Source organism: Schistocerca cancellata, chromosome 6, assembly GCF_023864275.1.
Source record: "Schistocerca cancellata isolate TAMUIC-IGC-003103 chromosome 6, iqSchCanc2.1, whole genome shotgun sequence".
Lineage (NCBI taxonomy): Eukaryota > Metazoa > Arthropoda > Insecta > Orthoptera > Acrididae > Schistocerca > Schistocerca cancellata.
The window spans coordinates 682,040,778-683,019,956 of NC_064631.1; the positions used below are offsets into that span (position 1 = coordinate 682,040,778).

A 979,179-nucleotide genomic window follows, 5' to 3' on the forward strand; every position below is an offset into this window, starting at 1 on the left:
CGTCGTGTGTACTGGATAAGGAGGCAGTAGATTAGTGTTTACCGTCCCGTCGACAACAAGGTCATTAGAGACGGAGTACAGCTCAGATCAGAGAGTGATAGAGAAGGAAATCGGCTGTGCCCTTTCAAAGGAACCATTCCGGCATTTTCCTGAAGCGATTTAGGGAAATCGTGGAATACCTAAATCAGGATAGCCGGAAACGGGTCTGAACCGCCGCCGTCCTTCCGAATGCGAGTCCTGTGTGCTAACCACTGCATCACCTCTCTCGGTACTGGATAAGGGCTCCAGACACTGGAGGAGTAATGTATGAATGCAGAGTCTCGCGGCGATGCGGATAAAATGTTCCCGGGTTTCCAAATGCGTCAATTGCTTAAAACTACACGAGCTTTCGGCCAAGCACCCCTTGGCCATCGTCAAGTGATACGACTGCCAGTGGGCTGTTGGTGCGCCCTTATATACGCTAGCTGCCGGCTGTGACGTCACTGTTTTTTTTTTTTTAGATTAGATTTACTTTCATTCCAATTGATCCGTAGTGAGGAGGTCCTCCAGGATGTGGAACATGTCAGAAAAACAACAATACATGACAAATATTTACAACTAAAACAAATAAGCTAATGTACCATTCCACAGGTCCCAAGTGGAATGATCGTCATTTTTTAATGAACACTAAGAGTCATTTTACAAATACTAATGCACTGAATTTAAAATAAAAAAGTTTTTTATTTATTTATAAGGTAATACAACTACTTTAATACTTATTTACAATGAACACATTACTGCACTGAAATGGTGCAAAAGTTAGATTATACTAACACACACACTCACACACACACACACACACACACACACACACACACACACAAATTTTCAACGAACACATTACTGCACTGATATCGTGCAGAAGTTATGTTGTACTTATATACAAATCAGTTGGTTTTACTAAGAAATTCATCAATGGAGTAGAAGGAGTTGGCCACCAATAAATCCTTTAAGCTTCTCTTAAACTGAATTTCATTGGTTGTTAAGCTTTTTATGGCTGCTGGCAAGTTATTGAAAATGTGTGTTCCTGAATAATGCACACATTTTTGTACAAGACTAAGTGACTTTAAATCCTAGTGAAGATTATTATTATTTCTAGTATTGATTCCATGAATTGAGCTATTGGTTTGAAAAAAGTGATATATTTTAAATGACAAATTTCATTAAGGAATAAATATATTGGGAAGCAGTAGTTAGTATCCCTAGTTACCTAAACAGGCTTCTGCAGGATGTTCTTGAGTTCACACCACATATAACTCTTACTGTACGTGCCCAGAAAACTTTAGCTTGGCTTGATGAATTACCCCAAAAAATAATCCCATATGACATTATGGGATGAAAGTAAGCATAGCATACCAGTTTTTTCATTTTTATATCCCCTATGTCTGACAAAAGTCGCATTGCAAACAGAGATTTGTTAAGACGCTTCAGCAGTTCTGTGGTGTGCTCCTCCCAGCTGAATTTATTATCAAGCTGTAATCCCAAGAATTTAACACTGTCCACTTCTTCTATCTTCTTGTCATCGTATGTTAGACATATACTCTTGGGACACCCCTTACAAGTTTTGAACTGCATATAGTGTGTTTTTTCAAAGTTTAGTGACAAAGAATTGGCTAGGAACCAGTGATTAACGTCTACAAATATTTTATTGGCTGATCTTTCTAAGACTACACTTGATTTGCTATTTATTTCTATGTTTGTATCATCGGCAAACAAAACAAACTTGGCATCTGGTAATGTTACTGATGAAAGGTCATTGATATACACAAGAAAAAGTAAGGGCCCCAAAATGGAACCTTGTGGGACCCCACATGTAATTAGTTCCCAGTTGGATGATGCCTGATAGCTTGATACATGTCTCTTACCTAATAACACCCTTTGTTTCCTGCCAGAGATATAAGATTTGAACCATTTTGCAGCATTTCCTGTTATACTATAATATTCTAGTTTACTTAAAAGGATATTGTGACATTTCCATATATGGGCATGTCTAGAGTCGGCGTTCGATGTGCCCTCTTCAACCGCACGATCGCTCGATCCCACGCAGCGCTGAGCTGTAAGCCACCGTCTCTATTCAGGGTGTTTGCGGTAATTTTTATTTCAATAGCTTCCTTTGTTAAACTGTCCCAGAAGCCGTTAGTGCGAGCCACGACAGAGGTATCGTCAAATTTTATGTGGTGACTGTTTTCTAACGCATGTTAAGCTAACGCAGATTTCTCTGGATAGCGTAGGCGATAATACCTCTCATGTTCTTTCCTGCGTTGTTTCACAGTACGCACTGTTTGTCCGATGTACTTCTGGCCACACTCACAAGGTATTTCGTAGACTCCAGGTGTTCTGAGACCTTCTGCGTCTTTAACTGGTCTCAGTAATTGATGGATTTTCGTTGGAGGCCTGAAGATTGATTTGATCTTGTGTCTTTATCATATATGATAAATCATTTATGTCGTCTGAGATATTAGAGTTCCCATTACGCTTCTTTGAGCGCGCCCAGTGATACTTTGGTTTCTGCACAACTTTCGCTGCCTTATGAAACTTTCTGGAAGCTGTTGGCCACATTTCTATCGAAGATACTTCACATCATCTAACATCGATCGGTAGTCAACGATGGAGTACCAGCGTCGATCAGCTTACGGAAATCTACGAAGACGGAATGTACTTGTTTGCGCGCCACGATTAAGGCGCTCAGTCCGGAACCGCGCGACTGCTACGGTCGCAGGTTCGAATCCTGCCTCGGGCATGGATGTGTGTGATGTCCTTAGATTAGTTAGGTTTAAGTAGTTCTAAGTTCTAGGGGACTGATGACCACAGATGTTAAGTCCCATAGTGCTCAGAGCCATTTGAACCATTTTTTTTTTTTTTTTGCGCGCGTGTATTATTTGCAGGACTTACTATATGTATAATGCAAGCAGTGTTTCACACCAATGGGTTTTCCTGGATCTGTACGGATTCTTCCATAGAAGCTTGTTTTTCCTTCAGGAATGACACACTGTTTAAGCTTAGCATATGTTGTAGGGTCTAAGAACAGTCGGACCTCGGGAGCGATACTGCGCTGTAATGTTGTCCATCCGATCCTCTGGCCTTTTTGCTAAACCGGAATAACCTGCTCTCTTTCCCAGTCACGCAGACTGATCCCTGCTACAGAGGTTCTCGATAAATATAAGCTAGGAAAGGTGCTGAATCCGCTGTGTATTCAAAGTAAATTCAAACTGGAATTCCGTCTGCGCCTGGTGCCTTTTTCCCTTTTACCTGTATAAATTCTTTTTCAAAGCCGGGAGAATTAATAACTATGGCTCTGCGCGGCGTTCTGACATTTATATGGTAGTATCCTCAGGCGTGAATACGTTTTTAAACGCAGAATTTGGTATATCAGCTTTTCTTCTGCTGTCTTCAATTTCAACAAAAGCAGACGGATCCACTACAGACTGAATGTAAGGTTCAGGAGAAAACTATTTATCTTTTTAACATAATAGTAGCACAGAAATATAGTACAGTGGTAAAGGGGATTGTAACATTTAATAGGAAGACCAGTGCGATGAAAATCATTGTTGACTTTATTATATCCATAAAGAACCGTGTCAGCGAAAACAGTGTCGCGGGGAACACACTAATCATTCGCTGCTGTTGTCAAAGCTTTTAGTAAATACAAAGAATAAGCACCACTTAACTGAAGAATAAAAGATGTAGATAAGGATTAAGTGGAAACATGCCATGTTTTCCGATGGACGTGTTTATGTATGCAGAAGATCAAGGGAAGCATTCAGACTGTGTTCTTCCAACTGCAATGCTGGAGGCTCCCCAATGCTTTTACCAGTCACTGTGTGCATTTTAATGCGTTCTGTGGCTACTCTGAAAGCACTCGTAATTGCCAAGACACAATTATTTTATGTAACGAGTGGCTTAATCTTCTTATTTTGTCCTTTACTGTCATTGCGAAGAAGTCTAAATGTATATACAAACATCTAGAGAATAGAAGACTTGAAATAAATTGCAATAATTCGTCTCTCCGTCTCTCCCTCCCTCCCTCTGTGTCCATCTATCTACACTCCTGGAAATTGAAATAAGAACACCGTGAATTCATTGTCCCAGGAAGGGGAAACTTTATTGACACATTCCTGGGGTCAGATACATCACATGATCACACTGACAGAACCACAGGCACATAGACACAGGCAACAGAGCATGCACAATGTCGGCACTAGTACAGTGTATATCCACGTTTCGCAGCAATGCAGGCTGCTATTCTCCCATGGAGACGATCGTAGAGATGCTGGATGTAGTCCTGTGGAACGGCTTGCCATGCCATTTCCACCTGGCGCCTCAGTTGGACCAGCGTTCGTGCTGGACGTGCAGACCGCGTGAGACGACGCTTCATCCAGTCCCAAACGTGCTCAATGGGGGACAGATCCGGAGATCTTGCTGGCCAGGGTAGTTGACTTACACCTTCTAGAGCACGTTGGGTGGCACGGGATACATGCGGACGTGCATTGTCCTGTTGGAACAGCAAGTTCCCTTGCCGGTCTAGGAATGGTAGAACGATGGGTTCGATGACGGTTTGGATGTACCGTGCACTATTCAGTGTCCCCTCGACGATCACCAGTGGTGTACGGCCAGTGTAGGAGATCGCTCCCCACACCATGATGCCGGGTGTTGGCCCTGTGTGCCTCGGTCGTATGCAGTCCTGATTGTGGCGCTCACCTGCACGGCGCCAAACACGCATACGACCATCATTGGCACCAAGGCAGAAGCGACTCTCATCGCTGAAGACGACACGTCTCCATTCGTCCCTCCATTCACGCCTGTCGCGACACCACTGGAGGCGGGCTGCACGATGTTGGGGCGTGAGCGGAAGACGGCCTAACGGTGTGCGGGACCGTAGCCCAGCTTCATGGAGACGGTTGCGAATGGTCCTCGCCGATACCCCAGGAGCAACAGTGTCCCTAATTTGCTGGGAAGTGGCAGTGCGGTCCCCTACGGCACTGCGTAGGTCTTGGCGTGCATCCGTGCGTCGCTGCGGTCCGGTCCCAGGTCGACGGGCACGTGCACCTTCCGCCGACCACTGGCGACAGCATCGATGCACTGTGGAGACCTCACGCCCCACGTGTTGAGCAATTCGGCGGTACGTCCACCCGGCCTCCCGCATGCCCACTATACGCCCTCGCTCAAAGTCCGTCAACTGCACATACGGTTCATGTCCACGCTGTCGCGGCATGCTACCAGTGTTAAAGACTGCGATGGAGCTCCGTATGCCACGGCAAACTGGCTGACACTGACGGCGGCGGTGCACAAATGCTGCGCAGCTAGCGCCATTCGACGGCCAACACCGCGGTTCCTGGTGTGTCCGCTGTGCCGTGCGTGTGATCATTGCTTGTACAGCCCTCTCGCAGTGTCCGGAGCAAGTATAGTGGGTCTGACACACCGGTGTCAATGTGTTCTTTTTTCCATTTCCAGGAGTGTATGTGTCTCTGTCTTTCTCTCCCCCTATCTCTCTCTCTCTCTCTCTCTCTCTCTCTCTGTATCTATCTCTATCTACCTCTCTCTCATTCTGTCTTTCTCTCTCTCCCTCCCTCTTTCTCTCTCTCTGTCTGTCTATCTGTCTATCTACCTACCACCCCCTTTTTCAGGAAGTAGTTATCCAATTATTTTGTGTTATTCTCCACTTGTACCCGTGCTGCTTCAAATCTCTACGTTTGTTCTTACCTTTTATGATGCAACTTACATACATATTCTAACCCTTGTCTTCCACTGTAACTTTTCATGGCCACTACTTTCCCGAACGCTAAGTGTTTCAGGACTTTACTTTATACTATATTTTAATTTTAACATCAATCTGTAATATCTGCTTTTGCGGTTCGTACATAGTCCATGGAACATGTACAGACAGTGCTATGTGCTAATTCTGTAAACGACATTTTCGTCAATCCTTTTGTGTACAACTTCATAAATAACGGTAAGGGCAGGTGGGCTACAGAGTATTGCAGCAACTCTTATCACAGGACATTGGACAGGAACAGAAATAAGTAGTGAATTAGTTAATATAGTAAAGAGAAGACTTACTTAACTTTCATTTCTCCAAGTGTATGAAGTCTCATAAATAATACAGCAAGAAGCAGAGCCCAGCTACTACAATAGCAACAATGAGGCTCTTTGTACGAGGGTGAGTCAAATGAAAACCTTAAATATTTTTTTAAATATTATTTATTGTGCAAAAGTGGAACAAAGCTGTACCACGTTTCAACATAATCTCCACCATGCTCAATACAAGCCTTCCAGCGCTTACAAAGTGCATAAATTCCTTTAGAAAAAAGTTATATTGGTAGTCCGCGCAACCACTCATGCACCGCGTGGCGTACCTCTTGATCAGAACGGAACTTCTTTCCTCCCATTGCGTCATTGAGTGGTCAAAACATATAGCAATCACTTGGAGCAATGTCTGATATGGTGGATGAGGAAGACACTCAAAATGCTGGTCTGTGATTGTTGCAACTGTTGTACGAGCAGTATGGGGCCTTGCATTGTCATGTTGCAAAAGGACACCTGCTGACAGCAATCCACGTCGCTTTGATTTGATTTCAGGCCCCAGATGGTTTTTTAGGAGATCTGTGCATGATACACTGGTGACAGTGGTCCCTCTAGGCATGTAATGCTCCAAAATGACGCCTTATTCGTCCCAAAAGAGAGTCAGCATAACCTTCCCTGCTGATGGTTCTGTTCGAAACTTATTTTGTTTTGGTGATGAGGAATGGCGCCATTCCTTGTTCGCTCTCTTCGTTTCCGATTGTTGGAAGTGAACCCAGGTTTCGTCCCCAGTAACGATTCTTGCAAGGAAGTCATCACCTTCTCGTTCAAAGCGCCGCAGAAGTCCTCACAAGCATCAACACGTCGTTCTCTCATTTCAGGAGTCAGCTGCCGTGGCACCCATCTTGCACACACTATGTGAAACAGTAGCACATCATAAACAATGTGGTGTGCTGACCCATGACTAATCTGTAAACGTGCTGCAATGTCATTCAGTGTCACTCGGCGGTTTTCCTTCACTACGGCTTCAACTGCTGCAGTGCTCTGTGGAGTCGCAACTCGTTGTGCCTGACCTGGACGAGGAGCATCTTCCACTGAAGTCACACCATTTGCGAACTTCCTACTCCATTCGTAGACTTGCTGCTGTGACAAACATGCATCACCGCACTGAACGTTCATTCGTCGTTGAATTTCAATAGGTTTCACACCTTCACTACGCAAAAACCGAATAACAGAACGCTGTTCTTCCCGGTGCAAGTCGCAAGAGGGGCGGCCATCTTTATACTGATACTGCGACGGTATGTGTGCATCTGCACTATGCTGCCAGCTACAGGCCATTATGCACGATGTTTGTAGGACGCTTACCAACTTACAGGATAACGGCGCGAAATTTCGATTTGTTATTACAAATTTAAGGTTTTGATTTGACTCACCCTCGTACTAAAGCAAGAACGATTGAGTCGGAGCCACGAATAGGTGGCGTCTGTGTAGCTACACGTAGCGGAGAGGCTTCAGCTGCAAGTGGTCCGAGTGGCTGTCGTCGGGCGTGCGGTATCCCGGCGGCAGAGGGCGCTCGTGGTACAGAGCCACTGGAGGCCACTGGAGCAGGCGTGCGCCATTGGGTCCGCCGCATCCGGCATGACCACTATGAGCCTCTGACGCACACATTTTTTGTTATCGTCGGTCTACATTTTATAGTCTTCCCACTTGGGCCATCATCAGATTTTTGCTGCCCAAATAGCAAAACTCTTCTACTGCTTTTATTACGTCATTCCTTAAGCAAATTCACTAAGTATCGCCTGATTTAATTCGTCTACATTTCAATCCCTCGGTTTACTGTAATCCATATTCATTTTGTAACCTCTTTATAAGGCCATATCCATTTCGTTAAACTGATTCTTCGTCTTGTATATCTGCTGCAATAAATTACAATGTCCGTGGCTAAACGCTAAATTTTTATTTCTTTTCCCTGAAGTTCAAATCAGTTTCAAAATTTCTCAAGGGTGTGCTTTAATCTTTGCTCGATGTAAAGACTGAGTAACATAGGGGATAGACTACAACCCTCTGGTTCCTGTATAATTTGAGGATGAACGTTCGCCTCCTGTGTTTTATTCCTACTACCCTGAGAATTTCAAGAATATGTTCCCTTCAGCTCAAGCTCTATCTAAATCCACAAATGAACAAAAACTTGCCTTTACTCAGTCTAAGACAGGCCGTAGGGTCTGTATCGCCTCACTTCCTCTTACATTTCTATGAACCCAAACGGATCTTTTCTGAGACCGACTTCTACCAATCTTTCAATTTATCTGTAAATAATTCGTGTGACTACTTTGCATACATCGTAAGTAGGCTGTTTAGGTTTTTATATTGGTAACGCCACGTAGCGCTCTGTATGAAAATCACTGGCTGTACTATGTACAGTCTGTGGCTGGTTGGCATTGTTGTAATATTCGCTATTGTACTGTTGGGCAGTTGGATGTGAACGACGCGTAGCGTTGCGCAGTTGCAGGTGAGCCGCCAGTAGTGGTGGATGTGGGGAGAGAGATGACAGAGCTTTGAGAGCGGATGATCTGGACGTGTGTCCATTAGAGACAGTAAATTTGTAAGACTGGATGTCATGAACTGATATATATATTGTGACTTTTGAACACTATTAAGGTAAATACATTGTTTGTTCTCTACCAAAATCTTTCATTTGTTAAGTATGCCTATCAGTAGTTAGTGCCTTCAGTAGTTAGAATCTTTTATTCAACTGGCAGTATTGGCGCTCGCTGTATTGCAGTAGTTCGAGTAACGAAGATTTTTGTGAGGTAAGCGATTCATGAAAGGTATACGTTATTGTTAGTGAGAGCCATTCTTTTGTAGGGATTTTTGAAAGTCAAATTGCGTTGCCCTAAAAATATTGTGTGCCAGTTTAGTGTTTATCAGAACAAGTAAAGAGCGAAATGTCTGAGTAGGTTCAGTTCTGCTCAGCTGTTTGAAAATTAAATAACGTAGAGGTTTTCCAGCACTGTCATTTATAAATTTTTTCTAAGGGGACGTTTCATAACATGATGTGTTATACTGACGGTTCTCTCATATTCACACTACTCAGTAGCTGCAGTCTGTAGAACTGGAATTATTACGTTCTACTTGAATTCTGAGGGTACTTCGCCCATTCCTACATTGTTAAAGTAACTGAAAGATTTATGGCAATTTGGTGTTGCTACAGCAGAGAGGAATATAAAATAAAATATTCTGGCCTCAGGCGTTTCAGCTTCGTATCTCAGCAAGTATGCATAGGTGTAGGTGCCGTTCAGATTTAGTGTATACAAAGATTAATCTAGATACTGTTTTTGCAGTAGGGCTGTAATATCGAATAAACTTATAAATCCTATAGGATTCAGACAGGATAAAAGGCATGGATAAGATACACATTGTTTGTACAGAAGCTGTTAAAAGTCCCGTAAATCATTCTAAAAGAGTGAATCGCCACTAAGCACAGTCGAGAGTATGTTACTGTACAGTATCACAGTATTTCTTGCTGCTTACCTTCATGATAAAATGTAGAGAGAGCTTGGAATTTAAACCACATAATGTCCCCTACACGTTCCATAAAAGGATATTTGAAGAGATGGCACCTCCGATGTCTTTTAACACAACTGATTTCGTCAACTTCTCTCGCCTCTCTGTCCATTTCTAAGACATGAGTATCGTAGTGGTTGATATTCAAGAGCAACTGAAATCAATTCCTGCCTAACAACCATGATTTACATTTTTCCTCTCTTCCCTAATCACATGACGGAAGGCCGGGCTGACACTTGAACAAGACCATGGCTGAATTATATTTGCAACTTTTTTCTTTGCATCCTTGTATTTCATCTATTTATGATCTCGACGTCGACGGGACGATCAATCATAATTGATTTGTTTTCCATCTTGACCATGTCACAAATGAAACAGGAACAATGAGTAGCCGGGAGAGTAACAAGAAACGTAAACTATCGACAATCCATTACACAGAGCCACGTAATAATACTGTGAACTAGTACTTAGAGTGGCGCTGCTGAGAGCTCTGGAATGAACGGGATGGAAAAATTATAGTTCTCATTGATGGAGACAACCCGTATATTAGGGAACCCATTAGAGGAGGAGGAGATTAGTGTTTAACGTCCCGTCGACAATGAGGTCATTAGAGACGGAGCGCAAGCTCGGGTGAGGAAAGGATGGGGAAGGAAATCGGCCGTGCCGTTTCACAGCAACCATCCCGGCATTTGCCTCAAGCGATTTAGGGAAATCACGGAAAACCTAAATCAGGATGGCCGGAGACGGGATTGAACCGTCGTCCTCCCGAATGGAACCCATTAGAAACCTGTATCCTAGGAGTCAGACGATAACTGAAATAACTGTAGCCCTAAACTTGACTCTGGTGTCTTGAACACTGGGGAATTAACAATGACGATCATATTTGCGATAGACAACAGACATATTGGATACTGTGAATACAAGCAAAAAGTTGACAAATGTGGTCATCTTGAATGGAAAAGTAGGCTGAATAAATAAACACGGAGGTAAGGAACCAGTGACAGAATTAGGTCATAATATTCTTTTCTTTCAAGATCCACAATTATCCACACTACTGCGCGAGAATACTGCGAGTAGTGTTACATAGGACACGAATCACCATCTGCCGCCGGAATATACACTCCTGGAAATTGAAATAAGAACACCGTGAATTCATTGTCTCAGGAAGGGGAAACTTTATTGACACATTCCTGGGGTCAGATACATCACATGATCACACTGACAGAACCACAGGCACATAGACACAGGCAACAGAGCATGCACAATGTCGGCACTAGTACAGTGTATATCCACCTTTCGCAGCAATGCAGGCAGCTATTCTCCCATGGAGACGATCGTAGAGATGCTGGATGTAGTCCTGTGGAACGGCTTGCCATGCCATTTCCACCTGGCGCCTCAGTTGGACCAGCGTTCGTGCTGGACGTGCAGACCGCGTGAGACGACGCTTCATCCAGTCCCAAACATGCTCAATGGGGGACAGATCCGGAGATCTTGCTGGCCAGGGTAGTTGACTTACACCTTCTAGAGCACGTTGGGTGGCACGGGTTACATGCGGACGTGCATTGTCCTGTTGGAACAGCAAGTTCCCTTGCCGGTCTAGGAATGGTAGAACGATGGGTTCGATGACGGTTTGGATGTACCGTGCACTATTCAGTGTCCCCTCGACGATCACCAGTGGTGTACGGCCAGTGTAGGAGATCGCTCCCCACACCATGATGCCGGGTGTTGGCCCTGTGTGCCTCGGTCGTATGCAGTCCTGATTGTGGCGCTCACCTGCACGGCGCCAAACACGCATACGACCATCATTGGCACCAAGGCAGAAGCGACTCTCATCGCTGAAGACGACACGTCTGCATTCGTCCCTCCATTCACGCCTGTCGCGACACCACTGGAGGCGGGCTGCACGATGTTGGGGCGTGAGCGGAAGACGGCCTAACGGTGTGCGGGACCGTAGCCCAGCTTCATGGAGACGGTTGCGAATGGTCCTCGCCGATACCCCAGGAGCAACAGTGTCCCTAAGTTGCTGGGAAGTGGCGGTGCGGTCCCCTACGGCACTGCGTAGGATTCTACGGTCTTGGCGTGCATCCGTGCGTCGCTGCGGTCCGGTCCCAGGTCGACGGGCACGTGCACCTTCCGCCGACCACTGGCGACAACATCGATGTACTGTGGAGACCTCACGCCCCACGTGTTGAGCAATTCGGCGGTACGTCCACCCGGCCTCCCGCATGCCCACTATACGCCCTCGCTCAAAGTCCGTCAACTGCACATACGGTTCACGTCCACGCTGTCGCGGCGTGCTACCAGTGTTAAAGACTGCGATGGAGCTCCGTATGCCACGGCAAACTGGCTGACACTGACGGCGGCGGTGCACAAATGCTGCGCAGCTAGCGCCATTCGACGGCCAACACCGCGGTTCCTGGTGTGTCCGCTGTGCCGTGCGTGTGATCATTGCTTGTACAGCCCTCTCGCAGTGTCCGGAGCAAGTATGGTGGGTCTGACACACCGGTGTCAATGTGTTCTTTTTTCCATTTCCAGGAGTGTATTTTGTGTTTAATTTTTCAAAACAGTACATACTAGCATGGTGTTACTACTCACAAAGTGAATTTCATGAATGTTTATACAAATAGTGGCAACGGCCTTGCCGCAGTGGACACACCGGTTCCCGTCAAATTACCGAAGTTAAGCACCGTCGGGCATGGCCGGCACTTGGATGGGTGACCATCCAGGCCGCCATGCACTGTTGCCATTTTTCGGGGTGCACTCAGCCTCGTGATGCCAATTGAGGAGATACTCGACCGAATAGTAGCGGCTCTGGTCACAGAAAACTATCATAACGACCGGGGGAGCGGTGTGCTGACCACATGCCCCTCCTATCCGCATCCTCATCTGAGGATGACACGGCGGCCGGATGGTCCCGGTGAGCCGCTTGAGACCTGAAGACGTAGAGCTTTATGCAAATAGTGAACAAGCAAATATGAAACATTGGTTTAATAATGTAATGCTTTCGTTATAAGCGACTTTATAAGCAGTTTCAAATGTTAGTGACTCCAATGAACCACTATTGTTCTTATTTATTATGTTGTATTTTTTTATGCATAGCTTTCCACGGCGTAGCAATATGTTTGGAAATAGACATAAAATAAATTATGAATTTATCAAGGGATATTTACTAGCACATTTTTGTGAAATACTACACTATCACGTTTCGGATGATACCTTTAAATTTTCCGAATGCTCAGGCAATGCGATTTCGGGTCATGAAACGTTAGCGGACTTGCGTATATGCGCGTGTGCGTGATTAACACTTAAATAGCGTGACAAGCGGTAATTTTACGCTTTGTATCTCAACAACGTTTATTGTACGCCCTTGTGCTCTCATATGCGATTGCGTGTGTGAACCGAGATTCAGAACAAGGAGCGAGAAAATTATTGTTTCCTGTCGTAGAATAAAGCAATCTCGCGTAATTTTATCTTCGTTGCTGTATAACATTACTTTCAACGTGCCAGAGTGCAATAAGGGATAATGATGTGTGTTCGTGATCTCGGCTGAGCACTCACTCCTTTATTTACGTTGTTTAATATGAGAACTTCCGTGTGTTCATTGAATTTGGTAGAAAATCCACTCGAAAGTGTGCGATTTTCTGTTTTACGCGTGTACAGAAACTGTACGCTTCTGACCAACGACAGTCGATGTGTAAAAAACAAGTGGTGCATGGTGAATTGACTCATGAAGGAGCTCCAGGTAATGGCACGATATCTAAATTGGCTGAAAATGTGGAAGAGGAAATCCAGATCCAAAAAAATTACTGTACTTTCTGCTATTCAGTCTTGGAGCTCATTTCGCTTGGACGTCCATGCTTAGTAACAACTGAAACTCTTATTTCTTAAAGGGAACAACTCATAATTGGTAAATTGTTCAGGAAGAAGAAAAAGCGTGTCACAACTCTGTTTAATAATTGACGCCGAACTTGTTTCCGCCGTATGAAGCAATTCATTTTCTGGAATGTGTAAGGCTATCATTATCTAGTTTGAAAGATATTTGTGGCTGATATTGTGCTCTTTATCACCTAGAGTTCTCCCTTTACAGCAATCCATGAGGAAGCAAATATATTTAAGGTACTTACTTAACTTACATAAAAATAAAAACTTATAACTGATGAATGACTGTTTTTTCTGGCTCAATAAATGTAACGTAAACAATATATGGTCGTCTTGAACGTACTGTTAACAAAAAATGGCGTTACTATCGTACTAATTATGTTATGAACAACATTTAAATGATAACCAAATAACTTAGTGTTTCTCATTGCTTCTGAACCTAAACCACTCAATATGTTTAACATTTATTTTATAGCTCTAAGTGTTGACAAAACGTATCAACTACTTGTCCGTTCTTTTCTAAACTGTGTTCATACTACATAAAATGCTCGGGAGTAAATGATACTCTGTCACGTTTCCTAGTGCCTCTTGCCATTTTCTCAGCTGAGATGACCTACTGCACAACAGGATCCACACTATTTTGGTTGTTTTTGCTGCACAAGCAGTAAAGAGACCAAGGTGGCTGGTTTCAGTGATGAGTGACATCTATCGATCTGGAACAAGTATTCGGCGACACATACGTAACTTTTTTTCTCGGGGCACCTAAGTATCGTTCAATAGCTAGACATGAGTGTCCTCTGATCTGAGAATAGTGGCAGATTTTGTCAGTTCTTCCAAGAACATACCTGTCTCTTAAGAACCACAACAGTCTTGTGATTGTATGATTGCTAGTTTGTCCACCACATGCATCACTGAATAAGTGGAGTTCTCTTACCTTTTTGGGGACAATGTTCTCAATGTAACGGTGCAGAAAAGTGCACGCTTCGTTAGGACCTTTCTTACTTTGACCCTCATGATGATAATAAAACATACCTTCATCTGTTCTCATGTTGTGCATCTCAAAATTAAAAACCCATAGCTTACTAAAAGGTAATCAAGCTTACCTTTCTTATTTTCTCGTTTCTTGATCATTATTTGAAATTTCAAAGTCTGAGCTGCTCATCTAAATAGTATTTGCGGAAAGTTAATCAGAATCAGCAATAAAAGTCACCGTGTGGTTCAGCATGATTCCAGGCCTGCGATATGTCTACTTCTCGTGCGTGACAGCTCCTGGAGTCCCATATTAGGAACAAATGCAGATTTCAAACCGCTTTCCACAAGCAATGAGACAATGTCAGCATCTGATTTAAAACCTGCATTTTCAATTTTTGAGGAGTCATCTCATTTTAGTAATAAGCGAGTCAGTTGCCTTAAAATATGTTTCAAAGAGCAGCTAACAATGATTAAGGCATAGGATGTTTCAGGAAGATTTCACACCACTATATCTTCTACATAAATGAACTTACGCATCGAAATTAAAAGTTTACCTCGGCGCCAGTTGTAAGTTGCCGGTTAATATGGTTGCCGGTAAAGGTCTTGCTGGCACAGCTAGCGAGCCCCCTCGTTTATTACCAGTTCAGTTTCCACTGTGCGGCATGACTTTCTCCGAGAGTAGCCCACTGCAGCCCCTACAGTGCAAGGGTAGTACGGCCCGCACATTGCCCCATTGGCCTCCGAGGTCACCTGATCTCAGAGTATGAGAGTTCCCTTTCCGTGTGAAAGACTCCCTCTACTTTGGGTGAACTGCATCACCGCATAGCAGCAGCAGAAGTGAATGCAATAACTCGAGACGTCCTCTTAAAAGTGTGACAAGAGTTTGACTACCGTCTAGATTTTGGTCGTGCATCCGGTGGTGGAACAGTGAACATTTATGACAAACAAATGAAAATCTTAGTCCTAGACGTAGTTATAGAAAGTAACCCTGCGATCTACGCGCATGCATGTAAAAGATGTACTCTTTTAAACTCTGATGGTATTTTGAAATAAAAGCTGGCAGTCCTTCTTGTAACTTGGTGCAGGGAGTGGACCTGACGGGATACCAATTCGATTCTACACAGAGTACGCGAAAGCACTTGCCCCCCTTCTAACAGCCGTGTACCGCAAGTGTCTAGAGGAACGGAAGGTTCCGAATGATTGGAAAATAGCACAGGTAGTCCCAGTCTTCAAGAAGGGTCGTCGAGCAGATGCGCAAAACTATAGACCTATATCTCTGACGTCGATCTGTTGTAGAATTTTAGAACATGTTTTTTGCTCGAGTATCATGTCGTTTTTGGAAACTCAGAATCTACTATGTAGGAATAAACATGGATTCCGGGAACAGCGATCGTGTGAGACCCAACTCGCTTTATTTGTTCATGTGACCAAGAAAATATTAGATACAGGCTCCCAGGTAGATGCTATTTTTCTTGACTTCCGGAAGGCGTTTGATACAGTTCCGCACTGTCGCCTGATAAACAAAGTAAGAGACTACGGAATATCAGACCAGCTGTGTGGCTGTATTGAAGAGATTTTAGCAAACAGAACACAGCATGTTGTTATCAACGGAGAAACGTCTACAGACGTTAAAGTAACCTCTGGCGTGCCACGGGGGAGTGTTATGGGACCATTGCTTTTCACAATATATATAAATGACCTAGTAGATAGTGTCGGAAGTTCCATGCGGCTTTTCGCGGATGATGCTGTAGTATACAGAGAAGTTGCAGCATTAGAAAATTGTAGCGAAATGCAGCAAGATCTGCAGCGGATAGGCACTTGGTGCAGGGAGTGGCAACTGACCCTTAACATAGAGACAAATGTAATGTATTGCGAATACATAGAAAGAAGGATCCTTTATTGTATGATTATATGATAGCGGAACACACACTGGTAGCAGTTACTTCTGTAAAATATCTGGGAGTATGCGTGCGGAACGATTTGAAGTGGAATGACCATATAAAATTAATTGTTGGTAACGCGGGTACCAGGTTGAGATTCATTGGGGAGTCCTTAGAAAATGCATTCCATAAACAAGGAGGTGGCTTATAAAACATTCGTTCGACCTATACTTGAGTATTGCTCATCAGTGTGGGATCCGTACCAGATCGGGTTGACGGAGGAGATAGAGAAGATCCAAAGAAGAGCGGCGCGTTTCGTCACAGGGTTATTTGGTAACCGTGATAGCGTTACGGAGATGTTTAACAAACTCAAGTGGCAGACTCTGCAAGAGAGGCGCTCTGCATCGCGGTGTAGCTTGCTCGCCAGGTTTCGAGAGGGTGCGTTTCTGGATGAGGTATCGAATATATTGCTTCCCCCTACTTATACCTCCCGAGGAGATCACGAATGTAAAATTAGAGAGATTAGAGCGCGCACGGAGGCTTTCAGACAGTCGTTCTTCCCGCGTACCATACGCGACTGGAACAGGAAAGGGAGGTAATGACAGTGGCACGTAAAGTGCCCTCCGCCACACACCGTTGGGTGGCTTTCGGAATATAAATGTAGATGTAGATGTAGATGTATCCTAAGTTCATATTTTCTTCCTAGAGGTCTACCTTTTTGGAGGTGAATATTGAATGTTCTAGCACCGTCTGTCTTCACTCAATTTCGCCGCTGGACGCACAAAGAATATTACTTCCGGTTCAGGTGAGATCACCCGCAATAGTGACCAAAGATAAATCTCCAGTGATCTGCAATTGTTAATTAAAACGATGACCCAGAGTAAAAATTTTGCATTTGACTGTGTTAAAATACACTCCTGGAAATGGAAAAAAGATCACATTGACACCGGTGTGTCAGACCCACCATACTTGCTCCGGACACTGCGAGAGGGCTGTACAAGCAATGATCACACGGACGGCACAGCGGACACACCAGGAACCGCGGTGTTGGCCGTCGAATGGCGCTAGCTGCGCAGCATTTGTGCACCGCCGCCGTCAGTGTCAGCCAGTTTGCCGTGGCATACTGAGCTCCGCACCGCCACTTCCCAGCAAATTAGGGACACTGTTGCTCCTGGGGTATCGGCGAGGACCATTCGCAACCGTCTCCATGAAGCTGGGCTACGGTCCCGCACACCGTTAGGCCGTCTTCCGCTCACGCCCCAACATCGTGCAGCCCGCCTCCAGTGGTGTCGCGACAGGCGTGAATGGAGGGACGAATGGAGACGTGTCGTCTTCAGCGATGAGAGTCGCTTCTGCCTTGGTGCCAATGATGGTCGTATGCGTGTTTGGCGCCGTGCAGGTGAGCGCCACAATCAGGACAGCATACGACCGAGGCACACAGGGCCAACACCCGGCATCATGGTGTGGGGACCGATCTCCTACACTGGCCGTACACCACTGGCGATCGTCGAGGGGACACTGAATAGTGCACGGTACATCCAAACCGTCATCGAACCCATCGTTCTACCATTCCTAGACCGGCAAGGGAACTTGCTGTTCCAACAGGACAATGCGCGTCCGCATGTATCCCGTGCCACCCAACGTGCTCTAGAAGGTGTAAGTCAACTACCCTGGCCAGCAAGATCTCCGGATCTGTCCCCCATTGAGCATGTTTGGGACTGAATGAAGCGTCGTCTCACGCGGTCTGCACGTCCAGCACGAACGCTGGTCCAACTGAGGCGCCAGGTGGAAATGGCATGGCAAGCCGTTCCACAGGACTACATCCAGCATCTCTACGATCGTCTCCATGGGAGAATAGCAGCCTGCATTGCTGCGAAAGGTGGATATACACTGTACTAGTGCCGACATTGTGCATGCTCTGTTGCCTGTGTCTATGTGCCTGTGGTTCTGTCAGTGTGATCATGTGATGTATCTGACCCCAGGAATGTGTCAATAAAGTTTCCCCTTCCTGGGACAATGAATTCACGGTGTTCTTATTTCAATTTCCAGGAGTGTAAAATTCGTTCGGAGACACGATCCAAAAGTTTCCTTCTATGGGAGTTTCTAGAGTTTCTGAAAAATAAACACTTGGCACTGTTCCTAATTATATTTCACACATTAAATAAAAATTCATCAGCTCCAAACTTCCAATCAATAATCGGTGCAACCTACTGCCACTTCAATAGCAAAAACTACCAAGAAGAATACAAATGCTGTAACAAAATTTTTGCATATAACATAAGTAAAGGCTAGTCTGCTACAAAATGTCTTATTACGTCACTCGATCAAGTACGCAAAGCAAGGATTGATTGTGCACAGTTAGATATTTTTCTTTTTTTTTTTCGTTTCTTGTTCTGCAGCTGTCGCGTCTTGAAGTCCTTTGACTGCCGGTGTGATGTCATCTTGCTGCCGTTGCTCACACGGACGAGTGCCAGGAAATTTCATCTGTCTCGGCACCTTCGCATTCTGCGTGGAGTCGCTCAGATACGTTGCTCGCTGGACGGTCGTCATGGGCGAACCGTCACACTATAGTAAAATCGTATGAGTATTTTTGAAACAACCCTTAGTTTGTAGTCAATTGTAGATTGAAGTAAAAAAGATACATTTCTTGGAGCGTTTTCATTCTAATTTCCCTATGACAACAAACTGGGATTACAAAACACAATGATGATATGCTCACTTGGGCTACATCCGGAAATTTGACTGCCTTAGATTACCATTTCCACATTCGTGATTGATAATTTCGGATAAAAATAAGTTAGAACAGTAAAATTTAGAGATGATTATAAGTAATAAGTGGAAACTTCATCTGGGTTGCGACTCGAAGATGATTGATAATCCTTTTTGAACAATCTGTTTGTTGTCTGCGGTATCCCAGGGGACTTCACAGATGCACCTAAACCCTCAATCTCTAGTAGGTTACCCGTAGTCTAGGGAAGCTGACACGGCAGAGGGCTGGCTGCCCTCTCCAAAATAAAAAAAAATAAAAAACTGAAGAAATCAACGATGAACTTGAACAGGTGTCATGTGACGTCCCATAGCCACTCCTTAAATGCTGAATAAAAATCATCAGCAATGGGGATCGAAGACAATCGGAATAAGAAGTCACCCTAGTTTTGCAAACGACCCTGTGATTGTGGGAAAAGGAGCATACAGACGTCAGGTCACTTTCTGTTTGCAAAGCTAAAGATGAAATGCGTGTAATCTGATTTTCATCAGATGAAGCAATCGAACATTATAAAAACTGGTTTCCTGAAGTGTGAAGGGTGTCATCCTTGCTTTGAGGACCGTATCCCCCTGTACAGAAATATACATAATGCACAATGAGATTTTCAATCTGCAACGGAGTGTGCGCTAATATGAAACTTCCTGGCAGATTAAAACTGTGTGCCAGACCGAGACTCGAACTCGGGACCTTTGCCTTTCGCGGGCAAGTGCTCTACCATCTGAGCTACCCAAGAACGACTCATGCCTTTTACTTCTGCCAGTGCCACGTCTCCTACCTTCCAAACTTCACAGAAGGTCTCCTGCGAACCTTGCAGAACTAGCACTCCTGAAAGCATAGATATTGCGGAGACATGGCATAGCCACAGCCTGGGGGATGTTTCCAGAATGAGATTTTCACTCTGTAGCGGAGTGTGTGCTGATGTGAAACTTCCTGGTAGATTAAAAAGTTCGCAGGAGAGCTTCTGTAAAGTTTGGAAGGTGGGAGACGAGATACTGGCAGAAGTAAAGCTGTGAAGATGGGGCGTGAGTCGTGCTTGGGTAGCTCAGATGGTAGAGCACTTGCCCGCGAAAGGCAAAGGTCCCGAGTTCGAGTCTCGGTCCGACACAGTTTTAATCTGCCAGGAAGTTTCAATATACATAATGGATGTACGAGTGTAGGTTGTAGACACGTGATTGACGACATACAGAAGTATCGTTCTGGACGTGAAGCGTGCTCGGATAGCTTAATGGCAAGCCGACCGCTGCAATAAGCGGAAAATCTGGGTTCGGTTACTGGTCGGACACAACTTTTCACTGTCGTCGCTCCTTTACGCATCTGCTCGTTATTCTTTTTCTCAGCTGCGAAACCAAATAATGTAATGTACCAAGACGTACATGTATAGTGTGGTTCTATAGGTCGGTGTAAGCTGGGCACTGCTCAAGACAGACAAAAAGCGCTGGAAGCGATGGAAACGTGAGACTGGTGCAGACTATCGTAGAACAGATGGACGGAAAGACGATCCAATTTAGATGTTATGAAAGAGTTCAATGAGCAAAGGAACATCATGGCAAATGTCCCAAAAAGTAATCATCATCATCATCATCATCACCATCGTCATTTAAGACTGATTATGCCTTTCAGCGTTCAGTCTGGAGCATAGTCCCCCTTATAAAATTCCTCCATGATCCCCTATTCAGTGCTAACATTAGTGCCTCTTCTGATGTTGAGCCTATTACTTCAAAATCATTCTTAACCGAATCCAGGTACGTTCTCCTTGGTCTACCCCGACTCCTCCTACCCTCTACTGCTGAACCCATGAGTTTCTTGGGTAACCTTGCTTCTCCCATGCGTGTAACATGACCCCACCATCTAAGCCTGTTCGCCCTGACTGCTACACTGCTACATCTATAGAGTTCATTCCCAGTTTTTCTTCGATTTCCTCATTGTGGACACCCTCCTGCCATTGTTCCCATCTACTAGTACCTGCAATCATCCTAGCAAAGTAAGACAAAATATTTTTTGATATTTATTTAGACACGATATTTTTAACAGACACATTAGAAGGAAAATTTTTGGGAAGGATAACCAAGGGGAGAATGAGAAAGGAAATAGTAGATCTATTCGAAACAAAAAAAGCACCAAGATTATTGGAAAATGAGAAAGACGGCAGAAGACAGAGGAGGAAGGCTGCAGCGACCTTCAGATGGTGATTATGGTGGTGGTTGCTGGTAGAATTTGTACAGACTTCTATCGCATTCTTCTCCTCTTGGCGCGGCCACACGAGAGCTCGGCGCAGAAGGCAAGACCACCAGCGGCGAGCCCTGCTGCCAGCAGGCAGAAGGCGCCCTGCAGGTGCTGCAGCGCCAGCGCGCGCCGCGGCGCCGCCCCCGCCGCCCCCGCCGCCCCCAGCGGGCGGCGCAGCCTCGCCTGGAAGAGCAGCGCGCGCTCCATCCGGTCGACGACGCCCGCCTCCAGCAGGCGGCGCACGGCGCGGCCCAGCGCCGGCGCCAGGTGCGAGCCGCGGCGCACCAGTGCCACCACCGGCACTGTCAGGAACTTGGCGCCCAGGTGGCGCACCAGCGGCCGGCCCTCCTCGTCCACGTACCTGCCAGACCCCCCCGACGGCTGAAAGACTAACTTACATCGTCCAAAAACTAAACGCGAAAAAGTAAAAGTAGAAGTATTGTAACAGATGTAGTGTCCCAGCAATAAATGCCATCCTCTCACAAGAAAACATCACCAACTTGACCTTATATTGTTGTTGCTGTGGTCTTCAGTCCTCCTCTGTTATGCCAGCATTGCCTGGATCTCCGCCCCTACCCGCTTTTACAAGGCCCTCCAAATCCTTGAACGCCATGCGCTCCGCCTTGCCTTCCGTATCCGCCTTCCTTCCCCCACACGGCTCCTGTATGAACTGATTGCCCACATCTCGTGGTCGTGCGGTAGCGTTCTCGCTTCCCACGCCCGGGTTCCCGGGTTCGATTCCCGGCGGGGTCAGGGATTTTCTCTGCCTCGTGATGGCTGGGTGTTGTGTGCTGCCCTTAGGTTAGTTAGGTTTAAGTAGTTCTAAGTTCTACGGGGCTGATGACCTAAGATGTTAAGTCCCATAGTGCTCAGAGCCTGCCCTCCAGTATTAAATTGGTGGTTCCTTGATGCCTCAGAACATGTCCTACCAACCGATCCCTTTTTCTGGTCAAGTTGTGCCACAAACTTCTCTTCTCCCCAATTCTATTCAATACCTCCTCATTAGTTATGTGATATAATCGTCTAATCTTCAGCATTCTTCTGTAGCAGCACATTTCGAAAGCTTCTATTTTCTTCTTGTCTAAACTATTTATCGTCCATCTTTCACTTCCATACATGGCTACACTCCATACAAATACTTTAAGAAACGACTTCCTGACACTTAAATCTATACTCGATGTTAACATATTTCTCTTCTTCAGAAACCCTTTCCTTGCCATTGCCAGTCTACATTTTATATCCTCTCTACTTCGACCATCATCAGTTATTTTGCTCCCCAAATAGCAAAAATCCTCCTTTCCAGACACTGTCCATTCCGTTCAACTGCTCTTCCAAGTTCTTTGCTGTCTCTGACAGAATTACAATGTCATCAGCGAACCTCAAAGTTTTTATTTCTTCTCCATGGATTTTAATACCTACTCCGAATTTTTCTTTTGTTTCCTTTACTGCTTGCTCAATATAGAGATTGAATAATATCGGGGAGAGGCTACAACCCTGTCTTACTCCCTTCCCAACCACTGCTTCCCTTTCATGTCCCTCGACTCTTATAACTGCCATCTGGTTTCTGTACAAATTGTAAATAGCTTTTCGCTCCCTGTATTTTACGCCTGCCACCTTTAGAATTTAAAAGAGGGTATTCCAGTCAACATTGTCAAAAGCTTTCTCTAAGTCTACAAATGCTAGAAACGTAGGTTTGCCTTTCCTTAATCTATTCTCTAACATAAGTCCTAAGGTCAGTATTGCCTCACGTGTTCCAACATTTCTGCGGAATCCAAACTGATCTTCGCCGAGGTCGGCTTCTACCAGTTTTTCCATTCGTCTGTAAAGAATTCGCTTTAGTATTTTGGAGCTGTGACTTACTAAACTGATAATTCGCTAATTTTCACATCCGTCAACACCTGCTTTCTTTGGGATTGGAATTATTAAATTCTTCTTGAAGGAGAAGGAGAAAACGTACACTTGCAAGAAAATTCAACATATCCCCTGGTCACGACTCCATCACCTATCGACACCCTGAAGGATGCCCCACCTCCTTTCTACTTACCCTTGCAATCCTTTGTACCACTATCCTCTTCACAGGTTCCTGTCCTGAGCCGTGGAAAACCTCTTAAATCCTGATGTTCCTCAATCTGCACAAACCCCCTTCTGATTCTTCCTCCTACTGTCCCACCTGCCTCACCTCACTGCTCAGCAAGATCTTGGACTCTGTCCTCTCCCAATGCATCCATCAACACCTGAACCAACACGACCTCCTTCCCATTCACCAATGGGGCTTCCGTCCCAAGTTTCTCCTCCTGCACGCTGTACCTCACCCACCTCCTATCACACCAACTCGACTACCCTGTTTTTGTCGACCTAGAAAAAGCTTACAGTCCTGTATGGCATTCCAATCTCCTTTTCAAACTCGGGACATACACATTTCCAGTTAACTACATCTGCCTTATTGCATCTTTCCAATCAAATTGTCCATCATTTATCACTATTAACAATACTGCTTTCCTCGCCTTCTCCCATATACTTTAGAAATCCCACCTTTCTCTCCAAATCCATCTCACTCACTCAGTTTACCTCCTTGTGTAACCAATAGCTCCTCAAGATCTACATCTCCAAAATTTGGCCAGTAATTATAGGATGAATCACCCAAGTTTTCTGCCTCCATTACTTTTGCCTTACCATTTACGACCATCCTATCTAGTTGACTAACACACTGGAAGATCTTGGACTAACCCTCGACCAGCAACTAATGTAAAAACCTCAACTACTAACCATTCAACTGAAAGGTCACAACAGCCTAACACTATTAACAGGCCAAAGTTGGGAATTAGACCCCTCCACTATTCTCGATACCTACAAACCCCTGATCTTGCCCATCCTCTGCTACCCAAATGTTGCATTGATCTCTGCCCCACCAAAGTTCTATCAGTCTCTCCAAATCCTCGAGAACAATGCACACTGTCTCGCTTTCAACATCCATTTATCTTCCCCCACATGGATCCACTACCATCTCATTAAATTCCCACTGCTCCTCACATCAAACACCATCGCATCTCTTATACCAATTGTAAACTTGATTCCATAAACCCCATTGTCTTCCCTCGGTTCACTAACGCTGATATGATTCCATGCCTTCCATCTACACACATTGCATATCTTATCCCTGCACAACTTCAACCAACTCCATCTCCCAGACAATGAGATCTGCCCCAGTGTTTATCAAATGGCTCTGAGCATTATGCCACTTAACTTCTGAGGTCATCAGTCGCCTAGAACTTAGAACTAATTAAAGCTAACTAACCTAAGGACATCACACACATCCATGCCCGAGGCAGGATTCGAACCTGCGACCGTAGCGGTCGGTCGGTTCCAGACAGTAGCGCCTAGAACCGCAAGGCCACTCCGGCCGGCCCAGTCTTTATCCTTCCTAACTACTTTAACTCTTCCCTACCTATCACATTCCACGACTGGGCTACCCTCTCCTTTTTTCTCTCAATCCACCCTCACACTTTTCCTCTTGTAGCCACTGCCCTGCCCCCCTGCCCACACACCACAGTACTCCTCTCTTTCTGCCTTTCCCACCATCTACACCCCCACTATCCACTTCAACTCCTACTTATCATCTCCCTAGTTTTCACACAGAACTGACCTCTATCGTTTTACCCACACTCCTCAATGCTATGAAATGTATTCTCTTCTTGCATAATACTTCTCATCCAAGTGAAAGTGCTTTTTCATAGAAGAATATCACCACCTTGCAATTGTATTTTTAGATTGTATATAATTTTGCATCCTTTTAGTTGTCCAATATTTTTAATTTAAAGAAGAAAGTAGTCTTCATATTTTTTATCATCTCTGCTATGTTTTTAAGAATGTTCTTGGGTGATGAGCGGAGTACTGTACGGGGCAAGGAGGATGAAATGTAATAAAGAAAACAAAATCACACTTGCAAGACATCAGTCACAGCAAACGGTTCCCACGCGAAAATTGGGGCCATAATTCAGATATTTTATAGCAAGAAATCCTCAGGCAGCTCTATCTTGACCCAGTTTCATTAAGCCGCTACGGCGTTCGTGGGATATAGCTATATCACCAGGTGCAACACGGCGGAGAACACAGAACTTCCGGCCTTTACCGTTAAAACGATAACGTCTATAGTGTGGACAGTCAACCAATAAAAAGTTTGGCGACGGCAAACGTCTTATCCCAAGCATCTGGGTCGCTGCGGTTCACCTGAGTGGCTCAGCGTTGTGCTGATTTGGTGGCTATGGTGCGCTCCTGTTACATGGCATAGGATGTTTTCCGTCCGCAAACTTTTTATCCATTGACTTCCCGCCTTACGGACACTGTGGTCTTAACTATGAAAGTTAGGCGTTCTGTGTTGTTCATTATGTTTGTTACTATGTTTTAACTTTTATAAGCACCTGATGATGTGGCTACAAGCCAGCGAAACTCTTAGTGACGTAATAACGTTGGTTCAGGATACCGCTGTTTGCGGAATTTTGCTATAAAATGTACTACCACAGCTGGAAATGCTCCGACAACAAAGTCGTTTATACCTCTGATAGTTCTGAGTGCACTCCTTCTTAAATTTCACACACTCTGGCTGTTTCTCACTCACCCCTCCCCACTACAGCCGTCTCATGCACGAGTGAGAAGTAATGTACAGCGGAGTGACAACCAGGGCCCTCCCATTCGGGGTATGTTGAAGGCAAGAGGGGGACGGAGGTGTCGACACAAATGCCCAGCGTGTTTCGAAATCCAATCTTGTTCGAGAACACATGTTATTCTATCCAAAAATAGGTAAATGATAAGAGTACGTAATGTGTCAACCTTAGGCACATATACGTTCAGTATTGGTTCAAATGGCTCTGAGCACTATGGGACTTAACTTCTGAGGTCATCAGTCCCCCAGAATTTAGAACTACTTAAACCTAACTAACCTAACGACATCACACACACACCCATGCCCGAGGCAGGATTCGAACCTGCGACCGTAGCGGTCGCGCGGTTCCAGACTGTAGTGCCTAGAGCCGCTCGGCCACCCCAGCCGGCCGTTCAGTATTATTTCAACAGTATCCCCCATTGATATGCTGCAACTACGTACACGCCTCAACATCAAAATGAATAAACCTAACCAACTGAATAATTATTGTGTGAAAATAAAGTTAATGATTTTCGATTTACAATTTAATCATGCCAATCACGTTGAAGAATGGAGCATCTCCTGTACTTCATTTTAATAGTACCAGTTTAAAATCTAAAGAAAATAACGCACAACAGCGTTCTCAATAATTAAGTAGTGCTGATCCACGTCTTCGATGACGGACTTACTCTTCACATTTATTTGCACTGCACTTGCGAATCGCAACATAAAAATTTTCAAAGCAAAGATATCACTGGTACCACCTACAGATCAGAAACCGCCTAAGTTGACGCAATGAACAAAGCTTGTTACCAATGTCGAAACATTAGTTCACAAACCTCTTACGAGGGCAGTTCAATAAGTAATGCAACACATTTTTTTTTCTCGGCTAATTTTGGTTGAAAAAACCGGAAATTTCTTGTGGAATATTTTCAAACATTCCCGCTTCGTCTCGTATAGTTTCATTGACTTCCGACAGGTGGCAGCGCTGTACGGAGCTGTTAAAATGGCGTCTGTAACGGATGTGCGTTGCAAACAACGGGCAGTGATCGAGTTTCTTTTGGCGGAAAACCAGGGCATCTCAGATATTCATAGGCGCTTGCAGAATGTCTACGGTGATCTGGCAGTGGACAAAAGCACGGTGAGTCGTTGGGCAAAGCGTGTGTCATCATCGCCGCAAGGTCAAGCAAGACTGTCTGATCTCCCGCGTGCGGGCCGGCCGTGCACAGCTGTGACTCCTGCAATGGCGGAGCGTGCGAACACACTCGTTCGAGATGATCGACGGATCACCATCAAACAACTCAGTGCTCAACTTGACATCTCCGTTGGTAGTGCTGTCACAATTGTTCACAAAAATCTGAACGAACTTCTCCTTCTTCATGACAACGCAAGACCTGACACAAGTCTTCGCACGCGAGAGGAGCTCACAAAACTTCAGTGGACTGTTCTTCCTCATGCACCCTACAGCCCCGATCTCGCACCGTCGGATTTCCATATGTTTGGCCCAATGAAGGACGCAATCCGTGGGAGGCACTACGCGGATGATGAAGAAGTTATTGATGCAGTACGACGTTGGCTCCGACATCGACCAGTGGAATGGTACCGTGCAGGCATACAGGCCCTCATTTCAAGGTGGCGTAAGACCGTAGCAGTGAATGGAGATTACGTTGAAAAATAGTGTTATGTAGCTAAAAGATTGGGGAATAACCTGGTGTATTTCAATGCTGAATAAAACAACCCCTGTTTCAGAAAAAAAATGTGTTGCATTACTAATTGAACTGCCCTCGTAATAACTCCACTGCACAGTGCTTCGCGCTCCAAAGATTCAGCGGCTGCAGTGGGGTGGAGCGAATCATGAATGGACGCGCGCAGGTTCAATAGATGTACGTTCAGGTCATACCTGCGAACTACCGCAATTGTGGCCCAAATTTTCACATAGGATTGTTTTTTGAGGTTGATATCTTGCTCCTTAAAATATGTGTTCAAGTCGGTGATATTTCCTTACCAGATGCGTTAACATGACCGCCAAAAACAAATTTCCTTGTCTCATATGGAACCACACTTGAGCAGATAGCGAATTTGGAATACTAATTGCTGCATTCTCAAAAGCACAGTAACTACATGGAAGCAACCAGCTGAGCTGAGATGAAGAAGCATCGTTCTGTGTCATAATGCTCTCTTCTCTTTCCTGCATTACCAGTAGCTTCACTCATTCATGTACTTATTCTGGATTGCATCCGTTTCTACATCTACATCTACATCTACTTCCATACTCCGCAAGCCACCTGACGGTGTGTGGCGGAGGGTACCTTGAGTACCTCTATCGGTTCTCCCTTCTATTCCAGTCTCGTATTGTTCGTGGAAAGAAGGATTGTCGGTATGCCTCTGTGTGGGCTCTAATCTCTCTGATTTTATCCTCATGGTCTCTTCGCGAGATATACGTAGGAGGGAGCAATATACTGCTTGACTCTTCGGTGAAGGTATGTTCTCGAAACTTCAATAAAAGCCCGTACCGAGCTACTGTGCGTCTCTCCTGCAGAGTCTTCCACTGGAGTTTATCTATCATCTCCGTAACGCTTTCGCGATTACTAAATGATCCTGTAACGAAGCGCGCTGCTCTCCGTTGGATCTTCTCTATCTCTTCTATCAACCCTATCTGGTACGGATCCCACACTGCTGAGCAGTATTCAAGCAGTGGGCGAACAAGCGTACTGTAACCTACTTCCTTTGTTTCGGATTGCATTTCCTTAGGATTCTTCCAATGAATCTCAGTCTGGCATATGCTTTACCGACGATCAACATTATATGATCATTCCATTTTAAATCACTCCTAATGCGTACTCCCAGATAATTTATGGTATTAACTGCTTCCAGTTGCTGACCTGCTATTTTGTAGCTAAATTATAAATGATCTATCTTTCTGTATATTCGCAGCACATTACACTTGTCTACATTGAGATTCAATTGCCATTCCCTGCACCATGCGTCAAGTCGCTGCAGATCCTCCTGCATTTCAGTACAATTTTCTATTGTTACAACCTCTCGATACACCACAGTATCATCTGCAAAAAGCCTCAGTGAACTTCCGATATCATCCAGAAGGTCATTTATGTATATTGTGAATAGCAACGGTCCTATGACACTCCCCTGCGGCACACCTGAAATCACTCTTACTTCGGAAGACTTCTCTCCATTGAGAATAACATGCTGCGTCCTGTTATCTAGGAACTCCTCAATCCAATCACACAATTGGTCTGATAGTCCATATGCTCTTACTTTGTTCATTAAACGACTGTGGGGAACTGTATCGAACGCCTTGCGGAAGTCAAGAAACACGGCATCTACCTGTGAACCCGTGTCTATGGCCCTCTGAGTCTCGTGGACGAATAGCGCGAGCTGGGTTTCACATGACCGTCTTTTTCGAAACCCATGCTGGTTCCTACAGAGTAGATTTCATTGCGTAAAATTACGAAAGAATGTCGCGGCTATTATTCAAAATGGCCTTCACCGGATTATGTTACTTTATTATGTAAGTTAATGCAGATGAGCAGGAAAAACAATCCTGTAATGTTCGAATACGGTATTAGTGTGGCGCTGTAAGACGCAGCCACGTCGGTTAAATACGTGGGCGTAACGTTGAAAAGCGATATGAAATGGATCGAGCTCATAATGTCAAAATTACGAAAGAATGTCGCGGCTATTATTCAAAATGGCATTCACCGGATTATGTTACTTTATTATGTAAGTTAATGCAGATGAGCAGGAAAAACAATCCTGTAATGTTCGAATACGGTATTAGTGTGGCGCTGTAAGACGCAGCCACGTCGGTTAAATACCTGGGCGTAACGCTGCAAAGCGATATGAAATGGATCGAGCTCATAATGTCGGTAGCTGGGAAATCGAAAAGTCGACATTGGTTTAATAGGAGAATTCTGAAACAGTGTGACTCATTTGTGAAGCAGACCCCATACACGCTAAAGCGTCAATGAAACTGATATTGGCATGCGTATTCAAATACAGAGACAAGCAAACAGGCAGAATAAGGCACTGCGGTCGGCAACGCCTATTTAAGATAAGTGTCTGGCGCAGTTCTTAGATCGGTTACTGCTGCTACAATGGATACGTTATCAAGATTTAAGAGAGTTTGAACATGGTGTTATAGTCGGCGCACGGGTTGTGGGACACAGCATCTCCGAGATAGCGATGAACTAGGGATTTTCCCATACGACCATTTGACGAGTGTACCGTAAATATCAGGAATCCGGTAAAACATCAAATCTCCGACATCCCTGCGGTCGGAAAATGATCCTGCAAAAGCGGGACCAACGATGACTGAAGAGAATCGCTCAACGTGACAGAAGTGCAACCCTTCCGTAGTTTGCTGCAGATTTCAGTGCTGGGCCATCAACAAGTCTCACTGTGCGAATCATTCAACGGAACATCATCGATATTGGCTTTCAGAGCCGAAGGCCCACTTGTGTACCCTTGATGACTGCACGACACAAAGCTCTACGCCTCGTTGATGACTGGAAACATGTTGCCTGGACGGACGAATGCCGTTTCAAATTGTTCAAATGGCTCTGAGCACTATGGGACTTAACATCTGAGGTCATCACTTCCCTACAACTTAGAACTACACTCCTGGAAATGGAAAAAAGAACACATTGACACCGGTGTGTCAGACCCATACTTGCTCCGGACACTGCGAGAGGGCTGTACAAGCAATGATTACACGCACGGCACAGCGGACACACCAGGAACCGCGGTGTTGGCCGTCGAATGGCGCTAGCTGCGCAGCATTTGTGCACCGCCGCCGTCAGTGTCAGCCAGTTTGCCGTGGCATACGGAGCTCCATCGCAGTCTTTAACACTGGTAGCATGCCGCGACAGCGTGGACGTGAACCGTATGTGCAGTTGACGGACTTTGAGCGAGGGCGTATAGTGGGCATGCGGGAGGCCGGGTGGACGTACCGCCGAATTGCTCAACACGTGGGGCGTGAGGTCTCCACAGTACATCGATGTTGTCGCCAGCGGTCGGCGGAAGGTGCACGTGCCCGTCGACCTGGGACCGGACCGCAGCGACGCACGGATGCACGCCAAGACCGTAGGATCCTACGCAGTGCCGTAGGGGACCGCACCGCCACTTCCCAGCGAATTAGGGACACTGTTGCTCCTGGGGTATCGGCGAGGACCATTCGCAACCGTCTCCATGAAGCTGGGCTACGGTCCCGCACACCGTTAGGCCGTCTTCCGCTCACGCCCCAACATCGTGCAGCCCGCCTCCAGTGGTGTCGCGACAGGCGTGAATGGAGGGACGAATGGAGACGTGTCGTCTTCAGCGATGAGAGTCGCTTCTGCCTTGGTGCCAATGATGGTCTTATGCGTGTTTGGCGCCGTGCAGGTGAGCGCGACAATCAGGACTGCATACGACCGAGGCACACAGGGCCAACACCCGGCATCATGGTGTGGGGAGCGATCTCCTACACTGGCCGTTCACCACTGGTGATCGTCGAGGGGACACTGAATAGTGCACGGTGCATCCAAACCGTCATCGAACCCATCGTTCTACCATTCCTAGACCGGCAAGGGAACTCGCTGTTCCAACAGGACAATGCACGTCCGCATGTATCCCGTGCCACCCAACGTGCTCTAGAAGGTGTAAGTCAACTACCCTGGCCAGCAAGATCTCCGGATCTGTCCCCCATTGAGCATGTTTGGGACTGGATGAAGCGTCGTCTCACGCGGTCTGCACGTCCAGCACGAACGCTGGTCCAACTGAGGCGCCAGGTGGAAATGGCATGGCAAACCGTTTCACAGGACTACATCCAGCATCTCTACGATCGTCTCCATGGGAGAATAGCAGCCTGCATTGCTGCGAAAGGTGGATATACACAGTACTAGTGCCGACATTGTGCATGCTCTGTTGCCTGTGTCTATGTGCCTGTGGTTCTGTCAGTGTGATCATGTGATGTATCTGACCCCAGGAATGTGTCAATAAAGTTTCCCCTTCCTGGGACAATGAATTCACGGTGTTCTTATTTCAATTTGCAGGAGTGTACTTAAACCTAACTAACCTAAGGACATCACACACATCCATGCCCGAGGCAGGATTCGAACCTGCGACCGTAGCGGTCGCGCAGTTCCAGACTGAAGCGCCTAGAACCGCTAGGCCACTCCGGCAGGCGTTTCAAATTGTATCGAGTGGATGGCCGTGTACGGGTATGGAGACAACCTCATGAATCCATGGGCCCTGCATGTCAGCAGGGGAGTGCTACAGCTGGTGGAGGCTCTGTAAGTGTAGGGCGTGTGCAGATGGAGTGATATGGGACCCCTGATACGTCTAGATACGACTCTGACAGGTGACAAGTACGTAAGCATCGCGTCTGATCACCTGCATTCGTTCATGTCTATTGTACAGTCAGACGGACTTCGTTAATTCTAGCAGAACAATGCGACACCCCACATGTCCAGAACTGTAAAAGATTGGCTCTAGTAACACTTGTTTGAGTTTAAACGCTTACGTTGGCCACCAAACTCCCCAGACAAGATTATTATTGAACATATCTGGGATGGCATGTAACGTGCTGCTCAGAAGACATCTACATCTACATCTACATCCACATGGATACTCTGCAAATCACATTTAAGTGCCTGACAGAGGGTCCATAAAACCACCTACACAATTCTCTATTATCTCAATCTCGTATAGCGCGCGGAAAGAATGAACACCTATATCTTTCCGTACGAGCTCTTATTTCCCTTACTTTATCGTGGTGATCGTTCCGCCCTATGTACGTCGGTGTCAACAAAATATTTTAGCATTCGGAGGAGAAAGTTGGTGATTGGAATTTCGTGAGAAGATTCCGTCTCAACGATAAACGCCTTTCTTTTAATGATTTCCAGCCCAAATCCTGTATCATTTCTGTGACACTCTCTCCCATATTTCGCGATAATACAAAACGTGCTGCCTTTCTTTGAACGTTTTCGATGTACTCCGTCGCTCCTATCTGGTAAGGATCCCACATCGCGCAGCAGTATTCTGAAAGAGGACGGACAAGCGTAGTGTAGGCAGTCTCGTCAGTAGGTCTGTTACATTTTCTAAGTGTCCTGCCAATAAAACGCAGTCTTTGGTTAGCCTTCCCCACAGCATTTTCTGTGTGTTCTTTCCAATTTAAGTTGTTCGTAATTGTAATACCTAGGTATTTAGTTGAATTTACGGCTTTTAGATTAGACTGATTTATCGTGTAACCGAAGTTTAACGAGATCCTTTTAGTACTCATGTGGATGACCTCACACTTTTCGTTATTTAGGATCAACTGCCACTTTTCGCACCATTCAGATATTTTTTCTAAATTGTTTTGCAGTTTGTTTTGATCTTCTGATGACTTTATTAGTCAATAAACGACAGTGTCATCTGCAAACAAGCGAAGACGGCTGCTCAGATTGTCTCCCAAATCGTTTATATAGATAAGGAACAGCAAAGGGCCTATAACACAACCTTGAGGAACGCCTAAAATCACTTCTGCTTTACTCGATGACTTTCCGTCAATTAGTACGAACTGTGACCTCTCTTACAGGAAATCATAAATCCAGACACATAACTGAGACGATATTCCATAAGCACGCAGTTTTACTACGAGTCGCTTGTGTGGTACAGTGTCAGAAGCCTTCTGGAAATCGAGGAATACGGACTCTGTCTGAAATCCTTTGTCAATACCACTCAGCACTTCATGTGAATAAAGAGCTAGTTGCGTTTCACTGGAACGATGTTTTCTAAATGCAAGTTGACTGTGTGTCTATAGACAGTTTCCTTCGAGGTAATTCATAATGTTCGAACACAATATATGTCCTAAAATCCTGCTGCACATCGAAGTTAACGATATGGGCCTGTAATTTAGATAACTCATACTACCTTTCTTGAATATTGGTGTGACCTGTGGAACTTTCCAGTCTTTAGGTACGGATCTTTCGTCGAGCGAACGGTTGTATATGATTGTTAAGTATGGAGCTAATGCATCAGCATACTCCGAAAGGAACCTAATCGGTATATAGTCTGGACCAGACGACTTGCCTTTATTAAGTGATCTCCAACACCTCGTTCTCTGACGGATTTATGGACAGCCCAGCAGGATTCATGGTCTCTATTCCCTGCATCAGTAGTCCAGTCCATGCCGCGCCTTGTTGCGGCACTTTTGCGTGCTTGCGGGGGCCCTACACGAGTTTTGGGCAGGTGTACCAGTTTTTCTGGATCTTCAGTGCAGAACACTAGTAAGACCATTTCTTGAGTACTGATCAGCTGTTTGGGATCAGCACCAAGTCGCATTAAAGGAAGGCCATGGAAGCAAGTTCGGAAGCGTACTTCTGGATTTATTCCCAATAGGCTCGAACTAAACGAATTATGGGCGTGCTTCGTGAATTCAACTGGGAATGCCTGAAAGTAAACCCTGTTGAGAAATTTAGAGAACCATCATTTGCTGCTACCTGCATTTTGGATTCCGTAGAAATATTGGAACACGTGAGGCAATACTGACCCTACGACTTATCTTAGAAAATAGATTAAGGAAAGGCAAACCTACGTTTCTAGCATTTGTAGACTTAGAGAAAACTTCTCACGATGTTGACTGGAATACTCTCTTTCAAATTCCGAAGGTGGCAGGGGTAAAATACAGGGAGCGAAAGGCTGTTTACAATTTGTACAGAAACAAGATGGCAGTTATAAGAGTCGAGGGACATGAAAGAGAAGCCGTGGTTGGGAAGGGAGTGAGACAGGGTTGTAGCCTCTCCCCAATGTTATTCAATCTGTATACTGAGCAAGCAATAAAGGAAACAAAAGAAAAATTCGAAGTAGGTATTAAAATCCATGGAGAGGAAATAAAAACTTCGAGGTTCGTCGATGAATTGTAATTCCGTCAAAGACAGCAAAGAACTTGGAAGAGCAGTTGAACGGAATGGATAGTGTCTTGAAAGGAGGATATAAGATGAAGATCAACAAAAGAAAAACGAGGATAACGGAATGTAGTCGAATTAAATCGGGTGATTCTGCGAGAATTAGATTAGGAAGTGAGGTGCTTAAAGAAGTAAAGGAGTTTCGCTATTTGGGGAGCAAAATAACTGATGGTGGTTGGAGTAGAGAGGATATAAAATTGAGACTTTGCAATGACAAGGAAAGCGTTTCTGAATAAGAGAAATTTGTTAACATCGAGTATAGATTTGTGTGTCAGAAGTCGTTTCTGAAAGTATTTGTATGGAGTGTAGCCATATATGGAAGTGAAACATGGACAATTAATAGTTTGGACAAGAAGAGAATAGAAGCTTTCGAAATTTGCTGCTACAGAAGAATGCTGAAGGTTAGATGGGTAGATCACATAACTAATGAGGAGGTATTGAATAGAATTGGGGAGAAGAGGAGTTGGTGGCACAACTTTACTAGAAGAAGGGGTCGGTTGGTAGGGCATGTTCTGAGGCATCAAGGGATCGCCAATTTAGTACTGGAGGGTAGCGTCAAGGGTAATAGCCGTAGGGGGAGACCAAGAGATGAATACACTAAGCCGATTCAGAAGGATGTGGGTTGCAGTAGTTACTGGGAGATGAAGAAGCTTGCACAGGATAGAGTAGCATGGAGAGCTGCATCAAATCAGTCTCACGACTGAAGACCACAACAACAGCAGCAGAACGATTCTACTGCCGTCAACGTACATTTCGCGTAAAGACAAATATCTGCCCGCGTAGTGGCATCGGCAACGAAGCTGCCAGCTGCTGCGGGCGCTCCTTCAGCAGCTGGGATGCAGGCGGTGCGTTACCTGGTGGAGGCGTAGTGCTTCAGGTAGGTGGCGCTGCCCCAGAGGGCGAAGTCCCTGCGGCGGACGACGCGCTCGTAGCAGGGCGGCAGGTGGACGCACAGCTGGTAGGAGTCGTTGATGCGCGCCTCGGCCGGCGTCTCGCGGCCCGCGAACAGCGGCAGCGCCACCGGGTGGCCGCCGAGCGCCAGGCCGGACGACAGCAGGTCCTCCACCGTCTCCAGCGGCCGCGCATACGTCGCCACCTGTCCCGGCAGGTCCTCAGCTGCTGGAGCTCGAAACGTGGCGATGCGATGAGCGCGGAGGCCCACGCTCTAGCTTAGTACGACACATCTCAACAATATCATAGACTTTACTATACTACTGGCCATCAAAATTGCTGCACCAAGAAGAAATGCAGATGATAAACTGGTATTCATTGCATAAATATATTACACATTAACTGACGTGTGATTACATTTTCACGAAATTTGGGTGCATAGATCCTGAAAAATCAGTACCCACAACAACCACCTCCGGCCGTAATAACGGCCTTGATACGCCTGGGCATTCAGTCAAACAGAGGTTGGATGACGCGTACAGTTACAGCTGCCCATGCACCTTCAGCACGATACCACAGTTCATCAACAGTAGTGACTGGCGTATTGTGACGAACCAGTTGCTCGGCCACCGTTGACCAGACGTTTCAGTTGGTGAGAGATCTGGAGAATGTGCTGGCCAGGGCAGCAGTCTAACATGTATACAGAAAGGCCCGTACAGGACCTGCACCATGCGGTCGTGCATTATCCTACTGAAATGTAGGGTTTCGCAAGGATCGGATGAAGGGTAGAGGCACGGGTCGTAACACATCTGAAATGTAACGTCCACTGTTCAAAGTGCCGTCAAGCGAACAAGAGGTGACCGAGACGTGTAACCGATGGCACACCATACCATCACGCCGGGTGATACGCTAGTATGGCGATGACGAATACACGCTTCCAATGTGCGTTCACCGCGATGTCGACAAACACGGATGCGACCATCATGATGCTGTAAACAGAACCTGGATTCATCCTAAAAAATGACGTCTTGCAATTCGTGCACCCAGGATCGTCGTTGAGTACACCATCACAGGCGCTCCTGTGTGTGATGTAGCTTCAAGGGTAAATGCAGCCATGGTCTCAGAGCTGATACTCCATGCTGCTGCAAACGTCGTCGAACTGCTCGTGCAGATGGTTGTTGTCTTGCAAACGTCCCCATCTGTTGACTCAGGGATCGAGACATGGCTGCACGTTCCATTACGGCCATGCGGATAAGATGCCTGTCATCTCGACTGCTAGTGATACGAGGCCGTTAGGATTCAGCACGGCGTTCTTATTACCTTCCTGAACCCATCGATTCCATATTCTGCAAACAGTCATTGTATCTTGATCAATGGGAGCAGCAATGTCGCGATACGATAAACCGCAATCGCGATATTCTACAATCCGACCTTTATCAAAGTCGGAAACGTGATGGTACGCATTTCTCCTCCTTACACGAGACATCACAACAACGTTTCACCAGGCAACGCCGGTCAACTGGTGTTTGTGTATGAGATATCATTTGGAAACTTTTCTCATGTCAGCACGTTGTAGGTGTCGCCATCGGCGCCAACTTTGTGTGAATGCTCTGAAAAGCCAATCATTTCCATATCACAGCATCTTCTTCCTGTCGGTTAAATTTCGCGTCTGTAGCACGTCATCTTCGTGGTGTAGCAGTTTTAATGGACAGTAGTGTACAATGACTTCTTATACACTGAAGTGCCAAAGAAACTGGAATAGGCATGCGTATTCAGATACAGAGATATGTTGATAGGCAGAATACGGCACTGCGGTCGGCATGCCTATATAAGACAACAAATGTCTGGCGCAGTTGTTAGATCCGTTACTGCTGCTACAATGGCAGCGTATCCAGATTTAAGTGACGTTGAATGTGTTGTTTCCCACGCCCGGGTTCCCGGGTTCGATTCCCGGCGGGGTCAGGGATTTTCTCTGCCTCGTGATGGCTGGGTGTTGTGTGCTGTCCTTAGGTTAGTTAGGTTTAAGTAGTTCTTAGTTCTAGGGGACTGATGACCATAGATGTTAAGTCCCATAGTGCTCAGAGCCATTTGAACCATTTTTGAATGTGTTGCTACAGTCGGCGCTCGAACGATGGCAGACAGCACATCCCAGGTAGCGGTGAAACTGGGATTTTGTCGTACTGCCATTTCACAAGAGTACCGTGAATATCAGGAATCCGGTAAAACATCAAATTTCTGACATCGCTGCTGCCGGAAAAAGATCCTGCAAGAACGGGACCAACGACGACTGAAGAGAATCGTTCAGTGTGACAGAAGTGCAACTCTTCCGGAAATTGCTGCAGATTTCAACGCTGGGCCATCAGCAAGTGTCAGCGTGCGAACCATTCGACTGAACATCATCGATATGGGCTTTGGGAACAGAAAGGCCACCCAAGTACCCTTAATGACTGCATGTCGCCTCGACTGGGCCTGTCAACACCAATATTGGACTGTTGACGACTGGAAACATGCTGCCTGATCGGACGAGTCTCGTTTCAAATTGCATCGAGAGGATGTACGTGTTCGGATATGGAGACAATCTCATGAATCCAGGGAACCTGCATGTCCGCATCAGATTGTTCATGCTGGTGGAGGCTCTGTAATGGTGTGTGGAGTTTGCAGTTGGAGTGATATGGGACACCTGGTTCGTGTATTTACGACTCTGACAGGTGACACACACGTAAGCATCGTGTCTAATAATCTACATTCATTCATGCCCATTCCGACGAACTTGGGCAATTCCAGAAGGACAATGCGACACACCACACGTCCAAAATTGCTACGGAGGGGCTCCAGGAATACTCTTCTGAGTTTTAATGTTTCTGCTGGCCACCAAACTCCACAGACATGAATATATCTGGGACGCCTTGCAAGGTGCTGTTCAGAAGAGATCTCCACAACCTCGTACTCTTACGGAGATATGGACAGTCCTGCAAAATACATGGTGCAGGTTTTTTTCCGGCACTACTACAGACATTAGTCGAGTCCATGCTACGTCGTGTTGCGGCACTTCTGCTTGCTCGCGGAGCCCTACACGATATTAGGCAGGTTTACCAGTTTCTTTTGCTCTTCATTGTAGCACACCCATTGAGATTAGCACAATACTTAATTAATAAAATAAACATAGTTCCTGTCCCCTAAGTGTACATCTTGACAACAAAAACCGTGAAAATCTTTATCTGTTGCTGACAATTATCAGTCTTTCGTTGTTAGTCTGTGTGACAGCTTCAGTGACGTCACGAAGATTGTCAGGTGTATTTGGATGCTGTGCAATGGCCACCTTCAATAGGTTCTATACATGATCAATTGGATTCATGTCTGTGGACTGCGCTGGCCAATGCATTCGATTGATGTTGCATCTTTGAAGATACCGAGTCATTGCTACAGTACGGTATGGTCTTGCACTGTCATCGGATAGGATGAAGCTGTCACCGAGTTCACGTCTGTAGGGCCTTACAGTTGTTTGTAGGACCTCTTAGAGGTATTCGAGAAAAATAAAATTGTTGTAGAATGGAATTAGAGGAGTCCGCCGTCCCATCATTATTGCCTCCCAGAACATTATACTTCTGACTGCTTAAGTGGAAAACTTCTTGTTGGTTCAAAGGGTTCAAATGGTTCTGAGCACTATGGGACTCAACGTCTGAGGTCATTAGTCCCCTAGAACTTAGAACTAGTTAAACCTAACTAACCTAAGGACATCACACATATCAATTCCCGAGGCAGGATTCGAACTTGCGACCGTAGCGGTCTCGCGGTTCCAGACTGCAGCGCCTAGAACCGCACGTTCTCGTTGGTCTTCTGGAGTGAAGACCAACCTGATGCAGTCTTTTACGCACTCGTTGGTCTGAGATAGGAATCCCTGTTGCCCGGGAGAAGTCATTCCCAATATTTCTGGCTGTTGATGTTAGGCGCCTGCGTGCCGACCTTTGGAGGAAACGATCCTGCATTGGTGTCATCGTACGACGACGATCACTGAGAGGTCTACTGATCACATGTCCCGTCTTTCTGTACTTTCTTCACGCCTTAGAGATACCGCTTTGAGTGACATAACCAACCAGCAGCAGCTTTATGTCTATAATCTACTGGAAGTAAAGCCACTACCCTGACGCTGTCAAAGTTCTGTATGCCTCTACGTGGCACGTTACTGCAGTGCTGGACACAAACTGAATGAAGGTGTTATTGATACTGGACTGCTCGCCGTGTGCCGCTGTAGCAGCGATATTTTACACGTATGTGACTGGGAAACTGCATGCCATAGTAAAAACCATCCAGTATATGGACTCTAACTGCATAATCCATAAAGTACCTAGGTCAATGGGACCTCTATTACAGTAGACAACATTTTACGATAGTATTCCAAACTTCTGTTGAGCAGTGTACTTATAATCTGCAACTGATGTACATAGAAGAAATGACTCATTGTAGAAGCAAATGCGGTTGGTGTACGAGCAGCGAAACAGGAGTTTTAGCGAGGTAAGAGGCGCGAATCGGTATTCAGTGTGGTACTGGTCGTGAAGTCAGCTGGCTCGGATCACATGGCTGGCGCAGCCGAATCCTTACGGAGCGACTAGCACGAGCAAGTAGGTGGAGGAACACAGCCACTATAGGAGCGGACAGAAACTAAGAGCGCAGTTGTTGTTCTTCGTTTATGGGAGACAATCGGTTGTTTTCTTGACTAGGTTAAATATGATCTGAATTAGTCTGGTGTCACTACTCGTACTAGTAACCTGAATTCGTTGTTCTCATAAGAGGAAGGAGTAAATGTGTTTGTTGGATGACAAGTCTGGGAGTTGCTACTTGAACTAAAGGTGAAATGAATGTTCTCTGTTCTAAATGTTTCTGCCGTTGCACTAGTTATTTAAGTTCTTTGGATATATATATATATATATATATATATATATATATATATATATATACTACTGGCCATTAAAATAGCTCCACCACGAAGATGGCGTGCCACACATGCGAAATTTCACCGACAGGAAGAAGATGCTGTGATATGCAAATGATTAGCTTTTCAGAGCATTCAAACAAGTTGGCGCCGGTGGCGACACCTACAACGTGCTGACATGAGAAACTTTTCCAACCGATTTCTCATACACAGACATCAGTTGCCAGGCGTTGCCTGGTGAAATTTTGTTGTGATGCCTCGTGTAAAGAGGAGATATGTGTACCATCACGTTTCCGACTTTGATAAAGGTGGAATTGTAGCCTATCGCGATTGCGGTTTATCGTACCGCGACATTGCTGCTTGCGTTGGTCAAGATCCAATGACTGTTGGCAGAATATGGAATCGCTGGGTTCAGGAGGGTAATACGGAACGCCGTGCTGGATCCGAACGGCCTCGTATCACTAGCAGTCGAGATGACAGGCATCTTATCCGCATGGCTGTAACGGATCGTGCAGCCACGTCTCGATCCATGAGTCAAGAGATGGGGACGTTTGCAAGACAACAACCACATGTACGAACAGTTCGACGACGTTTGCAGCAGCATGGACTCTCAGCTCGGAGACCATTGCAACGGTTACCCTAGACGCTGCATCACAGACAGGAGCGCCTGACATGGTGTACTCAACGACGAACCTGAGAGCACGAATAGCAAAACGTCATTTTTTTCGGATCAATCCAGGCTCTGTTTACAGCATCATGATGGTCGCATCCGTGTTTGGCGACATCGCGGTGAACGCACATTGGAAGCGTGTATTCGTCATCGCCATACTGGCGTATCACTCGGCGTGATGGTATGGTGTGCCATCGGTTACACGTCTCGGTCACCTCTTGTTCGCTTGACGGCACCTTGAACAGTGGACGTTACATTTCAGATGTGTTACGACCCGTGGCTCTACCCTTCATCCGATCCTTGCGAAACCCTACATTTCAGCAGGATAATGCACGACCGCATGGTGCAGGTCCTGTACGGGCCTTTCTGTATACATGTTAGACTGCTGCCCTGGCCAGCAGATTCTCCAGATCTCTCACGAATTGAAAACGTCTGGTCAATGGGAGCAGAGCAACTAGCTCGTCACAATACGCCAGTCACTACTCTTTATGAACTGTGGTATCGTGTTGAATCTGCATGGGCAGCTGTACCTGTACACTCCATCCAAGGTCTGTTCGACTCAATGCGCAGGCGTATCAAGGCCGTTATTACGGCCAGAGGTGGTTGTTCTGTGTACTGATTTCTCAGGATCTACGCACCCAAATTGCGTGAAAATGTAGTCACATGTCAGTTCTAGTATAATATATTTGTCCAATGAATACCCGTTTATCATCTGGAATTGTTCTTGGTGTAGCAATTTTAATGGCCAGTAGTGTATTAAGCGTTTGTAGAGAGAGAGAATTCATAGGATGACGAACAAAGCACGAGTGGCTGCGATGCATATAAAGTCGATAGGTTACAGATCGAGGCTGACTACACTTCTAATGTGCAGCTAGGACCTGCCAAGCACACCTCTAAGGCCATCGCTTACCGTACCAGTCACTCAAGCTGGTCCCCGTGCGCTCGTTACGGAGGGATTGTCATCCGACGCTTCTCCTGTTCGGACTCCAACGCGGATTGTTATTTTATTTTTATCTTACAAGGAGGAGTAGTGTGTTCGCCTTCGGAGAGAAGTCTATGATGAGAAACGTAGCACGCTGTCGAGTCATTACTGGGCGAGTCTCCGTACCGTGAGGACGGTGACGAGAGAAGACTGGTAGCCGGCAGAGAGGACGAGCGTCGCGACGACCCACCCCAGCAGCAGGAGGCGCCTCGGCCACCCGGAGACGGGCGTCGGCGTCGAGACGGCCAGCATCGCCGCCCACACGTTCAGTGGAGACAGCCCCGCCAGGTGCGCAGCGACGCACATGCACAGCTGTCCGGCATCAAGGACAGGTGCACCCACATCAGATCGGAGTAGCATGAAAACATCTCTGATATAAGAGCAATGGTACAGTATTCAATAGTCTCAGGTGATCTAAATTAGCGCCTCGTCGTTTGTCTAAAACTGGGCGGTGTAATCCTCTTCATAGGAAACTCAAATTTAGAAATGCTTCTTCGGGACAGTGTTTCAAATTTTTTAATTTCATCGTACGGTGATTTTATACAATATACAGTTGATATAAGGCAAATGATTTTACACACATATGATACACGACACGATTAAACCTTAAAGTCCGTGAAACTCCCTGGCAGATTAAAACTGTGTGCCAGGCCTAGACTCTAACTCGGGACCTTTGCCTTTCGTGGGCAAATGCTCGACCATCTCTGAGCTACCCAAGCACGACTCACGCCCCGTCCTCACAGCTTTACTTCTGCCAGTACCTCGTCTCCTACCTTCCAAACTTTACAGAAGCTCTCCTGCGAAAGTAAAGCTGTGGGGACGGGGCGTGATCGTGCTTGGGTAGCTCAGTTGGTAGAGCACTTGCCCGCGAAGGGCAAAGGTCTCGAGTTCGAGTCTCGGCCTGGCACACAGTTTTAATCTGCCAGGAAGTTGCATATCAGTCCCAAAGGCTGTGGCTAAGCCATGTCTCCGCAATATACTTTCTTTCAGGAGTGCTAGTTCTGCAAGGTTCGCAGGAGAGATTCTGTAAAGTTTGGAAGGTAGAAGACGTGGTACTGTGCAGAAGTACAGCTGTGAGGACGGGGCGTGAGTCGTGCTTGGGTAGCTCAGTTGGTAGAGCACTTGCCCGCGAAAGGCAAAGGTCCCGAGTTCGAGTCTCGGCCCGGCACACAGTTTTAATCTGCCAGGAAGTTTCATATAAGCGCACACTCCGCTGCAGAGTGAAAATCTCATTCTTAAAGTCCGTGTTTTTCAACCAGTTAATTAAGCTGGGTGGTGGTGGTTAGTGTTTAACGTCCCGTCGACAACGAGGTCATTAGAGACGGAGCGCAAGCTCGGGTTAGGGAAGGATTGGGAAGGAAATCGGCCGTGCCCTTTCAAAGGAACCATCCCGGCATTTGCCTGAAACGATTTAGGGAAATCACGGAAAACCTAAATCAGGATGGCTGGAGACGGGATTGAACCGTCGTCCTCCCGAATACGAGTCCAGTGTGCTAACCACTGCGCCACCTCGCTCGGTAATTAAGCTGGGTGTGAGAGTGAACAAGTCATCGGGAATTCCAGGGTATGAATGAAGTGGACAGCTTTGGACTAAATGTTCAATTGTCTGCTCTTCTTGATTACATTCACACACTGATCCAGCCCCATTTGTACCTGAAGTAGCTACGACAACCATGTCCAGTCGTTAACCTGTGGAGGCGGCACCAGAGGTTCCTCGGTAGATCAAAACCTTTTGGCTTCTTTGTGGGATCAAGGTGATGGGCTCTTGTTCCCAATGTTTTTGCTCACCATTCATGCTTCCAGCTTTCATTTAGATCAAAACCATCCACGATGAGTTGTCCTGCAGTAACACTTGCTGGTCTTCTTGATCGCAGTCGTTGGTGTGGCGGATGACAGAATTCCTGGTGCAGTGGTGGAGAATGTGATGCAGAGATTTTCTTGTCCTCCATCAGCAGAGCTTGTTTCCGCCTTAAGTGAGGTGGAGGGATGTGACTCAGTACAGGTAACCAGTGGCATGGGGTTGATTTGATGGAACCAGTAATGCAGCGCATTGTGTCATTAAGTTTTGTGTCTACCTTCTTCACATGTACACTTTCCAAACAGACAGCTGCACAGTATTCGGCAGCAGAGTATACAAGACTGATGCCAGTTAAACACAGACAGTCAGCAGATGTTCCCCAGGTGGTACCACTGAGCTTATGTAGTATGTTGTTCCTTGCAGCGACTTTATGAGAAAGCTTGGTGATGTGCACTTTGTTTTAAATAATTAATCATTTTGGACCTCAAAATGTATTTGGCGCATATGCAAGCTCTTTTGTACAGGACGGCCGTGAGTGACGTGGTCTGAGTGGAACATGTGACAGAGAGTCATACACTGAAATAAAATGTCTGCACTTATTGCACACTCAAGCTGCAGTAGGGCATAATCATTTTTGGGAGTTCGTGGTAAGTTCCTATATCCAGAAGAGCCGCTTTTGTAGGAGAATCCAGTGGGAATTCAAAATTTGCAGAAAAACATGGGCTACTGATATGGCGAGTTAGAAAGTGGAAGAGGAACAGAAAGTTGGGACCTCTTTGTAGTGTATGAGAAGCCGACACTCAACCGGGCGACACCAACGTAAATGAATTTTTTTTTAAAATTAAGACAGGTCCCATTGGTTCATATAAACAGTCTAGCAGTGGGGGAAGAGGGTGCGACTGTGCTTACTGTGATCTAGTCGTATTGGTCAGTGCCGAAGAAAGGCAGAGGGAGGGAGTAAGCATACATATTTTGGGAGCCCCAATACTAACAAGTTTTTGACCGGTAAACCATTTGGAATACGAGTAAGGAAGGGAGGGCAGTGTCTTGCAAGACAGCGTCTTACTACTCAGCACTCACAAGAATCGGTATGCCGCAAATCAAAATTGCCGACAACCACAGAGCTCAAAGTTTTCCGCTTCGGATGCGCTCGGCAGATAGTCACTTCTGTCGTAGGTTTCGGTTCTGGGCCACACTTCTGTTTTGACGCCACACGGCCGGGACGAGAAGCTCTCATCCAGCTGAGGTTAAACTTTGGCAGTGACCAACTAACCGAGCCAAAGACTGATTCTGCAGCCACTGCAGTTGCCACTTGCAGGCTCTCTGTGCGGCGACGCACAACCGCAAACCGCAACAGCGAAACGAACTGTAAGGAAAGCCGAAGAATAAATAATGATGTTCAGTAATTCCAATTTTAAGTTTCGTAATTTATTTGCAGTTAGAAATTCAACATCCTTTCGACTCTAGCAATAGATCCACACAGAAATCCTTCTATAATACGAGGGTCACTCAAAAATAAATGCACACTTTTTTTTATCCATCTTTTATTCTACATGTTTGAAAGTTTTACAGTGTGTAGAAACATCCTTTAGGAACAATATTTTCATTTCTCCACATAATTTCCATCCATCTCAACTGCCTTACGCCATCTTGGAACCAGCGCCTGTATACCCGCACGGTAAAATTCTGGACCAACCTGTTGGAGCCACTGTTTGGCAGCGTGCACAAGGGAGTCATCATCATCTTCAAACCTTGTTCCACGAAGAGAGTCTTTCAGTTTCCCAGAGAGATGATAGTCACATGGAGTCAGATCAGGACTGTAAGCCGAGTGTTTCAGTGTTTCCCATCCGAGTTTTGTGATCGCTTCCATGGTTTTTTCACTGACGTGTTGCCGTACATTGTCGTGCAATAGCAAAACATCCTGCTTTTGCCGATGTGGTCGAACACGACTCAGTCGAGCTTGAAGTTTCTTCAGCGTCGTCACATATGCATCAGAATTTATGGTGGTTCCACTTGGCATGATGTCCACAAGCAAGAATCCTTCGGAATCGAGAAACACCGTAGCCATAACTTTTCCAGCAGAAGGTGTGGTTTTGAATTTTTTTTTTTTCCTTGGGTGAATTTGTATGATGCGTCTCCATTGATTGCCGCTTCGTCTCTGGTGAAAAATGATGGAGCCACGTTTCATCACTTGTCACAATTCTTCCAAGAAATTCATCTCTACCATTCTTGTACTGTTCCAAAAGTTCTCTGCATACTGTTTTTCTTCTTTCTTTGTAAGCCACTGTCCTGGGAACCCACCTGGCACAATCCTTTTTTAACGCCAACACTTTCAGTATTCTGCAAACACTTCCTTCCCCTATCCCAACGTAGCGTGACAATTCGTTCACTGTGATGCGTCTGTCAGCAGTCACCAATTCGTTAACTCTCTGCACATTGTCTGGAGTGTGAGAAGTACGAGGCCTGCCGCTGCGCGGACAATCCTCAATATTTCAGTGCCCGCTTTCATCACGTAACCTGCTTGCCCACCGACTAACTGTACAGCGATCGACAGCAGCATCTCCATACACCTTTTTCAACCTGTTGTGGACGTTTCCCACTGTCTCGTTTTCACAGCACAGGAATTCTATGACAGCACGTTCCTTCTGACGAACGTCAAGTGTAGCACCCATCTTGAAGACATGCTGTGACAGCGCCACTCACGGGAACAGGTTGAACTAAGTTTGAAAACAAGCGGGAAGGATGTATCTACACACTGTAAAACTTTGACACACGCAGAATGAAAACTGTATTTTTACAAAAATAGTGTGCATTTCTTTTGGAGTGACCCTCGTATGTTCTTCCTCATGTCCGCAGGAAGAGCTCAGGCTTTATAAACATGATTGTTTTAAATCCTTAAGCATATGACGACGAAATAAATGTGCGGTTACCAATCTCAATGTACTCTTACAATGGTTTTATAATCTCTCTTTCCGATAATCGTCTTTAAATAATCGTTACGAAATTATATCAGATATTGACAACACAATACGAGAACGCAAGTGTAACGCTGTTCCATTACAAGGGGAAACACATTCTTTTGCAGAATAGTACAGCGCCAAAGCAGACGTTCTAAGAACCTGTGGCTTAGCTCGCCAGATTGGCCTCTAAAACTTTTCAGTACTTTGCTTGGAGGGCTGATTTCCTGTTTGACGCTGGAGCCGTGTTGTCTGAAGGTGGAGAAGCAGCCCAGTGTTGTTGCTATGTAATCTGGGGTGAAGCAATGTCCCAAGGAGGTGCTGTTCCAAGACACTTTCAATTTTCTTGCGGTCACGTTGTTTCTGACATAGAAAAGACGGAATGTTTGAGGGGTCAGGAATCAATTGGTTAGCCTTGTAGTATGTGTCGAGTTCTTTCAGAGCAACGGTAGAGAGGGCGCATATCAACCGACTGATTCTGCAAAACTTGAGGATGAGATAAATAATGTAATATTACATATTAATAACTCGGTGGAAATGAATATAATGGTCATTTACCCAGATGTCTCCCAGTCATGCACACAGAGTTGGACGTCGCATGGTGTAATATCAACGTAACTATAGTGCCAAATGGTACTGGCCCGGCAATACGAGGCAGCTGAAGGCAAAAAGACAGTGTGTGTCAAACAGCAAGCAGTTACGGTGCAATGTGGCCGTGTTCTTCTTTGCAACATGGGCCAGAGACGACATTTGGATGACTTCTCAATGGGGAAAAATCATCGGGAAACCGGAAGAAGGACGAAGTGTGACAAATGTAGCGCAGGAGTTTGGCATTGCTCACAGAATTGTTTCACGTGCATGAGGAGCATTCTGAAAACAGGCAGAAGGCGAGGTAGTGATCGACCACGGTCCACTACAGCAGGAGATGAATGCCACACTGTGCAACAGGCAGGGAGGGACCCACACCAAACAGCGAGTGCAGTTGCAGTGATATTTAACAGGACTGCAAGGTATGCAATCTCACGCTGCAGAGCGGCACGTGGACTGCATTGGGGCGTTCTCCTTGACTGACGAACAGTACGTTGTGTTTCGTTGGGACCCTCACATCCACGGCACCGTTTGCGATAGTGACAAGACTGTAGGGAGTGCACGAACGGAAAGTGACCCCGCGTGGTCTTCTCGGATTGGCTCTGAGCACTATGGGACTTAACTGCTGAGGTCATCAGTCCCCTACAACTTAGTAGTACTTAGACCTAACTAACCTAAGGACATCACACACAACCATGCCCGAGACAGGATTCGAACCTGCGACCGTAGCGGTCGCGCGGTTCCAGACTGTAGCGCCTAGAACCGCTCGGCCACCTCGGCCGGCCTTCTCGGATTACAGCACATCCAGTCTGAGTAGTGATTCTCTACGTACTCTAGTATGGCGACGGATGGGAACACGTAACACAACCAGGAACATTGTCTAGTATAAAATATCTCGTGGACTGTGCGGCTGGTCCCGGTGGAGGCTCGAGTCCTCCCTCGGGCATGTGTGTGTGTGTGTGTGTGTGTGTGTGTGTGTGTGTGTGTGTGTGTGTGTGTTTTTGTCGGTAGGATAATTTAGGTTAAGTAGTATGTAAGCTTAGGGACTTATGACCTTAGCAGGTAAGTCCCGTAACATTTCACACACATTTCACACACAAAATAAAATATCTTCCATCCTATTGTGTCGTCTGATACAGGAACTGCAGGTAGAATACTTGAATTAAAACCAGTCTTGGTTGCAATTTATTCTTTTATTAACAAAGAGTTTCGCCTTCGTGGGGCATCTTCAGATTATCTGGTTTGACGTGTGCTTCACTCCAACACAGAGCTGTTTTATCGTTTTTAATATGTTATGAAAGCAAAATTTTGAGATAACCTGAAGATGCCCCACGAAGGGGAAACGCGTTTGTAAGAAATAAATTGCAACCAAAACTGTTTTTATTTAAGAAATTGTGAAACATCATCGTTTTGGTGATCCATACGTTACATTGTGTGGAGGCAAATTGTTGCATAGGCGTACTGATGTCCAAATATTTGAAAACAGTAGATTCAGCTGTGAACGCTTTTGTGACACTGTAGTCTTTCCCCACGTGTGTCTTTTCAGCGGCGCGATACGGCGCTGCCTTCATTTTTATGGATGACAATGAGAAATAGCTCGAACAGTGCAGGAGGAGGTACTCTTGGAACGGGAACATATTCGCTGAATAGACAGGTCTGATCGTTCTCTAGTCTTAAATCCCGTCGATCACGTGTGCAGCACGTGCACACGGACCAAAGACAATCCAGCAACTGTCGGCTGTACTGTTTGAGGAATGGAACGTCCTATCACAAGAGCCGTTTACCAATCACGGGAGCACGTTGCAGAGCCAGCAGTGCCCTTCGTGATGATCACACACTCTATTAAGCACCGTGTCTTGCCTTTTGTAATGTCCAAGGGGCCATTATAAACAGCGAAGATTTCAGTCATTGACTTACAATAACAGTGTCATTTCTGTTCGTCTCGTTGCGTATTTCTTTGTTACCTTCCGTACTACACTGTAGCAATAGTTTCTATGTATGGTATACTTTTAATCGAGGCATGTTACTTGTGACACATCATGCGAAAGTTATTTTCGCCATTCTCTTGCATTGTGTAGCAATTTTATTTCAAAAACATTAACGTATGGTTATTTTAATTGGCGTTTTAGTCAGAAATAACAGTATGAAAAGAGTATCTCCCGCCATTTCGTTTTCCAAGGGGGTTGCGGGTGGCGGAGGGGGGAGGGAGGAGGTACAGGACTATTCATAAGTACCTCCAGGTCCTCAGAAGACGACTGCGCAAGATCTACAAGACACACTGAAACAGACAAACATCAGGAGACAGCACCTCACCAAGTCTGTACCTCGCACTACAGATGCTCAATATATGGGCCTTGTTTGTGGTATCGTGCCAACTCACGGGTTCAAATTCTCGACACAATGTGTCCGGGAAGGAGCGAATACAACTCGCTTTGCCATCTGGTAAATGAGTTTTGCCTAACTGCCGGAGCGCTATTCGAAGTGATAATATTGAGACGTGCGTGGCTCGTGTTCCCGCCATCATCTATTTTACACCCTGTTTTTTAACGTACTTCCACCTCACTACGTTAATTTAAATTGCTACTATCACTGAGTTGCTGCTTTGCCTGACCGTGAGCAGCGTTAGCAGCGCGTATCGATATATCCCCTCTCGCAGTATCTTTGCTCGACTGCTATTACTTCCCGGTCTTGTCTGTCGTGAGACGGTTCGCGTCGGGAGTTCGGGTAGTGAGTACGGTCTGCTAGTTAGTTGGTCGGAGTTCGGACAGAAAGTCGGATCTGCCAGTGAGTTGGAACGCGTCTCGAGCGCAGTCCGGACCTGCCAGTCAGTGTTTCCTCTGCGTGGTTGGGTCCGACCCAGTATTCCCGCCGTCGTGTGTCTGGAAGTGAGTAGGAGACGCACCAGCAGTGCAGTCGCGACGGAGCAACAGATCGAATAAGGTTATTGTAATGAGAGTATTTGTACTGAGAGCTCAAAAAATACTTTCCCCTCATTCCTATACATGTTGGGTTACTTAACTGGGTGGCCTGTGCGAGGCAAGTATCGGAGGACGTGGCACACGCCATTTCCGGTTGGGGGCTGCACTTCCCTGAATTCTGAGGGGTTCGTACAATAGGCTTAAGCGCCTGGTGGAACGACTGACGTCGGTCGATTTTCGCCTACTGTGTGCAGGGCGAAACGACCTGCGAGACGTCTGAGTGCCGCCGCAGTTTGTGTGTTTACCGTTCCGGCGCGTCTGGAACGAAGATTCCTGGCACCGACTGACTACATTGTCCTCTTGATTCTGAGAATACTTGTCGACTGTGCCCTGCTGGGTGCGACTGTTTGGCGCCGGATGGCCGGTGGTCTAGGCAGGTTGTTTTCGTAGCTGGTCAAACGGTAAGTTCAGTGCCGTCAGCTGAATAGCAGGGGCATGATTGGTCAACTTAAACTGAGGCTAGGTGATGTTATAAAGCCCTGTTCGAAATTGGAGGGAACAGTCGCTATTGGCGCGAATGATGTTCCGAGACAGTGTAAGGGAATTTTGAAATGAGCAATGAATGCTGATTCGCGGTTTTCGAGGAGAGTAGGGAGTTGAGCAATGCTGGTTTCGCTCTTGCATCGTATCACAGAGGATTCGGGATCTGATCTGCCTCGGAGTCGGACGGTCTAGCGACTTGGTCGCTCTTTTTCGGAAGAAGTTAGAATTCTCGGACAGCCTCCGCGGCCAGGGGTTGACACAGAGTTGCTGCACGGCAGAAGTCGGCGCCCACGTCACCAGGACGCTGCCTGCCGACGACGTGCTGCACATTTCAGTACTGGTACAGTATTTTGCGGCTCAGGTATTGTAGGACCTTATCAGTTTTATTCTGAATCCCTCAGCAGCACGGGTGTTCGCTTTGCTACAAGTCCACCTTGCTTGTTTATCGATGTGATTCCATTTGAGCTCTCACTACTAATTACGATATTACTATATAGTCGGGAGATTAATATTTGGTTCATTAGGACCTCCAGTCATTGTCGTCAATCTGTTGCATCACAGAGAGTAGGAGCCCCTTGTTCTCGAGCCAACTCTTATTCTCATAATATTTCAGTATACGCTATCCTTTAATTTACTATTTGTGTCATTGATCATGTTCATTTATGTTCTGATGTATAATAAATGTCGTTGTTGTATTCAATCCGCATATCATTTCGTAAATATATGCAGAATCCCATTTACTATTGTTTATTATGACAAAGTTCTCTTTTTTTGAGTAGAATACGATTTTTATTAAATTATTGTGAGTTTGCTCTCCTTATTTTACCATCTAGTAGGGTCCACCATCATTCCCTTCCGTTATCGTTGTGCGCATAATTAAATAGCTGGTAGATAAGGAGGGGGTCGAGTGCATGTCTCGTTCTCATGCAAAATTCGTCTGAATTAAAGAGGAACAAACTCTTCCCCCTCCCGGCACCTCGCAAGGTAGTGCCTGAAACATCGTATTCTTGGCACACTCTTGGCACTGCAGATTTCCGAAAATCGAACTCCCTAACAATTTTCGGAACGGAATGTCCCATGCGTCTACCTCCAGCTGCCATTCCGCGTTCAGTGTCTGTCGATTCCCGTCGTGCGGCCACAATCAGTTCGGAAACCTTTTCACACAAATCACTTCAGTACAAATGACAGCTACGCCAGTGAACCACACTTTAAAACGGTACATCCGCAGTCTTTATGTCACGTCAGTGTACGTCCTGTTGGACACGCCAGGTTATCCGAGAGCGTTAACGCGCTGCTTCGTGGACTCGGGTACGCGCGCCGGCCCCGGATCGAATCCGCCCAGCGGATTACCGACGTCGGTCGGTGTGTCGGCCAGCCTGGATGTGGTTTTTAGGCGGTTTTCCACATCCCGCTAGGTGAATACCGGGCTGGTCCCCACGTTCTGCCTCAGTTACACCACTCGCAGACATCTGAACACGTTCGCACTATTCCACGGATTACACAGACAGGTGGGGTACACTATAGTTCAATTCTTTTATCTTGGCGGTTCGCGCATGCCCGCCCAGACGTGGGAGATTGCTGCGTTGCCAGTTGGACGCGCCAAGAGAAGCAGCGCCATAGTGTAGTTCGCAAAGTTAGGTTTAGGGGGAGCGCGCAGTTTATGAAGTAAAGCCACCACGACCACATTAACCCTTTCGCTGCTACAGAGACGTGCTCCCCGCATTCCGCGATGTGCGCGATTTTGTCATCATTGCATTGCTCGCCTGTGCAGACACATGGTGTTCCGACTGCTTTGACACACTTTATAATTCGATTTAATAAAAACTATTTGGCCTAAAAATTTGATTTTTACACATCTTCTTGGCTGATACCTTCCCCCATAAATGACTTAATTTTGTTTCGATGTTCAACTCAGTTATTGTGCAGCATTAGATGTAGTAAACCACTGCACGAAATTTTGAAGAGTTTGCAGAGGTAAACGTCCATAGCGTATACTTTCAGTATGGTCAATTTTAGTTGCCACTAAAAATTTCAAAAAATTAAATTCAAACGAATAAAATTCAAGAAGTAAGACACTTCGATATTTCTTTTAAAATAAAGAAAATGTAAGGGCCAATCAATGTTTGAACCCAGAATCTTTTACTCAGTAGCCATGCACTTTAACCATTACGCTAACACAGCTCATCATTCAGTATTTCTCGCGGACGACTTTAAAATATCACGCAAAATACCGACAAACACTGTTGGTATGATTATGAATTACGTTACGTCGAAGTACAATAGGAAATAAACAATTACAACTCTTCTTTATTGCGAAAAAGCTGTTAGTGAGAATGATACAAACACCTTTCCTTATTATCGCCTGAATTAGGAGGTTTATTGCTTATTTGGTTTAATTAATTAATAGAATATGAAGCAATTGGTGTGAAGAACACTTTTTCCAAACGTTCTATAAAAGAAAGTCTGCTATCAAGACATTGCTTTTGTTCAATTACTTTATTTAAGATTGAGCGTTTGTAAAACTGATGGCACTCGTCCGTGCTATGCGCTGCAGTCGAGCTCTGGCAACGTCGTTCTCTGTTCATTGGCTGACTGTGTTTTGTGACGTCAGATGCGCAGAACGAACCTAAAGTCGGCCGCCGTCATAAATGACGCGCACTTTAATTCTGTCCCGGGGGGTGGGGGGCGGGGGTGGGGGGTACGGGGTGGCGGCAGGAAGGGCATCCGGCTACCCCTTATAACTAACCTTGCCAAATCCGTTCCTAACCGGGCCGACCCTGCGAAACTGCGGGACAAGGCACCAGCAAAAGAAAGAAAGCAAAAGAAAGTGTATGTCCTGTTGGGAGTCAAAGGGTTAAGTTTTGCACAGCAGCGTATTTTAATTGGAAATGTGACTGACCAGCGACAGCAGCAGTGCCAGCCAGAGCGGCGGCGCCAGAGGCCGGAAGGGCGCCGTCCAGGGCGGCAGGCGGAGCGGCGCCGGCACCACGAAGGAGTAGCCGTCCTGCAGGTAGGCGGGCGAGAACTGGAAGGCGAGCAGGGTGCGCGGGAAGGGCCGCAGCCCGCAGGCGGCCAGAGCGGCGGCCCCGCGCCACACCTCGCCCAGCACGCCCTCCGCCCTGCGCCGCGACACGTCCAGCAGGCCCCAGAGGCCGCCGTCCAGCGGCGCGCGCACCGCCGCCGTCGCGTTCAGCGCAGCCCCCACCTGCCGGCCGACCGCCCCTGTACTGCCTCCGAACCGGCTGGCGAGACACTCGAGGCTTCCTCACTGCGAGGTCGCCAGGCGCAATACAGAGGAATGCAAGAAAATATTTCTTATTCGTTAACCACTAAGTGGACGGTGTCGTCATGGGAAGTCCTCTTGAGGCGTAGCGCCGTATAACGATCCTGCCATGGAGGCGTTTAAGTGGGAGACGTGTCTCAGAGCTGGATAGTGACAGATGGTGACGCCAGACCGGACGCGCACGTAGTTTATGTATTAGCCGATAGAGGACAATATTGGATAGGGGGACTGTGATTTTAGTTTCGATTGTGCCCACTAGAGTGCACTAAGGAAATAGAATGTTTTTCATAAACTGTTCTAGTGCTTTTATAAAGTGTTATACGTCTTTTTATCTATGTAAAATGTTGTAAATGTGTTTTAGCAGTAAGAATGATGAGTGAGTGTGGTTTAAAGATAATATGGAGATAATTGTTTAACGAGTTATGTAGTAGACCATATTTTCACATCACGACAGATTTTGGAGAAACATAGGGAAAAATCAAAAAGTATAGGATTAATTTTCATAGATCTAGAAAAAGCGTATGATACTGTTCCAAGAAAATTACTTTGGAGAGCACTACATATGGCAAACATAAACCCTTCCTTGATTAAAATAATACAACAGATGTATAAAGATAACATTTGCCAGGTGAAAATTGGTAATAAACTTTCACAGAAATTTAGAACAAGCAAAGGCCTTTTACAGGGCTGTCCCACGTCACCATCATTATTTAAAATCTATACAGATATTAGCCTTAGAACATCGTCTTGTAAATGTAATAGTATGGGATTAGAAATAAGAGATGGAGTTTACCTACATCATTTATTATTTGCTGATTATCAAGTAGTCGTAGCACAATATGTGGAGGATGCTAACTATATGTCCAATCAACTAGCAGTAGCATACAAAACTTGGGGTTTGAAGATTAATTACCAAAAAACAGAATACTTGACTAATGATTCAGATGAGCTATACATTGAAGGAAATAAAATCAAAAAGATAAACACTTTCTGTTATTTGGGATCCATTTTAGAAATCGAGGGAAAATCAGAGTCAGAAATCAATAAAAGAATTAGTAGCGGACGGACGGTCATTGGGATGCTTAACTCAGTCTTATGGAGCAGGAATGTAATCAGCAGAACTAAAAAATTAAAATTAATATACAAATCCATATTAGAGAGTGTGGTTCTGTATGGAACGGAGACCTGGACAATTAAAATGAAGCACAAAAAAATTACAAGCTCTAGAGATGGACTTTTGGAGAAGATCGGCAAGAATCTCCAGGAAAGAAAAGATAAGGAACACCGAAGTAATAAGGACAATGGAAATAAAAGAAAGAATATATGGCGTAATGGATAGGAAGAAATTACAGTGGTAGGGGCATGTACGACGAATGGAGGAAGCCAGAATACCAAAATTGATACTGGAGTGGGAACCGGAGGGGAGAAGAAGAAGAGGACGACCTGTGACCACCTGGCTCCAAAATGTACAGCACACAATGAGGAGAACGGGCGCAGCGGAAGAGGACACGCAAGATCGAAACACCTGGAGAAATATTTTGAGAGTATAGTTTAAGAACGTTTATTGTTTGTATTGTAATTTCCAAGTAAATTATTATGTTGGAGGAGGAGGAGGATGATATTAGTGTTTAACGTCCCGTCGACAACGAGGTCATTAGAGACGGAGCGCAAGCTCGGGTGAGGGAAGGATGGGGAAGGAAATCGGCCGTGCCCTTTCAAAGGAACCATCCCGGCATTTGCCTGAAGCGATTTAGGGAAATCACGGAAAACCTAAATCAGGATGGCCGGAGATGGGATTGAACCGTCGTTCTCCCGAATGCGAGTCCATTGTGTTGGAGATAAGCCTCAGTAATGAGGAAAACCTCAAAATAATAATAATAAATAATGTAGTAGGATATAGTGTGGGACCATTTCGAAGAAGTATGGATATGGACAAAGGGGATTTTTGTAGAATAGATTTGTAAAGTAAGTTTATGGTAAAGGGAAAGTTAATTCCGGTATAAATAACAATAGTAAATAACTTTATGCATAAACAAAACTTCAGTATATTAGATAATTACGCCGGTAAAAAGTGCAGTCGTGAGGTTTACTATTTTGCGATTGGTTATGGATGAAAAGCGCGGACTGACGCGGCAGAGTGTTGTTTTGCTATTGGCTGCTGAGTAAACTGTCCAATGGTAAAGCAATATTCTTCGCGCGCCTTTCTCTGCTGGTAGAGAAGGCTTAGACTGTTTTAGAGAGGAGTCGAAGCCATGAAACAGTTCGGACGTGTGCACTAGTAGTTCGGATGAAAATGATAAGTTGCCGGATCTAGCAGTGTTTCATACATCAAAAGTGTTGGAAACTGACGGCATAATTATTCCGATGTGTGTCTAGAAATTTCGGAATTTTTAAGTGAATTTTGTGACAAGAAAAGACATAAATTCCGTGTGCGTAATTGAGCAGGTCGGTGCTAAAAACTGTGACTGCATTTGGTACCGACAGACTTAATATTTGGCGAGTATTATTAATCAAAAACAACCTATTTTTGTAGCTATTACGTTTTCGGGAAATGCAACACCATAAACTTGCTAACGTGAGTGAAAGGGATTGTGAGTGACTGTGTTAAGACTAGCACGGGCTTGGCAGTGATACTTGTTCACCTAAGTTTCAGAATATATTAATTGAGGACAAAATTTCCAACCTTTCATTTCGTGTTTCTTCCGAAACGTAGATTAGTGACTTTAATTGCAGCCTGATTCACGTCGAAGTACAGTAGGTTTCCCTCGGCTTTCCTACTGATGATAAGCTGAGACAATGTTCACAGGTAGGTGCAGGTCCGTCGTAAAGGGACGGAAAGAACCGCACCGCCGCACTCTGTCTCTCGAGGTGACCAAATATTTTATGGAAGACTTTGAGGAAAAAGCGCTGTACTCGCCAAGTCTCCAACTTTCCCACTTCCACAATACATTTGTGGTCTGGTCCCAGGGAACATGTAACACCATAGCTTAGACACTACATACCTTTTGTTAATTCATTTTGCTTTCTGTTTTGTTCGACATTCCCTTGTCGAGGTTCTGTAATTATTCTATGATTAATTCGGTACTGAATAAAAATATGTACTTTTTTCTTTGTAGAAACTTTGATGTCATAGTTTAATCATATGTACATGTTGTTGTTGTGGTCTTCAGTCCTGAGACTGGTTTGATGCAGCTCTCCATGCTACTCTATCCTGTGCAAGCTTCTTCATCTCCCAGTAACTACTGCAACCTACATCCTTCTGAATCTGCTTAGTGTATTCATCTCTTGGTCTCCCTCTACGATTTTTACCCTCCACGCTGCCCTCCAATACTAAATTTGTGATCCCTCGATGCCTCAGAACATGTCCTACCAACCGATCCCTTCTTCTAGTCAAGTTGTGCCACAAACTTCTCTTCTCCCCAATCCTATTCAATACCTCCTCATTAGTTACGTGATCTACCCACCTTATCTTCAGCATTCTTCTGTAGCACCACATTTCGAAAGATTCTATTCTCTTCTTGTCCAAACTAGTTATCGTCCATGTCTCACTTCCATACATGGCTACACTCCATACAAATACTTTCAGAAACGACTTCCTGACACCTAAATCTATATTCGATGTTAACAAATTTCTCTTCTTGAGAAACGCTTTCCTTGCCATTGCCAGTCTACATTTTATATCCTCTCTACTTCGACCATCATCGGTTATTTTACTCCCTAAATAGCAAAACTCCTTTACTACTTTAAGTGTCTCATTTCCTAATCTAATTCCCTCAGCATCACCCGACTTAATTTGACTACATTCCATTATCCTCGTTTTGCTTTTGTTGATGTTCATCTTATATCCTCCTTTCAAGACACTGTCCATTCCATTCAACTGTTCTTCCAAGTCCTTTGCTGTCTCTGACAGAATTACAATGTCATCGGCGAACCTCAAAGTTTTTACTTCTTCTCCATGAATTTTAATACCTACTCCGAATTTTTCTTTTATTTCCTTTACTGCTTGCTCAATATACAGATTGAATAACATCGGGGAGAGGCTACAACCCTGTCTCACTCCCTTCCCAACCACTGCTTCCCTTTCATGCCCCTCGACTCTTATAACTGCCATCTGGTTTCTGTACAAACTGTAAATAGCCTTTCGCTCCCTGTATTTTACCCCTGCCACCTTCAGAATTTGAAAGAGAGTATTCCAGTCAACATTGTCAAAAGCTTTCTCTAAGTCTACAAATGCTAGAAACGTAGGTTTGCCTTTTCTTAATCTTTCTTCCAAGATAAGTCGTAAGGTCAGTATTGCCTCACGTGTTCCAACATTTCTACGGAATCCAAACTGATCTTCCCCGAGGTCGGCTTCTACCAGTTTTTCCATTCGTCTGTAAAGAATTCGCGTTAGTATTTTGCAGCTGTGACTTATTAAACTGATAGTTCGGTAACTTTCACATCTGTCAACACCTGCTTTCTTTGGGATTGGAATTATTATATTCTTCTTAAAGTCTGAGGGTATTTCGCCTGTCTCATACATCGTGCTCACCAGATTGTAGAGTTTTGTCATGACTGGCTCTCCTGAGGCCATCAGTAGTTCTAATGGAATGTTGTCTACTCCCGGGGCCTTGTTTCGACTCAGGTCTTTCAGTGCTCTGTCAAACTCTTCACGCAGTATCTTATCTCCCATTTCATCTTCATCTACATCCTCTTCCATTTCCATAATATTGTCCTCAAGTACATCGCCCTTGTATAAACCCTCTATATACTCCTTCCACCTTTCTGCTTTCCCTTCTTTGCTTAGAACTGGGTTTCCATCTGAGCTCTTGATATTCATACAAGTGGTTCTCTTCTCTCCGAAGGTCTCTTTAATTTTCCTGTAGGCAGTATCTATCTTACCCCTAGTGAGACAAGCCTCTACATCTTTACATTTGTCCTCTAGCCATCCCTGCTTAGCCATTTTGCACTTCCTGTCGATTTCATTTTTGAGACGTTTATATTCCTTTTTGCCTGCTTCATTTACCGCATTTTTATATTTTCTCCTTTCATCAATTAAATTCAATATTTCTTCTGTTACCCAAGGATTTCTATTAGCCCGCGTCTTTTTACCTACTTGATCGTCTGCTGCCTTCACCACTTCATCCCTCAGAGCTACCCATTCTTCTTCTACTGTATTTCTTTCCCCCATTCCTGTCAATAGTTCCCTAATGCTCTCCCTGAAACTCTCTACAACCTCTGGTTCTTTCAGTTTATCCAGGTCCCATCTCCTTAAATTCCCAACTTTTTGCAGTTTCTTCAGTTTCAATCTGCAGTTCATAACCAATAGATTGTGGTCAGAATCTACATCTGCCCCAGGAAATGTCTTACAATTTAATACCTGGTTCCTAAATCTCTGTCTTACCATTATATAATCTATCTGAAACCTGTCAGTATCTCCAGGCTTCTTCCATGTATACAGCCTCCTTTCATGATTCTTGAACCAAGTGTTAGCTATGATTAAGTTATGCTCTGTGCAAAATTCTACAAGGCGGCTTCCTCTTTCATTCCTTCCCCCCAAGCCATATTCACCTACTATGTTTCCTTCTCTCCCTTTTCCTACTGACGAATTCCAGTCACCCATCACTATTAAATTTTCGTCTCCCTTCACTACCTGAATAATTTCTTTTATCTCGTCATACATTTCATCTATTTCTTCATCATCTGCAGAGCTAGTTGGCATATAAACTTGTACTACTGTAGTAGGCATGGGCTTTGTGTCTATCTTGGCCACAATAATGCGTTCACTATGCTGTTTGTAGTAGCTAACCCGCACTCCTATTTTTTTATTCATTATTAAACCTACTCCTGCATTACCCCTATTTGATTTTGTATTTATAACCCTGTAATCACCTGACCAAAAGTCTTGTTCCTCCTGCCACCGAACTTCACTAATTCCCACTATATCTAACTTTAACCTATCCATCTCCCTTTTTAAATTTTCTAACCTACCTGCCCGATTAAGTGATCTGACATTCCACGCTCCGATCCGTAGAACGCCAGTTTTCTTTCTCCTGATAACGACGTCCTCTTGAGTAGTCCCCGCCCGGAGATCCGAATGGGGGACTATTTTACCTCCGGAATATTTTACCCAAGAGGACGCCATCATCATTTAATCATACAGTAGAGCTGCATGTCCTCGGGAAAAATTACGGCCGTAGTTTCCCCTTGCTTTCAGCCGTTCGCAGTACCAGCACAGCAAGGCCGTTTTGGTTAATGTTACAAGGCCAGATCAGTCAGTCATCCAGACTGTTGCCCCTGCAACTACTGAAAAGGCTGCTGCCCCTCTTCAGGAACCACATGTTTGTCTGGCCTCTCAACAGATACCCCTCCGTTGTGGTTGCACCTACGGTACGGCCATCTGTATCGCTGAGGCACGCAAGCCTCCCCACCAACGGCAAGGTCCATGGTTCTTGGGGGGAGGCATATGACAATGTACATCTTTTTTTGTACTATTTTGAGCTTTTCCTCATTACACAGGCTTATCTCCAACATAATAATTTACTTGGAAATTACAATACAAACAATAAACTTTCTTAAACTATATTTTCAAAATATTCCTCCAGGTGTCTCGATCTTGCGTGTCCTCTTCCTCTGCGCCCATTCTCCTCATTGTGTGGTGTACATTCTGGAGCCAGGTGGTCACAGGTCGTCCTCTTCTTCTTCTCCCCTCCGGTTCCCACTCCAGTATCAATTTTGGTATTCTGGTTTTCTCCATTCGTCGTACATGCCCGAACCACTGTAATTTCTTCCTATCCATTACGCCATATATTCTTTCTTTTATTTGCATTCCCCTTATTCTTTTGATGTTCCTTATCTTTTCTTTCCTGGAGATTCTTGCCGATCTTCTCCAAAAGTCCATCTCTAGAGCTTGTAATTTTTTAATAAGTTTCATGTTAATTGTCCAGGTCTCCGTTCCATACGGAACCACACTCTCTAATATGGATTTGTATATTATTTTTTTAGTTCTGCTGATTACATTCCTGCTCCATAAGACTGAGTTAAGCATCCCAATGACCCTCCGTCCGCTACTAATTCTTTTATTGATTTCTGACTCTGATTTTCCCTCGATTTCTAAAATGGATCCCAAATAACAGAAAGTGTTTATCTTTTTGATTTTCTTTCCTTCAATGTATAGCTCATCTGAATCATTAGTCAAGTATTCTGTTTTTTGGTAATTAATCTTCAAACTCCCAGTTTTGTATGCTACTGCTACATCTACATTTACTTCATACTCCGCAAGCCACCCAACGGTGTGTGGCGGAGGGCACTTTACGTGCCACTGTCATTACCTCCCTTTCCTGTTCCAGTCGCGTACGGTTCGCAGGAAGAACGACTCCCGGAATGCCTCCGTGCGCGCTCGAATCTCTCTGATTTTACATGCGTGATCTTCTCGGGAGGTATAAGTAGGGGGAAGCAATATATTCGATACCTCATCCAGAAACACACCCTCTCGAAACCTGGACAGCAAGCTACACCGTGATGCAGAGCGCCTCTCTTGCAGAGTCTGCCACTTGAGTTTGTTAAACATCTCCGTAACGCTATCACGGTTACCAAATAACCCTGCGACGAAACGCGCCGCTCTTCTTTGGATTTTCTTTATCTCCTCCGTCAACCCGATCTGGTACGGATCCCACACTGATGAGCAATACTCAAGTATAGGTCGAACGAGTGTTTTGTAAGCCACCTCCTTTGTTGATGGACTACATTTTCTAAGGACTCTCCCAATGAATCTCAACCTGGTACCCGCCTTACCAACAATTAATTTTATATGATAGTTCCACTTCAAATCGTTCCGCACGCATACTCCCAGATATTTTACAGAAGTAACTGCTACCAGTGTTTGTTCTGCTATCATATAATCATATAGTAAAGGATCCTTCTTTCTATGTATTCACAATACATTACATTCTCTTTATTAATTAAGTTCTTTGCCTCACGTGGAGGGGACAAAACTTACTATATATAATTGTAATTTCAGTGTGAATAATTTTTTTGTAGTACTACCAACAAGTGTAACTATTTTATTTAATATGTTTGGTTGCTGTTATGTAATTGCTGATCCTAACTTAGGGTTCTTACTTATTTTGCACGTAAAAGGTCGTCTGGCTCCCCTCGGGAACGGAACTGTGTAGCGCGCGCAAAATGTGGTTGGCATGGATAGAAAGGTGGAACAGAGTCAGTCTGGGACGAGCTACGAAACTGTCAACTGCTCATGTAAAAGTTGTGTCTTGTGTTGCTGCCGAGAGAGGCTTTTCGTGCATTTTTCCAATCTGCCAATGCCTCGGATGGATGGATAAAGAGCTGGAACTATTCTGGAATTGGTATCAATCATCGCCACCAAGAAATGACAGAGTACAGCATTTCGCTATGCAAATCCACCCACCAACATGCACTCGCCACAACGTTGAGCAATCAGTGAAAAGGAAATGTAGAAATGTACAGTGAAGGATCAACTCATGTGGATGATTTATGTCTTTTCAGTTATAAGATGAACCAAAAGACTGTTTACGTAAACTTACGTTGATCTATCCTCTGTCACATTTCCACTTAGGATCCTTCCCATGCTAAAGTGATTACCGAGTGTCCTTATTGAAAGAACATTAAAGCCCAGTGTTTTACTAATTAATGCCTCTTGAACATAGTGAGAAGAAAGTTAAGGTCAATGTGGAAAAAGAGTGAGCTAAAGTAAAAAATGTTGGCTGAAAGTAATTTTGCAATTAAAACTGCTTATTAAAAGTTTTTGGGCTTGCTAAAAAACTAAAGTGAAAAATAGAATTTAAAGTAATAAAGTAGTACAAACAGGTATTATAACAGTTTGCTGTCAACTTCAAAATTAATAGTCCTTAAAACTGACGCTTATAAAATTTTGCTATGTAAATGATCACATTACTGCCTGTTGTAAATCGCAAAAGGTGAGTCAGTATCTTACAAATATGTCAAATTTGTGTCCAACTGCAGCAAAAGTTGAAAACTGCAATTGTGGAAAGTTATACACTCATGCTTGCTAAACACTTTTTTCTCTTGCGTATTGAAAGTGCATATTAATAATCCTTTATGCTCATGATAGATAACAATTAATGGGAAGACCACTATCTATGAAAATAGAAACTTCTTGTATTCAAAGGTCAGGGAGGAAGTGTTTGTTAGTGAAATACATTTAACTTCTATTTTAAATAGAAAAGTATTTAGCTGAGAGAGACTTAACCTATGCCCAGTTCATAATTTTGCAGTGAACTACATTTACAAATTTTTTGTCAGATAGGAAAATGTTTGAAAAGTAATACTGAACCTATGTCCAATTTATGATTCTGCAGTGAATATTAATAGTAATATTATTGAGACCACTCAGTTTGACTAAGCCCTGAAGGTAATAGTGTGTATCGTTATCTGTTATATTTATGCAAATAGTTTGTTCTGCTCTAACTGTCAGCTCCAACCTTAACGTTAACATATGCAGGTGCCAGAGTTCATTGCACTCTCGTGTGACAAAGTATAGGCTGGGTTTGCCCATTACTTATTTTCAGTTTCTTGAACAAGAATGTTACTCATTCTTATGCCTATTTAGGCTGGCGACCGTTTTTATTATCATTTGGACAGTGTGGATGTGTAAATTATTGTTTGTTACTGTTTAAATATTTACGTTAGTCTGACTTTCACTTCCGATAAGCCACCTCCATTAGGTACATCACGGTCAACATAACAAAATTCCTTTCAGAGGGTAACACTGCACTGCTGATTTACACCATAATTGCTTTAACAAGATAGTTACATTATACGATCTGCCTCCAACTTAAAGGTTATGGTATAGCAGTAGAAGTGGTAGTGTTGTAAACAGACACATTACCCATGTTTCTCCAGCATCTGAACTCGCTCTACCCGAATATACAGTTCACCATGGAAATGGAAAAAGTTGCCATCTTACCATTCCTGGATGTCATGCCTAAAAGAAAAGTCGGCGGTACACTGGGACACAGTGTCTACCAAAAACAGCTGCTGTCATCATCCTGCACAAAGCGGTAGTGTCCTATTCTCACTGATACATAGAGCACATGTGGTCTCAGATACCGACAGTCTGCCTGGTGAGCTTCAACACGTTCATGGAGAACGGCTATTCTGATAAACAGATACGGCATTAATTCCATTCCAAGCCAGTTGAAAGCAAGGACATAAAAAAAGATGTGGAGGCATCCATTGCAACGGCTTTCTTGCAGTATTTCGACGGCCTGTCTACAACAATCTACATCTACATCCATACTCCGCAAGCCACCTGACGGTGTGTGGCGGAGGGTACCCTGAGTACCTCTATCGGTTCTCCTTTCTATTCCAGTCTCGTATTTTTTGTGGAAAGAAAGATTGTTGGTATGCCTCTGTGTGGGCTCTAATCTCTCTGATTTTATCCTCATGGTCTCTTCGCGAGATATACGTAGGAGGGAGCAATATACTGCTTGACTCCTCGGTGAAGATATGTTCTCGAAACTTCAAAAAAAGCCCGTACCGAACTACTGAGCGTCTCTCCTGCAAAATCTTCCACTAGAGTTTATCTATCATCTCCGTAACGCTTTCGCGATTACTGAATGATCCTGTAACGAAGCGCGCTGCTCTCCGTTGGATCTTCTCTATCTCTTCTATCAATCCTATCTGGTACGGATCCCCACCGGTGAGCAGTATTCAAGCAGTGGGCAAACAAGTGTACTGTAACCTACTTCCTTTGTTTTCGGACTGCATTTCCTTAGAATTCTGCCAATGAATCTCAGTCTGACCTCTGCTTTACCGACGATTAATTTTATTTCGTCATTCCATTTTAAATCACTCCTAATGCCTACTCCCAGACGATTTATGGAATCAACTGCTTCCAGTTGCTGACCTGCTATATTGTAGCTAAATGATAAAGGATCTTTCTTTCTGTGTATTCGCAGCACATTACACTTGTCTACATTGAGATTCAGTTGCCATTCCTTGCACCATGCGTCAATTCGTTGCAGATCCTCCCGCATTTCCGTTCAATTTTCCATTGTTACAACCTCTCGATATACCACAGCATCATCCGCAAAAAGCCTCAGTGAACTTCCGATGTTATCCACAAGGTCATTTATGTATACTGCGAACAGCAACGGTCCTACGACGCTCCCCTGCGGCACACCTGAAATCACTCTTACTTCGGAAGACTTCTCTCCACTGAGAATGACATGCTGCGTTCTGTTATCTAGGAATTCTTGAATCCAATCACACAATTGGTCTGATAGTCCATACGCCCTTACTTTGTTCATTAAATGACTGTGGGAAACTGTATCAAACGCCTTGCGGAAGTCAAGAAACACGGCATCTACCTGGGAACCCGTGTCTATGGCCCTGTGAGTCTCGTGGACGAATAGCGCGAGCTGGGTTTCACACGACCGTCTTTTTCGAAACCCATGCTGATTCCTAAAGAGTAGATTTCTACTCTCCAGAAATAATCCTTAAGAGACGCTACGTCATCGTAAAGACAATGGAAGAAAGTCGTTCCGTCGCATGAGTCTTGTTTCACACTGTAACATCCCAAGAGTGAAACTCGACAGGGGGTTCGATGATGATCCGGGGAGCCACATCATGGTATTCCATGGGCTCAATGATTACCCTACAAGACTGCATAGCTGCCAAGGATTATGTGACCATTTTGGCTGATCAGGTCCATTCCATAGTACAATGTTTGTCTTTTTCCAATAGGAATGCTGCATTCCAAGAGGACAAGGCCCCTGTCCACATACACTCCTGGAAATTGAAATAAGAACACCGTGAATTCATTGTCCCAGGAAGGGGAAACTTTATTGACACATTCCTGGGGTCAGATACATCACATGATCACACTGACAGAACCACAGGCACATAGACACAGGCAACAGAGCATGCACAATGTCGGCACTAGTACAGTGTATATCCACCTTTCGCAGCAATGCAGGCTGCTATTCTCCCATGGCGACGATTGTAGAGATGCTGGATGTAGTCCTGTGGAACGGCTTGCCATGCCATTTCCACCTGGCGCCTCAGTTGGACCAGCGTTCGTGCTGGACGTGCAGACCGCGTGAGACGACGCTTCATCCAGTCCCAAACATGCTCAATGGGGGACAGATCCGGAGATCTTGCTGGCCAGGGTAGTTGACTTACACCTTCTAGAGCACGTTGGGTGGCACGGGATACATGCGGACGTGCATTGTCCTGTTGGAACAACAAGTTCCCTTGCCGGTCTAGGAATGGTAGAACGATGGGTTCGATGACGGTTTGGATGTACCGTGCACTATTCAGTGTCCCCTCGACGATCACCAGTGGTGTACGGCCAGTGTAGGAGATCGCTCCCCACACCATGAAGCCGGGTGTTGGACCTGTGTGCCTCGGTCGTATGCAGTCCTGATTGTGGCGCTCACCTGCACGGCGCCAAACACGCATACGACCATCATTGGCTCCAAGGCAGAAGCGACTCTCATCGCTGAAGACGACACGTCTCCATTCGTCCCTCCATTCACGCCTGTCGCGACACCACTGGAGGCGGGCTGCACGATGTTGGGGCGTGAGCGGAAGACGGCCTAACGGTGTGCGGGACCGTGGCCCAGCTTCATGGAGACGGTTGCGAATGGTCCTCGCCGATACCCCAGGAGCAACAGTGTCCCTAATTTGCTGGGAAGTGGCGGTGCGGTCCCCTACGGCACTGCGTAGGATCCTACGGTCTTGGTGTGCATCCGTGCGTCGCTGCGGTCCGGTCCCAGGTCGACGGGCACGTGCACCTTCCGCCGACCACTGGCGACAACATCGATGTACTGTGGAGACCTCACGCCCCACGTGTTGAGCAATTCGGTGGTACGTCCACCCGGCCTCCCGCATGCCCACTATACGCCCTCGCTCAAAGTCCGTCAACTGCACATACGGTTCACGTCCACGCTGTCGCGGCATGCTACCAGTGTTAAAGACTGCGATGGAGCTCCGTATGCCACGGCAAACTGGCTGACACTGACGGCGGCGGTGCACAAATGCTGCGCAGCTAGCGCCATTCGACGGCCAACACCGCGGTTCCTGGTGTGTCCGCAGTGCCGTGCGTGTGATCACTGCTTGTACAGCCCTCTCGCAGTGTCCGGAGCAAGTATGGTGGGTCTGACACACCGGTGTCAATGTGTTCTTTTTTCCATTTCCAGGAGTGTAGCTCGCATCCTCCAGGACTGGTTTAGTGATCACGAAGATGAACTGTCGCACCTCCCCGGGTCCCACAATATTCACCAGATCACAATGCTTCTGAGCCTTTGTTGTGTACTTTGGAGAGAAATGTGCGTGACACCTATCCACTTCCATCATCGTTAGCTTATCTTTCACGAAGAATTGTACAGTATTCCTTTCAAAACCATCCACGACTGTGTTTATCGATTCCGAGACGACTGGAAGCTGTTTTGAATGCCAATGCTTAGGCATAGTAATATAATACGTTTTCGGTGTTTTCGTATTTGGTCCACTCCCTTAAGTTTTCCGTGGCTCTCCCTTTCACCACTGTACAAAAATTTGCGACGACACGAATTATTTCTCTAATTTTTCAATCGTTGACCAGACAACAGAGCTCATAGACCTGGACCCGTATCTGCCACGCAATCGGAGTTCGTCTCGCTGTCCAGCCGGGCTGGAGCCGCTGTTGCTACAAAAAATGGTTCAAATGGCTCTGAGTACTATGGGACTTAACTACTGAGGTCCTCAGCCCCCTAGAACTTAGAACTACTTAAACCTAACTAACCTAAGGACATCTCACACATCCATGCCCGAGGCAGGATGCGAACCTGCGACCGTAGCGGTCACGCGGTTCCATACTGACGCGCTTAGAACCGCACAGCCGCTGTTGCTACAAGAGGCACTACGTTTCAAAGCCTGTAAACAGTCAGATCAGCTACAGTATGCACAATCAATAAAGATGTAGTTATTTGCTATGCCTCGAGCTGTTGCAGTTTTAGTGGCCAGTACTGCAATACCGTTTTCCTAGGTCTAGAAATCTCTGAACGACGCGTACGCCTGATAACCAGGAAACGACTGTACAAAATATCATCCAAGTTGTGTGAATTGTTGGAATAAGTGTTGACTAATAGAACATACTTCTTTTGTTTATTGTTGGAATATATGTTGAGTAATAGAACATACTTCTTTTGTTTATAATGTCATGACAGTGCTGTTCAGCAGTTAAGACAAAATAATCTTTTCCCAGTAACCGATATTATCCTGAAATCGACTATCGTCCAGTTACTTGTATTGAAAATACAAAATAATAGCATGAAAAGAATACATGGATAATACGCAGAAACAAAAAATGTGTAAATTAAATAAAATAAAAGCGGTTTGAGGTTTGTGTACTCCTGGTACACCTAACTCAGTTCTGTGTCTCTGACCTTATTTATGAACTGTCTAAATAACCAAGGAAAAATATCTGTAAACAATATTTATCTCAATTTTACCATTTACCACAGCAGTATAACTTGGAAGTATTGACAAATGTGCAAGTATCCACTCTGAAATTATTCCAAACTTAATAACGCTTTCTGTGTATTTGAGTAGCAATAGCTGCGTAATTAACACTGACGTGCAAGGTGTTGTACATTGAATGAAGAGCTGACAGATAACGGTGTGACACGAGGTAAGAAATCGAACACTTACTCAGGACCACAGATTGAGAGTGTCTTACAACACTAATAGACGCCGACTGCAAACGGGACCGATATCAAGAAGAAGAAGCCAGAATCGCATACTGTCCATACGTTAGAGCCATTTTCGGGAGAATCATGAGAAAGCTCCGCAAATATTGTTTCCATATTGTACCGATTCCTCAAACGAATTTTTTAGTGTACTGTACTGCGTGGAATTGGCTGTATACCACAGGCCTTCTGAATGTGGCTCAAAAATGGTTCAAATGGCTCTGAGCATTATGGGACTTAACATCTGAGGTCATCAGTCCCCTAGAACTTAGAACTAGTTAAACCTAACTAACCTAAGGACATCGCACATATCCATGCCCGAGGCAAGATTCGAACCTGCGGCCGTAGCGGTCGCGAGGTTCCAGACTGGAGCGCCTAGAACCGCTCGGCCACACCGGCCGGCGGGAATGGGGCATATCATGCATTAGACAATGTAATAATTGTTGGAGGGAGATGTAAAGAACGCAAGTGTTACACCCATCTCAACCAGAGGAATAAATCACCAGTGGAAGAAAAATGCCTCACCTCAGAGCATAAAACGACATACGAAGATCCAGCGTCGCGACCAATTTAGAAAAGGAGACACTACAGATTGGAGTGGCGAATACTGTAATCAGCAGGAGCTGAGACTTAGACTTGAATAAAGTGTGGAATCCGAAACTCATCTGCGCACATCTCAACGCCATCTCTCTCCTCATAGATAAGTACATACTAAAGCATCTTTGGTGAATGGTATTACCCTTTGGCATTATGGCCTATTTTTTACCTTTTGGCATAGCCTTGCTATTGGTTGTTTTATTTCTGTTGACTGTTTCATTGTTTAACGTCGCCGGAAAACAATATTTAAGTCGGCGCGCATAGTGTCCCGTTCACAGTTTGGTCAGACTCCAAAAGGCGAGCAACGAAGTTCGCGCTTGACACCTGAGTGAGACAGCCAGAGGATTTGTCAAAATGACGTTTAAAGACAAAATGACAACTCAGCTGCAAATCTGATAGTCGGTTTTGGCGCAACGAGAAGCGTAAATGAGTATATGAAATTCAAAAGAAAACATAGTAGTTGTTCTAAAAGATGCGCAGCAAAAATAGAAGTGCGCTGAAGAAGCAAATACGTAAGTTTCTTGAATGCCCCTGTTCAGTCGTCAGCCTTACCTCTTTCACGAGACGAATCTCGATCCCATCCGTCAGATCATCGTTGACGAATGGCGGGAGTGGAATTGTGACAACGGTCAGCGGGCACCCAAAAAGGTTCTTCCCCTTGTCGGGAAACAGTTCCAGTCGGCCATCAGAGAGCGCCCCTCCAGGTTCCGGGCAGACGGTGAGTAGAGAGACCTGCCAAATCCTGGGTCCCGCGCAGCCTTGGCTCCACTGTGCGTCGTACGGGAGCCACGTGTAAACCAACACCGACGGACCCAGCACGAGCAGTACGGTGGCCGACGCAATCTGCACAGCAAAGATAACAGCGTATTTGTCGTTTTATCTGGCCAATGAAGGCAGCAATCCAAATAGTCAACGTAGGGAGGGTTTCCTCGTTACAGGAACCGGGCCCATGTTTTACGAACTGTGTCAAATGGTTCAAATGGCTCTGAGCACTATGGAACTTAACATCTGAGGTGCTCGGTCCCCTAGAACTTAGAACTACTTAAACCTAACTAACCTAAGGACATCACACATATCCGTGCCCGAGGCAGGATTCGAACCTGCGATCGTAGCGGTTGCACTGTTCCAGACTGAAGCGCCTAGAACCACTCGGTAACAACGGCCAGCAACTGTGTCATTTCATGTTAAACTGCCGTGTTACCAGCGTAAACATTCAGTTATAGTTTCTTGAAGTAAACAGCATGCAGCTGTCGTATTAAATAATACAATAAATTCGTCTAGATAAAAGAAGAGGATTTGGAGCATGGTGACGAAGATACCACTGCGCCGTCTTTCTAATAAAGGCAAATGAGAAATGGATCACTAAGTAAAATTGTATGCACGCCTTATTAATCCTCTTTTCTGGGCTAAGGAATGCAAGCAACACACGAAAGCTTCCCTGAGCACAATGTATGTCATTTAGATTCAAAAGTCATCACTTGTAAATTGACCCGGTGTACAGTCGTTACTCATTTGGATCTCTTGGTCCCAGTGGCATACCAACTGCCTTTTAGATGACATTGGGGAGAGACTTAACCATGGAAATCGCATAGGGAGACACTTTGACTGTGTGGAAGATGTGAAGAGCTTCCCAGCAAAACTTCTGCAGTGTTCTCGAAACAACCACAGCAGCAAGTGGGCGGCAAGCCTCTCATTCATGTAGTACCAAATGAAGCCAACATATCGAAGTAGTTTTCTATCGAGGTAGGAGAGTTGTATCTCTACCATAAGACGAGTAAATGGGTTGTGTGTGTGTCGGTGATAAGCCGAAAATGAAAGTTTCCGCATGCCACGGGAGCTTGGCTGAAAAATGAATGTCTGATTCACATTAGAAGAAACCAGCGAACAGGAACGAGCCATGACCACTTCGAAACCGCCAAATCTCATTGGCATTTTTTTGTCCTTGTACACAAAATCGAACAAAATTAATTGGCTGGACTGCGCACGTTTCACGTTAGTCACCAGAAGAGCAACATGTGGTAGCGAAATTATGACCTGAAGTAGGAGGGGTGGGGAAAAGGAGAGCTAGCATGGGCGTCTGCAGAAACTTATCCGGGGAGGGGAGAGTTGTATGACGCTGAAATTTACATTTTTTAATATAAATAAGTTCGTCATTTTAGAGACGTGTCATTCCACCAACCTCTCCCTCTGAAATCAGTAAAATAATAAACTCACTGAAAAGTAAAAGCTCTTACGGAATTGATGGCATTTCCAGCAAGGTACTTAAAGCTTGTTCCCCACAGATATGTAGGATTCTCAGCCACTTATGTAATAGCTCTTTGGAGCTGGGTGTTTTCCCCGATAGACTGAAATATGCCATTGTAAAACCATTGCATAAAAAGGGAGATACGTTGGATGTCAACAACTACCGCCCAATCTCTCTTCTGACAGCTCTATCAAAAATTTTTGAGAAAGTAATGTATTCAAGAGTAGCCTCCCATATTTGTAAAAATAAAGTACTAACAAAATGTCAGTTTGGTTTTCAGAAAGGCTTTTCAACAGAAAATGCTATATACGCTTTCACTGATCAAATATTAAATGCTCTGAATAACCGGACATCACCCATTGGTATTTTTTGTGATCTCTCAAAGGCCTTTGATTGTGTAAATCGTGGAATTCTTTTAGATAAGCTAAATCATTATGGTTTGAGGGGGGCAGTGCACAAATGGTTTAATTCATACTTAACTGGAAGAATGCAGAAAGTTGAAATAAGTGGTTCATGTAATGTTAAAACAACAGCTGATTCCTCAAACTGGGGGGCTATCAGGTACGGGGTCCCACAGGGTTCGGTCTTAGGTCCTTTACTGTTCTTGATATACATTAATGACTTACCATTCCACATTGATGAAGATGCAAAGTTAGTTCTTTTTGCTGATGATACAAGTGTAGTAATAACATCCAAAAACCAAGAACTAAGTGACGTAATTGTAAATGATGTTTTTCCCAAATTATTAAGTGGTTCTCTCTTTAAATTTTGATAAAACACAGTATATACTGTTCCGTACAGTAAATGGCACAACTCCAGTAATAAATATAGACTTTGAACAGAAGTCTGTAGCTAAGGTAGAATTTAAAAAATTTTTAAGTGTGTCCATTGATGAGGGGTTAAACTGGAAGCAACACATTGATGGTCTGCTGAAACGTCTGAGTTCAGCTACGTATGCTATTAGGGTTATTGCAAATTTTAGTGATAAGAATCTCAGTAAATTAGCTTAATATACCTACTTTCATTCACTGCTTTCGTATGGCATCATATTCTGGGGTAATTCATCCTTGAGTAGAAAAGTATTCATTGCTCAAAAACGTGTAATCAGAATAATTGCTGGTGCCCACCCACGGTCATCCTGCAGACATCTATTTAAGGATCTAGGGATCCTCACAGTAACCTCACAGTATATATATTCACTTATGAAATTTGTTGTTAATAATCCAACCCGGTTCAAAAGTAATAGCAGTGTGCATAGCTATAACACCAGGAGCAAGGATGATCTTCACTATGCAGGGTTAAATTTGACTTTGGCACAGAAAGGGATAAATTATGCTGCCACAAAAGTCTTTGGTCGCCTACCAAACAGCATCAAAAGCCTGACAGATAGCCAACCAACATTTAAAAATAAATTAAAAGAATTTCTAGATGACAACTCCTTCTACTCATTGGCTGAATTTTTAGATATAAATTAAGGGAGGGAAAAAAACAACTTAAACACTAGTATCACGCAATATTTTGTGTAATGTAATATCTTGTACAGGCATCTTTTATTAACCTGACACGTTTCACATCATTACGAAGTGTCGTATTCATGATCTATGGAACAAGTATTAATCTAATCTAATCTAATCCAGGAGAACTAAACCTTATAGGTAACAAAAAAAAACTTATTGCATCCCATAGAACTGATAATTATTCAATCAATATTTGTTTTAGGCAGATTAGTTTTATAAACATGATCTCATGACTGTCTTAAAATCATAGCTTTCTGTATTATTAACCCACCGTTGGTAACGTAAATAGCACATCATTCAATGGTAACAGTGGCGACTTATCATACGAATATTTTACTTTGTAATTAACAGCAACATTGCAAAACTTTATGAATGGTAATTAGTCCAATGTTACGTGTTCACATTCTTATTATCACAGAAACATTACAGACAATAATTTCATAATTGTTATTAGGTCATTGTGCTTTAAGAGAAACAAGATGTGAAGATTTGTCTATGGTCACTGTATGCAAGCTTACAGTATTTTACACAGGCTATTATCACTTTTCTATCTTCATCTCTAGAGCACAAATAATGACATCTTGCTGCTACAGTCTTGTTGGTCTGTAGTGTTTGTGGACAGAGTTAGCAGCTTTAGGAATTTTCATAATGTCACGACTTTGAGCATTACTTTGCTTACACGGTACTTTAGTCCATAAAATCCAGTAGCATCTTTCTTTGTGTTTGTTGACAATGCCTCCTCCGTCCGCTCCCCGTTATGACCATCTTTTGAACTGTAGCTTTGCTCTCACAATTATATTCACATTATATTTCTGAATTATCTCCCTTGCTTGAAAATAAGTCATCTTCATTGCTATCGTCGTCGTTTTCCCCCAATACACTTCCCACACAGTCCTCATAAGCTGTATTACTCACACTTACAGAGTCCATACCTGGAGAGCTTATGAAATTTGGAAATCTGTGGTAAGGTCTTATGGGACCAAACTGCTGAAGTCATAGGTACCTAAGCTCACACACTACTTAATCTAACTTAAACTCGCCTACCCCGCGCGGCAAAAATTTATGAAAGCTCGCATGGCTACCAAGGAACATTTCACTTACGTAAATGGTAAAAGGGGTAACTTATAACCCCAAGGATTATTGTATCTCAGGGGCTAATGGCAGCTGACTAACTGCATAACTGGCTAGTGACTAATTTATGCAGGTATGACAATGGAATAGATAGGCAAGACGGAAAAATAAAACTATTGTAGTCAACTTTACACAAGAAACAAAGTATTGCTAGAGTGATGCATCACCTCTGTTACAACAAGAGGGTAAAAATGATAGTGGGTGTGACATTTTGTTAAGGGTGTAGGACGTCAAACGGTCCGACTTGTAGCAGGAGAGTCACCACAGGACATTTTAATTTCTACTGTCTATACTTTTACAAATAAATTCATAAAACTTTGTCACCGTGACCAGGAAGGATTGAGGACTCACACTCATCGCAGTGTAAGTTCAAAAACGTAGCAAAATACCTTTTTTTATATGTAAAATTTCATCATTTTTTCACTTATTACTGGCTGCATTTGTTGCTATAGGTGCACTTTTCTTCCTAAGTAAGAGAGATTCTTCGATGACTTTTGCACAGCATACAAACAGTAGTCACAGGTGTATGAAACTCTAGAATTTTCCAAATCTATTAAAAAACAGTGGAAAAATTGAGATAATTAACTATAAAACTTGAGTTTTTTCTAAACATGAAGTTTAAAATGTAACAGTTCATTCATTTTTTTATAAATTAAATAACTTGTACAGTTTCATACACCTGTAACTATGGTTTGTATGCTGTGCAAAAGTCACCGAAGAACCTTACTTAGGAAGAAAAGTGTACCTATAGCAACAAATGCAGCTAGTAATAAGTGAAAAAATGATGAAATTTCACATGCAAGAAAAATGTGTTTTGCTACGTTTTTGAGCTTCCACTGGTATGAGTATGAATCCTGAATTCTTCCTGTGGTGCCTCTCCTGCTCCAAGTCGGCCCGTTTGACGTCCTACCCCCCCTTAAGCTGATGATCTGAACCTATATATTTATATGATTAAATCTTATATGTACTCGCCACATCATCAACAGGTAAATCGGCCATACAATCTGGCTGCTCAGGTTGAAAAGTATTGTATACTTTATATAGACTCGGAAGGTGATAAACGTGTCATTCATTTCAATATTGGATGAGCAAATGAAAACTTCAGGAATTCTGGAACATTCCGATTTCATGCTTTTCGTGGCACTAAATTTCTAAAGTGGCACTTCACGAATAGAAAATATGCTCCCTGACAGCTATCATTTGGCTCTGAACCAATCGTGGCCCTATGAATGAAGAAAAGAGAAGTTAGAGTCGTTTCCTACGTATACATGATCCAACTGCTGGGAAGTATTGCAGTTCATTCAACTTGTTAGATCGCCTCGCTAGGAGATGTAAAAATGGGTGCGATACCTTTCGGTCCCAGAACTGCTGCAGCACGTCTCGGGCGACAAGCTCCGGCTGGTGCGCGCCCGCCGCTGCTTCCACGACGGCCAGGAAGCGCGAGCCGCTGTCCCAGAAGGGGAGCGTCCAGTTGCCCACTGTGGCCAGCAGCGGCTGCACGCCGTCCGTCGCATCGGCCCACACCACCACCGACCGCGAAGCCGTCTGCAGCAGTTAGTTAGTTACGTGTTCCATTTATCAATTGCACGGACAACCGTTATGATGTGGAACGTATCGAATGCACAAGAAATGCGCACAGGAAACAAGTTTTTTTTTCATTGTAGTGTTATATGTAAATATTTCTATTATCTACCCCATTCTCTTAAATGGCACAAAATGCATATATTATATCTCCAGATTTATTTACTCGTATTCAAGAACTAATCTATGGTATAGAAGGAGTTGTCAAGGAGGTATGCTTTCGATTTGTTTTTGAAACTATCACTGCTGTCTGTCAGACATTTTATTTCATCTGGTAATTTATCAAAAACTTTTATAGCAGCATATTTTACCCCTTTCTGTGCCAAAGATAGGTTAAGTAAAGGATAGTGTAGATCTTTCTTTTTTCTGGCATTGTAATAATGAATGTCGCTGTTGATTTTAAAATAGTCCATGTTACTGAGAAAAAATTTCATTACTGAATAAATGTACTGTGAAACAGTTGTAATAATTCCTAACTTTTAAACACATGCCTACAAGATGTGCGACTATGAACGTCACACATTATTCTAACTACTCTCTTTTGAACAGTGAATACCTTTTGCCTAAGTGTTGAGTTGCTCCAAAATATTATTCCGTATGACGTCAGAGAGTGGCAGTATGCAAAGTATGTTAGCTTACTAATTTCTAGATCCTAAAAATTGGCAATTATTCTGATTGCAAAAGTTGCTGAACCTAGTCGCTTTAGGAGATCCAAAATATGAATTTTCCAATTAAGATTCTCATCTATAAGTACACCCAAAAACTTAGTATGCTCTACCCTGGCTACTCACTTCTTTTGATGTGTTATGTTTATTGAGGGAATTATACTTTTTGCGGGAATTATACTTTTTGCAGCAGAATATTGGATGTACTGTGTTTTTTCAAAGTTCAGAGATAGCCCATTCGCAGAAAACCAATTAATAACATTTCCAGGGACGTTATTTGTATCATTTTCTATCGGACTTTCTTTTACTTGATTAATAATGATGCTTGCATCATCAGCAAACAGTGTCAGTTCAGCATCTTGTTTCACATAAGAAGGGAGGTCATTCACATATATCAAGAACAGGAGGGGACCCCTGATCGAACCTTGTGGAACACCTAATGTAATTTCACCCCAGTTAGAGGAAGTGGCAAACTACTTTGAATCACTTGAAGCATATAAAGAGACTTTTTGCTTCCTGTTCTGTAGATATGACTTAAACCACTCATATGCTGTTGCATTTATACCATAGAATAGTAATTTCTCTAACATAATGTCATGGTTCAAACAATAAAATGCTTTGGATAAGTCACAGAATATTCCTACTGGTGACATTTTACTATTTAAAGACTCTGTTATGTGGACAGTGAAACTGTATATTACTGTCTCAGTGGAACAGTCTTTTTGAAATACGAACTGTGATTTACTAAGTATCCCATTACTGTTGAGATGGCTAACCACTCTTGAGTACATTACTTTCTTAAAGATTTTTGAAAATGCTGTAAGCAAGGTTACTGCCAGGTAATTATTGACATCTGTGGTTTCCCCCTTTTGTAGAGATGCCTGACAATGGCATATTTTAACCTGTCTGGAAAAATACCCTCAGTCAGTGATGCATTACATATGTGACTCAAAACATCAGCTGTAATTGCTCCACATTGTTTTAATAACTTGTGAGAGATGTCATGTACTCCAACAGAACATTTATTTTTCAAAGATTTAATAATTTTCCTTATTTCACCAGAGGTTGTTAGATGAAACTTAATCTGACTAAAATTTTTCAAAACTGACTCTTCCATGTACTGCCTGGCTTTTTCTTTTGAACTATTCTCACCAATTTTTTCTCCTACACTCAAGAAGTGACTGTTATATACATTGGCTACCTGTGTACTATTAGTTAAGATGGTCTCATTCTCTTTAACAATAATACTACCTACCACAGTGGTTACTTTTCCTGTCTCCCTTCTAACAACATTCCATATTGATTTGATTTTATTGCTGGAGTTGTTAATTTCTGCTCTAACATACATATTTCTTGATTTCCTTACAACTTTTCTCAGTACGTACGCGCCGGCATCGTTTTATGGCAGCTGGCGTTGTAAAGTTAACGTACCCTGTCTCCTTTGTGCTCGCGAGAACATAAGCGCAGTTCCAACAAGAAACGCCACAAACACCAGGGCGCTTCAGGACATAAACAACAAACTTTCAGGAGTGACATCTCGCACACAAGGGATAATTTTGTCATATTAGTAGATTCTTCTGTCATTTCTTTCAGAATTTCATTTTTAAGTCTGAAAAGCAAACAAAACTGCATTTTGTGGTGCTATTGTGCAAGAAAACAAACTTGTAACTTAACATACAGGATCTTGAAAGGTATTCCATATTTTCAGAGGTAGAAGTGGGACGGAAACGAGAAAAAAACTGCAGTAAGCATGAGCTCTGAAATGCATACCTTACGAACTATGAGCACTTGTTCATCTTCGCCATTGTGAAACACATCTCCTCTGCTGCAGGTTCTTTACTGTTACTAACAGTCCATATTATGCAGTCAACAAATGATAAAACAAATGCGAACGCATTATTCTGTACTTATGAAACAGTAATGTTATGAGAAGCGGTCGAAAAATTTCCGTTTGCGGACGTTGCTGTAGTGTATATGCAAGATAGTTTTATTCCGATGCAGGTATATAAGCACCGGCATGTAGGCAGGGAATCAGTGTGGCATTCGTCTCTTTCGGATGTGCGTGTCGTAAATGTGGAAACGTGAACTATGGTGACGTTATTACCAAATGCGAAGAATCAGGACCAACTTGTTGTTATTTTTTTTATTGTAGAAGGACCGACAATGGTACATCCATCGAAGGATGTCTATCGAAATCCAACGTTGAGGAGTGGTGCGGCTAGTTCCGTGCTGCTTCATGATACCGCACGTTGCTATATTGTAAATGTAGTAACACGGAAGTTACGCACACCCGAGTACCCGCCCTGTAATGCTGACCTCCACCACTCTTTCGCCTCTGGTCTCCTAAAGAAGGCCTTGATGGGTTGACCATTCCAGTCGGACGAGGATGTGAAGCAGGAAGTTACGGATTTCTTTACGCAGCAGAACATGATGTTTTATCAAACGGTATGTTCAACCTCGTGCGACGATGCTTTGCTCGCGGCGATTTTGCCTGATTGGCGTACCGATACTGAACTGTACGGTCTTCGAACGGAAACCTTTTTATCGTCCCTTACACAACGAACAGGACATGAGCTCCACCACTGCTTCCGTCTGCCTGACAATTAAGGAAGCTTGTGGCTGCCATTTACCTTGTGAGATAATAGGTTTCCATTATGCTGGCAAGTGCGAAGGTAAAACTACAAAGTAAATGCATTTCATAAACTTATCAAAACACAAACTGGTCCCTTTAGAATTAATGTATGCGCTGCGTTTACCCAGAAGTATGAATGCGCTTTTCAGTAAAAGAAATTTCCTGTATGCTGTATCCCTCGACAATAACAGACGAATAGGTCTTCGTTTGTTAACAGCATTCTGTAAATTCTTCGTAATGGCAAAGAGCTTTCAGTAGAAGACCTGTGTTTCAGAGTACCAAAGATGAACAACTGCTCATTGCTCTTAAGCTATAAGTTTTACAGCTCATGTTTACTGGATTGTTGTCTTATTTTCTTCCGTACTATCACCTCTCAAATTATGGACCACTTTTTCTTAACCGCCGGCCCTACTAGCGCACAAAGTCTTTAGTCATGACACAGTTGTGATCTGTCCAACCGACTTCTTATCATTCGTCTTATGGATAACACTTAGTCACTTAGTGTCCTACCACCATGAGGTAAAGAGGTTAAAAGTGGGTAAAATTGCAATGTAAACAGTTTTCACTGTATAATAGATACATTACAATAAAAATATGTTTACCTTAAATATACTTAGACTCAGAATTATTGTTCTTGTTTTTATAACAGGACACAGATTGTGTAGGAAGATCCCAACTTAATGATAATGTTATTATACTGGAGTGTTAAATTATTATTTACGGAGTGAATACTATCAAAACAGTTCATAACAAACACACACAGATAGATGTAATATAAGAGAGCCCAAAATCGCCAGTTTTGTTTATTTATGAACCCATTCAGGTGAGAGTGTGCTTCATCTCTGAATGAGACGCAGGAAATTCTTAATTGCCATTCACTATGAGAATTCGGCTCGAAAAGTCAGCCCTTCGTCTCACTGTGGGTGTGCGTATTGTATCGGGATATCCTCCTCTAGCATTACTTTTCCTCAACGGTAGTTGTCGATACCAATATTGCTTTTCTAATTTTGGACAGGTCAGTACTATGACAGTTATTTTCTGAAAACTTTCATATAATTTTATACACAGTATGTTGTATTTCAATCTAAAATTTATGAAAAGGGAATACTTTATAAAATTTTTGAGTTTCGATGTTATAATCGATAAGTACTAGTTCTGAATGTGTAGTTACAATTACTTTTTTAGAAACTGTTGAAATTACGAAATATTTGTACACTTAAAATCTCTATTATTAATTACTCAATCCTGTACTGTTCACTATGTTTATTTCTGGATTCGTTTATGAAATAATAATCGAAATTAATAATGTAACGAAAACTAGCAGGAATTCATTTTTAAGAAAAATTGTAAACCCTTTGGAGTTTGAGAGTCGTAAGCTTGCCTCTGATGTGATCGTATGTGTTTCTGTATAATGGGTGCGAATAATGTAATTTCAGCTTTGTTAATGTGAAAAATCAAAATACTGTATGATATACTAAAATGTGACAAAGTATATTTACGTAAAAAAATCCTGCAATAACAGTCTTCAAATTTATTTAGTTCCAACCAACAGTGAGGACCTGACGTGAGATTTTCAGCTACAAGAATCAGACCCCTACACAAGAAGAACTGGAGTCATCTCAACATGACAAGCTAAGTAAACCTGAAAGTTTATTGTAATATCCGCTCCTCTCAAAATCTTCGTAAAGGTTTTACTTATTAATTACTTGGACTGCGCATTGTTTAATGTGGGCAATAGCTGGAAGATGGAGGGAGGGGGGAGATTACAGTATGACATGGTGATATTTGACTTTAAATCGAAAAGTATTTTGGCTGTTTATCAGCATTGTATGCGTGAAGGAACGTTTCAAATCAGTCTCCATTTCAGTTGTTCGGGCAGATTTCCTGGTACATTGCCGAACTAGTACACCAACTTTGTTTCGCCGCTAGATCAACAGCCACGCTGCCTGTCCCTTCGAATTTCCTGACTTGGCTACGCAACGTGTCCTACTCGACCTTTTCAGTGATCCCCAAAATCGAATGGTAGCTTTGATCGTACATCGCACTGAAGGTGCTACAACTACAAAAAAAACCGCTCGTGTCCGGCAGTTGTAAGTGTAGTACCCGTATGCAGTTACTGACGTAAGCTGTGTCACTTTAGTACGCCGACAGAGGCGTGCAGATCCACGACGATGATCAGAATTATCTAAACAATCATTCAACGTAACTCTTTATGGTCTGATTTACCCCGAAATAATCTGAGATGTGGCAATTATGACTGTTAAATTGACGGCCAACCATAAAGTATTCTCCGCCTCCGACTAACACATGTGTGTAGAGACAGAATGATAGGTACTTTCATGAAGAAAACTAGAACAAATGGCACAAGAGTGACAAAACTTGATGGTCCTAGAGAGTCATCGGAAGATGGTACACGTCTGAGTTGCATTCCTCCAGTATACGCCGAACAGTTACGCTAACTGTGTTGGTAATACTTTCCGCAGCAGCATTACTGGTTTGAACTGCATTAGGGTGCGCACGCAAAGGAAGCAGGTTACGCTCATACTGCGTGAGTTGGCTTGAAATAGTGCGAAGAATATCCTCCTATTTTCGAATGGGGAGATACACCTACAGAAGCGGACACGCACCGGCTACCTACCCGGAATTCACGAAATACTGTTTTGCTGCTCCAGTGCGGCGGTGTTGGACTCGCTATACAGTGGGAACGGACTCACGCTCGTCTCCTGCTCTGGAATCTCCTTCAAACGATTTTATCTAAACTATTCGATAGCAAGTTTTTTTTTTATACAAGTAGTCATTTTTGTTTTTAGGACTACTTTTTTCCACTGTCGCTGTTACGTAAGTAATATAGGTTACATTCCGTCTTTTCCGATGGATCAAGAGTCTTCTTCAGACCATAAGCATTTCGTTTTATTTCAAAGCGTCTTCAGTGGTTACTGTAACAATTTGATAGATCTTTGTGAAGATCGTAAACAGTTCTCATGTTTTACATTGCGACTACTAAATATTAAATTGCAATGATGACTCACGTTTTTTTACTGCATTCCTAATGTTCTTCCACGCAGATGTTGAATTTTTAGAACAATACACTTCACTAATACTGCGTGTTTCTTGTTATGTAGAGATATATACAGGATGTTTCTGTGAGAGTGTGTAAAAATGTAATAGGCCATAGAGAATGCCCCACTGAACAATTTGAGGTAGGGAACTTGGGGTCAGAGAAGCGAGCTTAAGGAGATATGGTAGTAAATTTGTCTACCGCTTTGTCTAGCATTGCCATTTTCCAGCTTATTTACAACTAACGTGTGTACAAGTTTTCACGCACTGTGCTGTTTATTCACATGTACATTCTTTATTTCCTGCAAGGAAACAAGAAGGACAAGCCTGGTTACAGGAAAGTCATAATCGAGGCGGCCGTCTGAATGGTCACCTGTACTTCAGGTTCGTGCAAAGATTTCTGCCTGACTTGGAGAAAGTACCCTTGGCTGTTGGTGAGAGGATGTGGATGTAACGTGAGTGTGAACCGCCTCACGTCAATGTAGATGTCTGCAACCTTCTCAGTGCTGTATTTCTTGGTCGTTGGAGGACTGGAAGCGGAGGTCCAATTTCGTGGCCTGCGAGGTCACTTGACTTGAATCCCTTTGATTATTTTCTGTTGGGATATCTAGAGTCATTTGTGTAAGAGTCCCCAGCAGATACGGAGATGTAATTAGTTGTCAGAATTGTAGCTGCCTGTGATGTGATTAGAAATACACCAGGGATATTTGTCAAGGTGCGTCAGGGTCTTGTTCGCCGATTGCATGCTTGCATTGCATTGAAGATCGTCAGTTTCAGCACATTTTGTAAGAAAAGCTACAGATGGTATGTCCACTGTGTCAATGGCGGTATTTTCAGTTAACTGTGACGTATCTAAATATAAAAGTACAAAGTGATGTGGATTTATTCCTACACTCCTGGAAATGGAAAAAAGAACACATTGACACCGGTGTGTCAGACCCACCATACTTGCTCCGGACACTGCGAGAGGGCTGTACAAGCAATGATCACACGCACGGCACAGCGGACACACCAGGAACCGCGGTGTTGGCCGTCGAATGGCGCTAGCTGCGCAGCATTTGTGCACCGCCGCCGTCAGTGTCAGCCAGTTTGCCGTGGCATACGGAGCTCCGTCGCAGTCTTTAACACTGGTAGCATGCCGCGACAGCGTGGACGTGAACCGTATGTGCAGTTGACGGACTTTGAGCGAGGGCGTATAGTGGGCATGCGGGAGGCCGGGTGGACGTACCGCCGAATTGCTCAACACGTGGGGCGTGAGGTCTCCACAGTACATCGATGTTGTCGCCAGTGGTCGGCGGAAGGTGAACGTGCCCGTCGACCTGGGACCGGACCGTAGCGACGCATGGATGCACGCCAAGACCGTAGGATCCTACGCAGTGCCGTAGGGGACCGCACCACCACTTCCCAGCAAATTAGGGACACTGTTGCTCCTGGGGTATCGGCGAGGACCATTCGCAACCGTCTCCGTGAAGCTGGGCTACGGTCCCGCACACCGTTAGGCCGTTTTCCGCTCACGCCCCAACATCGTGCAGCCCGCCTCCAGTGGTGTCGCGACAGGCGTGAATGGAGGGACGAATGGAGACGTGTCATCTTCAGCGATGAGAGTCGCTTCTGCCTTGGTGCCAATGATGGTCGTATGCGTGTTTGGCGCCGTGCAGGTGAGCGCCACAATCAGGACTGCATACGACCGAGGCACACAGGGCCAACACCCGGCATCATGGTGTGGGGAGCGATCTCCTACACTGGCCGTACACCACTGGTGATCGTCGAGGGGACACTGAATAGTGCACGGTACATCCAAACCGTCAATGAACCCATCGTTCTACCATTCCTAGATCGGCAAGGGAACTTGCTGTTCCAACAGGACAATGCACGTCCGCATGTATCCCGTGCCACCCAACGTTCTCTAGAAGGTGTAAGTCAACTACCCTGGCCAGCAAGATCTCCGGATCTGTCCCCCATTGAGCATGTTTGGGACTGGATGAAGCGTCGTCTCACGCGGTCTGCACGTCCAGCACGAACGCTGGTCCAACTGAGGCGCCAGGTGGAAATGGCATGGCAAGCCGTTCCACAGGACTACATCCAGCATCTCTACGATCGTCTCCATGGGAGAATAGCAGCCTGCATTGCTGCGAAAGGTGGATATACACTGTACTAGTGCCGACATTGTGCATGCTCTGTTGCCTGTGTCTATGTGCCTGTGGTTCTGTCAGTGTGATCATGTGATGTATCTGACCCCAGGAATGTGTCAATAAAGTTTCCCCTTCCTGGGACAATGAATTCACGATGTTCTTATTTCAATTTCCAGGAGTGTATTATCTCCTTAAGCTGGCTTCTCCGACCAATTCAAATTGTTCAGAGGAGTATCCTCAATGTCTTGTTCAATTTTTGGCCACTCGTACGGAAAGACCCTGTATACTTCCTGTAGTTTGTTTTGATGTGACTGTCGTTTGTTTCTGATATCTGTGGCTATGGGAACGTCTGCTGTTCCTCTGTCTCTCTCTCTCTCTCTCTCTCTCTCTCTCTCTCTCTCTCTCTCTCTCTCTGTGTGTGTGTGTGTGTGTGTGTGTGTGTAGGTGGATGGGTGTGCAGGACAGGCGTATTTCCTAAAGCCTGTGAGCACGTAGTACTACTTTGTTAAAGCTACTTTACTATGATACTGTGATAGTGTGACGCTGTGACGGGTGATCTTCAGTGGGTATGTTGGCCGCATTATGTGACAATGTTTTTGTGGTGGCTAGCGGGATTTTCATTGATCTACAGTATGTTTTATTAGTTTAAATAACGTTTGGCTGCCGTTATTTGTTTCGTCACCTATTATGTGTTTGTTTTCTGTGGTTGCTTTTTGAATCTGTAATTTTTCTTCTAGTGTCAGTAGACGCTTTTTTGTTGTTGAATATGATTTCGTTAGTATCTGCTTCTATTGTGGTTGATGGGTGAGGGGGTGGTTTTCTTGACAGAAGTGTTGCGAATATTGAATGGCTGGAGTAAACATTCAAGCTGTTCTGTAATTTATATCTTGTTTCAAATGTTCTGCTAGTCGTTCCCGAGTATAGAATGTCTGGAGTGTAACCAAAGTAATGATTCAATACAGAAAGATTTGAAGAACGAAGATGACACTGAAATGTATCGAAAATATGGCGTTTACCAACTCCAGTGTAAGAGCTGTGATGCTGTTATTTTAAAAATTAAGAAACCCATCACAAGGAATTCGAGTGGTTTGCAATGAATTTATCTTTGGTTCATATTAGGTAAGACATTGCTCTGTATGAAATATAGCTGACGTATCGATTCTTTTTAACTTGGCAGGAGATCTATACCGACATCTGCATCCAGTCTCGAGAATGTGGATTGTATGTAGTGCACTCACTTCCCGCTGTACACATCACAATACATCAAGAGTTAATTATTTATAACTTTCATCATAGTTCATGAATGGTTCATGATATCGAAACGAGATTTTGTCAGATGACAGCATTTAAAGATGAGAGTATTTTTTCTATATTTTTTATATTTGAAACATTCCCGTCTACTGCTATACAGAAATAACTACAGACTTTTTTCAGTGGAATTGTGCTTTTTTAAGAGCTATGAATAGCTGTAGAAAAGAAAATTTGTTTAGATCTGCAAAAATATAAGTGAAGGAAATATACATTTATGTGTATTTGTGCTCCGTAAACAAAACAAAAAGAGTGTTTGTTTGATTTTAAGTATCACTCCATTTGAAAGAGGAATATCACCTTCTCAGTTTTCCGATATTCATTACGTTTCTGGATCAATCATTTTAAATCAAAAGCTGTATTTACGAACATTGGCCTCAAGCTTGGAGCATACAAGTGATGAAATGAAAACAGCTCTGTATTACATACGCCAGTTAAATTCACTCATTAGGAATGCAGCATCTACACAAACTGTCTGTTTACAAAGGTCACTCAGATGCCCCTAACCATGGGTATTATGCAGCCCCTAATGCCTCCAAATACCATGCAAAAGATTTTCATATTCTCTCACTTGTTACACACAAACTTTTAGTCCTACAGAAAAAAGTAATGGGGCGTTTTTGTAGGAAATTTAATATAGTTAAACCTTGGGACACGTTTTCGCTAGAGGCCATAGTTTTCGAATTATAAAGAAAAACATGTAAAAGTGACCTTCAAATGCGTTCTCTTGAATAATTAGAAAACTGTGGCCTCCAGTAAAAAGTTATCCCAACGCAAAATTTAAAACTGCAGCTAATCTCCACTGAACAGGTCTCAGAAGGTCGAAGTTATCGACCGACAGCTGTGTCTCCTTTGGCCGACAGGCGTTACTGGATGCGGGTATGGAGGGGCATGTGGCAGCACACGACTTTCCTGGCCATTGTCATTTTTCGTGACGACAGGCGCTACTTCACAGTCAGGTAGCTCCTCAACTGACCCCACCAGGACTGAGTGAACCCCACTTACCAACGGCACTCGGCAGGCCCGGACAGCCACCCAAGCAAGTGCTATCCAAGCCCGACAGCACTTAACTGCGGTGATCTGAAGGTAACCGGTGTTACCACTGTGGCAAGAACGTTGGCAGTACGAAATTAAACTACATTAAATTCCCGACAAAAAATCCTGTTCACTATTTCTGTAGTACTAATACACTACAGGTCATTAAAATTGCTACACCAAGAAGAAATTCACATGATAAACGGGTATTCATTGGACAAATACACTCCTGGAAATTGAAATAAGAACACCGTGAATTCATTGTCCCAGGAAGGGGAAACTTTATTGACACATTTCTGGGGTCAGATACATCACATGATCACACTGACAGAACCACAGGCACATAGACACAGGCAACAGAGCATGCACAATGTCGGCACTAGTACAGTGTATATCCACCTTTCGCAGCAATGCAGGCTGCTATTCTCCCATGGAGACGATCGTAGAGATGCTGGATGTAGTCCTGTGGAACGGCTTGCCATGCCATTTCCACCTGGCGCCTCAGTTGGACCAGCGTTCGTGCTGGACGTGCAGACCGCGTGAGACGACGCTTCATCCAGTCCCAAACATGCTCAATGGGGGACAGATCCGGAGATCTTGCTGGCCAGGGTAGTTGACTTACACCTTCTAGAGCACGTTGGGTGGCACGGGATACATGCGGACGTGCATTGTCCTGTTGGAACAGCAAGTTCCCTTGCCGATCTAGGAATGGTAGAACGATGGGTTCATTGACGGTTTGGATGTACCGTGCACTATTCAGTGTCCCCTCGACGATCACCAGTGGTGTACGGCCAGTGTAGGAGACGCTCCCCACACCATGATGCCGGGTGTTGGCCCTGTGTGCCTCGGTCGTATGCAGTCCTGATTGTGGCGCTCACCTGCACGGCGCCAAACACGCATACGACCATCATTGGCACCAAGGCAGAAGCGACTCTCATCGCTGAAGACGACACGTCTCCATTCATCCCTCCATTCACGCCTGTCGCGACACCACTGGAGGCGGGCTGCACGATGTTGGGGCGTGAGCGGAAGACGGCCTAACGGTGTGCGGGACCGTAGCCCAGCTTCATGGCGACGGTTGCGAATGGTCCTCGCCGATACCCCAGGAGCAACAGTGTCCCTAATTTACTGGGAAGTGGCGGTGCGGTCCCCTACGGCACTGCGTAGGATCCTACGGTCTTGGCGTGCATCCGTGCGTCGCTGCGGTCCGGTCCCAGGTCGACGGGCACGTGCACCTTCCGCCGACCACTGGCGACAACATCGATGTACTGTGGAGACCTCACGCCCCACGTGTTGAGCAATTCGGCGGTACGTCCACCCGGCCTCCCGCATGCCCACTATACGCCCTCGCTCAAAGTCCGTCAACTGCACATACGGTTCACGTCCACGCTGTCGCGGCATGCTACCAGTGTTAAAGACTGCGATGGAGCTCCGTATGCCACGACAAATTGGCTGACACTGACGGCGGCGGTGCACAAATGCTGCGCAGCTAGCGCCATTCGACGGCCAACACCGCGGTTCCTGGTGTGTCCGCTGTGCCGTGCGTGTGATCATTGCTTGTACAGCCCTCTCGCAGTGTCCGGAGCAGGTATGGTGGGTCTGACACACCGGTGTCAATGTGTTCTTTTTTCCATTTCCAGGAGTGTATATTATGCTAGAACTGACATGTGATTACATTTTCATGCAATTTGGGTGCATAGATCCTGAGAAATCAGTGCCCACGACAACCACCTCTGGCCGTAATAACGGCCTTGATACGCCTTGGCATTCAGTCAAGCCGAGCTTGGATGGCGTGTAAAGGTACTGCTGCCCATGCAGCTTCAACACGATACCACAGTTCATCAAGAGCAGTGGCTGGCGTATTGTGAGGAGCCAGTTGCTCGGCCACCACTGATCAGACGTTTTCAATTGGTCAGAGATCTGGAGAATGTGCTGGCCAGGGCAGTAGTGGAACATTTTCTGTATCCAGAAAGGCCCGTACAGGCCCTGCAACATGCGGTTGTGCATTATTCTGCTGAAATGTAGGGTTTCGCAGGGATCGAATGGAGGGTGGAGCCACGGGTCGCAACATATCTGAAATGTAACGTCCACTGTTCAAAGTGCCGTCAATGCGAACAAGAGGTGACCGAGACGTGTAACCAATGACACCCCATACCATCACGCCGGGTGATGCGCCAGTATGGCGGTGACGATTACACGCTTCCAATGTGCGTTCACCGCGATGTCACCAAACACGGATGCAACCGTCATGATGCTGTAAACAGAAGCTGGATTCTTCCGAAAAAATGACGTTTTGCCATTCGTGCACCTAGGTTCGTCGTTGAGTACTCCTGTCTGTGATCCAGCGTCAACGGTAACCGCAGCCAGGGTCTCCGAGCTGATAGTCCATGCTGCAGCAAACGTCGTCGAACTGTTCGTGCAGATGGTTGTTGTCTTGCAAACGTCCCCATCTGTTGACTCAGGGATCGAGACGTGGCTGCACGATCCGTTACAGCCATGTGGATAAGATGCCTGTCATCTCGAGTGCTAGTGATACGAGGCCGTCGGGATCCAGCACGGCGTTCCGTATTACCCTCCTGAACCCACCGATTCCATATTCTGCTAACAGTCATTGGATCTCGACCAACGATAAACCGCAATCGCGATCGGCTACAATCCGAGCTTTATCAAAGTCGGAAACGTGATGGTAGGCATTTCTCCTCCTCACACGAGGCATCACAAGAACGTTTCACCAGGCAACGCCAGTCAACTGCTGTTTGTGTATGAGAAATCGGTTGGAAACTTTCCTCATATCAGCACATTGTAGATGTCGACCCCGGCGCCAACCTTGTGTGAATGCTCTGTAAAGCTAATCATTTGCAAATCACAGCATCTTCTTACTGTCAATTAAATTTCGCGTCTGTAGGACGTCATCTAAGTGATGCAGCAATTTTAATGTCCAGTAGTGTAGTTTGTGTGTAGCGAGTGAGAAAGTATGGAAATCTCACACGTGTTTTTCGAAGGTAGGGGCAGCTTAATCGCCCTGTGCAGTAGATGGCTGCCATCTCGAATAGTTCGCTGACTCACTTCGTCGCTGTGTAACTGACTTGAACGTTAGAGCGACTCTATTTCTACTGGTATTAGCAACTTTAAGTACAGTGAACCACGAAGACGCAGTAGCGCCGCTGCTGGCGACAGCCCACCTCGCTGGTGAGGCAGCAGGAGGTGCAGACGGGCCCGCGGCAGCCCTGGACGGCCCACTGGCCCGAGGCGTGCAGCCGGCGCGAGGTGTTCTCCTGCAGGGGAGAGTCGCCGGCTCCGCACGAGACGAACACCAGCTGGCCGGCCGGCAAGTGGCGCTCCGCAGCGGACAGCATGCAGCCGTCCAGGGCTGACAAGGGCGGAGGCGATAGGTGGTGCAGAGGCAGCTGAGACGACGGCTCCAAACTGATAACGGCCACAGCCACCACCAGCACTAACATCTTCAACGGGGCCAACACTCGACCCTCTAGGCAGTTTCTTCGCCTGTAAAACAGATCCTAGTTTCCAGAATGAGATTTTCACTCTGCAGCGGAGTGTGCGCTGATATGAAACTTCCTGGCAGATTAAAACTGTGTGCCCGACCGAGACTCGAACTCGGGACCTTTGCCTTTCGCGGGCAAGTGCTCTCCCATCTGAGCTACCGAAGCACGACTCACGCCCGGTACTCACAGCTTTACTTCTACCAGTACCTCGTCTTCCACCTTCCAAACTTTACAGAAGCTCTCCTGCGAACCTTGCAGAACTAGCACTCCTGAAAGAAAGGATATAGCGGAGACATGGCTTGGCCACAGCCTGGGGGATGTTTCCAGAATGGAAGCCCCAGGCTGTGGCTAAGCCATGTCTCCGCTATATCCTTTCTTTCAGGAGTGCTAGTTCTGCAAGGTTCGCAGGAGAGCTTCTGTAAAGTTTGGAAGGTAGGAGGCGAGATACTGGCAGAAGTAAAGCTGTGAGGACGGGGCGTGAGTCGTGCTTCGGTAGCTCATATGGTAGAGCACTTGCCCGCGAAAGGCAAAGGTCCCGAGTTCGAGTCTCGGTCGGGCACACAGTTTTAATCTGCCAGGATGTTTCAGATCCTTAGTTATCTAACAACTATTCCAAACGTACCGGTACGTGTCTCCACTTAAGCAGAAACTTGACACTAAAATACAGGAAACTGTGTGACGCTTGTAGCTTCGAGATAATAATAATAACGAGCGTATGGCATTGGTGGCCGGGAGACCCCTCGCGGGGCAGTTCGGCCGCCGCTCCACAAGTTCTTCAACGCCACTACGGTGACTTGCGAGTGAATGAGGATGAAATGATGATGAAAGACACACAACACACAGTCCGCTCAAGGCAGAGAAAATCCTTTACCACGCCGGGAATCGAACCCGGGACCCCGTGCGCGGGAAGCGAGAACGCTACTGCAAGATCACGAGCAGCGGACACCTCCGAGATGAAAGGTCCTCGTTCCAAAAACTGACCATTCTTGTGAGGGTCGTTTCATATAAAACTGACAGGCTCCCCAAACTGGAGAGGAACAAAAGTGAAAATTACTTATGTTTGTCACAATGTCTCGAAGAAGACTGGGTCAACACTCGACCAGTTAGGTAGTTTCTTCTCCTGTGAAACATACCCTTAGTTATCCAACGACTTTTCCAAACGTACGTGTCTCCACTTAACCAGAAAGTTGACACTAAAATACAAAAACTGTGTGGCGCTCGTAGCTTCGAGATGAAAGCTCCTCGTTCCAAAAACTGACCATTCCTGTGAGGGTCGTTTCATATAAAACGGGCAGGCTGCCAAAACTGGGGTGGAACAAAAGTGAAAATTACATATGTATGTGACAATGTCTTGAGGAAGAATGGGGTCAACACTCGACCCGTTAGGTAGTTTCTTCTCCTGTAAAACAAACCCTTAGTTATCTAACAACATTTCCAAACGTACCGGTACGTGTCTCCACTTAAGCAAAAACTTGCCACTACAATACATGAAACTGTGTGGCGCTTGTAGCTTCGAGATGAAAGCTCCTCGTTCCAAAAACTAACCATTCCTGTGAGGGTCGTTTCATATAGAACGGACAGGCTGCCCAAACTGGGGAGGAACAAAAGTGAAAATTACATATGTCTGTGACAATGTCTCGAGGAAGAATGGGGCCAACACTCGACCCGTTAGGTAGTTTCTTCTCCTGTAAAACATACCCTCAGTTATCCAACGACTTTTCCAAACGTACGTGTCTCCGCTTAACCAGAAACTTGACACTAAAATACAGGAAACTGTGTGGCGCTTGTAGTTTCGAGATGAAAGGTCCTCGTTCCAAAAACTGACCATTCTTGTGAGGGACGTTTCATATAAAACGGACAGGCTGCCCAAACTGGGGAGGAGCAAAAGTGAAAATTACATATGTCTGTGATGATGTCTCGAGGAAGAAGTAATTTTTTTTTCTTTCGTGGTTTCCTTTATTACGTAGAGGAAGCTTGAGATCGAATTAGAATGGTTTTCAAATATTTGTGGCAGTTTAAGATAACAGATGGTGCACAGTAAGGCATGTGTCTACATCTACATCTATACTCCGCAAGCCACCTGACGGTGTGTGTGTGGCGGAAGATACCTTGAGTACCTCTATCGGTTCTCCCTTCAATTCCAGTGTCGTATTGTTCGTGGAAAGAAAGATTGTCGGTATGCCTCTGTGGGGGCTCAAATCTCTCTGATTTTATCCTCATGGTCTCTTCGCGAGATATACGTAGGAGGGAGCAATATACTGCTTGACTCCTCGGTGAAGGTATGTTCTCGCAACTTCAACAAAAGTCCGTACCGAGTTACTGAGCGTCTCTCTTGCCGAGTCTTGTACTGGAGTCTATATATCATCTCCGTAACGCGATTACCAAATGATCCTGTAACGAAGCGCTCTGCCCTCCGTTGGATCTTCTCTATCTCTTTTATCAACCCTATCTGGTACGGATCCCACACTCATGAGCAGTATTCAAGCAGAGGGCGAACAAGTGTACTGTAACCTACTTCCTTTCTTTTCGGCCTGTATTTCCTTAGGATTCTTCCAATGAATCTGCTTTACCGACGATTATTTTTATATGGTCATTCCATTTTAAATCACTCCTAATGCCTACTCCCAGATAATTTATGGAATTAACTGCTTCCAGTTGCTGACCTGCTATATTGTAGCTAAATGATAAAGGATCTTTCTTTCTATGTATTCGCAGCACATTACACTTGTCTACATTGAGACTCAATTGCCATTCCCTGCACCATGCGTCAATTCGTTGCACATCCTCCTGCATTTCAGTACAATTTTCCATTGTTACAACCTTTTGATATACTACAGTATCATCCGCAAAAAGCCTCAGTGAACTTGCGATGTTATCCACAAGGTCATTTATATATGTTGTTAATAGCAACTGTCTGACACTCCCCTGTGGCACACCTGAAATCACTCTTACTTCGGAAGACTTCTCTCCATTGAGAATGACATGCTGCGTTCTGTTTATCTAGGAACTCTTCAATCCAATCACACATTGGTCTGATAGTCCATATCCTCTCACTTTGTTCATTAAACGACTGTGGGGGAACTGTATCAAACGCCTTGCGGAAGTCAAGAAACACGGCATTTACCTGGGAACCCGTGTCTATGGCCCTCTGAGTCTCGTGGACGAATAGCTCAAACTGGGTTTCACACGATCGTCTTTTTCGAAACCCATGCTGATTCCTGCAGAGTAGATTTCTAGTCTCCAGAAAAGTCATTATACTCGAACATAATACGTGTTCCAAAATTCTACTACTGATCGATGTTAGAGATATAGGTCTACAGTTCTGCACATCTGTTCGACGTCCGTTCTTGAAAACGGGGATGACCTGTGCCCTTTTCCAATCTTTTGGAACGCTACGCTCTTCTAGAGACCTACGGTACATCGCTGCAAGAAGGGGGGCAAGTTCCTTCGTGTACTCTGTGTAAAATCGAACTGGGACCCCATCAGGTCCAGCGGCCTTTCCTGTTTTGAGCGATTTTAATTATTTTTCTATCCCTCTGTCACGAAGGTGCTTTGAATGAACTTGGCGGTTAGTTAAGAGTGGATCTTTGCACAGTTTCTCTTTGGTCTAATCGTTTTTGATGATAGCCGTGCTAGTATAAACGCTTACTCGAGATCACCAAATACATAACTAACAACGGATAAAATGAAGGAGCGAACTTCGTGAAACCACTAGTCTACCACCGCTAGTACTCCGAGTACAGACGACTGATCTGTGCAGAAGGAAAACATTCGACATTGGTACTGGAGCAGTCTTTTATAAATTTGTTGCATATGACAAAATATGTTTTTCACTTTTGCTCGTAAGTTGAATTTAGAGTCCACCTAGTGTACAATTTTATCATGCTCGTGATCAAGTAGTTGCGAAGACCTAAGTAAAAGGTCTTACAAGCTATGTTCTTCGTTTACAATGTCCAAGGAATTGTGACAGACACTACAGTTTACTAGCATGACCTCTCACATACATTCTGCAAGAGATTACGCGAGGATGAGTCACTCATTCTACACGACAACTTTCTCCAGATGGTTTCAAAGCCGGCCGCTGTGTCCGAGCGGTTCTAGGTGCTTCAGTCCGGAAGCGCGCTGCTGCTACGGTCGCAGGTTCGAATCCTGCCTCGGGGATGGCTGTGAGTGATGTCCTTAGATTAGTTAGGTTAAGTAGTTCTAAGTCTATGGGACTGATGACCTCAGATGTTAAGTCCCATAGTGCTTAGATCCATTTGACCCATTTGATGGTTTCAAATTTCGTGATCGAAACGTTGTGCGAATACTGTTGCAGTTGTTACTCAAACTCCCAACGGTCCAGCCAGTACCTTATCCTCGAAGTGCGCCGATATTCTTCTCCGGAAGATATCGCTGCTATAGCTAAATGAGGGACTTATGAGATGAACAGAAATGGCATCATCGATGGAATAGAAAGACTTAGCACACGTTGGAACTGGGCAACTGACAAGCTTCGAGATCGTGTTGGAGGACTTTGAAGAGATACTGTAAAATAAATGATATAGGTAACCCGTTCTAAGCTGAAGAATACGCTCATAATTTTTGTAAATATTAAGCGGGATCCCTCGACACCAAAACTTTCACGGTGACCACTCAAAAAGGTCTGTCACCTCTGCTTTGATTATTATCTAAAAGGAATTCTGCCGAAAATACAGCGATTCATGTTTTCCTGTCTTGTTAACCATTTGTAACTTTCAGAGAGGTGTCAATATCTAGCCATTAAAATTGTTACACCACGTAGATGACGTGCTACAGACGCGAAATTTAACCGTCAAGAAGAAAAAGCTGTGATATGCAGATGATTAGCTTTTCAGGCTATTCACACAATGCTGGCGCCGGTGGCGACACCTACAACGTGCTGACATGAGGAAAGTTTCCAACCGAATTTCTCATACACAAACAGCAGTTGACCGGCGTTATCTGGTGAAACGTTGTTGTGATGCCTCGTGTAAGGAGGAGAAATGCGTACCATCACGTTTAAGACTTTGATAAAGGTCGGATTGTCGCCTATAGCGATTGCGGTTTATCGTATCGCGACAATGCTGCTCGCGTTAGTCGAGATCCAGTGACTGTTAGCAGAATATGGAATCGGTGGGTTCAGGACGGTAATACGGAACGCCGTGCTGGATCCCAAAGGCCTCGTATCACTAGCAGTCAAAATGGCAGGCATCTCATCCACATGGCAGTAACGGGTCGTGCAGCCACATCTCGATCCCCGAGTCAACAGATGGGAACGTTTGCAAGACAACAACCATCTGCACGAACAGTTCGACGACGTTTGCAGCAGCATGGATTGTCAGCTCGGAGACCATAGCTGCGGTTACCCTTCACGCTGCATCACAGATAGGAGCGCCTGCGATGGTGTACTCAATGACGAACCTGTGTGCACGAATGGCAAAACGTCATTTTTTCGGATGAATCCATGTTCTGATTACAGCATCATGATGATCGCATCCGTGTTTGGCGACATCGCAGTGAACGCACATTGGAAGCGAGTATTCGTCATCCCCATACTGGCGTATCACCCGGCGTGATGGTATGGGGTGCCATTGGTTACACGTCTCGGTCACCTCTTGTTCGCATTGACGGCACTTTGAACAGTGGACGCTACATTTCAGATGTGTTACGATCCGTGGCTCTAAGCTTCATTCGAACCCTGCGAAACCCTACATTTCAGCAGGATAATACATGATCGCATGTTGCAGGTCCTGTACTGGCCTTTCTGGATACAGAAAATGTTCGACTGCTGCCCTGGCCAGCACATTCTCCAGATCTCGCACCAATTGAAAACGTCTGGTCAATGGTGGACGAGCAACTGGTTCGTCACAATATGCCAGTCACTACTCTTGGTATCGTGTTGAAGCTGCATGGGCAGCTGTACCTGTAAACGCCATCCAAGCTCCCTTTCACTCAATGTCCAGGCGTATGAAGGCCGTTATTACGGCGAGAGGTGGTTGTTCTGGGTGCTGATTTCTTAGGATCTATGCACCCAAATTGCATGAAAATGTAATCACACGTCAGTTCTAGTATGACATATTTGTCCAATGAATACCCGTTTATCATCTGTAGTTCTCCTTGGTGTAGCGATTTTAATGGCCAGTAGGGTGTTATGTAATATGCACCAAACGCAAATTCATAACGACCCCTATATTTCATTGCAAACTTTTTCGAATTTCGTGCATTGTCTTATTTCTATGTAAATATCGCAATAACTCTAACCATTTACGAAGTGATGGACACTTCACAATGAACCTGACGTATAAAGCTACTATTATAGCAGAAATAATTTATTTTTACCGAATAGTTTCTGTAAAATCGGTTGAGAGAGATTGCGGTTCAGTTGTCGCCGACCGGCTGAAAGGTGGCAGATAGTGTTGGTCTCTTTTTTCGAACAAACGAATGATCTCGCCCAGAGCTTCGGGCGAAAACTGGTCACTGAGCATCGGCCACGACATCCTGCGCGGAATCTAAATATCTCCTACGTGTATCTCCACTCATAATTTACTCAAACCAAAACCGTACACCGTCCGTCCGCAGAGTTACGAGACTGTTTTTACTCTTAGCGTACAAGCGAAATAGTGCAGAAACTATAGTGGCAACTTCAACTGCCGGCAGTTGTGGCCGAGCGGCTCTAGGCGCTTCAGTCCGGAACCGCGCGACTGCTACGGTCGCAGGTTCGAATCCTGCCTCGGGCATGGATGTGTGAGATGTCCTTAGGTTAGTTAGGTTTAAGTAGTTCTAAGTTCTAGGGGACTGATGACCTCAGAATGTTAAGTCCCATAGTGCTCAGAGCCATTTGATCCATTTTGAACCAACTTCAACTAACAATTGTAAACAAAGACGTGCGTGTGACCAGTCAGAAGTGAGCAGACAGGTTGAGTGGTGGGCGTGCGTCCACACTGTGTCACAACCAGCAATGGGGCAACGTCTCTACATCGAGTGCTGGAGACATTCTCTAGACTGTTTGGAAGAAGAGAGAAGTTGGTACAAAATTTGTCCCGCCCTCCTTCCCCTCCTTCACATTCGAACAAAGACAGTGATGTGTCGATGTGCACGAATTGATTGGAATACAAAGCGCCCACAATTCTTTTCTTGGAAAAACCATCACGGGTGACGAGTCTTTGTATTATCAATGCGAACCTACATTTTTTTCTGACTGGTTTAATGCGGCCCGCCACGAATTCCTCTCCCGTGCTAACCTCTTCATCTTGGAGTAGTACTTGCAACCAACGTCCTCAATTATTTGCTGGACGTATGCCAATCTCTGTCTTCTTCTACAGTTTTTACCCACTACAGTTCACTCAAGTACCATGGAAGTCATTCCATCATATCTTAACAGATGTCCTATCATTCTGTATCTTCTCCTTATCAGTGTTTTCCACATTTTACTTTCCTCTCCGATTCTGCGCAGAACCTCCTCATTCCCTACCTTATCAGTCCACCTAATTTTCAACATTCGTCGGTAGCACCACATCTCAAATGCTTCCATTCTCTTCTGTTCTCCCACAGCCCATGTTTCACAACAATACAATGCCGTACTCCAGACGTACGTTCTCAGAAATTTCTTCCTCAAATTAAGTCCTATGTTTGATATTAGTAGAGTTCTCTTGGCCAGGAATACCATTTTTGCCATTGCTAATCTGCTTTTGATGTCCTCCTTACTCCGTCCGTCATTGGTTATTTTACTGCCTAGGTAGCTGAATTCCTTAACTTCATCTACTTCGTGAGCATCAGTCCTGATGTTAAGTTTCTTGCTGTTCTCCTTTCTGGTACTTCTCATTGCTTTTGTCTTTCTTCAGTTTACTCTCAATCCATACTCTGTACTCATTAGATTGTTCATTCCGTTCAGCAGATCACGTAATTCTTCTTCACTTTCACTCAGGATAGCACTGTCACCAGAGAATCGTATCATTGATAACCCTTCACCTTGAAATTTAATTCCACTCCTAAACCTATCCTTTATTTCCATCATTGCTTCTTCGATATATAGATTGAACAGTAGGGGGAGATAGACTACACCCCTGTCTTACACCCTTTTTTAACCCGAGCACTCGGCTCTTGTACACATTGTGTATTATCCGTCTCCCCCTATTGCTTGCCCCCCTTTTTTTTCTAAAAATTTCGAACATCTTGCACCATTTTACATTGAAAAAGGCTTTTTCCAGGTCGTCAAATCCCATGACCGTTTCTTGATTTTTCATTAGATTTGCTTCCATTATCAATCGCAACGTCAGAATTGCCTCTCTCTTGACTTTACCTTTTCTAAAGTCAAATTGTTCATCTAGCACATCCTCAGTTTTCTTTTCCATTCTTTTGTATATTATTCTTATCAGCAACTTGGATGCATGAGCTGTTAAGCTGATTGTACGATAATTCTTGTACTTGTCAGCTCTTGCAGTCTTCGGATGATATTTTTCTGAAAGTCAGATGGTATGTCGCTAGACTCATACATTCTACACACCAACACGAATAGTCGTTTTGTTGCCACTTCCCCCAATGATTTTAGAAAGTCTGAGGGAAAGTTATCTATCCCTTCTGCTTAATTCGATCTGAGGTCTTCCAAAGCTCTTTTAAATTCTGATTCTAATACTGGATTCCGTACCTCTTCTAAATCGACTACTGTTTCCTCTTCTATCATATCATACAACTCTTCCCATTCATAGAGGCTTTAAATATATTCTTTCCACCTATCCACTCTCTCCTCTGCGAACCTACTACTATACGACAAAGTGCAGAAAGTCACAAGCAGGATCGACTACAATCAAACCAGTGTGACGCATGAGCTGAACATCATCTCAGAGGAGGGTATTTCTGACAGTTTCGCATAGTTTAATGTTCTGTGCGTTGTACGAAAATTGGGGGAGGGAAGACTATGTAGAACAGCTGAAGCATTAACACCACCATTTTAAATTTTCTTTTTTGTTGATCCAGTCTCGAAACGTTTTGGATTGGTCGAGTACGATTGCGTAAATCAGCAATATGAACCACTAAACGCAAGATTTAACGTGAACTCTTATATCCACAAATTTCTTGTCTGTATGATGAAGAACAGACAATTGCTACTTTTTTAAAGTGTACTACTGATGCAAATACACAATATCAAACGACAACTGGCCTTCAGTTAAAGGCGGGGAAGGTCCCAGATCCACTGCATCGTTTATAGACTAGAGTAAATTTCCCTTTAGTGCACAACATAGAACAACATGCAAGCTTACGGTGATGTTCCATTGTGTGCTCCTCCCCAAAATCGTTTTACCCAGGATCTCTGAAGTATTACCATTTCAGGCAATGTTCTTCGTTTGAACTGTGCCCACAAAATACACTCCTGGAAATTGAAATAAGAACACCGTGAATTCATTGTCCCAGGAAGGGGAAACTTTATTGACACATTCCTGGGGTCAGATACATCACATGATCACACTGACAGAACCACAGGCACATAGACACAGGCAACAGAGCATGCACAATGTCGGCACTAGTACATTGTATATCCACCTTTCGCAGCAATGCAGGCTGCTATTCTCCCATGGAGACGATCGTAGAGATGCTGGATGTAGTCCTGTGGAACGGCTTGCCATGCCATTTCCACCTGGCGCCTCAGTTGGACCAGCGTTCGTGCTGGACGTGCAGACCGCGTGAGACGACGCTTCATCCAGTCCCAAACATGCTCAATGGGGGACAGCTTCGGAGATCTTGCTGGCCAGGGTAGTTGACTTACACCTTCTAGAGCACGTTGGGTGGCACGGGATACATGCGGACGTGCATTGTCCTGTTGGAACAGCAAGTTCCCTTGCCGGTCTAGGAATGGTAGAACGATGGGTTCGATGACGGTTTGGATGTACCGTGCACTATTCAGTGTCCCCTCGACGATCACCAGTGGTGTACGGCCAGTGTAGGAGATCGCTCCACACACCATGATGCCGGGTATTGGCCCTGTGTGCCTCGGTCGTATGCAGTCCTGATTGTGGCGCTCACCTGCACGGCGCCAAACACGCATACGACCATCATTGGCACCAAGGCAGAAGCGACTCTCATCGCTGAAGACGACACGTCTCCATTCGTCCCTCCATTCACGCCTGTCGCGACACCACTGGAGGCGGGCTGCACGATGTTGGGGCGTGAGCGGAAGACGGCCTAACGGTGTGCGGGACCGTAGCCCAGCTTCATGGAGACGGTTGCGAATGGTCCTCGCCGATACCCCAGGAGCAACAATGTCCCTAATTTGCTGGGAAGTGGCGGTGCGGTCCCCTACGGCACTGCGTAGGATCCTACGGTCTTGGCGTGCATCCGTGCGTCGCTGCGGTCCGGTCCCAGGTCGACGGGCACGTGCACCTTCCGCCGATCACTGGCGACAACATCGATGTACTGTGGAGACCTCACGCCCCACGTGTTGAGCAATTCGGCGGTACGTCCACCCGGCCTCCCGCATGCCCACTATACGCCCTCGCTCTGTACATACGGTTCACGTCCACGCTGTCGCGGCATGCTACCAGTGTTAAAGACTACGACGGAGCTCCGTATGCCACGGCAAACTGGCTGACACTGACGGCGGCGGTGCACAAATGCTGCGCAGCTAGCGCCATTCGACGGCCAACACCGCGGTTCCTGGTGTGTCCGCTGTGCCGTGCGTGTGATCATTGCTTGTACAGCCCTCTCGCAGTGTCCGGAGCAAGTATGGTGGGTCTGACACACCGGTGTCAATGTGTTCTTTTTTCCATTTCCAGGAGTGTAGTTGCGCTCTCACGTCGTCCAGATCGCATAGTCCCTGAAGAACAGCCGACACAGGAAGTTCTTTCAGCCCGTGAACAGTTGATACTGCGTTGTGTCTAAAATAGTCACTTACCTCGCTCACATCAATCACAAAAACAGTTTAAAATCAACCAAACTCCCAACGTACTTCGTAATACGGTTCCCGATCTGATACGACTGTTGATGATGTAGGGCACCAGTCCACGGCGTCTGGGGAACTCTGTACGGCAATTTCTCCTTCAGTGATGTTTTATACTATTTGCTGTAATGTGCAGGTATGAGTTCTATACATTTTCTGACGCCGTTCGGTACATAACTATAGCTCAAAGCGCTACTTTGGTCATTCGCATAAGAACTGTTTACCATTACTCTGTTGCGTTTGTTTTTTTACTGTTCTAAGTGAGTTTTACCGTGTTTTGTCCCATAATAATACCTCAGGCTGTAGTCTGTTACTATTTGAACTTACTCCTGACTTTCGATCCACTTACCTGGTAATTGGTAATCATAAAGAACGTGAATAAACATGAGAATTTCAGTCAGCACTGTCGCGTGCAGTTCGTCCGTGACAAAGGAGCCGAACCGAAATAAAGAGCGCTCAGTTCTTTTATTACAGAAGCCTGATGAAATATTGGTCAGATAATAGCTTTTTGTATACTGGAGACTCGTTCACAGATTTATTAAGTCTGCAAATTTACTTCGCAGAGAAAGTGGGAACGAAAGCTGGAGAGAGCGAAGGGAAAGACAGAGACAGAGAGGGATTGCAAGGGGGCAAGGCAGGGGAGCCGAATTTTAATTTCTCTCGAAGAATAATGGAACATAATTCAGTTCAGTTAAATGAATATCTTGTGTTTCATTACAAAGATTCATTTCCCGCTATTTTAATACACCGTTAAGAGCGCTTCCTAAGAAATGAACAAACACAGAAAAACAAAGCGCATTTCTCTTCATTAAGAAACGTCTGGCATCTTTCTACTCATTTTTGAGTCCGAGGAGAAAACTGGGAATTGTATCGTGCATCAAGTTATTTCAAAGTGGTGGCGCAAGTGGAACGCTTTCAAACATTTCGAGCGAAAACGTGAGGTGCAGACCTGAAGATATCAGTGAATCGTAAATTATTACTAGCATTCGTTACTTGCAAACAAAACGTTGATTTTAATTGATTTCGCTCTCAGGCTTGCACAAACTCTGTAACATCTAGAAAATATTGCTTCTGTTCATCTCCTCAAAGCTTGTCGAAGGACGACAGAAACCAGATAGGATACATTAGCATAAAGAAGTGATGAATGGTGTTTTTTTTTATTAGCAGATGTTTGTCGTTTCGATATCACAGTATTGCACCTAGTATTGTTTTAAAGTAAGGAGAAAATTCCCCCAGGTTTGAAATCTAACTCCTGAACGATTTTGTAGCCTTCTGTTGGAAAGTTTGGCCCGTGAGAGGATTTTCCAGAGTGAACACCTTCTTTGAGCATGCTTTAAAACTTCCAGCTTCACTCTGCTGGGGCAGAAGTGCTTACAAGGGGACTGTACAAACTTCCTCTCACTAATTTGATTCATATTGAAAGGGTGTGTAGGGTGCAACTATTACTTCACTATGTCTAAACAGGAAGACTCCATTCTGAACCGTTTCTCAGAAAATCGAGTTTGAATATTACAGACGTACCAATGCTGCATGCTTTGTGGGGCCGCTAGTGTTACTGGAGGCTGCAGCCGGGAGACACAGTCTGCCTTTGGCAGTGGTGAGGTCAGCATGTATTGTTTGCGTCTTGCCTGTTGTGCTGCTTATGGGCGAGCGCACATTTGTTTACTTCTACGTAGCGGTTTGTCTCTGCGTCCAAAATTCATTGACCGTCAAGGCGTTTCCATATCGCTAAGCCACAAATGAATTAACATTTCCTTTGGATCACGAACAACCAAAAGCGTATGAAGTAGAGTGGTTTACATGGGACGAAATGCGTCTCCCGCCACAAGATGTTCTCGGAATTAATTTTTTGACGCTTATTACCACCATGTACATAAAACTGATAACTGAAGAGCTGTGAGGTCGGCCGGAGTGGCCGAGCGGTTCTAGGCGCTACAGTCTGGAATCGCGCGACCGCTACGGTCGCAGGTTCGAATCCTGTCTCGGGCACAGATGTGTGTGAAGTCCTTAGGTTAGTTAGGTTTAAGTAGTTCTAAATCTAGGGGCTGATGTCCTCAGATGCTAAGTCTCATAGTGCTCAACACCATTTTTTGAAGAGCTGTGTGGCTCCATGATGCCGATCTCAATTTGTGATACTCTGATGGCCATGTAAGAGCCATGGTGGTTGGGCATACTGGTTTTCGCCTGCGGACACTGAGGATTTTCGACCTCCCCCGTCGGACATTGTGGCGGCCCTCTTTAAAACTTATGGCAACGTCATCAGTCATATTTGTGAAACGTAAAAGACGTTCAAAACATACTGTGCTCTCAATGGTGTCCATCAGATAAAAAGTGAAGAGAGGAAACATATACCTTCTTACTTCGTCATTGCTGGGTGCAGGGCTGTCGTCATGTATAACGACCAGCAGCGCTTTTGTTCAGACTGTGGTCAGGAACACTATGTCCATTCTGAATGTCTCTCATCAGAGAATTCGCTCTCCATGCGGCGCCCACTTTGTTACCCCTATCTTAAACGTCTGTTGTGGGGCTGCCTGCTGCAACCACCATGAATCAATTGGCACCAGCGACATCTCCTCTTGACAACAGGATATTTTGGATGCCACAGGCAGCACCAACAGCCGTTGGCTGTCAGCATCTGCAAGACATCTGTTCGAACTCCATGTTGGTACATCATGGAGTTTTTCCGACCTCTGCTTTTCTGCAATCTGGCAACATGTCGGACGGCAGGTGTCTGCGATCCTGCACAGAACAACATGTTAGGAAGCAACAGTCCCCGAAGAAACAGCGCTGTACCCCTTCTGATGACAGCCTCCATCTTCTGTGTACACAGGATGATGGCACTGACCTTTCCCCATCTCCAACTGATGAGGCTGCCTGCCTTTCTGTGTCTGACACATTTCTGATAACGTTCCACTGAGCTGGCCCAGTGGGGCATTTTTTTTCCTGGGCGGTCGACTTCGATGCTGAGGATGGACGTTCTGGAGGTGTACAAAGTAGTGCACACCCCTTGGTCGGGTAAGCTCCCACATGTCACCATGATGTGTTCTTTCATGGGGGCCTAAGGGGTTCTCCCTGTGCTCCCTTCATGATTGTATCTCCTGCTCTCTTGACGATGGCAGCTTTTCAAACTTATCACATAGCCTGGTAAATGTCAACAACATTCGCACGTGCCATAAACAAGCATTACTCCACAAAATCCTGTATGCTGCGGACTTTGATGTTGCCCTCCTTTAGGAGGTGAAACTTGCAACATTTTGCGCCCATGGCTTTATGGCGCACATCTCACATGCTTCCCCTATTGGCAGTGTGGTGGTGATCCTCATTCGTGATGGTATCCTCACTGATGCAGTTGCCGGTCTCCCAGATGGCTTAGGTATGGCTCTCACGTCTGGTGGCGTCAGCAGCATTAGCATCTATGTGTCATCTGGTTCAGCTCGCCGCTGTCAACATTCCACTTCCTTACCCAAGACGGTCACACACCTCTACCTGCGACGGCAGGATGCCTTAATCATGGGAGGCGACTTCAACTCCAGCCATGCATCCAAAAACCAACTGCCGTATCACTCTCTGCGCGTGGTGCCGGCGGCGATTGTCCAGCACCTCAACCTTGTGGACTCTTGGGAGCATGTTCATGGTTGTCGCTCAGGGTTTATGCATTTCACTAGCCATTCTTCCAATCGTATCGATCGTGTTTATATCTCCCACTATATTGTCAGTGGATTGCAGGCTGCTCAATTCTGACCCCAGGCGTTCTCTAAGGATGACGCATGTATCTCTACCGCCAAATTGTGCAGCGCAGCTGGGTACCATGGAAATCTGTGTACTGGGAGATCGAGGCGACGTGGACAGCTTGTCGTCGGCATCGTGGTGCATATCGGTCTGCCCTGTCACGGTGGGTCCGCTCACAAAGTCCATCGTCCGTAGGGCTCATATTGGTTGTGGAAGGGAGGTCATGGCGTGGCGTAGACGAACCCAGAATTTCTATTTCACCATTCTCTGGGAATGTGCTACGATACCATATTCGCCAGAGCGATGGTGAGTAGTGTTACGGTACTGTCCTCTCTCGACTTTGAAGCAGCTATGGTCAGGAAGTGCATATATCACAGTTTAGTCCAGGACTGTCCGTCTATGTACCACGTGATAGCAGGATGCAGCCACCATCGGATGACTTTCATTAATGTTCTTACCACGTATGCTGGGTGGCGCTTAGCTACTCAAAGCGATACAGGATTTGCCTTCCATGCATATTACGATTTGCTGTATGCACATCACCACCCTGCCAACATTATGGCCCTATCCCGACTCTCCTTTGGCTCGGTTCCTGGGGACACAACGATGAATCTTCTTGCTGACCGCATGGAAGACGAAGTCCATGATGGTATCCAGGTGGGTTCTACAAACTAGTCGCCTGGCCCTGAGGGCCTCCCACTACAGATTTACTGGACATTTTGTCTTCTGCCAGCGCCAATGTGCAGAACTCAGACTATATCCTCGACGGTCTCCTCATTTCAATCCAGAAACCTCAGGGTACCTCACAAATAAGTGATTATCGTCCCTTGACGTTGTTCGACAGAGACAAGCTTAAATGGATGGCCTAGTATGTTTTCCCCTGATCAAACCTCGCTGAGAGGTGCCAGTAAAATCCTCACTGCCTGTGTCGCAGTCTAGATATAAGCGCTCTCGCTCAGAAAAACAGGATACCCCGGTACTACGATGTTCTTCAAAATGCATCTCCTTCGTGCAGCGACGTCCCATGTACTATACAGTGTCCTTTTCGCTCGCCCCATCTTTATCCCTCATTCAACGACTCAAGGCTGCTCTTCTCTGCATTTTTGTATGCTTTCGCCACGGAACAGTTGCTCTGTGGCCTCCGTAAACACCTGTCCCAGATGTTTCTCGATGCCCATGATATTCAACTGCACTGGTTACGGGGACGATCTCGTCATCTTTCTCTGGAGCGGTGCCGAGGTCAAAGAGCCACTGGCATGGGTTACCACCTACACCGAAGCTTCTGGTATCTGCCTCAATGTCCGCAATCGAGAGCCATGGTTATAGGTGCAGGGCTTCCTGAGGACAGTGCTGCCCCATTGCCTGTAGCTGCAACTATCTGATGTTTAGAACTCGATTTCGCAAGTGATCTGCAGTGTACGACTGCCCTCAACTGCCGGCGCCCATTGTCCCAGTTACGAGCTGGGCTCCTAGATCATCGTTTATGAGCCCCCGATCTTCTGCGATGGACAAAATACATTAATGGATGTTTGGCGGCACACATCTCCCTCTTGGCACAGACACTCCACATTCCGTCAGTCGTGGCCCGCTGCATGCTAGCGGCACTGGTTTCATATGTTTGCCACGGTTTGCTAACCAGGATACGGTACGAGACCCTCCAACGGTGCAATGGCGGCTTAGGCCTGCATCATATCCCTTACAGAGAGATAGATCCTTTTTTCAGCACTCAAATGGTGCTGTGGCGCCGTTGTCCTATGTGCCTTACTGTTGCTGGAGACCCTTCTAAAACGCTCTCTCTCAGCCCCTAACCAGCCGCCCTTCTTTTACTTCCGCCGTTTTCCTCCGAAATAAGCTACGTCCGTACTGCAATATTGCCAGTGCACTCGATGTCCGCGAAACCGATCTATGGCTTTCTTCAACAGAACAGGTCACCAAATGTGGTTGAGGAGAAGCATCGTCATGTCGAATGATATGCCGTCCGGCTATCGATGTGAGCTCCTTACCTTTCCGCTGACGTCCAATCTGCGTTGTACCTTACAGTCAATGGGAAGCAAGTAGGTCGGGCACTCCTTCACGGGATTCACCTTGCAAACACCGCGTTGTTTTTCGCCTATGATGTCACCTGTTGTCCAGATCGGCTATGGGTGTCTAGTTCTTGGTGCTACAGACGCTGGCCTTAATTACCCGTACGACACCTTATCAGATACTTCCTCACCTTCTCGTCTTCTGGTCTCCGGATCTTCCTACAAAAGAAGACGAACTCCGTGAAGTGGATTTGTCGACACGCAGTCCACCATTTGTTTGCTGACCGTGAGAAAAATGGCCTTTATTTTTGGGACTTCCTTCATGAACGACATTGTAGAGTTGTTCACAATCCCAAATACAGACAATTTTTCTCTAATTTTCTTTATAGTGTCTTCCTTAACCAATCCCGGAGTGTGGGTGTTACTGTAATGAAAAGTTGATCCATACTTTTTTCTGCTCTTAGTAGCAATTATTCTCTGGTCATGGAATGTTCTTCTCCAGAAAATTATGCGTCGATAGTCCTACCGAGTGTGACGAATTGCCCCTCCCTCCTCCTCGTGATGTCGGTTTCCTGCTACGCTCGGTGGTATATTTAGAAAAAAATAAAAAATAAAAGTAAACTTGTCTGACATATTATTTGTACCTCTAATCCACATTCTCTACGCTTTCCGTGGTTCCTGGGAGAGGGAACGGGACATGGCGGCCAGGTCTTGGGTTGCGACCCTGCTCACTTTGCCCTCACCCTCGCCTTTGGCACAAAATAGCGTCTTAAATAGAAAGTTTAGCTTCATAAGCGTGCAGTCTCTAGATCCAATCTCGCTGCCGGTTCTATTTCTTTTTGTGAGTCACCTGCACGAATCTTTGGTGCTACGTTTCGGTATTCTGTGACGACTGAGAACCGTTTAATATTGCACAACAACTTTGTTTTACAACAGACACACTGAAAAAAAGAAATCGATGGTCATGCAAAAATGTGGCGCTCATTACATCTGCTGTATGTTGCCATAACTATTGTTTTCCAGTTTTCTGCGATTAGTATCAATCTAATTCGTGCAGTACTGCATAGGTTATACATCATACCTGTCACAGATGTAGGTACAATAATGTAGATAACATGATTACACTGATCTGATTGAAAACCTAGTGTATCTATTCTTCATTTCCATTCTCTTAAACTTGTAGCTACCCAGGTCATATTTTGTCACCCTATGCCCCAGATGCGGTCTGACAGACCGCTATATGACTTAAATAGCCATAAAAATTGCATTCAGCAATTTCAGTGAAACAGTTGAGGCTTTTATGTAAAAGGTTCCATTAATACCACACAAAAATATATTTAAAGAAATTTAAAAGTTTATTTTTACGGAAAAATGCATCTAAAGAAAAAACTGCACAAAATAAACATAATTCTACATGATAACGTTACTGCTATAAAAACTCAAATACCCCACACTCTAAATTTTAATTTTTGCTATATTTTTATTGTTTATTATACATATAATAATAAAAACATAAACAGACTCCCATAAAACATTCAAAAAATGAAAATTATATTAGTACTTTTCAGGTCTTTAGTTTCCTTCTCAGAAGTTTTCTTTGCACACAGTGAAAATTTTTATAGTGAATTCAAGTTAGATTGGCTTCTTGCAGCATTGACAAATATAAGGTGCCTTTTTCTTATTTTCTTTGGTGACACGTGGAGCATGTATTGCGTTTTTCCAATCGTTCTACAACGAGTTCTCCTTTTGGTTCTGCTACACCCAGAACATGGTGAATGGATATATGAAGCCCATGGGGTAACGTGATAGCTCTTGACTCGCTTTTTACGTGTAATTTCGCCAAAGAGACTGCAAGTTTCGTCAGAAAATTAAAGCGGCTCACCTGAGTTCTGTCTTTGTAGAAATTGTGAAGGACAAACGCATTCATCTCACTTATGTAGAATACTCAGAAAAATTCTGCCGCTGGCCATGGTTGCAAGAGGTTTCGATGACCGACAATATTTGTTTCGACCAGACATTTGTCTATCAGAACCTTCAGCTAAAGTTTCAGTTCCTGAAATTCTGTCTTCATTCACTTTAATCACTTGTTTCATTCAAGGAATTCACAGGTGGCAACAAAAATTCGTCTTCACTTCCTCACTGCTCCCGTTCTGAATTATGTTCACGTTCAATTCCGTTGTCACTATCTGATACAAAATCACTTCCTAAAGACAATTTTAAAACAGTACCCTAGAAGTCAGGGTCCGTATACAAACAGTGGACGAAGGCTTGGCTACTGAACACGTTACGTTGAGTCCCAGATGCGGTCTTAGAGAGCGCTAGCACAAAAGAAGCAGTAATAGTATCGTACCAGGTCACATTCAAGTGGCTACTGACATAGGAGAGCAAGGCATTTGGGAAAAAACAACTATACAACACTGTCATCTCCTACCCAGCCCCTATGCCTTAGCAACAGAGTAACAATAAATAAAAACAGCAATGTATAAGACCGCACTTCGGGCATTAAGAAGAAAAAAATTGTCTTCTTTTTCATGTTAAAGAATAGGAAAATACTAAATGAATTATTATTCTTATTATTATTATTATACATTTTTGCCCTTAAAAGAGTGATTGAACTTGAGTATTACACGATTATTCAATCTTCCCCTTTTTATGTTTTCTTCTTCTTTTTCTCTGCCCAAAAACTCTTCATTCTTTGAATGTGTTCGTGTTTCCTTTGTTCTGTCCATATTTTCCCCTCTCTCTTCCTTTCTTTTACTTCAAATTTCGTGCTCATAATTTTGTTTCTGAATTTGTCGCGTTCGTCTATCATTTCTTTATTGTCTCCTGCTTGTCTTAGGTCTTCTTCCATTTCATGAAACCAGTTTTTTTTTTTTTTTTGATTGAGCAATATTTGGTTCGACTAGACATTTGTCTATCAGAATCTTTAGCTAAAGTTTCAGTTCCTAACCTTCCGTCTTCATTCACTTTAATCACTTGTTTCATTCAAGGAATTCACAAGTGGCAACAGAAATTCATCTTCACTTCCTCACTGTTCCTATTCTGAATTATGTTCACTTTCAATTCCGTTGTCACTATCTGATCCAAAATCACTTCCCAAACACCATTTTAAAACAGTATCCTCGAAGTCAGGGTCCGTATACAAACAGTGGACGAAGACTTGGCTACTGAACACGTTACGTAAAGTCTCAGATGTGGTCTCAGAGAGCGCTAGCACAAAAGAAGAAGTAATAGTATAGGACCAGGTCACATTAAAGTGGCTACTGACATAGGAGACCATGGCACTCGGGAAAGAACAACTACACAACACTGTTATCTCCCACCCAACCCCTATGACTTAGCAACAGAGTAACAATAAATAAAAACAGCGATGTATGAGACCGCACTTCAGACATTAGGAAGAAAAAAATATATTGTCCCCTTTTTATATGTTAAAGAATAGGAAAGTATTAAATGAATTATTATTATTATTATTGTTATTATCATACATTTTTGCCTTTAAAAGAGTGATTGAACTTTAATATTACACGATTATTCAATTTTCACCTTTTTATGTTCTCTTCTTATTTTTCTCTGCCCAAAACCTCTTTATTCATTGAGTGTGTTCGTGTTTCCTTCGTTCTGTCCATATTTTCCCCGGTCTCTTCCTTTCTTTTACTTCGAATTTCGTGTTCATAATTTTGTTTCTGAATCTGTCTCGTTAGTCTATCATTTCTTTATTGTCTCCTGCTTGTTTTAGGTCATCTTCTATTTTATGAAACCAATTGGTTTTCTTGATTGAGCTGTTGACTACATCAAAAATCCTGCTTGTGAGTCTGGTGTTGTTCATTCTGCGTATGTTCCCAAAGAATGTTAACCGACGTTTTCTGATTATGTCTGTGAGTCTGTCTATATGTTCGTACAGTTCTTTGGTTGGCCTCTTCAACCATACACCATCTCTATGTACTGCTCCAAAAATTTGTCGAAGGATTTTACGTTCTATCTTTTCTGTCTCTGTGATGCCTGATGCCCCGATTGTGGTCGTTTCTGCTGCATAGAAGGCTTCTGGGAGTACAACTGTCTGCATGAGTTTTTAAATATTGATACTTTACACTGTCATAAATCTGTTGTTGGAATTACTTGAAGAAAAAACAGCAGCGAGCTTCGATCCAGAGATCTCGAGCTTATTAAACAAAGCGATTATGTGTTCAGTTGCGGACTCCGTGAACTCTAATGGCTCTATAAAGTATACAAAATTAGCGCGCCTACAATTCGGAAATTTGATGGCCTCAAAAACGGTTGAAAGTTGCGTCTTTCTCTTTACATATGTTAAAGTTCTACTAGTTACCTACACTCATTTGTCAGTATGAATCAAATCGGTAGTGATGAATTCGTACGCTCCCCTTGTTGGCTGCGCGCTTTGCTGCCATATCGGCGGGGCCAACGAAAGGAGGAGAACCCACACAAGCGTATATTGGGGACATACAGGTGGTAGACAAAAACATGGAAACACATTCCAATCTGTAATACGGTGTAGGAAATCAGTTGACATTGACCACAGCTTCCATTCGTCTCGGAATGGATAAATATAGATCCCTTATGACATTCAAGAGAATTCTCACAAAATAGTGGCAAGTTAGGTAACCGATGTGGATAGCGACCATGCACCATTTTCTCCTAAGATGATCGCAAAGGCGCAATAATATTGACATCTCGTGACCGTGGCGGCCAGGGAATATGCGAAAATTCGTCCTCGTGCTCACAACAGTCGTTACGATGCGAGCTGTGTGAACAGGAATCCTGCCGTCGTGGAGAACAGCATCACCACTGGGGAACAAATATTGCACCATGGGGTGGACCCGATCAGCCAAAATGGTCACATAACCCTTACTACTTGAAGTAGTAGATGAGTTTTTCTGTTTGGGTCAAGGTAGAGAGGATGCTGAAGAATACCCAGTATTGTAGAACACTCAGTATAATGTCGTTTATTGAGACTGAACTACACTTCTCGAACAATCACTATATACACACAAAGAAAACAAATAACATGTAGACGACTATACATCAAGAGCGCGGTGAGGTCCTTCGGAGCTGGTCCTAGCTCGGCGAGGAACTGGCTGTACTGCTTTTTCTTTTTTTTCCTTTATTGGGTTTCGATTCCCCCTAAAGGGGGCGGGCTGGCAGCAGCTTATTACGCCTCTCTTCAGCCTACAGAATTTTTTAAAGAGATGAAGATAATAAAAAATAATAACAGTTGGCGATAAAATCGGTGACTTAAAGGTAAAAATGGCAGAAAATTCTGGAGGGTAAAACATAAAACACAGGGTCGATGAAGCTAATAAAACACACAGGAAGCAGAAAAACAATAGACAGACAATTAAAAAAACACGGCGACAGTCTGGGTTCTGTTCGCAAGAGATATAAAAAGCACACCCAGCGACAGCATGATTTCTGTTCGCAACACTGTGGAAGGACGCACAACACCGAACACTCACTTAAACACTGCGCTAAAAGTTGGCACAAATACGACATACCACACCCGAGAGCAGGTGGGGGGAAACTGGTCAGATGATAGGAAAAAAGGGGGGTAAGGAGAGGAAAAGTGAAAGGGGAGGGGGGGAAATGAGCCAATGGAAGAGGAGGATCCATAAGAGGGGTGGGGGGTGCTGAGCAGACGGGCCAGGGATTGGGGAAGGCAAAGGAGGGGACCTGTACTGCTGCTGCGCTGGCCTTATAAAGCCGGCGGAGGTCGGCGGAGTACTCCAACTTCCCTGTGTCTGTGAGGCGACCTGCAGAAAAAGGTTCGCATTTGTCTCTAGAAAGTTCTGTTTATTTTGAAGAATTGTTTTCCTCTTGGTTGCGCCTGCAAGTGCTTGTGTATGTTATATGGTACACGGGGGTGTCTTCAGTGTAGTCTGCCTGAGAGGCTTGCAATGGCAAGGTAAGCGTACCTAAAGAAGAGAAATTGGTTAACATTGAATAGAGATTTAAGTGTCAGGAAGTCTTTTCTGAAAGTATTTTTAAGGAGTGTAGCCATGTATGGAAGTGTAACATGGACGATAAATAATTTAGACAAGAAGAGAATAGAAGCTTTCAAAATGTGATGCCACAGAAGAATGCTGAAGATCAGATGGATAGATCACGTAACTAATGAGGAGGTACTGAGTAGAATTGAGGAGAAGAGGAATCGGTGGCACAATTTGACTAGAAGGAGAGATCTGTTTGTAGGACATGTTCTGAGGCATCAAATGATCACCAATTTAGTATTGGAGGGCGGCATGGAGGATAAAAATAGTAGAGCGAAACCAAGAGATGAATACATTAAGTAGATTCAGAAGAATGTAGATTGCAATAGGTACTTGGAGATGAAAAAGCTTGCACAGGATGGGGTAGCATGGAGAGCTGCATCAAACCAGTCTCTGGACTGAAGAACACAACAACAACAGCCCTTGGCAGTAATATGACATCGCAGAGTAACCATGTGGCCATAGAACAACACGATATGGCTGCCCAGATCTTCACAGAATGCCCGCATGGTTCACTTTCGGCCAGAAGTTAGAAACAGTGAACAAGACTCAGTCAACAAAATTACTTTCTTTCATTGCTACATAGTCCAGGTTTTATGGCTTTCGTACCATATTTTCCTGTTACGGGCTTTTACGTCACTGATGATGGGGTTTTGTAATGCCAGCTCACCCTGAAATTCCCAGATAATGGAGATCACCTTCGTGTTGCTTTATTGCTGACTGAGTTCGCGAATGCAATGACTTTCGTAGCTGTCGACCTCTCATATTTCCACACTATCCTGTTCAATGATCATCCATCACGATTATTCGACACATACTTTCGTCAGCGTTGTAACTTAGTGACTGTTTTTTTCCGCTTCCTCTGTCATTATCATCACCATCATACACCATTCCTTTTATTATTTTATCACTCCGACTTTAAGTTAAAAATACTTTGTCAAGTAGCTTGTCCATTCCAATCAGTTATTGTCTTCGGTCAGAAGAGTTATCTTGCCCGCAACCTTAACATTCCTGTTCAATGTCCCTTGGCATTTGATACTTTTTCTGAACTTTTCACTCGCTCCTTTCTTTGTTTCGACGCAGAAGCAGTGACGTAAATCACTGGTTCATGACTGGGATTAAAACTCAGGTGAAAGGTATCAATGACAAGACACGTTGATGACATCGCTCTGCTCTGTGAAGGTTAGGAATAGCTACAGGACCTGCTGAATCGATTGAACAGTCTCATGAGCACAGACAATAGACTGAGAGTAAAGAAAGTAAAGACGATAGTAATGACGAGTAGCACAAACGAGACCAGCCCTAAATTTAACACCAAAATTAGTGACCGCGCAGTATACAAAATTAAGGAATTCTGCAATCTTGGAAGCGAGGTAACTCACGATGTACAAAGCAAGGATGGCATAAAAAACAAACTAACGCAAGATAGGAAGCATTCTTGACCAAACGAAGGCTACTGATATCAGACATAGGCCTCGATTTTGTGAAGAAATTTCGGAGAAAGTACGGTTGGAGGATTATACTGAGATGACGAAAGTCATGGATTACCCCTATGCTCATATACAAATGGCCGTAGTATCGAGTCACAAAGTATGAAAGGCCAGTGCATTGACGGAGCTGCTCCTTCTGCAGTGATGCATGTGCAGAGTGGTACCTGGAGTTAGACACACAGAAAAATCGTTAGGGAATACAGTATTCCTAGATCCACACTGTCAAGAGTGTGCTGAGAATACCAAATTTCAGGGATTATCTCTCACCACGGGCAACTCATTGGCGATGGCCGTCACTTAACGACCAAGAGCAGTTTCAATGATAACAGACAAATAACTCTGTGTGCAATAAGCGCAGAACTCAATGTGGGACTTGCTATATAGCTAGAGAAGGAGGCCGAAATGCACGCGTTTAACTCAATCGGCTGACCCGACGGCACCGTCGCTGAAAGCAGACGGGGAGCGGCAGAACCTGTGCGACGACAGAGGCGCAGCTGATTGAGATGCCGACGCACCTGACCAGAGGCCCCCAAAACCAAATACATCGCGCGGCCGAGGCAGCGAAGAATGCGCCCTGCGAGCCAATGCCGTGAACTGCGATAGTTGCGATAGAATACAACGTCGCCTGGAGCAAAAGCAGGAGTCTGCCGCTGCACAGGAACCTGATGCGGTGGATGCAGCAAAGACATCAAGGTTCGATGAGGACGATCATGGAGCAACTCAGCCGGCGAGCGACCATCGCGGGGCTGAGAGCGATACGAGGACAAAAAGAGCAATAACGCGTCCTCCCGAGAATGCGACTCTTTCAACTTCAACATCTGTGACTTGAAAGTCCGGACCAATCGTTCAGCGGCACCGTTTGACTGAGGCGAAAACGGCGCGGATGTCAGATGTTGAATACCATTTTCCTTGCAGAATGACTGAAATTCTGCGGACATGAATGGTGGGCCATTGTCGGAAACAATAGTCAGTGGAAGACCTTCAATGCAAAAGATGGCAGATGACGTCGTGGAAGACATCCGGACAACGAAAGGAAAATTACTGAAGGAATCGACCACAACCAACCATCGAGCGTTATTTCAGGTCTTGCGACAGAATGGTCTTCGCTTGAGGAAGGACAAATGTGTGTTTTTTGCTCGTGACTTACCATATCTGGGACATGTAATCAATGCCCAAGGCATACATCCGAGTCCGGAGCACCTCCGTGCCATACAGGACTTGCCTTCGCCACAGAATTTGAAGCAGCTACAGAGTGTGTTGGGCAAAAGTAACTATTATAGCCGTTATATCGCCCATGCCTCTTCGATTTCAGCTCCGCTTCATCGCTTACGCCGTAAAGGTGTTCCGTTCGTCTGGTCGACGGAATGCGAACGCGCCTTTCGACAGTTGAAATCGGCGTTGCTTTCAAATACTTGCCTTACGCCATTCGATCCCCAGAAACCCCTTTTGTTGATGGTAGATGCATCGGATTTCGGGATCGGTGCTGTGCTTGCGCACAAAGATGGTTCGCATGATCGCCCTATTACCTTTGCGTCCAAATTGCTGTCGTCTGCGCAAAGACATTATTCCCAGTTGTACGGACGACTTTGCTAGCGACTACACTGACGAATCCTTTTTCTCATTTGCCGAGAGACCGTTAGAATAGCCTTCAGCTAAGTCCATGGCTACGACATAGCAAGGCGCCATTAACCATTTCTAGAGAGAGTCTCACTTGTATCATCAAGAATGCTGTATTCCAGCAGCTACCTACTTTTCTTTATAGCATTCATTACGTATCCTGTTTCAGACCTAAGCAAGCCTGCGTGAGTTAAGAGCGTGCCCTTTCGGCTTCCTCGCCTTGTGTCTAGACTGTCTTGTCTAGACACAACAGGACTGACTACCAGCGTACCCATTAGCACAGTGAGGCGAAATTTGGCGTTAATGGGTTATGATAGCAGACGACCGACGTGAGTGCCTTTCCTAACAACACGACGCCGCATGCAGCGCCTCTCCTGGGCTCGTGACCATATCAGTTGGACCCAAGACGACTGGGAAAGCGTGGCTTGGTCAGATGAGCCCCGATTTCAGTCGGTAAGAGCCGGTGGTAGGGTTCGAGTAATGCGCAGACACCACGAAGCTATGGACCCAAATTATCAACAAGGCACTGCAGGGGACTTCGAACGACATGTTGAGTCCACGCTACGTCGAGCTGTTGCACTACGCCTCGTAGAAGGAGGTCGGAATCAGTATCTTGTGACTTTTGTCACCTCAGTGCGCACCGAGTGTAGGTGAGTCATGGGGTGTGAGAAAACCGCAACAGAAGGAAATTCAAGCCTTTGAGTTGCGATACTGCTGAAAATTAGGTGGACTGACGAGATAAGAAATGAGGACGTCCTCTGAAAATTCGATGAGTAGAGCAACATATGTGGAAGGAGGGACAGAGTGATGAGACGTGTGTTGAGCCAAAAAGGAATGTTGGCAGATTAAAACTTCTTTAAAGTTTGGAAGGTAGGAGACGCGGTATTGGCAGAAGTAAAGCTGTGAGGACGGGGCGTGAGTCGTGCTTGGCTTTCCCGCGAAAGGCAAAGGTCCCGAGTTCGAGTCTCGGTCCGGCACACAGTATTAATCTGCCAGGAAGCATCATATCAGCGCACACTGCGCTGCAGATAGAAAATCTTATTCTGGAAACATCCCGCAGGCTGTGGCTAAGCCATGTCTCCGCAATATCCTTTCTTTCAGGAGTGCTAGTTCTGCAAGGTTAGCAGGAGAGCTTCTGTAAAGTTTGGAAGGTGGAAGACGAGGTACTGGTAGAAGTAAAGCTGTGAGGACGGGGCGTGAGTCGTGCTTGGGTAGCTCAGATGGTAGAGCACTTTCCCGCGAAAGGCAAAGGTCCCGAGTTCGAGTCTCTCTCCGACACACAGTATTAATCTGCCAGGAAGTTTCGTATCAGCGCACACTCCGCTGCAGATTGAAAATCTTATTCTGGAAACATCCCCCAGGCTGTGGCTAGGCCATGTCTCCGCAATATCCTTTCTTTTAGGAGTGCTAGTTCTGCAAGGTTTGCAGAAGAGCTTCTGTAAAGTTTGGAAGGTGGAAGACGAGGTACTGGTAGAAGTAAAGCTGTGGGGACGGGGCGTGAGTCGTGTTTCGGTAGCTCAGATGGTAGAGCACTTGCCCGCAAAAGGCAAAGGTCCCGAGTTCGAGTCTCGGTCCGGCACACAGTTTTAATCTGCCAGGAAGTTTCACATCAGCCCACACTCGGCTGCAGTGTGAAAATATCACTTTGGCAACAAGGAATAACCTCAAAGGTGCTTGATGGGGCTGTAGAGGGAAAGAAATTCTTGGCAGGTCGCATCAAAGCAATGAGAAAACTAATGATAAAAAGATGAAACTCTACTCAGTCCTATATGGGACTGCAGGCTTTCTCGGCGAATTCTATTGATAAAATCTTCTCAAGTCGTAACATCGCCTTGTCGCAACGTTTCGGTGACCTTCCTACTTGTCATCTTCAGGTAAATATGAAGAGTACGAAACTCGTGGAAACATTGCAACAACACGACGCAACCACTCGGCTGATAAGAAGATTTGCTCAATCCATTCATTCCTGTTGTTTAGTACTTACGAATGATTAACATCAGAGAACGCTTCGAGACGCTGCCCGTCGGGTGACTTGCGATAATGCCGTACAGCACCCTATATTCGTACAACATAGACGTACACTCTTGGTGAAAAACAGAGAGTTGGGCCTGCTCGCGAGACGTGCAGTCGTCGCCTATGCGGCGCGGCGCCCAGCGCCTCGTATTTCGCGCGTAACGGCGGCTTTCGCCGGCGCCGTTAGCAGGTTCAGACTTACGGCACGGCCGGAGCGCAAGCACTGCGCCCGCCCGCTCTACGGCAGCGGCGCCGAGATGGGAAAGCCGATACACTGCCCCTCACACCGTGACGGAACCGCCGGCCCCTGGCAGCTAGGCCGCACTGCGGTGCACACTTCGCGTATTGTGTTCGCCGCGGTCTGCCCGTACGTCATGGCAGACAACTTTCGTGTACCACACTGAGGCTGCACGACAATGTTTAGTGACAGTGTACTTCCTAACTACGGTACTGAATGCATTTTCACTTTTTGAATTCAGACTCGTGTGTAGAATTCTACCACTCACAATTTCTCAAATTTATCTCCTCCTCCTAATAATAATAATAATAATAATGGCGAGTGACGAGGGCCTCCCGTCGGGTAGTCTTTCGATTTGACGCCACTTCGGCGACTTGTTACAAGCTACCATTACATCCTATTACAGAATTTCGCTTAGGATATACTGCCTGGATGTTAAATAAGAGTGCTTTACACTAGTAAATCTCCCATGTGTGTAGTTAAGTATATACTATTCTCTTTGTATTTCGTTATTGTATAATACCTACATGTACACCGTAGGGTGCTATAACAAAACTCTGAAACACTGTTAGTATTTTAAACATTTATTTATTTACATATTTATTTATATTTTACATGAGTCTTTTGAATGGTTTAATGCAGCCTGCGGGAACCTCTTCCTCGCAAAGTAGCTCTTAACCCAATATCCTCAATTGTTCGTTCGACATTTTACAATCTTTGTCTGTGTGGTGTCACCGCCAGACACCACACTTGCTAGGTGGTAGCCTTTACATCGGCCGCGGTGCGTTAGTATACGAGGTGCATTCAAGTTCTAAGGCCTTCGATTTTTTTTTCTCCGGACTGGAAAGAGATAGAAACATGCGCATTGTTTTAAAATGAGGCCGCGTTCATTGTCAATACGTCCCAGAGATGGCAGCACGTGCGGCAGATGGAATTTTACCGCCAGCGGCGAGAATGAGAACTGTTTTAAATACTTAAAATGGCGACGTTTTCCGTACTTGAACAGCGTGCAATCATTCGTTTTCTGAATTTTCGTGGTGTGAAACCAATTGTAATTCATCGACAGTTGAAGGAGACATGTGGTGATGGAGTTATGGATGTGTCGAAAGTACGTTCGTGGGTGCGATAGTTTAATGAAGGCAGAACATCGTGTGACAACAAACCGAAACAACCTCGGGCTCGCCCAAGCCGGCCTGACGACATGATCGAGAAAGTGGAGAGAATTGTTTTGGGGGATCGCCGAATGACTGTTGAACAGATCGCCTCCAGAGTTGGAATTTCTGTGGGTTCTGTGCACACAATCCTGCATGACGACCTGAAAATGCGAAAAGTGTCATCCAGGTGGGTGCCACGAATGCTGACGGACGACCACATGTCTGCCCGTGTGGCATGTTGTCAAGCAATGTTGACGCGCAACGACAGCATGAATGGGACTTTCTTTTCGTCGGTTGTGACAATGGATGAGACGTGGATGCCATTTTTCAATCCAGAAACAAAGCGCCAGTCAGCTCAATGGAAGCACACAGATTCACTGCTACCAAAAAAATTTCGGGTAACCGCCAGTGCTGAAAAAATGATGGTGTCCATGTTCTGGGACAGCGAGGGCGTAATACTTACCCATTGCATTCCAAAGGGCACTACGGTAACAGGTGCATTTTACGAAAGTGTTTTGAAGAACAAATTCCTTCCTGCACTGCAACAAAAACGTCCGGGAAGGGCTGTGCGTGTGCTGTTTAACCAAGACAACGCACCCGCATATCGAGCTAACGTTACGCAACAGTTTCTTCGCGATAACAACTTTGAAGTGATTCCTCATGCTCCCTACTCACCTGACCTGGGTCCTAGTGACTTTTGGCTTTTTCCAACAATGAAAGACACTCTCCGTGGCCGCACATTCACCAGCCATGCTGCTATTGCCTCAGCGATTTTCCAGTGGTCAAAACAGACTCCTAAAGAAGCCTTCGCCGCTGCCATGGAATCATGGCGTCAGCGTTGTGAAAAAATGTGTACGTCTGCAGGGTGATTACGTCGAGAAGTAACGCCAGTTTCATCGATTTCGGGTAAGTAGTTAATTAGAGAAAAAAGCGGAGGCCTTAGAACTTGAATGCACCTCGTACGTCGGACCCGCGTGTCGCCACTATCAGTGATTGCAGACCGAGCACCGCCACACGGCAGGTCTAGAGAGACTCCCTAGCACTCGCCCAGTTGTACAGCCGACTTTGCTAGTGATGGTTCACTGCCTACATACGCTCTCATTTGCAATTTGCAGAGACGATAGTTTAGCATAGCCTTCAGCTACGTCAATTGCTACGACCTAGCAAGGCGCCATATTCAGTTACTATTGATATTCATATTGTGAATCATATACCGTTAAGAGCGACGTTCATCATTAATGGATTAAAGTTAAGTATCAAAGTAATTACGTCCGCTTTCTGGATTCTAATTCCTTGTCATGTTCGAGACCTCATGTCAGTATAGTTCTTCCCTCCTCACGCCAGCCAGCGTGACCTAAAACGCGTGCATTTCGGCCTCCTCTAGTAACACGGTGTTGGCTCCTCTGCCAACACAACAGTCTGTACAGTTTTTTCCCTCTACGGTTCCCTCAGTACCATTCAAGTTCTTCCATGACCTCATAACATCCATCCTAAGAGCTTGCCCCTTCTTGTCATTTCTATGCTGTATGTTCCTTTCTTCCCAGATTTTGAGGAGAACCACTTCATTCCTATGTTTTACCAGTCCACCTAATTTTGAACATCCTTCTGGAACACCATATCTCGAACACTTCGATTCTCTTCTGTTCCGGCTTTTCCACTCTCCATGATTCACTACCGTACAATGTTGTGCTCCGAACTACATTCTCGGAGATTTATTCATGGATTATAGCGTATGTTTGACACCAGCATGCTCCTCTCTGCCGGAATGCCCTCATTCGTGTGCTACTGTCCTCCTTGTTTCGTCCATCAGGGGCTATTTTGTTTCCAAGGTAGCAGAATTCCATAACTACGCCTACTTCGTGACCACTGATATTGATGTTAAGTTTATCACCATTCTCATTTCTGCTACTTCTCGTTACTTTTGTCTTTTTCCAGTTTAATCTAAATCCGTGTTCTGCACTCATTAGACTGTTCATTCCATGCAACAGCTGCTGTAATTCTGCTTCACTACCACTGACTCTAATCATTGATAATCTTTCACTTTGAATTTCAATCACACTCCTGAACCTTTCTTTTATTTACGTCATTACTTCTTCGATATGTAGATTTAACAGTAGGGACGAAACACTACATCCCTGTCTTACCCCTTCTTTTATTCCAAGAAGTTCGTTTTTGATCTTCCTCTCTTATTGCTACCTTTTGATTCTTGAACATATTGTATAATACCCTTCTTTCCCTGTAGCTTATTCTTATTTTTCACAGAATTTCCAACTTCTTGCACCATTTTACATTGTCTAACGGTTGTGTAGGTCGAAAAGTCCTATGAAATTGTCTTAATTTTCCTTCCGTCTTGCTTCCATTATCAAGCGCAATGTCAAAAAGCCTCCCCCTTTGCTAAAGCCATTTGATCGACGCCTCCACCTTTGCTGAAGCCAAATTGGTCGTCGTCTAACAGATCCTAAATTTTCTTTTCCATTCTTCCCTATATTATTCTTGCCTCTCAACTGGAAAAGCAGACGGTCTCGAAAACAGATGTAAGACAGACATAGTGCTCATAACGTTTAGGAAATTATCCTTGTAATTCTTTCAAAATCACAATGATTTCTTCAAACCTCAGGTTCAGTGAGCTTAGGGAAGAGAACAGTGCTTGTCAGAAAGTGTCCCTTCTACCATGTTTTATAAGTACATCCCCGTCAACTAAGAAACATTTGTTTCTCACTTTACAATGTCTTATTGAGGACAGTGAGCATTCAAACCCATTTGAAATGCGAGGTCTGCAACCCATTGCGGATAATCTAATTTCCGTTCCTACACTCTCTTTTTCTTCATAAATTCAACAACAGCGAGTTTCAAATCTAAAAATCATACCAGGCAAGCCCCTTGACTTAACCGAAGTATTTTGCAGTAATATATGAAGTTTCCATACTCTTCTCTCAATTCCATAGAAAATAGTTGCCACTGACAGTGCAATAACGCGTGCGGATTCAAAAAGTTTAGGAATACTATTCATACCACCAATTTCTTCATGTGCTGCAAGCCTTGCAGTTTAGCACAAAGTGCTTCTTGATTCCTCGACCGTTGTGGTTTTTGCTCTTTCATTGTCAACTAAATCTTTAACTTCTTTCTGTATGGTAGTGTAATGTCGTTTCATAGTAAATTTGCAGTACCCGTCGGTTATGCAACTGCATGATACATACTGAGAATTCTCATCACTCTTTTCTGCCATTACCATTCATTTTTAAAGGCTTTTGACGATAGATAGCTAAACTGCTTTTCTTGTCTGGACATCCTGCTACATCTATGAACGTCCTTCATACCACAACGAAATAGCGAAAGGTAAACAGCGCTGACCCGATGATTCTGCGGAATTGAAGAGAGTTGTGCAGACCGTAAAGAGCCACCCCACAATGTAAAACGACAGTTCACGCTATACCCAGTACTTCCGGGAGGAACAAGCAAATCTGAGACGGGCCGATTCGTCGCCCGCACACGGCCCACTGAACCGGAATGCGTGACGTCTGGTACACCGTGACCGGTCCTGCCCCAGAATATCAAGGTCATGTCCTAGTGACCAGCTTTCAGTGTAGCTTCAACTAAAATAACAATAACGGAAACAAAATATCTATAATTCATCTCCCACAGAATAATGTTTTGTGGGATGTGTTCACTTCCATCATCCCTTCTGGTCATTACTAATGATTCCTACATATTATGTCTTGGCAGTAATACCTTAGTAATGTGTAGAATTACACTACTGCCCATTAAAATTGCTAAACCACGAAGATGACGTGCTACAGACGCTAAATTTAACCGACATGAAGAAGATGCTGTGATATCCAACATATTAGCTTTTCAGGGCATTCACACAAGGTTGGTACCGGTGGCGACACCTACAAAGTGCTGACATGAGGAAACTTTCCAAACAATTTCTCATACACAAATAGCAGTTGACCGGCGTTGCCTGGTGGAACGTTGCTGTGATTCCTCGTGTAAAGAGGAGAAATGCGTACCATCACGTTTCTGACTTTGATCAAGGTCGGATTGTAGCCTATCGCGATTGCGGTTTATCCTATCGCGACATTGCTGCTCGCCTTGGTCGACATCCAATGACTGTTAGCAGAATATGGAATCGGCGGGTTCAGGAGGGTAATACGGAACGTCGTGCTGGATCTCAACGGCCTCGTATCACTAGCAGTCGAGATGACAGGCATCTTATCCGCATGGCTGTAACGGATCGTGCAGCCACGTCTCGATCCCTGAGTCAACAGATGGGGACGTTTGCAAGGCAACAATCATCTGCACGAACAGTTCGACGACGTTTCCAGCAGCATGGACTATCAGCTCGGAGACCATGGCTGCGGTTACCGTTGATGCTGCATCACAGACAGGAGAGCCTGCGATGGTGTACTCATCGACGAACCTGGGTGCACGAATGGCAAAACGTCATTTTTTCGGATGAATCCAGGTTCTGTTTACAGCAGCATGATGGTCGTATCCGTGTTTGGCGTCATCGAGACGAACGCACATTGGAAGCATGTATTCGTCATCGCCATACTGCCGTGATGGTACGGTTGGTTACACGTCTCGGTCACCTCTTGTTCGCATTGACGTCACTTTGAACAGTGGACGTTACGTTTGAGATGTGTTACGACCCGTGGCTCTACCCTTCATTCGATCCCTGCGAAACCCTACATTTCTGCAGGATAATGCACGACCGCATGGTGCAGGTCCTGAACGGGCCTTTCTGAATACAGAAAATGTTCGACTGCTGTCCCGGGCAGCACATTCTCCAGATCTCTCACCAACTGAAAACGTTTGGTGAATGGTTCCCGAGCAACTGGTTCGTCACAATAGGCCAGTCACTACTCTTGATGAACTGTGTACAGTGTTGAAGCTGCATGGGCAGCTCTACCTGTACACGCCATCCAAGCTCTGTCTGACTCAATGCCCAGGAGTATCAAGGCCGTTATTACGGCAGAGGTGGTTGTTCTGGGTACTGATTTCTCGGGATCTATGCACCCAAATTGCGTGAAAATGTAACCAAATGTCAGTTCTAGTATAATATATTTGTCCAATGAGTATCCGTTTATCATCTGCATTTATTCTTGGTGTAGCAATTTTAACGGCCAGTAGTGTACTTATAATTCTCTAAGAAGGCCTGTATTACGAACAGAGTCGTAATGATGGCAACGCGTGGTGTCGCACAGTAGGAACCCCGTTCTACGCGTTGTCGCTGGTTCGCCCCCGCCTCATCGCATTTTAACACAGGAGTCCTGCCGTGTGTTTCCGCTGCGCAGCGCAGTGCGGTGAATTATTTGCTCGCGGGGCCGTTGGCAGTGAGGGCGCTATGCGGCCGCCTGTCGTAGACCAGCACGCGGCTGTCACTGCGCCTGCGCAGGCGGCGGCTCCGTCTTGAAAAATACACGCGCACCCCCAAAGTGCTCCCACACGGCGTCAGCAGCGGGAGGGCCTCGCGTGCCTCTTGCTCTCCGGCTTCTCTCCAGCACACGTGACCCACGTGGAGCTCAAACTAGCGCTGTGGAGTGACCCTCCACTGCACGGCACAACTGTTCTTCCCAAACTGCCGCAGTAATCTTCCTTGAGACGATTTGTACCATTACTTCTAGCTCATTTTTGTTCCTGGCCTCTAACATGCAAACCTGTGGTGAAAACCCCGGCTGCTTTTGTAATTTATAGAGAGTTTCTACTAAAGTGGTAGCACATTCGGCTTCACTAAATCAATACTTTGTAATGTAGATTTGTCAGTAAAATGTCAACTTGTAACGACGGAAATGCATATCCTCCTATTTCCATCTATTGTACTATAATTTTTTTCCTTATTTTGTTACCTGAAGATATGACATTTCTGTGTCTTTATATATTGTAATTGTTTTACTATTTGTATATATATATGCATTTATGTCGATGTATAATTGGTTTGTTTTGTAAATACTATTTGTATTTTTACTCTGAGTCTTGCCTAGGAAAACCTACGCTATCGAACGATTACATCGATAGGTCGTGTGGAGGACCAAAGTGCTTAGGATCTTTGGGAGTGTTAACTCTGCCGCGTGGAGTGCGGGCAGAGAGGAGTCTGGCTGGAGTAGTGCAGTGGAGCAGGTGTGTTGTGTGACGCTCCCGCGCGTTGCCGCGCTTTCGGGGTTCGGCAGCATGTAATTGCGCTCGACTTGCTATGTTAGTTTCTGACACGGTGTTGCGGACGGGAAGCATTAGCTGGCACACATCGGCAGGAGACCGTGTCGAGAAGAAGGCGCGCCAACATCCAGCTTCTGCAACAGCGACGGCCGACAATGAATGACTGTCGCCACCTCCTCGATCGACGACTTCAAACCTTCAATCAACCAACAAGGAAGACTGGAAGCACGTAATGTTTTAGAACTGTACGGCAGGACCTCAGCTTTTCACACTGTTCCATTTGCCTCACAAAATTACAGCAACTTAGCATGAACCTTTGTTGCTCATTGTCCCACTTGCATTACCAAGTAGGGTCCCTTCCTTTTCCGGAATGAGGCCGAGTGTCGTTGAAATTCAAACTCCAGCATTAAAGTAATATCATTCCATTTCATTGCTTTAATTTCAAAGTTCAGTTAAAGTATTCATAGCTGGCTACAATATTTATATTACACAAGCACAAATTAAGAGTGCGAGTTGTGTTACCATATTTTAGCTTACCTGTGGCTGCAGCTCAGCTTGGTACGTACTAAATTTTACTATTGTTAATTGTTCAGAATCATTTAATTCAAGTTCAAAGTTAAATCTCTTATTTCTAAATTGCGTAGATTCAAGTAGCTTTTGAAATGATTGTTGAGGTAGCCTAAGACTAACCTTATTTTATTGAATTTCGTACTGCTTCAGAAACAAAGTTCACTATTAATTTCAGTCACTAAATTAACTTTCAATTTTCCGGTTTTATTCATTCCCTTGCTAAATTAGGTCAGAGTGTAGTGAAATTTATTACTTCCGACAAACATTCAGTTTTCACACAACACGTGCCAACCTTCAGTTGCCACGCTTTTAGTGCAATAACCTTTCTTTTTCAGTTATTATAGTAGTTGTCCATAGGACTGGCGACCATAATTTTCCCCAAATCTCAAATATCTAATTAACGTCAGTTAATTGTTAACGTAACGACCGCATATTTACTTTCTTTATTAACTTACCCTTTTTTTAAATTAATTTCCACCGCTTTTATTTGCATTTCTCCTTTCATTTAGATGTAACCCTTTCCTCCCTCTTTATCGACAGATTAACTTCGGTGACGATTGCTTTTCCCAAATTTCCATTACGTACACGCGGTTTAATTTTTACTCTCATTAAGATCGATAAGTGAGGGGGAGGTTACCAACTGACTCTTTTGCCCTTGCTTGATAGCAAGTCCACATCGACAGCAGCTTTGGTGGTATTAGCTGTCGAGGTACACTTGCTTCTTGATAAAAACGATTGTACACAGTCATTATTGTGAAAAATTTTTAGGTACTATGGTGGTCTCAACAGACCAAACTACTTTCGTTCAAATTATAGTGTGACTTTCGTGCCCTTTATGGCAGCTAAGCTTGATAATTGTCATCGATCAAAACTAGTGGCGAATTGTGCAAAATAAACGACAGCTGAAAGCTTAACCAGAAATTTTAACAATTATTTGGCTGCTGAATATCCGTACCTGCAGTCACAAGGGGCTGTAACGCTAGTGATGATGATGGCGATGATGATGATGATGACGATGATGTAGGACTTTGCATTTTCTCGTCTCGTCTCCCTGTAGTTACCACTGGCAGTACTATACCCCTCGTAGAATTTGTTCAGTCCCTCCGCACCTCCTATGTACTTCTTGGTATAACTGCATAAAATCCTTACTGGAACATTTGTTGTAGTGTGAATGGTGAAAAAAAGGTTTCTAACCAGAATGACATAGAGCAAGAAAAGATTTTCTACGACTTAAAATTCGAGATGTGTCGGGTAGTATGGGCCATACAATAAAAACAGCTTTTCAAGTAAAAAAGGTGCCTTTGCGTTTTACAAACAAATGAAGCTGTTTATACATCGAAAGTGCAAGGTAATAAAAAAGTATGTTAAAATAACTTTCAACTTGTGGTCGACTGAATCTGACACAACACATCAAACATGTGTGCTAAGATTTTCAGCAAGGTAGTTCTGGGCTCTTTTTCATAAAGTTTTGATAGAGATCTTTACCTATCAATTTCTTTTTCTCTGTTCAATATGTGAAGTAGTTTTAAATTTTCTGCCAAATCGTAAGCCAACTTTTGAAACTCAACCTTAGCTTGCAGTGCTAACTTTGAATCCAAATCTTTCATGTGTGCAACAAATTTTCTATGTAACTACCTTCAGACAGTGGTTTGAAACCACCGCTGATCTGTCACTTCCCTATAATGATTTTAATCTTCGTAACAGTGTAGTTCTAGGAACATTAAATCGATCGACAGCAGCACTTTCGGCCATTTCGTCTTCCAAAACATGTGAATCTGATTGCTTCATCGCATTCTTAGACCAGTCCCCTCAACTCTCATAGGCACATTTCTTCTTCAACGTTTTCCATACAACTCTACTTCGGGGTACCCGACTGCGCTGTACATTAAAGCATGACGGAAGCAGAAACTCACTTAAGCTAGTGGAATTTCATTATTACTGTACAATCTACATTAGACTATTTAAACACCGCAATACCTGTGTGGTAGTACTATTTCTTACCTTTAAAAGAATTAAAAGATGCTGAAAATGACACCATTCACCAGCTTCGACAGACAAAAACGAAAATGAATTTTACTATGACACATACTCAACAGATACGTACTGAAGTTCTAGCAAATGGAGCAGTTATGTGTGCGCTTTATTCGAAGCACTGCACGCATCTGCTGTTTTCCAGCATAAAGCAGGTGGCGCATATTGCCCACTGGCGCATAGTAACCACCGTTTCCCTACAGTTTCTTACAAAACATAAAATACAGTCTAAAACCTTCCTTGTTTGTGCGTCCATGTGTGTGTGATACATTTCTTAACCCAGGGATATGAAGGCTGAGAAACTAAGGGTACCTACATGTGTGTAATGTTGCGCAACGGATTTAACTAACACGAAATGAAGAGTGGCCCTGTCGCTTACAAATACCGCCTGGAGGTAGTTATTAGAAACAAAAGCTAACTGACAACAACAAGCAGTTTAATCACAATAAATATCTTACAAGTAGAACATATCCCATGGATAATAAATATGATAATGAGCGTATGGCATTGGTGGCCGGGAGACCCGTCGCGGGGCGGTTCGGCCGCCGCTCCACAAGTTCTTTAACGCCACTATGGCGACTTGCGAGTGAATGAGGATTAAATGATGATGAAAGAGACACAACACCCAGTCATCTCGAGGCAGAGAAAATCCCTGACCCCGCCGTAATTCGAACGCGGGACCCGGTGCGCGGGAAGCGAGAATGCTACCGGAAGACCACGAGCCGCGGATATCCCATGGATTGTTCACTGATTTTATAGCATATTCAGACTATATTCTCGTCCCCGAGCTCATCCAAATTAATTATTGTGCCGCGCGGGGGTAGCCGTGCGGTCCGGGCGCCTTGACACGGTTCGCTCGGCTCTCCCCGTCGGAGGTTCGAGTCCTCCCTCGAGTATGTGTGTGTGTGTGTGTGTGTGTGTGTGTGTGTGTGTGTGTGTGTTTTGTCCTTAGAGTAAGTTAAGTTAGATTAAATAGTGTGTAAGCCTAGGGACTGATGACCTCAGCAGTTTGGTCCCGTAGGATCTAACCAAAAATTTCTAAATTAATTATTTCATCTGAATATTGTGATTAAAATAAACAACACAAAACAGTAAAAGGCACTGATCAACGGAAATTAATCTCTATTGAAAGAATAAATGGCATTCGGCATTATAAAATTTTATTTTAAGCCACAATCCGTTTAAATGAAGATGATGTAATGATATAAGCGTCCAACGGACATACAAAACTAAATAAAAGTCTTTGAACTAATACCAGCAATCAGCTGCCTAGTTCAGCTTTGTGTTTGGATCCGTAGCCTCAGAAATAGGACCTGAGATCCCTGACGTCACCTCAGTACCAAACTCTATAAGGAACTACCCCAAAAACATTGGCCTGAAGCCTCAGTGGAGATAAAAAATACGTTAATAGCGATTACAGAAATTTATTTTTACAGCCTTACTAATCCGGAACGAATTGTAATATCACCGTGAATACAGCGCTGTGGCGAAAAGGAGTGAGGATTCTCGAAGAAATCTGCGCCGTCGGCAGAGCTACAGACGTTCAGACTATTCTAAACGCTACAGTGCAAAACTCGGACAGCAGACTGCGGTGCACAAACTACTAAATCTGAATACTGTCTTCTAGCTTCTCTGCAGACTACAAACGAGAGACGTGAACTCCCAGGCAAAAGGGCGAAATTTAGTTAAAGTATAACGAGAGAAGTGCTCTCAAAATCACCGTACGCTGCTTAATACATGAGAACTCCCAACTGGAAAAGCGAATTTCAGAACTGTCTAAGTTTATAACAAGTACAGTGTTCTAACTGCTCGCTAAAGTACAAGTTTGTATGAAAGAAAAAGGCACCAAGTCCGTCTGTGATGAACAAGAGCTGACACAAAAGTACGAAAGACGTCCACTCTTCGCGAGTGCCCAAACGGAAGACCCTCTCTCAAGACTGTGGGCTCTGTGCTCTCCAGCAAACCTCCGATTTCCTCCCCCCCCCCTTCCACCTACCCCATGGGGTGGTTCAAATGGTTCTAAGCACTATGGGACTTAACATCTTAGGTCATCAGTCCCCTAGAACTTAGAACTACTTGTTGTTGTTGTTGTGGTGGTGTTCAGTCCTGAGACTGGTTTGATGCAGCTCTCCATGCTACTCTATCCTGTGCAAGCTTCTTCATCTCCCAGTACCTACTGCAACCTACATCCTTCTGAATCTGCTTAGTGTATTCATCTCTTGGTCTCCCCCTACGATTTTTACCCTCCACGCTGCCCTCCAATACTAAACTGGTGATCCCTTGATGCCTCAGAACATGTCCTACCAACCGATCCCTTCTTCTGGTCAAGTTGTGCCACAAACTTCTCTTCTCCCCAATCCTATTCAATACTTCCTCATTAGTTATGTGATCTACCCATCTAATCTTCAGCATTCTTCTGTAGCACCACATTTCAAAAGCTTCTATTCTCTTCTTGTCCAAACTATTTACCGTCCATGTTTCACTTCCATACATGGCTACACTCCATACAAATACTTTCAGAAATGACTTCCTGACACTTAAATCTATACTCGATGTTAACAAATTTCTCTTCTTCAGAAACGCCTTCCTTGCCATTGCCAGTCTACATTTTATATCCTCTCTACTTCGTCCATCATCAGTTATTTTGCTCCCCAAATAGCAAAACTCCTTTACTACTTTAAGTATCTCATTTCCTAATCTAATACCCTCAGCATCACCCGACTTAATTCGACTACATTCCATTATCCTCGTTTTGCTTTTGTTGATGTTCATCTTATATCCTCCCTTCAAGACACCATCCATTCCGTTCAACTGCTCTTCCAAGTCCTTTGCTGTCTCTGACAGAATTACAATGTCATCGACGAACCTCAAAGTTTTTATTTCTTCTCCATGGATTTTAATACCTACTCCAAATTTTTCTTTTGTTTCCTTTACTGCTTGCTCAATATAGAGATTGAATAATATCGGGGAGAGGCTACAACCCTGTCTTACTCCCTTCCCAACCACTGCTTCCCTTTCATGTCCCTCAACTCTTATAACTGCCATCTGGTTTCTGTACAAGTTGTAAATAGCCTTTCGCTCCCTGTATTTTACCCCTGCCACCTTTAGAATTTGAAAGAGAGTATTCCAGTCAACATTATCAAAAGCTTTCTCTAAGTCTACAAATGCTAGAAACGTAGGTTTGCCTTTCCTTAATCTTTCTTCTAAGATAAGTCGTAAGGTCAGTATTGCCTCACGTGTTCCAGTATTTCTGCGGAATCCAAACTGATCTTCCCCGAGGTCGGCTTTTACAAGGTTTTCCATTCGTCAGTAAAGAATTCGTGTTAGTACTTTGCAGCTGTGGCTTATTAAACTGATTGTTCGGTAATTTTCACATCTGTCAACACCTGCTTTCCTTGAGATTGGAATTATGATATTCTTCTTGAAGTCTGAGGGTATTTCGCCTGTTTCATACATCTTGCTCTCCAGGTGGTAGAGTTTTGTCAGGACTGTCTCTCCCAAGGCCGTCAGTAGTTCCAATGGAATGTTGTCTACTCCGGGAGCCTTGTTTCGACTCAGAACTACTTAAACCTAACTAACCTAAGGACATCACACACATCCATGCCCGAGGCAGGATTCGAACCTGCGACCGTACCACCTACCCCAGTACCGCCCCCCCCCCCCCTTTGTCCGAGCGGTGAATCATAATCATAGAATTTCCGTATATTAACACTCTATGCTCATTCTTCCGACCACCAACCAATCACTCATTTAAGCTTGGTATTTGGAGTATACACATCTAGAATTTATCCCAACTTTGCCGTCTAAACAAAATTCCACCAATTGCAGACCACTAAGTGAAAAATTCAAGCGAAGTAGCCTCGCATACGTAGCCGCCGAGCTAATGGTTGATGGCACTGCCGGACAGCATAGGACTTTCCAGACTTCCTCTGCACTGCTCAACAAGAGTTGCAGACGTAACTGCAAGGCAACCACGGAGTCCAGCTGCTCATTGGGTCCCTGCTGTCACGATCCACTATGTGAGGTCGCCGACCGCTATCACGAAGAGACCCTTAGGCGCCCCGCATCTCCCTGTGGGACCTCCAGCGGTAAGCTGGACAGTGAAACCGTCTTTTAAAGCTGTACCGCCGCCTCTCCACACTACAGGCGATGGCTGCTCCCACACACATCGTGAGACCTACGTCCCATTTCTGTCTCTTATTCCACCGAGCTCACAGTCTTTGATAATAAAATCAATCACCCATCATGGAATAAACATTAAGAATTAATAGAAAAGTGTGCCTGACTATGTCAGTCACCTTCAAATGTCCTCGTAAACGATACAGAACATATCAAGTCTTTCCTAATTTCAGATTAATCGCTTAGCGAGGGATGGGAATTGAATCACTCCAAGGTGCAAAATATCTACATCTACATATATATTCCGCTAGCCACCAAGCGGTGTATGGCGGAGGGCACAATTCGCGCCAAAGTCATATCCCCCCCCCCCGTTCCATTCGCGGATCGAGGGAAAAACGACTGTCTGAACGCCACGGTACGAGCTCTAATTTCTCTTATCTTTTAATGGTGATCATTGAGCGATTTGAAAGTTGGTAGTAATAATATATGCTCTACAACCTCGGTGAATATCGGATTTCGGAATTTAGTGAGCAGCCCATTCTGTTTAGCGCGCCGTCTATCTGCAAGAGTGTTCCACTTCAGACTCTCTATGAGATCTGTAACGCTCTCGCGATGGCTAAATGTACCAGCCACGAATCTTGCCGCTCTTCTTTGGACCTTCTCAATCTCTAGAATCAGACCCAACTGGTAAGGGTAACACACAGACGAACAATACTCCGAGACTGGACGAACTAACGTATTGTAAGCTATTTCCTTTGTTGAAGGACTGCATCGCTTCAGGATTCTACCAATACACCACAATCTAGAGTTCGCCTTACCCGTTACTTGTGTAATCATTCCATTTGACATTATTTCGAATAGTCACACCCAGATACTTGACGGACGTTACCGCTTCCTGGGCATTTATTTTGTACTCGTACATTAATGGGGATTTTCGCCTTGTTATACGAAGTAGGTTACACTTACTAATATTGAGAGATAACTACCAGTCATTACACCACGCATCTATTTTCTGCAAATCCTCACTGATTTGTTCACAACTATCCTGTGATACTACTTTCCTGTAGACTACACCACCATCGGCAAACAGTCTAAGGCCGCTGTCAATACCATCAACCAGATGGTTTATGTAAATCGTAGAAGGCAGAGGACCTATTACGCTGCCCTGGGGCACACCTGAAGTTACGCTTGCTTCTGTTGAAGTCACACCGTTCAGGACGACATACTGCTTCCTGTCTGTTAGAAAACTTTCTATCCAACCGCATATGTCATCAGATAGACCGTAAGCGCGCACTTTTTGTAGCTAGCGACAGTGCGGAATTGCGTCGAACGCCTTTCGAAAGTCGAGAAGTATGGCATCAACCTGGGAGCCGGTATCTAGAGCATGTTTTATATCATGCACAAAGAGGGCCAGCTGTGTCTCGCATGACCGCTGTTTCCTAAAACCGTGCTGCTTTCCGCAGATGAGCTTCTCAGAGTCTAGAAAGGTCATTATGTCTGAACACAAAATATGTTCCATGATTCTACAACAAATCGATGTCAGTGAAATTGGCCGGTAATTATGTGCATCCGATTTTCTACCCTTTTTATAGATTGCTATGACCTGGGCCTTCTTCCAGTCCCGTGGAAATTTCCGTTGCTCCAATGATCTCTGATAGACGATGGATACGAATGGTGCTATATTTGTAGCATAGTCAATATAAAATCTTACGGGGATACCGTCTGGGCCAGATGCCTTCCTGGTGTCTAAGGATCTTAACTGTTTTACAATCCCAGATACACTAAACAATACGTCAGGCATCCTTTCGTTTGTTCGATGATTGGAATGGTGCTGCAGTTCTCTACCGTAAACGAGTTTTTGAAGGCTAGGTTTAGAATTTCGGCCTTCTGCTTATCATCATCAGTTACATTACCCGTACTGTCAGCAAGAGAACGTATTGAATTATTCGTAGCGTTCATAGATTTTACCTACGACCAAAATTTTTTGGGGTTATTTTTAGAATCTGCAGATAAAATATTGCTTTCAAATTCGTTAAAAGAATCTCATTGTCCTTCTGACAGCTGCTTTCATTCCGCATAATTTCTGTTTCTCAGTGCCGCCTTACAATGTAACTGTTGAAATTCGTTCTGGTTCTTTTGGATTTTCCTTTTTCCGAACATTTCCTCAAATATGAGTCCAAGACAGGTGTCCCTACCATAGGGCCTATAGCTACCCCAATTTTCAGTGTTAACTTCACAGCAGACAGGTGGTGACGACTCGGCATGTCTAATGGTGGCACGGACATTCTAGTCACAAAATTATACGATATGTCGGATCTTACAATCAAACTTATGAGGTCGCAGAATTCCTGCTTCGGAATATACTTTTTACATGTAGACTCACGAAGATCAATGTCCTTGTGGAGAAATACCACTACAGACAACGCATCCGACTGAACTCTTCTGTGCACTGCTGCTGCCTTCCAGATTTTGTACCAGAAATAAACTTGCGCTGTACCAAATACACTGTCCGGTAGATTAGTCAGAGCACATAAATGGCGTAGTAAATAGTAGGATTACGGGCAATATTGGTAGCATAAATACGGAAAGAAACATAAATGAATGCATAACAGGGAAACTGGAAGCCTACCACTTTTCTTTGTTTTATTGTTTGTTTTGCACATAATCAGTAGCGCACAATATGCAGTGTTAGTCCATTGTTTATTTTGTACCACTATAGAAGAGAAATTGCGTTTCGGAACTAATAAAAAATACTCGATCGCGTAACTTCTGCGCTTTTATGTAACCAAAGCAATTACTTTCCATGCAAGTACAGTTTGCTTCCACAAACACAAAAAGTATTAATTATTTCTGTTATTTTGAGCTCAATCAAACGTTTGTCATCATGATCAAAGGTAGGATATTCCTGATAAATTCGAAAGTTGTTTATGAATAACAGGAACATGTTTTACATATGTTCGACAAAGTAATGAAGTGACGAATTTCTTATTTTACGTTTATTTAGGAAATTGCATTTTCTATAGCTATATGATAAATCTGTATTTGTTCTTTATTTTTACTACAACACCCCTATGTTTCACGTGGCATATCAACTGTTTTTGAATAAAAGCTGAGTTAATCATTGACCATTTCAATTTTGCTGTAAATACTGTTTACTTTGAAGTAACAGGCAGGAGGACGTCTGTGTAGAACGTTCCTTAGGTTACCCAGCCCTTTCTACAGAGGTGTCCAAAATAATGTATCCACTGTTTAAAAGTCCATAATTTGCAAGCTAATTGACAGAATTGTCTCATTTTTGGTGAAAGTGTAGCTTAAAGTCCAACTTAAAGATATCACTGTAGGTGTTCGAAATGGTCATCATTAACATCCACACACAAACGATGCCGCCGAACTGCAGCACGAACTACTGACTGCAGCGTGTTCAGTTGGATATTTGCACATGAATGTACGATGGATTCTCGAAGATCATCCAATGTGCGTGGCTTTTGTCGATAAACGACGTCCTTTAGTATTCCCCACAGGTAAAAGTCCAGAGGAGTTAGGTCTGGGGAACGTGGTGGATACTCCACAGCACCTCCACGCCCTATCCATCTTCCTCGTAGATTTTTGTCGAGATGCGCCGTAACACGATTTTGGTAGTGGGCTGGGGCACCATCTTGTTGAAAATAAACACTTCTGTCTCCATACAAGTCTCGGATGGCAGGTAAAATGGATGTCTGAAGATTCTGAAGGTACACCTCACCGGTAACTGTGCCGTCAAAGAAGAATGGCCCGATCAAGCCCCGGTAAGACAACCTACACCACACATTTACTCCTGGCAAATTCACTGCTTTGTCTATATGGACGTTCGGATTTTCGGCGTCCCAGTAGATGCAATTGTGGCGATTTACTGTACCACTGAGTTTGAACTGTGTCTCATCAGACCACACAATCATCTCTGCAAACTCTTCATGGTTGCGCACCATGTTAGTAAACCACTCGCAGTACTCCATTCTACGATCTGGGTCATCCTCGTTCATTGCGTGTAGCAACTGTGGGATGTAGCCCTTTCACTTTGCTGTCTTCAAAATTCGCCGAACACTTGAGCGATTCACTCCAGTTTCACGGGCACACTATCTCACAGGCTTCTGTGGTGAGCGAGTGAATTGTTGTAACACACGACTTGTTACTGTTCGAGGTCGTCCAGATCATTGATCGTGTACATCTTTAACAGAGCCTTCGGCTTCAAATTGTCTCGAATGTGACGAATCGTTAAACGTGTCGGTGGCTCTGTTTGATACTCATTTCGCCATTGCCGCTGAACCTCATTAATGTTTTCGTACTTTAAATACCACTTCAAAACTGACTTCCTTTCATCGAATGTAAGCCTTGCGCCAGCCATGTTTACTCGAGTAACTAGGTGTAACTAAGAACAAAACACTGACTATCTGGCGACTGTCATCTGACAAAAATAAACAACGCAATACAACGCTTGGGTGGCGATTGCCAGAACTACAAAGTATTACACTACCAAAGATGAGACAACTCCGTCAATTAGTTTGCCAGTTATTGACTTTTAAACAGTGAATACATTTTTTTGACCCCTCTGTATATACCCAGAAGTTACTAGACAGTTGACCACTTCTGATTTTTAGGGAAAGCTAGTAGGAAACTGATCTTATATGTAACTAAAGCGATCATTGTGAGGTAATGTCCGATAGGTATGCAACTCACCCAACATACAGGTAATGCAGGTATGACCTTAACTGACCAAAGCTATTAGGAAAACTACCGCAGTCAGCCTAAGCGATATGAAGTGCTACAAGCATGTAATGACAGTTGTGGGGAAGGTGGGTGGTCGTCTTCGGTTCATTGGTAGAATTTTGGGAAGATGTGGTTCATCTGTAAAGGAGACCGCTTATAAAGCACCTATTCTTGAGTGCTGCTCGAGCGTTTGGGATCCCTATAAGGTCGGATTGAGGGAGGACATAGAAGCAGTTCAGAGGCGGGCTGCTAGATTTGTTACTGGTATGTTTGATCATCACGCGAGTGTTACGGAAATGCTTCAGGAACTCGGGTGGGAGTCTCTAGAGGAAAGGAGGCGTTCTTTTCGTGAATCGCTACTGAGGAAATTTAGAGAACCAGCATTTGAGGCTGACTGCAGTACAGTTTTACTGCCACCAACTTACATTTTGCGGAAAGACCACAAAGATAAGAGAGATTAGGGCTCGTACAGAGGCATATAGGCAGGCATTTCTCCCTCGTTCTGTTTGAGAGTGGAACAGAGAGAGAAGATGCTAGTTGTGGTATGAGGTACCCTCCGCCACGCGCCGTATGGTGGTTTGCGGAGTATGTATGTAGATGTAGATGTAGATACTTATGGTAGTCTAATAGGCCTATGGTACTTATGGTAGTTTACATAGGCCTACAGTACTTATGGTAGTCTACATAGACCTACAGTACTTATGGTAGTCTACATAGGCCTACACTACTTATGGTGTCTACATTGGCCTACAGTACCTACGGTAGTATACATAGGCGTACAGTACTTACGGTAGTATACATAGGCCTACAGTACTTACGGTAGTCTACATAGTCCTACGGTACTTATGGTAGTCTGCATAGGCCTACGGTACTTATGGTGTCTACATTGGCCTACGGTACCTACGGTAGTATACATAGGCGTACGGTACTTACGGTAGTATACATAGGCCTATGATACTTACGGTAGACTACATAGGCCTACGGTACTTATGGTAGTCTGCATAGGCCTACGGTACTTATGGTAGTCTGCATAGGCCTACGGTACTTTCACAGCACCGAGCGACGTGGCTGGACACCCATTCTGGAGGACGACAGTTAAAACCTGCGTCCGGCCATCCTGATTTAGGTGTTGTGTGATTTCCCTAAATCGCTTCAGGCAGATCCTTTGAAAGTGCACAGCCGATTTCCTTCCTTAATCCGATGGAACCGATGACCTCGCTGTTTGGTCACCTCACCCAAATCAACCAACCAGCCCACTGTTACGACTCTAGACAGAACACCTAGATGGGGAGACGCGTCCATGAGGCGCAGTGGCTGGCCTGCGCCGCAGTGAAAGAAACAGCAGTCGCAGTTGGAAGAGTGCAAACAGGCGGAAGCGCGCCACTGTCTGTGACGAGCGGCGGCCTCCCGCCTTTGGTCCGCCGCAGCGGCGGCAGCAGCAGCCGGGGGCCAATTAATTAGCGCCTCCCCGCCTGCGCGCCGGCTAATTATTCCGAGAGGCGCCCACGGACTCGCCTGCCGCCTGCCGCCTGCCGCCTGCCGCCTCGATCCGCCGCAGCCCACCTGCTCAGAAGCAGAGTTCACAGGCAGGCAGTGGCTTTGTCAGCGTCCGACGAGACACCGGCTGACTTGCCTGTGCTTCCGGGAGCTCTCTTAATCAACACCGCCCAGTATCTCATCGCGGAATCCGCGCGGACTTGTCGCTTTTGTCCGCAGACGCTGCTGGTTCGGCTAATGAGAATGCCTCCTGAGGGCAATAAATTATAGCCGGTTGCGTAAAATAGTGCACATGTGCGGTGGTATACGCTGCTACCTTGCCTATAGCAAAGTACCTACGTAGCAAGACCAGTGTTTCGACAGAGCGCAGATCTACCATTTTCGCGATCAAGTCAGATACTGGCGAAGACCGTTAAGTGTTACCAGTCAATTCGCATAAGAGCGTAAACGGCACTGGAAAGAATATTTACATTCAGCTAGTGCCTTCATTGTGCTGCACTACTGACCATTAAAATTGTTACACCAAGAAGAAATGCAGATGATAAACGGGTATTCATTGGACAAATATATTATACTACAACTGACATGCGATTACATTTTTACGCAATATGGGTGCATAGATCCTGAGAAATCGGTACCCAGAACAACCACCTCTGGCCGTAATAACGGCCTTGATACACCTGGGCATTGAGTCAAACAGAGCTTGGATGGCGTTTACAGGTACAGCTGCCCATGCAGCTTCAACACGATACCACAGTTCATCAAGAGTAGTGACTGGCGTATTCTGACGATCCAGTTGCTCGGCCACCATTGACCAGACGTTTTCAATTCGTGAGAGATCTGGAGAATGTGCTGGCCAGGGCTACAGTCGACATTCTCAGTATCCAGAAAGGCCCGTACAGGACCTGCAACACGCGATCGTGCATTATCCGGCTGAAATGTAGGGTTTCGCAGGGATCGAATGAAGGGTAGAGCCACGGGTCGTAAAACATCTCAAATGTAACGTCCACTGTTCAAATGCCGTCAATGCGAACAAGAGGTGACAGAGACGTGTAACCAATGGCACCCCAAACCATCACGCCGGGTGATATGCCAGTATGGCGATGACGAATACACGCTTCCAATGTGCGTTCACCGCGATGTCGCCAAACACGGATACGACTACCACGATGCTGTAAACAGAACCTGGATTCGTCCGAAAAAATGACGTTTTGCCATTCGTGCACCCAAGTTCGTCGTTGAGTACACCACCGCAGGCGCTCCTGTCTGTGATGCAGCGTCAAGGGTAACCGCGGCCATGGTCTCCGAGCTGATAGTCCATGCTGCTGGAAACGTCGTCGAACCGTTCGTGCAGATGGTCGTTGGCTTGCAAACGTCTCCATCTGTTGACTCAGGGATCGAGACGTGGCTGCACGATCCGTTACAGACATGCGGATAAGATGCCTGTCATCTCGACTGCCAGTGATACGAGGCCGTTGGGATCCAGCTCGGCGTTCCGTATTACCCTCCTGAACCCGCCGATTCCATATTCTGCTAACAGTCATTGGATCTCGACCATCGCGAGCAGCAATGTCGCGATACGATAAACCGCAATCGCGATAGGCTACAATCCGACCTTTATCAAAGTCGTAAACGTGATGGTTCGCATTTCTACTCCTTACACGAGGCATCACAACAACGTTTCACCACGCAACGCCGGTTAACTGCTGTTTGTGTATGAGAAATCGGTTGGAAAGTTTCCTCATGTCAGCACGTTGTAGGTGTCGCCACCGGCGCCAACCTTGTGTGAATGCTCTGAAAAGCTAATTATTTACATATCACAGCATCTTCTTCCTGTCGCACGTCATCTTCGTAGTGTAGCAGTTTTAATGGCCAGTAGTGTATATGTGTGTGTAGTTCGTACAACTAGTGAATAGAACTGAGGAGAAAGAAAAATAGCTCTACTGAACTAAGTTTTGTTGGCTGATTTGTGGGAGGGACCAAACAGCTAGGTTATGGGTGTCATCGGATTAGCGAAGGGAGTCGGCCGTGCCCTTTCAAAGAAACAATCCCAGCATTTGCCCGAAGCGATTTAGGGAAATCACGGAAAACCTAAATCAGGATTGCCGAACGTGGCTTTGAACCGTCGTCCTCCCGAAAGCGAGTCCAGTGTGGCACTGTTGTAGTAAGGGAATGGACAGGCTAACAGGACATTAAGGGAACATCGACACGGTAGTGGAGAAAAGTGTGAGGAGGTAAAAACTGTACAGCAAGCAGGTTCAGATGGATGTAGATTGCAGTAATTAGGCAGTGCTGAGGAGGGTTGTACAGTATAGAATAGCGTGGAGAATTCTACAAATCAGTCTTCGGTCTGAAGACCACAAATGTTGTCCACTACTTTGTACACAACGGTAAGGAGAGGTGGGCTACAGTGCAGTGGAGCAGCTGTCGTTGTAGGGAAGCACGAACGAAAAAATGGCTGACATCAAAATAAGTGTCCAAGGAATAGAAAAGCAACTGAAATCACTCAACAGAGGAAAGTCCACTGGACCTGACTGGATATCGATTCTACACAGAGTACGCGAAAGAACTTTCTCCCCTTCTAACAGCCGTGTATCGCAAGTCTCTAGAGGAACGGAAGGTTCCAAATGATTGGAAAAGAGCACAGGTAGTTCCAGTTTTCAAGAAGGGTCGTCGAGCAGATCCGGAAAACTATAGGCCTATATCTCTGACATCGTTCTGTTGTAGAATTGTAGAACATGTTTTTTGCTCGCGTATCATGTCATTTCTGGAAACCCAGAATCTATTATGTAGGAATGAACATGGATTCCGGAAACAGCGATCGTGTGCGACCCAACTCGCTTTATTTGTTCATGAGACCCAGAAAATTTTAGATACAGGCTCTCAGGTAGATGCCATTTTCCTTGACTTCCGTAAGGCGTTCGATACAGTTCCGCACTGTCGCCTGATAAAGAAAGTAAGAGCCTACGGAATGTCAGACCAGCTGTGTGGCTGGATTGAAGAGTTTTTAGCAAACAGAACACAGCATGTTGTTCTCATTGGAGAGACGTGGCGCCATTCACGGAACTTTTTTCTTAACATTTATTATCACTCAGCACAACCTACCCTGCACTACCCTTACAAGTTTTTCAGACTGTTTCTGACCACTTTCTGTATATATTACGTATTATCATCGTGCACTTTCCCTTTTATCGATTTGAACAATTTTAATAGCTGCGACTACAAACTCTTAAACTGCCCTGGAACAAGGAACGAGTTATTTGACCATAATCAATGTTCCTTTCTTTCCTTCAGTTTATTAAGTGAGAATTCTCTTTGTTGCAGCTGGCATTCGCCGCTGGCACCAAAGCTGCTGACAATGCGACGTTGCTACCGGACGCCGACTCTGATACCGTGGGCGGTGATGGAAATTTTATGAGCAACAGCCTGGACCAGCTCGAGATGGAACTTGTTGAACAGGTAAGCTGTGCTACGAATTCCATATCAATCCTTTTTAGCAATGCAGCACCCCTATGTAAGGAGGTACTGAAGATATAAAAGCTTGCATGCGGGCTATCCATTAAAGGTCTGTTGTTCGTTAAACTCAAGATATGACAGGACCAAGTTTCTCTGTCTTTCTAGCTCCTAATTCCTGCCTCAGTCGTAACATATCTGCGAACGCCTATTTAGTTGGACACCGCTCCACGTAAGACAATAGCAGCTTTCAACTGCTTGTTTATTGTTAATGTGACACATCTGCGTCTCCGTTTGTTCACAAATTTGGTAAGTCATTATCCATATTATAGTGCAAAACTATTTCAGACAGCTGACGGCAGTGCCATCTTAAGATGGTTTCCACTACTATGCTGCATTCAGGGATACATAAACAGTCCAGCTAACCTGGAAGTCCTTGTGTATGTTTTGTGAACACGTGCAATTAGCATTCTACTCGATTCAGTCTTTGAGCTGACAATACGTAGCAGTTAGAAACAACGGAGGCAAGAAGAGCGGCTTCAAGACCTAATGACAAGGCCTACTGAAAATGTTCCTCCCTACGATTCGATATTTCTATCTTAGAAGATCTCTTTCCAACTTATTTAATGAAATTTCTTTTGTTATTTTTCCCATTTATGGTGAATGAAGTGCTGCATGGAATGTCTGCTACGACGTGTAATCATCGGCTACGTACTTGTAAGAAAGAGTGAGAGAATGTGGTGCACCAGTTAAGGCCTTCCATAAAGCAAGCTCTAGCTAGTAACAAAGCCTAAAAAATTGTGACCCCACAACTTTTGCAACCAGCTCTGGAGATATATGGTATTTATGTTCTGCACAAGTACTCCCTCAACACAGGAATGAGAGCTGTATATTCCACGACCGCGTGCCCAAACCCCAAGTACCTGGTTTTCCCGCGGCGGTTGCTCTTCTCTCTTTGCACAGCCTGCTCCGATGTGTACCGTAATACTTGTTGTTTAACAGGACGCGGAGCCACTCACACAGCCAATGACAACTTAAACTCGGGACCTTTGCAGGAGAACTTCTGTGAAGTTTGGAAGGTAGGAGACGAGGTACTGGTGGAATTAAAAGCTGTGAGGACGGGTCTGAGTCGTGCTTGGGTAGCTCAGTTAGTAGAGCACTTGCCCGCGAAAGGCAAAGGTCCCGAGTTCGAGTTTCGGTGCGGCACACAGTTTTAATCTGCCAGGAAGTTTCATATCAGCGCACACTCCGCTGCAGAGTGAAAATATCATTCTGGAATGACAATTTATCCTGGTATAATTCGATATATTCTTTTACATGCACACACGCCGTGTTGGGCTGCACTCACCACAGTTAATATTATTCCACAATTGACATAGACAGTATTTGCGTTCCACTTACGTAATCCAATGTGACGTACTAAAGGTACTGTTGAAGTAATATTATACAGAGTGGGGCAGATAAAAGTGGTCCGGAGAACAGAGTTCCAGGGTACAAAGAAACACAGCAAAGGAAAGGAGATACAGTACTAATCTGACTATAGCAGATGTTGGAAATGACCACCGTTCATCTCTAGGCACTATTGGTTCCAGGACAGCAAGGTGCTGACTGCGGATCGAAGCTGGTCTGCTAGAATTGTTGCAGTGCCATCCGAACTGTTCTGCTGCAGTTCTTGAACCCTATGGGGGTTGTTGCGATACACTTCAGACTTGAGGGCTCCCCACCCAAAGTAATCGTACGCCGACTGATCAGGTGAGCTGGGTGGCCAACTAGAGCTGCGACCGAACTGACTGCTAACAGCTCTGTTAGGCGTGAAGGTTGTGTGAATGTGCTCCTAGGTTCGACGGACCGTATGGTCATTTGCTGCACCCTGCTGGAAGTAACTGCAGGTCTTTTCCGCATCCGTTAATGCTCCCACAAATAGTTTCTTCCGGCCCACGTATAATGTGCCCTGTACAATTCAAATACGTGCAACACAGAGCTCACATGAAATTCACTGTTCAGTGGATTCTTTATGAGTCGACGAAACCGACTGTTCTTCCAGCCAGCACTAAACAATTCCTTCGTTCATTACATGAGCGTGAGCGTGACCGGACGAGGAAGTTTTAAAAGGTCGGTGTGCGATATCTGATACGAGAAAGTACCTAGGCTCGTCATATTCAAACAGTGCAACCATACGTGTTTCTTTCACTTGGAAATTGTAATCAGAGTCAATCTAGTCCACGTTATCTACCAGTAACCGTCCCTACGTGGTTGATCGTTGACCTCCCGACACGAAATACGAGAACGAAAATCGTCACCTTTCAGATAATCATTAATATAGAGCCATGAACACTGATATGAAATGTACAACTTTCGCGGCAAAAATTTTTAATTCCATGACAATAACTTGAGACATGGGTGCTGGAGCCACGGCTTTGACCCTGCACGATCCGCGCGTCCCCCATCAACTAAACTACCCTCGCCAGAGCAGCACATGTCGAGAGGTCAGCGATACAGCAGTGCGCTTAAAGAACTCTACAGTACTTTAGCTAATCAGTGGTTTTATTGGTCATTTTGTAATTCTTAAATATGCAGAGTAAATAATTATAGGAGTATACAGCTCCATTTATCATTTCACGTCACAGCTTAACGACAGCAGTGGAATGGCATAGGCGTCCGAAATTTTAGCTAGTGGCACACATTACAACAAATGTGGAAACGTATCCTGTAAAAAATTAGCACTAAAGGAAAATGTCACATAGTTATCTTACGATCCTATCATTTTCCGCTCTTGAAATACTTTTTTCACGTGATAAGCTGTAATGCAGAAACATTTAACAGCTCAAATAAATGTTCTTAACTAAATAGCAGGCAACATTTTTGCAGCAAAAAATTGTATAAAACTTGTGTTCTGTCAACTTAGACCTACAATAATAACTAGTGTATATATATATATATATATATACGTACGCTCTATGAAGTAATCCCGTTGAACAATAGTAGGCAGCACAATTACGCCTCTATGAACTTCTTAAAAATGGAAACTAGACCATGATTGACCACAGCTTCTGGTAACGATATCGCTGTAAAATTTGTATCATTAACAGGTGTTCCATCTCAAAATCAAATACCCAGTAAGATAAAAATCAGTCGCAAGTAGTTCGATTTTTAGTAGAATAATTCATCATTTTCTCAGATAATTACTGTGCGGCAGTTGTGCAAATAACGTAAATAGTCGCCTGTTATGCTGTAGAACAACATTTGGGATGAAAAGCAACCTCATTCCTTCGTGGGTGGAAACACACAAATTATAAGCGATGGCAAATACAACTTCACAACATAACTCGCGAAGAAAATGTTCCAGTTTCTGGAAAATGGTAATGGACCTTACTGTTATTTTTTATAAGCACCGTCCGCAGCTCGTGGTCGTGCGGTAGCGTTCTCGCTTCCCACGCCCGGGTTCCCGGGTTCGATTCCTGGTGAGGACAGGGATTTTCTCTGCCTCGTGATGACTGGGTGTTGTGTGATCTCCTTAGGTTAGTTAGGTTTAAGTAGTTCTAAGTTCTAGGGGACTGATGACCATAGATTTTAAGTCCCATAGTGCTCAGAGCCATTTGAACCAATTTTATAAGCACCACCACTATAAGGTAAATCTGAAGTACGATATTTTTGGAAGCCAGGGAAAAAGTTTTATCTCGTGATAAACAATACAAGACATATAAGCGTAGGCTTCCGCGACCGTTGCCATAATCAATTAATTCTTCAGGGTATGTGACCGCATTGTTAGTGTGTAAAATTCTCTGACATTTCAGTCGCTGTTGCAAATGGTCTTCCACAGGGTGTTTTTGCTAACAACAAAAAACGCCCTGAGAAACGCCATTTGCAACAGTGGCCGAAACGTCGGTGAATTTTACACATGTCGTTGTGGTCACATAGCCTGAAGAATTTTATTGACATTCTAAGACATTTCCAGCTGAGAGACTATCTCGAAAGGAACAGTCCGTGTGAGAACACTGCAATCACTACTGAGTGAACACGATTAATTACAGTTGGTTTACAGACCTCCTACTTCTTTCTAGTATTCAGTGAAATCAAGGACACAAAAGTCCAAACAGTTAAGGGATTGTTTTCATCTTAATGATGTTGACGAGAAGTTGACTGCTTCGTTCGCGTGTTTCACTAATGTACTGGGTGATCAAAAAGTCAGTATAAATTTGAAAACTTAATAAACCACGGAATAATGTAGATAGAGAGGTAAAAATTGACACATATGCTTGGAATGACATGGAGTTTTATTAGACCCAACAAAAAAGGTTCACAAATTGTCCGACAGATGGTGCTGGACAGCAAAACATCAGTAACTGCTACCGTGAGGGTTGAGAGGTACGCCAATATGTTACAAAATCGCATCATCCCCAGCCTGGCTGATAAACACCTGCTGGAACGTACGATGTTTATGCAGGATAGCGCTCCACCCCATATTGCTAGACGCGTGAAAGATCTCTTGCGTGCGTCGTTTGGTGATGATCGTGTGCTCAGCCGCCACTTTCGTCATGCATGGCCTCCCACGTCCCCAGTCCTCAGTCCGTGCGATTATTGGCTTTGGGGTTACCTGACGTCGCAAGTGTGTCGTGATCGACCGACATCTCTAGGGATGCTGAAAGACAACATCCGACGCCAATGCCTCACCGTAACTCCGGGCATGCTTCACAGTGCTGTTCACAACATTATTCCTCGACTACAGCTATTGTTGAGGAATCATGGTAGACATATTGAGCATTTCCTGTAGAGGACATCATCTTTGCTTTGTCTTACTTTGTTATGCTAATTATTGCTATTCTGATCAAATGAAGTGCAATCTGTCGGACATTTTTTGAACTTTTGTATTTTTTTGGTTCCAATAAAACCCCATGTGATTCCAAGCATCTGTGTTAATTTGTACCTCTCTGTCTACATTATTCCGTGATTTATTCCGTTTTCAAATTTATACTGACTTTTTGATCACCCGGTATATGGAGTGTCAGAGAAAATTATGGGAACAGCGCGCGAGAAATACATACTAGAACATAAATGTAGATGCTAGCGAAGCCTGCAGGTTGCGCTGTTGTATTTGACCACGGACGCCACCTGTGCAGCGTCCTCTATACCTTGCAAGCGTCAGTCGTGATCTGGTCAGAACAGTGTTCTCCGCATCTGTGAGTGCATTACGTCAGAGCTAAGTGAATGCGAACTTGAGCAAATTGCTGGTGCTCTTATCGTGAGTGTTCCCCTAACCAAGGTAGCCGAAGTGTTTGGTTTTACAAGAGCCACTGTATCGAAGATTTATACCGATCACAGGATAAGCGGAGAAACATCATCCGCTAAGTCGTCACACGGACGAAAGTGTCTGTTGAGTGATCGTGACATATGGTCATTGTAGAGGACGGTGAAGGGAAATGAGAGGACGAAAGCTGCAAAAGTCATTGCAAAACTGAATATCGCGCTCTCGAAGCCTGTCAGCAACAAATCAACACGAAGGGAGCGCCATAAGCTGTGAACTCCAGGACGATCTGGAATTCCAAAACCACACATCACTGATGCAATGCCCATTGCAGAAAAACGTGCCGCCGAAACCATAAAATCTGGACATGGAGCAAAGCAGAAAGTGGTTTGGTAATTTTTGAGAACATTTCTCGTGGAGAACAGAGGTCTAGCAGAAAGTACTTTAAAAACGAACACACACAGTTGCGGCGGCGCGGTTCCTTCCGTCCCTTTACGACGAACCTGCACCTAGCTGTGAACATTGTCTCAGCATATCATCAGTAGGGAAGCCGAGCGAAACCTACTGTACTTCGACGTGAACCAGGCTGCAATGAAAGTCACTAATCTACGTTTCGGGATAAAGTTTTCACACGAAATGAAAGGTTGGAAATTTTGTCCTTAATTAATATATTCTGAAACTTAGGCGACCAAGTATCACTGCCAAGCCCGTGCTAGTCTTAACACAGTCACTCACAATCCCTTTCATTCACGTTAGCAAGTTCATGGTGTTGCACTTCCCGAAAACGTAATAGCTACAAAAAATACGGATTGTTTTTTATTGAGAATGCTCGCCAAATATTGTCTGTCGGTACCTAATACAGTCGCAGTTTTTAGCCACCGACCTGCTCAATACGCCACGCGGAATTTATGTCTTTTCTCGTCGGAAAATTCACTTAAAAATTCCGAAATTTCTACACACTCATCGGAATAATTATGCCGTCACTTTACAATACTTTTGATGTATATCTAGGAATGTCGTGTGACGAGGGCCTCCCGTCGGGTAGACCGCTCGCCTGGTGCAAGTCTTTCGATTTGACGCCACTTCGGCGACTTGCGCGTCGATAGGGATGAAATGATGATGATTAGGACAACACAACACCCAGTCCCTGAGAGGAGAAAATCCCCGACCCAGCCGGGAATCGAACCCGGGCCCTTTAGGATTGACAGTCTGTCGCGCTGACAACTTTTTTTTTTTAATTAATCTCATTTTGTTTGGTTTCGTTCGTTGCATCTCCTCGGGGCGGACGTCGTAAGACATCCGTTTAAGTTCGTTGTTGATCGATTAACTCAGGTTTTTTTGTTACATAGGGCAGCTAACCCTCTGACCGAACACGCTGAGCTACCGTGCCGGCGACCACTCAGCTACCGGGGACGGACACTTTTGATGTATGAAACACTGCTATATCCGGCAACTTATCATTTCCATCGGAACTACTACTACACACGTCCGAACTGTTTCATGGCTAGGCTCCCACTCTTCTCTAGAATACTCTAAGTCTTCTCTACCAGCAGAGAAAGGCGCGCGAAGAATATTGCTTTACCATTGGTCAGTTAACTCAACAGCCAATAGCAAAATAACATTCTCCCGCGTCAGTCCGCGCTTTTCATCAATAACCAATCGCAAAATAGTAAACCTAACGACTGCACTTTTTACCGACGTAATTATCTAATATGCTGAAGTTTTGTTTATGCATAAAGTTATTTACTATTGTTATTTATACCTGAATTAACTTTCCCTTTATCATAAACATACTTTACAAATCTATTCTACAAAAGTCACCTTTGTCAACATCCATACTTCTTCGAAATGTTCCCACATTAAATCCCACTACATAACTCGATAAACAATTATCTTCATATTAACCTTAAACCACACTCACGCATCATTCATACTGCTAAAACACATTTTTTAACATTTTACATACACTAAAAGACATAATAAACTTCATGAAAATACTAGAGCAGTTTATGAAAAACGTTCTATTACTTTAGTGCACTCTAGTGGGCACAATCGATACTAAATCACAGTCCCCTATCCAATACTGTCCTCTATCGGCTCATACATAAACTACGTGCGCGTCCATTCTCTCGTCACCGTCTGTCACTATCCAGCTCTGACAAGGGAACCTCCCCATCGCACCCCCCTCAGATTTAGTTATAAGTTGGCACAGTGGATAGGCCTTGAAAAACTGAACACAGATCAATTGAGAAAACAGGAAGAAGTTGTGTGGAACTGTGAAAAAATAAGCAAAATATACTAACTGAGTAGTCCATGGACAACATAGGCAACAACAAGGACACTGTGAGTTTACGATCATCGTGGTCCCGTGGTAACGTGAGCAGCTGAGGAACGAGAGGTCCTTGATTCAAATCTTCCATCGAGTGAAAAGTTAACTTTTTATTTTCAGTTTATGTGACAAACTCTTATGTTTTCATCACTTTTTGGGAGCGATTATCACATCTACAAGAAAACCTAAATCGGGCAAGGTAGAAGAATCTTTTTATCCATTCGCCAAGTGTACAAGTTAGGTGGGTCGACAACATATTCCTGTCATGTGTCGTATAGAATCTACCAGATGTGTTTTCCTGTGGAGGAATCGGTTGACCTATGACCTTGTGATCGAATGTTTTCGGTTCCCATTGGAGAGGCGCGTCCTTTCGTCTACTAATCGCACGGTTTTGCGATGCGGTCGCAAAACACAGACACTAAACTTATTACAATGAACAGAGACGTCAGTGAACAAACGGACAGATAATAACTATGCAAAAATAAAGAAAGTAAACTTTTCACACGAGGGAAGACTTGAACCAAGCACCTCTCGTTCTGCAGCTGCTCGCGCTACCACGGGACCACGGCGCTCACACTGTCCATCATGTTGCCTATCTTGCCCATGCACTACTCAGTTTGTGTATTTTGCTTATTTTTTCACAGTTCCACACAACTTCTTCCTGTTTTCTCAATTGATCTGTGTTCAGCTTTTCAAGGTCTATCCACTGCGCCAACTTATAACTAAATCTGAGGGGGGTGCGATGGGGAGGTTCCCTTGTGAGACACATCTCCCACTTAACCGCCTCCAAGGCAGGATCGGTATACGGCGCTACGCCTCACAGTCTCGACCGCAAAAAAAAAGAAAGAAATGTGGTAACCTGTTACTTTCATGGAGTCATAACACCTGCTCCGTTCACCGCCACCGCCTACCATCATAGTATGAGGTCTGAAGATGGTAAAAAACTGACTGAAACCGCTTACCACAAAATATGTTTTTTTTACCGTCCAGACTGATTATGTTCACTTTAATAGAAGGTCAGTTGCTGGATGAATCTTGTTGCACACTGCATAGAATTTCTAACCAAGTTTACGCTCCAAGAGTGAAACATGGCGGCGGTTTGATGATTATTTGGGCAGGTACAACGTGGTGTTCCATGGGCCCTTCGATGCTTTGTAAAGTCACATTACTTCTAGGGATTATGTGACCACTTTTGCTCATCAGTTCCATCCCACTGTACGATATGTATACTCAGTGCTGACGCTGTGACCCCTTTTCACACGGTTCGCATCGTCCATAACTAGTTTCGTAAATAAGAGGATGAACTGTCGCATCTCCCCTGTCCGCAACAGTCACCAGATCTCAGTACCAATCAGCCTCTGTGGTCTACTTTGGAGAGAATGGTGCGTGATCACTACCTATATTTGTCGTCGTTACGTGAATTTGCAACTACACTGAAGTACCAAAGAAACTGGTACATCTGCCTAATATCGCGTAGGGCGCCCGCGAGCAGGCAGAAGCGACGCAGCACGACGTGGCATGGACGCGACTAAAGTCTGAAGTAGTGCTGGAGGGAGTTGATACCATGAATCCTGCAGGGCTGTCCATAAATCGGTAAGACTAGGAGGGGGTGGAGAGCTCTTTTGAACAGCACATTGCTCAATAATGTTCGTGACTAGTACGTTTGGTGGCCAGCGGAAGTGTTTAAAGTCAGAGGAGTGTTCCTGGAACCACTCTGTAGCAATTCTGAACGTGTGAGTCGGTCGTAATGCAAAACGGATGAGAATTTATGCAGGTGATCAGACAGGATGCTTGCGTACGTGTCTACACGTGTGAGGCGTCCCAATCACTCCAACAGCACGTACCCCACACCACTACAGAGCCTCCACCAGCTTCAACAGTCCCCTGCTGACATGCAGAGTTCACGGTTTCATGAGTTTGTCTCCATATCCGTAAACGTCCATCCGCTCGATACAAATTTAAACGAGACTCGTCCGACGAGCAACACGTTTATAGTCATCAACAGTTCAATGTCGGTGTTGACATCAACAAAGGTGGCTTACAAAACACTCGTTCGACCTATACTTGAGTATTGCTCATCAGTGTGGGATCCGTACCAGATCGGGTTGACGGAGGAGATAGAGAAGATCCAAAGAAGAGCGGCGCGTTTCGTCACAGGGTTATTTGGTAACCGTGATAGCGTTACGGAGATGTTTAATAAACTCAAGTGGCAGACTGTGCAACAGAGGCGGTCTGCATCGCGGTGTAGCTTGCTCGCCAGGTTTCGAGAGGTTGCGTTTCTGGATGAGGTATCGAATATATTCCTTCCCCCTACTTATACCTCCCGAGGAGATCACGAATGTAAGATTAGAGAGATTAGAGCGCGCACAGAGGCTTTCAGACAGTCGTTCTTCCCGTGAACCATACGCGACTGGAACAGGAAAGGGAGGTAATGACAGTGGCACGTAAAGTGCCCTCCGCCACACACCGTTGGGTGGCTTGCGGAGTATAAATGTAGATGTAGATGTAGACAGGTCAGGCGAGGGGTAAAGCTTTGTGTCGTGCAGTCACCAAGGGCACACGAGTGGGCCTTCGGCGCCGAAAGCCCATATCGATGATGTTTCGTCGAATGGTTCGCACGCTGACACCCAGCATTGAGATCTGCTGCAATTTGAGGAAGATTTGCACTTCTGTCGCGTTGATCGATTCTCTTTAGTCGTCGTTGGTCCCGTTCTAGCAGGATCTTTTTCCAGCCGCAGCGATGTAGGAGATTTCATGTTTTACAGGATTCCTGATATTCACGGTACACTCGTGAAATTGTACGTGAAAATCCCCATTTCATCGCTACCTCGGACATGCTGTGTCCCATCACTTTTTTGCCGACTATAACACCACTTTAAACTCACTGAAATCTTGATAATCTGTCATTGTAGCAACTGCGCCAGACACTTGTTGTCTTATATAGGCGCTGCCGACCGCAGCACCTAATTCTGCCTGTTTACATATATCTCTATTTGAATACACATTCCTACACCAGTTTCTTTTGCGCTCTAGTATATATATATGAAAACAAGCATGAAAAAACGCAAACGTCAATTCGCTCGTCAGGCCGTATGAAATCTTACCATTGTTGTTCCATGAACGACTACAGCCTCTGATTCGTACTCACCTAGTTTACAAGAGTAATGATAATAGCACCTATATGATAAATGAATTGACGTTGGACTGTGCAGAGTTCAGAACTACAGTAATTATCGTGACAATGATCTTTTTCTATTTAATTCTGAGCTGCCTCTATAATTTTTTTTTCTCCTATTGTATTTAGCATAGAAACCTTCGCATGAGTCTTCTATGATGACGTGATACTAAATAAAATGGTTCCAAATAGACCTAGATTTACCCGAATCTTCATGGGCAACAACAATTCGCCTCGTTAAACATCTGTGACGTTTGACAAGCCAGTAAACAAACACATAACAGCCACAGCGATAACAGTCCCTCTATAGACTCCAAATACTTCAAAAGTCTAAATTACTGTACTCGCTCTGTGAGGAGCCGGTTACGAATCGCCTTTGGGGTGTCATAATTTAAAACTCCTTGTATGTTTTTTCACGTAATTAGAGTTCACTAATCAGTATCACTGAGAATCCACACAATTCCGAAAGCTATTGGCGATGTTACATCTTGAACAGTATCCCAGGAAACGGAGACGGAGCCTTGTTTTCCTCCAGGAAACGTGGCGATTTATTGTCCTCATCCTAAATGTTCGTTTGACTGAACGAAGTTGCAGGGAAGGGATCCTACGGTCTTATGTCCCCCTGCACGCTGGTAATATACACAATTGTTTTCATTTCATTGGTACAGGTCTTGTTCACAAGGAGCTCATTTACTTTTTGGTATTTTGTGGCTTCAGGATATCACCAGAGTGCAGTGGCTGGCGAATTCTTCGGTCCTGAATTATTTACTTGTGAAATGGAAAGCACGTCCTGGTTTCAGGACTCGTGTCCCATCTTCAGGTGTATATTAAAATGTGAGTCCTAAAAATATAATTACTAAGGGTAAAATAGATTAAAATATGTTAAAATTGTGCATTCCTTGTATCAGGGATGCTCTATTTTAACGTATTTTAACCTATTTCAGCCTAAGTTATGCATTTTTAAGTACCCATATTTTAATATGTAACTGAAGCTGGGACACAGGTCGTGAAACTGGGTTGTGCTTTCCATTTCAGAAAGTTTTTTTTACAACTGTACGTATTTTATCATTTATGATGTTCTGAAGATGTTTAGATCTGCTTAGAAGACTAATGAAGTTTAGGTAGTTCCTCTCACGACTTTTAGAACCAAAAATATCTCTAACAAAATGATGCTGAAATGTATCTCGTGCTACACTTACGAAGCAGTTTTGGCTGTTCGAAGTCATCACTCACCATGTTGGTGTAATAGATATGCTTATTCCATCTGTTTTTAAGCTATTCTCCTATTTAAAAGGTTGTTCTGGTACGCCTTGAGTTGTACAGCCAAGAATTAAAGGTCATGTCCATACCGTGCTGAATCAGTACATCATGACGTCATGCCTGTCAGCGTGATGAAGCACCTTTCGAATTCAATATAGCGGTGATTCTGCTTGACATGGATTAGACAAGAAGTTTCCAGAGATAAGTAGCACTAGGGCGTCTACCTACTGGTCACGCAGTTCCGTAAAGTACGGGCTGGTGGCTTGTACCCACGGAGCTGGCGCCTGATAGCGTCCCAGATTTTTTCCATTGGGTTCATATCAGGTGAATCTGGTGGTTGAGACATCAACGTAGGTTCACTATTATACTTCTCGAACCGCTATAGACGATTCTGACCTTATGACATGGATATTTATCCTGCTGGGAGATGCCATTATCTTCGGGAAAGATACCAAGCATTAAGACATGCAGGTGGGCACCTAGTCGACAGCCATGATGTTGCCTTTGGCTACTACTAGGGTTGTGTTTGAACACGATTCGAACTGTTCGAACAGTTTACGTCTCCGTTCGGGAAATCTCTGGTTCTGTTCATTCTTTTGATCGGCTGTGATCTAGTGACATTTATCGATACGATCACAACGACATGTCTTAGCGTTCTTAATGCATGGATTTTAATAATAATTATAATAATAACTGTGAAACATGGTTTGTTATGCCTGACAACGGTAACTAATAAATAAATAAAATACTGAAATCATGATTTTATCCAATTTGCGAGCTCTCGCATGTCCTGCCATCTGGCGAAGTCTGACGGTATTACCTCGAAGATGAGTCTCGCCGCTGTAATACATTCTCGCAATAAAAATTAAATACTTTATTACGATAACTTTTTGTGTGGCATTCAATTCTTGATTAATTTTCTCGATAATGCAATGTTGCCATCTTGCATTGAAACTCATTAAAATCTGGTGACGTTTTATCTGTTATAATTTGTGAAAAGTTAAGGACTGCTCATTTGCAACTTACTTGGTAAATCATTACTGCCTGTGATAAACAAATAAAATATTATACTGGGTGCACGATTGCATGAAGGATACAATTTTCATCTTTGTTGTTGTTGTTGTGGTCTTCAGTCCTGAGACTGGTTTGATGCAGCTCTCCATGCTACTCTATCCTGTGCAAGCTTCTTCATCTCCCAGTACCTACTGCAACCTACATCCTTCTGAATCTGCTTGGTGTATTCATCTCTTGGTCTCCCCCTACGATTTTTACCCTCCACGCTGCCCTCCAATACTAAATTGGTGATCCCTTGATGCCTCAGAACATGTCCTACCAACCGATCCCTTCTTCTGGTCAAGTTGTGCCACAAACTTCTCTTCTCCCCAATCCTATTCAATACTTCCTCATTAGTTATGTGATCTACCCATCTAATCTTCAGCATTCTTCTGTAGCACCACATTTCAAAAGCTTCTATTCTCTTCTAGTCCAAACTATTTACCGTCCATGTTTCACTTTCATACAATGCTACACTCCATACAAATACTTTCATAAATGACTTCCTGACACTTAAATCTATACTCGATGTTAACAAATTTCTCTTCTTCACAAACGCTTTCTTTGCCATTGCCAGTCTACATTTTATATCCTCTCTACTTCGACCATCATTTGTTATTTTGCTCCCCAAATAGCAAAATTCCTTTACTACTTTAAGTGTCTCGTTTCCTAATCTAATACCCTCAACATCACCCGACTTCATTCGACTACATTCCATTATCCTCGTTTTGCTTTTGTTGATGTTCATCTTATATCCTCCCTTCAAGACACCATCCATTCCATTCAACTGCTCTTCCAAGTCCTTTGCTGTCTCTGACAGAATTACAATGTCATCGGCGAACCTTAAAGTTTTCATTTCTTCTCCATGGATTTTAATACCTACTCCGAATTTTTCTTTTGTTTCCTTTACTGCTTGCTCAATATACAGATTGAATAACATCGGGGAGAGGCTACAACCCTGTCTCACTCCCTTCCCAACCATCTTTGTTATCTGTACTTAATAGGCAGCATAAATTTTCAAAATGTTAATACATACCGGTAGTGTGTGAGAACTTTTAGGAGTTTTTGCAGAGGTAGAATTTGATGTTATTTCCTCCAGTGTTTCACAACATAGTCAGATTTTAAACAGAGCCATAGGTCATTATCGTGGCTAGTTCGTTGTTTCTTGCATATCCCTCACACTCATGCTGCCCGAGTCAAATGTCACATGATGGTTCAAACAAGTGCAGTGCTATGTCAAACACTGCAGCATATCAGAAAAAAATGTCCCCCACCTCCACCTGTCTGTATCCATGACATGGTGCTTGTTTTGAGCAGCCATTCATCTATAAGATGGTTTATGTGGACACTGCTGATGACTTGTTGTAACAAGAAGCTGATTTATCAATCCAGGTAAGACGGTCCAGTCTTGACAATACTGTGCCATCTGTAATTGTAACTGAAGATGCCATTGAGTCAACATGGAAACGTGTAGGTGTCATGTGCTATGGAGTGCTGTGTTCATCAATGTGAGGTGAGTGATGTGGTCTGAAACACTCGTGCGTCTGTCAGCACCGCCCTCCTCGCCAATTTGCCACATACCTCTGCATGTTACAGATGAGAAGCGACTGATGACCTCAGAAGTTAAGTCGCATAGTGCTCAGAGCCATTTTTGAAACAGGTGAGAAACGGAGCGAGTACGAGACTGATGTTGCGGGTTGCATACATAAGATATAAAGGCGCCGCTGCCACTCTACCGTCTTCCTTCCTTCCTTCCTTCCCGCTGTACTCCCGCGTGTATGATGTATCTCAGAACGGTGGCGCTTCGATCGGTTGGTGCTTGTCGACTCGCTCCCTTTTACTGAAGCGAGTAGGAATGTAAGGCTTGTCGTGACGTAGTATGTAGGTTGAAATATGCTGCTGTAAAGTAGCAGTAGCAAGGCGAAATGGCCATTTACCGGGATCAGATTGCCTTTAAACGAAGCTGTTTTTTGTGAGGCTTCGGAGGGTGTAAGATAAAAATTAATTGATGCAGTGTTTACAACTGCAAAAGTGTTTCATTGAGGGAGGATTGGTGTCGATAAATTCCGTGCCATAATGCACGCTTCGGATGAAAAAAATACAATTTCATCTGATGCAAACAGAGTGCTTATTTTGTTACTTAATCCGCCTGCACCACGAGAAAACGTGCTTTGGGCACAGAGCAACGCCACTGCTATGTCCCTGTGAACAAAAAACGCGCTGTTTCTGTGCACTTTTGGTCATGGCAACCTGTATTTATGGACTAATAGCGAATTGTATAGTTTACTACTCATTTCTGTAATTCTTTCGAAGACTGCTGTAAATTTATTTTAACATCTCGTCAGCATTTAGAGAATGCGCTTCATCCTCGTGTAATGTTTCCTTCTGCTGTCGTCCCAGAATATGTAGGGCGTTTCTTTTACCTTGTGACTTAACTTCTGAGGTCATCAGTCGCCTAGAACGTAGAAATAATTAAACCTAACTAACCTAAGGACATCACACACATCCATGTCCGAGGCAGGATTCGAACCTGTGACCGTAGCGGTCGCTCGGTTCCAGACTGTAGCGCCTAAAACCACACGGCCACTCCGGCCGGCTTTACATTTCATTTACGACGTAAATGTCAACCTTTGTTATCTAATGATTGCTATTTACGTTCAAAATTTTCTTTTGAGCTGTAAATCTAATTGTACAGTACAAATAATATGCCTAGACGTTGACATTTCTGGTAAATGAGCTACTTGTATGGTATCATTGTTTTCTGTCCCCTACGGCGTTGGTTGTGGTGAGTCCTCAAGCCATCGGAATAATTGATTTCCGTGGCCGCCCTCGAACCCCGTCATCAGGGCGACTGATTTCGGTCTATGTTTCCATCCAACCACCGTAATTCTCGCGCTGGCCGCTATGCGAATACCTATACTAAGTGGTCCATTGATAGTGACGGGGCCAAATATCTCACGAAATTAGCATCAAACGAAACAACTACAAAGAATCGAAACTCGTCTAGCTTGAAGGGGGGAAACCAGATGGCGCTATGGTTGTCCCGCTAGATGCCGCTGCCATAGGTCAAACGGATATCAACTGCGTTTTTTAAATAGCAACCCCAATTTTTATGACATATTCGTGTAGTAAGTTTCCCCCTTCAAACTAGACAAGTTTCGTTCTTTGTAGTTTTTTCGTTTGACGCTTATTTCGTGAGATATTTGGCCCAGTCACGATCAATGGACCACCCTGTAGAATACAAACAACATAAGTTAAAATGTCCTTGTAGTGATAGTGACAACTGCATCTGCCATGGACAGTCACTGAAAACAAGCACCCCAGTGGTGAGAGGCAAAGGGATTCACCAATATCTAGCACCGCACCGCAGTGGTGAGAGGCAAGAGGACTAACCGACATCAAGCATCCAGATGGGAACAGAAAACTATTACAGCCACATCGTTGCTCTGGGATGACCCTGAAAGAACGTTCTAATCAAACACTGAAATGGGAAGGACAAAATAACTTTCTAACATAAATGTCAACAGTTCAAACACAAAGTTTGTGGCCGAGCGGTTCTAGGTGCTTCAGCCTGGAACCGCGTGACCGCTACGGTCGTAGGTTCGAATCCTGCCTCTGGGATGGATGTGTGTGATGTCCTTAGGTTAGTTAGGTTTAAGTAGTTCTAAGTTCTAGGGGACTGATGACCCCAGAAGTTAAGTCCCATACTGCTTTTTTTTTCTTTATTGATTTTCAATAAAGTACGCTGCTCTACAGCCTACAGACTTTTTTAAAAACGGAAGAAGAAAAGAAACAAGAAAAACAGGCGATAAAACGGTGACTTAAAGTGTAAAATGGCGGAAAAATTCGGAAAGTTAAAACAGAAAGCAAAGGGGTTGGCAATGTTAATAAAATACACAGGAATCAGACAAGTAACATAGTAGACACACAATTAAAAAACATGGCGACAGTCTGGTTTCTGTTTGCAAGAGATAAAAAATCACACCCAGCGACAGTATGATGGCCTTTCGCAACACTTCTCAAAAGACACAACACGGAACACTCACTGTAAAACACTCACTGTAAAACACTGCACGAAACTGGCGGCACAAATATGACACTCCCGAGCCAAAGGCAGATGGGGGGGGGGGGGGAATCTGGAGGAGGGGGAAAAACAAGGAGGGAGGAGAGGAAAAAACGAAAGTGGGGGGAACCAAGGAGGGAGAGGACTCATAAGGGGGGAGAGGGGCAGGGCAGACGCGAGAGGGAATGAGAAGAGGCAGAGGAGGGAAATGCAAAAGGACTCGGAGGAGAGAAGGGGGCAGATAGAGGGGAGGTGGGGAAAAAAGAGGATGGAAGGAGGGAGGGGGAGCCCGGGAATAGGACAGAGGAAAGGAGGGGGAGTGAGGATCAGAGTTGATAGGAGGGATAAATGGAGGGAGAGAGGGCATCATCCGGGAGGGTAAGTTGATAGAAGCCACCTTGGGAAAGGAGATGAAGGGTGTAGAGATGGAAAGTAGGGGGGACACAACAGTGAAGACATGGCATGGGGTGGGGATGGGAGAGGAGTGGAGCAACCAGGGGGTGAGGGGGATCAAGGCGGCGGGAGGTGTAGAGGATGCGGATATGTTCGAGGAATAGGAGCAGATATCTATATACAGGGTGGTCCATTGATCGTGTCCGGGCCAAATATCTCACGAAATAAGCGTCAAACGAAAAAAACTGCCGCACATCCATCATGTTGGAAGTACATCGCCATTCAGTCATGCAGTGAAACATCTTGCAGTAAGATCGGTAGAACATTAAGTAGGAAATCAGCATACATTGCACCATTTAGATTGACATCGATAAAATGATGGCCAATTACACTTCCTCCCATAATTCCGCACCATACGTTAACCCGCCAAGGTCGCTGATGTTCCAATTGCCGCATCCATCGTGGATTTTCCGTTGCCCAATAGTGCATTTTATGCCGGTTTACGATATCGCTATTGGTGAATGACGCTTCGTCGCTAAATAGAACGCGAGCAAAAAATTTGTCATCGTCCCATAACTTCTCTTGTGCCCAGTGGAGGAACTGTTCACGACGTTCAAAGTCGTCGCCATGCAATTCCTGGTGCATAGAAATATGGTACGGGTGCAATCGATGTTGATGTACCTTTCTCAACACCGACGTTTTTGAGATTCCCGATTCTCGCGCAGTTTGTCTGCTACTGATGTGCGGATTAGCCGCGACAGCAGCTAAAACACCTACCTGGGCATCATCATTTGTTGCAGGTCGTGGTTGACGTTTCACATGCGCCTGAACACTTACTGTTTCCTTAAATAACGTAACTATCCGGCGAACGGTCCGGACACTTGGATGATATCGTCCAGAATACCGAGCAGCATACATAGCACACGCTCGTTGGGCATTTTGATCACAATAGCCATACATCAGCACGACATCGACCTTTTCCGCAATTGGTAAACGGTCCATTTTAACACGGGTAATGTATCACGAAGCAGATATTGTCCGCACGGGCAGAATGTTACGTGATACCACGTACTTATACGTTTGTGACTATTACAGCGGTATCTATCACAGAGCGAAAAAAATGGTCCAACTAAAACATTCATATTTCTTTACGTACTATGTATATGTAATAAAAAATGGGGGTTCCTATTTTAAAAAACGCAGTTAATATCCGTTTGACCTATGGTAACGCCAACTAGCGGGCCAACCATAGCGCCATCTGGTTTCCCCCTTCAAGCTAGACAAGTTTCGTTCTTTGTAGTTTTTTCGTTTGACGCCTATTTCGTGAGATATTTTTGGGCGAGTCACTGTATGTGTGTAAACAGGACAATATTCACTGTTAATTGATTAGTATTTGCACTGGTACATATTGTTCATCATGCCTAGGAATTGTGTATGTAGCGGCAGTGCCGTGAATCAGCAGATATGCGTGCGAACAAGGCGAACAGGTGTTCTAGGACTCCCTTCCACGCGGGCTTGTACACAGAGTGAAGTGACGAGGTTTCGGTGAAATGGGCAAGTGCGGAGATCGACTAGTCGAGTCTCCGAGCACACGGAGACTGCGAGCTCGGAGATAATATCTTAGTACCCAGTGGAGGGTGTACAGCGATTATACAGACCTCATTTCTACTCTCTACTGTCTCGCTCGCGTTACAAATCAAGAATCCTCCGCTCTCTACGTTTTCTATGATTAGTCGCGGACGTCCAATGATTGGTCGCGCACTCGTGCTTTCACCGTCCTCCAACCACTTGTTGGCGGCAGCAGCGCGCTAACAGGCGACCAGCTTCACTGTTTCCGAAGTGCTTCTTCCCAGGCCGTAAGTATCTGACCTTTGTCAGGGGATTTCCCTGTTGACGGCCCATGTAGTTACAAGAAAGATTCCCCATTCGTCGAGTTCGATTCCCGGCGGGGTCAGGGATTTTCTCTGCCTCGTGATGACTGGGTGTTGTGTGATGTCATTAGGTTAGTTATGTTTAAGTAGTTCTAAGTTCTAGGGGACTGATGGCCATAGATGTTAAGTCCCACAGTGCTCAGAGCCATTTGAACCGCATTCGTTTTGCTACGCTTATCCCCTATCCTTACCGCGTCACGTGAGTGTAAAACCACAAAGCGGCATTATCTCTCGCATTTGTCATTATGTTTTAGCTAATCGGAGTATTATTCTCTGTCTATAAGCACATTTTCCTGTTAGAGCGAACTAAAAGCAATTGTTACACTAATGTGTGACACCTAAAGTGAGCGCGGGATTGTTTCCACTCGGTTATTCCTTCCTCAAAAACTCGTTAAGTATGACAAATGTTATAAGGAAACCGTCACAAAAACCGCAACGAATGACGTATGACGTTTTTTTTCGGCCTTTTGACATCCTTCTCGTTTTTTCTATGCGACTGTCTATTATTCCCGTGAGATTCCCATCACGGCCTCTAAAACTGGTGGTCTAGTAGTTAGCGTTCCTGGCCCTAGATCGTACCATCCGAGTATCGATTCCCGAACAGGTCGAAGATTCTGCACTCTGGAGCTGCTTGTCTATGTAACCCTCATCATTTCATTTCGTCTTCATCGACGCGTAAGTCACCGAATTGGCGTCAAATAGGAAAACCTACAGCAGTCGGCTAAACAACCGCAGACAGGTTCTCCGGACCAATAACGCCACACGGTCACTTCATTTACCATTCACGACAAATGGTTCAAATGGCTCTGAGCACTATGGGACTTAACTTCTGAGGTCATCAGTCCCCTAGAACTTAGAACTACTTAAACCTAACTAACCTAAGGACATCACACACACCCATGTCCGAGGCAGGACGCGAACCTGTGACCGTAGCTGTCACGCGGTTCCAGACTATAGTGCCTAGAACCGCTCTGCCACCTCGGCCGGCCCATTCACGAGAAAAGCTTGTACTATTAACTAAACACTTACGGTCAAATAAGGCAGAAGGGATAGATAACATTCCATCAGAATTTCTAAAATCATTGGGGGAAGTGGCAACAAAACGACTATTCACGTTGGTGTGTAGAATATATGAGTCTGGCAACATACCATCTGACTTTCGGAAAAGCATCATCCACACAATACCGAAGACGGCAAGAGCTGACAAGTGCGAGAATTATCGCACAATCAGCTTAACAGCTCATGCATCGAAGCTGCTTACAAGAATAATATACAGAAGAATGGAAAAGAAAATTGAGAATGCGCTAGGTGACGATCAGTTTGGCTTTAAGAAAAGTAAAGGGACGAGAGAGGCAATTCTGACGTTACGGCTAATAATGGAAGCAAGGCTAAAGAAAAATCAAGACACTTTCATAGGATTTGTCGACCTGGAAAAAGCGTTCGACAATATAAAATGGTGCAGGATGTTCGAGATTCTGAAAAAGAATAGGGGTAAGCTATAGGGAGAGACGGGTCATATACAATATGTACAACAACCAAGAGGGAATAATAAGAGTCGACGATCAAGAACGAAGTGCTCGTATTAAGAAGGGTGTAAGACAAGGCTGTAGCCTTTCGCCCCTACTCTTCAATCTGTACATCGAAGAAGCATTTATGGAAATAAAATAAAGGTTCAGGAGTGGAATTAAAATACAAGGTGAAAGGATATCAATGATACGATTCGCTGACGACATTGCTATCCTGAGTGAAAGTGAAGAAGAATTAAATGGTCTGCTGAACGGAATGAACAGTCTAATGAGTACACAGTATGGTTTGAGAGCAAATCGGAGAAAGACGAAGGTAATGAGAAGTAGTAGAAATGAGAACAGCGAGAAACTTGACATCAGGATTGATGATCACGAAGTCAATGAAGTTAAGGAATTCTCCTACCTAGGCAGTAAAATAACCAATGACGGACTGAGGAAGGAGGACATCAAAAGCAGACTCGCTATGGCAAAAAAGGCATTTCTGGCCAAGAGAAGTCTACTAATATCAAATACCGGCCTTAATTTGAGGAAGAAATTTCTGAGGATGTACGTCTTGAGTACAGCATTGTACGGTAGTGAAACATGGACTGTGGGAAAACCGGAACAGAAGAGAATTGAAGCATTTGAGATGTGGTGCTATAGACGAATGTTGAAAATTAGGTGGTCTGATAAGGTAAGGAATGAGGAGGTTCTACGCAGAATCAGAGAGGAAAGGAATATGTGGAAAACACTGATAAGGAGAAGGGACAGGATGATAGGACATCTGCTAAGACATGAGGGAATGACTTCCATGGTACTAGAGGGAGCTGTAGAGGGCAAAAACTGTAGAGGAAGACAGAGATTGGAATACGTCAAGCAAATAATTGAGGACGTAGGTTGCAAGTGCTACTCTGAGATGAAGAGGTTAGCACAGTAAAGGAATTCGTGGCGGGCCGCATCAAACCAGTCAGTAGACTGATGACCAAAAAAAAAAAAAATTACGAACGTGGTGCCTTGTAACATTTAACGGTATGTCGTAGAAGTACTAAATCGAATAAAAACGGCAGCATCTGATATTTAACTCAGCTTTTTCAGGGTATATTACGCCATTATGCTCAGTAAAGCAAATAAGCATTCATCGTAGGGGAACATTAGCCGCCAAAACCGACAACCCCCTGGAAATGACAGGTGATGCAAGAAAGAGCAGTTGCACGTGCTAGCAGCCGAATAAATTATCTGTGTGTCAGCCGACAGACATGTTTCGGCGTCCACAAACTTCACTTGCACATTGCAGGCGCTACAGGACTCAGTAGCTGATCGATGAGTTCTTTTTGTTTTGTTTTGTAATGGCTTACTAACTGTGACATCAGCAAGGCCAGAGCACTTTGTTTGTTTGGCAAGGAAATGGGTGGCGAAAGGGGTTGGCATTGGCCGGGCTGTGAAAACCGTTTTCCGTCCAACCAGACGTGATCTAATGTGACACATAAACACAAAATCCAAATGTGACTCTGATCACTCTGCGTTGTCCGCAGCTCGTGGTCTAGTGGATAGCTATACTGTCTGGATCACGGAGTCCCGGGTTCGATTCCCCATCATCATCTTCATCATCATCATCATTCGTGACAGTGGATATATTGGATTGTGAAAAAAATTTGACTGTGTAAAAATTGGTATCATTGGCTCCGTCTCATCCCACACGAAAATATCACTATAGTGGATGAATAATTCATGTACTATATATGTCCTACCACAGTATACGTAAAGTAATACAGTGCCGCTGTTTCACTGATTCTCCACATACTTTACGTCTCATTCTTCCACAGAGATAAAAATAAACCATGTAATGTATGTCGCAGAACAACTTCATCTTTGGGCTAACCGTAGGGAGGAGCATTCGTGGGCTACTGGGTTATTTGCGTGAGCGAAATTTTGTAAACGGATTGAAATGCCCATCTACGGCTGAAACAAGTGCATAAGAATATTATGTCACAAACGTATACTGTGAATAAAATAGTTCTCGGCTTGTAGCCTCAGACTCCAAGAAGAATGAAATAGTTCCATTTCCAGAGAAAGTAGGTGCTGAAAAGTGTGAATTTTACCGAATTATCAATCTCATAAGTCGTGATTGCAAAACCCTAACGCGTAATATTTGCTCGAGAGCAGAAAATCTGGTGGAAGACAATCTCCGAGAAGCTCACTTCGGATTCTGGAGAAATGTAGAAACACACGAGACAATACTGTCCTTACGACTTCACTTAGAAGACAGATTAAGGTAAGGCAAACCTAAGTTTATAGCATTTGTAGACTTACAGAAGGCTTTTGAAAATGTTGTCTGGCATACATTCTTTGAAATTCTGAAGATATCTGACTTAAAATACAGGCAGAGCAAAGTTATTTACAACCTGTGCAGAAAGAAGACAGCAGTTACAACAGTCGAAGAAGAAAGCAGAAGCAATAGTGAGGAGGCAATGAATGAGGGTTGTAGACTGCCCCAATGTTATCTAGTCCTTACAATGAACAAGCAGTAAAGAAAACCGAAAAATTTGGAGAAGGAATTAAGTTTCACGGAGGAGAAATAAAAACTTTGATGTTTGCTGATGACACTGTAATTCTTTCAGAGACAGTAAATAGCCTGGAAGGGTAGTTTAAAGGAATAGATAATATCTTGAAAAGAGGATATAATGTGAACATAAACATGAGAAGGGTAATGGAATGTAGTCGAATTAAATAAGGCTCTGCTGGGGGATTTAGGTTAGGAAACTGGACACAAAAAGTTGTAGGTGAGTTTTCCTATTTTGGCAGCAAAATAAATTATGATGGCCGAATTAGAGAGGTAGGCATTTGTCTGGAGTGTAACTTTGTGTGGAAGTTAAATGTGGACGATAAGCAGTTTAGGAACGAAGAGAACGGAATCTTTTGAAGTGGGGTGCTGCAGAGGTGTGCTGCAGATTAGTTGGGTGGATCGCATAACTAAGTAGGAGGTGGCGGAGAGTGTTGTACCTTGAGGATAGTGTACCTAAGAAAACCTTATGTTTCTTGATCGGTGTTTCAATCTAACGGCAGATTTTAGAATCACATGAAGCAACGCGCACTAAAAACAGCCATAAAAAGTTTCTACTAAGTTTTGTCTGTCGACATTTATAGGTTTTTTTTCGACAGACTTTCCTAGCGTGCTGTTTCGACAATTACTTCCCCAGAGCGCTGTTTACAATCAGTTTAAACTTTGTCCTTAATTCCCCTATGTCCATCATGATGGAACTAACGATGTCCATTCATTGCATAAGCAGGATGCTAACAACTGGTTAGCTGTTCTTCCCAGCATAAATACTCTCCTAGTACGCTTGATGTATTCAAACGCCGGCCGGTGTGGCGGAGCGGTTCTAGGCGCTTCAGTCTGGAACCGCGTGACCGCTACGGTAGCAGGTTCGAATCCTGCCTCGGGCATGGATGTGTGTGATGTCCTTAGGTTAGTTAGGTTTACGTAGTTCTAAGTTCTAGGGGAATGATGACCTCAGATGTTAAGTCCCATAGCGCTCAGAGCCATTTGAACCATTTTTTGTATTTAAACATTTGGCTGGCAGGGAGGAAACAAACAAAAATAGTCGGGTTCAGATGCTTTGGAAGCTGCGTTTCTTCTGGTGGAAGTTGTAGTCGCAAAAGCGAAAGAAGCTTTCAGTAAAAATCGTAGTACATCGATAATGAAAATCATCTAATGAAAAAAATTGACAGGGGAGTCGGATCACGAGGATCGGAAACTCGGATTTAGTATGAGGAGTATAAGATGTGAGCAGGGCAGTCGTTGCCAACATGGGGCTAATTACTCCCCCTGGGGAACAATATAAAATCATCTGAGGGATAAAATCAAAAAGATTTAGATTATGGCTTAATCATTGTCCTGTGGCATTTTTAAAAGATAATCATTAAAGTATCGCGAATTTCATAATGAAATCCATATTGCAATTCACTAAATCCTGCACGATAGCATCTAAATCCCATCGGCCAAAATCGTCCGTTTATCTTAAGCAAAATACGATGTTTTCGACGAAAAACACTCAAAATTCTTCACAAATAAATGCGAGCACATCAGATCTGCAGAAACACCAAAAAATTATTGACAGTACCGCAGTACTACTTTTACTGAAAGCTTCTTTCGCTTTTGCGATTCCAACTTCCGTCAGAAGAAATGGAGCTTCTAAACCAGTTTTTGAAAATCAGAAGGTTTTCCAAAACCCTGCCATACATATCACCCAAGTAATTCTTAAAATAGCGTAAACAGTTATTCATTTGATAACTGCGAAACGTCACCAGAAACGCTCGTGGTTTGTTGGACCTCCTACCATGCCGGCACGGACTCCTGTCTCTGAACTGACAGAGCCCTCCCCTGTTTCCGGCTGAGATACGCCGACGCCGCCCCCCGTTATGACAGGTGCGAGGGCAGGGGAAGACCGTAGGGAGGGGAGGGTGGGGACGCTACGTCCCAGAAGCGCGCCACCACTGACGAAACACTTGCTGTCGCTCTGCACAGTGCAGACTAATGCAGGGCTCCACGTCGTCCGGGATGTTTCCAGGATGCTGAGAACTTTTTCAGATCTATTATATGTAGTCCACACCTGACGGTCAGAACTGTGGTTGAGAACGCTTTTAATATTGTTTGCATTATTCGTCATACAACAAAAAATGTTGTCAGTACATTGAAAAGTAATTTTTACACAAAAACTGAAAACAAGTTGTATTATTAAATTTCAACAACAGTGGCTAATACGTAGTTCAAGCTGTTCGGAAAGCTTAACTAGCTAAAGTTACATGTCACGACAAGCAGGTGACCCATGTTCAAATTCCCGTTGATACAAGTTCGTGTCATTTCATTTCATTCGTTTTATCTTATTTATTGTTATTTCCCGACGGGGGCGGTGGACGGGGGGGGGGGGGGGGAGGTTGACTGTCAGTAGATACAATTTGCCACTCTTCAGTCACATGAGCGTAAAACTTTGAAAACATAACGTAAGAAACACGTATAAAAGATAGGCATGGCGGGTGACTAAAATAAATATTCTGTACAATAAAAAGATAGATCGTCAGCAGTTACATAAGTTAATATATATAAAATATAGACACAGATTAATGGAAAATGAGTGTCACACACGAATATATAAAAACAGATAGGTAGTTGCATAAGGTAAAACGGAAAGACTGATGTGTTGGCTGATAAAAATACATACATGGAAGAGTGAAGAGATGAGTGGATGTAGACTACTAGGGATAACGGTATCATTGGGCCGTAGAATTTAAAGGCAGTGCATAGGAGGGGGTATCTACATCTACATCTACATGTCTGCAAATCACATTTAAGTGCCTGGCAGGGGGTTCATCGAACCACCTTCACAATTCTCTATTATACCAATCTCGTATAGCGCGCGGAAAGAATGAACACCCATATCTTTCCGTAAGAGCTCTTATTTCCCTTGTTTTATCGTGGTGATGGTTCCTCCCTAAGTAGGTTGGTGCCAACAAAATATTTTCGCATTCCGAGGAGAAAGTTGGTGATTGGAATTTCCTGAGAAGATTCCGTCGCAACGAAAAATGCCTTTCTTTTAACGATTTCCAGCCCAAATCCTGTACCATTTCTGTGACACTCTCGCCCATATTTCGCCATAATACAAAACGTGCTGCCTTTCTTTGAACTACTTCGATATACTCCGTCATTCCTATCTGGTAAGGATCCCACACCGCGCAGCAGTATTCTAAAAGAGGACGGACAAGCGTAGTGTAGGCAGTCTCCTTAGTAGGTCTGTTACATTTTCTAAGTCTCCTGCCAATAAAACGCAGCCTTTGGTTAGCCTTCCCCACAACATTTTCTATGTGTTCTTTCCAATTTAAGTTGTTCGTAATTGTAATACCTAGGTATTTAGTTGTATTTACGGCTTTTAGATTAGACTGATTTATCGTGTAGCCGAAGTTTAATGAGTTCCTTTTAGCAGTCATGTGGATGACCTCACACTTTTCGTTATTCAGGGTCAACTTTCACTTTTCGCACCTTTCAGTTATTTTTTTCTAAATCGTTTTGCAGTTTGTTTTGATCTTCTGATGACTTTATTAGTCGATAAACAACAGCGTCATCTGCAAACAACCGAAGATGGCTGCTCAGATTGTCTCCCAAATCGTTTACATAGATAAGGAACAGCAAAGGGCCTATAACACTACCTTGGGGAACGCCAGAAATCACTTCTGTTTTACACGATGACTTTCCGTCAATTACTACGAACTATGACCTCTCTGACAGGAAATCACAAATCCAGTCACATAACTGAGACGATATTCCATAAGCACGCAATTTCAATACGAGCCGCTGGTGTGGTACAGTGTAAAAAGCCTTCCGGGAATCCAGAAATACGGAATCGATCTGAAATTCCTTGTCAAAAGCACTCAACACTTCATGTGAATAAAGAGCTAGTTGTGTTTCACAGGAACGATGCTTTCTAAACCCATGCTGACTGTGTGTCAATAGACAGTTTTCTTCGAGGTAATTCATTATGTTCGAACACAATATATGTTCCAAAATCCTGCTACATATCGACGTTAACGATATGGGCCTGTAATTTAGTGGATTACTCATACTAGCTTTCTTGAATGTTGTATGTGTAGGTGAATGTTTGGAGGGGGAATGGGGGAAGAGTGGAGAGAGATGCGGTTCTGAACCAAGACTTATGAAGTGGGTGGAGAGGAGTGGACGGCAAGGGAATTCTGTCAAGGCGAGTGTGATAGATTTTACCTACATCAGGTAGGACGGTTATATATCAGCTAGAATTTCGTACTCGAATAGGGGAAGTGCATGGCATTTTATGCCCTATACTAATACAATGAGATCTAAATAACTACTCTGTCTCTTGGTACCCTATGACGTCAAAGTAGCACACAGGTGACCATTTAACTCTCCTAGTTCTCTGTAAATAGCAAACTGCTGAGTCATAATGCAGTCATCGGAATGGAACTCGCGAAACCGTGCTCCACGGTGTAATTACAGAAACTCTACTGAGCTGGCTGCTGGTGCTGAACTGTCTCGTCTGACTGCAGGATCAGAACTTCGTGACTCTTCGTGGCTCGTCCTCTTTTCTGCCTGCCGGCAGAAGGATTCCTCTCTCTGCCAGTACTAGGGAGAAGCAAGGTAGTTTCCAACTAACAGCGACCTCTCAGTCACCTGGAAACACCGTTGTCGGCGATTATGACGCGCTGATGGATGTGGCACGGAAGCAGAAACATGGCGGACTCTCTCAGTATTTGCTCTCTGGTACACAACAGACCGCGACGCTAAGGAGATGTGCGACTGCACTGAGCTTCATACCACAGACTAGATACATGGTAAACGGTTACTGATCATTATCCCCCACTTGGACAATTCAGCATGTATGTGTTCCATGGGACAAGGAAGCGGAGGTTACGTCGCCCAGGAAAGAAGGTTGGCTCATTCTTCGCCACACCTAAATCGTCAGGAGGAGTGGCAGTATCTCGAACATTTGCTGTTCAACACAAACGAATAGGGAATCGAACCTGATTGTGCAAAACTGAAACTTTCCTTATGCTTCTGTCCCTCACATACAGAAGTTACGTACCCAGATTCAAGACAATGCTAAGAAATACGCTTTGGATTCCTTTACATGGTCCACGGTGCAGCTCTGTACACTGGTGCAAAGTTGTTCAACAAGTTAAACGTATGTACCAAGAAAGTCGTGCAAATTGTCTTGTTATTGAGATTCCAGAACAAGTTCTGTTAACAGCGAGGCAGGTAATTGCATTCGTTGTAAATCTGCATGATCAGGAGCAGTGTATTGTTTACAGCTCTCCACTGTTATATACATATACGTAAAATACTTTCTTTCGAAAATACGAACGTAATAAAACGTATTTTAAGCTGCCTTTGGAAGATAAACATCGCGTTTATAATGGAACAGAGGAAGCAAAAGCTTTTTTCTCACAAAAGATGCTGCAAATGTCATCCATGTGCTACAGCACACACCTCAATACTTTCCTTCATGTTAGCTGCTACGCTAATGCTGGATGTTTCGTCTCGATGCTGTGCTTCGGTTAATCGATTGTATGAGCGTTGCTGTTGCAGACATTATCCTTCCGATGTCCCAAGGAAGAAAGTCGGGGGGAGATAAATCTGGCGATAAAACTAGGCCGCCACACATCGCGCGAAGTTAAGTGTCCCCCAAAGAACTCATGCAACATTATGAAGGTGTTATTCACCGCGTGCGCTGTTGCACCATCTTGCTGCAGCCAGCAGTGTCGTTCATCGGCGTCTAACAACGCTACAAACTGCATTTGATATGCTGGTAACGTTCAGTTGCTATCGTCGCCGAGAAATAAATTGGGGCTTACCATTCTTTAGTGCGAAGCTTGACACCAATCGCCAAACTTCTATGTTTGTAATGGAGTCTCATGGAAAACATGAGCGAGCGTCCTTTAAGCTCCAATATCTGTCGTAAGGCAGTTTGCTGACACATTTCCGGTATCGACTTTCTTGCTTGACGTAACAGGATACGTGGATATTTTCTAATGATGCATCACTTAACACTGAAGGCTGGCCAGAACGTCACACTACCAGTTTTTCTAAAACGAGCGACTATGAGTGAAATATAATCATTTGTTAGCATTCTTGTTTCAGGAAAAGCTACCCTAAAGTCTTTCTGGCGTTTTAAAACATTGCGATTTAAAGTAATCTGAGAAGAATGCATGTTTTTTCGCACACAAATAACTCAACACTGGCATCGAAATGGCGGGAAAGTGTTTGGATATGACGTGCCGTGCGTCTACGATCAGGTCAGGCCGGCCAGAGTGGCCGAGCGATTCTAGGCGCTTTAGCCTGGAACCGCGCTGCTACTACGGTCGCAGGTTCGAATCCTGCCTCGGGTATGGATGTGTGTGATGTCCTTAGGTTGGTTAGGTTTAAGTAGTTCTAAGTTCTAGGGGACTGATGACCTCAGATGTTAAGTCCCATAGCGCTCAGAGCCATTTTTGAACGATTATGTCATCCGTTGCCAAGGCAAACATTCCCGCCGATAAGAAAGTCAATTTCCCACTACACTATTTTCTTTTTAATTGAGGTTTGCATTAATTTCTGGGTCGGACTGTTTTTATTACACTATCGTCATTTTAAGCACTAGCGGCTCATGCAAAATTTTATCACTGCTCTATAATGTGGTGGCCTATAGGGTTTCGACCTACAGTGGTAGTAATTGAATATATTGAATATATTAATTTTACATATATAAACTGAACGGTTTCAGCATATTTAAATTTTGTAACTAATTGTTTGATACTGCGAGGAACAATATACAATGAAAAAAAATGACGGTAACAGTGGGAATTAAACCCAGAATGACAAATCGTCAGTCTACGCACTTAACCAATACGCTGAAGAGCTGATATTTGTACCGCTACCCGAAAATCGCTCATACTGTATGCTTAAAGAACTTAAGCGCTGTTTATCTGTCTTGTTCCACCAACCTTCTCACTTCAATGGACGAGTTACTTCCATTCATCGGCAAAAAAAAGTTTCGAGAGTTTATCGTAACGTATCTTTGCGTGCTATCATTTGTAGAATGCTTTTTTTCGATATCGTGAACCGTTTATGAAATATGACGATTGTTACTCCCGCATGATGCGCAGGGACAGCAATGGGCGCATCGCATGCAACCGTCCAACAGATATATGAACAAAACCTTCGGGAACGAAAAGAGATGTCGTTCTACTTTTAATTTTAAATAAAATTTCGGTATCTTATCTACACTTCACGCACAGCAACGTTTGGGCGAATCAACCATATGCAATGTTTACTCAATCCGTTTTTACCGCTGCAAACTCTTTAAAATTTTGTGCTGTGCTTTGACGCACCACAGTAATTACGACAATTAACGAAAAGAAACTCAGTCCTTTATCGAGCGAAGATGTGCAAAAACAATTTTTTTTTCACTGAATGTGATGATGAGTATTTCATAGCGAATGGAATTCCGTCTCTCAACCGAGGTAGAATCATTAGGTGAGCAGTAGAGCGACAAAAGAAACACGCTCTGCACGGAATGTAGTGAGCACGTCTAAAAATTTTGTAATTAATAGTTTAACACTGGGAGGAATGAAATGTAATGATAAAAACAGTTAGTAGCAGCGGTGTTAAAAGCCGAAGTTCAAATGGTTCAAATGGCTCTGAGGACTGTGGGACTTAACTGATGAGGTCATCAGTCCCCTAAAACTTAGAACTATTTAAACCTAACTAACCTAAGGACATCACACACATCCATGCCCGAGGCAGGATTCGAACCTGCGACCGTAGCGGTCGCGCGGTTCCAAACTGTAGCGCCTACAACCGCTCGGTCACTCCGGCCGGCAAACCCGAAGTAGCAGCGGTGTTAAAACTCGAACCACCAAATTACCCGTATATATACTATACCCGTGAGCCACAGCTTCATTATGCCAAGCATTCCACCATCACCGCTGGCAGAGATCCGTGAGACCAGAGCAGCACAGTTAAAAACAGACAGTTGCGTCCCTTCTCTGAGTTGATCGTAACAACAGCTGACTGTGCAGCACTCGATACTCGTGTGTAGTTACAGTGGAGAGAGCGTTACAGAACATATTTTGGTCGAGTTTATTCGCTTGCCAGCACGCTTTCGTAGAGAACTGGCGTAATTTTAAGGCGATCTTCAGCTCGCATTCGAAGAGAAGTGTCATAATTTTAGTGCGATAGTTGCAGTGTGGTGTAGCAAATTAGCATATGACCACCGGCCGTCAATGATCTTGAGCTATTTGACAATCGGTCAGTCCAATTTTTAGGACTCTAAGTCCATCGAAGTTCTACCTTGGTCCTCCTGCCACCCATTCCCTTGGCCACGTATCACTTGTAAGCGAATGGGGGAGGGTGGGGTTATTGTTCCGTCTGTGTTTACTAATTATACCCACTCACCTCGTAAATCCAATCGTCATTCGCTTCTTCCCTTGCAGTCTAGGAACAGCAGCTTGAGTATTGCTGTAATAAACGATAACTAACAAGGGGAACAAAGGAGTGCCAATTACCAAAATTCAAGATTTAGCTTAGTATAATCCATTGATGTATTTTTTAACACTTGCGTTACATAGGGCTGCACTGTTACACTCGTCACAAAATAACAAATATGTTAATACACTGATACAGACAGTAACACTACACCACAATACATCATCTCACACTGCAATCCAGCTGCGGCGTTCGTGGCAATATAGGTAATCCAAGCTTTATTTACCGGCGCGGATGAGATGCCCGCGGGCATCTAATCATGTTCTCACGATTCGTCTTGTGGTTTATGACTTCGCGAACCGCGGATTACGTCTCGTGAGGTACAAGAATGATTACACAGCATCAAACATCTTCATAGTCACAAAATTTACTTGTTCTCTTAGCCTGTTTCCTTAACATCTTCATACCACGCACACGGTTAGAAAACCACCACGTGACTCCCTCGCTCGTTCTGGGGAGAAAAAAAAAAGAAGCGACCACAGCGATGTTATCATAATCGATATCAGTGCTACTCGATACATGCTTACCCGCTCCATATCATTCATGTCCATTTCTTTACAGCCATAAAATATTCCAGGTACTCTTAATTTTGAACTGTACGTTCCCATTTCTTCAATCTACGCTAGTATCCAAAATTAAGGCAACAAGCCGCTCTTTCCCAGTCGTGTGTCTAATATATAATGATACAAACTGTCAACCAGATGTCCGTACGATCGAGTTCTGCACTGAAAATGGCATTTCGGTCAACGGACAACCATGCCAAAGATGACGTCGGGTCACCTATCAAACACGGTGGTGTTTTCCGGGTAGCCCCACATCCGCAATCGCTGTGTACACAGTCACTGGCGGTGCAGTATATCACAGAAAAGACGGCTACCAGACTTTCTGCGGTGGAGGGCCATAGAAAGAAAGGAAGCAGGATAGTGACAAACGGATGTGGCCGGATGGCTTAATGTGGCGACAGTTTATAGTGACTGTACGTGTATCCTGAACACCATGTGCGACTTCAGAATAGAAGAATGTTATCTGACTGTAAGGGCACCATATTACAGCCTTAGTACTGCACGGCAACTGGCATTTGAGCCTACAGCATGCACTGGATGTGTTGTATAAAGGAAAACGGTGTGCAGAAGGCGTCGTCACAGTGGCCTTTACTGTCGAAAACATGCTGTATGTCTACCTCTGACGCGTCTTCACAGAAGGGAAGGTCTAGAGTGGCGTCATCAACGTGCCACATGGACGATCGAACAGTGGGCCAATGTTGTTTAAGTAGATGAGTCTCGATTTACTCTGGAGAGTCATTCTCAATTGTTTCGCATCTGGAGGGAATGTGGAACACGATTTCGGGACCCAAACAGTTCGTAAAGAGACCGACATCGAGTCGCTAATGGTGTGGGCTGGGATTATGTCTACCACTCGAATACCTATTCACGAATTTGTACAGATGACTCGTCAAGGTTTAACAGGGACCTCACTTGCGGTTGTTGCTAGGTGGTGTGGGATCAGACTTCGTATTGCTGGACGATAATGGTCGGCGTCATAGAGCACAGGTTGTTGTTGATGTTTTCTTGGAAAAGGAGGATATTTCACGCATGGCGTGGCCTGCTCGCCGTCCCGATTTGAATTCCACAGAGCATGTCTGGGACGCACTAGGGAAACAGTTTGCGTCACGTCAGCATCGACCAACCACTCTGCTCTGCAAGAAGAATGGGCATTATTGCCTCAACATGAGATTGATGACCCCATTCACAGCATGCCCCGTCGTTTTCGGGCCTGTATTGCTACCAGAATTGGTCACTCCCCATACTGAGCACATTAACCAGCTGTCGGAAGGTGTTTGCAAGTCCGTTAAGTTGGAAAAACGAAGCACATTGTTGCCTGCCTTTATGCACGCTGCAGTTGTTCGTATTCTGTATTTTTTACGTTGCTTCTACTTTAGTATCACCTGTTCATACTGTTTTGCGGTAAAATAAACGCAACCTTGCAAAATTTCCATTTGTTGCTTTAATTTCAGACAGCAGTGTATTTCCCTAGGACAAGTCGTAGGATCAGTATTGCTTCAGGGATTCCTCCATTTGCAAGATACCTCGTGTGGAAGGGAGAAAGAGATGTAAATTTTATTTAAATTCTATTAATGAATTCCAAGGAGTGCTGTTCAACATATAAGTGGTTTATTCAGTGAAACTGCATATGCAATAAATATTGAAATTTTATCAAATTCATTTAACAATCACTCACAAATCATTCAAAAAATGATAAACAAAAATAAAAAATTTGGGTCGCCAGATACTGTAGAAAGTATAAAAAACAAAAACAAAAAAAACAAATAGAATTCAATTGGCACCAACTGCTCACAACAAGTGAATTATATAAGGTGCCTGCCCTGGTATTTGCCTTTTAACATGAGCATTCTATGACTTGATTCTAATTTAACATATAAATAAATTACACGAGACGGGTTGACATGGTGTAATAAATGAGGAAGGAATTAAAAAAAAAATAAAACAGCTGAACATATGACTCTTTTAATGGGCAAACGGTGAATAGTGTGCCTTGCGCCTTTATGAGCATCTAACATATTGCAAAGAAATTGAAGAAAGCGAAAGAAGAATGCGCAGCTAGAAAACGGGCGTTTTCTGTATTACCATGTTCATAGCGTGGTCGACGTGGCGGTGGAGTCGGCTGATTGCGTGCGGCTGCATCAAGACTCTGCCGGCGACATAGATGATAGCGTCTAGCGTTCCCTACGCTGAAAATAGTGATCGAAACCTGTTACTGGAAGCTATCATTACTGGACGACAGTATGCGTCCATCTGCAAGTGAAACCCTACGTGAAACTGCATTAAACAAATCTCAAAACTATTCTAACAGTACTACCGTCATCGGACATATAGTAAATCAAAATGTGATCCTGAGTTAAGTTCTTGATAACGCGCACAGAGAGTTAAGCTCGCCTACTTGGATCTAACAAACTTTGCTCTCTGCACTGTTTGCGACGAATTCAAAGAGCGTTGTCTCATGACAAGCGATAAGACAATCCTTGCGACTTATCGGAAGCAGTCAAGAGTGAACTCCTGCCTCCTCAGAAGCAATATTCGGGAATGCCCAATACTAGTGCGCTCCTCGCACCTGGAGAGAGAGAGAGCCGCTCCTCTCCAGCGTCTTGTCTCCGCCCTTCCGCAAATTACGTAGCTCGTACTATTTTTCAAAGCGAACATTATATTTTTGCCAATGAAGAGGTCCCTTTCAAAATTTCCTCCCTCCTTGCCGTTGCATTCCGCGAGGAAAAGAGAGCGATACTCTGTGTAAGACAGAGTATACAAATAAACCAAGACTTCTCCCTTTGAGTATGGTTACAACACTAGGAGAAAGGATGATGTTCACTACTCAAGGTTAAATCTAACTTTGGCTCAGAAGGGGGTAAAGTATGCTGACACGAAAATCTTTGGTCACTTACCTAATAGCATCAATAGTCTGACGGATAGCCATATAGCATTTAAAATGAAATTAAAAGAATTTCTTAATGACAACTCCTTCTACTCATTAGATGAATTTTTGGATGTAGTAAGTGGGTAATCTCCCCAACTCCCACAAAAAAATTTCTAATACTAAGTGTCATGTAATATTTTGTGTAATGTAATATCTGGTATAGACACCTTTTATTAACCTGACACGTTCCACATCATTACGAAGTGTCGTATTCATGATATATGGAACAAGTACTAATCTAATCTAATCTGCCGCTGCGTTCCCAGGTGTTATGCTCGCGGGAAACGGCCAAAATTCCCCGGGCCACTTGAGATTCTAGGACACCCAAGTCGTGCTGTTGCTATTCAACTCGCCGCTCTGTCCGTGTTACCTAGAATCGTGACAAAGCTGTTTTTCGTTCTAAGTTTGTAGTTTCCGCTGCCTCGGGCACACGTGCGAATGTCCACTGCTTCCCTTGGCAGCGTGTTGATGTCTGCAGCGCCTTCCCCTGTCGCTAATCCTCTGTGGGCCTGACCTCTGTGCAGCGTGCCCACATGGGCGCGCGACCGCCGCTCGCCCGTGGGCGCACTACCTGTGTCCACCTGGTCGCCGGGCTTCCCAGCTAGGAACACCTAAGAAGAATTCCTTCCATGCACAGAGTGTACCAAGGTTACAAAGAGAAGAATCATAACCCTTTACCGATGCTTAATGACACAATAATTCACCTCCATCACACTTCATATATTGCAATAAACTAATGACTGATTTTAAAAGCAATTATCTCCTTTAATTATAAACATGAGAAGCTCTGACGATTTTCACATTTCTCAGGAACGTTAAAGGAATTTTGTGCGAGGTCGATGTAACGTCACCAAAAACTTCATTGCTATCTGTGCCTGGGGGACAACTTCTCATCTTACCGCTGTACCACATTTGACACTCCACGACCGTAAATTAGACTTAGAGAAATCTTTTGACAATGTTGACTGGAATACTCTCTTTCAAATTATGAAGGTGGCAGGGGTAAAATACAGGGAGCGAAAGGCTATTTGCAATTTGTACCGAAAGCAGATGGCAGTTATAAGAGTCGAGGGACATGAAAGGAAAGCAGTCATTAGGAAGGGAGTGAGAAAGGGTTGTAGCCTCTCCCAGATGTTATTCAATCTGTATATTGAGCAAGCAGTAAAGGAAACTAAAGAAAAGTTCGGAGTAGGTATTAAAATCCATGGAGAAGAAATAAAAACTTTGAGGTTCGCCGATGACATTGTAATTCTGTCAGAGACAGCAAAGGACTTGGAAGAGCAGTTGAACGGAATGGACAGTGTCTTGAAAGGAGGATATAAGATGAACTTCAACAAAAGCAAAACGACGATAATGGAATGTAGTCGAATTAAGTCGGGTGATGCTGAGGGAATTAGATTAGAAAATGAGACACTTAAAGTAGTAAAGGAGTTTTGCTATTTGGGGAGCAAAATAACTGACAATGGTCGAAGTAGAGAGGATATAAAATGTAGATTGGCAATGGCAAGGAAAGCGTTTCTGAAGAAGAGAAATTTGTTAACATCGTGTATAGATTTAAGTGTCAGGAAGTCGTTTCTGAAAGTATTTGTATGGAGTGTAGCCATGTATGGAAGTGAAACGTGGACGATAAATAGTTTGGACAAGAAGAGATTAGAAGCTTTCGAAATGTGGTGCTACTGAAGAATGCTGAATATTAGATGGGTAGATCACATAACTAATGAGGAAGTGTTGAATAGGATTCGGGAGAAGAGAAGTTTGTGGCACAACTTGACTAGAAGAAGGGATCGGTTGGTAGGACACGTTCTGAGGCATCAAGGGATCACCAATTTAGTACTGGAGGGCAGCGTGGAGGGTAAAAATCGTAGAGGGAGACCAAGAGATGAATACACTAAACAGATTCAGAAGGATGTAGGTTGCAGTAGGTACTGGGAGATGAAGAAGCTTGCACAGGATAGAGTAGCATGGAGAACTGCATCAAACCAGTCTCGGGACTGAAGACCAGAACAAAAACCACAATTATAAACATGAAAAGCTTTGACGCTTTACACATTTCTCAGGAACCTTAAATGAATTTTGTGCGAGGTCGATGTAACGACACCAAATATTTCATTGCTATCTGTGACCGGGCGACAACCTCTCATCTTACCGCTGTACTACATTTGACACTTCACGACCGTAAGTTTCTTCCGCGCCCGAGTGCACCGCTAAGCGACGTGCACAGAGCAGCCAGGTTCGGAGAGGACTTCTCTCTCACCGCCGGCGCTTTCGCCGGCAGAGCCAACTCACATCGGGCCCGGCCCGTGGCGCAGAGTCTGGCAGAGGCGCCGCTGCTGTGTTTGCGTGCTGCCGGCCCGCCGGAACAGTTAGCGGCGCGCTCGGGCAATTACTGTCGGCGCTCGCTCTAATGGCATTCCGCTGGCGCCGATTACGCGGGCCGCTGCTGCTGCCGCCTGTTGGTGGCATCGTCTCAGGACCGAGGATGGCGCCTGGCTGTCCGCCCTGGAACCAGCCGTAGCGCTGTGTGACGAATGTCGCATTTACCTCAGCGTTTTGCGAGTCGTGATGTTGATACGCGATGGAGTCTGGCGGGAGTGCCGAGGTAGCTGCCGTAAGACAGGTCTGTTTAGTGGCTGGGAGCCTATTGGAAGGCTTACCCAGAAACTAAGGCAACTTCGTGATGATATTCGTTACAGATTTCTCTGCCTGCACCACCGGGAGAAGATTTGTACGGCCGCCGTTAACAGGTCAGATCTGCACTAAACACAGGAAGCGGCTACTAGGTTAGGGGAGTGGCAGTGGCGTGCAAGTGTGGGTTTCTTAGGGTAGAGAAATCTCTCTGAAGATGCATTCTGATTCCAGAAGGTTAACTTCGTCAAAGCACTTCGGAGAATGCAAATGTTGATATACACTACTGGCCATTAAAATTGCTACACCAAGAAGAAATGCAGATGATTAACGGGTATTCATTGGACAAATATATTATACTAGAACTGGCATGTGATTACATTTTCACGCAATTTGGCTGCATAGATCCTGAGAAATCAGTACCCAGAACAACCACCTCTGGCCGTAATAACGGCCTTGATACGCCTGGGCATTGAGTCAAACAGAGCTTGGACGGCGTGTGCAGATACAGCTGCTCATGCAGTTTCAACACGATACCACAGTTCATCAAGAGTAGTGACTGGCGTATTGTGACGAGCCAGTTGCTCGGTCACCACTGACCACACGTTTTCAATTGCTGAGAGATCTGGAGAATGTGCTGGCCCGCGAAGCAGTCGAACATTTTCTGTATCCAGAAAGGCCCGTACAGGACCTTCAACACGCGGTCGTGCATTATCGTGACGAAATGTAGGGTTTCGCAGGAATCGAATAAAGGGTAGAGCCACGGGTCGTAACACATCTGAAATGTAACGTCCGCTGTTCAAAGTGCCGTTAATGCGAACAAGAGGTGAACGAGACGTGTAACCAGTGGCACCCCAAACCATCACGCCGGATGATACGCCAGTATAGCGATGCCGAATACACGTTTCCAATGTGCGTTCACCGCGATGTCGCCAAACACCGATGCCACCATCATGATGCTGTAAACAGAACCTGGACTCATCGGAAAAAATGACTTTTTGCCATTCGTGCACCCAGATTCTTCACTGAGTACACTATCGCAGGCGCTCCTGTCTGTGATGCAGCGTCAAGGGTAACTTCAGCCATGGTCTCCGAGCTGATAGTCCATGCTGCTGCAAACGCCGTCGAACTGTTCGTGCAGATGGTTGTTGTCTTCCAAACGTCCTCATCTGTTGACTCAGGGATCTAGACGTGGCTGCACGATCCGTTTTAGCCACGCGGATACGATGCCTGTCATCTCGACTGCTAGTGATACGAGGCCGTTGGGATCCAGCACGGCGTTCCGTATTACCCTCCTGAACCCACCGATTCCATATTCTGTTAACAGTCGTTGGATCTCGACCAACGCGAGCAACAATGTCGCGATACGATAAACCGCAATCCCGATAGGCTACACTCCGACCTTTATCAAAGTCGGAAACGTAATTATACTTATTTCTCTCCCTTACACGAGGCATCACAACTATGTTTCACCAGGCAACGCCGGTCAACTGCTGTTTGTGTATGAGAAATCGGTTGGAAACTTTCCTCGTGTCAGCACGTTGTAGGTGTCGCCACCGGCGCCATCCTTGTGTGAATGCTCTGAAAAGCTAATCATTTGCATATCACAGCATCGTCTTGCTGTCGGTTAAATTTCGCGTCTGTAGCACGTCATCTTCGTGGTGTAGCAATTTTAATGACCAGTAGTGTATTTTTACAAGCGCAGGCATAACCACTGCTTTTGTTTAAAGGATTTAGCATAAATACTGGCTGCTGGTTCTTTCCGTTCAATGAAGACTTCAGAAAACAGTGTTACAGAATACTGAAAATGATCGTTGTCTCTCGTATTAATTGAATAAAGCCACAGGTGCTTCTTTTTACCTGTTAAATACATCAACACTTTGTCTTGGACAGATCCTTATAACTCTTATCAGCTTCCAATACTAAACAGCATTTTTAAGGAATTTTGTAACCAATAAACTCCGTAGCACGAAGTTTTTCTTCTTCCTCATCATAACCAAGTTTCCTAATCACAACCATGCTTTCGACCAGTTAAGACTTGATCGTTGCCGATTCTGCTAAAAGGTTCCTCGCTGCTCTGCTCTACATGATATCTCCAACTTTGACGTTATTCTAAGATTTTCTCATTTAAGCTGTAATCGTTGATTGGTGTATACACAGGGCTGGGACATTTTCGCGAGAAATGCATGCTTGAACATAAATGCAGATGCTAGCCACACCTGCAGCTTGCTCTGTTGTATATGACCACGAGCAGCACCCTTGCAGTGTCCTCAATACGTTGCAAGTGGCACTCGGGGTCAGAACAGTGTGCTGTGTAGTTTTGAATGCCTTATGTCGGACCTAAGTGACTTCGACCTTGGGCACATTGTTGGTGATCAGTTACGACCCGGTCCCAAGTGAGCTTTCGTGACAGCCGGTCGTTGAAGAGGATTGTGACGATAAATAGGGGAACGACAGCTGCAAAATTCACTGCAGAACTGATTGTCGCAACACTCACTCTGATAGGAAAAAAAAATTAAGAAAAAAACACGAATTGAGCTCCATAAGCTAGGTGAACTGGAATTACAAGTCCAATCATAAGTAATGCAAGTAACCGTAACTAGAGAACGTCCGCTGCCTGAGCCGTAAACCCGGGCTACAGAGCAATGGAAGAACGTACACTACTGGCCACTGGCCAAACAGAGGTATGAACCGACAGTAATAGTCCAGTGTGATAAATAGACTACTGGCCATTAAAATTGCTACACCACGAAGCTGACGTGCTACATACGTGAAATTTAACCGACAGCAAGAAGATGCTGTGATATGCAAATGATCAGCTTTTCAGAGCATTCACACAGGGTTGGCGACACCTACAACGTGCTGACACGAGGAGCGTTTCCAACCGATTTCTCATACACAAACAGCAGTTGACCGGCGTTGCCTGGTGAATCGTTGTTGTGATACGTTGTGTAAATAGGAGAAATGCATACCATCACGTTTCCGACTTTGATAAAGGTCGGATTGTAGCCTATCGAGATTGCGGTTTATCGTATCGCGACATTACTGCTCGCGTTGATCGAGATGCAATGACTGTTAGCAGAATATGGAATCGGTGGGATCAGGAGGGTAATACGGAACGCCTTGCTCGATCCCAACGGCCTCGTATCACCAACAGTCGAGATGACAGGCATCTTATCCGCATCGCTGTAACGGATCGTGCAGCCACGTATCGATCCCTGAGTCAACAGATGGGGACGTTTGCAAGACAACAACCATCTGCACGAACACTTCGACGACGTTTGCGGCAGCATGGACTATCAGCTCGGAGACCATGACCGCGGTTACCCTTGACGCTGCATCACAGACAGGAGCGCCTGCGATGGTGTACTCAACGAAGAACCTGTGTGCACGAATGACAAAACGTCATTTTTTCCGATTTATCCAGGTTCTGTTTACAGCATCATGATGGTCGCATCCGTGTTTGGCGACATCGCGGTGAACGCACATTGGAAGCGTGTATTCGTCATCGCCATACTGGCGTATCATCCGGCGTGATGGTATGGGGTGCCATTGGTTACACGTCTCGGTCACCTCTTGTTCGCACTGACGGCACTTTGAACAGTGGACGATACATTTCAGATGTTTTACGACCTGTCGCTATAGCCTTCATTCGATGCCTGCGAAACCCTACATTTCAGCAGGATGATGCACGACCGCATGTTGCAGGTTCTGTACGGGCCTTTCTGGATACAGAAAATGTTCGACTGCTGCTCTGGCCAGCACATTCTCCAGATCTCTCACCAACTAAAAACGTCTGGTCAATGGAAGCCGAGCGACTGGCTCGTCACAATACGCCAGTCACTACTCTTGATGAACTGTGGTATCGTGTTGAAGCTGCATGGGCAGCTGTACCTGTACACGCCATCCAAGCTCTGTTTGACTCAATGCCCAGGCGTATCAAGGCTGTTATTACGGCCAGAGGTGGTTGTTCTGGGTACTGATTTCTCAGGATCTATGCACCCAAATTGCGTGAAAATGTAATCACATGTCAGTTCTAGTATAATATATTTGTCCAATGAATGCCCGTTTATCATCTGCATTTCTTCTTGGTGTAGCAGTTTTAATGGCCAGTAGCGTAATTTGTCGGCTGAGTCTTTCTGCGGCCGGCTGGTGTGGCCGTGCGGTTCTAGGCGCTTTCAGTCTGGAACCGCGTGACCGCTACGGTCGCAGGTTCGAATCCTGCCTCGGGCATGGATGTGTGTGATGTCCTTAGGTTTAGTTAGGTTTAAGTAGTTCTAAGTTCTAGGGGACTGATGACCATAGATGTTAAGTCCCATAGTGCTCAGAGCCATTTGAACCTTTTTTTTTGTGAGTCTTTCTGCACACTGTTCCGTATTTGTAGTCGAGTTATTGTTCCAAGAGTGAAACACGGCGGGGGTTCGGTTATGATTTTGGCAGCCATATTGTCGGATTCCATGTACCCCATGGATACTCTTCAAAACATAATGTATTACAGGCGTTAGCTGCCAGTGGACACTAATTTAAACCGATGAGGAAAGTTGAAAGTTTGTCCATAACTGGGATTCTAACCTGGGTCTCTTGCTTACTAGGCAATGATACCTTCAGTACAGACGCACAGAAACCTCGAACTCTTAAGGAAATAGGCAACATGCCACGAGTAATAAGGATAATGGGCAAGGGGCAGTACATGAGTAATGTATTTGGCGCTGACTGGAGACGTGGTAGGGTTGTCTGTGATGTTGAGACGACCACTGTGCAAAGATGGCGCAGTGGCCAGCGCATCTGCCTAATCAGAAGAAGACCTCGGTTCGAATCCCGGTTAGGCACACATTTTCAACTTTCCCCATTGATTTAAATCAATGTCCACTGCCAACTAATATCTGTAATTCTTTTGTGCCTTGATTCATAGTGGCTGCAGCATGAAAAATGGTGAAATGTCCGAAACAACCGACACCACTCACGCATACATCCTCTGCGATTTCGCATTGCTGCCACGGATTAGTGACCATTTTGGTTGATCAGGTCAATCCCACGGTACAATGTTTGTTCACCAGCGGTGATGCTGTGCTCCAAGACGCCACATAGCTCGCATCGTCCAGAACTGGTTTCGGGACCAGCGGGGATGAACTGTGCATCTGTCGTGGCCACCATAGTCGCCAGATCTCAATATTATTGAGCTTTTGTGGTCTGCTTCGGAGAGAAGAGTCTGTTATCATTATCCACGTCCGTTATTGTTGCCTAAACGTGCCCTATTTTGCGGTAAGAATGGCATAAGATTCTCTTTAAAACCATATATTGCCTGAAGATAGTCATCATAGACCGACACTAATTACCCTTGTAAAAATAGTGTGGTGTTTAACTCGAAGAAGCACGAAATAAAAAAATGTCTTACCTAGATCACTGTTATTTTGCTACCACAACGCCGCAACTCATGTTCAGTGTTTGGGGGGTATCTTCACTCTTCTTCCGGCCCTCCACGTCAGCTGATCGAGGAAACCGTGTTTCAGGGATTTTTACCCCACTTTTGTCTTTGCTAGTCACTCCACTGCTGTACAGACGTGCTGGCAGCACCATCGTCTTATAGACCCTCAGCATTGTCTCCTTTCTTACACTCTGTCTCGAAATTCAACGTATTGTACCATACACCCAATCATATTTTTTCAAATTTGCTGCTGGTACCAAATATTTCATATGAGAGCGTAAAACCAAGGAAAGTAATTTTCCGTGCTGTTTGGTGGATTTGTTATTAATAACCAACTCGCAGCGCATTTGAGATGCACCACAAAATTCCGTGGATTCTGTGTCGTGCAGCGACGTTTCAGAATTGCAGTGGACCATTATTTAGCTCAGTTCAAACGGAGCTCGTTGCAGTATATCCCAGAACTTGAAACTGTTACCTAATCATCAGCAGCGTCAAGACAATCGCGGTTTATGCCCCTGTCTAAACTGTATTAGTTATCCATAAATATTTTTTCCATTTTTTACAAATAAAGTTTTAAATATCAATCCACGATCATTATTATTTTTATCTTAGAGAGTAGATTAAGGAAAGGCAAGCCTGTGTTTCTAGCATTTGTAGACTTAGAGAAAGCTTTTGACAATGTTGATTGGAATACTCTCTTTCACATTCTTAAGGTGGCAGGGGTACATTACAGGGAGCGAAAGGCTATTTACAGTTTATACAGAAACATGATGGCAGTTATAAGAGTCGAGGGGCAAGAAAGGGAAGCTGTGGTCGGGAAGGGAGTGAGAGTTGTAGCCTATCCCTGATGTTATTCAATCTGTTTATTGAGCAAGCAGTAAAGGAAACAAAAGAAAAATTCAGAGTAGGAATTAAAATCCATGGAGAAGAAATAAAAACTTTGAGGTTCGCAGATGACACTGTAATTCTGTCAAACACAGCAAAGGATCTGGAAGAACAGCTGAACGGAATGGACAGGGTCTTGAAAGGAGGGTATAAGATGAACATCAACAAAAGCAAAACGAGGATAATGGAATGTAGTCGAATTAAATCGGATGATGCTGCGGGAATTAGATTAGGAAATGAGACATTTAAAGTAGTAAATTAGTTTTGCTATTTGGGAAGCAAAATAATTAATGGTGGTCGAAGTAGAGAGGATATAAAATGTAGACTGGCAATAGCAAGGAAAGCGTTTCTGAAGAAGAGAAATTTGTTAACATCGAGTATAGATTTAAGTGTCAGGAAGTCGTTTCTGAAAGTATTTATATGGAGTGTAGCCATGTATGGAAGTGAAACGTGGACGATAAATAGTTTAGACAAGAAGAGAATAGAAGCTTTCGAAATGTGGTGTTACAGAAGAATGATGAACATTAGATGGGTAGATTACATAACTGATGAGGAGGTATTGAATAGAATTAGGGAGAAGGGAAATTTGTGGCACAACTTGACTAGAAGAAGGGATCGCTTGGTAGGACATATTCTGAGGCATCGAGGGATCACCAATTTAGTATTGGAGGGCAGCGTGGAGGGTAAAAATCGTAGAGGGAGACCAAGAGATGAATACACTAAACAGATTCAGAAGGATGTAGGTTGCAGTAAGTACTGGGAGATGAAGAAGCTTGCACAGGATAGAGTAGCGTGGAGAGCTACTTCTAACCAGTCTCTGGACTGAAGACCACAACAACAACATTATTTTTTTATACGTTCAGTTCATCTGGATTTAATAAGTACAATAGTGTACATGTATGCATGTCTGAAAGAAAACAGCAACTACATCTTATTGTCCAAATAACTTACGGGTCTGCTGCTGGGTGACGTCGTCGAACACCGCCGATATTTCGACAAGAGCACACCCTGCCATTCTCAATGCAAGGAAGAAGAATTGTGCAAGGAAATTTAATACCTCGGTTCACAGAGGAGAAACAAGGAAGACACCACGCACAGAACAAGTGTCAACATAAGTCGTTTTTGTTGAAGTGTCGGAATCAGAGTGTGGTTCCAACGTTTGCTGAGGTTGTCCATCATATTAATTCTCCTGCCGCCATTCGCATCAAGCAACGTGCTGGTTTAGCTCTTGTTCGTGAAAGGATCCACTATACTCGCCGTCAATTAGATGTTGTTTCGTCTCGTCATTCGGCAAAGTTTGAACGTTTTCTTGGCTCAGTGTCTAGTTCTAATTTTAATTCTCGACGTTCTGTGATCAATCTCATGGAGAAAACGTTTGACGACGCAGCTTTGTCTGTGCTGGGGAAAGGTTTGAACTTCGCACCGACGCCTAAGAGTTTGCCAGTCGTTGATTTTATTAGTTGTATCGAACAGGCTGTTTATAAACTACCTTCCGAGGCTACGGAAGAGGTTAGGAGGGAAGCTTGTCGTGTGTTGACTGGGGCCCGTCCACCCAAGTGTAACATTACAGTAGCTGAGGCGGCTGCTTTACGTTCGCTTAGAATGGATCCTGATATTGTTATTTTACCTGCGGACAAGGGAAACGCCACCGTTTTGTTGAACAAGCACGATTACATTCAAGAGATGCAGTGTCTACTTTCTGATTCGGCGTATCGCAAAATCGGTGCTGACCCTACTGAGAGTGTTGAGAGAAAGACAAATGACCTCCTGAAAAAAAGTTCGTTGTCACAGGAGACTATCAAGAGTCTTAATTCTTACTGTGCTGTACCACCTAGATTATATGGCCTCCCTAAGGTCCATAAAGATTCCGTTGAGGCCTGTTGTTTCTAATATTGGTGCTCCGACATATCGTGCAGCTAAACATCTTGCTAGTTTGTTGAGCCCACTTGTAGGTAGGTGTGAACACCACATTAAGAACTCTGCAGATTTCTTACGTCGATTGCAGGGATTGCGTTTGAATGACTCTGATATTTTAGTCAGTTTTGATGTGGTTTCTCTTTTCACACGCGTTCCTCTCTCTGATTCGTTGCAGCTAATTGAGGTTAAGTTTGGTGTCGAGTTACCAAATTTGTTTCGATATGTGCTGACTTCCACTTACTTTTTATTCAATGGTCATTACTACGAACAGACTGATGGAGTTGCAATGGGAAGCCCGTTGTCACCTATTGTGGCCAATTTGTTTATGGAGGACTTTGAGGAACGTGCATTGGAGTCAGCGACCTTGAAACCTGCGTGTTTTATCAGATATGTAGACGATTTTTTTGTTGTTTGGCCTCATGGTTTTTGGAACATCTGAATTCAATCCACCCGAATATTCAGTTCACTATGGAGGTGGAAAAGAATGGATGCCTTCCCTTCCTCGATGTGTTGGTCAAAAGGAAGACTAATGGTACGTTGGGAAATTCTGTTTATAGGAAGCCTAGGAAGCCTACCCACACTGACTTGTATCTGCGAGCTGATAGTTGTCACCATCCAGCTCAGCGTGACGGAGTACTTCGCACCTTGGTTCACAGGGCCCACGTTATCTCAGACCCTGAAATATTGGCAGCTGATCTGTCACATCTCGAAGTCACCTTTCGTCAGAATGGTTATAGCGAGAGGCAGATCAAACGTGCGTTGCACCATCAGCCTGCTGTACAACGGGTGAGTGACGATAGCAACGAAGTGGCACCTAAATCTACGGCCTTTTTGCCTTACGCAGGAAGCATTTCCAACAGGATTGGCCGTATTTTGCGGAAATATGATGTGAAAGGTGTTTTTCGACCACCTTCTAAGATTAAGGCCCTGTTGGCGTTCGTAAAAGATGATCTCGGTTTGCGTAAGGCTGGGGTCTGTCGTATTCCTTGCAGTTGTGGCATGTCATATATTGGTCAGACAATCAGGACTGTGGAAGACCGGTGCATTGAACATAAGCGTCACACACGCTTACAATAGCCGAGCAAATCCGCTATGGCAGAACATTGCCTTGACACCAGTCATCCTATGGAATACAACAACACGGAGATTCTGGCTTGCACGTCCAGCTATTGGGATGGTGTTATTAAGGAAGCTGTTGAAATCCAACTATCAAGCAACCTTATTAACAGAGATGGTGGATTTTGTTTAAACGCTCTTGGAATCCGGCTCTGTCTCTCATCAAAAAACAGAGGGACAGAATTAGTGCTACCTTGCCTGTTGATTAATAGTAACTATCGATATTTCTGATGTTGATTATCTTTGTTTGTGTTGACAATTGTTCTGTGTGTGGTGTCTTCCTCGTTTCTCCTCTGTGAACCGAGGTACTAAATTTCCTTGAACAATTCTTCTTCCTTGCATTTGTGCCTTGAGAATGGCAGTGTGTGCTCCTGTCGAAATATCGGCGGTGTTCGACGCCGTCACCCGGCAGCAAACCCGTAAGTTATTTGAACATTCGATTCGCCGGGAAAAGTTAAGGTCTCACACATCTTATTGTCCTTTGCCGTGTTTGGCAAACATTACTGCTACATTTCTCGTCCTTCCTGGGATCTTTCAGAGCCGACTTCTAGACAGATTGTTCGTTCTTCCTGTTTGATTTCACTGAGTTTATTATCCCGGAACGTGGCCTGTGAACGCAGAGAATGAGCGGCACGCTACGTCGCGACTGTATCGGCAAAAGCAGGGGAGAGTGCGGCCCGAGGGAAGCTCTGGTGAGCAACACAGGTTTGGGTTCATTTCGCGTCTGCCGCGGGGGGTAACGGAGCTGCGTGTCAGCCCAGCGCGTGACAAATGAGCGGAGTTCTTCACAAACCACAAGCCAGAGGCCGCCTCCTGCGCTTCTACAACTCAGCTGCGTTTCTCCTGCTGTCGGCTGGCAGTGCATCAACGCGCCGTTCACTGCAGCTGGGTATCGTGTAGGCAGCCTCTCAAAAACTCTCACCAGAAATACTCTTCTTCATGTCCTACTTTCATTACCTCAACAACAGATTATATGAATTGGCAACTTCACCTGTGGTCGCTATGTATTAATGTTTTTCGGCAATTAACTACAGACAGCCTACTAGCTGTGAGGATGTAGTTTCATTTCATATGAATCACTGTCTGTTCATAGCCACATTATACAGAAGGAGGCTTCAAAAAGAGTGTAAGAATGAACGCGATTCGAAAATTGAAAATAAATTTCTAACTGCATTTACATGTATTCGAGTTAGACAACTTCTGTTTAATTTATTTGCTACAAAAATCTTTTTCCTACCTAACTGAATTAGCTAAGACGGCAGTGCTAATTCCAGTAGCAAATTATGAATATCCGGATACTCTCATTAGCTTTTTTCAGATGTGACCATCATTTATTGGAAATATAAGTTCACTAGGTGGAGTATTATTCGCACCACCCCGTAAAAAAGCACGGTGGTTATTTTGGAGCGTTGTACGTTACGTACAACTGTTGTCAATCGGTGATGTGATCTTTCACTGCTAACATAAGTTAGCTGTGTGGAATGAGCATAAAATAAATATTTTCTTCCTTCTTTTTTCCTTTTCTAGAAAACCTTACCCCCAAGCTATGGACTGTACAATACTAACACCTTTTCCTCTTTCTGAGCCCAACAACTCACTCATTATAGAGGGATGCGGACTCAGTTTTTCAGGATATCAAATGGGAAGTTGTGAATGGCCCAGAGATCACCAGTGTGTACGTGTGTGTGTGTGTGTGTGTGTGTAGTGAGTGAAGTTTTATGAAACAATGTGTGTATAGTGTGTGCAGTGACTAATAGTGAAATATGAGTGAACAATGTGGCATTACATTATTTAATTAGTTATTTGTAAAAAAGAAGTATGGTATACCAGGAGTAAATCAAATAATTGTCTCTAACTATATGTCTGTAAATGTATGTCTATACGAAGAAGCTTATTTTCAATTGGTCTACTTGTAAATACTTTGACATGTCCTATACCTTTGTAAAAAGAGATCCACAGATGAATAAAGCTACTTCTACTAAGTAAAAACCTATACCTGATTCACTCCAATATGGTCGCCACTATTTCTGCCGCCATAGCTTTATTGCCATGATACCGTTACTCATAAACGACAATCTCATGCAATACACGGCTGTAGCTGAAAACCAGCCACCATCCTACCACTCTGCTAGTAACTGTCCACCTTCTGCTGGGTCGTTCCTTTTGCAGTAGTGGCTTCTGACGTCATTATTATGGCGTCAACCAAGCCATACGTCAGAATTACAAGATGGCTTTTAAATCAAGTTTCAAAGGATTATGAATACCACTTATTAACTTCTCAGTCCTGAGCTGATCTATTATGAGTGAGAAGGTTGTGTTCTTGACTAATGTATTGTTCTGGGACAAAATAAGACCAAAATATAAATTTAAAAAACCGGAGTAATTCACAAAAATTTTAATATATGTTCAAAGTGAATAATATTTACGTTAGAAAATAATCGAATATATTCAGGGCTATTGTAAACGATTTATTTGTTCCGCACTTTCCAAAATAAAGCATGTGCAAATATAACTGATGCGCGAATACATCAGTAAAGTCGGCATGTTAGCATGCTGTAGTCTAAAAATGAACTTCGAGTGTCCCTCTGGTCATACATCATACGTACAGGCAGCAGTAACGTTCGTTCCATACTTTATGTAGCAACATCCTTCAGAGGTAGTCAAAGCAGCACTGATGCGTTCTCTGAGCTGTTCCAGCATCCTTCCCAGCGGTACATAAGCACGGTCCTTAACTTAACCCTAAAGGAAAAATTCACAAGGCGTTAAGTCAGCTGACATGGGCCGCCAGACGAACATCTTCGCCGCTATGCCTACTCCAGCGATGCGGAAGTTCGTCGTCTAAGAACCGACGAATATCAGTGCTACAATGAGGGGAGGCCCCATCTTGTTGGAATATAAAATTTTCGGAATCGACAGTCATTTGTGAAACACCAACAACTGCAACATATCAATGTCCCATAAAACTTCGACTAAAAAAAATGGTTCAAATGGCTCTGAGCACTATGGGACTCAACTTCTGAGGTCATCAGTCCCCTAGAACTTAGAACTACTTAAACCTAACTAACCTAAGGACATCACACACATCCATGCCCGAGGCAGGATTCGAACCTCGACCGTAGCGGTCGCGCAGTTCCAGACTGTAGCGCCTAGAACCGCTCGGCCACCCCGGTCGGCTGAGGATTTTAAGTTTCCAACGCTCTCACATTGTGGCGATCAACCTCTCCACATAAATAAAGGTTGCTTCGCCGCTGTATGTCAACTTGGAGGTGAAATGTTCATCCTCGAACGCTTCCTGTATTGTGAAGCAGAACTGAAGGCGCCGGCCATAACCTCCCTGTTTAAATCGTTGCACGAGCTGCGGACGATACAGTTTTAAATGTAGCCGCCGCCGCAGAAACTTCCACACAGTGTGCTGCTGTATTCCAAGTTTCTAGGTAGCGTGGATCGTTGATTTTTTGGACTGCGTACGAAACTTTCCCTTACCTTCTCCTCGATTGCGTTTTGCAATCTGGTCGACCCGAACGCTTTTGTTCATAGAGGTAACCAGAGACCCTAAACTGTCGATACTAACGCACAATTCTACACAATTCTTTGTTTCCACGACGGTTCTTTTCCATAATTCCTTGTGAGTGTACGCTGCGCTATTATAACAAGTAAACATCTCCCATACGCTTTCTTGCTTTGTCGCCATTTTGTCAAGGCATTGCCCTCGTAACGCCAAATGCACAATGCAGACTCATTTAGTTTACGGTTCTATTCCCTAATCAGTAATACTTGCACATGTGATGCTTTAGAAAATGTAGAACTGTGAAGACGGTTGATAATGTGTAGCTACCCTGTACAATACTCAGAAAACTCAGTATTGAGCACTTAAAAATTATGGAACATATACCACCGGAATGTGAAAGTACTGATCATTGCTGAATGTAGACATGATGCTAAACGAAAAAAATGTTTACCGTTACATTGTTGTGGTGAAATAAACAACCGCCTGTTCGATAGTGTAGGATATGTTAGCATATCATAGTATATTCGTAGCACTTTCTAGTTCAAAATTCCAAAAAACGACTCATATTACCCTTATTTGTCGAAGACATGCTGGCACTGTGATAAACAGCTTTTAAAGCACTTACTGCCACCTACCTGGAACATACAGAAGCGAAAACAAGAGATGCAGAGGAAGCACACATTGCAAACTATATGCAGCAGTCAGGCACTGAGAGTTTACTCGATTCCCTGACCTGGAAAAAACTTAAAGTTGGATGTAGCATATATGGTAGATTAGGACTGACGAAGTTAATCAAGATGCAGTGCAGCTATAATGAATTCGAGGACTCTTATGGACTGTCGCTCTCTTTCGCATGCAAATTGTGTTTGTAATACATGGACTGAGCTGTGCTGAAATGAGAATATAATGGTTAACAACACACAACAACTAAAACCATTACAGAATTCCAAAATAAAAGTTTAGTAGAACGTTGGTATGTGTATCAAATGAGTGCTTTTGATCGATGGAGTATAAATATGAAATCGGATTTTATCAAGACAAAATACACACATCAAAAAAAGTTTTGCATCATCTCGTTTCCGAGAGTTCCGGAACCTGTACAGAAAATTGGAACAGAGACCAACACAAACATCATTTCCGCTCTTTTTATTGCTCATGAAAACCACACATTGTGTGTTGTACCACCATACCGCGAGACCTTCAGAGGTGGTGGTCCAGAATGCTGTACACTCCGCTACCTCTAAAACCCAGTTCCACGTCCTCTTGCATTGTCGCATGCCCGTAGCCGACGTGGCATATTATCCACTAGTTCATCAAGGCACTGTTGGTCCAGATTGTCCCACTCCGCAACGCCGATTCGGTGTAGATCCCTAGGAGTGCTTGGTGGGTCACGTCGTCCATAAACAGCCCTTTTCAATCTAATCCAGGCATGTTCGATATGGTTCATGTCATGCTGGCCACACTAGTCAAGCGATACTGTTATCCTGAAGGAAGTCATTCACAAGATGTGCACGATGGGGGCGCGAATTGTCGCCCATGAAGGCCAATGACTCGCCAATACGCTGCCGATATGGTTGCACTATCAGTCGGAGGATGGCATTCACGTATAGTGCAGCCGTTACGGTACCTTCCATAACTACCAGCGGCGTACGTCAGCCCCAAATAATGCCACCCCAGAACAGCAGGGAACCTCCAGTTTGCTACACTCGCTGGACAGTGTGTCTAAGGCGTTCAACCTGACCGGATTGCTTCCAAACACGTCTCCAACGATTGTCTGGTTGAAAGCATATGCGACACTCATCTGTGAAGAAAACGTGATGCCAATCGTGAGCGGTCCATTTGGCATGTTGTTGGGCCCTTTTGTACCGCGCTGCATGGTGTCGTGGTTGCAAAGACGGACCTCGCCATGGGTGTCGGGAGTGAACATGCAACCTATTGCGCACAGTTTGAGTCGTAACACGACGTCCTGTGGCTTCACAAAAAGCATTATTCAACATGGTGGCGTTGGTGTCAGGGTTCAACCGATACATAATCCTTAGGTAGCGGTCATCCACTGCAGTAGTAGGCCTTGGGTGGCCTCATCGACAGTTCCTGTCTCTCTGTATCTGCTCCATGTCCGAACAACATCGCTTTGGTTCACTCCGAGAGGCCTGGACATTTCCCTTGCTGAGAGCCCTTCCTGGCACAAAGTAACAATGCGGAGGCGATCGAGCCACAGTATTGATCGTCTAGGCATGATTTAACTTACGGCAAGAAAAAGGAATAAAAGTGAGACAGTGTTAATACTTTCATCCTTCTTTACCTCCTCTACATTACTGCAGATAACGTGTCACTGAGCACATTTGTACTGTGCATGCAGTACACGTGAGGTGCCTCGTTGTTTCACTGTCCTATGTAGAATACATAAGTTCTTGTACACTTCACTAACCTGCTGTCTTCATGATAATGATGTCGCCAGCGCAGAAGACAGCACGCAGGTCGTGGATTCTTTTTCTTGAGGCTGAAATTAACTTCGCAAGGAACTGCTGCTACGTATAAACTATAACTCATTTGGGATGCCACTCGCGTTTTTATTGATATAGACGTGAGAAACTATTCTTGATCACAACGTATTGAACATATCTTTCCACAATCATTATATCTGACTAAAATAACATGAAATACATCCTGCCACAGACAACATGTCTGTCTACAGGAACCGTCAGAACTGGAGAATAAAATTATATGAATCAAATACTACTATTACAGACAACATGTCTGTACCTAGCGACGGTCGGGACTGTAGTAAATAAAATTGCATAAAACAAATACTGCTATAACAGACAACATGTCTGTCTACTGGTACGGTCAGAACTGGAGAGCCGGACTGCCCGACACGCTTCGCGCGGCAAGCCAGCCAGGCGTGACCCGAACGCCACCGAAGTGCATCGGCAGTAATATCGTCAGTCTTTTGTTTTAGTAATACTTTGATTTTAATAATTTTGAAATGACTGATTGATAGCTGGCTGTTGAGAGATGTTTATTTTAAAAATGAAGTAATTTGAATGACAGGTTTAATTTATAATAGCAACTAAAGTTTAACATTTTGGCGCCCTACCGCCGAACACAGCAGCCGATCACAGAGCAGCAGCATCATGCAGGCTGTGTTTCGCACGGGAATGCTACCGAATCTAACATCTGTCACCGGTACCTCATCCCACATTGCGTCATCTCTATGCTTCTTGTTTCTCCACTGCCCGGGGAATAGCTTCCTGGAGCCTAATATGATGGCTGAAGAAGCCAGAAATATTACAAACTACAGACAACACGAGCCGTGTACATCCTTCTTGGTGGAATGACTGGAACTGTTCGGCAGTTTAGTGACATCTCTGAACAGTCAAAGGGACTATGTGAGTGATACAATATCCACAGTCAACATCTATCTTCAGGAGTTCTGGGAACCGGGGAGATGCCAATTTTTTCTTATGTGTGTATTTCGAAAGTTAGTGATGCATTGTTATCGTGCTTTAATTAACTCGTATTAATTAAGAGCGCGGCTGCCGTATGAAACCAGTAATGTTTATCGTGCTATTTTAACCTCTTACTGAGATAGCCGTACAGGTTAAGAATGCTCTTTTCAACAAAAAAAAAAAAAAAAAAAAAAAGAGAGAGAGAGAGAGAGAGAAAGAGACAGAAAGAAAGAAACTGTGAGAAACTGTGTTGAGCATTGGTGTCCTATCAGCCTTGGCAGGATTAGTTCATGGAATCTGTGCCAAGCACAACTGATAAGTGAGTACGGAAAAGAGGTGATTTTGACTCCCAACAAATGTTAGTAATATTAGGTGTAATTCCTAAAACGGAACTTAACGACGAAAACTTGAATCGTACGATAAGAGTTGCTTTGTACTAGCCGAAAGTGTCAGAATCCCATTTTCCTACGGTAAAATTTAACTTTTTGATGAATAAGGAGCATTCTGTCTGAAGGAATTAGTTATACGTAGATCGATCTGAGAGTGACAAAGAGAGTGTAAAATTCTCCAGAACTATGTTACATGTGGTACAGAAGTTTTGTCTCGTTTATGTCGGTTTGTGGAATCGGAGCAACTACTACTCCATGAAATAAATACCAGTTGTCTGCATGAAACTGAACTGATTCGATTTCTGTTCCTCTTGATATCGTAACAAGACCTTCAGAACATGTGTTAACCCATCATCCATGAGAATAAAGATGTGCCGCACGGGATTAACCGAGCGGTGTGAGGCGCTGCAGTCATGGACTGTGCGGCTGGTCCCGGCGGAGGTTAGAGTCCTCCCTCGGGCATGGGTGTGTGTGTTTGTCCTTAGGATAATTTAGGTTAAGTAGTGTGTAAGCTTAGGGACTGATGACCTTAGCAGTTGAGTCCCATAAGATTTCACACACATTTGAACAATAAAGATATCGGAGGTGGACAAGAATCAGGGAACTCCGAAACCACAACAAATTATCATGCCTGATGCACTACAGGCAAACAAGTCTCAATAATATTGAGATCGGTTGACTGTGGCGGCCAGTGGAGATGCAACAAATCATCCTTGTGCCCACAAAACCAGTCCGGGATGATGAGAGCTACGCGAAATGGAGTCCTGTCATCTCGTACATGGTGTGGAATGTCGGTTGTGCTCTTTTGCATCCCCTTATGAGACTGCAGTTCGTTCTCTGGTGACATCGAATGTGGTGTGTGTATCTAGCAGGTGAAAGACGGGTGGAGGACACATTTTCTGGTTCTCTAGACATGAGAAACACCTTAGCTGACTTTCTAAATTATAAGAATGATTTGGAATCTGTTACATCACTGACATCGGTATTCGTGAGTGGAATTATCAGTTTCCTCAATTTTTTTTTTTTTTTATTATTACAGTATCACGTAAAGGCCTTCACGGATGGGATGAGTTTCTAATTACTCAGTGGTTTTCAGCACGCTCCACCTCGCTAAAGTTTCGAGTTTTTAGAGAAATAATTTCGAGCCTTTATCTTCAGAATAATACCGTGCGAGCGATACTGCTATGCAAGCGATATTTCTGTGTGCTTGATATCGAGAAGTATCGTGTAAATGGTATAACGTTCTGGCAAGCCATGTGAAAATATGTGTGTTCTTGCAAGTTAGGTTAGTGAAGGTAGCCCATTTGACCCATTTTCCCGGCAAAATTTGAACTTACTGCTATGATGTCATTGTGACATTGCCGTATCTACAGCCGCCATCTTGGATCTGCCATCTTGAATAAATTTGGCAGCTATGTAACGTGACGCCTTGCTCTCTTTCTCCCACTGCTAGTATTATTTTTCTTTCCCCCGTAATTCTAACAAGTTTGTTATAACTGTGCAAATTATCAATATCTAATGATTCACTTATTACTTACATATCATGAAAAAATCATGTTTTCCTAAGGGGCTTGGAAATGGAGAAAGATACACGAGAACTTTCAGTCAAATCAGTGTAGTCATTTCCTGAAGATTATTGTGTCTGTATTTGTGACAAGTATAGTACGTAATGTATGGAGCACTGCACGAATTAGGAAAACAATAATCACTGTGACATAGAGCACATGTGATGAACGCCGCATTTTTGTATTTGTATAATTTTTCAGTGTGTCTCTTGCCAAACAAACTTTCTTTACAATCACAAACAATTCTCAGTCATCACACGGCTTAGCAGCGCACTATGCATATCGCACCATATCGCGAAGATTGGCGCAGACGACTGACTGCGAACGATGGATTCAATTTTACGCGATCTTCTCTAGAAGGTATCTCTTTATTATGTTCGATGACGTACGCCCAATGTCGTTTCATAACGTTCTTCGTCTGCATGTAAAAATAAATGTCGCAAGTCTGCACCAACAGAGTATGTTTAGGAGGGATTTTTTTACTATTGCACGTTGGCAGAAGAACGTCGAACGAAAAAGAAAAGTGCGGGTAGCCTGATTCGATCCTCGGACCTCGCACTTTGAAACTAACCGCTTCCCTCTCAGCTGTGGACTCCTTCAATGCTAACCGACCTTACAAAATATGTAAGCAAGTCTAAAATTTTCAGACTTCTCAAAAACGGTTGAGAATTGCGTCTTCCTGTTTCCATATGTTGAAGTCCTAGTCATGCTCTAAACATCCTGTTAGTATGAATCAGATTGGTCAGGGGAAGTTTGAAAAATATGCACAGAACAGATATAAAGTGAGTACCAAAAATAAACTAGAAACGTTAGACTCGTCACTGGCAAAAAAATCGTGTATGTAAATGCACCTGCCTCAATTCTTATACCATGAGGTATTATATCCTTCATCCATTCCCTGACCATGTCATCGAGGCAGACATCGGACAGCGATATTGGAATACTACAGCCTTAACCTACTCTCTGGTTTATCTCTATTTCTGGGGAATGATAGCGACGGAAATTGGCCGTGACCATTTCGAAGGAACCATCTGGGAATTAAGTTCTGTTTATAGAAAGCACGAAAGGTCCTAATGTGAATAACCGCAATCTTCCTGGTGTGTGCTTTGAGTTCATGAGTAGAAGAACAATTCCAAAAACCATATTTAACATAGAAAAAATTGAAGGAAACTAGGCTTTAGTGTCTTGTCAACGACAAACTCTTTAGAGCACTAGGGCAGATATAGGAGGAATGGGGAAGGTAATCGATCTCGTCCTTTCCAAATGAACTATCCCGCCATGTGCTGTGACAATCAACGTTTTGAGCAATATAGGAAAACAATGGGAAACGTAAATCAACTTGTCTGGGGTGGGATTTGAAACTCCGTTTGTAGCACTGCTATCGATATCACCTACGTTTCTCTTATTAACATTTTTGTCTGTTTATGTTTAATAAGACTTCTGTATCACGAAGCTCTTTTAGATACCGTCTGTGTAAAATTTTTATTCATTATTTATGTCCATTTATCTCATTGTAATTGATTTATGTGTGCAGTTTTAAAACCAATGCTCTGCAAAACTATTGGCATGTTAAAAGTATACTTGTAGTACTGGTTCATACATGGGGAACTTGCATCGTAATGCTGTAAAAACCTAGTGGGAATTCCTTTCGCAACGAAACTGGCTTTGCGGGAATAGAAAATGTGGATTTGGCCGACGAACTGCAAGGTTCCTTTTTGGCAAGCATGGCTAGCATGTAAAGTGTTCGCATGTTGTGTGCTAAATAAGGTAAGACGATCAGCAAGATTATTTAATATAGCCTCGGATATGGAAGAAATTTTGCTCGTTTTTCATAGAATACATTGATTAGCTCTGGACGACAAAAATCTGACGCTAAGAAGAGAAGAATCAGAGATTTTCTACAAGAAGAGCCGTAAGTACACTTGACGCCCTTTTAGTAGCCACAGAAGATCGCCACAGTCATCACCTTCGTGTTAAATAATCGGTTGAGTACTGTATAACTGCATAGATCAGTTATTTGGTTTCTTATCCAGATAATAATGCCATTTTGCTTAAAGTATGCGTTGAGGACCCGTATTCAATCCTGTCATTTACCTAGGCAGAATCCTTTTCTAGTTCCTGCAGTATTTCCGAGAATTCTACTTTATTGAACTGAAAAGAAATTGTTTTCTAGAACAACGTTTAATAGCTTTGGTTGAGTATTAGATTTCATAATTATTCAGTGAGTCTTGTTTCTGGTATACTCCATTACTCTTACAAAAGTACAATTACAAAGAAAAGATCTAAAGTGCCTTGCTCAGATGTTATTCTCATTGAAATCCCAGTGCGTTATTAAAGTTGTCTGCCTTAAACTGCGACCATTCAGAGCATTTCTTGGTTAGTAAACCTGAAGGGCCAGCTTACGGAATAATTACTTACATGTTTGTAATAATGTTTATATTTTACATACTTTTGTAGGAAAAAGTGTTTCTTTTTCATATTGTGTTGTAACAGGACTAGCCAGCCTTCATTTTAATCACAGATAGAATTAGTTTCTCGCACCCTCATGCTAACTGTTGAGCAAACTTTACATTACGCATTATAACTGCAGTAATAATGAAGTGCAGCTATCAGTTTTATGACAGTTGTGTGATTTACTAAATAACTAGCTGCAACTATTCAAACTAGTATACTAGCTTCAGCGGCCACAGGTTTCTTTTGTGCTCTAGCAAGTATAAAGAAGTGAATGTTCCGTAAGAAAAAAAAATCAGAAACAGTGAATATAAGTATCAAAAAACTACTTCAATGACAGCAATTTTCTAATCATTAAACTGATGGAAGGAGTTCGTATCCAAGTTAATAGTGCTCAATCGTGAGTAATCTTCTGCGCGTAACGAACATTAGTTTTCCTATTCTGTTGTAAGGATAGTAAGTGTTACTGACAGCAAGTTGTTGCGAAAATGCTTAACATTTCTTCAGTGTTGTTCACGCCAAAACACGTAAATTTCTTGCTAAAATGTACTACTGTCTCGTGTCCTAGAAGCAAAATAGTATTTCAGTATTAAGTACACTAATACCAATAGTTAACTTTCTTTATTTACAGAGCAAGTACTTGGTACAAAATTGCGTAATTAGGCTGGAGACCGTTTCGTTTTGCGTAATTTCTGTTCACTTTACTACTAATTGAACCATGGGTCGATTTCCGTTTATTTCAACAGAAAACTTTCGATAGATAAATTCAGTTCGATACCTTAACCATTACTCACATTCCTCAAAACGTTCAAATGAGTGTGAATTCTTAAGGGACCAAAGTGCTGACGTCATCGGTCCCTAGACTTCGACACATTACTTAAACTAACTTATAGTAAGAACAACGCACACACCCATGCCCGAGCAAGGACTCGAACCTCCGGCGGGAGGGGCTGCGCAGTCCGTGACATGGCGCCTCTAACCGCACGGCCACTCCGCCCGGCTCTCACATTCCTCTCATAGGAGTAACATTATCAGTATATTACTCATTTAGTACAGTGTTCCATTTTCTTCTCAATATGAGACTGTGACTTATGATATTTTCGATGTGCAACACAGTAGGAACTTGCATTTTTCACGCTTTCTGCCATTTGATGATTGCTTTTGTAAGCAAACGGAGCATTGCTGCAAAATCGTAGTTGAAGGACTCTGCTTCCATTCGAGTGCCGCCACACTTAACCTCTGAAGCGCTACTGTGGGACTCTGTTTATTTTTTAGCGTTCCGAACAGTGTGTAATGTTGTTGCTTTAATTTGATCTGAAAGCGGTGCTGATAGGCAATAAAAGCGGGTTAAAAGCTGTGAGCTGTCTGGGGAGGTTAACCTTGCATTACTGCGCAACTATTTCACCAGGTATCCAGTCTAGCTTACCAAATTCCCAACCAGACTAACATTAATTATAATCTTTTAATAGTCATACGACAACCGGTGATATATATATATATATATATATATATATATATATATATATATATATATATATATATATATATATATAAGAGAATTTAAATAAAAAGAAATAAATCAGTTTATATTTGGAAATTTATTTTAACATTGATCATTGAAATTTCAGCATATTAAACTTGATTCATAACTAAACTGGTGCCTTATTTAGGATTGTGAAAATGTGAGATTGTAATCTTACGGAACACATCAAATATGGAGCCAAGATTGGGAGACTGCATACAACACTGCGTTCATAAAATAACACACGAAGAACGTTAAAACATATGCAAGAGGAAATTAACCACAACCAACCGATTCAATTTTCACCCAAAGAAGTTACGTTCGTAGCACAATCCTGTCCGTCATGTAATTACCACACACTGGTATACTAAATTCATACTAACTCTCTGTGAAATCTTCCCGAAAAGAATAGCTGAGAGCTACTTTGATGATTACACCACATGCTTCACGAGGTCAACTTGGTTTACACAAAGAGTGTAACTCCACAATAATTTTGATAATTAAAATAAATTGGATCGAAAAGTAATTTACAAAATAAAAACCTCGAACTGGTTACTATCGTCTTACTACTAACCTGATGGGTCAAACAATTGTATAAGCATGTGGTACTGATCTCACAAAGTACACCCCACGTGGGTTGAACATAAAGAAAAGTTGCTATATTGAAAAATATTGTCAAGACGAGACGTTATAATCTCACGCACATTCGCATTGAAGATTGATGATGCTAGTCAGAGTTACTAATCAACACGTGGTTCCACTTCACTCACAAAGTAGTGACAAAGCAACTACCGGAATATATTCTGAACTGTACACTCGAATCACACTGCGTTGCAATTTAAGATAACATTAGATATTTTAGAGCTAAACCTGAAATAAAGGTGATTAAATTTTCAGTTAGGCTGAACTTAAGAAATCCATTGTCCTACGGACTTAGCCGAGACGCGCTTAGCCGGAGATCTTACCACTTCAGACGCTCGCCACGGAGAGACTGCCGTGGTCCCTTCCTGAGGGTGGCTCACAAATACAAAACGGAAGTGGCCAGAGGGGCAGCTTCCTATACCAACATGACAAGGGACAGACAGGACCATACTAAGAATAGAAACCTCTCTGCTTTTAGAAAGCGTAGCTACCTGTTCCCACATTCGTCCTACTGTTCTCTAGCAGACAGGCTTGTCTGCTACCCCCAAGCATGCAACTAGAAATACATTTGCTCATTCATCCTCTCACACAGAAGGGAAGGGAGATGACAGTATCATCTTATCATATACAGTATATAAAAGAAAGCGCATGTAGGTTCCGTATGAGACTGTGTGACATGAATTACACATAAACTGTGTTTTAAAGTGTAGTAGTGTGACTGATCGTTCTTGTTTATGTGTAAAAGTAACACGTTCCACTACTCAGTCTCCTCCCAGATAGTCAGAAACGCCACAGTAAATTTAGAAGAGGAATTTATGCCGTAAATGACAACAGATTTAAGATATTAACATGAAAGGAATCCAACAGAGACCTTTCAAGTGTCTTGGGATGCCAACGGGAGTTAGCTTCTGATACGGTAAAGCTGGACTGTAATTATTTTCACCTCATTTAGGTGACTGATTCTGAACAGTGCCGCTGGAATTTAACTGTGTTTAAACCAGTCGGGGCCGGCCTGGGTGGCCGAGAGGTTCCAGGCGCTACAGTCTGGAACCGCGCGACCGCTACGGTCGCAGGTTCGAATCCTGCCTCGGGCATGGATGTATGTGACGTCCTTAGGTTAGCTAGGTTTAAGTAGTTTTAAGTTCTAGGGGACTGATGACCTCAGCAGTTAAGTCCCATAGTGCTCAGAGCCATTTTTTAAACCAGTCGGGACTTTGAATATTTTGTTGTATCCGACATTTAGGAATTCGTGCTAGTGTCGAATGAACTTTAGATCATCGGGGTTAGGCCATGTTTTAGAAAACTAATCGATTTGCTAAATTTCAATCGATGTTCTTCAGCATTCGACAATTTTTATTAAAATTTGTAATGTGTTCGGTAACGCTATTCGGGGTTCGAGCAGTAATTAAAACGGCACGTAACTCTTTGGAAGGTACCACCAGTGAAATATATTCAGTTATGAATAAAAACTTGTGAATTTTGATGAACTTAACACTCGCATTCGATTCGTCATTCGTTCTCGCTTCCCACGCCCGGGTTCCCGGGTTCGATTCCCGGCGGGGTCAGGGATTTTCTCTGGCTCGTGATGGCTGGGTGTTGTGTGATGTCCTTAGGTTAGTTAGGTTTAAGTAGTTCTAAGTTCTAGGGGACTTATGACCACAGCAGTTGAGTCCCATAGTGCTCAGAGCCATTTGACCCATTTTTTTTTTTTCGATTCGTCATTTGATATCAGGCTCCTAGACTGTACTCTGGTGAACATTTCTACTTGTCGGTCAGAAGCACAGAGAGTGTTTTATTTATGCGGTTTAACAGGTGTTAAGCGCTCGGGTCGGGCGGTAGAAGCATTTGCAGCACCATTCCACCGACCTTCGCAAGACCGCTCGTGCTTCTAGTTTCTACGAGTATTGTTGCGGTGTACGGGTGTTAGCAGACAGTTCCGCAAAGTCCGGGCAAAGCATGTCTCTCGTTGACCCAGTCCAGCACCGGTGGTAGTAGTGCATAGACAGAGACACGGGGAGACAGGTACACACACACACACACACACACACACACACACACAGAGAGAGAGAGAGAGAGAGAGAGAGAGAGAATGAGTCAAATAATGTGCACGCCAGACTTAATCTGCTGATGCAAATCTCACCCGCCCGGCACGTCGCCAGAGCTCATCAGGTGGAGGCGAGAACGTGTGAGAGAACTCCCCCTGCGGCCGCCGGAAGTGATGAGAAGGAAAACTGGCGGCGACGCCGAGCGCCGCGGCTGACGTCATAACGAGAGGCCGGAATTATAATTGGTTGTCCGGGCCAGCCGGGAGCGGCCGGCGCCGAGTACGGGCTCTGCCGAAGCGCCCCGGTCCCGAATGCAGATGCAATTACCGCTGCGCGTCCCGCAAACACGAGGGAACGGCCAGAAACAAAGGGCCAAAAAAGGCGAACAAGCCGCAGCGGGACATCGGCCGGATGAAACACTGGATTCTGTGCGTGCGTGTGTGTGTGTGTAACCGGAGCCCAGTGCTACGAATAATAGAGGTCGAAAAAAACAACGGCGGGGAGAAAGAGAGAGTGGTGAGGTCTCCGGGGATTGCTTTCGGGCTAATCACGGGTCATAGCGGCCCTGCGAACGCCCGCGTCCGGGTTGATAATGTTGCCGCCAGGGGTGAGCGGCCGCTTTGCGCTGACTGCGGCCTCTGCAGAGAGGACACTCACGCACCAACTGCACTCGACAACTGCTGACCCATTTTGACGGAAACGTGTTGCAAGCGTAAGAGACACTCGTCAGCGGAGTGGAGAGCGTACCAACTAACAGGACGCGTGTTGCAGAGGTCAGTTGAAATTATTTTTGCTTCTTTCTAAGGGGAGCCGAAACTTGAATTTTTTTTTACATATAGAGTGGTTTAGTATTGCAGTTATGACAGAGGGATTTTAGAGTATCTTTTCTAGTTTCCTTCCAATTATTTTTTTATTAATGACCCAAATTTTTTTTACAAATACTTTATAAATAAACTGAAATGAAACTACTGAACATATAGCCAAATGGCTGTGTTACAATGTAAGTTTGACCACTAGGAGTGCTGTATAAAAATTTCATCTCTCTGGCTTGAGTGGATTTTGAGAAAATGTTCCTTATATTCGAAAAATTCTAATTTACGGGAAATGGCTGTCAAAGTTTCTCAATACATTCCTGCACTATAGGATGGATTATCAGGGTCTTCTTCTTCATCCTCCAAAAGCTTCCTCTTCTGTCTTCTTTTCTGGCCTGTTGTTCCATACTTCATACTTCATATGCCTTTCTCTTCTTTCTGCTCCTCTTATCCTTTCTCTGTCAATATTTCGTAGGGCTCGTACAGTGTTCACCCCAGCTGTAAATCCTAATGCCTTCAGAACTTCACACTTCACACTGTTCCCTTGGTTGTAGCTTGCTATTGCATCATAAATGCCAAAGTGCAGTGTTTTTATGCTCACAAACACCCTTTTAGGAATTACTTTCCAAATCAAATTGTTTACGCTCTCATTAGGTTCAGATGGTTCAAATGGCTCTGAGCACTATGGGACTTAACATCTATGGTCATCAGTCCCCTAGAACTTAGAACTACTTAAACCTAACTAACTTAAGGACACCACACAACACCCAGCCATCACGAGGCAGAGAAAATCCCTCCCTGACCCCGCCGGGAATCGAACCCGGGAACCCGGGCGCGGGAAGCGAGAACGCTACCACACGAACACGAGCTGCGGGCGCTCTCATTAGGATTCTGCGTCTTTCCGTGTAGACATTTGTGTAACAATTCTGGCTGTGCTAAGTCATGAAAAATTGGTTTTATTGCATTTATCACAGCTGCTGGCAAACCATGTTTGTGATCTTAGTCCTTTTTTGCATTATATTTGCACCAGGAATCTTTTGGGCACAGGCTGTGTTGAGGGTATTCATTGGAAGAGGCAGTATGAAGGAACAATGCCCGCACTGCTTTTCGCATGTCACTAACATTACTAGTATTTTGCCTTATAACATACCCATAGTATCTCTGTAGACGTTCAATCACCTCATCAGTAAGCCTGCCTCTCCCACCTATTGTCTTTCCATCACTAAGCTTACTTGAACCCAAAGTTTGTTTGAACCTTCGAAGCCGAAACGGTAAACAGCAAAGACACGATGTTCCGCGCTCTTAGCGCTTCATTTGTCACAGAAAACAATGTAGCCAACCCTTGCACACTCGCTGTATGCGTAACATAAGGCGCTGTATGCGTAAAAGGCCGAGAAAATCCCAAGCAGTTCGCCAGGAAGTCACGAGAGGGTGTCAGATGCATTCAGCGGCCGCCCATTTCCTCTGCAGGCGTGGGGGAAAATGGTAATAACTCCACTTCTAGGGCGAGTAGAACAATAATTCAAAGTTTACATTAAAGCGGAATGTTCCAATTAATTTTCGTTAGCAAAAAAAATCGTAATTTTTTGGATTTGACCACCTCCGGCTACCCTTAAATTATTTTTTAAGGATTGCTGTACATGGACTGGGCAAAAATATACTAACACAGCGAGAAATGGATGCTTGAACATAAACGCAGATACTATCCGAGGCTACAGGTTGTGGTGTTGTATTTATTCCCGAACGGCAAACGTGGAGCGTCCTCACTAGATTGCAAGTGATAGTAGTGGCCAGAACAGTGTTCTGTGTAGATGGCAGTGCATTATGTGAGAGCTAATTGAATGCCAACAAGGGCAAAGTGTTGGTGCTAATACCGCGGGCACGTCCATAACGGAGGTAGCCCAAGTGTTCGGTGCTTCAAGACGCATCGAATCAAACATTTATACCGCAAAAAATGGCTCTGAGCACTATGGGACTATGACTGAGGTCATCAGTCCCCTAGAACTTAAGAACTACTTAAACCTAACTAACCTAAGGACATCACACAGATCCATGCCTGAGGCAGGATTCGAACCTGCGACCGTAGCGATACGGAAAGCGAAAAAACATCTGTTAAGTCACAATGCGGACGAAAGCGTGTGTAGTGTGACCGCAGTAGGCCCCCATTGAAGAGGACTGTGACGAAAATAACAGGACGACAGATGCAAAAGTCAATGCATAACTGAATGTTGAACTCGCGAACCCTGTCAGTACCAAAAAAAAAAAAAAAAACGAAGGGAGCTCCACAAGCAGGGAATAGCAGGGCCAGATGGAATGTCCAAAACAGGAAAACATAGTGCCGATGTCATAGAACCTGGACTATGAATCAGTGGAAGAAAGTCATTTGATCGAACGATTCTTGTTGCATACTCTTTGCAGCTTCTAGCCAGATTTACATGGTGGTGGTTTTGGTGATGGTTTGGGCAGTTATATCGCGGTATTCTGTGAGCCCTATGGGTATTCTGTAAGATAGCATTACAGCCAAGGACTATGTGATCATTTGGCTCATAAGGTCCATCCTGTGGCGCAACATACGTTCCCCAGTGGTGATGCTGTTGTCAGGTGGCCAGTTTTCTGTGAAACTGTCGCACAACATGTTTCAGAATATTTCTAGCCTCATTTCCTTTGATCAGTTTGTCTGTCACTGAGGCTCCACGATAACTGCAATCAATTTCAAGTACCTCCAGTGACTGTGCCTTTTGCGGCCTTCGTTCCACTTCTCTCTTTACAGTACGGTGAAGTACGTACAAAATTAGGAGCCTACGAGCTGTCAAGCAAATGATAAGAGTCCTGTTTAAGACCAGCTGTCTGCTATATAAGTGTTCAGAGCCTGAGTCGGAGTCCCAGCCTCAGACAGACAGACGGGTATTCGCGTCCATTCGCGTCTCCCATCCCACACTCTGAGGGCAGGACACGGGACACCTGTTTCTGACAGAAATGACCCAGCACTGTTCCTTGAAGGCTTTTAGCAAGATAACGAATCACTAGCCAGGTATCACTTACCAGAGGCCAGCGTGTGAATCTTCGTTACCTCTAGAACGATGCCACAAAATAATGTACGGTTTTAATTTTCAGAATCCTATGTTCTGGTTTGTTCTTACTGTCGTTTCAATAGGGCCTACAGTATCTCACCTGTGCCTATATGCTGGGCATTATACAGGGTGTTACAAAAAGGTACGGCCAAACTTTCAGGAAACATTCCTCACATACAAAGAAAGAAAATACGTTATGTGGACATGTGTCTGGAAACGCTTACTTTCCATGTTAGAGCTCACTTTCTTACTTCTCTTCAAATCACATTAATCATGGAATGGAAACACACAGCAACAGAACGTACCAACGTGACTTCAGACACTTTGTTACAGGAAATATTCAAAATGTGTGTTGATGACGTGATTGCACAATTGCGTGCGGATTCTCGTCAGCCCACACATGTTGATTGTGAAAATTTACAATTTGATCACGTTGGAATGAAGCCTCATCCGTAAAGAGAACATTTGCACTGAAATGACGTTTGACACATTGTTGGATGAACCATTCGCAGAAGTGTACCCGTGGAGGCCAATCAGCTGCTGATAGTGCCTGCACACGCTGTACATGGTACGGAAACAACTGGTTCTCCGGTAGCACTCTCCATACAGTGACGTGGTCAACGTTATCTTGTACAGCAGCAACTTCTCTGACGCTGACATTAGGGTTATCGTCAACTGCACGAAGAATTGCCTCGTCCATTGCAGGTGTCCTCGTCGTTCTAGGTCTTCCCCAGTCGCGAGTCATAGGCTGGAATGTTCCGTGCTCCCTAAGACGCCGATCAATTGCTTCGAACGTCTTCCTGTCGGGACACTTTCGTTCTAAAATCTGTCTCGATACAAACGTACCGCGCCACGTCTATTGCCCCGTGCTAATCCATACATCAAATGGGCATCTGCCAACTCCGCATTTGTAAACATTGCACTGACTGCAAAACCACGTTCGTGATGAACACTAACCTGTTGATGTTACGTACTGATGTGCTTCATGCTAGTACTGTAGAGCAATGAGTCGCATGTCAGCACAAGCACCGAAGTCAACATTACCTTCCTTCAATTGGGCCAACTGGCGGTGAATCGAGGAAGTACAGTACATACTGACGAAACTAAAATGAGCTCTAACATGGAAATTAAGCGTTTCCGGACACATGTCCACATAACATCTTTTCCTATTTGTGTGTGAAGAATGTTTCCTGAAAGTTTGGCCGTACCTTTTTGTAACACCCTGTATAGGTCTGTATCAAAATTGTGGCATGGAGTGGGGGTGATTTTCTGCCTGCCTCCCCACCTGAGACCACTACTGGTTGGAAACAGCAGAAATCAGAAAGAGCAGGATATTGTTTCACATCTTTACTTGAAATTTTTTGAACATAGTTTTAGGAAATGTAAGCAGTCGTAAAATACTATTAACAATATAATGAATAATTAATAAAAACAGCTTGACTGCATATATAGTCCAGATATCTTTTGTTATTTATATGAGTCCGTGGCGTCTGTTCTTTCGGACATGTCCGAAAGAACAGAGACCACGCGCTGTGATGCATTACAGTTAAATTAAAGGTGGAGTGGGGTGGGGGGGGGGGGGTAGGAGGAAAGGAAAGGGGATTCTTGATGTCAGCTGCATCGGGACATTACACAGAATCAGCGGCGACGAGCAAAAACTGGGATTCGCACCTCGGATCTCCTGCTTACAAGGCAGCTGCGTTAACCACTGCACCACCCGGCCACAGTGTCTATCGCGACTGATTGGACTGTCACTGCACGCCTCTCGGCCGACCCACAGCAACGCCGGCTCAGAGGAAGGCCTCGGCGCTTGTTGGTGACGTTACGACAGCTAGGCACGGCAAACGCCAGGTCTGGCTCAAAATGGCTCTGAGCACTGTGGGACTTAACATCTTAGGTCATCAGTCCCCTAGAACTTAGAACTACTTAAACCTAACTAACCTAAGGACAGCACACAACACCCAGCCATCACGAGGCAGAGAAAATCCCTGACCCCGCCGGGAATCGAACCCGGGAACCAGAGCGTGGGAAGCGAGAACGCTACCGCACGACCACGAGATGCGGGCACGCCAGGTCTGTTGCAGGCAGAAACGCCCGGGCGAGCTGATCACTATAAATCTCTTATTTTTGGACAAAATCTTTGGTATTGTTTTGGATTCTGCAGTTTTATTTAGATGAAAGATTTTTCTTACTATCGTAAAGCTACAAATGAAGATCATAGTTCTGTATTACTGAATCCTGTCAAAACAAACGCAGATCAATATGAGAAGATGCTTTGCTCCATTGCAAGCTTAGGAAATTTTACATTCAAGTAACTACACTCCTGGAAATTGAAATAAGAACACCGTGAATTCATTGTCCCAGGAAGGGGAAACTTTATTGACACATTCCTGGGGTCAGATACATCACATGATCACACTGACAGAACCACAGGCACATAGACACAGGCAACAGAGCATGCACAATGTCGGCACTAGTACAGTGTATATCCACCTTTCGCAGCAATGCAGGCTGCTATTCTCCCATGGAGACGATCGTAGAGATGCTGGATGTAGTCCTGTGGAACGGCTTGCCATGCCATTTCCACCTGGCGCCTCAGTTGGACCAGCGTTCGTGCTGGACGTGCAGACCGCGTGAGACGACGCTTCATCCAGTCCCAAACATGCTCAATGGGGGACAGATCCGGAGATCTTGCTGGCCAGGGTAGTTGACTTACACCTTCTAGAGCACGTTGGGTGGCACGGGATACATGCGGACGTGCATTGTCCTGTTGGAACAGCAAGTTCCCTTGCCGGTCTAGGAATGGTAGAACGATGGGTTCGATGACGGTTTGGATGTACCGTGCACTATTCAGTGTCCCCTCGACGATCACCAGTGGTGTACGGCCAGTGTAGGAGATCGCTCCCCACACCATGATGCCGGGTGTTGGCCCTGTGTGCCTCGGTCGTATGCAGTCCTGATTGTGGCGCTCACCTGCACGGCGCCAAACACGCATACGACCATCATTGGCACCAAGGCAGAAGCGACTCTCATCGCTGAAGACGACACGTCTCCATTCGTCCCTCCATTCACGCCTGTCGCGACACCACTGGAGGCGGGCTGCACGATGTTGGGGCGTGAGCGGAAGACGGCCTAACGGTGTGCGGGACCGTAGCCCAGCTTCATGGAGACGGTTGCGAATGGTCCTCGCCGATACCCCAGGAGCAACAGTGTCCCTAATTTGCTGGGAAGTGGCGGTGCGGTCCCCTACGGCACTGCGTAGGATCCTACGGTCTTGACGTGTATCCGTGCGTCGCTGCGGTCCGGTCCCAGGTCGACGGGCACGTGCACCTTCCGCCGACCACTGGCGACAACATCGATGTACTGTGGAGACCTCACGCCCCACGTGTTGAGCAATTCGGCGGTACGTCCACCCGGCCTCCCGCATGCCCACTATACGCCCTCGCTCAAAGTCCGTCAACTGCACAAACGGTTCACGTCCACGCTGTCGCGGCATGCTACCAGTGTTAAAGACTGCGATGGAGCTCCGTATGCCACGGCAAACTGGCTGACACTGACGGCGGCGGTGCACAAATGCTGCGCAGCTAGCGCCATTCGACGGCCAACACCGCGGTTCCTGGTGTGTCCGCTGTGCCGTGCGTGTGATCATTGCTTGTACAGCCCTCTCGCAGTGTCCGGAGCAAGTATGGTGGGTCTGACACACCGGTGTCAATGTGTTCTTTTTTCCATTTCCAGGAGTGTATATTTACTTGATCCATTTCGTTATCGAAACTTACCCCAACCCCCTTAAATTAACTCGTTTCTTTTATTTATTTATTTTATTTCCGTTTGACATCGTCACTGGAAATGTGAACTAATTTACACGTGTAAATGTCCAACTGTTGCCAGTCATTAGATTACAGTCGTTTTCAACGAAAGGAATTCTAAACAGGAAACAAAATAGCTTCATACATCGAAAGTACTGCTGAGCTTCAACTTTTTTAAACATGCACATTAGAAAAGATAAATATTTCCCTCTTGCAACTGAAAGGAGCAACTTTATAAGGTAAAAAAATTTTATTTGATAAAACAAGTATCCCTCTTTTGCCTCTTCTTCTGTCCCCCACCCCCTCCCCCAACGTGTACAATCGCAAGATATTTCATTAATATTCAGTGCTCCTCACCCCATAGTCAACCAAGATACCTAAAGAAGAGCACCAATATGTTCACAGTTTCTTGTAAAAGCAACGCAGTACAAACGTAACTTCCTCAGATTTACAAATAAGGTAAAGAAGCACGAATTCTGTCGCTGCTGGACCATGAAGCTGTTTTTGTATGTCAATCCTTAAAACAGGTGGCAATTTAAGTTCAGGAGTACACTATTTGTTGAGAAGTGTAACGAATTGCACAATTAATTGATTGCAGAAATCTCTCAGAACAATTTGTGTTGGTCAAGTACCGCCAATAGTTTCACATTTTACTGTGTCAGGGAGGGAGACACCACCATTATGAGTGCAACAGACCTGGCGTCCGCCGTGCCTAGCTGACGTGACGTCACCGACAAGCGCCGAGGCCTTCCTCTGAGTCGGTGTTTCCCACAGTCGCAGCCAGCGCCACCTGTCCGCAGCCCCCGTCCGTGTCCTCCGTGCTCGCTACTGCTACTCTGAGATTCCCGCAGGAGGTCGGACGTGGTCGTGCATTCGCACAGAAGAAGGTGGATTCGTCGCCCATCGAAGGATATGTCCGAAAGAACAGACACCACCCATTCATATAATTGATTCGCCTCGTTGGCCCACGAATCCACCTTCTTCTGTGCGAATGCACAATCACGTCCGACCTCCTGCGGGGATCTCACAAGGAAACCTCCCCATCGCACCCCCCTCAGATTTAGTTATAAGTTGGCACAGTGGATAGGCCTTGAAAAACTGAACACAGATCAATCGAGAAAACAGGAAGAAGTTGTGTGGAACTATGAAAAAATAAGCAAAATATACAAACTGGGTCGTCCATGCGTAAGATAGGCAATATTAACGGCACCGTGAGGCAAGGAGCGCCGTGGTCCCGTGGTTAGCGTGAACAGCTGCGGAACGAGAGGTCCTTGGTTCAAATCTGCCCTCCACTGAAAATTTTGCTTTCTTTATTTTCGCAAAGTTATGATCTGTCCGTTCGTTCATTGACGTCTCTGTTCACTGTAATAAGTTTAGTGTCTGTGTTTTGCGACCGCACCTCAAAACCGTGTGATTAGTTGACGAAAGGACGTGCCTCTCCAATGGGAACCGAAAACATTTGATCACAAGGTCATAGGTCAACCGATTTCTCCCCAGGAAAACACGTCTGATATTTTGTATACGACACTGGTGACAGCATGTGCGTCACATGACAGGAATATGTTGTCGACCCACCTAACTAGTACACTTGGCGAATGGGTGAAAAGTTTCTTCTACCTTGCCCGATTTAGGTTTTCTTGTGGATGTAATAATCATTCCAAAAAAAGTGATGAAAACATAAGAGTTTTTCACATAAACTGAAAATAAAAAGTTAAAATTTTCGGTCGAGGGAAGATTTGAACCAAGGACCTCTCGTTCAACAGCTGTTCACGCTAACCACGGGACCACGGAGCTCCTCGGCACACATTGCCCTTAATATTGCTTATCTTACGCATGGACGACCCAGTTTGTATATTTTGCTTATTTTTTCATAGTTCCACACAACTTCTTCCTGTTTTCTCGATCGATCTGTGTTCAGTTGTTCAAGGCCTATCCACTGTGCCAACTTATAACTAAATCTGAGGGGGGTGCGATGGGGATGTTCCCTTGTCAGAGTAGCGAGCACGGAGGACACGGACGGGGAATGCGGACAGGTGGCGCTGGCTGCGACTGTTTAGTTGGCAGAGAGGAGCGCCGAGGCAGTCTGCGCAGTTGTGATAAATACTGTGTCCGGGTGGCTCAGTGGTTAACGCGATTCCTCTGTAAGCAGGAGATTCCAGGTTCGGATCCCGGCCCGGCATGTTTGCTCGTCGCCACTGATCCTGAGTAATGTCCCGGTGTAGCTGAAACCAGCAGTCCCTTCCCTTTTCTTTCTTGTCTCTCCCCCCCCCCCCCGCCCCCTCCATCTTCAGTTTACATGTAAAACTTTTGTAACCTTTTTAATAAACCTCCACTTGAGTTTCACTACAGGTAACTAGCAATGTCCAGCGCCACTGGCCGGCGAGGTCTCTGCTCTAACAGAAACAGCACAGCTACAGAGCGTCCTGAAAAGAAAAAACTCTTTACGCCAGACGGCGGACGGTTGATGAGTTGGCGCTAGGCTACAGAGGAGTGATGTCAGAGGATGTTGGACGACTGATGAACCGAGCCTCGCGGTAGCAGAGAAGCGTGTTTCCGGTCGATTACCGAGTCCAGAAAGAGATCTCAACTCAAGAGTATCCAGCCATCACTGCCATCGCTTTCCGCATTACGCTAAGATAGGCCATTGTTGGGCGACCACCGATTCCGTAGGGGAGCGATATTAGTCCACGCCCTCCAGAAGCCAGTTATTCCGTTTTAATATCTCGCAGTCAACTAGTTTGCTTTTAGTATGTACACTGCTGGCCACCGTAAATGCAACACCTTGAAGGAAGCATCCGAATCAAGTGAAATTTACACCATGAGTTTGCAGCGATGAGATATGCAACTGATTGCCGGCCGAAATGGCCGTGCGGTTAAAGGAGCTGCAGTCTGGAACCGCAAGACCGCTACAGTCGCAGATTCGAATCCTGCCTCGGGCATGGATGTTTGTGATGTCCTTAGGTTAGTTAGGTTTAACTAGTTCTAAGTTCTAGGGGACTAATGACCTCAGCAGTTGAGTCCCATAGTGCTCAGAGCCATTTGAACCATTTTGCAACTGATTAGAATTTCAGCGCAGACGCACATCACGCGCGCCTGTGGCGCCACCTCATAGCGCCATTTAAGGCTTGGCGATTTCGACGAGTGTACGTTCGGGACGTGTGTCTACCTTGTGGTTGTTTCACAAGACGATCAGTTATGCCTCGTAGACAACAGCGAACATCATTTGATCAAGTATCCGAGTTCGACAGAGGAAGGATAGTGGCTTACCGAGATTGTGGATTATCATACAGAGAAATCGCTAGTCGTGTTGGACGAAACCAAACAACTGTAATGCGGATATGTGACCGTTGGATGCAGGAGGGTACGACGGACCGACGTGGTCGATCGCATTCACCTCGGTGCACCACTGCACGTGCTGATAGGCAAATTGTGCCCATGGCAGTGACGGATCGCCCAGTGACATCCCGAACCATAGCACAGCACATTGCGTCTGTAACGCATCATCCAGTGTCTGCGCGTACCATCCGACGCCGTTTACAGCAGAGTGGTCTGCCCGCAAGACGTCCATTGCTTCGTCTACCATTGACGCAGAACCACAGACGTCTCCGTCGCCAATGGTGTGATGACAGACGGATGTGGACGGCAGAATGGAATGACGTTGTCTTTACTGACGAGGCACGCTTCTGTCTGCAGCACCACGATGGTCGGATTAGAGTGTGGAGACAACGTGGAGAGAGGATGCTGGACAGCTGCATTATGCACCGCCACACTGGTCTTGCACCGGGTATTATGGTATGGGGCGGTATTGGATATTACTCTCCCACGCCTCTAGTACGCATTGCCGGTACTTTTAATAGCCGGCGCTACATATCCGAGGTGCTGGAGCCAGTTGTCCTTCCTTACCTTCAGGGCTCGGCCACAGCCATATTTCAACAGGATAATGCGCGACCAAACGTGGCACGCATTGTCGAAAGGTTCTTCGTCAATAACCAGATTGAATTGCTTCCCTGGCCCTACTCAAATGGCTGAAACTGTTCGACAGGAGTACTTGTAAAACCTTTTCGCTTCTAAATTCAGCACAGCTACAGCCTGCGGAGTCAAACCAGAGGCTGTGCACACAGGCTTCTTGTGCGTCACCTGATTTTCGATGACCGTGATAAATGAACCACTAATGCTACAACTCCGCAGCATACATATATTATGCCCTAGTACAGAGCTTCACAAGATACGTGCTCGCGGAGCAAGCTGTGAGCAGCAAGGCGCGAGCACGGAGCAGCGCGAGCACGCTACCCCCACTACCAGACCAGAGTGGAGAGTGGGGAGAGTCATGTGAGGTACACAACAGCTGCCGCCAGTCAATGTAAATCCACGGCTACCTGCAGGGATATCACTCACGAATTATACTGCGCCAAATGAAACAAATAAAGGAGAATGTACACGTGCCAGATAATTTTATTAGCTTAGTGTATGCCTCTACATTGGTATTAATTTGTGAACTGTTACACAATAAAAGGTGTCACTGAAGTGTGGGATTCTCGGTTATCTTGCACTTTTTGCCCTTTACAATTGCGGTTATGTTCGCAGTAATTGTTCTTGTGCATTGTAGGCGCAGCGTGCAGTTTAAATTTCGATCAGAAAATGCGTTTCTCAGGCGCGTCTTGTTACATTTCACTGCAGAGAACAGTTGTGCAAACGAGGAAATCTATGCTGAGGGAAGTGTCTGTAGAATTCCAAAATGTTTTTCTTGTTCTGAAATTTGTCTCCGTATTCTCTGTCACACTGCAGGTCAATAATTTCTAGTTGCAGCTCAGGACGAATCTCTTCAATATTCGCTGAATATGGAGAGGAGAACAGATCAAAATCACTGTCTAGTGCTGTCAGATCTTGAAAGCGTTGTTCAAATTCTTCCTTAAGGACAACTTATGTTAATAACGTTCACAGTATTTGTGAACATCTTGCATGGATGGTAATTTAGGAAAATGAGCTAGATTTCCTGTTTCCAGCTGACTCACCCAAAGTGTCAATTTCATTTTAAAAGCTCGTATTCGATCTATGAAATGAGTAATTAGCAGATCTTTACCTTGTAGTGAAATGTTCAAAGCATTCAGATGGCTAGTTAAATCTGCTAAGAACGCGAGATCACATTTCCATGAAGGCTCTTTCAATTCAGGAACACACATGTTATTTATTTCCATGAACATATTTATCTCATCTAATAGGCAAAAAAATTCGCCACGACTAAGCCAGCGGACCTCGCTGTAATAAGGCAGGCTACCATACTGGTTTTCTACATCCTCAAGAAAGCTTTTAAATTGTCTGTGTTGTAGCCCATGCTTCCTTATATAATTGGTTGTTCGAACAACAACACTCATCACAATTTTTAGAGTGATACTCTTTGCACATAAGTTTTCCTGGTGGATCACACAGTGAACGCCCCTTATTTCATTCGGCACGGTGAGTTTTTGCATTTTCTCCTTCAACAGCGCAACGAAACCTAATTTTTTCCCTGTCATCGCTGGTGCACCGTCTGTAGACACTGAAACTAAAGAATTCCACGACAATCCTATATTTTCAACACTTTCTTCAACACTACTTAAAATATCACCTCCAGTTGCAGTGTTCTTCATGACTACTACATCGAGGAGCTCCTCCCTCACCCGAAGATCTCTATTAACACCTCTAATAAATATGGCAAGCTGTCTGTTCCAGAGCTAGAGAATACGCCATAAAATCTTTACAGATATTTGCAAGCTGGCTCTGGACGTCGTCTGCATGTCCTGTATGCGACGCATAATGGTCATGTTAGATAATGGCACAATCAGAAACTGTTCAACTTGAGATGGACACAAATGTTCCGCTGCAGCTACCAAACATTCTTTTATTAAATCGCCATCAGTGAAGGGACGCGGGGATTTTGCTAAAAGCAAAGCAATTTTGTAACTCACTCTGAGAGCTGCCTCAGTTGATTTTTCTTCGTCGTCCAAATTTTCTTCGGATAGCTTCCTTTTAAGTGTAATAGCTTCCTGTGCACGATCTGGTCCACACATTTTCCACTTCCGTAGTCTTTCGCGTGGTACGACATATAATGTCGCTGCAAATTAAATTTCCTAAAAGAATTCAGCGTTTTGTGACATACTAAACATTTTGCAACTCTGTGGTGTCACCGCCGGACACCACACTTGCTAGGTGGTAGCTTTAAATCGGCCGCGGTCCATTAGTACATGTCGGACCCGCGTGTCGCCGCTGTCAGTAATTGCAGACCGAGCGCCACCACACGGCAGGTCTAGAGAGACGTACTAGCACTTGCCCCAGTTGTACGACGACTTTGCTAGCGACTACACTGACGAAGCCTTTCTCTCATTTGCCGAGAGACAGTTAGAATAGCCTTCAGCTAAGTCCATGGCTACGACCTAGCAAGGCGCCATTAACCATATCTGAGAGTCTCACTTGTATTATCAAGAGCGATGTACCACAAGGATGAATTAAAGTTAAGTAAACAGAAGCTCCGTAGTTTTCTTTATAGCATTCATTTAGTATCCTGTTTCAGACCTCACGCCAGCCGGCGTGTGTGTACGCGTGCATTTCGGCTACTTCCGAGTTGATGATGATGATGATGATGTTTGGTTTGTGGGGCGCTCAACTGCGTGGTTATCAGCGCCCGTACAATTACCCAATCTTTGCTCAGTCCAATTTCGCCACTTTCCTGGATGATACTTCCGAGTGGCGTGGCTGTCTTGCAACGCCACAACAAACTCCATCTTTTTCTGTAAACAGATACAATTCCTACCAATGGGGAGGGTTACACAACGGCGACTTGACATGATTCTTAACCAGCGAAGTGACTGTTTGAGCTGATCGTAGTATTTTAAACGTTACACACTCGGTGCGAATCCAATAGGCATGCTGTGGCCCTATTCAAACGTGCGCGGGCATTTCCCCTCCCTCCCCTCCTTCACTACTCCGCGATCTTGCACCTGCTCGCGAGCACGTGCCTGAGCAGACGCGAGTACTCACGCTCAAAACCGGTCAGTTGTTAAGCCCTGCCCTAGTACTACTGAACGAAGTTCTTGAGGTGTCGCATTTTTTTCCGGCACTGTGTAACTACTGATGACTGTGATCAGAAGGCCTTTTGTATGTAGCAAGTACATGAGGTGATATCAACTTGTTTTACACTCGCCAGACTTGACACGAGGGCACGTCAAAATGTTCACTAGACTGCTACGAGAAGAGGACTTCTCTTTACGATTGCATCAAGGTAGAGAGTGCCAAAAACAGCAATTCACTGGGCGGCCAAACGTCCATGAATGAGATGTCTTCGAATGAAGCATGAGTAGTGTTCGATATGATATGCCCTTATATAGAAGGACAGACACTTGTATCTATCCACGTGGAACCATGACTTTATAGGTTCACAGTCGACGACAGTATCTTTGAACTTATAATGCAAAACATTTATACATTTTTGTAATTGTACGACGCTGGTATGTATGGTCACGAAACCATCATTTACATAAGAAACTGTGTTAGATTCTTCCATCACGAGTGAACAGATCACTGTGTGTAAAGTATGCCTATCCACTGCTCTGAATACAGAGCCAGACGATATTCCTTAATACATTGCCCTGAGTACGATAATACGTTTGACCTTACCACATTAATTAATACACGTACTAAATAAACATATGTAGTAGCTAGTTGTAATCTGAATCTGTGCGAAACGAATCCCTAAACCCACTAGACAACATCCGAATCTGGCCCTAAAGATTCTACAGCTTATATGTGTAACAACAGAAACGTAGCTCTCCTACGCAATGCATCTGAGCTGGAATAAATTCCGATGTTACTGTTATTATTTAAATAAACATCGTAAAGTACAATGTGAGTAAGCCAAGCGCGTGCAAATCACATATTAGTAACTGGATCTCGCAAGCTGCAATGCATGCGTGGATAATCTTGGTTTAGAAATCTTTTGAATAGGCAACTGGGATGAGAAGGCTCAGTAACGAGCAACTTTAAAACTATTGTGATTTAGTCTCTGTATGTCCATCTTTTTAGAGATGGTTGCGGGCCTCGACTATTCGATACAGGATGTCAAATTAAAGACTTTTCATCTGTCTACTTTCCAACCTTATTTTCTTTGGCAACCAGTTTCAGCGTCTTACTGCGCCATCTTCAGGCTCCTGCCCGACATGCAGGAAGATTATACCTCGGTTGTGATCATAACAGGGACCAGCAAACTGGTATTAGTAGATTTTTTCTATAGCGATCACTTCAACCAACATCCGCCGACCCGGATTGTTGATGTGGACACTGCAACAGATATCTACTAATACCAGGATTGCTGGCCCCTGTTATGATCACAACCGAGGTATAATCTTCCTGTATGTCGGTCAGCAGCCTGAAGATGGCGCGGTAAAACGCGGAAACTGGTTGCCAAATAAAATAAGGTTGGAAACTAGAGAGCTGAGAGGTGTTTAGTTTGACAACCTATTGTGATTTAGTTGCGTATTAAGTACCGGAATTAGATAATATGAACAAATGTACGTTTCTGATCACTATTGTTAACAATTCCTGTAATTTTGTATATAGAACAGAGAGCTCATGAAATGGGCACTTTAGGTAAATCTTTCTCTTATATGCAGAACTTTAAAAGGAAAGGGGTAAAGAGTGATGTGATCTTTTCCTGCGTTGAAGTATATTATGAATTGCTGAAACCGACAATGTTCAGATACCCAAGACACAAGTTACAACGTTGATGAATTCTTCTCGGTTTATCAGCCGAGTGGTTCAAAATGGTTCAAATGGCTCTGAGCACTGTGGGACTTAACTGCTGACGTCATCAGTCCCCTAGAACTTAGAACTACTTAAACCTAGCTAACATAAGGACATCACACACATCCATGCCCGAGGCAGGATTCGAACCTGCGACCGTAGCGGTCGCGAGGTTCCAGACTGAAGCACCTAGAACCGCTCGGCCACCTCGGCCGGCAGCCGAGTGGTGGCGTCGTCTTGTCGCAACGTTTCGATGAATTTCGTACCCATCATCTTCTGGTGAAGTGTCGGGATGTGCGATGCAGGAGTTGTTGGGGCATCTTGGGTTGCCCAGTCTGAAAGATACAAGTAGAAGCCTTTCAGCTACGCCTTCAATAATAACATATATTCGAAATAAAACATTGGCTTTTTGGTGGGCTTATTTTTTCCTGCATTAAAATGATTTCAAGACACTGGCTGGATCTTTTTTTTTCATTCGCTCACACATTCATACAATATATACGTTGCACACAATTATGCACCTTATGGTAAACACATTCAAACACATTCATTCACTTTCTATTTTTATTTTATTTTTTATCTTTATTGTTTTCTATTATTTTTTTTTTTTTTTAAATATACACGAGGTGCATTCAAGTTCTAAGGCCTCCGATTTTTTTCTCCAGACTGGAAAGAGATAGAAACATGCGCATTGTTTTAAAATGAGGCCGCATTCATTGTCAATACGTCCCAGAGATGGCAGCACCATACGGCAGATGGAATTTTACCGCCAGCGGCGAGAATGAGAACTGTTTTAAATACTTAAAATGGCGACGTTTTCCTTACTTGAACAGCGTGCAATCATTCGCTTTCTGAATTTGCGCAGTGTGAAACCAATTGAAATTCATCGACAGTTGAAGGAGACATGTGGTGATGGAGTTATGGATGTGTCGAAAGTGCGTTCGTGGGTGCAACAGTTTAATGAAGGCAGAACATCGTGTGACAACAAACCAAAACAGCCTCGGGCTCGCACTAGCCGGTCTGACGACATGATCGAGAAAGTGGAGAGAATTGTTTTGGGGGATCGCCGAATGACTGTTGAACAGATCGCCTCCAGAGTTGGCATTTCTGTGTGTTCTGTGCACACAATCCTGCATGATGACCTGAAAATGCGAAAAGTGTCTTCCAGGTGGGTGCCACGAATGCTGACGGACGACCACACGGCTACCCGTGTGGCATGCTGCCAAGCAATGTTGACGCGCAACGGCAATATGAATGGGACTTTCTTTTCGTCGGTTGTGACAATGGATGAGACGTGGATGCCATTTTTCAATCCACAAACAAAGCGCCAGTCAGCTCAATGGAAGCACACAGATTCACCGCCACCAAAAAAATTTCGGGTAACCGCCAGTGCTGAAAAAATGATGGTGTCCATGTTCTGGGACAGCGAGGGTGTAAACCTTACCCATTGCGTTCCAAAGGGCACTACGGTAACAGGTGCATTCTACAAAAATGTTTTGAAGAACAAATTCCTTCTTGCACTGCAACAAAAACGTCCGGGAAGGGCTGCGCGTGTGCTGTTTCACCAAGACAACGCACCCGCACATCGAGCTAACGTTACGCAACAGTTTCTTCGTGATAACAGCTTTGAAGTGATTCCTCATGCTCCCTACTCACCTGACCTGGCTTCTGGTGACTTTTGGCTTTTTCCAACAATGAAAGACACTCTCCGTGGCCGCACATTCACCAGCTGTGCTGCTATTGCCTCAGCGATTTTGCAGTGGTCAAAACAGACTCCTAAAGAAGCCTTCGCCGCTGCCATGGAATCATGGCGTTAGCGTTGTGAAAGATGTGTACGTGTGCAGGGCGATTACGTCGAGAAGTAACGCCAGTTTCATCGATTTCGGGTGAGTAGTTAATTAGAAAAAAAATCGGAGGCCTTAGAACTTGAATGCACCTCGTAGTATACACGAGGTGTATGGTCTTGTTATTCTCTTAGGTCGTCTGGCCATCTGGTGGAGGCCTGGTAGTGGACCCTGTGCCCAAGTTCTCGTACAAGGTTGTGTTCTGAGTTTCGAGTTCTTTCGTAGAAGGCTTTTGCTGTGGTTCTGAATCGGTCCCTCAGGTAGGGCACCTCTGGAAGCTGTGGAAGCTCGTTTGTTGGGAACCGGTGAGGCAGGTGGAGTGCCCTTTTCAGAGCACGGTTTTGAATTCTTTGTAGTCGTTGTATGTGGGTTGGAGCAGCATTGCCCCACGCAACAGCAGCGTAGTCTAGGACTGGCCGCACCAATGTAAGGTGCAATATCACACCCAGTCTTGATGGTAGTGTTGATGATGGGTTTAGTAGTGGTTAAAGCACTCCCATTCTTCTCCTGGCTTTCTCTCGGATGTTTTCTGTATGAGGGCCCCATGTCAGACGCCTGCCGAGGGTCACACCCGGGTATTTCGCTGTTTTTGACCATGGGGCTGGAGTGCCCTTTATCTCGATGGGCTGTATGTTAGGTGGAAAAGGTCTTTTGCAAATAGCTATTGCCTGCGTCTTCGTGGCGTTGAAGGACACTCGCCATTTCGTCACCTATTCGCTCAGCGTATTACACGCATGTTGCCTGGAGGTGCGCAGCATTCATCGGCATATAGACACTGGTGTGTTCTGGTAGGTCACACGTGTACAATGTGTATAACAGTGGTCCCAATACACTGCCCTGAGGTACTCCTGCTTTGATGAGTCTGGTGGACGATGTACCATCTTGAGTGCAGACATGAAATTTCCGGTTTCCGAGGTAGTTTTTTAGGAGTGTTGCGTGTGACACGGGACCCTTCCCCCCCCCCCCCCCCCCTAATCTAGAAGTTTATACAGGAGGCCCTCGTGCCACACGCAATCAAAGGCGCGTGAGACGTCCAGAAATACAGCCCCGAAGAATTCCTTCCTTTCCATGGCGCCGAATGCTTCCTCAACTAGGCGTAGTAGCTGCTGGGTGGTGGAGTGGCCTCGGCGAAAGCCGAACTGGACGTCTGGTATCAGGTGCTCTGCTTCCACGTGCTGCTGAAGTCTCTTTATATACAGACGTTCAAAGAGTTTCGATATAGCAGGTAAGAGACTGATTGGTCTGTAGCTTGCTGGTGATCGAGGGTCCTTTCCTGTATTCGGTATGGCGTCAATCTCAGCATGTTTCTATGTGAGGGGGAAGTAGCCTGTTGCCAAGATCTCGTTGAAAGCCGCCGCTATCAGTAGTGCTGCGGTGGGTTGTAGTTCCTTTAGCAGCTCATTTGTTAGGAGGTCTGGTCCTCCTGCTTTTTTTTTCCATTTACTTCTTCGAGCTGTTTCGTTACTTCTGCTGTGGAAGTCGGTTGCATGTCGTCGTCTTCAGCTCGGCTGGCGAGGAATCTTGGAAAGGCGCATGTTAACTAGGCCAATGTGGGCTGCGTCGGAAGGGTCGTTCATCGGTGAGAAATTTTTTGAGAATGGACCTGCCAGGGCATTAGCTTTGCCTTCTGGTTCGCTGACAATATTGTTGCCCACGTGTAGTGGGGGTGAATTCTGTCCCTTCTTTAGTAGAGACTTCGTAACCTTACAGGCTGATTGGTCTTGTAGCTGTAGCAGCGCGATCTTATCTGCCCAAACTTGGTTCTAGTGTTTTTCTACTAGTACCCTTATATATCGTTGCGGTCGATTTACTCGGTGCTATGTGGCTGGGTTGCGCGTTGCCTGCCATTCTCTGAATGGGCGGATTTTATCTCTGATGGCTGCTGTGATGGGTGGAGGCAGTTGGTGAGTTTTTGGTCGTGTAGGTCGTCTCGATGGTGTGGCTTCTGTTGCAGCGTACAGTGCTTTGGATGTTATGTATAGTAGTGTGGCTGTCTCTGGGTCCGGTGTGTCTGGAAGGTCTGCTTCGAGCAGTTGGCGGTATCTTTCCCAGCTTATTCCTCGTATATGAAGGTGGTGTCTTGTCGGCTTATTGATGCCGATAAGGTCGACATCAAAGATGACCAGCTCATGATCTGAGGTAAGGGCCCTTCTGGTGGTGGCAGTAACATCTTTGGGGAATCCCTTAACGATGACTATATCCAGTACATCGCTCTGGCCTCTGTTTGGAAAGCATGTGGAGTCGTATGGTCCCACAATGATGGCATGGTTTCTTTCTGCGACTCGTAGGAGACAGCATCCACTGATATTCGTGATGCGGCAATTCTAGTTGGTATTTTTTTGCATTAAGGTCGCCGACAACATAAAGGTTTCCCTGTTGTGACAGTAGCACCGCGAAGTCTGCTTCTTCTAGATGGCCACGGGCGGGGGGGGGGGGGGGGGGCGCTGTAGTGTAGACTGCAATCAATTGTATGTGGCCTCTTGATGTTTTGATGTTTGGACTGCGAACTGTGGCTTCTACTGTGGCTGGTGCTGGGAGTGGCAGTTGATGATGCGTTAGGGGATTTCTGACGTAGAGTGCTGTTCCTCTACCAGCAGTGGGCCAGTCCATCAGGAAACAGCTGTAGTTGGCAACTCGGACGTGGATATCAGGTTTCAGGTGTGTCTCGGTGACAAGGCACACGTCGATTCTTTCGTCTTGAAGGAATTGGTGAAACTCGCCTACTTGAGTGCGGATTCCATTGGCGTTCTACGTGCACACAGTTAGTCCCAATGTAGCTGCCATATTGAGTGGTGGAGGTTGGGTTTGGAATGGCCTGTAAATCTGCTGCGGAATGGTGGCCATGATAGCCGGAGGGTGTCAGTGATGGCTTTCGTGATAGCTTGCATGACTGAGATCAAGATGAACTCCTGAGGGGGGGGGGGGAGTGTTGGGCGTGTTGTGTTGTGCCTGAGTTGTTAACGATCCGACACTGATTGTGTGCTGCTGGGGCGCAGCAATAGTCGGAGGGGGTGGAGCTGGACGACGGGGATATGAACTGAGCACGCCTGTGGTGGTGGGGATCGGTTCTCTACATACCTGCAGTGGGGGCATTGGCCTTGGGAGATGGGGCAGTGTTGGCGTTGGTTGCTGCGACGTTTGTGTCTCTTCTGCCAGGTGCGATAGATGCATAGGTGAGAGCCTGGTGTGCGGTTGTCTTTTGTCTGGTCCTGTAGGCCTTGATGACTTCACAACCGAGGTAACTGGCAGAGTGAGATTTGTTGCATAGTACACATGTGGGGGGAGTGTCTTTATCTTTGGAGCCTTCTTTGGAGGTATGTTCTTCGCCGCACTTCAAGCACTTAAAGGGCATTGCATGGTGTTTGGCAACATGGCCGATGCCTTAGCATCGACAACAGATGGGGGGGCCACGTTTGCCCCAAGGTTCCTCAATTGTGACGTCCGTGTTGGCTATGATCTTCAGTGTCAGCAATTTCCGATTGTCTGGTGTATTGGTAAGCACTACCATAAAGAGAGGGGTGTCTTTATGTGTTTTAGGCGATTGAAGTCTGGAGATTGACCTGGAGACAGTTCCAATGGCTTCGAGTTCTTCCCTCAGATCATCGCACGAGAAACTGAAGGGAAACCCCCGGATGACTTTTTTGATGGGTTTTTCAGGAGAATAGGTGTAGAGTCCCCATTGCCTTTTCCAGATTTCCTCCGTGACTATCATGAAATCCGCGGTAGTTCTGGTTTTTAGCTTGTAAAGATCTTTACCGGCTGTCCTGAAGTGGAAAGGGTTACTGAAAAGCCCCTGATAGTTTTCAGGAGGATTTTGTACACCTCCTTGAATTCTATGATAATGGGAGGAGGTTTCTGTGGCTTTGTAGTAATGTAGGCCGTGTGGTCGGTTGGGTCGGCGTCCATAGCCGCGAAAGAGTTATTTGTTGATATCGGAGCGGCGCTCGTGATCTTGCGGGCAGGAACCGTCCGGGTGGCTGAGATGAATCCCTGCTCATCTGGAATGAGGTGGGACTTCTTGTGTCGATTTTCGTTAGCTGACGAGTTCGGCTTCCCTCATCCGTCGTTTTCCTCTTGGCAGGCCCAGGAGGTTCTTCTATTGGCGTAGAACACCTGGTAGCAGTTGGCATTACGGCAGTGAGAAGCTTCAGGCTTTCATTTGGATCCTGCGCGGCATTGCTGGACGTTGAAATGTCTGCCTGATGCAGGTCAGCGACTCTCGTGGCGTTGAGCTCTTGCTTCTTCTCCTTAGCCTCGGACGAGCGAGGTGCGTTCCGTGCGTCAGCTATAACGCCAATGGTAGCGTCGAAGTTTGGGCATAGAAGAAGGAAAGCTAGCCTTGGCCTCTGCGAGCGCGGGCTTGTCCCATGCGAAGGGGCCCCGGCTCGCCAAGTCCCTCAGTATCGGTCCCTATAAGCGCAGTGTTTTATTCCTGAATAAAGCTCTACGCAACCGAAAGAGCGCTAGAACACAACAAAGTTGCTTGGGCGAGGTAGAAGAGAATGGCTGCCTTCCCTTCTTGGATATTTTGATCAAGAAAAATCCGGACGGTATGTTGGGACACTCTGTCTACAGGAAGAAGACGCACACGGACTTATATCTCAATGCTCGGAGCTGCCACCATGCAGCACAACGTAACTCAGTACTGAACACCTTAGTTCAAAGAGCCAGGTCGATCTGTGACAGCGAGAGTTTGCCACGTGAGTTAACACATCTGCGGGAAACCTTCCGAAAGAACGGCTACACCGAGACACAAATAAGACACGCTTTGCGTGCAGAGAAGAGGCTCGAGGAGAAACCAGAAGAAAACGAAGCAAAACGCGTGGCGTTTCTGCCGTTTGCTGGAGTGCCGACAGCGAAGATCGCAAGAATATTAAAGAAGCACGAAGTAACGACCATCTTTCGTGCACCGAAAAAAGTCAAACATATGCTTGGCTCAACCAAAGACCAGCTGGGGTTGCAGACGCCGGGCATTTACAGTATTGAGTGTGAATGTGGGATGGAATGTATCGGGCAGACACAACTATGTACCTGTACTGAACACTTCACATCAGGAACGTACGACTAGGACAGACAAACAGGTCCGCGGTAGCAGAACACAGCATTATCGACACACCTTCGAATTCGAAAAAACGGAGAATGTGTGCAGCGCCAACGGTTTCTGGGACTTGATCTTCAAAGAGGCAGTGGAGATACGTCTGCATAACAATTTAGTAAACAGGGATAGCGTTTTTTAGCTCAGTGCAGCGTGGAATCCCGCAATTAACAAAATACGTCAGGAAAGCTCCGATCTGAAGGCAGCGGCGTCCGCAGACAGATTGGATAGCCACCGGGTCTCGACACCGGGCCGCGCCACGGACCCCCCCCCCCCCCCCCCCCCCACACCAATCCAACCAATTTCGACGCGGTACCCCCTTCCGGAGGAACGTGATTGGCCGGCCTACAGAAGCGTACGACGTCCAAGCAGCTATAGAGACATGCAGAACACAGTATTAGCAAACCCTTTTTTATTCCAGCCAATTTTATCTTTATACTTGTGGAGTAAATGTCGAATGACAACAGACTCCGATATGCAGACCACCTCAGAGGAGGTTGTCCTTACCAGAGAACTGCGAGCAGTATCCCAGCACTTCGACAGAACATGATGGGTACGAAACTCGTCCAAACGTTGCGACAAGACGAAGCCATCACTCGGCTGATAACCCGAGAATAATTCATCAGTGGAATACGCCGAGAAAGACTGCAATCGCATAGTTACAATATTGAAAGAGCTAAAACGGAAAATGCCCGCTAAGCGTGATAATCCGTTTCCTGCAGAGACAGCGCACGCGAATGGTTAGCCACATATTACCTTATTGCATATGTTTCAACCTGCAGCCTTCACACCAGCACGGCCCAAGATAGTACATTCAATTGTACCAACACTTGACAAACAAATGCCCGCTAGCGCAGCCTGATTATGAGACAACGATATAAACTTTGAAATCCAAAGTCTCTCCAGGAATTGGCTCTTTAACAAATATTACAAACAAAACTGTCATCTCTCTTAATATAGGAAGCTGACGATGTCCAAAACAGTCAGTAGAGCTCAGTCGCTGAAATTTCTGAGGTCTACTGACGGTTCTGAACGTCGTCAACTTCAGTTGATGGTACTATATTGAAGATGGCCTAAGACTAGGCCAAAACCGGCCATTTTAAATAAAATAACCATGGTGATCTAGACTGTTTTTCATTAATTTGATATAGCTCACAAGATCGCTGTTCTTCGAAAATGTTACCAAAATTTTTGACCATAAAATGTACCGAATAGCAGCTCTCTCTGAATTTGGGTAAGTAAAGATGGTTCCTATACAAAAAGAGAGAGAGAGAGACAGTCCGATACTACTCGGGTACAAAATTATCTGGCGAACGTCTCTATGAAGGCGCATCGCATAAATATTTACTAGTAGTTCTAAATAGTGATTTGAAATGGGATGGATGAGTTTTGAAAATTCAGTGCATCTCTAAAAAACCGAACTGACAAGTGCGAGCATCTCACAAGTCCCTATTAAGTAAACATAACAGCAGACATCGAGCGAGATCAAAGATGCACTTCTAGGGTTGTAACCGTTCCGTATGGCCCGTATGAAAATGAAAGAGAGCTTCTGGGGGAACTGAAATAAGGCTGTTTGGTAGAAAAGCGACGTAGTTGTAGAGAAACTCTGCAGTGTACATATAGAGTTCAGGCCCTCGAGGATGACTGTGGGAGAATTCTACTGCCATCAACTCAAATTTTGCGAGGGATCGCGAGAGTATGGTAACAGAAGAGATCAACGTGCTGTCAGAACTATCTATTCCTAGCTCAGTTTTCGAACAGCATTGGACCAAAAATTGTTAACTGCTGCACAATCTGATCAAAAGTATCCGGACTACTTATGTGATGCGGTATTCACCCCCCAGACGTGGACCCGCCAGGATAAAAAGAGGGCCGGCCGCGGTGGTCTAGCGGTTCTGGCGCTGCAGTCCGGAACCGCGGGACTGCTGCGGTCGCAGGTTCGAATCTTGCCTCGGGCATGGGTGTGTGTGGTGTCCTTAGGTTAGTTAGGTTTAAGTAGTTCTAAGTTCTAGGGGACTTATGACCTAAGATGTTGAGTCCCATAGTGCTCAGAGCCATTTGAACCATTTGATAAAAAGAGGCGCGTGAGTGTCGTGTTGTAACTGGAGAAACAGCAACTGCAGAAAAGGTCAGTCTGGAGAACCCAGTGGACTATTTATTGAAAGGAAGGAAGGAGAGAGGGTCGACATCGAGGTCATTAGAGACCGAGCACAAGCTCTAATCATGCCAAGAATGGGGAAGGAAATCGGCCGTGCCCTTTCAAAGGAACCATCCCGGCATTTTCCTAGGGAAATCACGAAAAACCTAAATCTGGATGACCGGGCGCGGGTTGGAACCGTCATCCTCTTGAATGCGAATCCATTGTGCCACCCGCTGCATGACCTCACTCGTTCCTAATAGTCATTGTATGTCACCTTAGTAACCAATCCGTCAGGCGTATCTCAGTCCTTCTAAAGTTGCATAAAGCGACTGTTGGTGATGTGAGTACGAATTGAAAACCACAAGGAACAACCACAGACGAACCGAGTCCAGATAAATCTCGTGTACTGATGAAGAGGGACCGTGTAGCGTTGAGGAGAGCGGCTGTAAAATGTTGCAAGAAATCAGCGCAAGGAATCTCTCGGCAGTCCCAAAGTGCTACTACCAGTTCAAAATGGTTCAAATGGCTCTGAGCACTATGGGACTTAACATCTTAGGTCATCAGTCCCCTATAACTTAGAACTACTTAAACCTAACTAACCTAAGGACATCACACACATCCATGCCCGAGGTAGGATTCGAACCTGGGTCCGTAGCGATCGCGCGGTTCCAGACTGAAGCGCCTAGAACCGCTCGGCCACACAGGCCGGCGCTACTACCAGTCCAGACAGCACAGTGAACGTGCGTACGTAATAAAAAATAATGGGATGCAGTGGTCGAGCATCCCCTCAAAGGCAACACATTTCTGTAGCCGACGCACGATGTGGTGCAGAAACAGGAAGCGAGTCGTTTCGTGTGGTGAATCGCGTTCTGTCCTGTTGCAGGGTTTTGGTTTGGCAAATGTCTGGAGTACGTTACCTGCCACCGAGTGTTGTGCCAACAGTGAAGCGCGGAAGACATGGCGCTACAGAATGGGAATGTCTTTCGTGCTTAGGCTGCCGTCCCCTTACTTCACTTAAGAAACGTTAAATGTTGAAGGACGTGAACGCATCTTACAGCAATGCGTACAGTGTACAACACAGGAACAGTTCGGGGACAACGATGCATCAGAATGACAAAGCACAGTATTGTAAAGCACCGTTTTTGAGGCAATGCTTTGTGGACAGTAACATTCTAGAAATGGGCTGGCCTGCCCAGAGACCCGACCAGTATCCTACAGAACACCTTTGTGATGAGGCAGAACGTCAACTTCGCTCCAGCTTTCGCTGCTTCCGGTTCTTGAGGAACAATGTGTAGCATTTTCCTGCTTTACTTCTTCGTTTGTTGTCCTCCGTGTCGACTTACTGCATTGCTATACTGGCTGAAAAATGGGGGGGTGGAAGTCAAACATGGACTAATTTAAATGATGTCGCCGACAGGTGCATATTTGCGTTTCACAGTTGTTTACCTTCACTGTTCAGAACCCCCCATATAAATATTTAATATGGCCAGTTTAACTTTCGATAAGCCTCATTAATACACTAGTGGCCATTAAAATTGCTACACCAAGAAGAAATGCAAATGATAAACGGGTATTCATTGGACAAATATATTACACTAGAACTGACATGTGATCACATTTTCACGCAATGTGGGTGCATAGATCTTGAGAAATCAGTACCCAGAACAACCACCTCTGGCCGTAATAATGGCCTTTATATGCCTGGGCATTGAGTCAAACAGAGCTTGGATGGCGTGAACAGGTACAGCTGCCCATGCAGCTTCAACACGATACCACAGTTCATCAAGAGTAGTGACTGGCGTATTGTAACGAGCCAGTTGCTCGGCCACCATTGACTAGATGTTTTCAATTGGTGAAAGATCTGGAGAATCTGGCAGCAGTCGAACATTTTCTGTATCCAGAAAGGCCCGTACAGGACCTGCAACATGCGGTCGTGCATTATCCTGCTGAAATGGAGGGTTTCGCAGGGATCGAATGAAGGGTAGACCCACGGGTCGTAACACATCTGAAATGTTACGTCCACTGTTCGAAATGCCGTCAATGCGAACAAGAGGTGACCGAGACGTGTAACCAACGGCACCCCATACCATCACGACGTGTGATATGCCAGTATGGCGATGACGAATACACGCTTCCAATGTGCGTTCACCACGATGTCGCGAAACACGGATGCGACCATCATGATGCTGTAAACAGAACCTGGATTCATCCGAAAAAATCACGTTTTGCCATTCGTGCACCCACGTTCGTCGTTGAGTACAACATCGCAGGCGCTCCTGTCTGTGATGCAGCGTCAAATGTAACCGCAGCCATGGTCTCCGAGCTGATAGTCCATGCCGCTGGAAACGTCGTCGAACTGTTCGTGCAGGTGGTTGTTGTCTTGCGAACGTCCCCATCTCTTGACTCAGGGATCGAACGTGGCTGCATGATCCGTTACAGCCATGCGGATAAGATGTCTGTCATCTCGACTGCTCGTGATACAAGACCGTTGGGATCCAGCTGGGAATTCCGTGTTACCCTCCTGAACCCACGGATTCCATATTCTGCTAACAGTCATTGGATCGCGACCAACGCGAGCAGCAATCTCGCGATACGATAAACCGCAATCGCGATAGGCTACAATCCGACGTTTATCAAAGTCGGAAACGTGATGGTACGCATTTCTCCTCCTTACACGAGGCATCACAACAACGTTTCACCAGGTAACGCCGCTCAACTGCTGTTTGTGTATGAGAAATCGGTTGGAAACTTTCCTCATGTCAGCACGTTGTAGGTGTCGCCACCGGCACCAACCTTGTGTGAATGCTCTCAAAAGCTAATCATTTGCATATCACAGCATATTCTTCCTGTCGGCTAAATTTCGCGTCTGTAGCAGGTCATCTTCGTGGTGTAGCAATTTTAAAGGCCAGTAGTGTAGTTTGCAAGCGAACATCCACATACTGCTACAATACTTTACCGTTGAACATCTATGAGCAGTGAAAGCCTAACCACATAGTTCACCGTTCTTGAAAAATAAAAAGATATGTATGGAACTGACGCTGTCATTGTTTTAACACAAAAATGGTTCAAATGGCTCTGAGCACTATGGGACTCAACTGCTGTGGTCATCAGTCCCCTAGAACTTAGAACTACTTAAACCTACCTAACCTAAGGACATCACACACATCCATGCCTGAGGAAGGATTCGAACCTGCGACCGTAGCAGCGCGGCTCCGGACTGGAGCGCCTAGAACCGCACGGCCACCGCGGCCGGCTGTTTTAACACACGGCCTAATTGTGTTGCACTTATTTCACAGTTAATTTGATTTATTGTTGTTGTTCTAACCAACACAGGTTTCTCGTCTGAATCTCGGCCGTCGACTGACTGTCTCGGGTCCAAAAATTGGGCGCTTATATATCCTCACAATAATAGGTGCTAAAACTTCACATTGTTTGAAGTTTAATTTACGGTGATTACATTTAAAACTTAACTCATTAAATTAACTGAATACATCAAAGAATTGATTCTTTTTAACAGTTTCTTCTACTACAAGATTGAGGCCAAATTATTTGTTTAAATCATGAAATTAACAAACATCGTTACAGAAACAATATTTTTGACGAAACTGTTAATTCTTTTGGAATTCATTAAGGGCTGGCTTTGCTTAATTTTTTTTTTTTAATAGAGCCAAATAGATCCTTTAAGAATACTATTAGTTGTTCCTCCAAATGTTTATAATTAGTACAGAATTTATATTTGTTTATACATCAACAACAGAATTGAAATTATGAAACAATTACTGTTTTCACCCTATAACAAAAGATACTAACTAGGAACTATCAAAATAAATTAGAAAATCAATTATATACATAAACTAAGCACAACATTATATCTGGTGTTATATTCTTTAAAACTGAGGGCCAACCTTTCTCTCTTATGGAAATGCAGATTATACCCACATATGCTAATGCTAATTAGTTAAATGTGAAAAAATGAATTTTAAGGAGGCAGATGGCAAAATCAAGATGGGAAGTAACAATATACCAGCTTGCTTCGTTACAAGTGGAATGCCATTCCTGCACAGCCGTCAGACACCTCGTTGAAAGTATCATCAGAAGAGATCAAGCAGTCATGCGAGCGAAGAGTGGACACAGCCCACATTAACGTGGCCTAACAGGTGCCCAGATCTTCTCAGATAGTGTGTATCTGTGTCCTCAGACACCTAGGTCGATAGTCTACTACATACGCTGCCAAAGTCTTTACCTGCTACCAGTAAGAGACGTCTACTAGCAATCACTTGCATCTGGCTTCTGGTGCCATGCAGGAAAAAAATATCCAGCCGCCTTCACAACATGAGCTCACTTAATATCACCCTGTGCTTTATTTTTCACCTCACGAAATGATGTGCATACGTTACAGGGCTGCTTATTGAATCTCAATTGGACAGCTCCTTGGATTGCGAATACACAGATTCTGACGGCCTTGCGTGGCCACAGACTAACTGAATTCTTGTCTGGGTGTTTGCGTACAATTTTACGGCGACTAGTCGCGTACTGGTTTTGTAAACTGTCAACTGACGATGGTGTATCCACCTTCACTGCTGTAATAATAAATATTTGTTTTGCACTTCATCAGGTATAATAGTAGCATTAGTATAAAGAACCCACCTCCAAGCACTATACAATTTCTCGTGGAATGTTTGCGTAGAAGCTGTTGTAGTAGTTTTACTGTAACCTGCGTCCCAACCTTCTTCTCGACATGAATGCTTCCTCGTTGAAAGAATAGGTTTCTTATTATGGTTTGCTTCCGTAATAGTGATAATCGGAGCTACATCCTATTTAATCGCGAATTCTTAAGGGGCTCCGGAACGCCCTATACTTGCAATGTTAAAATAACGTTTATAAATTACATCTTTCCTCACAAAGTATTTGAGGTAGGAAGTTGAACTTTTCACAGATTATTTATTGGAATATGGGCTACAACTTAACACAGGGAATTTACAAAATTTTAGTTCGGTTATTAAAGACGATTTTTTTCCAATTGTAATGAAAATTCACAACATTTTTTTGCAATTTTTTATTTATATATTCAAAAATATACAGTTTTTTTGGAGAAAGGCTGTGTTAAATTATGCAGAAGGTACTGTGTAACATTTACTGAAAGTTTGAAACAAATATGTTTGGAAGATCCTTAGAAAACACGCAATTAGCATGAGAAAATAAAAGCTTTGGGAATTGAGCGACAAAGATTGGATTAACTTTTTAGTGCATTCCAGGTCCATAGGATGGATTATCTTCATCCTCTGCAAACTCCTCCTCCAGCTTCCTCTTGTTCCTCCTCCTGTTTACTCTTGCTTGTATTTCTAGACTCTTTACAGCCCTGTCTGCAGCCCGAAGGCGTTCCTTGTCTAAAGCAAGCATCGCTCGTACCATGTTAGACCCTATCTTCATTCCCATATTTCTAAATACCTTGCACCTTACAATGTTGCCATCATTGAAAGTCGCAACAGCATCATACACACCTAAGTGAAGTGTTTCTATTCCAACAAATACAGTCTTGGGGATTCTCGACCATATAACACTATTTACACTTTCATTGGGGTTTTGAGTTTTTCCGTGAATACACTTTTTCAAAAGTTCAGGTGCTGCTAAGTCTCTGAAAATAGGTTAGCCACAACACATACTTTATCTCACATCACTAAAATGTACCTGATGAACACGGACGTTAATAATAACACCATTTGACAGCAGTTTAACAGCGCCACAGTGGGTCACGCCCATGTAGAACACATTTCAAAAAAAAATTAAAAATAGTTGTAGTCTTCGGAATTGAATAAATTATATATCTATTAAAAGGTAATAGTCTGCAGATTCAGAAAACGCAAAAAAGTAAAAATTGAACTTTTCATGATTTTGAGCCTTTCCGGAGCCCCTTAAAACAAGATACAACCAAAAGTCACTGCCCTGGCCGATTCGACGTACCGTAGATCCTCGATCACATATTTATGCTCCTGGGTGCTTTCAGGATGCGCCTGGAAACGATCGCGAAGTCGGCAACAATAACACGGGTACCGTAATAGTCTGTACAGGTGTATCGAACTCTACGAAACAAACGTGTTGGCGAGGCCACTCCATTCAGATCTTCAGCCATTTCCACACAGTGCTCCAGTGGAAAGGCATAAACCAGCGATCAGCGCCGAGCTTTTCACGGCTGCGCTTCCGATCGCTGCGCGCACGACTCTGGCGGAAGATTTACCGCCGGACGTTAAAATGGCGCAGGGGCCGCGCCGCCGCACAGAGCGCGTATCAAACAAACGCCGCACACATTCTGCGCCGGCAGATATTCGGGGCGCCCGTTCCCCAAGGCGACGCTTTCTGGCGGTTGCTTTTTCCCCTTTCTTTTTTTGCAATTTTTTGCAATCGCGAGCTGTCGCATCGGCAGTCCTCGCGTTCCGCCGGCGGCGAACTAATGGACGGCCGCGGTATATCTCTCTGAGCCTGCGGTCGTCGCGCCCGCCTGGGTGGTAATATTTTCGTTCCATTTCACTCTCCAACTCGTGCTCAAAATGAGCCTCTGAGATATGACTGAGTGGTGACTTCACACGTAGCTAACTAATGCTACTGGTTATACTTCGAATGTTCTTAGCCAGGGATGGAGTCCTTTTCCCTTTAATACCGCGAAGGCAAAGCGCAAACATCGCCAATGCCAGTACGTATTTCTAAGTACACTTTACTACATCTTCATCTACATTTATACTCCGCATGCCACCCAACGGTGTGTGGCGGAGGGCACTTTACGTGCCACTGTCATTACCTCCCTTTCCTGTTCCAGTCGCGTATGGTTCGCGGGAAGAACGACTGTCTGAAAGCCTCTGTGCGCGCTAAAATCTCTCTAATTTTACATTCGTGATCTCCTCGGGAGGTATAAGTAGGGGGAAGCAATATATTCGATACCTCATCCAGAAACGCACCCTCTCGAAACCGGGCGAGCAAGCTACACCGCGATGCAGAGCGCCTCTCTTGCAGAGTCTGCCACTTGAGTTTGTTAAACATCTCCGTAACGCTATCACGGTTACCAAATAACCCTGTGACGAAACGCGCCGCTCTTCTTTGGATCTTCTCTATCTCCTCCGTCAACCCGATCTGGTACGGATCCCACACTGATGAGCAATACTCAAGTATAGGTCGAACGAGTGTTTTGTAAGCCACCTCCTTTGTTGATGGACTACATTTTCTAAGGACTCTCCCAATGAATCTCAACCTGGTACCCGCCTTACCAACAATTAATTTTATATGATCATTCCACTTCAAATCGTTCCGCACGCATACTCCCAGATATTTTACAGAAGTAACTGCTAACAGTGTTTGTTCCGCTATCATATAATCATACAATAAAGGATCCTTCTTTCTATGTATTCGCAATACATTACATTTGTCTATGTTACGGGTCAGTTGCCACTCCCTGCACCAAGTGCCTATCCGCTTCAGATCTTCCTGCATTTCGCTACAATTTTCTAATACTGCAACTTCTCTGTATACTACAGCATCATCCGCGAAAAGCCGCATGGAACTTCCGACACTATCTACTAGGTCATTTATATATATTGTGAAAAGCAATGGTCCCATAACACTCCCCTGTGGCACGCCAGAGGTTACTTTAACGTCTGTAGACGTCTCTCTGATACAGATGACAATATACTTACTCTGCGATTCACTATGAAGTATATGGCACAAGGTACTTCTTTTTCTATCAAATTTATTATTTTCATATTATTATTGCATACGTAAGTCCGCTGACAAGACTCTACCAGTTGATGCGCAAGATGTATGAGACAAGTGAACTAAGCTCAGACTTCAGGAAGAACATAATAATTCCAATCCCGAAGAAAGCAGGTGTTGACAGGTGTGAAAATTACCGAACTATCAGCTTAATCAGTCACGGCTGCAAAATACTGAAATGAATTACTTACTGGCGAACGGAAAAACTGGTAGAAGCCGACCTTGGGGAAGATGAGCTCGGATTCTGTAGAAGTGTTGGAACACGTGAGGCAGTGCTGACCCTATGACTTATCTTAGAAGATAGGTTAAGGAAAGGCAAACCTTCGTTTCTAGCATTTGTAGACTAAGAGAAAGCTTTTGACCATGTTGACGGATGATAACGAACTACGGCTCCGAGTTTGTCTCTGATTTTTCGGTCCTGTCTTTGTATCGTCTCTCTCGGTCTACAACTTCCTTTTCGATGCCGTGTCCTGCCATGTTTCACTCATTTCTGCCAACATCGTTGAATAGTGGGATCGCTCCTTTTAAAATGTCGAGCGACTCGCCCATTACTTCAGCTGGCTTCTTTGAGCCCAACTACACGTCCTCTCTCAAACACTGACACCTGTTTACGTTTTTCAAGCGGCTGTCTGTGAGACTAAAAATGGCTCTGAGCACTATGGGACTTAACTTCTGAGGTCATTCGTCCCCTAGAACTTAGAACTACTTAAACCTAACTAACCTAAGGACATCACACACATCCATGCCCGAGGCAGAATTCGAACCTGCAACCGTAGCGGTCGCGCGGTTCCAGACTGTAGCGCCTAGAACCGCTCGGGCACACCGGCCGGCGGACATAGTTACTGTCCAACTAAGTACACGGAATGAAATTGGCAGACTTTATGCCCTGATATCAACATGTCGGGGCGTGGAATGTCAGAAGCTTGAACGTGGTAGGGAAACTAGAAAATCTGAAAAGGGAAATGCAAAGGCTCAATCTAGATATAGTAGGGGTCAGTGAAGTGAAGTGGAAGGAAGTCAAGGATTTCTGGTCAGATGAGTATCGGGTAATATCAACAGCAGCAGAAAATGGTATAACAGGTGTAGGATTCGTTATGAATAGGAAGGTAGGGCTGAGAGTGTGTTACTGTAAACAGTTCAGTGACCGGGTTGTTCTAATCAGAATCGACAGCAGACCAACACCGATAACGATAGTTCAGGTATACATGCCGACGTCGCAAGCTGAAGATGAACAGATAGAGAAAGTGTATGAGGATATTGAAAGGGTAATCCAGTATGTAAAGGGGGACGAAAATCTAATAGTCATGGGCGAGTGGAATGCAGTTGTAGGGGAAAGAGTAGAAGAAAACGTTACAGGAGAATATGGGCTTGGGACAAGGAATGAGAGAGGACAAAGACTAATTGAGTTCTGTAACAAGTTTCAGCTAGTAATAGCGAATACCCTGTTCAAGAATCACAAGAGGAGGAGGTATACTTGGAAAAGGCCGGGAGATACGGGAAGATTTCAATTAGATTACATCATGGTCAGACGGAGATTCCGAAATCAGATACTGGGTTGTAAGGCGCACCCAGGAGCAGATATAGACACAGATCACAATATAGTAATGATGAAGAGTAGGCTGAAGTTCAAGACATTAGTCAGGAAGAATCAATGCGGAAGTACTAAGCAATGACGACATACGTTTGAAGTTCTCTAACGCTATAGATACAGCAATAAGGAATAGCGCAGTAGGCAGTACAGTTGAAGAGGAATGGACATCTCTAAAAAGGGCCATCACAGAAGTTGGGAAGGAAAACATAGGTACAAAGAAGGTAGCTGCGAAGAAAACATGGGTAACAGAAGAAATACTGCAGTTGGTTGATGAAAGGAGGAAGTACAAACATGTTCCGGGAAAATGAGGAATACAGAAATACAAGTCGCTGAGGAATGAAATAAATAGGAAGTGCAGGGAAGCTAAGATGAAATGGCTGCAGGAAAAATGTGAAGACATCGAAAAAGATATGATTGTCGGAAGGACAGACTCAGCATACAGGAAAGTCAAAACAACCTTTGGTGACATTAAAAGTAACGGTGGTAACATTAAGAGTGCAACTGGAATTCCACTGTTAAATGCAGAGGAGAGAGCAGATAGGTGGAAAGAATACATTGAAAGCCTCTATGAGGGTGAAGATTTGTCTGATGTGATAGAAGAAGAAACAGGAGTCGATTTAGAAGAGATGAGGGATCTAGAATTAGAATCGGAATTTAAAAGAGCTTTGGAGGACTTACGGTCAAATAAGGCAGAAGGGATAGATAACATTCCATCAGAATTTCTAAAATAATTGGGGGAAGTGGCAACAAAACGACTATTCACGTTGGTGTGTAGAATATATGAGTCTGGCAACATACCATCTGACTTTCGGAAAAGCATCATCCACACAATACCGAAGACGGCAAGAGCTGACAAGTGCGAGAATTATCGCTCAATCAGCTTAACAGCTCATGCATCGAAGCTGCTTACAAGAATAATATACAGAAGAATGGAAAAGAAAATTGAGAATGCGCTAGGTGACGATCAGTTTGGCTTTAGGAAAAGTAAAGGGACGAGAGAGGCAATTCTGACGTTACGGCTAATAATGGAAGCAAGGCTAAAGAAAAATCAAGACACTTTCAAAGGATTTGTCGACCTGGAAAAAGCGTTCGACAATATAAAATGGTGCAAGCTGTTCGAGATTCTGAAAAAAGTAGGGGTAAGCTATAGGGAGAGACGGGTCATATACAATATGTACAACAACCAAGAGGGAATAATAAGAGTGGACGATCAAGAACGAAGTGCTCGTATTAAGAAGGGTGTAAGACAAGGCTGTAGCCTTTCGCCCCTACTCTTCAATCTGTACATCGAGGAAGCAATGATGGAAATAAAAGAAAGGTTCAGGAGTGGAATTAAAATACAAGGTGAAAGGATATCAATGATACGATTCGCTGATGACATTGATATCCCGAGTGAAAGTGAAGAAGAATTAAATGATCTGTTGAACGGAATGAACAGTCTCATGAGTACACAGTATGGTTTGAGAGTAAATCGGAGAAAGACGAAGGTAATGAGAAGTAGTAGAAATGAGAACAGCGAGAAACTTAACATCAGGATTGATGCTCACGAAGTCAATGAAGTTAAGGAATTCTGCTACCTAGGCAGTAAAATAACCAATGACGGACGGAGCAAGGAGGACATCAAAAGCAGACTCGCTATGGCAAAAAAGGCATTTCTGGCCAAGAGAAGTCTACTAATATCAAATACCGGCCTTAATTTGAGGAAGAAATTTCTGAGGATGTACGTCTGGAGTACAGCATTGTATGGTAGTGAAACATGGACTGTGGGAAAACAGGAACAGAAGAGAATCGAAGCATTTGAGATGTGGTGCTATAGACGAATGTTGAAAATTAGGTGGACTGATAAGGTAAGGAGTGAGGAGGTTCTTCGCAGAATCGGAGAGGAAAGGAATATGTGGAAAACAGTGATAAGGAGAAGGGACAGGATGATAGGACATCTGCTAAGACATGAGGGAATGACTTCCATGGTGCTAGAGGGAGCTGTAGAGGGCAAAAACTGTAGAGGAAGACAGAGATTGGAATACGTCAAGCAAATAATTGAGGACGTAGGTTGCAAGTGCTACTCTGAGATGAAGAGGTTAGCACAGGAAAGGAATTCGTGGCGGGCCGCATCAAACCAGTCAGTAGACTGATGACAAAAAAAAAAAAAAAATCAACATGTCCCTTGTTTACTATCCTTGCCAGCTGCATAGTGAAATTGCGCTGCAGCGTTACATATTCGTCCATCGACCGCCAGAGTTAAAATTTTGCATATTCTGTCGATATTTCTATGGATATCAATTTGTGATGGAAATGTCGTGTGGCTAGGGCCTCCCGTTGGGTAGACCGTTCGCCTGGTGCAGGTCTTTCGATTTGACGCCACTTCGGCGACCTGCGCGTCGATGGGGATGAAATGATGATGATTAGGACAACACAACACCCAGTCCCTGAGCGGAGAAAATCTCCGACCCAGCCGGGAATCGAACCCGGGCCCTTAGGATTGACAGTCTGTCACGCTGACCACTCAGCTACCGGGGCGGACCTATCAATTTGTGATCAATTTGCATAACTCCTTGGTGGTGCGTCATTTCTTTGTCTTACAATGTACATTTCGATGACAGGCATTCTAAGCTTCAGATGACTTATACGCACCTTGTCTTACCTTAAATGAGGTATTTTTGTAATGTCGTTTTGTGATACTTACATAAAACATTTTAAGTTTCCCCCTTTCAAACGGGGCAACGGCCTTGCCGCAGTGGATACACCGGTTCCCGTCAGATCACCGAAGTTAAGCGCTGTCGGGTGTGGCCGGCACTTGGATGGGTGACCATCCGGGCCGCCATGTGCTGTTGCCATTTTTCGGGGTGCACTCAGCCTCGTGATGCCAATTGAGGAGCTACTCGACCGAATAGTAGCGGCTCCGGTCAAAGAAAACCATCGTAACGACCGGGAGAGCGGTGTGCTGACCACACGCCCCTCCTATCCGCACCCTCAACTGAGGATGACACGGCGGTCGGATGGTCCCGATGGGCCACTTGTGGCCTGAAGGCGGAGTGCCTTTCAAACGGAGGAACAACACAACCAACGGCTTACAAATAACTGTTTAGTATATTGACCTAGGTTTCGACGCCTCTAAGGTTGTCTACATCAAACGAAATTTTAAAAGGCGTGAAGCTATACTGCCAGAAGGCAATAGTCACATTTGTCCCTTGCGTGGTATACGTACCAAAGGCTGGAACGTTTTCAATTTTTATTTTTGACTTTAGCATATCTGCTCTAATATATGGATATTGTCTTCTCGCAGTGTAACTTAGCGACATTTAAAATTTCATTCTGATGAAGACATCCTTAGAGGTGTCGAAACCTAGGGCAATGTACTAAAAATTATTTGCAACCGGTTGGCTGTGTTGTTTCTCCACTGAAACTTATATACGCTTGCTTAAAGACAGCCGTGTTCAAAACTGTTACTCCATTTCGTTATCTGAGCACAGCCACCAAGGATGAATAGAAGATGTCGGTAGAAGAAAGTGCTTACCCACAAAGAACTATTTTGCATTAGTGGGTGTTATGTGTTTAGTTAAATTCAATGATAAGGACGAACTAGGCAGGGTGTCTCAAAAGGTACGCTACAACTTCTATGTGCTGTACCAAACAAGCTAGTTGAGATATTCACACCGTGATTGGCTTACGTGACAGACAAACTAACAGAGTTTTGTTTGTGCGTGTTCTAGGTTGTCATGAGTGAAGCACAATGACAACACCCCAAGAAAAGGTTTAGTGTGTGGTATGGTTTACTTAGACCTAATGGGACGCTCGGTTTCAAGGGAACTTCCAAACACGGTATAGGAAGCAGCAACCCTCGCGGACGTCGGTAAACTGGTGGTACAGGGTGTTTCAAAAATGACCGGTATATTTGAAACGGCAATAAAAACTAAACGAGCAGCGATAGAAATACACCGTTTGTTGCAATATGCTTGGGACAACAGTACATTTTCAGGCGGACAAACTTTCGAAATTACAGTAGTTACAATTTTCAACAACAGATGGCGCTGCAAGTGACGTGAAAGATATAGAAGACAACGCAGTCTGTGGGTGCGCCATTCTGTACGTCGTCTTTCTGCTGTAAGCGTGTGCTGTTCACAACGTGCAAGTGTGCTGTGGACAACATGGTTTATTCCTTAGAACAGAAGATTTTTCTGGTGTTGGAATTCCACCGCCTAGAACACAGTGTTGTTGCAACAAGACGAAGTTTTCAACGGAGGTTTAATGTAACCAAAGGACCGAAAAGCGATACAATAAAGGATCTGTTTGAAAAATTTCAACGGACTGGGAACGTGACGGATGAACGTGCTGGAAAGGTAGGGCGACCGCGTACGGCAACCACAGAGGGCAACGCGCAGCTAGTGCAGCAGGTGATCCGACAGTGGCCTCGGGTTTCCGTTCGCCGTGTTGCAGCTGCGGTCCAAATGACGCCAACGTCCACGTATCGTCTCATGCGCCAGAGTTTACACCTCTATCCATACAAAATTCAAACGCGGCAACCCCTCAGCGCCGCTACCATTGCTGCACGAGAGACATTCGCTAACGATATAGTTCACAGGATTGATGACGGCGATATGCATGTGGGCAGCATTTGGTTTACTGACGAAGCTTATTTTTACCTGGACGGCTTCGTCAATAAACAGAACTGGGGCATATGGGGAACCGAAAAGCCCCATGTTGCAGTCCCATCGTCCCTGCATCCTCAAAAAGTACTGGTCTGGGCCGCCATTTCTTCCAAAGGAATCATTGGCCCATTTTTCAGATCCGAAACGATTACTGCATCACGCTATCTTGACATTCTTCGTGAATTTGTGGCGGTACAAACTGCCTTAGACGACACTGCAAACACCTCGTGGTTTATGCAAGATGGTGCCCGGCCACATCGCACGGCCGACGTCTTTAATTTCCTGAATGAATATTTCGATGATCGTGTGATTGCTTTGGGCTATCCGAAACATACAGGAGGCGGCGTGGATTGGCCTCCCTATTCGCCAGACATGAACCCCTGTGACTTCTTTCTGTGGGGACACTTGAAAGACCAGGTGTACCGCCAGAATACAGAAACAATTGAACAGCTGAAGCAGTACATCTCATCTGCATGTGAAGCCATTCCGCCAGACACGTTCTCAAAGGTTTCGGGTAATTTCATTCAGAGACTACGCCATATTATTGCTACGCATGGTGGATATGTGGAAAATATCGTACTATAGAGTTTCCCAGACCGCAGCGCCATCTGTTGTTGAAAATTGTAACTACAGTAATTTCGAAAGTTTGTCTGCCTGAAAATGTACTGTTGTCCCAAGCATATTGCAACAAACGGTGTATTTCTATCGCTGCTCGTTTAGTTTTTATTGCCGTTTCAAATATACCGGTCATTTTTGAAACACCCTGTATGTGAATTTTACGTCGTCAGGAAGCGCTGATATGAAGCATGATAGTAGTAGAAGTGGAACAAGTGAATCGGACACAGAACAGATACAGCTAGCAATTCGACGTCCGCCACAGAAGTCTGTTCGGAGGATCTCGAAAGAGCTGCAAATGCACAGAGCGACTGTGCACCGGGTCTTTTGGAAACGTTTACAGATTTGTCCATACCGATTGCAACTGTTGCACGCAGTGGAAACAGACGACGAGCCACAACATATGTAGTTCTCTGTGCGCGTTCTTCGCCTTTTACAGGAGAATGAAAATTTTCTAAACAACCTAGCATTTTCTGATGAAGCAAAATTCCACATGTGTAGGAAAGTAGGCAAACACGTTGTTCACATATGAGGCAAAATCAATCCACACAGTGTGTCGCAAGAGTTACGTGACATTCCGAAGGTGAACTTGTGGTGTTGTTTGAGGCTTGGTTGCTTTGTGGGACCGCTTTTTTCTTCAGAAAAGCGGTTAATTCTAACAGTAGCATTGATGTGCTGAAGCGTTTCCGTTACCACAGCTGGCTGACCACCAAGACACAGTCGTTTTCCAGCAAGGTGGTACACCGTCACATTGGACTAAGATAGTGAGAGATGTTCTAGACAGGGAGTTTCCAGGCTACTGGATTGGCAGGGATGGTCCGATTCTCTGGCTGCCTACATCGCCTGACATTACACCGACATATTTCTTCCTATGGGAGTATGTCAAGGACAGAGTACCAAACGCCTGTTATCCACAAAAACGATTTAAAGAACGGAATCGTTGCTGCACTTGCCACAGTTCATGCAGATATGTTGCGCCGAGAGTGGAGAGAGCTTGATTATAGACTGGATGTTGTCATCACATTTCATTCTTATTTAAAAGCCCGCAAACTTACACTGTAAAAAAAAAAAAAAAAAAAAAAAAAACTGCAAACAAAAAATATTTAGCTGCTGACTAGACCTTCATGTCACGAAAATATTTTTATCCAGCTAGAAGGCTTTCCTTAAAACAGTGTCCTTTTCCTTCAGTTCATCTCGACAGATCTCCAATACGTTGTCGAATGAACATAGTGACGTATCCACGTAGTTGAAAAAATTATCACAGTAATTCCTGCAATTATTGTACAGTGTGTGAAATAAGGGAAGAAATGTTCTGTGAACTCCTAGTTTTTCTGCATTCTCTTTTTATCTCGACGTCGCATACGAAGCGTCCACTTCGGTACTGAGTGCACACTGAGGAAATTTCTCTGGCGTCTCTGCTGCCACCAGTCCTCTCGTGGCGTCCCAGTGGGGCGCGCCTACCGCATGTAGCGCGTCGCAGTTCTTCGCGCATTTTGGTAACTTAAGGGGCTCCGGAAAGGCTCAAAATCATGAAAAGTTCAATTTTTACTTTTTTGCGTATTCTGAATCTGCAGAGTATTACCTTTTAATAGATATATAATTTATTCAATTCCGAAGACTACAACTATTTTTAAATTTTTTTTGATATGTGTTCTACATGGGCGTGACCCACTGTGGCGCTGTGCGATATGTTAATTACCTTGGTGACGGTGATTCTAAAAGTTTCAAACATGTTGAAGGACTGAAGCCCTATGGTGATGGTGTTGTAGTGCAGAAATTTGAGTGTATTGGACACGTACAGAAGCGAATGGGAACAAGACTTCGGCGACTGAAAGCTTCGTACAAAAAACAAAAACTCAGTGATGGTAAAGATTTGGATGGGAAGGGAAGGTTAACTGACAGTGTAATTGACAAAATGCAGAACTATTATGGAATGGCTATTAGGCAAAATACACAAAGTGTCGACGAAATGAAGAAGGCTGTTTGGGCTCTTTTTTTCATACTTCTTCAACCGATGAAAATCCCCAACATAGCTTGTGTCCCAAAGAAGAAGACAGTTGGTGTAAATATAACAAAGGATTGCTAACTGGTGAAGTGTACACTCATAAGCATGTCTGCCTCATGCAATAATGGAGGTGATGAAACCTATTTTCAGAGACTTAGCAGCACCTGAACTGTTGAAAAAGTGTATTCACGGAACAACTCAAAACCCCAATGAAAGTGTAAATAGTGTTATATGGTCGAGAATCCCCAAGACTGTATTTGTTGGAATAGAAACACTTCACTTTGGTGTGTATGATGCTGTTGCGACTTTCAATGATGGCAACATTGTAAGGTGCAAGGTATTTAGAAATATGGGAATGAAGATAGGTTCTAACATGGTACGAGCGATGCTTGCTTTAGACAAGGAACGCCTTCGGGCTGCAGACAGGGCTGTAAAGAGTCTAGAAATACAAACAAGAGTAAACAGGAGGAGGAACAAGAGGAAGCTGGAGGAGGAGTTTGCAGAGGATGAAGATAATCCATCCTATGGACCTGGAATGCACTAAAAAGTTAATCCAATCTTTGGCGCTCGATTCCCAAAACTTTTATTCTCTCATACTAATTACAAGTTTTCTAAGGATCTTCCAAACATATTTGTTTCAAACTTTCAGTAAATGTTACACAGTACCTTCTGCATAATTTAACACAGCCTTTTTCCAAAAAAACTGTATATTTTTGAATATATAAATAAAAAATTGCAAAAAAATGTTGTGAATTTTCATTACAATTGAAAAAAAATCATCTTTAATAACTGAACTAAAATTTTGTAAAATCCCTGTGTTAAGTTGTAGCCCATATTCCAATAAATAATCTGTAAAAAGTTCAACTTCCTACCTCAAATACTTTGTGAGGAAAGATGTAATTTATAAGCGTTATTTTAACATTGCAAGTATAGGGCGTTCCGGAGCCCCTTAACAGGTTCAAGTGCGACCGGGCAAACTGTGACGCGACGCGATGGTGACGCGACTTGCACCTGCACCGGGTCGTGTGGTTCCGTGTTTTGTAGAGCAGTTTCTCACACCGCGCGCCACGCTAGCGCTGTGGGAGAAGTGAGGCGAGGAGCGGGAAAGTGTAAAAACAAAGTTTGGCAGCGGCGCAGAGGGAGTTCCGACGTTTTTATAATTTAGGACCTCATGATGCCGTTCCGTTGAAACACGAGATAAAATGTTGGATTAATAACTTTGGAGAGACTGGACCTGCCCTCAAGAAGAAACCAACAGGACGACCAAGAAGTGAGCGTTCTCCAGCGAACATCGATGTCGTACGCGAATCTGTCTTACAGAGCCCACGGCGTTCAGTTCGTAAGCAAGCAGCAGTGGTTGGAATGTCCCGGGAGAGTTTTCGCAGAACTCTTCGTCTTAACTTAAAATTTCATCCGTGCAAACTACAGATGGTGCAACAATTGAAGGACAACGATTACCGGTTACGATGAGGATTCTGTCAACAAATGATAACAAAAACAAACAAAGATGATGAATTTCTAAACAAGTTGTGAACGCCAGATGAGGCACATTTTCATCTCACAGGTTATGTGAATAAAATGAACTGATGAAAATGGGCAAACACAAATCCTAATGACTTTCATGACCGCCCTTTACACGCTTGTAAAGTGACAGTATGGTGTGGTGTTTCATCACATGGGATTATCGGATCGTAGTTTTTAGCAAATGAACAGGGAAACACATCAACTGTCAACGCCGAACGTTACGTGGAGTTGTTACGAACTTTCGTTACACCTGCATTGAGCAGCTTTCAAAACGTTCAAGAAGCCTGGTTGCAACAGAACGGAGCGACATCACACACTGCATGGCAATCAGTGGCATATGTGCGAGAATTGTTTGGCAACCGTGTGATATCACAATTCGGTAACATTCCCTGGCCCCCTAGATAGCCAGATTTATCCCTTTGTGATTTTTCCTTGTGGGGCTGCCTCAAGAGCAAAGTTTACACTCCTCGACCAAGAATCCTGGATGAGTAAAACAAAGAAGTCGAGATGCAGTTCACAGTATCCTCGCTGAGATGTTGCAGCGGCCAATGAGGAATCTCAACAGCAGATTTTACGAACGTATTCGTACAGGATGACGCCATCTAGAGAACGTAATTTTTAAAAAAATGATAAAAGCCATCAATGTGTCGTAAATGGCAAAGTTGTAAGGTTTCAATTACTATGAAAGCAATTTCTTTCCTTCATCACTTCTAGTTTTTTTGGATTGTGGAAATGTTCCCGTTCTTTTGTGTCACCCTATATATGTTTGTATATGCTATCTTGTTTTGCTATCGTTTTTATTTTGTCAAGAACAGTGCACAGTTCGGTGACTGGTGAGCCATTAGCCACTGGAATTATAGGTTCTGCTTCCACAATGTCTTCAGATCGTAGGAAGGGACAGACAACTCATCGTTCGGTTAGTTATTAGGAAGCAGTATTGTAGTAAAATCATGGGATCAAGTCACGCGGTCTGAGGCGTCTTTCCGCGTGGCTTCCCCCCCCCCCCCCCCCCGCCCCCCACGACCACCCTGTCGGAGGTTTTACTCCTCCCTCGGGCATGGGCGTGGGCGTATGCGTTTCCCTTGATGTAAGTTAGTTTAAGTTAGATTAAGTTGTTGTAAGCCTAGGGACCGATGACCTTAGCAGTTTGGTGCCATAGGAACTTACCATAAATTTTCCATGTGATCAAGAAGTAAGGCAAGAAATTTCGTATATTTTACCATGAAAAGATATTATCTATGTGCTGCCTATTAGCTCGCGTATCTGTACAATCTGTAAAAAAAATTAATTAATTTAAAAAAAAAGTAATGTGGGAATTTCCACAGGAGTATCCCCTTTGTACTCCTGATGAAAAGCATCCAGGGTCTGTACAATATAAATTTGACTGTAATTACTTGAAAATGGACGTAATAAGATACATTATACTACTTGCATGTGAACATCACATTTTCACTGTCGAGAAACCCCCATCAATGGCACTGTTTTAAATAGCATGTATTGACGAGAAAAAGAATTATAGTGGTCGCTGACACGATATTAGCATCAATAAACTAATTACACAAGAGGCTACACAAATGAAGAATGTGGTCGGTATTATTCCGAAAGTATCAATATCCTGAAAGAGTGTGGTGATTTGACATATTTACCTTTCTGAAAACCGAGCGGGGTGGCGCAGTGGTTAGACACTGGACTCGCATTCGGGAGGACGACGGTTCAATCCCGCGTCCGGCCATCCTGATTTAGGTTTTCCGTGATTTCCCTAAATCACTCCAGGCAAATGCCGGGATGGTTCCTCTGAAAGGGCACGGCCGACTTCCTTCCCCATCCTTCCCTAATCCGATGAGACCGATGACCACGCTGTCTGGTCTCCTTCCCCAAACCAACCAACCAACCTTTCTGAAATGTATTGCTGACAGATCTGCATACATGGCAATGTTTTTCGAACGACGTGAACCCTTCCCTCAGAAGGCACACCTTGCTAGCTAGCTACCACATTCTTACTGCACGTATTATTTCTAACTGTTCAAATGGTTCAAATGGCTCTGACCACTATGCGACTGAACTTCTGAGGCCATCAGTCGCTTAGAACTTATAACTACTTAAACCTAACTAACCTAAGGACATCACACACATCCATGCCCGAGGCAGGATTCGAACCTGCGACCGTAGCCGTCGCTCGGCTCCAGACTGTGGCGCCTGAACCGCACGGCCACTACGGCCGGCTTTCTAACTGTTGACAGTACACTAACTGTCGCGTTGTGCAGTGGATTAATTGTATGCTTTTCTCAATAATTTTTACTTGCATATCACACATTGTCAGTTTGGCAAGCCATAGGTAATTTTATGTGCGCATCACTCCACCTAAAGCACATGCTTGCCATTATTTTCATATGCTCTGATGAAGAGCAGAAAGAAAATCCTTTGGTAAGTTTCCATTCGAGACATTCACTATCAAAAATACGATGGGTTACGGGGATTTCGCCAAAATTGCGACACAATAGACAATTAATTATTGTGTGCATTGTTTGCCTTTTCTCATTTGAAGAAGTATCATCTTTTATCACTAACAGCTACATTTATCTTGTTGACAGGTTTTTTTTTTTTTTTTTTTTTGCCTAAACAATAAATTGCACAAACCCAACTTCCAGTAGGTATTGCGATAGAATCCTGAAACGAAGTGTCTTATGAAACAAGTAGTTGGCGACTAGAGAGGTCAATAGCTTACGGAAAACCTCATTCTGTCGTTTTGCACTAACTAAGGGAAGAAATTTGATATTTATTTTCAGACTAGGAAATTTTCTTTCGATAGTTGTTGATGCCTCTTAAAAATTCCAGTAGTGGATTGAAGAAAATAAAATAAAAGCTAGCTTCTGCTCTGTCACCATAGACAAGAAAGTACCATGTGTTATTGATTTGCCGAAATAGTCTTCTCCTTGTGTGCTTTCATTCGCCAAAATCTCGACTGGTTTAGGAGGTATTATGGAGGTTGTGAATATTTTATTCTCATGGGCGCATGCGGTTGGGATGAACACTGTCCACACAAGCCATTTTCTAGAGATTGGCCCACTCTAAAAAAAATCAGTACGCTAGCTACATTTCATAAGCAGGAACATATGGTGTAATATGCAGCAAACGCAAAATCATAGCGACCCTTATTTTTCATTGCAAGCTTTTCGAATTTCGCGCAGTGTCTTACTCAAATGTGAATATCATAAGTATGACCAGTAGCGAGATGATGTGCACTTCTCCATGAGGCTGACGTTTTCAGCTACAAATAACGTAAAAATCTAACTTCTTACTGAACAGTTTCTGTAAAATCATTTTGGGATGATTACAGGGTGCACACGTCAATTCTACCAGCATAGCGCATCGCGAACTGGTGCAGAGAAAAAAGTCTGCATGTGGCAGTTGCGACGGGGCGGTAGATAAAGAAGCGCAGTTGAAGAGTTCACATGAATGTGCATATACAAATGTTGGTTAAAAAATGTTATTGCAAATTTTGGCTCTCACGTAAGTCTCAGGGGATGATTTCCACACTTGGTGCATTAGTATACTGTTCCACACCAGCTCATTAGTTATAGTTTTTGAATTAATATTCATTAGTACCGTTTGTGCTGGGGAACAAAAATTAGGCGATTATTATAACAAAATCAGTTTTTCACGACACAGTTCAATCACTATTTATTGGCGTTGTCCTTTTCTTTCACATAATGAAATTAGCACTGGTGAGACGGTGTACAGTTTTACTTTAATAATAGTTTGACTCCGAGTCCCCAATAGCAGTAATGTCGGCTGCTATAAACGAAAATTACTCAATCAACTCGAACAGAACCACAAGCCCCACTGTCCTCTTTGTTCTAGCAGTTTTGGAACGAAATCACAGATCGCCACATGTTCACCTACGCCTCGTAATTCGCACTCACACAAATAATAGTAGCACTTCCAGTGCACCAATATATGCATGCACACATACACTATTTAACAATACTCTTTGTCGCAATAAATCGGCGAGAGAAAAATTATCAAACGACCACATGGGCCACCCTCAAGTGGGGCTCGCTCGCCACCCAACCTCCAAAACGAGTGACCACCGACTGACCCCTGGCCAAGATGGCCGCTCGCTTATATAGGCTCAGGTGTCCACCCCATGGTTATGCAAGTACCAATCTCACCAGTTAAGTTTACAAATTTTGATACATAAATCCCTCGACAGAAATAAGTACACCATAGGAACGGCGCTAGAAAGTACATATTATTTACTATTTTACATTAGTTTCTAGGATTATTCTATCGCCTGTAAATCAAGTTTTAGTTTTTACAAATTTTCTCCACTTAGCGCAAATTTGTTTGTTTACATCTGTGCTGCAAATTTTTAACATAGAACTGCATATAGCACCGTTTTTAGACGTAATCTATAGCGATCTACATATTGCGCTGCTCAAAATCTTCTTAACTATAATAATTAATTAATTATCGGCGATAAATGTTAATAATAATTTGCAAACAATGAAAACTATTGCAAGTTACGTGTATAGTATAACTTAACTAGTTGAAAATACGTGTGATGACACCCAAAATATTATATAGTGCCATTCTTTACGTCATGAATTTTATATTGAATTTTATAAATAATTTTCCCTGAAACTTTGTTTATTGTTCTTTACGGGCTTAATTATTTATGAATCTAAACATATGACTACGGCACTCGATCCGCTATGACGAAATGTTTTTAATGAGTGCTCGCTCATCCCTGTAAGTTGTTATTTACTGTTTTTATTAATCTTTCAGTATTCGTGATATTAACCGATTTTGAAGTTACTATAACTTTTGCGTCTCGTGACTTGAAATAAAGATCGATCTTTCAGAATGTGCATGCTGCTGACCACAATCCACTGCCGCATCGCTCTTCACCGTAAGTTACATAGTTTTCGCGTAATGCGCGAGAAACCAAACAATCCCCCAAGCTGCGGGCCACGTGGCCGCCCGGCAGCAGAGACCATCCCACCGACCGTTGCAAATCTTGCGCGGGCGCGCCACGCGCTTCCGCGAATCGCGCGCCATGTAGCGCGGTCGCTCTCCACAAAGCAATCCTTGCATACTAGAAATATTCATCTAGTAACGGGGGTTTGTACCGTCACACAGTGTGTGCACGACCTGTCGTCACATGCAGAACATGCACGTCGCCATGTGATGTTGTATCACGTCACATGTGCTGCGTATAGTACGTATAGCGTCTCACAAGGGAACCTCCCCATCGCACCCCCCTCAGATTTAGTTATAAGTTGGCACAGTGGATAGGCCTTGAAACACTGAATATAGATCAATCGAGAAAACAGGAAGAAGTTGTGTGGAACTATGAAAAAATAAGCAAAATATACAAACTGAATAGCCCATGCGCAAGATAGGCATCATCAAGGATAGTGTGAACTAAAGAGCGCCGTGGTCCCGTGGGTAGCATGAGCAGCTGCGGAACGAAATGTCCTTGGTTCAAGTCTTCCCTCGAGTGAAAAGTTTACTTTCTTTATTTTTGCAAAGTTATGATCTGTCCGTTCGTTCATTTACGTCTCTGTTCACTGTAATAAGTTTAGTGTCTGTGTTTTGCAACCGCACCGCAAAACCGTCCGATTAGTAGACGAAAGGACGTGCCTCTCCAATGGTAACCGAAAACATTTGATCGCAAGGTCATAGGTCAAACGATTCCTCCACAGGAAAACACGTCTGATATATTCTATACGACACTGGTGACGGAATGTGCGTCACATGACAGGAATATGTTGTCGACCCACCTAACTTGTACACTTCGCGAATGGGTAAAAAGATTCTTCTACCTTGCCCGATTCAGGTTTTCTTGTGGATGTGATAATCACTCCCAAAAAATTGATGAAAACATAAGAGTTTGTCATGTAAACCGAAAATAATAAATTAGAGTTTTCACTAAAGGGAAGACTTGAACCAAGGACCCCTCGTTCCGCAGCTGCTCACGCTACCCACGGGACCACGACGCTCCTCACCTCAAATTCTCCTTGATATTGCCTATCTTGCGCATGGACTTCTCAGTTTGTATATTTTGCTTATTTGTTCATAGTTCCATACAACTTCTTCCTGTTTTCTCGATTGATCTGTCTTCAGTTTTTCAAGGCCTATCCACTGTGCCAACTTATAACTAAATCTGAGGGGGGTGCGATGGGGAGGTTCCCCTGTCAGAAGAGATCGCCTCATTCTTGCTCTAGCGAAGATGCACTGCTCCCACATTTTGCAGTCGACACAATGATCCCCTGACCAGGCAAGTGACAAACACAAAGCGTATTGTAGAACCAGGAGAAATGAAAAAAGATGCTCGTTATTTACTGACCGCCTTTGACCTATAACATGCAGTTCAAGCGTTGTAGTAAGGGGTTCCATGCCTTCTTTTGCATGTCGCTTCTCATTTTCATCAATTTTATTAATGTTCTGTGTCATTGCACGGTAGCAACAGATCGAATAAGGTTATTGTAATGAGAGTATTTGTACTGAGAGCTCAAAAATACTTTTCACTCGATTCTTAAACATGTTGTTTTCCATCCCTGGGTGGCCTTTGCGAGGCGAGCATCGGAGGACGCGGCACAGTGCGTTTCCGGTTGGGGGCTGCACTTCCCTGAATTCTGAGGGGTTCGTTCAATAGGCTTAAGCGCCTGGTGGAACGACTGATGTCGGTCGAGTTCCGCCTACTGCGTGCAGGGCGAAGCGACCTGCGAGACGTCTGAGTGCCGCCGCAGTTTATGTGTTTACCGTTCCGGCGCGTCCGGAACGAAGACTCCTCGCACGGACTGACTGCATTGTCCTCTTGATTCTGAGAATATTTGTGGGCTGTGCCCTGCTGGGTGCGACTGTCTGGCGCCGGATGGCCGGTGATCTAGGCAGGTTGTTTTCGTAGCTGGTCAAATGGCAAGTTCAGTGCCCTCAGCTGAATAGCAGAGGCATGATTGGTCAAACTGAGGCTAGTTGACGTCATAAAGCCCTGCTCGACATTGGAGGAAACGGTCGCTATTGGCGCGAATGATGTTCTGAGACAGTGTGGGGGAATTTTGGAATCAGAACTGAATGCTGATTCGCGGTTTTTCGAGGAGAGTAGGGAGTAGAGCAATGTTGGCTTCGCTCTTGCGGTGCGCGGGCAGTGAACTGGGGATCTGATCTTCCTCGGAGTCTGACGGTCTTGCGACTTGGTCGCTCGTTTTCGGAAGCCTTCGCCGCTAGGGTTTGACACAGAGTCGCTGCACGGCAGAAGTTGGCGCCTACATCATCAGGACGCTGCCTGCCCACGACGTGCCGCAGGTTTCAGTACTGGTACAGTATTTTGCGGCTCCGGCATTGTAGGACATTATCAATTTTATACTAAATCCCTCAGCAGTACGCGCGCTCCCTTTGCTACAAGTCCACCTTGCTCGTTTCTCCATGTGATCCCATTTGAGCTCTCACTCCTAACTGCGTTACTGCTATATGGTCGGGAGATTAATATTTCATTCATTAGGACCCCCAGTCATTATCGTCAATCTATTGCATCACAGAGAGTAGGAGCCCCTTGTTCTCGAGCCAACTCTTATTCTCATAATATTTCAGTATACCCTATCCTTTAACTTACTGTGTGTGTCGACAATCATGTGCATTTATGTCCTGATGTATAATAAATCTCATGTAATATTTAATCCGCATATCATTTCGTAGATATGGGCAGAGTCCCATTTCCTGTTGCTTATTATGATAAAGTTCTCTTTTTTTGAGGAGATAACAATTTTTTTTAAATTATTGTGATGGTGGACTCCTTATTTTACCAACTAGCAGGGTCCACCATCATTTCCTTCCGTTGCCCTTGTGCTCATAATTAATTAGCTGGTAGATAAGGAAGGAGTCGAATGCATGTCTTGCTCTCATGCAAAATTCGTCTGAATTAAAGAGGTACAAACTCTTCTCCACCGCGGCACCTCGCTGTGGTTCCGCAGTCCCTTCTAGTATCTGATGAGAGGAGTGGCCAGTGGTCCTGTAGCGGCCTGCTGTGACGGCAGGTAGCCATGTACCGGTCCTTTGTGCCACATTCCGTGACTCTGGGTATGTAATCGAGGCTCAGCCGACAGACGCGCAGGCCCGGCCGCCCCCGGAGGGCTGTCTGTCTCTCGCGCCCTGTGTGACGTCCGTCTGTAGCGGCGACTGGGGCCGCCAGCGTGTGCAAGCAGAGACGTACCCCAACGCGCCTGGCGTCGCTGTCCGCCATCTTGTAAGAGAATCAGCATCTGATCACAGACCATGGAGGTAAGAATAAGGGGAGATGGCGCTACGTATCCCAGCCGTACTACGTTTTGAAGCCATGGGGCCGTGGCTCGCTTGCCATGACACTCTGACCAAAACATTGCCAGTGTGCTATAGCGCTGCGTGTATTACAGTCGCTAATTGCACCATATAAGCATGTAACGCCATCAGATTGGTTGTTTCAAAGTTTTTGTTTAAAATAAAATCTCGTAAAGGCGAAATTCCGCGTTTCTTCTGATTAAAAATAGTTTTTAATGTAATATTACGAATAGCTAGTCTTCAATGTAAACGATACAATTTTGTTAATTCAGTAATAAACGTGTATCACAAACTAAATAATAGTAAATGAAAACTAAATCAGCTATACCCTCCCTCCAAGGCCCCATACATACATTTTGTTTGTAATACGTACTGGAACATTTCAGTTACGTTACACTACTGGGAAACACTGTTCATTACCACCAATATTTACTGAAATACGGTACGTAGAATGGTAAATCTACACAGTGTCCCGTTTAGGCCTGTACTTTACGCCAGTTAATGTAGTGTTAGCTTTTAATTTGGTACATGATGAAGACAAAGTGAGTTACTCAACACTTCGATTATCGACGATACGTACGTATTATACTGAAACTTGAACTTGAAAACTATGAATTTAATTCTTTGAATTAACATACCTTTTCCAAATGTTTTGGGTGTGTAGGGAAAACTGATGGTACAGCATTTTCTCGGATCCTTACTGTTGAAAGGGAAGTTCGGTCTATGTCCTCTTCTCTAAAATGCTGAGAACATACAGAGCTCCATTTACACGCACGACAATTCTTCCTCCTCACGGCATTCTCCCACAGATCTTTCCGACTTTCATTTTTAGGAAATCTAAAATCATACAGGAGAAAAATGCGCAATAGTACAAGTACAGATCTAGCACACGTTCGTTCACAATGAAGTTGTAAAATCACACTTAACGAGACAACTTACACATGAAATGTTATTCCCTTCGATTTCGCATCACCATCAGAACGATTCGTACATCCGCACACCACACAAGTCACCATAATAGCGCAAAATCCTTCCAAAAGCGAGCGACAAGCCTATGCACACAAGCTTACAGCAGCAATGTTTTGGTCGGATTGAGATGGCTACCCTCGGCTTCACATAGCTTCGCAGCTGTGACGTCACGGCGTCTCCCTCTATTCTTACCTCCATGTTATAGACTCGGCGAATTGCTCCCTCTCTGCAGTTCTCCATATCCTAACACTTCAGGTTGTCATGTCCTGCACCCCCTCAGAAACCAGTATTTGTAGTACTTTCTCCGTTGTTTCAAAGAACGCTTTTTACCAATACTCGAAGTTAGATAACATCCAAACTTTTCTGTACTTTTTCTTGCTTATTATCTTTCACTTCAGTTATACATATAGGATGGCTATAGTTAAAGTGCAGCTACTCACAAAGGCCCAGTATGCGTTGTAATTATTGTAGGGCAGCGAAACTTTAGGTATTCTAATGTGTTACTGCGGAACCAGGTTATGCTGGAAAAAGAATTAGTTCCACGTTTGGCCACCAGGTGCACGTCTGGCGCTATATAGCATTTCATCAATGTCTCCAGTGCTAATATTGAACAAATTGTGCAAGCAGCAGTTAATAATAACATCAACATTATGGTTTTCTCACTTGTCTCACCTTTTCCGCCCATGTCCTATTCCTAATCCATTACATATGGAAACATTTCTATGACGCTTGAATGGAAAGTAATGCATCCACCTTCGTTAATTGGGTTTGGATGGGAATATTTTAATACACTACTGGCCATTAAAATGGCTACACCACGAAGATGACGTGCTACAGACGCGAAGTTTAACCGACAGGAAGAAGATGGTGTGATATGCAAATGATTAGCTTTTCACAGCATTCACACAAGGTTGGCGCCGGTGGCGACACCTACAACGTGCTGACGTGAGGAAAGTTTCGAACCGATTTCTCATACACAAACAGCAGTTGACCGGCTTTGCCTGGTGAAACGTTGTTGTGATGCCTCGTGTAAGGAGAAGAAATGCGCACCATCACGTTTCCGACTTTGATAAAGGTCGGATTTTAGCCTACCGCGATTGCGGTTTATCGTATCGCGACATTGCTGCACGCGTTGGTCGAGATCCAATGGCTGTTAGCAGAATATGGAATCGGTGGGTTCAGGAGGGTAATACGGAACGCCGTGCTGGATCCCAACGGCCTCGTATCACTAGCAGTCGAGATGACAGGCATCTTATCCGTATGGCTGTAACGGATCGTGCAGCCACGTCTCGATCCCTAAGTCAACAGGTGGGAACGTTTGCAAGACAACAACCATCTGCACGAACAGTTCGACGACGTTTGCAGCAGCATGGACTATCAGCTCGGAGACCATGGCTGCGGTTACCCTTGACGCTGCATCACAGACAGGAGCGCATGAGACAGTGTACTCAACGTCTAACCTGGTTGCACGAATGGCAAAACGTCATTTTTTCGGATGACTCCAGGTTCTTTTTACAGCATCATTATGGTCGCATCCGTGTTCGGCGACACCACGGTGAACGCAGATTGGCAGCGTGTATTCGTCATCGCCATACTGGCGTATCACCCGACGTGATGGTATAGGGTGCCATTGGTTACACGTCTCGGTCACCTCTTGTTCGCATTGACGGCACTTTGAACAGTGGACGTTACATTTCAGATGTGTTACGACCCGTGGCTCTACCCTTCATTCGATCCCTGGACTAATCTGTATCAGTATGTGTAGCAGGTGGAAGGAGGAGGAGGAGAAGAAGACGAGGATGATGATGATCATGATGATTCCGCTGAAAGCAGAGGAGTGGTAACGACAATAGTCTCATTGGTTTTTGAAGCATTGTTTGAGTCCTTGTCTACAACATTTGATTCTTCATGGTTTCTCTATATCTTTTCAGGCTAATTTGGAAATGATTTTTTCAGCAAGTTCACTACTGAGTAGTTACCATGTCTATACTACTAGCAATTAAAATTCCTACACCAAGAAGAAATGCAGATGATAAACGGGTATTCATTGGACAAATATATTATACTAGAACTGGCATGTCATTACACTTTCACGCAATTTGGGTGCATAGATACTGAGAAATCAATACTCAGAACAACCACCTCTGGCCGTAGTAACAGCCTTTATACGCCTGGGCATTGAGTCAAACAGAGCTTGGATGGCGTGTACAGGTACAGCTGCCCATGCAGCTTCAATAGGATACCACAGTTCATCAAGAGTAGTGACTGGCGTATTATGACGAGCCAGTTGCTGGGCCACCATTGACCAGACGTTTTGAATTGGTGAGTGATCTGGAGAATGTGCTGGCCAGGGCAGCAGTCGAACATTTTCTGCATCCAGAAAGGCCCGTACAGGACCTGCAACATGCGGTCGTGCATTATCCTGCTGAAATGTAGAGTTTTGCAGAGATCGAATGAAGGGTAGAGCCACTGGTCGTAACAAATCTCAAATGTTACGTCCTGTGTACAAAGTGCCGTCAATGCGAACAAGAGGAGGCCGAGACGTGTAACCAATAGCACCCAATACCATCACGCCGGGTGATACGTAAGTATGGCGATGACGAATACACGCATCCAATGTACGTTCACCGCGATGTCGCCGAACACGGATGTGAACATCATGATGCTGTAAACAGAACCTGGATTCATCCGAAAAAATGACGTTTTGGCATTCGTGCACCCAGGTTAGTCGTTGAGTACACCATCGCAGGCGCTCCTGTCTGTGATGCTGCGTCAAGGGTAACTTCAGTCATGGTCTCCATGCTGATAGTCCATGCTGCTGCAAACGTCGTCGAACTGTTCGTGCAGATGGTTGTTGTCTTGCTAACGTCCCCATCTGTTGATTCAGGGATCGAGACGTGGCTGCACGATCCGTTACAGCCATGCGGATAAGATGCCTTTCCTCTCGACTGCTAGTGATACGAGTCCGTTGGGATCCAGCACGGCGTTCCGTATTACCCTCCTGAACCCACCGATTCCATATTCTGCTAACAGTCATTGGATCTCGACCAACGCAAGCAGTATTGTCGCGATACGATAAATCGCAATCGCGATAAGCTACAATCCGACCTTTATCAAAGTCGGAAACGTGATTGTTCGCATTTCTTCTCCTTACACGAGGCATCACAACAACGTTTCACCAGGCAACGCTAGTCAACTGCTGTTTGTGTATGAGAAATCGGTTGGAAACTTTCCTCATGTCAGCACGTTGTAGGTGTCGACACCGGCAGCAACCTTGAGTGAATGCCCTGAAAAGCTAATCATTTGCATATCACAGCATCTTTTGCCTTTCGGTTAAATTTCGCGTCTGTAGCAGGTCATCTTTGTAGTGTAGGAATTGTAATGGCCAGTAGTGTACATTGAAACCATTCACTCGCAGGTTGTAGATTTGTTACCAGGAAGTTCGATCAGCACACGACCGTTGCCGAGATACTTCGTGAACTCAATCGGTAATCCCTGCAGGGAAGACGTTCTTTTCGCGAGGCGCTGTTGAGGAAATTTAGGGAACTGGCATTTGAGGCCAACAGGAGAATGATTCTACTGTTGACAATAAACATTTTGCGAGCGCACAAGAAGGGTAAGATGAGATAAACTGGAGCTCTTACAGGGGCTTGGAGAGAGCCATTTTTCAGACGGGCACCCTCCTTTCGGTGGCTTGCGAATTACCTATGTAGACATACTTACCACTACTGCTGCTACTACTACTATTAATAAGTGAAGCGAGTGAATGAAAGAGTAAAAAAGGTTACATGCCAGTATGTCTGGTGCGTTGATTCCATCCAACATCAGAACGACGCTATAAACACATTTTCGTCAGTCGAAAGTAGTCGCGCCGTTCTCGAACAGGACCGAGACAGAGGAGCCCAAATGTAAATACGGCTAACGTCGGTGATACCTGGGGTGGAATCGCCCGTGGCGGGCATTAGCAGAGGGCCCGCAGTGAGTTTTTCGCGTGGCCCGGCCCCCTGCGGCTTCCTGAGCCGCCCCCGCCGCCCCCCGCCGCCCCCCGCCGCCCCCCACCACTGCCGCCCGCAGCCTGGAGCACCTCCGGGCCGGCTGGTAATCCCCTCGGCAGAGCCCCTCCTAATACCCCCTTAACTCGGCCTCCGGGCCTAACTGGCGACCGCCCCCGCGCTGCCGCGGTGCAAAAACTGCTTCGCAATTCCCCTGCAGCTGTTCCCCACCTGCTCCTCGTTTGCATCGCTCGCGACCGACATTCAGGGTCAAAGTGGCTCTAAACCCGCGCAACAGGGCAATTTCCGCATCCCTCGTCCTCGTGCCTCTTACACTGACGGCCATTAGGATTGCAGTAGCAGGAGGAATAAGATTTTCTATCCTACTGACGTAGGTAAAACACAGTTTATGATCACTCGCACTGGCAGTGACACAAAGGTAAGCGATATGAAATGGTTTTCAGGAGGCGCTGCTCCCCTGCTTTTATATTGTTGAAAAATGTCATATTACCGCCTTCAGCCGCTGGTAAGATTCACTACTAACCATTAAAATTGCTACACCACGAAGATGACGTGCTACAGACGTGAAATTTAACCGACAGGAAAAGATGCTGTAATATGCAAATGATTAGCTTTTCAGAGAATTCACACAATGTTGGCGCCGATGGCGACACCGACAACGTGCTGACGTGAGGAAAGTTTCCAACCGATTTCTCATACACAAACAGCAGCTGAGCGCCGATTCCTGGTCAAACGTTGTTGTGATGCCTCGTGTAAGGAGGATGGTTCATGGCTCTGAGCACTATGGGACTCAACTGCTGTGGTCATCAGTCCCCTAGAACTTAGAACTACTTAAACCTAACTAACCTAAGGACAGCACACAACACCCAGCCATCGCGAGGCAGAGAAAATCCCTGACCCCGCCGGGAATCGAACCCGGGAACCCGGGCGTGGGAAGCGAGAACGCTACCGCACGACCACGAGATGCGGGCGTGTAAGGAGGAGAAATGGGTACCATCACGTTCCCGACTCTGATAAAGTTCGGATTGTAGGCTATCGCGATTGCGGCTCATCGTATGGCGACATTGCTGCTCGCGTTGGTCAAGATCCAATGACTGTTAGCAGAATAGGGAATCGGTGGGTTCAGGAGGGTAATACGGAACTCCGTGCTGGATCCCAAAAACCTCGTATCACTAGCAGTCGAGATGACAGGCATCTTATCCGCATGGCTGTAACGGATCGTGCAGCCACGTCTCGATCCCTGAGTCAACAGATGGGGACGTTTGTAAGACAACAACCATCTTCACGAACAGTTCGACAACGTTTGCAGCAGCATGGATGATCAGCTCGGAGACCATGGTTGCGGTTACCCTTGAAACTGCATCACAGGAGCGCCTGCGATGGTGTACTCAACGACGAACCTGGGTGCACGAATGGCAAAACGTCATTTTTCGGCTGAATCCAGGTTCTGTTTACAGCATCATTATGGTCGCATCCGTATTTGGCGACATCGCGGTGAACGCACATTCGAACCGTGTATTCGTCATCGTCATACTGGCGTATCTCCAGGCGTGATGGTATGGGGTGCCATTGGTTACACGTCTCGGTACCTGTTATTCGCATTGATGGCGGTTTGAACAGTAGACGTTACATTTCAGATGTGTTACGACCCGAACTCTACCCTTCATTAGATCCCTGCGAAACCCTACATTTTAGTAGGATAATGCACGACCGCATGTTGCTGGTCCTGTACGGGCCTTTCTGGATACTCAAAATGTTTGACTGCTGCCCTGGCCAGCACGTTCTGCAGATCTCTCACCAATTGAAAACGTCTGGTCAATGGTGGCCGAGCAATTGGCTCGTCATAATACGCCAGTCGCTACTCTTGATGAACTGTGGTATCGTGTTGAAGCTGCATGGGCAGCTGTACCTCTACACGCCAGCCAAGCTCTGTTTCACTCAATGCCCCGGCGTATCAAGGCCGTTATTACGGATAGCGGTTGTTGTTCTGGGTACTGATTTCTCAGCATCTATGCACGCAAACTGCGTGAAAATGTAATCACATGTCAGTTCTAGTATAATATATTTGTCAAATGAATACCCGTTTATCATCTGTATTTCTTCTTGGTGTAGCAATTTCAATGACCATTAGTGTACTATGTTTATACAGTTGCTGTCAGTCGTGTGATCATCATCAGGTTTATCAAAATATTCACTAATATTAGGCGAAATATAAAACCGTATCTTCAGGCGGTAAAAACAAGAACAACACATTGTTCTTTTATCGTAGATTGATTACATAATTTATATTATGATGTGATAACAGTGTATTATTCATGTTTTTATCACTTGTTAATAAAGATTTTATATTTCGTCTAACTTGATGCTGTGAATACGTTGATGTACCTGGAAATGGTCAGACCACTTTTTCTCAAACAGTTCTTGAAAAATCATTAAAATCCAGTTTCAAGTACCCATGCATCGTCACAGTCGAAGTACTAGCTTTGTTGAACGGTGACGTGGAATAAACTGTTGACTCACTGAATGGTTCAAATGGTTCAAATGGCTCTGAGAACTATGGGACTTAACATCTATGGTCATCAGTCACCTAGAACTTAGAACTACTTAAACCTAACTAACCTAAGGACGTCACACAACTCCCAGTCATCACGAGGCAGAGAAAATCCCTGACCCGCAGGGCATCGAACCCGGGAACCCGGGCGTGGGAAGCGAGAACGCTACCGCACGACCACGTGAAGTGATTTAAAAGAGTCGCAGGAGATGATTGTTCTGACTGGTTTTCCACAAACAGTGGAGTGCAACATATCCTCCACCACAGTGATGAATGAAGTAATAAATGAAACTAGTAAATCAAAAATGTAATAAAGAATTCAACGCATTTGTCTTTGTAGCTGATGCACTGATGTGGAGAAGCAAATAAGAAGGAGAAGAAGAAATGCAACAGAAATTAAAAATGTGAATCCACTGTTGTGGATTGGCAAGACAGCCAACCCACTATGAGGAAGCCGAAAGGCACGCGTGTAAGCTCACGCAGGCTGGCGTGAGGTCTGGAACAGGACACGGAAATGAGACTAGTAAAAAACCGTACGTATCTTCTGGAATACTTAACTTTAATCCATAATTGGTGAACATCGCTCTTGACGGTACATACACTCCTGGAAATTGAAATAAGAACACCGTGAATTCATTGTCCCAGGAAGGGGAAACTTTATTGACACATTCCTGGGGTCAGATACATCACATGATCACACTGACAGAACCACAGGCACATAGACACAGGCAACAGAGCATGCACAATGTCGGCACTAGTACAGTGTATATCCACCTTTCGCAGCAATGCAGGCTGCTATACTCCCATGGAGACGATCGTAGAGATGCTGGATGTAGTCCTGTGGAACGGCTTGCCATGCCATTTCCACCTGGCGCCTCAGTTGGACCAGCGTTCGTGCTGGACGTGCAGACCGCGTGAGACGACGCTTCATCCAGTCCCAAACATGCTCAATGGGGGACAGATCCGGAGATCTTGCTGGCCAGGGTAGTTGACTTACACCTTCTAGAGCACGTTGGGTGGCACGGGATATATGCGGACGTGCATTGTCCTGTTGGAACAGCAAGTTCCCTTGCCGGTCTAGGAATGGTAGAACGATGGGTTCGATGACGGTTTGGATGTACCGTGCACTATTCAGTGTCCCCTCGACGATCACCAGTGGTGTACGGCCAGTGTAGGAGATCGCTCCCCACACCATGATGCCGGGTGTTGGCCCTGTGTGCCTCGGTCGTATGCAGTCCTGATTGTGGCGCTCACCTGCACGGCGCCAAACACGCATACGACCATCATTGGCACCAAGGCAGAAGCGACTCTCATCGCTGAAGACGACACGTCTCCATTCGTCCCTCCATTCACGCCTGTCGCGACACCACTGGAGGCGGGCTGCACGATGTTGGGGCGTGAGCGGAAGACGGCCTAACGGTGTGCGGGACCGTAGCCCAGCTTCATGGAGACGGTTGCGAATGGTCCTCGCTGATACCCCAGGAGCAACAGTGTCCCTAATTTGCTGGGAAGTGGCGGTGCGGTCCCCTACGGCACTGCGTAGGATCCTACGGTCTTGGCGTGCATCCGTGCGTCGCTGCGGTCCGGTCAGAGGTCGACGGGCACGTGCACCTTCCGCCGACCACTGGCGACAACATCGATGTACTGTGGAGACCTCACGCCCCACGTGTTGAGCAATTCGGTGGTACGTCCACCCGGCCTCCCGCATGCCCACTATACGCCCTCGATCAAAGTCCGTCAACTGCACATACGGTTCACGTCCACGCTGTCGCGGCATGCTACCAGTGTTAAAGACTGCGATGGAGCTCCGTATGCCACGGCAAACTGGCTGACACTGACGGCGGCGGTGCACAAATGCTGCGCAGCTAGCGCCATTCGACGGCCAACACCGCGGTTCCTGGTGTGTCCGCTGTGCCGTGCGTGTGATTATTGCTTGTACAGCCCTCTCGCAGTGTCCGGTGCAAGTATAGTGGGTCTGACACATCGGTGTCAATGTGTTCTTTTTTCCATTTCCAGGAGTGTATTTTACACCATCAATAGTAACTGGTAATGGCGCCTTGCTAGGTCGTAGCAAATGACGTAGCTGGAGGCTATGCTAACTATCGTCTCGGCAAATGAGAGCGTAATTTGTCAGTGAACCATCGCTAGCAAAGTCGGCTGTCTAACTGAGGCGAGTGCTAGGAAGTGTCTCTAGACCTGCCGTGTGGCGGCGCTCGGTCTGCAATCACTGATAGTGGCGACACGCGGGTCCGACGTATACTAACGGACCGCGGCCGATTTAAAGGCTACCACCTAGCAAGTGTGGTGTCTGGCGGTGACACCACATCCACCAATTGAAGCAGTTTGGCATAACAATAAGCCACCCGGGCCATACCATCATTTACATCACATCATCATTCTCATAACATCTCCGGGCTGTGGAACGGTGAGGGTTGTCGTCGTGTCAAGGCAGGACGTTAAACTCCCGTCAAGGTAGGACGTTAAACTCCCCCAACCCGAGGCGAAAGCGAAGGGTGCGTGGCACAGGGGGAGCTGTGTCTGAGGGACCAACCATCAGTCCCTCTCAAATTCGCAGGGCACAAGACCAGCTGGTGCTCTGCATGCCGGCGACCTCGTTCGTCGGCGTGGGACCTCGGCGCGAGTCGGCAAGTGCACTTCGCCGCGCCCGTGTGTAACCGGGGCGTGTTCTGCCAAACCCAGGGAGTGGTGACATCGCCTGGGCCAGGTTAGCTGGGTCCAGACCGTCGAACGACTGGGTGACCGGCCCGCCACCTGAGTAGGAGCGGGTCCCCTGGCCTGCAGGTGGGAGCCCGGGCTAGTAGACGGCGAAGGACGAGAAGTGCATCCGCTTCTCCGGAGTGCGGGGTGCACTTGCCGATAAACACTGGGAGAAATCGACGGTGTCGAGGCCACTGAAGGAGACCAGGACACTGGCAACGGTGTACTGAACTCGGCGGCTCAGGGATGCCCTTGACCTAGGGACGAGGTTGGTGGGCGAGCTGCATTCTTAGTCCCCCCCATGCCAGAGGAGCCGGTCCGGGGTAAGAGACGGGCTTCCAACCCCTTTTTTCGCTTGTCCTATACATGATGGCTACTGAAGAGACAAGCGATCTAAGTGCGCCCACAAGGGCTTCGATGCTATCTGACCCCTCCCCACAGGAAGGCCTGGGTCAGATGATGGAGGAGAGTAATATAGAGAGACATATGAGGATTACCCAACTAATCAATCAAAATGTTAAGAATGGGAAGATCAGTCAGGCCGCTGTACTGGCAATAAAAAATGAATTAGCGGCATGGGCGATAGCCAATGCTAAGCTTGAAGGGAGACTTGAGGAGCTCGAAAAAGAGAATGATAGGCTCAGAAAACAACCAGGCAGGACATGGGCTGGCGTCGCGGCACAAGCTGCACCAAAGGCCCAAACGACCAAAGAGACTATTGCTAAGGTCTCCAAACGGCCAGACACTGCAGTCTTTTTAGAACCATTACCCGGCCAGGACATAAAAAAAGGTGCAGGAAGTTTTTGCTACCACTGTAAATCCCGTCAAGGAAAAGATTAAGATTAATAAGGTTAAAGTTACAAAAAATGTTGTCATTGTAGACGTAGCCTCAGAAGACGATAAGAACAAACTGTTAGGAAACCAAAAGCTATGCAAGTCAGTTAAGTGCGAACCCCCCCGAAAGCGAAATCCACTTGTTATATTATATGATGTCCCCAAACCTATGACAGATGAGGATTTATGTGAGACTCTTTATCGGCAAAACCTTGAAGATTCTGACTTAATCATGGAAGCATTTCTAAAAGATTTTAAACTGAGATTTAGAACTGGACCTAGGGACAGAGATGTTGTTCACCATGTAGCAGAAGTCACAGGGGGATTATGGCGAAAACTAACAGCTATGGGCAGGGTATACATAGGCTTTCACGCCATTAATGTGAAAGACTACTTAATAGTACCCCGTTGCCACAATTGTGAGGACATTGACCACGTACACAAATATTGTAGTAGGAAGCCGGCATGCTCCAGGTGTGGAGAAGAAAACCACGTCAGAAAGGAATGTACAAGAACCGCTGTATGCATACCATGCACACGAAGGGGCAAAAAGACCTGCGGCACAACCGGGAGGAACTGCCCCACATATAAGCTCCTTGAACAGCGCTTAATATCCCGAACAGATTATGGCTAATGGTAACAACCAAACCAGATCAACCTAAAGAAAGTCTCCGAGCAAGAAAAAAAGAGACGCTGAAAGGGCAGAAAATTTCAAAAAGTTCTTAAAATCTATTCAGGAGACAGTAAAAAGGGAAAACATCATGGTTGATTCAAGTATTCAGACAGATAACGAAATAAAGACTGAAGAAGTAGTAAAAGTGACTGATTTAGGAAACCTGACCGACCCTAAAACTCTGGTGCATATGAGTGTTAATTCAACACTTAACCCAGAAGCAGCAAGCTTCGTCATCAACAAAGAAGAAATATGCCCACAACAAATAGTCATGGTTGATCTGTGCATACAGACGGACCCAGAAGAAGAGACGGAAGACAGCCCACAACCGGAAGAGAGCAATGGCATTGCTCCAGTTCAAAAGGGAACTCTCCAAATTGTTCTACAAGACAACAAAATTACAAGTACTAATCAGCTGGAAGTAGTTCCGAAAGCACCAGATCTGGATCCTAGAAGGATCTACCCGAACTTGGAGCTTGCCATGCAGCTTTCACGCTTGGAGCAACCGGCTGTCCTCACTACGGCACTCAGGCACGTCGTACGCATAGGTCACAAATATGGCAGAAGGGTCACCTTCACGACAATGGAGGCTGTGGATAGGATTCAGTTAAAGTCAATGAATCTTCCCACCGATTTCGGAGCTCTGCGTGACCTTCTCAGAAGGGTTTTTGAGAGAAGAGGTGAAGTTTTTAATATGCAAGAGATTTATGTGCAATCTGTCCTTGCAAATGGCCGAATTGCGTCAGACTATAGTAAACCATGGCCTGATTGCAATTTTCACACCTATTTTCCATGACATCTGAAATCACTATAGGACAGATAAACACTCACAATAGTCGGCTGGTCATGCAGGAGCTGCGGAAGGTGGTGGAGGAGAGGAGACTGGATGTAATCTGTCTGCAGGAGCCATACTCCCGGGCGGGACAGATCTCCTTCATGTCTACCACTTGGCAGGTAATCTCCACAGGAGAGGAGCCAAAGGCAGTCACAATAGTCACAAACAAGACCCTAAGAGCCACAAGTCTAGCACAGTTGTCAAACAGCCACTGCAATGTGGTTGAACTACAAACACCGGTTGGACTAATACATCTCGTAAACATGTATTTCCAATACGGAGGAAATTTCGAAGAATTCTCTGACCACCTCGCGAGAAGTATCACGGCGCTGCGTGGGCGCAGGGTTATTGTCACGGCTGACATTAATGCCAAGTCCCCCATGTGGTACAGCGGCACAAGGGACACCAATGGTGAGAAGGCTGAGGAACTAATCATGGCTTCCCAACTTGTAGTGGCAAATAAACCAGGTAATCCCCCAACCTACAGAGGAGGCGGAGGGCAGGGGACAAATATTGATGTCACCCTGGTAACTGCCAATGCCATTAGTATCATTGAGGACTGGAAAGTCATCGAAAATGCCACTACAAGCGATCATAACCTGATTACCTTCTGCCTCAGAGAAGAAGGGTGCCGCTGGGACCTCGGATGGGAGATTCAACTTAACTATAATAGAACTGATTGGGACTGCCTGGCTCGGGAGTGTGACATTCCGCCATTGCCGGAAGGTGACCTGGATGTGGATAGATATGCCGAAGAACTGGTAGGGTCTATAGTTAGCGCGGTCAAGGCCGCTGTGCCAACCAGGAGGAGAGCCGTGGCGGCTTCCCCATCGCCATGGTCTGCCGATCTTGAGAGTATGCGTCAGTCTGTGAGACGGGCGAGAAGGTACTACCAGCGAAGTGCCGTCTGGCAGGAAAAACAATTCTGGTTGCAGCAGTATAGGGAGGAAAAGGAAAAATTTCAGAAAGAATTAAAGGAGGTAAGAATAAAAAGTTGGGAAAAATACGTTTTGAGCCAGTTAGCCACTGACCCCTGGGGAATACCATACAAATTGGTTAGAGAGAAAATCAGGTCCCCTGCGGTCCTCTCGACGGTGAGAGACGGAGGCAGAATGACAGAGTCGTGGCAGGAAACTGCTGAAGTTCTCCTGCGCACTCTGCTGCCGGATGACGAAGAAACTGAGGAGGATGAACTCCAACAACAAATCCGCAGAGAGGATCTACATGAATACATAAATAACACTATGGTGTACCCCTTCTCAGAGGAAGAAGTGGCAGCACAAATTAAATTACTGAAAAAGGGCAAAGCACCAGGGCCAGACGGCATAGTCGCGGAGGTGGTGCAGTTTCTCGCCCCCCAGCTAGTAACACCCCTCACTGGATTGTTCAATGAATGCCTGAGAACCGGGAGTTTTCCTAAAATATGGAAAAGGGCAAATGTCATAATCATACAAAAAGGGAAGGATAAGGACCCCACAGAACCGAAATCCTATAGGCCAATCTGCCTCTTAGATAACTTAGGGAAATTATTGGAGAAGTTACTAGCTGACAGACTGACAGCGCACAGGATACTGTGCGGGATGAGCGACAGGCAGTTCGGCTTCAGGCCGGGGCGATCTGCGTCTGACGCAATTGCCCTGGCGGCTGAGGTCTGTGGCTCAACCCCGCACAAGTATGTGGTAGGCATCATGGTGGACATCAGTGGCGCCTTCGACAACCTGTGGTGGCCCTCGCTCCTCTCTCGCTTGCGAGAGAAGGAGTGTCCAGGGCCCCTCTATGGCTGTCTGAGGAGCTATTGCATGGACAGGGAGGTATGGCTATCATCGCCTAGCGGAAGAACGAGTAAAACCATCACGAAAGGGTGTCCCCAGGGATCAGTTCTGGGGCCACTCTTTTGGGATATTAACATAGAACCCCTCTTAGAGAAACTACAACAAAGTGAGGACGTGCTAGACGTGATAGCTTACGCTGACGACCTCCTCCTGCTGGTAGGCGGCCGAAGCCGAGAGGAACTTGAGCCCAAGGTAGAACAAACAATGACAGTACTTCAGAGATGGTGCCAAGAATCCAAAATGAAAGTCGCACCACACAAATCAACGTATCTATTAATGAAAGGTAGTCTTGTTAGGAATCCAACAGTTAGAATTGAGGGAACACCAGTTCTTCGGCGACGAGAGGCCAGATACCTAGGAATCATACTAGATGAAAAATGGAGCTACAACACCCATATAGAAAACATAACACAACGTGCATTAGAGGTCCTAAATAATCTCATAAATATAGGCCACAGGAGGTTTCATCTACCTCCTACCTTAATCAAACTCTATCATAACAGCATTTTAACGTCCTTAGTAGGATACGCTAGTGGGGTGTGGGCACACAGGCTCACGAGGGTAGTGCCTGCAGTGACTGTGAGAAGAGTGCAGCGAAACATGCTGTTGCGCTCTGTTGGGGCATATAGAACAACACCTGGGGGGGCTTTGTTAGTAATAATAGGATTATGTCCTTTAGATATAAAAATTAGGGAGCAGGGAGCGTGGTACTGGGTCTCCAAAGGAAAATTAGATAAAACCAGGGAAATCATGGGGGTACAGGTGGGGGACAAGTACTCAATAAAGAGAAGGGGGGAAGAGCTTTGGCAACAGCAATGGGAAAGTGAGGAAACGGGAAGGAGGGTTTTCCAATTACTACCTAATATCAAAGAACGGCTACAAATGAGCTACTTTGAGCCGAGTAGAGGTCTGCTGCACTTTCTAACAGGTCACGGGCCATACCCGACATATTTATGTCGATTTGGTAAACAGGCAACACCAGCATGTGACTGTGGTGCTCCGGATGGAACACCCGAACACGTCATCTATGACTGTACGTTGTATGACGACATGGGGCTAGAACTAAGAAATCAATTACCAAATAGAGACACATATACATTACTACGACGTCCTGAGACTTTCAATGTCCTCAACAATTTGGCAAATGAAATCTCTAAAAAGATTCTGAGGGACTTCATTAGGAACCAATAAGACAAACAACAACCCGATAAAGACTCAGGTGCACCTGCAGTTGCCGCCGAGCGCGGAACTGGCCAGTTGATACACAACTGGAATCCGCCGCGTTATCGGATCAGGAGAGCAGGAGCACCTTTCCCGGACTTGACGTACGCACTAGATTCTATAGGAACTAGATATACCAGAATAATGTAGAATTAGAACACCAATAACAATTAACTTAGGTAGGGACTGCAGCGAAATCAAAGTATTGGCCAGCCCAGTGCCAGGGGCACGCTCGCTGGGGTTAGCTCAGTCAGCAGGCCTCACAGTAGGTTTATAAACATCATCTGGCACACATGTAACGCTGCAGAAGTAGCTAGTCATAGAATAACCAAGTAGTCACGTAGTTAGATTAACCCTGTCCGTAGCTAGTGCCATTTAATCAACAATAAAATTAATAATAATAAGCTGCATGTTTTCAAATTTTATCATAACAGGACCCACTAATTTTGTAAGGTGGTGGGTTAATATGTATCAAACAATGTCCGCTGTTTTTTTATGAGTCATTGTATCAAACTTGTTTTCAATTGAGTATAATGTTGTAACTGTTGTTGTATCAATAAAGAGTTTTTTTTTTAAAAAAAAAAAAAAAGCCACACGTAACAGTTGTGATGTCAGTCAGCAGTCAAGGGTTACACGTGAACATCGGCCTGGATGAAGCTGTAATTTGACCACTTTCAGTACGTTACTTGTATCGTTCATAGAGACACAAAGTCTTGTACCGAATTAGTAATGGAATCCAGAAATGAGTTGTTTTACCACCAAATTAGGACTGTCCTATGCGACAAGAAAATTCTTTTAAGAGACAAGAAAACCATTAAGGAGGCAGTTTTTTTCCTGTAACTTTTGACGCCCTTGAAATCTGTTTTCTTCACCAGTACAAACAAGAGTAAACTACAGACTGCAGAAGTACACTGCTTGAGGCCTGTGCGAAAAAACAAAAGGCTCGCGAAGACTGTATGAAATTATAAGATTCGAAATATTTTTGACACGTAGCAAGGATGGACCAAATAAGGAAAGCGAGAAACTAAAGGCATTTGTAGGCAGAAGACCTAGACTTCGAACCAGGAAACAGTGGATCAATCAAGTGAAAGAGGAAGCGAAACGCAGAGGATTGTGATGATACCAAGAGAGGGCAGAAGTGTACCTGGACACACAAAGATGGACACTACTAATGCTTGACAGATTATGACTATGGTCACAATGGTGGTGAAATCCTTACAGTCGAAGCTCGAACTTGGTTTAGCAAGGATATGGAAGGAAATCTACTATTGCCAAAAAATGCTCTTCTACATCCATGTGACTTGATTTATTTGGTTCAAGGAAATTCTTAATACTGTGTTGCTTGTAGCACTCCCACGGACTATTTATAAATATGGTTCTCGGCCGAGACGTTGGATGTTTTGTGTTCGCCGCACCTGAAGATGTCGTTCAGCTGCGCCGATGAAATATTGTGGAAATTTCGCAGTGACATCCAACGTCTCGCCCAGAACCATATTTACAAATTCTTAATACTGCTTGTCAGATGAGAATATCAACACCGTATCTCCCGAATGATTCAACTGAAGTTACAGTTATGGACCTTCGCTCACTTACTGTATTAAACTGAACTTCGTCCGAACAGGCCTTGGAAGGCCCAACGTTTCCGACCGGCCGCCGTATCGTCCTCAGACCACAAGCGTCACTGGATACGGTGTAACTATTCGTGAGGTATCGTGGGCAAGTTGCAACAATACCACATCACACAATCATGTTAACATTATCTAACACAAACATGCGATCGGACAGTTAGTGATGCCGGTAGCCCAACAACCACGTGGTTGGCCCCCCACGGACGAAAGATACATAAAGCAAGGAAGATTTATGAGAAGGCAAAGCTCTAAATATTTAGAAAGGTGAAAACTTATGCAGGCACAGCTGAAGGCAAACAGACATTCATACAGTTCATACAGAAGCGAGTGCTCACTTCTTATCGACACCTTTGTGTGGCGCTCTTCCGGCGGATCCAAGTCTGCTACAGAAATTTGCTAAAAGAAAAATCTGCCAAAGTTTTGCATTCCTGGCTGCGACAAGGCAAAGCAATCTTCCAGATTTGAAAAGCGAGACCAAAAGCTAACAGCTCTCCCCTCGCCAAGTAACAGCGCGCCACGCGGTCAGTCTAACTCACCCTTCTTCGACTGGAGCACAGCTGTGCACGCTTCCCGTACCGGCGGCAGACTGCCCCCTTTTTCCTCTCCAGCCTCCTCCACGCTCCGCGTGGACCGGAAAACCCAAAGAAGCCATTTCCGCCACCAACCTAACGCAGGTGGATTTCTCACAAGTAGCGAAAACCTCTTTGCCGACTTGACCACTACGAGAGTTGGCTATTCTGTACAACTGCTGCTGAATCTGTACGACTATGGCAGACTTTCTGCAGCAGACTACGCCACCGTCTAGCAACGTGACACACAACCACATTCATTCAATCACACCACTATGATAATTATGGGAAAAGAGAAACAAGGAAGGAAAGAGAAATACTAGTGAAAATGGGCTACCGGTATGGAGGGACAAGTGGTCAGAGCACCGCTCTCCCAGCCGTATGTCAGTTTACTACTTACTTTATTATCGCTGAAAAATTTAGGAAAGCATAGAAAAAAATGGTTCAAATGGCTCTGAGCACTATGGGTTTCAACTGCTGTGGTCATAAGTTCCCTAGAACTTAGAACTACTTAAACCTAACTATCCTAAGGACAGCACACAACACCCAGCCATCACGAGGCAGAGAAAATCCCTGACCCCGCCGGGAATCGAACCCGGGAACCCGGGCGTGGGAAGCGAGAACGCTACCGCACGACCACGAGATGCGGGCGGAAAGCATAGAAAGCGAGAGTGTGTGAACGATTCAAGATTATTACAAACCGGTTAGAGGACCGAGCGAGGTGGCGCAGTGGTTAGCACACTGGCCTCGCATTCGGGAGGACGACCGTTCAATCCCGCGTCCGGCCATCCTGATTTAGGTTTTCCGTGATTTCCCTAAATCACTCCAGGCAAATGGCGGGATGGTTCCTCTGAAAGGGCACGTCCGACTTCCTTCTCTGTCCTTCCCTGATCCGACGAGACCGATGACCTCGCAGTTCGGTCTCTTCCCACAAACAACCCAACCCAACCCAGCCCCGGTTAGAGGCGCCATGTCACGAATCGTGCGGCCCCTCCCGCTGGAGGTTCGAGTCCTCCCTCGGGCTTGGATGTGTGTGTCGTTCTTAGAGTTAACTTTGTTTAAGTAGTGTGTAAGTCTAGGGACCGATGGCCTCAGCAGTTTGGTCCCTCAGGAGTTCACACACATTTGAACATTTGAACATTATTATAAACTGGTTTACTTCACTCTCAAAATTAGCTTACAAATGTAACAATAAAAACTGCCTCTTAGCATCAAATGAATTACACATTAATTTTTGTACATTTGTAGTAATATACGCGACGTATCTCAGCATGATCCGCTGTATCCAAATATTCCGCTATCCAGGAACCCGGGATTTGTTGCAAGTTGCCTATCCCGAGAAGTGTATGTTGCTGAAGAATCACCGATAAAGCCTTGAAAACTACAGAAAACAGAGTTAGTTTACGGCAGTAAAGCCTCGATTATTTAAAGAATCGCACTCTCGTATAGAAAACAGCTTCAAACGTCTGATTATTTTACATATGAGTTAACGTATGTTAGATATTTAAGCTGAAAGGGTCCTGTAGCCACCTTTCATTAGTCCAGTAGTCCATTTTCACTTCCATTTCTCTTTCTTTTCCTTATTTCTCTTTTCTCATAACTCTCATAGTGGTGTGATTGAATGAATGTGGTTGTGTGTCACGTTGCTAGACGGTGGCGTAGTCTGCTGCAGAAAGTCTGCGATAGTCATACAGAGTCAGCAGCAGTTGTACAGAATAGCCAACTCTCGTAGTGGTCAAGTAGGCAAAGAGGTTTGCTCTACTTGTGAGAAATCCATCTGCGTTAGGTTGGTGGCGGAAATGGCATCTTTGCGTTTTCCGGGCCACGAGGAGCGTGGAAGAGGCTGGAGAAGAAAAAGGGAGGCAGTCTGCCGCCGGTACGGGCAGCGTCCACGGCTATGCTCCAGTCGAAGAAGGGTGAGTTAGACTGACCGCGTGGCGCGTTGTTACGTAGCGAGAGGAGAGCTGTTAGTTTTTGGTCTCGCTTTTCAACTCTAAAAGATTGCTTTGCCTTGTCGCAGCATGGAATGCAAAACTTTGGCAGATTTTTCTTTTAGAAAATTTCTATAACAGACTTGGTTCCGCCGCAAGAGCGCCACACACAGGTGTCGATAAGAAGTGAGCACTCGCTCCTGTATGAATGTCTGTCTGCCTTCAGCTGTGCCTGTATTACCTTTTATTTTCCTAAATATTAATAGCTTTGTCTTCTCGTAAATTTTCCTTGCTTTATGTATCTTTCGTCTGTGGGGAGCCAACCACGTCGTTGAACATTTGAGTTTGTTGGGCTACCGTCATCACTAACTGTCCGGTCTCATGTTTGTTTTAAAGAATGCTAACTGTTCGTGATTGTGTGATGTGATATTGTTGCAACTTGGCCACGATACCTAGAAATTGCGTTCCACGAACCACGTGGGCACGCGGGTGTACTGCGAAACGTGTACCATTTCACGAGTTATTGCGATCAGTTATCAGGCAACAGCAGTTGTATGAATGATTCACACACATGATTTTAGGTGTAGATTATAACGGTGAATGAATCAATGCTTTTCTTTAATGTTTTAGGAGTTAATGTTATCAGTAATTGTGTATATGCCTCACATCCATATCTTAGGAATAAATGATTTTATCTACAATTTTCTCTTGTGTCCCGAGGTTACGTTTTTGCACCTAAGCCACTCACCTCGTAGCTTTCCCGTTAGCAGATCCAACGCGTTTCCTTACGCACATGTCCAGTGATTAGTTTCCCCTTTTATTTTAAAACAAATGCTTTAGATTAAGTCTTATTTTCAGGTGTGTTGCTGGGAGATGATCTTATGCAGTGTTCATGAATTTTCTATTTTATTTTAAATGGTTCATTCTCGTGAACAGTGCACGGGAAATACTATTAATTACATCGCATCCCCTATGAGCGATATCACGACGTATGCATTTTATGAGTTTTTGGTTTGTGATCAAATTAATTTATTTTCCGACTCGGCCAAACCTTTGATTAATTGTATGGTTAGAGTCGGTGGCGACCCTAATCTTAACGTAATAACCAGTAGAAACAGGTTAGTTACAAAATTTAAGCATGTAAGCAAGAGAAAAAGTTTAAGAGAGATTTGAAATTATCCTTAAGTTTGCTGGAAGCCGCTAAGTGCTCTAATTATGAAACACTGGATGAATATAATTTGGTAACTTGCGATACATTTTAAGCAAAAAGTAGTTTCTCAGGCATCTCAATGTTTGTAACGTCATACCTCCTAAACTATGTATCGTACAATGATATAATTTTGTAGGTTACGTACGATCAGTGGTAAATGTGGATACCATCTGCAAAATTTATTGTGAATAGAATTTGTTGTAAAGAAGTAATAAATTCAGACATTATTCCTGATGTTGAAGACTGACTGCATAACAGTGAAAATGTAAGCGAAGAACTTTTTTCCGTTCATCGTATTGTGGGGGTCGCCATGGAGAAAACGTCTGAAATTTGTTGAAAGTTGTTAAGCGCTCTCATTCTCAGATACTGGATGAATGAAGCCTAGCTGTTTGCGCACCGCCCGTTATGCTGCCTGAAGACAAACGCACAGTTTCTCGCTATAATTCTTGTCTCATTGTGTGGTGTGCGTGCTGTAAGACCTTCAGTACACACACCATCAGATTATTTGACTTGTCGCTCTAACGAAGTAGGCGAGTGTCAGCAATATGTCTTGTGGTCTTATCGTGGCGTGTTTATCTTCTGCCGTTAGGTCAGACGATAGAAATGCCACTTCCACGCTTAGGGTAGCAGATTGACGGTGACCAACTTTAAACAGAACTTGATTAATTTTCAGACACATTTATTAAAATAATAACAAGCATAAAAATTAGTTAACTTGGTTCTGGATGCTATTTACAATTGACAATCCGAAGTTCCTTTGGTATTGGTACGTTAATCTTATTCTCACATATATCTCTGATACTTGACAAAAGTGTCTATACATTTATCTTCATGGCTATGTACAGGAATATGGTAATCTTATTAGGCGCAGACTGAAACTTGACTATAGACTGGTACAGACAAATTTAGAACTTGTACAGACTGGTAGAGACTAATGCAGACAGACTAATCGGAGGTCAGTACACTTGTTATAATACCTGGCGCGTTCATGTATCACTGCGCGAGTGTGATCCGTGAGGAGAAAAGGTTCTACGTAAGCAGTAATCTCATTGGCTGCGTTACATATTAATATGCGGATCGGCGGAAGCAGAATTTGGTCCGTCTCTATGGCAGCGCCATCTCGTAGTGCGATGACAGATGGGCGCTCCGCCTGCACTGTTGTGCTTAGTGGGAAAGTTGTGTACGCGCTGACTACGCGGAACTATGTACACAACACATTGTGTTAAACGTAACATTATACCTTTTATGAGTAGACAGAGGCAGCATTTTAAATTTTTCAATTCGGTCAATAATTATCCAATTGATAGTGGGAGCTACCTGCTATCAACACTCGTGTGGCGTTAAAGGGTACTGGAACTGAGGTGATAAATGTTTTGTCAAGTGAGAGTTTAAGAAAAATGGTTCAAATGGCTCTGAGCACTATGCGACTTAACTTCTGAGATCATCAGTCGCCTAGAACTTAGAACTAATTAAACCTAACTAACCTAAGGACATCACACACATCCATGCCCGAGGCAGGATTCGAACCTGCGACCGTAGCGGTCGCTTGGCTCCAGACTGTAGCGCCTAGAAACGCACGGCCACTCCGGCCGGCGAGAGTTTAAGACTATACGTCCAAACCTTCAAAGTTCGCCCCAAAACATTTTACATTCGAGTGGGATTAAGTAATTTTCCAATGCCGAACAGGGGTTTCATTGATCATTTTCTTCTGAGATGGATCCCTCCAGGATAATTTAGAAGTCTGACTGAACTTCCAAACATTTGTAGTTGATCTAAATTTATGCACTTCATCGCAAATCGTATTTCAAACTAACAGCTGCTCTTTAGGTCAATGTGGTACTTTCAAAATCGACAAGATGGTAGTAGTTCCGAAATCCAAAATAGAAAGGTAGCCAAATATCCTACTTTCAGGACGGAAACTAAGACTGAATTTGTGTGACGTCAGTCAAAAGTAGTTGTACAAAACAGTATTGTCCACCTACACGGGTGTAAGTACACTTCAGGATTTCTGAGGTACGCACGTACGGACGGGGGCCATGTACAGTGGTGTGATACGAATCAGTGCAGATGCAGAAATGTCGTTTCCACAGTAAGTCTTTCGATTTGGCCAACTTAACACAACTGAAGCACTTTATTTTCGACTCAACAGAAAGCAGTTAAAAAAGGGTCGACATTGCCTGTAAACAGAATTTCCCTCACAAAGGAGTGCACGTTAGAAACCAGTTCGCAAATTAGAAAAACTATTTGTTGCTTTATTCTTAATCGTCTTAAAAACATTTACGTTCTTAATATTCCAGTTTTGCTTTCGCACACGGGTTTACCAACATTTCATTTGAAAATTGATTAAAGACCTTGACAGATCTTGGGAATTTTGCTCCATTTTGATACGCGAGGCGAAGCTTTCCAGTATATTACCCGAGTGGAATGTAATGAATTATTCTAGCGTTGCGAAAATGCTTCTGGCTCCTGCGCTCGGACTTTGTTAATACTGGAGCCTCCTTCCGTGGTTGGAAATACTACTTGCTTCTGAGGATGCTATAACGCGAAGAGGTAGGTTGTGTGGATTAGTAAAGTAATACATTATTCCTATTCACCTCCAAATATTTCGTTGATTGCATTCTTTTGCTGGAAATTTTTAACAAGCGAATAGTGAAAGATTGATCTGATAACAGTTATGGGAACAGACGCCGGCGGTTGGTATGGACTACTTGGTGTTTCTAGGATTTGCAGCAAAACAGCTTGTAGTGCCTGGAAAAAACCGCAGACACCGCTCCGCCATTTTCTAAAACTTTATTGGTGTGGCTATTGAGTTTGTGTCAAAAGTGGATTTCATTTGTTTCTGAGTGCTGTAGGATGTAATCCTCAGTATCTGTTTATGCTTTTAAAGGTAAGAAGTAATATTATGATACTATTAAAATTTAAGTAGTCTAATGCAGATTGTGGCTCAGTACTGAAATTCCACTCACTCTAGCCGGTTTCTCTTTATGCAATGTTTTTATAAGCAATGTCAGTCGCAGAATATGGGCCATACCAAAGTCGGATAATATGGGCAATATAAGTTTAAAAAAGGGGGTGGCGTACAATGCCTACGTTGAAGAATGAAGAACTGAAGACATAGTGTGCCAGAGAGGATCGAGCATTGGTGGCCGAAGACTTTCGGTACACTGCCAACGGCGTTTTCAAAGAGGGCGGAAGAGCGGAGAGATGCAGAGGTTAGCACAGGAGAGGAATTCGTGGCGGGCCGCATCAAACTGGTCAGAAGACTGATGACAAAAAATATATAAAAAAATAAATAAATAAAATAAAATAAAATAAAATAAAAAAGATGGTCGAGTAGGATGGTCCGAGATTTCAGTGAAAGAAGTAGTTTCTAGTGTTTTTAAGGTGAGAAAGGGCTGCTACTGATCGTTTTAACATTATTAGAATTACGTTACAAAGGAGGTTAAAATCAATGTAGTGAATCATCATATATTTAAGACAGTTCAGATGGGCTTTTTTCAACTCAACGTTTGAAGAAAATTACGAAGGAATGCTTGTAGCATGAGAGGTTTAGATTCCAGCTTAATTGTCGGTAGCTAAGAATGAGTTTCAAACGTTGATTTACGATTTGTCAGAAAACTTAAAACTGCCTCACAACTTTAGCAGTAAAAAGTATTTGGAGGTAAAGATTTCCGTCGAAACATTATGAGGAAGTGCTAATAACTGTCTCACAGAAAACCACGTCCACAAATTTAATGCGTTGTGTTGGATTCAATCGACCACAAGTTGAAAGGATTTTAACAGTTTTCTTATCTTGTACTGTTCATATGCAAAGAGATTAATTTGTTTGTGGGCTGCAAAAACACGGTTTTGGGTTTTCATATGTCAATGGGGAGAAATGGGACCCTCAGAGGGTCAAAAACAAATTTGGAAATTTGTGGTAAGGTCTTATGGGACCAAACTAGTCATCGTTCCCTAAGCCTATACACTACTTAATCTAACTTAAAATAACTTACGCTATGGACTACACACACACCTATGTCCGAGGGGGACTCGAACCTCCGCTCCGATGGGGGGGTAGCCGCACGGACCGTGACAAGACGCCCTTGGCTGCTCGGCTACCCCGCGCGACTCACAGGGGCACTTTGTTGTCCGTCTGTCTGTCTGTCTGTCCGACTACTAATACGCTGTTTCTCGGGAACGGTTAGACGTATCAACTTGAAATTTTTGTCACATGCCAAGGTCTACGTAAAAAATTTAAGCATCTGAGACAAGACCACTTACGTCACGCACTTTGACCCTCCCAAACTCACTCATCAAAACCTGTAGTATCCGTTGACCTAGAATCATACCGAGAGAGGTGGCGCAGTAGTCAGCAAAATGGGCTCGCATTCGGGAGAACAGTGGTTCAAACTCGCGTCCGGCATCCTTAATTTAGGTATTCCGTAATTTCCCTAAATCCAATCAGGCAAATGCCCTTAGAAGGGCACGGCCGAATTCCTTCCCCATCCTTCCCTAATCGAATCGGGCCGATGACCTCGCTGTTTCGTCCCCTCCGCCAAACACACTACTGGCCATTAAAATTGCTACACCAAGAAGAAATGCAGATGATAAACGGGTATTCATTGGACTAATATATTATACTAGAACTGATATGTGATTTCATTTTCACGCAATTTTGGTGCGTAGATCCTGAAAAATCAGTACACAGAACAACCACCTCTGGCCATAATAACGGCCTTGATACGCCTGGGCATTGAGTCAAACAGACCTTGGATGGCGTGTACAGCTACAGCTGCCCATGCAGCTTTAACACGATACCACAGTTCATCAGGAGTACTAACTGGCGTATTGTGACGAGCCAGTTGCTCGGCCATCATTGACCAGACGTTTTCAATTGGTGAGAGATCTGGAGAATGTGCTGGCCAGGGCAGCAGTCGAACTTTTTCTGTATCCAGAAAGGCCCGTACAGGACCTGCAATATGTGGTCTTGCATTATCCTGCTGCAATGTAGGGTTTCGCAGGGATCGAATGAAGGGTAGAGCCACGGGTCGTAATACATCTGAAACGTAAAGTCCACTGTTCAAAGTGCCTTCAATGTGAACAACAGATGACCAAGACGTGTAACCAATGGCATCACATACCAGCACACCGGGTGACACGAGTACACGCTTCCAATGTGCGTTCACCGCGATGTCGCCAAACACGGATGCAACCATCATGATGCTGTAAACAGAACCTGGATTCATCCGAAAAAATTACGTTTTGCAATTCGTGCACCCAGGTTTGTAGTTGAGTACACCATCGCAGGCGCTCCTGTCTGTGATGCAGCGTCAAGGGTAACCGCAGCCATGGTCTCCGAGCTGATAGTCCATGCTGCTGCAAACGTCGTCCAACTGTTCGTGGTGATGGTTGGTGTCTTGCAAACGTCCCCATTTGTTGACTCAGGAATCGAGACGTGGCTGCACGATCCGTTACAGCCTGTCATCTCGACTGCTAGTGATACGAGGCCGTTGGGATCCAGCACGGCGTTCCGTATTACCCTTCTGAACCCACCGATTCCATATTCACCTAACAGTCATTGGATCTCGACCAACGCGAGCAGCAATGTCGCGATACGAGAAACCGCAATCGCGGTAGGCTACAATCGGATCTTTATCAGAGTCGGAAACGTGATGGTACGCATTTCTCCTCCTTACACGAGGCATCACAACAACGTTTCACCAGACAACGCCGGTCCACTGCTATTTGTATATGAGAAATCGGTTGGAAACTTTCTTCATGTCACCACGTTGTAGGTGTCGGCACCGGCGCCAACCTTGTGTGAATGCTCTGAAAAGCTAATCGTTTGCATATCACAGCATCTTCTTAGTGTCGGTTAAATTTTGCGTCTGTAGCTCGTCATCTTCGTGGTGTAGCAATTTTAATGGCCAGTTGTATAAACCAACTAACCGACCTGGAATCATGAAATGTGGCAAGAAGCAAGGTCTCATAGTAAAAGTAGGGGAGAAAATCTGAAGACTGTTAATTTGTAATTGTATCACACGATTTCTTTTTACCCGACTGCCTGTTGGTCCGTCTGTTAAAACCCCTTCTTTCTCAGCAGCGGATATAAATAATGAGTTGAAATTTATCTTAGACACTAGAGTTTATGGTCCCTCCGTAGTGTAAAAAAATTCAGCTACTGCATTAGTTCAATCAAAAGATACTGCCCTTTATGTTACATATTTTGTGATCATGGCAGTATCGATATCGATAACCGGAAAAACCGTCGAAATTCTCGATTTGCAGGATGGTTGAACTGTCAAGTTCGTGTGGAATGCTCTGAGTGCCATTCCTACTCGCTCTTATCCAGATATTTTGAAATAAAAAACTAGATTTTTTTTTAATTTTATGACCCTTGCCCCCCTATACTTTTCTTAACATTTCGAGTTGTAAGTATCTGAAAATCTCTTCTTGTTGTGAGTCGGTTTGGTTAGAAATGTTTTCTCCAGTATGTTCAAGTACAGATTTCTTGCATTTATACCTTATTTGAAAAGCGCAAAAAAGTTGTATACCAATTTTGGCTTAAGGGCCCATACTAGCTGCCGTTCTCCTAATGGCGGATCAAAAAGTGTACGATTTATTACCCAAGTTATTATTCGCTTCAGACCAGTTTAACTACGTTTAGCCATGTCACATACACCACAATAAAACATTAATCGCTTTACACTGGAGCTCTGAGACCATAAGATCGCGGTGCGAATAATTAGCCGGAATACATTACGCACGTCTCACGCGAGCGCGGCTGTTCGATAAGCGCTGTTCCAGTGTTCGGACTCCTTACCAAGTAGGAACGACGACAGGCATAGAATGACTTCTGAGACGCGCTGCTAGAAACGTAAGAGGTCGGTATAGCTCATACGAAAATATAACAGAAGCTGAAATGGGAGTGGTTGGAAGAAAGACGACATAGTTCTCGCGAAACCCTGTCGGAAAACTGTAGTGCCATCATCGTATGCCTCAAGTCGTGTTCATGCGATTAATGCAAGAGAGATTACGACACCTGCAGAGGTGTGTAGGCAATAATTTTTCCATCGCTCAACGCAGGAATGGAGTAGGTCAGAAAATCGATAATATTGGTACGATTTTCCATCCTCCATCTACTGCGCAGCATATTGCAGAGTACGTGTGTGGATGCAGACAACAGTATGAATGATAAGAGAGAATTCAAATGGTTCAAATGGCTCTGAGCACTATGGGACTTAACATCTGAGGTCATCAGTCCCCTAGAACTTAGAACTACGTAAACCTATATAACCTAAGGACATCACATACGTCCATGCCCGAGGCAGGATTCGAACCTGCGACCGTAGCGGTCGCGCGGTTCCAGACTGTAGCGCCTATAACCTCTCGGCCACAACGGTCGGCGCATCTCGTGGTCGTGCGGTAGCGTTCTCGCTTCCCACGCCCGGGTTCCCGGGTTCGATTCCCGGCGGGGTCAGGGATTTTCTCTGCCTCGTGATGGCTGGGTGTTGTGTGCTGTCCTTAGGTTAGTTAGGTTTAAGTAGTTCTAAGTTCTAGGGGACTTATGACCACAGCAGTTGAGTCCCATAGTGCTCAGAGCCATTTGAACCATTTGAGCCTCAACGGTCGGCGATAAGAGAGAATTATTGTTACGTTGTGATTAATTTTGACTCGACGAATCTGGTTGGCATTGACCGTTAATGTGATACAGCTCGAAGGAATTTATGGAGGGCCGGCCGGTGTGGCCGAGCGGTTCTAGGCGCTTCAGTCTGGAACCGCGCGACCGCTGCGGTCGCAGGTTCGAATCCTGCCTCGGGCATGGAAGTGTGTGATGTCCTTAGGTTAGTTAGGTTTAAGTAGTTCTATGTTCTAGGGGATTGATGACCTCAGAAGTTAAGTCTCAGAGTGCTCAGAGCCATTTGAACCATTTTAACTCTATGGAGGAAACACTGTTAACAGAGTTAGGCGTCTCTTGAAAACAAAAAAAAAACAAAAAAAATTGTGTTAAGAGTCCTTCCGACGTTCCTCGTACGTTAGGGCTCTTTTGGGGTACGTAAGGGACGATCTAGGTCTTTGCAAGACAGGTGTCCTCCGTACCCCTTGTCATTGCGGCATGACAGATCGGTCGGACTGTCGAAATGTTGAAAACGGTTGTGTGGAATTTAAGCAAATAGACTACTGTGAGCCGGCCGCAGTGGTCTCGCGGTTCTAGGCGCGCGGTCCGGAACCGTGCGACTGCTACGGTCGCAGGTTCGAATCCTGCCTCGGGCATGGATGTGAGTGATGTCCTTAGGTTAGTTAGTTTTAAGGAGTTCTAAGTTCTAGGGGACTGATGACCACAGCTGTTAAGTCCCATAGTGCTCAGAGCCATTTGAACCAAGCCATTGACTACTGTGAAACATTTGCTTGCTGCTAGCCAACATATGGAATACAACAGGACGAATATTTTATCCTCCACTTACACATCCCTTGTATCTACATCAATACTCCACAAAGGTCGTTACGGAGTGTAGCGGAGAGTATTGGTGTACCGGTCTCACTTCTGTTCCAGTAGCGAATGGTCCACGTGAAGAAAGGTAGCTGGTTAGCTACTGTGTGATGTGGAATGTCTCTAATTTTGCCTTCGTGGTATTTCGATAGGTATACATATGAGAAAGCAATATATTGGTAGCAACGTAAGGTCTCGAAAATTTAACAGTAAACCACACCGTAATGCAGAACGCGTCTCTTGTAGCATCTGCTAACCGCCGATCCTCTGAAGGTCTTCCCGCATTTCGCTACAATTTTCTATCGCTGCCATTTCTCTGTGCACATCAACTTCGTACGCGAAAAGTCACACTGAATTTGCTATGCTGTCTGCTGGGTACCTTATATACACTACTGGCCATTTAAATTGCTACACTACGAAGATGACGTGCTACAGACGCAAAATTTAACCGACACTAAGAAGATGCTGTGATATGCAAATGATTAGCTTTTCAGAGCATTCACACAAGGTTGGCGCCGGTGGCGACACCTACAACGTGCTGACATGAGGAAAGTTTCCAACCGATTTCTCATATAGAAATAGCAGTGGACCGGCGTTGTCTGGGGGAACATTGTTGTGATGCCTCGTGTAAGGAGGATAAATGCATACCATCACGTTTCCGACTCTGATGAAGATCCGATTGTAGCCTATCGCGATTGCGGTTTCTCGTATCGCGACATTGCTGCTCGCGTTGGTCGAGATCCAATGACTGATAGGAGAATATGGAATCGGTCTGTTCAGGAGGGTAATACGGAACGCCGTGCTGGGTCCCAACGGCCTCGTATCACTAGTAGTCGAGATGACAGGCATCTTATCGGCATGACTGTAAAGGATCATGCAGCCACGTCTCGATCCCTGAGTCAACAGATGGGGGCGTTTGCAAGACAACAACCATCTCCATGAACAGTTCTACGACGTTTGCAACAGCATGGACTATCAGCTCGGAGACCACGGCTGCGGTTACCCTCGACGCTGCATCACAGGAGCGCCTGCGATGGTGTGCTCAACGACGAACCAGGGTGCACGAATGCCAAAACGTCTTTTTTTCGGACGACCCAGGTTCTGTATACAGCATCATGATGGTCGCATCCGTGTTTGGCGACATCGCGGTGAACGCACATTGGAAGCGTGTATTCGTCATCGCCATACTGGCGTATCATCCGCCGTGATGGTATGGGGTGCCATTGGTTAAACGTCTCGGTCACCTGTTATTCGCACTGACGGCGCTTTGAACAGTGAACGTTACATTTCAGATGTGTTACAACCCGTGGCTCTACCGTCCATTCGATCCCTGCGAAACCCTACATTTCAGCACGATAATGCACGACCGCATTTTGCAGGTCCTGTACGGGCCTTCCTGGATACAGAAAATGTTTGACTGCTGCCCTGGCCAGCACGTTCTGCAGATATCTCACCAATTGAAAACGTCTGGTCAATGGTGGCCGAGCAACTGGCTCGTCATAATACGCCAGTCACTACTCTTGATGAACTGTGGTATCGTGTTGAAGGTGCATGGGCAGCTGTACCTGTACACGCCATCCAAGGTCTGTTTGACTCAATGCTTAGACGTATCAAGACCGTTATTACGGCCAGAGGTGGTTGTTCTGGGTACTGATTTCTCATTATCTATGCACCCAAATTGCGTGAAAATGTAATCACATGTCAGTTCTATTATAATATATTTGTCCAATGAATACCCGTTTATCATCGGCATTTCTTCCTGGTGGCAGTTTTAATGGCCAGTAGTGTACATTGTGAAACGTAATGATCCTATAACACGCCTTTGGATAGCCCCGAACTTACTTTTACGCCTAAAGATTTCTCTTGTTTGAAAGTGACAACCTGTGTTCTAAGGCACAACTCAATCACCGTTCAGTGTGACAGCCATACCGGCCACATGGTACCGCTCTATTGGTCGACATGGGAGCCAACGTCTTGCTGCATCAAATGATTCAAATGGCTCTGGGACTTAACATCTGAAGTCATCAGTCCCCTAAACCTAACTAACCTAAGGACATCACACACATCCATGCCCGAGGCAGGGTCCAACCTGCGACCGTAGCAGCAGCGCCTAGAACCACTCGGCCACAACGGCCGGCTCCCCATCAACCACGTACTCCTCCTCGGACCCAACAGATGGAAGTCGGAAGGCGCGAGATTCGAGCTGTACGATAAATGAGGAGGTACAACAGTCCAGTGAAGTTTTGTCAGGTACTAAAGAGTGCGTACACTTGTGTGAGGCCTTGCGTTATCATGGAGAAGAATGAATTCGTTTATATTTTTGTGCCGACGAACATGCTGATGTCGTTTCTTCAATTTCCTGAGGATAGCACAGCTGTGTGCGACCTTGCGGCACATATTAGATCGTACGGGCTTGCGCAATCTTCTTACGTTCGTGACAAACGCCCTGCCCAACGACTTACAGTGCTTTTGCTCACTGCCAGTTCTCCGTAGACATTCTGCAAGCGTCTATGAACATCTGTGATGGCGGGGCCTTCGCCAAAATAAACTCAATGAGAACTCTCCACTTGCAACATACGTCCGTTACAGACGCCATCTTGAAGGTATGTACAGAGCCACTGGAACTTTTTGATACTTTAGGGTCTGAAGCGGGAATATTCCGCGATGTCTCAAAACAAATTCAGCATTTTTTTAATAAGTAAAGCCGAGAGAAAAATACGTTGCGTTACTTACTGAATGCCTCTCGGATGTGCTGTGTTCCGTTTGCTAAAGGCTCTTCAACCTAGTCATTTAGCTGGTCTTATATTCCGAACGTTCGTATTTTTTTCCTTAGGTGCCAGTGCTGAATTGTACAGAGTGCCTTCCGGAAACTGAGGATCACGTTGTCATCCTGGACGTTGGTGCTATTGGGTCAATGTTGCAAGGGAAACCTTCGAAATTAGATTAGTGTGTCATCTTATAAACAGGAAATAACGTGTTTTTCTTTAACCCAGCACAGAATCCAGCCAAACTACCTCAGGATAAAGGTGAACACAATTCTTTAATTTATCTGCTAGTAGCTACTACAGCACAGTTGGCTGGTAGTTACCTTTGGTAGGCAGTGACGCTAGAGTTGATTACTCGTAGTCCTATCTTTCTCTGTGGCCTCGTACATGGTTTGCACGTGCGCAGCACCGTCCACGGTGGATTTATGTTGGGGAACGCTAACAGCTTATGTGTCATCCCTGGTTATATTTTAAATGTCGTGCAAGAGCGCCAAATAGTTCTTTTTACAAACCATAAAATTTTCCGACAGTGTATAATTTCAAAAACAGAAATTTTTCGATGTGTACTGTCTACATTATACACACACAAAGTGAACCAAAATTCGTGGACTTGGACTCCGCAGGTCAGTTCCTTGCATACTTTGTTCTAGTTGTCTTTAGTCCGAAGACTGGCTTGGTGCTTCATGCAGATGTCCATGCTGCTCTATCCTGTGCAAGCCTCTTCATTTCCCATTAACTACTGCAACCTGCATTCTTCCGAATCTGCTTACTGTATTCATTTGTTGGTCTTCCTCTATGATTTTTACCTCCCACACTCCCCTTCAGTACAAAATCGGTGATCCCTTGATGCCTTAGAATGTGTAATACCAATCGATCCCTTCTTCCAGTCACGTTGTGCCGTAAATTTCATTTGTCCCCATTTCTATTCACTACCTCATCATTAGTTACGTTAACTCCCCATCTAATTTCCAGCCTTCTTCTGTAACACCACATTTCAGAAGCTTCTATTCTCTTCTTGTCTAAACAGTTTATCGTTCATGTTTCACTTCCATAAAGGACTAAACTACGTAATCCTTAATTCTACATTCGAAGTTAACAAATTTCTCTTCTTCAGAAAAGCTTTCCTTGCCATTGTATCCTTTCTACTTCGTCCCTCATCAGTTATTTCTTTGCACAAATAACAAACTTCATCTGCTACTTTAAGTGTCACGTTACCTAATCTAACTTCTCAGCTTCACTCGATTTAATTCGACTACATTCCATTAACCTTGTTTTGATTTTGTTTATGTTCATCTTATGTACTCTTTTCAAGACACTGTCCATTCCGTTCGTCTGCTCTTCCAATTATTTAGCTGACTCTGACAGAATTACAACGTCACCGGCAAACCTCAAGGTTTTTATTTCTACTCTCTGGATTTTAATTCTTACTCCAAATTTTTCTTTGGTTTCGTTTGCTGCTTGCTCAATGTACAGATTCAGTAACATCGGGGATAGGCTACAACCCTGTCTCACTCCCTTCTCAACCGCTGATTCACTTTCATGGTCCTCGACTCATAACTGCAGTCTGGTTTCTGTACAAGTTGTAAACAGCCTTTCGCTTCCTGTATTTTATCTGTGCTACGTTCAGAATTTCAGAGAGAGTATTCCAGTCAGCACTGTCAAAAGTTTTCTCTAAGTTTACAAATACTATAAACATTTGTTTGCCTTTCCTTAACCTGTCTTCTAAGATAAGTCGTAGAGTCAGTATTACCTCGCGTGTTCCTATATTTCTCCGGAACACAAACTGATATTCCATGAGTTGTCTTATTAAGCTGATAGTTCGGTAATTTTCACATCTGTCAACACCTGCTTTCTTTGGGATTGGAATTATTATATTCTTCTTGAAGTCTGAGGGTATTTCGCCTGTCTCATACATCTTGCTCACCAGGTGGTAGAGTTTTGTCAGGACTGGCTCTCCCATGGCTGTCAGTAGTTCTAATGGAATGTTGTCAACGCCTGGGGCCTTGTTTCGACTCAGGTCTTTCAGTGCTCTGTCGATCTCTTCACGCAGTATCATATCTCCCATTTCATCTTCATCTACATTCTTTTCCATTTCCATAATATTGTTCTCAAGTACATCTCCCTTGTATAGATCCTCTATATACTCCTTCCACCTTTCTGCTTTCCCTTCTTTGCTTAGAACTGGGTTTCCATCTGAGCTCTTGATATTCATACAGGTGGTTCTCTTTTCTCCAAAGGTCTCTTTAATTTTCCTGTTGGCAGTATCTATCTTACCCCCAGTGAAATAAGCTTCTACATCCTTACATTTGTCCTCTAGCCATCCCTGCTTAGTCATTTTGCACTTCCTGTCGATCTCATTTTTGAGACGTTTGTATTCCTTTTTGCCTGCTTCATTTACTGCATTTTTATATTTTCTCCTTTAATCAATTAAGTTCAATATTTCTTCTGTTACCCAAGAATTTCTACTAGCCTTCGTCTTTTTACCTACTTAATCCTCTGCTGCCTTCGCTATTTTATTCCTCAAAGCTACCCATTCTTCTTCTACCGTATTTCTTTCCCCCATTCCTATCAATTGTTCCCTTATGCTCTCCCTGAAACTCTGTACAACCTCTGGTTCTTTCAGTTTATCCAGTTCCCATCTCCTTAAATTCCCACCTTTTTGCAGTTTCTTCAGTTTTAATCTACAGTTCATAACCATTAGATTGTGGCGAGAGTCCACATCTGCGAATGGAAATGTGTTACAATTTAAAACCTGGTTCCTAAATCTCTGTCTTACCATTATATAATCTATCTGATACCTTCTAGTATCTCCAGGCTTCTTCCATGTATACAGCCTTCCTTCATGATTCTTGAACCAAGTGTGAGCTATGATTAAGTTATGCGCTGTGCAAAATTCTACCAGGCGGCTTCCTCTTTCATTTCTTAACCCCAATCCATATTCATCCACTACGTTCCCTTCTCTTCCTTTCCCTACTATCGAATACCAGTCACTCATGACTATTAAATTTTCGTCTCCCTTCACTATCTGAGTAATTTCTTTTATCTCATCATACATTTCATCAAGTTGTGTTAGGCGTTGCAAAATGTGATTTTTTCAATTTAAATTGTCATCAACATGGACCCCGAAGAATTTTGAAGTTTCCACCCTATTTATTATTTCCTCACCATGTTTACACTTTTGGTGTAGTACCTCTAGATGTACAGAACTGGATATGTTGTGTCTTTTTAAACATCTGTTTCTGTATGTATGTCTTGACTGATTACAATACTAGTGCCGCCTGCAAAAAGACCTAATTTTGCTTGTTGTGTATTAGACGGAAGATCGTTTGCATACATGAGGAACAATAGCGAACCTAAGATTGAGCCTTCCTGATCCCCATACGTGATTTCTCCTCAGTCGGAATCACATTCCTGGACTAGATTGATTGGATAACTAAGTACAACTTTCTGCATTATTTTGGTTAGATATGACATTGTCCATTTTTGGCTATACTATCAATCCCATAAAACTTTAATTTATGTAGGAGAATACTGTGGTTCAGACAGCCAAACGCATTAAACAGGTCACAGAAAAATATTAGCCAGCGCTATTTCATTATTTAATGTTTGTAAAATTTTGCAGGGTGACAACGTAAATGACATTCTCAGTAGTGCAATTCTTCTGAAACCCAAACTGTGATTTTATGACATAAAGTTGTTGCTAAGGTGAGGTACTATTCTAGGGTGTATACCTTGCTAAAGATTTTCTATGTCAGCAGTGAAACGGGTTGGTAGTTATTGATATCTGTCCCTTCACCTTTCTTAAGAAAGTTTTTAAGAACGGCTCATTTCTGTCTCTTTGGAAAAATTCCTTGAGTTTGTGATGCATTACATATTTCACATAAGAGTGGGCTTATTATTTGGGAACAAATATTTAGTACGCTATTGAAAATAGAACCAGAACCAGATGGCCGGACGAGGTGGCCGAGTGGTTCTAGGCGCTACAGTCTGGAACCGCGCGACCGATACGGTCGCATGTTCGAATCCTGCCTCGGGCATGGGTGTGTGTGATGTCCTTAGGTTAGTTAGGCTTAAGTAGTTCTAAGTCTAGAGGACTGATGACCTCAGATGTTAAGTCACATAGTGCTCAGAGCCATTTGAACCATTTTGAACCAGGTGAGCTATTGTTTTTGAGAGAATGTATAAGTTCTTTTTTAATTTCAGAAGGAGGTGTTAGCGATACATTCACATGGTTGAATTTTATGAGAGTTACATTTTCCACATATTGCTGTGATTGTTTTCGTGAACTGTTTGTCCCTATACTTTCTGCTATATTTAAGAAATTATTATTGAATATATTTGTTGCCTGTTGCTCATCATGTACAGCCCTTTGTTTCAGTTCAGTAATAATGTTGTCCTGCTCTGTAGCTCGTTCTCATGTCTCTCGTCTCTAATTTTATCTGTATTACTAGAACGTCACTTTCACTGGTGGCAGGTACTGATTTTTGCAGTATACGCCTTGTCTGTCTGTAGGGCGGCTGCTAGCTGTTGAGTAGAGTGTTTTATGTTACTAATTTATTACCTCAGCTTGGGACATGAACAAATTTATTTTCTAAACACTTGAAGGATTTCTTGCGCTTTCCTTGGAAAATTAGACATGGTCTTCTGTCCGTTCAAAAATCCCAGCGTTCGTAGCACGTACAGAACAAAGTGCGACCATCAGTTTTGAGGAACACGTACTCGGTACATCGTAGCGGTCTGAAGCAGATAGAGGAGGAGGAGTGTGCGGCTGGGGCGTAACTCAGCCGATTCAATCGTACCGCCTGTGGCAGTCCGGCGCAGCGCGGTCTGCGCTTTTCGGCTTTATCGCGGCCGCGGTGGAGGTAGTCAGTTTTACGAGCGTTATATCTGCGTCGTGAATCAGGCGAAAAAAACCGGGCCTTTGGCAGCAGTTGCGGGTGGGCGATTGCAGGAGCGATAGCGGCCGGGGCCAGGCAGCGGTGGCGGCGCGAGCCAGCCGACGGCGTCGTCCCCTTTAACGCAGCCGGGAACACTTGGCGCGTCAATCAATGCCCCACAAAGCCGGCGCCGCAGATAACAAACCGAGCCACACAGCCACGCCGCCGCCACGCCGCCGCCCGCGTCTCCCAGACACAGGGAAATTCCGGAACACTGCCAGACTCTCTCACTCGACACTTTCTACTGAAAGTCTTGGCTCTGGAATAACAAGTAGCTCTCTCCTTTCTCCTGCTTCCAGCGCTCCTTCCCCCCCCCCCCCCCCCCCCCCCCGTCTCTCTCTCACAGTCTGGAACCGCACGACCGCTACGGTCGCAGGTTCGAATCCTGCCTCGGACATGGATGTGTGTGATGTCCTTAGGTTAGTTAGGTTTAAGTAGTTCTAAGTTCTAGGGAACTTATGACCACAGCAGTTGAGTCCCATAGTGCTCAGAGCCATTTGAAGCATTTTTTTCTCTCTCTCACCGTGACACACACACAGACACAGACACACACGCGCACTCACACACACACACACACACACACACACACACACATACACACACACACACACGCAGCTCCTGCCACCCTACTACGGTTAGTTGAATCTTTGTAGTAAAAGTTATACAGGCCGATTTTTCCACCGTGTAGAAACTCTAGCGACTGATCTACATCTACATCTACATACATACTCTGCAATCCACCATGGCGGAGGGTAAAAAATGGTTCAAATGGCTCTGAGCACCATGGGACTTAACATCTGTGGTCATCAGTCCCCTAGAACTTAGAACTACTTAAACCTAACTAACCTAAGGACATCACACATATCCATGCCCGAGGCAGGATTCGAACCTGCGACCGTAGCTGTCGCGCGGTTCCGGACTGAGCGCCTAGAACCGCTAGACCATCGCGGCCGGCATGGCGGAGGGTACCTCGTACCACAACTAGCATTTTCTCTCCCTGTTGTACTCCCAAACAGAACGAGGGAAAAACGACTGCCTATATGCCTCTGTACGAGCCTTAATCTCTCTTATCTTATCTTTGTGGTCTTTCCGCGAAATGTAAGTTGGCGGCAGTAAAATTGTACTACAGTCAGTCTCAAATGCTGGTTCTCTAAATTTCCTCAGTAGCGATTCACGAAAAGAACGCCTCCTTTGCTCTAGAGACTCCCCCCCCCCCCCCCCCCGGAGTTAATGAACTGAAGCATTCCCGTAACACTCGCGTGATGATCAAACCTACCAGTAACAAATCTAGCCGCCCGCCTCTGAATTGCTTCTATGTCCTCCCTCAATCCGACCTGATAGGGATCCCAAATACTCAAGAATAGGTCGTGTTAGTGTTTTATAAGCGTTCTCCTTTACAGATGAACCACACCATCCCAAAATTCTACCAATGAACCGAAGACGACTATCCGCCTTCCCCACAACTGCCATTACACGCTTGTCCAACTTCATATCGCTCTGCAATGTTACGCCCAAATATTTAATCGACGTGACTGTGTCAAGCGCTACACTACTAATGGAGTAAACAAACATCACTGGATTCTTTTTCCTATTCATCTGCATTAATTTACATTCATCTATATTTAGAGTTAGCTACCATTCTTTACACCAATCACAAATCCTATCCAAGTCATCTTGTATCCTCCTACAGTCACTCAACGACGACACCTTCCCGTACACCACAGCATCATCAGCATACAGCCGCACATTGCTATCCACCCTATCCATCATTCATGTAGATAAAAAACAACAGCGGACCTACCACACTTCCCTGGGGCACTCCAGATGATACCCTCACCTCCGATGAACGCTCACCATCGAGGACAACGTACTGGGTTATATTACTGAAGAAGTCTTGGATTAGAGGACACGGGAAAAAAATGGTCTGATCAACTTATGTCCACAAATGCGTGGTCTGCCCTAGAGACGTTTCATTCAATCATACATTGTTACAGAGACTGCGGTTTAATGCGCACTGTAAGATGCAGCCACTGTTACATTACGTGTCGAAATATGGTTTCCATGTGCCTCAACGCATGCGTGTACGCGCCGTAACATGTTCTGTCCCACACGTTCACACTGGCCAGGCTGCATCCGAACAGTGCCAAAGGCAACATCAATACTCTGCTCTGGTGTCTCCACAACTAGAATGGGCTCTGCATACGCCATACTTTTGAACTGGCCCTATAACCAGAAACAGCACGGGTTGAGATTCAGTGAACGAGCAGACCATGCAACTGGACCCCCTCGTCCCATCCATCGACCAGAGATGCGCCTGGACGCTAACGGTGAAATGGGAAGTAACATCCTCATGTGGCAACCACAAAACCCTTCGAATCATCGACATTTCTTCCAGCAGGGGAAGCAACGTCACCCGCAAGAACTGCCGATAGTTCCGGAGTGTCAGGAGACATGGAAGGAAGACTATTCCCAAAACATGGTCGCCAGTTATCCCGGCCCACACAACCCTGCCTCGCCGATGCTGATGTTTCATTGTCACCATACTACGGGGATTCTGCATACTGCCCACAGATGACTGTTATAAAAGCTGAAGACACCACTCCGCGTAAAAGTGGCCTCATCTGTGAAAAGATCGATGATTGCACCAATATATCGATATGTACATAGGTATATAAACCTCAGTATATGTGCCTGTATTTCTATACACGATATATCGAGATTTTGTTATTGGAAAGATAATTTCGAGTGCGGGTATTTTTATTTTATGTTATATGTTTCCCACAACTTTCGGTAAGTACACTACTGGCCATTAAAATTGCTACACCACGAAGATGACGTGCTACAGACGCGAAATTTAACCGACAGGAAGAAGATGCTGTGATATTCAAATGATTAGCTTTTCAGAGCTTTCACACAAGGTTGGCGACACCTACAACGTGCTGACATGAGCAAAGTTTCCAACCGATTTTTCATACACAAAATAGCAGTTGACCAGCGTTACCTGGTGAAACGTTGTTGTGATGCCTCGTGTAAGGAGGAGAAATGCGTACCATCACGTTTCCGACTTTGATAAAGGTCCGATTGTAGCCTATTGCGATTGCGGCTTATCGTATCGCGACATTGCTGCTAGCGTTGGTCGAGATCCAATGACTGTTAGCAGAATACGGAATCGGTGGGTTCAAGAGGGTAATACGGAATGCCGTTCTGTATCCCAACGGCCACGTATCACTAGTAGTCGAGATGACAAGCATCTTATCCACATGACTGTAACGGATCGTGCAGCCACGTCTCGATGTCTCAGTCAACAGATGGGAACGTTTTCAAGACAACAACCATCTACACCAACAGTTCGACGACGTTTGCAGCAGCATGGAGTATCAGCTCTGAGACCATGGCTGCGGTTACCCTTGACGCTGCATCACAGAGAGGAGCGCCTGCGATGGTGTACTCAACGACGAACCTGGGTCCACGAATGGCAAAACGTCATTTTGTCGGATGAATCTAAGTTCTATTTACAGCATCATGATGGTCGCATCCGTGTTTAGCGACATCGCGGTGAACGCACATTGTATTCGTCATCGCCATACTGGCGTATCACCCGGCGTGATGATATTGGGTGCAGTTGGTTACACGTCTCGGTCACCTCTAGTTCGCATTGACGGCACTTTGAACAGTGGACCTTACATTTCAGATGTGTTACGACCTGTAGCTCTACCCTTCATTCGATCCCTGCCAAACCCTACATTTCAACAGCATAATGCACGACCGCATGTCCTGTAGGAGCCTTTCTGGATACATAAAATGTTCGACTACTGCCCTGGCCTGCACATTCTCAAGATCTCTCACCAATTGAAAACGTCTGGTCAATGGTAGCCGAGCAGCTGGCTCGTCACAATACGCCAGTCACTACTCTTGATGAACTGTGGTATCGTGTTGAAGCTGCATGAGCAGCTGTACCTGTACACGCCGTCCAAGCTCTGTTTGACTCAATGCCCAGGCGTATCAAGGCCGTTATTACGGCCAGAGGTGGTTGTTCTGGGTACTGATTTTTCAGCATCTATGCACCCAAATTGCGTGAAAATGTAATCACTTGTCAGTTCTAGTATAATATATTTGTCCAATGGACCCGTTTATAATCTTAATTTCTTCTTGGTGTAGCAATTTTAATGGCCAGTAGTGTAATTTTGTTCGCCCAAAAAAATAGCAAGTACGCGGTTTCATGTGCGGCTATTTCGGAACGCCGGTACTTCCCAATGAGCCTCTGAAACACCGGTGGATTCCAGTATGCAGGTGAACGCGATTGCTGGTCTGCCAAACCAGTTTGACTCCGTGCCACAACTATGCGTGACAGAATATGTCAAATGTTTAATGGCCGACTCAAAACAAATTACACCCACGCATCACTCGCTGTGTGCCTGATGCTAGAAGCAGTACCTCTGACGGTTCAGATGATGACTGTCACAGGCTCTAAGTGGCACACTAACAAAGGACACAAGTCTCACCGCTTAGGTAGAGACCTGCAGTTCTTTACTAGCGAAGCGCCAGTACAAGAGTGTCCTCTTCTCTTTCTCTCGGCTTTCCTCACCAGCATGGTAGCCTAGTACATTTACATCTTAGACTATTCCCACATTATCCCAAGACAATCACGAGCTGTAGCACGGCACTCGAAGATCGGAGACCGCCCCTTGCTCTGCATACCCAGATTTGACCAATCAGAGACTTTAAAATTAATTGGGAGAAAAGGAAAAACGATTCAGCTTCGCAGCCTCTTTCCCATGCGTTTTTGCTGTGTCTTTTGCAGTCTGGAACCGCGAGACCAATAAGCTCGCACGTTCGAATCCTTCCTCGGGCATGGATGTGTGTGATGTCCTCAGGTTAGTTAGGTTTAACTAGTTCAAAGTTCTAGGGGACTAATGACCTCATAAATTGAGTCCCATAGTGCTCAGAGCCATGTGAACCATTTTGTGTCTTTTGCTAATAGCATGACCTGGATGGAACCACAGCCCTCCATAAAAAGATCGTTATCTCCCCTGTTGCGTCCATTTCGAACTTTCCAAAGAACCGCCATAAACTCCCTAAAAGCCTCATGCCTTCCCAAATATGTTTTGTACCAGTGTCTGGACGTCTGGGCGCCACTCACCTGTCCCACGGAAATTCGCAGAAACACACAGTCGTCTCATCGGCTTCCTGCCTAACAAGGGCCCATACTCTGCTTTATTGCTGGTCATCAATGCCCTGCCCATGGCAGCGGCGGCTCCTCGGCGCTGGTCAGCATACCTGGACTCGGTCGCCCACCGACCAGCGCCATCCAGCGTGTCTGCACAGTGAGACAGAGGAGCTGGGCACTCCGCAACGTTTTCACCCACGTTTCGCAGGAAAAAAACGCTCCTCTCGGCCCTCAGCCGCCGCACACTTTTACTGCAGTTGTTTAAATCGGCACCCTCTTTCTTTGAACACAAGTAAAGCTTACCACTACTCCTTCACTAGAGCACACAAGCAAATCGTTGAAATGGCTCTTAGCACTATGAACTTACAACTACTTAAACCTAACTAACCTAAGGACTGCCCGAGGTAGGATTCGAACCTACGACCACAGCAGCAGCGCTGTTCCAGACTGAAGCACCTAGAACCACTCGGCCACTGCGGCCGGCCACACAATCAAGATCATTAACTACTCTCAACCATTTCATCATATCAATGAAGTCAGATTGTATCCATGTATAGCAACCAAGTAATAAGGATCAACATCCCTAAGAACATTGTGCAGCATAACACCGCATCAGAAGTGAGAGTGCCCTGCAATCTCTCACAGTTACTGGGAGTAGTATGTTTTTAGTTGGGTAGTTCCTCCAAGTACATGTGGCAGAGCAAGCCATTAAAATCTTTTTTCCCCCCAGGCAGCAGGTCAGGTACTGAAGTGTGGATGCGTGGACGAAATACGGTTAGTCTATACTGAGAGACATATTCCATTTAGTGGTACAGCTACGACCGTACAGGAAACATCAGGTAGCAAATTATGTAGTGTGTTAGCGAGAAGACCGTTAGATGCAGAGAAAAAAACGACTAATACGCTGAAGTATGTACATATTAACGTAACAGCGATCTCAATATCTGCATTTATAGCCCTAATACTTTGTGTGTAGTACTGTGAACATCCATAATTGTTCCCAAAGACATATAAAAAACGATCAAAGCAATTTCAACCAAACTTGGTATGCTCGTGTCTTATATGGCAGAACATATTGTGGGATGATGATACGATCTCTCTCTTCTATGGAAGGGGAGTGAAAACGGGTGATATTAGCTTCGAATCCAGTTGTTTTTATGTTGCCTGTTTAGTGTGTGACATTCGTATCGATATTTCACCTCTCATAGTGTGACTAGATGTACAAATGGGGTATCACATAAAAATAATCGATAAAAACTGACATTAGTGGAAAATCTACAATTTTTGAGATGATGCCCCCTCAGCAGCATAGTAATATGGTAATAATCAGTATTCACACAGAATCAATTTGAAATATTGCTGAGAGATAAAAAGTAAGTGAAAAATTTTATTACTTAGTAAGTTTGGCAATTTGAATATTATTATTACGTACATTCCCAAAAGAACTTAGAAATGATATTCACATATTGATGTTCCTCAGGCGTAGAGATACTTTTCATAGTTTTGTGGATCAAATTAATTTAAGTATGTCTGAAGATATGGCCAAGGAGCCTTTGTTTGAAAGATCACGCTTCCAAGCGCAGGAATATTCCTGAAAATTGGATTTTGTTGGGAGATCACGCTTCCAAGCACGGGGATATTCCTGAAAATTAAGGATAAACAGTGGTCAGAACCCGGCAGCCTAAGTTCACAGATCTGGTTAAGTAGGGCACAGAAAGGAGTTCCACTCTGGTCTGGCGACTATCGTTCTGGATACGAGTCTTTAAATAGCATCTGCGGCAAACAGACAATCTCACTTGATACCTAAACTTCAAGGAAATATCACGCGCGTCGGTTATCGGTACATTTTGCTGCCAGGTCACGTGCATCTGCCACAAAACTATAATTTTCGCCTTTTGCACAGAGAAAGACAACTGATACCCAAGACAGTTTCGGCAGCTTGAGTTTATTGGGCAGTTCAGTACAGATATTACGCACATTGTACGGTAGATAATGGGCAACTGGCCACAGCACAAGCAACAGAGATCCGGCTAAAAGAATATTTACATATTGAATTGACAGGACCGCAGTTTAAACAGGTTTGGCAAGTAGGGACTAAGGTAAAGATCCAGTGCGATATGTCACAAGACAAACCTAGACCTTTCGTACCAGAGCGACTGCGCAAACCTGTTTTTGATGATATACCTGTCGAGTTTGCTAATATGATAATTATCTGCTGATCACTCAGGAAAATAGGATTACAACTCCCAGCACGAGCAGTCATTTCGATCCTTTCGTTACTCGAAAATGGCAGGATCTACGACTAATTTAGTAATGACATCACGAATGAACGATTGCAACCAAGCCTCAAGATCAACAAAATTGCCGCTTATATTTCCCGTGTTAGGTCTGCTGGGTTTGTTCTTGTATTAGTTAGCACATTTTCAGTGGTGTTAATGTTATTCAACCGGTGTCTTTTAATGGAACGTATTTTAAAGACCATAATTTATCTGTTTATTCGAGTCTAAATACGACTCTCACTTGACTATTTTTTGTGAATGTCTGCTCGCGTACTACAGTTTATATGTCAAAATTTACTGAGCACAAAACCTGACCTTGATTTCACCAGTCCACTACGAAAAGAAATGTAATAATATCGCAGATCAGAAAGGAATATTTCAAGCAGATTCCACTCTTAGGAGATCTTAACCAAGAGCGGCGGATGATACAGACGTTATACCGCCAGGAGTAGGGCGTGCACTCTTACAACTCTCTCCCTAGGAATGTGATGGAAAATGTGCTAGAAAGAGACTGACTTAAAGTAATATCCGGTAATACGCTTTTTTTCCCGTTAGTGTTTCCTCTCCTGCACTTGCACTCAACGTCCCCAGTGATTTCTTCCATAACTTCCAATTTCTGTCTTCACCTGCAGTTTTTACCCTCTAATGTTCCTTACAGTACCATGGAAGTTATTCCGTCGTGTATTAACATATGTTCTATTGTAACGTAACAATAGAGAACTGTGTATACTGTCTCATATGTTTATAATTATATGACAATATCGATGTAAATGAAGCAGGCAAAAAGGAATAGAAACGTCTCAAAAATGAGATCGACAGGAAGTGCAAAATGGCTAAGCAGGAATGGCTAGAGCACAAATGTAAGAATATAGAGGCTTATCTCACTAGGGGTAAGATAGATACTGCCTACAGGAAAATTAAAGAGACTTTTGGAGATAAGAGAACCACTTGTATGAATATCAAGAGCTCAGATGGAAACCCAGTTCTAAGCAAAGAAGGGAAAGCAGAAAGGTGGAAGGAGTATATAAGGGATCTATACAAGGGCGATGTACTTGAGGACAATATTATGGAAATGGAAGAGGATGTAGATGAAGATGAAATGGGAGATACGATACTGCGTGAAGAGTTTGACAGAGCACTGAAAGACCTGAGTCGAAACAAGGCCCCTGGAGTAGACAACATTCCATTGGAACTACTGACGGCCTTGGGAGAGCCAGTGCTGACAAAACTCTACCATCTGGTGAGCAAGATGTATGAGACAGGCGAAATACCCTCAGACTTCAAGAAGAATATTATAATTCCAATCCCAAAGAAAGCAGGTGTTGACAGATATGAAAATTACCGAACAATCAGTTTAATAAGCCACAGCTGCAAAATACTAACACGAATTCTTTACAGACGAATGGAAAAACTAGTAGAAGCCGACCTCGGGAAAGATCAGTTTGGATTCCGTAGAAATACTGGAACACGTGAGGCAATACTGACCTTACGACTTATCTTAGAAGAAAGATTAAGGAAAGGCAAACCTACGTTTCTAGCATTTGTAGACTTAGAGAAAGCTTTTGACAATGTTGACTGGAATACTCTCTTTCAAATTCTAAAGGTGGCAGGGGTAAAATACAGGGAGCGAAAGGCTATTTACAATTTGTACAGAAACCAGATGGCAGTTGTAAGAGTCGAGGGACATGAAAGGGAAGCAGTGGTTGGGAAGGGAGTGAGACGGGGTTGTAGCCTCTCCCCAATGTTAATCAATCTGTATATTGAGCAAGCAGTAAAGGAAACAAAAGAAAAATTCAGAGTAGGTATTAAAATCCATGGAGAAGAAATAAAAACTTTGAGGTTCGCCGATGACATTGTAATTCTGTCAGAGACCGCAAAGGACTTGTAAGAGCAGTTGAACGGAATGGATGGTGTCTTGAAGGGAGGATATAAGATGAACATCAACAAAAGCAAAACGAGGATAATGGAATGTAGTCGAATTAACTCGGGTGATGTTGAGAGTATTAGATTAGGAAATGAGACACTTAAAGTAGTAAATGAGGTTTGCTATTTGGGGAGCAAAATTACTGATGATGGTCGAAGTAGAGAGGATATAAAATGTAGACTGGCAGTGGCAAGGAAAGCGTTTCTGAAGAAGAAAAATTTGTTAACATCGAGTATAGATTTAAGTGTCAGGAAGTCATTTCTGAAAGTATTTGTATGGAGTGTAGCCATGTATGGAAGTGAAACATGGACGGTAAATACACTCCTGGAAATTGAAATAAGAACACCGTGAATTCATTGTCCCAGGAAGGGGAAACTTTATTGACACATTCCTGGGGTCAGATACATCACATGATCACACTGACAGAACCACAGGCACATAGACACAGGCAACAGAGCATGCACAATGTCGGCACTAGTACAGTGTATATCCACCTTTCGCAGCAATGCAGGCTGCTATTCTCCCATGGAGACGATCGTAGAGATGCTGGATGTAGTCCTGTGGAACGGCTTGCCATGCCATTTCCACCTGGCGCCTCAGTTGGACCAGCGTTCGTGCTGGACGTGCAGACCGCGTGAGACGACGCTTCATCCCGTCCCAAACATGCTCAATGGGGGACAGATCCGGAGATCTTGCTGGCCAGGGTAGTTGACTAAAACCTTCTAGAGCACGTTGGGTGGCACGGGATACATGCGGACTTGCATTGTCCTGTTGGAACAGCAAGTTCCCTTGCCGGTCAAGGAATGGTAGAACGATGGGTTCGATGACGGTTTGGATGTACCGTGCACTATTCAGTGTCTCCTCGACGATCACCAGTGGTGTACGCCAGTGTAGGAGATCGCTCCCCACACCATGATGCCGGGTGTTGGCCCTGTGTGCCTCGGTCGTATGCAGTCCTGATTGTGGCGCTCACCTGCACGGCGCCAAACACGCATACGACCATCATTGGCACCAAGGCAGAAGCGACTCTCATCGCTGAAGACGACACGTCTCCATTCGTCCCTCCATTCACGCCTGTCGCGACACCACTGGAGGCGGGCTGCACGATGTTGGGGCGTGAGCGGAAGACGGCCTAACGGTGTGCGGGACCGTAGCCCAGCTTCATGGAGACGGTTGCGAATGGTCCTCGCCGATACCCCAGGAGCAACAGTGTCCCTAATTTGCTGGGAAGTGGCGGTGCGGTCCCCTACGGCACTGCGTAGGATCCTACGGTCTTGGCGTGCATCCGTGCGTCGCTGCGGTCCGGTCCCAGGTCGACGGGCACGTGCACCTTCCGCCGACCACTGGCGACAACATCGATGTACTGTGGAGACCTCACGCCCCACGTGTTGAGCAATTCGGCGGTACGTCCACCCGGCCTCCCGCATGCCCACTATACACCCTCGCTCAAAGTCCGTCAACTTCACATACGGTTCACGTCCACGCTGTCGCGGCATGCTACCAGTGTTAAAGACTGCGATGGAGCTCCGTATGCCACGGCAAACTGGCTGACACTGACGGCGGCGGTGCACAAATGCTGCGCAGCTAGCGCCATTCGACGGCCAACACCGTGGTTCCTGGTGTGTCCGCTGTGCCGTGCGTGTGATCATTGCTTGTACAGCCCTCTCGCAGTGTCCGGAGCAAGTATGGTGGGTCTGACACACCGGTGTCAATGTGTTCTTTTTTCCATTTCCAGGAGTGTAGTTTGGACAAGAAGAGAATAGAAGCTTTCGAAATGTGGTGCTACAGAAGAATGCTGAAGATTAGATGGGTAGATCACATAACTAATGAGGAAGTATTCAATAGGATTGGGGAGAAGAGAAGTTTGTGGCACAATTTGACCAGAAGAAGGGATCGGTTGGTAGGACATGTTATGAGGCATCAAGGGATCACCAATTTAGTATTGGAGGGCAACGTGGAGGGTAAAAATCGTAGGGGGAGACCAAGAGATGAATACACTAAGCAGATTCAGAAGGATGTAGGTTGCAGTAGGTACTGGGAGATGAAGAAGGTTGCACAGGATAGAGTAGCATGGAGAGCTGCATCAAACCAGTGCCAGGACTGAAGACCACAACAACAACAACAACATCGATTACATTCTATGGAAAAGCTCTCTGAACAATAACTATATAACTGATGTCGTGTGTATGATATCTGTTTTGTTAAGCAATGTTTTTATGGTTATTCGTCAAACCTTGGAAGCGTAAACGTAAATAACCGATCTTTGTCTGAGGGATCAGAATACTGTTTCTGGACGTAGTCTTACACCACTGAAGCAGGGATGTTACAACGCTGTTTGCCTTAGCGCCTTTTCTTGCCGTGGCGAGCAATGTTAGGGTATCACTTGTCAGTCAGTCGTGGCGATATATTAGTGAAAAAAAGTCCCAGGTAGACGTTCGTAACAAACAGTGGTGATGTATCGTGAACTGCGCTGCACAGTGTTAAACGGAGGATTCAGATGTGTTTAACTGCAGAAGTAAGTCATCTGTTTCATACAGGCTATCTCATGAGGAGTGGTCAGTATTCATGGATATGACAGACACGATCATTCGAAGCAAAAAAGGCTAGTAAAAAAATGGGCTCTAAAATGCATGCTGTAAGAGCTATGATCACTTCGTCTTCGACACTGTCAAACAAAATTTCTTCTGCTGCAGTCTCTTCTCTTTCCCTGTTTTGAGAGGAAATAGTGTGGACCAAACCAAGAAAATGTTGTCTAGTAAGCATGGCCTTTAAAATGAATTCCTTAAGAGCTATGAGCACTTATTCAGTAGAAGAGATGTCTTTCACAGTAACGAATTGGAAAAGTGCTCCTAGCTGTTACTATACCCACTTTAGAGCTCATGCTTACTCGACCTTTTTTTTTATTTTGGTCCATACTACCATTTCTTAAAATAAGGAAAGCAAAGAGCTTGCAGTAGAAGAGATTTGTTTCACAGTATCGAAGGCGAATAAGTGCTTATGGCACTTAAGGTATGCATTGGAGCCCTTGTTTATTGACTTTTTGCGTTGAATGATAATTCCTGTCACATCCCTGAATACTGACAATTCCTCCTGGGACACCTGCATAACTAACTCGGGTGCAAGATTTATGAGGCTAAAAACGTTAATGTTGCTCACGTCACAACATCAGGAAGCATGATGATTACAAAAAACTGTATTTGTGATAAGAGATATGAAGATAGTGGAAGATGTTGGCTGATTGCTGCTCACACGTCTGTGCATTATTAAAAAAAAATAAGAAAGTTGTAGTTTCCATGTATTTTTAACAATACCTTCGTTTTGTAAATGGTATCCTACTTTCAGTGTAAATTATTGTGAGTAGATCGTTACCTTTGTCCCACCTCATGTGTTATAATCAGGCATCACTCAGAAAATAATTTTGTGTGTTCTTAATACTAGTACGGCAAAAGAATATTTGTGCAACATAAATGGTAACTGAGTGGCTCTGTATCAAGTAATGTGGCTTGTTGAATTTCTGTGGTACTGCTATTCTGTTAACTCAATAAATCAACTGGTAGGACACTTCCGAAGAATGGCCGCAATGTTTATGTTTTCGTGGTTAATTGACTTTTAATGTATTGCCATATTAACTTGAAACAGTCATATATTTAAATTTGCTTGCATTACATTACGAATACATTTAGTAATTCTGGCTACAAAAAGTTCTGAAACTGTGCTTGCTTGAATAATCTTGATTTTCGCTTACGTAAATTCGTCAAGTGTCATACCAGGTTGAGCCCATGACTTCTTAGTCGAGATCCAAAATTATTTTTCATTTTCCCTTCAGGGCTGGCGATCACTTTCCTCGTAAGGTGAGATTGCACTGCTTCCCGCCTCAGTAGTTTAATACTGGCACTGCTATTTAGTGGATAATACAAAGTTATCTAGGAGGTACCTCAGGTGAGCAATGAAATGCTAGTGAAACAGATTCCACAATACCCTCAATAATACCCACAAGATATTCGTAATATCCCGACAGCTTTTACAGAAGCTTCGAGAGGTGTTACAATAGACATTTCCAAGATTTATATCATTTAAGTTATTCTTAAATAAGTAAGTGTTTCAGTAAAAGTAATCATCAATATCACTTGTTAGTAAAGGTTTATACTGTGCTGAAGTCTTTGCACTTTAAAATAAATGTCACGTGTCACACGTTTTGTTTACATTGAGACGAAAGTTCTTGAAGAAACAAGTTGGAGGTCAAGAATCTCGCAATGAAGCGTGCTTTGGAAGACGTCTAAGGCGCCTCTTTGCTAGACTATTCGTGTACATGGTTTACCTGTCTGTAGCAAATCAAGGTTTAGCAAGTTAGCAGACACAACTTCAGACTCGGAATGTAAGAGATAAAAAATAACAAAAAATTGAATAAGTGAGGAGGCGTTGCACTTGTTATGGTCAATGTTTCTCACAAGTTAACGATTCTGCGGAGAACCTCCTCATTCATTATCGGTGCACCTAATTTTCAGTGATTCAATTCCATAGAATGCTGTGCTCCAAACGTACATTCATCGACATTTCTTTCTCAAAGTAAGGCCTACGTTTGATAGAATGCCCCTTCTGCTAGCGCTAGTCTGCTTGTTATGCCCTCCTTGCTCCATCCATCATGCGTTATTTCGCTTCGAAGGTAGCAGAATTCCGAAGATTTGTCTGTTAATCAGCATATTGGCTTCTAAATTCCGCGCCATAATCACTCCTAATATACAGGGTGATCCCGTCATGATGTTACAAACTGGGCTGCTGAGAATGCAGTCAACAGCCCGGAAGAATTTTATTGTCCATGTACCGGTACCACTGTTACTAAGATTTTAGGGTAGGCAACTATCACAGTAGATAGTATGGACCAAAACAACAATAAAATCTCGAATAAAAATGAGCTACAAAACGCATACGTTAAGAGCTATAAACTTCGATGTTGTGAAACTCATCTCTTCTACTGAATATGTCCCATAGATCTTAGGGTAAGCAGTTTAGAGCCCATATTTACTGGGCATTTTTTGCTTGTTATGATCCACACTACCTCCTCCAAAAATATGAAAACCAAAGAGCTTGCAGTAGAAAAGATGTGCTTCACAGAGTCGAAGATGAACAAGTGCTCGTAGTTAAGGTATGAATTTTAGAGCTCACGTTTAGTAGACTTTTTTTTTCGTTTATTGCCCCGTACTACCACCTCTGAAAGTATCCTACTCTACAAAAGCAAAAACGGCACCGGTACATCTCTTTTACTGTCAGAGATACATTTATACACTTCTCCGTCATCCTTGAAAGTCAGTAACATCATAACGGGATCACCCTGTATTTACGTCCATCTGATACTGCCGCTTTCATCCAGACTTCTATGTGGTGCTCGAGAGTCCCCAGTGACCCAACTTCCTCGTAACGTGTGAACCCTCGCCGCCTGCTTTTAGTACAGGATCTGCCTACGCCACAGGGCCAGCGAACGTGTGGGCCGCAGAGGGTTGGGCCACGGTGTCGCCTTTCACAGCGCGTGTTCCACGGCAGCCTCAGGTGGGGATCGCCGTGACGCGTGTGGACGGGGGGGGGGGGGGGGCGGAGAGAGGAGCCCTCACTCCGTCTCCTGGAGCCAGGAGCTGAGAGCCGAGGGGTGCCCGCCTTCCTGCCACGGGTTGCCAACCCCACGCCGCGCCAGAGTCTCGCTTTCCTCAATAACGCCGTTCTACTTTCGATTTATCCGTATTTTCAGCAGGCTGGGTACTCTGGCACTAAACAATCCTAATGAACACGCTACTCGTACAAGCGAATTTCACCAAGTCCCTCCAAACAGCAGAACGCCATCCACTGTGCATCGATTTCCGTAACCGACTACCGTCCCCAACGTCGATCTTTCACTGGCTTTTCGCCTCCATCTCTCTCCTAATCTTTACAAGATGCATAGGGACTAACTAAAACAATTTTGCTGTAGCAGAGGGGTTCGAGAAAGGTGACACATTTCGAGATACGAGAGTGCCAGAAATACAGGGTGATTCAAAAATAATACCACAACTTTAGGAATTTAAAACTCTGCAACGACAAAAGGCAGAGCTAAGCACTATCTGTCGGCGAATTAAGGGAGCTATAAAGTTTCATTTAGTTGTACATTTGTTCGCTTGAGGCGCTGTTGACTAGGCGTCAGCGTCAGTTGATGCTAAGATGGCGACCGCTCAACAGAAAGCTTTTTGTGTTATTGAGTACGGCAGAAGTGAATCGACGACAGTTGTTCAGCGTGCATTTCGAACGAAGTATGGTGTTAAACCTCCTGATAGATGGTGTATTAAACGTTGGTATAAACAGTTTACAGAGAATGGGTGTTTGTGCAAAGGGAAAAGTTCTGGACGGCCGAGAACGAGTGATGAAAATGTAGCACGCATCCAGCAAGCATTTGTTCGCAGCCCAGGAAAATCGACTCGCAGAGCTAGCAGAGAGCTGCAAATTCCACAATCAACTGTATGGAGAGTCCTACGAAAAAGGTTAGTTATAAAACCTTATCGTCTGAAATTGGTTCAAGCACTGTCTGCAGCTGATAAGATTAAAAGAATCGATTTCTGTGATTTTATCCTTGCTCAAATGGAAAATGGAAACAGATGAATCTTTCGTTTCAAAGATTGTGTTTAGTGATGAAGCAACTTTCCACACTAACGGGAAAGTCAACCGTCACAATGTCTGTACATGGGCCACTGAGAATCCGCGGGAAACAACTCAGTATGAACGTGACTCGCCTAAGGTGAATGTTTTCTGTGCCATTTCAGCCAATAAAGTTTTTGGTCCCTTTTTCTTCGAAGGTGCTACTGTAACTGGACTACAGTATCTGGAGATGTTAGAGAATTGGCTGATAGGTGGTGTATTAAACGTTGGTATAAACAGTTTACAGAGAATGGGTGTTTGTGCAAGGCAGCCCGTGACAGAGCACTTCATCACTGGCCTCCAAGAAGCCCTGATCTTACCCCCTGCGATTTTTTCTTATGGGGGTATGTTAAGGATATGGTGTTTCGGCCACCTCTCCCAGCCACGATTGATGATTTGAAACGAGAAATAACAGCAGCTATCCAAACTGTTACGCCTGATATGCTACAGAGAGTGTGGAACGAGTTGGAGTATCGGGTTGATATTGCTCAAGTGTCTGGAGGGGGCCATATTGAACATCTCTGAACTTGTTTTTGAGTGAAAAAAAAACCTTTTTAAATACTCTTTGTAATGATGTATAACAGAAGGTTATATTATGTTTCTTTCATTAAATACACATTTTTAAAGTTGTGATATTCTTTTTGAATCACCCTGTATGATTCACTGTAATCATTAAGGGGCTTCTCCATGGGAGATTGGAAAGACTTGATTCCAAATCATAGATATCATTTCTAGTGGATAGTGTAACACTTGAGATCTGAGAAGCCTGTGTACATTTCTTATGACCTCAATCAGCACACCATCTACTGTTTGTGATCCTTCTCGATAAACGAACACCTATAATCCACTGGATATATAGCGGAATCTGTGACATTGTATCGAGACAGGATACGTTACAAATACTGGAGAAATATCTAGCTTCAGCATGAGGGAGTTGCAAATAGCAGTTTCATACCACGTTCCTTAGCTGAATCACTTTCAAAATTCAGCTATTTTATCACGAGGCTGCATCCTGGGCTATGTCCACACCCGTCAGCAGTGTGTACTTCCGATACTTCGCTCATCGTCGAATGTCGTTCAATGGGGGTGAGTGCCACGCAGCGCCGGTGGCGTGTAGCGGGAATGATTCAAGTTTCTGGCTAACGGAGCTGTCCGAATGGAGAGACCTGTTGGGAGGCAGGAATGTACCTGACTTAACAGTGTCAGAGAGCGAGCTAATACTTAGTATGTGTTGGAGAGCTTTCGTGATCGTATGGAAAAATTAAGAAGAATCAGTATGGACGTGTGGCTGCGCACTTGCACCTCTATTTAGTTGAGAGAACACCGACTTTGGTTTGCAGGTCTAGCAGGTGAAAGACAGGTGGAAGACACGTTTTCTGGTTCTCTAGATATGAGAAACACCTTAGTTGACTGTAAATTCAGGAATGATTTGGAATCTGTTATATCACTGACATCGATATTTGCGAGTGAAAATAGCAGTTTTCTCCATTTTTTTCGAGTTTTCATGTAAAGGTCCTTGCAGACGGTATACGTTTCTAGTTACTCAATGGTTTACAGCATGCTCCACATAGCTAAAGATTCGGGCTTCTATAGAAATAATTTCCAGTCTGTATCTTCGGAATGACGTTGCGCCATCGGTACTGATATGCAAGCGATATTGCTAAGTGCTTATTATCGTGAAGTATCGCGAAAAATATTATGAAATTCTGACCAACCATGCGAAATTACATATGTTCTTGTAAGCCCAGAATGGGTGTAGAAAAGCAAGCAAGCAAGTAGATCGGGACCAGAAACAGTAACATCTTTGTGCCGAGGGGAACCGACCCAGCCTTTACACAACAGTTCTCAGAGTGACTTAGATCCACTGAGGGCACTCTGGTCACGTGTCAGGAGTGGGTGACTGCCCGACCTTGTGCGAAATATCTAGTGCAACATGGTGCATGTGCTTATGCTGTCTGTCTTCGCAGTATATGTACAAGTGTCTGGCTGTCGATAGCTATACGAATGATGGAAAAGGGTCACTTTTGTATGGTGCAGGATACGAATTGTATGTTTACTACATCGACACGATATGCGGTGATATATTGGTGGGTTGGGGGTCGGTTTCACTCTCTAATATTCAAGCTCCCATTCACAGTGGCAGAGCAGTGTAATTCAGTAAGAGCCTTTCCATATATAACGATCTGTAGGCCACTTTGCAGGGTTTAATTGTCAATGCAATATGGTGATCTGTACAAAATCGTTTTTTTCCGCTGAAAGTATTGTCTACAGAAAGAAAGAAAAGGCGGACAGTGATCCCTAACCGGCAGTATCAGTAATTCAGTGGGTAAATTCAATAAGAGCCAGTCCCAATGCTCCAATCATCCACAAGACATCCTATGTGCCAGGACGTAGGAGTGTCTACAAACTGATTTGAACAAGATAGAGGCAAAGTATCTACAGTAAGTTCTGAGAAAGCAACTGTTCAAAGACAAGTTTGAAGCAGACCATCCATCTCTGGCTGGGATGCTGTCACTCGTCTGCCACTGTGGCATCAGGACATCTCCAGACCAGTAGCTGTGGGATACCAAAAATTCCCACCATTTTTCTCTTCTGTAAGACAGTGCTTCGAATTCTGTTTGCGTAATTGTTCTGATTTCCTGCTGTCTGTGCTTAGACAGTGTTCTCTTTCCAAACAACAAGAATGCTTTTATGATTAACGGTGTTTTCACGAGCGCACACAGACAATATGAAGGGTTTCAGCGGTGAGAATGTTTAACGTTTCTGAGACGTATGTTGACCGCAGGTCGAACATTTCGCAGTGATGTGTCAGCCACACTTGTCGGTTAAGCACACATGCACGGCTAGATGCAGCTCGCATGTCCTATTATTAGCGCTAGCAACAATGCAGGCTGTGTTATTCTGGAAGCATTGCAACAGATTTATATAGCGCATCTAGAGATAGTAGTTGGCTGTTACTTACATAGATATGTGATGTTGTCATGACACTATGAACCTTTAAGCTGGTATGAAAACATATCTCAGCAGTGTGGGGTAGTTGTGCGGCCTGAAGTGTCTTGTCACAGTCCACACAACTCCCCCCCCATCAGAGATTCAAGTTCTCCATCAGGCATGGGTATGTGTGTTGTCCATAGTGTAAGTTAGTTTAAGTTAGATTAAGTAGTGTGTAAGCTGAGAGGCCAATGACTTAAGCAGTTTGCACCTATAAGATCTTACCACAAATTTACAATTTTTATCTCTCAGCACTGTATTTGCACTGCAGCTATGTGTTGTTGTGCCAGCAGTGGTGCCTAGGTGAACACTTATTTTGACAGAAATTTCTCAGTTGTCAAGTATGAAACAGATGCTGCCGCCTCATGCTTGCGGTACACAAACGGACACCTGTGCATGGCTTTGCAGGATGTCACTTCACGGGGCCCGCCAGAGCATCCCAACTCCCATGGGTGTGTTCGGAGTTGGCGGCATCGGCTTCGGGTGGTGGGATGTGTTTTATACAAGTGATCTTTTGTTTAAACTATATTCCATTGATTTTACTGACCAATAGGATGCTGCAAATTAAAAAGACTACCTTCCACATGTGAAGAATATCGATTTTATTAATTTGCATAAATTTTTATACCAACGTGTTGTGAGTGGTATAATAGTTAAGGGTAGCGTGTGCGTGAGTGGTTGCCATGGAGCAGGACAGCAGATTAAGTGCAGAACACTAGGTTAATTTGCATAATTTTTATGTAAAACACAGTACAATGGTTTAAGGGGGTGGGTGACAAAGAAGAATGCGCCAGAAATGGCGTTCAAAAGCATATGAAATTCGAAAAGAGTACTAGAAAATGGTAGGAGGACATAACAAAATACTTAATTTGGTATCAAAGGTGGTACAATAGTTTAAGGCAATGGGGGTGACATGGAAAACTAATTAACAGAACAGTAGCTTATGTGCCGGCAAAGAGCCGAACGTTAGGTTAAGACACCCAGAGTACAGTGCCAAACATTAGGTAATGCTACATGTTTGCCCAATGTAATTACTTCTTACAAGTCCTACATGTTTCCAAACAGTAGTGAATGATGAGCAAGAGAAATCCATCCCCTAAAAACTGAATTTTTTTGTAAATAACGAATATACCCTTGAATTTCCTGTTATGATACCCTTCCTCTCTATCTCAGACCCACCAGTTTCCATATATTCCACATACTGCCTTGAATCCCCTAATTTGTTTAAAGAAACAATATTCCACACATTGTATAAATTGTTTAAACAATATTCCATACACAGCAATCGAATTCCCTGCAATTATTAATTGATCAATTTAATTAAGTAGTCATTTAAGTTGAAATGTGTGAGAGGGACTATCCAATAACTCAAACCTGAAAGTATACGTGTAGCAGCAAGGAGTGAGGTTTCCTGAGGGAGGAGGGGAGTGGGAAGGGGTGGGGGAACAATAGGTTAAATGCCTGTCAATCAAAAGGAAGGATTCTTTTAGCAGAAAAATAGGTTAAGGACCTGTCAATCAAAGAAGAACAATAGGTTAGGTACCTGTCAATCAAAAGGAGAACAATATGTTTGCCCCTGGGTGCATACCTTCCCCTGATGTAGGCAACCCACACTAACAAAATGCACTGGCGTCCTTGTTGCCCTACTCTTGCAATGAGAGGATATTCGACAAATATCTGGTCTTCCCATTTGCTCCAACTTGAATCCTGTCAATCACGTGCGGGAAGCTTTGGAGAGATGTGTTGTAGACATCCACATGCACTAACGGTCACCCGCAGCTATCAACTGCGTTCGCGGAGGAATGGAACACCTTACACAAGAATTCCTTATTAAACAGCAGCCACGTTGCAGATTATGCACCGGTTCATGGTGATCACACAGCCTATGAAGAAACATGCGCCATCTTTCGTAATGCTCAGGGGACCACAGTGAATCGTAGTTACTTTAGTGTAATTATTGTCTTTGAATAAAAGTGCAGTTTGTATTTGTCGCTTTGTGTATTTCTTTCAGTCACCTTTCGTAATATATTATAGCAATTTTTGCTGTGTATGGTCCAACCTTCATCGAACTATGGTTGTCAAATATCATCCGAAAGTTACTTTTGCACAAGTCTATACATAGTTGATTTCCTAAAAGGCAGACAACCAGTATGGTGCCACGTACTGAATGCATGTGGTTCAGCTGGCGTTAAATCCGTTCTCTCTTAGGTCTCCAGTTGTCTGGTTCGTGTTCTCGAACATGTTCCTCGAAACACTATCGACCTCAATGAACAACTAGTCACCATGCTTCATTAATAGAAACGACGTTATCCTAGTTATTATGCATGCATACATACATTAATCCTTGTTCCATAGATCATGAATACGACATTTCGTAGTGATGTGGAACATGTCACTTTAACATAAGTTTTGTTTACAAAAATAATTCATTAATTATTTTTTTTCATATCTAAGAATTCATCTATTGAGTAGAAAGAGTTGTCATTCACAAATTCTTTTAATTTGCTTTTAAATGTTGGTTGGCTATCTGTCCGACTTTTAATACTATTTGACAATTCACCAAAGATTTTTTGTGGTAGCGTAATTCACCCGTTTCTGTCCCAAAGTAAAATTTAATCCAGAATAGTGAAGATCATCCCTTCTTCAAGTGTTGTAGCTATGCACTTTGCTGTTACTTTTGAGTTGGGATGGGTTAATAATGACACATTTTGCAAGTGAATATATGTATTGCGAAGGTACTGTGAATATCTCGAGTTCCTTAAATAAATGTCTGCAAGCTGATCTTATCAACGTAGTTATCGAGAAACAGATTGGACTTCAAGGCCTATTTGCATTATTTTGCTGTTCTTTCTATCAGTTTCGTCCTACATTTAGTTGTCAAAGAATAGTTTGCTTTAGGCGACACTTGTCAGCATGCGGGCAATATGACATTTCCATCTAAGTTGGTGTTTAATAGTTATGGAACATTAGCGATCTTTTAAGACCATTCTTCTGGAAGAAATACTATCATCAAGTAAGTGTGAGGGACTAGATAGAAGGATAGAGTCGAATTTTGTTACAAAAATTCATTTGCCATCAGATTCCTATTAATAATATATAGAGGAGTACAAGATTCTTCGGAATGGGGCATAGATGAAATTGACATATACCGAATAGGGTATGCTAACATTAAAAATTATTCTCAAACAAGAACCCAATGAATTACTTCCCCTCTCCTCTCATATGCTGTGCATTAACTGCTTATGGCATATTTAAATATCAATCAGATCGCCATTAGTCACTAACGCCTTCTCGGAATGGATGATATTTTATCAGTTGTGGGATCCTTATTCCAAGTGTCTGACGATAGATGTCAAGATGATTTACGTAAGGTCTGTAAGCATTCCACTTGTGGCTACTGCTGCAACTTAATTATTATCTCTTGTCGCTCACTGAAAGAGTCCTGCAAGTGACATCGTTTTACTTTGTGATAGGTTCAGAACATTTCTTCAGAAACATAGAGATTCTTGATTGTATCTACGTAGCATGAGACACATCAGAAACTATACTGTACATTCGACGCATATTTCTATTTTCGTTCTTTCCTGCTTTAAAAACGAAGGAAGGAAGGACGGAGATTAAAAGCGCGTGGACGACGAAGCCATTACACGCCGACCAAAAGTTGAGATTGGGGAAGAACAGGCAAGGAGGTCTGCTGTGCTCTTTCACTGGAACCATCCAGGTTACCTTCAGGGGATTTTTCGATCTCGAAACTTCAAGAATATCGTTTTTATTACATATTTTGACTCCTTATAGTCTTAAGAAAGGTGACCTAATGGGTTTTGTCGGGAAATTATTCTTTATACCTCAAAATCACGTTTCGAATGAAGCGCGCTTACGCTCACTCTAGCCGCTCTCGGCGTTTGGGCCTTTTGCGACGCTAATCGACATCTCTTTCTCAGTAAAGCTGTTGTAATGTGCTAGATCGAAACAAATATCGACATACGTGCTGTACTTGCCCACCAGATATCTCAGGTATATACTTTATCACAGGAGTTCAACGAATGGCGGTCCGCAGCATGACTGCTATTCTGAGAGTTGGTATAAATAGAATCAAGCTGAGATGAAGGCGGCAATGGATACTTCAGATCATTAGCCACCACCGAGAACTAAAGTTGCTGAAGCTACTGCTGATGTATACAAACATCTGACTGATTGCCTTGGAGCCTACAGCGTATACGTAGAAGAAAAATGAAGCACTTGTAATGTAACAGTATTTACTTGTGCTTACCTGCTCTCGGTAGCTGCACCTCCATCAAATGTGGCTGAAAAGTGCTTGTCGAAATGATGAGGTCTACACCAGGTTTGCACTTCACACACTTCCATTGGAATTAGATGTTGAGTATCCTACTGTTTGTGGCCAGATCGAGTCTCACTTACTACAATTTATGCACAGATAAATGGTTAGCCACATCTACACTCTGTTGAAGTGCCACAAAAGTTTACGTCTGGCAAATGAATAATTAACAAAGCTATGAATCACGGTCCTTGTAGTCTAACAGTCATATCAACACGAGAAAAGACATGCACAGTGAATAACACAGTTCACAGTTCGACCTAAATGTCACAGTGAGCAGTATTGACCTTTCGCACAGTTCATGAAATTAGTTACAAGCTCACATCACTGAATCAAAAATTAAACTCCTGGACGCAACATTTAAGTAAAGCGGAGTGCATTTTTTTCCTACTTGTAATTTATACTATTCGTCTGCCGTACATTTCCGTGAATCGGCAGCATAGATCTTGTACGTTTCATAAGCTTCTGTAGATTGCCTGAAATGGCTTCCAGCAGCTCCTCTTCCATAAGGTCCGCCCCTCGTGGTCTCGCGGTAGCGTTCTTGCTTCCCGAGCATGGGGTCCTGGGTTCGATTCCCGGCGGGGTCAGGGATTTTCACCTGCCTCGAGATGACTGGGTGTTTGTGTTGTCCTCATCATTTCATCATCATCCAGGAAAGTGGCGAAATTGGACTGAGCAAAGATTGAGTAATTGTACGGGCGCTGATAACAACGCAGTTGAGCGCCCCACAAACCAAACATCATCATCATCTTCCATAAGTTTGCAATAGTAAGGCTGAAGTTGGCTATTGTTGTTTGCTGACTTTCCAAATTACAATTAAAGATTTACCTTTTTGACTACCGTAACTTAATAACCGAGGGACATTCATCTGTAAGTGAAGTTTTGGATTCAACAATCATTGCTATTGAATTTCGCTTTCCAGTTTTCCAAAATATGTGATTCTATTCCAGCAACAATGCTTTAGTTAAGAATGCTAATTACTCCAGAATTAAATGAATGAAAAAGTCGCTAAATATTTTCAACGTTATAAATCCTACAGCCCTTTACGTGACTTTTTCATCTGCTTTATCACGAAGTTAGCAGTCAGGTATATGTTCACATATCAACAATAATAACGCAGTTTTATATTACTGGTATTTGTAATTAGCATGGTATTGAGATAAACTAATTACACTTATGGGTTCTAATGAACCAAAAGAATGTAACGGATAATAATGTTGAGTTATCAAAGACCTGAGTCAATATTTGGGATTATTAAATAACTGTGCCTATTAAAGATATTTGTAAAAAAATTAATTTATGGGATGAAAAACATTACATAAGGAAACAATCCACCTACTTTCAAAAAATGGCTCTGAGCACTATGGGACTCAACATCTTAGGTCATAAGTCCCCTAGAACTTAGAACTACTTAAACCTAACTAACCTGAGGACATCACACACATCCATGCCCGAGGCAGGATTCGAACCTGCGACCGTAGCAGTCCCGCGGTTCCCGACTGCAGCGCCAGAACCGCTAGACCACCGCGGCCGGCCCACCTACTTTGTTACACATTGAATTCATTAATTCGGACTTAGGCTCCAAAACATGTTTTCGAGTATAAAAATTGTCAATGTTGCTAACAATCGGACGTGCGTCATTTTCAACGACGGACTGAAGGACGACCTGAATAACATAAAAGTCATCGGAGTCCTTATCAGCCCATGGCTTGCTCATTCGCCACAAAACGGGATGAGAAACGGCTCAAACATTCGGACCAGCACTCATTCCACAGCTAGAGAGAGTCGCGCCTTAGAAAATGAGATCTTCGAAGAAGAAGAGGATTGACTGTGGCTCAGGACTGGCAAGTTAACAGTAAGTTGAAACATTTTAAAGTTATATACACAAAATCCGAACTCAAAACATTAAATGTGTGTTTTTCTAGACAACATTTATTAAACTGTTTCGCCTGTTTAAAAAAAATTACTTGGTGAAATTGCATGCCTTTATGTATTCAACAAAGTAGATACTTGTAATTTTGGCCTGAACCTCAAGAAACAATACTTTTTCATTATGTTCGTTATTTATTTACATTTAAAGGCAAGAAAATAGATCACCTTTCAGTACCTGCGTTTTAAAGTGACCCCCATTTTGAAATGCACTTCGGGAAATTTGGTTTTCGGGGTTCACGGTATAGAGAATTTAATTCTGATAATGTACTTAAGTTTAATTTTGATTGAGGACCTACACTTCAGCATCAATCGTTCGAACTGTTTAGTTGCGCAAACCGCGCAAAGCTACTTTGGCAGGTATTTTGTGCTGCATAAGCTCATCTATTTACCTGCAAAAAATTATTTATATAGTATTTACTTTATAAAAGTCTTGTAGAATTGTAAAAATATCATTTTTGAAAAAAAAAGTTGAAAACGTGCAGAAATCAAGACTCCGGTACCGCAAAACTCCCTTAAACTACTTAAGAAAATCACAGTAAACCATATCTGGATGGCTAGAAAGGCATTTGAACTGCCGTCTTCCAAACTGCAAATCCAGTGTTTACTATTGCATAACATCACTTGGTACCCCTTGTTTGAGAATAGCTGGAGAACGTGTTGTCTTTTCGTTTCTTTTTACAAGGAACGTTCAGCCAATGTTATAACCATTATAAGATAGACCTGGAATCACAAGCTAGTTGGGAACAAATCAGTGATCCAGAAAACGTAGAATAAATGTCTTATATTCCCTTCAATTATCTCGAATTTTTGTGTCCTTACTGTACCGGTTTCGGTAAGCGATTACCATCTTCGATTTGCAGCGAAACATGGTGAAACATAATACAGCCTAAACCGGTAGTCTAAAGATCAAAAAATTTTGTAATAATTGACGGAAAACTGACTGTGGAATGTTTTTCAAACCATTGGGCTGATTGTCTGTAACTTACATAGTTACACGTGCCCAGCTAGACATCTGGTGCTACATGTCTGGATTGTCACGTCCCAGTTTCATTCAGCATTGTTTTAATAATTTTTTGTCTTAATTTCTTTTCTTTCACATCAGCAACTTTATGAAGCCACAGCTCTGACAGTTCTGTATGCATTCATAATCACTATGCATCGTGCTCATGCAACAGATAATATCTCCATTCCAGTATTTATTTTAATTTATATTTATAGACCAATGATGACGTATGCGTCAGTAATTCATTTTTGTCCTTTACATTCGGGGATTACGAGGATTTGCGTAGGATATATTGATGATCAATATTCTGTACATTTGGAGATTACGAGTATTTTCAAACGATAAATTGTTTATCGGCATTTCCAGTGATGTTTAATGTCCAGATTATACCTCGAGGCGAGAGATACATGTGATTCCACGTAATCCCAAATGAAACTCTTTTAAGTGGTCTTGCGTAAGTTGGTGATGAAAATTTTTCGCTAGTGGAGATCTACATGTTCAGGTCGGAAAAAAAAGACGCGAAAAGTGCTATACGGCGCTTTCGGATTTGTACGTATTTCGAAATATAACGCCACTTATGACAGCTTTAAAATGTGAATGACTATCAGATATAATTACGACCAAGAAGATTCCACACTGTTATTAAGTAATAACAAGTTTAATAACATGTACATTCTCCCCCTACGTGCATGTATCTTTGATTGACGAAGGATAAATAACAAATATTTCTTCATACAGCGATAATCCGAAACAGGCAGAAGGAAACTGTGACATGGTCTCAGGCCTCGGAAATATTTTGAAAGATAATTAAGCCCAATAGACTTTACCAAACCGTAGCCGTCACTATGCGAATGTCAAAAGGGCAAAATATAATTTCAGAATAGACTGTGTGCTGAATGTCTTTCCTGAGAGTTCTTAAGCTACAGAAACAATCAAACAAGCACTTAACAAAACACTCCCGTCAAATTCTAACTTCGAAGAAATAGAGTAAGCCAGATATTCTTTCATAGCAGGCCCCATTGTGCCGAAAGTCGTAACTAAACTGCCTGATCAAAAGATTCCGGGCACCTGTTAATGGATATTAATATGGGGTGATACCAAAGAGCCGAAACGAGAGAATGTAATGATGTTGAACGATGATGTAGGACACGAAGTAGACACTCTTCCAAATATTGATTAACATTCTTCTGCGTGTCGTATCACGTCACTGTATAAAACACTGTAAACCATAAATTATTTAACCGACGTTTCGGCGGTATTACAGCAGTCTTTCTCTAGATCCTGAGGAATACTGTTGTAATATGGTCGAAACTTCGAGTTTACGGATTCTACTTTAAAATACTTAAACTTTAAAATATTTTATACAATAACGTGGAACGACGCCCAGAGCAATTTTAATTATACTGACAGCAACCGCGGAAGCCGCTGTGGTTATGTCATTATGTCATCCAAAAATTGTTCTCAGGTCGGAAATCTGGGCAAGCCAGTCCATATCAGGAATGTTATTGTCCACAAACTATTGCTTCATGATAGAGTGTATTGTCGTGCTGACTCAATTACTCATCTTTTCCGAACTGTTCTTCTGCTGTACACAGTTTACAACACTGTAAAACCATACCCTGCCACATTTAGTGTTTTGTTAAGTTCAAAAAGCAGAGAGCGGACTATACCCTCACCACGCAAATACACTATGTGGTTAAACGTATCCGGACACCTCCAGAAACAAACATTTTTCATATTAGGTGCATTGTGCTGCCACCTACTGCCGGGTACTCCATATCAGCGACCTCAGTAGTCATTAGAATTGTGAGAGAGCAGAATGGGGCGCTCCGCGGAACACAAGGCACGCTGACAGGCTGATCGCTACACACAAGCTGCTTTTCCCCAACATGGTTGAGGTGCATTGCGCTGTACTGAACTGCACTGAGACCCACCTTTGCGCAGCTGGTTGTACATAGCGGTTTCCAGTGATCAAAAGTATCTGAGAAATGTCTGACATGAAAAAATACAAACTATTCCAGTCTTGAGTATGGTGCGAAATTAGTTAATGTTTCTCAACTAAGCCAGCTATCTGGTAATACAGCATAATAAATGTGCAGAGGATTTAGATTCGCTGTTTATGAATGGCTTGCTTAAAAACCGGAACCCTTCAAAGTGAGTCTCTGAGAAATGAGAATATAAGTCATCCAAATACTGCAGGAATTACGTGTTAATTTACCAGTACACTCACAAACATCTTCCATCCCTGTTGTCCCCTGACTGGTTAATGCAATAAGGTTGGAGCTTGACTCTTTACAAGCTCCAGAGGAGAAGTGTAGGGCCACTCACTTGAAGGATGTCAAGGGGTTGCCTGCCCACAGGCGCCTAGGAATCAGTCAAGGATTGTCTCGGTACAGGAACATTTTTCAAGTGCTCAGCAAAGTTGCGAAAGCGGCATCGAGAGCGTTGTTGGCCTGGTCGATCTTAGTGACCCTTTGCTGTTTCGTTCACATGCATATCCATGTCACAATTCCTCCACCCTATGACCACACCATAACCACAGAATGGCGTGAAACATGAGGACTGAAAAGTGTAAACATTGTTTTCATTTTTGAATCACGTTAATATTCGTTAAATGGTTATGAATGGTCCCTAGTTTTTCCATCCTGGATACCAAAGCAAACCTTACGCTTACTCTACACTCCAGAGGAGTTAGATGAGGTTTAGTGATTTTGTAGACCCACAAAGTCCTTCAGAACGCTTGAGTCGTCCAGGGGTTGTCAAAGAATCAAAGTTTGTCAAAAACGTTGTTTTGTAGCATATCGAATTGTAAACTATTGTTTCTGACCGCGAAATGTATGGGAATCAGCACAACGTTAGGTGTGGTTTAATTGACGCCCATTACGCCATCTCTGAAGTCCTTTTAGTGTCGATTATGAGCGGCGGTATATCTCAAATGTTTCTCTGCGAACCATGAGAAAATTACGTGATTTCAACGCTGGGCGTCGCGGCGGCCTTGGTTACAGTTGTGATGAAATTTGGTGCCAATGTACGAGGGTCACTCCAAAAGAAATGCACACTATTTCTGTAAAAATACAGTTTTCATTCTGCATATGTGAAAGTTTTGCACTGTGTATATACATCCTTCCCGCTTGTTTTCAAACTTATTTCAATCTGTTCTCGTACGTGGCGCCGTCACAGTATGTCTTCAAAATGGCTGCTACACTTGACGTTAGTCAGAAGCAACATGCTGTCATAGAATTCCTGTGCTGTGAAAACGAGACTGTGGGAGACATCCACAAGAGGTTGAACAAGGTGTATGGAGATGCTGCTGTCGATCGCAGTACAGTTAGTGGGTGGGCAAGCAGGTTACCTGATGAAAGTGGGCACGGCAATATTGAGGACTGTCCTCACAGCGGCAGACCTCGTACTGCACACACTCCAGACAATGTGCAGAGAGTTAACGAATTGGTGACTGCTGACAGACGCATCACAGTGAACGAAATGTCACGCTACGTTGGGATAGGGGAAGGTAGTATTTGCAGAATACTGAAAGTGTTGGCGTTAAAAAAGGATGTGACAGTGGCTCACAAAGAAACAAGAAAAACTGGATACAGCGAACTTTTGGAACAGTACGAGAATGGTGGAGATGAATTTCTTGGAAGAATTGTGACAGGTGATGAAACATGGCTCCATCATTTTTCACCAGAGACGAAGAGGCAATCAATGGAGTGGCATCATGCAAATTCACCCAAGAAAAAAAAATTCAAAACCACACCTTCTGCTGGAAACGTTATGGCTACGGTGTTTTTCGATTCCGAAGGACTCTTGCTTGTGGATATCATGCCAAGTGTACTGCCATAAATTCTGATGCATATGTGACGACACTGAAGAAACTTCAAGCTCGACTGAGTCGTGTTCGACCACTTCGGCAAAAGCAGGATGTTTTGCTGTTGCACGAGAATGCACGGCCACATGTCAGTCAAAAAACCATGGAAGCGATCACAAAACTCGGATGGACAACACTGAAACACCCGCCTTACAGTCCTGACCTGGCTCCATGTGACTATCATCTCTTTGGGTAACTGAAAGACTCTCTTCGTGGAACAAGGTCTGAAGATGATGACTCCCTTGTGCACGCTGCCAAACAGTGGCTCCAACAGGTTGATCCAGAATTTTACCATGCAGGTGTACAGGCGCTGGTTCCAAGATGGCTTAGGGCAGTTGAGAGGGATGGGAATTATATGGAGAAATGAAAATATTGTTCCTGAAGGACGTATCTACACACTGTAAAACTTTCAAACATGTAGAATAAAAGATGGATTTTTAAAAAATCTGAAGTCTGGCCTAATTTTCACATGTGTCAACATCTTGCTGTTTGAAGCGTCGCTGAGTCTGAGATTGAAATCGCCGGGCACCACGCTTTTGCACCAGTACAAAGTCAGTTTGATGTTTGGTTGTATATAAGTTATATCACACCAGTAATTCCTCCTCCCCCCCCCCCCAATCCGACATTCCTTAAAGAATTGTACTTCCATGTATAAAAGAGCTTCAAACATCTGACTACTTTGCGTGATGTAGAAATTTTAGCACATGAGCGGCCAAAGCGTAGTAAGCGATACACCTTCTCCTTTCATTATTTCGTGGAGAATGTTGGCGATAAGACGTTAAGACGTTTGAAATTATGTGTAAAGTTTGTTGGAAGTCGCTAAGAGCCCTCGTTTCGCAAATACTGGATGAATAAAGTCTGGATTCTCTGAGAGCCGCGAGTTACGCTTCCTCACGACACATACACAGTTTCAAACTTTAATACTTGACTTACTGTAATAAACCTTTCGCTTAACAATATACCTTCTAATGAGTAAATTATTCAGCGATTTAAATATTTCAATCAGATAGGCAACCTTCCACTGCGAAAGTCATCGATCGTTTTAGCTCTTTAATAAAATAGATACCATTTAAAATCGCGCATCACCCACAGTGCCCTCAAAGTCTGAGAAAGGGCGTTAATTAACGTGAGCTAGTGATTGACTGGTTAGACTTCATCAATTGTGGATGTACCTAACTACAAATGGCTCTGAGCACTATGGGACTCAACTGCTGAGGTCATTAGTCCCCTAGAACTTAGAACTTGTTAAACCTAACTAACCTAAGGACATCACAAACATCCATGCCCGAGGCAGGATTCGAACCTGCGACCGTAGCGGTCTTGCGGTTCCAGACTGCGCCTTTAACCGCACGGCCACTTCGGCCGGCGTACCTAACTACAGTCAACGTCATTCCGATTTCTGTCGGTTGATAAACTGTGTGCAGTAATTGCTTTTGACATGTGGTGAATTTAATTGCTTTCATTTACAACCATTCAGTACCCACTTTTGTTTGGCTTTATGAAACTTTTCATAATAAATAATGTAAAGCTATCGTGTTATAAAACTTCTTGACGTGTTAGAAATCGAAATAAGCTCCTTCCGTTTCGTGAGAAATGCTCTAGCTAACTAAGTACTGTATCGACTTCTCTCCACTACTTTCCAGATCCCTTAGAAGATACTGTGTATGCCGGCCGCGGTGGTCTTGCGGTTCTAGCGCTGCAGTCCGGAACCGCGTGACTGCTACGGTCGCAGGTTCGAATCCTGCCTCGGGCATGGATGTGTGTGATGTCCTTAGGTTAGTTAGGTTTAATTAGTTCTAAGTTCTAGGGAACTGATGACCTAAGATGTTAAGTCCCATAGTGCTCAGAGCCATTTGAACCATTTGGTACTCTGTATACAATTTAGTGCGAAATATGGCGATTAACGGTTTATCCAGACTCGATGGATTGTTTTTATAATGAATCTTTTGCTCTGGAGTGCAGTGTTCTTTGCAGTGTGGTATCGGAGTCTTCCGCTACACCATGCTGGAATAAAATCACTCTTGGTGTTGAAGCTACGCATTTAGCATAAAATTCTCGAGATTTCTACAGTTTTTTCCACCATCGTCTTCAGAAGTTTATTCTGAATTACTCGGCTTGAACACCGAGAAGATTTTACTCTCTTGTCTGTAATGATATTGGCTCACATGTTACAACTCCGCCCTGAAACGTAACTCGAACCCAGGTCTCTGCATTTCGCTCCTAATGGCCCCGTTGTCTATGCAAGCCTCACAACTGGTGGCAAACTTATAGTGTGCAGTGCCCCTCCTCTATTATCGAGACTCGGAATCTCAAAAGGTTTAGACATGTCAGACAGTTTCCTCACAGCGCAAGCTCGGTTACAGAGTGAAAGATTCTGTTTTTAGTCTCGTTTCTTTTCCCTTTCCTACGGTAACATTTCTTCTGTGTATTTCTAATAAATCTTTTTTTTTTCCAGGTACCAAAATTGTCGGTTACTGATTTCAGTTTTTGGATATTCATTAAGATTTTTTAACAAATAGGTTGGAAGAAATAATTTTATAAAGCTAAGTGGTGATAAGAAAAAAATACACTACTGGCCATTAAAATTGCTACACCACGAAGGTGATGTGGTCCAGTCGCGAAATTTAACCGACAGGAAGAAGATGCTGTGATAGGCAAATGATACGCTTTTCAGAGAATGCACACAAGATTGGCGCCGGTGGCGACGCCTACAAAGTGCTGACATGAGGAAAGTTTCCAACCGATTCCACATACACAAACAGCAGTTGACCGGCGTTGCCTGGTGAAACGTTGTTGTGGTGCCTAGTGTAAGGAGGAGAAATGCGTACCATCACGTTCCCGACTTTGATAAAGATCGGATTGTATCCTATCGCGATTGCGGTTTATCGTATCGCGACATTGCTGCTCGCGTTGGTCGAGATCCAATGACTGTTTGCAGAATATGGAATCTGTGGGTTCAGGAGGGTAATACGGAACGCCGTGCTGGATCCCAACGGCCTCGTATCACTAGCAGTCGAGATGACAGGCATCTTATCCGCATGGCTGTAACGGATCGTGCAGCCACGTCTCGATCCATGAGTCAACAGATGGGGACGTTTGAAAGACAACAACCATCTGCACGAACAGTTCGACGACGTTTGCAACAGCATGGACTATCTGCTCGGAGAGCATGGCTGCGGTTACCCTGCGCCTGCGATGGTCTACTCAATGACGAACCTAGGTGCACGAATGGCAAAACGTCATTTTTCGGATGAATCCAGGTTCTGTTTACACCATCATGATGGTCTGATCCGTGTTTGCCGTCATCGCGGTGAACGCACTTTGGAAGCGTGTATTGTGCGGCTGGTCCCGGCGGAGGTTCTAGTCCTCCCTCGGGCATGGGTGTGTGTGTTTGTCCTTAGGATAATTTAGGTTAAGTAGTGTCTAAGCTTTGGGAGTGATGACATTAGCAGTTAAGTTCCATAAGATTACACACACATTTGAACTTTTTTTTTTTTTTTTTTTTGAAGCCTGTATTCGTCACTGCCATACTGGCGTATCACCAGGCGTGATGGTTTGGGATGCCATTGGTTACACGTCTCGGCCATCTCTTGTTCGCACTGACGGCACTTTGAACAGTGGACGTTACATTTCAGATTTGTTACGACTCGTGGCTCTACCCTTCTTTGGATCCCTGCGAAACCCCACATTTCAGCATAATAATGCACGACCGCATGTTGCAGGTCCTGTACAGGCCTTTCTGGATACAGAAAATGTTCGACTGCTGCCCTAGCCAGCACATTCTCCAGATCTCTCACCAACTGAAAACGTCTGGTCAATGGTGGCCGAACAACTGGTTCGTCACAAGACGCCAGTCAGTAATCTTGATGAACTGTGAAATCGTGTTGAAGCTGCATGGGTAGCTGTACTTGTACACGCTTCCAAGCTCTGTTCCACTCAATGCCCAGGCGTATCAAGGCCTTTATTACGGCCAGAGGTGGTTGTTCTGGGTACTGATTACTCAGGATCTATGCACCCAAATTGAGTAAAAATGTAATCACATGTCAGTACAAGTATAATATATTTGTCCAATGAATACCCGTTTATCATCTGCATTTCTTGTTCGTGTAGCAATTTTAATGGCCAGTGGTGTACATTGCCGGAAAGTCAAGGTTGTTGCAACATTGCCTATGGAGTACATGACACGACTGCTTTTACAGATCAAAGTACAAGCGGTTCTGAGGTATCACGTATCGACCCATACTGCAACACCCATATTAGTATGTGATGTAGCATCCATAGGCGGCTTTGCAGACGCTGACTCTGACATCCAGACGATCGTATAGATGGCGAATACTGTCCTGGGGTACGCTACGGCACGCCCACTCGACCTGTTCACGTGGTTCTGTAAGAGTTGTTGGTTGACGAGTTGAACGAGTCACTTCTCGTTCCATCAAGCCCCACACGTGCTCGATTGGAGACAAGACCGGAGATCTACATCTACATCCATACTCCGCAAGCCACCTGACGGTGCGTGGCGGAGGGTACCTTGAGTACCTCTATCATTTCTCCCTTTTATTTCAGTCTCGTATTGTTAGTAGAAAAAAAGATTGTCGGTATGCCTCTGTGTGGGCTCTGATTTTATCCTCATGGTCTCTTCGCGAGATATACGAAGGAGGAAGCAATATATTGCTTGACTCCTCGGTGAAGGTATGTTCCCGAAACTTCAACAAAAGGCCATACCGAGCTACGGAGCGTCTCTCTTGCAGAGTCTTCCACTGGAGTTTATCTATCATCTCCGTAACGCTTCCGCAATTACTAAATGATCCTGTAACGAAGCACGCTGCTCTCCGTTGCATCTTCTCTATCTCTTCTATCAACCCTATCTGGTACGGACGCCACAAAGGTGAGCAGTATTCAATTGGTGGGCGAACAAGTGTACTGTAACCTACTTCCTTTGTTTTCTGTCTGCATTTCCTTAGGATTCTTCCAATGAATCTCAGTCTCGCATCTGCTTTACCCACGATTAATTTTATATGGTCATTCCATTTTAAATCACTCCTAATGCCTACTCCCAATACTTTATCGAATTAACTGCTTCCAGTTGCTGACCTGCTATATTGTAGCTAAATGATAAAGGATCTTTCTTTCTACGTATTCGCAGCACATTACACTTGTCTACATTGACATCCAATTGCCATTCTCTGCACCATGCGTCAATTCGTTGCAGATCCTCCTGCATTTCAGTAAAAATTTTCCATTGTTACAATCTCTCGATATACTACAGCATCAATCCGCAAAAAGTCTCAGTGAACTTCCAATGTTATCCACAACGTCATATATATATACATTGCGAATAGGAACGGTCCTACGACACTCCACTGCGGCACACCTGAAATCACTCTTACTTCTGAAGACTTCTCTCCATTGCAAATGACTTGCTGGCCAGGAAAATTGCTGCACATCTTACAGAGCACATTGAGTTTCACGGGCACTATGTGCGCGGGCATTATCCTGTTGAAACAATTCATCACTTTCCTGTTGCAATAGGGCAAAAAACGGGTCTAACAAAATTCTGTACATAGCGAGCGCTGGTTAGCGTCACCACCAGAAACACCAAAGGTGAACGAGAGTTGCAGCTTATCGCACCCTAGACTTTAAGAACTGGGGTGGTTTGGTTCAAATGGCTCTGAGCACTTTGGGACTTAACCTCTGAGGTCGTCAGTCCCCTAGAAATTAGAACTACTTAAACCTAACTAACCTAAGGATATGACACACATCAATGCCCGAGGCAGGATTCGAACCTGCGACAGTAGCGGTCCCGCGGTTCCAGACTGAAGCGCCCAGAACCGCTCGGCCACCGCGGCCACTGGGGTGGGATCAGTGCGTCCTGATCGAATGCACTGTACGAGTCAGCATCCACCAGGTTTGCGTCGTACGCGCAAACGACCGTCACTTACGTGCAGGCCGAATCTGCTTTTATCGCTGAAGACCACAGAGCGACATTCCACTTCCCAAGTGATCCTCTCACGGCACCAGCCACGCCGTGCGCGTCGGTGCTGCAGCGTGAGTGGAAGACGGACCAGACCTTTGAGTGCCTGCAGTCTCAGTTTTAATAACACGTCTGGTCTCAGAAGCCCTCTTGTGCTGTGGTAGCTGTACGGTCGGCCTCTGCTGCCTTCACAATACGAATATCCTAGTGGCGTCTGTGCTGCATGGACGTCCAGAACCTCTTCTGTTGGTGTGAGAATGTTCGCATGACACTACCGCCTGCTACTGTTATATCATAACCTCAAAGTTGGAGGCAGTTCGTATAAATGAAACTAATTTTATTAAAGCAGTTGCAGTATAAAGAAGCAGAGCAGGGTTACCCTCCGAAAGGAATTTAGTTGTGTTGACCGTGATATATCTAACGGAGGTGGCTTATCGGAAGTGAAAGTTAGAATTACGTAAATAATTAAACAGTAACAAACAATATTTAACTTATCCACACTGTTCAAAGAATAAAGACAACGGTCGCCAGCCTAATTAGGCATGTGAATGATTAACATTCTTGTTCAAGAAAATAGTTATGAGTAACTTTAACGGACAAACATAACCTATACTTTGTCACACGGGAGTGAAACGACCTCTGGCACCTGCATATGTTCACGTTAAGGTTGGAGCTGACAGAGCAGAACAGACTATTTGCATAAATATAACAGATAACGAAACACACTATTACCTTGAGGACTTAGTCAAACTGTATGGTCTCAATAACTTTACTATTAATATTCACTGTAAAATCATATTGGACATAGGTTTAATATTACTTTTCGAACAAATTCCTATCTGACATGAAAATGGATATGGTTCACAGCAAAATTAGTAATTGTGCATAGATTAAGTCTCTTACTACTAATCCCATTTCCACGTAGAATGAAAATTAAATGGAGTTCACTAACAAATTACTTCTCACTGTCTTTTGAATAAAGAAGTTACTGGTTTCATAAATAGTGGTCTTCCTATTAACCATTATCTAGCATGAGCACAATAGACAAGCTGTGGATCCTGTTACGCCATTAATATGCACTTTTATTACACAAGAGGAACCCAATATTGCACAGAACTTGACAGGGATAGCAAGAGTAATTGAAACTTTCTATAATTAAGTAACTTTGAGCCTTTGGATTACTTTCAGTGGAGGGCCTTAATCTTGACCACTGTAGTAGACCGAACTAAATGCACTTTCATTACATTAGTGAAACAAGCACTTAGCAAGCATGAACATATAACTTTCAACAGTTGCAATTCTGAACTTTTACTGCAGTGAAACACAAAACTGAGATATTTGTAAGATCCTTTCAACAAACAATGTTAATATTAGCACACTCTATTGTCATATTAATTTTAATATGCTTTCAATAAAGGACACTCGGTAAGCACTTTAGCGTGGGAGGGACCCTAAGTGGATATGTGACTGGGGACAAATCACGGTAGGTACAAGAGTTCAGTTAAAATTTATCTTATATTTGAGTACGCTATAGCATCCTATGAGCTGATCCTTCACTGTAAATTACTATAGTTCTTCTGTGCCATTACAGTGATTGCGCAATGTGGTGGCAAGTGCATGTTGGTACGTGGTTTTGCAAGTAGAATTGCTGGACTCTGTCATTTCTTGGTGACGATGATAGATATCAATTCCAATACAATTCCAGCTAGTTACTGCATCCATCTGAGACTTTGACCCATTGGCAAACGGCACAAAAAGCCCCTCTCCGCACCAGCACAATTCACAACCTTTTCGTGAGCTGTTGGAGGTTCAGTAGGTCATCCCCAGCTGCCTCTTAATCCACTTCTACCTATGCCAACCACAATTTGCGCGCGCTACCAAGTTCCGTTCCAGGGGGGGGGGGGGGGGAATCACATCGCTTTTTATATACAAAATAACGAAGAATTCTAAGTGAAGGTCAGCAGTTTACATAACAGCAACCAAACATGTTAAATAAAATAGAATATTTGCACATATTGACATTTCTACAAAAAAATTATCTAAACAAAATTATTCAACCTCAAAGATAACCAAAGAGACTATGTGAGAAAGAGAAAACATATCATTTTCTCATATTGTGCACACTACAGAGATTACACTTCTTACAGTATCGAATTAATCATTCACTAATTACAGAAGTTCGACGATGTAATGTTGAACAAAACAGAAAGCTAAATGAATCAACAAAAGGTATGCAGTGTCTAAGCTGTGGTGTTACACACTGATAACGGCATCGTTGCTCAGCTAACGCACCTCGCGAAAGGACCATCCCGTCAATCGGAAGACCACAATTTGACTCCTTTCAGACTCGCTCAGTCGGCTGCAGGAAGCGCGAGAGCGTCTCTGTGACATGGTTGCCTGATTGCTTCACACGTTTGCACCACACTGAGTCTTCTGGCTGTGAGCTTTCCCTGCTAAATGGTAGACACAGATCGTCCTCTGGTAGCTATGCCAATACGCTATCTGTTGGCAGGAGACGATGAAACCCCTGGTGACACATGCCGTCATCGGATCAAAACCGACGTCGTCGTTCCAGGTGAATTATTTTTTTCCGGCAGCATAGTATAAGATCCACTGGAGGGAACAAAATGTGAAAATTATCAGGAAATAATGAAGGTGGTCCTAAACAGAACAGAATGGATGCAGTGTCCACGTTGATTGATTATTCTGACAAAAACATAAGCAAGTAATTTGAAACACTATAAAAATTAGTTTACGTAGACATTTGAAAAGCCTATGCAAGTTCATTCGCATTGTTGGTCTATCTAATTATATCAGTTGCTGTAAACAAAATTAGCCATTGCAGAGGTGTTTGCACTCGAAAATTGTGCTGGGCACTTGAAATAACGCTCGCCTTTAGTAGGGGAGAGATTCAGATTTCTCTCCGAACATACAGAGTTCGTGTTTCTCCGACTCCCTAAACTGCTTAAAACGAATATGGAAAACGTTCCTTCCGACATGGTTTCCCAGTTCTTCTTCAATCTGATTACGTACCCAATCTGTAATGCCTTCGTCCTCTAAGGTAATTTAAAGCTTCAGTTTCCGTTCATTGATATAGTGTGCGATTGCGTGTCGTATTTCAGTGTGGTAAGCTTTTAACTGCTCACAGTATAGTGCCACTGAATTCAAACCTGTCTTACAGCACTGTGGTCGTGTCGTGTGATTTCGAGAGCGTTTATAACAAGTTAAAAATTGTATGGTTGAGGTATTATGGCAGAGTTCCATGCGAAAGAAAAGGAGAAGAAACGGGAAAAGAAAAAACTATTGTAAAAGCACAATGCGCGTTGATATAGGATATTATAGAGTGCATTACTCGTTCCCTAGAAAATGGATGCAATATGCAAATGTAAGCGTCTCTGTAACGGCTGGAATATTGCCCGCCAACACTGGTGGAAGTAATAGCCCTTACCTTCGGGCAATGCATAGTGAACAGAGAGAGAGAGAGAGAGAGAGAGGAGGAAGAAAGAGATGGACGTCGAATGGACCACAGGAGTAAAACAAGCTAGTCGCTAGTATATCAGTTACATAAGCGCCCACAAAGCGCAGGAGATGGTAAGGTGTTAGCCATAATAATGCATATTCCTGTTTCATAGAACCGCCCGCTACGTAAACGATGCCAAAGCTTAGTGAAACGCCACATGTGCCCATTATGCATTTCAGGTCAATCTTATACCCCTTGCCCTTGGCATAAACGAGTTTCATGCGCTTATAAAAGGAGATGCACTGCCTTCCAGAGACCTAGAAGTAGTTAGTAGCTTGAAAATAAGTTATTCCAGCCACACCTACGAAATGGTACAAATGGGCATGGCCAGGTTCGGTGGTTAGAGGCCAGCATGGCTCAAATGGCTCTGAGCACTATGGGACTTAACATCTTAGGTCATCAGTCCCCTAGAACTTAGAACTACTTAAACCTAACTAACCTAAGGACATCACACACATCCATGCCCGAGGCAGGATTCGAACCTGCGACCGTAGCAGTCGCGCGGTTCCGGACTGAGCGCCTAGAACCGCGAGACCACCGCGGCCGGCAGAGGCCAGCATGGAGTGGTAGAATATTTTAGCACTGACACATCCATTATCGAAAACGAACGTGATGTGTCACACTGTAATCAACCGTCATGAATTGAAGATGGCATCCAATTTATGAAACCAGTCATGAGCACTTGTACAGTTCCAATTATGTGCTTAAAGTAGAATGAAAATATCGTAGCCGTAAGCAGCATAATATCAATTTCAGCTGGCCAGTACTGGGACCATTGCCGTCAGTATCTCAGTATTTACGTGTAAATCTGTAGAAATTTCCCATGATGCTGTGGCGTATCTTTCTCTGTCAGAAACACACAGTTCTCCATTCGGTTTGCAAATGTGTTTTGTATGTTATCCTTATGAGTACTGGCATATAAATACAGATTAGTAGGAAACAGTAGAAGAGCAAATTAAAGTAGCATCGACAGAGAAGAATCTATTCAAGATATTATTAGGTGGTGGTGGTAAGTTCCTATGGGACCAAACTGCTGAGGTCATCGGTCCTTGAGCTTACATACTACTTAATCTAACTTAAACCAACTTACGCTGAGGACAACACAGACACTCATGCCCGAGGGAGGACTCGAACCTCCGACGGGGCAGCCGCGTGAACCGTGGCAAGGCGCCTAGCTCGCTCAGCTACCCCGAGCGTCATATTATTGGGAGCAGAAGATACGTATAAGTGACTGATAACATCAAGAACAAATATATTATACAAGAACTGACATGTGATTACATTTTCACGCAATTTGGGTGCATAGATCCTGAGAAATCAGTACCTAGAACAACCACCTCTGGCCGTAATAACGGCCTTGATACGCCTGGGCATTGAGTCAAACAGAGCTTGAATGGCGTGTACAGGTACAGCTTCCCATGCAGCTTCAACACAATACCACAGCTGATCAAGAGTAGTGACTGGCGTATTGTGACGAGCCAGTTGCTCGACCACCATTGACCAGACGTTTTCAGTTGGTGAGAGACCTGTAGAATGTGCGGGCCAGGGCAGCAGTCGAACATTTTCTGTATCCAGAAAGGCCCGTACAGGACCTGCAACATGCGGTCGTGCATTATCCTGCTCAAATGTAGGGTTTCTCAGGAATCGAATGAAGGGTAGAGCCACGGGTCGTAACACATCTGAAATATAACGTCCACTGTTCACGGTGCCGTCATTGCGAAGAAGAGGTGACGGAAACATGTAACCAATGGCGGCACCCCATACCATCACGCCAGTATGGCGATGACGAATACACGCTTCCAATGTGCGTTCACCGCGATGTCGCCAAACACGGATGCGACCATCATAATGCTGTAAACAGAACCTGGATTCATCCGAAAAAATGACGTTTTGCCATTCGTGCAGCCAGGTTCGTCGTTGAGTACACCATCGCAGGCGCTCCTGTCTGTGATGCAGCGTCAAGGGTAACCTCTGCCATGGTCTCCGAGCTGATAGTCCATGCTGCTGCAAACGTCGTCGAACTGTTCGTGCAAATAGTTGTTGCCTAGAAACGTCCCCATCTGTTGACTCAGGGATCGAGATGTGGCTCCACGATCCGTTACAGTCATGCGGATAAGATGCCTCTCATCTCGACTGCTAGTGATACGAGGCCGTTGGGATCCAGCACTGCGTTCCGTATTACCCTCCTAAACCCACCGATTCCGTATTCTGCTAACAGTCATTGGATCTTGACCAACGCGAGCAGCAATGTTACGATACGATAAACCACAATCGCGATAGGCTACAATCCGATCTTTATCAAAGTCGGAAACGTGATGGTACGCATTTCTCCTTCTTACACGAGGCATCACAACAACGTTTCACCAGGTAACGCCGGTCACCTGCTGTTTGTGTATGAGAAATCGGTTGGAAACTTTCCTCATGTCCGCACGTTGTAGGTGTCGCCACCGGTGCTAACCTTGTGTGAATGCTCTGAAAAGCTAATCATTTGCATATCACAGCATCTTCTTCCTGTCGGTTAAATTTCGCGTCTGTAGCACGTCATCGTCTTGGTGTAGCAATTTCGTTGGCCAGTAGTGTATATCCTCTCCCAGCCGTCGTTAAAACTCGTCTACAATTAGTGCCTTTTTCTTAATTTAGTTCCTTCACCACCGCCGATTTAATACAACTGCATTCCATTATGATTCTTCTATTTTTCTTGATATTTGCCACAAAACCTCTTTTCAAGACACTCATTCTGCACTCAGCTGCTCTTCTATGGCCTCTGCCGTCTCAGACAGCAAAATGTCATCTACAAAATCGAAAAGTGTTCGTTTCTCCTCCCTGAAATTCATACCTCTTTCCAAATTTTCCCTCGGTTTCCTTCATTGCTCTTGCTCAATGTACAGAATGACTGTCTACTACCCCTCCCAACCTCGTCCCGGTTTGAAGGAGCTGGCGCCGCTATAGACGTGACACCAGCCTACTTTTTTTTTCTTTATTGATTTTCAATTCCCCCCCGAAGGGGGCGGGCCGGCAGCAACTTACTACGCTGCTCTACAGCCCACAGACTTTTTTTAAATAAAGGAAGGAGAAAGAAACAAGAAAAAAACAGGCGACAAAATGGCGATTTAAAGTGAAAAATGGCGTAAAAATGCGGAAAGTTAAAACAGAAAGCAAAGGGGGTTGGCAATGTAGATAAAAGACACAGGAATCAGACAAGTAACACAGTAGACACACAATAAAAAAAAAACATGGCGACAATCTGGTTTCTGTTCGCAAGTAATAAAAAGCACACCCAGCGACAGTATGATGGCTGTTCGCTACACTTCCCAAAAGACACAACACGGAGCACGCACTGGAAAAACACACTGTAAAACACTGCACGAAAAAGGCGGTACAAAGATGGCACTCCCGACCCAAGGCAGATGGGGAGGGGAGGGGGACCTGGAGTAGAGGGAAAAACAAGGAGGGAGGAGAGGAAAAAACGAAAAGGGGGGGGAAACCAAGGAGGGAGAGGACTAATAAAGGTCGAGAAGGGCAGACGCGAGAGGGAATGAGAGGAGGCAGAGGAGGGAAATGTAAAAGGACGCGGGGGAGAGAAGGAGGCAAAGAGAGGGGAGATGGGGAAGAAAGAGGATGGAAGGGAGGGCGAGGGAGCCCGGGAAAAGGACAGAGGAAAGGAGGGGGAGTGAGGATCAGAGTTGATAGGAGGGATAAATGGAGGGAGAGAGGGTATCATCCGGGAGGGGGAGTTGATGGAAGCCACCTTGGGAAAGGAGATGTAGGATGTAGAGATGGAGGGTAGGGGGGACACAACGGTGAAGACGTGGCAGGGGGCGGGGATGGCAGAGGAGAGGAGCAACCAGGGGGTGAGGGGGTTCAAGACGGCGGGAGGTGTAGAGGATGCGGATATGTTCGAGGAATAGGAGCAGATGGGGGAAAGGAATGATATCATAGAGGATCCGCGTGGGGGACGTGAGGCGTATGCGGAAGGCGAGGCGGAGTGCATGACGCTCAAGGATTTGGAGGGACTTCTAGAATTTGGGGGGGGGGGCAGATATCCAGGCAGGACTGGCATAACAGAGGATGGGACGGATTAAGGATTTGTAGGTGTGGAGGATGGTAGAGGGGTGCAACCCCCACGTCCGGCCAGAGAGGAGTTTGAGGAGTCGGAGGCGGTTGTGGGCTTTGGATTGGATGGAGCGGAGATGAGAGATCCAGGTGAGGTGACGGTCAATGGTGAGGCCGAGGTAGGTGAGGGTGGGGACCAGCCTACTGGCCAGTGCAGTGACGGGGCGGCCCTGTGTTGCAGCAGCAGCCGAGCGCGGAGCGGCGGGGCGCCGGCTGGGCGCCCTGGTCCACGTGGAGCGCCTGCTCGCGCACCTGCGACGGCGGCGTCGCCTCGTCGCTGCGCCGCTGCCAGGCCGCCGCCGGCTGCGTCGGCGAGTCCATCCGCTACAAGATATGCAACATGCAGGTCAGCCAGCGTGCGGACGCACACCTTTTGAGGCGTAGCGCCTTCGCATCGCTCCTGTCACTTGTTAGGACGATATCGTTATAGGCATGAGTCATCGACAGATGTCACCAGCTGACATGGACCCGAGTTACAGAGTTGCACGTAGTTGTACTAGTAGGGGGCAGAGGTCAGCAGTTGACGGACATTGCTAGCAGTTGTAGTCAAAACAATGTTATAAAGTTATATTTGATTAATATTTAATGTATTTGCATAATTATAATTGTTTTATACGTGTAGTAATTACCACTGTGAGTGTTGTATGAGTGAAGAAGAACAGAAGTAAATGAAAATTGTTTTGTTTATTCACGAAGTACCGGTTAAACTATACAGGTGATTTACTATAATTAAATGTGCAGTCAGTTTATGGTACTAACAAATCGTGAGTAGAACACAGATTAAGCGGTAATTTCGGAAGGAGTAATTTTATATTTGATACTTTTCTAAATTTATTTATTTAGCAATTGCCATAGAAAGCAATGTTTTACTGTGATTGGTCATTGAAGTAAAGCACGGGATAATACTGCAACCTGATTTGCTGTTTGTGGTATCAGCCAATCAGAAAAATGCAGGCTCGCGCCAGTCTATGCTGGGAACAAAGCCTTTGGTGTGATCTAGTGTAGTCGGGGCTGAGGGTTCGAACTAGTAACGTCTCATTGAAAGCAGCTCCGACGAAAGTACTGTAAAAACGCGGAAAAATGCTAATTACGAGTTCGCGAGGTAGTACAAAGCGTATTTCAGTGAACGGTATAGTGGAAGTCGTGTGGAATTTCGGACAGAACATCAAAATTATTGCTTTTGACTGTTAGTTAAAACCGCGTGGCGTGTTGTGCGATCTAAGACTGGAACAGGTATTACGTGTGGAGCAGAGTGCACAACATTTGAGTGAGCATTTTCATAACTAAACGATCTAGTGAACTCTATTAACTTCGGTAACGGGTGTAAATATCATAAACTGGCTACGTGTGTGATTGTGGTGTGCGTGGGAACTTTACATTGTGTAGACACTTAGTACGGACTTGGCAGTATTAACTTTATAGTAAAAATACAGCTCAAAATTTACATTGCCAAGTTAAAACTTTTATTTCAGTACTAGCAACATCCCGTTTACCGGACAATTCTATGTATGTTGCGACCTGCAGTAGACAGTAGTGGTCTACTATTTTCTACTACAGCTTTTAGCTAGACAAATGAACATTGCTGGACATTGGCGGGGCGGTAAAATGTAACGTGCGGCGCCGTACTTCCCTTCTGAGAGCCCAGTGTCCTTGACGCTTGTAGTCTTTGGCCTTACGAACACCAGTCAGAGAGCCTCAGACTCTCTGTGTTTACATGTGGCACAACTTCTGGAAGACGAAAACCGAATTTAACAAACCGTGTTTCGCTGTCGGGTTTACATGTCCACGCCTGAAGCGGTTTTTCCACCCTGTCACATACTGGTTTTCCGAACGTCAGCTGCCTCTGTTAGGTAGAACTTGGGTGCAGTCCTGTTTGGACTATGGAGCTGCACAGGCGTGAGTTCAGTTCTACCAAAACTTTATTAAACGTAATTATTCTTTTTCATACTGGAGAAATCGTAACAAAACAAGTCGTAATTTAGAGCCCAAAATGATTGATCCTGACCGGGCCAAATATCTCACGAAATAAGCGTGAAACGAAAAAAACTACGAAGAACGAATCTTGTCTAGCTTGAAGGGGGGAAACCAGATGGCGTTATGGTTGGCCCGCTAGATGGCGCTGCCATAGGTCAAACGGATATCAACTGCGTTTTTTTAAATAGGAACCCCCATTTTTATTACATATTCGTTTAGTACGTAAAGAAATTTGAATGTTATAGTTGGACCACTTTTTTCGCTTTGTGGCAGATGGCGCTGTAATAGTCACAAACATATGGCTCACAGTTTTAGACGAACAGTTGGTAACAGGTAGGTTTTTTAAATTAAAATACAGTACGTAAGTACGTTTCAACAATTTATTTCAGTTGTTCCAATGTTACACATGTACCTTTGTGAACTTATCATTTCTGAGAACGCATGCTGTTACAGCGTGATTACCTGTAAATACCACATTAATGCCATAAATCCTCAAAATAATGTGCGTCAACCTCAATGCATTTGGCAATACGTGTAATGACATTCCTCTCAACAGCGAGTAGTTCGACTTCCGTAATGTTCGCACATGCATTGACAATACGCTGACGCATGTTGTAAGGCGTTGTTGGTGGATCACGATAGCAAATATCCTTCAACTTTCCCCACAGAAAGAAATCCGGGGACGTCAGATCCGGTGAACGTGCGGGCCATGGTATGGTACTTTGACGACCAATCCACCTTGTAACGTCCCCTTAGAATAATTAATGAATGATTGTGCTGATAAACATCTTACGTTATTTGATTTATTTTACTCAGACATTCACTAAACTGACACACAGTATTTTTAGCGCAACGCAATCTGACTTTCAATAATCCCTACAAAAGAATGGCCCTGACTAACAATAACCTATACCTTTCACGAATCACTTACCTCACAAAAATCTTCGTTACTCGAACTACTGCAATACAGCGAGCGCCACTACTGCCAGCTAAATAAAAGATTCTAACTTTCTAACTACTGAAGGCACTAGCTACTGATAGGCATAGTTAGCAAATGAAAGATTTTGATAGAGAACAAACAATCTATTTACCTTAATATTGTTCAAAAGTCATTTTATATAATCCTAAACAGCCTACTTACAACCAGTCATGAAATATGCTATTCAATACCGCTTCAACAAAATGGTTCAAATGGCTCTGAGCACTATGGGACTTATCTTCTAAGGTCATCAGTCCCCTAGAACTTAGAACTACTTAAACCTAACTAACCTAAGGACAACACACACATCCATGCCCGAGGCAGGATTCGAACCTGCGACCGTAGCGGTCACGCGGTTCCAGACTGCAGCGCCTAGAACCGCTCGGCCACCCCGGCCGGCCCGCTTCAACAGCACGCGAGCTATGAGCCAGACATCCGTCATGTTGGAAGTACATAGCCATTCTGTCATGCAGTGAAACGTCTTGTAGTAACATCGGCAGAGCATTACGTAGGAAATCAGCATACATTGCACCATTTAGATTGCCATCGATAAAATGGGGGCCAATTATCCTTCCTCCCATAATGCCGCACCATACATTAACCCGCCAAGGTCGTTAATGTTCCACTTGTCGCAGCCATCGTGGATTTTTCGTTGCCCAATAGTGCATATTATGCCGGTTCACATTACCACTGATGGTGAATGACGCTTCGTCGCTAAATAGAACGCGTGCAAAAATCTGTCATCGTCCCGTAATTTCTCTTGTGCCCACTAGCAGAACTGTACATGACGTCAGAGTCGTGGCTATGCAATTCGTGGTACACATAAATATAGTACGGGTGCAATCGATGTTGATGTAACATTCTACAACACCGACGTTTTTGAGATTCCCAATTCTGGCGCAGTTTGTCTGCTACTGATGTGCGGATTAGCCGTGACAGCAGCTAAAACACCTACTTGGGCATCATCATTTGTTGCAGTTTGTGGCTGACGTTTCACATGTGGATGAACACTTCCTGTTTCCTTAAATAACGTAACTATCCGGCGAACGATCCGGACACTTGGATGATATCGTCCAGGATGCCGAGCACCATACATAGCACACGCCCGTTGGGCATTTTGATCACAAGCCATACATCAACACGATATCGACCTTTTCCGCAATTGGTAAACGGTCCATTTAAACACGGGTAATGTATCACGAAGCAAATAACGTCCTCACTGGCGGAATGTTACGTGATACCATGTACTTACACATTTGTGACTGTTACAGCGCCTTCTATCACAAAGGGAAAAAAGTGGTCCAACTAAAACATTCATATTTCTTTACGTACTACACGAAAATGTAATAAAAATGGGGGTTCCTATTTTTAAAAAATCGCTGTTGATATTCTTTTGACCTATGGCAGCGCCATCTAGCGGGCCAACCATAGCGCCATCAGGCTTCCCCTCTTCAAGCTAGACGAGTTTCGTTGTTTGTAGTTTTTTTCTTTTGATGCTTATTTCGAGAGATGTTTGGCCCGGTCACTGTAAATGGACCACCCTGTAGTTATACAAGGCAGGGCTATTGGAGTACCGCCTCAGTTATGCTACTGTAACCGCAACTTGCTGTCAGAGTAGCCACAGTTCGTAACAATTAAAAGAAAGTCATCGAGTAACAAAAGTCATATCTGGTGTATCCCAAGTAAATCCTACATGCCCTCTACTCTCCTTTTCTACACAGTGTGATTCTTATTAACGTTCAAAAACCTATGGAGCGACGTAGATGAACCTGAGATAAATAATTCATTATAAGACACATGAGGCCGTAAATAACGAGAAATACACCAATCGTCAGTGATGTCACCGCATGATGTACGTCGCCACCAGTACAGCGGTTGAGCCCATCCATCTGATCATCTTAATCCAGGTCAAGTGTAGTTCCGGCCTACGTGCGCGACTTCAGCGTGCAGCGCTCAGGTTCCAGACTCGTGTCTGGCAGACAATATTTTTTTATTACTTTTAGAGAATTATGTGTTTACATTTCATCATCATCATCATCATCATCATCATCATCATTTAAGACATTATGCCTTTCAGCGTTCAGTCTGGAGCATAGCCCCCCTTATACAGTTCCTCCATGATCCCCTATTCAGTGCTAACATTGGTGCCTCTTCTGATGTTAAACCTATTACTTCAAAATCATTCTTAACCGAATCCAGGTACCTTCTCCTCGGTCTGCCCCGACTCCTCCTACCCTCTACTGCTGAATCCATCAGTCTCTTGGGTAACCTTGCTTCTCTCATGCGTGTAACATGACCCCACCATCTAAGCCTGTTCGCCCTGACTGCTACATCTGTAGAGTTCATTCCCAGTTTTTCTTTGATTTCCTCATTGTGGACACCCTCCTGCCATTGTTCCCATCTACTAGTACCTGCAATCATCCTAGCTACTTTCATATCCGTAACCTCAACCTTGTTGATAAAGTAACCTGAATCCACACAGCTTTCGCTCCCATACAACAAAGTTGGTCGAAAGATTGAACGGTGCACAGATAACTTAGTCTTGGTACTGACTTCCTTCTTGCAGAAGAGAGTAGATCTTAGCTGAGCGCTCACTGCATTAGCTTTGCTACACCTCGCTTCCAGTTCTTTCACTATGTTGCCATCCTGTGAGAATATGCATCCTAAGTACTTGAAACCATCCACCTTTTCTAACTTTGTTCCTCCTATTTGGCACTCAATCCGTTTATATTTCTTTCCCACTGACATTACTTTCGTTTTGGAGATGCTAATTTTCATACCATAGTCCTTACATTTCTGATCTAGCTCTGAAATATTACTTTGCAAACTTTCAATCGAATCTGCCATCACAACTAAGTCATCCGCATATGCAAGACTGCTTATTTTGTGTTCACATATCTTAATCTTACCCAGCCAGTCTATTGTTTTCAAAATATGATCCATAAATAATATGAACAACAGTGGAGACAGGTTGCAGCCTTGTCTTACCCCTGAAACTACTCTGAACCATGAACTCAATTTACCGTCAACTCTAACTGCTGCCTGACTATCCATGTACAGACCTTTAATTGCTTGCAAAAGTTTGCCTCCTATTCCATAATCTTGTAGAACAGTCAATAACTTCCTCCTAGGAACCCGGTCATATGCCTTTTCTAGATCTATAAAGCATAGATACAATTCCCTGTTCCACTCATAACACTTCTCCATTATTTGCCGTAAGCTAAAGATCTGGTCCTGACAACCTCTAAGAGGCCTAAACCCACACTGATTTTCATCCAATTGGTCCTCAACTAATACTCGCACTTTCCTTTCAACAATACCTGCGAAGATTTTACCCACAACGCTAATTAAAGAGATACCTCTGTAGTTGTTACAATCTTTTCTGTTTCCATGTTTAAAGATTGGTGTGATTATTGCTTTTGTCCAGTCTGATGGAACCTGTCCCGACTCCCAGGCCATTTCAATTATCCTGTGTTTACATTTAGGTAAGATTTATTATTTTATTTACAGATCTCGCGGTCTGCGCTGGTTTATTGCAGTGAACACTACAACAAAAACCTACCGTACTGCATCACAAATAAAGGAGTATAAGCTTCCAAATTTCTTTGTTACCAATAAATAACCTACGGTTTCTTTATTACATAATGACTGTAAACAAAAAAGAAGGAGCAAAAGGATAGAAACACAAAATAAGGACTGCTTCTCGTTGGTTACAGCGAGAGCAGTAATTTGGTAACTTCTACGTTTACAACAGATCATAGTTACAAAAGGTGTTTAAAATTTGCACCATTCTGTAGCAATGTATGGTATTGCTCCCTGCCGGCGAGTGTAGAATAGATAAACACAGCCACTGCACGTGAAGGGAGGTACATCATCTAGTGACGTCACGTGTTCAACATTTGTTATCCAAACTGACTGTTGGCTTCTGTCTCGGATTCTTCGGTCGACGGTCGTCTAATGATTTTCCTGACGTTTCGTCAGTACGAGTGGCTGGCATTGTCAGAGTTTCACACTCCATTGCTGGTTGTCGACTGGACCCGAGCTCGCGGCCGCAAACTACACTCCTGGAAATTGAAATAAGAACACCGTGAATTCATTGTCCCAGGAAGGGGAAACTTTATTGACACATTCCTGGGGTCAGATACATCACATGATCACACTGACAGAACCACAGGTACATAGACACAGGCAACAGAGCATGCACAATGTCGGCACTAGTACAGTGTATATCCACCTTTCGCAGCAATGCAGGCTGCTATTCTCCCATGGAGACGATCGTAGAGATGCTGGATATAGTCCTGTGGAACGGCTTGCCATGCCATTTCCACCGGTGCCTCAGTTGGACCAGCGTTCGTGCTGGACGTGCAGACCGCGTGAGACGACGCTTCATCCAGTCCCAAACATGCTCAATGGGGGACAGATCCGGAGATCTTGCTGGCCAGGGTAGTTGACTTACACCTTCTAGAGCACGTTGGGTGGCACGGGATACATGCGGACGTGCATTGTCCTGTTGGAACAGCAAGTTCCCTTGCCGGTCTAGGAATGGTAGAACGATGGGTTCGATGACGGTTTGGATGTACCGTGCACTATTCAGTGTCCCCTCGACGATCACCAGTGGTGTACGGCCAGTGTAGGAGATCGCTCCCCACACCATGATGCCGGGTATTGGCCCTGTGTGCCTCGGTCGTATGCAGTCCTGATTGTGGCGCTCACCTGCACGGCGCCAAACACGCATACGACCATCATTGGCACCAAGGTAGAAGCGACTCTCATCGCTGAAGACGACACGTCTCCATTCGTCCCTCCATTCACGCCTGTCGCGACACCACTGGAGGCGGGCTGCACGATGTTGGGGCGTGAGCGGAAGACGGCCTAACGGTGTGCGGGACCGTAGCCCAGCTTCATGGAGACGGTTGCGAATGGTCCTCGCCGATACGCCAGGAGCAACAGTGTCCCTAATTTGCTGGGAAGCGGCGGTGCGGTCCCCTACGGCACTGCGTAGGATCCTACGGTCTTGGCGTGCATCCGTGCGTCGCTGCGGTCCGGTCCCAGGTCGACGGGCACGTGCACCTTCCGCCGACCACTGGCGACAACATCGATGTACTGTGGAGACCTCACGCCCCACGTGTTGAGCAATTCGGCGGTACGTCCACCCGGCCTCCCGCATGCCCACTATACGCCCTCGCTCAATGTCCGTCAACTGCACATACGGTTCACGTTCACGCTGTCGCGGCATGCTACCAGTGTTAAAGACTGCGATGGAGCTCCGTATGCCACGGCAAACTGGCTGACACTGACGGCGGCGGTGCACAAATGCTGCGCAGCTAGCGCCATTCGACGGCCAACACCGCGGTTCCTGGTGTGTCCGCTGTGCCGTGCGTGTGATCATTGCTTGTACAGCCCTCTCGCAGTGTCCGGAGCAAGTATGGTGGGTCTGACACACCGGTGTCAATGTGTTCTTTTTTCCATTTCCAGGAGTGTACATGTACCTGGCGTGCCAACGTCCAAAGGCTTCTCCGCTGTCATTTCCAGTGCAGTTCTCTTGCTACCTGCGACGCTCGTTCGCCGCACCACGGGAAGCCTGGATCCGTTTAGCTTGAGGCTTTCTACTTTCATGTTGTAGCTATTCTTGTGTTTATTTGTTTCTATAGCTTCTCTGAACAAGCGAAAATTTCCGTGTCGGCGAATTTTACTGTGTGTTCCGTCTCACATAGCGCGTGCTCTGCCACAGCCGATTTCTTCACATGTCCCAACTTCCAATGTCGCTTATGTTCTACGATCCTGGTATTGATTGATCGTCCAGTCATTCCAACATAAACTTTTCCACATGTGCATGGTATGCGGTATACTCCCGACACTTCAAATGGGTATTTTTTACTCCTTTACCGATCTGAAACCCCCTTGAGCACATCTGTTTCATTTTCCCGCAAAATATCACAAAGTTCTCTCATGCATTTCTCACCACGAGCTATTTCGCGTGGAATGGCAGTTTCTACGAACAGCTGGAATGCGTCGCCATTGGAGTCCTCTTAGTCCCGTGGTAGCCGACTTCTTCGTGGAACATTTCTGAGCACAGGCACTGTACTTGATACCTTGTAAACCTATGGTGTGGTGCAGATACGTCGATGACACCTTCATCGTGTGGAGACATGGTGAGAACAGCTCAGTGACTTCCTAAGACACTTGAACAGCCTCCATGCCAATATAAAATTTACCGTCGAAATAGAAAAGGACAAAAGCTACCATTCCTAGATATGCTGGCCACAAGGGATGGCGAAAGCCTGGGACACAGCGTTTATCGGAAACCGACACACACGGACCGATCGATACCTGCACAAACTTTCAAATCACCACCCGAGCCAGAAAAGAGGCATGATTAATACGCTCATAACGCGAGCGAGACGTATTTGAGAACACCAGTACGTCAGACGAGAAATACAACATTTGTAAAGTGTTCTGAGGAGCAATGGGTACTCCACACGTTATTTTAGCATTATAACAGAGCCAAACGCTCGGCGAAGTGACAAATCAGAAAAAGAATTATCGGTTACGGCCTTTCTGCCATACATTCCCAGAGTAACCGACAGAATCGGCCGTATATTACGCAAACACGGCGTAAAGACTATTCACAAACTGACAAAAAAGATCGGAGAGTGTCTCAGATCGGCAAAGAAGAGAACTTACCCACTTGCAGTGCCAGAGTATACCGCATACCATGCACATGTGGACAAGTTTATGTTGGAATGACTGGACGATCAGTCAGTACCAGGATCGCAGAACATAAGCGACATTGCAGGTTGGAGCAGGTGGAGAAATCGGCTGTAGCAGAGCACGCACTGTGTAAGAAGGAACACGTAGTAAAGTGCGGCGACACGGGAGTTCTGGCTGTAGAGAAGCACTTTCAGACCCGCTTGTTCAGAGAAGCTATAGAAACACATAAACACAAGAATAGCTTCAACAAGAAAGAAGAAAGCCTAAATATAAACGGATCCCGGCTTCCCGTGCTGCAGCGAACGACCGTCGCAGGTAGCAAGAGAACCGCACCGGAAATGACCGCGGAGACTCCTCTGGACGCTGGCAAGCCAGGTACATATGGTTTGCGGCCGCGAGCTCGGCTCCAGTCCGAGTTACGCATAGCTGATTGTCGCTGTGGCTGTTCCTACTCGAGATGTCGGGACGCGGAAGGGGACGCAAAGCTGCTGCCGTGGCGGAGTTGCTGCTCACGCTAGCAGGAACGTCCGGGAAGAAGAAGAGGAAGACTGCAACGCAGTGCTTTCGCTGCCAAAAGCTTGGCCACGTCGCCAAGCACTGCAGCGGAGCAGTCGCGTGCTTGAAGTGTGCGCAAGCACACGACACACATGACTGCAAGAAGCAGAAGGACGCCCCCTGTACCTGCGCCAACTGCGGCGGCGCACCGCGGGCAACGCCCGTTCCTGCGCCTACAGAAGAAACTGGCGCGGACCGGAGAAGAAGACGCAGAAGCAAGTGACCACCACACACGAAGAGGTGGTCACTTGCACAGAAGACGTCGTCACCAGGCGCCTTAACGACGCCGTACAAGAAGCCATGTCCGCCTTCAAATCCGCCATGGCGGAAGAGAGGGCGGCCATGCTGGCGGAACTGGGCGAGGCTCGGCGTCAGATTGCTGTGCTGACGCAGGAGCTTCGCTCAGCCAAAGCAGCTTCCGCCACAACAGTCGACACCGCCACCCAGGTGACTCCTCAACGCGTGGAGTTCGCGACGGTGGCCACGCAGACAGACGAGCCTGCCGAAGGGGAGGCGACACAGCACAAGGAGGACACCGAAGCAGCAGCGCAGGAAGAGGGGTGGGAAGAAGTCCCGTTCCTCCCGCTTCCAGACATGTACAGCGCAAGCGCTGTAACGAAGAAGATCGCCGACTCGCTTCGCGATGGTACCTACCCCCACCACGACAACCCCTATCCTTTCGTTCCACCTAACCACTCTAAACCTCCACCCCCACATCAACCAATTGCGTTTCCAGAAGGCCTTGTTGGTCTTTCTAGGGAGGATTACGATTTGATTAATTCCTTCCCTATTTTCACAGAGTGGCAAATGCGCTACATCATCTTCGCTCTGGTCAACGGAGAGTATGAAAGAGCAGGACACACTATATCCACTATTCCAACCGAGGGAGAGCCCTCAGCAACAGCCAAGAAGAAGAAGAAAAATCGTCACACCGACAAGTACAGGAAATAGGTCATCGGCACTCCTTGCCAGTCCAGAAATACCTACCAGTACAGAAAGAAGATTCGACAAGATTCCCAGGGGAGTAAAGGCCAAACGGCCACAAACTTCCAATAGAACATCCTCACAGTGAGGAAGTCACAAAAGGAGAGCAGCAGCAGCGGCTCCAGTCCACCACCAGCAGTGGAGGGTGAAACTTTGACAATGCCAGCCATTCGTACTGGCGAAACGTCGGGAAAATCATCAGACGAACGTCGCCCGACGAACCCGAGACAGAAGCCAACAGACAGATTGTCAACAAGTGGTCACGAAAGCAATAACAATTTTGTATTTGTTACCCACTTTTGGCGTGTTCGCTGAAATCTGCGACCGCATGTGTCTTGTATTACACCACTTGTCTCAGCATCACTACGAGGTCGTTCCGAGTGCTTTTGAACGTTAGCGATTCAGGAGACAGTCTGAACACCACTGTCAGTGTTTGCAAGTGATGCTGTTACTTGCCGTGTAGTAAAGTTATGAGAAGAGCAAAACTAACTGCAAAATGTTTTAGACAAAATATCTGTATAGTGCGAAAAGTAGCAAGCAACCCTTAACAATGAAACGTATGACGTCATCCTCACGACAACTAAAAGGAATCGTAAAATTTCGGTTACATTATATACCACACAAATCTAAAGGCTTTCAGTTCAACTAAATACTTAGGAATTATCTTTATGAATAATTTAAAGTGGAACGACTGGTCCCGGCGGAGGTTCGAGTCCTCCCTTGCGCATGGGCGTTTGTGTTTGTCCTTAGGATAATTTAGGTTAAGTAGTGTGTAAGATTAGGGACTGATGACCTTAGCAGTTAAGTTCCATAAGATCTGACACACTTTTGAACATTTTTTTGAACGAAGTGGAACGATCACAGACATACCACTGCAATCGCTTCCTACAAAGTATCACCTATGCATGTATTTAGTTTAAGTAGTGGAATTATCTGCCGACCACAACCAGTGACTTCAACTGTTGAGTGGGAATAAATGCAAATCTGCTGGTGCTGCCAAGACGTTTGTTTTAAGGGTTGATGTTATGCCGACATTGCATGAACGGTCGATCTCAGGTCCATTGAGTTCATAGCGTTTCTCTTGAAACAGGAATGCTAAAGCGTTACGTGTCAGATTGGATCCCACTGTATCGCTGCCGTCGGTTTTCTTGAATGACCCCACTAGATTCTAAAATTCTGCGTGGTGTCTGTTCTGAGTCGTGTCTCCCTACCACTTTCGCGCAACGACGCTCTGAGCGTGTTTTTTAGGGAATTTACTAGTTTGAACCTGGGACCTGTTGCTGGTAAGGAGACGCCAGACCACACATGACATGTAGGGTTCAGAAGAGTTCAGTGAGACTAGCGATGATATAATCAAATACTTAATGATTTCAGCGTCAGCTCCACTGTACTCCCTGTAAAAGAATCTTAATACTAACTAAATTTAGTAGAAGGGGTTCAAGGCTTTCCTATTTTTAGTTAGCTGGTAAAATAACGTCGAAAAAGCAGTTAAGTTTACCATTGGAATTTTTATTCTACTCACAAAACATTGTTTATAAATTGCACTATTGAGAAAAGTAAATATTTTAACACAGGATGATAAAAACCAACTGCGTTCAACAAAAATGTGAACGAATATTCCCTGAATGGCTTTCCAAGTTCTATAATGGATCGAAGGATGACCTATGCCATATCACATCTATAATCTAGGTTTAAGTTAAGTTTCATAAAAGAGAAAACTATCAAAATTGTCTAGAGTGACCCTCAATTATCTTTAATTACTTATTTAACTTGTCGTAAATTACAGTGGCTGATGTGGCTTCTCAATAATTATATAACAGAGAAATCATCGCGTTTCAGATTTTAACTTCTAGTAGCAAATGTGAATACCATGAAGTTTATTTGACGATCTACACTAGTATTACGCAAAAAGGGGATGTAACAGATGAGACATCTGCAGTTCTGAGTGAAGCCTTATGTGCTGTTATGCGGTATTGCGTGCTTTCATTACATTGTCGGTGGTTAGGCAGCGTTAGGGGGCGGCGGGTGGCGCAGCTCCACACACCTCGCCGTCTTGGAAACAACTCACTCTAACTTCTCTTTATTACCATTTACCGAAGTCGGTTTAAGAGAAAGGTATCTGGCTGTGTTTCCAACTGACCAATCAGGGTCTCAAAGTTAACCTTAAGCTCCGCCTACAAAAATTCTGTCTATCCAATGAGGAACGTTATACTTTTCGTGGTGGAGCAATGTTTTTAATGTTTGCAACGTAACAGAGACGTGTATACTCTCACGCTAAAACTTGCAGCTGGTGTGGCCCTTTTAGTGTTATCGTAAGATCTATACTGTTCTTCTGGAGGGCTCTATCTTTTAACAAGGGCTGGGGGCTGCTCTTGGCGATGTGGGTGGCTGTCCCTTATCGTAGGACCTTCTATCGTACACGACTCTGCTCTCGGCATCCGTTCTCGTTTCTCCCCTCGGAACTGCGTCTCTTTCATGGTGGAAAGGTATGACATGCATTTAGGCGTCCTTGTGTTAGTCTGTGGTATTCCGTTTGCTCACTCATTGATCATATTACTTTGGTTAATTTAATGTCAGGATTTATTCGGAACTATGTGACATACTGCCGGATTTGCTATCATGTCAGGGTTTTCATGGAAGGTGTTGGATTTGCTTGACACCTTACAAGATACATGAAACTCTTGCATGGAAGCGTGAGTGCGTCTTGGTGCTGGATGACGATCCTGATTTCATCGTTGTTGTTAAACACGGCTGAAGGGTAAGGTTTATGAGAAAAGTATCTCTCATCATACGCTACTGAACTGATTACACTGAGTGAGGGCGTCATTGCGCGGCCTCAGGCCAACTGATTTAAGAAACTCGTAGTTTTGTAGTGATTAATAAAAAAAAAGAAAAAGAGAAGAAAATAAGTTGTAGTGGGTAATAAAAAAAAAAGAAAGAGAAGAAAAGAAAAGAAAATGTTGAAAATGTGGGAAGAAATGGTGAATAAAAAGGGGGTTTTAAAATCGTAAATGACCGTGAAAAAGGGGAAAAATGAAAAACAAATCGGACTTCGTATTACAGAAAAGCTATCGGACTTCGTGATTCGGAAAAGCTATTGTTGGGATGGTCCTTGTGGCGTTTTTGAGCAAAAGTTAAACCAATTTCCACTACAAAAAAAAAACGTCCGCCGCTCGTGGTCTCGCGGTAGCGTTCTCGCTTCCCGAGCGCGGGGTCCCGGGTTCGATTCCCGGCGGGGTCAGGGATTTTCACCTGCCTCGAGATGACTGGGTGTTTGTGTTGTCCTCATCATTTCATCATCATCCAGGAAAGTGGCGAAATTGGACTGAACAAAGGTTGGGAAATTGTACGGGCGCTGATAACCACGCAGTTGAGCGCCCCACAAACCAAACATCATCACAAAAAACTACAAAAATTATTGAAAAAGAACAGAGAATAACAAAATGTAACTGACAGGGGGAAATGGCGTAGCTTAGAGTTAATTCTTTACCATGTTAACATGTCTTCTTGTTTCGTGCGGCGTCCAGGTTTTCAAAAATCTCCTACTTCATTTCTGCGTGAAAAGTCTGCTCCTAAATCTTGCAATAAGTTTCATTGTCCAGGAATTTCTAATGTACACAAAACCGTCTTGATATTAAATGCAATTTATTTTACGTTGCTTCCCTCCTCCAAATTTCATGACAACTTCCTCAATATGTCTACACATTAAAATCAGATCAAGACTAACTATTAAGTTTTTTACGTCAGCATCAAAACACGTCTGCATTAAGCTTCCGCTCTCGAGAGACAATAAAGAAACGGATAGAAAAACAAAAAAGAGTTACAATTTTAGTATTTTCTCTGCCGTCGAGCGCTCATACCGCTGCGACGGCACAATTCATGTCTGAGGGAACGAGTGCAGCGCGGCGAAATTCAAAGTCCCGCTACAGTTTGCACGTGTCGTCACTTTGCTGTTCGGTAGCGAAGTGTGATGCTGTCGACTGTGTGCACCTGTTTTATACCGTACGCCCATCCTGCCCTTAGATGTAATCGTACAGTGATTTCCTCACTACGAAAGTCGGCAAGTTGATAATTCTGGTCCACAATATGCAGCTCCAAATAGTCCAATGTCTGAGCTGTCACTGGAAGGTATATTGCATTGGCAGGGGTCTCAACAATCTTATATCCCATTGCAACTGAGGGGAATAATACGTAAATAGTTTAAATCAGACTATCGTTGAGATAGGAGTTCGTTGAAATGTTACACTCGACACAGATAGTGCTGACGGGAAGTATGTCCACTGTCTGATTTGACTTGTAAAATTTACTTGGGTCCTTCATCAAAATCTGTCCTTTTGTGAAACCCAGCAGGCGACATATTGTACCTTTCTGGTTAAAGTCAATCGTTGCATTTACAGTCCTTATTTCAGATTTAAGTGTGCTGATGTTTGCACGTAGTTCAATACCTTTTCCAGACTGTTTTAAGACTACATTTAAATCAACGATATTGTCTGCACCCGGTTCTATTTCCACAATATCTTTCTCGTCATAAATATCCAGATGCAGTTTATTGATAGCCTCAGTGATATTTGGGATGCTATTGTACGTCTCCTATCCAATCAATGCAATACTCCATTCACCAAAACTCAAATCAATTGACGGGAAGCAATTTGCACGCAATACAGATGATCGTTCTTTTAACGTCAAAATGTACGACATTGCATCTGAACCTCAAATGGCGAATGAATGTTTAAACCTCAACCTTACATAGCATGCTTCTTCTTCTTCTTCTCTGTGAACGTCAAGAGAAACATGATGCATGGATGTCCACAGACGTGGGTCTTAAAGTCCTGATAGCGTCTATAATTGTAGAGCACACGTCTTCTGTGAGTGAAGTATCGTAATTCTTCTGGTCATTGCAGGTCACCAAATGAGTCGAAATAGTGGACGGTATCCGCATTTTTCATAACAGTGGCTGCCGGGGCCTCCAGCAACATCTGAATTCACAATACCGCATTCACCAGTTTTCCACATAGTCTTCGGTAATGTTTCCCGCTAAAACACACCACGGAATCTTGGTATCTTGAATTTATTTCCTACAAACTTAAGAAGATCTGTATTTGTGAGTGGACGATCTGGTAAGACCGCTATTGGGCTTTTTTTATTTATGAATACACCAAGCCTTTTCGTGTATGGTTTCAAGTATAGTCCTTTTCCAATGGCTGCGGCTTCCATCATGCGGTTATGTCTTCTCGACTCTTCTAACTGTGCTTGGGAGTTTTGCGTGTTCTTGACGGTTCGAGCAATAGCTGCATCACCATCAGCGAGGGAACCTGCAGCCGAGACCGCGGAGAGGGCAGGGATAAGAAATGGCATAAAACCGGATGTCTTGGGTATCGGTAAAACTCGGGGTGCTTTAACCGATACTCTTCTTCTTCTTCCCACATCTTTCTGCTTCAGTGCGTTTTTAGCTGCATACATCGCTGTCAGGATACGGTTATTCAAACAGACCTGCTTCCCCCCCACCCCTTCTCGTACTACTTCTCGTTTTGCGCACAACGTGCTGTATTCATAACTCGCTTGAAATTCATCACTCCTAAAATCAACTTAATTTTTCCACACATGGTTTTATCAACTGCAAATGCTGCGATGCGTTGACCTATACCAATATCCTTTCCTCTCCGTATCGCCTTAGCCTTATCAGCTAAAATCCTCTCTGCAGTGTGACGACTTAATTGATTTATTTGTAGCGTATGCAGTGTCATTTCCCGTACATGCTTCGTCGAGCAGATTAACCCCCGTATCTCACGCCAAGCGTTCCTGAAGCATTGTCCCAGGTCAACAGTAGTTATACCCAGGGATGTGTAATTCCACTGGCAGTTTATCTAGAATACCACCACCTCCTCCAATACGTCTCCTAGCACAAATGTTATGGCACTGTGGTGGTTGTGGACAATGTACGCCCATTATATAGCAAATCGTTGGCATCAATCCAGCTGCTTTGTGTAGCAGGAAAACCAAGCCATTTGACTAGAGCTTTATTTCCCCGACGTCTTATGACTCCAAGAGAAAAACATCCGGTTCTGAGCTTTTCTGCAACTCCTCGGTGTAGAAGCAGCCTGCAATTTCCTCACCTTTATCATCCTTCATTATATAAGTTCTAGGATTCGTTCGTTGCACCTTTGAAACTGTAACTATCTCAGTTGAACAGTTCGGTGGGTATGTTTCCTGAAATGCCGTCTTGTGTTTTGATATGCCCACCAAATCACCTACATTAAATTTCTGTTTGCTTAAATCCAGCATCTTAATACGGTAGTAGACCGTATCCATGAGTCCGTTATCACGAACATCGGTTGGTCTCATTTTACTGTGATATGTTTGGTTCGATTATACTGAGCAATTATTTCTGGGAGGATATCCGTCCATTTGTATGAGCCGCGTAGGTTAAAACGCATCCACATTCGAACATCGATTCGTCCCTGTCTGTAGCATACGCTCAAAAACATCGGCGACATTTCGATCCGTTTTTGTTTTGACGGGTAATCCCCAGGCAAATTTGGAGTATGTATCAATAACCATTAAAATATATTTGAATCCTTTATTCTCATGTGAATATTCCCTCATATCTACAAGATCACCTTGCCACAAGTCATCCATACCTTTAATCATAACATGCCGGCGGGGGTATGTTTTGGCGGGGGTATGTTTTGCGTGCTGGTTTGTGCAGTTCTCGAACTACTGTCTAGTTCGTTGGGGCCGTCATAATATATATACTGCGGGATTCGATTGTTCACTGCTTTATGCTCAACGTCAATACCATCACCGATGCTGCTGTTGTTGTTTTCGCCTTCAAGTATTGGTTTTATAATTTTTTTTTTAATTTCTTGTTGCTCAGGCTTTTCGTGATCTTGTGTACACCAGTCATGTGCAGTATTTCACCGTATATTTCCCTATCATTAACTGAATAATTTATAGGTTTTTTTGGTAGGTCTTAGGAAAATAAGATTCATTGAGCAGGGTGTTCTCTCAAACCGCCTATCACCAATCTGTATTGTGTCATCAGTTACAGTTATAGGACGCGTACCCAACATGTATGGTCTTCCCCTGCTAACGCCGAATGCACTGTCTATCTGACCGAGGGTGTGATGAATAATGAATAATGAATTCATCAATGGCAACACCATCGTTATCGTGTGGGTTTGTTAGTGCTGAGAGCTGTCGGAGAGATTCAGTAACTGGCTTAAAGGTCTCTCTTAGTGTTTGTTGTCGATCCGTATGTCCTAAACTCGGCAGCAACAATTTCTCACGAACTGCTTTACGCGCCTGAATCACTTTCTGCTTCATCGACATCTCGGTGTATACTCATCAGACATCTCCGCAGCGTGAGGCTTTATACATCCGGTCATTTTCTTCCTCCTCCTACTATGAACCTGATCGCCCTTCTCAACAACAAGGAAGTCTACATCTACTTTCCCCTCAATAGCCTCAACCTCAGTTAAGTCGGTTACTTTCTTACTGAATTGATTAACTAGCTCATTTAACGCATTCACCATTCTCACAAGAGTCTGGTAATACATCTCTAGTTCCCTGCGCATACCTGCAACTTTATGCGCAATAGCTTGAATTTTTGCATCCACGTACAGGCGAATGTTCTATCTGTTACACCCATCTTCTCGGGCTGAGAGGTACACATACGAGCGAATTTTTCCATGGTGTAGCGTAGACTGATGTACCAACCTCTGCTACCGTGCTATATATGCAAAAGCTATTGAAAGTTTCACATGTACCTACCATCATCCAGTTTTCTTGTTTTATCAATAACGAGAAACCCATACTGTGAATGATTCCAGCAATTTGCACATATATTTACAAAATCATTGAACGACATGTCCGTTCCGACATGTGCCTGGTAAATGTACACTCCTGGAAATTGAAATAAGAACACCGTGAATTCATTGTCCCAGGAAGGGGAAACTTTATTGACACATTCCTGGGGTCAGATACATCACATGATCACACTGACAGAACCACAGGCACATAGACACAGGCAACAGAGCATGCACAATGTCGGCACTAGTACAGTGTATATCCACCTTTCGCAGCAATGCAGGCTGCTATTCTCCCACGGAGACGATCGTAGAGATGCTGGATGTAGTCCTGTGGAATGGCTTGCCATGCCATTTCCACCTGACGCCTCAGTTGGACCAGCGTTCGTGCTGGACGTGCAGACCGCGTGAGACGACGCTTCATCCAGTCCCAAACATGCTCAATGGGGGACAGATCCGGAGATCTTGCTGGGCAGGGTAGTTGACTTACACCTTCTAGAGCACGTTGGGTGGCACGGGATACATGCGGACGTCCATTGTCCTGTTGGAACAGCAAGGTCCCTTGCCGGTCTAGGAATGGTAGAACGATGGGTTCGATGACGGTTTGGATGTACCGTGCACTATTCAGTGTCCCCTCGACGATCACCAGTGGTGTACGGCCAGTGTAGGAGATCGCTCCCCACACCATGATGCCGGGTGTTGGCCCTGTGTGCCTCGATCGTATGCAGTCCTGATTGTGGCGCTCACCTGCACGGCGCCAAACACGCAACCGACCATCATTGGCACCAAGGCAGAAGCGACTCTCATCGCTGAAGACGACACGTCTCCATTCGTCCCTCCATTCACGCCTGTCGCGACACCACTGGAGGCGGGCTGCACGATGTTGGGGCGTGAGCGGAAGACGGCCTAACGGTGTGCGGGACCGTAGCCCAGCTTCATGGAGACGGTTGCGAATGGTCCTCGCCGATACCCCAGGAGCAACAGTGTCCCTAATTTGCTGGGAAGTGGCGGTGCGGTCCCCTACGGCACTGCGTAGGATCCTACGGTCTTGGCGTGCATCCGTGCGTCGCTGCGGTCCGGTCCCAGGTCGACGGGCACGTGCACCTTCCGCCGACCACTGGCGACAACATCGATGTACTGTGGAGAACTCGCGCCCCACGTGTTGAGCAATTCGGCGGTACGTCCACCCGGCCTCCCGCATGCCCACTATACGCCCTCGCTCAAAGTCCGTCAACTGCACATACGGTTCACGTCCACGCTGTCGCGGCATGCTACCAGTGTTACAGACTGCGATGGAGCTCCGTATGCCACGGCAAACTGGCTGACACTGACGACGGCGGTGCACAAATGCTGCGCAGCTAGCGCCATTCGACAGCCAACATCGCGGTTCCTGGTGTGTCCGCTGTGCCGTGCGTGTGATCATTGCTTGTACAGCCCTCTCGCAGTGTCCGGAGCAAGTATGGTGGGTCTGACACACCGGTGTCAATGTGTTCTTTTTTCCATTTCCAGGAGTGTATTTTAAATTCAGGTTGTCTTGTTTGAAGGCTATAATGAGGTTTGTGTTATCCCTAACCAACATTTGGGGAATCTGGAATATGTTTGACTTAGATAAAATACATCAGCACCCATATGTCGGCCGAAACAGAAATATTTTCGAATTTGGTCTTGGTTTTCCACCGCAACATCATCAAATATGAAGACAGTGTTCGGCTTTGCTTTTTCAGGTGGAGGGATATCACCGCTTTCACTTAATGTCGTGTATTTAACAACATCTACACCGCGCAATATCTCCTGTAATAGCTGATACTTGGGATGAAACAGTGTTTTTGAGAATACACAAACATGTTCAAATCGAACCCAGTCTACACGTGTTAGCAGAGTCATGAAGACATTAGTCTTCCCATAGTAGGATGGACCTACAATAATTGCTTGTGTATTATCAGGAAGGAGAATTCAGTTCTTCTTCAGGTCTTTATTTGCATCTTCACAGGACCAGTCATCGACAACAAAGTCCTTGTGGCGAGGGTGCTTCACCCAACCCGCCATGATACTAACTACGCCAGATTCAGAGAAGTAGTTGACATGTATAGAAAAACACACTTTAAAGTATAATAATTGCATATGGAGCCACTATAGTTCCATCACTTAACCGACTGAGCTATATTGACTACACAGAGAAAATAGCTATATATTTTACCCATGAAGAGTAACTTGATCAATGACCATCTCAGTAACTCGTATACCATAGAAAAAAATTAATAATTTTAATACTTTGATTATAATGAGAGTGGTATGAAATCAAACACAAACACGGCTTGAGATTATATATACATAATTTATTTATTTAAATATCATACATGGAAGTGAAACGTGGACGATAAATAGCTTAGACAAGAAGAGAATAGAAGCTTTCGAAATGTGGTGCTACAGAAGAATGCTGAAGATTAGGTGGTTTGATCACATAACTAATGAGGAGGTATTGAATAGGATTGGGGAGAAGAGGAGCTTGTGGCACAACTTGACTAGAAGAAGGGATCGGTTGGTAGGACATGTTCTGAGACATCGAGGGATCACCAATTTAGTACTGGAGGGCAGCGTGGAGGGTAAAAATCGTAGAGGGAGACCAAGAGATGAATACACTAAGCAGATTCAGAAGGATGTAGGTTGCAGTAGGTACTGGGAGATGAAGAAGCTTGCACAGGATAGAGTAGCATGGAGAGCTGCATCAAACCAGTCTCGGGACTGAAAACCACAACAACAACAACAACATGGGGTGTAGTATTTCAGGAATATCATTACAATCTGTATGTATCTTCTTCTTCTTCTTCTTCGCACCTGTACAGTATTTACCAAATAAAGCTTTCTGACGAGCAATAAATTCAGCGTGTATCTCACTCAAATCAGTAGATGACTCACAGTACTCAGGTTTTTCAAACACACATTTAATCTGCTTCTCTTTAGGTTTAGCGTTCATGTGCGAACAAAGGTGTTGCTTAAGATCATCAACTATGCACACGTAGGGTGTTTACAACATCATTGTAAGGAGTCCGTGCAGTGCAAGACGTATGGTAGTGTCCAGATCGTATAACTTAGGCATGTCTTAGATAAACACAGTGAAACGTCCCCTTTGAACAATTTATACATATGAAACGTCCACTTAGAACAATTGTACAAGACTGTGCTTAACCTGGCACACAATTTTAGCGCAACGCGATCTGACTATCAAAAATCCCTGCAAAAGAATGGCCCTGACAAACATTAAACTATACCTTTCACAAATCACTTACCTCACAAAAATCTTCGCTACTCAAGCTACTGCAAAACAGCGAGCGCCACTACTGCCAGCTAAATAAAAGATTCAAACCACTGAAGGTACTAACTACTGATAGGGATAGTTAGCAAATGAAAGATATTAATAGAGAACAAACAATGTATTTACCTTAATATTCATAATTGACATTCAGTCTTACAGATTATCAAAACTCCGCCATCTCTCTCCCCACGTCCACCACTGCTGGCGGCTCACCTCCAACTGCCCAGCGCTACGCGCTGTTCGCATCCAGCTATAGCAGTTCATGACAACAATGGCAGACAACAACAATGCAAACTAGCCACATACTGCACACAGCACAGCCACAGAGAGCGCTACGTAACGTTGCCAATAAGAAAACATAAACATCAAACTTACATAAAGAAAACATAAACAGCCTACTTACATAGAGAAAACATAAACAGCCTACTTACATAGCCCCCATGCTCCCCACAAAAAATTTTACAAAATGTTTTTGGCCAGTGGCCAATACAGATTTGATAAAATTTTTCATAATTACAATAACAAAGATATCCAATGCACACACTTATTGATACAATGTTGGTCAACAGCTAATATTGTTTCACAGTCAATAAAGACAGTCCTGATCATTCATCATAAGAGTAAACCTGCACTTTGTTTGCTCAAAGTCTGAGCAGTAAAATACAATGCACACGGAAGTAGTGGATTTCCATGCAGTCTTGAAGAAGTAGTATTGTCCTTCCAACGGTAAGATAGTGCTGACTCTTGACATGCTGACATGTAATGGGCCACAACAGAGCAAACCCACAGCAGAGTCAGTCGACGTGTTGAAGAATATTGGTAGGTAGGTCATCACAGAGCAGACCCACTGCAGTCCTGGTAGAGAGTATTGGTGGGCCACCAGAGGTGCAGACCTACTGTAGTCCTTGTAGAAAGTGGTATTGGTGGGCCTCCAGAGATGCAGACCCACTGTTGTCCTTGTAGAGAGTATTGGTGGGCCACCAGAGGTGTAGACCCACTGTAGTCCTTGTAGAGATGGCCAGCAGCCATCTGTTGCGACTGTGCAGGTGCACAATCACCATTGAAGAGTCTTGCGGATAATAGAGCAAGTCCATAACCACCACTTGTGCACTCACAAAGTTTTTGGAATTGTCCTTAGAACCAGCAATGCTGTTATCCAGTCCCTTGCTGAATTATTAACACACGTGCAAACACTATCAGTCCCTATTTCTCACATATTGTCCATATACTATGACCAACAGAAATGTGTGCAGTGAAATGAATGCTTACAAGTTACTTAATTTGATTAACTGTCGTCAATTACAATTATATAACATAAGAATACAATTACAAAGGTACAAAATACATCATTAAAAACATAACAATACAGATAACATTTGTAGTACAGGCTTTACAAAAGAATAGAAATAAACATATACATCAGTGTTACAAGAATTGTGACATGAGTACAAAAATAAAAGATCAGAATCACTTTTAAAAATTCAACTTCACACATGAGCATGAAAACAACACAGAATAAATAATGTCTAAGCATCTTTACAAAGAAAATAACAGAGTATTAGAAAAATTCTACAGCATAGCTTTCATCAGCTAAACACATAAAGACAGGAAAAACACAAATACACACAGGTACCCAAACACATAGTGGGATAACACAAAAGGAAAGGACAGGGTTTGTTTTCAGTGTAACATTTGGTACTGCAGTCCACCCCACAACTTCATTCGATAGATCTTTCGTCTTATTTCAACATTTGTTTCCACCAAAAAAATCCTATCTAAGCATGCTTTCTGTATTTATATGTTCACACATTGCTTACCTCATCATTTATTTCCAAGAAAATCCTACCTATACCTCCTTCCTGTATTCTATTCATATTTCTTTCAAAATGATTATTTCTGATTGTACAACACTCATTTGGGCCCAAATCTTTTTCATGTAACCTTGCAATGCATACTTTACCTATTCTCCATAGTCAGTTTCTTATATAGTCTACCCCCTCTTAAGCTAACTTAAATCTACTGAGCTCAGATATATACCAAGGGACGAGGCAATGCAGCATCACAAAACACAGTTAATATAAACAGCAATGAAAAAAAACGCAGATTTGCAAAGCAAGCAGCATTAAGAAATTAGCAAAAGTCAAATTCAATAACACTATGCCTGGCAAACAGCAGCAACTTATACCTAAACATGACATAGCGCAAGCAGAAAAAATATTACACTAAAATGGCCATGTCTAATACCTATGTCACATCTTAACATTAGAGTGATGCATCACAAAAACTTACGCTAGTAGATAAGTTACCAAATCATAAAAAATAATTTATGCAATTCCTGTGAAGGGAAATGTCTTTTTGTGCTCCCTCATTTTTTGGATAGATCATAAAATTATTTACTGGATCTGTAGGCGTAAAATATTTATATTAGTACATATATTAAATTTTATTTTAACCAATGCTGCAGTGCAGCTAGAAACTTGATATTAAACAAAATATGTAAATAAATACATAAAGCAAGCCATATGGCATTTTTCTCAACTAGCAAGACAATAGCTGTGAAATGTTTCGCATCGTTTCATTAGGCATTTCAATAAATATCATAAATTACGAGCTCCACAGTATGCTTTCAGTAGCGCGTACAATGGCCTTCCCTTTCTGTTTTTTTCTACCTGTGCTTCTAACGAGGCACTCAAACTAATGGCTTGTTCTCCAGGTGTCTGACACAGCTGTGTGCCCACGACGCACATGCAGGTGGTCACTTAACATTCTTATGGAAATATTTACGACAGCAGTTTCCACTACAGTGACAGTCTCATATAAAAACATTTCACAGGTCAAGAATTTTATTGACATAAACATACCTCAACAGCATAATACACATCGTCGTCGTAAAAATAACATCATAACACCTCAGTCAAATGTCAAAAACGTCATAGCTTCCTCCAATGATTTCAAAACCTAAAGAAAATTCTCTGCTCATTTCGGTAGTGTCATCTACCTCAAACGTACTTTAAAAATTATGATCTCATACCAAAATACATCATTCAAAGCTCTCATAGTATCACAATGGTACCAAAAAAATATGAACAGTGCAAAAGGTACAGACAAAGTACAATTTCTTAAGTGTGAAGTAATCCAACTCTGTAATTGCGTAAACATGTGTCACTGACGTAGAAAAAAAATGTTTGTTTCTCTGTTAAATGATCAGATAGCTGTGTAATTTATGTGTTAGAGAAATATGGTACCGATGTGTTAAATTGTATAAGCAAATACCATATTAGCTAGGGCTCCTTGTGCTTGCCAAACACATGGTACACAAAGTAGGCGTGTACCCCCCTGAGGTTTATTGTAATTGTATCCTCAGGTATTACAGCTTACAGCAATGAAATGAAATGTGTCACGAAAAACTTTCTTTGTAATTCAAAAATCTCTAAAAATAAATGTCTTAAGTACAAAATTAATCACTCAAATACGTGTCCAGTAGCGCTAAATGTGCGTCTTGCTCTAAGATAATCTCTGGGAAGTGTCGTAGTTATTGTCCTCCGAAAGCTAAGTTCTGCAGAAGTCAATGTACTTACCTCATGATACACAAAAGTGGAATGCTTTGCGTATAGATATCATACTTATTACGCTTATTGCCGTGATGAAGAAAGAACTGTGCTGTAACGTATTGTTGTGCTACAGAAAAGGCTGTCTCATTGTAGCAATAGCACAAAAGTCACCACTAAAACATGTCTCACTTTATAGAAGAATTCAGAAAAAACTGTGCAGATATAAAACAGATACACCGCAAAAGCGACATTGTAAATTGTCACTCATTAGTAACATCGTGATATAATCGTGTAGCTGTCACATAAACTAACCACTGTGTCATCTGGCATTTCACATAAAGCACCTCAAATCCAGAATCCACTCGTAAGCAAACCAAAATGTTGCATGTTAACAGTTTCTCAGTGTGACAAATTGTACAAGTAGCGTGAAGTGAAAATTGCAAAGACAAAGTTAAAAAGCAGATTATCTGTCAATAAATGGTTTTACATGAGAAATGTGGTGTAAACCTTTACTCTTCCTAGTACGCAGAGTTTCAACTTCAACGCAATTATCATGTGGTATACGTCGGATTCTGTAAGGTCCATTGTAAACTAGAAAGAATTTGTGACTCAAGTGTTTCTTCTTATGTGACAATGAATGAGCTTTAATGAGAACTTTCTGACCAATATATAATTTCTTTGCATTTGCTTTACCGTGTAGTTTTCTCCTTTTGTCTGCTGCAGATTTTATATTTTTTAGAGCCAAATCAATTATGTCTTTGTGTCGAAGTTTACGTGTATTCGGGAAAGGTACAAGCTCTCTGATTCTGTTCGGAGGTTCTTCATTCTTCAGTACAAGAGTAGGTGGTAAAGCAGTGGAATCATGAGGCATTTCATTCAGCACATTTTGAAATAAGTGTAAATATCTGTCCCAATGCTGATGCTTTCTGTGACAATAAAGTCTGCAAAGCTTATTGATTTCTTTCATAATCCGTTCAGACGGGTTACAATGTGGTGAATACAATGAAATAAAAACAGGTTTGATTTTATGATTCCGAAGCATGCGTGACCAAACAGCAGATCTGAATTGCGGTCCGTTATCTGAAATGACTTTACTAACGTGTCCAACTTCACGTAAGAAATTTTTAACAAAGGCGTTGGATACAGACCGTCCAGTGGCTTTACGTAACGGAGTGAAAGAAACAAATTTTGAAGTAAGTTCAACAGCGACTAGAACGTACGAAAATCCATTCGATGTTCTGACAAGGGGTCCCAGGAGATCAACAGCAGCAAATTCTTTTAATTTAGAAGGAATGATAGGAAACAGCGGAGCACGATGCGAGACAGTAGATGGTTTCGCCTTTTGACAAAGTTTACAAATAGACAAGACTCTTCGAATTCTCTTTTCCATATTGTTAAAATAACAAGTCGTTCGAAGAATATGGTAACATTTTCGTGGACCAAAATGTGCGTAGCTGAAATGAATGTACCAAATGAGCTTATTAACAAAATCGTCTGGAATGCAAAGTACCCATAGCTTGTCATCAACAGTGCAGCGTTTGAAGAGTATGTTGTTTCTAACTAGGTAATAATGCCGAATCTGAGTGTGTGTCTTTTCATGCCATTTACCTTTGATGTCTTTCCAAATCGGATCTTTATCTTGTTCATGAGCAATGTCCTTTAAAGATGTGGTGATGAAGTTTTCAAAGGCGACTTTCTGAATGTAAAGAATACTGAAATTTTTCTCGAGGTTGCCTTCTGTGTTACTTTTCTCAAGCCCAGCCGGTGCGCGTGACAGCGCGTCCGCAACAATGTTCTCCCTGCCGGGAATGTAGACTATTGTGAAGCGGAATTCTTGCAGAAACAATGCCCAACGTTTTAGCCTGTCATGATTTAATTTTGAAGACATAAGAAATTGTAATGCACGATGATCACTGTATACTTTTACGTGCTTACCAGAAAGAAAGAAACGGAATTTGTTAAATGCCCAAACGATAGCTAAAGCTTCTAATTCAGTAACGGAATAATTTTTTTCAGATTTTGTTAGCACTCGGCTAGCAAAAGCAATGGTTTTCTGAACAGTAATGTCATCTTCTATGGCTTCTTGAAATAAATGGGCACCAAGACCAACTTTGGAAGAATCAGTGCTAAGGCAGAAATCTTGTGACAGATCTGGATGAGCTAGTATTGGCGCGTGAAGTAACGCTTCTTTCAAAGAATTGAATTCCAACTGTGCTTGTTCGTCCCAGTTCCAAATAGTATTTTTTCCAGTGAGAGAACAAAGTTTTGGTGTAACTAGAATTTGCATATTCAGAAAACGACGGTAAAAATTTACGATACCTAGAAAACTGCGGACTTGTCTTTTTGTGGATGGAACTGGAATGGCTCTGATTGCTTCTAACTTTTCAGGATCCGGCTGAATGCCTTCAGAAGAAATGATATGTCCCAAAAACTTCACCTTTGACCTACCGAATTCTGACTTTTCCAAGTTAACTGTAATTCCAGATTCTGCAAAAATACGTAACAAACTGTTGAGGATGCGGTTATGTTGTTCCCATGAAGCTTGTGCTATTAGAATATCGTCCACATATAAGGTTATGTGACGTTTTAAGAACTCAGCTAATATGGAATTAAACCCACGAATGAATGCTGCCGAAGAAATGTTCAAACCAAAAGGAAGTTTCCGAAACTGATAACAAACGCCGAAACAAAGGAAAGCTGTGTATTTTCTGCATTCTGGATGAAGTTCGATCTGATAAAAGCTGGATCTGAGATCAATGGAAGACAACACTTTTACACCATTAAAATTTTGAAGAAGTTCTTCCATCGTCTGCGGCCTGTCTGTTTCAGGAATAATGATAGTATTGATTTGTCTCGAATCTAAGACAAGTCTGATCGATCCATTTTTTTTCTCAACAACATGTAACGGATTGTTGTATGAGCTTGCTGCAGGCTCAATAATGCCCTCGTCAAGCATAGATTGTATTTCTGTTCTAACACGGTCCCTATAATGTGCTGGAATTACGTATGGTCTAACACAAAATTTAGTATGCTCACGAACACGAAATTGGTATTGAAATCCCTTGATTGTTCCTGTTTTGTGAGTAAAAACTGTGGAATGTGCTTGTAAAATCTCAAAAAGGTCCTGCCTATCAGTGTCATTACAATTCTCAATTGTTTGAATTTTATTCTGAATTAACTCATTAATTTCAAATATGCCGTCGATGTCATCCCTGTCAGTACTTGCAGAGTGATTGTTAGTGTCTAGTTCCGTAGAAAATGCCGAACTGTTATCTAACAGAAGGTAAAGCCGATTAATTTCCTCATCATGGTTTGAGAGCCAGTCTTCAAATTTCAAAGCTATTGATTTACCTTCTTTCTCTAAACTTATTTCAGCATCGTGAAAGCTTAAAATTGCTTTGTATTCATTCAAAAAGTCTACTCCCAGTATAATTTCCGTCGACAATAATGGAACAATAAGGAAGTTCATAGAGAAGCTATGGCTTTGACAAAAGAATTCTAAGTTGGTTTGTTGGCGTACATCTACACTTTTTCCAAAGATTGCACCTTGTAATTTAATCTTACGTAACGGAAGTGTGGGGCAATCGTTCGCTTTGTTGCATTTGCTAAAAGCTGTTTCGCTAATTACTGAAATGGGACTGCCAGAGTCAAGTACTGCCGTAAATTTTACGTCATTTACAGTAATATGAATCACAGGATATGCAATGTTGTTATGTTTTACGTCGTGTTCCTGGAGTAAGATGTCCCTAATGTCTTCCATTTTTACGTAATTGCTAGCTACGGCAGCTGCGTCGTCAGTTTCATAAGTACGTCTTGTGGCTGCCAGTGGTGTGAGTCATCGCCTATTGTCTCTTTGTTGGCGCGCGTCATTATTGGGATTTGGAGACCTAACTTCTACAAATTCATCGTGACGAGAGTGCTCTGCTCTATTTAAATCTCGCCAGTTCTGATGCAATTCAGGTCTGTCGTTACGATCATATCGTCTGTCGTCATGTCGGTAGGTTCGATAGTTTCTATCTTGTCGGTCATGTGGTGGAGAATTTCTCCCAGAATCGTAACTACGCACTGGACCGTTGCGTCTAAAGTTATTCTGTCTCCCTTGATAATAGTTATTTTGGTTCCCATATTGTCTGTTTCTCTGATTGTCTCTGTGATAGTCATTACCGCGGAAAGGTGATCTTTCCCTGTAACTATTACTCTGCCAGTGGTTATCATATGGGTGGTGTCTGTTTTGGTCACGATTTACGTTGTAAGAATAGGTTTGTCGTGGCCATTTATTGTTTCTGTCGTCACGGAATTGTGACGGATGTGACCTGTAATGATTGTTTTCCTGTTTTCGCATCCCGCGACTGTCTGTGTCAATTTCCAGTTCTTGTAACAGTCCCTGAAAAGCTTCAATGTCGTCTTTGCAACGTCCTGCTAAAATAATATGTCTCAAATGTTCAGGCAGTTTGATTAAGCAAATGCGGATGAGTTCTGAGGGGCTGTATGGGTTTGACAGGTATTGATTCTTGTGCAACATGTCTTCAAAATATTTCACAAGACTGGAAAATTCAGATTGTTCAAAGTGTTTCATCATCATGATGCTATGTTTTACGCGATCTTGTGTAGCTTGTGACCAATATGCTGAGAGGAACGCATGGTAAAATTCTCCTTCACTGTGACAATCGTGAATGACCGATCGCATTCTTACAGCTGGTTCATTCTCCAAGTAGCCACACATAAATTCTAACCTGTGCTCCAATGACCAGTTGGGAGGAAAACAATGAGAGAATTGATGGAGCCACGCTTGTGGATGAATGTCGTTGGCAGAATTCTTAAATGTTTTGAATTTACGTGTAGTAATGAACAGCTTATAATCAAAATCATCGTGTCGGCAAGTAGCATATCGGTCATTGTTACGTCGTGTCGGCGGTTCCATCTCAAAATTCGGTGCACCTTGCCAATTCCTTTCATAATTACCGAAATGCCCTGTGTTATTATTTTGTGGCTTTTCCGTATTTATATGTCCCTCTTCCCTTATTGGGGCGCGAGTGTCCTCTGAAATACGTAATTCTTGTATTACCTGTGTCAGCTGATCTTGTACTTCCCGCATTTCTCTTTTGTATTGCGTATTAATTTGATTCTGATTTTGTTTGAATTTTCTTATTTGTTCATACTCTTCTGTGTCAGTGAAGGCTACAGGTCTTGTGTCATTCAGATCATCATCTACCTTTGTAGATAAGTTAGTGACCTGATCCGAAAGTTCAGCTACTTTCTCCGATAGTGAACGCATTTCCTCAGTGTGTTTTTCTGAACCAAGTTTCAGAGTGTCCATTTGTGTTGAAATCGAATCTACTGTGTTCTTTAAGTTGTCCTGAGTTTTTGCCAGTTGCGTAACCGAATCGGTAGATGCAACTGAGTCAATTTTAGCCCACAAGGTCTCATGATTTTCATGAACAATGGTTTGCAGCTCTTTTATGGCTGCTTCGTGATTCTGTAATGCATTTTCATGCCGCGAAAAAATAGGCTGAAAATGCTCACAAATTTGTGTTTTTACGTCATTACAGACTTTTTGACATTTCGATTCAATGTTATGTAACTCAGTAGTTAAATCTTCACGTGTTTGTTCAAGTGTGGTGTCTAACTTCCGAAGATTTTGTTCCATTGTGTCTAACTTTTGCTGTGTTTGTCTCTGGTGTTGTTCCATTGTGTCTAACTTTTGAAGATTTTGTTCCACTGTGTCTAACTTTTTAAGATTTTGTTCCACTGCGTCTAACTGTTGCTGTGTTTGTCTCTGGTGTTGTTCCATTGTGTCTAACTTTTGAAGATTTTGTTCCATTGTGTCTAACTTTTGAAGATTTTGTCCCATTTGTTGCATTAATTGCAATAATAATGTATTAGTGTCTGGAATCTGTTTCTCTATGCTTTTTGGCAGTGGATTTTCACCGGCAACATTCACATTTTGACAAGCAGAAAATGTGTCTTGACTCATTTGAGAAAACGGTGAGGACGCAAAACCTGAATCTACAGTATTTGCAAAATTGTGTCCTATCATTTCGGATTCCTGAGGCGAGCTGTTGCCGACCGATCGATCGATAATGCTTCCCTGTTCACTACCTGTTTGACTGTCTACGCCATTGTTTGACGCCCGCTCCATTTCCCTATGCACAGTTACCAAATTACTACTTTGAACATTAGTTAACTCATTACACAGTGGCGCTAACACATTGCTTTCGTCTTCACTGTCGTTTCTCAGTTTACTTTGGAGCCGAGTGTTACGTTTTTCACACGCCATTATTGTGACAATATTTCACACGATAACACAGAAAAGCACAATTTGAATAGCAAAAATAAGAGAACACATTAACATAGCACTGAAAATAATATGTAGTTAATTACAAGCGCAGCTGCGAAATACTTGTTGCAAATCTACATGCATGCCACAACTGTTTTACATTACAACAATGAAAGACTGCAACTACAAAGGAGATTCTCTCTACAATTACGCGCTAGCAATAAACAAAAGCTACACTAAATACACAAACTACAAGAAAAAATCAGAAGATTCCAGTGAGGTATCCTAGGCTAAGGGTCGACATATGAAACGTCCACTTAGAACAATTTTACAAGACTGTGCTTAACCTGGCACACAATAATTTTAGCGCAACGCGATCTGACTATCAAAAATCCCTGCAAAAGAATGGCCCTGACAAACATTAAACTATACCTTTCACAAATCACTTACCTCACAAAAATCTTCGCTACTCAAGCTACTGCAAAACAGCGAGCGCCACTACTGCCAGCTAAATAAAAGATTCAAACCACTGAAGGTACTAACTACTGATAGGGATAGTTAGCAAATGAAAGATATTAATAGAGAACAAACAATGTATTTACCTTAATATTCATAATTGACATTCAGTCTTACAGATTATCAAAACTCCGCCATCTCTCTCCCCACGTCCACCACTGCTGGCGGCTCACCTCCAACTGCCCAGCGCTACGCGCTGTTCGCATCCAGCTATAGCAGTTCATGACAACAATGGCAGACAACAACAATGCAAACTAGCCACATACTGCACACAGCACAGCCACAGAGAGCGCTACGTAACGTTGCCAATAAGAAAACATAAACATCAAACTTACATAAAGAAAACATAAACAGCCTACTTACATAGAGAAAACATAAACAGCCTACTTACAACAGTTGTCACCCGATTTCACACATATTGCACAGTCATCATACACTGTTGTAATAGAAAGTGTCACACCAGGAAGGCCAATGTCTAGGGGAGAACGAGATGGATAATACTCTGTAGTCATCGGCTGATTGATGTAGCGCTCTGCACGACATATTTCATCCCAGTCGAACTCGGAAATTGGCACTTTAACACATTTGGACACATTTTCAACCTCCATTCTCGCATGCAACCCCTAGACATGATGCGCTTCTATAGCAATGTCCACACGTTTCGATCCACTGGGAGTTAAATTGTGTGTGGAGGTGAAAAGCGTAGGAGCACTCGACGCCTTCTTATCCACACTATTTGCCTCTGTGGTTCGCTATCACATGGATGTTCTGCTGGGATGGGTCTTATTTTGGTGACCAGTACAGACCGCCATCTTGTTGTTTAACACCGCCAGCGACAGCATTCGATGTGTCAGGGGTAGATCGTGTGTACTCATCACACAAATCGATTAGTGGGACGGACAACAGCAACTCCTTATCCTGCTCCATCAGGTGGGCTATATGCGCTACCGGATCCCATGTGGCAGCTACTCGTTCAGACGCGCTGGAGGCTGTTGCTTCAGGTCTCGATGAGATGGCAGATGCGGTTGCTACAGGCCCGGACGTGGCAGCAGAGCTTGGCATGTTGGCACTCGACCCTGTTCAACAAAGACGAGGAAGCATTAGATATGGACCAAGACGTGAAAACTTTGAATAATAAGGCTAAGCAGAGAGAATGATGTGATATGGGATACTTACTTTTTCTTAATGCTGTTGTGCATGACTGTGCTGGAGTGCAACTGCTGTTGGCACTTCATTGTTCTTTTTCTTCTTCATCTGATGCTGCCAACTGCCTGCGGCCCTGGAGCTGCTGAGCCTCACCTATATCTCCTACAATGACGTCACCAGATACTACCATCCTATTGACTGTAGTCTAGCATGTGACCAAATTAAGTGTCCTTATTTGTTCCCACCATTTCTTGGATTACGTCACAGAACGGATGACAGCGTCCTCTGGTGGTGGCAATATGCACAGGACCACTTGGACCTCGTGCTGAACACAGTGTATGTGGCCATCATCATCAGATGACGTTACCGAGCGAGGTGGCGCAGTGGTTAGACACTGGACTCGCATTCGGGAGGACGACGGTTCAATCCCGCGTCCGGCCATCCTGATTTAGGTTTTCCGTGATTCCCCTAAATCGCTCCAGGCAAATGCCGGGATGGTTCCTTTCAAAGGGCACGGCCGACTTCCTTCCCCGTTCTTCCCTAATCCGATGAGACCGATGACTTCGCTGTCTGGTCTCCTTCCCCGAAACAACCAACCAACCAATCAGATGACGTTACGGGCGACAGTGCCCTCTGGTGACAGTACTGGGTACCAGGCCACGCGCTGAACACAATGTATGCCACCATCTTGAATAACGGTAGTGGCGTCATCAGATGACATCACGGCAGCACCCTCGGGTGACAGTACTGGGTACTAGGCCACGTGGTGAACACGATGTATGCCACCGTCTTGAATATCGGCAGTCGCGTCATCAGATGACGTCACAGACGATAGCGCCCTCTGCTGGTGGTAGTGTGTAGTAAGTCAGTTGGAGTCTGGAGCTCATGGTGAGCACACACACTGGGTGGCGGTAGTGGCTCAAATTGTTTAAATAAAGACTGGTGCACGATTCCGACAGTTGACAATTAGCAAGTACATTTGCAGAGTCTTTTAGTGGTTTGCATGTCTGTATGCTGAGTGACATGTCAGACCATGTCTTCTGTATCACTGTGATAAATATACTCCACCCCTAAATAAATTGTTCCAGAATAAATAAAGTACACCCCTTCCTCTCTCCACCAGCCCAGTGCAGGCTGAGCCCTTTTCCCACCAGTCCCTAGGAGGAGCTGGCGGTCAGGCGACCTAGTTTAGTGGAGGTGAGTTGTTTCCCACAATTTTCTTAGGCCGGTAGAGATAACCGTGGTGTGATGCATTATCCTGTTGGAATTTGAACTTCCCGCCAATTCCTAGGAAGAGGTGTCGGTCGAATGACTTAAGTTATTGGAGGTAGCCCAAGTGGCCTTTTCCCCACCATTTTCCTAGGTTAGTAGAGGTGCGATGCATCATCCTACTGGAATTTGAACTTCCCTCCATTTTCTGGGGGAGTGGGTTAGGTTAGTGGACATAGCCCAATTGACCTTCCCACCAAAATTCAAACTTGCCAGAAGGGATGTGTGGCAGTGGTGTGCGACACTTGCGTCATCAACTGACGTCATGGCCACCATCTTGGATGACATCATGCGCTGTTGCCAAGTCTACATGCCGCCATCTTGGATGAAGTTATCACCACCATCTTGTAAACATCTGGCAGCAATGGTGAGTGGGGCGACGGTCTCCTAGCCCATCTACTTGCATAGGGATCGGCATTAAGCCCAAAGCGCCACGGATTGTCAACTCCCAATTTCGAGTACCTGGAGAGCAACTGGGCGGCGTCCTATAAAGCCGTCCGGTTGAAAAATACCGTGTAAGGGTGGTGACGGTACTTGACTCAAGATGCCAGATATCACCGACGAGAGCAGTGTTGTATACGGCGAACGTAGCGAAACCTGATACCGTGGCGGCTGCTGAAGTGGAATCTCTCTCGCGGTTGGTTTGCTGGTGTACTGGAAATGAGGCAACCCGCGGTACGTCACTGTGTGGCTCGTGGCTAGCCGGTAGGTGACAGTCGAGATGCAGCATCCCTTTTTCATGCAATCTTGCTGTATGATCGACAGCTGTGACGTAGGTGACAGTCAACGGTACGACATATTTCCGATATGAATACCAGAGCACTCTGCTACTTGCTGTATACTGCGTGAATCACACAGCCTGCGACCCAAGGAACACAGGGCACGTGGTCAGATGATCTTTCATTTTTCAAGCCAGTCACTGTGACTGAGCGGTTCTAGGCGCTTCATGTCTGGAACCGCGCGACCGCTACGGTCGCAGGTTCGAATCCTGCCTCGAGCATGGATGTGTGTGCTGTCCTTAGGTTAGTTAGGTTTAAGTAGTTCTAAGTTCTAGGGGACTGATGACCTCAGAAGTTAAGTACCATAGTGCACAGAGGCATTTGAACCACTTTTCTATGTGATTCTTCAATTTCTCCAGGCGTATTTTATGACGAAATAAATCTCGGTTGAACAGCCTGGTGTGAGTGTGCATAGGACACAATATTTCGGCAATGCTGCTGCTCTCCTATTATGACTTCCTCACTGTGAGGAGGTTCGAGTGGAAGTTTGTGGCCTATTGGCCTTTACTCCCCTGGGAATCTGTAGAGTCTTCTTTCTGTACGTGTGGTTGTATCTGGACTGGCAAGGAGTGCCGATGACCTATTTCTTGGGCTTTTCGATATGACTATTTTTCTTCTTCTTCTTCTTGCTTGTTGCTGAGGGCTCTCCCTCGGTTGGGATACTGTGCGTAACGTATCCTGCTTCATCATATTCTCCGTTGACCAGAGAGATGATGATACAGCGCATTTGCCACTCTGTAAAGATAGGGTGGGAATCAATCAGATTGAAATCCTCCCTAGAAAGACCAATAAGGCCTTCTTGCTACCCAAATGGGTGATGTGGGAGTTGAGGTTTAGGATGGTTAGGTGGAACGAAAGGATAAGGGTTGTCGTGGTGGGGGTATGTACCATCGCGAAGCGAGCCAGCGATCTTCTTCGTTACAGCGCTTGCGCTGTACGTGTCTGGAAGCGGGAGGAATGGGACTTCTTCCCACTCCTCTTCTTGCGCTGCTGCTTCGGTGTCCTCCTTGTGCTGTGTCGCCTCCCCTTCGGCAGGCTCGTCGGTCTGCGTGGCCACCGTCGCGGACTCCTTCTCACGTGGAGGAGTCGTCTGTGTGGCGGTGTCTTCTGTTGTGGCGGAAACTTCTCTGGCTGAGCGAAGCTCCTGCGTCAGCACAGCAATTTGACGCCGAGCCTCGCCCAGTTCCGCCAGCATGGCCGCCCTCTCTTCCGCCATGGTGGATTTGAAGGCGGACATGGCTTCTTGTACGGCGTCGTTGAGGCGCCTGGTGACGACGTCTTCCGTACAAGTGACCACCTCTTCGTGTGTGGTGGTCACTTGCTTCTGCGTCTTCTTCTCCGGCCCGCGCCAGTTTCTTCTGTAGGCGCAGGAACGGGCGTTGGCCGCGTGTGCGCCGCCGCAGTTGGCGCAGGTACAGGGGGCGTCCTTCCGCTTTTTGCAGTCGCGTGTGTCGTGTGCTCGCGCACACGTCAAGCGCGCAACTGCTCCGCTGTAGTGCTTGGCGACGTGGCCAAGTTTTTGGCAGCGAAAGCACTGCGCTGCAGTCTTCCTCTCCTTCTTGCCGGAGTCCCTGCTATCGTGAGCAGCAACTCCGCCAAGGCAGCAGCTTTGCGTCCCCTTCCGCGTCCCGACATCTCCAGTAGCAACAGCGACTATCACCTATGCGTAACTCACCGCAGCGTGAGCGGGAATTATTTCGGCAATCGACCACGTTGCCATCATCAGGTGCGCTGATGTACCGACCGGCGGTGGGCCGGCGCCAGGTATATATAGGACAATCCCCCTCCCGCTCCTCCTTCAGGCGCTCCCTACGAGCCGGTGCGGTCCGCGGCCCGCGCGCGGTCCAGGTACAGCGTCCGTCTTCCCGCCGTCTGGGCGCTGCGTTCTGGGTCTTCTCGTTCAGGAGGGTCTGCCGGCACCGCTCTCGTCATTCTCCCCTCCTCCCCCGAAGTCGGTACACTATGGGAAATATCCTTTTGCTTCTTAATCCGGGTGATCGCGGGTTCCCACTCCTTGCTAAGGATGTAACCGCTGTCACGATTTAGTTGTGGCTCCCTTACTCTGATCTCTATGGCTTCTTTGATGACACAGTCCCAGTATTTGGAAGTCTGTGTCAGAACTTTAGTTTGGTCATAATCCACGCTATGGAGCACCGACAGGCAATGCACAGCGCTTGCCGACTTACTGGGCTGTTGCAGTCTAGTGTGCCGTTGATGTTCTCGGCATCGGTCCTCAATGGTACGAGTGGTCTGCCCTATGTTTTTTCTTTTTTTGTGTGGTTTTAGGGCGCACAACTTCAATGGTCATTAGCGCCCTGACTACTCTAAGAATGCACCGCGAGGCACAAGTTGACAACAACAACTAAAAGGGAAAACACGATAAAAGACAGACTGACAGGCATAGGATTAAAAAACAGCATCATCAAATGTCCTTAGAGAGGTTTGTCAAATTGATAAAACGAAGAACACGAGCAGCTGCTCGTGGGTCATCCGCTAAAATGGCATCGAAAGTACTTGGCAGGTTAAGATCTAGACGCAGTGTGTTAAAATCTGGACAGGACATTAAAATGTGTCTAACCGTCAGCAAGTGCCCACATGGGCAGAACGGCGCCGGCGCAGCCGTCAGCAGATGGCGATGGCTGAACCGGCAGTGTCCAATCCTTAACCGGGCCAAAACTACCTCCTCCCGCCGAGAAGGGCGTGAGGAGGACGTCCAAGCCACGGGAAGAGGTTTTAAGGCCCGAAGCTTGTTGTCTGTAAGTGCAGCCCAATCGGCATGCCACAGCAATAAAATGCGCCGACAAATGACCCTGCTAAAATCGGACGAAGGGACACAACAAGAAGCTGTCCGAGGCTGGAGGACCGCAGCCTTGGCCGCGGCATCTGCAGCTTCGTTCCCAGGGATACCGACATGGCCAGGAACTCACATAAAGCTAACCGGAGAACCGACGTCCACCAGCTGCTGAAGAGAGCGTTGGATCCGGTGTACGAAAGGGTGAACCGGGTACGGATCACTGAGGCTCTGGATGGCGCTCAGGGAGTCGGAGCAGATGACATAAGCAGAATGTCGGTGGCGGCAGATGTAAAGAACAGCCTGGTAGAGGGCAAAGAGCTCAGCTGTGAAGACCGAACAATGACCATGGAGCCGGTATTTGAAACTTTGTGCCCCGACAATAAAGGAACACCCGACCCCATCATTGGTCTTAGAGCCATCTGTATAAATGAAAGTCATGTTGATGAACTTCGAACGAAGTTCCAAAAAACGGGAGTGGTAGACCGAACCGGGGGTAACCTCTTTTGGGAGCGAGCTGAGGTCAAGGTGAACGCGGACCTGAGCCTGGAGCAAAGGTGGCGTGTGGCTCTCGCCCACTCGAAAGGTTGCAGGGAGTGAAAAATTAAGGTGTTGAAGGAGGCGACGAAAGCGAACTCCAGGGGGTAGCAGGGCAGAGACATACAACCCGTATTGACGGTCGAGAGAGTCATCAAAAAAGGAACGATAAGACGGATGGTCGGGCATTGACAGCAGCCGACAGGCATACCGACAAAGCAGTATATCGCGCCGGTAGGTGAGTGGCAATTCGCCAGCGTCAGCATGAAGACTCTCTACGGGACTAGTATAAAATGCTCCGATCGCAAGTCGTAAACCCCGATGTTGTATGGAGTTGAGGCGGCGTAAGATGGATGGCCGTGCAGAGGAGTATACGAAGCTCCCATAATCCAGCTTGGAGCGGACGATCGACCGATATAGACGAAGTAGGACGGTTCGATCCGCTCCCCACGGCATACCACTGAGAACACGGAGGACATTTAAAGAACGGGTGCAACGGGCGGCCAAATATGACACATGTGGAGACCAGCTAAGTTTCCTGTCAAATGTAAGGCCTAAAAATTTGGTTGTCTTCACGATTGGGAGAGCAACGGGACCGAGTCGTAAGGACGGTGGGAGAAACTCTTTGTAGCGCCAGAAGTTAATACAGACCGTCTTCTCGGCAGAAAAACGGAAGCCATTGGCGACACTCCAGGAGTAAAGACGGTCAAGAGAACGCTGAAGACAGCGCTCCAGGACACGTGTACACTGCGCGCTGCAATAGATGGTAAAATCGTCCACGAAAAGGGAGCCTGATACATCAGCTGGGAGGCAATCCATTATTGGATTGATCGCGATGGCGAAGAGAGCGACGCTCAAAACTGAGCCCTGTGGCACCCCATTCTCCTGGCAAAAGGTGTCGGACAGGACAGAACCCACACGTACCCTGAACTGTCGATCCATTAAAAAGGAACGAATAAAAAGAGGGAGGCGACCGCGAAGGCCCCATGTATACATGGTGCGGAGAATGCCCGCCCTCCAACAGGTGTCGTAAGCCTTTTCCAAATCAAAGAACACAGCCGCGGTCGGGCGCTTCCGCAAGAAGTTATTCATAATGAAGGTCGACAAGGTAACCAGATGGTCAACAGCAGAGCGGCGCCTACGAAATCCACATTGTACATTGATAAGTAGGCGTCGAGACTCGAGCAGCCAAACCAATCGAGAGTTAACCATTCGCTCCATTACTTTACAGACACAGCTGGTAAGCGAGATAGGTCGATAACTGGAAGGCAAGTGCTTGTCCTTCCCCGGCTTAGGAATCGGGACAACAATAGACTCGCGCCAGCATGCGGGAACATGTCCCTCAATCCAGATGCGTTTGTATGTACGGAGAAGAAAACCTTTACCCGCAGGAGAAATGTTCTTCAGCATCTGAATATGAATAGAATCAGGCCCTGGAGCGGAGGACCGTGATCGGCCAAGTGCGTTTTCGGGTTCCCGCATGGTGAATGGGGCATTATAACTTTCACAATTCGAGGAGCGGAAGTTAGGTGGCCTAGCCTCCTCTGCCTGTTTGCGGGGGAGGAAGGCAGGGTGGTAATGAGCAGAGCTCGAAACCTCTGCGAAAAAGGGGCCGAAGGCATTGGAGACAGCCGCAGGGGCCACAAGGACGTCATTCGCGACTGGACCTTAGTGCCAGATAGCCGGCGCAGGCTACCCCAGACAACAGAAGAAGGAGTAAAACTGTTGAAGGTGCTTGTGAAAGCAGCCCAGCTGGCTTTCTTGCTTTCTTTGATAATACGACGACACTGAGCACGTAATCGTTTATAATTGATACAATTCGCCACTGTAGGGTGGCGTTTAAATGTGCGTAAAGCACGTCGACGAGCACGTAAAGCGTCTCTACATGCTGCGGTCCACCAGGGGACCGGTACGCGACGTGAAGAAGAAGTAGGGTGAGGGATGGAATATTCAGCAGCAGCGAGAATGACTTCCGTGAGGTGTGCGACCTGACGATCGCAGCTTGTGAAGGTTTGATCCTGAAAGGTCGCCCTGGAAGAGAAGAGCCCCCAGTCTGCCTTGGAGATGGTCCAACTAGAGGAGCACGGAGAGAGGGTATGCTGCAGGAGATGGATAACACACGGGAAGTGGTCGCTCTAATATGTATCAGAAAGTGCATACCACTCAAACCGGCGTGCAAGTTGGGGAGTACATATAGAGAGGTCTAAATGGGAATAGGTGTGAGATGTGTCCGAAAGAAAAGTAGGGGCGCCAGTATTGAGGCAGACAAGATTGAGCTGGTTGAAAAGGTCTGCTAACAAGGAGCCCCTCGGGCAGGATGCTGGAGAGCCCCAAAGGGGATGGTGGGCATTGAAGTCTCCAGTTAACAAAAATGGTGCAGGTAGCTGAGCAATAAGTTGCATCATGTCTGCCCTGGTAACGGCAGATCACGATGGAGTGTAAACGGTACAAATGGAAAACGTAAAAGTGGGGAGAGTAATGCGGATGGCAACTGCCTGCAGGCCGGTGTGCAACGTGATGGGATCGTAGTAAATATCATCCCGGACCAGCAACATAACCCCTCCATGAGCTGGGATACCTACCACAGGGGGTAGGTCAAAACGCACAGAGGTGTAGTGTGCCAAGGCAATTTGATCGCATGGACGTAGCTTCGTTTCCTGGAGGGCTACGACGAGCGGACGGTGCAAGCGGAGTAGGAACTTCAAGTCCTCTCGGTTGGAGCGAATGCTGCGAATATTCCAGTGAATAAGTGCCATCGTAAGAAAAGGAAGATGAAAGAAGGGGACACCTCGAAGGCCGCTGAGGGCCTGGCTTCGAGCGAGCACTGCCGCCGCTATCAGTAGGCGGACAGTCATCGTCCATTGGGTCTATAGGTTCATCGGCCATCTCGGGAGGATGGCCGGGAGGGGGAGCTTCCTCCGCCGGTGAACGGCCAGATGTATGGCTACCAGCGGTGCGGCCAGGCGAAACGGATGACGGCCTGGGGCGGCAACCGCTGGGTGGCGCAGGAGAAGAAATGCGCCGTGGCGGAGAAGGAGAACTGTGATTCCTATGAGCCTTTTTGGAAGGATGTTTGGTGGAAGTACCGGTCGAAGGCTGGGAGGTCGAGGTACGTAGGAAGTCTGCACGGGATGGTTCCTTCTTGAAGGCCCGTGCATCTGACTTCGAGATCTTCGTCTTAGCAGAAGCTGATGAAGGGGCTGGTGTCTGTGGGGTGATGGGAGGAAGAGGAGACGTCGACCGCGCGATCTTAGCACTGGCCGAACGGACGACCGTGGTGCTGAAGGTCAGATCGCATGTCTGGGTTGCTACCTCCCTGGTAGTCCGAGGAGAGGCGAGGGCAGTACTGTATTTCCCCGCTGGGAGCAGCGCGGGCTTCCTACTAGCCAATAGCTTGCGAGCAGCCGAGGTGGACACTTTCTCTTTGACCCGAATTTCTTGGATACAGCGTTCTTCCTTATAGACAGGACAGTCGCGGGAGGATGCGGCATGGTCACCCTGACAGTTCACACAACGAGGAGACGGAGGTGGACAGTCACCCTCATGGGCATCCCTGCCACAAGTGACACATTTAGCCGCATTGGAACAAGACTGTCGAGTGTGATTGAAACGCTGACACTGGTAGCAGCGCGTAGGTGTCGGGACATAGGGGCGAACAGAAATAACCTCGTAGCCCGCCTTGATGCGCGATGGCAGCTTAACACTATCGAAGGTCAAGAAAAGTGTCCGGGTCGGTACAAGGTCATTGTTGACCTTTTTCATGACCCTATGGACAGCCGTCACGCCCTGCTCAGCGACGAAAGATTGAATCTCCTCGTCAGTCAATCCGTCGAGGGAGCTAGTATAGACTACACCACGAGACGAATTCAAAGTTCGGTGGGCCTCCACCCGGACGGGGAACGTGTACGGGAGTGTGGCCCGAAGCAGTTTTTGTGCCTGAAAGGCACTCTCAGTTTCTAGTAATAAGGTACCGTTACGCAACCTGGTACATGATTTGACAGATCCGGCTATGGCATCTACGCCCTTCTGGATAACGAAAGGGTTGACAGAGGAAAAATCCTTTCTGTCCTCAGATCGAGAAACGACGAGGAACTGTGGGGCAGGCGGTAGTACTTTTGTCACTGTTGGCTGGTCACGTTTCCGTTTTTGGGCAGAAGTCGAGAGAGATGGAGTAGAATCCATTGCGGAGGAATCCCCCATGATTGCCAGCGTCTCCGATGGCGCGCTCCTTCCTTGTGGGGACCCTCTCAGAGGGCACTCCCACCTTAGGTGAATGTTTACACCTCAGGTCACACCTCCCGAGAAACAGACGGAGGGACCAATCGGCATGGTCAGAAGGTATCAGCTCAGGCAATCACCCCTCCCCGGGCCTGGCCTTTACCAGGGGGTACGCGCGTGCCTTACATGTCTACCCAGGGCGGGGAATTACGCGTTACCCCGTCACCGGCTACGCGTGCGAACGCGTGGGTCGGCCTTCAGGCACGCACAGGGAGGAAGGAAGAAGAGGAAAAAGAAGAGAGAGAGGGAGAAAGAGGACAGACTGTCTCAAACGCCGAGGCGGAGACCAGAGAAGGCAAGGAGAAGAAGGCAATGAGAAGGCAAGGAGAAGAAGGCAAGGAGAAGAAGGCAATGAGAAGAAGGCAATGAGAAGGCAAGGAGAAGAAGGCAATGAGAAGGCAAGGAGAAGAAGGCAATGAGAAGGCAAGGAGAAGAAGGCAATGAGAAGGCAAGGAGAAGTCAAGGGAAAGAGTAAGGAAGACAGTGAGGTGGAGAAGAGCAAAGAAAGGAACCAACAAAAGGAAGGAAGAAACGAGAAGTGAAAAACCAAAAAAGACCACAATTATAGGTCGTGGAACCGTCCGTCTCCGGACGCAGGCGCTAACTACCCCCGTGAGGGGGATGGACTCCTTTTAGTCGCCTCTTACGACAGGCAGGAATACCTCGGGCCTATTCTAATCCCCGGACCCGCAGGGGGGGTCTGCCCTATGTATACACTACCGCATTGGTAAGGTATCTGATAAACCCCTGATTTACGTAGACGAAGGTTGTCGTTGACACTACCGAGAAGGCTCCTGGTTTTGCTTGGAGGACGGAAGATGGTTTTCACTTGGTGTTTACGTAAAATGCGTCCAATTTTTCCGGATAAGGCCCCACATAACAATAATAGCCAAGGCCACCTCCTCCTCATTCGTCAACGACATCTACCGTAGTAGCGGTGCATTTCTGGGCACATTTTCACAGGACGTTTTTTCCTCCATTTCCAGTCAGGAATCCGTCCCTGCAAAAAATGGCTCTGAGCACTATGCGACTTAACTTCTGAGGTCATCAGTCGCCTAGAACTTAGAACTAATTAAACCTAACTAACCTAAGGATATCACACACATCCATGCTCGAGGCAGGATTTGAACCTGGGACCGTAGCGGTCGCTCGGCTCCAGACTGCAGCGCCTGGAACCGCACGGCCACTCCGGCCGGCTCCGTCTCTGCAGTTTGTCGATTTTCCTACTTTTCTACATCTACATCTAGATTTATACTCCGTAAGCCACCCAACGGTGTATGGCGGAGGGCACTTTACGTGCCACTGTCATTACCTCCCTCTTCTGTTCCAGTCGCGTATGGTTCGCGGGAAGAACGATTGTCTGAAAGCCTCCGTGCGCACTCGAATCTCTGTAATTTTACATTCGTGATCTTCTCGGGAGGTATAAGGAGGGGGAAGCAATATATTCGATACCTCATCCAGAAACGCACCCTCTCGAAACCTGGCGAGCAAGCTACACCGCGATGCAGAGCGCCTCTCTTGCAGAGTCTGCCACTTGAGTTTGCTAAACATCTCCGTAACGCTATCACGGTTACCAAATAACCCAGTGACGAAACGCGCCGCTCTTCTTTGGATCTTCTCTATCTCCTCCGTCAACCCGATCTGGTACGGATCCCACACTGATGAGCAATACTCAAGTATAGGTCGAACGAGTGTTTTGTAAGCCACCTCCATTGTTGATGGACTACATTTTCTAAGGACTCTCCCAATGAATCTCAACCTGGTACCCGCCTTACGAACAATTAATTTTATACGATCATTCCACTTCAAATCGTTCCGTACGCATACTCCCAGATATTTTACAGAAGTAAGTGCTACCAGTGTTTGTTCCGCTATCATATAATCATACAATAAAGGATCCTTCTTTCTACGTATTCGCAACACATTACATTTGTCTATGTTAAGGGTCAGTTGTCACTCCCTGCACCAAGTGCCTATCCGCTGCAGATCTTCCTGCATTTCGCTACAATTTTCTAATGCTGCAACTTCTCTGTATACTACAGCATCATCCGCGAAAAGCCGCATGGAACTTCCGACACTATCTACTAGGTCAGTTATATATATTGTGAAAAGCAATGGTCCCATAACACTCCCCTGTGGCACGCCAGAGGTTACTTTAACGTCTGTAGACGTCTCTCCATTGATAACAACATGCTGTGTTCTGTTTGCTGAAAACTCTTCAATCCAGCCACACAGCTGGTCTGATATTCCGTAGGCTCTTACTTTGTTTATCAGGCGACAGTGCGGAACAGTATCGAACGCCTTCCGGAAGTCAAGGAAAATGGCATCTACCTGGGAGCCTGTATCTAATATTTTCTGGGTCTCATGAACAAATAAAGGGAGTTGGGTCTCACACGATCGCTATTTCCGGAATCCATGTAGATTTTGGGTTTCCAAAAACGACATGATACTCGAGCAAAAAACATGTTCTAAAACTCTACAACAGATCGACGTCAGAGATATAGGTCTATAGTTTTGCGCATCTGCTCGACGACCCTTCCTGAAGACTGGGACTACCTGTGCTCTTTTCCAATCATTTGGAACGTTCTGTTCCTCTAGAGACTTGCGGTACACGGCTGTTAGAAGGGGGCAAGTTCTTTCGCGTACTCTGTGTAGAATCGAATTGGTATCCCGTCAGGTCCAGTGGACTTCCCTCTGTTGAGTGATTGCAGTTCATCCCGTATAATATGTATCCCATTGTATTTAATGAAATGGGAACTTGAGTAGGCAGACTACTTGGTCAACAGACTGAATAAAAAAAAATGGTTCAAATGGCTCTGAGCACTATGGGACTCAACTGCTGTGGTCATAAGTCCCCTAGAACTTAGAACTACTTAAACCTAACTAACCTAAGGACATCACACACATCCATACCCGAGGCAGGAATCGAACCTGCGACCGTAGCGGTCGTGCGGTTGCAGACTGTAGCGCCTTTAACCGCTTTTTTTTTTTTTTTTTTTTTTGTTAAATCTCCATTTGTCCTCTTTTGTTCGGTGCATCTGCTCGAGGCGGACGTCGTAAGACATCCGTTTAAGTTCGTTGTTGATCGATTAACTCAGTTTTTTTATTACAGAGGGCAGCTAACCCTCTGACCGAACACGCTGAGCTACCGTGCCGGCGCCGCTCGGCCACTCCGGCCGGCAACAGACTGAATCCCTTTAGCCCATAAGCAAATGCAGTTGCCTAGTTGTGTTTACTCTAAACGACAGTCTCGCATTTCAGTGAAGTACCGGGATGGCGTGTACACGCGGTCGGCGTCTCTCTCACACTCGCACGCACACAGAGTGCAGCGCTCACGCCAGCACAGCTTGTCTCGGCAACGCAAACACGCGCGCGCTGGAGTGGTGCTGGTCGGCCCTGGACGCCCCTCCACTCTCCAGTGGCGGCCGCCACGAGTCGAGTGCTGGCTGCGCGCCGCACTGGGCTGTCCCGCGGACGGACAAACCCTCTCCCCCACCCCTAGCGACCACTCCCACTCCACCCCCACTCGGCGCGGTCCGGCTGACACTGGGACCACCATGCCGGGGGCGCAAACAAACGGCGCCAGCGCCATCGCAGGCAACGCTCTAATAAATGAAAGGCAAACACGGTGCCGCCGGTCGCACTCCGCCACGCACCGCACCTGGCCGAGTGACCACTTCCACCCCACAGGCAGACACATCCCACCCCATGCCTTCCCCTCTCTGTCTCTTTTGTACTGTGTATTGATTTGATTTTGATTTTGTTTGAATTTTCTAATTTGTTCATACTCTTCTGTGTCAGTGAAGGCTACGGGTCTTGTGTCATTCAGATCATCATCTACCTTTGTAGATAAGTTAGTGACCTGATCCGAAAGTTCGGCTACTTTCTCCGATAGTGAACACATTTCCTCTGTGTGTTTTTCTGAACCAAGTTTCAGAGTGTCCATTTGTGTTGAAATCGAATCTACTGTGTCCTTTAGGTTTTCCTGAGTTTTTGCAAGTTGCGTAACCGAATCGGTAGATGCAACTGAGTCAATTTTAGCCCACAAGGTCTCATGATTTTCATGAACAATGGTTTGCAGTTCTTTTATGGCTGCTTCGTGATTCTGTAATGCATTTTCATGCCGCGAAAAAATAGGTTGAAAATGCTCACAAATTTGTGTTTTTACGTCATTACAGACTTTTTGACATTTCGATTCATGTTATGTAACTCAGTAGTTAAATCTTCACGTGTTTGTTCAAGCGTGGTGTGAAGATTTTGTTCCATTGCGTCTAACTGTTGCTGTGTTTGTCTCTGGTGTTGTTCCATTGTGTGTAGCTTTTGAAGTTTTTGCTGTGTTTCTCTCTGATTTTGTTCCATTGTGTCTAACTTTTGAAGATTTTCTTCCATTGTGTCTAACTTTTGAAGATTTTCTTCCATTGTGTCTAACTTTTGAAGATTTTCTTCCATTTGTTTCTGATTTTGTTCAAGCGTTGTGTCTACCTTTTGTAGCCTTTGTCCCATTTGTTGCATTAACTGTAATAACAGTGCACTGGTGTCTGAAACATGTTCCTCAGTGCTATTCGGCAGTGCATTTGAACCGACAATATTCGCATTTTGAAAAGCAGAAAATGTGTCTTGATTTATTTGAGAAAACGGTGAGGAATCAAAACCTGAATCTACAGTATTTGCAAGATTGTGTCCTGTCATTTCGGAATCCTGAGGCGAGCTGTTGCCGACCGATCGATCGATAATGCTTCCCTGTTCACTATTTGTTTCACTGCCTACACCTTTATTTGACGCCCGCTCCATTTCCCTATGCACAGTTACCAAATTACTACTTTGAATATTTGTTAATTCATTACATGGTGGCGTTAACACACTGCTTTCGTCTTCACTGTTATTTCTCAGTTTACTTTGGAGTCTAGTATTACGTTTTGCACACGCCATTATTGTCACAATATTTCACACGACAACACAGAAAAACACAATTTGAAGAGCAAAAATAACAGAACACATTAACATAGCACTGAAAATAATATCTAGTTAATTGCAAGCGCAGCTGCGAAATACTTGGTGCAAATTTACATGCGTGCCCACACCTGTTTTGCTGTACAACAATGAAAGGCTGCAACTACAAAGGAGTTTCTCTCTAGAATTACGCACTAGCAATAAACAAAATCTACACTAATTACACAAACTACAAGAAAAAATCAGAAGATTGCAGTGAGGTATCCTCAGCTAAGGGTCGACATATGAAACGTCCCCTTAGAAAAATTATAGAAGACTGTGCTTAAACTGACACACAATATTTTTAGCGCAACGCAATCTGACTTTCAAAAATCCCTACAAAAGAATGGCCCTGACTAACATTATCCTATACCTTTCACAAATTACTTACCTCACCAAAAATCTTCGTTATTTGAACTACTGCATTACAGCGAGCGCCACTACTGTCAGCTAAATAAAAGATTCAAACTACGGAAGGCACTAACTACTAGTAGGCATAGTTATCAAATGAAAGATTTTAATAGAGAACAAACAATGTATTTACCGTAATATTCATCAAAAGTCATAATATATACAGCAGTTCATGACATCCATTTTTACAAATTTCAAAACAAGTAACATTAAACTATACCTTTCAGAAATCACTTACCTCACAAAAATCTTCATTACTCGAACTACTGCAATACAGCGAGCGCCACTACTGCCAGCTAAATAAAAGATTCAAACTTAATAGTCATAATATATATAGCAGTTCATGACAAATTACCAAACTCCGCCATTTCTCTCCCCACATCCACCACTGCTGGCGGCTCACTTCCAACTGCGCAACGCTATGCGCTGTTCACATCCAGCTGCCGCTGCCCAACACTACAATGGCAGACAACAATGCTAACTAGCCACAGACTGCACACAGAACAGCCAGTGATTTTCATATAGAGCGCTACGTAACGTTGCCAATAAGAAAATATAAACAGCCTACTTACACCACTTCCACCCCACAGGCAGACACATCCCACCCCATGCCTTTCCCTCTCTGTCTCTGTCCTAATCTCAAATTATGGAAAACTCGGTGGGCTTCGTGTCCCGAACCGCATTTAGTGTGCTATCAGTATGATTATGAATCAACAAGCACGTTACACTTGTATAAATACTGAAAACACTTTTTCTTTACTTTCGCTATAGGTAATTAAACTACCTGCACGTATGACATTTCCCCGACCAATTCACAAGCTAAAGCGTACAGGACGTTCGGAAATTCCCGCTGCAAACTTCTAGGACTTGTAGAGGGACTGATTATACTATATAATACACTACTGGCCATTACAATTCTTACTCCACGTAGATGACGTGCTACAGACGCGAAATTTAACCGACAGGAAGCTACATTACGTCATCCGAACGTAAGCACGTTCACCCCCAATAGCCAGCTTACGGTATATATCCTAATCCTTTACCGGAAAAATTAAACACGGATTGTCCGTTGGCAGAATTGACGCTCAGTATTCTATAAACTGATCACTTTCAAAAGTCCGTACAGTACGCCACGCTGGTTTAACGTATTCAAAAAGATCACAGTTCACACAGAAATCCGGAATTTGTGCATATGCCTTTATCGTTAATACATTACGAAGCCCATTGTCTTTTCAGAACTACAATTGCTCAAAATTAACACATCTTTTCAGAGCTCACGTTCGATAGTTGTGAGGTCTGTGCCCCGAATCTCTTCAGACTTCAGAAAGCAGTACTCTAGACCACGAAATGCGTGCAAATGTTTTCTCTCTTGACTGGCTGAGAGCCAACATATGTAGTCAGCTAGCTAAACCTCACTAACCTGCGTCTTTTACCTTGCACCACTCACCTTATCAGTATCTCTTTAGAACAATTTACTAACCAAAGGGTGGAGGCAGGGAGTACTTTTTGCCCACTGTGTGAAAATCAGTTACTTAACATTTTAAAACTTTTGAAGAAATATTTATCGTTTTTAATGAATTCTTTTACCAGATTCTTTTTTTTTATTTTTCAATTTATGCTAACCCCAAAATTTGTCTTAGGTTTAGATATTACACTACTGGACATTAAAATTGCTACACCACAAAGATGACGTGCTACAGACGGGAAATTTAACCGACAGCAAGTAGAGGCTGTGATGTGCAAATGACTAGCTTTTCAGAGCATTCACACAAGGTTGGCGTCGGTGGCGACACCTACAACGTGCTGACATGAGGAAAGTTTCCAACAGATTTCTCATACACAGACAGCAGTTTATCGGCGTTGCCTGCTGAACCGTTGTTGTGATGCCTCATGTAAGGAGGAGAAATGCGTACCATCACGTTTCCGACTTTGATGAAGATCGGATTGTAGCCTATCGCGATTCCGGTTTTTCGTATCGCGACATTGCTGCTCGCGTTGGTCGAGATCCAATGACTGTTAGCAGAATATGGAATCGGTGCGTTCAGGAGGGTAATACGGAACGCCGTGATGGATCCCAACGGCCTCGTACCACTAGCAGTCGAGATAACAGGCAACTTATCCGCATGGCTGTAACGGATCGTGCAGCCACGTTTCGATCCCTAAGTCATCAGATGGGGACGTGTGCAAGACAACAACCATCTGCACGAGCAGTTCGACGACGTTTGCAGCAGCATGGACTGTCAGCTCGGAGACCATGGCTCCGGTTACTCTTGACGCTGCATCACAGACACAAGCGCCTGCGATGGTGTACTCAACGTCGAACCTGGGTGCACCAATGGAAAAACGTCATTTTTTCGGATGAATCCAGATTCTGTTTACAGCATCATGATGGTCGCATCCTTGTTTGGCGACATCGCGGTGAACGCACATTGGAAGCGTGTATTCGTCATCGCCATACTGGCGTATCACCCGGCGTGATGGTATGGGGTGCCATTGGTTACACGTCTCGGTCACCTCTTGTTCGCACTGACGGCACTTTGAACAGTGGACGTTACATTTCAGATGTGTTAAGACCCGTGGCTCTACCCTTCATTCGATCCCTGCGAAACCCTACATTTCAGCAGGATAATGCACGACCGCATGTTGCAGGTTGTGTACGGGCCTTTCTGGATACAGAAAATGTTCGACTGCTGCCCTGGCCAGCACATTCTCCAGATCTCTCACGAAATGGAAACGTCTGGTCAATAGTGGCCGAGCAACTGGCTCGTCACAATACGCCAGTCACTACTCTTGATGAACTGTGGTATCGAGTTGAATCCGCATGGGCAGCTGTACCTGTACACGCCATCCAAGCTCTGTCTGACTCAATGCCCAGGCGTATCAAAGCCGTTATTACGGCCAGAGGTGGTTGTTCTGGGTACTGATCTCAGGATCTATGCACCCAAATTGCGTGAAAATGTAATCGAAAAAAATGTTCAAATGTGTGTGAAATCTTATGGGACTTCACTGCTAAGGTCATCAGTCCCTAAGCTTACACACTACTTAACCTAAATTATCCTAAGGACAAACACACATACCCATGCCCAAGGGAGGACTCGAACCTCCGCCGGGACCAACGGCACAGTCCAAGAGCGCAGTGCCGCTGACCGCTCGGCTAATCCCGCGAGGAAAATTGAAATCACATGTCAGTTCTAGTATAATAGATTTGTCCAATGAATATCCGTTTATCGTCTGCATTTCTTGTGGGTGTAGCAATTTTAATGACCAGTAGTGTATTTTTAACAGGAAGACATGTCCGGAAACCTACTGTTTCCGTTCTACGACGGATTCAGTTCAGATGTGTAACGCGTCCACGCCTGCTGAGGCAAAGAGAAAAGTCTCAGAGTTGCTCATTCTGGTATGCAATAGGGTAGACAGAATGACGTGTACCACGTCAGACGGTCACCTGTCGTCACTCAACGCCTGCCTTGCTTCGAGACTCCTACAGAGACGAAGGAAGATCTGCTGGCACGAGTTATGAAATTTTGGATCTGTATTAGGGTTATGCTTAGTAATTAAAATTGTAACTCGGCTATTTTTAGCTATAAACGTGCACAATAAACTAAAGAGACACCAGGTGGGATGGAGAGTGTGTGCCCTAACATGCTACGTAGTTACGATGTCTGTAACAACAAAATTGAAAGAAAACAGCCCTCGGTCACTATTTGTAACGAATTGACCGGGTTTCAACACTGCTAGGAGTGTCTTCCTCAGAATTTAAATCAAAGAATGGTCTATAACAGGGGCGGGCAAACGTTGCACGCGTCTCATGAGCGCACAGCGCTGCACGTGTGCTGCTCGCGTGCAGGCGTCGACCGGGGCTGTGGCGACAGCCGGCAGGTTGCGGCAGTGTAGTGCCAGGCTAAGCTGCGGACGTTGATGCGAAGCGAGCACTATGTAGTGAACGTTGTATTTCAGGAAACGGAGAAGTGGAGATTTGCTATCTTTTAAAAAGTAACGGGAGAATCATTTTTTCTTTGTGCAAAAACGTGAAAATTCCAAATGTTTAATATGTGGCAGTATTCTCGCTGGTCAACGGAAGTTTAGTATTGAAGGCCATTATAATAAATTTCACAAGGACGAGTACAATTTATTGTCGGATTCTGAGCGGATGGGGAATTGACTGAGCTTAAGAAGAGCGATCTGACGATAGCAGACGAATCTGTCGTAGTTGGCCGGCCGGAGTGGCTGAGCGGTTCTAGGCACTACAGTCTGGAACCGCGCGACCGCTATGGTCGCAGGTTCGAATCCTGCCTCGGGCATGGATGTGTGTGATGTCCTTTGGTTAGTTAGGTTTAAGTCGTTCTAAGTTCTAGAGGACTGATGACCACAGCAGTTAAGTCCCATAGTGCTCAGAGCCATTTGAATTTGTCGTAGTTGCTGTTGTTACGAGAGATCTGCGACTTTCTCTCGTCATGTCTCTCATCTAACTGATTTAACATTTTATGGAGCACTGTTTTCAAGTTTTCAGGACGACAACAATAATAGCCCAGCGGTATGTGCAAGTTATAAGACTGCGCTTAATATAGCGAGAGCTGGAAAACCATTTGATGAATTAATAAGTCTCGGTTAAGAGCAAACATCAGTGATGAAAATTTACGTAACTGTTTGTGTTGGTCTGTATGTAGAAATTTTGTTCCAGATATTAAACGTATTGTAAACTCCACCTGTGATAGTTAAATAAAACGTATCGTAGGTAATAGGTACTCTTTCAAGCCATGATTTCTTTCAAGCACTCCTACTAACCTTATTCATTCACTCAATAAAGCAAGCTAGGAAACAAAACGCATTACAGAGGAAGGAGCGGACAGAAAGTATGGTAGGGATGGGAGATAAGCGGGTGGCCAGCTTGCCCCTGTGTGCACGCGGAACACCTGTTAACTGCACGCGTGCAATTGCACCGCACATGTGCAGGATTCCTGCCCGCCCCTGGTCTATAACAAGGTCACAGAATTATGACTAAAAACGTATGATACAGAGTATAAGTACAGAATCATCGTGAAAGACTGGCAGTACTTATGTGTCATTTATAAAATAATAAATATGCTAAAAGGCATTAGTCACAAAGATATTTAAGATAAAGAAAACTGTGATGGCGAGCCACTTAGGCCTGCTCGTTACTTGCGCGGTGCAGGTTGCAAAACGGACTCCGTTTATCTTCCAATGGTTAATTCATTATTTCTCTTCTGTGTGTCCTTACAAATGTTTCCACAGAGTTTCATTTAAGTACGTTCACTCCATTTTCATGGGGGCCCTCTCAGGTAGCGAAAGTTTAATGGTAACAACGCTGTATATGAGCCCGGATATCGCACGTGGCGAGGCCACAGTGGCAGACAGCGCCACTGCAAATGAAGAGAGAGAGAGAAATAAAATTAATTCTTTAATTTCGATCAGAGATTCAGGCTCCTGGAAAAATTACGAGTAACTTGATACTAAATTCAGGCATGTCAGTTCATTAATTAACTGTTTTGGTTTCATCGCTAACGTAATAAAGAACCATCAACGAAGTACTGAGCTCACCGTAGCTCATCACAGTGTGATTTACAGTGGGTGGACAAAGATACGGAAACACAAGAAACGCAACACACTGTCGTATCTAACACGGTGCGGCGTAGGAAAATTGTTGGTATTGTGAAAAGCTCAAAGCCACCTCGGAACGGATAGAAAACATTTCCTGTACGATATTCAAAGGAGTCTTACACCATTCCTCCTGCAAATAAGCGATGGTGCATAGTACTCACGTGCCCCTCTCTCCGGAGTAGACCAGAAAGGATCAATATTGAGATCTGGTGACTTGGCGGCCAGGTGAGATGCAACCTTCATCCTCGTGCTCACAAGACTAGTCCTGGACGATGCGAGGCGAAACTTGTCGTTTTGCAACACAGTACCACCATTGGGCAAGAAACACTGTAACATGGGATACACCCGATCACCCTAAATCGTGGCATAATCCTTAGCACTAATGCAGCCTTGCAGAGTAATCATAAGGCCCAAGGAATACCACGATATGGCTGCCCAAAACACTAACGAAGCTCCACCACGTTTGGGACGTAAACGCGACTAGAAGCTGGAAACAATGTGCGACAAGAGTCGTCCGACCGATCGACATTTTCCCATTCCTCCATAGTTCACGTTTTATGGTTTCGACACGACGTTTCTTGTTACGGGCATTTATGTCTCTGATTAGTGGTCCTGGAATTCAAGTTCGCCCTGCAGTTTCCTGCTTCTGGAGCTCCACTGCCGTTGTTTTGGTGCTGATAGGGTTCGCGAACGCGACATTCACTTCTGCAGTGAGTTTTGAAGCTGCCGTCCTACTGTTTTTCATAACAATCCTGTTCAGAGACTGAGTGTCACGATCACTCAATATACGCTTTCGTCCGAGCTGTGACTTAGCGGATGATGTTCTTCCGCTTGCGGTATTAATCTTCGATACGATGCCTCTCGAAGCACCAACTACTTCGCCTACCTTGGCAATGGAAGCATCCACCGTATGAGCACCTGTGGGGCGGTGGGTTGCTTTTCATTCTAATACGAGGTGCATTCAAGTTCTAAGGCCTCCGATTTTTTTTTCTCCGGACTGCAAAGAGATAGAAACATGCGCATTGTTTTAAAATGAGGCCGCGTTCATTGTCAATACGTCCCAGAGATGGCAGCACCGTACGGCAGGTGGAATTTTACCACCAGCGGCGAGAATGCGAACTGTTTTAAATACTTAAAATGGCGCCGTTTTCCTTACTTGAACAGCGTGCAATCATTCGTTTTTTGAATTTGCGTGGTGTGAAACCAATTGAAATTCATCGACGGTTGAAGAAGACATGTGGTGATGGAGTTATGGATGTGTCGAAAGTGCGTTCGTGGATGCGACAGTTTAATGAAGGCAGAACATCGTGTGACAACAAACCGAAACAACCTCGGGCTCGCACAAGCCGGTCTGACGACATGATCGAGAAAGTGGAGAGAATTGTTTTGGGGGATCGCCGAATGACTGTTGAACAGATCGCCTCCAGAGTTGGCGTTTCTGTGGGTTCTGCGCACACAATCCTGCATGACGACCTGAAAATGCGAAAAGTGTCATCCAGGTGGGTGCCACGAATGCTGGCGGACGACCACATGGCTACCCGTGTGGCATGTTGCCAAGCAATGTTGACGCGCAACGACAGCATGAATGGGACCTTCTTTTCGTCGGTTGTGACAACGGATGAGACGTGGATGCCATTTTTCAATCCAAAAACAAAGCGCCAGTCAGCTCAATGGAAGCACACAAGTTCACCGCCACCAAAAAAATTTCGGGTAACCGCCAGTGCTGAAAAAATGATGGTGTCCATGTTCTGGGACAACGAGGGCGTAATCCTTACCCATTGCGTTCCAAAGGGCACTACGGTAACAGGTGCATCCTACGAAAATGTTTTGAAGAACAAATTCCTTCCGGCACTGCAAGAAAAACGTCCGGGAAGGGCTGCGCGTGTGCTGTTTCACCAAGACAACGCAACCGCACATCGAGCTACCGTTACGCAACAGTTTCTTCGTGATAACAACTTTGAAGTGATTCCTCATGCTCCCTACTCACCTGACCTGGCTCCTAGTGGCTTTTGGCTTTTTCCAACAATGACACTCTCCATGGGCGCAACGTTCACCAGCCGCGCTGCTATTGCCTCAGCGATTTCCCAGTGGTCAAAACAGACTGCTAAAGAAGCCTTCGCCGCTACCATGGAATCATGGCGTCAGCGTTGTAAAAAATGTGTACGTCTGCAGGGCGATTACGTCGAGATGTAACGCCAGTTCATCGATTTCGGGTGAGTAGTTAATTAGAAAAAAAATCGGAGGCCTTAGAACTTGAATGCACCTCGTACTTAGTCACTTTTCATTGGTCATAGGCTATAGGAGGAAACTGTATTTGTTCTAAATATTGTTCACCGTCTTGTACTAGAGCATGGCAACTATTTCTATAGTCACCCAGAAAGTGATGGGGAACATACTGACCATAGTTCCCAGTCTGCAAGTCCACATTCTTGTCCAGACCACTGAAAGAAATGTTTCTATTCGCTGTTTTGTCAGCAGGATCAGGGCTATGATTATAAATGAAGATTTTGAGTTCTCATGGACACAAATATTTGGTAAAGATTCACGTACACACACAACATTGCAACATTCATTATGTTCATATTGACCATAAATCTCTCTATTCTAAACAGCACTATGAGCAGTTCACAGGCGACTTCTACAGTAAGTTCCAACGGAATTGTTTTTCGCCCTGACTACTGATAATCAAAATAATTGCTCACCACAAAAGTGGAAAACAACTGTCACCACTTGCCACGCGGATTTGTTAACATTATGGACGGCACACTAACAGTTACTTTTGCGAAATCTAAGCGATCCGGGACCGTGTTCAATCCTCGCTAGTTCACTTTCTATAATTACTGAAAATAAGCTTTTTGTAACAGCCTGTTTCTCACGTCATCCGAAGCAGTGCACATTCCTTCGTTTGTCTGACGCGGATCTTACGGTGGCTGGGTGCGAAGTGAGGCCTAGTCTTGCATCCCGGGCTGTATTTATCTATGTGGCGTAGCGAACGGCCAGGGGAACACTTGCTGTCATCCGCTGTATGCCCACGGTAGCAGCCTCTAAACGGCCGCTTTCTCAGACACACAATATTTAATAACAATGTTATGAATCAATTTAAAATCTTCATAATTTTTACATGCATGTAGGTAAGTTGGTTAAAACCACAGAAAAAGTTTTAGGTCGCCTGCATTAAAACTTTGCCTTCCAGAATTTTTAGAACGGAACTGACAATGGAACATGACCTGTGAACTGCAACATTAAGAGACCTTGGATTGGTTGTTATTAACATCAAGGTCCTAAAACTTGTTGTAGCTGTATTATTTAATAGGTTTCATCCCTTGCTGTAACCAAAACTTTCTAACATTAATATAACAGATACTTAATCTACTACAAATAAGAACATTTTTGTTTCAAATTTAGTTTTCCATGAATTACTCGAAAACTATTAGAGGTACGATAATGGGGTCACGTAGTTATTATTTTTATGTTGAACTGAAGCGTCATACAAATTTTCACATTTCTAAGTCTAATACTTACAAGGGAACCTCCCCATCGCATCCCCCTCAGATTTAGTTAAAAGTTGGCACAGTGGATAGGCCTTGAAAAGCTGAACACAGATCAATCGAGAAAATAGGAAGAAGTTGTGTGGAACTATGGAAAAAATTAGTAAAATATACAAACTGAGTAGTCCATGCGAAGATACGCAGCATCAAGGACAATGGGAGTTAACGAGGGCCGTGGTCCCGTGGTTAGCGAGAGCAGCTACGGAACGAGAGGTCCTAGGTTCAAGTCTCCCCTCGAGTGAAAAGTTTAATTTTTTATTTTCAGTTTATGTGACAAACTCTTATGTTTTCATCACTTTGTTGGGAGTGATTATCACTTCCACAAGAAAGCCTAAATCGGGCAAGGTAGAAGAACCTTTTTACCCATTCGCTAAGTGTACAAGTTAGGTGGGTCGACGACATATTCCTGTTATGTGACGCACATGCCATCACCAGTGTCGTATAGAATATATCAGACGTGTTTCCCTGTGGAGGAATCGGTTGACCTATGACCTTGCGATCACATGTTTTCGGTTCCCATTGGTGAGGCACGTCCTTTCGTCTACTAATCGCACGGTTTTGCGGTGCGGTCGCAAAACACAGACACCAAACTTACTGCAGTAAACAGAGACGTCAATGAACGAACGGACAGATCATAACTCTGCGAAAATAAAGAAAATAAAATTTTCAGTCCAGGGAAGACGTGAACCAAGGACCTCTCGTTCCGCAGCTACTCTCGCTAACCACGGGACCACGGCGCTCCTAAGCTCACAATCTAATTAATGTTGCATATCTTACGCATGGACTACTCAGTTTGTATAATTTACTAGTTTTTTTCATAGTTCCATACAACTTCTTCCTGTTTTCTCGATTGATCTGTGTTCAGTTTTTCAAGGCCTATCCACTGTGCCAACTTATAACTAAATCTGAGGGGGGTGCGATGGGGAGGTTCCCTTGTTAGCGCCTTCAATTTTTCTTAGAACCGTAGATTCTGACCAAAATACTGCTTTAATCACTCTGAGACTTGTACCAGTTAATTTTGACATACATCTGCGCATTACGACCAATTTCTGGCTTCCTAGCTTTATTATTTAGCCCCACGGTGTATTTACGTAAAATATTGACCTAATCAATCTGATACTTGACAGTTTAAACATTATACACTAAAGCATATGTTGAAAAAGATTGAAAAAGTGACGTTAACTTTTAATTTCATTCTTAATCATGGTGCAATACTCGTGTGCTATGCACAGACGCATTATGGTGATGTGGCGCTACTAGCAGTGAACTGGGGTAAGTCCTGGCACACTCGCTCGCCTCAGTATCTCTCAAACGATACAGCGCTTGCTTCCCCACATACCAACAATTTGTCTGAGTTCGAATTCACTGAGCGCCGATTTAATGCACACACAGCTACCGTCACTTGCAGCGTAGTGAGGGCATCGCACTGGTGCCGTTGTTGGTCAATTACAACAGCGTAACAATGTCGTGTCCTGACATATGTGGGAGAGGGAAAAAGGGGTTGCTGGTCAGTCTCTGCTCCCGAGCGGTACAGAGCAGAAGGCAGGAGGACAATTCACAGTGAAGGCATTTGACTGTTTTCTTCTATCTGAGCCAACACAGGTACAGGCATTTACTAGAAATGCAGGTGGTGAGACTCGGTAGGGAACTCTTTGTGGAGACTCTTGGACAAACAGGGTTTTGAAATAGTTGTTTATTCTAGACAGAACTAACTAATACACTAGAGGCTAGTTCTAGGGTTAGAAAAAGCAAGAATAACACTGTTACAACAGAAGTCACTGCAGAAGTTCCAGGAGTGGATGCTAATCACAGTAGCGAACACTAGAAGCATCTTAAGGCAACAACTTAGTTGCAAAACGGAACATACTGAAAGTGACACTCTTCACTAAGGCACTCCAAGAGAGAGAGAGAGAGAGAGAGAGCAGAAATACGCGGAGCTGAACCGAGGCTGGAGTCGACGGACGCGCATTCGGCGCCCAGATCGTCTGACTGAGAACTCTGCCAAAATATGGAATCTAGGGGTTTTAAAGAGTCGCGTGGAGGCACTGTTTTTCCCACTTAAAGCCACCCAGCCAATCCCGTAGGTCTCTTGCAGGTGCCTGCCAGTCACGGTTTAGTTAGGTCCCCTCTACTGCTCCTAAGGCGGGGATGTTAATGCAGTTGCACAAAGTCCGTATTTGGTATCAACATTGTTCAGCTGAAAGCTAAACGTTACTGCTCCGCCAAATAAAGCTTGCAACATTATTGTTATACGTCATTTAGTCCCCGGAGTAGGGACTGCCAGGTCAACAGTTTTTGGCGTTTTCGCTCTCTTTCTAAGCTGAGTCTGCTGACGTTGCTGTTCTCAGGGCTGGTATCAAGCTGGCTTTATACACTAGTAAGTGCCTGTTGGTTACAAAGTTCTACGGTGACAACCTACTACAGCGTCTAGACGACATATGAAGTTACATATTAATTCCTTGAAGAGTTACTAACGCCCTGGGACCGCGTCTGGGGGCGTCTGCATTTTCGCAAAGCTCTCCCCTTACTGTTTACTTCATGTAACAATATCTCTCCTAGTTTCGTCTGCCCTAAACATCGTCTCTGCCTACGCGCCTTGGAACGCCCGTCCTCCTTTCTCACAGCATCAAGATAAAACTACAGTAGCAAGGAATAATCAATATATTACAACATGTATGCTTGGATAGCCTCTGCATTTATGTCCAAGCATGCATTTGTCGCTATGTTTCCAAGTTTTTTTCCAGCCCCTCTACATCAGTAAGACTGGTATGTGTCCACATTCTTACGTGTCTTCTGAATGTGGTGGTCGAGGCAACGCGGACAAAGAAGAAAACATTACCGAGGAGGCCAGCTGTACTGTGCCTCAACTACTGGTAAATTGTGACACATCGTGTCTGCAGTCATTAAGATACACGAACAAAAAAGACAACTGATAAAGATTCTCTGCTTATGGAGGACCTGGCGGCTGTATTCTTATCATTTATGTGCCATAATTAGCATTCAATGATAGAAAGTTCAATACGATTTCATGATTCTCTTATGGAGAAGTTCAAGTCTTACACTGTCCGGAAGTCTCACACGATGAACACCTTGAACGAACGCTGTCAGACTGCATAGGGGATAGGTTGATCAAACTTTCATCCTTATGCAAGCTTAATTTCAGTAAAACACAAACATCCACACCTATAGCTGGAGAAAGGTGTGAGTACATGATGGCTATTCGGTGTTACTGGGTTTCAGGTGGTGATTGTATCTAATCGTGCGCTGAGGACATGCACATGCGGTTAGCTAATTACCTGCTCCATACAACGTCTGAAAGGTTTCTTATCAAAATTATGTGGAACAAGACAGTTTGGTTCAAATGATTCAAATGACTCTGAGCACTATGGGACTTAACTGCTGAGGTCATCAGTCCCCTAGAACTTACGAGGTTCATTCAAGTTCTAAGGCCTCAGATTTTTTTCTAATTAACTACTCACCCGAAATCGATGAAACTGGCGTTACTTCTCGACGTAATCGCCCTGCAGACGTACACATTTTTCACAACGCTGACGCCATGATTCCATGGTAGCGGCGAAGGCTTCTTTAGGAGTCTGTTTTGACCACTGGAAAATCGCTGAACCATAGCAGCACGGCTGGTGAATGCGCGGCCACGAAGAGTGTCTTTCATTGTTGGAAAAAGCCAAAAGTCACTAGGAGCCAGGTCAGGTGAGTAGGGAGCATGAGGAATCACTTCAAAGTTGTTATCACGAAGAAACTGTTGCGTAACGTTAGCTCGATGTGCGGGTGTGTTGTCTTGGTGAAACAGCACACGCGCAGCCCTTCCCGGACGTTTTTGTTGCAGTGCAGGAAGGAATATGTTCTTCAAAACATTTTCGTAGGATGCACCTGTTACCGTAGTGCCCTTTGGAACGCAATGGGTAAGGATTACGCCCTCGTTGTCCCAGAACATGGACACCATCATTTTTTCAGCACTGGCGTTTACCCGAAATTTTTTTGGTGGCAGTGAATCTGTGTGCTTCCATTGAGCTGACTGGCGCTTTGTTTCTGGATTGAAAAATGGCATCCACGTCTCATCCATGGTAACAACATACGAAAAGAAAGTCCCATTCATGCTGTCATTGCGCGTCAACATTGCATGGCAACATGCCACACGGGCAGCCATGTGGTCGTCCGTCAGCATTCGTGGCACCCACCTGGATGACACTTTTCGCATTTTCAGGTCGTCATGCAGGATTGTGTGCACAGAACCCACAGAAATGCCAACTCTGGAGGCGATCTGTTCAACAGTCATTCGGGAATCCCCCAAAACAATTCTCTCCACTTTCTCGATCATGTCGTCAGACCGGCTTGTGCGAGCCCGAGGTTGTTTCGGTTTGTTGTCACACGATGTTCTGCCTTCATTAAATTGTCGCACTCACGAACGCACTTTCGACACATCCATAACTCCATAACCACATGTCTCCTTCAACTGTCGATGAATTTCAATTGGTTTCACACCACGCAAATTCAGAAAACGAATGATTGCACGCTGTTCAAGTAAGGAAAACGTCACCATTTTAAGTATTTAAAACAGTTCGCATTCTCGCCGCTGGTGGTAAAATTCGATCTGCCGTACGGCGCTGCCATCTCTGGGACATATTGACAATGAACGCGGCCTCATTTTAAAACAATGCGCAAGTTTCTATCCCTTTCCAGTCCGAAGAAAAAAAATCGGAGGCCTTAGAACTTGAATGCACCTCGTAGAGCTACTTAAACCTAACTAACCTAAGGACATCACACACACCCATGCCCGAGGCAGGATTCGAACCTGCGACCGTAGCGGTCACGCTGTTCCAGGCTGAAGCGCCTAGAACCGCTCGGCCACAACGGTCGGCAACAAGTCATTTTTCAGGATATCTTTGAATCATTTGTATTAACATTAATGGAGATTTTTCAGTCCAACTCTTGCAACTACACTTGAAACTGGCTTTTTATCGTCAAATTTCGGACTTTTAGAAAGGTCGATTCGCTGACATGTGGAACAGGGGAGCATTGTACCGACAGATCGCATAGAAAGCTGGCTGTACTGCAGTGACTGCAGAAGAAGTAATAACGAGATCGACTCCTGACATCAGTGCGACAAAAAGAGCACGCACGAGTCCGTCCAGAAGGAGTATATCAGTAGAAGCCCGCTCGGTTGGTCGTGCTGTCTAACGCACGGCTTTCTGGGCGGGAAGGAGCGCCTGGTCCCCTGCACGAATCCGTCCGTCGGATTTGTGTCGAGGCCCGGTGAACCGGCCAGTCTGTCGATAGTTTTTAGGCGGTTTTCCATCTGCCTCGGCGAATGCGGGCTGATTCCCCTTATTCCGCCTCAGTTACACTATGTTGCCGATTGCTGCTGAAACAAGTTCTCCACGTACGCGTACACCACCATTACTCTACCACGCAAACATAGGGGCTACACTCGTCTGGTGTGAGACGTTCCCTGGGGGATCCACCGGGGGCCGAACCGCATAATTACCCTGGGTTTGGTTTGGGGCGGCGGAGGGGTGGACTGCGGTAGTCGTCGTCGGCTTGTGACCACTGCGGCTGCGCTTGGGACGGAGCCTCTCTGTCGTTTCTAGGTCCCTGGCTAACATACACTAGAATACAATACATCAGTATGTAACCTCCCCCTCACTTATCGACCTTAATGACAGTGAAAAATTAAACCGCGTGTACCTAATGGAAATTTGGGAAAAGCAATCGTCACCGAAGTTAATCTGTCAGTAAAGAGGGAGGAAAGGGTTACATCTAAATGAAAGGAAAAGTGGTAATGAAACTGGTGGAAATTAATTTTGAAAAGGGGTAAAGTTAATAAAGGAAGTAAATGTGCGGCCGTTACGTTAACAATTAACTAGCGGTAATTAGATATTTGAGATTTGGGGAAATTACGGTCGCCAGTCCTAAGGACAATTACTATAGTAACTGAAAAAGAAAGGTTATTACACATATAATTAGCACTAGAAGCGTGGCAGCTGAAGGTTGACACGTGCAGTGTGAAAACTGAAAGTTTGTCAGAAGTAATAAATTTCGCTACACTCTGACTTAATTTAGCAAAAGAATTAATAAAACAGGAAAATCGAAAGTTAATTTAGTGACTGAAGTTAATAGTGAGCTTTCTTTCTGAAGCACATCGAAATTCAGTAAAATACGGTTAGTCTTGGACTACCTCAACAATCATTTCAAAAGCTACTTGAATCTACGCAATTTAGAAATAAGAGATTTAACTTTGAACTTGAATTAAATGATTCTGGACAATTAACAATAGTAAAATTTAGTACGTACCAAGCTGAGCTGCAGTCACAGGTAAGCTAAAATATGGTAACAAAACTCGCACTCTTAATTTGTGCTTGTGTAATCTAGATATTGTAGCCAGCTATGAATGCCTTAACTGAACTTTGAAATTAAAGCAGTGAAATCGAATTATATTTGAATTTCAACGACACTCGGGTTCATTTCGGAAAAGGTAGGGACCCTGCTTGGCAATGCAATTGGGACAATGAGCAACAAAGGTTCATGCTAAGTTGCTGTAATTTTGTGATGCAACAATTTTAAAAGTTTTAAAAGCTGAGGTCTGCCATACAGTTCTAAAACTTTACGTGCTTGCAGTCTTCCTTGTTGGTTGATTGAAGGTTTGAAGCCGTCGATCGAGGAGGTGGCGACAGTCACTCATTGTCGGCTGTCGCTGTTGCAGAAGCTGGATGTTGGCGCGCCTTCTTCTCGACACGGTCACCAGACGAAACGGGCTCTTGATTTGCGCTAGCTAATGTTTCCCGTCCGCGACACCGTCAGAAACTATCATCGCAAGTCGAGCGCAATTACATGCTGCCAAACCCCGAAAGCGCGGCAACTCGCGGGAGTTTCGCACAACACACCTGCTCCACTCGCTACTCCAGCCAGACTCCCTACTCCCTCTGCCCGCGCTCCACGCGGCAGAGTTAACACTACCAAAGATCCTACACACTTTGATTCTTCACACGACCTATCGATGTAATCGTTCGACAGCAGTTTTCCCTAGGCAAGACCCAGCGTAAAAATACAAATAGTATTTACGAAACAAACCAATTATACATCGACATAAATGCATAAATATATATATATACAAATAGTAAAACAATTACAATATAGGAAGACACAGAAATGTTATATATTCAGGTAACAAAAATAAGGAAAACAAATTTATAGTACAATAAATGGAAATAGGAGGATATGCATTTCCGGCGTTACAAGTAGAAGATCATAGAGCTATTCGAACGGTCCTTACGAGCAGCACCTGTTACCGTAGACAAGCTGGACAGGAGCGGAAATCATTAGCGAAAACGTAAAATACAGTGAACAGAAATTTTACTTCACTTATATCTTTCTCCAAGCACAGCGAAGAAATTTTATAAAATAACAAACAGCAGTGAACTCCAGCTATTGCAAGAAGTAATCTGAAAGGCATCTTACAATGTGAGGCTCCCGCCAATAATGCATGAGCGAACTGTCGAAGGCTGACGAAGACTGAGCCTGGGCGTTGTGACGACTGCGATTCTACCCTGCCACCAAGTATCGCCAAAATACCCGCAAAGTACCGTGTTAACTAATGCAGTCCAAATCAAGTCGTATCTAAATAGACGTTTCTCCAAATTTTACTTCCCAGCACAATATCTGACCGTGCATTTATCCCAGTTTAGCATAGAATAACCATATTAAATAAGATTTAAGGACATTGACAAAAAAAATTTGTTTCTAACATCAATAAACAAAAGAATACCAAATTTGAGTGATGAACCCACAATTTTACACAACTCTCATTCAAAGTAATCACAACCCGTGTGGTTTGACAGCTACCCACCTTTGAATTACCCACTATAGAATGTTAGCAAGGGAGCTTCACTGTCATTGGTCGACGTTTAAGAAATTAATGGCGGGCGCCCTTGTCCAAGCAGCAAAGCATTACAATACTTCTGGTAAATGCAACGGCACACGAATTTAGACACATACCCTCCAAAAGTTATAAAAAAATACACATACAGCGGCAGCGGATTTAAAATGTAAAAAAAGGAAATAATTAAAAGGGAAATGGCTACTGCTAATGAAAGTCAACAATGTCTACATAGAACACACCACTTCGTGGGGAACACTTTTATTCTAAAGAAGACAAATGTTACGTGTATGTCAGACAAAAGGCAATTAAAATTGTTTGCAATAATTTTAAATCTTATCTTGTGTGTTGTGACGATGGCCGCGATATCGACGGCAGCTGGCTGGTCCTGGTGAAACGCTGAGATCTGCTCCCACGGTCGTATGATTGCAGCTGATGATTTTAGCTCGTAATCGGGCGGGCGGTGGTATTCATTAAGCTGCAAATCTGATTACAGTGGCGTTTTGCAGGCCACAGGTTGGTCGATGTAATTGTTGTTACAGATGTCCGTATGTGCACAGTATTAATGTTTCTGGCACACACAATTTAAGGTTACTTACGCCACACACAGTTTATAAAACTTGCCAACGGCGAATTTTATAGAAAGTCAATTCGTATTATGACTGTCGCGCTCGCGAAAAACCGTCCTGGGCGGGAATGTACTCACACACAATAGACAGTTCGCACAAGTTCAGAACGACTGTTACTGATTATAGGCGTCCGACAGTTCATCGAAACGCGAAAAAATATGTAAGTTCACAGTACTTGAGTGTACGAAAACACAGTCAAAATACAAGTGTAGTTCAATTCACAGACACTGAGCTACAATACCTCCCTTCCTTGGTTGCATTGTCATAGTTATTTCGTCTCACGGCACAGTCTCAGTATTTACTTCGCCCGTTTCCTACACTCACTATTATCATATCACGTACTGGTATAAAATAGTCATTCAAAACGTACATCGCTTGCCACTAAACTCAATCTTCACCAGTTCGTAAAAGTCACATCTCGCACAGTGAAACATGTGTCCGCCTCTCTAGCTACCCAACAACACAAACCCGCTTTGTTGGATCGACTATCGATATTGCTCTCTCTCTTTCTCAATACTCTCGCCCACAGTTTATACAACATCAAAGGAAATAACATATATCTTCACACAACTATTTTCTATCAAACCTATTACAGCAAACGATAAACACAAAAAAATTAAAGCTTTCCACAATCAATAAACTCTAAACATATTTATCTACTTACAAAAAAAATTCCAGTTACATATTACATCTAGAAAACAACTTTTATCTCTATATTACAGGACAAAAGAAAAATGCGCTACAACATCAAAGATATATGAACAGAAAGGGAGAAAAAAACCAGACATATACACTCCTGGAAATGGAAAAAAGTACACATTGACACCGGTGTGTCAGACCCACCATACTTGCTCCGGACACTGCGAGAGGGCTGTACAAGCAATGATCACACGCACGGCACAGCGGACACACCAGGAACCGCGGTGTTGGCCGTCGAATGGCGCTAGCTGCGCAGCATTTGTGCACCGCCGCCGTCAGTGTCAGCCAGTTTGCCGTGGCATACGGAGCTCCATCGCAGTCTTTAACACTGGTAGCTTGCCGCGACAGCGTGGACGTGAACCGTATGTGCAGTTGACGGACTTTGAGCGAGGGCGTATAGTGGGCATGCGGGAGGCCGGGTGGACGTACCGCCGAATTGCTCAACATGTGGGGCGTGAGGTCGCCAGTGGTCGGCGCAAGGTGCACGTGCCCGTCGACCTGGGACCGGACCGCAGCGAGGCCAACGAGAAAGACAGGCCGCGCCGCGTACGTCACACAGAGGATGTCACGTGACCGGCAGCGTCCTAACATCTTGTCACTTCAGAACAGATAGCACCTCTTTCTAAAATGCGTCCACGAAAGTTTTATATGAATTAAAGTTGTGCTGGGTACACATATACTAGATTTCTGAATACTGGTAAACTTCTATGCGAGATATACTTAGAAACCTATCAATCAAGAACACTGATGTACACGTATTTAATAGCTGAAAAACAGCAGGTCTGGCATGACAAATAAAACATATGCATCCCAATTAAGAGTTTATTCAATTTGTTTGCTTAGTAACCAAGCACAGTTTACGTCTAGATGTATGTGGTTTTAGACATTTTTGTCTCCAGTAACCGGTAAAGTAATTACACTTCACAATAATTGCATGAACGAAAGGAAAGAATGTGTACAGATTTTTTTCTAAAATGCAGTTACAGACAACTAATTTTCGACAGGCTCTCACATATAATTCCGTTCATAACATTATTTGTAAGTGTATGAACATTTCTAACAGATAGCGAAATATTCAAATCACAGTGATCGAAACAAGTTAAAAGATAGACGTGTCGTAGGCATTTCCGTTCTAGATTACATTCACGCAAGGCGCAGAGAAATATAGGTAAACCGCCTTTGCTTTCAGTAGGTGTTTATTTCCTCACACGAAAGAAAATGTGAGCAGCCGATATTTTTCCTCTTATATTTCGCCGATTTTTCTCCAAGGTGTTTCATTTTTAATGAATGAAAATTTATTTACAAAAGATGCTCATCTCTACAGAATGATTTCGACGAAGTTGTGCATTACGCCACAGTTTTGACAACACTTGTAGGGCGATCACCTGAACGTAATAGATGTATCTTATTTCCTGTTTTGCACAAATGCCACGTTGTTTCTAAGAGGCATAATCAAATTGCTTCTATTAAATACTTTAAGATAGGAATTATTACGTTCTTGGATATGAACAAACCTAATGTATCGAATTGTCAGAAGCAAATTCTCACCTATATTTTTCTTGCATATTTTATTCATTGCAATTAGAAAAAGGCACCTGATAATGAGGAAGAGGTTTCCTCGAAACAGGTTGTGCAAAATAAAGTAACTTTTAACATATTTATGCAGTTGTTTGGCGGTCAGTTCTACCAAAAACAAAAATCTCACCTGTAGTTTCACAAGAACTTGTCACTTGTCTGTCTCTTAAGGAAGTCAGTGTTGATGCAGATATTATGTTTATGGAATAAGGGCTATTAGTTTTTGGAAGAACTGCTACATCATTTCAGTGTTCTCCACAATGGAAAAATTTCTACTTTGAGTACTGACTGTGTAGTAATTTTTAATAGACATTCACAAGGCTACGAAGTCAAAAAAGTACTTTCTGTCAATATATATATTGGTTTGTGTCTGAAGATGACACTACAAAATGCATAATCTAAGTTGTGTATTTTTTTTCCATTTTATGCTCACTGTATATTCTAAGTAGTTCCAATATAAAATTGAACATTTACCATCTTGGATTACCAGTTCACTTCTCTACTGGCCCCCTAACTGTCAAGCAGCACCTACATATACAAATAGAAGGAACTGATGGAGAAGGAACCGAATAAAAGGAAATGAATTTCCAAATTGAAAGGACAATTTCAATTTATAAGGGGCCCTGTATCCAGGACAGTAGTATCTAAAACTTTTTTGAATGCACCCACATGTGTTTGTTGGCTTACATCTGCAACACCTGAGATAAACTATCATCAAACAGTGTACTACATGTAGTTTCCACAAATCAGCACCAAGCACTACTTGATAAACATTAAAATTTCTTTAGCTTTATGCTTTCTCTACAACATGAATTTATATCAAGGTCTCTCTGTCCTAATAACGCCACCCCCCTCCAAAACACACACACACACACACACACACACACACACACACACACACACACACACACACACACACACACACACACAGAGAGAGAGAGAGAGAGAGAGAGAGAGAGAGAGAGAGAGAGAGAGAGAGAGAGAGACTTGAATATATCAAGAATAAACATTAGTAGATGTTTTTCACTTTTCACTTCATTCCTAACTGAAATGTAGTATAGCAAGAACCAGGTATCAAGACAATAATGAACAGGAACAAACATTTTACATACATAATTTATTTTAACAAATTTTTAATGCATTTAAAAACACACATTTTTGTTACTCATAACAGATGATATTAATTGAGGTAAGATAATAGGTTAGTTCATAAACATTAGGCAGGGAAATTTGTGGCATCTTTTAAACTCACTACAGTAGTGTGATAAATTTGTAAATATAATTTTACATCTTACTGTGAGCTTTCAAGTTTCCAATAGAAGTGACTCTATATGCCCCTTTGAAGGTTTTAATGAAACAAGATGTTCCAACCTATTGGTGCTATACATTTCATGGCAATACGATACTGCCTTAGGTCAATTTATTATTCATTTAATGATACTATTCTCAAAAATTTAGAGGCAGTTTACACTTCTAATAAATTCTTTACAGGCATTGTAGAAAATATGACAGAATTAGCCAAATAATCACAAAATCTGTGGCTGCCATGGATGTGACACCAAGAAAAACAAAAACATATGCTTCAATCAGACTAAATGCCTGACTATCTAAAAGAAATTAGACACAAAGTTCTCCAAAAATGCTTTACAACCATATTTGCAGTATCACTACTTTATCGAACAATATTTGCAGTAGAATTTACTTTCTCATATATGGACATGCAATCTGAGGTATAGATGCCAAGTGTGGAGACACTGAAGCATTTGTACCAAGATTTATTTTCTGCTCCACTCTATGTATGCTACCTTATAATGACACATCTGTGTTCAATGTAATTTTATTGTAAACAAACCAGCCACAGAAACAACATAAGTATCAGCATTATGTATTTGTAGATTATGTGTGTAATGTTTGCAGTCTGAACAAAAATAAAGAAATGAAAACTCAAGCAATCAAGTGGGCTACTAGTGTACCCTGTTGCACTTTTCATTATCAGTAAAGCATGAATAGACACAAGAAATCTAACAGGAGGAATTGAGTCTATTACCTTCTATTTCCTACTATGTGAAATGAACTGAATGGGAGGGTGGAGATACAAGTATGACAAAAGAAAAAAAATAAACATACTTCACAGAGGAAATAAACAAATTCCTGACAATCCATGGTGTTTCCATGGCATTATCTGTAAGTTACTGAAAACATCATCCTCACCAACATCAGAAGCTGCAGCATCACCATCAGCAGCAGTAACAACATCAACAGCAGTTTTGAAAAATGAGAAGTCAATAGAAGCAACATTCTGTAGTACTTTGTGGAAACAGAAAATCATGCCTGCTCTTCATCCAAAGGATTTTTAGTCAAGGACAAAAAGAGAGAGAAACCTTCAAAGTAAGGTTTCTTAATCCTCCACCAAAATATTCTGTCCATGAGAAATAAAGTCCAGCAACTACAAGTGGAGCTGCAGACTATAGACAACTCACTCATTTGCATCACAGAAGATTGATGTAGCACACCTTAAATAAGTCTTAATGATTTAAACTCTTATAATCTAGCATTTCAGTACAGCAGAACCTTTATGTGCGATGGTGGGCCATGCATGTATGCTAAGGAAGGCATTATGTATGAAGTCCAAAATGATATTATTTCATTAAGTGGAGAAAAACATATAGAAATATTAGCCATAAACATATGGGACACAAATATGTTCCAAAGCCTAAACATATTATATATACATCATTCTCCTAGCAGTGATACGGGAGTTTTCATCACAAAACTGAATCTTCTGGGAGGTAAATGGGCAGAATATAGAAACACTTGCAACTAAAACAAAGGGTTATACATATTATATTAAACAGTAACTAGAGAGCTCACTGGAGAGTGCTGTTTAAAAACTTGGGTATCCTGACAGTTCCATGTGAATACAATTTTCAAACAGTGAGATACATAAAGAAAAATATTGACCAGTACCCAACCAACAGTTGTTTTCACAAACATGGAAACACATCTGGTCACTATTTACAAAGTAAAAATCAAAAATAGTGTGCTACATAATTAAATAAAATTGTACAATAAGAACAGTGAGATGTCTGTAAAACTTAATAACATGAGGCAGTACAAAAAAAGTAATGGTATCTGTGTAGAGGGCTTCAAACTTATGTGTCAGTCCTAAGCTTCTTCACTTTCCTTGAATCTATTTTGGACTTACTTGCCTTATCATTATGCATTTTCTCAAAATTGTTAATGAGTATCCTGTTGGCACAGAGAGATACATATTCCAGTTTGCTTAACAATGTGTTGTGAAGCAAACACATACATTCAGCATTATCCACTGCTTTCACAACTTTTGACATGCATATCTCCTGAGAAATGGAAAGCTGTTTACCACATGACATAAATTGCTGAAGAAAGTCATTCACACTATTCCAACTGTGATCACTACTGTCTCTGTAGGCAAAGTCAGTTTACCCCTGTCCAGTTCCTTCACAAAATTGTAAGAAGAATCTACCTCAACTTCTTTGTTCAGCTGCAACCATTCAGTACATTTGTCACACTTAGATTTTTGAAGGGCTTTCCTAGCTGCATAACCTCCTATGTATGTCAAAATAGGTAACATGTTAGGTGGAACATCATCCATACCGAAGGTGATGTCCATAATATCAGAAAAAAAGCTAATGTCAATATTACAGTCTAGCTGTTGTTGGGCAGGAATTATTTGTTTCAAGTGCACATTATCATTTTGAGCTGCAAACAGTACATCATTTTTGAATCTTAATTTTCTTTCATTTTCTAAGACTTGGATGTAACTAATGTAGTAATTTGCCCCACTCAACTGTCGGTAGCACCCAAAGCGGCCCTCTAAATCATCACTTTGAAATTTTCCTAGCAATATGTAGTCAATGTCATATTTCTCAAATAAGTATAGAATTATCTGCAGAAAAGATTCAGTTGTTAATATTAAAGACTGGAATGTCTGTGATGTTAAAGCATCACTTATTGGTACAGATACTCTCCAAACTTTTAGCCAATGACACAGATTATTTAGAAATGTCACCTGATTGTCTGTTGTCTTCCTGACGGCTTCTCTGTAAGGATCATTGAATCTTTGTCCTTCAAATACACTTCTAACATTCACAATCTTCCACCAGTTCACAATCACCTGAAGGAAAGTCACTGTCTGATTTATGTGCTCAGTAACATTAGGCATATCCTTTGTTGCATGTTTCAAAGCTACTATGTTATTTTCATTGAAAATTTTCAGAGCTAATTTCACATTTTGTTTTTGAATAGACGATGGATACAGTACTCTAGCTGATAGTGTGTGGCCATATTTGACTAAAGAGTTTCTTTCTTGAAACTTCCTGGCAGATTAAAACTGTGTGCCCGACCGAGACTCGAACTCGGGACCTTTGCCTTTCGCGGGCAAGTGCTCTACCAATTTCTTTCTCATATACCAACTCCAAATGCTTGTACTGTGCTGTCAATATTACTGAATGATCAGTCATGTCAGGAAACTGCAACACTTTATTAACACTTCTCTTTGTCTGCCAATTGTTCCTGATACATTTCAGAATGTGTACAGTGTCAAACATAAAAAAAAGTTTCCTGGAAGGATCTAGAGGGTGTTCAATACTGGGTTGGAGAATTCTACTGGGGGTGAACAGTTCATATGCCTTCCTGTTTACACTGTTGTTATCTGCTATCAGACTGACAACTTTGAAGCCCACTCTTTCCACCATGCACAGAACATTACTGATCAAAGATTTCAGCTCTTCACTTGTCATATTAGCTACTGGTATAATTGCTACAACATCAACATATTTAGACAAAAGGGAAGAGACCATAAAAACCTGTGCTGTTTTGGCACACGTCTCAGGATGAAAAAAGCTACTCCCATGTATTGAGCCAGATTTAAATGAAAGTTGTGGTTGCACATAAATCTCATCTAACAACAGAGACACTAACAACTCATGTTTTTCTAAATATTTCACCCTGTTTTCTAAATAAGGACTCGTTTGAACTGATGAAGTGGCTAGCTGGTAATTACAAATTAGTTTCTGCAGGGTTCGTGGGTGGGGTAAAAACATTAAATCACATTTCCTCAAGGCATTGTATGCACTGACAGAATGTACATACAAGCAGCATGCCACTATCATGGTGTTGTTGCCATAGTGTCTGTTGTTTTTTGAGATTTGTGATACATGGAGTTGTTCTACAATAAATTTCAGTTGTGCATTTTCATCATAATTTGGGATAGTCTGCAAGCAATTGACAGCACAGTTTATTTTATCTGTAACACTAGGCAAAATTTCCCCTTTCTCAACCATTGACATTACATTTTCTAATACATTTATGGAAGTTAATTTCTTCACATCATTGAAGGATGCATTAATCGCAAAATGAATTCCTTCACTAACATTTACTCTAAAGCTCAAATCACTATTAACAGTGATGAATGCAGTAACACAAGGTATTCCCCTGTCTAATCCCAAAAGACAGATATGCAATTTTTCATCATCTTTAATCACAGGCCACTTGTTGCTGCAAATTTTCTGGCCTTCTAGAAATACAGAAATATCATTGAGACACGAAAGTGAATTTTGTTGGAGGTGTAAGTTGTTTGACTCAATACTGTCTTGAATAGCTTTTTTAAGATGATCGTCTTCCACATCAGCAAGACGTCTCACTTTTGTAGTTGATTTAGAACAGTATGAGGGAGTGTTGGGAAAAATAGTTGGCACAGCATTTTCGGTGAGTTTTGGGATTATTCTGGGAAATTCTTTCAGTTGTCCTCTGTCCATAATTATGTCCACTCGAATTACACATGATCCATCGAAGTGTTTTACACAAATATTTGGCCGTTTTAGTTTGGTTAAGTCTGTTGGGATATTTCGAAGCCACAGTGCACGTCGACTCTCGTCAGATGGCAAAGAAAATGTAGTCGTTCTCTCTGTTTCGGAATCATAATTCGACCGACAGCCGAACGCACTACATCGACGTGGCATTTCAAGAGTTCCAGATCTAGAAATAAAATGAAACCGTATTTCAATACGTTACCTCGAAGTTACAGTGATGTGTAAGATCTCAAAATCACGTCAGGATAAACACACACAGACGGTTAGAATCTTCTAAAGTAGTAAACGAAGATGCATTTGAGGTTAACATACCTTGCTTACAATTATCAATGTTTCGCACACAACACCGTAAACATAACAAATTGTGGATGCATCACCACCACACATTCACATATACACACGTATTCTGTTGATGCACTTAGTTAAACTCCACTTCCGTAGTACGAAAAACAACGCAGCAAATACCAACGCTCTTTCACACACGTTGCTTCCACTAGCAAATCAAGACGCCGAGTGTGATGTCACGTTCACGCACCGGGGCCTGTCTTTCTCGTTGACCGCAGCGACGCACGGATGCACGCCAAGACCGTAGGATCCTACGTAGTGCCGTAGGGGACCGCACCGCCACTTCCCAGCAAATTAGGGACACTGTTGCTCCTGGGGTATCGGCGAGGACCATTCGCAACCGTCTCCATGAAGCTGGGCTACGGTCCCGCACACCGTTAGGCCGTCTTCCGCTCACGCCCCAACATCGTGCAGCCCGCCTCCAGTGGTGTCGCGACAGGCGTGAATGGAGGGACGAATGGAGACGTGACGTCTTCAGCGATGAGAGTCGCTTCTGCCTTGGTGCCAATGATGGTCGTATGCGTGTTTGGCGCCGTGCAGGTGAGCGCCACAATCAGGACTGCATACGACCGAGGCACATAGGGCCAACACCCGGCATCGTGGTGTGGGGAGCGATCTCCTACACTGGCCGTACACCACTGGTGATCGTCGAGGGGACACTGAATAGTGCACGGTACATCCAAACCGTCATTGAACCCATCGTTCTACCATTCCTAGACCGGCAAGGGAACTTGCTGTTCCAACAGGACAATGCACGTCCGCATGTATCCCGTGCCACCCAACGTGCTCTAGAAGGTGTAAGTCAACTACCCTGGCCAGCAAGATCTCCGGATCTGTCCCCCATTGAGCATGTTTGGGACTGGATGAAGCGTCGTCTCACGCGGTCTGCACGTCCAGCACGAACGCTGGTCCAACTGAGGCGCCAGGTGGAAATGGCATGGCAAGCCGTTCCACAGGACTACATCCAGCATCTCTACGATCGTCTCCATGGGAGAATAGCAGCCTGCATTGCTGCGAAAGGTGGATATACACTGTACTAGTGCCGACATTGTGCATGCTCTGTTGCCTGTGTCTATGTGCCTGTGGTTCTGTCAGTGTGATCATGTGATGTATCTGACCCCAGGAATGTGTCAATAAGTTTCCCCTTCCTGGGACAATGAATTCACGGTGTTCTTATTTCAATTTCCAGGAGTGTATATATCTATCGCAAAATAACGATGTCTTCACATGTGCCCCCCATTTTATCTTGAGATGTTCCCTAAAACCTCTCAAGATAAGATGTCCATGACCCATATGAGACAATTGGCCTCATAAAACTAGATAATATTCTGGTATATGTTGACTTGACTTATCCAAAGCTTCTATTGACAAATATTACCTCAGTAATTTCTTATATTATTTAATAACATGTAATCTACCTGACAATCATGAAAACAAAATTCCTATACAATAATGATTTCAATTAAGCAAACCAATTAAATGAATGATTATTTTATATTCTGAATCCAGAACTACGAAATGTATGAGCAGTAACAATTTTAAAAAAATTCTCATATAAACAAATAATTACAACAAACTTATACATTGTAACTGAAGACTAATCACGTTAGTCCATTCCTCACTGTATACGACACTTTTTATCACACACTTTTGAGTCTTTGTAACAAGTCACGTTTCCACACAAAATTTATGGCTCTAAATTATCGAGTCTGTCATAATGTTGTGTATTTTAATGTACTCAAATAATTGATTCTACAATTCAAATTCGATTGCCTATAGCGACTAATATAATCCTATACTTTTTAAACATGTCCCTCAGTTCATAAAATTCTGGTTCAGATTTGAAAAAGAAAAGGGAGAAGGGGTTCATCACCCAAACCTCATGCCCTGGATTTATATGGTTTTAAATCTACTATATTCTTCAAGCCAAACTTCTTTTTTGACTTTGGATACACCAGATAATAAGCATTCGGATGCGGTATACCCACTACCTCAAATGGACCTTTAAAAACATCAAAAAACTTTGGTATCTCATTGTTAATCTCCTTAGATTTTTCATAAGTCTTCACCAATACCAAGTCTCCCACCTTAATTTCAACCTTATTTAATTTTTTATCATGCCGTCTCCTCCTCTCCTCTAACCTCTTTTGCACTAATTCTCGCAGTCTTTTCTTCTTCTCATCCCAACTTAACTCATCCCTTGGTGAAACGACAACTTCTCCTCTACAAAACTCAAGGTTCTTTCTCCCTTCATAATCTCATATGGGGTAAACCCAGTTACATCATGAGGCACTGTGTTCATTATATCCTCAATATTTTCCACAACATCTCCCCAGGAACTGTGATTATTACTACAATACGTGCAGCATAACCTTCCTATTTCCCTCATACAGCGTTCCGTCGGGTTCCCGGCTGGGTGGTAAGTTGACGTATATATTACCGCTAATCCCTGGTCAGTAAGACCTTCCTTCCAATGCTTACTAGTAAACTGGGATCCGTTGTCAGAAAGTATTGCTTTTGGCTTACCAAATTTCACAAAATAGTCCTTTTCAAGTTTAGTCAGAATCGCCCTACCAGTGGCTTTATACAAAGGGTACAACCTAATAAATCTAGAAAATACTTCCAATACCACAAAAATGTAGGCAAAACCTCCTTTTGTCTTTAGCAAAGGGCCATAGAAATCGACAGCTAACAACTCCATCAAATCATTAGGTTTTACATTCTGCATAGGAAGCCGGCATGTCTGATTTGTAACCTTGGCTCTCTGACACTTATCACATGTCCTAATCCTGTTATTTACTCTTTTTACCATGTTGTCAAAGGCCACACATTCTCTTAATTTCTGTATACATTTCCTTGCAGCTAAATGCCCGAAACTCAAATGAATGTAGTCAATTATTTCATCAATGCAGTGACTAGGCCAACACACCTTCCAATCCTCTGAACTTTCATTAGTTCGCCTGAACAAGATTCCACCATGCGCTTTATAGTATTTTGGCAGTTTATCATTACCATTTGGCATATCTAACTCTCTCTTAATCATTTTCCAGATCTCATCATGGTTTTGATACCTCCTCATGTATTTACATGTATTTTCTATTTTCTTTTCCCCTTGAACTCCCTGAATATAGAATAATTTCACATGCTCTTTATCTATATCTTGTCCTATTTCCCCATTTTCCCTAAAGGTAATCTGGATAATGCATCTGCAACTTTATTTTGAGTACCCTTAACATACTTGATTTCAAATTCAAACTGTTGCAAGAACACTACCCATCTTGTCAACCTAGTATGTGTCAACCTAAATTTCTTGAAAAATATCAAAGCCCCAAGATCAGTATATATGATGGTTTCATTTCCCCACAGCTAATCCCCAAATTTTCTAAATCCCCAGATTATTGCCAAAGCTTCTTTTTCTGTCACACTATAATTCTTTTCATACTTAGTTAATGACCTGCTCACAAATGCAATTGTTCTATGATCTTCCTTCCCACCTTCTCCAAAATCCTGAAATAATTCTACTCCAATACCATATCCACTAGAATTAGTCCCCAAACAAAAAGGTCTAATAAGGTCAGGATGATGCAAAATTCTATCCTCTTTTAAAGCTCCCTTAAGCTGTGTAAAAGCTTCCTGACACTCGCTGGTCCAAACAAATGGCACTTTAGGACTCAATAACTTATTTAAACTTGGATTGTTAAATACTTGTCCTGATACAAAATTTCTATAAAAGTTACATAAACCGAGAAAGGACTTCAATTGTTTTCGATTCTTCGGATATGGGGATTCTTTTACAGCTTTGATCTTCTCAGGGTCAACTTTGATACCCATAGTGGACAAGATTCTACCTAAAAACTTTATTTCCTGTCTCACAAACTCACATTTCTTTAGTCGAAGGGTCATGCCCCCTTTTCTCAAAGCCTGAAACACACCATCCAATAAACTACAATGTTCCTCCCATGACTTGGTGGCAATCAACAAATCATCTACGTACACAGTTATTCTAGGACTCAACTCTGGTCCCAAGACTTGGTCTAATGCTCGAATGAATATGGACACACTAATAGTCAAACCAAAGGGTACTACAGTATATTGGTAACATTTCCCATTTACCAAAAAGGCCGTATACTTCCTATACTCCTCCGCAAGTGGAACCTGCCAGTACCTCGCCATGAGATCGAGGCTAGTCATGTAGTTCATATTAAAATACTTCTGTAATATCCCGTCCATATTTTCGGGGCGATCGGTCTCTCTACTCACTATGTCGTTCAAAGCTCTAGCATCAATAACCACTCTTACACTACCATCTTTCTTGCCCACCACTATTAAGGGACTATTGTATTCACTCTTGCTTCTTTCTATAACTCCACAGTCTACCATTCTCTCAATCTCTTTATGTACAGCTTCCCTCAACGCAAATGGTATAGAAATCGGCTTTCTTGCAAAGGGTTCATGCGGTTTCACATCTAATTTGCACTCAAAGTTCTTAACTTTACCAGATCTGTCTGAAAATACCTCTCTATTTATCCATAATACTTCTCTTAACTCCTCTTTCTGTTGTTTACTTAACCCTTCTACCTTGTCCATCTTATTCTTCAATTCTTCTATTATCTCTCTCTCCTCTCTGCTACCCCTATAATCCAAGTTCAACTCTAAATCTCTCATATTGACTCCTACTGTCATCATTCTCATTTTCAACTGACCAACTAAATCATTGCTACCCACTATCATTCCATCAAATTTCACACTTTTTTCTAGTCCTTCATTATAAAAAGTTACAAAACCGTCTCCACAATTTACTCCTGCTTTACACTCTGTCAACCAGTCTATGCCCAGGATAATTTCCACACTGAGCCCAGGAACAACAAAAAAATTATGTACTAAGCTTATGCCCCCAAGTTCAAATTCTAAGATGATCTGTCGCTTGACCGCTTTGCTCAACTTGCCCGTAGCACCCATTATTTTTAACCCCAACACAGGTACGTCTATTACCTCATTACCTTCCTTTATACAGTTATAGAATTCATCTGATACAGCACTTATTTCACTACCTGTATCCAAAAGAGCCTTTTGTTCCCTACCATAGGTTTTCATTTTCACAAAAGGTTGTCCAGCTTTAATATCCCCCATATCTTCACCTTCATGTAACAAATCTCTTTTAATATTATCATATTCCCATTTTGTACAACCTATCTCTGAGCTTTCCTCTTCTCTTGACTCCCTTCTAATTGCACATAAACTCTCTTCCTCCTCGCTACAAGTTGCCACATCCTTATCCTTGCCAATAATAAACACATTAATTTTTTCCTCCTCATCAGCATCTACACCATGGTTCAAGGAATCGGTAGAAATCTCTCCCTCAGTAACTTCAGAAACTGGCCCGTTCTCTTCCCCTTTACTCCTATGCAAATTACTCTGGAAAAGAAATGTATCCTCTGGTACCTCTTCTTCTCCCCCTTCACTGTCACTACTACCACTACTTGTCTCTTCCTCCTCACTTTCAATACTTTACATTTGTATCACTTCATTCTCCTTCTCCCTGTCTATTTGCTCCTTTATGTATTCTGTAACACCATCATACATATGAGAAAATACCTCCATACATGAACCTCCCAATTCTATATTATTCCCACACTTAATTTTAGGCCCTATCTCTTCAATTACTAAGTTCTGACTTCCACACCCCCTATCACCATGATTAGTATTACTATTGCTGCACATCACAAAACATCTTACATCATTGTGGCAACTGGCAACATCGGTAGGCCCTGATACTTGACCTGCCCCAGCATGGACCCTTACTGTTGCGGTGTACCATTTCCCGTATTAAAACTTCCTCTCCTATCATAACCTCTACCATTACCCCTAAAATTCCCTCGACCTCTTTCTCCCCTACCTCTCACATTTATCTGATTCACTCTACTGGTCTGTTCCCTGTTCACTTGGTTCCTCCAAGAATCTCTATTTACATTAAAAGAACAATTTGTCTGCCATCTGTCCATATCTCTCATTCTATTCAGAAAATATTTCAGATTATTATTATGCCCTATTAATCCACATCTCCTATTAGGAGGTAACTTCCCCATCAATACTTCTGTTGTATCTCGATCACTCCAAGTACTGTCCAAATGCTTCAACCTATCGATCCATCTTTCACAATATTCTCTCATGCTCTCCCTATTTCGGTTATCATACCATGGTGGCTCCTTAAAAGCCTCAATTACATCACTCTGTTATTCTTTAGACCAGTACTCTGCTAGAAAAGCTGACACAAAATCCTCAAAAGTTTCACATCTGTCTGGTGCATCTGCTCCCTAATCTAAACGTTCAACCTTTAAACATGCACTTGCTCTCCTTAATTTATCTTTCTCAATCCACTCTACAGTAAACTGACTTCGTAAACTATTCACAAAAGCCACTGGATGGACGTTGCCTTTAGGATCAAATACTATATTATTAAAAGTACTACCATCTCTCATATGTACTACCACAGATGGAGCTGTACAATTCCTATCTTGTATTTTTCCTTCCAAAGTTCCTACTCTTTTCTCAATCACAGAGGTGGACTCCCTGATTCTTCCCATTTCTACTTGAGCTTTCTTACTATGTTCCTGTAAAATTCTATCACAATATTCCTTCACTTCTGTCTGTCTTTTATCACACACTTCAGCCTGTGCTACAATATTCTTATCCAAGCAATCTACCCTTCCATTTACCTCCTCCCGAAAACTCTTTTGCTTTTCCATCAGCTCGAATTCAGTATCTTTAAATGTCTCTGTAACATCATCTTTAAATTTGTTAAAATCTTTGCTTATACCCAACTTTATATTTGAAATCCTCTTTTCTATCCCATCATCTAGTTCCCTTTTAAAACCCTCAAACCTTTGTTCAAATTTCCTATCTAAATTCTTTAGTTCTTCTCCCCTATCCTTTTGTGATTTGCTAACAGCTTCCATTTTCTTATTTATACCCTCCATATCTTCTCTTAAACCTTTGTGGCCCTCTTTCATTCCTCTCATTTCCGCTAACAGTACAGCAACCATACTTTTTACCCCTCGTGTTCCATCTACATCTTTATCAACCTCTGGTTCTGTCTTAATTACTGTATCCTTTTCCACCTTTTCCAAAGCAATTTCTTGTTCTTTATTTTCCTCTTGCTCGTCATCCCACATTTTAAAACTGGCTAAACGTTCATCCTCTTTAATAGTCATCTTGTCTATTTTCTGATCCTAACACCAACAAACCACTCCCACTAATTATCAAAATTTTTGAAACTGAGATCCGAATATTGCAATTCTTTAAGACAGCGTCAAAATACCCTGTCCTGTCACTCCACGGTCGCCATATGTGACGACTGCGATTCTACCCTGCCACCAAGTATCGCCAAAATACCCGAAAAGTACCGTGTTGACTAATGCAGTCCAAATCAAGTCGTATCTAAATAGACGTTTCTCCAAATTTTACTTCCCAACACAATATCTGACCGTGCATTTATCCCAGTTTAACATAGAATAACCATATTAAATAAGATTTAAGGACATTGACAAAAAAAATTGTTTCTAACATCAATAAACAAAAGAATACCAAAGTTGAGTGATGACCCCACAATTTTACACGACTCTCATTCAAAGTAATCACAAACCGTGTGGTTTGACAGCTACCCACCTTTGAATTACTCACTATAGAATGTTAGCACCAATAGCAAGCGAGCTTCACTGTCATTGGTCGACGTTTAAGAAATTAATGGCTGGCGCCCTTGTCCAAGTAGCAAAGCATTACATCACATCTGGTAAATGCTACGGCACACGAATTTAGACACATACCCTCCAAAAGTTATAAAAAATACACATGCAGCGGCAGCGGATTTAAAATATAAAAAAAATAATAATTAAAAGGGAAATGGCTACTGCTAATGAAAGTCAACAATGTCTACATAGAACACACCACTTCGTGGGGAACACTTTTATTCTAAAGAAGACAAATGTTACGTGTATGTCAGACAAAAGGAAATTAAAATTGTTTGCAATAATTTTGAGTCTTTGAGAGGAGAGCGCTGCTTTTAAATCTTATCTTGTGTGTTGTGACGATGGTCGCGATATCGACGGCAGCTGGCTGGTCCTGGTGAAACGCTGAGATCTGCTCCCACGGTCGTGTGATTGCAGCTGATGATTTTAGCTCGTAATCGGGCGGGCGGTGGTATTCATTAAGCTGCAAATCTGATTACACTGGCGTTTTGCAGGCCACAGGTTGGTCGATGTAATTGTTGTTACAGATGTCCGTATGTGCACAGTATTAATGTTTCTGGCACACACAATTTAAGTTTACTTACGCCACACACGGTTTATAAAACTTGCCGACGGCGAATTCTATAGAAAGTCAATTCGTATTATGACCAGAATGAGATTTTCACTCTGCAGCGGAGTGTGCGCTGATATGAAACTTCCTGGCAGATTAAAACTGTGTGCCCGGCCGAGACTCGAGCTCGGGACCTTTGCCTTTCTCGGGCAAGTGCTCTACCATCTGAGCTACCGAAGCACGACTCACGCCCGCTACTCACAGCTTTACTTCTGCCAGTATCTCGTCTCCTGCCTTCCAAACTTTACAGAAGCTCTCCTCGTATTATGACTGTCGCGATCGCGAAAAACCGTCCTGGGCGGGAATGTACTCACACACAATAGACAGTTCGCATAAGTTCCGAACGACTGTTACTGATTATAGGCGTCCGACAGTTCATCGAAACGCGAATAAATACGTAAGTTCACAGTACTTGAGTGTACGAAAACACAGTCAAAATACAAGTGCAGTTCAATTCACAGACACAGAGCTACAATACCGCCCATTCTCGGTTGCATTGTCATAGTTACTTCGTCTCACGGCACAGTCTCAATATTTACTTCGCCCGGTTTCTACCCTCACTATTATCATATCACGTATTGGTATAAAACAGTCATTCAAAACGTACATCGCTTGCCACTAAACTCAATCTTCACCAGTTCGTAAAAGTCACAACTCGCACAGTAAAACATGTGTCCGCCTCTCTAGCTACCCAACAACACAAAACCGCTTTGTTGGATCGACTATCGATATTGCTCTCTCTCTTTCTCAATACTCTCGCCCACAGTTTATAAAACATCAAAGTAAATTACATATATCTTCACACAACTATTTTCCACCAAACCTATTACAGTAAACGATAAACACAAAAAAATTAAAGCTTTCCACAATCAATAAACTCTAAACATATTTATCTACAGGGTTATTACAAATGATTGAAGCGATTTCACAGCTCTACAGTAACTTTATTATTTGAGATATATTCTCAATGCTTTGCACACACATACAAAAACTCAAAAAGTTTTTTTAGGCATTCACAAATGTTCGATATGTCCTCCTTTAGTGATTCGGCAGACATCAAGCCGATAATCAAGTTCCTCCCACACTCGGCGCAGCATGTCCCCATCAATGAGTTCGAAAGCATCATTGATGCGAGCTCGCAGTTCTGGCACGTTTCTTGGTAGAGGAGGTTTAAACACTGAATCTTTCACATAACCCCACAGAAAGAAATTGCATGCGGTTAACTCGGGAGAGCGTGGAGGCCATGACATGAATTGCTGATCATGATCTCCACCACGACCGATCCATCGGTTTTCCAATCTCCTGTTTAAGAAATGCCGAACATCATGATGGAAGTGCGGTGGAGCACCATCCTGTTGAAAGATGAAGTCGGCGCTGTCGGTCTCCAGTTGTGGCATGAGCCAATTTTCCAGCATGTCCAGATACACGTGTCCTGTAACGTTTTTTTCGCAGGAGAAAAAGGGGCCGTAAACTTTAAACTGTGAGATTGCACAAAACACGTTAACTTTTGGTGAATTGCGAATTTGCTGCACGAATGCGTGAGGATTCTCTACCGCCAAGATTCGCACATTGTGTGTGTTCACTTCACCATTAAGAAAAAATGTTGCTTCATCATTGAAAACAAGTTTCACACTGAACGCATCCTCTTCCATGAGCTGTTGCAACCGCGGCGAAAATTCAAAGCGTTTGACTTTGTCATCGGGTGTCAAGGCTTGTAGCAATTGTAAACGGTAAGGCTTCTGCTTTAGCCTTTTCCGTAAGATTTTCCAATCCGTCGGCTGTGGTACGTTTAGCTCCCTGCTTGCTTTATTCGGCGACTTCCGCGGGCTACGCGTGAAACTTGCCCGCACGCGTTCAACCGTTTCTTCGCTCACTGCAGGCCGACCCGTTGATTTCCCCTTACAGATGCATCCAGAAGCTTTAAACTGCGCATACCATCGCCGAATGGAGTTAGCAGTTGGTGGATCTTTGTTGAACTTCGTCCTGAACTGTCGTTGCACTGTTATGACTGACTGATGTGAGTGCATTTCAAGCGCGACGTACGCTTTCTCGGCTCCTGTCGCCATTTTGTCACACTGCGCTCTCGAGCGCTCTGGCGGCAGAAACCTGAAGTGCGGCTTCAGCCGAACAAAACTTTATGAGTTTTTCTACGTATCTGTAGTGTGTCGTGACCATATGTCAATGAATGGAGCTACAGTGAATTTATGAAATCGCTTCAGTCATTTGTAATAGCCCTGTACTTACAAAAAAAATATTCCAGTTACACATTACATCTAGAAAACAACTTTTATCTCTATATTATAGGACAAAAGAAAAATGCGCTACAACATCAAAGATACACTCCTGGAAATTGAAATAAGAACACCGTGAATTCATTGTCCCAGGAAGGGAAAACTTTATTGACACATTCCTGGAGTCAGATACATCACATGATCACATTGACAGAACCCCAGGCACATAGACACAGGCAACAGAGCATGCACAATGTCGGCACTAGTACAGTGTATATGCACCTTTCGCAGCAATGCAGGCTGCTATTCTCCCATGGAGACGATCGTAGAGATGCTGGATGTAGTCCTGTGGAACGGCTTGCCATGCCATTTCCACCTGGCGCCTCAGTTGGACCAGCGTTCGTGCTGGACGTGCAGACCGCGTGAGACGACGCTTCATCTAGTCCCAAACATGCTCAATGGGGGACAGATCCGGAGATCTTGCTGGCCAGGGTAGTTGACTTACACCTTCTAGAGCACGTTGGGTGGCACGGGATACATGCGGACGTGCATTGTCCTGTTGGAACAGCAAGTTCCCTTGCCGGTCTAGGAATGGTAGAACGATGGGTTCGATGACGGTTTGGATGTACCGTGCACTATTCAGTGTCCCCTCGACGATCACCAGTGGTGTACGGCCAGTGTAGGAGATCGCTCCCCACACCATGATGCCGGGTGTTGGCCCTGTGTGCCTCGGTCGTATGCAGTCCTGATTGTGGCGCTCACCTGCACGGCGCCAAACACGCATACGACCATCATTGGCACCAAGGCAGAAGCGACTCTCATCGCTGAAGACGACACGTCTCCATTCGTCCCTCCATTCACGCCTGTCGCGACACCACTGGAGGCGGGCTGCACGATGTTGGGGCGTGAGCGGAAGACGGCCTAACGGTGTGCGGGACCGTAGCCCAGCTTCATGGAGACGGTTGCGAATGGTCCTCGCCGATACCCCAGGAGCAACAGTGTCCCTAATTTGCTGGGAAGTGGCGGTGCGGTCCCCTACGGCACTGCGTAGGATCCTACGGTCTTGGCGTGCATCCGTGCGTCGCTGCGGTCCGGTCCCAGGTCGACGGGCACGTGCACCTTCCGCCGACCACTGGCGACAACATCGATGTACTGTGGAGACCTCACGCCCCACGTGTTGAGCAATTCGGCGGTACGTCCACCCGGCCTCCCGCATGCCCACTATACGCCCTCGCTCAAAGTCCGTCAACTGCACATACGGTTCACGTCCACGCTGTCGCGGCATGCTACCAGTGTTAAAGACTGCGATGGAGCTCCGTATGCCACGGCAAACTGGCTGACACTGACGGCGGCGGTGCACAAATGCTGCGCAGCCAGCGCCATTCGGCGGCCAACTCCGCGGTTCCTGGTGTGTCCGCTGTGCCGTGCGTGTGATCATTGCTTGTATGGTGGGTCTGACACACCGGTGTCAATGTGTTCTTTTTTCCATTTCCAGGAGTGTATATGAACAGACGGGGAAAAAAACAAGATAAAATATATATATATATATATATATATATATATATATATATATATCGCAAAATAACGATGTATTCACAGCGTGCAGCTGCCGCTGACCATCCTACATCGCAGTAGCAGAGGGCGCTCGTAGTAGGAGCCGCTGAAGCCGTGCGCAGTGGGCGCACATCATTGGTACCGCCGGGTCTCGCTACACGTCCGCTGTCAGCGCCTGTCGAAGACCTCCGTTTCAGTTGCCAACTGTGACGTCGGTGGGGGTGGTATCGATGTACGATGCCACAAATAGTAGCATGTCAGTTCAAATCTGGACAGATGTTACAGGCAGAGTGCTAGAATGAACTGTTGGGAACAGATCGATAGAAACTGGGATGAATCTCGACTTCTCAAGTGTCGTCAGCCATTGACATACCACAGACAACGGAGACTCTCAAGGTGTGGAACCAGAGTCAACTGCGGCACTGAGCGGCATTCTGTGGCGTTCCAAAATGAGTTCCTCTTCTGCTGTAGATGTCGGATCAAAAAAACTTGGTTCAAATAGGTCTCAGCACTATGGCACTTAACTGCTGAGGTCATCAATCCCCTATAACTTAGAACTACTTAAACCTTACTAACCTAAGGACATCACACACATCCATGCCCGAGGCAGGATTCGAACCTGCGACCGTAGCAGTCGCGCGGTTCCGGACTGAAGCGCCTAGAACCGCTCGGCTACCGAGACCGGCCGATGTCAGATCGACGCCATCATCTCTGCAACGTGGAAGGTCGCAGGAAGCAGCGATTCTAGGGTCCCATAGCTATGTCCAACTCATGGAATCGTACTGTGAGGAGTTACTGCGTACCAGGACTTATTTTGTTTATTGTTGAAGGCAGACTGTAACGCCCGGGAGCACAAATGGGTGGGGTTCCTTTAAACTGTTTGTCGTTTCCATCATTTCTTGACCGTGCGCCCTGTCCACACCACGTACCTGATAATACTGCGACGGTCGTACTGTTCTGCTCCCCACTGCTGTTGGCTTACCTGAAATTATCTATCGAAATATGCAAGCGGGCCTAGGGGAGCCACTCAACGTTAATGCACAACAATGTTCGACGTCTCTTATGAACAACTATATTCTGAGACGATTCAAGAAAATCGCAGGTTGCACTGTTTACATTCTAATTCATAAGTGTTTATCCCAATTAATGTATGATTACCAGTCCACAATATCACTCAAACGACCGTACGCGTAACCGACACGACGCTGGTGATTGTTGATGATGCGGAACGCGATGATCGAACGTACGTCCTCACGCTCGCTACAAGACACTGGGACTAAAATGCTCTCTTTTATGGTAACTAATTTTTGCTGATTCACAGTAGTTCATTCTGAGAGACCGAACACGGCGCGGATGATTGATACTGTACGGTACGACACGCAAAGAGAGGATACACAAATACGTTATCGGCCGCACTGCTCATTTTTAATTACATCTTGACGAACTTTCCTCTGACTCACTTCCATAAAATGTTCAAATGTGTGTGAAATCTTATGGGACTTAACTGCTAAGGTCATCGGTCCCTAAGCTTACACACTACTTAACCTAAATTATCCTAAGGGCAAACACACACACCCATGCCCGAGGGAGGACTCGAACCTCCGCCGGGACCAGCCGCACAGTCCACGACTGCAGCGCCTTAGACCGCTCGTCACTTCCACATTTCATCACTTTACCGTAGTACCACTTGTAGCAACACTTCAACCTCCATACTAACAATGCTTATTACATGCAGACCTACCCACAACAAAACATAACAGTTCCGTGTCCTCTGCTCGACCGAGCGAGGTGGCGCAGTGGTTAGCACACTGGACTCGCATTCGGGAGGACGACGGTTCAATCCCGTCTCCGGCCATCCTGATTTAGGTTTTCCGTGATTTTCCTAAATCGTTTCAGGCAAATGCCGGGATGGATCCTTTGAAAGGGCACGGCCGATTTCCTTCCCAATCCTTCCCTAACCCGAGCTTGCGCTCCGTCTCTAATGACCTCGTTGTCGACGGGACGTTAAACACTAACCACCACCATCCTCTGCTCGACTCGACACACGCGGCTGCCCCCAAAGATACTCCGCAACCAATCAATCGATATGACAGTACGCTTACAACTCGACGCTCAACAATATGTGGCAAAAACAGTAAACCCTGTTGTCAAACACTTTTTGACTAGGGTAACAAATGGTGTATTTAGGCACTATAATGCAAGATCCTCACACTGCTGCAGTTCATACCATGAACATCCTGTGGAATGTACGGATCACTGTATGGCCAGCCCTTAACACACAAGATGTGCTCTCTCAGACCGCGCGAAAATTTTCGATCTCGCTCTCCAAGGCCATTTGTAGTGGAATGCTTCTATACTCCTCCTACCCTCCTTAAATTGCCAAGCCTACGATGTTTTGCTGTCGGTTGCGTTATCGCCTTCTGTGTTGTTATTGTTGACACGTGTTGTTGATAGGTGCTGGAGTCTCCTAGACCGCGATTCGTCAACTACGTACCCGTTTACTTCAGTACGGTACCGTATAGCTCAGAATGTGTTGGAACGAATGTGTCATTTTTAACTTTCCCGAGCTTGATGAAATAGTTAGTCCGTCTATGGAGAAAGGCGTCAGTGATCTAGATCAAGAAATAAAGGAAAAAGACGACGATTTTACATTAGCCAGTGATCACAGGTCTGCTTTCGAAGAAGAGTATCATTCAGACGAAGAACTTCAGGAAAGTTGTGATGGGAATCTGTCTGTTTCTTCAAAAAATGGCTCTGAGCACTATGGGACTTAACGTCTGAGGTCATCAGTCGCCTAGACTTAGAACTACTGAAACCTAACTAATCTAAGGACATCACACACATCAATGCCCGAGGCAGGATTCGAACCTACAAGCGTGACAGCAGCGCGGTTCCGGACTGAAGTGCCTAGAACCGCTCGGCCACAGCGGCCGGCTTCTGGTTCTTCAATGAATTACTTAAAGTGTCTGTTAAAACCGGATGTGTTCTGAGTGGTGATAAGAATGCAATTCCCAGCAATGAATGTCAATTTGACATACTTTCTTTTTGTACCTATCGGATAGAATTTTTATGTGCAAATTTAAATTCTGCAATTTAGTTTTATTTAGAAGTTTATTTGCTACAGAGATTGTATAATTTTTCAGAATGTAAAGTTCAGTACTTTGACAGTCTATTTATGTGTACTATTTAAAAGAACCACACAAAATTATTTGTTTTTGTATGATAAATACGAGGGTTCGAACTTAAATAGTGGCAACTATTTATTCGCAACCGATACAAAAGAGTTACATGTTTGCACCTGATACTGTCCTTCAAAGTACTCACCATCGTTGTGTAGATCCAGTTGCCAGCGACGTGGAAGGCGTAATATACCGTTAGCAGAGCCTGTTCTGTTGATGGTGCGAATGGAGCGGTCTACTGCCTGTCTAATTTCTGGAATAGTTCTGAAGCGAATGCCACGAAGGCAAAACTGAATCGCCAGTCCAACGAATGGCGTCATTATCGATCGCCACGAAAGTCAGAAGTGCGTCAGAGCCCCAGTATGGTGAAAGCTATGGTGATTCTCGTGTACGACTTCCTCCACGGCAGACCATCAATGCACAGTATTACTGTTCGTTTTTGGAGCACCACCTGCGGCCATCTTTGCGAAAGAAGCAGCGACACTTTCTGCGCAACCCACCAATCATTTTGCATGAGAGTGCGCGGGCGCATACAGCGCAAGCTGTGGCGTGCCGGCCGAGGTGGCCGAGCGGTTCTAGGCGCTACAGTCTGGAACCGCGCGACCGCTACGGTCGCAGGTTCGAATCCTGCCTCGAGTATGGATGTGTGTGATGTCCTTAGGTTAGTTAGGTTTAAGTAGTTCTAAGTTCTAAGTGACTGATGACCTCAGAAGTTTAAGTTCCATAGTGCTCAGACCCATTTGAACCAAGCTGTGGTTGCTCTGTTCGGTCGATGGGATTGAGAAGTACTGTACCATCCACCATACTCCCGGGACTTAAGTCCTTGTAACTTTGATTTGATTCCGAAGATGAAGGAACCACTTCGTGGCATTCGCTTCAGAACTGTTCCAGAGATTCGACAGGCAGTAGACCGCTCCATTCGCACAATGAACGGAACAGACTTTGCTAACGGTATACTACGCCTTCCACATCGCTGGCAACGCGTTCTACACAACGCTGGTGACTACTCTGAAGGACAGTAACAGGTGAAAACATGTAACACTTTTGTATCGGTTGTGAATAAATAGTTGCCATTATTTAAGTTCCAACCCTCGTAGTAAAAAGCTGCAGGCTTTGTTTAGTACAGTAAAATAAACTAGAAGCATTTAAACAACACTTAAATAATTATAAAAATAAATGTTATATAGCATAAATTAAACATTTCAAATGAATTTGCCTTAAATCTCGATTTAAACATAGGAGTCCCAGAGCCTCCACCTCGGGGTATGTTGTTGTTGTTGTGGTCTTCAGTCCTGAGACTGGTTTGATGCAGCTCTCCATGCTGCTCTATCCTGTGCAAGCTTCTTCATCTCCCAGTACTTACTGCAACCTACATCCTTCTGAATCTGCTTAATGTATTCATCTCTTGGTCTCCCTATACGATTTTTACCCTCCACGCTGACCTCCAATGCTAAATTTGTGATTCCTTGATGCCTCAGAATATGCCCTACCAACCGGTCCCTTCTTCTTGTCAAGTTGTGCCACAAACTTCTCTTCTCCCGTATTTATTCAATACCTCCTTGTTAGTTACGTGATCTACCCATCTAATCTTCAGCATTCTTCTGTAGCACCACATTTCGAAAGCTTCTATTCTCTTCTTGTCCAAACAATTTATCGTCCAATTTTCACTTCCATACATGGCTACACTCCATACAAATACTTTCAGAAACGACTTCCTGACAAATCTATACTCGATGTTAACAAATTCCTCTTCTTCAGAAACGCTTTCCTTGCCATTGCCAGTCTACATTTTATACCCTCGTGGTATACGTTATAGAAAAGCCACTTCGTGGGTTAAGGGCTAGATTTGCCACCATTAAGCATGTCTCCGATGCTACGGGAAGTTGTATACTTTCGTAACACCCTCGAGCCAGCAATCTTAATGAACCTTTTCAGCTTATGTTTCGGGCATGCCAAGAAATTCTTTAAGATGGCATTAAGGAACTGTTTACTTCCTTGCGACAACGACCACAAGATTCTGCCCATGGGAGTCACATTTCTTACTGGTACTGATGATGATCATACGTTTTGAATGGAATAAAATAATAATTTGAAACACCTGCAAAACATTTGATAAATATCGGAATGGTGCCTCATGGTCTAACACTTCCAAGCCCGTCGGTGTACGCACAGCAAAGGTTCTTGCCCGTTACATCGGTTAGCAAAGTAAAAGCTTCAAAACACTCCGACAGAGCAGTGATGGTTGCCGCTGGTAAAACCGCACCAGGATCGCGTTACTCATGTTTTCCGTGTTGATAATGTCTTTAACAGCAGTATGTAAGCTCGTCAAAAATGACACTTTCTACTAAGCTGTTATTCCAGCCTTGGTTTGCATCACCAAATAGTGACAGATGAGTCTTCTTCGCTTGGAAAAAGATTCTAACGCTGCATTTTCTGCATCTTGATATATTTTTCAGTCATCACAAGAGTATGATGAAACTTTGTAGTTTACTTTTTCGAGACGTATTTTCATTTTGAGATCTGTAGCAGTGTAAAACTGTCAAACATGATCGTGAAATGGGGAATAATGGAAAGAAAAAAGGTAATCTGTCTTTGTCAATAATTTTACCGGCCATCTAAGTAGTTTGCTACGTCCGCTTAGTGCCGCAGTTGCGTTATTCCATTTAATCAATTACCGAGCAAATGCACAGTGGTATCAGAATGTGTGTAATAGCTCGGTTGGCACAATGCTTCGAGAACGCCTCTGACCACCCATAAAATTTTCACAAGACTTCGAAACAAAAACAGCGAAATGGTGTAACTGTTGACATGAATGATCCCGCAGTGTGAAAAGTCTGTAATTACGTAATAATCACTAGCACAGAACTTAGTTTATTGTGTAAATGGGATTATAAATAATCTGCATAACAAACGACGAGTTCTGAAGGGATCTGCATTCGTAGTAAATACGAACGGTCCATTGCTGATGAAAAAACTCACGGGACTTGTTAGCTGCAGTGATAAAACTTGGCCATTTTTTTACGATTTAACATGTAGAGCCACGTCGCACGTATGAAAAAATTTGTTCTCCTCTCTCTGCACACACTGATGCTTACCCAAAACGATTGATGAACTGTTGGTGTAGAGACTATGAAGCAGTTAACATCAGAGTAATGACTGCAGTGCTATAACACTTTATTTGATGTTAGCTAGGACCCTGTTTTACAATAACGACCCAGTTTTTTTCACAAGGGAGAAAATTGCATTTTATTTCAGTATATGAAGCAACGAACCTCCATCCTCACACTCTAGTAAAAAAATAAATAAATAAAAATAAAAAGCCGTGTGCAGCTATTGCTTTAGTTCGTAATGGTAATATTTATCCATTATCATTGATCATGTGACAGCGCGGATTTACGGACCTGTAGCCATCACCTAGTTATTACAGTGGCCTGTTAATTTTAATGTGACAATAATAACAAGGCCCCGTCCACGATGTGTTATGATGCGCGTAGTGGTCGGATTAAAAATTTGTAACATTGTATTGTGTCTATACATCGTACTTTTATACCACTTTATAAACTTTTACAGCGTCTAGAAACCACTGGGAAGATAATGACTGAAATAGGAATTGATTTGCGGCGCCGTATCGTTTTCGTCCAGCACGAAGTCCATATATGTAATCACGTACGCCACTTTTTGGCAAGTAGTGAGTAAATATCTGTAGGAATTAACTTTTCCTCTGCTACTTACTGCTAGCGAAGCTATCGAATTAATAAAAACACCAGATAGCAGCCACAGCTGTAGCAACTAAACACAACGGGGATCACTTGTGAAAGAAGAAACGCCGTGTAATGAGCTACCAGAGTGCTGCATGATTCACGTGTATCATAGCACTCCCCATTAAACGCAAATGTAGTCTCTGTCACAGCCAAAGTAAATTGCCATCACTTTGTCACCTAGCAGATGTCAGACAGCGGAACACATTATTATTCACATTCATTCTGTAAACTTATCGATAATTTATTCAGAGTGTACAGAACGAATTTAACCTGTATCAAGGAGGAGGACAGATTACCAGAGTGGTGCAGAATACATGCGGGAGTACGATAGGGATACAGCCTTTCCCCACTTTCGTTTGTTATTTATATGAATAGAACAACCCAAGAGTCGAGACAAATGACGGACGGTCTCAGTCAAATCAACAGAAACTCAGAGTTAGATGATTTACTTTTAGAAGATGACTTAGCTTTTGTATCATCTCCAGAGGATAACTCACAGCATTCTGTACATATACGGACTACATCTATATGGATACTCTGCAAATCACATTTAAGTGCCTGGCAGAGGGTTCATCGAACCACCTTCACAATTCTCTGAATCTCGTACAGCGCGCGGAAAGAACGAACACCTATATGTTTCCATGCGAGCTCCAATTTCCCTTATTTTATTGTGGTGATCGTTTCTCCCTATGTACGTCGGTGTCAACAAAATATTTTCACATTCGGAGGAGAAAGTTGGTGATTTCGGAGAAGATTCCGTCACAACGAAAAATGCCTTTCTTTTAATTATATCCATCCCAAATCCTGTATCATTTCAGTGACACTCTCTCCCTAATTTCGCGATAATACAAAACATGTTCCCCTTCTTTGAACTTTTCCGATGTACTTCGTCAGCCCTATCTGGTAAGGATCCGCACCGCGCAGTAGTGTTCTAGAAGAGAACGGATAAGCTTAGTGTAGGCAGTCTTCTTAGTAAGTCTGTTACATTTTCTAAGTGTCCTGCCAATAAAACGCAGTCTTTGGTTAGCCTTCCTCACAATATTTTCTATGTGTTCCTTCCAATTTAAGTTGTTTGTAATTGTAATTCCTAGGTAGTTAGTCGAATTTACGGCCTTTATGTCTGACTGATTTACCGTGCAATCGAAGTTTAACGGATTCCTTTTAGCACTCATGTGGATGACCTCACACTTTTCGTTATTTAGAGCCAACTGCCAATTTTCGCACCATTCAGATATCTTTTCTAAATCGTTTTGCAGTTTGTTTTGATCATCTGATCACTTTATTAGTCGATAAACGACAGCGTCATCTGCAAACAACAGAAGACGGCTGCTCAGATTGACTCCCAAATCGTTTATATAGATAAGGAACAGCAAAGGGCCTATAACACTTCCTTGGGGAACGCCTGAAATCACTTCTGTTTTACTCGATGACTTTCCGTCAATTACTACGCACTGTGACCTCTCTGACAGGAAATCGCAAATCCAGTCACATAACTGAGACGATATTCCATAAGCACGCAGTTTCACTACGAGCCGCTTGTGTAGTACAGTGTCAAAAGCCTTCCGGAAATCCAGGAATACGGAATAGATCTGAAATCCCTTGTCAATAGCACTCAAAACTTCATGCGAATAAAGTGCTAGTTGTGTTTCACAGGAACGATGTTTTCTAAACCCATGTCGACTGTGTGTCAATAGACCGTTTTCCTCGACGTAATTCATAATGTTCGAACACAATATATGTTCCAGAATCCTGCTGCATATCGACATTAATGATATGGGCCTGTAATTAAGTGGATTACTCCTACTACCTTTCTTGAATATTGGTGTGACCTGTTCATCTTTCCGGTCTTTGGGTACGGATCTTTCGCCGAACGAACGGTTGTATACGATTGTTAAGTATGGAGCTAATGCATCAGCATACTCGGAAAGGAATCTAATTGGTATACAGTATGGACCAGAAGACTTACTTTTATTAAGTGATTTAAGTTGCTTCTACTCCGAGGATATTTACTTGTACGTTACTCATGTTGGCAGCTGGTCTTGATTCGAATTCTGGAATATTTACTTCGTCTTCTTTTGTGAAAGTACTTCGGAAGGCTGTGTTTAGTAACTCTGCTTTGGCAGCACTGTCTTCGATAGTATCTCCATTGCTATCGCGCAGAGAATGTATTGATTGTTTCTTGACGCTAACATACTTCGTATACGTCCAAAATCTCTTTGGATTTTCTGCCAGGTTTCGAGACAAAGTTTCGTTGTGGAAACTGTTATAAGTATCCCTCATTGAAGTCTGCTCTAAATTCCGAGCTTCTGTAAAACATCGCCATCTGTTTAAATTTGGCATGTTTGTTTCGTTTTTACGAAATACGGCGTGGATATCAACACCGAGCCGGCCGAGGTGGCCGAGCGGTTCTAGGCGCTACAGTCTGGAACCGCACGACCGTTACGGTCGCAGGTTCGAATCCTGCCTCGGGCATGGATGTGTGTGATGTCCTTAGGTTAGTTAGGTTTAAGTAGTTCTGTTCTAGGGGACTGATGACCTCAGAAGTTAAGTCCCACAGTAATCAGAGCCATTACACCGAGAAAACAGAAAATATGGCCTCCTGCGCAAAATTACCAGTACAGATTAAGACCTGTTTGAAAAATTAAATTGTCGAAACAGTCAACACATTCACAAATCTAGGTTGTAAACTAAATACCTAGGAATTACAGTTCCCAACAACTTAAACTGGAAAGATCGCATAGAAAATGTTGTGGGGAAGGCTAACGAAAAATTGCGTTTTACTGGCAGGATACTTAGAAATTGTAACAGATCTACTAAAGAAACTGCCTACACTACGCTTGTCCGTCCTCTTTTAGGATACTGCTACGCGGTGTGGGATCCTTACCAGATAGGATTGACGGAGTACATCGAAAAAGTTCAAAGAAGGGCAGCACGTTTTGTATTATCGCGAAATTTGGGAGAGAGTGTCACTGGCATGATACAGGATTTGGGCTGGACATCACTAGAACAAAGGCGTTTTTCGTTGCGGCGCAATCTTCTCACGAAATTTCAATCACCAACTTTCTCCTCCGAAAGCGAAAATATTTTGTTGATGCCAACGTACATAGGAAGAAACGATCATCATCAATAAAATAAGGGAGACCAGAGCTCGCACGGAAAGATAGAGGTGCTCGTTTTTCCCTCGCGCTGTACGAGATTGGAATAATAGAGAATAATTGTGAAGGTGGTTCGATGAACCGTCTGTCAGGCACCTAAATGCGATTTGCAGAGTATCCATGTAGATGTAGAAGTAAACTATCCTTTCGTGCAAGAAACAGACCCAGCTGAAAAAGCAATCAGGTATGCAAAAGCAATGCGAGTCATGAACAGCGTAATGTAACCTTCCGCGAGGGGCACACCAGAATACGCCTCATCAGACCTTAGCAAGACCTTTGCCGTGCTATGAAAATGAACCAGTAACAACAAAGGCAAACGAGAGGTGAAATACTGTTCAGTTTGCTTACGTACCTAAACACGCAAGTGGGTGACGTTTCGCTTAACCTGCTAAAGATTGGAACATATACTTCATGTAACGCCATTTCCCAAAAATCGTATTTCATGACACTGAATTATTGTGAAGCGTTAGCCAACATTATGTTGAAATAGGTAATTCCTGAATCTGAATGAAGAGCGTAATGTAACCTTCCGCGAGGGGCACACCAGAATACGCCTCATCAGACCTTAGCAAGACCTTTGCCGTGCTATGAAAATGAACCAGTAACAACAAAGGCAAACGAGAGGTGAAATACTGTTCAGTTTGCTTACGTACCTAAACACGCAAGTGGGTGACGTTTCGCTTAACCTGCTAAAGATTGGAACATATACTTCATGTAACGCCATTTCCCAAAAATCGTATTTCATGACACTGAATTATTGTGAAGCGTTAGCCAACATTATGTTGAAATAGGTAATTCCTGAATCTGAATGAAGAGCGGAAGACTTAACAAAAATGGTTCAAATGGCTCTGAGCACTATGGGACTTAGCATCTGTGGTCATCAGTCCCCTAGAACTTAGAACTACTTAAACCTAACTAACCTAAGGACATCACACACATACATGCCCGAGGCAGGATTCGAACCTGCGACCGTAGCAGTCGCACGGATCCGGACTGCGCGCCTAGAACCGCGAGACCACCGCGGCCGGCGGAAGACTTAACAGAATTTAAAAAGAGAGACAGCAGAATAGCGGTGGATATGCGATAAGCCAAGGTTGTATAATGACCAACACAAACCAATTTTATTTATCAATGTTTAAAATGTTCGAAATTATTTCTTTCAGGAAGATAAAGAAACCGATTGAAATTGTCACGTGGGAAAAATATTACAAATTAAACGTTCGGAGCTTATCAACAGACTGACAATAAGTCAATGTTGTGTGACCCGAATCCACCATTGCATTGCCACAAGTTCCAAGAGCGAAACTCAGATGAATTGTTTATTCTCAAGTGCAGTTTTACTTTCTTTCATTTCCGTTCTTACATCTTTCATTATCACTCCTGAAGGGAAAAAGTGGGCTTATGAGAGAGCTAGTGCTTTTTCCAACCATAGGTTTCGTTTTTTCGTTTTGACTACATTCATTTTTAGATGGGGGCAAAGGAGAATTTTGAATTTATTATCTTTTTTCTGTTTCTGATTTTGTTTCTATTTTGATTTCAGGTGGTTGATTAAAATTCCGGTATTCGCCTTACAGGTGGCGGAAACCTTCTAAAATCTCATCTGGGATTACGCAGACAGTAGAACGCCCTCTTGAAATGTCCAGTGTCAGCAGTAGAATCTTTCTGCAGTCGGCTCAAATGTCAGCTCCATAAATTGTCTCAGTAGTGTTCCTCTAACAGAACGTCGTCTTCCTACTAGGGATAACTATTTGATTTGCCAAAGCATCTCCGTAATACTCGTGTGTTGCTCGAACCTACCGGTAACAACTCTATCAGGCCCGCCTGTGAATTCCCTCGATGTCTTCCGTTAATTTTACCTGGAGCGAATCCCAAACACTCAAACAGAGTGGATGGCGCTAGTGTTCTACAAGCGGTCACCTTTCCAGCGAACCACATTATCCTAAAATTTTCCCAATAAACCGAAATGAAGTATTCGCCCTACCTACTACTGCCGTTACGTGCTCGTTCCATTGCATATTCCGTTTTGCTTTGTTACACCTAGCTATTAAACTGACGTGACTGTATCAAGCAGCACTTTACCAATACTATACTCGAACAATGTGGGATTGTTTTTCCTACTCTTCTGCATTAACTTACACTTTCTAAATATAGAAGTAGCTGCTATTCATCACACCAATTAGAAATTTTGTCTAAGTCATCTTGTATTCTCCTACAGTCACTCGATAACAACACCTTCCCCTACACCAGAACATCATCACCAACCAGCGGCTCATCCCGTCTGTCAGATCATTTATGTATACAGAGTGTCCCTCCTAATTGGCGTCAGGCAAATTTTCTCTGATGTTTGAGCAGATATTTGCAGTTTCATTTTTTCGGAGTTAGTCCAACCAGATACTGATCGTCAAGTACTTCAACCGAAGCCCAGCATAAGAAGACAAGGATGGAAGGGAAGTAGCCACGTGATTTCATTCTTATGGTCCTTATTTACGTTTTATAAGTCTAGTGCGACATTCGTTTTTCGATGTGTACCAGCAGAAACAGTAAAACACGAAGCGACAGCTCCTCCTTGGCTCGCGCTGGTTGTTACCGCCATGCAGAATTACTGGTCAGTGACTGATGCCAGCCACAAATTGCAAGAAAGAAAGACCAGAGAAAATGAACCTAACGAGCCACAGACAGAAGCTGAGGTCCTATTACACCTCAGTGGGGCTCTCCTGAAAATACTCTTGTCCTCACCATCGAGGACAATGTACTTGTTTCTACTATTTAAAAATTCTTCGCCCCATTCACGTAACCTGCGAACCTACTCCTTATGCTCGTACCTTCATTAAGTCTGCAATGGGACACTATGATGAACGATTTGCTTCAGAAATACACTACTGGCCATTAAAATTGCAACACCAAGAAGAAATGGACAAATATACTAGAACTGACATGTGATTACATTTTCAAGCAATTTGGGTGCATAAATCCTGAGAAATCAGTACCCAGAACAACCACTTCTGGCTGTAATAACGGCCTTGATACGCCTGGGCATTGAGTCAGAGCTTGGATGGCGTGTACAAGTACAGCTGCCCATGCAGCTTCAACACGATACCACAGTTCATCAAGAGTAGAGACTGGCGTATTGTGACGAGCCAGTTGCTCGACCACCATTGACCAGACGTTTTCAATTGGTGAGAGATCTGGGGAATGTGCTGGCCAGGGCAGCAGTCGAACATTTTCTGAATCCAGAAAGGCCCGCACAGGACCTGCAACATGCGGTCGTGCATTACCCTGCTGAAATGTAGGGTTTCGCAGCGATCGAATGAAGGGTAGAGCCACGGGTCGTAACACATCTGAAATGTAACGTCCACTGTTCAAAGTGCCGTCAATGCGAACAAGAGGTGACCGAGACGTGTAATCAGTGGCACCCCATACCATCACGTTGGGTGATACGACAGTATGGCGATGACGAATACACGCTTCCAATGTGCGTTCACCGCGATGTCGCCAAACACGGATGCGACCATCATGATGCTGTAAACAGAACCTGGATTTATCCGAAAAAATGACGTTTTGCCATTCGTGCACCCAGGTTCGTCGCAGGCGCTCCTGTCTGTGATGCAGCGTCAAGGGTAACCGTAGCTAGGGTCTCCGATCTGATAGTCCATGTTGCTGCAAACGTCGTCGAACTGTTCGTGCAGATGGTTGTTGTCTTGCAAACGTCCCCATCTGTTGACTCAGGGATCGAGACGTTGCTGCACTAACCCTTACAGCCATGTGGATAAGATGCCTGCCATCTCGACTGCTGATGATACGAGGCCGTTGGGATCCAGGACGGCGTTCCGTATTACCCTGCTGAACCCACCGATTCCATATTCTGCTAACAGTCATTGGATCTCGACTAACGCGAGCAGCAGTGTCGCGATACGATAAACTGCAATCACGATAGGCTGCAATCCGACCTTTATCAAAGTCGGAAACGTGATGGTACGCATCTCTCCTCCTTACACGAGGCATCACAACAACGTTTCACCAGGCAACGCCGGTCAACTGCTGTTAGCGTATGAGAAATCGGTTGGAAACTTTCCTCGTGTCAGCACGTTGTAGATGTCGCCACCGGCGCCAACCTTGTGTGAATGGTCTGAAAAGCTAATCATTTGCATATCACAGCATCTTATTCCTGTCGGTTAAATTTCGCGTCTTAGCACGTCATCTTCGTGGTGTAGCAATTTTAATGGCCAGTAGTGTAGTTGGACTGACACTTGGCTGTGCTTCATTCATTCACTTCCACCAACTTGACACGGATTGTTGCAGCATTGTTCTCATTCAAATGCAGAAAACGAAATACAGCTTAATACTTCACTCCACCAGTGGTGTGCGCCATTTCCTTCGACTTATCTACCAGCGTGGTACGGCACTGACATGGATATGTCATACATACTAGGACTACAGAAATGTTCATGCAAGCAAATAATAGTGACGTAACCTTACGACTACCCGTCGCACCGTTACATTAGTATTCAAACAACTAATCTCAAGAAGAAAGCGTCTTCGATAAAGTGAGTTTTTATACACATGTGCTGTTTTCACATAAGGGCCACTAACAATGTGACCACCACCTATGTTCGACATCAACGAGCAACAACAACTCACAGACGGCAGAAGAACCTTGGAGAATCACTGAAATATATAGTTTTACATTGTTTTCCATTCATACAGAGCCTAAAACAACCAATAAGTGCTTACCTTGATACAATAGCAGCGGTTCAGCTGAGTGACAGAAGACACAATGGCGTGTGTAACATTGAGATGATGGGTGATGGGGAACTTTTAATACCTTTTCCTGCCGCTAATTGCCGTGACAACGCAGACGCATACAGCGCACAAGAGCTGCCTAGTACGATTACACGAAGTTACTTGGGTAGCGTTGAAGGGGTAAGTGGCGTCATCTGATCGAGGTACTTGGTTGTAGTATGACGTTACGAAATTCCGATCAAGCTGATAGACGTCGAAAAATGATGATGACTGCTACTTTTTTACTAAACACACACACACACACACACACACACACACACACACACACACACACACACATACATACACACGCGCGCGCGCGTGCGCGGGTCTCGATGAGTGAACTGTAAATTCCGAAAAACCATTGCATTCTGTTGTTGTTCTTCTTGTTTTTGTGGTATTCAGTCCAAATACTGGTTTGATGCAGCTCTCAGAGATACTCTATCCTGTGCAAGCCTCTCATCGAATTACTAGTACAACCTACATTCTTCCGAATCTGGTTACTTTATTCATTTATTGGTCTCCCTCTACTATTTTTAGTCCACACATTTCCATCTAATACTAAATTTATGATCCCTCAACGTCTGACAGTGTGTCCTGTCAACTGATCTCATCTTTTAGTCAAGTTGTGTCACAAATTTCTTGCTCCCCCAGTTATATTCATTTGTTGTTGTTGTTGTTGTCTACAGTCCTGAGACTGGTTTGATGCAACTCTCCATGCTACTCTATCATGTGCAAGCTGCTTCATCTCCCAGTACCTACTGCAACCTACATCCTTCTGAATATGATTAGTGTATTCATCTCTTGGTCTCCCTCTACAATATTTGACTTCCACGCTGCCCTCCAATGGTAAATTTGTGATCCCTTGATGCCTCAGAACATGTCCCACCAACCGGTCCCTTCTTCTAGTCAAGCTGTCCCACAAACTCCTCTTCTCCCCAATCCTATTCCATACTTCATCATTAGTTATGTGATCTACCCATCTAATCTTTAGCATTCTTCTGTAGCACCACATTTCGAAAGCTTCTATTCTCTTCTTATCCAAACTATTTATTGTCCATGTTTTACTTCCATACATGGCTACACTCCATACAAATACTTTCAGACATGACTTCCTGACACTTAAATCTATACTCGATGTTGACAAATTTCTCTTCTTCAGAAACGCTTTCGTTGCCATTGCCAGTCTACATTTTATATCCTCTCTACTTCGACCATCATCAGTTACTTTGCTCCCCAAATAGCAAAACTCCTTTACCTTTAAAATTTGAAAGAGAGTATTCCAGTCAACATTGTCAAAAGCTTTCTCCAAGTCTACAAATGCTAGAAACTTAGCTTTGCCTTTCCTTAATCTTTATTCTAAGATAAGTCGTAAGGTCAGTATTGCCTCACGTGTTCCAACATTTCTACGGAATCCAAACTGATCTTCCCCGAGGTCGGATCCTACCAGTTTCTCCATTCGTCTGTAAAGAATTCGCGTTAGTATTTTGCAGCCGTGACTTATTAAACTGATAGTTCGGTAATTTTCACATCTGTCAACACCTGCTTTCTTTGGGATTCGGATTATTATATTGTTCTTGAAGTCTGAGGGTATTTCGCCTGTCTCATACATCTTGCTCACCAGATGGTACAGTTTTAATTACGTGATCTACCCATTAAAGAATTAGTAAAAAGATTTTCGCTCAGATATTAAAATGTACTCTTTTTCCCGTGCTACGGTCTGCCGCACATTAGAGAAATTTATTACGGCTTTTACGTCCTCCTCGCGCCGCGGAAATGTGCTGAATTTATCTGAGAAACTCTGCCTCCGTCGTCGAAGCACCCGTCGATCCACTCGGCGCGTTCCGCCTTAACGCACCGGCGACTCGGTGACTTATTCATATCCTTCAAAAGAGATAAGGCGAAAGGCTGCGATCCGTCTTTTGTTTCCCTTTTTCCGCCGGACCGCTCGGCAAAGGGGCCGCCCGCAGAACGAGATGGATGGCGGAGCGCGCGCTGGCGGGTCACACAGCGGCGGCTATTCGCGGCGCTCTAAAGCGTTTATCGATTCCCGCCGCAGACACCGCCGCCGCCGACGTGCCGCGAAATGTGTGCGCGCTGCCCGCCCGCCGACTACGATTCACTTTCACCTCGCTGTTACACCCTCCCCCCCCCCCCCCCCCGCTTCCCACCTTCCGCCAAACCACTCTTCCACTCTTTTTTTTACGCAACATTTAGTGCCCGAGTGGAGGATAAACGAGAATGTGCTGCTTCAGCTGGCGGTCTGCAGTGAACAAGACGAAAAGGACATTATAAACAAGACGCGTGCCAACTTTTGGTGCCCGCACCTCGTGGTCGTGCGGTAGCGTTCTCGCTTCCCACGCCCGGGGTCCCGGGTTCGATTCCCGGCGGGGTCGGGGATTTTCTCTGCCTCGTGATGGCTGGGTGTTGTGTGCTGTCCTTAGGTTAGTTAGGTTTAAGTAGTTCTAAGTTCTAGGGGACTGATGACCATAGATGTTAAGTCCCATAGTGCTCACAAGGGAACCTCCCCATCGCACCCCCTCAGATTTAGTTATAAGTTGGCACAGTGGATAGGCCTTGAAAAACTGAACACAGATCGATCGAGAAAACCGGAAGAAGTTGTGTGGAACTATGAAAAAAATTAGTAAAATATACAAACTGAGTAGTCCATGCGAAGATAGGCAACATCAAGGACAATGCGTGACATGGAGTGCCGTGGTCCCGTGGTTAGCGAGAGCAGCTACCAAACGAGAGGTCCTAGGTTCAAGTCTTCCCTCGAGTGAAAAGTTTAAATTTTTATTTTCAGTTTATGTGACAAACTCTTATGTTTTCATCACTTTTTTCGGTGTGATTATCACATCCACAAGAAAACCTAAATCGGGCAAGGTAGAAGAATCTTTTTACCATTCGCTAAGTGTACAAGTTAGGTGGGTCGACAACATATTCCTGTCATGTGACGCACATGCCGTCACCAGTGTCGTATAGAATATATCAGATGTTTTCCTGTGGAGGAATCGGTTGAACTATGACCTTGCGATCAAATGTTTTCGGTTCCCATTGGAGAGGCACGTCCTTTTGTCAACTAATCGCACGGTTTTGCGGTGCGGTCGCAAAACACAGACACTATACTTCTTACAGTGAACAGAGACGTCAATGAACGAACCGACAGATCATAACTTCGCGAAAATAAAGAAAGTAAAATTTTCAGTCGAGGCAAGACTTGAACCTAGGACCTCTCGTTCCGCAGCTACTCACGTTAACCATGGGACCACGGCGCTGCTTCTGCTACAACCACCTTGATGTTGCATATGTTGTGCATGGACTACTCAGTTTGTATATTTTACTAATTTTTTTCATAGTTCCACACAACTTCTTCCGGTTTTCTCGATTGATCTGTGTCCAGATTTTCAAGGCCTATCCACTGTGCCAACTTATAACTAAATCTGAGGGGGGTGCGATGGGGAGGTTCCCTTGTCAGAGCCAAGCCAACCTTCAGAGCCAACTTTCGGTATCGGCCGACAATGGCTTTCTCGTGCTGGCCGCAGAGCGGTGCAAATCGGTATATTAACAAACTAAAAACCCGCCTCGATTGCGAAAAAACCACCTAGTGTTAACCCAGGTTTCGGCGTAGATAACTACACCTTCTTCAGAACAACAATGAAACCCACAAGTGCCTAAGAAGACCTTTGTCAATGATTAAAAGAACACCATAGCTATACATTTATAAACAAAAAGGAAAGGAAAACACGAACAGTTTATATCTACGAAGTCAAAACCACTACTTAACTTAATAGTGTACGCTCCACCTCACACCGGCCTATGTTCGTTGGGCCATGACCCGCCATAAACTGCAGCTACAAATGGTCGCTCACTTACAAGCCCGACCCGCTAACTATGCACATGCACAAGACAAGGGAAGTTACTTGAATGCGCATCCGCATACGAATACGAGAAAGTTCATACAAGGGTCGGGGCTAAATAGCCCGTATATTCCCAACCGTGGATCAAGGTGTTGTGGATTGGCAAGAGAGCCAACCCACTATGAGAGGAAGCCGAAAGGCACGCGTTTAGCTGACGCAGGCTGGCGTGAGGTCTGGAACAGGTCAAGGAAAGTAGACTAGCAAAAAAGGACGTAGCTGTGGAATACTTAACTTTAATCCATAAATGGTGAGCATCGCTCTTGACGGTACATGTTTTACAGCATCAATAGTAACTGGTAATGGCGCCTTGCTAGGTCGTAGCAAATGACGTAGCTGAAGGCTATACTAACTATCGTCTCGCCAAATGAGAGCGTAATTTGTCAGTGAACCATCGCTAGCAAAGTCGGCTGTACAACTGGGGCGAGTGCTAGGAAGTGTCTCTAGACCTGCCGTGTGGCGGCGCTCGGTCTGCAATCACTGATAGTGGTGACACGCGGGTCCGACGTATACTAACGGACCGCGGCCGATTTAAAGGCTACCACCTAGCAAGTGTGGTGTCTGGCGGTGACACCACACAAGGTATATCAAAAAATGGAATGGATAGAATAAGTGACGAGCTAAATAGGAGATGAAACCTAAAAATAACCGCACACGGTTGCTTATGCTAGGTAAGAAACATAAATGAAACTACCTATGACAACAGGAGGAACTCTTAAAAACTATACCTGAAGCCAGTAGTTAGCTTATGGGGGGGGGGGGGGGCTATGGCGACGTAATCTAAAGACGTCGTGGTAATAAAGATATAGGGATAAAACGTGAGGTGTTGAACGGGCTAAAACTTCCCTTGTCTTGCGCGTGTGCGTAGGTAGCGGGTCGGGCTTGTAAGGGAGTGACCATTTGTAGCTGCAGTTTATGTCGGGTCATGGCCCATCGGACATAGGCCGGTGTGCGATGGATCGTACACTATTAAGTTAACTAGTGGTTTTGTCTTTCTACATATGTACTGTTTGTGTTTTCCTTTTCCTTTTGTTTATAAATCTATAGTTATGGTTTTCTTTTAATCATTGACAAAGGTCTTCTTAGGCACTTGTGGATTTTATTGTTGTTCTGAAGGTGTAGTTATCTACGCCGAAACCTGGGTTAACACTACGTGCTTTTTTCGCAATCGAGGCGGGTTTTTAGATTTTTAATATATTAACCAACGATTGCTGACGCGCTGCGGTGTTGAAGGTTCGCAAATCGGTATATTTGTTCTTCTTTTAAAGGGTATTTTTCGTTTCAGAGAAACGATACAGTGTCTTGTTACCGCTTTTGTGAATCTGTATCCAGTTTCCTCGTACATCTTATCCGAGGAGTCATTCCTCTCTGTATGTCTCCTGTTTCCAACGATATACCGAGCGAGGTGGCGCTGTGGTTAGCACACTGGACTTACATTCAGGAGGACGACGGTTCAAACTCGCGTCCGGTCTTGCCCATTTGGTTTTTCCGTGACTTCCCTAAATCGCTTCAGGAAAATGCTGGGATGGTTCCTTTGAAAGGCCACGAACGACTTCTACATCTACATCTACATCTACATCTACATACATACTCCGCAATCCACCGTGGCGGAGGGTACCTCGTACCACAACTATCTCTCCCTGTTGCACTCCCAAACAGAATGAGGGAAAAATGACTGGCTATATGCCTCTGTACGAGCCCTAATCTCTCTTATCTTATCTTTGTGGTCTTTCCGCGAAATTTAAGTTGGCGGCATCAAAATTGTACTGCAGTCAGCCTCAAATGCTGGTTCTCTAAATTTCCTCAGTAGCGATTCACGAAAGGAACGCCTCCTTTCCTCTAGAGACTCCCACCCGAGTTCCTGAAACATTTCTGTAACACTCGCGTGATGATCAAACCTACCAGTAACATTTCTAGCCGCCCGCCTCTGAATTGCTTCCGTCCCCATCCATCCCTAATCCGATGGGGCCGATGACCTTGCTGTTTGGTCCCCTCCCCGCAAATAAACCAATCACCCAACCTAACAATGCAGAGCTGATAGCTGTTAAGAGTGCTTTTGCTCTGAACAGTTGGATTATTGATACAAAGTCGATACCTACACCGCGTGATAGCAATGGTAATGTTGCCAATGACAGTGCCACCAAAGGGGAGTTATACTAAAAACGATCTTCTGAAATTCCTTCACCAAAGAACACGTGCTAGGAAATGGAGCGCCAAATAGAGATGCCGGAACACTTCCGACATATTCTTCGGTTTGAATTCAGCAGAGGGCTGACAGCAGCGGAGGCAGCTAGAAACATTTGGGATGCGTATGGGGATAATACCATGGGACAGATGACCCGCCGGCCGCTGTAGCCGAGCGGTTCTAGACGCTTCAGTCCGGAACCGCGCTGCTGCTACGGTCGCAGGTTCCAATCCTGCCTCAGGCATGGATGCGTGTGATGTCCTTATGTTGGTTAGGTTTAAGTAGTTCTAAGTCTAGGGGACTGATGACCTCAGATGTAAAGTCCCATAGTGCTGAAAGCCATTTGAACCATTTTGAACAGAGGACGCCAAGAAAACGGTTCTCGTTTATTGAGGATCTTTTTAACATTAATGACTGTTCGAGTCCAGGAAGACCTTCAAGGTTTAATGAAGTAGCTAGGTATGGGCTTTTGTTGAAGTTTCGAGAACATACCTTCACCGAGGAGTCAAGCAGTATATTGCTCCGTCCTACGTATATCTCGCGAAGAGACCATGAGGATAAAATCAGAGACATTAGAGCCCACACAGAGGCATACCGACAATCCTTCTTTCCACGAACAATACGAGACTGGAATAGAAGGGAGAATCCGATAGAGGTACTCAAGGTACCCTCCGCCACACACCGTCAGGTGGCTTGCGGAGTATGGATGTAGATGTAGATGTAGAAGATCGTTTAAGCGCATTAATGCACAATGATCCACGTCATTTCGAGAACTACGAGCATTCCTACATCCTGTGGCATTTGCATGCAACGCGAAGGTTCACAAATCGAGTGTATGCGTAACGCATACTGTAAGCGAAAATCACATAAATCAATGGGTGGCGATATGTGCATCTCTGCTTGCTCGTCATCAATGGCTCGCGAACAACACCGACCATTCATATCTTGTATCGCTACCGGTGATGAGAAATGGTGTCTTTATACTGATATAAGGTAAAGGAAGAAATGGTTGGGCCGAAACAAAGCAGCAACTCCCTGTACAAAGACCTCCGTACTTCCACAAAAGGTAACGTGATGCATCTGGTGAAACAGCGACGGTGTACTGAACTACGAATTGCTTCCCCGCGGTGCGGCCATCACTGCTGACATTTGTTGTCAACAACGTAGGCGTCTTACGGACGCAGTCCAAGAACAACGACAGGGAAGACTGCGTGAAGCGAAGCTAACGGTTCAAATGGTTCAAATGGCTCTGAGTACTATGGGACTTAACTTCTAAGGTCATCAGTCCCCTAGAACTTAGAAAACTTAAACCTAACTAAGGTAAGGACGTCACACACATCCATAAACGAGGCAGCATTCGAACCTGCGACCGTAGCGGTCACGCTTTTCCAGACGGTAGCGCCTAGAACCGCTCGGCCACTCCGGCCGGCGAAGCGATGCTACTCCACGATAACATCCGCTCGCATTCTGACAGACTGACAAAAAACACTGTACAGGAGATGGGATGGGAAGACATTCCGCATCAGCCTTATTCACCTGATCGTGCGCCCTCAGAGTCTCACCTTTTCCGCTCTCTACACAACTGTTGTTGTTGTTGTTGTTGTTGTGGTCTTCAGTCCAGAGACTGGTTTGATGCAGCTCTCCATGCTACTCTATCCTGTGCAAGCTGCTTCATCTCCCGGTACCTACTGCAACCTATATCCTTCTGAATCTGTTTAGTGTATCCATCTCTTGGTCTCCCTCTACGATTTTTACCCTCCACGCTGCCCTCCAGAACTAAATTGGTGATCCCTTGATTCCTCAGAATGTGTCCTACCAACCGATCTCTTCTCCAAGTTGTGCCACAAATTCCTCTTCTCCCTAATTCTATTCAATACCTCCTCATTAGTTATGTGATCTACCCATCTAATCTTCAGCATTATTCTGTAGCACCACATTTTGAAAGCTTCTATTCTCTTCTTCCCCAAACTATTTATCGTCCATGTTTCACTTCCATACATGGCTACACTCCATACAATTACTTTCAGAAACGACTTCCTGACACTTAAATCTATACTCGATGTTAACAAATTTCTCTTCTTCAGAAACGCTTTCCTTGCCATTGCCAGTCTACATTTCATATCCTCTCTACTACATACTACATTTCATTTCGATACAAATGTAAACCTTCGTGTTCTAACAGTTGATATATACAGGGTGGTCCATTGATCGTGACCGGGCCAAATATCTCACGAAATAAGCGTCAAACAAATAACTACAAAAAACGAAACTTGTCTAGCTTGAAGGGGGAAACCAGATGGCGATTTGGTTGGCCCGCTAGATGGCGCTGCCATAGGTCAAACAGATATCAACTGCGTTTTTTTTAAAATAGGAACCCCAGTTTTTAATTTCATATTCGTGTAGTACGTAAAGAAATATGAATGTTTTAGTTGGACCACTTTTTTCGCTTTGTGATAGATGGCGCTGTAATAGTCACAAACATATCGCTCACTATTTTAGACGAACAGTTGGTAACAGGTAGGTTTTTTGAATTAAAATACAGAACTTAGATACGTTTGAACATTTTATTCCGGTTGTTCCAATGTGACACATGTAACTTTGTGAACTTATCATTTCTGAGAACGCATGCTGTTACAGCGTGATTACCTGTAAATATCACATTAATGCAATAAATGCTCAAAACGATGTCCGTCAACCTTAGTGCATTTGGCAATACGTTTAACGACATTCCTCTCAACAGCAAGTAGTTCGCCTTCCGTAATGTTCGCACATGCATTGACAATGCCCTGACGCATGTTGTCAGGCGTTGTCGGTGGATCACGATAGAAAACATCCTTCAACTTTCCACACAGAAAGAAATCCGGGGACGTCAGATCCGGTGAACACGCTGGCCATAGTATGGTGCTTCGACGATCAATCCAACTGTCATGAAATATGCTATTCAGTATCGCATCAACCGCACGCGAGCTATGTGCCGGACATCCATCACGTTGGAAGTACATCGCCATTCTGTCATGCAGTGAAACATCTTGTAGTAACACCGGTAGAACATTACGTAGGAAATCAGCATACATTGCACCATTTACATTCCCATCGATAAAATGGGGGCCAATTATCCTTCCTCCCATAATGCCGCACCATACATTAACCCGCCGAGGTCGCTAATTTTCCACTTGTCGCAGACATCGTGAATTTTCCGTTGCCCTATAGTGCATATTATGCCGGTTTACGTTACCGCTGTTGGTGAATGACGCTTCGTCGCTAAATAGAATGCGTGCAATAAAATCTGTCATCGTCCCGTAATTTCTCTTGTGCCCAGTGGCAGAACTGTACACGACGTTCAAAGTCGTCGTCATACAATTCCTGGTGCATAGAAATATGGTACGGCTGCAATCGATGTTGATGTAGCATTCTCAACATCGACGTTTTTGAGATTCCCGATTCTCGCGCAATTTGTCTGCTACTGATGTGCGGATTAGCCGCGACAGCAGCTGAAGCACCTACTTGGGCATCAACATTTATTGCAGGTCGTGGTTGACGTTTCACATGTGGCTGAACGCTTCCAGTTTCCTCAAATAATGTAACTATCCGGCGAACGGTCCGGACACTTGGATGATGTCGTACAGGATACCGAGCGGCATACATAGCACACGCCCGTTGGGCGTTTTGATCACAATAGCCACACATCAACACGATATTGACCTTTTCTGCAAATGGTAAACGGTCCATTTTAATACGGGTAATGTATCACGAAGCAAATACCGTCCGCACTGGCGGAATGTTACGTGATACCACGTACTTATACGTTTGTGACTATTACAGCGACATCTATCACAAAGCGAAAAAAGTGATCCATCTAAAACATTCATATTTCTTTACGTACTACACGAATATGTAATAAAAACGGGGGTTCCTATTTTAAAAAAAAACGCATTTCATGCCCGTTTTAAATATGGCAGCGCCATCTACCAGGCCAACCATAGCGGCATCTGATTTCCCCCTTAAAGCTAGACAAGTTTCGTTATTTGTAGTTTTTTCATCTGACACTTATTTCGTGAGATATTTGGCCCGGTCAATATCAGTGAGCCACTCTATATATTCGGCAACGGCTTTGCCGCAGTGGATACACCGGTTCCCGTGAGATCACCGAAGTTAAGCGCTGTCGGGCATGGCCGGCACTTGGATGGGTGACCATCCGGGCCGCCATGCGTTGTTGCCATTTTTCGGGGTACACTCAGCCTCCTGATGCCAATTGAGGAGCTACTCGACCGAATAGTAGCGGCTCCGGTCAAAGAAAACCATCAAAACTACCGGGAGAGCGGTGTGCTGACCACACGCTCCTCCTATCCGCATCCTCCACTGAGGATGACACGGCGGTAGGATGGTCCCGATGGGCCACTTGTGGCCTGGCGACGGAGTGTACTCTATATATTCGAAATTTACTTTAGTGTTAAAAATTTGATTGTACAGGACAATATGGTTAGCAGTTTCCATGTCTGGTTGGAGACAACGCTTAACGCGATCCAGGACTAACGACGTGGATGTAATAGTTTTCGGTTGCCTTTGGAATGACCGATGTCAATGAGTCCCCTTGCTTGTCACCATTGGAGCGCATGGTTTCGGTGAGTATCCATGCCAGCTCGCCTGTCACGATCACTTCATGGACATTTGACCTTATTGCAATGGTTGTGGTTTGTATTGCGCCAGTAGACGCGTAGCGAGATGCGAGAGAGTTACGGCGGTTGGATGGAAACACACCTCGAAATCTGTGACGAAGATGGCGGCATTCGAGGACGGCCGCCGAAATCAAGCAGTCCGATAGTTCGGGGACTCAACACAGTCAACCCCGTAGGGAACAGAAAACTACGTAGCTTGTATGAAGGCAATTTCAGTATCTAGCAGTATTACTTGTATTGTTCAATCAGATTTGCAACACTGAAGCAACGTCTGAACATTAATATCATCCGTTGCAGGTCCACTTTCACATCGTAAACAGGCGCACTTGATAGTTGTGGATTGCAGCGCCATCTACTACAAATGCAAGATAATGGCTTGGTGATTTGTTTGTATTTTTTGCGTAGAATTGAAAAATGCGAAAAAAATGGGAGGTTCCCATTTGAAACTGCGAAGCTGACCCCGCACAAGCAGATAGGGTGGTTAGGAGGTGGGTAGTTATAGCACAGACATATGTCCCCTTTACTAATATTAAATTTTCATCTAGAAAATTTTTTCGTACGATGCGTCAGGAGCAGCTCTCTTAGAGTTTTTGTAGATGATGGTGCCGTTTGCTGTCTAGTAAAGTCAGCAGAAGATCAAAAGCAATTGTAAAATGCCTTAGGAAAGGTTTCTGTGTAGCCCTAAAAGTAGTAGTTGAGTCTAAACAATAAAAAGCGTGAGGTTATCCACATGAGCACTAACACGAATCCGTTAAATTTCGGTTACACAATAAATCACACAAATCTAAAGGCAAAAAATTCAACTAAATACCTAGGGAATACGATTACGAACAACCTAAATTGGAACGATCACATAGATAATATTGTGGGGAGGGCAAAACGCTTAGGAGATCAAACTTGTCTAATAAAGAGAATGCCTACCCTACGGTTCTCCATCCACTTGCCAGCCCTATCGATCAATCAAATCAGTCACAACATGCGCCGTATGCGCCAGAGCAATGTCCTACAAAATGAGGGACAGGTCGTGCAGAAAGCGTTGGCGCTTCTTTCTCTGAGCAGGTCGTAAGCTGTAGTCCAAAAAGGAACGGCTTGGAGAAAGAAACAGCGACAGTTTCTGCGCGACCTGTCCCTCACTTTGTAGGACAATGTTCGGGCGCATACGGCGCAACTTGTGACTGACTTGTTCGGTCGATGAGGCTGGGGAGTGCTGTACCACCCACCACACTCCTCCCTGGATTTCGGCTCTTGTGAATACACCTACATCTACATCTACATCTACGTGATTACTCTGCTATTCACGATGAAGTGCCAGGCAGAGCATCCAATGAACCACCTTCAAGTTGTCTCTGTACCGTTCCACTCTCGAACGGCGAACGGGAAAAACAAGCACTTAAATTTTTCTGTGCGAGCCCTGATTTCTCTTATTTTATCGTGATGATCATTTCTCCCTAAGTAGGTGGGTGCCAACAGAATGTTTTCGCAAACGGAGGAGAAAACCGGTGATCAATGATTGCCACTCTAATTCACGTATCATGTATATGGCACTATCTCCCCTATTTCGCGATAATACAAAATGAGCTGTCCTTCTTTGTACTTATTAAATGTCCCACCTGAAGCGGATCCCACACCGCACAGCGATACTGCAGTATATGGCGGACAAGCGTGGTGTAATCAGTCCCTTTAGTAGACCTGTTGCACCTTCTAAGTGTTCTGCCAATGAATCGCAGCCTTTGGTTTGCTCTACCCACAACATTATCTATGTGATCGTTCCAATTTATGTTATTTGTAATTCTAATCCCTAAGTATTTAGTTGAATTTACAGCCTTCATATTTGTGTGGCTTATCGCGTAAGCAAAATTTAGCGGATTTCTTTTAGTAGTCATGTGAATAACTTCACACTTTTCTTTATTCATGAATACAACTTGATTGCTAATTTGAAGGTAGCACTCCGTGCATGCGCTTCAAAACTGTTACAGAGATTCGTCGGGCAGTAGACCGCTCTGCTAGAACTGTCAACACAACTGGCGCTGCTAAGGGTTTCCTACGACATCCACGCTGCTGGCAACGGTTTAAACACAATGCTGGTGACTATTTTGAAGCACAGTAAAACTCCGAAACGTGTATCTACATTTAGGTCACAAAAGTGATGGGATACCTCGTAACATCGTGTCGGATCTTCTTTTGCCCTGCGTACTGCAGCAGCTCGACGTAGCATGGCCTCAACAAGTCACTGGACGTCCGCTGCAGAAATATTGACACATGGTGCCTCTATAGCCATCTATAATTGCAAAAGTGTTGTGCACGAACTAACCTCTCAACTATGTCCCATAAATGTTAGATGGGACACATGTAAGGAGATCTGGTTGGCCAAATCATTCCCTCGAACTATCCAGAATGTTCTTCAAATCAATGGTTCAAATGGTTCAAATGGCTCTGAGCACTATGGGACTTAACTTCTGAGGTCGTCAGTCCCCTAGAACTTAGAACTACTTAAACCTAACTAACCTAAGGACATCACACACATCCATGCCCGAGGTAGGATTCGAACCTGCGACCGTAGCGGTCGCGCAGTTCCAAACTGTAGCGCCTAGAACCGCTCGGCCACTCCGGGCCGGCTTCAAATCAATCACAGCAGGTTTGGGATGAGTTGTAAGTAGGCTGTTTATATTTTCTTATTGGCAACGTTACGTAGCGCTCTGTACGAAAATCACTGGCTGTGCTGTGTGCAGCCTGTGGCTAGTTTGCGTTGTTGTCTGCCATTGTAGTGTTGGGCAGCGGCAGCTGGATGTGAACAGCGGGTAGCGTTGCACAGTTGGAGGTGAGCCGCCAGCAGTGGTGGATGTGGGGAGAGAGATGGCGGAGTTTTGATAATTTGTAATACTGGATGTCAATTATGAATATTAAGGTAAATACATTGTTTGTTCTCTATTAAAATCTTTCATTTGCTAACTATCCCTATCAGTAGTTAGTGCCTTCAGTAGTTTGAATCTTTTATTTAGCTGGCAGTAGTGGCGCTCGCTGTATTGCAGTAGTTCGAGTAATGAAGATTTTTGTGAGGTAAGTGATTTCTGAAAGGTATAGTTTAATGTTACTCAGGGCCATTCTTTTGCAGGGATCTTTGATAGTCAGATTGCGTTGCGCTAAAAATATTGTGTGTCACTTTAGTGAATGTTTGAGTACGTTCAGTTTTGCTCAGCTGTTTGAAAAGCAAATAGTGTAAGAGGTTTATCAGCACAGTCGTGTATAATTGTTCCTAAGGGGACGTTTCAGAGTCATAACTTCGGATTTGCTCGAGACAAACATCACCACCTTGTCTGGCTTTGGCTCTCGAGGGAAAATCGGCTGCCGTTTTCTATTGAGAGACCTCATTGACAGTATCCACAGCGGGGTTCACGCCATCGTAATGGCGGAGGGTGAACAAACCCGATATTAATGTCCACTGCAGGTGTCCGGAGTCTTTTCACCAGCCAATGTGTATTTCCGGCATTCGTTCTACTGGCAGTACTGATTCCTGCCGCACGTTTACGTCGTTATCACAGGGCGTGCACAAACTGGCGATGGATATGTGCATCACAGGCAGTTAAAACATGAAGAATTCATGTAAACAAAACTGTCCACACATTTAGTCGACACTTAACTTGTGCAACTCGTACCAACATAACAGAGACAAAATTTCGATGATTTTAACGCCGTTTCTGTGGGTGATCCAGAACTTCCCTCTTGCCATTGTAGTGCCGGTTTCGTGGCAGCCATTGTGTGAGGCCGGACACAGCGGCAGGTGGCCGTGTGTGCCCCGCGTTGTACGTGCGTCGTCCCCCCCACCTCCCCGACGTGCGTGTCGCCCACCACCCCGCTCCTGCAGCTAGCGGCCTGTTGGTGACAGGCGGTCAGACCCCGGCGGCAGGCGGTATTGGCAGCCGTTCGCTGCCGAGTGGACGCCGCGCCAACACAACCTTTCTCTCCAATACGCCGCACTCGACCACGTCGAGGACTTCCTTTACAAATCTCCTGACGAATCGTTACCGCTGACAGGTGCGCGACCTGACCGGGCGAGCTCCTAACAGGGGCAGGCGCTGTGCTGGTAGGTATAGTCTGTCTGTAAACTCAAGCGCGAGTAGCGCTTTAGGTGGGGAAGTGGCCTTTCCCAGAAGAACCCTGCCACTGGCCTACAGGGACGCCCAAAATCAGTTGGCGGTTACCTGCCTAGCGCTGTAGATCGGCGTACATTGATACACGTCGTTCTCTTCGTGGGATCTTAAACCCCACAGTCAGTCAGTTAATTTTGTATGCTTACTGATACACTCCGGTATCCGGGAGTGATTGATCAATGTGTTAAAGAGGTGGCACAAAAAGAACTGTTGGCAAATATTACCAGTCCCAGTTAGAGGGCTGCAGTTTATGCAAACGTCAGCCTCGCCACAATAGGACGCATAACGAAGAAACGCGAAAATAAACTGCGTGGTTTTCTGGAACCGCCATGAAGGAAAACAGATAATTTTGGGGGGAAACTAATCGTTACAGGCAGTTTTACAAAATCGGTCACTCGACAAACGATGGAGGACTTTCACATAAACCAAATAATAATGCCGACGTTACGGGCATTACTTACTGCCGTGAAACAAAAAATCGATTTCCTCTGGCAGAAAGATGTTACATAAGACACTGCTTGAAATGGGATTTACCTGGAAAAGATCTATAACTAAACGAAAATTTCTGATAGAGAAAACTGATATAATTGACTAGCGATGTTAGTACCTGAACCAAGTGAGGAAATTAAGGGAGCTAGGCAGAAAATTTCTTTTATATTGATGAAACTTGGGTGGACAATAATATTACTAACAGAAAATGATGGCGGGGCTCTGGTGTTGATAGCATTATCGACAATGTTAGCTGAAGCAATAGAATCATAGTGGTCAATATTGAGTCAAAAGTTGGGTTTTTATCCAACGTACAGTTAATTTATAAAACGGGATATGCAACAGGGGACTACCATGGGCAAATGAACTACGAAAATATTTCAAATTGGAGATCGACTAAAGTAATTCCGAATCTGCTACCGAACTTTGTTATTGTAATGGACAACACCTCAGCAGGCCGGAGTGGCCGAGCGGTTCTAGGCGCTTCAGTCTGGAACCGCGCGACCGCTACGGTCGCAGGTTCGAATCCTGCCTCGGGCATGGATGTGTGTGTGATGTCCTTAGGTTAGTTAGGTTTAACTAGTTCTAAGTTCTAGGGGACTGATGAGCTTAGAAGTTAAGTCCCATAGTGCTCAGAGCCAACCCTTCAAGTCACAACAAGGAGCATAACAAAGCTCTGACTAGGTCCTCGAATAAAAGGGAAATGATTGAATTATTATTAAAAAATAAGGTGGAAGCTGATTTGTTAATGATATAAACACAATTATTTCGTTTAATTAAACAACATAACATGGAAGACAAAATATTTGAATTTAATAAAATACTTGAAGCTCACGTGCTCACTGTGCTGCGATGCTGCGACTTCCACCATACAACAATCCAATCGAAAGGGCGTGGGCAAAATTCAAAAATTTCGTCAGAGGAAGAAATACGCCACAGATTTAAAGTGCGCGCCGCGGCAGGGCCGGTACTACGTTGTGAAACAGCCTGTAGAAGCGCCTCGTGACGTAGGTGGGTAGGCAGAGTGGGGACTCGCTAGATCGCTCTTCATTTTACCGACAGACTATACAGTAAGTGCGGCAGGAGCCAATACCGTCTGTAGCGCCAGTGTTAGAAATATACCTTGCGTTGTTTGATCACTAAGTTAATTTGTGAAATGACTTACAGCTTTTCGTGCAGTTTTTTTATCGCATCTACCGAGTGAGCAAAAAGTCAGTATAAATTTGAAAACTTAATAAACCACGGAATAATGTAGATAGAGAGGTAAAAATAAACACATATGCTTGGAATGACATGGGGTTTTATTAGAACCACAAAAAAATTTCACAAAATGTCCGACAAATGGCGCTGGACAGCAAAACGTCAGGGACTGCGCACGACAATCGTGTATAAAAGGAGCTGTAATGAGAGAGAGAATCAGATGCGCCAGCAGTCGCAGCATGTTGACGTTACCTGAAAAGACGCTTTTATCAGAATGGGGAATGTGCTAGTTCAGCGTTACGAGCCGGCCGGAGTGACCGAGCGGTTCTAGGCGCTACAGTCTGGAACCGCGTGACCTCTACGGTCGCAGGTTCGAATCCTGCCTCGGGCATGGATGTGTGTGATGTCCTTAGGTTAGTTTGGTTTAAGTAGTTCTAAGTTCTAGTGGACTGATGACCTCAGAAGTTAAGTCCCATAGTGCTCAGAGCCATTTGAACCATTCAGCGTTACGATCCTATCGCCATAGGAAGGGGATTCGAACGGGTACAGGTCCGTTCACAAAAGCAGCTGTGGCGAGAATGATTTCGAAGTTCCAATCCACGGGTTGTTTAGACGATAGACCCCGTAGTGGCCGACCGAGCACAAGGCGTAATGCTGCTGAGACAGTTCAGGAAGAAATGGAGACTGTAGCGGGTTCGTCTATGCACGGGGAAATCAGCGCTCGTACAGTCGTACGTCGCACTGGTATTCCATACACTGCTGTTTGGTTGGCACTGAGGCGTACCCTCCGATGCTATACTTACAAAATCCATCGGCATCATGAACTGTTACCTGGCGATTTAGTGAAGCGGAGGGCATATGCGGTGTGGGCGTTTCAAAAGATGGCGGAAGATGACGATTGGTTGAGTAACGTGTTGTGGACCGACGAAGCTCATTTCACGCTCCTAGGGTCTGTCAACGCCCACAACTGCAGAATTTGGGCTACCGAAAATCCTAGAACTGCCGTGGAAACTCCACTGCACGACGAGAAAGTCACGGTTTGGGTTGGATTTACCACATCTACCGTTATCGGGCCTTTTTTCTTCCAGAAAATGCGTCATTCTGGTTTTGTAACTGCTACCGTGATGGGTGAAAGGTACGCCGATATGTTACAGAATCGCATCATCCCTGGACTGGCTGATAAACACCTGCTGGAACGTACGATGTTTCTGCAGGATGGCGTTCCACCCCATATTGCTAGACGCGTGAAAGATCTCTTGCGCGCGTCGTTTGGTGAAGATCGCGTGCTCAGCCGTCACTTTCGTCATGCTTGGTCTCCCAGGTCCCCAGACCCGAGTCCGTGCGTTTATTGGCTTTGGGGTTACCTGAAGTCGCAAGTGTATCGTGATCGACCGACATCTCTAGGGATGCTGAAAGACAACATCCGACGCCAATGCCTCACCATAACTCCAGACATGTTTTACAGTGCTGTTCACAACATTATTCCTCGACTACAGCTATTGTTGAGGAATGATGGTGGACATATTGAGCATTTGCTGTAAAGAACATCATCTTTGCTTTGTCTTACTTTGTTATGCTAATTATTGCTATTCTGATCAGATGAAGCGCCATCTGTCGAACATTTTTTGAACATTTGTATTTCTTTTTGTTCTAATAAAACCCCATGTCATTCCAAGCATGCGTGTCAATTTGTACCTCTCTATCTATATTGTTCCGTGATTTACTCAGTTTTCAAATTTATCCTGACTTTTTGATCACCCGGTATAACTTCACTAGAATCGCTGATTAATGGAGAAACATCTTTCGTGTCTGTCACGCGCTCCTTTTTGGGAGATTACTGTGCAGGGATGTGCTCGAGGGAGTTTGAAGATGTGTAAGCGTGTATTGCCAAACGCGGGTGTAGAAAGACTGCTGGTATACACCATGACGGGTTGTGGTAACTGTAACTGTGATCGAACCTAATTTTTCATCATCTAGAGGCAGAGAAAATGATCATATAAAATTAATTGTTGGTAATGCGGGTGCCCGGTTGAGATTCATTGGGAGAGTCCTTAGAAAATGAAGTTCATCAACGAAGGAGGTTGGTTACAAAACACTCGTTCGACCTATACTTGAGTATTGCTCATCAGTGTGAGATCCGTACCAGGTCGTGTTGGCGGAGGAGATAGAGAAGATCCAAAGAAGTACGGCGCGTTTCGTCACAGGGTTACTTGGTAAGCGTGATTTACGGAGATGTTTAGCGAACTCAAGTGGCAGGCTCTGCAAGAGAGGCGCTCTGCATCGCGGTGTAGCTTGATGTCCAGGTTTCGAGAGGGTGCGTTTCTGGATGAGGTATCGAATATATTGCTTCCCACTACTTATACCTCCCGAGGAGATCACGAATGTAAAATTATAGAGATTCGAGCGCGCACGGAGGCTTTCCGGCAGTCGTTCTTCCCGCTAAACATACGTCACTGGAACAGGAAAGGGAGGTAATGATAGTGGCACGTGAAGTGCCCTCCGCCACACACCGTTAGGTGGCTTGCGGAGTATAAATGTGGATTTAGATGTAGCAAATAGTCCTTCATGTTTCCCCTACTCGCCGAATAGGAGGTTCTGATGGTGAATTCGTAACAGAAAAGTTCAGGTCTGCTATTATTGCATTTCAAAGCATGTGTATCAACTAAATTCTTGTCCTGTTCAACGGGTGTCTGCTATTCCGTCGAAAATAAGTCGTTTCAGAAGTAAACGTTTGTTCCGCGTGACTGTGAAACTGTGGTTGTACTATTTTGTTATAGCAGGCAGTGAAGGCTGTTAAGAAAAGTCGGCCAGCATACTCGAACAAGTCTGGAATCTTATTTTGAAAGAGGACGCACACCACACGTAAACACCTAGTACACAACTGCCTATCTGTTTCAGTATTTGCACGACAGTGGATCTAATGTTGTAGATATAGTTGAAGTGAAGGCAAAGAAGTGCCGGAACCAGAGCGCAAGATACAGAGAGGTGAACTGGAAACTAGTCCGACAAGCACACTATCTGGCATTGAAGTGTGTGGAAGAGAGGTATACAGATGTCATACAGCTGATCTAGAAAAGCATTTTTATTTGCCATCAGCTGTATATATTTTATTCTTGGCCGGTTTAGGTTATTTCAGCCTTCATCAACTGAAAGAAAGGTTATAAAATCTGTTGGTTTAAAAATGCATATTTCTCATATGAGACATTTTCGTATGCCCAATGTAACAATGATAAAACCTGGAATGCAACGTAATCAGATTCTGACAATACCTCGAAAAACTTAGGTAAGATTCAGATACACACCTGACAGTTAACAGGTGACTGGCATCTCAGGCCTACGTAGCCCCAGATGCCCGAAGAGTCTAAACTTTAGGCTCTAAGAGGCCCTCTGCTCGGTTGTGCAGGATGTAGCCTTGTCGGGTTTGCCGTCGGATCTTAAAGTCAACATGATGTAATTTTACAGTGTTCCATATGGCTGCTTTCTGCAGATTAGACGCTGTTGCTGAGTCTTGCTAAGATGATGAAGCATAAAAGTCACTAACAGGAAAGTGCGCATCATGTCAATCTTAGGATCCGCTGGCAAACTCGATGGGAATATCACGAATGATTATGCTGAAGAGGCCTACAGAACGACATGAGCAGTAGCATTTTGAATAAATAGGAAAATACAAGTGATATTTTTGTTATGTTGGTTTATCTTCAACATATTTAGTCATTTTGTGTCTCGCTTAAAATAAACAGCAATAATGTGGTGGTTTCTGTGATTAAGTAACAAATGTTAGGCTATTCTCAGCTGGCAACAAGAATGATCGTTACTATTTCTCTATTTCTTAGTTTGTTACAATCGTTGAGAAGCTTAACAAACGAAAATCGATTTGTAAGATAGGCCATTATATCAAATAACAGATTTTTACAAATAAATCTTATCTCTGAAGATTTTTGGGGTATGAATGTGGTGTGTGGAGCAATCACGTAAATTTACACTCCAAATGAAAAACCCTTGTGCAGTTCAACCTTTCTCAAGATGTAGCGCAGCATGTGTGTCACATAATATATTGGTACTATGCTAATAATGTCTTTCAGTAAGACCATGCGAAGTGTAATGTCGCCTCTCTTAAAATCACCGTATTGTATTTGAAAAATTTTCCTGTAGTGGAACATATATTAGTAATAAACATTGTCAACAGTGGCGGTATATCTCTGCCGCTGCAGCAAGGTTTTGCAGTGCATGTAATTGGTCACCGTGCATGCACATTGGCGTCTATCATTAGCATGCGAGAAGACGTATTCTCTACCATTAAGAGCCAGATGTATTATGAAATCTCGAATCACGCAATAATTTAACAGCTTACGTTTCTTCGGCGTATTGCCACAGTACTAAGCTGCAATCAAGCAAACTTCTTAGTTATCTACACAGTTACAAAGGAAAAAATATCCCGCTTATTAAAATATCATGATCTGTCCTTGATGGGGGACCAAAGTCGTACAGAATTTTTTGACAGATATTTCCCCCATTTCCCTGTTAACTGTTCGTTTATTTTACACCATCCCCATTTGACTTTATAGTCATTCTCAAGTGCATGCTGAACTGAAAATCAGTAAAGAGTACGTATCACACAGTGTAGGGCGTAGAAACAAGAGGTTATTACATATATGAAAACATTAATTACATGTCAAAAACTGCTCTATAAGACCAGAAGTATATTTTTCGACGCTGACATTTCACAGACAGACATATTTTAACACGTAACTAGTGGTTTCAAATGCTTAATAACCACTTGTTTCTATGTGTAAAATTGTGTAAAATAAGTGAACTATTAACAGTCATATGGTGGAAATTTCTTTAAAACGAAGGATAAAATAAAACATCATGGTTGACTAAGCCATTTATTTAAAGAAAAAGGGCCAATGGCGTTTCATTCCCGCTGATTGTATCTAGTCAGCTATGTGATTAATTTCCCCAAAAAACACTACATAAGACGAGTGTATAAGGCGAGACGAGTTACCTTTTTGGTCACGAATGACGCAAAATAATAATTCAGCAAACTCTATCCGAAATGTGAAATATGGTTTGCATGACAGAATAAGCAATACGTTTGCCAGAAATGTTTACAATTCACTAGCGGCAATGCTGGTCCTAATTCTATTCAGCAATTTAAATTGTATTAAAAAGGTGCATCGCGAAGTCCAAAATGATTACCATCCTCTGCATGTTTACATTTACAGTACCAGACGCAATAAATCACAGCATATACCGGCCATCAGACAAGAGTCCAAATGTTTACACTGTGACCTAGAGGTAAACAGAACCAGCGCTAAAATACACGTTATACGGAGCAAACATATCGAGTGACTGCCAATAAAGCGGCTACATCAATGTGCACAGGACGTTTTCGTGATGATGGTACAGTCTTTCAGGATGATGGAGAAGACCAAATGTAATATTTATTAAAGATATTTAAACTACGAATGTACAGCTACTAAAAAAATAAGTATTTATATCGCCACACGAGTTTCGTTTTACTGATGTAAAGCATCGTCAGTGGTCTGTAATCAAACATACATAATTTATATTGCTTTCTGGATCTAAAACTAGTTCGTTGAAAAAGATACTGAGGTTTGATTTTTCAATTACGGCATTGTACGTCAGATTTTCGCCTACATCAAGAATTGTTTACTTGCATTTTTTCGATGTATTTCTTTGTTTGGCATTGAAGTTTCTTATCTACTCTCACTCAGGTTTGCTGCACTACGCATTAGCTGATGTTAAATACGTCACAATATACTACCATTTATGTTTCCTTGCAGACTTCTACTTAAATTTATCAGTGTTTTTTTAGTGTATGTAATGGTGCCAAGTTAACCACTAGATTTGGTTTCCACTTGATCAAAAAATACCATCTATGGTTTGTCATATATGAATTTTACAAACAGCAGTGACGTTATATTGTCTCACATTTCACATCAGGTAATTTGTAGTGTTGCAAATCAATTTGAGAGTAGGCAAAAACCACCAGTAGCAAACGAAGGAATTCTCGAAAATGTAGAAGCAGAAGGCAGTTCCTAATGTAAGTGAAAATCAGGCACGAAATGCCGTAAGTGAAAGATCACAAGTTTGTATCTTTTATAGCTACCTGTTTCAAGGTCTAGAAAGCAAACAATAATTTTAAATGAAGACCTCGGCTGTAAACAGTGCTAAGGGATAAGATGGTTGTTTTGAGAAATTGTGCAGTATTTGTTTCACTAAGATTTCACGAGATATTTCAAGTACATCCATTGTGAATCTTTCATTCGGATAAGTCTTTTTTTTTTTTCAAAGATATCTATAGTGACGACATATTTTGAAAGTCGTAAATTCGTAAATACTGTCTGTAATTGTGTTCTTAAAAATATGTCATGGATACTTAATACTGTTTACTTGCTGGGTGAATTACCAAAACATTACTATGAAACTTTTTAAAAAAATACGCATTTAGAAGGTCCGACTTCTTTCAGTTGTGATACTATGATTTTCATTTCCCATTTCTGCAATAATAAACCATAACAACTTCAAAAATTAATCAATGATTCATCACAATATAACATTAATTTTACTGTCACCTTACAACAACACGTAAACAATCTCAAGGATGGCCCTTATCATTTCTGCCATCACACTGTCACGTAAATTCACTTAAAGTATGGTAAGAGATACAAGTTAAAATTATTTTTTGTTTAAATAATTATTCACTTTTAAGTGACTATCAACAAGTTTGAAGCACATTTGTAGTCAGGAATACATTCATGAATCTTTACCTTAGTCGTAGCTATCCACAACATTCTCGGACTTATATAAAACGTCCCTGCCAAGCATTTTCCTGGCAGGAACATCGCAAACGTTAATACTACTGACGGCCACGTTTGTGGCACTTTCTGCTGTTTACTCGCACACATCCTGGCAAAATTTTACCATTAGCGAGAATCTGAAATTAGAAGTACAGCTGCTATTTCTCTGCTTAATATGAATAAAGCACATGAGTTACCGTAATTCGTTTGCCATAATTCTTCTTCTCTCAAGATCTTCAAATGTGTTTCATTTCAGACCAATGAAAATGTTTTATATCAATAAAATGGAACGCATAATTTTGCATATAATAGTAGTTATAAAGACAGAATTTAAATTTCTTTAACAATAGTGAAACTGCTACGGACATCACAACCACACAAGTTAAGAATTAAATGCATCAATCTGAGATGAGGAGCCCTGGCCCAGGATAGCCTGAATCGAAAACTTTGAACTAAAATGAAGAAATTTCCAATGTTCGGTTGGTCTGCTGACGACCTCTGTGACAGGAAATAATGAAACCAGCTGCACAACTGAATGGATACTCTAAAGGGAGGCGATTTGACAAGAAGTCACTTGTGAGAAACGATTTCGAAAGCCTTCTGGAAATCTAGAAATATGGGATCAACTTGAGATCCTCTGTCGATAGCATCCATTTGTTCCTCTGAACACAGAGCCAGTTGACTTTCACTAGAATGACATTGTCTGAATCCATGTTGGTTATGTGTTTACAGACAGTTTTCTTCGAGGTATTTCACAGCGTTCGAAAATCCTGCTACAAGTTGATGTGTATGATAGGGCTGTATAAATTACTTTTATTTCCTTTCTTGCGTATTGATGTGACGTACAACTTTCTAGTCTTTAGGTGCGGATCTGCCGCCAAATGAGTGACTGTATACGACTGCTAAAAATGGAGCTATTTTATCTGCTTACTCCAACGCCTAACTGTTTTACCATCTTAACCAGAAGACTTGTGTTTATTAAGTGACATAGGCTGCTTCAGTACCCAAGAGTAGGAGCAGTAGTAGTAGTAGTAGTAGTAGTAGTAGTAGTACTGGAAGTTGTTGTTATTGTTGTTGTTGTTGTTGTCGTCGTCGTCAGTTCGAAGATTGGTTTCAAGCAGCTCCCCGTGCAAGCCTCTTCATCTCCGAATAACTACTTCAACCTACATCCTTCTGAATCTGCTTATTGTATTCATCTCTTGTACTCCCTCTATGAGTTTCACCTCTTGATGTCTCATAATGTGTTCTATCAACAGATCTCTCCTTTCAGCCAAGTTTTGGCACAAATTCCTTGTCTCCCCAGTACTATTCAGCACCTCCGCGTACGTTACACCATCTACCAGTCCAATCTTCAACATTCTTCTGTGGCACCACATTTCAAAACCCTCTGTTCTCTTTTTGTACGCTAATGGCCATTAAAATTTCTACATCAAGAAAAAATGCAGATGATAAACGGGTATTCATTGGACAAATATATTATACTAGAGCTGACGTCATTACATTTTCAGTAAATCAGTACCCAGAACAACCACCTCCGGCCGTAATAACTGTCTTTATACGCATGGGCATTGAGTCAAACAGAGGTTGTATGTCGTGTACAGGTACAGCTGCCCATGCAGCTTCAACACGATACCACAGTTCATCAAGAGTAGTGGCCAGCGCATTGTGACGAGCCAGTTGCTCGGCCACCATTGACCAGATGTTATCAATTGGTGAGCGATCTGGCGAATGTGCTATCCAGGGCAGCAGTTGAACATTTTCTGTATCCAGAAAGGCCCGTACGGGATCTGCAACGTGCGGTCGTGCATTATCCTGCTGAAATGCAGGGCTTCGCAGCGATCGAATGAAGGCTAGAGCCACGGGTCGTAACACATCTGAAATGTAACGTCCACTGTTCAAAGTGCCGTCAATGCGAACAAGAGGTGACCGAGACGTGTAACCAATGGCATCCCATACCATCACGCCGAGTGAAAGGCCAGTATGGCGATGACGAATACACGCTTCCAATGTGCGTTCACCGCGATGTCGCCAAACAAGGATGCGACCATCATGATGCTATAAACAAAACCATGATTCATCCGAAGAAATGACGTTTTGCCATTCGTACACCTAGGTTCGTCGTTGAGTACACCATCGCAGGCGCTCCTGTCTGTGATGCAGCGTCAAGGGTAACCGCAGCCATGGTCTCCGAGCTGATAGTCCATGCTGTTGCAAACGTCGTCGAACTGTTTGTGCAGATGGTTGTTGTCTTGCAAACGTCCCAATCTACTGAGTCAGGTATCGAGACGTGGCTGCACGATCCATTACAGCCATGCTGATAAGATGCTTGTCATCTCGACTGCTAGTGATACGAGGCCGTTGGGATCCAGTACGGCGTCCCGTATTACCCTCCTGAGCTCACCGATTCCATATCTGCTAACAGTCATTGGATCTCGACCAATGCGAGCAGCAATGTCGCGATACAATAAACCGCAATCGCGATAGGCTACAACCCGACCTTCATAAAACTTGGAAACGTGATGGTACGCATTTCTCCTCTTTACACGAGGCATCACAACAACGTTTCACCAGGGAACACCGGTCAACTGCTGTTTGTATATGAGAATTGGTTGGAAACTTTCCTCATGTCAGTACGTTGTAGGTGTCGCCACCGGCCCCAACCTTGTGTGAATGCTCTGAAAAGCTAATCATTTGCATTTAAATTTCGCGCCTGTAGTACGTCATCTTCGTGGTGTAGCAATTTTAATGGCCAGTAGTGTATAAACTGTTTATCGTCCGTTTCTGACTTCCATAAATGGCTACTCTCCAGAAAAATACTTTCAGAAGTGAGTTATTAGCACTTAAATCCTCACTCGAATCAAAAAATTTCTCTTGTTGAGGAATGTTTTACTTGCCATTGCCATTTCTCTACTTCGGTCGTCATCAGTTATTTTGCTACCCAAATAGCAAAACTCACGTACTTCCTTTAGTGTCTCATTTCCAAATCTAGTTCCCACAGCATCACCTGATTTAATTCGACTACATCCCACTTCCAAAAGGGTATTGACACTGTACCTCCAAAGCGGCTCGCAGTCAAATTGCGTGCTTGTGGAATATCTTCTCACAAGAAGAGACCACATCGTTGGGATCACAGATTTACTGCAAACTTTGCACACCTTTTGTAGGCCATTAAAACAGCATCATGTGCGAGTAGTAATGTGCACTGTTCTGGCAATTCCGAGAAAATCGCAGGAGACGAATGAATTACTCGTATGTTCCAAAGTGCAATCAGGAGTTCAGCTAGCACGAGGACTGTAAGTAGGGAGTTAAAAGAGTCAGTCATCTCCTCGTGAGCCACACCTTTCTGTGCTCAACGTTAAGCGACGCTTGAGATGGTGCAAAGAGAGACGCCGTTACACACTGGTAGCTGGAAACGAGTAATCTCGAGTGACGAATCACGCTTCTTCCTGCGTGAGTCTGATGGAGAGGCCTGAGTTTGGCGAATGACAGGAGAACATTAACTGACATCATGTGTAATGGTAACAGTGAAGTAAATAAGAAGTGGTGTTTCGATTTAGGGAGGTTTGTGGTAGGTTTGCTGTAGAGACCATACTGCACTTAAAAAAACAGTAAATACAGAAGGATAAGGACACGTTTAATAGTATAATGTATAGTGTAAAGTAGAATAACAGTCCGGAGACGATGATAGTTTGTATCAATATGACAATAGACCAGTCATAAAGCAGCATCAGCGAGGCAATGGTTTGTGGACATAGACATTCCTGAAATGGTCTGAGTTGCGGACGGTTCATACCTGATGCTAATAGACGTCAACTTTGCTCTACACCCCAGCGTGCTATCTTCTCTGGTCTCGGCTCTTGAGAAAGAAAGCATTGCCGTTCCTCGTCAGATACCCAGACATCTCACTGAAAGCGTCGGCAGCTAAGCAGTTATGAAGTGGAAGGGTTCTCACACCCCATATTAGTGTTCCATAGTAGGTGTCTGGCTATTTTTATTTGAAATAGCGCATTGCAAACCACCAAGTGTAGCAACACAACTTTATTCCTCTACCTGTTCATAAAACCGTCATCACTGTAGAGGTTATACGAGGCGTGTTTTTTACGTAAGAATCGTTTTGAAATTTAAAAAAGACGTGCTAAGATATCTCAATAATTTTATTTTTACAAGAAAGCCTGTACCTTAATCTACTTAATCTACTTTTCTACATAATTTCCGCCAATATTGAGGCACTTGTAATAACGTTGTACCAGTTTTTGAGTACCCTCCTCATAGGAGTCTGCCGTCTGACTTGTTAACCACTGCATCACCACTGTTTTGACTTCGTCATCGTCTTGAAGACGCTGACCGCCCATGTGTTTCTTCAAGTGCAGGAACAGATGGTAGTCACTGAGTGCAAGATCGGGGCTGTACAGAGGAAGATCTAGAGTTTCTCATCCAAAAGATGTGATGACATCTTTGGTCTGATTCGACACATGCAGCAAAACGATGCCCTTGCTTAAATTCCATGGACTGTTGCTTCGATTCTGGTGTGGTGTAGGCCACCCATGTTTCATCGCCCGTAACAGTTTGGCTTAATAAATCATCGCCGTCGTTGTGGTACCGCTCAAGGAAAGTCAATTCACTGTCTAAACGTTTGGTTTTGTACACATCCGTCAACATTTTCGGTACCCAACGTGCGCACAATTTTCGGGGATTCAAGTTGTAGTTGTTGCTTTGGGGAAGGAGACCAGACAGCGAGGTCATCGGTCACATCGGATTAGGGAAGGACAGGGAAGGAAGTCGGCCGTGCCCTTTGAAAGGAACCATCCCAGCATTTGCCTGGAGCGATTTAGGGAAATCACGGAAAACCTAAATCAGGATGGCCGGACACGGGATTGAACCGTCGTCCTCCCGAATGCGAGTCCACTGTCTAACCACTGCGCCACCTCGCTCGGTGGTGATTCAAGTGCTCGGTCACAATGCCATACGAAACACAACGAGAAACTTTAGGGAAGTCATCCCGCAAGGAGGAAATCGTAAAGCGTCTGTTTTCTGTCGCCTTATTGGCCACTTCCTGCACCAAACTTTTATTAACGATGGAAGGACGCCAACTCCGTTGTTCATCATGCACATTTGTGTGGCCATCGTTAAACGCTCTCACCCACTTTCTTACCATTCCATCACTCATAATATTTTCTCCGTAAATTGCACAGATCTCACCATGAATATCGGTCGCTTTTAGGCCTTTAGCACTAATAAATCTTATAACAGCCCGTGCTTCACAGTCGGCGGGACTCCGATTATCGGAGGCATCTTAAACATTAATTCACAACGTAAACAAGGAAGAATCAGACTGTAACGGCGTCAGTGTGTAGGTTAAGGTACAGGCTTCCATGTAAACAAAAAACTATTGAGATATCTTAGCACGTCTTTGTTTAATTTCAAAACTGTTGTTGTTGTTGTTGTGGTCTTCAGTCCTGAGACTGGTTTGATGCAACTCTCCATGCTACTCTATCCTGTGCAAGCTTCTTCATCACCCACTACCTACTGCAGCCTACATCCTTCTGAATCTGCTTAGCGTATTCATTTCTTGGTCTCCCTCTACGATTTTTACCCTCCACGCTGCACTGCAATACTAAATTGGTGATCCCTCGATGTCTCAGAATATGTCCTACCAACCGATCCCTTCTTCTAGTCAAGTTGAGCCACAAGCTCCTCTTCTCCCCAATTCTATTCAATACCTCCTCTTTAGTTATGTGACCTACCCATCTAATCTCCAGCATTGTTCTGTAGCACCACATTTCGAAAGCTTCTATTCTCTTCTTGTCTAAACTATTTATCGTCCACGTTTCACTTCCATACATGGCTACACTCCATACAAATACTTTCAGAAACGACTTCCTGACATTTAAATCTATACTCGATGTTAAAAAATTTTTCTTCTTCAGAAACGCTTTCCTTGCCATTGCCAGTCTACATTTTATATCATCTCTACTTCGACCATCATCAGTTATTTTTCTCCCCAAATAGCAAAACTCCTTCACTACTTTAAGTGTCTCATTTCCTAATCTAATTCCCTCAGCATCACCCGACTTAATTCGACTACTACATTCCATTATCCTCGTTTTGCTTTTGTTGATGTTCATCTTATACCCTCCTGCAAGACACTGCCCATTCCGTTCAACTGCTCTTCCAAGTCCTTTGCTGTCTCTGACAGAATTACAATGTTATCATTCAAAACGGTACTTACTTAAAAAAACACGCATCGTAACAACGCAGCAAAACAATGTACGATACGCAGGCAAGTACAGAAAAATATGTTCTGAAAACTTAAACTTGTAAAGTTACTCACAAAGCTGGAAATTTGTGATTTGCACATACATATCAGTAGAATGGTACTTCACTATGAATACCTCTGTCTTAGCTCACACAATATTTACTAATCATTACAGCAACTTATGATCGAAGATCACGATCACAAACTTGAAATTTTGGTAATACGCTACTGGCCATTAAAATTGATACACCACGAAGATGACGTCCTACATACGCGAAATTTAACCGACAGGAAGATGATGCTGTGATAGGCAAATGATTAGCATTTCAGACCATTCACACAAGGTTGGCGCCGGTGGCGACACCTACAACGTGCTGACATGAGGAAAGTTTCCAACCGATTTCTCATACACAAACAGAAGTTGACCGGCGTTGCCTGGTGAAACGTTGTAGTGATGCCTCGTGTAAGGAGGAGAAATGCGTACCATCACGTTTCTGACTTTTATAAAGGTCGGATTTTAGCCTATCGCGATTGCGGTTTTTCGTATCGCGACACTGCTGCTCGCGTTAGTCGAGAGCCAATGACTGTTAGCAGAATATGGAATCGGTTGGTTCAGCAGGGTAATACGGAACGCCGTCCTGGATCCTAACGGCCTCGTATCACCAGCAGTCGAGATGGCAGGCATCTTACCCGCATGGCTGTAACGGATCGTGCAGCCACGTCCGATTCCTGACTCAACAGATGGGGACGTTTGCAAGACAACAACCATCTGCACGAACAGTTCGACGACGTTTGCAGCAGCATGGACTATCTGGACCCTGGCTACGGTTATCCTTGACGCTGTATCACAGACAGGCGCGCCTGCGATGGTGTACTGACCGACGAACCTGGGTGCACGAATGGCAAAACGTCATTGTTTCGGATGGATCCAGGTTCTGTTTACAGCATCATGATGGTCGCATCCGTCTTTGGCGACATCGCAGTGAACGCACATTGGAAGCGTGTATTCGTCATCGCCATACTGTCGTATCACCCAACGTGATGGTATGGGGTGCCACTGGTTACACGTCTCGGTCACCTCTTGTTCACATTGACGGCACTTTGAACAGTGGACGTGACATTTTAGGTGTGTTACGACCCGTGGCTCTACCCTTCATTCGATTCCTGCGAAACCTTACATTTCAGCAGGATAGTGCACGACCGCATGTTGCACGTCCTGTACGGGACTTTCTGGATACAGAAAATGTTCGACCGCTGCCCTGGCCAGCAGATTCTCCAGATCTCTCACCAATGGAAAAGTCTGGTCACAATACGCCAGTCACTACTCTTGATGAACTGTGGTATCGTGTTGAAGCTGCATGGGCAGCTGTACCTGTACACGCCATACAAGCTCTATTTGACTCAATGCCCAGGCGTATCAAGGCCGTTATTACGGCAGAGGTGGTTGTTCTGGGTTCTGATTTCTCAGGATCTATGCACCAAAATTGCGTGAAAATGTAATCACATGTCAGTTCCAGTATAATATATTTGTCCAATGAATCCCATTCATCTGCATTTCTTCTTGGTGTAGCAAAGTTAATGGTCAGTAGCGTAATATTCGTCAGGTTACGTCAGGACTTGCGAGTGCCGAAGTGCAGAAAGCGGGGTGTAGCAGCGCGCGTTGCGGGTTGCTGTCCGCAGGCGTGCCCCGAGCCGGGCGACTTCCGCGCGCAGCAGTGCGCCTCGTTCGACAAGGAGCCGTGGCGGGGCGCCGAGCTGCGCTGGCTGCCGCACCAGCAGGAGGCGGCGCCGTGCGCGCTCACGTGCCGCGCCACGCGGCCCGACGGCTCGCACGTGGTCGCCACGCTGGCCGCCCGCGTGCAGGACGGCACGCGCTGCCGCCCCGGCTCGCTCGACATGTGCATCAGCGGCCAGTGCCAGGTACGTCCGCAGCCTCTCCCACTCCACACTGGACCCTATCTCGTCGTTTCCGTAAGAGCGTGCATAAAAGTTAACAGGATGCTCCACTGAATAATTTGAGGTAGGGAACCTCGGGTCGGAGAAGCCAGCTTAAAAAGATAATAGGAATAAAATCACATTACTCTGTGGAATGTGTGTTCTCATAGGACAACTTGTAACCTCCCCCTCACTTATCGACCTTAATAACAGTGAAAAATGAAACCGCGTGTACCTAATGGAAATTTGGGAAAAGCAATCGTCACCGAAGTCAATTTGTCGGTAAAGAAGGAGGAAAGGGTTACATCTAAATGAAAGGAAAAATGCTAATGAAACTGGTGGAAATTAATTTTGAAAAAGGGGTAAAGTTAATAAAGAAAGTAAATGTGCGGCCGTTACGTTAACAATCAACTAGCGGTAATTAGATATTTGAGATTTGGGGGAAATTACGGTCGCCAGTCCTAAGGACAATTACTATAGTAACTGAAAAAAAGGTTCTTACACATATAATTAGCACTAGAAGCGTGGCAACTGAAGGCTGACACGTGCAGTGTGAAAACTGAAAGTTTGTCAGAAGTAATAAATTTCGCTACACTCTGACTTAATTTAGCAAAAGAATTAATAAAACAGGAAAATCGAAAGTTAATTTAGTGACTGAAGTTAATAGTGAGCTTTCTTTCTGAAGCACAACGAAATTCAGTAAAATACAGTTAGTCTTGGACTACCTCAACAATCATTTCTAAAGCTACTTGAATCTACACAATTTAGAAAGAAGAGATTTAACTTTGAACTTGAATTAAACGATTCTGAACAATTAACAATAGTAAAATTTAGTACGTACCAAGCTGAGCTACAGTCACAGGTAAGCTAAAATACGGTAACAAAACTCGCACTCTTAATTCGTGCTTGTGTAATCTAAATATTGTAGCCAGCTATGAATACTTTAACTGAACTTTGAAATTAAAGCAGTGAAATGCTATAATGTTACTTTAATGCTGGCGTTTGAATTTCAACGACACTCGGGTTCATTCCGGAAAAGGAAGGGACCCTGCTTGGTAATGCAATTGGGACAATGAGCAACAAATGTTCATGCTAAGTTGCTGTAATTATAGTTACGAAAATGGTACAGTTTGAAAAGCTGAGGTCTGCCAGTCTTCTTTGATGGTTGACTGAAGGTTTGAAGCCGTCGATCGAGGAGGTGGCGACAGTCACACATTGTCGGCCATCGCTGTTGCAGAAGCTGGATATTGGCGCGCCTTCTTCTCGACACGGTCACCAGACGAAACGGGCTCTTGATGTGCGCCAGCTAATGCTTCCCGTCCGCGACACCATGTCAGAAACTATCATCGCAAGTCGAGCGCAATTACATGCTGCCAAACCCCGAAAGCGCGGCAACTCGCGGGAGCTTCACACAACACACCTGCTCCACTCGCTACTCCAGCCAGACTCTCTCTCTGCCCGCGCTCCACGCGGCAGAGTTCACACAACCAAAGACCCTACACACTTTGATTCTTCACACGACCTATCGATGTAATCGTTCGATAGCAGTTTTCCCTAGGCAAGACCCAGCGTAAAAATACAAATAATATTTACGAAACAAACCAATTATACATCGACATAAAAGCATAAATATATATATATATATATATATATATACAAATATTAAAACAATTACAATATGTAAAGACACAGAAATGTCATATATACAGGTAACAAAAATAAGGAAAACAAATTTATAGTACAATAGATGGAAATAGGAGGATATGCATTTCCGGCGTTACAAACTGTCCGAGGATTTCCACCCAATAATATCCAAACAGCAGACTCTGTACACAATTTTTTTAAATTGCCAATACTAAACTCTTTTAAATAACTACAATTTCATATAACTTACAGAACTTAACATATGGTTAAAAGAATGAGCTTTAAAAATCAATAACGGCGGCTTTCCACCATAAAATCAAAGAACCTTTTACGAGGGCTGTCCAGAAAGTGTGTTACGATCGGTCGCGAAATGGAAACGACTATGAAAATCCGATAAAGCTTTGCAAAGATGTGTTGGGCAGTGTCTCCAGTATGACTCTAGGTAGAATTATGTCGCGCTTTTCATTCCTGAGCTCTTAGTGAGCGCGTAAAGATGTTGTAGAAAATAGTGTCTCCCGCCAAGTACGAGGGCCTGGTGAGAATTTTCCCCTGAAGCTATGCAACCAACATTACATAACTGTCGTGCGGTTTCTTCTTCAAGCCAATTCTCAGCCTCACTCTGCAGGTGCAATGAAGATCTTCCTGCATCGTTTCAATTGGAAATGTTTGGTTACCCACAATACAGCCAGTAATTGTCTCCCACTGAGTTTCATCTCTGCTCAAACGAACCGCTGGCTATGAAGACAACATTTTGGCACAGACAACGAGCTTTAGGCAGAGTAGAGAATTGGCAGAAAGCACTGGCGGCTGCCTTCTATGATGAGGGTATTGGAAAGTTGGTACAACGCTACGACGAATTTCTGAGTCAGAACGGCGACTACGTAGAGAAGTAGCTGAAAGGTGTACCTAACTGTTACAAATGAAACATTTCTGATTTTCACCGTGATTTTCATTTCGCGATCAATCGTAACTTACTTTCTGGACAGCCCTCGTACAATAGTGCTTTTATAGTTTACCCAAGAGACAAAATCCAATAATAAGTTAACTTAGCAATACAACTTAAGATCATTTACAAAAATCTTGAGAAAGATAATGGCACTTGGCACCATGAAATCAAAGAAGCGCAACACACAACCAATAAATATAATAACAAAATAATAATTTCAAACAACCAAAGGGCAAGGGCAACTCCCAACGCAATCACAGACAAGCGAGCTCTCAACACTTCGGACACTGGCAGACTAGGCTGAAACCAACAACTACCACCTTCTGTACGATGCCAAAGACAAGCCCACTTTTCACTCGAGTGCATGGAAGACCAAAACTACTCTTCACTTATGTTTAGTGTCCAGCACAAATACAGGAGCAGCAATACCAGCATCACGGACAGTATTGAACCGCCTGCCTAGAAGCCAACATTGCCCAGTCTTAATAAAAATAGGCCTACAGCGAGAAATTGTAACGAGCCCTCCCATCCCACGTTGGAATCTGAGAAAATCAAACTGGGAAGCATATCGAGAAAGCGTGGAGAAAACGATAATGAGAAAACCACCTACTGCTGCAAATTATGTACGCTTCTGTAAGTTACTCATCCATGCAGCTCATAAAAATATCCCCCGAGGAGCCAGAAAATACCACACTCAATGCTGGTCTGAAGAATGCAGCAACCTATTGGAAGAATTTAACAGAACAGAAGATGAGGGAACTGCCCAGGCCCTTACCGACCTACTGGACGAGGAACGAAAACAAAGATGGCACAAGCTGATGGAACAAATGGACTTCACACATTCAAGCCGTAAAAGCTGGAGTCTCATGAGAAAGCTGGGAGGAGCCAACGACAGGAAGTCAGCAGAGGCCAGTATCCACCCAAACAAAATCAGCAAGAAACTCAGGGATAACGCAAAGATAACAGCGACGCCTGAGCAAAGAAAAAACATAAAAGCTCAGATGGCCGTAGCACTGCAGGAGTGTGAAGAAAAAGCCGACATGTTCACGGCAGCAGTCCAAGAAGAAGAGATGAAGATGGCACTCCAACACACACGGACAGGGAAGGCAGCTGGACCAGACAACATCCTCCCTGAATTTTTGAAAAATCTTGGACCAAAAGCGCTGAAGTGGCTATGCAAACTATTCACGAGAATAATGGAAACCTGTGAAATCCCCAGAGAATGGAAAACAGCCAAAACCATTGCCATACTTAAACCAGGGAAGAGTGGAACTGACGCAGGGAACTCCAGACCAATATCATTACTGTGCATAACCTACAAACTGTTTGAAAGGATACTGTTGGAAAGACTTAAACCAATACTGGAGGAACAACTACCAGTGGAGCAAGCAGGTTTTAGACAAGGAAGAAGCTGCTGCCACCAGATGCAGGCATTTACCACACACATTGAACGAGGCTTTCAGGACAAGAAGAAAACAGTGATAGTTCTCATCGACCTGACATCAGCGTACGACACTGTATGGCTAAATGGTCTCATGTTAAAACTAGTAAAGATAGTCAAATGCAAAACAACGTAATAACGTAGTTTCCCTGACATAATTCTAATGTAATAACTGATATAATTTGTTTCCACATTGCAAGTTCCATACGTTTATTGTGATTTATATTAATCTTACCTGTTCTTTGTAAAATATATCTGGCAGATCGAACGAGAAATAAATAAACACTTCGGAGCCTTCCCACTAGAAACGGTCCCCGAAATAAACCGCTGAGGACTCCCCGACATGCATCCCACAACTGCCCATCACTTACGCACCTTGGTTATGTTCTGTAACACACGACAGGTAATATCAACACAAGATAAAATTCAAAATCAAATAACAATATAACATCCCGAAAGCACATGATAACCACGGCGCCGTTAACTCGGGCGCTCTTAACAAGAGCCGGAAGCCAACACACACAAATCTTAATAAACAATTCTCGCTTCTTGAAACAAAACAATAAAAGCCAAGCGCACATGGATAGTCAAACCACAGTCTTAGAAGTGCCTTAACGACACCAAACGCGACTATTCCGGCAAGTTAATAATAACACAGTGAGATAAACAGAAGATACCACTAAATGTTGTTACACCATCCAAATTGACGAGATCGTGTTGTTCAGGTCCCAGAAGACCACATATACCAGGCAGCAGTAATTCACTATGCATGTACTGTCCAAAACCGCATTTCCTAGGCAGACTTTACCTAACACATCAAATGCCAAATATACCATACATGAACGCAACTCCGGGCACGTAACAGGAACCACCTATGTGAATTCCTTCAAAAAGGAACAAACAGGCACCACCAGAGGTAACGCTGAGCAGACCGGGTGGGCGGGATAACCAAAAGATACTCCAGTTGATCAAATAAATTTGTACCAACAAATATCGTAACGTGCCACGTGCATTTGTGCACCGCCGCCGTCAGTGTCAGCCAGTTTGCCGTGGCATACGGAGCTCCATCGCAGTCTTTAACACTGGTAGCATGCCGCGACAGCGTGGACGTGAACCATATGTGCAGTTGACGGACTTTGAGCGAGGGCGTATAGTGGGCATGCGGGAGGCCGGGTGGACGTACCACCGAATTGCTCAACACGTGGGGCGTGAGGTCTCCACAGTACATCGATGTTGTCGCCAGTGGTCGGCGGAAGGTGCACGTGCCCGTCGACCTGGGACCGGGCCGCAGCGACGCACGGATGCACGCCAAGACCGTAGGATCCTACGCAGTGCCGTAGGGGACCGCACCGCCACTTCCCAGCAAATTAGGGACACTGTTGCTCCTGGGGTATCGGCGAGGACCATTCGCAACCGTCTCCATGAAGCTGGGCTACGGTCCCGCACACCGTTAGGCCGTCTTCCGCTCACGCCCCAACATCGTGCAGCCCGCCTTCAGTGGTGTCGCGACAGGCGTGAATGGAGGGACGAATGGAGACGTGTCGTCTTCAGCGATGAGAGGCGCTTCTGCCTTGGTGCCAATGATGGTCGTATGCGTGTTTGGCGCCGTGCAGGTGAGCGCCACAATCAGGACTGCATACGACCGAGGCACACAGGGCCAACACCCGGCATCATGGTGTGGGGAGCGATCTCCTACACTGGCCGTACACCACTGGTGATCGTCGAGGGGACACTGAATAGTGCACGGTACATCCAAACCGTCATCGAACCCATCGTTCTACCATTCCTAGACCGGCAAGGGAACTTGCTGTTCCAACAGGACAATGCACGTCCGCATGTATCCCGTGCCACCCAACGTGCTCTAGAAGGTGTAAGTCAACTACCCTGGCCAGCAAGATCTCCGGATCTGTCCCCCATTGAGCATGTCTGGGACTGAATGAAGCGTCGTCTCACGCGGTCTGCACGTCCAGCACGAACGCTGGTCCAACTGAGGCGCCAGGTGGAAATGGCATGGCAAGCCGTTCCACAGGACTACATCCAGCATCTCTACGATCGTCTCCATGGGAGAATAGCAGCCTGCATTGCTGCGAAAGGTGGATATACACTGTACTAGTGCCGACATTGTGCATGCTCTGTTGCCTGTGTCTATGTGCCTGTGGTTCTGTCAGTGTGATCATGTGACGTATCTGACCCCAGGAATGTGTCAATAAAGTTTCCCCTTCCTGGGACAATGAATTCACGGTGTTCTTATTTCAATTTCCAGGAGTGTAGTTTAGACAAGAAGAGAATAGAAGCTTTCGAAATGTGGTGCTACAGAAGAATGCTGAAGATTAGATGGGTAGATCACATAACTAATGAGGAGGTACTGAATAGAATTGGGGAGAAGAGGAGTTTGTGGCACAACTTGACTAAAAGAAGGGATCGGTTGGTAGGGCATGTTCTGAGGCATCAAGAGGGTAAAAATCGTAGAGGGAGCCCAAGAGATGAATACACTAAGCAGATTCAGAAGTATGTAGGCTGAAATACATACTGGGAGATGAAGCAGCTTGCACAGGATAGAGTAGCATGGAGAGCTGCATCAAACCAGTCTCAGGACTGAAGACCACAATAATAACAACATGAAATTATCACAGTCTGGCCATACATTCCAAACCCAATGCGCTGCTACTAGTGTCATCGTCTCAACCACACTAGAACGTCTTGTCGACAGTCAGCCAAATGTGTAACCTGTGGTAGGGATGCACACAAGAGCGACTGTCCGCCTTCTTCTGCACGCTGTATCAACTGCAATAGTGGCCATGGCCGCCTCCTTTCTGGATTGTCTCTTGTATCGAGATAAGAGGCTGTCCAAGAGATCTGGTTAAAGGAAAAAGTGCCTTACCCAGTAGCTCGCAAGTTACTGGCTAGTTGCAAGCCCTGTGTTCTCCCACCTGGCATCTACAGCCATGTTATTGTTACTCCTCACTCCATGAATGGCATGGCCACGCAGACATGCGACCTCAAATTCAGCTCTGAGATTGTGAAATCGACCAGTGTCAAGTTAGCATCTCCATCTCCCCCATCCCACTATGCAACAAACTGCCAAGCTCTCGCCTCAAGGGGCGCAGCCACCAGCTACACAGCCCGTAGGCAGGAAAGGACAGAAGGAGTACTCCCATGAAGACTTCCTCCGACCCTCCAGCCAAACAACACCCAAGTCTTCCTAAAACGAGAAAGGCTCGAAGAAATCCACCAAACGCAAACGGTCTTCTCCTTTGCCAACTTGAAAATCCTGTTCGACAGTATCGCCACATGGCGCCTTAGCCCGGCCAGCCTCTGTCTCGCCGATGCGCACCAACAGCCGTTTTTCAGCATTGGACTTCATGGACCAACCGCACAAGCAAGCAGATGCTTCTGTGGACCCCATCGAGCAGGACCCTCCTGCTTCTGTGGCCTGTAGTAGCGACTCTACACTAGCTGTCATTCGGCGGCCGCCGAGTTGACATCTCTTCCTCCTGATGACTGTCCTCCAATGAAATTTCCACAGCCTTTGGTCCCACAAAGAGAATTTACTGCTGCTTTTAGCATTGCAGCATCCCCTTGTACTCTGCCTTCAGGAAACTAAATTGCATCCTCATGACCGCTTTGAGCTTTCACATTACTTACCGATTGTATTGATCTTCCCCCGGAGGACGGCATTCGATCTCACGGGGGCATCATGCTGCTCATACAGGATGACATTCATAATCAAACCATCTCCCTGACTACCTGTCTTCAAGCAGTTGCCATTCGCCTTTTCCTTCCCCACCTGTCTTTTTCTGCTCTGTACCATTTATGTATCTCTTTCATTAGATGTCACTAAGGCAGACGTCCATCAACCTATTGGGCAGCTACCTCCCCCAATTTTGCTACTCTGCGACTTTAATGCACATCATCCACTTTGGGGTTCTCCCTGGGCCTGTCAGAGAGGTGCCCTCTTGGCTGACCTTCTTAACCAACTTAACCTCTTCTATCTTAACACTGGAGCAGCCACTTTTCTTTCTGACTCTTCGTACACCTATCCATATTTGGACCTATCCTTTTGCATTGCACAACTTGCCCAACATCTTGAATGGTCCGTTCTTCCTGACACCTACTCGAGTGAACATTTCCCATGTGCTCTCCGATTGCTGACTCCTACCCCATCTGCGTGCACGCCCAAATGACAGCTTACTAAGGCTGACTGCCAGCTTTACTCTTCCCTGGCGACCTTCGAAGAACCGAAGAACAAGATTTCCCCAGTTGTGATGACCAGGTGGACTATCTCACCAATGTTATCTGTACTGCTGCAGAACGTTCCATTCCTCGCATACTACATCGTGTTCCAGTCCCTTGGTGGACTGAGGCATGCCGCGACGCATTTCGCTCACGAAGACGTGCTCTCCGCGTTTTTAACCGTCATCCTACGGTGGCAAACTGCATTCATTGTAAACAGATGTGTCCAAAGTGTCGTCGCGTTCTTTGGGATAGCAAACGAGCTAGCTGGTTTCATTCAATAGTTCTTTTAACAGTTCCACCCCTTCCTCTGTCATGTGGGCCAACCTCCAACGGCTCTCTTGTACCAAGATCCATTCCCCCATTTCCGGCCTCACAGCAGCAGATGATGTTATCGTGGAGCCTATTGCTATCTCCAACACCTTGGACCACCATTTTGTGAAAGTTTCGAGCTCTTCCCACTATCACTCTGCTTTCCACCATCATAAACGAGCGGAGGACGCTCGGGCGATACCCTTCTCTTCTCCGAATCGTGTGCTACAATGCCACCTTTACTATGAGGGAGCTAGATCATGCTCTCAGATCATCCTGATCGTCCGCCCCAGGGCCGGACGCCATCCACATTCAGATGTTGCAGCACCTTTCTCTTGCGGGCAAGCACTTTCTGTTTAACACATACAACCACACTGGGCTGAGGGCACATTTCCCGGACGCTGGCGTGAAGCCACCATCATACCCATACCTAAACCCAGTAAGGACAAAGACCTTCTCTCTAGCTACCGCCCCATCTCTCTTACCAGTTGCGTTTGCAAGGCGATGGAACGTATGATTCATGCCCGACTAGTATGGTGGCTCGAGTCTCGAAATTTACTGACAAATGCACAGTTGGAATTTCGAACACAGCGTTCTGCAGTTGATCATCTCGTTACTTTGTCCAGCCATGTCACGAATGGTTTTCTGCGGATATCCTAAACTGTGGCCATGTTTTTCGATTTGAAGAGGCCTACGATGATGATGATGATGATGTTTGGTTGGTGGGGCGCTCAACTGCGTGGTTATCAGCGCCCGTACAATTATCCAATCTTTGCTCAGCCCAATTTTGCCACTTTCCTGGATGATGATGAAATGATGAGGACAACACAAACACCCAGTCATCTCGAGGCAGGTGAAAATCCCTGACCCCGCCGGGAATCGAACCCGGGACCCCGTGCTCGGGAAGCGAGAACGCTACCGCGAGACCACGAGCGGCGGACAAGAGGCCTACGACACCTGCTGGAGAACTGGTATCCTCTGTACTCTTTTCACAAGGAGCTTCCGTGGCTCCCTGCCCTGTTTCCTTCAGGCATTTCCACAAGATTGAGTTTTCACGGTGGATATGGGTTCTGCCTTGACGGACACCTTTATCCAGGAAAACGGTGTGCCTCAGGGTTCCATCCTGTGTGTCATCCTCTTTGCTATTGCCGATCGAACCACCCTCCTCCGTTTGTACCGGTTCCTTGTCCGTTCGAAACTCGACTATGGGTGCTTTGTTTGTGCGTCTGCACGCTCATCCGTCTTATGCCGTCTCAACACTATCCACCATTTGGCCATGGGCGCCTTTTACACCAGCCCAGTTGAGAGTCTGTATGCTGAAGCTGCTGAATTACCTCTGTCCTACCGGCATGACTTTGCCCTCAGTAGGTATGCTATTGTGGCCTGTCTCCTGCTGGGCATCTCCGACTCCCTTTTTGTTGAAGATATTGCCACTTATTGCAGTTCTCCACAGACCTGTCTCACTGAGAGGCGTCTTCAGCGGTGTCTTGGTCGTCTTAATTCCTGGAGCATCGACAATGGCTTTACATTTTCCACCGACAAAATGTATGAATTTCTGGCGACACAGGTGGTTTCTCCCACCATCTTTACATCTTGGGCCTGTTGCCCTTCTGTCCGTTGAAATACGAAATTCCTGGGGCTCATCCTCGATAGAAAACTCTCTTGGTCCTCCCATGTATCTTACCCGACAGCCCGCTGTACGCGGTTCCTCAATGTCCTACGTGTCTTCAATGGTACTTCCTGGGGTGCCGATCGAACCACCCTCCTCCGTTTGTACCGGTTCCTTGTCCGTTCGAAACTCGACTACGGGTGCTTTGTTTGTGCGTCTGCACGCTCATCCGTCTTATGCCGTCTCAACACTATCCACCATTTGGCCATGGGCGCCTTTTACACCAGCCCAGTTGAGAGTCTGTATGCTGAAGCTGCTGAATTACCTCTGTCCTACCGGCATGACTTTCCCCTCAGCAGGTATGAATGCCGTTTGTCTGCCATGCGTGGCCACCCATCCTATGCCTTCTTCTTTGATGATTCCTTTGATCGTCAGTGTAAGGCTCGTCCTTCTTCTCTGTTACCTCCTGGACTCAGCTTTCGGCACTTTCTATAGCAGCTTAACTTCGCACTATCTGCATCTTTCCCAGTCGGCGTGAACTCTTCACCACCTTGGAGTCGTGAAGTGGCCCATGTTAACCTTGGCCTTCATTCGCTTCCTAACGACACTACCCCAGCCCCGTTCTGTTGCCTTCACTTTCACGACCTTCGCATGGCACTTCATGATAGTACCTTTGTATACACTGGTGGCTCTCGGGCTGTCCGTGGGGTCAGGTGAGCCTTTGTCATTGGCCCCCGTGTCTTTCGATATCAGCTTCTGGCACACTCCTCAGTATTTACAGCCGAGCTCTTCACCTCCTATCAGGCCATGGAGTACATCCGACGACACAGCCTTTTCAGTGCCTTTCAAAGTCTATGTCTGCTGTACACCGCCCATCCCTTAGTGCAGCGGGTCCAGGAAAACTGTCAACTGCTCACTCTTGGTGGAGCCAATGTGATATTTCTGTGGGTTCCTGGTTATGTCGGTCTGCCAGGAAATGCGGCTGCTGACGCTGCTGCCAAAGCTGCAGTCCCCATACCTCAGCCCGTGAGTACCTATATTCCCGCCAATGATTTCCGTGCTGCCGTCTGTCAGGAGGTGGTGTCTCTTTGGCTTCAGCAATGGTCCTCCCTTCACAGGACTATGTTACGGATTATTAAACCTCTCCCAGCGGCTTCGACGACCTCCTCTCGGCCCTCCCGCCGGGAGGAGATTAGTTTAATTCGGCTGCATATTGAGCTCTGCCATTTTAGCCATCATCATTTGCTAAGTAGCGCTACCCCACCACTTTGTGCATATTGCACTCAAGTTTTAACTGTCCGTCACTTCCTGATGAAATGTCCATTTTTTAATCTTTTACGTTCCCGTTTGGGTTTGCCGTCTGAGTTATCGACTGTTTTAGCAAATGACTCGCGAGGTGTCGACTGGGTCTTCCTTTTTATCCGCCAAAGCAATACGGTGAAGGCCATTTAATTTTTAGTTTTGGACCTCCGTTTCTGTGTGGAGTCTTTTTTTTTAGCCCTTTTTCCACTTGCCTGTTTTTAGTTGTCTTCTATTATATGAATCGGGACTGAAGTATAGTCGTTCTTCGTGTTCTATAGTTTTGACTTCAGCGCGTATGAGCCCAGTTGTTTTTGCGCCCTAAAGCAAAACAAACAAACAAACAACTGTGTGAATCACCTCTTCATTGTCCTCAAAATGTCTTCCATGTATGGCATCCTTCAATGGCCCAAACAAGTGGAAGTCTGAGGTGGTTAGATCAGTGTGTCAGATGTGACAGCCGACCGCTGCAAACCGTGGGACTCCGCCAAACCGCCAAACCGCCAGTGACTAACTGTACTTCTGTCGACAGCAGATGATCCATACGCTTTGGACAAGCGCTTGTGAATATTCCCCGTAGTTTCTTTCACTGCAGTGAGAAATTCAATGATGGCACGTTGCTTGTAACGCACATCACCTACAGACGCCTTCTGAAACTGTCCTACAGCTATGCTACGTGTCGGAAGTGATGGAAACTTGGTGAGCTGACTCAAGAGACTTCAGATAATACATACGTAACGTTCCGCATTCGTAGCATTGTTTTCGGCTGAGAAAAAATACACAGTGTATTACCTTCTGAGCCCGCCTCTCGTGGTCGTGCAGTAGCGTTCTCTCTTCCCACGCCCGGGTTCCCGGGTTCGATTCCCGGCGGGATTTTCTCTGCCTCGTGATGGCTGGGTGTTGTGTGCTGTCCTTAGGTTAGTTAGGTTTAAGTAGTTCTAAGTTCTAGGGGACTGATGACCATAGATGTTGAGTCCCATACTGCTCAGAGCCATATTACCTTCTGAGCAATCCTCGTACCATAACGATCAAATAAGGCCTCGCCAGTAAACAGCGCGATTTGGAGAAAATCTGTTCGATCAATCCATTGTTGGAGCAGCCACTGGCACAGTGCGACCCTTGGTGCAAAGTCAGTCGCAAGCATTGCACGGAGTCGTTGTGAGTGATATGGGTATAATTGTTGTCCGTGGAGTACTCGCCACACGCTAGTACATGCAGCGTCTATTTTACGTGCAATACGACGAGTACTTGTAGCGGAGTCCCCTGTAACACGTTCCCGCACCTCCTTTTCAAAATCGGCTGTGCGAGTTGTCCTCATGTCGCCAGTTCCTTCATTATCTTCTTTCCAATGGATCAGCCTCCCGCATTCGTCGATCGACATAAATAAACATTCGTCGTGACGGGTGACGCCTGTTTGGAAATCGTTCCCTTTACAGCATTTCAGCAGCGAGAGCATTGCAACGTACTTCCACATACACAGGTGCATTGCAGTGAGTTCTGAAAAACTCTACCGCTACTGCTCCATCGTATTGTATTGAACGTCTCTGAATAGCACTGAGTAATGAATGGATCTGTCGTTGATTCATAACACGTTCTGTCATGCGACAATGTAAATACGATACAACAGAGCTGCCTTTTGGTCAAGAAAGCTAAGCAAAACCTGCACCATGGCTTCTTAGGTATCGCGCTCGTCGTCCTCGTTTCCTTGCAGGAAATAAAAATGTACATGTAAATAAACTGGACAGCACCTGTAAACTTGTACATACGTTAGTTTCAAATAATTTGGGAAACAGTAATGTTATACAAAGTGCTAAACAAGTTTACTCCAGTATCTCTTTAAGCAGGCTTCTCCGACCCCAGGTTTCCTACCTCAAATTGTTCAGTGGAGCATTCTCTATGTCCTGTTGCATTTTTGCACGCTCTTGTGGAAACACTTTGCAGATCTTGCACACTCATTCAAGTCTGGAACAGTAGCTCATGCCCTCAAATACGCCCTCAAATATGAGAAACAGTTTTAGGGGATAAGTAATTTCAGTAGAATAGCGATGTTGTTGTTGTGGTCTTCAGTCCTGAGACTGGTTTGATGCAGTTCCCCATGCTACTTTATCCTGTGCAAGCTTCTTCATCTCCCAGTACCTACTGCAACCTACAACCTTCTGAATCTGCTTAGTGTATTCATCTCTTGGTCTCCCCCTACGATTTTTACCCTCCACGCTGCCCTCCAATACTAAATTGGTGATCCCTTGATGCCTCAGAACATGTCCTACCAGCCGATCCCTTCTTCTGGTCAAGTTGTGCCACAAACTTTTCTTCTCCCCAATCCTATTCAATACTTCCTCATTAGTTATGTGATCTACCCATCTAATCTTCAGCATTCTTCTGTAGCACCACATTTCGAAAGCTTCTATTCTCTTCTTGTCCAAACTATTTATCGTCCATGTTTCACTTCCATACATGGCTACACTCCATACAAATACTTTCAGAAATGACTTCCTGACACTTAAATCTATACTCGATGTTAACAAATTTCTCTTTTTCAGAAACGCTTCCCTTGCCATTGTCAGTCTACATTTTATATCCTCTCTACTTCGACCATCATCAGTTATTTTGCTCCCCAAATAGCAAAACTCCTTTACTACTTTAAGTGTCTCATTTCCTAATCTAATACCCTCAACATCACCCGACTTAATTCGACTACATTCCATTATCCTCGTTTTGCTTTTGTTGATGTTCATCTTATATCCTCCCTTCAAGACACCATCCATTCCGTTCAACTGCTCTTCCAAGTCCTTTGCTGTCTCTGACAGAATTACAATGTCATCGGCGAACCTCAAAGTTTTTATTTCTTCTCCATGGATTTTAATACCTACTCCGAATTTTTCTTCTGTTTCCTTTACTGCTTGCTCAATATACAGATTGAATAACATCGGGGAGAGGCTACAACCCTGTCTTACTCCGTTCCGAACCACTGCTTCCCTTTCATGCCCCTCAACTCGTATAACTTCCATCTGGTTTCTGTACAAATTGTAAATAGCCTTTCGCTCCCTGTATTTTACCCCTGCCACCTTTAGAATTTGAAAGAGAGTATTCCAGTCAACATTGTCAAAAGCTTTCTCTAAGTCTACAAATGCTAGAAATGTAGGTTTGCCTTTCCTTAATCTTTCTTCTAATATAAGTCTTAAGGTCAGTATTGCCTCACGTGTTCCAGTATTTCTACGGAATCCAAACTGATCTTCGCCGAGGTCGGCTTCTACTAGTTTTTCCATTCGTCTGTAAAGAATTCGTGTTAGTATTTTGCAGCTGTGGCTTATTAAACTGATTGTTCGGTAATTTTCACATCTGTCAACACCTGCTTTCTTTGGGATTGGAATTATTATATTCTTCTTGAAGTCTGAGGGAATTTCACCTGTCTCATACATCTTGCTCAACAGATGGTAGAGTTTTGTCAGGACTGGCTCTCCCAAGGCCATCAGTAGTTCCAATGGAATGTCGTCTACTACGGGGGCCTTGTTTCGGCTCAGGTCTTTCTGTGCTCTGTCAAACTCTTCACGCAGTATCGTATCTCCCATTTCATGTTCATCTACATCCTCTTTCATTTCCATAATATTGTCCTCAAGTACATCGCCCTTGTATAGACCCTCTATATACTCCTTCCACCTTTCTGCTTTCCCTTCTTTGCTTAGGGATAGTGATACGGAGAACAATATTACGTAAAACAGCGACAAGCAAGAAGAAAATCATTTAACAGCATACCTTACTGAAGATTAAATATGAATTGTGGGTTCCTAGTTTCATTATTTCAAAGCGTAGCGAAAAACACTAAAGCTGAGTCCGTACACTCCAAAAATGTCCTTTACTGGTTAACGACGATTCTCTGTCTTTACCTTCGTTTATATCAATTACTACGTGTAATGACAATGGGAATCGGCCACTCTTCCTGTGATCTCTACACTGAAACATGCAGATCATTAACTGCCTGGTTCATGATTCAGATTTGCACAAACAAATGGTAAGAAAATTCGTGACACTGCTTTAACATTACTACAGCCTTTCAGTATCTCAAGCAAATCCTTCAGCTCAGCTACCCACCACTGGCGAGAGCTTACACTGCTCCTATCTCTCGGGATCCTGCAGTCACGTAGTAAATGACTGGCACGATTACACCCATAACACAATTTTTTTTAGGAGCTGCACCTTCGTCACCCACTGCAGTGGAACTTCTTTTAGGTTTAGTGACTCGGCCCTGTCTTGCTAATTATACGCTTCTCATCACTGAATCTGATAGTCTGGATAGGGGGCAACATCTTATCGACTCCCTGAAGGCTCTCTGGTTTAGTAACAAAAACAAGTCGGGAGCGATATTTTGGGCACATTCCTCCCTAAATGTGGCTAGACAACTCTATATACAGCTCTCAGATTAGATTAGATTAGTACTTGTTCCATAGATCATGAATACGATACTTCGTAATGATGTGGAACGTGTCAGGTTAATAAAAGGTGTCTATACAAGATATTACATTACACAAAATATTACATAACACTCAATTTTTTTGTTGGCGTTGGGGAAATTACGCACTTACTATATCCAAATATTCATCTAATCAGTAGAAGGAGTTGCCATTAAGAAATTCTTTTAATTTCCTTTTAAATGTTATATGGCTATCTGTCAGACTTTTGATGCTATTAGGTAAGTGACCAAAGACTTCTGTGGCGGCATAATTTACCCCCTTCTGAGCCAAAGTTAGATTTAACCTTGAGTAGTGAAGATAATCCTTTCTCCTAGCGTTGTAGCCATGTACACTGCTATTAGTTTTAAATTCGTTCGGATTGCTAATAACAAATTTCATAAGTGAATATATATATATATATATATATATATATATATATATATATATATATATATATTCACTTATGAAAAAACCCAATATATGGAAAGGCAGCCAGAAAATAAATCCCCTTTAATAACAAAATATGGTAAAATTGCACAAGTCTGCCATTTTAAATACCTCGGTGAAACTATACAGTCCTTAGGATTAAACCGAATTGCCAATGAACAAAGAATCACCAAGCTCCAGAAAGCCTACAAGCTAACATGGACGCATTACAACAAGAAGTGCATTTCGACAGACACAAAATTAAGGCACTATACAACAGTGATTCTTCCAGAAGCAATCTATGCAGCTGAAACAATGGTGATTGACGGTCATTCTAAAATTAAGAAAATAGAAAAGCAGGAAAGAAAAATTCTCAGGAAGATTTACGGTCCAATCAACAAAAATGGAATTTGGATGAAGAGACCACAAAACGAGCTCTATAGAAAGATCAACATAGTAACAGATGAAATCAGAAAGCGCCGAGCCAAATTTTATACATACATCTACAGGATGGAAGACTCCAGAACAGCAAAGAAATTATTCAATATTATAACAAGGAGTAAATGTGGCACAGAATGGCTGAAAGAAGTCCAGAGGGATCTACAGCAGATCAACATAAAAAATCTCGAAGATCGCACCGAGTGCCGGCATAAAATCGCAAGTGTGAAGTTTGGGGAAAGAACATCGCGTCAGCCTGGTAAAAAATGGACAGAGGAACGGAAGAAGGAGCATTCTGAGAGGATGAGGAGGTTTTGGGAAGCAAAGAAGAAAAACATCCGAAGATGAAATTATGAATTCAAGTTCAATCGCTCTCCTAAAGGGGAACAATCGTTATAATAATAATATATATATATATATATATATATATATATATATATATATATGTATATATATGTGTGTGTGTATGTATGTATGTATATTGTGAGGCTACAGTGAAGATCTCTAGCTCTTTAAGTAAGTGTCTACAGGATGATCTTGGATGAGTTCCAGCAATTATTCTGATTACACGCTTTAGTGCAATGAACAATGAGTTATCCCAGAATATGATGCCATACGAAAGCAGAGAATGAAAATAAGTGTGGTAAGATAATTAACTGAGATGTATATTGCCAAAATTTGCAATGACCCTAATAGGATAAGTAGCTGAATTCAAACGTTTCAGCAGATCTTCAGTGTGTTTTTTCTAGGTCAACCTCTCATCAATGCATACACCTAGAAATTCTGATTATTCTACCTTAGCTACCGATTTCTGATCGAAGTCTATATTTATTAATGGTGTGATTCCATTTACTGTATAGAACTGTATGTACTGTGTTTTGTCAAACTACTGTCCTAACTTCCTCAATATAGTGCAGGAGCATCTCACTCACATCTTGTACTCAGTACCACTGCCTGTTAGCTAACTCCTACCTTAGCCTACACGACAAGCTCAGAAACAATGATTTACGGAATTCGCCCAACGAATCATATTTGTCCAAGGTCTCAGTAATGACCTTCCGTAATAGTCTTTGGGAAAATGATAGAAAACCTGGAAGACCGTATAACCACCAACATGTAACGTCCTAGCGTGCTCCTCCAACCGATCAGACAACCACAATACCTGCACTATCTTTTCATTATTATCTGTGACCCACCTCTCAATTTTTGGAACTGTAGAAGACTGTCTTTAGAAAAATCATAGAAAACCTGAAAGACCGTATAAGCACCAACATGTAATGTCCTAGCCTGCTCCTCCAACCGATCAGACAACCACAATACTACACTATCTTTTCATTATCGTCTGTGACCCACCTCTCAATTTTTGGAACTATAGAAGACTGTCTTCGGGAAAATCATAGAAAACCTGAAAGACCATACAACCACCAACATGTAACGTCCTAGCCTGCTCCTCCAACCGATCAGACAACCACAATACCTGCACTATCTTTTCATTGTCATCTGTGACCCACCTCTCAATTTTTGGAACTGTAGAAGACTGTCTTTAGGAAAATCATAGAAAACCTGAAAGACCGTATAAGCACCAACATGTAATGTCCTAGCCTGCTCCTCCAACCGATCAGACAACCACAATACTGCACTATCCTTTCATTATCATCTGTGACCCACCTCTCAATTTTTGGAACTATAGACTGTCTTTGGGAAAATCATAGAAAACCTGAAATACCGTATAACCACCAACATGTAACGTCCTAGCCTGCTCCTCCAACCGATCAGACAATCACAATACTGCACTATCTTTTCATTATTATCTGTGACCCACCTCTCAATTTTTGGAACTGTAGAAGACTGTCTTTAGGAAAATCATAGAAAACCTGAAAGACCGTATAAGCACCAACATGTAATGTCCTAGCCTGCTCCTCCAACCGATCAGACAACCACAATACTGCACTATCTTTTCATTATCGTCTGTGACCGACCTCTCAATTTTTGGAACTATAGAAGACTGTCTTTGGGAAAATCATAGAAAACCTGAAATACCGTATAACCACCAACATGTAACGTCCTAGCCTGCTCCTCCAACCGATCAGACAACCACAATACCTGCACTATCTTTTCATTATTATATGTGACCCACCTCTCAATTTTTGAAACTGTAGAAGACTGTCTTTAGGAAAATCATAGAAAACCTGAAAGACCGTATAAGCACCAACATGTAACGTCCTATCCTGCTCCTCCAACCGATCAGACAAATACAATACCTGCACTATCTGTTCATTGTTATCTACACTCCTGGAAATGGAAAAAAGAACACATTGACACCGGTGTGTCAGACCCACCATACTTGCTCCGGACACTGCGAGAGGGCTGTACAAGCAATGATCACACGCACGGCACAGCGGACACACCAGGAACCGCGGTGTTGGCCGTCGAATGGCGCTAGCTGCGCAGCATTTTTCCACCGCCGCCGTCAGTGTCAGCCAGTTTGCCGTGGCATACGGAGCTCCATCGCAGTCTTTAACACTGGTAGCATGCCGCGACAGCGTGGACGTGAACCGTATGTGCAGTTGATGGACTTTGAGCGAGGGCGTATAGTGGGCATGCGGGACGCCGGGTGGACGTACCGCCGAATTGCTCAACACGTGGGGCGTGAGGTCTCCACAGTACATCGATGTTGTCGCCAGTGGTCGGCGGAAGGTGCACGTGCCCGTCGACCTGGGACCGGACCGCAGCGACGCACGGATGCACGCCAAGACCGTAGGATCCTACGCAGTGCCGTAGGGGACCGCACCGCCACTTCCCAGCAAATTAGGGACACTGTTGCTCCTGGGGTATCGGCGAGGACCATTCGCAACCGTCTCCATGAAGCTGGGCTACGGTCCCGCACACCGTTAGGCCGTCTTCCGCTCACGCCCCAACATCGTGCAGCCCGCCTCCAGTGGTGTCGCGACAGGCGTGAATGGAGGGACGAATGGAGACGTGTCGTCTTCAGCGATAAGAGTCGCTTCTGCCTTGTTGCCAATGATGGTCGTATGCGTGTTTGGCGCCGTGCAGGTGAGCGCCACAATCAGGACTGTATACGACCGAGGCACACAGGGCCAACACCCGGCATCGTGGTGTGGGGAGCGATCTCCTACACTGGCCGTACACCACTGGTGATCGTCGAGGGGACACTGAATAGTGCACGGTACATCCAAACCGTCATCAAACCCATCGTTCTACCATTCCTAGACCGGCAAGGGAACTTGCTGTTCCAACAGGACAATGCACGTCCGCATGTATCCCGTGCCACCCAACGTGCTCTAGAAGGTGTAAGTCAACTACCCTGGCCAGCAAGATCTCCGGATCTGTCCCCCATTGAGCATGTTTGGGACTGGATGAAGCGTCGTCTCACGCGCTCTGCACGTCCAGCACGAACGCTGGTCCAACTGAGGCGCCAGGTGGAAATGGCATGGCAAGCCGTTCCACAGGACTACATCCAGCATCTCTACGATCGTCTCCATGGGAGAATAGCAGCCTGCATTGCTGCGAATGGTGGATATACACTGTACTAGTGCCGACATTGTGCATGCTCTGTTGCCTGTGTCTATGTGCCTGTGGTTCTGTCAGTGTGATCATGTGATGTATCTGACCCCAGGAATGTGTCAATAAAGTTTCCCCTTCCTGGGACAATGAATTCACGGTGTTCTTATTTCAATTTCCAGGAGTGTATGATCCAGTTCTCAATTTTTGGACTGAGGGCGTAGCACAGTGGTTCTTCGTGGATCGCGAGGACCGTATAACTTGTGGACTCGAAATATCGTCAGACTGTTCAAGAAGCCTGTATTTGTAACTCCATTTCTGACAGCCTCCTATGTACAGCCACCGTTATGTGCGTGCTCCTGGTCTGAGGCCCTTTGTTGCGCAGCGCGTCGGTTGCGACCTGCGCATCGGCTCGTCGAAGCGCGTCGACGCGTGCGGCGTATGCGGGGGCGACGGCTCCTCGTGCGCTAAGCCACTCTTCCACTGGGAGCACGCCTCAGCCTCGCTCTGCTCGGCGCCCTGCGGCGGCGGTAAGTTCAAAGCTTCCTTCTCTTTAGTTATGCATCGTCACCTTTTTGTATCTCTCTTCCTCTCTTTCCTTCTATCCATGCTAGAGCCTGCCGGACGTGTGTGTGGCCGAGTCGCCTCATCGATACGTGCTTACCCGCTTGATACATTGCTCGGAAGTATAATGACTTTTCTGGAGACTAGAAATCTACTCTGTAGGAATCAGCATGGGTTTCGAAAAAGACGATCGTGTGTTACCCAGCTCGCGCTATTCGTCCACGAGACTCACAGGGCCATAGACACGGGTTCCCAGGTACATGCCGTGTTTCTTGACTTCCGCAAGGCGTTCGATACAGTTCCCCACAGTCGTTTAATGAACAAAGTAAGAGCACATGGACTATCAGATCAATTGTGTGATTGGATTGAAGAGTTCCTAGATGACAGAACGCACCATGTCTTTCTCAATGGGGAGAAGTCTTCCGAAGTAAGAGTGATTTCAGGTGTGCCGCAGGGGACTGTCGTAGTACCGCTGCTATTCACAATATACATAAATGACCTTGTGGATGACATCGGAAGTTCACTGAGGCTTTTTGCGGATGATGATGTGGTATATCAAGTGGGTTGTAACAATGGAAAATTGTACTGAAATGCAGGAGAATCTGCAGCGAATTGACGCATGGTGCAGGGAATAGCAATTGAATCTCAATGTAGACAGGTGTAACGTGCTGCGAATACATAGAAAGAAAGATCCCTTATCATTTAGCTACAGTATAGCAGGTCAGCAACTGGAAGCAGTTAATTCAATATACCACAACTTTAAAAATGTGTATTTAATGAAAGAAACATAATATAACCTTCTGTTATACATCATTACAAAGAGTATTTAAAAAGGTTTTTTTTCACTCAAAAACAAGTTCAGAGATGTTCAATATGGCCCCCTCCAGACACTCGAGCAATATCAACCCGATACTCCAACTCGTTCCACACTCTCTGTAGCATATCAGGCTTAACAGTTTGGATAGCTGCTGTTATTTCTCGTTTCAAATCATCAATGGTGGCTGGGAGAGGTGGCCGAAACACCATATCCTTAACATACCCCCATAAGAAAGAATCGCAGGGGGTAAGATCAGGGCTTCTTGGAGGCCAGTGATGAAGTGCTCTGTCACGGGCTGCCTGGCGGCCTTTGCACAAACACCATTCTCTGTAAACTGTTTGTACCAACGTTTAATATACCACCTATCAGGAGGTTTAACATATACTTCGTTCGAAATGCACGCTGAACAACTGTCGTCGATTCACTTCTGCCGTACTCAATAACACAAAAAGCTTTCTGTTGAGCGGTCACCATCTTAGCACCAACTGACGCTGACGCCTAGTCAACAGCGCCTCAAGCGAACAAATGTACAACTAAATGAAACTTTATAGATCCCTTAATTCGCCGACAGATAGTGCTTAGCTCTGCCTTTTGTCGTTGCAGAGTTTTAAATTCCTAAAGTTGTGGTATTCTTTTTGAATCACCCTGTATTATCTGGGAGTAAGCATTAGGAGTGATTCAAAATGGAATGATCATATAAAGTTGATCGTCGGTAAAGCAGATGCCACACTGAGATTCATTGGAAGAATCCTAAGGAAATGCAACCCGAAAACAAAGGAAGTAGGTTACAGTACACTTGTTCGCCCACTGCTTGAATACTGCTCACCGGTGTGGGATCCGTACCAGATAGGCTTGATAGAAGAGATAGAGAACATCCAAAGGAGAGCAGCGCGCTTCCTTACAGGATCATTTAGTAATCGCGAAAGCGTTGCGGAGATGATAGATAAACTCCAGTGGGAGAATCTGCAAGAGAGACGCTCAGTAGCTCGGTACGCGCTTTTGTTGAAGTTTCGAGAACATACCTTCACCGAGGAGTCAAGCAGTATATTGCTCCCTCCTAGGTATATCTCGCGAAGACACCATGAGGATAAAATCAGAGAGATTAGAGCCCACACAGAGGCATACCGGCAATCTTTCTTCCACGTACAATACAAGACTGGAATAGAAGGGAGAACAGATACAGGTACTCAAGGTACCCTCCGCCACACACCGTCAGGTGGCTTGCGGAATATGGATGTAGATGTAGATAAATACATGAGTTTGTGGTAGGTGGCGGCGCAATACATGGCCTTCACAATGGCGTCCGAAATGAAGTTGCGTTCCCCGCGAAGAACAAGTCATTGAGTTTCTTTTGGCGTAAAACCAGAGTATCGCAGGTATTCATAGGCGCTTGTAGAATGCCTGCGGAAACCTCGCAACGAACAAAATCACGGTGAGTCGTTACGCGAGACGTTCGTCATCATCACGAACACACCCCGCAAACCTGTCCGATCTACCGTGTGCCGGACAGCCTCACAGAGCTGTGGCTCCTGCAGTGTTGGAACGTGTGGACACACTCTTTCGAGCTGATCGACGGGTCTTACTCAAACACGTCATAGCGTAACTGGGCGTCTGTGTTGGTACAGCTGGCACACCAGCTGGGGTATTCGCAGGTGTGTGACCGCTGGGTTCCTAGCCGCTTAAGATTCCGTATTCCTGGATTTCCGGAAGGCTTTTGACATTGTACCACACTAGCGGCTCGTAGTGAAATTGCGTGCTTTTGGAATATCGTCTCAGTTATGTGACTGGATCGGCGATTTCGTGTCAGAGAGGCCACAGTTCGCAGTAATTGACGGAAAGTCATCTAGTAAAACAGAAGTGATTTCTGGCGTTCCCCACGGTAGTGTTATAGGCCCTTTGCTGTTCCTTATCTATATAAATTATTTGGGAGACAATCTGAGCAGCAGTCTTCGGTTGTTTGCAGATGACAGCGTCGTTTATCGACTAATAAAGTCATCATAAGATCAAAACAAAGTGCAAAACGATTTAGAAAAAATATCTGAATGGTGTGAAGAGTGGCGAAAAGTGTGAGGTCATCCACATGAGTGCTAAAAGGAACTCGTTAAACTTCGGTTACACGAAAATCAGTCTAATCAAAAAGCAGTAAATTCATCTAAATACCTAGGTATTACAATTACGAACAACTTAAATTGGAAAGAACACATAGAAAATGTTGTGTGGAAGGCTAACCAAAGACTGCGTTTTATTGGCAGGACACTTAGAAAATGTAACAGACCTACTAAGGAGACTGCCTACACTACGCTTGTACGTCCTCTTTTAGAATACAGCTGCGCGGTGTGGGATCCTTACCAGGTAGGACTGACGGAGTACATTGAAAAAGTTCAAAGAAAGGCAGCACGTTTTGTGTTATCACGAAATATGGGAGAGAGTGTCACATAAATGATACAGGATTTGGGCTGGAAATCATTAAAAGAAAGGCGTTTTTCGTTGCGACGGAATGTTCTCACGAAATTCCAATCACCAACTTTCTCCTCCGAACGCGAAAATATTTTGTTGACACCGACCTACATAGGGAGGAACGATCACCACGATAAAATAAGGGAAATAAGAGCTCGTACGGAAAGATATAGGTGTTCATTGTTACCGGCAATTTACGAGATTGGAATAACAAAGGATTGTGAAGGTGGTTCGATGAAACCTCTGCCAGGCACTTAAATGTGATTTGCAGAGTGTAGATGTAGATGGGCATGTAGATATAGAAGACCATAAAGAGCAACGAAGAAGCATCTGCGCAGAACTGTATGCGCGCGGCTGAGCATGACAATTTTTTGTCGAACATGGTCGCAGGCGATGAAACGTGGGCTCATCATTTCGAAACAAACATAACGGCAATCCATGGAGTGGCGCCACACCACCTCTCCTCCGCAGAAAAACTTCAAATCCGATCACTCGGCCTTAAAGTCATGACAACGATCTTCTGGGACTCTGAATGGCTCAGTCTGTTTGATGTCGTCCTTCATGGTGCAACGATCAACCCTGAAGTGTATTGTGCTACCCTCAGGAAATTGAAGAAACGACTTCAGCGTGTTCGTCACGACAAAAACACTACTGGCCATTAAAATTACTACACGAAGAAGAAATGCAGATGATAAACGGGTATTCATTGGACAAATACATTATACTAGAACTGAAATGCGATTACATTTTCACCAGATTTGGGTGCATAGATCCTGAGAAATCAGTACCCAGAACAACCACCTCTGGCCGTAATAACGGCCTTTATACGCCTGGGCATTGAGTCAAACAGCTTGGATGGCGTGTACAGGTACAGCTGCCCATGCAGCTTCAACACGATACCACAGTTCATCAAGAGTAGTGACTGGCGTATTGTGACGAACCAGTTTCTCGGCCACCATTGACCAGACATGTTCAATTGGTGAGAGATCTGGAGAATGTGCTGGCCAGGGCAGCAGTCGAACATTTTCTGTATCCAGAAAGGCCCATACAGGACCTGCAATATGCGGTCGTGCATTATCCTGCTGAAATGTAGGGTTTCGCAAGGAATCGAATTAAGGGTAGAGCCACGGGTCGTAACACATCTGAAATGTAACGTCCACTGTTCAAAGTGCCGTCAATGAGAAGAAGAGGTGACCGAGACGTGTAACCAATGGCATCCCATATCATCACGCCGGGTGATACGCCAGTATGGCGATGACGAATACACGCTTCCAATGTGCGTTCACCGCGATGTCGCCAAACAAGGATGCGACCATCATGATGCTGTAAACAGAACCATGATTCATCCGAAGAAATGACGTTTTGCCATTCGTACACCTAGGTTCGACGTTGAGTACACCATCGCAGGCGCTCCTGTCTGTGATGCAGCTTCAAGGGTAACCCGCAGCCGTGGTCTCCGAGCTGATAGTCCGTGCTGTTGCAAACGTCGTCGAACTGTTCGTGCAGATCGTTGTTGTGTTGCAAACGTCCCCACCTGTCGACTCAGGGATCGAGACGTGGCTGCACGATCCGTTATAGCCATGAGGATAAGATGCTTGTCATCTCGACTGATAGTGATACGAGGCCGTTGGGATCCAGCACGGCGTTCTGTATTACCCTCCTGAACCCAACGACTCCATATTCTGCTAACAGTCATTGGATCTCGACCAACGCGAGCAGTAATGTCGCGATACGATAAACCGCAATCGCGATAGGCTAAAATCCGACCTTTATCAAAGTCGGAAACGTGGTGGTACGCATTTCTCCTCCTTACACGAGGCATCACAACAGCGTTTCATGTGAATACTCTGAAAAGCTAATCGCTTGCATATCACAACATCTTTTTCCTGTCGGTTACATTTTGTGTCTGTAGCACGTCATCTTCGTGGTGTAACAATTTTAATGGCCAGTAGTGTATGCGAACGAACTTCTCCACGACAGCACAAAGCGTCACACACGTCTGCGTACCCGAGAGAACCTCACAAAACTTCATCGGACTGTTCTTCCTCACCCACCCTACAGGACGGATCTCCCACCTTCCGATTTCCATCAATTTGACCCAATGATGAGTGCAATCCACGGGAAGCAGTACTTGGATCATGGGGTTACTGAATGCCCCTCGTTTAATACTTACGTTCCGTCTGTGAAGTTGTCATTAGAGACAGAGTACATACTCGCTTTGGGTAAGGACAGGGAAGGGATATGCTCCGTGTCCTTTCAAAGCAGCCATCATATCACGGACCTTAAGTGATTAGAAAAATCACGGAACGCTACATCTGGATGGTCGGACAGAGATTTGAACCGCCGTCAGCCCGAATACGAGCTAAGTGCCTTAACCTCTTCGCTCCCTCGCTAGGCGAGGCGGCAGAAGCACTTTTGTCAGTGAAAGAAGATTGCGGAAGGTGGCCCTTTCAATTCAGTATAAGCTTTCAATATTCCTCCAGTGGCACTGTTGTAGCCAGAATACTTTTTAGGAACTTGCTGAATTTGTTGTTAAATTCCTTAGAGCATACGTTTTTTAAACTAATAGCTTTGTCTGCCAGAGTATATCTATTGGTTCTGTGTTTAGTAAATTAGAAGGCGCGACCTGTACTGCCACTGTGAGGAAATAATCATACAATATTGTGGCCAATGGTTACAATGTGTCAACGTTTCGACCACAGCTATTATTATGAGAGCTCTCTTTCATTTAATTCACGGTTTTAATTTTTCTCTTTTCAATAGTATGAGTAGCGTTCAAGTTACAACACCTCTGATTTTTTTTACTCAGGACTGGAAACGTAGAAATTTAAGGCTTGTTTTAAAATACGCGTGCACGCATTGTGAATGTATGACATGGCAGGCTTGTGCGGCACAGAGGACACTAGCAGCAGCAGCAGCAAAACCAACACCAATGGCGATAGTGAGGACTGTCTGTGATACTCAAAATGGCGATGTTTTCATTACAAGGACAACGCGTAGTCATTCGTCTTCTTCATTTGTATGGCGTGACGCCGACTGAAATTCATCGTCAGTTGAGTGAGACAAAGTGGGGACGATGCCACGGACGTGTCTAATGTGCGTTTGTGTGCCAACAGACCAAGACAGTCTAGGTCTTGCACCAGCCAGACTGTCGACTCCAGCTAATGGAGGAAGTTGTTTCGGAGGATCGCCGAATCAGTGTGGAACACATCGCCTCCAGCGTTGGCATTTCCGTGAGATCTCCGCACACAATCCTGCATGAAGACCTAAAAATGCGAAAAGTGTCCTCCAGGTGGATGCCACGAATGCTGCGCGAGTGTACTTTGCCTGACAATCTTGAAGCGTGATGATGGCATCGATGGTACTTTCTTTTCGATTGTGACAATGGATGTGACACGGATTCCATATTTCAGTCCCGAAACGAAGTGGCATTCAGCTCAGTGGAAGCATACATACACTCTGCCACTGGAAAAATGATGGTGACCCTGTTCTTTGACAGCGGTGGAATAAGTCTAACTCATTACGTTGCAAAGAGCACTAAGGTGATTGATATATTCTACTAAGATATTTTGAAGAACGAGCTCCTTGCAGCATTGAGTGAAAAACGGCAGGAAAAAAAACCGACATGTGCTTTTACACCCAAGAAAAACCCCTAGCTAGTGTTCCTTCACGACAACAATCCTGAAGTGATTGCTCATGCTCCCTGTTCATCTGACCTGACTCCTACAGTGTTATAGGCCCTCTATTGTTCCTGATCTATATTAACGACATAGGAGACAATCTGAGTAGCCGTCGTAGATTGTTTGCAGATGATGCTGTCATTTACCATCTTGTAAAGTCATCAGACGATCAAAACGACTTCCAAAATGATTTAGATAAGATATCTGTATGTGTGAAAAGTGGCAATTGACCCTGAATAAGGAAAAGTGTGAATTAATTCACATGAGTACTAAAATAAATCAGTTAAATTTCGATTACGCGTTAAGTCACACAAATCTTAAGTCTGCAAATTCAACTAAATACTTAAGAGATTACAATTACAAATAACCCAAATTGGAACGATCACATAGATAATATTGTGGGTAGAACAAACCAAAGACTGCGATTCATTGGCAGAACACTTAGAATGTGCAACAGGTCTACTAAAGAGACCGCTTACACCACGCTTGTCCGCCCTATTCTTGAGTATTGCTCTGCGGTGTGGGATCTGCATCAGGTGGGACTGACGGATGACATCGAAAAAGTACAAAGAAGGGTAGCTCGTTTTGTATTATCGCGAAATAGGGGAGATAGTGTCACATACACGATACGTGAATTGGAGTGCCAATCATTAAAACAAAGACGTTTTTCGTTGCGGCGGGATCTTCTCATGAAATTTCGATCACCAGTTTTCTCCTCCGATTGCGAAAACATTCTATTGGCCCCACCCACATAGAGAGAAATGATCATCACGATAAAATAAGAGAAATCAGGGCTCGCACAGAAAAATTTAAGTCCTCGTTTTTCCCCCGTGCCGTTCGAGAGTGGAACGCTAGAGAGACAGCTTGAAGGCAGTTCATTGAACCCTCTGCCAGGCACTTTATTGTGAATAACAGAGTAATCACGTAGATGTAGATGTACAGACTTTCGGCCGTTTTCAACGATGAATGACGTTCTCCACAATCGCACATTCACTGGCCGTGCGGCTATCACAACAGCGATTTTCCAGTGCGCAGACCAAACTCCTAAAGAAGCGTTCGCTGCGGCCAAGGAATCATGGCGTGGACGTTTTGAAAAATGCGTACGGTTGCAGGGAGATTACGTCGAGGAGTGAGACAGGTTTGACAATTTTCATGTGACTACGTTGTGAGAAGAAAAAAACCGGAGGTCTTATGTCTTCAACGCAACACGTACTGTAAATGACTTTTGTTTTATTCTTGAACTATATGCACCGTCCTCTCAGAAAGTTCTGGGAGTGACTTTACTCCTGGCGCACAAACGCCGTCAGAGCGGTAACTACGGTGGCAGCTCGAACTAACTACTGTAAACAGCAGAGAGACGTTCCACCACTCAGTTGTGAGCAGAAAGTGTTAAGCAGCGGACCTGCGGCCGTAGTGTGTGAACATTGTTTGCCACAAGTCGTCAAAGCATTCTCCAGAATGTTTTGCGGAAGAGAAAATGGTGTGCAAAATTTGTCGCACACGTCCTTACTTGCCAACAAAAACAACGAATCGTGGACGCCTGCCGCGACATGATGGAAATGCAAAACGCGGAAAATTCTTTCCTGGAAAAAAAAGAAATAAGCACGGGTGGTGAGATCTGATGTTGCCAATGTGAACCTGCCACCCAACGACATTGACATGAAGAATTAACAGTTTGATGACATGGTCGACACTCAAGCCCGTGTGACGCACAGTTGAACAATGTCCCAAAGAAGGATTTTTCTGACAGTTTCATGAACATTTTGTGCGTTTTATTCAATGAAGCAGATTACGTGGAACAGCTGAAACATTAAAACCGTCATCTTAACTTTTCTCCATTTTTTAATAATCCAGTCTCGAAATGTTTTGATTGTGTCGTGCATCGGGTTCGGAGTACTGTCAGCTTCAGCTGCCTTTAGTTGTTTTTGCTATATCATGCTGCACATAATTGGTAAGATATCTGTGTAACATTCAGTTGTTTGGTCACGTCTTTCCTTCCCACGCTCAGATAGGCTGGGGGCGAATGAATAGATTTTCACACGTTGTGTCTTCTTCATCGATTTCATTTTCCTCAGATACCAGATACCTAGCATCATTAAACAACAGCAGTACCAAATAAGATGCATCAAGTATGTTGACTGTTCCTTTCCACAACACCAAAGTTCCATATCCTTCTCCATTTCAACCATACGACGCTGGAACCAAACTATCCTGCAACCTACGTCTTATCCAACACCACTTGCATTCAAGAAGAGGGTACAGCTCCATCTGTTATCACAGTCATGGCTTCCCTCTAGGTATACCACAACTGTTTTCTGTTTTTCCCCAAAAGAGACCCAGTATCTCAGCCACACTGTAAACTACCCACGTTTTTCTCATCGCTTTCTACTTCTCTGTTCTTCTTCCACGTGTTAATCGTACTCTAATACCGGGTGATCAAAAAGTCGGTATAAATTTGAAAACTGAATAAATCACGGAATAATGTAGATAGAGAGGTACAAATTGACACACATGCTTGGAATGACATGGGGTTTTATTAGAACCAAAAAAGTACAAAAGTTCAAAAAATGTCCGACAGATGGCGCTTCATCTGATCAGAATAGCAATAATTACCATAACAAAGTAAGACAAAGCAAAGATGATGTTCTTTAGAGGAAATGCTCAATATGTCCACCATCATTCCTCAACAATAGCTGTAGTCGAGGAATAATGTTGTGAACAGCACTGTAAAGCAAGTCCGGAGTTATTGTGAGGCATTGGCGTCGGATGATGTCCTTCAGCATCCCTAGAGATGTCGGTCGATCACGATACACTTGCGACTTCAGGTAACCCCAAAGCCAATAATCGCACGGACTGAGGTCTGGGGACCTGGGAGGCCAAGCATGACGAAAGTGGCGGCTAAGCACACGATCATCACAAAACGACGCGCGCAAGAGGTCTTTCAAGCGTCTAGCAATATGGGGTGGAGCGCCATCTGCATAAACATCGTACGGCTGGGTATGATGCGATTCTGTAACATTACAGCTCCTTTTATACACGATTGTCATGCGTAGCCACTGACGTTTTGCTGTCCAGCGGCATCTGCCGGACATTTTGTGAACGTTTTTTTGTTCTAATAAAACGCTATATCATTCCAAGCGTGTGTGTCAATTTTTACCTCTTTATCTACATTATTCCGTGGTTTGTTTTCAAATTTATACTGACTTTTTGATCACCCGGTATTTCTCGTTCTTGCTCTAACCAATGAACTTTTTCTTCATACTGATTGTTCCTGTATTGTTGCTATACATGGCATTACTTACATTCGACAACAACATAATGAGGAAACTACCCAAATAACTTACGGTAATGCCGTCGTGTGATGTCTTCATTGTTGTCGGCGACTACATCATCCGGTTGCATTCTCTAAGTTGTTTCAACACCTTATGCGCTGTGAGAAACTCGAATTTTACAGTGAGGAAATTGCTTAATACAATGTTAATAAGACCGACGTTCCTTAAATACCATATATTATATACATACCGAGCTTTTGGAGGCGCATTAAGAACACATCCCAGGTAAACAATGCATAACAAGTTTATCAGTAAATCTATGAACTCATATCTTCTCCTTGGAGTAAGCTTGTACGTTGGAAGTATGTGGTTAAGTCAGAGAAGAATGCCACAATAACTGAGTTCACGTTCGAATGAAAAAAATTAATAACATGAAGCGCTACACCAGCCAATACCGAAGTCCACATACTCGTATGTTCGTAGTGCAGAAGCCACACTTTGGGGAAACGTGGTGACAACACTGGCTGTTCCATCGAGAGTATTTTGCTGGTTGTAAAATGGTGCCGAAGATCCGGCTAGGTCCTTACTTAGACTAAACCACTTCTTAAAAAAATAAACCACTTTCGTAGGTGCCTGACCCAGAGAACTCATTAGGAATGAACTGCCTCTCACAGCCCAGTCGCTGGCTTAAATACAGTGAAGGTATCAGAATGCAGCTGTATCTGTCTGAGGGCACGGGGATAAGCAGGTTACGCGGTCTGTGGAGATAGCACTGATGCCCGTTGGCCCGGCAGAATCTTCTGCCTGTCGTTTTCTGAAGTAGCCCCTGCGGCTTTACTGTATTGACCACTCGCTTGGTGCCTCCGTCTGCCTGGTTGTTATATGAGAGAGCGAAGAGGCTGAGCGGCCTCAACGTGGAATCCCTCCTCACCGCCCCGGCGAACAAGTGGGAGTGGCACATTTCGAAGTCCCAGAAAACGGTGGCCCTTCTGCCGGTGACCTGCGGAACTGTCGAACCCGGAGGCTCGCTGTCGATGTCCAAGTGTGTGGGCACCTGTGTCATGGGAGTGCTGATCTTGTCAGCTTCCGGAGACTACATGGCCTATTGCTGTGGCAACTGGAGATTTCTGTCGATGGTCTGTAGTACTGAGGTGTCCAAATTCGGAACAGAAGATTATGGAGTATTTCTAGTCGGAAGGATCGGTGCATTGTGAGGGCTCACCTGGTTGATGTGTTTGCGGCGTCTGTCGCCGTCTTGAACTTGCACTTTGACCATTACTCGACATAACAGACACGTTCCAACCGCTGACATGCAGCCTTGACAGCCTCTGGATAAGACGAATGCCCTCACCTCATCCTGTAGGTATTATTGATATCCAGGAAGGGAGGGGGCAAGAACAGTCAGGTGAATAGTCGAGAGTTTTGACTGAAGCGACATCCCACGCAGATTTTTGGCCTGCCTAGACCCATCTTGTGGGGAGGAGCAGTAGGAAGCCAAAAATAACGCAGACGCCTCGTCCAACAGATGGTGCTGATGCATCTTGGCCATTTGTGTCTTGAATGTGCAAGCAAACCTTTCACAAGATCGCTGGTAGATGGAAGGGTGCCATATGCACCCAGGTAATGCCATATTATGATCAAGAAATGCCAAATTCAGCAGATGTAAACTGGGGACCACAAGGTGGAATAAATGCGAAGCAGTGTTAGGAACTGTTTTTGCCAATGATTCGAAGACACCTGTGGGAAACTGTTGCCTGCATCGATGACAGTTAACCAGGAGTAACCCAAGAAAAGGCCTACAAAGCTTAAGTGGAGGTGAGACGCCGGCCGGTGTGGCCGTGCGGTTAAAGGCGCTTCAGTCTGGAACCGCGCGACCGCTACGGTCGCAGGTTCGAATCCTGCCTCGGGCATGGATGTGTGTGATGTCCTTAGGTTAGTTAGGTTTGATTAGTTCTAAGTTCTAGGCGACTGATGACCTCAGAAGTTAAGTCGCATAGTGCTCAGAGCCATTTGAACCATTTTTTTTGGAGGTGAGACCATGCGATGATGCGTCCAGCCCAGGAAAGTATCGCTGAGCTGGAACAGTCAATGTTAGTGTTGGTCAACCAGTCTTTTGTTCAGGAATACATACCGCAATGACCTTTGTGGAGGAGCATCAGTCGGCATTGTCTGGGGGCTTGGGGAATCACTACTCAGGTGCAACCATTGTCCCCCTCAAGCGACACATTGCCGTTAAGAATTATTTCGTTTCGACGATTCCAGTACGCTTGCACTTCCAGGTAGTATAATTGTTTGCGGTCCCCTAGCCAAAAATGGTCCACTAATCAAATTACATCCCTGATGACTGTGTCACCTAACCATTGGCAGGGGGACTGTCGAATCCAAGCTTCTTCTGCTTCGATATCCATGTGGGAAAAGATCTCTGGTACCGAGTTGTATTCCAGGTCTTGTCCAAAGGCAGCTTTCAGAGAATATCAGCATTGGTGTGTTGTACCGTTTACCTAAACTTTACGTCGTTGTTGAACCCCAACGGTGGCAATTCTCCCTGCTGGATATGACAAGCTGGTCTGGTTGAAATGTTGGAGTTGACCTTGAACAGTGGCAAACGAGGTTTATGATCAGCTAATAGAGTAAAATGTCTCCCCTACACATAATCGTGTAACTTCTTCAACATGGAGATAATAACCAGGACTGCCTTCCCTCTTTTACTGTAATTACGTTGTACTTTTTGTTAAATCCAGCCTAGTCGTCAAATCTGGGGTGTCTAGGAAACCTGCTTTCTCGGATCGCTATACAACATTCAAACAAATCGTACTTGTGAGTTTTATTATAAAATGAAAAAATACAATACTTAACTTTGTGTTACATGGAAGTGTTGCAAGCAAAGGGCGGCATGCAAAATAAGCAATGTTCTTCAGTATAAAAAATTCCCTAGTCCCAGATACATAGATTGTACAAGCAAAGTAACTAGTGTTACCTTCTCTGTAGTTAGTTTTAAAAACTTGTTACATTAAAAAGTTTTTTATTTAAATAATTATTTTTTAATAGAGGGTCATTCAAAAAGAAAGAACAGATGTCAGTTGTTTATTATTGAGAAACTATGAAGGACAGAAACACATTGAGCATGTCACTGTACAGAAGAACGTTCAAAGTTTTATGTTCGCACAGACACTATATCACACACACAACTTGAGCACCATGCGTACCTCGAGGAAACATCGTAGCGGTAGTCCACTTCATACCATCCCTGTTTATTGAATCGACAGCTTCAACAATTCGATTTCTCAGCCCTTGAAGATTAGCTGCCACAGGTGATACAAACACTCTGTCTTTTATGCATTTACGCAGAAAAAAATGGCAAGGTATGAGGTTTGGTGACGTGGGAGGCCAAAAGAAATAAAAAAGATCTTGTTGTTCTAATCCAACGTTGTGGTATGGTGTTGTTAAGATATCGGTGCACCTCAGTGTTTTAAGTGAGGCGGGGAACCATCATGCACAAAAATGAGATCTCTGCAATCTTCGTGAAGTTGAGGAAACAACCAATTTTGTAGCATGTACAGGTATGACATTACTGTCGCAGTTTCCACCGCAAAAACAGAGGTCCATAAACTTTGTGAACAAAAAATGGTTCAAATGGCTCTGAGCACTATGGGACTTAACATCTTAGGTCATCAGTCCCCTAGAACTTAGAACTACTTAAACCTAAATAACCCAAGGAATCACACACATTCATGCCCGAGGCAGGATTCGAACCTGCGACCGTAACAGTCCCGCGGTTCCGGACTACGCACGGCTACCATGGCCGGCCTTTGTGAACAGAAACGACCAAAACACATTCAGTTTCGCTGAGTCTCTTTTATGTTCGACGACGATGCCCGGCTTTTGTAACCTCTAAATTCTTACATTATGGCGGTTTACTTTAGGCAGTAGCTGAAACGTCGATTCGTCCGAAAAGATGAGTCGTTCGGAAAAAGTGTCCTTTGCGATATGCTGGAGAACTGCCATCCAAAATTCGTTCCTTCTATTTGGTCGCCGGTACACAGTTTCCGCAGTAACTGCAACTTGTAAGGCCGACGCCTTACACGTTTTAGAACACCCACACCATTGTTTGAGGAAGATGAAATTTCTGGCCTGCCCTTCTTGTGAACATCCATGGGCTCCGCTCGACATTTTCATCATACGTGTTTGGCCGACCAGAGATCTTTGCTTTCCATACGCGACCAGCTTCCAAGAATTTTGTATACCAGTCATAAATCCGCTCGTGCAGCTTCTTGCTGAAATGACGCCGGAATGCACGTTGCAGTTGAACGGTGAACTGACTTCAGGCCAATTCCAAAACATAAAATAGTTTCTTGATGCATACATCCGTATGTATTGCAGAAATTTATTTTATTTTATGAACTTCTATGTGCTACCAGTTTCGTTATTACATTGATTCCATCTTCAGGCCCCTGTACAATGAGTAGAAGAAATGTACTATTATAAAAAATTATAAAAAATATAGAACATACGTTAACAATTGACAGGCATCATGTTAACTATATAAGCGGCTCAAAGAGATACATTGTATATCATTAAAACTATATCTAACATTAGGGCACATATGCTTCTGCCTATGTCATGCTGCAGTTAATAGTTTTCCCTGTTTTACTCAAATAACGTATGGTATATGAACATATGTGTACGCAACTATTCATAAGACCGTAACACACAGTTGTAATAGGCCATGCAACACATCAGATGTACTGCATACATTCGTATGTCCAGTGGAACAGTGGAAGAATTTTTTAATAAAAATTAACTAATATAAATAACAGTAAAATAAATTAAAATCCAAGAAATGTGACAACAATGTCAGAATACATAGTTACTTATGTGTGGTCTTGGTCGTGCCGCGCCGGATTATCCGAGCGGCCTGGGCGCTGCAGTCATGGACTGTACGGCTGGTCCCGGCGGAGGTTCAAGTCCTCCCTCGCGTATGGATGTGTGTGTTTGTCCTTAGGATAATTTAGTTTAAGTAGTGTGTAGGCTTAGGGATTGATGACCTTAGCAGTTAAGTCCCATAAGATTTCACACACATTTGAACATTTTTGTCAAAGTCGTATTATGTGTGATACGACACACAGCTGCCGCAATATTAACGATAAAAAGCACAAAAGAGTTTGTCTTAAAACCCAATTTTATTCCCGAAGTAAACCAATGCAATTGTACTATAAAATCATCAAACACCTGGTCATCGTAGACACTTCTTTAGGGCCCTTATGTAGGACAACCCCACATTGTGCTGAGTGGATTAATGCAATGCCAGTAGCTGCCTCATGTAGTCGTGGTTACAAAGAAGTTTCTCTGTGTGTATATCAAGAAATGTCTATCTCCCTACATATAAGTCCTACTCAGTTATGCAGGATTATACCAAGTGGAATCGACTGAATAAAAAGGAAAGGAAGAAAAAGAGAAATATAGGAGGCCGCCTGTGTGTATGAAGATAAATCTCAAAATGAAATGTATACAATCCCTAAGACTAAGGGTATGACGTATAACCATGTCAAATCATTCTGAGGTTGCATTAAGGGCAGGTGTAGTAGCGTATCAGATGACTATCCGGATCTTAAGTACATCATCCAGTGTCATCATATTCTGTCTAATGACCTTAATGGGTCAGAAACTATCTGCATGGGTCGAAATGTCACGGTACCTAAAAACTGGTCAAAGTGTTTGACTAGTTAAAGCCGGCCGGGGTGGCCGAGCAGTTCTAGGCGCTACAGTCTAGAACCGAGCTACCGCTACGGTCACAGGTTCGAAATCTGCCTAGGCCATGGATGTGGGTGATGTCCTTAGGTTAGTTAGGTTTAAGTAGTTCTAAGTTCTAGGGGTCTGATGACCTCAGAAGTTAAGTCCCGTAGTGCTCAGAGCCATTTGAACCATTTGACTAGTTAAAGTCAGACAATAACAGACTTATACCCATTAGCTGAGTGTCAGGAAATGCAATGTTGCATCAAGAATAAAATTGGTTAAGTGGCAACTCAAGAGTGCAACGATAGTTGAACAGTAAAACAGGGAAAAATATTAACAACAGTACGAAATAGGCAGAAGCTTATGTGCCCTAGTGTTCAAATGGTTCAAATGGCTCTGAGCACTATGGGACTTAACTTCTGAAGTCATCAGTCCCCTATAACTTAGAACTACTTAAACCTAAGGACATCACACACATCCATGCCCGACGTAGGATTCGAACCTTCGACCGTAGCGGTCACGCGGTTCCGGACTGCAGCGCCTAGAACCGCTCGGCCACCGCAGCCGGCGCCTTAATGTTACATATAGTTTTAATGATATACAATATATCTCTTTGAGCCACTTACATAGTTAACATGATACCTATCAATTGTTAACGTATGTTCTATATTTTTTATAATTTTTTTATAATAGTACACTTCTTCTACTCATTGTACAGGGGCCTGAAGGTGGCAGCAATGTAATGCCGAAACTGGTAGCACATAGAAGTTCATAAATTAACATAAATTTCTGCAATGCATACGGCTGTTGGTAAATTATTGCATCAAGAAGTTGATGCCAGCCGTCGTCCCACGATCCATAATGGATCGACGAAGACAAAATAATTTCTCTCGTGGTGTTCCTATAAACACACAACAGCACGGCTGTGTCAAAACTTCAAACCTTCCTCTATCCAGTGACATGCGCAATGTGTTTCTATGTTTTAAAATTTGTCAGTAATAACCAAATGAAAAATGTTCTTTCTTTTTTAATCACCCGGCACTGTAAGTTCCTCTAATTAAGGAAAATGATCAGGGTGATTCGGATACCCAGATTAATAAAAGGCGAGTAAACTCGGTTCCTCTGTACCTCATAAAACAGATTACCAGCGTGAAGCTAGGGAGTTTTTCAATGAAATGAACACCCTTAGCTGCTTACAGGCGTTGACATACGTCAACGGGGACAGATGAAAATGTGTGCCCCGACCATGACTCGAACCCGGGATCTCCTGCTTACATGGCAGATGCTCTATCCATCTTTTTTTTTATTCCGTCGCGCTGACAACTTTTTTTGTTTTTTTTTATCCGTAATTCTCCTTTGTGACTTTTTTATTTTTTTATATTTTTTTTAATAACATTGTAAATTTATCAAAAGTTCATCCGATTACATGTATTTTTCCCATTATATCAATTGTAACTAGTAAAGAAAATTGTGTTAGAAATAAAAAGAGTGACGAACGGGACTCGATCCAGCGATCCAGTGATTACGGGGCTTGAACGCTACCCATTTTTTTTTTATTTTGCCTTTCGCAGGCAAGTGCTCTACCGACTTTTTTTTTTTTTTTTTTTTTTTACAAACAAAATTAGAATTTACATCCGTAGCAACAACAGAACAAGAGTTCCTTCTATACTATGAAATAGAATTTGAAACCAATAGTGTGATGATAGATAATAAAGAAAGAAAAATGTAACCAAATCCCGCACGCCATTCCATGTGCATGGCCCATCTGCGTACAGATTCCATGTTCCAAATTGGTACAACATTTCGCAGCGTTTGGAGCCCCATGACGGCGGTCATCCTCTGCTTGGTACTCCCCAACTGTGAGGGGGGTTATCGAAGACACTGCGCAAATAGTTGGCAAATAGTTGTCGGTATCGGGGTGTACACTCAAGTGTGCTATGACTGTCCTGGAGAAATTGCCAGTAATCAAGCACCATCTTCTCATCATCTCGAAAGAGGTAGTATATGGACATGCCTTTAAACCATGTGAGAGCGTGAGTCTTCGCAGGTGGGAAATAAGTATCCTCTGGACAAAGGAGGAGCCGTGGCTCAATTGTGCGAGGCGCGATACGCCGATCCACATGTTAAACGGTGTTCGTCAGTATCCACGAGGTGGCAACGTGGGCAAAGAGGGGAATCCGCCATCCCAATAGCGTGCAGCCTTTGTCGTGTTACAACCTTCCCGTTCACCACCTGGTACCACGTGGCTCGTACCCGCGTGGGGAGGAATGACTTCTGGACCGCTCCCGACACTGCAGGCCATAGGGTCGTAGGGCTCTTCCTTTCAATCACATTGCGAGGTGTGGACCTTAGCAGCAGTCTGTAAAAGTCTCTCGCCTTGGGAGTGCGAGTGTTGGGAAGGTCTGGGTGCACGTAACTATACTCAAGAATAAATGCCGAGAGGTGCGAGAGTGAGGGTGTAATGTGTGCAGCCGTGACAGGTGGCATAAGAGACGCCGGCAGCAATTCCTCTAACAAACGACCCGTAAGGGAAGCATCTTGGTGGGTCCACAATTTCATCATTGTGCACAAGTATAATGCTGTAGCCCTCGCTCGTACATTTATAAGTCCCAGTCCGCCATCAAGCGGAGGGAGGGTGAGTGTTTCGTAGCGGACTTTGAATAGGTGTCCGGCGGTAAGGTAATATCCAAACGCTGCTTGCAGTCTGTGTGCCATCGCTGTCGATATCGGTAGGACCTGGGCCATGTGGATCATCTTAGTCGCCACGTGAAGGTTGAGGTATTCCACACGCTGTAGGAGGTCCATCCGTCGAAGTAAGTTCCGGCGAATTGCCTGTGCGAATTGCCGTGCGTATTGCTTGTAGTAATCGTGCATAGTTCATGGCAGCCGTGCGGCGCACATCCTGTGTAAATGTTATGCCCAAGAACCGGATCTTGTTAACTAGTGGGAGTGGGGCTAAAGCGTCCTCCTGTAGACCTCTCCCAACGGGCATCGCTGCCGACTTGGCCACATTCATGAGGCTGCCCGCTGCCAAACCATAGCGATTGACCCATTGTATCACCGAGCGTACCTCGTCATCAGATCGGACAAGTAATAGAAGGTCATCAGCATATATTCTGCACTGAAAGGTATGATCCCTCAATGAAATGCCCGAGAGCCTGTTTTTCAACCCTCCGACAAGTGGTTCGAGTGCGATCGCGTAAAGAATCATGGAGAGTGGGCATCCTTGGCGAACTGACCGTCGGATCGGAAGGGGACCCGCAATCCGTCCATTCACCAGTACACGGGATGCAGCTCCACGGAAAAGGCGCTGAAAGATGTCGATAAAGTCAGGCGGGAAGCCCATGCGGGCCATTACGGACAGAAGGAACTTGTGGTGAACTCTGTCGAAGGCGTGGTCGAAATCAATAGAGATCAGAGCAGCTCGAAGGCGACAGGATGTGGCGATGGCTATTAAATCCCTGCATTCACTGGTTGCCGTTTGCATGTTGGTCACTCCGCCCTGTGTCGTTTGCTCCATTGAGAGGAGCAGGGGCAGAACCTTCTTTATGCGGCTGGCGAGTAATCGGGCGAAGATTTTATAGTCCGAGTTAAGCATTGTAATGGGCCTGTAGTCCTCGACCGTCCGACCTCTGGAAGGCTTGTGTATCGGTATAAGGAGACCTTCCACGAATGCAGGTGGCACGTGGGAACCAGGGGTCATCAGTTCTTGGTACATGATGATCCATCGGGGCATCATGAGATCGCGGAAAGTACGATAAAACTCGAGCGGAGTCCGTCTGGCCCGGGAGATTTGTTGAGTGCTCCCTTGTTAAGCGCGTCCTCGATGTCGTCTCGTGTAATTCCACCTAAAAGCGTCGCCGCTGCTGCGTTGTCGAGGGTGTGCGACACGTGCTGCAGTATGTCGTGATCGTCCGCTTCCTCGTCCTCTGTATTCACCTCGTCGTAAAACCGGCGATAGTGATCTGCGAAGGCTTCTGTAACCGCCGCCTGAGTCGTTACGACCCTACCACCTGGCAATACGAGGTCCGTGATCAGCTGCTGTCGGCGTCGGCGGCTGTCGAGCACGATGTGATGCATAGACGGGTTTTCTCCTTCCACTCGGTCTTGACGTCGCGATCGCACTACGACCCCCTCCAAACGTTTCCTCGTAAGAGACAATATTTTACCTTTAATTCGGCGGCTTTCCATTTGTCGGTTTGGAGATGGTGGTTGGCTGTCGAGTTCGCGAAGCATCGTGTAAGAAAAGTCCAATGTGTGACGATGCCAAGCTGCGGTATCTTTTCCGAATTGTGTTAGCACACGCCGAAAAGCTGGTTTTGCACAGTCCACCCACCATGCTAGAGTCGATGGGTATCGGGGAAGACGACGTTCGCAATCCAGCCATGTGTTGGCGATAATGTGACGGCATTCCGGGGCTTGAAGATGTGCCACATTCAGCTTCCAGGGTCCTCGGCTGCGCCATATCCGCTGCTGTTGTAGAGTGAGTGTGCATATGAAAGCGCTATGATCGGAGAAGGCAAGCGGCCAACGTTCGGCGTCCAATACTCCCGGTGCTAGAGCTCGTGAGACATAAATGCGGTCTAGGCGACTGGCTGAGTGACTAGTAAGGTATGTCGGCCCGGGACAGTCACCGTGCACTGTCTCCCACGTGTCGGTGAGAAGCAGGTCTCGAACCAGGAGCCGAAGTTCTTGACAAGTCGAGAAATGTGGGACTTGGTCTTTGGGGTGGAGCACACAGTTAAAATCGCCGCCGAAGATATATTGCTCGAAGCTGCTGATAAAGAGGGGGGCGATATCCTCCGAGTAGAACAGCGATCGTTCGCGGCGTTGGTCAGTTCCTGATGGAGCGTAAATGTTAATGATGCGCGTGCCCAGTGCTGTGATCGCCAGCCCCCTTCCTGACGGAAGGTAAGTCACTTCTTCGATGGCAATTCCGTCGCGCACTAGTATTGCCGTACCGCTGCCATTCCGGTCCGCCGGTGACACATATGTCACATAACCGTAGAAAACGTGGAGGGCCGCTATATATACTTCTTGCAACAGGGCAATGTCAACATCCGAAGAACGAAGCATCTCACGCAGCAACTGGATCTTCACTGCCGTTCGTATCGTGTTGATGTTAAGCGTGGCGATACGATAAGCTTGTTGACGAACCGCAGGTGTTAAGTTATTCATTAAGACTGGAATTACCTATGACGCTTCTGACTGTATTGACACCTCCGCATCCCCCCAAACCTCACCTGCAGGCCGTTCTAGAGAGCCGGCGCCAACGCCGTGGGCCCTGTTGGCGTAACTTGCATGGTTCCGTCGTCGACGTGGTCGTCCGCCCACGTCGGGGAACTGAAAGCAAGATCGGCTTCCCTAGCGTCCTTAGGACACGGCATTGGTGCCTGCACTCCAGAAGGTGGTGGGCAGCATCTGTCCTGCATCTCGGCATCCGATTGTGCCACTGTAGATATATGTGGTTGGTCCTCAGTATCGTTCGATGGTGCCACACTGCAGCAAATGGCGGCTGCCTCTGTGGTAGCGTCGTCATTGAAGGTGGAATCGTCATCCTCTGGAGGCGGTGTCGCATCCCGTTCGGAAGTTGCTCTACGCCTCCGCTTCCGTCGCTTCGGAGAGCGTTGCTTCCTGGTGTGTTCTTCTGCGTCAGACGACGGCAAAGATTCACGACGTTCCGGCACAAAGGCAGCCGTAGGCACAAATTAGCGAATCGACGGCCATGCTATCTTCCTGTATGTTGTTATCCGTCGACGGAGGCGGCGGCATCGGAGTTGAATCCGTAGCTTGTGGAACGGGTGTGGCATCATCGCCCTGTATTGGAGCATGGAGCCGCGACACAGCAGTGGATGTCGGCTGTCGTGGTGAAGTGGTAGCTGTCGTGAGGGCTGCTGCATAAGTCACAGGAAGCAGCGTCGGCTGCGATGGCGGGTCCGCTTCAGCCGGCGGCAGTTGCGTGATTCGACGTTGCATACATTCTGATCTGAGGTGTCCCTCCTTCCCACAACCAGAGCAGGTCTTCGGTTGCCCATCGTAGATGACGATGGCACGGCAGCCACCGATAGTCAGATATGAAGGTACATGTCGTTTAAGTTCGATTCGGACCTGGCGGACGCCGTTCAGCACAGGATATGTCTGGAATTGCGTCCATTTTTCCGCAATATGATCATGGACCGTGCCGTAGGGGCGCAGCGCTGTCACGACGTCCTCCGCCGGTAGTTCGAAAGGAAGTTCGAAAATTCTGATCGTGCGAAGGCCCATGCCAGAATAATCGACGTGCACAGTCCCCACATTGCCATCAGCATGGCAGAAACGGAGGCCCTGTTTCGTGTCCCGAAGGATCCGTTCACATGTTGCGTCGTTGATGATCTTGACATATACGATACTACTCACAATGGACAAGTGAATGCCGAGAATGTCGCTCGCCGGGATTTTAACTTCTTCTCGTAGAAATCGTTCGACTTCGAGTGCTTTGGGCCGTGCAAATTCGTTGCGGAACGTAAATTTGAGCGTCGATTTTCTGTATTGGTGAGCCATAGTGATCTATATGCTGAGTACGGCACGCGCGAAACGGCCGAGTACTATGTAAACAACACGAGCGCTCGCTCTGCGGCAGGAACACAAACAGCGCGTCCTCACCGCAGCACAGCCAAAGGCCAACTAACTGATCTGAGCCACCGAGGACACAGAGGATAGCGCGACTACAGGCATTTATCTCTGGCACGCCTCCCGCGAAACACATTTTCAACGTATTGTCCCGCATTATATTCGGAGCGCTCCCTCCCATTATACTCATTACTCACGGCGCGTTGCCGATTCCCGTAAGAGTTCGGGCACTGTTTGTGCATTCGCACAGAAGAAGAAGATTTCCAAGTGGTCGGGGCACACATTTTCATCTGTCCCCGTTGACGTATGTCAACGCCTGTAAGCAGCTAAGCGTGTTCATTTCATTGTAATTTCATTTTAACGAGGTGCGTGGTCACCGATGGTATCTGTTCTTCCATCTTAGTATACATAGAGAGTTTTTCAACACTTGACTTGACATTTAATCTGCTCTGTCTGTTACAGCACGGCAGCGGGTGTGCACGGTGGCCCGGTAGTGACGTGTGTGTCTGTTCGCAGGGCGCAAGATGTCTCGCCCGGTGTGCCGGAACCGTGTGACGGGCGCGGAGGCGGACGAGAAGCTGTGCAACGCCTCCCAGAGGCCGCCGCGCCTCTTCCTCAGCTGCAACGCGCACCGCTGCCCGGCAAAGTGAGTGCCAGGAGCCGGCCGTCCAGCCGCGCCTGCCATACAGACTGTGCCGCTCTACGTAGCGGGCGCCGTCACTCTCGTTAAGGGGAAACGACACAGATTCGGACGAAAATAGACTACTGGCCATTAAAATTGCTACACCAAGAAGAAATGCAGATGATAAACGGGTATTCGTTGGACAAATATATTATACTAGAACTGACATGAGATTACATTTTCAAGCAATTTGGGTGCATAGATTCCGAGGAATCAGTACCCAGAACAACCTCCTCTGGCCGTAATAACTGCCTTCATACGCCTGGGCATTCAGTCAAACAGAGCTTGGATGGCGTGTAACGGTACAGCTGCCCATGCAGCTTCAACACGATACCACAGTTCATCAAGAGTAGTGACTGGCGTATTGTGACGAGCCAGTTGCTCGGCCACCATTGACCAGACGTTTTCAATGGGTGAGAGATCTGGAGAATCTGCTGGCCAGGGCAGCAGTCGAACATTTTCTGTATCCAGAAAGGCCCGTACAAGACCTGCAACATGCGGTCGTGCAATATCCTCCTGAAATGTAGGGTTTCGCAGGGATTGAATGAAGGGGAGAGCCAAGGTCGTAACACATCTTAAATGTAATGTCCACTGTTCAAAGTGCCGTCAATGCGAAGAAGAGGTGACCGAGACGTGTAACCAGTGGCACCCCATACCATCACGCCGGGTGATACGTCAGTATGGCGATGACGAATACACGCTTCCAATGTGTGTTCACCGCGATTTCGCCGAACACGGATGCGACCAACGTGATGCTGTAAACAGAACCTGTATTCATCCGAAATAATGACGTTTTGCCATTCGTGCACCCAGGTTCGTCGTTGAATACACCATCGCAGGCGCTCCTGTCTGTGATGCAGCGTCAATGGTAACCGCAGCCATGGTCTCCGAGCTGATAGATGGTTGTTGTCTTGCAAACGTCCCCATCTGTTGACTCACTGATAGAGACGTGACTGCACGATCCGCTACAGCCATGCAGATAAGATGCCTGTCATCTCGACTGCGGTGATACGAGGCCGTTGGGATCCAACACTGCGTTCCGCATCACCGTCCTGAACCCACCGATTCCATATTCTGCAAACAGTGATTGGATCACGACCAATGCGAGCAGCAATGTCGCGATACGATAAACTTCAATCGCGATAGGTTACAATCCGACCTTCATCAAAGTCGGAAACGTGATGGTACGCATTTCTCCTCCTTACACGAGGCATCACTACAACGTTTCACCAGGCAACGCCGGTCAACTGCTGTTTGTGTATGAGAAATAGGTTGGAAACTTACCTCGTGTCAGCTCGTTGTAGGTGTCGCCACCGGCGCCAACCTTGTGTGAATGCTCTGAAAAGCTAATCATTTGCATATCACAGCATCTTCTTCCTGTCGGCTAAATTTCGCGTCTGTAGCACGTCATCTTCGTGGTTAGCAATTTTAATGGCCAGTAGTGTATTCCCTGCTTGCTTCACACGTTTGCGCCACACTGAGCTTTCTGGATGTGAGCATTCCGTACTAGTGTAGGCACAGATAGCGCTCTTCTAGGTATGCCACAACACTATCAGTCGGCGGACGACGTTGAAACCATTATCATTACATCTACTATCCCCTCCCCCCCCCCCCCCCGTGATGTATGCCGTCATCGGATCAAAATCATCGTCGTCTTTCGTAATATTTTTTTCGGCTGTGTGTTTGACATATGTAGAGTGTTCTTTTATAGGAACTAAGTATTAACGCACGTCGTAGTAAGCTATCACTTGAAAACGAGATAACAGGCGAAAACCGCGATAGTGGTGGATTGATACGTTTGACACTAAAATGGCGGAGTTTCTGCAGTTCCTAAAATGTCGGAAAAGGGTCATTTTGACCCCTCATAAAATATTTTCATATTTGACTTAAACAAGTACTTTTTAGTGTTTATTAATCTATACTTTATTTCTAGTAATCACAACAATTATTTACAATTATAAATAATAATTACTAATTTGTTTGAACAACAATGTATCATATAAAGTTATTGTTGCTACTGCTAACAAGTTTCTTAATTGTAGATGTTAATTTATTAACTGTTCATAAAACCTTCTAGGGTCATTTTTACTTTCACATGTGTTTTTCAAATAGCTCTGTATTACGTACTTTTCACTCAAGTCACTTGAAGCTGCTAGATGCACTTAGCACAGGTGATTTCTGTTTTACGTGCACATTTTGTGCAGACGGCTCTGTGGCACTTTATACAGTTTTCGCTGGTCTTGTTGCCTTTACAGAGGCCGATTTGGCACTTCCTGCGCTTTCTAGGTGATTTCAGTCCCATATCCTCTTGCTTTGCCTAATGTTCTTTCTCTTTCGTTCCCTTGAGCTCCTTTTCCAGTCAAATTATGAACTTCTTCCTTTCCATTTTCTTGTTCGTTACTACGTTATAGACGACCAATGCATTTATTACCGCCATGTCCAGTATGTTGTGGAAGACATGCATTGGTCATCTCCTACATGCAACCTTCGTAGTAAATTTATGAGTCATATGATCAACCACATCATATTTTGTTGCATTGTAGAAGGTTACGCTTTCAGGTTTTTCCTCTCCTTCATTGATTACTGCTACTTCAGCATGCAGTGTACTCAGAAGAATAACATTTTTATTCTTCTTTCCTTGGTATACTGTCAATGCGCAGTCTGTGTCGCCACTATTGTGTAGTATTGTGGTGGAGTGTATTTCAGCATTCGGCTTGCTTACTTCATCGGAGACTTCACGGCGGATCTTGTTCATTGTACCAACTACAGAAGTTTTCTTTTCTTTGACGTTTTTAGCAAGTTGAAGAGACGCAAAGAAGTTGTCTGTGGTCATGTTTCTTCCTTTATTTACAAATGACTCCATGAGACGCAGAACGACGTTCTCTCCAAGTGGCTGTTTCTCTCTATGCGTGTCCTCTTTGCTGAGGTACGTGAAAGCATTACACATATACTTTGTCATTTCATCAACAGCCAACCAGAATTTGAGACTATATTTATCTATTTTCTTGGACATGAGTTGAGTAATCCTGCACCTTGCATTGCTTGGTTACAGTTGCTCGTCAATGGTTATATTTTCTCCAGGGAGGTAAGCACGAATACTGTTTTCCTTGAACTTTCCCCAGATTTCAGATACAAGAGCGAATTTGATGGCTGCTAGACGTTCAGGCCAGGTTGATTTTTCATCAAAACGGATAAATCTGAAAAGCTCCTGAAATTTGTCGCTTGGCATAATGTCCTTGATAAAAGCAGACCCCCCAAGAGTGCAACCAGAGATCATCCACGGACAAACCTTTGTGCACAACATACCCCGAACATACATGATGGCTATCAGTTTCTCCAGTTCCTCAAGTGACACAGTTGTTATGTTTTAGTACTTTCGAAGCATTTGATTGTGTGTATTTCTTCATGAGACGTAGCGTTGGTTCATGAAAAATAAGACGGAAGGCACTGATGGCAGAGCTGTCTACTCGTTGGCAAGCACAAGTAGTGGGGCCTCCTCTCTCCTCCAGAACATTCACAGCTGACCACCTTCCAGAAGATGAATAATTTCCAATCTCTCACACGGTAACATCCCTTGCAATCATCTTTGCACACGCTTCCAAGAGTACAATCGTGGACAAAACGAGCGAGACCCCTCGCCTTTTCGTTAGGCTGATCTACATAGCTTTAAAGGCAGCTACACAGCCTAAAACGCAGGGCAACGAAGTGCTACCAACATACTATACACAGGCGTGAAATTGACAAACTATCCGAACTTAGTCAGACTGTTTTCAATCATGTCTAAGACTATATTAAGGCTGGTTAGTGTGTTAAACACAACATGTAAATATAAGATATAAATGCGCATATTTTGCTAATTCGTAACGATCTGGGGTACTTTGTCTTACTAGAACAGTTGTGTTATCTCGATAAGCTGAAATTCATTTTTATTAGTACAGTTCATACTAATTAGCGTTTCATCTTTCATTCATATCTTACATTTACGTGTTGTGTTTAACACACTAATCACCATTAATATAGTCTTAGACATGATTGAAAACAGTCGGACTAAGTTCGGATAGTTTGTCGATTTCACGCCTGTGCATAGTATGTTGGTAGCACTTCGTCGCCTTGCTTGTTATGCTGTGTAGCAGACTTTAATAGAACAGTTGTGTTATGTCGATAATCTGAAATTCATTTTTATTAGTAGAGTTCATACTAATTAGCGTTTCTTCTTTCATTTAGATCTTATATTTACGTGTTGTGTTTAACACACCAATCAGCATTAATATAAAGATTGGAACTTAAATAGTGACAACTATTCATTCACAACCGATACAAAAGAGTTACATGTTTGCACCTGTTACTGTCCTTCAAAGTAGTCACCAGCGTTGTGTAGAACCCGTTGCCATTGATGTGGAAGGCATAGTATACCGTTAGCAGAGCCTGTTCTGCTGATGGTGTGAATGGAGCGGTCTGAAATTATGGTGATTCTCGTGTACGGCTGTGATGGTGTTATCCTAACGCATTACGTTCCTCCACGCCAGACCGTCAATGAACAGTATTACTGTTCGTTGTTGGAACATCGCCTGAGACCGGCTTTGCGAAAGAAACGGTGACACTTTCTGCACAACCCACCCGTCATTTTGTACGACAATGCGCGGGCGCTGTGGCTGCTGCGTTCGTTCGATGGGACTGGGAAATACTGTACCATCCAAAGCCTTTGTGACTTTGATTTGATTGCGAAGATGAAGCAACCACTTCGTGACATTCACTTCAGAGCTGTTCCAGAGATTCGATAGGCGGTAGACCGCTCCATTCGCACTATCAACAGACCAGGCTCTACTAACGATACACTACGCCTTCCACATCGATGGCAACGAGGTTCTACACAACGCCGGTGACTACTTTGAAGGACAGTTACAGGTGCAAACATGTAACTCTTTTGTATCGTTTGCGAATAAATAGTTGCCACTATTTAAGTTCCAACCCTCGTATAGTCTTACACATGATTGAAAACACTCTGACAAAGTTCGGATAGTTTGTCAATTTTACGCCTGGGCATAGTATGTTGGTAGCACTTCATCGCCTTGCCTGTTATACTGTGTAGCAGACTTTAAAGCTGTACGGATCAGCATAACGAAAAGGCGAGGGGTCTCGCTCGTTTTGCCCACGACTGTACCTGCTGTGGTGAAAGAGATGATGACTGACGTATATCAGCAACTCAGCAACTGAATCCTCTTCCACTAACCGCCCCTCGTTCACAATGTCTTCATCTTCACTTGTGTGAGGTACATAATCATCATCAGTGAAGTCAATTTCCGGTTCAACTTCGGAATTCTCTAAGAGATGTAACACTTCTTCATCAGAAAGCCCACACTGACGATACATGTTCGAAAGCTTGTTACATGGACAAAGACTGCCCGAGTGACACAAGATAAGCTGTGGCGGACTGGAATGTACACGTGCCAAGTTGCAACAATGAGGAGCAACTGCCCTGCGTTACTGCTCACTGTTGCGACTGTATTGTTGCATAATTTACTTATATTCAGAAGAGAAATTACAGTGGGGTCAAATTGATCCCTTCCGACGTTCTAGGTGTACTGAATGAGTTGGCGAAAAAAATTAAAATATTTTGTAAATACTGGGTGATCAAAAAGTCAGTATAAATTTGAAAACTGAGTAAATTACGGAACAATGTAGATAGAGAGGTACAAATTGACACACATGCTTGGAATGACATGGGGTTTTATTAGAACCAAAAAAATACAAAAGTTCAAAAAATGTCCGACAGATGGCGCTTCGTCTGATCAGAATAGCAATAATTAGCATAACAAAGTAAGACAAAGCAAAGATGATGTTCTTTACAGGAAATGCTAAATATGTCCACCATAATTCCCCATCAATAGCTGTAGTCGAGGAACAGCACTGTAAAGCAAGTCCAGAGTTATGGGGAGGCATTGGCGTCGGATGTTGTCTTTCAGCATCCCTAGAGATGACGGTGGATCACGATACACTTGCGACTTCGGCTAACCCCAAAGCCAATAATCGCACGGACTGAGGTCTGGGGATCTGGGAGGCCAAGCATGACGAAAGTGGCAGCTGAGCACACGATCATCACCAAACGACGAGTGCAAGAGATCCTTCACGCGACTGTCGGACATTTTGTGAACTTTCTACACCTACATCTACATCTGCATCTACATCCATACTCTGCAAGCCACCTGACGGTGTGTGGCGGAGGGTACCTTGAGTACCTCTATCGGTTCTTCCTTCTATTCCAGTTTCGTATTGTTCGTGGAAAGAAGGATTGTCGGTATGCCTCTGTGTGGGCTCTAATCTCTCTGATTTTATCCTCATGCTCTCTTAGCCAGATATACCTAGGAGGGAGCAATATACTGCTTGACTCCTCGGTGAAGGTATGTTCCCGAAACTTCAACAAAAGCCCGTACCGAGCTACTGAGCGTCTCTCCTGCACAGTCTTCCACTGGAGTTTATCTATCATCTCCATAACGCTTTCGCGATTACTAAATTATCCTGTAACTAAGCGCGCTGCTCTCCTTTGGATCTTCTCTATCTCTTCTATCAACCCTATCTGGTACAGATCACACACTGCTGAGCAGTATTCAAGCAGTGGGCGAACAAGCGTACTGTAACCTACTTCCTTTGTTTTCGGATTGCATTTCCTTAGGATTCTTCCAATGAATCTCAGTCTAGCATCTGCTTTACCGATGATTAATTTTATATGATCATTCCATTTTAAATCACTCCTAATGCGTACTCCCAGATAATTTATGGAATTAACTGCTTCCAGTTCCTGACCTGCTATATTTTAGCTAAATGATAAGGGATCTTTCTTTCTGTGTATTCGCAGCACATTACACATTGAGATTCAATTGCCATTCCCTGCACCATGCGTCAATTCGCTGCAGATCCTCCTGCATTTCAGTACAATTTTCCATTGTTACAACCTCTCGATATACCACAGCATCATTCGCAAATGCCCGCAGCTCGTGGTCGTGCGGTAGCGTTCTCGCTTCCCGCGCCCGGGTTCCCGGGTTCGATTCCCGGCGGGGTCTGGGATTTTCTCTGCCTCGTGATGGCTGGGTGTTGTGTGATGTCCTTAGGTTAGTTAGGTTTAAGTTCTAGGGGACTGATGACCATAGATGTTAAGTCCCATAGTGCTCAGAGCCATTTGAACCATTTCATCATTCGCAAAAAGCCTCAGTGAACTTCCGATGTCATCCACAAGGTCATTTATGTATAATTTGAATAGCAACGATCCTACGACACTCTCCTGTGGCACACCTGAAATCACTCTTACTTCGGAAGACTTCTCTCCATTGAGAATGACATGCTGCGTTGTGTCATCTAGGAACTTTTCAATCCAATCACACAATTGGTCTGATAGTCCATATGCTCTTACTTTGTTCATTAAACGACTGTGGGGAACTGTATCGAACGTCTCCAGAAAAGTCATTATACTCGAACATAATACGTGTTCCAAAATTCTACAACTGATAGACGTTAGAGATATAGGTCTATAGTTCTGCACATCTGTCCGACGTCCCTTCTTGAAAATGGGGATGACCTGTGCCCTTTTCCAATCCGTTGGAACGCTACGCTCTTCTAGAGACCTACGGTCTTCTTTTTGGTTCTAATAAAAACCCGTGTCATTCCAAGCATGTGTGTTAATTTTTACCTCTGTATCTACATTATTCCGTGGTTTATTAAGTTTTCAAATTTATACTGACTTTTTGATGACCCAGTACTGAAACAGTTTCAGAAAGAGGAGAAAAATCAGAGAAAGTCATGTAATTTCATCAACGAAGTAAATAAATTGGATATGCCAAGAACGAAAACGTACGGCAGGGGTCATTTTGACCGCTTCTGCCGTTCGAGTGTTAATAAAAGTCGAGGCACAAACTGCTGTCCTCTCTGTGTGTGACACGGGGCAGCCCGTGGCTTGGCGGCGTTCGCGCCCCGGCGCTGGCTGCGTGTTACAGCTGGTAGTCACGTGACGGCGTGCTGTGCAGGTGGGTGCCCGACCCCTGGGGACCGTGCTCTGCGACCTGCGGCAGCGGACACCGGCGGCGCGGCCTGCGCTGCCTGCAGCAGGAGGGCAACGGCAGCCTCACGCTGGTGAGTAGCGCTCCCTTTCTTCCTCTCTTTTGCCACTGCCTTCATCCCGCATTGTGCGCAGGTTCGGCAGGGTTAAGTACGGTATTTGCATGGTTAATTGTAAGGGGTCGTCGGATACCCACCGGGATGGAATGAGTGTATCCGAGCTGTCTGCGTCGAGTGTAAATCGTGAAATAGTGTGAATGTGTTTCAAATGTCTGCGAGTCGTGTAACTGAGGCGGGACGTGGGGACCAGCCCGGTATTCACCTAGGAGGATGTGGAAAACCGCCGGGCGGATTCGGTGCGGGGCCGGTGCGCCTACCCGAGTCCAGGAAGCAGCGCGTTAGCGCTCTCGGCTACCCTGGCGGGTGGTATCGCTCCCTGCCTACTCTTAACTAACGTAGCCCCAGCTGTTTAGCGCAGAGTTACTCGCTCAATGTGGTCCTCACCTACCTCTACAGTATCCTCCCCTTTCCAAATGATCTAGTAATTAAGGACAACCTGGGACCCACGCAAAGTTTTTTTTTTCTTTATTGTATTTCAATTCCCCATCGGGGCGGGCTGGCAACAGCATATGCGCTGCTCTTCAGCCGAAAGACATAGAACAAACAATAGAAGACATTTAAAAATAACAAAGGAGAGAATCTGGTGAACATAGATATAAAAAATGGGGAACATCATGGAAGGCAAAAGACAAAAAACGGGGTGACTGTAAAATGGAGATAAAAAAACTATTTAAAAGTAGCACACACAAAAAGCCACATACTGTGACAATTAAAAGAACACAAGGCACAGTATGACTGGAGCATAAAAGGTATCGACGGATGGCGTAGGACATAACAAACACTGACAGCGAACCTCAAGGCAGTACACAATTAAAAGCACACCTCTTGACACACAGGAGAAACAACACTAAACACAACACTGATGTGGAACACTGACAGTGATTAAAATGGAGGATCTGCCAGGCGCAAGGAGATGAGGGAGACCGGATGAAGGGAGGGAGGGGAAGAGAGGGAGGAGATGAGCGGGGGGTGCGCTGAAGAGGACCAGGTAGGGAGGGATGTGGGAAGGAAAGAGGCAAGTAAGGGGTGCAGGGTCTCAGGGGGGGGGAAGGAGGAAAATCCGCTCTGGCAGAAGGAGTGGAGAGGAAAAAGGGGGCCCTGGGGAGGGGGGGAACAAGGCCAGGTTATATTTGGAAGGAAGGGTAGATGTCACAGTGAAGTTCGTCATCCGGGAGGGGGAGGCGTTGGAAATTGCCCTGAAGAAGGAGATGGAGGGTGTGGAGGTGGAGAGAGGGAGGGATACAGCGATAGAGGTGCGGCAACGGGCGGGGGGTGGAGAGGAAGGAGGAAACCAGAGGGTGGGGGGGATCAAGCTTGTGGACAATGTAAAGGATGTGGAGATGTTGGAGGAGCAGGAGGAGGTGGGGGAAGGGGATCAGTTCATACAGGAGCCGTGTGGGGAAAAGAAGGCGGATACGGAAGGCAAGGCGGAGCACATGGCGTTCAAGGATTTGGAGGGCTATGTAAAAGCGGGTAGGGGCGGAGATCCAGGCAACGCTGGCATAATAGAGGATAGGACGGATGAGGGATTTGTAGGTGTGCAGGATGGTAGAAGGATGCAATCCCCATGTCCGGCCAGACAGGAGTTTCAGAAGGCGGAGGCGGGAATGGGCTTTCTGCTGGACGGTCTGGAGATGAGGGGACCAGGAGAGGTGCCGGTCGAGGGTGAGGCCAGGGTATTTCAGGGTGGGGGTGAGCTGGATGGGACGACCATAAAGGGTGATGTAGAAACCATGGAGGCGAAAGGAGCGAGTGGTGCGGCCTATGATGATTGCCTGGGTTTTGGAGGGGTTGAGACGGAGGAACCACTGGTTACACCAAGTGGTGAACTGGTTAAGGTGGGTTTGGAGGGTACGTTGGGACCGTTGAAGGGTAGGATAGAGAGCCAGGAAGTCGGTGTCATCAGCATACTGGAGAAGGTGAACTGGTGGGGGTGGCTTGGGCATATCAGCCATATACAAGAGATAAAGGAGAGGGGAGAGGACAGAACCCTGGTGGGCGCCAGCCGTGGGATAAAAGATAAGGGTGTTGTGGAGGGTGACATAGGAAGGACGGTGCGAGAGGAAGGAAGCGACCAGAAGGACAAAATTGATAGACAGGGCGTAGGTTTGGAGTTTAAAGAGGAGACCGGGATGCCATACACGGTCATAGGCATTTTGGAGGTCAAGGGAAACAAAAATGGCGGAGCGACGGGAGTTGAGCTGGAGGGACAGAAGGTGAACGAGGTTGAGGAGTTGGTCTACAGCAGAGAAGGAGGGTCGGAAGCCACAGTGGGTAAGGGGGAGGAGGTGGTGTTGAGCAAGGTGCTGGTGGATACGGTGGGAGAGGATGGATTCAAAGACCTTACTGAAGGCAAAGCTTTCGCATTTTGGCAGTTTTAAATCATGACAGTAATTGGAGTAGGTGTAGTCGTTGGGATAAGGGTAATTGTGGCAATGAAGAGAAAACATCTTTAAAAATTGGCCAAATGTGAGTAGGTATCGCGCACTGCCGATCCCATGAAAACTACAATACAGGGTGGTCCACTGATAGTTACCGGGCCAAATATCAGACGAAATAAGCATCAAACGAAAAAACTACAAAGAACGAAACTCGTCTAGCTTGAAGGGGGAAACCAGATGGCGCTATGGTTGGTTCGCTAGATGGCGCTGCCATAGGTCAAACGGATATCAACTGTGCTTTTTCTTAAATAGGAACCTCCATTTTTTATTACATATTCGTGTAGTACGTAGAGAAATGTGAATGTTTTAGTTGGACCACTTTTTTCGCTTTGTCATAGATGGCGCTCTAATAGTCACAAACCTATAAGTACGTGGTATCACATAACATTCCGCCAGTGCGGACGGTATCTGCTTCGTGATACATTACCCGTGTAAAAATGGACCGTTTACCAATTGCGGAAAAGGTCGATATCGTGTTGATGTATGGCTGTTGTGATCAAAATTCCCAACGGGCGTATGCTATGTATGCTGCTCGGTATCCTGGACGGCATCATCCAAGTGTCCGGACCGTTCGCCGGATAGTTACGTTATTTAAGGAAACAGGAAGTGTTCAGCCACATGTGAAACGTCAACCACGACCTGCAACAAATGAGGATGCCCAAATAGGTGTTTTAGCTGCTGTCCAGGCTAATCCGCAGATCAGTAGCAGACAAATTGCGCGAGAATCAGGAATCTCAAAAACGTCGTTGTTGAGAATGCTACATCAACATCGATTGCACCCGTTCCATACTTTTATGCACCAGGAATTGCATGGCGACGACTTTGAACGTCGTGTATAGTTCTGCCACTGGACACAAAAGAAATTACGGGACGATGACAGATTTTTTGCACGCGTTCTATTTAGCGACGAAACGTCATTCACCAACAGCGGTAACGTAAACCGGCATAATATGCACTACTGGGCAACGGAAAATCCACGATGGCTGCGAAAAGTGGTACATCAGCAACCTTCGCGGGTTAGTGTATGGTGCGACATTATGAGAGGAAGGATAATTGGCCCCCGTTTTATCGATGGCAATCTAAATGGTACAATGTATGCTGATTTCCTACGTAATGTTCTACCGATGCTACTACAAGATGTTTCACTGCATGACAGAATGGCGATGTACTTCCAAGATGATGGATGTCCGGCACATAGCTCGCGTGCGGTTGAAGCGGTACTGAATAGCACATTTCATGACAGGTGGATTGGTCGTTCGAAGCACGGAAGGAAAGGTGGAGTGCATGGCGTTCAAGGATTTGGAGGGCCATGTAAAAGCGGGTAAGGGCGGAGATCCAGGCAACGCTGGCATAACAGAGGATAGGACGGATGAGGGAGTTGTAGGTGTGGAGGATGGTAGAAGGATGCAATCCCCATGTCCGGATTTCTTTCTGTGTGGAAAGTTGAAGGATATTTGCTATCGTGATCCACCGACAACGCCTGACAACATGCGTCAGCGCATTGTCAATGCATGTGCGAATATTACGAAAGGCGAACTACTCGCTGTTGAGAGGAATGTCGTTACACGTATTGCCAAATGCATTGAGGTTGACGGACATCATTTTGAGCATTTATTGCATTAATGTGGTATTTATAGGTAATCACGCTGTAACAGCATGCGTTCTCAGAAATGATAAGTTCACAAAGGTACATGTATCACATTGGCACAACCGAATTAAAATGTTCAAACGTAGCTACGTTCTGTATTTTAATTTAAAAAACTTAACTGTTACGAACTGTTCGTCTAAAATTGTGAGCCATATGTTTGTGACTATTACAGCGCCATCTGTTACAAAACACAAAAAGTAGTATAACTAAAACATTGGTATGACGCTTATTTCGTGAGATATTTGGCCCGGTCGCGAGCAATGGACTTACAAAATGATATGCGATTCAATTAATTACTCAACTATGCTCTAGGATGCACTATATCTTGTAGCGAGTCGGGGTTTAGTGACACTAGATATTGAGAGACAATGACAGATGGAAGTAAAGGTCATTATTTCGTCAGGGATGGCTTGAGGAAAAGGGACACTTTGTGGGCGGTGGGCTGGGTTCTTTACCTGCCTCAGTGGGTGAGGTGTGAGAGAAACATTGGTGGTTGCACTAATAGTCATTTATTGACACATAAGACCCTTTTAACAAAGAGAGTAATACACTCCTGGAAATTGAAATAAGAACACCGTGAATTCATTGTCCCAGGAAGGGGAAACTTTATTGACACATTCCTGGGGTCAGATACATCACATGATCACACTGACAGAACCACAGGCACATAGACACAGGCAACAGAGCATGCACAATGTCGGCACTAGTACAGTGTATATCCACCTTTCGCAGCAATGCAGGCTGCTATTCTCCCATGGAGACGATCGTAGAGATGCTGGATGTAGTCCTGTGGAACGGCTTGCCATGCCATTTCCACCTGGCGCCTCAGTTGGACCAGCGTTCGTGCTGGACGTGCAGACCGCGTGAGACGACGCTTCATCCAGTCCCAAACATGCTCAATGGGGGACAGATCCGGAGATCGTGCTGGCCAGGGTAGTTGACTTACACCTTCTAGAGCACGTTGGGTGGCACGGGATACATGCGGACGTGCATTGTCCTGTTGGAACAGCAAGTTCCCTTGCCGGTCTAGGAATGGTAGAACGATGGCTTCGATGACGGTTTGGATGTACCGTGCACTATTCAGTGTCCCCTCGACGATCACTAGTGGTGTACGGCCAGTGTAGGAGATCGCTCCCCACACCATGATGCCGGGTGTTGCCCCTGTGTGCCTCGGTCGTATGCAGTCCTGATTGTGGCGCTCACATGCACGGCGCCAAACACGCATACGACCATCATTGGCATCAAGGCAGAAGCGACTCTCATCGCTGAAGACGACACGTCTCCATTCGTCCCTCCATTCACGCCTGTCGCGACACCACTGGAGGCGGGCTGCACGATGTTGGGGCGTGAGCGGAAGACGGCCTAACGGTGTGCGGGACCGTAGCCCAGCTTCATGGAGACGGTTGCGAATGGTCCTCGCCGATACCCCAGGAGCAACAGTGTCCCTAATTTGCTGGGAAGTGGCGGTGCGGTCCCCTACGGCACTGCGTAGGATCCTACGGTCTTGGCGTGCATCCGTGCGTCGCTGCGGTCCGGTCCCAGGTCGACGGGCACGTGCACCTTCCGCCGACCACTGGCGACAACATCGATGTACTGTGGAGACCTCACGCCCCACGTGTTGAGCAATTCGGCGGTACGTCCACCCGGCCTCCCGCATGCCCACTATACGCCCTCGCTCAAAGTCCGTCAACTGCACATACGGTTCACGTCCACGCTGTCGCGGCATGCTACCAGTGTTAAAGACTGCGATGGAGCTCCGTATGCCACGGCAAACTGGCTGACACTGACGGCGGCGGTGCACAAATGCTGCGCAGCTAGCGCCATTCGACGGCCAACACCGCGGTTCCTGGTGTGTCCGCTGTGCCGTGCGTGTGATCATTGCTTGTACAGCCCTCTCGCAGTGTCCGGAGCAAGTATGGTGGGTCTGACACACCGGTGTCAATGTGTTCTTTTTTCCATTTCCAGGAGTGTATAATGTGTTTTAACTCGCTCAATTCCTCGCGGCGGCGGAGCGGCGGAGTCGTAGCGTGCAGATTCTAATGACGCTGATGCGGCGACGGCTCGTTTTGCAGCGGTGCTCCAGGCGTCGTATACTTCCACTCAGTGTCGTGTCCGTGACACAGCGGCTACGACGCGGCATTCTCCTTGTGAAATCGCTCGTTGCGTTATTAGCAATCGGCCACGGCGTGGCGAGCAGTGCTCCATCCCGGAATCTAACCAGCGTCCCTCAGGTTCGCCGTCTTATAGCGGTGTTCATCAACCTCTAGGTTGGTACACAAAACGGGTTAGGACACTGTTGCAGAAACAACGAAACAAACATACCAAATTTAAACAGACGTACAATCTCCAAGATTGGCGATCCTTTACAGAAGCTCGAAGCTTAGCGCGGAGTTCAATGCGAGATGCCTATAACTGTTTCCACAACGAAACTTTGTCTCGAAACCTGGCAGAAAATCCAAAGAGATTCTGGTCGATGTGAATTCCGTTAGCGGCAAGAAACAATCAATGCCTTCTCTGCGCGATAACAATGACGATACTACCGAAGACAGTCAAGACAAGACAGATTTACTAAACACAGCCTTCCGAAATTCCTTCACAAAAGAAGACGAAGTAAATATTCCAGAATTCTAATCGAGAATAGCTGCCAACATGAGTAACGTAGAAGTAAATATCCTCGGAGTAGTGAAGCAACTCAAATCACATAATAAAAGCAAGTCTTCTGGTCCAGACTGTATACCAATTAGATTCCTTTCAGAGTATGCTGATGCATTAGCTCCATACTTAACAATCACATACAACCGTTCGCTCGACAAAGGATCCGTACCCAAAGACTGGAAAGTTGCACAGGTCACACCAATATTCAAGAAAGGTAGTAGGAGTAAGCCACTAAATTACATGCCCATATTGTTAAAGTCTATATGCAGCTGGATTTTAGAACATATATTGTGTTCGAACATTATTAATTACCCAGAAGAAAACTGTCTATTCACACACAGACAACATGGGTTCAGAAAACATCGTTCCTGTGAAACACAACACATGTAGTGTTGAGAGCTATTGACAAGGGATTTCAGATCGATTCCGTATTTCTGGATTCCCGGAAGGCTTTTGACACTGTAGTAAAATTGGGTGGTTATGGAATATGGTCTCAGTTATGTGACTGGATTTGCGATTTCCTGTCAGAGAGGTCACAGTTAGTAGTAATTGACGGAAAGTCATCGAGTAAAACAGAAGTGATTTCAGGCGTTTCCCAAGGTAGTGTTATAGGCCCTTTGCTGTTCCTTATCTATATAAACGATCTGGGAGACAATCTGAGCAGCCGTCATCGGTTGTTTGCAGATGACGCTGTTGTTTATCGACTAATAAAGTCATCAGAAGATCAAAACAAACTGCAAAACGATTTAGAAAAAATATCTGAATGGTGCGAAAAGTGGCAGTTCACCCTAAATAACGAAAAGTGTGAGGTCATCCACATGAGTGCTAAAATGAACTCGTTAAACTTCTGTTACACGATAAATCAGTCTAATCTAAAATCCGTAAATTCAACTAAATACCTATGTATTACAATTACGAACAACTTAAATTGGAAAGAACACACAGAAAATGTTGGGGGAAAGGCTAACCAAAGGCTGCGTTTTATTGGCATGTAACAGACTTACTATTAAGACTGCCTACACTACGCTTGTCCGTCCTGTTTTAGAATACTGCTGCGCGGTGTGGGGACCTTACCAGGTAGGATTGACGAAGTACATCGAAAAAGTTCAAAGAAAGGCAGCACGTTTTGTATTATCAAGAAATACGGGAGAGAGTGTCACATAAATGATACAGGATTTGGGCTGGAAATCATTAAAAGTAAAGCGTTTTTCGTTGCGACGGAGTCTTCTCACGAAATTCCAATCACCAACTTTCTCCTCCGAATGCGAAAATATTTTGTTGACACCGACCTAAATAGGGCGGAACAATCACCACGATAAAATACGGGAAATCAGAGCTCGTACGGATTCATTCTTTCCGCTCGCTGTACGAGGTTGGATTAATAGATAATTGTGAAGGTGGTTCAATGAACCCTCTGCCAGGCACTTAAATGTGATTTGCAGAGTATCCATGTAGATGTAGATGTTGGTTCACAGGTGACCCATTTGGAGTGGCCGCAGTTCTTTCGTCCTTTCCAGCCAGCCACACGAACTTCTTTCTGGCAGCATCTGGAAAGGCGTCTTCTGCGTTGACCTATTGGCCCGGTACCGTCATCTTCTTCTGTCGAGCGGCGTAACGGCCAAGTCGTTGTAGCGAAGTATGTCGTCCGCTGACTAACCATCGGTCCGTCCGTCCAGGCGACGTTTCTGCGTGTCTTCTTTCTCCCCACGAAGGACCACGTCCTGCCCGTTTGTCGGCGGTATTTATTCAATGTTTCCGTCAATGTCGCGAAGTTTCTAGGGCGGCGACTGACTCCCCAGTCGCTGATCTATGCTTACCACGTTGGTCAGAATCGTGCCCAATGTCGACACACATGCCGGCTTTCCTTGTTCGACTGTTGCCGCTTCTGAATATTGTGGCTTAATTTGTCAAAGTCTCTAAAATGTTTACTTAACCTATAATAAGTCTTTACGCATTTTTCTGCAGGATATTTGCTTGGAATAACCATAAAAACACGTAATTATTATACACAACTTTATATAACATATAGTTATTACGCATAACAGCCAAAAATTTATTGTAATATTCAGAAATAACCAGTTTTAATAAAAACACACAAAAGAGAAATTACACTACTGGCCATTATAATTCCTACACCAAGACGTAATGCAGATGATAAACGGGTATTCATTGGACAAATATATTATACTGCAACTGACATGTGATTACATTTTCACGCAATTTGGGTGCATAGATCCTGAGAAATCAGTACCCAGAACAACCACCTCTGGCCGTATTAACGGCCTTGATACGCGTGGACATTGAGTAAAACAGAGCTGGGATGGCATGTACAAGTACAGCTGCCCATGCAGCTTCAACACGATACCAGTGTTAATGAAGAATAGTGACTGGCGTATTGTGACGAGCCAGTTGCTCGGCCACCATTGACCAGATGTTTTCAATTGGTGAGAGATCTGGAGAATGTGCTGGCCAGGGCAGCAGTCGAACATTTTCTGTATCCAGAAAGGCCCGTACAGGACCTGCAACATGCGGTCGTGCATTATCCTGCTGAAATGTAGGGTTTCGCAGGGATCGAATGAAGGGTAGAGTCTCGGGTCGTAACACATCTGAAATGTAACGTCCACTGTTCAAAGTACCGTCAATGCGAACAAGAGGTGACCGAGACGTGTAACCAATGGGACCCCATACCATCACGCCGGGTGATACGCCAGTATGGCGATGACGAATACACGCTTCCAATGTGCGTTCACCGCGATGTCGCCGAACACGGATGCGACCGTCATGATGCTGAAACAGAACCTGGATTCATCCGAAACAATGACGTTTTGCCATTCGTGCACCCATGTTCGTCATTGATCACACCATCGCAGCCGCTCCTGTCTGTGATGCAGTGTCAAGAGTAACCGCAGCCATGGTTTCCGAGCTGATCGTCCGTGCTGCTGCAAACGTCGTGCAGATGGTTGTTGTCTTGCAAGTGTCCCGATCTGTTTTACTCAGGGATTGAGGTATGGCTGCACGAAAATTACAGCCACATGGATAAGATGCCTGTCATCTCGACTGCTAGTGATACGAGGCCATTGGTATCCATCACGGCGTTACGTATTACCCTCCTGAACCCACCGATTCCATATTCTGCTAACAGTCATTGGATCTCGACCAACGCGAGCAGCAATGTCGCGATACGATGAACCGCAATCGCGATGGGCTACAATCCGACCTTTATCAAAGTCGGAAACGTGATGGTTCGCATTTATCCTCCTTACACGAGGCATCACAACAACGTTTCACCAGGCAACGCCGGTCAACTGCTGTTTGTGTATGAGAAATCGGTTGGAAACTTCCCTCATGTCAGCTCGTTGTGGGTGTCGCCACCGGCGCCAACCTTGTGTGAATGCTCTGAAAAGCTAATCATTTGGATATCACAGCATCTTCTCCTGTCGGTTAAATTTCGCGTCTGTAGCACGTCATCTTTGTGGTGTAGCAATGTTAATGGCCAGTAGTGTATACTGCAGTAAAAATGAATACTAAGCATAGTTAGTGAAAAATACACTGCGATACCTGTGTATGAGCGCCAATCATACAACAATTGAACCAACATTTCCAAAATTACTTTCTGACACATTTATTATTTTAGTCCGCACTGTCCAAACAATTGTCACCAATTTCCTTCAAATGATTAGGGAAGGTCCACCTATTGCACCTAACACACCACTTCCTGGTTTATATGTCCCGTGATCCACCACACTGCCACACTTTTGCGCCATTACAGAAGAAGGTCGTAGGCACCTTTGAGCGAAATTTCGGGACTTACGCGTCGTAGGGTTTCGAAAAACGTGTCCTTTAGTTTTGCTGCGCAGTGTTAATGATAACGTTTGTAACAGTTCTTACTGTTCTGCGTGCCACTTCTTTCCATTGCACGGTTTCGACCCCTCCACGTGGTTCAGTAGGCACAAGAGATTGCTCGCTGCAGTGGACGACAGAGTTCTTTGCCTTTCCGCACAGTAGTTCCGAAGCGACGTCCACTGGGCTGCTCCTTCCGCGCAGCGAGGAAAAGAAGGCAAGAGGAGAGAGCTTTGTAGGGCACCTACCTTCGTCAAAGGAGCCAATTTCCTTTTCAGGCCGCGTGCCACCTGCGGCAGCTAATGGTGGCGCGTCAGGTCCCCGCTGCTCCTTCTGCCCGGTTCCCGCTTTGCGTCAACAGCAAAAGGCGTGTTCGACTTTCCATTTCCGTTGCTTCACCTAAAACGCAGTCACTACTAACATAAACAGGCCACGAGAAACTGTGTTAAGTTAATGGCAACATTCCAAAAGCGCAAAAATTTTCCTATTCAGTCGTGGCAGACTTTTACAGTAACCGGTTTAAAAGTGTTTCAGAACGAAAACAGTCTCGGTTACGAAATTATTTAATGTCAAAGACGCGTCTCATCCTTTTGGAGCACCATCAGGTTGTCTACAAAAACAAGAAACCAATGAATTAGCTACAAATGGAGGAAAAGGGCATGGCCCTGTCTTTCTACCTTGCACAGCTACGCAGACAACGCAAACTGAAAGTAAAGAAACTTACGTAAAAGTAGCTGGATTCGTAAGCCATCAGTTATAAAACCACATATATTGTAGAATAGACACGAGGGTAACCGGATACAGAGTATAATACATGCGTTATGAAACACCTAACGCATGAAGTGGACCGAGTGAAAGGAGAGAAACAGCCAAAATAACACTCAGAAAGTACAAATATGTACGGAAAAATCTTCCACGGTTATCGTATATTATCTTGAGAACACCACACGGCGCCGGCGTGATAATACGCTTACAAAACCGCGGTACGAGCAGCACACGGCACAATGTCTGTATTGGCCAAGCGTGGCCCTATCTTGTACTGTTACGGCGGAGCCGGCTGATGTGCTCAAGGTCCACTTCACGTTTTAGAAGTTTCTAGGTGGATGGATTATACACTACTGCCCATTAAAATTGTTACACCAAGAAGAAATGCAGATGATAAACGGGTATTCATTGGACAAATACATTATACTAGAACTGACATGTGATTACATTTTCACGCATTTTGGGTGCATAGATACTGAGAAACAGTACCCAGAACAACCACCTCTGACAGTAATAACGGCCTTCATACGCCTGGGCATTGAGTCAAACAGAGCTTGGATGGCGTGTAAAAGTATAGCTGCCCATGCAGCTTCAACACGATACCACAGTTCATCAAGAGTAGTGACTGGCGTATTGTGACGAGTCAGTTGCTCGGCCACCATTGACCAGGCGTTTTCAATCGGTGAGTGATCTGAAGAATGTGCTGGCCAGGGCAGCAGTCGAACATTTTCTGTATCCAGCAAGGCCCGTACAGGACTTGCAACATGCGGTCGTGCATTATCCTCCTGAAACGTAGGATTTTGCAGGGATCGAATGGAGGGTAGAGCCACGGGTCGTAACAAACCAATGGCACCCATACCATCACGCCGGGTGATACGCCAGTATGGCGATGACGAATACACGCTTCCCATGTGCGTTCACCGCGATGTCGCCAAACACGGATGCGACCATCATGATGCTGTAAACAGAACCTGGATTCACCCGAAAAAACGACGTTTTGCCATTCGTGCACCCAGGTTCGTCGTTGAGTACACCATCGCAGGGGCTCCTGTCTGTGATGCAGCGTAAACGTAACAGCAGCCATTGTCCCCGAGCTGACAGTCCATGCTGCTGCAAACGTCGTCGAACTGTTCGTGTAGATGATTGTTGTCTTGCAAACGTCCCCTTTTGACTCAGGGATCGAGACGTGGCTGCACGATCCGTTACAGGCATGCGGATAAGATGCCTGTCATCTCGACTGCTAGTAATACGAGGCCGTTGGGATCCAGCAGGGCGTTCCGTATTACCCTCCTGAACGCACCGATTCCATATTCTGCTAAAAGTCATTGGATCTCGACCAACGCGTGCAGCAATGTCGCAATACGATAAACTGCAATCGCGATAGACTACAATCCGACATTTATCAAAGTCGCAAACGTTATGGTACGCATTTCTCCTCCTTACACGAGGAATCACAATAGCGTTCCACCAGGCAGCGCCGGTCAACTGCTGTTTGTGTATGAGAAATCGGTTGGAAACTTTCCTCATGTCAGCACGTTGTAGGTGTCGCCACCGGCGCCAACCTTGTGTGAATACTCTGAAAAGCCAATCATTTTGTTCGCAGCTCGTGGTCGTGCGGTAGCGTTCTCGCTTCCCGCGCCCGGGTTCCCGGGTTCGATTCCCGGCGGGGCAGGGATTTTCTCTCCCTCGTGATGACTGGTTATTGTGTGATGTCCTTAGGTTAGTTAGGTTTAAGTAGTTCTAAGTTCTAGGGGACTGATGACCATAGCTGTTAAGTCCCATAGTGCTCAGAGCCATTTGAACCATTTGAGCTAATCATTTGCATATCACAGCATCTTCTTCCTGTCGGTTAAATTTCGTGTCTGTAGCACGACATCTTCGTGGTGTAGCAATTTTAATGGCCAGTAGTGTATATCCTGTTACCTTGTTCTCTATTTTACACGATGTGTGGTTTTATGACCGATGGGGTCATATATCCAGCTAATTTTACACAATGCCCCAAAAGGGTGAAACACGTCATTGACATTAAATAATTTTGCAATCGAGACTGATTTTTTCTGAAATTCCAAAAATGTTTACACAAGCACCTCGGTTAGGCTCCATGCTCGATACGACAAATTGCAGGCGGTCATAACTGCGCGTTTCTTCTCCTAAGCAGTCAGGCGTCAGTTTGTAAACATCGGACGAATTGGGAAATAGGACACAGCACTTCAGCAAAGGGAGCCTCCGGTTGTACAAGCGAGAAGCTGCTGCCGTGCATTATAGGCCTACCGTGGATATATACTATACAGTACCACAGTGCACTAATAGAATCTTTACAGAGGTATCTAATACACTCAAATATTGAAGTTAAAGAGGTTAAAATAAGCTCTAAAACTTATTACGTTCCCTTGTATAAGAGCAGACTAGTTCCTCCCAAAAGGACTGATGAGACGTTGAAGCGTCTAGCACTGGTAATTTCACTGTACAAAACAGAGGAAAGTCTGCCTCCGACCAACCTGATGGCTCAGCGGAGAGAGCAAAAAGCTTTCCACCAACATGTGGGCTACTATGGTAACACCACAGCGTCACCCCTTGGTAGCTGTTTCTGAGAGGGTTAGAAGATGGAGCCGCGCACAGGGCTGAGCGACCTGCATGTGACTAACTGCAAGAAGCTGCACCATGATCAACTAATCAGTTTATTTCAACAGAGTTTATTCTTTCTCTTTCGCAGCTACCCCTTTTCCATCTCTCCACAACTGTTCCTGATACACTACTGGCCATTAAAATTGCTACACCACGAAGATGACGTGCTACAGGCGCGAATTTTAACCGACAGGAAGAAGATGCTCCGATATGAAAATGATTAGCTTTTCAGAGCATTCACACAAGGTTGGCGCCGGTGGCGACACCTACAACGTGCTGACATGAGGAAAGTTTCTAACCGATTTCTCATACACAGACAGCAGTTGACGGCGTTGTCTGGTGAAACGTTGTTGTGATGCCTCGTGTAAGGAGGAGAAATGCGTACCATCACGTTTCCGACTTTGATAAAGGTCGGATTGTAGCCTATTGCGATTGCGGTTTATCGTATCGCGATTGCTGCTCTCGTTGGTCGAGATCCAATGACTGTTGGCAGAATATGGAATCGGTGCGTTCAGGAGGGTAGTACGTAACGCCGTGCTGGATCCCAACGGGCTCGTATCACTAGCAGTCGAGATGACAGGCAACTTATCTGCATGCCTGTAACTGATCGTGCAGCCACGTCTCGATCCCTGAGTCAACAGATGGGGATGTTTGCAAGACAACAATCATCTGCACGAACAGTTCGACAACGTTTGCAGCAGCATGGACTGTCAGCTCGGAGACCATGGCCGCGGTTACCCTTGACGCTGCATCACAGACAGGAGCCCCTGCGATGGTGTACTCAACGACGAACCTGGGTGCACGAATGGCAAAACGTCGTTTTTTCGGGTGAATCCAGGTTCTGTTAACAGCATCATGATGGTCGCATCCGTGTTTGGCGACATCGCGGTGAACGCACATTGGAAGAGTGTACTCGTCATCGCCATCTACATCTACATCTACATCCATACTCCGCAAGCCACCTGACGGTGTGTGGCGGAGGGTACCTTCAGTACCTCTATCGGTTCTCCCTTCTATTCCAGTCTCGTATTGTTCGTGGAAAGAAGGATTGTCGGTATGCCTCTGTGTGGGCTCTAATCTCTCTGATTTTATCCTCATGGTCTCTTCGCGAGATATACGTAGGAGGGAGCAATATACTGCTTGACTCTTCGGTGAAGGTATGTTCTCGAAACTTTGACAAAAGCCCGTACCGAGCTACTGAGCGTCTCTCCTGCAGAGTCTTCCACTGGAGTTTATCTATCATCTCCATATTCAAGCACTGGGCGAACAAGCGTACTGTAACCTACTTCCTTTGTTTTCGGATTGCATTTCCTTAGGATTCTTCCAATGAATTTCAGTCTGGCATCTGCTTTACCGACAATCAACATTATATGATCATTCCATTTTAAATCACTCCTAATGCGTACTCCCAGATAATTTATGGTATTAACTACTTCCAGTTGCTGACCTGCTATTTTGTAGCTAAATGATAAAGGATCTATCTTTCTGTGTATTCGCAGCACATTACACTTGTCTACATTGAGATTCAGTTGCCATTCCCTGCACCATGCGTCAATTCGCTGCAGATCCTCCTGCATTTCAGTACAATTTTCCATTGTTACAACCTCTCGATACACCACAGCATCATCTGCAAAAAGCCTCAGTGAACTTCCGATGTCATCCACCAGGTCATTTATGTATATTGTGAATAGCAACGGTCCTATGACACTCCCCTGCGGCACACCTGAAATTACTCTTACTTCGGAAGACTTCTCTCCATTGAGAATAACATGCTGCATCCTGTTATCTAGGAACTGCTCAATCCAATCACACAATTGGTCTGATAGTCCATATGCTCTTACTTTGTTCATTAAACGACTGTGGGGAACTGTATCGAACGCCTTGCGGAAGTCAAGAAACACGGCATCTACCTGTGAACCCGTGTCTATGGCCCTCTGAGTCTCGTGGACGAATAGCGCGAGCTGGGTTTCACATGACCGTCTTTTTCGAAACCCATGCTGATTCCTACAGAGTAGATTTCTAGTTTCCAGAAAAGTCATTATACTCGAACACAATACGTGTTCCAAAATTCTACAACTGATCGACGTTAGAGATATAGGTCTATAGTTCTGCACATCTGTTCGACGTCCCTTCTTGAAAACGGGGATGACCTGTGCCCTTTTCCAATCCTTTGGAACGCTACGCTCTTCTAGAGACCTACGGTACACCGCTGCAAGAAGGGGGGCAAGTTCCTTCGCGTACTCTGTGTAAAATTGAACTGGTATCCCATCAGGTCCAGAGGCCTTTCCTCTTTTGAGCGATTTTAATTGTTTCTCTACCCCTCTGTCGTCTATTTCGATATCTACCATTTTGTCATCTGTGCGACAATCTAGAGAAGGAACTACAGTGCAATCTTCCTCTGTGAAACAACTTTGGAAAAAGACATTTAGTATTTCGGCCTTTAGTCTGTCATCCTCTGTTTCAGTACCATTTTGGTCACAGAGTGTCTGGACATTTTGTTTTGATCCACCTACCGCTTTGACATAAGACCAAAATTTCTTAGGATTTTCTGCCAAGTCAGTACATAGAACTTTACTTTCGAATTCATTGAACGCCTCTCGCATAGCTCTCTTCACACTACATTTCGCTTCGCGTAATTTTTGTTTGTCTGCAAGGCTTTGGCTATGTTTATGTTTGCTGTGAAGTTCCCTTTGCTTCCGCAGCAGTTTTCTAACTCGGTTGTTGTACCACGGTGGCTCTTTTCCATCTCTTACGATCTTGCTTGGCACATACTCATCTAACGCATATTGTACGATGGTTTTGAACTTTGTCCACTGATCCTCAACACTATCAGTACTTGAGACAAAACTTTTGTGTTGAGCCAACAGGTACTCTGAAATCTGCTTTTTGTCACTTTTTCTAAACAGAAAAATCTTTCTACCCTTTTTAATATTCCTATTTACGGCTGAAATCATCGATGCCGTAACCGCTTTATGATCGCTGATTCCCTGTTCTGCGTTAACTTTTTCAAATAGTTCGGGTCTGTTTGTCACCAGAAGGTCTAATATGTTATCGCCACGAGTCGGTTCTCTGTTTAACTGCTCAAGGTAGTTTTCAGATAAAGCACTTAAAAAAATTTCACTGGATTCTTTGTCCCTGCCACCCGTTATGAACGTCTGAGTCTCCCAGTCTATATCCGGCAAATTAAAATCTCCACCCAGAACTATAACATGGTGGGGAAATCTACTCGAAATATTTTCCAAATTATCCTTCAGGTGCTCAGCCACAACAGCTGCTGAGCCAGGGGGCCTATAGAGACATCCAATTACCATGTCTGAGCCTGCTTTAACCGCGACCTTCACCCAAATCATTTCACATTTCGGATCCATACTGGCGTATCACCCGGCGTGATAGTATGGGGTGCCATTGGTTACACGTCTCGGTCACCTCTTGTTCGCATTGACGGCACCTTGAACAGTGGACGTTAAATTTCACATTTGTTACGACCCGTGGCTCTACCCTCTATTCGATCCCTGCGAAACTCTACATTTCAGGAGGATAATGCACGCCCCCATGTTGCAGGTCCTGTACGGGCCTTTCTGGATACAGAAAATGTTCGACAGTTGCCCTGGCCAGCACATTCTTCAGATCTCTCACCAACTGAAAACGTGTGGTCAATGGTGGCCGAGCAACTGGCTCGTCACAATACGCCAGTCACTACTCTTGATGAACTGTGGTATCGTGTTGAAGCTGCATGGGCAGCTGTACCTGTACACCCCATCCAAGCTCTGTTTGACTCAATGCGCATGCGTATCAAGGCCGTGATTATGGCCAGAGGTGGATGTCCTGGGTACTGATTTCTCAGGATCTATGCAACCTAATTGCGTGAAAATGTGATCACTTGTCAATTCTACTATAATATGTTAGTCCAATGAATAACCGTTTATCATCTGCATTTCTTTTTGGTGTAGCAATTTTAATGGCCAGTAATGTATATCTGCTGAGCTCCGACACGGATACTATGGTCTGGGACGCGACGAGCTACAACTCTCTTTCACCTTTTGTGTTTCTGGAGGGGACGCTAACCAGTGCCCGACACGCGCAGAATGTTACCGTTCTTGCAACAGGAAGATGATGTGTTATTCCAACAAGAGGATTCGCCCACATCCTGCCATTGAAACTCGACGTGTTTCGCAAGACGTGCAGCGACATCCCTGGCTAGCGAGATCTCCCGAGTCCACCACGAGTCGGATATGATGGGACAAGTGACTCGCGCGACTAGTCAACCAACAACTCTTACAGAACTACGCGAACAGGTCGAGCAGGCGCGGAATAACGTATCCTACGACTGTATTCGCCATCTGTACGATGGACTGGATGCCAGAGTGGGCGCCTGCATTGCCGCCCGTGGAGGCTGCATCACGTACTGTTGTGGGTGTTTCAGTAAGGATCGACACCTGGTACCTCAGAACCGCTCGTGTTATCAATCTGTAAATGTCATTACTTCACGAACTCCATATACACTGTTGCACCAATAAATCTTGAGCGAATTGGAAAGCTCTAAAAGTATATACTACTTTTTTGCGGGGTCTCTTAATATCACAGGAAATAAGCGTTTGTAGACCGCTTGTAGTGTCTTAGTGGAAATATTACGATTTTTTTGTGATTACGTAGGCTTTCCCGGCGTAATAAGTCTTGGAAGTCACCTCGGGTTTGCTGCTGGATCCTAGAATCAACTTGACTCGATATTTCGGCGATCCAGCTGGTCGCCATCTTCAGGAAAATGATGCTTCTGCTGATGAGTCCCGCTGAGAAGTGACGCAGGTTGCAAACCGATGTTCTATATAGGCCACCGATCAGTACACGGCGCATGCGCCTCCACCACGGTTGCTGCCTTCAGAGACAGGGAGGTGGCGCCGCCCTTAGTGGAACACTGCTGGCAACGATATATCGCACTCAGGGCCGCACCGAAGAACGTTCAATTTTGATGCGAGACAATACAGGATTCCACGTCTTACTAAGAGAAAGTCCATTGTCTCTGTTGATTAAATTATCCGCCAACCTAATTTCAATCGCCTCTTTAGACACTGTTCCAAAAACCACAAATGTTGGCAACTACCACAGTTTCATCAAATTTCATACTGTGTCCTTCATTTAAGCAGTGTTCTGATACTGCCGATTTTTCCGGCTGTTGTAGCCTCGTATGACGACGATGTTCCACACACGTGTCATGCACTGTGCGAATCGAACGGCCAATGTAAGCTTTCCCACACTGACACGGAATTTTGTGCACTCCGGGTTTCCTAAGCCCCAAATCATCTTTCACAGAGCCGAGTAGTGCCCTAATCTTAGAAGGTGGACGGAACACACTCTTAATGTTAAAATTCCTTAAAATTCGTCCAATCTTAAACGATATGCCTCCAGCATAAGGAAGAAAGGCCAACGATCTATGTTCCTCTTCATGCACCTCTGGAGATGGTCCAAACTCCATAGCCCGGCGAATCTGCTTCTCGGGGTATCCATTTTCCTTAAAAACATCCATGAAATGCGCAAGTTCTTGGGTTAAGCTGTTCGCGTCGGAAATGGCATATGCTCTCCGTACCAAAATCCTAAGGACGCCACTGCGTTGGTGTGTTGGATGACAACTCTTGGGATGCAAATACCAACCCGTGTGCGTCGGCTTTCGGTGAACACTATGTCGCAAAGTACCATCTGGTTTTTTATAAACCATAACGTCTAAAAATGGGAGCATGCCATCATTTTCAACCTCCATAGTAAATTTGATGCGGGGATGAAGACAGTTGAAGTGGTCCAAAAATCTATTAAGAGCATCACGTCCATGCGGCCAGACGAAAAAGGTATCACCCACATATCTCCAGAAGCACGTTGGTTGCAAAGCTGAAGTCCTCAGTGCCATATCCTCGAAGTCCTCCATAAATAAGTTGGCGACTATGGGGGATAAAGTCTCTGAAGGCAGCAACCGTGATGGGCGGCGCATGCGTCGTGTACTGACCGGTGGCCTATATAGGACGTCTATGTGAAGCCTAGCGTCGGTTCTCAGCGGGACTCATCGGCAGAAGCAGCATTTTCCTGAAGATGGCGACCAGCTGGATCGCCGAAATATCGAGTCAAGTTGATTTTAGGATCCGGCAGCAAACCCGAGGAGACTTTTATTACGATTTTTTTGTTAGTTGATTAGTGTCTTTTGGAAGCAGATATTATTATTGTTATGGAGAACAAATGTTTTTGCGAGTGGTGTACATTATAAATGTTTAAATGTTGTACACTATTTAAGATCAGAAAGTTTAATACTTCGTCTATAAACGTGAAAGTAATTGCGTGGGTTCTTGCTCGTACGCTTTTGCATTACACGTAGGCTACAGAAATAATATCTACCTAGTTTTGTACACAATACTTTATAGCGGGTGGTTATAATTAAACTTCCGTATTTAACACGATTTAACACGTTGTATCACGGAAACTAATCACCGTACGAGTACCAAATTTGGTAGCGTTAATGTCAACGACATGGGGAAGATAAATAATGCAGAATCAATTCAACTGAAACACTTTTAATGTGCTGCTACCGTATATCGTACCATTACGCACCGGTACCATTCCTACTACAAAAGGGGCTCAGTATGGCGCCCATCAGTCTTCAGAAGAGTCTGAAAGCGCAGGATTGCGTTCTGCACAGCAAAACGAAACATGTCCACAGGTATGCTGGCTACCTCTCTCGATATGTTGCGCTTCAGATCAGTACATGTGTGAATGTTCCCCTGGTAAACGCTGTCCTTCAGGTGGCCCCACAACCAGAAATAGCAGGCAGCGAGATCAGGTGATCGTACCGGTCAAGCGTTCCAAATGTGTTTCGTAGAAGCAGGTGAACTTCACGAGCGATGTGCCTTGTGGCCCCATCTTGCATGATAACTGTTCAGTTCAATGCATCTCTCTCCTATAGGGCGGGTATGACATGTTGACGAAGCATACCGCAGTAACGCTGGCCAGTCGCATTGTACATGTTTGGTCCTTGAGCGCCAACCTGTTCAAAAAAGAATGGGCCAATGAAGAACGTATACGTGAAGCCAGACCATACGATGACACGTTCACCATACGCAGGAACTTCGTGCACATTGACTGTAGGTGAAGATCCCCACACTCGGCAATTGTGTGTGCTAACCTCACCCGTCAGAGAAAAATGGTCTGACTAAGTCAAAATGTCGTTGGGCGTTCTGTGGCGCAAACTGCTGTATGATATGGGTCTTGTACGGATACCATTTGAGAATGGTTCGAAGCATCTTGCATACAGTGCTCCACGGGATGTCCAATTGTCGTGACACAGCACGCGCACTGCCTGACAATCGGGAATTGCGTGCAGCGTTGTCTGGCATAGCAACGGCGGTTTCATCAGCCACCTGTAGTGCAACCGGTCGTCGGCCACTTCCCGGAGCGACGCGCAGTTCTCCAGTTTATTCGAACTTCTACACTACTGGCCATTAAAATTGCTACACCAAGAAGAAATGCAGATGATAAACGGGTATTCATTGGACAAATATATTATACTAGAACTGACATGCGATTACATTTTTACGCAATTTCGGTGCATAGATCCTGAGAAATCAGTACACAGAGCAACCACCTCTGGCCGTAATAACGGTCTTGATACGCCTGAGCATTGAGTCAAACAGAGCCTGGATGGCGTATACAGGTACAGATGCCCATGCAGCTTCAACACGATACCACAGTTCATCAAGAGTAGTGAATGGCGTTTCTCAACCACCACTGACCAGACGTTTTCAGTTGGTGAGAGATCTGGAGAATATGCTGACCAGGGCAACAGTCGAAACTTTTCTGTATCCAGAAAGGCTTGTACAAGACCTGCAACATGCGGTCGTGCATTATCCTTCTGAAATGTAGGGTTTCGCAGGGATCGAATGAAGGGTAGAGCCACGGGTCGTAACACATTTGAAATGTAACGTCCACTGTTCAAAGTGGCGACAATGCGAACAAGAGGTGACCGAGACGTGTAACCAATGACACCCCATACCATCGCGCCGGGTGATACGCCAGTATGGCGATGACGAATACACGCTTCCAATACGCGTTCACCGCGATGTCGCCAAACACGGATGCGACCATCGTGATTTCTGTAAACAGAACTTGGATTCATGCGGAAAAAATTACGTTTTGCCATCCGTGCACCCAGGTTCATCGTTGAGTACACCGTCGCAGGCGCTCCTGTCTGTGATGCAGTGTCAAGGGTAACCGCAGCCACGGTCTCCGAGCTGATAGTCCATGCTGCTGCAAACATGGTCGAACTGTTCGTGCAGATGGCTGTTGTCTTGCAAACGTCCCCATCTGTTACTCAGGGATGGAGACGTGGCTGCACGATCCGTTACAGCCATGCGGATAAGATGCCTGTCATCTCGACTGCTAGTGATACGAGGCCGTTGGGATCCAGCACGACGTTCCGTATTACCCTCCTGAACCCATCGATTCCATATTCTACTAACAGTCATTGGATCTCGACCAGTGCGAGCAGCAATGTCGCGATACGATAAACCGCCATAGCGATAGGCTACAATCCGACCTTTATCAAAGTAGGAAACGTGATGGTACGTATTTCTCCTTCTTACGCGAGGCATCAGAACAATGTTTCACCAGGCAACGGCTGTCAACTGCTGTTTGTGTGTGAGAAATCGGTTGGAAGCTCTCCTCATGTCAGCACGTTGTAGGTGTTGCCACCGGTGCGAACCTTGTGTGAATACTCTGAAAAGCTAATCACTTGCATATCACAGCATCGTCTTCCTGTCGCTTAAATTTCGCGTCTGTAGCAGGTCATCTCCGTGGTGTAGCAACTTTAATGGCCAGTAGTGTACATCATTCTCCGCACAATAGGTGGAGGAAGAGGAGCCGTCCGTAATCTTTCAGCCGGCGATATTCCCAAAGTGCAGCTGCAGCATTACTGTTGTCTTGATAATAGAGCTTCACGAATAATGTCCTGCTCTTTCTGTCCAAGAGCGTTCTCGCTTCCCGAGCACGGGGTCCCGGGTTCGATTCCCGGCGGGGTCAGGGATTTTCACCTGCCTCGAGATGACTGGGTGTTTGTGTTGTCCTCATCATTTCATCATCATCCAGGAAAGTGGCGCAATTGGACTGAGCAAAGATTGGGTAATTGTACGGGCGCTGATAACCACGCTGTTGAACGCCCCACAAACTAAACATCATCATCATCATCATCTGTCCAAGCTCACGTTGACATGTCAACAAGTGCACTGCGACTGGTCAGGTGCGTGAGACTATGAATCACGATGACTGGTCAGGGCACCAGGTGGCCATAGCTGGAACTGGACGGTGGCGCTGTGACGCGTGGAAATCATGCACCCCACACTGGACATTAATGCTATCAAGTCTGATACTCGTACGGTAATTAGTTTCCGTGTTATAACGTGTTAAATAGGGAAAGTTTGATTATGGCCACATGGTACAATCAAAATAAGTGGAGGCTAAACCTTTGAAAAAATTCCGGTACAAGTGAAAATACAATTTAGTCTGCCTATGCAAGAAAAACGTCTGTACCCATCTACGTATAAAGTATGAATTGAACACCACAAAAACACAGTTTCAACACTGGAAAATATCCTCCATAAATGACTAATGTTGTTAAGGTTCAATACCTTTCACCTTTACACCAGCATAAACTGAGAATTAATTATTTTACCTTAAGCCTTGAGCCAAGCCGTTGTAGATACTGGACGTTATACTTACATCAATTCTACATGTTTTCTAAAAATATATTTGTGATAGTCAGATCTCAGCACTCCTCTGTGCCCTTTAGGTTGCGTTATTTCTTAAATACACTCCTGGAAATGGAAAAAAGAACACATTGACACCGGTGTGTCAGACCCACCATACTTGCTCCGGACACTGCGAGAGGGCTGTACAAGCAATGATCACACCCACGGCACAGCGGACACACCAGGCACCGCGGTGTTGGCCGTCGAATGGCGCTAGCTGCGCAGCATTTGTGCACCGCCGCCGTCAGTGTCAGCCAGTTTGCCGTGGCATACGGAGCTCCATCGCAGTCTTTAACACTGGTAGCATGCCGCGACAGCGTGGACGTGAACCGTATGTGCAGTTGACGGACTTTGAGCGAGGGCGTATAGTGGGCATGCGGGAGGCCGGGTGGACGTACCGCCGAATTGCTCAACACGTGGGGCGTGAGGTCTCCACAGTACATCGATGTTGTCGCCAGTGGTCGGCGGAAGGTGCACGTGCCCGTCGACCTGGGACCGGACCGCAGCGACGCACGGATGCACGCCAAGACCGTAGGATCCTACGCAGTGCCTTAGGGGACCGCACCGCCACTTCCCAGCAAATTAGGGACACTGTTGCTCCTGGGGTATCGGCGAGGACCATTCGCAACCGTCTCCATGAAGCTGGGCTACGGTCCCGCACACCGTTAGGCCGTCTTCCGCTCACGCCCCAACATCGTGCAGCCCGCCTCCAGTGGTGTCGCGACAGGCGTGAATGGAGGGACGAATGGAGACGTGTCGTCTTCAGCGATGAGAGTCGCTTCTGCCTTGGTGCCAATGATGGTCGTATGCGTGTTTGGCGCCGTGCAGGTGAGCGCCACAATCAGGACTGCATACGACCGAGGCACACAGAGCCAACACCCGGCATCATGGTGTGGGGAGCGATTTCCTACACTGGCCGTACACCACTGGTGATCGTCGAGGGGACACTGAATAGTGCACGGTACATCCAAACCGTCATCGAACCCATCGTTCTACCATTCCTAGACCGGCAAGGGAACTTGCTGTTCCAAAAGGACAATGCACGTCCGCATGTATCCCGTGCCACCCAACGTGCTCTAGAAGGTGTAAGTCAACTACCCTGGCCAGCAAGATCTCCGGATCTGTCCCCCATTGAGCATGTTTGGGACTGGATGAAGCGTCGTCTCACGCGGTCTGCACGTCCAGCACGAACGCTGGTCCAACTGAGGCGCCAGGTGGAAATGGCATGGCAAGCCGTTCCACAGGACTACATCCAGCATCTCTACGATCGTCTCCATGGGAGAATAGCAGCCTGCATTGCTGCGAAAGGTGGATATACACTGTACTAGTGCCGACATTGTGCATGCTCTGTTGCCTGTGTCTATGTGCCTGTGGTTCTGTCAGTGTGATCATGTGATGTATCTGACCCCAGGAATGTGTCAATAAAGTTTCCCCTTCCTGGGACAATGAATTCACGGTGTTCTTATTTCAATTTCCAGGAGTGTAATTACTGAAAATTGAAATTCCGCGTAATGGCGGACAAGAAGAAGACCAGCGATGTTACGTTCATCCCCGCAGCAGCGTGTGCTAAAAATGCTGCAAACTCGCGCATGTGGCCAGTGGGAATTACATTTCTATAAATGAAAACACAGAACCACATTTACCGCTAAGTTTTTACTTCGGAAAAAATGAAATTTTACAGAATAACAGACTTGAGTACAGCAATTCGCTATTGCTCACATCGAGTACATCAGACCAGTAGCAAGCGAACAAATCGACCACCCAATGGCAAGAGAGAGCAACGAACAGAACAGAGGGCCATAATCTTATCGCATGATTAGTATATATATTAAATGATAGCAGCCAGCGATTACAGGTTGGCTTCTTCTATACACATTCTTGTCATAGTCTTTAGCAGTCATAAACGTAATATTTACTACACTGAGGAGCCAAAAAACTGGTACACATGCGTAATGTCGGGTAGGGCCCCCGCGAGCACGCAGAAGTGCCGCAACACGACGAGCCAGGGACTCGACTAATGTCTGAAGTAGTGCTATGGGAATTGACACCATGAATCCTGCAGGGCTACCCATAAGTCAGTCATAGGACGAGTGGGGTGGAGGTCTCTTCTGAACAGCACGTTGCAATGCATTCCAGCTATGCTCTATCATGTTCATGTCTGGGGAGTCTGGTGGGCAGCAGAAGTGTTTAAACTCAGAAGAATGTCCCTGCAGCCACTCTGTAGCAATTCTGGCCGTTTGGGGTGTCGCATTGTCGTGCTGGAATTGCCCAAGTGCGTCGGAATGCACAATGGACACGAATGGATGCAGGTGATCAGTCAGGATTCTTATGTACGAATCACCTATCAAGAGTCGTATATAAACTTATCATTGGCCCCATATCACTCCAACTGGACACCCTCCACACCATTACAGAGCCTCCACCAGCTTGAACAGTCCGCTGCTGATACGCAGTGTCCAAGGATCCATGAGGTTGTCTCCACTCGATACAATTTGAAACGAGGCTCGTCCGACCAGGCAGCATGTTTCCAGTCATCAACAGTGCAATGTCGGTGTTGACAAGGCCAGGCGAGACGTAAAGCTTTGTGTCGTGCAGTGGTCAACGGTACACGAGTGGGCCTTCGACTCCGAAAGCCAATATCGATTATGTTTCGTTGAATGGTTCGCACACTCACACTTGCTGAGGGCACAGCATAGAAATCTGCAGCAATTTGGGGAAGTGTTGCACTTCTGTCATATTGAACGATTCTCTTCAGTCGTCGTTGGTCCCGATCTCGCAGAGTCTTTTTCCGGCAGCAAGATATCGGAGATTTGATGTTTTACCGGATTGCTGATATTCACGGTCCACTGGTGGAATGGTCGTACGGGAAAATCCCCACTTCATCACTACCTCGGAGATGTTGTGTCCCATCCCTCTTGCGCCGACTATAATACCACCTTAAATCTCGATAACCTGCCATTATGGCAGCAGTAACCGATCTAAAAACTGCGCCAGACACTTGTTGTCTCATATAGGCGTTTCCGAACGCTGCGCCGTATTCTGGCTGTTTAGATATCTCCGAATATGACGTCTGTACCAGTTTCTTTGGCGCTTTAGTGTAAATGTACATAATTACAGATTTCATTACTGTTTCTAGTATCAGATTAGTATTTCGCTTTTAGCAAAAATCCTCGTAGCTTGTGTATTTTGTATTTAGTTGTACCCACGAGTACGCTAAGCGCTGTGTTTGTCCGGCCATTTCCCGCAGGTTCCTGAGTCGGAGTGCCGCGGCCCGGCGCCACACCAAGAGGAGAGCTGCAAGGCCGCCGACTGCCCCACCTGGAGGGCCACGCCCTGGTCTCCCGTGAGTGCCGCTCGCTTTTACTGCTGCCGCCTGCCCAGCGCATTAGCCAGATAGTCTGCCAAGTTATCCGGTTGTTCATCTGCCTACACTACCGCTCAATGATTCCAACAAACCTAATAACTGACATCCAGTTCCCTGTATAAACCATGTAATACCATGACTAAGTACAGTGTGACGCCCCCTCTCCGCCGCGTGCTGGTGTTGTCGACGCCGTGGAGCTGTTACTGCTACAGCTCGGTCTGTGGAGTCGAGACGCGATGCACGATGATGGATGTCTCCGTCGGTTAACGAGAGACGCCGGCCAGAGTGTCCGAGCGGTTCTAGGCGCTACAGTCTGGAACCGCGCGACCGCCACGGTCGCAGGTTCGAATCCTGCCTCGGGCATGAATGTGTGTGATGTCCTTAGGTCAGTTAGGTTTAAGGGGGGTAGGACGTCAAACGGGCCGACTTGGAGCAGGAGAGGCACCACAGGACATTTTATTTTCTACTGTCTATAATTTTACAAATAAATTCATAAAACTTTGTCAGCGTGGCCAGGAAGGATTCAGAATTCACACCCATAGTAGTGGAAGTGCAAAAACATAACAAAACAATTTTTTTTTAGATATGAAATTTCATAATTTTTTCACTTACTGTTGGCGGCATTTGTTGCTATAGGTACATTTTTCTTCACAAGTAAGAGACATTCTTTGATGAATTTTGCACAGCATACAAACCATACTTACAGGTGTATAAAACTCTAGAATTTTCCAAATCTATTAAAAACTGTGGTAAAAATTGAGATAATTAACTGCAAAATTTGACTTTTTTTGTAAACATAAAGTTTAAAACGTAACAGTTCACTCATTTTTTCATAAATTAAATAGATTCTAGAGTTTCAGACACCTGTAAGTATGGTTTGTATGCTGTGCAAAATTCATCGAACAGTCTCTCTTACTTATGAAGGTAAGTGTACCTATAGCAACAAATGCAGCCAGTAGTGAGTGAAAAAATGATGAAATTTCACATGTAAAAAAATTATTTTGTTATCTTTTTGAAGTTCCACTGCAACGAGTGTGAATCCTGAATCCTTCTTGGTCATGATGACAAAGTTTTATGAATTCACTTGTAAAAGTATAGACAATGCAAATTAAAATGTCCGGTGGTACCTCTCCTGCTCCAGGTCGGTCCGTTTGACGTCCTGCCCCCCTTAAGTAGTTCTAAGTTCTAGGGGACTGATGACCTCAGAAGTTAAGTCCCATAGTGCTCAGAGCCATTTTTTAACGAGAGACAAGATCTGAAAAAGCTCTTAAGAAATCGTTCCTCGCGTAATGATTTAAGTTTGACTGCGAGTCCGCACAGTTTCCTTATTAACGCGAACTGCGCACTCTGATTGTCTCATATGGTTTGAAGTTGAATTATTATGCGTCCGGTTAACACTTTACTGCAGTAATTGATGAATCTTCCCTCATGCGCATCGTCCACATCACCAAAAGCGAGGAAAAAGTTCAATTGCAGATCGCATTGGTCGTTGTTTTTTTGTTGCTAACAAGGGAACCTCCACATCGTACCCCCCTCATATTTAGTTATAAGTTAGCGAGGTGGATAGGCCTTGAAAAACTGAACACAGATCAATCGAGAAAACAGGAAGAAGTTGTGTGGAACTATGAAAAAAATAAGCAAAATATACACTGAGTAGTCCATGTGCAACATATGCAACATCAAGGATAGCCTGAGCTCAAGAGCGCCGTGGTCCGCTGGTTAGCGTGAGCAGCCGCGGAACGAGAGGACCTTGGTTCACGTCTTCCCTCGAGTGAAAAGTTTACTTTCTTTATTTTCGCAAAGTTATGATCTGTTTAATATGTCACAGCTGCAAAATACTAACACGAATTCTTTACAGACGAATGGAAAAGCTAGTAGAAGCCGACCTCGGGGAAGATCAGTTTGGATTCCGTAGAAATACTGGAACACGTGAGGCAATACTGACCTTACGACTTATCTTAGAAGAAAGATTAAGGAAAGGCAAACCTACATTTCTAGCATTTGTAGACTTAGAGAAAGCTTTTGACAATGTTGACTGGAATATTCTCTTTCAAATTCTAAAGGTGGCAGGAGTAAAATAGGGAGCGAAAGGCTATTTACAATTTGTACAGAAACCAGATGGCAGTTATAAGAGTCGAGGGACATGAAAGGGAAGCAGTGGTTGGGAAGGGAGTAAGACAGGGTTGTAGCCTCTCCCCGATGTTATTTAATCTGCATATCGAGCAAGCAGTAAAGGAAACAAAAGAAAAATTCGGAGTAGGTATTAAAATCCATGGAGAAGAAATAAAAACCTTGAGGTTTGCCGATGACATTGTAATTCTGTCAGAGACAGCAAAAGACCTGGAAGTGCAGTTGAACGGAATGGACAGTGTCTTGAAAGGAGGATATAAGATGAACATCAACAAAAGCAAAACGAGGATAATGGAATGTAGTCTAATTAAGTCGGGTGATGCTGAGGGAATTAGATTAGGAAATGAGACACTTAAAGTAGTAAAGGAGTTTTGCTATTTGGGGAGCAAAATAACTGATGATGGTCGAAGTAGAGAGGATATAAAATGTAGACTGGCAATGGCAAGGAAAGCGTTTTTGAAGAAGAGGAATTTGTTAACATCGAGTATAGATTTAAGTGTCAGGAAGTCGTTTCTGAAAGTATTTGTATGGAGTGTAGCCATGTATGGAAGTGAAACATGGACGGTAAATAGTTTGGACAAGAAGAGAATAGAAGCTTTCGAAATGTGGTGCTACAGAAGAATGCTGAAGATTAGATGGGTAGATCACATAACTAATGAGGAAGTATTGAATAGGATTGGGGAGAAGAGAAGTTTGTGGCACAACTTGACCAGAAGAAGGGATCGGTTAGTAGGACATGTTCTGAGGCATCAAGGGATCACCAATTTAGTATTGGAGGGCAGCGTGGAGGGTAAAAATCGTAGGGGGAGACCAAGAGATGAATACACTAAGCAGATTCAGAAGGATGTAGGTTGCAGTAGGTACTGGGAGATGAAGAAGCTTGCACAGGATAGAGTAGCATGGAGAGCTGCATCAAACCAGTCTCAGGACTGAAGACCACAACAACAACATCATCTGTCTGTTCGTTCATTGACGTCTCTGTTCACTGTAATAAGTTTAGTGTCGGTGTTTTGCGACCGCTCCGCAAAACCGTGCGATTAGTAGACGAAAGGACGTGCCTCTCCAATGGGAACCGAAAACATTTGATCGCAAGGTCATAGGTCAACCGATTCCTCCACAGGAAAACACGTCTGATATATTCTATACGACACTGCTGACGGCATGTGCGTCACATGACAGGAATATGTTGTCGACCTAACTTGGCGAATGGGTAAAAAGATTCTTCTACCTTGCCCGATTTAGGTTTTCTTGTGGATGTGATAATCACTCCCAAAAAAGTGGTGAAAACATAAGAGTTTGTCACATAAACTGCAATAAATGAATGCAACAGTTTTACAGTCGCACAGTTATCCCTGTGCTCTGTCAAAACATATGTTTTTAACGTTTTCAAATTTTTCCGTGTGTAGACCGTCAAATCCTGTACATGTCCAATCAAATCTGAAAATGTCCTGCAGTTTTGGAGAGCGAACGTCGTAAGACATCCCTTGAAGTTCGTTGTTGATCCATTAGCTCAGTTTTTTTTATTACAGAGGGCTGCTAACCCTCTGACCGAACACGCTGAGCTACCGTGCCGGCTTGGGACCACGGCGTTCCTGAGCTCACGTTAGCCTTGATGTTGCCTACGATGCACGTGGACTACTCAGTTTGTATATTTTACTTATTTTTTTCATAGTTCCACACAAGTTCTTCCTGTTTTCTCGATTGATCTGTGTTCAGTTTTTTAAGGCCTATCCACTGTGCCAACTTATAACTAATTCTGAGGGGGGTGCGATGGGGAGGTTCCCTTGTAAGTAAAATGGTTCGCTCTATATGACGCGAGACCCACAGATACACTTTAACAATGTCTTAATTGTCTTGCATCGTAATATTATGTATTTCCAAACCTTCCTTGTCACAACCAACATTCAACGAATTTACTTCGAAGTTAGTCACTGTTCATTAACTTTTGATGAGCAATTACCAAATATTCATAGAATGATGGAGGTGACACGTTGAATTTCTACTTTTTATGAACAATTTTATTGTTCCTTTTCGCCAAGTACTTTATAAACATCACGCCACACGCACACACGTTTAATTAGCACTGGCAGTTCTGTTAGTTTCAACTATCGTGACAATTACGACCGCTTTAACCCTCAGCGTAATTGTACCTTGTTCATGTATTCGTGTCAATGTCTCCTACTTGAGACTAAACGTATATTATAGTCTTTTGAAACTTTGCCCATTCCTTTCTATTAGCTCACTTATATTAATGTTGAGTCCAATATTGCCTACTTCCGTGAATAAAGTCCAACAACTCGGTATACACAGTCAGCATACTATATCGGTTCAAGTCTCTAATCTGAATATCAGTTCACAAAATCCGTACGTCTACGTCACGCAACAACGACTCTTGAAATTAAAACAATCTCGTCGCGCTCCGTTCGCTCAACTGCGGCAAGAGCTGCTCTCGTATGACTTGATAGCACGATAGCTAGCAAGCGACTTACTTTTTCCGTGAATGAGTATTGTAGACGCATCGAATTTCGTCGTTGCGTTTACAACTCTCTTCCATATAAAAGTTATCTCTGACCGACATTTCTTTGGACTTAACTTTCATGATATTAATTTGCAATTATTACTTAGATGTTTGGCAAATAGCTAAAGATGAACTTTCTTTCTTCTTCCTTTCTACCAAAACACACTCTGTAATGCTTAATGTTGGTGTTTATCAAGACTTTCTGGTGTTATATCATCGCAAAAGTTGTCGTACCTGTCAGTATAACTTTTCCCTACTTTACTTCGTGATGGTCTTTCCGAATTGGGTTTTGGGGTTCATTAGGGTGTTACAACAGGAATAGTTTTAAAATTTTGAACATGGCTATAAAGGGCAGCTGTGAAGGCTGCAACAGCCCTGTTAAATTATTACAAACTTAGTCAGGCAGTGTCGTAATTCTGAAATGAGATTACGCGATAAGTCACACAAACCTGAACGCTGTAAATTCAACTAAATACTTAGGGGTTACAATTACAAATAACCTACATTGGAACTATCACATAGATAGTGTTGTGGGTAGAGCAAACCAAAGACTGCGATTCATTGCCAGAACACTTAAAAGGTGCAACAGGTCTCTGAAGAGATTGCCTAATCCATACTTGTTCATCCTATTCTGGAGTATTGCTGTGCGGTGTGGTATACGCATCAGGTGGGACTGACGGATGACGGAAAAAGTTCAAAGAAGGGCAGCTCGTTTTGTATCATCGCGAAATACGGGAGATGGTGCCACAGATATCACATGTGAATTGGAGTGGCAATCATTAAAACAAAGTCGTTTTTCGTTGCAACGGGATCTTCTCATGAAATTTCAGTCACCAGTTTTCTCCTCCGATTGTAAAAACATTCCGTTGGCACCCGCCTACGTAGGGAGGAATGCTCATCACGATAAAATAACAGAAATCAGGGCTCACACAGAAAAATTTAAGTGCTCTTTTTTCCCGTGCGCCATTCGAGAGCGGAACGGTAGAAGGTGGTTCGTTGAACCCTCTGCCAGGCACTTTATTGTGAATAGCAGAGTAATCACGTAGATGTAGATGTAGTAAGAATGTTGCGACAGAGGCAAAGGTCAGTTGTGGAAACTAAGCCACTGAATATTAAAAGTAACGTTATTAAGGAATACACCCGACTGACTACACAGCATAAGAGGGCACGTGCATTCGCGAGCGGGTGATTCAAAATGAGAACTAACACTGTAAGGGAAATGGATCATAAGTATAGCTACGTCGGTACACACTCAGCTGTATGCGAACGTACTATCGGCATAGAGGCACGTACGTTCTAAGTACTATTATTCCCGTAGCCTGGGTAAAAAGAATTGTGGTTAAAATGCATTTATTCATTTGAGGAAGAAAATAATCGGACTTCATAATTAAATGAAAAGAAAGATTGCAGTTTCTGAATGTCGCGACAAATATGACGTATATATTGAAATTGACATTGGTGGCCACCAAAGGAAAAAGATGAAGACATTCACGTACGAAACTTCCTGGCAGATTAAAACTGTGCGCCGGACCGAGACTCGAACTTGGGACCTTTGCCTTTCGCGGGCAAGCGCTCTACCGACTGAGTTACCCAAGCACGACTCACGCCCCGTCCTCACAGCTTTAATTCCGCCAGCACCTCGTCTCCTACCTTCATATCAGCGCACACTCCGCTGCAGAGTGAAAATTTCATTCTAGAAACATCCCCCAGGCTGTGGCTAAGCCATGTCTCTGCAATATCCTTTCTTCCAGGAGTGCTAGTTCTGCAAGGTTCGCAGGAGAGCTTCTGTGAAGTTTGGAAGGTAGGAGACGAGGTACTGGCGGAATTAAAGCTGTGAGGACGGGGCGTGAGTCGTGCTTGGGTAGCTCAGTCGGTAGAGCACTTGCCCGCGAAAGGCAAAGGTCCCGAGTTCGAGTCTCGGACCGGCACACAGCTTTAATCTGCCAGGAAGTTTCATATCAGCGCACACTCCGCTGCAGAGTGAAAATCTCATTCTGGAAACATTCACGTACCTCCATTGTTGAGCAGCGCCGTCGTGAAGATCGTCGCCACCATCTAAATTCTCCATGCAAAATTAAAATAATAATAATCTTCCAGCGTTACAGGAGCTGGGATCCACGGTATCATAAATGAGAAATTGTTTCAGAAGTTGCTTTCATTATTTAGCACAATTTCTCTTGAAATTACAGAACACTTCGTTTATACGTCTTATCATCAGGCCATTAGAACAACTAAAGGTAACTATTTCCAAAACTAATAAACGAAGAGCGTAAATCTTCTTTTGTCCGTCAGTGTTAAATACTTTTCAAATGAATCTTTGGTATAAGAGTCGAACAATTATCTATACATCTGTCAATAAGAAAGAATTATTAAGTTTCTTTACAAGCGACGGTCTTGCAAAGAATGAAAAATGAGACAACCAGTTGGATAACACAGGTTTTTGGAACCCTTGACCTAGGTCTCGATAGACACAAAATTATCCTCTTCGGAAGGAGATTGCAACGCCTATAATTACAAATGAGTTACAAAAGTTTCAAATAAAACAGAAATAGCAAATAGGATAAAGTACTAAAAGCCAAGAGTACACACTTCCTTTTTACGTATTGTGGTGAAAAGGTGTGTTAGAATAAAGCCCTTTGGTTCTTGTCAAGTAAAAGATCACCTCAAAAGCATTAAAATAACAAGACATGATAATGTCATAGCATCAGTGTGAATTTTACGAGTAACACTTGCTAACTGACCACCGTACTAGACTCTTAAGTTGAGGTAATTCAGGTATAGAGGGCACAGCTGTGTCACCATAGGTATTGTCCAAATAAGCATGCACAGTGGACTACATAAAATCAATTTACAAATAAAAAATTAAGCCTGATTATGGGCGAAAAATCATGCTGACTAACTTATGTCTGATATCTGAGTACAAGTTGTGCTCGATTATCGAGCACTGCAAGCCTACCTTTAACAGAGCAGTGCAGTGAAGATTAGACTGATGTTATCGGATTATCATGACAAGTTATTTTATTTTTAGAAGTGAATTTTTACTTGAAGAAAGCCAAACGGCTCTATTCTAACGTAACTTTTAGCAACAGTATGCTAATTGAATTTATCCGCTTTTGCCATTTCTGTTTTACTTGGGCTTTTTGTCACCAATGTGTAATTCCTAATCGCTACAATCTCCTTCTCAAGAGGATAATATTATAATTATCGAAACCTAAGTCAAGGGTTCTAATAAACCTGTGTTACGCAGCTGATTTGCTGATTTTTCATCTTTTCCAAGAGAAAGGTATAGTACAACATCGGTAAACATGCCAGGTTTATGTGTCTGTTTTCATCTGTATGCAGTATTACTCAGTAGAGTGTTGTGTACATGCAAAGCATAGTTACTTCAGCTGGTAAGTTTGTTTAATTGTGTCACGAATGAATGATCGTTCCGTACTCCCCTGTTGCTCCCTGTGATGTTGTGATGTCCGCAGTGTACTTCAAGCATTGGTACGATACATACTACATGGTTAGTGCAGTTCGGTTCCATAGTGACAGTTGACAGTGTGCACATCGTTGTTACAGCCCCAAGAAGGGAGATATCCATAGATGGAAGAACTGCAATTGTAGCACTCTGACATTCAGGTTCATCTATGCCCCAAATTGCGGAACGATGTGGTGTGACTGTGCAAAACGCCCTTTACCGCCCAAGGCAACAGTTAGCAGTAAGGACCTGCCACGACCAGGACGGCGTCGTAGAAAAACCGAAAGTGATGTAAAATCTGTGGTGTCACCGCCAGACACCACACTTGCTAGGTGGTAGCCTTTAAATCGGCCGCGGTCCGTTAGTATACGTCGGACCCGCGTGTCGCCACTATCAGTGATTGCAGACCGATCGCCGCCACACGGCAGGTATAAAGAGAGTCTTCCTAGCACTCGCCCCAGTTGTACAGCCGACTTTGCTAGCGATGGTTCACTGACAAAGTACGCTCTCATTTGCCGAGACGATAGTTAGCATAGCCTTCAGCTACGTCATTTGCTACGACCTAGCAAGGCGCCATTACCAGTTACTATTGATGCTGTAAAACATGTACCGTCAAGAGCTATGTTCACCAATTATGGATTAAAGTTAAGTATTCCAACAGCTACGACCTTTTTTGCTAAAGTCTAACTTCCTTGTCTAGTTCCAGACCTCACGCCAGCCTGCGTGAGCTTAAACGCGTGCCTTTCGGCTTCCTGTCATAGTGGGTTGGCTGTCTTGCCAATCCACAACAAAATTCATTATAGCTAATAATAAGAGAAATAGGTTCAAAACAACAATGCAAAGTCGCGGAGATTTGGCAGAACTTGACAAGAAAAACATATTTGTGGCAACAGTAAACAGGAGACTGATTGATACCGGCTTGAAAGAACGTGTGACAGCGAGTAAATTCCTTCTGCAGCCGGTAAATAAAAAAGAGACTCGAATGGTGTGGGAAACACAGCAAGTGGACACATGACGAGTGGAAGAAAGTGTCATTCACAAATGAAAAAATTTGACTTTTTTGGTACCAGATGGAGGACATTTGTTCGTCGATCTGAAGGAGAAACGGCGGTCCAGCACTGCATTCTGTTTACAGTTAACCACATTGGGGGTTCTATTATGTTGTGAGGTGTTTTTCAGGAGACAAGAGTTGGTGAATTCGAGAAAATAGAAAGATATATGGACCAGATGTACTACGATCGCATACTTTAGTATCATAAGATACCATGTGGACTGCGCTTAATAGCGAAAGGGTTCACATTGCAACAGGATGATGATCAAAAACATCGGTCGGCATTCTGTTAGAAATACAGTGCACCAAAGGAAAAACAGAAGAAGATACGGAAGCATATGATGTAGATGTCCCAAAGCACTGACTGCAACCCTATTGAAATGGTCTGGGATGAAGTGGATGGACTTACGCAGAAAGTTCACATCACAAGCAAGCAACATCTGTGGAATGTCTTTAAGGATTTGTGAAATGAGGTAGACTCGCGGTACCTACAAAAACACATTGAAGACATACCTCGAGTTTGTGAGGCAGTCACTAAATCTAAAGGAGGATACTTTGATGAAAGTAAAACATTTTTTCTGTTTGTTTATATACGTTTAAGTGTATACCATTACATTTTTGGAGAAATAAAGTTATTTTGTGTTTATGTTTGAAATATAAGTTACAGCCGTAGTTTATTGAAGATCATTTACAAAATGATATCAAACAAGCCAGATTGATGAAAAAGGAAACGCTTTTTTTAATTTAACTAAATCATGCGTACAGTAATACTATCCCCTCAAAAAATACGTTAACACTATTCATTTACATCACGTCAGTGGCCATTGCCCACGTTATGCGCCAACACACACTACGCTACACTGCAATGGGTGCAGAAATCTTATCTTTTCTACACATAACTGATTTTGCCTGGCAGTGGCAGTTAAACGAAAGCCCTTAGTACGCTAATCTCACTACATCTATTTAGCACTTATTCTTTCACTATACGTGCAGGGTCATATCGGATTCTGACTAATTATGAAAAATTTAATCCTATTTGATAGATCTGACAAAGCAAAATAAACGCAACAGAAACGCTAAAGTCCGGAACGACTGTCTCATTGTTCAATTGTTGCTTCTATAGTCCCATACTTATACACGAGGTGGGGGAATATAGTCGACTTGTACGACGATCAGCAATGGAAAGCCTCTTTATACACAGGAACTATGATCTACTTGAGGATAGGTTTATCGCCATGCACAGGCTTTGGTCTATCAGATCAACAATGAGATACAAGAGGGGAAAATTGTGACTTACATTAACTATAAAGATTCTAGAAAAATTCGTTCAATACGAAATGATGGAACTGTTAGATAGGCGAGTCTCCAGCAGAAGTGGCCGGTAACTAAATAGCACTGATGGCTGACCACGTGCCGTTCTGCACCACAGTGAGAACTGAGCAACTAGTTGAGCAACACGACTGAGATACAACTGAATTAATGCTCTGCACATCTAGCAAAATTTAATGAACTTAGGTGGTACAAATCTAACAGCGACGAGCATACAGTGTCTACACAAACGGATGCAGGAACCTACAACATACTGTATGCGTGGCACTAAGTTTCATTCGAAATAAGGAATTTGACAAGCAAGAAGTAATTTAAACATAGTCACTTCCTACGCCTGATGGTGCTGATACCAACGGGTTTAAACGGGTCCTAACCCACAAGATATAAACCGACTTAGGATTACATCTCCACATTTCAGCAGGTCGTGCATACTCACCAGGACTTCAAAGCAGAGTGGCCTCTCAGTCCGTTGTTAGACCCCCTCCTGTGCACGCTCGGCGTCTGTTCTCGATGGAAGGCGCAACTAATTGACCAGTCTCCAACGCTCGCCGAAAGCGTGACGCGCTAAGCCCCTGGAGGAACTGTGAAAGCACAAGCCTTCGTTGGCCGCAGTACTTCCAGAATAGAGAAGGCTTCGAGAATGTCCTCGAGCATTTTCGCGGCCAGCTACACGACCAATCAAACAACAAGATTTTAAAGACGGTGGGGAAGTTCGGCTATGATGTTGACAATTGGTCCGCCAAGTTCGAAAGGAAAGCCAAACGAATTCTTGCTAGCCTCTGAGAGAAGGAAAGAAAGGAAACCTTCACTGACTTGGAGCTGCTCCGCCATATGCCAATTTCAAGCAGGTTGCTACCCCAGGAATTAGTAAAAGGGAAGGCATGAGGCTGCTGATCACGAATGACTGTACAAAAAAATAAAATAAAATGTCCAAGAGAATTCGTCTTCAAAGTATAGGCTTATAAAAGAGAAAAGAAAAACCACACACACACACAAAACTAGAATTGGCAACCCCCATTCTGTTGACTTCTCAATGTTGTCTCCTTGACCCTCAGAAAGATCTAATTCAGCTCCTCACCACAGTGAATGAGACGTGGAGTTCAAAGAAATGGAAGCATTATCCTTCACGATCATGGCCATATGATTTTACAATAATAATTAAACTACGACAGTTTGGTATACAAAGACAGTTATTCATCATCAAGTGCCAGTTAACTGAAGTTTTTTACTCCTCTGGATGTTACAGATCAACGCCCAGCGTAAGATGGAAGCCATTGTCCAATAAGTCATTTGATGCAGGACCCTTGGGATTTGGCCATTGAGAAATCCATGACTTTTCTTTTTACTTTTTTAGACGTCCCGATTGCATAATCAATTTACTCCTCAATACTTCTGTGTGTTTGAGTGTTACGCTATTGCTCTTCACCCTGCTGGCAAGTTTTAAAGTAACAAACTTAAATGTCACTTATATACCTGTACCACATTCATTCAGGAAACAGGTACTCGTAACGTTTACCCTCCACATACTTTCGTAAATGTACAAGTGATGCCGAAGCGTACTGCTAGACCAGGCTCCACGTCACTTTTCTGGTTTGTAGAGTGTCGTATCGCTACAAGAGATGTAATTTTCTGGAATACAATGGTTTTCACAAACCTGTATTGTCACTTTACTAAACAACCAGTTTCAGTCATAAACGAACCATCTTCAAGTATAATGCGACATCGCAATCAAGTGTGTGACAAACCATAACAATTAACAAGCGTAATGTCATAAACGAACACGTTAGTTCAACGGTATTTTTCTGCACAACTAACAGCTCCAAAATACAGACAATATTCTCGTCAGACGATACTCAAAGTTTTCGATGAGTTGTGCCGAAAGACTTTTTCCTGAACCACACGGGACTTTTGACTAATGTAGGTTTTCATCTACGACGTGTAGTCGCAAATGTTTAGTTATCACCTCTGAAAAATAAAGTAGCGTAACTACACTACTGGCCATTAAAATTGCTACACCACGAAGATGACGTGTTACAGACGCGAAATTTAACCGAAAGGAAGAAAATGCTGTGTATACAAATGATTAGCTTTACAGAGCATCACACAAGGTTGGCGCCGGTGGCGACACCTACAACGTGCTGAGATCAGGAAAGTTTCCAACCGATTTCTCATTCACAAACAGCAGTTGACCGGTGTTGCCTGGTGAAACGTTGTTGTAATGCCTCGCGTAAGGAGGAGAAATGCGTACCATCACGTTTCCGACTTTGATAAAGGTCGGCTTGTAGCCTATCGCGATTGCGGTTTATCGATCACGACATTGCTGCTCGCGTTGGTCGAGATACAATGACTCTTAGCAGAATATTGAATCGGAGGGTTCAGGAGGGTAGTACGGAACGCCGTGCTGGATCCCAACGGCCTCGTATCACTAGCGGTCTAGATGACAGGCATCTTATCCGCATGGCTGTAACGGATCGTGCCGCCACGTTTCGATCCCTCAGTCAACAGATGGGGACGTTTGCAAGACAACAACCATCTGCACGAACAGTTCGACGACGTTTGCAGCAGCATGGACGATCAGCTCGTAGACCATGGCTGCGGTTACCCTTGACGCTGCATCACAGACAGGAGCGCCTGCGATGGTGTACTCAACTACGAACCTGAGTGCACGAATGGGAAAGCGTCATTGGTTCGGACGAATCCAGGGTCTGTTTACAACATCATGATGCTCGCATCCGTGTTTGGCGACATCGCGGTAAACGCACATTGGAAGCGTGTATTCGCCATCGCCATACTGGCGTATCACCCGGCGTAATGGTATGGGGTGCCACTGGTTACATGTGTCTGTCACCTCTTGTTCGCATTGACGGCACTTTGAACAGTGGACGTTGCATTTCAGATGTGATAAGACCCGTGGCTCTACCCTTCATTCCATCCCTGCGAAACCCTATATTTCAGCAGGATAATGCACGACCGCATGTTGCAGATCCCTAACGGGCCTTTCTGGGTATAGAAAATGTTCGACTGCTGCCTTGGCCAGCACATTCTCCAGATCTCTCACCAATTGAAAACGTCTGGTCAATTGTGGCCGACCAACTGGCTTGTCACAATACGCCAGTCACTACTGTTTATGAACTGTGGTATCGTGTTGAAGCTGCATGGGCAGTTGTACCTTTACACGCTATCCAAGCTCTGTTTGACTAAATGCCCAGGCGTATCAAGACCGTTATTACGGCCAGAGGTGGTTGCTCTGTGTACTGATTTCTCAGGATCTATGCACCCAAAGTGCGTGAAAATGTAATCACATGTCAGTTCTAGTATAATATATTTGTCCAATGAATACCCGTTTATCATCAGCATTTCTTCTTGGTGTAGCAATTTTAATGGCCAGTAGTGTAACTTTTTGTTTGTTTGCAGAGTCATGTTTGCAGTCCTCTCACACAATCTAATCCCAGCACCAGTATCGTGCCTATAAACTACTATGCTTTTGGAACCAACATTCGGATTTGGAAGTCATTTACCATCCCAGCACCCGAGCAGGACACTAGACGAAGCAAAACAAAATGCTGAACCCTATTCATAAAATCGAGAAAGACTGCCATAAATGTTTTGGCAAACCCAACGTTACTTTTTCTATGGGATGATTAAAACTTTATGCATACTCCACGTACATACATACTCGGCAAGCCACTGTACTGCTCGTAGCGAAAGGTAGATACCTAAATCTGTGCACTGTTTTATGAGGTACGCAGACTAAACTGGCGAGATTTCTCCCTGACCTTCCTCAAACCTATAAAGGCCGTTCATACAGCTTTTTGCCACTACATGTCGCCTCAAACTTGAGTTTGCGATTCACGAGAAGTACCACATCTCACACTTCAGCTCTTCTATCCAAATCCTTACAACACTCATTTCTTTTCATGACTGGTTCTCACACCACAACATTATCCGTTTGCTACTGAAATTCATGAGTAATGAATTTGTTGATGTACCATACTGCTATTGATTTGAATTTTACTGCAAAATAAAAAGCAAAGCAAAGGGCATTATTCGATGAAAATCATTTCCGCAGTGACTGTTTAATGGTAAATGACTTCCAAATCCGAATGTTGGTTCCAAAAGCATAGTAGTTTATAGGCACGATACTACAGGATTTCCTACGCCCTTTCCTTCCTCCATCCTGATTTACACATAAATTTGTGGAGATCTGCAGTTGAACGTGGAATCCGAAGGTCGTCTTGACATTTTTCGTATTAACATGTCATTTTCAGAGGTGAAACACGAAATACAGGGGGTCCCAAAGAAACACCGATAATGCTTAGTATGAGAATATTCTTCTCGGGTGTGCAGCCGGATCATAACGTCATCTTGACACAATATTTCCGCGGTCCAACTGGCCGCCACCTCTGGAAACAGGCGAACTCAAGATATCGCTATCAAAAATTAAAAATTATTCCGACGATCGAAACACAGACCGTTGTTTGTGTTTCGATCGTCGGAATAATTTTTAATTTTTGATAGCGATATCTCGATTTCGCCTGTTTCCACCACTGGCGGCGCGGTACATTTACTTGCGCTAGAGGGCAGTTACGGCATCTTCTCGCGCACGCGTTGTGGGCCTTCTGCGGCCTATAAAGGGGCCGCCGCTTGCGCTGAGAGGTGACCTGGACCCCTCGTCTCCAGACCGTCCAGCAGAAAGCCCATTCCCGCCTCCGCCTTCTGAAACTCCTGTCTGGCCAGACATGGGGATTGCATCCTTCTACCATCCTCCACACCTACAAATCCCTCATCCGTCCTATCCTCTGTTATGCCAGCATTGCCTGGATCTCCACCCCCACCCGCTTTTACCAGGCCCTCCAAATCCTTAAACGCCATGCGCTCCACCTTGCCTTCCGTATACGCCTTCCTTCCCCCACACGGCTCCTGTATGACCTGATCCCCTTCCCCCACCTCCTCCTGTTCCTCCAACATCTCTGCATCCTTTACATTGTCTGCAGGCTTGATCCCCCCCACCCTCTGGTTTCCTTCTTCCTCTCCACCCCCTGTCCGTTGCCGCGCCTCTATCGCTGTATCCCTCCCCCTCTCCACCTCCACACCCTCCATCTCCTTCATCAGGGCAATTTCCAACGCCTCCCCCTCCCGTATGACGAACTTCGCCGTGACATCTACCCTTCCTTCCAACTATAACCTGGCCTTGTTCCCCCCCCCCCCACCCCCACCCAGGGCCCCCATTTTTTTCCTCTTCCCTCCTTCTCGCAGAGCGGATTTTCCACCTTCTCCCCTCCCCTCCCCTGAGACCCTGCACCCCACACTTGCCTCTTTCCTTCCCACATCCCTCCCTACCTGGCCCTCTTAAGCGCGCCCCCCGCTCATCTCCCCCATCACTTCCCCTCCCTCCCTTCTTCCAGTCTCCCTCATCTACTTGCGCCTGGCAGATCCCCTGTTTTGATTGTCGTCAGTGTGCCACATCAGTGTTGTGTTTAGTGCTGTTTCTCCTGTTCGTCAAGAGGTGAGATTTTAATTGTGTACTGCCTTGAGGTTCGCCGTCAGTGTTTGTTATGTGCTACACCATCCGTCGATACATTTTATGCTCCAGTCATACTGTGCATTGTGTTCTTTTAATTGTCGCAGTGTGTGGCCTTTTGTGTGTGCTACTTTTAAACAGTTTTCACAGTTTTTTATCTCCATTTTACGGTCTCACCGTTTTTTTTTTGTCTATTGCCTTCCATGATGTTCACCCTTTTTTATATCTATGTTCACCGTATTCTCTCCTTTGTTCTTTTTAAATGTCTTCTATTGTTTGTTCTATGTCTTTCAGCTGAAGAGCAGCGCATATGCTGCTGCCAACCCGCCCCGATGGGGAATTGAAATACAATAAAGGAAAAAAAAAAAACGCTGAGAGGTCAGTTCCGGCGAGATCGTGTACCAGCACTCTCACCTGAAGATGGCGCCCAGTTGGACCACGGAAATATTGTATCGAGATGACGTTATGATCCGGCTGCACACCCGAGAAGAATATTATCAATTATTACGCTGGGAAAGCCTTCGTAATCACAATGCTTAGTATGTTGTGCGGGAAAGCATACTGATCAGCTTTCAAGAAGGAACCCATATCCGTAAACGCATGAGCGTTGGAGGTCGTCCAAGTCCCAGATAGGTGTGTGTTCCACATGGCGTCAATACACCCAACATGAGTACCACATCACACAGTCTACATAACAGACGGACTTCGAACTGCGTACCTTCTACGTCAATGCAGAGCCTACATCGACGGTACTCAGCCTCACGCACTTGAGCCAATACGCTCTATCGTCTTTGAAGTATTTCAGTCGCGCCGCGTGGACTCTAGCCATGAGGTCCTCCGATGACGTTACAGATGTGCCATACACATACCCTTCATACGAGGTGCATTCAAGTTCTAAGGCCTCCGATTTTTTTTCTAATTAACTACTCACCCGAAATCGATGAAACTGGCGTTACTTCTCGACGTAATCGCCCTGCAGACGTACACATTTTTCACAACGCTGACGCCATGATTCCATGGCAGCGGCGAAGGCTTCTTTACTGGAAAATCGCTGAGGCAATAGCAGCACGGCTGGTGAATGTGTGGCCACGGAGAGTGTCTTTCATTGTTGGAAAAAGCCAAAAGTCACTAGGAGCCAGGTCAGGTGAGTAGGGAGCATGAGGAATCACTTTTTTGGTGGCATTGAATCTGTGTGCTTCCACTGAGCTGACTGGCGCTTTGTTTCTGGATTGAAAAATGGCATCCACGTCTCATCCATTGTCACAACCGACGAAAAGAAAGTCCCATTCGTGCTGTCGTTGCGTGTCAACATTGCTTGGCAACATGCCACACGGGCAGCCGTGTGGTCGTCCGTCAGCATTCGTGGCACCCACCTGGATGACACTTTTCGCATTTTCAGGTCGTCATGCAGGATTGTGTGCACAGAACCCACAGAAATGCCAACTCTGGAGGCGATCTGTTAAACAGTCATTCGGCGATCCCCCAAAACAATTCTCTCCACTTTCTCGATCGAGTCGTCAGACCGGCTTGTGCGAGCCCGAGGTTGTTTCGGTTTGTTGTCACACGATGTTCGGCCTTCATTAAACTGTCGCACCCACGAACGCACTTTAGACACATCCATAACTCCATCACCACATGTCTCCTTCAACTGTCGATGAATTTCAATTGGTTTCACACCACGCAAATTCAGAAAACGAATGATTGCACGCTGTTCAAGTAAGGAAAACATCGCAATTTTAAGTATTTAAAACAGTTCTCATTCTCGCCGCTGGCGGTAAAATTCCATCTGCCGTACGGTGCTGCCATCTCTGGGACTTATTGACAGTGAATGTGACCTCATTTTAAAACAATGCGCATGTTTCTAACTCTTTCCAGTCCGGAGAAAAAAAATCGGAGGCCTTAGAACTTGAATGCACCTCGTACTACACCACAGAAAACATTCGAGAGATGTCAGATCTGGCGCCCGTGCTGGTCATGGAACTGGTCCACTAATCCACCACACTGAGGTGATTCCGGTCATAGACATCAGTGGGTGGTGTAGCTGCATCGAGTTGCAGCCACATATCCATTCAATCATTTAGTGGGACTGCATACAATAGGGTAGGCCACATCTTTAATAAATGTGAGGTAGATCGGTCCTGTTCGCCTATTTGGCATGTGGCCAATGATGTGTGTGTGTGTTGAGTGCAGAGCAGTGAGGCAGAGGCGCGCGCCGCGGCTGTTGCAGTGCTCGGCGACGTGCGGCGCGGGCGTGCAGACGCGCGCCATAACGTGCGGCGACGCGGCGACGCCGGCGCCCCCGGCGCTCTGCGACGCTGCGACGCGGCCCGTCCAGAAGCAGGCCTGCCACTCCGGCGTCGTCTGCCCCGGGCCCGTCTACCGCACAGGTGAGTCGCCTACTCTCTCCCTCTCTCTCCCTCCCTGTCCCTCTGTCTCTCTCTTTCTAAAACTCCCCAGAAGAATAGTACAGGGCTATTACAAATGATTGAAGCGATTTCATAAATTCACTGTAGCTCCATTCATTGACATATGGTCACGACACACTACAGATACGTAGAAAAACTCATAAAGTTTTGTTCGGCTGAAGCCGCACTTCAGGTTTCTGCCGCCAGAGCGCTCGAGAGCGCAGTGAGACAAAATGGCGACAGGAGCCGAGAAAGCGTATGTCGTCCTTGAAATGCACTCACATCAGTCAGTCATAACAGTGCAACGACACTTCAGGACGAAGTTCAACAAGGATCCACCAACTGCTAACTCCATTCGGCGATGGTATGCGCAGTTTAAAGCTTCTGGATCAACGGGTCGGCCTGCAGTGAGCGAAGAAACGGTTGAACGCGTGCGGGCAAGTTTCACGCGTTACAGGACACGTGTATCTGGACATGCTGGGAAATTGGCTCATGCCACAACTGGAGACCGACAGCGCCGACTTCATCTTTCAACAGGATGGTGCTCCACCGCACTTCCATCATGATGTTCGGCATTTCTTAAACAGGAGATTGGAAAACCGATGGATCGGTCGTGGTGGAGATCATGATCAGCAATTCATGTCATGGCCTCCACGCTCTCCCGACTTAACCCCATGCGATTTCTTTCTGTGGAGTTATGTGAAAGATTCAGTGTTTAAACCTCCTCTACCAAGAAACATGCCAGAACTGCGACCTCGCATCAATGATTTCGAACTCATTGATGGGGACATGCTCCGTTGAGTGTGGGAAGAACTTGATTATCGGCTTGATGTCTGCCGAATCACTAAAGGGGCACATATCGAACATTTGTGAATGCCTAAAAAAACTTTTTGAGTTTTTGTATGTGTGTGCAAAGCATTGTGAAAATATCTCAAATAATAAAGTTATTGTAGAGCTGTGAAATCGCTTCAATCATTTGTAATAACCCTGTACACAAATACACAGGATATGCACTGTGTCCTGTCAAAAATATACAGGGTTATTACAAATGATTGAAGCGATTTCACAGCTCTACAATAACTTTATTATTTGAGATATTTTCACAATGCTTTGCACACACATACAAAAACTCAAAAAGTTTTTTTAGGCATTCACAAATGTTCGATATGTGCCCCTTTAGTGATTCGGCAGACATCAAGCCGATAATCAAGTTCCTCCCACACTCGGCGCAGCATGTCCCCATCAGTGAGTTCGAAAGCATCGTTGATGCGAGATCGCAGTTCTGGCACGTTTCTTGGTACAGGAGGTTTAAACGCTGAATCTTTCACATAACCACAGAGAAAGAAATCGCATGGGGTTAAGTCGGGAGAGCGTGTAGGCCATGACATGAATTGCTGATCATGATCTCCACCACGACCGATCCATCGGTTTTCCAATCTCCTGTTTAAGAAATGCCGAACATCATGATGGAAGTGCGGTGGAGCACCATCCTGTTGAAAGATGAAGTCGGCGCTGTCGGTCTCCAGTTGTGGCATGAGCCAATTTTCCAGCATGTCCAGATACACGTGTCCTGTAACGTTTTTTTCGCAGAAGAAAAAGGGGCCGTAAACTTTAAACCGTGAGATTGCACAAAACACGTTAACTTTTGGTGAATTGCGAATTTGCTGCACGAATGCGTGAGGATTCTCTACCGCCCAGATTCGCACATTGTGTCTGTTCACTTCAGCATTGCTTCATCACTGAAAACAAGTTTCGCACTGATCGCATCCTCTTCCATGAGCTGTTGCAACCGCGCCGAAAATTCAAAGCGTTTGACTTTGTCATCGGGTGTCAGGGCTTGTAGCAATTGTAAACGGTAAGGCTTCTGCTTTAGCCTTTTCCGTAAGATTTTCCAATCCGTCGGCTGTGGTACGTTTAGCTCCCTGCTTGCTTTATTCGTCGACTTCCGCGGGCTACGCGTGAAACTTGCCCGCACGCGTTCAACCGTTTCTTCGCTCACTGCAGGCCGACCCGTTGATTTCCCTTTACAGAGGCATCCAGAAACTTTAAACTGCGCATACCATCGCCGAATGGAGTTAGCAGTTGGTGGATCTTTGTTGAACTTCGTCCTGAAGTGTCGTTGCACTGTTATGACTGACTGATGTGAGTGCATTTCAAGCACGACATACGCTTTCTCGGCTCCTGACGCCATTTTGTCTCACTGCGCCCTCGAGCGCTCTGGCGGCAGAAACCTGAAGTGCGGCTTCAGCCGAACAAAACTTTATGAGTTTTTCTACGTATCTGTAGTATGTCGTGACCATATGTCAATGAATGGAGCTATAGTGAATTTATGAAATCGCTTCAATCTTTTGTAATAGCCCTGTAGAATGCACAAGACTAGGGCACAGATGCGCAACTGTGAATTGGTTGGTACAACTGAAGACACAGTGGAACTCTAATCATCCGGAGTGACTGCACCTGATCCGAATCATCGAATATCCGCATTTGAACAGTTCTCGGGTCGTAATTTCTCCACAATATTTCGGCAGACGTACACGCTGCCATCTTCAGGTGGTTCCTGACGAATGCTGTGCTGTTCCTCACGGCGCCCTATATATACTAGCCGTTTCCCCCTCCGCCGTTCCTCTCCTGGTGTCTTCGGTCGACACCGAATCAAAGGAAGGCCTCGGCGGTTGTTAGTGACGTCACGTCAGCTAGGCACGGCGAGCGCCAGGTCTGTTGCAGGCATACTCATAATGGTGGTGTCTCCCTCTCTGACACAGGAAAATGTGAAACTATTGGCGGTAGTTGACCAACACAAATTGTTCTGAGAGATTTCTGTCATCAATTAATTGTGCAATTCATTACACTTCTCAACAAATAGTGAACTCCTGAACTTAAATTTCCACCTGTTTTAAGGATCGACATACAAAAACAACCTCATGGTCCACCAGCAACAGAATTGGTGCTTCTTTACCTTATTTGTAAATCTGAGGAAGTTACGTTTCTATTGGGTTGCTTTTACAAGAAATTATGAACATATTGGTGCTCTTCTTTAGGTATCTTGGTTGACTATGGGGTGAGGAGCACTGAATATTAATGAAATATCTTGCGATTGTACACGTTGGGGGAGGGGGTGGGGGACAGAAGAAGAGGCAAAAGAGAGATACTTGTTTTATCAAATAAAATTTTTTTATCTTATTAAGTTTCTCCTTTCAGTTGCAAGAGGAGAATATTTATCTTTTCTAATGCGCATGTTTAAAAAAAGTTTAAGCTCAGCTGTATTTTCGATGTATGAAGCTATTTCGTTTCCCGTTTAGAATTTCTTTCGTTGAAAACGACTGTAATCTAATGACTGGCAACAGTTGGACATTTACACATGTAAATTAGTTCACATTTCCAGTGACTATGTCAAACGAAAATAAATAAATAAAAGAAACGAGTTAATTGTAAGTGGGTTGGGGTAAGTTTCGATAACCAAATGGATCAAATAAATATAGTTGCTTGAATTTAAAATTTCCGAAACTTACAATGGGGCAAACCATCTTCTCATATTGATCTACGTTTGTTTCGACAGGATTCAGTAATACAGAACTATGATCTTCATTTGTAGCTTTACGATAGTAAGAAAAATCTTTCATCTAAATAAAACTGCAGAATCCAAAACAATACCAAACATTTTGTCCAAAAATAACAGATTTATAGTGATAAGCACGCCCAGGCGTTTCTGCCTGCAACAGACCTGGCTTTCGCCGTGCCTAGCTGACGTGACGTCACCAACAAGCGCCGAGGCCTTCCTTTGAGTCGGTGTTGCTTCGGTGCGGCCGGCGCGGCGGCTACTGGAGGTGGTGGGGGAAGCGGCGCCTGGGTCTGAACTGGGTTCTCCAGTCTCCCTGCTGCCGCCGTCGGGGGCGGTCCTCGATCTCTGGGACCGCATCTTTCTCTCCAGGCTGAGTGCACGGTTCCAAGCCTGACTAAGTTGAAGGCCGCTGTCTTTATTAATTAGATCGTCCTGTAGTCGGATTTCGATGGCCTCTTTAGTAACGCAGTCCCAGAAGTAGGAGGACTGACAGAGTATTTTTGTTTTTTCATAGTCCATAGTATGGCCAGTCTTTATACAATGGTCAGCCACGGCTGATTTAGTGGCCTGGCGTAATTCGGTATGGCGCTTGTGTTCGCGGCACCACTCTTCTACAGTGCGGACTGTCTCCCCAATGTATGATTTTCCGCACTGACAGGGAATTTGACAAACGCCTGATTTTCGAAGGCCTAGTTCATCTTTCACTGAACCCAGTAGGGTCAAGGTTTTTGCAGGGGGTCGGAACACACATTTCACATTGTGTTTCCACAGGATTCTACCGATTTTTCTTGAGGTGTTTCCGACAAACGGAATGCGCGCCATCGACTTGTGTCCTTCAGTTTCTTCTTCTTGTTCTCTTGGCGCAGTCTGTCTGAGTGCGTAACTTATTTGCTTCTGGTTGTGCCCATTTTTCCTAAATGTTGTCTCGAGGTGCTACAGTTCTGCTGGGAGGCTCTCCTGATCGCAGATCGATCGTGCCCTGTGAACAAGTGGGCGCAAAACGCCTTCACGCTGGGAGTTGTGGAGGCAACTGAAGGCATTTAGGTACAAATCGGTGTGTGTAGGGTTTCTGTATACACTGTGTTCCAGCTTGCCATCAGTTTTCCGTTTCACCAGGACGTCAAGAAACGGTAGGGCACCATCCTGCTCCACCTCCATCGTGAACTGTATGTTGGGGTGCAGCGAGTTGAGGTGTTCGAGAAATTCATTTAAGCTGTCCCGTCCATGTGGCCAAACAACGAACGTGTCATCCACGTAGCGGAAGAAACAAGTTGGTTTTTGTTTGACTTGTTCTAGTGCCTTCTCCTCGAATTGTTCAAATTGGAAATACGCCGGGAAACTTCAGATCAAATATCCGGATAGTTGGATAAATCATTAAAACACGTCATTTCTTTTAAAAATGGACAAAAACTCATGTAAAGCAAGAAGACGCAGCTCAAATGAAAAGATACACGGATGAACATACCAAATCGAGTCATGTTCCGGTCAAGAAAAGAAAATGGGATGACCCAGCGTTCACAGAAATTTTTCGCTAAGGACGTCAAACATAAAATAGCATAAAATAACACAGAACGCTCCCGTGATACCTAGAAAGGTCGAAAGACGAAAAGAAGAAATTCCTAATTAGGAAGGTAAAATACTAACAGATTCCACTCACTTTGAGCAATAGTATCTGATGAGTTAACCTCTCCCCACATACCAAAAAAGTAATCAAAAGCCGACCATATATGATCATCTATGGGATTATGCATTTTACACTTTACCTGAAACTGTCTCACAGCAGCTACATAAGCTGACTCAAGCCCAATCAATGCCTATTCCTGTTTGGCGTTCGCTTACAGGCTATAGGCGACACAGGCAGACTCCAAACGAAAAAAGAGTGATAGGAAGAACAAATAACAGCAAATAAAAATGTCAATACGTTGATGAAAATTACTCAACAAAGGATTAAAAATAAAAATAAATAAATTTAAACCAATTAATCGAATAAAAATAATAGTCATTTTGATAAATAAAATGGTACAAATGGCTCTGAGCACTATGGGACTCAACTTCTGAGGTCATTAATCCCCTAGAACTTAGAACCAGTTAAACCCAACTAACCTAAGGACATCACACACATCCATGCCCAAGGCAGGATTCGAACCTGCGATCGTAGCGGTCTCGCGGTTCCAGACTGCAGCGCCTAGAACCGCACGGCCACTTCGGCCGGCTTTTGATAAATATCTAAATAAAAAATTATTTGTGTATGACCTCATGGGACTCAAACATACAGCCTTCTGCAGGTGAGGACGGTTTCTTAACCACTACGCTACGCCACCACCTCATATTACTGCATTATATTTATTACTCTGCAGAACAGTCACAATGACGATCTGCTTCCTTCATAAAGTTCGTTCTTATGCAATGTCTTATGAAGCTTACCTACTGTAGGTCGATCTCTCCGATGACGGTAACTGAATATGTGACGCTGAATCGTGTCTTGAATGGGAGGATCCATTAGTGTTTTGCTAGTGCTGTGTATTTAGTGTGGGTATTCTGTAACCACTACTGTGTGTGTATTTTTGTGTGTGCGGTTATCATGTCTGATTAAACGCGAAATAAAAGGGGCAGACTCAGGATTCAGGATCCAAACACATCAAGAAAGAAAGCTGGACAAGGAACTGGAAATGTACTGAGCATTTGTTGTGGCAGTTTGCCAAAGGCGAACAGTTTGAGCGCGACGTCGAGCGCTCCTATTGGAGGAAGACAGCTACAATCCGCGAAGTGTCAACCAATAAGTAATTTTAATCTGACCATAGAATTGTAGTGCTCTATGATAGGTAGGACGGTTACCAGGGTGCGTTAGTTGTTTTGTATTATTACAAGGCGTTGTAGAGTATAAAAGCGGTGTGCACAGCATATGGCCGGGGTGGCCGAGCGGTTCATTGGCGCTACAGTCTGGAACCGCGCATTCATGATCTATGGAACAAGTACTAATCTAATCTAACCTAATCTCTCTAATCTTTCTCCATTTGCAGCGGTCGTTAGAACTAGTTGGTCTGGGCATGGATGTGTGTAATGTCCTTAGGTTAGTTAGGTTTAAGTAGTTCTAAGTTCTAGGGCACTGATGACCTGAGAAGTTAAGTCCCATAGTACTCAGAGCCATTTTTTTGCACGGCATCAGACGTTTTTCCCTGTCCTCTGCTACACCCACCCTGCATGGATTTCTGCCCCTCCTACCTTTTACAAATCCCTTCAAATCCTAGAACGCCATGCGATCCGCCTTGCCTATCGCATCCATCTCCCCTCCCCCATGCGGATCCTGTATGACATTATTCCATTCCTGCACCTCCTCCTTTTCCTCAAACGGATACGGATCCTCTACACCTTCCGCAAACTTGATGCCCCTCACCCACTAGTCTCTTCCATCCTCTCCCACCCCCGTCCGCTGCCACACCTGTATTCCCACGTCCCACTTGCTCTCCATCTCTCCACTCTCCAACCCTCACCCAAGGTGGCTTCCACCAACTCCCCCTCCCTGATGATGCCCTCATCCCCTCCATCTACCCCTCCTACCAACATTGATCCTCCCCTTCCACACCATGTGTTTTTTCCTTAGGGCACCCTCTCTCCTTTCTCTGCCTCCTCCCTTCCTCCCCCCTCCACCCCCAGGCTTCCCCTACCCTCCACCTTCTTTCCTCCCCTCCCATCTCCTCTGCCACTGGCATCTACACCCTCCCCTCTCCCTCCTCCCCCACCATTTCCGCTGTTGGCAGGTCCCTGGACTCGTACACATCAAGTGAACATTCGAGCGCTGGAGATCATCGCCATCTGTTCTTTGTGTGTGCCGTCATGTTGGTGCTTTCGTGAATCACTCGCCCACGCTCCATCGTTCACGTGTGTTATTTCAGTCAGCTTGTAAGTAGGCTGTTTAGGTTTTCTTATTGGTAACGCCACGTAGTGCTCTGTATGAAAATCACTGGCTGTGCTGTGTGCAGTCTGTGGCTAGTTTGCATTGTTGTCTGCCATTGTAGTGTTTGGCAGCTGGATGTGAACAGCGCATAGCGTTGCGCAGTTGGAGGTGAGCCGCCAGCAGTGGTGGATGTGGGGAGAGAGATGGCGGAGTTTTGAAATTTGTAATACTGGATATCATGAACTGCTATATACATTATGACTTTTGAACACTATTGAGGTAAATACATTGTTTGTTCTCTATTAAAATCTTTCATTTGCTAACTATGCCCATCAGTAGTTAGTGCCTTCCGTAGTTTGAATCTGTTATTTAGCTGGCAGTAGTGGCGCTCGCTGTATTGCGGTAGCTTGAGTAACGAAAATTTTTGTGAGGTAAGTGATTTGTGAAAGGTATAGGTTAATGTTAGTCAGGGCCATTCTTTTGTAGGGATTTTTGAAAGTCAGATTGGTTGCGCTAAAAATATTGTGTGTCAGTTTAAGCACAGTCTTGTATAATTTTTCTAAGGGGATGTTTCAAGCAGTGTTCGCGTACAAACGCTTTTTATTTTACTACAACTGTAAACGGCTCCGTGTCTTTTACTCATGTGCCTACTGTTTTTTGTACATCATTATGTTTTGTTTTTCTATGTCTTCCTTTGTGCTATTTGTATTATCTGTCGCCGAAGAGCGGCGTAATATTGCCGCAGTTGGCCCACCTTTGTATAAGGTGTTAAAATAACAATAAAGAAAAACAAACATCAGATTTTGACGGATCACTGTTAAGGACACGGAGATGCCACGAACTTGAGTGAGACAGCATTATCGGCACCCAGCACAGTTTGACAGCACAGTTTGTGGGTCTCCATTTGGGCAGCTGGTTGAATCGTGCAAATCTGTGGGGCATTTGGATGTGACAGGGGCTCGATCTTGAACTCTTCGTTAGGGTTCTGGTAGACCACTTCCGGCCACTACAAGCGAGGATCGCCATACTGTGCACTACGCACATCGTGGCGCCTTTACATCTGCTCCTGCCATTCGAGAACAGATAATAGACTCGCTGCAACATGCTGTGTCTTCCTGCACCGTTGATAGAGAATAGCAGAAGCAGGACTAGAGACATACTGTCCCGTGCACAGACTGCCGTATCACCACAACACAAACAGCGGCACCAGGAGTGGTGATGCGACTGGGAAGCATCGACTACTGATGAGTGGCGTCGCACTGTGTACAGCGACGAATGGCTGTTTCTGCACTGCCCCGGACAACTGTGGTTGGCAAGTGTGGAGCTACCCTGGGGAGAGGTCCCATTCTTTCAATGAAGCACAAAAGTATTACTCCGGGCATTGTGGTGCGGCCAGCTGTCGGCAGTTCACAGTTGGTAGCAACTGAGGGAACTCTGACGGACATCCTGCGTTCTCATGTATTACCTATATGACAGTATCGTGGTGCCATTTTTCAACAGAGCAACGCTCATCTACAAATGGCCCATGTCTCTACAAACTACACTACTGGCCGTTAAAATTGCTACACCAAGAAGAAATGCTGATGATAAACGGGTATTAATTGGGCAAATATATTATACTAGAACTGACATGTGATTACATTTTCACGCAATTTGGGTGCACAGATCCTGAGAAATCAGTACCCAGAACAACCACCTCTGGCCGTAATAACGGCCTTCATACGCCTGGGCATTGAGTCAAACGGAGTTTGGATGGCGTGTACAGGTACAGCTGCCCATGCAGCCTCAGCACGATACCACAGTTCATCAAGAGTAGTGACTGGCGTATTGTGACGAGCCAGTTGCTCCGTCACCATTGACCAGACGTTTTCAGTTGGTGAGAGATCTGGAGAATGTGCTGGCCAGGGCAGCAGTCGAACATTTTCTGTATCCAGAAAGACCTGTAAGGGACCCGCAACATGCGGTCGTGCATTATCCTGCTGAAATGTAGGGTTTCGCAGGGATCGAATGAAGGGTAGAGCTACGGATCGTAACACATCCCAGATGTAATTTCCACTGTTCAAAGTGCCGTCAGTGCGAACAAGAGGTGACCGAGACGTCTAACCAATGGCACCCTATACCATCACGCCGGGTCAAACGCCAGTATGGCGATGGGCGAATACACGTTTCCAATGTGCGTTCACCGCATGTCACCAAAGACGGATGTGACCATCATGATGCTGTAAACGATTCATCCGAAAAAATCACGTTTGGCCATTCGTGCACCCAGGTTCATCGTTGAGTACACCATCGCAGGCGCTCTTGTCCTGTGATGCAGCGTCAAGGGTAACCGCTGCCATGGTCTCCGAGCTGATAGTCCATGCTGCTGCAAATGTCGTCGAACTGTTCGTTCAGATGTTTGTTTTATTGCAAACGTCCCCATGTGTTGACTCAGGGATCGAGACGTGGCGGCTCGATCCGTTACAGCCATGCTGATAAGATGCCTGTCATCTCGACTGCTAGTGATACGAGGCCGTTGGGATCCAGCACGGCGTTACGTATTACCCTCCTGAACCCAGCGATTCCATATTCTGCTAACAGTCATTGCATCTCGACCAACGCGAGCAGCAATGTCGCGATACGATAAACCGTAATCACGATAGGCTACAATCCGACCTTTATCAAAGTTGGAAACGTGATGGTACGCATTTCTCCTCCTTACACGAGGCATCACAACAACGTTTCACCAGGCAACGCCGGTCAACTGCTGTTTGTGTATGAGAAATCGGTTGGAAACTTTCATGTCAGCACGTTGTAGGTGTCGCCACCGACGCCAACCTCGTGTGAATGCTCTGAAGAGCTAATCATTTGCATATCACAGCATCATCTTCCTGTCGGTTAAATTCCGCGTCTGTAGCACGTCATCTTCGTGGTGTAGCAATTTTAATGGCCAGTAGTGTAGTTTGTCTGCTGAGCTGAGCGAGCGAGGGCAGGCCTACTCTCGCGACGTACGCGACGCGGCCTGTCTTTCTCGTAGGTCTCGGCTGTGGCATGCGTGACACAGCACCACCACCTAAAGAGAAGGCCGCTCTTGTGACGTCACGCAAAGCGGGCCAGGGTTGGATTGGCGCTGCGGTTAAAGAATCGAGACGCACGGCCTGCAAATCTTTGTCAAACGGTTTTACAGAACCTATTCCGTAAAAAATAATTAATTTCTGAAATACTTTTAGCTTTATATGGCAGCTTCATGATGAAGTGCCAATCATTTCGGTAATGGTCATAACTATTGTGGTATTTCACAGTTGAGTATCAAATTTGAGAACGTTGCCATCGAAAATAGAGGTCGCTATGAATTTGTGTTTGATGCATATTACACATTCTATTGCTGAGTATGAAATACAGATGAGGTTTTGAAATTTTCATAAAACTTTGGATCAATATCTGCTTCCAATCTCGAAAAAATTGAGCACCTGCAGCAACTTCACTTCCGATCGCAACGCGCGGGAATGAAATATTCATAACGCCTGTCATATCTCGTAAACCGCAGGAGATAACGAAACGAGATCTTGGCAAATGATACCACGCAAAGAGGAGAGTACTTCGCCGAATGGTTAAAATAAGTAACTTTATCAATCGCGATATAGCAGAAACTATAGTTTATAATTCTTTTTTACAGATAATGTAATTGCATAAGACTTATCAATAGCCAGTGAAAACGTACTAGTTCGGGATGTAAGTAATATTGCGATATACATGATAAAACAAGGTACATTTGTGAAAAATGCACTGTGATAAAGTACATTCTTTCTGGACGAGACAACTATTATTTACACTCACTTGAAAAATTCTGCACTGATACAGTGTATAATATTAAATTCCTCTGCCTTCAGTATCCTAAATAAATATTGTGTAGCTGTTTATAGAGCTCCCTCAGGAAAGCTGAGTACATTCCCCAAGCAAACAATCACTTTTAACTCACCTCACAAAAAACAATTATGCGTTGTTATTGTAATGTAAATTTTCTTTCCCGTAAAAATATGGCAGATTTTGAGCATAAGTCAACAGTGAAAATCTACAAACCTTCAGCAGACATTTGCAGCAGTTGAAATGAGACAATGTGTCAAACTAAAAACGTCAATAATAAATTTAACCTATTTCTAGATTAATTTGTTCCATTGTTTGACACATCTAAAAATAACACAGATATGCTTCATACAGAGAGATCGCTTTTTAAACATGAAAACAGCAGTTTCAACATTCGTTAGCACTCATGCTAACTAATGCGAGAGTGAAAACCAACACCCACTCACAAATAGAGAATAAAACGTATCGGTAATGCATAACAAAATACGAACTGCAGAGAAATTTAAACACGAATAAAAAGTAAACGAGCCACAAATTTATATTTCGTTTTCAAAATCAAAATAAAGCCACTTGATAACGAATACTAGGCCTACTTACTGCGAACTTTTGCTCACAATTTTAGTCAAATGTATCCAAAATGCAAGATATTCCACCAGAAAAAATAACAATTGTGCTAGGTATATAGTTTTTACATACCTTCGTGTGCTCAGTGGGTTGGAAATTGGCCCGATGAATCGCTGAAAGACATTTTCAACGCAGATTCGCATCTTTCGGAAAGGAAAACAACATTACTTTCGGTCGAGTTCCGTAATTCACACGACACCTTGGCACACAGCACTTGTAAACCATGTTCACAGTAACTTCACTACACGCAAACACTGTAATCGCTAGTTTTAAGCACGAATATAGCACTCGATCCAACAAACGTGTAGATAAACAAACGCTTCGAAACACAACATGATGGCCCGCTTGGAGTGACGTCACGACCTGCTATGAATTTCGCGCCGCGGCCTTGTCTCTAGGTGGTGGTGGACACAGTCAGGACGTTGACGACAATGTGAGCTGAGGTCTACTAAGTCATCTTTAACAAGAGTGAGAGCAAGAAAGTTCCTTAGAATACTTAGGGCAGGTGATTCTGGAACGGAGAGCTGAAGTTATTGGCCTCACAGGAAGTGAATAAGGGTGCAAAAACTTAGGATTCAATCCAAGGACAACTTATTTCCTAACAGTTCAGCCTTATTCGGTGAGGTCTCTTACAGTTGCTTTATATCTTTGCAAAGTAATTAGTACAACCTACCACCCTGTATAGCTGACCTTTTCAGCAACTCCCAGTTTCCGAGTTCTTCCCTTCGCTGTCAGATATGAGCGGTTTGCTTGTAACTCATATCGACGATGCACAATTAGATACTTTAACCGCTTTGGGAGTCAAGCACGCGACAGTACTTGTTCCTCTTTATATTCTGACACACAAAAATATCAACTGTTACTCGTTGCTACGAATACACACAAACTCTACACAGCTTGTTCTTTACTAACAGGCAGAAAACTCAATATAACTATCGTGGCGGGATACTTATCAGAAACTCAGTTGTCCTCACTCGAATGTGTACAGACTTCTCGTAGTTTTTACTGCATTAGCATCAAAGTGTCACTCTATAGTGACTGCTCCTGATGAATCGGCTGTTCCACTGGCTCTAACTGCTTCTCGATAATCATTCTCTTGGCCTTCTGCACTGGCCGTTTATGTACTGGTTTTTCAGGGACTTTTGTGCGAGTTTGTCTTATAGAGATTCACCAGAAGGTCTTCTTCAAGATTCTTCCAGAACTTTTCAGAAGGTTCTCGAATATTCTGGCTGTTTGTCACCGTCTGCTAGTCGCTTTTGTACCCGAGGTTGCTGTCCTCGCTTAGCTGTTACAGCACAGCCGCTGTCAACGTCGACTGTATGCGGAGCGCTGACCCGCTTTCTGTTGTCTGCCTGACAACGCGCTTTGGCCGTTGTTTTAAATACTACTCTTAATAAAGTGTGTCTCATTCCTTCGCAGCCATTTCACTTCCTACATTATTAAAATTTGATAGCCCTGACAACAGAAATGTCTACGTAGTGCCATCATAAAAATGTGTGCTCTAACATCCCAGTATGTGCGCAACCACTGACCACACGGCGGTACCTTTATTCCGACAGAGGAAATTCTAACCAAAAGACGAAACACAAGAAAACTTAAAACGCCTCTCCTACTCAGAGGGAATATCAATTGCTAGATAGTGAAGAGGAAACTTTTGCTTTTGATAACGGAATTGAATTAAATGAAAACACGTTGTCTTTTTATACATAGCGCGTCACTGACAAACGTTAAGAAGAGTTAGTTCATTAGCTATTTACTTAGTAAGTTAGTTTCATGTTTTGTGAGTCCTGCCCACCACCCTTTACACATTACAGTAATAGAAATTTTTCTACGGAACTGAAGGAGTTGTTAAAGTGAAACTTCCACAGTCTGCTCTCTAATTTTTCTTTGTTGTCTGTCGGACGTTTTATATCAATGGATAAGCGATGAAAAATTTTTGTTGCAGCATCGTGCACCCGTTTTTGTGCTAAAGACAATCTTAGTACGAAGCAATGAATGTAATTTTTGCCTTCTGGTATTGAAATTACGTGCATCATTGTTCCTTTTGAACTGTAGTGGATTTCTTACAGCAAACTTCACAACGGAATAACTATAGTGTGAAGCAGTGGCCAGAATGCCCACCGCCTTAAACCTGATGCCTGCAGGATGATCATGGGTGAGCATCACGTATTATCCTCACAGCACATTCGTACGAAATGAATACTTTCCTTCTTAATGATGGGTTATCCCAGAAAATTAGTCCACGCGACATTATTGACTGAAAATATGCACAATGTGTCAGCTTACTAATTTGTCTCTCCCCAAGACCTGCAATGATTCTAAGTCCAAATGTGGCTGAACTAAGTGGTTTTATAAGTTCCAAAACGTGATTTCTCCAATTTAAATCCTCGTCAATATGAACACCTAAGAATTTTGAAGTTTTCACCATATTTATTATATCTTCACCATGTGTTACTCTTATCATTGGTGTAGCACCCCTAGATGTGCAGAACTGATATGTTTTTTATTTATTTATTTATTTATTTATTGAGGGTGAGACCACTCACAGAAATCCAGTTCATGATGCTTTTAGGAAATTTTGTTAACCATTTCTTCTGTTTCTGTATGTATGTTTGGACTGATTACAATACTAGTGTCTTCTGCAAAAGGAACTAATACTGCTTATTGTGTATTAGATGGAAGATCGTTTACATACACGAGGAACAATATTGACTTAAGACTGAGCCTTGGGGAACCCCATATGTGGTATCTCCCCAGTCGGAACTATATTCCCAAATTATATTGGTTGAATAACTAAGGACAGCTTCCGCATTCTTCTGGTTAGAATGACGTTATCTGTTAGTTGGCTATACCATCATTCCCATAAAACTTCAATTTACCTAGGAGAAAACAGTGTTTCACACTGTCAGGTGCCTTGGACAGGTCGCAGAAAATAGCAATCGGCTCTATTTTATTATTTAATGCTTGTAAAGTCTGTTGAGTGAACATGTAAATGGCATTCTCAGCAGAACAACCCTTCTAAAACCCAAACTCTGATTCACTGATGGTGTTATTGTTGATAAGGTTATATATTGTTCCAGAATACAACTTATCAAAAATTCTGGAAAATGATGTCAGCAGTGAAACAAGTCAGTTGTTGTTGATATCTCTTGTTGTTGGGCTTAAAGGCGCACGTCATCACCGTCATTAGTGTTCAAGCTTTGTTTATTTATTCATTTCTTTATAACATGACCCTATCTTCGTTATTCTATAAAGAATAACCTTTTAGCTTAAAATTAAATCCGTGCACTTTTGTGTTGGCGAAGTATGGCTCAATCTGCGTTACCGGTACCATCTGGTTTTGCAGCTTTCGTAAGTTGGCAACATTTTTCATGAGTTGAACACCGTTGCGCGCTAAAGTCCAGTTACAGCTGAACGTTCCTTGCCATTTGTGTTCGACAATACCGGTCGTGAACTTTCACTTTCTGACATGATACACAGTGTAGAGATGTGAATACACGCCTCATACAAATAAATTACTGGTCCCTGCACTCCAATATCACAATTCTTTTGCAAAAACCTAACGTTGTATTTACCCCAATAAAGTTACTATTACTGGAACAACTAGGAAATTTCTTCCTTAAAACACTTCACATTTTTCTATTTCAGTCACTTTTAGGTCCGTGACAATAACAATTTCGCAAGATCCTTCTGTATTATATTGTCTATAGTTGTAATTATTTCCATTCAAATACCATAATTTCCATGCACTTTTCCCTTCTCCACACCTCGAAACTAACATTACTGCAACATAATGATTTTCATTATTAACTATTTGTGTTTCTGATGTTTCTTTGGTCTCAGTTATAACTGTTGGTCCCTATTTTTTTACTAATAACCGAGTAAAAACCGAAATACCAATTAGCCATAGCAGCAATGTTAAAATTTTTCGTTTTTAAATAAGAAAGGAGTAATTTTTATTCGTAAAATTTGCATTAGTTTGAAGTAGTGCGTTATTATAAAAGATGGAAAAAGCAATCAATGTTATTTTAATAATAATACCGAGAAGATAAAGCAACAAGTGGGACACAGTGCATGGCGTTTGAGGATTCGTAGGGACTTACAGAACTTCAGTGGAGCGAAGATCCGTGCAGCATTCACATAACAGAGAATGGGTCAGATCGGGATTTTGTTGGTGTGGAGAATAGTGGAGGGGTATAATCCCCAAGTATGGCCTGTAATTAGTTTTAGTCTATTGTGAGCTGTTGTATGGTTAGTAAGTGAGGTTTCCACATTAGTTGCTGGTCAAAGGTTAGTCTAAGATATTTTAGTGTGTTAGTTAACTCGACAGGATGGTTGTAAATCGTAAAGTAAAACTCATGGAGGCGGAAGGTGCAGGTGGTTCATACTATAAATAGTGCCTGGGTTTTGGAGGGGCTCATCTTGAGGAGCCATTGGATAAGCCAGGAGGTAAACTGACTGAGGTAGATTTGAAGGGATTGTTGGGATTTAGGAGCATAGGGTAGATGGCGAGGAAAGTGGTATCATCAGTTCACTGAAGGAGGTGACTAGTGGGGGTGGCTTGGGCGTACTAGCAGTGTAGAGGAGATAAAGGAGACGAGAGAGAACAGGGCCTTGGGGCAGTCCTGCAGTGGGATGGAAGGTATGGGAATTGGTGTTGTTAATAGCGACCAAGGATGGGCGATTAGATAGGAAGGATGTGATAAGGGTGACATAATTAATTGGAAGTGCATTTGTCTGGAGTATGAGAAGGATATCACAATGCCATATGCGGCCACAGGCTTTTTACGAGGTTGAAAGAGACAAAAATAGCGGATTTACAGGAGCTGAGTTGGTGGGATAGGATGTGGGTGAGGTTCAGGAGCTGGTCATCACAGGAGAAATTGTGACAGAAGCCACACTGGTTAACGGGAAGTAGGTGGTGTTAGTTCAAGTATTGATGGATACATTTGGAGAGGCTGGATTCCAAGAGGAGATGTCAGTAGGAGGTGTGTGGGGTTTGAGGAAAAGTAGGATTTTGGATGTTTTCCATTGTTGAGAATAGTAATCTGTGGAGAGAATAGTGGTGTAAAGGGTTGCAAGAATGATGAGAAAGGAGAGGCAGCATTCTTTGGGGTGTCAATAAGTAATGCAGTCGTAACCAGTGGGAAGTGTTGCAGTTTTCGAGGAGAATTTGTTGTATGTTGCTTGCTGTAACTGGCGTATTTAATTCTGATTGTGGTGTGTTGTATAAGCACTGGAAGCTGGGAGCTAGGAGCGGGAAAGTGGTGTGGACGGTAGGGGATATGAGTAATGAAAATGTGGGTCATCAGAGATGGAGAAGCTGTCAGACAAATAGGATGCAAAATATTTAGCTTTCCCCAAGCTATCTGGTAAGGGATGGTTACTGTGGAGAAGGTTGTAGTGAGGTATGGAGTTATTGCCAGTGAGTGGAATGCTTTCCATTACTTGGAAGAGTTAATGGGGTGTCTAGAATTGAGTTTGGTGCCAGTCCCGACTTTTTTTTGTATTTAATAAATTCCTTATACATCTTTGTATTTGGCAGTGGCATGTGACTGTATCTCAGTCTGAGTCTGCAAGAAGAAGCAGTACATACGACAGGATCCTGGGAGAAATAGTAGGGCTTGAGGGGGGACGTTGGGGCGATGAGAATATATGGTCTTGGTAGGAATGTGGGTGGATACAGCATCTGCCACGGTCTGCTGCAGAAAAGGATGTGGCACAAGGGATATCGTCAGGTTGGTGGATGGACAGGGGGTGGGTTCCAGTCTTGGTTCCTGGAGCCATTCCAGTTGGTGTGGGTGTAGTCTTGGATAACTCTTGGATAGAAGCAGGGATGAGTTGCACAAGGATGAGGTTGTGTGTAGGAAATGGTGAGTAGTGCAGATAGGTGGTCTCTTCTAAGTGGATTGAGGACTTCTGAAATGGAAGATGCTAGGATGACATTGGGGTTAGTGTTGCTTACAAGATGAAAGGTGTGTGAGGTGGGAGCAATGTCACCTGAATGAAGCGGTATAATATGCATTATTGGGCAGTGGAGAATCCCCGCTGGTTAAGGCAAGTCGAGCTTTAACGTCCCTAGACTGTCAAAGTTTGGTGTGGTGTGTTAAGTACCCGAATAATTGGCCCATAGTTCATAGACAGTAATGTGAATGGGTGTAGATAATATTTTTCCAGTACTGCTGGAAGAAGTCCCACTTCAAAAAAGAAAGGACAGTTTCAACACGATGGCTGTCCAGCGCATTATTCATGGATATCTCGTGAAATTCTGAACCAGTACTAACCTGGCCGGTGGATTCGATGAGGAGTGGCCTGCACATTCACCCGATTTGAATCCTCCCGATTTTTTCCCTATGGGGAACGCTAAAAAAGAAATGTTACATGGACATACGGACAACCCCTGCAAATATGTGGCAGCGAATTATCACTGAATGTGCAAATATTACTGAAGAAACACTTAAAGACATGGGATTTTCTCTCAGAAATAGGGTTACAATGTGTATTGCAGCAAATGGGCACCATTTCGAAAATTTGCTTCAGTGAAACATGAAGATTTGTGAGAGGCAAGGGGATGCGCTTAAGACAAGCACCGCATTGGTGAGAGGCATGGGAACTCGCCAAAGATAAGCACCTCGATGGCGAGAGGCAATGGGGTTCCTCTAAAACAAGAACCAAATTAAAAAAGCATCTCGAAGGGAACAAAACATTACTACTTCCACATCGTTGTTCCTGGCTAACACTAAATACAGTTGTTACTGCATCAATTGACAAACGAACCAATGACCCGTTCCAACCACTCTCCACTTTGGTGCCATCTTTAAAGGTAATTACACCAACAAAGTGGACACCGTAATATATTTTTGGGGGAAAATCACGTTGTTTGCTACAAAACACAGGTGTCCCATTACAGAATGTAAGAATACCGCCCTTCTACCGTACTGGGATCCTAAACTGTTGGGTAATTTCCTGAGATACTATTGATCTGTGTCGTTTACAACGCCATCTATCACGCAACGATAACGTTGTTCCGTACAAAAGTTACGTATTTTTTGCTAGAGAATCCGAATCTGCTTTAAAAATTGGGAGTTCCAATTGAAGATTTTGAAGTTGACCCCCCCCCCCCTCCTATCCCCTGGGGAATGGGACAGGAAGGGGGGGGGGGGTCTGTAATCGAATGACGTATCGTTGCCTGTGCCCCTTCGAGACAAACAACTGTTATTACAACCATTTTGTAACCCGATGTATTTCCCAAAACAGTTTTAACCATCACACCCTGTATACATAATTAAGGTGATAACAGCCAGTGACCCCTTCAGTGCAGATGCATACCAAGTTCGAACTCTTACGGGAATCAGCGAGATGGAGCGAGTAATGAGGTTAATAAGGAAGGGCACTACATCAGTAGTGTGTAGCGTAAGTTGAGAAATTGAGTCTGACGAGAAGCATGCTAGAGAAGTCCTCGCAGTTGCGGTGACCACTTGTCCGGAAGGCGTAGTGGTCGACATATCTGCCTTCGTAAGCAGGAGACCTGGGTTCGAATCCCAGTCCAACACAAATTTAAAAATTGGCTTATGTTTGAAAGTACAGACACCAGATACATAAAACTGTCTTAAGTTACATCTTATGCAGTTATCTCTCCTAAAGAAGACCTCCGCAATTGCAACTTTCGAACAGGCACTAAATACATAAGCTTACAAACCCAACCGACACAAAGTTGCACTACAAATAATACATACATCTTTTTACGACCTAGTTGGTACAATACTGGCTCTCACAGATAAAAATTCTGATGGAACAACATTGCATTTAATAAATAAAGGATAATTACATCACAAAATAACAGCGATATTCAAAAAAGTATGCGCTTACATGGTTTTTAAAGCATGAAAAGTGCCACAAAATTGCTATGGTTTACGGTAACGATAACGTTAAACGAAAATGTTACGAATGAAAAAGCTAATAGCTTATGTGACTTACACAAATTTTAGTTTTGACTACAGAAAACTGCCGCGCGGGATTAGCCGAGCGGTCTAGGGCGTTGCCGGTATGGTAGCGAAGCGTGTTCGGTCAGAGAGCCGGTTGGCCTCTGTAATAAAAAAAAAAAAAAAAAACTGAGTGGAAAGATCAACAAACGAACTTTAACGGACTTCATGTGGCGTCCGCAACGACCAAACACAACGATCAACAACTAACAAAATGGAAAAAAAAGAGCGCTGCAGTCATAGACTGTGCGGCTGGTCCCGGCGGAGGTTCGAGTCCTCCTTCGGGCATGGGTGTGTGTGTTTGTCCTTAGGATAATTTAGGTTAAGTAGTGTGTAAGCTTAGGGACTGATGACCTTAGCAGTTAAGTGCCGTAAGATTTCACACACATTTGAACATTTTGAACTACAGAAAACAGCATGCCTATTTTGGCCGAGGTATTTTGGACAGGTGTTTCCCGGAAAATATGAAAGGACTGACGGTAGGTTACAGAATTTTGTAAGATTAAACAAGATTCCCGTTGTGGGCCACTACCTTTTTGGTGGTACTGGACGGCCTCCGGTGTCGGTTAATTTGATTCTGCAGTCTGCGCAGCAGCACAAAAGCGTTACCCTGTTGCAGGAGAAGAAGAGGAGGCGCTTCCCGGACAGGACCACACGCAGCCATTGGTGCAACCATATCCGCCCACGGACGGCAGGTAAGAAATTGCTCAAGACACCTACACGATCGTAACTCAGAGCAGTTCAGTTATACAGTAAAAGCTTTCAATGCGGTGTTTTATTCCCAGGAAACATATTTTTGGGCGTATATTGCAGCCTTTAGCACTTTTTTTTTTTTTTTTTTGCCCAGTTTCGTTTCGTGCTGCATTAGACATCGCCAGCTACTGTGGAAATGAGTACCGCTATCGACACTGAAATTATCCGATATTTACTGCTTCGGACTACGAATTCATACCAGTTACTATACTGCTAACAATCGTTGCTAACAACAAGAGTGGTTGTAGTTTTCAATGCGAATTTAAGTACGTATCTTCTTTGTTCACAACGATGTCTCCTGCAGCAGAAAACTGAACGTTGGGCGTAATTTATGTCAAATATCACGACTTTAGTTGGAAAATCCATATCCCATCGTGGAAAAAGAGGTTTTCCTCTGTAGTCCTGATGTATGGCATAACGGATAGATCGGCACAACTCGATCCAATAGAAAGCTTTCGCATGGCGCACCTGTTATTTCGAAGTCTCTGCACCAAGTAAGGCCTAGATATTTATCAACACGTTGAAAATATCGTTATTTATCCCTTATACAGATTCCTTACTGTGCCAGTAGCAAAATACATTTCATAGTTTTTTTGTTACGTATTGTACCCATACCATTATTAATGCAGAGCTCCATTTTCTCGAATCTAACCCTAGTTGTTAAGTGGCAGAGTATTTCATCACAGACTAATATGTTCCTGGTGAAAGTGGATCGTTAATATTTCCCACGTACCGGTACTGCTTCCATTGCTTTACCAGTCACGCAGATATTACCTCACTATTATCTTTCTGTAAGCAATTGTGGCCTCAGCCCTCGAATGGCAAGAATCCCGAAGTCATCTACATGCTTTGAGAACGTTACAGGGCACCGTAAACATTTACGACTGTCTATTGTGTGTAGGTTACAAGTATAGTTCTCAAAGAATGTATTTATAAATAGGCCTACTTTACAGAAGGTATATTAAATGGTGCTTTAGTTTGTACCAGTACTGTTCATGTGATGCTTTCATAATTTGTTAGTTTATGGAAAAGTTTAACTTTGAATGACCCATTGTCTTTTCATCTACGAAAGCAAAGTGTACAAACATTCAAAAACTTCGCAATTGTAATGTCCTATGTGTAAAATAGGTTAGCCACAATTTAATTTTGTATCATGTTTACAGTTCTTGTGGTTGGTTGTATGGGCCCTTGCTCAAAAGCCATTTCAAATGAATAAACCTTTGTTGTTTTTGACTGTGGTGCATAATTTGCTAACCAAATACATTTTAACAAGACATCACTCTCCAAAATCAAGTAGGCCTAATACTATCTTATCAAAAAGTGACACCAGGTGTAATTGCACAATGAAGTGTGTAACGTGCCACTTTTCAACAGAAATAGGTGAATTAAATCTGAATCAAAGAGACGAGAAGACTGTAGGTTTGTGCCACCAGCCAACCTCAGTGCCATTTTTAAAAAGGTTCACTACACTCACCTAGCCAAAAGGTAGGAGGTTCTCCACAGTATGATCTACTCAGCTCAAAAACAGGAGATGTACATAATTTCTCCACTCATAAAAGCTGGAAGAGCTTATGCGATTGGGATGTCATCCAGCCTTAGGAATATAATAGTGCTAAATCAAAGATAAGTGGCCCCTATGCTAGTCCTTGAAAATATAACACCACGTCTGTTTGAAAATGTTTAGAATATGATAAATGATAGATGACCTGGGAGATGGCACAAGCACCTTCATGCCTGTAGTGTGTTTCTCAAACCACAGTAACACAATTTGTGAACATTATGATGCACTGTCTTGCTTGAAGATACATGTTACATAGGGGATGCTGCAGGCGAACAGACCAATGTACACCATTGGACAGTACAGTCTTGTTTAGTTTACTGGTGAGAATTGATAGTAGACATATCTGTGCATCCATTTGATTCCAGGTAAATATGGGCTACACGAGATACAGCAACCATCTACCAGAACACTACCCTGCTGACGAGTGCATGTATCTTGTCATGTAGTTTACTCTGCTATCGGTGTGTTCCAACATGTACCAAGACCCACCAGTCCAAGCTATATTTTTTTCTGTGCATCAAGTCTCTAATGCCAGAGATCCTGCATCCAGTCTAATCATCTGTATACAGATGCCAACTGTACCACCAAAATGTGATTATCAAGCTTTGAGAACCAATATTAAATGGCCAATCTAGGAACATACTACATTCTCCTAAATACCACTCCCATAAGGACAGTGCAGACAAAAATAAACTACGTAACATGAACACAGAGGCACTCATTCTGCCTGCATCTGTACACAAATAGAAGGGAAGTAAACTTTAATACACAGTTCAGCCTGAAGCACCTTCTGCTATACATTTCACTGTGGTTTGCACAGTGCAAATGTACATTTACATTGTGGCATGTGAAATTTGGTGAGCAAAGATACTCACTTGGGAGCTGGTTCTACGTGATATTGCTCCTCACTGATTGGAGAGAATTTTGATGCACAGTGGTCCCTCTATGCAGAATTACAATCTGCAATCAGAATTATAATCTGCAATAGTCAAAAAGTCATCATCTACAGCAATTCCTCTCTTGACAGCGGTTGTCCCTGAATCGAGCTCGTTATGGTATGTGAATGCCATTTTGGCATGTGAAAAAACTCACTGATGACACAACCTCTGAGCTCATGTTCCATGCATCTAGCATCCACAATGTGCCTGTGATTGAATATTCTCATATAATGTGCCTTGTCCATCCTGTTTATTGTTGCCACACTGGCAGCCATTTCTAGTTCAGATGACATCTCAGACCACTGAAATTCTAAACTATTCAATTCACTGGAACAACAGGTGCACTATGTCTCCAACACAGGATCTGTCTCTAATCTGGTTGCTCATGAGTGTATATGCACTTTTGTACTGAAATGAGAAATAACCAACCACTGCTATATGTACTCATCTCTCTCAAATGGCTTTTTCTCAGAACCGTAACTAGGAAACAACAATGGGGTTTCTTTAGAATTAAGGCAGAGTCTTGAAATTACCATGCAGCCACAGTACTTAGTAACTGCACTTACAGTTTCTTTGGCTAATCGCCAGTGACAGAATGCCTTTTCTTTAGTAACAGGTTCTACTAATACCACCACTTGCAAAGCAGGTTATAAATCAGATTAATAATGTTGCTCACGCAGCATATGTTCGCTTTTTGGGCAACAACAAAGTTATTGACTGTGGATGGTATCATCAGAATGGAAATAATGAAGTCACTGTAAAAAAGTCATTAATTTTGGCACTTATCTTCAATGGATTCCCACGTAGATTTTGTCGAAATTGTTATGGCTCATCTTGTTGATTCTAGGGTGATTCCACTTTGACCGCTAGAAGGTCCTGATCTGTATTTTAGCAATATTTGAAGACCTAACAAATGCGATTTTCAGGAAATTCTTAATGAACAAACAATCCCAGATCAGAACAATGGTATGGTAGAAATAATTTTTGACTTGGTGTTCACGATCCACATTTTTATTAAACTTCTTCTTAATTGTCACATAATCAAGAAAACAGTTTTGTATCAATCTTCATATATTTAATTTCCACTTTAATCAAACACAAGACTTGACTTTTCTTTTACAAAGCGAAATAACAACTTAACTTCTGCAAAGTGAAACAAAGACTGCTCTGTGCGCATTCGCGCCAAAAGGGTTACAAGTAAGTCAAAGATTATGACAGTCTCACAGAAATGAATACACACAAGAACCATATCACTGTAATATATCGATACATCGGAGTACCTAAACATTAATAAAACCAAATGTGAATATTGTCACAAAAATATGTCTGTTACTTCGCAGAAAAATAGTACGATATTACTGGTATCGAGAACTGGGATTGGAGTGCCGTAATGGTCACGTAAATAAAGAACCATTACAAGGTGAAGCTGGGAATTTCTTTAAAGTCTAAATTCATTACATTGGGAATGAAATCACTCCACTGTTGCTGTTGTGAGTCTTCCATGAAGTTCAACAATGCTACAGTACTTTGAATTTTCCAGCGAATGGATGCACAGTTGTGGCTGAAAGGTATAATGTAGGGCTATATTCCCCATACACAGTACAAAAGCCTTTGCATTGTTTGTGGCCGAGTCTACATTTTGGCTTTCGTATACTCTATAGAGCAATTATTTTCATAATTACAATTTCTATTAGCAGTTACATCCACAGCTGGACCATTGCCATGTACACATTCAGCATACAAATGTGATAATAACTGTGGCAGAGTGCACACAAAATAACTTGGCCTTTACTGGTGCAGATGGGAGGAGGAAACGGTAGTGCCGGGAGGGCAAGGGGCCTTGTGAATGGCCACCACATGTTGTGGAAGGTACGGTTGAAGAGCTAAAGCATACCACAAATGCATATTCCGCATAAGTTGTAAGCTACACCTAGCAAATTGCATTAACAGGTTATATCAGTATGGCCAATAATTTGACAAATATAAACATTCAGAGTCAATAATTTCTCACTAGAGTACCAAAAAATAAATCCTCACATAAACAAGAAATCAACCAAAGCAAAACAAGTCCAACCACCTGCCATTAGAAGAAAATCTCCTAAGACAAAAAGGGGGTAAAAACATAGCATAGTGGACAGTATCACTTACTACAACACTAGCAATTTAAAATAAAGGACATGTGTCTTGTTGAAGTTATGTACTGCCCTCTGATAACCTGTTCATCAATATTACCAAAATATAAAATCATTTTCTGCATTTTTTGTGATGCAGTGAAGGCTTGGGAAGTATTTGTAGTTGTTTCTCCCTGTTCTTTATTACCTTTACTGTGTGACTGGAATAGCTAGTGGTTCCTGCAGCCCTCTCAAGCACACTTGACTTTTGACTCATGCTCTGCCTCTTCAGGCATAGATTTAATGAGACTGCTTATAGTCACACATGTCATATTATGAAGGTCTCTCCCTGAACCTACAGTGCACAAAGACTGTGTTACCAGGCCATGTAGTAAAGAGGTAGATGTGAGAACATTCAGAGCACACAGGACAGAAGGCTAGAGGCAACTGAGGCAGCTGCCCCTTCGAAACAAAAGGATGGGATCACCCAACTCTTAGGACAAGAATGTGTTTGTGTGCAGAGGCCACATTATTCTACACAAGTTACACCAAAGTAGGTCCTCCTTTCAATAGTAGGAGGGATACAAATTTGACTTATTATTGTATAGAATTAAGCAAATTGAAAAACAGCTGAAGTTGTTAGAAATAAGGCCACAGAAGCTGATAGGGTTCCCACTAAATTACGTACTGAATAGCAGGACAATTAGCCAGTCTACTACAAAAAGTGTGTCCTAGGTCACTGAAACATTGGAGTATCTTGTGTCATTGGAAAAAAGGTATGGATCTTTCTAAATAGAGTAACAGTACCAACACACAGAATTACAGACCAATCTGTCTGCTCCAGAGCTATGGAATAATTTTGTATAAATTGTTCACAGCAACCTAAGAGTGGGCTTCCTATTTCTGGATTGGTGAAAGTTGGTAGGCTTTGGGCCACAAGTGTTTTGCATCCAACTGCTGCCAACATTTGTGAAATTAATGTGCAGTAAATGTGTGTACCATAGCCATTTTATAGTGATTGTCATGTTGTGTCATATCATGCTGTGCCAAATCAATAAGCTCATGTATAGTGCAAGCACTGCATGACAAAATCTTGGAGGCTACTTCCCTTCCACACTGCCTGTCCTACCTCAGTAGCTGGGGGTCAGTGGGCAGAGCTGCACTGCTCGCACATCTCTCAGAATTCATTCAGGACATTGTGAACAAACTGTACTTCATACGAGGCTTTTGGAGACTCAACAGCTCATCTTTATGTTGCAATGTGGATACTGAAAGCACTGGTAGTGTGAAACCTAGCTTGTTCTATTTGTGAAGTAGATGCAAAAGAGTAGGTAGTGGAGCCATTAATGTTGCCACATTCCTGGGCTTCCTAAACAGTTTCCCACCATTTCCTGTTAAACAGAATATGTATTTACACAATGCAGAAACATTTAATTTGATTGTATGTCCTCAAAAAAAAAATCTGTCTGTCATTCATAACAGAGAAGATATTATCAGATGTGAAAGTAGCATGCCGTGTATCTCAAGGAAGTGTGACAGCTCTGTTATTGTTCACAATATATCTCTATGACCTGGCATATAATGCCTATGGCTCTATGACACTGCAAATGATGCAGTTGTGTACCAGGAGGGGAAATTGTTTAAAAATGATGATGAAATGCAGAGAACCTGTAGATGATTAACTGTGGCAGTATCATAAACATAAATAAATGTAATCTACCTTAATGCAGTTCAGTAGAACAAAAGAAGAGGTATCATCAGACTGCATGATTAACAGTTCATCACTTGAAGCAGCTGCAACTATCATATGCCTAGAAGTATCTGTCTGGGACAGTTTAAAATGAAATGATCACATAAATCAGTCCCTGGAGAAAGTAGATGTTAGAGTAGAGTAGTAGTCTGCATACAAAACCCTTGTCTGATCCAATCGTAAATAATGTTCATCAGTCTCAAATCTGCATCAAGTTAGATAAGGCAGTGATACAGACAGAGAAATTACAAAGAGATACACAGTGAATAATGGGTTGGTTTAGTCAGCATTCATTCATTCATGTGGTCTTCAGTCCTGAGACTGGTTTGATGCAGCTCTCCATGCTACTCTATCCTGTGCAAGCTTCTTCGTCTCCCAGTACCTACTGCAACCTACATCCTTCTGAATCTGCCTAGTGTATTCATCTCTTGGTCTCCCTCTACGATTTTTACCCTCCACGCTGCCCTCCAATACTAAATTGGTGATCCCTTGATGCCTCAGCACATGTCCTATCAACCGATCCCTTCTTCTAATCAAGTTGTGCCACAAACTTCTCTTCTCCCCAATCCTATTCAATACTTCCTCATTAGTTATGTGATCTACCCATCTAATCTTCAGCATTCTTCTGTAGCACCGCATTTCAAAAGCTTCTATTCTCTTCTTGTCCAAACTATTTATCGCCCGTGTTTCACTTCCATACAGGGCTACACTCCATACAAATACTTTCAGAAATGACTTCCTGACACTTAAATCTATACTCGATGTCAACAAATTTCTCTTCTTCAGAAACGCTTTCCTTGCTATTGCCAGTTTACATTTTATATCCTCTCTACTTCGATCATCATCAGTTATTTTGCTCCCGAAATAGCAAAATTCCTTTACTACTTCAAGTGTCTCATTTCCTAATCAAATTCCCTCAGATAACCTGACTTAATTTGACTACATTCTATTATCCTCGTTTTGCTTTTGTTGATGTTCATATTATACCCTCGTTTCAAGGCACTATCCATTCCATTCAACTGCTCTTCCAAGTCCTCTGCTGTCTCTGACAGAATTACAATGTCATCGGCGAACCTCAAAGTTTTTATTTCTTCTCCATGGATTTTAATACCTACTCCGAATTTTTCTTTTGTTTCCTTCACTGCTTGCTCAATATACAGATTGAATAACATCAGGAAGAGGCTACAACCCTGTCTCACTCCCTTCCCAACCACTGCTTCCCTTTCATGTCCCTCAACTCTTATAACTGCCATCTGGTTTCTATACAAATTGTAAATAGCCTTTCGTTCCCTGTATTTTACCCCTGCCACCTTCAGAATTTGAAAGAGCGTATTCCAGTCAACATTGTCAAAAGCTCTCTCTAAGTCTACAAACGCTTGAAAAGTAGGTTTGCCTTTCCTTAATCTAGCTTCTAAGATAAGTCGTAGGGTCAGTATTGCCTCACATGTTCCAACATTTCTACAGAATCCAAACTGATCTTCCCTGAGGTCGGCTTCTACTAGTTTTTCCATTCGTCTGTAAAGAATCCGCGTTAGTATTTTGCAGCCGTGACTTATTAAACTGATAGTTCGGTAATTTTCACATCTGTCAACACCTGCTTTCTTTGGGATTGCAATTATTATATTCTTCTTGAAGTCTGAGGGTATTCCGCCTGTTTCATACATCTTGCTCACCAGATGGTAGAGTTTAGTCAGGACTGGCTCTCCCAAGGCTGTCAGTAGTTCTAATGGAATGTTGTCTACTCCCGGGGCCTTGTTTCAACTCAGGTCTTTCAGTGCTCTGTCAAACTCTTCACGCAGTATTATATCTCCCATTTCATCTTCATCAATGTCCTCTTCCATTTCCATAATATTGTCCTCAAGTACATCACCCTTGTATAGACCCTCTATATACTTCTTCCACCTTTCTGCTTTCCCTTCTTTGCTTAGAACTGGGTTTCCATCTGAGCTTTTGATATTCATACAAGTGGCTCTCTTTTCTCCAAAGGTCTCTTTAATTTTCCTGTAGGCTGTATCTATCTTACCCCTAGTGAGATAAGCCTCTACATCCTTACATTTGTCCTCTAGCCATCCCTGCTTAGCCATTTTGCACTTCCTGTCGATCTCATTTTTGAGACGTTTGTATTCCATTTTGCCTGCTTCATTTACGCATTTTTATATTTTCTCTTTTCATTAATTAAATTCAATATTTCTTCTGTCACCCAAGGATTTCTACTATTCCTTGTCTTTTTACCTACTTGATCCTCAGCTGCCTTCACTACCTCATTCCTCAAAGCTACCCATTCTTCTTCTACTGTATTTCTTTCCCCCATTCCTGTCAATTGTTCCCTTATGCTCTCCCTGAAACTCTGTACAACCTCTGGTTCTTTCAGTTTATCCAGGTCCCACCTCCTTAAATTCCCACCTTTTTGCAGTTTCTTCAGTTTTAATCTACAGGTCATAACCAATAGATTGTGGTCGAATCCACATCTGCCCCTGGTAATGTCTTACAATTTAAAAACTGGTTCCTAAATCTCTGTCTTACAATTATATAATCTATTTGATACCTTTTAGTATCTCCAGGCTTCTTCCATGTATAAAACCTTCTTTCATGATTCTTGAACCTAGTGTTAGCTATGATTAATTTGTGCTCTGTGCAAAATTCTACCAGGTGGCATCCTCTTTCATTTCTTACCCCCAATCCATATTCACCTACTACGTTTCCTTCTCTCCCTTTTCCTACTGCCGAATTCCAGTCACCCATGACTATTAAATTTTCGTCTCCCTTCACAACCTGAATAATTTCTTTTAGTTCATCATACATTTCTTCAATATCTTCATCATCTGCAGAGCTAGTTGGCATATAAACTTGTACTACTGTAGTAGGTGTGGGCTTCGTATCTATCTCGGCCACAATAATGCGTTCACTATGCTGTTTGTAGTAGCTTACCCGAATTCCTATTTTGCTATTCATTATTAAACCTACTCCTGCATTACCCATATTTGATTTTGTGTTTATAACCGTGTAGTCACCTGACCAGAAGTCTTGTTCCTCCTTCCACCAAACTTCACTAATCCCCACTATATCTATCTTTAACCTATCCATTTCCCTTTTTAAATTTTCTAACCTACCTGCCGAATTAAGGGATCTGACATTCCATGCTCCGATCCGTAGAACGCCAGTTTTCTTTCTCCTGATAATGACATCCTCTTGAGTAGTCCCCGCCCGGAGATCTGAATGGGGGACTACCGTATTTACTCGAATTTAAGCCGCACTCGACTCTAAGCCGCACCTGAAAAATGAGACTCGAAATCGAGGAAAAAAAATTTTCCCGAATCTAAGCCGCACCTGAAATCTGAGACTCGAAATTCAAGGGGAGAGAAAAGTTTTAGGCCGCACTTCCAAATCGAAACAAAGTTGGTCAGCTGTAGTAGTTTGGTTCGAGTCGTAAGCTTAGCAGTTAAGCTTTGCCAGGTAGCCATTGTTATGCGTCAGGCGCTCCTTTTTCACGTGCTTCGTCTGGTTTGAATTGATTGCTTATTTTTCTTTGATCTGACAAGTGCAGTTCTCTTTGTTATAGGTGTTTCCGTCACTCAAAGCTGAAAATGCATCACTGTACTGTGCCATGCATTGTTTGTCGCATTCTGAAAATGAGGGTTTACGGCCTGTCGCCGCTCGCGGCAAGGCTTGCTTCTGTGCACGCTACCGCCGTTTACAATTTAAAAAAAAAAAAAACAAAGAGAGGAATCGTCTAATTAGCGAAACAATGGCAAGAGACTGCTATTCGTTGCTACTTACACTGCTGCTTTCTTTGATAATGATCAACAAGAACCAAATAAGAGATTCCGTATGATAGAAGATGTTCTGAACGAGAATTTAGCGAAAATTTTTTCCATTTGAAAATCTTTGCAGACGCCTCTTTAGTACATTACATTATGCACAGAAATTAGAGTCATCTTAGATTTAAAAATCTAGTCAATTGCCGTGCTTCATTTCTGACTGTGTCACTATTAGACATAAGAATAATACGAATATAAACATGACATGGTATGTATATTCTTCCGTGTCTGCTGCTGTCTCAATCTAGTTTCGTAGTTTATTAGGCGGACAGGATTTAAATGAGATAGCAGCAAACACGAAAGAATACATGGCAAAATGTTTATACTCGTATTATTCTTATGGTGAAGAGAATACTGTATGTGACTCACAATTCATAAAAGTTCCTATTAGCAACCATTTCTTCTCAAAGTTAGGAAAAAATTCAGAAAGCAGAGTTGGCCATATTGACAAATATCCCATACAGTCTTGCCAGTCGGATTTTCGTAGTACATTGAAATGCTGCTACGTTCGAAGATGAACAATACGGAATTTGTATTTACTTCGTTGGATAATGTATGAAAATGCAGTGGTCGAAACTCGGGGCGGAGAAAAAAAAGTCTGTCTTCCACCTTTTTTTTATTTATTTACTGACGCAGAGGTTTTGGTGCCAGTATTTGTCTTTGTGCCTGCGAAGCATGCCTGCGTAGCGCTACATATATTCGACGACAGAAGTTAGTTGTGGCGGCACCTACCAACATTTTTCAGAACTTCCGCGTACTTTGCACTCGATTCTAAGCCGCAGGTGGTTTTTTGGATTACAAAAACCGGAAAAAAGTGCGGCTTAGATTCGAGTAAATACGGTATTTTACCTCTGGAATATTTTACCCAAGAGGACGCCATCATCATTTAACCATACAGTAAAGCTGCATGCCCTCGGGAAAAATTACAGCCGTAGTTTCCCTTGCTTTCAGCCATTCGCAGTACCAGCACAGCAAGGCCGTTTTGGTTAATGTTGCAAGGCCAGGTCAGTCAATCATCCAGACTGTTGCCCCTGCAACTACTGAAAAGGCTGCTGCCCCTCTTCAGGAACCACATGTTTGTCTGGCCTCTCAACAGATGCCCCTCCGTTGTGGTTGCACCTACGGTACGGCTATCTGTATCGCTGAGGCACGCAAGCCTCCCCACCACGGTAAGGTCCATGGTTCATGGGGGGGTGGGGGGGGGGGGTTAGTCAGCATGACAGCATCAAATAAATACCCCTATGCAAAAATCTCTAGTGTAAGAAGTTACAAGAAAGATAGTGTATAACACAGAAACTCATTTTAAAAACTTCTGTATGAGTCAGGAAACAAATTACTTTCTCAAATGAACAACACATACAAAGGGCTTAATAGTAAAATTAGAGGATTTTTGTCTTACTGAATGTATTACCCACAGATTTTCTTTCTACTTACCACATAGAGATGCAAAACAAAAGAGGGAAGTGAATCTAGTACATTACTAGTCCTCCATAAGATTGCAAGTGGTGGTTTGCAAGACACAAATATAGACAGAGAGATGGGCACAGTTAACATATTTTTAGACCATATGTACAACAAGGACCTTTGTTCAGAAGCAATGGAATTGGACACAGGATTCAAAGTAATGAAGTACTGAAACAAGTACCTAAGTCCATGTGTTTGTGCTCTACAACAGAATACATTGGCCTGAGTATTTTTCCCCCTCTAGGTAAAAGTTCCCCACCCCGTGACACCCTCCACTCCTTCCTTCTACCACAATACCAGTGCAACTAAACTCCACAAGCTGAAACCCACTTTCCATCACACATACAGTTCTCCTCATTCATTGACTAACATCTCTTCCTCCTAACTTCCTACTTCTTGTATATATTCCATGGCTCTCTTCCTCTCCTCCTGTGGCCACTGTTAATCTTCCTTTTCACATGCATCTTTCATATTGTTAATGTCATGCCCTTTCTTCTCCATTTTCTTTATCTTACATCGGTATTTTTCAATTTTGTGGTCTTGCTATGATATTTTCTTATGTCTGTTCCTTACAAATCTTGATTCTTATATTTGATGTATGTGTTTACTTCTTCCAACTTTCCATTCTTACATTTGATGTATGTGACTTTCATATCTCCCATAACCTGTACATTTTGCGTATTCTATATTTTCTTTTTCCTTCATCTATAAAATTGAAAGAGCTGGAGCTTTAATGTCTCTTGATAATTTTTTTTTTTTTTTAATTTTAGCCATTCTCTCCTAGCTTTTGCTTTTGCAAGTGCCAAATAATCTAAATAATAATGCTTCATTTTACCTCATATAGTATAGACTTTAATTTTTAAATTCTGTGAGTTTTATTAAGAGTGAACTGTTACACAGATTAAAACACTCACTGACATCGCAATGGATCAAGAGGAGGCTCGATTAGATTATACTGTTGTTATAATTTTCTCACCATCTGTTATACACACACACACACACAATGTAGTTTGCCCCCCCCCCCCCTTCCCCATTTCCCCACTCCTGCATCCCCAACTAACCAAAAATCTTGTATGCTTAATATTCATTTATGCCTCAAACACTGTTGAAGATTCTTTTGACTGTCATCAAAGTGTATCCAAAATAATGTATGTATGCTTGTTTGTACACTAGCATGGTTCTCAATTTCAAGTTTATTGGAACAAACACAATACTGGTGCAGTTTCAGTAAATTACTACTGTATTTTTTTCTTTCATTTTCATTGCAGATAATTATTGAGCAGCTAAGCTTCATTTTTTGCTCGAACACTTTATTATTGGTGCCGTGGTGCATATTATTAATTCTTCTCTTATCTGTTAGCCAAAATGCTATGAATTTATAGCTTTAACAAAGTATGTATTCACAGCTATTATCTTTCATTTCTTTTATTGTTTTCAAATTTATGTACACAATAGTGATTTTTAATTTGTGTTGCAGTTTTAATGTATAAGCTTTGCAGTTTTGTTCAGTAGCAGTATTGTAATTCTCTGCTCCTGTCCTGTTGATTCAAATGCACTGTAGCTTTAACCTGAAACCTTTCTTCCATTGTGATTTTCAGCCATTTCAAAATGTTCTTTGCGTGCGGTTGGTTGTATTTGAGGTACAGTATATTAAATTATCATGGCCTGTCTAATGCTGAAATCATTCACTTCACGCAGTTTCTATAAGGCACACTGGTTCCCATTGCAGCACCAGCCCATTTGAAGAAGAAACACAAGTATCCATTCATTCCCAAGTGGCACTGTTCCCTGCTTCCATTAGCTCACATTCCCTATTTGCATCTTGTGAGACATGACAACCCCATGAGGTAACATGTCCGCATGTTCATTTTCAATTAGACATCATTTTTCTGGACATTTTCTGCAAACAAGAATGTGAAGAGGGCTGGAATGTATCTTCCTTTAGAAAAGGCATGACTCAAAACACCCCTTACATTTCATTATCCAATTTTGGCATGGATCATTCTAATAACTTTTCTTTCAAGCAGTTTTGTGACAGTTGCTATAATGAAATTCTGTGAACACATCTTCATCAGTTGCATATTGGCTACAGCAATGGTGAAGCAACTATTACTTTTCCCCTTTTGTAAAAGTAAGTTCTATACAGCAATTTTTAAGAAACTTTTGTAGACGCTTATTGACTTGAGCTTACTTTCTTTTTTAACTTTGTCTAGAGCTGCAGTACATATGCTCGTTTTTAAAAACAGATTATCCAAGAACTCTTTTCGTCTGCTTTAGTATTGAATTGACAGGCAATAGATTTCTTATATTTTGTATCTCCAGCAACTTTCAAACCACCACCAAATTACCAAACAACTGCCAAAAGGTAGTAGGTACTACTTCAGAGGTGGTGTTAGTGCAAATAATATTGTACATGAGCATTATCATGAAAATCTAAAATTGTGGGTAGACTGTATACAGTGATTGGAGGACAAACCACCACCAACTTTTTAGAAAAAGTTATAACAAGTGACAGTGAAGAAGAGAAAACCTAAACATTAATACTGAAATCTTACTATTCTTAAGAGGGGGAAACTTAAAAAATTTGAAGAATACACACTTACTTATTATCCTTTGATGTTTTGGTAGCATGCTAATGTGTGAAATTTCATATAGTATTTATATATTTAGAAAGTTATTTTGGTTTAATGTAAAATCTAAATCATTATTATGTTTCCCTGCTTTTTCACAAACAGCCAAATGAAAAAATATGTCTCTTGTAGTGAATCAGACAGAATTCAAGATTTAAATGAATCTCTACAGCAAAGAAGTATATATTCCCTCTATAAATTTGGTAATGATAAATCCCAGTGGAATGTAAATAACTCAAGGAGTAAAAGTAACAACTCACTGAATAATAGACATATTGAGTCATCAAAAGGCAACTAAAAAAGACAGAGAACGTTGCTAGTTCTCAAGCAAATCTAGTTTGTGGACTGGAAGGGGAAGTGAGATCAGGAGAAGGGCACACTGCAGTGAAGAGGGTGTGAGTGCAGAGCAAGTGTAGTTTGGCCCACGGGTGGGGAGACCAATGCCAGGTGGATTATGAGTTCAAAGGATGTATTGCTGGGACAACTGCTATCTAAATAATACAGAAAAGCTGGTGTTGGGGAGAAGAAGACAGAGGACACAAATTGAGAAGCATCCATTGAAACTGAGCTTGTTATGATCAGCAGTTTGTTCCATCACTGGGTGATCTACCACCCCCTCCACTCCCGGCCAAAATTCGGCAATGGCCATCCATTCAGGTGAGCAGCTGATTAGCAGTTGTGCCTGCAGAAATTGCAGCAGATCTGGTATATGAGTTGACTGATTTACAGGTCACTGTTTCTTCGATGGGATGGGTTGAGCCTATGACAGGAATGGAGTAGAATGTGCTGGATGGGTGTATCGGATAGGTCTTGCAACTTGATATTCCACAGAGGTATCAGCTATGTGCCAAGGAGCTGGGAATAGGTGTGGCGTAGTTATGGACTAGGATACTGCTTAGATTGGGTGGACTGAGAATTACTGCATTGAGAGTGGTGTGAAGTATTTCTTATTTTTGCTCACAATGGTAAATAGTCAAAGCCTTGACAAAGGATATGGTTCAGTTGTTCCAGTTCGGCTAGATTATAGGAGATGAGAGGGTGGCACTGATTTGCATCTGGTTTTTGGGGGTGACTGGAGGAGTAGAGATGTGTGAGGATATGACACAGGAAATCTATCTGTCGACAAGGTTCATAAGATAGTGCCTGTCTGCAAAGACCTTCAGCATACTGTGTAAGGGATTTCTCATCACTGCAAAAATGTGCAGTTCACTGGTAGCCCATGAATTGTTAGTGGGCATTTATGGAAAGAGTTATGAATGGAACCACCAGAGTGGTAAATGTCAACGTCCAGGAAGATGACACACTGGGCTGAGTAGGACTAAGTGAAGCAGATGGGAGAAATGATGTTGAGACTGTGGAGGAATGAGAATAGGGTACTTTGCCCATAGTTCCATATCATGGAGATATCAACAATTAATATGAATCAGACAAGGGGTTTGGGATCTTGGTTGGCTTGGAAGGTTTCCTGTAGATGGCCCATGACGGGTTGGCGTAGGAGGGTGCCATGGCTGTGTCGTATATTTGTCTGCATATCGTCCCCTCAAACAAGAAGTAGCTATGAATGATAGTGTAATTAATTAGGTGTATAAGGAATAAGGTAGTGGATTTTGAGTTGAAAGGACATTCATACCACCATCCAACCATGACCCTCCCCAACTCCCTCCAGCACCTCCTGGATAGCTCACAGGAATTTCTTACCTCCATCTTCACTTTGCTCTCTTTTCAAAAGACACTTTGCAGCTATCAATGGAGGAAAGAACAGCCATCAACAACAGATCCTGATTAATTATACTTCCTGCAACCAGAGACTTTGCCATTGTCGTGATGAACCATGGTGGTCACTTGACAGAAGGCATCAGTCAACTGTTTGAACAAGTCCTACCATAGTGATGCCATCCCAGAGGTCCAGCACAACCTCAAATCTCTATTCAAATCCTCAGGTTCATTCCAGAACCCCCCCCCCCCACTCAGCCCAAATCTGTCTCCCTTCTCACCACAATAACATACTCACACATACCTTCTACATGCTTCTCAAAATCGATAAATGTAACCTTTCTGGATACCCCATTATAGCTAGTTACTGTGCTTCCATTGACAGGCTCTCCAGTTTTGCTGACCAACAGCTTCAACCAATTGCCTGCAGCCTAGCCACCCAGTGAAGCAACATCCTTCTGAGCACAACAGGCCAATTTTCACTGACTGATTCACTTCCCACGCTGTCCAGATCCTTCCTCCCAACAACAACTTCTCTGAATTTCATATATGCACATTCTCCTTGCTACACATCCTTTGATCTCACAACCGTCCTGGCCTCAATCTCTGCTAGCCTCCTGCTCCACACTTCTCTCCATCCCTACCCAGGATCTTAACTTCACTCGTTGTACTCTTCCCTGCAGTCTCCCCTTCCTTTGCTCTGCCTCTCTCTCCCAATCCACTCCTCCATGACATTGTGTGCTGCACATTTTGTGTGTGTGTGTGTGTGTGTGTGTGTGTGTGTTTGTGTGTGTGTGTGTGTGTGTGTGTGTGTGTGTTTGTGTGAGTAGCCGCCGCTATTCAGTGGATGTTACCTCTACTCCTTATATTATTTAGGTTTCACCTGTAATTTGGTCATTTGCCAATGACTACAGGTATTTATAACTGTTTTTGTATTATATAATTGTTAATGAAAATGCAGTGAAATGCTGTTGTGAAGTGAAGCTTGTCACTGTACATCATGTACTTTTATGGCAGGCACAATAGTGAAAGGCACTAAATCCATACACGCGATTAACGTTTATTCATACTAATTTTTTTGGTTTCACACATGTGATAACAGTGGAATTCCATACATTTGAGAATCATTTCCGTACATATTGGCATTAATAATTTTACAAATATTTTATAAATGTGCGATGACTGCCTTTCATTAGAAATATAATGAAAGATTGAAATACATATTCAAAAAGAAAAGAGGAGGGAAACTGCTTGCGTTTACTTTCACCTCTTGTACTATTAAACTTTCTTTAGGTAAACAGAACACTATCTACAAATGTATGATGGAAACTTCCTGTAATTGGGCAAGAAGAGAAACATTTTTGCAGTTGCAATGTTTTGTAGAGAGAAGTACTATGCAGTTAATTTTCAGTCCATAAATATTATTATTAAAGTAGTCATGTCTGTGGTGAAGGAAACATGTTAGGTGAGAAACATAGTGTTGTGTTTAGTCACAAGGGTATTGCAAAACATTATCAACTGTAATAGACTGTTGAGTGTCAGCTTGGCTTATCATCTATGCATTGTATTTCAGTAACCTAGAGGTCTTCATCAGATGTTACAAAAGATGATCTTATACAATCCCACTGCCTGGACCTCATCCAGAGTGTGAAGTTTTCATATGTGAGTTTGAATTCCAGGAACTGTCAAGCTCTTCACTATACATATTTTTCTAGAGCTTGTGCTAGCATTCTAAAGCACATACCCAGGAACACACAAGTGGGCTGCATATATAGCCTAACAAGGAATTGTGTCATTTACAAGCTACAACATAATTTAAAGAAAACACCTTGTATAAATACCAAACATCTTTATTTTTATCACCTTTACATACAAAATTAATCAGGTTTATCTTTTTAACTATAGTAAACAAAGAAATAAAAAACTCTTTAAAAAATCAATGTTCAAGCACCGGTTTGACGATGTTCACATAATTTAACTTCAAAAGTAATACTTATTAGTTTCCTGATTTCTGATCTTTTAATGGAACAAATAAACAGTTTTTCACAATCATCTTCACTCAGTTGGCATACATTCAGGGCACCAGACAGCCTGATGGTCACTACAAATGCGTCTCATACCCCTGCTGCATTGTTTACATGTCCTGCAATCATGAGACCTACTATAAAAAGAACATTGGCAAACTCCTCCATCAGTAAGTGTAACAGAGCACATGGATTGTTCTGAAAGAAAGTCCAAGAAGTAGTCTGCCTTTGAGTCTGATAGCTCTGGGTATGTTTTGCTGCGATATTCGATGCTCAGTAGAAGTTTATTGTATTTACAGTGAATCCAACTTCTTGTAGGTTATTATGGTGGACAATTTTCGTTTCAGGATTGTTCATCTGATATATCACAAGACCATTTATGCCCACCATATTGACAAAATTGTAAAACATTGTGAGAGGCCATCATTGACTATTTCTAGTGTTGTCATATTGTCTAAACATTTTATCATAAATAGCGATGCCACACTTCATTTGGTTATAAAGTATGATGATTTCTGGTTTTCTAGCATCACCACTAACAGCATCGTTTTTTCATCATTGTGAAGTGTAGACAACAACAAAACTACTTTGTTTAGCTTTCGCACATAACTGACCAGTGTGCAATCATGTTGAAACTCAAAAAGGATTCGTTTATTTCTCAGTTTTGTGTTGTTTTGAACAATTCAGGTACCCCTGGTTTATTATTTCTTAGCGTTTATATGGCCATACTCCTGTGTGCCAACAGCTTTTTGCATGCAAGGACACCAGTAAACCAGTTGTCCATAGTGGTATTGCTTCCCAGGCCATATAATGGGCTCAGATCTGATGGACAATATCAAACTTTCATTTGATTCTCTAAATGGTCCCTCATGATGCATGCCTACATAGATCTCAAAATTATACATAATCTTTATAACAAACTTTGCTGGTTTGTTTGCCATTTACATCACAAAACCACAACGTCCATTGAAAGTGACTGACTGCTCATCAGTCGTAACATTTCTTAAATTTCTGAAGCATTATGTTAGTAATTTGGCATGGTACAACCAATCAGTGATTTGCTTCATGAGTTTGCCTGCCTCTTACATCATCAAAGCAGACAGCCCACAGTAGGAATCAGAATCTACTCTCTGACGTAGTCGTATACACTAATTCAATGCCAGTACCTTTTAGATTATCTCAAAAGTTCTTTATATTTCTTTGCCCTGCTCAGCAAGTTCCAATTACTGATGAAATGTCTATAATTGCCTTGATTGTTATCAAGTCAGTATGAGATGCATTAGTTGTATACACTAATTCAATGCCAGTACCTTTCAGATTATCTCAAAAGTCCTTTATATTTCTTTGCCCTGCTCAGCAAGTTCCAATTACTGATAAAATGCCTATAAGTGCCTTGATTGCTATCAGGCCAGTATGAGATGCATCTCTGTCTCTTTGATATTCACTTTTTATGGTATCAGTGTAAATGTTTGTCAAATCAAAGAGAAAGTTTCAAACATCAACATCAAAAAATAGCAGAAATGATAGAAGAGCTGTTTTAGCACTTTTAGCCAAACCTATTTGGCCTGGTGGATGAGCCAAACTGAGTGAGATTTGGTTCTTGAAGTGAGTGGAGGGACCTTTCTCCATTTAGTGCCATTTCAAGATTGAAAGGCAGCCAAAGCCAACAGATGCATATCTTCATCAGCATCATCTTCCTCACCTTCCTGTTCCATATCACACTTGTGAGGAGATACATGCAAGACATTTTGTTCCACAAGTTGTCCTTCCTCCTCACTTTCCCTCAAAATGTCATAATCTTCATCATCCTCCAGTAGACATTTCTGAATCTGTTCATCCATCTAATTTATGTAACCTAACATCTAAAAGTACAATATAAAGAATAAGAAATTATTCCAATTGGAAAAATGTGTACAAATGACAATACTATGAAATGAGCAATGCTTTTGTAGTATTTATTAGAGTAATTGTATCACATTTACCTCAGTTTTACAACTTGTGAAAATTAACGTCCATGAATGGTCATGCAGGCTACAAATGTAGCCCACAGACTTTAACTACAATTTATTTACATGTCTTTGCGCTGTGGGAATCAGCACACTAATAGTTAGAACTGGGGTTCATACCCAAGGAATACACGAAACGGTGGCATTATAGTGCACCAACTGTCAAAACTAAATGACTGTTTTACTCACTAGGCTATACATGCAGCCTGCACGTGCACTCTAGTGTTAAAAAAAATAGTATCCCGTATTCTTAAAAGACATATTATTGGTCAAAACTAGAAACGAAGGTCATTAAACATACATCCAGAAACCAATCGTTGTTGAGACGTAGACCATTCTAGCCTGTGATAGCCACCTGCCTGTTGCCACTGTATGAGGTGCTCAGTTTCAGTACTACTCATTCTTACATATTCTTCAGAATTAATTCTCAAAGAATCGTGGACACAGAATCCAGTAATGTGTGCACTTTTTTAATGTGGGTGGAATCTAACTAAAAAGCCACCTGTAAACTGCTAATGTTTAGCTCCCCATCGTAGAATACATTGACAGAACTGTAGCCTGTTGTGGTGATTTTGTGAACTGAGAGCTTGTGTAAAGGATATGGATAAAGTAGCTGCTTGTATGTAATTGAACACAGAAGTATGTGGTTTCTGCCTTCAGCGGTTCCAGTTATTTGCATATTTGTTTCAGTATCATTTTCTTCTCATCACAACTCTAGCTCTTCCATATCTGGTACAGTGTGTGAGCTGTTGTTGCTGTTTCAGTTGCTCCCATGTCTGCAAGGTGTTGATTGACACTGTTGCTAAATCATAGAACAATACCGTGTCTGCAATTTCCCTCAAAGTACAGGGTGATTCAAAAAGAATACCACAACTTTAAAAATGTGTATTTAATGAAAGAAACATAATATAACCTTCTGTTATACATCATTACAAAGAGTATTTAAAAAGGTTTTTTTTTCACTCAAAAACAAGCTCAGAGATGTTCAATATGGCCCCCTCCAGACACACGAGCAATATCAACCCGATACTCCAACTAGTTCCACACCCTCTGTAGCATATCAGGTGTAACAGTTTGGATAGCTGCTGTTATTTCTCGTTTCAAATCATCAATGGTGGCTGGGAGAGGTGGCAGAAACACCATATCCTTAACATACCCCCATAAGAAAAAATCGCAGGGGGTAAGATCAGGGCTTCTTGGAGGCCAGTGATGACGTGCTCTGTCACGGGCTGCCTGGCGGCCGATCCATCGCCTCGGGTAGTTGACGTTCAGGTAGTTACGGACACATAAGTGCCAATGTGGTGGCGCTCCATCCTGCTGAAATATGAATTTTTGTGCTTCTTGTTCGAGCTGAGGGAACAACCAATTCTCTAACATCTCCAGATACTGTAGTCCAGTTACAGTAGCACCTTCGAAGAAAAAGGGACCAAAAACTTTATTGGCTGAAATGGCGAACAAATGTACAACTAAATGAAACTTTATAGCTCCCTTAATTCGCCGACAGATAGTGCTTAGCTCTGCCTTTTGTCGTTGCAGAGTTTTAAATTCCTAAAGTTGTGGTATTCTTTTTGAATCACCCTGTATAATGGGGTTGAATTTCACTGTTTGTTTTTCACATTCCAAGGAATCACTAATTTTGTTCTGATCCTAGCACAGCGTCAAAACAATATGTATGGGAGGGCTAACAAAGGAAACAGCTGTAAGTTTAGTGTCTAACAATGGCTTCACAATCAGTGATCTTCTTGACAGAAGTAAAGTTGTCCATATGTCAACAAGTATTTGTTAGCAGGCATTTGCTTATTGGGCTTTTTCTAGTTTTAGTTGATACTGTCTTCTGTAAGAACATGGAACACTTTCTTAATGCCCTTTAGATCCCTGCTAGTTTCAACTCTAATACACTGCCTAGTTAGATTGCTGTGATCACTTGTCAAAACCTGAATGACCACCTTTTTGAGTGCGAACCCCTGTGAGATGTGCAGGAAGAGAGTCAGTGAGGTTCTGGAAGGTACCGGCTGGGATATGGAGCCATGTCATCTACTATGGTATGACTAGCTGTGCTAGATTACTCATTTGATGAACCATAGTGCAAACAGCCCATCTGATGTGGTCCCACAGGTTCTCAGTTGGGCTTAAATCCAGCGAGTTTGGCAGCCAGGGGAGTGCAGTAAACTCATCCTGGTACCCTGAAACAAGGATGTCTGTTGTGAGTTGTATGACCTGTTGCATTGTCTTGCCTGCAGATGCCATCATGCTCAGGAAAAACGAATTTGATATCACAAATGTAATACCACAAAAATATTCCACAGACCATAATTCTGCCTCTTCTGCTTGGAACACTTCCGTGATTGTTGCAGGGTGTTTGCTTTCAGACATTTCATGACATACACACCAAAGGCTATTTATCCAATGGATTCATCTGAAAAGACCATCTGTTGCCATTCAGTGGACGTCCAGTTGTAGTATTGGTATGCAAATTCCAGCCCTCATCGCTGACAAACAGCACTCAACATGGCTGTACGAACCAGAGTCCCATACACAGCAACGTTCACTGAACTGTCATTGAGGAGAAACTGTTGGTAGCCTCTTGGTTCATCTGGGTGGTTGGTTGCTCAACAGCTGCACATCTATTGACCCATACACATCTCCACAGCTGTTGTTCACCCTCGTTGTCTGTGGCCCGTGGTGCACTGTAGTTGCTTCGGCAGGTTTTGGGTAGCACCATTTTGCCATAACAGCACACAAACAGTTTAAAAACTTAGCCATTTCAGAAATGCTTCCTCTGTATGACCAAAAGCCAATGATCGTGCCCTTTTGGACACCAGACAAATCTCTCCTTTTCTGCATTATGACAATGAGTACTCTGTTTTCCATGTACCCCTGTTATGCACTATATATCCTCCACTGCTAGTGCTGCCATCTGACATCTGTGATTGGCTTTTACATGTTGACATCTAACAGAAGCAGTGGACACATTAATGTGTCATGACAGTGCATATGAGACTGCCTGAAAGATCTCACAAGACATCAGAGTTGAGAAATGCTAAAACAACATGCGTTTCAGAAAGCACCAACATAGGAACATCAAATGACAAATCAGTTGCCAGCAGTAAAACTTTGGTTTAAAAAGCTCATGTAATTAACACCTTACAGCCCAACCTGTTGTCGTCCAGGCAGTAAGCAGATCATAGGCCATGTTTCATAGCACTTTAAAGAGATTACTAGGTCTGGTGTAAAAAAGAAAGAAGGAATGTATAAAAAATGTTAACCCAACAGCAAACGCAAAACTATACTCTTTGTCAATCACATGAGGAAAACCCCAGAAATCTTCATTTATATTTGTGGTATTGATGCAGGAAATTATATGAATAATAGTTATTTTGTAACTGCATGAATATTTATTGAGAAGACTCATATTCATGAACAGGACATGTAAGTTATAGCCAAGCAGTAATAGTAATAATACTGATGATAATAATAATAATAGTAATAACAATAACAGGGCACCCACACCAAGCAATAATAGTAGCACAAAATGTAACAAATCCAGTACAGTGATTATGCAGAAATTTTCGTAATATGTGCTCAGAAATATAAGATTCTAGTTTAGAGACAATATACTCCCATCTCCTACTTAAAAAATACTCCCAAGAAAGAAAAAAAAAACTGGATAAAATTCAAGTTTTGACATCAATGATATATATTCTGGAAACAAAACAAATTTATATTTTTGTCAGCAGTAACCTTTTTCTTTAAAAAATGATAGGAAAGCAAACACAATATTAATGCAAAGGACATATACATATAGCAGTGTTCCTCAAATTTTCTCATGTTGAGAGAACTGAAGGGTGGGTGATCTGTTTAAATGTTAAAAATTCTTCAACAGCCAAGATCACACAAAATATATATATTTTTTAATTTAAGATGAGGGAATAAGATATAGTTGTAGGTAAACTACTAGAATTCTCTCAGATACAGATTTATTAGCACTTAGCTTCTACACAGATACAAGTCCAGAGGCTAACTGCCGTTATCATCCAACATCCTTCCCAAAGCCCTCTCCTCAAAGATAGCACACTTATACACTGAACAAATATCGATACTTATGGCACTCTACGCCACATAGCCTCCCCCGCGCAGTATGGAGTATGTCCCTGTGAATGGGGGGTGGGGGGGGGGGGGGGGGGGGGGAGAAGTTAGGAAGGTAATGTACAGTTCTTCCGCGTCAGGTGGAAGCGGTCAACTGGTAGGAGACCGGGGGGTGAAACCCAGTATGTCAATGGCGAAGTCAGCAAGCGACTCCTGCGGCTGAAGACGACATCCCGTCCTGGTGTGGAGGTGCAGCACTTCGTCAGCCGGCAGGCGGAGAATCACCTTGCCAGAAGGCCTAACAAAGGCACGCAAATTGCCACACACAGCACTTGTGTTCAATTTAAAGCGGCACACCACACGAGTTTCTGCACTTCCTCCCTCAACATTGTCACACGTGAGTACCACACACAACGTATCGCCATCTATGACAACAGATAATTTATGTATGTCATCAGGGTGTACATGTGTTGTGAATTCTTGGGTGGCACCTGTAAGAGCAATGGTAGGGAGGCAGGGAGGTGTGGGAAAGCCATGGCAGGGGGAAACATCTGTGAAGAGGGGGGTGACAGGTGCACTGGACTGCGCAGGAGACAACCTCGGGCGATCAGCTGACGGATGAAGGAGCGTGACCGAAGGCAACAAGGAGCCAGCGTGGATTGAACGACGTGACAAAGAGCTGTCACACGAAGATGGTAACACAATGGTAGAATCCGAGTGGTTGGCAGTTCGACTGCGAGGGCTGTGAGAAGTGAAACCTCAAAAAGATTGGCCACTCGAATTAGATGAACGCGGAGAAGAAGCAGTTTTCGGAGAGAAGCACGCTGTGGAGAATCAATACCCGAATGTATGGTATGAGAAGATGGATGGCCGCTAGAAGCAGGAGTGGGAGAAATAGGGGCAGAATCAGGGAGGTTCACCTGAGGCTCAATGAAAGCTGGTTTCACTCGGTTGAGTGAGACTGTGGTTACAGAGTCTTTTATGAGGAGATCCATGTTATTCTCGGAGCGTTTGACGACCTTGTAAGGACCTGTGTAGGGTGACTGAAGCAGGACTTTGATTGAGTCGTCTCTGAGAAACACGTACTCACAAGAGTCTAGCATGCGCGGTATGTACACGCATGGAGGTGTATGAGTAGCCGGAGGTGGCGGCTGAATTTTGCTGCAGTGCAAGCGCACTCACTCGAGAAGTGAAGGGAGTTCAGAGGGCCATGGAAGAGGGGTGGGAGTGACTAATTCTCCAGGCAAAACCAGAGGTTGGCCATACACAAACTTGGCTACGGAACCCTTGAGGTCTTCCTTGAAAGTCGCACGAAGGCCAAGAAGCATGAAGGGCAGTGCTTCTGTCCATAGTGAGTCATGGCAACGCAAGGCAGACTTTAAGGTGTGATGCCATCGCTCAACAAGCCCATTGCTTTGGGGGTGGTATGCGGAAGTATGAATTTTGACAATATCACACATTTTATGTAAGTCTGAGAAAACTGAAGACTCGAATTGTCGTCCCTGGTCAGTGGTGAGGTAAACAGGTGAGCCAAATCTAGAGATCCACAAATCTAAGAATGCTCGACTTACTGTCTCAGAGGTAATGTTCGGAATAGGCAGAGCCTCAGCCCACCGAGTCATCCTGTCAATAGCTGTAAACTGTTCGGGTACCAGACGGGTGGAAGCTTTGACACTGGGGTGTGCTAATGTGTGTAATTTGTCAAAGACCTGGCATTGAAGGGGCTTAGGAATGAATGGCAGCAATGTACCAGTCGATTCATCACACCACACTAAGTCAGATATGCCAGGGAAAGTAGAGCGTACCAGTTGGAGAGAGGAGCTGTGGTCCAAAATTAACTGCATGGTATCGGGGTCTGCCGATTGCAACCGAGGTAGGTCCATTAAGTCAATTAAGGTTGTGCAGCACCAACGTGTGAGAGAAAATCAGCAACCACATTGTCCGCTCCTCAGATGTAGCGAATGTCATTTGTAAATTGCAAGATGTAATCAATTTGACGAAACTGTCGTGGGAGCGGATCAGCCGCAGGATTTTTTATGGCAGGAACCAACGGCTTGTGATCAGTGAGCACATAGAAATCTCATTCCTCAACATCAGTTCTGAAGTGTCTTATGGCCTCGTAAACTGCAAGTAATTCTCTGTTGAATGCTGAGTATTTCTTCTGCGTGTTGTTTAGCATTTTTGAGAAAAACTGCAGGGGGGTCATAACATCATTGTATGTGTGACTCAGTACTGCGCCAACAGCATTGTCACTGGCGTCGGTAGTGATAAACATTGTGGCGTACACACGCAGGTGACCAATAGTGGCCGTGGAGGCCAACAGCTGTTAGAGTTCGTTAAATGCCTTGTCAATGTCCGGTGGGTACCAGAAGTTTGTGGGCTAGCGAGAGCATCTGTGAGAGGAGCCTGCACCGCAGAAGAGGCTGGCAAATGTTCAAGGTAATAATTAATGGTTCTGATGAACCTGCATAATTCCCTATAGGTCTGAGGGCATGGCATCTCAAGAACAGGCTTGATCTTGTCCGGCGGTGGTGTCAGACCGTCCGACGACACAACATAATAATTAATGGTTCTGATGAACCTGCATAATTCCCTATAGGTCTGAGGGCATGGCATCTCAAGAACAGGCTTGATCTTGTCCTGCGGTGGTGTCAGACCGTCCGACGACACAACATAACTTAGGAATGTGATGGATGACTGGTGCAATTGAGTCTTTTTATTGTTCAGTCGAATACCAGTGGCTGCTAAAATATCTGTCACGACTTGAACACGCTCCTCACTCTGTTCCAAAGTAGGAGCAAAAACCAATATGTCGTCCATGTATACGAAACAAAAGTCTAGATGGGTTAAAGTTTGATTGATGAAACGCTGCCACGTTTGGGGGACGTTTTTCAACCCAACTGGCATAAATTTCTATTGAAACAGCCCGAAGGGAGTGGTTATGGCAGTCTTTTCAATATCGTCCGGAGCCATAGGAATCTGATGAAATGCATGCTTACAGTCCAAAACAGAGAAGTACTTTGCACCTGCGAGCGCATGATTGAAGTCCGCAATGTGTGGGACCGGGTATTTATCAATGATGGTGCGGGCATTTAAATGCCTATAGTCTCCGACCATATGTCAAGTACCATCTTTCTTTTGGTCAAACAGGATAGGACTAGCCCAGCAACTGGAAGAAGGTTCGATTATTCCCTTTTGTAATAGATCATCTAATTGTTCTTTTGCAATTTTCATAAATTCCTGTTTGAGGCGGCGTGGGCGTTGCGATATGGGCGGCCCATCGGTTAGACGTAACCGATGAACTGCGTCATTAGTAAATACTGCAATATGTGGTGTGACACGACAGTCAGATGTCCGTGAAGTGGAGCAGGCAGTGGCAGATGGGCAAAGTTGTGGCACTGAGGGCACGGAAGTACAGATGTGCCAACCGCTTGTAGGCTGCGTAAAGGCCACATGCGTGTTAACATGGGTGAAGTTTGTACACTGATTCTTGGTAGCAGGCCGTGCCGCTACGAGCGCTGGAGGCACAAGTGGGTGTGGTTGAACAGCAGATGGCCGCAGTTCATTGCCATGAGCTTGGGAAGTTAATTGTCCATTTCGAACGCAAGGAACATGAGCACTCGGGCATACATTGTCATTACAAGAGGGGGTGCTGACACAGTTTACAGAGTTCAGAACATTGTCATTAACGTGCGCGGGCATGGGAACATCAGATTGGCATGGACTGACCTTGTCTGTAGCCGACGAGTCATCTGCTTGTAGTGTCGCGAGGCATTGTTGTGTGGAGGCCAACTCATGGTAGTTGTGGTGTATGTTGCAGAGATGCAGCAGCATTTCCATACGCTCCATCCGCAACTTCGAAGACTTGGTGCACTCCACTAGCCACTTGTTTGTCCAAGATTGCAGCTTCAAAGATAGGTTTAAACACTTCTTAGCACAGCACACATGTTTGGTGTTAGCCGAACTGTCACTCGGCGGAGTGAAAGGAATATGTTTGTTTAGTGGGGGGTAAAACACAGTATTTTGCACAAAATCTAGTGACAACTGATAGTGCTTGAGGAAATCAATTTCGAGAATAGGTTCTTCAATTTTTGACACTAAAAACGTCCACTCCAGCTTGCACTCGGGCGAAAGTTTCACTGTATACAGAGTAGAACCCGAACACTGTACGGTAGACAAGTTCACTGCACGAAGTACTGTTTTGTGTGGTTGCACTTTATTGGTTGCTAGGTGAACCGGCAGTGAACCGCCAGTGTCTACCAGAAAACGTACACCTGATTGTAAATCGCGAACATAGATTCGACCACACTTACTGTTGTTGTCCGAAACAGAATGCAGTGTTGAATGGTGCCCATTGTTTACATCACAGGAGGTGGCACCGCAGCCTACCTGCGGTTGGAGTTTGAGTAAGAACACAATGACTGGCATGTGCGAGCTTGCTCCCCGAATCTTGCGTGGAAGAAACAGTAAGGTTGGGTGGGCCTGTGCTCCTGTGGGTAGTTGCTAGGTGACGGAGTATGTGACCCAGAGTCTTCCACAGAGGCCAATGCACTGTCGTTGCAGGGAGTTGAAGGTGCAGGCAGGACGGCTAGTTTAACAAACTTGTTATTAGCAGCACCAGACAAGGATGTGGTGTCAGAAAGCTTCTTAGTGCAGTCACGTCCAGAATGCAGTGCACGGAGCTCACATTGCCTGGCGGAGTATGCTCTGTCGGCAGCGTGTAAACGTTCATTTACTGGCCTATCTTCATACGCAGAGATTGCAGTCTGGACAGGCAAAGGCAGCTTTTCTGTCCAGATTTCTGTGAGCGTGTCATCAGGCAGAACTTGCTCATCAATGAGAAGACAGATGCACCGCCACAGTTGGGATGGAGACCTGTCACCAAGACGCTATTCGTAGATGAGCTGTTGCACATTTTCTCTCCTGGTTTTCGAGACGCACTCCAGTATCATCTGTTTTGCCACAGCATACTTCTCTGCTAGGGGGGGGGGGGGTGCTTTGATCAGATCGTAAATTAAATCGATGCGGTTGTGAAGATGTTTCATGAGGCAGGCGAAGCGTGCGTCGTCATCCAAAGCACAGACATTGAATGTTTGCTCAACCAGATTAAACCAGAACTCCGGGTAAGCGGGTTTGAAGTGTGGTAGTTTCGGCAGATTCGGCACTGCAGTCACTGAGGAGGTGCGCCTATTTCTTCAGACGGAAGTAGAGCATGCAGAAGATAGCGAGTCCGAATTATTGGCGTCCCGTAATGCGGGTATCGCGAAATTCACTTGACGCCGGGGAGGCAGCTGAGAAGCGACGGGCGCTCGAACAGTGTGAGGATCATAGTCAAAATGTGCATTCTCATTGACGTGATAGCTCGGAGAGAAGCCACAAGTACTTAAGAACAGTGGTGAATGTCCGTTATGCACACTGTAATCACTCGGCCTTGAGTGGTGGGGCTGGTTGTAGATGTCCGGGTAATTACTGTCCAGCACAGAATTGTTGACTTGATTAGAAGCAACACAAGGATCCCACACATGTCCACTAGGATGCACACTCGGTGTGATATTTGCTGTTTGGCGAGCATTGAACACCTGTTGACTAGCCAGCGCGGAAGGATACACACGTGGCGGGAACTGATTCAAGCTTGAATTTACTACTGGATTTTCCAAAGTAGTAAAACTTCGCTCGACGCCACAAACTGTATTGAATTGTGCATTCGACTCAGGAGTAGGAATTTTCTGAACAACACTCTGTGGAGAAGATGTGGGAAGGTCTAGGCTAACAAAGCCAGAGTCCGCAACCATTGGCGGTTGGAAGAAACTGGCGGCACTTGAGGAATTCCACTGCATGTACGGGCTGAAGGATTCCGAAGAGTCTTGTGGCATATCCACTACAATGGCAGGAGTGCTGGAGAGATGTTGCTGAAATCTGGGTGGCAGTGAGTCCTGAGAGGCCATTGTCTGAAGCTGAACAACGGCCCTCGCGATCGCCAAGAAACCCGCCGTGGTAGGCGCGTAAATAACCTTCGGGCAGTAACTTGGACGTGTATTACACAAAAAACAGGGTCACCAGTGAGGGAATAAGATATAGTTGTAGGTAAACAACTAGAATTCTCTCAGATACAGATTTATTAGCACTTCGCTTCTACACAGATACAAGTCTGTAGGCTAACTGCCGTTAGCGGCCGACATCCTCCCCAAAGCCCTCTCCTCAAAGATAGCACACTTATACACTGAACAAATATCGATATTTATGGCACTCTACGCCACAAAGACAACCAGTTTCAACAGACAATGCTTTCATCTTCAGGTCATAAAATCTTATTGTTGTAAAGTATGCTCATTTTATGCTCACGTCACACACATCCACCTGACATCATGCATGTGATGTCAGCGTGAAATGAACATGTTTTACAACAATAAGATTTTAAAACCTGAAAATGACAGCATAGTCTGTTGAAACCAGTTCTCTCAAATAAAAAAATATTTTATGCGACTTTGGCTGTTGATTGGTTTTTAGCAGTCTTAGCATAGCATCATACTAATGAACCTGGCAGCACAGTTTCCTCATTCTATCTACTCCAGTAATAGCACATTTTTCAAGCTTCGTGAGTTATTTTTATATTTACGCTTTTTTCAAAAACTGTGTATTGACCCTACAGAAGACAAACACAGCATGTCAATTAGGTTTAAAATTTATTCTTTCATGTTCTTTTGATCTTTGTTCTGCACTTTCCAATTTTTAGTGTCTAGCAAAAGGTAGACCAGTAGATTGATCAAAAAATGCACATTTAGTTGATTTAACATAGGAAAAATTTCTTATGTTGATGTTTCCTATTTTCACTTCTGTCATTTATTTCACTTACTTGAATGCTTTTTATGCTGAACACTCCTTTCTTGAGATCTTATTTTTTATACTGCTGCAAACAGCTGTCAGCAGAATGCTTCTGATAACTGTTTGTGTAATCTGTTACAAAGGACAGATCTCTCTCCTTTTCAATCAATTTGTTCTTGAGATTATGTGTATAATAATGAATTGCACTTACTTGTGCTTCTTTTGTGCCTTTGTCCCACACTGAAGGATGTGTACTTCAAATGTCTTTAGAGGTATCTGACAGAATATTTGGAGCATATTATGAAATTAATGTGATGTGAATGCCCATAAATATTGGAGTTCATCATCAGATTATAATTTTTAAAAATATATTTTAATATTTTATGTGTAGAAGTAAGTCATTCTTGCATAATACACTAATAACATCACATCTCAGTAAGTGGAATATTAGCTAACCAAATAGACTGTTAAAGAATCAATACTGAAATCTTGCTAGTTTGTTACTATGTATCTGGCATATATTTGTGCAGCCTGTATTACTGTCCTTCAGATTGAGGTATCATTCTATATAGTGACACTTTGTCTACCATAAAATCAGTAGATATACTATTCACATAACTCACAAGTAAATATAAATGTGAGAGAAGTTATAAAGGGGGAAGACAGTAAACAGCACAATTCCTAGCACTGTAAGTAAGCTGATTGTCTTTCCAGGTAACAGCACAAATTTATTATTTTGAGTCAACATAACCTGTTGGTGTACATTGGGTAGATAGTCTGTCATTATATTGATATATTTACTACAACAGGAATTTTAGTGTTTGACAAACTCTTACCCATAATAGCTTCTTTTACATCTCATCTTTTCTTATTAAATTGTGGTAGGAAAAACATATTTCTGTTGTGCCTATGGAAATAATTTCTGGTGTAAGAAAGTTAACTAAAAAAATAACTAATCCAGTTAAACAACACAAGCACTGATCAAACTGTGTTATGCAAATGTGAATGTCTTTGATTCTGCTTGATGGCCTCTAGTACGCTTTAACATTAAACATGTACATACATTGTGCCTGTTTTCCAGTGTCACCCACTCTTTTTCACTAGGACATTGCTTAAACCTTTTCTTCTCAGGAAAAATTCATCAAATAATTTCTGTACAAGTAATTCAACTTCCATCAATATATCTAGCTATATGTCTCACCTACTTCCATTTTAGCTTTACAGAAGCTAAAATAACATTTTCAATTACTGCTTTTTTCCCATCCTTTTATTTCTTTGTCTTTCATTATTGTTCTTTCTATTACCCATACCCATTCAGAAGCTCTCCGTTTTTGGCCATGTTGGAATATATGTTACTGCTAGCAGTTCATATTGTTTAAAGTCATTCTATTTCAGGCACATTTGGACCTTAATTTTTCACACAGTATTCACTTTCTCAAATTAACTTGAAGATCTTTTCTGTCTTCTATTTATTTCTTTCAGTACAAAACTAATCATATAAAAAATATTCCCTTTCATTCCCTACAAAGGCTTCCCTGTAAACTGAAATTCTCTGTCAGTACTTTCCTGTGAATTTTACTAGCCAATGTTTGTTTTCCTTACAGTTTGCAGGACATTTCTGATTCAGAGAATTTCAGTTTCAGAGAAGCCTGTTTAGGGATGAAAAGCGGCACTAATTCATCTTATTGATTTTATACTGAAATAAATAAATAGAAGAATGCAAAGAGCTTCGAGTTTCTGTACCAATAAGCCTGAAGTGGACTGTCTGTAAACAATATGTATAAAATGTATCATTTTGCTGTGGAACTTAGCCATATGTTTTTGTCATCTGGAGACATATTTTTACATATTCTTAAGGGTGTTGTAAATATTTCTGTTACTAGTAGTCACAAATGAATTTTATAGTTAGATTACTTGCAGTAAACCACCGTTTTTATACTTTTCATAAAACTATGTGCTTCATTATGTCACTTAGAGAGCAATGGACTGCAGTATCATATATCATAGCTACTTTTAATGCAAAATCTACGTATATTTTGCTCTTCAAAATGAGTGAGAAATTTAAATGCTTAATTTGAAGCCATTTTGACTATTTTTCGACCGTGACTGTCTCAAGAAATATGTAAGAAATATGTAAAGTTTTTTTTTTTTTTTTTAATTACTGCCACCAGTTTGTGACTGGTAGTGATAGTTAAAAAAATCCTTTACATAAATGCTTAATGCCTGACTCAAGTAGATGACACAGCCCATCTTAAATCACTAGATGTTATGATTAGGAGGAGGCTCAAAAGATTCTCCATTACACTGGCAGTAAAGCACTGAGTGTGGAAGAGATAGAAAGCTACAAAGCAAAACTAGTTTTTAAACAGGGGTAGTAGGGGTTAACTGAATGTAATTTTTTTTCCTTCTAGAAAGCTACAAAGCAAAACTAGTTTTTAAACAGGGGTAGTAGGGGTTAACTGAATGTAATTTTTTTTTCTTCTAGTGTTGTTGTTCTTGTTGTTGTTGTTGTTGTTGTCTTCAGTCCTGAGACTGGTTTGATGCAGCTCTCCATGCTACTCTATCCTGTACAAGCTTCTTCATCTCCCTGTACTTACTGCAACCTACATCCTTCTGAATCTGCATAGTGTATTCATCTCTTGGTCTCCCTCTATGATTTTTACCTTCCACGCTGCCCTCCAATGCTAAATTTGTGATCCCTTGATGCCTGAGAGCATGTCCTACCAACCGTCCCTTCTTCTTGTCAAGTTCTGCCACAAACTCCTCTTCTCCCCAATTTTATTCAATACCTCCTCATTAGTTATGTGATCCACCCATCTAATTTTCAGCTTTCTTCTGTAGCACCACATTTCAAAAGCTTCTATTCTCTTCTTTTCCAAACTATTTATTGTCCATGTTTCACTTCCATGCATGGCTACACTCCATACAAATACTTTCAGAAATGACTTCCTGACACTTAAATCTATACTCGATGTTAACAAATTTCTCTTCTTCAGAAACACTTTCCTTGCCATTGCCAGTCTACATTTTAGATCCTCTCTACTTCGACCATCGTCAGTTATTTTGCTCCCAAATAGCAAAACTCCTTTACAACTTTAAGTGTCTCATTTCCCAATCTAATTCCCTCAGCATCACCCGACTTAATTTGACTACATTCCAGTATCCTCGTTTTGCTTTTGTTGATGTTCATCTTATATTCTCCTTTCAAGACACTGTCCATTCCGTTCAACTGCTCTTCCAAGTCCTTTGCTGTCTCTGACAGAATTACAATGTCCTCAAAGTTTTTATTTCTTCTCCGTGGACTTTAATACCTACTCCAAATTTTTCTTTTGTTTCCTTTACTGCTTGCTCAATATACAGATTGAATAACATCGGGGACAGGCTACAACCCTGTCTCACTCCCTTCCCAACCGCTGCTTCCCTTTCATGCCCCTCGACTCTTATAACTGCCATCTGGTTTCTGTACAAATTGTAAGTAGCCTTTCACTCCCTGTATTTTACTCCTACCACCTTAAGAATTTGAAAGAGAGTATTCCAGTCAACATTGTCAAAAGATTTCTCTAAGTCTACAAATGCTAGAAATGTAGGTTTGCCTTTCCTTAATCTATTTTCTAAGATAAATCGTAGAGTCAGTATTGCCTCACGTGTTCCAACATTTCTGCGGAATCCAAACTGATCTTCCCCTAGGTCGGCTTCTACTAGTTTTTCCATTCGTCTGTAAAGAATTTGCATTAGTATTTTGCAGCTGTGACTTATTAAACCGATAGTTCGGTAATTTTCACATCTGTCAACACCTGCTTTCTTTGGGATTGCAATTATTGTATTCTTCTTGAAGTCTGAGGATATTTCACCTGTCTCATACATCTTGCTCACCAGACGGTAGAGTTTTGTCAGGACTGGCTCTCCCAAGGCCGTCAGTAGTTCTAATGGAATGTTGTCTACTCCCGGGGCCTTGTTGCGACTCAAGTCTTTCAGTACTTCTTGTGAAGTAGATTTTTGTGTAATTTTCATTAACAAATCTTCACACAGATGTCAGTACTTTCATTATAGCAGTACCTCATACACATTTGATTGAAACAGAAAAAACTTTGTTCTTAATTTTGGATTACATAACACTAGCAGCTAGCCTTCCTGTTGAAGGTTCACATTCCAATGATATGGTTTTATTTTTATATTGACTGTTAATATGTAGTTTTCAGTTGTGTATTTAGTGGTACTGCCATTGTGTCAGTGAACTGAATAGGATGATGCAGTTAATAATTTCTTTAAGGGTTTGGTGCAAGAGGTATTAGTTTACCAAAAGCTCAGGATGGTTACAACTCGGTGATAATTTTTGTGTAAGCTGTCGTGTGGTAGTATCTAGCTGCAAGTGTCATTATAGCAAGTATATCCACATACTTAATTTTGGTTACACCTGTTGGTGTTGTTATCGGTAGTCTGATGGTAGCAGTGCTAACTCACGAATTTCACATGTGGTGATAGTGGGCACAATATGCTAGAGCTTAGCAATGAGACGGCACCATGGAGCTCTCACTTGCATGGTGAGAACAGGGCCCATCACCTTATATTTTAATGTCAGTGTGCGGTTGGTACAGTACTTGATGGATGTGTATATGATATTGGTAACTCAAAATCTTTACACAAAAGGGGCATACGATGTATGCAGTCATGCCATTACATACAGAGGCTTTGTATTGTCCCTTTTTGGTTTTAGTGTGCAAAAGGCTGGATTCTGCTCCTTGTGGGGCTGCATGTTAGCGACAAGATCAATCCTGTACTTTTGTACATTGATGTTGTTTTTTTATATTGTTTGGTCATTACTAGTTTATGTTTTGATTTCATTCAGAGTGGTTACACTCTTTTATATCTGGGGAGCTGTTGTGTTTAATGTAGGTCCAGCTCTGCAAGTGGTTTTCTGTGCAACCTTAAAATATATGTGATGAATTTTCTGCATACATGCCATGCACCAGAGAATCATTATATTAACCCCTGTTAGTTGACTTGTGTGGAAATTCTGTAAATATTGACATATCCTCTTTACAGTTTTATAACAAACTCTATTGGTTTTCTTAGGTTTTGATAATATGGGTAGTCATCACATTTGGTTGTAATTCTTCAAATGCATCTGAAGGTGGGACTGTTGTCATGGAACCTGGTTGTGCTCTCCTTTTATTGGAAAATGAAATTTGTAACAGTAGTTGTGGATCTTATCAATCAAGAATAATCTCTGCAACAGTTGTCATATCAACAGAAACTTGTCAGATGATGTCTGGAAAGGACATGGGGACATTAAGTATATTTTAATTTACATCACAAATTAAGTGAACATTAGTGCTGATATAAAATTTAATAAGAGGTGTTCTACACTTAAAGTTGTACCTAAGTACATTTTTGCAATATTTAGACAAGCCAGTGAGCATCAATGTGTTTACATTTCTAATATTAATCAGTTGTGCATACCGCAGGAGATTAGGGAATTATATAAAAAGAAGGACAACTAAAAATGGGTGATTATACTTAGCACACTTTGCATTGACAGCTGCTTTGAGTACAGATGTTTTTGTGCTATATATAGGCATGTTATGAATAATATGTTGCTGTTTAAGGAAGAATTAAAGGCCGCACATGAATTCAAGTTTTGGGGACTGGAGGTTGAGCAAAACCTACTACAAAAAAGGCATTGCTTTCCATTACTTCCCCTTTCGTGTTTTCCCCAGGGTATAAAATTGTACCAATATTCAGTTGTCAGACCATGAATTAAATTTTCTAGATAAGCTCTCATTTAATAAACAAGAAATATTTACACAGAAACATGTGGAGAGTTAACACCTCACATGACAGTGGCTGTACAGCAAATAGTGTCACTATTAGATTCACTAGGGGTATACTTAATCAGGGTAAGGGCAGTAGGAATTCCACAAGTAGTATCACTCACCAGTGGGTTGCTAAAAATATGAACAAAGAAGCTAGCTGAGAATGGAGATCTCATTATTTGGATGAATAAAGGTAAAACTACTATGGTGTTGTTTCATGCTGAATATAAACAGAAATTGGAATTTATTACAGATAATGGCATAGAATGGTTTATATGTGATATCACTAGCAAACATGGTGGAAATCAAAAAAGTATTTAAAGATAATATTAGATCAGACCCCCCCCCCCCCACCCCCCCAAAAAAAGAAAAAAAAATTGCCTCCAATGAACCCAAAAATTCCTATCCTATAGGACACACTCAAGATGCATAAATAATATGCCTATATTATTAGTATCATTGATACTTTGAAAATCAGTTAGCAAGGTATCTATACAAAATAATTTTTTTCCAGACCCATGTATAGTTAAAAATGGGAAGCAAGTTTTTGAGCATCTGCAGTCACTTAGTATACCAGAAGGAGTGACATCAGCATACTTTTATGTGGAAGTATGTGTTCCAACATCCCTATTCATGAAGCTCATAGCATCAACCCAATAATCTCTAGACTTATACTACTTGGGGAACATGTCTACAAACAGAATGCAGGATAGGCCATTGGTTCCCCTACAGCCACTGCCTTAGCCAACATTTGCATGGTGCATTTTGAACAAAGATTCTTTAAAGCAAAACTGCACTTTAAAGATAAGATCATAGCTTGCAAGTGGTATATTAATGATGTAATTCTGATTTTTGATGACAATAAGGATCAGTTAAGATGTTGTGGAGGTTGGGTGGGCAATGGAATACTATTTCAGAAGGGATGGATAGGATGTCCCTCATTTCAGGACATGAAGATAAATAAACAAAGCCCTAATCAAGGATGTGGTTTAGTTGTTGTTGTCACTGCAGAACCACCTTCTCTGGATGGCTAGGCTGTATGGGAGAGATTCTTTGGTTTGGAAGAGATGGCAGCTGTCAAAATGCAGGTAGTGTTGGTGGTTGGCAGGTTTAATGTGGACAGAGGTGTGGATGGAGCCATGGAGGTAGTCAATGTTCAGGAAGGTGGCACACTGGGTTGAGGAGGACTGGATGGAGCAGATAAAAGGTGTTGAGGTTATGAGTAGGGATCCAGGAGGTATCAGGGTAGAGGATAGTGGAGAGCCGGTGAAGGAATTGATCTGTATCTCTGAGATGGAAGACTAGATTTCAGCCAGTTGGTTGGAGGTGTTGATCAATGAGGGTTGAAATTCTTTCAGTTTGGATGCAATAACCAGCTACAATAGGGCATACAGGATTGTTGGTGTGTCATATGGCACTTGCTGAGAGCATATCTCTTGCCTTTCGGCTTTGGTTGGCTAGAGGTTTAGTTTAAAAGACCTACTGGGTAAGCAAGGCAATGCCCTCTTGCGTAGGGCGGGGAACATGTGCAACTCTGGCAATGACATGGAGGCAGAAGGTTGCTGGCGCTTGTGCTTTGGTGGGCTGTGCTGTGGGCCACTTGGAGGTTGTTGTGCCAGCTTTTCCATTCCTTGAAGGGAATTTTTGGATTGTTGTCTCGAGTGGCTTTGGACTTGTGTTCAAATGTTAACACAGTTTTTTTAAGTGTTGCAAGGGTGAGCTGGACAGTTATTCAATTCATCTGGGCTGTTGCACGTGTGCTTAAATTTTCATGTGATTTTAAGTACTGCACAAATGATTTGGACAGCTATTGTGTTCATTAGCTTTGTAGCAGTTTATTTAAATTTACCAGTGGTTTTAGTTGCTGCTCAGATCAGCTTGGCAGCTGTTGAGTTCATTTGAGTTCTTGCTGTTGTTGACTGAATTTTGATGGATTTTAAGTGCCTGGAAGCTGTTGGCATGGTTGATGTTGCTGCAGATTTTGCTTATTATATATTAATGTGGATATTAAGTTCAAGTTCATGCTCCACTATCTGGATGATCTGGTTGTGTGTAGTGCTTGTGTATGTATTATATATTAATGTACAGTGCAAGCTAGCAGCTTTTGAGCTGATTAGCGAGGCTCCAGGTTGACACTGATGGTCCTAATGGCAGCTGTGAATTGAAGGAAGCTGTTGCTGATATTTACCATTTCTGTATATGGCACAGTAGTAGAAGTTGGACTCCATGGAGATTATACTTCAGCAGTTATAAAATTGTGCATTATTAGTGGACTAAAATCTGTTTGGGTCAGAAGGCATGGATAGTAATAGTTTTAGAATGCTGTGAAACAGGTATATCCTTCAGCCTTGCATATCTGCAATTAGTGTGTGACATAGTAGCCCAAATGGCTTGTCAATTCTGGCCATTCATTTGGTTGTTGAAATAAGACATTGTTAAGGTGTTGTAGTTGGTATAATTCACCTGCTCTTCACTCAAGAATTGCTTGTGGGACCAAGCTGGGGTTACATTGGGTTTGTGGATTTTGGGGAGCACAGAGAAGATACGTGTGCAGGGTGTCTTGGGGGTGAAGAGCAAAATATATTCTGGAGAGAGGCTGTGGAGGTCCTAATGCTTTAGGCAGGCATTGGATGCTATGTTGGACTTGAGGCATGGGACCACTCTGGCAGAGTTTACAGGTGGACAAGTCAAACAATTGGCAGAAGCCTTTCGCCCAGTAGTCACTGTGATTCATAATGACAGTGGTGGAACCTTTGTCTGCTGATAGGATGATTAGATAAGGATCTGTTTTGAGGCTGTGCATGGCTGTCCTGTTCTTTGCTGTAACATTGGTGTTTATAGGGGGACATGGGAAAGGATGGTGAGGCCAAGTTGAAGGTAAGAAATTTCTGGATATTGTTGGGAGGGAAAGGGGGAGGATCACAGTTGGATGGTGGTTTGAACTGGCAGAGGCAGAGTTCAGTGTTGGGATTAGGTTGGCTTTGGTTAGAAGGATGGGTGACAAAGAAGTGTTTTCATTGCAGGGATCGGAAGAAGGGCTTAAGGTGGATCCTTTGGATAGGACTGAAACTTCTGTGAGGCTGATGAATTTGATGGAAGGGTTAACAACAGTGTCCTGGGTCTGTTTCAACTCTGTATTTAGTTTGGCTTTGACAAGGAGTTCTGGGGGCTGTGTCAAGTTGAAAAGGTCCACTAGGCTGCATTTGGGTGCTATGAGGGGTTGATGAGGAGGAATACTGTGGGTAGGATAGTGGTGCCCCAAGGCACCCTGCCTGAAATTTAGCCCCCCACATCAAAGATACCACTCATTTCCTTCACTGACTCTCCGCCATCTCTGTCCCTTTAACTTCTGGATCCCTGCTCATTACTGTTGACATCACTTCCTTATACACCAATATCCCTCATGCACATTGGCTTACCACTATTGAATCCTACCTCTTCCAACATACTTCAGATGCCAAACCCATTACCTTATTCCTTATACTCCTTACTAACTTTATCTTAACACACAACTAGTTCTTCTAAGGAAAGGTACACAGAGAAATCCAAGGCACAGTTATGGGCACCCAAATGGCACCTTCCTATGCCATCCTATTTATGAGTCATCTAAAGGAAACTTTCCTAGCCTCCCATTCCCTGGTGTGGACTCAGTGCCAAGACACCCTATCCCCATTCCTTCACAGCCTCAACACCTCTCCCATCTGCTTCACTTGGTCCTCCTCAACCCAGCCTGTCACCTTCCTGAACGCTGACCACCTCTTCCCTGATGGCTCCATCCACACCTCAGTCCATTATGTAACTGGGTTTTCTCTTTTGATGCTAGTCAATTGTCAGGATGAGCATTACTGCAAAGGGCATTTGATTCTAAAGCATTATGTCAGGGTGAAAACACTAAATAAATTACTTTGACTCTCTTAACAACATGTGGGTATGGTGGGTTCTTCCTTGGCTCGGGTATGAGGTAGAATGAAACAGCATTTTTACGTAAGATAACTTTTATTGAAGATTTGTAGAATGGTTTCCGTATTGGATTGTTCTGGCTGGTAGAGCAGCAGCTGTGTTGTTTACAAAGCCTCTGCTGTGTGAGCAGCGGCGTCTGATTACGCCTGGTGGTGTGTACCTCATGTCGCCATTTCACCCAGTTGACTGGCGACACGCACCGTGTGGTGGCCCATTTAATTATTGAGAACAAAGTCGTGAATCAGATGGTGATACCTCAGATGTGCCGTCCCAGTGTTTCTCTTCTCGATGAGGCCGCATGTGACAGTGTTGTGCGTCGGCCAGCGGAGCGGCGCGGCGGGGGAAGGCCAGCGTCCTGGACTCGAACAATGGACTCCAGCTTGCCAGTCTTTTGCTGTCAGATCTTCATCAGCAGCTCACAGGTGACTGCTGATGTGAGGCCGTCTCCTTCCCATCCTCACGAGTCACCCGAGTACATAAAAATCAGTCTTCAAATACCTTCTAACTTCTGTCTTCTGCTGACGAGACTGCTGCTTGCTATTCCATTACAGCGGCGGACTTGGTGCTTCTGTGTATGATGTAGTCTCTTCCTGCATGATGGTCTTCAGCACCGACTGAACTGTACTGGAACTGAACTGAAAAACTACTGTTGGGCCCACTGCGTCTCGCGTATTTATTTACTTCAGTTCACTGGAGGTGAATGACTTCACGGTCATTGCCTCTTTTGTCACGTTGAAAAGCTTCTCGAAGAATCTTCTTAATGTCGGTCAATAGCTCTTGGAATGTAGGCAAGGGCCTTTGATCACATGTGAAAATTGAGAAACACGTGAGCCGGTCAGGCAATGCCCTGATGGCTGAATCGACAGCTTCCGCTTATGTGGGGAGGGCAATGACTTCTCCTGAACGTGCTGACTTCACGGTCATTGCCTCTTCTGCTCTGCCCACTGTTTGCCAGTGTGTAATTCTTCTAAACTAAACAAAGTTTTTCATTTATTTTCTAATTTCTACTTCACTTTACACTGATTTCACTAACTTATTTACCTATCTTAAGTACCACTCAACAATTAAACCCACCCGAGGGCTCCCTTCATCAAACAATACCACTCTGGACTGGCACAACTGAACCACAACCTTCATCAGCACTTTGATCACATTTCATCATGCACTGAAATGAGGGACATCCTACCCAAGATCCTTCCCATCACTCCTAGAGTGGAGATCCATCACCCACACAACCTCCACAACATCCTAGTCATCCCTATGCCACACCTGGGCAGGTCCTGCACCTGAGACTTCCACAGGGATATGACACCTGTGACGACCTCCCCAATCTACCCACCCAGCACTTCCTATTCCCTTCCTGTCACAGGCTTTTTCCACTCCATAAGTAACCAGGCCACCTGTGAAAGCAGTTGTGTCATAAACTAGCTCTGCTGCAATATTGCACAGCTTTCTATATGACTATCAACCGGCTTCATCATAATAGAAGATTGCATGCATGGAAGAAGCCTGGAGATACTGACAGGTTTCAGATAGAATATATAATGGTAAGACAGAGATTTAGGAACCAGGTTTTAAATTGTAAGACATTTCCAGGGGCAGATGTGGACTCTGACCACAATCTATTGGTTATGAACTGTAGATTAAAACTGAAGAAACTGCAAAAAGGTGGGAATTTAAGGAGATGGGACCTGGATAAACTGAAAGAACCAGAGGTTGTACAGGGTTTCAGGGAGAGCATAAGGGAACAATTGACAGTAATGGGGGAAAGAAATACAGTGGAAGAAGAATGGGTAGCTTTGAGGAATGAAATAGTGAAGGCAGCAGAGGATCAAGTAGGTAAAAAGACAAGGGCTAGTAGAGATACTTGGGTAACAGAAGAGATACTGAATTTAATTGATGAAAGGACAAAATACAAAAATGCAGCAAGTGAAGCAGGCAAAAAGGAATACAAATGTCTCAAAAATAAGATCGACAGGAAGTGCAAAATGGCTAAGCAGGGATGGCTAGAGGACAAATGTAAGGATGTAGAGGCTTATCTCATGAGGGGTAAGATAGATACTGCCTACAGGAAAATTAAAGAGACCTTTGGAGAAAAGAGAACCACTTGCATGAATATCAAGAGCTCAGATGAAAACCCAGTTCTAAGCAAAGAAGGGAAAACAGAAAGGTGGAAGGTCTATATAGAGGGTCTGTACAAGGGTGATGTACTTGAGGACAATACTATGGAAATGGAAGTGGATGTAGATGAAGATGAAATGGGAGATATGATACTGCGTGAAGAGTTTGACAGAGCACTGAAAGACCTGAGTCACAACAAAGCTCCTGGAGTAGACAACATTCCATTAGAACTACTGACAGCCTTGGGAGAGCCAGTCCTGAGGAAACTCTACCATCTGGTGAGCAAGATGTATGAGACAGGTGAAATACCCTCAGACTTCAAGAAGAATATAATAATTGCAATCCCAAAGAAAGCAGGTGTTTACAGATGTGAAAATTACCGAACTATCAGTTTAATAAGTCATGGCTGCAAAATACTAACACGAATTCTTTACACACAAATGGAAAAACTGGTAGAAGCTGACCTCGGGGAAGATCAGCTTGGATTCCGTAGAAATATCGAAACACATGAGGCAATACTGACCCTACGACTTATCTTAGAAGCCAGATTAAGGAAAAGCAAACCCACATTCCTAGCATTTGTAGACTTAGAGAAAGCTTTTGACAGTGTTGACTGGAATACTCTCTTTCAAATTCTGAAGGTGGCAGGTGTAAAATACAGGGAGCGAAAAGCTATTTACAATTTGTACAGAAACCAGATGGCAATTATAAGAGTTGAGGGACATGAAAGGGAAGCAGTGGTTGGGAAGGTAGTGAGATAGGGTTGTAGCCTCTCCCTGATGTTATTCAATCTCTATATTGTGCAAGCAGTGAAGGAAACAAAAGAAAAATTCGGAGTAGGTATTAAAATCCATGGAGAAGAAATAAAAACTTTGAGGTTCGCCGATGACATTGTAATTCTGTCAGAGACAGCAAAGGTCTTGGAAGAGCAGTTGAACAGAATGGATAGTGTCTTGAAAGGAGGATATAAGATGAACATCAACAAAAGCAAAACAAGGATAATGAAATGTAGTCGAATTAAGTCGGGTGATGCTGAGGGAATTAGATTAGGAAATGAAACACTTAAAGTAGTAAAGGAGTTTTGCTATTTGGGGAGCAAAATAACTGATAATGGTCGAAGTAGAGAGGATATAAAATGTAGACTGGCAATGGCAAGGAAAGCATTTCTGAAGAAGAGGAATTTGTTTACATCGAGTATAGGTTTAAGTGTCAGGAAGTCGTTTCTGAAAATATTTGTATGGAGTGTAGCCCTGTATGGAAGTGAAACACGGGCGATAAATAGTTTGGACAAGAAGAGAATAGAAGCTTTCGAAATGTGGTGCTACAGAAGAATGCTGAAGATTAGGTGGGTAGATCACATAACTAATGAGGAAGTATTGATTAGGATTGGGTAGAAGAGAAGTTTGTTGCACAACTTGACTAGAAGAAGGGATCGGTTGGTAGGACATGTTCTGAGGCATCAAGGGATCACCAGTTTAGTATTGGAGGGCAGCGTGGAGGGTAAAAATCATAGAGGGAGACCAAGAGATGAATACACTAAGCAGATTCAGAAGGATGTAGGTTGCAGTAAGTACTGGGAGATGAAGAAGCTTGCACAGGGTGGAGTAGCATGGAGAGCTGCATCAAACCAGTCTCAGGGCTGAAGACCACAACAACAACAACAACAACAACTACCAGCTGTCCACCAAGATAAACTGTCACCACCAAATTGTAGCCAAGAGCAAAGTGGACCAGCCTAAATCACAATCTGTGGCTTAATGTTACACAGTTGATTTCGATGGTTGCTTCACAATGTAGGCCATATGGATTCTCCCCTCCACCACCAGCTTTCCTGAGCAACGCAGATGGGAGTTATCCTTAGAAATATTCTATGCTCCCAAACTTATTGCAGCCTCAACCCTCTGTAACCTGCTATCCTCACACTGTCCACCTAACAGTTCCCCCACCCCCCACCCCACCCCACCCCCCCCCACCCCCTCTGTTCTGTCCTATAAGCTCCTCTCAGTTCATGTCCCCTAACTCTCACTGTGTGCCACTCTCTGCCAATTTACCCCATGGTCTTTTCTCCTTCTCTGTACAGCTCCTTTTCCACTCCCTGTTCCCTCTCCCCTCCCTCCCCCACATCCTCCTGAAGCTGCACCTGGCAGCCTTGTCCTGCCGTCATGTATTCCCTGCACACTCCTCCACATAGCACTCTTCTCCTGCCCCACACATAACCTGCTATCCCTCCCTCTTCCCCTCCCCACTCTGGGTTGCTGCTGTCATTTGACATGACAACTGCATTCTGGCCAGAACAGCCAGAGATTTTGTGTATGTGGGGGGGGGGGGGGGGGGGCATGTGTCTGTGCCTGTATGGTCACTAGTATTCGAAGAGTCCACAGCTGAACTTCATAATCACAAAGTCCCTGGATTGAATTTCACCAATGGTATGTGTTTTGTTCCTTTTTTTCCATTCTCACGTAATTCTAACAACAGATTTACGCTGAGATGACATAAATTATGGGATAGCGATATTAGAAGGTATCCCATGACTCTAGTCACCTCAGTGCATATGACCATGCAAATTATAAATATGTAATGAACCCGTGTTATTTTCATAATATGTAATCCTGAAAAATTGGATTTTTCTCTAAAAATTTGAAGGTAGTTTCCCATTATAACCATATTTCTGCTGGTATATTCCATCTCACCATCAGCCCGCTTTCTTGGTTCAAGGCCACCTATAGTATGACTCATTATATGAGCCCATTTTCCTGGTGTTCCTTCAGGTAGTTTCACCCTACCAGAAACAGCTACTTGTGCACAAGATGCTTTTGGTTGGTGGAGGGAGAAAGGGAACAGTGTTTACAAACCAGGAAAATACTTCATTTGTATGTTAGCCTCTAAGGTAGGTATTTTGCCAATGCTCCAAGGTGTTTGATTTTATGAGTAAATATAGTGATGTGCCTGGTACTTTGACGACAAGAAAAAGTGAACTTGATTGCCAAATTGCATCACTGTGAAGTTTCAAAAATTAAATTAAAAACAACACTTGTGTATATGAACAGCTCTTTCTCCAAAAAAATCTCATTGCTTCAAATTGTTCTGAAGTAATAACACAAGTGCACATGAAAATTGGAGAAGAAATATTTCACAACACTTCTGAAATGCCAGCAGAGAAACAGCTCATGGTACAAGACAAACTAACTGCCCACTACGAAATGGATGAAGAAGCTCTGCTTGAAGAAACCAAAGAAGTAGCTTCATCTTCATCAGATGCTTAAAGTCCGAAGAGAAGCAAGTAGGTGAAAATGGACAGCAATTGTATTCTGCTGGATTACGAGATTATGGTCATCAATCTAGTGAGAGAGACTCCAGGAATGAGTTTGGCCACTGTTCGTAGAAAGGGAGTATCACACCTCAAAAACATGAAAGATTTGAAAAGATGGAAAGAACATAAAAAGCAAGGTAGAATGAAAACTGAACAACTTAACAAATGACCTGTGGAACTATGAACATTTCATAGCAGCTTGAGAATGTGGTCACTAGCTGGCACTGAGAAACTTGCAGAAATGGGCTCATGCTGCTGCTAGCCAATATTCTGAGTTGAATTTTCAAGATTCTGACTCATAGGTTGTGATCTTCAAATGAAGTCATTAGCTTGATCAGAGCAAAATCATCAGATATGTGACTGAGAGTGCTTCAGTAGAGAAAATCCTTGATGCAGTATCAAATTTCTGAATTCGGACTTGAGCCCTGATACCAAAATACAAGGATTTTGTTATTGACATTGATCAAACAGTTATTACAGAGAAAGGAACCCATTCATTCGCATGAGTTAAAATATAGTTTTTGCAGACCATGCAATACTAATTTGTTGTTGTTGTTGTGGTCTTCAGTCCTGAGACTGGTTTGATGCAGCTCTCCATGCTACTCTATCCTGTGCAAGCTTCTTCATCTCCCAGTACCTACTGCAACCTACATCCTTCTTAAACTGCTTAGTGTATTCATCTCTTGGTCTCCCTCTACAATTTTTACCCTCCACGCTGCCCTCCAATGCTAAAATGTTGATCCCTTGATGCCTCAGAACATGTCCTACCAACCAATCCCTTCTTCTAGTCAAGTTGTGCCACACACTTCTCTTCTCCCCAATCCTATTCAACACCTCCTCATTATTTATGTGATCTACCCATCTAATCTTCAGCATTCTTCTGTAGCACCACATTTCAAAAGCTTCTATTCTCTTCTTTTCCATACTATTTATTGTCCATGTTTCACTTCCATACATGGCTGCACTCCATACAAATACTTTCAGAAACGACTTCCTGACACTTAAATCTATACTCATGTTAACAAATTTCTCTTCCTCAGAAACTCTTTCCTTCCCATTGCCAGTCTACATTTTATATCCTCTCTACTTCGACCATTATCAGTTATTTTGCTCCCCAAATAGCAAAACTCCTTTACTACTTTAAGTGTCTCATTTCCTAATCTAGTACCCTCAGCATCACCCGACTCGATTCGACTACATTCTATTATCCTTGTTTTGCTTTTGTTGATGTTCATCATATATCCTCCTTTCAAGACACTACCCATTCCATTCAACTGCTCTTCCAAGTCCTTTGCTGTCTCTGACAGAATTACAATGTCCTCAAAGTTTTTATTTCTTCTCTATAGATTTTAATACCTACTCCGAATTTTTCTTTTGTTTCCTTCACTGCTTGCTCAATATACAAATTGAATAACATTGGGGAGAGGCTACAACCCTGTCTCACTCCCTTCCCAACCACTGCTTCCCTTTCATGCCCCTCAGCTCTTATAACTGCCATTTGGTTTCTGTACAAATTGTAAGTAGCCTTTCGCTCCCTGTATTTTACCCCTGTCACCTTCAGAATTTGAAAGAGGGTATTCCAGTCAACATTGTCAAAAGCTTTCTCTAAGTCTACAAATGCTAGGAATGTAGGTTTGCCTTTCCTTAATCTAGCTTCTAAGATAAGTCATAGGGTCAGTATTGCCTCATGTGTTCCAATATTTCTATAGAATCCAAACTGATCTTCCCCTAGGTCGGCTTCTACTAGTTTTTCATTCATCTGTAAAGAATTCACGTTAGGATTTTGCAGCCATGACTTATAGTTTGGTAATTTTCACATCTGTCAACACCTGCTTTCTTTGAGATTGGAATTATTATATTCTTTTTGAAGTCTGAGGGTATTTCGCCTGTCTCATACATCTTGCTCACCAGATAGTAGATTTTTGTCAGGACTGGCTCTCCCAAGGCTGTCAGTAGTTTTAATGGAATGTTGTCTACTCCGGGGACCTTGTTTCGACTCAGGTCTTTCAGTGCTCTGTCAAACTATACACGCAGTATTATATCTCCCATTTCATCTTCATCTACATCCTCTTCCATTTCCATAATATTGTCCTCAAGTACATCACATTTGTGTAGACCCTCTATATACTCCTTCCACCTTTCTGCTTTCCCTTCTTTGCTTAGAACTGGGTTTCCATCTGAGCTCTTAATATTCATACAAGTGGTTCTCTTTTCTCCAAACGTCTCTTTAATTTTCCTGTAGGCAGTATCTATCTTACCCCTCACGAGATAAGCCTCTACATCCTTACATTTATCCTCTAGCCTCCCTGCTTAGCCATTTTGCACTTCCTAGCGATCTCAGTTTTGAGATGTTTGTATTCCTTTTGTCTGCTTCATTTACTGCATTTTATTTATTAAATTTATAAATTATATTTGTTTTAGTGTGCCAATATCAGTCAACTTGTGAACTCTCACTGAACAGAGAACAGAGGTTCTTGTGCAGCAGAAGGATATGCGTAAGGTGACCCATTTGTACCCTGCACAGTATGCTGTTATGTTAACCAGAAAATTTCTACCAACAGTCATAGTTTGCTTGCAAGAAACCATTTGTTCATTTGGGACAAGAGTGAAGAAATCAGCTGATGAGTACACTAGCAAATACAAAAACAACACGTTAACATCTTCAAAGAGCAGGAAACTTACAGCAACATTATACCAGAATTTTCTAACCATTGTCTTGAAACCATACATAAAAAAAGAACAATTTCTTTCGCTCCTCATTTCATAGGGACGACAAACAAAATTGGGTTTGTACGACAGAACTTTTCAAGATGTAGAGGGTCTGCCAAAGTGCAGTGTTAAAGTAAGTCCTTCAAAATGTAATCTGCTGTTGCACCCTTGTGACACTTGTTTTTATGGGCAGGTGAAGAACCTTATACAATGACTACAGATTGCGTGTACATCATGGAGCAGAATAGAATATATAGCTTCTAGAGAAGGCTGCATAAAAAATCCAATCAGTTGTAAACCAACAGTTGTGTTAACCAAAATTCAGTAATGTCCTTTGATATGTATTGTACACCACAAAATTGTATGATCAGAGGTTACACATTGTGCTTGCCACAAATGATGTACAGTAATGTAAATAAAATGACTGTATGGATTTGACTGAAAGTGCTTGTGTATCCTTTTTCTATTTCGAATTGCCTTATGAAAAAAAAAATCTGCTTTTTCCAGGATAAATCTTATGAAAATGATAAATGAATCATTAAGTATTGATAATTTGCATGGCCTTAATAAATTTGTTGTTAGAATTATGTGGGAAAAGAATAATGGGAGTGGGATTCAATCCAAATACCTCACCCTTATGAAACCAAGTGCTTCATCACACGGATGCAGATTTCATTAACACTAGTTACCAAAAAAAGTATATAAACATGTCTAAAATTTTCAAACTCAATTTTCTTGAAAATGATTGAGAATTGTGCCTTCCTGTTTACATCTGTTGAAGTACTAGTTGTGACATACACAACTTGCCAATGTGAATCAAATATATGAAGAAAAGTTTGCACAGTTTTCAGCAAATTTTCAACTGTAAAGTCTTCTGCAGCCAACAGTGAACTGCAGCTTCAAACCAATGCAAGTTACTTTCCTTTATGAAATATTTTAGAAGTGTTCTCCTTTTGGGCATTCTTTTAATGAAGTTTTAAAGCATTCAATAAATATTTCCAGTTTATTTGTAAGTGTGGGAGGTAACCAGAACTCTTCAAACTGGGAACTTCCAATGTATACGGCCTGTCCACATCATCACACATACATTTGTAAACATGTAGTTCAGCTTCCCATATCCTACCCACATACAGAATCAAAATGAGGGCGAATTTCGGTATGTAAGTCCAATACTTTCCTAAATGCTACTAATTTCAGGTTGTTCAGTATTTAAGTTGCAAGTCAGAAATATAGAGAAAGCAAAAATTTGATTTGTCTATTTTTGTTTGATTAATCATAATTTTATCACTACTACTAACATATCATCAGGAATCGTTGAAGCAGTGTATAACATAGAGGTACATTTCATGAAAATACAAGGCTGGAAAATAGTTTCCGATTTCCATCTAATTATCAGATGAGTGGAAAAAATGGTTATTATAAAACTACCTCAAAAGAGTTTTTTAAAAGGTGACTATAATTATGCTTAAATGTCATGGGAGCTATTTCATTTCATTTCTTGTAGTCTGAAATTCAGATAAAATTGTGTTCTTTGGTACAATTATTCTTAATAAACTTTGCCTGTTGATTACAATTTTTTCAGTATATGATATGCTTAAAAATTACTATTTTGGTTTAAGAAGTGGAGCAGGATCTGTCATAAGAAGACAGTAAGGTGGCACAGAGGCTGTGCACTGGGCTCACCTTTGAGAAGAGAAGGGTGTAAACTTCCATCTGGCCATTCAGATTTAGGTATCCACGGTTTTCCAAATCATTTATAATCACTGGCAACATGGTTCCTTCAAAAATTTCCTACCTCACCTGATCTGAGCTCAAGTCATGTTTTTAATAACCTTATCATGAGTGAGATGTTAAACCCTCATATTCTTCCTTTTTTCTATGATGAGAAATGTCCCATTCATGTTAATAAGCATATAACAATGTCTGGAGATGAAAAGATACTTCAGAACTTCTTGATAGACTGGTCCATTATGTGCCCCTCAAGAATTTTCAAAGGGCACTTACTTGACTGCAGAGTTAAAAATTTGTTTTGGGCACAAGACTGAATTCTGCTTCAGCAGTATACAGTTATAAATATTAATAAGCTGCTTAAGTGTGCATTAGACATAACAGGTTCATAATTAAGTTGATTATGTTTTATGGATTACTGCACCATTTCCTCATTGCAATCAACACTTGCAACTAGAAAACTGGAATATCAAATGTGGATTATTGCCTGTTCACATTTACAAATAGCACAGAACCAATTGCAGTAATTTTTTCTGACTTTGATTTTACCTCTCTCCGCTGCTTGCCTTGGTATGTTGTTATGCTTCCATGATAATCATATTCTGTTAAGAGATCTAGCATATGAGTAACACAAATTGTGGCATTTTATCAAGTTCCATTTAAACTAATGGTGGTAATGGTTTTGATGTTTTTCCTGGAATTCTGAAGTGATGAGGATTGAATATAGTGATGACATAAACAGTTTGACAAAAAAGTAAAGCACCCGGAAGACACGATCAAGAGTCAATGTAACTTCGTACACATACAGACCATTGGTGAGAATGTAACTGATCAGAGTTACAGTTCTCTGTGACAAGTAGAATGGGCCCAGAGTACATTAGTGTTGTACATGTATGGTGCTATTACCATACCTAGTGTGATATACAGGGAGAGTACAAAGTGTTGCCCTGATTATAAAAATTTATAACAGAATAAGCATTTGACATAATAAGTTACATTTGATGCCATTACATAGATTAGTGTTACTAGTTAAAGACCACTTACTTTATTAAACCTCAACGTGTGCTCTCTTGGTAGCTCGAAGAATGTCAAGTTGGTATTCCAGTTCCCACCAGGTGTTTCATAACATGTGTTCTGTTACAGTAACCACAGCAGCTTGTAACTTAGCTTTCTGTTCATTGACGTCAGCAACTGGTGTGATGAAGACTCTGTCCTTGATATAGCCCCAGAAAAAAAAAAGTCAAGGGGATTGGAAGGAACGATCCAACAACCTGACCAACCCGCTCTCCAGACATTACGTCCCTTGACTTTTTTTTTTGGGGGGGGGGGGGGGGGGCGGCTCTATTAAGGACAGAGTCTTCATCACACCAGCTGCTGTGGTTACTGTGACAGAACACATGTTATGAAACACCTAACACCTGGTGGGAACTGGAATACCGTCTCGACATTCTCCGAGCTACCAAGGGAGCGCACATTGAGGTTTAATAATGTAAGTGGTCTTAAAAAGGACTAGTAACACTAACCTATGTAATGGCATCAAATGTAAATTATTATGTCAAACTGTTATTCTGTAATAAATTGTTATAATCTGGGAAAGACTCTGTGCTCTCCCTGTATAAGGAGCATGAACATTATCAGATGTTGAGTGATTGCTTTCAAGGACACGGAGACACTGTATACTCATGTGAGGCAGGGTTATTAGCTTCATATGGAGTTTGAAAGTCGCCTAGTTGTGGTTCCCCATTTGACCAGCTGCTGGAATTGTACAGTATCCAAACTTGCGGGGCATTCAGGTATGACAGTGGCCCTGTGATGGACTGCATGGGAATGTGAGGGTACGCATACTTAAAGGTTCCTGTAAGTCACAAAAGAGGATTGCCATATTGTACAACAAGCACATTTTAACCCCTTCACATCTGTGCCTGCAGTCTGAGAGCAAGTAGTGGACCCCCTGTAACATTCTGTGTCATCTCTCACCATTGGTTGACAACTAGCAGGAGCCATACTAGGAAATTACCATCCCATCTGAAGACTGCCATTAACCAACATGAACAGCTGCACTTGGAGTATTGCTGTTATCGGGAAGTATGTACTGATGATTAATGGCATCACATTGTGTTCAGTGATGAACTGCGGTTCTGCAGTACACTGGATGACGATTGTCAGTAGGTGAGGCAGTGACCTGGGAAGTGATCCCATCCATCCATTGCATTGGAGAGGCACAATTGTGCTACTTCTAGTGCCATGGTGTGAAGAGCCATCAGGTATGATCTCAAGTCAGCACCAGGAGTGATTGACAGAACTCTGACAGCATAACAATATATCATGCATAAACTGCATCCTCACATGTTACCTCTCATGTGCCAGTAATGAGTGGTATCATTTTTTAACAGGGCAATGCTTATCCACACATGACACTTGTCTCTATTAACTGACTGCATCATGTTGAGGTATTTTGATGGCCAGAAAGATCCACAATAGAACATTTGTGTGGCCTTCTCAGATTTCTGCTCCATCACAGGGCCAATATCCAGTATATTGGGGACCAGTAGTAACAGTTGTGGGCTAAGTTGCCACAGAAGAGGATACAATGGCTTCATGACATCCTTCCCAACTGAGTGAGAGTATGTCCGCCAAGTCAGAGTGGGTGCAACATCGTAATAATAAATGGGCTCATACTGCAAGTTCTTTGTAAATTTGATTTGATTTTCAAATAACGTCACATACCTTCCAACACATGAAGTTTCATTTTCTCCTCCATTTCACTTTTGTTGTCAGGTGGTGTAGATGAATAATTTAAATAAACACCTTTGATTAAAGAAGTTGCGGCTACACTTAAAATAATTTCTGGGATACATAGAATAGGTAGTTTTATTAGTTTGATAAGTTTTTCTAGGCCATGTGAAGTAGGTATGGTCTTGACATTTTCATTAACCCATTAGTGTTTTGTAGGTCGTCATCCATACTTACCTGAAAAATACAAGCATGTTTTAGACTCACTGTTTCATTCACTGCTCTGTTGTGGAACCATTTTCTAGAAACCACTAATCAAAACATAAAAATACTTAGACGGAAAATCAAAGCATTTAGGATAATTTGTGGTTAAAAAAAATTTGCCTTTTTCAAAGTTTACTGACCTCATTTTCTTAAATGTCCCATACTTATTTACTTATTTGTCTTCAAAATGAGAAATGCTAAACTAGTTCTCAACAAGAACATACGTGAAACATCTTGGCAGCACAAGGAACTTTGTCATTCATGTGCAAGTGCTCCCCTGACCTAGCTACCCAAGCATGACTCACAATCCACTTTCACAGCTTTGCTTCCATCAATAACTCAGGAGGTACTGGTGGAAGTAAAGCTGTGAAAGTGGATCTTGAGTTGGGTTTGAATTGCTCTAAAGGTCCCAGGTTTGAGTCCTGGAGCAGCAGCAGTTTTAAACTGCCAGGAAGATTCAGATCAATGCACACTCTACCACAGAGTGAAAATTCATCCTGGAAGAATCTACCAGGTGTGATCAAAAAGTAACAAGATTTTTTTTTAATTTTGCAGGCTTTATACATCCAATTTTCAAAACATTTTTTATCTTGTCAGCACATAAGTTCCTGATGCACATTTGCATTTTCAGTTGTTTTGAGTATTTAGTTTATTGTTGGCAGTTGAAAAGGTTATGCATGTTCATATCAGCGCACACTCCGCTGCAGAGTGAAAATCTCATTCTGGAAACATCCCCTAGGCTGTGGCTAAGCCATGTCTCCGCAATATCCTTTCTTTCAGGAGTGCTAGTTCTGCAAGGTTCGCAGGAGAGCTTCTGTAAAATTTGGAAGGTAGGAGACGAGGTACTGGCAGAAGTAAAGCTGTGAGTACCGGGCGTGAGTCGTGCTTTGGTAGCTCAGATGGTAGAGCACTTGCCCGCGAAAGGCAAAGGTCCCGAGTTCGAGTCTCGGTCAGGCACACAGTTTTAATCTGCCAGGAAGTTTCATATCAGCGCACACTCCGCTGCAGAGTGAAAATCTCATTCTGGTTATGCATGTTGTCAAGTGCTTCACAAATTTTTACTTTCTAAAAAGTTGGATCAAAGAATTTACATTAAATTTTGCTTGAAAAATTGAATAAAATGGAATACCATGTTCAAAATGATTACTATGGCTTTTAGCAAATCTGCTATGAGCAAGACAAAAGTTTATGACAGGTATAAATGTTTCAAAGAAGGTCGAGTAGACATTGAAGATAGATGCCCTAGCACATCAATTACTGATAACAATATGCAAGAAGTAAAGAAAATGGTTCTGGAAAATTACCAGATCACCATCAGAGAGGTTGCTGATGGTGTTGGCATATCCTTTGGCTCATTCCAAGCAAATATTTATTTGTTTATTTATTTATTTTTTGTGCCTGAAATGTGTAGCAGCAAAGCTTGTTCTGAAATTGTTGAATTTCAACCAAAAAGACCCTGTGCAGACATTGCTCAGGAATTTCTGAAGAAAATCAATGGTGATCCAGAACTTCTATAGAAGATTATAACAGGTGACCAATCATGGGCATACCATGAAACCAAGGCTCAATCACCCCAATGGAAATGGCCTGAAGAGCAAGATTTGATTAAATGTGAAGGTTCTTCTCGTTGTTTTCTTCAATTACAGTGGGATAGTGCACCAAGAATTCCTGCCTTATAGTCATACTGTCAATAAGGAACACTGCCAGGAAGCTACATCCTATTTGTTTGATGCAATCCAAAGAAAGCGACCAGAGTTGTGGCAAAATCACTTGTGCAAGTTGCATCATGATAACACTCACACTCACACCTCAGTGTTTGTTCATGATTTTTTGGGAAAAAAGAAAATTGTTATTTAAATCAGCCACCATATTTGCTAGCTGCAGCCCCTCTGCAACTTCTCTCTATTCAAAAGGCTGAAAAGAACCATAAAAGAAAATCGTTTTGTCACCACTGATGAGATACAAACAGAACCATTGAAGGAACTGAACACCATGGTGAAAAGTGAGTTCCAGAAGTGATTCTTGAAGTTTTTCCCATGTACTGAATATTCTATGAGGTTTCGGGATTGCAGCCAGATCATGCTGACCTCTTGCCACAATATTTCGGCTGGCAACTGTCCACCCATTTTCAGTTGAGTGTCCGCCACTGGATACTGCTAGTCGACAGTGCCAGCTTTTATAGCAAAAATTGGCACTGAGATGCCAGCACTTTGGCAGCCATCATAGGAGCCTCCTCTATCAAAATCTGCAGCCTCTGTGAATACTGTTCCATTTGTGGCATGCAGGCCACCAATGAAGATTAGTGCTCTTCTCGATTCAGTAAAGGATGATTTGAGAGTGCAGAAGACCATAATTTACAAAATTCCTTGCCACTTCGGCAAAACTTACATGGGTCAGATGACATGTTCAATACATGAAAGGTGCATTGGACATGAGTGCACACTTGCCTTTTACAACCCAGAAAGCCAGCCATAGCTGAGCATTGAATTACCACAGGACATACTATGTACTTTTCTGCCACAAAAATCTTAGCCCCAGTGAGACCATTTTGGGACTCGGTAATTAAATAATCTGTGGAAATATGTGTAGCACAAGATCTTATAAATTGTGATGGCAGCTTTCAACTGGACAAGGCTTGAGACCAGGTGATCTCCTTAATTTCTTCAGAACACACTTTATGCTTAATGACACGTCTGGCAACATCTGACATTTGTTTTCAGCTATGCGAGTGTGCATTCTGACAGAGAGCAGATATGTAGTTTCACCTTTATGCATGTGCCTGCGCACCACAGATGGAACAGTATTAGCAGATAATGTGGATTTTGATAGAGGACTCTCCTATGACACAATTACTGTACCAAGTACAGTACACTCAAATGTCCGTGATAAATTTCCTAGAACATCAACCTACCAGGAAAGTATAATTCATTCTGACATCACATTACACAACAATATACCGGATGGAATAAAAATTGTTCCAGATCCAGTATTAAAGACTAAACTAAAGGTACTCGTGGCACTGATCTATTCCGTAATGGAATTGCTAAATGTGGAAAACAGTAATTTTGCTTTGAACTGAACTTATGTTGCAGGTATGTTTTTGTTGTTTCTTACTACCATAGTTACTGTGGTCATCTGATCGATTCATTATCACATGCACAGACTATGTTGTATAATAAAACTGAAGCAATAAATGTATAACTGGTTACAATTTCATTAACAGAGTACATGAAGATTCACTGTATAAGGTTTCTTGATGTGTACATTTCTTCAGACACTTTATGTTCTATGACATTGTAACTCAGTCAGATTTCTCTCTTTGCAAATGCTGTCCACTGTCTATTATAATTTTTCATGTATGTCCTGAGCCACCATTGCATCACAAAACCAAGAATTGAAGCCGATAGTTTTTCTAAAGAGCCTTTTGTGATATAGTCCAAATCTATATACAAGTGAAGAGCTCTGCATGAGAAAGCACATTGTTTTGCTTTCTCAGTTAGCATTTAAAAACAAAAATTGCATCAGAAAAGAGTAATGAAGTGAAAAGGAGAATAAAAAAATATCCTCTGTTTCTCTATTTTGTGTGTGTGTGTGTGTGTGTGTGTGTGTGTGTGTGTGTGTGGTCTTATGCTGTGCAGTTTTCAGAATTTTAAGGCAGCACATTTACAACAAGAATAACCACTATCAATAACCAAATTATTTATTGCCTTTCACTGAAAAATGTAACATTTTTTCCTGTAACAAAATCAGAAGAATATCTATCATCAGTTCTGCAACCACCTCCCACACTGTTACATTTACCTCTTAAGTAATTATGGATCATGTTTTATGCTCAAGACTTATGATGTTCTTGGACAACAAAAATTTGCTATGTAAAAACCAACAAGGCTCTTAATGGATCAAAAGCACCCCACGTAAATGTAATGTTCAGACTAACTCAAGAAAATGTGATAGGACCATTACTGTTTACATGTATGTGAATGATCTGGTAAAAATAATCGGAAGCTCTTTGAGATTGTTTGCAAACTATGTGGTTGTGTATAAGAAAGTGCCAATATGAGAAGACCGATTTGCAGAATGATTTTCAGAGTATTGAGGCATGTTGCAGGCTCTGGCAGTTGACCATGAATGTAAATAAATGAAACATATTTCACATACATAAGAAAATAAATCCAGTTATCACACAACTACACTACTGATGACAAATTGCTGGAAGTAGTATCTTCTGTAAAATAACTAGGAGTTACTATCCAGAGAAACCTTAAGTTTGATGACCACATAAACCAAATAATAGAAAAAGCAGATGCCAAACTAAGACTCATAGGAAGAACCTCAAGGAAATGTTAAGTCAGTCCCGAAGGAAGAGGCATACAGGGCACTTGTGCAACCTATTCTTGAGCATTGATCAGCAATCTAGGATCCTTACCAGGTAGGACTGATAAAAGAGAGAGAGAAGATCCAAGAAAGAGTGGATCATTTAGTCAGTGCAGGAGTGTTAGAGAGTTGTTCAACAAACTCCAATGGCAGACGTTACAAGGGAGGTGTTTGCATCACCAAGAGCTTTAATATTGAAATTCTGAGACAGTATTTTCTGGGAGGATTCAGCCAGCATGTTATTTCCTCCCACATACATCTTTCTAAATGACCAAGACAAGAAAATTTGAGAAATTAGAGTTAATACAGAGATTTACTGACAGTCATTCTTCCCATGCATTGTTTGTGTGTGGAAGAGAGAAGGGTGGGATCAGTTAGAGGTACCAGAGTACCCTCTGCCACACATCTTTTAGTGGCTTGCAGAGTGTGATTTAGATGTAAACATAAGTCTCATGGAATTTCTACTTCAACTGTTCTCAAGGAATTATTGGATTTAGTGAACAGTTGTGAAATAACAAGTTTGTTAAATAATGTACACAACATTGCAGAAATTACATTTCAGTCTTTCCATACTTATTGGCACTTAAGCTCCATTTTGGAGACTCAATATGTGTATCACAAATGAGTGAGCTACATTATTTAGCAGAAATTTCACAAAGTTCATTGTTATAACCTTTAATCACCAATAATTGCGTGGATATTCAAACACACTCACTTAGAAACAATAGCTCGTTACATGATAACAACTCAGTATCTCTTATTTGACTGCCGTGCTGTGACATGCGGCCGGCGCCGTTCATAGCTAGGTGGTGCTTCCGCGCTCAGCCAAGTTGCGGAGTGCCTCTATCGCCGTTTGCGCGTACTGTCGTGGCGGCACTGTTAAATGTCGTGGCACTGTCACAACATTCATCATTGGCAAAGGCTAATAATTTCTTTACACAATCCTAACGGAGACATAGTAACTGTACAGATTGAAAACTCATCCATGACTCACACAGGCTGTGTGGTTGATGCCTGTTTATGAATCTGTGTATTACAAAAATTACAATTTGGTGAAATATAGTAATGAATATTTTGGAAATTAGCATGAAAGATAGAAAAAAATGTCCATTACAAAAGCTGCTTAGCTAGAAAACAACATAACATACATTATGAGTGTGGAGTTTTAACGTGCATAGCGATACCCAAAAGTTCACCAAGAATTTTCGAGAAAGTGAAATTTTCTAGTTGGAATAATTAATTAGGCCTAACCAACAGCTTATTTAGGTAAAAGTATACATTTTTTTGACAAAGAGAAATTGGAGCTACAAAACCTTGGCACTGATATTTGCAAAGAATGACATTTATAGATTGGAACATGAAAATTTTGAATAAAAGTAACTTTTAAAATATAATTTTTTTGGAAGAAGTGAAACATTTGTCAAAAAGTGGAGGTGAGGGCTTTTAAATAAGCTATGTTAATCTTAAAATAACTTTTTGTGGTAGCTAAATTTGATGTGCATATTGTTTGTAATTATCATGAATCATTAATGCTTCTTTAAATACAATGTTGTTAGACGAAGTAAAAGTACTTTTTTCATAAGCAGACAGCAAATTTTATTGTGAATAATGAAGTTTAGTGAAATATCACATGGATGATAATTTAGTCATTATATGTAATTTTAATTAGCAGTATGCATCACATGTATCATGGAAAAAAGAAAAAAAAATCTTTATTTACGAAGTAGAATTGTAACAGTGGAACTATCTCACTTTGCTATATCTCACACTGGGTGATAACACTTTTAGCCCAGTCATACTAAAAATTGAAGTATATTGATAATCTCTTTAAATGATAGATAACTAATGCAGTTTACAAATATCTGCATATCACAAAAGTTTTCTTGGTGTGCACAAATTCTTTCAAAACTTATTTATGACTAACAAACATTAGCAATTGTTTCCTTCTCAGAAAATATTAATATTTTCAGGACTAGTTGCTTTTTTTATTTGACAAAAAAATTCTCACAGTGCACAGTATTATTGTGGAATGAACCAGATGACAAGGAGCAGTAACAAAGCTAATGAACTGGATGCTTGTGAAATGAATTTCTAACAAGCATCTTCGCCACTTGCTGTATAAAGAGGTAGACTTTGGTGAGATTTTTGTATGGATCAAAGTGAAAGTTCATAAAAGATACTCTCCTCACATTTTTCTTCAGACTATACTCCAGTTTATGCCAGACTGCATGCAATAATGAGTGTTCTATCTGTTATGCACATGGCTTTATATATGTTTTCTTACTTTTAATGTTTGTATTTTTCATGGACATTTTTATTGCATAAAGTTACACATGAAGGTAAATTCTTCCTGATTTGTAGGGTGATATGCATGTTAATGTATTTCTACACTTTTTGCCAGCTTCATGGCAGGAAAATGGGGCCCTTGCAGTGTAACTTGTGGGATTGGAATTCGCACGCGTGATGTATACTGCAGAATATATTTGGAATTCTCAAAAGCTTATGCCAAGATGCCTGATGAAAACTGCCAAGGACCAAAGCCATCAGAGTTTGAAAAATGTAAAATGCAGCCTTGTGAAGATCAGAGGTATTGAAAGCTTTTACTACCATGATAATACATTTATCTGTTAGCTTCCAGAAATGTATGTAATTGACAAAATTTCAGTAACCTATGCTTTTAATGTGTTTTGTATTACAGCTTTCCTACTGTCATAACTGTACCGTCAACTGTCCAGTTACTATAGCTAGGCATATTTTTATCCAGACAGAATTATAAAACCACAAAATTCGTATCCTGTGACTAAAAATCTACAACATGAACCCAAAATATGCTGATAAAATTGTTGAGGGATATCGTCTGAGTATTTTAGTATAAGAAACCCATGATTTCTGATGGCTCATATCAAGTAATTTCATTTTGTTTGTTTTCTTACCTTCATTTATCATTATGTCTACTTACACTGAAAATATCTGCACTACAGGGCAAATATCAATGGTATGTGCTTTGTGTCTTGTCTGGAAACAAACCTGCTCTGTTCATCATAGTATGGCTGTAGTGAACAGTAATGTCCTCATTACTCTTCTTCTTCAAGCTCACCATCAGTACTGCTCAATTCTGCCTGGGATTTGTTTTTAAGGCTGTGTTAATTCTATATTAACAGTGATAAATAGCCGTATAATTAGGTTAACTGTGAAGAGTTGACTATGAAGCAACTTGTGAGTAGGTTCACTGAATGCAATGACAAAGTGGCACAATAACACTATGCTGAACTGTGGTAAAAGCATTATTTTGTTTGAGGGTGGTTGCAATACTCTTTGTTTTGTGTTGTACATTTTAGTCACTGATAATTACAGGCTTGATCACTTCTGTGAACATACACTGCCTGAGAAAAAATGTGCAGCATTGAGGCACTCCACACTTGATATCAGTAGTTTTGGGGTTTGAAAGACCCACTGTTTGTTTTAAGCAACACAAATTGTTTCCTGCTGCTCATATACAATTTAATTAATTTGTATCCAGTTTCTCTAATACTGAGGTTCTACAGCTTATCAAGTAATATGGGGTTGCTGACACAATCAAGTGATGTCCCTAAGTAAGGGACATATTTTCAGCCAACAGTGTTGATTGACAAATGTGTCATGTATGCCATATTACATCCTCAACATTGCACTCCATCCGAAGAAACCTTCAAAAGATTGTTCCAGTTACTGCAGTCATGGGATAATCTGCAATAAGGACAACACCAGATAATGAGAAGCAAGTGATGCAATGAGTAAAACATGGTCCTAAAACATATGTGTGAAGAACTGAAGACATAAATCACACTCTTGAATGGTCTAGTGTGTATAAGCAATTGTGTTACTCACATTTATAGTGTGTATCAGTTCTCATGGCTCTGACTATCACGCCAGATAACAGTTCTGCCAATGGGTTCTAAGACAGATCATTCAACATCTACATTTCATATCATACACTTTATTTACAGGTGATGTTGAATTCACACACTGTGGGATAATAAATTACCATAATAACCAAATATGGGCCTTTGCAAATCTTTGGTGAGCATGGAAGTGAGGCATCAGGTTTGCTTTAGTACCAGTGTGTTTGCAGAAATTGTGAGTGACAGACTCAAAAGACCATACACTTTACTAGACAAAGTAACAGGTGCTGTTTATAATCAGTTTCTGCACAGAAAAGTACCTGTGCTGTTGGGTAGTGTAAGACTGGCCAAAAGACCCAGACATGGTTTATGCTTGCTGTGGCAGCACCCATTTCCTGCACGTTGTACAAAAGCACCTAACAAGACCTAATGAGTGAGTATTGGTTGATGAGGTCCAGTATCGTAGGTTCCAAATTCACCTGACTTTAATCCCTTGGATTTCTGGCTGTGGTGAAATTTACAAGTATTAGTTTATTCCACACCCCACCACCTACTTCAGTCTTTGTAGACAATTTTACTGTGGCAATTAATCGAAGGTTAGACATCATCAACACAAAACCCGTGGTAACTTACAGAGTAAATCCTTTGTCAAGTTAGGGTGCACACACACACACACACACACACACACACACACACACACACACACATGTGGATGCAAATGCCCACTTTTCTTTGATCTTTTTTCTCATAAAACATTTCAAAAATGCTCCTTGGTAAATAGTGGGGAAGTCTCATTAGCAGAGTGTTTCTCCATCAGCTTTTCTCTGTTCTGTTACCATGCGCAGACAAAATTCAACTACTGTATTTTGCCCTGTTGCTGTCCAGAGAAATTAAAATGCACAGCTTCAGAACTGGAAAAATAAACTTTCTGTAGCACCTCACAGTCTTACATATTTATCTGATTGAGCCTAGTGGTCTACAGTATATTTGCATTTTTACCAACAACCTGCAGTTACCAGCTTAGTTTATTCGTTCTACCAGTATTCCTGGCAGTGTTTTCCATTTCAGGCATGTCTGTGGTGGTGCAGGAGATGAATATAGAATATTCTCTTGGCATCACACAGCAGGGCATTAGTTGACAGAAATCAGATTTCTCTTTCATTCACTGTCTCTTGTAGCTTATATATGTTGCACCAGTTCCTACAACATGCAGTTATCCCACGGTTGTGAATCCAGAGAAACAGTAATGGGCTGGAATTCTAAGCAGCCTTAAAAACTTCGTTTGGATGGAATAATTTTTAAAAAAGATAATACACTTTCAACTGCGGTAGGTTTTTGTCACTGAATTTTTTTTTTTTTTTTTTTTTTAATTTTCACTGTGAAGTCCCTTAGAACTTTACCAGCAATGTTCTTAATGTGAAATGAATGTATTCTCCAGTATAGGCTGACTTGTCACTGAAGTAAAGTGTTCTCAACAGTACTACAAAGTTCAGCTGGGACACAATGCTGTGGAAAACTTGACTGTTGAAAGTACATCTCTGGACCATGGATTGCTAATTTTTCACCCAAGGCATTAGAAGAAGACATATACCAGCAAAACAATAAAGTTCATCAAATCCTATATTTTTTTCACTTTGAGAACCCAGTTTTCACCAATGTTTCCGTGTTGTTGTTGTTGTTGTTGTTGTTGTTGTGGTCTTCAGTTCTGAGACTGGTTTGATGCAGCTCTCCATGCTGCTCTATCCTGTGCAAGTTTCTTCATCTCCCAGTACTTACTCCAACCTACATCCTTCTGAATCTGCTTAGTGTATTCATCTCTTGGTCTCCTTCTGTGATTTTTACCCTCCACACTGCCCTCCAAATGCTAAATTTGTGATCCCCTGATGCCTCAGAACATGTCCTACCAACCAATCCCTTCTTCTAGTCAAGTTGTGCCACAAACTCCTCTTTTCCCCAATTCTATTTAATACCTCCTCATTAGTTACATGATCTACCCATCTAATCTTCAGCATTCTTCTGTAACACCACATTTCGAAAGCTTCTATTCTCTTCTTGTCCAAACTATTTATCATCCATGTTTCACTTCCATACATGGCTACACTCCATACAAATACTTTCAGAAACGACTTCCTGACACTTAAATCTATATTCGATGTTAACAAATTTCTCTTCTTCAGAAACGCTTTCCTTCCCATTACCAGTCTAAATTTTATATCCTCTCTACTATGACCATCATCAGTTATTTTGCTCCCCAAATAGCAAAACTCATTTATTACTTTAAGTGTCTCATTTCCAAATATAATTCCCTCAGCATCGCCTGAGTTAATTCAACTTCATTCCATTATCCTCGTTTTGCTTTTTTTGATGTTCATCTTATATCCTCCTTTCAAGACACTACCCACAACTGCTCTTTCAAGTCCTTTGCTGTCTCTCACAGAATTACGATGTCATCGGCGAAACTCAAAATTTGTATTTCTTCTCCATGCATTTTAACACCTACTCCGAACTTTTCTTTTGTTTCCTTTACTGCTTGCTCAATATACAGATTGAATAACATTGGGGAGAGGCTACAACCCTGTCTCACTCCCTTCCCAACCACTGCTTCCCTTTCATGCCCCTCGACTCTTATAACTGCCATCTGGTTTCTGTACAAATTGTAAATAGCCTTTTGCTCCCTGTATTTTACCCCTGCCACCTTTAGAATTTGAAAGAGAGTATTCCAGTCAACATTGTCAAAAGCTTTCTCTAAGTCTACAAATACTAGAAATATAGGTTTGCCTTTCCTTAATCTATTTTCTAAGATAAATCGTAGAGTCAGTATTGCCTCACGTGTTCCAACATTTCTACGGAATCCAAACTGATCTTCCCCGAGGTCAGCTTCTACCACTTTTTCCATTTGTCTGTAAAGAATTCGCATTAGTATTTTGCAGCTGTGACTTATTAAACTGATAGTTCGCTAATTTTCACATCTGTCAACACCTGCTTTCTTTGGGATTGGAATTATTATATTCTTCTTGAAGTCTGAGGGTATTTCGCCTGTCTCATACATCTTGCTCACCAGATGGTTGAGTTTTGTCAGGACTGGCTCTCCCAAGGCCGTCAGTAGTTCTAATGGAATGTTGTCCACTCCCAAGGCCTTGTTTTGACATAGGTCTTTCAGTGCTCTGTCAAACTCTTCATGCAGTATCGAATCTCCCATTTCATCTTCATCTACATCCTCTTCCATTTCTATAATATTGTCCTGAAGCATGTCACCCTTGTATAGACCCTCTATATACTCCTTCCACCTTTCTGCTTTCCCTTCTTTGCTTAGAACTGGGTTTCCATCTGAGCTCTTAATATTCATACAAGTGGCTCTCTTTTCTCCAAAGGTCTCTTTAATTTTCCTGTAGGCAGTATCTATATTGCCTCTAGTGAGATAAGCCTCTACATCCTTACATTTGTCCTCTAGCCATCCCTGCTTAGCCATTTTGTGCTTCCTGTTGGTCTCATTTTTGAGACGTTTGTATTCCTTTTTGCCTGTTTCATTTACTGCTTTTTTATATTTTCTCCTTTCATCAATTAATTTCATCAATTAAATTTCTTCTGTTATCAAGGATTTCTACTAGCCCTCGTCTTTTTACCTACTTGATCCTCTGCTGCCTTCACTACTTCATCCCTCAGAGCTACCCATTCTTCTTCTACTGTAGTAGGCATGGGCTTCGTGTCTATCTTAGCCGCACTAATGCGTTCACTATGCTGTTTGTAGTAGCTTACCCGCACTCCTATGTTTTTATTCATTATTAAACCTACTCCTGCATTACCTCTATTTGATTTTGTATTCGTATCCCTGTATTCACCTGACCAAAAGTCTTGTTCCTCCTGCCACCAAACTTCACTAATTCCCACTATTTCGAACTTTAACCTATCCATTTCACTTTTTAAATTTTCTAACCTACCTACCCGATTAAGGGATCTGACATTCCATGCTCTGATCCGTAGAACACCAGTTTTCTTTCTCCTGATAATGACGTCCTCTTGAGTAGTCCTCGCCCAGAGATCCAATTTTACCTCTGGAATATTTTACCCAAGAGGATGCCATCATCATTTAACCACACAGTAAAGCTGCATGCCCTCGGGAAAAATTACAGCTGTATTTTCCCCTTGCTTCCAGCCATTTGCAGTACCAGCACAGCAAGGCCGTTTTGGTTGGTGTTACAAGGCCAGATCAGTCAATCATCCAGACTTTTGCCCCTGCAACTACTGAAAAGGCTGCTGCCCCGCTTCAGGAACCACACGTTTGTCTGGCCTCTCAACAGATACCCCTCCATTGTGGTTGCACCTACAGTACGGCCATCTGTATTACTGAGGCACAGAAGCCTCCCCACTAACGGCAAGGTCCATGGTTCATGGGGGGTGGGGGTGGGGGGGAAGGGGGGGGTGTTTCCATATTTCTCATTAACATAATAAGAAAATTGATTGATATCACCTACTGCAAGTATCTTCAACTACTGTATTACAATTACCATAAGAGATAATTATTACCACTTTATGCCTACATACAGAAAACAAATCATAAATAAATGAAATTAAACAATGGGAACTCCAGGCTGGAATATCAACAACATTATGAAAAGGGTAGATTGCTACTCACCATAAAGATAACCTGTTGAGTTGCAGACAGGCACAACAAAAAGACTGTTACATATTATAGCTTGCAGCCAAATCCTTCTTCGGCAAATAATATGCACACACACACACACACACACACACACACACACACACACACACACACACACATTCACACAGGCAAGCACACCTCGCGCACACATGATTGCTACCACCAACAGCTCCAATCAGAATACGACTGTCATGTGAGTAGCAATCTGGAACGGGGTGGGAAGGGGGAGGGATAGCAGGATACAGGTTGAGGGAGAGAAGAGCACTGTCAGGTGGGGCATGCAGGGACTACAGACTACCAGGTGCAGGTAGGGGAAAGGATTGGTGGGTACATTGGCAGGGGGCAGCACCCAAAGAGGGTGGTGGAATGTGAAAAGGGAGGAGGTGATAGTATAAGGGGGCTGAAACTGTTCGATGGAGGGTATGGGGACAATAGGTTACCGTAGATTGATGCAAGGATAATTCTGGGAGCAGAGAATATTTGTAAGAGTAACTCCCATCTATGTAGTTCAGAAAATCTGGTGGCAAAGAGGAGGATCCAGATGGCCCAGGTTGTGAAGCATCTATTGAAATCAAGTGTGAACGATCTTGAGTAGGATGTCCCTCATTTCAAGGCATAATGATAGATAATCAAAACCATGAGAAGGGTATGGCTCAGTTGTTCCAGTCTGGGGTGGTATTGGGTGACTTAGGTAGCACTCCATTTTGGCTGGCTCTTGGGGTTGGTGAGAGAATTGGGGATGTGCAGGGAAATGGCGCAGGAAATCTGTTTGCAGACTAGGTCGAGGGGAGTTCTTGTCACTGCAAATATGCTATCCCCAGGTGGCAATATTGAAAAATCAAGTTCACCATCATTCTTATTATGTCTAGGTTTTTTTTTCTTTCCTTGTATTTGTTTCTAAATACTAGGAGTTTCCACCATCTAGTGCATCTCTGTACTGTGCTTACCATTCTGATACAAAGAATTTGAGCTGTTAGGGTGTCCCTAAAGGAATCATCAATATTTGGTGATTGGACAGGAATGATCATTCAAAGCAAAAAAAGTCTAGTAAACGTGGGCTCTAAAATGCATACCTTAAGAGCTGTGAGCACTTCTTCATTTTCAGTACTGTGAAACAAATCTTTTCCACTGCAAGCTCTTTGCTTTCCATATTTTGAGATGTGATAGTATGGACCAAAAAAGAAAAGAAGTCCTGTAAATGTGGCCTCTAACAAATACAACTTAAGGGCTATGAGCACTTGTTCATCATTGTTACTCTGAGACACATCTCCTCTACTGAAAAAAGTGTTGGTAGCTTTTAAGGTATGCATTTTAGAGCCCTTGTTTACTAGTTAATGCTGTTCCACTGAGACAGCAATATACAGTTTCACTGTCCACGTAATAGAGTCTTTAAATAATAAAATGTCACCAATAGGAATTTTCTGTGACTTGTCCAAAGCATTTGATTGTGTGAACCATGACATTGTTACAGAAATTACAGTTATATGGTATAAATGAAATAGCATATGAGTGGTTTAAGTCATGCCTACAGAACAGGAAGCAAAAAGTTTCCTTATATGGATCAAGTGATTTTAATAAGTTTGCCACTTCATCTAACTGGGGTGAAATTATATTAGGTGTTCCACAGGGTTCAATCATGGGTCCCCTTCTGTTCTTGATATATGTGGACGACCTCCCTTTCTATCTGAAACAGGAAGCTGAACTGACAGTCTGTTTGCTGATTATACAAGCATCATTATTAATCCAGAAAAGAAACTCCAATTAAAAATGATACAAATAAGGTCTTTGGAAAAGTCATTAATTGGTTTTCTGCAAATGGGCTTGCTCTAAACTTTGAAAAAACACAGTACATCCAATTTTCTGCTGCAAAAAGTACAGTTCCTTCAATAAATATAACACAGTACATCTACATCTACATCTACATCCATACTCCGCAAGCCACCTGACGGTGTGTGGCGGAGGGTACTTTCAGTACCTCTATCGGTTCTCCCTTCTATTCCAGTCTCGTATTGTTCGTGGAAAGAAGGATTGTCGGTATGCCTCTGTGTGGGCTCTAATCTCTCTGATTTTATCCTCATGGTCTCTTCGCGAGATATACGTAGGAGGGAGCAATATACTGCTTGACTCTTCGGTGAAGGTATGTTCTCGAAACTTTGACAAAAGCCCGTACCGAGCTACTGAGCGTCTCTCCTGCAGAGTCTTTCACTGGAGTTTATCTGGTTTAGTAGACAGCATACTACGTTTTTGGGTGTACACGTAGATGAGAATGTTAATTGGAAAATTCATATTTTGGATCGTCTAAAGTGATTAGTTTTAGTAATTTTTGCAATCAGAATAATTGCCAATTTTGAGGATATAGAAATTAGTAAGCTAACGTACTTTGCATACTTTAACTCTCTTATGTCATATGGAATAATATTTTGGGGTAACTCAACATTTAGACAAAAAGTATTCACTGCTCAAAAGAAAGTGGTTAAAATAATGTGTGGGGTTCATAGTCACACATCTTGTAGGCATTTGGAAATTCTTACAACAGCCTCACAGTACATTTACTCACTAATGAAATTTGTTCTCAATAACATGGACCAGTTTAAAAACAACAGCGACATTCATGATTATAATATCAGAAAAAAGAAAGACTTACACCATTCTTTACTCAACCTATCTTTGGCACAGAAAAGGGGTAAAATATGCTACTGTAAAAAAAAATTTGACAAATTACCAGATGAAATAAAATCTCTGACAGACAGCAGTAATAGCTTCAAAAATAAACTGAAATAATATCTCCTTGACAACTCCTTCTGTACCATAGATGAATTCTTGAATAGGAATAAATAAATCTATAAATATAGTATATGCATTTTGTGCCATTTAAGGGAATGGGGTAAATAATAGAAATTGAAGTTATTTTCTCACTTTGAATATAAAGAATTTTCTTGAGACAGAGGACATTCTGTCCACAGTTGAGCATGGATTTAGAAAGCTAGATGTGCCAGCTGTAGGGTCAATCAGCATTGGAGTGTTATGGAGATAGTTCATGAAGTCAAGTGGGAATCCCTGGTAGAAAGACAATGTTCTTTTCTAGGAACACTATTGAGAAAATTTAGAGAACTGGCATTTGAAGCAGACTGGCTCTGTTTGTGAGTGGAAGAAAGGAAGAATCATACTAAAAAATTTACATTTTTACATGCATTGATTTCCAAACTTCACAACCTAATTTTGGAGAGTAAAGCAGCATGAAAATTAAGGCTCTCATAAATGATGAGGAGTTATAGAAATTACCAGCTGCATTTAACACAGGATACGTCTCATTTGCTCACATGAGTGTCTGCCACATGGTTGCCTTGAGGCCTGACTAATAACATTCCAGCCACACAAAGGCACATATTCACAGGCTGACAGTATCTAGTGTCAGCAACAAACCCAACACACTTTATGAGTCTACAGGTAGTATTAGCAGAGCACAGGCAACTGAATAAGGAAATAAAGAAATATAGAGACCCTCCAATAGAAGGGAAAGTAAGGAGAGTGACTACCCTGAAGTACCCAGAATGACAGTAACAAACAATATTCCCCTCAATTACACACTCACATAGCCCTAGTCTGCTGCCCAGTTACAAGCCATACTGCTTTTTGAAACAGATAATGGTTAGTGCACTGTTCAGTCTTATTTATTTATTTATTTATTTATTCATTTATTTATTCTTTGCCCATGGACTACAGCTGAAAATCCAGCTGAGAGTATTGGGTGTGTCATACAATAGGCTATTAACATCAAACTTGATTTCATTATATATAAATGAAACAAATGATTAAACAGAAATAGTCCATAATCATACAAAGGTATTACATGTTTCACATTATATCTACATACAAATCCAAACAACATACATGATAATTTTAATGATATAACATATTAAACACCATCTTAGTATTCACTCAAACTGTATATACATTTCTCTGTGAGATATAGTTTCAAATGATTTTTAAAACATTTTAGGTCTGTTTCTTTTTTAATGATTTTGGGGAGTTTATTAAAAAACCTTTTGCCTGCTTCTTCTGGGGCAGTCATAGACAGTTTTAGATTTCTGTTTATCATGTAGTAATTTTCATTTCCTCTTGTACCGTGTTTGTGTACATCTTTATTTAGGAGGTGTTTATCACTTGACGTTACCGCCATTATGCTTTGGTATATGTACAGTGAATATACTGTCATAATATTATAGTATACAAAAGCTTGCCTACAGGTCTGCCTTGGTGGTATTTTTGCAATGCATCTCACTGCCCTTTTCTGAATTGTGAATATTCTTTTTAGGTAGCCAGCTTGTGCACTTCCCCATATATGAACTGAATAAGACAAATGTGGGAAGACAAGTCCATAATACATTGATCTGAGGACTTTATCATCCACAGTCTTAGCTGTTTCATGCATGATGAAGATCTGTTTGTTTATCTTTTTACACAGTGCATCGATGTGCTCCCCCCATGCCAAATGTTTGTCTATTATAGTTCCTAGAAAATTTGTGCTGGTTACTTCTTTAATAGTCTTTCCATTTATATTAACATTTATATTATAATTTTCACTATGCTTGGTCTGAAATACTACATTCATTGTTTTAGACTGATTCATAAACAGGTTGTTTTCTGTTAAATATTTATTTGCATTTTCGATAGTCACGAGTGCTTCCTTCTCAAGCTCCTCCTTTGTGTCAGCTGTGCAAATGATTGTTGTGTCATCAGCATACATTATAAGTTTCTGATTTATATAGCTAGGGAAGTCATTTACGTAGAGTATAAATAGTATTGGCCCAAGCACAGACCCTTGCGGCACACCGTGTTTAACTGTTTGTAATTCTGATCTGTAGTTTGTTATATTTCCCCCACTAGTATGTCTGATTTCTGTACATTGTTTCCTATTTGTAATGTATGATTTAAGTATGTCATAGCATTTTCCTCTAATTCCATACTGATATAATTTCATCATTAATTTTGAGTGATTCACACAATCAAATGCCTTAGATAGGTCCATAAAAATCCCACAAGTCTTTTGTTGCCTGTCAAGTAAATTAAGAATGTGCTCAATTATATCTGTTGATGCTGTTTTTGTTGACTTCCCTTCTCTGAAACCATGTTGTGATGAATGCAGTATACTGTACTTTGTTATAAAACTTACAATTCTATTCTTTATTATCATTTCATAGATTTTAGCAAATGTTGAGATCAATGATATTGGCCTGTAATTTCCTAATTCATCCCTGTTCCCTTTCTTAAATATTGGCTTCACTTTACTTACTTTCAGTGAATCTGGAAATATACCTTCTTCTATCGCAGCATTCAGCATGTGTGTCAATGGTTTTAATATACATTCTCTGCATTCCTTTATGAGATGTGATGCGACACCATCCAAGCCAGATGAATGTTTAATTTTAAGTTGTTTTATTAGGTTTGACACTTCTGCATCCGTTGTAGGTATGAAAACCATAGTATGATTTGTATGTGGGGGGTTTAACAATTTACTTGCTACATTTGTTTTATTTTGACTTATTAATTCGTCTGCTACAGTAATATAATATCTGTTAAAAGTATTGGCTACTTCTAGAGGGTTTGCGTTGCTTTTCCCACTCATCAGTGGACAGATGTCCTCCGCCCGATTTGTTACTTTTCCTCTCTCTTCATTAATGAACGACCATTATGACATTGTCAAAGTTGTCAGAATATGTTGCTATTACAGTTCTTAAATTAATTGTCTGATGGATGTCCTCCTCAAATTTTCAGATGAATGCTTTCCAAATGCTATATTTCTACATATTACAATTTTTTGCATATAGTTAGGACTAACCTAAATAAACTATTATTATTATTGACTTTTTTTTTTCTCAGACTTAAGTCTGGTTAAAAATGGAACGTGACGCGGACCTCGGTCAAGCATGACTTCCTTGTAACTGTATGGTATATGTTATATTGCATTTAGGAACTTTCGGGTAATTGAACATGTATCAATAATTACAGATTTTTGTAGTTGTATGTATATGCTTGGATGTAGCTGTATTGCATTGATGTACTGGTGGATATTGTGAGGTATGACTCCTGTAGTTGATAGTATAATTGGGATAATGTCGACTTTATCCTGATGCCACATGTCCTTGACTTCCTCAGCCAGTTGGATGTATTTTTCAATTTTTTCTCCTATTTTCTTCTGTATATTTGTTGTGTTGGGTATGGATATTTCAATTAGTTGTGTTAATTTCTTCTTTTTATTGGTGAGTATGATGTCAGGCTTGTTATGTGGTGTTGTTTTATCTGTTATAATCGTTCTGTTCCAGTATAATTTGTATTCATCATTCTCCAGTACATTTTGTGGTGTGTACTTGTATGTGGGAACGTGTTGTTTTATTAGTTTATGTTTTATGGCAAGTTGTTGTTATTATTATTATTATTATTATTATTATTATTATTATTATTATTATTATTATTACTATATTAAAACATTTTGTATGTATTAACATTGCTATTAAAGCCACAGGCATCAGTGGCACAGTAAAAGTAAGGGTGATGGCAATTTATAATTGCGGGAAAGGGGGGTGGGGGAGGGGGTAGCAGGGGAGGGGGAGACAGTAGCAAACTGTGACTCCCCTTCCTTCAGAACTGAACATTGGATCCACACCTGCTGAGAATGTTGCAAGAAATGGATAGAATGGACATGCAACACCAGGATTCAATGCCTGAACCCATTACAACATTCTCTGCCATTAGTGGGACATACTCTTCCAGGAATGGTGTATCTTCGAAAAAGAGGGCTCTGATGCGGAACATGTAGAAGATGACTTTGTATGTGATTCCCAGCACTGCCTGAAAGGGAGTAGGAAATTTTTTTTACCGGGATGCTTAGTTTTAGCTTATAGCCCAACAATATTATGTTAATGATATTTACTGAGCAAGCCCTGTTTCACACATTTATTTTACAGTTTATTGAACTAAGTACTTATTTTCAGTGCCATTGAACATTTTAATCAATAAAGGGAATTTTACATTCAGCTTTGTTAAATGGTAACTATCAATATGATCATGCTGATATTAACTGAGCAATAGCTACAGTAAGTGCAGCTAGTTTGTAGCAGTCGAACAATATCAGTAGTTGACTATTAAACTTGGATTCTAACTGCTGCTTCACTTTGGCTTTTTCTACATTCCAGAATAATTTTCTGCATAATGGAGTCAATGGAACAGGGTAAATAAATGAATTAATGAAATATAGTGGTCTGTTCAAGCATAGATGATGATCTTAAAAATTAATTACAATATTACCAAGTATACCCTTACCTACTTTTTTACAGAGGTGCTGACAGGAAAGATAATTGCCTCTATAGTTTTCTGATAAATGGATTAATGCATTTAAGAAATATAGTGGTCTGTTTAAGTATATATAATGATCTTAAAAATTGATTACAATATTACCTAGTATACCCTTACCTCCTTTTTTACAGAGGTGCTGACAGGAAAGATAATTGCCTATATGGTTTTCTCATAAATGCATTAATGCATTTAATGAAACATCACAATGACTTAAATTTATGCAAGTAACTGACTTCTTCAGACAGGTTATTGCCAAAGGACTTCTCATTTATTTCGACAGTCATTACTGTCCAGGAGATACCAAAAATGTAGAATACCCTTGGAAGTTATGTGATTTTCTTCAAGTTATTGTTATAATTCTCTGCCAATTCTTACAGTGGGCCTAAGAGTTAAAACTTTTTGATTTTGTACATCCTTCAATAAATTTCCATACTACACCATTTGTTAAAAATTGTAATTTTTAATTTCCAGTCTCAAAAATAATATAGTATGTAAATATTACTAACACTATAGTGATATTCAATTGTTTTTCTTTTTGAACTTCAGGCTCTTTCTGGAATTGGTGTTGTAACATATGTTTAGTTTGTTCCTACTTTTCTTTCATGCTAAATTTGTACAGAGAGAGAGAATATTCATTGCAAATATGGATGCTATTTATCTTTTTTATATTTTTGTTATATACTGGTTCCCTGCAGCATGAATGATACACTTCGAGATGGCACACAGAGGGACCCAGCTTCGACATCTCACATCTCCCATGGAGATCCAGACATAAAAGTGAAGGTTGCTCCTGGATCGTCTGGGCCATATTCTTGGAAGTCACAAGGCTTCACTCACTGCAGCGCTTCCTGCTTAGGAGGTACTGCTAAAGGCTACAATGTCCAACTTCCGATGAGTAAAACAAATTCTTTCTCTGACAATAGCAGAACCAACCCTATGTAAAATTCTATTTACTGCAATGTTCTTAACCAAGTGAACCAACCTTGCAAATTTTGGGACAGCTCCAACTGAAGTGCTGCGACATGCCGTATATCGCAAACCAACACACACAAATCTATATCTTCATGCCAGTAGCTGCCATCACCTATCACAGACCATAGGTGTCCTTAAGACCTTAGTGCATCAGGCACACTGTATATCCAATAAAGACAATTTGCAAAAAGAGCTAGCATACCTCAAGAGCATTTTTAAATCAAATGGATTTTCTCCACAACAAATTCATAGAGCATTCAATGCAAAACCTAAAATGCAGGTATGTGATGGGGAAGAAGATAGTAATTCCTTCAGATCTAGTGCTTTTTTTCCCTATGTGGGTGCTCTTTTCTCAAAGATAGGTCATATTCTTGAGAAACACTGTGAAAGGGGATCTTCCTGCCCCCCACGAAGATTGCAGCTTTACTCGGCTCTGTGAAGGATGATTTACAGCTTCGTAAAGCTGGTGTGTATCAGATTCTTTGCGGAAATTGTGAGAAGTCTGACATAGGTCAAACAATAAGCACTGTTCATGAGAGGTGTGCAGAGTATCGAAGATACACACGCTTATTACAGCCAACAAGTCAGCTGTGGCCAAACATTGTATTGATACAGGGCATTCCACGAATTACAGTGATGTGAAGATTTTAACATCCACCTCTTCTGTCTTCAAGGAAGCTATAGAGATTAGATTAGCCAATAATTTAATAAATAGAGATAATGGTTTTTATTTGGACAAAGCATGGAATCCAGCTCTTGGGGTAATTAAACTGCATAGAAGTTGTCATGGCATCACCGCCGCCAATCATACATCGATAAGTGAATCGAATGTCTGTACACCTTCAGCACAGGTGGCGCATGTATAAACATATTTCTCTGCCTCTGACCAGCATCTGTGAGCCGCATGTGTAGTACCACCATGGTGGAGCATATAAGGCCGCACTTGGCATCTTGTCATCAGTCTTGTGACTCACTCTGAGTATGGCTGGATGATACGCGGCTGAAATATCAGTAGAGGGAATTTTATTTGCGCGGTTGCATGCCCGAAATTTTATGGACTACAAGTACTGTAATACCTCTTTATAAATCTATATGATACATTATCTGGAGTAGATTTTCCATGATGTTAAAAATGTACACTTAGTTTAGAAAGGTAGAAGAACTAAATCAAACATGTTCAAAAAAAAAAAAGTTTAGAATAGAGATTAATGGAGAGTAACATAAAGCAAAAATTACAAAATATGTTAGACAGGGATGTTCATTATCATCATACATATTTAACCTCTTTGTAGAAAATGCTGTGAGGAAGAAAAAACACCTGCAGTTAAAATGAAAAAAGTTCTCCTACACTGCTTAAGATTTGTGGATGATTATACCTTAATAGCTGATAGTGAAAAACACATGCAGAACATACACTGACAGGAATGGAAAGTGTTATACCATAAGAACATATAGGCCAAATGCTACCAAACTGATACTCCAGTATTTCCAAGCCTGCAGTATATTTTGACTAAAATGTCATGCTTCTGCAAGCTCATTTTCACTGTGTAAATGAGCTATTCATAGAGGCAATGAATGATGAGAGTACACAGTGGCTGTTCAATGTGTCTAATGTTACTGTAACTTTTCACGTGTAGATTGCAACACAGTATTGTCAAAGGATATGAGCTTGCAGCTTATCAACATCTTTCAGAGAAAGTTCAAATAATTGGGATCAGGGACATGGGAACATCATACCATCAGATCACACAGATAGTTGGCCATAGTGCAGTGGCAGCAGAATGAGTGGAGAGAAGATAAGATACTTTATTGTCACATAACATATTTTTATACAATCATTCGATTGAGAACATTGGTGACTCATCAGTCTTTAACCTAAGTTGTTACAGTATTTTATATACTGCAGGAAATACGTCATACATACATTGCTTATTATAATAAAAATACAACATTATATTTTAAATCTTTTCGTAACTCATTGAATCATTACTATAGCCTTCACACTCATATATGAAGTATGGATGTACTGAATGGGATACAAACCGCCATATAATTCTATATATAAACATGCCTAAAAACAAAGATGATGTGACTTACCAAATGAAAGTGCTGGCAGGTTGACAGACACACAAACGAACACAAACATACACACAAAATTCAAGCTTTCGCAACAAACTGTTGCCTCATCAGGAAAGAGGGAAGGAGAGGGAAAGACGAAAGGATGTGGGTTTTAAGGGAGAGGGTAAGGAGTCATTCCAGTCCCGGGAGCGGAAAGACTTACCTTAGGGGAAAAAAAAAGGACGGGTATACACTCGCACACACACACATATCCATCCACATATATACAGACACAAGCAGACATATTCTGTTTGTGTCTGTATATGTGTGGATGGATATGTGTGTGTGTGCGAGTGTATACCCATCCTTTTTTTTCCCCTAAGGTAAGTCTTTCCGCTCCCGGGACTGGAATGACTCCTTACCCTCTCCCTTAAAACCCACATCCTTTCGTCTTTCCCTCTCCTTCCCTCTTTCCTGATGAGGCAACAGTTTGTTGCGAAAGCTTGAATTTTGTGTGTATGTTTGTGTTCGTTTGTGTGTCTGTCGACCTGCCAGCACTTTCATTTGGTAAGTCACATCATCTTTGTTTTTAGGTATATTTTTCCTTCGTGGAATGTTTCCTTCTATTATAACCATATATATAAACATGAATATACAGTGAACGGGTATACTTTGTATCCACATGGCTTCGAAAGTATACCATTTGTACTTGCATCTTTACTCCCTATTCCTATTTATAAATTATTCTAAACTATAACATTGCTTTTTATTCATTTAGAAATTCTTCTAGACTATAATAACATTTGCTTTTTAGGTATGTGCCAATGGTCTCCAATGTGGATCCCCCAAATATTGACCTTATCTTATTTCTGATCTTCAGAGCCATGTAATATGGAGTATTTTCATATACTGTGAGTCGGTGAAAAGGTAGCACGTATTTCAATTTATGTCTAGTTTCATAGGCATGTGTGAATGTATTTCCTTCAAACAGATGTGAGTTTTTCTGTTCAAAGAGAAGTATTTCATATATGAAGATGGAAGGGATTGTCATGACGTGGAGAGAAGACAGACTCAAGACAAAAGTATGACAAGAAAAGTAGCCATGGACTGTCCAGAAAGGCTATATCATGAAAATATTGTAGGATCATTTCCCTTACCTTGATAAATATGAGGGGCATTCAATAAGTAACACAACAATTTTTTTCTGAAAGCAGTTTGGTTTTATTCAGGATTCCAATACACCACATTACTTCCCACTCTTTTGGCTACAAAATCCTATTTTCCAACATAATCTCCGTTCATTGCAATGGCCTCATGCCACCTTACTGGGAGAGCCCATATGCCTGCATGGCCGCATGGTACCAAACTACTACTGAAAGTCAGCACTAAAGTCTTGCTATATCAATAACCTCCCCATCAACTGTGTACTGCTTCCAGCGGAGTGCATATTCCATTGGGCCAAACAGCTGGATGTCGGAAGGTGCAAGATTCAGGTACACACTTCTGAGTACTCAATCTGGTGTACAAGTGTGTCAGCACTGCCAACAGAAATGTCCAGTTGAGCAGTGAGCTGTTTGATTATTGCTGGAGTCACAACTGTGTGTGGTCAGTTGGCATTTGGAAGATCGGCCAGGTTTGCACAGCCTTGTTGTGATGATGACAGATGTCTTGCTCAATGACTCAACATGCTTCTGTTCTCTCCCAGGTCTTCACAGACATTCTGCAAATGCCTATGAATATCTGTGATGCTCTGGTTTTCTGCCAGAAGAAACTCAGTGACAGCCATCTCCCTGGAATCCACTTCTGTTACTGATGCCATTTTGAAGGCTACACATAGCGCTGTCATTTATCTGAACTTCATGGAACTATAGGGGCTGAAACTGAAATATTTCAAGATGTTCTGCAACAAATTCCAGATTTTTTTTATTTATTTAATTTATTTATTTATTTATTTTTACTGGTATTGGCTGAGAAAAAAAAGTGTTGCATCACTTATTAAAAATCTTTTGTAGATGGATGACAACAACTGAAATCTGGCCAAAGTTTACAGGCTGAGTGTCACCACAAATCATCAGGAACAGATTACTGAAAATTAGTTTGAGATCTTGAGTTACAAACTGTTGTTTATTGCTGGCACCAAACCACAGACATCAGAGACTTACTTGGTGTAGAGCTAGAGTCAGCTGGGATATTGGGTAGCATACTGTGGTGTTCAGTAGCAATTCTCATTTCTTGTATTTCTTGAAGTTTTTCTGGCAGATAGAATATTCCATCATCTTTTGGGTGTGCAGTCAAGACGGTTTTATTGCTGCTTTTGATATTTCTGCTGATAACTGTAGAGCTGTCTTCAAGATCAGTTGATGACAGAATTAAAACTACTAGATACAATACTGTGGAGAAAATGCATTTGTTCAGAGATACAACTGTCAGCAACAAGAGCATTAGATAAAACTTTATGTGTCCAAGCATATAACACAGCAAGCACCAAGTTAGCAAATTCATGAAGCTTATAAATTATGTGGTTAATTATTAAAACAGATGGCACATGATGGAATGCCAGGCAGCGAGGACTCAGAAAAATAATTCCTTTGAGAATGCAGACATGAAACAATTGCTTCACTTCTGAAATCCAGCTCTGTACCCAAGGATGTTACCAACAGACTGGAGGGATACAGATCTGTGCCTACCAGATTACACAGTCTTCCCAAAGGCCACAGAGCTACAGGGGGAAAAAAGGTTCAGTTGTGTGGTTATTTGATGCATAAAGTTTTGTCTGTGACTAACACCCTTGTTTCTGACAGTCTTATCTCTGATGCCCATACATTTACTCCACAGTATTGTGTCAAGTGGTTTTAATTCTGTCATTGACTCATCTTGAAAATGGCTGTATATTTATCAACCAAAATATTGTGTGAAGAAATAAGCACACCCAAAAGATGGTGGAATAGTCTGATTTATGTTTGTGGTGATATGGTTGATACCAATGAGTCTGTAGATGAACTGATGGAAAGTACAGGAAGCAGTTATTCTTGAGATATACACTTTTATAGCAATCTCCAGCTAGCAGTCTTCATGAAATGCCACGGCGTGTGTTTTAGTCATGGCTAAAAATTCATCAAGATGACATTCAGAGCCTGTTTGCTTGAAAACCATTATGATTATTGTTTTTGTCATGGTCTTCATTCAGAGGACCAGTTTGATCCAGCTCTCCACCTTAGTCTATTCTGTGCACACCTCTTTGTCTCTGAATAACTATTATAACCTGTGTCCATTTGAACCAACCTTGGTCTCCCTCCACAAATTTTACCCCTCACATTTCCCTCCATTACCAAATAGGGAATTCCTTGATACTTCAGATGCATCAATCAATCCCTTTTGTTAGTCAAGTTGCACCAAAAATTTTCCATTTTCCCCAATTCAGTTCACATAATTACAAGAATATATTTGTGTCTGTGGCACTCATACCTCATATTGATGTTAATGATCAACATTAGCTCCAAATGAAATGAAAGTTTATTCATTTAGCATTTTTTATTTGTTTGTGTGATGAACATCTCTATAAAGCTAGATAAATATTGAACTGGTGCTTCATGGTCCAACACTTTCCATTTCTGTTAGTGTACTTTCTAAATTCGCAACAATAATGAAAAAATGGAGATTAAAAAAAAGTTATTATACTAAGCAAGTAAAAAATGAGAAAGGTGACTGACTTCAAAAATAAAAACAATTAATTAGAAAAAATTCATATAGTTTGTCATTTAAACACTTTCATTACAGAAGACAAAACCTTGGCCGTAACCTGTGAGTGCTGTACTTAGGGTGTTGCAATATATTCCTAAGTTCATCCCTTAATGCTGGCTTGTCATTTTAACATTTCCCTCTCATGACAACTACTTAATAGAAGGACAAACCTTCGTGATCTTTTGTACCATCTTTTAATAAGTCCTGTACTTAATCTTTTTGAGTGGTGTTAATACTTTTGCACAGTTTGAAAAACACTGATATTTTTTAAACAATGGAAATGCAGGATGGAATAATGCCAGTATTATGAAAAGGGTAGATTGCTGCTCACCATATAGTGGAGATGTTGAGCTGCAGATAGGGCCAACAAAATTACTGTCAGAGAAGTAAGCTCGTGGCCAAAAAGACCTTCATCCGAATTAGACAACACACACACACACACACACACACACACACACACACACACACACACACACACACACATGCTAAAGCAGACATGGCTCACACACAGATTGGTAGGGCAGCTAGATGGAGGGGGGGGGGGGGGGGGGCAACACACACACACACACACACACACATGCTAAAGCAGACATGGCTCACACACAGATTGGTAGGGCAGCTAGATGGAGGGGGGGGGGGGCAAGTGGGAAAGGAGAGAAGCAAAAAGACTGTGGGTTTGTTAGTGGAACAGAGGGCTGTGTAATGTTGGGGTGGTAATAGGTGAGGGGATAGATGGGTGTAGGACAATAATTAACAAAGGTTGAGGCTAGGAAGGTTATGAGAATGTAGGATACATTGCAGGGAGAGTTCCCATCTGCACAGTTCTGTAAAACTAGTGTTGGTAGGAACGATCCAGGCGGCACAGACTGCAGAATAGTCATTAAAACAATGAATGTCGTGTTGAGTAGTGTGCTCAGCAACTGGACAGTCCAGCTTTTTCTTGGCCACTGTTTGTCTGTGGCTGTTCATGTGGACAGACAGCTTGTTGGTTGCCATGCCCACATAGAATGCAGTGCAGAGGTTGCAGCTTAGCTTGTAGGTAGGTGTTGTGTTGTGCATTTGTTTAGCACATTCGCCGCACATAAGACGTGGCCACTGCCTTCTTGAGCACCTTGTGTCAATGCTCCAGTGGCAGCAGCACTGCATACTTCAAAGTTCTCGCAGTGGGGGCACCAAAAGCAGCAGACATACCACTGGAGTCAATGGAGCCAATCAGGATGCAGCCCCACGTAATTAAGTTGCACCATTGCGGCCCAGAAGGGGGTCATCTGGTGGGCCTCCTGGAGTACGGGGCAGGTTTCCTCTCAGGTGTGATGTTGTTACTGTGTTAGTGTTTATGGGAGATGAACTTTGGCTAAGGACCTCAGTATGAGTGATTACCTTGAGTTATGTTTCACCTTGTTATCAGAATAAACTTTCTAAGTTGTAATTAATTCTGACTTTCCATCTGGTAGTTTGTACCTGGGACACAACAACATGAAGTCATCACATACAAACAAACCCAGGGTATGGCCATGGGCACCCACATGGCACCATCCTGTGCCAACCTATTCATTGGCCATCTGGTGGAATTCCTTCTAACTACCCTTAGTCTCAAATCTTTCACATGGTTCAGATTCACTGATGACATCTTTGTGATGTGGAGTGAGGATGAGGACACCCCATCCACATTCCACCAGAACCTCACACCTTCTCCCTCATTCGCTTCACCTGGTGCTTCTCAGCCCAACAAACCACCTTCCTCAATGCTGATCTCCACCTCAAAGATGCTTACATCAGTACCTCCATCTATACCAAACCTATCAACCACCAGCAATATCTCCACTTTGACAGCTGTCACCCCTTCCATACATCCTAGCCACCTGTGGCCATTGCATCTGTAGTGTCAGATAGTCCTTCTCTAAATATACCAAAGGTCTCACTGAGGCCTTTACAGACAGTAATTATCCTTCAAACCTTGTACAGGACCAGATCTACCATACCTTGTCTCTCCAGTCACCCCCCTGCCCCATCCAAAGTCCCATTGTCCTGCCACAGGGGAGTGTTCCCCTCATGACTCCATGCCACCCAAGACTGGAGCAACTGAATCACATTCTCTGCCAGGGTTTCTCATGGTGCACTGAAATGTGGAGTATCCTTCCCAACCCTTCCACAGTGGTATACTGCCATCCACCGAACCTACCGACACCAGCTTTTCTGAGTTGCACAGGTGGGTACTCTCCCTGTAATATGTCCTATGTTCCCGTAACCCTCCTGGTCTCAACTTTCATTAGTCATTGTCCGTTACCACTTATCCCCTTCCCTGTTCTCATCCCAGCAATACATGGTCTCTAGTCCACTAATGGACCCACAGCCTTTCTACTTTTCTCCTTTTCCACTGCCCCCACCCCCAACCACTTCTCCACCCTCCATCTCACCTCCTGAAGGCATCTATTTGCTCTACATTCACTCCACCACATCACTTTATGCTCCAACAAACAGCACTTTACCACCTCCCTCCCCTACCCTGCTACCCCTCCCCCTCCCCACCCCAGCCTCTTTAACCCCACCATCTGCATTGTTTCTCCCATCAGGCACTGCTGCTCCCAGGCTGGCCTCTGCAGCCATAGACTGTGTTTATGTGTGTGTGAGTTGTGTTTGCGTGAGTGTGTATGTATTTTGTCTAATTCAGATGAAGGCATTTTTGGCTAAAAAACGTACTTTTTTTGACAGTCTTTTTGCTATGCCTATCTGCAATCAGCATCTCCACTATATGGTGAGTCTCTCCTTTTCGTAATACTGACTTTTTTTAAATTTGTGAATTTCAAAGCTGTGCACCAATACCTAAATGCTTTAATTACCTGAGTTATCATTAAACAATGGAAGCTCCAGGTAGGATTATCAACAGTGTAGGAAAAGACAGATAGCTACTCACCGTAAAGAAGACACATCAAGTTGCAGACAGGCGCAATTAAAAGACACTTACAATTTCAGTCCGGAATGCAACTAGCATGTGGGATACAAGCCACAGTCAGGAGGAGGCAGCAAAGGGGAAGGGTTCGTAGTGTATTGGTGGGAAAAGAGATGAAAGCTAGCTGGTGGAGTGTGCAAGGACTAGGGTGCCAACAGGTGCAACGTAAGGTGATCGTGGGGCAGGGAGGTGGGGAAAAAGGAGCAAAAAAGGAGAGGCGCAGGGAAAGACGGGCAGATGCACTGGCATAGGGCTTCTAATAAATAGGGTGGGAAATGAGGAGATGATAGGACAGAGGGGATGGAAACTGTTGATTGGAAGGTGTGGGTACAGTATGTTTTCATAGGTTGAGGCCGGGATAATTACAGGAGCGGAGAATGTGTTTAAGGATAACTCCCATCTGCGCAGTTCAGGAAAGTTGGTGGTGGAGGGCAGGATCCAGATGGCTCAAGTAGTGAAGCAACCATTGAAATCAATTGTGTTATTTTGCTCTGGACCCCAGGTTGGCAGTGGCTGGTTGGCAGTCATCCCAATATAAAAAGCTGTATGGTGATTGCAACAGAGGTGGTAAATGATGTGCTGCTTCCACAGGTGGCCTGGTGCATGATGGGATAGGATAAACCTGTGACTGGACTGGAATAGGAAGTGCTGGGTGGGTGGATTGGGCAGGTATTTCACCTGGATCTTCCACATGCGTATGATGCTTGAGGCAAGGGGTTGAGACTGGGAGTGGCATAGGGAGGACTAGGATGTTGTGGAGGTTGTGTGGGAGTCAGAACACCCCTTTACAAGGGGTGAGAAGTATCTCACATAGGCAGTCACCCATTTCAGAGCATGATGATAGGTAATCAAAGCCCTATGGAATATCAGACTAGCTGTGTGGCTGGATTGAAGAGTTTTTAGCAAACAGAACACAGCATGTTGTTATCAATGGGGAGACGTCTACAGACGTTAAAGTAACCTCTGGCGTGCAACAGGGGAGTCTTATGGGACCATTGCTTTTCACAATATACCATATTTACTAGAATTTAAGCTGCACTTTTTTTTCCGGTTTTTGTAATCCAAAAAACCACCTGCGGCTTAGAATCGAGTGCAAAGCAAGCGGAAGTTCTGAAAAATGTTGATGGGTGCCGCCACAACTAACATCTGCCATCGAATATATGTAGTGCTACACAGGCATGCTTTGTAGGCACAAAGATAAATACTGGCACCAAAACCTCTGCGTCAGTAAATAAATTTAAAAAAAAAAGGTAAAAGACGAGCTTTTTCTCTGCCTCGAGTTTCGACCACTGTATTTTCATACATTATCCAATGAAGTAAATACAAATTCCGTATTGTTCATCTTCGAATGTAGGAGCATTTCAATGTACTACGAAAATCCGACTGGCAAGACTGTTTGCCGTTTGGGATGTTTGTCAATATGGCCAACTCTACATTCTGAATTTTTTCCTAGCTGTGAGAAGAGATGGTTGCTAATAGGAACTTTTATGAATTGTGAATCACATGCAGTATTCTCTTCACCATAAGAATAATACAAATATAAACATTTTGCCATGTATTGTTTCGTGTTTGCTGCTATCTCATTTAAATCCTGTCTGCCTAATAAACTACGAAACTAGAGTGAGACAACAGCAAACGCGGAAGAATATACATATCATGTCATGTTTATAATCGTATTATTCTTATGCCTAATAGTAATACAGCCAAAAATGAAGCTCGGCAATTGACTAGATTTTAAATCCAAGATGACTCTAATTTCCGTGGAGAATGTAATGTACTAAAGCGTCTGCAAAGATTTTCAAACGGAGAAAAATTTTCGCGAAACTCTCGTTCAGAACATCTTCTATCATTCGCAATCTATTATTTGGTTCTTGTTGATCACTATCAAAGAAAGCAGCAGTTTAAGTAAGAACAAATAGCAGTCTCTTGCCATTGTTTCGTTAATGAGACGATTCCTCTCTTCTTCTTTTTTTTTTTTAATTGTAAGCGGCGGTAGCGCGCACAAAAGCAAGCCATGCCGCGAGCGGCGACAGGCCGTAAACACACACTATCAGAATGTGACAAACAATGCATGACACAGTACAGTAATGAATTTTCAGCTTAGAGTGACGTAAACACCTATAACAAAGAAAACGGCACTTATCAGATCAAAGAAAAATAAGCAATCAATTCAAACCAGACGAAGCATGTGAAAAAGGAAGGGTACCCGTATAAATACGAAAGTAGCGCCTGACGCATAGCAATGGCTACCTGGTAAAGCTCAACTGCTAAGCTTACGACTCGAACCAAACTACTCTACCTGTATCGTCATTCATTCATTCGACCTAAATTGTGTCTCATATTAAAATGGACCAACTTTGTTTCGATTTGGCGGCCTAAAACTTTTCTCTCCCCTTGAATTTCGAGTCTCAAATTTCAGGTGCGGCTTAGATTCGGGAAAATTTTTTTTCCTTGATTTCGAGTCTCATTTTTCAGGTGCGGCTTAGATTCGAGTGCGGCTTAGATTTGAGTAAATACGGTATATAAATGACCTAGTAGATAGTGTCAGAAGTTCCATGCGGCTTTTTGCGGATGATGCTGTAGTATACAGAGAAGTTGCAGCATTAGAAAATTGTAGCGAAATGCAGGAAGATCTGCAGCGGATAGGCACTTGGTGCAGGGAGTGGCAACTGTCCCTTAACATAGACAAATGTAATGTATTGCAAATACATAGAAAGAAGGATCCTTTATTGTATGATTATATGATAGCGGAACAAACACTGGTAGCAGTTACTTCTGTAAAATATCTGGGAGTATGCGTGCAGAACGATTTGAAGTGGAATGATCATATAAAATTAATTGTTGGTAAGGCGGGTGCCAGGTTGAGATTCATTGGGAGAGTCCTTAGAAAATGTAGTCCATCAACAAAGGAGGTGGCTTACAAAACACTCGTTCTACCAATACTTGAGTATTGCTCATCAGTGTGGGATCCGTACCAGATCGGGTTTACGGAGGAGATAGAGAAGATCCAAAGAAGAGTGGCGCGTTTCGTCACAGGGTTATTTGGTGACCGTGATAGCATTACAGAGATGTTTAGCAAACTCAAGTGGCAGACTATGCAAGAGAGGCGCTCTGCATCGCGGTGTAGCTTGCTCGCCAGGTTTCGAGAGGGTGCGTTGCTGGATGAAGTATCGAATATATTGCTTCCCCCTACTTATACATCCTGAGGAGATCATGAATGTAAAATTAGAGGATTAGAGTGCATACGGAAGCTTTCAGACAGTCGTTCTTCCCACGAACCATACGCGATTGGAACAGAAAAGGGAGGTAATGACCGTGGCACGTAAAGTGCCCTCCGCCACACACCGCCAGGTGGCTTGCGGAGTATTGACGCAGATGTAGATGTAGATGTAGATGTTGTTCAGTTGTTCCAGTCTGGGATGGTACTGGATGATGAAGGGGACACTACTGGCTGGTTCTTGGGGATGGTACAAGTATTGGGGATGTGGGGGGAAATGGCACGGGAGATCTATTTGCTGACTAGGTTTGGGGGTAGAGCCTGTCCAAAGTCCTTGGTGAGACCCTCAGCATACTGAGTAGAGGAGTTTTTGTCACCGCAGCTATGCTGTCACTGGGTGGCCAGGCTGTATGTGAGAGATTTTTTGGTGTGAAAGGGATGACAGCTGTCAAAATGCAGGTACTGTTGGTGATTGGTGGCTTTTCTGAACTGTACAAATAGGAGTTGTCCTTGCAACACATTCTCCACTCCTGTAATTCTCCCAGCCTCAACCTACAGTAACGTACCCCCACATCCTTCATCCAGCAGTTTCCACCCCCTCTGTCTTATCATCTCCTCATTTACCACCCTTTTTATTTGCAGCTGTCTGCCAATGCATCTGCCTGTATCTCCCTGGTCCCCTCCATTTTTGCTACTTTTTTCCCACCTTCCTCCCTCAACCTCCTGACACTGCACCTGTTGGCAGTCTAGTCCCCGCACACTCCACCAGACAGCATTCATCTCTCTTCCTACCCTGGCAGTCACCACGTGTGAATGAGGTGTGCTTGCTTATTTGTGTGAATGCTGCATGTCTCTCTTTCACTGATGAAGGCTGTGGCCGAAAGCTTTGTTTAAGTGTCTTTTCCTTACGTCTGTCTGAACTTTGCTGTCTTCTTTGTGTAAGTAGCAATCTGTCTTTTCCTACATTATTGAGTTATCATTAATATAGTTTACAATTTGTTTTTAATGTGCCCACTGCAGTCTATATGTTATAAGTGCTGTAATTCTGTAAGATAGGCAACTGTTCCTATTCCATTTGAGAATACCTTAGAAGAAAGCAGGGGTATTGTCATTGTCATCTTTAATATGGAGATAGAGGAAAGTTCTAGTTATTAATATCATATAACACAACAGAATATTTTTGTTTTAACATATAGTTTTGTTTTAATGTATAATACATATGTTAAAATACTAATTAAAAGAAAAAACTTTGATTTTTAAGGAGACTTTAGTGAGGTTTATAATTTATCCTTGTTTCGGCATATTTTGTAAGTATTTTTCACAAAAAGTCTTTTGATGGTTTTCATTGTCATCTCTGTATTTTCCCAGGTGTCCAAGAATCTTTGATATCCTGTGTACAAGACAACAACCAAAAGACAGTGAGTCCGTATTTGTGTGACAAAGAAACCAGACCAGAAGTACTGATACGAACATGTAATGATCACCCTTGTCCTCCACGATGGAACTATTCTGACTTTCAGCCTTGTTCAAAGCCATGTGGCATTGGAATAAGGACAAGAGAAGTTATGTGCATACATGAAGTCACAAGAGGTGGAGGAAACACTGTGATAGTGCCTAACAACATGTGTCCACAACCACCTCCTCCAGACAGGCAATACTGCAATGTCTTAGACTGCCCAGTGAAGTGGCACACAAAACCGTGGTCTAAGGTGAGTAAGCTTCTTGGTTGTAATCTATGTAATTTTCTCTCATATGCGTTATGGCAAACTTTCATATTAAAAAAAAAAGTTATAAACTCATTTGCATTTTATATTCTACCTGTCTCTTACTGTGGTGTTTGGCTGAATTAACAAGCAAAATTTACATAAATCTCAATACCAGAGAAGGAAAGTTGCTACTTACCATATAGCGGAGACGCTGAGTCGCAATAGGCACAACAAAAAGATTAACACAATTGTAGCTTTCGGCCTTAAAGGTCTTTGTCAGCTGTAGACACACATACACACACGCGCGCGCACATGCGCACACACACACACACACACACACACACACACACACATATCTGCAGTCTCAGAGAGCTGAAACCACACTGCGAGCAGCAGCACCAGTGCATGATGGGAGTGGCAACTGGGTGGGAGTAAGGAGGAGGCTGGGGCTGGGGGGGGGGAGGGGGATGGGGAGGTATAGTATGGTGGGAGTAGCGGACAGTGAAGTGTTGTACTTTAGACAGAGGGCAGAAGAGAAGGTGTGGAGGGGTAAGTAGCAGAAAGGAGAGAAATAAAAAGAAATTAATAGACTGGGTGTGGTGGTGAAATGATGGCTGTGTAGTGCTAGAAAGGAAACAGGGAGGGGCTGGATGGGTGAGGACAGTGACTAATGAAGGTTGAGGCCAGGAGGGTTACAGGAATGTAGGATGTATTGCAGGGAAAGTTCCCATCTGCACAATTCAGAAAAGCTGGAGTTGGTGAGAAGGATCCATGTGGCACAGGCTGTGAAGCAGTCATTGAGATGAGGGATATCATGTTTGGCAGCAAGTTCTGCTACAAGTTGGTCCACTTGCTTTTTGGCCACAGTTTGTTGGTGGCCATTCATACTGACAGACAGCTTGTTGGTTGTCATGCCTACATAGAATGCAGCACAGTGGTTGCAGCTTAGCTTGTAAATCACATGACTTGTTTCACAGGTAGCCCTGCCTTTGATTGTATAGGTGATGTTAGTGACCGGACCCCAATCTTTTTGTTGTGCCTATCGTGATTCATTTCAGCATCTCCGCTGTATGGTGAGTAGCAACTTTCCTTCTCTGGTACATTCCATCCTGGATTTTCCATTGTTTGACTACATAAATCTCATAATTTTTCAGAATTTTATTAAATCTACCACATATATAAAACTGTCATTCACAACAGCATATACCAGCAAGTGATGTTACAAAGGTTATAAAACTCTGATCACAAAAAATTAAAACAATCTACATCTACATACATACTCCGCAAGCCACTGGGCAGTACATGGCAGAGGGTACCCTGTATCAGTAATGGTCATTTATTTCCTTTCCTGTTCCACTTGCGAATAGAGCAAGGAAAAATGACTGTCTTATTCCTCAGTATGCACCATAATTATTTCTTTTATCTTCTGATCTTCATGGTCCTCTAACAAGTCAGCTGCATAAGATGCATTGTTACTAACAACATCATGAACAGACATATGTACTGAGATGTGGTAGTTGTTTCATATACATGTTTCACATCTTAATTACATACTGTAGGGGAAAAAAAAGAAAAAAACAGAAACAAGATCATCAAGCTTCCTTACTCATTTCAGTTCATTATCCATTTGACTATATGCAAAATGGCTGTGTCTCTTCATTAGTATTATGCTTATTAATCATTTCTGTGGTTGATAAGGTTATTTATTTTCACTAAAATATGGATTCAAATTGACATCTACATGGAAACGAAGTATTGCTTCTCAGCACATAGAGGAGGTGCTGTGTCACAAACAAGCACAATGAAAAAGAACACTAGAAATATTTTCAGTTTTCAAACAAACTCATTCTTCAGGAGCAGAACCCACACACACATGACCACTGTCTCCAGGCACTAAGGTATGACAATGACTACGACTGCATGTGAAATGAGCAGCACTCTAGCTGGGATGGGGATGGGTAGTTCGGGGGGGAAGGACGGAAGAAGGTGAGAAAAGGACTTGTGGGTATATTGGCAGGATAAAAGCCATGTGATTCCTGGAATGGGAGCAGGGAAGGGGATAGGCAGGAGGAGGACAGGAGATAATGAAGATTGTGCCCAGGGAGGTTACAAGGACAAAGTTAGGTTGTCATGAAGGTTCCCACACCTTCAGTTCAGAAAAAGAAGTTTTGAAACTTCCTGGCAGATTAAAACTGTATGCCAGAGCGAGACTCAAACTCGGGACCTTTGCCTTTCATGGGCAAGTGCTCCACCAACTGAGCTACCCAAGTATGACACACGACACGTCCCCACAATTTCACTTCCACCTGGAAAACTTCTGTGAAATTTGGAAGGTAGGACACAAAGTACTGGCGGAAGTAAAATTGTGGGGAGGTTGTGGGTTGTACTTGGGTAGCTCAGTTCGTAGAGAACTTCCCTGCGAGAGGCAAACATTCCAAGTTATAGTCTCGGTCTGGCACACAGTTTTAATCTGTCAGGAAGTTTCAAAACAGCATGCACACTCCACTGCAGAGTGAAAATTTCATTCTGGAAAAGTAGTTTTGTTGGGAAGAATCCAGATGCCACAGGTTGTGAAGCAGTCATTAAAATTAAGCACATAATGTTGGGCGACATGTTCAGCAATGTGGTGGTTCAGTTGTCTCTTGGCCACAGTTTGGTGGTGTCCATTCATGCAGACAGACAGCTTGGTTGTAGTCATGCCCACATTGACTGTGGCACAGTGGTTACAGCTTAGTTTATAGGTCACAGGACTGCTTTCACAGGTAAACTTGCCAGTGATGAGAGAGGAGATACCTGTGATCAGATTGCTGTAGGTGGTGATGGGAGGATTTTTGGGATAGGTCTTGCAGCTAGGTCTGTTCCAGGGATATGAACTATGAGGCAAGGGATTGGGAGTAGGGATGGACAAAGTTATTGCAAGGTTTGGTGGGCAATGGAATATCAGCATGGGAGGGATGGTAATGATTGCAGGTAGGATATTCCTGTTTTCAGGGCATGATGAGAGGCTGTTGAAACCCTGGCACAGTGTGTTGTGCAGTTGCTCCAGTCCTGGGTAGTACTGAGTCATGAGGGGAGCGCTCCTTTGTGGCCAGACAGTGGGAATATGGGAGGTGGTAGACAACTGGAGAGACAAGGGAAGAGGGACCTGCTTCTGGACAAGATTGGGAGGGTAATTTGGGTCTGTGAAGATCTCAGTGAGACACTTGGCGTCTTTGGAGAGGGGCTGCTTATCACTACTGATATGATGGTCACAAGTGGCTATGCTTTATGGAAGGGACTCCTTGGTGCGGAATGACTGGCATCTGTTGAAGTGGAGTTATTATTGGTGGTTGGTAGGTTTGAAGTAAAAAGAGATACTGATGTAACCATCCTTGAGATGGATGTCAACATCAAAGAAAGTAACTTGTTGGGCTGCTGAGGACTGGGTTGAGAGCATGGGGGGAGTTGTTTAGGTTCTGGAGGAATTTGGATAGGATGTCTTCATCTTCAGTCCCAATTGTGAAGTTGTCGCCAATGAATCTGAACCAGGTGACGGATCGGGGATTCTGGGTGATGAGGAAGGGTTCCTTGAGAAGGCCCATGAATAGGACAGCAAAGGATGGTACCCTGCAGGTGCCCATTGCTGAACCATGGATTTGTTTGTAAGTGTGACTTCAAGGAGAAGTGGAATGAATATGTATCACCATTTACTTGTCAATTGTGCAGTGAGCCAGTTTTACTGTCTCTCCCATGCACTATGTTCAGAAAGTAGGTAATAGTGATGGGCTGGTGACAGGATCCCGTAAAGTACATGCTTGCTGTAAACGAATTTATTCAGCACAAATGAGTAAATGAACACTTCATAAAATAAATTCTGGTTGTAGTGTCTATTACCTGGCTAAAGTTGTAAACGTGTTTGAACAATAGTTCCATTTCATCACTGTCACGAAGGTTATACACACTCCTCAGTGATTAGTGTGTCGACTGATTGCATGACAGTTGAAGAACAATGGATGTGTGACTGAAACAAAGTGAACTTTCTTCACAATCATGGGAGTGCTATGCACTTTGCAGACATGATGAAACGGAAATAAATATGAATGGAAAGTGCTAAACAAACTTTTGAATGCATTGGTAGGGAGCTCGACTCACATGGTCTGTGGTTCACAGAATTGGCCCCCCTGAATAAGTGTCTGCACAGTACCATAGTCCAGCTCACATTGTATGTTACTTTTTACTAACCCACACCTGTGTATGCCATGTGTGTTGCCAGAAGTGTGCACAACAGTGGATACCTGATGCAGTTAGCTTGTACTGACTGTGAGCATATTTGATCTGTTCTTGTCTTTTTGTGTCATGGTTGCCACAGGGATGTAGTTGCTCATGATGACCAGGAAAGAGGTTGAAGACTTTTAGTCTGCTGAGTGTTGGGGAGGGAGTGTTCAGTAATGGCAAGGCCATGGGCATTGAAGATATTAGCATAGACAGAGATGACATTGGCAGTGATGAGCATCAGGTCATAAAGGAACAGGAACTGTGGAGAGTCAGTGGAGGAAATAGTGGTGTCTTTTATATAGGAGAGTAAGTTATAGGTAGACTGAAGGTGTGGGTTCACAAGAGCAGCAATTCCCTCTGTGGGACCATAGGAATCAACCACAGTGGTGGTTCCGAGGTGGTTGATTTTATGGACTTTAGAGAGAGATAGAGAGAGACTCAGGCTAATGGTTCTGGGGTGGACCTAAGGATTTGAAGAGGGCTGGAGAACCTGGTGGAGTTCTTGAATGGGTTCAATGTGGAATAGTTTCTAGATGGGTATATCTGACCACTGGCAGAGTCATTTCACGAGGTAATGCCTGCAGTTCATAACCATAGAGATTAACAGTTGATGAAGTTGCTCCACCAGGTAATTCCTGCGGTTCATTACTATAGTGGTGGAGCCTTTGTTGGAAGTAGAATTATACAAGCAGGATCAGTTTTTAGGTGGTGGATTGTTGTTCCTTTTGTGGATCTGAGTTTGGTTCCAATGTTGAGGCATTTTGGGAATGATGTTGAGGCAAGGTTTGAGCTTATGAAATTGTGGAATGTTAACAAGAGGGGATTTGGAGGCAGTGAGAGTGGGTCATGGTTGGATGGAGGAATAAACTGAGTCAGGCAGCATTCAATATTGGTTTTGGATGGAGTCTGGTCAGTAGGGTTAATTGTGAAAAAGTGTTTCCACTGTAGGGACTGGGAGAAAGAGAGAAAGTCCTTAACAAGCCAGGTGACTGAATTTTGGAGCAGAGCAAAAGGTAAGGTCTTTGGAAAGGACTGATACTTTTATAGTTCTGAGGCTTTTCGAGGACAGCCCGATAACTGTGTTATGGGTCTGTTGAGGCTCTGGATTCTGTAGCGTGATGGGAGGGAGTTTTGGAGGGCGGGCTAAATGTAGCAAGTCTGCAAGGCAGGGTTTGGTGCCTCTAAGGAAATGCAGGTTGAAAAAAAAAAAAAAAAAAAAAAAAAAAAAAAAAAAAAAAAAAAAAAAAAATCTTCGTGGAGGGCAGGAGGGCAATCATTTCAGTCTGGAAGTTGGCAGGTAGAAATTCGGGATTTCCAAGTGAGTAGTGGTACAGATCTTTTCTACTTCATTTCTTCCCCCATTTTCTCTCCCTCCCTCCCCCCCCCCTCCTCCACCACCCACGCCTCCCCCTTTGCACAGCCTCCCAATGCTGCTCCTAGCAACCCTATCTGTCCTCACCTTGTCCTTCTACACTCCCACACAGAGCAAAAATATCTTCCCCCACCAATTCCTGGCTATACCTCCCCCTCCCGACCCAATGCCTCCTCCTTACCCTCACTACTGGCCCCAGCTATATTGCTACTCACAACAGATGCAGTTGCGGCGGGGCCTAAGTGCCCAAGGACAGTGACCATGTGTGTGTGACTTGTTGTGTAAATGTGTGAGAGTGCTACTGCTCAAGAAAGACTTTGTCCAAAAGCTGAAAATATTTCTGGTGTTCTTGTTTGTTGTGCCTGTCTGTGACATATTCAATAACCAGACTTGCTGTTATTGCAAGCATGTATGTTTGGGTGTCTGTGTGATAGTGCATATGAATGCACGTACTCTTACTAGAAAAAGAGTAAGAGCTCAAGAGCTAATTTTAACATTTTTCTGTGCTGCATGGCAGTCCTCTATAGGTTAGTGGTTGCTTTTCCCTTATTTTACATACTTTGCTGTGTTATCTTTACTCTACAGGCTCACACAGGATAACTTACCTGGAAAATCAGAAATAACTCTGAGGGAAAATGAATTTATGGGTAAAGTTAGGGAAATCTTGGGTAATTCTGAAAGACATGGATAATTCTGAGAAACTCAGGGAGGACCTGAACTATTCATTCAGGAAAATAAATGTACTGAGTCAATTTGTAACAAACCACTCTGAGTTTCTGCTTCAGAAACAGGCACTTGTGGAGTCATGTAAGCAAAGGTGAAGAAGTTCATTGGATGTGACCTATCAGCCAATCCCTTCTTTTACCCAAATGTGCTACAACTTTATTTTTTCACCAGTTTGATTCTCTGAGTATCACTGTTGAACATTATATCTGGAGTTTTGTATATATTTTGTTTTAAATTCTAGCTGAACTTCAAATAATGACTAACAAGTAACTATGTGTGAAAGATTGTAAAGAAAAATTTGCTCTTGCATACAAAAAAGAAATTTTGAAATTCAGCTTGAAAATAACTAGAAATTTCAGGGAAAAGTTGGTAGAGTAAGCCATAAATATGTGACACATTTCATTTCTATCCAGGGCATGTTGTCACTTTATTTGGATTCATTAGAAATGCTATTCTCAGGCCTTTACCATTTTCTCCTTCTATAACTATGAGATTTACATCATAGTGAGACAGAGAATCGAAATTTGGTATTGAATTTTAAGGCATAATCCTGTGCAAATATAGACTCAGATCATAATTTAGTAATGATGAAGAGTAGGTTGAAATTTAAGAGAAATACCAGGAAGCATCAGTTTAAAAGGAAGTGGGATACTGGCGTATTGAGGAGTGACGAAGTGTATTCCTAGTTCCCTGAGGCTGTAGATAGTGTGATAATGAATATCACAGTATGTTCTGCAGTTGATGGGCAATAGGCATCTGTAAAACAGGTAATCACAGATGTTCGACAATCAGATACAGATAACAGAAAAGTAAGTGTGAAGAAATTATAGGTAATAGAAGAAAAGTCAAGGCACTTTCATAGGATTTGTCAGCCTAAAAAAATGTTTGACAATGTAAAGTGAGACAAGATGTTTTAAATCATCAGATAAATTATGACTAATGCCCACTGTGAGACTGAACATCACCTCGTGGTATTGGGGGCAGATGACAAGGTAAAAAATAAATATAAGTAGAGCAGAGACAAATGAGGAACCAGTTCAGCAATGATACAGTCCACAAATAGGGAAATCTACTGATTCACAAAGAGCAGATTCTATGGGCTGGAGCCTGGGAATAAGCATCTGGAAAATGACAAAGCGGGTCAGCTGTTCATGTGCTACCGTATTGAGTATCTGTGACAACTGGTTGAAGGACAGTGAAACCCTGAATTGGTAACAAGCTGTTGGATATCCACACCACACCACACCATGGAACATGGAGCTTGGATGCTTGCCCACTCTGTATAGCAGGATAGGCAGCAAGCTGTGGCAGATCTGATGACAGAGTACAATGCTGGTGCAGGCACAAGTATTTCAGAGCACACCATTCAATGTACAGCATTGAGCATGCGGCTCCACAGCAAATGACACTGTCAGTTAAAATTGCAGTGAGCATGGGATCATCAAGATTGGACTGTGGTTCAATGGAAATCTGTTGCCTAGTTGGATCAGTCATTTCTGTTACTACACCAGGTCAATGGTCATGTCCGGATACACTGTCATCCAGGTGACTGGGTGCTCGAAACATGCACCATGTAGTGAACACAGACTGGTGGTGGCAATATGATGTTATTGGGGGAGGGGGGGGGGTTCCATGGAACATGTGGTAGTAATTGAAGACACTGTGATAGCCGTGGACTGTGTGAATATAATTGTAGACCACTTGCATCCCTTAATGCTTGTTGTACCCTCCAACAGGGATGATGTCTTCCACAGGTTTGTGTCAAGGCTAGAATCATGCTACAGTGGTTTGAATAACATGATAATGAACTGACATTGATGTTACAGCCACCAAATTCACCTGGTCTGAACATGGTGGGACAAACCTGCGATGGTAACAGGCACAAGCTCCATGCCCATGTACCAGTGGGTCATAATTTATGGGAACTACGTGTTGTTGTTGTTGTGGTCTTCAGTCCTGAGACTGGTTTGATGCAGCTCTCCATGCTGCTCTATCCTGTGCAAGCTTCTTCATCTCCCAGTACCTACTGCAACCTACATCCTTCTGAATCTGCTTAGTGTATTCATCTCTTGGTCTCCCCCTACGATTTTTACCCTCCATGCTGCCCTCCAATACTAAATTGGTGATCCCTTGATGCCTCAGAACATGTCCTACCACCCAATCCCTTCTTCTAGTCAAGTTGTGCCACAAACTTCTCTTCTCCCCAATACTATTCAATACTTCCTCATTAGTTACGTGATCTACCCATCTAATCTTCAGCATTCTTCTGTAGCACCACATTTCAAAAGCTTCTATTCTCTTCTTGTCCAAACTATTTACCGTCCATGTTTCACTTCCATACATGGCTACACTCCATACAAATACTTTCAGAAATGACTTCCTGACACTTAAATCTATACTCGATGTTAACAAATTTCTCTTCTTCAGAAACGCTTTCCTTGCCATTGCCAGTCTACATTTTATATCCTCTCTACTTCGACCATCATCAGTTATTTTGCTCCCCAAATAGCAAAACTCCTTTACTTCTTTAAGTGTCTCATTTTCTAATGTAATTCCCTCAGCATCACCCGACTTAAGTCGACTACATTCCATTATCCTTGTTTTGCTTTTGTTGATGTTCATCTTATATCCTCCCTTCAAGACACCATCCATTCCGTTCAACTGCTCTTCCAAGTCCTTTGCTGTCTCTGACAGAATTACAATGTCATCGGCGAACCTCAAAGTTTTTATTTCTTCTCCATGGATTTTAATACCTACTCCAAATTTTTCTTTTGTTTCCTTTACTGCTTGCTCAATATACAGATTGAATAACATCGGGGAGAGGCTACAACCCTGTCTTACTCCCTTCCCAACCACTGCTTCCCTTTCATGTCCCTCGACTCTTATAACTGCCATCTGGTTTCTGTACAAATTGTATATAGCCTTTCGCTCCCTGTATTTTACCCCTGCCACCTTTAGAATTTGAAATAGAGTATTCCAGTCAACATTGTCAAAAGCTTTCTCTAAGTCCACAAATGCTAGAAACGTAGGTTTTCCTTTCCTTAATCTTTCTTCTAAGATAAGTCGCAGTATTGCCTCACGTGTTCCAGTATTTCTACGGAATCCAAACTGATCTTCCCCGAGGTCGGCTTCTACTAGTTTTTCCATTCGTCTGTAAAGAATTCGCGTTAGTACTTTGCAGCTGTGGCTTATTAAGCTGATTGTTCGGTAATTTTCACATCTGTCAACACCTGCTTTCTTTGGGATTGGCATTATTATATTCTTCTTGAAGTCGGAGGGTATTTCGCCTGTTTCATACATCTTGCTCACCAGATGGTAGAGTTTTGTCAGGACTGGCTCTCCCAAGGCCGTCAGTAGTTCCAATGGAATGTTGTCTACTCCGGGGGCCTTGTTTCAACTCAGGTCTTTCAGTGCTCTGTCAAACTCTTCACGCAGTATCGTATCTCCCATTTCATCTTCATCTACATCCTCTTCCATTTCCATAATATTGTCCTCTAGTGCATCGCCCTTGTATAGACCCTCTATATACTCCTTCCACCTTTCTGCTTTCCCTTCTTTGCTTAGAACTGGGTTTCCATCTGAGCTCTTGATGTTCATACAAGTGGTTCTCTTATCTCCAAAGGTCCCTTTAATTTTCCTGTAGGCAGTATCTATCTTACCCTTAGTGAGATAAGCCTCTACATCCTTACATTTGTCCTCTAGCCATCCCTGCTTAGCCATTTTGCACTTCCTGTCGATCTCATTTTTGAGACGTTTGTATTCTTTTTTGCCTGCTTCATTTAGTGCATTTTTATATTTTCTCCTTTCATCAATTAAATTCAATATTTCTTCTGTTACCCAAGGATTTCTACTAGCCCTCGTCTTTTTACCTACTTGATCCTCTGCTGCCTTCACTACTTCATCCCTCAAAGCTACCCATTCTTCTTCTACTGTATTTCTTTCCCCCATTCCTGTCAATTGTTCCCTTATGCTCTCCCTGAAACTCTGTACAACCTCTGGTTCTTTCAGTTTATCCAGGTCCCATCTCCTTAAATTCCCACCTTTTTGCAGTTTCTTCAGTTTTAATATACAGGTCATAACCAGTAGATTGTGGTCAGAGTCCACATCTGCCGCTGGAAATGTCTTATAATTTAAAACCTGGTTCCTAAATCTCTGTCTTACCATTATATAATCTATCTGATACCTTTTAGTATCTCCAGGGTTCTTCCATGTATACAACCTTCTATCATGATTCTTAAACCAAGTGTTAGCTATGATTAAGTTGTGTTCTGTGCAAAATTCTACCAGGCGGCTTCCTCTTTCATTTCTTAGCCCCAATCCATACTCACCTACTATGTTTCCTTCTCTCCCACTTCCTACAATCGAATTCCAGTCACCCATGATTATTAAATTTTCGTCTCCCTTCACTATCTGAATAATTTCTTTCATTTCATCATACATTTCTTCAATTTCTTCGTCATCTGCAGAGCTAGTTGGCATATAAACTTGTACTACTGTAGTAGGTGTGGGCTTCGTGTCTATGTTGGCCACAATAATGCGTTCACTATGCTGTTTGTAGTAGCTTACCCGCATTCCTATTTTCCTATTCATTATTAAACCTACTCCTGCATTACCCCTATTTGACTTTGTGTTTATAACCCTGTAGTCACCTGACCAGAAGTCTTGTTCCTCCTGCCACCGAACTTCACTAATTCCCACTATATCTGACTTTAACCTATCCATTTCCCTTTTTAAATTTTCTAACCTACCTGCCCGATTAAGGGATCTGACATTCCATGCTCCGATCCATAGAACGCCAGTTTTCTTTCTCCTGATAACGACATCCTCTTGAGTAGTCCCCGCCCGGAGATCCAAATGGGGGACTATTTTACCTCCAGAATATTTTACCCAAGAGGACGCCATCATCATTTAATCATACAGTAAAGCTGCATGCCCTCAGGAAAAATTACGGCCGTAGTTTCCCCTTGCTTTCAGCCGTTCGCAGTACCAGCACAGCAAGGCCATTTTGGTTATTGTTACAAGGCCAGATCAGTCAATCATCCAGACTGTTGCCCTTGCAACTACTGAAAAGGCTGCTGCCCCTCTTCAGGAACCACACATTTGTCTGGCCTCTCAACAGATACCCCTCCGTTGTGGTTGTATCGCTGAGGCACGCAAGCCTCTCCACCAACGGCAAGATCCATGGTTCATGGGGAGGGGGAACTACGTGACCAGTATATATACATCTGGTGCCACATACCTCCAGAAACCTACCAAGGACTTGTAGAATCCATGTCATGAAAAGTCACTGCTGTATTATGTTCCAGTGGTGGAGCAACATGCTATTAAGCAGGTGATCATAATGTGTTTAGCTTATCAGTGTATGATATTGCTACCCCCTAAGAAAATGTGGAATGAAACTACTATATTCAGAATATTGATTCAAAGTAAACCAATGAAAGAGGAAAGTACTGAGGAGCAGCAGAAATTAAGTTAGTGGCTAACTTTACATCAGAATTGATGAAGTGAAGGAATACTTTTACGTTAATTACAAAATGACGTATAACAGATGAATCAAGATAGACATCAGAGGCAACCAGAACAAGCAAAGAGAACATTCTCTGCCAATAGAATCCGTTGATACTGAACATAAACTGTCACTCGAGAAATAAATTTCTAAGTATATATGTCTACAGCGGAGTATTGTTTAAAGTGGATCAGTGACTATGGAAAAATCAGAAGAGAAAAGAATCAAAGCATCCTTTAGTATCTGGTATTTTCTGCCCAAGTGAATGTATGTGTCACAGTTATCATTCATAAATAAATAGTGGCATAAATAAAGAAAACTACTTACTGCATAGTGGAGGCATTGAGTGGTAGAACAGATCACCACAGACCAACACCAGCAGTTCAAGTCATTGCTCTTCACAGCCCTGTGCTGCCTGTGCAGTATCATTCGCACAACCACCATATCTTACCACCCCCAAAAACAACAGACTGGTTGAGAGATGAAGGACTATGAAGGAGGCTCTGATGGGCCACAGTGGATCTTGGTCCAAGGCACTGCCACGGGTGCTCTTCGACATTCGATCAGAATATAAAAATGTCATTCATGTGTCACTTGTGGAGACCCTATACGCCAATACCGTATTCCTTCCCACAGACTTATCACAGCCTACATTTGATGCAGCACACTCTGGCCTGTCAAATCTGGTGTGGTGGACTGAGTTTGCACACATATTCAGAATATTTACATGCCACCACCATCACCACACACAGAGCAGTAAGTCTTCATTCATAAGGACCATCACCAGTGTGAGTTCATAATGATATGTGATGACACCAAATGTCCATTCCTTCAGCCAACATACACATGGCCTCATAAAGTACTGTCCTGGAGCGAACAAATGTTTGACGTACTAGTGTACTGCACACCAACAACAGTGTTGTTCACAAGGCTTGAACCTATTTGGGTTCTGCAAGACAACCATATTATGTCCCTCACAGACATCAGACCATCCAGTTACAGCACAGGCAAACAAACTGTGCTGAAGCCAGCACCACCTACTCAGCCAAGCCACTCACACATCTACCGTCACTGTCACCTGCACTGGACCTCACCTCTGAATTGTGTTATAACTGTGTCAGAAAGCTGCCTCAACACATGTGGCAATATCATCTGTATGCCTGTCTGGTAATCTCGCACATCACTCGCTGTCGATGTAACCCACAATATTCTGCACTTCCCACAGAAGCTCTGTGGGAATCAAAAGCTTTGGAAGGTCAAAACCTCTCTGGCATCCAAGAGAGATAATCTTTGGATGAGGAAAGCAAAGACAATGAGTGCATTCTTGATGTTACAACTGTACAGAATATCTGTAAATTCACTCTATGCAATAAAATGATTCATGTATTCATGTATAACCACAACATGCATAATTTATTAGTGTTTCTAGTAGACCTTGGTACCCTATTTCCACAAGCGGTTAAAATCTGTAAGCAGTTTACTGCACTGAAATGACTGTTAGCAAATTCAGTGTCTCTCTATTCATAAATGTCATTTCTGAGCCTCAAATGCAAGCTCTGGTAATCAGGATACATGTTGAATAACAAAGATCTTTTGCTACATTCCATCTGTGAGTATAGAATACAGTAAGCAAATTTTAACTAATGAGAATGCAAGTTTGTAGGTTGAGTTCGTCTGTGGTGATTTGTTCTTCGATTCTGAAGTATATGATACACATTTCTGTAAGTGTGTCTGCCTTCATTTCCACTGTAATATTGTGGATGGGTATCACCTCAACCCATCTTGATGTTCTGTCAATGGCCAAAAGTGAGTACCAGAAACCTTCCAATTGAGGAAGAGGTCCTACAGCGTCGATCTCAATTTGTTTGAAATCTACTTTGGGTGTCAGAAAGTGTCTGGGTTGTGTCTGGGCGTGTTGGCTGGTTTTGCTGTGTTGACGAGCCAGGCAGCCCTGAGTCTAGCGTCTGCAGCCTCACTTAACCTCATGCCACATGAACCTCTCTGTTACCAGTCCTGTTGTTATTCTGATTCCTGGATGGCCCAAGTTGTGTAATCTGTTGGACACCCCCCCATCTGATAATGTGAGACACGATGGAGCATATTCTGTCTTGGAACACATCACACAGCAGTGTTAGCCTGGTATTGGGTAAGTCTTGATATTTGATTCAAAGACTGATTGATCTGTTATGAGTTCGTCGATGGAAGAATCATTGGCTTGCTCTGTGGCCATAAGTTCATAGTCAAATTGTAACGAAATGGCACTGATACATGAGAGGTGATCTACGATTACATTGTCTGCTCCACAAACATACTGTGAAATGAGGTCTATCTGGCAGAAATGGTACGGACTGATTTCTTGAGGCATATTCTTTATAGTGTCCATGAATGGCTTATGATTGTTGTGAACTGTTACCTTGTGCCCTTTTATGTTCTCTTGAAAATGTCTGATTGCAATGTAGATTGTAATCAGATTGCAACTGAAGGCAGACAACAGAATTGGAGAAGAACCTAATCAGCTGCAGTACATTGTTCGGCAATTTGCTGCAGAACAGCCTCCATCATGGTGTTGCTAGTGTTAGTCGTAAGGATGAGTCATGCATTTGGGTCAGGATGGACTAGGGCGACTGCGTTAATTAGTGACTGTTTCGAGGTCCGCAGCACTTCTTTCATACTTGCTGTCCATTCGACTTTTTCGTGCTGTGTTTGTCCTTTTCAGCCATTGCATCTGTCAACAGTGACTGTGAAGCAACTACGTGTGATAAGTCACAGCAGTGAAAGAATAGTGGGCCAAGGAAACAATGTAAGACATGATACTTCTCCAGTAGAGGCAGGGTCTGAACCACAGGTACGCATTCCACCATGGGGTGGATACCTTCCGTGTTCAAGGTGTGGCCCAGGAACATGACTTCACGCTGTTTTAAGTTGAGATTTAGCCTTCTTAATGATAACCCGACTTCATGCAGAATGGCTAAGACCTGTTCTAAATGAACTGAATGGTCTTTGAGGTTATTGGAGTAGGCCAAACCACTGTCTAAATATGTGTAGCAGTGTGGGAGCTGTAAGGGGAGTCCACATATGATGTCACATTTGGGATGCATTCCAGAAGAGGAGTCCGCCAATGATGTCATATTTGGGGTGCATTCTTAAAGTTGTATGGCATACACAGGTTCTCAAAATACCCAAATGAGGTAATAATGATGATTTTCTCAATGTTGTCTAGGTGCATTGGAATCAGGAGGTACACCCACTTACAGTTGAATACTGTGGCACCCACAAGTATGTGAGTAAAATCTTACATGTTAAGAATCGGGTAGCTTTCATGAATTGTCCTGGAATTAGGAACCCAGTAATCACCACAGAGCCTCGTGGTACCATCTTTTTTTGGGACAAGTTTGATACTGGAGGCCTATGGACAGTCCACTGGTCGCACAATCCCCATTTGGAGCATTTTTTCAATATCATTCTTCACGGTCTGCAGATTGACTGGACAGAGGTGACATAGTTTGTGACAGCTGGGCAGACATTCTCTTGTAAGGGTGCAGGAGGTGGCAGTAGCAGAAGCACTATATGTTGCCTTTACTAGTCTGGGCATGACTGTTGTCCCATTGTAGCAGTGTTGAAGGAGGCAGGGCGGCGCCTTCGTTATGGGTGTAGCTAGCTGGTGACCCATTTGATGTAACCCAACTGCTGTGAGGATAAGGACTGTAGATTGTTGTGTGCCTATGCAAATGATGTAGTGGTGATTTCAATGTGATGTGTAAAAGGAGAATTCTCACATCGTAGTTTTGTGACTGCAATTGACATTCAAGAATTCAATGATGCATCATAGGGATGTTGTTTACTGTGTGAGTGCAGTTGTGGAGGGTCTCCACGTAGGCATCATCGAAGAAGTGGTGTTCTGATGGGCAGGTTGCGCCACTTTGGGTTGTAGATGGGAATAGTGCAATGACACCATCCACATGATATCCTATTCTGTGCTGTGCGAGCATGACTAGCATAACATCCAGTTGACTGGCATGTAGGAAGTCAATTCCCAGGACTGGCTCTATGACGTCAGATACATAGAATTCCCATTGACATGTAACATTAGTGAAAATCTCAGTTTGTTAGTGTGAAAATTCCCCAATCATACGGACATATTGGAGGGGACTGTAATTGTCCTACCGTCAACTGGGGCAATTACAGTATTGTAAGTGGCAGGAGTGACACTTGATGGTGTGTTAGATCTAATGGCAACAAATGGCACTGACCTGTTAGAGGATTATCACATTGAGACTGGTATCAGTAACCATTAGGCTGTTGTAGCAGTAATTGTTACCAAACGACAAAATACAGCTAAAACAAGTAGAAAGATTTACATGTTCAAAAAGTTAGATAAATGTGCAGTAGTGTCACATCTCAAATAGGAGCTCAGAACATCTACCTCTGAGAAGGAGCTTATAGAAGAACTGTGGCTCAAGTTTTCTTGTAGTTGATCAAGCACTAGATAGATGTCTACCTAGTAGAACAGTTCATGCTAGGAGGGAAGCTCCACAGTATACACTCACTGTAAAGGAACTTGTAAAGAACCTACTGCATTATAGATGTAAGATGAAGCATAGGGCTGTAGATAGAGACATGCTGAATAAAATGTGTTTAGCTGTCAAGACAGAAATGCCAGAAATCTTCTGTCACTAACTTAGCAGAATATTATTGATAGATTTCTCACAAAAGCCAAATAAATTCTGATCATATGTAAAGGCTGTTAATTTCAGACACTCATGAATGAGATAGGACCTAAGATCGAGGGCAGCAAAACAAAAACAGTAATACTGAACTCCATTTTCAATTATTCCTTTACGCAGGAAAATCCAGGAGTATTGCCCCAGTTTAATTCTTGTACCACTTCAAAGATGTGTGAAATAGGTATTAGTGTCATTGCCACCAAGAAACATCCAAAATCATTAAAAATGAGGAAAGCTGCAGAGCCCAGTGGAATCCCAATCCGATTCTATACCAAATTTGTGGCTGAAATCAGACAAGGGAAAATCAAGGATGGAATGTAACAATATTATGAGAAGGAAAGTTGCTGCTCAGCATATAGCAGAGATGCTGAGTCACACATAGGCACAACAAAAAGCGTTTCACACATAAAGCTTTCAGACAATGGCCTTTGTCAACAATAGACACACACACACACACACACGCACACACACACACACACACACACACACACACACACACGCAAACACAACTCACACATGTGACTGAGTTAGTCACTATTTCAAGCATAATATATCATAGATCCCTTGAAGGAAAAAGCAGTGCTCATTGCTTGAAAGAAAGCACAGCTTACACCCATCTACTAGAAGGGGTGTCTTCGACATCCATTTGTTGTAGAGTCTCATAACATAAAGAGAACTCAAATGTAATGAGATAACTCAGTCAGAATGACATCCTCCATGCCACCAAGCATGAATTCTGAAAGTTTAGATTCTGTGAAACCCAGTTAGTGCTTTTCTCAGTTGGTATGCTGAAATCCATGGACAAGGCATTTGAATAGATGCAGTATTTCTTCACTTCTGGCAAAGCATTTGACTGAGTACCACCATCACCCTCATTATCAAAAGTACAATTGGATGTGGGGCATCAAGCAAAATTTAAAAGTGAATTGAGGATTTCTTGGTAGGGAGGATGTGGCAGGTAATTTTGGATGGAAAGGCTTTGATAACTGTAGGCATAACTTAAGATATGCCCCAGGTAAGTGTGTTGGTACCCTTGTTGCTCGTGTTGCCTTGTTGTTCATGACCTTTGAGACAATTTTAATAGAAACCACATGTTTATTGCAGATAGTGTGCTTATCTGTAATGTACTGTCTGAAAAAAGGTGCACATATATAGTCAGATCTTGAAAAGATTTCAAGAGTGTTGCAAAGATTGGCAACTTGCTTTAAATGTTCAGAAATGTTAAATTCTACACTTCACTAAATGGAAAAAAGTATCCTATGACTACAATATTAAAGCATACACTTGGATTCAGGCAAATCATTCAAATAGAGTTTATAGAGTTAAATGTAAATGTAATATATCTGTCTCAAAAAGTACAGTGGTCAAATTATCTGATTTGGGGAGATATCTCAAGTAGAAAAATAAACATAAATGCCCTTTTTATACAAAAAATGAAATGATTGTGTGGCATTATTGGCTCAGTGACTTATTGGCTCAGTGACTCATGCATCTGTAATGATGAAATGATGATAATGACAACACTACGCCCACTCTCTGAGCAGGTAAACTCTCTGGCCTGGCAGGGAACTGAATCTGGGACCCCTTGATCTACTGGCAGCCATGCTAATTGCTAGACCAGAAGCTGTGTACTTTTATACAGAAAATTAAACAGATGTGAATAAAATAAAAAACGATGAGAAGTTTTACATTAGTTTATAGAAATTACTTTAGTATCATTTATTGTTATAATTTGTTATATGGAAGATAGTTAATAATACATTATAACATAGCGACTTAATTTTATTCTTTAAACTGAAAAATTCTTTTATTGATTTATTGCACTACAAAAATGGCTGTAGTATTGTTACATGTGAATATAAATGTATTTTGTTGTTTAAACTGTCATCCATAAATCCTTCTGTAGAGCAGCAATTTATCTACACGAAGATTATACAACTGTCATTTCAATGAGAAAGTTCCATGTTAAATGTATTCCTGTCTTTTAGTTTATTATAAATCTTTAGTCCTGTGCGTAGAGGTGTCTGGACATAAAATTTTTATCTGTGTGTTGGAAGTTTGAAATTTGCTTTGTGAAGAGTACTATAATGTACTTAAAATGATAATTTTGTAGTGCATGGTGATTTTGTATAGTGAAATAAGAAATTCATAAATATATAGAGATAGAATGATTAGTATTTTTAAACAGTATGCAACATGTTTCCGATTATTTTGTTTTAAAGTATTAGAAGTCTAATGTTATTAGTTGAATTTCTCCAGAGGATCATGCCATGCTAATTGAAAATAGCTGTGATGCACTAGTTTCACTTGCTTATATGAATGACACTTGATCAAAAACATATTGTAAAAGTTATGCTGTTCAGTTTGTTTGTTACGAAGTCTATATATGCTGTGCCTTCCAATTTAAATTTTTGGCTACATTTAGGTCTAAAAACTTCACAGCGTTTACTTCTCTTGTTACCTCATCAATGCGAGCTGTTTTTATGCCTACCATTTCTGGTGATTTAGCACTAGATGGCATCATCTGGAAATTTTTAACATTCATTTTCAGATCATTTTGATGAAACCAGGATTTCAGGTTTTCTAGAGTGTTTTTTTCTAAGACACCATTTTCAATTAGGACTGAAGTGTCATCTATAAGGCTGAATGAACATCAATGTTTGATGACATGTTATTTACATATTACAGAAAATGATATGGACCCAGTACTGAACCTTGTGGTACCTCTTTGTAAATTATTTTCTGATCCTAGAAGTAATTGTTTGCATTTGCTGTTGTACACTCTCAGTTTTTCTTTTCTGTCAAATATGATATGTACCACTGCAACAAACTGCCCCCATCCTACACCTTTGTAGTTTGAAAAAAAGTAATGTATAATTTACTATGACTTTTTTTAACCCTTATCTAATGAGGAGATTCATTTTTCAGTGAATTCACTTATGGAATTTATAAGACTTTTTCCTATTAGGAAACCAAACTGATTTTTACAAATAAAATTTTTGTCACAAAATTTTCCATTAGTTTGGATAAAATCTTTTCAATGACTTTAGAGAACGCTGGGAGGAGTGAGATAGGACAGTAGTTCCCCATATCTTCCAGTGATCTCTTTTCTGAAGAGTGGCTCAGAACATCTCAGGACACTGGAAAAACATCCCTGTTCAATTGATTAATTAATACTTGTAGTCAATGCACGAAAGGTAATATCACATACAGTGATGCATATTCCATCCCACCCACACCACCATTGCATAGTCCTTACCATCCAGCTGACTTTGAATATAAAATGGGATGTTCACATAGGCTCAGTTGTAGGTAAAGCCAGTAGCAGATGTTGGTCCATTGATGGGATGCTAGGGAAATGCAGTTGTCCTCAAAGGAGATTACACTCAAAAAACAATTGCAACCCATCCAAGAAAATTGCTCAAGTCTGAAGGACCCATACCAGATAAGATTAAGAGGGTGTAATGAAATTATATGAAGACCAGAATGAATGATCAGGTTTGTTTGACCTATGAGAGCACTGTGCAGATGATGGAAAAACCGAACTGGCAGACTCTTCAAGATGGGTGCAAACTATCGCATGAAAGCCTACTCACAAAGTTTCGAGAACCAATGTTAAGTGAGGAATCTAGGAATGTACTACAATATATTGCTCCCATAGGCATCGTGAAGACAAGATTAGACTAACTATAACATGCACAGATGCCTTTAAGCAACTGGTCTTCCACACTCTGCATACAAATCAAACAGAAAGATGCTATAATAATTGGTACAATGAGAAGAACATTGTGTCTTGCACTTTACAGTGGTTTGCAGAATACAGCTGCAGCCATATTATTTTTCCATCAGCTCTTCTGTTTTGGGTGCACTTCTTATTACAAATCAATGTTGCTCTTTCTTTTTCTTCCTGTTGATCTTAAAACTGCTGTTGTCTCAAGTATTTCTTGCTCTCATTTTCATTTTGTGTGTATCTAAAACCATTCTCATGGCAATTCTCATCTACCATACTTGAAACGACATATTACTTTGGTGTTTTTATCATCATCTAAGCTAACATATTATTGTAAGTGTCCAGATTTTTTGACATTTTTGCCCATTGTAGTAAACTCTTCTCTGTGCTTTATCTGTAACAGTTGCCAATGTTTTCTACATTCTCTTCTAGATACCTGTCTGAATGACACCACGTTCAGTTTTTGATTTGTTTTGCACAATACTTTCTCTTCCACATACGCACAAATATTCACATTATGTAACTTCTTGTTTATTGCCTCTCAAAAGACTATCATAACATTATCAGCTATTATTCCTTTAAACCTTCTTTCAACTTCATCCTCTAAACGGCATTTCTGTTTATGTATCTCATGGATTGTTACACTCTGCTATTTCAAAAACTTAAATGGGAAGGACAAAAATGTAAATTAAAAGTTCTTCTCAAACTCATGAAAATCTAATACTGACCAGTCCCTGAAATAATGTCACTGTAAACCTTATACAGAAATAATGCTGCCTCCAAAGACACATTAAGATAAAAATATTTAGAAGGGAGGCTAAAGGATCTCCATTAAAATTAGTTGGAATTCCTTGCTTCAGTTTAGGTTATTCTGACATTGTGCACACATATTCTATTTTCCAGTTCTGATTTGTACTGCATTGAATACATGAATTTTATTTATGATTACATCTTATTAATTCCAGTGCTCGAAACCTTGTGGTGGGGGTATAAAAACAAGAGAAGTTGAGTGCCTGCAAGTAATGGCCCAGAACCATATAGTGCCACGTCCTACATCACAATGTCCTGCATCTAAACCCTCTGACAAGAAGCCATGTAACACTAAAGCTTGTTCTACACATTCTGATCGACCAATTATTGATACTGAAAACAAAACTTTTATCCAAAAGAACTCAAATGAGAAGAAAGTAAGTTTGAAGATAGGAGGACAAGCAGTGGTGTTTGCAGGTGTTCAGGTGAAGATAAGATGCCCTGTTAGAAGATTTAACAGGTAAACACTTCACTTTCTACATTTTAAGCTAACAAATTTACAAGTATCTTCCTATACAAAATGTTTGTCAAATGTATCTTCAACTTAGTACTGCATTAAGGAAAAAGATCATTTTTTCAGTGATTAAAAAACTTAAACGTTTGCTGGTTTAAATCAACAGCAATGTTATTCTCACATTGTTCTTAACTTCGTGGATTTCTAAAAAATGGATATTACTGTAAATTCACTTTACAAAACATAATGTAGAGTATGACTGTAGAAATAGCATACACCCCCCCCCCTCCCAAACCCCCCCTCTCCCCCCCAATCAGTAGCACAAATTTATGTAGAATAATGTTTGTTACATATAATTAGAAGTTTAATTTCAATGCATGTACAGCTTCAAAGTGATAAGTTCAGTGCACTTTGAGATACATATCAAGCAAGTGACAATGTTTTTCATGTTTGTGCACATAGAGTGCTGAGTGCTTTGGAATTGCAGTATTTTCTATGACTGAAATAAAACAAATCCACCTTGGGGCTGTCGTTTTTGATTAAGTAAAACATTTTTTGGAGTTTTGGGGAGAGGGATCTAGGTTAAAATAACATTGACACAAAGGCCAAGCGTGGGAACTGCCACACAGTTCTGAGAAGTGATTGACAGTGTGAAGTCGCATAACCTTCTTTCATGTAGGATGTTCTGAAGAAAACTGCTTCGAGAGATATGAGGTTGGCCTTTACTGATGTAGTAGTCATGCTTATTGTCATAATTACAGAGAAAGAACAGCTGATTTTAAAGCTCAAAACTCAACTGTCAGTTGCACGGGCAAAATTGGGACTGTTGGAATTGGAGTTGCCAGCAGTAATGTTGGAATGGAGTTTATGATTGGTCTATTGTCAAACCTGCCAAATCAGACAAGAAGTCTAGATGTCTCCAGCTGCTTCACTGGAATGGAGACTGTGGAGAAAAATATGTAAACAACCCAAGGAGATCATGAACACTCCAAAAAGAAAGCAAAACAGAAGCAAGTTGTGGTTAGTAGTAGTCAGAGGGGTGAAAAGGTCAAGAAGATCCTTCTGTTAGTGAGTACCCATGGGATGAAAAGTTTGAACTAGTACAGAACCTGCGGGCAGTGAATATAAAGTAACAAGCCTTTCTAATAGCAAGTTTCAGGACTCAGTAAAACCACTTGCCATTTATGCTCTCTGGGAAAAAATCTTGGTGAAGCAATCCACATAGTAATTATTAGGGGGAAGGGGGTCATTGAAATGTAATCTCAACCTGGCAATTGTGGAGAACATCAGGTGCATGTCTGTTAATGCTCATCAGACTAACATGAAGACTATCACTCTCTGAGTAATAAGACAAATTCTCTATGAAGAATTCCATCAAATATGTTAATACAGAACCTTAAAATGTTGCTCAATAGAATGGGCAGTGACACTCGGGAGTGGTTAATACATTGGACCTCACGCAGATGCACCACAGATGGTATGGTCTACATCCGAATGTTTCCACTAAGAGCTTACTTACATGACTTATGCTGTGTGACAAAAAAAGTGAAGCACCTAGAAGGGGAGAGTGAAGTAAAATGAAATTTCATGAGTTGAGAGGGTATGTGATGTTATTCCAGTCATTTAATAAGAACTTGGCAGTATGTGCCAACATATAAGTATGACATTTCTCCTCCTCTTGCTTGTGTGCATGTACTGATTTGTTAGGGAATGGCATCATAAAGCCAATGTATCCTCTCCTGAGTCGAGCTGGGCCACAGCTGTTGTAACTGGTCTTCGATGTCCTTGATACTGGCAATAGTATTGATTTCACATTCAGACTAGTCCAGCACATGTTCCATTGGGACATACCTGGGGATCATGTTGGACAGAAGAGTACCTGAATGTCTCACAGACAGCTCATAGAGATGTACATGCTTGATTGGCCATTATCCTGTTGCAAAAAGGCATCACAATGCTGCCGAATGAGAGGTAACACTTGAGGGTGCAGGATGTCTGTGACATACCATTGTGCCATCAGATGTCTGACAATCACTACTATCCATGACGTGAAGTCATATTCAATGCCCCCGTCCCACACCATGATGTCAGAAGTAATTGCATCTCTCCAAAACATTGGACAAATTAGGCCTCTCCCTATGCCACCAACAGTTGTCCTTTGAGATATTGCGGAACTGTGATTTATTTCTGAATGGTTTGTGATGCCATTTATCAGCAGTCCATGCTTCCCACTCACAGAACTAGTTACCTAGTCCTGCTGCTGCTAGCCTCTGACCAATTCTGAGGGATGACACAGAATGTCACAGGAAGTCTGTTATTAGTTCTTGTGTGAGCAGGTGCAAATGTGAAAGGATTACAATGCACATGGTGCATAGTAAGGTGATCCTTCATTGTGGTGGTCTAGACTTCGTCTCCCAGAACCGTGAAGATGAGTATGCCTACCCTCACACTTCATGCAGTCCAACTTTGGGCCACTGTTACATCTGAATACATTCAAATATGGATATTGCAAGACTCAACCAGCTGGACAAATGAAAACCCATAATGAGGAACATTTCAAAATGTATTAGGTGCTGATAAAACTATCTCACATGAGTATGCTGCATGTCTGTGTCCTTCAGCATGTGATAGCATTCATGTCCCTTATACACTGAATAGCCAAAGAAACTGGTACACGTGCCTAACATTGTGTAGGACCCGATGAGCATGCAGATGTGGTATGGATTTGACTAATGTCTGAAGTAATGCTAGAGGGATGAATCCTGCAGGGCTGACCATAAATACCTCTTCTGAACAGCACATTGCAAGGCATTCCAGATATACTCAACAATGTTCATGTCTGGGGAGTTCGGTGGCCAGCAGATTAGATTAGATTAGATTAATACTAGTTCCATGGATCATGAATATGATATTTCGTAATGACGTGGAACGAGTCAAATTTTCCAATACAAGACATAATTAAGTTAATTTAACAACATACTTAAGTTAATATAACAACTTTTTCATTTTTTGTTTTTTTATTTTTATTTTTTTATTTTTATTTTTTTATTTTTTATTTTTTTTATTAATATTTTTTTTTTAATTTATATTTAAAAATTCCTCTATGGAGTAGAAGGAGTTGTCATTCAGAAATTCTTTTAATTTCTTCTTAAATACTTGTTGGTTATCTGTCAGACTTTTGATACTATTTGGTAAGTGAGCAAAGACTTTTGTGCCAGTATAATTCACCCCTTTCTGTGCCAAAGTTAGATTTAATCTTGAATAGTGAAGATCATCCTTTCTTCTAGTATTGTAGTTATGCACACTGCTATTACTTTTGAATTGTGTTTGGTTGTTAATAACAAATTTCATAAGAGAGTATATATACTGAGAAGCTACTGTGAATATCCCTAGATCCTTAAATAAATGTCTGCAGCATGATCTTGGGTGGACTCCAGCTATTATTCTGATTACACGCTTTTGTGCAATAAATACTTTATTCCTGAGTGATGAATTACCCCAAAATATGATGCCATATGAAAGCAGCGAGTGAAAATAGGCGTAGTAAGCTAATTTACTAAGATGTTTATCACCAAAATTTGCAATGACCCTTATTGCATAAGTAGCTGAACTCAAACGTTTCAGCAGATCATCAATGTGTTTCTTCCAATTTAATCTCTCATCAATGGACACACCTAAAAATTTGGAATATTCTACCTTAGCTATATGCTTCTGATTAAGGTCTATATTTATTAATGGTGTCATACCATTCACTGTACGGAACTGTATGTACTGTGTCTTATCAAAATTCAGTGAGAGTCCGTTTACAAGGAACCACTTAGTAATTTTCTGAAAGACAGTATTGACAATTTCATCAGTTAAGTCTTGTTTGTCAGTTGTGATTACTATACTTGTATCATCAGCAAAGAGAACTAATTTTGCCTCTTCATGAATATAGAATGGCAAGTCATTAATATATATTAAGAACAGCAAAGGACCCAAGACTGACCCTTGTGGAACCCCATTCTTGATAGTTCCCCAGTTTGAGGAATGTGCTGATCTTTGCATATTATGAGAACTACTTATTTCACCTTTCTGCACTCTTCCAGTTAGGTACGAATTAAACCATTTGTGCACTGTCCCACTCATGCCACAGTACTTGAGCTTGTCTAGCAGAATTTCATGATTTACACAATCAAAAGCCTTTGAGAGATCACAAAAAATCCCAATGGGTGGTGTTCGGTTATTCAGATCATTCAAAATTTGATTGGTGAAAGCATATATGGCATTTTCTGTTGAAAAACCTTTCTGGAAACCAAACTGACATTTTGTTAGTACTTGTTTGTTACAGATATGTGAAGCTACTCTTGAATACATTACTTTCTCAAACATTTTTGATAAAGCTGTTAGAAGGGAGATTGGACGGTAATTGTTGACATCAGATCTATCCCCCTTTTTATGCAAAGGTACAACAATAGCATATTTCAGTCTATCAGGGAAAATGCCCTGTTCCAGAGAGCTATTACACAGGTGGCTGAGAAACTTACTTATCTGTTGAGAACAAGCTTTTAGTATTTTGCTGGAAATGCCGTCAGTTCCATGTGAGTTTTTGCTTTTAAGCAAGTTTATTATTTTCCTAATTTCAGAGGGAGAAGTGGGTGAGATTTCAATTGTATCAAATTGCATAGGTATGGCCTCTTCCATTAACAGCCTAGCATCTTCTAATGAACACCTGGATCCTACTATATCCACAACATTTAGAAAATGATTATTAAAAATATTTTCAACTTCTGACTTTTTGTTCGTAAAGTTTTCATTCAATTTGATGGTAATACTGTCTTCCTGTGCTCTTGGTTGACCTGTTTCTCTTTTAATAATATTCCAAATTGTTTTAATTTTATTATCAGAGTTGCTGATTTCAGACATGATACACATACTTCTGGATTTTTTAATAACTTTTCTTAATATAACACAGTAGTTTTTATAATGTTTGATAGTTTCTGGGTCACTACTCTTTCTTGCTGTCAGATACATTTCCCTTTTCCGGTTACAAGATATTTTTATACCCTTAGTAAGCCATGGTTTGTTACAAGGTTTCTTATGAGTATATTTAACTATTTTCTTGGGGAAGCAGTTTTCAAATGCATTTACAAAAATGTCATGAAATATATTATATTTTAAATTGGCATCAGGTTCACGGTACACCTCATCCCAGTCTAACTGCTGTAGGCTTTCCCTGAAATTTGCAATCATTAAATTGTTGACTGAACGTACTACTTTGGAGGACTGTTTAGTATTGCTGAATGGAGCTATGTCATATATTGTAACTAGCTGTGCACCATGATCAGAAAGACCATTCTCAACAGGCTGAGCATTTATCTGGTTAAACTTATCTTGGTCTATAAAGAAATTATCTATCAGTGAGCTGCTATCCTTTACCACCAGAGTAGGAAAATCAATAACGGGTGTCAAATTGAAAGAACCGAGTAATACTTCAAGGTCATTTTTTCTATTACCCTCTTTCAGAGAATCTACATTTAAGTCCCCACAAATAATAATTTGCTTCCCCCTGTCTGACAGATAGCACAACAAGGAGTCCAAATTTTTCAGAAATAGATGAAAATTTCCTGATGGGGACCTATATACAGTTACAATTATAATTGTGCCTTTATTTAATTTAAGCTCACAGGCACATGCTTCTATATGTTTCTCTACACAAAACTTTTTTGTTTCTATACTTTTTGTACAATGATGACTTTTGACATATATGGCAACTCCTCCTTTCTCCATATTTTCTCTCATTACATGTGCAGAGAGCTTATATCCACTTACATTTACCTTATCCATATCAGTAACAATGTGATGCTCAGACGGGCATAGTATATCTATTTCATCCTCAGCTTCTAAATCTTCTAAACAAACCAGAAGCTCATCTATTTTATTCTTTAAACTCCCAATATTTTGATGAAATATACTTACATTATTTTTAATTATACTTTTATGAGAACCTTTCCTTATTCTAACATTTGCAGTACTCTCCTGTCTGAGTTTCTCATTGTGCTTAGGCCTAGTTCCTATACCAGTGGTCACATGGTGTTCAGAGAGGCAGATTATGTCAACTGGGTTGGGTGACTTTAATTCATCAATGCAATTACCTAGGACTGAGATACAACTTGGTGGAGATAAAATTTCTGGTGATTGGTGAAAATTTATAATTGACAGCTGTGATTGGTGATCCAATGTGCTAGAATTGTGCTGTTTAATTTCTTTCCTAAACTGAAGATTTGTTTCAATCCTGACCTCTCGTAGAACTTGACATCTTTCTGTCATACCTATCCTAAAAAAGGTGCTGCTCCAACACCTGTAACCACTGGTATTTTACCATTCATGGCAGTGCCTCCCCCCCTTAAATTTCCTGCTATTACTCCAGCCAGTTTCCCCTTCCCTTTCCTGTTGAGATGTAGGCCGTGCCTGGTATAGTCCCACCTACTGAGAGAATCAACAGGAACCACACCAATATGAGCCCCCGCACCCGACCCAAGCAGCCGTTCCAACTCCAAATTAACTCTCCCAACAGAAGAGTTCAAATGAGGCCGGTCATGGCGTCTCAGGACAGATACAAATTCAACACTGGTGTGTCTCGATGCCGACGCAATCTTTACCAGGTCACACTCTATACTGTACCCAGGATCTCTGTCGATGCTGTTCCCTGGCCCTCCCACAATAACCACGGTGTCTTCCCTGGTAAATCCTTTACAGAGTGAACCTAAATCCTCTGTCACCTGATCCAGACTAGCACTTGGTTTGAAAAAATTTGTGACCTGGTATTCTGGTCCTAATTCCTCCTGCAGAAGTTGGCCTACACCTCTGGCATGAGAACTGCCTAACAACAAAACTTTCTTCCTTTTCAATGGCTTTCCTACATTCTTTTTCAATTTCCTATTGAAAGTTTGTTGTGTCCTGTCTTCATCTACCTCTGCTTGAGGCTCATCAGTTTCTAACTGAAGCAACAGGTCAAACTTATTTTTGACATTCATCACAAAACTGTCAGACTTAGTTCTAGGCCTGTTCCTTCTGCTACCTGTTGCCACTTCCCACCTCTCTTTGCCCTTCTCCCTCCTTAACCTGTCCAGATCTTCCCTAGCCTGATCTAGCTCTGCCTGAAGGGCAGCAATTTTCCCCTCCTGTTCCACTATCTTCCTATCTCTGCTGCAAATCCTACAGAACCACTGATGAGCCTGATCCACTTTCCCAACACCCACGCCACTGCAGTCCCCCCAGTGAAAAAAACTACTGCATCCATCACACCAAATCCCGGAACTAACAATTCTACGGCAAGTCTGGCACTTCTCACTCATGGCAAAAATAATACTTTAGCTAGAATAAATCAATTAAATTACCGAAAATCAAAAAAAGACGTTACAAGAATTAAGCCTATTCACAAATGTATATAAGCAAGTTTCTGATTTAAATTCCGCTGTTTTTCTGAGATCTGTATTAAAACAATGAAGGTATACGCTATTTATTTTATATTTCACTCGATGGAATGAAAAAAAGGACAATTAAACGAGATACTTTGATTCTCCAAAAACGTTACGAGAATTAGGTCTATAAACAAATGTATATAAGCAAGTTTCTGATATAAAGTTACGCTGTTTTTCTGAAATCTGTATTAAAACAATGAAGTTATACGCTATTTACGGTAGTTTACGTATTTGTTACCAAGAAATTAGTTAAATTACCGTGAAACAAGAAACAAACACGTTTACAAAATTTAAGCCTAAGCGCGACTTCGCGAAGTTACGATCTTTTCGTGTTTTCTGAAAAAATACGCAAAGAAAAGTCAAACCTTTAACGGCAAGACTAAATGATACACTAATGCATGTATTTAATTTGTTGTCGGCGTTAAACTAAATTATATTCCTGTCTAAATCACTTAACTTTCTGGAAATGGTTTCTGGCGTCACTTACTCGGCGGCCATCTTGGAACACTCTTGAAGTGTATAAACTCAGAAGAGTGCTCCTGGAGCCTTTCTGTAGCAATTCTGGACATGTAGGGTGTCACATTGTCCTATTGTCCTGCAGGAATTGACCAAGACCGTCAGAATACACAGTGGACATGCATGGATGCAGGTGATCACACAGGAAGCTTAAGTATGTTTCACCTGCCAGAGTCATATCTAGACATATCAGGGGTCTCATATCAGTCCAACTGCATATGCCCCACGCCATTACAGAGCCTCTACCAGCTTGAAGAGTCCCCTGCTGACACACAGGGTCCATGGATTCATGAGTTTGTCTCTATACCCATATACATCTATCTGCTCGATACGATTTGAAATGAGGCTCGTCTGACCAGGCAAAATGCTTCCAGTCATCAACAGTCCAATTTCAGTGTTGACTGGCCCAGGCAAGGCATAGCTTTGTGTATTGCAGCCATCAGGGGTACATGACTTGGTCTTTGGCTCCAAATTGATGATGTTCCATTGACTGGTTCATACGCTGACACTTGTTGATGGCCCAGCATTGAAATATGCAGCAGTTTGCAGAAGGGTTGCACTTCTGTCACGTTGAATGATTCTCCTCAGTCATCATTGGTCCCATTCTTGCAGGATCTTTTTCTGGACACAGTGATGTTGGAGATTTGATGTTTTGCCAAATTCCTGATATTCACGGTACACTCGGGAAACAGTTGTATGGGAAAAATACTCACTTCATCGCTACCTCAGAGATGCTGTGTCCCATCGATTGTGCACTGATTAGAACATCGCTTTCAAATTCACTTAAATCTTGATAACCTGCCATCGTAGCAACAGTAACTGATCTAACAACTGCATCACACACTTGTTGTGTTATATAGGCATTGCTGACTGTGGTATCATATTCTGCCTGTTTACATATTTCTGTGTATGGACATGTATGCCTATACCAGTTTGTTTAGCACTTCAGTGTATATGCTACTTGATATGTCCAGTTCCATGGAGATATCCACTAGAGTAACAGGAAGTCACAATATAACAAGTTTATTTGTTGACCACAGTTTAATACAGTCTTCAATGTATTGTGGAAATAAAGTTCTTTCATGTGAAAAATAAACAATAGGCCTCCAATGGCAAACAAAATTAATAGTGTGACTCTTCAAGCTTTCCTGGTGGATGTGTTGTAAATAGTCTTCACAGGTTTACCAGTGGATCATGTTGTGCAAATTCCTCATTATGCCCTCGGAGTAACTGTCCAACATCTTCAAGTGATTCAACCTTGCTGGTGGCTAGGTACAACTGATGGTATCTGCACATTGACACTCTGTTTCTAGAACACGCACACGAAGAATACACAGGTGCAGAAATTGTGCATGCACAATGATTTGCAGTTAGATGATGCCATATTCAAACTCCCTCTGCCAGAAATCGCAGAGTGGCCCCCCTGCGCGTGTGCTGTATGCTGCGTTTGCCAACAGTGCAGCCAGACGTTACTCACCAATGGCCATACTAGATCAGTGTTATGATGGGCCTGTTATCAAAGAATCTTAATTTTCACATCATGATTTAATAGCAGCCAATGCAGGGTTCCAGGCTATGCTCAGTTGAAATCCCGCATTGTCATTGATGAGACTATTGGCTGTTAAGTCCCATAGTGCTCAGAGCCACTATTGGCTGTATGGATATGTATTGCTTCCTTAATGATACAGTCCCAGAAAGATGATGCCAGGGATGAAACTTCCATCTTTTCATAAATCATCCAATGTCCTGTATTCATACAGTGTTCCGCAATTACCGATTTTTCGGTTGACGAAGGTGCGTATGATGCTGATGTTCATCGCGGCGTTCTTGTACTGTGTGGCATGTCTGGCCTATATACGCTGCCCCACATTGGCAAGGAATCTGATACGAATACACCCACCACTTTGGTCTTTTTGCCATATTTTGGTGCCATGTCGTCAAGAATTGGAAGAGTCCTCGGAAGATATGGAATTAAGTGTGTTTTTCAACCATCTGCAAAACTGAGAAACCTGTTGGGTTCGGTTAAGGATGACCTTGACCTGAGGAAATGTGGTGTGTACGAGATTCCTTGTCAATATGGGGCAACGTATATAGGCCAGACATGCCACATGGTACGAGAATGCTGTGATGAACATCAGCGTCATACACGCCTTTGTCAATTGAAAAAATTGACAATTGCGGAACACTGTCTGAATACAGGACATTGGATGATTTATGAAAAGATGGAAGTTTTATCCCCAGCATCATCTTTCTGGGATACGTCATTAAGGAAGCAATACATATCCGTACAGCTGATAGTCTCATCAACAACGATATGGGATTTCAACTGAGCACAGCATGGAGCCTTGCATTAGCTGCTATTAAATCATGACGCAAAAATCAAGAGTCTTCGATAACAGGCCCATCATAACAGTGGTCTAGTACAGCCGTTGTTGAGTAACGTCTGGCTGCACTGTTGGCAAACGCAGCATACAGCACACGCGCAGGAGGGCCACTCTGCAATTTTCGGCAGTGGGAGTTTGACTATTGCACCATCTAACTGCAAATCATTGAGCATGTGCAATTTCCGTGCCTGCTCATTCTTCAGGTGTGTTCTAGAAACAGGGCATCAATGTGCAGATACCAGCAGTCGTACCTAGCCACCAACAAGGTTGAACCACCTGAAGATGTCGGCAGTTGCTCTGAGGAAATATTGTGGAAGAATTTGCACAATGTGATCCAGTGGCAAACCCATGAAGACTATTTACAAAATTAATAATCCTGAATCAAAAAATAAATAAGTTCCTCAACATGTGAAAAATAACCAATTGATAAATGAGAACACAACACTCTTTAAAGGTGAGCAAAATTATGAAGTTTGAAGAAAGTTTAACTTAAAGCAAGTTCCTTAATTCTTGGGCTTGGAAATCAAAGTCTGCACTCTGGCTTATGCCATGGAAGCAAACACTTTCAAAATGTCTCACAGTTGTACTTCATAGAAGAAGTTCTAATGATCAAACAGTACTTAAAGTGTCTAAGTCTGGTAAGGACAGAAGCACAAAGTCAAGTCTTTGCACTATCTTGTCAGTGAAGTAAAAACAACAGAAATGATACCAAGTCCTGACACCACCAATCACACTTAGAGACCAGACGGAGGAGGTGGCATTCTATCTTGGAAGATGGTGATGAGTCTGTATTGAGGCATTGCTCAAAGTTTCTTTTTGGTTGCTCACTGCAGAGGAACAGCCTATCTAAGCATGAGTGCCAGCCTAAATAGGTGCCTCACAGTACGATTCATGTACATCTATTTTCAGCATGTGACACTGTGGATGCAGGAAGAGGTGGCCCGCTCAGAATGCTGTTGTTGCCACCTGCTGGTCTGCCCGTAGTGTTCCAGGACTCATATTTCCTGTGGCATTCGTTTTGTAGGAACAGAGCTAATGACAGCCCAAACTACTTAGACATTGTGCATGGTGCCATCATTGCCTGTCATCCAGAGCGCCATAGCACTACTAGACTTGGTAACAACACTAAACTTGAAGAACACTACTGTGCTCTGGTGGTTATTCTAACTGTTACAGAGAATTGCTACTTCAATTTTTTGACAGGCAGTGTATTAATACAAGCATTGATTGTACTAGGCACTATTTGTCCAAACCCTGTGATTTTCAATATTTTTGATAGGCCTCTCTAGGATAAATGTTTCCAAAAGATAGAGCTGCCAAATAACTTTTGATGCAGTTGCAACAGCCAGTGAAGCACAAACAGAAAAGGCACTTTGTGCAGCCCAAGTGGTAACAGTCATTTTACATTTCAACTTCTTCATCAAAATGTAAAAAGCTTTTTAAATAAGAAAGACAAATTCTTCATACCAAAACAGGATGTTCATAAGTGTAAACATATTTCTGCATATATTCTGTGCATGACAAAATGTAATCTGGAAATGAACAGTCACATCTAGATGGATATGAGGTAGTATACCATCACTGTGGCATAATACAAGGGTTGAAACTTTAATAGTGGCAACTATTTATTTACAGCTTGTACAAAATAGATATGTGTTTCAAAGTTTTACTGACCTTCAAAGTAGTCACCAGCAGTGTGTATAACCCCTCGCCAGCAATGTGGAAGTCGTAGGATACTCTTAGCAGTGCCATTTGTGATGAGAGTTCGAGCGGCGCGGTCTATTGCCTGCTTAAGTCAGGGGAGTGCTGTAGGTGGTATAGCACTTAGCAGCTCCATCAGTTAAACAAATCAGTAACAGCTAGCACTGTATGTGCTTGAGTGCTGTCCTGCAAAATGATGGTCAGGTCTTGCATAAACTGTCATCACTTCTATCTCTAAGCTGGTCATAGGTTGGGTTCCAAAAATGAACAGCATAAGGACAGAAGTGATGACAGTTTCTGCAGGACCTGACCATCATTTTGCAGGACAATGCTCAAGCACAAACAGTGTGTCATGAATAAAGATTAGTTATTGTAAGCAGTTGTTGTGCTGTTTGTATCTAATAAACATGTTCAACAAGTATCTTTATCCAGTACAGAATAACAGTGACACTTAATTAGTGCAGTGGGCAGAGTTTGGCATTACAATACTCCAAGTAGAGGGTTAGATTTCTGGTCTATGTGTAATTTTTCCCCCTCCTGTCAAATAATGCTGTAGTATACAGTGTTTCTTAAACCATTTGTGCAACTGCAATATTTTTTAGCTGTGAATATAAAAGTCATTGGCCAGACATGTTAAGACGATTGGTCAGGTAAACAGAAATTATCTGTAACTTATTGTAAATAACTACAAAACATATCAATGTGGAGAGCTCGTTGGCTAGTTATTTGCATGTTCCACAGTTCATAATTGTGACCTCTCATTGTGATATGGAACAAGTTGATTTTATAATTATAGTACATCATCTCAACAGAAAAAATGGCAACATATTGACTGTTTACATGATTTCACAATGTATTTTCTTTTAATCAATGTAGGAAAAGATAGATTGCTGCTTACCGTAAAGGTGACACATTAAGTCACAGACGGTCACAGTTAAGACACTTACTCATACATTTTCAGCCACAGTCTTCATCAAAAAAGACACACACACACACACCATTCATTCACACAAGCTAGAACATCTCATGCACACATGACCGCAAGCTCTAGTATTCTCGCCCGAGCTGTCAGAGTTTGTGGTCATGTGTGTGTGTGTGTGTGTGTGTGTGTGTGTGTGTGAGAGAGAGAGAGAGAGAGAGAGAGAGAGAGAGATGTGCTTGTTGTGTGAATGAATGGTGTGTGTTTCTCTTTTTCTGATGAGGGATGTGGTTGAAAGCTTATGTATAAGTGTCTTTTAATTGTGCTTTAAAAGATAGACTACTACACATTTAGAAATTCTTCTGCAGAGTAGAAGGAAATGGCAAACAGATATGACATCAGTTTGTCTTTGAAGTTAATATTATTATTCATTTAATTCTGCTTGTAAGTAGGTAGCTGGTCAAAGATTTTTGTGGTTGAATACCTTACTCATTTTTGTGCCCCACTAAGGCTGAGTGTAGGATAATGTAACTCAATTCTCCTCCTAGTATATTAATAGATGTTGTTCTTGTTTTCAAATTGTGAATGATTGTTGACAACAGCAGCCATCACATAGTATCATTGCTACATGCTTCTGTACAACAAACATTTTTACCACCAGTTACCCTAGAACCCATAAGACATTAATGAGTGAACATTTTCATCTCCAAAATCTGGTATCATCCATAATACAGAAGTTGCTTCATGCCCTTATCAGTATAAACATCTAATGATTCAGGATATTCTGTTCCATTTATTGGTTTACCCTCATGCTGTATTTCTAATAATATGGTTAGGCCTTGTACAGTACTGAATTACAAATACACTGAGATGACAAAAGTCGTGGGATACCTCCTAATATCTTGCTGAGCCTATTTTTGCCTGACTTAGTGCAGCAGCTTCATGCGACAAGAACTCAACAAGTTGTTGGAAGTCCCCTGCAGAAATACTAAGCCACACTGCCTCTTTAGCTGTCCATAATTGTGAAAGTGTTGCCCGGGCAGATTTTGTGCATGAACTGACCTCTCAATTATGTCCCATAAATGTCTGAAGGGACTCTCTAGAATGTTCTTCAAATCAATCATGAACAAGTGTGGCCTGGTAACATGGCACATTGTTATCTGTCCATCATTGTTTGGGAACGTGATGTCCATGAATCATCACAGATGGTCTCCAAGTAGCTGATAATAACCATTTATAGTCAATGACACAGTCCACAGCCCACACCATTATGGAGCCAGAACCAGCTTATACAGTGCCTTGTTGACAATTTGGGTCAATGGCTTCATTGCATCTGCACCACTCACGAACCCTATTAACAGCTCTCCCCAACTTGAATCGGGACTCAGCAGATCAAGGCATGGTTTTCCAATCGTCTAGGGTTGGGTAAGGGTTGGAGGGAAGATGCTAGAGGAGGGATGTTGCTGACAGGATAGTTGATTGCAAGGCTGTGCTGGAGGGGTGGGGAGGGCAAAGGGGTGAGGAGAAAGTAGAGGAGGGGAAAGAATTAGCCAGGTGCTTTGGCAAGATAAAGACATGCATAGAGCTGAGTGGGAGCAGGGAAGGGGATAGAGGTAGGTGGAGAGAACAGGGACTAGTGAAGGAGTCCCAAGAACAAAGGATATGTTGCAAGGAGACTTCTCACCTGCGGAATCCAAAAAAGCTGGTGTCAGTGGGAAGCCCGTGCCATCTGTATTGGTTTCATCAACACATGTTTTATATATATTATACGAAAATTGCACACACATCTGCAGTGTCAGAGAGCTGAAACCACACTGCGAGCAACAGCACCAGTGCATGATGGAAGTGGCAACTGGGTGGGGGTAAGGAGGAGACTGGAGTGGGGAGGGGGAGGGATGGTATGGTGAGAGTAGCAGACAGCGAAGTGTTGCACTTTAGACGGAGGGCAGGAGAGAAGGTGCAGAGGGGGGATGGGGCTAAGTAGCGGAAAAGAGAGAAATAAAAAGAAATTAAAAGACTGGTTGTGGCGGAGGAATGACAGCTGTGTAGTGCTGGAATGGGAACAGGGAGGGGGCTGGATGGGTGAGGACAGTGACTAACGAAGGTTGAGGCCAGGAGGGTTACGGGAACGTAGGATGTATTGCAGGGAAAGTTCCCACCTGCGCAATTCAGAAAAACTGATGTTGGTGGGAAGGATCCATATGGCACAGGCTGTGAAGCAGTCATTGAGATGAGGGATATCATGTTTGGCAGTGTGTTCCACAACAGGGTGGTCCACTTATTTTTTGGCCACAGTTTGTCAGTGGCCATTCATATGGACAGACAGCTTGATGGTTGTCATGCCTACATAGAATGCAGCACAGTGGTTGCAGCTTAGCTTGTAAATCACATGACTGGTTTCACAGGTAGCCCTGCCTTTGATTGGATAGGTGATGTTAGTGACCGGACTGGAGTAGGTGGTAGTAGGAGGATGTATGGGACAGGTCTTGCATGTAGGTCTATTACAGGAGTATGAGCGATAAGGTAAGGGATTGGGAGCAGGGTTTGTATAAGGATGTATGAGTACATTGTGTTGGTTCAGTGGATGGCGGAATACCACGGTAGGAGGGGTGGGAAGGACAGTGGGCAGGACATTTCTCATTTCATGGCACGACAAGAGGTAATCGAAACCATGGCTGAGAATGTAATTCAGTTGCTCCAGTCCTGGATAGTACTGAGTTGCGAGGGGAATGCTCCTCCGTGGCCAGACTGTGCGACTTTGGGAGGTGGTGGGAGACTGGGAAGATAAGGCATGGGAGATTTGTTTTTGTACAAGGATGGGGGGATAATTACGGTCAGTGAAGGCTTCAGTGAAGCCCTCGGTATATTTTGAGAGGGACTGCTCATCACTGCAGATGCAATGACCATGGGTGGCTAGGCTGTACAGAAGGGACTTCTTGGTATGGAATGGGTGGCAGCTGTTGAAGTGGAGGTATTGCTGGTGGTTAGTAGGTTTGATATGGACGGAGGTACTGATGTAGCACACTCTGAGGTGGAGGCCAACATCTAGGAAGGTGGCTTGTTGGGTTGAGTAGGACCAGGTGAAGCAAGTGGGGGAGGAGTTGTTGAGGTTCTGGAGGAATGTGAATAAAGTGTCCTCACTTTCAATCCAGATAGCAAAGATGTCATCAGCGAATCTGAACCAGGTGAGGGGTTTAGGATTCTGGGTTTTTAGGAAGGATTCTTCTAGATGGCCCATGAATAGGTTAGCATAGGATGGTCCCATGTGGGTGCCCATAGCCGTACCGCGGATTTGTTTGTAGGTAATGCATTCAAAGGAGAAGTAATTGTGGGTGAGGATATAGTTGGTCATGGAGACTAGGAAGGAGGTTGTTGGTTTGGAATCCATGGGGCATCTGGAAAGGTAGTGTTCGATAGCAGTAAGGCAATGGGCATTAGGAATGTTAGTGTACAGTGAGGTTGCATCAGTAATGACAAGCAGGGCACTGTGTGGTAAAGGTACAGGAACTGTGGAGAGTCGGTCGAGGAAATGGTTGGTATCTTTTGTATAGGAGGATAGGTTCTGGGTAAGAGGTTGAAGGTGTTAGTCTATGAGAGCAGAGATTCTCTCAGTGGGGGCACAGTAACCGGCCACAATGGGGTGTCCTGAGTGGTTGGGTTTATGGACTTGAGGAAGCATGTAGACGGTGGGAGTGTGGGGATTGGTAGGGGTAAGTAGAGAGATGGACTCTGGGGAGAGGTTGAGGGATGGGCCTAAGGATTTGAGTAGTGACCGGAGACCCTGCTGGATTACCGGAATGGGATCACTGTGGCATGGTTTGTAGGTGGAAGTATCTGACAGCTGACAGAGTCCTTCTGCCACATAATCCTTGCGGTTCAAACCAACAGTGGTGGAGCCTTTGTCTGTAGGTAGGATTATAAGGTCAGGATCAGTTTTTAGATCATGGACTGTGGTTCTTTCTGTGGATAAAAGGTTAATTTGCATGTTGAGGGATTTGGGGAATGATGGTGAGGCAAGGTTCGAGGTTAAGAAATTCTGGAAAGTTAACAGGGGGTGGTTTGGAGGCAGTGGGGTTGAATCATGGTTGGATAGAGGAGTGAACTGAGTTAGGCAAGGTTCAATATTGGTCTTTGGTTGAGTCTCATTGGTCAGTTTGGTGGTGAAAAAAATGCACTGGTGCTGCTGCTCGCAGTGTGGCTTCAGCTCTCTGAGACTGCAGACGTGTGTGCAAGTTGCATTTGCGTGAGTGTGTGTGTGTGTGTGTGTGTGTGTGTGCGTGTGTGTATATGTGTCTACTGCTGACAAAGGCCTTTATGGCTGAAAGGTACAATTGTATGAATCTTTTTGTTGTGCCTGTCGTTACTCAGCATCTCCGCTATATGGTGAGTAGCCACTTTCCTTCTCTGGTATTGTTACATTCCCTCCTGGATATTCCATTGTTTGATTATATGAAAATTGTCACATTTAAAAAATTAATAATAAAGTTATAAAATTGGTTTTGCCATTTGTAATGTAACATTCGCAACTTGGATAACTGAAACTTAATTTAACAGAGACAAAAAAGGAAACTGTGTTTGCCATTCTGTGTCATTTGCTTATTGGTTTCAAGTATTTTAAGTAGTGTTGTATTTTTGCTTTTCTGTACCACATACAAAATGTCAGGATGTACTTCATTTGGCTGGTTTTCTATTAGACTCATCAGCTGTGTGTGTGTGTGTGTGTGTGTGTGTGTGTGTGTGTGTTGTGTGAGAGAGAGAGAGAGAGAGATAGAGAGATTTTGTCAGGGGGGGGGGGGGGGGGTGAGAGAGACAGATTCACAAAATCAAGGAGGGGAGCAGTCTTTCAGTCGGATGCCACTTGGGTGACTTGCATGCCCCAAACCTACCCCAATAATCCTAGTGAGGAAAGAGAACCTACAGTTTAACATGGAATATGAACCATATATCACTTCTAGAAAACTGTCCTATCATTGAGATGTGGAGTTAAGTTAAAGATAGGCAGAAATATTCATAGTCCACCTGGAATTTCATCCCATGACTTCCTACAAGTGTGTTTACTACAAGACCACTAGGCCCGACAGTATCCCAAGTGTGCTATTTTCCTAACGGTAATAGGAGAGATTTTTCCAGGTCTCGCTTAGTGTAGGTAACAACAGTAATAATAATAATAATGTAAGGAGATAGAATTAATGCAAAATATCTAGTATAATACATCAAGTAAAACCACAGATCCGGAACAGCAGAGTGCATGAATAGCTTTAAATATGTGGTCAATTCTATTGCAGCAAAAGGGACTAAAGAAGGAAACCCTTGAAAGCAAGTGACAGGACAATATAATAGCTTAATAAACCACATGAAACATGTACCACAAAAAGTGCTTTTCCATAAATACCATAGCTCATCACCAGTATATCTACATGCATCTGAGTGTCTTATCCTCTCTGAGAGGTGTTTACCAGTAGAATTAGAAAGAAGAAAGAGAAACATCTTACACAGTTCAACTTACAAGAATGGGATCTATATAAAAATATTTAAATTAGAAATATATTTCAAAATAGAAAAAAATATGGAAGCAATTCACAGATGCATAGTCTGTTTTAATGGCCACATAAGAAGAAAAAATGACTCCAGATGAATGAAATGCATCTTCAACATCTTTGACTCTAAACAAAAAACTAGAGTAACACTGTTCATGAATGTCAAAATGATATAGAGTTGTGGCATCGATTTAAACTAGAAATATATTTCAAAATAGAAAAAAATATGGAAGCAATTCACAGATGCATAGTCTGTTTTAATGGATGGCCACATAAGAAGAATAAATGACTCCAGATGATTGAAATGCATCTTCAACATCTTTGACTTTAAACAAAAAACTAGAGTAACACTGTTCATGAATGTCAATATGATATAGAGGTGTGGCATCGATAGGTCGTATCGACCACTATTAATGCCACCTTTGGACTCTTATTGCTCTGCCGAGCCGCCATGTTAGTTTTTAGTTATGTTCTGTATCTCAAGCTGTGTACACATTTATGACTAGGGGTGACCCCAAGTTTCTACATCTTCCGCGACTTCCACGTCGAGTGTTGTAAATCAACAGGTTATACGCACAACGCCATAGCTGCCTCACCCAATGCTTTGTTCGAAGATTTTGAGGCCCGACTATGACAACCAGGCCACTCCAATCCTTTGCCAATGGCTGGCACTCCACTAATCGACAGTGATTCACAATCTCCAACCAAGTTAAACTCAAACTTTGTTATTCCCCAATGGTTGAGTACTACACCGTTAACTCAAACAATGGACTCAGGTTTCGTGTTGCCAGACTGTGCTTGCCAACATGTGAAATGTGAAGTGCATAATTTATAATTTTCAGAACTGTATAATTACCGATCGATCATGTAATGTTCAAAGTGATCTACATTCGCACACATACTTTGACTCTCAATGGGCCACAACGTTGGCTACAGTCGTGCAATGTGCAATCCCGCCATTTGTGCAAAACGCACACACTGTCAACCACTTCCGGTTTTGCCTCAGTCACAAACTAACGATGGACATTTTCGTACACCAAATTCCCCTTGCTCACCCACTAGACCTGTTGCTCAGTTTTTCAACCATGTGGGCTCGAGCCCATCTTACGGCACTTCGCCTTCCAGAAATGTTTTACCGCAACAATGTAATCCTCAGCAAGTTTCACAGTTAATTTATAGTCTGGCCACATGGGGTGTATTCCCAATGTGCACAGAAAACTCACACTGTTGTCACATGAAGTACCATCTCCCCCCCCCCCCCCCTCCCCCACACACACACACACTGGGGGCCCCGATTCTGACCATTCAGCCACAAACCTGTACCTCTAACCTCCGGTTTGGCTTACGGGACCACCACATGTACTGCGCAACTGCTCGATCCCATGGGGTACCTACTGTGCCAGCCGCGTCATGTTTTCGCGACATGTCAAGGACAATGCAACCTGCCGTTGCTTTGGACGTGCTTGCCAGTAACACACCTATGCCTATAGTGCCAGGCTGCAGTACGGCCCCTCCTACCAAGGACCAGCAGGCCTTCCAAGATACACCGAAGCCGCCTTCATCCTTCCCCCTCTGGCTGCCGAAGCTGCCCCCTTTATATGAGGACAACCCCATATCATGGTTTGCGCTTGTGGAGCATCTGTTTAAGTTACATCATGTGACTGACGACAACTCTAAATTCCTATGTCTTGTCATGCACCTCCATGATCACTCAGACTTAATTTATGATCTACTCCTCTTGCCACCACCTCCACCAAAGTACGAGTTCACAAAGAAAACAATATTGGACCGATTCGCCTGCTGACCACAAGAATTAATCATCAAGATCTTGTACGAGGAGCACCTAGGGGACCGAACTCCATCACAACTCTGGCGCCGCCTTCGATTACTTGTGAGTGGACATACGATGCCGGACGTTACTCTGTGGGCAGTATGGTCTGCCAAGTTACCTACCAACCTACAGATTCACCTGCTACCACACTCCTTCGAATCAATTGGCTCTCGCCTTCACATCACAGACCAGCTGTATGCACTGTTACGACAACACCAACCAGCATACCACTCACTTCTGGTTGGCACAACTTCTCCTGTTAACCAGCCATCTGCGGGCAGAGACAGAGCTCACTCCACCTCTGCACCATCTACACAGTGTGGCAGTATCTGCTCTCTCTCTCTTCTTCATCCGAGCACTCAAGAATCGCCCACACACCATACATGCTAGTATACATCCAGGAACAAATCAATGAGGACAAGCCTCCTCTGCTGCCACAGTCGACGCCACCACCACGTCCGGCTCATCCATATTGTTGGTACCACAAGATTTTCGGTGATGATGCCAAGAAGTGTTGATTACCTTGCCAGCACCCAAGCGCCGACTGCAGGATCTAGAAGATGCTGAGTCCTGCGGGAAAACTCACAGGCATCCTCACACATTGCACTCCGTCCTCTCGTCCACCTGGCTGAGCGGTTGTTTATACTTGACCGAGATTTCGTCATGGCTCGTCTTCCTAGTCGACACAGGCACTGATGTGTCTATCATAACCACATCGTTGGCTCCTCCTGCTTTTTCACCAATGAGGTCACTTCTACGAGCTTTCAACGCATCAACATTACAAACCTCAGGCTCTGTTAAAGTTACAATGCACCTATCTCCTTCTCTGTGTTTTCTGTGGACTTTCTACATTGCTGACATCAATGAACCAATTCTCGGTATGGATTTTTTGTCACATTACAACCTCTCCGAACATGGTTCAGGGCTCAGTGCTACATCATCCCACTAACACTCAGATATTGTGCTCCCGCACTTATGTTCCACGTTCTGTTTCTCTTGCAACATGTGAGTTAATACGCGAGTGTTCCGCCCTCATGGGCAACATTGTGACCTGCGTCACTGGCCTACTGTCAGCAGTACAACTCTGCTGGGAAAACGATGAGCTGATACAATTGATAGCACACACTTACAATGAGCTCATCGCGGCTCATACCTCACTGCTGAAACTGCAGTCCACAGTGCTGCCACCTAATCGTGTTTCTCCAGCAAACACCAGCTTGGAACCATAGCAGGTTAGTCCAAAAACATTAACTGCATGTGATGATTTTCACGTCCGGTAGACACCGCACCCCCGATGTACTCACCACATTCAGTGCCATGTGTTCAAACAGTGCTTCTAATGATAGTCGCGTGCATGATACGACCACACCCACAGTGCAGGCGGCCACGCCATGTGTTGATAAACATTCCCTCTCTCTCAAGTACCAGCCACGTAACTCGACAGCCATCGCTGTTCCCCGCACGACGCCAACGCCTCTCTTCCCCGCCCCAGTTACCCAAGGCAACGCTGACAACAGACAGTCGCTGCATATCCCGACCCTCTCTGTGCTGTGTGTGCAGCTGACCTCTCCAAACAAGTGCGCGCTGCGCTCACATAATAGGCATGTGACTTTCGTGCTGCCTTTTCCCACTCGCGCTAACGGGTATGCCTCGTCGTGCCCCACTCGTCCAAAAACTTCACGTCAGGACATTGCTCAGTCTCTGGTGCAGTTCTTAGTTTCTTCCATCACTGATGGAATGACACACAAGGTAGTTATCACTGCCGGCCCTCCTATTAGGCACAAGGTTAGATGCCTCAACCCCATTAAGATGCGCGCGGCCCGGCAGCAAATTAACGAACTTTTGGAGGTAGGTATCATGCAACCATTGGACAGCAATATGGTCTTCACCGATTCACCTCGTCATCAAACATGACGGCTATTTCTGAATGTGCGGCGACTACAGATGCTTAAATACTCATACTGTCATGGACAGATACCCAGTGCCAAACATAAATGATTTCACTCATATGTTATCGGGCACTACAGTCTTCAGTGTTATTGGCTGTAAACATGCCTATCACCAGATTCCCATAGCACCGGAAGACTTTCCAAAGACAGCTATTATCACGCTGCTCAGTTTGTTCCAATACAACTTCATGCCAATCGGCCTGAAGAATGCGGCACAAACGTGGCAGTGTTTCATCGACTCAATCTTACGACAGTTCGAGTTTTGCTTTACGTATCTGGATGACATACTCATTTTCAGCAACTCGGCTGAGGAACATGAAAATAATTTATCCAAGGTCCTCCAGACCTTCAGCTCCAATGGCGTCAAGGTCAACAAGGACAAATTCCAATTGTGCCAGTCTTCTGTCACATTTTTGGGTTACACCATCTCCACAGATGGAATACAGCCTCCCAGATCCTTCGTGTGGGCCATCACATCACTGCTGCCTCCGGCTACTTGCAAAGAACTCCGATGTTTCTTAGGTGCAATAAATTACTACCGTCGGCATCTGCCTTCTGCCGCCGCCGTGCAGGCCCCACTGACAGACTCGCTCTCAGGCAAACAGACTTCAGGCCTTAAACCAGTTTGCTGGACTGAACCTATGCTGGAGGCCTTCAAGGCTCTAAAAACTTCCTTAGCTCACTCTGTGACACTCGCCCATCCTGACCTGTCGGTCGAGTTGTTCATCACTACGGACGCCAACGACATCGCGGTGGGGGCAGTACTACAGGAATGCAAAGGTGACATGGTTTCTCCCCTTCATTTCTTCTCTAAAAAAACTGTCTACAGCTCAGAAGAAATATTCCGCTGTTGATAGGGAACTTCTGGCGGTCTATGAAGCCGTCAAACACTTTCGCCCCGATGTCGAGGGCTATTCTTTCTTAATCCTTACTGATCACAAACCACTAGCGAACGCTTTCTGCAACCCTCCTGAGGACCCACCCCCTCGGCGTTTCTGCCACTTTGATTTAGTCTCTCAATTCACAACAGACATTCGCTATATCAAAGGCATGCAAAACATCCCTGCTGATTTTTTCTCGCAGTTCAATACTGTATCATGCATCATCGACTTATCCAGCCTGGCTGCTCTCTAGGCCTCTGACGAGGAATTTCAAGCTCTCCTTGCAGATCCTCAAACATCTCTTGTGCTTACCAAAGCCAAGTTCCCCAGCATTTTGGATGAGGTGTGGTGTGATTCTTCTACCGGCACCCTGCGGCCATTACTCCTGCCCACATTACGTTGGCAAGCCTTCGACGCCTTGCATAACCTTGCTCACCCTGGCTTCCGCACCACCACATGGCTCATTTGGAAAAATATTAAATGGGACTTTCAGACCTGGGCACACAGCTGTGTCTCCTGTCAATGCAGTAAAATTGGTCGTCACACCTCCCCTCCACTAGGCAAGTTCGACATTTCGCAAGGATGATTTTGTCATGTACATGGATTACTCGAGGAATAGGGGTATCTTGTAAAACAAAAAGAAAACTGTATCTGTCAATCCGAAACATTTCCAATGTTGATGCTATAGCACATTATAAGAAATACTGCAAAATATTAAAGACTGTAATATGGATGTCAAAGCAAATATATTACAAGGAAAAGATAGTCATATCAGATAACAAAATAAAGACAATATGGGATATAGTGAAGGAGGAGACCGGTAGAACCAGACATGAAGAGGAACAAATAGCTTTAAGAGTAAATGATACATTGGTGACAGATGTGTACAGTGTTGCAGAACTTTTTAACAAAAATTTATAACTGTTACTGAAAAGATGGGGTTGTCAGGTTCGGTAGATGCTGCTATGGATTACCTTAGACCAGACATTTCAAGTAACTTCCATAATATGAATTTGACCCTCACTACCCCAACAGAAATAATGTCCATCATAAAATCTTTAAAATCAAAAACATCTAGTGGGTATGATGAAATATCAACAAAGTTAATTAAAGAATGTGATTCTGAACTAAGTAACATATTAAGCTATCTGTGTAACCAGTCGTTTATCAGTGGAATATTTCCTGAATGGCTGAAATATGCTGAAGTTAAGCCACTGTTTAAGAAGGGAGATAAAGAAATAGCATCAAATTTCCGTCCAATTTCACAGTTGCCAGCATTCTCAAAAATTTTCGAAAAAGTAATGTACAGTCGACTTTATAACCATCTTATCTCAAATAACATACTGTCAAAGTCACAGTTTGGATTTCTAAAAGGTTCTGATATTGAGAAGGCTATCTTCACTTACAGTGAAAATGTGCTTAATTCATTAGACAAAAAATTGCAGGCAACTGGTATATTTTGTGATCTGTCAAAGGCATTTGATTGTGTAAATCACAATATCCTTTTAAGTAAACTAGAATATTATAGTGTAACAGGAAATGCTGCAAAATGGTTCAAATCTTATATCTCTGGCAGGAAACAAAGGGTGTTATTAGGAAAGAGACATGTGTCAAGCTATCAGGCATCATCCAACTGGGAACTAATTACATGTGGGGTCCCACAAGGTTCCATTTTGGGGCCCTTACTTTTCCCTGTGTATATCAATGACCTTTCATCAGTAACATTACCAGATGCCAAGTTTGTTTTGTTTGCCGATGATACAAACATTGCAATAAATAGCAAATCAAGTGTAGTCTTAGAAAGATCAGCCAATAAAATATTTGTGGACATTAATCACTGGTTCCTAGCCAATTCTTTGTCACTAAACTTTGAAAAAACACACTACATGCAGTTCAGAACTTGTAAGGGGTGTCCCAAGAGTATATGTCTAACATATGATGACAAGAAGATAGAAGAAGTGGACAGTGTTAAATTCTTGGGATTACAGCTTGATAATAAATTCAACTGGGAGGAGCACACCACAGAACTGCTGAAGCGTCTTAACAAATCTCTGTTTGCAATGCGAATTTTGTCAGACATAGGGGATATAAAAATGAAAAAGCTGGCATACTATGCTTACTTTCATTCCATAATGTCATATGGGATTATTTTTTGGGGTAATTCATCAAGCCAAGCTAAAGTTTTCCGGGCACAAAAACGTGCAATAAGAATTATATGTGGTGTGAAGTCAAGAACATCCTGCAGAAGCCTGTTTAGGGAACTAGGGATACTAACTACAGCTTCCCAATATATTTATTCCTTAATGAAATTTGTCATTAAAAATATATCACTTTTTCAAACCAACAGCTCATTTCATGGAATCATTACTAGAAATAAGAATAATCTTCACAAGGATTTAAAGTCACTTAGTCTTGTACAAAAAGGTGTGCATTATTCAGGAACACACATTTTCAATAACTTGCCAGCAGCCATAAAAAGCTTAACAACCAATGAAATTCAGTTTAAGAGAAGCCTAAAGGATTTATTGGTGGCCAACTCCTTCTACTCCATTGATGAATTTCTTAGTAAAACTAACTGATTTGTATATAAGTACAACATAACTTCTGCACAATTTCAGTGCAGTAATGTGTTCACTGAAAATTTGTGTGTGTGTGTAAGTATAATCTAGCTTCTGCACCATTTCAGTGCAGTAATGTGTTCATTGTAATTAAGTGTTACAGTAGTTGTATTACATGTTTATTACCTTATAAATAAATAAAAAAACTTTTTTATTTTAAATTCAGTGCATTAGTATTTGTAAAATGACTCTTAGTGTTCATTAAAAAATGACGATCATTCCACTTGGGACCTGTGGAATGGTACATTAGCTTATTTGTTTTAGTTGTAAATATTTGTCATGTATTGTTGTTTTTCTGACATGTTCCACATCCTGGAGGACCTCCTCACTACGGATCAATTGGAATGAAAGTAAATCTAATCTAATCTAATCTAATAATATCAACCTTATCGGTCCACTACCACCGTTGCAGGGCCATAGGTATAATCTCTCCACAATCGACCACATGTCTCACTGGGTGGAAGCTGTTCCTTTACCCAACATCACTGCTGAAACTGTGGCCATGGGTTTCATCTCCTCATGGATTGCCAGGTTCGGTTGCCCAACCATCATCACCACTGACCAAGGTCAGCAGTTTGAGTCTACCCTGTTCACCGTTTTATGTAACATCTGCGGCATTAAAAAAATTCATACAACAGCCTACCACCCACAAAGCAACAGGTTAGTTGAACGGTGGCACCGCGCCCTCAAAACTGCCCTCAGATGCCATGGCTGCCTTTGGTCTGAGGCACTTCCATGGACATTACTCTGTCTCCATTTGACCTTTAAACCAAACTTACAGGGAACCATCTCTGAATTCATTTTCGGGAAGAACCGTGTCCTACCAGGGGAACTTATCCTGCCTCAAGCACCCGAGGATTTATCCCCTCCCCAGATTTCATTAGTCGCATGTGCACTCACTTCAAACATGCATGGCTACACCCACCGAGCAGCTGCACCAGTATTCTTGAAATACACAGGCAAGCTGCTTCCAAATAATGAGAAAAGAAATACCATAAGTTGGAAAATTTTAAGCAATCTGATAAAAGATAATAATAAGTAGTGCAAATCAAGTAACTAAATGTACTAACAGAACATATCAGCACAAAATAAACTACTGAAATTACAAGTAAATACAGACTGGAGTAAAATGTAAATCTTCTTAACTCCTCACTTAAGCTGAAAATATTCAGTCAGTGTTCATTCATGGGTGTCAGTTTTCTGAACCATATTTAACTTGAAGGTAGTATATGCCTGGGCTCCCACACAGCAATGTCAAAGCAGTATAATCATCTTGTCCAAACACTCTATCATACAGCATGTCCAGTCCAGTTCACTCAGCTTTCATGTAGTGTAAACAGATATTAAATATTCCATTGTTTGGGACTAATAAATGTTATGAAGTATTGTTCATAGTGTAGCCAGTCATCAGTGTGCATAATGCAGTAATCCAAACTTTCTCTGCAACCTTCATGACATAAAATTTCAAATTTCACTCAGTGGTACACATGCCTTTCAATAAAATTATGTAACAAGTATTTTCATCCAGCTGAATAATAAGGTGTAAGGCTTCGTCTTGTATGATAATACAGTGGAACTCATATAAGTCAGCATAATTAAGGCATCTTATTTAATTAAGAATGATGGCATTGGTGGAGAAATGTAATTTCAGTAGATCAACAGAGTAGGAGAAGAATAGAGGTAAAATAGAAACTAAAGTGAAAAAAATGCTACAACAGCTGGAGCCGTGTACTTCTCGTGGCACATCACACACAGAGAAGCATGTATATCCTCCTGAGATTTTACATAATTTGTTAATGTAGAGAGAAATAATAAAATTTTATACCAGCAGGTAAATGTGTTTTTCATAAGCAACAGAACAACTATAACTAACATTTGGAAATTTTTAGTCAGTACTTTTCCTTTTTGTCTGTCACATATGATGTTTTCTCTTTCCATTCAAGATCTGCACTAATGCTGTGTAACTAATCTGTTTACAAAATAAAATCTTCACTTAATTCTGGTATTACAAACAACTGTGTTCAAATTCTACACCCTCAATTTCAAATGTCAATAAGTTTTGATCTTGCCATCTTGATTTCTTGCCATCTTGCTGCGTGTACCAGTAGCCCCCCCAACCCCGACTCTTATTACTTTCATTTCATTACAATTCTTATTTTGTCTCATTTCATTACATAAACCTTCTGATATTCCAGAAATGCTGCTATCTGAATCAAGTAATTGTTTCCCTTCCCAGTTTCATACTTTTGCATAAACATAAGGATTTCCTAATTCATTGTCTGTCCTTGCATTAATGTCTCCATCTGATAAATCCTTTTCGACTTCACTGAATTCAATATCCTCATTATTTTGAGCATTTTTGCTCCTGTTTCTAGTTAGGTCACTTCCCTTCTTCTTCCAATTGACATTTAAATCTGAAATGTGGCTACCACTTATAGTGGTCATTATGCGTTACCCAAAAACACAATTAAATCTTCACTCATCCCCTACCTTTCCTTGATATGATTCATAAATATCATTGCAATTTTCATTTCAACAATCAGGGTAAACTCTTTCACACAAGATTTTTTTAAAGTGAGACACTTAATTGTTCTTCGCTCACATTTATCCACACTGTGTGCAGGAAATGCATATTCCTAACTTCAAGAGTTAGAACTGAACAATGATTAGACAACTCACGTACTGATTTGTTCTGAGCACTTTCGAAGACTATGTTAGCAGTGTCATTAGTATTTGTTCATATAATAGAGTCAGGCCCTTCATCTGTAACTTCCTTTACATTTCTGCTTACCTTTGTCAACTTAATGAATAACATGGAATCAGCTTCGTCCTCATCTAACAAACCATGTTTTAATCCAACAAAATAATCCACATTTTTTTCATTAATTTTAATTCTTCCTTCATAAATAACATCACTTACACTAAAAATACTGTTTCCATCTTCATCTACCAAATGTTTGCCACGCTGCTCATGTTCCGCTACTTCTTATTCTCAGAAGAGATCTCATAAATATTTAAGTTATAATCACTAGCCTCATTAAATTTTTTTTGTATGCAAACATTACAAAAGTTTTGTAAGTCACCTTCCTGCAACTCATAATTAAGATTTTTAATTTCTGTGTCTTTTGTTGTTTAACCTAACCTTTTCAGAAATTAATCCAACACTCTTGATCCACTCTTATATTATTAGCTCGGTATTCTTGTGTAATTACCCTCCCCCACTCACATACCATGTTGCAGAAACAATTTTTTATTGCACATTTATTATCATTACTGGTTCATGCAGTAAAACTATTATTCATCACCCTCACATTTTGAATCTCGGGCATAGCAACCATTAGTTTATTGGCTCTTTAATTTTTGTATCCTGACTGAAAGGCTGATGTAGATGTTCATTATGACTCCAGTTTCTTTCACTTCATTCATATTCCCTGTTATATTGTCTTTCTCTATTATCAAATTCATTTGAAGGTCCCCTTTTTTTATATCAGTGATTGTTACCTTCATTCCTCACATGATAATTATTTTACTCATTTTTTCCATTGTAACAGCTCCCCCCTTCATTTCTGAAATGATTTGAACTAAAACCCTGTATGTTAATGTTTCCAAAACTCCACAAAATTTACGTACATATTTGAGAAAACGTTCAGCTGATTCATCAGGTTCACACACCACCATCTTGAACATTCTGAGGTAACCTTCTCTTTAATGCTTCCATTTGTGTCAGTTCATCAAAAGGTTGGAATAAATGGACAAGTTTCTATGACTGATTTTTACAAAATTCTTTCATACCCCTCTGCATATTGGTTCATTTAGACATTTGCTTTAAATTCTAGCCTGTTCAATTGTGACCAAAACTTATAAAGGAAACTCTTTTAAAAATCATTATATCTTAAATCTTGTGTACAAGTCTGATTTGCCGAAGACAGTGTTTCACCATCCAAGCATATTTCCATAGATTTAATTTTAAGACTATCAGTCAGATTTTGAATGAAATTTCTTTACAGTGTTGTAAGAAATCAAAAGGAAGCAAACACCATCTCTAGGAAAACTTTTCACTGGTGTATTGAAACAAAACATTACAACATGTGTTAAAAATATTTTTGCAAGCACACCATCATGTAAATTAGGTAATTGTTTTTGGACACCGAACAAATTATTTTCTAAACATGATATACTATTCCTACAGACACGATTCTTTTCATAAATGACCTCTTCAAAGTTACAAAATTTTGTATCGCGTGTATTCTTAACATATACAACTTTGTTACATAGATCATTATCTACTTCTGTAATCTCACCTGGTAAAATAATTCCCAAATAAGTTACTCTCTGACCAACAATCAGAATGCTGGATTCTGTGTTTGTGACTTATCGCCTATTTCTTTGAGTTTAGGATTTGCAGTTTCGATTTGATCCCTCAGTACATATCTGACAGCAAGAATGTAACTAATTAGTTCTTTGTGGAATGCCATGATCTGCTTATCTAACTGTAATTAAACTGACTCACAACTTTTATAAATCGTATTTCCTCATTCAAGTTTCAAAGTTTCTCTATTTTCTGTTAACTCATTTATCAGGGCATTGCTGTTTTGTGTTAACTCATTTTTCAAGGCAGTGCTGTTTTATGGTAACTCATTTCCTGAGGCATTATTACTTTCAATAATGTGATTATTTGTTTCAGTAATTTAATTGTTTGTTTCAGTAATTTGCCTGCCTAGAGCATCAGTGTTCCTAGCTAAAGAATTTATAGGCATTGTCATGTCTTTCTTAATAACATATTCACTGAATCTACTGATCTTCCATATTCTGATTTTCAAGTCCTAACATTGAATTGTCTTTCTCAATCATGTCCTGAAGTGAATCATTTTTCTCTCTTTTTGGGGCATTTTCAAAGTATGAGAAATAATATAAGTAAACAAAGAAATAGAAACAAAGAAATTGTTTCACATACAGAATTAGAGTAACAAGTGGTAAATTTTCTGTCACTGTGCTTTCTCTAATGAGATAATTAAAGAAGAAAGCTGAAATTATGTACTTAACATCTGCTGTTATGTATCTGGTTATATCCTCTTTGTTCTCCAGTCGTACTGGTCACAGATCTTGATTGCTTTTCTGTTTCATCTCCACACTGTTGACGTTTGTGTTCATTGTAATTTTTTTCTTTCAATATTAAGTTATCTGAAAAATATCAGATTGATATTTCTTCATACTATATTAATATCCCAGGACAACGCACCCACACATATTCAATTATCTGCACTCAAACCAGACATTTGTCATTACTTTTAAGTGCGATGCATTGTATGGCATATCAGCGTACTAAGATATAATATTTTTACTTTTCTGATTATTTTGATGTTGATTTTGTTGTCTTCTTTAGAAGCATGATAATGTCTGCAGGCTGAGCTAGTACATAGAAAATTAACTGAAATAAGGATTGTGAATATCTGTTAAATCTCAAGCTATGAAATGAACATTTAAATATCTCTATTCTGAAACTCTTCATGCATTGTAATGATACAGTCTGAATTAATGATTCAAACAATACATCCGCTTTCTACAGCCTCACAAAATGACTTGACCATCATTTAGCACAACTTCCTGCCGAGACTGTACATGATGAAGAAGTGCCAACATACTGTACAAAGCAAAGAGCTCACATCTTTGTGAGATGATCACTGGTGCATATTTAATAATAGAATTCTTACAAAAACATTTTTCTAGAGACATGGGAATATAAATATTTAATAATACAATAATTAATTTTACTTGACATAGTTTTTATACATAGTTTTTATATGAACTTTTCCTTTTAGTAACTGGTATCATAGGATTCACAAAGTGTCTTGGGTTTCATTACATTACAATATTTTGGAATGGTGATCAACCGTGCCATCATTTTCCAAATGATTTCTTCACTTGACTCAAATCATGTTCCTTTCTGGAGCTTTTTCAACTTGAGAAATGGCTGAAACTTCCACAGAGCATGTCAGGGGAGAAGGTAGCCTGACTATCCACAGGAATGTCATGTTTGGCAAGGAAAGTTTGAATCAGATATGCAGAATGGGCCGTTGCATTATCGTGATGGAACTGCCAAGTCTTTTGCTGCTAACTAATTCAATTGTTTACACCGCACAGTATCACAAAGGCAATGAGGGACCTCCTAGTAGTATTATGTTGGGATGGTTTGGCCTTGTGGTGCATACTTATGATGTACCACTCCATAGGATTTGAACAGAGAGTCAACATGACATTGACATTGCTGCGGACCTCTATGCTCAATTTGGCCTTGGAAATATAGTATGTTTCCGCTATGATGACTGCACTTGGTTTCTTGGTTGTTCCCGTAAACACATGTCTCATTATGTGCCATCAGTATTCAGAGAGTTGGGATTATTGTTTGCATTGTTGAGCAACTCCTGTGCGATTTCCAGATGACGTTGCTTCTGCTTCTTTGTCAGCAGCTTCACTATGAATTTCACAGACACACTCCTCATGCACAAATCAGTAGCCAGAATTGAATGTAACACTCCAGTGCTTGCTCCTATCTCTTTTCCAAGTGCTCATGCTGTGATACGGTCGTGTTCCATAACTAAAGTCAGCACTTTCTTAATTAAATTGTCATTTCAACTTGAAGGTGTGCCTGAATGCAGTGCAGTGTCCACTGATGCGCAGCAATCTTTGAAGCAATTGTACCACTCTCTTATCTGTGATTTGCTCATAGAAATGTCCCTGAAAGACTGTTGAATTTTGCAAATGGTTTCCACTTGGGTAGCACCAAGCTGTTCACAAAATATGATTCAATATTGGTGCTCAGTTTCTTCCATCACTTCACAACTTGATGGACTCTGATGAGCATTCACCACTCTTCCTTACTCATAGGCCAGCTGCAAGTGACTGACACTTCCTGCTGGTGAGAAAAAATTCAGACTACTTATGAATGTCTCCCACCACATTTCCACTGTTAATGCATCAGGACTGGCCAGGAGGGGAAAGCAGTAGGCACCCGTTGAGGTGAAGAATAAAACATAGTTTAAACTATATGAAGTTTTAATGCTGTAAAGAAAGGCAGGCCTTGAGAAGCTGCCGAAGCTGAATAAGCAGCCGCCCAGGAGAGCAGGTGAGGAGGGCGTCTGATCGGTTTGGAAGCTGCCAGCAGAAGACTGTGTACGGTGTGTCTGCTCCCAGCAGCTGGCCGCGGTTCGACCCCCACTGGACCACCTCCAAGCCTCCCTATTGATCGGTCAGATCATGTGTTTCCATGTTAGATTTGTATTAAAAAATGACAATAATTAGGTGATGAATGCTTGCTTGACAAAATTTGGATGACAGCGGATGGTGCGGCGGTGGTGTGGGATGCTGTGAGCAGCAGCGAGGGTTGCGGTGTTCAGCTGTTGTCGGTGGCAGAGGCAGAGGTCACTGACCGCGGTAGACAACATTGCACTGTGATGCACTGAAACTTCTGCCGTGATGGGCAATGGACAATTCACAAAGGGGTGGGGGAAGGGGTTAACACTGGTGGAGCACTTCACATGCATATTTTGTTGCTTACATCTAAAGGAGGGCCATGCCTTTCCTTTTGGGTAGATATTACTTATTTCCTATTCATTTCTACTCACTACTATCTTTTACTGAGTACTACGGTATGGGGACAGCAAGGAACACTTTTGCTCCCATTTCTTGCTTAAGCGTGGTATTCCCGAGGAGGTTGCTGTTCAGGGACAGCAGGAGGGGGTGACCAAAGTCACGCAAAAAGTCCTTTTCTAAACGCTACCCATAGCGTTAAACCAATAAAGATAATTACTAAAGGGGTACATACAGAACTAGGAATAACTATACGACTGTGATACTGGTGGTGGTGCCAATCCGTGATGTGCACGGTGGCATGATCTAGTGTAATCTGCCCTAACTCTTTGTTTACCAGGTCAGTTCAAGACTGGACCAGCTGGTAATGTGAGTGATTGGGGAGAGATGGCCAATTGTCAGGTGATGGTAGTACCATCGGTTGCTCTGGTAAATACCACATGAGAGGAGGGAGTCGCACATTTTGGGTGTAGGGTAAGTGTGCAAACACTTCCTCGGTGGGGGTAGCGATATTGCAGTGAGAGCTGTTAAATAGTAAACCGCTACCATTAAGTAGCACTCAGTAGGGCTGAGTTGCTCAAAGGTATACATAACATATGATCGTGGCTGTTATGGGGTAGAGTACAGCGTATAGAAAGCTATTGCCTATGGCAACAAACTGAGGTTCAGTTATGGGTACAACTAGATGGCTACAGAGGGGGGTCGCTTGCTCCGAGAGAAACAACGCGACTTCGTATGCCTTCTTGTGAGTACGAAGGATGAGTGTTGAGAACATGTAGTACTTTCCCTGTTGGAAGCTTTGCAAAGTGCCCTTGGACAGGACAGAATGAGTCCCCCCGGTTCTTACTCATAACCAGAATTTCACAATTTTTCCTTATATCATAAACTTGTACAGAATGCCAGTACACTGGAAAAGCGTGGATATGGTAGCTTTCAAATTCACAATTAGCACAAGAGACTGGTAGGTGGATCACAGTATTCAAGTAATCGTGGTCTCGGGTCATTTGGACATGAGGGGAACTGTAGTATAATGCGAGAGTTGCTTCCCACATGGGATATATCATCCGTAGAGGGGCCAGGAGGCAGGATGAAATATTGGTTAAGATTTGTAGAAAAAGTTCAGCAGCTTTAAATTGGGACTTAGTCGATGACCTAGACTGTTCTGGATGATATTATACAGAGAGCTGACATGTACTTGCGTGGCCTGCGCATTGTGTAAAAGTACCTGCAGGGTCTTTATCACCATAAGGATGGTGGTTACGTTGTTAAGTTCCTGATGGACCAAAGCGAGATCATGCTGAATCGAATTACGTATTGCATCATACAGGTGGTCTAATTCAGCAGCAGTTTCACGCACTTGGTGAGTGGTCGCAAAAAGGTTATCTTCTATGTGTGTGAGGCGAATGTCCTGATGTATTATAGCCTCATGGTTGTCTTCTGCCATGTGTAGGGAAGCATCCAAACTATCCACATCTGATTGATCGGGTGTGCCAAAAACTGTTTTCAAGATTGTACCATCAGCATTAAACCATGTCCGCTTAGTGCAGCACAAGGGTACGGCATCGGATATGCTATGCAGTTGTCCCTGACTATGCGTAATTACTTGTCTTAGATCGCGCAATGTGTGGAGAGCTTCTCTCGGATCGACACATACTAATAACCTCTTGCAGGTTAACAACCTCTTCACCACATCTTGCAATGTGAATTCTTCCTCTTTAAGTGCAGATAGACCCAAGTTGGTAGAAATTACTACCTGGTGTGGAGTATACAATAGGTTATTCAACCAAACATTCAAACATAGCTCCTGAATTGGATGGGTGATTCCAAAATGGTGGAAGGCTGAGAACAATGCCACTAAGGGCGAGCACCAAGTAATATATCTTTGTGTTAGCTCACTGGAAGACAAGAAGACGTTAACACACTAATAGCAGTGTCATGGTGGCAGGTGGTAGAACAGGGTGCAGGCAGTCAGGCTTGAGTACCTACAAGTACAAATTAATTTTGTCAGCTACAGCTAATGGTTATTTTGCAAAAGGGAAGTATTACATTAGTTGAAGAAGCAGTAAGTAAATACCTGAAATTTTAGTGGCAGATGGAAAGTTGATGGTGAACTCAAATGTCAAATGCGCACTATGTCATGGGGTAATCCGAACTGGCAACTCCAGGGGACGGTAGGGGTGTAAATTAGTAACAACGGGGTAGTGGGGGGAAGAGGGGGGGGGGGGGTTGGTATGGTCATGCTGACAAAAGGCTTACACACCCACGTGATCAGCATGAGCACAAAAGGGCAGGGTTGCATTAATCAATACCTGTAATCGGTACGTAGGCGGAATTCATGGTATGTAGGAGTTTCATAAGTTATCTGCTGAATTGGAAGCTTAAGTACTGGACATTGGGGTTTAGGAAGAAAAGGGATTTTTCCAATGGGAAGAATCGTGTTATGTTTAACGCAGAGTTTGTTCTTGGTATATTTGTGTACAGCCATCCGCAATCGCAATGCCAGGGTTGCCCAACATACTGGCCAGTTACACTGAGAGGCCAACCCGCGACAAACTGGGAAGGTGTTCACGTTAAAGAGTAAGGAATGGAGTATAATTGTGAACAGGCTCAGGTAACGGATTTCAGAATAAAGCTGCTTCAGTGGTGATAACTACTAGTTGCAGGGTACGGAGATATGGGATCAGATACACACATCTACTGGGTGATTGGTCACTTGCTCAGATAACTAGCTGAAACACAGATTTTTCCCAACGGTAATACCTCATAAAGTAGTTAATGGGCCTCTGCTATCAAGGGAGGAGCAATACCTCTATGATATGGCTGGAAAAGCATGTCTAATATACAGGGTTATATTAGTTCTTGTGGTCCTGCCAGAAGGCATAGCCAAGCTACTCTTCCCTGACAGAAGAAAGGAAAAAGACAGTAGTAGGGTAAGAGAAAAAGGGGTGGGCAAAAAAACATCTGCAGCGACTAATACGGCAGTAGTCCACAGGGACTTCCACAGCAGAATCGGTCGCCTACCGCTGGCCTAGCAGAAGAGTAAGGAACTGAGTCAATGAAATTTGGCCTCTACTAAACTGGGTTTACCAAGGGTCAAAACAGGACTGGTCTTAGTTAACCAGCAGGGAACCGACTATGCAGCTAGAGGAGCAGGAGGCTGAATGCGGCAACAACAGAGAAATTCCAACTGTAGAAGTCATATTGGAATAGGAAAGGCTTCCTTCCCCCTCCCTCTGGGGGGAGGCAATGACGCATAGATGAAAGAGACAGGTGGGTGTTATACATAAAATATATTCAAGGAAATGCAGTATCTTCAATAGTGCAGAAATGCTAGGTTGTTACCCTGATCCTCACATATAATAGGCTTTAGTCAACAACGACAAGTGTTGGCACGGTAATTGAGAAGGGTCCCAGCAATAGAGACATGTACATGTGGACAGAGGGAAGGATAGCTTGGTACACTAACGAGAAGTGAGAAATGAAATAGAAGATTCGGAGTGTTGGAATCAAAGAAGAAAAGATGACAGACCCCAAAGACAGGAAAACCCCCTACCCAGGTTCCACCACTGTTCCAGTACTTCACTGTGGCGCCGGAGGGAGAAGTGTGATCAGCCTTCCCTGCACAACGGCCCTGCCACAGCTTCACGTTCCCAGTCCCTGAAAATTGACCCCAACACTCCCTATTAACTGTTCAATGAAGGGTAAACAATTAGTATTCTGCAAGACAAAGTAATGGATATAGAATTTAAGTTGCAAATGACACAGGAGCTTCATATCAGCATTGAAAAAATATTATGAGATGAAAGACAAGGGCCCAAGAATGGGTGGATAGCCCAGGGGCATGACACTGATTGAGCCTCTGATTTCAGTGGCAAAATAGCCTGACAGTAGGCTGGTTGCAGGATGAAAACTGCTAGACTATAGTAGTTGTATTGAGAGACAAGAGCCACTGACGCATAGACAAAAGGGATAGGTAGGCAATCGATTTACGAAACCGAAAATTGAAAGAATAAATCGATCAGCTGGGCACTCTGCAGGTGCTAACCGCAACGTGCAAGGTACACGGCCCTGGAGGAGTGTATGACAGAATATCGGAAAGGAGCCATCAGACAAATTAGCAGATTGTTCCCTCTGGGTGGAGAGAATAATGCACAGATGAAAGAGATAGGTAGGCGATCGATTTACGAAACTGAAAATTGAAAGAATAAATCAGTCAGCTGGGCGCTCTGCAGGCACTAACCACAACGTGCAAGAAACATGGCCCTGGAGGAGTGTAGTGGAAAGTAATTGTTGAGGTGGGAACGAGCAACTCAAAGCAACAGCAGGAACCCGGTGGAATGCATGGGCGAGGAAGACATAGAGTGAATACATGTTGGGGGAGGGGGAGGGGGGGGATTTAACTACAAAATTCCTAAAATCCCCAAAGTAACAAGGTGAGCTATGAAAAATAGGGGCAAGAACTACTGCAGTAAAGTGTAATAAACTACTATAGTGTAGTAGCACAATCTTCAACAAGATAGCGCATAACCGCGCTTGGCTAATTGCATCACGTCATGGGCACTACTCATCCGCAAACAAATGCTTATTTCAGTGGGAGCTTCCATCTTGGAACATCGTGGGTGTGTTTGTTTGAATAAACAAATGGGTGCCTCTCACTTCCTAAACATACGTTGAGGCACTGTACCCAAAAGGTAGCAGTGTCTATTTTCATGCTCGCTCGTAACAACTTCTCTTCATCAATCAATTACTTCATAAGAAGTAAGGTGAATAATAATGAAATCTACATTTGTGTGGGTGAACTCTTAAATGTGCAACTCACACCTGGGGTGCTAACTACTATTCTTCATATACTTGGGTGAAATTTGATCACATCTCTCCTACCACAACATCTATCTCGCTTACCGCTCTACAGCGAGAGGGTAGCATACTTCTTCTCAGCTTCAGGGGTGCATTCAACTGGGGTGCTTCACTCACTTCTAAACATACCTGTCCAGCTTTGGGCCGAAGAAAAAAAAAAAAAAAGAAAAATACAAGTTATTGGTACTAATTATTAACTGGCTATCAACTGACAATGCGTAGCGGCTCGGACATCACTCAACACTGCTAAGCATACATAAGGTATACACAATTTATCAGACTCTGTGCTGGGAAAACAGATAACATTATGAAGCTGGCTGGAGGCAGTAACAGGCCAAGGCGACAGAAGCAGGTATGAAGTTAGTGCTGAGGTTGCAGCACAGTGTGTGCGGGCGACACACAGAGATGGCGAGACAGTGGTGAGGCACGTGTGATGCTGAGCTAACCAAGAGCGGCACGTCTTGAGTGAACAACACCTTGGGCATTGTAACTAACCACTGGTAGACATAGTCCATAAAAATTAGGAAGATTAAAGCGAAATTAGTGTTTGTAGCTAATAGTATTGACCAATGAAGTAGTAAAGAAGGGTTGAATAGGCTGTCAGGACACGTAATGGTGCAACCATTAATGAATTTGGAAAAAGAGTAGGTAGTCGGTTATGAAGGTACGTGAGACTAGGTGGAAGGTGGGAAGATAGTACTATTCGACGGGGGAGGTTCGGAACAGCAAAGCACCACCAAACTAAATCTCGATGTGCTGGAAGACACCTCTGTAATGATGTGCTTCGTTATTGAGGTGTGTTTCCGCTTCACGATCCATCAGCTGGAAGTCGCTTGTTTCTAAACTTCCCACGGGAGTTTAGCCTGAGTAGCGGACACGAGAGTGAGGGACTCGCAATCTTTTGTAATCTTAAGGCAGCTTGAAAGAAAACAGGGAAACAAATGCTTCAAAAATGACAGTAGACTTAGCTCATCTGCAAAGCAATGGAACAGTGGAGTATTAGTTGCAAAAATTGGATGAGAATTCGAAGTATCCCAATCTATTGAACAAGAAAGGACACATAGAATGGACAATGCAAGGAGGGGCTCCACATGAAACATTCAACAATGTAGGATTGTAAAATGTAACATTGGAGAAGAATTTTTGTAAGGTAAACTTGATGCATTCTTTTGAAAGGCAAAACAAAATCATTGTCAATAAAGGAGATCCAAAAATGAAATGTAGTATAATACAAAAATTCTGCAAAAAAGCTGAATATAAGGCAAATAGCTTAATATCATCAAATAGGAAATACTTATACAGTAGTTGGGAGAGGGTACCTTTAAACACTTAATACTCTCCTTGCATGTGGACATGTTGGGGGCTTAGGAATGCAAATAAATTTACGAGTTGAAGTTACTTGGTCAGTGAGGTGGAAGGACGGATGAAATTATGTTTATAATAGGTATTGCATAGAACATGTGGTGCTGTTCTGTGTTAAAGTGCTATGCATTGTTTGCGAAGATAGTTCTAGTAAGTGTATATTAATTTACTTGCGGAAGACAGACACGCTGATGGCGCGCGGAGAACGGGGAAGGAAGGAGAAGTAGGGGGATGGGGGGGGGGGCCTCAGGTGGTGACAGCTGGGCATGGCTAGTGGGACAGCACGGGTTGGTGGAGGGGCGGGGGGTACTGCAGTGTCAGATGAGTGTCTCCGCCCTTTACATAATGGCTGCTGCACATGCAGCTGCTTGGTTTACAACACCAGCTGATTTTGACAGGTTGAGCACATGTGTTTACAGTTTCGCAGTATCAGTGTTCAAATGGGAAAATTACATAATGCAATCTCTTCTTCATACAATATTCTTATTTATACCTAAAAACAAAGATGATGTGACTTACCAAATGAAAGTGCTGGCAGGTCGACAGACACACAAACGAACACAAACATACACACAAAATTCAAGCTTTCGCAATAAACTGTTGCCTCATCAGGAAAGAGGGAAGGAGAGGGAAAGACGAAAGGATGTGGGTTTTAAGGGGGAGGGTAAGGAGTCATTCCAGTCCCGGGAGCGGAAAGACTTACCTTAGGGGGAAAAAAAGGACGGGTATACACTCGCACACACACACACACATATCCATCCACACATATACAGACACAAGCAGACATATTTAAAGACCAAGAGTTTGGGCAGAGATGTCAGTCGAGGCAGAAGTGCAGAGGCAAAGATGTTGTTGAATGTAGGTGAGGTATGAGTGGCGGCAACTCGAAATTAGCGGAGATTGAGGCCTGGTGGATAACGGGAAGAGAGGATATATTGAAGAGCAAGTTCCCATCTCCGGAGTTCGGATAGGTTGGTGTTAGTAGGAAGTATCCAGATAACCCGGACGGTGTAACACTGCGCCAAGATGTGCTGGTCGTGCACCAAGGCATGTTTAGCCACAGGGTGATCCTCATTACCAACAAACACTGTCTGCCTGTGTCCATTCATGCGAATGGACAGTTTGTTGCTGGTCATTCCCACATAGAATGCATCACAGTGTAGGCAGGTCAGTTGGTAGATCACGTGGGTGCTTTCACACGTGGCTCTGCCTTTGATTGTGTACACCTTCCGGGTTACAGGACTGGAGTAGGTGGTGGTGGGAGGGTGCAACCCTTCTTTCCATCAGTCCCTATACCAGTTCCAAACTGAACAATCCATTGCCCTCACCCACCTAATCCTTCACCTACACATCAGCTCCGCCAATGAACACACCCGTCAACTCCTATCCTTAATAAAAGTCCTCAATCTTTCCTCTCCCACATCCACACCGGCTATTCAGAGCATCCTCCTACAGGCCAACCGTCAATTAGAACACCATGCCACCCTTCACCTCAAAAAACTATCCAATCTCCTGGTTTCCCACCTCCGGAAAGGCAACTCACTCACCCTTCACAACCTTTCCAGCAAACCTCAACCACCTCTCATTGCACACAAACCCAGTCTCTCCCATCTACTCAATCTCCCACTTCCAGCTCCACTCCCTCCAAAACCTCAAAATTCCAATCAACACAATCTGGCACCACAACACCCTAATTCAGTAGTTAACCTTTCCTCCAAACCTCTCTCCCAATCCGAAATCTCTGTCCTATCCAAAGGCCTCACCTTCAGCCCCACTCCCAGATTCAACCAAACAGCCCTCGTCAAAGATTAACTGTCCTACACTCGTACTCTCTGCTGGAAGTATCACTTTGCCACAAAGAAAAATGATCCTAATCCTACCCCTAATGATCCAGCTCCCCAAGACACTATCCAAATTGAACCCTGCCTGGAACAGTTCCGTCCTCCGTCACAGCGGGACCCACCTCCTCTTCCTCAAAATCACCCTCTCCAAACCTTCCAGGAATTTCTGACTTCCAGCCTTGCCTCTCAATCCTTCTTAAAAAACCTTAATCCTACTCCCAACATCACCACTGCTGAAGCCCAGGCTATCCGTGATCTGAAGGCTGACCGGTCCATCGTCATTCTTCCGGCGGACAAGGGTTCCACGACCGTGGTACTTGATCGTCGGGAGTATGTGGCTGAGGGACTGCGTCAGCTTTCAGACAACACCACATACAAAGTTTGCCAAGGTAATCCCATTCCTGATGTCCAGGCAGAGCTTCAAGGAATCCTCAGAACCTTAGGCCCCCTACAAAACCTTTCACCTGACTCCATCAACCTCCTGACCCCACCGACACCCCGCACCCCTACCTTCTACCTTCTTCCTAAAATTCACAAACCCAATCATCCCGGCCGCCCCATTGTAGCTGGTTACCAAGCCCCCACAGAACGTATCTCTGCCTACGTAGATCAACACCTTCAACCCATTACATGCAGTCTCCCATCCTTCATCAAAGACACCAACCACTTTCTCGAACGCCTGGAATCCTTACCCAATCCGTTACCCCCAGAAACCATCCTTGTAACTATTGATGCCACTTCTTTATACACAAATATCCCGCACGTCCAGGGCCTCGCTGCGATGGAGCACTTCCTTTCACGCCGATCACCTGCCACCCTACCTAAAACCTCTTTCCTCATTACCTTAGCCAGCTTCATCCTGACCCACAACTTCTTCACTTTTGAAAACCAGACATACCAACAATTAAAGGGAACAGCCATGGGTACCAGGATGGCCCCCTCGTACGCCAACCTATTCATGGGTCGCTTAGAGGAGGCCTTCTTGGTTACCCAGGCCTGCCAACCCAAAGCTTGGTACAGATTTATTGATGACATCTTCATGATCTGGACTCACAGTGAAGAAGAACTCCAGAATTTCCTCTCCAACCTCAACTCCTTTGGTTCCATCAGATTCACCTGGTCCTACTCCAAATCCCATGCCACTTTCCTTGATGTTGACCTTCACCTGTCCAATGGCCAGCTTCACACGTCCGTCCACATCAAACCCACCAACAAGCAACAGTACCTCCATTACGACAGCTGCCACCCATTCCACATCAAACGGTCCCTTCCCTACAGCCTAGGTCTTCGTGGCAAACAAATCTGCTCCAGTCCGGAATCCCTGAAGCATTACACCAACAACCTGACAACAGCTTTTGCATCCCGCAACTACCCTCCCGACCTGGTACAGAAGCAAATAACCAGAGCCACTTCCTCATCCTCTCAAACCCAGAACCTCCCACAGAAGAACCACAAAAGTGCCCCACTTGTGACAGGATACTTTCCGGGACTGGATCAGATTCTGAATGTGGCTCTCCAGCAGGGATACGACTTCCTCAAATCCTGCCCTGAAATGAGATCCATCCTTCATGAAATCCTCCCCACTCCACCAAGAGTGTCTTTCCGCCGTCCACCTAACCTTCGTAACCTCTTAGTTCATCCCTATGAAATCCCCAAACCACCTTCCCTACCCTCTGGCTCCTACCCTTGTAACCGCCCCCGGTGTAAAACCTGTCCCATGCACCCTCCCACCACCACCTACTCCAGTCCTGTAACCCGGAAGGTGTACACAATCAAAGGCAGAGCCACGTGTGAAAGCACCCACGTGATCTACCAACTGACCTGCCTACACTGTGATGCATTCTATGTGGGAATGACCAGCAACAAACTGTCCATTCGCATGAATGGACACAGGCAGACAGTGTTTGTTGGTAATGAGGATCACCCTGTGGCTAAACATGCCTTGGTGCACGACCAGCACATCTTGGCGCAGTGTTACACCGTCCGGGTTATCTGGATACTTCCTACTAACACCAACCTATCCGAACTCCGGAGATGGGAACTTGCTCTTCAATATATCCTCTCTTCCCGTTATCCACCAGGCCTCAATCTCCGTTAATTTCGAGTTGCCGCCACTCATACCTCACCTACATTCAACAACATCTTTGCCTCTGCACTTCTGCCTCGACTGACATCTCTGCCCAAACTCTTGGTCTTTAAATATGTCTGCTTGTGTCTGTATATGTGTGGATGGATATGTGTGTGTGTGTGCGAGTGTATACCCGTCCTTTTTTTCCCCCTAAGGTAAGTCTTTCCGCTCCCGGGACTGGAATGACTCCTTACCCTCCCCCTTAAAACCCACATCCTTTCGTCTTTCCCTCTCCTTCCCTCTTTCCTGATGAGGCAACAGTTTGTTGCGAAAGCTTGAATTTTGTGTGTATGTTTGTGTTCGTTTGTGTGTCTGTCGACCTGCCAGCACTTTCATTTGGTAAGTCACATCATCTTTGTTTTTAGGTATATTTTTCCTTCGTGGAATGTTTCCTTCTATTATAACCATAATATTCTTATTTAGATTGAACTGTATTGGTACTGAACATAGAGATGCTTTCTGACCACTAGGCATGTCATAACACACAAATGACATAAATAAAAATAGTGGTTAGAACTAGGCCAGAACAGGCTGGGCTGGTAAAACTCAAACAGTCTTTTTCAGAGAGGGATGCCAGGGTAACATTTTGGTTATTATAGTATGGGAGCATAAAATACAAATTATAGGGGTAAAATGTTTACTTGCAAAGAGGAAGAAGAAGAAAAAATAATAATAATAAGGTGGCTGCTTGAATCTTGTTACATTCTCCTTTGATTGATCAAACTGGGAATCTCTTAGGCACAAAATTGCATCTCCTTTTCTAATCCCTAGATCTGAGAGCATAAGAATGCTTCAATCTGAGCCTGTATCTGGGGGCAGGGGAACTTTCCATTTTCTCCACTTCACAGGAGGAGAAGAACCTGTGTAAGGTCCAGTGCGTCTCTCAGAAGGTTGTGGGAGGGGCATAGTTCCTGAGTAGGGTTTTAACCTGTCAAAATGGACAATCACCTTGCAGTCAGGCAGTTGTTGTTCTGCATTAACAGGGGAAGTAATTGAATATGGTCCATCATACAAGGGGGTAAGTTTCTTCACTCTTCCTTTCTTTACACTAGTTTTTTTCAGTAAAACCAAATCACCAGGTTTGTAGGGTGGGGGGGGGGATGGCATTTTCATTTCTTCTTTCTATCTGCTTCCGGGTTGCCTTGCGGTTGTTCCCTTGTACCTTCTTCCAAATGGCCATAAGGCAACGGACTAGCTCCTTAACAGCTGCGTGATCGATTCCCGGAGGTAATTTATCAATCTCAAGATATATTCCGTAGGGCAGCCAAACACTATCTCATAAATGGTATGTTCAGTGGCTTCGTGGAAACGGCTGTTGCATGCACTTGCCACGTATGGAATGTATCTTTGGCAGTCGCTGTGGGTTGAGTTGATGTAATAGGAAATCATTCGTTTCACAGTGCGTTAAACATGTTCAATGCGGCCATTTGTCTGAGGGTGAAAAGGGGTGGTTCTCCCCTTTCTAATTCTCAGCAATTTGCAAACTTGGAAAAATAAGGTGGGCATAAAGTTGGTTCCTTGGTCAGTTGTAATGGCTTCAGGGCTTCCGAAAGGAAGGACAAGATGATCTACAAAAGCTCATGCTATGGTTTCAGCTGACATGTCAGCGATGGGTACCAAAATAAGGTATCGGGAAAATTGATCAATAATAGATAGAATATATTTACTTCCTTCTGTACTTACTGGAAGTGGCCCTACTACATCTAAAGTGACAAACTGAAAATGTTTTTATGCCTTGGGAAGAGATTGTAAGGGAATTATGATTTGTGGCGGTGGTGCTCTTTGGTAGACAATTTTTTATATACTTAGCAACATCTTGCCATCTATTGTCCCCCAAATACTTCGTGAAAATGCGGGTATTTGTGGCTCTTTGTCGACTATGGCAAGCTTGGGTGCTTTTATGGCACTGGGCAATAATTTTTGACTGGGCAATAATTTTTGATTGCAAATCTTTACTATACGTTTACCCAGGGGGGTATTGTGATATAGAATTCCATCCTCTGTAACAAAATCCAGATGGGAGTGGTACTGGCAGCATTGTGCATCATTTTCCTGGGAGTCTTTTAATTCGTCAGTTAGTACATCACCTGTTTGAGCTACTCTCACCTTTCTACTAAGGGCGTCAGAATTCTGGTGCAATCTTCCAGCTTTGTGTTGCACTTGGTAATCATACTCACTCAAATTCAGGGCCCAGCGTGTGAGACAGCTGCTAGGGTCTTTTAAATTTAATAGCCATTGCAGTGCTGCATGACTGTTACTACTGTAAATTTTCTCCTGGAAAGGTAGCATCTAAAGTAGTTTACTCCAAACATTAGTGCCAGTAATTCTTTCTCTGTTGTATTGTAATTGATTTCTGCCTGATTCAGCTGACAGAATGCGTAACCAATTGGTCTTTCCTCACCATCAATAATTTGACTGAGAACAGCTCCTACAGCAAAGTCTGATGCATCACATGAGAGAATGAATAGTTTTTCAAAATCGGGATAGATCAACAAGGGGGAACTAGTTAGAACATCTCTGAGATGCTGCACGGCAGCTTCGCAATCGGTGGTCCATTGAGAGGGTACATTTTTTTTCAACAGGTGGGTAAGGGTTTTAGCTATTGTGGCATAGTCCTTTACAAAACACCTATAATAATTGCTGAGTCCCAGAAAGCTTTGCAATTCTTTTACATTCTTAGGGGAAGGGAAGGTAGGAATATCAACAATGTAGGAAATGAGATTGCTAGTTACCATAAGGAGACACATTAAGTCACAGACAGACAAAATTAGAAGACACTTACACTAAGCTGTCAACCACAGCCTCCATTAGCAAAAGAGAAACAGAGAAACACACTATTCAGACATATGAGCAAGCACACGTCACACACAGGGCTGCTAACTCTGGCAGTTCAGGCCAGAATGCAACTAGTTGCAATTTTAGTTGCATTCTGGCCTGAGCTGCCAGAGTTAACAGTCATCTGTGCATGATGTGTGCTTGCTTGATTTGTGTGTGGGTGGTAACGTAATGTGTCTTCTTTACATTAAGCAGCAATCTTTTCCTACATTATTAATACTACATTAACATTTTCTTACTCTGATCTGAAATGATGAGAGCTACCCTGTGTAGTCAATGTGGCTGATACTCTTATCTCTCCCCTCCACATGAACAATGGACCTTGCTGTTGTTGTGGAGGCTTGCGTGCCTCAGCGATACAGGTAGCCAGCCGTACTGTAGGTGCAACCACAACAGAAGGGTATCTGTTGAGAGGCCAGACAAATGTGTAGGTCCTGAAGAGGGGCAGCAGCCTTTTCAGTAGTTGCAGCGGCAACAGTCTGGATGATCGACTGATCTGGCCTTGTAACACTAACCAAAATGGCCCTGCTGTGCTGGTACTGTGAACAGCTGAAAGCAAGGGGAAACTACAGCTGTGATTTTTCCCGATGGCATGCAGCTCTATTGTAGCGTTAAAATGATGATGGCGTCCTTTTGGGTAAAATATTCCGGAGGTAAAATAGTCCCCTATTCTGATCTCTGGGTAGGGACTACTCAGGTGGATGTTGTTATCAGGAGAAAGAAAACTGGTATTCTACGGGTCAGAGCGTGCAATGTCACATTCCTTAATGGGGCAGGTAGGTTAGAAAATTTAAAAAGGGAAATGGATAGGTTAAAGTTAGATATAGTGGGAATTAGTGAAGTTTGGTGGCGGGAGGAACAAGACTTCTGGTCAGGTGAATACAGGGTTATAAATATAAAATTAAATAGGGGTAATGCAGGAGTAGGTTTAATAACGAATAAAAAAAAATAGGAATGCAGTTAAGCTACTACAAACAGCATAGTGAACACATTATTGTGGGCAAGATAGATACGTAGCCCATGCCTACCACAGTAGTGCAAGTTTATATGCCAGCTCACTTTGCAGATGACGAAGAGATTGATGAAATGTTTGATGAGATTAAAGAAATTATTCAGAGAGTGAAGGGAGATGAAAATTTAATAGTAATGGGTGACTGGAACTCGATAGTAGGAAAAGGAAGAGCAGGAAACATAGTAGGTGAATATGGATTGGTCAGAAGAAATGAAAGAGGAAGCCACCTGGTAGAATTCTGCACAGAGCATAACTTAATCATAGCTAACACTTGGTTCAAGAATCATGAAAGAAGGTTGTGTACATGGAAGAAGCCTGGAGATACTGGAAGGTTTCAGATAAATTATATAATGGTAAGACAGAGGTTTAAGAACCAGGTTTTAAATTGTAAGACATTTCCAGGAGTAGATGTGGACTCTGACCACAATCTGTTGGTTATGAACTGTAGATTAAAACTGAAGAAACTGCAAAAAGGTGGGAACTTAAGAAGATGGGACCTGGATAAACTGACAGAACCAGAGGTTATAGAGAGTTTTAAGGAGAGCATTAAGTAACGATTGACAAGAATGAGGGAAAGAAATACAATAGAAGATGAATGGGTAGGTTTGAGGGATGAAATAGTGAAGGCAGCAGATGATTAAGCAGGTAAAAAGACGAGGGCTAATAGAAATCCTTGGGTAACAGAAGAGATATTGAATTTAATTGATGAAAGGAGAAAATACAAAAATGCAGTAAATGAAGCAGGCAAAAAGGAATACAAACAACTGTAAGGATGTAGAGGTGTATATCACTAGGGGTAAGATAGATACTACCTACAGGAAAATTAAAGAGACCTTTGGAGAAAAGAGAACCACTTGCATCAAACTCAGTTCTAAGCAAAAAAGGGAAAGCAGAAAGGTGGAAGGAGTACATAGATACAAGGCCAATGTTCTTGAGGACAATATTATGGAAATGGAAGAGGATGTAGATGAAGATGAAATGGGAGATACGATACTGCATGAAGAGTTTGACAGAGCACTGAAAGACCTAAGTCAAAACAAGGCCTTGGGAGTTGACAGCATTCCTTTAGAACTACTGATAGCCTTGGGAGAGCCAGCCCTGAAAAAACTCTACCATCTGGTGAGCAAGATGTATGAGACAGGTGAAATACCCTCAGACTTCAAGAAGAATATAATAATTCCAACCCCAAAGAAAACAGGTGTTGACAGATGTGAAAATTACCGAACTATCAGTTAAATAACACACGGCTGCAAAATGCTAACACAAAGTCTTTACAGACGAATGAAAAACTGGTAGAAGCTGGCCTCCGGTAAGATCAGTTTGGATTCCGTAGAATATATGAGGCAATACTGACCTTTCGACTTATCTTAGAAAATAGATTAAGGAAATGCAAACCTACGTTTCTAGCATTTGTAGACTTAGAGAAAGCTTTTGACAATGTTGACTGGAATACTCTCTTTCCAATTCTGAAGATGGAATGGGTCAAATACAGGGAGTGAAAGGCTATTTACAATTTGTACAGAAATCAGATGGCAGTTATAAGAGTTGAGGGGCATGAAAGGGAAGCAGTGGTTGGGAAGGGAGTGCGACAGGGTTGTAGCCTATCCCCTATGTTATTCAATCTGTATTTTGAGCAAGCAGTAAAGGAAACAAAAGAAAAATTCAGAGTAGAAATTAAAGTCCATGGAGAAGAAATAAAACCTTTGAGCTACGCTGACGACATTGTAATTCTGTCAGAGACAGCAAATGACCAAGAAGAGCAGCTGAACAGAATGGACAGTGTGTTGAAAGGAGGATATAAGATGAACATCAACAAAAGCAAAGTGAGGATAATGGTGTAGTCGAATTAAATTGGGTAATGCAGAGGGAATTAGAGTAGGAAATGAGATGCTTAAAGTAGTAAATGAGGTTTACTATTTGGGGAACAAAATAATTGATGATGGTCGAAGTAGAGAGGATATAAAATGTAGACTGGCAATGGCAAGGAAAGTGTTTCTGAAGAAGAGAAATTTGTTAACATCGAGTTAGACGTAAGTGTCAGGAAGTCATTTCTGAAAGTATTTGTATGGAGTGTAGCCATGTGTGGAAGTGAAACATGGACATAAATAGTTTAGACAAGAAGAGAATAGAAGCTTTCGAAATGTGGTGCTACAGAAGAATGCTGAAGATTAGATGGGTAGATCACATAACTAATGAGGAGGTATTGAATAGAATTGGGTACAAGAGAAATTTGTGGCACAACTTGACTAGAAGAAGGAATCGCTCAGTAGGACATATTCTGAGGCATCAGGGGATCACCAATGTATTACTGGAAGGCAGCGTGGAGGGTAAAAATCGTAGATTGAGACCAAGAGATGAATACACTTAACAAATTCAGAAGTATGTAGCTTGCAGTAGGTACTGGGAGATGAAGAAGCTGGCACAGGATGGAGTAGCATGGAGAGCTGCATCAAACTGGTCTCTAGACTGAAGACCACAACAACAACAACAACAACTCTTATCTCTTACAAACCTGCATGCCTGTCTGCTCAGGTATGGGGGTGTGGTCCTACAATTCCACAAGTGATCAAAGAGGTTGAGAAATCTGCATGCAAAATAGTCACAGAATTATCTGACCCCCTAGTTTGAGCTCTTCACCTGATTCCTTATCAGAGAAGCACAATCATTTCCAGATACGATGTTGGTAACCGCTAGCTCACTATTCATCCCACATTTGTGATTAGGTGTCTCCTCCAGTTCAGCCAGCCACTTGTAGGAACTGAGGGTGTCCTCTGAACCCAGGTGCCAAGCTTCATTCATAGTGAGATGCACTATAATTTGCCACCGGCCGCATCCAATAAACTCAGTAGCTGCTGGCAGAAGCATCTTCACATCTCAGATCTCCCAGAAAACATACTGAGTGGCCTCCGCCTTTCCTCCTCAACTTGTCCGTTATTTCCCTAAGAGGTTCCATCACTCTCCTAATGTAGATGCTCTCAGTTTCCAAGAAACCTACGCCCTTCAGTTGTTGAGACCTTTCTGTGTCAATAGATGAAGGAGAAACCATGTGGTTGCATGCACTTTTACCTTCTGCTTAGAGATTTGCAACAACACAGTTGTTTGCCATTCAACATCAGGTGAGTATAGACTACCCATGTCAGGGGTATCAGAAGATGCCGCAACACCACTGCTCTAGAGGAATCGGAGGTGCTGTAGCTTTCACCACAGCTGTCTCAGAGCTAAGCAGGGCAGCAACCTGAGATATGCAGAATGAGATTTTCACTCTGCAGCAGAGTGTGCGCTGATGTGAAACTTCCTGACACATTAAAACTATGTGCCGGACCGAGACTCGAACTTGGGACCTTTGCCTTTCACGGGCAAGTGCTCTACCAACTGAGCTACCGAAACACGACTCACAACCCGTCCTCACAGCTTCAACTCTGCCAGTACCTCATCTCTTACCTTCCAAACTTCACAGAAGCTCTTCTGCGAACCTTGCAGAACTAGCACTCCTGGAAGAAAGGTCCCGATTTCGAGTCTCAGTTCGCCACACAGATTTAATCTGTCAGGAAGTTTCAACCTAAGATATATTGACCATGATTAAATCATCTTCCAACAGTACTTCAGGAAAATTATATGTATAAATTAAGAACTCACATTTCATAAAAAGTATCTTTTATGGATTTTAGAACCTCTGCATTTATGTTCACTCCAAAACATTCTGATTATTAATATGCTATCATTAATTAAGGAACCGCTGGACAAACTATGGAATGATATAAACATGGCGGAAGTTGTCACTCAAGGTGCCAGGCTGAGACTGAAACTAATATGCAAACATATGATCTGTTATAAAGGGAGGTTCTGGGAAAAAATTATACATGTGTCATATCTAAATCTTAATGGAGTTAAAACATTAATACTATATAATGTTTTTCATTTATTTAAAGATATAGTTAACATTTGTATGATTTTTTTGTGAAGGTATAATTTTTCTGACTGCTGAGTCTTTAACTGACCTAAATCATCCATTGAACATAAGGATGAAAAAATAAACCATCAAAGCAGCATCATACAGTAGTCTTCTTGTGAAAACCAATTTATTTGCCAAGATCACTAAGTTAACAAAATTTTTTGATTACTAGTTTCAGCAATAAGAATATTAATCTTCAGACACATAAAACCAGGCTGTGGTAGCTACATCATACAGTGCTTAAACCACTCTGTCACATTAGGAGCATACAATGTGCATAAGGCAATTACAGGCATTACAATGAAATGCCAGGTGTGTTACCATAATCTTTGTACTACTTGGAATACGAATGGCTTGAACGAAATAGATACACACCACATCTTGCCTCTTCATGATATAAAGCCATGTTGGCTGCGATAGAGTAACTGACGACAGCAGTACAAATTTATAGATCATCTCCAGTATTGAATGATCATGTCAGGTAACCATAAAAGCAGGTTCATTAAAAATCCTTTGACAGGCATTGCGTACTTTGCCACCAGACAATAGTTTTGCTAAATCAACTGTTAAACACATCATAAATATCATTAGGTCACTTGAATGTAGTAATTCTTCTGCTTGTGATGGTATGTCTGGCAAACTATGAAAAGTTTGTACTGACTTGGTAGGTGCACCTTTGAGTTCTCATAGTAATCAGTCTGTGAGTCAGGATGCATTTCCTGAAAGACTGAAGTAAGCATAACACTATTTATAAAAGCAAAGATAAGCAAGTGACTTCAAATTATAAACAATCCCATGTTCTCAAAGTTTTTTGAGATTGCAGCTTACAACAAAATACTGGAATCACATTTCTGAGAATAACCATGTAAGAAAAATTCTGTTTGACTTTAGTAATGGCTTATTTCCAGAGAAAGCAATATATGATCCTACAAACCCAGTTACCTTAGAACTACTCAAGAAAAGTTATCCTCTTGGCATTTTTTTTATCTCGCCAAACTCTTCCACTGTGTAGATCATAGAATTCCACTAGGTAATCTAAAATAGTGTAGCATCACCCCTCGCAGGGATAGCATCATATATAAAAGTTGCATAAATGGTAAGTATGATATGGTACATAAAACACCCTGGTATGAGTGTTGTGGATGTATTGTACCAAAGTAGCCTATGGTAGCTGGTGATGCGTATGACTGAGCTTGTTCCACACTCTTCAGTGCTCACCTAAGATGGGATATAGAAAATGACATGTCAACGAATTAATGAATGAGAGATGTAAACCATGAAAGACAAACAATGTTGTTATATAACATTCCACACAAAAAATTCTCCCAATGTCTGTATTTCAATATGATCATATCTGGTGCTTGTGAGGATGGACATCATCATGCCCGTCAATCTAGACATATATTTCTAGACATATAGGTAAAGAAATTATTGTATTGGAAGATTAAGTTCTTTGCAGGGAACAATGTTGCTGCCATTGAATGAAAATGATGATGTAATATGGTGTCATGGACCTTAACAGTTGCCATTTCTGCCTTGGTAGTCATCAGGGAAGGAAGGGCAACTGTTAAAGTCCACAAAACCGTAGGATACTATCATTATATGTTCATTCGAGCCATTACAGAACTTCATTACACTTCATAGTTAAAGCAGACACAGTGGGGGGAATGTTTCCCTGTTGTTTGCGTTACTTAAACACCCTCTGGGGTCAGGAGCATCTTCATTTGGTTGTTAGGCCAAACTTGTGGTTCTTGCCACTGAAACTTCTGCTTTTACCCATTGGCATATGTTATATATACAGTAGCTCAGAGTACTCCTAATTAATTTACCATTGTTATCACAGATGCTCCAACTAGGTGGACATAAACATCAAGAGTAATGTGTAAGACCTGTATTTATGGCACATTATTTCTGTGATCACTGATGTACTAGTGGCATAGAATTGTTGCAAAAATGCTATATCCATGGAGAGAAAGAAAACCACAGTGACAGTGCATTACATTTAAGTTGTAATATTAGTTCTTAATGAAGTGTTTAGAACATGATGGTGTTATTACTTTGACTAATTTCTGTAGCTCAACAATAAAAATAATCATAAGACTTAAATTTATTGTTACCTTTATTTTTTCAAGTTGTGATTTGTCAAAAGAAACAAGCACTGTAACTGTGCAGGGTGTCCCAAAAATGATGTATCCACTTTTTTAATATCTCTTGAATTAAAGCAGATAGAGAGGAAAAATACTGTGTCAGATACATTAAGATGGTATATGCTCAAAAGACCACCTTCCACCACAGTACATTGTCGATGACTTAGAACAGAGGGGCATGCCACTTTTATTGATTCTAATGCAATAGCATTGCAGGCTTGCTCGGATTGCTCACTTAGATTATCCAGTGATTGTGGTTTGCAGCATACAATGTATTCTTGACAGTACTCCAAAGACAGAAGTCTGAAAAGGCTAAATCTGGGGATTGAACTGGATACACCACAGCACTTCCTCTTCACCCTCTCCATCTCAAAGGGATTTTGCAGTTGAGAAATTACCCGACAACTAGTGGAAAGTGAGGTGGCGTAACATCCTGTTGAAAGTAATAATCTCCATTGCCAAAATGTCATTAAGACCTGGTGTTATTATGTGGAAAATTTTTAGGTAACAGTCACCTCTTCAAAGAAGTATGACATGATTAATCCACTAGATGAGAGATCACACCAGACTGTAACCATATCAGTTACATATGGATTATCATCAGCATAGCACACACAATTATGGTGGTTAATTGTCGCATTAAAGTTAAAGGTGGTTTCATCCAACCACACACACTGAAAAACCACTCACAAAATTCAATTCACCCATTGGGATCATTCACATTCAGAGCATGGAGAAGAATCAGAATGTAAGGCTTCCATCTATGAGTCCACATAATTCTGTGAACATTGGTTTTACTGAGAGCATTGCACCACAATTTTTTTCGTGGATTGTGTGTATGTGTGAATCACTGCATCAGCTCTTTACTTATCCCTTTAACATACCTTTTTTCTGCTACCACCCTTCTTCAGATCATGTACTATTCCAATGATTTCAAAATTTTCTCAGGCTCCTGTAACTGTTAACCATACAGGTGGTGGTGTTCCAAATTCAACTCCCCGATGTTGTTGAACCTCACTCACATTCCCTGTTTTCCAATGACATTTTAGCACCCACTTCTGTATCTCAAATGATACCTCCATGTTTATTTCTAATACTGTAGCAAATGAAGCATTGCTCACTTTTTTATTGCCTTAAAAATTATTTCTATCTGCTTTAATTACAGAAAGATACAGTTTGAAATAATGTATATGTTGTTTTGGGACACACTGTATTAAGAGATATTGGATCATTATCTTTAACCTTTCTGCCAATGCAGATGTAATACAAATTCTCACCTATTCCAGAACGAAGATCCAATGGGAAAAAAATAATACACAGATAGTAAACACAAAGAAATTTAAAATAACAAAGAAAGGAGCATTGAGGATTCAGAACTTAAATTTCAGAGACAATGGAAAATATAGTTGTATTGGTAAGTATTTTTGTTGTGTTGTCGTTTATTATTTTGCTATGTCAAAATGGTCAAATTTCTTTTCTGCCAGTGTTTTGTGAGCATGTTTTGTAATGTTTTCACTTTTTCTTAACATGTCACAATTCACTGTTTGTTTATTAATTTCTGATAGGTACAAAGGCAGAATTCTGGTAGCATATTCATTGTCCACAAAAATTTATTTGGAGTCACAAATATTGTTTATGTTTATCGTAAACTAAAAATATGTGTCAGACCTGTCATACATGTATAATATTTACAACAGAGAGATTTTTACTCAGTGGTTAGACTTATTTGAATCTTATGATGCTCTCAATGCTGCTACTGCTGCACTCTGTAAGTATTATTTTCTACCCTAATTGGCATTGGTAGACCACTGTTTATGATCATTCACAATGGCAGTGATGCAGAGACTGATGGAACAAACAAGCAATTCCTGTGGTCAATGACAGTGAAGTTCACAATGGGAATTTCTAGCCAGGGGGTAGTGAAAATCATTATAGGCTTGCACAAATAGTCCAGGGAGTGATCTGTATTGGAAAACATAAACACTGGCAAAATCAGTCACTCTGTTATCAATGACGCATTTTAAAGGGTTCAGAGAATAGCAAGAATTACCAGACAAGTATGAGGCCACATTATTTACAGACACTCTTGTGTTAGTGGATGGGCCCAAGTGACAAGCTCTTAGGAGCAGTGCCGTCTGCTGAGTTGCAGCCATGGTGTGAAGCCCCAGCATCTCTGACCATTCCTCCATATCGATACTTGGACTGAGCAACTAATCTAAATCTCTGTGTGATACTGAAAACTCTAACTATTATGTTTACATTCTGGTTGCAGTACAATGAATCACTTCTACAAGTTTATATTGTTAATAAATATTGCATCATTGTCAAATTTTAGTTACTCCATTAATGTACATGCTTGAGTTAGGGTGGGGGGAATTATTGGGCAGAAGGTGCAGTGAAGTATGTGTGGCACAGGAGGACACAGGAAAAAACACAAAAATACACTAGGGGGTAACGTGATCATTTCGGAGATCCAGGAATAATTATAGTAGAGAGAAGAATGTGGGACACAAAATAGTGCAACCACAATCTGTGTGGTTACATAGCTGTCTGTTGGGTGCAGATGAGACTGTTGATACAGGGTGACTAAGAATTCAGAGTGTATGCAGTTTTGGAGGTGAGAATAAAAAATTGGAAAGTAGAGAAATAAAGGACAGACATGAGTAATGCAATGCAATAGAGAATAGTGACAAAGAGGAATAGCACTGGCTTGTGGTATGGAAGGGAAGCAGCTAGGTAAAATGAAACAGTGGAAGATCTTCACCAACATATTTACTGTGTGGTGCATGGCAAAGTGTACCTTGTTTCACTACTAGGCATTTCCTTTCTTATCTCATTTGCAAATGGAGCAGGGGAAAAACAACTATCTATTCTAGTTTCATATAAGCCCTAATTTCCCTTATTTTATCTTCATGGTCCTTACTGGAAATGTAAATTGGCAGCAGTAGAATCATTCTACTGTCAGCTTCAAATGCTGGTTCTCTAAATTCTCTCATTAGTGTTTTCCAAAAAAAAAGTCACATTTCCTCCAGGACTCCTATTTGAGTTTATGAAGCAGAACTGTAATACTTGTGTGTCAATCAAACCTACAGATTACAAATGTAGCAATATGCCTTTGAAGTCTTCCTCTAATCCAACATGGTAGGTATCCCAGACACTGGAGCAGTACTCAAGGATAGGTCACTTTAGTCTTCTGTATGCAGTCTCCTTTACAGATGAGCTACACTTTCTTAAAATTCTCCCAATAAACTGAAGTTGACCACGTGCCTCTCCTACTACTGTCCTCATGTGCTCACTTCATTTCACATTGCTTTGCAGTGTTATGTCTATATATTTAATAGATATGATTGTGTCAAGTAAGACACTACTAAGGGTATATTTGAACGTTATAGGATTGTTGTTTTCTTCTCATCTGCATTAACTTACATTTTTGTATATTTAGAGCAAGCTACCATTCATCACATCAACTATAAATTCTGTCTATGTCATCTTGTATCCTCCTTCAGTCACTCAATGACACACCGCCCCATACACCACAGCATCATCAGCAAACAGCTGCTGATTGCTGCTCATCCTGTCTGTCAGCTCACTTATGTATTCTGTGGGGCAATCCTGATGATGACCTTGTCTGTAATGAACACTTGCCATCGAGAACAGTGTACTGGGTTCTATTACTTAAGACGTCTACAAACCAGTCAAATATCTGAGAACCTAGTCTGTTTGCCTGGACATTTGTTAACAGTCTCCAGGGTGGAATAACAACGGTATGGAAAGGATAGCTTCTACTCAACACATAGAGGAGGCATCGAGCTGCAAACAGACACAATGAAGAGAATGCTAGAAATATTTATGCTATCAGACACAGCCCATCTCCAGAAGCAGAAAACTCACACACATTCATACAGCAGCAACAGCTCACACGCACATGTGGCCACTGTCTTCAGATACTATGGACCCTGAGACAGTGATCACGTACAAATAATAGTATCACTTCTGCCACCAAGTAAAAATATAGCACTGTAAGCAATCAGAATGTGAAATATTTCCTTTTTTGCTGTCAGTATGCTCTTTGTTGCTTGGCAACAGATGTTGATTTCTTTTATGAAGTGACTGTTGGTATAAAGGATTAAGAAGTTTGAAGTTTTCCATACAAATTGCAACGATTATTGAGACTCTGCACTGCTGGTAAAGTTGTTTTAGCAGAACAGCAGCAATAGTAGCACTGCAGTGCATGAATATTACCAACAGAAACAGTGCAAAGATCTAAAAAAATTATCTAAAGAATTTGATCAGTAGATATGAAGAAACAGTTGAATTAGGTGGTGCAACAGAGAGAGAGAGAGGGGGGGGGGCAGCCCATTGCCATAGCAGTTGTTGTTGAAGTTGCTTTTGCTAAAGTCGATTGTGCAGCATGTGCCTCAAATTCTGCAGCCAGTGCTTGAGCTTTGTCACAAGAATTGTCTCTCCCCTGGTCAACAGTTCAAAAGATTTTGCAATGTATTTTACATTGATATCCCTACAAGATTCAGAATGTGGACAAAATGAATCCACAAGGTAGGGTACAATGCTGTGACTTTACCCTTCATTTTTTGGCGCACCTGGAAATGGATGACACATAGCCACGGAATATTTCATGGACGGACGAGGCCCAGTTTACTCTGCATGGTGCGTTGACTGCACAGGGGGTCTACTCAGCCACATGTTGTACAGAAACATCCATAGTACTCAGCTTAAATGACTGTGTAATGTGGTTTCACAAGCTCCATCATTCTCTCTCCATTTTTTGAGGATATTACACCCCATTGGCCTGATAGGTGTTCAGAGACATCTGCATGGTATGAGAATCTCCTTGTGCAACACATTATTCCAGCTTTGCTAGAATGCAACTGTATCCACACCACTTTTTTCATGCAAGATGGGGCGGCAGCACACGTCACTTGCCAGGTGAAAGATTTGCTTGGAGAAAACTTTGGTAATAACCACATCATCTGTAGGCAATTTCAAGATGTGATTAGATTAGGGGCGTATCACTCTGATTACACTGAGTATGCTGTGAGCAGCTGTCGACTATACCATATTACAGATGCAGCATTTTGCTGATTTGGGAAAGCATATTGAACATATCTTGTAACTTGTAAATATGCCAGAACCTTTATTTACATGTGTTTGATTATTCCTCCACTATTCCTGCACCCACACTATGTTCTGATTGCTTACAGTGCCATATTTTCAAATAGTGGCAGAAAATTGAACTTTTTTTTTCAGTGTACCCTACGAGTGCACCAGTTAATGAACATACCTATGATGTTTCAGCATCCTGCAGTGTGTACAGGCCATATTGAAATGCTCAGAACACTGTCAGTTTAATTATAATCAACTAGTATGTGTGAGCTGTCGTGTGAAAGTGTATGAATTTTCTACTTCTCGAATAGGCCTTTGTCCAAAAGCTGAAGTATTTCTACCATTCATTTTCTTTGTGCCTCTCTGTGACTCAACAACTTCTCTAAGTGGTGAATAGCAATCTTACCTTTGCATATTGTTGTTGTTCCATCCTGGGCTATCCATTGTTTGATTATGTACTAATTGGTTTCTAATTAATATTTTATCACTATGTTGTAGGAGAGGAGACAATGCTGTGTATCAGTTTTTAAAGATGTTGATAGAAACCTAAGTTTAGAGTACAAATTAGAACTAGCTGTCAAAACAGTAGTTTATTTGAATGTTATGTCAACATTAACTGTCTTCTGTTCTTTTGTTTTTGTTTTTATAATTACGCATAGCAGTATGTGAGCTGTCATATTTATTTGTTGTGTGATTTCAGCTGGATTATCCAGGGCAGATCTCTTCCTTTCTGTAAAGCAGCCTCTAGTGACAAGTTCAGAAGAACTGGAAAGGCATTCACATAATCGTTTGCAGCAACAGATGCCTATGAACGATAAGAACATACAGATGACAGGTGACTATGTGTAAAATGCACTATCAGTTTATATCACATTCTGTCATGAATAATTCTGTAACTAAAACAACACCGTAAAATCAGAACTGGGGATTGGAGCTGACAGCAAAGATATTTCCAAAATTAAAGTGTTGAGTAAAATTGTAACAAATTCGGCTCAGATGTCAGAGTCAGTCAACACTTTTTTATATAAATGTATCTAAATCAGATGTAAATGTACATGTTTAAGCAGAAAAAGTACGTTTAAGGCACAAGGCAGAAGAATATTTTAACAAATATGAAAACATGTCAGTTAAAAATGTAAAGAAAACTATATTACAGCTAAAAAACTAAAATTCTGCTGTGTGGGATTCTCCTGCTTTTTTCAAAAATATTTGAAAAAGTGTTGGTAACACAAATTAAAAAAAAAATATAGTGAAATCAAACATAATTTCAGATAATCAATATAGCTTTCAAAAAGGGAAGAGTACAATGAGTTTGTGAAAGAAATCAGTTCCACCCTGAACAAGTCAAGAAAAGTTGTAAGATTATTCTGTGACCTCACAAAAGCATTTGATTGTGTAAACTATCACTTGCTCCTGTATAAAATGGAAACATATGAAATTTGGGGTTGTGTTTTAGAGTAGTTTAGGTCATACCTCATGAACAGATAACAAAGTGTAGTTATATCATCAAGTAAGGGAAATTCCTTCCCTGAATGGATGATTAGTTCGCAAGGCATTCCACAAGGCTCAATTCTGGATCCAATTTAGTTTTTACTCTATATAAATGATCTACTCCTGAACGTAAATTCACACTCAGTTTTATTCACTGATGGTACTTCTGCCCTTGTTGAAAGCAATGACCCCAAACAAATTCCTTCAACTTTCACAAAAACTATTAGACAGTTTGGAAAACTGGTTCCAATTAAATGGGCTAAAACTGAATATTTGGAAAACACATTTGCTGCAGTTTAAAACTAAAACTCTAAGGTAAAAGAATTCCACATTAGTTGTAGAAACCAAGAACTGAAATAAGTGGACTGTGTTAAATTTTTAGGCATGCTTGTGGACTAAAATCTATCCTGGTCTTCACACATGAATTATCTAGCAAGTAAATTAAACAGCCTGATATTTGCGATGAAGATTCTGTCGTATTCAACTAGCATGGAGACAAGAAAAATAGTTAACCACAGCTATTTTGAATCGGTTACAAGGTATGGCATTATTTTTTGGGGAGGCACAGGCAAAATGACTAGAATTGTAAAATTACAAAAATCAGTTGTTATAAATATGTCTAATGCAAAACCAAAAGTATCTTGTCACCCACTGTTAAGAAATTTAAAAATATTAAGTGCTCCATATTTGTACATTTATGAACTGATTATCTTTGTATACAGTGACCCAAAGTTATTCATAGACAATAAAGACAATAGCTTTAAACATCAATACAGTACTAGGAACAGGGAGAATTTCATGCTTCCCACCCATAGATTAAAGCTGTCTGCACAAACCCCAGAATACATGGGCATGAAAATTCACAACATCCTAAAAAGGAAACAAATCATGAGAATGGAGATGGGGCAACTAAAGCAAAAACTACAACAATTGTTAGTACAGAAATGTTATTATTCCTTAGAAGAATTTCTTAATGATAATATGACAATCTGAGCAAGAAAGAAAGTGGCTGAAATGTTTTGTTGATTAAGCTTAGAAGTTTTATGTCTAATAAATGACTGTAATAATTATTCTCTTTTTACAGTAATACAGTTGTTAGGCTACACACAGTCTCTGTAAATTATAAATTATTGTTTCTGTAATACACATAAATTGTAATTGCATATTGACGAGTTCCCTGTACATTATATCTTGTGATTTAACTCTTTATGTTATGGGACAATAAACATTCTGATTCTGATTCTCTAACTGAACTAGGAGCAAGACGGGACCTTTTCTCACAAGACTTGAGCCATGAGACACAACCAGAAGGTCAAATGAAGCTAGGACGAACATGGGCATCCCAATCAAGTTCATCTACTCTTCAGCCTTCCCTTTCATCACCAGAGCCTCCAGGAGTTAAGGTAATTTGTAAATATATAGAGCATGAAGTACTTGTAGACCTCCAGAAGTTTTACTAAGTTATTGTTCTGTTTGTGGGCATTTAAACTGTACCATATCTTCAGTCCTCTCCCCAATTTATCTGTAGTTCACTTGCCTTAAACCATGTTATTCATGTGTCTTTTGCTTTTGATACATTAATATCTTGGTTGAAGGCTGGTGTCTTGTGCCTGTTGCATCATAGTAATAGACAAAAATGAGGACAGAATGGATTTCTGTTATTGTGTTATAAATTACACATTTCAGTGATTTCTTGTACTTTAACCAATCTAGACACCACACAAAAAAACTGCTTTGTGTCAGTCCTTTCTGCTTTTGGGTTACTATAAAGGCTAATAAAAGAAATACAGTATGAAAGAAGAGCCATTTAATGGATACTTATGGTTCATAACATTTAGTTTATTTAACACTAGCTGTACGCACTGCTGTGATCACATATTAGTAGTTTTGTTATGATGAATGATGGTGAATTACAACTGGATTCTCATCATCATTGAATAATTGATAAACACTCAAACTTGCTGACGTCTGTGTTAGTGCCACCTGCATCTCAGTAATGTATAACATATTTAAAAATATGAATAGTTCTCAGAAATATAATGCAACTACCAGACTTAAAAATGAAAAGGTGGAATGGTTTTTTGAGAAATTAAAAAGTTTGAAAATCTCTTTGATATTGAAAAAAAAAGAAAGAAAATTTTGCTACAGAAATGGCTAAATCTGAACAGCTACTCAATGTAACAGGAGTTTTGCAAAATTATAAGAAATACAACTTTGCTGGCTTAAAAAATCATTGAAAATATTCATAGCAAAAATGACTGTGAAAGAAAAAAAATACAATCATTTGCTACACAGTTGTTTAATTAAATTAAATATGAAATTTGAAAATTACAAAATATGTATTATTATCCACTACAGAATGGATGCCTGTTTCAAGGAATTAAGTTAGGCACTAAAATAAAATGCAGACTTTCTAAAATTAGTAAATAGCATTAAACTGATGAAGGAAGAAAATAAATAATATCAGGTGCCCTCACATGTCTACTTGTTCAGGTAAACATAGCTACTGATGTACCACCACCCCTCCCCTTCCCAGTGCCCCCTGCCCTAACTGCCCTGTGCACATTGAAGTGCACATGCAGCATTGCTGCCAAGTGGTGTGTGCGGAGGGGAATGGGCAGGACTCTACACCTATGTGTCATGCTGTTGAACTAAGTATGCTTCATACCTGTACACCATACAACAAAGTCAATAATTTTTTAATATGGTTTATGTTCACTGATGTAGAAAAAGATGTTCCATTCCCTACTACACATTCTCAGGGGCTAAGGGCTAAATTCCCCCCCCCCCCCCCCCACACACACACACACACACTCCTCCTAGTAGACCATGTTCTTCCACGGGGTTCAGTGTATCTCCATATCAAATTTCATCAAAATCAGTTCAGTAGTATAGCCATGAAAACATATCAAACAGAGTTACTTTCACACTTATAATACTAGTACTAGTATTGCATCAGTACACAATGCAAATACTGACTAACACTCTACTTCATGTTTGTCATAAAAATGACTCTTTGCTGTCATCAGTAAGAATCATCACTGTGGATTTTGTCATGATGTATTCATTAGCTTATTATTTTGGATCAGTATTGTAAAATGCCAAATACCAGGTCACACTCAGTTATTAAACATTCCAGCTTCTCATTATTGTGACTTGACAGCAGATAAGAACCTAATATTACAGGAGCTTGAAATATACTTTGATAGTTTACCATCCATTCATGTTGTCAATGTATCACATAATTCTGTTTACATAGCTCCAGACAATTAATTCTGTTTACATAGCTCCAGACAATTCGAACCAGTTGGAAGTGGAAACAGCAGTAGGAAGTGGAAACAGCAGTATTTAAACAGAAAAACTGTGAGACTGCTGCATTAGATAATTTCTGTGTAGATAGAGTGGTAGGACTCAGAAGTATCTGCCAAAAAATGCTATATGGACACTCAAGCAGAATTTGGAAAGGTATCGTAAACGTAATGACTGGAAGCAGGACTGCGTCACCCTAAAATTTAACAAGAGCAGCAGGGAAAATTGCTCTACAAAGTGTGTTATATATTGTGACACCAACTGCTTTCTGTGACATGAACCTCATCTAATCATACTTAGTAACTTACTGGTTACAATTAAGTGATATTGTGGAAAACAGTCATAATAATTAATGAAGAGAAAACAGAAAGTTTCAAGGCATCCTTACAGCAAACTGACTGGAAATGGGTGTAATATGACAAATGCCAATTCCTAATTTAATTGAACAATGGTAAGGCCTGGATGGAATAACTACAATATTATGAAAAGGATAGATTGCTACTCACCATATAGAGGAGATGTGGAGTCGCAGACAGGCACAATGAGAAGACTGCTGTACATTTTAGCTTCTGGCCAGAAGGTGTTCCTGTGAAGTAGAAAAAACATGCACACATTCACCTCTGGCAGCTGTGGCCAGGCTGGGTCATAACTGTGCCTGATGGGTTCAGCAATCCAGTGTGGATGATGTGATTAAGGAAGAGGCATGGCGAGAAGAGGGGAATAGCAGGGTGGGGTGGGGGAAGGTGTAGTGCTGCTTGTGGGACTGTGCATGGACCTGGTGAGGGCAGGGCAGAGCTGCTAGGTGCAGGTGGGAGGTTGGAGGGGGGAGGAGGGGAGTGGCAAAGGTGAGAAGTAGAGAAGGGGAAAAGGCCTAGTGGGTATAGTGGTGGAACAGAAGATTGTGTTGTGCTGCAGTGGGAGCAAGCCAGGGAGGACAGGGACTAGTGGAGGTGGAAGCCAGGGGTTCTGGGGACATATGATATATTCCAGGGAGAGTTCCCATCTCTGCAGTTCAGAAAGGCAGGTATTGTTAGAAAGGATCCAGATGTTGCAGGCTGTGAAGCAGTCACTGAAGTGAAGCATATTGTGTTGGGCAGTGTGTTCAGCAACTTGTTGATCCAATTGCCTCTTGGTCAGTTTGTTGGTGGCCATTGATGTGGATGGGCTGTTTATTAGTCATCGTGCCCACGAAGAAAGCAGCACAGTTTATTGCAGCTTAGTTTGTAGATCACATGAGCACTTTCACATGTAGCCTTGCCTATGATAGGAGATGCCTGTGACCAGACTAGAGTAGTTAGTGGTGGGAGGATGTATGGGACAGGTCTTGGATCTAGGTCTATTGCAGGGATATGAGCTATGAGGCAATGGAGTAGGGATGGGCAGCAGTATATCACAGTGGGATGGGTGAGAAAGTAGTGGGTAAGATACTCCTCATTTCAGCACAGGATGAGAGGTAGTTAAAACCCTGGTAGAGAATGTGATTTTGTGCTCTAGTCCTGGGTGGTACTGAATCATAAGGGAGGCGCTCGTTTGTGGGCAAATGGTGGTTATGTGGGCGGTGATAGGTGACTGGAGGGACAAGGCCCTGGAGATCTGTTTCTGTACAAAGTTGGGAGTGAAATTTCTGTCTATGAAGGCCTCAGTGAAGGCCCAACCAGTGTGATTCACAACTGGCACCATCTGGATCCTTCCTACCAACATCAGCTTTTATCAATTGTGCAGGTGGGTATTCTCCTTGCAATATATCCTACTCTCATAACCTCCATGCCCTTGTCCCCTTCCCTGCTCCCATTCTGCCAGCACATCCACTACCGTATTTACTCGAATCTAGGCCGCACTCGAATCTAAGCCGCACCTGAAAAATGAGACTCGAAATCAAGGAAAAAAAATTTTCCCGAATCTAAGCCACACCTGAAATTTGAGACTCGAAATTCAAGGGGAGAGAAAAGTTTTAGGCCGCAACTGCAAATCAAAACAAAGTTGGTCCATTGTAATATGAGACACAATTTAGGTCGAATGAATGACTATACAGCTACAGTAGTTTGGTTCGAGTCGTAAGCTTAGCAGTTAAGCTTTACCAGGTAGCCATTGCTATGCCTCAGGCGCTCCGTCCGTATTTATACGGGTACCTTCCTTTTTCACGTGCTTCGTCTGGTTTGAACCGATTGCTTATTTTTCTTTGATCTGATAACTGCTGTTCTCTTTGTTATAGATGTTTACGTCACTCTAAGCTGAAAATGCATTATTGTACTGTATCATGCATTGTTTGTCAATGTGTGTTCACGACCTCTCGCCGCTTGCGCCATGGCTTGCTTTTGAGTGCGCTAGCGCCGCTTACGATTTTTTTATAAAAGAGAGAGAGAGAGAGGAATTGTCTTATTAGCAAAACAATGGCAAGAGACTGCTATTTGTTGTTACTTACACTGCTGCTTTCTTTGATAACAATCAACAAGAACCAAATAATAGACTACGTATGATACAAGATGTTCTGAACGAGTGTTTAGCTAAAATTTTTCGCCGTTTGAAAATCTTTGCAGACGCCTCTTTTATACATTACATTCTGCACAGAAATTAGAGTCATCTTAGATTTAAAAATCTAGTCAATTGCCGTGATTCATTTCTGACTGTATCACTATTAGGCATAAGAATAATACGAATATAAACATGACATGATATGTATATTCTTCCTCGTTTTTTCGCTGTTCTCACACACTAGTTTCGTAGCTTATTAGGCAGACAGGATTTAAATGAGATAACAGCAAACACGAAAGAATACAAAATGTTTATATTCGTATTATTCTTATGGTAAAGAGAATACTGCATGCGATTCACAATTCATAAAAGTTCCTATCAGAAACCATCTCTTCTCAGAGGTATGAAAAAATTCAGAACGTAGAATTGGCCATATTGATAAACATCCCAAACAGTCTTGCCAGTCGGATTTTCATAGTACATTGAAATGCTGCTACATTCGAAGATGAACAATACGGAATTTGTATTTAATTCGTTGGATAATGTATGAAAATGCAGTGGTCAAAATTCGGGGTGGATAAAAAAGCTCTTCTTCCACCTTTTTTTAAAATTATTTACTAACTCAGAGGTTTTGGCGTCAGTATATGTCTTTGTGCCTGCAAAGCATGCCTGTGCTACATATATTCGACAGCAGAAGTTAGTTGTGGCGGCACCTACCAACATTTTTCAGAACATCCGCTTACTTTGCACTCGATTCTAAGCCGCAGGGGGTTTTTTGGATTACAAAAACTGGAAAAAAAGTGCGGCTTAGATTCGAGTAAATACGGTAGTCCTTTTCTTCTCTGCTTCCACCTTTCTGTTCCCCCCACCCCCATCCCCACCTCCACCCCACACCCCTCATCCCTCATCCCTCATCCCAACCAGGCCCCCTGACTGCTCCTAGCAGCATTGCCATTTCCCACAACACATGTGCATGGCCCTTCAAGCTCCACTACACCTTCCCCCTCCCCAACCTGGTACCTCCCACCTGTTCCCCATGCCTTCTCCTTACCCCCACCCCCCCACCCCCACAAACACCAAATTACTTCTCCCATCAGGCACAGTTACGATGCAGTCAGGCCTCAGTGGTCAGAGACAGTGGTCATCTGTGCATGAGTGGTGCTTGTTTGGATGAGTGTGTGTTTTCTACTTTAGAAGAACACCTTTCGATTAAAAACTCAAATATACAGCAGTCATTTTGTTGTGCCTGTGTGTGACTTAGCATCTTCTCTATATGGTAAGCAGCAATCTATCCTTTTCATAAAATTATATGAAATGGTTGGAACAGACAGTGAAGTAGGAGTGATTTCATATTACAAGAAATACTGTGTTATCTGAAAAAGGAAACTGCAAAATTAATTGAGAAATGTTAGGAATTTGATATTAAATAAAACAGATTGTGACGAAGCAAGCTGGGATATTTTTAATTCCCCTCTTGTTTTGCCATCTGCCTCCATTTTTCATGTTTAGCTAATTGCCTTTCTCATACACGAGTATAATCTGCATTTTCATAATGGAGAAAGATTGGCCCTCTGTTCTAAAGGACAGAACACCGGATCTAATTTTGTACTTGGTTTTATGTATGTAATTGATTTTCTAATTTATTTTGACTATTCATAGTTAGTATCATTTGTTATAGGGTGAAATCCGTGATTGTTTCTTAACTTAAATTCTATTGTTGACATATAAACAAGTATAAATTCTGTAATAATTGTAAACATTTGGAAGACAAAGTACTAGTAACCTTAAAGTATCTTTTTAGCTCTATTCAAAAACATTTTAGCAAAACCAGTCCTTCATTAATTCCAAAGTAATTAACAGTTTTGTCCAAAGTATTGTTTGTGTACTTACATTTGTTAAGGGGAGTTGGAATGCCCTATCTCGCCAATGTTAAATTTGCTAACTTTGTGTACCTTTTTCTTTGGAACTATTATCTTCAGAACTTTGAAATTCTGGCAGAGGTTTTCAGCATATATTGTGAGCCCACTGAACTAGAACCAATGTTTTCTTTTTGTTGGTATAGTATTTATGAATTTTTTACCATTAAGCCATTTTTTATTGGAAAAAGTATAACATAAACTTCCCTAGTTCAGAGAATAAGCCAGTTCTTGTCATGATTCTAGTTCAGTGGCCTCTTTGAACTGTTTTGCAGCATTTCTGAAAATTTGAATGTTGTTGGTTGAGTGGTTTATGAGATAAAGGTACATGTAACACTAAAAATGTCAAATGCCAGAAAATGCGATTAAAGTAATTTATTATGAAAATTCACAAATACCTTTTATTCTATTATCAAAAGTGTCCAGCAGAGTAATCAGGGTCATCTTCTAGTTCTTCTTCTTCACCTAGAAGCTTTCTTCTCCTTGCTGCCCTTGCTTTTTTTGTATTAAATTCAGCTGCATACTGAGCCTTCCTTACTCGCACGCTGTCCAGAAGCTGAAGACCTCTGATGGTGTTGATACCAGGAGCAATGCCGAGCCTTGCCATGACCTTTAGCCTACCCATATGACCATCATTGAATGAAATAACAGCATCACTGACTCCCCATTTCAATGTTTTTATCCCAACAAATACATTCTTAGGTACACGAGTCCAAATGAGGTTGTTGAACGACTCGTTTTGATTCTGGGTACAACCATGAAGACATTTTCGCAGAAGATCAGGATGCCCCAAGTCTCTATATATTGGTTTAATTACTTCCATAACAGCCAATGGAATATAATTTTTATGGTGATAAGGATCCCCAGTAGCTTGAGATTTTCTATAATTGCACCATGACTGAGGACCATCTGGACAAGCAAAATGTTGAGGATTATCATCAGTTGATGATCGATGTAAATATGTGGCCCATACAGCTTGTCTCATTTCCTGCAAATTATTTGCATTATTTCTTATTGCCATACCATAGTATTGTTGTAATTCATTTATAATTTTATCTGACAGGCGACCTCTAATGGTTTTACCATCTGACAAAATTTTGTCCTTCAGATTCTGTTTCAGTTTCCTTAGACGAGTGCCCATTCGTTTCTGAACATGACCGACACATTCTAGTTTAGTTATTGTCTTATTGACATATGGCATGGATTCTGTAACACTTTTGTATGCCTTGGAGTCCCCATCTCCAAGGAATTTTGTGTAAAATACTCCCCGTTCTTTTTCTGATCTGCTAAACATTTTCACAGCAGCGGCAGCCTCCATGCCTCCACTCGTACCTTCATAATTCTTGCTACATATGTGAGCTGCTTCTATCTTACCAGATGCACAATGGTAACAATGTTTAGTGAGCACTTCATAGTCCAAAACTTTACCGCTGTCCACACTAGTAACAGTAGCAACAGCATTTTTGGATGTGTGACCCCTTTTCTGCCAGGTTCCATCAAAAGCAACAGGGATATCTGGGTTTCCTTCATTTATATATTTTGCTTCACTGGCAGCAGCTTTCATTGATAAATCTGCTACAGACTGAACAGCATCTCCTATCACTTCAGTGTAATTGTCAATTTTAGCAGGTGGAGGTGGAAGATTCATTATGGCACAAAATGTTTGAGCAGCAGTATGTCCTTTACCAATTGCTCTCATTGCATACATTAGCCTGATATTACTCTCAAACAAATTGCTACTGCATGTTTTAGAGCTCCAAAAACAGGTCTCATTTTCACAACTGGCACAAACTATAGCAATTTTGCAGGAAAGTCCTATAGATTTTGTTATGTTCATATCAAAAGAACCTCCACAAAGATTACAACACAAACATTTCTTCATAAACTCAGTAAAAACAGGAAAGTCGACTAAAACATATTGTTCATTAGAAGCTTCATCTGTAATTTCACTTGCACAGTTTGATAACTTCTTTTTTGATGCACTGGTGGGCGTGTCTCCTTCACACATCTCAGCTGTACAAACGTCAGAACTTTCACCAGCATCAACAGGTGCTGAAGCAGAATCACTTGAACAAACGTTATTTGTAAATCTATTACCGCGAAACTTTCGCTTTTTAAATAATGATGCACTCCTAGGCATCGTAGAAACTACGCACTCACCACTGAAAGTCAAAACAAGACAGATAACAAACTCCAAATGAGCGACAAACTAAACTCGAGGCTCAAAACAAACACTCACAGATCAAAAACTGAACAATAAACACAGCTAGTCGTAAAAACAATGGTACCTATGGAAGACAGGCGTCTAAAGCTAGCGAAATGAGGGATGCTCAACTACCGGACCTACCGATAGATGGCTCTAGCGCGTGCCGGCCAAAGATCATATCATTGAGTGTCCGCCGTATTTGAATTTGGCAAAAAAAGGATGAAAATGTTTTTCGTTCTGCGCCCTCATAAGTCTTTTATATTGGATGTTCTAGATATCTTCACATCAAAATATTGAAGTGTTTCTAATCTATCGAGAAAAAAGTGACAGTTCTGCTATGAAATTCCTAAATTCGAGTGTGTTTCGGAAGTTTGACAAGCTGACCTATAAATTGTTTACTATTAATTTTATGAGTGCTTTACTTATTTGCCCGTTTTAAAATACTATTTATGATTCAATGGAGGTCAACAAATTACCTTGGTTGCCGAAGCTTTTAACTACAGGTATAATTCGGAAAATCAAGTGTGGAAAACAGTGAAGGCGCCTCTTGAAAAAAAAAAATTGACATCGTTTGCTTAGGGGTACCTCTACTGACAACAGAAATTACAACTGAGCTATTAAAAAATTGTTATTTTTCTTTATCTGAAGTGATGCATCAGCGATCTGCATATATGCTGACACTGTAATTGCAACATGCACTTACGAATTTGGCTCCCTCTTTGATCAGAAATTTGAATGCCATGATTTTATTAACACCTGTACATGACACGGTGTATTTTAACTGAGTGATAAGGTAGAAGCACCAGTTTTTGACATTGCTTCAGTCTTTGATACATGACAAGAAATACATTTAAATGAGATAAACACAAAGGCCAACGTTAAGGCTCCACTTAAATGCCTAACTTGTATCATTTGGAAGTTAAGTGTAGTAATAATATTATATTGGACTGATCCATGATGATATAGGAAGTGAAGGAACTTGTTGAAAATAATATTGATCACAGCTGTTAATTTTACGGTTGGCGTGTCTTGAAACTGTAATTTTCCAGTCTGACACCCAAACAGTGACTGGTACCATGGTTTTATTTTAAAATTGAATTCAAAACATGTCAGTGAGCAAAATTAATTACACTATGAATTACAACCATGGAATTTTATTTCTGTGAATCTTGGTTCCAGTCTTTGACATGGTGTCTATCACCTGAATGACTGGTTGTCATGATATGGCCCAAGCAAAAAACAAACCTGAAAGCGAAAGCTGCAGAAGTTGGCCAGACAGGCACCCCAATGGCTGCTACAATCTGTGTGAGGCAAGGGTGACATTATATTGCAAATTTAGTGTAAAATGTTCCATATTGTCTGAATTTGTCCTATACTGAAAGGACATTCCAGTCCAGTCGATTTTCTTATCTGCAAAAGTACCCTAGCCAATACCAGTGGTACAAAGGTAGTGCCAAATTACAAACTATCCAGTAACAACAGAAGTATTGCTGGACAATGTACAGTAAATAATATGTAATAACTTGAGAAATTCAGAATTGGTTTGAAGAAATAGAACAGTATTTGGAAAGAGAATAACATTTTGAAAATAACAAATGACACAAGTAGAGTTTTCAGTTCTTATAAAAGCACGCTTAATTAATTAATTCATTAGTTTATTTTCCCCTCCTCTCTCTTCTCCATTCTCAAGGGAAAAATGTGATAACATAAAAGTGCAAGAAAGTTGTGTACAGTGTTGGAAATGATGAAAAAGAAAATCTCACTATGCTTTTAACAGCATATGCTGCTGTAAAGCTTGCTCCTCCTAAGAACATGATTTTTTTCTGGTACAGACGTCTGATACAACAATTCCACAGCAAAACTTACTTTCAATAGGTGTGGTAGCAGTGCACTCCCATAGGATAACAGAATATTATGTCCTCCAGGAATCACATTGGGTACACCACTTACAGCATAAACTGTACAGCAACTACAATGTTTTGTGAGCAATTAACACCAGTCAGTATCTTTAATTTTAACATAAATCTTGACTCCCATGATTACCTGCTTATATGTGTGTTTGTACTACAGGTAATTGGTAAAGCAAATACTTACTGAATATGTCTTCACACTTTTAATACTTAGCTGAAATTCTGAAAAAAGTAAATTCTTTTATTACTTTATCACCTCTAAGGTGAATTAAGAGGTACTGACTGGTTTCTTTGAACATTTAATAGAAGCCTTCTTTTTACCTGCTACTGATAAAGAGCCATTCCAAGTTCTATACACAACAATCTCTCACATTTTTCATGAGGTTTGTTATTCTGTACACTAATATTTCTTCTTCTAAATGGTAAATATCGCATTCAGATATTGTTGGTATTAAAGGTAATTCATGAAATAAATTATAGTTAAACCAGAAAATTAAAGGTTCCACATGGCACATGAAAAGTACCTTGTTACACACATGTTACATACATGTTACACACATGTATGTACAGATTCCAAAATGTCTGTGAATTTGAGCTACAAACTTTTTTAAATAGAAATATGAAGATCACAATACTTTGGGTCTGCAATAACTTAAACGTAAAATACTTTAGTTCGCTATGGGAAACTTTGTTCTTTACGTGACTCGTGCAACTGCTTTCACTCTTAATGGAAAACTAAATGGTTTATGATAAAGTTAACTTGCAAAAAGTGTAACCGTTGTTACATAATTTCTGTGAAGTAAAATTCCTTAATGTTAATTCCTTCCTTTGTCATCGTAACTTGATAATTTCAGTTCCATATGGGACATATGAACTAAAAAGAAAAAAAAAAATGAAGAAATGCTTTTATTACTATGACCAAACAAAATCTTTTTAACATGTAGTACACAGTTCAAATCAGCAAAAAGTTTAACTGTATAATTAAGGTAAATGTTGATGAAAATTAGGCATGTAACATGAATACTGAAATTTCCTAGTCCGCAGCTCGTGGTCATGCGGTAGCGTTCTTGCTTCCCGTGCCCGGGTTCAATTCCCGGCGGGGTCAGGGATTTTCTCTGCCTCTTGATGACTGGGTGTTGTGTGATGTCCTTAGGTTAGATAGGTTTAAGTAGTCCTAAGTTCTAGGGGTTCAAAAATGGCTCTGAGCACTATGGGACTTAACTTCTGAGGTCATCAGTCGCCTAGAACTTAGAACTACACTAAACCTAACTAACCTAAGGACATCACACAACACCCAGTCATCACGAGGCAGAGAAAATCCCTGACCCTGCCAGGAATCAAACCTGGGCGTGGGAAGCGAGAACGCTACCGCACAACCACGAGCTGCGGACTAAGTTGTAGGAGACTAATGACCATAGATGTTAAGTCCCATAGTGCTCAGAGCCATTTGAACCATTTTTTTGAAATTTCCAAGTGTAACTGTAATCACTGTATTCTGTACTTTGTAGTGCTAGAAAGGTAATTCTGTATGGCTCAAATGGCTCTGAGCACTATGCAACTTAACTTCTGAGGTCATCAGTCGCCTAGAACCTAACTAACCTAAGGACAGCACACACATCCGTGCCTGAGGCAGGATTCGAACCTGCGACCGTAGCGGTCGCTCGGCTCCAGACTGTAGCACCTAGAACAGCATGACCACTATGGCCGGCCTAATTCTATATGGTTATTTGCATTCTCCCCCACCCCACCCCCCCTCAACACAGGAAAATATAATAGATAGACCTCCTAGCAAAATAAAGACAAAATTCAGAAAATTGGGTTTTGCCTGAATCAGGCCCCCTTATTCTAGAATGATTCTAAAGAAATAAGAATGCTTAGAATGATTCTAAAGAAATAAGAATGCTTATGATCAATTGGAACATTGTGTTCATTCTAGGAAGTATTAAAACAAGAATTAAGAGAGTAACAATTTTAGTGCTCTTATGTTGCAGAGTATCCACAAACATTACTGTTTGAAACATATGGCCACTGCATACTCCATTAGATCACACCCACTGAACTGTTTTCTTAAACTGAAAAATTCAAGTTAACATAGTTATTGAGGGAAATATTTTCTCACACTGAAAGCTATCTGTCAAATAAGTCTCAGAACATTTTTTTCCCATTAATTTCACACAAATCACCTGTTTTTAATGCAAGTGCATATTTTGTAACACCAAACAGCTTAAAATAAGCATGTATAATAAACAATTATAATTTTGCTACAATTTCTACACAGGATGTAAAGAATTAATTTTACTTCCAAGTGATTCATGGTTCAAATGGCTCTGAGCACTATGGGACTTAACATCTACGGTCATCAGTCCCCTAGAACTTAGAACTACTTAAACCTAACTAACCTAAGGACATCACACAACACCCAGTCATCACGAGGCAGAGAAAATCCCTGACCCCGCCGGGAATCGAACCTGGGAACCCAATGTGATTCATCCTTCGAAGTTCATCATTATACAACAACAAATCTATGGACAAAATAGTTTTAAAAATCTGTCAAAATGTCACACTCATCTGCATGGAATGTCCCATTACATAATCTTTTCCAATTTGAGCACTATACATGATTAAACAATATGAGTTTATTTAACTTCTGACTTATACTTGATTTGTTGTTTAAAATTTTCTCAGCAGGCTTTTTTTTTTTTCATGTGTTTTTAAGCGTGTGCACAAGTACATGGATGCAATCTTACAAACAAGTTGAGTCTGATGTAAGTCCTCAATCCCAATTTTATAATGGTAACCATGACCAAGAGCAGGAGCAGGAAATGGGTAATCTACAAATTTATTTTTAACATAACACAATGCAAAATCTTGGCCAGTATATATTTCTGTCGTATATCCCCAGCAATCACAAACATATGAAACAGTTTCTGAGTATTCTACAACAGAGTACACTTGTTTTAAACAGTTTTCGCCAGTTAATAAAATTTACAAATGCATTTCTATTGGCCATATTGGGAAAAGCATAGAGATAAATAATTCTAATGCAGATTTAGCTACTGGTGGCTTCAGTATGTGAAGACAGTCTTTGCATGTGATCTGCCTTGAAAGGCGCAATGACACATACCCTGCAATATAGTAGAGTATGTTTTGCTTGTAAAATGAGAACTTAAATCTTATCATCAAGAAGTGCACACCACTTCTCTACTTCATTTTCTGCAGCACTTTCATCACTTTCTACTACATGCTTTCTTGCATGAAAATCAAACAGGTGGCAAACACCACACATTAAAATTTGAGCAATTCCCATTCATTGCAGTGACAGTGTTACCCAAGAGCAACTTACTCATGGCACATTTGAACTGGTATGTATTTGGATTGTTGTTCCAACCACCTCTGGACCGAATGAAGGAAATGGTCTTGTGACAGTTTATAATTTAGCAAATACTTCAGAGGAGATTCAGCATGAAGCATACTTGCCAGAGCTATGTGCCTGACTGATTGCATATTGAAAATTATCCCAAAAGCAAAAGTATTTCTTGCATGAAGCAGCAATGGAACACCAATGATTTTTAAGCTTTTGATATAATTTTCAGTGTCTCTGAAAATACAAAGCCAATAAGATTTGGGGTCAACAGAAACATCCGATCTCACGCGTCGGCTTTGACCCGTGACGTAAGGGTGTTGTGGTGTGTGACATCATTACGGCGCGGAGTTTGGTTAGTGAGTGTGGCGTATTTGTAGATGTTGCCTCGTTGACGTTACCTTAGTAGGAGTTTTAGGGCCTGTAATATATAGTTTACCTTTTTACTGTACTTTTTGTTTTAACGTCGTCTATGAGGCTTTTATCAGTTTGCCATTAGATTGTTCAATCTTTATGGTCTATATGTTTTGTCGCTACTCGTTATGTCTAATGAATCAATATTGTTTTTTTCTTTTTTTTCTTTTGTTTCTTTTTTTTATCTTTTGATTGACCTACACATTGATCTGTAGCGTAGCCCTGAATACGAGGTTAGGTTGGGAGCTTTTTTTTGGCGGGGGGGGGGGGGGGGGGCGCCCCCCTCTGCCTGGCCTTGAGTACCACTTGTTTATTATTATCTTTGTTTGCTATCAATGTTAGCTGATTGTTCTTGTGAAACCTTTGTGTGTGTTGTTTTTCTATGTGTTTTCGTCTTTGTGATACGTATGCAACGTTTTTATATCCGCCATATTGGAATTGTCGTTTATGGTCGTTTCCGCCATATTTGTGACGTTATGGGTCAAAGCCGACGGGTTGGATCGGACGCTTCCGTATTTCCAAGATTTGTTGTCAAGTCTCAGGGGGCTCTTATACCCTTTACCTAATGGAGTTCTGGAGTTCAGAATATCAAATATCCTATCAATATAATACAAAAATTCTACTGTTGCTTCACTTCCTTTAAAATTTGGATCACCAACCCTCCTCAAAAACTCTATACCATCTGCCACACTAGAACTCAAAGTCTGTGCAGCTAATGAAACATTCATTTTTCTATTTACATAACTTATATGTTGTCCTGATAGTTTGTTGGCAAATGTCATACCATCTTCTCGTTGTACCTTGTTCAATTGCTCAATGAAATGCCATCTAATAATGCCAGTTGGAGACTCAATAGCAGATACTTCTGCTAGAGCATTTCTGGCAAACTTAATCATATGACACATGTCCAAGATACAATAAACATTGTATTTTTCCACAGGATGAGGAAAGTAGCTTTTAAAATCACCCTTGGAAAAAGTACAGCCAAGTGAACGTAAAGTGCTTATATTTACCTTACAGCCGTCACATGTAACACACCAAACCCTAATGCCAGAACTATGCAGCCTCTCTAAAGCAGATTTTATCACTGTGGCCTGATTATTTGCCTGTACACCGTTGATAAAGAAATATGCAATCGGGCATTTAAATTTGCCATTAATAGAGACAAGCATGAAAACCAGAGCCTCAGATGCCTCTATTACTTCTTTTGACTGAGGCACTTCCCCACCAAAGTCTAAAAAACCTGTGTATTGCTTAGTTCCTTGGTCCCAAACTACTTGCTTTCTAATTTCCATACTGTCTACATGAATCGCTGAACTGGTCCCTTACAATTGGGTTCAAATCAATGTACTTAAAACATCTTTTAAGAAGCCAGGTTCACAGTCTACACTTGCCACCCATTTGGAAATCAATGATTTATGGGGCAGAGGCATTAATTTTTGCAGGTATTCATATGCTGCTGGTGAATAAAAGTAGACAGTCGTCGCAAACATTTTCATATTTGTTGTGTATCTATTACTCTTTGAGGAGAGAGAGTTGTTCACTAAATTGCACACTAATTCCACTTGTGTTCCTTTCTGATGATTGAGGAAGTGATGTAACTTCTCAGGAAGATGCCCCTTCTCCTTCAATGAACTTATGATGTCATCCATGGAAAACACTTTCTTCTCTCTTCTTCGAAGTTTTTCACGGACACACTTCAGTTAATGTTTTAATTCGTGCACAGTGTCTGAGAAAAAAAGGGCAAGTTTCAGTCGCCTTGTCTTCCATTTCTACTTTCGACTGTATACCACAATCAATTACTGAAGAACCAACTGCACTCTGAAATAAATAATTTCGTTATGTATGATTGAAACAACTCAAGGCTTGATGAAAAAATATTATAAGAAAACTTTGGGGGTGTGAAAACATCCTTATACTAACGTTTTCGGCACAATTCGCAGCTTCTGCATTGGATAAATGGGACATGCTTTCCACGGAAGAATTCTCATTGACAACATTCTCCACGCAATCAGTAGCGTCTGCAGTGGGCAAATAGAGCACGGATTCCATCACAGAACGCTAAAAACAAAAATATGGACCTGTATTACAACATTGCTTAGACCTATGTAGCCCATTTGTGTCCGTACGAAATAAATTCACAAAAGTAAGAATCACACACATAGCAAGGAAATTAATTAGCTACCTCAAATGGAGAATCATCGTTGTCACTCAAAATCCTAACAACATGTCATCGTGGCTGTTTATTTGGTGGCATCAAATGTGTCGGAAAGTCAAAAACTGATGGCACTGCTTCGGGTTTGAGACGTTTCTTCCACGTTCCAGGGCTCACTACGTAATCATCTTGTCGGAAATGGTTTCCGCAAAGAAAACTGCAAGACGTAGGATTAAAATCTTTCCGCTTCACGGAAGTAATCCACGTCTTTAGTAGCTCTGGGTGCTTTAGAGGAAACCTGTTCAAAAACATCGAATTAGCAATCTCACAAGTCTGTATTGTTACCGTATTGTATCGGTAGTCCTATTACCTGTGAAATGATATGTCACTTTCCTTACTCCATCGCTTCGTACAATTGAAGGCGGAACAAGAAATCACCATTTCGATAGTCCTTAATTCCTTATACACCGTACACACCGAGAGAAACTTCTTGCCAAATTCGAATATGGCGGGCACGGGGCAATACAGACGACAGTAAACAGCTGGTAGAGCCATCTATCGGTAAGTCCGTTAGTTGAGCATCCCTCATTTCGCTAGCTTTAGACGCCTGTGGGACGGATCAAAGATTCTACAACTGAAGAGTGAAATCCACAGCCTTCTATATGTAATGTTTTCGGAAATGCGAAGATTTAAATGTGTACAAATCACAAGATGGGTAACTTTGCTGGGCGCACATGTAATTTTGAAAAATTAAATAAAAATACTTCCAATTGGAATTTCTTAACAAATTTTGCACCATTTTAAGCAGAAAATTTCAAATTAAGTTATAAGGTTAAAAACTGAAAATGTGAATTTTTTCCATTTTCCGGCATTCCAACTCCCCTTAATTTAATTATTTAAACAAATAATTCAGCATAAACCTCATAGTAGAAGAAACTGTTAAAAAGGTGCAATTTTTTGATGTATTCAGTTAGTTCACTGAGTTAAGTTTTAATTGTAATTTCTGTAAATTTATCTTTAAACAATGTGTAGTTTCAGTACCTATTATTGTGATGATATATAAGGGCTTGATTTTTGGTTACGAGACAGTCAGTCCATGGCCAAGTTTCAAGCAAGTAACCTGTGCTGGTTAGAACAACAACAATGCTTCAAATTAACTGTGAAATAACCGTTAAACAATTAGGCCATATGTAAAGACCAATGACAGTGACTGCTCCATATGTACCTGTTTATTCTTCAAGAACTGTGAACTTTGTGGTTATGTTTTTACTGCTCATTGATGTTCAACAGTAAACTGTTGTAGCAGTATGTGGAGTTTCACCTGCTAACTATTAATGAGGCTTATCGGAGGTTAAATAATACTGCACTGGCCATATAACTGTGTAATATTGGGGGTTGTGCAAAGTGAAGATTAAAGTACTGTGAAACACAGCTGTGCACCTGTCATCTACATGATTTACAGTAGTGTGTGTCAGAATCTGCAACCCCATTTTTCAGCCAGTGTAGCAACACAGTACATCGACACCGAGGGCAACAAACAATCAATGAAGAATTAAAAGCAGGTGGAACTGCCACAAGCTGAATCATAAATGACAGCAGTCAGATAATGAACTTATTTTCAGATAATGAACTTATTTAGTAATCATTCCTTGGAAGTAGTTATAGACATGAATGGTCAAGGGGTAACACATCAAATACATGCCATAATGAGTGCGACATACACAGTTGTTCCATGCTATTAATGATGTGAAAAGTGGCAGTTAACCCTACATAACAAAAAATATGAGGTCATCCACATGAGTGCTAAAAGGAACTCATTAAACTTCAATTACATGATAAATCAGTCTAACCTAAAAGCTGTAAATTCAACTAATAAGTATTCAACTAATAGGTATTACAATTGCAAATAACTTAAATTGGAAGGAACACATAGAAAATGTTGTGGGGAAGGGTAACCAAAGACTGTGTTTTACTGGCAGGACACTTAGAAAATGTAACAGACCTACTAAGCAGACTGCCTACACTACACTTGTCCGTCCTCTTTTAGAATACTGCTGCACAGTGTAGAATCCTTATTAGATAGGACTGACAGAGTACATAGAAAAAGTTCAAAGAAAGGCAGCACATTTTGTATTATCGCGAAATATGGGAGGAGTGTCACAGGAATGATACAGGATTTGGGCTGTAAATCATTAAAAGAAAGGCATTTTTTGTTGCGAAGGAATCTTCTCATGAGATTCCAATCACCAACTTTCTCTTCAGAATGTGAAAATATTTTGTTGACACTGACCTACATAGGGAGAAACGATCACCACAATAAAATAAGGGGAATCAGAGCTCGTACAGAAAGATATAGGAGTTTATTCTTTCCACGCACTATACAAGATTGGAATAATAGAGAATTGTGAAGGTGGTTCGATGAACGCTCTGCCAGGCACTTAAATGTAATTTGCAGAGTATCCATGTGGATGTAGATGTAGATGTAGAACCCCCTTAAAAGCACAAACTTTCTTGCAGTTGATAATACATCAAGTAAATTGCCAAAACCCTGTTCTTCATATACGCTGATGAGCCCAAACATTAAGACCACTTGCTTAGTAGCATACTGGTTGATCTTTGGAATTCAATACATCAATGTTACCGAGTGGCATTGAATTGAGAAGTCCGTGGTGGTTTTCGAGAGCTATGTAGCACCAGACGTCTATGTAAAGGTCACACTATTCTCCTGAGTTATGGGTTGGTGGTTAGTGGGCTTAGAGTTGATGCCTGATAGTATTCCAGATGTGTTCCATGTGGTTCATATCAGGTGAATTTGGTGGCCAAGACATCAATGTGAGTTTACTATAATGCTCCTCAAACCATTGTAGCACAATTCTGGCCTTATGGCATTGCAGTTATCCTTCTGGATGATGCCATCACCAGCAGAGAAGATCTCAACCATGAAGACATATAGGTGGTTTTCAATAATGTTCAGATGGTCTGTAACTGTCATGGTGCCTTAAGATACTACCAACAGGTCTCATGGAAGCTCAGGTGAATGCCGTACGTAGCATGGTACTACCCCCACTAACATACAGCTGTCCCATAGTGCATGTCACAAGCAGCTATTAGCCTGAATCATGGATTATTTGGACTCAGCCGTCAACCTTGTGCAACAAGGAATAAAATTTGTCTGATCAAACAACATGTTTCCATTAATCCATGGCCTAGTCTCAATGATCCTGTGCCCATCACAATTGTAATTGACAATGTCAGAGCCTCATATTTGACAATGTACACTGAACAGTATGCTCTGATACACTTGTACACCAGCACTGTACTCTGTCATCAGATCTGCCACAGATTGCCAGCTATCCTATTTTACGGAGCAGGGAAGCTCTGACCTCCATGTTTTGTGATGGGACATAGATGTCCAACACCTTGTTTGCTTCTCATGGATTCACGGTTCTTCAGCTGCTTTGCTTAGATACTGAACAGCCAACCAGCTTCAGTGTCTTGAGAGGTTTGTTCCCAGACTCTGCACTGTAACAAACTGGACTTTCTCAAAGTCTTTTATGTCATTGTGTTTCCGCATCTGTGGCCCACATCATTGCTAGAATGATTCCCCATTCATTCTCTTCACAGCTTATATAATCTTCTATTGAGTCAAGCGCCCACAGTGTCACCAGGCAGCATACAAGCTCGCAGTGAGTAGCAGTCGTAATGTCTTGGCTCGTCAGGTGTATACCGTGTATTAAGTCATATACGCAGCACATTTCCATTGCAGGGGATATAAAATATTCTGTTGTTAGAGCTTTTACAAGAAAGGTAGTAAGACACATATTAATAATTACCAAGTACACTCACCATTTATCTCTTTCTCAAACATACTGGAAGAGATTATGTACCAAAGAACTGCAATAAATCTCTCTCTCAATAAGATAATTAGTCAGTCCCAATTTGGAATTCAGGAGGTCTTCTCTAAAAAATGTGATATTATACTAAATTGAAATAAAATTTTGCCAACTGATATGTTATGTGACTTGTAAAAAGCTCTTGTAGTTCACTATATTCTCTTAGAAAAACACAAATATTATAATAATAGAAATCTTGTAGTAACTGGTTTTCGTAACGCCTAACTGAAAGGATACAAAATGTTGCATTAAGAAACCTCGGGGTGTACTCAATGACACAGCATGTTCAAAATGCACCTCACAGTGTTTTGCAGAGTATGTATACAGAGTAGGGAATAATCATTATAAGTGTACTATAGGGTCTGCTCTTGTTCTTCTTGCATATAAATATCTTCCATCTTATATTCAAGCAACCAAAATACAGGGTGTCCACAATTAAAGTTCCAGTTTCAAAACACTGTAGAAAGAGAACCACTGCTCAGAATGATGTCAAATTTGAACAGCATATTATTGATACAGGGGTAAGCATTATGGAATTTAAAAAAATAATGAAAATTTTACCAGTTGATGTGGATGTAAGAATCTTAACATAAATGTGATTAGTTACAAATAGCAGATGAATCCCGATACAACAGCAATGGTTTGAGCTGCATGTTACACTAACCGTACTGTTCAATGTGCATGGCTGCCCAAGTTTGTTAGTCAACAGATGTGGCACTGTTAGTTAGCTAAGCCCATCCACCATAGTGAAGTCATACCAGATTTGATGACAAGAATTGGTTTTTAACTGTCCTGGGGTCAAAAATCACATAAAAAGCAAAATGACATCAGTTTTTATTTATCATGGGGCCCAAACCAACATGAAAAGAAAATGGCATTGGTGTTTAATTGTCTTGAGTCAAAAACGACACAAAAGGAAAATGACATTTCTTCTAATTGTCGTGAGACAAGATGTGCTGACCACGGCTTTCTGCCACAAATTGAAATCGAGAACCAGCATGTTCAACAGCAGATCAGAATGTCTCAGGTGTCAAGTTCAGAATGCGCTGTGAGTGTGTGTCTTCAGTTCAGCTATATTTGTAATTGGAGGACTGAACAGAACAGTCTTCAGATAATCTCCAGCCACAAGTCACATGGATTAAGATCGGTGATCTGGATGACCAGGCTGTAGGGTATTTCCAAAATGCCTCTGCAGCAGCCACTTCACTGGTAGTAGAGGAGCATCATATTACGTATGAATGATCCTACCTACAAATCCACACTGTTGAAGGATTGCAATGATGGTGGTGCACAAAAGACCATGATGGTACAGGTATCGAGACACATAGGACTCATCTTGAAGAAAAGATGGCCCTGTGGGAAACAAGGCTGTCAGCCTGCAGCACACAGTCTCCTCTGCAGAATTAAGTGGTATCAGTTGATGTGTGTGCAGATTTTCCATTGCCCATATTCTGCAGTTCTATATGTATTGACATTACCTTGAAGATGGTAATGGGCTTTGCCTGTCCACGAAATGTTCTGTGGTCATTCATTGTCTACTTCCATGAGAACAAGAAATTCAGAGTGAATGTCTGTCTTGCTGGTAGGACAGCAGGCAGTAACTCCTGAGCATGGGTGGATAGCAATGCAGGATGTTTCATAGGATTTTATGCACTGAGTTCGCACGCATGTCCAGGGTACAGGCAATTCCCTGTGCACTGCATGTTTGCACACCATTGCTTGATGCCTCCTACAATTCTGTGGCCACATCTTCAACAGATGTTGCATCAACTGCTTTTCTCCCTCTGCCAAATTGCACTTCAAAAGCACTTATCTTTTTTTGAATGTTGTAATCATTTTCTCCAGATCGTTAGCAGACATCAGACCAATGTCTTTCTTCACACCAGTGAGTGCCCAGAACTTCTGCAAGGCCAAATGTGCATAACCACCATTTCTGTAAAAGAGTCTTACCAGTAGTGCACGATCCTTCATGGAGACAGTCACGTTGTGCATCTCGGACATGGACTGAGAAAGGGTTGTGTGTCACATGTCTGTTGATGAAGTGCATATTATGACACTTACAGTTTCACATGTTGGTCTTCTTTTTTCCTCCCATGACATTTCTTCCAGTATCAGTAATATGCTGTTCAGATTTGACATTATTCTGAGCCACTGGTTCTCTTTCTATAGTGTTTTGAAACTTCAACTAAGGACAACTTGTGGTTCCCTTTGTTGAGACAAGTATTATAATCAAGCTTAATCGAGGAAATAAAACATTTGCAAATGAAAATTATTTTTTCTTGACATTAATAACTGGTTCTCTGCAAATGAACTGTCGCTGAACTTAGATAACAACAAGAAACAGTACATGCAATTCTAAACTGAACAAAGCCACAACACACCATTAGAAACAGAGCATGGGGATAAATCAACAAATACAATATTTTAAATTCTTTGGTGTTTATATTGATAACAAATGAAACTAGAAGTCACTGTTAGAGCTCTTGTTAAGCACCTTAGCTCTGCAAAACTTGTGTTCTGAGCAAACGAGTTATATTACCATTCAGTTGGCACAGAAAGGAGCATAAAAAATCTCTTTGACCACCTACCCAGTGATGTAAAGAATTTAATCGATAATAAAATTAATTTAACACAAGCTGAAATCACATCTGTGTGACAATGCTTTATACTCTGTAGAAGAATTTCTGCATGTGTAATACTATGGACGAATTAAATCAGACGATGCTGAGGGAAATAGATTAGGAAATGATCCACTAAAAGTTATAGATGAGTTATGCTATTTGGGCGGCAAAATAACTAGTGATGGTTGAAGTATACCACAAGTGCACTGATATCTTAAAAATATGGTTCTAGAGAACACAAGCATTCCCTTGAGAAATGAGCTTCAGTTATTCATGACAGGTCAAAAATCGAGTCATATTCCACTGAATTATGGCAGTCATTGTAGTGATGGGGCTGGTCTTTATCCTTTTGTCATGACAAAAGTCTCCATCCTACACTGGATGATCCTCTTCTGATATTTTAATAATAATGTCCATAGTTCATATTACTTACGTTAAACTCACTGTTTAGGGTTCAAAGTGGCAGTACTTTGTTCTGGTGCAAAAAATTTAACATGTTGATAACTGAAGTAAAATAAGAAGTAGAGGATCACTCTAAACTGAAACAAAAACTGGAAACTTATCTTGCTTATCATCCATGACTGTCTAGATTTAAAAAAAAGTATGAAGAAGCACAGATAGAAGAGGCTGACAGTGTTAAATTCCTGGGATTACAACTTGGTAACAAATGCTGTTGGGAAGAACATCCCACAGAACATCTGAAATGTCAAATCCTTACTTCCAGTGTGAATGCTATCAGGCACAGGTGACATAAAAGTAAAAAGGCTGTCATGCTGTGATTACTTTCATTCCATGGTGTGATATTGTTTTTATCATATTTTGGGGTAACGAGATACATACTGTAAATAAAAAAAATCTGACATGTTTCACATCCATGCAGATCTCTTCAGTACAGACGCATGGAGGTGGAGTTCATCTTATCTAATTAATTTGCAATGTAAATGTAAACTGACTCATTCAATATCTTATGATCTATCACACAAGATGATCCATGGAACATGTAACTAACTAACAAAATAAACAACCAATCAAATTTGAAGTTCTCTGAAAGATGTATGACAGCACATTGTAAACATGCTTTTATACTTACAGCCAGCAGTAAACTTTATTCTTTAACAATTATCAGTGTTCCAGAATGGACTTTTCACTCTGCAGTGGAGTGTGTGCTGATATGAAACTTCCTGGCAGATTAAAACTCTGTGCCAACAGAGACTTGTGTCGAGTTTGAGTTTCAGTGAGCACACAATTTTAATTTACCAGGAAGTTTCAATTATCAGTGTTATCAGGCACATATTAAGCAAGTAGCAGTAATAACAAGTTTCATGGTATAACTGAAGATGCAGTAGCCTTGCCCGCATGCTCCACCCCCACCCCCCACCCCCCACCCCGCACCCCCTTCCCCTACCCAAATAATAACTTTCCTACTAATTTATAATGTTCATTTACATTCTGTGTAAATACAAATGGAATATATAATTTTTATGAAGGCTAATTGTTAATTTGATGTACAGAATTCATTTATAATAAATCAGTTACAGTATATCATTACTCATTCAACATGTAAAAAGGTTGTCCTTCATGGTTTGATCAACAGAATATGCTGAATAAAGTAGGATTATTTCTATAATACATATTTTGCTCTGCCTGCTCTCTTTTTCTTCTCCTGTAAAAGAGGATATTGGCTGGGGTGGAGATACACTGCTTTAAATTGATAGCACTCATGATGTGATGCTAATGTAACTGACATTTCTTTTGTAAATGGACAGATAAAAATATCTACTCACCAAGTGGTGGCTGGGGAACCTATACACAAAAGGATTTATCTTTCACAAGCTGTCGGAGTCATTGGCCCCTTCGTCTGGCAGAAGAGTAGAAGGGGCAGGAAGAGGGGTGAAGGAAAAGGACTGGAGTGGTTTAGGGGAAGAGGTACAATTTAGAAAAGTCACCCAGAACCCCTGGGCAGGGGAGACTTATCTGCAGGAGACCTGGGATATACATTGTCAAGCACAGCACCCACTTAAATTAATCTTTTAAAGTCTGGAAAGCCAGTTTGCAGTGAGGTGACCATTTGAAATGTGCACCTTGGTTTAGAGTAGGTTCAGTGAGTATGAGAGCTCTGCTACTTTTGCAAGGGAGTGGCCATAATAGTTGATCTTACCCAGAAACACTTGAAAGTCTTTTACATTCATGAGGTACTGTGCAACAGCTGCGATGTAATCATCTTTTGGTTCAAGTCCATTGGCCAAGAGTTTGAACCCTAAATATGTCAAGGGTACTTGCATGAAGGAACACTTGTGGTGGTTACATTTGAGTGCATTTGCTGCCAGCTCTGGAACAAGAGCTAGAAGTTGTTTCATCTGTAACCAAGATATCATCAAGGTGTGTGGCACAGTTTGGAATACCTTATAGTAATTGTGCCATAAAACATCAGATTATGGTAGGAGTTGATGATATTCTGAAAGGTAACCAATTTTAATTATAGATGCCATATCTTGTATTGAGCACGAAGTAAGCTTGTGGTACTGCATCCGAACAAATTTGAAAATATGCCTCTGTGAGGCCAATTTTACTGCCAATGGAATGGCCCATTGACTATGTGGGAAAGGTATAAACAGATCTTCATGAGGTGAATTTGTCCAGTTCTGTTTTGAGGATGTTCCAAGGGTCAGGCGTACCAGGCGAACTTCAAAGAAGTGCAGGGCAACCATCATCTTAAGAGTGACATGAACTTCGAAAGCAATTATCTTCCGTAATCTCTGTGAAAAGTATTGAACTTATCTGTCACAGAAAGGGATGGCACAAGACCCTTCAGATTGAATGGTGTGTATGGTTTCATGAATTGTAAATCCAAGAATGTGGAAGGAGTCTATCCCCAAAAAATTGTCTACTTTGAGATCAGCTAGCAAAAGAAAATTTACTGGATGAGTGACTTGATGGTAAGGGAGTAAAACAGAAGATATTCCTAGCAATGGCAACTGATGACATTAGCCAGTGATTTGTCTCAGCTGCTTGCAAATTCAGTGAGGGTTGGTTCAGCAAGGACACAGAAGCACCAGTATCCTGTAGTGACCTCACAGAGTGACTACCTATGAATGTATCTATGTTCATTTTCTGGGCTTCATTCAGAGACATCAGCACTTCCATAGGTTTATCACTCACTTGGTTCACTCCCATAGGCTGGGGCATATTTACCGTAAAAGTTCTAAAACATATACCTTGTTAGGTGTCCCTCTTTTCCACAGCACTGATGTCTCGAGTACCATTGTGGGTATGTGCTACATTTACTCTTCCTTCAAGAAGCAATGCTTACAGCTAGGTAATGGCAGTGCCGCTGATGTGTTACATTGCGACTGGTGTGGTTGTGTATGGGATTATCTGGGTGGCGGAGCAGGTGAGCGCCCCACTGGAGGTTGTGTGACATCCCACACAACCAACGCCGGAGAGCTGATGCTGTGACACCTGCTACCATCATAAACACACTCTTGTCTGTGCAGGCAGTTTCTTAGGCTTGAGCTATTCATGTTACTCCCATCAGAGAAAGATCTGACTTCCTCAATATGTGGTTCCTTATTCCTAATTTGGTGCACAAAGATTCAGAATTGCAATTCCTACTTAATACCTGATGTTCCCTTTAGAAACAGAAAATACAAGTATCTCAGACAGAGTTATCCATATATGTAACAGGAGTGTAGAAGGTGCCACTGAGTTTTTAATGTTGACTTCTTATACCTCATTAGCTACCCACCCTATTGCAGAAAAGCATCCTTTGAGGTTGAAGTTTTTCTTTGTAATTCCTTGTGACTGTGCAGTTATGGCAAGATTCCTACCACAGCAAGCTCACAGTTATCTGGGTTAATGCAGATCTGAGATTGTACAGATAACTGAAAACCATGGATAATCTAAAATACACATAATTTTTACCAGAATCTGCCATTAACTGTAGTTACAAAACATGTTACTTCTCACATTTGAAAGCCCACTGTATTATTTGCCAGAAACTGAAAACTTATTTACAAAATTACACTTGAAATACACTATATTTCATTTCACTTGCTGTCACTTCACTTTTGGGAAATAAACTTTCATTTTATACTGTTTCTGTTTTTCATTCACTTGTTTCCTGACAGTGGTTTTCATTTGCCAGAAAATCAAATGAATTTTGTTATATTTATTTTACTAACAAGTCAACATATTTCAGTAACTCGGTGTGCATGGTAATGGGTTCCCTGATCACCTCATCTATGTTCACCTCCTCTACCAAACACACTTTGTTCACTATATCAGAATCACATAGCTGCTCAAATCCGGTTTCATAGATTTCGCTATGTAACCACTCATAAATGATGAATGTTTTTGTCATCTACATTTTTGCAACCACTAATCTGTATAGGAAAATAAAATATTCTTTCTCAATGTAACAGAATACACGTTTCGTTTTTTACTTTTTTTAAAAGTTACTGAGGATGGTAATGATTGGGGCAAACTTAGAGTGTGTGGACAGGAAGCATTGACCAGCCCCCAGCTCTGAATTGCTAGATTAGTCCAACTCAGTTTCAGTTATTACTTAGTGAACTACCTCCCTAAGTACTTAGCATTTAGTATCATCTGAAGAGCACACATAAATTTATGGGTTGCTTTTAGTCGGCCAAGCATTATCCCCTTGTGCCAAACAAAAGCTACATCCATCTAACTGAAATGGAGCTCATCTACTATTGTGTGCAAAACACAGGAATGGGTGAAATGAAGACAATGTCTAGGGTAGTAGCTTGCAGAGGACCCTGTGATTGTACTGGTATGATCATATGAAGAGAATATCACTTCACATAAACCCTGAACACACTTTTCCCAGAGTGTTCACTGAATGGAGCCAATAATAAAAGTTTTTTATTATATGGGAAAATCAGAGGAAATTTTATATATTTATAATTAAAATTTATATTCTTACTGCTATCAGCTATTATAATCTGTTATAAATAGTAACACATGCCTAGTATTAACAAACTGAATTAAAATTATTCATAATTTATGTTGTCTGTAATTTGCTTTTCTTGTGAGTATTTAGAGCATATTGTTTGACAGAATTTAATCATATCATTTGTCATGTTAGTTTTTCTTGTGCTATACTTTGAACAACACATATTTTCATTTTTGCACAGTTGGGCGAGTTCAGTGCACCAACTAGTTCACCTGGCTCACTGGAAGATCACAGTCCACAACTGTCATCTGCAAGTTCAGGAAGTTCAAGAGCGGGTGTCCCCGCAATGCCACATTTCCAGCAACTGCTAGAAGGTTTGCAGGTAAGCATGCTGGAGATTGTTGTTATTATTAGCAAGATTCACAAGCTACAAAAGCTCTTCACTGCAGATGTCACAACCCTGTGCCAGGTTGTTCTATTTGGGCATTTAATTTTCCAGTACATCACGTGTAAAATTTTCGTATCTTCTTTGACATTGCCACATCTGTGCACTCTCTCTCTCTCTCTCTCTCTCTCTCTCTCTCTCTCTCTTTCTCTCTCGTGCGTGTGTGTGTGTGTGTGTGTGTGTGTGTGTGTGTGTGTGTGTGTGTGCGCGCGCTCGCGCGCGCATTTGTGTGTGTGCGCTCTCTCTCTCTCTCTCTCTCTCTCTCTCTCTCTCTCTCTCTCTCTCTATTTTGATGTGGTAACATGTAACATGTGGTGATACATAACACTCCAGAGTGGAGATGTGTATCCTTAGATCTTCTTACCAGTGAATGATACTCACTATGGAAAATTATAAAATAAGAAGTTGTAGGTAAAAGTGAAGATATTGTGCACGGTTGTTATGTTTATTTGCATGTGGTAAGCTCTGTTGAGGGACAATGTGCAATGTGCAATTGTGGTGATCACCAGCCTGACTTGTAGGTGTGCTGAATCCTAAATTGTAGGGAGAAATAATTGAATCTTGTTAAGAAAGACATGTTAAAATAATCTTTGTCATTCTTTCTGTGTTTACTTCTGAATTGGGACATGATACACTGCCTGATAACAGTGAAGCACCCAGAAGAGGAGGAGGAAACAAAACAAAACTTCACAGGCTGAGAGGGAAAGAAATGTTATTTCAGAGACTGGAAAATCTTGTCAACTTTAAAAAAACATAGCAGTATCACCCCATTTATCAGCCAGAAGTTGCACACCACTTTGGCCTGGATTCATGCACTGATTCGTTTGGGAAGCATGTCATAAAGCAATTGTATACTCTCCTGAGGCAACCTGACCCACAACAGTTACCACTGGTCGTGAAAACTAGCACTGTGGCAAAACTGATGTTTGAATTGGTCCAGTACATGTTCTTCTGTGGACAGATCCAGGGTTCATGCCCACTATATACCTACTTTTTGTAGAGACACATGGCATGTGTGGATGAGCACTGCCCTGTTTAAACATGGCGCCACAAACTGTTGCATGAGATACAACAGAGGAAGATGCAGGATGCCAGTGATGTGCCTTGTACCATCAGAGTTTGTTTAGTCACTACCACTTTTGACCTGAAGTCATGCCCAATAGCTCCCCACAACATGATGGCATGAGTAACACAAATGTTCTTTTCCAGAATGGAACCTCCTAGGTTTCCACTGTACTTAATTTGATAGTCATCCCCATAGTACAGAACCGCAATTTACCACTGAACACAATTGATGCTACTCATCAGCAATCCATGCTTCCTGGTCACAGCACCACTTCAAATGAAGTCATTTATGCTGTGGTGTTAACAGCAGCCTACATACGGGACATTAATTGCATAATCCAGACAGTGACTGTCTGTGTTAATAGTCCAGGATGATGCAGAATGTTGTAGGGAGTCCATTGCTTGTTCCCAGATGGCAGGCACAGATACGAATGGGTTGCAATGTGCTTGGTGCACAGTATAGTGATCCTCTGTTGTGGTGGTCAGCCATGGTCGACCAGAACCTTGATGACAGGTGTACGTGCACTCACATTTTTATGCATTCAAACATTGGACTACTACTACATCAGAAGGCCCCATAAATCTGGATATTGCACAGTTCACCCATCTGACTAAATGGAAACTCACAATGAGGCCCCTTCAGGCTCTGTCAGGTGCTGATAACACTGTCTCGGACTAGTACATGGCACCTCTGTGTCCTTCACAGTGCTCACTCAACATCTGACACTGTTCATGCCCACTATATACCTATGAGGCCTGGTAACAGCACTAAAGCAGTCTGGTGGCTGTTATACCTCTCACAGAGAATTACAGCTGTATCATTATTTACATACCTGCCCACAGTGTATACGTTTAGAAATTTAGACTGATATATGTTTATGTCTTCTTGGTGTTCCACTTTTTTGTCAGGCACTGTATATTGAACCAAGAAATCGTAATTGTAAATGAGTTAATGTACTTTTTGTGAAGAGAATACGTATGTTATTGTGATACTTGAGTCTCTCCTAGTATATAAAATGTTCAAACAACTTACAGGGATGCAGCCAGGTAATGTCTTTGACAACTGTTGATATTTTGACAGCTACACACACTGTCATTTTCAAGATATAAATTCAGTGAGAGAAGGCCATGCAAGGAAATTTAAAACCTTTGTATGTGGGGCATATGCTGAGGAACCCCCCCCCCCCCTCTCGCCTCATGCACACACACTGTAAATAATAGTGCCTTCATATAACCAGTGATAAATATCAGAGTCTATACTGAATATGAATTACCAATGGGTGAGGTATGAGGTAGCATTAACTCTGTGCTGCTGCTGTTTGACAAGGGAGACAGCAGAATTCCAAGCTGCATTTAAGCAAAACCCTCCATCACCATAAGATCACTTGCTTATGTTATCTCAACTTCTTTCTTAAAATCAGTATCTCAGTGGCTGACAGTGGACACCAGAAGCTCCACCTGTTACTTTCCACAGGATGACCAGTACTAAGGCAGTCTTCTGCGATAGTAGATTTACTCTGCTGTTGTAAGAATGTGACACACTCATGCCCAATACATGGGCCTCCATTGCCCTGGTGGTGTAACCAAAGTATGACATTCCACAACTGCAAGTGATATGTTAGACATCCACCTAATATAAACCAACATCAATCATCCCTTACAGACCCTAAAGGTCCCTAATCTTGGTTAGTAGTCAAAACATACATTTCACATCATGTTTCCACAGAATGTATCCAATAGTGTTGGAAATTCTCGAGGGTAAGACAGAAACGCCATAGACTTTGGTGACACCTCATTATTTTTTAACTCACCTGATTCATTGCTTGGTTGATAGCGCAACGTGTATCTGATATCCCTCTCTCTCTCTCTCTCTCTCTCTCTCTCTCTCTCTCTCTCTCTAACCATTGTGAGAAAAGGTGACTTAAGCTGACATGCTTTTGGGATCTGAGATGACATGAGCCCTATCAACCAAGGTACAAAGTCCCCCTTCACTCTGAACCAGACGGCATCAACTATTATTCTGAAGATTAATGTGAGTTGGCACCTTACAAAGGGCGTTTCCCAACATACCATCAGTCTTCTTGACATACACATCAAAGAAGGGAAGGCAGCTATCCTTTTCGTCATCACCATGAAGTGAATATTTGGGTGGATTGAATTCTAACAAGCCATAGTATGTGACAAAGAGCTCCCCAGTGTAACTCCATCTTCCTCTTCATAAAACTGGTCATTAAAAAGAAAGTAAGTGGAAGCCAGCACATATTGAAATAGGTTGTGTTAATTGAACACCAGACCTAATCTCACAAGGGGAGGTCACAACATTGGGATCACAGATTTACTTCAAACTTTGTACGCCTTTAGTAGCCATTAAAACAACATAATGCATTAGTGGTAAGGTGCACTACTGGGGCAATTCTGACAAAATCACAAGAGAAGTTTTACATGTCTGTTATATGCCTTATGTATCTGTGAGTAGGTGCTGCACAGTAGAGTTCATGGTGATTAGCAATTGAGCTCCACAAGACGAGAATGTATGAAGCAACAGATCAACTCCCACTCAAACTTCATTAAACTATTTTTTTTTTTAAATTTTTCCATCACTAGTCATTTTATTTAATTTATATGACATTCGAGAGATAATATACTGTAAAAACCATGTGTATTTGCATGAAGTTTTAATTTATGTTTTTCATGTCTGTATGACTAATATTGTCCTGTAATGTGTGATTTCGAGAACATATCAGATGAGAAATTGTTCATTACTCTTGTGGTCCAGCACATTTTGACTTACTATATTACTGATTGTGAATAATGTCATTCACATTATTATTTATTGACATTTGATTTGTGCTTTCCAAGCCTGTCCCTCATCCTTGAAACTTTAATTACACTTAGTAAATAGTCAAGTAACACATGAAATTCACTACAACTTCATGAAAATGCACATGGATTTTTTTTTCAATATATTACATCTCAAATGTCATATAAATTAAATAGCATAACCAGTGATGAAAAAATAGATTAAAAAGTAAGTGGTTGCAGTATTTAAGCTGTTACTTCATTTGTGACTTGTTTGCAACATGTGTATGTTAATCACTTGACGACAATGACTTCTTATGACCAGCACCTTAGCACAGATACGTCAGTTACATAATAAATGTGTAAAACTTCTTTCGAAATTTTCTCCAAATTGCCAAAGTAGTGCATCTTTTTTCTTGCACATTATGTTGTTTTAATGACCTACTAAAGGTGTTCAAAGTTTGAAGCAAATCCGTAATTCCAACATCATCGCCTCCCCTTGTCAGTTAACTGTAACAAGTCAGTCAAAGAACACAAATGATGAGAGGCCATATCAAAACTAACTAAAATATCAAAATCATTCAAACAAGTTCTTAATGTGGTTCACACACTGATCTGCTAGTGGCCTTAACACAGTAGTATGATGTTTTACTACATGTTATGTCAGAGCAACATTGTTACTGACAGTAGGCCTAAGAGGAACCCCTTCCTTGTGAATCTTCAGAAGGCCTTATAATCAGTGGATCATGGCACAATAAGAGTTAAGACTCTTATAGTCCCTTGCAAGAAGAAATTTTTCTTTAGAACGTTGTTGGTCTTCCTCTCAACCTTTTCCGTTGGGTCAGCACTGAGCCTGCAATGGATCAGACAGTAAATGCTACATCATTAGAATGTAATCCTGCTTACTCAGCTCAACTGTAGCATTGTCCTTGTCCGTGGGTAAGATAACAACATCAGGATCCACCATGAGTGAACACAAAGAAGCTCCCGCGCGACTGCTACGGTCGCAGGTTCGAATCCTGCCTCGGGCATGGATGTGTGTGATGTCCTTAGGTTAGTTAGGTTTAAGTAGTTCTAAGTTCTAGGGGACTGATGACCACAGATGTTAAGTCCCATAGTGCTCAGAGCCATTTGAACCATTTTGAACAAAGAAGCTCTTGTTACATCACTCTTGGATGAATGTGTCCCAGTCAGTGTATGACATCCTTCTCTCCTCAACACTTCAGCAGCATCAGGACATGCATGGATAAACCTGCATCATCCAAAGCTTTCTTCATGAGATTTGTTGCAGAATGTCTAGCTGTAGTGCTGCATGTCATTAATACTCCTGCCATCTCAGAAGTTGTTTGGTAGAGGTCAAAAATGTGGTGTAACAATTCTTTAATAGCAGTGGAGGAATAGATGGATCAGAAGTATAACCAACACATAAAGACACAGCAGTATAGAATTAAAGTCAAGACAGCTAAATTATTTCAGTTACAGCAGAAGAATTCATGACAACTTAATCCCTTAATAACAGACCAACAATTAGTCACTGAGGCCAAGCCTGAAACATGTTTCACAAATATTTCTACCTTTGATACTTGGTATTGCTGTTGTTATATTACCTGTATACTATGATATGTTTCTTGAATCCCATTATATTTCTTTTTTTGAATTACAATTTAGCACAGTCTTGAACCCAGTGATTTCTACAATCATACTATGATCAGCAGGGCTAGATTTTTTATTGTGAGCATATCTTGGTCCAACAGAAGAGTGACATAGCAATCAATTAAAGTTTAGGTATCATTTACAATGCCACAATAGCAACAGCACTTGCTATCTTGTGCACACATTGATGGCTTCACTTTTGTTCCTGGTAAAAGGCCCTTTTGCACTACCCACCATAAGCACGAGTTCCTGATGTGGTGCCCAGAAGAAGACTGTCCCAACAAAGATACTGGCTGTTTCTAACAATTCGTGGTGGCATTCATCTGAAAATTTTGAGCAGTTTTCCTTTTGAAATATGTGAAATATTCATGAAGTTGCATGCAGCAGTAAACAACTACTTCATGACATCTGCTCAAGAGCAAATCATGTGATCCTGTAATATTCACTGTTTAAATTTTCCATGCTACCTCACAAAAACAGAGTACAAAATCCAAGCTAATGCACCCTCTTGATGTGGTGAAAGCTTAGATGTTGATTTCTTTCCTGCTTCTGAAAGTAAGAAAGCTTTCAAGGACTTTCATTATGAGTTAGTTGCCATGTAAGAAAATAGTGCTACAAAATATGACAGAGTAGTTAAGTGATGTGGGCATTTGGAATGGGGGAAAACTAAGAAGAGGCTTATGGTATAACCCTCACCCCACAATGAGAGTTAAAAGTTAAAGGTTTGTCGAAGGTGCAGCAATAATTTAACAATTAGCAAATTGTGAAACTTAGTGCGATAGGACAGCCGTGATATGGTGGCAACACACCTTGAGGATGCATGATTTTACTAAGATGCACACAATGTAGCATGCCACAGGAAGATTCCCTGGTTTCATATAACAGTTTACATTTCAGAAGTCCACCTTCTTGTTTTTTATTGGTGGATCTGCATGATATTAAGCCACTGAGTAGGCTTTCAGACATCATTGACCAGAAATGGAAAATGATGCGACCCACGTAATTTTGATTGCAAAGTATTGCGTACCACTAAGAAATTATTGGATAAAGTGTCTCAGTGGTGTTTTGCACTTAACTGAAAAATAATTAATGAAAGAACACTAATTTTGTCCAGTCCTTCATGTCTGAGCAATGTGCCACCAACCTTGCCTGCTTTTTCCAGAAACCTACATAAATTACAATGTATTTGCATAAATAGTAAGGTGACATGTTAGTGTCTTCGATTAATGATGGAATTGTCAAAATATATAGATGCAAACAAAATTTATCCAGCAAACAGTATCTGCTTACACACCTTACATATGCTCAGCTTGAGAGGCTCACCAGAAAAGTGACTTTAGAGGGGGGAGATAAAACAATGGTGCACCTTCATTTAGCCTCAGTGACTTTTCATTCACTACCTTTACAATTTCTGGAAGTTTCAATTTATTAAATGCAATCTTTGAATATTTATCAAATATGCTTCACAGATTGGTTTTTACATATTAGTCATTTTTTATAATGACACATCATTACATTATCAGTTATAAGAGTAGGAATTAGAGCAAAATAATAACAACATGAAACACTTCAGACTGCTCATGTCAGAGGAAAGATCTGGGATTGCTGTTCAAGTGGAAGCCCAGGTGCTTCAAGGCAATTTCATTTTTGCCTCATAAATCATGCAGATGTATGTTTCTTCTGAGTTATTGAGAAACATAATTTATGAGCTTTTTAATGTGTCATAATGCTCTGCTAAATGTGTATTGCACTTGTTTATATTCCAACAAAAATGGCGCATAATGGAAGCAGCTGCCAAAATTTTCCAGCATTACAACCCTGATTCTGATTACTGTTTTGGTCTCCTGCTGATGTTGGACATGTTGTTATACCAAGACTGAACAGCAAAGCAGGCAGTGGAGATTATCTTCACTGCTATCACCAAAAATATGAATACACAGATGTAATTTGAAAGTTTCTACTAAGGTTTCTTTCCCATGGTGTACTTTTGACATGCTATACCTGTAATTACGGAAAAATTTACAGAGGCTGTACTTCCGCCTCGACTGACATCTCTGCCCAAACTCTTTGCCTTTACATATGTCTGCTTGTGTCTGTATATGTGCGGATGCATGTGTGTGTGTGTGTGTGTGTGTGTGTGTGTGTGTGTGTGTGTGTGACTGTATACCTGTCCCTTTTTCCCCCTAAGGTAAGTCTTTCCGCTCCCGGGATTGGAATGACTCCCTACCCTCTCCCTTAAAACCCACATCCTTTCGTCTTTCCCTCTCCTTCCCTCTTTCCTGATAAAGCAACCATAGGTTATGAAAGCTTGAATTTTGTGTGTGTGTTTGTGTTTGTTAGTGTCTCTATCAACATACCAACACTTTCGTTTGGTAAGTTATATCATCTTTGTTTTTAGAAATATTTTTCCCACATGGAATGTTTCCCTCTATTATATTAATATATTATATACTGTATACTGCAATGGTGCATTGTCAGCACTGATGAGCAGCTTTTATTTTAAGTGAGGATCCTAACAGCATATACTAGTGAATTCAGTCTCTTATTGAAATTGTTTAGGTGTACCTCCCACTTCAGATCTGCCTGAACGTGTACACCTAGAAATTTTGTATGACTGACCTTCAACACATTTTTTCCTTCAATAGTGAAAACAAGATTTGCAGGATGGAGGTTTTGTGTGGTATGAAAGTTAACTACCACAGTTTTTTCAGAACTTTTGATGAGCCTATTGGTCTTGAACCAGTGAATTAAGGTACGCATAACTGATACTGCAGCCTCCTGCAGTCTTTCCTCATTCTGTGATTTAATTAGAATATTAGTGTCATCTGCAAACAGTACAGTGGTTCCATCATGTATTTCACTAGCCAAGTCATGTACATACAGCAGAAATAGGACACGTCCTAGAACTGACCATTGTGAGATTCCATACATGATTTTCTGCTCATCACGGTAAAAACTAGAAATTTTTTGTGTTTCACTATCTTTGTGTTTTATTTCTGTAATCTGCTGATGATTACTGAGGTACAAGCGGATCCACTTTTCAGACTGGTCTCCAATACCATAATTACTTAATTTACACAAGAGAATGCCATGATCAATTACATCAAAGGCTTTACTTAGATCCAGAAATATCCCAGATACATGTTGTTTATCATTGACTGCTTTTAATACTTCATTTAAGAAGGCAAAAATTTCTGATTGAGTTGACTTTCCAGCTCTGAACCCATGTTGGGAGTCACTTATCAGCCTCTCTTTATTTAAGAAAACTGTTAATCTTCCAAGGAACATTTTTTCCATACTTTTGCTGAAGCCTGACAAAACTGAAACTGGTCTATAGTTAGCAATATCACTTTTTGCACCCTTCTTATGCAGAGGTGTTACTTTTGCAGTTTTTAGATTATTTGGAAATACACCATTCTCAAAAGATGAATTTACTATGTCTGTTAGTGGTTCCACAATAAATGTTGCATTAGCTTTGATAGCATCTGGTATCTCATCAATACCCACTGAATATTTATTAGGCAATTCTTTTAGGATTCTTGACAGTTCCTCAGGTGTTGCTGGATACAGGAATAATGTGTTTGAATGAATTTCTTGATCTGAGTGACTGGTTGGCTTTTTGTCATGGTGTGTATTTATTAACTGCTATGCTATATTTGAGAAACAATTGTTGAAAGCTCTAGCTACATGTTTGGGGTCAGTTAGTTTATTTTTATTCATAATAAGCTCTATGTTATTGTGATTAACTGGCCTGGCACCCATTTTTTTCCTTACAGTTTGCCAGGTTGCTTTAGTTTTATTCTTGGAATCACACAATATTTTGTCATTTTGTAGTTTTTTTGCTTTTGAAATAACTTGTGTTCGTATTCTTTTGTATCTTTTGAAATATGGAAAAAAGTCAGGACTGGTATTATGCTTGGAGTACTCATACAATCTCCTTTTATTTTGACATGATGTCCTTATCCCTTTTGTAATCCACATGTTTGTTTTTTGAGTAGAGTTCGACGTAGTTGTTTTCTTGGGAAAAGCCATTTCAAAAAAATATTTGACTGTAGCCATAAACTTATCAAATTTCTCATTTGTCTCATTACAGTCATATACATCTTTCCAACTTCACCCTCTAGGAGAGAACAAAAATATTCCACATTTTTTATACTGAAATTCCTTATAGAGCATTGTATTTAACTGGGAATTTGGTGTCCTGAAACATTCATTGCAAGAATTTGAGCATAGTGATCGCTAAAACCCATGTTTACAACTTGTGTGTTACAGGCATATTTGCGTGTATTTCTCAAGATCTGATCAATAATAGATGCAGAGGTAGGTGTTTCTTGAGTTCGTTCAATTACCGTTGGACTGATATTGAACAATTGTAGTAAATTTATGTCATCTCTGAATTTATTGGATTTCCAGAAATTAATAATAAAGTCACCACATATAATTATATTTTTCTTGGGAGAGAGAATTTCTTCCAATAGTTCCTTCATGTGATTGTAAAACACTTTTTTGTCTCCATCTGGTGACCTGTATACACAAATAATAACTGTATTTTGCCTTGGTAGTTCAGCAATGGAGAGTTCTACATCTTTTTCATAGGACAGTTTGTGGTATTTAGTTGTTGTTATTGTGGTCTTCAGTCCAAAGACTGGTTTGATGCAGCTCTCCATGCTACTCTATCATGTGCAAGCTTCTTCATCTCCCAGTACCTACTGCAACCTACATCCTTCTGAATCTGCTTAGTGTATTCATCTCTTGTCTCCTTCTGCGATTTTTACCCTCCATGCTGCCCTCCAATGCTAAATTGGTGATCCCTTGATGCCTCAGAACAAGTCCTACCAACCGATCCCTTCTTCTAATCAAGGTGTGCCACAAATTTCTCTTGTGCCTAATTCTATTCGATATCTCCTCATTAATTATGTGATCTACCTATCTAACCTTCAGCATTCTCCTGTAGCACCACATTTCGAAAGCTTCTATTCTCTTCTTGTCCAAACTATTTATTGTCCATGCTTCACTTCCATACATGACCACACTCCATACAAATACTTTCAGAAACGACTTTCTGACACTTAAATCTATACACGATGTTAACAAATTTCTCTTCTTCAGAAACACTTTTCTTGTCATTGCCTGTCTACATTTTATATCCTCTCGACTTCGACCATCATCAGTTACTTTGCTCCCCAAATAGCAAAACTCATTTACTACTTTAAGTGTCTCATTTCCTAATCAAATACATTCAGCATCACCCGATTTAATTTGACTACATTCCATTATCCTTGTTTTGCTTTTGTTGATGTTCATCTTATATCCTCCTTTCAAGACACTGTCCATTCCGTTCAGTTGCTCTTCCAGGTCCTTTACTGTCTCTGACAGAATTACAATGTCATCGGTGGACGTCAAAGTTTTTATTTCTTCTCCGTGGATTTTAATTCCTACTTTGAAATTTTCTTTTGTTTCTTTTACTGTTTGCTCAATATACAGATTGAATAACTTTGGGGATAGGATATAACACTGCCTCAATCCCTTCCCAACCACTGCTTCCCTTTCATGATCCTCACTGTTATGACTACCATCTGGTTTCTGTACAAATTGTAAATAGCCTTTCGCTCCCTGTATTTTACCCCTGCCAACTTCAGAATTTGAAAGAGAGTAATCCAGTCAACGGCTGAAAGCAAGGGGAAACTACAGCCATAATTTTTCCCGAGGGCATGCAGCTTTACTGTATGGATAAATGATGATGGTGTCCTCTTGGGTAAAATATTCCGAAGGTAAAATAGTCCTCCATTAGGATCTTCGGGCAGGGACTACTCAAGAGGACGTCGTTATCAGGAGAAAGAAAACTGGCATTCTACGGATCGGAGCCTGGAATGTCAGATCCCTTAACTGAGCAGGTAGATTAGAAAATTTAAAAAGGGAAATGGATAGGTTAAAGTTAGATATAGTGGGAATTAGTGAAGTTCGGTGGCAGGAGGAACAAGACTTCTGGTCAGGTGAATACAGGGTTATAAATGCAAAATCAAATGGGGTAATGCAGGAGTAGGTTTAATAATGAATAAAAAAATAGGAGTGCGAGTAAGCTACTACAAACAGCATAGTGAATGCATTATTGTGGCCAAGATAGACTTGAAGTCCACACCTACTACAGTAGTACAGGTTTATATGCCAACTAGCTCTGCAGATGATGAAGAAATTGATGAAATGTATGATGAGATAAAAGAAATTATTCAGGTAGTGAAGGGAGACGAAAATTTAATAGTCAAGGGTGACTGGAATTCGACAGTAGGAAAAGCGAGAGAAGGAAACATAGTAGGTTAATATGGATTGGGGCTAAGAAATGAAAGAGGAAGCCGCCTGGTAGAGTTTTGCGCAGAGCATAACTTAATCATAGCTAACACTTGGTTCAAGAATCATGAAAGAAAGTTGTATACATGGAAGAATCCTGGAGATACTAGAAGGTATCAGATAGATTATATAATAGTAAGACAGGGATATAGGAACCAGGTTTTAAATTGTAAGACATTTCCAGGGGCAGTTGTGGACTCCGACCACAATCTATTGGTTATGAACTGTAGATTAAAAGTGAAGAAACTGCCAAAAGGTGGGAATGTAAGGAGATGGGACCTGGATAAACTGAAAGAACCAGGGGTTGTACACAGTTTCAGGGAGATCATAAGGGAACAATTGACAGGAATGGGGGAAAGAAGTACAGTAGAAGAAGAATGGGTAGCACTGAGGGATGAAGTAGTGAAGGCAGCAAAGGATCAAGTAGGTAAAAAAACGAAGGCAAGTAGAACTCCTTGGGTAACAGAAGAAATATTGAATTTAATTGATGAAAGGAGAAAATATAAAAATGCAGTAAATGAAGCAGGCAAAAAGGAATACAGATGTCTCAAAAATGAGATTGACAGGAAGTGCAAAATGGCTAAGCAGGGATGGGTAGAGGACAAATGTAAGGATGTAGAGGCTTACCTCACTGGAGGTAAGATAGATACTGCCTACAGGAAAATTAAAGAGACCTTTGGAGAAAAGAGAACCACTTGTTTGAATATCAAGAGCTCAGATGGAAACCCAGTTCTAAGCAAAGAAGGGAAAGCAAAAAGGTAGAAGGAGTATATAGAGGGTCTATACAAGGGCGATGTACTTAAGGACAATATTATGGAAATGGAAGAGGATGTAGATGAAGATGAAATGGGAGATACAATACTGCGTGAAGAGTTTGATAGAGCAGTGAAAGACCTGAGTCGAGACATGGCCCCAGGAGTAGACAACATTCCATTAGAACTACTGATGGTCTTGGGAGAGCCAGTCCTGACAAAACTCTACCATCTGGTGAGCAAGATGTATGAGACAGGCGAAATACCCTCGGACTTAAAGAAGAATATAATAATTCCAATCCCAAAGAAAGCAGGTGTTGACAGATGTGAAAATTACTGAACTATCAGTTTAATAAGTCACAGCTGCAAAATACTAACGCGAATTCTTTACAGACAAATGGAAAAACTGGTAGAAGCTGACCTCGGGGAAGATCAGTTTGGATTCCGTAGAAATGTTGGATCACGTGAGGCAATACTGACCTTACGCCTTATCTTAGAAAAAAGATTAAGGAAAGGCAAACCTACGTTTCTAGCATTTGTAGACTTAGAGTAAGCTTTTGACAATGTTGACTGGAATACTCTCTTCCAAATTCTAAAAGTGGCAGGGGGTAAAATATAGGGAGCGAAAGGCTATTTACAATTTGTACAGAAACCAGATGCCAGCTATAAGAGTCGAGGGGCATGAAAGGGAAGCAGTGGTTGGGAAGGGAGTGAGACAGGGTTGCAGCCTCTCCCAGATGTTATTCAATCTGTATATTGAGCAAGCAGTAGAGGAAACAAAAGAAAAATTTGAAGTAGGTATTGAAATCCATGGAGAAGAAATAAAAACTTTGAGGTTCACCGAAGACATTGTAATTCTATCAGAGACAGCAAAGTACTTGGAAGAGCAGTTGAACGGAATGGACAGGGTCTTGAAAGGAGTATATAAAATGAACATCAACAAAAGCAAAACTGGCAATGGCAAGGAAAGCGTTTCTGAAGAAGAGAAATTTGTTAACATCAAGTATAGATTTAAGTGTCAGGAAGTCGTTTCTGAAAGTATTTGTATGGAGTGTAGCCATGTATGGAAGTGAAACATGGACAGTAAATAGTTTGGACAAGAAGAGAATAGAAGCTTTTGAAATGTGGTGCTACAGAAGAATGCTGAAGATTAGATGGGTAGATCACATAACTAATGATGAAGTATTGAATAGAATTGGGGTGAAGAGGAGTATGTGGCAGAACTTGACAAAAAGAAGGGACCAGATAGTAGGACATGTTCTGAGGCATCAAGGGATCACAAATTTAGCATGGGAGGGCAGCGTGGAGGGTAAAAACCGTAGAGGGAGACCAAGAGATGAATACACTAAGCAGATTCAGAAGGATGTAGGTTGCAGTAAGTACTGGGAGATGTAGGATCTTCCACAGGATAGGGTAGCATGAGGAGCTGCATCAAACCAGTCTCAGGACTGAAGACCACAACAAGATTCCAGTCAACATTGTCAAATGCTTTCTCTAAGTCTACAAATGCTATAAACATAGGTTTGCCTTTCCTTAATCTATTTTCTAATATAAGTCGTAGGGTCAGTATTGCCTCACGTGTTCCAACATTTCTACAGAATCCAAACTGATCTTCCCCGAGATCGGCTTCTACCAGTTTTTCCATTCGTCTGTAAAGAATTCATGTTAGTATTTTGCAGCTGTGGCTTATTAAACTGATAGTCTGGTAATTTTCACATCTGCTTTCTTTGGGATTGGAATTATTATCTTCTTCTTGAAGTCTGAGGGTATTTCGCCTGCCTCATACATCTTGCTCTCTAGATGGTAGAGTTTTGTCAGGGCTGGCTCTCCCAAGGGTATCAGTAGTTCAAATGGAATGTTGTCTACTCCCAGGACCTTGTTTCGACTTAGGTCTTTCAGTGCTCTGTCAAACTCTTCATGCAGTATCGTATCTCCCATTTCATCTTCATCCTCTTCCATTTCCATAATATTGTCCTCAAGTACATCTCCCTTGTACAGACCCTCTATATACTCTTTCCACCTTTCTGCTTACTCTTTTTTGCTTAGAACTGAGTTTTCTTCTGAGCTCTTGATATTCATAGAACTGGCTCTCTTTTCTCCAAAAGTCTCTTTAATTTTCCTGTAGGCGGTATCTATCTTACCCCTTGTGAGATATGCCTCTACATCCTTACATTTGTCCTCTAGCCATCCCTGCTCAGCCATTTTGCACTTCCTGTCGATCTCATTCTTGAGACGTTTGTATTCCTTTTTGCCTTCTTTATTTACTGCATTTTTATATTTTCTCCTTTCATCAATTAAATTTTATATATCTTATGTTATCCAAGGATTTCTACTAGCCCTTGTCTTTTTACCTATTTGATCCTCTGCTACCTTCAACTATTTCATCCCCCAAAACTACCCATTCTTCTTCTACTGTATTTCTTTCCCCCATTTCTGTCAATCATTCCATAATGTTCTCCCTGAAACTCTCTACAACCTCTGGTTTAGTCAATTTATCCAGATCCTATCTCCTTACATTCCCACCTTTTTGCAGTTTCTTCATTTTTAATCTACAGTTTATAACTAATAGATTGTGGTCAGAGTCCACATCTGCCCCTGGAAATGTCTTACAATTTAAAACCTGGTTCCTAAATCTCTGTCTTATCGTTATATAATCTATCTGAAACCTTCGAGTATCTCCAGGATTCTTCCATGTATACAACCTTCTTTTATTATTCTTGAACCAAGTGTTATGCTCTGTGCAAAATTCTACCAGGTGGCTTCCTCTTTCATTTCTTACCCCCATTTCATATTCACCTACTATGTTTCCTACTCTTCCTTTTCCTACTGTCGAATTCCAGTCACCCATGACTATTAAATTTTCATCTCCCTTCACTGTCTGAATAATTTCTTTTATCTCATCATACATTTCTTCAATATCTTCGTCACCTGCGGAGCTAGTTGGCATATAAACTTGTACTACTGTGGTAGGCTTGGGCTTCGTGTCCATCTTGGCCACAATAATGCGTGCACTATGCTTTCTGTAGTACCTTACCCGCACTCCTATTTTTTTTATTCATTATTAAGCCTACTCCTGCATTACCCCTGTTTGATTTTGTATTTATAACCCTGTATTCACCTGACCAGAAGTCTTGTTCCTCCTGCCACTGAACTTCACTAATTGCCACTATATCTAACTTTAACGTATCCATTTCCCTTTTTAAATTTTCTAACCTATCTGCCCGATTAACGGATCTGACATTCCACACTCCGATTTGTAGAACGTGAGTTTTCTTTCTCCTTATAACGATGTCCTCCTGAGTAGTCCTCGCCCGGAGATCTGAATGGGGGACCATTTTACCTCCAGAATATTTTACCCAAGAGGACGCCATCATCACGTAACCATACAGTAAAGCTGCATGCCCTCTGGAAAAATTGTGGCTGTAGTTTCCCCTTGCTTTCAGCCATTCACACTACCAGCACAGAAAGACCATTTTTGTTAGTGTTACAAGGCCAGATCAGTTAATCATCCAGACAGTTGCCCCTGCAACTACTAAAATGGGTGCTGCCCCTCTTCAGGAGCCACACGTTTGTCTGGCCTCTCAACAGGTACCCCTCCATTGTGGTTGCACCTACTGTATGGCTATCTGTATTGCTGAGGCACGCAAGCCTCCCCACCAATGGCAAGGTCCATTGTTCATGGGGGGGGGGGGGGGATATTTAGTTACGCTATTGAATTCAGTATGTTCTGTAACATATATAGCAAGCCAACACCAAAAATAAAAAGTGGACAGTTGTGACCTTTCCTACAGAGTCAATAAATTTGCTACAGAGTCAATAAAACAGAGTGACATCTCTAAAAATATATGATACATGCCACTCATTGCACATATCATATTTTTGACATTGGCTTACTAATGAGTTGAGCCTGTTTCATTTCTGAAGATGACAGTTTAAACTGTCAAAACCAGTTAAGTGATCCAGAGAACGGTTTTCTTGTGCAGTTGATGACTGAGTTTTTATCTTTGGTGCAGTATTCTGCAGCTGCTGCACTACAGCTCTGAACAAAATCATAAATAAGGATTGTAAAATGATTTTTCTGTTTGATGATGCATGGCTACAATAGCCTATGAACTGTCATATATGCCTTAATGTATTGAACATTTACATGTTTTGCAATAACTTTACTATTACCAAGTAAATGAAAATATATTTAAAAAGAAAGATGATGAGACTTACCCAACAAAAGCGCTGGCAGGTCGATAGACACACAAATAAACACAAACATACACACTAAACTCTAGCTTTCGCAACCAACGGTTGCCTCGTCAGGAAAGAGGGAAGGAGAAGGAAAGACAAAAGGATATGGGTTTTAAGGGAGAGGGTAAGGAGTCATTCCAATCCCGGGAGCGGAAAGACTTACCTTAGGGGGAAGAAAGGACAGGTTACACTCGCACTACAGCTCTGAACAAAATCATAAATAAGGATTGTCTGCTTGTGTCTTGTATGTATGGATGGATATGTGTGTGTATGCGAGTGTAACCTGTCCTTTCTTCCCCCTAAGGTAAGTCTTTCCGCTCCCGGGATTGGAATGACTCCTTACCCTCTCCCTTAAAACCCATATCCTTTTGTCTTTCCTTCTCCTTCCCTCTTTCCTGACGAGGCAACCGTTGGTTGCGAAAGCTAGAGTTTAGTGTGTATGTTTGTGTTTATTTGTGTGTCTATCGACCTGCCAGCGCTTTTGTTGGGTAAGTCTCATCATCTTTCTTTTTAAATATATTTTTCCCACGTGGAATGTTTCCCTCTATTATATTCATATCAAGTAAATGAAAATATGTTTAAGATTTTTTTACTTTATTCCACATGCATGAGAACCATTTCACTTAACGTCTGTGCAAGATATATTATTGTACAGTGGAACCCTGCTCAATGTGCACCTCCAATAATGCATAATTTGCAAACGACCAAAAGAAATTGTAAAAAAAATAATTACTCGCTTGATGAACAATGTTTTGGATAATGAGTTACATTGATTTAGTGTAGCTATTGGCAGGGAAACATTCAACAATACTAACACATTTCATATGAACAATGTCTTTAGTACGTACTGCAGTCTGGGTTTAGCACTGTTTCTGCTACCATCTTAGTGCAGCTTGTAATCACACATTTTTCTAAACTTGTGTTTACAAAGTGTTTTTTGTGTGCAAATTTTAATAACCTGTCCCCAAAGATAAAGCCATAAGAAGATGACCATAAGAGAAAGAAAATGGCCTTAGAAATGAAATGTAAAATCATTAAAAATGTGAACCTGGTGTGAATGTTACTGATTTAGCACACACCTACAATTGGTCAACATTATGTATTTGCACTATCCTCAAGAACAAGAACAAGATGAAGGAGATAGGTGCTTCAAAGGGAGTGACAAGAGTATCTAAACAACTGTTTTGTATCCTCAGAGAAGTCGAAAGGTTGCCCCTTATGTGGGTAAATGAAAAGCAACTGCAAGGCAACACTATTAACAAGAACATCATTTGTGAGAAGGTGAGAATGATTTTTGCCAACCTCATTAAGATGACATCAGTGGCCGAACAAGTGTTTAAGGGAAGCTATGGGTGGGTTGAGAAGTTTAAGAGAAGAACTAGCATCCACAGCATTGTGAGGCACAGCAAAGCAGCCAGCTCTGACACAAAGGTAGCAAAGAACTTCATCAGCAACTTCAAGATGCTCGTAGATTCTGAGGGTTATCTGCTGCAACAGATTTTTAATTGTGACAAGACGGCTCTATTCTGGAAAAAAGATTCTCCATTACTCTGGCCTATGGACCAGCAGATTATTTCTAACTTTAAGAAACTCTACACTAAAGCATTCTTTGATCATTGCTGTGAATCGACTAAAGCTACCAATCTCTTAGAGAGTTTTGGAAATATAACTTCAACATCATTGACTGTGTCAGGATGACTGAAAAGGCATGTGAAGGGGTTACCAAGAGAAATCTCACTTCTGCTTGGAACAAGCTTTGGCCAGAGAGCATTGTCAAATGTGATTCTGAGGCTTATGAGTCAATATCTGTGGAGCCTGTAGTCAACAAGATTGTATCTTTGGCCAGGAGTGTGGGACTAGAAGTGGTTAACAATGATATCGATGAGCTTGCAGACGCTCACAGCCAAGAAATAACCACTGAAGAGCTTATTGAGTTGCAGTGTGTTTCACAGCAGGACGTTGAGGAGAGGAGTTGTTCAGAGAAGGAGGAGAGAAGGAGGATATTAGTGTTTAACGTCCCGTCGACAACGAGGTCATTAGAGACGGAGCGCAAGCTCGGATTAGGGAAGGATGGGGAAGGAAATCGGCCGTGCCCTTTCAAAGGAACCATCCCGGCATTTGCCTGAAGCGATTTAGGGAAATCACGGAAAACCTAAATCAGGATGGCCGGAGACGGGATTGAACCGTCATCCTCCCGAATGCGAGTCCAGTGTGCTAACCACTGCGCCACCTCGCTCGGTGAGAAGGAGGAAGACATGGTAACAGCAAAGCAGAAATCCACTGGCGCAATAAGAGAAATGCTGAAAGCATGGGAATTGGTTGCATTGTACATTGAAAATCATCAACCCAATAAAGCAGTGCTTACGCATGCTTCAAATTTATTTGATTATAATGCTGAATCACATTTTCACCAAGTGTTGAACCATAGGAAGGAACAAAAGTTCAAATGTGTGTGAAATCTTATGGGACTTAACTGTTAAGGTCATCAGTCCCTAAGCTTACACACTACTTAACCTAAATTATCCTTAGGACAAAAACACACACCGATGCCCAAGGGAGGACTTGAACCTCCGCCGGGATCAGCCGCACAGTCCCTGACTGCAGCGCCTTAGACCGCTCGGCTAATCCCGCGCAGCAACAAATGACCGTAGATAGTTTCCTAGTAAAAACGAATTAGTTATGTATCATGAAAGATAAAGTGCATAATGCTATATTTATAATTTTCTCTGAATAAATGGCATAAGTAAGATAAAAGTTTTAGTACTCTTTCTGCATGAAACACGTTATTGGGACATTAATTTATATGGGATAAATTGTTTTGCTTAATGAGTGTTTCGCTCTGCGAGTAATATTCCGGAATGAATTATGCGTGTTATTCAAGGTTCCACTATATTTGTTCCTGTTTGTGGATTCTAGTTTTTTGACATGTTTTACATCCTGGAGGATCTCCTCACTATGAATCTATTGGATCAAAAAGTGCATCCAATCCAATCCAATATTTGCTGTCTCTAGCAGAATTACACTGTCTTTGGTAAACCTTGAAGTTTTTGTTTCTTCTCCCTGTACGTCAATATCTTTCCATATTCCTCCTTGGTGTCAATTACTGCTTGCTCAATGTACAAATTGAATAATGTTGCAGATAGGCTACAAACTTGTCTTCCTCCCTTCTCAAATATAGCTTCCTTTTCATATTGTTAGTCTCTTACAACTGCAGGGTGGTTTCTGTACTAGTACTGTATTTTGTCCATGCTATCTTCATAATTTTAAAAATTCCTTTCCAGTCAACCTTGTTAAAAGCTTTCTCTAAATCTACAAATTCCATAGACATAAGTTTGTCTTTCCTCAACCTACCTTCAATGATAGGTCATGTGATCAGTTCTGTTTCATATGTTCCGACTGGAACCCAAACTGATATTCCCTGAGATTGGATTCTACAGATATCTCCATTCTTCTGTAAATAAATTGTGTTAGTATTTTGACACAATGATTTATTTGGCTGAAAATTCTGTAATGTACATGCCTATCAACGCCTGTATTCTTTGGAATTGAAATATTACATTCTTCATGAAGTCTGAGAGTATTTGCACACCAGATGGAATAGTTTTGTCAGGCTTTCCCTCAAAGGGATGTCAGTAATTTTGAAGGAATGTCACCTACTCCAGGGCCTTGTTTCAGCTTAGGTTTTCCACTGCTCTGTCCAGTTCTTCTTACATCATCATATCTCTCATTTCATCTTCATTTACTTCCACTTGCCCTTCTAGTACATTATCTTAAAGTTGATTTCCTTTGTATAGCCTGTTTGTACACTCCTTCTGCCTTTTCCCTCTTCGTTCTTTGCTTATAGGTGAAATCTATTTTTTGCCTACCTTTCATGGTTCTGCAGCTTTGGGGATGTCTTATAACCATTCCTTCTTTGACATTTTCTGTCAGTCTCATTTTTAGACCTCTGTATTCCCCTTTGCCTGCTTCATTTTTATATTTTCTCCTTTTTACAATTAAATTCAATATCTCCTGTGCTTCCAAGGATTTCTACTAGATCTTTTCTATTTCCCTGTTTGATCCCTTGCTGCCCTCTTTATTTCATCTCTCAGAGACACCCATTTGTCTTCTATTGTAAGCCTTCCCCTGTTTTGGCCAACCATTACCTAATGCCCTCTTTGAAATTTTCAACAACTTCTGCTTCTTTCAATTTACTCAAGTCTCATCTCGTCAGTTTTCAACCTTTCTCCAATTCCTTCGGCTTTAATCTGCAGTTTACGAACAATAGCTACTGATCAGAGTCCACTTCAGCCCATAGAAATGTTTTACAGCTTAAAATATGTTTGGAAAGCACTGTCATAGTGTTACATAATCTTTCTGAAATCTTCTGTTTTCTCCAGGTCTCCTCCATGCACACAGCCTTCTTCAATTATTCTTAAACCAAGTGTTAGCAATGATTAAATTCTGCCTTGTGCAAAATTTTGCCAGGGACCTTCCACTTTCATTCCTTTCCCCAAGTCCATATTGTCCTGCTATTCTTCTTCCTCCTCCTTTCTCCTTTTCCTGCTGTTAAAGTACAGTCCCTAGTAACAGTAAAACTTTTGTCTTCCATAACTAACAATAATTTCTCTTGTTTGATCATCATCTGCAGAGTTGGTAGGTGTATATACTTGTACTACTGTGGTGGGTGTTGGCTTTGTACCTGTCTTGGCTATGACAATGCAGTTACTATGCTGTACTTAGTAACTTACTTAGATTTCTATTTTCTTGTTCATTATTAGACCTATTCCTGCAACTTTTGTTTGATTTTGTGTTAGTAGTCCTGTACTCACTTGACCAGAGCTCATATTCTTCCTGCCAGTGCACAACCCTAATTCCCACTGTATCTGACTTCAACCTATCCATTTCCCTTTTGAAATTCTCTGCTTTACCTACTCAGTTATGAAATTTAATGTTCTACATTCTGACCCGTAGAAAGCTAGTTTTGTTTTTTCTGATGTCAGTATCCTTCTGAGTAGTCCTCACTCAAAGGTCTGAGTGAGACTATTTCACCTCCAGAATATTTTACTCAACAGATTGCCATACTCATTCTGTCTACATCTACATCTTTACACTACAAACCACTGTGAGGTACATGGCAGAGGATGTGTTCCACTGTACCACTTATTAGCACTTTTTCCTTTCCCATTCATGCAAGGAGGGTGGGAAGATGACTCTCTGAATGCTTCTGTGCATGCAGTAATTATTCTGATCTTATCCTCACAATCCTGTGTGAGCAATATGTTGAGTCATCATTTAATGCCAGTTCTTGAAACTTTGTTAACAGTCTTTCTTGGGATAGTTTATATCTATCTTCAAGAGCTTTCCATTTCAGTTGCTTCATTATCGCTATGGCACTCTCCCATGGATCAAACAAACCTGTGACTATTCTTGCTGCCCTTCTCTGTATTTGTTCAATATTCCTATATAGTCCTATTTGGTATTGGTTCCACACACTTAATTAATATTCTAGGACTGGTTGTACGAGTGATTTGCAAGCAATTCCTTTGCATACTTCCTCAGTATTCTACCAATAAACCAAAGTCTACCACCTTCTTAACCCACAGTTGAGCCTATGAGATCATTCCATTTTGTATTCCTACAAAATGTCATGACCAGATATTTCAAGCAATGGAAAATCCAGGATGGAATGTAACAATATGAGAGAAGGAAAGTTGCCACTCACCATATAGCGGATATGCTGAGTCGTGATAGGCACAATAAAAAGACTTACACAATCATAGCTTTCGGCCATTAAGGCCTTTGTCAGCTGTAGACACACACACACACACACACACACACACACACACACACAAGGGCAACTTGCACACACATCTGCAGTTTCAGCTCCCTGAGTCTGCAGACGTGTGTGCAAGTTGTGCTTGGGTGAGTGTGTGTGTATGTGTATCTACTGCTGACAAGGCCTTAATGGCCGAAAGTGAATCTTTTTATTGTGCCTATTGTGACTCAGCATCTCTGCTGTATGATGAGTAGCAACTTTCCTTCTCTCATATTATGACCAGGTATTTGTATGAGATGCCAAATTCCAGCAGTGACTCATTAATGTTATAGTCATAGGATGCTATATTTTTTTGTTTTGTGAAGTGCACTATTTTACATTTCTGAATATTCAAAGCAATTTGCCAATCTTTGCACCACTTTGAAACCTTATCAAGAGCTGACTGAAAATTTATGCACCTTCTTTAAGATAGTACTTCATTATAGATAACTGCCTCATCTGCAAAAAGTCTGCAGTTACTATTAATATTGTCTACAAGGTCGTTAATATACAACATGAACAACAAGGGTCTCAACACACTTCCCTGGGGCACACGCAGTTACTTATACATCTGACAATGACTCTCCATCAAAGATAGCATACTGTGACCTTCCTACCAAAAAGTCCTCAATCCATTCACAAATTCCACTTGATGCCCCATATTATCATACCTTTGACAATAATCATAGGTGTGATACTGAGTCAAATGCTTTTTGGAAATCGAGAGATACTGCACTTACCTGGTTGTCATGATCCAAAGCCTTCTCAAGTTACCTCATTATGTTTAAGTCCAGAATATGTTCTAAGATTCTATAAGAAATCAATGTAAAGGATATTGGATGGTAGTTTTGTGGATCACTTCTACTACTCTTCTTGTGGACGGGTGTGACCTGTGCTTTTTTTAAATGACTCTTTTTAATAATTTTTTTTTTTTTGTTTGAGGGATCTTCAGTAGATTATAGTTAGAAGAGGGGCTAACTCAGCTGACAATTCAGTATAGAATGTGACAGGGATTCCATTGGGCCCTGGAGCTTTGTTCACTTTTAACGATTTCAGTGGTACGAGGATTACATTGTGGAAGTTCTCATGGATATTCCTTTGTAAAGGAACATTTGAAAACAGAGTTAACCATTTCAGCTTTTTCTTTGCTACCCTCAATTTCAGTTCCTGTCTCATTCACTAGGGATGGACACTAACTTTGGTGCCACTAACAGCCTTTACATACAACCAGAATTTATTTGGGTTTTCTGAAATATTGTGTGACAATATTCGGCTTCAGTTGTGTTTAAAGAAACAGAGACTACTGCATAGTAGGTGTTAAACATAATGTAGGGATGGAGATAAAGAGATGCTGAATGAAACACATTTGGCTGTCAAGAGAGCAATGTGTGATGCCTTCAATGACTACTGTAGCAGAATATTGTCACATGATTTTTCCTTATAGTGTCTGTATACTATCGAGAATGAGATTTTCACTCTGCAGCGGAGTGTGCACTGATATGAAACTTCCTGGCAGATTAAAACTGTGTGCCCGACCGAGACTCGAACTCGGGACCTTTGCCTTTCGCGGGCAAGTGCTCTACCAACTGAGCTACCGAAGCACGACTCACGCCCGGTCTCACAGCTTTACTTCTGCCAGTAGTAGCACTTGCCTCGGTCGGGCACACAGTTTTAATCTGCCAGGAAGTTTCATATCAGCGCACACTCCACTGCAGAGTGAAAATCTCATTCTGGAAACATCCCCCAGGCTGTGGCTAAGCCATGTCTCCGCAATATCCTTTCTTTCAGGAGAGCTTCTGTAAAGTTTGGAAGGTAGGAGATGAGATACTGGCAGAAGTAAAGCTGTGAGACCGGGCGTGAGTCATGCTTCGGTAGCTCAGTTGATAGAGCACTTGCCCGCAAAAGGCAAAGGTCCCGAGTTCGAGTCTCGGTCGGGCACACAGTTTTAATCTGCCAGGAAGTTTTGTATACTATCGAGATTGCATCCCATTATGAACTGTTCTACTGGGTGTGTACCTGTCCAGTGCAGGGTCAACTATTCTTTTAAACTTAAGCAAAAGTTCCTCTACATGCTCCTGCCCTGTGCTGAAAGTTTCAAGTTCCTCATTGAGATATGATAGTACTGATTTTTTTTATCTAATTTACTTAACATATAACAACACGAGAGAAGGAAAGTTGCTACTCACCATATAGCAGAGATGCTGAGCCACAATAGGCACAATAAAAAGATTCACAGAATCATAGCTTTCGGCCATTAAGGCCTTTGTCAGCAGTAGACACACAAATACACACGCTCATGCAAGCGCAACTTGCACACACATCTGCAGTCTCGGAGAGCTGAAACTACACTGCGATCAGCAGCACCAGTGATGATGGGAGTGGCGACTGGGTGGGGGTAAGGAGGAGGCTGGTGTGGGGATTGGGAGGGATAGTATGGTGGGAGTGGTGGACAGTGAAGTGAAGTGTTGCAGTTTAGATGGAGGGTAGGAGAGAAGGTGTGGAGGGGGAGGGCATAAGTAGCGCAAAGGAGAGAAATAAAAATAAAAATAGAAGAGATTAAAAGACTGAGTGTCGTGGTGAAATGAGGGCTGTGTAGGGCTGGAATGGGAACAGGGAGGGGGCTGGATGGGTGAGGACAGTGACTAACAAAGGTTGAGGCCAGGAGGGTTACAGGAACATAGGATGTATTGCAGGGAAAGTTCCCACCTGCGCAATTCAGAAATGCTGGTGTTTGTGGGAAGGATCCATATGGCACAGGCTGTGAAGCAGTCATTGAGATGAGGGGTATCATGTTTGGCAGCGTGTTCAGCTACAGGGTGGTCCACTTGTTTTTTGGCCTCAGTTTGTCGGTGACCATTCATGTGGACAGACAGCTTATTGGTTGTCATGCCTACATAGAATGCAGCACAGTGGTTGCAGCTTAGCTTGTAGATCGCATGACTGGTTTCACACGTAGCCCTGCCTTTGATGTGATAGGTAATGTTAGTGACTGGACTGAAGTACGTGGTGGTAGGAGGATGTATGGGACAGGTCTTGCATCTAGGTCTATTATGGGATATGAGCCATGAGGTAAGGGATTGGGAGAACGGGTTGTGTAAGGATGGACGAGTGTGGGTAGGTTCGGTGGACGGTGGAATACCATGGTAGGAGGGGTGGGAAGGATAGTAGGTAGGACATTTTCATTTCAGGGCATGACAACAGGTAGTCGAAACCCTGGCAGAGAATGTAATTCAGTTGCTCCAATCCCAGATGGTACTGAGTCACGAGGGGAATGCTCCTCTGTGGCTGGACTGTGGGACTTTGGGCGGTGGGAATGGGAGATTTGTTTTTGTACAAGGATGGGATGATAATTACGGTCAGTGAAGGCTTTAGTGAGACTCTCGGTACATTTAGAGAGGGACTGATCGTCACAGCAGATGCAATGACCATGGGTGGCTAGGCTGTACAGAAGGGACTTCTTGGTATGAAACGGGTGGCAGCTGTCGAAGTGGAGGTATTGCTTGTGGTTAGTAGGTTTGATATGGATGGAGGTACTGATGTAGCCATCTTTGAGGCAAAGATCAACATCTAGGAAGGTGGCTTGTTGTGTTGAGTAGGACCAGGTGAAGCAAATGGGGGAGTAGTTGTTGAGGTTCTGGAGGAATGTGAATAAGGTGTCCTCTCCTTCAATCCAGATAGCAAAGATATCATCAATGAATCTGAACCAGGTGTGGGGTTTAGGATTCTGGGTTTTTTAGGAAGGATTCCTCTAGCTGGCCCCTGAATAGGTTAGCATAGGAAGGCCCCATTGTGGCCGGTTACTGTGCCCCCACTGAGAGAATCTCTGCTCTCATAGACCAACACCTCCAACCTATTCAGAAACAAGTTAGAAAACTGCTGTCGAAGCAAAGGGAACTTCACAGCAAACATAAACATAGCCAAAGCCTTGCAGACAAACAAAAATTACGTGAAGAAAAATGTAGTGTGAGGAGGGCTATGCGAGAGGCGTTCAATGAATTTGAAAGTAAAGTTCTATGTACTGACTTGGCAGAAAATCCTAAGAAATTTTGGTATTATGTCAAAGTGGAAGGGGATCAAAACAAAATGTCCAGACGCTCTGTGACCAAAATGGTACTGAAACAGAGGATGGCAGACTAAAGGCCGAAATACTAAATGTCTTTTCCAAAGCTGTTTCACAGAGGAAGACTGCATTGTCGCAAAGATGACAAAGTGGTAGATATCGAAATAGATGACAGAGGGATAGAGAAACAATTAAAATTGGTCAAAAGAGGAAAGGCCACTGGACCTGATGGGATACCTGTTCGATCTTACACAGAGTACGCGAAGGAACTTGCGCCCCTTCTTGCAGCGGTGTACTGTAGGTCTCTAGAAGAGCGTAGTGTTCCAAAGGATTGGAAAGTGGCACAGGTCATCCCCGTTTTCAAGAAGGGACATCGAACAGATGTGCAGAACTATAGACCTATATCTCTAACGTCGATCAGTTGTAGAATTTTAGAACACGTATTATGTTTGAGTATAATGACTTTCCTGGAGACTAGAAATCTACTCTGTAGGAATCAGCATGGGTTCCAAAAAAGATGGTTGTGTGAAACCCACCTCGTGCTATTCGTCCACGAGACTCAGAGGGCCATAGACATGGGTTCACAGATAGATGCCGTGTTTCTTGACTTCCGCAAGGCATTCGATACAGTTCCCCACAGTCGTTTAATGAACAAAGTAAGAGCATATGGACTACCAGACCATTTGTGTGATTGGATTGTAGATTTCCTAGATAACAGAATGCAGCATGTCATTCTCAATGGAGAGAAGTCTTCCAAAGTAAGAGTGATTTCAGGTGTGCCACAGGGGAGTGTCGTAGGACCATTGCTATTCACAATATACATAAATGACCTTGTGGATGACATCGGAAGTTCACTGATGCTTTTTGCGGATGATGCTGTGGTATATCGAGAGGTTGTAACAATGGAAAATTGTACTGAAATGCAGGAGGATCTGCAGCGAATTGACGCATGGTGCAGGGAATGGCAATTGAATCCCAATGCAGACAATTGTAAAGTGCTGCGAATACATAGAAAGAAAGATTCCTTATCATTTAGCTACAATATAGCAGGCCAGCAACTGGGAGCATTTAATACCATAAATTATCTGGGAGTACACATTAGGAGTGATTTAAAATGGAATGATCATATAATGTTGATCGTCGGTAAAGCAGATGCCAGACTGAGATTCATTGGAAGAATCCTAAGGAAATGCAATCCGAAAACAAAGGAAGTAGGTTACAGTACGCTTGTTCGCCTGCTGCTTGAATACTGCTCAGCAGTGTGGGATCCATACCAGATAGGGTTGATAGAAGAGATATAGAATATCCAACGGAGAGCAGCGCGCTTTGTTACAGGATCATTTAGTAATTGCGAAAGCAGTGCGGAGTTGGTAGATAAACTCCAGTGGAAGACTCTGCAGGAGAGACGCGCAGTAGCTCGGTACGGGCTTTTGTTGAAGTTTCGAGAACATACCTTCACCGAAGAGTCAAGCATATATTGCTCCCTCCTACGTACATCTCACGAAGAGACCATGAGGATAAAATCAGAGAGATTAGAGCCCACACAGAGGCATACCGGCAATCCTTCTTTCCACGAACAATACGAGACTGGAATAGAAGGAAGAACCGATAGAGGTACTCAAGGTACCCTCCGCCACACACCGTCAGGTGGCTTGCGGAGTATGGATTTAAATGTAGATGAAGATGTAGATGTAGATGTAGATATCCTCCTATATAAAAGATACCAACCATTTCCTCAACCGACTCTTCACAGTTCCTCTCCCTTTACCACACGGTGCCCTGCTCATCACTACTGATGCAACCTCACTGTACACTAACATTCCTAATGCCCATGGCCTTACTGCTATCGAACACTACCTTTCCAGATACTCTATGGATTCCAAACCAACAACCTCCTTCCTAGTCTCCATGACCACCGATATCCTCACCCAAAATTACTTCTCCCTTGAAGGCGTTACCTACAAACAAATCCACAGTACGGCTATCTGCACCCGCATGGCACCATCCTGTGCTAACCTATTCATGGACCACCTAGAGGAATCCTTCCTAAAAACCCAGAATCCTAAACCCCTCACCTGGTTCAGATTCATTGATGACATCTTTGCTATCTGTATTGAAGGAGAGGACAACTTATTCACATTCCTCCAGAACCTCAACAACTTCTCCCCATTTGCTTCACCTGGTCCAACTCAACACAACAAGCCACCTTTCTAGATGTTGATCTTTGCCTCAGAGATGGCTACATCAGTACCTCCATCCATATCAAGCCTACTAACCACCAACAATACCTCCACTTCGACAGCTGCCACCCGTTTCATACCAAGAAGTCCCTTCTGTACAGCCTAGCCACCCGTGGTCATCGCATCTGCTGTGATGAGCAGTCCCTCTCTAAATATACCGAGGGTCTCACTAAAGCCTTCACTGACCGTAATTATCATCCCATCCTTGTACAAAAACATATCTCCCATTCCTTATCTTTCCAGTCTCCCACCACCTCCCAAAGTCCCACAGTTTGACCACAGAGGAGCGTTCCCCTCGTGACTCAGAACCATCTGGGACTGGAGCAACTGAATTACATTCTCTGCCAGGGTTTCAACTACCTGTTGTCATGCCCTGAAATGAGAAATGTCCTACCTACTATCCTTCCCACCCCTCCTACCATGGTATTCCGCCGTCCACCGAATTTACACAATATGCTCGTCCATCCTTACACAATCCGTGCTCCCAATCCCTTACCTCTTGGCTCATACCCTATAATAGACCTAGATGCAAGACCTGTCCCATACATCCTCCTACCACCACCTACTCCAGTCCAGTCACTAACATTACCTATCACATCAAAGGCAGGGCTACGTGTGAAACCAGTCATGTAATCTACAAGCTAATCTACAATCACTGTGCTGCATTCTATGTAGGCATGACAACCAATAAGCTGTCTGCCCGCATGAACAGCCACCGACAAACCGTGGCCAAAAAACAAGTGGACCACCCTGTAGCTGAACATGCTGTCAAACATGATACGCCTCATCTCAATGACTGCTTCACAGCCTGTGCCATATGCATCCTTCCCACCAACACCAGCATTTCTGAATTACGCAGGTGGGATCTTTCCCTGCAATACATCCTACGTTCCCGTAAGCCTCCTGGCCTCAACCTTCGTTAGTCACTGTCCTCACCCATCCAGCCCCCTCCCTGTCCCCATTCCAGCACTACACAGCCCTCCTTTCACCATGACACTCAGTGATTTAATCTCTTTTATTTTTATTTTTATTTCTCTGCCTACGTAGATCAACACCTTCACCCCATTACATGCAGTCTCCCATCCTTCATCAAAGACACCAACCACTTTCTCGAATGCCTGGAATCCTTACCCAATCTGTTACCCCTGGAAAACATCCTTGTAACCATTGATGCCACTTCCTTATACACAAATATTCTGCATGTCCAGGGCCTCGCTGCGATGGAGCACTTCCTTTCACGCCGATCACAAGCCACCCTACCTAAAACCTCTTTCCTCATTACCTTAGCCAGCTTCATACTGACTCACAACTTCTTCACTTTCGAAGGCCAGACATACCAACAATTAAAGGGAACAGCCATGGGTACCAGGATGGCCCCCTCGTACGCCAACCTATTTATGGGTCACTTAGAGGAAGCCTTCTTGGTTACCCAGGCCTGCCAACCCAAAGTTAGGTACAGATTTATTGATGACATCTTCATGATCTGGACTCACTGTGAAGAAGAACTCCAGAATTTCCTCTCCAACCTCAACTCCTCTGGTTCCATCAGATTCACCTGGTCCTACTCCAAATCCCATGCCACTTTCCTTGACATTGTCCTCCATCTGTCCAATGGCCAGCTTCACACGTCCGTCCACATCAAACCCACCAACAAGCAACAGTACCTCCATTATGACAGCTGCCACCCATTCCACATCAAACAGTCCCTTCCCTACAGCCTAGGTCTTCGTGGCAAACGAATCTGCTCCAGTCCGGAATCCCTGAACTATTACACCAACAACCTGAAAACAGCTTTCGCATCCCGCAACTATCCTCCCAACCTGGTACAGAAGCAAATTACCAGAGCCACTTCCTCATCCCCTCAAACCTAGAACCTCCCACAGAAGAACCCCAAAAGTGCCCCACTTGTGACAGGATACTTTCCAGGACTGGATCAGACTCTGAATGTGGCTCTCCAGCAGGGATACGACTTCCTCAAATCCTGCCCTGAAATGAGATCCATCCTTCATGAAATCCTCCCCACTCCACCAAGAGTGTCTTTCCGCCGTCCACCTAACCTTCGTAAACTCTTGGTTCATCCCTATGAAATCCCCAAACCACCTTCCCTACCCTCTGGCTCCTACTCTTGTAACCGCCCCCGGTGTAAAACCTGTCCCATGCACCCTCCCACCAGTCCTGTAACCCGGAAGGTGTACACGATCAAAGGCAGAGCCACGTGTGAAAGCACCCACGTGATTTACCAACTGACCTGCCTACACTGTGAAGCTTTCTATGTGGGAATGACCAGCAACAAACTGTCCATTCGCATGAATGGACACAGGCAGACAGTGTTTGTTGGTAATGAGGATCACCCTATGGCTAAACATGCCTTGGTGCACGGCCAGCACATCTTGGCACAGTGTTACACCGTCCAGGTCATCTGGATACTTCCCACTAACACCAACCTGTCAAAACTCCGGAGATGGGAACTTGCCCTTCAGTATATCCTCTCTTCTCGTTACCCACCAGGCCTCAACCTCTGCTAATTTCAAGTTGCCGCCACTCATACCTCACCTGTCATTCAACAACATCTTTGCCTCTGTACTTCCGCCTTGACTGACATCTCTGCCCAAACTCTTTGCCTTTACAAATGTCTGCTTGTGTCTGTGTATGTGCGGATGGATATGTGTGTGTGTGCGAGTGAATACCTGTCCTTTTTTCCCCCTAAGATAAGTCTTTCCGCTCCCGGGATTGGAATGACTCCTTACCCTCTTCCTTAAAACCCACATCCTTTCATCTTTCCCTCTCCTTCCCTCTTTCCTGATGAAGCAACCATGGGTTGCAAAAGCTTGAAATTTTGTGTGTTTTTTTAATTGTGTCTATCTGCCAGCACTTTTGCTTTTGGTAAGTCACAGAATCTTTGTTTTTTAATATATTTTTCCCATGGAAACAAAAGCGCTGGCAGGTCGATAGACACACAAACAAACACAAACATACACACAAAGTTTCGCAACAAACGGTTGCTTCGTCAGGAAAGAGGGAAGGAGAGGGAAAGACGAAAGGATGTGGGTTTTAAGGGAGAGGGTAATGAGTCATCCCAATCCCGGGAGCGGAAAGACTTACCTTAGGGGGAAAAAAGGACAGGTATACACTCGCACACACACACATATCCATCCGCATATACACAGACACAAGCAATTTTTTTTTTTTTTTCTTCTGGCTGTTTTAGTTGTCCATTGTACGTTGGTAATCACTGTTGCCACATCCGTGTCATGGTCACTGATACCAATTTTGATGTGGACTTCTTAAAGAGTTCTAATCCGTTTGTTACCGGTAGATCCAATATACTTCCATCATGAGTGGGGTTCGTAACCATCTTATCTAAGTAATTTTCAGAGAAGGCATTCATTAATCTTTCACAGGATGTCCTATCACATCCACTACTAACAAGACTGTAATTTTCCCAATCAATTGTTGGATGTCTCTACAGATGATTACAGTATGGTTGGTGAATGTACGTACAAGCGAACTGAGATTTTCTCGAAAGTTTTTAGTTACATCAGGAAATGAGTATTGTGGGTGATATAAGGATCCAATTATCATTTTATGCCCACCCCTGGTACTGAGTCTTGCTCAAACAGACTCACATGCAGCTTCAATTTCTATCTCAGTGGATTTGATTTTCTTGTCTACTGTGACAAATACGCCACCTCCATTTTCCGTTTGCCTATCTTTTTGATATATGCTTAAATTTTCCTCAAAAAATCTCAGTGCTTTCTGTTTCAGGTTTCAATCAGCCTTCTGTATCTAGTATTAAGTGAGCTTCATTGCTTTTCATGAGCGGATCAAACTCTGGCACTTTGTTTCGAATGTTTTGGCAGTTTACCATTAAGATTTTAACACTCTCACCTGTAGGAGGCATTTCTTTCAGTCTTACACTGTTACTTCAGTTTTTCCTACAGCTATTATCATTTGGCTTGGGTGGAGTGTCACATAATCTAAAAAAAATACCCTATGTGCACCCCACACACAATCAGCTACCTGGATAGCAGCCTCTGATGTGTGGTGCACACCTGATGCATTTAGGGAGACCTATAGTTCTCAACACTATGGTGCAAGTCCAGGAAGTCACTGCCTAGCTTGTCATAAAACTGTTAAAGTCTCTGGTACAGTCCTTCCACTCAGAGGACCATGATAAACAGGGCTGTTGATAATGTTGCAAATTGTAAGCCCATCGAAACTCCGCATGCTAGGTTGGTCTTCTCAACCTTCTCTGCCAGTCACTGGAATTACCCAAGTCCAGACAACAGGCATCATTTGTTCCAACATGCACCACAATCTGCAGGTGGTTGCACCCTGTTCCCTCAATGGCTGCTGGAATACCCTCTTCTACATGTTGAATGAGACCCCCAGGCGTACACACTGAAAGCACCTGGTATCCTCTCCTGCCACTTTATGCCATATGTTTGAACTGCTGATGATTGATAGACCCCACCTCTTTCCTGTTTGCTTCCTCTTGATGCCAGAAAAAACAGGTTTCCCCAAAACATATGAACTGTGTCCCATTATCTGAGTTTCAGTTTCAGTGAAAGACAGAATCTCAAACTTGTTTGTTAGAGAGATTGGTACAACATCCTGAGTCCTTCCTGGTCCCCATCCACTCTGTACAGGATGTGTAGATATACCACTGACATGCCATGTGCAGTCAAGTGGATGAGTAATGGCAGATCCTATACTTTCTGTAAAGGAGACAGAATCCACAGGAAAGGATAGTACTTGAGGTACCTCTGGTACTAGTACCACAGGTCGCTACTCTCGGGAGCTCTTCCAACACACTGATTCATAGCAGCTGCTAATTGTTTGACAGTAGTGAGGGCAATTTCCAGCTGCTTATGAGCATCATCCATCTCATCCCAGTTCATGAACAGCATTCACAGTTGGGCAGCTTTTTGGCTGGTGCAATGTATTACAAGGCAGTGAAAAAAAAAACTTTAAATGAAGCCCACTGACTATCTTTTAGTCTGTTGAGCTAAAGGGTTGGTAATTCCCTGTAAGAATTGAAGCAAAAACACAAAATGATATCTCTATTAAGACAACACAAAAACCTGTGGTAAAAGTTACTAGTTTCCAAAGTGTTTTAAGGTTAATTATAGTTGTTAGCAAACTCAAAAACAGAGTTAATTTACAATAAATGCATATAATATATATGACTATTCCTCTTTAAGGGAAAATTAGCTGTAACACAATATGTTAATTTGAATATCTGCTATAGTAACTAAATTTACTACAAACTGCTCATAGATTATGCAGTGGAGAATGGTAGCTTCTGACGGTTCTCGAAAATGCTCTTTTATTTGTGTTGATATTGAGTGAAATTTGTGAATCACAAACACTGATTTGTAATTAAATAAGTTACATGCCCACAACACTTGTACCAGTAGCTTACAAAAGTATAGTTTTGTAAGTATTCGAAAATTCTCATAACCAATCTGTTTCTCACCTAATTGTACAATGAGATTAGAGAACATTTATTTTGGATGAGAATAGGCCTATTGTTCTTAAAAATTTTAGAAGAGTACAATTGAGTTTAATAGACAATAACAGTGTGAGTATGTTTGGAATTTAGCAATGTATCACAATTTAGCTATACTGTAGGACTGTGTGCCTTCAGGGAAAATAACTGCTGTAGCATTCCCTTACTTTCAGTTGTTCACACCACCATGGCCATGTTAGTTAATGTTACAAAACCGTATCAGTCAATGAACTAGTGAAAGGTTGGTCCTCCTTAGGAGACACAGGTTAATCTGTTCTCTCCACTTAGAAAATCTCCATTGTGGTTGCACCTATCAAATGGAAGTCTGTGTCGTCGATGCAAGCAAGCCACCCTTCGTTACCAAGGTCCTTGGTTCAAGGACAGGAAGGAGATTGGGGGGGGGGGGGGGGGTAATCTAACAAAATAGTTTGCTTTCCATCAGTCACACTACAGAATACCATAAAGATTGGAACTTTGTACTATCTTGTGTTTGAGAAAATGAAAAAATGCCCATTCACCGCATTACAATTCAGTGATGATGAAATGAAGTTTTAAGTGGGGAAAATCCGCTTTCTTTCATTAGGTTATGGAAGGATTTATTTTCTATATGGTTAAATTATCTAGGAATTTTGAAACATACCTCTGTCTGTATTTGTAAAAGTGAGTCTATTGAAAGGAAATTGTGTTCTTAATCGTGGTCTATTTTTCTTATTCTCAAGGGGGGGAAAAAAATTAAACTCCTTGCTGTGTTCTTTTTTCTGATGTGGTGTTTTTAACCCCATGGTTACGAACTTATTTCTGTCAGACAAGTTACATATAAGATTTTTACTAGAAGTGGAACATTATGCAATATGGTTGTTTCCCTTCACTCAACTGACCTGGTTAATTTTGTAGTATGTACATTTTTTCTCACTCATTTAATAAAGAATCTGATTAACCAAGGAAACAGGAATTTTTACCTTTCCAGGCTTTCAGCAGCCCCAGGGGCCTTCGAACAATTCCAGAAACTGCTGTTACACCATTTGGAACTAAAAGACAAAATGAGGAAGAGAAAGAATATGGTGATGATTATTTTGAATATGACAATGAGAATCCTGTGTTTCAATTGGGAGAGCAGGATAACATTACTGAAGAGTCAACAGAGGAGCCAGTTATCTCTCTCAGAGGTAAACAAATAATTGATTAAAAGGATGTAACTGTTATTAACTTACTACACATATTATCATAATCTTTCCTTTGAGATAAAAATATTCAAAAGTACATTTCCTCAGTGCATTGTCATCTATGAGCAATGAAATCAAATTTTGTTTCTCATTCTATCTTGAATGCTGCTCTACAGATCACCACTGGTCTCTTCAGTTATACATGCTGATTGCCTAATCCTGCACAGTATTGCTGTAGGCTGACAGTGTACAAAATTTTTGTCTTACCTCCTTCACAAGTTTTATTTGGTAGGCAGAAGCGGATAGCATATGACTGCTGTTTTTGTTGTTTGTGACTTGTAAATGGATAAATTTGGGCTCATTAACTCAGTAACTTTACAACTAGACTTCATCGTAGAATAAGGGTTTTCTATTGTTTGAGATCTGTTTCACGAATCGGGCTGTAAAATTTTCATTTAAATATGTCCAGTGTATACTATGAAAAAATTTGGAAAAAAACACCACATCAGATAACTGAATGGAATGAAACATGTAGATGCTATTAATAGTGCAGAGGATGTGTGAGAAACTGAAAATAATCTAAATATAGTGGTGAAGTGTATAAGAAAATATATATTTTCCAGGATATGACAAGCATTTTTAAGAATTCACATGCAGTTGGTGTGTATAAAACTGATAAAAAGTGAAACAACTTTTGAAAATGCAAAACACAGCTCTAAAAATTTCATATCCCACTTTTTTCGGTGTTGTAAGATTAACTGAAAACAGAAACCAAATAATTTTGATGTGAGTGTGGTAACTGCAAAGCTGGGGAGTCACAACACTTTTCCCCCCTTTGAAATTGATGCACTGGTCTTGATGGAGGTGTCCTGGAGATGGCTAACGTCCATAGGCATTGTTTGACTCGCCGTAAAGTCTCGAGGAGGAGGCTTCCCGTACGGACGGAAGTGTCTCCGATGATAACGGGTCGAGATGACAGGAGACGTAGGGGTCAAATCTGCTGAGGCCCCATGCACCAATCTGCCCGTTGCGGCAAGTCCAATTGATATGACAGGAGACATGGGCGATGTGTCGGCGTCCGTTGGAGGAGGAGGTGAGTAGATGTACTCTGACAGAGGATGGTCCTCCGGTTCCTGCATGGGCACGTTTCCTGGTGGCGTCTGTTCTGGTGCTGGCATCGCGATGACGGTGAGAGGGCTGCGTTGTGAGTATTGAGAGATGCCAAGATCCCAAGCATCAGGTAGAGCTAAAGGTGGTGTGGCGGCATTCGGAACAGGCATTGCTGGCACCCGAGGCCGAAGCTGGTCCAAATGCCGCACTGCAACACCCATGTCCGTCTGGATTTCATACAGGCGTCTGCCACGGTGTCTTAAGATGCGGCCCGGGCTCCATTTTGGCCGCCTGCCATATCCCCGTACCCAGACGAGGTCGTCGGCGGTGAACCGGCCAAGTGAAGGCACCCGCGGCCGTGAGGTGGGAGGCCGCAGAAGATGAAGTAGCGCGCGGGGCTGTCGGCCATGTGAGAGCTCAGCTGGGCTGTGATCGCCCATGGGGGTGAAACGGTAAGATGCCAGGAACTGGAGAAGCGCATCATCAGCAGCAGAAGAAGTCAGAAGTTTCCACATCTGAGCCTTAAATGTGCGGACCAGTCGTTCAGCCTCACCGTTGGATTGTGGATGGAATGGCGGGGCCGTGACATGCGTAACGCCGTGACAAGCACAAAAATCTGCAAAGTCGGAAGAGGCAAATTGCGGACCATTATCAGTAACAAGAGTAGAGGGGAGGCCTTCCAAAGAAAAAATGCTGGTGAGAGCACTGGTGGTTGCCGCGGTGGTAGGTGACGTGCAACGGACAATGAAAGGAAAGTTAGAGTAGGCGTCAATTACGAGGAGCCAATAAGTACCTAAAAAGGGTCCCGCAAAGTCAGCATGAATGCGCTCCCAGGGCTTCTCAGGCGAATGCCACGGGGACAAAGATGACTTCGGGGCAGCGGCCTGTGACGCACAAGGGCCGCAGGCAGTGACCATGTGTGCTATTTCAGAGTCGATGCCAGGCCAGTACACATGACGGCGCACCAGAGATTTTGTGCGAGACACACCCCAGTGCCCCTGGTGGAGGACACGTGGCGAAGCATTGTCAGTGAGGAAGAGGATAACACCATCCCTAGCCGTGAGGCGGTAGCGCAAAGTGTAGTAGTTCCACAACGGATCAGGAGTCTTAGCGGACGGGCGATCTGGCCAACCCTTCTGAATACAGCGTAAAACCCGGGAGAGGGTAGGGTCAGAACCCGTAGCAGCCACCAGCCTGTCCCCAGTGATGGGGAACCCGTCCACAACCCGCTGCTCGGCAACATCCAGGTGGAAACACAAAAGTTCGTCCCTATTGAACGCCTGATCAGGACCCATGGGAAGGCAAGACAAAGCATCAGCATTCACATGTTGAGCCGTTGGCTGGAAATGAATCTCATAATTGAAATGGGACAAGTAAAGAGCCCAACGCTGGAGGCGGTGTGCAGCCTTGTCGGGAAGTGACGTTGATGGATGAAACAAGGAAACAAGTGGTTTGTGATCCGTAACAAGATGAAATTTTGAGCCATAGAGAAAAACACCAAACTTATGAAGAGTATAAATGATGGCCAAAGCTTCTTTCTCAATTTGAGAATACTTCTGTTGGGCATCCGTGAGCATTTTGGAGGCATAAGCGATGGGTTGTTCCAAACCGTCAGAAAAACGGTGCGCAAGGACTGCACCGACCCCGTATTGAGAAGTGTCTGTGGCAAGAACAAGATGTTGGCCAGGTCGATAAGTAGCCTGGCGCAGGGCCTGTTTCAGCATAGTCTTTAATTTCCGGAAAGCCGCGTCACAGGACACGGACCAGTGAAAAGGCACGTTGTTATGCAACAGGCGATGCAACGGCTGAGCCACCGATGCCGCAAACGGTAAAAACTTGTGATAGTATGCGATTTTCCCCAAGAAGGCCTGCAGTTCCTTAACAGATGTAGGGCGAGGAATGGCATTGATTGCAGCAACAGTGTGTTGAAGCAGACAAATACCATCCCGAGAGAGTTGAAACCCCAAGTACGTGATAGATGCCTGAAAAAATTGTGATTTCTGAAGATTACACTTAAGACCGGCAGTCTGTAAGACATTAAAAAGTGTGCAGAGATTTTGAAGATGTTCTTCAGTGGTGGAGTCAGTGACAACAATGTCATCCATGTAATTGATACACCCCGGGACAGGGAGCAATAATTGTTCCAAGAATCGCTAAAAGAGAGCAGGGGCGCTAGCAACCCCGAATGGCAAGCGTTGGTATTGATAGAGGCCGAAGGGCGTGTTAAGGACCAGAAACTGCCGGGAAGCAGCGTCGAGAGGAAGTTGATAAGCTTCTGACAAGTCAATTTTAGAAAAATACTGTCCTCCAGCGAGTTTAGTGAACAGTTCTTCAGGACAGGGCATAGGGTAAGTGTCGATGAGGCATTGAACATTTACAGTGGCTTTGAAATCGCCACAGAGACGAATATCACCATTGGGCTTAGCAACTGCAACGACAGGAGAGGACCACTCACTGGAAGTGACAGGAAGCAAGACCCCTGAAGCAGTGAGATGATCCAACTCCCGTTTTACCCGATCACGAAGGGCCACAGGAATGGGCCAAGCCCGAAAAAACGTAGGCCGAGCAGTGGGTTTGAGCGTGATATGAGCTTCAAAGTCGTTTGCACGGCCTAACCAAGGAGAAAAAAGGGACGAAAATGTCATCGACAAGGAATCCAGTTGAGCATAAGGAATAGCGTCAGAGACAATATTGACAGAGTCATCTATGGAGAACCCAAAAACGTGAAAGGCATCGAAACCAAAAAGATTTTCTGCATTGCTCTGGTCGACCACAAATATGGGAACAGTGCGAACGATGGATTTGTAAGACACCTCAGCATTAAACTGTCCCAAGAGAGAAATCTGCTGTTTATTGTACGTCCGTAATTGCCGAGTGACAGGGGACAGGAGTGGAGAATCCAGCTGAAGATACGTCTGAGAATTAATTATAGTGGCAGCAGAACCAGTATCCACTTGCATGCGAACATCTCGACCAAGGATTTGGACAGTGAGAAATAACTTACCTGAAAGGAAGAAGTGCAATTGACAGACAACACAGAATCAGAATCAGCGTCATGTTCATGAACATCATGTATGCAGTCTGATTTACAAACGGAAGACACATGACCTTTCTTTTTGCAATTGTGACACACAGCCCAACGTTGGGGACAATCCTCGCGTGAATGTTTCGTAAAACACCGCGGACATGAAGGAAGTTGCCGGGGATTTTGCTGCAGTTTCTTAGTGGGTTGTTTACGGCTAGGCCGAGGCTGTGCATGGGAGCATACTGCAGCCACGTCGGCCGGCGGGGACGCGCCGCACGCGTCGTCAACAGCGCACAGAGGTTGTATTTCCCCGACGTCACCCCACGCTTCTATTTGTGCCCCAGCGGCGCAAGAAATTTCAAAAGACTGCGCAATGGAGAGAACTTCATCTAGAGTTGGATTCGCCAACTGAAGGGCACGTTGCCGAACTTCTTTGTCGGGCGCCGACCGGATAATAGCATCCCATACCATGGAATCGGCATAGGATTCTTTGTGAACGTCAGTAACAAATTGACACTTTCGACTGAGGCTGTGAAGTTCAGCAGCCCAAGCACAATAGGACTGATTTGGTTGTTTTTGACAATGATAAAAGGCAACACGAGGGGCTACCACACACGTTTGCTTTTGAAAATAGACAGACAGAAGGGAGCACATTTCGGCAAAGGACAAAGACGCAGGATCCTTCAAAGGAGCCAATTGCGACAACAACCGATACATTTGAGGTGAAATCCAGGGAAGGAACAGAGACTTACATGGTTGTTCGTCCGTGACATGAAATGCCAAGAAGTGCTGTCAAAGACGTTTTTCATAATCAGACCAGTCTTCCGCCGTCTCGTCGTAAGGTGGAAAAGGAGGTACAGCCAACGACGAGAAATGCCCCGCATTTGACGCCGCGACGAAATCGCGAATCACCGCTGTTAGAAGCATTTGCTGTTCAAGGAGATTTTGCAAGAGCTGCTCGACAGTAGCCATGGAACCCTGTGAGTCAACGGTGAAAAGGAAAAATCCACTACCTCGTCGCCAATTGTTAGATCTTCAAATTTAACTCATATTTCGGACAACACAACAACACATATAAGTCACTGAGTAAGTTGACCTGTGTACAAGTCGGCATTTGATTAAACACTGAGTCTCAGTCTAGCGGCCGCTGCTCGGCTGGCCGCTTAGGTGGCGCAGCTGCTGCATGGCTGGCAGACAGCGCCGCACATAGAGGACGTGCGTAATTGCGCGGCGGCACTTTGAATAATCGGCGAGTCATAACAGTAGTCCTTCTCAGGATGCCAGTGTGTGAGTTTCCACAGTAATTGTTGAGAAATATTTATTCTCAAGATAAGTTTACAGATTTTCTCATTGTCAGATATTAATTGGTTCATTTGGTCAGTTAGCCAAAAAGTGGGCTATACAAAGTGAATAAATAAATAAACCAAAAACATTTGAGAATATGATTTAAATCTTCAAACCATTCATCCTAACAGTGGCTGTGGAGAGATCATGCATTGCTGTCCTGAATTTTGTCATCTGTAGCCCCCCCCCCCACACACAAGCATTGTTACAGTGAACAAAACCATATAATTTCTTCTCACTCATCTCCAAACTGCCCACTGCTTCTGATGTGTGATTTCCTCCACTAGTGAAAGGGCCATTAGTGCACATTCATTGCAGGGGCAATTGTAGAAGTCAGTCAAAGGGAGGAGGGGCTAATGGGGGGAAGGAGGGGGTTTGGGGGAATGGAATATCACTCAACAGAAGGAGAGTTGAGGTCCTCCAGTGACAAATTGGTAAAATTTGGTGTTGCTTAAAGTAGTTTTTGGTAACTGTTTTGGAGTTCAGGGTAAAAATGTGTCTACAGAATGTGTGTGCACGGGAAAATAATACAATTTGACCCAGATGTCCAGCAAATTCAAAGTTTTTGTCTGGGTTCAGCAATTTAAGTTTTCGTAGGGATACCCAGCATATTTAGCTTTCTTGATTATTGTGAGTGGTACTTGTACATTAATGTGCATCCAATGTATATTAAGAAATAATAAGTCACCCGTTTTAAGTTAAATGATATTTATTGGTTTAGATAGTAGGTTATTTGCCGCTCTTATTCTGTTGTTAAAATGTGTTTCAAATACATTGCAACGTATATTGCTACATAATTATAAAAAAAAAGATTGAATCTGTTGAAGTAATATATTCGCTGATTTCTGAATTCATTTTATCCATTGTAATATGATATTGGGGGGGGGGGGGGCGCTATTTCTTCCATCCCCCCCCCCCCCCCACTTGCCACTGCCCCTGATTCATTGTGATTTATGTCCTCCACATTTTGGCTGGGAAATTATCTCTTATTTTGGGAGATGATACACGAAGTATGAAACATTTACTAACCATTCCTTCTATTTTGAATGTCTAAAGATGTTCTTAGAATCATTTGTACACATGTCTTCTGTAGTATTTTAACTAATTATATTACTCTTAATGTTCTTTTGCATCAACTTTAATAATCTGGCCATTATCACCACAGTAATTCTCATTGTCACTGATTGTTTCATTTCTGTCCTTTACATGTTCATTAATTAACTCACTTTTCATAATAATATTGAATGTAATTCAGGGTGATCCCCTCACTTGAAGTTTCCACTACAGACTGCCAACATTATTTTGATAGAAGTTACATTCTAGCACTTTGTACCAATGTTTTCTGTTCACATAACTCAAAACTTCTTTGTAATATCCTTGAATTTTTTGCTCCTAATTATTGTCACATTGGTAAGATAAATAATATGTAAAAGAAAGATATAAGATTTTTTTATTTTATTTTACTGGTTTTTGTCATTAACTTTACTATTTCTTTTTCCTGGGTAGCACAGAAAATTTAAAATTTGACTGGATGATCACAGAGTGGTCCAAATGTTCACAGACATGTGGCAATGGTGGATTTCAGGTAAATAAATAGTTTCATTTTATCACTTTATCACATACTTTTTAATAATGCAGTGCCTATTTCATTATGAAACATACATTTTTTTTAAGTGTTTGGAGCATTCATCTTCAGAAACACTTTTGATAATTTCACTTTATTATAAATAATTACTCTTTTGATTAATGTTCAGCTATTCTCTATTTACTAGTTGTGTAAGAAGATCATAAAGCTTAGCATGTATTTTGTTTGTACTGTATAACATTTTATAGACAAAAAATTCTGATTGTCAAATGCTTCAACTTGAAGACCAATGCAGGAGGATGGAAAAACACTGGAAATGTTACAAGTATAAAATGCTGCAAGACCTGATATAATCAGTTAAGGAAACATGTGATCCATTGTAATTCACTAATATGTATTTCTCTTGACTGCAATGTCAAGAAGCAGTTTGATAACTGGTTTCAGTTACAGGACAAATATTTTGATATCATAGTTTCTAATGCTAGAGGAGCATGAGAAGCTATGTTCTAAAAGTGCTTATTCATAGCTGAAACCAATTACCTAACTGCTTATTATCAAGACAAATGAAATTATAATGATTTAAGAAATGTAAAACCAAACAATGGAAGGTCCATAATTCCTTAACAACAATATTATGAAAAGGATAGATTCCTGCTCACCACTTAGAGAAGGCATTGTGGAATGTGAAATGTGTTTTATTCATCTCATAATAGACACGATTTCAGAACATAAGTCTGATGTCCAGGAGACATGTCAAGGTTGCAATTAGATAATTCGAAATTTTGTCACACTTACAATAATACTTTGTGGAGAATTTCCTTATTTAAAATTTGTCAAACTTACAGTATTTACATCTACTATAAGTATTATTAATTTTTATTCTATTTTAGGGATGCAGTTCACAAAGTATCACTTCGTCCTTCATGAAATCTTCCACAGAGTATTAGCACCATTCAGTTAGAAAATCATGTAACTTGCTTTTTAAAATATTTATCTTCATATTCATTATGTCACAGGCTTTTATTGTGTTGTGAATTTTCTTGGCTATATACTAAGGAGTGTAGGAAAAGAACCACATCAAAGATGTATAAAGAGGGGACAGTTAATATTTTTAGGTCCTTAAATAATGGTCAAGATGATGCCCTCAGCTGTGCAGAGAACATGTTACGAATTATTCTTCTTTGCAACTTTAAAACTTGTGTAGCATATCATATCGAATAACAGACTGATTAAAGTAGCTATAGTATGCTATTTTCCTGGTGGCCATATCAGTGGCACATATGAAAAGGGTGCATAACATTTAAGCTTCTGGAGCAAAAGTCCTTCTTCAGAAACAGAAAACACATTCACACAAGCACAACTCTCTCTCTCTCTCTCTCTCTCTCTCTCTCTCTCTCTCTCTCTCTCTCTCACACACACACACACACACACACACACACACACACACACACACACACACACTGTGGCCCAGTTATGTCAATCTACCATATGTCGAGGTACTAAAAGTAAAAAGGTGAACAAAGCTCATTGCTGTTTCTCTATGAATGAACGTGCTCCAAAGTGATACAACTCCATCATTTTTGGTACATAGACAGTGGTTGCACAGCAAACACATGAAACGATCCAAAAGTGTTTCTACATTTGACATAACTGAAAGTGACTTTAATGCTTGCAGACAACAGCACTACACAAGTAACAGCTAAATGTGATGTATGCATCACAACCACAACCAGTGGTGCCAACTCTATCAAGGGGAATTCCCATCTGCATAGTTCAGAGGAACTTATGCTGGAATGGTGTATCCAAATGGCCCTTGTAGTGAAGCAGCTATTGAAGTCATTTGTGTTGTGATGTGCAGCATATTCAGCAACTGGATGGTCAAGTTTATTGTTCACCACAGTTTGGCAGTGGCCAATCATGCAAATATATTGTTCCCTGTTGAATAGATAGTTGATTATTTGCCATGTCCACATTGAATTCTGTACAGTAATTGCAGCATGGCTGACGTATAACATGGCTGCTTTCACATGGCCCAGGGTTTTATTGGATGGGAAATTTCTTTGGTTGGACTGCAGTAGGAAGTGGGTCGGTGTGCAGGACAGGTCTTGCATTTGGGCCAACCATAAGGGAAAGACCCATGGGACCCAAGATTGGTTACAGGAGTGGAAGAAACAGGAATGGAACAGGATGTTCTGTAGGTTGGGTGGGCAGTGGAACACTTCTTTGGGTGATGTAGGTAGGATTTTGGGTAGAATATCCCTCATATCATGGCACAACTAGAGGTAGCCGAAGCCCTGGCCTAGCTTTTCATGGCCAGGATGATACTGGGTTTTCATAGGAGTGCTGGTCAGTAGCTGGTTAAGAGGTTTACTGATGTCAGAGTAGGCAGTGGCACAGGAGATATGTTTGTGGATGAAATGGGTAGGATACTGTCTGTCAATAAAGACTCTGGTAAGGTTGTCAGTATATTTCAACTGCTCCTGCCGACCACTCCAGATGTGTCATTGACATGCAGTGAGGCTTTAAGGAAGACACTTTTTGATATGGAATGGGTAACACATGGCAAAGTGGAGATACTGTTGGTGGTTGGTATGCTTGATATGAAGATGTGTATTTCTGGAGCCATCTGAGAGGAAAAGACTGGCATCTATAAAGATGGCTTATCACGTTAAGAAGGACCAGGTGAAGCAGATGTGGTAGCAGGTGTTGTAGTTATGAAGGAACGAGCAAAGATTGCTCTTGCCATAAGTCCAGACCATGAGAATGTCGTCAGTGAATCTGAATCATGCAAGGGATTTTAGATGTTGACTGGATAGAAACAATTCCTCCAGAAGGCCCATAAATAAGTTGGCATAGTATGGTGCCATGTGAGGATCCACTGCAGTATTACAGATTTGTTTATAGATTTGCTCTTCAGAACTGACACAATTGTGGGTCAGGATATGGTTGGCTTGGTGGATTATGAAAGAGGTAGTGGGTTTGGTATCAGGAGGAAGTTGGAAAGGATTGTGTTCCATGCCCACAAGGTCACGGACATAGGAAATGTAGGTGTACAAGGCTGTCACATCTATAGTGACCAACAAGGAATCTGGTGGTAATGGGACAGGAATTGTGGAGAGATAGTGTAGGAAGTGATCAGTATTTTGAATGTAGAGTGAGAGGTTATGGACAGTAGTTTGGAGGTGTTGGTCAGCAAAGACAGCTGTTTGTTTGGTGGGAGCATTGTATGCAGCCACAGTGGGATGACCAGAAGTGAGACCAGTGGGGTTGGGTTTGTGGAGTAGGTAAAAGGTAAGAGTGCAGGGAATTACTGTTGTGAGGGGGGAGGTGGATTCCATTGTCAGGTTTCTGGATGGATGTGAGATCTTGAGGAGTTGCTGGAGACCATGTTGGACTTCTGGGATAGGATCATGGTCATAAGGTTTGTACGCAGAGGTGTCAGAAAGTTGACAGAGGCCCTCAACTTCATATTCACTCCTACTCATGACCACTGTAGTCGAGCCTTTGTTATGGAAAGGATGATGAGGTTGGAGTTGGTTTTCAGGCCACAGATAGCTGTGTTTCCATAGAATTGATGTTGGACTCACTAGGGAAGAATTTAGGAAAGGAGGGTGTGGCCAGATTAGAAGTAAGGAATTTGTAAAAGATTATTAGGGATGACTGGGTGGAAGGGTTGAAGGACCAAGGTTGGAGGAAGGTTGAAACTGTTTTAAACAAGTTTCTGGGTGGGGCTTTGGTTGGTAGTAGTCAGTGTGGTGAATGGTGAAGAAATATTTCCACTACAGAGCAGGAGTAAAGGAAAGAAGGTCCTTTACAAGTCCATCATGGCTGAACATAGGTTTTTGTCTAAAGGTGAGACCTTTAAGAAGTACTGAGACTTCTTCAGGGGTCAGAATTTTGGCAGAAAGGTTTGCAACAGTGTAATGGGATGAGTATTCAGGACAGTGTATTTCATGGAGGGTGGAGAAAGGTCTAGGGGATGTGGATGGTGAACTGTGTCAGCAAGACTAGTTTGGGGAGCTATGAGAGGTTGATGGGGTGGGATTGGATCAGAATGTTAGGCCCTTTTCTGGCTATAGGGAGTCCCATATGGCAAAAGACAGGAGTAGCTAGGACAGCTTCCTCATTTGGTGCTGAGGTCCTGTTCCAACTGATAAAGGCCAAGAGTTTCTGTTTCAGTGATGGTATTCAGGAAGTTGTAGTCACATAGTAACTGGATTTTGTGAAAGGAGTGGAGGCTGTCAAGAATTGTTTGAGTTTGGATTATATGTTCATGAAGGAGCAAATCTGTGAGGGTGAGGGACTGATGGAACTGGGAAAGATGAAGTTTCTTGCAGTAGGATGGGTGACAGTCTGATATGCCAATTTTAATGGTAAACCCGTTAGTTGAGATACCATGTGCCAGACCTGATTTCACAAAGAGGATGTGTGATTGGCATTCTGCTAGGGCAAGTAGAGTTTTCAGAATTGGCAAAGGTAGAATGAGCAGGAAATTCATGGTTGTGTGGTTGGGCAAGAAAAGGAGTTATTGAAAAATAGTTAAAAAAGATTGGGTCAAATCTTACAGTCAAAGTATTATATTAGAAATAAATCGTAGGTACCATATAGAGAGCTGTGTAGGAAGTTAGAAGGAAGGTCAGAAAAAGTTTTAAAGAATCAAAAAGTAATAAGTGCAATTGTAAATAAATAAGTGCAAACATGGATTGACCCACATGACAGAAACATTCACAATCATGCAGTGTGATTGTAAATATGCATGCATGATCAGCTAACAGTAAAGTTGGGCACCATATTGTTGATAGTGGAGAATATATTAAAAATAGCACTAAAATTAAATGATCAAAAGGGAGCTGTCACCACAAGAGCAGGGCATTAAGAGGGTGGCCAGTGTGTATTTTGATGGCAGGTACTGGAGGGTTTGAAACCTCTACACCACTACTTTTTGCCCTATGTATCTCATCACTGAAGCTCCAACAGCATTTAGTCTCCAACCCTTTGTGATAACGAAATGTAGCAACATTAGTGTATTCCTGTTTGTTGTCACACTGTAATACACTGCTGACCATTGAAATTGCAACACCAGCAAGGATAGGAAATAATGAAATTCTGATTATTGTCATATACAATACTTATTGTCATATACAATACAGAAGGATGAATGCAAGATCAAATTTGCACTTGATTTGGGGGTGTACAGTGTGCAAAACTTAATATGCAGAACTTCCACATGTGGCAGCAACAATTGCTTTAAACCTGCTGTGCATTGTGTTGAGCTGAGCTTGGATGACAGAAGTGATTCTGTCATTCCATGCTACTTCTACTCTGTGCCAGAGTTCATCAATTGTAGTGGCTTGTGAGTGATAGGGTTCCAGTCTCTCAGCAGTCTGTGACAAGAAGTTTTCAGTGGCTGAGAGATTTGGAGGATGATCAGGCCGGGCAACAGTCAAACATCGCTTGTATAGAGGCAGGCCAGGGCAGCATTAGCAGCATATAGTCTTCATGAAAGATAAGATCATGAAGCCCTCAAAGATAGGGTGTAATGGTTGCTGTCCAAATCACCGTTTATGCAAACCAGAGGTGGTCATGACTCCTGACATCATCACACGAAGTGCTGGTACCACATAATGATAACAAACACAATCTGGTGTCTTCAGTGTCTACAAACAGAGATATGTCCATCATGATATTGCCGACAGAACTGGATCTCTTCTAAAATGATGATATGATACTATTCTTGTGTCCGCTGTTGTCGTTGGATGCCCCTACCATCAGCATGTCTGTCGCTGCTGCTGCTTCAAGGGAAGCTGCAACATAGGTCACCTTACTGACAGTCCACAGTGCTCCAGACGTCATCATGTGGTCAGTGTAGATACTTATGTTATCTGCAAACGAGTGCATTTCTTGACTCAAAGTATGTAATGTGATTGTACAGTCCATGTTATCTGCAAACGAGTGCATTTCTTGACTCAAAGTATGTAATGTGGTTGTACAGTCCTGCACAGCGATATGTCCGTGCTCTTAGGTACTAGTTATGTGGAGCCTTTTAGATCCTGCAAAGCACTGAGTGTGGCCTTCCTGTACTTATCAATTCCATATTCACATGAAAGTCATGAGGTCTGGACCAGGCAAGCAGCAATTTCTAGGAATGGTAAACCACAGTCGCTGTATGCCATGGTCATGTTGCTACCAAATTTGAACACATGCTGGTAGATTTTGATCCTTCTTAGGTGAGACATAACACAATCATATGTAAAGCCAACAAAGTTCAAGTGTAATTTCTGAATGAGAAATCCACTGCATAGTATTTGCTTGTGTGCAGAATATATGTAGCAGTACTCATGTCTACTTGGAGCAGTTGCACTGAACTAGTAATCACATATCCAAGATGTAATATACTACATGACAATTTTATATTTGTTCCATACCACCTTCATGTTGCAATTTCAATATCCATCAATGAATTTGTATTTTGGTTAGGATTTCCTACCTGAGTCTAATTTCCTTACATTACTCCTTCCTTCATTATATGTATCATGTGGCTGTGATTCAAAATCACTTCCTGCATGTATGTCCCCTGGGGCAAACTTTATTTATTCTGCTCTCAAATTGTGAGCAACTCAGTCTGCTAAATAATCTTATTTATCAACACATGGTGGCTCCATGGTAAAGTGCCATACCAAAAAACCTAAAGGTTTTGGGTTCAATTCCCAGTCAGTCCTATAATTTTCATCTGATACTTTTCTAATCTTTCAATTGTGGCAGTGTTATGGCTTGGAATCCACATTTAACTGTAGGTTGCATTATAACTTGCTGGATAAGTCTTTTCTAAGATCGAAGAAGGCAATGGCATACAACTTCTAATAGGACCATGCTTAGAAAAACCCTGTAGTATTCAAACAACCTTGAGGTTGATGATAGCATTATATTTTTGCTCTTTCAAAGATATTATGTTTGGCCCATCAAAGACTGGAGATTCTACTGATAGCCAATTTATTTTTGGATAGGGACATGTGTCTTCATTACAAACTGCTAACACGTTATCATACTTTCACTGTTAATTTTAAAGTGCCAATCCTGTACTAACAGTTTTAATTAACTGCATTGAAACCAGGAGACTTACACATCTGTAATACAATATTACTAATCAACTGTGTACGTTCCTAGGTACGAGCTGCTCACTGCATGCTTCATGTTAATGGAAGCACCCAGAGTGTTGAGAATAGGCTGTGTGAGGATGCGGGACTGCCAGTTCCTCCAACAATGCAGAACTGTGGACTGGAATTCTGTCCACGCTGGACAGCAGGAAACTGGTCACTCTGTGAGGAATCTAGGTGCTTTACATGGAACACAGGTAATAACAGCGTACTGTCACTGTAATAACAGTGATGATAGTGACATAAAAACAATATGTGATTACTTATTTAACGTATCAGTGTGACCCATAGCAAACATAAATTGCTTTTCAAAAAAATTTTGTGGTAGTATTTTCAAACTTGTGTACTCTTTTAGAAAGTTGTACTCTTTCCAACTTTTGATAGACTGTAATTGAAATGAGTCTGCCTCTCTTTGAAATATTTTTTCCTAACTACAATGCATGCCACCTGCAAAGCATTTGCCTTGCCATATTGAAAGGTAACTGTATTGATAACTTGTCATCTTTTGTAAACTGTAATATGGTGAATGCAGTTTACTTGCAAAAGTGTCATCCAAGGTTCTCAGAGAGTTAGATACCTACATCAAGGAGATATACCTTGTGTGACTCTTCAAATGAGGTGAAACTAGATTCAAAATCAGAACCAAATCAGTGTGATAAATTATTCAATGTTTTATTAATCACTACATGCAAATACCAACATGTTTCCTGTAACAAATCTATTGCTCTTTTCTTTCTAATTCTTGTCAAAACTTATCTAGTTAGTTTTGCAAGAAATGACCTCAGTGGTGGATACACAAATGTTTTTTTTTTACTACGGTAAAATTAAATGTAGCTCAAGATATCTTTAGCGAAAGATATATTGAACTACATTTACTTTTACCGTAATAAAAAATAATCAAGTCACATGCAAAGTTTAAGAAAGATTTATTTAAACTGATTATACAAATATACAACACAGTGCCATCTTATAATATAAAGAAGTTACAATTGTTCCTTAAATGATGAATTCTGTGCACCTATTCTTCCTGGCAAATTGGTTAATTACATCATCATTAGGACAATCAATGTCAGAGTGAGTGTTCAACAGAGCTAAGCCATTAAGTCGATCCTCCTCCATTGTCAACCTCAGCCATGTCTTTGTATGCTGCAATGTTGAAAAAGTTCTTTCTACTGTAGCAGTTCATGCAGGTAGACAAGCAAATATTTTTTACAGTGTATGCAAAGTAGGATAGTCAAATCTAGGACAAACAGACAATGCTTGCATAACAGAATCACAATCATTAAGGGCATTTATGCTCATTTGCTTGTATTTAAGAATCTGTCCCATTAGTCTATTTGTAATCACAAAGAGTGATTCTTCTTCTTCTTCAAAGAATGGTAGTTCAATTAAGCACTGACTGAATTTATGTGCCAGATCATTACCATACTGTTTCACTAGATGTGTGGACAAAAGTATGTTGAATTTTAAATGATAAATATTTTCTTCAGCAAAACGTTCTCTCATGTCAGTTGTAACATGGTTCAGTGTTGGAATAAAAACAGTTCTTTACCAATATGTCATAGCATCACCATTATGATCACAGTTTTCCCCATGCCTTTGTATGCCTGTAAGACAAAGAACACTCGTCTCCACATCTAACTCTTCCATAACTGCCTTCGCCTCTTCAACAATATGAACAAAGTGGCCCCCCATATGCATCCGCCACTGAAAGACCTGTATTGCAAAAATATTGCCCGCACATAGAACAAGCAGGAGACAGCAGCAAAAAGTGGCAGAGTATCACTGTTTTCAATTGTTGAACTACCTACATTTGTTAACAGAATCTTCCATTGGTTCTTGGTAGAACAACATTATAATAAATGAAAAGCACCAGTTTGCTTTTGTTCTACAATATTACTTTTATTGTTAACCAGTTTTTGGCTTACTAGGCCATCTTCAGACATTTGCTGAGTATTATCACCATAGAAGTTACAATGTTTGCTAGCAACATTGGAAGAGAAGTAACATGTCTAGACTGATGTAGAAACATAGTAAGTAACATCTTTGACAGTGTGGTGGTAATGCAGTGAAAAAGTAAAAATTGAACAGTACAGTAGACAGGAAAACCTTTAAACAAAATAGGAATAGCATGCCTACATAATAGTTTTCTATAAATAAGCAGAACTAATCAAATAAAATAAAATTAGTACTAGACAAGGCTACATCAGGAGGTATGAAACATGGAGAGTGAGACACAAACCAATTAAAAGAAGAGACAATTATCAATGTAACTACATAATACATAAGGAACTTAAGCAATATCAATAAGATAAACAGAAATAAATAAATGCAGGAAAATGGAGGCATTTGATGGAACCAACAGTAAATGCAGTCTTTGAGAGTGTGATGGTACAGCAATTTAACATTAACATTATAATTGAAACAGTGGCTGTGTAACAGTTTGCATTAAATAAATGAACAAAGTAAAATATGAACAATATTTGATGAGACAACTACAGGGGGTGTTAAACATATACAATAATACAAGTACCAGTTAAAAGAAAGCCTTAACTATTGAAACTACAGTGTATATGGAATACAAAGACAACTTCAACAAAACAAAAGAACTTAATGAAGACAGGAAAATGGGAATACATAGGAAGAGACATTGTGGGAAGTAATGAACAACAGAGATGATGATATGAAGTTTAGGAGAGGGGAAGTGTTGAGCTGTGTCTGGTCGTTACATTTGGGTGAGTGTAAGAGTCAACAGCACTGTTCTGGTTCTTCCAAAATAAGTGAGGATTTTATTCATTAGTTGTATCAGCTGAGTTATCAGGATGAGTGGAAAGATGAATAAGTATGCATTAGAGCGCAAAAGTCCTCTTGGAAACATTCTGAATGTGTAGAAGAGCTTGTAACATACAGGTTAAGAGTCAAGAATGCAAACTGGCCGCTGCTTAAACTTCTGCAACAGACTATCCTAGTATATCTACCTCAAATCACACAACCTTCAAGAAGGATCTTCAGACTGTCATATGAGAGATTTCTTTAAGACTTGATTGAGCCACCCACTGTCACATCTCTCACGAACGTTTCTGTCCTCCACCCATAGTCATTTTAGAAAGCATGAAAAACAAAGGTGCCTTCAAAAAGAATGACACCATTACAAAACACATCAGAAACCAAAGTGTGCTGACTTTGAATTATCTGCTAATATCGAGTACAGACATAAGAAGTTATGAAACATACAAAAATCACTATCCTTCAGATTTGCAGGGATGCATTAGAAGATTTAGGGAAGAGTGACAAATTTATTTTTCAGCCTGTTGCTTCCATTTTTAAATAGAAAAGTGTCATTTACTCACAGTATGCAATACAGAAAATAAATCAATCTCTAAGGGATATAAGAAATTTATCAAAACTGCTATCAAATAAAATCTCTGTAATTTCCTATCCTGAACCGAAGGAAATCCCAAAATCTCTTGAAACTAAAAATTCATGTGAACCTCATATTAATAACTTCATGTGAACTTGATATTAATGTTCTGTCTTTATAATATTAGCACAAACTTTTATTGCTGGGTCCATAGCACCATTCTTGACATTGTAACTCTTTATTTCAGTTTGTTTTCAAAAGACCTTCTTGTGTCCAAAGCTGTACCTAGGAACTAAACAGCTTGTAATAAAAAAAAATTACAAATAAAAAATAAAACTAAGTTTGTCAGCTGGCAGTCTAACAGTAGTCTTTGCCATCAACAAACACCATGTCAGAAACACTCCCAGAAACACTATCCCTCCAAAAGATTGGACCTACCAAATAATAGCATCTTAAATTACCTAAACTAAACTAAACTCCATCCGAACAGCCCTTGGAAGGCCCAATGGTACCGATTGTCTACCATGTCATCCTCAGCTCACAGGCATCACTGGATGCAGATATGGAGGGGCATGTAGTCAGCACACCACTCTCCCGGCCTTTGTCAGCTTTCATGACCGGAGTCACTACTTCTTAATCAAGTAGCTCTTCAATTGGCCTCACAAGGTCTGAGTGCACCCAACTTGCCAACAGTGCTCAACAGACCCAGTCTGTCACCCATCCAAGAGGTACCCAAGCCCGACAGTGCTTAACTTCAGTAGACCATCAGCGAGAGCACACCGTTAGTTCCTGCTACTAATAAGATGAGAACACCGTTCGCTTGTTACATATTTTTATGAGCTTCAAACAGGAGCGACTTATTTTCAGTTATCTGTGTAGTTACTGGTTTATTTTTGTAATTTCTTGTGTGTTCGAGTGCTTACTAGGCACAACTTTTTATTTCAATAACAGTGTAGGGTACAGTACTGCCGTTGCTTTCGATCATTGTATCGGCCCTCATATCGTACTGGCTTTTTTTTGTTTGGTTAGAACCACTCAGTGTCAGTTAGACCGTCAGTGAGAGAGCATTTTGATTTCCCATGTGTTGCATATATTTACAAGCTTAAAACAGGAGCGACTGCAGTAATGGATAGGAACTGTGATTGTTGTGTACAGATGCAAGCTGAGCTGGCGACCCTTCTCTCACAGCTCCAAGCTGCATTGGCTTCAGTCACACAGCTTGAGGCTGCTGCCAAGGGGCATCACTGTGGGGGATCGAACATGCAGATGTGAGGGACATCAAACACGTCCCATGTTTCCTCCGATTGGCCCACTGCTGTGACCGCACTGAGGTTGATCCCTCACCCGTGGTCGAGTGGGAGATCATTCCAAAGTCTGGCACACAGCGAAAAACTTTCTGAGGGGCCGATCATAGGGCTTCCCTGGTTTGTTTGACGAACAGGTTTCGGGTGTTATCTGTGGCTGATGATGTCTCTGAGCTGGATGCAGTCGTCCACCCTGTTCCAGAGGAAGCTTCTCGGTCCACAAGGTATGGGCATTCAGAGAGGGTGGGTTTGCTGGTAGTTGGGTGCTCCAACATTAGGTGCATAATGGGGCCCCTTAGGAACACGGCTGCCAAGGAGGGGAAGGAAGCCGGTGACCACTCCGTGTTCATTCCGGGGGGAGTCATTCCAGATGTGGAAAGGGTGCTTCCGGATGCCATGAAGAGTACAGGGTGCAGCCAACTGCAGGTGGTGGCTCATGTCGGTACCAATGATGTGTGTTGCTTTGGATTGGAGCAGATTCTGTCTGGTTTCGGGCGGCAAGCGGAAATGCTAAAGACTCCCAGTCTTGCTTCCGATATTAAGGTGGAGCTCGCCGTCTGCAGCATCGTCGATAGAACTAACTGTGGTTTTTTGGTGCAGAGCCAAGTGGCTGGTCTGAATCAGAGGCTCAGGCAGTTCTGTGACTGTGTAGGGCTGCAGATTCCTTGACTTGTGCCATCGGGTGGTGGGTTTCCAGGTTCCACTTAATAGGTCAGGAATCCACTACACACAGGAGGTGGTTACACGGGTAGCAGGGGCTGTGTGAAAGGGACTGGGAGGTTTTTTAGGTTAGAGGGTCTCAGGGAATCACGGAAGGGGTGTCCATCTAAAAGTGGGCAGGTAAAACACAGTAAGGTAGTTGTAGAAATGATTGGTATTGTAGTTGTAAATTCTCGTAGCTTGTTGGGAAAGAACCAGAGCTCCAAGCCCTAATAGAAAGCACTGAAGCTCAGATAGTTGTAGGTACAGAGAGCTGGCAAAAGCCAGAAATAAGCTCAGCCGAAATTTTTTCAAACAATCTAACAGTGTTCAGAAAGGATAGATTAAATACAGTTGGTGGTGGAGTATTTATTGCTATCAGAGGTAGTTTTGCCTTGTAGCAAAATTGAAGGAGAGAGTTCGTGTGAAATAGTAAGGGTGGAGGTTATACCTGACAGTCGGACTAAACTATTAATTGGATCATTTTACTGACCCCCCAACTCAGAAGATATAGTTGCTGAACGGTTCAAGGAAAACTTGAGTCTCATTTCAAATAAGTACCCTGCTCATACAATTATAGTCGGTGGTGACTTCAATCTACCTTCGATATGCTGGAAAAATTATACGTTTAAAGCTGGCGGCAGGCATAAAACGTCATCTGAAATTGTACTAAATGCTTTCTCAGATAATTATTGTGAACAATTAGTTCATGAGCCCACTCGAAGTGTAAATGGTTACAAAAGCATACTTGATCTTTTAGCAACAAATAATCCTGGGCAAATAGTGAGTATTGTGACAAATACAGTGATTAGCGACCACAAGGCAGTTGCTGCTAGGCTGAATACCGTAACACCTACAACCATCAAAAAGAAACGCAAAGTATATCTATTTAAAAAGCTGATAAAAATGGCCTTAACGCCTTTTTAAGAGACAGTCTTCACTCCTTCCGACCTGATCATGTAAGTGTAGAAAAGTTGTGGAATGTTTTCAAAGAGACAGAATAGACAGCAATTGAGAGATATATACTACATAAATTAGTTAGTGATGGTACTGACCCCCCATGGTACACAAAATGGGTCAGATCGTTGTTGTAGAAGCAATGAAAAAGCATTCCAAATTTAAAAGAATGCAAAATTCCCAAGATTGGCAAAGTTTTGCAGAAGTTTGAAATATATCCCACACTTCAATGTGAGATGCTTTTAATAATTTCCAAAACGAAATTCTTTCTCAAAACCTGGCAGAAAACCCAAAGAGATTCTGGTCATACATAAAGCACACCAGTGGCAAGACGCAATCAATACCTTCACTGCGTGATAACAACGGTGAAGTCACTGATGACAGTGCCACTAAAGCAGAGTTATTAAACATGGTTTTCTGAAACTCCTTCACCAAAGAAGACAAAGTAAATATTCTTGAATTCCAATCAAAAACAACTGCCAAGATGAGAAACATAGATGTAGATATCCTTGGTGTAACAAAGCAGCTTAAATCACTTAATAAAGCCAAGGCCTCCAGTCCAGATTGTGTACCCATCAGGTTCCTCTCAGAGTATGCTGATGAAACAGCTCCATATTTAGCAATTATATACAACTACTCGCTCACAGAAAGATCCGTACCTAAAGACTGGAAAACTGCTCAAGTCACACCAATGCCCAAAAAGTGAAGTAGGAGTGATCCACTGAATTACAGGCCTATATCACTAACATTAATTTTCAGTAGGGTTTTGGAACATATACTGTATTCAAACATTTTGAAGTACCTCGAAGAAAACGATTTATTGACACATAGTCAGCACAGTTTCAGAAAATATCGTTCTTGTGAAACACAACTAGCTCTTTATACTCATGAAGTAATAAGTGCTATTGGCAGGGGATGTCAAATTGATTCCATATTTTTAGATTTCCGGAAGGCTTTCGACATTGTTCCTCACAAGCGTCTTCTAACCAAACTGCGTGCCTCCAGAGTATCACCTCAGTTGTGCAACTGGAGTCATGATTTCCTGTCAGAAAGGTCACAGTTGACAGTAATAGCTGGAAAGTCATCCTTCCCCAAGGAAGTGCTATAGGCCCTCTATTGTTCCTGATCTATATTAACAACATAGGAGGCAATCTGAGTAGCTGTCTTAGATTGTTTGCAGATGACACTGTCATTTACCATCTTGTAAAGTCATCAGATAATCAAAACGAATTGCAAAATGATTTAGATAACATATCTGTGTGGTGCAAAAAGTGGCAATTGATCCTGAATAAAGAAAAGTGTTAAGTTATTCACATAAGTACTAAAAGAAATCAGCTAAATTTCAATTACACATTAAGTCACACAAATCTGAAGCTGTAAATTCAGCTAAATACTTAGGGATTACAATTACAAATAACCTAAATTGGAATGATCACATAGATAACGTTGTGGATAGAGCAACCAAAGACTGCGATTCATTGGCAGAGCCCTTAGAAGGTGCAACAGGTCTACTATAGAGACTGCTTACACCACACTTGTCTGCCCTATTCTGGAGTATTGCTGTGTGGTGTGGTATCTGCATCAGGTAGGACTGACGGACGGCATAAAAAAAGTACAAAGAAAGGCAGCTCGTTTTTTATTATTGCAAAGTAGGGGAGATAGTGCCACAGACATGATACATGAATTGGAGTGGCAATCGTTAAAAGAAATGCGTTTTTCATTGTGACAGGATCTTCTCATGAAATTTCTATCACCAGTTTTCTCCTCTGATTGTGAAAACATTCTGTTGCCATCCATGTACATAGAGCAAAATGATCATCACGATAAAATAAGAGGAATCAGGGCTTGCACAGAAAAATTTAAGTGCTCGTTTTTCCCATGTGCTGTTCAACAGTGGAACGGTAGAGAGACAGCTTGAAGGTGGTTCATTGAACCCTCTGCCAGGCACTTTATTATGAATAGCAGAGTAATAAATTAGATGTCGATGTAGATCTGATGGGAACCAGTGTTACCACTGCGACAGGACTGCTGGCACCTTAAGCCACCAACCAGCAATAATAAAACCACCAACCAATGCCCACAGGAAACCACACTACCACTATGTCTCTGACAGTAATTGCAGTCCAAGTCAGCAAGACTAACCCTTCGTTGAGGCCAGGTTGCCTAAGGTTCTGAGCAAGTCACCATGAAATGCAAGGTACTTGTACTCATACTGATGAGATTTGTCATCTCTTATTTGATATGTGTGAGGCTTTTTACATGTCATCGCAGTCACACATTTCTGCTGTGAGTGTACACTTGTAAACCTTGTGTGTGAAACTAACTGGGTAGATGATGGACAACTTTGGGAGTAAACACCAAGCTGTCTGCCCAGGGGTTTTGTTATGACCCCAAGGTAACCCTGGATAGTAGAAGGTATCGACACCTCAAACAACTGTCTCAGCTCTAATGTGTGCGTGTGGTGTTGAGGTTTCTGTTTCTGCACTTGATGAGTAAATACCAAGGATAACTATAAAGCATATACGTACGTATCAGACATCAGTGTGTGCCCATTATGGACAAGTGATGGATGGAGTAATCCACAGATCTGTGATGTGTCTTGTACTGTGGAGGCATAATGAGAACACTGCAATGCAGAACAAGTTTTTAAATCTTCAAGAAACACAACTCTCCAAGTCTCCATCATTGGTCACCAGCCTAATGTTGTCATGGCACATGGATACAGCATGAGCTGCTGGCTGGCATATCATGAAAATGATGCCCACAACTGCAGCACTGTGGTTGTAGAAGACCGTTCTACTGGCAGCAGACTTGACACCTCTTATGGTGGCTACCAGAGACTCCATGTCCAGAACATTTCCCAACATGTAGGATGAGTGCGGATTGGTGTTTGGCTTGCAGGCACTTGTGGCTGTTGCAGAAGGCAATGCCTGAAGTGTTGCACAACATTATTTGTGGTGCAGGTTTGCAGGTTGCTGTCTTGTAAGAGAGACACACAATGTAGGGATGAATCCTGTGTAGTCTGTCCAGTGGTTTCATGATAATGCAGAAGAGCTCTCAATCAATAGTAAATCCCACAATACGGATGGTACAACAGTTCAGATGACTATCTCTGTTGACCCATTGTCAAATCAGGATAGTGACTGGTCAAATATTTACCAAGGAAAATCACCAAACAGTCAAATTTTTTGAGAAGTTATTTTATTTATAAAATCAGTTTTGGTATCTCATTAATGCCATCTTCAGGCCCCTGCATATTAAAAATGATATGTAATAATAAAAGCCCTTAAAACCTACGAAATGGTATTTGCAGTGTTTAAACAAGTACCCGTGCACATACTGCACAGTAATTCTGATATATGTCTATTTGGGTTTTTTTTGTAAAGTTTGGCATATTCTGTTATAAATCTGTGATATCAAAGTAGTTTCAGTGCTATCCAGTATGTGTACAAATTCTGCTTCATTGTGCTGTATGTGCACAGGTACTTGTCTAAACACTGCAAATATCATTTGTAGGTTTTAAGGAATTTTATTATGACACTTCATTTTCTGTAAAGTCAGCTGTGGTATACCATGATATGCAATAGAGATATACTTAATTTTGTTATGCAGGGGCTGAAGATGGCATTAATGAGATGTCAAAACTGGTTGTCTAAGTAAAATAATTTCTCAACACATACTGCTGTTTGGTGATATTCCTTGGTAAAACTCAGATGACTAACTCTGTGTTCACATCAGGACAGATCGAGACCTTCAAAAGGTGTCATTGGTTTTCTATTGACACTGACAAGTCTCTGAATAGAAATAACCAACAGTTACAGTCTAACACTTTTTCCTCACACACAATAACCAGAAAATAAACCACATCAAGTGAAAACAAACAAGGTCCGAAACAAGATCTAAAGCTCACTGAATCCAAAGATAGACCAATCCTCATCCTAGAGTCATTGGCAGTTGATGGTTACCACAGTATCTTGTGCCATGTGTGCAGATTTTTCCTGAAACTGTGATCCAAATGGACAAAATGAATGTCTTTAATGAAGAAAATGGCATGAATGTGGAAGAGGCGTGGGGAAGAGAATACTTTAACTTATACTGAGTTCAGAAGTAATGAGGTATATTGAAAAGAAGGACCTTCTCCACAAGATCAGTATTGATTGTGAAAGCACTGGTCTTCCAAAACCAAACTTACACATTCCTCACATGAAACTGTGAAAAGCATGCATGAAGGTGATCAGATAGGTTAAAAGTATTTGACTGGGTACACAACCATTTCTTATTAATTAATGTCCAGTAATATGGAATGTCAAACAAAAGCTGTGATTGGATTGAGGATATCTGAGGATATATATCTGCTGTAAAACCAAAGTTTGTAAATGCTTTTAGATTGAAGGAGATGACTCACCAAAAACCAAGCGTTGAGTTGTTGACAGGCACACACAAAAGAAAGAAAACTTGCTAGCTTTTGGAGTTATCTTTTGTATTTTACTCTAACTCATCAATAGATAACTCTGAAAGCTAGCAAGGTTTCTTTCTTTTGTGTGTGCCTATCAGTGTCTCAACGCTTTTGCTTTTCAGTGAGTGGTCTCCTTTACATTCTGTGGTCCTACAACAGATATATATGTCAATGAACTTGGACAGTAGCTTTGTAATGTAGATGATAGTGAATTGTGCTTTAATTGTCTGAGAAACCTACTGGATATTAACTGACAGAGTTGGGGTACTTCAGCTGGAAATTTTATGAAGAACTCGAAAGGGATTCCAGTAGGCCCATATGCATGCCTTCAATTTTAGTAATTTCAGTTATTTCTTAAAGCACTAACACTAATATCTAAATCAGTCATATTTTTAGTGGTCTAAGAATTAATCTGGGAAGTACTCCTGGATTGACCTTTGTGAAGGAATATTTTAAGATAGAGTTAAGCATTTCTCCCCTTGCTCTGTTATTCTGGACATAAAAGCTGGTGCCACTTACAGCTGCCAATACTTGTGCCAGTGTGGGCATCCTCAAAGGACTGATTGTTGCTGTGATTTATAATACATTTTCATTATGAGATTAAGAGTGGGCTTCCTAGCATTGCTACACAGTATGTCATGTCACACACAACTTATAAGATTGTAATGATTCCAATCAACTATTGGACAATTATAGTTCCATTCATTCATTCATTCATTCACACATCACACTCTGTAAGTCCCATCATAAAAGAGAGCCTTCAGGGATGTGGAACTAGTCAAGTTATTCATTAACAAAAAAAAAAAAGAAAAAAAAAAAAAAAAAGAAAAAAAAAACAACCACTGCTGGCTACTGATGTAAGGTATGATAACAACAAACTATGACTACTGCTAGTCTACCTCAAAGTGATAATCATGGGAATTGCTTCTATATTACATTATATACTTGTATGAGGAGAAAAACTGATACTTTGAAGAAAGTTCCTGTACACCTCACATACTACTCAGCTGCTGTTTCTATCTAAAACTTCAAGCAGAGTATTTATACAACTTTACACAGACCACTATTAGTTGACCGTGTTTGGTAGAGCAAGGAAATATCCAACACAAATATCAGAGTATTGCAGAGTTTACATTCCTGTGTCCTAATATTCTGACAAATTATAGGAGTCACTAATGAGTATTCTTTTACTTTTTCTTTAAATATTTGTGGATTTCCAGTTTCCCACCTAATGTCCACTGGCAGTTAGATGCAATCAATAAACTTTATTATTTGGTTACTACAGTAGTACCAGATGTTTGGCATCCAGGCCTAGTTAGGCAGGAAAAAAAGAAGATTAATACTTAGCATCCCATTAACAATGAGGTCATTAGACCCAAAGACTGAGCAGTGATAAGACAATGATGAGAAAATAAGTTGACTATGCTCTTTTAAAAGGGAGCATCCTGCTGACAGCCTTAATCACATTATGGAAAGTATATAAAATCTAATTTTGGATTACTGGATGGAGACTTTAATGGCGTTCTCCACAAATCACAGTCATACAGTGAAAATTGCAGGATGAAATAACAGTAGTACTATGAAAAGGATAGATTGGTACACATCATATAGCTGAGAAGTTGAATCACAGATAGACACAATGAAAATACTGCTATACGTTTTAGCTTTCGGCTGAAAGTCCTTCTGAACTACTGCTGTGTCTGGTTGCTGTAGTGGGACTGAGTTGTAACTGCACCTGATGGGAGAAGCAGTCTGGTGCTGGGGATAAGGATGAAGCCTAGGCCAATGAAAGGAGGGGGTGGGGGAGGGTAGTGCTGTTTATGGAAGTGTTTAGGGATATGGGGAGACAGGGTCTGCCTGCTAGGTGCAGTTGGGAGGTTTGGGGGGTCAGGGGTGGAAAAGGGAGAGGAGGGGAAAAGGACTAGATGGTGCATTGGTGGAATAGAAGATTTTGTTGTGCTGGAGTGGAAGCAGTGAAGGGGATAGGTAAATGGAGAACAGGGACTAGTGAAGGTTGAGGCTATGGGGATTACAGGAATGTAGGATATACTGCAGAGAGAGTTTACACCTGCACAACTCAGAAAAGCTAATGTTGGTAGGAAGAATCAAGATGATGCAAGCTGTGAAACAGTCACTGGAGGAAAGCATGTTGTGTTGGACATGTTGAGCAACTGAACGATTCAGCTGCCTCTTGGCCACAGTTTGTCAATGTCCATTCATGCAGACAGGAAGACAGCTAGTTAGTCATCAAGCCCCTGTTGAAAGCACCACAATAGTTGCAGCTTAATTTGTATGTAACATGACTGCTTTCACAGGTAGCCCTGGCTTTGATGGGATAGGAGATGCCTGTGACCAAATTGAAATAGGTGGTGGTGGGAGGATGTAAGGGACAGGTCTTGCATTGTAAGTTCATTGTAGGGATATGAGACATGAGGCAAGAGGTTAGGGGCAGGGATGGAGTAGGATATTGCATAAGTTTAGTGAGTGGCAGAATACCACTGTGGGATGGAGGAGTGGGAAGAATAGTGGATAGGATATTTCTCATCTCAGAGCATGACTAGGGGTAGTCAAAATCTTGGTGGAGAATGTGATTCAGTTCCTCTAGACTTGGGTGGTACTGAGTCACAAGTGCTCCTTTGTAGCCAGATAGTGAGTATGTGAGTGGTGACAGGTGACTGGAGAGGCAAGGCGTGGGAGATCAGTTTTGTACAAGGTAGGGTGGGTAATTTTGATCTGTGAAGGCCTCAATAAGATCCTTGGTATATTTGGAGGGTAACTGCTTGTTACTGCAGATGCAATGGCCATGGGTTGCTAGGGTGTATGGAAGGGTCTTTTCGGTACTGGATAGGTGGCAGTTGTCAGAATGGGTTTTTGCTTGTGGTTGGTAGATTTGATATGGATGAAGGGACTGCTGTAACCATCCTTTAGGTAGAGGTCAACATTGAGGTAGGGGTAGGTGGCTTGCTGGGTTGAGAAGGACTAGGCGAAGCGAATGGGGGAGAAGGTTCTGGAGGAATGTGGATAGTATGTCCTCACCCTCAGTCCAGATCACATAGATGTCACCAGTCAATCTGAACCAGGTGAGGAGTTTGGGATTCTGGGTTGTAGAAAGGACTGCTCTAGACGGCTCTTGAATAGGTTGAAATGGGATGGTGCCCATTGCTGTACCATGAATTTGTTGTAAGTGATGCCTTCAAAGAAGAATAAGTAGTTGGAGGCAAGTATATAGTTGATTATTGTGACCAAGGAGGAGGTTGTAGGTTTGTAGACAGACAGATATTGGAAAGGTTGTGTTCAGTAGCAGCAAGGCCATGAACATCAGGGATATTAATGTAAAGGGAAGTGACTTCAAAAGTGACAAGCATGGTGTGGAACTGTGTTGAGTCGATGGAGGAAATAGTTGGTGTCTTTTACATAGGAGGGTAGGTTACAGGTAATAGGCTGAAGGTGTTGGTCCCTAAGAGCAGGGATTAACTCAGTGGGGGCACAGTACCCAGCCACAATGGGATCTCCTGTGTGGCTGGATGTATGGACTATAGGAAGCATGTAGAAGGTAGGAATGTGAGGAGGTTATGGGTGAGGAGAGAGAGATGTTCTGGGATGGATTAGGGATTTGAGAAGGGACTCAAGATCCTGTAGGATTTCTGGAATGGGTTCACTGTGGCAGATTTGTAGGGGGACAAATCTGACAGTTAGCAGAATCCCTCCACCAGGTAATAACCACAGTGGTGTAGCCTTTGGTGGCAGGGAAGGCCATAAGGTTGAGATCCAGTTTTAGGTGGTAGATTGCTATTCTTTCTGTGAATGTTAGGTTGTTTTCCATGTTGAGAGTTGGAGAATGATAGGGAGGGAAGGTTTGAGGTTAAGAAATTGTGGAATGTGATTAGGGCACAGTGGGGGTGGATCATGGTTTGGCGGAGGAGAGAAATGAGCCAGGCTTGGTTTAGTATTGGTTTTGTGTTGAGTCTGTTTCATAAGGTTGGTGGTTCTTCTTCCAGTCCATACAGTGGCAATACTTTTTCGCCAACAATGCTACCTGTCAGACTCATCCCAAAACCAATATTGGACCCTGCCTGACTCCGTTTACTCCTCCATCCAACCATGATCCACCCTCATTGCCCTTAATCAACCCCCCACCCCTCACTGGTTAACATTCCAGAATTACCTAACCTGAAACCTTGCCTCACCATCATGGAAATGAACCTTACATCCGCAGAAGGAATGACAATCCACCATATAGAAGCTGACCCCAGCACTATAATCCTACCTGCCAACAAAGGCTCCATCACTGTGGTTTTGAACTGTAGGGGTTACCTGGTGGAGGGTCTTGACCAGATGTCAGATGTGTCCACCTACAAACCCTGCCACAGTGACCCTATTCCAGAAATCCAACAGGATCTCCAGTCCTTCCTTAAATCTTTTTACCACACATTGCACTACACATCACTGATGATGCCACCTCCCTCTGCACTAACATTCCCAGTGCCCATGACCTTAACACTAGTGCATACTATATCTATAGCCTTGCTCAGTATTACTTTTCCTGTGATGGCATCATCTACGAACAAATTTGTGGTACAGCAATTGGCTACCTTCATGGCACCATCCTATGCCAACATATTTATGAGCTTCCTAGGTGAAGCCTTCCTAACCACCCAGAATCTGAACCCTGTCACTTGGTTCAGATTCATTGATGACATTGTGGTACTCGACAATGTACCCAACCTATGCAGTATCTCTGTCCATCCTTGTTCTTCTCCTGGCCCCAGTCTCTGGCCTCATGGCTCATATCCCCACAGTTGACCTAGAAGCATGCCCTGTCCCATACATCCACACACCACCACCTAATACAGTCTGGACACAAGCATCTCCTAACCCACTGAAGCCAAGGCTATCTGTGAAAACAGTCATGTGATCTACAAACTAAGCTGCAACCACTGTGCTGCTTTCTATGTAGGCATAATGTCTAACAAGCTTTCTATCTGCATGAATAGCCACCAACAGACTGTGGCCAAGGGACTACCCAGTTGCTGAACATGCTGCCCAACACAATGTGCTTCACTTCAACTTCAGTGACTCCTTCACAGCCTTCACCATCTGGATTCTTTCTGCCAACACCAGCCTTTATGAAATGCACAGGTGGGAACCCTACCTGCAGTATAGCATTCCTTCCTGTAATCCTCCCCACCTTGACTCAACTTTCACCAGCACTGTTCTCCACTAACATATCCCCATCCCTGTTCCCACTGCCTCTTCCGTATCCCCACCACCAGATTGTTGCTCCCTTCAGGTGCAGTTACAAAATAGTTGAGCCACAGTGGCCAGAGACAGTGGTCGTGCATGTGTGTGTGTGTGTGTGTGTGTGTGTGTGTGTGTGTGTTTTCTGCTTCAGGGGTCCGAAAGCTAAGATGTAGAGCAGTCTTTTTCATTGTGTCTGTTTTTGACTCAATGACCTCATACAGTGAGTAGCATCAATGACCTCATACAGTGAGTAGCATCAATCTTTTTCATTACAATATACTACAGTCATACAGTGAAAGCTTTCATGAGCGGGGACGGGCAAGGGTCAGTAGTGTATAGATGGGGAGAGAGATGAATGCTGTCTGGTGGAGTGAGCATGGTCGAGAAGCCAACAGGCGCAGCATTAGGAGGTTGTGGGGTAGGAAGGTGCGCAGAAAGGAGCAAAAAACAAGAGGAGCGGGGAAAGATGGTCAGATGCATTGGCAGAGGGCTGCAAATAAACAGTGTGGAAGATGAGAATGGGAAAGAGATGATAGGGCAGAGTGGGTGGAAACTGTTGGGTGGAGGGTGTGAGGACAGCATGTTGCCGTAGGTTGAGGCCAGGGTAATTACAGGAGCAGAGAATGTGTTGTAAGGATAACTTACATCCCCACGTTTCAGGAAAGCTGGTGGTGGAGGGAAGGGTCCAGATGGCTCAGGTAACGAAGCAGCCATTGAAATCAAGTGTGTTGTGTTCGGCTGCATGTTGTTCCACAGTTTGGTCTACTTTTCTCTTGGCCACAGTTTGGTGGTAGCCACTCATCCTGGTGAACAGCTGCTTGGTAGTCATACCAGTAGAAAAAGCTGTGCAATGATTGCAGTGATACAGATGGCAGTAATATCTTTGGGATAAGGAAGCTCTTAGCCTTTCCTGTGACTGCTGAAGCTCTCCCCCTCAAGGCATGGACCAAAATTTTTTGTGGCTTTAGGTGCCAAGCTGAAGGGCATGTGGCTAAATACTGCCGCAACACAGTGTGTCAAATGCGCCGGCGAGCACGACACCTGCACTTGTGACAGACAATGAGACGAGGCGTCAACTTTTGCTAGCTGTGGCGGCCCACATGGGGCAAACTGGCTTGGCTGCCCGGCCTTTTCCAGTGATGGCTGAACTGGAGACAAGGCATAGACCAAGAAGAAATGACTGACGGCATCGTAAGTGCCACCGAACAAAGACGCAACCGTGAGGTGAGAAGACAGCTATCACAGCGATCAGGATGATCAACGGTTAGACTACATCATCCGCTACACAAGAGAGACTCAATTGCAGCCCTCTCTGAGCCTTTCAGCACAGCCAATGAAGAAGGAGTAGTGCCACTATGTGACCGTACATCTCCAAGCATTTGGCTACGGTTATCAACTACCAGACTCTGGTGGGTGACCTAGGCCTTCCCCAGTGCCCAGGCACCACTGATGCAGCGCGGCAGGTGGCTCTCATGGCTTAAACTGCAGCACACTATGCTGCCGTATGGTAATGGACTGATCTCTTACAACTAACATATGGCTTGACGTGGTATCCTCTTGCATATACCCGCTGTTAACTTAACCCATCCTTGCATGACGTGCCTCAGTCTGCAAAATTCTACTACTGCTCTTACTACCCGAGCCTAACTATCGCAGAGATTTTTTTCCCTTGTCACTTGCCTTGGCACTTTTCTTCCTCTGCCCTCAAAAACACTACCCTTCATTCAATTTTCGACCCAATCTGGCTCCAGATGGGTGTGTTAATGGTTAACCTTAAGCAGAAGTACACAAACATTGCAGTATCCACATTCTGTGAGACCTCACTTTACTGAACACTAACCCTTATGCAGAGATGGCAGTAGACCTTTTGTGTTGGCCATCAAGCCAGTGTGGGCATGGAGGGGCACCACCTCTACAAGAAAGAAATAAAAACTAAAAAACCAAAAAAATGCAGAAGAACTAGTCATTGACATGGCTGCTTTCACAAGTTGCCTGACCCCTGATGGGGTAGGATAAACCTGTGACAGGACTAGAATAGGAAGTGCTGGGTGGGTGGATTGGGCAGGTTTTGCACCTGGGTCTTCCACAGGGATATGATCCTTGTGGCAGGGGATTGGGGTTGGGATTGGAATGGACTAGGATGTTCAGGAGGTTGGGTGGGCAATGAAACACCACTTTAGGAAGAATAGGAAATATCTCAAGTTGAATGTCTCTCATTTCATGGCATGATGATTGGTAATCAAAGTCCTGGCAAAGGATGTTGTTCAGTTGTTCCAGTCTGGGGTGACACTAGGCAATGAAGGGGAGACTGCTTTGCAGCTGGTTCTTGAGGGTGTGAGGAGAAATGGCACAGGAGATCTGTTTGTGGACTGGGTCTAGGAGATAGTGTCTGCCTGTGAAAGCCTTGATGATACCCTCAGCATATTGAGCAAGGGAGTTTTTGTCACTGCAAATGTGCTGCCCCTGTGTGGCCAGGCTGTATGGGAGGGATTTTTTGGTGTGAAAGGGGTGACAGCCATTAAAATTCAGGTGCTGTTGATGGTTGGTTGTTTAATGTAGACAGGTGGGGATGAAACTATCAGACAGGAGGAGGTCAACATCTACAAAGGTGACATGCTGGGTTGAGGAGGACCACGTGAAATGGATGGGGGAGAAGGTGTTGAGGTTGTGAAGGAATGAAGATTGGATGTCTTGGCCCTGAGTCCAGATCATGAAGATATCGTCAATGAACCACAACCAGACCAGGGATTTGGTGTATTGGGAGACTAAGGTCTCCTCCAGATGGCCCATATAAAGGTTGGCATAGGAGGGTGCCATGGGGGTGCCCATGGCTGTGCCGTGGATTTGTGTGTATACCTTGTGTTTTTTTTTTTTTTCTTTTGTGTGTGTGTGTGTGTGTGTGTGTGTGTGTGTGTGTGTGTGTGTGTGTGTGTCTGTGTGTGTGTTTGTGGGTGTTTTTTTTTCCGCAGTTGATCTCAACGTAGCTCAGTTGACTGTACACATATGTGTACATTGAGTCTTAACAGAGAAAAAGTGCCGATCTCATAGTATTTTCATATTTTTATTTACAATGAAAAATGTATACATTAATTCTCATTTTATGTACGCATTACATTTTATGAACACAGTACTTCTAATGTTTATGGAACTTAGCAAAACACTTTTTTTTAATACGCACAAATAAACTTTGCCCTTTTTATACTTTATGCGAGAACATGACTTGCACCCTGGTAACCAACACGTCAAGGCAAAACAACTCTCAATATATTTAGGACAGTGGTCAAACCTGTCACATTGCTTTCTCTATTTGGCTTTGGTACAATTTGTCTTCGTTTTGTGAGCTGATGCTCCTCATATTTATCAGAACTGCTGACATATTGCTGTGTCATACCCGGAGAAATTTCTTTAGACAGTTCCAGTGAATCTATAATATTTGAAGACTTTACCAAGCCATGGGCCAAGTGAATTCTGAAGTTAATGGGAGACATACACTTTTGTTTCGGTGGCCCTTCTTTTTGACTACACCTTTTGTACAGAATCCATGAATTAATTATGACTAAATCAGTGGTTGAATACTCTGACAGTCCACTTTTTTGTCTTGATGTTTGACCTATGGTATGCCATGTATCTATCACAAAGATCAATGCCACCCATATTGCGATTATAACTTTGGATGATGGCTGGTTGTTTGACACTAACCTTTGCTTTTTCTGTATTAACACCATTGTTTGTAGGTATGCTCTGATTCACTCCCTAAGCACAAGGATAACAAAGTGACAGATTTATTGTCCTTCCATTTGAGGGCACGAACTTCCTAGTCCTCCCTTACATACTCATCCCATAGCCTCTGCTGTAGCTCCTGATCTTTCTTGAACTTAGAAGCTACTCCTTTTATTCTGTTGGCCATCACAGTGCCTGTGTGAAATATATTCCTGTCCACTAAAAGCTGAGCAGCTTTTGAACTGGTGAAAAATCTATCACTGTAAATTACATTATTGTATTCATTGGGTACAGTTCTAGCCAGTACTTTGAGTGTACCCACTCCAAGGCCATGTTCTTTCTGATCACTTTCAGGAATCATTCCTTTGGCAGTGTATATAGCAAAATCAAGGAAAAGTCCATATGAGGACACCAAAACAAAATTTTTGAGGCCAAGTTGTTTAGGTTTGGAAGGTACATATGTCCACATATTACACCTCCCCATGAATGGAATCATCTGGTCATCCACAGACAGGTGCTGAGACCTGGATAAACTAATACATTTCTTTCTAAAAGCATCAATTACAGGTCTAACCTTCCAGAATTTGTCATTTGGGTCATGATCTTCCAAATTATTTACAAAATGCAGATTATTCCATAATTTGTAGTATCTATCTCTTGTCATGGTTGATGATACAAGTGGAATATCGTTGCATATTCCAGTAAAGTCTTGCCTGTGGCAGTCTCAATGTACCCATCAATATCTCAATGCTGACAAGGAACAAAATTTAATTAGTATCTGTATCAAGATTTTTTGAGTTCTTGTGGCAATGATATAAATTAGTTTGTCCTGCAACATTTTTCCAGAAATTTTTATTGATGAACTCAGAGAAAAACTATGAAGGGTTTCTCAGATCATCTTCTGTCTGTTCAAAGTTTTTGTCAGAAGGCTGTCAATTACACATCCTGCAGACAAATAGTACCACTGAGAAATACTGAACTAAATCATGTCAGATGACCCACAGAACTACACCAATGTATTGCTTACTTAGATAGCCTCTAACTTAGTGGGCAACAGTGAGAAGATGAAGCTGATGTTCCAGGATTGTGTGTGTCATTGTCAGATGCAGATTCCTTGAGAGTAACATCCACATTGCATGCTTCAACGTCAAGCACACCATTTCGTTGATGTGAAGTTGGAAGTTCATCAACAGAATCCTCATCTTCATCTGACAAGGAACTCAAGTCATTCGTCTCAAGTAGTTTTATAATTTCATCATCTGTCAGAGAACTGAAAATTATATAAAGTGAAGGTAACTGTTGAAGTAATTTAATAAAGAAATGAAAGTGAACCTAATAAAAAAATTAAAAATTTTGGAGCTTCAACTAATATTAGAATCCAGGACCTATGGATTACTAATCCAGCATACTACCCATTACATGTGCAATGAATTAACTCATATACTCCAGTATTAGTAGCTAATCTATCAGACTTTAATTTAGATTACATTTTAAATTACGATTTCGCAGTGAGATCAGTCTTAGTGTTAGTACCACTACATTCTGTGAGCTAGGACTTTATGTACACAAATGTGTCCTTCAAATTCAACAGTCAATGTTTGTAAAACTATGAATCTATCATTTTAATTGCATGCACATATCACGTCATTGATGTCATGTCTTGTTTGGACTAAGACATGACAAAAACAGAAATATAATTCAAAAACGATTATTGAAACTGAATTTACCTTTCTCGCATGTCACAGATGACCCCATCCTTCAGATAGGAAGCTTCAGGAAGTGTGAAAACCTGCCAAAACTGACTTGCATGTGACCTAGTGGCAAAAACAGAAACCACATGATGTGCAAATCAGGTCTCAATTCGGAAAAATGACCCTTGGCAGGGTGACACTACAAAGACCTGATGTGCACATATGTGTATGTCGGGACTGAAGATGATAGGGAGGTGATGTCAACAGTGATGAGTGGCAATTCGGGAGGTTTTTGACATGGGAGGCTAGATTACAGGCAGTTGGTTGGAGGTGTTGGTCAATGAGGGCTGAATAACCAGCCAGCATATTGTGCCCCCACTGAAAGAATTTCAGCCCTTATTGACAAACATCTCCAACCAGTTGCCCTTAATCTATCTTTCCATATCAAAGACACCAACCACTTCCTTCACCGACTCTCCACCACTGCCATCCCCTTTACCTCTTGGATCCCTACTTGTCTCTGCTGATGCCACCTCCAAGTACATCAACTTCCCTCATACCCATGGTCTTACTGATATTGAACACTACCTTTCCCAGCATCCTTCAGACTCCAAACCCACTACTTACAGTCCCTTCCCCTTCCCTGCCACATCCACATTGCTGCTTGCATCCCACGTGATAGTTGCTTCTGGTAGGTGCATCCTGAGATGCTGAAGTTGGTGGTCATGTGTGCATGAGGTGTGGTTGCTTGTGGGGTTGAATGTTGTATGTCTCTCTTTTACTGATGAAGACTGTGGGCAAATGCTTTATGTAACTGTCTCTTAATTGTGCCTGTCTGCAACTTGACGTGTCTTATCAGCACTACAGACTATCATACGAAGTTTCATTCCATTTTATGCTAGGGAAAGGGATAATTTAATATATAGTAGTGTATTTAATATCTCATTGCCTGTGAGGCTGTGACACCTCTCAGCTAAAGTTGTAGACTATCTCAAGTGGGAAAACCCTTATCACAACTAAGCCACGACTGATAATATTTATGCAGCTAACTTCTGTCTGATTCTATGTTGGCACTATGCCACAGCACTTTTGAAACACGAGTGAAAATAGATAACATTTATCCAGTTCTGAATGTATTCCACATATTACAGGAAGCTGAAGTTCCTGTTGACAGTATTACTTTGACTGTAACAGTAAGAAACAGATTCAAATAATGAACATTCTGTTACTATTACTATGTATCAACAATAATGTTTTAAAAATAAAATAAGTTGTTTGTTATTATGTACAGACTACAAATTTCAGGGCTTATCATTATAGAAGCAAAACTGAGGTTATTAAATCCCCACTTAAGCTGATTTTGTAATTGTTTACTCATATCTTACAGCTATGCAACGCAGAGATGTTACATGTCTGCTGAGTAATGGAACAGAAGTTAATGGCTTGTGCAATGAATCAGAAAAACCTCCAGTAAGACAAGAGTGCTATAATGATAAGTGTAAAGGAACTTGGAAAGTGGGAGAGTGGTCTGAAGTAAGTATTTTGCATATTTAATGAAAAAAAATTACATGTTACATACTTGTAGGACTTGCAGCTCTTTCTTCATTACGTCATTGATTAATTTTATCAGTAGAACAGGAGTCTTGTTCATAGGCTTAAAAATAGAGTGAAGCAGGACAACATTATAATCATTACTTTTCCAGTGAACTACGTAGTGTTCATCAAGATAGGAGTTCAGGAGCTGTAGGAAGAGATCGGTACAAAAAACGGTGCCATAAGTGTTGGATAATACCTAATGGTGGTCTTAAAAAGTGAGCCAAGTGCTGATAGCTTGGATACCAGATAATAATCTGGCAAAAACTGTATAATACAACATGAGTAGTGATGTGGATATGTTTGGCATAGCACTTTAAATACAAATTTGAGTTTCAGTCAATTTCTGCACTAAGATGGTCAGCCTTTTATGATTTAATACACAAAAAGAGTAGTATGGGAATCTAGGGATGTATATTACTGGTACAGCACAGTACCTTGAGTTAAATTACACCTGAAGATACAAATCACCTGTTGAATGCTGAAGGAGAAAATGCAACAGACGTACATTATCAGACAGTAGGTCCACATATCATTTGCCATTGGCATCTGTAGATGAGCTGTAGAATGTACTAAATGCTGTGAAGTGCCAGTATTCTCCAACCCATTCTTACACAAATTGGGTTTGATGAGGTACTGCATTGTCTTGCTGAAGATACAGTTCATCTGGGTAAAAGGGAGAGTTTTAAAGTCCCATCAACATTGAGGACATTATTGGTGGAGCTGAAGCTCAGATTGTTTCAACAATGGGATAGGAAATCATCCATTCCCTTTTGAAAGGAACCCACATTAGATACCTCACCATTCACCACAGAGGGGACAATAGTAATCAAATCCTATGATGCTTGAAGAGTTAGGTCTTTAAATTCAGTATACATTTTCCTACATGACTCCTTGTTGTTAATCACTTTCAGTGTTCTTGATGTTTCCACTTGCCCATTTCCCCAAACTGCAATATCCTGAAATCACATCTTAAAAAGTTATACATATTTAAGTAACAATCACATAATTGTGTTTAAATATTACAGCATGAATTAGTACAATTGTTAATAAGCAGTTAAATTCATATAAACATCACTACACATGCAAAATAACATTAAATACAGTAACCTTACTATACTTCAATATAATTGACACTCTGCACACTTTGTATACCACTAGCATTTACTTACTGTGAAACAGAAAATGTCTGCACAGACAGTAACATAAAAATGTACCAGAAGCAGTAATTTTCCTGTATATAAACCAGTTTTTTGTATTCTTTTCTATGTTTAGGACACAGAGTGCCATTTGGTAATGTATAACCATCATGCTGGGTTTCTCAGTATTCCATAAAACTATATTTACACTAAGTTTAGAAATATGTTTTTGTTCACAACACTGTTTCCGACCAATTCCACAACATGTTTCCAACTATGTCCATTGTTCACAGCCCCATTCACACTAGTGACAAATTTCTGCATGTTTCTTCATATCATCTACACACTGATTGTGACAGCAAATGTTTCACTTTGTACACTACATTGTGTCCAGTGGTGGGGCTGAATTAATGATGTGTGGTATTGCATTAGTAATACTTTATAATATAAGTAGTTGAAGACAAAGATGCAGTCACCATATTGGACAAAAATGTACAATAGAGTGTTGGTGGGAATGGTAGGCTGCATAAGCTGAATGTGGAAGATGCCACTGCTCTTCGTAACTTCACTATGATGTCACAGTCCGATTTTAAAACTCTAAGTGTTTGATATAGCTTATTTTTAACACAAATTTTAAAAAAGTCAATTCATGTGAAGTAGGGCTTTGGTGTTAGTCTTATGTATTTGGCAGTAGGAGAATTGTTTCAAAGAATCTCAATAGAATTATGCAAAGGTAGTTCAGTTATGTAAAGACAAATGGGAAAATGTTTTATTTTATATTGAAACTTTTATAATATGTTAATATATCATATCAAATCATATTTATCATCAACACCTATCACCTCTTCTACGGCAGTTTCACAATTGGCACTAATGAATGTGATGTGGGAATCTGTTGTCAAATCCCTGTCTGTCCAAGCTCACTGATGAATCCTTCTATCTCTTATATAATTTCAGTTCTACCACAAAGAGAATGTGTGTATGTTGTGTCAGCAGAGACCTCAATTTCTTTGCTACATCACTGTTGCTGGTATTAAGCACTGCAACGATGTTTTGGATGGACTCTTGTTTGAGCTCAGGAGTTCCATACTTTGCACTTCACTCACTCCAATGACATTCATCTGCAACAGAGTGTGAGAAGAGCATGCATCTTTCGTTTTGCCACAACAACAGATATTTGAACTTACCACACACTGTGAGGCAACACATTTACTACAGTCCACTACAGGAAGTAAGTCATAAAATAAATGTGAACACTAGCACTATAGATGAGCATTAAGCAGTCACAGGCCAGAATCAATGGTTCCTTTGATCTGTATTGACACAGCCATGGATAGCTGTTTTCATGTTTAATGAAGCAGTAGCTGCAAACAACATTGTGAGCATTGTTGCAAAACATTTTTCAGATTCAGTGTAAATGCCACTTGACACTGGAGGAGCAGAAATTATAAAACATTTTCTTTCTTTTCTGAATCATGTACTTTATTCTTGCTCTTTAGATCCAGAGACAGCTTGTTGTATATAATTCAACTAGCATTTACAAGATATCTTTTACTTGTATCCTTTCTGCTTTCTGTGTGATGATCATTCATTTTCCGTACACTGTGGTGGTGCACATCCCTGTTTAACGATGCAATGCAGTTTTTTTATGATATTTATTGAGGGTACAAATCAAATCTGGTAATGGAAAGTACTGGCAGAATATAAATAATTAAGGAATAACTTGAGTTGTTAAATCATTTATATTGAGGGTACTGTTAATGCATTAAGCATCCCTACATTTATCCCTGTTCAGTTGTCTTGAGCGGATTCCAATGACACAGCTGGTGGTTTTCTTCTTAACAGTTATTTGTGTGAATACTGGCAACACAACCACATATCATAATACAAAAGACAAGCGTGTGAAGTCAAATCTACAGTAGGCTTCAGTCACATATCCTCATTAGACGTACCTTAGAGCTTATTTTTACCACATTGTTTTCAAAGTGTTTCCCATGTTATGTGTTACCCTACCACAACACCAAAGAATTTGTTACTTTATATTTTATTTATAATGTACACATCTAGCCAGGAATTAATTTTCTGACCTGGAGTGTTTTATTACCTGTATCGGCATATACAGGGTGAATCACCTAAAACTTGCACTGCAAATATTGAGGAAATGGCAATGGCTATTGATGTGCAGCTTTCACAGAATGAATTGATGGTGATGGGCTCATATTGATGATAATGGCGGTGACAATGATGATGATGATGATGATGATGATTGGTTTGTGGGGTGCTCAACTTCGCAGTCACAGCGCCCATACAAAGTCCCAGTTTTTTCACAGTCCAATCTAACCACTGTCACAAATGATTATGATGATGAAATGATGAGGACAACACAAACAGCTAGTCCCCAGCCAGAGAAAATCCCCAACTCAGCCAGGAATCGAACCTGGGATCCCGTGATCCAGAGGCAGCAGTGCTAGCCACTAGACTACGAGCTGTAGACATGGACTCATATTATTAGTCAATAAACAGATCTTTTCTTCTCATATCATCCAGTAAGTTTCCATTGACCTGGGGTTCTGGGTGACTCTTCTCAACTGTACCCGTTTCCCTAAACCTCTCCAGTCCTCTTTTTTCCTTCCCCTTCAACTCTTTTGCCACTAGAAGGAGCCACTGGCTCCAAAAGCTTGTAAAAGTTAAACCTTTTTGTGTGTGTATGTTCTACTGCCACTGTTTGATGAGTAGGTCTTCTATCCATCTATTGACATTATATTGTCAATAATGGATTTTTTTTTTTTCGTTATAGATTGTAATAATACTTAGGAAGTGTATTTTTTGTGCAAACATACATATTTTTAAATGGAACAATGCCTATTGACATTAACAAACTGAAAGTAGGGTAAATTAGAATGTCAGTGGTGTATGTTGCAGGATTCTATTGTGAGTCATTAACGAGATATCACATCTTGAAAAGTTCTCACACATACACTTCTACAATACCAGTGGTAGCACACACTAAAAAGCAACACGAGTGCATACACTAGTTATGTGGATTCTGACCAGTAATGAGACAACCTACCATCACAGGTTGTGTTCAAGGTGGCCACTAGCAGTAGAAATACACGCTTCCAGTCTGGTATGGAACAACTGCTGTAAGTGTGTTTGCATTTCAGTGGAGATGTCTGAGCAGGCTGCAGTAATACATCATTCCATATCATCAGGCGTAGCTGACATGTCCTAGTTGATAGCATCTTTCAGCTTTCTGCACAGAAAAGGCTACATGTGTCAAACCCAGGGATTGCCTGGCCAAGGTACAAGTGCAAAGATTTGAAAACAGTTTGTGAAGACATGCTGTAGCATTTCTTGCCCTAGGAGCTGGACAGCCTTCATGTTTGTACCACAGGTTCCTCCTAGTCTGCAGAGGAATGTGTTCAGTATCTCACATCACAAGTTTACACTCCATGGACTCTGGCGTTCCACCTGATGAAGCCAATGGGTATTGTTAATGTACCAATAGTGCGTATATTGGAGGTTTACCTGCCCATGATTGGTAAATGTGGCTTCATCACTAAACAAGATACATGATACATCTGGAGTATCCTGTCTTAATGCCCATGTATGTAAGTTAGCACCATTTTCATAATCATTTCCATGCAGCTCTTGATGGAGAGAGATGTGATAGGGATGGAACCTGTGTCGACGGGGAATACATAGGGCACTTGCCTGACTCATGCCACTTCCTCATGTGATTGTGCAGGAGCTAACGTGAGGATCAACTGCAACAGCAGTGAGGACATTAATTTCCCCCTCGTTTGTCATCACTTCTTTCCTTTTATTTTGTCATCTAGGTGTTACACTATCACTTTCATGTAACTGGTTGAAACAAACTGCATTCTTCCTGGATGCTCCAGACACCATGAGCATGTCGGCTTCTTCTGCATTGGTAAAGCCCATCATCCACTCACAACATACTGCATGGACTAACTCGCACTCTAACTGACTAGTAATCATGACCTTCTGGTTGGTCTGTCACACAGTGACTGACTAACAAGTCACAGTGCATACAAGCTCACTGTAAGCAAACATAAGAACATCATACCTAGCAGTTACACAGCATGGAAACTTTTCAAGATATCTCATAAATTACTCACACTAGAATCCTGCAACAAATACCACTGATATTATAATTCACTCTACTTTCAGTTTGTTCCATTTAAAAAGTGTATGTTTGCACAAAAATACACCTTGTACGTATTATTACAATCAGTTTATTGGCTACCCATTCAAACCCATGACTATGAGATGTTTGTATTTTCCCACCTCCGCGTTGCAAATGTTTTGACTTTTGAGTGAAATGCCCAGTCGATGTGCTGTTGTTTTCACGTCAATTCTACCAACAGTGAGAGTTGTTTAGTTCTCAGGGTGTTGTAAAATTCCTGGATTCGTCTCGTCACTGTGCAGCCTATGAAAAGGATTGCGGAAGACTCCCAAATAAATTCCAAAGTACAGTGCAGTTTTAACACCAATATATTTCCAGGACTCTGGTGTCCGACCGTGGTGAACTGTACCGGTTACATCACATGTACCCAAAGTTGACATCAAACGACACAGAGTTCACAACAATCAACAAACGAGTGAGCCTACAATACATTTGCTCACAACCCTAGCCAAAAAACGAGTGCCCCAAGGCGCCTGCATGACCTCTATTTATACTTTTGTTAACAATTACCTATAATGAAAATTCCAATTTTATGTAAAATCACAATTAAAAGTTAAACCGAATATGAGATACACATTGCTAAAAATTTACAATCTCAGTGCTGAACAAGGTGAACCTATTTTCAACTTAGTTACGAGTTAATATAACAATTTCTGACTAATTATGTTACAGGTAACAATTAAATTTCTAAATTTGTTTATAACAAATCAACTAGTGCCTGAATTTTAGTGCTAACATATATCGGAGATTCAATTAACGTGCTTTATTTATATATTCTATTTAATTTGCTGTAGTAATTTTATAATGATAGGTTTACTGGAACATCCTGACCATGTGCTCTATTTCTTTCGATTAGTTACAGTATTAATTTCACATTTATATTGTGTTTTTCACATAAGAACAATGTTAATCAGCAAAGCATCATTTTGGAATTATATGTATACTGAAATAGTGGTTATTTTTGTATGTCATTTGGAAACAGGTCACTTTACAATCAGGCAATTATCTTTAATGCTCTCCGAGGGGTTCTGATAGGGCAGTGAGATACAGTAATATTTCAATACCCCCCAAAGAGTTTTCCTACCCTGATAGACGAAACTCTTCTCACAGAAATATTAGTGTGATTGATGTGATACAGTACTAGGTGGACAAAATAACACAAACTGCACATATCTTAAAAGGTACAAAATTGAATCATGAAACTTTACATACAGATAAATTTTTCAAATAGCTACAAACATATACATCAAGGAAACAAGAAGTGGAAATATGAGATTACAAAGAAATTTCCAAACTTTTACAAAATCAATATTTACATCAAATTTTCTGAATCAATGTTTTTCTGAAACTATTACTTCTAGAGCGTCCTTGTTTTTGTCACTTCTAGAGCGTCCATTAATTTTCCCTCGTTCAAACACTCAAACACAACTAAGATAACAAATCACAAATTTGATTGGATTGATTACGTTGCACTTTTAAAGTGTCCATATGACATGTTCTAGAATAATATTATCATATAAAAGACAGAAAAATAAAATTTATCCTAACAGTTTGCAATACCATAAAATATTTTACAAATCTTATCAAACATGAATATTCAAAATTATATTTGTATATTTATATTGTGACAGTATAGAAACTGTTCATTTATATCCAACCCGGGTTGTTGTCACAAGTATCTGAATATACTACGTATAGTCAATATTTTTTGGCTTTGTACATCAAATGCAATAATGTTTCAAAATGTTTACCAGACATCCAGAAAATCCGATCAAATTAACACTGAGAAACAGCTGTAAGATTTTATAAATTGTGACAAAATAAGTATTACGTCAATAAAATTCCTGAAAGTGGCAAGATACACTTAAGCAAGTGAAAATGTAATTATGCTATAGTTAGCAACCTTGCAGTAAGGAGATTCTGTAAAAAAAAATCCAGAACCTTGTCACATGGCATCTTATATTTCATTTCGTCAAAGTCCTCAGTCTGTCTATTAAAGTTGTCATTTCCTACCCCTCAATACCAAACTAGACTCCAGATTGTGTCTTGCGAGATGTGAGTAGTGTAAAATAATAGTTTTTCAATGTGATTTGTGTGCTATGCATTGTCATAGTTGTTCAAAATAACTCTCAAGTTTAATTTCACATCAGCTTTTCCTTCAATCAAAATGTATAAGAGTTCTACTTCATGCGATTCAAATGATTCATTAGTTCCGTTATGTGTGACTGCACAGTACCATCATCATGACAATCCTCTCAGTTAAATGAATCATCAAAACCATTAATAAATGAGGGTTAAATACCACCAACCACCTCAGCAGCATTGCATATCATATAACCTAAACCTATCATCATCATCATCATCATCATCATTATCATCATCCAAATACCCCAGCAAAAATGCAATATTAAATCAAACCGTCTTCCATCAATAAATCGTAAACATCAATTCATGTGAATCAGAAACAGGAATGAGTCGGCAACCTCAAATCCTTAATACAAATGCAAATCACAACATTACTTACCTTATTTCAAGACAATCCTCAACAATTCATATCAATTTCAACATCTCTCTCATGTGTACATAACTGAGTGAAACATGTATATAGTATATCATGGCGACTTCTTAACAGCATAAATCACTTCAGCCCTTTCATAAATCATAACGTCTTTCAACATCTCATGTGTTCTTATATATAGTAACACATAAATTCAGTTGTCAATCGTATAACGGCGTGAGGAGCAAAACATAGTAATTCCTTCCATGTGAATAATATATATAAGATAAAAACAGTGAAAAGATGTATATAGTTCTTTTTAACTGCAAAAATGTACCATAAAATCTTTAAGTATTTATTAATAAGCTTAGTGTCTCTTCACACAATCCACCTTTCATTTCTGCATAGGCTGATATAAATACAGTATGGTCTGTTGTCTGTAAAGATGTGTAACTGTTCCTAACTGGAAAATACATATTGGTTCTTCCTGGCAAATCATAGTCCTCACATATCAGTAATAGTCACAATCGGTAGGATGTAAATGTCAAATTATCAATACATCTGATGATGCAGATTACTCAATCAAAACAAAATGTATCTTATACTACAAATTAAATCACATGAAAATACCTTACATAACAAATATAAGCAAACATAGGTACAAAAAATTAACGTATGTATTGTCGGAAGTTTGTGTGTCAGAAAGGTATCATAGGATGTGGCATCAGTGTTTTCGAGAAGAAAATGTCACATTAGCTGGGGCACCTTGCATAAGCCACATGCATAGTGCTCAAAGATTGTGTACCCCCCCTGAGGGATTGCAATTATTGCACATAAGGTTTCAACTGAGTGACATTTCTTAAACCAGATAGCTTTTGTAATTTGGGATAGATAAGCCGGTAGGCGTTTGGATGTGGTTTTTCATAAACTTCAAATGGACCAATGTAAATATCGAAAAATTTCTTGATCTCTCTATTAATTTGCCTTGGATTTCTCATAACTTTTGGTTAAGACTAAATCACCTACATTGTACTGTGTAAACTTTCCTTTTGAATCATGTTTAAGCTTTCTATTGGCACAGTGTGTTTCAATATTTTTCTTTACCATTTCCATTCTCTCATCCGGTGTTAACTCATTACAGACAGGGAAATTGATCAATTCATACAAGATGTTTGGTGGTGTTTGTTAAAATGGACTTCGTAAGGTGTAAAGCCAGTTGTTGTATGTTGTAAGGTGTTCAAAAAATCTTCAAAATCACATATGTAACTTGACCAATTTGTATGATCTTTAGAGCAGTAAGTTCTACAAAGCCTGCCTATTTCACGCATATAGCGCTCAGTCGGGTTACAAGACGGAGAATATACGGAAATAAGAACGTGCTTAATGTCTTCATCTTTCATGAAATCTTTACAAACGTTAGATGTAAATTGGCTCCCATTGTCTGAAAGAATGGCTTTTGGTTTTCCAGTCTGTGTGAAGTAATCATTACAGAAACAGTTTAAAATTTTCCTGCTTGTTGCCTTCTTTAGTGGATACAATTTTACTAGTTTAGTGAATAAGTCAACAACTACAAACAAATATGTATAACCCTCTTTAGTTCTCGGCAATTGGCCAAACAAATCAATTCCTATCAGTTCCAATTTGCCTTTTGGCACAATACTTTGTAAATAACCTTGGTATTTCTGATTTGTAACTTTTACTCTTTGACACCGATCTCATTTTTGTATAACCTGTCTTACTCTTCTAAACATATTATTAAACTAGACATTTTCCTTAAGTTTGTCAGTGCATTTCATGATTCCACAGTGTCCATAGCTCTCATGTGTACTTAATTAAAACGTCAACACATTGTCTAGGCCAAAAACCTTCCAGATGTCAGAGTCAGTGTTATGTCTCCTGAATAAAATACCTTTAAAGTTTTGATAATACATGCCAACCTTTTCATAACCCTTTTTACCAATAAGGCTTTTCACAAGTTTCAAATCATCATCCTGGTTCTGGTATCTTCTAAGCTGACTGCAAATGTTAGTAATTTCCTTTTCACCCTCAATCCCTCTCATGTACATTATTTTAAACACTTTGTTATCCAATAGTTCTTCTTCCTGACCACCTCCCCCACAGGTAATCTAGACGAAGCATCAGCAGTTATATTCTGATTCCCTTTTATATAGTGAATGCTATAATCAAATTGTTGTAAAAATATGGCCCACCTGGTTAATCTACTATTGAAAAGTTTACAGTCTTGAATATAACATAGAGCTTTGTGATCCGTGAAAACTATGACTGTATGGCCTGCTAGATAAAGAAGTATGGGACTCATCATCATCATCATCATTATCAGATAGTTCCTGTATTTAGTGAAACCCCATACAAAGGCAAGTAGTTGCTTCTCAGTCACTGTGTGATTACGTTCATGTTTCTGCAGACCTCAGCTGGCAAAACTGATTGAAAGATGTTCTATTTTTCCATCAATTTCCTTCTGTTGAAACAAATGTACACCTAATCCGTAATCTGAACTATCTGTCATTAGGCAAAATGGTAGTGAAAGGTCAGGTCTGTGGAGTAACTGACTGTTATTTAGTTGTTGTTTGATCTCATCGAATGGTGCTTGACACTGATCTGTCCATTCCCATATGGTGTTCTTTTTTAAAGCTCTCTCAAACACGGTGCATTTAAAGCTTGGGTGTTGACATACTTACGATAAAAATTACATAGACCATAAAATGACCTCAGCTGTTTCTTGTTCTTTGGACATGGAAACTGGACAATTGCAGAAATTTTATCACTGTCAGGTAGAATGCCTTCTCTGTCAATTATATGGCCTAAGAACTTCAAGTCTGATACTCCAAATTTGCATTTACTTAATTTAAGGGTCATACCGCCTTGTCTGAACTTATTGGCTAATTTGTACAAAGTATCAAGGTGTTCCTCCCAAATTTTGCTAGTTATTAATATATCATCCACATAAATAATTAGTTTAGATAGTAGTTCACTTCCAATCACATGATCCAAAGCTCGAATAAACTCAGCTACAGACACATTCAGCCCAAATGGAACAACACAATAATGAAAACATTTACCATTATATAAAAAGGCTGTGCCGAACAAATTTTTAACCTCAAAACAACAATGAACTATTTATCTACAAGGAGCAAGAAATATTTCATAACATTCATTGATTTCAAAAAAGCTTATGACTCAATCGATAGGGACTCACCCATCAAAACACTTCGAGAATATGAAATAGATGAAACAAAAACCACCATAATTAAAGAAACATTAACAAATACAACATCAAAAGTAAAATTCCAAGGAGAAATTTCACGGCATTTCGAGGTCAAAACCGGCGTCAGACAAGGAGATGCGCTGTCCCCGGTACTCTTCAACTGTGTTCTGGATAAAGTCATAGCAGAATGGAGAAAACTCACGCAAAAACATGGAGTTGAGAAAGTCCAAATTGGAGGGAAGTGCTACAAAGCCATTGAAACCAACTGTTTTGCCTTCGCTGACGATCTCGTCTGTTTAGCTTATACACAAAAAGACACAATAAAACAAATAGAATTACTTAAAGAAACTGCTGAAAAAGCAGGCTTGCAAATTTCATTTGAAAAGACAGAAACCATTACAAATATCAAAAATCCACCAAAGAAAATAACTACGAAATACGGGAAAATACAGGTATCTAAACATTTTAAATATCTTGGTGAACTAATTCAGCCTGTGGCAAAAGGTCATCCAGCCTGCAGGGCTAGAATACAAAATCTAGAGACAGCAACTCACTACTGCAGACAAATGTATTCAAAAAAATGTATATCCAAAAACATTAAACTCAGACACTACCAGACTGTCATTAGACCGCAGATACTATATGCATCAGAAACACTGGCAAATTTTACATACGCAGAACAGATAGAAAATCGTGAAAGAAGAATTGTGAGTACAATTCTTGGACACAGGAAAATAACATGATCAAGGCAAGCCTGTATACAGACTAAAAAGCAACAAAGAAGTGTATACGAAGTGCAGCAAAATTACAGACGAAATTACAAAAAGAAGATGCTCCTTTTATGCTCACATCATGAGGATGAACCCGAATAGGCTTACAAAACAAATATTTTCGTACATCGTAAATCTAAAAAATAAAAATCTATGGTTTATCAACACAGAAAGAGATCTAAAAGAAATGGACATAGATCAGGAAACAATATTTAACAGAAACCTTTTTAGAAAAAAACTGAATTCATTCATGGGTTTCGGTGTGAAAATTAAGAAGACTTGTGGAACTAAATGGTCTGAAGAGAGAAAAGCTGCCTTCAGCGCAAGAATGAAAGAAGTGTGGACTGAGAGAAAGAAGACTTCCCAGAAGCACAAGAAATAACTGTTTTCACGGTCTTTAACGGCCAAATTTGTATAATAATAATAATAATAAAAGGCTGTGTACTGCCTTGAATCCTGTCCTAATGTGATTTGATGAAAACCTGAGGTCAAATCCAGGCTAGAAAAATATTTTGTGTCATTGAATTTGTACAGGAGTTCCTCCATGGATTCGGGATGATCTGTTTCTCTTTCTATAAACTTATTCAGGTGACGTGAATCCAATACCAGCCTAACACCACCATCCTTTTTTCAAATATAGACCATCGAGCTGTTATATGGACTGTTACTTCTCTCTATTATTCTCCATTTTTGCATTTTCTGAAGTTCCCTCTCCACTTCGTTCCTTTTACAGAAGGGTACCCCATAAGGCTTAATGAAAAAGGGTTCGTGTGGCTTTAACTTCAAATGACATTCATAATCTTTGACCCTACCAGGTTGATCACAAAAAATGTTACAGTTTTCCCAGAGAAAATTTTCTAATTCCTGCTTTTCAGACTCAGTCAAGTCATTTGCTTCTTTTTCTTTTTCTGATATGGTTAGGGAGTAACTATCATCAACCAAATTCTGGTTATTGTGATCCCTATTTTCCTCTTCCTCCATGTAATGGCTACACTCTGGATAAACTATTTCCCTAATATGGTTGCTACTGCTTGTACTTGAATTTAACTGGATCACTACTTTTCCTTGAATACTGGTCTTTGGTTCAGCTAACAGTAATTCTGAATTTTGCCAATCAAAACTCACACTTGCTTTAACTATCCAGTCCATCCCTATAATCATTTGCTCATTTAGATCTGAAATAACTAAACAACCATGTTCAAAATTAATGTTGCCAACAGAAAATGTAATTAAAGCATGTTTATTTATTAACTTACTAAACTTGCCAGTGGCACCTTTAATCCATACACCTGTGATTGGAAATTCGATGTAAGTTTCAGTGTCTTTTATCCTGTTCCTCAACTTGTCTGAGATACTACTAATGGGACTGCCAGTGTCAATCAAACAAAGTCCTGACCAATTGTTAATGCTTATTTCTACATAAGGGCTACCTAAGGTAATATTTGGGTCACTATTCACATTCTCTGCCAGCAAGTCACTTTCTAATTCAGTTGTATTGATGTTGTTACATACTTCTTCATCACAGGTTTCAGTGTCAGAATCAACATAAGATTGAGTGTCATTATGACTGGAATTAAATACACATGAAACAGATACCTTACTTTCACTAGGCTTAAAATTATCTTTCATGGATGGATCTGATTTGATGACTTCACTTTCCTTATTATTTTCTAAACAAACTTCATTTTCACTGATAATAGATTCCAAAATCTTCTCACCTATCAACTTAGCTTGTTCCTTCTTATTAGTAGATTTACTTAAGATTTCTTTTATACAAATTGGTACCAATACATTGTTTGCACTCTTAATATCTTCACATGAACCAACTTCGCATTCAGAGTTACTTTCAGCTGCAACACCATTATCAATAACTTCAACATAAATAATGCCATCTAATTTCTCTTGTGTACATATATCATCAAATACATCATCCTTAACAACACTATCTTTATCAAAATCATCATCAAAATAATCTGTGGGTGATGCCTTTGCATGCACATCTGCCTTAACTACTAAGTGTTCAACATCTGAAGTTACACTACTGAAATTGCTACCTGTTTCATTATCTAAGTCAGGTGTTATTTCCTCATTTTGGCTACCAATTTCTACTAATATAGATACCTCATTATCCTTACCTTCATCAGAAAACAAGCTAGTGATACCATACATATCATAAGTTCTGTCTACATCAGGTGTTAATGTGTCATCAATTAATGCTAAGTCATGTTCATTAAGTTCAAACTGTGGTCCTGCTTGAGTATGTGTATTATTCAATTCACTCAACATGTGATCCCAAAAGTTTCACTTATAACTAATATCATCTAAGTAGTAGTCCCTATTTACATTACATTTCTGATTGCTTTTATGTTTCCGTCTCTTTAACCTCCTATTTGCCTGGTTTGTGCCATAACTGTTCACTTCAAATTGACAGGCTCCCAAAGAGGTGGTTACCTGTTTCCCTGGTTGGAATTTCTGTTGTGAAGCTGGTTACTGTTCTCTGTTCTTGATGGTTTTCGTGTCTGTTGTAACTACTGTTTTGGTTACCATGCCAGTTATTATTTCTGTGTCCATTATATTGTTGTGACCCCCCCCCCCCCCCCAATTCCTATTGTGAGTGTTTCTGAAGTTTTGATTGTACTGTCTGTCATCATTCTGCCATGCACGGTCAATTTTGTCTACATGACGTAAAAATTCGTCAAACTGTCATCTGGTCCATATACAAGTCCCCACTGAAAACGGTGTGGTAGGCGCCGTTTCAGTGCATCAATCTGTATCAGTTCGTCCAAAGGTTTGCTCAAATGTGACAATGTCTTTAATTGATTTTCACAAAATTCTTGCATGCTAATTGCAAGACCTGTGTGATATTTGCTACCGTTAAGAAATTCAGATTTTATTCTTGCCTATTTGTTTTCCGACCAAAACTTTGCCAAGAGTTGGCGTTCAAAATCGGCAAAAGACGTAGTATTTGTATCAATGTTTTGGTTCGCCCATGTAAGGGCTTCACCATCCAAAAAACGTTTTGCAAATTTAACTTTAGCAGACTCCGGCATGTTAGGTTGGAAACTGTCTTTGCACTGATGCACAAAGTCAACTGGATGCAATTTTGCATCACCTAGGTAACATTTTAAACTAACATTGTTACAACTATGCACAAACATCTGGTTTGAATCAAAATTGGACATTATATTATTTTGCAGTTTTGAAACTTCAGAGCTGACTGTTTGCAGTTCTGTTGTTACACTTTCTACTTTCTCATCAATACGAGATATCTTATCAGAAACTAGTTCAGAATTTAATTTCAATCTTTCCCCTACCAATTCTTTTTCTGAAACAATGAGTTCCTGCAACATTTTTAACTCGTCTTTTCGGTTCACTAATTCATTTAAAACGACTACTTCCCTGTTTTTGACACGTTCGTTAACTGATTCAATGCTTTTGTTTGTTTCTTTAAATTCGGAGATTGTGAAAGCCTCCAAACAGTCAACTTTGGTTTCTACCCTTTCTATGTCACATGCAACAATTTGTACTTTTGTTATTTCTTGCGTTGATTTCTTCTCTAAATGATTTTAAATTTTGGTCCAGCTATTCTGTAACCTCTTTAATGTTGCTACCTAATTGGTTATTTTGAGTTACCAATTGTTCTAGTTTATTATTCAACAATTGAGATATCTGATCAATTAAATTCGGTTGCTGATTTGCTCCCGAAAAACCATGAAAAGGCAAACAACTACTGCTCACGGAATTTGCTTCACTGTTTAAGTGTACATTTGGAGTTGAAGCATGAAATTGACGGCCTGACCACATGGTCATGCCTATTTGATTTAACTGAGTTTCGCTCATTTTGATCAAAGTGGCTAGATACTAGACAAAACACTTTCCTGCCTATCAGGCGAAATTGTCACACGCACACAATGAAACAAAAACAGAAAATTGTAGGACACAATTAAAAGGGGTACTTATCTGATTCATTCGCGATGTCATTCCAGAATATCACTTTTGCTCCTGGCGATGTCCGTGGCGCAGTCTGCATCGTACAAGATTATGGTTCCTGCCTCTTGTACATGGAATTCTTGCGAGTCGTCCTCTGCACAGTCTTCCACTTGATCCCAGCTCCTCCACCACATTGAGATGTTTGTATTTTCCCACCTCCATGTTGCAAATGTTTTGATTTTTGAGTGAAATGCCCAGTCGATGTGCTGTTGTTTTCACGTCAATTCTACCAACAGTGAGAGTTGTTTAGTTCTCAGGGTGTTGTAAAATTCCTGGATTCGTCTCGTCGCTGTGCAGCCTATGAAAAGGATTGCGGAAGACCCCCAAATAAATTCCAAAGTACAGTGCAGTTTTAACACCAATATATTTCCAGGACTCTGGTGTCCGACCGTGGTGAACTGTACCGGTTACATCACATGTACCCAAAGTTGACATCAAAAGACACAGAGTTCACAACAATCAACAAACGAGTGAGCCTACAATACATTTGCTCACAACCCTAGCCAAAAAACGAGTGCCCCAAGGCGCCTGCGTGACCTCTATTTATACTTTTGTTAACAATTACCTACAATGAAAATTACAATTTTATGTAAAATCACAATTAAAAGTTAAACCGAATATGAGATACACGTTGCTAAAAATTTACAATCTCAGTGCTGGACAAGGTGAACCTATTTTCAACTTAGTTATGAGTTAATATAACAATTTCTGACTAATTATGTTACAGGTAACAATTAAATTTCTAAATTTGTTTATAACAAATCAACTAGTGCCTGAATTTTAGTGCTAACATATATAGGAGATTCAATAAACATGCTTTATTTATATATTCTATTTAATTTGCTGTAGTAATTTTATAATGATGGGTTTACTGGAACATCCTGACCATGTGCTACATTTCTTTTGATTAGTTACAGTATTAATTTCACATTTATATTGTGTTTTTCACATAAGAACAACGTTAATCAGCAAAGCATCATTTTCGAATTATATGTATACTGAAATAGTGGTTATTTTTGTATGTAATTTGGAAACAGGTCACTTTACAATCAAGCAATTAGGACCGGTGTTTATCTTTAATGCTCTCCGAGGGGTTCTGATAGGGCAATGAGATACAGTAATATTTCAACTACCAATCCATTCTGTAAAAACCGCACATCGGTAGCACTTTCCATTTCAACAATATTTTGGTGCAAGTTTATGGTGATTCACCATGCATATTATCTTATGCTTTTTATAAACATAGAAAATATAACAGTTCTACTAAACAGACTGATTTCATTATGCTTGCCTGTCCTCTTCAGGGCTATTGCAGTGTAGTTTGGGATCTACAGCAGATAGGATTGATGGAAGACATTGAAAAAGTTCAAAGAAGGGCAGCTTGTCACAAAATACTGAAAAGTGTACCACGAATATGATACGCAAATTGAATGGCAGGCTCTTTTTGCTGTGGCAGGATCTTCTCATGGAATTCCAATCACCAAATTATTTTTCAGAATGTGAAAATACAGGGTGTACATAAAGCCCGGGTACACATTCAATTATTTATTGCACAAGAACCAAACATTGTACAGGTATCATACATATGTCATTTTGAAGAGAAACCCTGAAAGTTTTCTTTTCATGTATACTGCCACAGCATAGTTTGGTAATTTGCCAATAGTCAGCACTAGTCGCAGACATGGCGGCCATGCTACAGAAGGGCAGAGCTGTTTCATGAAATGGCGTCCCTGATCACAAGATCTCACTCCATGTGAAATTTTTCTGTGGGGTCACATTAAAGATTTGGCGTATGTACCGTCTCTACCACGTGATGTAGCAGAGCTCCGGGAGAGAGTAAGGGAAGCAGCTGCCACAGTTGACAATGCCATGCAAGGACGGGTATAGCAAGAATTTGATTGCCATATAGATGTCTGCAGGGTCACTCATGGTTTGTGTATTGAATGTTTGTAAAAAAACTTTCAGAATTTCTCTTCAAAATGCAATATATATGACATATGTACAATGTTTAGTTCCTGTGCAATAAATAATTGAAAGTGTTCCCAGACTTTACGTACACCATGTATTGTGTTGGCACCCCTCTACATAGATGTAAATGATCATCACAATAAAATAAGATAAACTGGAGCTCATTTTTGCTATACACTGTTCGAGAGTGGAACAGTAGAGTAGTAGCGTGAAGGTGGTTAGATAAACCCTCTACCAGGCACTTTATTATGAATTGCTGGGCAGCCATATAGATGTTGATAAACAGACTATTCCCAGATAAATATTTATTGGAATTTTCTGTGTGCTGTGCTATTTTTGCTCCCAGTTCTTACACACTACTAGCACCTACTGCAGTAGCTGTAACAAAAATGGTAATGCCATCTATAACATGTACATAAAGAAAGGGGCATGTCTCTCGGCTTAGCCTTTGATGCTGCCAACCCACAGGGTATCTATTCTTCTACATCTACATCTACATCCATACTCCGCAAGCCACCTGACAGTGTGTGGCGGAGGGTACCTTGAGTACCTCTATTGGTTCTCCCTTCTATTCCAGTCTCGTATTGTTCGTGGAAAGAAGGATTGTCGGTATGCCTCTGTGTGGGCTCTAATCTCTCTGATTTTATCCTCATGGTCTCTTCGCGAGATATATGTAGGAGGGAGCAATATACTGCTTGACTCTTCGGTGAAGGTATGTTCTCGAAACTTTGACAAAAGCCCGTACCGAACTACTGAGCGTCTCTCCTGCAGAGTCTTCCACTGGAGTTTATCTATCTTGGCGGGTTATCATCAGCTCAGCCCTCGCATTCAGGCTGGGTTCAGCAGTAACTGGCTCAGCCTCCAGAGGATCTCTCAGTAACCAGCCAGAAGATGCAGAAGATAGCAACAGGCATCACTCCAGACATGCACTTCTTGCTGCATCCACCACAACTTCGATAGCCAATAGGAAAATTGTAACCATCCATCGCATGAGTATTTCTGCATGTGTGGAGCCAGATAGAGCCAGTTTCATCTTCGCCAGCCAGCGACTGATGTACCATTGCCGTTTTGACACTCCCTCAGATTAGACATCACCTTCACCACCTAGACAGCTGCACTCCCACAATCCTTGCTCAGAGCCTCTGTGTTCTGTGCCATGGACAAGACAGAACTTCGAATGCATACTTTGTTTTGAAGACAGACTTTTCATTGGTCAAGAGAACACAATCTACACTCTCAAGAATCTATTTTTGTTTTTTTGGAGAATCTACCACTCATCATATAGTAAAGATGCTGAGTCGCAGATAGGAACAACAAAATAACTCACAATTATAGCTTTTGGCCGGTATGTATGTCTATTGTTGATGAAGGCCTTAATGGCCAAAAGGTATAATTGTGAGAGTTTTTTTGTTGTGTCTGTCTGTGACTCAACATATCCTTATATCCTTTCTACTTCGACCATCATTAGATATTTTACTCCCCAAATAGCAAAACTCATTTACTACTTTAAGCGTCTCATTTCCTGATCAAATTCCCACAGCATCACCCAATTTAATTCGACTACATTCCGTTATCCTCGTTTTGCTTTTGTTGATATTCATTTTATATCCTCCTTTCAAGATATGGTCCATTCCATTCAGCTGCTCTTCTAGGTCCTTTGCTGTCTCTGACAGAATTACAATGTCATCAGCGAACCATAAAGTCCTTATTTCTTCTCCATGGTGTTCAATTCCTACTCCAAATTTTTCTTTTGTTTCCTTTACTGCTTGCTCAATATACAGATTGAATTACATCAGGGATAGGCTACAACATTGTCTCACTCCCTTCCCAACCACTGGTTCCCTTTCATGCCCCTCGACTCTTATAACTGCCGTCTGGTTTCTGTACAAATTGTAAATAGCCTTTTGCTCCCAGAATTTTACCCCTGCCACCTTCAGAATTTGAAAGAGAGTATTCCAGTCAACATTGTCAAAAGCTTTCTCTAAGTCTAAAAATGCTAGAAATGTAGGTTTGCCTTTCTACATCTACATCTACATCTACATCTACATCCATACTCCGCAAGCCACCTGACGGTGTGTGGCGGAGGGTACCTTCAGTACCTCTATCGGTTCTCCCTTCTATTCCAGTCTCGTATTGTTCGTGGAAAGAAGGATTGTCGGTATGCCTCTGTGTGGGCTCTAATCTCTCTGATTTTATACTCATGGTCTCTTTGCGAGATATACGTAGGAGGGAGCAATATACTGCTTGACTCTTCGGTGAAGGTATGTTCTCGAAACTTTGACAAAAGCCTGTACCGAGCTACTGGGCATCTCTCCTGCAGAGTCTTCCACTGGAGTTTATCTATCATCTCCGTAACGCTTTCACGATTACTAAATGATCCTGTAACGAAGCACGCTGCTCTCCGTTGGATCTTCTCTCTGTCTTGTATCAACCCTATCTGCTGAGCAGTATTCAAGCAGTGGGCGAACAAGCGTACTGTAACCTACTTCCTTTGTTTTCGGATTGCATTTCCTTAGGATTCTTCCAATGAATCTCAGTCTGGCATCTGCTTTACCGACAATCAACATTATATGATAATTCCATTTTAAATCACTCCTAATGCGTACTCCCAGATAATTTATGGTATTAACTGCTTCCAGTTGCTGACCTGCTATTTTGTAGCTAAATGATAAAGGATCTATCTTTCTGTGTATTCGCAGCACATTACACTTGTCTACATTGAGATTCAATTGCCATTCCCTGCACCATGCGTCAATTCGCTGCAGATCCTCCTGCATTTCAGTACAATTTTCCATTGTTACAACCTCTCGATACACCACAGCATCATCTGCAAAAAGCCTCAGTGAAATTCCGATGTCATCCACCAGGTCATTTATGTATATTGTGAATAGCAACGGTCCTATGACACTCCCCTGCGGCACACCTGAAATCACTCTTACTTCGGAAGACTTCTCTCCTTTGAGAATAACATGCTGCGTCCTGTTATCTAGGAACTCTTCAATCCAATGACACAATTGGTCTGATAGTCCATATGCTCTTACTTTGTTTATTAAACGACTGTGGGGAACTGTATCGAATGCCTTGCGGAAGTCAAGAAACACGGCATCTACCTGTGAACCCGTGTCTATGGCCCTCTGAGTCTCGTGGACGAATAGCGCGAGCTGGGTTTCACATGACCGTCTTTTTCTAAACTCATGCTGATTCCTACAGATTAGATTTCTCGTCTCCAGAAAAGTCATTATACTCGAACACAATACGTGTTCCAAAATTCTACAACTGATCGACGTTAGAGATATAGGTCTATAGTTCTGCACATCCGTTCGACGTCCCTTCTTGAAAACGGGGATGACCTGTGCCCTTTTCCAATCTTTTGGAACGCTACGCTCTTCTAGAGACCTACGGTACACCGCTGCAAGATAAGTCATGGGGTCAGTATTGTCTCACGTGTTCCAACATTTCTATGGAATCCAAACTGATCTTCCCCGAGGTCGGCTTCTACCAGTTTTTCCATTTGTCTGTAAAGAATTCATGTTAGTATTTTGCAGCTGTGGCTTATTAAACTGATAGTTCAGTAATTTTCACATCTGTCAACATCTGCTTTCTTTGGGATTGGAATTATTGTATTCTTCTTGAAGTCTGAGGGTATTTCGCCTGTCTCATACATCTTGCTCATTAGATGGTAGAGTTTTGTTAGACCTGGCTCTCCCAAGGTTGTCAGTGGTTCTAATGGAATGTTGTCTACTCACGGGGCCTTATTTTGACTTAGGTCGAAATAATATAATATTGTCCTCAAGAACATCGCCCTTGTATAGACCATCTATATACTCCTTCCACCTTTCTGCTTTCCCTTCTTTGCTTAGAACTGGGTTTCCATCTGAGCTCTTGATATTCATGCAAGTGGTTCTCTTTTCTCCAAAGGTCTCTTTAATTTTCCTGTAGGCAGTATCTATCTTACCCCTAGTGATATGCACCTCTACATCCTTACATTTGTCCTCTAGCTATCCCTGCTTAGCCATTTTGCACTTCCTGTCGTTCTCATTTTTGAGACGTTTGTAATCCTTAAGATATATAGTATACGTATGTTATTTTCTACTAATACTAACTCTTTCTCATGCCAATGCTATGGAATCCTACAGTTGTTAACAAAATTCATTTATTTTCAACAAATCAGACCCAGCTCAAGCTTTGATAAATTCAGTCATATAATAGAAGGCTAACGGCTAATCCTCAACATCACTCTTCCTAACTTCCTTATAGTCATTTCTCAGAATTTTCTAGAGCACACCATCATAAACAAAAGCACAATGCATTACAAATCAGGGTACCAATAAGTCTCTAATATTTCATTTCCCTAACATTATTATAAACCTCGTAAACTTCACATACTCATTATAGTTCACAGTACAATAAACCATTCCTCACAGCACTTCATCTCAGCATAAGCCCTCATAAACATCTCAAAAGTACTTCAGAAAATCTCATAATACCATCAGTATTCCTCCAACAGAAAAATTGTTCTGCATTTTAATTCTTGTATTCTATTCATAATAGTACAACATGAGCCATAAAACGAGAAAAATATGTTAATCATTAACTTCACATAGATCTGAAAAACAACACTCTCAATTATGCCTTTCCCTCACAAAGACTCCACAATAGTAACTGAATTGACTGTGACTGTAACTGAATTGACTTCTTACTTTTTCAGTTTCCATAAACATTTTTTTATACACTAAAGCACTAGATGTTTAAGCGTTGTTAACACTGGCTGACTATAGTAATATTTTCTCTGTCTGACACATTTACGTAAAAAAATTTAAATTTCTTTTGCCCTCATCATAAAACTATAAGACATTTCTATTAATTCTCTCTTCTCACAAAATATTCTCATTGCACAGTTCACCACCAAACATCATCAACAACAATAAACTCATCTTGCAGAAACATTATGACAGCAGCATAACATTCATTTCTCATTACCATGTAACAGATTCCAAATCCAGCATTGTGACATTCAACATGTTATATACCACAAAGAAAATTATATTGAGAACTGAATAAATGCTCAGGAATTGACTGAGACTTGTATTTCATGAAAGAACTTAATAAACTACAAAACATGAGTTATTTACAACCAGTAGAAAAGTGACACAGTACAAGCAAAAATAAGAAGTCACCATACTTAAATTATTTGCACAAAAATTTGTGAAAAACTATAACTACAAAGTTATTTAAATATGGTAGAAAACATTTCGTTTCTACAACATTCCTTTTTTTTTGCTTTGTGGGACACATACATATAACTTTTTTTTTTCTTTTCTTTCTCTTTTTGCTGCAATATGTTATTTTCCAGTATGAAAATTGTTACCATTTACTCTATTCTGCTCCTCCTGATGATAATTGGTACCATTGTGATTACTATGATCCCTCCTGTTGTGATTCTTATTGTACCAATTTTGATTACTACCACTTTCAAAATTGTGGGTGTCTACTTTCAAAAGTGTGGGTGTCTGTTGTAGTTGTATTTCCCCATTTTTTCCAACCTTGGCCAAAATCTGCCTAAAAGTCCTTTCTCAAAGTTTGCATAGGTTATGTCATGATTCATGTACTGATTTGCCCAGCTTAATGCTTCATCTTCCAGAAACTTCTTAACAAATTTGATTTTCATAATATCAGTCTTATTGGACACAGTGTTATCTCTGCAATGTTGCAGAAAATCTACAGGATGTAAACTACCTTCATCTGAAAAGATTTTCTCTGGAATATTGCAAAACATGGTACCAACATTGTTAGCAAGATTTCTATTAACTACATCATTATACAATTCTTCAATTTTTTTACACAAAACCGAAACACTGCTTTCTAGGGTGCTAGTTTCACCGTTACTTAATTTTACATTTTCTGTGAGTTTTCTGTGTGTGGTTTACACCTGTTCAACAAAACTGCTTTCGACAAGTGCCAGTTTGGTGTCAACATTAGTTACCAAAGTTGAAATTTGACTATTTACATTTTTGTCCACAGTACTTATTTGATCATGCACTTTTTCAAAAGCAATTTTGTTTTCCTCGCTATCTTCAGGGATCTCATCTTTGACTTTTTAACTTCATTGTTAAATTCAAGTTCAATTTGTTTTATTTTGGATTCCACAGACTCTACTCGAATTTCTAATCTGTCAGTTTTTTGTTCAGTATCATTTATTTGAGCTGTATTTTACTGACACACTCAAATAACACTTGAATTGAATGTCCAATTTCTGTGAACTGATTCTAATTTTCTTCTTTATGATTTTCAAGTTGCTCATTTAGGCCGTTTCACACTTGGACACTGGTGACGGTCGCCAGTGATGGTCACCGGTAATTCTGGTGAACACTCTTGGATCACCAGTGTCCGACACCTCAGGTATTGCCAACTGATTAGTTAATGAAATGGACTCAAGCGAGGAGGAACTTTTGTTGATACTTCTAATCAGGAGGAGGAGGAGAATGAAGACAAAACGTTTATTACACATACATCCACTGCTACATGATCGGCTGGAGAAAGGATTGTTTTATACTCTTTATGTCATTTAAGGATACATTAACTATTCAGGGATTGCAGGACATGTCACCTCATTTAGTCCATAGCGGAAATATTGTGAACAGTATCAGAATGTCAGAATGTAAAATTAGAGAGATTAGAGTGCGCACAGAGGCTTTCAGACAGTCGTTCTTCCCGCGAACCATACGCGACTGGAACAGGAAAGGGAGGTAATGACAGTGGCACATAAAGTGCCCTCCGCCACACACCGTTGGGTGGCTTGCGGAGTATAAATGTAGATGTAGATGTAGATGACTTTGGAAGCTACTTCGTTAGCCCTGAAGGTGAAGTGGCTTGGCAGCTGCAAAAAATTTAATTGCTAGAAATGTTAAGTGAATGTTAGTGTGGTTAGGCCTCATTGCTCATCTGGCATTGTATTTGTGACGTGCATTGTGCAATTATTACTATGTTAACTGTAAGAAGTCACTTTATTGTATTCACTGAAATGATTGGAACTTACAATTAAAATTACAGTGTGTCAGGAAATATATACAGATGCAAAAGATTTATAAATCAGTTGCTCTTCAGTACAATGTCTCTTTAGAAGATGTTGGGCCCTAGCCACCATGAAAGTCTGTACATTTTATTCAACTGGCAAACACACAAAATGGTTTCAGTACATGAATGTTCAAAATTAAGTGCACCCACTGCTGGAGTTCCAGAGAGAGGATGCTTGCATCTCATTGCCGGCAGCATAAATTTTTGTGGCAGTGGCTTCATGCCACAGTTGCAGCTGTAGGAAATGCGGCAATGTAACTGGCGGCATTTGTATTTGAAAGTGTGGCCACCCAGATTGTGGCCGATACCACACACGCAACTTCAGAAATCACAACATATTTGGAACAAACAGCCAAATATTTGTGACAATGGAGATATAAGTTTCACAGCTGTCCTGTTTGAATGATGGTTATTAAAAATAGTGATATCATAGATGAGAGGCTAAAGCAAACAAAAAAGGCAGCAAAGATAAAAACTGATGTAAACAATTTCTTTTTGTTTATTTTATTTTTCTTTGTGTTATCAAAATGTAGACATTCAATAAATGGCATAAATTTACAATAGGTGTAATAGCTTTTTAGACTGGTCCCTTACATCAATAAAAGTTTGTAATTTTGATTACTCAGAATATGTTGAAAAATAGATTTTTCTCAAGAAAACACTTAAAAAATGGGGGGTCATCTTATGTTCAGGGTCATCTTATATTGTAGGCATGCATTTATGTGTAGTGCAGCAGGATATAGTGCATTAAAAAGTGAAAAAATGTACAGGTGTTGTAATAAGTGAAGGAAATTTGTAAGCTGGAATTTTCAAGCCACAGAGCGCTGACTAAGGGTTTGGGCAAATAATTGTTTGCATAGTATGAGGAAATGTTGTTGGGGCCTATGACAGAAGTTTCACAAATAAGTACTTGTCAATTTTCATGTGAAAAATGCATCATAAATAAGTACCTGTCAATTTTCACGTGAAAAATGCACACTTCAGAAACTACAGTATGAAGAGGAATCATGGAGCAGCAATTACTCAATATGTGCCAGCAAGTGGACCAAATGATTTTTAACCCAAGGTTGAGTTCTGTCACTGGATATCCAACCAAGTACTACAATGTTGAACTTCTACAGTTTTTATTGCTCACAGATGAGGCCTTTCTCAATGATTTCAATGTTTTCAGCACTCACGGTAGCCATGCCTAGGTTGATGAAAATTTGTATACCACACTCATCTCACATCATCAGCTGCAGACAAATAACAAGCCTAGCTTGTAAAACGCCTTTGATATATAGTTTTTACTGGAGTTTTTACTATCATCATAGAATCGAGCACAATTACTACCTATACTAGTTGCAGAAAAATTAACTTGAGTGTCCCTTTGGGATTTTTATGCTGCTTCAGATCAACAACTAACTCCATCTCATCTCTTAAGTCTGGACAGTGTATACTTAGCAGTGCTGTTTATTCAAATCCACTCAAGAAACATTAGATATGGAAATGAATTCTTCCTGCTGTTAGTGTATTTCAGACTTGGCAATGTCAGTGAAAGCACTTGTCAACTCTGTTAAAGCCCATGATCTCCTTGTATGCTCCAAATTATATGGTGCATTTCAGTTGCTAATCTTTTGTCAATACAATGAAAAGCTGTGAATAATTTGCACTTTAATTGTGATCACGAATTTGCCAATTTAATTTTTTGACTGCAAGAAGGTTATTCGTTGCTTACGTAGAAACTGCTGTGTTTTTTTGCATTTCTCTTATCCACCATTGGAACAGTGAGAGAGAACTTTACTGTTGAGATCACCCGGAAAGCAAATAGTATGCAAACATAGTTATTTCTAGCTTTTAGATTTGTGCCAAAGAGACATTAAACCTTTCCTAGAAGTCAGCCTCTGCAAATTTTCATGTGTGTTTTTAGAAATTTTAGCATTATACTGAGTGTACTGAGTTACAAGAATATACAACTCTCGCTGACACACACACACACACACACACACACACACACACACAGAGAGAGAGAGAGAGAGAGAGAGAGAGAGAGAGAGAGAGAGAGAGAGAGAGAGAGAGACAGACAAGTTTTCTGTACTTTGATTGGCAGTAATGAAAACACTGATTTTTGATTGCCTCCTGCCTGGCATGGTAGGAAGCTCAAATTTCTGCTCTGGCCATCTTTCGTGCTGTCAAATGTAGTATATGATAATTGAAACTGAAGCAGCTGTTGCTTTCGGAACGATTTCCTTGAAGGGGGGGAGGGGGGGGGGCTATGTGGTGTTATGGAATCTACTCCAAGACCCAGTAAATAAATATATTAGTAATATAATTCAGGATGTTGTAGCTCTATTAAATGTTATCTTGTTAACATTCATATTCTCCACTGTTTCTGATCTGCTGCACCAGTCTTTCTCTCTGCTATACCGTAACCAACAGAAATTCTTGTACATATATTAAGACTTACAGATTTATTCATGCAAATGAAGATGAAATTTAGTGTTCTCATACTTGAGTATTAATATAAACAGGTCTTAGTTCCTACCATAAAATCTAAAGGTACAAGGGCCAAATTTTTCACTACATGTAGTCGCAATAATATTTATATCAACATTACTGCAAATTGCTGCAATACACAGGAATATTGTGGCATTGTCTGATGCTGCTGCTGTAGTCCACCTGGGATGTAGAGTGCTTTGCATGACTGGGGATGTGTATCTCTAATATTGTTCATAAATGCTTCCCACTGAGTCAGCCTTGCTTGCTCTTCCTCGCAGTTATAGCACCATAGTGCCAAATTATGAAATCTGAGAGGTGAAACATTATGGTTTCACTTCATTTTGAAAGTTGGCACATATTTGTAGAGCCGTTAAACTTTTTTATTGTCTACAGGAATATAGAAGTGAGCAAACAAGAGAACAGTGACATTTATGCATGTGATACATCTACAACCAGAGGTATGGGACATAGAAAGCAATGAATACAAAGACATCCATATGAAAAAAGACATTCTCTTTGCTACTGTTGTTTTAGAAGAAGATTATAGCAGTGAGTCACAGTTGTATCCTACACAGGTTCTTAAGACTGTTGAATTGGTTGTAAGCTTCATCTCATGTATTTCCATGTTCATTGGCAGCAACTTGCCAAATGCTCTTTTTTCTGATTGCAGTCTTTGTATACATTGCTTTACAAGTCCCATAATTTCTGAAATTCATAATTCTTTCACTGTACTGATGAACTACAACAAGGTATTAATACAAACATTTTATTGTTATTTAAAATATACCTTAGTGAATTTCTTGAGTTCTGCAAAAGCACTACAAAATTATGGTACAATGTGAAATGCATATTAGAAGAACATCAAACTGTTGCAGGGATCCAGTAGCTAAAAACCAAATGTTGATCACCAGTCTTGTTGCAAACAGTGTACATACTGTGGTATTAATCTTATGAATTCTTAGACTAACTGCTTATGCAATTAAGTGAAACTCCACTCAAAAAAATTTGGAAGGAGGTTTTTTTTTAACTAACTTGCAGGGGAGCTTCACTCACTTCTACTAGTTCTCTGTTATTCATATTGCAGCAATACTGTGGCCGTGTAAACACTTTTGCCTGGAAATGTACTGCCCAAACATTGCCAGGCAACGGCAGCACATAATTTTGCCACACATGTGGCAGCAATTCCTGTGACCAGCAGTGTTGCTGGGGCAAGTCGTCAGCATTATGCAATTTCTATGGCTCATGTAAACGTATTTTAAGACATAATAGGGTCATCTGGAAAGTAAGCTCTTATCAGTGAAGTAAGAAAAAGCTACTTAATGTCCTCAAGTGTTGAGCCACTTGAGATCGTTCTGAATTCCTGCATTGCAGAAATTTTCACCTGTAATCGTAATCAGGTGTCAAGAATTTCTTTACTAACTTTGATCCATCGTGGTGATGTTAATGGTGCTCTGTGTTGCTGATAAAGTCTCTCACTGAGAAATATTTGTCTTCTTTAAATGAATCCATCAATCTTTACTGACAAATTCTCAGATCAATTTGATGGCCGGATACTTTGCTCTTCATTATGGTGATTCTTACATTCTGGATTGAATGTTCACACTACTCACTGCACCATATCATTAACTGCACAAATTTTATAATATATCAAGAAAATACTCGGTGTTTGAAAATATAAAAGACATTTAAGAAAATGAGTAGTTACTGAAAAGAAATGCTAAGATCATATAAATAAATGTAAGATTAGGCCAGGTGGGTGGCAGGAACAAAATACATGTTATAATGTCAGCTCCCACCTGTGGAGCTCTGAGAAACTGGTGTCAGGAGTGAGAATCCACATTACACATTTACAGAAATGGTGAAACAGGAACCGAGGTCATCGCTGTGATGTTGCAGAGAATGCTCTGCAGCAGAATATTTTATGTTGCCAGTACACATCCTCTGTCTATGCCCATTTACCCTACCTAATAACCTCGTGGTAGTCATACGAATGTAAAGGCCAAACAATGTTCACATAATACCTGATACACGGCATGTATCATTTAAAGGTGGCTCTTCCTTTGATAGTATATCTTTTGCCAGCTACAGAGCTGCTTTGTGTGGTGGTAACAGGTCCATTTGGCAAGTTTTACAGCAGAGTGGTCACAGAGATAGGAACTATATAGTAGGAGTGTTCACAGAGATAGGAACCATATAGTAGAGAAATGGGTCCAGAAGGAGCATAGGGTGTGACCAATACATTTCAGAGATTGGGATTGGGGGGGGGGGGTCCAATGAAAAGCTATTTAGATGTGGTGGACCTCATTACAGGGCATGATTTTAGGAAGTCATAGTTCTTTCAAAGTACCTGGTTAATACATTAAAATCCAGGATCACACTGAGTGACAGATGTGTACCCCTAAATTGTTTTTAGGAGTGATCAGCAGTGCCAGAATTGGATGTGTTGGTCCAGGAAATCTGCTTTTGAACTAGGCGATAGGATGATTACGTACAGTGAAAGCTGAGTCGAGAATGGTGATGTATTGCTGCAAATTAGTCTTCATCTGAACAGATATGTTTGTCTTGAATGCCAAGACTGTAAGGGAGTGAATGTTTGACATAAAAAGGATGGCAACAGTCAAAAGGTGCTTGTCTGTTTGTAGGTTTACTGTTTTAATGGAACAGAAGTGTGTAGCTGACCCTTGATGAGATAAGGTCAGCTTCAAGGAAAGTGTTACGAGATTCAGAATAGGACTATGTAAAATTTAATTGGGAGAATGTATTTAGTGATTCCAAAAAATTCAACAGATTAGCCTCAACATGAGTACATATGGCAAAGATGTCATTAATGTATCTAAATCAAGCCAGTGGCCAAAGGCTTATCACTCCCAAAAAAGCTCCCTTCAAGTGACCCACAAAATGTTGGCCTAGGAAGGAGCAGGTGTTGACAGATGTGAAAATTACCAAACTATCAGTTTAATAAGTCACAGCTGCAAAATACTAACGTGAATTATTTACAGACGAATGAAAAAACTGGTAGAAGCTGACTTCGGAGAAGATCAGTTTGGATTCCGTAGAAATGTTGGAAGACGTGAGGCAATACTGACCTTACGACTTATCTTAGAAGAAAGATTAAGGAAAGGCAAACCTACGTTTCTAGCATTTGTAGACTTAGAGGAAGCTTTGGACAATGTTGACTGGAATACTCTCTTTCAAATTCTAAAGGTGGCAGGGGTAAAATACAGGGAGCAAAAGGCTATTTACAATTTGTATAGAAACCAGATGGCAGTTATAAGAGTCGAGTGGCATGAAAGGGAACCAGTGGTTGGGAAGGGACTGAGACAGGGTTGTAGCCTCTCCCTGATGTTAATCAATCTGGATATTGAGCAATCAGTAAAGGAAACAAAACAAAAATTTTGAGTAGGTATTAAAATCCAGGGAGAAGAAATAAAAACTTTTAGGTTCACTGATGACATTGTAATTCTGTCAGAGACAGCAAAGGACTTGGAAGAGCAGTTGAACGGAATGGACAGTGTCTTGAAAGGAGGATATAAGATGAACATCAACTAAAGTAAAACAAGGATAATGGAATGTAGTCGAATTAAGTCAGGTGATGCTGAGGGAATTAGATTAGGAAATGAGACACTTAAAGTAGTAAAGGAGTTTTGCTATTTGGGGAGCAAAATAACTGATGATGGTCGAAGTACAGAGGATATAAAATGTAGATTGGCAATGGCAAGGAAAGTGTTTCTGAAGAAGAGAAATTTGTTAACATCGAGTATAGATTTAAGTGTCAGGAAGTCGTTTCTGAAAGTATTTGTATGGAGTGTAGCCATTTATGGAAGTGAAACATGGACAATAAATAGTTTGGACAAGAAGAGAATAGAAGCTTTCGAAATGTGGTGCTACAGAAGAATGTTGAAGATCAGGTGGGTAGGTCACGTAACTAATGAGGAGGTATTGAATAGGATTGGGGAGAAGAGAAGTTTGTGGCCCAACTTGACTAGAAGAAGGGATCGGTTGGTAGGACATGTCCTGAGGCATCAAGGGATCACAAATTTAGCATTGGAGGGCAACGTGGAGGGTAAAAATCATAGAGGGAGAACAAGAGATGAATACACCAAGCAGATTCAGAAGGATGTAGGTTGCAGTAGGTACTGGGAGATGAAGGAGCTTGCACTGGATAGATTAGCATGGAGAGCTGCATCAAACCAGTCTCAGGACTGAAGACCACAACAACAACAACAGGAAGGAGCCATCCTTGCTTCCATGGCTGTATCCCTGATTTGTATGTATGTCTGCTCCTCAAAGGTAAAGTAGTTGTTTGTATGTATAAAGTTGACTAGGGTGAGCAGGAAGAATGTCGTAGATCTGGAATCAGATGGACACTGTTGAGGTAATGTTCAGCAGTAGAGATACAACACACATGGTGAATATTGGCATATAGGGAAGTGGCATCAGTAGTGACAAGTAAGATGTGTAGTGGGAGTTGAATGGGGACAGATTTCAGACAATCTAGGAAATTGTTGGTGTCTTTAATTTAGGAGGAAAGTCTTTTCACTATAGGTTACAGGTTTTAATTAACCAAGGCAGTGATATGTTCAGTGGGTGTTTTGAGACAAGCAATTATGGAATCGCCAGGGTGATTGGGTTTAATCAACTTTATACTTACAGACAACCCCTTTACCTTTAAGCAACAAACATACAAACAGATCAGTGGTATGACCACAGGAACCAGGATGATTTTCTCCTATCCTTATTTATACAGTCATTCATCAAACAGCACAACCTTTAAATAATAAAATATTGCCAGTTGGCATTTCTGTGATCTTTCTAAGCTGTTTCATTGTGTAGATCATATTACTATCTCGTAAAAACTCAAGTTTTATGGAATTGATGGTTTTATGTGCAATTGACTGGAATCATACTTAAAAAATAGAATGCAAAAAGTTGTGCTGAATAATTTAGACAATACAAAATTGTTAAGGCTTTTGTGGTCACTTGTTGACAAACTGCCTATTTTCTTCTGTCTTGGGTTCTTTGGCCAACGTTCATCTGATGATTTTACTGACGTTTCACCAGCATGAGTGGCTGGTATTGTCAGAGCTTCACCCTCCATTGCCGGTGGTGAACTGGAGCCGATCTCATGGCCACAGACTACATGTACCTAGTGCGCCAATGTCCGAGGGCCTCTCCACGGTCATTTCTGGTGCGGTTCTCCTCTTGCTACCTGCAATGGTCGTTTGCTGCAGTACAGGAACCCAGAATCTGTTTTGTGTATTTCTACAGCTTCTCTGAACAAGCGAGTGTGATAGTGCTTCTCTACAGCTAGAATTTCCATGTCGGTGAATTTTATTACACGGTCGGTCTCACTTAGCACATGCTCTGCCACATCCAATTTCTCTACCTGCCCCAAACTGCAGTGTCGCTTATGTTCTTTGATCCTGGTGTTGATTGATTGCCCAGTCTTTTCAACATAAACTTTTCCACTTGTGCATGATAAGCATACCACTTACCATGATTGATCATCCAGTCGTTCCGACATACCGCTTACCATGCACATGTGGAAAAGTGTATGTCAGAATTACTGGACAATCAATCAACACCAGGATCAAAGTACATAAACGACACGGCAGGTTGGGGCAGGTGGAGACATCAGCCATGGTAGAGCACACACTAAGTGAGACCGACCATGAAATAAAATTCACCGATCACTTGCTTTTTCTGAGAAGCTGTAGAAATACACAAATATGAGAATAGCTTCAACAAGAAAGAAGAATGCCTTACAGTAAACAGATCATGGGTTCCCATACTGCAGCGAACACCCGTTGCAGATAGCAAGAGGAGAACCGCACCAGAAATTACCTTGGAGAAGCCCTCGGACGTTGGCGTACCAGGTACATATAGTCTGCGGCCATGGGCTCAGCTCCAGTTGACCACCAGCAATGGAGGTTGAAGCTTTGACAATGCCAGACACTTGTGCTGGCGAAACGTCAGTAAAATCATCAGATGAATTTTGGCCAAAGAACCTGAGACAGAAGCAAATAGGCAGTTTGTCAATTTAGACAATATTGGAAGGGTAGAAAGTTTTGGTGACTGGGAAGAAATCACAAAGGAAGTACCACAGCGTTCAAAGTTATGTCTGCTGCTATTCCTTATATATCTGAATGATGTTCAACTTAACATTTGACAAGCAAAATTGGTACTTTTTGCAGATGATACTATTGTTACGGTAAACCCCATCAGAGATAAAACAACAGAAGAATTTGAAATTGATATTCTCCAAATAATTATGAAGTGATTCTCAGAAAATGATCTCTCCCTAAATTTGTGGGTAAAAAATAAAAGAAACAATGTACAACAAATATAGACATCCCAACAGCTGATGTAGCACCAGTAGAGTAGTCGATAAATGAGCTAGAATGCTCCATATTTTTGCGAGCACATACATTGACGAAAGCTTGAACTGGAAAAAGCATATTACTGAATCGGTTTAACAGTTGAATATAATTACTTTTGCTCTTCATCTGACTACTAATCTTGGAAACAAACAAATTAAATTCCTGACATTTGCATATTTACACTCAATAATGTCATATGGAATAATTTTCTGGGGTAACTCACAACTTATAAAGAAAACACTGAATGCTCAAAAGTGAGCAGTTAGAATAATATGTGGTGTTCAACCATGGTCATTCAGGTACCTCTTCAATGAGCTAGGCATTTTTTAAACATTTTCTAAAAAGCCATCACAGTACATTTATTCACTAATGAAATTCATCATAACTAATCCATCACAATTTAAGAAAATTAGTAATGTTCACACCTACAACTCTAGAGGGGAAAATGTCTGAAGTAGCCATTACTGAAGCTCACGGTGGCTCAAAAAGGAGTTCAATATGCATCAAAAAATATTTTGATCATTTTCCCAATATCAGGAAATGTCTGGCAGGTTCCAACGAAAGTTTTAAATCTAATCTAAAATCATTTATTCTGAACAACTCCTTTTACTCTATGGACAAATTTCTTTTCAATAACCACTACCCTGCAAAAACACTTAAATTGTATTAAATGTAGTTGTATGTATAGAACTAAAAATAGTGTGTTCATTCATGTTAATACCAATCATGTTTACCTATCCTGTAAACTGACATGTTACACATCATTTGATAAAAGAATTGTTCAAATGCTCTGTGGAACATGTAATTAACTAGCTAGCTAACTAACTTGGAGGGGGCTTTCCTGGGTTCCATGAGCCTTCAGCCCCAGGTTTGGTTTAGATAAATTAATGACTTCTATGGCATAAGGACTGATCTGCTGAAATTTTTGGCGTATTGAAATATGTTCTTCCAATTAAATTTCACTTGGTCCAAATCTGAATCTCATGCTACTTTCCTCAATGTTAGCCACATCCTCACCAACAGTCAACTACACACTTCCGTTCACAGTAAACATAAAACAAACAAGAGTGCTTACATTTTGACAGTTTGCTCCCTTTTTATGTCAAATGTTCCCTCCCATATAACCTTGTCATTTGAGGCCAACATACTTGTCCAGATGCAGTCTCTTTACTGCAATTATCACCTCACCCTTCACTGTACATAACTATCCCACCAGCCTGGTTCAAATGAAGATTTCCTGGACTAATATATCCAATACTGGTACTACTAGTTCCTCCTAAAAACAACTTAGAAGTACACTTCTTATCATTCAGTACTATCCTGGATTGGAATGAATTAATCAACTTTTTTGGCAGAGCCATGACTTCTATCCTGGTCAGACCTCATGCTCCTTCTCCACCCACTTTCTTACCATGTGGCTCCTACCCCCATGACCAATTCCATGCAAGACTAACCCAGTGGATCCTCCTACCACTACATGTACCAGCCCTGTAACTGGCTAAACATTTACTATCAAATGGAGAGCCACCTATAAAATGACACATGTTGTGTACCAGCTGTTATGTGAACACTGACCTTCTATGTTGGTATGACTACCACCAAGATATTAGCTAAAGTGAATAAACATAGACAGAGAGTGTGTACTGGCAACACACAATGTTCTATTGCAGTGCAGAGCATGCTCTACAGCTTGACATTGCCATGCCTGTTTCACCATTTCACCATATCTGACATCTGGATTCCTGCTCTTGACATCAGTTCCTCAGAGCTATAAGATTGGGAACTGACATTTACAGTATCTGCTAGGTTCTTGCCACTCATCTGGCCTAAATTTATGTTAATTTCTATGGTCTTACCATTTCTGTTCTGTAACTATTCCTTATCTTCATTCCCTTTTATAGTTTTCTATATCTCTTATCATCTGATCTGATGTATCCTCCACTCCTCTACCCCCCCAAAAAAAAGGCCAAACACACACACACACACACACACACACCTCTACCACAGAGAATGCACTTAGCTTTCCACTCTTATTAACTAATGACAATGTAGGAAGAGACAGATTGCTACTTACCTACTTACTGAAAAGAAGACATGTCAAGTTGCAGACAGGCACAATTAAAAAGACACTCATATACAGCTGTCAGCCACAGCCTTCATCAGTAAAAGAGGCACACACTCACATCATTCTCTCTCTCTCTCTCTCTCTCTCTCTCTCTCTCTCTCTCTCTCTCTCACACACACACACACACACACACACACACACACACACACACACACACACACACAAGCAAGCAGGCAACCACACCTCGCGCCAAAATGCAACATCACGTGGGATGCAAGCAGCAAACTGGAGGAACTGAGGAAGGGGAAGGCATAGTAGTGTACAGGTGGGGAGATAGAGGAATGCTGTCTGGTGGAGTGTGCAGGGACTAGATTGCCAAGAGGCACAGTATCAGGAGGTGTGGGAAAAGGAGCAAAAAAGGAGAGGAGTGGGGAAAGATGGGTGGATGTGTTGGCAGAGGGCTGAAAATAAACAGGATGGGAGATGAGAATGGGAAGTAGATGACAGGGCAGAGTGGGTGGAAACGTTTGGGTGGAGGGTGTGGGAACATTATGTTACTGCAGGTTGAGGCTGGGATAATTACAGGAGTGAAGAATGTGTTGAAAATATAACTCTCATCTGTGCGATTCAGAAAAGCTGGTGGTGGAGGGAAGAATCCAGATGATACTGATATTAATGGCTGCTTCAGTACCCAAGCCATCTGTATTCTTCCCTCCACTACCACCTTTTCTGAACTGTGCAGATGGGAGTTATCCTTAAAACAAATTCTCTGCTCCGGTAATTATCCCGGCCTCAACCTACTACAGTAACATGCTGTCCCCACACCCTCCACCCAACTGTTTCCACCTCCTCTGTCCTGTCATCTCCTCCTCATTCTCATCTCCCACCCTGTTTATTTGCAGCCCTCTGCCAACACATCTGCCCATCTTCCCCCACTCCTCTTCTTTTTGCTCCTTTTTTCCTCACCTACCTACCCCACAAGTTCATGACACTGCACCTGTTAGCAGTCTAGGCCCTGCACTCTCCATCAGACAATGTTCGTCTCTCTCCCCACCTGTACACTGCCATCCCTTCCCCTTCCCCACCCCATCCAGATTGCTGCTTGCATCTCACGCCCGCGTGATGTTTTGTTGGTAACCTTTGTGTTGCTTGTTACCCTTTCTTCAACTTTTTAGGTTCTCGGGATTTCAAATTTCAACCAGTGCATGTATCTACAATCAGTCTTTCAGTCTTATCCTGTCTGTTAAGTCTCCCCTGATGTGGAGTTCTGGGCAACATTTCCATAACTGTTCCCATTTCCTAAACCTCACCAATCCTTTTCCTTCATCCCTTTTTCTTTCCATTCAACTCTTCTGCCAGTAGAAGGCATCATTGTCTCTGTAAAATTGTACATTTCCATAGCTTTTATATGTCATCAATGATAAAATTTGCTTCAGGTGTAAAGTTTTTTATACTTATTTTTAAAAAGTAAAGCACAACCTGCGTCCTATCTACAGGTGCATATTAAACTGTGAGTCCAAAAATGATGCATAACCAAGGATAAAATAGATTAAACTATGTTAAAATAATGTATCCCTGGTATGTGGCATGAAACAGGATATCCTCTTTGATTCTAGACCTGCCAGAAAGCCTCTCACAGAGGAGGATAATGGTCTGGACTAAAGGTGTGCCATACATGTATCCACATGGTAAAAGGTTCTCGTTCAAACATAGTGCTGCATACACATCCATCAAACTTGTAATGAGTGTAAGCCAAAGTTGGAGTCATCATTTATGGACTCACATTTTAATGTGCATCTGAAGATGGGACACAGGTCCTGAAATTGGGCTGTGCTTTCCTTTTCAGAAATAAATATAAATAATTTTACAACTGTAACAGATTTTATCGTTTATTATATGTGTTTTCCTCTGCTACTGCTTGGTGTACAGATGTTTTATCTGCCCAATACATTTTACTTTTTTTTTAGTACAATAAACAAATCTTGCATTGGTTAATTCAGCACTACATATCTTCAACACTGACCACTGTAAGATCACCACTGGATGCATTAAGATATACATATATCCAAGAAAATAGCCATAATACATATGCTGAATGGTAGCTATACTACAGTGAAGCTGGGATTCATCACAAAATCTTACTTTCTGGATGACCAAGCATATGATACTGTTAGTCAGTGCCCCCAGCAAATGTTCTGTCTCCACAGCCTAACAGCTTTTTTCTGTGTGAACAATGATCTGATTAAAAATATTTTTATGCTGTGGCACTTGTAGTGTACTGCACCATGTGAGATGCAAGGTATAAAATATCGCATTCTGCAGTGTGTGTGGTATGGAACTAAGAAACCAGCAGGCAATGCATGCCGTGAACAGCCTCGACCACCAGTCATGAAAGTTTGCATGGGACCTCCTTGTGCTCAAGGTAAGAAAAGTAAAAGAAAAGAAACTGGTTTAAAATAATTTTTCATTGCTTTAACATCAGCATTTTATCACATATTAGATCTATCTTAATTATTTACTAATATGTATCTATTTCAGGTTGGTTAGTTCTACCAGGAATAGCTAATCGAAATTTTTATAATAATAATAGTGGTATATAGTAAGTACTGATAGTTAAATGAGAGAGAGAGAGAGAGAGAGAGAGAGAGAGAGAGAGTTTAAGGTACAGCTTTGGAATACAGAGATTTGAATTCAGCTCTACTATACAAAGGAGGATCAAATGTGAAAGATGTACAAAGATAAATATAAAATTCTTGTTTGTATATAGCCTCCCCTTTTGCAAGTACATTCCCTCCATAAAGCGGAAATTTCTTGGTTCTGTTCATAAGAAAGATGCCAGATTGCCTCAACAATTTTGTATTGCTGATGAAGCTAATTTTCCATTATGTACCACCCTACTGGAAACTTCTTAAGACAGTCACATACTTGATTTATTTATTTATTATTGGTCCTGTAGATAATATAATTTGTGCAGCAAAGCACATCATAATATATGACAAGTCAATTTGAAAATTATGTTAACACTGTGTATGATGAATGATGAGAGATGACGGTAGTGGTACATAACTCACATAGCAGAATACATATAGGATATATAGACAAAATATAAAAAAAGGTGGTGTGTGATGAGAGATGGCAGTGGTGGTACTTACTACACAGTGCAGAATACATATAAGATATACAGGAAGAATATGAATATCATACAATAATTAAATTTTCTTACTAAGTAGAAATACCTGCAAGTGAATAAACAGCTTATTACAAGTAATTAAAATTTTGTTTCAAGAAATTCATGTACAGAATAGAAACAGTGGTTTAGCAGTAATTCTTTTTATTTAATTCTCATTATTTTTGGGTTTTTGCTTGTTTTTATGTCTTGGGAGGTGGTTGTATATTTTAATGCCCATACACTTAACCCCATTCGCATATAATTTTGTGTTGTGAGCTATAATTTGTAATTGGGTTTTGTTTCTGATGTCATGTGTGTGGCAGTCTGCATTTCTGTGGAGGGATTCCAAGTGATGTACTGTATTACTCTGGATACTTTTAATACATTCAACATTTTTGCGAGCTTTGCTGAGAATGTTGGTGACACTCTAGTAATGCACACATTTTTGTATGTTATACCCACTGATTAGTATACTAATAATTGTTATAGCTCACTTCACGGCCTTGGTCAATGTTATTCGCTAGTTGAGATTTTAGAGAAATGTTTCTGTTTATATTTATTACACTATCATATGTAGGAATGTTGCTTTCCCTTATTACCAAATCTGATGATATCTAAAACTGAATAAATATTGCAGCAAGTCTGCTACTCTGATCTTTATGATAACTGTAGCTGCTACAAAATATGGAATTCAATTTCATTGTAGCATTTGCTGCAGTCTGCACTATTTTTGAAACTCTGTGTGAATGTTTTGTGTCTCTTCTTGGAAAGATTTTTAGTGATTTTTCCATGTTTCTCTTTGTATTTATATTTCTCTCCTTCCTGCTCATTGTGTTAGACTGAATTCAAAATGAAGATTCACAGTCATTGATCTGGACACCAGTAAGCCTGGTTGTGATTTTTAGGCAGTTTTCAGCACCTAATTTGAGAAATGCAAGGCTGTATCTCTAACCTGAAGGGCATTCTGTTCACAGTAACCAACCTTTTTTTAAATTGTCTATCTGTTTGCTTTCCATATCTTTGAAGGGTTATGATTGAAGGAAAGGTGCCAGCCGGGGTGGCTGAGAGGTTCTAGGCACTACAGTCTGGAACCATGCGACTGCTATGGTCGCAGGTTCGAATCCTGCCTCGGGCATGGATGTGTGTGATGTCCTTAGGTTAGTTAGGTTTAAGTAGTTCTAAGTTCTAGGGGACTGATAACCTCAGAAGTTAAGCCCCATAGTGATCAGAGCCATTTTTTGGAAGGAAAGGTAGAGAGTGAAACTAAGTGTTGCTGCACGACATTTTTCTCTCAGATAATGCTTAGACAGATACCAAGCTTCACAGACAAATAACCATCAAGTGTCACATACTGTCAGTCTGTGAGACAAAGTTTTGGAATCTGAACTAGGACATTCTATCCAACTACGTCTCTATTCAATTTTGCTAAATACTGGCAGTGAAAAATTTTTCGCTACCAAAATTCAATCTGTCCACCTATGCTTTGATTCTAGCCTCACAAGCACATGTTAGCAGCTTCAGTTACAGAGGCATGTGTAAGGACAGAATTACTACAGAATTTTACTCAGAATAATAAAGCACATTGCCTATATTATATAGTGCCCTTCCTGCAGAATATTTTAAAGCACATGCTCTGACTGCAGAATATTTGAAAGGACATGCATGCACACACTTCTCATAGTTCTTTGATTGTATTTTTCAGCCTCAGGCCACACAAATAGCATCATCGAAGGTTTTGTCTCTTTAATAGGTAATAATCAGATTATTTGAATACATTACATAGTCACTCATCAACTGAATGGGCCAGAATACAAAGTAACTCGTCAACTGAACAGGCTAAGATGTTGTTGTTGTTGTCTTCAGTCCTGAGACTGGTTTGATGCAGCTCTCCATGCTACTCTATCCTGTGCAAGCTTCTTCATCTCCCAGTACCTACTGCAACCTACATCCTTCTGAATTTGCTTAGTGTATTCATCTCTTGGTCTCCCTCTACGATTTTTACCCTCCATGCTGCCCTCCAATGCTAAATTTGTGATCCCTTGATGCCTCAGAACATCTCCTACCAACCGGTCCCTTCTTCTTGTCAAGTTGTGCCACAAACTCCTCTTCTCCCCAATTCTATTCAATACCTCCTCATTAGTTATGTGATCTACCCATCTAATCTTCAGCATTCTTCTGTAGCACCACATTTCGAAAGCTTCTATTCTCTTCTTGTCCAAACTATTTATCGTCCATGTTTCCCTTCCATACATGGCTACAATCCATACAAATACTTTCAGAAATGACTTCCTGACACTTAAATCTACACTCGATGTTAACAAATTTCTCTTCTTCAGAAACGCTTTCCTTGCCATTGCCAGTCTACTTTTTATATCCTCTCTACTTCGACCATCATCAGTTATTTTGATCCCCAAATAGCAAAACTCCTTTACTACTTTAAGTGTCTCATTTCCTAATCTAATTCCCTCAGCATCACCCGACTTAATTCTACTACATTCCATTATCCTCGTTTTGCTTTTGTTCATGTTCATCTTATATCCTCCTTCCAAGACAGTGTCCATTCAGTTCAACTGCTCTTCCAAGTCCTTTGCTGTCTCTGACAGAATTACAATGTCATCAGCGAACCTCAAAGTTTTTATTTCTTCTCCATGGACTTTAATACCTACTCCAAATTTTTGTTTTGTTTCCTTTACTGCTTGTTCAATATACATATTGAATAACATCGGGGAGAGGCTACAACACTGTCTCACTCCTTTCCCCACCTCTGCTTCCCTTTCATGTCCCTCAACTCTTATAACTGCCATCTGCTTTCTGTACAAATTGTAAATAGCCTTTCAGTCCCTGAATTTATCCATGCCACCTTTAGAATTTGAAAGAGAGTATTCCAGTTAACATTGTCAAAAGCTGTCTCTAAGTCCACAAATGGTAGAAATGTAGGTTTGCCTTTCCTTAATCTATTCTCTAACATAAGTCCTAAGGTCAGTATTGCCTCACGTGTTCCAACATTTCTGCGGAATCCAAACTGATCTTCGCCGAGGTCGGCTTCTACCACTTTTTCCATTCGTCTGTAAAGAATTCGTGTTAGTATTTTGCAGCTGTGACTTATTAAACTGATAGTTCGGTAATTTTCACATCTGTCAACACCTGCTTTCTTTGGTATTGGAATTATTATATTCTTCTTGAAGTCTGGGGGTATTTCGCCTGTCTCATACATTTGCTCACCAGATGGTAGAGTTTTGTCGGGACTGGCTCTCCCAAGGCCGTCAGTAGTTCCAATGGAATGTTGTCTACTCCCGGGGCCTTGTTTCGACTCAGGTCTTTCAGTACTCTGTCAAACTCTTCACGCAGTATCGTATCTCCCATTTCATCTTCATCTACATCCTCTTCCATTTCCATAATATTGTCCTCAAGTACATCACCCTTGTATAGACCCTCTATATACTCCTTCCACCTGTCTGCTTTCCCTTTTTTGCTTAGAACTGGGTTTCCATCTGAGCTCTTGATATTCATACAAGTGGCTCTCTTTTCTCCAAAGGTCTCTTTAATTTTCCTGTAGGCAGTATTTATCTTACCCCTAGTGAGATAAGCCTCTACATCCTTACATTTGTCCTCTAGCCATCCCTGCTTAGCCATTTTGCACTTCCTGTCGATCTCATTTTTGTGATGTTTGTATTCCATTTTGCCTGCTTCATTTACTGCATTTTTATATTTTCTCCTTTCATCAATTAAATTCAATATTTCTTCTGTTACCCAAGGATTTCTACTAGCCCTCGTCTTTTTACCTACTTGATCCTCTGCAGCCTTCACTACTTCATCCCTCAGAGCTACCCATTCTTCTTCTACTGTATTTCTTTCCCCCATTTGTGACAATTGTTCCCTTATGCTCTCCCTGAAACTCTGTACAACCTCTGGTTTAGTCAGTTTATCCAGGTCCCATCTCCTTAAATTCCCACCTTTTTGCAATTTCTTCAGTTTTAATCTACAGTTCATAACCAATAGATTGTGGTCAGAGTCCACATCTGCCCCTGGTAATGTCTTACAATTTAAAACCTGGTTCCTAAATCTCTGTCTTACCATTATGTAATCTATCTGATACCTTCTAGTATCTCCAGGATTCTTCCATGTATACAACCTTCTTTTATGATTCGTGAACCAAGTGTTAGCTATGATTAAGTTATGCTCTGTGCAAAATTCTACCAGACGGCTTCCTCTTTCATTTCTCTCCCCCAATCCATATTCACCCACTATGTTTCCTTCTCTCCCTTTTCCTCCTCTCGAATTCCTGTCACCCATGACTATTAAATTTTCGTCTCCCTTCACTACCTGAATAATTTCCTTTATCTCATCATACATTTCATCAATTTCTTCATCATCTGCAGAGCTAGTTGGCATATAAACTTGTACTGCTGTAGTAGGCATGGACTTCATGTCTATCTTGGCCACAATAATGCATTCACTATGCTGTTGGTAGTAGCTTACCCGCACTCCTATTTTTTTTATTCATTATTAAACTACTCCTGCATTACCCCTATTTGATTTTGTATTTATAACCCTGTATTCACCTGACAAAAAGTCTTGTTCCTCCTGCCACTGAACTTCACTAATTCCCACTATATCTAACTTCAACCTAGCCATTTCCCTTTTTAAATTTTCTAACCTACCTGCCCGATTAAGGGATCTAACATTCCACGCTCCGATCCGTAGAACGCCAGTTTTCTTTCTCCTGATAACGACGTCCTCTTGAGTAGTCCCCGCCCGGAGATCCGAATGGGGGACTATTTTACCTCCGGAATATTTTACCCAAGAGGACGCCATCATCATTTAACCATACAGTAAAGCTGCAGTCCCTCGGGAAAAATCACGGCTGTAGTTTTCCCCTTGCTTTCAGCCGTTCGCAGTACCAGCACAGCAAGGCCGTTTTGGTTAGTGTTGCAAGGCCAGATCAGTCAATCATCCAGACTGTTGCCCCTGCAACTACTGAAAAGGCTGCTGCCCCTCTTCAGGAACCATACGTTTGTCTGACCTCTCAACAGATACCCCTCTGTTGTGGTTGCACCTACGGTACGGCCATCTGTATCACTGAGGCATGCAAGCCTCCCCACCAACGGCAAGGTCCATGGTTCATTGGGGTAGGAGGCTAGGATAGGCACTCATAATATAAAATTTCATTGGAAGTTTGTCACTTTCATCATCTTAGGCAGTATGCCTAGCCTAGTCAGTATATGCTCTTTTTTTGACCTTAAAACTGCAAATATGTGGCTGATAGCAGTGACATGTATTTAGAGTGTAAGGGCCATTCTTTTACATTTAAACATTGGCAGAATTACTTTTAAATGCAAACTTTTGGGTTGGGCTTTACCGTGACTGTTATTGACATTAAATGAAACAACAAGTTTACCGTTACCAGTCACTGTTCATTTATCTCCATGACACGTTTCAAAGGTTTAGAACTCCATCCTCAGATGGATTTACATTTGTTATTATGACATTAGTGCATGTGTTGTGTTTACGAATTTTTGGAGGAACTTGTGGCTCTGTCTAGTGGAGAAACAATACACTATTTCAGAACATTGTTTTGGGTTTCTTTTGACAAAAAGCTGAACATATATCTAACGGTAAAAGTAAAATAAGTAAAATATAGTTTTTTTTTTCTTTCTTGAAGTCATTGTCCCACTTCAAAATGGGGTGAGTCGTGTTACTATTTATATGGCAGCATTAGTTGCAGAGGATGGCCGGATGCCCTTCCTGCCGCCACCCCGAGCCCCCCGGGATGGAGTTAGTGTACCGCAGCTGTCTGCGTCTAGTGTAAGCCATGGAATAGTACAAACATTTTCAAATGTCTGCAAGACATGTAACTGAGGCAGAACGTAGGGGCCCAACCTGGTATTCACCTAGCAAGATGTGGAAAACCGCCTAAAAACCGCATCCAAGCTGGCCAGCATACCAGCCCTCATCGTTAATCCATCAGGTGGATTCGATCTGAGCCGGCGCACCTACTGGAGTCCAAGAATCAGCACATTAGTGCTCTGAGCTACCCTGGTGGGTCAAAATAAGTAAAATAGAGTACCTATCTATTTTACTTATTTTATTTTTGCCGTTAGATATACGCTTAGTTTTTTGTCAGAACAAACCCAAAACCATGTTCTGAAATTGTGTTTTATTTCTGCACTAGACAGTGCCACAAGTTCCTCCAAAAAATTATAGCACAATACACACCCAAACATCATACTAAAAAATGTAAATCCGCCTGATGATGGAGGTTTAAATCTTTGAAACGCGTTTGGAGATAAATAAACAGTGGCTGGTAACATTAAACCTGTTGTTTCATTTAATTTGCAGATTTAACAAAGTTTAATGAATGCAGTGACAGCTACAGATTTTTATTGAATGTATATAAGTTGTTTTGATTCAGTAGTCATTTAACTATGAATGAAAGAAAACAACAATGACTTCAAAAATTATGGCTCCCACCAGTTGCAAAGTATTTTAATTTTTTGTACCTAAAAGGATCTACAGATACTCATCAGGAGCTAGACCTAGTTTATAAGCGTACAGTAATGAGTGAAGAAAAAGTTAGAAAATGGTGCCAAACACCTTAAAAGTGGCCATAGAAATGTGTGAAATGAAGAGATCAGTGGCAGGCCTATTATTCAGAACTTTGAAAGTCTACAGCAAGTGAACCAAGAATTGTAATCTGAACAACTATTGGCAGTCATTGCTCTGGCTGACGAATCCTTCCACGTTGGATCACCTCTATTTATAACATTATGCAGCAAAGCTTGGATACCAGCTGCAAAATAAGTAGTGTACAATATTGGTATGATTATCAACCAATATAAAGAGCAGAGTATGTCAAATGCATGAGAGTTTTGGATCATTATTGACAAGATGGAAATGATTTTTTTCTTTGCATTGTTAAGAGTGATGAGACATGAGTATCCTACATGAACTGAAAATCATAAAAACAGTCAGTGCAATTCAACTTCTTCAAAACTACCATTGTCAGCTGCTTCAATGCCCAAACAGAAGATGCTTGCCTGTGCAGAGAGGTTGAAGAAGCTAATGTAATGTTACAACAAGTGCTTCATTGTGAATGGTTATTACATGGAAAAGTGAAGTAGTTCATGGGAAACTAAACCTGTCAGTAAAAGCTTTTTATACTTCTCTCTCTCTCTCTCTCTCTCTCTCTCTCTCTCTCTCTCTTTCTCTCTCTCTCTCTCTCTCTGTCCAATTTTGAAAAGAGAATGAAAGTGGTGGTGATGGTGATGGAAGTGGACAAAGTACTAACAGCATTGGTTTTATTTTGTTACGGTAGTAGTAGTAGTAGTAGTAGTAGTAGTAGTTGTTGTTGTTGTAGCTTTGGTTGTAGTGGTTGTTGTTGGTAAGTGTATAGTTTGATTTGTTTGTCTTTAGAGCCTTTTAAGATAACTAGGAATACACAAGCTTGCATTACAGAACTGGATTTACATGGATATACATACCTACACACAAGTAAACATACTACTTACAGAAAAAAAGCACCAGATATTTAATATATATGTTCCTTGTAATGGAAATTTGTTACATGTATTGTACATGTTCTAATTACTTGCAAATAATATGTAGTACCCTTTCATATTTGCACTACTGTCAGTGCAGTAGTAGGGAAACCAGTAATGTGTGGAGATGAAATTTATCTGTGATCTTTATCTTACTATATAGTCATTTCATCTGTTGTATGAATGACAAAATAATACCTGCTCTTGAACTGTTTATTATAGTACTAAAATATTTTTCCTTTTTTTGTTGTTTCTATTGCAGTTTGATTTCTCCGTAATCCTTGAGAACAAAAAAAAAATTTTTTTATAACTCAAGTAAAGAAATGTATAATTTTAACTACAAGAAAAAAGGATAGTAACTAAATCTTTCATCCAAATGATGCCTTTGTCAAAGCACAACAATGGCATTGGGATATTTTCAAAGAAACAATTTTTCCTCATCCTTGTAACAGGTGGGTCCATCTCATATTGGGGCCTGAGTGACCTCCCCCTTCTTTCTAACCCTCTCCAAACTAATCTCTGTTCCTTGCTGAGAAAGAAAATATCAGTTGCAAAAGCTAGGGTAGGCTTTTGTACTTTTGTCTATGTCTTGTCAGCAATACTTTTGCCTCCTGATAGTAAGCACTGACCGTCCTTTCTGTCTCATAAGTTTATTCTTTTCTCAAGTGGGTTTTTCTTTGATGTGATTATTAGGAAACCAGTATTTACTTTTAAGTGCAATATTGAATCATTTTTGCCATTGTGAATACCATTTCTTTCAGTATTTCAGTGGCCTGAACTAGTTCACCGACTACATCTATAACAAAAATTAATATATCATAATACACTACCATTTGTGAAAAGTGCCAACAGCAGGAAGACTACACATGACTGAAACAGCCTTCATAGCACACTGTAGTTACATGACAGTTCAGAAAATGATTACAGTTTCAAAACTGTGCATGGACTCTGAGAGTTCAGTATTGTGCTTATTCCTAGCTTGTTACAGTTGAAGTATATAAATTTTACAGTGTGAAATGTAAACTGACCTGATATGTCTCTAGGAAGTTTTTCACCATATCATTTGCATATGAGACCACAGAGCATCAAAACTAACAACCATGAGCCAGACATGTTAGGTGACTGACATTATCAGGTGAATCTGTAGGCCATGTAAGCAGTGCTCCTTGTCACTCTTTAACGAAGGCTTGAATATTCATTCCTACTTGTGATGGTGAATTTTTGTACTGAAATATGGAGTTGCCTAAAGAAAGAGAAGTACTACAGGCTCTTATACTGCCCTGATGTAGTGGCTGCTGTTGTGGTTACTCTCAATACACAGGAGTTGAAACTGAATGTAGCATCCCATAGCAACCCAAAAAAATCACACTTGGTGATTGTCTGCTGTGCTGCTCAACAATGTGGGCTCTCAGATTGTAGCAACAAGTTGCAGTGGCACTCATCTGAAAACACCAAATTTTTGCCCTTCAGAATGACAATAATGGTATTCACATGCCCATTGTTGTCTGAGGAATTTCTAATCTGTGAACACTGGAAGCTAATGCAATTGCATGAATGCCACCAGCCCACTCCAATGTAGACTGCATCAGACCACTAATGCAGATAGTTACATACTACTGGAGTGCTCCATTGTCAAATAAACACTTTTGTCAAAGTTATGAGGCCTTTTGTGACATTGCTGATAAGGTGGCAGTTATCTAATACAATGGCAACAATGTGTGGTCCAGTAACTGCTTGTCACTGTGTATCATTCTCTTCTACCTACTGATTCCACACATACACCACTTTTATAGAAACAAATCTTGCATAAACCAAAATGTCATAAAATGACATTTCTACTTCCCAGAGACCAATAATTTGTTTCATTTGAGCTCACTCATACTAATACTGTGCCCTTTTGTACTGAATGGCTCTTTAACTGACTTAGCTTGGTGTAACAATGTCCTTTTTAGATACACAAGAGAGAATATAGCTAGTCCTTCATATATTCCTGATACCTCTGCAATATTGTTGATACACTCTTTTACACATTCTTCACATTTGAATTCATTCAAAACATTCTTTTTGGCTGTTGAAATTTTTACACATATTATTTTGTTGTCTGTTATGTGTGAATATACAGTGCAGATCAGGGACTAGCGTTACTTAAGAATGTATAGAAACTGGTAACTTGATCAGTAGTGAAAATGTCTTATCCCTAGACAAAAAATAGACGAATTGTCACAAATTTGCAGGGTCAAAATGATGTGGGTGGTAGAGGAACTAAACTGAGTCCTCTGATGTAGGAAACAAATAATAATAAATGAAAATCCAAGTTTTTATCAGAAAGAAACAATTTATACCTTGTAGCAGCAACATTAGCTTATAGCAGTTGTTCAAAAAGATAACCAAAGTTCAGTACAGCAATTTTGCACTAGATTATTCATTGACATAATTAAGCTGTTGTTTGTGATACGCCTGTAACTGCTGTTTCATCCATATTCTCCACTCCGTGTTCGTCGAAGGATGCATTTCAAGGATGAGTTGATGGGAGCTTATTGATGAATCTTATCCCATATGATCCAACACTTTTTTATCAAATTACATTGTGCAAACAGTTCATTTAAAATGAATTGACACAGTTCTCTATACCTTGTACAACCTGGTTTCTTTCCCACACTGAAACATTTGATACTTAGAAGCGAAACGTTTTCTTGTACCTTCAGTTGGCTCTCTGGGCTTTACACTTAGCTACACCATATGTTAATTGCATACCGTTAACAACTTGTGTCCAATAATAGTACATCTTTGCCTACCAGTCATGAACTGTAAAAGATCATTAACCACAATGTAGACACATCACAGATGACGGTGTTCTATTTTTCAAGGTAGTACCTGTAATATCAGTCTTTTAACTGGTTTGATGCAGCTCACCATGAATTTCTCTCCTGCACTGACCTCTTTGAGTAGCACTTTCATCCCCATATCCTCAACTGTTTGTTGGAGGTGTTCCAATCTCTGTCTCCCCCTATAGTTTTTACACTTCAGAGCTCCGTATAGTACCGTGGAGGTTACTCCCTGGTGTCCCAACATATGTCTTATCACCCTATCCCTTCTTCTTGTCAGTGTTTTCCATATGTTTCTTTCTTCACCAGTTATTAGAAGAACCACATCATTCCTTATCTTATCGGTTCAGCTAATTTTCAACCTTCTTCTGTAACACCATATCTCAAATGCTTTCTTTATGTTGTGTTTCAGTTTTCCTGCAGTCTGTAATTCGCTACCATACAATGCTGTGTTTGAAATGTGCATTTTCAGAAATTTCTTCCTCAAATTTTATTCACTATGAAACATAAAAAGTTTACAAACATTAACTTCACAGTGTACCATGCCACCACTTTCTAGCAACATTTGTTGAAGTGATTTATATTTGACACTGTTTGGCTTTCTTAAATTGGAAAGGTGGCAGACACAAATTTGAAATAAAATGTTTACTTATCTGCTCCATCAGCAACTTCATAGTCTTCTCTAAATTCCTCTGTCCTCTTTCCCAAGTGTTAGAAGGATTCAGGCAAATGTAGATAGTAAGCTCAAAGATTATGTAGAAAATCAGAGTTCAAATTGTAAGCATCTTAAATTTATTAAATTTGCCAATACAACTTTCGTTATTTAAAAAAACTTTTATAGACAAATATCTTATTACTGTTACCAAACAATATCATCCACAAGGTCTCACTAAACTGCATATGGCAAGAGCTCTCCCAAAGAACTTCTCACAACAATATCTCTCTTAGAACAAACTTACATAGTAATGTGCATAGCACTGATGGCCCCAAAACAAAGAAAAGCAATAAAAAATAGGAATTTTACAGTTTTTATGACCAAATTCTTCTAGCACACTTATAATTGTTTTTTATTTTTAAATTAGGATTCTGCAACTCGTCTTCAGGTAAGTAATTTGACCATTACTGACAGCATATTTGCACATGTACATTCAGGTAACGTATTTTCAATAAAAATGTGAAAAATTAAAATTGATATTAGTTATTTTTTTAATCATGCTAAAATGATGCACACATCTTAGAAACAAAAAATAAGTGTTTTCATATAAATCTGCCAAAATTATACATCCACTACACAGTATTGAAACATACATGAAATATTCGTTACCTTGTCACTTGAAAATTATATTGTTCGGTACTGCATGTCTTGAGTATCTGCACTGAACTTTACAACATACTCAACAACATTACAACAGACATTGCTTACTGGCTGAAGTTTTCATTTTCTATCATTGGTTTCTTTTGTCAAAATACTAATGTGTACAATCTTGAAATGAGAGTTTTGGGCATTCTGCATAATATTTTCCCCTGCTTACCGGATTTTTCAGCAACAGCGATCTTTTTTATTTCAATCTGCATTCATAACTTTCATTATCGGCCACCATCTTTAACTCACAAGGAGCGCAGGGGTGGTCAAATACTTTTATGGCAGCATACACTGCTACTCTGGTACCAAGCGCCATCGGTTTTGAATCTGTGCCAAATGGCATGGAACTCAATGACCACTAGAGGTCTCTGCAGCAGTTGCGCCATAAGCTGTGGCTGTGCCCACTCCTGGCCCTGAGTCTAACGTGAGGATGCCATTGTGGAGCACGCCGTCCCAGCAGCCAATAGCGGCAAACCCTATTGTGTATTTAGGCTGCTGCCTCTCTCTCAGCAAGGCAGTCTGGTATTCACATTGAGCTGGTCGATATCTTACTTACAGACATCGTGTTCACATTGCGTGGGCTTACTTCCCATTTACGAGTGGATGTTGTTTGATTTCATGAGGTTATCTCTCATGACCCCATTGCGTAATACTTTGTTGTTGACCTCTTGCTCAGTTGTCTGTCATCAGGCTTGTCCTTCTATTCCCGATCATCCATCTTCTATGTTCACGGGCCACTCCTGTTCGACCCTGCCGCGTTTTCGTTAGCGGCAACCCTGCGGCTGTTCCTGTTGCGGTTACATCAGCTACTTTCTGCATAAAAGAAAGGTCAAGATGTATATAGTGGAGGCTATTTTTGTGTCTGTGAGTTGAATTGCTTCAGAAAATTATTCCATCTTATATCAGTGTATAGAAGCATACAAAATAAACTAATTTTCTAATGTTTCCATCACCAAAATCATAATGACACATAGAGCAAATGTTGCTGAATGAAAGCACTTGAGAAGAGCTAGTATATGTGATTGCTAGTTGAAATTCTGATCAAAATGAACATGCAGGGTTTTTTAACAATCAGTTTTACATATTTCCTTTCCCCTGCACTGTACTGTTATTGACGGTGACACATTGTGCCTTGCATGGAGTTAGCCGAACTACTCTATGTTATCCAAAGTTAAATGTTACTCCATTTACCAAGAACATCTGAATATTTCATTTATTGCCCCTTCTCTTGTACCATGTTATATAACATAATCTGTCTCTTTTTCAAGTTATTGTGACATTAAGATTTAACGAGTTTCTATTGTCTCTTTACAGTGTTAGAATGCAAGGATCAGTCAAAATACTGTCAGATAGTGAGAACCATGAAAGTGTGTGGTATGTACCAATACCAGTATCAGTGTTGTCAGTCCTGCCGCAGTAAAGGTTAATCTGGCAGATTCAGTCAACTGTTTCTGCAAGAAGAGGGAAAACACCTGTGTATCACTAAAGTTAAATAAAAGCAAGATACAGACTGTGTACTACACAGTGATGATATTCCTCTTTAAAAGATGTAAATATTCTTGGGCATTGGTTGTAGTGATGTGGTCTCAGAATTCTGTGTGTGATTTTTTTTTTTTTTTTAACAGTGTGCTAATGTTCTGCTTTTACCTTCACATGAAACACCATACTTTTGTGCTATGTTCATACCAACATGTTTACACATGGCTACATTTCCTCTGTATAAATAATCAAAACTTGTAATATTTCCATGTGAACTTTAGTTCTGGACATTGGAATATGTGCTATAGCGTGTGAAAATTTACCACAGTCCAAGTGAAAACATTTCACTAACAGTAATGACTTCACCTGAGAGTGTCTTACATTGGCAAAATCAGTGATGTCAGCAAAATAAAGGAAAAGCTGGCTCTTAAACTGTTGCCAATATATTTGTTTTAATATGCCCATCTTAAATTTTCATATAGCTACACAAATTGAAATTCTTGTTCCACATTCCAAAGAATTTATATTTATAAGTGTAAATAAAATATCAAGAAAATAATGAACATTGAGACTGTCAGATTAATGAAGATAAAACTAAATGTGCGAAGTGCAGTGGACTCTATATTTCCAATTTACATAATAAATCTGAAGTTTCACTTCAGAAAATTGCTATTGTGCTGTCTAACTGATTTTATGCTTTGCATGAGGAAAAAACTAATCCCAGAGTAAATATGGGGCCATCATTCATTTTTGTACACCAAAGGGAAGATTAAAAATGCAGAGTTTGGTATCATAGAAACTTCGGATTTAAGACATATTCCAGAATAGTCATAAGTATCTGAGTTACTGTAAATATTGATATTGGAATAATTCCTTTGATACTGTTGTAATCTTAATAAAGTTTAATTGGTCATATGTAATTTTGCAAGTAATTCAAAGAATCGTTCTCAAAACATTCTGGCATCCACATCTAATTACTTGAAAAAATTGTGGGAAGAACATAAATGCAGCATAATCGCAACTTACATAGTTGTTGTTATGCAATATTACTGTTGATTACAGTGCAGATCAGTTTATGTGTGGTTACCGCGCAACATAACATATTTTATTTCAGTTGGATCTAGAATCTTAAAAGCTAAAATTGGGTCATATTCATCTATTACTTGATTTAAACATGCAGTCTCTTTCTCTCAGTTCATTTAATTCTGTAATAATCAGTGATAGGCTTTATTTATTTGTTCACCATTGATCAGTTTACAGTACTTTTTCATGCTGTAACTTCATGATAAACATTAAATTCATTTTCCTCCCTTCATGAGTTTACAGCACTATTACCAGTATATCACAGAACTCTGTTCACAGTTTCACTTTATTTTAATGAAGATCTCCATTTATATATAAAGACCTCGGTCTAAGTGAACAGTTATGTACCAGTACAAAGGAAGAGATGCTTTTTGTGCATTTAGTACTTTGAACTGAATCAAAATCCTGTAACTCTATGCATTGATCATCACAAATGTAACATAAAAAGGTTTCTGTTTGTGTTTTAATATTATTGCGCTCATGCTAATTATGTATTATTTGAAAAATTTGAATGTCAAACTCCAGCCAAAGAAAGACGGAAAAAACTTGCACCCAGTAAACCTCAACACCTGTTCCTCAGGGAATTCTACATGTGGTCCTTCATTGTATATTTGCCATATTTCTTTATTTTAAAATTTTTCATACCTAGATGTTAGAGACTGTGAATGAGAGTAATACATGGTGTGGTGCTGTAGATTACTGAACCCTTTAGCTAGAAAACTGATGTTGCAGTAACATTACATTTACCATGAATATTTTTTTAAAAAAATGCTAGAACAATTCTATAAGTGTACAGTGTTTTCTGATATCAAAGCTTATTCAATAATTGAAAGATGTTTTGTTAACTGGAGTAACTAAAGTAAAAGCAGGAGATGCAAGAAATAACATTTCTGGTAGTTACACTGGGTAGGATTGTTTTTCTTTTTTTGATACCCAGTTTCTTCTTCTGAATTACTGTTTGATGTGAACAAGGGAATAATTTATTTTTGCAGAAAGATACATGCAAATCAATTCTCATTTTAAAATGTAAATGCTCCTACAGGGAATAAAATATTTAATAAAATATGAGTCATGTATAATGCATTAGTTCTTAAGAGCTAAGCAGACATAATTTCTGAATATGTTATTCTGAATCACTGCACAAAATCTGCAAATGGAAACAGAAACTCCTAGGAATCACAGCACAATGGTAGCAGGAAAACATTAATATTTCATTTAAGTCACAAAAGGAATTCCACTTACTCATGAAAATTCAGTAATTTATGGTTGCAAGAAATTGTTTAATTTTTAATCCTCTTATGCTATTAAAAATATTAAAAAGGATACTAGGGTGAGAATAGCTCTTCATTCATTATACATCAGGATAGTATTATAGCTAACATCATGATTGAAATGCAGACTACAGCATAACCCAATAACATCTCTGATATTATTTCTGCCTGTTATATAAAAAACCATATAATAGAACTTAATCCAAGATATTCTAGTTGAGTCTGAATCCACATGATTGTGTGTGATAGGGAAACTCATATTATGGCAGTGAAAATGGTGAAAAGAATATGTTTGTCCATGTTATAATTACTTGACTGAATAAGAATTAACTTTTTTCCAAAACGAAGCAAAATAATCAAAAATGAAAATGTTAAAGATACAAGGTCTGCATCCACAAAAAAACATGTGTGACATGCTTATGTGTGGCTAGAAGTAAGATTTTATTCCACTTTACCCCAATCAGTTTTATATTAAGCAATAACTACAGTATCTTGAGTATTAATTTCTTTTCATTCAACAGTGATTTACTGTGTTCAACATTCATAAACACAGGATCTCCAATTTTTACCATTGTCTTTCACTGGCTCATTCTTCTATTTTGTCTATCTAATAATACCATATGGACAGTCTAAGCACTTCAACCTAGCTATGGATGAGAAGGAGAGGCTTAGTGGTATTAATCAATCTGTATGTCAATCCGTAATAAATATGCAGAAGTTTCAAATAAACAAGTACTGCTCACAAAGGATATGGAATCAGATCTGTATCCCACTCCACCATTACTTTCATTGGCATTAATATTACATTATTATGTAACTTAAATGACAAATTTGTAATGGAAATCGGTTGCTGATAATATTTCCTCCGAAGAACTATCTTCATTATGTCAGTTCTGGGGATAAAATCTTACTAGACCCTGATCTGCTCCACAATTTCTGAGCATTTTTATAGTCTGAAAAATTAACAAGTTAGAATGTTTTGTATTTGCTTTTCACAAATTATATTTGACTGTTTGTTTTTGTAACTGTGAAGATTCATCCCTAATGCCGATTTCAAAGAGGCCAATAGTCAGCCATGTGAAATAATGTCTTGCTGCAACCTAGTGTACATGATCAAATGAAAATCTGTTGTGTACAGAATATGTTTCTAAATTTAGTAACAATTTGAACAGTCTTTGCACATGCCACATTTGTACCTAATCCTTATTTTACTAAAATGTGATATGGCTGATGTAGGTATGGCAAATCATTAACCATGTTTGATAAAAAGGAAAAGAAGCACTTCTTTTGTGTACTCATTCTGAAAACTTAAAACATTTCCATTCCTCACTTGACAGTCTTAAGCCATTTAAGGAAGATGGCATGACTCTTCTCTTACATTATTTATAAAAGCTTTCTTTTATCATCTAATTTGCATTACATGTTGATTGTGGTATAAGGTACCACACCAATACCACTATGTTTTTTGTGGGATTTTCAACAAAAATAATCAATTGTTGATAATATAATGTAAATGAGTAGATAAAAAATCTACTCACCAAGGAGCGGCAGGGCAACACACACACAAAAGACTTTAACTTGTACAAGCTTTTGGTGCCAGTGGGTCCTCCTCCTGGCAGACGAGTTGGAGGAGAAGGAAGAGGGGTGAAGGAAAAGGACTGGAGAGTTTAGGAAAAGGGGTACAGTTCAGAAAAATCGTCCAGAATCCCAGGTCAAGGGATGTTTACTGGATGGGATGAGAAGGAAATACTGATTGTTGGGGACTGCACCAAGTGAGATTTGAAAACCTGGAGCTTAAAGATGGAAGACAGGTTAATATGCAAGACAGAGAGATTACTACTAAAACATTGTGCATGAGTCAATAAGTGTTAAAAGCCAAGTGCATTGTTGTAACAGAGGTGGGAGGGGGATGGCAAAAAATAGACAAGTCAGAAAATGAAAAATGTAGAAAACTAAAATGGAGTGAAGAAAGGAGTAGTTACTGTGAATAAATGCTGAGACAGAAGGAATAATGTAAATTAAGGCCAGGTAGGTGGCAAGAACCAAGGATGTGTTGTGGTGCTAGTTCCTACCTGCAGAGTTCTGAGAAACTGGTGTCTGGGGGAAGAATCCAGATAGTGCATGTGGTGAAACGGGCACTGAGGTCATGACTGTCACTTTGTACAACATGCTCTGCTACAGGATATATACCCTCTGCCTATTTCCTGATAACTGGGTGGTTGTCATGCTGATGTAAAAGGCCAAACAGTGTGTACATAACAGCTGGAATATGAGATGTGTCATTTCACATGTGGCTCTCCCTTTGATAGTATATGTTTTGCCAGTTGCAAGGCTGGAATAGGTGGTGGTAAGAGGATGCATACAGCAAGTCTTGCAGAGGGGATGGCCACACAGGAAGAAGCTGTAGGGAATGGGTGTAGAAGTAGCATGGAGTCTGACAAGAATATTGTGGAGATTGAGACGGCGACAAAAAGCTATTCTAGGTGATGTGGGCAAAATCTCAAACAGAATGGATCTCATTCCAGAGCATGATTTTAGGAATTCATGGCCTTGTCGAAGTAGCTGATGGATACATTCAAGACCAGGATAATACTTGGTGACAAGTGGTGTGCTCCAGATTTGTTTTTTGGAGAGATCAGGAGTACAAGGACTGTATGTGATGGCCCAGGAAATCTGCTTTTGAACTAGGCTGTTGGGATAATTACATCCAGTGAAGGCTGAAGTGAAAGCGATGGTGTATTGCTGTAAAGAGTCTGCATCCAAACAAATACGTTTGCCTTGAATGCCAAAGCTGCATGGGAGGGAATGTTTGATGTGGAAAGAATAGTAACTATAAAATGTAAGTACAGTTGTTTTTAATTATCCCAACAGCCTAGTTCAAAAGCAGATTTCTCACTCCATCACATCCAATCCTTGTACTGTTGATCCCTCCAAAAAACAACTACAGAGATCGCCACTTGTCACCCAGTATTATCTTGGTACTGAATGTACCAATCAGCTGCTTCAACAAGTCCATGACTTCCTAAAATCATGCCCTGAAATGAGATCCATTCTGTCTGAGATTTTGCCCGCAACACCTTGAATAGCTTTTTGTTGCGCTCCCAATCTCTACAATGTCCTTGTCAGATCCCATGCTGCTTCTGCACCTATCTCCCTAACTTATGGCATCTGCTCCTGTGACCATCCACACTGCAAAACTTGCCCTAAGCGCCCTCCTACCACCACCTGTTCAGCCCTGTAACTGGCAAAACATATACTATCAAAGGGAGAGCCACTGTGAAATGACACATGTCATATGCCAGCTGTTATGTAAACACTGTTTGGTCTTTTGCATTGGCATGATTACCACCCAGTTAACAGCCAGGATGAAAGGGCATAGGCAGAGGGTGTATACAGGCAACATTCCATATCCTGTTGCAGAGCATGCTGTACAACATGACAGTCATAACCTCGGTGCCTGTTTCACCATACAGACCATCTGGATTCTTCCCCCAGACACCAATTTCTCAGAACTCTCCTGGTAGGAACTAGCACCACAACACATCCTTGGTTCTTGCCACCTACCTGGCCTTAATTTACATTATTCCTTCTGTCTCAGCATTTATTCACAGTAACTACTCCTTTCTTCACTCCATTTTAGTTTTCTACATTTTTCATTTTCTGACTTGTCCATTTTTTGCCATCCCCCTCCCACATCTGTTACATACAATGCACTTAGCTTTTAACACTTATTGACTCATGCACAATGTTTTAGTAGTAATCACTGTCTTGCATATTAGCCTGTCTTCCACCTTTAAGCTCCAGGTTTTCAAATCTCACTTGGTACAGTCCCCAACAATCAGTATTTCCTTCTCATCCCATCCAGTAAATATCCCTTGACCTGGGCTTCTGGATGATTTTTCTGAACTGTACCCCTTTTCCTGAACTCTCCAGTCCTTTTCCTTCACCCCTCTTCCTTCTCCTTCAACTCATCTGCCAGAAGAAGGAGCCACTGGCTCCAAAAGCTTGCAAAGCTTAAATCCTTTCTTGTGTGTGTTCCCCTGTCACCATTTGGTGAGTATAACTTCACAGATAAGTGTGTCTTTCATCATGTACATCTATTTGTAATTAGTTTATTTTATTTTTGTATTTTTCCACTAAACATCAGATCTCATCACTTTTCAAACAGAATTCACACCGAACAAGAAAGTAGGGTCTTTGTCACCATTCATTGAGAAATCACTTTTTGTCCAACAAGCTATGTTTTTTTTTTTCTTTATCACAGCTGTAGCTACAATAAATGGTGTATTTTGATTAGCTTCTGCAAATATTCTATAATTTCTTACCATACTGCCCAGTAGCGGGATTTCATAAAAACATGGACAATGTGCATTAAATTATTCCAGTAAGATCTTTGACCTGTTTTATAAATTGACTGTCAAAGTAATACAGTTTTATTAATTTTTGACTGTCAAAGTAATACAGTTTTATTAATTTCAGCAACTTTTGTTTGTGATGTAATTGTTTTTTCAGTGAGGAACTAGAAGCAACCTTTAAAGTCTTAGAAAAATAGAGTTTGGAAATGTGTATATGTTTAGACAGCGTTTGGAGTTTTTGTTTCACAAGGCAGTTCTAAACTGGTGCTGATTAGGATCTCACATGTACAGAAAAGTTGGCTGTACAGTGTTTTTTAATTATAAAATTGAATTTGAGATTAAGTTTTGTTTTCTGGGGAGAGGCATGTAAATTACCTGCATCAGTACTCTTAGCAAAAATCTTTAATATTAGGTATGTTCAAAGAAAATGTTATTGTATCAAATATATGACATTTGAAATATGTACTAAAAACTGTTAATACATAAAGTATGTTTATTTTACAATAAATATATACCAAATTAAATATAACAAAATGTTTGGTTTCTTGCACTTCATTAAAGAAGAGTTATCTAGTGAACTTTATCAGCTATTTCAGCACTACAAAATAGATAGGACCAAGGATAAGGATAATAATACCAGTATTACCTTTCCAATAATAATCAAACAGCATGAAAAATCTGTAAATTAAAGACATGTTCATGAGAAAATGAGTATAGTGCCATGTTAAGTACACAACTGACAGCATCACAGTCTACGTCCCATTGTAGTTGATGGTGCTGCAAACTTACCCAATCTGTCACTGTGTCTGTCAATCCAGGTGTAAGTACAAAAGGAACAAAATATATTTCTAATTTCTAAAAAAATTCTCTCTCTGAATGTGGAAACAAAAGATGAAGAAATGACAGACTTGGAATGGAAAATAAAATTGCAAAAAGCTGGGTATGTGCAGCTAATCATGATGCCAGCTATCCATAGAATGGCTGGCTCCCTATATGTATGTATGACTGGCTTCTAGCATTCATTTACATCTACATGAGTGTCTTCTTCTAAGAAACTCTCTAGGTCTGTTACGTCTTAGATAGAATTCTTTTTTATCTTGGTGTGCTTCAGGCTATAGCATTAATCTACATCTACATATATACTCTACAAGCCAGCATATGATGGAGGGTGGAATGATTTATTTTTACCCTGTATCTTTTTGTTGATCAATGAATGGTACATATGTTAGTTTCCATGGTCACCTGTGTTGTGAATTAATTATGGTTCTGACCTGTAATCAGATATGAATAAAGATGTTTCTGTTCCTCTTAGTGGACTCCTTTTCCTTTGCAGTGTCTTTGGTGCTAAAAGTTGAAAGAAGGCTGGAAACCCTCAGAAATCTGTGTGTTAACCAAGAAAATTTGTTCTTTCACCACTAAACTACTAAAGGTTCTTTATACATCGACAGATAATTTCCATCTGTCATGCAAAATACAATTGTGTCGCCATTGCTTGAATTACATGTGCTTTGCCTCATTAGACTGCGCAGAGAGAATATATTTCCATAAAGCAAAACATCTGAGAATGAATGAGAGTTATAAAACTTATTTTGTGTTTACTTCCATGATGTCACACTGTTATTGTGGGTGCCGCTCTTCCTCGGCTGCAACGCACCTCAAAGCCACAACATCTAAGAACAAGCAGCCCACTGCAGGTGAAGATGCTAAACTCATCAGCCTGTCTTGCAGATATGCTGCCCATGTACCTCATATTACCTTTACATTTTAATAGACCATTTCACCCACACTTTCCAGAACATAACTATTAATAAAAAAAACTTTATTAAACATCTTGATTATCTTTCATAACTTGGAAGGACTGGGGGAATAACCCTTCATTTTCCCAAAACTGCTGTGTTATGCCTCATATTCTCCCACTGAGATGAAAGATGTCTTTAAATAACCAATAACAATTTCTAATTCTGTACGTGTATTTAACATAACAAATAACTGTAAGCATTTTGTTTTTTCTAATAATTCCAACATATTTCCAACCAAAGAAATACTATGTATTTTTATAAAAAGAAACAACATAGATCTCCTTGTTGTTAGTAACTTCTGCTAATCTCTATTTACCTTTCTAGTTTTGTGATTTGTGCTGCAGAGAATATGTATATTGTCAACCTTATTTTAACCTCCATTAATTTTCTATATTTTTCTTAGTGCTACTTTTACATCTTAAATTTATTTTATTTTCTTAATGTATGATATTAATTACTGATTATCTGTGGAAAATATCCACTTTAATGCTTATGGTTAGATGAACTGTTTGCTTCTACATATTTAAAGAGTGAGTAGGTACCGTTTGGACTTGGTTAACTTATTGCTACACCAGAACCATTGCAGTACGCTAAAGTAGATATGTGTGAGAAATTAAGTACTCTTTTTTTTAATTTTCCACCTTATATTAAATTTTCTATGTAGCCACATTATGTTTAATGATGTAATTTTTATTTATCTGTTTATTTAACCTGATCCGATTAGGGTCTTCAGGACCTCTCCTACACTGGACCAGAGTTCCACACATACAGTGCCTCCCTTTTTTTTTTTTTTTAACGGTTACCTAGCAAATAACAGTAATTTTAATGTGACAAATAATAATAAAATGATTTGGATATTTTTAGACAATGTGAATAAATAGTACTGACTAATAGCTAATAAACTTAATACTGGTGTTATGAATATAATAGAGGGAAACATTCCACGTCGATAGACACACAAACATACACACAAAATTCAAGTTTTCACAACAAATGGTTGCTTCGTCAGGAAAGAGGGAAGGAGAGGGAAAGACGAAAGGATGTGGGTTTTAAGGGAGAGGGTAAGGAGTCATTCCAATCCCGGGAGCGGAAAGACTTACCTTAGGGGGAAAATAGGACGGGTATACACTCGCACACACACACACATCCATCCACCCATATACACAGACACAAGCAGACATTTGTAAAGGCAAAGAGTTTGGGCAGAGATCTGCCCAAACTCTTTGCCTTTACAAATGTCTGCTTGCGTCTGTGTATATGCGGATGGATATGTGTGTGTGTGCGCGAGTGTATACCTGTCCTTTTTCCCCCCTAAGGTAAGTCTTTCCGGTCCCGGGATTGGAATGACTCCTTACCCTCTCCCTTAAAACCCACATCCTTTCGTCTTTCCCTCTCCTTCCCTCTTTCCTGACGAAGCAACCGTTTCTTGCTAAAGCTTGAATTTTGTGTGTATGTTTGTGTTTGTTTGTGTGTCTATTGACCTGCCAGCGCTTTTGTTTGGTAAGTCTCATCATCTTTGTTTTTAGATATAATACTGGTGTTACTTCTACTACTGCTGCTGCTACTGTTAATGTTCATAATATAATAGTAATAATAATAAATCTGTAAAACCATCATGTCTGTCTTTTTGTCCTTGAAAGTGATAATCTCCAAAACTACTTGTCAAATTTTCATGGGGTTTTCAAAGGTACCTTGGCATAGTTTGGGGCACCATATAGTGTTTGGTTCATCAAAATTGTGTTACGGAAAAAAAGATATTGTGATTTAAAGTTTTAGTAAAACTTTCTTGTCTCTCTGTCCAAATACGCTAATCTCCAAAACTACTAGATGGATATTTACGGGGTTTCAACTTGTAATTTCAGTGTAGCTAAGGGCACTGTATAGGCAATATTTCATCAGAATTGGATTACAGAGAAAAATATATTCCTACATATTATAAAAATGTGTGTTTGCATGTATGTATGTTTGTATATACTGGGTGTCTCATGAAAGACGCCCGGGTATGAATCCATGGATCACGCAGCACAGCCACCAGGCAACGCCACTGCATCCACCAGTTGGCGACATGCCCGACTCTCAGACATTAATCTACTGGTAGTTGGCTGTGTGTAAACTTTCTTTGAGTTAAGCATAAACACTATTGCCATCTGATTAACACAAGTTTACTTTTATTTACAGTAGGTGCTCAAAATGAGGTCCCTTTGTGGTAAGAACAGCCTGACATCTCCTGAACACATTCGGCTGCTGAACTGCAGGAAATGGCTAGCTGAACCCTGTCTTCCAACTCTTTGAGCATGTGTGGATTGGTTACATACACCTTGTCTTTTAACATTCCCCAAAGATAAAAATCACACAGACTTAGATCTAGAGAGCAAGGAGGCCAGTCAACTATCCTATCATCAAAAACGCTTCATATTGCTGTCATAGAAGCATTAGGAATGTGTGGTCTTGCATTGTCCTGCATGAAATAACCTTACATCTTTTTATAAGGTGTTCATTCTTCAGAAAAAAAGATGCAGTTTATTCTTCACATACCTGTTAGAATATATTGTTTCATGGAAAAGGGTTGGTCCAATAATTCATCTTGCACTAATTGCACACCACACTCCTGTTTTCTCATCATGCAGAAGCTGTCGATATAATTCACGAGGATTTTTGAAACTCCAATGTCAATTGTTCTGGGAATTACATACCCTGACAAATGCAGCCATGCTTCGTCAGGAAAAAAAGCATCTCAGGATCAACTTCCCCATCATGCGCGGACTTTAACAACCAATTGCAGCAACAATGTTGAGCAACAATATCTGAGTTCCTCAGTTCATAAACTACTATTATTTTGTATGGTTTCAGTTTGCGCACAGCTCTATGAGCAGATGCTCTCGACACACAAGTCTGAAGTTCCAAACGATGCAGATATTTTCTCAGACTTCTTTCCAAGGACTCCAATCTCATCTAATTTATTTTTGGTTAGAACACTAGGTTTTCTAGGGCTTCATTTGTGTAACACAGATCCAGTCCATTGATATTCCTTCAATAATCTGCTTATCATAAAATCATTGGGAACATGCACACTGGGAAATTTTTGTATGAATTCAACCCGACATTCCACATACTATTCTGTTTTTGCATACTTCAATACAAGGAACACTCGTTGACAAGAAACTCAAAACAAAACACTCAAACACTCAGTTGCACTGTATAGAAGACATGTGCATGGTACACTATGTGATCAAAAGTATCCGGACTCCTGGATAAAAATGACTTACAAGTTCATGGCACCCTCTGTCGGTAAAGCTGAAATTCAGTATGGTGTTGGCCCACCCTTGGCCTTGATAATGCCCTCCACTCTTGCAGGCATACATTCAGTTGGATTCTGGAAGGTTTCTTGAGGAATGGCAGCCCATTTTTCTTGCAGTGCTGCACTGAGGAGAGGTATCAACATCAGTCGGTGAGGTCTGGCACAAAGTCGGCGTTCCAAAACATCCCAAAGGTGTTCTATAGGATTCAGGCCTGGGCTCTTGCAAGCCAGTCCATTACTCCACCACAGGCCATGCATTGTGAACAGGTGCTCAATCATGTTGAAAGATGCAGTTACCATCCCTGAATTGCTCTTCAACAGTGGAAAGCAAAAAGGAGCTTAAAACATCAATGTAGGCCTCTGCTGTGATAGTGCCACGCAAAACAAAAAGGGGTTCAACCCCCTCCATATAAAACACGACCACACCATAACACCACTGCCTCCAAATTTTACTGTTGGTGCTATCCACGCCAGCAGACGCTGTTCACTGGGCATTCGCCATACCCACACCCTGCCATTGGATCGCCACAATGTGTACCATGATTTGTCACTCCACACAAAGTTTTTACATTGTTCAATTGTCCAATGTTTATGCTCCTTACATGAAGGAAGGTGTCGTTTGGCATTTACCAGCATGATGTGTGGTTTATGAGCAGCCACTCAACTGTAAAATCCAAGTTTTCTCATCTTCTGCCTGTCATAGTACTTGCAGTGGATCCTGATGCAATTTGGAATTTCTTTGTGATGGTCTGGATAGATGTGTGCCTATTACACATTATGACCCTCTTCAACTGTTGGCGGTCTCTGTCAGTATACAGACGAGGTCAGCCTGTACGCTTTTGTGCTGTACACGTCCCTTCACGTTTCCACTTCACTATCACATCAGAAACAGTGGACCTAGGGATGTTTAGAAGTGTGGAAGTCTCATCTGTATGACACAAGTGACACCCTATCACCCAACCACATTCAAAGTAGGTGATAGCACAATTCACCTAATATGAAAAATGTGTGCTTTTGGAGGTGTCCGGATACTTTTGATCACATAGTGCATTTCTGTCTGAGGACCGCACCTAGTGACATATGGGCAGGGAAAGCCCTGGAGTCAGGTGCAGTTGCAATAATAACATCTAGCAGCAATATTTGAAATGATTAAACTTGACAAAAGAATTTGAAAGAAAACAGCAGTACACTCAGTCGGACAGAGTAGAAGGCACTCACAAAGTATTGGCGTCTGAGAACTATGCACAGCAACAACCATCAGATGCAGCCGCAACAGCTGACAAACACACCACACAACCCACGGACACCTCCCAAGTGTCTTTCGTGAGACACCCTGTATAATATCATAAACACTGAAATGTCTGAAAAACAGCTGCATCATGCATGATTTTTAAATTTATAATTACTAATCCACTGAACTGATTTCCATGAAATTTGGTAAGGAGATAGCTTGAACCCTAAGAATGAACATTGGCTACTTTGGAAGGTGTGTAACACAATACAGATATTGTTCTGAAGAATATTATGTGAATTAGGAAAAAATATTTACTCTTTGAAAAAGCTATTTACTTTTTAACTTTACCACATTTGTGAAAATGATTTTCTTGGTTAAATTGTGCTATGTAATACAATTCAAAGTAATGAATACAGTGCTTATATGATCTCCAGTGTGTTTATTCTGTACTGTCATGGTATTTGCTGCATAATGTTGTAAGGTAATGGGGGATAATATGGCCATACAGCAGTTTTGCTGGCAATGGAAATATCTGCTACAAAAAAATGGATGTGATGAGAAAAGCACAAACACACGTCAATACATTTATAGACTCATATTTCCCTGATAAATAAAAGGCAGCATTCAGCAGTTTCAGATTGTTTAAATTACTTCACCACATAATTGCATATAATTACTGTACATGACTTTGCACTTAAGTAAATAATGTAGGGTGTGCTTGTAATGTGAGTTGTTGGATTTGCTCGATACCTAATCATTGAAATAGAAGTCATGTGAAAACAAGCTCTTCCAAGTAGTTTGTAATTTAAATTTAAAACACAGCAGCAGAAATAGTATGTTGCTGTACTTCAGTCAAAACGTTTCACAGTAGAATTAAGTTACAAAGATGTTTAGAACAACTGCAAAGTAAGTCATTATTTTATTATGATGACACCATTCAGTTTCGATCTTTGTAGTGCCAGACAAGTATTTGTATGTCTCATATTTCGTGCAAAGGCAACATTAAATGAAGGGAAAGGGGTGAAACTGTGCCAAAAGATGAAGTTATTCCTAATTATGTAAATCTGATAGCATGTCATAAATCAGTACTGATTTTAATTTTCCGTGTTTAAGAATAAAATTATGTATTAAATGCAGAGTGAAAATAGTGTAATGCAAAATTGATATGAAAGTGCTTGTTTTGCGTTTTGATGAGCATTCACAGTTACGTTGCATAGTGTTTTTTATTTTATTTTTTAATTGCAACTAATTATAAAATTATGTGGTGATAATTGTGTGTAAAATTATGTAATGTATTTAGGTTTAAGTATTTATATCTTATAAAATTGTAAACAAACACTGTCTGGTGGAGTGTACAGAGGCTAAAATGCCAACAGGTGCACCATCAGGAAGTTGTGGAGCAGGTAGATGGGAGAAAACGAGCAAAAAATGAAAGGAACGGGGAAAAGATGGGTGGGTGCATTGTCAGAGTGTGCCAGATAAAGACAGTGGGAGACAAGAATGGGGAGAGATGATAGGACAGAGGGGATAGAAATTGTTGCATTTAGGGTGTGGGGACAGTATGTTGCGATAGGCTGAGGCTGGGATAATTTTGGGAGTGAAGAACACATTGTTAGGACAACTGCCACCTTTGCAGTTCAGAAAAGCTGGTATTGGAGAAGAGGATCTAGATGGCTCAGGTACTAACACAGCGACTGAAATCAAGCATGTTATGTTCAGCTACATGATATGCCAGGGGGTGGTTTACTTTGTTCTTGGCCACAATTTGGTGGTGGCAATTCATCATGGTGGGCAGCTGCTTGGTAGTCATACCATTCACACCTCCTCCAGATTGCTGTTTGCATCCCACATGATAGTTACATTTTGGCCCAAGCTGCTTGAATTGGTGGTCATGTGTGTGTGAGGTGTGCTTATTTGTGTGTATGAATGGTGTATGTTTCTCTTTTGCTGATGAAGGCTGTGGCCGAAAGCTTTGTGTAAGTGTCTTAATTGTATCTGTCTCCAATTTAACATGTCTTCTTTATGGTAAGTGCAGGGTGTATACTCCGAGGACAACTGGAGAATTCAGGAAAAACTCGTCAATTTTTTCATCCTGCAGAAAGCCAGGAGAGACCCTGGAATTTTTTCAAATTCTGGGAAATTTTTATTGTTTTAGTTTTGAGTTAAATTTCCGTAATTTTAAGAGGTAATAACTAATATTCTAACAAAGAATTTTACTTCAGCCCACTACTGCAGTATAATACTGCAGCAGTAAGACATAAACAAGAGAAAAATAGCAATATAAAACTTAAGCAAAGAAAATGCACCATTTACAACAACAAAACATAAGTGCAGACAAGTGTTCGCTGACATCAAAATGTGTCTAATGCAGTACGACAAAGACAACACAATACTTCATAACATCAAACTGCCTTCAATGAGCATGGTGTCATAACTGTTTCAATTACGTTTGTTTGAACAATTACTGGTGGACTCATGCTCATACACAGAGCTGAAGTCATGTATGAGCAGCCCCGTCTCCTGCATCTAGATACTTGTGTGGCTGTTAAATACATAAGCAGTAGGTGCAAGCAGGCAGACGCTACAGGGAAAAATTTTTCTGATGTGACCAAGCTGCCAGATTTGTGCATGTACAGAGCGGCGAGAGTTGTAGTGGGGAGTGATCTCCATGTGACCCGTGTTAATGTTTTGTGATTTTACTTTTCTCCCTTCATTTACAATTGTCACATCAAATGAAATCAAAATGGATTTCTGTGTCTGGGAGTTATCAAATGAATTGAAATACATTCATATCATTACAGAAAACTACAATATGTTATTAGTTCCAGTTTTCTGACTATACTTTACTTCCACATTATTAGGATTCAAGAATTAATAGCTTTGAAGAACAATGAAGTTATCTATGTCACTTTTCTACAGAAATTTGGCTTTTATTAATCTTTTTCACAGAGGCAATCAATTTATTTGGAACAAAGTGTTTCCTTCCAAACTGTTAGCTAGTTTCAACTGTTTGCTGAATTTCAAGTGCACATTTTCATCTTCTGGTATGTAGCACATTATGCAATAATAAAGAACCAAACACAAGGTAAAAACAGTAATGGTACACAAAGAGAATTGGCTTCCCAAAAACCACTCTGAAAAGCTTTAGCAGAATTTTGCACATCTCCCTTCTGCGAAGCACAGTGTTTTTCAATAACAAGACATGTTTCAGCACTTGTCTGGTATCTTCTCTAGGCTTGATATTATATGTCTTAATTTGTGTTTTTACGGCTTAAACTTACAGAACGCCATTCTTCTGGGAGCACAAATGACAAAATAATATATAATGCAGAGAATAAAAGCAAAGCAATCTGGGATGTTATAAAAAAAGGAAATGGGGAGAGGCAAACAAACACAGAATAACATACTGCTAAGGGAGGAGGATAAAGTAATAAATGATCCACAACACCTAGAAAACTATGTAAATGAGCATTTTTCAAGTATTACAGAGAAGCTGCAGCAAAAATTTTCCTCAAAAAAATGTAACATCTGTAAATAATGTTGCACTAAATACAATGATGTTACTTCCAACCACAGAGAATGAAGTCAGTAAAACGATTCAGAAACTAAAAAATAAAAAGTCAGTAGGCTTAGATGAAGTATCAATGGGTGTACTGAAACAATGAATAGGAATTATACAAGGCCCTGTAACAAATATAATAAATGAATCGTTCACATCAGGGACATTTCCATAGCAGTTAAAACATGCAAGAGTTGTATCTTTGCTTAATAAAGGTAATGCAGAATACATAGAAAATTACTGGCCCATTTCCCTGCTGTCAGCATTCTCAAAAATAATAGAAGCAATTATGAAAGACAGGTTAATGAATTACCTGAATAAATACAATCTTTTAAGTGAATCACAGTTTGGTGTCCGAAGTGGCAAAAATACAGAGTCAGCCATAGTCAAATTCACAAAAATTGTACTTGATGCTCTTGATAAAGACGAGTGTGTCACAGGCATATTTTTGGATCTTTCTAAGGTGTTTGATACAGTCAAGTAAAAGATTCTATTAAATAAATTAGAAGCATTAGGAATAAGATGGGTAGCTAATGACTGGTTCCGATCATACCTAACAGATAGGGTACAAAGAGTAGAGATGACACATACTTCAAATAGATTTAAACATTTAGTAAAACACTTATCAGAGTCAAAATACATTAATGTAGGGGTTCCGCAAGGTAGCATATTAGGACCAATACTGTTCCTGATATACATCAATGACTTTCCCAGTAGTGTTACTCATGGTAAAAACATCCTCATTGCTGATTACAGCAATATTATAGTCACTGAGAAAAGAAGAGAACTCCTTGCTGAGACAAATGAAACTCTCAAGGAAGTTTATGATTGGTCAATAAGTAATAAAGCGATATTGAACATAAAGAAAACTAATTCCATGAATTTTAGTTGGAAGAGGAAAAATGACAATGTTAAATTAAATGTAAATGGCACCTCTATAGACTGTGTAACAAATGCAAAATTTCTAGGAATGAATACAGATTCTCAGTTGAAGTGGTGTGAACACACAAAGGTACTTGCAAACAAACAGAATGTCATCAGCTTGTTATGCCATTAGAATCCTATCACCAGTATGTAACATGCAGTGTCTTTTAGTTAGATATTATTCATGTGTACACTCAATTCTTAGCTTTGGCATTCTTTTTTGGGGAACAAATGCACAAAATATGAACACAATTTTCAAACTCGAGGAAAGAGCCATAAGAATAATAACCAAAAATACTAGTTGAGCTCATTGTAAAGATCTGTTCAGAACACTGGAGATTTTAACTGCTCCATGTGAATACATTTACCAGTCAGTTGTACACATCAAAAATAACATTGGTAATTACTCCACAAACAGCTCTGTCCATGACCATGCAACAAGAGATAGACTCAACTTACATTACCAAGAAAAAATAGACATAAAACTCGAAACAGCATTTTCTAGCAAGGAATAAAACTGTACAATAAATTACCAAAAGAGATTAAAGAAATTGCAAAAATACAGTTATTTAAAAGGGCAGCTAAAAAGTACATGTTATGCAATACATTTTATACATTGAAGGATTACTTAGCTAAAACAGAGTAGCAGTTTAATAAAAAAATGTTATGCAAATAAATAATAATAATGATTATAAAATATTCAACATTCCACATGACGCCTTCACTTTGTGTTTTTTCCTTCTTTTTTCCTTTATAGGAATACTTACCCCCAAGCTATGCATAGCACAATACTAACACCTCTTCCTCTTCCTGAGCTCAACATCTCACTCATTGTGGAGGGATGCTGACTCAGCTCTTCAGGACAGCAAATGGGAAGTTGCAGTATAGAAAATGGCCCAGAGATCACCACTGTGTGTGTGTGTGTGTGTGTGTGTGTGTGTGTGTGTGTGTGTGACTGAAGTACTATGAAACAATGTATGTATAGTGTGTGCAGTGACTGATAGTGAGATATGAGTGAACAATGTGGCATTACATTATTTAATAAGTTATAAAATAAAAAAGAAAGAGTACTGTAGTTTTATCAGAGAAACTAAAGCATCATTCATCAGGATGTCTATACATAAGGGAAAGAACTACTCAAAAGATTTATGGTCATTCATTAATGAAGAGAGAGGAAAAGTAACAAATCGGGCAGAGGACATCTGCCCACTGATGAGTGGGAAAAGTAACGCAAACCCTCTCGAAGTAGCCAATACTTTTAACAGATATTATATTACTGTAGCAGACGAATTAATAAGTCAAAATAAAACAAATGCAGTAAGTAAATTGTTAAACCCCAACATACAAATCATACTATGGTTTATACCTACAATAGATGCAGAAATGTCAAACCTAATAAAACAACTTAAAATTAAACATTCATCTGGCTTGGATGGTGTCACATCATATCTCATAAAGGAATGCAGGGAACGTATATTAAAACCATTGACACACATGCTGAATGCTGCGATAGAAGAAGGTATATTTCCAGATTCACTGAAAGTAAGTAAAGTGAAGCCAATATTTAAGAAAGGGAACAGGGATGAATTACGAAAGTACAGGCCAATATCATTGATCTCAACATTTGCTAAAATCTATGAAATGATGATAAAGAATAGAATTGTAAGTTTTATAACAAAGTACAGTATACTGCATTCATCACAACATGGTTTCAGAGAAGGGAAGTCAACAAAACAGCATCAACAGATATAATTGACCACATTCTTAATTTACTTGACAGGCAACAAAAGACTTTTGGGATTTTTATGGACCTATCTAAGGCATTTGATTGTGTGAACCACTCAAAATTAATGATGAAATTATATCAGTATGGAATTAGAGGAAAATGCTATGACATACTTAAATCATACATTACAAATAGGAAACAATGCACAGAAATCAGACATACTAGTGGGGGAAATATAACAAACTACAGATCAGAATTACAAATATTTAAACACGGTGTGCCGCAAGGGTCTGTACTTGGGCCAATACTATTTGTACTCTACGTAAATGACTTCCCTAGCTATATAAATCAGAAACTTATAATGTATGCTGATGACACAACAATCATTTGCACAGCTGACACAAAGGAGGAGCTTGAGAAGGAAGCACTCCTGACTATTGAAACTGCAAATAAATATTTGACACAAAACAACCTGTTTATGAATCAGTCTAAATCAATGAATGTAGTATTTCAGACCAAGCATAGTGAAAATTATAATATAAATGTTAATATAAATGGAAAGACTATTAAAGACGTAACCAGCACAAATTTTCTAGGAACTATAATAGACAAACATTTGGCATGGGGGGTGCACATAGATGCACTGTGTAAAACGATAAACAAACAGATCTTCATTATGCATAAAACAGCTAAGACTGTGGATGATAAAGTCCTCAGATCAATGTATTATGGACTTGTCTTCCCATATTTGTCTTATTCAGTTCATATATGGGGAAATGCACAAGCTGGCTACCTAAAAAGAATATTCACAATTCAGAAAAGGGCAGTGAGATGCATTGCAAAAATACCACCAAGACAGACCTGTAGGCAAGCTTTTGTACACTATAATATTATGACAGTATATTCACTGTACATATACCAAAGCATAATGGCGGTAAGGTCAAGTGATAAACACCTCCTAAATAAAGATGTACACAAACACGATACAAGAGGAAATGAAAATTACTACACGATAAACAGAAATCTAAAACTGTCTATGACTGCCCCAGAAGAAGCAGGCAAAAGGTTTTTTAATAAACTCCCCAATATCATTAAAAAAGAAACAGATCTAAAATGTTTTAAAAATCATTTGAAACTATATCTCACAGAGAAATGTATATACAGTTTGAGTGAATACTAAGATGGTGTTGAAATATATCATTACTGAAATGTACCTTTAAAAATTATCATTTCTGTATGTTGTTTGGATTTGTGTGTACATATAATGAGAAACATGTAAAACCTTTGTGTGATTATGGACTATTTCTGTTTAATTATTTGTTTCATTTATATATAATGAAATCAAGTTTGAGGTTAATAGGCTATTGTATGACACACCCAATACTCTCAGCTGGATTTTCAGCTGGAGTCCATGGGCAAAGAATAAATAAATAAATAAATAAAAATAAATAAATTTGTAAAAAAATGTATTGTATACCAGGAGTATATCTAATGATTCTACCTAACTAGAAGTCTGTAAATATATGTGTATACGAATTAGCTTATTTTAAATTGATCTAAATTTGTAAATACTTTGAGATGTCTTACATCCTTGTAAAAAGAGATCTACGGATGAATAAAGCTGCTACTACTACTACTACTACTACTACTACTACTGCTACTACACACTGTGTTTTATCATTGTACCTCCTCGCAAGGCTTTATATTTACTCCTGTACTAGAATACAAACTGCCAATTATAAAGTTTCTGGGTTTCACAAGTAATCTTATTTACTTTCACACAGTTTGAAAACCTCATGAAAAGCTTATTGTTCTTAGTTCTGTTGTATACAAGTAAATAAACAACTTTTTCTATTTTCCAAGAAATTTGTATTCCTTATTACTAGCTTTTTCAGTTCTGTGTGGATGTAAACTTGATTGAAAATAATACTTAACAGTATTCAGTGTGTAAGTAAAAAAAAGCCTATGTTGAAGTCACTACATGGTGAAATATTAAGGCACTTTGGATTGTAGAGTCTAGGCTTGGAATGAATATAGTGCTAAGGACTGCTCTCTAATTTTGAATTCGTTATCTGGATAGCATACATAAAACAATTGCCCTAAGTACAGAAACTCTGTATGCCCTCTGAACAACATGCAGCACGACTACATGTGAAATTCGAAAAAGAATTGCGATGAAAGGTGTGTGAGCAGAGCAAACACCAAATGCAGGCTTACGTCATTGTAGCTGTGCGTGCACATTAATCTTGTCTTCTTACGCTCTCTGGCAAATGCTCAAACTAACCCAAAATTTCTAACAAGGTCTGACATTTGCATGCTTTATTTCTTCATTTGTCGTCCTTGGTGTCAACGTACTGCATCGTTATACTATCTGAAAAATGGGGTGTGGAAGACAAACACAGACTACTTTAAATGATGTAGGCGACAAGTGCACATTTGCATTTCACAGATATTTACTTTCACTGTTCACAACCCTACAATAATACACAGTTATAAATGACCAGTGCTCTATTGTTTAACTTTCAATAAGCCTCATTAATAGGTTGCAGGCAAACATTCACATACTGCTACAATAGTTTACTGTTGAACATCTAAGAGCAGTAAAAGCCTTACCACACAGTTCACTGTTCTTATAGAATAATAAGTTATGTATGGAACGGACATTGCTTTAACACACAGCCTATTTGGTGTAACACTTATTTCAATGTTTAGTGGATACATTGTTGTTGATGTAATCAATACAGGTTCCTCGTCTGAAACTCAACTGTGGACTGACTGTCTCGGGACCAAAAATTGGGCCCTTATATATCCTCACAATAATAGGTGCTGAAACTACACATTGTTAGAAGTTTAATTTACAGAAATTACAATTAAAACTTAACTCATTAAATTAACTGAATACATAGAAAAATTGGTTCTTTTTAACAGTTTCTTCCACTACAAGAGTTAAGCAAAATTATTTGTTTAAATGACGAAATTAAAAAATATCGTTTGCAAACAATAATTTTGACAAAACTGTTATTACTTTGGAATTAATTAAGGCGTGGCTTTGCTAACATGTTTTCAAATAGAGCCAAATAATCCCTTTAAGAATACTATTAGTTGTTCCTCCAAATGTTTATAATTATTATAGAATTTATATTTGTTTATAAGTCAACTATAGAATTTAAGCTACGAAACAATCACTGGTTTCATTCTATAATGACAGATACTGACTTGGAATAGTCAAAATAAATTAGAAAACCAACTACATACATAAAACTAAGCACAAAGCTAGATATGGTGTTATATTCTTTAAAACTGAGGACCTATCTTTGTCTTACGAAAATGCGGATTATACTCACGTATGTTAATGGTTAAAAGTAAAAAAATGAATTTTAAGGTGGCAGGTGGCAAAACAAGAGGGGAAGAAAAAATATCACAGCTTGCTTTGTCACAAGGTCACAGGAAAAAATTGCGAATGGTGGCAAAAGTAAATATCCTTTTACGCAAGATGAATTATGTTACGTGTGAGACTTAGCGATGAATTTCTTAAATCATTAAATGATGGAGTGTTTGACTCTCATTAAAACCTTAACACTTCAAGGACCAGCCACTCTGAAGACTTTAGTGCCCAGAAAATTGCCATTCACGCCATTATTTTGAATCTTACTGCACATTTTTGTTTGATATATCTTAAATGGGTAACATATGCTAAAAAAATACCAATATTATATGTAAAAGCTTAGCTTTTCTTGTAGCTATACTACGTGTTTATTAATTTAAATCATGAACTTCTGCAGTTGTGTGGTTGTGCTACTTAACAGTGATGTCACTATTAGCTGACTACATCATGTGTCCCATACTCTGCATATCTCCCGAATGGTACACTGCACATGTACAAAGAAACAGTAATGATTAAAGTTATTTGTACAACACACAAGACACATTCTTCTGAATACGTCATTAATTTACAACAAAATTACAATAAGGTGTTTACTTATTTCTATTCACATAATTTCACAAAGCATTTGTTGTTCTTCGTATAAGTATGGTACTCTCCTAATGTGTAGAAAGGGTGTTTTACTAAAAATTTCTTAAGCTGATGTTTCAGTTTAATTGTAGGAAGAGCCATGACTGCTCAAGGCAGTGCATTAGCTAATTTTATACCTGCATACTGAGGCCCATTTTCGTAAAGTGCTGTTCTGTGGCTGCCAATGTAAAATCTTTCTTATTTCTAGTATTGTACTGGTGGAAATCTGAATAAGTGTTTGGGTGCAGTCTTTTCACAAGCAATATGGCTTTTATTTATTTATTTATTTATTTATTATCATCCCAATGATCACATTTGTGATATAGGATTTGTCAGGGTACATTTTAACAACTATATAATATCTTTACAAAATTTGTATCTGTGCTGAATTCATACTAATCTATCTTATGTTTAATACGATATACAACTAATAAGTGTTTTTATAACATAATTTATTATGCACTGATGTAATTTCATTTGTCACATTAACTTAAACATATATTTTATACAGTTGTGCAGAGATATTCACTTATGCTGTAATAGCATTTGTCAAGCATGTGGTTCTTTAGAACAGTTTTAAATTTATCCTCATTTTCCAGCTCTTTGATATGTTTTGGTAGTGCATTAAAAAGTTTGATGCCTTGATTACATACATGTTTCTGGCTTCGGGTCCTTGTTACAGCTTGTATGTGGAGATCTTTACATTGCCGTGTATCGTAATTATGGAAGTCTGTATTGGTTTTCATTTTGTCCTGATTTCTTTTGATCACCAATAGACATTTCAGAATGTATAATGATGGAATTGTTAAAATTTTCAATGCTTTAAAAAGGGGCCTACAATGTGTTTGAGGTGGGCTGTGGGTCATTATCCGAATAGCACGTTTTTGCAATTTGAAAATCTCATTTAGATGACAATTTGTTTTTCCCCAGAATACTATCCCATAGGATGCAATGGACTGAAAATAGCCAAAATATACTAATCTGGTACAGTCATTACCACAAACTCTTGAAATTATTCTAAGCACAAAACATGTTGAATTTAGTTTTAGTGCTAAGTTCACCACATGGTCCTTCCAATTAATCTTCTCATCAATGTGCATACCCAGGAATTTTGCACACTGTACTCTTTCAAGTTGTTTGCCCTCCATGGTGGGATTTAGGTCGTCCTGTTCACTTATTTTTCCATATTGCACATAATTAGTTTTTTTTTGCATTCAGCGTTAGCTTGTTAGCACTAAACCATTTTTGTATATCTTGTAGGACACGGTCCACAGTACTGTGCAATGACTGCTTCATATCACTAACTATTAAACTAGTAACATCAGCAAATAACATGATTCTAGCTTTTCTCTCTGACACCTGAATATCATTAATGTAAATGAGGAACAGCAAGGGGCCTAATACACTTCCTTGAGGTACTCCTACTGTGACCTCCCTTGGATCTGATCTTAGTTTAATTTTTTGATTAATATTTGGTACTGTAATTTCAGCCACCTGCATTTTAGAATGTATGTGTTTATAACAGTTAACACCTCTGTTTTTGGAAACAAGTTGCGACAAGATTCCCTATATTTTGCTCCACAGATTATTCTCACACCCCTTTTTTGAAGAACGAGTAGCTTATCTAGATTAGCTTTGGTTGTTGCCCCCCAAATTTCAATACCGTAGTTCAAGTGTGAGGAGTAAAGAGCATGGTATGCAGTCTTTAGGACTACGGTGTCTCTACAGAACTTGCTAACAGTACTGATTGTAAATATATTTTTTGACAATTTAGTTGCTAGAGAGTCAATATGTGTGTCACATTTCAGGTTGCTTTGGATTGCTATGCCAAGGAATTTTACACTAGACTCTTTCTTTACCAATTCGTTGCCCATGTATAATTTAATTTCATTATTCAAACTACTTTTGTTAAACTCTATCAAACATGTTTTACTGGTGCTTACATTTAAGTGGCTTTCATTAAAAAACTGAACAATTTCTTTTGTCACATTATTACACTCGGCCTCTAGTTCATTACATGATTCCTTTTTACATACAACGGACGTGTCATCGACATACAGAACAATTTTGGAATTTATAGTACAGTATTTAATATCATTTACGTAGATCAAGAACAGAAGGGGGCCCAACACCGAGCCCTGGGGCACGCCATATTTTATGCAAGTGATCTCTGATTTGTAGACACCACTTTCCGTTTTAAGTAGAACAAACTGCTTTCTATTGCTCATATAACACTTTATTAGGTCATAAGCAGCGCCTCTAATGCCCATGTTCCATAGCTTGTCTATTAGGATGTCAACGGTCACACAATCAAAGGCTTTTTCCAGGTATAGGTATACACCTGTCACATGTTCCTTGCTTTCGATACCCCCTAACACCTCTTCAATTAGTTGAGCAGCTGCAGTGCTAGTTGATTTACCTTTTACGAATCCATTTTGATTTTCGAACATTAGGTTGTGTTTGTTAAGAAAGTTTATAATCCTGTTGTATATAACTTTCTCAACTATTTTGGAAAAGACAGGAGGGATTGAGACTGGTCTGTAGTTTTCTATTTTGTTGTTGTCACCTTTCTTAAAAATGGGTGTTACCTGTGCTATTTTTAGTCTGTCTGGAAAGGTGCCCGATTCTATTATATTGTTGACTGCTGCAGACAGAGGTACAGAGACATTTTGGCTACAGGCTTTTAAAACATTAGTATTTAGGCCATCATACCCAGCTGAATTAGAGGGTTTTAGAGAGCTAATGATTCCCATTATTTCTGCACAGTTTGTGGGGGCTAGATATATACTATGTTCACATGTATTACCTTTAAAACTGTAGTGCATGCTTTTATGTTTGTCATTTATGGCTTCCCCTACGGAAGAAAAATATTCATTAAAAATATTTGCAATTTCCAGTTGGTCTTTTATAAGCATGCCATTGTGGTTAATAGTAAAGTCCACACAGGATTTGTCATTGCTGGTTCTAAAACTGTTTTTGACTGCCCAGATGCCAGTAGTTATGTTGTGTGAGTTTTGAAGCTTATTTGCAACATAGTTGCTCCTGGTCTGTGTGAGTAACTCCTTATAGTGTGCTTGACATATTTTGAAGGCTTCCTTTAGCTCAGGAATCTCTCTATTATTCAGCATTGCACTGTGGAGTAGTTTTAATTTTTCCCTCGCTTCAGTGACATTACTATTTACCCAAATATTTTTGTTTATATTTTTTGTTTGTTTCATTTTTGTGAAATGTGGTATCAAAGCAGTAATAGAAGTCAGCAGCAAAGTTATCATATGAAAAGCTGTTATTTTCAAACCATTTTATTTGTGCTAGCATGCAGTTTACTAGCAATGAGGCCAGCAGGCTTCACAAGTTTCCCTGGCTTGCCAGCGGTGGCTGGTGTTGTGGCAGATTTTGTTGAGGTTGGTTGTTCCACCCCATGGCAATGGACTTCTTTTAATCACTTTGTGAACAATGTCGCCTGACTTCCTCAATAATTTTGCTACTAATGATCTTTTCGCCTCTTTTGTTCATGTGCGGACCATGAGATGTGCGCAGCTCCCTTTCAAGATAGCCGACATCTACTAGAGACACATTCTGAAATTTACTGCATAGATATTTAACCCCATCATTTGTTTTATGAACTTCCCGGTTCACAATAGACTGTTTCATAAGATCATGCCTCTGTGGAATGTTGACAACAACTGTTTTAGTGTCATTTAACTTACCCAGTACCATTTTCATATGTCTAATTGCATCATTTGCTTGATTTCTTGCTACATCAAATGAACCTCCCATAATAACGACACAGTCATTGGATGAGAAGGAGTCACACTCCTGCATGCACGGCTTCACCACAGCAGAAAGAGGGGCTCCAGGCTGGATGTGGCCTACAGCTGCAAAGTTGTCTTGCATATTTGCGTAGTTTTGTGCTATTTCACGTCCGTGGCTGTCTCTGTACAATGACAAGAGCTGACTGTCTGAGAGAAGTGCATCACAGTCATGATTTCAGTGCTTTGTAAATTAACATGCTGTGTTTGGTGGAATTCGACTTATGCTTTCAGAATATGAAAATATGCAACATTCATGTTGCTGTGTATCGAAGATCTTTCCAAAATGCATTATTTTTTTAGTGGGTTTCATTTCCCAAATTGTTAGGAAGTTCTACTCCAGTGTATAAAACCTTTACCATTCAAAGGATTGATAAATTTGACTGCTCTGAGTGAAAGTATATTGTCAGTTAACATTGAGAAAGTGTATTTTCATCCAGAAAAAAATTTATTTTCAACAGGGAAATCACAGAAAAATCTGGGAATTCTTTTTCCTTGTAAGTTGCAATCTATCTTTTCCACATTGTTGATATTCCTACCTGGAGTTTCCTTTGTTTGTTTTATTTTCTAATATAATGAGTTCTGGGGAGCGGAAATTTAGGAGACTGCACCATGTAAGAACTGGGGATAGCAATGTGATGTTCTGGCATTACGTCAGTACGAAAACAAATGACAAAAACGGTAAGTTTTACAACAAATTAATGCTTCTCGCATTTTCTCGTGTAACATGGCTGCTACACCTCTCCTCATGAAATAACTTATGGTCCTAGGTCAACTGCAAGGCACTTAAACCGGTCAAGAATCGAGTTTTCGATAAAAAAAAAAAAATAAACCCATGACCTGTAAAATGTCGTACTTGTCTGTTGCACTGACATAGAAGCTTCTATTTTGTACAGAATGAAGAGACTGGGTACCTTAATACGTGACATAAATTTCCGGCCGATAAATGTAACCTTTCCCGAGAGAAAGGCGAGCAATGCGATGTTCTGGCACTACGTCAGTACAAAAGTAAATGACAAAATCGGTACATTTTCTCACGTTTTTACTACAAATTAATGCTTCTCGCATTTTCTTATGTAACGTGGCTTCTATGCCTCGTCTCTTGCCAAATCTTATGGTTCTAGGTCAACTGCAAGGCACGTAAACCGGTCAATAATTCCGTTTTCCATAACCAAAACATGACCTGTAAAATGGCGTACTTGTCGATTGCACTTACGTGGAAGCTTCTATTTTATACAGAACGAAGAGACTGGGTACCTTAGTATGTGACATAAATTTCCAGCCGATAAAAGTAGCCTTTCCCGAGAGAAAGGCGAGTAATGTGATTGGTTTTGGTTGGTTTGATTTTAAAGGGACCAAACTGCGTGGTCATTGGTCCCTTGTTCCATAGAACCAAGTCCATGGGATAAAACGGAAAATGTACCATACACTCCACAGGCATTCTAGATGGACGAAAAAAGAGCACAAAGCGAACACACTGAGGAAAACAGAAGATAAGAAATCACAGACACGCAAGAAACAGGCAGATGAGCTTGCAACAGGAGAGCAGATGCCCTGGGCCCGCCGATAACGAGGATAAAAAAGGATGAGGCAGCCACTCTGCAACACATTCAAATCTCTAACCTAAAAGTACTAGTGTAGAAAGCGCATGGAGACAAGGGACAGGAGCTAAAACTTAAACTGTAGAATAAAACCCAGCGTCATGCAGAAAATGTATAGCCCAGTTAGCTGTGGAGGCATCGTCTCCTAAGATCGAAGGAAGTGCGTCAGGAAGATTAAAATTCCGTCGCAGAACGGCTAGATGTGGACAGTCCAACAAAATGTGTACCATTGTCAGATGGGAACCACAGCTACAGCATGTTGTGGCCTCACATCATAGAAGATAGCCCGCAGAGAAGTCTTCCACTCATGTGTGCTCTCCTAGATTGCGCGGAGTTTATTGGGCGTAACTAAGTTGCGCCATTCAGCATCCCGAATCCCAAAAACTTTGCTGCATAACACCGAACGGAAGTCAGGTTTGGGTATATCAATCTCCAGAAGCGGCTTATGAGTGGCCTGTTTGGCCAGTCTGTCAACGAGCTCATTTACCGGATTTCCGACATGCCCTGGGGTCCATACGAAGACCACTGAACGACCAGGCCGTTAGAGGGCATAAAGCGACTCCTGGATAGTTGCTGCCAGATGATGGCGCAGGTAGTACTGATCAATGGCCTGTAAACCACTCAACGAATCACTGCAGAGCAGGTAGGGCATACTGGGGCAGGAACGAATACACTCAAGGGCACGAGAGATGGCCACCAGTTCGGCAGTGAAGACACTGCAACCATCCAGCAAGGAGCGCTGTTCGATATGTGCCGAGTGAGCATAGGTAAAGAGTATGTGACCATCAACCAGAGAATCGCCGGTATAGATGACTTTCAGAATCCTGGGACGCATCAGGGATCGATAGGAAGTGACTGCAGAGTGCCTCAGGAGGAACCAAGCCCTTATGGAAATGCGATAGGTCCAGTCTTAGTTTCGGCTGAGGTATACACCACAGAGGCAAATGCTGATGGACCCACACGAGATGCTGTAAAGGAAAGGACTCAAGTTCCGACAACAGGGAGTGGACACGTACAGGGATTGTTATCCCTGACTGAGGTCGCCATTCAATGAGAGGAACCACCATGTTTGGGAATAAAAGATGGCAATTCGGATGCTGAGGCGAACTATGGACGTGCGCTGCATAGTTGGCGAGCAGTTGGCGGCGCCTGGTGTGTAATGGAGGGACTCCAGCCTCCACTAGTAGACTGGCCACTGGACTCGATCGAAAAGCGCCCGTCACTAGACGAAACCTGCAGTGGTGCACAGGATCAAGCAACTTCAATGCTGAGGTAGGGTGTCCATTCGTCCCGTTTTTCCCGGGACAGTCCCGTTTTTTACCAAAATGTCCCGAAAGTTTTTTTGGGGACGCTCAAATGTCCCGTTTTTTTATGATTCCGCTTCGCTAGAATATTTTACGCTACTGGTTGTTTGACTTGGTATTAACTGCGCAATTATTTACGCTAGGAAGCGTGTGATGACTTTCAGCATGTAGGGAAGCAGCCTACTCACGCTGTAGTAAATTCACATCAGTTTCCATTGTGTGCCAGCCAGTCTGCTGTAACTAGCTCTGACGTCATAAATGTTGCGCAATACCTTAAAATTCAAGCAAATGATCTGAAACTTTTCCAGCATGTAAGGAATAATACTAAATTAATGTGTATTAAATATCAGTTCGATAACTTCAGCCATGTTTGTAATTTGGACGTTTTTCTAAAAAAATAATTGGCGCAACAGTAAGGAGCTAGATACTTCAAAATTTATATTTAGACTCATCTTTCATAATGATTTAATAAAAACAGTACTTTGGATTTCACAGGTTAAGACCTTAGTGGAAATTCATGATTTTCTGGTTTTCATCTCAAAACTGAAGGAAGCAAGATAGATTAAGTAGGCTAATGAATAAGACTAGGATGTTTAGATTTAAATAGGTTGGAGGTCCGCTATGACTATGAAGATGTGAAAAGTTTCTTTTGAATACCTATAAAATTATAGCAATAGCGGATCTCAAAAGGACCAGTTCAGAGCTAATCTGCTGCGTGCAGCGTAACTTAATTATTTCTCTCGCCCAAGATATTTAACTTAGCCACGTCATAATTTTATTATAAATACTTACCTGCGTGCTAAAGGCACGATTAAATTAACAGCTTCATAAGCCATCAGCAAAAGAAGCTATAAATTATTATGTAACTTGAAGTGGTGCGTTACTAGCCCAGCGGCCAGTCGTGAGAGCCAAGTTAGAGCCGGCGTTCTCTTAGCCGTCCGCACCGAGGCTATATATATAAGAGCACTGCGCGAGTAAGGAAGGCCCCAGTTCTCTCCAGACGCTGAATAGCACGTCAGCTGTGTCGGGAGTCGCTTCGCTACGGTAGCGCTGCTACAAACTGCCTCGGGTGCCGTATTGAGTTACGATGTATACGCGTAACTGTGAAAACATTTCAAATGAAGGATTATTTTTGGAATGATTTTCATTATCTAGCTTCAGTTTGCGTGTTGTTGTATTTTCACGTGCCGTCGCGGTACAGACATTCTACCAATCATTTTAGCGTGGCGTTTGATGAGATTTTCTCATCAAATTTTGGCGAGCATTCTTTTGACATTCAATTCGGACATTTATAGTTGCATCAGCGAATTAGACTCTGAACTGCTCTGTTTGTTAGGCTGTTGGGATAATTGTGATGTTATCAGTGAATTTCAGAATATACTCAACTATTTTGGAAAATTGTTTTTGATTAGAAATCCCGAACAATCTCCTACTTCTTCAGAGCTATAAGCTGCAGCTATAATAATATTCTCAGGTTAAGTGGGCACTAGGAACTCTCATTACAGGCTCCACGTTTCGTTAAATCACTTTCTGGGTGCCAAAAAAGCAAAGAGAGAGCCAGTGTTGAGAACGGCGAAAGACAGCATTATACAACATTCCAAAAGCCGGGAAGTGCAGTGTTTTTCCCACGTTTAAATAACAAACTTTATTTCACAAGCAATTTGCTTATACTCACTCGCCGCCCCACATATGGTGCATCGGCCGGGAAATCAACTAAGTGAAAGTGATTTTTAACTATTCGGATTCGCGAGTGAAATGCGACACGCAACTGAGTAATGGAACAGTGAAAGTGTGACATGGGCAGGTGGACAACGCAGTTAAATTAACAACGCATCTAGATTGACGGAGCTGGCACTGAGTCTAGCGGTGCTGCCGGCATCGCGAGAAGCCAGTTTCGCCGTACCGCAGTCGTCCGCCGTAGCAGCTGTAGCCGCGCCTGCAGTTACGGGCCACGTAAACACACCACAGCCGTCGGAGTGCCGTCTGCAGTTTAACGTGCCACGTCGCATCAGGAATCCTGGTACGCCGCGCCGGCTACGGCAACGTCGTGCAGAAGGAACTAAGTTAAGTGGAAAACTGTTAAAAATTTTACTAACCTGCACTAAGAGACTGTCGGCGATGGAACCGCCAAAGGAAACTGAGGTTAAACTTATATCAGAACCTATGTCTGAGGAGGGAACTGTAAATCCAGACAACGGTTCAAGTGTAAATATGCATAAAAGTGGTAATGTTAAAGTAAAATATGAAGTATTATCTCCTGACAGTAGTGTGGGAAGGGGTAATGATTCAATAATAGAGACCCTTGTAGTAAAGCAGAAAGTAGAAATTGTAAATTTATTGGATGATAGTTTCTCTGATGAATTAAAAATGAAACAGTCATCAGAGATGGTAGAGTTTAAGAAGGAGAAGTTAGATAGGACTAATCAATCAGAAGTTTCATTTAATTTTGATAATTCTGGTGTTGGAGCTAGTTTTTCGTCACCTGAGTGTGATAAAAAGCCAGCTAGTGAGCAACCCAAAAATGCTGGGGCTGTTGATCTAAATGTTATATTACAAGCAATCGCTGCCAGTAATGCACAAATGACAGCTGAATTAAAATCTGATATAATTGAGGTAAATAACAGGATTGTGGCCACTCAAACTAATTTTAATAAACGATTGGAGGTAATGGACGATACCTTCAAGGCTGGTTGCAATAAGTTGAAAGAGGATCTAGACAGTTTGAATTATAAAATTGATTACAACCATGAGGATATTAAGAAAAAGGTTGCTCAACAATTTTCTGAAATGTATAAAACAGTTAAATCTGAAGTTGCTGAGGTTCGCAAAGACTTCCAAATGGAAGATGCGAAGCTGGAGCACAAATTAACAGAAAAGATCGAGTCGGAATCTGAACTGTGCTCAGATAGATTTAAAGATGTTAATATTAAAGTAAACATATGTCAAGCAGACGTAGATGCAATCAAAAGTGATACTACTCATATTGTACAAAGAGTAGATAATGTTGAATTGAGAGTAGAAAATATCAGTACTAACATTGCTAACATTGAGAGTAAAGTAGCTTCAGTAACTTCTGGTAATGGTGGTGTACAACAAGTTGTAGTTGCAAACGCCGCATTTATCGGGTGTCGGCAGTTCTTGCGGTTTGATCCAGATAAAAATATCCACCCGCTAGATTTCTGGAACGATTTTGAAGATGTAATTCCACCAAATTGGTCTGAACGAGAGAAAATCTCATTTATTAAAAGCCATTTAGCAGGTGACGCCTTGCGTTGGTCCGCTGATGTTATGTTGAAGTGTAAAACTTTAGCGGAGTTTAAAACAGCTTTCATTAATGAATATTGGTCTAGTAATAAGCAAAATGAAGTGTTAAGAGAATTTTGGAGTGGAAAACGCTTCAGTGCAGGCAAGGAATCAATTAAAGAATTTGCTAGGTCATGGATTTCACGTTTGTCACATTTGGCGGAAAAGCTAAAGCCAGAAATGATTATATTAGGTCTTGAAGCCAAACTACCATGGTATTGGCAAACTAGAATTATATCTGCCCCTAGAGACAATCTGGATCATTTCATTGAGTATCTGGAACGTGTAGAACGTGTTGCTGCCAATGAGGAGCAAGCACGTAATAACAGAAATGCCAATAACAATAATAGTAATTTTAGGAACGAGCAAAATGGCAATGTAAACATCAGAACAGTAGGTGTTCGCCATCCTAAGAGAGGTAGGAATTGGGGAACTAATTATCAGAACCAACAATGGCGTCCAAGGGATAATAATTTTGTTTCAAACAGAAATATGCACGTAAACAACAGTACGGAAAGTAATGCGGTGCCAGTCAATTATAATGAAACTAAAGGAAACAGCAATAGGCCGAGGCAGGAAAACTAGTTCCCGTCTATGAGGACACTGGCGCTCACCAGGCGGTTACTTTTCCTAAGCCAGTAGTTAAGGGAATTGGTAAGACAGATCAGAATACTCAAACTGAACATGTGGATGAAGAGTCGGTAGCATCTAAAGATACAACAGAAATATTAGATCACTCACAGTATTTGATAGATACCGTGTTAGAAACGCTTTCTAAGTGGAAAGAGAAAGAGAAGGCGCAGCAGTGTAACAATAGGGAAGAGCTACAAAATATTGAATTGACAGGTGAAGAAGCAGAAGAAATTCATGCTTATATTTACGATGAGGATGATGTGCTCTTATCTAAAGTGCCTGTGCAGGATGTTGATAATGTACTAATAGACTTAGGACAGGAGATAAGTGAGAATGTAGAGGGTAGGCTGTTGAGGGTCGATGAACCCAGTAGCTGTGACCAGTTGTCACTTGAGAAGGAAACCGACGATAATGGTGAAAGTGGTTTAGCTGTAACTAGTGTTATGCCCGGTCTGGAGACGCAGAATCGCTCAGACTACAGTAATTTGGGTTATGTTCAGCAAACTAAATGTAATGAAGTCGTGAGGTGTTTCGATTTAAAATTAATAGACAGACTGGAAAAGGCAGCTGAAAATATAATTCAGGAAACCCCTACACACTGTGACCTAAAGGTAATGAAGACAGAGGTCGATCACTTTAGTTGGAGACAAATCCAAAAGGAACTACTAGATGAATTTGAGGAACCACCTGTACAACCTAGAATAAGCCACCCTATAATAATAGTGAATATGTTGGGTATCAATGTACGTTGTCTCTTGGACAGTGGAAGTGAGGTGAGTGCAATATCTCAGTCCTTCTTTGATGCTTTACCTGGTAAAGACAAGCTTACAGTAATGAGGGTATCAGGACTAAGAATAATTGGTGCTACTGGCAAGGTTTCAAAAACGGTAAAGCAAGAAGCTTTACTACCCTTTAACATTAATGGTAATTTAATTGATCATCCATGTTTAATTGTAAACAATCACAGTATTGAGGTTTTAATTGGCATAGATTTCTTGTCAAAATATCAGAGTGTTGTGGACTTTGAAAGAAGCCAGTTAAAAATGGTCTTACCAATAACCGGAGTAATTATAGTACCTTTTAGTGATAAACATGTAGTAACTGATGATGAAACTTGGGAGCTGCCCATACGAGTTCTGAAAAATAGGAGGTATTGGGACGAAGGTGTTAATCTTAGTAACAGTAAGTTGGACACAGAAGAAGAAGAAGCAATTATTTTAGACAAAATAGAAGCTAAATTGCAGGAAATCGAGAAAATTTCCGTCAATCAGAAGGAAGAACTGAGACAGGTTCTAAAAAGGCATCATAAGGTATTTTCAGATCGACGTGGCGTGGTCAAAGGTTATGAATGAATGCTGTAGGGAGGAGGTTGTTCTGTAACCTCTACACAGTGTGGCAGCTGTGCAGTCCCAGCTGTGTGAGATCTTCTTTCCCTTTCAGGTCTCACTCATTCTTCATCTTTCCTATCCTCAAAAATTTCGACCTTTTCTTTCCAAATACTAACATTTTCCGTCATGACTATCAAGTCAGCATTCAGCCAATGAATGCTGTAGGGAGGAGGTTGTTCTGTAACCTCTACACAGTGTGGCAGCTGTGCAGTCCCAGCTGTGTGAGATCTTCTTTCCCTTTCAGGTCTCACTCATTCTTCATCTTTCCTATCCACCAAAATTTAGATCTCTTCTTTCAGACATGAAGTTTTTCTGTCATGACTATCAGGCCATGAGTTATGTTACCATTCTATCTACCGATCAGAGAAGAAAGATACCTAATGTGATAAACTGAATAGTGACAAACAATAGAGAAGTATGACGTAATTAAGATACAAATGTATTTGAGTAACAATTATGTGTAGTACCCTGGTAATATAGTAAGTACAAAGTGTTGTTTGGTTGGAAATGGTCCATCAACAGTAATTTAAAAAGATGTATGAATTCGTGTACAAGCAGAATCTGAAGTGGTAATGAAACCTAGTGGATACATTAGAGCTAACTAATAAATAATAAGAAAGAGATTGCTAAGTGTTATGAAAAATATGCAGATAAGTTGTAAGTTTAAACTCACCTGATGTAGCAAGGAAAGGCAGTGTAATAGAAGTGAGCAGTGTTTGTGGTTGAGTCGTGAAGGACACGTCCCTGAAGTATTTATAAGGTTGGAGCTGGCCATTATTTTAGTGTAGTGTGTGACAGGATACACCTACACGTATTGAGGTTATGAGTTGGAAGCGTGAATGCGACCATAGGTACCCTTATGTTAGATGAGACAGAGCAGCTCATGGTGTCCTATAGGTTTAAGGAATTTAGCATTACGCTCGTCCATAATTATTTGATGCACTTTAGTGGTAGGTCCGAGAGAGACTACCTGAGGTTTCAGCATCCGATCGAGTGGAAATGGATTGCCACGTGAGCAAACTGATCAGCTACAATACACTATGAATATGAAATAAATGTGCTATCCTATGCTTTAAATATTAATAGAGTGAGTGTTAAATAAGTACATACACTAGCAATATAATTGAGTAACATACTGACAGACGTGAAACATTAATTTTAGCTCAGCATAAATACACTTCAAAGTAGGTAAGTACCTAATTGCAGATGTGGAACTAACACAACAGCATAGGACCAATAAGTGGATTTTGTAGTCAAATAAACGTAGTGTGTTTTGAACACTCAGGACTGTACTATTACCAAAAGTTACTCACATATACAAAGAAGCTGAGAAAACAACCACTAATCATACTCATACTATCTCTAAGAATAAGATAATCAAGGATGATTCAGTTAAGTGCTTAATGTACAAATGTCAGGAATGTACCGAGCATTGGTTCAGTGTTCCGGCCCAGAAATAATAAATTGACGTTAAATAGGATTCATGATTGTATGCCATGAGCATAGATTTTCTCTAGTACGTGACTAACGGCGTTTTGAGCCATTTATTTACCGATTTTATGACATTTAAGTAACCGCAAGAGTAATGTTGAAAAAAAAAGTTCTGTTAACTTTGTTCCAGTAATATATTGGAAGTTAAAATGTATCTATCCCCATTTCATTGTGACCCACCCTTAGATATTAAGTGAACAGAGTCTGAGGCACTCTTTTGTTTGTTCTACAGGACAAACCAGATAATGGCAGCTTGGTAGCTGCGTGAAAGCGTGGAGTGACTTGGACACAACTCACAGTGACCCTCCCCTTTCCCCCATGTAAGTTAGAGAGAACGTGAAGGACGCACACCATAGCAACTTCCCTTTCTCTACCCTTGTGAATGGAAGTGTAGGACGCCAGCCAAAGCGGCTACAACCACGTGTGTAAAAATTATTTGTGAACTTTCTTTCAGGTTTAGAAAAGACTGCTAAGAGATAATCATCTGTTTATGTATCATGTTATTTTCTTTGAATTTGTGTATGTAAAAGTGTATTTAATGTATTTAATGGGTCTAAGATTTTCATAATTTTTCAATTATTATGTGTTTGTTGGTCTAAGGCAATATGTATACCGAAATATTTCAGTGACATCGCTTAAAATTTTGAGTACTGACATTGTTTAAAAGGCAGTGAACATGCCCACAATTTAAATAATTAATGTAGATAATCAGTTTTCTTTAATGTTTCTACATGTTTATATTTCAATTTTGATTTTTATAGGGAGTTAAATTGTACTCTTGCTTCCCTTTTTGTAATTAAATTTTTTTTTCATTCATTAACATTCATAAACAAAAAAAATTAAGTAGAGGGTGATGTAGGGAAGCAGCCTACTCACGCTGTAGTAAATTCACATCAGTTTCCATTGTGTGCCAGCCAGTCTGCTGTAACTAGCTCTGACGTCATAAATGTTGCGCAGTACCTTAAAATTCAAGCAAATGATCTGAAACTTTTCCAGCATGTAAGGAATAATACTAAATTAATGTGTATTAAATATCAGTTCGATAACTTCAGCCATGTTTGTAATTTGGACGTTTTTCTAAAAAAATAATTGGCGCAACAGAAAGGAGCTAGATACTTCAAAATTTATATTTAGACTCATCTTTCATAATGATTTAATAAAAACAGTACTTTGGATTTCACAGGTTAAGACCTTAGTGGAAATTCATGATTTTCTGGTTTTCATCTCAAAACTGAAGGAAGCAAGATAGATTAAGTAGGCTAATGAATAAGACTAGGATGTTTAGATTTAAATAGGTTGGAGGTCCGCTATGACTATGAAGATGTGAAAAGTTTCTTTTGAATACCTATAAAATTATAGCAATAGCGGATCTCAAAAGGACCAGTTCAGAGCTAATCTGCTGCGTGCAGCGTAACTTAATTATTTCTCTCGCCCAAGATATTTAACTTAGCCACGTCATAATTTTATTATAAATACTTACCTGCGTGCTAAAGGCACGATTAAATTAACAGCTTCATAAGCCATCAGCAAAAGAAGCTATAAATTATTATGTAACTTGAAGTGGTGCGTTACTAGCCCAGCGGCCAGTCGTGAGAGCCAAGTTAGAGCCGGCGTTCTCTTAGCCGTCCGCACCGAGGCTATATATATAAGAGCACTGCGCGAGTAAGGAAGGCCCCAGTTCTCTCCAGACGCTGAATAGCACGTCAGCTGTGTCGGGAGTCGCTTCGCTACGGTAGCGCTGCTACAAACTGCCTCGGGTGCCGTATTGAGTTACGATGTATACGCGTAACTGTGAAAACATTTCAAATGAAGGATTATTTTTGGAATGATTTTCATTATCTAGCTTCAGTTTGCGTGTTGTTGTATTTTCACGTGCCGTCGCGGTACAGACATTCTACCAATCATTTTAGCGTGGCGTTTGATGAGATTTTCTCATCAAATTTTGGCGAGCATTCTTTTGACATTCAATTCGGACATTTATAGTTGCATCAGCGAATTAGACTCTGAACTGCTCTGTTTGTTAGGCTGTTGGGATAATTGTGATGTTATCAGTGAATTTCAGAATATACTCAACTATTTTGGAAAATTGTTTTTGATTAGAAATCCCGAACAATCTCCTACTTCTTCAGAGCTATAAGCTGCAGCTATAATAATATTCTCAGGTTAAGTGGGCACTAGGAACTCTCATTACAGGCTCCACGTTTCGTTAAATCACTTTCTGGGTGCCAAAAAAGCAAAGAGAGAGCCAGTGTTGAGAACGGCGAAAGACAGCATTATACAACATTCCAAAAGCCGGGAAGTGCAGTGTTTTTCCCACGTTTAAATAACAAACTTTATTTCACAAGCAATTTGCTTATACTCACTCGCCGCCCCACAAGCATACCCCAAACATGTACCGAACTGTCAAAAATCGCAGGTAATTTTAAACTCACTATAGGTTACGAATAACAACGAAGATTCATCTCTTCTAAATCGATCCACTGAATCCGTCCTTTCGATCCAGAGATACTCTACACCACTGATACTTGCTCTCTGGTTTTCGTCACCACACTGTTAATGTTTTGCACTGTGAAATCACTGTTTCATTATGCTAAAACGAAAGTGTAATTTTAACAGCAATGTAAAAAACAAGTTTCCTTTTATCACTGGTAGTGGAGAAACTATAGAATGTATGTTTTGCAGATCAAAATTTGCTATTAGTCATGGTGGAACGTATGTTTTCGTTAGTGAACTCTCTGTGGTCAGACGAAAAAAAAAACAGAATGAAAGTTGAAACAGTGAGGGCCTTGCTCAATGTAAAAACACACTTTAATGGTGTATCGTGTACTGACTTTTATGATACAATTTCAAACGAAAATGCACTTCTTGATAAAGTACATAAAAGTGAAAAGTTCGGTAATAGTGTGGCAGAATAATTGAAAAAAGTGATTTGGGATCATCTGAGTGCACGTTGTAAAAGTAAACTTGTATTTGTATTAAATTTAGTCAATACAATATTTATGTCCCGTTTTTTTCTTCATTGTCCCAGGTTTTCTCAAATTTATTTTAAATGTCCCCTTTTTCAATGAAAATGAAATGGACACCCTATGCTGAGGGCACTGACGAACCACAGTCAAGTCATGAGTGAACTAGGGTTTGTAGAGCCACAGCAACGTAGAGCGATCTGCCCCCCAAGTGATGTTGCTCAGGCAGTGGAGGGCATTAAGATGCTGCCAGTACTTTCACTTAAGCTGACGAATGTGAGGGAGCCATGTTAGCCGGGCGTCGAAAACCAGTCCCAAAAAGCGATATGTTTTGACTACCCATAGTGGATAGCCATCAAGAAAAAGTGCAGGGTCATGATGGTCTGTCCGTCACTGACAGAAGTGCAAAACACAGGTCTTATCAGCAGAGAATTGAGACCCATGGGCGAGAGTACATGACTGTGCAGTCCAAATGGCTCCCTGTAGCCGGCATTCAGCAACGCCAATGGTTGAGGAGCTGAAGTAAAGGCAGAAATCGTCAGCATATAAGGAGGGCGACACTGACAGCCCTACAGATGCTGCGAGGCCATTGATAACGACTAAAAACAGTGGAAGGCTCAATACAGAGCCCTGGAGGACCCCATTCTCTTGGATATGGGAGGAGCTAAAGGAGCCTCTGGCTTGAACACAGAAGGTACGCAGGGAGAGAAAGTTCCGTATAAAAACCGGGAGCGAGCCATGGAGGCCGCCCTCATGCAGTGTCGCAAGGATGTTTTGGCACCACTCTGGCTCACCATCCGTTCGAGTAATTTGCAGAGAACGTCGGTGAGGCTAATGGGACAGTAGCTGTCCAACACTGCAAGGTTCTTCCCAGGTTTCAACACTGGGATGATGATGCTGTCTTGCCACTGGGACAGGAACACTCCCTCGCCCCAGATGTGATTCAAGATAGACAGAATCTGACGCATTGAGGCCACAGACAGATGTTTGAGGAAATGGGAGTGAATTCGGTCAGGGCAATGGCAAGGAATTCCCAGTCAGTAAAAGGAGCATTGTACAGCACAAGGCAGCGCAATGTAAAAGACAAATGCTGTCGTTCTGCCCACCTGCCCACTCTTACAAGGACCGAAAAGCCGGTTGATAGTTTGCAGATGCAGAACTGCAAGTAAAATGCTCGGCAATTTCACCTGAGTGAGTGCACACTGCCCCATTTACTGAAATTACAGGCACTCCCAGCAGGGTTGGGTAACCATAAAGAAAGCGAATCCGAGTTCACACCTGGGAGGCAGGGGTACGAGAACCAGTGGAGGAGACATATCTTTCCCAGCATTCTTGCTTCCATCTCTGTACCAGGTGGTGGGCACGGGCATGGAGCCGCTTAAAAAAAAAAGATCTTCTCCAGCGATGGATGCTGCTTCTGTCACTGAAGGGTCTGCCTACACTCTTTGATGGCCTCAGCAATGTCCGGCGTCCACCAAGGCACAGTTTTACGCCAAGGGCACCCGGAAGAAAGAGGAAATGCGCGTTCTGCAGCCAATACGATCGATGCAGTGACCTGCTCGACCACCACATTAATAGTGCCATGTGCTGGAGTGTCAACAGTGACAGCAGATGTAAAAACCAGCCAATCGGCCCTATTAAAAGCCCATCGCAGCAGACGTCCAGAAGTGTGACACTAGGGTAGTGATAGGAAGATCGGAAAGTGGTCACTACCACACAAGTCATCATGAATCCTGAAGTGGACAGATGGTGAAAGTCCTGGACTGCAAAGCGATAGGTCAATGGCCAGATAAGAGCCGTGAACTACATTGAAGTGTGTGGGGTCTCCTGTGTTTAAGAGGCATATGTAGAGCTGAGAGAGAAGATTCTCGACATCTCTACCCTGGCCAGTAATCACGGCACCATCCCACAAGGTGTTATGGGCGTAGAAGTCCCCCAAAAGTAAGAATGGTGGGGGAGTTGGGAGATCAGAGCAGCCAATTCATTAAGATGCACATCACCATCTGTAGGAAGGTTGACATTGCAGATGGTAGTATCCAAGGTCATCCTTATCCTCACAAAAAAATGGTTCAAATGGCTCTGAGCACTATGGGACTTAACATCTGAGGTCATCAGTCCCCTAGAACTTAGAACTACTTAAACCTAACTAACCTAAGGCCATCACACACATCCATGCCCGAGGCAGGATTCAAACCTGTGACCATAGCAGCAGCGCGGTTCCGGACTGAAGCGCCTAGAACCGCATGGCCACTGCGGCCGGCCTTATCCTCACAGCAACAGCCTCTAGAGCTGTATGAAGAGGCACTGATTCAGAATATACAGAGGTAAGGACATACAGACATACGCCACCTGACACCTTGTTACAGTCAGTCCGGTTTTTATATTAAAAAAAAAAATAGCCATGAAGGGAATGGGTCCGCATTGCTAGGAACCAGATTTCTTGGAGGGTAATACAGAGAGCAGGTGTTGAGATTAGAATCCGTCTTAGTCCAGCCAAGTGGTGGAAAAAACCGCCGCAGTTCCACTGGAGGATGATGTCATTATTAGGCTGGAACGGCATAAAGCCCTTAAGAAGGCAGGTTACACCTCAGGGTCACGTAAGAGTGACTTCCATGGTGTGTGAGGGACTGACAAGATCTAGGTCCTCAGCAGACACCAGAATCTCCACCTCATCCTTAGACGCAGTGCTTGTAGGTTGCAGTGGGGCAGGGGCCACATCAAGTTCCTTGGACTTTGAGGTCTTGTTCTTTGACGTTTCCTCCTGCTCCTTGGGTTTCATTGGCTGGGAGGGCTTCACTGATTCAGTCTCCAGGACTGAGGAGGATCATGAAGCCCTATGATCAGCTGCTTGTGAGCACTAATGCCATTGGTGGGCGTCATCCTTACCACTGGTGGAAACCTGGAAAGGGAGGGACCCAAGGAACCCCTTAAAAGCGAGAGAGGAGTGAAAGAAGTTGGACGCTTCTCAGCTTAGAATTGTGGACAGATGTCCCCACTGGGGGGGGGGGGGAAGGGGTGTTGCTCCCAAAGTAGGAGCAACAGGGAGGGTAGTGCCCCCCCCCCCACGGTCAAGGCGGCAGGTGTAGTCTTCTGGTTCTGAGAGGTGACTGTTGGAGGTGGAGCTGATGGGGCTAGGACAGTGGTAGTGGCGGCGTAAGAGATAGTCATGCAAACAGGATGGAGTAGTTCAAACTTCCGCTTAGCCTCAGTGTAGGTCAGGTGATCCAGGGTCTTACATTCCATGATTTTCCACTCTTTCTGTAAGATCCTGCAGTCTGGCGAGCAAGGTGAATGATGCTCTCCACAGTTGACACAGCTGGGAGGCGGGGCACATGGAGTATTGGGACGTTATGGGCGTCCACAATCTCGACATGTGAGGCTGGAAGTACAGTGGGAAGACATATGGCCAACCATCCAGCACTTAAAGCATCGCATCAGGGGAGGGATATAGGGCTTGATGTCACAGCGGTAGACCATCACCTTGACCTTCTTGGGTAACATATCACCCTCGAAGGCCAAGATGAAGGCACTGGTGGCAACCTGATTATCTTTCGAACCCCGATGAACGCACCAGACGAAATGAACGCCTCACCACTGTAAATTGGCGTGCAGCTCGTCATCAGACTGCAAAATAAGGTCCCTATGGAATATAATATCCTGGACCTTATTTAACCTCTTATGGAACGTGATGGTAACTGCAACATCCCCCAACTTGTCACAAGCGAGTAACCTTCGTGACTGGGCAGAGGATGCTGTTTTTATCAAAACTGACGCAAAGCACATTTTGGACAAGCCCTCCACCTCCCCAAACTTGTCCTCTAAATGCTCTAAAAAGAACTGAGGCTTCATGGACACAAAGGATTCCCCATCAGCTCTCGTACATACTAGGTAGCCTGGTGAATAAGCTACACTGTCATCCTTAGACTTTCGTTCCTCTCATGGTTTGGCCAGGAAAGGGAACGATTCGGGGTCATACATGTTTGCATTAAATTGAGCACTCGAACGCTTAGAGACTGCTGGCGGCTGGCCACCAGCAAGAGATGATGTACCACCCTTCATTGCCAGTCATCCACCAACTCCGACCAAGGGTCCTCCCCACGGGCGCCACCCAGCGTAAGCTAGGGCCACCTGGCAGGATGGCCATTGCCGGGGGCCCCGATGCCCCAGGGAGATAGGCATCTACTCCATGGCACACGTGGGGAGTTAACGGCACAGGCATCACCAGAGCGATCCCTGTGTTGTCAGTGGGCTGCAACCAACAGGGTACATGGCGGCCCCACCGCAACGGACTGGCTACCATGCTGGATATCAGGAGACAAGGAGTCCATGGTCGTCGTAGGCGCAGAAAGCGACACAACGTACTGGATGGCGGAAACTGCACCGGGAAATGTTTCCTCATCCAAGAGATGGAGAGTGAGCAGGACTGCAATGCGACGACAAGAAAGCAGGATAAAGATCTAAATGCACAATGGACACAATGCACTATGTAAGGCACCCTTACCCAATTGGGTCGCTCATCAGAAGAATTGTGAAATTTGGAGGTCAAACCCTACACCGGACCATCACATGAAGGCCGAAACGTGTGAGACTCCGTTTAGTCGCCTCTTACGACAGGCAGGAATACCTCAGGCCTATTCTTTCCCACAAACCCGCAGGGGGCGCTCTGGCATTACGTCAGTACGAAAACAAATGACAAAAACGGTACGTGTTCTTAAGTTTTCACTACAAATTAATAGTTCTAGTATTTTTCATGTAACGTGGCTGCTACGCCTCATCTCGTGCAAATCCTTACGGTCCGAGGTCAACTGCAATGCATTTAAAACAGTCAGTGATTGAGTTTTCGATAACCAAAACATGACATTTTAAATGGCGTACTTGTCGAGTGCATTTACTTAGAAGCTTCTATTTAGTACAGAACGAAGAGACTGGGTGCCTTAATAAGTGACATAAATTTCCAGCCGATAAATGTTAACTTTCCCGAGAGAAAGGCGAGCACTGTAATGTTCTGGCATTACGACAATACAAACACTAATGACAAATACGGTACCTGTTCTTAAGTTTTCACTACAAATTAATAGTTCTAGTATTTGTCATGTAACGTGGCTGCTACACCTCGTCTCATTCAAATCCTTACGGTCCTAGGTCGACTGCAATGCATTTAAACCAGTCAATGATTGAGTTTTCGATAACCAAAACATGACATTTTAAATGGCGTACTTGTCGAGTGCATTTACTTAGAAGCTTCTATTTAGTACAGAACGAAGAGACTGGGTGCCTTAATACGTGACACAAATTTCCAGCCGATAAATGTAACTTTCCCGAGAGAAAGGTGAGCAATGTGACGTTCTGGCATTACGTCAATACGAAAACAAATGACAAAAACGGTACATTTTCATAAGTTTTTACCTCAAATTAATGCTTCTCGCATTTTCTCGTGTATCGGGAGGGCTACACCTCGTCTCGTGCCAAAACGTATGGTTCTAGGTCAATTGAAAGGCACTTAAACCGGTCAATAATTGAGTTGTCGATAGCCAAAACATAAACCTGTAAAATGGCATACTTGTCGATTGCATTTTTTAGAAGCTTCTATTTTGTACAGAACGAAGAGACTGGTACCTTAGTACGTGACATAAATTTCCAGCCTATAAATGTGTCCTTTCCCGAGAGAAAGGCGAGCAAGTTAATGTTCTGGCATTACGTCAACACGAAAATAAACAACAAAAACGGTACGTTTTCTTAAGTTCTCACTACAAATTAACAGTTCTGGTAGCTATCGTGTAAGTGGCTGCTACACCTCGTCCCGTGCAAAATCTTATGGTCCTAGTGAATAGGTGCATAACGAAAAGCCCCAACAAGCTACGACAAAAATTTAAAACCAGTGACGATAGTGATTAGCGCGGCCGCCGTAAGTATCGATAAAGATAAAGGATACCGCCGGCCAGTGTGACCGAGCGGTTCTAGGCTCTTCCGTCTGGAACCGCGCGACCGCTACGATCACAGGTTCGAATCCTGCTTCGGGCATGGATGTGAGTGATGATCTTAGGTTAGTTAGGTTTAAGTAGTTCTAAGTTCTAGGGGACTGATGACCTCAGATGTTAAGTCCCATAGCGCTCAGAGCCATTTGAACCATTTTTTGAACAAAGGATACCATTTGTAAGTTCACGACACCACTGACTCACAATTCGCGGGATTTGTGAATTAAACGTGAAAAAAGACAATTTATTCGCTGCAAAATTCATAAATAATCAAATATGACAATAGTACAATCAATATATATATATATATATATATATATACTCCTGGAAATTGAAATAAGAACACCGTGAATTCATTGTTCCAGGAAGGGGAAACTTTATTGACACATTCCTGGGGTCAGATACATCACATGATCACACTGACAGAACCACAGGCTCATAGACACAGGCAACAGAGCATGCACAATGTCGGCACTAGTACAGTGTATATCCACCTTTCGCAGCAATGCAGGCTGCTATTCTCCCATGGAGACGATCGTAGAGATGCTGGATGTAGTCCTGTGGAACGGCTTGCCATGCCATTTCCACCTGGCGCCTCAGTTGGACCAGCGTTCGTGCTGGACGTGCAGACCGCGTGAGACGACGCTTCATCCAGTCCCAAACATGCTCAATGGGGGACAGATCCGGAGATCTTGCTGGCCAGGGTAGTTGACTTACACCTTCTAGAGCACGTTGGGTGGCACGGGATACATGCGGACGTGCATTGTCCTGTTGGAACAGCAAGTTCCCTTGCCGGTCTAGGAATGGTAGAACGATGGGTTCGATGAAGGTTTGGATGTACCGTGCACTATTCAGTGTCCCCTCGACGATCACCAGTGGTGTACGGCCAGTGTAGGAGATCGCTCCCCACACCATGATGCCGGGTGTTGGCCCTGTGTGCCTCGGTCGTATGCAGTCCTGATTGTGGCGCTCACCTGCACGGCGCCAAACACGCATACGACCGTCATTGGTACCAAGGCAGAAGCGACTCTCATTGCTGAAGACGACACGTCTCCATTCGTCCCTCCATTCACGCCTGTCGCGACACCACTGGAGGCGGGCTGCACGATGTTGGGGCGTGAGCGGAAGACGGCCTAACGGTGTGCGGGACCGTAGCCCAGCTTCATGGAGACAGTTGCGAATGGTCCTCGCCGATACCCCAGGAGCAACAGTGTCCCTAATTTGCTGGGAAGTGGCGGTGCGGTCCCCTACGGCACTGCGTAGGATCCTACGGTCTTGGCGTGCATCCGTGCGTCGCTGCGGTCCGGTCCCAGGTCGACGGGCACGTGCACCTTCCGCCGACCACTGGCGACAACATCGATGTACTGTGGAGACCTCACGCCCCACGTGTTGAGCAATTCGGCGGTACGTCCACCCGGCCTCCCGCATGCCCACTATACGCCCTCGCTCAAAGTCCGTCAACTGCACATACGGTTCACGTTCCCGCTGTCGCGGCATGCTACCAGTGTTAAAGACTGCGATGGAGCTCCGTGTGCCACGGCAAACTGGCTGACACTGACGGCGGCGGTGCACAAATGCTGCGCAGCTAGCGCCATTCGACGCCCAACACCGCGGTTCCTGGTGTGTCCGCTGTGCCGTGCGTGTGATCATTGCTTGTACAGCCCTCTCGCAGTGTCCGGAGCAAGTATGGTGGGTCTGTTCTTTTTTCCATTTCCAGTAATATATATATATATATATATATTAAAATTTTGAAAAATTGTTGTTGTTGTTGTTGTTGTTGTCTTCAGTCCTGAGACTGGTTTGATGCAGCTCTCCATGCTACTCTATCCTGTGCAAGCTTCTTCATTTCCCAGTACTTACTGCAACCTACATCCTTCTGAATCTGCTTAGTGTATTTATCTCTTGGTCTCCCTCTACGATTTTTACCCTCCATGCTGCCCTCCAATGCTAAATTTGTGATCCCTTGATGCCTCAGAATATGATCTACCAACCGGTTCCTTCTTCTTGTCAAGTTGTGCCACAAACTCCTCTTCTCCCCAATTCTATTCAATACCTCCTCATTAGTTATGTGATCTACCCATCTAATTTTCAGCATTCTTCTGTAGCACCACATTTCGAAAGCTTCTATTCTCTTCTTGTCCAAACTATTTATCGTCCATGTTTCACTTCCATACATGGCTACCCTCCATACAAATAGTTTCAGAAACGACTTCCTCACACTTAAATCTATACCCGATGTTAACAAATTTCTCTTCTTCAGAAACGCATTCCTTGCCATTGCCAGTCTACATTTTATATCCTCTCTACTTCGACCATCATCAGTTATTTTGCTCCCCAAATAGCAAAACTCCTTTACTACTTTAAGTGTCTCATTTCCTAATCTAATTCCCACAGCATCACCCGACTTAATTCGACTACATTCCATTATCCTCGTTTTGCTTTTGTTGATGTTCATCTTATATCCTCCTTTCAAGACACTGTCCATGCCGTTCAACTGCTCTTCCAAGTCCTTTGCTGTCTCTGACAGAATTACAATATCATCGGCAAACCTCAACGTTTTTATTTCTTCTCCATGGACTTTAATACCTACTCCGAATTTTTCTTTTGTTTCCTTTACTGCTTGCTCAATATACAGATTGGATAACATCGGGGACAAGCTACAACCCTGTCTCACTCCCTTCCCACACGCTGCTTCCCTTTCATGCCCCTCGACTCTTATAACTGCCATCTGGTTTCTGTACAAATTGTAAATAGCTTTTCGCTCCCTGTATTTTACTCCTGCCACCTTTAGAATTTGAAAGAGACTATTCCAGTCAACATTGTCAAAAACTTTCTCTAAGTCTACAAATGCCAGAAATGTAGGTTTGCCTTTCCTTAATCTAGCTTCTAAGATAAGTCGTAGGGTCAGTATTGCCTCATGTGTTCCAATATTTCTGCGGAATCCAAACTGATCTTCGCCGAGGTCGCATTCTACCAGTTTTTCCATTCGTCTGTAATGAATTCGCGTTAGTATTTTGCAGCCGTGACTTATGAAACTGATAGTTCGGTAATTTTCACATCTGTCAACACCTGCTTTCTTTGGGATTGGAATTATTATATTCTTCTTGAAGTCTGAGGGTATTTCGCCTTTCTCATACATCTTGCTCACCAGATGGTAGAGTTTTGTCAGGACTGGCTCTCCAAAGGCTGTCAGTAGTTCTAATGGAATGTTGTCTACTCCTGGGGCCTTGTTTCGACTCAGTTCTTTCAGTGCTCTGTCAAACTCTTCACGCAGTATCGTATCTCCCATTTCATATTCATCTACATCCTCTTCCATTTCCATAATATTGTCCTCAAGTGCATCGCCCTCTATATACTCCATCCACCTCTCTGCTTTCCCTTCTTTGCTTAGAACTGGGTTTCCATCTGAGCTCTTGATATTCATACAAGTGGCTCTCTTTTCTCCAAAGGACTTCCTGTCAATCTCATTTTTGAGACGTTTGTATTCCCTTTTGCCTGCTTCATTTACTGCATTTTTATATTTTCTTCTTTCATCAATTAAATTCAATATTTCTTCTGTTACCAAAGCATTTCTACTAGCCCTCGTCTTTTACCTACTTGATCCTCTGCTGCCTTCACTACTTTATCCCTCAGAGCTACCCATTCTTCTTCTATTGTATTTCTTTCCCCCATTTGTGACAATTGTTCCCTTATGCTCTCCCTGAAACTCTGTACAACCTCTAGTTTAGTCAGTTTATCCAGGTCCCATCTCCTTAAATTCCCAGCTTTTTGCAGTTTCTTCAGTTTCAATCTACAGTTCATAACCAATAGATTGTGGTCAGAGTCCACATCTGCCCCTGGAAATGTCTTACAATTTAAAACCTGGTTCCTGAATCTCTGTCTTACCATTATATAATCTATCTGATACCTTCTAGTATCTCCAGGATTCTTCCATGTATACAACCTTCTTTTATGATTCTTGAACCAAGTGTTAGCTATGCTTAAGTTATGCTCTGTGCAAAATTCTACCAGACGGCTTCATCTTTCATTTCTCTCCCCCAATCCATATTCACCCACTATGTTTCCTTCTCTCCCTTTTCCTGCTCTCAAATTTCAGTCGCCCATGACTATTAAATTTTCGTCTCCCTCCACTACCTGAATAATTTCTTTTATCTCATCATACATTTTATCAATTTCTTCATCATCTGCAGACCCAGTTGGCATATAAACTTGTACTACTGTAGTAGGCATGGGCTTCGCGTCTATCTTGGCCACAATAATGCGTTCACTATGCTGTTGGTAGTAGCTTACCCGCACTCCTATTTTTTATTCATTATTAAACCTACTCCTGCATTACCCCTATTTGATTTTGTATTTATAACCCCGTATTCACCTGACCAAAAGTCTTGTTCCTCCTGGCACCAAACTTCACTAATTCCCACTATATCTAACTTCAACCTATCCATTTCCCTTTTTAAATTTTCTAACCTACCTGCCCGATTAAGGGATCTGACATTCCACGCTCCGATCCGCAGAACGCCAGTTTTCTTTTTCCTGATATTTGAAAAATAGAAAACTGAGATATATTATTTTTGGAAATTGAAGCATACGATTTACGTGTCGTCAAGCGATAAACAGTTACTTTTATGACGCACGAAATGTTATGAAACAAAAACTTCAAACTTTTCCCTCGCTAGTCATTACATAAAAGTAATGAAAAATTCATTAAAATACCTTTAGGAAGGGAAATTGAGGAAAGGGATCTCTAACTACTACATAGGAGACGCTACAAAGCATAGCTAAGCAAGTGGTTGCGTAGCGGTCCTACCTTTGCTGCGATGAAACAAAATTTTCCATAAATCCCGATTTCACTTTTGATTTCCTTTTGAATTGGTTGCTTTATTCATAAGAATTTTTGGTTCTGGTTATTTTGCTCCCAGTTGCGATGTTGCACATGAAAATTTGAAAATAATTAGTACATGCCAAAAAATCTCATATCATGTCATAAATAATTTTGAATAATTTACGCAACTGGTTTCATGGCTTTCTCCATGTCATGCCCCCAGGTCGCAAGTTGTTTAATGGTCATAGATATTTTCTTTCTGAATGCCAAGCTGCTTCACAATACAAGCATCTCTGAAGAAATTCGAATCGACCGTCAATGATGGGTAGCTACAAATATGGGCAATTTTGTCACCTTGAAACCAATTGAATATTTTAAGTATCACTTTTGAACAGCGTTCTCCATTAATTAATGTATGGACCTCAAAACAAGCAATTTGCCTGAGTAGCTGTAGAGCAGGTTCTAAAAGGTTTGACACAATATTTCGCATCCATTTACCATAGGGAATCAAAGGAAGAAACCAAACACATTACATTGCATTTACTCTCTGTGCCTTGACTGACGCATACGAATCCATGACAAAACTAAATTATTTGAAGAATCTCCCGTGAAAGGAAAAAGAACTGGATGCGACGCTTTAATTATAGCGCACTGGATCGGAAACAATGAAATCAATTCTGTGCCACATTGATGTACTGCATACTAGTGTAATAAAATACTCATGAAATAAAAACGGTTTTGTGCCCTCGTTGCTATTGAGTGTGAAACACAAATCGTAGATAGATTTTATGGGTCACCACTCAACGACATTAAGGGGCTCCGGAAAGGCTCAAAATCATGAAAAGTTCAATTTTTACTTTTTTGCGTTTTCTGAATCTGCGGACTATTACCTTTTAATAGGTATATAATTTATTCAATTCCGAAGACTACAACTATTTTTAAATTTTTTTTTGAAATGTGTTCTACATGGGCGTGACCCACTGTGGCGCTGTTAAACTGCTGTCAAATGGTGTTATTATTAACGTCCGCGTTCATCAGGTACATTTTAGTGATGTGAGATAAAGTATGTGTTGTGGCTAACCTATTTTCAGAGACTTAGCAGCACCTGAACTGTTGAAAAAGTGTATTCACGGAAAAACTCAAAACCCCAATGAAAGTGTAAATAGTGTTATATGGTCGAGAATCCCCAAGACTATATTTGTTGGAATAGAAACACTTCACTTTGGTGTGTATGATGCTGTTGCGACTTTCAATGATGGCAACATTGTAAGGTGCAAGGTAGTTAGAAATACGGGAATGAAGATAGGTTCTAACATGGTACGAGCGATGCTTGCTTTAGACAAGGAACGCCTTCGGGCTGCAGACAGGGCTGTAAAGAGTCTAGAAATACAAGCAAGAGTAAACAGGAGGAGGAACAAGAGGAAGCTGGAGGAGGAGTTTGCAGAGGATGAAGATAATCCATCCTATGGACCTAGAATGCACTAAAAAGTTAAACCAATCTTTGTCGCTCGATTCCCAAAATTTTTATTTTCTCATACTAATTACATGTTTTCTAAGGATCTTCCAAACATATTTGTTTCAAACTTTCAGTAAATGTTACACAGTACCTTCTGCATAATTTAACACAGCCTTTTTCCAAAAAACTGTATATTGTTGAATATATAAATTAAAAAATTGCAAAAAAATGTTGTGAATTTTCATTACAATTGAAAAAAAATCATCTTTAATAACTGAACTAAAATTTTGTAAAATCCCTGTGTTAAGTTGTAGCCCATATTCCAATAAATAATCTGTAAAAAGTTCAACTTCCTACCTCTTTACTTCACTTTACTTTACTATATCTTCGTCATTTACCAGCCATGGCTGGACAGACTGCGTCACAAATACAATGCTTATCAACTAACATTTATACAACACCATATACAAAATTTATATTACAAATAAAAGAAAATATTTATGCAGTGCACAAAAACACATGGAACATAGCAGGAATGAAATATAACTAAACAGGAAAGTAAAACTTCATAGCAGCAAATGAAAATACCATAAAGCAAAATGTCACACACACAAAGTTTCATTTTGGCAAAATATGTACTTTAGGTAAAACACAAAATTAAATGTGTAGTTAACATAAGAAGAAGATTACATTTAGGCAAAATTATATATAAAACATAACAATATTTATTATTTTGTCCATTCAGTAGAACCGCTGTTGAAAAACTCTTCCAATGAATATAGTGGATGTTGTTTCAAGTCCTGAGCAATTTTTTTCCGAAATAATTCAGGTGGCAGGGATTTCACTTCTGGAGGCAGTTGATTGTACATTTTTAGGGCGACTGTTGGAAAGCTGTCTTGTGTACTTGATAGGCGACACCTTGGCACTTCAATGTTCCTCTTACAGCGAGTGTCATGATTATGTATTTCTTGTCTTATGCTAAAATTCCCTTGATTTTCTTTTATATACATGAGGCAGAAATACACATACTGGCTAAAGACAGTCATTATGCCTAGCCTGGTGAAAATAGGCTTACAGTGGTCCAGTCTTTTGCCAGAGGATATGATCCTGATGGCTTTTTTTTGTAATAGTAACACATCTTTGCTGCCTGAGGAGTGTCCCCACAACAACAGTCCATAGCTAATGTGGCTGTGGAAGAGTGCATGGTAGACTATTGTGAGAAACTGGTCAGTTATTACCTTCTTCAGCTTCCTCAGGAGGTATATCACACGAGAAAGTTTGGTGCATACATATGCAGTGTGATCATTCATGGAGAGTTTGCTGTCAATCTTGAAGCCCAGTAGTCTGACAGTCTCCATGTTTTCTTGGTCTTCAATGTTGGTTAGACTGCATATCAAATGTTGGGTTTTTTCTTCATTGATCTTCATTTTGTTTATTACAAACCATACAAATACTTTGTGAGGAAAGATGTAATTTATAAGCGTTATTTTAACATTGCAAGTATAGGGCGTTCCGGAGCCCCTTAAAGCATTTTACACCGTGGAGATTGAGGAGTGGACCAGACGCTGTCGGCAGAAGGCGAGGCAGCGCAGTGCCTCAGCCCCTGCCGGTAGGCAGCAAATGGGTCCCAGCGAACTCAGACGCATGCGGTGTTCAGAGGCAGATGGTCGGCCAAGAAATCTCTCTCTAAAATATTGTTGAACCCAAACTGTTATTACCAATGTGACAGAATGCGACATATATTGTAGATTCGCTTGAATTACACTCATAGCTTCAGCACTTAGAGAAAAGGGGCGATAAAAGTTTTGTCGACGTGTGCTTTCAGTTGCCAGACGTTGTATTAGCTAGTCTCACGTTTTACCAGAAGACCTCGGTCGTAGTCAAGAGTGATGTATTCAGACTGCAGTTAAGACTTCCTCCGGGAAGTGCGGCAGTCTACAATGTTGCCAGATTCGAGCATACTGCCGGACACAGAAATCTGAGGGGAGCACGACTGTATTGGCCACCTTACGTGAACGACTCGGCGGTCAGTTTTTTCTCTAAGACTGTATCTACAACACACAGTGCACACTGAAGACAGGGAAGAATTAAAAAAACAAAATTAGTTTATGAGAGCAACGTTAACTATAGCATTCGAAGTATTAATAGTGTTGTACACGTGTGTGTAAATGCCTTCCAATGCCCACTCAAGGAAGACAAGGATACACAGTCTAGCTTCAGTATTATAAATATGCCTCAGTTAGTTTGTGGATGAACTCAGACTTAGGTTGATAATCATTTTGAATATTTAGCAGTACTGTACCCATTGGTGTTAAACTCGTTTTCAACCAGTGATTCCCACAGCTACAGGAACACTACTTGTGATACCTCTTAGACAAAATACTTATGCAGTGCTATCAGACGGAAAGACCAATCTGACACAAACTGTGGGAAGTTTGTTTTAAAACCTTCGTACCTGGATAAAGAGCTTTTCCTATTTGAGATATCTGAGAACGTTGCTACATAAGACGATTTAAGAAGAAACGAAATTCCTTAAGCTACGACAATGCTTAAAGAAATCGTCTTAACTGCACTAAATCGTGGTTTGTGAATCGTTTACCGGCCATACTCTGCCGCATTTTGCTGGTTGGACGGCAAGAAGCTTAGTGACAAATTTCACTGAAGAAAAAGGGGGACGAAATGTCTCCCACTGGAAAATCATGTTGTTTTATTTAAATGGCTACAAAATCAGGTGAAACGAACAGTGAGGTTGTCTGTATAAGCGCATTACTGTTGTCAGTATGATGTTGCACTGCCCAGGACCTGTAATGATAAAGGACCCGTTTAGGTCAAGCATATTGTGTACAGAAGTGTAAGAGAGAGCACCACTAAATTCTACAATCCGTATGCATTGCATACACACAGAAATTACTGCTACAGTGTACTCATGGAGCCCAATGAGTGGATTGCGTATTTTCTGGCGAGAAAGAGCACTAGCAAACAGTCTTCGCTACATTAGGTTACTTAAACTGGTGTCACTCAGCTAGAATTTATGGTCAGCGACTAAGTGTAAGGTCAATGAGTCGGATGCGGGTTTTGCAACTGTGAAATACTTTCCTACATTATAGAAGCGAATATTAAATTTGAACTAATATTGCGAAGATTTTGAACTTGGATAGCTTAGAATGAAGATCTTTCTGTTTATTGCAAATGAAAACAATTGATTTTCTAAAACATTCTCTGTCATACACAACTTGAAACAGGTCACGTCGACCAAATCATATGGAAGAACTGACAGCGACGTATATCGGAAGGCAGTAAGATCCCTTGGCTTTTCGTTTGGCAGTATTCGACAGCCATTTCTAGGCACAAGTAAATGAAGAAAGACAGCACGTTTTTGTTATCAAGTGACGTCTTCATCAATTACTTTAGTTTTAGTATAATCTAAGAGTAATTGCTGATGTTCGATATTAACATGAAAAGGATTCCGTAGACAGGAAAAGAACCTGTTCTTGGGCAACTACTTCTACAATGACCAAAAGGCATTAAATGATCTTCAAGCAGATGTGTTCCAGCAGGGGTATGAAGAAAATGATACTAATAAAGACGGTAATAATCGAATTATCCGGTAACTTCACACTTCACAGTGGATTTTCTCGAACTAAGAAATTTGCTGAATTAGTGAAAATTTCAAAATGGCTTCACATCGAGGCTGTGATGCCTAGAAGAGTCTTTAAATCCTGCTGACATAATAGCACAATCTCCGCGTCAGAAGTTTGCTTCTACTTAACCACTTAATAAACTCCCATTATTTTCACAATGACTAATTTTGGAAGCTAAGCACATCATACGTTACAGCACACTCCTGGGGCTGGGAAATAGGCCACAATGGTCTGGTGGAAAGAACTATCACAGGTGCAATGCATGGGTTCAGGCGTTTACTTTTAAGAGACACAAACAGATTTACTTTACCTCTGGTAACCTCAAAAGAAAGACGCTATGATCAAAAATCCGCATTAAACATCACGTTCCTTCATTACCAACTGGGCAGCGCCGGTTTACGTTGGGAAATGACATAGGCGGAAGTCATGGTAAACAGAAATACTGTCGCCAGTAAACTTACTTACATTAGAAAATTTTATTTTATTTGCTGAACCGATAGCCACTTAGAGGAACAGGATTCTTATTTTATTTGTACTTGATTGAATTAGAGACGTTGAAAAATTTGGTGCTGGACTGTGTTTTGCATTCGTATTTCCTATTTCGAGGATCTGAATCTCTCGAAACAGTATAGTTCAATCATTTCGTTCCTTTTCCCAAGACTGCAATCTTCTATAGGTCTCTTCCAAAGGTAAGTATGTGGGTCCGAATCCTGATCCAGTACAAAAGTATTCATAATTTGATTTCAAGCCCTATCAAGTGCTAGTGAAAATTAACATGCATTTTTTAATGTCTGTTCATGTGTTGTCAATAATCGCAATAGGTGTCATTATTTTTGGTCAAACACGCACACACATTACTGTTGGAGAGTAAGCAATTGATACTTAAGCTATTTTCGTGGATGATTTAAAGAAGGACGGTAAGTGTGCGGTTCGATTGTCGCTCAGGCACAAAAATTTGTATCCTAATTTTAGACTCAAACACCTAGCAGCTGGTAAAGAAAGAAAAAAAAACGATACGTAACATTTGATTTTACTTAGTTAACAATCCGATTACGTGTTTGGTTTGCATCTCAATCACAGAACTTCACATCATGTGCTTCATCTTTAAATGCATGCACACTTTGTTACTTCTGAATGGAGGTGTATCGACATCTTTCGTAGTTAGTTAACAGGGACAAATGGGGCTCGACAGGAGTCCCGGTTTATTGCAAAAACTGTCATCTTTTATTTTCAAGTTTAGATTTTGTTGCTGATATTAGCGAAAATTTCGGTAATTCATGACTCTTCATGGCTAGTCAGCAATATGATTACATTAGAATAGATTAGATCTGATTAGATTAATACTTGTTCCATAGATCATGAATACATTTTGTAATGATGTGGAACGTGTCATTTTAATGAAAGATTTCTTTACATACCACGATTCAATTACTTTACAACAATTTATTACTCTCTCTCTCATTCTTTTTTACATTTCTCCCTCTCTCTCTCTCTCTCTTCTCTCACACACACAAACACACACACAGATTCTTTTTTTATTTTAATTTGCTTGTTGTGTTCGACTATCAACCAGGCATGAAAACGTCCTTGAAGTTTCTTAGTTTTGAGTACACTTACGAAAGAAATATAAAAACAACTATTAGAGTTACTGATTTATGATACTTAGTTTGCAGTCAGTTCTGAGTATTATTAGTAACTACCATCCAGCCCCTAAACATAGTTACAGAAATGCGAATCAGACGCATTACGTCTTCCAGGCCGTGGCAGCCGCGTCTTTGAGACACCAGTTTTGTTCATTTCTCAGCCCCTGTAGGAACACATTGGTTCGTCTTCTTCCTGCTGCTACTGTAACTGAGATTTAGCAACAAGGCAAGGTATGTCTGGCAACTCTGTGATCGATGAGTTACGTCCTGGTGTGTACGGAATGAAGCGTCAAAATTCACTTGATTTTTTCTGTCATTTCCAGTGAATAATCTGAGTTATTATCGCTTGAGGTGTAACAAAAGATTGTAAATTTACAGTTTTCAGCCCAGGGAAGTCGTTGCACGTGGAAATCGCAACTAATCTCGTCCTTTAAATAGTGGTTTAGGCATTCTAGCCAGTATTGGTATCGTAGGAGAAAGCCAAGACACATACGTCTTCTCTAGGTCTGTGGTAACATGGTGACCTCTGAAAAAGCCTCTGTTATGGTTCGTGGTTCCAGTCTCGCTGACCGTAACGTTTTTATCCCTTCTGTGGAAGAGCTACAAGCAGTCACATCAAACATCAATAAGGAAATCGCATGAAAATACTGTCGGCTCATAATGCAATGGCGAAAAACTTACAATGCTGCACAACAGGTAGTGCCTCTTTCCGCTGCTGACAAGCACATTTTGGGTTTCTAGGAATACATAACTTTGTTTATGAAATGCCACATTTGCATACCTCTTGAGTATGACACAGCATGCAAATTGAACACAGACCCAATCGAAATCTAAGTGAGTAGTACTTTACTAATTCTTGCCGATAGAGGCACCCTTGTGTACAGATAATCAGTTTTATTAAAACAGACTTTCGTCGTAAGGTTATCTTGGGTATTTTTATTTCATTTCTTATAATTCAGTGCACTATTTTCGTGAGGTTTCTTTTTGTGTTGTTAAAAAAAAATATTAAACATGAGAGAGAGATAAATCATCAATGATATATGCGAATTCTCTGATGTTATCTGTAACAGTCTGACAATGCACATGCATTTTATTGATTACATGCATGTAGAAAATTTGTTCTGAGTTAAAGCTGTCAAATAAGGTTTGAAGAAGAATAAAATGCCACTATCACACGACAGCTAATGTAGAAAATACTTTTCTGACGTATTTTGGCATGATGCGCTCTCCCCATACATAATACAAAAGTTTCGAGATGCATCTTCTGCCTGGCGGTCTATTAAACCTGAAAAGAACAAAATGTCGCAGAAGTTAGCCCTTTTTCCATATGCGACTATTTTGGGATGAGAAGTGAAGGGAATTATGTTCAAAGTTCCATTAGATTGATAACTTCAGCAGACAGCAGAATTGCGTTTTAAGAAATGTAGCAGTGAATGTACTCGAACGCTCAGCGTCTTATCTACATTGCGTGACACTTACCATTATGCCACTAGCTGACACGTAGCTACAGCAGCTTCAGAAGTCAATAACAATTCCTCCAGAACTTCTGCATTCTACAGTGCTGTGAGATAATGCATTTGGCCGCATCTAGACTTCTGAGAGACAGACAGTTAACAGCTTTTCTTTTGCACTGCACGGCGTGTTCAACAAACAGATAGTGCAATAGAGTTACTCAAGTAGAAAGGAACACTTCCTATTACATTTCTGCATCCTACACTGTTGGCAGTTACGTGTAGGTTGCAATTACGTGATTTTATTTCGGTGATTACAAAATAGAGTCGAATGTATGCACTGGGTAGCCGAGGCAGCTAGTTCATGGCGATTCAGTCAACTAAGTAAATGAATGTACTGAACATACTGCATACCACTACAGGGAGCCTGTGTGTCAGAATTCTCATCCAGTTTGGCGCAACGGCGTTATGATAGAATAATGAGTCAGAGAGAAGGTGCTTTGGTGGTCTGTTTGATTGATGATAGATTCAGATACTTATGGTCTGGGTTAGATTCCAACTTCTGCTGATAGTTTTTGATAGGGAGAGACAGATTCTATCCTCTTCTGGCTACGCCAAGAGAAGAAGGTATAATGGCATTGCGGTCTGAAATTCACATTAAACATGATATTCCTTCTCTACCAAGCAGACGTTAGGTCGAACCACAATAAAATCAGGAGTGGCGACTTGTAGAAACTCTATCACCAGTAACCTTTCGTATACTAGTTATTCGGCCGGCCGGTGTGGCCGAGCGGTTCTAGGCGCTTCAGTCTGGAACCGCGCGACCGCTACGGTCGCAGGTTTGAATCCTGCCTCGGGCATGGATGTGTTTGTTGTTCTTAGGTTAGTTAGGTTTAAGTGGTTCTGAGTTCTAGGGGACTGATGACCTCAGAAGTTAAGTTCAAATGGTTCAAATGGCTCTGAGCACTATGGGACTCAACTTCTGAGGTCATTAGTCCCCTAGAACTTAGAACTAGTTAAACCTAACTAACCTAAGGACATCACACACATCCATGCCCGAGGCAGGATTCGAACCTGCGACCGTAGTGGTCACGCGGTTCCAGACTGCAGCGCCTAGAACCGCACGGCCACTTCGGCCGGCAGAAGTTAAATCCCATAGTGCTCAGAGCCATTTGAACCATTTTATACTAGTTATTTATTTCTAGCGATGAAACAAACACTATGTAGGGTCACAGGACAGTTATTCCATCTTTTATTTGAGCTTCTGTATGTCGGTAAAATTGGTTCTGAACTATTTGCGAGATCACTGTAAGTTCAAGAATGTTATTCCGAGCTGCTGGTGGAGAAAAATTCAGTAGCTGATGTCTGTTTGTGTGTAGTCAACAACGGTATGTGTGGGGTTCGATTCCCAGTCAGCACTGAACTCTTCGTCATATTATTTCTAGTTCAAACATGCTCACATGTCGCTGCTGGTGCAACAAACCTATATTTAAGGTTCGTTTTCTCTAGAATACAACAGTGATAGGTGCCGGGTTGGAGTTCTGGGAAGGAAAAAATTAATGTTTCGTCTCGTCATTTCAGTTAAAACTTCTAGCTACTGCCGAAAGAATCCCATATGTCGCAGTTGATTGTGCTTCGACGACAATCCGATTAGGTTCTGGGTTCGAATCCCTGTCCAACACAAAGCTTTACCCCACGGCATTTCAAGTAATTACTTGTGAAGAAGCAATATTTAACATCTCTCGTATTTCGTTAACAGGGTTCGCGTCTGTTAAAAATGTTTACATTATGTAAATTAAAGATGATATTTACTAACTGATACTGTCTAAAATTTAGGTATATCACTCTCTGTGTGCCTAGTCAGGAATGACTGTTAGTTTCCTCCAGTCACGAAATATTTGCTTAGCCTGCATGACCTGGGTTTGAATCCATATGCAGAACGAGACGGTTCGTCATGTCCTTATCTAGCTGCTTGTGAATAACTTAAATTTTTAATGTCATTTTGTGTTAAATAATAAGTACGGTATGTTACTTTGAAGAGGTAATCATGAGTACGACGAACTTACTTCGTGCATTACCTATCTGACGTAATAATGAGAGTGGTAACATTTCAGGTATGTCATTTATTGTAATAAATGTGAGCTTACAAGCCTTAAGGACAGTCTTATCTGTGATAAGGTGTTCCCTGATATTTGTAGCATCATGGTATTACTTTACATCTTGGTCATTGCAATACAGAGGAGTGTTTTCTAGTGGTGCCGTGTTGGAACCATTTTCAATAGTCAAACGACTGTACCGAGGAGCGATTAGAGGATCTGCTCGACAGCTGCGTTACGTGGGTTGAAATGCGAATCAGGCGAAATGCAAATCAGGTCGTTCGGATACTTCTGAGCACGACTGTACTTGTCTGGGGAGTATGGCAGCCAGTGGAAGCGATTACATTCAGAAGAATGTTCCTGGAGCCCCTCTGTGGCAATCCTGGACGTGTGGTGTGTCGCATTGTCCTGCTGGAATTCCCCAAATTCGTCGGAATGCACAATGGACATGTATGTATGCAGGGGATCAGACAGGGTAGGGTACGTGTCACCTGTCAGAGTCGTATTTCGACGTATCAGGGATACCATTTCGCTCCAGCTGCACGCGCCACACACCATTACAGCGCCTTCACCAGCTTGAACAGTCCCCTGCTGACTTGCAGGTGGCATGGATTCATGAAGTTGTCTCCACATCCATACACGTCCATCTGCTCGATACAATTTGAAACGAGACTCGTCCGACCAGGCAACATGTTTCCAGTCAACTGCAGTCCAACGTCGGTGTTGACGGGCCCAGGCGAGGCACAAAGCTTTGTGTCGTGCAGTCATCAAAAGTACCCGAGTGGGCTTTCGGCTCCGTAATCCCTTATCGATGAAGTTTGGTTGAATGGTTCGCACGCTAACACTGGTTGTTGGCCTAGCACCGTAATCTATTGCAATTTGCGGAAGGATTGCACTTCTGTCACGTTGTACGATTCTCTTCAGTCGTCGTTGGTCCCGTTCTTGCAGGATCTTTTTCCGGCCGCAGCGATGTCGGAGATTTGATATCTTACCGATTTCCTGATACACTCGTGAAATGGTCGTACGAGTATATCACCACTTCATCACGTTCTCGGAGATGCTGTGCTCCATCACTCGTTCGCTGACTATAACATTGGCGTTCAGAGTTACATAAATCTTGACTACCTGCCACTGTAGCAGCAGTAACTGATCTAACAACTGCTCCAGACACTTGTTGCCTTACAAAGGCGTTACCGACCGCAGCGTCGTATTCTGTCTGTTTAAATATCTCTGTATTTGAATAGACATGCCTATACCAGTTGCTTTGGCGCTTCATTGTATGTTCTAGTGGATAATATCAGAAGCTCCATGAGAGAGTTTGCTAATAGTACGGTAGTCTGCAGGAAAAGAAAAAAATGGCTCTGAGCGCTATGGGACTTAGCATCTATGGTCATCAGTCCCCTACAACTTAGAACTACTTAAACCTAACTAACATAACGACATCACACACATCCATGCCCGAGGCAGGATTCAAACCTGCGACCGTAGCGGTCACACGGTTCCAGACTGAGGCGCCTAGAACCGCACGGCCATCTGCAGGAAGAGTTTAGGACCGTAGCGAATTGCTAGAAGCCGTCCAGAGGATCGACGCATGGTGCAGACACTGGCATTTCACCCTGAACGTGAAGATATACGAGGGCAGTTCAATAAGTAATGCAACACATTTTTTTTCTGAAACAGGGGTTGTTTTATTCAGCATTGAAATACACCAGGTTATTCCCCGATCTTTTAGCTACACAACACTATTTTTCAACGTTATCTCCATTCAATGCTACGGCCTTACGCCACCTTGAAATGAGGGCCTGTATGCCTGCACGGTACCATTCGACTGGTCGATGTCGGAGCCAACGTCGTACTGCATCAATAACTTCTTCATCATCCGCGTAGTGCCTCCCACGGATTGCGTCCTTCATTGGGCCAAACATATGGAAATCCGACGGTGCGAGATTGGGGCTGTAGGGTGCATGAGGAAGAACAGTCCACTGAAGTTTTGTGAGCTCCTCTCGGGTGCGAAGACTTGTGTGAGGTCTTGCGTTGTCATGAAGAAGGAGAAGTTCGTTCAGATTTTTGTGCCTACGAACACGCTGAAGTCGTTTCTTCAATTTCTGAAGAATAGCACAATACACTTCAGAGTTGATCGTTTGACCATGGGGAAGGACATCGAACAGAATAACCCCTTCAGCGTCCCAGAAGACTGTAACCATGACTTTACCGGCTGAGGGTATGGCTTTAAACTTTTTCTCGGTAGGGGAGTGGGTGTCGCGCCACTCCATTGATTGCCGTTTTGTTTCAGGTTCGAAGTGATGAACCCATGTTTCATCGCCTGTAACAATCTTTGACAAGAAATTGTCACCCTCAGCCACATGACGAGCAAGCAATTCCGCACAGATGGTTCTCCTTTGCTCTTTATGGTGTTCGGTTAGACAACGAGGGACCCAGCGGGAACAAACCTTTGAATATCTCAACTGGTGAACAATTGTGACAGCACTACCAACAGAGATGTCAAGTTGAGCATTGAGTTGTTTGATGGTGATCCGTCGATCATCTCGAACGAGAGTGTTTTCGCACGCTCCGCCATTGCAGGAGTCACAGCTGTGCACGGCCGGCCCGCACGCGGGAGATCAGACAGTCTTGCTTGACCTTGCGGCGATGATGACACACGCTTTGCCCAACGAGTCACCGTGCTTTTGTCCACTGCCAGATCACCGTAGACATTCTGCAAGCGCCTATGAATATCTGAGATGCCCTGGTTTTCCTCCAAAAGAAACTCGATCACTGCCCGTTGTTTGCAACGCACATCCGTTACAGACGCCATTTTAACAGCTCCGTACAGCGCTGCCACTTGTCGGAAGTCAATGAAACTATACGAGACGATGCGGGAATGTTTGAAAATATTCCACAAGAAATTTCCGGTTTTTTCAACCAAAATTGGCCGAGAAAAAAAAAGTGTTGCATTACTTATTGAACTGCCCTCGTATAACGTATTACATCTAATATAGGCGAAGAAATCCACCACTGTTCGATTACACGATCGTGAGAAAAA

General features: G+C 42.6%; 2 protein-coding genes, 1 non-coding gene and 2 pseudogenes across 3 annotated transcripts; 4 read left to right on the forward strand and 1 right to left on the reverse strand.

Moving 5' to 3' along the window:
* Nucleotides 1–43,493: 43,493 nt before the first annotated feature.
* Trnas-cga (transfer RNA serine (anticodon CGA)) lies at nucleotides 43,494–43,568 on the forward strand. Its single transcript has one exon. It is a non-coding gene; the product is annotated as a tRNA-Ser (tRNA).
* A 199,432-nt stretch (nucleotides 43,569–243,000) lies between these two features.
* Nucleotides 243,001–243,118, forward strand: LOC126089518 (5S ribosomal RNA; annotated as a pseudogene).
* A 167,433-nt stretch (nucleotides 243,119–410,551) lies between these two features.
* LOC126088469 (uncharacterized) lies at nucleotides 410,552–413,470 on the reverse strand. The gene is made up of 3 exons (XM_049906611.1): nucleotides 413,304–413,470; nucleotides 411,572–413,157; nucleotides 410,552–410,880 (listed from the first exon to the last, which is right to left on the reverse strand). Exons 2-3 carry the CDS (start codon nucleotides 413,139–413,141, stop codon nucleotides 410,552–410,554), a joined length of 1,899 nt encoding a protein of 632 aa, XP_049762568.1. The 5' UTR covers nucleotides 413,142–413,157; nucleotides 413,304–413,470.
* A 28,860-nt stretch (nucleotides 413,471–442,330) lies between these two features.
* LOC126088470 (protein madd-4-like) lies at nucleotides 442,331–916,436 on the forward strand. The gene is made up of 22 exons (XM_049906612.1): nucleotides 442,331–442,438; nucleotides 471,726–471,965; nucleotides 492,684–492,828; nucleotides 515,947–516,076; nucleotides 524,128–524,233; nucleotides 551,276–551,371; nucleotides 569,632–569,791; nucleotides 590,332–590,407; nucleotides 650,802–650,987; nucleotides 664,990–665,153; nucleotides 678,601–678,941; nucleotides 700,216–700,520; nucleotides 755,321–755,448; nucleotides 759,856–759,990; nucleotides 761,904–762,049; nucleotides 790,060–790,200; nucleotides 825,675–825,891; nucleotides 832,879–832,952; nucleotides 840,117–840,303; nucleotides 862,923–863,068; nucleotides 901,200–901,347; nucleotides 915,135–916,436. Exons 1-22 carry the CDS (start codon nucleotides 442,331–442,333, stop codon nucleotides 915,245–915,247), a joined length of 3,492 nt encoding a protein of 1,163 aa, XP_049762569.1. The 3' UTR covers nucleotides 915,248–916,436.
* Nucleotides 450,554–450,671, forward strand: LOC126089612 (5S ribosomal RNA; annotated as a pseudogene).
* Nucleotides 916,437–979,179: the final 62,743 nt, after the last annotated feature.

Coding starts and splice junctions, on each gene's coding strand:
- LOC126088469 (XM_049906611.1), bottom strand. CDS start 413,141: ATGCCACGTCGATGTAGTGCGTTCGGCTGTCGGTCGAATTATGATTCC. Junction 410,881..411,571: donor GGTATATGAGAAAGAAATTG/GTAGAGCACTTG, acceptor TACTGTTTGCAG/CTCAAAATGATAATGTGCAC.
- LOC126088470 (XM_049906612.1), top strand. CDS start 442,331: ATGGCGGAGCGCGCGCTGGCGGGTCACACAGCGGCGGCTATTCGCGGC. Junction 516,077..524,127: donor GCGCACCGCTGCCCGGCAAA/GTGAGTGCCAGG, acceptor CGTGCTGTGCAG/GTGGGTGCCCGACCCCTGGG. Junction 832,953..840,116: donor GTGGCAATGGTGGATTTCAG/GTAAATAAATAG, acceptor GTACGTTCCTAG/GTACGAGCTGCTCACTGCAT.